Source organism: Cavia porcellus, unplaced genomic scaffold (genome assembly GCF_034190915.1).
Source record: "Cavia porcellus strain 051 isolate PalLab524CR breed Dunkin Hartley unplaced genomic scaffold, mCavPor4.1 scaffold_23, whole genome shotgun sequence".
NCBI classification, from domain to species: domain Eukaryota; kingdom Metazoa; phylum Chordata; class Mammalia; order Rodentia; family Caviidae; genus Cavia; species Cavia porcellus.
This window is the reverse complement of record NW_026947506.1, coordinates 55,552,863-56,606,247: the sequence shown is the minus strand read 5'-3', so window position 1 is coordinate 56,606,247 and position 1,053,385 is coordinate 55,552,863. Positions and strand designations below refer to the sequence as shown.

Below are 1,053,385 nucleotides of genomic sequence, written 5' to 3'. Positions count from 1 at the left end.
CCTACACCTACATAGCAATGGGCAGGGATGTAAAGTGACATCTTGATTAGCCCCTCTGAGACCCCTGTGGAGTCAGGAATAGGTGTCATTTATTCCTGTCTGGTAGAGGTTGAGTCATAACCTGGAAAGGCACTGTTACCTAAGTCACCAGCACTGAATCTTCTGACTCTAGCCTGGTGCTTTCTGCATCACTGTAAGGCCCCTTTTCCTTGGAGAGGTGTCCAAAGACAGCGTGAGACCCCTGAATCTGCAGATGGCACCAAACCCTGCCCAGCTCAAGCAGCCCCTGAGCTGCCAACTGCTGTTCAGTGAGTTTGTGTTCACTTCCAGGAAAGCACAGTGAATTATCCATGAGAACATCACTTCGAACTTTCACAGTAGAGGGAGCTCCACCAATGGAGTTTTTGCAAATATCCCTAAACCTGAAAAAAAAAAAAAAACCTAAATCCCAAACACCACTAGCTGCAAGCATTTCCTATAAGGCTTATTCGATGTTTACCAATATACTGGGATGAAAATTGCTTAAAACACAGACATTAGTTCTGGAATTTTCTATTCAATCTGTTTGGGATCTGGTTGATTTGGGGTCTAAAACCACAGAAAGCAAAACCCCAGGAAAAGGGGGACATTAGAGTCACTGGTCCCTAAGGCAAATGGTACCAGTCATGCTTCTCAAAAGTGACCATTTTCATTAATATTTTTGCTAAAATTATTTGAGCACAGAGTTGAATGTTGCTGTTCAGATTTTCTTTCGAATTTGATTAAAAGGAATTTATTTTCCTTTTTAAAAATTCACAATTTGGCTGCTGAAGAAACCTTAATGGAAGAAATTGAACTCCCACCTCTCACCCCTAGATGTCACCCAGCTGCCCCCACCGCTGAGCGAGAATCCCTGCACTTTTGTCAGCCATCTCGTGGCTGAGCCTGCAGAGCCATATTTCAGATGCTTTATTTCTCCCTGTCAGCACACAGCAGCCCATTACAGGTTCATTTCTGTAAAAGCAGAGTGAATTATTCATTAGGACATCATTACAAGCTTTGCAATGGAAAATTATTTTCCCTTCTGCATATAATGAACTTCACAGAGAGCCAACAAAGAAGGGGAATTACACGTGTATAGGAAAGGCAGGGGGAGATGATATCCGTTTATTTTCTTGTCTTAATCAAATAATTCCTCTAATACTTGGCATTGATGACTACCAAGGGAATGTAGAAGAGAAGGAGCTAGAGATAGAGGTCATCAACCTGAGGGTCTTGGGAACCCTTTGCCCAGTAATGACAAAGATGGTGACTAATTGGGGACATCACACTGAGGGTCCGGGGTAACTTAGGAGAGAAGATTCCATACCCCGGGTCTAGGTGACTGTCTCCTTAGTTTAACTTCTCAGTAGGTCCCTAAGCTGGAGACTTCTGGAAGAGACCCCACTTGCACCTGCTCCAGTCAGAGACCCACAGTCACTGATGCCTGTTGCTCTCTCTGCTTCCAGAATCCAGGGATTGACATAGGCGATGTCTCTGAAAGAAGAGCATTAAGGAAAAGTCTGAAGTGTAAGAATTTCCAGTGGTACCTGGATCACGTCTATCCGGAAATGAGAAGATACAATAATACCATTGCCTATGGGGAGGTAATTAAGACCATACCTGCTGTAGATCTGGATTGCTGTGCAAATTCTGTGGAGTGATTTGTGGTAGAATAGAGCCATTCATTTTTTTACATCCATCCACCCATCCACCCATCCTTCCATTCATCCATCCACCCATCCTTCCATCCACTCATCTGTTCATCCATTCACCCATCTACCCATCCATTGATCCACCCATCTATCCACTTACCCATCCATTCATCCATCCACCCATCCACCCATCCAGCCAGCAAACACCCATGCAACCATCCATTTGAGGTCTCTCTGGCTAGCAAGAATGTGGGGTACAAAAAGATGATGGCGACCTTGATGAGTTCTATTGGAGACATTTGGACATTGAGGTGCCCTGGGGCCTGTAAGTGGAGACACTGAACAGGAAGCGGGGTATAAAGAGAAGCAGGTACTGGCTTCTCAGCCCTATGCTGTGACCAGAACCACTGAACGTCAGAGAAAGCAGAGAAGAATCTTCTCAGATTTTCTAGAATGAGATCATCCCACCTTTCATTAAAAACAATTTAATTTTCCCCTTATTATAAATACCATAACTATGCATTTGAGAAAGTTTGCAAATATAATACTAGCAATGAACATTTATTGAATATTTTTGAGGTACCAGGTACCGATTCTAAGCATTTTTAATACATATTCATTTCACCTTCACCTTATGAGATAGTAGCATTATTTCCATTTTATTGATAAGAAAGCAGCAACTTAGAGAAATTGTATAACTTATCTAAGGTCACAGAGCTTATGATTCATGAAGCCAGGATTGGATGTAGGCATTTTGACACCAGATGTAATGTGTGCATTTTGATATATTGTCCTCTATTGTGTATATTTGTGTAAACTTCTACTAAAATCTTTGAAATTTTACTCAACAGTATATGGAGAATATTTTCCTGTGTCATTACAATTTTCCCACACACTGTTAATGACCGGGTAGGGTTCCGTGTTTCGCATGTGCCATGCTTGGTTTGAGAATCCAGACTTTTTGTGGCTTCCATTCTGACCAAATCCTAAGCACCGCTCCTGAGAGATCCTTACTGTAAACACGCGTGCCTCTGCCTCATTGCTTCCTTTGGGTGACTGGAAGTGACACCCAGTCAGGACAGGGAGCAGACAGCCCGGTGCTCTTGAGCTAGCCAGGACACAGGTAGCTCCACACTGTGGCCACCTCCAGGGCTGCCCGAGCCTCCCCAGTGAACACCAGGAAGACGTTAAACAGGCTTCCTGTATCCTAGTACACACATTTCCCCCTGCTATGAATTTTCTTGCCTGATGCCCTTGATAGAAAGTAAGTCATCTCAGGTTAATCAGGGTGAGGACTGGGGGCCACCTTCTTCAGCTGGATGCCCACTTCTGGCAGGGACAGTGTCTAGAGTAGTGGGAAACACAGGAGAACTGTGGAGCCAACCGAGGGTCGCTGGGAGGAAAACATGCTATTGCGTTCTGAGAACAGTGCCTGACAGCAGCACTGTTAACAAGTCTTAACTGAGTTGTCTTTTCTGCTGCAGACCAAAAGTACGTATTATTATTTTTTGACTCTCCAACTAAGATTAGATGTAAAAGAGGCATCAAACATGATAGGCTATGAATGGATTATTCCTAAGACAACTGGGTAAATCGCCCAGCTCTTTGAAAAAGAAATCAATTTAGATTCTTACAGCTCATCATATACCAAAGTACATCTCAGATGGACTGCAGCATCAAATAAAAGAAATCGTTAAAAACCATGTGGAAATAGGAATCTGATCTCCAGAGGGACAAGGACTTTCTAAGAATGAAAGTGGTGGAAGGAAGCAGATAATGGATCTGAGCTCATAAATAGTAAAATAATCTATACATCAGCTGGATAAGGAGAGAGCAGGTCAGACTGGAAATACACACGCCGGAAACCCGATGGGGGAAGCAAATAATACTCATCCATACATAATAAGCTCTGCAAAGAGACCAAAGTTAAAATTTCTAGTTTAAATAATAAAATAAAACACTCCCAAAGAAAAATAGACAAATAACAAGAAAGGCCAGTGACACAGAGAGAATAAAAATGATTGGAAAACACATGAAAGTTTTTGATTCATTTCATAATCAGAGAAACTAAAATAAGTTTTTAAATATATTGAGGTAGCTGTTTCCCAGCCTAGCAAATGAATAAGGATTTAGTGTTTAGAATGAATGTTCCTACTTTCCTGTCAAGGTCTTGGTGAAATGAAAAATCACACATCCTCCAGTGAGAACACAAATTGAAACAAGCTTTTTAAGAAGCAGTTTGAGCCACATGTATTAAAAAGCTTAATGATAGCTATACTTTCTTCTCCACTCTTATCCCACAAAAATAATCTGAAGTAGGGACTTGGATGTGAGAGAGAAATTGTTCATCTGAGTGATTTTATGTTTTGGAGCAAAAATTTGTTAATTTAACTTGAAGATTAGTTAAAGATAATATATTTGTAGCTTGAACGATTTCATGGCTGTTGCAAATGGTGTGTACAAAATGTTAATAACATGAGAAAAATATTGATTCCATAATACCGAGGTGGAAGAAGCCAGGATGATAAACTAGATTAGCCGCTCAGTTAGATTGGAAGCAAAAAAGTAACACAGGAAAATAGAGATGGTAGCTACAGCAGTTGCCTTTGGCAGGGCAGCCACAGGGATTTGGGGCATGGATAAAAATTTCACTGTTTTGTGATGACTTCATCATCAGAAGAAAAATTGTTATTAGAATGACATTAAAATGAGAAGATGCTAGAAGGTAGCCTAGGTCACTGTGCACAGTCCGTGCTCTGCACAACCCCAGAGGTGACGCACACACCAGCCACAGTACCAGTGATGCCCTTGGAGGTGTAGTGGGGTAGCCCCGGAGACAACAGAGATCATAGTCCGATATTTCATAAAGCCTTTCCTTTTGGCAAATTTCCCTATATTTCAACAATACATTCAAGCCACACATGTTGTGGGAGACACAAAGATGGAAACAAGCCTTCCAAATCCCAATTCCAGGAATAATCACCAGTGACATTTAGGACATTTGCTTCTATTTCTTCTTCTCTACTTGCCGAGCTGTGTACTTAAATTATGTTTTGGATGGACACTAAGTTTGAATGAAAGTAATGATATTCATAAAGTTCAGTTTGGTAACAGTGTACCTTTAGTTTTATTTTATTTTATTTCATTTTATTTTATTGCCATATCAAGGGCCCAGTGTGAGCGAGGTGAGGGAAGAGGACCTTAGGGCCAGCTGTCAGCTGCTTGATTCCCAGCCCCACGTACATAACAAATCAGGGATCTCAGCCTTTGTGTTTTGTACTTTCACTTTCACTCTATCTCTGTCCCTTTTCAGTCACTGTAGTAAAATACCAGAGACTGTGATTTACAAAGAACAAGTATTTGTTCTGGTCCCTGGTCCTGGAGGCTGGGAAACCCAGGAGCTTGGTCCCGACCCGTCTCCTCCCACCAGCCAGTGCCATCCTGCTGGATCAGAATTTGGCTAAGGGTGTCCTGCCTGCATCTCCAGGCTCTTTACCTCTTCTTACAAAATCCCCTGGGCCACTAGGGGCCCCACCCTTAGTGACGTCATCTAGCCTTTATGACTTCCCAAAGGTCTCACCTCCAAACACCATTTCTGTGTGAGTTGGGGGTCAGGTTTCCTGTCCCTGAAAGTTGAGGGGACACCCCCAAAACCTAGCAGCTGGAATGTGTTAGTTTTTAAAGAGATAAGTGCAGGCTGGGCACCATAGCACACCCCTGTAATCCCAGCTGTTAGGGAGGCTGAGGCAGGAGGATTCCAAGTTTGAGGCCAGCCTGGGTAACTCAAAATGTTTTCAAAGGATCAGAGATGTAGCTCAGGGTTAAGGCCCCGGATTCGATGCCCAGGACTGGAAGGAGTAACATGGAAAGGTAAAGGCTTTGACTCTTACCTGCACCCAGGGCCGCCTTTCCTCGCACAGAAGCCCTTCCTGTGTGGAGAGCTCAGTGCCACTGACTCCTTTTCATAGAGGTCTGGGTCATCTCCTGCGCTTGGGAGCTGAGCTGCCCGGGCTCCACTCCACCTGCTCACCTTTCATTTACCCTGATTTAGATGAATATCTGCACTGTGTGTAAAACAACACACATAGCCTCACAGTGTAACCCAGAACTCCTCGCAGCCACTGCTTAGGTGAAAACCAGCTAGGCCAGCATCACTTTCATGGTGTTTCTTGTTTTGTTTTTCTTGTGTTCCTGAGGACTGAATCCAGGGCCACTGTATGGGCAGACACTCCCAGATTGTATGTTTGTTTTGAGACAGGGTCTCGTTATGATGCTATATTGCCCAGGCTGGGCTTGGGTTTGAGATCCTCTTGCCTTAGCCTTCTGAATACTGAGTTTAACAGGCGTGCACCTGTATCCCCAGCTCTGTATGCTTAGCAGTCATCTCAACCCTCAGGCTCTTTGCTGGCCCCCGTTTCAGGAACTGCACGCCTCTCTCCCTGTGCACCTGCCCCCTTGACCACCACCTACTTCAGAGTATGGACTATCTTGTTCACTCTTGTGACTGTTAAACTCAGCACAGTGCCAGCCACACAGGAACGCACTCACTAAATGTTTGTTAAATCCCCAAATGGTATATGTAATTGCATTAAACATTAGACATTAAATTTAAAAGCCTGGTGGTCTGAAATCACTATGTGAAACAAAATATATCATAAAACCATTGAAGTCTCTAATATACAAAAAGTCCTTACAAATCTATAATGAAAACCAATCCTACTGGGGAAACAGACAATTCTCAAACAGGGAAATGATTGCTAAAAGAAAAATAGCCCAATATGCTATTAGCAGCAAATTTATGAAAAGCAGCCATCTTTCTTCACCTCCCAAAATTATTATTTTAAAGTGCAAAGACTCAGGACAGGTCAGTACTGGGCATGCTTGAGGACAGGACCGTGACGTTCTTTAAATCTCCCAGGTGAACGCCTCATCTTAAGAACATTAAGATGTTCCTATCTGTTGACCCTGCAACCCCAGCTCCAAGGTTCTGTTTCTCTCCTTAAGAAAATCTGAAATGTAACAAAATATTTGTGTATAAAGTCACTCATCACTAAATTGCTCAAACGTGAGAGGGGGGCAGGAAAAAACTCACAGTGAGAAAGGGCTGTGGATGGTCCTTATTTTCTTCACCCTTTTCCAGGGGCTTCTCACAGAAGTGGTGTTTCTTTGATAACCTTTTTTTAAAAAGATTTTAAAATCAAAAGTCTCCTCAGTGGTCTGAGCCTGGACCCAGGGCTCAAACAGCTGAGGGAAAGGAGCAGAGTGTCCCTTTGCCTGTCATCTTGATTTATTCCTGGTTAATTTGGTCACCACGGGAGATAAACTCTGGAGGTGCCTGATACATCCGGAGAAGACCCTGCCTGTACCTTTCCTCTGGCCACCAGGATGGCGGGGTTGTAAACTGACTCTGATACAGAATTGCTGTGGTCTGAAGATCCAAGCTGGGTTCTTACACAGCCTAAAAGCGACATGCCAGCCTTCAGGGCTGCTGTCAAAGGGATTTTAGTACCTACATAGATGCATGTTAAACATGTAGGGTCGTGCCTGGCACAGCATAGGCATTCGGTAATTTTTTTTAATGTTTTAATGGTGCTGGGGATTGAGCCAAGAGCCTTCACACTGAACTACAACTCTGGTCCTTTGAAAACATTTCAAGTTACCCAGGCTGGCCTCAAACTTGGAATCCTCTTGTCTCACCCTCCCTAATAGCTGGCATTATAGGGGTCTTACAAAGTTTTCCAGGTGGGCTCCAACTTGCAATCCTCCTGTCTCAGCTCCTAGATTCCAGGGATTACAAGTGTGTGCCGCCATGCCCAGCTCTGTAAGTATTTTTGAATGTGTCAGAAAGCGTTTCTAAGGCTTTTATGATGGCAGTGTTCTTGTTTGCTTTTGAAGGATCATTTTCATTGCCTTTCTGTAAGTAACAACCTCACATACCTCCAATTCCCAAGCAGGGTTATTAAACCAGTGTTGGGTTGAGGTCCACTTAAGTACATACATCTGTCCCCATCCTGATTCCTCTGAGATGCCTTTAAACCTGAGGTCTGGATGATCAGTGTCCCAGTGTTTCAGAGTTCCCTGAGATCTTTTATGCTGGGGATAGAGAGCAGATCGCAGTGATCAGATCACAGACTTCGCTCCAGTCCTTCCAGTCCTTCCAGGGGTCCATGTGACCTTCCCGTCAGGAAGCTAGAAGCAGGGTGTGTGGGGACAGTTGGCTGGGAAGCAGTGTGTCCATTGGATGGGCTCTGATGGGTGACACTTCCTCTGTTCCTGCAGCTTCGCAACAACAAGGCAAAAGATGTCTGCTTGGACCAGGGGCCGCTGGAGAACCACACAGCCATCCTGTACCCGTGCCATGGCTGGGGACCGCAGGTAGGAGCTCATCTCTAACCAGGAAGGAAGCAAAACCACCAGCCTGCAGGGGCCTTGGGGAGCTTCTGGAAACTGCCATTGCCCTCTACATTGGTCACTGTTACCTGTTCTGGATTCTAAGCAGGTGGGAGCTTCCTGGTAGTTTCTCTTAAAAAGCCAGGGAAATGGTTCCATGAGAAGCTACATCCACATGCATGTGAAGATCAAGGTGTGTGTTTGATACAGAAAGGAAAATGCAAATGGGCCCAGACTTGATTGCTAATATGCAAAGTAATACCATCTACCGTCCTTAGAATCAAAGGTACCTGCTTCCAACTCAGAAGAAATAATCAGCAGATTCTGTGCTGAGGAGCCAGTGGCCAGGTTACCTCTAGAAGAGCATCAGTTAGGTGGTGAGTGTGGCCTGGATCCTAAGTGAATGCCAGTGTAAGAGCAAAGAGCCTTGTGAGAGGAGGGAGTGTTCAGGAGTATTTTAGAGAACACACCAGGTTGCTTGCAGAGGGCAAAATAATCAACCAGTGGAGACACTCATAAAAATTTAAACTATGACGTCGTCAACTAGGAGACACAAAAAAAGTGGGGAAATGTGTGCACTGGACTCCACGGGAGCCCTGGGTGCTGGCTCTAATCCAGCCTCACACATTCACCCCCTCGGTCTCTGTCTGTGAAGGAAGGAGGAACCCCTCTGAGCTGGCTGTCTTCCTTGTGTTCTACAAATGCACATGTTGAAATGCAGTCACGTGCAACACACACACAGGTGCATGCGTACAGCCTCAGGGATTTCCTGTGCTCATAGTATCTTGCCTTCCCACTGGGACAAACCTAGGATGGAGCAGAGCCGAGTCCCTTAGCAGCACTGGGTTCTGACCTGCAGCCTCTTCCCAGGGTGGGTAAACAGCACCGGGCAGCTCACTGGCAAATCTGAGCTCCTTGGGTGACTCGGAGGTGCACAGACAGGGCAAGGAGACTGCAACAGGGAGCGACAAGGGCCTGTGAACAAAGCAACCTAGGCGCTCCAGCCCAGCCAGCACATTTAAATTTAAGCCAGATGATTAACGCTTATTTGTGGATCCCCCAACCCTTCTGCCCACAATCAGCACCAAGCACAGTCTAGGGAGCCTGGACCTGCTGTTGTCCCTGAAGCTCACCATTAGGAATTGGGGCTTAGTGTAAAAGGCAAAATAGATGGAAAAACTTGGTACCCATCTTCAATCAGTCATTAGGTCAGTCAACAAATGTGTCTTGATCACCTGCTGTAGGTGCTAGTCCCAGTTGTGACAGTGCTGCTGATAAGATATAGTCCTTGTACCCAGGTAGTTTCTACTTGAAGGCCAGGGCACTGGGAGGTGGAAGGTGACCGGCTTGGCTGGGGCTCAGGATGCCAGAGGGAAGTGACAACTGAAAAGTGGGAAAAAAGAGAACTGGAGAGGTGTTAGACCTGACAACATAGCGGGGTACAGCTGAGCTCCCACACCGCAGGGTACAGCAGAATGGCTGGAAAGCCCCAGAGCTGCTGTCCCCCGAGATTGTGCATTCTAACAAGCTCCTGAGTGAGGCTGGGATGAAGAGTGGGCATGGGGAGCTGCTGGCATGGGCATCCTGGAGGAGGCTGGGTGGAAGGTGGCAGTGCACCCCAAAGAGTCTCAGCCTGGATGGACGAGAGAGTTGGGGAGGCCGGTGTACTGGGGTGGGAGGCAAGGCCCAGAACCCTCCTCATTACCTTCCTGCAATGCCTGCGACCTCCATGCAGGCAGCAGAGCTGGGCACTGAGCCTGGGGGTTCACTCTGGGCCACCTGGGTGCTCCCTACCATCCCCTTGGGCAAGGCCAGGAGTGGCACTTACCAATCTCCTGATAGGAAATGTTGGAACCAAGCTCCTATGAATTGTGGCCTAATAAAGACAGTCCCATTAACGTACTAGTAGAACCCAATGTAGTCTGAGAAAGGGGTCAAGATAACCTCATAAATGTCCCCCAAGGACCTGAGGGCCTCCCCGTGTGGCTCTGAGCTGTTTCTTTCACTGTGGATGATGCCGGAAAGGTGTCCGGAGCCCCTTAGGAAGATCTCGCTGAACCTGAGGACCAGGACCTGGATTCAGCAGCAAGTCCACCCTGCCGCACCCCCACCTGTGTTCGCAGGTCAGCAGAACCTTGCTAGTACCTGTGATGCCTGCAACCCCAAACCCTCCAGGCAGCCTGGGAAGACCCTTATGAAGCTGGCCATACTTGCTTATCTTTCCAGATCAGATGAGATCCCAGGTAGACTTTTAAAGAGTGTGTGTGTGTGTGTGTGTGTGTGTGTGTGTGTGTGTATGTGTGTGTGTGTGTACACTCAAAGATTGAACCCAAGATCTTCTCACTGAGCTATATATATTCATCCATTTTTGTTTTCACATTTTAAAATTTTGACACTAGTGACTTCACTGAGTCACTGAGTTATCCAGGCTGGGCTCAAACTAACCATCCTCCTGCCTCAGCCTCTAGAGTGCTAGGGTTTACAGGCTTGCATCACCACTGTGCTGGGCTCTGAGACAGAAATTTAATGAGCGCCTTCATCCTTAAAGATGACCACCCGCTTTCTCCAGCCTCTGCTAGGTGGGAGTGGCTCCAAGGGTCCCTGCCTGCTATGTGTTCAGTGGCACTCACAGTGCAGTACCAGGGTCTTCGTTGGAAAATAATTAGAATTTGCCTTCCCCCAATTCCGTGTGTCTCCAAACCTGTCGATCCAGGGCTTCTGCCTACTCCCTATAATTGGGTCTGTGTTGCTTCCCACGAGCAGGCAGTTTTAAGCAACTCTGATTGTGTTTTCTGTCCTGTCACATGCTCTGTGTTACAGCAGATTCTAAGGGTAGCCCTCGAGCTGCCCACCAAGACCACCCCTCCTGCACAAGCCCAATCCCCTGTCAGAGTGAGTAGCACATCCCCCACCAAGCCCAAGCCTTGGCATTTTGTGCAGCAGTTTCGGAAGTGCTGTGGGCCAGCAGGGACCACATCCGGGCCCCTCTAACCAGACAGCTCCCAGCAGAAGGCATTGATGTTCCGTGGACACTGTTAGCTTAATTAATGGACTCTATGTTGTAATTTATTATCAAGCAGCAATTAAACAGAGATAAAATAGGCACTGAGGAGGGTAATTTCCTGTCTTGCAGCATGTGTTTGTCAACAAGATGGAAACAGTTCCCAGCCACTTGGAGAGCCAGCACACTCTGAAGTGTGTGCGGGCCGTGGGCTCATTATCAGCCTCAGTGTGGTCTGGTTAGTAATTTGATTAAACAGACAGTTACTTTCTGGAGCCTTTCTGAAGTCTACAGACTTCTTTCTGGAGCCTAAGTTTAGTTAAAAATAGAGCATCAGGGACACAGCAGCAGCTTTTGTGTCACTTGAACCCATTTAGGACAGGAGGTATTGTCTAGGGAGTGCTCCCCACCCCCGTGCCAGTCCCTTACCTCCCTGGGATCACGTCCAGGTGGGTCCCCAAGCTGGAGCAGCTATAGGAAAACCCAAGAGTAGCCACAAGTGGGACTTTTCAGCCAGGCCCCTTCTGCTGCCTCTGCCTGCCCCAGGGATTCCTCTGTCCAGGACTTGGCTGCTGATTTCCCTGAAAGGTAGAGGTGTGGTCAGCAGACCAGCAGCCTGGCCTAGCGGTGCAAGCCTGTGATCCCAGCACTCTGGAAGGCTGAGCCAGGAGGATCACAACTGCCAATTCAGGAAGAACTCCTCTCCATAAAAGCGGGCCAGGGCATGTGGCCCAGAGTGAGGAACCTAAATTCAGCCCCCAGCACCGGCTGAAAGAAAAGAGAGAAAGAGAAAGGAAGGAGAAAGAAAAGAGGAGGGAGGAAATGACAGAAAGGAAAGAGACTGGCTGTATCTAAACTGGTGTAGCCAGTCTGGGCTGCCGTGGCGCTGTCCGAGGTCCTGACGGCGCAGCCAGGGGGAAGGCCTGCGTTCTGACCCCTGCCAAGATAGAGCACTGCAGCTTGGAACAGACAGGGAACAGGGAGACAGGGGACAGAATCATTGGTAATAAGACCAGTGCCTGGTGTTAATTACATGTTTCATCCTCCTGACTGCTCTGACCTTCCCACCCTCTTTTTGTTAAAAAGAACATTGAAACTGGGAGCAAGGGCAGTGCTAGCTTCCAAATGTAAGTCCCCTCTGGGTCCTGGGTCCTGGAAGGTCCGCTGTGAGGTCTGGGGATAATCTGTAAATGTCCTCCACCCACAGCAAGGCACAGTGGAGACAGAAGCATGGAGGAAATACCTGCATGTGGAATATAAGAACCGGGGTTAGGGTTAGGGTTAGGGTGCTCGCTCCTCTGGGCGTCCTCTCCAGTGATGCCTCTCCTCTTCCTTTCCTGAGAGGCCCCCTTGGTTCCCTCAGTTAATGCATCACCAGGATGACAGATGGGAGTTCTTTTATCCCATAATTAAATTTAATCTGATCTTGGACTCGTTCTCTGATGGCTTCATCTTTTAAGTGATACATCATCCAAACACCTTGTCACGATGATGCATGGTACCAATAAGGCACTGGTGTCCCCGCTGCAGTGACAGGGCTCCAGTGAGCCATTGCATGAGAAAGCAGATGCAGACGGGTGACTCCAGCAGCCTGGGTGGCTCCCAGATACAACTGGGTAAGTGTTGAGGTTCAGGGAACCACAGGAGGCACCCCGGGAGAACACGGAATTTAACACTCGAGGGAAGATGTTTGCTCCAGAAAACAGGCGTGTCATTCTGGGAACATCCCTCTTGCCTGGCAAGAAGCCAGCCCAGTAATTCCTGGAAAGCACGATGAGCGTGAGGTCAGATCAGGGAACAGAGAGGCCTCTCTGTTTGGGGGCCTAGTCCTGTGAATGCTGAGAAAATCTTCCACAGACAGGAAAGTAAGGTGAGCCAGAAAGCAGAAGACAGAAACAGGTTCTGCCCTGCACATCCGAAATTCAGCACCGCAGAGGTTCTCTGTCACTCATTTCCACCTTCCATTTCCCACCTCTCATGCAATATTAAAAAACAAAACAAAAAACAAAACAAAACAATAAAACCTCCCCCTGCATTCTGGAGCAGCTCATAAATTTATTTTGCCTTGCTGCAGGTAGTGAGAGTATAAGGAGCTTTTTTTTCCTGTTGTTATTACTCTGCCTCATCTTCTCTCAAAATATTCAAACATTCTGGTTTTATTACCCAGGAGATTTTATCTCCCGTCTCCTGCCAGCCCTCATGGGTGCCCGTCCTGCCCACCTGTTTGCAGGCGTCCAGGCAGTGCAATGCGTGCTGCTTGCTGGGACTGTCCCAAGCTGTAAGGAGCCCAGCCCCTCTCCCCCTCTCCCAGCATCTGCTCTTCTCTTTCTTGGTTCCCTTCCTGGTTCGCCCTGACAAGGGCTCTCACTGACACATCTAGGGAATGGGGCTGCTGGATCCCCTCAGTGGTCCCGGCAGACAACGTGCCTGTTTTGATCTCGCCCGAAAAGGACTCAAGCTTCTGGAGAGACTACTGTGCTGCGCTGTGTCTCTCTGCCAGATGGGTAGATGAGCTATTTTCCAGGAAGTCACAATTACAGCCATAAATTGCTTTGTAACAGAAGAGCTCAGTAACAGTTTTGCATCTCCTAGTGGTTTAGCAAGTTTTGCTCCTGATGCAGAAGGGGATTCGGAAAGGCTTTGTGTTTGTGTTAAGTTTGGAACTTGGAACAAATAGGAAATAGAGCGGTGCCCCCAGTGCCAGCTGAACCTCCCTACCTCGACAGAGATGCTGAGTTCAACCAACAAGGAAGTGAAAGTTGTTGCCAATCCGCTAATTGTTTTATTTCTAGTCCTTCTGACTAATGAAACAATAGCAGAGAATGTCAAAAATATAAATTTATATCATCCATAATCTTTCCACCTTAAAACAACTACTTTTCTTATGGAGACTTGTTTTTAGCTTTTTTTCTTTTTTCTTTGAAGAAATATGTTGATCTCCTGAGCTGAATTAATAAAAAAAAAATGACATTGCTGCTTCTAGAGGACAAGATGTAAAAGGAGACACTTCCTGGTATGAAGAGGTTCAGTGCCACACACTGAGACCCACTGGAGCACGTGCAGAAAGTCACAGAAAGTCAGGCACAGTGGCACACACCTGCACTCTGGGAGGGAGGCTGAGGCAGGAAGGTCCCAAATTCAATCCCAATCTAAACAATTAGCAACTTAGTGAGACCCTGTCTCAAAAAATAAAAAGGGCTGGGGATGTAGTTTAGTGTGAAGACCTTAGGTTCAATCCCCAGTACCTCAAACAAAGACAACAGTGATGATAATGACAGTCACCACCACCACCATCATCATCAAAGAACCCACATCCTCTGACAGCTCAGTTTGCGAATTTTTTTCTCTCTTTGGAGCAGTGGTATCTGTTGACTGATAGGTTGCTTTGAAACTGAGAGGGCCCAACATTAACTACAGCCAATCAGAATGAAATGTAAACCATTACATTTCAGTTAGAAGTCAGGGCTGGTGGAGTCTAAGCCATTGGTAAGAGCTGTTTGCTAACTGGGAATCTGGATTCCATCAGAGGAGGCCAGAGGAAGCAAATGTGACCAGCAGGATGGCAATCCAGCATGGGATTTGGGGTTATGCAGCCTGCTACATCTGAGAGAACTTGTCAGAGCTCCACTCCCTCCTGGGCAGCCTGGCACACACTGACTTGGTTACAGGAAGGCATGCGGGCCTTCTTTAGGTTGCTCTGAGACATGGACTCATGGAGCCATAGTGCTATGCAGCATGGTGACCTTGCAGTTTCCTTCCTACATGTCAGAGCTGAGGATTCTAGGTGACAGGAAACACTTGCAAGGACTCCCATTGATTATCTTGACTGTATGTTTCTGCTTCCAGAAGGCTTGATGAGTAAAATTCCCACCTGAACCTGGGTTTGGCCATAAGTAGGACAGGAGGCTTCATCCTGTGAACATGTGGCCAGCGACAGACCCAGTCTAGCACCCCTGCTCCCTGTCATGTTGTGCTTTGTTGAGAATGAGGCTACCAGTTAACCCACTGTCCAGGTAATCCAGGGGCTGGCCAAAGCCAAGCAGGCTCATGAGGGCCTTTGATTGATCACTGGGTTTTAATGAGACTCAAAATCAGTAAACAGTATTTACACACCCTGTAACAAAGTGAGTTTTTCCACAGGATGCTAAGAGATACTTTCTGTGTCTTTGTGCCAGACAGGAGCTCCAAATCACACCAGGGGTCAACCTTATCCTACAAACCTCAATATGTATTTCAAAAGGTCATTGTTTGTAAGAGAAAGGTTTCTGGGGTATGGGAAGAAAGTCAGCACGTTTGGCTGAATCCCTGGAGGTCAGAAATTATACCAGGTGCTTTAAATATTTAACCTTGGTCACATCGATGAGACAGATGTTATACCTCTATTTTACAAATAAGGAAGCTGAGGCTTGTTTGATCCAATGAATGACTTCTTGTTCAAGTTTATAGAAATAGAAAAGCCAAGTTTTCAGAGCCTGTGTGTTGGATTATGAGATCACATAGATATCATAAATGTACAAGGATATGGAAAATAGACAATGATTATTATATAGTCATCATGGGTATAATTTGTGCAATCCAGAACTATTAATGGGTGACTAAAGGAGTGGATGAAAATACAATGAAAAACCAAAATACTCATGCAAGCTTCAAGGAGTCTTCCTATGTAATGGGAAAATGGTAACTTTACAGGTAAGAAACACAAAACTTAGCTTGATTAAGGGAATGAGATGAATTTCACCAGGAACAAAACATCCTATATTCTCCTAGTAGGAACATGAGTGCATCACCCTTCCATGGCTTTTTTCCCCTGGAAATGCTTTACTGTCTTAGACAGAAGAGCATCAGACAGGCCAAAGCCAGGGGACATTCTACAGAATAACTGTGGAGTGCCTCAAGGGTGGCCACATCATTAAAGACAGCAAAGATGGGGAAACTGTCTCACTACAAGGACCCAAGGAGACATGAAAGGCACCTCACCAACTCATTTTGGATCCTAGAGTGCAAAGAAGACATAAATGGCAAACAGAGGAAGTTTAGCTCAGGTAATAGGATGCTGATTTCCTGGCCTTGCCAACTGTACTGTGGTTGCATAGGTGTTCATTGTAGGGTAAGCTGGGCGAAGGGGTGATGGTGACTTGATATTTTTGCAATACTTTATAAGTGGAAAAGTAATTGGCTTAAAAAATTGCTTGAAAACTGTTAGGAAGTAAGGTTGGTCGGAGATGATATTCAAGAGGTCCAGGGAAAGGGATACGGGAGCACAGGTGACTCTCGGGGCCCTGGTTTAATAGCTGGGTAGTGGTGCCATTTGCTGGGACTGGGGCCACAGGCTTGGAGAAAGTGGTAAGTTCCGTTTTGGGGTGTTATGATTTTGGAGAGGGGCACTTCAGGGATCCCAGTGGGGAGAGAGATTTTCCCAGGAGATGAGCATGCTCCTTGCTGGTGACAGCTGCTAGGTGCTAGGATCCCAGCACCTGTCTGGGACCCTGACACTCGTGGGGAGCAGAGCCAGAACAGCTTGTGCTGAAAGGCAGGGGCCACATCAACCAAAGCTGCGCCCTGCTGCTTGGAGCTGCACTGGCCTCACAGAGACACTGCAGTAGCTGTAGCAGCCAAGCCACCACGGGAGAGAGCTTCCTTTCTGTGCCACTAGTGTGACCGGGAAGCGGGGCTGGGCAGAGCTGGGTGATGGGGCAGCGGAGGATGGAGGAACCGTCTAAGAAGCTGCCTGTGGAGGAGGAGGAAAGGCAGTGAGGGGACTCTCAAGGCCGCGGCAGGTGAAGGCACGTGGAGGGGAGGCTAAGACTCAACAGAAAGGAGCAAGTTACATCTCTGAAGCATTGGTGGAAAATCCAGCAGATCCTGAGGATTAACCCTCTGAGAGTAGAAGTTGCCTAATTTTAGTTGGAGCAAAACTGTACCACACCATGTATGTCCCCCAAGTCAAAGTACATTGCAGAGAAATATAGGCTACTTTGTTATATTCCTGAGAGAAATTTACAACCTGTCCTCCATGGAAACATGGAAATCCACTGACCTGTCAACCTAGAGTTACCCTTTCAAAAACTAAGATTTCTAGCTCACTTAGCAAAGCTCGCAATGCCTTGAGCCTCAAATTCCAGGAATGAATGTGCATCTGAGGAAGTATGCTTTGGTTGATGAGCACATGGTGGATTATCTACAAATCCTTGATGCTTTCTCCTTTGTGGTACTGGGGATTGAACCTGGGCCCTTCACACAAGCTGCTACATCCTCAGAGATTTTTCTTCTTTTATATTTTGAGACAGGGTCTTACTAAGCTGCCAAGTTGCCCAGACTGAGCTCAAACTCGTTCCTGCCTCAGCCTCCCAGGCTGCTGGGGTCACAGGCCTGTGCCACCACGCTGGTCTGCGTCTCCTAAGTGCTCCGTGAAGTGTGCATGAGTGATGTATTAGCGGCTGGTGGAAAAGCAACGTGACTTTCGCTTGGTACTGTGTGGGGGCTGTGAGGTGGACACAGCCCAGCCCAGCTCCATCGCATGCTCTAGGTCCGGGGCAGAGTGGGAGGCTGCAGTGTGGCGGGGAGGCCACAGAGCGAGGAAGGGGAGGCCGCCGCCCCAGCGTGAGTGGCAAACTCAGATGGGGATGCCCCAGCACTTGCATTGTCATTGTCAGTGGGTAAATAACACCACATGGACAGACCGATCCTGAACACCACCTGGTGGTGCTGGGGACCTGGACCCCGATGTCAGGGGCTGGTGACGCCTCGGAGCATCGACCCAGAGGCTGTCACATGAAGTACCCAGTGTCGCTCTGATGCCTCTGTTAAGCTCAGGTGTGGTTGAGGCTGGTGTTTAGCACAGTTTGCTTGGAAAGCAGGAAACAGGCACAAACCTTCATCCTCTCCTACCTCTGAGAGCTGGAATGGGGTGGTGAGTCCAGGACCCCGCGTGTGAGTGGGGCTGTGGGGTTGCTTCAGAGGTGGAACCGGGATACCCAGCATCATTCCAGGGATCTGGCCCATTCCAGGCAAGGATTCATGGGATCTGGACCAAACCAGGGAGATCAAGTAAGGGTGGGGAGGAGGCTGGGAGCTAAGCAGGGCAGATCCAACACTAGCAGCTCACACATCAGCCTGACCAGGTCTGGGGCAGGGGGGCCCTGAGTAGTTGAAGTTTCAGGACTTCAAGGCTTGGACAAGGCCTCTGGGACCAAGGAGGAGGCTTAGAGGACCTGAGTGCTCACCAGGAAGTACCGGCTGGGACACCACACTGGAATCTGCAGCAAGCAGAGGAAGTTCCTGGTGACACATGAGCAAAGCTCAGCTCTGCAGTGGTGAAGGAGGTCAGGGAAATACTGATGACAGATGCATGCACTTTCTTCTTGTTCATTTATAGTCTCCATAACTACCCTTAGAAATAGACCTGTAATTATTCCCATTTTAAAGATGAGGAAACAGAGTCTCTTACAGCTAAAGTAGTTGGGTCAGAGCCATAAGACCATCCAGTGAGTCAAGTGTGGTTGTATACATCTGTAGTCCCAGCACTCTGAGAGGCTGAGACAGGAAGATTACAAGTTCAAACCCAGCCTGGGCAATTTAGTGCCTTAGTGAGGATCTTCCTCAAAATTATTTAAAAAATATATATATGTGTGTGTGTGTGTGTGTGTGTGAATGACTGGGAATGTAGCCCAGTGCAAAGGACCCGGATTTAATCCCCAGTACAAGAAGGAAGGAAGGAAGAAGGAAGGGAGAGAGAGAGGGAGGGAAAAGTCTTACCAGGTGGCAGAGCTGGGGTTTTTTAGACCCCCGAATCCCACCCATTAGCCATGATTCTCTCCTCCCTCTTGATGACCCCACACAGAACCAGGAACACTGTTTCAGCTGGCAGATGAAGAACCTGTCAGGCCATGGAACAGATTTCACTTAGGTCACACTTAAGAAGTGAGCAGTGTTAGCATTTCCACGTTGGGCTGGAATACAACCTTACCTTCAAATTGCACCCAGGGACAGAAAAGAAATGCATTTATCTATCTTACTGAGAGACAGAGCCCGCTTCCTTAGCCAGCTGGGCAGCCAGGAGCGAGTTCTGAAGGCAGCCTGGGAAGATGCTCTTGAAGGCAATAAGGGGACAACCGCTCACCGACCCTCTCCACCTTGGCCTTTGCCGTCCTTGTCCTGGGGCTCCCAGCTCCCCCTGCAGGGGGGATCACATTCTGCCTCCTCCCCTTCTCCCTCTCCTCATTCTCCTGACTCTGTTCCTGCGGGGAAATCTAGCTAGACATTTTGGCACAAGTGCCTAGGGGGAAACGGGGCACTGGATACGGAGTGATGTCAGGTGCCAGAAGAGAGACATTGGCTGGGGGAGGACATGGGGACCACGCTGACCCCCAGGCGCTGGCCATTTCTGCAGACAACCTGGTGCCACACAGTGCTTTGCCAGATATATTTCTAATCATGGAAGTAGAAGTGAGTACAGTAAAGTGCATTCCCACGAGGGCAGGACTTGATGAGTTCGGACCGCAGCATGCGCCCCTGCGAAGTGGCCTCCTCCTTAAGATGGGAGCCTTCCCAAGCTCTGCAGAGGCCTCGTGCTGACCTTCCTCTGCCTTTCTTCCTCCCTTGGGCATCCAGCATCCTCCCTTGGGAGATCCAAAATCTCCTTTTTGAGACGGATTTTTTCCACATTCAGTTTGGGATATGTCCCTAGGATGCTCCAAAGGCTCTAGAGGCCTCTGTAAATGTGGCCACACAGAGGATTCCCCAGCCTGTGCATTCCTCCATGCCGGCAGCTGGATCTCGGTGCTCGGGCCAATCTGAAGTGGCCCTGCCATTCCCAGGCTGCCTCTTTTGTTGCTTGGTCCAGCTTTTCTCAGGCTTAGAAAAGAGGAGAAAGTCCTTTTGATACTAGGAATATACGCATGTTCATGCAGTCATAAGGCAGTGTGCTGTGTGTGGCCTTTAGCCAAACAACAGACAAACAAATTTTACCCCAAAGCAATGAAACACATCTCTGTGTACTGCGTGGAAAGTGAGAAAACTACATTTTTCACTTACCACATATTTTACACTGACTGTGCCTGATTTTAAAGTGGTGAGAGGGACCCTTAATAGTAAAGCAATCACAAGCCATGTTTTTATTGACAACCTAACGGATTTTTCTGCATTCCAGAGTCATTCTGCAATTATTTGCCTGTGTTTTTTGGGTTTATCTGGCTGTAACTTGCATATTTTAGTTTTCCCTCAAGGCTGTTACATTTGGGTTAATAGTTGTGTGTGTCTCTTAGATCATCTCAAATACAAAATTCCTTTTTCCCTTAAATGAAGATTAATTGTATTTGGGCAGAGGTGGTTTTTTTTTTTTTTTTCTCCTAGTGCATTACAGTCATGGATAATAATGTTCCTTTCTCCTTTTGAGCCCAGGAGCCAAACCTAGAATAATCTTACTCAATTCAAAAGGCATATTTGCACAACACTTGCTAGTGGGTAAAGATACTGGCATCCTCACAACAGCAGTCATAACCAAAACCCACACTGAAGAAAAGTAGATAAAATACCTTCAAGGACCCAGTAAGGATACATCAGGAAAGGGCAGGCTTATCCTCCAGCCAGGGAAAGCAAGCTGGCTGTTGGATGGTTTTGAGAACCTTCAAGTCAACCAGCAGGGCGGTATATGCCTGTTATCTCAGCATCCTCAAGGCTGAAGCAGGAGGATTACATGTTCAACTCCAACCTAGAAAGTTTAGTGACCTTCGGAGACTCTGTCTCAAAATTAAAATAATAAAATAAAATAAGGGCTCGGGATATAACTCTGTGCAAATGTCATGGTTTAATCCATAGTACAAGGAAGAGGGAGAGAGGAAAGGAAGGGAGGAAGGGAGAAAAGGGTGGAGAGAGAGAGAGAGAGAGAGAGAGAGAGAGAGAGAGAGAGAGAGAACGGGGAAGACACATGTGGAGGCAGGAACTGGAAGACCGGTAACTTTATGGGGTTGGGGAGGAGAGGGGAGGGTGGAAGGGGAGATTCAGGTCTGCAAATCCAGAGCCTAAAGAGAGATATGGTTTCTGATTTTGTGTTAGCCATGACTGGAGGAGTTTGAATCAACAGCTTTTGGGGAGCCATAAACCCAGTAAAGAGAGCATTGGACATCAGTTATTGACTAGTTTGTGATGCTTCCCTTTCACTAGCAGGATTCCCTTGGAGACAGCAAGCATCAAACTGGCGTGACAGATTTCACAGATTGCCTTGCCTGTAATTGGTTGAGAATGCAGAGAGAAGATAACGAGATCACTTCCAAGAATAGAACAGACTAGAGACTGTGAAAGGTCTCCCCACTGCCATCTACCTGGATTCTGGAGAAGCTACAGGAAACATAATGTTTAAACTCGTTTAGTCTACCAAGAAAGTGCTTGTATTAGTGAGCTTTAGCTGCGTAACAAATTACCCAAAGACATTTTCAGATAAACAAAATCTGTTTCCTATGACAAGCAGTCACCAAAGGAACTACTTCAGGAAGCAGGAAAATGCCTCCAGAAGAATGTTTTGAGGCAGAGATGAATTATATAGAAATTCATAACCACATAAATTAATGTACGCAAGAATTTCTTGCACAAAGTCATAAAAATAATGTCTAATTTGGGGAGCAAGAGAAATGTAACCACAATCTTAAATAGTGAGGAGATGATCAATATCTATGAGATTTGTTGAGAGGAAGGTATCAAATAAAATAAAATTGAATTTTTCTAAGTTATTAATAGCTACACTTTAGTAGTAAACAATCAAATAATAGAAATGAAGTATAATTTCTAGATCTTTAGAGATAACAATGAAATATAATAATATTTTAACAAATAAGCCAAAACATAATTAAGCTAGAAAAGGCAAGTAAATGAGAAAAAGGAAACAGGAAAAGGTGGACAGATAGTACAAAGAAAAGCAGTAGAAATAAGTTCAAATATATCATTAAGCACCGTAAATACAAATGGACTTGATTCTCCAGTTAAAAGACCGAGACTATCACCTTTAATTTTTGAAGCTCCAACAATACCCTGTTTGCTAGAGATACATCTGAAACGTAAGGACAGGGAAATGCTAAAATTAAAGAGAATATGGAAGAAGAGAAAGTCAGGTAGATTCTAAAGGTTAACTTAGTTAACCGCCAACTAGCCTCTAAAATAAAATGCATTATTAAAGATGAAGTGCATCTTATAATGATAAAATACTTGGTTTTCCAGGAAGATACAATAATTCTTAATTTGTACACACCTCTCCCGTCTAGCCCCTTCTCTCATTCACTGTTACCACTGATCCAAGACCTCCATCAGTCCCTTGCCTTCCATCTGCAGGCACTCTCCACTCTGCTCATGTTGTCACTGGATGACTCCTCATGATGAAGCCTTGATTCCAAGGCAAGATGTGCCCATGTAATGGATGCTCATCTTTGTTGTATCTCTGCTCCCCACCTGTACACTCCATCATGGTGAACTATGCTTGGCTCATTCAAAGTACCCATTTTCTCTGATATCCAGGCCTTCTGACACTTTCTTGTCTAATCTGGTCAGGCTGCCTTCTAACAAAGTCGGAGGGCTCTGTTAGGGCTTGGCTTTGATGCTCTTTTGTTCTAGTTTAAATCTAAAATGTCCGCTGAAGTCTCCTTTGTTCAGAAGGTGCTTGGATCATCAGGGTGCCATTCTGCTCCATGGATTCATGCATTGTTGAATTCATACCTGAATGTATTATTAGGAGGTAGCAGGGACCTGGAAGGATGTATTCTTGTCTTTGGCTCCTCCTTTGTCTGTCTGCTTCCTGGCTGCCATGGGTTGATCAGATTCTCCTCCACCGGGCCTGGTGCCATGCCCTCTGCCATTGGAACCAGCCAACCATGAACTGAAACCATGAGCCAAAATAAGGCTCTCCTCCACTAAGTTTGGTTGTCAGATATTTTGTTCCAGCAATTGGAAAGAAGCTAAAACAACCTACCTTTGGGAAGTCTTCCCTGACCTACCTCTTCTGAATTATGAACCCTCCTATGGTGGTTCTTTGAACCCACTTTGTATTTTCCTAGAATTATATTACACTTTCTCATCATTGACTTAACACCTGGCTGTCACCGTGTGTAAGCTGTGCTCACCTTGAAGGCAGGTAGTGTGCACTCATTCATGATGTCAATAAGATATTTGTCATGCAGGGAGGTCACAGAAGGCTTTCCTTCTCTCCAAGCATCAATTACCTTCTATTGGACTATCTCTTATTTAGTCTGTTGTTTGGCTTCCTCCACTATCATGTGAGTTGTACAAAAGAGAAGTTTTGTTGATCTCTTTACAAAGCAATGAACTAGGAGAGAAAGAAAATGAGAAAAGAGATAAGGTATGCATATTGGAAGTGAAGATTTAAGTAAGTTGGTCACAGGAATGCTTCCACAAAATTATGGCATTTTAAGTAGAAACTTGAAAGAGATCAGGAAACAAGCTGTTTAATATCAGAGGGAAGAGCATTTGGGAGGCAAGAAATAACCAGGGCCAAAGCTCTAATGGGAGCCTTGCAGTCTGTTCACAGCTCAGCGAGGAGAGCTGTGTGGCTCACACAGAGGCACCAAGCAACAGGGCGGTGAGAATTGAGCTCGGAGAGCTCTGGTTAGTTTGCACTCAGTCTTTCATTACGTGGCAAAGATTTTGGAATTTTGTTTTGATTGAGATGGAAGATTTGAAGCAGAAGAATGCATGATCATGATCTGATTTAAAGTAACTTGATTTTAAGCCAAGCATGGTGGCACATACCTATAAGACCAGCTACTGAAGAGGCTGAGACAGGAGGATCAGTTGATCCCATGAGTTTGAGACCAACCTGGGCAACACAGCAAGATCTCATTTCCTGAAAAGTAAAATAAGGCAATATAATTTTAATTCATGTTTTAAAAGCAATCAGTAGGATAGTGACATTGGTGAAAGATTTAGAGGAGCTGGGGGACACTAGGAGTTGATTACAGGGACCTAGTCAAGAGACTAGACAGCTTGGAACAGGGAGGAGCACTGGAGGTTCAGCCTAGAAGCAGTTGGTTAATGCGCTGAATACAAAGGTCAGAGAAAGAGGTCAGTGTAAAGGGAAGCTGAGATGTTTGGTTAAAGCAACTGAGATGGAACAGAGACACTGGACAGACAGGTGGAAGGAGAGGTCAGTTTTGATCACATAAACTTGAAGTGCTTTTTGGACATCCATGTAGTCTATCAGATAGGGTTTTAGATACACACATTTAGAATGAGGAAAAATTTGTTTAGAAACAAGAGTTTGGCACAATTCGCATCATTAGCATCGAGGTGCTGTGGAAGTCCTGTGAATGGAAAGCTCGCCGAGAGAGGAGAGGCTGAATCACTGGATCCCAGCACAATAGAAAGAAGAACAACTGAAGCTTAAAATTCATGGATCCTGTGACCTTTGAGCGAGCAGCTTCAGTGAAGTTGTGGTGGTCAGAGCCAATATGAGAGGCAGGGAAGAAGACAGTGAGGGTCCAGGGACTAAGGCAGGGAGGAGCTGTGATTGCAGGAGATTTTTCTGACCACAGAGATCTGGTCATGTTGAGAGCCTGATTGAAAGAGTGAACAGTGAACAAAGAGAGAGAGGTGAGGGCTTGTGGTACTTACAGAGGGAGGATGCTGTTGGAGACTGGAGAACCTGAGAAAAAGGAAGGAAGACGGGTTTTGAGGAGTGGGGCAGAGGGCTTCTCAGCCAATAAGAGGCCAGATCCTCTGAGGGCTGTGAGGGCCCGGGACCCCAGGCTGGAGATGAGGAGGGACTTAGCGTGGCAAGGCAGGGAAGGATGGGAAAGGCGCCAACTGATAGGAAATAAAAGGATACAGGAGGCCCAGGCATGTTTAGAACAGGGCCTGCAATAAACGTGGCCAGCAGCACTGGCCATGGTCCTGAGAGGGCAGGAACCCAGGACCTGGCAGAGTCCAGGCTCAGACTGACTGTGAGTAGCAGCGAATATTCTGGAAAAGGGGTTTAGAAAACAATGCCATGCCTAGTAGCATCAAAAAGATAAAAATGCTTGGGAATGAACTGAACAAACAATGTGCAAGACTCATACATCGGAAACTGGAAAACAATGTTGAAAACATTGAAATTCCAACTAAAAAAAGATACCTAGTATGCACAGATTAGAGGGGCGAATGTCATTTTTGCTGCTATGGCAAGCATGGGGATTTGGGTGTCGCTGTAATATGATGTCTTTGACTCTTTGGACCACAGTGCTAAGCGAGATAAATCAGACACAGAAGGTTAAATATTTATGGCTTCGTTTACATGAGAAACTCAGAGCATAAATAATTTAAAAAGAAAAATAATAGAAAACAGGGAGGTAGACCTCCTGCAGATGGGCAAGGGATCAAGAGATGAAGGGAGAGAGGAGAGAGAGAAAGGGAGAAAGTAACAAGAACTGAGATGTGATACACCTGTGTACCAGCTCCCCACGATGAATAATAATATATTCATTATTTATCTCATTTTTTATCTCAAATGTGTGATAAAAGAGCGGTAAGTGAGGCTAGCTTAAAAAGAAACATTAAGATAGAAGTACTCTGCAAACAGCTACAGTTTCTGTGCAATCCCTATTGCAATTCTAGCTGCCTTCTTTGCAGAAGTGGGAATGCTGATCCTAAAATTTATATGAAAATGCAGGAGACCCACAACAGCCAGCATGATATTGCAAAGGAAGAATTGGTTAAAAGACTCACACATGCCAGTTCTAAAACTTACTGTAAAGCTATCATAATCAAGACAGTGTAGTATTGGTAGAAAGACAGAGAGAGATCAATGGAATTGCACTGAAAGCCCAGAAATAAATCTTCACATTTATAGTCAATGGTTTTTTGACAAAAGATACTTCAATAGGGAAAGAATAGTCTTTTCAATAAATGGTGCTGGTACAGCATGACAGCCACATGAAAAAGAAAGTGGGGCCTCCCCTTACATGACATAGAAAAAGAAGTCAAATGGATTAAAGACTAAATACAAGAGCTGAAATGATAAAAGTCTTAGAAAACACAGGAAGGGGCAGACCTTCACGACCTGGGGTTTGGCAGTGGTGTCTTATATACGGCATCAAAAGCACAAGTGACCAAAGAAAAAATAGATAAATCAGACTTCGTCAAAATTAAATACTGTGATTCTTCAAAAATTCTATCAAAAAAAAGAGAAAAAAACAAGAATAGAAGAAAACACTTGCAAATTTTATACCTGCAAAAGGTCTACTATCCAGAATGTATAAAGAATTTCTTACATCTCAACAATAAAAAGACAACCCATTTTCTTTAAATAGACAAAAGATTTCCAGGTGTGATGGTGCACACCTATAATCCCAGCAGCTAGGGAGGTTGAGGCAGGAGAATCTTAAGTTTGAGGCCAGCTTGAGCAACTTTGTGAGACCCTATATCAAAAATAAACAAATAAAATGGGCAAAAGGTCTGGATTGACATTTTCCCAAAGAAGATATAAACTGGCTAAAAGAGCACATGAAATGGTGCTTTTTTATTAGTCATTAGGAAAAATGCAAATCAAAAGCTGCTGCTCGCTTTCCACTCACTAAGGTAACTAGGGGTTTTTATAAAAGCAGACAATGACAAGATGTGGCCCGGTGTGCAGAAATTGGTACTGCCATTCACGGACAGTGGGAGTGTGCAGTGGGGCTGCTGCTTTGGAAATTAGTTGACTGGTTCCTCAAAGTGTTAAACATAGAGTTACACAGGATGAAGCAACAAAGAGAATTGGAAAGCTACATCACACAGGGGAAAGACAAAAGGCTGTGCATGAATCCATAGAATAGTGGGGTCCGTAATAGCCACAGAGTGAAGTGACTCGCCTGCCTGTCAGCTGGTACACAGGTGATCAAAGTGGGCAGGATGCAAAAGTGAGATCCTGCCGGGCCTTGGAGAAACACTACAGCACGTGGAGGCACGTGGCTCCAAGACTTTGAGAGGGTGACGGGATGAAAGGACTCGGGAGCCGGATAAGCTGCCCTGTGGAAGCTCCTCGTCCAGGGCTGGGGCAAAAGGAAAGGGATCTGACTGCCAGCAGGCCAGCTGCCTGCATTTGGAGCAGACGCAAACGTAAGGCCCATCGTTGGCTTCACTTTAGTCCCACTGTCCTCCAAACACAGGGCCCTCCTCCCGACCTCCTGGTCCGAGAAGCCAGGTGCTGGGCCCTCAGCCACCGCCCCAGGGGCCACACATATTGACCCAGCATGTCTGGGACTTCTCCAAAAAGGAAACCCACCAAAGCCCTCTTCACCTGTCCCTGCCCACTGTGCCACCTGCTTGGCTCAGGGCTGGCATTTGTCCTCTGCAGGTCCTGGCTGCACAGACCTCGTTGTTTTCATGTCCTGAAAAATCTCCGAAAGAAGAACCTCTAACTCCCAGTGGCATTTAGCTCCGCTCTCTAAACATCTGGGTCAGAGATATGCTCGGTTAATTAATGTTCTTAGCACTGCTCATTTGCCTGCTGGATAATAGATTGATTCATAATTTCAATAAGCAGCTGTGTATATCTTTCCCCCGAACATAAAGGCAGCTTGCTGTCATTCATCACTTTGCATTTGGCAAATTTTAAATTTATTCAGGGAAATGTTGTTTAGGGAGGAGGAGGGAGAGCTTCTGATTTTCTTACCATTTTGCCTCTGACAATTACTCTGATTTGGAACTAATTTGGGTGTAGAGCGCATGTTAATGGCTTCACTTTCAAGGGCACTTAATAAACTCCCTGTCACTTGCTCAAGGAGAGAAGGCAGGGTCTCCTTTTGGGATCAGAGCCAAGAGTTTCTGAGGAGCTTTCACCCAGAGATGAGAACCCCTACAGAGCGTCTTAGCCACCAGAGAAGAGTCATTTATATTCCAGAGTAGAGAGCTTCCTGCTTCGTTCTGGAGCACGAGGGCCCAGGCTCTGGAGGAGAATTTAGAGATCCCCTAGCAGTCTGGCGTGAAATCCCCGGGTTGCTCAGTTGCTGGGCCGGTGCAGCTGCCACTGGGTCTACAGTCACCTGCAGAGAGGAGACCAAGACACAGCCATGTGTCCAGATGTCTTCATGCCTCAGTGTCCTCAATTATAAAATGGGGACAATGATAGAATTTATCTCAGTGTCATGATGAAAATTACATTACTTATTCCTGTCTTAAAAACACCACAAAGCATGCCTTCAATATGTACTGGTAGGCATCAACTGCATGCTAATGATTGATAGCCGCTTGGTTTGTAGGATGTGAACAGATATGGAGTGTCATGCTGGCCTCTCACCTTGTCCTCAGCCTTTCAGTGGAACTCAGTCCTGTCCTGTTTCCAGAAGCCTAAGGACTCCTCAAAACATGCTCACAGAGTTTAACTGAATAGACCTAGCTTCTGTTTTTAAATGATGACACATACCATATTTATAACATGCTCCTGTATGCACATATTTTGATTACTTGGTCAGTAGTGTGAAGGATGGATGGATGCATTTGTTTTTAGATAGAATTGTGATTTGTTTTTCAGTTCCCAGGAGAGAGAAAGCAAGGGAGAAGGCTGCTAGTCTAGTATGGATGCTATCATGTGAAAAGTTGCCAGGAAACATCACCTCTGTATCAGTCAACTAATGCTGCATAACAAATATATATAGTTCATTATTGCTCATGAGTCTTCAGGGTAGCTAGATCGTTTTGTGAGCTGAACCAGGCTGGGTTGGTTTTTCTAGGAGCAAATGGAACCCTGGAAAGTCAAAATTCTAGTCTAGGATCAGCCACATCTTTGCTTTTGCCACATTCTGTTGGCCAAAGCAAGTCACGAGGCCAACCAATATTGAAGGAGTAGGAAAATAGATTCCACTGTGTGGTAGAAATTGCTCCAAAACCACTATTGAGAATGAATAGAAGGGAGAATGGTAATGTGGGTATCTTTGCAACCTACAAAACTCCCTACATTTAGTGCAGCAGCTGTGCACAGAACCAGGAATGTTTTGCATCTCTAAGATGTCTCTGCTTTTCTCACCAGTATAATAAATAATGTAGCAGTAAATACCTTAGGCATAAACCTTTGTGTGCAATTCTGATTATTCCCTTTGGACAGATTTCTAAAAATGGTTTGTTGAATCCAAAGAATTGAACATTTGAAAAACACGAAGTGTATATTCAGACCTCCCACTTTTGAGAGGTTGGAATGACGTACCCTTCTTCTGGCCTTCCTTTGTGAGGGTCCCTATCCTAGGCTGACACTTGCCAAAGTAAGAGTAACCTTTTTTGTGCAATGTGATGTTTCACAGATGTTTCTGTTTTTATTACTTTAACACTTCTGAGGTTGAATGCTGCCCTGGTGAAGTGCTTCTTGGGGCCACGTGAGTTGGGCGTGTTTCAGGACAGCAGAACTAACATAAGCCAGAGCTGAGACTTTCCTTTCCCTCCTGGCTCACCTCTACCTCCACCTCCCTCTCCCCTGCCACTCTGCTGTCTCTGTAGCTCGCCCGCTACACCAAGGAGGGCTTCCTGCACTTGGGCGCCCTGGGGACCACCACACTCCTACCTGACACCCGCTGCCTGGTGGACAACTCCAAGAGTCGACTGCCCCAGCTCCTCGACTGCGACAAGGTCAAGAGCAGTCTGTACAAGCGCTGGAACTTCATCCAGGTGGGTGAGCCACAGATGGGCCCACAGAAGGAAACCTGGGCTCCCCAAGGTTGTCCCCCAACAAAGCAGGGCCAGGAACCTAGGTTTCTCCAGTCCAGTCAGGCTTGGCAACCTTAAACACACTGGGGCAAGTGTGTGAGGAGTTTCTGTGAGGGGCGGCTTCCCGATTCCTGTATAGGGCCAGGCCTTTGGAGTTCTGATAAATCCTGAGAGCAGAGAGCATCACGATTTCCCCGGAATTTTTAAGTACCTTAGCCAGTAGGGCTGAGAATGTAGGCTTGCAGGTATCACAGGAAATTCTCCATCCTGACTGCACCCTCGACAATGCCCCTAACAGGTCATGTAGTCCCTCATGATGTTTTCAGAAAACACAGTGAATGTTTAAACTTTTGGCAGATGTGTTATAGTAAAAGTCACATTCCCATGGAACGCCCTCAAAACACTCTCCCTCTCTTTGAATGCACTCATCCCTTCCTCCTTGCTGTTTCTGAAGCAGTTCTGCAAGTCCTCCTCCGCGAGTGTCTTCAGTTGCACTGTCCTGGCTGCCTTGCTCTCCTGAATCCACTCAAAACATTTTCCTTTCATGGCCGTTTGACTTCGTGAAAGCCTCAGAAGTTGCAGAGAGTCAGAGCTGGTGATCAGGTGGAGGAGGACACACTCACGGTGTTTTACAAGCCTGCCTCTCTGGTGGACAGCACTCAGCAGTGGCACCCCACTGTATTTTTGATCACGCTGGGTAAAGAAACTCAGAACTGCTTCAGAAAGTGGCAAGAAGGATGGGATAAGTGTGTGCAAAGCAAAGGGGAGTATTTTAAGGGGCATCAGTGGGCATCTGTCTTTCACTGTCATCATTTTTAAAAATTTAAACACAACCAGTGTGTTTTAATCAGTCCTTGTGTGTTCTGACTTGAGGGTCTCCAAAGGAGGCCACCACAATCCCTTGCATGGTGGGGGAAACATTGGTGGAATTTGTTCCCTGTAAATACCCACGTGCCAGGACCATGGTGGCTGAATCTCTCTCTCTCTCTCTCTCTGTCTCCTCCTTACACCTCCCAGAATGGAGCCATCATGAATAAAGGCACAGGGCGCTGCCTGGAGGTGGAGAACCGAGGCCTGGCCGGCATTGACCTCATCCTCCGCAGCTGCACAGGACAGAGGTGGACAATTAAAAACTCCATCAAGTAGCTGGCAGGAGCTGGGGCTTTCGGAGCCCAACCCAGGACAGGGCCCATCCATCCTAAAGTGCAGCCACACAGTGCAGAGACACAACAGGTGCTCGTGGGCCGCGAGGGCCCCTCCACAGCAGCTGGGCCCCAAGTGGAGACTGTGCGTCCTTCTCAGGCATTCGGCTGCCCCGAGGCTCCTATACCCTGGAAAGTCCCTCAGCCCTTCTCTGGGAAGCCAGGAGCTGTGTCTTCTGCACCCCAGGTGCAGGACGATACAGGGGAGACTCTGCCTTCCTCTGTGTTGTCTTCCGCCCCTGTATCAGGACCTGGGCCCGGCCGGGTCTCCTCCTCTCCTTCATCCTGTACAGCAACAGCAGCTTCTGGATTTCACTGTGGTCCTCAGTGCCATGGGGGCTGCAGCTTCATCCTAGCTCCCCTCCACCTCGAGGGGACAGGGAGGCCCCCAAGCCTCTCTTTCCTCTGAGGTTGCTTCCATTCAGATTCCCATTTAAAACTTGAGGCAGCCGCCACCCCCAAGCCTTCCCATAGGGGCGGCTTTGTGGGCCACAGCTCTGGAAGTTTCTGAGGTGCCCAGAAGGAGCTGATGCTTCCTGCCCAGGTCCTCTGTGCACTTGGCTCCTATAAATGCGCCCAGACCGGCCCTCGTGCCTGAGCCCATGGGAGCCAGAAATGGGCCAAGTGCACGTGCATGGTGGACTCAGCTGCAGGAGGCCGGAAGCAGGTGTGTGCAGCTCTGCTGCTGGGGACCCCGAGTCCTGGCCCCTGGAGCCACCGGGCCCTCCGTGCAGAAGAGCTGAGGATGCCAGCCCAGCCTCAGGCCCAGGAACCTCAAAGACGCTTTGTGCTCACCACATTTCACCCCAAGCTCTGCCAGTGACAGGGAAGAAGGCAGTCGTCTCCTCACTTAACTGTACCCCTCGCTTTCTGATTGCCCTCTGGTTAGGGTGCACTTATAAATCAGAGTTAATATATGGACGTGTGCGTGTGTGTGTGTGTGTGCATGCATCCGAGTGTGCGTGCCTGTGTGCTGCGCCGTGGGTGGCAGGGTATGCGTGCGTGTCTGAGTGTGTGCTGTGAGCGGAGCAGACATAGCTGTGTGGCCTTGGGCTTGCTGCTTCGTTGCTCACGGGACGGGGACAGAGCTCCGGAGAAGCGAGCGGGGTTGGCCTGCGTCAGCGGCTCTCTGGCCAGGGGACATGGCTCAGCCTTGCCTATGTGGTGTCCTTCTGCCACCTCCCATCTCTCTCCCCACTGCTGTCTCTGGCCAACCCTGCTCAGAACCAAACCCTGTATTCGCCCCATTGCCCAGTGTGGGGTTCGCAGTGTCCCCTTGGTGGCATCTTATCGGTGATCACCTCCTCCTCCCATTTCCTGCCCTGTGAAATAAACGCTTCAGCACTTCCCCGTCAGCCTCCTTTGCATTTATTTTTCTGGGACTGAGGATTGAACCCAGGGCGTTTGTACTAAGCTTCAAATACATATTTATTTAATTTTGAGACAGGGTCACCTTTAGTCACCAAGTTGCTCAGGCTGGGCTAGAACTTGAAATCCTCCCTCAGCCTCCCAGAGTTCTGGAATTGCAAGCGTGCATTTACATACCTGGTGTTCACCTGCATCCTGATCCCTCCAGATCCTGAGGTCAGGAAAGGAGTCCCGGAGATGCAACAGAGGGTTCTTTAATTTGTTGGGCTGAGGGGTGCTCTTGTTAAAGGCAAAGCTCTCTTGCAGGATGGGGCTGGGACAAAGCCAGCCTGCCCTTGCCTGTACCTTCCCCAAAGCTGGACAGAACTTGACGTCTGTCATCTTCTTGTTGACCCTGGTTAGGTTAGGAGGCGGAAGTCAGTGCAGGAAGCTATAAGGTTCTAAAGAAGAGCCAGATGTGACTGCGGCCTGTGTGGACCACGCCTCCTGCTGCCATGGAAGCCACGGAGCTCAGGGCAGAAGCTTTTGGGTCTGGGGTTTATGGAATGGTGAAATCCTCCAGGGCACCTTCTGTCCTGGAAGTGGGCCTGGAGGGAACTGTGAGGCAGTGAGGCGTCTCCCCACCGTGACAGCCCTGTCTCATTCCCGGGAAGGCACCCAGACATCCCTCTCATTGGCTGCTACACAGGAGCCATGTGTCCTTTTGTGACAGCCAATAAGACACATCTTGGGTGCCATTTAGGGCCAGGGGATCTTTGAGAATTGGGGTCTGCGAGCACACGGATGGAAAATATCCAGTAAGAAGTTTGTCACCTTAAATAATAGCATTTCAAAGTCACCATACAGCACGGCAAGAGCCAGAGAGTCTCGGGTTAAAATGGACTCCGAGAAGTGCAGTCCACACCCTGCAGTGCGGAGGAGAGACAGAGGGGTGGGTCAGAGAGCCCTCCGCACTGCTGCCTCACCTCACCCCAGGCCGCAGCCCAAAAGCTCAGACATGGGCACAAGGCTGGGAACTAAACGGCAAAGAGTGTCTCTCTGGTTCAGGATCCATGGGAGGCTGTACATCTCAGCACTGGCCCAGAATGTCCACTCATGGCTGGCCCCACCTATGGCCAGCCCCTCTCTATCCCCCAGGGTCTCTCTGGGCTGATGGCACTGCAAGTGACTGGGCCAAGGCAGAGGGGAGAGGCTCGTGTGGAGCCTTTGGTCCCAGGCCCTTTGGGAGAACTGGAAGGCCCCAGAAACCCTATGTCTCTTCTGGATCCCCTGCAGGCCACAGAGTGCAAAGGAAATGTCCTCTTCTTCACCCAGTGCTAACAGTTGGCACCATCCATGTTCGAGAAGTGACGAATCTGTTTCCCACCTCCTACGCCCAGTCACTCTAGCCTCAGGGCTGGCTCTGACAGTCTTTGCTGTCCCCTCCCCGCATACTCACCTGGGCTCTCATGCCCACTCCTGTCTCTCTCTTCTCTATTTTTCCCCTTAATTTGTATGGCTAGAAGTATCACAGATGGCACTTTTGACAAATGTCCAAGCCATCAAAGCCTGTGGCTTTGGGTCTCTATGTGATTTCTCAAAGTGTTTTCTTCATGGTGTTACTTACCCTGGTAGCTAGAAGAGAAGAAATCCAAGACTGAAAGGAGAAGATGGGGCCAGAACCCACCATCGGAAGCTACAGAGCCATCTTACATGGGTACTGAAGCTGTCTTTTTTTTCTTCATTTGATGTGGAATTTTGTTTTTTGTTTCTCCTCATGCTTGGAAAGCAGCCCAGTTTCACAAAGCAAGGTCCAGGTGGAGCAGGCTGTCCCTCCAGGGCCATCCAGCAAATGTGCTGTCCCCGATTTGTGCCGTTTGCCTTGGTTCCACTTTGCTTGGAATGATGCTTTGAGTGACAGCCAGCTAGGGAGGAGCTTGGAGCCTGCAGAGGGAACCAGGTGGCCCTGAAGTTGGGATCAAGCCAGGTGGCTGGACTCAGGTGCCCAATGCCTGCACTCCCAGTGTGTCAGCCTCCTGTCTGGTCTGCACTCCAGATTGGCAGTTGGGCTGGTAGATCATCAGAGGCTCCTGTTATGGTTTCGATTTAGATGTTCCCGAAAGCCTCAAGCGTTCAGAGGTGGAGCTTAAGTGGAGTCTGGTTTGGAAGAGGCAGGTCACTGGGGGTGTGATCCAGAAGGGTGTGTCTCCCTCCCAGGTTCCCCTTCTCTCTGCTTCCTGGCCACCCTGAGGTGAGCAGCTCTCCTCCTCCACACCCTTCTGCCTTGGAACAGGCCAACCACGGACTGACACCTCTGAAACTCAGCCAAAAATAAACCTCTCTTCCTTCAAATTGAGAGTGTCGGATATTGTGTCTCAGCAATGATAAAGTGACTGAGCTAGTTCTTAATCGGCTGCTCTTCCTCTCCCCTGAGCTCCTAAGTCTCTTTGCTCTCTTATTTACCAGGCATTTGCTAGACCTGAATTTGGAGGTTGGTGACAGACTCCCAAACTCCAGAGGTGCATTGAGTTCAGTGTGATCGATGTAATTTTACACCTTTCCTATGGTTTGCTTTTTATGACTTCTTGAAAAAGGGCAGAAGGAAAGAGACAGGAGTTGAAGCTAAAACACACTGACAAGTGTGCAGTCCCATTGTAAACAGATAAATATCGTGGTCTTTGCCCTTTAAAACCACATCTAAGATATGGAAACACGCGGAATATTAGAGTTCCCCACCTGTGGAGCCCAGACAGCCACAAAATGGGTGAGCATGAGGGGGATCTCCACATACAAGTTTAACAAGTTCAGGGGTTCTTTCCCCAAAAGAGGCTCCAGCTAATTGTGGGTTTTTGCTTGCGTGGCTCTGGGCATGACTTTGTCGCCTGCCTGTGGACAGGACACTAATTGCGACACTAATTGCCCAAGTACAGAGAGCTGAGGCGAAGACAAAGGAAACCCTAGATGCTGCCGGACCATTCATTATCACTGTCCTTCAGCAGTGGTCAGAGAACTCGCATCGCTCCGAGATCAAAGTCCCATCTACCCCAACCTCAGGGCTGCCTGTCCCTTGTCCAGTGTCGGTCTGATAAATGCAACACACAGATGCTTCTGAGGCAGAAAATCTCTCGCTAACAATGAGCCAAGCAAGCCAGAATCTCAGCGACCTCTTCCCCGCTGCCCAGCCCTCTGCAGCACTGGCAACAAAACCGAAACCTTCTGCTTCTCTTTGGGATTAACTGTTCACTAAAACCTGCAGTTCATCTCAGAGGTGGTAGAAGTCCTTTGAGCTTTGATTTGGTTGGCTCTCCCTGAGGGACAGACTGCTTCTGCTCCACTATGGTGACCTGCTCAGCGCATGGAGTTCACTTTGCCTTCCACCACCTGGAGAAATGCTTAGACGGTCTTGCTATGTGATTAAGTTACTCAGGCTAAGTTCAAAGTTGAGATTCTCCTGCTTCAGCCTCCCAGAGGCTGGAATTACAGATATACACCACCACATCTAGCATCTAGTGTTTCTCAAGTAAGTTATAGATGGAATGCTTCTAAAACTTCTTTCAGACCTCAGAATTGACCTAATACATTTTTATTGTAATGTTTTTCCATTATGTGTAAACATAAAACAGCTTTTGCTCATAGATCTATTACAACTATAAAAGAAAAATAAATTTGCAAGTCAATATAAACAAATCTATGAGGTCAATACAATTTAAGCTAATAGCATTCATCCAGCTAATAGCCTTCATGACTTTGTGAAAGGAAATTGCTACTGTAATCATGGTACCTCGGACACTGCCATAAAATCCTCTTGAGAACACAAGTTCTTCCCTCAGTTTCCCTGCCCTGTAAGGATTCTGAAATGTTCACAGGCCATTCCTTCATTCAACACATATCTGAGTGCCTGCTATCTGCTAAGGGTGTAGCTAAGCGTAAAACCTAGTCCCACACTGCCCAGAGACCAGCGCATGTTCTGATAGGTGACATGTCACCCTGCAGACATCATAGAGCACATACACAAACGAGGACAGCTACGATGTCACTGGGAGTGATAGCCTCAGTGCCTGTCACTGAGAAAATGCGGTTGGGAGGCCCTAGGCATGGCAGGGGAACCGGCAGACACACGACTCTTGAGGAACTGACGTTGGGAGCTTCCTAACTGAATTAAAATCTGCACCCTCCTCGCACCTGCAAATATGGCTGTAGAAGGATTTCAGGCCTCTGCAGGTAAGGCAGGTGGGCTCTGATGGTGTTCAGTCCTCACCTGGCTATGCAGATCCCTCAGAGGATGCTCACACTAATGAAACGATAATTCCCGGAATAAAGACACTGGATCGAGAACTCCTATAGGGGTCTCACACACGAAGAAGCCCAGCCGAAAAAGCCCAGTCTGAATCGCTGCACTTTTATCCCCTCCCGAAGAAGTCTGATCGGGAGAGGCCCCAGCAGCCCTCAGCGGCTCTTAGCACCAACACAGAATGTGGTTCACAGCTGGCGGGCGGGCGGGTGTGTGCTTTTCTTACCGTTGCTCACCTTGGTCTTTCCCAACGTGGTGCCTCACATGGGAAAGAACAAAATCTCCTCCCTGAGGCTCACGGGGTTTTTTCCTTTTGCTCTTCCACACAGAGCTCTCGGGAAGGACGCTGGTCCAGAGTGAGGGGTTCCTGGTGCACTTTACCAGTGGGCTGTGCTAATCTGATCACCTGTGAGTGTGTCGTCCAGCAGTAGCTGACATTGATATTTCTGCCTCAGTCTGGGGAATCTGGCTTCCCATTCTATGCGCATCTTGGAAAACCAGAGAAAGCCCGGCCCCTGCTGGGAATGTTGCAGTAAGCAAAAGCCACCAGCGTGCACCTGGGATCCTCAGGGCTTCCCCGAAGCAGTCAGCACAGCCACTGGTTAGTTTACCAGCGTGGCGTCTGTGACCCTGCCATGCAAGAGGAAAAAGAGAGGGTGCAGCCTACGCAGTTTTTAGACTATTCCCTAGGCTGTGTTGCACTTAAAAATGCACAAAGAATTAAACTTCCATTGCTAGCACGAGGCACCAAGCCAAGTTTCTGGAACCAAAATTCACGTCTCTGAATTTCCTGCTTCACCAGCCGCCATCTCTCTGTTTCGTCTGGATATACACTCACAGGAACAAGGCTTGCAGCATGGAAGCCGAAATAAAAAGTCCCTCGGCTGCCAACCCCTGGGTACCGCTGTGACCCCTTGCCGTGGGTGCTGTCACCCCACTGGGGTTATCTATTCTTGGATGTTCTTGAAGAGCGCCACCCACCCGGATGATCTGGTTCAGATCTGTGCTGAGATTGCACTAAACTCACCAGTGTTTTGCTTTATATTCTTTTACTTTTTGGTACTGGAGATTGAATCCAGGACCTTCGCCCTGAGCTGCATCCTCAGGGGTTTGAAGTTGCTCAGTTGCCCTGGTTAGGTTCAAACTTGCGATCCTCCTGTCTCAGCCTCCCAAAGTGCTGGGATTACAGGGGTGCACCATGCCCAATGGTTGAAATTCCATTGTCCCTCCAACTATAAATTTCCTCAAGTATGTGAGGTCCCAGAATTCTTTTATAGAGAGGGATTGTAGCAATGACCAATAGAAAGGATCTCTCTCTCTCTCTCTCTCTCTCTCTCTCTCTCTCTCTCTCTCTCTCTTTCTGTGTGTGTGTTTCTCCAGAACTGAGGATTGAACCCAGAGCCTTTTGCACCTTTTCATTTGTAAAATTTTGAGACATAATCTCACTAAGTTGCTCGCGCTGGGCTCCAGCTTGTGATCAGCTCCAGCCTCCTCACCTTGACTGCCCCTAAGGTGCGTCTGCGTGAGGACAGCTGGTTGGATGAATGAAAGCCGCCACCTCCAAGGAGGAAGTAGGGCGGGGAAAGGCTTGTTACTTGTCTCTGTTTTAAGTTAGCTGCTTTTGAAAAGAATTATCTAGCCAGGAATGGCAGCCCACACCTGGAATCTCAGCATCCGGGAGGCTGAGGCAGGAGTATCACAGGTTTGAGCCCAGTCAGGACAATTTAGCAACTTAGCAAAACCCTGCCTCAAAGAATCAAAAAGGACTTGGGGTGTAGCTTGGTGCAAAGGCCTTGGGTTCAATCCTCTGTGGTGAAAAATGAATGTATATTTTAAAAATAAAAGAATGATCCAGGAGCATGATGAAGCTGGTATCCATCGGGAAGGTGGGTATTTTGCACAGACATGGGGAGAGGATCTGCTTTGTTTTGATTCTGCTGCTTCCCCAGGTCTTCTAGTGTTGGGCTGGTGTCTTCCTCAGACTGCTGTTGGTGGGATTTGAGGGCTGCACAGGACCAAGCACCCCTGACAAGTGAGTCATGAAGTGCCACTGTCGTGCTGATGCGACCACCACCTTGCTGTGTGGCAGGTGCTGTGCCGCGAGACGTCCACCCTCTCTGTTCATTCTGCGATGGGCAGAGGCTCTGGTCTCTCCTTTCTGCGGAGGGGGACGCTGAAACAGAGAGTTCAAGAACCAGTCTTCACGTCACACGGGGTGGAAGTAGCCTTTGGGTCCCTGCCGTACTCAGCACCTGCTCTCAGCCCTCTGTCCTTCTGTGGCTTCTTCCCTTCTCCACCAGGGCTTGGAAGTCTTAGAGAGGAGAATGGGTTCGTCACCTTCTTATCACCTGTCACCAAAACCCTGACACCTGCCACTTACAGGAGGAGAAGTTTATTCCAACTTCTGGTTTCCGTCCATGGTTGGCTCCCAGGCAGGAAGAGCAGGGTGGAAAGGACTGGACAGAGGACAGGTTCTCATCCCACGGCAGCCAGGAGACAGGGGTTGGGGGGCCCAGAACAAAAATAAGTGCTTCCAGGCCACACCCCAGTGACTGCCCCTATCAGCATCTGCCACCTGCCAGCACATTCAGCTCTGAGTTCAGCCTCAGGTGAATCTGCTGATGAGTACAGTATCCCCGCCCCTCCATCCAGTCTCCTTCCACACAGGGGAGACTCTGGGCATGCTTCAGATCTGAACTGTAACAGGAAGGCCAAGTCACTGCAGGAGTAGGTTCCCTGCTGTGAGCCATCAGAGAAAAAGAAACAGAGCCTCTTTGGTGTTTTTAGCATGTCATGGGGGTGGGGATTGTGGACACACGGTGTCAGCTGGAGAAGTTTAGAAGTTTTAAGTTGGCCCAGCAGGCGGCCAGGACCTTCACTTTGTAAACATCCTGAGCTTGTGCCAGACCAGGGCAGGGAGAAGGGGTGTGGGCTGCACAGGCCCTGGGACAGATAGCCTGCTCATCCTGTAAGGAAGGAAGACAGGCTTGCTCTCCTCCTTTATGCATTTTTTTTTTTTTTTTTTTTTTTTTTTGCTGTCTTCTGCTGCCTTGAATGGTTTGCCCTGGCGATGCCCCCCTGCCTTGGAGCCAGATGATTATGGACTGAAACCTCCACAAACTGTGAGCTCAATAAAACTCTCCTTCCTTAATTTTGGGTGTTGGGTATTTTGTTCCAACAATGAGAGAAAAATAACCAAGACACCAGGTTTTAGGAAGACTTTCATCCCAAGCAAATGACAAAAGATGTATCACACCCAAGTGCCACCCTGAACTCCAGCCTCGGGTCTCCAACTTCTGCCTCCCCTTTCTGCTTGAGACACTGACAAGTGTGTACAGTTGGCCTTCCTATCCGTGGACACCATACCCATGGCTTCAACCACCATGGTTTAAAAATATACATGTTTTTGATGATGTCTGTGCTGAACATGGATAGACTGCCTTTCTTGTCATTATTCCCGAAACAACCAGACAACCATTTGCATAGCATTTACATTTTATTAGGTATTATAAGTACCTAATAGAGGTGACTTAAAGCATACAGAAAGATGTGCTTTGATTATATGCAAATACAATGTCATTTTATATACAAGACTTGAACACCCAAAGATTTGGAATCCACAGGTGGCCTGGAAATTCATGCACTGAGATTGTTGAGGGGCAACTCTACTTACAGAATCTGCAGAAAGAAGTGCTGATTGCTACCTGCAACAGTGTGAGGACACCTCAGCCATCTAGAAGAATAATCTGATATATGCAAGATAAAAAGAAAATTGGGGGTAAATTACAAAATAATAATCTCATTAAGAAAAAGTTGATAACAAGTAAAAAATAAGGGGAAGCAAATAATAGCAATCATTCCACCATCCGTCCAGAGAGACCCTGCTACTGACTGTTATTCCATCTTTCCTTGCTTATGTGGCACTTTGCCTGTATAATGCAAAATTGGGTCATGACACAGTTAAGTCCAATGGGATATATTTAAATTCCTGCACTTTGTTTCAGAAATCCAGCTGCATTAATGCATACTGGAGGGGGGGGTGCAGCTCAGCAAGCTGTGTCTAGCATACAATGAGGTGAGCTTTACTTAAGTGACTTCTGTATGCGTCCCCAGCCTCTAATAGAAATCAGTGGGAGTACAGACCGGAGAACCCTGGATGGATTGGGAAACGTGCCACCCTGGAGTCTGCACAAAGAAAGGCGAGGAGCTGGGGTGGTGCTGAGGTTGGCGATGGAATCTTGGTGATGAGGAAACTGAGAAGCAAGCGTGTTGAGCTGGGAGGAGACTGAGTCAGGAAGGCTCAGGAATGCTTCCCCAAAGCATCAGTGGCCACGAGCAAAAAACGATCAAGATGCATTCCGTCTGCGTACTAATCCCCCAAGACAAAAGTGATTATTATGCACTGACAATGTATAGCAACAATTAAAAAATTTTTAAAAAGAAACTGCAGCCCTGAGGGCAGATGTAGGAGGACATCAGTGGGAGGATGTGCTGGTTTGCGTGGGTCCCCGGAACTCAACATGAGAGACTCCAGAAGGCAACACGGATGCTCCACCTGAACGCCTGAATGTGTCCCCCAGAAGTTCATGGGTGGGAAACTTGATCCTCAAATGTACAATAATAATAATGTTTGAGGATGTAGCTTTAGGGAGATGATTTGGATTGAATGAGGTCACTCTCAGGGGCACATGTAATGGCTTTGCAAGAAGCTATCACACTTACTCGGTCTTGCTGTGCAACACCTTCTGCCATGGTGTGGTGCCTCAAATCTACACACACTGCATCTTAATCCTTTTTACCCCACCTTCTTGGATATTTTCTTATAGCAGCAGAAATGGGAGCAAAACAAAGATGACTTGAATTTGTCCTTAGGACCCGGACAGCCAAGAAGTGACCAAACAGTCCAGGCTTTGACACAGTGAAAGAACTTGCTGTCTGATGGAGCTGTCTGGGGAAGGGTCCTTGGAGGGAATGAGCTCAGTGCCTACAGAGGTTCAGGCAGAGGTGGGTGGCCATGAAAGAGACAGCCCGTCCTGTGCTTCTGTGATGCCACTGTTTTTAGGTAGCCTCTCTGTCCCAGCCTCCCCAAGATGACTAAGAATGTGAGCTCTGTGCTCAGTTTCTTTTTATGGAGATGCACAAGGTCCCCAGGAGATGAGTTGTATTTGTGATGTACCAATTCTAAGGAGGTGGATTGTGCTTGACAGGTCATAGTTTATTTAATGTGTGTCTCATAGAGAGGAAAGTGATACACACCAGTTTTTAAAAGCATTACTTTAAGCTGAGCATGGTGACACACACCTGTAATCCCAGCATGCTGGGAAGCTGCAGCAGCGGGGTTAAATGTTTGATCCCAGCTTGGGCAATTTAGAGACTTAGCAAGACCCTGTCTCAAAATTTAAAAAAAGAAAGAAAAGGTGGAGGTGTTGCTCAATGCAAAGGCCCTGGGTTTAACCTCCTCAAATCTACACACACTGCATCTAAAAGCACACACACTTTCCAAAAGCACCTAAAACATGTAATCAAAACAAGGTTTTTCCAAGTCTTCTGTGTCAAGAAAACGCCATGGCCATATTTTAGGCCTAGAAGCAAGAGAGAAAAATGCCATAGCTTCTTGCTGTTCTAGTTGATCTCAAATGTCCCCCAAGGCCCCTGTTGGTCCCCAGCCTGCAGCACCCTCAGGAGGTGAGGGGCTCTTTGGGGACGGAGCTCAGGTGAAAGAATTAGGTCGCTAAGGTGGCGCCCTTGGAGGGAACTCTGGGACTCTGCCCTTCTCTCCTGCCCCTTTCCTAGCCGCTGGGAGGGGAGCAGCCTCCATATCCACTCATCGCCTGGTGTGTGGAGCTGCTTCTCCACGGATAATGAGATCAACCATCTGCAGGCTGTGTTACCACTTAGCTGTGACTTAGAAGGTGTCTCTCTCCCTGCCTCTGCCCCTCTCCCTGTGCTTCTACCGTGCTCTGCCATGGCAATTCGCTGTGCCACTTCTGGCTTGGGCTGACCGTGGACTGAACCTTCTGAAGACCATGAGCCCAAATAAATCTCTCTTTTTAAATTGCAGGTGTTGGGTATATTGCCTCAGCAACAGACAAGTGACAAACACAGACTGAACGCTTTGATTTCTTTTCCTCTTTTTAAATTCATTCTCCAGGTATTTGTGTTACAGTAGTGGAAAGCTGAATAACATGACTGTAGTTCTCCACAAGGAGAAGTAAGCTCACATATGGGGGTATTTCAACCCAATTACGTAATACTCTCGAGCACTCTTTAAGTGTAGGCCAGGCATAGTAACTTCCAAAATTTCCAGTATGGAAGCAGGGCATGGTGGTGCACATCCATAATCCTCGCACTTGGGAGGCTGAGGCACTTGTCATGGATTCAAGGCCAGCCCAGATTATGCGGTACGTTCAAGGCCAGCCTGACTACATAGGAGATCCGGTCTCAAACCACCCCCACCACTCCCACGTTAAAGTATAGAGTTTGGAAAGGGGAACTTTTCTTTACAGTAAAGAAGCTCCACAGACACTGCTTTAGCTAGGTGATTAAGGGCCACAGAAAGCCATCAATCACACTGTAGTGTGAGCCCTTGACAGGATGTGACGTGATGTACCACGTGACATGACGTAAGGAAATATGACGTCACGACCGGGCACTTCGCGGCAGGGACTCTCCTCCGGAAACAGCCACATACCCCATCTGGTCACGGTTAACACATCGGAAAGACTCCAACGAGGAGCATCCTGCAGAATACCTGATCTGTACTCCTCAGAAAGGCCCAGATCCTTAGAAACAAGAAAACTCTGAAAGTGTTGCATCTCAGCCAAGAGGAGCCTAAAGAGACCTGAAAGTACGCGAAGCACGGTTTCCTGGATGGGCATCTGGGACAGAAAAGCGGGCACGAGGTCAAAACAAATCTAAACACCCTGCATAAACCATGGGTTAGCTGATAGCATGGTGTCAGCAGCGGTTCACCTGCTTCTCACAAGTGGACAGGCTCTCGCGAGATTTTACCCCTGAGGACCGGCACACCACGGTGTGTCCGGCAGGGGGCGTTCTGAGAACACTGTCACCTGCTCAATTTTCCTGCGCGTCTAAGACTCCTAAAATAAAGTCAGCTGCTCAGGAAAGAAAACCGCTCGCCGTGCTGTCCTCTGCAGTCCATTCAGGCAGCTCCGGCCGGCTCTGCGCTCCAGGGCTGGAACGTGGCCCTCCATCCACCTGGCAGATGCCACCGCCGCTGTCCTGCTCACCCACTGTCAGCTCTAACAGAGGAGCCATGGCGCCGGGCATCCTTCTCAGTCGAGCTGTAAAAGTACAAAAGTGTAAAAGCCCCGTCAATACCCTTAATGGCTATTATAGGAAAGACGATTGAATTTGGACCCGCAGAAATCCATCTTCCGGCTCCCTAAGGGAGGAAGAGGATATGTCAGAGACCGCTGGCTGCCCACCCACCCCCTCTTTTCTTGCTTAGGGAAGCTCTACTGCTATATTCAACAGTGTGTCTAAGCAGGAGACTCCATCTCCCAGAGTGTCTTGCAGATAGGGTTGGTCAGTAAGAGGCAAGTGGAAATCACTGAGTGGAGCCTAGCAGAAAGGTCTTTCAGGGAGCCAGTAGCCCTTGTATCATCCTTCTCCTTGTTCCTGGAACATGGACATAATGTCTGGAGCCGCAGCAACCACTTTGCAGTGATGAGGTGACTTTGAGAACCATGCAGTAGGAATATAGAGATACCTTGGGCTCCAGGTGAAGTTCCCACACTAACCCTGCTTGTCTGTTTCAGGGTAACTTTACACAGAGAAAGAGAACATGAAAAATAAAGTTTCTGTGTATGTCAGTTATTTAGGGCATTTGATGTATGTCATCTAACCTAATCATTACTGAGCTAGAAACTGAGCTAGACATTATGCTGATTCAGGACATACTGTGATCTAAAACTGTCTGGCATGTGGAAGCTGAGGTAGGAGGACTGCAAGTTTGAAAACGGTCTGGGAAAGTCAGTGAGACTCTATCTTAAAGGGAAAACTAAAAAAAGTCTGGCAATGTAGCTCAGGGTGAAGGCCCTGGGTTCTATCCTGCAGAATTTATGCTATGAGAGAGAAAAAACTCTCAGGCCTCAGTCAGGAAAGAGTCAAAACACATAGGCCAGGGATGAATGAAAAAGCCAAGACTTTCTCCACGGGAAAGGCTGTGATGATTCCATGTCAGAGGAGACCGGGAGAAAACCCCAAAGCCGGGCTCGGCCACTTACACTGAGGGTTTTAAGCTGGCCTGTACTTCCCACACTGGCTCCTGAAAACACATAGCCATCATGATGAAATAGCTCCTCGGCTCCCTTGAAAGTGGGTGGGACCATAGACTCCATTTCCCCAGGAGAGTGTGAGTAGTGGTGAGGGTCTTGCTGGGGCTGCGCTTTGGTGAGAGTGAGTTCGCCCCCACCCTTTCCCCTTTTGGACTGGACAGAGGAACAGTAGAAGGATTCTCAGTCCCAGATTGACTGTGAAAGAGACCTCCTTGTTAGCATGACTACCAGACCACGATTATTTTGATGTCATTAACATGTGGGGGGTATTTGTTACTGCATGTTTGCCTGTGCTAGCTGATACAACATCTATATATTGTGTCAGCTACCTATGGCTGCAACACGGTGATTTTCACCAGCTATGTTTATGTGGTCATTAATCCCATGATCTCTGCAGGTGAGCTCATAAGGCAGTCCTGGTTCTCTGCCTTAAGGGCTCTTCCAGGCTGCAATTTAGATGCTGTCTACAGAGGCCTGAGGCAAGAGGAGGAAGGGAAATAATTGCCACTGGGTTCGGAGTTTCTTTGGGGGATGGTGAATGCAATTCAAAGTTCAGTCGAACTGATTATTACAACCCTGATTATAGCAGTAATCACTGAAAGGAATTGAACACTTTGGGTCAATGTTATGGGATGTAGATTAGATCTTAACGCAACTGTTAAATTACGAAGAAAAATACTGGCTATAGCTAGAGTTGTTTAAAGTTCAAAGGGGGTACAATCCTCTAGGTCATTAGGATGATTCAAGTGGCCCATGGCGGAGGGCCCAGCCCTCTGCTTGCTGCTGCCCAGAGACCGGAAGCTGCAGCTCTCTGCAGTGAGGCCCTTTTTAGGCAGCAGCTCCTGGTGATACCATAGGCTCATCAGCAGGGAGTGGGAGGAGCCAGCGAGATGATAGCCAGTCACGTGCAGCCTATCCAGGAAGTGAAACCTGTCACTCTGGCCTTATTCTAGGCGGTGTCCATCAAACATGCAGGGACGTGTTACTTACAAAACCGTGTCTCAGTGAAAGCCATGTCGTGACAAATCCTCTCAAGATCCTCCCCGGGGGTCCCCACACTCATCCCACTGTTACTACTACTTTCTTAAGTAGCTCTGGAAGACTCGTTTCATGAGCGTCTTTAGCTGCACTGCCCCGGCTGCCTCGATGCCCTGAATCCATTCAAAAGTTTTCCCTTTCATGGTCCTTCTGACGCTGGCAAAGAGCCAGAACCACTGTGCCAAGTCGGTGAATCGCGTGACCCAGGATGCGCCCTCCCACTCGAGGCGATGCCTCTCTCCCTGTAATACGTTTTAAAACGTAAACATTCATGGACTTTTCCATTCTCCCTGGTATTTGCTAGAATCAGGTTCCAAAGCCTGGCCCATACTCCAGGCAGGGATCCCTACAAAGGCATGGATATCAAGAGACAGAGATTCCTGGGAGGTTTTCAAAAGCTCCCACACACGGATTTCCCCCTCACAAAGTACCTGCAGTGCTTAATCTAACTCACAGAGGCCCAGTTAAACAAGGAAGGGGAAGCCCAGCCGGGGTCACCTGACTGTTCATGGTTACCCCATGGTGGAGGGAGCACGTGGAGTGAGACGCCGGTACCTGTCCACTTCCTTTATCACCCCCACTGTCCAAGCGGACTGTGGCACCCCGTCATGCGTAAGGCTGACCGGAGGAGCAGTGACGTGAAGGCTCACAGCGTATGCACAGGAGTTCTAACCTCTGCGGGCCCTCTGCCCAGATAATGAGAAAAAAAAACAAAACTAAAAATATAAATAAATAATAAAAGAAAGAGATCAAAGAGAAGAAAGACACGCAAGGAGTCAGCTCTGCTGCTCTGGGCCCCTTGGCGGAGGCTGGCATCCTTGGCCTCGGGGCGCCCACCCATGTCCAGCCACCCTGGAGAGGCCAGGTTGCCCACGCTGGGTCGGGGCTAAGGACGATGGCGCAGTGCGGGCCCAGCGCTGAGCCCCGCCCTCCAAGTCCCCCTCTCAGCACCCTAGGGAGAGGTGGCTGCCGGGACGGGATGGACGTGCAGGAGGGGGCGGGGGCCAGCGCTCTCCGGCCTGGGCTGGAGCTGAGTCCGCCGGGAGGCGCGGAGGCCGCTTAGAGCGAGGCGCGGGCGCCCCCTGCTGGCGGCTGCCTTCCCCGTCCTCGCTGCCTCTGGAAGGGGTCGGGAGGCCTGACCCGGACTCAGGGGAGTTGGCAGTTTACAAGGATTTTTTTAAAGCTTCTAAATGCCCCGACCTCTTTGAGTAGTCTGTTGAAGCCTGCAGACCGCTTCTTAGCAAAAGCATCTTAGAAATGCATAAAATAGGCACATGGATCACTTAAAATCGCACAAAGTTGTGACAGATCTCTGCGCACTTTTTACTCCACCCCCTAAAGAAGCCGCAACGCAGTCTGCATGCGCAGCCCTCACTAGACTTCTGCATCACGGCTGCTTTGACTTTAAAACACTGGTGGTTTCTATCGATGACAGAGAAGGGGTGATTTTTCACCTGCAGTGATTGAAAGATTGATTTTTTTTAATGTAATGAAAAGAAGCGCTAAATTTCACCGTGGATGAAAGGAAATAAAGGGACTCAGCCATTCTTCTCCCCGTCCGGGTCCACAGACTTCCTTAATCCTACACATGGAGCCCGGAGGAGCCCGGAGACGTGTTGGGAAGCTGCAGAGATGGAGCTCTGGCCATGAGCTTGGCGGGGCTCTCAGAGCAGAAACCTGCAAGCAGCGCCAGCATGCGGCAGTTTGCAGATGTGTGCAGCTGCAGCCACCAACAGCCACGCACAGCCGCCGAGCAGCGATGCAGAATGAGAGCAGTGACGGCCAAAGTGTCTCGGGTGCCAGGCACCGCGCAAAGGCCTTACCTCTTTTCAACCTGTCGGCCCGCACTTGTTGCTCAGCTCAGACCTCAGCTGACTTCCTGGACTTCGCAGCCGGCTCCCACATTGGATGCCTCGGTTGGGGAGGGGGCGAGAGGCCAAAAGAGGGTCTGCGAGGCCACCTCGAGCCTCGGACGGGCCCCAAGGTGGCTCGGCTGTGCCCTGCAGGAAGCTGTCCTTCTGCATTTTGTCCTGGTGGCTGATTCTGCCCCGCACTTTTTGCATCCAGTTTTCTGGGTTCTGGTGTTCATTTTTCCACACCTGGGCCAAAGATGATTACCTATGACACCTCCTTGGATGAACTGTTTCCACATAGTCTGTGGTACCACCTGGGATTGTCCCCCACAGCCTGTTCTGCTTTCTCTCCACGTAGAATCCCCGGGGTCCTCCTCCTGGAACCGCGGGATGTGGCCTAACCTTTCCCATCAGGCCTCCCCAAGGGGCAGACAGGCACCAGACTCTCTGTCCATCCTCGGGCAGCTTTTGAAATGCCACCACCCGAGCCGGGCATGGTGGCATTTCCAGCACTCTGAGAGGCTGAGGCAGGAGGATCACAAATTTAAGCCCAGCCTGGGCAATGTAGTGAGACGTATACCTATGCCCAGGCAAAGCCCATGTCCGGCCCCACGTCCCATGAAAAGGGATGGAATCCCAAACCCATAAAAAATTGCAGCTAGTATAAGGGATTGTGCGTGAATGAAACTCTGAGACTTAGAAAATAGCATTCGAGGCCCCTCCAACACCACACAGAGACCCTCGGCCAACAACCACTATAAAGTCTGAGGTATGAAAAATCTTGCGTCAAAGCTGCCTGAAAATAGGATCCTTTCTTCTCCCCGAGTCTTTGCGCAAACACTGCTGTAGTGCCATCTAGTGACCAAAATCGGCATCACACCGGAGAAGATCCTGCTAGCACAAGCTAGAATCCGAGATTTTGGGGTCAGGCGGGCAGCAGGCCAAGGGTCCGCCTGAATGAATCCGGACAAGATGCTTCCCGGAGTTTGATTCTTGACCTCGCTTTTCTTCCAGCACTTACTCGACAGCTTGTCACTGCGGCCAGCTGCAGCGCGCAACTGCGCTTCTGTCCCAAGACAAAAGTGCCTTTAGAGTGGGGGTTCCCAAACATTTGGGCGCCAGGGATCGGCTTGGTAGAAGGCATTTTTTTCATGGGCAAGGAGGCGATGGGGTGGCTTCTCGACAACTCGGGTGCGTTGGATTTAGAAATATTTTCTTGTTTAATAGCCCTCACGACAGTTCTGAGAGATGAGCATTGCTATCGCTGTTTTTACAGTTAACAACTTAAACTCAGGCCTGTCAGAATAGGGAGGGACTCTAAAGCCACTCCCTTTACCTTCCAGGAAGCACCACATCCATCCCAGCTTCTGGATTACTTGCTATTATTGTGCAAATAACATGGCAACCAGCGTACAGTAGTCTATAACTTAGCAGCAGCAAATCTTTCTGGTTGGCATGCTATATTGGAGCATATTTTAGACCATTTCAAATGGAGTTTCTCAGCCTACAATACTACTGCTGTTTGGGGTCAGGTCATTCTTGGTTGTGGAGAGAATTTTCCTGAACATTCTGTGTTTTATGGAGTCTTTGACCTCTGTGCCTGGGGTCACATGGAAGCCACCCTCATTTAATGACCAACATGTTTCTGGGTGTGGACACAAATCCTGTGAGGACAAAATCACCTCCCGGGTATGTATACAGTACCGCAGGAGTTGTATCTTTTTTCTGTATTTAAAAGTACATAGCTGCGGCTGGGGATTTAGCTCAGTGACCTAAGAGCCTGCCTGACAAGTGCAAGGTCGTGAGTTCAATCCCCGGTACCAAAAAAAAAGTACATAGCTTGTCTAGAGTACTTCAGATCTCCATGCTTTCAAAATAAGCTTGGATTTTTAACTTGGATAGCTCTTACTAGCTCTTAGTTGGTTGAAATGAGGTTTGTTCAGATCTCTCTGGAATATGGTTAAGTATTTTTGGCCACTTTCCTATGCCATTTTCGTGACTACCACTGACATTTTAGCATTTGCACAGTTTAGGTGAAGTGATATTTTAAGTTTATATCTAAATGCTTATGTTACTAATTCAACCATATTAAATGAAATTCGTTATATATCCCTTGAATTGTTTTCACACATTTCAGGACATAATTTCCATAATAAAAACCAGCACTCTGCCAGGCTGGGGTAAGAGGATCAGAAGTTTGAAAACAGGCTGGCCAAGTTAGAAACTCAGCAAGACTCAGTCTCAAAATAAGAGCTGAGGGTCTGGCTCAGTCAGTGCAAAGGCCCTGGGTTCAATCTTCAAGCCAGCAAAAGAAATATATATTTCTTTGTTTGCCTCAGCTTTCCCAAGTTCTTTCCCACCTGGGCCCCCAGTGCTTTAAGCCCCTCCAGCCTCTGGTTTCAGTGGCATAAAATCAGGTTTACTCACCTGTTGCAAGAGTCTTGAATAAAATCACTCTTGCCTGTTTCCTTTGGTGCTTTTTGTTTTGTTTTGCTTTGTTTTTTTCCCAAAACTGGGATTGAACCCAGGGCCTCTGTACTAACCTGTATCCCCTGTCTGTCTTTCTTTTTTCTTTCTTTCAATTTTTATTTTGAAACAAGGTCTTGCTAAATCACTCTGTTGCCCCAGCCTAGGTTCAGAATGGTGATCCTCCTGCCTCAGTCTCCCAGAGTGCTGTGCGCCACCACACCCAGCTAATGCAGCCATTTTTCTTAGTTAATCTCTTTTGATGCCCCCCTCCCCAGTGCCTTTAGGCCACTCAGAGCCCCCAGAATGCTTCAGGAAAACTGAGTCCTTCGATGCCACTTCTCATCCACCAGAGCGGACATTCTGCCCACGCCCAGCTCCCGCAGCCTCCTCCTTCCCCTCCTCTGCCCCAGGTCAGGCCTGTGGTGCAGCATCAGAACCCAGCTTCTGGCTGTTCTGGCACAAGATGTCACTGACTGCCCTCACCAATCGTCCTCGTGGGAGTCCAGGTGGAATGAGGCTGTCAGATGTCCAAGCTGCCTCTCAGTCAGTCCCACCTTCAGGCTCCTCCAGGGCTTCCGGCCATGCACAGGAGCCGCCATCTTGAGATGGAGGGCTTGAGGCCTACATCTTCTTCCTTCCTGAGACGTAACATTTCCCTCACATATACCACCCTCAGTCAGCAGCTTGGGGTTCAGGGCTTCCAGTCTTGCCTGTCAATCATCAGTGAAAATTGTAAGGATTGACAGTTGTTATGGTTTCAGTCTGGCCCTCTGAAGCTCAGATGGATGGGCCTACTGTGTGGCATATGGGCTCGAGGGACAGAGCCCTTGTGAATGGGTTAACGCCTTGAGGATGACTTAGTGTCTGCGTTAGCTACTGAGACGGGCTGTTTCTGAAGTAACTCAGGGCAGTCCCTTGTGTCTGGTCTCTTTGCTTTTTCTCTTGAGATGGGGTCTCACTGGTCTCAGTGGGTCACTGACCCAGGCTGATCTTGAACTCATGGACTCAAGAATCCTCTTGCCTCAGCTTCCTGAGTACCTGGGACTATCGGCATGTGCCACCCATCTGGCTTATTTTCTTTGCGAGCTTTTGCTCTCCCTTTCCCTTCCCTTTCCCTCTCTGCTTGAGCAGCATAAAACCCTCCCCCAAAGCAACTGCCTGATCCTAGATGTCTCAGCCTCCAGAACCATGAGCTAAGTAAAACTCTTTTCCTTATAAATTATACAGCCTTGGCTATTCTGTTACAGCAACAGAAAACTGATTAGGACAAAAGTTGTAGGTGGAGCTGAAAGAGTTTTGGGCACAATAAAAGAGAGAATATAAAGTAAAAAATAGCCTTTATTCCAAGGACGGGGAGAGGAGTCCATGACCACAGATGGCCTGGGTCCCCTCTGCCAAAACGTGGGGTATGAGATATACAATAACCTCTGACCAGGGTAATGCCTAGGGCGGGCACTGATGACAGCAAGGAGCTGATTGGAGTTTTCTTCACGTGCAAACAGGAAGGGGAGCTGCAATGAAGGCTGAGGGAGAAGCAGGAAGTAGTAGATGTTCCCGCTTTGGCCTTCCGCCATGTTAGACCACCACCATAACCGTACAGTAATTTATTCCAGGGCCAAGAACCTCTCATTCCCGTCTTTTTATAGTTAGGAAAAGGGCAACGTCTCTCTTTTACTATTTCCTGCCGAAAGGGGGCACCACATTGTGATTCAGGAAGATTGACGGGATGACGGTTGATGCCCATGCAGAAGCTGGTGCCAGGTGTTTTAGCCAGGACAACTTCATCATTGGTGAATGATGCCCGCATCTTAGATTGGAAAAACAAAGAGACAAGTGCCATGAGGAGGCAGCCACTATCATATTTAAGGACCCAGGAAAAGTAGAAGGAAAGGGGTCTTTGATTTAAATATGCTGTTCCATCAGGACTGCGGTGAGGTGGAATTCTGAAAAATAAATGTGGGGTTGGGAGGAGTGAAGTTATGAGAGGTGATTATTTACCCATCTTAAAGGGTACAAGTTAAAAGTGTAGGTAGGTAGGGCTTGTCTCTGGTCCAGGAGTTGAGCTGGAAAGAATAAGAGGAGTGGGGAGGGCCATGCCGTGTCACTATAAGGCAGATAAGAGCCCAGGCCCACAGGGATCTCACGATTGACTAAACAGCTGAGGGCAGAGAGCACTAAGACACTTATAGTGAAAAGTTTGACTAATAGACTGTAAGGGATCAGGAATCAAATAGGATAACAAAACGTGATCTAGCCTGAAAACTGGCTATGGGGCCTTGATGAGATGGAAGCAGGAGATAGGAGATGAGATGACCTCTCAGAATGTGTAGAGTTAGGGGAATTAGGGTTAGGAGGGCACCACTTAGCTTGAGTGATATGAAGCCAGGATGGGAGTCCAGTGACCTTGACCAACATTTAAGTTCTGAGGAAGACCAAGTAGGGGCCACTCCATTTTAGTTGTAGTCCTGGGGATGATTTCCTGTGACAGTGCTTTCATAAGTATATCAGCAGGATGTGGGAAAGGCTTTTATCCATCCTGAAAAAGTACAGACAAAGGTAAGAAGATATTTGTGGCAGAGCATATGTGTAAAATCTATCTGCCAGTCCTGACCAGGGTTGTGTCTGTGAAATTGATGAATAGGAAAGGAAGGGGAAATTTGTGTCCCTGAGGAGACATTTTACTTTAGAGATTACAGGGTAAGTTGTTGAGACCTCAGAATGTCTGGGTCAGTCTGCATAAACATAAAGGAATAAAAAAGGCATTTTTAAGATCTATGACTGTAAAGTGAGTGGTGGAGGGAGGGGTATGAGGGAGCATGGTGTAAGGGTTTGGCACCACTGGGTGGATTGGGGTAATAGCATTATTGATTACCCCCAGGTCCTGCACTAGGTGATAAGACCCATCAGGCTTGACTATCAGGAGAACAGGAGTATTACAGGATGAATGGGTAGGTTTAAGAAAACCATTGTCTGAAAGGCACTTGATTATAGGTTTAAGTCCCTGTAACTATTTGGGAGCTATAGGATATTGGGAACACAAGGAAAAATGGAAGGATCCTTGAGATGAATTAAAATAGGTGTGGCATGGGTAGTGTGGATGGGATTGGAGGTATTTCAAACTATGGGATCGAGCAGAGAAGAAGGAAGGGGAGGGGATGGTTCTGTGGTGCACTGTGAGGGTGCCTGGAGGACAGAGAGCTGTGGGGAGGGAGAAGGTAAAGGGAAAGTTAAGCTTTTGAAGAAGATCCTCACCTAAAAGGGTGTGGGACATGTTGGAACTGTTAGGAAGCTATGGGTAAAGAAGGGAGTCTGGAACCTGCATGGAGCAGGGCCTGTCTGTAAAGGCTGCATAGGTTGGCCATCAACACCCACTGTAGAGACTGAGGACTTAATTCAGTGGCCTGAAAACTCAGGAAGAGTACTGTACATGGCCCCCATGCCCGCAAGTAAAGAGAATGTCTTACCTGAGACCTCCAGGGGGACTTGGGGCTCTGAGAAGGACACCATAATGGGGATTGCGGGCCCCAAGTCCTTTCAATCTTCAGCAGCATGTCCGAGTACAACAGTCAGCAATGGATCTGGTGGTGATGAGATCTCCTGTGAGGGCAAGGAGTTAGAGGATGGCTTACCCACTCTCTGGCAGGTAGGACAGTCACTCTTCCAATGGCCCTTCAGATTGCAATAGGGTCAAGGCCCCAGAGGAATGCCAGGGTTGGAGAACTCTCTTGCCCAATGTCCTTTTTTGTTGCACTTGAAGCATAGTCCGGAAGGGGCTTAGGCAGCCTTACCTGTTTCAGAGCTCCAAGTATCACTGCTAAAAGATTAGATTGTCATTTTTCCTTTTGATTTGTATCTCTGTTGTGGAAAACATGAAACACCACATTAAGAAGGGGTCCATGTGGGGTTTGAGGCTCAAGTTTAGCCTTTTGTCTTGGGATCTGCCCACAGTGGAAGGTATCTATCTCCTCCACAATCACAAGACATCTGGCTCTTATCTTGGGTGGGTGTACAGCTTTAAGTCTAAAGAAGACAAAGGCAAAGAATCAATTAAGTATGCAGGAGTCAAATAATAGAACCAACAGAGTATTTATGATTATAACTTTAGTAATGGCTTCCCATAAGGAGGATAAGGATAAGGTCCAGGGGGTTTTAGAAACTGACATGTCATTCATTTGTCATACACACATTTAGGTTTTACAATTGTGTAAGTACCTCCTGTGCTGTTAGAATGTCTAGTGCCATCTGATTTTGGAGGATGGCCTGCTTTATTAATTTTACCTTTTTATTTAGGAGAGAGATCAGATGTGGTTTCATTTAATGCCACTTAAGTATCATTAATTATGGCCCCAATATGCATCATATAACCTTATTTTGGAAACAAGATCTGATGTATCCCAGCAAAAGGAATCCAAAAGAAATTTATAAATTATCTCTTAGTTTTAGTTGTTGAACATCCAGAAGATTGATAACAGTACAGTATAGTACAGGCAGTAAGCTTAACGCAGAACATTAAATGGAATGATTGTTTTCTATTAACCCTGGATGTTTTAACATTTGAGCGCTGAAGAAATTTGTGACATTGTTTGGACTGCTCACTATTTAAGCATCTCTAAGTATAACATATACATTACATAAATTTTTGTTTAAAAATTATCACTTGACTGGTGACCTCATGTTGGTCTTACCTGAATCTCCTGGATGGAGCATAAGAAAAAAAGCAGATGTTTGGATCTGAAAGAAAACACTTGTCATCATAAACAATCCCAATTTTATATATGAAGGCATGAAGAGACCATCAGATCAGACAATGAATTGTCTTAGTCATATGAACTGTAGTTGAGGTGTCTCCCATAAGGTATGGAGATTATTGGGGCCTCCAATTAATGAACAACAGCTGGTTAAAGTTACCAGGTGGCCACTTCTTGTTTATCAATTGAAGTCCTGTCCAATGTCTCCTCACTCCAAGAGATTTTGTTTAACCAATTTTAGCATCATTTTGATCAGCTGGCAACCTAGGTGGAAGCATATTTTTAAAATCTATAACTGAAGTAAACCTTTATTAAATGATCTGAAAATGTAAAAGAGGAGGAAAAAATTGTTGAGCTCAAATAAAAGAAACAGCTGTTTATAGAGCAGGCAAATGGACAAACAGACAGCAGATATATAGATTGAAAATCTTATAAAATCAGAGTGCACTCAAATATATTTGGTCAATTTGAACTATAATAAATAGACTAGTGTGAATCTTCCTGTAGATCAATTAATAGAGATCTCTTGAAATAAGAATACCAGAAAAGGAACCTAATTTATGGGTAATCTGAGATAGGTCAAAGAGGAAAAAAGGGACATGAATAGCTAGTCCCTCGGGGCCAGCCTGTTCCCTAAGCAGGAGTAGAGACTGAGGCTGAAAAGGCTGAAGAGTAGATGGCCACTGAGCGGCATGTGTGGGCAATTACCCAATGATTGGCTATAAAACGCCTACTTGTTACCATAAGACAAGGAAACACAGGCTGTTGGTGGGTCACTGTGTGACCTACAGCACCCTGGCTGCTGCCAAAACACAGTGAGGGCACGCAAGATGGCAACTGGTCATCATGTGACCCGCAGCAGGATGGCTGCTGCTGATCACATGAGGGGCCACAAGGGGGTGGCCATTGACCCTGAGACCCACCATAAGATGGTGGCGCCCTATCACATAGCAGCAAGATGGCAGCTGTCCTCCATGTGAGCTGCAGCAAGATGGCTGCTGACAACCATGTGGCTTGCTAGAATGCTGGAACGCACAAGACTGGTGGGGAAAATGGCGATGCAGGAGAAGGGGACAAAGAACCCTCCAACAGAACAGACAGCTTGGGTGTGGAGATTGAGAAATTGGAGACTGGGGAGCCAAACCAAGGGAAGGATTAGAGGCTGCTGTGGGTGAGGAAGGGGGAGAGGATGGCGCAGGGGGCACAGAAACCTCTGGCTGAGAAAGCTGTGGGATTTGGTATGAGAGATGCAGAGGAGGAGCCATAAAGACAGCAGAGGCATCATCTAAGGGGGCCAGTGTGGAGGGAGGGAGAGATCCTGGGGGAGCAGAGCGAGCCAGAAGTATTTGGGCCATGACAGAAGACAGCGTGAGAGAAGGGCACGTCCTCAGAGTGAAAAAGGCCTAAAGATGAAGGGTTTCTGCCAACTTGCTGCCACTGTGACAAAAGCATAAATAAAAGATCAGCTTTTTGGTTTTTATAGCCTTCTAGAGGCCAAGAGCACCAAGGTTATGAACCAGGCACCCCAGGGGTGTTTTTTGGGGGACAGGGAGTAATCTCCATGACCGAATTATAAGTGAGCTGAGAGAACAACTTAACCCGGGGATGTGAGAGCTTTAACTCTCTCCCAAGGAACGTGGAAGCTATCCTGGGTCACACCTATCAAAAGGGGTTGTCACCAGTTTTGAAAGTGAGACACGGAAAGTACCAGCACCCATTCTCCTTGGCTGGTCACTGGAAGAGTGTGGGTTGGGTCCCAGGAAACAAAAGTAGTCTTGCCTCAAGTCGTGCAGCCTAAGGAGCGTGAAAACTGGTATCCTTGTTCAGGGATGGCAGGAGGGGGTCTCTGATGCAAGCTTGTGAATTAAGAATGGAAACAGAAAACCCCGGATGGCAGCTCACCTGCGTGGAGTGAGTGAAAGGGTTTTGGCCCAGACAGGACACTGTAGCTGGTGAAGCCTTAGAGGCGGAACCAAGGAGCTCCTATCTCCCCCGCCCCTAGGAATTTACCTATGGTGCCAAACCAAGACCAATGGGCTAGCCATGCATCCTTGATGCCCCCTTAGGTTCCACTCCAAAGCAAGGCTACTTACATACCCCTGACGCCACGTGTCCACCAGAGAGAAAGCCGGACTCCAGCGGTCAGGGGTTTTGGTTTTCTCTCTTTGTATTCTCAGAATAAAGGCCTCTTTTGTTTTATACTTCTCATCTTTTGGATATAATCTTATCATTTGGTGCCGTGACTCGATCGGCAGGCGATTGGCTCTTGGGACACACCCAGTTGAGTCCCCAGCCGATTCACGAACCGGATTACATCCTGGATTACTTCTCCGATTTTCCTCTCCCAGGACCTGCTTGACTTGTCACCAACCACTCACACACAACACCAGCCCAATTAATCTCAGGTGAGCAAGCTCCAGAGAATTCTTGGCGCTGGGCTTGGCCCCAGGTGAGTTTTCTCTCCCTTTGTGTGGGTTCGTGAAGCTCTCACATCCTTAAGACAGCCCAGGGCAGGGTCTTTCTGGGCAACCTGCGTCCACACTTGAAAATCTCTCACATCCTTTGGGTTCAGATAGCCCAAGGTAGAGCTTTTTGGACCGCCCACACTTTGAGACCCTCACATCCCTCAGAGCGTCACTCTCTCACGGGCAGAACTGTTACTGACCCCACGTGGACTCCTCTCGTAAGTCTCTCAGTGATGACTGGAATATGTGAGTTTTTGGACCCTAACCACTGTTTGGTGCCACAGGACAAGTGATGGCTCACCCTCCAGACCACAGCTTGTTTCTTGCCTGAATTAGTCATGGGAAACGTTTTTTCTAATTCCCAAAAGACGCCTCTACAATGCCTAATTTCCAATCTTCATACTCTTAAGACTAAAAGCACCATAAAAACTAAACGATTAACTTTTTACTGCCAGGAGGTTTGGCCAACCTACCCACTTATTGGCAACACTTGGCCCAGAGAGGGGATGTTTGACCCCTATATTCTCAAAAATCTGTACAATTTCTGCCAGGCCGGTGACAAGTTAACAGAGATCCCTTATGTACAGGCTTTTCTTGTTCTGAGAACACGCCCATCTCTCATTAAATCTTGTACTCCCACCCAGATACTTTTCACTAACTCTGCTGCACCATGAACTCTCCCCTCCCACCCTCATGATCCGCTTGATGAAGTACCCCCAGTTTTTTATCAGCTGTGGCCCGGCTACCCCCAAATTCCTTGCCATTAGCTCTCGCCATGCAACCATCTTCCCCTCCCTCAACCCCTAATTCTCCCAGCAGCTCTAATCCCTCTGTGTCGCAGTTATCCCCCACCATGTGATCATTTTCCCCTCCCTCTCCTGGAGCCCGTAATACTCCCAGGGGCTCCAATCCCTCTGTTAGCGCTTCCTCGCAGTCTCTGACTTCTTACTCTCCTGAGAATTCTCTGTCCCCTACAGCATTCTCACCTCCAGCCCACCATACTAGGTCTCGGTCACTGTTTCCTTCTGGCAAGCCGCGTGACTGTTCCAGCTTGAGCTGGGAATGGTTGCCATGTTGCAGCCCTCCACCACATGACAGGGTGCTGCCATCTTGGGACGGATCTCATGGTCAATGACTGCCCCCTTGTGGCTCCTCTTGTGATCAGCAACAGCCACCCTGTTGCAGACCACATGATGGTTCACTGTGCTGCGGACGGCAAATTTCGTCACTGCAAGGCACACAGTGAGACGCCATCTGCCAGTGTTTCCTTGTCCCAGGGTAACTGGCAGCCACTTTGTGGCCACTCTACAGATAATTGCTCACACACACCTACTGGACAGATGGCTGCCCAATGGCTATCTACTCCACAACCTTCTCCTCAATCTCTGCTACCACTTCAGGAGCAAGCTGGCCCTGAGGGACTTGTTAATATACATGTGCCTTTCTCCCTTTTTGACTTATCTCAGATTACCCATAAATTAGGTAGCTTCTCTGTTGACCCACAGAATTATATCAGGGAATTTGAATTTATTACTAATTGTTATGATTTACATTTTAAGGATGTTTATGTGATTGTAAATACCACTCTCAGCTCACAAGAGTGAACTCAGCTGTGGCAGGCAGCTCGAGAAGAAGCTGATTGCAGACATAAGGGAAACACTGCTGATAATGACCCTGGGCCTGCAGCTGTGCCAGAACAAGATCCTAACTGGAACTATCAAAACGGTGAAGGTTTGACAAAATTACATAAAATAATTGAGTGTCTGTTTGTGGGCCTTAATAAGACTGCTCACAAACACACTAACTATAACAAACTTTTAGAACAGGTCCAGGCCTAATGAAAACCCAGCTGTGTTCCTAAATCAGCTTCAGGAAACCTTAATTAAGTTTACTAATGTGAACCCAGACTCTCATGAAAGGATGATTGCTGTTAACTCTTATTTTATTTCCCAGTCTGCTCCTGATATTCGTGCAAAATTACAAAAGTTTGAACATGGCCCTCAAACTCTGCAAGGGGATCTACTTAAATTGGCTTTCCGTGTCTTCAACAACAGAGATAAAATTCAAAAACAGGAAAAGCAAGCTCAAAAATTAAAGTTTGCTAAACATCAGTCTGATATTTTAGCAGTGGCACTCAGGGCTCCCAGGACAAGAAATCCAAAACAAGGTGTGGCTGCCCAAGACCCACCCAGACCATGCTTTAAATGCAGCAAACAAGGACACTGGGCAAAAGGTTGCCCCAACCCTGGCATCCCTCTAGGACCATGTCCATACTGCAACCTTAAGGGCCATTGGAAGAGCAACTGTCCTAGCCGCCAGCAAGCAGGTAAGTCATCCTCTAATTCCTCGCCCTCACAGGAGACTCCATCAATTCCAGATTTGTTGCTGACTGACCGGCTTGCACTTGCTGTGGAAGACTGACGGGGCTTGGGGCTCCGGTAACCTTGTCAGAGCTCCGAGTCTCACTGGAGGTCTCAGGTAAGATAATATCTCTGCTTGTAGATATGAAGGCAACTTATAGTGTACTTCCTGAATTTTCAGGACCTTGTACTAAGTCCTTGATTTCTGTTGTGGGTGTTGAAGGCCAGCCTACTCAACCTTTGTAAACTGGGCCTATCCCATGTCGATTCCAGACTCCTTTCTTTACCTATAGCTTCCTAGTAATCCCAACATGTCCCACACTCCTTTTAGGTAGAGACCTTCTTCAAAAGCTTAACTTCTCCTTTTCTTTCTCTCTCCCCACAGCCCTAATCCTGCAAACAGCCTCACAATGTGTTGCAAAGCCATTCCCTCCCCTTCCTCCTTCTCTGGTCAACCCCATAGTTTGGGACACCTCCAATCTCACTCAGGCTACACATGCCATGCCTGTTTTAATCCATCTCAGGGATCCCTCAATTTTTCCCTGGGTTCCCCAATACCCCATAGCTCCCCAACATTTAAGAGGACTTAAACCTATAATTAAGCGCCTTTTAGACAACAGTTTTCTTAAACCTACCCATTCACCCCACAATACTTCCATTGTCCCGGTACTCAAGCCTGATGGGTCCTATCACCTGGTACAGGACCTTAGGGTAATTAACAGTGCTGTTACCCAACTCACCCAGTCATGCCAAATCCCTATACCATGCTCTCTCATATCCCTCCCTCCACTACTCACTTTACAGTTATAGATCTTAAAGATGCCTTCTTTACTATCCCCCTATACCCTGATTGCCAGAACCTCTTTGTGTTTACATGGACTGACCTAGACACTCTTAGGTCTCAACAACTTACTTGGACAGTGCTCTCCCAAGGGTCCAGAGATAGTCCCTACTTCTTTAATCAAGCTCTCACTACTGACCTCAGAACTTGATCTCAAACCTAGTGTCCTTCTTCAATACATAGACGACCTTCTATTATGTTCCCCATCCCACATGTTAGCCAGACACCATTCAGCCAGTCTTTTTAATTTCCTTGCTAGTTGTAGATACAGGGTCTCTCCTGCTAAAGCCCAGATAGCTTTCCCAAAAGTCAAATACCTAGTCTCGCTCTCACCCCCTCCACTCGTTCCATTACCTCAGACTGTAAGGCAAGTCTTCGTGATATCCAGGTGACCACAACTAAACAGCAGGTTACATTTTTCCTAGGTTTAGCTAATTTCTTTCATTTCTGGATTCCTAACTTTTCAGCCCTTAGCTCAACCCCTCTACAAGGCTGCTAAGGGTTCCTTATCAGAACCTCTGGACCTTAGTAGGCCAATACATGCCTCCTTTCATAAATTAAAAGAGGCTCTCCTAAAAGCTCCAGCTCTTACCCTTCCTGATCCCACCCAACCTTTCATCCTATACACTACTTGTCAGGGCCACAATGCTATAGGTGTACTAGGACACAAAAAGGGACCTTCTTTTCAAGCAGTAGCTTACTTGTCAAAACAGTTAGATCACACAGTGAAAGGATGGGCTCCTTGTCTCTGAGCTCTTGCAGCTGCAGCCCCCCTGACACAGGAAGCTAAGAAGTTTACATTAGGGCAATCTATTACAGTACACTCACCTCATCACCTACGTGAGCTTATCTCACATAAGGTGCTCCCTGCCCTAATGACCCCTTCTCGCCTTCAACAGGTACACTTAGCTCTCTCTCAAGACCCTTGCATCTCTATTGCAACTAGTGGTCCTCTTAATATAGCAACCTTACTTCCCACCTCAGAGGGCCCTCCTCACCATGACTGTATTGAGGTCTTACAGATGACTCCCACTTCTTTCCCTCACATCAGTAGCACACCTCTCTCTTTAGCCTTTGATACATGGTTCATAGATGGCAGTTCAACAATACAGACAACCAAAAGAAGGCAGGATATGCAATAGTTAACCAGTCAAAAGTTATAGAGGCAAATCCACTGCCACCTGGCACCTCGTCACAGAGGGCAGAACTTATTGGCCTTACAAGGGCTCTTACACTAGCAAAAGACAAGATTATAAATATATACACTGACTCAAAGTATACATTTAGCATTTTACACTCTCATGCCTCTATCTGGCAAGAATGGGGTTTTATTACCACTCAGGGAACCCCCATCATTAATGCTCCCCTTATCCTTAAACTTCTAGAGGCAGCCCAACTTCCAAAGCAGGCAGCAAATATTCATTGTAGAGGACACCAAAGCTCTACAGATCCTATTGCTCAAGGCAATGCCTTTGCAGATTCACAAGCCAAGTTAGCTGCAGAAGGGCCCTGTCCTTCTCATCTTCTCCCGTTAGTCCCAAACAGTCTACGTCAGCCTAATTATTCACCAGAGCAGTTACAGCTACTTCATAAACCAGATTACACACAAAACACTCAGGATGGATTTTTCAGGGATCTAAACTTGTTCTCCCACATCAACAGGCCTTAGACATCATCACTGACTTACACAGCTGTTTTCATATAGGATCTCAGGCCCTATACAAACTCTCAGCCCCAATAGTCACACACCCTTCTCTAAAAGCTATCATTCTTAAGATTACTCACACCTGTTCTCTCTGTGCTAGGACCTCTTGTCAGGGACATATCTCTGCCTTCCACAACCCTCTGGAGAGGCCAAACCAGATCCTCCCATATCCCCAGGAGATCTAATTTATCTCAAATGTTCTAAATCCACAGGACTACAACCAAGGTGGAGTGGCCCCTATCTGGTCTACTTGGCTACCCCTATAGCGGTCAAAGTGCTGACTCCCATCCTGGTTTCACATCACTCAGGCTAAGAAGTGCCCTCCCAGCCCTAAATCTGATCATTCTGAGTGGTCATCTCATCTTCTGTCACCCACCCATCTCCGTTTCACGAAGGCCTCGCAGCCACAGTTAACAGGCTAAGTCATGTTTTGTTATCCACTTTGGTTCCTAATTTCTTACATTCTATTAATGATCATTTTTACAGCAGGACTCTTGACAGTCTTTCCTAAAGACTCCCACATCATGCGTAAGATAATCTTTATAATGTTCTATGTGATGACTGTCACAGTTCTTTTTACCCTCAGCTGTCTGGTTAAACGTGACATCCCTGAAAGCCTAAGCCCTTACCTTCCCTATTCTGGTACAGCCACCGCCTTCCCTGCTCCCCCTATTTTTTCCAATTCAATTCCTGGACTGGAGATGAGTTTTATACACCTACATTTTAACTTTTATGCTTTCAGATGGGGGAGTAATTACCTCTCATAACTTCACTCCTCCTACCCCCACATTTATTTTTCAGAATTCTGCCTTAGCATGCAAATGTTTCTACCTCAATGCCATCCTGATATAATGTAATGTCTAAATCAAAGGCACCTTTCCCTTTACCTCACCTGGGTCCTTGAATATGACAGTGCCATGTCTCCTCATAACATCTTGTCTCTTTGTTTTTCCAGTCTAACATATGTGCATTCACCAGTGAAGTTGTCCTGGCTAAAACACCTGGCACCAGTGTCTATCTGGGCATCAACCGTTATCCCGTTGACTCCCCTAGACTCCAGTACAGTGCCCCCTGCCAGCAGGAAGTAGTTAAAGAGAGAAATCTTTGCCCCTTTTCATAATAATAATCATAAGATGGGATATGAAAGGATTTTGGCCCAGACAGGACACTGTAGCTGGTGAAGCCTTAGAGGTGGAACCAAGGAGCTCCTATCTCCCCCACCCCTAGGAATTTACCTGTGATGCCATCTTCCCTGCCCCTAGGAATTTACCTATGGCACCAAACCAAGACCAATGGGCTACCCGTGCATCCCTGATGCCCCCTTAGGTTCCACCCCAAAGCGAGGCTACTTACATACCCCCGACGCCATGTGTCCACCAGAGAGAAAGCCAGACTCCAGCGGTCAGGGGTTTTGGTTTTCTCTCTCCATGTTCTCAGAATAAAGGCCTCTTTTGCTTTACACTTCTCAACTTTTGGATATAATCTTATCAGTGAGGAAGGTCACTGTTGCATGTGGATTAGCAGTGACAAGTAAACAGTCCCAGAGGAAGAAAAAGGTGGTTCTTAGGCAGGGCAGCTCCTAAAAAATCTGAAAGGGATTTTTTAGGAGCTAAGGCACTCTGCCATCTGAGTCACAGGGCACCATTATGAGAGAGTTTTTGTCATGATAAAAGAGAGAATATAAAGTAAAACTTAGCCTTTATTCCTAGGACATGGAGAGGAGTCTATGACCATGGACAGCCTGAGCCCCTCTGCCGGAATATGGGGTATGGGATACACATATAATCTCCTACAGGGGTAGCACTTAGGATAGGCATTGATGATGTGTGAGGAGCTGATTGGAGGTTTCTGTGCATGCAAACAGGAAGGAGAGCTGCAATTAAGACTGAGGAAGAAGCAGAAAGTGTTAGGTGCTCCTGCTTTGGCCTTCCACCACATTAGACCACCACCTTAACGGTACAGTAATTTATTCTAGGGCAAGAACCTTTCAGGAGCCAACTCTAATTTCTTCAAATATTCTAGACCATTTCTTTCAGCTCAGTGTTCAATTTTGTGTTCTGTGATCACTGAGAAGTGAAGGGCAGGAGGACTCCTTTCCTTCCCCACTCTCTAGAAGCCAAGCAGAGAGAAATGCAGTCTGGGGCCCCGGTGAGAGTTGAGTCAGTGCTGCATAAGCCAAGTGAGTCAGGCAGACATTCGACATTTTAGGAGTGGAATCTGATTGTGCTGGGTGTGTGTGATTTTGGCTGGCAGGAAATTTGTGTCATAAAAGTTTGTTTTCAATGTTCCCAGATTTGCCTGAAGGCAGGACTGTCCTGTCTAAATGCTTCTCCTAGTAGGGTGTGTCCCCAAGAGTCCAGGAATGGGCTGCAGCTTTAGAAGTCAGAATGACCTTGAAATGTAGGTTTCAGGAGTACAGGGAAGGCCATCTTGCTCTGGAGCTGGAAACCTGACATTGGGTGGGTAGCAGAGAATGAACTCACAGTTCACAGGGACGTCATCTCTGTCTCTTCTCCTTCCAAGGAATCTTTTAAATAAAATGAACTCGGAGTTCAAACCTCTCACTTGTATTTTCAAACACAGACACACTGTGATCAAAAGATTCTGCAAATGTTGACATTTAAAATTTATTAAAGAGCAGGACACATTGCCATTCATCTCTCTCAATATCCTCCTCACTCTGAAGGCGCTTGTCCCATCCTTCCTGCCACTTTCTGAAGAAGTTCTGGAAGTCCTCTTTCAGGAGTGTTTTTAGTTGTGCTGTCTGGGCTGCCTTGAGGCTCTGAATTGATTCAAAACATTACTTTTCAAGGTCATGTTGACTTTGGGGAAGAGCAGAAGTCACACAGTACCAGATATGATGAAGAAGGTGGATAAGGACACACTGTGACAGGCAGCTGAGTTAATTAGAAATATTATAGGCAGTTAGACAGGGCAGGACCTTGAAAGAGCCAAAGCAGAAGACGGGGTATCTTGTGACCTTGAAAGACACAGACACCTCCTGCTGTGTGGGCTAGACCTCAAGACAAAAGATCAAACTAATACACCTACATCCTAAGGACTGATATTCCAAATAGGTCACCCCAAGGAAGCCAAGGGTCACCATCCCAACCCCCCCCCCACCAAAGCCATTCAGCCATGTTCTGTATTCATGCCCACTTGCTATGTGATCCACCTCCCCATTTGATCCCAATTTAATCAGTTATACCTGAGTAATTACACTTGTAATCTTATTGGTTGACCACAGCTCATGCCCACCTTGTGAGTTTCCATGCTTTTCCCACCTTAGGCCCTCCTCACTTTGTGATTTTGCTCTGAAAGTCCCTAGAAAAGACAGTCTTTGGAAACCCACTCGAGACCCCTTCAGTCTCTCTCAGACAGAATTTTCTTTCTCTCAAAAGTATATCCTGCTCCATTTTTAACCTCCATTGTTCCTAAAATTCATTCTTTGATTTTGGAGAACATGAACTCATAACAGACATCTAGTAGGTTGGGAGTTTCATTCCCTGTATCAGCACTACTGTTTTTAATGAGCTCTCTGTTTAATTAGCTCACACTAGGTAGCAGTGTTCACTTTATTTTTTGTCATGTCTTGAAAGACACTGATGACAGAGGATTTCCAGAAATGGTGCAGAGAGCAGCCAGAGCAATGAGCTAAGTGTGTTCAAAGGGGAAGGATTTCCAGGGGCATTCATGGCAATGTGCCCTTTATTGTCAGACACAGTTTGTCTAAACACACAGTAGTGTCTGAGAAGCCCTTGTGTATCCTCCCAATGGTGAGGCAGCTCTGGTTTATCTGTGGTCTGGTGGTCACTCTTGAGCTGTCAGTCACCCTGTGCCCATGGGTGGCCTCAGAGAGCAATTGTGAGTTGTGTGGACATCCATTTCTGATCACCAGAGGCATCTTCTGGTTCCAAAAATCCCATGCCCGGCAGCTACCTTGTCCCATCCCAGGTCCCTTCTGTACCCTTGGTCATTCATGGATTGCAACTCTGTTGTCTACAGAACCTTATGGGCTTCCTATAGACCCTGTCCCAACCGTGAGGGAACTCATAGCCTTATCTGCCTCTCTAGGCTGGGGCACTATTTCTCCAGGACTCTAGGGGTCGTGTGTTGATACCAAGTATTCTATGAGAAACCTCAGTCTAAACCCCAAAGCCCTGTTCCTCTGGGGTTCTGCTTCCATCTCTGCACCTTTGACCATTACCACCCTCTGCAAAGCTCTCTCACACAGCTCCATAACTGGAAGGGAAGAGAGGCTGTTCTTTCTCTTCTAGGGCAAGACTTCCCTGGTATTAAGCCCTCACCAACAGGCACCACTTAGCAACCATCGGAAAAGCCTAATTTAGACCACCCCACTTTGGTCTTGCTTTTGCAAAGGAGAGCTCCTAGAATTTAGGGTGCTTCCCCCATCCACAAGACCTACAAGGATGGGCCTCCTAATGGCTTTGAAAAGTTGTAAACATGAATCTCAGCAAAGACCCTCTGTGTTAGCCTGCATCTGTTCCTAACCCTCAAAAGGCAATGAATCTTTACCATTTCCTATGTGAGAAAGAGATCTAGAACTATAAAAATTATAATTTCTTGGCAGTGTAAATACTTTGGTTTATTACCAAAGAAGATAGGATCCTTTATGCAAAAAAAAAAAAAAAAATTGGATGTGTGCCCTATTTAGGAGAAGAAAGTTCATTGCTTTCATCAAACTCACAGAATAAATATCAAATTATCAAAAAGTGAAGAACTGCTATTTTAAGTCTTCTATCCGGCTAGGCTTGAGGCATCATTTGCCTATGTCTTGTGAAGCACATGATGGTTTCAGTTTAGTTAATTAGAATCAGCTTCTCACAGCACCTCTGTGTGGCACACAGAACAAGATTATTAGTCCTACTTTACAGATGACAAAGGCAAGGCCCTAAGCTGCCCATTCCAATCCAGCAGATAGAGCTGCTGGCCGACTTTAAAGAAACCATCTCACCCCAGAACACCAGGTCACTTGGCCAGCTCTGCTGGTTTTCAGGGCAAGTAACAGAGCTCAAAACTGGAAGCTCAAAAGGATGGCCCAGCACCTCATCACGATGGATACAGAAACGAAGCCACAAGTGAAATAAATCAGAATCACATGTATAAGTATTGTATTATCTCCCGAGGATAAAAACTGAAAGAGTAAATAAGATCCGAAATATACAATAGATATTGTGAAAGGGAAAGGGAAAGAAAGTGCTCAAAAGGAAACAACTGGGATGGGGGAAAGGAGAAAAGAAAGAAGGGGATGATTGTATGTCTGTATATACGAGACAGATAACTATACTGCTAATCTCTGTTAGTTCATTAAAAACAGTTTGTGCTTTCATTGTTCGATTGTTCATTTTTTTGCCAATGTCTTGTGATTTGAATAACTTCATTGAAGGTAACAACATGCAATATATTAACCGGTGTTAATCTGAAAACAAAAGAAGAAAAAAGGAAGGAAATCAGATGGCTGCAAAGCCTGTTAAGTAGCAGAGGATCAGTCCAGATACATGGATGGGAAATAGCTCACCTGCTATCTTGGATACAGAAAGCCTTTTGCCAATTTCTGTACCTAAAATTAATGCTGCCAAACTCAAATATTTGATTCTGCAAAGTTTGAGTCTGCAAACTCAAAGTCAGCAAGATTAAGGAAGATTATGGAGAAAAGTAACATAAAATATTTTTAAAATTCAGCTAGTAATAATTCTATGTCATAACTTCAAACAAATTAAATTCCTTGTCATTAAAAACTTTCTCTCCTTACTAATCTGTTTACCAAAACACTACCTGAAATTGTAAGAAAATGCCAACAACTCACGTTCTATTGAAGCAAGCATTCCATGTGTTTCACATAGAATAAACACAGCACTATTTCATCTTTACTTTGAGTTCTTGTAACCCCTACTGTTATGAAAGTGAGTGCACGGTTACAAGTGAACTCATCCATGGATGAGCCAGTAGCTAACGTGTTAGGAGGCGGGCGCTGGCTGGAGGTGGTCACTCAGGGCATGGCTGGAGGACTGCATTCTGCTCTGGGCTTCCTCTTCTCACTCTCTGCTTCCTGATGGCCATGAGTTGAGCAGCTCCACCATGTCCACCCACCACGCCATTTCTGCCTTGGAGGCAGCAAGCTATGCATGGACTGAACCCTCTGAAACCTCGAGCCAACATAAACCTGTCCTTCTTTAAGATGCAGGTGTTAGATGTTCTGTCCCAGCAACAGGAAAGTGACAGACACAGATACTTATTTAAAACAATTTCTAGTGTGTGAGACAGGTCCAGGAGAAACCAGGTAGTAGGGTCCACTTGTCCTCTCCCTGGGTGGTCATGGCAACAGCAGTGATGTGTGTGAAGTCTCGCCAGCCACGAGCCTCACATGTATCTTGAGGTCTGCAGTTCTCTTTGGGCTCACATAAGCACATGAGTGGCCTTAGCTATTCAGACTTCAGCACTCCCAACTCAGAGATCGGACTGACACAACCCACTTTAGAACACAGGGAAACAAACCAAAAACAGGACATTTACCATAAGTCATATTGATTATATAAACTATCCAGCATGGTCTCCAGTGTAAAAGACATTCCCAACAGAGAGAACAACCAAAAAAAGCTTGGAGGAGCTGCTCGTTGCGAGTCCGGAAGACCTTTGGGATATGCAGGGCTCCGGCAGCCCTGGTCTGCTGAATGGACTCCTTATAGGACAGGCCGCCAGGGCAGAAACCGTTAGCACCACTGCACACTTGGGGAGACCGAGATCGGAGTGAGCGATGGTCACAAAGGAAGCAGCTGCAGAAACTGCACAGGAAGAAGGGGTCCAGTTCAGGCCGGGAAAACTGTCATGGGAGACCAAGCAAGGCTAAACCCTGAGTGTCATGGCTGGAGGTGGAGAGGCTTTCTGGTAGGAAAATCCAGGGACAAACAGCACCTGGCTGTTGGAGCTGTCTGTCCTCGGGTGAGCAGGGCCAGGCCGCTGAAAGCCACAACCTGCTGGGGGTGGGGGGACAGAGCACTGCTTAGGGGACTTCAGCCTCTATGCATGGGAAGCTCACAGCCAGGGACAGTCTCAGGACGTCAGTAACACTGAGAGGACTCTCACGTTCTGGTTCAGATCTCAGGGGCACCAGGCACAGGGTCCTTGCGATGACAGCATCAGGCCAGCTGGGTGAAGGCTGAGCTGTACAGAGCAGTCCAGAGCGACATTGGAAGTTATCATCCCCGCGCTGCTGGCCGGCGTGCCCTGTGCACCCGGCAGAGAAGGCCGTGGCCCTGTCACTGAAGGAAATGCGCTGAAGCATGGGGTCCCCGCGGCCACGGGGACCTGGGCCACACGGCAGGAAGTGAGCCACGGGAAAGAGCAAAGCTTCATCTGTGTCTCCAGGACCCCACAGGCTGCTGCACGGCGCCTCCTGTCGGATCAGCCCATGTTAGAGCCTCAAGAAGCCTACCCTGCCTGTGACCTGCGTGTGTAGGATCCAGACCACGTGCTCCTCGCAAGCGTGCAATGCAACAATATTGCAAAGAAAGCGCCCGGAGTCATATGAACAAAAATAAAGCGTGCATTGGCTGGGAAAATGGTTAAAGTGAGCCTATCCTGGTGGTACATGCCTGCCATCCCAGCACTCTGGGAGCCTGAGCAGGAAGATTGCGAGTTGGAGCTCAGGCTGGCAATTTAGCAATTTAGAGAGAAGTTGCCTCAAAATTTAAAGAGGGCTGAGGACATAGCCTAGTGTGAAGGCCCTGGGTTCCATTCCCAGTATGGAAGAAAGAAGAAAGAAAGACAGAAAGAAAGACAGAAAAAGAAAGAAGGAAAGAAAGAAAGAAAGAAAGTTAATCAGTTCCCTGTATTCATACCCAGAGCCATGGTCCTCCTGGAATTCCAAATTGTTATAGCTGAAAAGTATTGACTATCATTTAATAAGTTCACAGGACAAAATCGTCCCCAGCCGAGGGTGCGAGGGAGAGGAACACATAGATTCGAGTCATTTGAAGGGAAGAGGGGCACCTCGAGACCATGGTGCTAAGTGAAATAAATAGACACAGGTTTAATATCATGTGGCTTCTCCGCCATGAGAAACCCAAAGTGTAAATAATTTAAAGTGAAAAATAAAAGATGACAGGAAACAGGGAAGAGACTTTGCCAAGATATGAAGGGGAATTGGAGAGAGGGGAAAGGAATATAAAAACTATTAAAGTGCAGTGTATTATAAAGATAGACCAATAAAAAGGAGGAATATATATATAGAGAGAGAGACAGATTCTTGCCCCGTAGCTCAGGTTGGCCTAGACTTACTGAGTACCGCAGGCTGGACTCGAACCTGCAGCGATCTTCCTGCCTCAGTCTCCTGAATGCTGAGATTACAGGCATGGGCCACCACACCAGCTAATAAAATATTTTGAAAATGAGAAAAAAAAACAATAATTTTTAAAATGGCAGCAGCACCAAGAGGCCCTGCTGAGACCCGCTCGGGAGGCCACACATTGGCTGCCCCAGGCTGCAGCTCTGAGCTCAGGAGCCTGTGACCCGGCTGGAACCTGCAGGTGGGCCAAGTGTGGGAGTGCAGGGAACGCTGCGCCGCCAGGGGGCGCGCGCGCTGCGGAGGACCGAGCCTTGCACGGAGCTCTCTGCAGACAGATGCCTGGGGGCCAGTCCGCTCCGGCCAGGCGGCCCCGAACGTGGGGGCGTACTGCCCGAGTGCAAGCTTCCGCCTCTCCACGCCGTACCCCTGCCCTACTCTGGGCGTTGCTCCGAGGTGGACGGGAGGAAGGAGTGCTCCCCGTAGGGTCCGGGTGCAGCTGGGCTGTTGACACGTGGAGTCAGCGCCCTGAGACACTCAAGGCTGCTCACACCCGGAGGCTCCAGCAGCCAGGATCCTCCAGAGAGGCTGTGCCCATAAGGAGACCACCGGCTTCCAGCCTCCCCCACGCTTCACCCCTCCACGCCCTGCGCTGTCAAGCACGTTGCTTAGCTCAAAAATTCAACCCTGAGCCAGGTGCAGTGGTGTAGCCTTTGGGAGGCTGAAGCAGGAGGATCGCAAATTTGATCCCAGTCTGGATAATTTCGTGGCAGCCAGACCCTGTCTCAAAAAGAACAAAAAGAGGTAACCAAAATCCATCCCTGAGGTGCATGCTTGCAAGTCCTACACTACTGAGACAGGAGGATTGTAAGTAAGGTTGAGTCCAGCCTGGGCAATTCGGTGAGTTAGCAAGACTCTGTCTCAAAATTTAAAACGTTATAAAGGCCCTGGGTTCAATACCCAGTACAGTCAAAATAAATAAATTTTAAAATAAACAAATTCCAACTCTGTCCCAGCTGGTCTGGACAGGACCAGGTGGGCACAATACCGAACATGGCAGCTTCTCTTTTTTGCCAGCCCCTGGCATTCCAGTGCCCCACCCGGGGACTTCTCACCTGCCCCTCTCAACATCAGAATGTCTCAGAGCTCCCAGAGAGACATGGTGGAAGAGGGCAGGCCCTTCCGGCTCCCTGAGCCCACGCCTCTCTTAGCCTCAGTTTCTCCTTTTAGCAAAAAGCCTCCCGTGATTTCTAAAGTCCTTTTCCGCCCTGATATTTCAGAAAGTCAGCCGTCCAGGTCCTCAGCCTTCCCTGGCTAGATTAAAACTGCCTGGGGAGCCTTAAAATATAACGACCCGGGCTCTCCCCTGCGGTGCTGCTGTAATTGTTCTCTGGTCCAGCGGCTCTGAGGTATTTTTTAAAACTCCCCAGATGACTCTGATGTGCGACCTGGGTCAGCAACCTCTAGCATCTCATTCCTGATAAAAACTATTTGCATCCTCATAGGAGGCCCAGGGGGACTGAGCAGCCACCACTCCATTTAGTTCTAATGGTGTCACGACAGGCAGGGCCAAGGGCAAGGGAGGAACTGGGGGGCCGCTGCGCCCCTCTGCTGCTGGGAGGATAATGATTATCACAGCGGAAGGAGAAGGGACCCCAGGGTCCGCCCCTGCTTCTAATCTACTTCCCGGCCCCACTGCTTCCTGCCTGGTTGTCCTCTCACACACACACACACACACACACACACACACACACACACACACACACTCCGCCCGTCCTGCCTTTGTCCCCAGGCTGTGTCTGTGAGCCCTGCTTGGTGGCACCTTCTGCCGTGTGGAATGACTTCCTACTTCAGCCTTTCTCCCCGCTTCCGTGGTGTGCTCCAGGACAAGATCCCTCTCCTCCCTCTCCATCCCCCGGACACTGCTGCTGAGTCCTGTGGGGTAGGCACACAGACGATTGAGTCCCAGAGAGGGGACAATCCCTAACTATGTCACAGCATCTTCACTGCCCACTCTGGGAACTGTGCAATCCCGCGAGACAGAGTTTACAAGTGTGAGGTGTGCTGGAAGTGGCAGGGCCAGGGCTCTGGGTCGTGGTTCCCGTCCCACCTCTGCTATTGACCTTCAGCGTGGACCAGTGCTTCACCCTTGATTCCCCTTGTTCTGCAGCTTCCATCTTCTTAGACTGAGCAGGTACCGGACCCCCTGGCTGTGCAGGTATAGCCAGCCGTGTGGACCTCCTGCCTTTGATCCTTAAGTCTACCTAATAAACTCCCTTGCATCATTGTACATATATTTCCTGCTGATTCTGTTCACATAGAACCCAACTAACACAGTGCCAGAATGCACCACCTCGAGCCCAGCACTTGCCTCTGGGTGTCTGCTGACTTGTGTAAAATGAGGGGCTCTCTGGTATTACTTCCGGTGCTGATGTGACCCTAGGAAGTGCATCCTCGGTCCAGAGAGGGGAAACTGGTGTTACAACAAAAGACAGGAGGCAGACTTGTGATTTACTGCAGAGCAACTTGAGTACCTCTCACGTTCCAGACACTGCAATAAAGCCCTTCCCCTGGGGGCCTGGCAGAAAAGGGGACACTCAGCATAAGGTGTGGCCTCCTCCTGTGCCCACCCTGTGTGTCCTGGCTGGGGAGTGCTTTAGTTACAATTCTCTAGAGGAACAAAAGCAATATAAAACACACAAGTAATAATGAAAAGGATTTAGGAAGGGAAGAGTCACAGCAGCCATCGAGGCAGAAGAGTCCACAAGGGCCCTCTGCCCTCCAGAGAGCCAGAGGACCCAGGAGTAGACAGAATTTGGAAGCTCACTGCAGTCACCACCTGGGTCTGTCAGAAACCCGGGGACTGCTGGGGGTATGAAGGAAACAGGGACTAATGCCTTCAGGCGCCGGTGCAGACCAGAGCTCCTGGGAAAGAAAGGGGAACTTCTGTTTCTTTCCCTTTTTATTCCTCCCAGACTGTAAGCCTATTGGTTGGTGCCACCCACATCTGGGGCGGGCAATTCTGCGCTCCTCAGTTGGCACCCTGTCATAGTTTGCTTTGCTAACAACACGTTTACTGATAAATAGCGATCGGCTTTTACTTACTGTGTTTCTGTTTTCAGATGCAAGTGTGTTTGTTTGTTTTTCCCGTACGAGGGCTTGAACCCAGGGCTGTCCCACTGAGCCACATTCCCAATCCATTTTTTGTTTTGAGTTTTTAAAAAAATATTTTAATCAATAATGCCAATATTAATTTAGTATATGTGCTGCCCAAATGAACATTATCCATGTAGAGATTAACAAAGAAAATGTTTAAAAGCACTCTTCTATGAAAAAACAAAACAAAATTTCATAACGAAATTAGAGAATAATAACAGTTATGTTGAGATAGGCACTTACTAAATTGCTTAAGTCTCCCAGGTTGCAGTTGAATTGGAAAGCCTCCTGCCTCAGCCTACTGGAATGCTAGGATTACAGGTATGTCATCACAGCTCATTTATGAGACTTTTTATGCTTAATTGAGGTTTACTTACAATAAATCACACTTGTTTCAAGTGTACACACAATACAGCTTGACCCACAAGTGCATCTGTACTTCTGAAACCATCATCAGCATCCACTCAGTGAACACAGCAACTGTGCCCCTTGGGAATCTCTTTTCCCTGCCCCTTTCCTGCCTCTCTCCATCCCTAGGCAACCACTGACATGCATTCTTTTGCTACACAGTACTTTCATTTACATTTCCTAGAAGTTTTTGCAAATGGAATTAGAGTGTGGTCTTATTGTCTTATGTAACCCAGCATCATTAATCTGAGATTCATCCACGTTTCTGTTAGTACTAATATTTCCTTTCTTTTTAATTGCAGAGTAGTATTCCACTATGGTTATGGTGGATACACTTTGTCAACTTGAGAAGTTTAGAAGTTTAACTAAGGAACTCAGCAGAGAGCCAGGGTCCGTCCTTTGTAATCCTCTTCCTCCTGTGCAAGAGGAAAGCATAGAGATTTTGTGTACCCTGGGGGTGGAGAGTGGCCTGCATACAATATAAGGGAGGGAAAGAGGGTTTTTTTTTCCCTCTTTTTTGCTCTTTCTGGTTTTCTATCTTCTGCTGCCTTGTGTTGACCCAGTACCCTGCCACCCTGTCTTGGAGCCAGCTGATTATGGACTGAAACCTCTACAAACTATGAGCTAAAAAACCTTTCCTTCCTTAATGTTGAAGTGTCAAGTATTTTGTCCTAGCAACAAGAGAAAAGTAACCAAGACAACTATATATGGATGGATCACAATGTGTTGTTGATTTTCCTGTTTGACATTTGAGTGGTTTCTAGATTCTCACCATTCCTAAAAAGAAAAGCTGTTATGAACATTTGTGTGCAGCCTCTGTATAGGGACATACTTGATTTTTCTAGGACTAGAATGTGTAACTCATAAGCTGAGTATATTTTTAACTTTTTAAGAAACTGCCAAAGTGTTCTCTAAAGTGGTTGTACTATTTAAATTTCCACCAACAATAAATAGGAGAGTCCCAGTATGTAGGTAGTAAGACTAGTTTGCAGTTTCCTAATGATTGTCGATGTTGAGTATTTTTATGTGCTTATTTGTTAGTTGTAGTTCTTCTTTCATGTTTAAATCTCTTGCTTTTCATTTTCCACATTTTAATACAGCCTGGATGCGAGTCATTTCCCCGCTGTGTGACCTGCGATTGTGTTGCCCTGGTTTGTGGCTTATATTTGAGCTTCTTAGCAGTATCTTTTGCAGAGCAGATCTTAATTTTGATGAGGTCTAACACATCCTTTTTCTTACATGAATATTACTTTTGGCACATTCTAAGAAATATTTGCCTGACTCATGGACACAACGTTTTCTTTTCTCTTGTGTTTCTTCTAGAAATTTTGTAGTTTTGGGTTTTACATTTGAATCTTTCATGCATTTTGAGTTCATTTTATGTATTTCATGATGGATGGGTCTCAGTTCTCTTTTGTATACAAATTAAAACTGTGGCCGCACCATTTGTTGCAAAGACAATCTTTTCTTTGTGAACCCCTTTTACTCTGTGAAAATTCAGCTATCCACATACGCGTGTGCTTATTTTTGACTTCTATTCATCTGTTTGTCTCTTTGCTTCTGTATCTCACTGTCTTGATTACTGTAACTTTATGGTAAACCTTAAAAGACAGTGTCAATTGTTTAGCTACTGTTTATCCAAAATTGCTTTAGGAACTCTGGATCTTTTTTGTATTTCTCCTCAGGTTTTAAACCAGTTTGTTAATTTCTGGAAAACAAAATCAAATCTGCAAGTGGATGCAGCGATGGGTGCTTGTAATCTCGGCACTCTAGGAATCTGAAGCAGGAGGATTGAAAGTTGGAGCCCAGCCAGGGCAACTGAATTCAGAGAGACCCTGTTTCAAAATTAAAAAACAAAACAATAAAAAGGCCTAGAGACGTAGCTCAGTGGAAAGACCTTTGATTCAACCCCCAGAACTGCAAACGAAGCAAAACTATAAACAACAAACCCCACTGGCCTTTCTCTCTTGTGATTACATTGACTCTATAGATCATTTGGGGCACAGTTGATGTAACAGTTGTATCTTCCAGCACAAGAACCAGGCATAGCTCTTTACTTCAGTCTCCTATAATTTATCTCAGCATTGTTTTGAAGCTTTCAATCTGTAACATACACATTATTTGTGAAGTTTATTCCTATTTTATAATTTTGATGCTGTTTTATTTCCACTTCCCATGGTTTGCTCTGAATCCATAGAAACACAATTTATATTCATGCATATTGATCTTGGCTCCTTCAGTCTTGCTAAAAATCTAGCGTCTTTTTCACAGATTTCAATAGATTTTCCACATAGATCACCATGTCTCCACAAATAAAGACAATTGCACTTCCTCTCTGATGGGTAGGAATTTTATTTCTTTTTCTTGCCTTGTTGCAATGGCTGAATCTCCCACACGTGGTTAAACAGAACTCATGATAACAAGTATCCTTGTCTTAATCCTTATCTTAGCACAAAAGCATCCTGAACGCCACCATTAGCTGTGATGCTGGGTGTAGCATGTTTGTAGCTGTCTTCAATCATGTTCAGAGAGTTCCTTTCTGTCCCTAGTCCATTAAAAGTCCTCATCAGAGATAGATGTTGGCTTTTGTCGCCTTTTTCCTGTCTCTGTTGAAATGATTATGTAATTTTCCATCTTTAGTTTGCTATTACAGTGAATTACGTTGACTTTCAAGAGCCCAACAAGCATGCATTCCTGGGCTGAGCTCCTGTAGGGTATGATACGGTATTGTCTGAATATATTACCTTATGTATTCCTTAAAGTTTTGTTAAAGTTTTTCCCTACAAGTTAATGAAGTGTATTGGTCTGCAGTGTTCTTTTCTCCTAACGCCCTTTTCTGATTGAAGTATTAGAGTAATTCTGATCTCATAGGAAAAATGGAAATTATTCTATCCCTTGTAACATTCTGAAAGAATCTGTGTACATTTGACATTAAGGCTTATTTAACTTTGGTAAAATTTACTGCTGCAGCTATCTGCAGATGTAGTCTTTTGTGAGAACATCATTAGTGAAAAATGCATCTTATTCTGCCTACGAAATCTGTAGTGAATCACCTAACTCATCCTTGATATTAGAAATTTATATCTTCTCTCTTTTTTCCTTTATGAATCGTCTCCAAGAATGAGCTTTGGGTCTCATTAATTTTCTCTATTGCTTTTCTGTTTCCTTTTTCATTTATTTTTCCTTCTGATCTTTATTAGTTGCTGTTGCTTCTAGGACCACATTAAACATTTCTTGTAGTGCAGGTCTTGATGATGAATTCTTCCAACTTTTGTGCATCTAAAAACTCTCGCTGTGCCGTTCCTTGAGAAAAAGTTGCTTTCACTGGGGGAAGGACTCTAGGTTGAAAGTCCTTTCTCTTCTGGTCTTCTGTTTTGTTTTATTTGTAGCCCTGAGGATTAACCTCAGGGCCTTCGCACTGATCCACTCCCCTCAGGACCCGCTTGTAAATTCTGAGAGAGGGTCTCACTAAATTACTCAGTTGCCAGGTTGGGCTCAGACTTCTGCTCTTCCTGCCTCGGCCTCCCAGAGTGCGGGGATTACAGGTTTATTTCACCACATCTGGCTTTTCCCACTGTTTCAACTGTTTCCTGATGCCTGCAGTTATTCTTATATTTTTATTTATATATAATAATCCTGTGCTCATCCCAGGTGTTTTAATTTATTCTCAATATTACTAAATTTAAGCAACATAATATCCTTCATTTATTGTGTGTTTGGGATTCTTTTACACTATTAAATTTATAGTTTATTGTTTTCATCAAATTTGGAAAAGTTGTATTCATTCCTTTTATTTTTCTAGCTTTACTGAGGAACAACTAAAAAAATTATGTGTGTTTAGGATATATACAAGGTGTCTTAATATCCATATGCATCGAGAGATGGTTGTCACAGTCAGCGGGATATACAGCTCTACTCTTTACTGTTATGGCTTGACATTACCTTACTTCCTTCTGTGTTTGGCTTCTTTCACCCAGCACAATAGTCTCCAGTTTCATGTGTGTTGCTGTAAATGGCAAGATTTCCTTCTTTCCTAAGGCTGAAAAAATTCTATTATGATCACATTTCATTTTGCCATTCATCATTTAACACACACCTACGGGTTTTATACCTTCTTAGAGTGACTAACACTGCAATAAACCTGAGACTGCATGTGTCTCTCCAAAATAGTAATTCTACTTCCCTTGAATATATACTCTGAACAGGGATGCTGGGTCACAGGGCAGTCGTACGTTTTGGTAACCCTTCACACTGCATGCCATACTGGTTGTGCTAGTTTGTATTGCCAGTGAAGAGGGGTTCTCTTTTCTGTATGTCTGTTCCAATGTGTATGACCTTTCATCCTGTTGATGATAACCATGCTAACAGGTGTGGGATGATCTTTCACTGGCATTTCTCTGATAATTAGTGATGTTACATACATCTGAATTTAGCTGTTAACCACTTGGGTTTTTCTTTGCATGGGAAGATAGGTCAATTGAGATCCCTCACCCACTTTAAAACAATGTTTGCTTTCTTTTTATTGAGTGGTTTGAGTTCTTTATATATGTTGGAAATGAGCTCTTTATCACTGTATGGCTTGCATGTATTTTCTCCAATTCCGTAGGCTGTCTCTTCACTCTTTTTATTGTATCCTTAACTGTGTGAGATTTTTGTTACTGTAACAAACACCCGGGATCACTGATGTAATCTGAGGAAAACTTAATTTTAGCTCATGGTTTTGAGTGTTTCATGATGCATTGGTCCCGCTGTACTGGTTCAGTGGAGAAGCAGTGGGGGAGCAGATCCCACTCACCCCCTTCCCAGAAAGGAACGAGAGAGAGGCAGGGGCCACCCGCTGTCCCTTCAAGGGCGCGGCTGAGTGACAAGACCATCAGCACAGCCAGGATGGGTACTGAGCATGGGTACCGCGCAGGCCCAGGTTAGATCTGTACCATAGCGTGCAAGAGCTTTTCAGTTCTGCGCCACCCATTTCGTCTGTTTTTGCTTTTGGTTCTTATGTTTCTGGTGTAACATACAAAAATTATTTTCCAGATCAATGTCAAGATTTTTTTTTGTTTCCTCTAAGTGATTCTACACATCCACTTCTGACAGTTACGTCTTTTTTTCTCCAATTTTTATTTTTCATTATTACATGTTTGCAGTACACAGTTGCATTCATTTCTCATGGGGAGTTGGTTGTAGGTACATAACACACCTGAAGTATTTTTTCATCCTCTTTCCCTGCTGCCTGCTCCATCTCTTGGTTCCCTTTATATTGGCAAAGCTCTATTTTCCTATTTTCTGCTACTGTTATCTGTCTTTATTTTTCTCTTTATTTATATTTTGAGTTTCTTTTCTAAGAAAGCCTTGCACTATTCAGTTGTGTGTCTTTAATTTATTTCACCTAATATTATGTCCTAAGGTGCATTCATTTTTCTGCAAATGAATCAAGTTCATTCTTTTTTATGGCAGCATAGTACTCCACTCGGTGACCATTTTCTTCATCTATTTGTCTATTGATGGGCATACAGGCTGTTCACATGAGTTATACATTATGAACTGTGCTGCTATACACATGGGTATACACCTGGGTATCACTGTAATATGATGTCTTTAACTCTTTGGGGAAGACAGAAGAGGAATGGCTGGATCAAATGAAAATTCTAGTCTTAGTTTTTTTGAGGAATCTCCCTCCTGACTTACATAATGGTTGTACTAGTTTATATTTCCCCTAAAAATGTAAAAAGGTCCCCTTTCCCCTGCAGCTTTGCCAGCATTTGTTATTATTTGATTTCTTGACTGTAGCCATTCTTTCTGAATTTCTCTAGTGGCTGGAGATGTTGAACATTCTCTCGTGTGTCTATGGTTTACTTGCACGTCTTCTGGTGGGAAGCATCTGTTTATTTTATTGCCTAGTTTTTGACTGGGTTTTTTATTTTAGGAGGTCTACTTTTTTTAGTTCTTTATATGTTCAGGATCTTTGTCGTCTGTCTGAAGACAGAAGCGGCAAAGCTTTTCCTGGTGTGTACCTTGTCTCTTCACTCTGCTGGTTAGTTCCTTTACTGTAGAGATGCTTTTAAGTTTGCTGTGATCCCATTTTCTGACTCGGCGCTATTTCTTGTGCACTTGGTGTTCTGTTTAGAAAGCCCTTGCGTTCACCTGTGTGTCCAAGAGTTTTACCTATTCACATCCAGCAGGGTAAGTGTTTCTGTTTTGACATCTAAATCTTCGATGCATTCGGATTTTAGTTCAGTGCATGATGAGACAGACAGGCCAGGTTCAGTTGTCTATCTGGGATCGCCACTTTTCCCAGCAGTATTAGTGGCACAGGTTATCTTTCTTCCAGCATATATTTTTGACCCTTTTGTCAAGGATCATCTAGCTGACTGTGCTAGACTGGCACTGTTTCTCCATGCCCTGTTCTGTTCCACTGACCTCTGGGTCCCTCTTCGCACCACTGTTACGTTTTTGATTACTGTAGCTTTGTAAGGTAACCAGGTCTCCAGAGCTACAATGCACCCCGCTTGCTCCTGTCACCCAGGATTGCTTTTGCTAGCCTAGGTCTACATTCATTCCCTATGAACTGTGTGGGATTTTTTCTCTAATTATGTGAGAAATGCTGCTGGTATTCTGTTTGGGATTGTGTTAAATCGGTGTATGAGTTTCAGATGTATGGCCATTTTGATTATAATACTTAGGAATTAACCTAGTCAAGGAAGTGACAGACATTCACAATAAAAACTTCAGTACTTTGAAAGAGGAAACCAAAGAGGACATAAAAAGTGTAACTATATCCCGTTCCAGGATCGGTAGAACCAACATAACTGCATTTCATTTTTCTTGATGCTGATGTGAATGGTGTTGTTTTTCTAATTTCTTTCCCAGTGAGTTCATTACTGGTGTGCAGGATTGTATTGATTTTTGTGTGTTAATTTTGTAACCTGCTACACTGCTGAATTTGGATATTAATTCTATGAGTCTTTGGTGGAATATTTTGTCTTCTTTATAGAGGAGCATGTCATCTGCAGATAATAATAATTTAATTCTTTCATTTCCTGTAAATACCCCCCTGATATCTCTGGTTAATATTTCAAGTACTATACTGAACAAGAGTGGTGATAGTGGGACATGCTTGTCTTGTTCCTGATTTTAGAGGAAAGCTTACAGTTTTTCCCATTTAATATGATGCTGTCAACAGGTTTGTCAATAAGGTGTTTTTATCAAGTTGAAGTAAAGTCTCTCTATGGTCCTCAAGGCTTTTATCTTGAATGAATTTTATGAAAGACCTTTCTAGGTGTATTGCGATTACCATGTGATATTTGCACTTGCTTCTGTTCATGTGACATACCACATTTATTAATGTCCAGATGTTTGACAGTCCTTTCGTCCCCAGGATGAATCTTACTTAGTCATAATGTGCATCTTTTTGGTGACTTGTTGCACTATGTTTGCCAGAATCTTGTTGAGGATTTTTGTGTCTATGTTCACTAAAGAGAACGGTCTGCAGCTCCCTTTCTTGGTCGGGTCCCTTTCAGGCGTAGGAACTGGGGTAACGCTACCTCCCAGGAATGGCTTTTGGAGTCCTCATTCCCTTTCAGCGTCATTAGAGAGTCTGAGGAGTTGATGTTACGTCTTTCCCCAAGTTGTTATAAAACTCAGCGGAGAATCTGTGAGGACCTGGGGTTTTAGTTAGTGTGTTTATTTCTGCTTCAATTTCATTGCCTTTTATTGGGTTGTGTGGGGGTTTTTATAGCTTCAGCTTTAGCAATTCTATGTATTTAGGAGTATATCCTTTTGAACACTCCAATTTATTGAAATACAAAGTGTTTAAAGTAATTGCTAATAATCTTTTGAATTTTGGTGTCATCTGTTGTGATTTCACCCTTTGCATTTCTGATTGCACTGATTCGGGTCTTTTCTTTCCTTTTTTTCCTTTTTTGGTAAGAGTGGCTAATGGTTTGCTAATTCTGTTTATCTTTTCAAAGGATCAACTCTTCCATTTGTCGATTTTTTTCAAAAAATTTTTTAGTCTCAATATCATTTATTTTTCCTTTGATCTTTATAATTTTCTTCCTTGTACTAGCTTTTGATTTGGACTGTTTTTGTGTTTTGAGAACCTTGAGGTGCATTATTAGGCTGTTTATTTGGGCTTGCTCTGCTTTTCTGATGTGGGTGTTTTGGCTGTAAACATCCCTCTTAGGACTGATTTCATCCTGTCCCGTAAGTAGTTCTGGCATGTACTGAAATTCTTGTTTGATTCTATGAAATCTCTAATTTCTTCCTTGATTTCTTCTTTGCCTGTGATTATTTGAGAGCATATTGCTTAATTTCCCCCAATTTGCATAATTTCCATGGCTTCTTTTTCCATTGCTTTTGATTTCATTGTGCTATGATGGGATAATTTTGATTCTTTCGCATTTACTTAAGCACGCTTTGTTGGCAGGTGTGTAGTCTACTTTGGAGAAAGTTCCATGTGCTGCTGAGGACAATGTGTGTTCTGTTGTTTTTGGGTGGAACACTCTGTAGATACTTATTAAGGCTTTTGTTTGAAGCTTTGGTTCAAATCTGACATTTCATTGTTGACTTTTTTGTCGACTTGACCTCTTTGCGGAAGTGGGTATGTTTGCCTCGTCTTCTGTGTCCAGTCTGTCAGTTTCATGAAGATGAGTGCACCAGCGTTCAGTGCATGTATGATCATAACTGTCATCTTCCTGTGGAATTGTTCCCTTTGCCTCTTCTGATCAGTTTTGACTTGAAATCTAATTTGTCTGAAATAGCCTAGCGACTACTGCTTCTTTTCTGGTTTTTATTGCATGGAATGTTGTTTTCTATCCTTTAAAGTTTAGTCTATGAATTCCTCTTGGAGTTGAGTTTCTTGTACAGTACAACCATTGGATTTTCTTTCTTGGTTGATAGAACCAATCTGTATGTTGGCCAAGAACTGAAATCGTTCATGTTGAGAGTTGTTCCTGACAGGTGTTGGCCTGTTCTTGTCATTGCCTTAGTTTCCTCTTCCTCTTTCCCTTTCTTGTCCTTCTACTAAACTGCTCGTCTGAGCTGGTATATTGATTCTATTGGACCTTTTGACATTGTTCGCTTCATTGTCTGTTTCTGGGATATCCTTGAGAATTTTTTCGAATACCAGTGGTCATGAATTTCTTTCAGTTCTCTGTATCATGGAAGTATCTTATTTCTTCATTTTTTTTTATCGGTACTAGGGATCGAACTCACGACTGTCTGCTTGTAAGGCAGGTGCTTATGCCGCTGAGCTAAATCCCCAGCCCCTTCTTCATCAGTTTTGGAATAGTTTTGTAGGATGTCAGTCTGGGTTGAAAGATATTTGCATCTAGGGCTTGAAACACTTCCCTCAAAGCTCTTCTGGCCTTGAAGTTTTGTGTGGAGAAGTCTGCTGTAAGCCTAATGGATTTACCTTTATAAATGCTTTCTGGCTTTTCCCTAGTAGCTTTTAAGATTCTGCCCTTGTGCTAGACTTCTTGGATTTTGTCCATGATATCATGGAGAGGTTCTCTCCTGATTATAGCTATTTGGGGTTCTGTAGTAAGATTATTTGAGCCTTAAGCATGAGCATTTATTGCTATGAAATCTCCTCTTAGAATAGCTTTTGCTGCATCCCATACGTTTTGGTATGTGGAGGTTCCATTTTTATTTGTCTCAAGTCGTTTTAAATTTTTACTTTTGATTTGTTTTGACTCACTAATTGCTCTACAGTGTGTTATTTAATTTTTTTCTTGTCATTGACTCCTAAAGTTCTAACATGAGTTTTGGGGAAACACCCAGATGTGATTTGAACAATCTTAAAAATTTTATGACTTAGTTTGTGGCTCAATATATGGTCTATCACAGAGAATGTCCTGCATAGGCCTGAGAAGAATGTATAGCCTGTTGCTCTCAGTGGAATTTGTCTGCTAGATCCATTTAATCCATTGTATTATTCAAGTTCACTATTTCCTCATAATTCCCTGTATGGATGACCTATCCTTAAACTAAGATATGGAAATCAATATGGAGATTTCTCAAAAAAAAAAAAAAAAAAAACTAAAATGGGAAATTCCAAATGACCCAGATGCCTCTCTTACAGGTATCTTCCCCATATAACTGAAAACATCATATTACATATTACATATTACAGTGAAACATGCACATTCATGTTTATAGCAGCATGATTTGTAACAGCTAAATCCCAAAAGTAACTTGTACACCCATCAACAGGTGAATGAATAAAGAAAATGTGATATCTAAACATAATTGAATACTATTGAGCTATGAAGTGGGACAAATTAGAGACATTTAGATGAAAATGGATGAACCTGAAAACTGAGTGAAGCAGACATTCAAATTTAAATACCATGTAGTATCTCTTGATTGAGTAAGGCAAAGTACAAAAAGCACCATAAATAATGGATAGAAGAAGATATGGGGCTAGAGCTCTTGAAAATGGGAAAGAGTCAGGAGATAGAGAGGAGGGGGAGGGAAAGGGCGGTGAGAAACAGGGAGAATGCAGGTGTGTGCAGGAACTCAATAACTGCAACTAATGTAAATATAATATGTCATAAACATGAGGCAAGATTAAGAATATTGACAAGAATGAAAATGGGGAGAGAGTTAGAGGAGGAGGGAGTGAAGGACACGGGTAGGTAGGGGATTAAAAACCAGAAACAAGTGCTATTACCTCGTATTCATGTACCTACTCCCTAAAATGATTATAACCTGCATGTACTGGAAACATGTACTAATTAAAAAAGATATAAGGGCTTTGAAATCTGTATTACTCATTTTCCCATCACTGGAACAAAAAATAAACACCTGCAATTCCAAGATGGAGAGGTTGACTTTGGCTTACAGTTCCAGGGGGTTCAGTCACTGTTGGTTAGCGCCAAGGCAAAAACAGGGTGGTGCAGGAGTGTGGCAGATGACAGTTGCTCACCCCGTCACAGACAAGAAGCGATTAGAAAAGGAAGGAGCCAGGGACAAGAATTACTTTCCAGTCACACCCTCAGTGATCCCTCCTCTTCCCATCAGACCCCACTGCTGAACGCATGAGACTCTGGGGGACATTTTAGGTCTGAGCCTTAGCAACCCCCTGTGAATCCTGTGTGTCTATTTCTCCTTTCATTTAGGCTGACTTTTGTTTATATAGTTAGGTTTTTTTCCTTATATAATTAAGTCTTTGCTGTATTATAATTTGGCTACATATACCAGTGAGTTTTATCCTTTCATGTGTTTTCAGGTTACTAACTACCGCCCTTTCATTTGAACATGACGAATCCTTCCAGCCTTTCTTGCATGGCAGGTGGTGAACTCCCTCAACCACTGCTGTCTAAGAAAGTATTTATCTCTCCATTTCTGAAGGACAGCTTTGCCAGGTACAGTATTCTTAGCAGTATTCTTTTAGCACTTTGATAATATCATCCCACTCTCCTCAGGCCTGTAACATTTTTTCTGAGAAAGTGATTAATAGCTCCGTATAAATTGCCTTGCCTGTGATTGGTCACTTTTCTCTTCCTATTTCAAAAATTCCTAGTTTTTGATTTTTGGTAATTCGAGGATGTATTTCAGTTTGTTTTGAGTTGGTTCAATATGAGGCTTTTTCAGATTCGTAAAGGTGGAAGTCAATATTACACTCAAGATTTGCTAAGTTTGTCCACCATGATTTCTTTAAATAAACTTTGTGCTTCTGTATAGTTCACCCCAAACACTCTTTGCTCTGCCTGTTTATTCCTCTCTCCCCACAATTCGTGGAACATACTGACATTTTTTTAACCATGGTTCTGCTTTTTCTAGAATGTCACATAAAATCATGTTGTATATAAAGTTTTCATGGTAGTTTTGCTTCACTTAGTAATAGACATTTCGGTGTCCTCCATGTCTTTTCATGAATTCACACCCCCCGCTTCTTTTTAACAGTAAATAAAACCCTAGTGTCCAGATGTGCCACAGCTTGTTATTGAGCAGCATCTTGGTTATTTGCAAAATTTAGCAATTATGTGAAATGCTACTGTAAGTATCTGTGTGCAGATTTTGGAGTAGATAGAAATGTGAATTCTTTTAAGTAAATACCAAAGAGACTGATGGCTAGACGGTATGGTGAGAGAGAACTTCTAGAACTACAGGACTGGAAGCGAGTCTTGGGAGGGGACATCCTTGCTTTGTTTCTGATCTTATTGAAAAAGCTTCTAATGTGACACCATTAAGTAAAATGTGATCTGTCAGTGTTCTGTAAATATTCTTGATAAAACTGAAGAAGTTTACCTCTAGTCCTAGTTACCGAGTTTTTATCACGAACTGCTGTTGTACTTGTGAAACACTTTCTCTGCATTTTTCTTGATGGATCACATAATTCTTTACTATATTGATGTTATGTTGCTTTAATTAATTTTTGACCATTGAATCAGCCTTGCACAACTGGAATAAACCCTACTTGATTGAGGTAGAATGCTTTTTATACATTGCCGCATTTAATTGGCTAATTTGTATTAAGATTTTTTTTTACATTCAAGTTTGTGGAATATGTTAGTACATAGTTTTCTCTCATGTCTTTGTCTGATTTTTTATTGAGATGCTAGCCTCACAGAATTAATTAGGAAGAGACTAAGTTAAGAAAAATGCTTCTATTTCCTGAAAGAGATTTTAGAAGTGGTATAATTTCTTCTTTAAATAGATGGGAGAATTTACCAGTGGATGCATCCAAGCCTAATGCATTCTTCTTTGAGAGGTTGTAAACTGTCAGTTCAACTTTCTTAAAGTATAAAAACCCATTTAAATCGTCTATTTCTTGTGTGAATTTTGGCAGATTGTTTCATTCAAGGAATTGATCCATTCAAATCTGTGGGCATAAAGTTGTCTATAGTATTTCTTTACTATATTCTTTTAATGTCCAAGAGAGTATGTTATTGTCTGTATTTCATTTTTTAGGAAGATAGCAGTTTGTACTTTCTTCCCTTTTTATTTTTACTTACCAAGCTAGAGGAATATGACATTGATTTTATTTATCTTTTCAAATAACCAATTTTTTATTTTATTGATGTTGCCTATTGATTTCCTGTTTTTAGTTTTATTATTATTTATTTTCTTCTTTCTACTTTTGCTTTAATCTTTTCTAGTTTCCTAAGGTGGAAACACAGATTATTAAGTTTATAACTTTTTTTTTACTATATGCATTCAGGGCTGTATACATTTCCCTGTAGACATTATTTTTGCTGAATCATACAAGCTTTGAAAAATTAGCTATATTTTCATTTTCATTTAGTTCCAAATACTTTCTTAAGCCTCCATTTTTGACATATTTGTTATTTAGAATTAGATATTTCAGAGAACCTTAAGAAGCATGTGCATTTTGATGTTGTTGGATGAAGTAGTCTATACGTGACAGCTATACCCAGATGCGTGTGGGGTCGTTCAGCCCAACCGTGTCCTTACTGAATTTCTGCTTACTGGATGCCCCCGTTTTTGACCAAGGAGTGTTAAGTGCAATGGATTTATCTTTCTCCTGCAGGTCTATTATTTTCTGACTCACAGAGACAGGTGCTCTGCTTTGGGCTCACACATGTTAAGGATTGCTACATCTTCTTAGAGCGTTGACCCTTTATGTAACTTCCTTGTTTAGGAATCAGCTTTGTCTTTCCTTAGAACAGCTGTTTCTGCTTCCCGTTGGTAGTATTAGCATGGTGTAGATTTTTCCACTAATTTACTTTTTTTTTTCTTTTTTTTTTATTTAAAGAAAAGGAAACGAAAAAAAATACATGGAGATAAAAAACAGGGTAGAAATAATACAAAATTACAGACAAACAAAAGGTAAGAAATTGCCGATTGATAAGTTACACATTGTCATCTTCGAAATAGCTGTTCAGGTTATAGAGTTAAAGTATTTAGAATGACATTCAAAAAAGTGACCCTACAAACCATTCTGCTCTATGATCGAACAAGAGCTCAGTAATATGATTATCAGTCCTACATATTTGTTTTACATCTCAAAGAGGGTAAGATTAACCATATCAAAACAGAACAGAACATTTAAAAAAAATAAAAAACAATTTAAAGAAATACAGATTTCAAAGCAAGTCCACTGGAGATCTTCATTATCTAACTGTCTCTAGCTTCTTACAAATAGTTGTCCCTATCTTCACCCACTTTATATACTTACTGCATATTATAGAACTAATCAAATCATTACAGGATGATGAAGTCTTTTTAGGTCCTCACCATCCACTACTCCACTAATTTACTTTTAATCCCTATGTGTCTTTATATTTAATGTGGTTCTTTGTAGATAGCAAGCAGGGGGGCCTTGGTTTTTGAGCCATCATGACAATGTGTGTCTTTCAGGTAATACATTTACGCGATTGGTGCTCAGCATGATTATTGGCACAGCTGGAGTTACATCTACCATGTTTGTTACTATTTTCTGTTTCTTGCTTTTGTTCTATGTTCCTGTTTGTATCTTGTACATTTTTTCTGCCTTCTGTTGTTTTCACTGAGTACTTTGCAAGCCTGTATTTCTTTTGTATCTTAGCCTATTAATTATATTTCTTTTTAGATGTTGTACAGCAATTGATTTTAGCATTTTCAGTATATGTGTACAACTGATCTTAGTCTATTTTCAAATAACATAATATATGTGTGGGTATGTCTATGTATATCAGCACACATTGTTATTATTCTGAATAAATGTCATCTCTTAGGTCAAGAATAAAATACAAATTTTAATATTACTTCTATTTATTTCTTTTTCAATATCTTTCTTTCCCTAATGTACATCTGAGTTTCTGACCCATATTATTTCTTCTTTCTAAAAAACTTCTTTTGACATTTCTCACAAGGCAGACGGCAACAAATTCCTTCAATTTTTGTGTGTTGAGAAAGCCTTTATTTTCCTTTACTTTATGATGATAATTTTGTAGGCTGTAGTTGATTTTTTTTTGCTCTCAAAACTGTATTTCAAATATTTCAGCACATGAGTTTCTCCCTTGTATGGTTTCTATGGAGAAGTTGAATATAATTTTTCGACTTTGTTTCTCATATGGTAAAATGTTTTTCTTTTGGATGAACTTAGAATTTTCTCTCTTTCCTGTGGTTTGAATACAGCAGGCTTAGGTGTGGCGTATGTGTGTGTGTGTGTGTGTGCGCGCGCGTGTGCGTGTGTGCCTGTGCACACATGCCTGTTTGCTTTTTACCCTCCCTTACATGCACATTGAGCCTCCAACAGCTCCTCAGCTATGTGTCAGCTTTTCCTCCCTAGTCCTGGCCCCTATGAAGCTTGCAGCTGGGGGAGCTCCTGCTCCTAGGAGTGGCGATTCTCAGCGTCTGTGTTTATCTCCAGTGTTTTGGGGAGCAGCTTTCTCTGTGACCTCCTTTCTTCTGCAGATCTAAGAAGAGTTGCTGACTTTTTGGAGGGTTTTTTTTTTTTTTTTTGGCTTTACTTTAGTTAGAATTGAGGGGCAATTCCTAAATTCCTTATGAAGAGAACCAGAATGCATGTGTCTCTTTTATTCCTAAATCCTCCATTTTTGCCTTATTCTGTCTTACTAGTTTTCTGATATAGTCATCTTTCAGTATCCCTGGGGGACTGGTTTGAAGATCCTACATGAATGTCAAAATGCCTGGATGCTGGAATTGCCTTATATAAGATGACATAGTATTTGCATATAACCCACATGTCTCACCATGTATTTCAGTCCACCTCAGTTTCTTTTTTTTTTTTTTTTTCTTTTTCATTTTTATCGGTACCGGGGATCGAACTCATGACTGCCTGCTTACAAAGCAGGCGCTCATGCCACTGAGCTAAATCTCCAGCCCCTGTCCGCCTCAGTTTCGATAACACTGTAATACAGTGTAAATGCTAGGTAAATATACTGTGTAATTTAGGGAATTACATAAGAAGGAATATACATGTTAAATATAGTTGATTTTCTTCCTCAAAAATTGTTGAGCCCGCCACAGTGGCACAGGCCTGTAATCCCAGAACTCTAGAAGCTGAGGCTGGAGGTTCACAAGCTTGAGCCCAACCAGGTCAACTTGGTGACTTAGCAAGATACTGCTTCAAAATAAAAAGAAAGTTTAAAAGACCTGGGACTGGGCTGGGGATTTAGCTCTGTGGCATAAGTGCCTGCCTGGCAAGCGTGAGGTCATGAGTTCAATCCCTGGTACCGTAAAAAAAAAAAAAAAAAACACCTGGGATTGTAGCACAGGGCAAAGACCCTGTTTTCAATCCCCAGTACAAGAAGAACAAAAGGAAGAAAGAGAGAAATACGTAGGCTGTACACCATTTTAATTCCCTGACATTTGCTGTTTTTCCTCTGAATTATTTTTAGTGGCTCCCATGCATAGAAAAATTAATACAATAACTTTTAACTCTCTAGTTTATATTAATATCAGCTTAATTTCAATAACATATAAAAACCTTATACTTTTAATATGTCTTCAGATGTCTCCACTTCTTCCATTCTGTTATGTTTATAAATTATGCCTTTACATTTTGTGTGCCCAATAGCATAAATCATACTTCTTGCTTTAGGCAGTTTCTTTTAAACAACACATACACACAAAAGTGTTACAAACAAAAATACATTTATATTGTCTGCAGTTTTGTTGGATATAAAAGTCGTGGTTGGCTGTATTGGACCACTTTTCATGACTGCAGCAAATACCTGAGCTATACCAACTTTAAAGAGGAAGGGATGATGCTGGCTCGCGGTTTTCTGGGTTCAGTCGATGGCCAGGGACTGTGTTGCTCTTGGGCCGATATGGAGGCTGCACATGATGGCAGGGAGTGGGTGGTAGAGGGGACTTACTCACTTCATATAAACCAGGGGTGGAAAAGTATAAAAAGAGGAGGGGAAGGAGTCCCACAATACTTCTTAAGGGCACACACCCACTGACCCCAAACCTCCCACCAGAACCCACCCATTAGAGTGTTTCCCACCTTCTGATTGTGCCATGCTGAGAACTAAGCCTTTAAGACATTCTAGATCCAAACCATCACCTTGCATTCCTGAGCCCTGAGTCCCAAGCCCATTGTGCCTTGGAAAGGTAATCAGTCCATCCACAGGCACGGTTAAAGTCTTAGCAGTTCTAGCACTGCCTAAAAGCTCAGGCCAAAGCCACCTCTGAGATGGAAGGCAAACTTACCCGTGAGCTTGTGTAAGAGTGAAAGATGCAATTCCAACTTACAATGCCTTAACGTGAACATTTCCGTTGCAAAAAGGGATGCATAGAGAAACAAAAGGGAAGAATCAGAACAAAGCCCCGTATGGTAAACATGAACCCTACAGCCGTGGTTGGGATTCGGGACACTCTGTGTCAGGACACAGACAGCGTGGGCCTGGGCAGCGCTGCTTCTGTGATCTTCCTGGCTGTAGCGCGCAGCGTCTGTCTGCTCAGGTTTTACTGGCTTCCCGCAGCTTCCTTCGGTAGGGACTGTGTTGCACATCCCTGGGCGCTTTATCTTCCAGGGTCGCCCCCGCAGCTCTGGCTGCACTGTAGTCCTAGGCCTCGCCGCGTCAGGGTTATTCTCTGCTCCTCGCGCCTCTCTGCGTCTTGGTGGCTATAGGTTGAACAGCTTTTCTCGGCCTGGAGTTTTCACTTTGCCATTTTTGCCTTGGAGACAGCTGACCGTGGATTGAAAACATGAGTCAAAATAAGTGGCCTCTATTCCAACTCCTACTCCCTATTTCCATGTGAAGCTCCGTGAGCATAAGCTTTCCTCCTCACACTGTGATCCACATTGTGGTCTTCTTAGGCCCCAGCAGAAGTGTGTGTGTCAAGCTCGGCTTACAGAATTCTTGGCTTCCTGTAGCTTGCTTCTCCAAAGTTCTCCAAGTTCCTTTCACAAACCATTACAAAAACTCTCCTACATCATCTCAGGTATATAGTAAGGGCAAAGATATGGCTTCTTGGTCACAATTTTCTCTTTTAGTTACTTTTTCACTACTGGAATAAATACCTGGCACCAACAAGCTTAAAAAGTGGAACAGTTTTGGAGGGTTCAGTTCAGAACAAACTGGTCCCATTGCTTTAGGCCCATGGTTCCATCAGATATCATGGTAGGAGCTGTGGTGGGGGAGACCTGTTCACCTCATGGCAGCTGGGTACAAAAGAGAAAGAGAGAGGGGTGTGGTTTGGTTCACAATCTCCACCAAGAGTACTCCCTGCATGACCTAAAATCTCCCACTAAGCCTTCATCTGTTCAAGTTTCTATCACTCCCTACTGGTATCAATCTGGTGACCACGTCTTGCAAACACACGGTCCTTTGAAGACATTCCCAGTCCAAATCACAGCATTGACAGTTTTTGTTTGTTTTTCCTTCAGTGCTTTGAATGTATAATTCCACTAGCTTTTGATCGCTAGAGTTTCTAATGAGAAACAGCTGGCAGATTTTAATCCATGTTCCCAGGATGGAGAGATACTGGCTCTCCAGACCACAGCCACGGGAAGCAACAGGGAGGAGGACAAAGCTGACTGGCGTAGGCTTTTCTATTGGAGCTCTTTGCAGACTTCCGACCTATCATAGCGAGGCAGTGTGGTCCCTGCTCAGAAGGCAGCGTGACAATTGTTTATCCATTACATTTCTTCCTTCTGATTGGGTCTGTGCTTCTTATCAATTTCTCCATAAGCTCTTATCTTTTATTTCTAATGTTAAATCCCCCCAGCTTTACTTGTACATCTTCATGATTATTTTAGTGGAAATGAGAAATGTAAAATAAAGCCACATCCTTCTTGCTCTGGCTTCTTGAGTGGCTTTGACACCAGGGATAGACAAGAAAGTGAGAAAAAGCACGGGAAAAAATGACCACTGATAGGTAACAATGGATGGCCCTCAAGAATTGCCCTTCATTGCTTCATAGAATGGCAGATGGGAGCTCAAAGGGAGGCGCCGGTACCAGTCCCTATGGGTGTATAAATCTTTTGAAGTTGAGCTAAAATATACTGCAAAACAGAAGCCAGCGGTCATTCCAATAGTCAATTTGTGTTGTGAAGGCTTTGTATTCCCCATCAGTTCAACACTAAGGGTTTCTCTACTGACAGGTGTGTACCAACTAATTCTCATGGCCACTGGGGTGGTAACATGCGTTAATATGTGGTTATCGCACATACACAGGGGAAACAGTTCAGCGCTCAGCATCTCCCATAAAAATATAGACGCCTTCAAGCTTACCGAGAGAGGGCAGGGGCAGTGAGCTTGCCAAAAGGACTAAAGGCATTGTGTTTTTCTTTTTCTTCAGTTTCTGGGAAGGAAGTTCAAAGCATATTTTATTCTTTAAAAAAAAAAAAAAGACAATTCCCTCCAACGATATGTATATTTGATTTTATACTTCTCAGGCAAAAGAAGCGATTCTTTGTGTGGGCTGAGACCCGCACTTGCCTGCCTTCTATGTGGGTTTAATGGAATAGATTATCTTGGAGCTTCCCTGAGTCTAAACAAGCAACCAGCAGAGGTTGCTGAAGTCAGACCTGCAGAATCGTCCAGAAATCACAGAGAAAACTGAGTGCAAGAGGGAAACCACAGGAGTTCAACTCAGTTTCAACCCTCACATTTCCTGGAAATCATTTATGAAAACCCCAGTTTGGCAATGAAGCTGCTAAGTAATGGAGCTGAGGTCAAAGTTAGCAGCGCACTGTGTGTGTGCATGTGTGTGGGGAGGGGGCAAGCGTGTGACTGTTCACACTGCCAACATTGTTACAAGGTTGCAAAACGCATCTGTAGCAGGCTCGTGACACGGAGCTGGGCAGAGCAAGGCTCTCAGGAGGAAGTTAGGATCACACAGCCGTGACCTGGCTGCGCGCTAAGGAGTCCACACAGAGCTTTCCTCAGCTTCTTTGGGCTGCTGGGGTCAGCAGCAGGCAATGGAAGCATTGTGCTTGTCTCTAAGACACCAGTCTTTCTACCCTTCCGCGGTGGCTTTGAGTTTATTCCCATCTTCCAGGGTACCGTTGGCACGAACCCCTGCATCTACCCAGTTGCTGCTGAGCCGGGCTGCTGCTGCTGGGTCTGACCGGTGTCAGAGTGCCCGAAGGAAACCGAGCCATGTACGGAACCGGGTGCTTCTCCGCGGTGTTGAGTAGCGGAACTACCTCGCGGCAGGCTGCAGTTTTCGCTTTTGCCACCAGGTGGAGAAAGAAGAAAGAAGTGGATAGGAGAGGTCTGATCACAAAGCCTCTGACTGCATTTTCCGCCAGTTTCCAGAAGGGTAGACAGATTGATTGGCTACTTATTTCCTGCCCAAAGCCATGCAGCCCGGCCCAGTCGGCCTCTCTAGCGGCCTACCTGATATCACTTGGTCGCCCTTAAATAAACCTCAGCGTTCCCCACCTGTTCACAAACAGAAGCCTCATCTCTGTCAAACCACACGCCGAATTCATCACCAGGCCCTACTGACTCTGTCTTCCCTTTACTCCACTGTCATTGTTTGAATCCAGGCCTCCATCATTTCTCCCCCTGGATTAATGCAAAGTCCTTGAACCAAATGTGTCATGCCTCTGGCCTTTTGCACATGCTCTGCCTTGAGCACACTGGCCCTATGCTTCCTCTTCCCGGAGGCTCGTCTTGGGTGGGATCCATGTGGTTAATTTTATATGTCAACTTGACTGGGCTCAGATTTAACATGATTCCTGGGGATGCCCATTACAGCGTTTCCAGATGAGATTAGCATTTGAGTTGGTGGACTTGGTGAAGAACAGTGCCCTCCTCAATGTGGGAGGTGTTATGGCTTGTGTCTAGATGTCCCCCCAAAGCGTCATGCAGTCATAGGTAGGGTTTTTCAGAGATGGCTGGATCTAGAGTGTGTGATGCTAGGATCAAGGCTGTGTGTTTACTAAATTCGTCTGCTGACTGGCCTGGCATGGTTCTGAGTGTGGATGATGGGAAAGCTCACACTGGGTGTGAGTGCTACTGAATCTAGGGAGAGCATAAGGGACAGAAAGAGGCCTGCTGTTGTCACCTGCCACTTGCTGCTCTTTCTGAACTATTTTACTGCTTTGCATCCTTCTGCCTGCCATGAACAGTCTCTCTCTCTCTGATGCCACCCTGCCTTGGAACCAGCCAGCTATGAACTGAAGCCTCTACAGAGTGTAAGCCAAAACAAACCTTTCCTCCTTTAACTTTGGGTGTCAGGTATTTTGTCTTAGCAACAAGCACAGTAAGATGGTGGGCAACATCCAATCCATTGAAAGGCTGAACAGAATGAAAAGATAGAGGCAGGAAGGATTCACCCCTATAGAAATGTGGTGCCTGTCCTCCAAGCTGGAACATCTCATCTTCGCTGGTCCTTGGACTTGGACTTCCCCTGTCATCTGTGCCCTGGCCTTTGGACTCACACTGAAATGAATGTTCCTGGCTTTCCTGGGTCTCCAGCTTTCAGGGAGCGGATCATGGGACTTCTCGGCTGCCACAGGGTGGAGCCAGCTCACATGATAAATCTTCCGTACAAGGTCTCACCAGTAACTTGGTGATTGTCGCCTCTGAGTGCCATCCAATGGAAAGGCAGGCTCGTAAACACATTACAGTGTGTCTATGTTCATCTTATTCATTGGATCTGCCTCCATGTGACTTCCCCAAAGTCAAAACAACCATGAAAGATAAACTTTTTAAATGGTTCCAGGATGTCAAGGCAGCCAGGACCGTGCAACTACAAGCACTCATGAAAGAAGATTTCCAGAGCTGCTTAAGAAAGTGGCAAGAACAATAGGGTGAGGGTTCAAAGCACGGGGGATTCTGAGGGGCGATTAATACCAACGTCTTGTACTGTGAGAGATCTCAGCTAAAACACTCCTGTCCTAGATGACAGGCACGCTGCTCTCTGCTGTTTTATTTTTCACATGTTTGAAATACTTTCAAAAATTTAAAGTGTTTCCAAATGAGCAGTACACGCTCTTTCATGTCTGCATAACCTGTGTATTGACTCCTTCCCAGGGCTTCCGGCCAGAGCTATCATCGTAGGCTTACTTGTCTCTTCATCATACTAAACTGTAAACTCCCTGTGTCTTGTTTATGTCTCTGTCCATGTGCAATCGGTACATAGCAGACCCTTGCTGGGTCCTGGAATGACTAAGGCATCTGCTGTGCAGTGAAGCTGTGCCACTCGGCGGCATCGGCAGTTGACAGGTATTGGCAGAAACCTGCAGAGAGGAGAGGAAGAGGTTGCACAGAGAATTTGGCAGAACTCATCTATCCCAGCCTGGGAAGGCGATATGTTGAGGTTTTGATGACCTTGGACCAAGTCAAGGGAACTGGCTCGGCAGCTCTCAGAGAGCGTGATGCACAGTCTCTCAGACAGAGAGAGGAGCCAGCCCTGTGTCACCAGATGACAGTGGCTTTTCCAGGAGAAGCTGAGGAGGCTGATGTGTGTTGAAGGTGATTGGACCGTGGGGACCCTGGACTCACTAGTGGACCCCCCTACTGATGAGTTCATAGCTGCATGCGCCGTCAGGAGGTAGGGCCTGGCTGGAGATGGGACACCAAGGCAGGACCCGAAAGGATCTGTTCTTTCTCCAGCTCCTCCCTTCTCTTCCTGTTTCCTTGCCACCAGGGCTTGAGCAACTGTCCTCTGCCATGTTGTTTTTGCCTTGGAACCAGCCAACAGTGGACTTAAACTGTGAGCCAAAATCAAACTCTCCTCTTTTAAATTGTATCAGGTATTATGTCTCAGACACAGGAAGTGGCTAAGACAGAGTCCAGCTCGGCTAACCAGAGAGGATGAGAAATTCCTGGACAGGCTAGAGGAACTGAGAGGAAAAGAAATGTATGTGTAAACACAGAGCACACCTGATTTTGATAAACGCATGAGAATCTGGAACAAGAAGGTTGGGATGGGGTTACATGGCAAAGAAAAAGGGGGACCCAGGAGCCCTACATCACCAGAGAGTCTGGATATCTGAATAATGTGAGATGTACTGGCTTATTTATTTGTTTATAAGTATTGATTAAGTACCCACAAGGTGTTTCACAATGCCTGGTGCTGGAAATATGATGCTGAGCAAAATCAGCTGACCGGTTGCTAAAGAAGCTTATGTTAATCACGTGCCTGAAGCCATTTCTCCATCCATGGTCACAGGTGAACTGGAGTGTGTGTACAACCTGTCCTATGCTGCCAGCATGGCACTGTGTCCTTCCTTGCGTAAGGCCAATGCAGACCCCTCTAACACTCTCCCCCACACCACACTTCTTTGCCCTACACTGGCCAGTCCTTCCTTAATAGAGAAAACTGACAGAGGGACAGGAACTAGATCTAGAGTGATACAAACCAAGAAGAAACCATTCCATGATACTCCTGGTCCACAGAAGCTCAAATGCACAGGGGTCACGCTGGATCCTCTTCATTCTAAAAGGATAGCACGAGCAGGGCCTAAAGGAAGCTTCTAGAAGGTCCTTCTGAAAGAGGGCAGATGCACGACTGGTCCACAGACATCTTTAGAGCATGATACTGCTCTGGTGCATCCCCAGCAGAACTCATGCTGAGGTTTAATTGCCTCATGCACGATGGCACAGAATGCTGGTGAGGCCCTTGAGATGTGCTGGGTAGTGACCGTACCACCCTTAACAAGGGATTAATGTATCTCTCATGAGAATGGATTAGTTATCATGAAAGTCAGGTTATCATAAACTAGATCAGCTTCTGTTTTTCTTCCTTTGCTTCCTCTCTGTCATGGGGGTCAAGAAGGGGAGAGAGGTGGGAGGAGCAGAGGAGGGAGATAAACCCTTCCAGGTCCTACGTGGCCCAAGGTGGCCCAAGAGACCTGCCTTTTCTGGCCACATCTCTGTCTCCTAACAGCAAGGCAGCGATAAGCCCTCATGATCCAAAAGTCCCTCCACTCAACATAGGAGCCACTTGGCGAACGTTCTAGATCTGAATCATAGCACACCCGCTGTGTGATCTCTTCTACACACAGACTTCCTCTTCTGCTTTTATGCCATATGTAGAGCAACACACGGGCTTCACCTTAGCCAAGCTGATGCCAGCACAATGCTCTTGCACCTCCAAAACTGTGAGCTAAATAAATCTCTTTTCTTTATAAATAATCTAGGCGTGGGGGTTTTGTTATAGCATCGGAAAATGAACTGCAACATAATCTTTTCACCTGAGGTATCTAGGGAGAATCAAACTTTGCCAGCTGCTTTGTATCATGCCCTGAGGTGCGCGCGCGCGCACACACACACACACACACACACACACACACACACACACACACAGCTCAGTCATCCTCCACTTCTTGGGAATTCTTGCTAGTTTCTTGTTTTGAAACCACACTTTGTGCTCATTTTTTATTAACCACTTCACTGAAATACAACCCATTTACCTTATAATTCACTCATTTAGGGAGTGCATTCTCACTCTCCTGTTAACTAGGTTCATTTTAGGGGAAGATGAAGGGACTGTCATTTGTTCTGCATGCTCTAATACACTCCTTTGGCTCCCCAAGGACAACCCAGCAGCCACACTTTGACATGCGGAGGGTAGGAGAGAGGACTGTGGGAGGAGAGCACCCTGTCCACACAGTCTCTGTAACCCCCTCCCAGCTCCCTGCCGTGTTGGGAATACAGGCTCCCACTCCAACCTGGAACAAACTTGGGCATTCTGAGGGCCACATCATGGCAATGGCTGGTGTCCGGATCCCAGCCCTCCTGCCTCAGGTCATCGTGCTGGCTGATGGGTGACCCCGGGGAGTTTCCTAAAATGCCCCCCGCAGTCATATTTCCTTCTCAGGATTCAGTAGGTCTGAGGTGAGCCCAGGCATCTTTATATTTACAAAGCACCCAGTCCTTCAGTGAATCCCTACAATTCTGCACTGGTTCTCATGTCCACCACTCCGAGAGAAGTGTGACTATGCCAGTGGCTATCAAGCTTGAGGGTGCGTCAGAATCACTGGGATCTTGTGTCTGTGCCCAGCTTCAGAGTTTCTGGCTGCATGGCCCAGAATGTGCATTTCTAGTGAGTTGAGAGACCAGACTTGGAGAGCTGTTTTGCTAGAGGGTTGGCCTGCCTCCCTGGAAGCCCTACAAGGTGGGAAGAATAGAAGCTCTCTGCTCCAGTTCTTAGCCCTGTCTGCAAGGAGAATCATTGCTAAGCTTCTAAAATCTCTCTGCTCAGACTGCATCCCAGACTGCCTTAGTCATTTTCTCATCACAGGGAGGAAAATACTCAACACTCACAACGCAAAGGAGAAGGGATTGATGTTGGCTCTCAGTTTGTAGAGGTTTTAGTTTGTAGTCAGCTGTTTCTTCCAGATTGGGCAGGAGAAGTCACAAGCATGGTTTTCTAACTGCAGTATTTCAAACATTCATTTGAAAGGAAAAGTCTTTGAAATGCACTTATCTGATGAATTTTGAAACATTCCAGTAAGGCCTAACGGTATGTTCACACCTTAAGAGAGAAAGCTTTTTGTTTCTTTAATCTTGGATATTAATTCCAGTTGGGGTTAATGTTGAGCTATGTGTGTTAAGTTTCATTGTCACCATCTCTGTGTGCCAGGAGCCAGTGCAGGTGTCTTTTCCACAGTCTTCTGTGAGCTATTTGTTGTGCAGAAAGTTCCTGGGATAAGTAATCCACAAGAATGAGTATTTGTAAGATTTTTTTTAAAAAAAATCTTAAAATGTAGATCAGAGAAGGTAAAATGTAAGTCATTATCTCACTGGGATTTGCCAGAGGCCCCTTTAATAGCGAAATATCAAGGAAGATGTGCTTTATGTCTAGAATGTTCCATTTTTAGAATTTTTAAACAATAACAAATACTGACTTCACTTTGAGAAGGTTTGCAGCTGTAAAGCAGGGTACTCCAAGAGAGCTTACCTAATTCGAAACCCAGAGTTTTGGCTAAGGACAAGACATTTAGGGGGGAAAAAATATGAGATCTCTCATGGAACTTGGAGATAAGAGGCCAAAGTCTTGGTTTTCTAAATTCAGGCAGGATTTCAGCTCGTGCCCTTAATCAAGCCATTTCACAAGTTTAAAAGTCTATTATTTGTTTGTTTGTTTATTTTCTTTTTGATGGTGGTGGTAGTACCAGGGACTGAACCACATCCCTAGACCTCTTTTTATTCTTCATTTTGGGATGGGGTCTCGCTACGCTGCTAAGTGACCCAGGCTGAGAGTAATCGTCCTGGGTCTTGGGGTTTCAGGTGTGCCCCACCACGCCCAGCTCACCTCACTGATTAGTGCCTTTGTTTTTCTTATCTACACAAGTGAGTGGTATCTTTTTTCATTCTCCAGGGAGCTCAAATAACATTAAGGATTCCAGATGCTTAAGTGAAAGTTACACAGTGGTTGAATGCTAATGTGGGGAGGAATTTGGCAAATGGTCCCCCAAAACGATGACACCATTAGCTTGAGTGTCTGCAAAGTTTGCTTAATTACCAAGCCTGCCCCCCAGCCGGAAGATGATTCCTGTTTCTCGCCGTATGCTCCATCATTCTGGTTTCTCCAGTGTCCATCACTTCCCTCTGCATGGCAGGCTCCCTGGCCACCTCTCACCTACTGCCTCCCAGTGACACTAAACTGTCACCAAATAGCTCAGGCTGTCCTGGAAGGTCACAGGCACAAGCCTACAGCCCACTGGCAAATCAAAGCACACGTAATGAACCGAATCCCTCATCAAAAGAAAAGAAAAAACTTTTATTTTTTCTATTGCATAAATAATGGTAAATTAGACTCTTTTTTTTATACAGGTTATATATTTACACACAAGTTTGGTTAGAGAAAACCTCTGGTAAATATGGCAGTCAGTTTTCCTTTATACACTAAGATAACATATTAATAATATATACTTCTTTTGATCCATAAGTCGCATGCCAAGGTCATTTATATTAATATTTACACTTTATATAAAGATTTTTGACTCATCAGTCTGCTGACTTTCATCACTTAATAGCGACATCATCAATGAATATGGAATTAAAATTTTTAAAAAAGGAACATGAATGAGGTAAATGGGAAGATTGTGATCCGTGATTTCAGTCTTCGTGGCCCGTTCTGGATATGAGAGCTGCCAAGCTCTGACCATGCTGGTCGCCATAGTCCTAATCTGTGCTTCTATTTACACCCACACTTTGGTGGCTAGGATCCCAGGCATTTACTACTGTGCTTTGAGAAACCACTCATACCTTTGGTCCAGTGACCTCTGTGTCCACAGGGACCTTCCCGTCCCATGCCTCTCAAGAGCGGACAGCGTGCCAACACTCTGCCTGACCAGACCTCTGGGTCTCAGCTCCCTCCAAGGTCACTGTCTTTGGTTAGACCTCAGAGAAATGGCTTCTTCTGCATTCAGAACTAGGAAAGAATCAACTTCCACTAACAAGCCACCTAAGGACCCCTAAAATCTTATTCTCAGAGAAGAACTTGATACTCCTTGATTTTCCTTGGGGGAAGTCAGAAGACAAGCTCTGCAGCTACAACCTCTTTCCTGAACTTGCACCAGGAGCTCGCAGAGTCCTTTCCTGGGTCAATCTAGTCTTCCCAGGGAAGCACAGCAGGATTTGCTGTATGGACGACTGCAACCTCAGCCTGCTTTAGAAGGGGGGCTTCGGGTTTGATATTGACATCGGACAGAGGGGCCGGAGATGCTGTCTTGTGGGTCCCCCAGATGCTCCATTCCTGTGCTGGGTCCCTATCCAGAGCTGGGTCGCAGCTAAAGCAGGAGCCTGTGCCCAGCACCACTGATTAGCCACCCAAGGGACCAGCACAGCAACTGCCAGTCTAATTCCTGACAATCACCAGAGGTCTTGAATTTCTCCCCTCTCCAGTGTTATAGATAATTACAAACCTCTATCGCATCTACTGGAATTGCTGTTCTGGTGACCAGAAAGGAAAAAAAAGGGAAGGAAATGACTGGAAATTGTGCTCTTTATTCAGTAGCTTCCAGTCAGGCATCCCGGATGGAGAAACCAAGCCTCTTTTCTTGGAACTGGTTTTGTTTCTCTCTTTACTCATGAATTTGGATTCACGGGACCTGTTTGGGCTTAGGACACAAAGCCCATTTCTGATGCTGCCTCGAATCAGCAAGTCCTACGGAATAAATAAAACCTCTTGCCTGCATGACATAACACCTTTGACACAAACCAGTTGGTGTTTTGTTTACTCACAATGGACACCAAAAGGGAGACTCTCACAGCTGCCTCTTGGGACTTGCATGAAAAAAGAAGCTGCCAGCCTGGGTTGCAGTTCACGGGGGACATCAAGGCTGTCTCAACAGTAGATGCTCATTCTGACTTTTGTACCAAGCCAAATGCCACAACCGGAGAGCGCTTCTAGTTTATCTTTCCTCTGGCAGACATGAGCAACCCGAGGCCACAGAGAGAAGCCCCTCAGCAGAGCCTAGCTCTTGGGCAAAAGGGTCCTGGTGCCTGGGCCTTTCTTAGGTGATAATGCTGACTGCAACTCGGTTAATCTGCTCAGCTTTCCTGGCCAGCATTCGGCAGATCTCAGAGACCTGGAAAAGCCTTTCTGGACTTGGCAGGTGTCAGCATCTTCCCAGGAAAGGGGGGCTGTCAGCATCCTCTTGAAATGCACAGAGCAAGTCTTTTGCAGGAGGTTGATGGGCAGCCCTGTGCCACTCTATCCCCTGCATGCTCCCAAAGTAGGTCAGAAGCATAGGGCAAGTATTCCAAGACAAGCATCTACCATCTCTTTCAGCTTGCTTTGCTCTCTCGGGTCCAGGCAGGGGGCAATATCATAGTTGATACTTGCACTCCCTAGAATATTCCTTCCTGAGTAGCCTGCTTGGCTATACCACTGGAAAATTCTAGACTCTTACCCTTTTTCACTTGGACAGTACTTCTTCTTCTTCTTCTCCTTCTTCTACTTCTTCTTCTTCTTCTTCTTCTTCTTCTTCTTCTTCTTCTTCTTCTTCTTCTTTCTTCTTTCTTCTTTCTTCTTTCTTCTTTCTTCTTCTCCTTCATTTGGTACCAGGGATTGAACTCACCACCTTGTGCTAGCCAACCAGGCGCTTGTGCCGCTAAGCTAAACCCCCAGCCCAGAAAGTAACTTCTGACAGTGTAAAAAACATTGATCTGAGAGCCAACCCATCTCACCAGAGGTGGATGAGACTCTAAACAGCATTTGGGGGTTCATGGGGTGCCCCATCAGTGGACCACCCGAGACAGGGGTGGGGGTAACAGGCTAAGCTTTTTCCAGATATCGAGAAACATCTTTGTGGGACTGGAAAAACCTGATTCTTGGTGGTGCACTTCAAGCCAACTGAACCAAATTAATTTTGTCTTGAAGACTTTCTGAGCATTAGCTTGTGTTCCTTGAGGCCATGGGAAGTGAATCCCAAGCCAGTGTTAAGTAGAAACCATCACTATTAAAACCTGCATCCGTAATGAGTGTAAGACACTAAGAGAAAACCTAAGCTGGTTCATACACGCGACCGTCAAACCAACTGTCTCTGGCAAGGCCACATCGCCGAGGACAGTCCCCTGAATGACTAAGTCAAAGCAGAGTGAGGCTGAATAGTTCTGACATTTAAATTATCATGAAGACAGTGTCCATAAGAAGCAGCCCAAATCCTCCTCTATTTTGCCATCACTATAAATAATTCAAATTGAAAACCCTAGCTGCCAAATAATACCTCCTGTCTACTTCTGATAGATCTTTCCCTCTGGGGGAGCTGGGCAGCCAGCTGTAAGGGGGGATGGCCAGAGCAAGGCCTTCAGAGCTCAGCTTTGGCCTCCTGGCCATCACTGAAGTGGCCAGTGAGAAAGGTCATTTCAGATAGATGTTCTCTAGGGAACGTCCTCCTGTAGTCCAAGCAAAACGACCAGCATGTGCCACAGTCTCAAAGCTTAGTCTCGGTGTGTCTGCACCATCATGGCATTGTATAAAAAAGGACTGCTTCTTGCTGGGTAAAATAATACATCTATTGTGGGTCTTGGGAGCAACAGTCAGTGCAACAGAATGACCCAATGTGGTTTGGGGCATCCAGGGAGGAGCTGAGCTCAGCAGCTTCTGCAAGGGTAGTGACTGAGACACAGCAGAAGGGGACTCTAGGCATGCAGCTGCCAAGGTAGCACAGCCCGACTCAGGGAGAGCCGCACCCCTCTTCTTCTGGCTGTGCCCTCCTACTGCCCCCTCCCCAGCTACCCTTCCAGTGAAGAACAATGTGCAAAACTCTCTTTGATTCATGACCTGAGTCTGGACTTAAGCCTAGTAGATATAACTTGGATCCATCACTTAGGGCTCTCACTTTACAATCCAGTGGCTGAGAGGTGGGTGGAGCATTCTTATCAAAATGAGCTACCCATCTTTCAGGAGGCTCTTTTGGGTACCCACAAGAAAGGGGGCCACTTGTCATGTAAAATCTGAGACAGGAGCAGGCAGGGAGACAGAAGACTAAGCAAGCGTACATCTTCCTCTCGGCCAATATAACACCCAGAAAGAAAGTCTGCTACCACCAAGCCCGCCTGAGACCACAAGGAAATCTCAGTTCACTTAAGTTCACATTGCTGGCTTCTCAACAGGCAAACAGATGCTTTTAAAGATTGGAAGCTTAAAATATTTTTTTGCCTTACAGATGATTTTTTTTTTTTTTTGGCCTTTTTGCTTAGATTTGGGGATTCTTGCTCTGGGAGGTGGGGTGGAGGGACGGGGTGGGGAGATGGCTACCAGGTTTGCACGTAGCTCTGCTTCTGGGGAAATGGAAGAACAAGTTCCCACAGAGGAGGAAACGGCAGAGAAGCCACCTAGAATCTCAGAGGATGATTTCCCTTCCCAGCAGGCTACGAATGCAAGAAGTCAGGCTCCAATCAGGCAGAACCCTAAAGTGTTCTTTAGGAAAATGTTCCCTATTTTTTGTGTGCCTTGGCAAACTCAGGGTGGAATGCAATGGTTGCCATGGTGATATCTTTTTTCCTCCTTCTTCTTACAGATGGGTCACGTGGGACCCACGCACATTCTGGAAGCTACTGCTAATACTTTTGATGCTGGGTCTTGTGTGAGGGCTCTGTCTGCATCGGGACTGGAAGGAGACAGATTTTTTTTTAGGGTTTAAGAAAACCAGGGTCTGTTTCTCTTTTCCTCCCAAATAAAACGTCTTCCTGATCTTCACTGGTATGGTCTGCAGGCAGGGGAAGGGAAACACCTGCTCTTGCAACAAGAACAAACTTAGCTTGCTGTGCCAATCCCTCAGCCACCCGGTGGCTGCCAGCCCTAGAGACTGATTCCAAATTCTGGTCATCGGCAGAACACAAGGATCAGGTGTCTCTCTCCCACTTCCTGCAGAGGTCAACAGTAGCTGCAGCCTTGTGGCCTGCTTTGGTCCTGCAGGGCCAGGACCTTCTGGAATCTTGCTCTCTGAGCCTCAGTTACTGTGACAAGTACACGGCCTCGTGGGGAGGCCGGGCACAGCGTTTGTGTGAACAGAGCTGGGGATGGGGCTGCCTGACTCTGGCTATGTCTAAGACAGCCACATCTTGGAAGCAAGCACAGCAGCTGGGCTCGGAATCACAGCAACAAACAGCCGGGAAGGGAAGTCTGGAATGTCTGGAGCTTAGGCTGTCTCCACGCACTGCCTCTTTCAGCCCCTGGCGCCTCCTGGGAGGTTACCGTGGTGGGAGTCTGACTTCTAGGCCATTAGAAAGCAGAACACCGAGCTGCCACCATGCTCTGTCTCCCTAGGAAAATCCACCAGGATGTGTTCTCCTGGACCTGCTCCCGGCCTGCTTTTCCAGGTCACGGGGAGAGAGGAAAAGGATTCTTTTAAGGGAAGGATGCTCACGTCTTGGTAGGGCACAGGCTGTTGGTGCCTTTCCAGAATTCCTCTTATTCTCCATGCCTGAGCAGTGGCTCAGCTCGCTGCTGAAGAAATCTACTCATACTCTGGAGTGCCCTGTGGGGTCAACATCTCCAGTGGGAGGCAGAGGGACTTGCAAAAAAGTAGTCTTTGAAATACTTAGTTTTCTGCCCTGCTAAGCAGTCTCAGTCCCTTTCCGGGCGGGGTGGGGCGGGGCGGGGGGGTGGAGAGGAGGCTTTAAAGACTTGTCCCTGGGCATCTACCCCATCTCCTCAGGATCTCGCACCCCTGTCCCCAGGAGGATGTGGCTGAGGATCAAGGGTGAGCAATAGGTAGGGAAGTGTTTCCCTGCAGCAGGAAGGGACAAACTGCCCTGGGAAGAAACAACAGAGGAAGTTGTCTAATGGGTGAGTATCAAGCATCTGTTCTAGGTTAGTAATCTGATCCTAAGGGCACTATGAGGCTCAGCCAAAGGAGAGACAAAAAGGACAGGAGTGTGGCAGGGCAGGGCAGGTAAGGGCAAAGGCAGGCTGCTGCCTTCCTTGGCCTGGCCAGAAAAACCAGACTTCAGGTGGCTTTTAGAGGAACTCTCCACGCCCTGGACTCTTGGGAGCTTAGATCCGCTCCCTGCCCATACTATGGCTCAAACCCTAGTTTAACTTGTGCTCATCGCGAATATTTGCACTTTCCCATGCTGGGAAAGTCTCTACAGCTGTCCCCACACTGTACTGCGGGGAAGGCTTGGAGAGGTGAATCGGAAGAAGACCTTACGTGGAGACCTCCCAGCTCCATGTCTAAGAAAGCAGTAAGGGAGAGGCAGAGAGGGAAGGGCTTGAGGACAGGGTAGAGATCACACACTGCACCATAAAACCGACCCACTGCATCAAGAGAGGAAAGATTCTGTCGCCTCAATACTGACAGAAAGGAGGGAAAGGTTAGGGGAGCCTGGAGCGTTAGGGTACAATCAAAAGAAAGGGGCGCGAGATCATTCCATTACAGAAATAAAGACCTGAGCTCAGAAAGTACAAAGGGGGATAATAGCACATCTAGAGATTACTGGCTAATCTGACTATGCAAGCTGGAATTAATAGAGGCGGCTGATATGGTATCTAGGAAACGTCAGGAAATGAAGACTTGGTATGGTTCAGAAATGGACCACTGGATTCAGTTCCCTTCTCCACCAGAAGCATTCTGCAGGTAAGTGCCTGGCCACGCTGGCTAAACGCCTTAGCATCTCTTTCCCCCTCTCTTCATCTTACGAGTCAGTTGCAGAATCTGAATGCCAGAGGATATGTGACAGACAGTAGTTTGATCTTTCTAGCTTCCTGCTTTGGAGTGTGGGAAGACTAACTCACAAAGCAGTCTACGGGATGAGGGAAAGGTGGATGCACATGAACCCTAACTTACAGAGGTGTCTCGCATGGAGTGCTGGGGAGGGGACTCTGGATGTCTGGGGTGTGGGCTGTCAGCCCCCTCACCTCCAGTCTCAGTCTTTTCCCTTCTCCCAGCCTGCCTCACCCTCTGCCAGAAGAAGCAGGGATGGGTGCAGGAGGCAGGACAAGCTTCTATCCAGAGAAAGTGGTTAGAGGAGAAAATGTCACACACGGAGAAGCCAGGTCTCTGTCTATGTATCTCTGTCATAAGATGCCCGTGGTTCTTTTGTCTCGAATGGCAGCACAGTGGGCAAAGCTGGGAGGGAGGCTCTTTGCAGATTCCCAAAATGCTGGTGCGGGAGGGGCTCCAGGAACAGAAAGCCAAGCGCCACAGGAACCGACCGCGAGCGCCCCGACTCTACCAACCAGAATCCCTAGAGAAGGCAGTGAGAACGGAAGCGATGGGGTGCGGCTGCAGACGGCCAGGGTCGCACCCCGCTGAATGGCTTTCCCCTCATGCCTGGGGGGGGGGGGGAGGAAGCCAGGGAGAGATGCACAGTCCCTCTTCTGTAGCAACCCAGAAGCCGGCCTCTAGATGAGGGTCGACCTCAATGTGGGGGAGTTTCTGAGGACCCCCGGGTTGAGGAATGGGGCGTGGGTGGAGGTGAACGCTGCCTCTCTTCTGCACGCTGTCCACACCACCGATACCCCTGGGTGGCCACTGGAATTCTGAGATGAAAATGTTCTTCAAAGTTCCTACTGGCAGATGAAGCAAGAATTCAGAACTCCTGGCTATTTATTGCATTAGGAAACAAAACCATTAAAGCGTTGAAGACAGCCCTTTGATGTCCCTGCCAAGGAGATGAAGTTGGGGCGCGCGATCCGGCTGCACTGCAGCGCTGGGCTCCTTGCTGAGCTGTACCAGGTCTGCCCCGGTCCGAGGTCCAGGTCCGCGGCGGGAGGAGGAAGTCTGCCCGCGGGCCATGCACATGCGCGGTGGGCTGGCGACAGCGCGGCGGCGGCGGGCGGGGGGCGGCTACTCCATGCCACTCCGCAGGATCTGATTGGCTGCGATCAGCATCACGCTTATGATGAAGGCCATGGCGAAGGCGCATATGAGGCTCTTCCGGACGCAGGTCTGTCTGTTCTGCTTCTGGGAATGCACTGAGGGCAGGGAGGGGCATACGGAGGGACAGAGAAAAGAGAAAGATGCGGTGAGACTCGGCTTCACACTGAGCTACAGCCTCCGCCCTTTTTGTTTTGAGCCAGGGTCTCGCTAAGCTGCTAAGTGACTGCTTATCCCCTAGCTCAGGGTTCATTCATTTTCCTCCACAGACCTCATTTATCCTTCTTTACGACAGAGTAGCACTCCGGGCTGTAATTGAACCTGTGATCCTCCCGCCTCAGCCTCCCAGAGTGCTAGGATCACAGGCAAGCACCACCTCTCCCGGCTCACGTCTGACATTCTAGAGACACAAGGACACCTCTAGAGCTGGGGCCCTGGGCCGGCAGCTATTCAGCACCAGAAACTTAGGAAAAAGGCAGAGTCTAAGTCGAGTTTCCTCTGAAGTTTGATAATGGTGACCATGTGGGCTGCGCACAGGAGCTGGGTGAAGATGGGGAGCCCCAAACCCTCTCAGGCGAGGGCGCTGATGTGGCCTCTCCTGAGGTTTCCTTCTCTTCGTCTTTCTATGACACTAGTTCTAGCACCATCATTTTCAAAGCGGTATTTCATTTTTAAATTTTATTTTAGTTTATTTGTACACGTGTGTGGTACACAACATTTACATCCCTCTGTGGAGCTGCTACATGTACCAAACGCTTCCCAGTTCCCTTTCTTCATCCCCTGTGCCTGCATCTCTTCAGCCGCTTCCCCCTGAGAAAGATCTACCCCTGCTGCCCACTATCTTTTATTTTGTCCTATGTTTTACCTGGGTCTCTATTCTGCAGCACTTACACTTGTGTGTCTGACTTATTCCACCTCACATTACGGTCTCTGGGGCATCCACTTTCCTACCAAAGATTCTTTTATCCATCTTTATGACAGAGTAGTACTCCACTGTAAATACCACATTTTCTATTTCTAGGATTTAGCTGTTATGTGTGTGCTGCTATGAACATGGGTGTGTGTGGATCACTGTCATATTACGTGTTTAACTCTTTTGGATAAAGAAGGGGAGCAGCTGGACCAAATGGAATTTCTAGTTTCAGGTTTTTGAGGAAATCTCCAGACTCGCACAGTAGCTGTACCGGTTTACACTCCCTCCAACAGCGCAGAAGGGTTCCTTTCCCCCACGGCTTCACCAGCACTGGTTGCTATCTGATTTCTTGATGACACCATCCTTCCCCTGGGAAGATGGAGCCTCAGTAGCACCATGACTTTTAGAAGACTCATGAGCAATCCTTCCCGGTCTCCATCAAAAGGTGTTCACTGGTGGATTAGTGTCAGGGCCACGAATCAGGGACGGGAAATAGCAGGAGGAGAGATGGTGATGAAGGCTTCTTTCCCAGGCCTGGCTTCTCAGGCGCTGCACTTCTGGGTCAGAATTTGTGTCCTCTCTCTGCTTTTCCTGGGGAACCTCTGCCACGCATGCCACATGGGCGGTTTGTATCACTGAAAGCTCTCAAAAGTTCGCTATCACAGTTTGGGCCCCGCTTGTGTATTTGTGCCCTGGTGGCTTTGAAGCTGCTTACCCCCAAGCTCCTGCCCGCTCCTGCAGCACCAGTATTGGCTGAATTCGGCACAAATGTATTTCTCAGCCCCACTGCAGAATCACTGAAGATGATCTCTGGGAAGGAGGCTTTGAATTTGTAGTTTAATAAGTCCTCTGGGGAATTAGGCAATTTCTAGAACTTCTGATTCAGTAAGTCTGGGTGGGGTTTGAGTTGCTGAGGGCAAGAGAGAAGTGTGTGTGTGTGTGTGTGTGTGTATGTGTGTAAAATGTGGCTGAAATATACATAAATGCTCAAATTAATTACAATAAAAGATGCATTGCCACGAATCTCCTTCGACACCCCGATTTCAAACTCACTTATCCCAGTGTTTACGCAGCCTTCTGAAGGCTGGAAATTTCATGTTGTGAGCATCTTCACAAGGTGCGATCAAAATCCGGTGAATGCTGGTATCTGGCACCATCCACGGAGAGGCGGGCTCAGAGAATCACTGTGCTGTGTCGCATCTGCCTTACTCACTGAGGCTGACGCTGCAACTTTTCTCTCTTCCTCAGAGTCAAAAGGACCATGGAAAGGAAACATTCTGAACTGCCCCAGGACATTGAGGCAGCCAGGAGAGAACCTGCACTGGGGCTCTGACTTATGCACATTCAGGTTGTGAACTGTCACAGGTGGGCTGTGTAAGACTCTCTTTGTTGGCTTATGAATGAATCGGACTTACAAACAGTTCTGTAGCAGAGCTGATTGGAGGGTCAGGGATTTTCCATACCATTAAAGACATTACAGAAAGATGACTTCAGAACTGCTTCCAAAAGTGGCAAGACAGATGGGACAAGCTGTAACAAACTTTTAAAAATTTGAAAATTCATTATATTTTTTTAAAATCACATTGTGGCGGGGGGTAGCTGTTAAAGTGGTCTGGCAGAAGGAAAGGTCAGGTAAATTCACATAGTTTGGAGAACATAAAATGTTTAATCTCAAGTTCAACCTCTCTCCTCACTGCTTATTTATTGACTTTGGTCTTCTTGAGACAGAGTCTCACTATGCAGTTCAGGCTGGCTTTGAACTCACTTTGTAGCCCAGAACTCGCAACAGTCCTCCTGCCTCAGCCTCCCAAATGCCGGGGTTACAGGTGCACCACCTTGACCCTGCCTCCTTGTCGTTTAGTGGCTCCTCTATACCACCCCTTAGAAATAACAGAAGCCCGAAGCCGGCCCTGTATCCAATGGCAAATGAAGCTTCCCCTTAGAGAAGAGGCCCCAAGGCCTTGTCAAGGGATCTCTAAAAATTGCACCTTGTAGGAAGGTGCCCCCCAGCAAGCCACAGTTTGCGGAGGGCAGGTCCCCCAGCCTGCCTCCAAACTTAGTCATTTCTGCCATCATCTGTCTTGTTATCTTTAATTCTTCTGGGTCCGCCAGGCTTGTGCTTCCCTTGGGTGATTTAAAGTACTCTGTGGTTCAATTCTGAACTTGCTGATTAAGTGTGAGTCTTAAATACTTAGCAGAAGGAAGAAAATTTCCGTGGTGCAGAGATGGGCCTCCCTCGGAGGAGTGGGCAGATGTAAATAGATGCCAACTCCCAGGAAGGGAAAAGGAGATAGTGTTGAAGGAGGAGAGGATGAGGGAGAAAATGAGATGAGAATGCGGAAGCGGCAGCTCCTAACACTTTCTGAGGACTGGCTCCTGGTTCTGGGCAGCTCGCCTGCATAGAAATGCTTCCGGAAGTGGTTCAGCACAGCCCATCCTGAGGGCCTGTGCGAAGCATCAGAAAAAAAAAAGAAGAAGAAGAAGAAAGAAGAAGGAAATTGTGTGACTGGGCCGAAGGAGAAAGTTTCTGCTGAAGCCCTTCTTTGTGAAGGACACTCAGGAAACAAGGTTACAAGCAATGGGATTATTCCCCCGGAGGATGGCTGTGCCTTTGATCTAAAAATCCTTCAAAGTAGCAGAAGGGGAGAGACAGGCAGGCAGTGCCTGGAGAATCCAGACCCAGGTCCTAGAAGCAGGGGGAGCCTCTAGCTCATTACTTGCCCATGACAGCTCTGAAAAGGATCCCCCCGCTGGGCTCTGTAAGGCAGTTTCTGTGCCTCTGTAAGAGGGGCTAATTAATGACAACTGGTTTGCTTGGAAGGAACGATTTCAAAATCAATCTGAAGCTGGGTGTGGTGGCGCATGCCTGTAATCCCAGCACTCAGGAGGTTGACTCAGGAGGATAGTTGTGAGTTCCAGAGCAGCCTGGGCTACAAAGTGAGCTCAAGGCCAGCCTGAGCAGCTTAGTGAGACTCTGCCTCAAAAGACCAAACAAAAAACAAAACAAAACAATCAGTCCCAGTGAACGGATCCACTGTAAACTGCTAAAGAAATGCCAGGCTGAAGCTCGCATCTCATAAGGACAGAAGGAGAGCCCTGATTGTTTCCCCCAGAGGCTGCAACCTCTAGCCCAGGGTTGAACTGCTAGGGCCAAACTCCCCAGCTTTGGTGCTTTCTGTCTCCCATCAACTCAGCCGGAACTGCAGCAGTGAAGTTCACCTTTCCTGAGCCTGCTTAGTATGCCTCACCACCCTGCAGCTGGCCCGCCGGTCGCTCCAGCTCCTGAGTGCCGCAGAAGGCCAGGGTGCCTACTCACGGATTCACTCCTCTGTGCCCAGCCCTCCCGGCTGCCCTCCCTGGACCCCCGTTGCCACAGACCAGCAGGACCCTGCCTGCGCTCTGCACGGGAGCCTGGTGTGCACGGAGCAATGTCCAAGGTCACTCTGGCCCTCTCTGCTGGATGTGCCCCAGTCTTCCCTTTTCTTCTGGACCCAGACTGGGCTTTAGTTCCCCATGAAGTTTCTTCCCATCCTCCAGTTCTCGAAAGACACTTCACCTGGTCTGCTCGTCTGCTGTCCGATTCTGTGGGTTTACCTTTTGCAAGATGCCACAGGAATGGCGTCCTTTATCACATGAGGTTTGTGTCTGGCTACTTTCACTTAGCTGAGCGTTTTTGAGGTTCAGTCACACTGTAGCATTTATTTTAGCATTTTATTTCTTTGTGCTGGTACGCCGCAGAGTGTGGGTGGATCACCACTGATTTATCCCTTCATCAGTTCATAGGCATTTGGGTTGTTTTCCTGTTTTGGCTACTGTGACGCTGCTATGAACACCCATGTAAGTTTTTGTGTGGATCCGTGCTGTGCACTCTGTGGGTACAATCCTAAGAGTCAAATTGCTGGGCCACGTGAAAGCTATGTCTAGCCTTTGGAAGAGCTGAGTCCCCTTCTGGATCTTATTGAGCATTATGCTGCTGGCGATTCTGTCGATGAAGTGTGACCAAACAATACAGCAAATGTTTAAATTTTAAAAAAGCTCATTACACTAAAAGGCAGATTGTCGTGAATCCCCTCAATGGACTCCCCCTTGCTTTGAACACACTCAGCTCGTCGTTCTGGCCACTTTCTGGAGCGGCTCTGAGCGCCCTCTTTCCTTGGCAACCTTGAGAGGTGTGGTCAGGACCACAGGGAATCTGCTGCCGTGTGCCGGGCAGGCTCATGGAAACGTGAGGTTCATGACTCTTCTCTGGAGTCACCGTGATCACGAGTGGTAAATGTTTAAAACAAATTCAGGACCTCGAGGCAGCCACAACAGTGCAGCGGAAGATACGAAAGAGGATTTCCAGAAACCTTTCAGAAGGTGGCAAGAACAATGAGGGGAATGTGTTTGGCATGAGGACGGTAATTGGAAGGGAATTCATGGCCATGTGACTTTTACTGTAATATAGACATACACACTGTAGTTCCCAGTCAGTCCTGGTGTATCCATCTCTCCATCGGCTCTTCAGTTGAGTTGAGGTCTCTTTCTAGCGCAGGACTTGACAGATGGGTCCCAGAAAGGATTCGGGGAGAATGTGACTGGGGAGGCTGGCGCAGGAGGACAGTGAAGTGGGCCTTCTGTTTTCCCAAAAACTCCGCAAAGCTTGTTAAGTCCCGTGGCTGCCTTGGCAGGCCCAGGGTGTGGGGCTCTGGCGACAGACTGTCTTTCCCCTTCTTATTTTAACAGCAATTCACACTGCTCTGCTCAGGAAACGACAGGCGGCGGTGCTTGGATTTCCTCCTAGAGACGGCACCCTGCTCGCACTGGGGCACTGCCTTCGTGGGTGACCCTGATCGCCATGGATGGTGATCCCTCTGGCCTCAATCTAGACCTTCTGATACTGGGGTGGATGTCTTGGGGAGCCCTGGCTACCTAAAAAGGCAAATCAGAGCTCTAATAATTCTGATTTGATGCTCTACTGAAGATCTATCAAAGTGATATTTTTGGCAAGAATTTCAAGGTGCAGGAATGTTTAAAAAAAAAACCCAAAACAAAAACAAAAATAAACAAGACAGTACTAGTATCACCTCGGTGATCCTCCCAATAAGCCAGTACTACCAGATTTGGGATCTACTGATCTTCTGTGTCCCTTCCAGATCTAACGCTGTATAAGTATATAGATTTGGCTATTCACATAGTATAACATGGAATAAGAGCCTTTGAAATGGAATTTTCTATACCTCAGTGGAATCAGAAGTGCTCTAGGGAGACCTGAAGGAAGGGAGACAGGATGTGACTCGAAAGGGATAAAATGAGTTGGTGTCTTTTATGAAGCTCTCGTTAAGAGGAAGAGGGGCCCCTGCACCCTGTGTGTGTGGGGGGGGGGAGCCCACCCCATTTCCATAACAAAATCTCATGTCCCTTGCTTGAGGTTTGTTAGAAGTCAGACAGCCGTGCTTTGCAGACGTGTGGCATGGGAGCAGGCCTTGCCTTTCCTGTCCTTCTCATAGCAAAAGTGCCTTTGTTCTGGGATCTGGAGCTCTCTACCTAGCAGGACTCTCACTTCAGGACCTTACCTTTTCCCACCACCACAAACCTAGAGTGGTGTAGGACACTAAGCCAGGCTGGTCCTCACTCAGCTCTGTGTCTCTGTGTCTGTTCCACAGCCTCCACCTGATGAGCTGGAATCTCACCATGCCTCAGACAACTTTCCTTCTGGTTTGCAGTGAAGGATGTTCAGAGGAAGAACAATTTATTTTGGCTGACATCCCAAATCCTGAAAATGGTCTTCTGTCTCCCCGCTGGTCACTGGCCTTAGCTGCTCATTCACCTCCCACATTTTCCCAAGGGGATAGGTTTATTTCAGGAAAGTCATGGCAGAGGCAAGCTGGGAGCAGATGGTGCAGGTGACATCTTGTGCCCTTCTCATTTGGATGGGCATGAGAGGCCCACGGTGCATGACCAGATGACCAGACAGATCTTGACATCCAGGTGTGTGCTTGATGGCCTTGCAGGAATGTAGCAACTTTCGCAAGTTGCTGACTGAACTAGGGACCTTGGATGTGGCTTTGAAATTCTTTCTGACCTTCCCTGAGCTCAGAAGTGTGAGAACCTAGATATAAGCATCATTATCCCATCTTTGCATTGGATACATAAGAAAAATAGGGCTCAGAGAGGGGACATGATGTTCCCAGGGTCACCTTGCCAGAGTGCACAGAGCTGGAGCTAGAACCAGACCCACACCCTGCGCAGAGATCTCCCTGGTCATGGTCCACAGTCCTCCCTGGACGTTTGTCTCTTCTGCTCATCTGATACAGCCCTGAGTGCTGCGGAACAGCTCCGCTCTAACTTTTACGGAAACTATTTAGTCCCTGGGTACTGGCTTTGCTTTGCTTCCCTCTCCTGTGCGTGTTGTCAATGTGTAGAAAGACCTGACAGCTGGTGTTCCATATAGGGACAACACTGGGCGGGGGGCTGCGTCTTGAGACGCCTCACACAGTCTCTCTGCACATTGCTTTGATCCCCAAGTGTAAGATGACTTCATTGGCAACGAAACAGAAAGTGAGTGAGATGATGAAGTGCCACTATGTCCAGAGACTTTGGAAAGCTCAAGCCAGTGACTTGCAGTGACAAATGAAGAGGCCGGAGGAGGGCTTGGCAGATAGACCTGGGTCCAGATTTGGTGGACTGCAAGCTGTTGAACCTTAGCTGCCTCTTCTGTAACCTCCAGGGCAGCAGAATATATGCTTCAAAACAGACCTTAGCTGGGTGTACTGTTACATGGCTGTAATCCTTGTTTTCTGCAAGGCTGAGGTAGGAGGATCATAAATTCAAGCCTAACCTGGACAAATTAGCAATCGAGAGGGACCTTGTCACAAACTAAAAAAATTTAAAAGGGCTGGAAATGTAGTTGAGGGCACAGGCCCTAGGTTCTATCCCCAGTACTGTGGGGAGGGGAGAAGGGAGAGAGAGAAAAGAGGAGAAGGGAGGGAAGGGAAAGGGGGATAAAAGGAAAGGGAAAGAGAGAAGACAGGGCTGAGGGGTCAGCCCCAGGTGTTAACAAATGACCAGCTGCTATGGTTTGTGTTTGGATGCCCCCACCCCACCTCATGCAATCATGGAGGCAGCTGAATCTAATATTTGTGATTGGTTCGTGGTCTAGCGCTGGAATTAGAATGAGAGCTGTACCCAGCATACAATATAAGGCAGGAAAATGGGTGCACTTTCCCGGCTTTTTGCACTGTGTGCTCTTTCTGTTAGTCGATGCCATGAATGGTTGCCCCTCAGCTGTACCACCTTGCCTTGGAGCCAACTGAGTATGGACTGAAATCTCCAAAAAATTGTAAGGTAAGTAAACCTTTCCTTTCTTCACTTTGGGTGTCAGGTATTTTGTCTCAACAATGACAGAAAAGTAGCCAAGACAGAATTTGGTACCAGCAGTGGGTTTGTTGCTATGACTGTACTTGACCATGTGGTTCAAGAGCCTCTGCGAATGACTTGTGGGAAGAGTTTGGAAAGGTTTGGAGATGTTGCCTGAAACAATAGCCCTGAAATGGCTTAGACTGTGCTGTATGGGACATTCTGGTCAAAGCTCAGGCGACCAAAAGGCTAATAGAAAGCCTGCTGGTAAAGACTAGGTTCAGGAGGTTTCTACTGGGAAAAAGGACTGCATTGGTTGTTGGACTCCAGATGATGTGTGTTATGGCTTGGCAGAAAGTTTGTCTGCATTTTAGTTGTGTCCAAAGACTTTGCCTGAGACTGAGATTAAGGGCAGTGGAGTGATTAATCTGGCAGAAGAAATTTCAAGACAGTCAAATGTTGAGGCACTGGCATAGCTATTGTTGGGGGCTTTTAGTCAGACTTACGTTGCAAATCAAGAGCAAAGAGCCTAGTATGATGATTTAAAATATTGCAAGTTTGTCTGGAAAGCTGTGGACTATAAAGATGAGCTGAGCTCTTGATTGCTGTGAAGGAACAGAAAAATAAAAAAGATGGCATGCAGGCATTACAGGAAAAGGCAGTGGGTATCTACCTTTTATAGCCTCAAAACTGCAAAAGTGAAAGATTATTCTTGAAGGAGAAAGTCACAGAGTGCAATGCTCCAGAATGTGGTGGGGGCCACAGGTGGTTCCAAAATGGCGGCAGTCACACCAGGTTCCAAAATGGTGGTGGCAGAGAGAATCTATTCCTTACAATCCAGGTACTTGAACCTCTACAGCAGAGAGAGAGGAAAGCCTGGCTGCTGCTCCAGCTGGCAGCCAACCTTCACAGCATGATATAGCACTGGTTTTAGGCACATGGAGAATGCATGAGTTCAGAGGTTAGGGCAGCTTCTACCCTGGTGTCAGAAGGCCTGGGGTGCCAGGCAGTATGCTCCTGAGAGAACAGTGTGTGAAGCTAAAGATGCAGGGGAGAACCCAGAAGTTTGGAAAAACCAGGAACATGGATCATCTAAGGAAAGCTGCACGGACTGAGCAGGGTGTGCTTAAGAGAGAAGCTGTGGGAACTAAAACCTCTGGAAGCGCCATGGGGTGGAGTCAATTAAGCCTTTTGGAGCGCACAACCAGATTGCCTCAGATGCTGAGTGTGGAACAACAGGACTTACTGTTTGCTGGATTTTGGACTTGTTTGGGTCCCATTCCTTTGTATCCCCATTTGAACCCTTCGAAATGGTAACGTTTATCTTGTACCTCTGAATGTTGGAAGTGTTTAACTTTGTTCTCATTTGTACACAAGGTTATAGCTAAGAGTTTGCCTTAGATCTCAGTGGAGATGTGGGACTTGGACTTTTCTGAAACTGTTAGGACTTTAGCAATACTTGGAGATGGACTAAATATCTTTTGCATAAAGGATATGCACGAATCTTTGGGAGACTAGGGATAAGATGTTATGGTTTGTGTTCAGATGGCCCCAAGTGTCATGCCATCATGGAGGCAGCTGAATTTGGCATTTGTGATTGGTTCATTGTCTAGCTCTGGGATTGGCAGTGAGTGCTGCACCCAGCATACAATATAAGGCGGAAAAGTAGGTGTGCTCTTTCTCCTTTTTGCCCTGTTGGCTCTTTCTGTTTGTGGCCACCATGAATGGCTGCTCCTCAGTCATACCACCCTGCCTTTTGTCAATTGAGTATGGACTCCAAAACCTCCAAAAACTTGTAAGCTAAGTAAACTCTTCCTTTCTTCACTTTGGGGATCAGGTATTTTGTCTCAACAACGAGGGACAAGTAACCAAGACACCAGCGCTGACTGGCATACTGGACAGTTTTTTCTAGCCTTTTCCTCCTGGACTGTAAGGAATAAATACATGCTCCCAACCTTAATGTATACTACATTCTGTCATAAGCACACTTAATAGGGAATCAGAAACAGATGGATAGATGGTTCTACCACATGGCCACTGAAGTCCATATATACCAGCAACTGGAACCAAATAATGAAATGCAAATTTGTCTGCCAGCATCATTGAACTTATGTTCTCCAAAAACAAAATATCTAGTGACTGAAAGTGGTGTTGAAACTCTTGTTGAACATGGGTGGTGAGTGGGTATTGCAGACAGACATATGCCCTGGTACTCAGTGCATTCTGGTGGACCCTGCCTTGGTTATTTTTCCAAATAATTAGGACATAAAGATTTGCTATGAATGTTACAGTACCCTGAGCACAATTCATCTTTTAAAAAGTTCAGAAAGATCTGAGGAGCTGGAAGTTCCTGAGAATCAAACTTTTATTTAAAAAAATTTTAATTACAATATGTCTGCAATACATAGTAAGTATCTCCGTGGTAAGGAATCAGTTATGCAATGCATTGTGATCGTTTTTACTCTCCTTTCTCTCCTCCGTTTCATCTCTTCCCAGATCCAGACCCTCTGCCCACCTCCACAAAGCCTACCTCTCTGTTTTTTATCGTCTATCTTTTATTTTGCTTTTTAAATTATTTATACTTTGGGTATCTCATGTAAGAGAAACCAAGTGATATTTAACTGTCTGTGTCTAACTCATTGTACTTAACATTATGGTCTTGAGTGCATCTATTTTCCTACACATGACCTAAACGTATCCTTCTTTCTGGCTGGGTGGTACCTTTTAAGCATATATTCTTATTGGACTAGTCACATACAGGTTTCTAACTCAAGTGGTACCACCTGATTCTATCTGAAGGATTTCTCACCTGGCTCCAGCAGGGGATGAGAGTGGGGCCAGAGCAGAAGCCTGGTTTAGGTTCTGTTGGTCTCTTCCCTGCCCTATTAGGGCTTTCTGGAAGGGGCACTATTTAGGGCCCCAGGAAGCAGGTTCCACATGGATCGTGGGCCTCTGAGAGTGTGCTTTCCCTCTGGCTGGGACTTTCACCCCATTTCCTCCTATCCTTTGCTTGGGAGAAATGGAAAAGTCACAGAAAGGCAAAGGAATGTGTGAGGGGCTGAGAGACAGAGAGAGAGAGAGAGAGAGAGAGAAAGAGAGAGAGAGAGAGAGAGAGAGAGAGAGAGAGAGAGAGAGAGAATGCATGCCTGTGTATTTATCTAAAAACAAAACAAGGTCAACAAATTCAAATCAAAACAGAAACTAAAAGGTGGGCCTCCAAACAAAAATGTTTCCCTTCAAAAGTACCATAGCCTATGGACTCCTGGTCTGTTACTCCTTTTTTAAAAAAATTCTTCCATTCATATAGAAGGATTATTGGATGTTTCCCAACTTCATGAGCAAAATCTGGACACTTTTGAGGAAAATCATCACATCCAAGATTTAGAAAAATGAAAAATGGAATCATTGACCTAAAATATGCTAGTGACACCTGCAAGCCCACTCCTCCCTTTCCCCCTCTCTTCCCCCCGCCCCCCCCCATTCCATCCCTTAGGTACTGGGGATTGAACCCAGGGTCTTCTCACTGAGCTACATCCCCAGCCTTTTTTAAAAATGAAAAAAAAGAGTATTTTTGTTTTGTTTTGTTTTTTGACACAAGATCTTTCTGATTTGCTCAGGTGGTGCTTGAAGCTGTGATCCTATCCTCTAGCTTCTGCCTCCCAAAGTGCTGGGGTGGCAGGCACATGCCGCCACATCTGGCAGTTAATTTATCAGTGACCCCATGTCACAGTCCACGGCAGGGTTTTCAGGCCTTTCCCACACTCCCAGATCTCCACCCGGACTCTGCCTTTGAGAGCTCAGAACCCTCTGATGTGAGTCTCTTTAAATGAGGACTCTACCGTGGAGCCTCCCCTCCTCCGGCCATCTCCTCTGTCCTGGCTCAGTCCTAATGAAAAGACCACCCGAGGCTTTAGCTCCTCACCGTGTCCCTCCTCTCAGGCCAAAGAGAGCAGAATTTCCAGACCCAGCAGGCACCCAGCCCAAGTGGGAGCTCCGAGCTTCCAGCTGAGGTTCTGTACTTGCCCTGGGGAGCTCCAAGGAGAGCTGAGGCCTGGGCACGCCCCCTGGGGACAGCTTGCCAGCTCCCTTCCTCTCTTTAGTTATCTGGGTTTGGGAGGATTCCATTTGAAAAGCATTTCTTGTTTGCAGACTGTAAAGGCAGGTGCTTCTTCCTTCAGATTAGGTGGATTTACTAAGACTTGAGGTAGAGAAGGCAGAGGACATGGCCAGAGTGCTGGACGTGGCCTGCAGTGTGGGATAGGAAGGGGTTGATGGCGTGGGCAGTGGGAGGGAGTTGTTGCCGGGGGGACGGAGGCCCCGACGGATTCCAGGCTGAGAGGAAGGCCGGGACTTAGGAGGCAAGGGTGACGCAACTGCAGTTAGGTTGAGATGGGGACATGCGAATTACAAAATAATGTTTTACTGAGTAAGGAAATGGCTTTTGGAAGTCACTACTTACTCCCCAAATGGCAGCTGTCACCCCTGTCATAAGTATGAACCAGTGAAGCAGACCCAGTACGACTTCTGTTACCAAGTCCCTCTGATGAGCATCTATTTTATTATTATGTGACTTTCTGAGTAGTAGGGGCCCTGCTTGGAATTTAGATTACTTTCCCATGTAGTGTGACCTTTCCCAGATTACTAAGGCGTGTGACATTTCTCTGACGGAAACACTGATCCACAAACAAAGGCTCTTGTGGAAGACGCGATGCCCAGGGAACTGCCTCTTTCTGTGGTAAGTGCGTTTGTAGACTGTGGGGAGCCCCAGATCCTGTGAACACAGGAGCAGTGTTCTCTCGGGAATGGGGGGCCAGGCCTGGTGCTCTCCCAAGGTTTCATCTGAGCCCCACCTCTCCATCCCCTCCCTCCTGTACTTCCTGAGTGTCCTGCCACAAATGGTATCACTTTTGTGACAGCCTGACCCCACCCTTACAGTATGCATGGCTTCAGGTCCAAACACAACCATGGGTGCTAGAGCCCAGTGCCCCAGAAGGGAGAGGAGGAAGCTTCTAGAACACATGTGGATTTCCTTTGATGTCACAGTATTTCAAAGGCCGTAGTTCTTTGCTTCACTGACCACCCATCCCTACTGCCCCATTTGAGCTGTGACTTAAGGTAACCTAGAAATAGAAGGCATCTCTTGTTTTTTTCTTTTGGTGGCCTTTCACTGTGGCATTGATGCAGTTACTGTCTGGCCCAAGTGGGTCCTTGGGAGCCCTTGTCTGAATGAGCAGCATGATCTCAGTCCTTAGGTGCCTCCCTGTCACGATGCTTGGCTGAGTCTCATGCAGCAGCTTGGACCAGGTGACCCAGTCAGTGCCAGCTGCTGTCCATGGGACGGGATATCCACTGTACTTGCATAAAAAAAGGTTTAAAAAAATCATTTTACCTCTTTAAGAAGTCTCAGCCTTGAACCAGGATAAAAACTGCCCATGGCCCCTTGATGTTTTAAGATAATTATGAAAAAACATTTCTCCCTGTTCATTAAAGCTGTTAAACTGGCTCTGACTTTCAAAGTTGGGGAGCAGGATTAAATTATTTAGCTTCCCAGGAGCTCACAATTGATTAGGAGATAAGATAGCCTTTTCCCTCCTTAGTTTTCTTTTATATGTCCAAGAAAAGTGGCCTTTCATGGGTCCCTTTTTTGACCCCAGTAGGCACTGAATCCTCTCCTGTAACTTCTTGGTTAAGTTCATGAAAGGACTTCATCCCTGGGCCCTTTCAGTCAATGTGTTCAGAGAGCACAGAGGTTACCCATTCCCGAAGAGTCCGTGGAGTCGGTGTAATTATCCCTCATGCTTAGTGATGAGGAGACGTGGAGAAGACCTGCCCCTTGGTTGAGGTCACACAATTAGCTGGTGGACTTGGTCCAGCTTTGCTGTCAGCCGCCACAGACCCCTTCCGCTACCCTGTGCAGCCAGCTCCACCCCTGCTGAACGCAGGTAAAGCTTGCAGCCAGTCTCAGACCCCAGCATCACTAGGGGAAGCTCAGGGTCAGTGGAATTCTGCAAAAATGCAGAGTATGGGGGGAAAAACAGAACAAAAGAAATCCACTGAATCTTTGTAGAAGAGACCTATGAACTCAGCCCCGGATGTTTGGCTTTAGCGCACCTCTGCTTCCCTACAGGACACTGCACACATTTGTCACCTGAGCCATGGAAGGCCCAGGCCCGTCCCCGTCCAGGACATGGGGTGCCTACCTCCTTCGAACTCCGTTTGGCAGTTGCCCGAGGTCTCGTTGAGGCTCTCCTCCTCGTTGATGATGATGTTCTCGATGTCCTTCATGGTTAAGTGATCCCGGAAGGCATGGTACAGAATGTGCTTCAGCTCCTCCAGAGTTATCCTCTGCATGTCGAACTGTGGAGAGACAGAAGAGGGAGATGACCACAGGCACAGAAGCGTGCACTCAGCTCGGACATGACCAGCGAGCCTTAGGGCACCCCACTGGAAACTCCTCTCAGCTTCTCGGGATATCAGATGAGCAGTTTTCCATCCTGTTTAGCTCGGAGCATATTTTCGAACTTGCAGGGATGTATTGGGAATACAGGGAGTGGAACATAGCCCCCTCAATTTAGACTTTTGGAGCAAAAATGGCACCTGCTCGTTTTCTACTCATCCAGCCATCTGCTGTCAACCCTCCACATCTCGTGGACTTCAGAGTTGTGTCACACTTCAGACAATGCATATGTTTCTCAAAATGGTATCAGCTTCCAAGAAACCAGGTCTTTCTGTCTTGTCTGAAGTATGGTGGTGCTACGTAGTTTGGGGGTTTGGTCACTGAGGGTTCAGGCTTGGTGCTTAGCTCAGGCATGTTGGGAGGTAAGGCCTAAGGGACTGTGGTTAGCTCACTGGGGGCCCTGCACTTGGAAGGGATTAGGGTAGCTCCAGGGGGACTCCACTTAGTGCTCTAGGTGGGAGTTCATAGCGAAGAGTGAGCCTGACCCCTGCTCTGCTGTCTTCTCATGTCATGTCTTCTGCAAGTGCTTGGACACTGTTACGATATCTGCCACAATGTTTTCAGCAAAATATGGCAGAAGCCGGCTCCAGGCTCTTCTACTCCAGAGTCATGAGCTACACCAATGTCTTGTGACAAGATATCCAGCCTCAGGTATTGTGTTACAACAATGGAAAGTGGACTGATACAGTGTCAAAGTAGTGTCTTGTTCTTTTACCCTTATCAGATAACACCCAAGTTCAAGGCTGAGTTTCTGAACAATAGCCACTGAAAGGGAGGTGTGAAGCTCTCTATATTATCCAGTCTCTCTTGGGGATAGGATTATGCTTTCCTACTCCATTTATATCAGGTCTGGATATGTCACATATCAGCTGGTGATATATAAGAGGAAATCACATAAACCATATCCAGTTAAAAGCTGTAAGAGCCACCATGTAGTTCTGTCATTTGTTCTTTTCCCTCCGCTGGGAGAATAACATGCCCCAGACAGAGCCTGGGGCAGAATGGGGATAAAGTGCTATCCCATAAAAGACGAGGCTTATGAGTAAGAAGTTATTGTTATTAGCTATAGAGGGTTGGGGCCTGTTTGCTACTGCAGCATACCTTAGTCCTTGGTCTGAGTCAACAAGACAGAAATCAGTATGTAAAAGCGAGAGGGTACCATAACGAAAATTCTAGATGCTCAGTTCCTGGGCCAGGCAGTGAGAAACAACAGCACAGTGTTACTGAGGCTGGAAACCTGAGGAGCTTGTGGTAAAACTGCTGCCCGTGATAACTTGGAGGATAACTTGGAGTAACAGGTTTGGGAAACAGCATGCTTTGCTTGTAATTACTCGCATCTGTAATCAGTTGCATCTTGGGGCATCTGAGGGGGTACTAGAAGAAAGAGATGCACTCAGGAAAGAGCTGGTTGATTGGCAAGCCAGGAACGAAGTAGTCCAGGGATTCCTGGTCTGGTGGGGTTGAGAGAAGCCAAGTGTTTCCCATATTCTAACTAGTAAGAGATAAAGTTAACAAATGCTTTAAGTGACTATACTTGCTTATTAAAACAAAATATCCCTTGTCTAAATGTCTGCATCAGCCATCCATACATTCAGAAGGATTTAGGATTCAAAATAACCGTGGATGTGGTAATTGGCACAAACTGACTGGAATCAGATAAAAATATAACTCAGTTCTTGAGAGAGCTGTGTTGACTGGGAGCCAACAGCTCTGGATGGAAAGATACTACAGCTTTAGTATTCAAATATTGCAGTGAGCCCAGCATGATGGTTCATGTCTATAATCCCAGCAGTGTGGGAAGCTGAGGCAGGAGGGTCCCAAATTCTAGGGCAACTTAATAAGATCCTTTCTCAAAATTTAAAAAAAAAAAGCTAGGACTGTGGCACAGTGTAAAGGCTTAGTGCAAAGTAATCGGGCCACCCATGCACCGCCCTTGGAAGGGATTGATGCTGGTCTCGCGCGTGGTGAGCTAGCTCTCACGGAGGCAGGCTGCTGTTAAGCAAGGAATCCATGTGCTTGGTCCCTTCTGCTGTGACCAGTGTCCTCTCCATTTCTCTGCCATGTTGGGACCCAGCCAAGGGGGGCCCTCACCAGAGGCTGAGCAGGTAAAGTGACCTGATCTTGGGCTTTCAGTCTCTGACACAGTGAGCAAAATAAATTTCTTCTCAGTACCCATACTGGAGTATTTTGTTAAGTGAAATGTACAGAGAGAAATTCATATTTCTGATCCAGAGTGTGGACTGTAAGCTGTTGTATAATTTCCAATGCTTTGTTTCTTTCCCCATGAAAGGAGTGTAAAGAGGGTGATGGAAAAATGCAATGAATATTTAAATGAAAAATGAACAACAGTAAGACACACTGTCATTAACACACTTACCCATCATTCTTGCCACTTTCTGAAGCAGCTCTGGAGTCCCTTTTCCTGAGTGTCTTTGTAAGGTGGGATAAAAAATATGGTGAATGCTACGGCAAGTGCCATCCAACAGAAAGGTAGTCTCCTCAACACCTGGCTGTGTGTCCTCATTAACTTTGTTCACCAGATCTGGCACCTTGTGACTTCTGGCCTTCTCCAAGTCAAAATGATTATGAAAGGGGAAGCCTTTGAATGGGTTCAGGAAGCTGAAGTAGCTGTGAGAACGCAGCTTAAGGCACTCACAGCAGGGAACTTGCAGGTCCCCTTGGGGAAGTGGCAGGGAGACTAGCTAAGTGTGCTCAAAGTGAGGGGAAGGATTCGGAGGGGCATGCGTGGCAACGTGTCTTTTATTACCGTGCACGTGTTCTGCCATTTCTTTTTCTTTTACCACAAAACACTTATCCTACATAGGAGCCACCTCCTCCCAAGTGCAGGAGGACTAAACACAGCAGAGACTCTCAGCCAGTCTTCAGAGATCTGAATGAGAAATAAACTCCTGTTGTTAGCCACTAAGAGTTTGGTCTTTCTTTAGTATAACTTAGCCAAGGATGAACACAAATCAATGTAAGTTTTTCTGGAAAACGATGAAAGAAAATTTGAGATACTTTTCTTTCCCTGATTTCTTTGTTACCTTGCTTTGAGTATGCATCCTCTTCTAAGAAATTAAACTGGGTTCCTGAAAAAGCCATCAGTATGAGTAAGAGCGGCTGCTGAGGAGGATGAAGGAGGCTTGCTTTCTGCATTATGGTTTAGTCACCGTGCAAATGAGTTTTGACACATATTAATCCATGGGCAAATCACCGGTGTACAAATAAATATCAGTACACAGATGTAAATACAGCTAAGGGAGGACTGTGGTGCTGGCCTCTTGTAGGCTGACAAAATACAGGGGACAATGATTCAGAAATGAGAAAACTGATCCCCCAGCCACCACCAAACCTGGGGAGTGAGGAACTGAATTTCCATTTTCTGGAAGACCAGTTGAAGAGCTGGAGTTCTTAGAAAATTCTCAGGACAGTGAAGAGCTTGCTTACCTCTAAAATTAGGCAGAAAGCCTGGCCAGGGGCTATGAGAAGAGAGGGAAAGGTATGGTTACAGAAACCTATAGTGTTGGCTCTTTGGGCCATGTTTTCCTATTAGGATTCTAATATCTGAGCAAAATTAGTTGAGTAGTAGTCCGTATGCCTTGCTTGATGTCAGAATATCTGCCTCTTAAAACTCTGAAAGAAATCACTGTAAAACATGGACATAAGGCAAGCTCTCTCCTGTGATTACTGGCCTATTTAGTGTTTAAACAGTTTTTGAGTCATTTTTGGAATTTTGTTTTGAAAACCAGCCACAGTGTTTTCATTATTGTTAGCCTATAATTATATCCTATTTCTTATCATTGCATTTGTGCTTCTCTTTTCTAGTTCTATTTTTTGTCTCTTTTTATTTCTGTGTTTAGTGGGTCATAGAAAATGTGGCTGTTTTTAAAAACCTAAGTAACTTTCCTTTATAATGGGATCTCTGTAAGATCAAGTCACACAAATATATTTACTTTTATCAGTTATATTGTGTGACTTTATACTTGTATTCTTTAGTTTCTGTAACCTTAATTTCTTACTTGACCATGAAGAATGTTTTAGAGTCTGTGAAAGAAACAAAGTCCATAAGTTGCCATTAAAATCGTGCTTTTTGTTTTTTGTACTGGAGCTAGCACTCACAACCTTGTGCTTGCCAGAAAGGCTCTCATAATAGTTTTTAAATGAAGCTATTCTTTGTTTTTCCTTGGTCCTTGTTTGTAGTCCTTGTTTGTGCTGGGGATCGAGCTCGGGGCCTTGTGCATGCCAGGCAAGTGCGGTGCCACTGAGCTACGTCCCTTGCCCAGGACCCCATGTTTACACACGTGCAACTCCTTGTGTGGAGCTGGTGCATGAACAAAACACGTCTCCATTCCCTTTCCACCCCCTTTATCCTTCCTCCTCCCTGTCCGTTCCATCTCTTGATCCCCTCCACCTTTGAGCTATTAATATATTTAATGCAAAATACTTATATGCTTATTGTCCTAGTTACTTTTTTCTCATTATGGGGGCAAAATACCTGATGCCCAACATGAAAGAAGGAAAGGTTTATTTCTTACAGTTCTTAGAGGTTTCAGTGCCTACTCAGTTGCCTCTAAGGTAGCATGGCATGGCAGGGCATCCATTCATGGCCACTGCAAACAACATGGCATAAACCAGCAAGAGAGAGAGACAACTTCTTCCCACCATTACATTGCATCCTGGCTCCACCCCTGGGCAGGTGAAACACTCACACCATCAATCCGAGTGCAAGACAATGAACCAATCACATACCCTAAGTTTGGTTGAGTCCATAACTGCATGAGGCTTGGGGGCCACTGACATAAACCATGACACTTATGCAAGAAATAGTTCTTGAGGAGAACTGTGAACTATGGAGATGTAATGATGAGCAAGCCGTAGCTCCTGCTGACAGAAGACAAGCAAATGAGTGACTTCATTCAGCATGGCACGTGTGCAAGCCAGGCAAGTCCGGGATAGTTTTGTGATATTCGAGGAAGCAGAGTTTGGCAAGGGCTTCCTAGAGAACTTCGGTGCACCTGAACAGCAGGAGAAAAGGAAGTGGGCTTTGCCAGGTCACAGAGATGATGAAATAAGCGCAGGATGAGGTGGAGAGACTGGAAAGGGGAGGTCAACTGGGGAACAGCCATACCGAGGCCTAGTACGTGAGCTTACAAGTGCACTGAAGGCTCTATCATCTGAATCCATTTGATTCTGCAGTGCTGGTGATCCAACCCGAGGCCGTGTCGAGACCATCCCCCAAAGGGCCCATGCATTGGTCCCTTGGCTTGGTCCCAGGTGTGTAGTGCCACTGGGATGTGGCAGACCCTGAGAGATGGGATGTACTGCGTGGTGGGGGGCAGTCTCTGCTCACTGTGGAGGCCATGACCTCTAAGGGGACAGGGGGCCTGGCCTTTTCTTCTTCACCTCACTTGTGTCTTACTCCTGTCCTTCACTCATGTAGCACTTTGACCTACAACCTGCTCACCACCATAGTGTGCTGAGCTCTCCCCAAAGACCTAAGAGCACAGCATCAACCAAGCATGACTGGCACCTGCAAAACCGTGAGCCGAAGCAGCCCTTTCCTTCTGCAAGCTGGCTGTCTCAGGCGTTCACCACAGTCACGAAAAGTGGACCAACGCAAGGGACAAACACTGAGGTCTCCAAGTGTGTGCTGGAACCGGGAAGGTGGTGGGGAATAGAGCGGGTCTAGCAAAAGTCTCTGCGGCATGGGAAGGAGCTTGGTTTCTTTTTTTGTTTTTCCTTTTTCCCTGTGGTGAAATACTATCTATAAAATAAAACCTACTGTTTTGTCCATTTTAAGTTCTGTCTCATGAAGGAAATTCATGTTGTATAACCATCACCACTCTCCGTCTCCATAGGGTTTTTTCATCTTCTCAAACTGAAACACCCATTAAGCACTGTGTCCCCATCTCTCCCTCACTGCGGTTTCCCGGCAACCACCATTTTCTTCTATTTGCATAAATTTGACTATTCTAGATACAGCATATAGGTAGAGTCATACAGGACTTATCCTTTTGTGACTGTCTTATTACAGCTGGCATAAGGTCTTCAAGGTTCATTCTTGTTGTGAATGTATCAGAATCCCTTCCTTTTTAAAGGCTGACTAATATTCATTCCGTTGTTTGGGTGTATTACATTATGTTTATCCATTCATCCATCAGAAGACACCATGTTGCTTCTGTCTAAAATCACTCTGAATATGTCTGTTCTTGGCATTACTTTTTACTCTTGGGTACATGACTAGAAGTGGAATTGCTGAATCATATGATAATCCTATGTTTAATTTTTTGAGGAATGAAGCTTGGTTTTATCTTTTGGAGAAAAGTAAGATATCACCGAAAGATTTTCAGCAGAGACATTACTTGATCAAGTTTGAGTTTGAGAAAAATTACTGTTTGCTGGTACAAGGGACAAGATGGACAGATTGGCAGCTGAGAAAAGATCATAGAAAGTGACAGGAAACTTGAAGAGTCATGCAGGAGAGGTTGATGGTTCATTGTGGGTGGCGTGGGAAGGAGAACGGGCCACTCTGGGTGACACTTGAAAGAAACAGAGAAATAACAGGTTTAAAAAGAAAGGTGACAAGTTAAACTGTGGCAGTGCTCCCCGGAGGTTTGACAACCAGCCAGAACGGCCTAAGATGCCGCAGAGTTCTAGAGATGGGGTTAATGTGTCATTTACCTACAGATGGCAATAAAATTCATCAGCAGGATGCGTCACCTGGGGAAGAGTCTGCAGAGCAGAGAAAACCCCAGGAAAGCGTTTGGAGGACACCAAGATGAATGCATGGGTGGCCGCTTTTAGGGAAAGGCCTTTGTGGATACACACAGCCACTCAAATATTGATGCTTTTTAAAAATCTGTTTTGCATCAGTAGTGCTAGGCTTGTTTTCTTTCTGTGTGATTTCTTTCTTAAATGTTTGTCTCTTTTTCATTTTTGAACTTTCTCTGTTATATTTCAAGGGTATGTCTCTTTCAAGGAGAATACAGTTGAAGTTCTTAAAAAATCGAATTCAAGAGTCTTTGCTGTGCCATGGTGGACATTGATTCCACTTTCTTTGAATACTATTATAAACATGTTTGGTTGTACTTTGTCCTTTTATTTTCTACTTTTGGATCTTTCTGGTCATCATTTTCCTTTGCCTTTTGTATAATCTATGGATTTCTGGGGAACAACTTTCCGTTTATCAAATGCATTACCTCATCAACTACTTCTTAAACTGCAGAATTCAGAAAACTAAATTGCATCTTCTCATCTTTCCTTGTATGTGATAAGAAAAGTTTTATATCTACTAGTTTCCTACTTCTCACCCAACACATTTCAGTCTTCTGCTGGGAAGAACTGGAGAATTATGATGACACATAGTCGAGTCTTTGTCTCGTTTTCTAGAATAGTATTCAGCTTCTTCATTTAACTTTGGCACAGAATGTGTAACGGCTGCTGCTCCCTCGTTATATTTAATTGACTGCAACTCTCACTCCATTTTTCTGTAACTGCCCCAACTCAGTACGCCTAATTGTCATCAGTTATCTGCTAGAGAACTTTTAAAAATAGTTGATGATGAAGCGCTTGTGAAATTGCATTTTCTGAGTTCTTACCATGTTAATAATGCATTTTCCACTTCCCCCACGACAGACAGCTTAGTTTGCTGTAAAATTCTGTCATGGCACAGTGTCCCCTCATTCCTGTGCCAAGGGGCCAGGGGGCTGACCGGGAGCACAGGTTTTTTTCTTTGAAGGTCCTTTCCTCCCTCTTTCCCTTCTTTCTTCCCTTCCTTTCTTCCTAACCCGGGAATTGACTCCCACAGAGCTCCACGCCCAGCCCCTTATTTTTAAATTGTTTTTTAAATTTGGAGACAGGCTCTTGCTAAGTCATTAAGTCGCCCAAGCTGGGCTTGAACTCTCGGTCCTCCTGCCTTAACCTTTGTGTCCTGGGGTTACAGGTGTGCACCAAGACAGCCTTCTTGAGGGTCAGTCCTTTCTTCTTCCAAACCAGCAGGAATACTTCATTATCCTCGAGATTAAAACTGCTCTTTCCCGTGTCCTGTCACGGACACACTTTTGATCCATCGTGGCTGGAGTTCAGCGGGGGCTTACATTGTCATCGCTGGCTCATTTTCTGCGTCCGGAAAGCTTCTTAGAGCCTCTTTTGATTACCAGACAGTAAAGACTGTCTTGTCCTAAGTGGTTCTTTCCTCTGGAACACAGATTACTCCTAATTAGACGTCTCTTTTTTGTTTCTAGACTTTCCATCTCTTCTCTAATAGCTTCTACCTCTGTTTAGTATGTGGTGTCACAGTTTGTCTTAGTCATCATTGGGACAAAATATCCAACACCTACAACCTAGAGGAGGAGAGGGTTATTCTGAGTCACAGTGTTTAGAGGATTTAGTCCATGTCTTCTGGCTCTAGGGAAGAAAGGGGGTGGTGGAAGGCTCTGGTGAAGGAGAGCTGCTCATGTCATGGAGGCCAGGAAGCAGAGGGAGGAGGGAGGAAAGGGGAGGAGACACCCCCAGTGACCACCTGTTCCCACCAGACTCTGCCTCCTAACAATAGGTCAGCTGTAGCACCTCCATGGCTCAGTCACCTTCTGAGAGAATGAGGCCTTTGGGGGATGTTCTCCATCTAAATCATGCTACTGTTCTTTCCTGCATGGGGAGTCCTGTTCCTCCCCTATCCCAGTGGAAATGGTGACTTGGTGGCTCCATTCTGTCTGATCCTGACAATATTTGTCATTTCAATCCCATGCCTGGACTGTGATGGTTGCTGTTTTTCCTTTTTGAATAGATTAAAAATCTCTCATAGCATCTTTATAGATTAAAGTATTTAAAAATGTCACATAGGCATCTGCTCTAATTTTCAGCCAATTCAATTCTTGGAGCACGTTCCCCCTTTGTGCCTCCCATCCTTGGGCTATTCCAAGTTTTAATTAATCCAGTGCTAAAGTTGTTGGTTCATTGTACTTACATGTGAGCAAGAAATTGCAATCCAAGTGCCAAGCTGGCCAAAAGGGAGAGTGAGTAGACCGTTCTTGGAACCTCAATTGTCTAACCAGCTGTGGGTAATTTGTGCCTGGGGATCAGAAGCTTCCCAAGTGCCTGAGCTCAAGGCAGTTGCTGTCTACAATCCTTGGGGAATGAGCTGTTGGCTGAAAATACTCTGTATTCAGGAAGCATGGAAGGGAGATGCTGTTCATCCTTGATTCACCCAGCATAGTGCTTCTCAGAGTGTGCTCCCTGGAGCAGCAGCACCTGGAAGCTGGTTAGAAATGCAGTTTCTCTAGCCATGCCCAAGGTCTACAGATGCAGAGACTCTGGAGCAATTGGTATTTAAAAGTCTCCAGGGGGTTCTGGGAAAGATAGGGAGAAGTTGGCTAATGTATTGGTCAATTTTGCTGTTGCAAAACATCCATCATTCACACTTAAAGGAAGAGAGTTTTAAAAGGGTTTCCGAGGGTTCAGTTCATGGTGAGCTGGTTCCAAGGATTGTGGTTTAGAGAGAGAAGCAACCAGAAAGCTGTCATGAGCGAGCTGTGAAGTGGGCCTTTTGGAAAGTGATTGGATCACAGGGCACTAATGCTTGTCAGAAGATTCCCTGCCTGAGTGTGCTGTTGGGAGGTCGCCCCTGGTAGGAAGAGTTTGGTCGCTAGAACTGTGACCTAAAAAAATATACTGCAATCTCTCACTCCAGCTCTTCCTTTCTCTCTGTTTCCTGGCTATCATGATATGAGCAGTTGTCTTCCTCCTCTGTCTTGTCTGTAGAACCAGCTGACCACGCCCTATAACTATGAGCTAAAATAAACAATTCCTCCTTAAATTCATGGATGCCAGGTATTGTGTCTGAGCAACAAGGAAAATGACTAAGACCTCACGCTAGGAACATCGTGATGGAAGAGCACAGCGTGGTGAAGCCAAGCTGCTAACTTCACGGTGAACACAGGGGAAGAGTGACAGGTGGGGAAACACCCTCCAAAGTCACACCTCCAGGGTCCCCCGCCTCCAAGTGGACTCCACCTCCTAGTCACACCTCCCATTAAGGACAGCAGTGGATTAATCCACCGATGAGTGCAGCGTCCTCATGATCCAGGACCCTTGCCAGGCATCTCTTCATCCAGTCAAATTGATAAGTACGAAGAACTGGAATAAGCTGTGGTGTTACGCAGCATGGAGGGCTGATTACAGTTAACAGTACTGTGTATTTCAAAGTACAGTACTGAAGAGAGCTTCTGGAATGCTCTAGCCACACAGAAGCAGGAGAGGTGAGGGATACTCAAGTCGCTCCATCTTCATGCAGTGTACACACGAGTTGGAACCTCGGGTTGTGCTCCGGAAGTAGGTGCTCTTTTTGTGTGTCAGTTGAGAAACTTTTTCTGTGCGTCCTTTCATCCCAGCACCCTAGGAGGCTGAGGTAGAAGGTTCACAAGTTTGAACCCAACCCAAGCAGCTTAATGGCTTAGGGAGACCCTGTCCCAAAACAAAACAAATTTTAAAATGTCACCCAGTGAGAAGGCCCTGGGTTCAGTCCCCAGTATGAAAAATTTTTTTCTTTTTAAATAAAAAATAAAATTGCTGCAAAGCTACACAGTGTAGTAATCTACACAGAAGAGTCTTCCAGCTCATGTTCCCCTGGGGATGAGACATTCCCAGTCTGATCTGTAGGAACTGTCTCCAAGCACGAACAGAAGCAGAGGGGCTGCTGTGACATCAGGACGGCAGCGCTGTGGCTCTGGACAGCAGACCCTTCCCTCAGGCTCCTATCTGCTTTCCTGGGAAGGAGTGGAAAGATTTTCCCTGCCTTTTGGGGTCCTCTGTCCTCCTCAGCCTCCAGAGGAGGAGCAAGTGGTCTCAATTACAAGTTAGTGCCTCTCGTGCCACCTCGTTCCTCCAGTTCATGGGGAACTTTTCCAGGGACAGTGTCAGCTCCCTGGTTTGCCTGATGTTTGCTACTCAGCAATGAACCTTTTGTTCCAGGACACAACCTGCCTTCCCTCCCCAGTCCTTCCGGAATCCAGTAGAAGGCCTAGAAGAGCGCCCTCTGGAGGAGATTGGCTGCAGGTGTTCAGATTCTCTGCCCTTTCAAAGGGCGGAGCAGTGATTGGACCCCCGGCCCCCACTGTGCAGGGACCCTCAGGAGGGCTGAGTCCCCAGTGAAGTGCTGAATTCTTGATAAGTCAGGCCACTGAAAGGACAGAGCTGCCCGCAGCCATGTGTGGCCTCTGCCCCAGTTCTTTGTCACTGACTCCTACAGAAGCCTGCACAGCTGGGGGGAGGGGGAGCAACATCTTCCCAGACCAGATTTTAGGCAAATGCAAACTCATCTCAACTTTCACAGAAGGTGTGGAATTAATTTGATGGTACAGTTCTTTCCCTTCCTCTGGAAGGAGGAGTGCTGGAATCTGTCATGCCTCTATCCTATTCTTTTCGCTGCCCATCTACATAACACACTGCACTATGGGAAGAGAGAGCAGAGATCAGAACTTCAGAACCTGGGAGCTTCTGCTGGTTGTAGTTCACCACCATACACCCCCTGTTGTCCAGACAGGAGCCAGAGTCTAACCTGCATGGTCCAGCGATTTCAGTTTATAAAATACAGTTTGTAAAAATACAGCCAGTCTCTAAGTGATCCCTGAGTGCCAATATGACAGGACCAAGCAAGGTCATTCGTTTGCATGATTTCCTTCCAGAATCTTCCCGTGTCGTGTCCGTGGTCCCATCCGTGAGAAGGGAGTGCAGCCTCTTCTACCTACTAAACAGCCCGGTCCCTAAAGAAGTCAGGAAGCCTCATTGCACCCAGAGAGCTACAGGAGACTTTCTGGCCTCAAGATGGTCCCTGCATGGAGACTTAACAGTGAGACTGAAATGCTGAGCACATGGAGACAGATACTCCTGGGACCTGTGGAAAGGACCCTGGGCCATTACAGTTGGTGGGCCGAAAGGAACGGAAGTCTGGTAAATGTAAAAAGTCAAAGCAGAAAACAAACAAAAGCAGTTACTAGGCCACGCGTGAGTCCTGTGGACTTCTGGGTGCCTTTGCGCCACCTGGCATGGGGAGACACAGGCTGGGGGAGGTGGGACGTGATATGCTCAAGCCCTGTAAGGAATCAGGTCAGGACATTAGCACAGGCGACCTGGCCCCCTGCAGACTCCTCCTGGAGTGCAGCAGCAGCTGGAGCAAGATATGAAAACCCGCAATTACATTGAAACTAAGATTGAGCACCTATTTACTGCCGCAGGCTGCAGGAAATTTTCCACTCACTGCTGGACCTGGGGAGCATACGTGAGACTCAGGATCTCTGATACTGAAAGATTCCTGGGGTGAGAAGCAGAGAGGTGTGTCCAGCTGGTCTGTCAACACTCTGGCGGGGGCCCCACCCCCACCACTGTCCTCTCCTCAAGGGGCCCAGACCCAGCCCCTCCTGGCCAGCAGTCTTCCACACTGTTCAAAGGCAATCAGCAGATCAACACTGGGCCCACTGGAGAGGACACTGGCGAGGCCTCATTGCCCACCTGGTCCCCAAGGAAGCCAGGGTGAATTTGCCATCCCTACGTTTGTTCCTGTTTCCTGCAGGGTCTCCGTGGTGCCTGGAGATTCAGATTTCTTCTGAAGCACAGCCCTAGGTGCAGGCCATGCCCAGCGATGAGCCTTCAGGGGAAGACAGGGTCCTTTCACTGGAAGAAACGTGACCATGATGTGACACATAGTACGGAGAGAGTCCAGGGTCAACTTGACCACAGCTGTCCCTTGTTATTCCCAGAGAGTAGATCAGGATCTCTTCCCGTAGCATTTATGATGTGGGAGGCACTGTAAGTGATCTAGAGATGACTTAAGACACATGGGAAGGTGTGCACAACTTATATCCAAGTACGACAACATTTTATACAAGGGACTTAGTGGAAGATTTTGGTATCCGAGAGGGGTATCCTAAGAATCTGTGGGGCCGCGGCATATATCGAGTACCTGCTCCATGCTAGGCCCTGAAGGTACATCAGAGATGAGATGAAAAAACACACAAAGAAACATGAAAGATGGAGCAGCAGTTGGTGCAGTGTGGAAGGAGGAAGGAGGGAAGGAGTTGGCTGGGGCCGGCGGGGGCAGAGGGCACCCTCTTCCCTAATAAATATGTGGCACTGTGGGATCAGAAAATGTTTTCTCCTTTTAAAAGAGAGATAATGGCTGCGCTGAAGTGCCTTCGTGTGCGTAAATTATAGGTGTGGGATTGAAGTGCAGGTCAAAGGCGAGGCCCATTAGCAGCTCTCTGCCCCCAATGTCAGCTGCCACTGTGAAGGGCGGCTCTGACCAAAATAATAATTCACTCCTATCTCAACCCTTCACACCAGCGAAATCTGTCTCACTGGTGTTTGCAGCCTGCAAGAACTCCAGAGGCTACAGCTGCTTCTGTCCTCCTACAAGTCAGTTTCACAAGAGGCTGAATTTATGACCTCAAGGAGAGCCACATCCTACTTGTGTAAACCTGAAAACATGGCTTTAGCTGGTGAAAGAGTCCTTACAGATACATGGGTGCAATAGAAAATTATAGCAAATGTTTAAAGAATTTTAAAAATTTATTACAGTGAAGGACATTGCTACTAACCCCCTCAAAATACTCCCCCTAGTTTCAAACACACTAATCCCATTGCTCTTGCCACTTTCCAAAGCAGTTCTGGAGTCCTCTTTCATGAGGGTCTTTAGTTATGCCATCACAGGTGCCTCAATGTCCCAAATTGACCGAAAGCATTTATGGCAATTTCTTTCAAACAAAAACACTATGGCATGTCTCTATCCACCTTATTCACTGGGTCTGGCACCATGTGACTTGTGGCTCTTCCCCAAAAGGGGCAGGAGGCACAGGAGCCGGCTGGCAGCAGAAGAGATGGGTTTTCCCCTCAGCACCTCCAGAAGGGGCACCCAGATTTTAGCCCAGTGACACTAACTAGGATCCTCTGATTTCAGAACTGCAGGACAGTGAATTTGTGTTGCTGTGGGTCACCGAGCTTCTGATAATTTGTTGCAGCAGCAATAGAACAAAAAGAGGTTTATTTTGTGTTTTTGTTTCTTTTCTTGTTGCTGAGACAAAATACCTGACACCCAAAGTTAAAGGGGAAAAGGTTTATTTAGCTCACAGTTTTCAGAGGTTTTAGTTCATAATTGGCTGGCCCCACGACAGCACGGTGAAGCAGAGGCCTCAGTGGAGAAAGCCTGATGGCATTTAGAAGGCAGCAGAGCAACAAGGGACTGAGAGAGGACCCTTTCTGTGCCTTCCACGGTATGCAGGGTACCAGCCCTAGGGCAAGTAGCACTCACACCCGTAATCCCAGCCAGAACTATGCCAATCCAATCAGTGGGCTGATTTCCTAATCACATATCCTTAATCCCAGCATCACACACTCTAGATTTAGCCAGCTCTGAAAAAGCCCTAGGACCTTGTGCATGAGGCTTTTGGAGGACAACTAGACAGAAACCATAACATTTTGTTTTGTGTTGGTGAAGGCAACTTATTTATGTTGCCAAGTGCTCCGTGTATCTGGAAAGAGCTCATCTGTCCTTGAATGTTCGAACACGGCAAAGTGTGTATTATCTATCATCTATTGAGATAGAAAGTGATCCTGGGATTGCTTATGAATGGAACTTTTTTTTTTTTTTTTTTTTTGGTACCAGAGATCAAACTCATGACTTCATGTTTACCAAGCAGGCACTGAGCTAAACCCCCAGCCTGGGAACTCTTTTTATTCTAACATACAAAGCTTCTCATCCTTCATACCTTTTGGCTCCCCAGCGCTTCACTGTGTTGTGGCCCACATGTGAAAAATGAAGTGAGCTAAAGCCATTCTGTTAGCTTTCGCAGAGGCAAGAACCAGCTGATGTTCTGGTTGCACGCCCAGAGTCCTTTCATGACAACTTAGTTGGCAACGACAGCGGTTCCGGGGAAGATGAATTGGCAGTGCCATCTGCCTGCTTGTGCAGATGCGTGCAGACTGGGTGAGGGTACCGGAGCAGGCGGCTGGTAGAGATGTCCTGGGTGTGCGGGCTGATAGACTTATCATCTGGGACAGGTTCTGCCACTAACTAGCCAGGTGCCCTCAGGGCAAGTCATCCATAGCTTGGACTCTGGATCCCCATCCATTTAACAGATAATTATGATAATAAAATGAATAATAATAGTAGTAGTAAGATAATAATGACAATAAGAATTCCTGCCTTATTCACCTCCTGGAGACTGTGCAAGGGTCAAGTGAAATAAGAGATGTTAAATTTCTTTAATAAAAATGGAAAGTAGTACAAATAGAAGACATAGTTTTGATAGGCAATAGCCAATTTCACTGCCTTAATTAGGCTCCTGGTATCCATCCTGCTCCAGGTCGGAGGCTGAGTTACTCAATGCATAATTCTGTCTGAGAACAGTGAATTTTAAGCTCCTCGTGGCTAAAACACACCTGCTTTTTTTTCTCATTTAAAGAATGTCATTTACGCTTTCAAGCTTCTCTCGACAGCTTCCATCTGGCATTCAGCAAAGAAACAGGATGAGATTGTCACTGTGTTACTTGTCTCATTCTGGAGAGATCCCTTTCCCACCACCCACCATGACCCTTGATAAGTAATTCTACTGAATAGCTTCAGACAGAGCCTTCAGATGCAAGGCGTTGCTGATGGGGTCCCAAGGAGGACAAAGGCACCAGAAAGCAACCGGTTGCAAATCTAAATAAGCAAAAGTAAAGCTTTGCTTGGGGTTAGCAAATAAATGAGGTTTAGACTTATCTTGACTATAAGGTTGGTGAACTTCCTCGATGAGAACACTCATTCTGAAACAAGATCCAAAAGCCAAGGTGATTTGCTGACAACACTTCAGTGATGCCAAATTCTTCCACGGTAGAGTCCAAATTCCTGAACTCAGTCTTCCATATGCTCTGATCATGCAGTTTTGCTATTTGCTCCTGCCTCATACCCCCAAAATCTTATGTGTGTGAAAAGTGATTGGATTATGGGGGCTACTCTACTCATCAGGGGATTCATCCGTGGATGAGTTCATAGCTGAACATGCTGTTAGGAGACGAGACGTGGTTGGAAGTGGTTAATGGAGATATGACCAGGAAGGGCATAGGACAGTCACACAGGCAAGGAGAGATCCTGGCTCCTCCCTTCTCTCTCTGCTTCCTGGCTGCCATTATTTGAAATCCCACCACCACTTCTCTGCCATATCATTTCTGTCTTACAACCGATCAACCATGGATACACTTTTTTAAAAACCATGAGCCACATTCAACCTCTCTTCCTCTAAGAGCTGTGCATATTGGGTATTTTGTCCCAGCAGGGAGGCAGTGATTAAGATACACCCTGCCAGTCTAGATCCTCCGCGCGATCTGACCACCCTGAGCTGCTTGGCACAGTCAAGCCCTGGGCCTGCAACACCATCCTCAGACCTGTGTCCTCCTCCAGACCAATTCCATCCTCAGCCCTCCACGTCTCTCCCATTTCCCTGGCAAGCCTTGCTGAATTATCTGAGCAGGAGTTTGATCTGCCTCCCTCTGCACGTACTCTATACCATTGTTCCATATCTAAATCTATCACAGATCCAGACATATTGTTTTGCCCATTAGACTACAAGACCCTCGAGGAGAGTGGCCACGTTCAGTTGAAAGTTTGACCTCCACACTACCGAGGCAGTTAGCCCTGGATCAGTATTTGCTGAGTAGAACAGAGAGTGCTCATTGTCTTGGAAAACAGGTAAATCAACCAATGCATCAAGAAACATCCCCATCTGCAAAGGCAAGGTGTGTAGTGAATGGCAATATCCAACAAAGCAAGCCATGGTTACTTTGGGACCTGAAAGCAAGAAGAGGGGTTGGACACAATCTAGTGGCAGTGATGAGGGAAACAGGGGAAGTAAAATGGAGAAGAAAAGAAAGAGGTGGCCACATAGAGGGTAAGACACCAGAAGACCAAAATGAAATGGGTCTACACTGAATGGAGAATGGAAAAGAAATGGGCACAGAGAAGTGACAGGAGGAAATGGCTACGTGGGGCTGTGTTCCTCATGCTTCAGACATGCTACCATCCTTTGTTAAAAACTAGAATCAACATTCTTAGTTCTGAGGCTGAACGGAAAAACTACACAGTCTGACTGAAATATATGGTGAATGTTTAAATTTTAAAAAATATATATATTAGAGTAAAAGACACAGTGCCATTAATCCTCCCCAAAGTCTTCCCCTTCGCTTTGCACACTCTTTCCCCATGGTTCTGGCCACTTGGGAAGCAGTTCTGGGTCCTCTGCGGGGTCTTTATGAGGTGTCCTAATACTGTGATGAACACTTCTGCCAAGCACTGGCCGAAGGAAGGCAGCCTCATAGAAGTGTCACAGTGGGTCCCACGTTTCTTCTCTACTGAATCTGGAATGATTTCAGCTCTTCTCCAAAGTCAAAATGACCAGGAAAGGTCAACATTTTGAATTGATTCAGGACATCACAGCAGCCATAACAATGCAACCAAAGACATGAAAGAGGCCTTCCAGAACTGCTTCAGAAAGCAGCAAGAATGAAGGGACAGTGTGTTTGGAGCAAGCGGGAATATTTTGTGGGGGATTAATGCCAATGTGTTTTTTATTGTTATATATATATATTTAAACATTTGGATTACACCTCATAAACTGGACTTTTTTTTCCCCTAGAACACAAAATTAGTTACAATATTCTTGACCCAGTTTTGGTTCCCAAATGAAACCCCACACAATTCAAGGACCTCCTTCTTCCTCCAGGAAACAACCAGACTGGAACCTAATGCTCTCCATGGCTCTCTGGTTATTAACAAGAGCACAAATGTGCAGTGTGTTTATGCCATATGCCCTTTTGTTTTAATAATCGGGGGCATAAATATGGCGTGTGGGAAGATGGGACACCGCTCTGCTTTAGGAACCAGATCCCAAATGTGGCACTTGGGTAAGCCTGGCCTGGCCTTCTGTTTCAGTAATGATCCCAAACATAGCATGTGATTGAGCCATGTGATCCTTTGTTGATATAGCACTGGGTTAAATCACATCTCCTTCTGCTTTCTTTCCCAAATCGTAAGGCACGTGGTTAAGAATCACAACCCTGTGTTTCAGGAACCAGATCACGAACACGGCATGTGGGTAAGTGACAGAACTTTCTATTTTAGGAACCAGCACTCAGCCTGTGGTCGAACTGTCGCCTTTCCCATTTAATAAACAGATCCCAAATACGGCAGGTGGCGTTGCCTCTCAGATCACTAATGGAGCACACAGCTATGTGGTACAGGGCTGCATTTATTGGATTCAATTATACATCCCAGCCTCATCTTTTCAAATTTTATTTGTTGCCAATGAAATTTTAATTAGCTAAAGAAAAGCAAACACATTATAAAAACAAGATAATGAAGGCCATAAACTCACCAGTCCCCATCTCAGCACTTCAAAAGGATGATTGAGACGATATCTAGAGTTCAGGAGTAAAAGTGAAGGAAACTCTGGAGGAACTCACCAACCCCACCAGATCTGGTGCTGGGTGACCATGAGAGTAGCAGTGTGACAGGCCAAGACTTTCCATTTGAGGCTCTTTTGCCATTTCAAGTCATCGCATTTAGGAACAGCCAGGAATCATGATTTGAAATCTCCCAAAACGAGTATTTGCTCCCCACTCTCTGATGTATATTCTTTCCTGCTGGGGTTGGGCTTGTTTGGGTGACTTGCCTTGCGCAATGAGATACCGGCACATGCAGCATGAACGGTGGCAGGAAACTGCCCTTTTGCAACAATGACATCTCCGTGAGACAAGAATTCCCAAGTTTCTGTTGCCTGGCTCTGGAATGAATGAATATACAAAGCAGAACCCATCCGACCTCCCAGGTGGGCCCTGCTGACATCGGCTCCATCTCGGCCAATTTGCAGATCCGTGAACATCAGCATAAGTGCTTCTTGGGGTACTGCTCGGAGTTCTGGCATGGTTTGTTGTGTAACACTGACCACATACTTGGAAATTCCAAGAGCAAAAGCAGCTACATACATTAAGGAAGCAGGAAACAGCAACCAGGGTTAAGGCCATGCAGGTGAACCTGGGTCTGGATTGAAGGTCAAGTCCAACAGAAAGCAAGACAAGGAATACTCACCTCGAGGTCCCAAGCTTTACTTTCCAGAAGAAGCAGCCAAGCAGAGAGGGATGTCCCCTAGTGTACCCCAAACTCCGGGCTTACTGAGAATCACCTTTGTTTACTTTATGTTTTTTAGATCTGGAGATTGAACCCAGAGCTGTAGCGCCCCCCCCCCCACTCCCGTCGTTATTTTGAGACAGGGTTGCACTAAATCACAAAGTTATCAAGGTTGGGCTTGAACTTGTGATATTCCTGCCTTACCCTCTTAGAGTGCTGGCTTTACAAGCACAAGCCATTATGCCTGATACTGTCCTATTTTATGGAAAGTTCGTTCCATTATTTAATCTCTATTTCCAAACAGGGTGAAACAGTACATTTAAAAGTGGGGAAGGGATTTGAGGCATAAACATTACAAGAGATCCACGCTGGAGACTGAAGAAAACATGCTTTGAAAAATATTGGTAGGAAATAAAAGTAAATTTGACATAGCAATTGCTGCATTCTTCCTATGGTATTCATATGTACGGATTTGTTGATTAGAAGAACGCTCTCTAATACAAAAGAAACAATGCTTTACAAATCCTGTAATGCCACAGCAGAAATGAGAGAAGCAGTCAAAAGCAAACATTTATAGTTGAGAAAATGGACTTATGGTACAGATGGCAAAAATAAGTGTTATTTATTCTGTCATGCAGAAAAAAGGATTTCGGAATAAAACGAGATGAGATGATAGATATGAAGAACACGGAATAGAGATACATGAAAAATTGTTATTCCTAATGAGCCATGAAGAAGTTAACAGAAACAATAATCTAAACCCTAATGGATTTAAATTTATTCCTGAAAATTTACCTTTCCAGATCTATAAGGCTTATTGCTAATCAGGTAACATAATATAAAAGCTGTCTACACTTAGGCATATCTTGGTGATCAATGCATTTTAAATGAAAAAAACTAAGGCAAAATTCTGCAAACACCTTCATATGAAATGCAGATTAACTGTTTTCCTAGACTTGTCCTTGGTGTGTCCAAATTCCAGAAGACAACAGAGAAATATCACTGAGCTTTTAGGAGGAAAGGTTTTCACTAAAGAAATTGACACCTAACAAGGATACAATTCATCTACCAAGACAACAGGATATAAATTAGCTATGCATGAGCTAAAAAGCATAAGATCCATCATCCTTCATAAAGAAATTACTTAAAATACACATGAGCCCACTGGGAAATGATCTGAAGCAAAGAGTTCAAAAATGGGAGTAAACATGATAGACCAGGACTGTTTCCGAGAACTGAAAGCCCCCAAATCCAAAATTTACATCAAAGTTAATGTTGCAAAAATGTCTATAAAAATTAAAAAGTGCTCTAAACTATATAACTGCATGTATATTTAAGTGTATAAGATAGAAAATGATATCACAGAGTTTTATTGGATCATTGAACAGAACTGTTTGCAGTATCATTGTTGGAATGTCCACTCTACAAGCTTTAATTTTGTGACTTGAACAATTATTTCTAAGATGGCAATATGTAATCCATTAACTAGTGATTTCCTACTGCGCATTTTTTTTCTTCTGTAAATCTGTATAACTTGTACCCCTTCACTGTTTTTTTTTCTTTTCTCCTTAAATTAAAAAAAATGAATAAATAAAAAAAATGTCTATAAAAATACAAATATAGGGGCTACTTCTTGAAAGAGAAGACATAACATGAAAACCCAAAATTTAACCATGATAAACTGGGGCTAAATCTTTCAGTGAATTAAGCAATCAAAAAGTAGGACCAGGCAGGATAACTTGGGGAAAGAGGTACTAATTTCATAATTTCAGTGGGGCAGAGTTTCCACTTGATTGCGCTGATCAGGAGATTAATGTTAAATAATAGTTGTGGGAATAAGCATATTAATCATATTTTTATTGAAAAAGCCTTATTTTATTTTTTTGGTACCGGGGATCAAACTCTTGACCTCGCACTTGCCAGGCAGGCGCTTATGCCACTGAGCTAAATCCCCAGCCCAACAGTCTCATTTTAATGCTGTATGGTATCATTCAGACGACGACTACAGAAGTCATTTTTTTCAACTCTATCTTTCTTTTTTATTTTATTAGTATTTGTTTGTAATTTATGTTATAAATATAGGCAATATACAGGAATCTAATAACCCTAATTAATGTAAGTATTATAAGCCAGAACATGTGTTGAGACAAATCGTATCAACAGGTACATAAAGGGTGATTAGGGAATCAGGGAGGAGGGGGAAAGGGATTCAAGAGAAGCCAAGCTGTAATGTGTACGTGTAACCACTCCCAAGGTGATTATAAACTGCATGAATTACAAACAGGCACTAATCAAATAAAATAAACACACTTTTATCATTTTAATAACTATGCCCTTAGTAGCTATCTACACTTCTGGGGTCTTTTCCAAATTTTACTTGGTAGAAAACAGTTCCAGGAAAGAAAGTGCCTTTCAGTAACATTGTAAATGAAAAGTGTACTTTAGTATAAATATATTTGAGCAGTTCCGTAGCTGAGAGATGAGTTTAACGTTTTTAGTTGCATGTTTGCCAGTAGTTCAAGCCAGGAAATCTTCCTTCATGCACGATTACAGCAGGCTTTGGGGTTGTCCCCTAGCATCCATTGGGGCCCAGATGACCCTCCCGTAACCAGGACAGCCCATGATGCCAGCTAAGGCTCTTAAGAAGCAGTTTTCATTCTTAAGAGGGAAACTGCACAACAAGCTGTAGAGACTGTCACGTCTAGATGTGATAACCGCTCTGCCCGTCCCGTCACCGGTACGGAGGGGGCACTGCCCTGACTGCAGTTTCTGGGTGATGGCTCAGCTATCTTATGCTACGCCCATGGGTCCTGTGGGTCAGGGATTCGGCCAGGACACAGGGGGAACAGTGTGTCTCTGCTCCACGATATCTAGGATCTCATTGGGAAACACCTGAAGGTTGGGGTAACTGGGTAGCTGGGGAGGAACAATCTGGAGGCCTGTTTACCCTCAAGGCTGGCACCAGGGGAGAGTCCCTTCCGCGACCTGTTTTCCTTACAGCATGGTGACCACGGTGACAACGTGAGTGCTCTGGCAAATGGGGCAGATGCGATGCCCCTTTTGCGATCCACCGCTGGGAAGCAGACACTTACAACAGGGTCCTAAGTGCTTCCCTATGCTGAGGACTCTCTGGAAGGCCTGCTGAGGTCACACCGAAGAGCAACGCAGGGCTGTGGTCACATACAGGGTGCAAACTGCTTACCTGGAAGCACTTAAGGAGGTATGGTGGGGGGACAAAGAACTGGGGTCACTGTGGGCCCCCAGACTCAGTCAACACTAAGTTCTCCTCAATTCTGGACTTCTCTTTGTGAGACATTTCCCCACCCTTTAAGCTCTAGCCTGAACTGGAGTTTTTGCGACTGATATCGAAGGCATTCTACCAGAGACAGACACTTATTAACACCCTGCAGAGTCAAATGTGCAGAGAAAATGGTCCAGACGGTGCTGGTGCAGACGTTAAGGAGGGGGGACCATGATTGGCGGCTGTGTTTCTCTGAGTGCTTACCGAGTCCAGCCTCAGCTTCCATATGTGTAAACCACGGGTAATAATACCAGTGATTGCTGGGAGGCAGTGTTCAGTGTTTATTATTGCAGAGAATATATTCAAGCAGAGAAAATATTTGATAAGTAGCCTTCACGAACACTGTTTACCTATTAAATAAAGATATTGGCATAGGCATAAAAATCACCTGTAGGATATACTCTTTCTGTGGTTGGTTGGTTTTGGTATTAGAGATTGAATCCAAGGCTTTCACAGTAAGCTACATCTTCAGCCCTTTCATTTATTTACTTTTTAAAATTTGTAACAGGGTCTTGGTGATTCACTAATTTACTCAGGATGGGCTTGAAATTGAGATCTTCCTGACTCAGCCTCACAGAGTGTTTTTCTAGGTTTTATTAGGCCGTGTATGTGTATGTTTTAGGTATTTGTTGAAGTAATCCCCTCACTTGGAAAGCATTTCCTCTTGTTTTTTACAATTACTTACATTTATTTTCTTAACTGATACATTAAGAAAACATAAAAATTACATATTAATGGGGCACCATGTGACATTCTGATATGTACATACCCTGTGTGGTGTTTAAGTCAGGTTAAACCAGAATTCCCTTTTAGAAGAGAAAAATCAAGAAAGCACCTATCATGAAATGCTAGCCTCGGTCTTCACTGTGACAGTGGGGACATTTGTGGAAAACCACAATCCTTTTGAATTGAGGTGAGAACAAATGAGCTATTTTGGAAGGCTGCGAAGGATGCCATCGAATCCTAGGAGAGGAAGGAAAGATGTAACCGTCCTCGGGACTCAGGGTCAGCGAGGGCAGCCACACTCTTGAGGACAGCTGAAAGCAGAGAGCAGGGTCACCCCACCCCAGGGGAAGCTGCTGCTCTCCCCTCCTGCTCTGTCGAGGACTCCAACACCCTCCGCTCTTTCTGCTTCTCTGATTACACCACAGCCATGTGATCCCTCAGCTCACGCTCACTCTCGCAGTTTAAATATGACGCACCCTCCAGCTCCTGCCTAGTTTTTGGGGGATTGTGGGTTCTGATTCATCTGTGGGTTCATCCCCTGATGAGTTTCTACTGCGGGTGCTGCTCGGAGGTGGGGCTGGATGGGGGGCAGGTCTTGCACGGGGACATGGCCTGGAGGGTGTAATCTGCTTGCTGATTTTCCCCGTCCCTGTCTACTTCCTGGCCACCATGAGGTGAGCAGCTTTCTCCGCGACCTTGCCCTTGAGCCATGAGCCAGAATAAATCTTTTTTTTCTGTCTGGCCATAAATATCAGGTATTTTGTCTCAGTGATGAAAAACTAATACACCTGCAAAGATTGGATGGAATTGCTGAGGGCCAATTCCTAGATCCACATATCTCCTAAGCCATCTTGGTCAAATGCCCTCTCTGGGGTCCTGAGAGATTAGAAGGGAAAAACGCATGGACCACACCTCATTTGGGGAGGCCAGGGATAGCTGGAAATACCCGTCTCATGCCTGCTTCTTGCTTCTCTCTATGAAGGACAGGATTTACCTGATATGATACCAAAGAAAAAAGGCACTTTGACTGTGGGAACTGGGATGACCAAAGCAAGAAATGCCACAGTGTCTTGCCACACTGTGCTCCATATGAGGGCGCACTGTCACAGGAAGCTTCTTCTCCAGTGCTATTTTCTATGGATTCCCAGAGACGCAGAATCCATTCTTGGAAGAACTCAACCCTTATTTCATAAAACCAGGGGATGAGTCCAAGCAGCTGGGAGTGTGTCCTGTGGCTCTCTTAGGACTTGGGCAGCATAGTTGGTGGCTCAAAACCATCCACTTGGACAGTCTGTGCTAAGTGAAGAAAACCGTGCAGCCTGGGAGCCAGCCAGAGAAATGCACGGCTACATTAGTCACCGAGCTTCCATTTGCAGGGCTTACTGTCGCCTGCAAGCTGCACTTGTTACAAAGGGCTTGGGTGATGCCCTAATACCCGTAGCAAGGTACAAATAAATAATAGGAGCTCATGGAGCTCTCCTGGCTTTGAACCTCATAACTATGAGCACTTCTGTAAGCAATTACCCCCCAAGGCCTGCAGTTTCTCTGTGTAGCCCAGCATTGCCTAACTTTGGGATTATGCTTCCTCCTCCTTCTGCTCCTCCTCCTCCTCCTCGTAATTACATCAAAACATAATTACACTAGGCTACAACACTGCATTTAGCCTCATGATGTTCTAAATATTTTGTCTGCTTTACAATGTTTCTTTTAAAAGAGTGGAGGAAAATCCTAGACCTCAGACTCACAGGGTGGTGAGCGATTGTTGCTTAATTCTTTTCTCTGCTATGCATTAACTATTAAAGGAAGCGATGGGTGGATAGATACTGGATCCTCCTCAGGAAGAAATGGGAGGCAAAGCAGTCAAGATCCACTGTGATGTTCGAGTTTTATTCTGCATCACCTTGATCAGTAAGAAGACACTCCACCTTGCTCTCTCCAGATATTCCTTTTCTATGATTTCTAATGTCTCCTTGGAAAGCAAGGCATCTCAGAGATGTACCAGACTACCAACCAGACCCAAAAATACAGAAAATGATGGTCACATACACCAACACACCATCACGAGTAAGAGGAAACTGCTTTTTAAAAAGGTCTTGTATGCATTAGAAATGAGCACTTTAGGAATATGCATAGCCTTCATTTTGTTCTGTCACCGTCTGGATTCCACAAGGATCTTCCAGTTCTAAAATGTTGGTCCAGGCTAGCTAGGATGCACAAGCAACCAGATGTTTCCAGCATTTTCTAGAAGAGATTTGACTACCGTGACAGAGAAGTTAATAACAGAAATGTGTACGAGAAATTGCTTGTTATCCACCCTTCCTTTTGTCTTCTAGGCTTGATTTGACACCGTTTTTTGTTTCACACAGATGTATGCAAAAGTAGTGAGTGGAGTTTTAGGGACGCTCATGAACAGGTGCTTGATTGGTTAGTGGGCTCCTATTATCCTCCTTCCTTCAGCCTACTTCTGATGGCTGGAGCTGCAGCAGCCATCAGGACTACGAAGGAAGGACCAAGAGAATGGCAGACTTCAGTCCTGACAGTCTTAAAATTCCCACAATCATCTCATTCACCAAGAAGCACAGATCCTCTGTGTTTATGTTATAAATAGTTCTCCTTACAGTTAAATGGAATTTTGACTTTATACATAATCTGTCTTCCTAAGAGTTGAAAAACAGAGCTGAATAAGCTTAGGCTTGCATGCCAGTGGCTCGACCATGATTGAGTGGGCTTTATTTTCCATTTTCTAGTATTATTGCCATGGTCTCAATCCCTAGATCTGTTTCTTTAATGACAGATTTAGCTTTGGAAAAACCTAAAGAGGAAAGGAGAGAAAACATCAAATTGATTCTTGATAAGGTGCTTCTGGTTTGGCTCATTCTTGGAATGATCTCATTCTTAGAATCACTAGGGAATCTGCCATCACTAAATCCAAAGCTTCCTCATTAACTGATTCCTATAAAGGTTCACAGAAGTGTGTGTCATGGTGAACATTTATAATTGCAGCACTCTGGAAGGCTGAGGGGGTGGGATTGCAAGTTCGAGCCTGCCTGGGAAATTTAGTTCTCACCGTCTTACAAGTTTTTTTAATAAAGAAGGATAGGGATAAAGCCCAGTGTGAAGGTCCTGGGTTGGATCTCCAGTAGAAAGAGACAGACAGGCTGCCAGAGATGGAGAGATACAGAGGGACACAGAAATAGGGAGAATTCAGAGAAAGCTGGGGAGGTGACTGTCTTAGTTACTTTTCTTATTGTTGGGGCAAAATACCCAATACTCAGAGGTAAAGGAGGAAAGGTTTATTCAGCTCCCATTTTGTAGAGGCTTCAGTCCATCATCGGCTGGCTCCAAGTCCGGGTGGCTTGGCAGAGAACAGTTCAAGGCACCCCACAGCAGCAGAAGTGACAAGGGAGGGAAGACAGGACTCTTTCCGTCCTTTATGTTGCATGCAGGCTACGCGCTCTAGGGTGGGGGTAGCATCACATCCTTAATCTCAACCAGAACTACGCCAAACCAATCAGGGGACTGATTTATTAATCACACACTTTTCATTCCAGCACCACACACTCTAGATCCAACCACCTTAGAAAAAGGTGAGCGCATGAGGCTTTGGGGGACATCTAGACACAAACCACAACAGTGATAATCAATAGCCACCATCCAGTAAAACCTGATGACCAGACTGGTGCGGGGAGACCCAAAGCGTGCTACCCATTTATATGAAGCCTGCTTCTTGAGTCGGGGGGCTTCTGAATGCTCACTTTGATCAACTCTTAATTATCCGGTGCAGTAGTAAACCTGGTACTATTTGTGAACATTTATTCACATTTTATTCAATAGCATAGTTTTGTAACTGGAAACAGTACAATATTAAGTGCTAAGAGTGCAGATTCTTGAGACAGAGTTCTTGAGTCCATATCTTAACTTTTACTAGAACCATGACTTAAGGCAAGTTCCTCAAGGCTTTGTTTCCCAGCAGCAAGATGTGATGAGAATAATCTGTGACTACAGTGAGGATTAAGTCAACAGTTCCTGACATTAATATAATAAATAGCGTAAGCAAAGTTGCTGCTGGGGTCCATGAGGAATTGATTCCTGGATCCCTATGTATACCAACACCTGTAGCTGTTTTAGTTGCTCATATAAAATGATATAGTATTTACAGACAACTTCCCATCTACTTTAAATATTCTCTTTCCTTGTAATACCTAATATAACACAAATGTTATGTATACCATTACTATACTGCATTGTGTAGGAAATTTTGGCAAGGAAAAAGAAGTCTGTATTTTTTCAGTACAGACATGATTGTTCTTGTGGGTGTTTTCTGATCCAGAAATGGTGGAATCTACAGATACAGAATCCATGGATATGGAGGGCTGACTATACTATATTATTTTTTATTTATTTCACAGTGCTGGGCTAAAGTTCCTCATGGTGAAGCTCAAGTCTAATTTTATCATTTTATCACGGGGCTTAAGTGGAGTGTTAGGCTTTGTATCTATCAGACTTGTGGGCTGCAGTGCCATGAGGTGTTAAATGCTGGTGCAGTATTTAAACAAAGTTCTAGGCTCTCTATAAATGTCAGTGTCAGGGCTGGGGATATGGCTCAGCAGCACAGTGCCTGCCTGGCAAACAAGAACTCATGAGTTTGATCCCCAGTACCCCCCCCCCAATAAAAGATCAATTTCCTCCTCCTATCCCTTCTGTCTTCTCATGTAGTGGCTGAAACCACCACACGGGTGGTGAGAGTGGTTTTGTGTAGTGTGCGTTGTTTCCTGGATCACGGGGACAGGAAGTGGGTACAAGGAGCAGAGCAGACGCTGAAATGCATGTTACTTAGGAATTCATCTCAGTAGCTTTGATTCCATGTAACGTGCTGGTTCTCCTGGCGCTGACAGACACAGATCCTGAAGTTGGCACAATGTGTCGCTTTGGGATCATTAGGGTTCAGGTCTACAATATCCCCCCAAAGCCTCACGGGTTCAGAAGTGGGGCATTTGGAAAGCAACTGGACCAGAGGCTGTAGCTACCTTGCTGGTAGGAGGAGGGATCTGATGAGAGGCGATCACTGGAAGGCTGCAGCTCCCTCCCTGACCTCCCCTTCTCCCCTGCTTCCTGGCCATAGTGATGTGAGCAGCTGTTTCCACCCTGGAGCCAGCCGGCCATGGACTGAAATCATGAATGGAAAGAAACTCTTCTTTAAGTTGTGGGACTCAGGTATTTTGTCTCAGTGATGCAAAAGTGACTAAGATAGGAACAGAGAGCACACCATGATACACCTTTTCTTACTTCGCAGAGCAGCTACAAAGAGAGCAGGGCTGATTTTGCTGGGCTGGAAAAGCTGTATTTCCTAAGCCCTGTAATTGGAGATCCCTTTTATGATGGGATCACAGGACATCTTCCCTGCCCGTGTCACCACTCTGTGCCCAGGTGATATGCGCTCTTTTCATGAAATGGCTTCAAGCACGGTCTACTTTCTTCTAATTTAGCCTTGTCTGCCTCCTTCATAATGACTCAACAGTGTGTTTCCAAAAGACAGAACCCAGGTTCTGAGTTTCTGCTACCCTCAGCCCTGGGGAAAAACTGCCTTATGGATGGCTAGACAGTTTCTTAAGCATAAACCTAGTATCAAGAGTAAGAATATCCATAAGTAGATAAATAACAAATGGGGAAATAATTTAGTCATTTAAATTGGAACAAACTCCCAAAATATCTTCTTGTTTTCACTTTGATGAATCAGACACCAGAGTTCTGAGGAATACATCAAAATAGCTAATTAAATTTTTAAAATGATAGAAAAAGATTAATATTAAATGGCTGGGGGGACAGGAATACTTGGTGGGAAGGGCAGAAGGAAAAAAATGGAAAAAGGCTAAATTAAGAAGTGACTGTGCAAGGGACTCTTCCCAAAGAATACACACGAAGCAGGAAGAAGAAACATACAGCGTGCCACCCTCATCCAAGGACTATGATTTATTGTAAATACTACTTATTATTAGAACAGAAACAACAGACTCCTCCACCTGGGTTCTGCAGTGTGCTTCCATGTTCAGTTTCACATGGCTCCTCCCGTCTCCTGCTAAAGCAAGCTAAGTCTGAAAATGGCTATGGAGCGTTTTACACTGGACATCTACGCTGACCGAGTCCATTGCTCCTTCCAGTATGGCAGACTTCCTGCACTTGCCAGCAGGAAGGCCTCGCAGTGGAAGCCTCTGCAGAGCTCCCTTCCTGCTTGTGTTGACGTCGTTTGGGTGTATGTTTCAGTGCCCACTCAGCCTCCAACTCTGAATACGAGTCTCAACAGGAAATGAGCACTTGGCATCCTAACTTTGTCCATGGCCCAAATCTTGGTCTTTTCTTCTACTTTGCCCCCTGCTACTTGATCTCTTTGTGGGGCTCCTGTTTCTTGCTTCTGGTTCAAGTCCTTTCTTCCAGCCCTGACCCCTAATGCAGAAATTCATCAATATCAGCATCACTGGGGAACTTGCTGAAAATGGACATGTCCACACTCTGTCCAGAGGTTCTAAGGATGGGACCAACACCTAGAATCCAGTTGGTTCTGATACATCACTTTTGGTGCTGATCCAGGTTTCCTTGCTGGGTTAAGGTTGAGTCACCTCCCAGACCGCATCTACTTTTGATCACTCCAAAAAACATTATCACACAGGAGGTGGGGTGGATATTGGCACATTGAGGATATAAGAACAAAAACCACTCTGTGAGGTTAAATACACTTTGAAATATGTGTGCCAAGGACTAGTGTGACAGTCACTTTCACAATGCTGGAACAAAACACTCAAAACCCAAAATTCAAGAGAGATGTTTATTTGGGCTCATTGTTCAAAGTTCATTCCGTGGTCAGCTGGCTCTCAAGCAGAAACAGCATAGTGGAAGTGCATGGTGGGGGACAGCTGCTCAACTTGTCGTGGCCAGAAGTCAGAAAGACAGGAGAGGAGCCAGGGACAGGAATACATCCTCCCGAGTCACACACTCTGTGACCACCTCCAACCAGACCCCCACTAACAGCACATTCACTTACTAAGCTCATCAGTGGAGGCATCCACTGATAAACACAGCAGCCCTATGATCTAATCACCTTTCAAACACAGGAGACTTTTGGGTTTAGAGCTAGATGACTATAGGCTAGGACGCTGCAAACCCACAGAGGATGTAATTTTGCAATTCTGCCTCTCTTATTCTACAGAGAGCAGCAGACCTGTGGGAGATGGCAGAGCAGAATAAATCCCTGTCCATGGTCATGGAAATAACCACAGTGTTTCCTCACCAGCAGGGAAGGAGCCTCTAGCTGTAGGCTGAGCAGAAAAGGGTACCATGTCCCTTGAGAAGTTATATTAGTCAGTGTTCTTCAGACACACACACACACACACACACACACACACACACACACACACACAACTGAGTGATTGTGGAGACCAGTAAATCCCAAAGTTTGCAGGTTAAGCTGGCCAGCTAGGGAGACCCAGACTTGCTAGTGGTATATTTCCAGTGCAAAGGGTAGAGACCCAAGGAGAGCTAACATTTCAGTTAGATTCTAAAGGCAGGAAAAATTCATGTCCTAGATGAAAGTTAGTCAGGTAAAAGGAATTCTCTTACTCAGAAGGGTCACATTCTTTGTTCTGTTCATGCCTTTAAGTGACTGGATGTGGGCCCACTCCCATTTGGGAAGCCAATCTGCTTTTTACAGTCTAGCAATTTACATGTCAATCTCATCCAGAAACATCCTCACAGGAAGCCCGGAATAATGCTCTACCAAATATCTGGCCATCGTATAGTCCAAACTGACACAAAATTAGCCACTAGAGTGGAGTTTCAACTTGATTGAACTGAGATCCACTCTGGAGATTAATAAAGCCCACGTCTGTGTGTGTCTGAGTGGGTCGTGGAGATACAACCCTGAGCTATGTCTGCTCCCTGCCCCTTCCTTTCTGGCACTGTCTCTGTGCTCTGGTCCTGACCATCATAAATAATACAGCTTTGCTCTGCCGTACTTCATATTTCTGCCTTGGCAGCAGCTGATCATAGACTGAAATCACAAGCAAATTAAACTTCTCCTCCTTTAAGTTGTGAGTGTTGGGTGTCATGTCCAGGAAATAAGAAATCTGACTACTACACTATTACGGAAGAGAAAGTTCCAATCTGAAGAATAAAAAAAAGTGTCAGCAGCTTGCCAGAGTTTACCATTGTTTGTAGAAATGTTAGGAAGATGCTTTAAAGTGACCAGATACAGTATCAATGCAGGAAAATCAGTAACAGTAAATAACATAAAAAGCAGCTATCAAGTCATCTCTAGATTATTTACCATAATTTATCCAATGAAAATGCTACATAAATAGTTGTTATAATGTGTTCTTTAAGGGATAATAACAAGGAAAGTCTGTACATGTTTAGTACAGATACAAGATCATGAGCCTGAGTACACAGTACAGGAAAGAAAGGAGAACTGAACACTCTCACATGTGAGTAGTTTTATACTCCACCTCATTAGAATGGGTTCCCTGTAGTGCTCAGTGCTCAGTCAGTTCCAGTTTTGTTTTTTGGAACTTTCTGAATTTTCCCAAATATTTTTTTATTCACATTTGGCTGGACCTGTAGCTGTGAAACCCGAGGATATAAAGGGCCAACTGTCTATCAGTTATGAAATTAATGAGTAAGACACTTGAAGCTCCAATCAGAATCCCAATTAATTTTCATAAAATTGCTAAGTTCATACAAAAATATACATGAAAAACAAAATAGGCAGAAAGGAGCAAGATTTCAAAAATAAAGGCTCTGGCCTTTATTTGTGCTATCAGATTGTCAGGGAATATGTGTATCTATGAGTCTTTGTCTATATGAGGAATAATACAGTCTTGATCGATGGGTAGACCAGAAGTCCACTTATAGACCCAATTATATCTCAAAGTTAGTAGGAAAGTTGCAGCTTAAATCACATGAGCTAAAAGTTCTATTTATTGGAAATGCTAAAAAGTTACACGCTTACCTAAAAATACTCATAAAAATGTTACAGATCGATTAAACACACATTAAAACTCTGAAGCAGATAGATGTAGATGGAATGGAGTATGTTTATACCATCAAGTTAAACACCTTACAACAAAAACAGTAGCTAGAAGGAAAAGAGAAATAGCTTTGACTAAATGAAGACATAAAATCTCTGCATGATAGAGGTCATCATAAAAAAATAAAGTGTACATTACAGGCTAAGAGAAAATGTTTGCAACATTCAGAATAAATAATCAGCACCTAGAATATATAAAGGACTGTAAATTTACAGAGAAAAAGATGGATAACCCAAGAGTAAACTTAATAATTCATTGATTCAAATATATATGGTCAATAAACATTTAATAAATATTATACATGAAAAGGCTGTTTAATCTTGCCAGTAACCAGGGAAATGCAGGTTAAAACTGTAAGTTGCTATTTTTAATCTATTAAGTTAGCAAAAAAAACTAATGATATCAAGAGGTGAAGATAATGTGGCAAAGCAAGTTCTATATTATTACAATAATTTTTCAAGTTTATGTGACAATATTTGGTAAAGCTGAAAATGTGTATGACCTACAACGTGGCAATTCTGCCTTCCCGAATGTCCCCCAGGAAGAACTTTACACCTGGGAACATGGAAGTGCAAGGATGCTTCTTGCAAGATTCATCTGAGAGGAAAAAACACTGGGTCCAAGCCTCCACCACAAGGAAACTGACCAAGCAATGTACTCTTAACATAGAATCAGTGTCATACATCAAGAGACATAATTGCTTAATATACTGACATATGATGGAAGAAAAGTAAAATCAAGAATGCCAAATAATTACAGAATAATTTATGGGGAAGTAAAAAAATTCAACATAACAGTGTTTTTTTTTTCCTGAGACAATGCATAGAAGAGGTTCTAGAAGGATCCAGACTAACATAATTGCAGTGGTTAGTTAGCTTGGAGAGGCTCAGGGTTGGCAGGCAGATGGTGTTAATGAGGTGGGTCACACATGGAAACACAGGTTAGTGGAAGAATGAATTGTATTTTGTCAATTTTGTTTACTGCTAGATTCCTGCACCTAGAATTGTGCATGGCATATACTGGGTACTCAGTATATTTTTGAAAAACGAATGAAAAAAATCACTAGACCACTAATGTACTTTTATAAGGAAACAAATGCTGAGAACAAAAATGCAGATTTTCACCAACATTAAAATCCTTCAGAAGGTTGCCCATAGGAATGAAATAGGGAGAAAAGAGGATAAAATAATATAGATAGATGATAGATATGATATATGATAGATGGAATGACGGATAGACGGACAGATGGACAGATGAATGAATGAATGAATGGAGAGGAGGCATGGATCTAAGCTGACTGATGCTAATTCATCAGAGCTGGACATGAGCAAGGGTTATAGAGACCTCAAAGTTGGCTTTACTCCTAAAGGAATCTGCCCAAGCTCTATGACTATTAGTCATGGTTTTGATGACCTTACAGACACTAGGGACAGAAGGTAAAGCCCGTGGGTCACATGGTGTGCATGTGATGTTCTGCATAAAGATAGAACTCCAAGAGTCAGTGGAATGGTTTTGAGATTCACCCATGACCTTAGAATGTGATTCTTTCTATCTTACTCTTGAGCAGTCATTGTTTAGATCTAAATTCTCCCTCCAGAACTGTCATGTGCTCAGAGGTGAGCTTTTGAGAGGTGATTGGATTATAGGGATTCATCCACTAATGAGTTCAGTAGCTCAGAAGCAGGACCTTGTTAGAGATGAGTCACTGCAGGTGTGACCTAGAAGGGTGCATCTCCCCCCACTCCCACCCCACCCTCCTTCTTTCTGCTTTCTGACCGCCATGATGTGAGCAGCTTTCTTCTACTTGATCCTTCCACCGTGCCATTTCTGCCTTGAGCCAGTGGACCAGCGACAGGAACTGTGAGCTGCAATAAATCGCCTCTTCTTTAAGTTGTGAGAGTTGGGTATTTTGTCCCAATGATGAAAAAATGGCTAAGACAAACAGTTTTCCATTGTTTCATTTTATATATTTACTACCATTTTGCTTATGTGGTCTCTTAGTGATTGACATTTAGTTGTTTCTGGTTTGTGGCAATTATGTTGAAGGCCTCCATGGGCAATCTTGCACACACTATTTTACAGAGATATATTTTTGTTTCTCTTGGAAAAATACCTAAGACAGAAATGCTTGAGTTTTAGAGAAAGTTTAAGTTTATAAGAAACTACCACACAGTTTCCTAAAGTGATTGCAACACATTATATTCTTTACAGAATCCCATTTATGCCTCATCCTTTCCACCATTTGGAAAGGTCAGTCTTCAAACGTCAGGTTTTTTTGGTGGATAAGAAGTGAGTGACTTATGATTGTTTTATTTGTGATTTCTCTAGGACAAACGATGCTGTACATGCTATACTCATTGTGTTTATTAGCCACCCCTATATTTTCTTTCCTTTCAATGTTATTCTAGAATCCAGGACCTTGTGTACTCTAGGCAAATTCTTTACCATTGAGTTACCCCCTAATCCTGTGTATTTTCTTGAGTGAAGCAGACAAATTTATGGGGTTATGGGATTATTTATATATTGTATGCTTATCTTGTATGTAAATATTGTACATTTATTCATGTATTTATGGGATTGTCCTTATATTATTGAATTCTAAGATTTAAGATGTATATCTGCATGAAAGTCTTTTCTTAGATAAGATGTACTGGATATATTTTCCTAGTCTAGGACTTGCCTTTATATCCTTGGTAGTTCCTATTAAACAGGTAAAAATTAAAACTTTTCAGTGTCATTTTAATACAATTTTACAATCTCCCTGTTTTAAAAATATTTATTTATTTGGTAAGTAAAATTGTATCTATGAGGCTCAATGTGATGTTTTGGTGTATGTATACATTGTGAAATGGCTCAATTGAGCTATTTAATGTATATGTTACTTCACATACTTCTTCAGTGTGTGTATGCAAACACATAAAATTTACTCTTTTAGCAATTTTCAAGTATACAATGCATCATTTTTAACAAGAAGCACTGTAGGGTACAAACTCTCTGTGAAATTGGTCTTATTTAATTGAAGTTTTCTGTCCTTCTGAAGTTTTAAAGTCCAACAAGTTCATTTTTTGTATGGTTCATGATTTTTTGTGTTTTGTCCAAAAACCTTTTTCCTCACCTTCATTATAGGGATGTTCTACTGTTTTCTCCTAGACCTTTTATAGGTTTTGCCTTTTGGGTCTATGTATCACCCTCAGTCGATTTTGATGTGTAGGATTTGAGGTAGGGGCCAAACAGATGGTAGCATTTTAACTTAAATTTGGACTCTTGATATTTTCCTTAAAAAGGTCTTCACACAACATGGGCTATAAGAAAACACTCCACACTCACGACTGTCACTTCCTCTCATGAGATAAAGAGAAGAAAGAGTCTGAAAAAGGCAGATAAAAGGAAAAGTAACTAAAGCAGTGATGTGTTATTTATTTCACGAGCAGAGAAAATGTCAGAGGCAATTATAGTAAGCTGGTGATGTTTATTAGTTCTGCACACTGGCTACATTGGTGTTCAGTTGTAAAAACTATTTTTTATATTTAAAAATTAAAAAAACAAGAAAAAGGGTACACTACAATATAGCAAAATATTATTTTGAACAATGAAAATGGGCAATTGCAAGCTAGATGATGTAATTAAATGTATTCAACATTGCCAAACTCTCTGAAAAGATCACAGAAATTTTCAAACTTGGAGGAGTTATGTGGCTGACTCACTCACTGTGAATGTCTATCACTCAGCAGGGTGATATCTGTCTTAAGCTTCAGGCTCAGTTTTTAGGAAAACAAATCTATTTAATGTGAAGCCAAACATAATTCAATTAAAGACAGAAAAGAAACTATGGCCTTTCTGAAACACAAAGTAACACAAAACCTCAGAATTTTTTAGTACATCTCGAAATTATGCTGTAATTCAAAATGATGCAAAAGCTGTCGGGACAAAGGGTATACATCACAAAATGCAGACTGTTGTTCTGAGGTGCTATGTAAAGTACCAAAGGCTCAAAGTGATTTAGATTCTTCATACTAAACATGAGCTCAGTTGAAACCCAACCTTCATGCTAATAAAGAAGGTTACACAGAGTTATGTGCATCAGTGCATATTATGTCCACTGAAAAACAAATGCGTGCTCTAGCATAGCTCTGCAGGAGTGGTCCCCAGGCTAGCAGCGTCACCAAAGTGCTAAACATACTGCACACTGGCAGGTCTGACCCCAGCCCTGCTGAATCCAAGAAGGTGCATCCCAGAGTCATGTTTCATGAAGCTTTTCAGGTGACTCCTTCTTGTAATGCTGAAGACTTACTGCTTTAGTGGAAATATGACAATTTCTTTTAGGTTACACAGCACTCAAACTTCCTTCATCTCATAGAAGTCTTGGGAAGTATCACTCATTTCAACTTAGAAGTCACAAAGGTTATGGCTGTCACCAGTCTCTCATACCATTGGGATTTGGGTATGTGGTCCAGGTTTGGCCAATCTAATGGGCCACTCTAGACTTTCAATATGGTGCTAGGGCTGCAAAGAAGCTATTATGAAGCTTCAGCAGCATCCAGTGTGTAGTGTCATGGCACCAACTGGGCACTCCACATTCAGAGTGGAGGGAAGGGTCTTTCTGGGGCAGACTGTGGTGTTAGCTATTTAGCCTCATTTAGTTTATCTATATCCCCCACATCTAGTCTACTGGCCTTCCTGTCAGTTCCGGAAGACACCCAGCTCTTCATAATTTCTTTTCAGCTGAAATTGGCCAGAGTTGATTTCTGGACCTGGCACTGAGTATCATGATGTCATGAGCATTTAATGCAGGGATTTTTGATTTGTTGTATTTTGATTTTTGCTCCAAAAGCTCTCTCATAATTGACATCATATTTTAGACTCAAAGATATTTTAAAATTAAATCAGGTGTAGTGATGCATTCTTATAACCTCAGCAGTCGTGGAGGTTGAGGTAGGAGGATGACAAATTTGAGTCCAGTCTGGGGAATCCAGCAACTATGTGAGACCCTGTCTCAAGATAAAAGATAGAAAACAACAGAACAAAATTTTACAGAATGAGAAGGGAAGGATTGAAAAGAAAGAAGGGAAATGGGGAAAAAAGAATCAAGAAAGATTATGTACAGCTACAAATTCCCTAAGATGAATACAATTATCATGCATGTTGAAAGTGTACCAATAAAATTAACTTAAAATATATACATGTGTATGCATTGGTGAACAGACTGAAAAAAATAAAACCAGACTGCTTCACAGTTTTTTCTTACAATTCTAAATTTCTATATTTGTTTTCCCAAGAGTATTCATTAATGTTCAAATAAAAAATAACAGTGCTATGACCTTAGACAGGTGGAGTAGACCATAAGCTGTAAACTTGTCAAGGCTTTACTGTAGAAACTAATGTTTATTCCGTGGATTAGTCTTTCTTTTAAAGAAAAGAAATCATAAATGCCAAAGAGATTTAGGTCAAAGTATCCACTATAGCTATTTGTAATTTGTAGAAGTAATGAGTTAAGTAATCTCACAAATGGGTAACAGTTACATGAAATTTAGCATGGCTGAGACAGACAAAAAGCACACATCTCCCGTTTTCCCTTGTGCTGGCAGGAACTGTACTCTGTGCCTCAGCCAGTGGCCAGCAGGTCTCTTCCCCTTACCTCCCTTTGCATCTCAACAGACTGGTACAGTTTGCTTCAATGTCCTCCCTGGCTATCAAACCACTGCTCACTCCAGCATGAGAGCAGGCAGACAGGCAGCATGGTATCTCCCCCCACCCATTCCTGCTGCGCAGAGGACACTTGTCTTTTTGGGAACACAGAGGGTGCCCAGACCAGCAGCTGGCTGTGCCAACATCCAGCACTTACTGGGGGCATCTGGTGACATCAGGACAGCTAGCATAGCCACTTTGCTGACTCACAATTTCCATTTGAAAGGAGCAGAAGACGTCTAGGCTGACTAGTAACATACCTGTGCTTTGGAATCTCATATGACTGTGAAATATCAGATTTTTGACTCTATGTTCATTGTATGTATCCTGTCTCTGGCATCATCAAAGCAAAGTTACACTGCTCAGTTAAGCATTCAATGTAGAAAACTAGTAAGTTGCTTGTTATTTTTGTCACTTTCTTGTTACTGAGACACAGTATCTGACACCCACAATTTAAATGAGAAGTTTTTAATTGGGGGGATTATGTTTTCAGTTCATGGTCAGCTGGCTCCAAGGCAGAGACAAAATCGTGGAAGGGACTGGGCAGAGAGAAGACGGCTGCTCATGTCATGGCAGCCAGGAAGCAAAGAGAAGGGAGGAGCTGGAGTGGGAGATGCACCCTTTCGGGTCACCTATCCCCACCCCCCAGTGACCTACCTCTTCTGACCAAGGCCTGCCCCCTACAGCACATTCAGTGACTGAACCCATCTATACAGGAATCCACTAGTAAACATAGTACCCCATGATCTTCCCACACTTGTGAGAACTGGATGGGGGGCACTTTAGCTCTAAATCATAATACTTGCAAAATGGGAATTCAGTCTGTGACTCACAGAACTTTAAATGGAGGAGCAGAGGTATCGCCTCGATTGTGGATCATCCATTCTGCTGAAGAGCTGCTCTCTGGGTCCAGCTGCCCATGTTAATCATACCAGGCTCTGAGGCAGCAGTGGCTGAGAACCCCAGGCAGGGCTTTGCAATACTTCATTAATGTTACTATAAATTATTTCTCTTACTTCTTCCATTGGAAAAGGGTCCAAGACCAAGGACTCTTTTATCATGATGTTTGACGAAAATACAAAATAATAGCAGAAATGGAAAAGAGTTTAATAAGTATAGCTAAGTCCTCCTGATTCAGGGGCTCCAAAGCAAATACAGAAATCACAGGAACATTGATTATTCTGTGTTTCCATTATCAAGGAAGCAGGCCAAAGAGCTGCAGGATCCTGGCACAAAAGAGTTAGGCAACAATCAACATTGTACAGCTTTAAACTGAGCAAGTGTCCTTGTGCTTAGAAAGGCAAGGTTCTGGGACATTATTTCTCATTTTCTGACCTGATACCAAGTCAGCATCAGCTGTTTCTATGTTGACACATTCATATGCATCAGCCACTGCCATCTTGGAAAGGAGGGTATTCCCTTTTTCCTAGGAACTTTGATTTCTTTTTTCCATCTCTGACTTCCAGTTTACCACTTGACTCTAGGCTACATTAATTTGAGACTCTTAAGTGTTAACTGCTGGACATAGGTATGCTCCAAATTTCTCTGATTTACTGGCTCTGTCATTTCAGACTTGGAAGAATCTGACTCTATGAATGTCATCATACTGAAACCAAATTTTAAAACCACCCCCCTGGCAGCTGGCGCCAACCACACGAATGCATTTGGGTGAGCATAGAATGGGAATAACCATCACCGGCAGTTTGCCCTCATCAACCCCATGCTGACCCAGCACCAGGAGCAGACTTACGCCACAAAACAAGATATGACATTGGTAAAGAGCAACACAACAGATCACAAGGCCAACATCACCTTGCAGTCCTTGAAGGTCACCCAGCCAAGCCAGCAGAGGCAACCCAAAGAAAGACAAGAAGCAGTCAGCAAGGCAATTTCCAAGAGGCCTACACCAAAGCTTAGAGGGCATTTACTGTGGGGACCTCTGCAAGCAGAACTGGTTCCACAAAGAACAATCAGTAGATCCACAGTAAAGAAGGCAAGTGCCAAGTCAAGGTAGTCCACATTGTTAGACTGACACATGAGCCCAGCTAGGTCTTCAAAGAGATGGAGGAAGGAAAGAAAAGTGATAGATCAGAGCAGACACTACTACCTTCCTTCCAGGAGGGCTTTCCTAATACCCTGTGCGTGAAAATGTGTGCCTAACACTGGACCCAGAATGTAATTTTGCACATATGAAGCAAACTGCGCTGTGTATGTGTGTGTGTTTATGTGCACACATGTGCATAAGTATAGGTGACACACTCATCCAAACACAAGTACAGCAAATGCTGACTGCACTTCTGATTGTGGCAGGCACAAAACTGAGTGTGCAAAAGAGAAGGATCCTCTTCCACCTTCCTGAAATGTATTGTTTTGCTCATAAAACAAAAAAAGTAGTAATTCTGTTACTACTGAACAGAAATTCAAAAAGGAAGGAGAACTCTAGATCAAATAGACAGAGAAGAGCAAATTCTATCCAATATCCAATAAAGTAGATAAAGCCTGTTTCAATAGCTAGATGCCACAGCAACTGTAGGCAAATGATGGGGTCACTTCGGACAGAACTCCAGGAAAGTCTGTCTATGCAACTGACTGTAAGGCTGCAGATTATAATTTAAGAAATCCTAGCACCGCAGCAACCCATCAGCCTGTCCAGATCTACTGCCTGGTGTACCAGGGCTCAGGAGCTGACATCAGTTCTGACGGATGATGCTTCAATCTGCTCTCTCTCTCTCTCTCTCTCTCTCTCTCTCTCTCTCTCTCTCTAGCTCCATGACTGTGTATCTAACTGCGAGCTCTCCCTTGGAGGTCTGCATAGAGGAACATTGTACAGTTTAGCATGTCTCAAGGTGAATACTGTATTTCTACCTTGGGCTCTTTTTTGATCCCTGAAAATGACACTAAACTTTTACAGATTATCAAAGCCACAATCCCTATTCCATTTTCCACATAGTGTCCAGTTAGTTTTACAGATCTGCCACTGAGGTTAGTTTTGTTTAGTACTTAAGTTAGATCCCACCCTCAGTGATTATAATCCTACAAACAGCTTCTCACAGCTAAAAAGAGAGAAACACTTTTTTAAATGTGAAATAGTAGAATTCTAAAATAAGCTCTATAACCGCTCCCTTCTACAATGTCCTCCTGAGTGTGGAATATCACCTCATGTTTAGGCTTTGAGTTCATCAAAATGGAGAATACAGTTATTTCTCTTTATCTAAGATGCCTAGAGGATGCCTGAAATTGTGGATAGTACTGATCCTCATAGATACTGTACATGCAGACTTCTGTACATGCAGACTTGTGATCAAGTTTAATTTATATGCTAGGCAGAGTAAAAGACTAACAACAGTGGCTAATAATATAATGGAACAGTTATAAAAATACACTCGAATAAAAATTATGTGAATACGGTCTTCCACTCAAAATGTCTGATTGTTCCGCAGATCTCATGAGATGATTTTTTTTGTTTCTTTATGAGGTAGAGAACTTTTGTCTTTTTTTTTTTCAAAAGAAGTACTTTGCAGCCTCTCCTTGCCATATCTGAATTGCCACATTACTACTCTTGTATTTTGGGGCCATTCTTAAGTAAACTGAGGGTTACTTGAACATAAGCACTAAGGCACTGTGACCACTGATGAGATAACTAAGTCTGCTAGGAGCCTAAGGGGCGGGTAATACATACAGCATGGATCCATTGAACAAAAATTCAGGTCCTTAGAAAGACGGCACAAGATTTTCTCATGCTACTCGGAATGGGGTGCAAATTACAACTCACATTTTGCTTATTCCTGGAATTTTCCATTCAATATTTTTGGATTACTGTTGATCTCTGGCAACTGAACCTGCAGGAAGGAAATCACATGTAAAAGAGAAACCACTCTTTAAATGGACCTGACCTAATCAGAGGATCCTTTAAAAGATGAAGTCTTTAAGACACACATCTGCTGTTTTGGAAGACAGCAACCATCCATGCTGTGAAAGGCTTGCGTGGGCCACCTGAGAAGGAACTGTGGGCATCTTCTGAGAGTTGAATGGTTTGTGGCCCACAGCTACAGACAAATCAGCAGCATCAGTCCTATAGCCACAAGGAATTCAGTTCTGACAACAAAGTGGGATGAGCTTGGACTAGAACTCTGAGCTTCATGTGCAGTGCATAGTAGCCAACATGTGGTCTACAGTTTTGCCTTGATCTTAGCCAAAATGCTGAGGAGATGATGACTACAACTTTGTGACCTCCTGAAGAGAGGATGCACCCAAGCGATGCTAAATGCCTCACCAACAGATTCTGTGTGACAAAAACCTTGTGGCAATTGGTACAGCAGACAGAAGTAACAGAAAACAATATACTGTCATTCTCAAAGTCTCATCTTATCTGGTTCTTTCCTGCTGTTACAGATAGCGATGTTAGACAGAAATTATGAGGCAATTAGAGAGGGACCGGGCCCTCCAAGGAGTCAGTGCACAAGATGACACCCATCAAAATTGTGACCTGAGATGAATTAGACGACAGCCAGCCTTGCAAGTTTCCCTAGAGAGAGACGGAACCTTGAGACTATTCTGCAAACACACTACTCAGTCCAGTGAGTTTAGATAAGGTGTCCTGTGCATAGGTGGGCAACTGGAACGCCGTGACCCAGACTCCTTTCCCGTCTCTGAAATGACTTTGATCATTCTACGTTAGAAGTCATAGATAAGATGAAGTTGGTGATGCCCAACATACACTCTTGCTCTGTGCCTCGTCTGCCTGTTGGATCTATATTAACCAAGCTGATATACTTTGACCCCTTAACTTGGCCTCAGCTTTGCCCACAGTGGCCTGAGTATGGTCATTTTCATGTATAAAAACCCCTAGTCAAAGAACCTTGGCAGCAACCCACTTTTGGGACCCCTCCTGTTTCTTAGAGGCTCCTCTCAATTAACTTTTCCTACTCTTAACCTTCTTCGTCCCTTCTCTCAATTAACTTTGCCTGCTCTTAAACTCCCAAGGCTTTGTGTCCAATCTTTGGTTGTCAAGAGACATAAACTCAGCACATCTGATATCAGATTGGGAATCACGACACTGCCTCACTGGCTTTATCTGCTGTCTCTCTCTCTCCTTATTCTCTATGCACACATTAAAACACAGCGGTGTCACTGTGACCGATGTCAGAAAGAGTTTGGAACCAGGACAGGCACACAGAATGTCCTGCAGAATTGGTGTCACTCCATGCTGAGCTGAGCGCTCTTTGCTCAGGTTCACTGAGCTTGTGCAAACCCATCAAGCTATTCATTAAGAGTCACACATTTCTGTTTGTACATCTTAGATCCATTAAAATGTTTACCTAATGTTAACTTTTTGAATCATATTTAATGACACGACAAAATGTTTATAGCTTAATATTTATGTGAAAAAAGTCCAAGTCAAAATTACCAATTCTAGAAAAAATAGCTTTAAAACATATTAATAATAATTATCTACAAAATTGCTTACTATTGGGCAAATTTTATTTATTGATATTATATATGTAATATGTGATATGCATTATGCATGCATTGCATATATAATGCATGCATGTATAACCTATGTATCTCTAGTGTAATGTATAATGTATGAGTAGTGATCATAATATATGGAGGATGTTTCCATTAAAAACTAATTACAGTCAGATACATTACTACAAATCCCCCTCAAAATATTAAAAACACTTGTTCTTTTAAACACACTTCATCATTCATAGAAATGTGTCTTTTATTGCAATAAGTTTTTAAAAATATGTAAACATTCACTAGAGTGTTTAATTCACCCCATGTGTACGCTTTCTGCTATTCATTTTTTGTTTAGTGATATAAACATTCTTCAGGTTAAAAAATGGCATTACTTACATACTAAGTTTTTCTTTAAATGTAAACATTCATCATAGTGCTCAGTTACCCCTCATGTATCCTTTTAGCTATTCAGTTTTTGTTCAGTAATACAACTATTCTCCAGGTTAAAAAATGATATAACTTTCCAGGTGTAGGAAAAAGATTTGATAAAATGCCAACATGCAGCTGGGGGTCTCCAGCCTTTTGCTGAGTGAGTGAGTGATATGAAGAGAAATCCTAACACGTTCAGGGACACGGCGCACCTCCAAGATGCTAGTGATGATCCAGGGACAGGACAGGTTGTTTTTGGCCTTAAAATAATTTAGCGTTTCTCTGGAATTACAATGCAGTCCACACACGACACAGCAGGGGGAAAGTTTGTTACTCAAAGAGTAGAAAAAAACTACACTGTTTGTAGATGATTTGTCTACTAGAAAAACCTAAGGTCACTTAACAGTGACAGTTCTTGAACTAACAAAGTATGATCTAAAACAGAAATAAACACTCGGAATCAATAGCTGTCTTACATGTCAGAAAGAATCTGTGAAAAAATATGAGGGAAGAAAAGAGTCCGTTTATAATAGCAGAAAAACTACAAAACACATTAAAATATCTTCGGGTGCATCAAGGGACTTCAGCCCATTAGCACTGAACCCCTCCTGGGTTCGAATCTGGTGGTGGATGTGGGAAAGATCTGACCTCTTGCTCGATTGCCCTACTTTTTGCTTTTGTTTGGTTAGGGGTCTGTTTGCCCATCCAAGATCCACAGCATTTGTGGAGAGCTGTACAGGGCAGCCAGGGCAAATGGTCATGCCCAAAGTTTGCTGCTGGCCAATCTCTTCTCTGACTCGGCTCTTTTTGATTTATGAAAAGTATTAAAATGATAAAAGTATTAGAAACAGTATACTTCTGGTTTTATATATATACAACAGACCTGTTCCCCTTTTCACCATTTATTTTGGTTTATGGTCTCTGGCTGTTTAAAAGAGTTTTGTTTATTTGTTTGCTTCTTTGTTTTTAACTCTGTTACCATTTTCTGTTTCATGTATGCTTCCAAATCTGACATCCTAGAAGCAGAATAATTGGGAGGTAGAGAGAGAAAGTCTGACCTTAGCAATATTGAAAGAGGGTATCAGGTGATCATATTTCCATCAGTGGGTTTATGGCCTAGAAACACATGCACCTCTTGAAATATAAGCTGACTATTTTCTTGGTCTTTGCCAAAAGACCAAGAAGTGATTAAGCTGACTGTAGAAAGGAGACAAGCAAAGGTCAGGCCAAGTGGTCAAGCTGCAGTCTGAATCATTTCCTCTGAGCCCTGATGATGTCTTTTTAAAAGACAACCTAGATGGAGTAACCACAGTGGGCCAGGGCACAGCACTCCTCCTTCTCTCCTAGAGTGGGGGAAAAAATCCTCCCCGAAGGGCCTAAGCTAAAGTTAGTCACTGGAGACCAGTTCATTGGACATCTTTGAGTCCAGGAGAAATTACTTTTTAAAATATTACTGTATCGTCGACTTCTGACCTTGGGTTCTAATTTCTCTTGAGTTGTTTTTTCCTTTTGTTAATTATCAATGGAAAAATAGGGAGAAATCTCCATATAAAATATAGCAGGCACATGTACTTAATATTTTAACATGGGAATTAGTCAAGAGACGGCAAATTGAACCACTCTGCCACTGACCTAACCTGGGAGTAATTTCATTCTTGTAACCTAATTCATGTATTTGAATCTGGGCTCCATCCCTGAGCTTGTCATGAGTTGTTTGAAGGGAAAGTGAACTTGTGTAGCAGGGCTGGCAGATGCATGGAAAGGGAAGGGGGCGAGGCTGGCTGTGTTTGAAGGTAGTGTCTGCAGCCAGATAGGGGGTCACCATCTCCATGCGCTGGGCCTCGGTTTACAAACCAGTTTCCTGGTTTGTAATTACCAAAACCAGGTCACCAGACCCGCATGGCAGGAAGGTTACGTCCTCAAGGGCAGGAGTTACGTACGAGGAGAGGAAGGACAGGGCTGGGCATGGGTTTCATCTGGATGGGTCCCATTTGATCTCTAAAAAAATGACACACCGTCAGACTGGAGAAACAAAGTCTGATATTCTCCAGCACAGTGAGGTGAGTAGTTCACAATACATTAGATATTTGGTAAAGCACGGTGAGAGAGGAGTTCAAAGTTTCCCAACACAAAGAAATGATAGATGTTTAAGGAAACAGAAATAATTACGATGACTGCATCATTGCACACGTAATCAAGCATATATAGCTGTATGGATTTATCACCCTGACCCTTAAACACGTGCAACCATTATATCACAAGAAAAATTAGGAAACAAAAGCCAAAGAGTGCTCTAAAACACTGCAACCTTACACCATCTGTTCATCTGGATTGTTTATTAATTAGTTTAGGTTTGTCTGTATGTTTGAAACGATTCTTAATTAAAGATTAATTTTTGGGATAAAAATACTACAAAATATCAATACTGGCCCTCTTTGAATAGGCTTGTTCTTTCATCTCTTCCCTGATTGTCGGTATCTTACAAAATTGCCATATTCTCTGTTACTTTTATGACCAGGAAATGAAAAAAACTCCACTTAACACTCATAAAACTAATCAAGAGAGATAAAAAGAAATTTACTGAGAAGGAACAGGATCAAGAATGATTCCATTAAAGCAACACATGAATATACCAAATGACAAAGCATAAAATGAGGTCCAATCTCATTCATGTGTACTTTACTTATCCTGAACTAATTAGTGGGCAATCAGGTCTTGCACTATTGGTGAAAAGAGACGTGTAGTGTCCAGCAAGATTCCATTTTTAATGCTTTTTATACCCCGTGTTCCAACTACACGTGCCCGACAGACACGTTTCCTACATATTTGCTTTCTCCTCCCATCCTATGGGACAGGGCCCTCCACTTTATGACAACACACACCTGTAGAAGGAATGATGAAGCAAAATAGGTCATGAAATAGAGGGGAGATTTCCAGTCCATTTATAAGCACAGACTCTTTTAATAGTGCTTAGCTCATTAAGCATTGCAATAAATATTGCAGCTAATTAAATACAGCTTTATTTGCTCACTTTGGCAAGACCCAGCAGAACATCAATTGCAGAGTAAATTTTTAATAAATAAAAGGGATCTTAAAAATCTATGTGTTTGTCAACACTGACTGTCCACTTTTTCCAACTAGTGTGGGTTATCAGAAAGCCTCACTTCCCCAGTATGTGCAGCCTGGAAGGTCTTTTCAGACACACATTGGACATGTTCGGATCCAGGTCCACACCCACTTAATTGAATGTGACTGTGGAGAAACACCCGTGTTGATATAGCTATAAATTCGCCACCCACTCTCGAGGGGCTGCTGTCGCTGGACCGCTGTCTCTTCCTGTGCCTACTCCACCTCTCCTGGATGGTGCAGTCCGCACCTTCTCTGCCCCTTATTTCCCCTCCAACACCTACATCTCTAGCCTCTTCCTCAACTTTGTGATACTAAAAAACACCTAAGCACTGGGCATGTGATGCATGCTTGTAATCCCAGCACTCTGGGAGGCTGAAACAGGAGGCTAACAAATTTGAGTTCAGCTTAGGCAACTCAGAAAGATTCTAAACTGGAAAAAAAAAATTACACAAGGGCTGGAGTTACAGCCTATTGCTAAGGTACTGGGTCTCTGGTACTGCAAAAACTGAAAACCAAAACCAAACCAAACCAAGACAAAACCAAAACCAAAGCAGACAAACAGCACTGAAATAGGAAATAGGAAATTGGTTCTAGACAAAACCAAAACCAAAGCAGACAAACAGCACTGAAATAGGAAGAAGAGGACCACCCTTCTGTCCAGCTGCACAGGAACCAGTGTACCCGCTAGGATCTGGATACAATTTCTAGCTTTGGGTGTATCCCCCAAGGTTCATGCATTGGAAACTCAGATGTGGTTTACACCCCAGGGTTCATATTCTGTAGGTTTGGCCCCCAATGTGCCTTACTGGAAGGTGACAGAATTTTTCCTTTTTCTTTTCTTTTTTTTTTGGCCTTAATGCATTCCAGGCTGGTCTCGAACTCAGTACGATCCTCCTTGCTCAAACTCCCAAGTGCTGGGATTACAGGTGTGCACCACCATTCCCCAAGGCAGACTCTTTAAGAGGTGGAGCCCAGGGGAAGGTGTTCAGGTTTCTGGGGCAGCAGGCTCCAGCCTGGTCTCATGGCCAGGGTTAGTTCTCATGACAGTAAAAACAGCAACACTCACTCCTCTCCACACTCAGGCCTCCTATCTCGCCATGTGCCCTCTCCCTCTTACCCACCCACATATGACATCCTCCATGGCACCAAACAGAAGGGGTGCCTGATCTTTAAGTTTCAGCCTCCACAACAATGAGTTAGACAAACCTCTTCTTTATAAAGTACCAGCATCGGGCACTGTGTTAGGGCACAGAAAATGGTGACTTTTGCACCCAACCTCACGGTCTCTGCCCCTGCTCGGGTGTCCTCCCTTGTGCACCGTAACTCAGCCTCACGCACTTCTCCAGGAGCCTTTTGTCTGTCTTGCATCATCAATCTTCCTCTGTGCTGGATCTTCCCCATCCGAATACAAATGAGCAGTCGTCTTTCTTCCACTACAAGAGCAAGCATTGCAACCTGTCCTCACCCCGTCTCCCGACTTCTTGTCTTTCACAGCAAAGCTTTCCCCAGAGCTCACTACGGTTAAGCGTCTCTGAAGTCTCTTATCCCACCCTCTTCCTCTCACTCCACAGGACCCTCCAACCCTTTCCAAGATCATCAATGACTGCCACACTGCTAAGGACAGTAGCTAACTTCCCCCTTGACTTATAAACGAGGGTGACGCTCCCTTAGAACCTGCTGTAATGTAAACATTGAGAATGGAAAAGAACATAATTAGTAAGTGCCAGCATAACAAGTGTCATCAGAAATGGTGTTTCCTGAAAACCCACGAAGGAGGCATGTTATCTGACCTTCCAGAGTTTAATACTTTGAAATCCTTCCCTCTTTCTGTTCCAGGACATCCTACTCCTGAACCCACCCATGATCTGCCCGCTGTGCGGTACCTCCTAATCATTGAGCTCACGATGTCCAAGTGCCCAGGAGGCTGTCTGTAACGTTTCTCTTCCTGCCCGACTCTTACTTGCTGGATGATCTCATCGGCCTCACGGCATTATCACCTCTGAAGTGCAGGTGGTGGTCAGAGGTATATCTGTGGCCCAGACCTCTTCTTGAAACTCCAGATGTGGGCACATCATTATCTTTCCAACTTGTCCACATTCATGGCTAACAGGTATTACAGTCTTAGCAAGCCCTCCTGTGGACTTGTGATTTTTCTCACCCAGTTGGCTTATTTCATAGTGTTACTCATGTCAGCGAATGGCAAGTCCATTTCTCACGTTACTCATTCTGAAATCCTTCACTCAGCTTGGCTCAGCCCTGAATCTCCTCTCTTATACCTTCCAGCAAAGAAATCCTTTTGCTTCTGCTTTCAGAATATTTCTAGAATCTGTCCGTTTTGTCTCCACTCATTGTCACCATGCTGGTCCAAGTCAGTATCATCTTCTATTTATCCTGGTGCTACAGATCTGAAGGATGCTAGCCAGCAGCTGGAAGGATCCTATGAAGGTATATTCTAATCACGTCACTGTGCTCCAAACCCTCTAGTGGCTTGGTGTCCCTTCTGAACAGGACCTGAGTTCCTTCCCATGGCAGGCACTGCCTCACTGGTGCATTCCCCACCTTACACCTCTGACGTCTCCTATGCCTTCTGTCACCTCCCATGTGCCACACGAGAAGCCTTGCTGTTCCTGGAGTACTTCAGGCTCTGCTTCTCACTAGGGCATCTGTACTTTCTGTTCCTTCTGGGATGGTTTCCTTTGAGCTCTGGTCATTTACTCTCCTCTTTTTTTAGGTATCTTTTCTGAAATGCTACATTCTCAGAGACATCTACATGACAATTCCCCCATGCCAGTATGGCCAGTCATCTTGCTGTGTTTTACTTTTTCACCATCGTATATTTTCATCTTTCACCATAGTCTAGGTCAGCACTGTCCAACACAACTGTCTGCATTGCGGAAACACTGGTTCTGTGTCCAATACGGAACCCACAAGCCACACGCAGTACCAAACACTTAAAAGTGGCTAGAGCAGCTACAGAACTGAGAGTTTAACTGTAACCAACTCAAGTTCAGTTTGGGCATTTATGGCTTGTGTCTACTGTGCTGAATGCCGCAAGTCTGCATTTGACTTAACCTCCTACTAGTTTATTCAGAAACTGGTTGCCTATAACTATGATCTTTCCAGAATTAATTCTCATAATTGTCTTACTCTCTCACCAAAGGTAAAGTTCATGAAAGCAGGTATCTTTCCTGTTCCAGACATGTACTGGATGTCCAATAAACATTTGCAGAATGGCTGCACTTACCTCAAGCTTCTCATTTTTAAGAGCCAAAGTTTGTTTTCAGTTTCAATGTTTTCAGAACTTGCTCTCGCCTTTATATAACATGTTCTTATTTTTAACTTAATACCAGAATATATCATTTCCTTGCAATTTCAATGTCACTTTTAGATGCATAAATTGTTATGCTGTAAAAATTGTGTCCTCAGAGACCATTAATATCAGCCTTCATTACTGCACCAGATTGCTGGGTGTTCATAATCTACTAACTGCCTGTTTATCATTAAGTTTGCTTTCAGCTCTGGCTACTATATTCCTTATTTATTTTTTCAAAACAAATGACTGGATTTGTATTTCCCCAATGAGTTAAGCCCAGAATGCTCATGACAGCTATGGCTGTGGTCACATTCACGTGTGTTCAGAGAGGTTAAATGTCTGCACACAGAATTTTCATGGAAAGAAAATCTGTAAAAACAAAGAAGGCAGAATTCCTTTTTATGGTTTGGAAGATGAAAATTGAAAGTTTGAATTAAAGCCCAAGTGTTTTGCTCTGAATCCAGTATTCTCTCAAATGCTCTGGTTCTTCTCACAAGTGTGCTCCAAGATTAAAACCTCCCTGTGATACATGTTCTAAATGAGCACTGCTGGGCTCCACAGCGGACCCTGATAAGACAGGGCCCAGAAATCCAGTTTTCATGCTTAGCAGAGCTGAACACATGCTGTGTTAAGCCCATGGAACGGAAGTATAATGCAAGAGCCCTTGCTGATATCAAAAGGTGCAAATACCTAAGTTCCTTACATAAAATGTATAATATTTGCATATAACCAATGCCCATCCTCTGTATGCTTTAAACCAACTCCACATTACTTAAGATGTGTAATGCTAGGGCTGAAGATTTAGCTCAGCGGCATAAGCACCTGCCTTGCAAGCAGGTGGTCGTGAGTTCAATCCCCGGTACCAGTAAAAAGATAATAAAAAAAATAATAAAGATGTGTAATGCAGTGCAAATGAGATGTAAAAAGTTGTACTGTATTGTTTAGAGAATGACAAGGGGAAAAACTGTGTTATGTTCAGTACAAATGTATTTTCCACCTGTGGTTGTTTGAATCCATAAATATAGACCCTACAGATACAGGAGGCCATTTGTACTACCTGAGATTTTATTCCTGTTTTTCCACTCTTTTTAAAATTGGTTATAAAGGTGAATCAGTTTCGTTGTGACAGATTTATATGTTACATAACAGGCTTTGCTCGTTCCCACCACGCCCATCCTCTTGTACCATCCTCCTCACTGTTTCACATTTCTTTGGGGAGTATTTCAATATATCTTATTCTGTAGAGGAAAAATGAGATTTTTTATTAGCTCCTACACATGATAAACTTGTAACAACTGCTGTGTTGTAAACCAAATGAGGACTTTCAGCCCTGATATATATGTTCAACTAATCTGAGCTACACTGTAAGTTAGAGAGGTGATCAATAAGAAATATATTTTAGTAACAGATTATAGGTCAAGAAATATTTCTAGATTCTTCCATTATCTCCTGGGAGGGGAGAGAAGAGAGAGAGAGAGAGAGAGAGAGAGAGAGAGTTAGTTAGTTATGCATCATGTATTAAGACCTAAGAGGATATCATTGCTATCAGAAGCAATAACAAAATCTGAAAGGTGATTATTCTGTGAGATAAATTATGTCACTTGCAGCAAAAGCTAATGCATATTCGCTGTTGCAAGGTTCACATTCTCCAGCTTGGGCTGCAGAGTACAGAATGTCTTTATGATTTAAAGCCACCGTTGATGTGTGGACTGGGACTGCGCTGAGTAGTGGTGTTGTGTGCACTCACCAATCACTGCAGTCATCAGGTCTGGAACACAAGAGAACAGATGTCTGTTTTCTGTGGCTCCTTAGGGCCACTTCCAGGAAGAAAAGATCCTGTCAGAGCATTTGGTTTCTACTGTGATCTCAGAGACTGGAAAGTGAAGAGTACCACAGGAAGTCCAAGGTCAGAAAGGTTCAGAGTGGGGACAGAGGAGCTAAGTTCAGAAGGAGTGCTGTGGGCATTTGGGGTTCTCATTGGTAATATCGGCTCCACAAGAATCCTGAGCATGGCTGTGTCTGTGGATGGGAAATGCAAGGAGCTATGTATCCCAGAATAGGACAAGCTGCTCTGAGTTATGGGTGGCATCAAAGTCAGCCACAGGACCCTAGGGATCAGTTTGTAAGGAAGCCTGATGCCCAGTCAGGCGATGGCTTGGGCAACTTTTGAGAAGATGATGGAGTGGTGAACAGCACAGAAACAGCCTCTCGGAGATTTGGTGTCCAAATGCTGGAATATAGCAAATTGAGAAAGAAAAGAAGGAACATGGATTCCCAGGGCACAGCGAGGTTCTGAAGTGAAAACTGACGCCCATGGGGAGAGGAAAGAGGAGAGCCTTCAGTGCCAGAGAGAGAGGTAGCAAGCAGTCCCTTCTTGCTGAAGCCCAGTTCATGTTGTGAATGTGATGGTTTAAACCTGCAGACACATGGTGACTACTGGCAACTTCAGAGAGCTCTATGAAAAATGTATCAGTGAAATGGAGCAGCTGGAGCAGGGAAATGCAGTGGCTGGTGAGTTACTCAAGGTTAGATGCCCCTCAGAAGAGGGTGACGACCACATCTTGGAGAGAGACCAGCTGTACTCCGAACTCAAAGCAGCTGAGGGCTGGCTCCATCCAGGGGCTGGGCTTGCAGTGTCAGGGTGAGGCAAAACTGAGTTCAAATCAGCAGGAAGCTCAATTCAAGCCAGCAGGAGGCACAGAGAATGCTGCAGGCTGAATAAATGTGGTTCCAGCCTAACAGTCAGATCAGCCTGAACTTCAGTGGAACTAAATGTGCAGGCTTGCTGGGATGATCCACTACACCATCAGAAATCTACAGCTGGTTTGCTGGAATTAATCAACATAGATCTGGCCTCTGTCTGCCCACTCTGTCTACCAGTAACAGCAGAGAAATACCCTGAGTGCACATTTTTTTCTTCTTTTTTGTCTGTTTTTCCTCTTTTATTTTTGTTTTGTGTTCTTTTTTTATTGTTAATGCTTGTTTTAGTATGAGTGTGAACATTGTTTCTAGTCTTTTGTTGTTGTTGATGATGATGAGGTTCACATGTGGTTTTGTTATTTCATCCTTCTCTCTTTCCCTCCTCTCTTCTTCACTAGTTTCCCAGAGTTTTCATGGCCTTCCTTTGTCATCCAGCCTTGCTCCTAATCTCTCCCTCTTCTTTTACTTCTCTACTTCTTCTCCTACGCATTTGTAAATTTTCTCCTCTGAGAGTAAAATCACCACATCAATGGCACATGTACTGTACACAATTTTCTGGTTTGTTTCAGACCTTGTTATATAACCACGAATGCAGTTCATATGAATAAAGGTGGATCCACAACATTAACAAGTTTGTTATTTTCTAGGCTGTGCTTGATGCAATTGTTACTGGTGATTTCACTACTTTTGCCAAGGTGAAGCACCTATTCTAATAAGTTGTTCTTCATGGTATGCCATGGCTGAGATTGCCTGAGGCTGATAAATAATACTATAGGCCAGTGCCAAAGAACCAAGGGCTAGGCCAAATAGGCAACAACTTCTCACCCCCAATAAATTGAAAAGGTGGGCTCTTACAACAGACTCAAAACCTAAAAGCCAGATAAACCTGGGAGACATCACTGAGAAGTAGTCATTTACTAAGGGTTCTAAATAATAGATAACAAGCTACCTTCCATAAACAACTTACATAACCCAGGAGTTAATTTTTAAAAAGAAAGAAAATGAGAAGATACTTAAGACACAACCCCAGACTTCCAGCTAACTGAAGGCAAACCCAGAGGAAAATGAGGTGGGATTTTTTGAAAGCCACCCACCTGTACTCTGAAGTGGTCACAACAGAAGTAAAAGCAGCTGACTGAGGGTCTAGAAAAAATCAAATCAGAAGTAATTTCTCAGATAACTACAGGATGGTGAACATAATGAAAATGGTTAGGGACTATACAGCAGATACAGATGTAAGAAATAGACAATCTTAGGAAAATGGTAGAAATGATGGATGCCCGAGTTGGAGAGAACTGGAATCCATGAAACAGATTTAAACAGATATCTAGGAGATTAAAAATTCGATTGAGAGTATACACAGCAGAAAGAGCCAGTGTGAGGACAGAATGTCAGATGTAGAAGCCAGGACTGCAGCTGGTAATCATGAAAAGAAAGGTTTCTTAAAAGTAGCAAGGGACCATGAAAAAGCAATCCAACAGCTCCTAGATGATGCAAAGAAGAATAACATTAGATTCACCAGAGTCAATGAAAAAGCAATAGATAGCACAAACATAAAAAGCTCTTCACAGAAGTAATGACAGAAAACTTTCCACCAAGCTGGAAAAAATTTTTTACACACAGATAAGTGAGGCACACATATAGAACTCCAATTAACTATGATCAAAAAATCTACACCAAGGTATACAATAGTCAAAATTCCAGAAATTCAACACGAGGCTAGAATATTAAAAACTGTTACACGAAAAGAAACATATCATCTACAAAGGAAAGTCCTTCAGAATCACAACAGACTTCTCAATGTAAAACCACAAGCCAAGGAGAACTTGGAGAAGCAATTTAAGCCCTAAAACAAAACTACCTCCAACCCAGATTAATGTACCCTGTAAAACTATTTTTCAAAACTGATGGAAAAATATACTTTCATAAGAAAGAACACTTGAGGAAATTCATGCTTACCAAGCCAGCACTCCAAAATGTTCTGAAGGATATTCTAGAAAGTGATAACAAGAATTAAAACCTCACAAACCCCAACAGAGTGAATCTAACAGGCAAGGCAAGAAATCAAACAGAGTGGGAAAAAAGGGACTCAACAACAGGAAAATAATACAACAAGGATCAATCAATATATATCAGGTGTAACCATCAATGTTAATGGTTTTAACTTAGGAATAAAAAAAGATGGACTGGCAGAATGAGTCAAGAAACAGTATTCAACAATATGCTGCATATAAGAAAAACATTTAATTAGAAAAGAAATTCAGACAGAAAGTCAAAGGATGGAAAACAATATTCCATGGGATAGGAACCCAGAAAAAAGCAGAGGTAGCCATTCTATTTGCAGACAAAGTGGATTTCAAGTCAAGATTGATCAAGAGAAACAAAGATGGTAACTATAAGTTTATAAAGGAAACAATCCAAGAGGAAGAGAGAACAATCATAAATATATATGCATCAAAAACCAAGGCATCCAACTATATAAAACAAACATTAATGGTCAGGAAGAATCAATAAGAACTAGTACAATTGAAATGGGGGACCTCAATGTCTGACTGTCACAAATAGGCAGATCATCTAGAGGTAAAATCAACAATGAAATGTTAGAATTGAACTAAACTTTGGAATGCATGGAATTAGTAGATGTCTACATTGCGTTCTACCCACAACATCAGAGCATACATTCTTCTCAGCTACATGTGGGACGTTCTCCAAAATTTACACATAGGAGCTCATAGAATGTGCTTAAGTAAATGCAAAGGAACTGAAATTAACCCAAGTGTGTTATCAGATCGTAGTACAATGAAATTGTAAATCAATAGCAAAAGAAATCACAAGAACTTTATAAATGCCTGGATATTAAATAACACCCTCCTGATCAACCAATGGGTCATAGATGAAATTAATGAAGAAATTAGACAGTTTCTACAATTAAACAATAATGCCAGTACAACATACCACATTGTAGGAGACACAATAAAATTGGTCCTATAAGAGAAATAGCAGCAAACTCTTATGTTACAAAAACAAAACAAGCTCAAATAAGCAACCTAATGTTGAACATCAATCTTCTTTAAAAAAAAAAAAGAGCAAGTCAAGTCCAAATCAAGTCCAAACCAAATGAGGGTGAAAATTATAAAGATCAGAGCAGAAATTAATCCAATGGAGACTAAGAAAACAATACAAAGGATCAATGAGAGTTAGCTTTTTGAAAGATTAAATATAACTGACAACCCTTAGCCAACCTTATCAAAAAAAGGAAAGACTCAAATCCATGCAATTAGGAATGAGCAGGATGAAATCACAGCAGATCTCAAGAAGTCTAGAAGACCATCAGTGCTTATGGGAAACACAGAAGAAATGGATACATTCCTAGACATGTAAATTAGCAAAGATGAACAACAAAGAGATTAAAAATTCTAAATAAATCAGTATCAGTTAATGAAATTGAAGATGTAATTAAAAACCTACCAACAAAGAAAAATACAGGATGTGACAGGTTCACTGCTGAATTCTAGAAGAAACTTAGAGAAAACCTAATGCTGCTACTTCTTAAACCCTTTAATGAAACTTGAAGGGAAGCAATACTCCCATATTCATTTCTTAGAGCAAACATTACCCTAATATCAAAACCAGAGAAGGATACAACCAAAAAAGAGAACTACAGATCAATCTACCTAGTGAACAGAAAAGTCCTCAGTATGACACTGGCAAACAGAATGCAGTAAATCATCAGCAAGATTGAACACCATGATCAAGTAGGATTCATTCCAGGGATGGTTCAACATATACACATCAATAAATGTAATACACTATATTAATAAAGCCAAGGGAAAAAACAAATGCTCATCTAAAGAGATGCAGAGAAAGTGTTTGACAAAGTCCAGCATCTACTCATGATAACAAGGTTACAGAAAACTGGAATAGATGGTGTTCAATCCGATTAAAGTCATCTATGTCAGACCAACCATCATACCAAATGGATAAAAACTAAGATCTCTCACTCTAAAATCAAGAACAACACAACGATGTCCACTGTCACTACTCTTACTCATTATAGGTCTGGGAACATTAGGCAGAGCAATTAGATAAGAGAAAGAAATAAAAGGAGTACTGTTAGGAAAGAAGAGAAATTATCATTATTTATGGATACATGATACTCCACATAGAAGACCCCAAAAACTCCACCAAAAGACTTCTAGATTTAACGACCAAAGTCAGTAAGGTGGCTGGATCCAGTGTCAACACTCAATGATCAACAGCATTACTGTATACAAATAACAAACTCACTGAGAAATAAGGGAAACAACAACTTTCACAATAGCACCCCCCCAAAAAATCCCAAAATGAAGTCCTTAGTAATTAGTTTAACAAAGGAAGTAAATGGCCTTTACATTAAAAAATACAATAGTCTGAAAAGAGAGGCTGAAGAGGATATCAGAAATTGGACAGATATCTCTTATTCCTGGATAGGAAAAACCAAGATAGTGAAAATGGTCATACTTCAGAAACTGTCACATGGATTTAATGCAATCCCAATCAAAATACCAATAACATAAAAAAATCACACTCCCAAAATTTAAAGTCCTCAATCCAAAAATGGGCATCTGAAATGAATAGACACTTCTTAGATGAAGTAGACATGGCAAATAAATATATGAAGAAATGTTGAACACCACTGGATTTTTGAGAGATGCAAACTAAAGTGGCACTGAGATTCCATCTCACTCCTGGAAGAATGGCTATTACCAAGAAATCAACCAGTAATAAATGCTGGTTGGACTATGAGGACAAAGGAACCATTCTCCAATGTTGGTGGGAGTATAAATTGGCACAACCGCCATAGAAATCAGTGCAGAGATTCCTCAAAAAACTAAATCTAGAGATTCTATTTGACCCAGCTAGCTATTCCCTTTCTTGGAATCTTCCTGAAAGAATTAAAAGCATCATAGCACAGTAATATACGCATACCCTTCTTTGTAGCAACACAGTTTGTAACAGCTATATCTTGGAAACAGTCCAAATGTCCATCAACAGATGAATGGATAAAGAAGATGGAATACTACTCTGCCATAAAGAAGGGTAAGCTTAAGACATCTGTAGGTAAATGTATGCACCTTGAGACCACACTCTTAAATACTTACACATTTAAAAACTGCACTGTTTCTCTGGTATGTAAAACTGAAAGTGTAAATAAGGACCAGAATGTGCAATAGATATTGGGAAACAGGAAGAAAATGTTCACATAACAAGGGAAACAAGAGAAAGGGTGAGGAAGGAAAAGACAAGGAAAAAAAGAAGGAAAATGTCAATAAAACTTATGTAAATAAATAGATGGCTTGAGGGAGGGTAAGGGAATGAGTAAAAAGAAGCAAGACATACCATGTACAGATGCAAATTTCCTATGATGAATGCTATCATTATGTATATTTAAAATGTACCAATAAAGAGAACGAAATCAACAGAAAAGTTCCTAAGCAATAACAACAACAAAAATCCCAGACAAATAAAAAACCCTAGATGCTTTGAATGCAGAACAGTCGATCTCTTTCTGGCCAGGGAGAATGTGGTTGACAGCCAATTGAAAGTGTGCTGAATTATGTTAGAATGGAGCCAGTATGAGAGGGTGTGGGTCACAAGTCATGGTCCTCAGTTATAAGTGTACAGAGGGAGGTTACAGCAAGAAGCGAAATATGGAACCTCACACCAGGAAGGGAGGTGGACCAGCATACACCAAGTCCTCTGCTCAGACACTGGGTGAGCATCTACTATCAGGAGTTGTGAGGCTGGAGAGTGGCTCAGTAAGGAATCACCTGTCTCTCCTCAGCTGAGAAAGAAGTACGTGTGAGGAGTCGGGTTGGGAACTTAGACCACGCACCGCAGAGGCTCCAATCCAAGAACTCCACATTTCTCTATCACCAGGAGATGCCATGGGGAGAATGAGGCCTGTTGGGACTTTTTGCTATGACCTATTTAGTTCCCTGTAGCAAGGAGAAGGTGGACCAGGAACAGTAGCAAACACGTGCCTGAACCTGAGCGTCAGCTCCAGTGCAGTCAAGGGCAAACTTCCTGCACTACCCCCGTGGGAACTTACCCATGAGAAGGGAGGTTTGGGCCACAAAGCCACACAAATGACCCCCTCTGCTTTGCAGTACATTCGTTTTTGACAGTGAAGGAAAAAATCAAATAGTTACCTTTTTATGAAAAAAATCCATCAATGAGAGTAATGGACTAACTCCTTGGAATACATATGACCCTCCGTAAAGTAGTTACAACAATGCCTGTTTAGTAAGGGAAAAAATGTGATTCTGCAAAGCAAGGCAAGTAACATACAGGAACCCACACAAACTATCTGAATTACAGCAAAAATTCAGTAAATGTTAGTAACTCTTATCATCCAAAGTGGTCCAGTGTACAACTGGCAGAGCCAATATCTGGACCCAGATCTCTGTGATACAGAAACTTAGGCTTAATGTAAAACTTATATTTTAGCTTAGCTGGTGTCTTAGTTACTTTTCTTGTTGCTGAGACAAAATACCCCTCACCCAAAGTTAAAGGAGAAAAGGTTCATTTAGCTCATAGTTTACAGAGATGTCAATTCACAGTTGCCTGGCTCCGAGAAGGGTAGCATAGCAGAGAGGAACAGCAGAACACAAATAGCTGGTGACAGGCGGAAGGCTGACGGCAGCAAGCTACAAGCAAGAACTTGGTTTCTGTCCCTTATACCTTAACCAGGCTGTGCATCCTCAGGACAGGGAGCACTCATACCCAGAGTGGGGAAACCTTAATCCCAGGGTGTTATGGTTTGTTTAAATGTCTCTCCAAAGCCTCATGCACACATGGAGGCAGCTGAATATAGCATTTATGATTGGTTTGTTTTCCAGCACTGGGATTGGCAGTGTGAGTGCTGCACCCGCCCAGGGGTGGGGCTGGCATACAACATGAGGGAGGGAAGAAGGCGTGCTATTCCCCTTTTGCCCTTCCGCTCTTGTGAGTTGTAGCTGCCAGGAATGGTTGCACCTTAGCCATGCCACACTGCCTTGGAACCAGCTGAGTACGGACTGAAACCTCCAAATGCTGTAAGCTAAATAAATCTTTCCTTTTCTAATTTTAGGTATCAGGTATTTTGTCTCAGCAATGACAGAAAAGTAACCAAGACATGGCATCATAATCATTCAATCCCAGCATCACATTCTTGATCCCAGCATCACACATCCTAGACGCAGTCACCTCTGAAAAGCCCCACTTATGACTGCATGTGGCTTTGAGGAAACATCTAGACACAGGCCATAACAGTTGGGCTGATCAAAGATGAAACAACTCAAAGGATTAGGTTCTATACAGGCATGTTTCAGCATGTCAGACTTAAGTCATGTACCTTCTAGGCCCTTAGCTTCAGATTACTTACCCAAGTTATTAGTTAGAATCCGTGTTTTAAAGGAACAAAATAAAGCTGATGAGACAAAGAGAACTGACTGAGATACTCTCATAATTCATGCTTTATGCTTGTACCAAATGAGAACTGTGCATTAAAGGATAAAAGTACAAAAAAAGAGTTCGATCCCTGGTACCGATAAAAAAGGAAAAAGGCAAAAAATACAAAAAAAAAAAAGATATCAGTAGATGCTGGCTGCCAAAATATTTGATAAAAATCAATAGCTCTGTCCTAATAAGACTTTTTAAATTAAAAATCAGCTAGAAGAAATTACTTAAGTGTACCAAAGACTACCCCAGAACAGTGGTAAGTATTATTAATAGATGTAAAAACAGCAAAGCTATTTCATATTAAATAAGGAATTAGACAGGTACATTTGCTATTTCAGATTACATAAGGAACAAGACAAGTACAGTGCTTTTGCTATTATTTTATTCAGCATTGTTTGCAGGTTCTAATCAATGCAGCTAAACAAAATAGAGTAGGAACAGAGGAACAAGAAATAAGATTATACTTTTGTATAAAATGTCAATGCTAAGATTACAAACCACTTGAATAAGAGAATTTTTTGAAGTGTCAACATACAAGATTTAATTTATCTTATAGCTTTCTCTCTACTCTAGAAATAAAAACCTAGAAACAGAATAGGAAAAATATTAAATATAATGATCCTATACTATAAATTATTTATGAATACATTTGACAAGAAAGTCAGAGGACTTTTAAGAAAAAAACTACAATAAAAATCTAATTGATGGAGAAATGAAAAGACATTTTGTCTTCTCAGATATAAACACTTAATGTTATAATAATGCCAGTCTTCCATTGTTAACATATAATTTGTTGTCATTTCCCATCGGAGACACAGAATTTTCTTAATTGAATGAAACTAATGTTTATTTGAAAGAGCAAATGCCCAGGTATAGACAAGAAAGCCTGAAATAAAACAATAATTACATGTCAATTATTTTATGTTATTTTAAAGTATAAACACATCGTGGAAAGCTTAATTTGACACAGTGGTTCTTACGTTAACCCAAATCAGAATCTGCTGGAGGGCTGGTTAAAATAGGTTGGTGAGCCATACCTTGAATATCAGATTTTATAGGCCTGGATTCAGTCCAAGATTCTGCATATCTAAAAGAGTTTGCTGATTTGACTGAGCTAGAAAATACTCTGAGAGAGGATCCTGTAGTAAATCACTAGAGTGTTGGCAAAAAAAAATGTTTTTAAAAAGACAAATTATTTAGTCTTCTTGTTAATTTGTAGGGGTTACTAAATGGATTGGGAAGAACTTCCTATGTTCTCCTGAGTTTTAAGGAAATATTTCCAATTGGTGCTAAACAAAGTCATAAATGAAATATTAGCAAATGGACTCAAGCACTAAAAAAAAATAAATAAATTATTTGAATAGATGAGAGAAGCCAGAAATTAATGAGTATTGAATAAATGACAAAGGACATGCATGAGGTGTGACCGAGTAAGAAAGGAAGATGGATAAAAGTTGCTATAATGTGTGTGAAAACAAATTTAATACTAGCAGGTAAGACTACATATGTATGTATATACAAGGTTATTGTGGGTTGAGAGAAGAGGAGTCCAGCCAGAGGGAAAAGAAAGGAATCAGCACTGAAATGTTATCTATATGTATGATATAAGCATGTTTATGCATTTGTGTAAAATTCCTCATGGTCATAATTAATGGTCTATTAGAATGGAGATTGAACTGAGATCCAAAGACAATCAAAACTACATTCCAAAGGGAGATGTCAGATGCCCAATTTATCTTTCATTTTACAGTTAAAAAATAATGAGTTATCCCCTCTCCCCCTTGGTTTCACTTTCTGTGGTTTTTATTTGTCCATGACCCACCAGGTCCAAAATCATCAAATGGAAAACTTCAGAAACAACTCAAAAGTTTTAACTTTGGTGCCATTCTGAGTAGCATGACAAATTCTCTCTCTCTCTCTCAGTCTGCCTGACCATCTGCCTGTCCAGCATCCAGGCTGCCATCTGACACCCCACCACTACCACACATACATTTGTTAATCAGTCTCCATCTTGGCTGTCAGGCCAACTGTGGCATCATCATGACACGTCAGAGAGGGCTACAGGGATGGGGACTTACAAATTCCTGGAATTTCAACCTGCTACTCACCAAAGCCGTGTTTTATGTTTTCTTCGAAAATAGTCATGAATATAAAAGTAGTTTTTACTAAAATCTGTGATTCTTCACTTGGGCCTACAAATGCCCAATGTGTAACTAAAAATAGAACAAACCTTGACCTTTGCTTTGTAAAACTCTAGGTCCAGTCCTTCTCAGCTCTTTATATAATAAGCAGATTAGTCATTTAGGGAGTATCTGTCTATAATTTGAGAAAATAGCATTTAATTTACCTCTGTCTTGGTTATTTTTCTTGTTGCTGAGACTAAACACCTGAGCCCCAAAATTAAGGAAGGAAAGGTTTATTTAGCTCACAGTTTGTGGAAGTTTTGGTCCATAATCAGCTGGTTCCAAGGCAGAGTGACACATGGTAGAGAAGCAACAGGTCATGGGGTCAAGACAGCAAAATCAAAAACAGTGAAAGGGGAGGAGCATGAGAGAAGACTCCTTCTGAACCCTTATATTATGTAGTCTACCCACTCTAGGGTGGGTATAGCACTCATGTGCATAATACTAGCATTGGACCATGAATCGATCACAAATTCTAGAAACCTGCTCCCAAGACTGAATGAGGCTTTGGGGGGACATCCAGATACAAACCACAACATTCCACCCCTGCCCATCCCACAAAGACTTATGTACGTCCTTTATTCAAAAGGAATTTAGTCTAAGAGTTGCCAAAATCCTAACAGTTTCACCATTGCTGAAAAATCTGTCCCAAGTCTTCTCTGACATTTCAGGCAAACTCTTAGCTATGAGCCCCTGTACAAATGAAAGTCAAACACTGCAAACATTCAATGGTACAAGGCAGCCATTTCCATTCCAAAAGTTACAAACAGGAGACTACAAAGGATTGGGACCAAAGCAAGTCCAAAATTCAGTGGTGCAAACATTAAGTCCTGCAGTTCCATGTGAAACATCCAAAGCAATCTGTGGAAAATTGTGAGCACCAATGGATTTCCAACTCTACTGTTATGGCACTTCCAGTGGCTGTGGCTCCCTGGGCTTTTCCCATAGGCCTACTTTGCCCAATTCTTGCATCTTTCCTTAGACAATCCATGTTTCTGGTTTCCCCAAACTTCTAGGGTCTCCTCTCCACCTTTGGCTCCACCAAAACAGCTTCACATATTTCCCTCACAGGGGCACACTGCAGGTCTTCTTCTGAAATCTGGGTGGAAGCCTTTTTAATCTCAGAACTCTTGCATTCTGCATGCACTTAAAACCAGCACGACATGAATGATGCCAGAGTCTGTTGCCATCTGGAACAGGAGCTAGGCTTTCTTCTCTATTGGCTATAGGGTGTCAAGTGCCCGAATCACTGGACACTCTGAATCCAATTCCAAGGAACAAATTCTCTAGGCTGCCACCATTCTGGAACCTGGTGCAGCTCCTGCCATTCTGGAACCTGGTGTGGCCACCAGTACCATTCTGGAACATAATGTGGCTGCCACAATTCTGGAACATGGTGCTCTGCAGCTTTCTCCTCAAGGGAAATTCTTTCACTTTTGCAGCTTTGAGGCTACAAAGGGTGGAGACTTGCTGCTTCTTGTGACACCCTCAGGTCATCTTTTATATTCCCCGGTTCCTTCTCAGTAATTGATATCTCCTTATTCCTATCTCTGCAGTCCACAGATTTACAGGAGCTTCCTTTCTGCCTAAACTCAGTGTCTTAAATCATCCTGCTGGGTTCTTTGCTTTTGATTTGCAACATAAATCTGGCTTAATGTCCCTAACAAAAGACATGCTACCACCTCAATATTCAACTGTCTTGAAATTTTTTCTACCAGATTAATTAGCCCAGTGCCCTTAATCTTAGTCTCAAACAAAGTCTCTGAACATGAGCAAAATGCAGGCAAATTTTCTACCAAGCCATAACACACAGTGTCTGGACTCCAATGTAGTCCTTTCTAGCAGAAACCTCTCAAGCTTGGTCTTTACCAGAAAGTTATCTACAGCCTTCTGGTCTTCTGAGTTCTGACCAGAATCTCCCATATAGAACAGCCTAAGGTGTTCCAGCTCTACTCTTTCAGGTGACATCTCTGAGGCTTTCCAAACTCTTCCCATGAGCCATTCCCAAAGGCTCTTGAGCCACATGATCGGGTCCTGTACAGCAATGACCCCACTTCTGTACCAAATTCTGTCCTGGTTACTTTTCTCCTATTTCTGAGACAAAATATCTGACACCAAAATGAAGGAAGGAAAAATTTATGTAGCTCTCAGTTTGTAGAGATTTCCATCCACAATCTTCTGGGTCCAAGGTAAGTTGGCTCATGGCAGAGAGCAACAGTTCATAGTGGTAGAAGACAGCAAAAGCAACAAAAGCAAAACAGAAAGCACCCGGAGTGAAGACTTTCTGTTCTGTCCCTTATGTAGGCTCCCTACCCTAGAGTGGGTGTAGCACTCACATCCATAATCTCAGCATTGGACCATGAATAAATCACAAACTCTAGAAACCTACCCATATGACTGCATGAGGCTCTGGGAAAAGAGGGTTTAATTTACCTCTGTCTTAGTTATTTTTCTCTTATTTTTCAGAGGAAAAATAAAACACTCAATAAAACACTCAAACCCCCAAATTAAGACAAAAATCATAACAAACACAAATTGTAACAACTTCTTATCCTATCTTACTGCCTTTTAAAATGGACATACACCCAGAAGTTTCCATTCCCCTACACCTGTGATCACCCTTGCATTACAGCAGAGCCTCACATGACTAAGACTAACTCAAGTCATGAGATTCCTCACATGGAACCAAACTGCCCTGAAAGTCACCAGGATTTCTTTAGGAGCTACAAAACCAGGACTGAGGTAATGATCTACAGTGTCCTAACATGCCATGGTATCCCATAAAACTGGCCTTTGGTAAATGGTCCCATCTGACTCTGTTCATCAGCATGTGCCCCCTCCACCTACTCAAGCTGGATGGAGCCCTTTCTCTGTCTTCCCTCTTTCCAATTAAAGCTTTTGCCTGTAAATTCATAGTTGGTTTGGTTTTAATCACCACTGAAACAAGGACCCATACTAGATGGTATCACGTTGCTTAGGTTCAAGTCATTCATATTTTATTTAGCAATGGCTTCAAAGCACAAAAGCAATGATGGTGACAACTCAGACATGCCAAAGAGAGGCTCTAAAATGCTTCCTTTAAGCAAAAAGTTGGAAGTTCTTGACATAATAAGGAAAAAACATAGTACATATAAGATTTGGTACTATTGTCAATACCATGCATACACTGGGTGTTTTGGAATTTACTACCCATTGACAAGGGTAGTAAGTCCCTCCCATAACCTGTAATAAATGGCTAATCCTCTTGAGCCACTGATCCAGACAGCAAACAAAAACAAAGCCCTCTTGTCATGTAGTTCACATTTTGGTGACTCTGCATCAGAGTATTTGTTAAAAACAAAGTGAGGGAAACATGTTACCGGTATCTTCACATCTGTCCACATCACAGGCATTAAAATACCAAAGGCTGACACAGTTGTGGAGAGGATATTCAGAAAAATAAAAAAAAAAATTCTACAGGTTGTGAATCCTCACTTTCCAATGGGAAAGGGTAGGAACACCATAGCTTCCTCTCCAGCCTCAAGAAGGCTGGATACAATGTGGATTCCTCTGGTGGGACTCCTGCAGCTCGGGGGCAGCCTGGACTGAGGTCTGATTTCTGCTTGGGAAAACTAAAGGGCTTACTCTGTGCTCACAGGACAGAGGTTAAAAAAAAAAAAGTGGTTAGAATATGTATTCTCCCTTCCCAGAAGCTGTAGAAAAGAGAAAGAGTGATCTCACAATTTTTCACCACAATGACACTTTTGAGCATGAAGGTGTTATACTGGGCATATACAGGATGTTCCTTGAAAAACTGGATCAGTGGCCCCACAGGGACAAGACAAGGTTCTCATGGAGGCTGAAGAGAGACAGCAGACTTCAGTGCAGAGAAGCTGCAGGTATCACTGAAGCCTTTAGAGGCTGGAGAAAAAGGAAGTGACCAGATGGGGTGGAGATGCCTTGAACTGATATAGGAACCATAGAAAGTGTCCTGTTCCTGAGCCCTGGAAGGTGGAGGATGTCCTTAAAAGCATTAAAACAACCATCTGAGAAAGAGGTGACTTTAACTGTCTGCTGAATTCAGAGGTCTGAGACATTCAAACAGCACAATAGTCCAGCCAATAGGAAAGCCCTTTCCTCCGCTCCAGCATTATACCCTGTAATACAGAAACCAGAACCCTGGACCTGGAGGAGAGAAAGGAGAGAGGCAAATCAAACAGGCCTCTCCCACAATCTGGGGCAGGGAAAGTGTGCCGGGAATGATGGTGACTTTGACTGAATTTGCAGACTGAATTTCTACCTTGACACATTTCAAGTGACTGTACACACAACATCTTTATTGTCTAAGAATGGTTAGAAAATCTGCCCATGTTTTGGACAAACAGTAAAGGAAGGATCAAATTAAAGGATGCTGGGAGACAAAAGGTAGAGTAGCTTTAATAATGCATTTGTTCAATCTAAGAATTATATTATAAAATACTTCAGTGAATTATAACCAGAAAAAAAATGAGATGTGATTTTCCCCCTTCCATCAGAAGAAAGTTATCTATGTGCTTAGAGGATGGGAAACCATATTTTGGGGGGCATTAACAGCTGTGTAATTCCAGCACCCTAATCAGAATTATTTTTGGCACTGGCTCCCCCATTCCCTGTGAAGGATTTTGTGTGAGGGTCAAAGATTTGTCAGAGGAGAAGAGAGAGACCCTTGTTAGAGTGGAAAGGCAGAACGATTCCTTTCACAGGCTGAGAAAGGACAGGGCTTGAGGGGTTTTTGAAGTCATAGTGACCCAGTCCCTCCTGAAGCTGCTAGCAGAATAGTTGCCAGGAAAGCCCAATCTCTCAGGTTCAGAGAGTACATGTGTAGGATACTCTGGGGAACAGTGGGGTCCAACAGATGGAAGAGAGGAACCTTACCAGCATCACCCTCCAGCGAGGGCAACAGGGTAACCATGGTGACTGCTACACAAGAGCCCATGGGAGCTGCCTGTGCGCCAGGTACGGCTCCAACTCTCATGTGTCTCAAGGGGTGAGGAGGAGTCCTTTGGCACCGCTGAGACAGAGCTTCTTGCCACTCTGGTGAGGGAATCTTAGAGCGACATTGAATTGGCTACATCCATCGGTGCTCTGGACATGTAGGGGAGGCATGAAATGTGGAGGTGAGAGGTTTGCACATTCCCAACAATTGTTCAAGGTTGATTACTTTGATCTTTAAATTGAGCTCATCAGCCCAAGGTGAGACGGGGAAAGAAATTAACCTGACACAGTGCTAATTCTACATTCTATAGCATTCTCCTAGGATTGATTCTATTTCCTCTGTCGGCTTGTGTTTCAGCGCAGGAGGAATATAATTACTTTGTCACTACTCTCCAGTGCATTTTGCTGTGCCTATCTGTGGCTGCATGTCTCAGATGGTCCTCTAAATTCAGAGGAAGGCCCAAAGATCGCTTCTACGCTGCTTGCCTCTCTCCCTCCCCTCCCCTCTCTTTCCCTCCCCTTCCCTTCCTCTTTTCCTTGCTTCCTCTCCTCATCTCTCTCTGTTTTTGCTCTGCTTAGAGGATCTAGCTAGTTCTGTGTTGATAATTCTTGTATTTATTTTCCCAGCCCAAACTCTCCCCTGAGTTCTAGACTTGAGTATAAAACTGCTTATTCTACTTGTTCACTTGGGTATCTAATGACCACCTCAAACTAAAGTCCAAAGCATAACTCTTATAACTGTCCTCTTCTCTAAAATAGAAAAAAATACAACCAATAACACACCTGCCATATTGCTTCCCCTGCAGGCTTCCATATCTCATTAATGGAGGTTGCCCATACTGTTTGCTAGGAGTTATTCTTGCTATTTTTTGCCTCAGATTCATCAGATCTGGCTCCGCAGCAAGGCCTGTCCCTACCTTCTTCCCTGATGCCCTGTTATCATTTTTTTCCTAACTGGTCTCCATGCTTCACCATCTCCCTCTGCTGAATAGGGCTTGTCTCTAAACAGGAGCCAAGATAAAGATATAAACACGCAAACTGGAGGGTGGCACTGCTCTGCACAAAACACACCTATGGGCTTTGATTCACACTCGAGATAAAGTTTAGCTACAATGATATGAGGACTTTTCAGGGCTCCATGATTTGGCCCTATCTTTATGTCCTATTGCTGTGATCTTGAATTTCTACAAATTTAATGCCTAAAACAACACAGACATACTCTTTTCCAGCTTTGGAGGTTAGAAGTGTGACCTCAAAGGGTCCAGGACTGCATTCCTTCTAGAGGCTTTATGGAAAAATCTCCTTCCTCGTCTCTGTCAGCCTCTGCAGCGTGGCTGTCTGCCCTGGCTTTCCGTCTCCTTCTTCCGCCCTCGAAGCCAGCAGTGTGGCTTCTTCCGCCCTCTCTGACCTCTGCCTTCAGTCTTACTTCTTTGATTTCTCTTGTTTTCCTGCTTTCTTTGTACACTGACCCTTCTGATTACTGATTCCACATGGCTAATCCAGGAGCATCTCCTCCATCTCAAGGGCCTTAATTTAATCCCATTTGCAAATTCCTTTTCATCATCTGAGCCAACCCAGTCTCAGGATCTGGAGTCCGGACACGGACATCTGTGTGGTGCCTTTATTCTGCCTGTTCCACTGCTTGTCTGTAACTCTGACTCCTATTCCTACATCAACACTTTGGTTCTAACCACAGTGGCCATCTTTCTAAGCCTGGACATCACTGAGCGTGTTTAGATTACTGCTAACTTCTCAGGGAGGCCTTCTTCTTCCTACCCTATAATGTTTTATTCCTCCTTTATTTTTGCAGTGCCTGTTATTGACCATTATATATATTATGTATATATATGTAAGTATATATACATAGATGTATATATGTGTTCATTTGTGTGTTTGATTTTTTTCTTCTGCCATGCTACATTCTATAAAAATGGTGAGACATTTATGTCTACATATACATAGATATATGCACGCATACACATTTACTTTGTTTGTTCCTGTTGCATTCTCAGTATCTAGAAAAGCATGCAACACAAAATAGCTACTCAAAATTATTTGAGGCTGTGTGAATAATTAATGAGCTTGGGTTAATATGGGATTCAAAAAGAATGAGAAGCTATCTTTAAGGGGCTTAGAACTTGGGTGCATTTTAAATTTCTAAGCTGAGTCTCTCTCTTTTGAACAGGGCACATTTGGACTTCAAGTGTAGTTTCAGGGTAAGTCCAGGAGCTAAGGGGTGTGAGTTCCCTGTTTCCCTGGCCACTACCAAGGCACTGGACAGAGTCGAAGCATGACCCTGCCATGCCACCAAATGCCATGAAAATCAATGGAATGCAAAGCTGGACAAGGTTCACAGACCCTGGGACTGGGGGCAGCAGGCCCTGGAGCCATGAGGTCACCATGCTCCCAGCATGGCCCACATTGGTCTCTCAGCAGTAGTGGTGGATGTTGGTGACACCCTCGCTTTAAACATAATACTGTCTTTCTCTTGGAAAGTGATTTTGTCGGACAGGAGGAGCAAGCTTGGAGAAGTGCTGAGCTTAGCACCTACACTATCACCAAAGCAAGTAAACAGGAGTGAGATTCACTGACCAGAGCAAAGAAATCGCCAAGTGTTTTTGACTGTCACACACTCTTGGCTCTCTATTCCTATGGTTCTATTTTTATCCTTTCTCTTCTCTGGGGAGAAATTCACAGGAGCATTGCAAACATTGCCTTCCAGCCTGAAAACCAGGAAGGAACCACAAAAGTAACAAACTTATTTCCATAGTAACAGGCTGCAGGAGAATGAGCCGAGTTGATTCATTCCAGCAAACACATTCACAATTCCATGATGTGAATGGCTCCAAGAAGTCAGTCTGGGGGTCCAGAGAAAGAGGGAGCTCAGAAAAGCTCAGGGTGGGTCCTACATCCTCAGCAACAGTGCCACACACTTCTAACACAGATTCAGAAGGAAGTTGCAAGTTTCCTCTGCTTTGAAGGGAGTGATTCATCATCTCTGTGACCTACAAAGTCCTTGCCCCCTGTGGGGAATGTCCTTTAGAAAAAGCTTCATTATTAAATCCAGCTGGGCCCACATGACAACTGAAAGTCACAGCAGCCCAAATGGAGTACGTGGCCTGAGGCGCCCCGGAAGGCACCGGGGCCAAGGCTCCTTGTCCCCTCAGGGTCTAACATTTCAGCCACTGCTGCATCCCCAAAGCATGCCAGGTCCCACATTGTGAATCCAGGTAAAATTTCTTGTGTTCATTTGTCCATGCAGCCAGTCAACAAGCAATTAGCACATGCCTTTTGGGGGGTGCCACTGGCACCAAGGATCCCAGAGGAGTGAGAAAAGGTGTTTGCTTTGCTCTTGATGAATTCACATTCTACTGGAGCACAGAGATGCATAACAAAGCCACAGCAGAATGGAAATGCCCATAGGGCATGGTACCAAGGGCTAGGGAGCTCAGGGGAGAGTCCACCTCCCTGAAGTGCCTCTGACACGCACTAGGGTACATGAGATTTTGCAAGGGAAAATTCTTACAGGGAAATTCTAAATCGCATGTCCACTCCACGAAGGTGGAAAAAGGCCAGAGTGTTTGCACCACATCAGGGACTTTTTGTGATGGGTATGGATGTGGGAACCAATATGTGAGTGTGGTCAGAGTGTGGTTGTGTCTGTGCAGGATCTCGAAATTTCTCCAGAGCACCCAGGCTTCATCTGCTGGGCTGAGTGCCCTGTATACATGCTTCTAATGCGCTAGCAAATTCAGGACTATGTCTGTGGTTTGGGGAGAGAGCTCTCTTAGCACACCTGTGAGAAAGGAGGCCAGAGTGGGAGGGTTAGAGGAAGAGACGACAAATACGTGAATTGAGGTGGTCACAGTGCAGTAGGGATGGGGATGGAGGTGAGATGTGCCTAGCATTACAGGGTCAGCACCACCTGAGGAGTGGGACACAGGGAGGGCAGGGGCAGAGGGGTAAGGAGAAGCACGGGATGAGTCAACCCTGGAGTGATACAGCCTATGATGCCACCTAAATGAATTCAGAGGTGTGTGATAATACAGGTATCTGAGAGATGTGTTACACAGGAGGAAGGGCATATCCAAAGGCAGAATGGACGTGGGCTTGAAGGCACGACTCACTCAGCTTGGGACCTGTGGAGTTTGATGGAGCTGCAGGCCATCTGGATGGACACACGCATTAGGACGGAACGACAGAGGCATGGAATTGAGTTCTAGGGTTAGAGTCATTAAATCATCAAAGTCCAGGATGAAACCACAGCCTTGAATAAGACCCGCTTAAGTTTAAGAGTTACAAAATAAGAGAAGAGGGGTAGGGAGTGGAGTCTGGACAACAGAAATATTTGAGGCACTGGAAGTAGAAAAGACCAAGAAAGACCAATCACACAATCTAGGATAACCAGAAGGGTAAAGCATTTTAAAATTCAAGAGAATGGCTGGGTAGGATTGTGTACTCTGGAGGCCAAGGCAGGAGGACTGAAAATTTAAGCCTAACCAGGACGATCTAGTGAGATCCTGTCTCAAAATAAAAAATGCCAAAAAGGGCTGGGATGTAGCTCAGTGCAAAGGCCCTGGGCTCAGGCTCCAGTGCTGCAAAAGACAGAAAAAAAACCAAAGGACTGCAGTGGGCCTGGGTTTATTTATGAAGGGGTACATTTGTGTGCTTTCTGGTTTAGTGTGAGGTCAGGTGCCATATAAAGAAAAGGGCTGTGTCTAACTCATAGTTGTACAGGCTAAAAGTCCACACAGCATGAGACTGGCTCCAGGGAGGGTCCCTGGATGTGTCCCATTATGGTAGATGGTTTCATAGCCAGAACACATGCAAAAGGAAGCTGTCACATGGCAAGACAGGAAGCTGGAGAGTGACATGGGACCAACTGGGGTCCCTCAGGAACTGTAGGAACCCTTTCCAGGGGAAGGCAACTAAGTGACTAAAACCCCACCTCTTGAAGGACTCTTGGCCTATCATCATCACTAGACTGAAGACCATGCTTCCAACACAGGAAACCTTGCGGGACACACACAAAACAACACATGAACCACAGCAGCAGGTGGCGAAACTGTCTAATAATTGACCGAAGTGATGGTTACACAACTGCAGATATATTAAAAACCATCAAATTGTGCCTTTATATGGAAGAAATGCCTGGTATACACACCGTATCACAATAAAGCTGTTATTTAAAGAAAGGGGATTTATAAAGACAGTGCATACAGCATTCTAGGAGACCGAGGCAGTAGGGCTGCAAATTTGAGCCCAGACTGGGCACTTTAGTGACTTAGTGAGACCCTGTCTCAAATAAACATGAATTTTAAAAAAGGGCTGAAGCTGTAGCTCAATGCAAAGACCCTGAGTTCAGTCCTCACGACTGCTAAAAAAATGCCAAAGGGTGAGAAAGAGAAGCAGGCTTTGAGTTTGCCAATAAGGAGGTCTGGTGTTTGTCTCAGGCAAGGAGACACCAGAGTCATATCGCATTGGCTCAGAAGACCAGGGAGTAGCTTGCTTTTGGGACAGGTCACTCACTAGCGGGTTTGTAAACAGGGTCAGGAGCCCTGTAAGTAACATGTTGAAGGGGAGACAGAAAGGGGTGGAATGACGGAGCCTTAAAACTAGCAGCATTTATAAAGTGCCCTCCTGATGTGTAATACATGGCATACACGTGTCTGACAAAACTACACTGCTCGAGTACAGGGGTGGTGAACCTGTGGCACGCAAGCTGCCGCGGGCTAACTGCTATCACTGAAGGCTCATCATCATAAAAGGCTCATCATCACTGGACTAGAAATTTAAGGGGAGAGGCCAGATCTTGCTTATCTTGATATTCAGAGTTTCCTGCTCGGTGTCTGCCATGTAAATGCGCAATAAGTAAACTTTCATTGAGATTCACGGACCTCAGACAGAGGACGTCAGACAGAGGACGTCAGACAGAGGACGTCAGACAGAGGACGTCAGACAGAGGACGTCAGACAGAGGACGTCAGACAGAGGACGTCAGACAGAGGACCTCAGACAGAGGACGTCAGACAGAGGACGTCAGACAGAGGACGTCAGACAGAAGACCTCAGACAGAGGACGTCAGACAGAGGACGTCAGACAGAGGACGTCAGACAGAGGACGTCAGACAGAGGACGTCAGACAGAGGACGTCAGACAGAGGACGTCAGACAGAGGCGGGTGTTTTCACTGCTGTTACTATTTGCTGATTTGATTCTCAGACATGTATCTTGCATTAACTTACATATCTCTGATTATTAGTCAGATCCGATAGATTTTTTTCAAATGTTTATGTAGCATCTATTTTTTTTTTCTGATTTTACTCATCTTGTATCCCTGATTTTTGCTTTTTCCTCATTTAACTATTATCACCTAACATCTTTGTCTCAGGAAATAAAGATGCAAACTTCTCTGTCATAATTGCTGCAGAAATTCTCCCCAGTGGGTGTCTTGTCTTTCGGTGTTATTTGTGCTGGAGGAAATTTGACAGTCTTAGAAAGCCCTCCTCTGCCAGAAGCCCGAAAAGGATTTCATTTCTTTTTACTTTTTTGTAGGGCGTGAGACTAAAGAAGTTGCTTTTCCAATACATTTGGAGTTTGTTTTGGTGTACAGAAATGAGATGAAGACCACAATTATTTTTTTTGCCCCCAAGTCCCTAGCTTTTAGAAAGCTTAATGTAACTAGGATGTAATGCATCCAAGCAAATCTCAATTTAAGGAGCTCTGATATTTCTCTAAAAATAGGCTCTGTTTAATTTTTTTGTTTTGTTTTCCTAGATCATGAGTTTAGAATATCATTGTTACAATCCACATTTTCTCCATAAATAAGTTTAAGCCACTTGTTTTCAGTTTGAAGATCTTCCACACTTTTTGGTTGTCACAATTTGGAGATACAGTGATGAGAGGCCAGCGATAGTGTGAAACGGGCCTCACTGAAAGAACTCTTTACCCCCAGTGTCGATAATACTGAAGCCAGCAAACCCCAGTTCAACCTGAGAAGTACAAACTGGTTGAAATAAGATGTCACTGGGAAGTCTAAGGTCTAGTGCAGGGGTCAAAAAGAAAACCCTGTGAGATGAACCACTAAGGCTTCCTTCTGAGCCTCTTTTCAATCCTTCTTATTTCAGGATTTGGCCATTTGGGGAGGACGGGGGCAGGAAAGGCTAAAGAAATATTAGCAGCTCACAGGTCAGCCTGGAGAAGCTGCGAACGCTTGGCTGGTTTCCCACGCCGCCGCCCAGGAAGATATCACAAAGCCAATAAACTCTCCCAACATTTATCCACCTTACCAAAACTGGTCGGTTGTATTCTGTCAACTAAAGCAAACTCCCAGGGCTGCTGACCCTGGGTTCCGGTCTCTACCTGGTACCCACGGTCCTCACTGACGTCCTAAAGTCCTGCTAGTGGAGTAAGCTTGCGATTTATGGTGCCTCCTTTGTCAGAAGCAACGGCCTTATTTTTACAGGGGTTTATTTCTGCCCTAAGCCATCGCTGCCTCCACTGACTTCAATACTGTAGCTCTGCTCTCCAGTACTGTGTCACTATCCCATTGACAGAGTCTAAATTACTTGACAACAGTTCTTCCTCTTCATAGTCTCATTTTTATTCTTTATTCCAGAAAGAATTAGGATACACCTGTCATTTCAATCAAACTTTCATTAGAATTCTGATTCAAAACACATTAAGCTGCACATTAACCAGAAGAAAAGAGAAACCTATATATAATTTGTTTTCTGAGAGCTTTGTTCTCCGTCTTTTCTCTTCCTGCACTCCTCCCTTCCTTCCTTCCCTTTCCATCTATTTCCCCCCTTTCTTTTGCGAGAAATTGAAGCCAGAGTTTGGCACACGCTAGATGAGACCTCCACAATTAAGCAGCACCCCCACTTCGCAGTCCTCTGTGTTTCTTATTAAGATTAGTCCTGTGTGCTTTAAATTTTTGCTATTATTGGAAATGAATTCTCTTTTCATCTTGTCTGATTATTGATATATGCTGACTCCGTATATGTACACTGTATTTCGCTTCCTTGAATTCTGTTTTTCATTCTAGTGCTATTTTCAGTAATTCTCTTGACAATTTTATCTCATTTTAATTGTTCCTCTTGTTTTGATCTCACTGAATTGCCTACGGCTTTCAGAAAAATGTTAAACACGGCAACTTGATTTTTCATTCGGGTAACAAATGATTTGTTTCGTTTCTGGTCTGGGTGCCGATGCTGACCCATGACAGCTTAGGTTGGTCTGATTTCCCCCACTTCCGGGTGAGACTTCCAGTTATCTACCACGGGGCCCAGACTGTTACAAATGTCCCTTGTGACAGGTAGTCAACAAAATTCTCTGTAAGAGTTGTGGTCAAATGACAAAAATAATGCAAAGGAAAACAAAATGACCTTTAAAGAAAGAGACTTGAGAAGAATCGGACCTCCCAGATCTGTGATGACTGAGGCCTGGGATTGGTGCAATCAACCAACCAACACAGAAAACACCAGACTCCAGCTGAGGACAAAGCAATAGGTAAATAGTTCTACTGAATAGTTTTACGGCATCACTACCTTAAGCTCTAAAGTAGCCCGAGAGATACTATAAATTTCATTTAATAAAATTGGAACCACACTGACCATAAAGACAGCTCAATGTGCTTATTTCCTGAAAATAATGAACTCCTAAGCTCTCTAAAATAGGAATAGGCTGCCCTATATAAGGCCTGCTGTGTCTCAGAGGCCAGGCTGGTTCTACAAAGGGCACCAATTATTCTGAAAAGGACACACACAATTATCTTTCAATTTCAATCATATATACTAAATTTTTTAACAGTCCATTCATTTGGAGTCATTGCACAGATGTGAGGAAGGATGTGATTTGATTGGTAATGTCACCCACTTTCCTTTGCAGGACACTAAGCCTCACATATAATATGAATATCTGAGAATCTGGGACTACATAAGCATGACACTTGGGGGCTGAGTTGTCAGAAAACATCATCTCGCTTTATGCACTCAGCAGGTTCCTAGAAAACTTTTTCTGTCTTGCCAGATCAGCACTTTCTAATGTTTAATAAAAGATTAGGTTTCCAAAATAATAAGAAAAAGATGAAATAGCTGAGCAGGTTAAAATGGAAATGTGCTTTCAAGTCGTGCTGGAACAGGTCTCAATTTCTCTCTAAAATACTCGTGAAAGAACAGAAAACAATAAACACCGAAAGCAGACCACAGTCTCGAAGGCTTTCCTAACTAAAAAGCCCACGGTGGTGGATCAACCACTCGAGCAGGCCTTACACATTTCCGTTAAGCTTCCATTTCTAGAATGTGCGAGGAGAGGAGGAAGAAAGGGCTTTGGGAAAGCTTCTCCCTCTCTCGAGGCGATGGGAGCCATGCACTGACCCTCAGCACAGCTGGGCCCACCCTTGGCTTGGAGATCAGCTCCCCCCTCCCCTCCTACTCTGCCCACTTTCTCCGTCCAGGCTGGCCTGCAAATTGTTAAGAGCATTCTGCTCTAGACAGATGAGGGCTGGCGAACTTGCTGGGCAGAGGGCGCTCGCTTGCAGAATGCTGTGTGTGAGCAGCTTAGACAAAGGAAGGTGCTGAAATAGACACTTGGCCTCTGCTTTGCTTTTTCGCGGTTCAGGAGGGCCATGGGAAGATCCCATCTCAGGCCTGTAGAACCTATCTAAACGACCATTTGCTAAAAACAAAACGAACACCCCTAGAAATCTGCAAGCAGCAAGTGCATCAGCCCCCAAAGTGCAAGTGAGGGGCACCGAGAACTTGCCTGTGAGTTTTGCCTGTTGGTAAAAGTGAATTTTTGTGCAAGGTTCAAACTGCAAAAACAAAGTCCATCCTGATCTCCTCTCACACAAGGTCGTGGTCACAGGAGTGTAATGGAACACACAGAGTATTAAATATAGATCTATGAAATTTACGTACAAGAAGGAAGGAAATGGAACGCTGATTCTTACCTTTAATAGGATGGCAAGATGACCCTGACGGGACATGAGGAAGGGGGCTAAAGGACAAAGACATCATCTGTGTCTCAAAACGTTCCTGTAGGTAGTTTCTGTGATTTGCCTATGGTTTGGACTTCAGAGGTTCATATACTGGTGGCCTGGTCCCTACTATAAAGGTATTGAGGGTTGGTGGAACCTTTAAAAAGTAGGGCCATTTTAAGAATTTTCGTCCTTTAAATTTTGGGCAGCTCATAGTACAGAAAGTATGCTACGATTAGCCTTTTGTGTTGATTTATTTCACTTAGTGTTATGGTCTCCAGTTCTATCTATTTTCCTACAAATGACTCAAATTTATCCTTCTTTCTAGCTGAGTAGTACTCCACTGCATATACATACACACCATATTTTCTTTATCCATTGATCTGTTGATGGGCATCTGGGATATTTCCATAATTAAGCTGTTGTGAGTTGTGCTGCTATAAACATGCATATGCACATATCACCGTAATATGATGACTTTAACTCTTTGGGAAAGATACCCAGAAGTGGTGTAGCTGGGTAAAATGACATTTCTAGTTTTAATTTTTTGAGGAATCTCCATATTGATCCATAGTGAGATGGCAGAAAACAGGAAAGTAAACTCCTTGGAGATGTGGAGAGGATCTGAGAAAGGAGGGAAGAGGGGAGGGCATGGGGGGAAAGTGGGAGTGAAAATGGTCAAGATATGAAATGCACAGGTGCCAATTTCCCAAAACGAATGTAATTATTACACACTGCAGACACACACTTGCTTGCAATTCAGGTATAACCAGAATTGTGGAACAAATTCTGTGACTATAATAGGGAAAAGAATTAAGTTCATGAACCACCATACTAACAAAATACATAAATTGAGAGAAAGAAAAAAGAGGTGGAGCCAGGCATGGTGGCTCATGCCTATAATCCCAGCACTTGGGAGGCTGAAGCAAGAGGATTGTTGGGAGTTCAAGGTCAGCCTGGGCTACATAGCAAGACTGTGTCTCAAAAAAAGAAAAGAAAAAAGAAAGGAAGAAAAGAAAAGGAAAGGAAATGGGGCCTAGTGGGAGGTGTCTGCATCACAGGAGTGGTTACATCATTGTGCAAGATTGGAGTAGGGCTTCCAAGAATGAATTAGGGGTGGATCAACTATTACAAGGGTAGGTTATTCCAAAGTGGCTCAGGCTCCCTTCCATTCCTTCCACATATGCCTCTCACCCGCAAGCTTCTGCTTCCCTGTGGCTTTTCTGTCATGAACGGAATAGCAGGAGGTGCTCCTCAGAAGCCAAGTAAATACTGTCACGTGCTCTTGGAACAATAGAACCATTTTCTTAATAAGACTGTTTTTGTGATAGTCAGAGAAAATGGACTAAGGTAGTAATGCTCAAATTGAGTATTCGGCAAACAGTACTGTGACACATAAAGAGAAAATACGCTATGAACCAGAATTAGCAGACATAACAGAAAATATAAGTAGACCTAAAATTCCTGGAGGGAATTTTAATATTGAAATTTTCAAATACAGATCATCAAAACAATGTGATCAACAATGTTCGTGGAGAAAAAATTCAAGCTTGAAAATGTTAGCAATCAATTGGAACTATGTAAAGTAACACAGACATTGCAAATTTATAAAAATAGAAATAATAGAACTAAATATTACAAATCCAAAGCATAGGTTTAACAGAAGATTAGATACAGCTAAGAAAAATATTTAGGAACTGAAATGTAATCAGCAGAAATATTCTTGAATGAAACAGACAGAAGTAGGATAGTGTAAGAGACCTGAAGTCTGCAGTGAGACAGAAAGACAGAACTCTAGAAGGAGAGGAGAGATCAAGGTAGTATATGAGAATTTAAAGGCTAAAATATACCATGCATTGTTTGAGGAAGCAGCATAAAGCCCAGCAGGGGAGATGCATAAAAAGAAACCTGCAGCTAGACACGGCACAGAAAAACTGAGAAAAATGGAAAAAAAAATTCCAAAAGCAGCCAAAAGAAAATTGGCAGTAGGAAGACCGACAGGTGAGAGACAGTCTGCAAAGCAGCAGCATTTAGACGGCAGTTCCTTCAGAAGCGAACAGACAATGAGGACGACGCTTTCCTGTGAGGGGGAAATTATCCCAGATGTGGGGGGCCTATCAGAAATCAGAGGACTAAGTTGTAATTACTGAACCCCGTGTAATCATAGGTATACAAAACCTACGCGACTAGGACTCAATGAGATTGGTGAAATTCCGCACAGCCCAGTGGTGTCTCCACAGCCAAGTCTATAAGATAAAGAAAGAAACTCCAGTCCCTGCAAAAGGAAATCCTTTGCCCAAACAGCCCCATGCCACACCTTTTATAAAATGTCAAGAAGTGAGGCTAACGGGAAACGTATGGGCGCTTGTGGAACACAGTGAAAGTCCCTACTGAAATTTGTATAGGGAAAATAAACATTTAGAGAGCCATTCTGTATCCTGAATTGCAAGTGCCTGTGTCTTAAAGGCCCTAAAAGTAATTTAATAAACATCTCAGTGATATTTATTTTAGAATTGAAAAAAAACCTTCTGAAGTTCATATGAATAAATAAACAGAGAAGGATAACGTGAGAGGGCCAGGTCTCCAGCTGTCAAAGTGCGTAACACACAGAGAGTCAAAGCAAATATGTTTGGATCACAGTTGAGCAGGAGTAACTGAAATTGTGGAAAGAAAAAACTCAGGTATGGGAGGACTACGTACTATATTTTGGAATAATCAACATAATATGGTAATAGCAAAATCATCAGCATTTGAATCCATGGCGTAGAGTATATCCACACTTATACAGGATATTTAGGGTATTTAGTTCTCTGGGAAGTAAATCAAGTATAATCTTCATTACATGAAAAAAATCCTCATCACATAGAAATGAGTTGTAGAAAGATTGAAGGGTTTATTGTTACTAAATGAAACTATAAACCATAAAATTAGAAAGGTAGGTAACTAACCACTATGTAGGATAAGCCTTTTAAATCATAAAAGCAATGAAGTAAATAAAGTCAAAAACCGCTAGACTTGTCTACATTAAAATTTTAAAATGTTAGTATGCCAAAAAGCCCCACAAGAAAGAAAGCTAAAACACAAGGAAGGCTTGAAAAGTAATTTCTCTGATTGTGTGAGGCCAACATGTACCATCCTGAGGCTCACGGCCTTTAGAGATCAGTTAAAAGGTATTTAAGGTCACAGGAAAAGAAAGTGCAAATAGCTGTGGTTATTTTTTTTAAATGACAAATTTAAATAAACTACTTTTGAAAAATCAACTTGGCAAAACTACACAACAGATTCAAATGTTCAGTGCTATAAAATGGCTACTCAGCCTCTTCGAGGACTTTGTAACTGGTGCCACCTCTCCTCTCCGGAATGTTCTGGTCATCACTAACTAAATACTTTATCTGGTGGAATCTGGGAATAGCTGAGCAAACCTGTCAATTTTCAAGCTTGGGAAAGTGCAAAGTTCACAGGTAGGTAATGTATTTCAGGCACCGCCAAGCAACAGGCAGTGAGGAGGAATTCAAACACAAATCCAGAGTGTTGGAAAGTGTGGGGAGATGTTTATGAGATTCAGAATTCAGGCACAGTGTAACTGAGCAATATGATGAATGCTTAAAATTAAAAAAAGAGATTATAGTAAAAGACATTGCCATTAATTCCCCTCGAAGTCCTCCCTATCACTTCAAATACACTGATCCCATCCTTCCTGCCACCTTCTGAAGCACTTCTAGAAGTCCTCTTTCATGAGTGTCTTTAGTTGCACTGCTGTGGCTGCCCCAATGGTCCAAATCGATTCAAAATGTGTACCTTTCATGGTCATTCTGATTTTGGGGAAGTCAGAAGTTGCACGGTGGCAGATCTGGTGAGTATGGTAGAGGACGACACACTACATGTTTTTATTTGACAGAAATAGTCATAAATACATTGAATCAATTTAGGCAGCCACAGTAGTGCAATTAAAGGCCATCATAAAAGAAAACTTCTAGAATTGCTTCAGAAAGTGGGAGAACGATGGGATAAGTGTGCTCAAAGTGAAGGGAGTATCTGGAGGGGTATCCACGGCAATGTGTCTTTTATTGTAGTAAACATTTTACATTTAAACATTCACCAAATATTCTGATCACACCTCGTAGGAACCATTAGATTTCCAAAGCCCAGGCCAGCAGGCTAAAGGTCACGCTAAGAAGCCTCTGTCAGGAGTCAGGCACACAGCTCGCATGCTGACCTGGGTGGAAGCACTCATCCAGGAGCCAACAGGCAGCTGGAGCCGCAGGTCAGGCCCTGGGCGTGCTGAGGATTTCACGATAACCAGACCTATGTCGGCTTGCACCAACAACCTCACAGTGTAGTGCAGGGAATTAAAAAACAAGCGAGCATGCAGAAAAGGAAAGTTTTCATGAGAATGCTGAAGAATATAAGCAGGACATTGAGATAGGGTAGCACCCCAATTTACAAACCAGAACACCAAGAAGCGAGACTGGCAGCTGCCAAGATTGCAGGTGGGACACACAGGTGCCAAATGGGTACATAGCTCTGCACAGTGTCTCTTCTTGCAGGCATGAATGGCTGCTTGTGCTTTTGAGGCATGAGCTTCACTCCACTCTGCCTTTGTGCACCTGGATCAGGAGATGCCCATGCTGGTGCAGGCGATGGTGGCACAGGGGCAGAGCTCGTGTACCCTGGTGGCTTTCACCACCTTTCACCCTGTGACCCTTCACCCTACTAGCCTATGGAGGATAATGGTGCTGAAGCATGCTTTGTGCATGCTTCTTTTGGATTTTCTAGCTTTGGATAATCAAACATTAAGTGATCCACTTCATAAAGTATGGTCCAGAGAGGCACTGTGCAAATTGCTAAATCAATTTATTTTTAAGCAGAAATGAGGTTAAAAAAATCAGTGGAAAAGGCCTGGGGATTTAGCTCAGCGGCATAAGCACTTGCCTTGCAAGCAGGCGGTCGTGAGTTCAATCCCTGGTACTGATAAAAAAAAGATCAGTGAGATGTATTTCATCTCAAGGGTCTTTGGAATGCAATGGTTCCCTCTCTGTGAGATCATTTTTACCCATGCTTGGGTGGCAAGGTCAAAATAACAAGTTGGGGACAATGTGCATGGTGGCTTTTTCTTACAATGGTCAGTGATGCTCTTGTGCATAATGAGGAAGACACCACACAGGGCCTCACAGCAGCAGACAAAGGTGAGGGGTGAGAGCTAGAACGCAGTTAGGAAAAGACTTGGCCTCCACTTTTTGTTCTTCCACTGTGTGATTTTGATGCAAATGGCTTAACTTCTGGGCCTCAATCTCCTTGTGGCTGAAGAGCCATAACATCTACCTTGCTGAGTATTAAACAGCCTTGTAATGACAGTAGTAGCTCATCTATTTAAAATGCTTAAGTGCCAGGCACAATGTTCAGTACCCACTCTGAATTCTCAGAAGTAAACAACCCTAGATGAAGACAATTCAGTTCCCAGCTGAGAGCTGGCATTTGTGCCATGTGGGGAGAACGCTGCTAGCTCTCTTACCAGTCTATAAGACGACTTGTTGTGCTCTTATGTTATATTCAGGAGTGTTAGATTTGATCACACTCTGTCTCCAGAGATGAAGGGTTAACATAAAATGTGTCCATCTGTGCTTGTGAGCTTGCATGTGTGGGCTGTGTGAAACAACTGCTCTTTGAGTCAGAAATGTTTCATATACTGGATTATTGTAGGTTTTAGCTCTAAGCTTCAGATTACTGTCCTAACTGTGTTTATTTGATTCTGCTATCTTTGAAACACATGATTTGTTTTTGCTGGTGTACCCCTTCGGGCCCAAGTTACCTCAATCCACTTCTATTTTGCCCTTCCGACTTAGTCATCCACTGCCTCAATGGTCTCCTCTGTTCCCAACCTCCCGGTGAAGTCCTCCAAATCCAGCCTTCATCTCCCACACATTTGAAATTCCGGTGTTGCAAAACTTGACTCTTCTATGCTTACACCGTATATTTGTTAAGAAATTGCATTGCTTTAGTTTGGAATTATCTTTTCTCCAATTTAGACCCAATCACAGAGCATAGCCTTTGTGAGGGAGAGCTACTTTCAAAGCCAAATGAAGACAGAACATAAATCAAAAAGTTAACATCGAAAGGTTTCTGTGGATGCTGGAGAGAGACCAAACCTAAAGGTGACCTGGGGAGTTTGGCTGGGAATAGAAGATAAAAATTACTTTGCTTAATATTCAAAGTTCACTGGCTTAGGAGAAAAGCATGTTAAAAGGATACTGTGGAATGCATTAAAAAATAATATAGCAATGCATAACTGGTCTGTTTTTTATTCAAAACCATCTCTCCTGTTCCTGACTTGGTGCCTTCACTGCATCCGCAAGAAGTAGGAAGGGGCAGGCAGAGAATGTCTTCCTTATTGTGGAGGGAAACTGAGGAAGAGGTGCTGACAGTGGTCAGCCCAACCTTGACAAAACCTCAAGTGTGTCTACACCCGGTACCAAGCAATTCACAGGATTTTGATTTGGACCAGAAGACTGTATCCTTAACCAGGATGTCATTTAGGGGAAACAGCAATTCTAGTTGGGCACCTTTAGACTTGTTCACTGCTATGGTTCAGACCCATGTATTAAAGGCTTGATCCCCAATTTTTGGTGCTATTGGGAAAGGGTAGAACCTTTAAGAAGTGAGGCCTAGTGAGAGATTTCAGGTGATTGGAGTGTGGTCTTAAACAGGATTGTGGGACATCTGTCTCTTTCTCTCTTTGCTTCGTGGCTACCATGAGATAATCAGCTTCCTCCACCATGCACAAAAGCCTCCAAACTTGAGCCAAACTAAACCCTTTTTCCTACTAAGTTAATTTACCTCAGGAATGTGTTGCAGCAATGGAAAATTGGTCAACACATGCATGTTTCACCTCTGAACATCAAATCTTAATGACTTCTACAGGATACTGAATTCTGAGTTTATCATTATGTCAAATCCATTTTCCTTATCAGAAATGGCTTTCAAGGTAGAATCATCTATATAAGCATAAGAATGTGCATGCTTCTTATGCACACACACCACTGATTCTTCCTTTATACTAATGTTTACTGATTAAAAGGCAAGCTAGTGCCAAAGGAAGTATCTTGTGCCTGTGATCATAGGTCTATCAGTTTCTTATCCAATGATAATTTTTTACATCTGGGCATCTCAAATCTATGAGGTGAAATTCAGCAGACTCTCATCTGAAATTCAGAATAGCACTGGAATAAAATGACAAGTTACCTCATCTTTTTATCCTCCTGGGGATGCTTTAAATAGCAAGGCGGATTTGTCCCCAATTATGTGATAAGCTATCTGATGTCATTTGGTTCCCTTCACTTGAATGCCCTGTGGAGTACTGGATAGCGGGGATGCATCAGTTGGGATCATGGAGGCTATGCTTTCGGTTGTCACAACTCACAGAGACAGCTCATACCTACCTATGGAGATGCAGAAGGACACAAGTTCCATCACCTTCTGCTGCAGCCATCTGAACACTCAACCCAAGAGTCCCATGGTGGGGAAAGGATGTGCCAAGGAACCCACCAGGTCTTAAGTGCTTTCATTTTCAAAACAAACCCCATCACTTCCACTTGGGTTTCCCAGTGGCCAATCAAGCCTTGTGGCTCTAACTCCCAGAGCTTGGAAAGGGTATTCCCCTTGTGCTGGAAGGGAGGAATTCAAAAACATGGATGGATGTTTGCAATGTCTATGGACCGGATGTTTGCTGGTTTTGCTTCCCTGGCACGCACACTTTGCAGGGATCCGACCCTAGCTGGGTCAGCCGGACCCTCCTTCGATGGTGTCCAATCTGTGAATGCTCAGGTGAACAATCCAAACAGTTTATTTAGGCTGGAACAACAAAGAGCTAACTGGACCTAGAGACCAATGTCTCTGGAGACTTCTGTTTTTGAGTGCAAATATAGAAGAATATTAAAGAGGGCTCCTCCATTCTTGCAACTCGTCTTGCAGAAGCTCAATTATTTTCTGTTATCCTTTCCCTAGGAGACCACCTTTTTTTTCAATCTTTTTCCTTAGCCAATTTCTTTAGTTTTTTATGAATCTTGAGGGTTACCAATACCCTCCCAGTATATTCTGTTTCTGCTTTTGTTACTTACTCCAAACGAATTCTCAAACACAAAACAAAAGCCAATACAAACAAATAAAACAGGACCAGGATTTTCTAGGTGCATGAGCTACACAGACAGGTCTGGAGATGGGGAGAGTACCAAGCATTAAGCCAGGACATCAGGTACTCAGATCTATCACTTGTTTTGCTGCATGAACATGAACAAGTCCCAAAACTTATCTAAAAAATGACAGTCTGGAACAACTTGGTCTTCAAAGTCCTTTCTGGTCTCAAGTGGACCATGTATCATTTTGGGACTCTGAAAACAGAGACAAACCCTGAATTTGGGTGCCAAATTGAAACCAAAGCCAGGCCCCACAGGTTGATAAATTGCTTTTCAACTGGAAAGTTTTCTGTGGGCTCCCATTAGCCTAAAGAGATCATGGACTCCTGCATTGTGCATTTCACATGCTCGGAGATATTGAGAGCATCCTACCACCTGGGAATGGGTCTCAGAGGCAAGCGTGATCAGTATAAGAGGTGACTTCCACAATTTACCTGATTCCTATTTATTGTGCAATCTGTCCTTTAGTTTTCCAGGATTCATTGGGGTCCTTTATTTATGTCAGCTTAGTACCCAAGAGGCAGAGGAACTTGACATTTCTGGAGCATTGTGATCTATTCATATCAATAAAAGTAATGATTACAAAACCAAGCGTTCCATCTCTGATTAGAAGAACACCAGGAGCTGGACAGAGAGAACTCTAACTATTTCTCAGCAGGTGGGTGCATGGATGAGAAATGAGATGACTTTCTCTGTGAATATGTTTCACCTCTGATTAAAATTCTGCCTAGAATGAAAGATGGTACACTGATAAGAATGACTCACCAAAGTAGAAGAGCTTCTCTGTATGTATTATTCTTCCTTGCTTAAGCTTGCTATAATTATAAAAAGGGGGCTCTTAAAAGATATCTTGTCCTGGCAAGGTATGAATAAACCCAGGCACAAGTGTTGTCCACATATAGGAAGAGGCTTCACCAAATCCCCTGAACATCAAGGTCAGAGGAGCTTCAGGGGTGTTTAGTTCTACAGGCTGTGGTCAGAAGGCAGCTCTGATTGTGGATTTTAACAAAGAGATAATAAAGTGGAAAGAGTTCAGACCTAAGATCTTAGCTCCTTTACCCTCCACTGAAGGGAACAGGCCCATCATTTAAGGTGAATATGAGTGTATGTCTGTTCTCCTTATACAGTGAGGGAAGAAAAGTTTAAGTGGCCAGCGGAGCAGAAGGCAGATCTGGGTGCCTAGAGATTTCAGAAGATCCTAACAAGCTGCATCTTCATGTGGAATCTGGAGACTTTTCTGAACCGAAGTCCCTCAGCAAATGCTCCTGGTCATGGTCTCAACTACTCTTTTGCTTTACAAGTGCTTCAAATGCAGTTTAACCCAGCTGTAAGTCCTGTATTCATCCCAATTTAAAAAGACGACTACCCATGCAAAACTGGATCATGTTTGTCTTTCATAGTAAAAATGTGGTTACAGGTTTTGTGCCTTTTAACGCAAGGTGGGGAATTTTTGTAACACTCTAAATCTCCTAGTTCTGGCTACTGCTTAAATGGGACTCACCCAGCATATTAACTACATTCCTGCTGAGCTTAGTAATAGGGAGTAAACACAAGAATCTGGTAAAAAACAAAACCTGAGAAGCAACAGGTCCCACTCAGGAGGTAGAGGCCTTGGGGGTGGGACGAACCTCTGGATTCTGAGGATGGGTACTCAATGATTCGGCCCTTAACTGTAAATCTGGCCCCTTCGAATTTGGCATTTGGTATTCAGTTCCAGGGCATCAGCTTGTAAAAGCAATCCACACATGAGATTCTCAGACTTAGCAGTTCAGCACTGATAGATTAGATGAGCTCAGCCAAAGCTATAATGGAGTCAGATGTCCTCAGAATGAAGGCTTGGGGTGCTGAGCTGGTGGTGATCCGGTATCTACAAAGCTGGAGGACAGAGGCTGGGGGGCTGGCGGAGGCTAGGGGCACACACATTTGCAAGGAATGCACTGCAAATGTTTCTATCAATTTAAATGGGAAAAGACCATTGCCATACAAGGCTGATGATGGGGTCAGAGTGCACACTGACCCAGGCCACATGTTTGCTTGGTACTGAGAACTTTCTGCCAAGCCAAAAGAAGGGTGAGAGGTGAAGTGGACAGAGAAATGCAGGGCTTCCTAGGTCAGAGCATGGACATTGGTCTCTTTTCGTCCCAAATTCCAGCTTTAAGTCACTGTGCTGAGCATCAAAGGAACTCTCTGTGCCTTGCTAGACAAGGTCCTACACCTCCTTGAGAGGCACTGAGGCAGTGTTTGAACACCGGTCCAGTGGGGGATGAGTCAAAAGTCCACAGATCCAGCAAGCCTGGGGAACATGTGTTAGCCAGGAGGTAAACAGTGGCTGCTGTAGGTACAATTTTGGAAATCAGGCTTGTCTTTCTTACAAGACAGATGGAAGAGAGATGACAAAATGTCTCCCTCCTTCCAGTACTGTATGAGTCGCAAAAGGTTTCAACGCAGTTGGCTCTTGGTTTGTTATCACAGCCTGTAAAAGGGCTGAGCCAGGAATCTGGCTGGTATATGTCAGAAATAACATGGTGAGGTTAAGTGATGGACCAAGATAAGCAAATAAGGGGCAGAACTGGAATACTTTAATTGCCACACTGTTTCTGCAAAAAGCAAGCTTATAAAACACCCCCAACTCTTCCCAAATGATGCATATTCTACGATAACATTGGCACATGACTGTTTCTTCCTATGGTTCGAAGCAGAGTCATAAAAGGATTAAGATCTCTGCTGCCCTCCATCTCTGCAGGACAATTTTCAAGTAGGCCCAAGGTTTTCTTCTCTTTCAGCCTTCACTCTTTTGTAAGCCCTGATCTCACTGTCTTACAAGTTCAAGCTTCTCAGTACAATGAGGGCCAGGGCAGGGATTAACGCTAAACAATACTTACACCATTTCCTGAGAAACCAGAACTAAAGGAGGCCGCCTGGATGGCACTTCCCTTTGAAGAGAGGTGAGCCAATTAGGTTTTGAGTCTCTTTTTTCATACTTCTTCCACTTCACATAATCACGCTAAGTGCTAAAACCAAATGTCTAGGAATAGGGATAGGGCCAGGTAAATGTCAAGAAATGACAAAATAATTCTAAATTAAAAAAAAAATCTGACTGAGAGATAAGACAGGCCCCAGAAGACAGGAAACACCTTTCGGAAACCAGGCTGGAAATTCTCAGTGTCAGAACCCCACTTTGGGGTTTATTTTCCCCAAACCTGGAGACAAAGGATGCCAGTGTTGCTGCAATCTACAGCAAGACTTATCTGCAGCTAACAGATATGACCCCAAATCCAACATTTCTGGGGTTCAAGGTGACAATAAGGCATTGTCTTAGTTAGTTTTCTCTCCCTGTTGAGACAAAATATCTGGTCACAAAAATTAGGGAAGGGGAGGTTCATTTAGGCTACAGTTTTTTGAAGGTTTCAGTCTGCACTCAGCTGACTCCAAGGCAAGGTGGCATGGCTGAGGGACAGTCTTCATGGTGGCCACAAACAGCAAGAGCAAAAAGGGGAAAGATGAAAGAACACACCTTTTTCCCTTCCTTATATTGTATGCTGGCTCTGCCTCTGGGGGGTGCAGCACTCACACCACCAATCACAGCACTAGACAGCAACAAACCAACCACAAACACTAGATTCAGCCACCTCCATGACTGCATGAGGTTTGGGGGCCACCTAGACACAAACCATAACAGGCATTAGCATTGTTCCTCTTTGGTTTGTCCTTCCAGCCTTACCCCAGAGCCCAGTAGATCTAAAGATGGCAAATTTCCCAGGAAACCAGTACTAAGGAAAGTTTTGTTTGCTGTTGCTTTTTGTTTGGGATCTGATACTCAAGCCAAAAACGATATGCATTCATTACCAACCAAGAAAAAGTGCTACATACACACGTGTGTGAGGCTGGGAAAATTATTTTTATGAAGATCTGAAAAAAACCCAGCATCTCTTGCTACCTGTGGCCAGCTGCAGAATGCTGGAGGCTTGTAAAGCAGGTAACTGATAAGGTCATTTCCTTTAGAGTGACTATCTGTGTGAATCAGGATTTCTTGATACTGGATTTAGCCATGACTGAAATTGAGAAAATATGAGGTGTGATTAAAAAATATGGAGAATGTTTAAGTTAAAATATATTATTACATAAAAGACACAATGCCATTAATACCCCTCAGAACACTCTCCCTCGGTTCACACTTTCCCATCATTCTTGCCTCTTTCTGAAGCCCTTCTGGAAGACCTCTTTTGTGAGTGTCTTTATTTGCACTCTTGTGGCTGCCTTGATATCCCAAATCAATTCGAAGTTTTTACCTTTCATGGTCATTTTGACTTTGGGGAAGAGCCAGAAGTTGTAAGGTGATAGATCCAGTGAATTAGGCAGATGAGGACATCCCGAAATGTTTTTATTTGGCAGGAATAGCCATACATATTTTGAATCAATCTAGACCTTCATGAAATTAGACCTCCAGAACTACTTCAGAAAATGATAAGAATTATGGGTGAAGTCTTTTTGAAAAAGGAGGAGCATTTTGAGTGGGACAAATGCCAATGTGTCTTTTATTGTAATAAAACTAAAATAATTTAAACAGTCACTGTATCTTTTGATCCACTCTGCGTATGTTAACATCTTTGGGCCTCAACTTCCCTTATTTGTAAAAGGAGAGCAACAAGGCAGCCCTTGAGGGTTTCTGACGGTCACAGTGTAATTGGCACTATAAAATGGGATTTTCAAAGTTAGCAGGGTTTTTTGGGTCTGTTTTGCTTTTGTTTTTTCTTTGAGAGACAAGCGGCTTCTCGAAACTTCCTCAGGTTTAGAGCATAAGTAGCTACCCCGGCCTCCCCTCCACCCAGGAGAGAATGCACAGTGCTGGACCGAGGAGGCAGGAGCCCAGTTTCCCTTCCACAAGGAAAAGGACAAGGAGCTAAAGAGGGCTGGGAATGATAAAGCAAGTGTGGAGATCTGTGTTCTCTCTCCCTCTGCTCCCTTCCCCTCGGTTCCTTGCTATAAAAGACCCTCACCCACCTATGCATGAAGAGAGGGTTATTTGAGGCATTTGTGCTCTTGCATCTCCTTGGAACGATAAATCCTTTTCCTTCTCTCTAAAATCAATGGCCTCTGATTTGGTGAGCAGCAGGTGAACAAACCTGGGCAAGTGAACCTCAGTGGCTGGTAATAAAGCGGGGGGGGGGGTGTACGCAGGCTATTTTCTATCAGGAGACCTGCGATATAACAAAGAGTTTATTTGCTTTTGCATGCAAGCACCAGAATGGGAAAAGTGGAGGCCTGAAATTTTTGAGGCAAAGGTACCCCCTCACCTTCTCAGGCAAGAAATCATGGAAGAAGAGGGTCAATCTGAATCAGCCTAGACCAAGTACAATGGCTGGGAGTCACTGGGCAAGAGTCATCTTTGGCATCCGGTAGGAATTTTATGGTCAAGTTCTCCCGCTTTTGTGAGTTATTACAGACCTCTTCATTAGGAATCTGTTTTCCTAGTTCTCCCACTTTTTTGTCCTATTATATAACATTCTTGGATTGATCTTCACTATCAAACTCTGGAGAGCATGGAACATGCATTTTTCATCTTGCATCCTTTCTCTGCTCATAATGCTGTCTGCTCTTTGAATGAAATACACTGAAAACTCTCAGCTCATCATCCATTTCAAGCCAATTCTATACATAAGCAATGAGGGTTATCTTTGCCATCACCGCCTAATGCCTGCAGCCCACAACTCTTCAAAACAGACATCTCGTCTTCAGACTAACCTCCCCAATTCATCTTCTTTAAATACCACTACCCTTTATTTAAATTTTCCACTCAAAAGGTTTTAAAGGTTTCACACTGCCCACAGGATAAGCCTTGAATGCGAGACTCTCCACAAGCTGGCTCCAATTCAGCTATTGAAACTGACTGAACCCACGCACTTCCAAACCCATGAAAGTGGATTGACTCACTCATTCATTTCATCCATTCATCAAGCAAAGGTTCAGAGTCTACCATGTACCAGTCACTGTGCTGGGTGGTAAGGATGGCTCCCTAAAAAGATCTTGCCCCTGATCTCAATGCAGCTACTACAGTGGCTGCCATTGATGATAAAAGGGTTAAGCCAACTGGGCTCTGGGTAGGGAATCAAACCTTTCAGTGTAAAACCCATTCATTCTTCCCGAAGAGTCCCTAATCCATCCTCTCTAATACATATGCATAGGCTTCTTTATCTTCTCCTTATCAAAGCTAATGGCTTTCTGTGGGCCAGAGGTATGTCTTATCAGAAGTGCAACTGTAAACATATGATTTAAACTCAACACAGGTGCTCCCAGAAGACCTACAAGATGGTACAAAATCTACACTGTTTAGATTATCACATTTGCTGCCTAGACCCTTCTTCTACGTCCTCAAACCCTCAAAAACCCCACTCTCTCACCTTGACTGCATGATTCAGCTCTTGGAAACTCATCCATGGTCTCCCTTGGCATTATATCTTGATCTAACTAAGCTCTTATTTTTTCTACATTCCTTGTCTATTGAAAAATTCTTTTTACCTCCATGTCACAAGTTTTCTATATGTAAACCTGCAATGCAGTTACCTTCCTTGGGGTGGCAGGAAGTAAAGGAAATTTTACAGAATGATAAAACTATAACACAAGCATGCAGAAGAGCTACTTGGAATACAGGAAAGCCAGTCCCCAAAGCAGCCTGCAGAAGAGGGACCAGAGGAATACTGGTTTTCTAAGAAGACAGTGTGGGGTGGGGCAAATGAGATTTGAGACAGAAAGAAAAGAATACATCAAAAACAGCCTTGAAAGCCCACAAGGATGTTAAAAGAAAATGACCTAAATTTGCAAAGGGTTTCAGGAAGACCTGGCTGAAACTCAGCTTAAACCACTTAGGTATTAAGTGGTCCGTATTATCTATGTCAGCATTTTCCGGTTTTGCTTCCTAAATCTGAGGCGGGAAGCAGACTGCAACAAGGAAAAAGCAGCATTCAGTGGTCAAAAAGACTACGACATAAATATTCTCTCCTCCATCATGGGAAGGTACAATGTTCATAACTATCTGAAAGGTTCTGCGAAGTCTTGCAATACAACAAGCTGTTTAAAGTGCCCCCAAATTTCGTATCCAAAGCATATCACACCACAAAATACTTCTTGCGGAGCTGACACCAAGGAAGAGCGCTTGGGGAACACTCATCAGAGACATCTGTCCCAGTCTATGAATGGCTACAGGGATGAACATGCTTGTTTTTACAGCTTGTTAACAGTTGACTATTTGATCGTGGGCAAATCATTTAACATCTTTCATGGACAGTTTACTACTCTGTAAAGACAGCATAAGATATGCTTTGTCTATTGGGGGGTGGGTCCCTGAGTGAGTGCCTCATACATTGTTCCCAAAGAAGGTCCAAGGAAGTTCTTGAAACCAAACAAGAAACCCTCTCCTCACCTGACCCACAGAGTTAAGTTGCGGGCTCGCTGACTCCCCTGGCAGGGTAGGAATTATCAGGACTGGTTAGGTTAGGAGGCAGCATGAGGAGGATTTATTGGGCAGAAATTTAAAAGTACACTTTCAAAAGTGGAGTGCGAGTGTTCAGAGTAATGAGTTGCATTATGATCTGGACATCGGTCTTGTGTGTCTTCAGGATGTGTGTGGTCTAGGGTAGGTATTCCTGTTCTTTGGTTGGCACGTCACCCATCTGGTGGGTGGTATAAGAATGCAACCATTTCCATGGGATTGAAGTTACTTTTATGTTTCCCACTAATATCGCTGCTTCCTTGAGAGAGGAGGCCTCTGAGGAAGTAAAACTTAAAGGTGAAAAGTGTAGGCCCAGAATCCACTGGACAGGCTTATTCTTTTTTGTTTGTTTGTTTGTTTGTAGCAGGAATCAAACTCAGGACCTTGTCCTTGCCAAGCCGGTGGTATGCTGCTGAGCTACATCCCTAGCTGGCTTATTGTGTTTTTAAAACCTTGCATTTTGTTTCTTTCTTTGCTTGAGTAAATTTTGCATCCCAAAGCTGTAGTTTTTCTTAAAAATATAATCTTAAAGTCTTGATTTCCTTGTTTCCATTCTACGTATCTTTCACTTCTATCCAAGCTCAACGCATGATACCTACTTTAAATTGTTTCTTTCATTTTTATCCTGAGTGTGTCAGCTGTTCTAGTTGTAGGAACGCTGCAAGTTCTACACATTTATTCCTCTCTTAGCACAGAGCACAGCTCTGCACGGTGTCTCTGAAGTAATTCCTCACTGGCTATTCAAACTTCGGCATGAAAGGATTCTTCGAGTACTGCAATTTTAAAAATGGAAAAAGATCAGTCATCAGGGACTCAGCTAACAACAAATGCTGGTGAAGTTGTGGGGAAAAGGGGCAAAGGAACTCTTCGACATTGTTGGTGGGAATGTGAACTAGTAAAACCACAATGGAAATCGGTTGGGTATCCCTCAAAGAATTAAACATTGAAATTCCATCTGACCCAGCTATACACTTCTGGAATAACTTTCTGAAAGAGTTAAAGGCATCATATTTTGGCGATACATGCATAGTCATGTTTATAGCAGTACATTTCATAATAGCTACATTATGGAGGTGGCCTATCTGCCCACCAGCAGATGAACAGATAAAGACACTGTGACATTATGCACAAGAGCATACTACTCTGCCTTAAAGGAGGATAAATCTGATTCACTTGTAGGAAAATGGATGGATGTTGAGACCATAATGAAAAGTGAAATAAATCAGACACAGAAGGTTAACTACGACAGAATTTCTCTTATATGAGAAATCCAAAATATAAATAATTTAAAGAGCAAAATAAAAGACAGATGACTGAACACAGTGATGTCAACCTTGTGGAGATGGAAAGGAGACCCGGGAAAATGAGAAGGACGGAGGAAGGGAATGAAAATGAGCACTTCCCTAAGATGAACGGAATCATTATCAATAGACACATGTCAACAGACAGAAAAAATCCGTACTTCACACATTACCAGGAGTGATTTGCTTCAGTGAGGTATTATAAAATGCAGAGAACCTCAAGGCCCGTTAGTGATTGCAAAACCAGCTTACTTCATACATAGCCTTGCAAACAGAACTGTCCACTATCTCTGGATTAAAATGGTAGCATGTAGAGCTGGGGGAATCTTAATCTGCAGGTTATTTAAAGGTGAGAAAGGTCTCTCTTTTCTGTCTAGCCTGGGCCACATCATCTGTCTTGGCACTGAGAATTGCTCTTCACTTTGGTTCCCTAAAAACCTCCCACACACAGTGAAGACACAACCCAGGCATGATTTCCTTCCACACCTGTCCTTGAGCTCCCAGCTTGAGTCAAGTGACACTCCATTTGCCCCACAGCCTCTTCCATACCTTTCTACCGGGCAACAATGTATGCATTCGCATTCTCAGAGGGAGCTGGAGAAGCATCTGGGGGCCAAACAGATATTTTTCTCCTTGCAAGGAGGTGACAGTCTGATGGGACCGCACAGACCCAAACAGGGTAAACACTGAGAAAAGTCCCATTCAAAAGTGTTACAACGAATTAAGAGACACCATAATCAAGAGTCAAATGGGTTCTGTTTTAATTATTTACTGCGCTGTCTTCGTGGCAGGCTGGGAAGTATGTAAGTGCAGTATGAGACTCACATTTGCATAATTTCGCATGGTACTGTAACTGTATATACTGAGTATGCATTAATCACCTCCTGAATGATTTCAATTTGACTTTGAACTAAGACCCACAGGGCTTGCTGCAGTGGCAAGTGTCAGTGCACACTAAAAATCTACATATTCACACATACACATGTGTTTATGTCTACGCCTCTGTGTGTATGCATGTGTGGCTTGCACACACAAATTACTTCTTGGTATGTGTGCTGCTGAGGGTGAAACTCAGGGCTTCATGCATGCTAGGCAAGTACTGCACCATGGAGCTACATCCCGACCCTCAAACCACTTTTACCATTTAATTTCTAAGCTTAGATAATGACCAGTGGCCTCACAGAAGATTTTATGACAGTGTGTAGAAAAGACAGTGTCTATACTTGTCTGTTCTCCCTGATAGAAAAAGCCTACAGCCAACCTCAGAACAATTACTTCTGTGTTCTCTTGATACTTGGTTTTATTTGGCTATTCATTTCTTTCAGGCCCTGTGAAAATGCAAACATAATCAACGTTTTCCAATTAGAGCTGGCTCCAAGGAAGAACACATTTTATTTGGGAAACTGTGGTTCTCTCCATGCACTTGTGATTAAAAGGAGAAGAAAACATTTGCAATTCACCCAATTAACCTCAATGGAATGTTATTCAAGCAAGGTCCAGGAAGAAGTCTCACTCCAGTATCCGAAATCTTTCATTACACCAATTCCGTCTGCAGCCAGAAACCTCCCTGCCTCCTTGGTAGATTCCTGCAATTACCTAATTTAAATAAAGCGCTCGCTCATTGTTCTTTCAGAATGCCAAGAAAATTTAGAGTGATGACCTGGATTAGGGACAGTGTTCTCAAATAATTTTCAAAACCTATTAAAAATTAGAAAGTGCACAGAGGGGTGCTCCCGTCCTCCCGGAGACAGCTAGATAGAGTTGCTCATGTGTTTTAGGGTGTCACAAAAGGCTGCACTGTCTCCTCCCCTGAACCGCAGGGCCACTTGATTTTTGAAAAGTCACCAGTGCTAGCATCATCTTTTGATGGCTCTGTACCTAGAAGCAGGGAGCCCAGGACTGGGATTCAGGTCTTTCCAAAGTACTGGCTGACCTCACCTCCTCTCCACTGCGGCTGTGCTTTTTCAGATATAGAACATGTTTTCTTGGTCAGAGGTATGACATTAAATAGTTTACTATCATATATACAGCAGTTATATATGATGTACATTATATTAATTATAACTAAACAACTGTAAACCCATTGCCATCTTCGTCACCAAACATGCCCAATACCCATGGGCTTCTCCATGCGCTCTTCCTGTCTGCACGCTTATGCTATCTCAAGGAAAACACACATTACAAGACTATGTTTCAAATTCCTTGTTTTTAAGTAGCTCTACTTTGTTTTTCTACATAAACTATTTTTCTTTCTGCCTTCATGATATCTCTTTGCCCAGGGTTTTCAGCGGGGTGACTGTGCTGTATACCTGTAAATCTGCGACAGTATTCTCCCCCTTGACCCAGTGTTGTCATAGGCTTTTTTTTTGTCAATTTTCTTAATTTGTTTTGAATACTTAATGAGTATAATCATAACATATATATCACAGGTTGACTCCTACATGTGCTCCAACACATTAATATCTTAGCTCCATTATTGTTTTAAAGGGTAAATTATTTTTAGAGTGGTTAAAAAGTAAAATGAATTTATATTGACTTCCTTTCACTATTCCTGAAAAATCTTCCTTTGTTTATGTAGAGACAAATTTCTCTTAGTAGCATATTTGTTCTCTTTTGAGAATATTCTTTACCATTTCCTTTACAGGTTTGCTGGTAATGAGTTTGCAAGTCCCTGTTTTCTGCAGGGCAGGCAGTGGGTAGATTTCTGTGAGTGCTTTAAACATCACTTTATTGTTCTGATCTGTATAGTTCAGGATGTCTGCTGTGAGCCCCACCTTTGGAATGATGCATGAGTATAAATTGTTTGTGTGTGTGTGTGTGTAGGGGGGTGTATATCCTGTTTGAAGCTGTGTCACTATCCATTTATTGCATCTCAGCTCCAAATGCAACCTCCAGCATACACCGCATACAGAACACCCTGGCGGGAAGAGGCTTCCTGCAATTCCCACGTGTGCCAGGAGGGGTCAGTGGTGAGGTATGAGGCTGTATGATAAGACCTTTCCATTATGATTTATATAGTCTCTGAGTGGCCTTGAAGCCTCTGTTGGCAACACTTTTTCTGCAGGCTTCTCGACACAGTAGCCAACCCCATCCTGCATAAACGTGCCTTCCTAGACTCCGTTGGCAACTCCCTGCCAATCACCACAGCCTGCACATAGCGCATGTGTTCCTGATGGTCACCCACCAGTCATCCCTCCTAGCAGTCTCCCAGCTACCAAGCGTGTCCCCTGAGCTCCAAAGGCCTTTTGTCCCTGTTGGTGGCCACACTCTTACTGTATGCTGTCGTCCAGCCTGCACTTCAGAACATTACCTGTTATTTCCCCAGCAACTCCAGTGAATTTCTTCCTCTATCCAGTGGCCAGAATGTCCCATCTCAAGAGGATCAGACTCCTATATTCGTATTTCTTTAGGTTTTCCTTCTTAGAATTGCACACCACAGTTTCCTTGTATGTTACATTACTTTTTAGAAAAACTATAACTAATTATTAAATTTTACCTGCTGACCCACTGTGTGATTTCTATCTCCTGATTAGATCTATTTAGTTCCAGGGTTCGCTGAGCTTCTTGGATCTGTGATTTGATGTCTTACATTATTTTTTTATATAACACTGCTATTATCCCTTTCAATCAGATTTTTATGTTTCTAGTCTTTCTGGCTTATGTGAAATAGTGATTCACAAATGAGATCCTGAGACCAGAACCAGGGCATTAGACATGCAATTTTTCAGTGTGAATTGTAACACTGGTGTGTGATTCTGGAGCTGGCACTTGGAGTGGTCACCATCGGATTCTGCAACTCACTTTTGGAAACTACCTACAGTATCTCTGTGATGTCAGAGGAGACAGCTTCCCTCCAGGCCCACAATTACAATGTGATGTGGAGACTGGTTCATGGAGGTCAAGCCTTTCCAACAATCCTGTGAGCTTTCCCAAGACCCTTAACAGAATGTTTTAAGTACATAATCTGCAATCTTCAGTCTACAACATGACCACAGTAAGTACATATCAAACTTGAGGGAGATATGAGAAAGTATTCTGATAAATTTCTCCCCACTTATGACTACTTTTGATAATTTCAGATATTATAGAAAAACTGTTCTTAGGCATTTCTGCATCAGATTTCATGCTTTTAATGGGCAGGCACCTTGTGTTATTCAACTCTGAGTAACCTGTACCAGGCAGTCAGTAAAAGCTCAATGAAATGGGCATTACTAAAGTAAATTTTGTGATCTCAGATTAATTCCTCTCTGTATATCTTAAATGATTTCCTAGTAAGAAGGTAGGGTCATTTATGCTTAAAATAGAATACTACTAGTCATGGTGCTAGGCTCACAGCAGGACTGGTAGTAACTGGCCGTGGCAGAATTGAGGAATTACCATCTCCGGGGCCAGGTAGCAAACACAAGTGGGAGACAGAGGCGTGTGCAAGAGTAGAGGTGGGTGGGATGGAGGACACTGGAAACATATGTCTATCTGTCCCAAAGCAGTTCAACTTTAGACAGGGTCTACCACGTGGGAATGCAGGCCCACTCTTTACAAAGTAGCTAATCTGGGTTTTCATAGGGAACCACCCTATTTTAAAATGTTATCACCCATTTTTTAAAAAATTGACTTGTATTTTCCAGATAGAATCGGGCCTCAGACTGCATTTGGTTCCTGGCTAGCAGTTTGCAACTTACATTTTAAGTGGTTCACAGGAAACCCCCAAATAATTTCACTCATCAAAGAAGGATCACAGGCAATGAGAACTGTTCCTTCTTAGATTTACAAACTGAAATCGTTCCACTGCCTGGAGAACAGGGAAGACTGCTGGTACTCACAGGACCTGTGAAGTCTCCAGGAAGGCTGCTACTGTAAATCTATTATCTCTGGGACTGGACTAGGTGAAAAGGTTGTGAGATCCAAGTGAGGGCGATGGTGGAACTTCACTAGGAAATAAGGCAGAAAAAACACTGAAGCTGGTATCCATCTGACAAACGAGTTTGTTGGGTTTGGGTTTGATCTGTCCCATAAGGGTTCCTGTCTCAGAAGCTTAGGTACCAACATGGTTACTGCTAGGATTATTTCCAAAAGATGAAAAATATTTCCAAAAGATGAGAAGTATAAAATAAAAAGTGGCCTTTATTCTGAGAACATGGAGAGAGATGACCAGCACCCCCCACACTGGCAACCAGTGATCTCTCCGGTGGAGTGGAGTGGGGGTATGTACATAGCCTCGGTTTGGGGTGGAACCTAAGGCGGGCATTAGGGATGCACAAGTAGCCCATTGGTCCTAGGTTTGGTGCCATATGTAAATTTCCAGGGGCGGGAAGATGATGTCACAGGTAAATTCCTAGGGGCAGGGGAGATAGGGGCTCCCTGCTTCTGGTTGAGGCTTTCCTGGCTACAGTGTCCTGTCTGGGCCAAAACCCTTTCAGTTCCATGAACAAGTGATGGAACCTTGAGAAGGCAGAGCCTAGTGGAAGCTGATTAGGACGCCAGGGATGCTGCCTTTGGAAGAGGTAAATGTTGGGTTCCAGAGGAGAGTTAGTTCATGCAAGAGAAGGTTGATATAAACAAACCAGCCTGACCCCTGGGTCTCACTGTTTCCTGTCTTACCTGTGACCACTCCCACATACACTGCTACAACTGTGAGGCCATAGGACCTCACCAGAACTGAGCAGAAGCCAACGTCCTACACTTGGCCCTCCAAAACTATGAGTTAAATAACCTCCCCCCTTACAAATTCTAAGTTTCAGGCATTTTATTATAGCAACAACAAAAACAAGAACTATTGCAGAGCTGTTTTATTTGCTCTTAGACAAAACAATGTGGGCATGAAGAAAAGAGAGCAACTGGCAGATAGCAATGGCTTGTAAGAGTGAAAGAAGGAGAAGTGGCAGGAGAGAGAAAGTGTGAGTCACCAAGGGGCAGATGCACATGGAAGAGTGAAGCAGGGCCCTCTTCTGTGAGCACCAGGAATTGCTTCCCTTGTCCCTCCTTTAGTTGGAATAGAAATGAAGTGATACAGCTCCTGGTGGCTGAGGGTTTGGGATGCTCAGCCACAGGATGCACCCTCCAGGTGAAATGTGCATCGTGTAGTTTCTGTCCTCACTAAACCTTTCTTTAGCCTCATGTCGACACACACGTGAAGGGGGAGTGCTGACTTATTAGCATAGTACAGACTCCTGGGTGTGCCAGGTACAGCTGTGTGGCACTGGGATGGTCTTAAAATAATAACCTGGCAGTTATTCTCTGCATGACCAGAAACTATGTCAGAACTCTAATGGCATAGCCTGCTGTGTTACAAAAAGGCTTCAAAAACCACAGGTTTAGTCTAACAATAAACAGCTTCTCGGGGTCTCTTAGGCATGGCTGCATAAATTTGACTGCTTAAAACCAGATATGCACAGAGCTTTGCTTCACTGTTCAAGCAGCGTAGACCAAGCTGGAAGAACCACTGGTAACACCTGAACCATTCTCTGCATCCCTGGGATGCTCTGGTGGGAGAGCAGTGTGGACACTGGGCTCCAGGACTGAGGACGTCCTATGTCAGGTGTGGGGCCGTGACAAGGACTCAAAACGGATGTTTTGCCTGCTGTGTCTTGCCTGCTGTGTTGCTGTGTTGCTGATTTTCAAGGTACTCCCTGAAAACATTCCCTAGTTTTGGTTCCCAATTTCAAATTGCACTAGAAACATCTTTAAATATTTGAAAGCTATAATCTGACCTTCTCTTTACCTGTTCTTCTTCAAGAAATAACCAGTAATCATCCAAGCTTTATCAGTCATTACCTGTTGTGGTTTATTTAAATGTCCCCCCAAAGCCACATTCAGTCATTTAGGCAACTGAATCTAGCACTTGTGATTGGCTCATTGTCTAGTGCTCGGATTGGTGGTGTAAGTGCTACACCCGCCCAGGGGTGGAGCCAGTGTAACAGCCGGAAGAAGGTGGATCTTTGTTTTTTGCTTTTGCTTTTGCTGTTTGCAGGCAGGAATGGCTGCCTGTCTTATTAAAATAATAAGTCCATGCCCTGCCAATTGATTTCTCTTTTTCAGAAGTACCTGTATTTTATCCATGTCTATATTTATTCAGTGTGAATTTATGTAGCACTCAGAGAGGTCCCTCCGAAGAGTTAGGGAATTGGGGTAATATCTGAACTTGGACTTGAAGAATAAGAAGGAATTCACTAGAAGAAGAATGTGTTATATCCCCAAGAAATAAAATCGGGAGTATTTTAAGGATGGGGGATTGTATTCTTCCAATATTATGGGGCTAAGGAGACTTCTTCATGGCTTTCTACAAAGAATACTGAAATTTTATTATGTAACTTCCAAATGGAGATTAGTAGTTGTCCATACACTGCTTAGAATGAGATGGAGAAAGATGTGGAATGAAGATGGGAATATTTGTTGCTAATTTTGTGCTATATCCCCAGTGAATGGATATAGTATCTGAAAAAAGAAGATATTTAATAAGTATTTAGTCAATGAATAAAATAAAGTTAATGATAAGAAAGGCTGGGATTAGGGAAGGGCTATTTACTGGGGTTTCTAAGAGGTTTCCATTAGGAGATTTGTTTTGGCTCACAGTTACAGAGAGTTTAGTCCATGGTGTGCTGGCTCACCGTGGCTCAAAGCAGAAACAGCACAATGGAAAAGCATGGTGGAGGGAAGCTACTCACCCCATGACAGCCAGGAAGCACAGAGAGAAGGAAGGAGCCAGGACAAGAATAAACTTTTCCAGGTCATGCACCAACGACCAACTTCCAGCAGTCCCCATCTCTTAACAGCACAATCAGCTATACACTCATCAGTGATCAATCTTTGATATAGTGTCCCCACAATCTGTGATCTAATCATCTTCCAAAAGTTCTGTCTTTAAACTTTTGGGAGACTAAATGTCTATGAGTTTTGGGGGGTAGTCTAGATCTAATGCATAACATTCAACCATTCATACTGGGGCTTCTAAGAGGTGGCCCATTAGGAGGCATGCCAGCCACGATGTGTGGGAATCTACAGGAAATGGATAAAAAAGAACACAGAGAAGGACCACAGGATGGATCAGGTCACACCGATTCATGGAAAATGGAGGCAGGGTAGGGTAAGGTTGCAGCAAAGTGACCTGAACCTTGTAGGAACAAGAGACACCAAACATTTATACTTCATCAATACTTTCAGGATGACTGAATAGATGAATGAATCTAAAGTGGCATATTGAAAAGAAACTAAATAGTACAAAAGGAAAACAAAAGACTAATAACAGAGTAAAGCTAGGTATACTTTTTAAGATTCTTGCTATAAAATGATAGGCAAATACAAATCAGAGGAGGAATTAATTACATTAGGCAATATTTTGTGATACTAGGTACTATTTACTTCATGCTTACTAGAGGTGATACTAGTTTCTAAGGATACTACAGTGACCCACTAGTGACCAAGGTAATAACACACCAGTGAGTAAAGATGGTAAGTACAACATTTTTTTAGGTAAGAAATTGAAGCAAGAGAAGGAGGTCACGTGGCAAAGTCTCACTGCTTGGACGTGTTGGATGTGGAATGGTATTTACATCTAGTTGCCTCCCTCCAGAGCCCACCTTCCTCCCATTACGGGGAGATCAATAGACTGAGACGCAAGGGTGAGGCTCTGGCTGCAGAGATGTTGGAGGTCTCACATGGGCTGTTAGCTGCCTTCTTGCATCCGTGCTGGAGATTTTCTGGACTAAGAATTGTACTGTTTATTAAGAGGAAATCTGGGTTTTACATTATAAATGTACATAACCATTGATTCAGAAACTTGCTTTGACAAAAGAATGGTTCAGATATATATCTATAAATGATAAAAGTGTAAGATTGTTTCAAAGGCCCTGTAATGACAAAAATCTGAAAACCACTTTTATGTTCATCAATACAGGAATGGTAGTGCCATTAAAAATAAAACCTAGTTGTTTCGTTGTGAAGTGCTGTGTTGCTTGCATTTTCCTGTTCTGATTTGCTGTTACACTGTTTTCTTTTGTTCTCTTTAAAATAAAAAAAATCTAAAAAATAAAAAAAAATGTAACGAGGTGTCCGCAGAAAAAAATATAGAATTTACTTCTCATATTATTTCCTAGTATAAACTCCAAAGGGTTCCTTATTTAAAAGTAAAAAAAAAAAAAAAAAAAAAAAAAAAAAATCCACATAAGACCACTAGAAAACCATGAGGTGGGGGAGGCTTTTCAACAACACAAAACCCAGAAACTATAAAAGATGATACATATAAATTTGATTAACAGTTTTTAAAACAAATTTTCATGTGGCCTTAAAAAACTCTAAGCCGGGGCTGGGGATTTAGCTCAGCAGTATAAGCACCTGCCTTGCAAGCAGGCAGTCGTGAGTTCGATCCCCGGTACTGATAAAAAGGAAAAAGACCAAAAAAAAAAAAAAAAAAAAAAAAAAAAAATCTAAGCCAACTGACGTACCAGGAAAAAATTTTGCAACCTAAATTACATAAAAATGAAAGAATTAATTTACTTAATATCTTAAGAGCTTCTATAAATTCTTAAGAATAAACAACCAGGGATGGGGATTTAGCTCAGCGGCTTAAGCGCCTGCCTTGCAAGTGTGCGGTCGTGAGTTCAACTCCTGGTACCGGTAAAAATGAAAAAGCCAAAAAAAAAAAAAAAAAAAAAAAAAAAAAAAAATATATATATATATATATATATATATATATATATATAAAACAACCAAAAGAAAATATATATACTCACTACAGTTTGCAGAAAAGGAAATACAAACTGTTTTTAAATATAAGGATTTCACAATTTTTTGTGTAATTTCATATCATGCAGCTCAAAATGTGTTAATTCTGCTGTGGTTTTCTTTTGAATCATGGTGTCTTTAGGAGTACATTGTGGATTTCAGAATTTCTTCATTACTCATTCTTGCCTAGCTTAATTCCAGTGATCGGATTACGTGCTTCCTGCCTCACCCTTGGCATTTGCTGAGCCTGGCCTTATACTGCAACACGTGGTCTACACTGGGAAATGTTTTGTATACACCTGAAGACAATGCATGTTCTCTAGTTGCTGGGTACAGTATTCTTTATTAGATCCGCTAAGTCATATTTGTTGTTCAGGCTGCTCAAAATTCTTATAACCTTACTTTCATTTGTCTGCTTAATCAACTAGTTACTGAAAAATATTTTAAACTTCAGAAATATAACTGAGAATCTGTTCATTTCTCCTTTTAATTGAGTCAGTCTTGTTTTGTGCATTTTGAAACGATGCTGTTAGATGCACATAGGTTAAGCCTCCTACATCCTGTTGAGTTGATCCATGCATCGCTAGTAATGTCTCATCTTAAATCCCATCTTCATTTCATACAGTTACATGCCTTTTCTTTTAGCTTGTATTTGTTGGGTACCCATATTTTCATCTTTATAGTTACAATATTTCTGCATTTATATTTAATGTGTATCTTTTATAATGTTGGATTTTTATTTCTTGTTGGTCGGAAAATTTTTATCTTTTGTAGGGGGAGATACTGGGGATCAAACTAAGGTATATTCTATCTTCTAGCTAAAACCCTAGCACTTCTTATTTTGTTTTAAATTTGAGAGTGACTATTCCTAAATTTCCCATGCAGAATTTGAACTTAAAATCAATCCTCCTGATTTTTCTCTCAGTGCTAGGATTACAGGTATATGCTACCATGCCCAGCTAAAATCTTTTATTAACTGAAATACTAAACTAATATTTAAACTAGTACAATTAATAACATATTTGAGCTTAAATATACTTCATTAATTCCATATATCCTCCTAATTATATTTGTGAAGAATAAAAGATAATTCTGAATTAATACTCATCTCTACCACAGTGTTAGCCTTTCCTGTTCTCTGAAATATCCTAATTCCATTTGGAATGATCAAAAAAGAAAGGCAGTCAGATTAAAGTAATGTAGTTCCTTTGCATCTTACCTGAAATGTGGAGCAACTTAGTGAGCTCCCGTATCAATATTTTTAAAAAGTAAAAAGGTTTGGGATATAGATTAATGGTAGAATATTCCTGTATTTGAGTTTTATTACTGGCAAAAAAGGAAAATAAAAGAAAAAAAGATTTCCAGACTGCAACAAATCAAAATCTAACATTATGCTGCTTACAAAAGACAGACAAATATAAAGATGCAGAAGTTTTGTAGAACATCAGCACACTCAATATTTCTGAGAAAATACCAAAGCTTCACAATATTCCCAGCCAGCTCACTGCCTCTGCCCTGCTTTTAAAGATGGATATTTTAAATTCTGTGTTATTTTATCAACTGTTCTAAGCATTCAGTATTCATTATGTTCATTCCTGTATCTACCCACTCCATCTGGGACCGTTTTCACCTGCCCAAAACATTCTCTTTAGTGTTTCTTTAATTCAGGTTTGCTGGCAACAAAATCTTTGGTTTTGTGTGACTGCATTTGCTTCCATTTCTAAAAAGTGTATTTTACAGGTATAGGTTTTACAACGGTATTTTTCCCACAAGCACTTTAAACATTGTGTTATCAGAGTTTGACTTTTACCTTTCTATGGACGTGAGAAGCCAGTCACTGTCTATTCTTTAAAGACAATGTGTCCATTTTTTCCTCTGACTGCTCTGAAGATATTTTTTTGTTTTTAGCTCTTGCTGTTTTTACTATGATGTTTTTGGGTATGATTTGCTTTGTGTTTATTCTAATTGAGACTCATGGAGTTTCACAAATTTGTACCTTGATATCTTTCATCAGTTTAGGAAAATTTTCAATCAGTGACTTTATAGCTTGCATCTGCTCAAGCCTTTCTTGACTTCCCTTTTGATACTCACTTTACTATGTTACACACTTTTTTATTATGCCTTTTTGTAATTTTCATCATTTTCCTCTTACTTTAATTTGAACATTTTCTCTCATTTTTCTTCCAATTTGCTTATTCTGTCCTCTACAGTGTCTGATTCACTGTTAAACATATTGAATTATTGATTACATTGACTGTGTTTTTCATTTCCAGACTCAGTCTTTACAAAAAAAGGTTCCCAGGCCTTGAGTCCGTGTTTCTAATCCCTCCCCTTTTGTTATTGGTACACGTCTGTGACACAGAGCACGCACGTTCGTCTTGGTGAACTGGTGCCTGCGCACCCTGGTCCTTGCTACTTCTCCTGGTCCTGCTCGCCCTCCTGTCGCCCTTTCCCTGCATTCCCTTCATGCTTTGAGACCATAATGCAAATGAAATAAATTGGATATAGAAGATTAAATATCACATGGTTTCTCTTACAGGAGAAACCCAAAGTGTGAATAATGTGGAGACCAAATAAAAGGTCAGTGATATTTCAGTCCCTTTCTTACTGGGACAAAATAACCACCGCTGTGAACTTAAAGGTTTGGAGTAGCTGGCTAGAGACGCCACAGAATAAATCATAACAAAAGGAAGCAGGCAGCTGGACCACGTGGAGAGGGGCCGGGAATTTTTCTATTTTCATTGCTATTCCTGGATATATTAATCACTATTACCTTGAAACTTGCTAATAGCGATTCAGATCCAGTACATTTTGGGGGTCTAGTTCTTTGCCAATAGTTTTGATTGATTTTAGACTTTCGGCCCCAGTTTTTGGCACCCTTCACAACTTTTAACGCACAGAGGGTTTAATCCTCCAGGGCCAGGTGGATGGAGCATGGGCTCAGCATGTCTCAGGCACATGATTTTCTGCTGTTTCCCTTGCTTTAAAGTCATAACCCCTCAAGCTCTCAACTGAAAGCCTATGTCACCATGGTCCTTCTCCGTAGGCCTCCAACACCACTGTCTTCTGCCTCCTGGGCACTGTAAGATGAACACAAATCTCTGCTTAATTTTTAAAACATTCTCTTAACACCTGAAAACAAAGATGCCTTGAACCTGTGTATTTATAGCTCCCAAATCGTCGAATTGTGTGCAGCACAATGTCATGCAGTCCTTTCTGTGGGAGGGACCTTCAGGTTCGGGCTAATTTGTGAGCCTTCAGTTCTAATTCGCGTCCTCATCCCCTGAGGACACCACAGCCGCAAGGCCTTTTCTTTCTCTTCCACCCTTGTACTCCTCGCAGCAAACTTCCTGGCGACACACTGCCCTTCTGTCTGAGTCTCTGATCCCTCAACTGCTAGCTGTCTTGCTTATTTCCAGCAGCTCCAAATAGCTGTTTTGTTGTTCTCTGTCCTGATATTATGGTTTTCCTTCATGGAGTTTTAGTCTTATAGAAATATTACTTCATTATTTTTAAAAGTAAGTGTCAAGAGTAATTACTTTTACAAACATCCAAAGCAAAAAAAAACTAGTGAAAATAACTACATCAATACTGGGGACCTCTCTTCCCCAAAGAACACCATAGAGGAAGTGACCGGGGATGCCTGGAAGACTGAAAAGCACTGTCAGAGACCTCTAAACTTGATAAAAAGCACCCAGGTAGTAAGATAGGTGATATGTTTTGGACACGCTTTGTCCCCCAAAGATTCGTGGGCTAAGTTTGGTCCCCACTGTGATGGGAGTCACGGGTGCTGGTGCCCTGGCCTTGGGGAAGGTAGTTAATCAGATCACGTGTCTGTCAGGAGCCCTGGGGTCTGGATCAGTTCCTGGGAGGCAAAGCTTTTCCTGTGGTGGTGATAGAGGGAGGCCCAGGGCCTCCCTGGTCTCACGCTTCCTTGCTCACATACTTGTCTCTTTTGCATGTGGCCAAGTCCCTTTCTGACATTATGTTGGGACACAGTCAGATGACAATGCCATGCTGTTTGGTCCTTTCAGCCACCAGATTTGTGAGCCAAATAAACCTCTCCCCTCTACATATTATCCAGCATTGGGTATTCTGTTACAGCAACACCAAATGGATTAAGACCCTAAGACAGCTGATATAAAAATGGGCAAAAATTATGAATATGTGACAGAAAGGTAAACCAAACACAAAACTACAGAACAGAACTTACAGCAGCATGCTAATATTCAAATACATTAAAAAATTTGCCTACACTAACATAGTATCTGAAATGCTTGGGAGTGGAAGTGTTTTGGGGGTTTTGGAATATTTATATATGTATAATGAGATATGCTGGGGCTGGGACCAGAGGCTAAACATAAAATTCATCTATGTTTCATATACACATTATGCACATAGCCTGAGGGCAATTTTATACAGTATTTTTAGTACACCTGTGTTTTGACTGTGACCTGTCACAGGCAGGCAGGTGTGGAATTTCCCGCGGTGGCATCATCTTAACTAGCAGGCAGTGTTAGACACTGGAGCATAACTGACTTTGGATTTTCAGATTAAGGACAGTCAACCTGCAGAGAGCAGTTCGAACTTCAGCTCTGTATGTGGGCTGCCCAGATTTGAGCGCTAACTTTGCCATTTATGAGGCAAATGTTCTTGGGAAAATTAGTGTATTGGTGCCTCTGTTTCATCATCAGCTAAATGGGACCACAAAGATCTTACTCATATGTCATTTGGAGGATGAAAGGAGATAATATATACAAAGGCGCCTGTGACAGGGACTTGATAAATTCAACTATTTCTTTTCAAGGACACACATTAAAATTATTGTGTGGCTACATACAGGTAGGATGGAAAAGAGGAGCAAGGAAGCAGATGAAGAAAAATTACTGCAGTCAGTCAAAGCGGGGTCTTTCACGGACTGACAGCATTGGTGTGCGCCGAGGGGAAGAGAATTTACTCAGTTTTCTGAACCTGAAATCGCCCTCCTCTGCAAAACTTCCATGAAAATGAGCAGGCTGAAACTCTGGATCGGGGACCCAGCCATTCCTGAGAAGCAAGCTTTTCCCATCTTCTTTCTGAAGCGGAACTCAGAGTTTATAGAACACATCTGTGGCATCAACATTCATGCTGAGAAAATTCAGATCACAATCTACTATTGTGTCTGATGAAGTTGTTCTTTTAAAAATCCTTCTGTTAAATTAATTACTAATAACTTACTAATTACAAATTAATTACTTAATAAGTCCCCAAGTCAAGGATCTATTATGTTTACCAACAACTGCTACCTTCCCCCTGATCTTGGAACTTGTGTATATGAAGCAACTGGCCAGCACCTTGGTATCTGTGCCCGGCACTGTGGGAAGGGGAGGGCGCGGAGAGCCCATGCATGTCTTTGGGTGGTGATGACTGCACTGAAACCTAGCTAAGGAATCAAGATGCGCACTGCCTCCCCAGGCAGAGGACAGGGAGGATAAGAAGAAGCCAGGCAGATCAGAAGTGTTCTCGCGCTGGGCCAGCTCCCAAGGAGTGGCTCAGAAAAGAGATTCTGGGGAGACAGTGAGGGTGAAGGGCGCTTGGGGGCTCGCCCCTGGCAGAAGTCTGAGTGCTGGCTTTGTAGACAGATCACTTAGGCAATCAGCTTCCAGACACATTTTTAGAAATAGTAGACTCTAGGGAAATGGTTCATTTTCTTTTAATTAACTGAACAACATAACAAGAAAAAAGTCCTTCCAAAGGAAAGAACTCAGGGTTTTTTCATACATTTCTATTTTTGTCCGTTTCCAAAGACCTTGAATAATAAAACCCAACTTATTTAGGAAAAAAAAGCCATGATGATGATAATGATGATGATGATGATGATGATGATGAAGGAAGCCTGCGTTTTTGTTTCCTTATACCCAGAGGCTCTATCAACTTTGTCTGCAAACATTGATCTCTCACACTTGTCTTACAGGACAAGCAGGTTAAGGTCCTTTTCCGCTTGAGATAGAAAACAGGCTGCAGGTTCATAGGTGGCAGTGGACACAGAGGACAGCCAGCTGACCTGCTGGTGACACTAGGGCTGCGTGTGACAGTAAAGGAAACTCGTCTGTCCTGGTTGCATCTCTTGTTCATTCAACCGGAGACCTGAGGTGATAGCCTGCAGTTACGGTCACTGCTGATGTCTAAGTATCTAGCACAGGACTATGTTCTAGTTCTCTGTGAAAAGCTGTATCTCGGTTACGTGACTGTATCATGAATGAAGCCAGTCTTATCAGGAAGCAACCTGTATAAGTCACAACACAGTACAAGTTATGATACTGACAAGTCGACCAGAAATGTAAGCTCAAGACTCTCTCACCACATTCTTTTCCTATGTCACAATCTGTTTTGGAACTTCTAAAAGTGCTATAGGACTTAAAAAAGAAAAAGAGAAAAAGAAAGGAAATCGTAGCTGGGTATGACGGTATGCACTTGTAATCCCAGCACTCTGGGAGGTTGAGACAGAAGGTTCACGAGTTTGAGTCCAATCCAGGTAACTTGGTAAAATGCTGTCCCAAAATAAAAGATTAAACATAGAGATGTGGATGTAGTTCAGTGTGAAGGTCCTGGGTTCTATTCCTAGTATTGAGAAAGAAAAGGTGGTGGGGGGGGGACAGACGGACAGAGGGACAGAAGGGGGAAGGAGAGGAACTTGCCACACACAGGATGCTCTGAACTCCATTTGGAAGTGTTTTTGATGCTGCCAGTTTGGAGGACTGAATCTAAGTCAGCTCCACTCCCATGCATTTTTGATATCACAGAGGACTTACGCTGAACAGCCTGGGTCTCATCTTCCTGTTCTCTTCTCCCTTCCACACTCCTTCCCCACATCCAATCCATCACCAACGGTTTGTGACTGTTAATCTCCATCCTGCTGTGCTCCTTCACTGGACTAGAGAGAGCTAGCAGATTAGCCAAGCATCCTCCCGGAAGTGTCTGGATGGGTCCTGGAGGCGTGGCCTTGAGGCCCACATTTGGCCTCCCAGCCCTTCCAGTCTGGTCCTGTTCCCCTGCCCGACTTCCTGGCCACCATGAACTGAGCTACTTTGCACCTTTACACCATGATGTTCTAGTCTCGTAGCCAGCTGACCACAGAATGAATTCCTGGCAATTGTGAGCCAAATTGAACCTCTCCTCCTCTAAGTGTTGAGTGTCAGGCACTTTGTACCAGGCAGGAGAGCTGACTTGCACACATACCCTGAATCATGCCAGCCTACTCTCTGACCTGAAACAGTCAAATTGAGTCTTTCTCTTGCTCCTTGAGCCTCCAACCCACACAGCCACCAGAGTCAACCTTAGACGCCATGAAGTCGATTGAGACATTCTCCGGTTTAAACTCACAGCCACTTCCCACTAAGCAAAGAATCAAATGCAAACTACTTGCCGTGGCCTGACTTCCCCGACCCAGCCCTGCCTGCAGCCTGCTGTCTGGTGCTGTCCACCCTCCCTCACGGCATGCTGGCTTCCTTGCCGTCTGGGCAACACACCAATCACACTTGCTGCACGGTTTGCAGATGCCACTCCAAGGTTTGCTGCAAAGCAACTCCACCTTGTCATTACTTTCTCAGTCCCGTCCAAGAAGCTTGCTCTGACCAGCCACTCCCAAACGGCTTCTGCCTCTGCCCCTCCACCCTATTTCATTTCTACTGCGCGCTTGTCAGGAACTGCCATTTCCTGCTGGTTTCTCATCCTGCTCCTCCTCCTCCATTTCCTGCATTCACAGTCAGTGCTTGGCACTTGCCTGGCACATAGTAGGCTTTTTAATAAATGGTAGTTTGATTTTTCTGGGAAAGGATGATGGCCACAGCCGCCTCTATGACTGGTTACATTTTTTTCTTGTATGGCACAATGGGAATAGATCAAAGAATTCTAGCACCATGTAGATTAAGGAAAACAGTTTCCAGTAAAGAAATAAAACAGAGTCAAGTTCTCCAGCTCCTGCCAGAGTGCTTAGAGGAGAGAACTCCATCTAGTTTGGCTAGTTATAACATCTCCAAATATACTCTTTGGACCTGAAGGTGTCACATACCATTCTAAGTCCAAACAGATAATAAAGAGAAAAGTCCAGAGCTTTGGCTTGCTGGTGGCTCTCATTGGCTGACCCTAAGCCAGCATCCAGAATCAAAGCACTTGACTTTGAAATGCATTCAAGTGAGCTGTGCGATTGTGGATCATCTTCCTTCTTGGGCTCCACCGTATTTGGGGTTTGTCACTGACTGTTCTTCCTTTTCTTTTCTTTTCTTTCTTTCTTTCTTTCTTCCTTTCTTTCTTTCTTTCTTTCTTTCTTTCTTAAACTTCTGGGAGTAGAATGAGCTGCCCAAATGACCAGAAGCAGCCTCTGATTGCAGAGAAAGAGGCACAGTAGGACTGCCCTGGACTGTGAGTCTTCTCTCTGGGGCCTAAGGAAACAACCACAAGCTAAAGCTTAAAAAGTGAGCAGCTGAACCCTCCCAGTGGCTTCCTCCTCTGCCCCATCAAGTCACCGATCTGTTGAGCCAGATCTGCTGCCTGTGACTGCTAAGCTGCAGAAGTCAAAGGCGACCTGGGCACACATCCCTGAGCCGTGACAGTCTCATAGTCCAACAGTCTCATTGCCTTCTTGGCTTCACTGCTAATGCCTCCGCATCTGCGCTGTCGCCTTACCAACCAAGCACAACCCCTTGGTCCCCTGCAATGTTTATCCCTTTCACCCCTTTTCCTCCATCGAGTGGGCACGCTCAACCCTTCCTTAGGTTAACAGAGGGGTGGCTGCAACCTGCCCGATGTCCCAGGCTCTGGCAAGACAATCTGCTTGCCTGCTCTTCCAGAAACCTGGTCCCCAGGATGCTCTGATTAACTCAGCCTGGGTCCCCTTTCCTTTCATATTCAGTGGCCAGTAACACCTGTCTAGCTTCTGCTGCCCCCTGCAGGCATCTCCAAGAAGCCTTTCTTGGTTCCTCCAGGGGCAGGAAGTGCTGCCCTCTCTGAATTCTCAAAATGCCTCAGACACGTCTTTTGTGTCTTTCTCCCCCAGCTCACCAGTGTCCAGATTCCCCACCTCCCCTATCCCCTTCTGTTCTCCACACGACATGGTCGCTGCACTGTTCAGCAGACACCACCAGCACACACTAGTGTTTAGGGGACACCTGCACTGCTGGAGGGTGAAAATGCAGGTGCCTCTTTTTTCCCGTATACCTCATGGAGGCTTTTGTGAAAGGCCTAGTTTGTGTTTTAATATATTTTCTTTTCACAGTGCTGTTAGCATTCCAGGATGCTTTCACATCTGTCAGGGCACTTTAATCTTCATAATAACTTCTCAGATGCATGCAGAAGTGCTCCGAGTACAGCCGTGCGTTGCTTAACAGTGGGGTACCTCTGAGACGCACAACATTAGGTAGTCGTGTCCATGTGTGCACGTTATGCAGTGTGTTTGCAAACACAGATGCTCTGTGCTCCATGCCACACGGTCTCCTGATGCAATCAGGAAATGAGGTAAACACGAGCTCTAAGAGACTGCTGCCAACACCGACGGAACGCAGTAAGCTTCTTTGTTTGTGTAAGTAGTATGCTCTAAGATGACATAGAAAGTACAGTAAGTACCGAGACCCATGTCTTAGCTGCTTTCATGTTACTGGACACAACACCCGACACCTACAGCTTCAAGGGAGCTTCATTTCGGCTCACAGTTTCTGTCATGGTGGGCTGGCTCCAGGGCCAGAAGTTCACCAACCCACAGCCACCAGGAAACAGTGTAAGGAGAGAGGAGCCAGGGACACGTGCAGTCACCTTCCACACTCAAGACAATCTGGGGGACATGTTGCATCCAAACCATGTGTATTAGCGCTGTCTGTCCTGCTGGCTTAGACATCACTTGGCAATAGAAATTTTTCAGACCCCTTATATTCAGACAACCACCGGATTTGGAGTTTGTCACTGACTGAAATGTTGTTGCTGACTGTAATTGTAAACAAAATCTCCTGATGAACCAGTATTTTTGAACGCCATCTCTATGCTAGGCATCGGGCTGGATAATGAGCACTCAAGAGAGCAGGGCTGTGCAGGTTTACGACAGTGACTACGAGGAGGGAGCAGTGTCCACATCAGGTGATAAGTGCTCTAATGGGCCGGGGATTTGTCCCTTTAGGGGGGCAGAGGGCCAGTCTGTCACCCCAGAATGGGGCACAGCTAGGAAATGCTCTGGCTGACAGGAGGAAGGCAAGATGGGGCTGGAGGTCGGTGGCATGAGCAGAACACACCACCAGATCGGGAGGTCAGAGAGGATCCGGCTGACTGGAACAAAGGGGGTGAATTCGTTATTTCCGTGACAGTGATTACCTTGAGGACAGGTATTGGTACTCCGAGGTTTATAATGTGGAACCTCAGATTCAAAGAAGGAAAGTAGCGTAACAGGAATGGCTTTGAAGGGCTGATGCCTGGCCCAAATCTCTTCCGGAAAGACCCCGGGAAATCCACAGTTCTAACCACAATCAGGGTGCAGCGGATGAGGCTGGCGGGGTCCTCCTGTCCTCTCACTTTCTATCAGACCCCACGGAGTCTTCTGATTTCCATCACTGATTCTTTCTACAGTTATCAAAGTACATCAAAGGAATTCTGAAAGACTGATACGTGTGTGTATATGACTTTGATCATTCTGAAAGACACATACAGATAGATACATGTATAATTACTTAAACATTCCTTTAAATGCTTTTAGTGCATAGCTAAGGTCCAACAAATGTATGTATAAATGAAATTTCCTTTCATCTTTTTCATCACTTTTACTGGTTCAGGCTGAAAAGAAGACACAATAACATAAAAACAATAATTGTATGTACGTTTCTTGATCCTTTAAAAATAACAACAGTCATAAGATAGTGGTTAAAAAAAGATAGTAATAAAGCGAGGTAATAATTATTAGGATGGCCAGGTATTGTTCCAAGTTCTTTGCAGTTACCCTGCACTGCAACCCCAGGAGACCGCGACAGTATCAGCTCATTTTACGCTGGAGAAACGGAGGCACAGAGAGGTGGCCGGCTGACTTGCCCAGGGCACGCGGCCAGGACACGCGGGAATCAGGTTCCGCATCAGTCATGTGGCTAGATCTTCTGCGGAAACCAGGTGTGTCCAACCCGCAGCGGTCGGTGGGGCACAGGTCTGTTTTAGCAGAACAGATTTAAAGCCAAGGGAAATTCTCTGACTGAGGACACTGACTCTATTATGTATTTGATACGAGGCCCGAGACAGTTCCTTCTCAGTGCAGCCCAGGGACCAGACACCTGAATATCTATTGTTTCTTCTGATCTTATGAGCCCTGCAGTTTGAGGCACAGGAGATGTTGAAAATACCTTTTGTTTTTCTGCATATTTAAGAAACTAAGGTTCTAAAAGTCTTGCCCACGTCCCTCACCCCAGTTCCTCAGTCTATATGGTCCCCTCAGATGCAAAAAGGACGAGGCACATACCCGAACAGCCCAGAATTTTCTTCATTAATAGTGACAATGACAGAATTACTGGCATCCATTTGGGCACCCCTTTTCAGTACTTCCTCCTCTTTTTCAGCATGGGGGATCAAGCCCGGGACCTGCACACTGGCCTGCATGTCCAGTCCTTTATTTATTTTGTGATAGCATCTTGCTAAATTCCCCAGGATGGGCTCAAATTTGTGATTCTCCTGCCTCGGCGTCCCTAAATGCACTTTTCATAATTTTCAATGCATTTTTATATCTATTATTACGTTCACTTCCCATAATGCCTTTGGGAAATGGCTGCGACCCAGGCTTTAACTCATGCAGTTAGATAAGGCAACTGGGACACACGTCTCCTCACTCACTGAATGAGCTCCCCATGAGGGGAGATGGACAATACACCAACGAAAAGCAATTCGGTATCAGGAAAGAATTTGAAGATTGCTTTGGAAAAGACTAAGGCAAGGCAAGGTAGGTAAGAAAGGCCAGAAGAGAGAAAGAGGGAAGGAGTTCTTACTTTACATAATGCAGTCAGCAGTCTTTACTAGCATGTGAGAAAAAACTGGAAGAGAACGTAAGTGTTTGTTAGAGTGGCTTTCCAACTAGCAGGAATCACATGTGCAAAGGTCCTGAGGCAGGTTGTTTGGGGAACTGCAAGGATGTTGGAGTGGCGTTAGCAGACTGACAGCAAGTCACGGGAAAGGTAACAGAAGCATATTCTGCAGGGTGCAAGAGTGACACGGTCTGTGTCACGTTTCAGTGTCTCATTGGACGATAATGGGCAATGACAGAAACAGGAAGAAAAACATAGAGAAGACTCTAGCAATGATCCAGAAGAGAGACAGTAGTGGCTTGGACAAAGAGGAGCTGGGTTTTGCCGGAGTCTGGAGTTTTTGGGAGACGACTTGCTGATGGATCAGATGCAGTGTGTGAGGGACAAGAGGCCACATCCCAGTGCAGAGGCGACAGCTGTGTGAAGTCCAGGGGAAAGGTCAGGAGGGAGAAGTAGGCCTTTGGGAGCCGTGGGCACTTGGGGGTACTAAACCTCACAGGCATGAAGTGTACAGCGAGATAAATTCAGGGCAAGAAGAGTCCCAGGGGCATCTAGGGCTTAGCGGTAAGGGAAAAGGAGGACTCAGCAAAGGAGAGAGGGGGCTGGCAGAGAGGACAGGAGAAGGCACAGACAGCCGTAGTGGAGGTCATTAGGGCCCCTTACTGCTAAATCCATGGTGGACTCTGGCGCCGTGTTCTTGGCACTCCAGGGATCGGCACGGGGGAAGCACTCAGGCTCTCCCTGGAGCACCCCGCACTGCCTTCCAGACAGCGCCTTCTGTCCTTGGAGGATGAAATCGTGTGCCTGTCACTCATGCTCTGAGTGGAGCAGCAAAAGATGTTCTGACAAATCATGAGACACTTTCCCTGTGGCCCACTGCCTGCTTAGCCAATCACATCGCTCACTCTTTCAACTCACTCTCGGCTTTTCCATTTTGAAGGCCCAATCAATCTCTTGTCTTCAGTGGAGTCACAACCAGTAAGAATCATGGGATCCACTCGTAAACCATTTTCATGATCACAGCAGCATCAGCATACACTGATTTTTAATATTTCCTGAGTTTCTTTAGCACCTTTCTGCAGCTCGAAACCAAATTTCATGTTAACGCATTGTCCATGATTCACGATTTACAGCACCCTTGAAAACACGCTCAGCTCGCAAGTGACTGCACTGAACGTGCTGAGACGTGTCACATGCTGTTACGAAGGTTCAACCGCTGCTTCGTGTGTTGAAGCACTGCCCTTCCAGTGGACGGCACTGGGCAGTGGAATTCACCTTATTTTGGAGGTCATGCTTCATAGACTCCAAACAAATTAACCAATATGTGAGGCAGCCTCAGGGTTGGAGTGAATTCAGGGGCCACAGCCCCAGGATGATCTAGAAATCGAGAGAGTCCCCGAAGAAGCGGGCAGGTCCCAGAAGGACCTGATTATGATGTAGCCAAGGCCATGTAGGGCCACGAAGGCTGTTGGGAGGAAGGCTGGGAATATCTTCCTGGAACGTCCTTGGTTTAAATGACAGCTCCGGGTGGCACTGTACGGGCTATCCCAAGATTGGAGCAGTTGAACAGCAGTGCAGACAAAGAGCCAGGTTTCGAATTTTGTCATCTTGGTATAAACTCTGTTTTCTGAATGTAAAGCTGTTCCTATGTCATTTGAAAAAAAAAATCCCATACTTTTCTGGGTATTGTAAAGCTGTTGAATATGGATTCAACCATATAAATTTCAGGGTGTTTTATTTTAAGATGACAGTTTCATTGCAGCTTATGACAGATTTTATATTTTCCATTTAGATCTCAAGGCTATCTGGGAGCCTACAAATAAATGTGACCCCTCTCCACCAGCAGCTCAATTCTTGGTATCCAACAGTTCATAAGCCTTAAGTTAAATGTGACATTTATTCAGCTGGAAGAATATGTTTCTCTCCTTCTAACTTCTCCCGAATTCTGCCTAATGAATGCTTAAAGTCTAGAAAAGAAGATACAGTACTGTAAAAATGTGAGCAATGTGGGGCAAAAGAACTAAAAGTCCTTTGCAAAATAAATATAGTCTCACGTTAAAAAAAAAAGAAAGACTGAACCCTAAGGGCACAGACTGTCACTTGGGTGTTTTGGGGAAATCAGCAGCAACTGAAACCCCAACCTGGAGAGCGCAGACTGAGCTTTGTTCTGGGATTTACAGGCAGACAGGGGCCCCTTCTGTGACCCATAGGGAGACTGGGGCCTCTGTGGCTGCTGCTGGGAAGAATCTTGGAGCAAGGGGGAAAACGTGCCGCTCTGGGGGCCTGGAAATGTTATTATTCCGCATTACTCTAATTTAAAATCCTGGCTGTAGTAAGCAATGCAGACACACAGCAAGCCGGGGGCATTTTTATTTTCTTCTCTGACAATCGGTTCCTTCATCTTTCACAAGAGTTTTATGAATTGGTGGAGACTGGTGAAGACTAAACGAGCCACCGAGAGGCTGTGAAATTAATCACCTTGTTTTTATCTCCGCGAAGGACGAAGCCTGGACACTCGAGTCGCCCAGCAGCCAGTCTCCACTCTGATGGACGATTCTTTCTCATTTTCAGTGAAAGAATTTTGATTTACTGCCTTCAGGAAAGTTGATAGGAGGCGGGTGGGCCTGCGACTCTTTGATTCATGGTTAAACCTAATATTTTTCTTGACTCTAAGAATCTATCATTATTGATTCTGGAAAGATGGACCCAGGAGGAATTGTGATACAGAAGCATAGAAAGGAAAAAAGAATTAAAAAAAAAAAAACATAAATAAGCAAAGGCTTTCTTTTGAAGTAGGAAACTCAGGAATGAACCACTTCAATGTTCAAAAAAGGCCTCCCTGAAAAGATTCTGCCCTCAAACTGCGATGTTTCTTCCTTCTTCAACACACCTGTGAGGTCCTCAGCCCACGCCCGCTGTCACCTTGCTGTCACTGTGACTCACCACGCCCTCCTTGCTGACAGCTGCAAGCCTCTCACTGAGCAACTTCAGGGCTCAGACCGAGAAATGCAACTTCCAGGTAGTTAAACCAAAAGCAGTTGATACGCAGAGCTTTTCTTGTTCTGTTCTTTTATTACTAGTGCCTGCTGATTTTCCAAAATATTCAGGCTGACTGCCTATAAATTTTTTTGAAAAAATTAAATTTTTCTCATCTTTGGAGTAGAGCTTTTTTAGGAATCTAAAAGGATTCCTGGGTGGTGTGCTGGGGTCCCAAGGACTGCTACTGGCACCACTGTGGCCAGCACGCACGCAGCAAGACTCTTTTTCACTGCAAATAATATTAAAATGCACCACAGTTTATTTCTCTGTCTTTCTGACGGACGCTTGGGTTGCTCCAGTTTAGGGCTGGGAGAGCACTGCTCTGAGTTCTAGCTGCCTGGGTCTTAACCTTTTGCATGCCCTCCTCTGTGGGGACACAATGACAAGAGTTCTCAGATGTGAGTTTTCTTTTTTCTTTCTCTTCTTTTCCATTCTTTTCTTTTCTCCCTCCCTCTTTCTCTTTCTTTCTGGTACTACAGCTGGACTTCCTAGGCCTTTTTAAGGAAGGTCTTTTTGCATGTTTGTTTGTTTTGTTTTGAGACTAAATCACTAAAATGCTCATGCTGGTAGGAACTTGTGATCTTGCTGAAATTACAGACATATCCACAGTGCTAGCTAAGCCATGGATTTGCCTAACACTAGCAGACAGCAGCCCAGAAACCTCACAAACACGGAGGCTCCCACCAGAGGGGAAACTCACCAGCATTGCCCTCTTTTTTCACTTAACTATGCAGATATGTTTGTCATAGTCATTCATCATGATTTGATGCATCAATATTTTTATTCAACTTTACTGAGATACACTTTATGCACCACAAAAATCACTAATTTTGAATATTCAGTCTGTTGTGATGAGTGCTCATACCAGTGTGACTACTATAATAATTACAGCAAACACACACACACATTTACAGTGTTCTAGTTTTCCTGTTGTTGTCATATACTGCTCTATAAATGTTCCACCAAGTGTAGAATTCCATTACAATTCATTTAATTGTCGCCACAGTTAGGATATAGATCCCCCAAATAGTACTGCATGCGCTTTTACAGATGAGCTCTCCCCTCACCCCTAAATCCTGATAACTAATCCTCTGTCCTGCCACCCTACACATTTATCTCTTCCAGAATAGCACACAAACAGAATCTTACACTATGTACCTTGTCAGGGTTCTTTTATGTAGAATAAAACCTGTGAAAGATGTTGAAGTTATCTAAAGGCTATTCATTTTTATTGCTGAGTCCTCTTCTCCTTTTGGAAGTGCTAGTTTGTTTATCCAACCATCAGCTGATAGATGTTATAGTTTAGAACTAAATCTAGAATGTCTCCCCAAAGTCTCCTGTGCTCAGAGGTGGGGCTTCCAGAAGGTGATTGTGTTCATGCACGGTTGAGTATGCTGTAAAAGGCAGGTCCTGATAGGAGGTGGTCACCAGAGTGTGTACCTGGGAGTGTGCATTTGTGTCCCCAGCTCCTCTCCTCTCTCACTGCCTCCTGGCTGCCAGGGATCGAGCACCAGGTCCCTTTATCAGGACAGCTCTACATATCCCAGGATTTTGACTTTTTGCCCTTCCAGCTTTTTGGTAGGGGAAGGTAGGTGTGGCAGGTACTTTCAGCAAAGGCATGAAAGGTTCATCACCCACTCCATCTCCATTAGTATGAGAGGAACACAGTCAGACTCTATTGCTCATGGGACCAGAATTGTTTTGAATCCTGATTTCTTTCCATTACTTAGTAAATTAAATGTAATGTGTCTCAACAGTTATATCCCTGCATCTCCCTCCACCAAGGTGCCAACTCCCATACCACTACCTCATCATGATATTAAGATCTTTTATTTTTAATAAACTTTACATTATCATCAATGTCACTCTCATCTTGGAATCAGATGTTGAAACAGTGTATCCATACCTACACTGATATGTGTTATGGTTTGAGTCTGGATGTCCCCCCAAATTCTCACAAGGTCATGTGGGAAGACTTCTGGAGTTTGTGAATGATTCATGGTCCAATGCTGGGATTATGGATGTAGGTGTCACACCCAAGCCTGCATACAGTACAAGAGACAGAAAGAGTCTTCTCTGTATGCTCTTCTCATTTTGCTCTTTCTGCTGCCATAAAATGTTGCTTTCTGCCAGGTGCCATCCTACCTTGGCACCAGCTGATTATGGAGTGAAACCTCCACAAACCATGAGCTAAATAAACATTTCCTTCCTTAATTTGGGGTGTCAGGTATTTTGTCCCAGCAATGACAGAAAAATAACTAACACAATATGGATTATTTGAAGAATATTAATATGATATTAATATTATTAAAGAATATTTAGTGCTTAAAAGGGCTGAGCATGAAGGTGCATGTCTATAATTTCATCATTCTGGGAGGCTGAGGCAGAAGGATTGCAAGTTTGAGCCTAGCCTGGGAAACTTAGTAAGACTCTGTCTCAAAACATTAAAAAGAACTAAGAATATATAGCTCAGTGAGAGGGTCTCGCATTCAGTCTCCAGTACCAGAGACAAAAGAAAGAAAGAAAGAAAGAAAGAAAGAAAGAAAGAAAAGAGGAGAGCTTCTACCTTGGGAGCCAGCTTCCCAGACCAGTAATTTCCAGCCTGTCTTATGCTATAAAAACACATAATAGATTATGTACACATTTGTACCACACTCCCATGGGTGCCATTACATGAAATTCTCAAGTTTCCTTTTCTCCTTTTTAAAAAGAAGGAAAGAGTAGGGAGATGTGTGCTGGCAGCTTTCCATCTGCTGTCTTCCTCCTCCATGCCCATGGCTGTCTGTCCTCAGCCCGGCAAGCCAGGCCCTGTGGACTGCATCTCCGAGATAGCTTTGCTGCCTGGACGGGTTAGGGCCGTGGAAACCAGGGCAGGAAATCTGAGGCGCAAGAAGAAAGAGGCTGTCTTCTGACAGGGCTCTGTTACTCTGCTGGTGGTGGCCGTGTCCCTCTGTGACCCCAGTGCCCGCTGGCCGGCACCGCTTCCAGGCCTGAGGGTCCGGGAACCTTTCTCCCTTAGGACTTGGGGTGTGAACACTGTCTAGCTACTGCCATCTCGGGGAAGCGCTCCACTTCTCCTTGGCTGCTTTCATCTGTCAACACCATATAAATCATCTCTTCACTAAGTCTCCTCATCCGCGTCTGGGTAGATTCTGCTTCCTTGTGAAATGATTTGCAAGCGAGGGAGAGGGGAGGGAGGTTGTCACTGGAGAAACCTTTGAATCTTCTGACACAGATGCAAAAAGCTAATGTTAGGAGAAGCAAACTCCACACAAACTAAACTTTGCCACCAAGACTGACTCCATTCTGTCATATTTGGTCCCTCTACGTTTGCCACCACGGTTGAATGGACATTCTTGACAACACGGAGGAAAGATTTTCCCACATTTCACCCCTGTATGAGTAAGACTGGGGCCTTAAAATGTGAGACTGACTAGGACGATTTCAGATTCCACAAGAAACATTTCATTATCCAACGACCTCTCACGCTGCAATTCCAGTGCCTTGAGGAAAAGACTTCTCTTCCATATCTTATCTACAAATTGCCGAAAATTCAAAACCAGTTTTTATCTAACAGCAAATACGTTCAGGAATTTCTAGGCTAGAATAGAAAGTACAAAAGAAAAGATAAAAAGACAAAAACACTGACGAGCTTAACCAAATGACAAGAACAAGTAAAATCAGAAGAGATCAGCAGAGCTCTCATTGATGGCACAGACTCAAATATCTGGCATCTTGAGAAGATTCACGTACAGCATGTTTTCATGTGAGGATGTGGGGTTGGCCTTAAATACTAGCAACAGAAGCAGGTGTGGCTGTTTTGGAATCTCGGGTACCAGGTAAACCTGGGAAATTTGCTCCAGCTAACAACTAATCAAGATTACCTGCTCTAAACAGTAAAAAAAAGATCTTTCTTTCTCCCTTGGCTTCTGACCTTCATCCCCAAACCATTTCCCTGTTCCTCTCGACCACCCATTCCAATATATTCTCTATATGTCTTTAACCATTCAGACAACTTTATAATAATTACAGGAGACGATACTTCTAGAGTTCTTACTCTTTGTTCTAAATGTGTCACGTATATTAACTCATCAAACCTGAATAACAAGGCAAAAAGAGCCTATCACCATTTGCAGAAATTTGAAGAAGTCAAGACGCAAAGGAATTAAGGAACTCGTCTCAGATAAGGTGAGTGTCTCCTGGAGCTGAGATTCAGACCTATCAGGGGAGGATCCAGAATCCGTCTTCATATCCCCTCTGTGACACTGCCCCCAAAAGATACATTTGCTTTATCCACTCATCCATACTGGACACCTAGCTGTTGTGAGCTACGATGTCACAAACATGGGAGAGAAGGCACATCTTTGATTGCGGATCTCATTTACTTTGGAAGTAGGATTGTAAAATCACGGGGTAGATGTAGTTGTAGTTCCACTGGGAGCCTCCATGGTGCTGCCCTTAATGGCTGCACTAATTCACACCCCCTGGTGATGCCTAAGAGCACGCTTTTCTCCACATTCTTGCCAGGATGTGTTAGGTTTTGCTTTTTGGATAGCAGCTGCTCTTTCTTGACTGGGATGAGATGACCCCTCCTCGTGCTCTTCATGTGCACGCCATGATGAGTGTCTTTCACACTCTGCTGGCCATGTGCAGCTCTTCGGGAGCTATGCTTGTTCAGATCGACGCCCACTTTTCAGTCGGGTTATCTGTCTGCTGTTGCTGAGGTTCTGAGTTCCTCACATGCTGCAGATGTCAATCTTTTGTCAGACGGACGGTTTGCCAGCGTTTTCTCCCATGAGAGGGAAGCTCACCTCTCTCCTCTGTGGGTTGTTTCCTTGGCTGTGTAGAAGCTTTTTGGTTTGACATAATCTCATTTGGCTATTTTTCCTTCTTTACTCCCGTGTTTCTACTTACTCAAAGCCCCCTCCACCTGTACTGGTGCTTTGCAGTGTTTCCTCTGTATTTTCTTCCAGGAGTTGTTTTGTTTTGTTTTGCTTCGTTTTGTTTTTAGCTTCAGACCTTATATTTAAGTCTTTGACTCATTTCAAGTTGATTTTTGAATATGGAACGTGACAGAGACCAAGCTTCACTCTTCTGTCCTGGATATCCAGTCTTCTCAGCACATTAGCTGAAGAGGCAGCCTTTCCTAAAGTGTATTTTTTGACACCTTTGTTGAGTGCCAGCTGACCGTGGATGAGTGGACTTGTTCTGCTATTTCTAGCCTGCCCCGTTGGTGTACGTGTCCGTTTTCATGTCAGCACCCTGCTGTCCTGGTTACTAGGGCCCTGTCCTATGTCTTGAAGTCAGGTGTTTGGATCCCTCTAAATTAGTTCTTTTTGCTCCAGATTGGTTTGCCAAGGTTTTTGGACTTTTAGAGAATCGCAGATTTTTTGCTATTTCTGTGAAGAAGCATTGACATTTTGATGGGATTGCACTGAATCTATGAATTGTTTTGGGTAATATGGACATTTAAGCTATATAAGTTTCAGTCTGTGAACATGGGACATCTTTGTATTTTTTGTATCTGTACTTTCTTTCATCAGTGTTTTGTAATTGTCATTGTAGGCTTCCTTCACTTCCCTGGTTACAATTCTTCCCAGGTCCTTCGTATTTTGTAATTATTCTGAATGGGCTTGCTTCCAGAATTTGCTTAGCAAGTGTGTTCTTGGTGTATAAAAATGCTAGTGATTCTTGTAGGCTGACTTTATTCCCACAACTTTACTGGATTTGTCAGTTCTAATAGTCTTTCGGTAGAGTGTTTAGGTTTTTCTTCATATAGAATTGTGTCACCTACAAACAAGGATACTTTGACTTTCTCCCAAGAGGTGAATTTTGGAAGTTATATCACAAATACTTCATCTGCTATCCTCTTCAGGTGGAGTCATAGAAGCAATGTAGGGGCTGGGGATTTAGCTCAGCAGCATAAGCGCCTGCCTTGCAAGCAGGTGGTCGTGAGTTCGATCCCCAGTACCAATAAAAATGAAAAAGACGAAAAAAAAAAAAAAAAAGCACCATAAATAGTTACATTTTTTGAACACGGAGGTTGTTTTTAACATTTCCAGTCTGGGAATCATGTAATTGATTAGGGTGACACTTTGCTTGGGATAAAGAAAGATGGACTCTGGGAATCTTAGATGCATTTGGGACATTAATTTTCCCCTGAGAGGCATCCAATTTGCCCTACCTTTCTTTGTCTTCTGACTGGATTTCTGACAAACTGTTTTACCTTAATGTAGTCTGGGTACTTTTTCGAAACTATTTTTTTAATCAAGATATAGTTGAATAAATACATCCATAAATAAATCATAGAAGTGTATTCACCTGACACACATTAATAAAAGTACATGTCATCTAACACTAATTCATTAAAGCTGGCTATCATGTAGTACCTCGCATGTTTTATTCATTGGGGGATGTTTCTCCTTATGAGTACTGAGAATGAGGCGTAGCATCATCAGAAAAAAAAATAAATAGAACACTACGTATGAAACAGAAGACTAGGGACATTTGTCTTGGATAGACGATGGAGCAAACATGATAGCTGCCTTTAAGTACTTTATAGGTTGTTGGGCAGCTGGGAAGTAAATTAATTCTGACTTGTCCCATAGGCTCAGAAGTGGGGCCAATGGCACAGAGTGTTGTAGGACCCTTGAGTCCTTTAAAAAAGAAATACATTTCCAATGGAGAAAAGCACAGATGCAATATAATGTCTGAGGAAAGACAGAGCTTCCGGGTAGTGGATATAACCAAGAATAGGTCGAACAGTCATTTGCCAAACATGTCCCATGAAGATTCATTTAGCTAAATGGTTGCCTTTTTCTAATTCCAAGATTGACTGGCTTTGCACTCCTATGAGATAACAGTGCCCTTCCAATAGGAAAATAAGCTACTTCAACTAACCAGTGCCATCATTCTCTCCCCTATCGATGAATTGTGTTAGATCATGTTGGATCTCAACTCTCAAGTGTTAGAACAAGAAAAAATGCTGTAGTAAAAAGACATTTTTACAACTACTTTAAGATCAGGCCCTTAAGAAATGGAACACAAAATTGCAACTAGTTTTAGGAGCTTGTATTTGCAAAATACGCCCCTTTCCTTGTGTAGCCAGCTGCCCTTTTTCGCCCTGTAGAAATAAACAGGCACTACGACATTCTCCAAATGGAAGTTAAAATGATTTCCCACTTTGTCCTCGTAGTTTAACACTTAGGCAATAAAGCTCATGACATTTTCAATAAAGAGTAGAGAAGGGAAGTGCTCCTTATTCATGAAAAGGCTCAAGACATTACCAGTCCAGCATTTTCCTACTTGACAAAGCCCAGTTATTGCCCAGCAGCGAGACCTAAGATGTAAAAATCATTTCCATCCACACTAGCAACCTGAGGTTGGTAAGGCTGTGCAAAATGGACAGCCAATTTCAGGCTGGCTTGAATGCCTGGCGACCGAGGCTGTGTGGGCTCATTTCTAGGAGCTGCAAGAAAGACCCTGGAGGTGTCTTAAGTTTGATAACCCAACTAGGAACCAAGCAAAGAAAAGAGTAAAACAAGACGGCAATAGGACTGGGAATTACAGGCACATAATTGAATGGGGGAAAAAAGAACTAGTAAGTGGGAAATAATGTCTGTGTGTGCCAGAGGACAGAATCTAAAACAGGCCAAAAGAGGCAACGACTGATGGCACTGGCATGGACCCAGGATCTCACCAGTCACTGATGTACGCCCCATCCCCAAAGAAAATCTTCTGTAGCAAAAATGTTTCATGTCAGTAATTCCATAGACCTTAAGCTAGAAAGTTCTACTGCACACCTAGTATTTTAGAGAAGCAGAAAGGCTCAAAACCAGCAAATAGTATTAAGCACCTGCTATGTGCTAAGTATCTAAATATTTTATGTACATTTTCTCTTTTGGTCTTTATAACTACACAAGGCAGCATCGTTATTCTTGTACATGGGGAAGAAATAGAAATTCTGAGAGTCTACTTACTTGCCCAAGTTCAACTCAGCTTAAAAAAACCCAAGGCAACACAAATGGATCCAAAAAATAGATGTTCAACGCCTTCTGCTATGTGGTCCTTGATAATGTCTGAGTTTTCATATCCCTCAGAGACCTTCAAGGCTTAAAGATAACATTCAACTAGCTCTGAGCATTCTCTAGCATGTTAAGAGTGCTGTCTGCTTTAGGGAAAATAAACTTAGTATATATCTCATTTAAAATTTGTTTTACCCAAAAGACTTCAAGATTTTATGTGGCTATTATAGAGGAATCATTCCATGGAAGTCTGATCCAGTTTTTGTTTTAGTTTACACCAGAAAGCAGAGTAATTTTACCTTCTCTTACTTATATCTACGAGGAGAGAGTATAACCTCTTCCACACATGCAGAAAAAATAGACCTAAAGTATGCGAATTTGGCCAAAGGGGTGCCCACTTGTCCATTAGGATTTTGTCACAAGTGATAAATGGTATCAGACAAAGCTGTCAGATGAGATTAAGAAGGTGTGTAGGGAGCGAGCAATCAATTTTCAACTTAGGGAAATTAATGGGTTTTAATGAGCTACTCTCCACTGATTACCATACAGCTTTGGACTGCATGCTTCACGGGCATGCGTGCGTGGCAGTGACGGATCAGCATTTCAACTCTTCTAATTTGATTCTTGCATAGCAATCAAGCATCCACTGTCTCAGCTTCAACCAGGAGTAGCTGATATGCAGACCTGTGCGGCACGTGTGTAAAGAGAGCTGTCTTGCAATCTATGGTTTGTTTCCCCAGATTTTGAAGCTCAGAAAAGTCATCTGATGGAGCCCAGTGAGAAGAGAGGTGAGACTCTCAACATGGGGCCTCAAAAGTCATCCACCAAGTCACTGAGGTGGTTGACTTTCAAGGCCTTCACACTATCCCCTAACTGGGTCCTGAGAGCAGATGCTGATGCATTCATAGCTTGGAGAAGGGGTCCTGGGGATGGGGGGGATAGGAGGGAGGAGAGGGGAAGAGGAAAGTGCAAATGATTAAGATGAAATATGTATATGAACCAATTCCCAGAGATGAATGTAGTCATTATGTAGCTATCACATGCACTAATAATAAGAGACTTCTTTAAAACTCCATGTACGACATACAGTAATTTGAAAAAGACTCTTGCCACTATTTTCTGAAAACTGAATTCTGCTTCAAGTGGTCCCTGTTTCTGATGCCTGCATAGTAATAACAGATCAATCAGTAGCTATGGGTCCGTGATGCAGCAAACCCATTAGATGGAGAGTACTAATATGTCTTCTCCTTGCTCAAGATGTAGGCTCTTCAGACCACAAATGCATTTGTAAACTACAACCCTCGTTAAGAATTTTGGCAAAGTTAAAATTTATGATAATTTGATGCATCGAGGGCCCAAGTCTTCATTTTCATTATCACTGAAAAAGAGCTGCCTGCGCAAACAAATAGGGTAAATAAAATTACACAGCTATGTTTAAGTAACTCGGGAAAAAAGAAACTGCAAGGGACTGTAGCAGTTTAATTGAGGGTATAAAAGGATGCTAATTATCAGTGTGTCTTGGATCCTCCATTTAAAAATACTTTTTAAAAGTAGCAGTTAGTTTCAATTACCTTAGGCATACAAAAATGAGGGGAAATACTGTGATCAAACCCTATCTCTTGAAAATGCCTGAATAATGTTTCCAAATAATCCAGACTGGCCTTGGCCCCCTGCAGGGTCTGAAATGATGTAGCTGAAACAAATACATGGTAAACAAAATGATAATCTTTATTAATTTGAACCATCCCTATAATGATGTCCTCTCTGGGGAAGGAGCAAATAGCCAGGCTCTCCTTGGTTTCTGGGAGTGTTTCTCTCTGTGGCTCTGCTGAGACTGATCATTCTGTCTCTACAGGCTCACAGCAGAACCTGGTGGACAGTACTGGCAATCGAGATACCCTGTGACCTGAATGAATTGGCACCAACCAGTGGACATGTACCAGTACAGGCAAGTTCTAAGAAGCAAGCCATCAGGAGGGACAGCTGTGCTTGGAAGTGTTGCAGCAGATGTTCTGGTCCCCTGGCCCTGCTGAGAGTTGGAAGGAACTTCCTGGCACTCTGGAGAGGAGCCGATCACAAGCTCATCCACAGATCTGCCCAGAGCTCCGCACTGCCCAGGGCTCCGTCCCCCTGGAATGGAGCAATTCGGCTCCCATTGGTCATTAGGGTGGAAGCCTACACAGGCTCCATTTGGACATGGGTTCTGAGGGGTGGGATGAAAGCTCTGCAGATCTGTTGTTCTCTGTTCTCACTAACCTTCTGTCTGGGAAAAGAAGGTCGCATCCTCAAGCCAGGAACCCACGGCACTGCCAAAACCCACCCAGCCAGCTGGGGCTTCCATTGAATCCAACTAACCACGGATTTCTTCTCATCAGAAAGCTGTTCTTCTCCGGGCAGACCCACCGCCGGCAAGTCAGCTCAGAAAGGGATTCTGCAACAGAGGCACCTGTAGGAAGAAACTAAGCCAGGCGCTAGGCTCTTTCCTCCTTGGGCCACCAGTTCCACACCGATAATGTGGTGAGTGGCACCTGTATTCTTAGTCTAAAACGATAAACTTTAATTAAATGTTGAGATCAATATTTTTATTCTCTCTCCCATTCATCACCCTTTATTCCTTTTTCTGACAGGATTTGGAGCCAGTGTCTTCTCCATGCCTCTCATGGGACACACTCTGTCCTCCGTCCCTCTTCCATGCTCTAACTTCACTCTCTTGCTCTTTGGGCATCTCTCTGCGGCGCCAATTCCAGGGTAAAAGCAGCTATATTAAAGTTTTTCTATTTGAGAGCTTGAGAACCCTCTAGGCCACACTTAGGGTTCCAAGACAGACAATTTCCAATGATGTACATCTGACTTAGAGGATTCTCAAAGTAAATAGTTTTTCCTGGTAACTGGAACTGGGGCAACCATTGATTTTATTTGGACAATGTTTCAGCCAAGAGCAGAAGAGCCCCAGAACAAACTGGGGAGCAGCATGAGGGTAAGGGACAGGGCTGCATACCTTGTCATGGTGATGGGACAACAGGACATCCCAGAGCAAAGATGACTGTGAGCTAGAGGGAAAACACGTGGCTAGTGGACACAACGTCCTAGGCTGGTCTTTCTTCATGGAAGGTAGATTACACACATGGTCTTGGGCTGCATGTTGCTACTTCTAGTGCTGCTCCTTTCTCTAATGCAGGATCTGTAGGGACCTTTGTCCTTGAACAAGAGCTGTCTCACAGACTCCTACTTGGATCTCCAGCCCAGGTTCTGTCTACAGACAGGAGAGCCTGAAGAGAGGAAGGACTGGGTGCTCCCAGAGATGGCAGGAGAACAAAGACTTGGTGTATATTTGCACAAAGCAATGCAAAGAAAAATGAAGTCCTCTTTGTCACCTAAAAATCTGAGCTGCAATTCAGAAGAAATCCTCAAAAAGTCAGCTCTTATGGCTAAGATCACCCACAAAGATGCATTCACCACTGATGCTGAAACCTGAGCAAAGGCTGCAGAAACTCAGAGTCTCTGGAGAATTCTTTGTGGCCCCTGTGCTGAGGTGGTGATGGCCCCATGGCTCCAGGTGTGTGGTGGCTCCAGCTTTCTGCTTGGTCCCACTGCCTGTCGTTGAACATTGGAAAAGATCGAGTTCTTTCTGCACTCATTGTGTTATGTTCTCTGAGTCATGGAAAACGCTAAAGATTCACCCTAGGTAGGCCTGGTGGTGCACACCTCCAATCTCAGCACCCCAAGGTACTGAGGCGGAAGGATCAGAAGTTCTAGGGCAGGTCAGGCAACTGAGTATCTCTTTCAAAATTTTAAAAAGTGAAAAAGAGCTGGGGTGCAGGCCCTGGATTCAGTTCCTAATATCACAAACAAAACAAAGTAAAACAAAACACATCAGTCACCATTTTCTAGCTCTGAGTCCAACAATATTATCCAGGTGACACTGGGTCCTGCTAGTGTCACCCTGTGGGAACTAGGGCTCAAGGAATCAGCTGACGTGATGATGCTCTGGTTACCACTCGAACAGTAAAGACCTTTCCTCTGATCCCCGAGCCTCATACCTTCTGCCACTATCTGCAGGGTAGTAGCAGATGCACTGGTTAACTTGCAAGTGGCGTGGAATCTCAGGCACACCATAATGACTGGCACTACTTTATAAACACAGCAGGAAAACATCCCAGTGACAGAAGCAGCCCTCTTCCTCAAGAAACTTAAAATCTTGCAGGACCCGGAAGAGGAGCTGGCACCAGAAGGGCATCTCCAAGCACCAATTCCATCCCCCACCGCATAAATGAGGAATAGTAAAGACATAGCCCAGCTAAGAACAAATTGGTTCCATCTATAGGCCCAAAATGGAGCTGAAATGTAACAAAAAGCTGCCTACACTGCGGGCCTGCCAGCTTTGAGCCATAGAAAAAGGGAGCGCTGCTCCTGCTGTGAAAAGAGGCATCAAATTGCCCTATGGGAAATGGGAAGCAGGAGGCTCAGGGCCTGAAACCCAGGATGGGGAGCAGGCTCCCTGGTCACAAAGGAGGCCGCAGGGCTCTCCACGCTGGGACCACTGGAGAGCCAGAGCCAGCGTAGGGGTCAGAAGGAAGCCGACAACCCTCGGGGTGGCAGGGGCCGCGCTGCCCTGGCTGTGTGTGTTTTCAGGGCCACCAGAATTCTAGACAGCAATAGTCAAGCAAATGAGGGTGGTAGCGGTCATAGAGATGTTGAGTAATTTTGAAGTTTGTTTTTTTGAAAAGGTGTTAAAACATTTATTTTTTAATGTACAAGGGCTAAGCCGAGCGTGTTAGTAAACACTTGTCATTACAACTACTTGGGAGGCTGAGGTAGGAGGATTGGAGGTTTGAGGCTGACTTTGGGAGCTTAATGAGATCCTGTCTCAAAACATAATATAAAATAGTATAACATAGCACAGCACAACACAAGGGTTAGGGATGTATCTCAGCTCTTGCTGGCTTCAATGTTCAGTACCACTAAATAAATAAAGTAAGCCTCCAAAATAATAGAAATATAATTAATAACTTCCAAATTAAGGAAAGAAAAAGTGCAGAATTTATTAATGTATTTGATAATTCAATAGTTAAAGAGAATGCACACTATCCAATAGTAAACAGAACCCAAAAGCAGTACAAATAAGTTTAAATATGGCTATAATCACACACACACACACACACACACACACACACACATTGTATTAATGTTTTAAATTTATCTATTTTAAGACAAAGACTATTTGGTTGCTGCAAAATCCAACTTCGTGCTACTTAACAAAGGCAAACTCAAGTAGAAATACATGCAGATGTTGCAAACAAACAGAATGGAACTACAGGTCTTAACGTATTTTCAGCTAAAGAGGGTGGGTGGGGCAAACCAACAGGCTGATAGCTCGGATGGAATAAAAAGGGAAACAAAGGAAGTCTGCCTTTGGCTTCTTTGGAGGAGCTCTGGTCTTCCCTGCTGCCTTTGGACATTCGTCTCCAGTTCTCTCAAGCACCCAGTGCAGAGTCTTCGCCTTCAGATGCACAGCCTGTGGCTTCCCAACACACACTGGCAAAGCATCCGGCAGTGAACGCCAGGTTTTTGATTTTCAAACGGTTCTCCCGGCCCTCCGGGCTCACGCAATCATTTTGCATTCTTCGGCCCCTGATCCTGCAGGCAGCCATTCTAAGTCTGCATCGAGACCCCTTGTGTAATAATATACCTTTTACATTAAATCTGCTTCTTTAGTGAACACTGAACCCCCAGCACTCAGACTGCAGCTAAATGGTACTGACTGGTGTCACCATCCAATGACCGGTGCTGGAATAAACCATGAATCTCTGCAGCTACACAGCCACGCTCTGTTAACTGTTCTACCCAGCTCCCTGCAGCCTGCATTCTTCTACTTGAGAAATGTGGATGGATGTTTTCTCTCTCGTGGGTCTGTAATGATATATACTGAGTTGCCAGGAGTTCGCAGCCATCTTGGCAGACCACAGCTAGAATATTCTATTTTGCCACAAAACACTGAGTCACCCAGAGGTAAGAGGAGAACAGTGAGTCAAAACAAATCAATAAGAGACAGACACACCGCCAAATTGAAAACCTGGCAAAGATTATGAGCAGGCAAATCACAGGAGAGAAAGTCCAACTGGCCAATAAACAGAAGAAGCAGTGGTCACTCCCTCCTTTACTGAAGGCAGAACAAATTGAAATAAATATGAAATACCATTTTGCTCTCTCATTTGGGCAAGGAGAAAGCTGCACAGAAATAGGAGCGCTTGTAAAATACTGAAGAGGTCGTAAATGGCAACAAAGCTCTTTAGTAACAATTTGGCATTTCTTAATGGACCTTGAAGATGTTCGTACCCCACAACTCAGCAGTTCCACTTCCAGGTTTACCCCTAGAGAAACTCACAAATAGCTATGCAAGATGACTTTAATAGCAGCCCTACTTGTAATAATAAAAACTGGGAAATGATATGTGCAGTCCACAGTACGAGGTTGAATATAGCAAGGACATACAGTGGAACACTTAGCTCTCTGTGTTTGTAGGTTTTGCATCTGCGGAGTCAGCCAACTTCAGATAGAAAGTATTTTTTAAAAACTGTGCCTGTACCAATCATGTACTGACTTTGATTTCCTAAACAATACAGTATAGCAACTGTTTACACAGCATTTGCCTTGTATTAAGTATGATAAATAATCTAGAGATGGTTCAAAATACACAGCAGGATGTGTGTAGGTTATAGGCAAATACTGTATCACTTAATATATAGGGGACTGACTTAGGTGTTCCAGGATTTTGATATCTGCAGGAGCTCTTGGAACCAACATGAAGGGATGATGATACTTTGTATCATTTAAAATAACCTAGATTTACACACATCAACATGGATCAATCTTACAAAGCATCTTCACCCTGTAATCCCAGTGGCTCAGGAGCCTGAGCAGGAGGCTCACCAAGTTCAAGAGCAGCCTAGGCCACTTAGTCAGACCCTGTCTCAAAATTCTAAAAACAGGGGAGGTTAGGATGTGGCTCAGGGCAAAGGCTCAAGGCAAACCCCAACGACAAGAAAACGAAAGCATCTTTAGCATACTAAACAAAGCCTAAAAGACCAGCTAGCTGCAGTCTTATGGCAATTAAATAAAAATTTCAGAAAGTTCTTATCTTACATAGTACCGAAACTGAGAACAACAGAGGTCTTAATCTTAGGGCCTTGGGTACCACTTTTGGCTGCTGCCTTCCATGCAAAGCTGTAAAATGCATCACTGTGGACAGCACACATGTTCGTAGTAGAGGTGCAGAAATGTGGGCAGAAAACATAAAAGCTAGGAAAGAGGGAGAAACATGAGACGAGGCAGAGGCAGTGAAACAAAGAGAAGTCAGGTCTACAATACTTAACTTCCAAAGAAATTCAGAAGCAAATATCGCGTCATCACGCTAACAGTGGTTCCAGAGAAAGTGATTTATTATATAACGGGGTGTCTGTTCTATCTGCTCAGTGGTTTTCTGTATAAGTAAAATACTCAATTCTTAAATCTTTTGGACAAAAAAAAAGAAAGTAACAAAACGCCTCAGGCCTGCCAGGGTTTGATCTGGGGGCAGAGTGACATTACTCTAACTGGACACATCTGAAGGGGATAATAGAAGGACAAAAATAAAGTCGTGCTTTGTGCTCTGATTATGTTGTAAATTGTGCTTACTCAGTGTTGTGTGGACATGAGAAACCGCTGAGTTTGGGACAGTGGCCCTGTGCTGATACACAAGCCCACACAGGACACTGCGAGGACACAGGAGTGGGTTTGCTGGGGCAGCCAAGGCTGTCTGCCGCTTGGTGCTCGAATAGCAAGCAGCATGGGGACACAGGGTGTGACACGAGACTCGGGGAGGTCACTGGATGGTGCGCAGGTGCCAGGAGACTGGAGTGGCCGGGACCAGGAGCAAGGGTGGAGGCGGTGTGGAGGGCTTGCAGGCTGCTGGTAGGGTGGCGGGGCTGAAGAGGCTGATGGAAAGGGTTTGGGAAGCTGCATGCTGTCCTGAGGGAGACACGGAGGCTCTGAAGCACAGGCATGACCTTGAAGGATCATCCTGGCTCGGCTTCTTGCCTTGGGGAGGATAAATGTCTAACTCTTTCTGGATGGCAGGCCTGTCTGTTTTTCAGTGTCTCCAAGGCCAAAGGTTCCCATCTCCATCCTTCATCTTTTACAGTGTCTGGCAGACACGGCCGGGGTGGAGAGGGGACCATGAAGAGCAGGGCAGGGGGAAAGGGAAGCGGCTTGGGGTTGGGGACCTGTGACAGGCTCAGCCACGCTGATGGGCGCTGTGTCAGGCAGGCAGGGCAGCGTGTCCCGCTGTGAGCACAGGTGACGGCAGTGTGCCGCAGGAGGGCCTGACGCCCGTGACAGAGTTGGCCGTGTCTGTCACCACTGCTGTCCTTGCAGCTGTCCCTGCAGCGGACACTGGCAGAGTCCTTACCGAGTGTCGGGAACATGGGAGTGCATTCCACAGTCCTCACCCCCCGTCAGGGAATAATGTCACGATCCTCACTGCAGACCCCAGGACCACGGGGTGAGGAAAAGGAGTCTGAGCGTGGGACAAGAAAGCAAAGAGAGAGAGGAATTGGAACAGGAGGGAAAACCAGAGCAAATAAAAAGACGACAGCAGCAGGAGTCTAGATGTGGTCCCACAGCTCCCGGGAGGCAGATCTGGATTCAGGAGCACCAGTTGGTTCCAGAATCTTCGATCCCAGCCGTGGCACTGCCTCTCACACAGAGGCACTGCAGCGCGGCCTGCAGCAGAGGGGACCCAGCCCACAGCCAGAGGGCACGTCTCCGAATGCACCGAGGCCTCCGTCCGGGCAGTGAAGCTGCACGTAAGAGAGTAACAGGCAGAGAGCTGGGCACGCGATGCGGGTGAGTGTGCCAGGCACCTCGCAGGTGACGACCACTTTCACGTTCACAACAACCTTGCTCCTCCCAAGGCTGAAACATCGGCAGCTCCGAGGGACACAGTCCTGGGCTCACAGTAGCCAGCAAGCAACAGGCAGAGCTGGGAGGAAGGACGTTTGCCTGAAAATCCGGTCTTAGGTTCCCTTTCGTTGTCCTGTAGTCCACCCGGCCTTACTGGGAATTTCCCTCACATCCACCAGTTGGCTATGAGTCCTGGCCTTGAGTCAAACTTGATTTCCTCGGTAATTTCCCAGAAGAATACACACAGAAATGAATTAGGAAAAAAAATAAAAAGATGGGGCCCACTGTGAGCTGAAGATAAGAGACGGCAGGTCAAAATCTGGGAAGAGTTTTCCACTAATGGCCATTTTCCTGGGGGTGGACACAGAAGGAAACCACCAAGTATAACCTCTAAACCGCAAGAAGAAACACAGTCCCAAAGAAGTTGGGAAATCACATTAAATGACTAACCTTAGTGCTTTGGGGCAAGTCCCAAGATGCTGGCACCACATGAATTAGGGGGAAAAAGTCAACATCATATTTTGGAAACGACAATAAATAACGGGGGAAAACAAGCATTACTTTGACGAGAAGTGAAAAACAGCCCCTCCGATCACTGTTCACAGATCAACTGGTTACTTTAAAATAGCTCTAAAGTCTAGTTAGGAAGCCAAGGAGACTTGGTCACATGGCACAGAAGTAGAAAGACACAGGAAAGGATGACAAACAAAAGGACTGAAGTAAAACAAGAAGGTTTCAGGTTACTGCAAAACCAAAAGCAAAATTAACATTACACTGAAGGCCACACTGCGCAGAACACACAGTCCAGAGGTTAAGATTGTTAAGGGAGGCGATGCGTGTTAGAATTTCTGGGAACTGAGATGGAAAAGCAATGAGATGGGGACAAATATGAAGGAAAAGAATAGAAGTGCAACTTAGGAATTTTATCTGTTGCATGGGGAAAAAATGCAGGACAACAAGAAATGAATAAGAGCAGAAACAATGATTAAACAGAGTAAAAAAAAATTCAGGGGTGGAAAAAAGGCCTGTGCCTGCATATGTATCATAAGTACTCTCCGTGGCCAGACATGACGGCACACGCCTGAGGCCCCCGCACTCAGGAGGCTGAGGCAGGAGGACCGCTATGAGCTCAAGGCCAACCTGAGCTACACAGCAACACCCTATCTCAAAAAGAAAAAAAAAAAAGGGCTGAGACCCAGGCAAAGTAAGAAAGAGGACCATTCTACCCAATAGATGAGTTTTAAATAAAAGGAAAAAAGTATAAGCCCCAGGGAAGGTGAATAAAATGGAGTGTTCTGTAAAAGTAATATCTAAAACTGCCTTCAAACTTCTTTGCTAAAATGTAGAAAGCAATGCACGATTATTAAAAGTATTTCCAGGAATGCGCTCTGCCTACTGTTTCACTTAGAAGGCTGTGTCTGCCAGCGGTCATCTATTGCTTGTCTTCCTGATAAAAGGAGAGAGAGACAGAGACAGAGACAGAGAGAAAAGAAAGGAGAGGAAAAGCAAAGAAAAGAAAGAAGAGGGAGTGGACTTGGTTTGGGGTAACAATGAGTCCAGGTCCACTGGCGAATCACTGAAGACCTAAGCTTTATTTTTAACACTATCTGTTCCATTTTCCCAGTCTTTCTTGCAGCTAGTAGTGAGCATGTGTTTTTGTGCTGGCCACTAAACCTCAAAGAGAAAACTCACTAGTTGTCTATTGACAAGGTTCCCCTGCCTTGTAATAAAGAGAACCATCATTAGAAAAAGTGCTTTTCGCTGTCACACCCGCCACATTCCAAATGGAGGTCAGGTGCCCAAACTGTAGCCCTCTCACAGCCGGAAGGCAACGTGGTTTAAGAGGAGCTCCCTCATGCTGGGTGGTGGAACGGGAGACAGAGGTGCAGAAAGCTGGGAAGACATCACCGAGTTCCACCCCTGCCTTGATTGCCCACTTCTGAAGTTAGACCTGTATCTATATGTAAGCTACTGTTAGGTTCTCCTTCATGCACAACAAGAAGTCCCGAGGATATAGATGCAGTTGCCACTCAGTATCCCTGGGGAATTGGTCTCTAGGCCACTGCAAGTACCAAAAATTCATGAGTGTTCTAGTTCCTTATATAAGAAGTAACACACTATTTGCATATGTGGTGGTTAAAGTTAAGTGTGTCATCTTGATTGGCTTGGAGCTGGTTAGAGCAGTAGGAAAGCACAGTGGGTGGGTCTGGAGGATCATGACCTTGGGTCTGTGTCTGGTCTCTGGCTCTGTTTCCACATGCCATGAAATACAAAGCTTTTCTCTGCCATGCTTTCTGCCGCGCTGTTCTTGCCTTGGAGTGAGCCAGTCATGGATTGTTATGGCTTATTAGGTAACCGGATGTCCCCTTAAAACCTTGTGTGCTCACAGATCATGGGTGTGGAATATTAAATTAGTCCACGATGGGTTTGTAGCTGGGTGATGTGGGGAAGTAAAGCACGGTGAGAAGAGGTGGGTCACTGGGCATGGCCTGTGGTGTACATCCGTCCTCCTGCCTTGATTCTGCCATGCTTACTGGACTGTTTCTCCTCGGCCATGCTGCCCTGACTGGGAACCAGCTGATGATGAATGGAAACCTCCACACACTGTGAGCTAAATATATTTCTCCTCTTTAAATTGAGAGTATCAGTTATTATGTCTTGGTGATAGGACACTGATGGATACAACATAAAACCTAGGTGCATCGTCCTAGATCTTAAATCATCTCTAGATGACTTCTAATACCTACCTACTATGAGTTAATGCAATGTAAATAGCTATTATACTGGACTATTTTGGAGACAATGATAAGACAAAAGTCTGCACTGTTCTGCAAAGATGTAATTCCTTGAATTTGCTGTCGACTGCATCCACAGATCCAGAACCCACAGGTACAGAGTATTGATAGGAAAAACAAAAAGAGGAATTCTGTCATCATCATTTTATCATTAGGGAAATGATATTCTAAACAAAATTAAATATGCTTCCCCAATGAAGGCTTTAATTAAACTAACATACAGTGTGAGTCTCTATGAAATGAATTGAGAAGGAGCAATTCTATTATGAAAAATGTTTGATCACTCATATGATCCAGCTATCTTATTCTGGTTGTATAACCAAAGGAAACAAAGCCAGTGTACCAGATACATACCTGCCTGTCCACATTTATTGAAGAACTACTCTCAGTCTCATTACCTATCAACAGATGAATGCACAAAGAAAACTTGGTAAGCATACACAGTGGAATACTATTCATCCATGAAGAATGAAGTCCTGTCAGTTGCAGACAATTAAATGGAACTGGAAGACATTATGTGAAGTGAAATAAGCCAGATGTAGAAACACAAGTAATACATGTTCTCTCTCATATGTGGGAGCTAAGGGAAATAAAAGGTGACCTGCATATAGAATAGTGATTACCAGGGAGAGGGAAGGGCATGGAAGTAGGAAGGGGCAAGGAGCATAGAAAAAGACAGGTTGGATTTCATCCAGGGATGCTGTACCATATATGGAAATATCACACTGGGCCCCATTAATGTGTGCAATTAATATGTGTTAAGAAAAAAGAACTGTGTTCCATTATAAAACACTGATGTTAAAATTTCATGAGCCAGTAACTTCATAGTTTAATGCTACCAGCAAAGTTAACTACAATGCTTTCAAATATGCAAAGGACTTTGTATTTTCAGTCAGTTTAACAAAATATAGAAGCTGAGCACTGGATAAAGTAAAGAAGCTTAGCTGGCTCACAGCTTGAAGGAGGCTGAGAATCCAAGATGAGGGGACCCCTCAGTTTGAGGGGAATTCCTGTAGCCGCTCTCACAGCAACATGGAAGATCAGCAAAGCAAACGGCCACATAGGGATGGGGGAGGGCAGTCATGAGGCCAGAGAGGAAGCCAAAGAGACGTCCTGGGCGGGTCTGGCCTTCTATGCGCTCACTCGAGAACTAGACAGTCTGCTAGGCCAGCATTAACCCCTCCGAGGCGGTGCCTGTGCACTCTCATCACCCCCAGCTGGAGCCCAACTCCTAAGCCAGCCCCCCACATCTCACAGTTGCCACCCTGGGCTCCGAGCTTCCAGCACACAATGCCTTCATGCATGCTGAAATCACATCCACAGCATGGCAAACTTAAAAACCATCTCTGTGTAGTTATCCCCAACCCATAATTAAAAATCAATGTTTTAGAAAGATCTCCAGGTGGGGTGGTACATGTATGTAATTCCAGGACTTGACTCTGGGAGGCTGAGACAGAAAGATCACAAGCTCAAGGCCAGCTGGGCAACTTAATGACTAAGCAAGACTCTGTCTTGAAACAAAGCAAAATAAATTAATGAACACATAAACAAAAAGGGGCTGGAGATACAGCTCAGTGCAAAGCCTCTGGGTTCAACCCTCAGTGTCATGAAACAAACAAACAAACAAACAAGATAAAACAAACCAACAAAAGCCAATCTCCAGCAAACTGAGAGATGAATTATTATTAATAATTCAAATATAAGAAATTGGGAGTATAAGGGAAAAACAACATAAATTAAACTGTCTAAATGTAAGTAAAACTAACAGTTATACATGTGAATGCAAAGCTAAAGACAAAGACCAGAACTATTCTGAAAAATGATTAGTTAATGCTTAAAAGTGATTGCTTAATAATAAGGGGCTTCAGGTCCAGGCCTAAAGGACGCTGCTTCTCCCTGCTTCTCTCTGCTTGTCTCCACCAAATCCAACTCCAAACCGTGAAGATGATGTGAGAAGCAACCAAAGGATAACTCCCAAAGGAAGGTGAACTAGTTTGGGACCCAGTCCTGGAAGAATGACACATGGGAAAACTGCCTTACATCACTTCATCTAGCAAAAGAAGGTAGCTGACATTTTGGGAGGCTGAGGCAGGAGAATCACAAGTTTGAGCCCAGCCTGGGCAACTTAGTGAAACTCTGTTTTAAAGTAAAAAAAAAATTTTAATGAGCTGAGATATGGTGCAGTGTGAAAGCCCTAGGTTCAATCCCCAGGACCACAAACAGAAAAAAATGAAAGGAGTTGAGGTCTGACATTTCCTATCTCCCAACCCTGCAAAAGAAGGCAGTCCAGGGGGCTCATTCTCCCCCAGGTTGGATGACAGTTCCTCAGATAACACCAGGCAAGCCCACACGACAGGGAAGCAGTATCTACTAGAAACTCTGCTAACGGTCACACCTAAGGGAAGCCAGCTCCTTCCCTGGTGGGTGTGAACTTACCGCACCCCAAAACTCCCATAGAACAGGACGGCTCCAACAAGGTGGACTCCATCATAACAAAGAGCCCGGCCCAGCAAGCCTCAGGCGCCTGCCCAAGAGCTGCAGGCTCTCTTCCATAAGAAGAGACTGCGAAGATCAGGATGACCTCACCACTTCTTTCTGCCCCTTTGCAGCCCCAAAAAGGACCAGTGAGAGCCCCAGCTGTAACAGATGATCCAAGCAGACTGAGTATCATCACAAAGGTTTGGTGAAGAAGCTGCCATTGGAACGATGGTGCATATAACTAAGCCAGGACCTGCGTGCTACACCTAAGCAGGGCAGGTGTCTAGTAGATTACATATTTAAATAAACAGGTGTGGTGAGCATGCTTGCAATCCCAGCACTCTGGGAGGCTGAGGCAGGAGGATTGCCTGGGCAAATTTGCAATTTAGTGAAACCCTGTGTAAAAATTTTTAAAAATTTAAAACAGTTGGGGATATTGCCCAGGGTGAACAGTTCAATTTCCATTAAAACACACACACACACACACACACACACACAGAGATTTAAATAGAATCGACTAATAAATGAGCCTAAGTATCCACAATACAGTAGAAAACACCCATTTATCAAGAATTGAGAAACTCCCAACTAGAATGAGAAAAGATGCTTTACTGAAAGCAACACCAGATAAATCAGAGGTTGGAATTACCACCAAGGATTTTAAAGCAGCCATCATAAAATTGCTCCAATAATTATTTACAAGTTGTTCTGAAAGAAATGACAAACAAGGAAAATCTCAGCAAAAAACAGAAGTTATAAAAAAGAGCCAAGCAGATATATAGATCTGAAGGACACAATAGTGGAAATAAAAAAAAAAAAAAAAAAAAGAAAACCGAAAGTTCCCTGGATGAGGCAGGAGAGATGAAGAAATGACAGGTTATAATCAGTGTGTTTGATGACAGATGAGGAAGATCTGACCAATATGAACAAGAAAAAGCAAATAAGCCAACAACCAAAAAGTTTCAATAGATCCTCAGGGACCTGTGAGACTAAACCTGCTCCAGTGTTCACTGGACTCGCAGAAAGAAAAGAGATAAAAAGTCATGTGGGAAAAATATTCAAAGATGTAATGGCTAAAACTGCCCAGATTCTGTGACAAACATGAGGTGTAATCAAAGAATCTGGTGAATGTTTAAAAAAGTGTAAATGTAAAAAATTTATTACGATAAAGACCAGCTGCACTTAACGCCCCTCAAAACAGCACCCTGCACTTGAACACACTCACTGGACGGCTCGCCCGCTTTCTGAAGCGGGTCTTGAAGTCCTCTTACGTGAGTGTCTTCAGTTGCACCGTCCTGGCCTCTTTGATGCGCTGAACTGATTCAGACATTTACCTTTCATGGTCACTGTGACTCTGGGGAAGAGCCAGAAGTTGCACGGTCTCAGATCCAGTGAATAGCACGGAGCAGGACACACAGTAAGGTTTAAGAGCCCACTTTTCTACTGGCACTCAACAGTGGCGTTCACTGTTTTTTTGACCACACCTCAGAAAGACATTCAGGAAAGAGCACTTCTGCAACTGCTTTGCAAAGCAAGAATGATGGGGCAAGTGTGTTTGAAGTAAGAAAGAGGATTCTGAGGAGAATTAATGGCAACCTGTCTCTTAGTGAAATAAACCTTTAATTTTTAATTTAATTATTCACTGTTTTTGGATCACATCTTATGAATTCAGGAAGCTTAACAACTCTCAAACAGAAAATAATCCAAATAAATCCATCCCAAGCACATGAAAATTAAACTCTGAAATCTGTAAAGTCAGAAAAATTCTGGAAAGCAGCCAGAAAGAAATGATGCATTTCCTATAATGGAAAAACAACTCAAATGACAACAGATTTCTCACTTTAAATCAACAAGGACAGAAGCAAATAGTACAAGAGATTTCAAGTTCTGGAGAACTGTCAACTATGAATCTCATATCTGGTAAAATTATCCTCTAGGAATGAGGGGAAATCAAAACATCTTCAAATGAAAGAAAGCTAAAAGCATCCATCCCTATCACACAACCTTAAAGACCACCTAACGGAAGTTCTTCAGATTCTTGCAACACTAAGAGGAAGAGCAGATAAAAGAAAAAACAAAAAGAAAGGCACATAAAATAGACTGCGACTTTCTTCATGAATTTAAGTGGTTGAGGTGTAAATTATAACACCACTCAATGCTCAAGACAATGCTATTTAAGAGTGGTAAAGTGTCTTAGCCCATTTGTTGCTGCCGTAACAGAATACCTGAGACTGGGAAACTTACAAAGCACAGAGATTTGCTTCTTACATTCTGGAGGTTGGTAAGACCAGGAGGATGATGTTGTAGTGTGGTACAGATGTTTTGCCCCATAACCCAGAGAGAAGGCAGTCACGTGGAAGGAGATGGAAGGGGAGAGGGTATCCATCCTTCCAAGGAACTCAGCTTGTGGTAACTGATCTGCTAAGGAGACAATGGCCTTGATCCATTCCTGGGAGTGGAGCCTTCATAACCTAATCACCTCTTAAAGGTCCCGCGTCTTAACACTGGCCATTAAATTCTGACATGAGCTTTGGACGGATGTTCTGAACACAGAGGAGGGATTTAATCCCTAGTAGCACATTAAGGAAGGAAGGAAGAAAGGAAGGAAGGAAGGAAGGAAGGGAGGGAGGGAGGGAGGGAGGGAGGGAGGAAAAAGAAAATAAGAGGAATGGCAGACTTAATTTAAATGTAATTAAGTACATCTATCAAAAACAAAACAAAACTGAAGCAAACAGAAGAGACTCATTTCAGATTTAGCAACAGAGGTAGGAAGGAAAGCGATACATCCTGAAAATATTAATTTAAAGAATCAATGCTAGCTATATTAATATCCAACAAAGACTTCAGAGAAAGTTACTAGACACAAAGAGGCACATTATATCACAGTGAAAAGATTAATCTACCAGAGAGATAGATGATTTTAAATGTGGACATGCTAAAGAACAGCCTCAAAATACAAGAAACAAAAACAGGTAGCGCTAATAGGAAAAACAGAGAAGTCTAATTACTGTCGGGGACTTTAGTACCCTTCCTTCCCAGAAATGGTAGAACTACTGCGGAGGTCATCAGCCAGGAAAGGGGATCAACCAGCAGGTTCCACCTGATGCGTCCAGGGACAGGAACAGCACACATGTATTTTAAAATGCTGTGGGCGGACCATTTATAAAGCCACAAAGCAAACCACAAAGGTACGTATCATTGAAGTCACAGAGCGTATTCTTTGATCACAATGGAATCAAACTAAAAATCAGTAACAGCTAGAAACCAGAAAAATCTCTAAACACATGGAGACAACAGTACATTTCTAAATTTATAGTTCAAAGGAGAAATCTCAAGTGAATAACCAGAGAACTGAATGAAAGAGAAACTCCAGCAGCATTCAATAAGCTAAGTTTCTATCAAGAGACACTAAGAAGACAATGACATTTTTAAAATCAATTCCTGAAGCTGGCAGAAAGAAGAAAATAATAATGTAAGGGGAAAAATGAAATTGGTATAGGAAAATGGGAGAGAGAAAAAAATCTAAAAGGGAAAAGCAAATTCTTTGAAAAAATGAATAAAATGGGCAAACTGCTCACAAGGAGCAGTAAAATGACAAAAGACAAATCACCAGTATCAGGAATGAAATGGGATATTACAGCATATCCTACAACCTTTACAAAAATGATCAGGGCATACATACTACCAATAATTCTATACTCGGAAATTTAACAGTTTAAAAGAAATGGACAAATTCACTGAAGAAAAAAATCTGACTAAACCTCAAGTTAAATACCTAATTAGAATAGTGCTATAACCATTAAAGAAATTGACTGTATAGTTTAAAGGCTTAGAGAAAAAAGAAATCCAGAGGTTCAAATATCAATTTTATAAAATTTCTCCCATAAATAGAGGGATACTTTTCAATTTACTTTATAAGCCTTGATAACAAAACCAAACAGTACCCAAATAAGAAAGAAAGATAAAAATAAAGAAAAGAATGCAGAGAGCCCATGACGGTCAGCTTGTGACACCAGCTGAACTGAGTCCCTGTGGTGCTGGGTGGGCGGTCCTGGGGACTGTGGCCAACAGCACAGAGAAGGGAGGGTGGTGAGCTGTTGATTCTCCTGGAGAAGCCTGTCACACTGGCTTTCCTGAAATGAATTTAGCTGTTCTCATCCTTGGAGGAGCTTGGGATTTTGCTGTTGCTGAGGATGGCTGCAGTTCTCTAGGGGAGCTCTGGTCCTCACCATGAGCATCGCTTCCTGGCTCCAATGCAAATCCGTCAGTCTGCTGGCACAGCTCCTTCACCCCACTGGCACAGACTTTCTAGCTTCCGCCACTGACCTTTGGGCCTTCCCAGTGAAAATCCTTCATACAGACTGACAGAAGACATTGTTGGGGGCTCTAGGCCTCCAGCTGGACTCATGCAGGACATTTGCCATGGGCTGCAGATTTCCAGCTGGACTCATGCAAGGCATTGTATGTGGGATCCGGGCCCTCAGTTGGATTCTTTGGGCTGTAATGCGTGGATAGATCTCCTGGACTCTTCTGAAGCATTTGATTTTTTGGGTGAATATTATAAAACAACCCTCTAAGTTATATGTCCTGTGTTAGATCTATTCTCTTGCAAACCCTGACTACAACAAAGCACATCTTTGTGAACTTAGATGTAAGAAACATACCAAAATACTAACAAACTGATTCCAAAGGCATAGAGAGGATTACACACCATGACCAAGTAATGTTCACCACGGGTGTGCAAAATTGGCTCAGCAGTCAAAAATCGATCAATGTGAACTGAGGGTGCTCAGTGGTACAGCACCCTGCCTTGAACACACATAACCCTGGGTTTGATCACAGCATCCCTCCCAAATAAATCAATGCAATTACTATTTCATTAGTCACAAACTAAAGGAGAAAAAAGTCATATGTTCTTATCACTTGTGACAAAATGAATGAACTTCAAGCACATGGTGTCAAGTAAAATAAGCCAGAAAGACAAATACCAAATGATCTATCTCACTATACATGAAATCTAAAATGTCAAAATCATAGAAGCAGAGGAGAATGGACATTATTAGAGACTGGAATGGTCTGGGCTTTGTGGAGAGGTGCTGGTTAAAGGATACAAAATGTCAGGAGGAAGAAGTTCAAAATAGCTGCTCTATAATATGGCGACTCTAATTGATAGCAATGATTTGTATTACTGAAAATGGCTAAGATAGCACATTTTGTATTGTGTTACCATGCCCCCCCCAAATACTGAGTAATGAAAATGTTAATTAGCTTGATATAACTGTTCCACCACATATGCCTATATAAAACATCTTGTATACTCTGAAAATTCTTATTTTTCAACTAAAATTAATTTTAAAATGATCAAGAAGTAAAAATCAATTAAACTTCTATTTGCTAAAAATGAACATGTTATATTCACTCCAAAGAAGACGAACTATTACTCAGTTAAACGTTTGTCAAAAAAGCAAGGAATCTGTGCTGAAAATTATAAGAGGTGGATAAAATAAATCAGAGACCTAAATAAATAGCTAGAGACATATTATGTTCGTAGACTGTGACAACTCAGTACTGTAATGAAGTAAATTCTCCCAAACTGCATCTATAATTTTAATGCAATTATTACCAATATCCCAGAAAGTTCTGCGTGCACATAGGTAAGCATCTTCTAGAATTTGTATAGAATAGCATAGCCCTAGAGCAGCTAAACTGATCTTGACAGGAAAGAATAAACTAATAAGTATAGCTTTCTTGATATGAAAGCTTAATATATAGCTACAGTAATTAAACCAACATGATATTGGCAGAGGGATAGACACATAATCAATGGAGCAGATTAGAGATGCTCAAAATAGACCCACATTAATGTAACCAGTTTATTTTTGACAAAGTTGTCAAAGCAATTCAATGAAGAAAGGACATTTCAGCAAACTGTCTGGAATGAGAGGGTATCTCTAAACTTTGACCTGGCTTTATACCTTATCCAAACATTAACCCAATACTGAGCACAGACTTAAATGTAAAACTTCTTAGAGACCGAAAAGGAGTTGGAGGAAGGGCAAAGAGGAAAGGTGGGGGAGGAAAGGGCTTGAAAATGATCAAGATACGATGCATGCATGTACCAGGTCCTCCAAAGCGACTGTGATTTTTATGTATCACAGACACACACTAATAAAAACCATGAAACTTTTAGGAAAAAAAGACACAATATCTTTAGGCTCTAGGGTTTAAACATGACATCAAAAGCACAATCCATGAAGGGAAAAAATGAATACACTGAACCAAATCAAAATTAAAACCTTTTGGTTTGTCAGACCCATGTGAAGAAGATGAGGAGATCAGCTACGTATTGGGAGAAGCTGCGTACAAAGGTGTCTCACAAAGAAGATGTATTCAGAACATGTCAGGAATTCTCAAAATTCAACCATAAGTCTCCAGTTAGGATTGTACAGAAGACAGCAACAGGCACTTCACAGAAAAGGACATATACAGGAGGCAAATAATCACTGGGAAAGACTAGCCACCCACAAAATGCAAATTAAAATCCCAATGACAATATCGCTCCACGTAGACCAAAATGGCTTATTTTAAAAAAGAAAAATAAATAGTGGCAAAATCTGGTGAGGATATGGAAAAATGGTATCTCACTCATGCATGGCTCTGTGAGAATGTAAACTGTCACCATGACTCTGGGAAAAATTGGAATATTCTTATAAAAGAAAAGATGTCACCACCATGCAGTATAGTAATTGCAGTGAAAGTCATTTGTGGTACAGAAATAAAAACATATGCTTCCATAAAAAACTGCACACAACCAGGTTTACTCGTAATACCCCAAACTTGAAGTAGCCCAGATGTCTACCAATAGCTAAATGGTACGATTAACTGTGGTATATGTAAGCCATGAAGTACTACTCAGCAAGGAAAACATACTGATACAAGAACTTGGATCACCCTCAAGCATATTATGAACTTAAAAAATCCATCCCAAAGTTACATACTGTAGGACTCCATCTATATAAAATTTTTGAGCTGATTTAGTTTTAAGGATGTAAAACACAATCGTGATTGACAGGAAACAGAATGGGGCAGGATGGGGGTGTATTTATAAGAAGGTAATAAACCTGTTTGGAATCCTGATTGTGGTAGTGGATGCACAAACCCTCATATACACAATAGACACAAGCAAATTGTAAACATACACCCACACACGAGTACAAGTAGGAAATCAAAGATGGGCTGGGGAAAGCCAAAGACAATAGGCAGATGTCACCAACACCATCCTGGTGATGAGGGTGTGCACACTGAGCATCCCTAATGTGAAAAATTCACAATCCAAAAGCTCCAAACTCCAAAACTTTTTGAGCATTATAATGTTCAAAGTAGAAAATTCCTCAGCTGACCTCATGTAACAGGTCACGTCAAAATGCAAGTGTGCTAAAAATAGTATCTGAAATTCTCTTTGGCCAATGCTTGTAAGGAGCACATGAAAGATGAATGAGTTGTGAGCTTAGATTTGGGGTCTTATCCCCAAGATATCATGCACATACAACCTCTCCAAAGTTGGAAAAAGAATACTGAAATCCAGAATACTTCTGGTCCTCAGTGTTTCAGACAGGAGATCCCAAGGCTGTGCAATGGCTTAGCAAATTTTTACCACTGGGGAAGACGGCAGAGTGTTTGTGGGATCATTCTGAGTTATTTCTTAGAACTGCATATGAATCCACAGTAATTTCAACAAAACCCATCAAAGCCATTACGGAAGGTTGGAAGTGAATGAAGAAAGTAAATATAGGCCAATTTTTCTTTTAGGAAAAGGCAGAAGGTTTCACATTAAGACAAATACAATTCAAATATATATTTCACAAAGGTAAAGGCAATCAGTAGTAAAAGGATTATAACAAAGACACCTATCCTTTTAATTAATTTAGGGGCTAAAACATACAAAACAATCAATATGGCAAAAGACAGAAAACAAAAGAAATAGCTTAAAATCAAAAATACTAATATAAGAGCACTGAACTGTGAAAAAGCTCCTGCTATAAAAGGATTGCTGATGGATTAAACCACACTATTAAAAGACCAACTCTCTTGTAAAAATTAATCTGAAAGTACAATAAAGAGAGGGAGACCTAAAAAAGTAAAAAAGATTTTTTTTTTTTTGGTACAGAAAAGGATAAATATGGACATACTCAGTAAAAACAAATAGAAAGCAAATGAGATCGGGTTAGTATTAATATTAAAGAAAGAACATTCATTCAAGACAAAAATAGTTCATTGGCCAAGAAGCGTATTGATGGGTGTAAATGTAATAACAGATTAGTTACATCAGTGCTGCACTTATATTTGGTGAATAGTTCCTTCAAAACAAAGCTTATGTCTTCTCAGTGCCTCACTACTCTGGCCCAAGCCATCAGCTTATCTCCTGCACTCCGGAAATCATTTCCTAACTGGGCTTTCAGATCCATTCTTGCCCCTGTTTCCCCAAAGAGTAACCAGGAATGTACAGCGGTACTTCAGTCCACGAACTTTATTCTCCCCATGATTCCAGTTGCAAACTGAATTGGACAAGAACTGAATGAAATTTCCCCGTAAGGTCAACATTGAACCTCATCAATGAATTTGATTTGGTTCTCCCTACCTGTGAGGTGTGGCAACATGGCCAGCTTCTGGCCAAGCATATGACTTCCGGCCAATGGAACACAAGTCGAAGTAATGTTTGTACCTTCTTAAAGATTGCCTTTCATTCCTGGTTGTCCTCTATGGCCTTATCCACTCTAATGAACTTATGAAACTCGATGTTATCTGACATTATCTTGTTTATTATTCATTAATCTGAAGCTCTTACTCTAGAATATAAATTCCACTAGAACAAGAGACTTGTTTTCAGCCAAAGTCTTCAAACCTGTCTATTGTTCCATCATATTCAAGCTCTATCCAACCATGAGACTTCCACAGGCATCTATTGAATGGATCAGTCTACCAAAGAATGACAGACAGTACCAAATGAACACAACAAGCACATAAAAAGAAAATAAAGAGAACTGAACCACACTTTAATATGATTAACCTGAGATAGAGCAGGTAGAGAACTGAACCACACTTTAATATGATTAACCTGAGATAGAGCAGGTAGATATAAAGTAAACCAGGAAACTCAAGACTTTAATATAATTATTTTTACAAAAAGGACATAATGGATAGTGATACAATTCTGTCTCCTACAGATGTGAAAACAGTCTATTTAACCACCATATTATACTTGCTAAAATAATACAGATTGATAAACAATAAATAGACACAATTAGCAGTGCAAAAATATTGCAGACATTATGTGACTACTGTGCAAAAACTAAAAAATTAATAGGCAGGGTTTAAATAAAGTATTCAATAGTATCAACTAGTGAGTGAAGAAATACAACTCTAGATCCTATAGTAAGTAATAATATTACATATCTGAATCACAAGTTGGTAGTAAAGCTATTTTATGCATAGTTGAATTGCATATCTAAGTTCTTTAATCAATGAAAACACTAATAGAATTATCAGAATTTTGTAAATAATCACAAGAAGCAGAGAAATGGAAAGGAAATAAAGATAAAAGCTATAAATGGCAGAATAGGAAGCAAGAATAAGAAAAGAATTATTTATTAAATATAAAAGTTTATTTTCTCCAAAAATCACTAGAATAGACAACCATCTGGCATATCAGATTCACACAAAGGAAAAAATTTCAATTAAGGGAAGCCACAATAACAATGAGAATACTTGTAATGAGTCTAAGTAATTTAGAAGGAATTGTTAACTTCCTGAAGATAATATAAATTTTCAAAAAAGACTGAGGACAATTAATGCTTAATGTTTATGAATGAATTGTCTCAAAAAATAAAAAAGCATCACCACTAGATCAATGCAGTTTATGAATTATCCTGCCCAAATTCAAAGTCATAAGCAAATCCCATACTGTATAAAATTATTGTAGATCACAGAAAATGACAGAAAGTTAATAAATGAGTCTTGTCACAGTAGGGATAACTATGTTTCAAGATCTATAACATTTATTAAATTTGCAGGCCAACCTAGTGAGGTGGCTCACACCTGTAATCCCGGCACTCGGGAGGCTGAGGCAGGAGGATCACTGCAAGTGTGAGAGAAGGCTGGGCTACAAAGTGAGCTCAAGGCCAGTCTGAACTGCACAGTGAGACCCCGTCTCACACACACACACAAGGAAAAACCCAGAAAGTTTGGATACCCTACTTATTTATGAGTAAAGATCAGAAAATCAAAATTAATGGCAAATCAAATTTTAAAATGGCATTATAAATTCAAACTACACTAAGAAAATGATCTTTCATGAAAATTAATATTAGTCTGAGGAATATAAGTATTATTCAGTATAAGGAAATTTATTAACTGATATTAACATATCAGTCAAAGCAAGAAAAATCATGTAATCTATTGTTACCAAATTGAGGGGCTTGTCCAGTTTCTTTACGTCCCAAGCAAAGAATCAGCAGGACACCCAAAAATAACAGCAATATCAACGATTTAGTTGAAAACAAAAACGGAAGGAGGAAAAGTATACTTCAGGGGTAGGAAGAGGCTGTGAGATGCGCTCACAGCTCTAAGGGGGCCTAGTGCTGCATGAGGGTTTTAAATCTTAGGATCAGTGTGCAGGGTGGGATTGAAGCTTTGGTCTGAAGGGTCCTCCAACACTGAGTGGCTTAACTTGGCCCTTTCACGGTGAGTTTTTTACGGCCCTTGGAAGAACTGTCATGGCATCCAAAGCCCAAGGGGAGACGACATCAAGCCAGCATCACCAATAACACGGTAATCAGACATGAGGTTGGCCAAGGATTGCAGAAGACCAGACTGGGCCCAGGCCTGAAGACACGTGGTGTATAAGGTAAGTTACCTGGCCATCTTCTCCCTTTGCATTTGGACCTGGATAGCCAGGTTGTGGGCTAATGTTTAAGTCAGAAAGTGGACATAGTCCCAAAAAGTGGGCTCCACAGTGGACTGCTCCTCCTTTCTTTTCCCCACCATTTCTTTAGCTACTGTCTGCCCATTTAAAAAGATTTGATAAGGGTTACCCTACAGTCACGATTTTGTTTGGACTTTTTTTCTCTGAATCAAAGCCAGGATCCATGCAGGTTAAGCTGCAATTTGTAGGCAATGTCACTGCACACACAGAGAACCTAAGAAAATCAACTGACTGTTTTTGTTCCTCCAAATTCATATACAGAATCCTAACCACCAATGCAATGGTACCAGGAAGTGAGGGCTTGGACAAGAGATTAGTCAGGAGGTGGAGCCCTCGTGAAAGAGAGTGGGGCCCTTACAAAAGTGGCCTTCACATCTCTCTTGCCCTTTGTCCCGTGTGAGGGTATGAGAAGTCTGCAATCCAGAAAAGAGTCCTCACCAGAACCTGATCACGCTTCCAGCTCTCAGAAGTATGAGAAGGAATTGTTTATTGTTTCGATGCTATTGTATTTTGCTACAGCAGCCCAATCAGACTACACTTGCTAAAGATGAATTCAGTAGAGCAACCAGATAAAAATTCAAATTCCAAAACACCTTCTTACTCTACCAGTACAAAGAAGTTAGAAATAGATATTGAAAAATTAAAATACTATTCATAATAACAAATTTTAAAATAGGCACTGATATTAAAACCTTGACTCCAATCACTCTTTTTATTTTGCTATTGAAACAGTTGTTTTATATAACGAAACAGACCACACAGCTTAACTGGAGAAATTTCACAAAATACATACAAACTAGTAAAAGAAAAAATTTGCATTCATGTTTCATCCAATCAATAATATAAGTACTTTCAGATTTATTAATTTTCTCCAGCTTTTTCTCTCTATGAATACAAGTAGATATATAATAGATGATTGTGAATGACTATAAAAGAGTATATAATAGATGAATATAAATGAACGTATAGTAGATATAGAATAGCCATGTAATTATACTGTAAATTCAATCTCTCTCTTGCTTTTTTCACTGAATATGAAGTGGAAGTATTATTTGTAATAAATGTATAATACTCCATCTTTATAGCATCATCTTTCTGTATTTCTAATTTTATATGATACATTCCTAGACATGGACTTCTTTTTACATGTTTAAACATGTAAAAAGGTTGTGGCTAGGTATGGCCGGATAGTTTTTAGAGAAGTTGTACAATTGATATTTGCACCAGTAGAGTCTGAGCTTGCCCAGTGATCCCACTGTAACAGCACTGTGTATAAAACTGTGGCAGGAGATGGGTGTAGATGAGGCTCCTGCACTAGGCAATGCCAGACCAAACCAATCTGGAGTTTAATCACAGTAGCTGAGCTTTTGGTTAATAGAGGGCCAATGGCCAATTTTTATATTTAGTTATTTTTATTAGTGTGTATTTATAGTACACAAAGACTACATTCACCATGAAGAGTTGGTGCACATACATACCACATCTTAATTTTTTTTGCTGTCCCCTCCCCCCTCCCCTCCGTCCTGCCATCTCTTGGTCCCCTTCTCATTTGCAAAAGATCTATAAAATGTGACTCAGTTTAACTAGTTAAGCTATAACCAACTGGCTGGTTGACTGAAGTTGTTTTCCAGGCCTTTCATTTTTCTATAAATGCTTTCAGATCTTATCACTGGTTGGCTTCCTCAGAATCTGCTGTGGTTCTGAAAGCTGCCCAGTTCACAAATTGTATATTTGTTGTTTGTTTGTTTTGCATAAATAAACTTTACTAAACTTAATTGAGCAAAAGAAATTTGCATTTAACAATGGATTTATTCTTTCCCTATCTGATAGGAGAGAACTATTATTCCATTATTTTTCAGTGGGCATTGCTTAGATTCCTGGTGAGGAGGAACTGTTTTAACGTGCTCATTGACAGTATCTCTCAGTGGTCCCTGGTTCCCTCTTCTCTGTCACAAGTTTTCATGTTGCTTTAGAAATGCCCTTTACTTACCCTGTTATGTCAGTTGCCATATTCTCGGGTGTTTGTTACCTTTTTTAAAATATTCTTCTAATTTAACAGCTTAGCTAAGTAGTTCTGTTTATTATCCTTCCATTCCTTTAATGTTCAGAAAGTCATTCCTGTTAAAAGGAAAATTCCTCAGGCCAAATAAGCTTCCTACGGTTTATCTGAGCAAAGATAAACAAAACAGGATTTATCAATCAGGCAGTTCCAGAACCAGGTTGTGACTGTGCCTGCCAACTGGAGACAGTAGTTGACCAGACAGCATTTATAGAAAAATGGAAGCGAGCATGGAAAACAACTTAATTGGCTACAGTGCAGTCAATCAACCATTTGGTTACCACTTTGGTTAATTGGCCCAGGGCCTCCTGCAACCAGCCAAAGCCGAATTCCTGTGAACAGTGGGCCCAGGGCAGGTCTCAGTTGTCATGTAAAAATTTTACTTAACCTTCTTCCCTAGAAATTAACTCCATTCTGACACATAATGTCCTTACCATTTAAAACCAATTAACACTATAGCATTATAGAGACTAAAGATCAATTACACTTAACAATATACGGGTACAACTATGTTAAGTGAAATCAGACATAAGCTTGCATTTCTTATGGTTTCTCATCTATAGAAACTCAAAGTATAAAGGATTTAAAGGGCAAAATAAGATATAGATAGTAAGAAATAAGGAGATAGATCTTTTGCAAACGGGAAAGGATTAAGAGATGAAAGTGGGGAATAGAGGGGAGGGGAAGGGAAAATAAAAAGAATTCACATGTGTTGTATACACACCCAGTTCCCCAAGATGAACATCGTTATTACATACGGCAAACATATAACTAATAAAAAATTTGTTTAAATACTGATAAGAGAAAGTCAGATACGATGGCACACACCTGTGATCCCAGCACTCTGGGACGCTAAGACACAGCCCTGAAGACTGCAAGTTCAAGCCCAACCTGGGCAACTTAGCAATTTAGTGAGACCCTGACTCAAATTAAAACATAAAAGAGCTGGAATGTAGCTCAGTGAAAAGGCCCTGGCTTAAACTGCCCAGTATTGGGTGGAAAATACTGTGGATAAAAAACAACCCAAATTACCAAACCCAGCAAGCAGACAAAGGCAGAATCACACAGTAAGTTGGCGTGGTCTGCCCTCAAATCAGGCTTCTGAAAATCCTGTGAGTTTGTGGCTCTCAGACTTCTCCTGGGCTCAGGGTCACTTAGGGACTACAGAATCCCAGACTGCTGAGGTTGCTGGTGGGGCGGGGCAAGGCCTGAAAATCTGCATTTCAAACAAGTCCCAGGGCTACTGTTTGGAAACCGCTTTTGGCTGCAAGAGCCAGCCCCCTACACTCCTTGCTTCATGCTTAGTAAAATCACTACGGGATTCAAGAGCGCACTGTGAGTCTAGCAGGCCCTGTGGCGGGCACTGCTGCTGAAAGCGAGCTGTCTTCCATTAGATTAAGAACGGAAGAGTTCGGATCCATAACTGCGACAGACTGGGACATTGACAAAAGACTGCCGGGAGAACAGTCCTGCTGGTGCCAGACATGAAGAAAGACGTGCTACCAGAATGTGGGGTACTCTTAAAATTAAAAAGAGAGAGAAAAGGAGAAGGCGAAGGAGAAGAGAAGAAGGAGAAGGAGAAGGAAAAGGAGGAGAAGGAGAAGGAGAAGGAGGAGGAGGGAAGGAAGGAGGTAAGAAGGGAGGGAGGTGTCCTCGAATTTTCTGGGTCTTGAATACATGCAACAAATGCTTTGCATGAAGGAGTGTTATTTCCTCAATTTTATTTGCTTTTTCCTGCAAGTCTTACAAATCATCAAGTCACTGGGGCAGGTAATCCCCAGTTATAGAAATGAGGAAATTACAGATAGTAACAGATACTTGATTATGTTGCAACTTTTTCCTTTTTTTTCTTTTTTCCTCCAATTATGGATGTGACACATGCTCATTGCTGAGATTTTAGAAAATACAGAAAAATGTGTTCAACCATCATCCTACTACACACAGAGTCACTGTTAACATCTGCTCTATTCCCTTCAGGTCTTTTTATGCTTAACACATTTGGGATCATATTATACCTGCAGCTTTGTGAGTTTCTCTCTTTCATGTCGTGAACGTGGAGTATAAAGTATGCTCTGAACTTTCCACGAGACAAGAATTGCAAGGCCAGCTCTCCTGCGTGTGTCTCAGCCATGGTCATGAAGCCAGCACGGCAACTGCTCAGGCAGAGGCCTGAGCTCCCCAGGTGGGGAGGCCTGGCTTTGGATCACGGCACCAGCCATGAGTCTAGGGCCAAAGCAGAAATGGAGAGCTGGGGAGACACAAGACCAAGACGAGAACGAGGGATGCAGCCAGGCATGGTGTTACACATCTATAATCCCAACACTGTGGGAGGCTGAGCCAGGAAGATGCCATGTTCAAGCACAGCCTGGGAAATTTAGCAATTTACCGAGACCCTGAAACAAACTGAAAAAATCAAAATGGCAGAGGATGTAGCTCGGTAAGAAGGCCTTGACTCAATCTCTAGCACCTCAAAAAAAATTGGGGCTAGAGTAGGGAGACAGAGGACATCCTGGAAAGATTCCTGGGTGGCAGCTGACAGATCTGCGGTGTGTTCTCCCCCTGAGGGTGAGGAGTGGAAACAGAAGAGGTCTTGAGCATGTCTGTGGCTTGACCATCGGGGCCCAATGCCAGCCCTTGACCCAGACCAATCCGGGAATGGGTGAGTCATTCGCATTTATGTTAGGATAATTTACAGGGCCCTGGACACTGCACACAGCTGAGAGGTAAACTCACTGCTGCCATGGCAGCTGGAATTCTGGTTCCCTGGTCCTAAATGTCCCGGGCACACAAAAAGCCCAGAAAAGCATCATGGGTTTCTTGTTTCCACAGTCATTCCAACACGCCCAGCATCCTCTCATGAATGCGTCCGTACAAACGTACTTCATTTCTTAAAGAGAACCTCTAAATCAGCAGTCTCCAAGAGTAAGGCTTGATTGTGAAAAAGGTAAAAATGTGATCAGAAGCACCCAGTTCTGCAGCACCATCCTGGGTTCTGCAGCACCATCCTGGGTTCTGCAGCACCATCCTGGGTTCTGCAGCACTGCGCTGGCCCAGGTTTCAGACACAAACTGCTCCCAGCTGCGCGTAGGACTCATTTCTCTCCTCCTTCAGAGGCAAAGAATTTAACAAGTGCTGCTGGCTCCTGGTATGGGAGAAGCTGTTCATTCTGCTACGATCCTCGCTATTATCCTTGGCATTGTCTGTGGTCCGTGACCTCACTGCAGAACAGGGCTGCACTGCTCCGGAGGTCAAGGAGGAGGACATACAAAAGGCCACTGTGGGAGCTGGGTAAACTCTGTGACCCAGTAGCAGGGCCCTCTCCTCCCCATTAGGGGCATCTACCCCTTCTGGAACTGAGGTCCTGGTGATTAGTGCCCAGAAACGATGGAACGACAGTGCCTCTGAGGAGCCCACTTCTCGGCAGTTACTATCAATCCACAGCATCCACGGGCAGGACCGTGTTCCCCTGCCCTGAATCTATGCCTCTTTACCCCTCCCCTTCCTTTCTCCCTGTTGTCTCGATAGAGCAAGTCCTAAAGCCAACTCTAAGCACAACTTCCCATTTCCCCTCTCCCAATATCAGTACAGTATCCACAAACACACAAAACCTCAGTACATAAATACATGAGAGAGTCTGGAACTGGATGGCAGGAACCAGTGAGCATCACACACAGAGGGCTGAGTGGGGCACCGAGCATGGCCAGGAGACCATCTGCTTTGGGGAGGGAGCTATAGGTGTAGCTAGATGCATCTGCCCTTCACAGATACCAGCCCCCTGCAAAGAGGAAGGAGCTCATGATTTTGGGGCCAGCACTATGTGATAAATAGTTGCTTTGTTTGTTGGATTGTTTGTTTTGCAGATTTGATTTGATGCTGTTTTGCCCTTGGCAGTGCAGGCTAGAACAATGGTAAGGAAAGAGCACTGGAAAAGATTTAATTAGGAAGATGAGCAGTGCCTGGGAAGATCACTTCTTAGTAACAGGAACCACTGCATTGGTCATAGGTTTCTGCTGAGGCAGGAAGAGTTCAAAGCCCAGGGACATTGAAAAGCTTGTGACAGCAAAGTGGAGGGAGAAGCCCAATGACAGAATCTTTACCATTCCTGGCACCCAGTCACCCCGGAAATGTCCTCAGTGATCTGGCCTCCTGGTATTCACCAGCGGGTTGTCTCCACCCACATGGGAATGATCTGGTTAGCTAAGAGGATACTGCAGAAATGTTGTACTTTGACTTCCAAAGCAAGACCATAAAAGTCATCAATCCTCTACCTATTCCTTTCTTGGGCCATTTGTTTGGAGAGAAGCCAGCTGCCATGACGAGAGGAAACCCAAGCAGTGCTGAGGAGAGAGCTACATGATGGAGATCCCAGACTTCCTCTGAACAGCCAGTGTCGCCTTACCAGCCATGTAGCGAGCCACCCAGGCACGTCTTCAGGTGACCATAGCTCCAATCAGCCCCTTGATGGCCACTTCATGAGACACCCCAAGCCAGAAACCCTCAGCTAAGTTGCTTTCCAATTCCTGACCTACAGAAACTCTGCTACAAAAGCAAATATTTATTGCTATTTTCAGTCCCTAGATTTTGGCATAGTGTATTGTGCAGCCATATATCACAAGTACACCTTCCAGATGCACCTGTCTGTTTGTTTCCATGGAAACCTGAATTTGACTCTGATGAGAGGCTTGCTTGGGTCTTAATATCAAATATCCGCTGCCTGGATATCACAGGCAGAAAGCTTCCTTCTGCTCTTCTTTCTTATACTATAAGCTACTGCTGTGGCTAAGGAAGTGGACGCTCACATGCAGAAGTTTTGTCACATGAGTGCATGCGAATCTACGTACACACAGCTTTCTTTTAAGATCACTCAAACAATGAGAATACAAAGATCACTGAAACAATGAGAATACAAACTTTTTTCTAGAAAGGATCTCGGTGATGTTTTATGCACTGTTTTTGTCACTGTCTCTGAATGGGTGAGCAGTAAGGGGAAGTCAAGGGAGGCCGAGTACTGAGAATTAAGGGATGCGTCTGCTCTTGCTTGCTGGTCATAAAATTCTGAGCCTGCTGGGCACCAGCAAAAGAGAAAAGGTACAGCCCCAAGTCTGCCTTCCAACATTTGTTTAAATATTTCAGGTTGGCGTTTTCTCCCTCTGCTCTCTTTTGAGCATCTCGTTTTCCACCCAGGGTGAGGATGGTCTTTGATAAGACAAAAACACAGATAATTGGTGAGCACAGAATCACGTCCAAATTATGCCAGAGGCAGCCACTACAGTGAAAGAGAAATCTGTCCTTGTCCTCTGGACGCTGCACTGTGAGGAACATGGAAGATGGGTGTAGACTGGGTACCCGCAGTCCCCTTCTCTCCATGATGGCGCCAGGAAGAATGCTGAGAGCTTGGGCGGCCTTGGAGCATTCTTTTAGGCCAGAGTGGGCCCAGAGGGTGGGGCAGAGGGTGGAAAGCATCTCAGAGAATAGAGGGCAGCCAGGGTGGGAAGTAATTTGCCCTTCCAGAGTGGACCCAGATGGAAACCACAGAAAACATGCATAGAGGGGGAGCAGCGTTTCTCCATCATCCTGAAGCCTGCTCCTTTTTACTTCTGCCATAGTCTGTCTGCCCTTCCAGTGGCTAAGGTTCATCAAGGCATAACTGAAGGGCTATTCTATGTAAGCTGTGAAGTATTCTCATCCCACAGGGAGTAGGGTCCCAGAGACATTCCAGATCCTAACATCAGCTCCAGGAGACAGCGTTCCCTGAATGCGCATCAGCAGTGTGGAGTTCCTGGGCTCCGTCTCACTCTCCCCATCCCAGGATGACTGCTGGAGGGCGTCCTGGTTCTGCTCACCCGAGTTCCTGCAGCTTCCCCCCGTGAGCTCATCCTTGCCTGTGACTTCACCCACTGCTCCCATGAAGCCCAAATCGGGGTCTTCAGCCCTGGCCTCTTGCCAGCATTGCAGCCCTGAGCAAAGGCAGCTACCGGCACTTTCCTCCTCCTGCAGGGGTCCGACCCGCACTCAGCAGGTTCAGTTTAGAATCAGCCCCACAAAGACTTGTTTGCAGCCCATGCTCCTCGTCCTGTCTAGCAGAGCAAATGGGAACTCTGGGCTCTGCTTTGCCTCTTCTTCACAGTCCTGAGTCCACTCTGCCTGGGAGTCTTCAGGTCTTTCCTTCATGGTTTTAGCCAACCACAGCTTGTGCTTGCCACCTCCATCTCTTTTCAGACTCTCACTTGTGACATATCGTGGATGCCCTCTTTTCCCCCTCTACAGCCCACCCATATTTCAAGGTTCAAAGCAAGTAGCCCCATTTCCTGAGGGTTTGTCAGAGCCTTGAAGTCTCTATTTTTCCTCCTTTCTTGAATTCCTATTCATTCTACTGGGCAAAATAGTTCCTGAGAGCTTGCCATGTGCTAGGGCTGAGACGGGACTATGACAACGAAGTCTAGCATTCAAGGAGATTACAGTCTAGGGACGGTCACAGTCAGTGATCGCTTCGTTATTTTCTCTGTCTTAATGGTGTTTCCCCGGTCAAATTCTTAAACATTCAAAACTTAAGTGCTTTTTGTAATGACCAATAGAGTACAGAGTTATAATAAGTTCTTACTTAATATTTATGGCTATATGTAAGATGACTATTTAAGTAAGAAAAAAGGTACAAGCCAGGCATGGGGAAGTACTCCTGTAATCCCAGTACTCAGCAGGCTAAGACAGGAGGATCGTTGCAAGTTTGAGACCAGCCTGGGTTACCAAATGAGCTCAAGGCCAACTTGAACTTCATAGCAAGACCCTGTCTCAAAAAGATGACAAAAAAAAAAGAAAGAAAGAAAGAAAAGAAAAAAGAAAACCCAAAAGGTACTCCAATTCCTATCTAGGTTAGAGAAATATCATTAGTACAGAAAAAGATGTGTCAAAAAATTAAAGAAACCTTGCTGTGTTTGAATGGTCTTTTACATATCTAATCAGTAACTCAATTTAACTTGGAAAATGTTGATAACAATAACAACCCATTCCCCAATCCCATAATCATGAAATAAGCCCCATTTTAAAATTAGACAACAAATATGAAAATGATCTCATAGCATTTTAATAATTAGAATTGCAGATACGAGGAATCTCCTCAGAGAATTTTCACAAGATAGGAAGAGAAGCACATTGAGAAACATCGAATACGAATTTTTTGATAATACCATTTTGTCAGTTTAAGGGCAACAAAACCCCAACCCAGGGGGCTACCAGGCATCACCTCAGCAAGGACCTCCTGGTGACAGGGTCAAGGACAAAGCAGACTGAGATAGCATCACTGTACCTTTTCACGCATCCCCCAGGAAAGATGATTTTTGTGAATCAAAAAGGGAAGAATCTCCTTCCTCCCAACTCCAGAATTTTTGCTATCAAGTAAAAAATGGAAAGCCATTTCACTCCTCCAGACCTTAAGAGAGTGTAGTACAGATGCTTTGTTCAGAGGACCTAGTTTGGACTTTAACTTAGACAAGGAATTACCGTAAGAGTGAGGGTAAGCCATTCTAGTCCAGAAGAGAACGTCATGGGCTGAACAGAAGCCCAAGAACTCAGTCAGTTAACTCCACAGTGCCACGATTCATCTTTAAAAAAGTCTCACTTACCTGCCAGAATATGCTATCTATTGTGTTTCCGAGAAAACCATCACGCCCTTCTGAAGACACCAGTTTGGGCCCAAGAATTGTCATGAATTCATCAAAATCCACCTGGCCGTCCCCTGGAAGGAGAAGACATCAGCATGAGTGGAAGAGCAGTGGAACCTGACTTGCGGAGCCCAGTGCAGCATCTCTGTGCTCTTCTGTGCGCACGACCTCAGTTCATGAAGGAGACCCGGCAGCATTACTGAAAATTGTTCAACATTCTTAAAACGCCAAAGAACCACACACAATAAAAGGAAACTGCTAGTACATCTAATATCTCAAATTCCTGTCTGTCAGTACAGTCACACAGCCCGTCACAGCATTTTGATCAATGACACACTGTCTATGCTGCCATGGACACATGTGAGTATAATGGAGATGTAAAAACCTCCATAATCCAGTGACAGCATAGCCACTGGACTGTCAGTATACTCTCACTGATGTTGTTTGTGGTCAGGCTGGCATAAACAAACTCCCACTGTATAAAAGCATACAGCATGTATGATTATGTATGGTCCACAACACTTAATTATGCTAATAAATGGCTGCTTCTAATGTACTTACCTTACTATACTTTTGTCATTATTTTAGAATACACACCTTCTAGTGATCAAGAAAAGTTTGCTGTGCAACAGTGTTCTGTATTATTCCAAAAGTAGTTTTACTGTATCCTGCTGATCACACTCCTTGATGGCCTAATTTTCTCTTATGCTTGATTTAACCTCGTGTTTGTTCATTGTGGCTCTAGGAGTAATACATTACACCGCACATAAAACGGGCGATCAAAACTAAGATGAACATTTAACTTTTTAAAATTTCACTTCAGTGAGGAGACACGTTGCCATTAATCACCCTCAAAATCTTGCTGCTTGATTTGAACATACATCATTCTTGCCACTTTCGGAAGCAGCTCCGAAAGTCCTTTTTCCTAGGTGTTTGATGAGGCACGATCAAAAATACACTGATGCTGCTGCTAGCGCTGCCCAGCAGAAAGGCAAGCTTGCAGAAACATGCAGTGTCCTCCTTCACCCTGTTCACCAGAGCTGGCTCTGTGTGACTTCTGGCTCGTCTCAAATCAAAACATCTTCAGTCAATTCAGGACATGAGACGGCCAGGACAGTACAACAAAAGACACTCCAGAAAGAGGGCTTTAAAACTGCACCTGAAAGTGGCAAGCACAATGGGATAAGTGTGTTTGAAGTGAGGGGGACTATTTTCAGGGAGGTAGGGGCGCTGTGTCTTACACGGTCATAAATTTTAAAACCTAAACTCACATATTTCTCAATCACACCTCATATATATGCATGTATGTGTATGTGTGTGTACACACACACGTGTGTGAAGCCCAGGTAGCCCAGGCGTGCAGTAGGCCACACCAGCTAGGTGTGTGTAGGTTCACAGTAATGTTAACGCAACAACAGAATTGCTTGGCGGTGGGTTTCCCCGAGCACAGCCCCTGCTAAGCCATGCATGACTGCCTCACTCCTGTAGCTCAGTGTCCCATCAGCACCTCCCACTACACATGACCACACGTCACACCTGCTCCTCCCCTGACCTCACAATGCTCAATTGTACATGATGGAAGTGACTACTTGTCCCAAAGCTGATCTGATCATGCCTCATAAATTTCAGTGGCATCTTAGACCAAAAATAGAGAAACCACCTCCACAGAGCATTTAAGCCTCCGTATCTCTTTGTGTACTTTTGTTCCCCACCTTTGCATAAAATGCCATGCTTTTTGAAGCCCTATGCCCACGTTCTCACTGTTCCCTCCTCCGGGATGCCTTCCTCCATGAATGTACCTGGTAAACACTGTCTTGTCTTTAGGATGGAGCTGAAACATCGTGTTCTCTTTTATTCCTGACTCTTCCTCATCTCATTAGGCAGAGTTGTGTGTGTGCGTGTGTTCTCCTGCTATCTTAATGTGCATCTATTGCAGAATTCATTGTCTTGTATCCCAGGGACTGATTTGCACACCTGACTTCCACTTGGACTGTGAATTCTGTAAGGTCAGGGAGCACCTGTAAAATATCTATGGATATTCAACACCATCAGAGGCACTCGGGATGTATTTATCCAATGAGGGAATGAATGATGTCTCTTCCTTGTTGCTTTTGTTGAATTTATCATCTGTGGAATTTTTCATGCTAGGGCTGATACTAATCACAAAGTGGACTTAGTCAACTCTGCAGACAAAATTGAGCCTTCAGGGCAATGCTTAAATTTAATGAGCCATCAGTGTGACATTCTGTACCCTCAGAACTGCTCAAAAAGACAGCTCTACCAGAAGTTTGGCCACAGCCTTGTCTTAGCCCCAGCCAGCAAAGACAGTGCAGGTGTCTGTACAGGCAAGAATTTACCAGACTGCAGATACATAAATCAGTCTCTACGTGCACATTTGCCTTCAGAGAGCATTCATTCAAAACCTATTTCCAAAAGCCAAGCAAATGCCATCATTAAGATGTCAGCAATTCAGAATAGATAGTCCAGAAAGTGATCCCAGTGCAGATAACACTTCAGAGCACACTAGGGAGGCGTGGCAAGTCAGTAGGAAGGGGAAACTTTAGCCAGCAAATGGGATGGAACTGACAATGAGCTACTCATGGAGTGTGGATTTTATTCTCATCACTAAACAAGATAAAGGGATCTGAAATTCCAGCCTGCCTGATGAGCATTAGAACATGAATTCAAGCGATTACAAGGTATTGCCTTGCCATTCTCATCACCAAATACAATATGTCTCAATGCTGGCTGCAATACAGAGCATAGATGCCGGTGCATTCCTAATACACTCGCCCTGGATACCAACAGGCAGCACTTACGGGGTGGTGATGCTGGTTCCTTTGACCCTGATAACTGCAATTTTAATGAAAAATAAAATACTGGAATCACCCTGAATGCAGAAAAAGATGTTTGCCCATAGAGAGTCACCCAGTATTTGTAAAAGTGAAAATCTGAAACTCAGTACACTATACAATGGCCCATTCCCTGAGGCATTTGACACCTCTGCAGCAACAACCATGGGTCTCAGATGGAAACACCTGTACATGCACACGAACCCTCTGCGCAACCCAGACCACCTCTATTCACAGCTGGGGCTGGATGGGCAAAGCTGTCCCAGATTGAATATAAAATCTCATTAAACGGCATCACATCCAGTGGGGTGAAAATGGATTTTTAGTGGACAAATACTCTCAGATAGTACGATGTTCTGTATGTAGAGTCCCAGTACACAACAGATACAAGTTGTCTAGTCACTTTCCCGCCTGCAAGGGCACCATTTGCCGCCTCTTAAAGGGGAGATGTTATTTTGGTTCACAGTTTCAGTCTGTGGTCAGCTGCTCCAAGAGAGGAACAGTGTGGCAGAGACACACAGCAGAGAAGGTGCTGCACCCGTGGCAGCCAGAAAGCAGGCAGGCAGGGAGAAGCTGGAGGCTAGAACGTGCCCTTCTGGCTCCTATCCCAAGTCTTCCTACCAGAACCCACTTCTATCCACAGATTCAGCTACTGAACTCATCAATGATTGGTCCTCTGATGCATGTAGCACCCCATGATCCAGTTCCCTTCCAAACCCAGGAGGCTTTGGGGGCACATTTTAGATCTAAACCATAACAGTATATCGGTACTATTAAAATTTCATGTGGGTAGGGCAGCTGGGAAACATACGTCTTAAAAGGTTCCTGTGAGTTGGGAAAGAGGAGAAGGAGGGAGAATAAAGGCTGAGAATCTCTGGAGCAGTGAACATCCCAAGTACAGACCATGGCGCTACACGGTGTGGGGTGTCACCCTGACTGTCACCCACAGCGGAATCTCGCAGCCCACCAGATGTTAGAAGCTAAGGGATATGGACCTGTAATTACGAAGCCCTGGTGAGATCTTAGCTAAAATGGGTCCATTAGGCAGCTGCCTCAGGCTCCTACCCATGTGTTAGTGGGCACGGTTCTGTCCAGTTCGGATGGGGAGATCCAAAGGAGCTGACAAAAGCCACACTTCTCAGCACCAGGAAAAGTAGCTTGTCTTTGAGCAGGCTTCCTTGGGGGGGGGGGGCCTCTTAACACCTTCCTCCAGGAGACGGGAGCCTAGCAGTCACGTACACGGGGTGTGTCTCAAGGGTTGGTGTGGAACTTGGCTAAATCAGCCCAGCACCAGGCAGAGCTCATAGATGGTGTATTAGGCTGAGTGCACACCAAACCGAAAGGCAACAAACAGAGATTGTGCTTGGGAATGGTATCCTGGCCCAGGTGAGGGGAGCAGCTAGCTCACTGACTAAAATCTCTGGCTGGACAGGAAACTCTGGGATCCTATGGCAGTGCCAACTGTGGGATACTGGGGCCCAAGTGACTTGGCAGGAGATGTCCAGATCAGGTGACGATTTACTTCTAGTTACTCAGGGGAGGGATTTTAGAATCCCAAGCTTTTTATTGATCAAAATATTACTCCTCCCACCCCATGATACTGCAACTTACAATAAGAAATATAGGATTGGCCAGTATCCCTACTTCCTGTGAGATAGCTTGTAAAGGATATGCAATTTCCAAATGATATAGGATCTAGGAACATCTTTTATTCTACGATTTGCTCTCTGATCCTGGTTCCTTTTTTAATTGATGATATATATAAAATTAATTCCTCTTGGGGAATTGCTGTTTACATACATACATCTTGGTCATTATACTTTTCCTTCTTCCCCTTGGTGTCTCCTCTCCCCTGGACCCCAGTTTTGGACCCAGAGCTCCTGAATCTCTGGGGAGTTCTTGGGTGACAGGAGTGTCTTTGGTTCTAAAGAGGCAACTCTTCGTGGGAACCTAGGTGGGGACTGGTCGCTAGAAAGAGCAAATCAGATGAGAAGTTTGGAACCTTCAGCTCCACATTCCATCCTCCAGGAAAAGAAGAGAAACTAGGGACTGAGTTAACGATTACCCATGCTTATGCAAAGAATCCTCCATAAAATCCCTAACCTGTGGGGTTTGGAGAGCTTTGAGTTGCTGAACACTCGGAGGTGGCAGGAGGGTGCACACCCCATCACCTGTCCAAGGTTCTCAGGCAATCGAGCTGGTCCTGAGCTTTATCTTTGTATTAAACAGCAGTATGAGCAAGTAAAGTGCTGTCCTGAGTTCAGTGACAGACCCTGATGTGACTGTTAGTCCTAATATGTCAACTTCACTGAATTAAGAAACGCTCAGCAAATCTGTAAAGCATGCTCCTGGGTGTGTCTGGATGGAGCGCACAGCTGTGGCCTTAGATGCTCTATCTGGTCCCCGGCCTCTTCCTCTCTGACACTGCTGCCTGGCTCTGCAACCTGGCCACCCTGAAGTGAGCAGATTTACTCCACTGTGCTCTTCCACTGTGTGTCTGTCATGCAGTCAGCCGATCACAGACAGAAGACAGGAGTCAATTAAACCTCACCTCCTTCAAGTTGTGAGTGTTGGGTGTTGTGTCCAGCAGTGGTAAAGCCTTGTCACAGAACCAAGGAAGGTGTCACGGGAACCTCATTTCCAGTCAGAAACACAGGCAACGCCCAGCATGTGCAGTGAGACAGGCTTGCAGGGCTGAAAACTTAACCTGGGGGATCTAATGCTTATTCTAGGAAGGCAGTAATAGAACCGAACTGAACTGAACTGAAGGGTGTCCAGCCAGTGTTTGCAGAAAACACTGGGGAATTCCTTGGAGAGGGAGAACACCCCGCCTTCAGTGGCTAGAAGTACTGAGTGCTGTGCATGGAAGTGCAGGGGAAAGTTTCCTTTCCCAGTACAGTACTTTTATTATTCTCATTGAGCAGAGGAAGCTTCCTCTGCCCCCATAGTTGGAGGAATAGCTAGGGTATGATCTCTCTCTGTCTCTATCTCCATCTCTGCGTCTCTGTCTTTGTCTGTCTCTCTGTCTGTCTGTCTGTCTCTCTCTCTCTCTAATGTCTCTTTTCTGCAGAGCTTCAGCAAATGAAGAGACTTTCTTCTAATACACAGCTCAAAGGTATATGCTGGCAGTACACAGTCTCCACTCAGATTCAGAAGAACAGAGATCAATGGACACACAGGACAGGGAACACCCCTAACTCCACTAGTGCTGCTCCCGGAAGCCTAGCTCCTACAGCCCTCTCACCCCACCCCTACCAGAAGAGCGGAGACAAATGCAGTATTAGGGGTGAGTTTATGTCAGTCCCTTCCTCTGTAAACCGTTCTCAAGCACAGAGAGGGTCTGGCAAGTCTGACGATCACAGCAACAATATCCGATATTTCCTGAGCACTCACAATGTGCTGTACAACGTGTAAAGAAACCTCAACACACAAGTCATCTCTTGGTGACTTGATTCACAGAGCATCCAAGACACTGAGGGACACCAAATTCTGCTTTGTGTTTGGTGGTCCTGGGGACTGAACTCATGGCCTTCACACTGAGCTATATCCCCACCCCTTTTTGAGAAAGGATCTTAAACTGCCCAAGCTGGCCATGAACTTATAGTCCTCCTGCCTCAGCCTCCTGAGCCACAAGAATTACAGACTAAAGATGTTTTTAAACACTTATTCATGTTGACATGAATTATTTGTTTTAAATAATGCAAAGTACCATCACTCCTTCCAATTGGTACTGGGACCTCCTGCAGGTATCAAAATCCATGAAAGCTCAAATTCCTTATAAAAAATGCTGTATTTGCAGACAGCCCATTCACATGAACTTTTCACTAAACCTTCTCTGAATTATTTAGAATGCCTAATAATACAATGTAAATGTTATGCAAGTCATTGTTGTACTGTATTATTTCTAGAATAATAACAATGTCTCTGCAGGCTCAGTACCAGTGCAACTTTTTATAATGATTGTTGATCTGCAGTTGGTTGAATCCGCAGAGACAACTTTATGCAAGTCTCCCAGCAGTCCATTCTACAGATGAGAAAACTGAGGCACAGAGAGGGTATGTAGGCCGCAGTAGCCTGCTTACCCATGGAGGGGAGCTGGTATCCTAATTGGCAGTCTTCTAAGCATTTGCTGCCTTTCCAGAGACCAGTAGGGGCAGGTTCTGTCTGGAACTACGTCCCCTAATTTAGGCATCCCTTAGCAGGAACACTGTGACTACCAGCTACCTGATCCTAGGCTGTGGCACATGGAAATCTAAATGACTCCCTGGTCTAGCTGCTACATCTCAAGCAAGCCTCCAGAGGTCTTGCTTAATCATTTTGAAGAGTAATACTAATAAGAAATACTTACTTAACAATTGCTAGGTTCCAGGCAGGATCAGGGCTTCATGTGTTTAACTCTACCCCAACATTAATGAACATTTTAGGGATGAGAAAATACCAAATCAGAGCCCCAATATTAACCCCACAATATACCATTCCCTCCCACATCAAAGATCCCAGCACATGGTCCTGCTGTAGGTTCATTTGTTTTGTTAAGTTTGAGAGTTATAATATGTTTTTCCTTTCCGAGCCTTTAGGAAAGAATTTAACAGGAAACTGGGTGAGATGGCCCTCAGGAATTTTAATGCAAATGATAATTGCATAAAAGCCAGATGCTCCCCAAATCGCCATTCTGCTGATAGTTGAGGTCACATTCATTCTCTACAGATGGTCAGTTCCCAGAGGACCCAGGTCTTTGGTGTAGAATCCTCCACACATCTGAAATCTCTTCTACCAAAAATAATCTTTCTGATAAATGAGGCCTGTCCAAGCTCAGCAAGGTCTCATCAAACTGCTATGTGGCTTCACAAGGCCCCAAAGATAATGACGGAATTCTTGTGAAACCTGTTTCCTTCCACGGAACCCGAAAGGGTTCTTCATTGCAAAAACTTCATTTAATTAAATGGCTTTACAAATCTTGAACAAGAAGCTGACTGCAGAAAGAAAAAAATGGAATTCACTCCCACCAAGCCTCCTTCTTCCTTCTGGAACCAAACATCATGATCCACTTAGCAAGAAGTACAGGAAGGGAACCTGCTAAGGACTGCGTCTTCTTGCTTCCCACTGTTAGGTGAGTCAAAGTAATGAACTTGAACTAGGGCAAGAAGCTGCAGGAGCCCAGGACTGCACAACATTCATTAAGACAAACCAGCTGAAATTTTCAGGAAGAGTTAAAGTAATCATAAAAGTCACTACAAAGTTAAAAAAAAGAATGAGAGGTGAATACAGGAAAGGTGGGTGGGCATTGAAAAGTAACAAGGACACAGTTCAGGGGAAGAAAAACTGTCTGAGACTAAACCCCAGAAGCATGGCTACCAGGGGCCAGGTGAGTGGGTGACAAACTGATGGGCAACAGAAAGATGCATAAGGTACAATTTAGCCTCCAGGAGCCTGCAATCCATTCCCCATGACAGAATCAAGTGACCGAGGCAGTTGACCTAACAGCACTGAGCTGGGGCAGGGAAAAAGCTAAGTGTTAGGCTCCAAACAGGTCATTCTCAGTGGCTACGCAGTGAGCTTTGCAAGGAAGGGGCCAAAAAAGGTGGAAAGTGAGACAAGGTGAGTGGTCTGAGCAATGGGAAGGACGGCTTCAAGGATAGCGGGGGTCTGGGAGCAGCTACTGGCCTCCCTTACAGCCAGACCTGGGATTCCTGTGGGAACAGAGAACGAAATGTAGGCCCAGAAGGCCGTGGCAGTCTGACGGACCGGTCTTCCATGCAGGAATTGGGGAGCTCCCACTGGAGGTGGGAGCATTAGTGCTGAGTTCGCCCAAAGATCAGCCTGGTAACACTGTACAGGCTGGACTAGAGAGGGAGATCTGGCTCAGGAAGCGGTCTGGGGTCAACCACTGGGAAACAAAGGCCAGGATAGACCAAAAGGAACAGAGAACCCGACCTGGTGTAGGGTATTTAGTCTAGGACATTTAGAATGGAATCTGTGATTCAGCAACTGTGATATGTTAGCCTGACTTAAGTAAGAACCACCTAACAAACTGACAACTTCTGGGCATAACTGTGTATGACTGACATGTCGGGCAGCAAATCAAGGTGGGAAGACCACCCTGGAGGTAGGTGGCACCAACCAATAGGCTTGTATCTTGAGTTTTCCCTTTTCATCAGAGAAACTCTGGTCTTTATATTGTTTTCAGACATTGGTCTTCAGTTTCTCCAGGCTTCCAGTGCAGAGGCTTCAGCTTTTCCATGCAGATTCCAGCTTCCCAATAAAGACTCACAATGATGACTCTGAAGTGAGTTTCCAGGCCTTTGACTTTTGCCCTGGATCCTCCGGCTCTCCAGCCCGCAGACGGCCATTTTGGATTCTCCTATCTCGGATCAGCAGATGGCTATTGGGATTCTTCTTATTGTCAAGCTGTGAACCTACCTCATACATTTCTTTCCTATACTCTTAGTATATTTTAAATTGCATCTGTTCCTCTAGAGAACCCTGACACAGCAACTGAATAAAGCAGCAGGAAGGAGAGGAAGCCAGAGTGACTCTGAACAGTGAAACACACATGAAATGCCAGCGCTCTAGGAGGCCGAGGCAGAATTGCAAGTTCAAGCCCAGCCAGGGCAACTCAGAAACTCAGTGAGACCGTGCCTCAAAAAAAACTTTAAAAAAAAAGAACAAGGATGTAGCTTAGTGTGAAGATCTGAGCTCAGTCTTCAATATCAACAAAAAACAAAACAAAATTTTAAAAAGAAATAAAAAAATTATCAGTAACATTCAGATAATAGAAACTCCAGTCCAGACTAATGAACATGTAACTATAGCCTTCTCTTAGCCAGAAGTCTCTTGTTCTTTATTTGAGCTAGGAAAGCTAAAGTGGGGAGAATGAATACATCAGGTTATGATTTGTGCTTTGTATTTTTACGTTTTCCTAGGTCCATCACTGCTGGCCCTGTCGTGTTTAGAAGAGACTTAGATAGAAAGGGCTGTGCAGGCCTTTTGCAGCTTGTAACACCCCTCTAGGAGTCTCTGGGCTCCTGGTGCTCGTTCCCTCCCTAGATGATCCTCAAGACAACCCCACAAGGGCTCTAACATCTCTCCTGGTGTTACCAAGAACACAGCCTTGGACGCTCTGCTCAGGTATTTAAGCTAGACAGCTGTCCCCACCAGCCTCTCCACCACTCACAAGTCAGTCTACAAATGTGTCTCACCTTTAGTGAGCACCCTGAGTCCATGAGCACCCAACCGAGACAGGAAAACTGAAAGCCTACACCAGCTTTCCCAATTCAACTTCCTTTGCCCAGTGCTTTAGTTTCAACATTTATTATTACAGACTGAAGCATGTACAAAATTTATAGGTTGAAATATCATCAATATATTTTTTGCTGTTGGAGACAGAGTTCTTAAGGAGATCATCAGGGCTAAATGTGGTCATCAGGATGGTGCCTTAATCCAACAGATTCGTGTCCTTATAAGATGAGGAAAAGATAATAGGAGTGTATTCATCCAGAAAAAAGGCCCTGTAAGGACACAGAAAATGTGGCAAGCTTTGGAAAGAGGCTTCAGTAGAAACCCTGTCAGCACCTTCCTGTTGGCCTTCCAGCCTCCAGAATGGTAAGAAAGTCAGTTTGTTTCTCTTGAAGCCACCTAGGTTGCAGTATTTTGGTATGGAAGCCTGTGCTCACTGATCCGTACAGGTGGGAAAGGGCAAGTGGCTACAGCTGGAAGACCTGGGGTCATCTCGGTGTACAGGAAGTCCAGTTACAGTTCTAGAGCTTGAAGGAAAAAGCTGGTATTTATTGTATTGCTCTTGAGCATTAGGGCTGGAAATGGACTCACAAGACTACCATTTTGATAACCACTTACATGCTATGTATGAGAAAAGAGGAAAAGGCAGTGAAAAGCAACAGCCTGCGAGGAAAACCAAGAATGAGGGGTCCCCTGTATATTCAAGGAGACACTCAACAAAGGGTAGAAAGCTGGTTTCTGGTAATGTTAACTATCACAGAGGGTCAAATGGGGTGAAGACTAAAAAAGGAGACATTATCTGGCTGATTACGAGAGATGGGAAGAAGGTGAGAGGGCAAAAACACGTCCTTGTCCAGAAAGTGTTATAAAAGGGACTCAGGAACAGAAACTTGGTGAGAAGAGGACTTCAGCCTTTTGGGTGGGTGTATTAGTCACACGCTAGGACAAAATACCTGACACTTGAAACTTGAAGAAGGGAAAGTTTATTTTGGCTCCTGGTTTCAGAGGGTTCAATCTATGATCAGCTGACTCCAAGGCAGAAACATTATGGCAGAGAGCTTGGTGGAAGACACCCATTCAACCCATGATGGCCAGGACACACAAAGAGAAGGGAGGAGCCAGGGACAGGAATTGTAGATCATGTCCCAGGTGGCCCACCTCCAAGAGCACATTCAGCTATGGGCTCATCCATGGATGAATTCATTAAATATAGCACTCTACAATCCAATCACATTCTAAACACCTGAGACTTTGGCTGACATTTAGATCTAAGCCATGACAGAGGTTTATTTATGGGAGAGATTAAACCCTGGATTGGTTGGTTATGTATTGGAGAAACTCTAAAGAACAACACCATGTTCAACAGTTCACTAAAAGGTCTTCAAGCATTCAGCATACAATTGTACTGACAGCTGTGATGATCACACAGAAGGAATACAAGGCACAGCCAGCTAAGGGAATAGGTACATGGTGCAAAGTCTAGAAGAAGCCAAGCTCCAACTTCCTGAATCCTCTGCCAGTGAAGTCAATGGGATGTGCTTAATTCCTCTGGCAATGAACAGTGGCAACTTATGTGAGATGTTGTCTACATCTATATAGGAGACTCATTAGAGAATGGCTTGTCCATGGGTTTTACTAGAGGGAATGTGGATACTCTCTGCCTGACACATATTAAAATTCAATGGTCCTGAATGCAAAGAAGTTCTTAGCAGAAGCTATCTTGTTTGCACAAACCATGTAGGTGTAACTTAGCGGGTGTGGGAATGGTGGGGAGCCCTTCTAAAACTCCCCTTCCCATACATCCAACATCTAACCTTAAAACCAAGTCTTCCCAAAGATAGCCTGTTGTGTACACTCTTCTGCACACTCCTCCAAACTCATTCTAAATTCCTAAGCTACAGAAATTCACCACAGTCAATCTTTGCACCCAGAGAAGGAATGCAGGCATGGTTTCTAAGATTTCAGAGTTCCTAACACACCATGCAACTACTGGTGACACGAGGGAGATGTCTTGTTCACTTTAGTCAACTTTGAGACGCAACACTTGACACCTACAATTTGAAGAATGAAAGTTTATTTTGGCTCCCTGTTTGTAGAGGTTTCACTTCATAGCTGGCTCCAAACCAAAAAGGGCACGGGGGAGGGCCAGCACAGGAGAACTGCTTGCATCATGGCATCCAGGAAGCAGAGAGACAGGCGAGGAGCTGGGGAGGCAGATACATCTTTCCACCTTTCCAGGTATGCCCTGGTTTCTGACCCCTTCAGACCAGACCGTCTACTAACAGCAAGACAGCTATAAGCCCACATGGTGCAATCCTCTTCCAAAAGGTTCTTGGAGGACACAGATACAAATGTTACAGTAGAATCTTCCACATCTGAGATGCTTAACTCTGCAGTGCAAAGGCTCTGCCATTAACCTTGAAGAACTAGCGATCTTTCATCTTCTACTTCTGCTCAGGGGAATTGTGCACAGGGAAGACTCTCCTAGTTCCTGATCTGTCCTAGCCTCATGAAGCCAACAAAAGCAAAGAGACCCAGTCTGTCTACCTCCCACAGCTACCATCCTGGGATGCCTGAGTAACAAGCACAAAGTTTTTACACATTGCATAATACAGAACAATAAAACTGGCAAAGATGCTTTCATTGCTGGTTCACATTAGGATAGGAAATATCAATGGGTCATATCAGAATAAGAAAATCAAAGAGTAATGTCTTCACCTTCAAATGCAAGCTGCCCCTTGTCCCTTCTGTTCTCCAAAGAAGGGCAGTGGCTAATTTTCTAGGGTTGACCCTCAGGATGCTCTAAATGTTAGTGCTCAGAGCTGAAAATCACTCCCGGGCAGTGTTTCCCATCTATGTGACAGCTTTACCCACGGCTGGTCTCTTGGGCCTAAGCCCCGATACCTTACCTCTGTCTTCTTTTTTGTGTGGAGGCAGGGGCCTGAGCAAGGTGGACTATTAAAGAATTAACTCTCCTGCCAGTCAGAAAGCTTCCTCAAGAATTCACACAGAAGAGACATCTTAAGGCAGGAAAGACCCAGGCTTCTTAATAGCATCAAGGTCCACCTTCTATGCCAACAGCTGCAAGCTATTTCTAACCTTCAAAGAATAGCTTTGGCTTAAAATTTCTTATCTGAGATATATGAGGCAGTAAGAGCATGGCTGTAATGACTACTGAATAATCTCAAATTTAGGATTAAAGAGAACAAAGATAAGCACTGATGTGGTTTTGCTCATCTCTCCATTACTGTAACCAGGAAGCTGGCAAAGGAAAAAATTCACAGCAGCTTTAAAAGCAAAGAATAATCATAATCTACTTGAATAAATCTGGGGGAGTATGTACTAGCCACAGCTCCCGTGAAGCAGATGAGGAAATAAAACAGGTGATCGATGCAGGTTGCACTCTTAGGAAGCAGAAGCCAGGAAACAGCAAGGAGAGGTGTGAGAACTGCACGCTGTCCCTGCCAAGCGTTTGCAGACCCAGGGACTGCAAAACCTGGACAGCAGGGAGCTGGATCCTGACTTTACACGCTTGGGCTGCCAGGAACCCAAGTCTAGCACCCTGCTCTGTTTCCATCATCCCTGTCCTCTCCCTTCTCGGGCCACTCTTTCAACCTCCAGTTCCAGATACACCCACCACATGCAGCACAAGCAGATGTTCCTGCATCGGTCAGTAACGCACTGGGGAGGACCCCAGGCTCTAGCTCTTTTTGTGGAGACATTAGGTACCAGGGTGCAATGTATTTTGGAAGTTATAATTCTTTAAATATACAACTTTTGGGCCATGATTCTTTAAATCCTGCTTATCTGATTTAGAGAACTAGTAAGCAGAAGCGGGGGAGTCAAATTCTGTCCAGCATTCTTGTTTTGAATACTTACTAGATACCAGAAACAGCTAGTGCACACAGCTGTGATATTCTAAAACCCGAGTGGGAAGAGAAGGTGGTCAATGACACCCACTCTTGGTGGTGGGCCAATACTAGCACTCCTGGTCTCCAGATTAAAAATTGGAAACTCAGCCAGGGGTGGTGGAGTATGCCTGTAAACCCAGTGCTCTGGGAGGCTGGGGGTTATGGTTTAGATCTAAAATGTGTCCTCAAAGCCCCTTTCGTTCAAAGATGGGGCTTTTGGAAGATAAATGACGCATGGATTGACTCACTGATAAATTCATAGCTAAAGACGCTATTAGGAGGTGGGGCCTCATCAGAGGTGGCTTCCTGGGGTGTGACCTGAGGGTGTATCTCCCTCCTGCTCCTCCCTCCATTCTTTGCTTCCTGGCTGCCATTGTGTGAGCAGATTTCCTGGGTCCAAGCCGTTCTCCTAGGCCCTTCCTGCTTGGAGCCAAGCAAGCATGGACTAAATACTCTAAAAATGTGTTACAAAATCAGCTTTTCTTCCTTTATCTTCTTGGTGTCAGGCATTATATCTCAGCAACCAGTGACTTAATTCACAGAAGCAGGAGGATCTCAAATTTTAGCACAGCCTGAGCACTTTGGGGACTTAATGAGACCCTGTCTCAAAGAAATAAAACATGAGTGCAAAGGCCCAGGGCACAGTCTCCGGTACTGCAAAAGCAACAAGAGCAAAGAAAGCCAGGAGGAACAACAGAGCTCAGTCCAAAACAGAACATCATTAAATCGCAAAAACTCTTCACTGATGGGAAGGGAAGAAAGTTTGAGAGACACCGGATTGGTGCACTGGTATGCTGCAGGAGAAGAACCTGCTGCTGAGGCTGAGGTAAAGACAAGAGGTTGAGAACAGAGAGGAAGTAGAAAGGACCAGACTTCAGTAAGGAAACGAGGCAAGGACGCCAACAATGCAAGAGCAAAGTCAAACTCTATTTGACATCTATTGGCAGGACACTGCAAGTTCTAATTCAAGTCAACAAATATTTATCCAAAGCCATTATGTCGCCACCATTGTGCTAGACCCTGGGGATACTGCAGTGAAGAGAAAGGATGATGACATTGTCCTCTTCAAGGACTCCAGAATGTGTGTCTGTTATAAAAGAAGAAGTGCTCCAGAGGCAAGAGACAGCAGAATCTGCTAGCATCACGGATAGTGGTCTCCAAGGTGGGACCGATACACGGCGTTCACGGAAAAAATTATCAGAAGCTTCATTCACATCTATCCTTAATTATCCTTTTTCACTTATGTTTCAGGATAAATACTGTAAGGGACAAAATGTATTAGTAGACTATTTACTATGGTAAATAAACAATACAAAGGAGCAGGGTGCTCAAGTTGGGCAGAAAAGTGTTATTCTGCACCAGAAAAATAGAAATCTCTGCACTGTGAACTTTTTACTTAATTACTTCTACTTAGTACATGCTTCTGTTATGTTACTTAAAAAGTAATGTATTAGTATGCTAACTTTATATAGGTCAGCATAAATGTTATTTGAAAAATATAGTATGAAAAGGCTATTGACATCATAATAAATAGCATCAGAGATAGTCATATAAATAACCTGAAGCCCTAATATAATAAATAATATAAAATCCTAATATAGTCATACAAATAACTCAAAGTCTTACTATAATTAACTTAAAGACGGGAAAATAACAAAGAAAGAAAATGATGAGAGACAAGATAAGTGATAAAGGAAGAAATTGGAGACTTTATTTTTGCAAGTAAGAAATGCACAAATGTCTGAGAATATTCGCATCTACAATAACAAGACATCTTGCCTGGGCTAAGAAAGGTAAGATTTGGAACACTAGCAGTGTCTGAGGCCAAGGCATGTTTTACTAAGGCATAAAAGAGGCTCAGATCCGAGGTGACCCCTACGATAATGTGTCACTACCTGTAAGAAAACACAGTTCCTGAATTTAAAATATTTCACCCATCAGACCACGCTGTCTTTGCAGATAATAATTTAAATAATACAACTGCAATAACTAAATTATTAGCCATGTGAAAAGTGCCGTGGCAAAAACTACACTTTTGAAAGCACTTGTGTAACTTACAGAAATATAGGATTAAATGGTAAATCACACACATAAAAAAGATCTTAACTAACAACACATCAAAAGCAACAAATACATCATTTTCCTACTGAAACCCAAAGAACATAGGCTCTGACAATATACATTTCAGGGGAAATTCTTAAGTCACCCTGAAATTGAAACTACTTTTAATCAATGAAGAATACAAATTCTCAATAATGGAGAATAAATTTTAAGGAAAGTGATAATGAGAATATTGCGTATCTCAAATATGTAGAAATTAATCAAAGGTAATCTTAGGGGTAAATTCAAAAAGCATTAAAAAGAATGTCATTGTTTTAAAAGACTGAGAAAAGGGAAGGAAAACACTCAAAGAGAAATTTAGAAAAGTTATATCATTAAGGTGATGGAGGCAATAATCTAATTAGGTAAAGGAAAAACCAGTTAATTGAGAAATGTACAAGTAGTGTAAGCATTGTACAGGAAAGAAAATTCCTTGAAAAAACTATGAAATACACAAAGGCTGGCAAGTCTAATCCATAAAGATTCAAATTAAATTCAAAACAAAATTAAAACTATGAAAATCTATGTAGCAAAAAACAGAATAAAGATAAAATTATGAAATGGTTTGTATAATTGAAAGCTAGTTATCCTTTAGACGTTTGTGAAACTAGTACTTTTTAAATTTTGGTTTATTTTCATAAAATAAAAAATGATAATTTATCAGTATTAATTTAAGGTAGGAAGTCAGAGTAAGCACTGAAAAGCAACCTTTAGAAATCCTCGAAAAATGTCTCAAATTAGGAAAAACCTGATGAGTTTCTTCACATTATTAAGAAATAAACACTCAGGGGCTGGGGATTTAGCTCAGCGGCATAAGACCCTTCCTTGCAAGCAGGCAGTCGTGAGTTCGATTCCTGGTACCGATTTAAAAAAAAAAAAAGAAGAAGAAAGAAACACTCCTCATGTTACAGTAATTATTCCAGGATGAAGTCAAAGAAGAAAAGTCTCTATAACTCTGATACCAAAACACACAATGAGAAAACAAGTGAAACAATTCTTTTGCAAAAATTCTAAATTTCAAGTCATGGCTGTGAAATTTCATTTGAAATATACTAAAAACAATGTATACTAAGTATACATTATTCCAGGACTTGAGTCCAGTTTAATAGCAGAAACAAATTAGCTGATACAATAAATTAAACTAATAGATACAACAAAAACTGTGGTTATCTCTAGGGGTGTTGCAAATGTTCTGGGTATAATGTAAGACTCCTTAGGACTTCTTTAAAATTGGAAAGAGAATAATGCTTACTAAATAGAGTAAGCTACACCCGTCAGCCCGTACATCTTCACCCATGGTAGGAATTCCCAATAAAATAAGCAGCACCCCAAGGATCCTCGCTATTGTTTTTATTCAATGTTGTTCTTAGCATTATGACTTGGAATACAAGTAAGAAATACCAGGGCAGGGAGGGTAAAAGAAGATTATTACTATACAGAGGACAGTCTAATCAGGTACCTAGAGAAGAGAAATGGCCCCATTATAACTTTAAGAGTCGCTGGGTAGCTACCTGGCTCACACACAAAGATCAATTGTTTCCTTGTGTGGCTGCAATAACCATTTAGAAAATTTAGCAGAAAAGAAGAGCCGCGGTCTGTGAAGGGGCAGCATCGGGAGTTAGAACTCCTCTCCCCAACACCCAGAGGCCAGGTCCCTCTGGGGTCCCCTGTGGGAAGGAGCGCAGAGGCCAGGCCAGGCCCTGAGGGGTGTACAGTGGGGAGCCTGAGGTCACAGAGCCCCTGGGCCTGGCAGGGACCCTCCAAGGGGAAGGGTAGCAACGCTGCACCCGGCAAGGGCATCCCAGTCTACCAGGTCGGACCCAGCACGGAGACCGCAGGGTTCTTCTGTCTGTTGGTTTGCTCTGCCCTTCAGGCTTGTCTTGGCAAGAAGGGGAAAAACTCAAGACAGGCAAAAATAAAATTAAAAAAAAAAAAAAAAAAAAAAAAAGACAGCTCACTTCTGGGGACACACAGGACAAAGAGGGAGTGGCCAAGATGGGCTTTTGGAGCGCTTGGCTCAGAAACAGGGAGCTTGACCTTGTGCAGACAGGAAGGGGATGGAGGGATGGCGGAGAAGGGAGAAGGGAGAAGGGAGGGAAAGGAGAAATAAAAGGAACTAGGATGCTACATGTACGTGTACCAACTCCCTACAATGAGTGTATCGGTTATATTTTGTAAACGTATTCATTTAAAAAGGTAGAAAAAAAGCACAGTAAATGCGAGCGGCCTCCCTCCCCTAATAAAGTACACCAAAGACTCTACGAAGCAAATGGCATGGTTTTCAGAGGTAGAACGTCACAGCCACGTCGGTACAGGATGTGGTCAGGACTGGAATGGAGCCAGGTGCCCAGAGCCGCTGCCCCGAACAAACGCGCACATTTGAGACTGGGGGTGAGGGCGTGGGGGTGGGGAGGGGGAAGCAAAGAGACAGGGTCTAGATCCCTGAATTCTAAGTGCTGAAGAAGGAGCGAACAGCAGACAGAAGAGAGCCACCACTCTCCCAGGAGTGATCGCCGGATGTGGGCCAGCCGAGCCTGAGGCTGGGTGTAAAAAGCACACTGCAGTCTTCCAGGGTCGGGAACTGGGAAAGCAAAGACCGGCAAGACTCACTGGCGGTGATTAGCAAATGACAGAGAAAAGGGTTCTCAAAGAAGAAAATCTAATTTATAGTCACGTGGAAGACATGAAGTAACCAAGAATAGGCGTAAAAAATGGTATTTAAGACTCAGAAAGAAACCTATACAAATTTAAGGAGATATTTCAGAAGCCTTTTTTAAAAAGTCAGTAAGGCCATGTGTCTTGGAAGAATTATCATGGCGATAGTAATTCTTCCCAAATTAATTAATATGTTTAATACAATTCCAATAAAATCCTATGGAATTTTTTGGGAAAATTTCCCAGTGATTCATGTCATCTGGAAGAATACGCAGGCAAAAAACTTTAAAAATCATTAAGAAGAGCGATGCTATATATAACAGTAAAATATATTAGATACTACACTTGAGCACTGTTGTATGAATGGATATGAGATTAATAGGGTCATGCAGTGATAAATTCTAGTTATTGCAGATAATAAACAAATAATTTAATGGGAAAATGGTACTGCAGATAGATGAAGAATTTGGGAGGAAAATCAATTTTGCCCCTCCCTTTGTGCTTTACTTTAAAATGTTAAACATATAAATTAGAGAAATAGGTAAAATGTTGGGAGGGGGACACCAAAAACAAAACTCTGAGCTTAAAATTCATTGTAAAAACCCAGGAAAGTAAAACATATCATAGGCTTTGCAACACACTCTGAATGCTAAAAAAATTAGATATTAAATTAACTACTTAGCAATAAACTAGGAAAACTCTAAGCAATGAACACGGCACCAGGGTGACATCCTTTAACTACAATGGGCTTCATTAGGAGAGACACACAAAGATGCAAACCAGATAATTCACAAAGGAAGAATACAAATGTGAACTGTGTGGCAAATGTTCAGCTTCAATAATATGAAAATAAATGCAAATTAAAGCAATAATGAGATAGCATTTTCCACATCCCCGGCATGCAAAGATTTCATTCCTAAGCGAGGAGTCTGAATGCGCAGAGTTTCCAGAGCCTTCTCTCTGGCACTTCTCTCTCAGGCTGGCGTTGCCTTCCTGGATGCTAATTTGGCAACGCTGCTTAGAGCCAAAGTTCTTGCTAATGTTCGTTCCCTTTGATTCTGTCATTCTTTGTTGGCACCTGTCCTAAGGAAGTGATCAGAAATTTGGACAAACATCTCTGCCCTTTGTTTTCATCAGAGCATGATTTGTTTGAGTGGTGAAAAAAGAAAAAAGCGAGCATAAATACGAAACTAAACATCAACCCACTGCCCAGAATTGCCATTTGCTTATGTTCTTTCCACTCTCTTCTAGGCCGATATATTAAAAATTAAAATCGCAATTCCTGTCCTTTTATTTGGCATTCTATTGTGAACATTTCTTATGTTATTAAAACTCTTCATAAGAAACTGGTCATGTAAAACCTTTCAGAAAGCCATGGTTTTCTCCATCTACTTTTTTCCCCTCTATTTCTGGACGGCCTGATTATTTCTATAATGGCGCACAATATCTTTGCCGTAAAATAGTAAGTTATTTTTCTCTTTAATGCTTTTAACATCCATGTGAAGTAATTCTTGAGGGGTAATGGTTCTGCTGAGGCGGGAATACAGCAGAGTCCTGATGATTTCTATGGATGGTGCACCACAGCTTTCCGAGCTGTGCAGAAGTAAGACGTCACTTGGCACCAACGAGTAGCCTATAGGGTGTTATACAACGGCCATCCGGGTCATTTCATACTAAATTAGAATTGTATAGGAAATTGCTCTTGTGGGGCCCAGCACTACACCACATAGTAAAAAAGTCATAGCCCATTAAATACGTACATACGTTACAAGTCTCTTGCAAATGAAACCCTGGGTGATAATAAGTGCAGTGGTACTTCCTCCAGATATTATTAGCTTTTTGAGTATAAAGGAGATCTAAATACCATGTGGGAGTTGCCGGAAGCTGAAACAAGCTAGAATCTTCGAAGGTCATCCCTGGGTGTCTCTGTACCAGAAGGTCAAAGGTGCAGGAATTAGGAAGAATGTAAGATCGGAATTGAAAAAGGAGAGGAAAACAGCTTCACAAACTGCACACAGAAAGCGTGTCTTCGTACCTTTGGGCACACAGATACAAGGCGGCACGGACAGACAGTGACATGCAAAAGAAGCTCTGCTGGTCTCCATTTAAAAAACCAAAAGTTGGAAATAAGCAGCTCCTAAAACTGTCTGGCTTTCAAACACAGCTGTCAACAGGGGGAAGTATAATCATTTTGACATGTTTCCATTTCTTTGAAGACTCAACGTTTTAAATTTGGCTTCAAACCTAAATGTTATGCTTCCTGGATTGTGAATATCCAATTCCACTTATATTTTTAGACTCAAACTTTAGAAGTAGATTCAATAGTTAAAAATTTTTTTCAGATACATAAAAGATACACAGAATTTATTTCATTAAAATGATCTCTTTAAAAAGTCTTTTTCAAGGGAAATGAACAAATCACTCTTAGGAATATCACTTTATCTATGGATTTTAGTCTTTCTCTGTTCATTTCTTGCAAGACCTAGACCTGCTAACCCAGGCCACAGAGGTTCCTTTCTCCTGTTCCTGCCTGCCTCTTCTCCAACGAAGATAATTGCAAGGATGATGAATTCAGTGACAATGGAAGAAAGAAAGATGTCTTTGATAACACATACCAGAAAAATGTGAGTGGACTAAGCCAAACCCTGACATCCCTAGTGCTTAGTGAGCTCTCATTCTGACTTTTGCTGTGGCAAAAGCTTCCTGCAAGAAGCCCATAAGTCAATACTTTAAAGGAAACTATGGATAAATCGGCTTGCTTTGAAATCCTACTACATGCACAGGATTTGAATGATGGTCGATTTTGGACTCAGATGTCACTAGGACTGGTGAATCCTTGTGGCATTCACTCTGGATTTTAAAGTCCCCGTTTAAATTTTCCATAATGATGTAATATTCATTTTTTTATTTCTTTTTTTGAACACCAAGTACATTCATTAGAAAAGAAGAAAGTTATAAAATATCCCTGTGTCTTTTCTTAAGAAATTAAAAATAAAAGACAGAACAAAACCAAAAACAAGTAGAAGTAATAAAGATCAGAAAATACAATCCCTTATCAAAATGCTAACATGACTTTTCATAAAGAGTAACATTTTGATTCCTACATTTCTGAAAAAATACAAAAGACTCAGAAAAGTTTAATACAGATAAAAAATGTTTGTTTCTTTAATAAAGAAACAAAATTAGCACTCCAACCCTCCCCAATCCCACGACATAGCACAAAGTTACACTAATCAATGCTAAACGGCATTGATATAAGATAGACAAACCACAAAGGTACCAATATGAAGTCCCAAAATAGATACCCACACAACAGACAATTGAGTTCTGGCAAAGATGCAAAAGCAATTAAGTGGAGAAAGGATTGTATCTTCAGTAAATAAATATACTGGAAAAATGGATATTCATGTGTAAAAAACCCAAAATTTATAGCACATCAAAAATTTCTTAACGATGTAATATTCAGTTAACCACTTAGGCTGAAGAAAAGTCCTATGACTACTTCTAAAAAATTCTGGCCATGGATAGATGGTAAAACTCTCCACCCGACCTCCTGTACTGAAGACAGCTATGAAACCTGTACAGAGTTATGCACCAGCTATCTAAAGACTCTGGAAGTAAACAGTAGCAAGTGGACTGAGGAAAAAGACCTAAAGTTGATGACCAAGTGTCTTAGTCACTTTCATTTCTCTGTCACAAAATACCTGGCAAGAACAACTTGGAGGAAGAAAGGTTTACTGTGGCCATGGTCTCAGTGGATGGTTGGTTGGCAGAAGAGCATCACAGAGGGCAGCTGCTGGCATCACAGGGGCTGGGAAGCAGAAGGAAAAGGGAGGAGCTGGGGCAAGAATCCACCCCTCCAGGCCACACCGCCAACGACCACCGCCAGCCAGGCCCCACCTCCCAACAGCACAATCAGCGCTGAACGCACAATGGGTGAGTCCACTGAGTACAGTCACCTTCAACACACAGACGACCTCAGAGGGACATTTCAGATCCAAACCATAAGAAAATGCACTGCGTTTTCCCACTAGCAGCTCCAGGAGGTGCAGTGTGGGACACCTCCAGCAGGCATGGCCTGGGATGGGTCAGAGCTCCAGGAAGCCTCTACTTCCGGTGGGGCAAGGCTAAGCTGACACTGAGGGACATTGGGGGAAGCACGGTTCTTCATTTCTCCATTGTTTCATGTTCCAACTCACAGTAACCCGCAGGTGCCCCACAGTTCCGAGGGAAACAAGAACCTTCCTGGATCAGGAGCCGTTGTCTCCAGGAAGTGCCAACCCCTGATGCTTTCTACTGCTGCGTTCTCTGGTCATTTGCACAGAGAAGCTGACGCAGCCACGGAAAGGGACACAGAGTGATGCAAATAAGCTCACTGGTTGTAAGGAGGGGAAAGGGGCCTGCTAAGGTTTCACTGAGTGTTCTCCCCCAGGTCCATGTGTAAAGACTTGGTCCCTGGGGCGGCAGCAGTAGGAGGAGGTGCGTATCTTTAAAAGACAGGGCATAGGTTGGGAGTGGCAATGCCTGTAATCCCAGTACTCTGAGAGGCTGAGGCAGGAGGATCATAAATTTGAGCCAGTCTGGGCAACTCAGCAACTTAGCAAGACTCTATTTCAAAAGACAAAAAATGAAAATAACAGCGAGGACAGACCTCTGTGGGAAGGCCTTGGGTTCAATCCCTAGTACTGCTCCCCCACCCCACCCCAAAGACGTGGACCCTAGTGGGAGGTCCACTGGGGAACATTTCCTTGAAGGAGACTGTGGAACTGTTGTCTCTCCTTCTATCTTCTGTCTTCATGACATAAGAGCTGGTCACTTGCTCCAGTACAGGCACGCACCATGACATCCGCTCCAGAAGTTGGCACTTCCTGGAGACAATGGCACCAGAACCACCCTGATGCAGACAATGCAGATACCAGGTCTCTGACCCTTCAAAACTGTGAGTGAAATGAACCTTTTGTTGTTGTTTTGTTTAGAGATTGAACTCAAGACCTTGAGCTTGCCAGGCAGGTGCTTATACCATTGAGCCAAGTCCCCAGCCAATAAACCTTTTCCTTTATGTAGTTCTTGCCTTGGGCTCTCATCGGAGTCACGTGACACTAAGAGCACCAAGGAACAGGAAAGTACCAGAGAGACCTCAGACGCGGACGTGTTTGCTCACGTGAGGCTGTGACGTTGGTCAGGATTCCTGCGCTCCTCTGCCAAGCGCTCGTGCAGAAGTCTGAGGCTAAATAGTGTGGCATGGGCCTTGAACGAGACAGCAGGCACCTACACAGTGCCTGTAATGACTAACAGCTGGCACACAGCAGCACAGATCTGAGTAAGGTTTACTCCAGAGGCTCTGAAAATGGAACAGATATTGGAACCACAACCCAAAGTTAGCTGTTCAGGCCACACAGACTAAACCAGGCCACGTCTATTTCCTGCTTAAACAAAAGCATCAGCGTTCTCCACAGGATGCAAAGAAGTCCCATATCTCCTAACACAATATTCCAAATACTCAGATTATTGTACAAAATTATTCCATGCAGGAAGAACCAGGAAACTTTAGTATGCATGGCAAATACAGTCAGCGTGCATTTTGAAGTCAGTGACACATGTGTTGGAATTAATTTAAAAAGACTTGAGCAAAACCATGAGGGAAACATGGCAGCAAGTGAAGGCAAATGCTCTTGAGGAACAGAGAGATACAAAATCTCAGTGAAGAAATAGGCGCCATAAATATGAAAGTAATGTGCACAAAGCCCTAGAAGAAAATGCAACAAGAGCAAAAATTCCATAGTTAGGTTTACTTACAAAATCAAGATGATAAAAGTTAACCACATTGAAGACAGATTAATAGAAATCATAGCCTTTTTCCACTACTTATGTGGTTAATGTCCATATTACTAGAGTCACAGAAGCAGATAAGAAAGGCTGCAGAGAAGAAAAATATTCAAAGAGATAATAGCTGAAAGCTCCCAAATTTGTTTCTAGAAATAAACTGATTTAATATGTTCAAGGAACCCCAAACAGGATAAATATAAAGAAGCATACAGTCAGACACATCTTGACCAATGTGTTAAAAAAAAATATAGAACATATCTTGACCAATATGTTGAAAATTAAGACAAAGAAGGAATTCTGTACAGCAGATAAGGAAAAATGATCCATTCCCAACAGCAAAGTAATGATTCCAATGACTGAAGATTTCTCATCATAAAATAGAACAGAAAGAATTTGAAAACATTTTTAAGATGCCAGCCTAAAAGAACTGCCAATCCCGGAATTCTAATCCCTTGAGAATAGCCCTCCAAAGCGAAGGTAAAATAAAGATACTTTCAGATAAAAGAAAAGCACAGAAATTCATTCCCCGAGACTTGCTCTAGGAGACTTTAACAGATGTTCTTCAGAGAAAAGAAAATGTTAGCAGAAGGAAACTTAGAACATCAGACCTGGTCAATATCTGGGTAAATATAATAAATTATTGTCACCTCATTTTTCTCTATAAAACAAAAAGTTCAGTGTGGACAGATATGGTAATAGCTGTACTCCTACCAAGAGTGATGAAGAAAATGGATGATCCTTAACACAAAACTCGGCAAAACAGGAAAGACACAACCTGAATAAGACTATTTAAGAAAAGGTAATCATAACTTACATTGTTCCAAAAAATAAATTTTGAGACCTGATTCCATGCTAAAATATCTTATCAAACATTTGAAAAATGTTTTTTTTTCTTTATTGGTAAATAATGCCAAGTCTACACTATTTCTCCTGGAAAATATAACAGAAATACTTCTCAGCTAATTTGATGAGGCCAACATTATCCCCACATCAAATCCAAAGACATTACAAGAGAAAAAGAGCCAAACAGCTCTTTTAAACTTAGATACAAAGGGACAGCAAAAGATAGAGGTTATTTTTTGACATGATCCAGATATTCTCTTGACATGCACATGTATTTAAATCAACACGCATGTCAAAATTCATAGGCACACACTCAAACAGGTCAACTGCATGAATTTTTAAAAATTACAACCATTGAGGTCTCCTAGGGCCATACTTCTCAGATACTGTTAAGGGTCTGAAGAACTACACAGCAGTCTTCTAAAGGGGGTATAGCATGTGATCAAGAAATAGGAAAGGAGTTGGGATTCTCTAGGCAAAGTTTTCCTCTCTGGAAAAAGACAGCCACCTGGTTTTGGATGTTGTCCTTTGGTGATGTGCTGTGTGGCAGCCATTTTGCACCCATGTGGCATGCTAAGGAAAACATGAAGTTACTGATCCAGGATTCTGACGTCTAAAACCAAATCAGCCAGCCAGAAACTCATCCTACTTCCAGACTCATCAAGAGAGGCCATAAAGACACATCGTCCCATGTACTGGCAACTGAAAGAGCTTAACTTGGGTAATAGTTCTAAGTGTACATTGCAACTATTTTGTATAGGTTTTATGGATGAACCTGATAAAAAGCCTCTGTAATAGGAAATAAAAATTATTTTCTTATAAAGAATTCTATGGGCCCTTCAAGGTGCAGCTGAACTCAAAATCAGTTAGGACAATGGGTAACTAATCATTTTAGGCAAACACGTTTTGCTAGCCAGATGGACAACTCTAAACCTCTCTTTTGGATCTCAGAATTCATCCAGGTCGGTGAGAAAGTTTTGCAGCCAGCTAACCTTGACAAAGTAGGACGATGTTATCCCACTGAAAATGCTGTATTTTGCAATGAGTAAATTATTTTAATGTGCATGAAGAGCTTGTCCTGGTGTCAAATCTCCTAACCCACGGTAGTCTTTTTCCTTCTGTGTGATGCAGGACTCACTCCAAGCTACCCAGTGACTTCTCACTCAGACATATAAGCTGATCTCCAATTAATCTTTCGGAGAAAAAAAAATCTGGCTCCTGTTTCTCTGTGATTTCACAACCACTTTTTGGCAAAAATACAGCTGCTTTAGATTTTCAGCACAAACAGATATCAGGATATTAGATTCTGAGGGGCTTAGCAGAGTAGGTGTGGCAGCATGCACCTATAATCCCAGCATTTTGGGAGGCTGAGGCAGGAGGACTGCAAATTCAAGCCCAGTCAGGGAACTTAGGGACTCACTGAGAACCCATCTCAAAAATTAAAAAGATGAAAAAAGGGAATGAGGACATAGCTCAGTGTAAAGGCCCTAGATTCGACCCTTACTATGACAAAATGAATGAACAAGTGAATGGATGAATCAATGGATGAATGAACAAATGAGACTGTTCATTGTCTGCCCACTGACTGCTGCAAGTGTAGCCTGAGCAGCATCCCTTACCATCCAGCAAACTCTGTCCTTCCCCAGCATCGCTTCCAGCAGCCCTGGCTGCATTTGGGGTTTTTTGTTTTTCAGTTGAATTTACTGGCACCTTTTTGGTACATATAATGATCACATTCATCATAGGGGACATATACCTGTACATGATACGCCTTGATTCTTTTTTACCTTCCTCCCTCCTCTCCTCCAACCCTCCTCCTCCTCCTCATTTATAAAAGCTTTGCTTCCATTTTTCCCTTCTTTTCTTGTCATGTTCCTTTCTTTTTCCCTTCCTTCCTTTCCCCAGCTCCCATCCCTAGTTCTCCTCCCCATCTGAATATTTTCTTCCTATTATACATTTTGGCCCTTATTACATTTTAGGTTTCTCACACCAGAGACACAAGCAGCATTTACACACATGTGTCTGATTTACTTCACTCACAAGTCAATGCATCCAGGAACATGTTAATTCTTCAGCACAATCACCTTTCAAATATAAAGGGTCAACCTGAAGTGTTTGAAGATAACTATGATGTCCTCACACAGTCTCTGTAAATCACACATTCCTAATCCACCCATAATTTATTACATTATAGTTGCTCTAAGGGATCTGTGATCACTAACTGTGGTGTGTCAACTTGACTTGAGTAAGTACTGCTTGGCGTGTAAGTAAAGCTATGGGTGTGTCTGGGGATAACTGACACTTAGGCCACGAATGAGGGAGGAAGACCTGCCCCAGATTCGGGTGGAACCAACCAATAGGCTCACAGCCTGGATGACTAGAGAGGGAAAGGAGAAGGAAATGTGCCCATCTGGGAAGAGCTCTAGTCTCTGCCACCACCTGTGGGCATCAGTCTCCAGCTTCTTCAGCCTTCCAATGCACTGTTCAGCCTTCAGGCACAGACATACATGGGCAGCTCCACAGAGAGCTTCCAGGCCTGTGACCTCAGACTGCCACTGCGGCCTCCGGTACTCCAGTGTGCAGACAGCCACTGTGGACTTTTGCTTCTCTGGTTCCACAGACAGCCACGGTGGGCTCTTCTACCTCTGCTCCTGCAGCCAGCCTTTGTGGACTCTTCCACTTCTAACTCTGTGCTCCTTCCTGATAAATACCCTTGCATAACTACATTTATTTCCAATTTACTGTGTTTCTCTAGGGAACTCTAACTAATACAGGATCTCACGGTCAGGCAGACCAAAACCCATAATTGATCTGTGGTCTACACAGCCAGCACAGAGTGGGGCTAATTGCTTCTCTTGCTGTGACGCAGCACCTCTGACAGTGCAGAAGTGAATTCACATTGCTGGTGGCTCCCTCACCCTGTGGGTCCACATCACACCTGATGCTACTCATCTGCCCTGGTGCTGGAAAGTCACCCTCTCCTGTCACGCTTTTCTCCTCCTATTCCTGGGTAGGTGGGTATTTGGAGAAGCCAGTGCAGTCCCCACTATTGTTTCTGTCTCATCTCATCTTGTTGGAATCAGCCTAATTGTCTGAGTATGTCAAGGGCTTTTTGGATCCTAATTCCATTATGCACCAGCTTCCACAAATTACTGCTAAAATACTGGAACAAAACAAAGTTGAGGACAAATCCCTGTGGTACGCTCCTGGAAGCCTTCCCTCGGGCATAGCAAAATGTATATACCCATATAGGGTATATATGCCTTTGTAAATAGACCTGTATCTGCAATTGTTTAATAAGGATTCAGATCTTTTTTCTTTCTTTCTTTCTTTCTTTTTCTCTTTTTCTCCTTCTCCTTCTTCTTCTTTTTTGAAACAGGGTTTTACTGTGCAGGTCAGGCTGGCTTGAACTCACTTTGTAGCCCCCTGGCTGGCCTTTAACTTGAAGCAATCTTCCTGTCTCAGTCTCTCAAGTACTGTGATTATAGGCATGCACCACCATACCCAGTAGATTCAAGTCTTCAATAGAAACAATATAAAAAATTATGATGAGGCCAGGGATTTAGCTCAGAGACTCAAGTGCTTGCCTGGTAAGCACAAGGTCATGAGTTCAATCCCTGGTACAAAAAAAAAAAAAAAATTACAATTGAACTATATACAATTTATCATCTGCAAAATCTAGTGTAAGTATCAGAAAGTCAGCAAAGGACAACTTTGAGAACTCTCTCCTCTGGAATACTGGGTTTTACTGGGAGTATGACGACTCCTAGAAGGACTGTGGAGAAGCTACATATTATAACGGGCATTGCACACAAGCGATGGACAAGGGTAGAAGGTCTTGGTATCTGAGGAGTTCAGGTTCAAGGTTATCTAGGCACCTGATTCAGATGAGATCCATCCACCAGGTGGAAGGCTGAGGAGGCATGTCAGTGTCAGGTCAGAATGAGCATTACCCACCCGAACAACAGTGTTGCTATGAGTTATTGATTATGAATATTCTGAGAAACTTGAACACATTAGCCACATTATCAAGTAGACACTATTTTATCTCCTAATTTACAGGTAGGAAAACGGGACACAGAGCAGTTAAGAGCTCCCCTGATTAGGCAAGCAGGAAAGGCAAACATACACACTACTCCCCAGGTAGGACTGGGGTGAAAGTGAAGAAGAGATTCCGTCCATGTTTTTGGAGGAGTGAAGGAAAGACAGGACTACAGAGGCAGAAATTCAAGCAGAGGCTGACTTGACATCTGCAGAGCTGAAATGGGTCCTGAATAAATTCTCTAGGGCTCTCTCAAGGCTGCAGAATACTAAGAGAGCAAAATTTTATAGAGCACCATTAAAATTCTACTTCTGCAAAACGGTACAGGTGAATTGGTCAATAAATTACGTGAAGCTACTTTGCTAGGGAGGAGTCCACACGAGCTGGCTGCCAGCTTCTGCCGTGTGCCTGCAGCGGCTCTCTGTATATAAATGGACCCTTGGCCACTGCAACCTCCAGCCACCTGCAGCCGTTTCCCTTAGCTGCAGAGGGACAGATCCAAGCCAGGGGTCAGGGCAAGGAAAGCCAAACAATTTTATCTCATCTCATGAACTGTGTGGGATATTTTCATCTTGCACAAGTTAATTCCTCCATCCGTCTCTGCTTCTAGGAACACTGAGTGTTAGTCATTGTTTACACATCTGGCTCCCCTACTAGACAATGAGTTAAACTAGACTAATTTAGTACTCTCATTATCTCACACCGATTCGTGTCCACATGTTCACACATAAAGATTAATAAAGCTCATAATAAAGTTTTAGGCTAAAAGTAAGTATGAGGAAGTTCTGGTATCCTTTGCCTAGAATTTGTCCTGCATACACACCCCACTGGATCCCAGAAGTGCAGAATATGATGAAATGAAGGGATCCCAAAAAGGGAGGAAATAGGCACATTAACAATTCTCGGGAGTACGAGAAGCCTGATGCAAGTTGCAGTGGAAATCAGAACCACTGCTGAGTACAAGAAAAGTCGTTGCCCATCAAGGACAGTGGCACTTGTCCCTCCGAGGGGAAGGATGTCACTGCACAAATGGAGGGCAGGTGAGGCCCAGGAGAGCCCCGAGACACCAGCATTGAGTTTCAGACATCTGAGCACCTCTCCGGCTGTCAGAAGTGTGCGACTGAGATTGGGACATCTGCCAGGGCCCCTCCAAAGGGCCATTTGCCTGGGCCATTGGCTGTAATAAGTGACACCCTGTATTAGTTTCCTGAGGCAGGTGGAACAAACGATCATACCTTTAATGGCTGCTATGATTTGGATCTGAAATGCTCCCCAAAGCTCATGTGCAAAAGCCTGTTGCCAGCTGCAGACTTGTTTGGGGACAGTAACTGGACCTCATGACTTCATCTGGTGGATGAAACCATCGATGAGATTAAGGTGTGATGGCATTTTGGAAGGTGACGACAACAGGAGGTGGGGCCTGGTGGGAGGGAATGTGTCATGGGTGTTATAGACCTTTAGGACTATATCGGGTTCCTGGCCTGTTCTCCTTCCTCTGTGCTTTGTGGATGCCACAAGGTAAGGAATTTATCAATATCAGTATGCCTCATCAGGGATCTAACACAATGGGGCTGCTCAGTCATGGGCTGAGTCTTTGAAACTGTGAGCCAAAATAACCCTAATATTAGTCAGCTTTTCTATTACTGACACACGACAAACAGCCCCTACAATTTAAAGGAGGAAAGGTTTAATTTACTTCAGGGTTCGGGAAGTTCAGTACATGGCTCCTGCTAAGGAGGCTCCAAGGCAGAAACATTATAACAGAAGAGCAAGGTAGGGCAAATCTATTTAGATCACGGTGGTTAGGAAGGAAGCACAGGAACATGTTGGAGAAGAGGGGACAAGGGACCATATACATTTCCCAAGGTCACACATGCACAGCGCAAGCCAGACACACTCAGAAATATGCAGACTAGTAAGTCTGCAAGGCATTTCTGAATCCCATTAATCATGATTAATGGTCACACACATCTCCTTATTTAAGTTATTTTTCTTGGATATTTGGTCATAGCAGTAGAACACGGACCAATACAGTACCAAACATAAAAAATTAAAATACTAAATGAAAGCAACATTAATTCTCTCACATCTCTGGAGATCAAAAATCTGAAGTCAATATCACTGAGTCTAAGTAATGAGCACTTCTGCAGGCTGTGCTGGAGGAACCATTCCTTGGCCCTTGGAGCTCCTGGTGTCTGCCTCTGTGCCTCGGTTTGTGGCTATGGGCTGGGGATTTAGCTCAGCGGCATAAGCGCCTACCTTGCAAATTACTGGCCTCTGTATTCACACAGCCTTCTCTTCTGTGTATGTCAATTCTCCTTCTTAGAAGGATAGTTTAATCACATTTAGGGGCTACCTTGATAATCTGAAATAATCTCACCAATGCAAGATCCTTAATGCAATAATATCTGCAAAGACTTTTCCCAAAGAAGGGACATTCATGCAAGGTTGGAACATGGTATCTTTGGGGTGTCACTTTGCAGCCTCCTATTTCCCTGTCCCCTGAAATGCTATGATACCATGGTTTATACACTCAGTACAGGTAAAGTGAGGTACGGTACAAAGAATATAATGAGTACAAAAAAGTCAGCAACAGGAGGGGGAGGCCTACTGCGAGCTCCTGAGGATACACAGAGGCCACACTGGGAACGTCCCCTCCCATGAAGATAGAATCTGCTCCCACGCTCTGTGACAGTCCTGACCCTCTCACAAAGCAGTCTTCGGCAAGGCCAGCTTGGCCAGTCAACTCTATCAGCACACAGGCAAAGGCGAAAGGGAGGTGCTGGGAGGAAGGTAGAACAGTTATTCCTTGCTCATCTTTTTTCTCCCATAGTTTGAGAAAGAAAAAGAAAAAAACTTGTACCAGGTCATCAGTTTTTACATTACTTCCTCTGGACCCTGGGCCAGAAAATGTAAAGCATATTCTGGGACAGAACAGCTTCCGACCTGGCCTACCTGTCTGGCTCTACCCAGCCCTGTGTTCTGTTTTTATGGAAGCCTCAGAGACCCAGGCTCTCCTCCCTGATGGCATACCCAAATATTAGATGTAGTCTATCTGCTCTTCATGGCTACTTGGGATCATGAATCTGCACAGCCTGCTTTGGAATACATTCTCTTTTTTCCCCACTTCTTTCCTCTTTAAGGGGTAAGACCTCCCTGAGATTATTAGGGCTCTAGAAAGCAAGACCTACTTATTTATATCCAAATTGTCTCATTCAAGACCAATGTGGCCATGAGCCATCAAGTTCTTAAATCTGATCTATAATCCTGGGTCTGCAGTCACTCTATTATAGAATCTCATCTGTTCCTTGGCACCAGTATCTTAGGACCAAACTTGCTGAATGCTTCACAAAGGTTTCCTCCCCTGCCCGAGTCTCTGTTTCTTAGGTCTTGCTAGAAGTTTGGTTTGTGAAGGTTGCTGTGGAATAAAACAAATAGTTTCCAGTACCCAGGTTGGTTAAGCTCACCAAAAGGTAAAATAAATCCAGGAGAAAGTAGCCCTAGTCAGGAGTGCTAGGATCCATCTCTTTTCCAAGACCGTTTGCCAGAATCTGTATGATAGAACAATTTTCCAAGACTAGACTCTCAAAGGCTTGCAACTTTCAGTGAGAGACTGGGTGGTAATTTTTTTACTAATTCTAGTCCATTTAAGTTTAGCACAGTGGCAGCTACCCATTCCCTATTCCCAATTTCCCGTGTTCCTGAAGCAGCCTGCACGCAGCTTGTGGGAACCAGACTGGTCATAAAAGGACCTGGTCCTCCCAATATGGAGGTGCAGTGTTCTTGTTACTGGGTCAGGACATCTCGTACAGATTCTTAAATTTTGATCAGGATATGGGAAAGAAGCAGCAAGATCAAAGATCTACTTGAAAATTGATAGCTCACTCCTCTGGATGGCAGCAGGCCAGTAAGAGTACATGGTCACAAGGGCACTGGGTGCAGGTTTTAAATTTTAGGGTCTGGGTGGGATTGAGGAGTTGACCTGAGGTTTTATTCTTGTCAGTGAGTGGCTTGACTGGGCTCCTCTGTCAATTGGTGGAGTTAGTGATCTTTTATGGTCCTTGGAGGAATTGTCATGACATCCAAGCTCACAGCGAGGTGCAGGGAGTGTCAAATCACCATAGCCAATGACATTGTAAATAGAGTTGGTTCACCCAAGGATTGCTGGACACCACTGGGCACATGCCTGGAGACTTCAACCGTTGCATTTAGACCTGGATATCCTGATTGTGAGCTAATATTTAAATCAGAAGGTAGACCTAGTCCCAGGGAGTGGGCTTCAAGGTGGCTTTCCCTATTTCTCAAGCCATGTTCTCAGCTACAGCTACCTCCAGCCTCACTCTGATCACTGATTCCTGTTTCTGATCATAGAGGCATACACTTAAGAGACACAGGCACTGTCCTTGTGCCTCCACCATGATTGCAAGTCCTTTCCCTCCAGCTGAAATGACTTCTAGGGATTTAGAGGACCAGCACCATTGCATTCCCCACCTTAATTTTCTCTTTCTCATTTTGGAGGCCAGATATTAAAGATAAGGGCACTCAAAAATCACACTTACAGGAGACATCAGAAAGTGATTGCATACATCCAGGAAAAGGTGAAGGCTCAGAAAAGCCTGGAGAAGACCTTAGCCTTCCACGCAGAAGGATCACCGGCCCACCCAGTGATTTTCTGCAGCCAGTCTGCCCCTGCCAAAATGGATCAGCGAAGCTATGCATTTCCTAGGACGCATGGCATCACATTGAGTGCCCTGGCAACTTACTTGCCAAGACCACAGGCACTTATTTATTCCATCAATCAAACAATGTTTACAGAATTATCTCCCCTGAGCAGGGGGTACTGTCCTGAGAGCCAGAGGAGTTAAGCGTGAATTGGAGTAGATTACACCTGGAAGGAAATCCACTGTCTCATAGGATAAGCTCTACAAATGAACAGATGTAAAACAGTTATTAATAAATGCTATCAAAATTAAAAAATGAGACATTACTTCCAACCAGGTCAGAAAGGGTTCCATGGAGCTTCAGGGAGGAGGAAACATCTGAAGCGGCAAACTCACACAGAGGAAAGGAAGGGGCTTTGGCTTGGGGTGACAGGTGCATAAAGGATTGTAATGGTTTATGTCAGTGACCCCCTAAGCCTCAAACAATTATGGACACAACCAAATCTAGCATTTGTGATTGGTTCATTGCCTAGCACTCAGATTAGTGGTGTGAGTGTTTCACCCACCCAGGGTGGAGCCATTGTAACAGCAGGGAAGGAGGCATATTTTTCTCTTTTGCTTTCACTTTTGCTGTTTGTAGCGGCCCTGAATGGCTGCCCCACACATCCCATGCTGCCTTGGAGCCAAAGGAGTGTGGACTGAAACCTTGAAGAACTGTAAGGTATAAGCCTTTCTTTCTCTAACTTTGGGCGTCAGGTATTTTGTCTCCACAACTAGTAAAAAGTAAGTAAGATAGGGATCCTAGAGAAAAAGTAGAAAACACTTGACATAGACAGACAGATATGGATGGATGTGTGAATGGATGGATAGATAGATAAGACAAATAGATGAATGGATGAATAGGTAAATAGTTGAATGGAGAGAGGAGGATAAGGATATGGAGAGCAGACAGACAGCAACAGAGAGACAGAAACAGACAGACCCAGAGCCAGCTCTTGGTATCTGTAAGGAGTTGGAAAGACTTTCCCACTCCCACTCCCCCAACCCACAAACACTAAAATCCATGGATGCTCAAGTCCCTTAAATATTTGCATGTAACCTACACACATTCTGCTGTGTACTTCAAATCATCTCGATTATTTTTAATATCTAATACAATAAAAATCATTTTATCTTACATCATTTAGGGAATAATTGCAAGATTATCCAAACATGTTCAGTATAGAGGCATTTTTCCCTAAATGTTTTCAATATGCACTTGGTTGAATCCTTGGTTGTACAGTTCACAGATCCACTGATGCCAAAGACTTGCCATATGGTAGGGGTGAGGGGTCACATGAATTATAGAAGCTGAAGATCCTCAGATCTATAGTCGGTCAGCTGGAGACCCAGGAAAGCTGGGGTGGAATATTTCCAGTCCAAAGGAAAGTCAGTTGGTTCAAGACCCAAATCAAACCAAAGTTTGAATTTGCTTCTAAAGTTAGGAAAAGACCAGTGTTCCTGCTCAAACAGGCAGGCAGGAGGAAATCTCTGACTTACAGGAACATCAAGCTTTTGTTCTAGTCAGGCCTTCAAGTGACCAGATGTGTCACACCCTCCTTGATACCAGCAATCTGCTCTACTGAGTCTTCATAATTAAATGTCAGTTACAGACAAAAAAAAAAAAAAACAAAAAAAAAAAACAAAAAAAAAAAACCGCCCTCACAGATGCACCTAAGCATAATGTCTGACCAGCATCAAGGTACCCTGTAGTACATAAAATTAACCCACAAGCAGAAATGCAAACAGGCTAGAGAAGGGGAAAAGTACACATTGGAAACATCGTATACTTTATTTTGAGCTTTGCTATTTTATTGAGTCCTCTATCTGCCTGTCCACACTGTGTCTTTGCATTCTGCAGCTCCTGCCTCCGAGAAAGGTAAAGGGCTACAGAGAACGCGCCCGGTTAACGCCGGGTCGGGGTTCATGCTCCCCCTGCAGCCCCGTGTTGGCCCCACAGCCTCATCCTTGTCTTGCCTGAGTGATCCTGGCCAAGCTCATCCTTGGCCACTCCCTGGACATTGGTAGGATCTCCATCCAGTTTGCTTTTTCTGTTAATAGTTCTCTCCAGCCCTAAATCCAGAACCTCTCTGTACTATCCTGGAAGTGTCAGGCTGTGAGAGGTGTGATTTCCTAGATAGAGACATATTTAGATGGAGAAAAGATATAAATCTGAGGAGGGAAAAGTACTCAAGGAGCAGACTATAGAGGACCATTGGGAACAGAGGACACATGCACTGATGGCCAGAAGAGGTCACATGGAGGGTGAGTGTCAGGAAGAGAAGGAAGAAAGGCCAGTGCAGATATGGCCACTTCATTCACTCCATAAATATTTCAGCACCACCCATGAAATGCCAGGCTTTGCTCTAAGCTAATGCATAAGCAAGCTCAGTGAAAATCTCCAGGGATGAGAAGCTTAAGGTGGCTGATGGCCTCACTTTAAACAGTGGAACTGTGGTAGCCCTGGCACTGGAACAAGGCAAAGACATTTGTTCTGAGCTGTTTCTAGCTAGCTGTCGCCTGCATCTCAGGATGGCTGGGAAAATAGCCTTTTAACAGCTGTTTCCACGGGCTTTTTGCTGTCCCTTGGAAAGTCCTTATCTGCAAAGCTGGAGCCATTGCTAGACTGGGTGAAGAGTCTGTGGGGCTGGGACTGCTGGCACATGTCTGTAATCTCAGCACTCTGGGAAACTGAGGCATAAGGAGCCCAATTTCAAACCTAACTTGGGCAAACTGAGACCTTGTCTCAAAATAAAGAGGAGGGGCCTTGGAGCGTAGCTCAGTGTGATGACCCTGGGTTCAGTCTCTTATACCACACACACACACACACACACACACACACACACACACACATTGGGCCATGGCCCCACACCAGATAGAAGCAGAGACCAATCGAGAATATAATGCCAAGATAATCGCATCTTCTTTTTCTCTTTCTCCCTATCCCAGCTCTGTCTCTACCCAAAAGGAATCCTGTCTCTGCTGAACAAAATCTGTAAGGTGAGTGTGTGTGTGTTTGCATACCAGGACCACATAACAGATGTATGACCACCAAGGGGACAAGTGTCACTGTTGAAAAGATGCACCCGGCCACCTTGCTCTAACCAAAGCCACGTAGCTTTGCAGATTCTTCAGCAAAATGTTTTCCCTCTTCTGTTCAGTACCTGGAAACTGTCACTTACACATTATTAAACTTGAAGCTCTTGTCCCCTAAAATATTCCTTACTTGTCAGGCATTGGTGAAGAAGTGCAGGGCTTCTACAGTTTCCAAAACCAAGTTGTGCTGGGTCCCAGGTCTCCGTCTGGAAGGTACAGTTGCCATGGCAATGCCAGCTAATGAATAAGTATGTAAATGAGCAAAGAATCTATTCATCATTTCCAGTTATTCTAAGTGCTTTGCCCTTTCTGAGGCCTGGAGGGTGGAGGGGTGGGATGTTAGAAAAGCATATGTTTGGTAAAATTTTGGCTCAATGTTTATTTTCAGAGCACACTCTGAAAAATGATTATTTTTGTGGCATAACTCTGCAGATACCCTGGGAAGAAAAGTGGAGTTAAACAAAAACACACAGAACCAGCCACCTGCACCCCAGTTCCTGGGGGAGCATCACAGGAAATGTTTATTTCACAAGCAATGAGCCCCAACATTGCCCACTCGGGGAGTTTGAGCCTTAAGTGAAGACAGACATTCCTGAGCTGCCTGGCAGCAGGCTGGCAATGTCTGATTTGTTCTCCCCTGATTCCTAATTAAAATGCCCATGAAAACCCCTAACCTAACGAAAACTGGCAAAGGCCACTTACAAGGAGAACGAGCAAAACCAGAGCTCACAGTGTCACATGAAGACATTGCTCTAGAGATGGCCTCGGAATGACAAGCCTGTCATCTAAGTGAGAATTCTGCACTGGCGGCCACGTCTGGACAGCAAACAGGCCTCTCGGATGCCTTTACTGTGCTGTGGTCTTTGTTGTGCAGATGGACCTCGGTTGACACACAGAATTTCTCAGTGTAGCCGTGTCCTCAACTGGAAATTGAGAATGAAAGGCCCTCCTTCTTAGAGCTGTTGTGCAGATTAAATGAATTAGGATAGCCAAAGGAGTCTTTCCTCACTCCTTGCCGCTCCAGGGTTGGGGTCAGGGAGAGAGTGAGAGAGAGAGAGACCAAAGACGGGAGCACTTGGCGGTGTGTTCTCAACTTGTCTCTGCCTCGGACTGGTCTTGAATTTTGGTCCAATTTTGTAGGTTTGTAGGTGGAGAAGATAACTAGGGATGAAACCCAGGGCATCACGCTGAGCTACATCCCCAGCCTCTTTCCCCATTTTTCGAGACAGGGTTTTCCCAAAATTCCCCTTATGAGCTCCATACCGGCAAGGATTTTGTTGGTATGTATTATCTGTGAATCTACAAGGTGTGATCAAAGCACGGTATTACAGCAAGACACATGGCCATGAATCCGCCCCCCAGTACCCCACTTTATCCCATCATTCTTGCCACTTTCTGCAGCAGCTCTGGAGTCCTCTTTCTTGAGTGTCTTTATGAAGTATGATAAAAGTATAGTGAATGCTGCTTTTGAGCACCACCCAACGGAAAGGAAGGCTGTAAACCCACAACACTGTGGGGCCAGCGATTTCACTCAGTGGCCTTAGTATCTGCCTGGCAAATGCCGGGTCATGAGTTCGCTCTCTGGTACCACCAAAAAGGAAAAAAAAAGCCACGACTTTGTGTACTTACCCTCTTTATTCATGGGCTCTACTCCTGTGGATCTTCTGGTACTTCCCCAAAGTCAAAATGACCAAGAAAGGGAAGACTTTTGAATCAATTCAGGACATTAAGGCAGCCAGCCCAGTGTGACTAAAGATACTCACAGAAGAGGACTTTCACAGCTGCTTCAGAAAGTAGCGAGAATGATGGGAGGAGTGTTAGAAACGAGGGGAAGAATTTTGAGGGAGATTCATCTTCTATTGTAATAGTTTAAAAAATTAAATATTCACTATGGTTTTCAGTCACACTTGGTGTAACAATCAGATCAGAGCAACCGGCATATCTATCCCCTCAGACATGTTTCATTTCTTTAAGTTGGGGACAGGCACAACTCTTTCTAGAATTTTACAGTATTCAATGAATTGTCAAGCACAGTCACACTTCTCAACCCAGCCACATCCTGTACTGCTGACCACCCCGCCGCTCCCATCCTCTCCCCAAAACTCTTCTGCTCCCCACTTGGACTACCTTTTAGCCTCAGCCTCGCTTTCAGCAGCTGCACCTGGCTGGCCACTGCGTATTTCAACTTCAAGTTGTCCCAGCTTCAGAGCACTCTCTTCCCACCCCAGGACCACCCTGGGCTCTCTGATGGGGTGCATGGATGTAGCAGGGTGAACATGAGCTAGGGCAGTAGATCTGGGTGGCACCCCTGAGGGTCCCTAGAGCACCTGCACCCACTCTTCCAGGACAAGAAACCAGTTGTGGAATGCAGCAAGCACTCCCGAGAGAAACTCTACCAGAAATGGGACCAAAGATAACTTCCCAGGGGCCAAAGAGCAGGCATGGTCAGAGGTGTGGCAGCTCCGCAACAAAGCCTGGAAATGATCTGCAAGGTCTAGGGAACACAAAGTGCTAATATCACACCCCAAGTCCTGTATTATTATTACCATTATTAACAATTGTTATTTCAATGACACCTATTTGTAGCATGTAGTGCAATAATTTGACACATGCATGGTATGTGTAATGGTCAAATCAGGGTCATTAGTGTTTCCATCTCCTGGAATTTTTAATTTTTTTATTAACACACAATTGTTATACATATTGATGAGTTATATTCTCAAATTTCAACACATATATATAATATGCAATGATGATGACAAAAATTGCCATGGATTTGCTATAACATGGAATATTACTCAGCCACATCACTCAAACATTTGCATAAGAATGGGGGGAACTGAAGGAGATTATATTAGATGAGCTAAGTCTGACACATAAAGACAAACACCACATGTTCTCACTCATAGCAGGTTACTCAAAAGTCATCTAAAAGTAGAACAATCCTTGCTAGAGGCTGGAAAGGCTGGGGATGGAAGAGGACACAGAGACTAGATAATCAATACAAGAACACGTTAAGTGGGGGCTGGGGATTTAGCTCAGTGGCATAAACGCCTGCCTTGAAAGCAGGCAGTCATGAGTTCGATCCCCGGTACCAATAAAAATGAAAAAGACAAAAAAAAAAAAAAAAAAAAAAGAAAAAGAAAAGAAAAGAAAAGAAAGAAAGAACACATTAAGTTCTAGGATCTACAGCACAATGAGGTGATCACAGTTCACAGGGTACAATGTCATTCATAATAGAGGTGTTCAAAGGCCCTCAAGTCTTTGAAATCATTCTGAATCAAATCCTAATAAAAGAATAGAGAACCACTAACCAGCTGTGGTAGTTTGCCTGGGGACTGCACTGGACACCCATGCTGAGATTAATGCTCCTTGGAGACACGAAGAAATGGGACCAGGTGAGACATACAAGATTAATGGATTTCTGGGTAAATGGTTCATCTCCAGAGTGGGGCAGCTATAAAAACCAGCCTGGTGAGACTGCTGGCACTCTTCCTGTCCCTGTGTGATTCCCTGTACCTCAGGACAACATGAAGACCATTACCAGATATGGTCTTTGATCTTGGACTAAAGCCAGGGCCAAGACAAACTACATGGCTTTACAGATGACCAAACCCAGGTATTCAGTTATTAGCAATGTGAGATAAGAAAAAATACAGAATCCAGACTCCAGTGCTGAGCAGGAGGGTCCTGCCACTTCTCATCAAAATTCGTAAGAAGCATCAAGAAAGTGGGGCAGCGAGTCAAAAAGTCTACAGAAGCAGACTTAACAGGTGTTGTAATTATTAGACATCAAAATAACTATAATAAATATAGTAAGGGGCCTAGTGGGAAAGACAGAAATTGTGAGCAAATGAGAGATTTCACCGGAAATATGGAAACTATGAAAAAGACAAAAATACAATATACAACTGAAAAAATATTAGAGGGATTTAAAAACATACTGGATGGTACAAGTAAAATGATTAGCCTATAAGGTTACCTACTGAAACACAAGTAAGCAAAACGAATAGAGAGAAAAATAGAACACAGAATTTAAGATTTAGATTGCTGAAAAAAGGGAGAGGGAATAAGGAAAAATACATGAAGAGATAATACCTGAGAAATTCCTAAATAAATAAAAGATGCTAATTAATAGATCCAAGAAGCTTGAGGCACAGGAAACAGAATAAATGCGCGGCATGATCAAAAACTACAGTGAATACTTTAATTAAAAACAGTTCTTACAGGAAGTGACACATTGCCACTGGTCCCTCTTATCCCAGTCTTCTTGCCACATTCTGATGAGGTTCTGAAAGTCGTCTTTCATCAGTGTCTTTAGCTGCACCACTGTAGCTATGTCACTGAATCTATTGAAAATGTTTCATGCTCATTTTGATTTGCAGCAAGAGCCGGAAGTCAGATGGCACCAGATCTGGTGAATAAGGGGACGAGGACACGCCTCAGTGCTTTCCCACGCCTGCCTCTCTCCTGGACGCACTCAGCGGCATTCCATCTGTTTTTGACCATGACTGGGAAAACCCCCAGGAAAGAGGACTTCCAGAACTGCTCCAAAACACAGGAAGAACAATGGGATAAGTGTGTTTGAATCAAGGGGGAGTCTTTGAAGGGTGAGTTAGGGCAATATGTGTTTACTGTCACAAGTTTTTTAAAATCCAAACATTGATTATATTTTGGTAACACTGCAAACAAAGAAATCCATACCTCCACCTAGCACAAACTGGCAAAACACCAGCTAGTGAGCAAGATAATGAAGATTTAAAATATCTGTAGATGCCTCATCAGAAAAGACAAAGGCCAGAAGATAAAATTATATCTTTAAAATAAAAGGGTGCCTCAGTTCATGGATGCTTCTGTTTGTGAACAATTTGGTTTGCAAACAAAACAGTTTGGCAAAATTTTGTTGTTGCTGGTAAACTCTACTTAAGGTGACAAACATGACTGTGGCCATTTTTCCTGCACAAACACAAATGTGGTCATCTTCCAAAGACACAGAACAAATTAAGCTCTTGAACCAAGGTACCACTGTACTCAGAGATAATATTATGAACCTATAATACTCTATCTTTACATATCCCTCAAAAAATGAAGGCAAAATAAAAACACGTTTTTCAAAGTGATGCCTGTGCACCAGTGTCCACTCCTGAGTAACTCACAATAGCCAACAGGTAGAAATAACCTAAGTGTTCATCAGCAGATGAATACACAATCAAAATATGCCATGTCCAGACAACGGAGTACTATTCAGTCAAAAAAGGAATAACAAGCTCATGCACACTACAACACAGATTAACCTTGGCAACATCATGCTGAGTTAAACAAGTCACCCACAAAACAACAGATATTGTATGATCCCACTTACACTAAGTATGTAAAGTAGGCAAATTCACACAAACAGGGATGAGAAGAATGGAGAGTGTCTTGGTTACTTGTCGCTGAGATAAAACACCCAACATCCAAAGTTACAGGAGGAAAAGTTTATTTAGCTCCCAGCTTACAGAGGTTTCAGTTCATAATTAGCTGGGTCCAAGGGAGGGCAGCATGGCAGAGACGAATTGCAGAGGAGAAACAGTTCATAGAAGGGGGGAGGCAGCAAAAGCAGCAAGCAACACACAGCAAGCAGTGACCCCATTTTTGTACCTTATGTTCAATCTGGGCTCCTGCCCAGAGGGCCCTCCAGGGTGGGGCACCCTTAATCCTACCCAGACTATGCCAAAGCAATTTAGTAATCACACACTCTTAATCCCAGCATCACACACTCTAGGCTCAGCCACCTCCAAAAAGCCCCACTATGACGGCATGAGGTTTGGGGGTGACGTCTGGACACAAGCCTGAATGGAGAGCTAGGAAGTTAATGCCTAACAGTTTCAGAGTTTCTGTTCAGGGTTTTGGAAACAGACAGTGGTGATGGTAGCACAACATCATGAATGGAATCAAGGCTGCTCAATTGCACACTGCAAAAATGGTTAAAATGCAAAGATATGTTACATTTATTCGAGCACAATAATAAAAAGCCATTTCTGTCAGCCAAGAGATCAGCATATCACTTCTATTGTAGAAATACAATAGAAGAAATGTTAACAGGAGACCTGAAATTAAATCGGATGCAAACGCAGGTATGCAAAATGGGATAGAAGCATCAGAAAAGGAAAAAAAATGAAAAATACAAAATTCTTAGTTTAGCATCATACAGTAAATGATAACATATATTTGTGTGCTTCTAAATTATTTTATCAACTGCAAAAATAAACATATCAAATTCTGGGGTTTGCAGTAAGAAATATATGGTAACATAAGCTTATATTTTGACATCTACATGGTATAAGATACTCAGATTATTCATGAAGTAGCACAAAATGATTTGAAGAAAAAGTGACAAGTTCAAGATGCATTCTGTACTCTCTCGAGTAACAGTAACTACACATATTCACAAAGCAGTATAACCAGGACAAAAGAAAAGGGCAAAGTGGAATACTTGATGACACCAGTTTCCCCCAAAAGATGGCAGGAAAAGGGGAACAAAGCAACATATTATACATCAACATGGAAGACGTAAACCAAGTCCTGTCTTTCATTTCAAAAGTTACAAACAGCAATTATTGTTTTAAAGATTGGTTGACTGTACCCATCTAAAAGAAAAGACATGTGGTTTATATAGATATTCAATACAAAGATAGTAACAAGCTGAAAGTCAAACAACTTGAAAAGGTAACCATACACACAGTAAATAATAAAGCATATTTATATTCAAATGATACAAGGCAAACTTCAATCTAGACTCTGTACTCCCACATGGAAGATACATTTCATAATGATGAGGTATCAAATTATAAAGAAAAAATAATTTCTAACATGCATACTTCTAATAATAGACCATAAATATACAAAATCAAAAGTTGCTGAAATAAAGAGAAAAATACACAAACCCAAATCACTGGAGAATTTAACAATTTCTGACAGCAATGGGTAGAAGAAATTCAATAAAAATATAGTATAAGGCTGATTTCTGTATTACTCAGCTTTCCTGTTACTGGGACAAAGTACCTGAACCCCACAAATTAAAGGAGGAGGGGTTTAATTTGGTTCACAGTTTTGGAATTTCAGTCCATAGTCCGCTGATTCCAAGACAGAAATAGCATGGTGGAAAAGCCTGGTGAAAAAAAGCTGCTCACCTCATGCCAGCCAGGAAGTAGCCAGGAAGAGAGAAGGGAAGAACCAGAGACAAGAGCACGCGTTTCCAGGTCCCAGCTCCAGGGCCCTCCTCCAACCAGGCTCCAGCTCCTAACAGGGTATTCAGCTATGAGCTCATCCATGCATGAATCCACTAATGAGTACAGTATCTCTGTGATCCAATCACCTTCCAAAAGCCCCACCTCTAAATACATGAGGCTTTGGGGGAACAGTTTGGATCTAAATCATAACATTCAATCCCTGGCGTACAAAAAACTTGTGTTCATTCATTGTGAAAAATGCACTTAGTCCATCTTTAAGAGAGGCCAGAAGCTTAGCACTTTCAGCACTGCTACAGAGTCTAACTCCAAGGTCTCCACTGAGACTCAAGGCAAACTCTCAGCTGTGAGCCACTGCAATAGAGCTGGCGCTTGCTCGATGTCCTGAGTTCAATCCATAAAACAAGAAAGACCAAACCAAAAAGAAAACGAATAAAACCAATATATAGCCTCTTATAAACGCTATCAGTCCGCTTGACTTGACACTTATAGAATAACACTACAAAACACATTCTTTCCAAGAGCCTGAGGAAGTAAAGTAGATCAGAAACAGGTCTACAAAGAAAGACAAATTTCAAAAGATCAAATCCATTCAAACATTTGAGAGGCAGTAATAACCCTAAGGCATCTAGATAGCTAATGATGGCACTGAGATATTCAGAAAATATACTGTTATAGAAACTAGCCATGATATTTCTAATCAACCTATGAGTCAAAGAAAGAACAAGAAGACAGGGCTGATCTGAAATTAGAAAATCTTTCAAGCAAAATGATAGTGAAAAACATGAGATTGATAAGTGAGACTTTGCAAGTCGGGAAGAGAGTGTGCAGCATCCCTGATGCAGCCTAGAGAAGATGCCACCACCCCTCCCTGAACATTCCATCTATGTTAATGCAGAGATGCTGTCTCTGTCACACACCAGGGAAAACAGCAGAGGTTTCCAAACTCAAAATATTCTGCAAAGGTAGGTAACTGGTACCAGTGTTGCCGTGTATCCCAGGGACTTTCTCAGGCTGCAGCAGCAGTGTGGAGTGAGACGTCTCTGAATGTTGGAACCAGAACGTCTGGAAGTAAAATCCTGAAGTCCCACCCCATTATTTCCTGTGACTGCTCAGCCAAAGCATGAACTGATCTGATGCTTGCTTCTCCCTCATCTATGAAATAAGTACATGCTTCTGTTCTTCATATGTGAAGAAAGCCCTTAATCAAAATTAGGCTCTGTCCTTTTCTACTGAAGCGAGGCCCAATTCTGTGAGTGGGGAATAAAGTTTACTGGAAGTTTTTAAAAGATTTATGGGAAATGACTGATGCTCTAAAGCTTTCAATACTTACATCACAAAGCAAGACTGTCTGAAGTCAATGATCTAAGCTTCCACTTTACAAGTTAGAAAAACAAGAAAAAAAAATTGAACCTAAATTACTTGAAGCAAAGCCAATGAAATAAAAGAGTAATCAAGAATATTAGCAAAGCCAGGATCAGGTTTAAAGCAATGATTAAGAAAATGAAAGAATCTTCTAACAAGGATTATAAAGAAAAAAAGAGTAAAGCCAACAGCATCAGGAATGAAACAGCCAAGAAGACATTAAAAGAACATTCAGGGATACTAAGAAAAATTAAGTGGTCAGATCTGAGGACTTAGTAAAACGAACAAATTTCTTAAAATACAAATACGACAAAGACTAATACAAAGAAAAAAAGAAACCAGAAAATCAAAATGTCTAACAGAAAGTTCTCTTAAAAAAATAGTACTTCATAATCAAACAGCTGTGGGTAAACAGATATATGCTAAGGATCACATCATACAAACAGTATGATTAGCATATAAGTGTTCACTGTACAGTTCACTCACCATTTCTGTGTACTGTACTGGACACTTTTATAATATAATTCTAGGGGGGACAATCCTCCTGACAAAGAAAACTCCATGTCTAGATGGCCTCGAATAAACATTCAAAGATGAAAAATACCTTTCTTCTAAATGTTCAGATTTACAGAAGAGAACGAACACTTCTCACCTTGTTTTATGACACCATTAGGAACCTGATTATGGGGAAGCATATTTCAAGGAAAGCAAATGGCAGAGCAGTTGCTTCATAATTGTGGATGCAAAATTAAGTAGCAAAATGCAAGTAAATTGAATTCAGTAATATCTAAAAAGGAAAATTCATCATGACTAAGCATTATCCACTTAGAAAACACAAAGTTAGTTTATGCATGAAAATTTATCAATATAATTCACCACATTGAAAGAATATAAGAAAAACACATAAGATTACTTCTGCATTTATCATGCAGAAAAAGCGTCTGACAAAACTGAACACTTGTACAAGACAGAAACACCCAGTAGTTAGAAATAAAAGGACTTATCTGACGAAATGCAAAAGCAAAAACCTACACTTGCCTTTGTAATAAATGAGTCTCCTCAAGATCAAGAAAGAAATAAAAATGTCTCCTCGCTGCTTTAACTCAATTCTGGCTGGTGCAATAAGGTAAGAAAATAAATATAAAAGATACAAAATTTTCAAAAGAAAAATTTAAAACATTATTTACAGACAGTATCTTTGAGTTTACAGAAAATCTTATGGGAGCTATTAAACACTACTTGAATTAGCTAGACAACAGAATATAAAATCAATTTCAAAAATAATTTTATTCCTATATACTAGTAGCAAGAAATCTGAAAGTTAAATTTTAACATAATAAAATTTATAGTGCCATAAATAATCATCAGGTCTCTAGGAAAAATATCAAGTGAAAGATGTCAAATTTATACAGAATTAAAAATTTAAAATAAAACTTTTTATAGACTAAAAGGTGTACTTTTGCTAGTATGTCCATTTTATTAAAATTTATCTATAGATTTAATGCAATTAAAATGTAAACTCCATATCATTTTATTGATGAAACTTACAAGCTGATTTTAAAATCTGTGTTGAAACACAAAGGATCTAGAGTAACTAATGACTCTTGAAAAACATGAACAAATTTCAGGATACACACTGTCTGCTTTCAGGAGCTAGAATAAAAAGGCTATTATAATCAACATAATACTGTGTTTGTGTACAAAAGAGATCCATTCCAACAGGTCAAAGAATGGAAAATCCAGAAACATACTGTCACATTTATGACCAATCCTGTCCAATCAAGTTCTATGTCAACTCAGAGTTTTTTTTAACAAATTGTGCTTAAAATAGCTGAAAATATTCATAGAGAGCAAACCAAACCTCAAGTACACACAACAGCTTGATTTCACATGGATTACTGACCTAAATGTAAAAGCTAGAACCAACCACAATTCTTATAGAGCATAACATAGAAAAATATTTTTATAGCATTGTTGCAGGCAAAGATTCTTTTTTTAGAAAAGGGATTCGAAAGCACTGAATATGAAAGAATAAGTGATACATTAGACTTAATAAAAGTGTTAAATGTTTGCTAATCAAAAGACACCACTAAGAAGTGGCTATGTAAGTCACAGAACAGGAAAGTTATTTATCAAGAACTATTTTAGATACTGCAAATGTGTTCATTTGGGATATGAGTTATCTTGTCTTGCTGAATATAATTGTCAAAACTCATCAAATTAAACACCAAAGAAATACACATTTTATGTTATTTGAATAATGTCTCAATTAAAAAATAAAAATCAAGTGGTACAGGCTGGGATGAAAAGGAAACCATAGAAGATTTAAGAAAACTGCAACGATTCTAAGACAACAGAATTAAAAATGACAATATAAATCCTCCTTCCAAAAACAGACTACTACACACAAATCAAGACAGTTGACAAAATTATCTTAGTAAAAGTATATTCCCAAGAAAAATCAGCTGGAAATCAAATTAGGTGACAAAAATATAAAATTAGAAATCTCAGAAATATATTAATAAAATTAAGGAACACTAAAATATTTTTAAAATTAAATATATAATTACGTTAGTATATGTGAAATAAAAAAGAAATGGCTGATACTTGGAACAGACTAATTCATGACAGAATATATCACTGGAATGGATTAGGAAGCACAGTATAAACTAATATTGTTAAAGAACTACCACTAAGTTCTTTTATGCCTCATAGGATTTTAGAAGGATGTGTTCTCAAATATTCAATGACGGCTATTATTATAGAATCTCTCCCAGTGTATAAAAAGATGAAGGCCTCAGCACTGTACTCATAAATTTATCTTACCCCTGGCATGAAAAGCCTTCAAAAGGAAAGAAAAAAAGAAAGCAATGGATCAATATTTATGGAGATCTCTGAAAAACTCTAAATAAGGCAAAGCTAGTCAAACTCAATAAGATATTGAGAAAGAACTCATCTTGGGATTATCCCTGAGCTGTGAGTTTTTAAATGAGTTAATCTAGTGACATAGTACTAATCATTAGTAAAAGTAGTAAAAATAGTAAAAGTTACATAATTATCTCAGTCAGTGTCAAAAAGCTCAATAGTCATTATTGATTTAATAGAGAAAAGAGAAGCCACAATGGACATTACCATAATAAATAATATCCATCTCAAGTAGCGATCAGTGCTACCTGCAAGTTTAAACTCTCTCTAGAGACATTTGCATTAAAGTCAGAAACAAAAGGACACCTAATACGATCATTATTATAGATTTTTTATCTAAAATTTTGGCTCGCTATTATAAGGACGATACAAAAAATAGGAGAGACCCCAAACAGCAGAGATGCAGAAAGCTGCAGGAGATTGTATACATAGATTCCGTGCAGACTGAAACGACTCAGCTCCCCCTTCAGTAATTCTAGGCTGCTGAATAATTACTTGCTTCTTAAGCCTCTCAAATCGGAGTAGTTTTCCTGGCCGGAGGGATTGCAGTGATGTCCTGTGCCCATCTCTGCTGGAACTTGGTCTTGCCTGACCTGAACTCAGCGCTGGATGAGCTGGACCAGCCTCTCAGAGGGAAGCCCGGGGATATGTGAAAAGATGCAGCATCCAAAGCCACCATCCACTGCCTAAGCGCTAAGCAATTACCGGGCTCTAAAGCAGATCTATGGGAGGTCTGAAAAGCATCTAGTTTCTCTACTCTGCATCACTGATTAGATGTCACATCAACCAAATTAGAGAAGTAACGAGAAAGAATTGCACACAGTGAGAAAGCAGTGTTAGAGGGGGAAAAAAATTCCAGGCTCAGTAAACTGCTCCCTAGAAACACTCAAAGTAGTGAAGCAAAAAATATATACAAGAAATGCAAAGGAAAGGGAAGGATGGAGAGAGGACAGTTGCCAGGGGGGCAGGATATGTAGGGGTTGACGCCCCATGTCTGATCTGCACAGAAGGTTAGAAAGCGATATTGAAAACAAAAAGAGTTGGAAAGAGGTTTTCTAGGAGGGAAACTCACCCTAAAAACAGAGAGAGTGAATCATGTCTAAGCAACCGTAACACCTACCGTCACTACTGCAACCACACAAAGAATAGACTGGCAAGATTTTCCAACTTCCCAGACAATAACTGCATCCTAAAAGAATCAAGTCCTTCATAAGGAATAAAAAATAAATCACTTTGGACTTCCCTAGGATACTGAAATCCAAAAATAACGGAGAAGTGATCAAAAAACTTTAAAAGAATAAAGCTAAACCAGGTTTGGTGGTGCTTGCCGATAATCTCAATATTCTAGGAGGCTGAGGCAGGAGGATCACAAATCCCACTAAGAAACTCAGAAAGACCTTGTCTCAAAATGAGAGAGAGAGAGACAGACAGACAGAGATAGAGACAGAGAGACACAGACAGAGAAAGACAGACAGAGACAGAGCGAAAGTAGAAGGAAATTTTTATATAGAGTTGTTTATGTGGGAGTGTTAGGAGAAGCATATGCTGAGATTTACAACTAAGGAGATTGAGGTAAGCTTTCTGAGCATGAAAATAACTACAATGAGATTGTGGGAAGTATCTGCCAGAACAAATGTACATTAATTAAAAATAAGAAGCAGAAGCTGAGTAAAATATGGCTGTGTTTAAGCCCTGCAGACAGGTCCAGGTAAAACGTATTAAATACGATCATAAAACGGATACTGCCTTTAAAATTGAAAGTAATGAGAGTTGTAAAAAGAGGATGGGAGCATATTTATTACAACCATCTATTAAAATTAACAAAGACTAGGAGGGAAAGGGACACATTTGATTTTTAAACTTCCATGAAGAGTTTCACATTAATCTGTGAGGGATGTCAGTGTGGGAGAGAAGTTCACAGAAATTTTACAAATATTACTCCAAGAAAGTAAAAGGAAGAAATCTACTTCCCAAGGCACTAAGATTTGGAAAACAGTATAGCCAAAAGGAAGAAAAATTGCAGAGTGGGACACAAAAGCACCAAAGTTTTAGTTTTGGATCTGGAATTTTCCCCCCAAAACCATGTACTAAAGATTTGGTCTCCAAATGGGTGCTACTGGAAGGTGCTGGGCCCTTTAAGAGGTGGAGCCTAAAGGAGACCGTAGGTCATTGGGGGTGTGGCTTTGAAGGGGTTCCTGAGTCTCTAATTACTTCTGCTTCTTTTCTTTTGCTTCCTGGTCATGGGTCATGGGTTTTTCTGTGTCATAGGTTCTCAGCAAGATGTGCAACCTCACTATGGGCCCAAGGCAAAAATTCCAATTGATCCTGGACTGAAATCTCCAAAACTAGGAGCCAAATGGACTTCATACTGAGCTATATCCCCAACCCTTTTTATTTTTTATTCTGAGACAGAGTCTTACTAAATTGCCAAACTGCCCTGGCTGGGCTCAAACTTGTGATTCTTCTGCCTCAGTCTACAAGAGTGCTGAGATTACAGGTGTACCCCACCATGGCCAAGTTTCTTAGATTTTTTTGTAGCAACAGAAAACTAACCCAATTCACATAAAATAAAAAGTCAAAATTAAATTCAACCTAAATGTTCTCAAATAAATACCAATAAGGTAAGTGCGCCAATAAGAAAGCTCTCAGAGTAATTAAAAATTAAAACAATAAAATTTACTGTGTAAAACTTCACCCCCAACAGGATCACAGGAAACAGAAGGGTTCAGTGTACAGAACGGTTCGTGGTCCAGGGAGGACAAGAAGCTGAATGATTGTGAATGGCCTGCGATGGCCATGTTACATGCACGTAACAATAAGCAACATAGTTAAACCAGCATAATTCAAAAGCAGTAAATAACACTTAGGTGGATCAAGGTAAAAACCCACTACGTGAGCAGGCAGAGCATTGGAAATTCAAATGAAAACTGACCAGGCAGAGTGGTCCACATCTGTAATCCCAGCTACTAACAAAGCTGAGGCAGCAGGATAGTAAGTTCTAGGTCAGCCTGGTAACGGAGCAAGGTTTTGTCTCAAAGTAAAAATTTTTAAAAGGGGAGCAAGATGGGGATGTAGCTCAGTGCAAAGGCCCTGGATTCAGCCTCAAGGATCACATTGGATCACAACAATACATATTAGCACAATATTGTATAATACAAAAATCGAATCTGTTGTAAGTAAGCTCAGGAAGCAATAAAATGGCCATGGATGTCATGGACACACCATGGAAATTTATCTTAAATAAAATAACCAAAAGCAGGGATAGAGGGAACATAAGTAAGGTAAAGATAACTTCTGTGTTCATGTAAAATCTTGTAGCAGAGAGGTAGTATGTTCATAAAAAGTCACCTTATTCTTGTTTACAAAGAAAATCCTGGCAAGTAGCAGCTCCCATGTATTTTCCACGCTTCAGTGAAGACAGAAAATTGAAACATGAACTAGAAAGTTAAAAATCCCTGGGCCTCAAACATGCTCAAGTTATTTTCCCATAAAATGTGTAAAGTCACAGAGTGAACAACCAAATAAAATACATTACTGTAAGAAGGGCGGGGAATGGTGGCACACCCCTGTGATGCCAGCACTCAAGAGGTTGAAGCAGGAAGATATCCACAAGGTCAAGGCAAATCTAGGCTACATAATACGTTCAGGACCAGCCTGAACTACAAAGCAAGAATCCGTCTCAAAAAAACAAAACAAACAAACAAACAAAAAGCCATTGTAAGAGAAAACATTGACATCATTACAACTATCAGAATTTGGAGGCTATTACTCAAGTTTTTCTCAGTAGTAAATCTTAGATCCTAGTTGCCTTAATTATTAAATAATGGAAAATTATTTAAAAAAGAGTCTACCGAAGTAGCTACAAATGGCAAGGAGTACATAAAACAAAACAGGAACCCAGAAAAACACTTAACAGAAGCACTGATTTCACACAGTCAAGGGAAATGAGGGATGAAAAATCGAACAAGAAAAGCTTGTCTTCTGGTGTCCTGTGGAGGTGGAGCACACTCTCCAGGGCCAGAGCACCGAGTCAGCCCAGCAGAAGGAGCAGGAAGACCCAGGCCAAGGCAGCCCTGAGACCCGGTGTATTATGTTACCCCCAGCCTACAGGGGCCCACTAACTCCTCAACTCCAGTAAATTGTTGCAATAAAGCAACGGAGGTGTAGTCTTGCCAAATTCTCCAATATTTGAAGGAGAGAGAGAACTAGAGATTTTTAATGTGAGATTTTTGCCTTATAAAATGGCGCATGGGCCAAATAAAACATGCTTATGAGCTGTATTTGGCTAGCATGCTGCAAGTATGCAGCGTCTGATCTAGAATACTAACTTCAGCTTGAACCAGTTTCAAAACTTTCTATTTTTCCAGAAAAAATCTCCATTTCATGTAGATGTTCAAATGTACTCACATGAAACGGTATTAAGTATTCTTTCGATAAATCTCTCATACTGATTTCTCATATCTAGTTTGTTTTAGGGTTAATGTGGCCATTGTTATCTAAATAGGCTGTCTTTTGTCAATGTAGTACTTCTCTGTTTCAAAGTCTCAGCATTTGGATCTGCTCATTAAATGGAAAAGGTTTGGTTATTAATTTTTAAGCTTCCAAATGGGTGGAATTGCTATTCAAGCTTTTGCTATTAATTTCCAGCTTATTACATTGCAGTCAATGATATTTGCCCTTTGAAATTTAATTAGGTTGTCTCTGTAGCCTTGTTTATGTTTATGTTCCACGATCATTTCTCCCCACACCACCTCTCAGTCTCCCTCACCCCTTGTTGTCCGTCTCGCCCCCATACCAGAAATTGATTGAATTCAGGGCCTTTGCACTGAATTATATCCCCAGTACTTTTATTTTTTATTTTGAGACATGATTTTGCTAAATTGCCCAGGAAGAACTCACACTTGAGATCCTCTTGTCTCAGCCTCTAGAGTGCTGGGATCAAAAGCACACACCACCAAGCCAGGCTTAGGTTACCTTCTTAAGGGTAGAAAATTTATATTATGCACATAGACTCATACACCCAATGCCATTCAAATCCATTACTTGATGTCTGGTTGATCAATTGGAAAGAAACATACAAAGCCTCCAATGGTAACTGTGCTTCTGCCCCTATTCATAGGTATCTTTAGAATGTTTCCCGGGACGAAATTGTGCCATGAATATGACACTCTAATAAAAAAGACAATGACTGAAATGCTTAGGTTGTCACCAGTATTGTCCATCACAGAGCCTCAGTTCATCTCCTTCTCGCACATAGCAAGATTGTGCCTCTCAACAACCTTTAGCGTCAGTCATGAGACTTATTTTAGCCAACAAAATGTGTTCAAGGTGACAAAAACTTCAAGAGTCTCTGTGCCATTCGCCTGGACCCTTTCCCTTGCAGGCACCGTCATGGAACCCAAGTCACAGCATCTTTCTTCTGGCTTCCAAATTGGAGGACACAAAGGAAAGACCCAAGCAGCCCACCATCGACACTCAGCGTAAATGAGCAGCTAATCATGTGACTTAATTCAGTAATATTTGAGGGCATTATATATTGCTGCAACATAGCTCAGCACATCCTTACTGAAACAGATCTGAAAAGAAAGCAGGCAAAACATTATTTATGTATGAAGAATCATCATCGCAGGATCCTGTCTTCCACAGAGTAATGTCACGTTTAGGAATGAACTTAGCAGCATGTTTTCTGAATTCTCAACGGTATGGTGGTGGTATCAGGGAGGAAATGAACTTTGTAAGTAAGCGTCCAAGGTTAGTTTGTTCCTCCAATCCTAAATGAAGGAATGACTTCCTTACCAATGGAAAATGGGATACTAACATCAGTGGTGTGCAGTAGCATCCTGATTAAGTAAATGTCAGCTGTGATTCCTTGGGATGAAATCACTGGTGGATGGCAAGGCTTTGGTAGACCCGGTGGATCCTACATCTGACCTTTATCACAGCAGGACAGTGGAGCAAGATCACTGCTTCTGAAGGGCTCTGAAGGCAAAGACAAACTTGGGCCTTTGAACTCTCAATCTGAGTCCCAGCTGCAGAACTCAGTCAGGTCAGTCCATGGTGACCCTAAAACAATCACCTGTTTTTTCTATCTGCAAGGAAGATCTAAATTCGTGTGGGTCAGCTATGCAAGTATAAAATTGACATGACAGATCGATCCAGTCTCTTACGTAGAATTTAGGGCCCTGATAGGGAAGGAATAGGACCAGAGGCATAGAAAAAGGATTTCTAGGTAGATTCAGAAAACTGAATCCCAGGACTCCCATTCAGGAGCTGGTGAACCTAAAAAAGAAACAAGAGAGGAAAAAAGAAAAAGCTACAAATGTATCGCGAGGTGAAAATGAATTTTAAAATTCCAGCCAATTTATTGGAATGGCATGAGATCTGGCACATTTGGGGAGTGGGAGGTGAACCAGGGAGGAAGAGGGCAAGGTCTGCACTTGTTTCAAAGGGGAGCGTTTGTTGTCTAAGCACAGGAGAGGGGAGGGCCACTGGGGAGAGTCAGGGCTTAGGTCAGGACCCAGGAGGGGGGCGGATTCAGGGAACTGTTTACAAAGATGACAAAGTGGTGTGGCTGTTGAAACCACCAGAAATGCAGGAAGTTCTCACAAATGTCCTGAGCCCTTATCTCCAGTCAATGATGCTGATAACCCAGAGAAGCCCCAGAAGCAGCTGTTGGGACACAGAGCTGAAGGCAATGAAGGGGACTAGGGAAACTTATGGAGACTCTCAAGCAGCCATGCCCAACCTGCTGCTATAAAAGAATTCAGAGGCGTTGATTCCCGGCATGCAGGAATCTAGCCCAGGGGAGAAGGGATGCTGGCTCCCTGACCCAACAGATCCTGTGAAAAGCATTCAGGAAAGGCAGAGCTCGGTCCTCACCCAATGCTGTGTACAAGGCACCTTAGCTGCCAAGGCTGGCAAAAGAGAAACAGGACAAGGAGCACAGGAAGTATGGAATTGAGTCCAAATTCCAGGAAAAAAATTTGAAGCCATGGATGAAAGAGGAAGTCCTAGAGATTGTATGGAAGCTGTGAGTAGTTCAACACAGGCAGCACACAGGAGAATTTGTGTGTGCGCACGCACACACACACACACACACACAAGTTAATCCAACACCAGGGCCAGCTGGCTGCAGCCCAGGAGGTAGTCCCAGACCCTCCAGCCTGCCTCCATTCTGTGCTGTGGGACTGTCCAGCTGGGCCTGCGTCTAGAAAACGCAGGCACACTCGCTCTGTAATCCAAGGAGGCCACCATTACACATGCAGCCAGAGAGGCACCTGGGCCCCAGAAGCTGTCTAATGAAAACCTTATGCTGCAGCTTGGTGGGCACAGACAAGTCAAGCCAGTTCCAGCTGGCCTCATGCCAAAGGTGTGAGCTCACTGTCGGGACCCCAGGAAGAGAAGGTTGGTGTGTGGGCCAGATCCACCGTGGGGCCACCTCCCCTGTGACCCCCAGACGCCAGAGTCTGTGGACCAGGAGACGTAGTCACCTTATCATCTTATACTAAGAACCCTAAGCTTGGCCCTCAGCCCGCCTCTGTGTTGTCTTCTCTTTCTTCTTCAGGAATAGGCCCATAAAAATATCTGCCGTTCCACGTTCCACACCAAAGAGAAACTTAATTAGATAGGACCAAATCTCTGTGGAGGATCTCCAGTTGCCAAAGTGAGGAAGGAAGGATATAATTAGATACTACTTTTTTTAAAAACAGAACAGCTCAAAGCCCCCATTAAGGGAAGGAAACAGTAAAACAGTCAATCCATCCATCTCGAGAGTCTGGTACCCCAGAAATGTCCCTTCTGGTATCGTTAAAGAAACCCTTAAAGACCCACATTTCAACCTCAGACTGGGCATTTTTTGTTTGGCTCTTTTCCAGCTTAGGCATTTAATAAATGGTAGAAGCAATTCCTTCTACCTACATTGCTGTGTTAATTTCATATATTTGGTACTAAATCTTTTATACGTAACGAAACAAAATTTCATTTTAAAGTCACGCTTTAAAAATAAATAAATGTGGTTTTTATCTGATGGGTCACTGTAAAATAGCTGGTGACTTGGGTTTTGTTCAAGGAATTAATAGAAAGTGTTTATGAGATCTGCTTATAAGTCCTGCCTTCAGCATCGCAGCTGGGTAAGACAAATAAATCGGTGAAACTTGAAATCTCTTACACAGCATCCCAGAAGGAGCTTCCATGTCTGAATATTGATGGTGTCCTTGAAAAGCCACAACAGGTCCCTGGGGTCCCATGCCCATGTGGACTCAGTGAGGATTTGCAGCAATACAAAAATTCTCCAGGAGCTGGAGTCTAGCGGAAATATAGTAGTGACTGCTTATCCATGCTTTCACTTCCCACGGGCTCAGTTACCACGGTCCAAAAATACAAAACGGAAAAATCCAGAAATACACAATTCCTAAGTTTTGCATTGTGCACTATTTTAAGCAGTGGAATGAAATCTCATACCACCCCACTCCATCCTGCCCAGGACATGAACCACTCTTTTTATCTAGGGTCTCCACACTGTATATACTACCATCCTGTTAATCACTTAGCAGCCATCTCTGTAATCAGATAAATATCACAGAATAATGGTTCAAGAATTATTTCACTATTTGTGATTATTGTTAATATCTCACCATGTCTAGTTAACAAATTAAGCCTTAATATAGGAAGCCTTAGTAGGAAAAGCACAGTATGTTTAAGGTTCAGCATTATCGGTGGTTTTAGTTATCCGTGAGGTCTTGGAACGTATTTCCCATGGATAAGGGGGACCACTGCTGTGAAGTACAAACAATGAGGACAGACTTTGCTAAAGACCCTTACACTTTAGAATAACTTGCCCACAGTAGCCCAGCTCATGTTAAAACTGCTAATTAATTTTATTGTCATTTAGTCCACTTGTCTAGGTTTTATTATAAGCATTGGACAAGGAGAATCTAAAGCACAAAACCTTCTTAGTGCTACAAACAGAGCTACTGGCTGATGATTTTTGTTATTTTAGAGGTGACAGTTTTTGCAAATGTGCCTCTGAAATACTAATGAAAGTCAATGAAAGAGGGGTTTTGCTATATGAAATATATACTTTATGCCAGCTTTTCGGAAACACCAGGCAAGGTCACAGGCCTGGTGACTCAGAATCAATCAGAGTTTGAGGACAAGCTGAGCTGCTCATACAGTGAGCACCCTGATAAAGCATCTCCATCCTCAACCAGAAAATAAATGTTCACAGCTACACTTGGGGGCTGACACTGGAGTCTGTCCACCACATTATCATCCTCCCACCCAGTCCAGCGAGATAACAGGAGAAATCCATGCTTTTGTAACTGTGAGCCAAGCAAACGGGTCGCTACCATGACCTTCATCTTCCCCCCAGGAGACACTCTGGGGCTCGCCTTTGGTCCCTGCTGCTTGGTCTACAATGTCATGCTCAACCTGAGAGCACCAACAGCCCTTGCTCTGGATCCCTCTCTCTGGAATCAAGTGGCTTTTTAGAAGGAGTGTTAGGTTGACAAAATGGAATGCTCCTTTTCCTGGACCTTGAGCCAAGGTAGCTTGTAAGTGTTAGGAGGTTCACAGGCAATTGGAGACAGATCTTCGAATTTTAGCACAGGAAGAAGAATCTAAAAGATAACCTAATGGGATCATTGTTTTTTTTTTGAAACTTTCCACTATTTATCTATTTTTTTAATTTTATTTTAAATAGAGACTTTAAAACACTGTTTATGGCCTGTATCTAGATGTCCTCTCAAAACTTCATGTCCTCATAGGTGGGTCTTTTAGGAGGTGGCTGAATTAGGGTGTGTGGCTGTGGATTATGGGTGTGATGATTAGATTAGTCCACTGATATGGGGGTAGGTGATGGGAAACCACAGCCTGGGTACGAGTGGCACCATCCAATAGGCCTGTAACCTGGATGAAATATAAAGAGATGGAAAGAAGGGAGGTTCACTGCAGCTGCTTCACCGCGTAGCCTCCTGACTGCCCTCCATGGACTGTTTCTCCTCTGTGATTCCCTTCTGCTACACCACCCCGCCTTGGAGTCAGTCAACTACAGACTGAAACCTCTACAAACTATGAGCCAAAATGAGCCTTTCTTCTTTTCACTCTGGGTGTCAGGTATTTTGTCTCAGCAAGGAGAAAAAAAGTGACCAAGACAAACACCTTCTCTAAGAATTGAAAGGTCAAAGGATAGATTCACCAATTTTGCACTGCTAGAGAAAGCTAAGCACAGCAGCATCTCCTAATGGCAGTGTGGTGCCCAAAACAAAAACAGGTCCCATATTTTTTAAGGCAATATGGTGTCTGACTTTCCTTGTCACAGGGACAAAATACGTGACACCCACAGTCACTCAGCCTAGGACAGACAGTATGGAGGAAAGCTGTAGAGGAGGAAAGCAGCTTGTGCGAGGCATGGTGGCCCGGAAGCAGGGAGCAGCTGGGGAGGGAGACAGCCCCTCCAGATCACACCCCAGAGAGCCTCTCCACCCAGGCTCCACTCCCTAGCAGCAAGTCAGCTCTAGGGCACCATCATCCAGTCAGCTTCCAGAAGCTTCACCTCTGAGTCCATGAGGCTTCCAGGAGACCCCACCCAGGTCTAACCACAACATGCAGCTTGCCACACATTTGTATCCACCTGATCCCCATAACAACTCTGAGACAATCAAGACAGGCATTGCTCTCCCAGTTTGGTAGAAGAGCGAACTCAGTGAAAGGCCAGAGCTCCAGGGTACATACTGGTCCCCCTTTTCCAAAGCCCCTTTCAAGTTTCCCTTCCTCCAGGAAGCCTTCCCTGACCACCATCAGGCCAATCACCGCCTCTTACAAACAGTGACAGCCTTTGAGAAATGCAGTGTGTAAAACAGATGGAAGACGAGCTCTGTGTCCACACCACGGATGGTGATTTGCTCACACTACCACATGGGCGAGCCCTGAAAACACTAAGCTCATGAGATATCACCCAGTCACAAAGGGTCACATGGGGTGTATTTCCATTTATACCAAATGCCCAGGGGAGGAGCTCTGTGGAGACAAAAGGGGATTCACGGTCAGCTGGGGCTGGGGGGAACAGAGTGATTGAAGGGAGACACAGTGAATGGGAATTAACACTTAGAGGTGCAGGGCTTCCTTCTATCTGACTGATGGAAATGTTCCAAAACCGACTGCACCATTAGTCACACAAACCTGTGATGCTAATAAAAGCCACTGAGTTGTATACTTTAAATGGGTGAATTTTATGGTATGTGAATTCTATTTCGATAAAGTGCTTTTTAAAAAAGGAAGGAAAAGAAGGACTTTAACTGCTCCCCAGCCAGACCTCCTTTGCTCCTCTCCCCCAACAGCCCGAACCACCTCTGCAACTCCTAGAGCTCCACGGGATGTGCTTGGTAAAACTCTGACGCAGTCCAAGTTTCTGCACCTCACATGCAAACTGAGACGTGGCCCGTGAATTTTGATGCAAGGCTCAAGGACACTCAAGGTCTCAGGGAAGAAGGGCACTGGCCCCGCAGAGGCACAGCCCACAGGCTCTTACCGTCCATGTCCAGGCGCTGCATGATGATGGCCAGCTCCACCTCACTCGGCATGTACCCCAGGGAGCGCATGGCCATGCCCAGCTCCTGCTTGGAGATGAAGCCGTTCCCATCCCGGTCCAGAACTCGAAAGGCCTCTCGGATTTCTACAAGGAAAAGGCAAAGTCCAGTGGTCACATGGATGGCTCCATCATAGTGGAATGATTGGTGATTATCTCTTAACTCCACTGCTTTACAAATATGTTAATATTAACATTCTTCAAGCCAGGCATGGTGGTGCACCCTGAAATCTCAGCTGCTTAGAAGCCTGAGCAACAAGGATTATGAGTTTGAGGCCAGGCTGGGGAAGTCAGCAAGACTACCTCAAAATAAAAGTTGTTTTTAAGGGTTGGGGATGTAGCTCAGCAGCAGGAGAGTGATGAGTGATAGCCTAGTAAGTACAGGGACATGAGTTCAATCCCAACCACTGCAGAGCAAGACAAAATCCTGATCAGAGAAAAGAAAGAACAAAACGGAAACATGAACTCACATGGTGGTACATGCTTGCAATCCTGGCACTTTGTGAGGCTGAGGCAGGAGGACTGTGAATTCAAGCCTAGCCCAGGAAATTTAGCAATTTAGTAAGACCCCGCCTCAAAAATAAAGAAGTAAAATGGCTAAGGAATGGCTCCCAATGCCACAAAATAAAAAACAAAAGGAGGACAGAAGAAGAGAAGGAGGAGAGAAGAGGGAAGAGAAACGAAGGGAAAAGAGGAGCAAAACAAAGAAAAAGGGAGCAGGCCCAGTTTAGCCTGAGGCCCAGCAGGTCCTGCGGCCAAGGACACTTTCTGTGCAGTGCTATGCGGTGGAGAGGACTCTCTCGGGCCCCCAGCAGGAGCGGAGAATGAGACTCCCCATCCGAAGACATATTTCAGGTCCTGCTGCTACAGAAACTGTGCAGAAAGCTTTTTCAACCTCCAAAGATGATAGGAGTTTAAGGATCCTGCTGTCTTTTATTTCATTCCTCTAATTTACAGTTGTTTTATGGCTCCAAACAACCTCAGATCAGTAAGAGTGTCATGAAAGCTCAAAAGTCCTCTTTAATGCTTTTTCTGAGTCTGGCAGAGAACTAGACTCTGCTATCAATAAGCCCGTTGCACAGGGCAGGTGATGTCCCAGACTCTCACCCCCCACCAGAGATGCTCTGAATTCACCTGCGTCCCTTCCTCCAGGGACTCTGTGGCATCAGAGCATTTCTTACCCCCTCACACCCCGGAAAGACCCAGCACCGGGAACTGAGGCCACAGTTGAAGATGAGAGCTCCCTCCAGCACGTCTGAGCACACCAGCCCTAGGCAGCCTTAACATCTTTCCAGTTCACCAGGTACAGCAGCTGCCAGCACTCCCCGTGGCATTCGGCAGGCACCGACTATTACATATAACCAGGAGCTTGGTATGAAATGTCACTAGGAAATAAAGATGATCCCATCGGCACCATGAGGCTCCTCCTCAGATCTGTATTCTAATCAGTGCTGGAAGAAACGGGCAGAAACTTGCTGTCACTCTTCAGACTAATATATCACTTGACCTCAACTCATTTATTTATTCTCTCTAAATATCTGACTGCTCTCCTGGTAAGTATCTTGATCTACTTTCCCCAGATAGGTTTTATCTTTTCTTCTTTGTATTACTATCCTAGGCCAGGGGTAGCAAATTGCCACAAAGCTGGTGTCTTGGAACAACAGAAATTAACTCTTTTGAAATCAGCATTATTAGATCAAAACTGAGGCGTCTGAGGAGCTGTGCGCCCTCTACAGGCAGAAGGAGGAATCCATTCTCTGCCTCTTGTTTCTGGTGGCTGCCAGCACTCCTTGCCTTGTGGCTTCATCACTCTGATCTCTGGCTTCTGTGATTTTTCTGTCGGTAATTGCCCTCATGCCTCTTACTTATATGAATTTTTGCATTTGAGAACCACCCAGATAGTCCAAGATAATCTCCCCGTCTCAAAATTCTTTAATCACATTTTTCAAGGTCTATTTCCAAATCAGCATTTATAAATATCAAGGATTAGAAGTCGACAGTTGGGGAGCTGTCTCAAATTATTATATCATCCCATCCAGCACTTTCACATGAAACAACGACCCTCCTCTTTCCCTACCAAAATCACGTCCATTCTTCAAGGCCAAGTCAGGGCCTCGTGTTCCACAAAAATGTCGTCGCTCACTATAACTTCATTATGTCTCTTCCTGATGGCGATACAGCAGGTCGTTTACCCCTTTCACAGGATGTCTCGCATGCCCCATCTAGAAATAAATACCATGACTGGCACAGAAACTGAGGGGTAAGCTGGCTCTTCATACCCCCTTTCCATGTTGAAAACTCCTCCCCCACAGGCTGCAGGAGCTGCTAGACAGACAGCTTTCTAAACGATGCTAAGTCTGAATAGATAAGGACCACACATTGGTATTAAATGTTTGACCAATTATCAACGCTAATTCAGCGTGCTGAATGCTTTCAGTGAATGCATGTGGGCTCCAGCAGAGAGGAGATCAGTCTGCGAGCCTGGACTGCCGGCTCCTGGCCAGACATAATAGCTAATTAGGTCCACAGCCAAACCCAAAGGCCTTGGTTTGCTCATGCGTAAAATGAGCTGGGTTGGCTGTGAGGATCCCTGAGGTCCCACCAGCCCTCCTTTCTGTGGATCTGTGGACATCATTAAAGTGTTTAAAAAAGAACAGGAAGCCTGTGTTCTCTTACGTACCCTATTAATCTCCTGTTCAAATCTCTCCTTCTTTCTTTCCATGGACAGAATAAAAACAAATTTTGGTCCAGTACAAGTCCTGAATCAAGAAGTTTGTCTGCATTTTTAGGCTCTTCTCATCAACAAATGTGCCCAAGCCTCCCTAAAACAGCTATACGTTTTCATACCTGGACTCAGATGTTCCAGAAACAGTTTAGAGCTACTGCTAAGCTGAAGGTCATAACACATAGCACTTGGGGACCATAGAAGGGACACCACAGCCTCATGCAGCCTGACCCCAGGTCTTGACACCATGAGAAGATTCAGAGGCAGGGTCTCCTGAAGCACCACGAGAGGCCCACTGACCTGGGTTAAGCTTTCCCTTCAGCCTCGGTTTAATTCCAGCTTCTGAAAATGCATTAGGTTTGATCTCCTTCTGGCCTCTATAGTAGGGATTTACTTTGGGGCCAGGCATGCCTTGCACAAGAGCAAAGGTCAGGACAGGATCGTAGTTGGGGTCACAGATGGCCAGCTGCTGGCTGAGCCCTGCCTTTCCTTCTCTATGTCCTCCCTCCCAAGTCATCATTCCTTACCCCAATGCCTCTACTCCATCCTGAACTGCATGGGCTGCTGATGGCACCAACACAAGGGCGCCTGTCTGGGAACAGGGCCTAGCCTTGTCCCTGTGGTCTCCCTGCTGTTCCCGATCTTAATGTGACTTCACCCGGCACCCTTACATTGTACACCCATGTCGGAGAACCCGGCCTGGAAACAAGGACCCTGGCTACTGCGCTTTCCAGCCCACTCCCTTGACTGTGTAGGCTACTGCCAGGATTGCTTCGCCTTGAATTCTGGATTTGGCAAGTTGAAGGTAGGGTAGGGAAGAGGAAATCGCTCCAGGATGGCCCTGTTACTTTGAGGCCAAGCGTGCTGTGGCTTGCTTTGTCTGCAGTATGTAACCAGCTAACCCAGAGTTCTGTTTCCTGTGGGCTGCAGGGAAGTAGGTCAAAACTGTCCTTCTCTATTTGCATAGAGTGTATGTTCCTGGCTCCGCCATAGAGAAATTATTCGTATGTATGTGGGTACATCTGCAGAAGCAGGCGACAACTTTATTTTTGTTCAAAGTGGCAGAGAAGGGGAAAAAAGTAAGGTGCAAAACCGAAAATCCATAATGGGAACCACTAGAGATTCAATCTTTCTAGAGCAAAGAAGGCCCAGGCAGAGCTGAGGCTGATTAGAAGGAAATGGGTCTTGCAGTCTGGGAGAGACATATGAAGTGTGCCTCATTTTACTCTTAATGGCAGAACGGGATGTGAGAAGTGTGCCCATAAACCCGGCAGTGACACTGCAGCAGCCGGGGCCCTTGTGTTTCTGTGTGCAGGAAGCCAGTTCATGCAGGAGTGGGGCTGAGCCTCCTTTCCATGCCTGGGAAGTGAGGACCATGGATCCAGTCCTGGAGAATGTGTGTTTTTCACTGCAACGCACCCCACTCTGGGCAAAGTCTTTTGTGCTTCAGAATTCAGTTAAGCACACTGTGCTTCTGGTCTTTCAATTTTACCTCTTGATTTCAAGCTACACACACACACACACACACACACACACACACACCAAGCACCGCATCACAATTCCAACACCTCCATGCCACCTTTGTGGTTCACAGTGTTTGTAATGGTGAGAGGAACTGTCCAATGGTCGCTGCATAGACTCTGAAAGCAGACAAAGAGACACACAGAAGGAATCCAGTTGCTGTCTGTGGAATGGTCCCCAGTCAAAGTCTGCATTCGCTCAGGCATCTGGGCCTTTCCTCCCCAGAGTGACCACAGGGTGGGAGTCAAGCAAGGCCTTGGATAAAATGATCCTGTTCTTGAGCCCAAGCGATTCACTTCTCATTATGTCAGTAACTCTATTTCCTTAAAATATATGCGCATCCATCTCTGGTATTATCTGCAGCCAGACCCACCACCTTCTGCAAAGCTGGCCTCAGCACCAAGAGCCTTCCGAAAGGTAAAGACAATTTAAGCAAGAACAACAGCAAAGGCACAGCTGCCACCGCAGTGACAGACTCATTGCTTAAGCATCAGACAGACACCAGCCACTCAATATTAGCTGGCTAATGTTCAGGTGTTGAAGAACCAGCTGAAATTTACAGTACTAATTTGTAACCTCGAATTAGTAATGAGGAAGGACAATATTTCCGAGCTCAGTCTCTGTGAGATGCAAAATCCATTTACTTTCCATGAAAGTGCATCTTTAGGAAGAACGTGAGTCTTAAGTGCATTAAGTGATGACTCTATTAACAAAAAGAAGCACGCTGTTGTACACATCATTGGGAAATTGGAAAACTGGAGATAGATGAAGTTCAGCGAGGCTGGGCGACACAATTATTAAAAACCAATGCAAATGCACCGGAAAATGGAAGATAAGGACCTGGAAGTCTTCATTCAGAGGAAATAATAAGGCAGTGACTGAACCAATGATTAAAGAAATTTGGAAAGGTTTCCGCCTCCTATGAAGAAGGCAAAAAATGAATATTTGAAGATGATTAATACAGTCATTGCTTCCACAAACAGTTGCTGTTTACTTTTATATGCCAGATGCTATGCTAGCATAGGCAGCAAAAGAAATTCTCCAGGCTGCAAGAAGCTAATATTCTTGTTAGACAGAGAGGTGACCAGATGTCCCTAAGCAAAAACTACGAGTGCAGTAATATAAGTCTACACTAGCCCTCTGGGAGTCCACGTGACAGAGAGACACTGCAGAAAAGTTCACGCGGGTCACATGTGAATCTTTCAAATCTTAAGGCCAAGGAAGGAGGGACAGAATGTGCCACGTCACATGCATGTCTACAATGCTGTCTGCACATCGAGAGACGAATGGGAGAACTGTACTGGGGCAAGAGTACAAAAAACCTTTTGAAAAGCCTCTGTACTAGAGTTTGGGAAAAGATAGTCTGCTCCCAAATCTGGTTCTCCATCTTATATGTTTTTATAAATAAAGTTTTATTGGCATGCAACCATTCCATTCACTTTCACATTATCTATCTGGCTTGTCTACTGTCTACCACTTAATGAATGGAATACATGTGACATGGACTTTGGCCCACAAAGACTAGCATGTTTATACTTTGGTCTTTAATAATTGATGCCTGTGTCTCTTGGTGTAGACCACAATGAGCCCTTGGAGATCTAAAAATAGTTTTTTAAGAATCAGGTTTTTAAGCTGAGGGCTCTGTTGGAGCAGTTAAAACAAGAGGGACAAGAAATGAGCAGCTGTCACTAGTGCAAGGGACAGATGATGAGCTTGGAGCCAAGTCTGCGGCCTGGCACAGGGGTCCAGGGTAACGGAGGCTCTAAGGAGACAGAACAGATGGTACTCAGGGCAGGGTCTGATGTCCAGGTTTAGGAGAGGGGAATCTGAAGAAAGCACTGGGGTTTCTGGCTTATGTGATGGGGAAAGAGGACAGTAACTAAGAGAGAATTCGGGGGGAGATGCAGGAGGGAGATGGACTTAAGGCCACACTGAGTACAGGGATCTGAGCATCACCAGGTGGTCACTTTGGGCAAGCAGCTGGATCTACGTGGCTAGACTTTAGAGACAGAAGACGATGAAAATACAACAGTGGAAAATGGCGACAAAATTCCTAGCTGCCAAATGAGGCAGGCACCATTTAGGACAAATTCCTACATTAACACCCCTTCAAAACACTTCTCCTCTCCTCCAGTCCAGGGTGTTTTCACGTGTGTCTGCCATCTTTCAATGACCCTAAATTGAGCATGCCCAGAAGTGTTCACATCTGCTGTCTTAACCTTTCACGTGTGCTCTGTGACCTGAAGCAGAATGTGGCTGGAAATGTGATGCCATCTTTTCTTCTTCCTGAACTATGACCTTAAACTGATCATGCCCAGAAACATACACCTTGATAGCTCAGGAATGTGCCTACCCCGAAAGTGTTCTCCTACATAAATATACAGTTCTCAGAGTAAAATCCACGTGCTCCCTTTGTTTCTGGACAGCATCTTCCTTTTGGAGAAGACTCTGGTGCTCTTCTTCCTTGCTGAAGGCAGTCAAGTCTCCATGTTTCTGTCTTGTTTTCGCTCATTAGATTTGCACTTGCCAGAAGGGAAACCCACACCTTCTGGTTGCAGAATAATGATAATTGCATATAAAATGCTGGTTTGATCCTGGTGAGGGGTAAGTGTGAATAAGTTCCAATTTAATTATAATCAATCAGTCAGAAAAATAAAACCAACTGGTTTCAGTAATTAGGAAACTTGGAAGTAAGGACTCAGAGAGTGAAGGGCCAGGACCCCAGAAGAAGAGAGAAGTGTGCTAGGAAGAAGACAAAAAAAAAGGCGAGGAGCATTGCCTTCATAAGCCAGCTCAGTGACAGGCCCCAGAGAAGAGGGAGACCGATGCAAGGCAGCTTTGCAGAATTCACATATTGGATCTGATGGATTTTTCTTGGCATATTTTTAACCAGGATTATGGGGTGCCCACTCCTAGATTCTTTATCTGAGATGTCAGGACATCTCTCATTTATTATGCTTTTCCTTCATGCTCATATTCCACAAGAAGGTTGTGTCGAGACCCAACAGAGCCATATCTGGGAAACCTAGGCCTGGAGCTGCCTCCTGAACTGGTCTGTTTGAACGGAATCTTGTTTCCCCAAAGATGTTAGGAGGTTTAAAGAATTAAGATGTATTGTACCCTGAGGGAAAAAAGAAACACAGGAGTAGGAGGAGAGAAGAATGAAACAGAAAACCCAAGGGAAAAGGTAAGGAGGAGGGGCTTCAGAGAGGCACCCTGCAGAGTGACAGGCTGGGAAAAGTGGCTGTCCCTCCTCGAGAACCTACACGGGGTGATCAAAATATTCAGTGAGTATTTATGTTTTTCTTTTGAAGTTTACTATAAAAAGACACACTGCCAGGGGCTGGGGATTTAGCTCAGCAGCATAAATGCCTGCCTTGTAAAGCAGGCAGTCGTGAGTTCGATCCCTCGTACCGATAAAAAGGAAAAGGACCAAAAAAAAAAAAAAAAAAAAAGACACACTGCCATTAAATCCCTTCAAAATACTGCTTCTCTTCAAACATATTTATCCCATCGTTCTTGTCACTTTCCAAAGTGGTTCTGGAATTCTTCTTGTGTAGGTGTCTTTATAAGATAGGATTAAAAATACAGTTAATGTTGTTGCTGAGTGCCATCCAATGGAAACGTCAGCTCTTAAAAACTTTATGATGTGTCTTTCATCCATTTTATTCATCTGATCTGGTACCCTGCAACTTCTGGCTCTTCCCCAAAGTCAAAAGATCATGAAAGGGAAGCATTTTGAATCAATTCAGATCATCAAGGCAGCCACCAAAGCACAACTAAAGACACTCATGAAAGAGGACTTCCAGACGTGCTTCAGAAAGTGGCAAGAATGATGGTGTAACTGCAGGGGATATTTTGAAAGGGGTTAATGGCAATATGTCTTTTACTGTAAACATTTTTTTAAATTTAAACAGTCACCATATGATTCAAGCATACTGTGTAAGCACAGTATTAACCTCTGACTGGTTACCTTAGTTGGCTGGCTCCAAGGCAGAAAGAGCATGGGAAAAGTAACAGTTGGAGCAAAGCTGCTCACATAACAGTGACCACGGACTATCAACTGACTGGTTACCTCTGACTAGTTACCATGATCAAAGGTTAGAAGCCAGCATAGAACAAGATTCCTGTAAATTTGTAACTTCACCAAACTCCTGGGCCCCAGGCTTGCCTTGACCACCCATCACCTTAACAAACACAAAGTCACTGTTACCCTGGGAGCAGCATGAGGAAAATGGTTCAAGGCTGGTACGTTAGTCATGTGGTGACCCTCTTGTATATCTCAGGTGTCTCCAAGCTGCTGGGCTTTTTCACTACCTCATGGCCAAACTTGTACCTTTAACTGGAAAACATACCCAGAGGGGAGGAGCAAAGATGGCAGACAGATAACAGCTAGCTACAGAGGCTCCCTGAAATAGTCAACTTAGAATTCAACATAATACAGAGTGGGGAGCCCCAAACAGAAGAAGATGAATTCTCTTGTTCCAAGAAGAAATTAAGGTGACTTGCTGACCATCCAAGGTCCCGCCCCGACTTGCCAAGCCGTCCAAGGTCTTGCTGCTTTGACTCACTGGAGGTGCAGTTACATTGAGTTCGGGGGTCAGCGAGCCAAAATAAGAGCTGAGTTGGCAGAGTGCCTACATTGACCTGCGGTAAGTGATAGGAGTGGAGCCATTCCATAAATAGGGAGGCTCTGGAGGATGACATTCTGGGACCAGGCAGGACTGGCAAGTACAAAGGGCAGCAGAGTGACTTCAGTTAATTGTTCCCTTCCTGAACAAGATTGGTGGAATGAACAAGGCCTGGGTCATGTGACCTGGCTGAGACCCAATAGGTTATCCGAAATCCAGCCCCTACAGCAGTGGCACACACTAACCACACTAACCCAGTTAGGCCTCAGAAGTTTGACTGATCCAGAGGGGAGGAGCCAGCATATGCTATCCCTATCTGCAACTCACTAGCACATGACAGTGTGAAGGGTCATCTAGCCAGTGCACTTCAGAAGAATTGTAACCAACAAAGAAAGAAACTGGGGCCTCCTGGAAGAAGCAAAAAAGATGGGAAGAGGAAGCAACAACAAAAAGTCCCGAGGTCCCAACCCTGAGAACATTGACCCAGGACAGGTAAATACAAAGGAGAATGAGAACAGCAAACATGCAGTATCAGACACAGCACCAGTGGACATAAAGAGAAATATTTGGGACCTCATAGATGAGTTCAAAAGTGAAATATTTAGCCAAGTAAAGCAAGATATAAGAAGATTAATAAAAGAGATACTAAGCACCCCTCAAGCAGACACAGATGGAAGAAGGGAGGAACTCAAACAAAGGAGACAACCATTTGATGAAGCATATAAAAAAAATGTAGAATATATGAAGCAGATTCAAAGAGATCACCAGGAAATTAAAAACTCTATGGAAAGATAGCAAATCAGCTTGAAAGAAACTAAGGATAGATAATCCAAACTGGAGGGCAATTTTGCAATGTGGGAGTATGAAAGGGAATATTTTTAAAAAATAACAAGGAAACAAGCAGTAACAATACAAAAGCTAGAAGATGACAAAAGGAACTATAACTTGAGAACAAAGAATGTAAATGAAGAAGCTGGGGTACAAACAAAGGAACTAAAAGGTTATTAACAGAAATAATTAAGGCAAACTTCCCAAACATGGAAAAGGAAATGATACTCTGATATATGAGGCATACAGAACTCCAGCCACCTACAACCAAAACAGAGCTACACCCAGGCATATAATAATCAAGATCCCAGAAATTCAATATAAGAACAGAATTTTAAAAGCTGTTAGAGACAAGAAACAGATCACCTATAAAGGAAGGCCCATCAGAATAATGGCAGACTTCTCGACACAAACCATCAAGTCAAGAAGAGCCTGGAGTGAAATATTCCAAGCCCTGAAAGAAAATAACCTCCAGCCCAGATTGATATACCCTGCTAAAGTCTCTAGAAATTAATGGAGAAACAAGATGCTTCCAAGACAAAGAGGAACTTGGGAAATTTGCAACCACCAATCCAACTCTACAGAGAATACTGCAGGGCATTCTAGAGAGAGAGAAAAGTACTAGGATTCCAGAAACAGTGGCAGAGAGGCCTCAATGAGTGGAGCAGAAAACAGAATGAAGAAGACAACCAGACAACTGATGGCAAAAAAAGAGCATAACAGAAACGAGGCAGAGAAGATTTTATTCAAAACTGATATGATTGGTAGTATCAAGTCTTAAGAGTATAAGCAACTACACTGAAGATGACAAGACTCTACAATACGCATTCTGGTTTAATAACTGCCAGGTTTTGAAGTTCTATACCATATACAAAGTTGTGTTTTTATTAGTACTGTTATGTACTGATATATCAATTATACTATGTCTGATGATACAGCCAATTCTATTTGAGATAACAAGAGACAACACCGGAACCAGGTAGAACTCTTTGTACAACAGACTTATATGTTTATTTCACTTCATGCATTTATAGGAATATGTTTTGTTTTGTCTTGCTTTGTTTTGTTTCTCCCTCTAATATAGAAAGGATAGAAATACATGTTAAGACTCATGCATGTGTAGAATCTGTAAACAGTTTATGAGAACTGATCTTATGACATATGATGAACAGATACTTTGAAGAAAAACAGACACTAAAATACCCAGTGCTGATCCTGGAGTGTCATAATGTGAAACCCAGCAATAGTACTATTCTTTGTTCAGAGTGATATTAGCCTGCTTGAGTTTATTCAGTCTCAAAATAATTGAAGATATGGATAACTGCATGTATGTTTAAGTGAACAGGACTGATAACCATATTTCTAAGTTTTTATTGGATAGTTGAACAGAACTGGTTGCAATCTCACTGTTTGAATCCCCACTTTATATGCTCCACGTTAGTATGTTAAATAACTATTTGTAACTATTGTAAGAAGACAATCTATAATCATCAACTAGTGATTTCTTACTGTTTATTTTTTTTTCTTTGAAATTATGTATTATTTCTACCCATTTTCTGTTTTGTTTAGTCTTTCTTTAAATTAAATTAAAAAAAAAAAAAAGAAACTACAGTACCCAGTGCTGATCATGGAGTGTCATGATGTGAAATCCAGCAATACTATTATTCTTTGTTCAGAATGATTTTAATCTGCTTTAGTTTGTTTAATCTAAACATAAATGAAGATATGGATAACTGCATGTATGTTTAAGTGGATAGGATTGACAACCATGTTACTAAGTTTTTGTTGGACAGTTGAACAGAACTGTTTGCAGTCTTGCTGTTTGAATTCCCACTTTACATGTTCTATTTTTGTACCTTGAATAACTATTTGTAAAATAACAATATGTAAACATCAACTAGTGATTTCTTACTGTTTATTTTTTTTCTCTGAATGTATGCATTATTTCTACCTATTTTCTGTTTTGTTTAGTCTTTCTTTAAATAAAATTTTAAAAAGATCTGAAAAAAAAAAGAAAACCATACCCAACTCCCTCTCTACATGGCATTCCGAAAGAAGACCACTTTGTTAATGTATTAGGTGGTAAAATTATACCAGCAAAGACAACGTATCTTAGGTCATGAAAAATCATAATTTCTTTCTTAAATTAGGGGACACAGAGAGCCAGAAAGTTATGGGCATTTCTAGTGACTTAAGAACTAGAACAGAGTTAATGTCTTCCCAAATTGTACCCTCCAACAGGCAAGGCCGAGTTGATTTTGGCAGGCCAGGTAGGTTAATGCTAATGGGAAATGGCCCAACGGTAAAAGCACGAGGCGAATTGAACCACATATGGACAGTGAAAGCCCACCCTGGCTAGACACAGAGTGGATGCCTGTGACAGGGGTGAAGGAGATGGTTAGGTTAGACATGACTATGTATGAGAGTGACAGACACCTACGGGTTCTACACAAAATGACAGGAGACAACTTCCCAGGCAGCTGATGAGTGGAGGGAGAGAAGAGGGTGTCTGGGAACAACACGGCAGTTCTTTGTCTGCAAGGCATTCTGAGCCCCACTGCAAGGACAGGGACAGATGGAGGTGCCTCTCCAAATATCAGAGCTGAATCTGCACGTGAAAGGCTGTATTTTCATGGTTGTACCTTAACCTATGCATGTTTCAAAAAATGTTCCCAAAATGTAAAAAGAAAAATATCAACTATGTGCACTAATCAGCCATAACCAGTGTTAATACATCAGAGCACTGCTATAGTTCAGACCTAGGATGCCCTCCAAAAGGCTCCTGTATTTCGAGGTGCGCTTTAAGAGGTAATTTGATTATTGGGGCTGTTATGCTCATTAGTGAATTAACCCACTCATGAATCTATAGCTGAACGTACTTAGTAGGTGGGATCTGGTCTAAAGAAGTGATCACAAGAGGGTTGACCCGGAAGGGTATATTCCTCCCTTCTCTCTCTGCTTCCTGGTCACCATGAAGAGGCAGCTTTGCTCCAGTTGTCACTTTGGCCATGCCCTTCCTGCCTTGGAGTCAGCCAACTATGAACTGAATCCTCTAAAACCATAAGCCAAAATAAATCTCTCTTCCAGTTGTCAGTATTAGGTATTTTGTCCCAGTGATTATAAAGTGATTAAAACAAGAATTTTGCTCCAAACTGTTAAATATACTTTGTCTTCCACTACTGAGGACTGAACTCAGAGGCTTTGTACTGAACTACACCCCCAGCCCTTTTGCAAAAAAAATATTTGGCACAGGGTCTCACTAGGTTGCTAAGTTGCCCGGGCTGGGCTCAAACTTACTGTTTGCCTCAGTCTCATTGAGTGCTGGGATTATAGGTACGTGCTACCACTCCTGACTTTAAATACACATTCTTAATTACATTGGAATCACATTTTCTATATAGCTTTCTTTCACATTTTTCACTTTCACTTCAATCTTCCACAACGTCCATGAGTCCTTAAAGCACTATTCTGAGGACTAATTGATATTCCAAAACACGGTTTGGCATAATTGATTTCACCAAACTCCTGCTGCAAGATTTAGGTAATTTCTAAGCATAAATAATGCTGAAACGCAATTCTTTGCACATAAATCATCATCTGGGAGTGTAGCTCAGTGTAGCTCAGACTATTGTCTGTCTGTTAATCATATCTGAGGCTCTGACTTCAATGCCTTGTGCCACAAAAAATTAAAAAAAAAATCAAAACCTTGAGTGTATTTTGCCAGTCCTTCCCTTAGGGTAACTTCCAAGGGATGCAATTACTGGATCAAAGGGCAGGAACATTGTTAAACCACTTAATATGTATTATGGACAGGTTGCCTGTCCCCATACAGTAGTATCCATTACACCCTCCTCTGTGTCCCATCAATTTTAGGCACAGAAACCCAGGCTCCTGTGAGACACAACTTTCACTGAGTTATCACACAGGCATTTAAAATCCATATTACGTCAGAGGTATGCTCAAGGAAATCTGGACAATTCATAATTTGGCAGCTCCCCCTTAATGGCAGTTTCAGTGACCCACAGTACCCACAGTACCCATGGTCAGAAAACATCACATGTAAAATTCCAGAAATAAACAATTGATAACTTTTAAATGGCTTATTAAAGTATATTGTTTGGATTGCTCTATTTTATGATTATTTATTGTTATGAATCTCTGTTGCCTAGTATATAAGTTAAACTTTTAAAAGTTTTTTATTTTTTGTGCTTATGTTTTAATTAATTTTTATTAATGCCATGTTTGTAGTACATAATGTTCACATTCCTCGTGGGGAATTGGGACATATACATAACACATCTGAATTCTTTTGTTGCATCTCCTCTTGCTTCCCTCCCTCATTGCTCTGTCCATCTCTTGATTCCCTTCTCTCTTTTTTGTATGTGTTTGCAATACACAATACTTACATTTCGTGACACGCATGTGTAAGGGAAAAAAACATTATGTTTGGTGTGATCAAAATATAAAGTGAACATTTAAATTATACTGAAAAGTATATTGGCATTAATCCCTCTCAAAATACTCCCCGACCCCTCAGTTTGAATACACTCATCTCATCATTGTTGCAACTTTCTGAAGCAGTTCTGGAAGTCCTCTTTCATAAGTGTCTTTGCCAGTTGTGATCAAAACTACAGTGACTATGCTTGCTGAGTGCCATACAATGGAAAGGCCAGTTCCTGAAAATATTATCCACTTTAGTCACCAGATCTGGCACCGTGTGACTTCTGACTGTTCCCCAAAGTCAAAATGTCCATGAAAGGGAAATGTTCTGAATTGATTCAGGCCTTGGTGTCAAGAACAAGGGGGTAAGTGTGTTCAAGTGAGGGCGAGTGCACCGAGGACGATTTATGGCAATGTGCCTGTACTGCCCACTACTGCATTCCTCTATCACACCACATAGATGGGGTTCAGTGCTACCTGTGTTTCCAGCATCTGTTGCAGTCTCGGGACATATTCCCAAATAGTAAGTGGGGTTACTGTATATTTTGGAAAGACCTGAAGTGCGATAGTGATAGACTATGAGTAAAACCCCTACTGGCTAGAGGCTGGCCCTAAGAAGGTGTGTGGGAAACCCCATGCCCACAGAGGGTGCAGCAAGCTTGTGAACCCAGGCAAGGGAGCTAAGGCTCAGAGAGGGAAAGGTTATTCCTGCAAGGGGAAGCGAAATTTGGTCAGAGAAGAAGCTGGGGCTGTGTCTGGACACTGTCTAGCCAGTACTAAGTGGCAACGGACCATCTCCACAGTTCAGCCAATGCCACGGCAACAGGAGAGATGCCAGGTGCTGCTTCCCAGAGGCAGCCATTTCTCAGACAGCAGCAAGCACTTTCTCAGGGAAAATTAGGCCAGTTTCCAAAGACAGAAAGTAGCAGTCACACCGTTCAGCACAGAAGGCAATACTGGATGTGCCTGCAAGCGGCAAATGGGGTGGAATTTATCTGTGAACATCATAATTACAATTAAAATAATCAGTTCTTCACAAAAGCACACTGTTTCTAAACTGTGAAAGTTCAAATCCATAAATCAGAGAATACTTGTTACCCAAAAGAACAAAAGGATGGACTTAATAGAGATAGGGAGGACAGAAGAGTAAAATTCAAATTCCAGAAGTAAATCAGAGACAAAACAAATGGAGAGAAAGGAGAAGGCCTTCAATCAAAACTTCCCAACAACCCAGGAGGTCGGCCCAGTTAATCAGCTTCTACCCAAGGTCTAGAATTGCTGAATTTATACCTTTCCTCTACAGTCTGACAGACTAGTCCTCTTTGACTAAAATTTCCACAGGCTTCTCTCAGTCAGTATTATGGTTTAGACCTACAGTGACTCCCAAACACCTCATGGACACAGATCTGACTGAATCGTGAGGACCCTGTGCTCCTCAGTGGAGTCATCCATTGAAGATGCTATAGTGAATGTGTTTCAGGCAGTAGGGCCTGGTTGGAGGTGGGTCACTGTAGGAGTGACGTGGAAGGAGGTACTGTATTCTTATTTCTAGCTCTTCCCTTCTCTCTCTGCTTCTGGGCCACCATGACATGAGCAACTTTCCTCTACCATGCCATTTTTTTGCCTTGTAACCAGACAACAGGAATGAACCCACTGAAACCAAGAGCCAAAACAAACCTTTCCATCTTTAGTTGCAGGTGTTAGGAACTTTCTCCCAGCCATAGGAAGAGTGATGATGAATACAGTCAGTTTGGCCAGAATCCCCTCTTCATCCTGATTTTTCTTTCCTCTTAGGAATGTCTTCACCCTCCACGGCTATGAATCTCCACCTGCCCACGTTACATTCAGATTTGAGCCATGATCTCTATTGGTATCTCTCACTGTTGCAATAGTAGTTCCGGAATAAAATGTGTTTTTATTGTTTTAAGAACTATATAGCCCTGGATTTTCTTTAACAAAACAAATGCTTCTTGAAACTGTATGCATCCTTTTTAGATGCAATACAACTCTACTTCTTTTCTTCTATTTATTAATGTTCTGCTGCACTGATTTCCCTATCCAGGAATGGCTCAGGACCTGCATTGTGGAGGCCTGGCTTCACTTCAGGGACACACACTTAATCTCCCTGTGACTCCTGGGCAAACCTCCTTCTTTTTACCTCCCTTGGATGATGCCAGCTTGATCCAGGATACCCTAGATCCTGCGGCATTCTCACAGCACTGCTGCTCGGGGGGCTGTCTGATCTTCTACCTCCTGTACTGAGCTCACTGCCATCAAACAGCACACGCTATTCACACTGGTACACCTGTCCACCAAGCAACCATCCTTCTTAGGTCTCCAGGGGAGGTTAACATTCTCAAAGGATAAAGAAGAGTCTTCACTTTTATAGCTCCTGCAAGCCTAACAGTCTTAAACTACACATGCTAGGTGACACATTTGGTCCTTGCAGGCCTAAAGCCTCCCAGCAGCACCTCCAGCCCACAGCCTCTGCCCCTCATCAGTAAGAAGCTCAGCCCCTGCTGAGGGAGGGGGCTAAGGCAAGCAGTGTCTTCCTGCGGCAGACACTGGTGTTAGGGACAGTCCCCAGTGGGACACAGGACAGTGGTGATCACACATATTGGGTGTGACCGCAGTCATTCATCCATTCGTAGCACCTTAGATCAAGAAGACTTAAAGGCTTAAAACAAGACCGGTAGGATTTGTAGCTGTCCACTCCTGGCAGAAAGTTTAGCTTGGGCACCTCAGCCCACAGAACCAACAAAACAGTGCTCACAAATGTATCTGCCCAATAATTCATGGCTCAGGACTCAGGGACAAATGACAAATGGCGGGAGTTGGTTCTGATCCAGAAAAAATTTCCCTTTCTGCTGTGTGATTTTTTTCAATTTGAACTTGAGTCCACCTTGCCCTTTTTCTCAAGTGCAAGGACACACACACACACACACACACACACACACACATGCTGGCATCATGCTTATAATTTTCTCACCAACGGAGGAGCCCCTGGAGTTACTGCTTGCAAAAAGCAGCCCGGTAAAATTTCAGATGCCTTAAGGGTAAAGTGCAGAAAGAAAAAAGGCACAGGAGGAGAGCCACAGCGGCCTCGGGGTACCCCCCCCCCCAGGTCCTCCCGCCTCAGCTACCACACTGCTGCTCCCCCCCCCCTTCCCTGCAGCATTCTTTCCCAGTCTGTTTGGCTCCCTGATAACTGATAAAGGGCCTTTTATTGATATGAAAGAAATTATTCTCCACTGTGGGCTGCATAAATATCCCATTATCAATAGGAAGCAATTTATTTGCTTAAATTGCCAACTCTCTCATTTTGTTTTAACATGCTGGTTCTCCATCGTAATAACTGCACCTTTGAAAAGACTATTTTCAAAGCCGCGCCCTGGCTCCAGTTTGAGAAATAAATCTGAAATGAGCCAAGGCAGACTGACCTCCAATATTAAAAGGGCAGCTCAGAAAAGGGAAATAATTGCCTTACGAATTCTACCCAGAAACTCAATCCTGGGCGAGTTACCAGAGAATAAGCCAACACGTCCAGAGCTCGCGCATGCGCACATGCATGCACACGCATATCACGCCGAGGTCCACTAATGCAAACGCGACTCAGCTGAGTCGAGGAGGCAGTGGAGGCGCAGGCTTCTCTGTGCATTTCTGGTTCCTTATGGCAAGTAGGGTGAGTAACTCGGATAAAACAGGGTTGCAACTGTACATCACGCCACATGCCAAAATCTCCTTTTGTGAAATTAAAAAGTAGAAGGAATCAAGCTGGATGGGATGGCTCATGCATGTAACCCAGCAAGGGCACACATAGCACTCTGGAAAGTGGAGACAAGAGGACCACAAGATCGAGCCCAGCTTGGGCAACTTAGCATCTTGGCAAGATCCTGTCTCAAAATAAAAACAAAATAAAAACAAACCTTATATTAAAGGCTGGGGATGCAGCAACAGTCCTGGGTTCTATTCCCAGTACCATAAAAAAAAAAGTAAAGAAATAAATAAAGTAGGAAGAATTAATAATAATTAGACAGTAGAAGACAAGCAGACAGGAAGGACATGGGGAGGAAGACCTGAGAGGCAGGTGGGAAAGCAGACCAGGCAGGGTCTTGGAGGCCGTTGTCAGCACTTTGGGTTTTACTCGGAGTGAGGCAGGAACTATGGCAACTTGCCATGGCCTGTGTGGGGACAGAAGGGGCCTGTGGGAAGCTGGGATAACTCAGGGCCAGCAAGAGGCTGCTGCAGTGGCCCACCTGAGAGGGGACCTTAGCAAGGCAGGAGAGGAGACCTGGCTGGATTGTCAAGGGATCTAGAATGAGTCAGGGAGGGTGTCCTAAAGATGGCATCTGAGGGGTGAGAAAAGGAGGGGCTCGGGGAGACGCCACGAATCCTGACTCCAGGGTCTGTGTGGAAGCCCAGCAAGGCCTGCTGGACGGACACGGGCCTGGGGTGATGAGGGCGGCAAGTGACGCGGCTTGCACAGGCTCTGGTGGAGGGGTAAACTGTACAGCTGAACAGCAGGAGCAGAAGTCTGCAGCACATGGACTTTGGACCCGGTTGGAACAGCTCTGTCTGTGGTAATGATAAAACCCTAATTTGGAGAAACATGCTGACCTAAGTTGGAAGTATGCTAATTATGAGTGCAGTGGTAAGATACTGTCAGCCACAGGGGTAATGAATATGATACAGAGAATTCGGAAAAATCACTGGAGCTGCATGGCAGTTCCTCAGGGTTCTTATTTCCCTGTCTCCTTTGAGAATGTATTTAAATAAAATAGAAACTGTATTTGAGTGTGCTTACTCTTTGCCTGCTTAGTTCCGTTCACAAGGATTTATTTAAAAGAAGTATACAAACATCTACTTAGAAAGATATTTATCACAGCTTTCTCTATATTAAAAAATAGGAATCCACAAACAACAGACGATTAGCTAAATATGAGAAATTAAAGTTATTCATTTGACATCAGTAGAAAGATTAGAAATTGGTCTGATATACATGTAAGTTTGGTATATAACACGAATATCACTTCAAATAATGCAGAAAGGATTCCATAACTGATGGAAGGACAATTAAAGAAAATCACAATGAAACCATACTTCCCACTTTACAGTAAAACAGGCTATCAAAGATGAATAAAAGTAACTTTCAACTGCAATACAAAGGACTCTCGGGAAACTGTTTTTTAGTCTCAAGAATTGGTGAGCAACAAAATTCAAAGGCCACAAAATAAAAGGCCAATAAACCTACACACACATTAAAAACCTTCTGTGGCAAAAAGTGATAGTAAGTCGAAACTAAATAAAAATAGTTGCAACTTACATTACAAAAGAGAAGCCTCTTTTCCTCATATTTAAAAAAAAAGTGAATACATCAATAACAAAAAGCCCAACACACCAAAAGCAAAATATTCAAAGAAAACAAGCAGGCTGTTCCCAGGACAGGAATTACAAACGGCTCTTAAACCTAGAAAGCAATGTTCAGCCCAACTTCTAACAGGAGCAATGCAAATGAAAAGTACCTTGATATAATCTGTTTTACCTACAGGGAAGTAAAGATCAAGAAGTCTGACAGCACATTGTGAGGACACATAAGGCTCAGGGACATGTCTGGCTCAAACAGCAGAGGAGAGAGGTAAATTAGGAGAAGTCCTTTGGTGTGCAATTTGGCAATCTATATTCAGATTATAGACACACACTTTAATGCAAAGATTCCACCTCTAGAATGTTTGCCACAGGCATACTCACAGGTGTGGAATCAAGTGTGAGCCAGGAGAGTGGTTGCAGTATTGCTTCCATACACGTACACACACACACTCGCGTGTGCACACCTTTAAAGATGAGATTTATGGATATTAGTGAACTATTATTTTGTTGTTATGATATGTTTAACTCGTCATATCTTTGGAGATGCATACTAAAATAATTATAGACAGATTATATAATGTCTGAAGTTTGCTTCAAAATAACAGGAAGGATGGGGAGAGCTGGAATATGGGGGTGCAGATCAAGCGTGGTCACGAGTTAGAATTGGGTGATGGCCCATGAGCATTCCTTCTGAGTTTTTTTATAGTAAAACCTCTCAATTCTTTTTTAATCAGTTGATCAGAATCAACTCAACTGCCCACTCACAGGAGACTCAGAGAGTGTGCCGCCATGGGAAGAGTGAATTATTTCTACCCTGACATAGGATGCATGGCAAGATGTTCATGAAAAGGAAAGCTGCAGGACAGTATGCATCCAATAATACCATTTGTGCTTAAAAAAATAAAAATAAAAAGATCGCACAGGTTCCTGATAAATATGCAGAGTACACATGGGTGAACACACTAAAAAGGATAACCCTGGCTGTCCCTGGGAAGGGCGTCAGGTGGTGATGGGAGGACAGGGACAGAAGGGACACGCACTGCACACATTTCTCTGTCCTTTGAAATTTCTGCCGTGAACACATGACAGTCATCTAAGTACACAAAACGTATGACTATAAAAATATACACTCAGTCGTTAATAGTAGTTATTACTGAAGGATGGGGTGATGGGTGGCTATTAATATTTCCACATATTCCACAAGGAACACGTATTTTTTAAGTAATTTAGGGGAGAGAAGCTATTTTTAATAAGCGAAATTCCTGGAAACGACCTAATCGAAGAGCATGTTAAGCATCAGATAGATAGGAAACCACTAACTCTCAGTCCCCTGACCCAGCCAGAGCTCTCTGCTTCAGGACCATGCCTTCCAATGCAAGCAGCACCCGTGGGTGGTAAAGGACCACGGAGAGAGAGTAGTATGCGATGTGGACTGAGATCTGGCCCCGACCTAAGCACTCTGGATGAGGCAGGGAGAAGCGAGGCAGAAGCACAGAGGCCACGGAGACATAAGTGCTGTAATACCCACAGCTTCAGTAGCCTGAAGAGGCTCGGGGGAGGAGCCTACGTTTGCAGCAGGAAGGGATAAGATCTTCAAAGATGAATGGGAAATGGGCGCAGCGTTATCTGGAGATGATTCAATTTAGTGTCAATAATAAAGTGCCTGAGCCCATTTGCTAATTGGCCTCCCTTGGCGATTCAGCATTGAAACAGTTCCTGAGCACCGACTGTCTAGTTTGGAGCTGGGCTAAACTGACTTCTCTTCCTCTTCATACTCTTAATCTTTCACTGTATCAGAATCTCAGTCTTGCTCCAGTTCCAGACTCTTGCCGTTGTTCTAAGGGAACTCAGCATCCCTAACTGTCCCGTCCGAGAGCTTTACTTCCATGCTACTCAAACAGCCCCCACACAGGCACATTCTGCTCCTTGCCTCACCCAACACAGCCCCCCACTCTCAAATTCTAAGCTCAAAATTCCACTCTCATCTCTGACCTGAAATATCGCCGAGTCCATCCTTCTGGTCATCTGTTAACAACCTTCCACGGTCCAAGACCGTGACCCTCAGCATCAATCCAAGCCCTTCTCTCTCCATCATCTTCCTCTTTCTCAGCTCAACCAGCAAGTCACCTGGAACCACCCTTCCAGCGTCCCCACGCCAGCACCTTCCAATGTTCCATCTGTGCATTCCCAGGGCCACTTTTTCAGTCAGGTACAAGCCTTTCCCCCAGCTCCACAGCTCAGCATCAAACCCCCAATCCTATCCCCCAAATCCATCCCAGAACTCTGTGAAAAAGAGGCAGTCTTTCACATTATATGAAAAGAAGTAAATCAGGCAACCAAAAGTACATGTTCTCACATACGTGGAAGTTGTAAACAGTCGATGTGGAAGTAGAAAGGAGGACAGTCGTTAGCGCTGCCTGCGTGGCAGGCATGGAGAGAAGGTGACTGACAGTCCAGGGGCCAGCAGAAAGGAGACACAGCTTCCAACGGGCTACGGCACAGGAGGGTGACTATGGAGGACAGCAACTCGTTAGTACTTCAAACCAGCAGGTAAAGGGGATTTTCACCGTCCCCGTGTAAGAAAATGATACGTGTTTGAAGCAACTGGATAAGCCAACTAACCTGATCCAATTTCTGCACATTGCAAGAACTGAAATATAACACTACCCCACATAAGCATGTGTAATTATATATACATTGGTATATAAATATATAAATTGGTACTGGGGCTCGAACCCAGTGCCTTTGCATTGAGCTACATCCCAAAGAAGTTTTTTTAATTTTGTATTTTGAAACTGGGCCTCACTGAGTTGCTAAATTGCCCAGGCTGGGCTTGAACTAGCAATCCTCCTGTCTCACCCTCCCAGAGTGCTCAGATTTAAGACACCCATCACCACTACCCGTTTAAAATACATGTATTTTTTTAAAGAAAGAAAAATGTTGTCTTCCAGTTGACTTTTAGAAAAGAGGTCTACAGTGAAACGGTTATAATTTTTCACCTTCTTCTCTGAACATTTGCCTACTACAAGACCCATTCTTGTTTTACACCCTTACAACTTCCTTGATGGTTCTCAGGCTCTCTCCACCTCATCCATCTCCTGCCCCTTGGCCATTTGCTTTGCTGTTGCTGTTGCCACCAGAGGGATTCACATACGACTTCTTTGGGGCCACAGAAGCCCAAGGCTGGAGATCATTTGAGAGGAGCCTCTCACACTCTATGGGCACCGTTTCTAAGCTTGAATGCAATCTGACCTCCCCAGTGGTGGCCAATGGGTTACAGGACACACACCAAATGCATAAGGAACTGAACTGAAAATTCAATGCTGACCAATCAGGAAAAGAAGAGAGAGAGAAAGAGACAGAGAGATAAACAGGCACAGACAGAGACAGAGAGCTAGCACATGAATTCCCTCTCTATCTATCTCTCCAAAGAACTGCCCAGGCTCCCAGGACAGGTCCGAAAGCGCTGGGACATGATGGGACAGGGCCATCCAGCAACACGTCCCTGGGGTCTGCATTCCCGCCGCCCCCCGCTGGCTCCTTTTTGCCTTCGTTCTTGCTGCCCTGGGTTTGCACCTCCCCAGGGACCTGAGCACTGAAGCCTGGCTCAGGCTCTGCCTCCAGAGCTACAAGCCCTGAATACCATTAATCCACGCCGACTTCCCTCCCGTCTGGAGGCTTTGAGCCTCATTTTCTCGCTCCTTTATCTTTTTCTGTAAATACAGAATAGCCCAGCTAATGATATATTGAGTTCCTGCGAGCCCACAACAACTGTATCCAATCTTACCACCCTGTCATTTTGATTCAGGCTTGTTTTGTTTTAAGAAGGAAAAGAAAGGAGACATCAGAAATACAAGTGAGGCTCTGTGACTCCATCCCTCAGCCCATTTCTCTCACTGTGCACACTGGACCGAGTCCTGAATTTGGGGTTTAGCATTCCCATCCACGCTTTCAAAAATCTTTATTTCTTATCATAAAACACCCTAAACACGAGGCTCCAGAAAACACGGTGCTCTTACTCTTTCACCCCGTATCAGAACGACAGTCTTGCTCCAGTTCCAGACTTTTGCCATTATTCTTGTTTTGCGTGTTAATTTCATCTATAACAACATTTGGAGTCTGGCTAAAGAAATGAGGGGCTGAGCACGTGAGAAAGTCTCTCTCAGAAAAGCCTCACCCACTGGGGAACTTGAAGCATGAAATCCACTTCATGATAATAAACGTGTTTCTGTAACTTGGTTTTATCAAATCTGTAATTATATCATTTTCCCTTCCAGTCGTTGTTAAAGTGACTTTATGAAAGTTTAATTTATATAGCACAGTTTGAAGTCCCCTATGGATCACTTGATCATTTCATTTGTTTCGTTCCATCCCAATAGAAAGTGCTATCTTTATTTCGGTCCTTCATACTTTTAAATCTGTGTATGATGTGTGTGTGTGTGTGTGTGTGTGTGTGTACACCAGGTGGACATGGCTCTTTCTGCAAAGCACCCAGTGCTCCAAAGAGGAAATATGACTTTGCCCATAGCAGTGGGCTCTGATCTGACACTGGAAAGCAGCCATCCAAATGCTTGCTGAATTAATGAATTAGCAAAAGTCACTGGGGGAGCTGGATGTGATGGCACACACCTGTCATCCCAGCACTCAGGAGGCTGAGGAACAGGATCCCCATGAGGTCAAGGCTGGTCTGCACTACATAATGATATCTGGTCTCAAAAAAGAAGAAGGAAAAGGAGAAGGAAGAGAAGGAGGAGGAAGAGAAGAAGGAGAAGGAGAAGCAGCTAATGGGGAACTAGATGATGAAGCAAAACTTGGTCAGACATGATGTCTGATACACCACTGAGGTCGCAGACATCATCAAGTAGAAGAGGATATACATCCAGAGATGGAGGAAGAGAGGGAGGGGGAGGGAGGGGTAGAGGACAGAGAGAGGGAGAGAGAACGTTAACTAATATAGAATATTTCATCTCCGGTTGACTTATATATAGGTTGCTGACAAGTTTTTATGTGAAAGTTATCACCACAATGAATATTCCTGCATCTTCTGATGACAGAGTCTCTTTCTAACAGCTGCACAGTCAGTTACAAGATAAGGATTCAGAAAAAATTAGCTTCAATGCACTGAACTTGCTCTTGTTTCGTGTGTTAATTTCGTTTATAACAACATTTAAATCCCTGGCTAAAGAAATGAGGGTGTTAGCATGTGAGAAAAGTCTCTCTGAGAACAGCCTCACCACCTGGGGAACTTGAAGCATGAAATCCATTTCACGAACACTATGCTACGACTACAATTATGCTATCGATGTTTTGGTTTTGTTTTTTATTAGTGGAGGTGTGCAATACAGAATGGTGACGGTTAGGGAGGGAACGGGTCTTGATCATTTTCACTCCCTTTATCCTTTGCCTCTCCCTCTCCCTGGTCCCCTTTCCTAGCTTTCTTTCATTTATCCATTTGATTTTAGGTTTCTCATGTAGGAGAAACCATGACATTTAACTGTTTGACTTATGCAGCTTAGCATAATGGTCTCAAGCTCCATCCATTTTTAACAGCATGGAAGATGTTCATAATTTATTATCAAGTGGAAAAATAATAAAGTGGCATGGTCATTTTGAATAATGAGGTTATGTCTAAAAGGACCCAGGAATTCACTGTTAACAACATTAAAATATAAGGATGAACAACCAGAGGTCAGGAAAGGCTCTTGCTCACAGGGCAATGGCGATAAAGAAAGAGTGGTAGACCACGAAATTTCATCTGGTTACCACGTGGTTACATAAGTAAGCAGCACAGTCATGACTGATTTGGCCAATAGTCACCAATGGATTCTAAAACCTGACAGACTGCATCTTAATTCAGTGATCAAAGAAAGTATGACCAGTAATGGGTGAATCACTGGTATTCATCACCTGATCAGAAACCACAAAGATGCCCATCGTCACTTTCATGGTGCTTCTAACAAGGCTGCATAACTTAAATCTAAACCCAAGGAAACTCCAGACAAGTACGAAATGAGCAACATGCTACAAATGGCCCACGTCCAGGAGGTGAATGTACATGAAACCAAACGCCAAATTGAAGGAACTTTTCCAGAATGGAGGAAACAGAAGATCATGATCCTGGACGGGATGGTTCAGCTGTGAAGAAAATTGTTGGAATAACTGATGAAATTTGAGTGAAGCCAATGGATTAGGGTAGTCCCCTAATTCTGAGCGTCACAAGGGGGGAAGGGTCACCAGGCAGTGGAAAGGTGAGTTATCACAGAATAGTGACAGCCAAGATGCCTGCGCACAGTTGGTGGTGGCCATGTTGGTTTATAGATGCTTCCATGCATCTAACCTCACAAGAACAAAACCTTTGGTTTAAGAACAAAATCAAAGCAATAAATGAACAGAAGCCTTGAGGAAAGCAGCTCTCTCAATTCCAGGATCCACTTTTCTGAGACCATCTGAAGTCTCAGAGTGGAAATCTTGCTCCACAGAATCCAAAGCTGCCGTTCTCAGACCTGCTCTCTTTCGAAAGACTTTTCCCCCAACACATACTAATCAGCTCAGTAGCAAGGAACAAACCAAGCACAGCTCTGCCCTAGGAGGGGCTGTCAAGGTGCGGATTTTAGCCTAGGCTGAGAAGTGAGTTAGCTAATCTTCAAAGAGGAGCCTGCCGTCCCATTCAACAATATGAGAAGCAATTTGTTTAGGGGGAGAAAAGCCATTTCAACATGAAAATTGGTTTCACGACAATATGCCTGATAAAAACAGCACATAAAGGAACTGTTGGCAGGCCTGTGTCCCCAGCATCCCCCCCTCATTCATCACCCTTTGTCGCTTAATGGAAAAGGAGGTTCTCTCAATGGGATTCTAGTTGGGACATTTTTTTACCTCTGGACCATTGAACCAGGACTGTTCACACGTTCAGTGAAAATGTACAAAACAAAGCGTTTAGTCATTGTGCTCTTGTTACCTCAACACAGTCCCAAAGTTTCAATGTCATTGTCCACAGTTAAACCTGGGAAACGCTCCCTCTGCTCCCCCTCTTCCTGCTGATGGCGCCTCCCCCACCCAGGGCTGCCTGCCGAGACCCCTCATCGGATCACATTCACTTCTGCGTCACAGTCCTCACCAGCGCCTACTTGCTCATTCATTCAATGGACATTTGCAGGGATGCTTCCAACACCAGGCCAATGCCAGGCCAGAGCCTGCTGCTAGGGCAGGTCATTCACCCTCTTTGTGCTCCAGACTGCTGCCAGACAGGGCCACAGCCACCTTCTGCACAGTCGTGTGCTGTGTCCCTTTCCCCACCCCACACGTGCTGACCCCAGTCCTGTGCCATGTTGGGAGCGGCCTTCTCACTCAGGACTATGAATTAGCTGTGTCGCCTCTCAGAATCCCCCACCCCATCCTTGTGCAAGTGACAAATACCTATTTATTTTTGAGATGCACAGCCAAAGTCAGGCCTCCTGCAGAGCCCTCTTGGGGAAGGGCATGGAAAAGAGCCCCCCTATTCTCTGCCACCAGGATGTGGAAAAGCCAGGACAGTGTCCAGAGTGGTCAGGCCAGAGCCCATCGGGTCTCTGCTTCTCCTACGAATGTGAGTTCTGCCAAGAGGTGAACCTATGTTCCCCTCCCTTTGTCAAAGGAGGGGAGGAAGGGAAGACACCCCAGCCCTGCCCTGCTGGTTGGGGTGTGCTCAGTCTGAAACTTGCTTCCTGCCTCTGCTTTCACATACAAACCCGGCCTTCCCTCGGTGTGGGGAGATCCAGGCTTGAAGCTTCCCCCAGTTCTAGGTGCTGCAATAAAGGTCAGGAGAGAGACAGCAGCTCTTGTTTAGCGAAGGATCTTGATGAATCTTTTGCATACACAAGGTGCACTCCATAAACTATTTGAACAAGCAGGAAATTGAGTTTTAGAACACATTCTTATATTAAGAACTGATCCAATTCATGGGATAGAGGGTTAAAGAAGCTAGACAAAGTCCTCGTGCTCAAAAGTTATGTTCTAGTGGGTTAAGATAGATGAGCCAAAAGTAAATAAGAACATTTCAGATAGCGACAAGGGCTATAAAAAATAAATAAACAAAGCCAGCAGCCGCGGAGATGTCTCCCTAGAGACAAGCATGGGGCTGAGACCTGAATTGAAAAGGAGCTGGAAGCACAGATCTGGTGGGAAAGCAACCTAGGTGTGGGAGCAGTGCAAGCAAGGATCCCGGGAGGACAGGTCCGACCCCGAGGTGGGGGCTGACAAAGGGCAGAACTTGAGTTTCCTGATGCAGGAGGTGGGAATAATGCTGGCATCCGCCTTGGAGTCGCAAGGGCTCGGTGATGAAAGCCGTGCAAGGCACGTGTGTCAGGAACACGGTAGACGACAAACATTAGCTGTGGCCATAAAGAAGGAGGAGGAAAAAGGGAGAAGAGGGAGGAGGGGAGAAAGGAGGGGCACGAAGAGGACAAGGAGGACGAGGAAGACGAGGAGGGTGCTGATGGCAATGCGGTTGTTATGGTCCTGCGTGGTGAGGCTGGTGCTCTCAGGAATAGAAAAAGTAGGCATCAACCAAAACCACTCTGCCACCCTGGACCCACACAGCCTTCTGTCTTCCCGGTTAGATTCTCACAAGCTCACCGCTGCCTGTTGGAGCCAGTATCCATGTGCCAAGGCTGCCACAGCAGAGTCCCCGGACTCTGCCTCCAACAGTGGGTGTCTGTCACCTCCCAGTTCTGGGAGCCGGACGTTGGAGATCAAGCTGTTGGCTGTGAGGGAGATTCTTCACCTCTCTCTGCTGTGTCCAGTAGTCTACTGACAACCTTTAGAGTTGCTGGGTTGGTAACCGATCAGCCACCCAGATCTCTGCCTTCATCATCATCATCATCATAAATTCTTTTTTCCTCTCTCTCTCTCTCTCTCTCTCTCAGTCTCTCTCTCTTCCTGCTTGCTTCTGCTCTGTCTGTCTGTCTGTCTGTCTGCCTCTTTCTCCTCAAGGCCTCGCTATGTAGCACTCAAAAGTGCTTCCCAACCAAAGCAAGTACACATGGCCTTTAAGGAAAGAGCAGACTCCTAGGAAACTCCTGGTCCTCCAGCCTCAACTCTCAATCCCCCACGGTCCCCCCACTCTCAGTCCAGCCCACGGAAGGACTGAGACAGGACTAGAGTCTTTGCCCACTTTTCTTAAGGTTTTCTATGTGCTCCAAAGCCTACCTGAGATTCTGAACAGGTTCCCCTAGGCTGTATCTAAGCAGAGCCAGGTACCTCTGAGCTGGGTAAGGTTATCTGAGGTCACGCCTTGGGGAGAGATATCGAAAGAATAAACAACTCCAAATAAGGTATTGTTTGTCACCAAACCATCCCTGGACACTTGAACAAATAAATCCAGATACACAGCTGTTTTTTTCAGTGCCTGGAGCTTATGTCCCTTCATCACTGAGTATAAATCAAGACACCGACCAGAGTGAGTTAAAAACTCAGCACCCACCCAGAGCTCCCCAAGCCAGAGAATCAAATCACTTTCCTTATAAATCAGTCTCAAATGGTGAACGCTGAGACTGACACCTCCTGCAGACAGATCCCAATTCTGCTCTGTGGAGTATATTTAAGGATCTGTGTCTAGCATCCCTGAGCGGCAGTGGTCCTGCCTGCCAGTGTGAACCTTTGCCAGGACACCACACCTAAGTCTGGGGTCCCCACTGGGAAATATGCTGATTATTCCAACCCCACTCCACCTCGTGGGTGGTAGTGGCAGCTGGATCTTGGTCCAAAACTGTTTGCCTGCCACTATACCTCACTGGGTTTCTAGAAAGTTGTCAGAGCCCATCCCAGGTTAGAGAGGTCTCTCCAGTGTCTTGGCACTGTCCCTATCATCACAGGCATCAACTCAGCAGGTTTTGGGGTCCAGAATGCTCTTTCACAGCACAGCCAGTTGCCCTAAGATGTAATTTTCACATTTCCAAAGCAACCTGAACCAGCAACAACTGACGTCCCAGCCTGGCACAAGGATATCAGCCAACAGTCACTTCTCTGGACATTAGATGCTAGGAAAGAGGCTGCTGGGACTGGATTCCATGAGATGCCACTGAAACTACTTGGGGACATCCTTTAATCAGTAAAGCATCAAGGTGGCTCACAGGAAGGTGGGATCAGGAAAAGAAAAATGGCTTCAACTTCTGGAAAGAATGTCATCATGGCTTAGGGCTACAAATCACTTCCTTTACTAACGGTAACATTGATCTGCCCATGATCTTAACTGCCAGGGTTCTCAATATGCATTTCTGATGACTGGCCAAGAGGGGTTTATACTTCCTCAAACCAGCTCAATGAAAAAACTCTCAAATACCCAGATTAGCCCAGGTGTCTTGGATTACAGAAGCCAGAAGTAAGCTCACCTGAGGATTGACTTGGCCACCGCTGCTCAGCGTGGCCCTCCAGGACTCGGTGTGCAAAGGACACTGAGCTCCTGGGACACTGATAGCCTGAGAAACCTCTGCCCCTGTGCACTGATATGACCACAGAGAGCCTCTGTCACAGACTGAAGTGCACCCCCAAAACTCAGATGATGAAACCCTAACTCCCCTAGGTGGCTATAAGTGGAGATAAGGCCTGTAGGGAAGTAATCAGGATTAAATGAGGTCACAAAAGAGTGGGGACTTAATGCAATAGCTCTGGTGTCCTTGAAACATGAAAAAGAGACACCGGAAGTATGCGTGCTTGAAGAAAAAGACCACAGGTTCTGAGACTTCATAATTCTGAAATTTTGAACTGAAATAGATCATCATTTTAAGAGCTGGATACTCATTATATAATTACTGTATTATGCATCTTACTCTACAAATGCTATATCAAAACATTCAATGAACAGCTTAGGGAACGTATACTGCTACAGCTCTGAAAATATTAATGAAATCTGGCTGATTCTAAAAAAATTCTTTTAATTTCATTTTTAAAACTGTACTTGACCCATTAAAATATAGGCGTTATCACAAAAAGTAATGGGAAATTATAATTAGCTCTTCAAAATTACAAGAAGGAAGAAAGAGACACCAGAAAGCTCTCCCTCTCCCTCCCTGCAGGCACAGAGGAAAGGGCACTGGAGGGCACTGTGAGAAGGTCATCATCTACCCGCGAGCCAGGAAGAAACCAGCCCTGGACCAAAGCAAGCCCAGCTCATACACCTCGCTCCTTCTGCCCATGAACCAGAAGCCAGCCCTGCCTCCACCTTAACCTTGGATTTCCAGCACCCAGAGCTGTTGGAAAATAACTCTCTGAGTTTCAGCCGAGCGTGGTCTTTTCTTATGGCAGCCTGAGCAGACTAACACAGCTTCATGTTGGGGCTTAAAAATATGAATGTCCCAGGACTGGGAATTTAGCTCAGCAGGATAAGTGCCTGCCTGGCAAGAGTGAGGTCGTGAGTTTGATCTCTGGTACAAAAAGAATAAATAAGAATGTCCCCATTTGATCAGAAAAAGTCCATTTGCATCAGGAACACTGTAATGCCATGTATTAGTTTCCTAATTCTGCTATAACAAGTTATCACAAAGTTGGTGGATTAAAAGCTGCCTGCCAGATCAGCAGCAGCCTTAGATTCTCATAGGAGCACAGACCCTACTATGTGAGGGATCCAGGTTATGAGCTCCTTTGAATCATCCTGAAGCCACCACTGCCACCACACCATCACCACCAGTATCACCATCATCGCCTGTGGAAACATTGTCTTCCATGAAACCAGTGCCTGGTGTGAAAAGATTGAAATCTCTGCTCTAGAGAACCCTAACTAATATAGCCAGAACATCCAAACTGTAGCACCAACATCTATCTGTCAAGGGTCCACAGATGGCAGAAAGTTAAGAATGGAAACAGCCATGGGCAGAAAAAGCCAAGTGTATGAGATGGGCTTGCTTTGTAACAAATCATCTTCGTGAGCACTAGTCTAGTCCTATGAGAACTATATTAATCCCTTCCAAGGCCAAGGCCCTAGTGACGTATTCACCTTCCCCTAGCTCCATCCCTTAAAGACTCACCATCTCTCAGTATTGTTACACTGGGGCCGACTCTGGACCATCCCTCTGTAGGGAACACACCACAGCCATGGTGGAGCTAACATCTCTACCCTGCATGCCCTACTGACCCTGTCCTAGCATCTAGACCCTCAGATCCACAAATCACTAAGGGACTTCAAATTGCAAGGCATTTCATGAACTGATAGGGGGCTGTGCTGGGCACTAAGGATACCAGCATTCCTGAGACACAGCCCATGGCCATGGATGAGACCAATATTCATGGAATGGCAGACAAAGTGATGGAATAACGAAACAGCACCCTAATTAGTTAATAAATACTGGGAGAATGAAGAAACAAAAGACAGGGACCCACCAATTCCACGGGAAAGCTTGACTAATGATGCAGGAACTAATGATTACACCACCTAATTCATTCCTTCATCTACCCACACAGCAAATATTTGTCAAACACAGTGTACGTCAAGTGTTGCACTCAACAAGGAGATCCAAAGATAAAATGAGGCACTGCTTGTGTGCTCAGACAGTCCCCATCTAGGGAGATGAACAGTACAGTAAGAGACGAGAAAGAATGTGGCAAAAACTGCAGGAAATACACCTAAACTTGTGAATCTACAGGAAAGGGGGTGATCAGCCCTGTAGTATCTAAATTTCATGCATTCAGTCTGCTCCTAATTCAACAAATACTTATTTCTGGATCCCAACTATATACCAGGCTCATTGTTTATTCCTGGGGATAAAACAGTGAATCACTGCAAAATCTGAGCAGCACACAGAGGACAAGTCCCATTTACATGGTCCATGGGGAAGGGGACCTCCACAGGGACAGGAAGCGGATGAGCTGCTGACTAGGGCTGCGGAGGCTGAGAGGAAACAGGAAGTCACTGCTACTGCTCACGGGTGTGGGGGTTTGGAGGTTGGGATGGGAGGGATGGAAATACTCTAAAATTGATTGCCTTCATGATTGCCTTCACAACTCTGTAAATATATTTAACAGAGATTATACACTTTAAATAATGAATTGCATGCTATGGGAAATAGAAGTCCATAAAGCCGATTTTTTATAAAAATTATGATAGTAGAGAAATACAACTAAGCACTTCCAACAGTGAGCAATGAGGTCTGCGGTGGAGACAGCCATGGTTCTATGGGAGGCTCTCAGGGGCTTACAGAGATGTCTGTTGGGAGAAGGTTCTGGAAGGTTTCCCAGGAGCGGCACCAGCCCCACCTCAGCTGAAATGCATGTTATAGAGAAAGACTCATCAGGCAAGGAAACACAGATAGAAAGTTCCAGAACTCTAGAGAAGAGCAGAAGGAGGAGTGGAGAGGAAGAGGGAATGGGAAGGGGCACAGGTCATTTCTCCAAGGGCATCACAGTTTCCACCGGACGTGACTGCCTCTCCAGGGTCAAGGGAAGCCGGCTGAGGTTTAAGAGGATCAGATGCCTTCAGTATGTGTCACAAGCATGCGCTGGTCAGCAAAAGAAAATAAAATAAAATGTGGTTTCTGATGGAGCCTCTGAAGCACTGAGGAACAGAGAGTGGATTGAAAAGAGCAAGACTAGAACTACAGGGGGATGGAATAGGAAGCCCTGGCCTGACATCACGAAGTCAATCTTGCTGATGTCCCCCTTCCAAACTGCTCCCCACCATCCCAATCTTTATTCTGGTGAGCAGAATCTGCCTCACACTGTGCTGGCTGAAAATTCCAAAACTCTGTCCCAGCTACCTGTAGCTAAAACACAGAGAAGTAACCCAATCGTGGCCCTGAGACCGGACAGGAAAACTGCAGAGAAACTTTCAAGGAAGATTTTCTTCCTTCATCAAAAGTGATGCAGACAAGACATGCCTCTCTCCTTGGTGTGGGGGTGCCTGTAAGTGATGGCAGGAATTGTTGCAGCCTCCTGGGGACTCTGAGGGGTACCTCTGCTAGTACATCAAGCACTCTGAAGTAGAAAGTTTGAAAACACCTGACTCTTGACAACATGTTCAATGCACTGAAAGAATCTTGGACCAGCTCATGTGTTTCATACTCTCTAATATTTAAAAGAAGCAAATTAAAGCTGGGTATGGCAAGGAATTGTGACCTCAGCACTCAGGGAGGCTGAAGCAGGAAGACCACAAGGTTGAGTCCAGGCAGAGCAACTTAGAGACTTAGTAACCTAAAGAAGGGGGATGTAGCTCAGTGCTAAGGCCCTGGGCTCAATCCCGAGTACCACAAAAAAAAAAGAAGAAGAAGAAAAGAAACTCAGTGCTAGAGATGTAGCTCAGCAGTAGAGCATTTGCTTAGCAAGGGAAGACCTAGGTATGGTCCTCAGCCCTGAAAGAACAATAAAAGTAAATAAGCTCTTTGAGCTGAAGCCATTTTGGTTGGGTATTGTACAAACTGCAGCCAAAACCCTAAGGGATTTGATAAACAGTGGGGGGACGCTGACCATGGAGGCCGAACCGTGGGCATGCAGAAACACATTCAGGGCAAAGCACCAGGCCTGGTGATCGGCTGTTACTGGAGGCCAGGCAACCAGCTCACCAGCTCAGCAGGTGGACTGCCATGGCAGAGTCACAGAACACAGGAAAGGAGCAGATGTGGGCGATGTGGCGTTCCTCTGGGATTTGCGAGGAAAGGTGGGGGGAAAGGGCAGGAAGGCCAGGCTGGGCAGCCAAGCCAAGCAGGCCCAAGTATCTCCTCCCACCCTGCCAGGCCACAGTAAAGGAAGACAACCGAGAGCACTTCCACTCAGGAGCTGGCCCAAGATGAAGCCACTGGAATTGGCCTTCTCCTCTGAGTTCTCAGGATGAACACAGGCAAGAGGTGGCCTTGGTCATCGTCACCACCATTAAAGCATAGGTCACTTTCTATGCACCATCACGCTCAGTCTCTAAGGCAGCAGCCCCCAGCATTTTGGCACCAGGGACCAGTTTTCCAAAGACAGTTTTTCCAGGGACCGTGGTAGGGTGTGGTTTTAGAATGAATCAAAGGACCCCACAACCCAGATCAGAGCCCCAGAAGTGCTGGGAGTCACGGGGCAGCTAGAAACACAGATGAAGCCGCACTCCCTGCCTATGTGTGGCCAGGGCTTGGGACTCTGCTCGAAGGCACAGCAGCTGCACCACGTGACTGTTCCTAGCTCCACCGTAACCAGGTAACCAAGAGTAGCCTCACAATGCAGATCACCGCGGTAAGGAATTTCTTCCTCCTTCCCTTTAGCTTGAGATCCCAAGGCCTGGGAGGGGTACAGGTGAAAGGCAGGACTGAAAGTGGACAGAAGTAGCCCCACCAGCGGGGCCTGGTCCCACAGCCAGTCCCTGCGTCCTCTCCCAAAACCTGCACCTTAGTGAGAGCCCGGAGAAGGTAAATGCTTACTTCCCCAATATCCTTGGCATCTGGGGTAACCAAGGAGCCCAGTCTTGCTCAACACAACTTAAGCAAGTTAGCTTTTGCTTTTCTTATGAAAAGGAGAGACAAAGCTTTTCCTTCTCTCCACAGAGTCACATTGCCACGTGTGCAGCTTCAGAAACCATCCTGTGACCATGAGGAAAAAGGAAAAATGAGAACATGAAATAAGAAACTCTTAAATGATGCCATGGATCAGAGGCACCATAGTGGTGACTTTCTACCTACCGTCAGACTTTCTGTATGAGACGGACTCATCCTCTGTGTTTAAGGTACTGGTAAATGGTTACTTACAGTTACACATAGCCTAAGTTATCTAGATGTGGTACTTACAATGGTAGCAGGAGGTAACAGATCCACATACATGCAGCAGGCTGAAGGAGTCTCAAGTAGAGAAGACTCAGCTATTTTGAACTAAACAGTGAGTCTTGTAATGCCATGGAGACAAATGGAAAAGTGAGACACGCAGGTGAGTGTACACACACACACACACACACACACGGCATAGGCATGACCACACATAGATGGTGACAGTCTCACAAATGACAGTGGAGCTGAAGAAGTCCTGTGACCTGGTGCAGCACATCTGTCCTAAGAGCATTACTCACACATCTATGGTGTACGTGGCAGGGCACTTCTGCTGAATTAAAGTACAATCACACAGTACTTGAGAATAGCTATGCTAGTGGTTTATGTATTTACTGCACCATGTGTTTTGCCATTATTTTGGATTGTGCTCCTGGTGAATCACTTGAACAATGAAAGCTACAAAACACGGATGAAAGGAACGAAGGCAGACACGAAGACGTCCTGTTCACGGAATGAAAGAATGACTACTGTTGAAAAGTCTGCAATTTCCAGAGCAATCCACGTAATGCCAAACTCTCAACAGCATTTTGAAAGAAATAGAAAAAAAAACCCTAAGATTCATAAGGAACTGCAAAAGACTCTGAATAGCCAAAGCAATTTGGAGCAGGAAGAACAAAACAGAAAAATTCATATTTCCTGATTTCAATACATAACCAAAGTTTCAGTATTCAAAACAACACGATGCTAGCAAAAACAAATAAAACCAGACCTAATTAACAAATAGAAAGGAAGCAAAAGCCCGACACAGGTACCATCAACAGATCTTTGATCAGGATGCCAAAAACATACAATGTGAAAGGGCAGACTCTCCGTAAGTAATGCTGGAAGAATTGAATATTCATACAACCTGATGCCCTACACAATAATGTTCAGAACTACAACCTTCAGAAAGAGAATAGATCACAAGGGTTCTGACTTCATGGATTAAACCATTATAGACTCATAGTTTAATTGGGTTGGAGGCAGAATATCTGTTACACAAGTGAGCTTTCTCTCTGCTTCCTGGCTGCCATGAAGTGAGCCAATCTGGCCCACCACATGAGCCCTACTATGACGATCCGCCTCAGCGCAGGCCTAAAAGCAATGGAGCCATTGACCATGAACTGAACCCACAGAAACCCTAACCCAAAATGAACCCATTCTCCTTGAAGTTGATTTTTGGTGTTTTGTCACAGCAACAAAACATTTACAAAAACAATATGCAAAGGCATAAAACTATACTTTGTCTTATGTATATGAAAAACCAAATCAAAATTACATCGAACTAAAAAGTCTATGCACCAAATTGAATAATCAATAAAACGACAATGCAGAATAGAAGAAAATCTTTGCAAAACATGTATCTACTAAGGGGTTAACAGACAAATCTATAAAGAATGTGCACAACTCAACAGCCAAAGTAACACAAGTAACTGATTTAAAAGTGGACAAAGGACCTCAAAAGATGCTTCACTGAAGAAGACATACAATGGCCAGCAAGCACACAATAGGTATCCAACCTCACTAATCATCAACGAAATGCCAGCAGAAACCTATAGATAGATAGATCACCTTACACCTGTTAGGAAAGGGAACAAGTGTGGGTTTGTGTCTAGATGCTTCTCCAAAGCTTCACACAGTCGTAGGTGGGGCTTTTTCAGTACTATATTCCGAACGATACTATATTCAGTACAGCACTATATTTGGTACTATTCTGTATCTCATACTTGAACTTTTTCAGAGATGCCTGAGTCCGGAGTGTGTGATTGAGTCATGGTGCAATGCTAGGAATAAAGGCGAGTGATTACTAAATCAGTGCACTGATTGCTTTGGCCACCCTCTAATCCTGTTAGCATACAAGGGACAAAAAGAAGCCTGTCTTGCCCTTGCTGACTTGCTTTTGTTGTCTTCTGCTTGCCATAAACTGCTTCTCCTCTGCGATGCCACCCTGCCTTGGAGCCAGCGGACTGTGGACTGAAACCTCTACACACCGTGAGCCAAATACCTTTCCTCTTTTAACTTTGGATGTCAGGCACTTTGTCTCAGCAACAAGCATCTAAGACAAGTCTGTCATGGGGAACTTAGCCAGACTGCATGAAAATAAGAAAGGCTGGGGATGTAGCTCAGTGTGAAGGTCCTGGGTTTAATCATAAGTACGGACAGACGGATGGATGGAAGGAAGGAAGGAAGGAAGGAAGGAAGGAAGGAAGGAGGAAGGAAGGAAGGAAGAAGGGAGGGAGGAAAGGGAAAGGGAAAGGGAAAGGGAAAGGGAAGGGAGAAGAAAGGAAGGGGAGAGGGGAAGGCCAAACAGCCCTCTTTAGGAATCCATAGAGAGGAGGGGAGGGGAAGGAGAGAGGGGAAAGGGAAGGGAGAGCTCTGCATGACGACGGCAGGAGGGAGTCACGCAGCTGCAGACCAAGAAATGCCAGACTGCTACAGCTACCAGCAGCTCCTGGGAGGCAAGGAAGGATTTTCCAATATGGCTTCAGAGGGAGCACGGTCCAGCGGACAGGTTCATTTTGGACATGAAGCCTCCAAGCTACCTCCCTGAGTTCATAGGACTTCCCTTTTGGTGGCCCAGGAAGTGCACCTACATGGTTACACAGTACATACCTGGCAGTGGCTACACGGCTGCATTTCTCAAACTCAACCCAGTAGATACTAAATATCTGCATCTTCCTGTTTCCAAATTGGTAATGAACAAGAGTATAATAAACTGGGAAGCAGACGCCTAACCAGGATAACAGACTGGAGACCCCTACAGCGAACAGAGCCATCAGGGTCTGACCACCAGAGCCCAGTGTTTCACGTGTCCTTAAAGCAAATGCCCATAAGCTTGGGTTTAAGGACAGCAGGACCAGGAACCAGGAAGCAGCAAGAAATCACCAGACTTATACACAGTGTCTAAATAAGATCTTTCACTGCAGCACTCACACTGAAATTGTCCAGACATAACTAGAACAGCAGCCATGAACGGTGTCTCCTGGTAGCAAAGTGTGTAGGGAAAAGGGATACGCACTGTGCGTGAGGTGCCAGGCGGGCACAGGCTGGGCTGACCGAGCAGACATTCCTACACCTTCTCTGTATGGTCATTATCGCCAAGGCCACAAAACTAAACATTCACTTTTCCAGACTCATTTGCACTTAGATGTACCCACATGTTACAAGCCTGGTAAAGAAAAACATAAAAAACTTATATTCTCGAAGAGTCTCAGGAGGTGAACGTATTCTGCTCTGGTCTTTGATGCCTTGGGATGCTTGTGTGATGCCTGGAACCAAGGCAGTCATTCTGTGGCCATGAAGCAATAAAGTGAAGACCAATAGCCAATAACCCCTTATGGTAGGGAAAAGTCCCTGCCATACCTGGAAAGGGTATGGAGACTTTGCTTCATCTGCCATGACCTGTACAGCTCAGATTGCTTATTAAGTAAGTAACTCCCATTATGATTTAAGCCACTGTTCACTAAGATTCCTATTACTTGCTATCAACAACATTCTTACTTGATAAAATTGATAACTCCATTCCTCCTAAGAGTTCTACAAATAAGAGACAAGACGGAATGGGGAAGACCAGGGGGTCACACCTGAGCTGCAAATACACTGAGTTTTCCATTAAGGTGGTAAAAAGATTCAGATCTTTTCACTTAGATGTACCTACATGTTACAAGCCTGGTAAAGAAAGACATAAGAAATCTATATTCTCAAAGAGTCTCAGGAGGTTACTTGTTGGTAACCCCTAGTACGCACACACCAAAGATAAAATACTTAACGGTGAAAGAAGGTAAAGGAGACATAAGAATTGTTAACATTCATCAACCGCTTTCTGGGTTCTAAGCCATTAATGTACAACGCAGTATCATTTTAGGTAGACTTCTAGTGATGCACTCAAGAAATGATACCAGTGAGTACATTAAAATCAACCAAGCTGTAATAGAGAAATAGAGAAAAGGAAGCCAGGCTGAAAGTCAGGAACTCTCAGCACTCTCCTTTCAACCTCTCCATTCATACACCTACGCATTTGGAGAATCGCTTAATCACTCCAGGCTGGTTTTCCTTTCCCTAAAGAAGGATGTTGCAGAAACTCACCCAGTGGGTCCACTCGATATCTAACAGTCTGGTCAGGGTCAGGTAAGTCGGCTGGATTTTTAAGAATTTATGAAATGTACACGAAATATCACAGTCATGTCCGGGGAGCTACGGCAACTGATTACACTGAGCTCTGGGCAGAAATGACCAGGGAGGGTACAGAAGACAGGAATCTGCTAATAAAGATGCACACACTCTCCACAGGTCGACGCAGCAGCTGTGAACCCAGGGAAGGAATTACCGTCCAGGTAAAATGTGATGGGCTGCCACATTTACACCATCTATATTAACGGCTAGAAGGCATTTTTATTCTTTTTGAAGATTCCACGATTTTTTTTCCACAGCAAAATCTCCCTTCAAACTGATTTCTCTTCCAAAGTTAGCATTAAGTTTAGTTTACGTTTTAAACACATTTTTTTTCTTGCAAACAAAGAATAACTTGGATAATAAATTGCAAAGTGGACCCCGGATGAAATAATCACAAAGACAATCCACAAAGTCGATAATCTTCAGGGCAGAGAAGTAGTTGATTTTTTGTGAAGAACTGTGAATAATTAGAAAAAAAGTTATTCAAGCTGTAGAAAATTACATGGCTTCATATTTATGTTCAGCATCAATAGTAAAATTACATTTTGCTCCTGAACCTACAGCTCAAAGCTTTAAAATACAGATCTTTTAAAATGCACCAAGCAAAATTCCAAGGATTACAAGAAATGTTTTATTTATAATGTTTGCATGAAGCTAGGGCTGCACCCATCTGTCTTTTCCAATATATTTTCAAAACCGAATTTATAGACTACAGCTAGAAAAGCAAGAGTGCTCTAACTCCTTCCCAGGCTAATTCCATTACCGTCCTGTTATTTGTTATAAACTGTTGTACACTCAACCATTCTACCCTTCATTTGCCAGCTTCACAGTGGTGAGTTTCTTGTCCTTTTTTAATAAGGTCTTCAGCGACAGAGACAATGGTGTCTATTTTTTTGTCGTGCACCCCTTTATATTATGCATACTTCATTGTGGGTGGAGACAATTATTGAATAATAGGTCAAAACTCTTATTATACTGCGTCTCTTCTCATATGAATATGAGGGTTTAAACAAAGGGCAAAATAAAAGAGGAAACGGGAAAAATAAGGGTGGGAAAGGGACATAGAGATGGAGAATGAGAAAGGAGAGAAGGGGAAGGAGAGGTAAAGAGACCGAGATTGTACATGTGTATGGACCACTTTCCCATCTTTAGTGTATTGATTATGTATTGCAAAATATTAATTAAAAAAGGAGGAGAGGTATTAAGGAAGGAGACTGTGCCTCGTGTGCGCAGGTCCCCCTTTCTTCTGGTCTACACCATGGCTCTCCCTCCACCTCTTGGGCTACCACTGAATTCCATTCTCTCTTCTGCTAAGGCCTTAGTGACGACAGAACCAGGTAAGAGAATGTTTCATGTTCTCTCAGCAATCGTCATTTAGTCTTTGGCCACAAAGAGGCCCACTACAAGCCAGGAGGGGAACATGGGGACCTCTTGCAAAACAATCTTTAGAAAGATTTTAAGTGAAAATCCCAGTCTGGATGTCCAGTGGAAAGGTGGGCCAGGGGCTTGGCCCTGACCTCCCCCGGAGAAATGGAAATGCCCAGCACAAAGAAGAATTCCAGATTCTAAGTTCCAAGAGGGCTTCCTGAGTAACTCAGCAGAACTGTCATCTGGAATTGCTGTGTGCGTATCAGGACAAAAACAGCCAGAAAACCAGACACATGGAAGGAGACCATTCAGAAAAAGATAAATGCTATTCTACATATTTTACCATAGATCTGAGCTCACTGCATGACAGAAGAAGAAATACTGGAAGCCCGTATCTGTGGGAATTTTCAACAGGAATGATGAACAATGAGAATTTCACAGTCAAGATTAGAAATTGGTTGATTTAAACCTTCACCCTAAACCTCCAAAAGATAAACTGGTTTCCAATCGAATTCAAATTGAGATCCCAGGATTCAAGCTTTATCTACATCTCCTTTAGTTAGGTTAGACCTCCTCTAAATGATTGAAAGTCTCCTAAAATACATTCCTAAAATCCACAGCAACAGCTACAGAGATGGTAAAGGAACAAACTTAAAAATCAATGAAAGAAAAACATGTGAGAACCTGCATTGTTTAATCTACTATGTTGTCAGGAGAAGTTGTTGACCTGAAAAATGAGGTCCAAAACAAAACAAAAAAAAATGAGGTCCACAACCAGGCCTGAGAATCAAAGTATGAAAGGAGAAAGAAAAAGTTTTTGAGGCTCCCCAGGCAGCAGGAACCACTGCTGTAATTTTAGGTTCACAGTTACAGTGCACAGTGATCTTCATTTTATGTATGTATGATTATATTCATTTTCCATAAGCGTTAACTAAAGCCCAGAAATACTTAAAGTAAAACATGGAAGTGCGGGTCAAGCATTCCTTAGCCAGAATGCTTAGAACCAGAAATGTTTCAGGTTTCATATTTTTTCCAGGTATCAGAATTTTGCATATATATAATGAAATATCCTGGGGAAAGGACCCAATGTTAAGCATGAAATTCATTTCTATTTCATGTGTACTTTCTATGCATGGCCTCAAAGTAATTTTATACGATATTTTTAGTAATCTTGTACAAAAAAAGGTTTTTTCCGGTACTAAAATGAACCCAGAGATTGTACTGCACCGCAGTCCCAGCCCTCTTCATTTTTTGAGACAGGCTCACACAAAGCCACCAAGTTTCCTAGGCTGGGCTTGAACTTATGATTCTCCTGTCTCAGTGTGCCAGAGTGCAAGGATTACAGGAATCTGCCACCACACTGGCTATGTATGAAACAGCTTTATGGTATGAAATTTTCTACTTGTGGCTTTATGTTGGCACTCTCAAAGTTTGGATCATGGGGCATTTCAGATTTAGCATTTTTGGAAGAAGGATAGAAGACCAACAGTAGTAACATTTCCCATGAAGACACACAAGTCTTCAGAAGATACAGTATCTTTGATTCTTACAACCTTTCAAGGAACACATCTTTATCCTATTTTACAGGTAGCAAGCCTGAGGTCCCGAAATATCAAGAGGTTTGCCGGGAGGTTTGCAGTTATGAAATAGCACAGCAAGCACCAGGATGAGACGAGGAGACAGCCCAGCTATGTCTTTATCTTCCACACCTCCTTTGTATTCTTCCTTGACATTATCACAAACTGACTCATCAGCAAGAGGATAATCTACTAGGAAGCAGACGCGGGGAATTTGGCCTGATTGTCATGGGCTGGAGACAAGGAGTCTACGAAAAGCTTGAACCAGAGCCTGAGTTTTCAGTGCCTCTGTTTGGCCTTGCTGTTCATCTCTTACTTTTCAAAGCTCCCCAGTAAAACTGGAGTTAGGCTTGCTAAGATGGTCTTCATTAACCTGCACACAACGTCCATCTGGAGAGCAGTTCGGTACCCTCTAAGTCACACTAGGCTGTCTGTCCCTTTTTCCCAGCCACCACTGACAGAGAAACCTCTGAGGAAGAAGGTACCCATCTGGCAGGCATGCAGAGCCGGGGTGCTTCATATTTAACTGAAGTGTAGCAAAAGCAGACAAAGCAGTTACAAGAAAAGAAAACTACAATCACTATAGAGAACAAAGTTGCAAACATCTTTACCATGATATTAGCAAATGAAGCCAACAGTGTACAGAAATATATTTTAAAGATAACACACTGTGACTAAGTAGGGTTTATCCCAAATCAAGAAGCTGGTTTAAAATCTAAGAGTAAAGAAAATTCACTATAATATGATTTGGAATTATCTTTATTTCAAGACTTAAAGGTAATTCAGAAGTCATGTAACAGTGAATTACCTTTATTTTTAAATCTTTAAAATCTTCAATTTTAAGATAAAGTCTACCTAAGGCATGTTGTGTGCGAATGTTCACAGCACACATAGTATAGTTCACAATAGCTAAAAGATGGGAAGAGCCTATATATCCATCAACAAATGAATGGATTAATAAATGTGATACAGATGCACAATGCAGTAATATTCAGCCATAAAGGAGGATAAATTTGAGTCATTTTAGGAAACTGGATAGATCTTGAGACCACAATGCTAAATACAATAAAGTAGGTACCGAAGGCTAAATATCACATGGTTTCTCTGATATGAGAAACGTAACATACAAATAATTTAAAAAGCAAAATAAAGGAGAGATGGTAGAAAAAAGAAACTTTTTAAAGATGGAAAGCAAATCTAGAGAAGGAAGGAAAGGCAGGAGGAGGCCAAGATATGGGGGAAAGGGGATTAAAAGTGATAATATGTATACACACCAGTTCACCAAAATGAACATAATTGTAGCACAACATATGCTAATAAAAAACAAAAATAATTCATTTCAATAGAGATTGAAAACCCATCACCATTTCAACAGCTACAGAAAAAACACTTTAGAAAATTAAAAATCATTGATGATGAAAACTTCTCAGCAAATTAGGAATAGTAGGTAATTTCCTCAAGCTCACAAAATCTATCACTATGAAAAGTCTACAGCTAACGTCACATTTGATGTTGAAAGACTGCAGATTTTCCCACCTAGAGTTGAAAACTCTTACACTTCTGTTCAACACTGAACCATACATTTTACCCACTGTAATAAGGCAAAGGGGAAAAAGATCTTAAAAGAAATAAAATTGTTTCTTTTTACAGATGAATAACTGCTCATATAAGAATCCACAAAGTATCCACAAAACAATTTCTAGAATTAGTAAGTGAATTGAACAAGTTCACAAGATATCAAGTTTGTTTTTAAGCCTCCATTTTCTAATTTATATATAAAAGCAGAAAAAAATATGAAGTGAAAAACACCAACTCTATTTACAGCAGTACCAAAAAATAACTAAAGTAAAACCAAGTACATAGGAATAAAACTAAGCAAAATACATATAAGACCGCTAATTTGAAAGCTACAAATTAAGATTCTTTAGACCTTAAGAAAAACCTAAAACTGTACAAAAATATATATAATATATACCATATTTATGTGCATGTACACACATACTATGTTTATGGGTTAGAGTACTCAGTATTTTGAGAAGTTAATTCTTCCCAAATTGATCTATACATTTATTGCCATTCTTATCAACAACTCTTCAGGATTTTATGTACACATTAACAATCTGAAGTCTAAAATTTACATGAAAATTATAATTATCTTTAAAAAGCCAGAGAAATGTTCTTATAAAGAACATATTAGAGCTCTTCTTCTCCTTCATTCACAGACTTATTTTAAAGGCAGATCAAACTGAAATTCTTTGTCGATGCATAGAACAGAAGAAAGAGCCAAGAAATAGACCTGGCTATCTGTGGGCAACTGACATTTTACAAAGGTGCTCAGGTACTTCAGTGACGAAAAGTAAAACTGTGTTTGTTTTTAATAAATGGTGCTGGGACATTTAAATATCCACATGGGAAACACCAACTGTTACCTCATTTCATATGTAAGAACAAACTCAAGGTTGATCACAGACCTGAACATAAAAGCTAAAAACTATAAATATTAAAAAAAGAGAAATCCTTTAACTTTGGCACAAATATTTCTTAGACTGGTCACAACCAGCACAAATCACAATAAAAATAATAATATATGTATTATATCATAATAGAAAATATATACCTACCTAAAGCTGTATAAAAAAATCAAATATTTGCTTTTTGAGGGCCATTGTTGAAAACAGAAAAAAGAAATTACATACTTAGAGAAAATACTTGTAATGTGTTTGCAGACAAAGCTTTACATCTAGAAGGTATAAAGAACTCATCTAATTAAGTAATAAGGAAACAAATCAGTAAAATACTTGAACAGAAGGCTTCACAAATGAAGAAACACAAGTAGCTAGTAAGCACATAAAAACACACAATAGTCTTTAGGAAGAATGTAAATGAAATTGATTTTTTGATTAGACCCCCAGCAGAATGGCTAAAATCAGATGGTCATGTCAGCTTCGGTTATGAAACACAGAAATCTCACACACTGATGATGAGAACGTAAAATGGTATATGGAACACTGTTAGACAATTTCTCTAAAAACTAAATATCCACCTACCATACAATCCACCCATTCCATTCTTAGATGTGTTCGCAAGAGAAACAAAAACATATGTCTACCAATAGATGTGTAAAAAATGTTCAAAAGCATTTTACTTATAATTCATCACAAATTGGCCAAACCCCTCAAAATACCCTTAAAAGGGTGAATGGATAAATCAGCTGTGGAGTATTCGCAGAAAGCAATACTACCAGGAGGAAAAGGGAATGAACTACTAATACATAACTACATGAATGCGTCTCAAAAATGAGCTAAGAGAAAGAAACCAGGTACTAGAGTACATATTAAGTTATCCCACTTATGCAAAATACTACAAAGGGAAAACTAATCTGTAATGACAGAACACAAATCAGATGGGCAGGAAGACAGTCATAAAGGGACGGATTATAAGTGGCATGGGGAAGTTTTGAGCGTGATGGAAATCTCTGACACTGCCTTCATGGTAACAGTGTGATGGGTATGCTTGGGCAAACGCCACCACATTACACTGTATGTGTGTGTGTGCTGCTTAATGCACATAAGTGATACTTCAACATCTAGTCATCCCTTGGTATATCTCAGACACTGATTGGTCCAGGACACCCTACAGATACTAAAATCTGAGGATGCTTAAGTGTCTGGTGTAAAATTGGCATAGTATTTGCATATAACTTATCCATATCCTCCTATATACTTTAAATTATCACAGTTATTTATAATATCTAATACAATGGAAATGCTACATAAATAATTGTGATACTATATTGTTTCGGCAATAATGACAAGAAAAAGGCCACCCATATTCAGTACGGGTGGAACTTTTCTGCAGATAATTCCAGTATAGCTGGTTGAACCCATGGATGTGGAACCCACAGATACAGAGGTCTGACCGTATTTCTAATAGACTAAACCAGAGAAAATAGAATAAGTTTCAGGTGTAATAAACCCATCATGCAAGGCCCGAGTGAAGATTCCCAGAGAATACATTCCCTGCCCTCAGGTATCTGAACATTCTAGACGTCTGTAAGACTGGAAGTTCTCCATTATCTGTTTTTGGCCCAGGAAGGCCCAATGGGCAAAACTGGCTTGTTTTACCAGCCAGTTTTCCCTGCAGAAAATCAAAACCTGATGTGGGGGAGAAGGACACTGAGAGACAGAAACATGGAAGGAAAGAAAACAGCAATAAGACCTCCTCACACCCTGAAGGAGAGCCAGGGTTAGACTGGGAAAAAGCTCACAGTTGCTGTTATTAATTTCTGTCTAGGCCCAAAGGCCTCCGGGTCCTTCCTCACTCTTTAAGCCACACTTTATACCAAAATGAGACACCTGCTAACAATGCGGCCCTTGGAGGGAAAAAAGAGTCATTTCCCAGGACTCCGCAACCAAGGGACCCAGCCTACGAGGGATGACCCAAGAATATGGGGAATGTTTACAGCTTACATTGCTTATTACAATAAAAGACACTGCCAAAAATGATGGAATACGTGTCCTCCAAAGGCAGTAGGAGTATTCCATGGGAGATTAATGGCAGTGTGCCTTAAGTGGTAATACATATTCTTAATTTAATCACTCATCATAACTTTGACCACATCTCATTGATCACCATTTAGCACAATTTCTGTCAAATAAAAACATTTATTCATGTGACCTGAATAAAGAGGACACTTTACTCACCAGCTCTGGCACCATGCAACTTTTGGCTCTTCCCCAAAGTCAAAATGACCACGAAAGATAAATGCTTTGAATGGATTCAGAACATCAAGATGGGTATGAAAAGACCCTCAGGAAAGAGGACTTCCAGAATGGCTTCAGAAAGTGGCAAGAACAATGGGATTACGAGTGTGTCCGGGGCACAGAAAAAGTGTTTTGAGGAGGATTCATGGTAATGTGCCTTTCCCTGTAACACATTTTATTTTTTAGTTTAAGCATTCACTGTATTTTGAATCACACTTCATATTTGCTTTTTCTTCTCTGTGTCCCTGCTCTCTCTTTTGTAGATAGGCTGGTGTCCCTCACTGCCTTACCCAGTGCTGAGTGGCACAAGGAAAGGGTTCATTCTGGCTCAAGCTTGTTTCCTAAACGCTTTGCTCAATGGGCAAAGGCAGCAGCGCACTGGCTCAGTAGCTTGATGTGAGGACCGTAACCAACAATGATCTCACGGGTCTCGGTTTGAAAAGATAATAGGAAGATGTGTTTGCACTTAGCTTTTCCAAATCACATCCCACACATGTGATGGGAAAACATGTTAGCTGTTCAGAGACAGAATAAAGTCCTGCATCTCCTGGACATAAGGACATGACTCCTTGAAAAATGGTGTTATCAGACAGAAAGGTAGCATCAGGCACAGGATGAAAGACCCTTCCCAACAAACCAGATCAGACGCAAGCCAACAATGGCAGTCACCTTAGCTCTACAGTCCAGGGACATTCCGATGAACAAAGGACAAACGATACGTAACCACTGTGAAAGGTCCCTTATGTACAAGGTCTTACAGAGCAATGTCCAATGTAATCTCTGTGACTGCTCTTTGAAAAATGAGGCTGGGTGTGATCCCAGCCTACGCTTCTTAGCAATTCAGTGAGACTCTGTGCATTTAGAGTGCTAAGGTTGCAACTATACAAAGGCCCTGCATTCAATCCCCAGTACCACAAAAAAATAAATGAACAGTTCTTTGACATAGTCTCAGCTTACTTTTTACTTGATTAGCATTTTTAAACATATTAAAGGTGTCTATTTCAATTAGGGAATGGAAAACTATTTTTATCAGATTTAAAGTCCACTAAAAACTAAAGAGCAATTTTGCAATGCTTTATTTCTTTTCCTTGTATTTCATTTGGATAGTCGAGTAGTTGGTTTTTGTTTTGGTTTGGTTTGGTTTGGTTTGGTTTGGTTTGGGTTGGGTTTGGTGTTCTGTTCTGTTCAGGCTAGCTTTGAACTCCCTATGGTTGTCCTTAAACTCACAGCAGTCCTCCTGCCTCAGCCTCCCTAGCACTGGGATTACAGGTGTGTGCCACCACACCTGGCTTTCCTGTATCTTATGACATTGGTTTGATAAAATCTGAAGCCAGAGCTTTTCTGTTTTAATTTTTTGAGGGCCTTTAAATATTGTGGCTTAATTTAAAAACCCAACCCCAAAACAACATATGATGTCTTTTGTAGTATGCCAGGTACTAGAGAAAAACTGGTGATTATTTTTAGGCTGAAACAGAGAGTAAACTTTATATATCTTCTCCAGTGCAAGTAGGTTGGTAGCGGAACTCATATTTCAGTTGGACACCTGTGTGAAAAGGTGATATGAATTAGATAAAGATCCTTTAAATAAATTCTGTATTATGATTTTTAAGGGCATTCAATAACAAGAGGATATGGTTAAAAACATTCTATTTATACCAATAACCAAGACAGCTCTGAAGACTAAATATGTTTCATGGGTAATTAATATCATTTGCATGACAATTTATATGCTTGAGATTAAAAATCGTTTTTTCAAAATGTCTTACAGTTTTCTTGACTGTCCCTTTTCTGGCTCACGTTATTAAAGACTCTATTATCTACTTTGAGTTTCCATCAGCAAAAAAGTGGCAAGTTTTTTCTAATGGACAGTCTAGTTTCATTGTACACTGGTTGAGTATTTATCATAGAAACTAAAACTGAACTAGAAAAATATCACCTATATAAATATACACATATGTATGTTTAATTTTGTTATATATAATCTTCAAACACGCTCTAAATTATACATAAGAAGGAAATAAATCCCTCCATAACTACACCCCAGAGTCAACAAAGATCAATATTTTACCATATTTACGTCAACATTCTTCCCCATTACTGCGTAAATATTTGTTTTGTTTTGTCTTTTGAGACAGGGTCTTGCTATGCAGGTCAGCCTGGCCTTCAACTCACTAAGTAGCCCACACTGGTCTCAAACTAATGGCGATCCTCCTGCCTCAGCCTCCCAGTTGCTGGGGTTACAGGAGTGCATCCCCGCCCAGCCTGGAAATATTGCAAAGCACTTCTTGGACATCAAATCATTCCAGCCCCACCCCCACTGAGTGCACACAGATTTACAACGGTTTTCTTTACATAACCACATACTGTAATCACACTAACCAAAGTTAGCGTAATGCTCAGGATGGAAAATTCTCATCTCCCATAACTCTAGCCTCTGTCCTGCCAATGTCATACACAGGGCATCCCTGTCACTTGCCTTAATTGAAAGTGGCCACCTTCCCTCATATCCCTCCCCTTCTTCATGCCTTGGCTGGGTGCAGAAAGCAGGTCGCCATCCTGCAGGCCACTCCCACCCCTATTTGGGAAGCCCTTGCAAGGTCAGTTAGCTGCTTTCTCGGGGCCTCGTATTCCTGTAAGTAGACATTGTCTCGGGGGCCTCCTTAGGTCACACTTGGTTTCTTTGGAAGTCAAGCTCAGAGCTTGTGCTGCCAGCTCACGGTGCTTCATGGCAGGACCTCACAATACCCAGATGGCCCAACCCTGCCCAGCATCGGCAGGACCTGGTGAAGGTGGCTTGGGATTTTCAAGTTCTCCAACAGCTCCTTGGATGGTCTCTCCCCCTGATGAGCCTCGTTTAAGATAAGTATATCATTCTTGCCGACCAAATTGTGATTTCCAAATGCCATCATTTCTTCCACAGTATGAGCTGGAATCTTCACAAGACATCTTGCTTATCATCTCTGGCTACAGGCTGCATTTATGCTTTTGAAGTGCCAATCTTAAATAAAGACTGCTACCCTAGCACCCTTTCCCCCTACTGTGTTGGAGTATCAGGAAAATAAGACATATACATATACATACATATATGTCAGTGTGAAGGCCCCGAGTTCAAATTCCAGTTCCTAAAATATAAAATATTATATAATATACAACTTTCCCTCTGTATCCATGGATCCCTTATCTATGGAGTCAACCAACTTCAGATCACAGAAAACCGCTGATCCAGGACCGACCGTGAGCAGAGCTTCTGGTTGCCGTCAGACCCTAACCATACAGCGCAGCACCAATGCACACCGCACTGGCTCTGAATCCGGTATGGTTAGTCACCAAGAGATGACTTCAAGCAAGCAGGAAGATGCGCATGGGCCACACACAAATAAATAGGACACAGATTTTGGCACAGAGTGAGGGCTGGACCCAGCCTCCCACAGGGACAACTGCATTTTTCCAGCTCATTTCTGACACTTGCATTTGTCAGTCCCTTGGGCGCTCCCAGCATCTCGCTTTGGGGAGCGGAGCTCTCCTGGGGCTGAGTCCTTGTGACTGTCCAGTGGTCTCCAGATGTGACACAGCACACTGCCCAGCATGTGATGAGGCATCTCTAACGGTTGAGACAAGGTGAAAGCTAGTGATCATAAGGACATGCATCTCGCTCTTCCTCAGCCTATACAGACCATAAGATTTTCCTGGGTCCCTATGCTGAGCTAGGCACAGCGCAGGCAGCTGTGTGGCAAAGGCAGACAGAGCACATCCTCCAGCCAAGGGGACTGGGGACTGGTCGTTTGCAAACCCCGCACTGTCACTCGCCTGCTTTCCTGGGCAGGCAATAGCTGGGCATGAATCACGTATCACTTGCCATGAAGCAGTCAGAGTGGGGAGGTTCAAGACAGGGCTACCTCTTTTAAAAATAGATTTTCTCTAAAAAAAAAAAAAACTCAATTCCATTCGGTACATATACCGTGAAATCGCCACGTAATCATTTTTACAGTGTTGAGTTCATTCACTGTGTTACACGGTCAACCTCCAAAGGTCTTGTCATCCTCCAAACTGAAGCTCTTTCCCAATAAACACTAAGTCCTCATCCTGTGAGGTCAACTCTGGGGATAGGACTTGGTGGATGACAAAATGCCAGAAGTCAGAAGAACAAAGGATGCCTCTGAGTGGAGAGAAGTTGCTGAAATGCAATTCCATTTGCTAATTGGCTAACGAAGGGTACAAAACTGATTGAGAATTAATACTGAATATATTTGTAAATAAGTGCGTTGCAAAAAAATTTGGGTGAAATAAACTTACTTGGATTTGCATTTTTAAAACATGATTGGTATAGCTAATATTTACAGCCTCTATATTTTTAAATTTTAATGCTCCATTGAGAGTATATTATGACTATACAGCAGAACAGCCTACAGTTGAAGATGTCCAGGCTATTTTTAGGTACTAAAGCTTCACACTGAAAACATTAATATTCACAATTAATAATCAAAACTTTTTGGATTTTTAATAAAAGAAGGTTCTCAAATTTGAGGTCTAGGTACGTAGCAACCAGGATTGCCTTAAGCAGGAAAACGCTGCCATTCTTCCCGCAAATAAAATCTCTTCATGGATACAGCAGGAGCAGGGGAGAAAAGGTCAAAAACTGGCCTTGGGTTCTGACTCAGCGCCAGAAAATTGAGCTGAGTCTACCAGCAGGGGGCACCCCGCCTTCTCTATGCGGGCACACCGGAAGCCCCCTTGCTCCCTTCCTACGTGCGCCCCGGGGGCAATTCCTTACGTGGTGTGTAGCTCTGCAGTTCTCTTCCCCACGTGGTGCACCAAGCTGGAGGCTGTGATCTTGCGTGCCTTGCCTGCGTTCTGAACCTACAATGCACAGGTTTGAATCCCAACTCCAGTGCTTACTAGCAGTGTGGCCTTGAGGAGCTGTTTAATGTCGGGGTCTCAGTTTCCTCATCTATTTGTAAAATGGAGATAGCAGTAATATATTTACTTTGCTGTTTCTGATAACTGAACCCAGGGTCATTACACTGAGCTATACATCCACCCTTGTTAGAATTCCTTTTTATTTTGTGATAGGATCTTGCTAAATTGCCCAGGCTAGGGTTGACCCTGCAACCCTCCTGCGTCAGCTTCCAAGATTACTGGGATTGCAATAGTGTACCACCATGTCTGGTTACTCATACAATTTATGAGCTATGATCAGTACATAAATTAAAGCTATTTATAAAGTGCTTAACAGTGCTGGTAGTGAGAACTCAATAGCAGTTGGCTATTACTGCATTATATTATAGCACCTTGTGTTGTCCACCATATCTCAGTAAGCAAACACATAGCATTTACTGTAAAACAATGGATAATTTATCTGGCTTTTTCTCCTTTGCTTCCTACTGCTGTGTTCCACTTAGCAGTGAAATCTCCACTCCAATCTGAGCATGGTGGCACACACCTATAACCCCTGCACTCTGGGAGGCTGAGGCAGAAGGATCACAAGTCCGAGACCAGTTTGAGCAAAGTTAGTGAGATCTTGTCTCAAAAAAAAAAAAGGCATGAAGATGTAGGTCAATGTGAAGGCTTTGGGCTTAACCCCTAGTATTGCCCCTCCCGAGAGAGAGAGAGAGAGAGAGAGAGAGAGAGACAGAGAGAGACAGAGACAGAGAGACAGAGAGAGAGAGAGAGAGACAGAGAGAGAGAGAGACAGAGAGAGAGAGAGAGAGAGATCTGCTACACCTCAAAGTTATGGAGAGACCGTCTGCAAGCTCTAAGGTATTCAGGGATGAAGCCGTCGGGGAAAGCCAGTAGCCAAGACCTGGTTCTTTCATGGGTGTGTGAGGGATCTGCAGTCCTGGGTGCAACAGACCCCAACCAGCAACTCCAGAGTCCAAACCTAGTGTATTCTCTGGTAAAAAGTGCACGAAAGAAATTCCAGCAACACCCATAAAAAGAAGGTGCGCACGCAGAGGATGCTAGACAACCCTACAAAGACAGAAAAAGTGGAGCTGAGGCTCGTGATAAACGAGTGGATTGAGACAAATCAGAGAACATGAACTGCCGAGGAAGTTGCCCTGCGAAGTCTCCAGGCTGAGCAGGACCAGGCACAGAATTCACCCTGCATGGCCAACGCACCCGAAGGTGACTGCATTCCCATGCCTCTGATGCCTTACTCTGCCACCCGGACTCCACAGATAGGATTAGGCTAAGGACCTTGGAATGGAGAAACTCTCCTGGGTTACCTGGGCGTGTGCGATGTAATCCTCTTACTAAAGGGAGTCAAAAAGAGATGGGAAAACAAAAGTGGAATCAGAAAGATGCAGGGCCATTGTGAATCAAGGAGCACTGCGGGCAGCGTGCGAAGCCAGGGTTCTCCACTCTCTCCAGGAGGAATTCAAGCCTCCTGCTGCAGCTCTCGGCTCTGAGCTTCAGAACGTGAAGCCAGTGAGCTCGTGTTGGTTTAAGCTACTAAAAGATGGAGATGGGTGTTACAGGAAAGACAGGCCTCAGGAGAGAGGAAAGGAAGAGCAAGACCCACACAGGCTCCCTTGGACAGGAAAAGAGAAGGTAAGAGGGGAAGGGCCTTGTTGTGGTCTGTGTTCCTGTGGCCCCACCCCAAGCCTCACGCAATCATAGCCTCAACCAAATCTAGCATTTGTGATTGGTTCCTTGTCTAGCGCTCGGATTGGTTGTTTGGGTGTTTCACCCGCCCGGGGGTGGGGCCAGGATACGCTGTAACTGCAGGAAGAAGGTGTATCTGCCTCTCCTGCTGGGTCAAGCTTGCTGTTTGCAGCCACCATGCCACCCTACCTTGCAGCCAGCTGAGTATGAAACCTCCAGAATTGTAAGAAATCTTTCCTTCCTTCATTTTGGGCATCAAGTATTTTGTCTCAACAACGAGTAAAAAGTAACTGCAACAGGCCTCAAAGCAAACAAAAGCATCAACCAGGAAGGGGTAGGGCAGGGCACAAGTTCACACCCAGATGGAATTGGAGCCCACCTGATGATCGGCGCCCGATGGGACTCTGCTTGCTTTAGGTTTGCAGAAGTGAGGCCAGGCACAATGCACTGTGGTGATGGTGGTGACCATTCTGGTTTATGTGGAGGAAACTGAAGTTTTCGAATGGACGGAAATGATTTGTGGGTGTCTGGTCTAACGCTCTTCCAGGAAACCTTTGCCTTTCATCCTCCTACCAGATCTCTACGCTGTAGGAAAGTGGTAAGAACCCACAGGATGGATTCTTGGCCACAGGGTGCAGATGTCTGGCAGCCGTCCCTAAGCCCTTCCAGCCCACGGTGTATGTGCTTCCTGACTTGCCCTCTCCAGCTCCCCTGTGTGAAATTACGACTCTCATCAGACGCGAAATGAAGGTCTTAAATAAAACCTCTGACACATGTTCATTTCGGATCTGATGAAACTCATTTCACATTTCCAAAAACTCATCCTATAATATTTTTTCTTTGTTTGCTCCATCTTAATAAAGAAGGCCCAGAGGTGTGCGTGCCTGTCTCCTTTCCTCCCGGGGGATGGTTCTACGTGTCAAAGAATCAGGTGCCACCAGGATGTGCTGGCCTGCAGAGCGGACCATGGCCTGCTAAAGGAAAGAGCCACACGCCTCTCCCAGGCAGGGTGACTTGGTAGAGTGGGATCATTGCTGCTTTGTGTCCTAGTCATCCCCATCTCTCAGGACGGAAGCCTTTACATTACCAGTTTTCTACAATGTGGAGAGTGGATAATAAGATAAAAGACTGAGGTTACCTGGGAAAATATGAGACCAGACATCCAAGAATCTTTTTCATCCTTTTCAAAAGCTCATAGTTTTGCCCCACAAAAAGTGACCAAAGGCTTGACATAGAAGGAGGGTGGGTAGGCAGAGAAGGCCTTTGATAAGAGCGTGACTCCTAAAAACCCTTCATCTTCACTCACCCACCACTGCATGCAGGCTCCCCACCCCAGCCCACCCCCCGCCTTTCCTGGTCCAAGAAGGCAAACAAACATTGTATTCATCCTGCAGGGACTCTCCCTGCTTTACAGACTGAGAAGCCTAAGAAACACAGAGAGAGAGAGGGACTAACAAGCACAAGAACTCAGTAGTGTGGCCCTTTGTTGCTGCTTTGTATGATCAAAACTAAAATTAAGACACTTGTAAGCCCCCAAAATAGTTCAAGTTAAAAACTAAATTAGCCTTAATCAGTTTCCTCATTGCTGAGACAAAATACTCAATACTGAAGACACAGGAGGAAATGTTTATTTTGGCTCACAGTGCGTAGAGGTTTCAGTCCATAATAGGCTGGCTGCAGGGCAGCGTGGCAGAGGGGCATCACAGAGGAGAAACAGTTCACAGTGCCGCAGGCAGAAGGCAGTAAAAGCAGCAAGCCATAGCAGGAGCCCTCTTTCTGTGCAGGCTACACACCTCTGGGGCAGGTAGCACTCAAACCCAAGGGGGGGTCTTCCAATTATCCACACCCGGAAATATGCCAGACCAATCGGTGGACTAATTTAGTAATCACACAGCCTTGATCCTAGCATCGCACACTTAATCCCAGCACCACACACTCTAGATCCAGCCTCCTCTGAAAAGCCCTGCCTATGCCTGCATGAGGCTTTGGGGGGACATCCAGATACAAGCCATATCAAGCTTCAAACAAAGCACACAGGCAGCCAAGGCTGGGAATTATCATGTATTATCATTAGACAACATTAGCATGGGATTAGTGTCCCACTCTTGAGAGTTGACAGCAGGAAGCCAAGCACTTACACTATTTATGCTGGGATTCAGAATTTCCAAATAATTCACAGCGTCAGAGGGGATTATGGATATTTTTGCTTCACTTGCTTAGTCTTATAGATTTATAGAAAATGATTTTGTTTCTCTGTGAGCTAAATATTTGCTCTCTGCTTTCAAAAAGGATTTTATCACATTAAAATTACAGAGTTTTAGTTAGAAATAAATGTTGGGTTTCATCAAATCATTCCACTATGAATGGGTATTACATTTGCCTTTTTCTTACATTATTAATAAGATGAAGTATGCTAATGACCTACTCCTCTAGCCTCCACGCCAGGGCATGGATGAAATACTTTGAATGTATATAGCCAAATTTTGTCAACTAGCAAATTCTTTTAGACTTTTGAGCCTAAGTCAGCGTTTTCTAAACCATTCACCAAGATGCTATTAAGAGTGCAATGATTTTTTTTTAAAGGGTTCATTCTCCAGCTTGAGAAATAAATGGCAGGCTACAGAAACTTCAGCAGGTCTCCACAGCATGAACATTCAGAGCTCTGCCTGCTTTGAGAATTTTTAAGTGGAATTGTTCCAGATCAATCTTAGTTGACTTTAGAACCCCAATTCCTGTGCCTGTTATATTTCACACAACTGCAAAACAGTAGTTTTCAAAATGCTGGCTAACTGAAGCATGAGACTTGTTTACATACTACTTGTTTATTGCTTAAATCAAGTTTGAATTCAAAGTCATGTCTGCTAGGTAGAATAAAATACACTAACTTATCTGGGTTGCAGAACAATTTTTAAAATAATTATAGGAGTCATTTATCCCTTCACTATTTGAAAGACTTCACTGCCATTCTACTTAATATCCCAGGAAAAGGAAGCATTTGGTACATTTTGTAAACACTTCCTTTTTTTTTTATTCTCATTTATTTTGAGATGGTGTCTTGTTAAATTGTCTAGGGTGGGCTCAAACTTTTGATCCTCCTGCCTCAGCCTGTCAGAGAGCTAGGATTACAGGTGTGCTCCACTACAGCAGGTTCAACATTTTGTAAATTTTTTCTCAATCCTTATTTGCCCATCTTTATCCAAGTATCTAATTCGGTAAGTGGAAAATATTTACAGTTTAAAAATGTGTTCCTTAATTTAAAGATGAAGACCTGATGAGCATTAAACTACTCGCTCTCATCTTTACATACCCTTCAGAAAAATTTCCATATACATCTCCTTGTTTCTAAATCTGTTGCATCTTTTGTATTTATTCATTCATTCACTGAACAAAGACCTAGAGTGAGCACTGTGTCCTGTATCCCAGGAACCAGCCAGGAATTGTCTAAGACGCAGTTACTGCTTTGGCAGTCATGGGCCACCAGGAGAGACAGACACAGATACTACAATCCCCTGAAATAAGGCACAGCAGGAAGTCGTGCAAACAGGCTGTGAAGACAATAAAGAAGTCAGTCACAGCCTGAGGAATTGGTGACCTCTCCAAAGTCTTTGGGTTCTAAAAAGATGAACAGAGACCCAAACAGCAATTTGGCAGGAAGTTAGGGAGCGTGTGAGAAAGGGAAATGGAGAAGACAAAGGGATAAGGGGAAAGGGTACAGGGCAGAGACCATGAGGCAGAGGCAGGCAGAAGAGGAGTCAGTGTGAGTCTATGTATGTTTCCTCCTGCTGCTGTAATGAGTTATTGTCACAGTGGCTTAAGCAACACAGATCTTTTATCTCACAGTTATGGAAGCTGGAGGTATGAGATGGGTTTCACCAGCCCAAATAAACTGTCAGTGTGGCCGTGCTCCCTCTGAAGATTCTAGAAAGAAACCTATTTGCCGGTTCTTCCTAGCTTCTAGAATTCATTGAGCACAGCCTTCTAACTCATCTTTAAAGCCAGTCATGTGGCATCTCCTCTCGCCTCTGACCTCCAACCTTCTGCTCCCATCCTCAAGTTTCCTCTCCTGCGTCCTTCTTATAAGGAGCTTTGTGATTGGGTCAGAAAAAAGTAGACTTGGGTGGCGAACAGGAAAATTGCAGTGAGGCTTAGCAATTAGAAAGGGGCCTCTTTCTGGAATATAAGCAATGTTCTAAACTTAATTTGCTGATGGATATACAACTATAGGAATATTCTAATTCTAAAATTCATAAAACTATACACATCAAATGGTGAATTGTATGGGATATGAATGACTCAATAAAGTTGTTACATACACATATATATATATATATATATATATATATATATTAAAAATCAAATATAATTCATTATGAGGCAAGAGAAAGGATCAGAGCAAGCCTGGGAGACAGACTCAGCTGATGGTAGATACTCATTCAGGTAGGTGAGCAGGGAGGGACAGGAAAGCAACTAAACACACTTTATTCTCACTGTGCACTATTTACAGTGCTGGGCCACTTACCTTCATTTTCTCACTCAGCCCTTCAGGTTAGGTATTTGTTTTTCCACTTAGAGATGAGAAAACTGAGGCTCAGACAATTCTATTCAGTGGCCCAACAGCCAGTGAGTCCAGAAGCCAGGAGCCAACCGTAGGCAGATAAACAGACTAGCTCCAAAATCATGCCTCCTCAGCCTCCAGTGGCACTGGGGATGGAGCCCAAGGCTCTGAACTAATCTTCATCCCCAGCCCTTTTTAAACTTCCTTATTCAGAGAAAGCGTATTGCTAAATTGCCCAGCCTGGTCTTGAACATGCCATCGTCCTGTCTCAGCCTGCTGAGTATCAGGATTTCAAATGTGTATCACCACACATGCTTGACCTCTTTGCTTTGCCTATGGACCTGGTAAGTGGGGTGAAGTTTCTCTTTTTCATTTTTAAAGAGGGATAATCTTTGAAAAGCTATTTATTGGAATGGGGACTTCATTTTCTTTAACAGTGAAATCACAAATCTTTAAAAGTACTTCTCAGTAATTTTCAGATGAACTTTGGCCACATGTCATTTGGAGTAACCTAGTCATCTTATTGTCTAAGTAATTTGTTTCCCTATAATTTTTCTTTGTAAAAAAAAAAAATTTTCATTATCAAATGCCAGACGTGTTTCTTTAGACTTGTGTTACATTATGACCAAAGAACACGGCTTGTACATTTTCTGAGTTGAGGGATTTAATACACTTTGCTTTGTGACCTAACGCATAATGAAGTTTTAGAAAAGCTGAATGGACTCTCAAAAGGAGTCTTCATTCTCTCTTTATAGAGGAAGTAGCCAGTGCTGCTCTGATACATAAATATGTTTTATTGCTTAACATGTCTTAAAAAAGGAAATTCCAATTTATTCTTAAATTATTTTAAAAATAGCAATGGCTTTCTCAATAATGCATTCTTAAAGCGAGCAACACGCTAGAAGTTAAAAGAGGAAGAATGCGTCTGAGTGATTCAAGAGGCCAGGGAGAGCCTGACCACTTGTAATCAGATATTTCAATACTTGCGAGGCTTTTGCTTCAGCGTGATGAATGGTCTAAGATGATAGAAGCCTTCGCATAAGTGACTTGGCTTCCTCTGCTTTTTACATAATCAATTTGACATTTGAATTTTGGCAAAGGATCACAGCTATCTTGCTTTATTTATTACCTGAGATTAGATAAAAAACATCACTGTTATCAAACTATACTAGGCTTTTTTTTTTTACATAATGTGCAATTTTTCAAGTAAGGCTCATTTTGTCCTGACATCAAAGTCTCCTGAGCAGGATTTCCAAGCATATTATACATATAAACCTTTCTCCTCCTCCCCTCCTAGTCTCTCCCTTCTCTTACACCCCCTTAAAATAACCCACTCCCACCATTCTATATTCCACAAACAACTTCTTTATAGCAAGCAGCCACCTAAAAATAAAGAGAAATCACAAGAGAATTCATCATCAAAATTGAGTCAGAGAACTCGGCATGGTGGCACATGCCCATAATCCCAGCACCCTGGGAAACTGAGGCAGGGAATTCCGAACTCCAGCACAGCCTAGCAATTCAGTGACTTAGCAAGACCTTGTCTCAGAATAAAAAAATAAAAACTGGCCGGGGACATAGCTCAGTGCAGAGACGATGGATTCAATCCCAAAATCACAAGAAAAGAAGTTAAGTCAGAGGAAAAAAAATGTTCTCAGGCACCAGCTCTGCCAATAAACACTCTGTAGGAGTAACACGGATGGCCGAAGGGTGCCCTGTGAGCTCGGCCTTGCTTCCTTCCGTTCAGATGGGCAGACTTTGTCCCTTGAGACAATCTAAGAGAGGATGTAGACAGACAGAGGGAGCCAAGTCAACAAGCCCTCTCTGATCCCTGCAATGACTGGTGTGACCCAAGGGGACCTGATGGGAAGACCCTTCCAGAGCCATCTGAAGAGCATGGCACTGGAGCCCACTCTCCCGGCTTCCCATGAAAGGCTGAAATTCAAAGAGAGAAGCACAGCTCAACCCAGACACCCAAGCCAAAGGTCAAACTACAGCCAAGCTCTACATGAATCTCTGCTCTAACCCAAGTGAGAAGCTTGTTTGACAAGAGGGGGAAAGAGAGAGAGAGAGAGAGAGAGAGAGAGAGAAAAGGAAGGGGGGGCAGGAAAAAAATAACTACTACCAAGCCCTGGCCTCATGGTACCCTTGGCTCAGCCTCATGAAATGAAGACCTGCCAATAACTTGCCAGTCTGGAAGGTACTAGAAAGCTTCAGCTGCCCTCCATCTTCACACAGCAAGAAGAGCGCCAGAGTGCTCTGCACCCCAGTATGACCGCATGCTACCTCCTCCCCTCCAAGTCTTCATGAACCATGATGTTCATGGAGCCAAATGAATATGAATGGAGAGGGGCATGGAGGGAATGGCAGGGACACATTTTAGGAGCTGTGTGCATGGTGACCTCGTGATTACCACCACAGGCTCTGGAACCACGCAACCTGGGATGAATCTTAGCATCACTACCTATGGCTCTGCAAGCACAGCCAAGTACCTTAATCTCCAGAGCCTCGCTCCTTTCTGTGAGCTGGTGTTATGGTATGGATGGAGAATGAGCCCCAGAGGTCACATGGTTCACAGGCAGAGTTTGTGGAAGGTGACTAGATGGGAGAACAGGGGCACTATGCTCATCAGTGGAATCATCTGTAGTGGGTTCAGTGGCTGAGTGTGATATTTTGGGGATGCAGGTCGCTGGGATATGACCTAGAAGGTGCCTCTCCCTCCCTACCCCTTCCCTCTCAGTCTACTTCCTGGCCACCATGATGGGAGCAGCTTTCCTCTAACAGACCCTCTGCCACGCTGATTCTGCCTTGGAGCCTGCTGTCCAGAGACTCCAACTACAACCCAAATAAACTCCTTCTTTAAACTGTGGGTGGCAGGCACTGTGTCTCAGCAATAAAAGTGAGTAAGAAAATACCCTCGACAGGTGAAGGGCTATAAATAGGGGAAAGAAAACACCAACCTGGGTAGCCATCCATTGTAATAATGATTGCTTTTCATTACTGGTCTGAAAGAAGAGATGCAGCGAGTGGGAAATGGACAAAATACCAAACTTGAAAGCAAATGCTTTCATAGGTGAGAGGCTGCTGGAACCTGGGACCTAAAGGGGAAGCATCAACACCCACTCTCCCTGTAGCCTCACAAGGGGAGCTGACCACGGGCTGCCCAGGACTGAAGGTACCGTCTGGAGCAACTTGCATTCTGTGCCTGTTGGCAAGAACCGCATCTGGACAGATGTTGCTTTGAAATAAAAAGCAGGGGCTGGGGATTGAGCTCAGCGGCATAAGCGCCTGCCTTGCAAGCAGGCAGTCGTGAGTTTGATCCCCGGTACCGATAAAAAGGAAAAAGACAAAAAGGAAAAGAAAAGAAAGAAAAAGCAGAACTGACATGGAGGGGGGTGGGGCTCTTTCAGAACCGGCCTGCCAAGCCTGGGGAAAGAGCAGACTTTGCTATAACCCAAGGACACGCGGACTTTGTGAAACAGGAGCAAACATTTCCAGCCAGAGAACAGCCTGAGAGGAAAATGAAGAGAAAGGAGATAAAAAGGGACGTGAATAACATGAGATTTGCAAGAATTTGGAAAACATTTAGATAGCCATTCAGTGGGAAGGCAAGACTGGCTCGCAGACGGGCCAGTGGCACTAAGGATCCTCTTGAGGAATTCTCCAAGAATGGAGAGGAAAAGGAGAAGGAAAGGAGAGAAATGGGCATGATGCACACGTGAAAACTGATTTTAAAGCTCTAATAAAAAGATAATCAATCTTCCAGAGGAATTGAACAGCACAAAAATGACAAGCTAATGAAAAAAAAAGGAATAGATCTTTTAAAAAATCATGTTGAATGAAGAGATTTTAAAATAGAGCTATCCCGGCAAAACATTTCATTGAAATATTAAATAAGTCAAGGAACTGGGGAGGGGGCAGACATAGAAGGTACAAAAGTCAGACCAACCCTGTCTTCTCTGCCATAGAAAGTTCCAGAAAACACTGGAACACCACCTGCATAGTTGAAAAGGCAGAGTCCCAAGGAGTGACCCAAGATTTTGAAAACACAAACAAATGTGTTTTTTCATGCAGCACTCCTAACTTTACCTGGTTAGAGAATACATACTGCCAATAACCAACCTCAGAAAAACGCTACCTTAAAATTATGCCCAGTGAGGAACAGGTCACACTACAAAGTGATTTGTGGGTTTTTCCCTTAATTTGTGGGAATGGGACCCACGATACTCTCCCTCCCTACCCCGGCTCTCTGCTCACTTCCTGCAACCAGAAATGTGGTCTTCAGACTCCATTTTGCACATTTCAGTTTCCATGGAATTTTCCAGCCACCTGAAATGATCATGGGCGCTTCCCAGTTTCATTCTAATTGCAAAGGTTAAAATTACTTACACTCCTGGATTCCTTATGAGAATAAATGCAAAGCTCTTTATTTCTCCCTCCCATAAACACAGCAGCATCATTTAGAAGATGTTCTTACTGCCAAACAAGTAAGGTCTGGTTTTGTTTATTACTTAATAGCATTTTTGTCTCTAAATTCAGAGGCCAGACATGTTCAGTACAAAAAAAAAAAAAAAAAAAAATACAGAAAAGCAGCAAAGGGAAAAAATAAAAAACACATATACTCACAAAACCCCAAAAGGACATTGTTAAATTTCACATTGTTTGTGCCTTTCTTCACCTGCCTCCGATTCCTTTGCATGGTATTTAAGTACACAGTTTGTAATTGCGTTGTTCTCACATCCAAGATTCTTCAACATCATTTCAGATGCATCCCATCCTATGAATAATTGACTCATAATTAGCTTAATGAGACCCTGATCATTGGACAATTATTTTGGCACGATAGGAATTATATCACACGTTATACATTAACATGGTACAATGCAGTAATTAAAAATGTAGCTTGGGAAGTAAAATTTCCAGAGATCAAATCCCTGTCCCACCGTTTACTAGCCACATAAAGCTGGGTAAATTAATCAATCTGCACCAGTTTCCTCCTGGGCATAATGAGGCTGGTAACTTCCCTGACAGAGCTGTGCGGATTGGAAGAACTCATACATGTAAGTTTACAATGCTCCCTGCAAACTTGCAAACAGTCTACACGAGTCGTGTTTCTAGTTCTTTGGTACAGAGAGGATGGGCATCCTTGTCAATGTATGTTTCTTTTTCTTTTTCTTTTTTAACTAGTACTGAGGATTGAACCCAAGGCCTTCACCCTGAGCTACGTCTCCTGCCCGTTTTTTACCTTTTATTTTTTGTTCTTTATCTTGAGACAGGATCTCACTACATTGGCCAGGCTGGCTGGAATTTGCCATCCCCCTGCTTCAGCCTCCCTGAGTGCTAAGATAAGGACAGTCACCGCCACACCCAGCTAACGAGTGCATTTGTTTTTAAGATAAAATTCTTAGAAATAAAATTACTGGGTCCAGGGATAATTAACATTTTAAAACTTATATATCCGTTGTCTAATTTCACAACAAAAAGCTGTAGAGTTTTATAATCCCACCAATAAAGAAAACAATAGTCCCAAGGCAACACAATCAATTCTACATTTTTCTCCCCAGGTCTGCTAAGACAGTGAAAACGGATGCTTCGTTGCTTTAGTTTGAAATTCTACTGCCAATGAGGCTGGTCACTATTTTCTGTAGGTACCCTGTATTGTCCAATTTGACTCCCCCCACCCCGTTGTACTTTAATTACTGCATTGCACCACATTAATGTATAATGTATAATTCCTATATTGCCAAAATAACTGTCCAATGATCAGGGCCCCATTAAATTAACTATGGGTCAATTCTTCATGAGATGGAATGCATTTGAAATGATGTTGAAGAATTTCTGCGAGGAGAACAAGGGAACTACAAACTGTGTGCTTCAGTGCCATTACTGTGCATGGCAGGCGGGTGAAGTAAGGTACCAGCAAAACTTGTTCATGTTCTTTGCTCAGTTTTCTATTAAGAGTTTTTTCCTGCCAATTGCTAAAAACACGTTATGGGTTAGAAATAAACATTTACGATGTATATTCAAAATATTTCTTAATCTCAGTTTGTCATTAAGCTTTCAGGTTTACTTATGTTTTGCTTTCATTAATGCTTTAAGTTTCATAACATAAAATGTACCAAATGTCACCTTTATAAATTACAACTTTGGGGTCAGAACTGGAAAAGCATTTGCAAACCCAAGCAGCCTGTGAGTTTCACCTACATTGCAATCTCCAGTATTTCTTTGTGACTTTTACATTTTATGTTTCACTCTGTAATCTAAGTCTAACTGATTTGTCTTTAGCATGGGGAAAGAAATTGAAAGTTTTCCTCCCAAACATTAACAAAATTTCCCAGTCATATTTCCTGAATCCTTGTCTCACTCCTTTGAAAATCTTGCCAATTACTAACCATATAAATGCAAACGTATCACTGGCTTGTCTTGTGTTTTATACTGCTCTTCCTATTTTGATACAGGCACCACTCTTCACTGTGGTTTTAAGGTGAATTTTAATATCTGGAAGAGCAAATATTCACTCACCATCTTGTTTTTGTTTTCAGGGACTTAACTGGTACTTATCAGCAATTTATTCTTCAGATGAACTTTAGAATCATTTTGTCAAATTCCTGAAAAAGTCCAGTGGGAATTTTATTGCTGCTGTTATATGTGAAGCACAACTACAGTTCTATTCGTTTTGGATACTTCTTCAAAAAACATAAATTATCCCTATGTTGGATCTTCCCTGTCTGCTCTCCGTACGTACAACCTTCCAGATAATTTTAGTTTCCTGTGCTGTGCTGTGTGTGCTGGGGCTTTCGCCAAGCCCATCTTCTTGACCACTGAACAGATTCTCTTCCCTTTATTCTTCTAACTCCACACGCAACTGTGCCACCGCATGAGTGGCTTCCTTCATCTTTTTTATAAAATGTTAAATTCTCTTCTAAATTTTGCTACATGTTTTCACCGCAGTCTGTTGCCCTAGCATGTAAGAATGGTCTTCCTGTAGTTTGCTGTCCTAATTTGGAGCCCATGACTTCTTCAGTCTCTTAAAGGCTATGGCAGATGCTGATGAAAATTTGTTTTTGTTTTTGAAGAAAAATCTTTTCTAAAGAATGTGCCCTTTCTGTCCTTTTGTGGGATATGTTTATCTCCTTCATGTCACAGATCTGTTTGCGTGTCCCATAGGGAGGGTTTTGTTGTCCCTGCTTATTCAGCTTTTAACACAAATCAATTTAACCTTGGATGGCAATTGTCCCACCTGGCCACCAGCAGCAGTGACATCTGCATCACTGGAGTCGTATGGAATAACATAAACCCCTGTATTTTTATAAGAAACAATGATTCGTCATCTACCCAAATGCAGACACACTTTGCCTTCAAGCGCCTTTTCTGTCTCAAGGTTGAGAAGTTGCAAACAGTTCCACATCACTATCTAAGGTCACTATCCAGGCACGATATCAAATAGCGGGCGATGCCAGAAGAAAAAGACTCTAAGAAGACTCTCAAAATGTGGGTAAAACCTGAACCTCCAGCTGTGCACAGCAAAGCCTGCCGTGAGCTGGGCCCTCCCCTCTGTCTTCCCATTACTGCAACCGCCCTGGCCCCTGGCTGGCCAGCGGGCACCACCTGACTCCCACATCTGAGCTCCGGCGGGGAGGGACGCTCTCACACCTTCTCTTTCAGTCTCAACTCAAATATCCCCTCGCTGGACAGCCCTGAGGCCCCTGCTCAACTCCAGCATCCCTCATTTCTTCCCAGCTTCTTTCGCCTTTCGATGGCTCTTACAGGTAGGCAAAGTACTCTGGTTTAGCGTTTTCTCATACGCACAGCTCCCTCTGCCAAAAATGCAAACCTGCCAAGAACGTCCTTCTCTGTCCTTTTAGCGGAGAAACCTCAGAATCTGCACAGTGTCTTATAAACAGCACAGCTACAATAAACGTTCACTGACTAACGCGGTAGTATGTGTGATGGGTGTGATACTGAGTGATGTTTTTACTTTCGCTTATTTCTCTGTATTGTTCATATTTTACAACAAATGAAAAGTATTTTTCAAAAGCCTATGCAATTTTAAATGTGCTATCAGTTTTCAAAGATTTCAGTAAAAACTTTTTAAATAAAATCTTTATGGAACTTCACTCTATGTAAAAGACAAAAGTGGTGTTTCATTATCGACTTACTTTTGAGTTCAGATTGACCCTTATAAAAGCAACCAATAAAACAATGAGCTTTTTAACCAGAAATTTAAATTTTAAATTGAGGAATATGGATATCAGTTTCCATTCAATAGAAGTCTCAGATGACATTCTTTATTTTAATTTAGCTCGTTTTAATTTTTAATGAGAAGAACCCTAATTCAGAAAGATAGAGTTGCAAATGGTAACAGGTTTAATAGGTCACTTGTGTTCTTATGGTATTCTTAAATTAAATAGGGATTACATGAGAAAAATTATTTTTAAGCTTACACAATCACAAGTTATCCAAGCAACACAAGTTTTCACCCCAGTAGATTCTACTAAATGTAGCTTGCAATACATTTGGGAGTTATTGCTTTTATCATAACTCTGAACATTTTAGAATATATTTAAATACTAAATGTGAATAAAACACTTACCAACCACCAAAGCAGGTCTGTGGAAGATTGTGGAGTTACGGAAGATACTTTGAAAACCCCACAGATTTAACAATTGTGTTAGCAAAGTTCACGTGCGGAGTAAAGAGTTTGGGAAAATGCACCAGTGTGCTGACAGTGGCCTGGCCTGGGTGGTGGAATGCAGGGACAACTTCATACTTTTTGCCTTTTTGAATTTTCCAGGGATTCTTTTTATGAATATGTATTAAACTGTAAAGAAAAAAACCTATTAAAAAGTCAAAAAAGCTAATATGGATGCATTTCATCAATATAAGGTAAAACTAAACAAAATAGACCACTGTGTTTCTTTTACACAAAACACAAAGCGGGGAGAGGAGGACAGCGTCTCCTGGGGTCCCTGGTCCCGCCCTTTTCCTTCTTTCCCTCCTGCTCCCCTCCCTCCCCTGCGGTTTTTAGTGTACATCTGCCCGGGGGGGGGGGGGGGGGGGGGGGGAATCGGGTTAGGACATTCTGGCCCTCTAGAAAAGAAGCCCCACTTCCTCAGGCAATTCCTCCCTTTCCCTCCTGTCCATGAGCACTAATCTACTTCAGTCTCCACAGACTGTCTTTTCTGGATGCTTTATAGAAATGTAATCATAAGTAGCCCTTTTTTTTCTCTCTTTTTCTGGTTCTGGGAACTGAACCCAGGGCCTTTGCACTAATTTATATCTCAACCCTTTTATACATATATTTATTTATGTATTTTTTTTTTTAAATTTTGAGACAAGTTTTTGCAAAGTCACAAGGTTTTCCAGGATGGATTCAAATTTGCAACCCTCCTGCCTCAGCCTCCTAGGAACTGGGATGACACACATGCCCCGCCACGCAGCTCTATTTTTCCTACTCTGCCTCACCCCTGCCTCAGTGAAACTCCCCCTCTGTGCATTCTGTCTCCAAGGAGTCTTGCTGCATGGGGAGAAGGGATTATTTTGTGTTAAGGGGTTTTGTGCTCTCGGGATAATCTTTCCAAAATGAAGATGCAGTCATTCCGCCTCTAGTGAAATCTTCCCCCACGGCTCTCCAGTGCCGACAGGATTAACTCCAATTCCCATGGCTTTGCCCTCCTGGCTCTGTCACCCCTCCAGGCCTCAGTCTTTACACTTCTCTATGCTCTCTCTCCATGCTGCCTGACAGGAAACTATTCAAAGCCATAAAGCTACTGCACACACCCTTGTTTTTGCCACAGCAGTTTGGTTCCTTCTGCCTGAAACACTCTTCCTTCCCTTCCACTCTCATAGCTCAGCTAAAGCACCTGCTCCTGAGTTCAAGGCGGGGCTGAGCGAGGGGTCACTGACACCTCGTATAGCACCAAGTGGCCTGTTATCCCAGCACGCAGGAGAGGCCACATGTGCAAAGCGTGGTCCCTGATCCCCCTGACTTGGAAGAAGTTGACCAAATTCCCTGGGCCTCATGTGCCTGAGGTAAGACAGAAAAACATTATAATCAAGATATATAACCAGGAGACAAGGAATATCAGAATTTTAAAACTGTGCTTTCAATAAAAACTGCAGGTTCAAAACATAGACCCTGGGCTGGGGATTTAGCTCAGTGGTATAAGCGCCCGCCTGGCAAGTGCAAAGTCCTGAGTTCAACTCCTGGTACTATAAAACAATAACAACAAAAGAACTGTCTCAAACACAGACCCTGTCCAAAGGCTCCATACACTGGGACAATTCCTGTGACTCTGCAGCCGTTCCCTTTCTACCAGCAAGCTGGACTCCTCCACCCTTAAACAGACCAACCTCTCCCAGCCTGGAGAGTAAGCCTTTCTCTGTGATGGCCACCACCTACCAATGCGCCATCACCAGCTCTCCCAAGACAGCAGCCACTTTGTCTGCAATTGGAACCCCTCTTTCCATGCATTCCCAAGTTCTACAGATTTCCCCAACCGAATCCCCACGAGCATACCAGGCCCCAGAGCATGTACCTCGCTCCCACGAGAGCAATGCTTATTTCTTTGAGTGTGTACTTTTCAGATCCTGTCTAATAATTTTTATGCCTTTTTTTTTTTTTTTTTTTACTGTGATGAAGTCAGCAAACCAACAATCTATCCTACACGTGGGGTGAGTTGAAGTACCTCATCCCCGGGGACCCCCATGGACTGTGTCCAGAGAAAGGCCCATGAGGAATACAATGATAAGAAAAACAGAAATGACTCAATCCATCCGCAGCGAGAAGCTGAACTCTGAAACAGTCATAGAGTACATAAAGCAGTGCCTGAGATGGCAGGAGCTTCGTTGGCAGCTGTTAGCACGAACTTCAGGGACCGTGCTTGCTACTGAAGCCCATGCTTCTGCAAAGGGGGTCTCCCTCCTCTAAGCTGCGGGCTGGAAACGCAGTGGCCTCAGTGAATCAGTCAGTGGGCCTGGGTTTAGGTTAACATTCCCCCACCTCAGGTGGGCCGGCTTCCACGCCTCCCAGAGGGAAACAGACAGTGCTGTTAAGAGGATTCAGGAAGATGACAGAACGCGCTTGGAACATTCTCCGGCCCACATGAAAGGCACATTAAACTGCTTTATGTATAATTTAAGGCCAATTTATAATAGACGCTTGAACAAATAACCTTTTCTTAATAGTTCCCAGATACCTGATTGTTTTTGCACTTCAGAATTGTTTCTGTTTTTCTTAAATATCACAGCGCGCTGAGCCTACCCAACAGGACAGCCGAGGGCTCAGGAGGCTCAGGGCTCTGTCCCAGCCCTGCAATTCCTGAATATCTGTGCCACCTGCAGGGGCTGACATGCTGCAGACCCCTCTTCACAGGAAGACACTTCAGAAAAGAGTGGCGCGTTAACCAGTCGATACACAAGGATGCAAAACACCTTAACACAGAACTGTCTGTGCATCACTCTCAACCTAGATAATGTCCTTAAGGGGAACTTTAGACTGAGAAGCCAAGAGTATCAAACGTCCTGACTGTCCCAGCAGAGGAAGTCTCACCCTGGAGTCCTCATGGGCTACTGGCACTGCCAGGGGCCACATGCATGTGACCAACCCTTGAGGAATTTCTGCTCAGAGTAAAAATCACTCTCAGAAAATAAGGACTGTTCTGGCGAAAGCCTTTCTGTACTGTGAAGAAGCGTTCTCTCATGCCTCGTTATTAGGACTGTTAATGCGTCACACGTTCCAATTCAAAATAACCTGAACTCGCTAAGGCGTTGTCCTTGACCTCCGCTCCTACCAAGCTGCTGTGGACGGCCAATCTCACCATATGGAGAGACCAGGAGCAATCTTTGGAGATCAAGGAGTTTTCCAGATCATTTGTTCTGCATTTTAGCCTGGGTTCCCTAAACAGCAAAGCCTGCGGCAAAAGCTTATGGGGCCAGAAGAGGCAAATTCTTAGAAGCAGAAAGTAGATTAGCAGCTGCCTGGGGCTGGGAGTGGGAACAGGAACTGACTGCAAATGGCTTGAGGGGTGCTTGGAGAGGAATGGGAATATTCTAAAATTGGGTTTTGGTAATGATTGCGCAAGGCTGTGAACTTGATGGTATGTAAATTATACTCTAATAAACTATACCTCAATAAAGTTGTTTGCACAAAAATAAAAAGCTTATGAGCTAACATTTACTGGGGGCAAGAGAACCTAGGGAAGCCAGGGTGAAGGAGGAGAGGATGAAGTAAAGGCTGTGTGGCCAGCTGATCCTCTCTGCTCACCTGCCACACTCAGGGATCCACTCCATCCCACAACCAATTCACCTGGAAGGACAGAGAAGAATGCACCACCAGCTCCACACCCTGCACTGCTAGGCTGCAGAGGAGGCTGAAGGGCTGCAGCAGCTTCCTGCAAATTAGGGGTAACAGGAGGTGAGGGATGATGGGCCTGGAGCAAAGACACGATTTTGTTCAGCAAGTCCAAGGCTGCAAATCAGCTGCCACCACGAGCCCTCGGTCTGGAACAGCAGAGGATGTGGAGGAGACCTGAAGTCACAATGAGAGCAGAGGCACAGGCCTTCGTAGAGCCCCAGGGAGGGTGCAGATCTGGGCAAATGTACAAGTGGGTTCTCAACAGCTCTGCAAAGCCTCCACTGCAGAACCTTCGCCTCCCCTCTGCAACATTAAAGTCAGGGGACAGAAAGGGTAATGAGGCCCCAGCATGAATCATTTTTCCCATAATATTTCAAAGGCTGCCAAAGGATAACTCTGCAAGTAGCTACTGCTTCCACGCAGCAGCCATGAACCCATCCCGGCAGGCCCACCCTGGGGCCCTGGGGTTTTCAGGATCCATACAGCAAAATCTTAGCCACGTTTGTCCCAGCAGCCCTCAGCCAATGACTGAGCACCATAAAGGATTTGGGACTGCACGTTTCTGACCAACGCAGGGTTCCTCTGACGGATCTCTTTGCTGCAGAATGGCTCACTGATCTGGCCAGGTCTTGTTATTTATTACCTTCTTCCTCCCCTCAGCTCACCTGGTACACTTGACCTGAGCATTTGCTTCCAGAAAGACTCAACCAAAAAACCACATGTTTTAAGCATATATATTGGTTTCTTATTGCTGTTGGACTGGAGTGCTTCAAATAACACACAAACATTACTGTAGTCTCACAGTTCTGGAGCTCAGGAGTTGCAAGGGGCCTCAAAGATCTAAATCAAGGTATGATCAAGGCTGAGTTTCTCCTGGAGACTCGAGTCTGGCTCCTTACCTTTCCTAATTTCTAGAAACAGCACATATCCCCTGGCTCTTTCTGACTTCAAAGCCATTGCCCAAGGCCTTACCCAGGCTGCTCCTGTTGATCTTTATCCTCTTGCTTCCCTCCTTCATTTCTAGGACTCCTGTGATTATCTTAGGCCCACTGGATGCTGCTTATCTTGAGGTCAATTAGCAACCTCAATTCCATCTGTAACCTCAATTTCCCCCCTGCCAGGTAACAGAGAATATTCACAGGTTCTGGAGATTAGAAAACTGGGTGGGTATTTTTGGAGAAGTCATTATTCAGCTATCACAAATCACATCCCAAACAGAAAAGTCTTGGCCTTTGGAAGGCGGAAAAGGAAAAGGAAATGTCCTCCTTTCTGTCTCCTTCACCTGTCTCACTCCCGAGAGCTGATACCAGGGAGATGCTCTCTCTGGTGGGCAAAGACATGAAAACTGGACCAAGTACAACTCTAAATCCAGAGTAAGCCAGGGGCAATGTGGCTGAAAGGTCCCCTGAGCTCCTTCTCCAAAACAGCCACCTTTACAGAGTTTTTAAATGCAACATGGGAATGTGACAAGATGCCAGAGATATAGTGGGAAGGTACTATAAGGCCTCAGAGGGATGCACTTATTCTTTTGTGGATAGTGGCTTCCTCAGGGACCAAGATGCAGGCCCGGTTCCATCTCCTGGTTCCCTAGATGTCTGTATTTTACTCCACTGTAGAGTATGGCCAGATTGCTAAGCACTTCCTGGTGACCAAACACAGCAAGTCAGCTTCCTAGGGCAGGACAGCAAGGTACAACCATGAGTAACAAAACTTAGGAGCCTCAGGATGGTGGCAGGTCTGGGACCAGGCAACCTGCCACTTGTAGTATGACTAACATCAGATCCAAACGTTGTTATAGAAAACAACTCCCAAAAGCCCTCATCCATGCCAATAAAGCTCTCGCGGTGGCCCTGACATCACCGCTTCTATGGCAACCAACGCACTTTAAAGAGCACAATGTGGGAGACAGAAAAAACAGAATCAAAACCGAAGGCACTCAGTCATGCCAAACGAGTGAGTCGGCCAGGCTGCCACGTCAAAGTTCAGGGGTCACTGTCAGAGAAGGTCTGGGGGAAGACAACTTTCACAAGCATCTCTCCGGTCCAGAACAGAGCGTCCTGTAGTGACAGTGAAGTGACTAAACCAGTGACCTGTTGTTCTGATGATTTGTTGGATTTTCTGTTTCAGGGCTGGGAAGCATTGGTGAGAATCTACCCTGACCAGATAGAAAACAGCATGCTTAATGAATAAATTTTTCCAAAAAACAACCACCAAAAAATCATTTTGCTTTATTTAGCACACAATGTCTAAATAAACATAATTATGCTTCAAAGAAGCAAAACCCATTAGCCCCCTCAAAGGGTACACTAGGAAAAGTAGGGAAAGCGTGGTTATTTAGTCCTTCTTGTTGATATTAATGGATGTGATCTTATAAAGCTAAAATGGGCAAGGCACTACATCCACTACCTGATTTTCCTCTGAAGGAGTATGGCTCATTATGCAACAGTACTTTGGCTAAATTCATCTAATTTGACCTCATCTGCAGGTGAAAAGTCACAGGGTTTGCAGAGGAGGTGAGGAAGGAGAGAGACCCGGATGTGTGGTCCAAAGGCAGCTGGATGCACAGAACTGCAGCTGAAATGATACTGTCCCTTTCTGGGAAGTCTCTACTCTTGACTTTCACATTTGAAGGCATGCACTTTTGTTAAAAACGCCTTCATTAAATGAGCTCTCAGACATTCTATTCCTTAATTACCTTTAGTTACTCTAAGATCTAACCATGAACACAAAACAAGAAAAATTCCTCTCCAGTGACAGCTATGTGGCCGCCCATAATTGAGTTAAATGCCATTCATTTAAGAGTCCACTGAACTTCAGAGCCAGAGGGAAATCAGAGGGACAGTGTGTAATATGTCCTAGTCCAACTTTCCATTAAAGTCCATCTAGGCACACAGAGGCAACAGATCTTCTCTTACATGTAGTTCCCTTTTCTGTTGCCTCTGTGTGCCTAGATGGACTTTAATGGAAAGTTGGACCAGGACATAGCTGAATTGTCCAACAGAATCCTGGCACAGGCAAGGGCTGGCCTACCTGTCAGACAGATATTAAAAACTGCAGGAAAATATTTTGATCAACTCTCACATAGGGAAAGAAAGAAAAACCATATTCAACGTCACTAGTAATCAAAGTAAAACAAAACCGCAGTGTGATTTTGAACCATCACATGAGCAACAACATGATGTTATAGTTTAAAATAGCACCCAGTGCTATTCTGGAAGGTGTCTGGACGGGATGCTATAGCTGACTTGCTCTTGGAGTCGAGGTCTGGATGGAAGAGGCAGCTTACTGGGGATGTGACCTGGGAGAGTCCCCCTCCCTTCCTGGCTCCTCCCTTCACTCTCCGCTTCCTGGCCTCCATGCCATGAGCAGCTTTCCTCCGCCAGACCTTCGCTCCTGCTTTGCAGCAAGCCAACTATGAGTTAAAACTGGGAGCTAAAATCCACGTTTCCTCCTTTGTGAGCACAGGATAACAAGAAAAGTGACACACTGCACACACAATACGGGTGGGAGTTTACTGATCTGGGAATTTTCACATCACGGGTTGGCAGGAGTGGAAATGAAGCAACTGGGCAACCTACAGATAATAAGAGCCCTGACATTTACACACATAAATCCACTTGTGTCTGCACTTGAGCAAGTTCTAGATTCCAAAACATAATAGCAAATGCAGAGAAAGATTTCTCCTCCCATAGCTCACCTCAGCAGAACTTAGGACCAGGAAAAACTAAAAAGGAAGCTGAGCAGCTGTCAACAGGGGAAGAAATAAATAAATCAGAAGGTAGAGGTGGTTCTCCATCAGCTGGTGCTCTCTGCTGAGCTCAGACCGGCCATTAACCTGCCGCTGCCCTACCAGGCAGAAAACGACCCGCATCAGCTTCCCCTTCCCTGCTTGGAGCTGAAGTGAGTCCAACCAAAGACAGGAGTTTATTTCCCCAATGCAAAATGAATTATGTAACCCGGAGCAAACTATCCAAAGGGAAATGAATATAGGAAGGAATATGAGAATGTAAGGTACTGCGCAGGCTGGCAAATCTTACTGGTTTTAGGTTTTAAATTTCTATCCTTGCATTCTTCCCGAAAGCTAAAAAGACCTGACATTCCCTGTAAAATTAAACCCACCAAAAAAGGAGAAGGATTAAAAATAAAGATGGGAAGGGGAAAGGGGAGCAGAGACACAGTTGCCACCAGACACCAGGGAGTGATTTAATTACTACAATTGGGTACTGAATTTAGCATTTCGATTCCTGACAGCTCTGGCAGAACAGGAAACACTCGGGTAATAGAATTCTTATTGTCTGAATTAAAGAATAAGAAAAGGAAGAGCAGCACCATTGGAAAGATTAATTGCTATCAAGTATGGAAATAAGATTTCATGCTTCCTTTTTACATGGTCTTGTATAAACAGGACGATGTTTATAGGAGGACGATGGGCCAAACTGCCCACCACCCAGTGTGCCTATGATGATTTAGATCTAAAATGTTCCCAAAGTTTCGTGCGCTTGGAAGGTGACTGACTCATGGGGGTTCACCCACTGATGAGCTCTGTACCTGAATGTGCTGTTAGGAGATGGGGTGGGGCTGGTCAGAGGTGGGTCACGGTGGACTGGGTTAGAAAGGGGTATTCATGCCCCTGGCTCTTCCCTTCGGCTTTTGCTGCCTAGCTGCCATGGACCAGCAGCCTTTCACCACACTGTTCCTGCCTTGCAGCCAGCTAACCACGGACTGAAGCAGTGAGCAAGGCAATTCTCTCTTTTAAGTTGTGGGTGTTAGATACCGGTACTGTGTTCCAGGGACCAGGAAATGACTAGTACACAGCCCGACATAGGGACTCAACACTTTGTACCTCTCAGTCTTCCTGCGCCTTCCAAGGGTAGGACCCGGCTTAGTTAATTTGCTCTCATCCCTGTGGCTTCTGTTTACCCCAGAGCCTCCTTCCCAAAAGCAGCGCTGAGGAGTACCAGCTCCATGGAAGTCAGTTCCAGAGTAAAGTGGTATCTGGCTGCCGCCTCTGCTACAGTCTCTCTCTGCTTCCCTCCAGATACCAGTGGAGGAGCAAAGACGGAAGCTCTGACCTACAGGAATTCCTCCTCCCAGCAAGTTAGATGGGCATGGACTGGAAAGCCCAGCTGGCGTCAAGATAAAGGGAGCCTTAGCTACAGTGGTCCCTATTAATTCTCCCCAGTGTTTCCACCTCTATGCACACCTGCCACAGGGAAAGAAATCCTAGTACTATACCCTCCAAAATGCAAAGTAGGCCATCCTGAAAAACAGTGGTTCATTACCAAGGTACAAAATGAAAGCCATCTAGAGGCTGCAGTGTTTGTTTGGCTGTTTGTCAGTATGTGGGCTTCGTGCCAATTCCTATGCCCAAGTAACATGGGAGATGCTGTGAACTGAATCTGGAGCACACAGCCAGGCCCAAGCAGGAGGAAAAGCTCCTCAGCTCATTCTAGGTGCTCCTCCCTGAGGAGCCCCGCTCTCCTACCTGGATACCAAGTTTGGAGGGGCCAGTACTGCTTCCCCACATCCCTTCATGTGGGGCTTGACAAAACCACTCAGATACCCACCCCATGGCCAGACATTGCAGGTTGGGATGGGAGTGACATGGTGACTCTTTCCTGGGTTGAGCTCTAGTCTCTCAGTAAATCAGTCAGCACTGGGACATGAGGAGGAGGAATGGTGGCAGCACACATAACAAGAATGACGGCTTTCCTGGGCATCATTTATTTGGCATGATGTAGTCAGGCAGAGGAGAAGAGAAGACCCCATCTCAGGGCAGCAAATGTGAGCTTAATGCAAAATTGAGGGTACCAAAGCCTACAGTGTTAAAGTCCTGAATTAAAATCGGGAGGAATGACTTCCAAATTGTTGGCAGAGAAAAAACACAAAGGAAACATCTTCCATGCACTGCAAACAGCAAAAGCACCACAAAGAAATAATGCTTCTGAGCTCACAGGTACGGAAGTGGCTGATTTTTGATGAACGTTACAAGATAAAAAAGGAAACAACTGTTTTCTCCCACTGCTGCTACTCATGCTTAGAATTAAAACCCAATGAACTGCAGTAAAACACTGTGCTGCTGCTTTTTTAAAAGCAGTAGAATATTCCCAGCACTTCTCTGAACTTGGTCTGGTGTAGGCCTGATGCACTGCCTCCCAGGCAGGGAGCAAAGTCATTACCAAGGGCTGCGGGGGCCGACTTTGATGTGTCCTCCTCGTCCTACAGGGATGGTCTTTCCGTTGGCACAGGGTCAGCTGCATCTCCACGTCCTCCCACCTGCCACCTCCCCTTCCCTTTCGAATGACTAGATCCTTAGGTGCCAGTGACAGCCCCTAGGACAGGGTGGGGAAGGGACATGCCAAAAGGGCCACTTACAAAGGAAAAGAAGCAAGCAGGGGACTTTAGCCATGAGGATCATTGATCAAACTTCAAAAGGAGCAGCCAGCCAGTGAAAGAGGTCGTTTTCGGGTTTCTGTGCCAAAGACAAGCGGCCGACAGGAAGATCACACGGAGCCTGGTCTCCAAAGGCACATAATTCCATGCGTAGTCTATTTTAAAGCGAAGCCCTCGGTGCTACCTTGATGATTTTGTAGAATTTACACTGAAAGGGCATAAAATGTCACACCATCTTGTGTGTTCCCCACTTCCATGTGCTCTTTGCAAGAAAATCAAACTCAGCTGTTTCAGAAGTCTTAGCAAGCACCCACCACAGTTAAGGCGTACCGTCTCAACTGTGTACATTTGCTGCAAAGCAAAAGGGTATAGAGGAAGAAATAGCAGTGCAACTGCTTGTGAAGCCAGGGTTCTTCTCGGAATCATGATTCCCTTGCCTGCAAAATGAAAACGGCACCTATGCTGAGGGTGACACAATGTTAACAATGCATAACGCATCTGGACCTGAGCGTCGTGCATTCCTGGGTCCCTTCTCTTCTGCTCTCGGGAAGGGAAGCAGGGCTGAATGCAATGGCACACACCTGTAATCCCAGCTACACAAGAGGCTGGAGGAGGAGTGCAAGTTCAAGGCCAGCCTCTGCAGGTGAGGGAGAACCTGTCTCAGAGTAAAAATAAAAAGGGCTGGAGATGTAGCTAAGTGAGAGGATTCTGAGTGTGATCCCCAGTACAAAAGGAGGAGAGGAGAAGAAGGACAGGTAGAGAAAGAAAAGAAGAATCAGAAGAAGAAAGGAGGTGGAGGAGGAGAAGGAGGAGAGACAGTGATGGGGGAAGAGGGAGGACGAGGAAGAGGAAGAGGAAGAGGAAGAGGGAAGAGGGTGACAGGGGCGAAAGATGGCCCAGCTTCAACACTGTACGTTGAAAGAATTTTCCCTGGACCTGCAATCAACTGCTGTCACCCAAGTACTTTCCAGGCTGACCTGGCCTCGGTTATTGCCACTACCCAAATCTCCCTACCACACACACACACACAAAAGAGGGCAGAAGGTTTCCACGCCATGGGGACAATGAGAAGAGGAGGCACCTGATGCTGAGACACACACTGCTCGGTCACACCGTGGGTGGCAAGCTGAAGGTCCCTGGCCTGCCTGACAAGTGCTCCATCCTGGGACCCCATTCCCCTCCTGATGTCCGTGCTCTCCGTCACCCCAGCTTTCATTTCCACTGAGCCGCTCCAGTGTTCGACTTGGGGTTCAGAGCTCCCTGAAGAGCTCGGAACAGCCCTGGAACATGGAGCCAACCCTTCAGCGAGGGCCTCCTCACCTACCCTTTTAAGACACCTGTCACTTGATCTGGGTAGGGCTCATGCCCGTGTGATCACTGTGATCCTAATCTATTTTTTTCTTTCATCAAATTAATTAGATTGGCCAGGGAGACAAAGCAGTGTTTCCAGAGACCAGAAACCTTTCTCTCTTCCCTTTCCCCAACTTGCCTGCCTAAGTGGCTGTCTCCAAGCTTCGCACATCGTGTAACAATCGCTTCAGGTGTCTGGCTTCCCATGGCACTGGGACCCCCTCTCTGGGTCTTTCTGCAGGGACAGACACACACTGTGCACTACAGATGGACCTGATGGTGTATAAACTGTACCTCAGTAAAACTGCTTTCAGCATTCATGAGTGTGCGGCCTCAGGGAGATGACCTCCCTGGTCACCAGTGCTGCGAGGTTTCAGCGAGGGTCTGCAGGAAGATGCTGAGGTTGGTGTAGGGCTAGGAGCACAGCATGCAGCCCGGGAGTGCTACCAGGCATTGTGAGTGTTTATCCTCATCTTTTGTGCAGCACAAAAGAATCAACTGGGAAAAGACAAATCTAACCTGGCATGTGCTGGCACAGGCCGAAGAAAGGCTCCTCAAAGAGGCCCATGCTCTAATTCCGTGAACTGGTCACTTAGGTGGCCAAGGGACTTCGCAGATGGGGATTGAAAGTGGAGCTTGTGATGGGTGTATCATCCTGTGGTATTGGGGTGCGGTGAAGGGGGGAGGGGTTGATGGAATCGCTGGGGTCCTTTAAAGATGGAAGAAGAAGGTGGGAGAGCTGGAGAGATCTAAAGAGGACACTGCTGGCTTGGGAGACGGAGGGAGGGGCGAGCCAGGGAACACGGGAGCATCCGCAGGCACAGGGAAAGGTAGAGAACAGTTTCCCACCTAGCACCCCCACAGGGAACACAGCCTTGAGTTTAGTCTCTCAAGAACCACTTCAAACTCCCACTCCCCCAGACTGCAGGGTAATAAATACATTGTATGACTCCCCTCCGCCACCAAGTGTGCAGCACTTGGCTATAACAGGGAAAGGACCCTAATACAGGTGCTATGCTGCACACAACCTTGATCGCCAGGGGAAGGGTGGATTTTAAGGACAAGAGTGATAAACCGGAGCTACATGTAAAATTAATTTATAGCAGCATGTAAGATGCACTGGGGTAGCGGGGGAGGTGGCCAGGCAGGGCACTGATTTTGTAGGGTACAAAAGAGGACAGGCGTTGACACACTAGGCGGGTAAATCAGAGGGGATCTGATGATCACCAGCAGCTTGGAGTCAAGGGTGAGGCACGGAAAAGGACAATAAATGTCATCTCAGTGGTAGCACAGGAATACCATGAAAGGGTGTTAGGAAAAGGTAGTCACAGCAGGCAGGATGCTGAGAGGTCATGGGAAGATGGAGAACTCAAAAAGGTGTTGGATTTTAGGGCTAAGCTCTTAGGGTTGCAATCAGGGTTTAAGATTCCATTTGGGGACATGAGAGTGCAGAGGTCAATGCCAAAAGGGACAAGGTCCAGGAAGAAAGCACTAATCCCAGAGATCACTTAACCATAAATATTGAGGGTTACGAGAACAAAATATGCAAGCCTGAAGACAGATTAAGAATCAAAGGAAGAGCCAGGCATGGTGACACACATGGTAATTCCAGCACTCAGGAGGCTGAGGCAGGAGAATTGCCATGAGTTTGAGGTTAGTCTGGATTACACAGTGAGTTCAAGGCCAGCCTGAGCCACATAGCAGGACCCTGTCTCCAGAAAAAAAAGTATCAAAGGAAAAGAGTTTCGAGAAGGTCCTTGTGCAGATCCTCTCGAGGGGTTAATTCAACCCTAAAAGTAACAACAGGTGAGTCGGGGGAGGGAAAGAAGCAGTCATCTTCTCAGAGTGAGGATGATGAGGGAAGCAGAGGGATTTCCGGGGAGCCTGGCCAGACAGCAAAGCAGAAGGAAGACATCGCTCACCGTGATCAGGGAGATCAGGGCTTGATCAGGCTTAGGGACAAGCAGGAGAGGTGGACAAAGGGAAAGGGAGGCCAGTGAAAGGTCAAGGTTGGGAATCAGAGATGAGAGTCAAGCGGGGAGAAGAAAACCGCGTCCACAAGGGAACAGACACTGCTTGCAAAGTGACACTGAAAGGGTTTTGGCCCAGACAGGACACTGTAGCCAGGAAAGCCACAACCGGAAGCAGGAAGCCCCTATCTGCCCTGCCCCTAGGAAGTTACCTGTGATGCCATCTTCCTGCCCCTGGAAATTTACATATGGCGTCAAACCTAGGACTAATGGGCTACCTGTGCATCCCTAATGCCCGCCTTAGGTTCCACCCCAAACCGAGGCTATTTACATGCCCCCACGCCACATGTCCACCAGAGAGATCGCCAGACACCAGCAGTGGGGGTGCTGGTCATCTCTCTCCGTGTTCTCAGAATAAAGGCTGCTTTTTATTTTATACTTCTCATCTTTTGGAAATATTTTTCATCTTTTGGAAATAATCCCAGCAGACACAACAACAGAAAGGGACACACTGGTAGTGGCACTAAGTCTTTAAATTGTCTGGGCTGTGCTTGAGTTTGGAATACTCCTGCCTCAGCCTCCCATGGTGGTGGGAATACAAGTTTCTGCCACCACGCCCAGACAGTCTCAGTATTTTATGATAAAGACAGAGGAAAAGGAAGAGTTTCACTCTTAGGACACTGCACAGAGAGAAGCTGAAAGCTCTCCTTTGCATTTCAATAAAAGAAGACAACAAATTTCCCTGGCTGCCCTGCTGAGATGAGACTCAGACTGAATCCTCCAGGCAAGGATGGATCTGCCTGCTGTGGTCTAGGGAACGGAAAGACAAAGGTCACGGTGGCCTTGGGAAACCTCCTGGGCTCTGCTGCCTTTGTTATGTAAAGTCCACTTGTCTTACCTTCCTCAAAAACAGATACCAGCTCTGATTTAACCTCACCTACACCAGATTCTGGACCTTGAGCATATCATGCTGGGTGGAAAGAAGGGCAAAGAGGTAATCACTTTAGGACTCTTGCTATTATTTCTTCATCCACCAGGTAAAACTTCCTTTAAAGAAACACAATAGCTAACAGCATACACAACGCACAAAGCGGAGTGCACCCGTTCCTTGTAGAATTTCTTTACATACTGAGCTCTTTCCTGGTGTGTTTTAAATAGAACTTGCTATACAGAAATCTGTTTTGATGGCAACTCATGGCCTCAGTTTAAAAACTAGTTAACGCCAGGAGAGACAAGCTTCCAAATGAAACCCTTCCCACCAGAAAGAATCCTACTCACCGTGCCGGGAAGCAGAGGATGTCCAAGGCGCCCTTGTGGCCGGGACTGTAAAATGCTGAGACTCCACTCTGGTGATCCGGCACATTCCTGAATGTGTGGAAGAGCCCTCCGGCTGGCTCCCCATTAACCCTGGGCTCCATGACAGCTCTCCTTCCGCTGTCCTATGTCATTACTAGATCTGTCAGTCAAATCTCTGCCTCACGTTCCCAGCCCAGCTATATAAAGCTTGAAGGCCAAGTAATCTTGCCAGCCGTGCCCACACTCACTGGCCTTGCATGGCCCCCGAGGTGAGTGTAGCACAGCGTCTGGAAGAAGACCAAGTCCTAGAAGCCAAAGGACCTGGGTCCTATCCCTTACAATGTACAGAACCTCAAAGAATTCAGCTGATCTTACAAAGGGATAGTGGTCACCCCAACCAGGAAGGCTGTTATCACACAATGGTATTATTGGGCACGTGATCGAAAACTGTGGTGAATGTTTAGTTGTTTTTAGTGCGTTAACAGTAACTGACACCTCGCCATGAACCCCGCTCAGAACGTACCCCTTCCTTTGAACACATTTGTCCCATCATTCTTGCCACTTGCTGAAGCAGTCCTGAAGTCCCCTTTCCTGAGTGTCTTTAGCTGTGTTGTCAAGGCTGCCAGACACCACCTGAAGCAGCAGAGCCCAGAAAGCTTCTGAACTGCCGCAGGGAGCCTTGGGAAGCATGGTGAGCTTCTCCAAGGGTGCCGAGACCAAGTCCTGGGTACGGCAGCTTCTCTGAAGAGCATCAGTCTTAGTTTAGACCTCTAGGACGTGGCTGGACCGCCTAGCACAGAGGCGAGTAGGGGGACCCTTCCACTTTCTATGCACAGGTCCAATCCCTTGGCTGGCCCGGGCCACACCGGCAGAAGAGGAATTATCTTATCATGTATACTTTAAATGTATTAGGTAACAAAATCTTCATTTGTATATTTTTATTATAAAATTAAAACAAAGTAACACAATAAGCCCAAGTTTATTAATTAAATGATAAAACTTACACATCTTCCTTTTTTCTCCTTTTTTTCCCTTTGTTTTTTTAAATTTATCTGTATTTGTTAGCTCTTAAAGCAGAATGTGAGCTGGGTACTCCATTCCGTTCGCAGGCCTTGTTCTGAATTATTAATTAAACAGCAATGCAGCATACTAGGAAGTTTGGTTATTCCTCTAAACCATACTTCTCTCTGGAAAACAAGCCCCGTGCGGTTCCTGCCATCAAGTTGTCTCATTTCTAGCTTAGGACATGCGGAATTGAAACTAACGGGGAAAGTTTTAAAAAGTTTCTACAAGATGAAAACTCAAGCTATTTTACAAATATTCCTTTAAACCTCAGCCTGCCTCAACACTCCAGAGACAAAAGATTTGGTCTCCTAAGAACCTGGCTTGATAACTAAACACTTTGGACCTCATGAAGTTAACGGTAAATTACATCTTAGCACAAACATTTCAACCTGTTAAAATAAACCCAGGTGAAACTAGGAAAAAAATTGCTAGCTCTGCTTTAGTGTCTGAAGTATCACAGCATCACTTCAAAGTAGAAAGAAATCGTATCTTCCCCTGAAGCAGTTACCATGCCACACAGACGTAAATGTTAACAAAAATCCTCGACGATTTCATTATCAGAGGGAGTGAAGGTCAAGCACTGAGCACACATCCCAGTGGTCCTTCAGGCAGAGTTCAGTGGACCTCATCCATGTGCCATGTGTCTTCATACCGGTTGTTATGGTTTATATCCAGGTGTCCCTCAAAGCCTCCCAGGGGAGGCTTAGTGGATTAGTGATGAGTTCACAGATGGCTATGACGTTGGGAGGTGAAGCCTGGTGGGAAGCAGGGCTCACCATGGGCGTGGCCTGGAAGGTCGCTCTTCCCGCTCCTGGATCCCTCTGCTTCCCGCCTGCAGTGTCTGCAGTGCCACTCTGCGTTGGAGCCAGCTGACTATGGCCTGAAACCTCTGCAAACTATGCAGCAAAATAAACCTTTCCTTCTTCCATGATGGATGTTGGGTATTGGGTACTGAAAGGGTTTTGGCCCAGACAGGACACTGTAGCCAGTGAAGCCTTAGTGGCAAAACCAAGGACTCCATCTCCCCCACCCCTAGGAATTTACCTGTGGTGCCAAACGAATATCAGTTGGCTACCTGTATATCCCTAATGCCCCTCAGGCTCCACCCCAAACCTAAGCTACATGTATGCCTCCACGTGTCCCAGGGAGAGATCGCGGGGGGGGGGGGGCCCAGGGGGGGTCTCTCCCCGCATTCTTAAAATAAAGGTCATTTATATTTCTCTCTCTCCACATTCTTAAAATAAAGGTCATTTATATTTCATACTTCTTATCTTTTCAGCCGCCCCACAATTCTATCAGGTACCAGCAATGAGAAAATAGCTCAGACAACAAGAAAGGCCCGTCTTCACAGGGGCCCAGGTGTAGACAGGCTGAATGTCATGATCAGTAATTGCTGTGTGCCACTTGCCAAGCTGTACAAGTGCCCCTAACATGTGATAGCTGTGGGCTTCGATTTGTCTGTGTGTGGCAGGCACAGGGCGGCAGTGAGCTCTGCGCCCTCCCGGCTCTGACACAGCCATCCTTGTGGACTATACAGTCCCCTTTCAAGTACTGCTCTAGGGAAAATATCATGAAAAATACCACCGCAAAATCATATAACACTGTTAAATGTTTGCAATATTGCAGAGATGCGATACTAGCTGTCCAGGCCCACATAGAGCTCACAGGCCACAGGATGGGCATTCCTGGACTCCCCCCACAAACTTAGGGTTCCTTTACCCATTCACATGGGGGTCTGTAAGGTGAGGCTGCAGACATCCATAGCACATGGACTGTCCAACAGAAAGTCAAAAAATTCCCCATGAAATACACAGGCTGCAATATCACAGCTGTCCTAACCTTGCATTACTGGCAACAAATCCATGAAGAGAAGACTTTTACCAGGATAATGCATGGCCCAGGGTCTTAACTATCCACTTGAAGTACTCCAAGAGCAGAGGTAGGTTCTGGGAGCTTGAGAGGAGACTGACACCCCAAAAGGAAGACGAGTGAGCTCGTTGAAACTCCAGGGGATATTGGACTCATTAGGATCTGTGTGCACCAAGCATTCACATCAATGCTCAGGGAAAATGTTCCTAACAGAAATTCGTGGAAAGAAATCAGTATCTAAAATCTTAACAGAAATTCGTGGAAAGAAATCAGAGTACAAGGGCACGCTGAAACCGGGTTTCAATATTTCAATGTTTTCTTTGCTTTTTTTTTTTTTTTTCTTTGCTTTTTTAACTAGGACTTGTTCCAAAGAAATCAATTTCCAAGAGAAAGAACAGCAAAGATCCTGGGTTATTGGTACCCATTTCCTAGAAAACCATGGTATAATGAATATCACAGGAGGGAAAAAAAAGCAAAGAAAAAAGATTATAATGAGTCAGAAACTCATCAAGGTCAGATTTGGAGCAGGCAAGAAGGGCCTCAGGCTCTCAGCCCAGCTGATGTTAACCATCACCAATCCTCACACCCACCTGGGCCTTACTTCCTTATCACCTGTGTCACATGAGTGCTGTGGTCCATGACTTCTAATGCTTTCCCTGGTGCTTCCTATTCAAGTAACCTGGGGCATCCGTCTGTCCTCGCTCCCAAACACTCTAAGTACAGGTGTCATGTTTTTAATATCTGTCACATTTTACATGCCTAGCACAGCAGTAATAACACATAATAAAACCTCAGTGCATGACCATGCCATATATGAATGAAGTAAAGTCTCTAACTCTTCTGAGTATTGCTTTCCAGAAAGGTTATTTTCCTAGATCCTCAAAGTAAGTGAGCTGTAGATCACAAAGCTCAAAGACACACCTGCCATGTGACTTTTGTAACCATTCCTAAGTGTGTCCTTAATACCAACAGGACTTTCAGGAGACTGTGCACACCTTAGAAGAACTCAATCACCTTTGCTTAATCCAGCAAAACAATTCCCAAAGCACTTCTCCTGCTGAAAAGAGACTACTCTTGAACCCCAGGGAGGAAGGGAAATGAAAACTCAGGCCACACGTGACAGGACCCATGGGTTTCTACTCACCCCAGTGAAATCAAGCTTCAAGTCTAAGTGCCATTCTCTTGCACCCAGCTCATTTTGCTGCCTAAATAACTGAACAATTCTAGATGCATCTCCTTTGAGGTTCTTACTGTAATCATGAGCAAGTGATGTACTCTATTTAATACCACTCCGAAATGCAAAGGTTAGTCTGAGAAACTGTGCAGGGTCTACTACTTCAACACTGCTCAAAATGTCTGGGGAGCATTCTTACCGTTCTAAGGAGTAAAAATCAATCTCATTTCTGTGCAGTCATGCAAGCAGCATCACCAGGTTGATCAAACAACTCTTCCACACAAGTGGATTCTAAATGACCATTAGCCATTGCTAAAAAAAACCACCGTGACTCACCAAAGAGAAAGATCTGTCACCAGTGAGCTTATTATTCCCGAGGCTGTCTCTGCAACCTACTGGCAGCTCCCCACCACAAAAGAGGTCTCATTAGTTACAAGTACAGCAGCTTTCATGGGGAAAGAATGAATAATGTGTGGCCCATCACTGCCATGGACTGAACTATGTGTCAGCAACAAATCAGGGGTGTCATGACTCCCGCCGTTACTTCTGTGGGAAGATAATGTCTCATACCAGACAAATCAACACCTAGTCCTTAAAACCTGCTCATGGTTCTGAAAGCATTGTGCTCTCTGGCCCTTATGCAAATACTTCTCCCCCTGCGTGGACCATGGTTCATAACCCACCACCAAGCCCTGTCATCCAGTTCCACATGTGCCTTTCTCAATGAACCAGAGGAGAACTAAACTATGTTTTAGCCCCTTCAACTCCAACCCAGGATGTTCTAGTCTCTCTGGCAACACAGTTGATTCTTAGTTCATATTTACTGAAATTGAATATTTCGGTTCAAGTAGGCTTCCTTGATAATATTCATGTTACTTTTTAATCAACAGCACTGACTCATACCCATGGGCATTCCGTGGCTACCAAATACATGCCAAGCACAGGGTGGAAGGAAGTGGTAGCAATATGTCTTAGATTTGCTCACTGTAGGAGGCAATTTTTTTTTTGGTGTTTTTGTTTTGTTACATTTTTAATAATTTTTAAGACTCAGAAACATTCAAGCACTGTTTATGTTTTTCTCCTATACCTAGTGCTTCTCCTATACCTAGAGAGAAGTTTCAAATACATCTCACTTCATCAATCTTGTCTAAAACAATGGAGACTGTAGCTTAGACTTTCAACAAAGGTAACATCTACTATCTGGAAAGCACAGACAACAATCATGCAATCTATGCATGCAAAAAATATGGGAAACCCAGAGTATAAATAAGAAACAAAAGAGAGACAGTAGAGAATGGAGACAGTCTTTGGGGAGATAGGAAGGGATCTAGAGATGGAGGGAGAGCAGAGGGAGGAGAAGGGAGAGGAGGAAGAAGTAAAAATGATCAAGATGCAATATGTGTATCTCCCAATTCTTCACAATGATTACACTCATTACATACCACGAACCTACACTAGTGTATGAGTTGCTTCTCTGGTTGCTGAGACAAAATACCTGATATCAAAATTAAAGGAGGAAAGGTTTATTTGTGCTCGCGGTTTGTAGAGGTTTCTGTCCACAATGGGCTGGCTCCATGGGGGCGTGGTGCATGCCACAGGGGCAACACAGCAGACAAGAGGCAGCAGAAGCAGCACAAAGCAACAAGCGACTAGTGAGGAGACCAAGCCCTCTTTCCGTCCCTTATATTTTAACCAGGTGACCTGTCCTTCGGGTGAGGCAACCTTCATCCTTTCAAGAACTAAGCCAAGCCACTCAGTGGACTAGCTTAGTAATCACATTCTTAATCCCAGCGTCACACACTCTAGATCCAGCCACCTCTGAGAGTCCCACCTATGACCACATCTAGACACCATAGAGACCAGTAAAAACCTTAAAAACTAACAACTATTTACCATTCTTAACATTTTTAAGTGCACAGTTGAGTGACATCGTGTTCCCACTGCTGTGTAACCGTCACCACCATCTGTAGGACGTCTTCATTAATAGAAACTGGGAACTCTGGACCCATTAAACAATGAGTAAGGTCTGTACCCATTAAACAACTCTACACCTACTAAACAACCCACTTCTCTTCCTCCACGCCTCTGGTTACCACCATATCACCCTCTGTCTTTAGGAACTTGATGACTCTTGTACTTTGTAATAGTATTTGTCCTTCTGTGTCTGGCTTATTCCACTTAGCATATCTTCAAAGTTCATCCATGTCCTAGCATGTATCAGAATTTCCTTCCATTTCAACACTGAATAATGTTCCATTCCACCTACCTACTAAATATACCACATGCTTTCTATCTTTTAGCTATTATGGATAGTGCTGTGATTAACACATCTGTTTTGAGTCTTTGCTTTCAAATCTTTTGAGTAAATTTATAGGAGAAACTTGCTTGGGTTGCATCATAATTCTGGGGTTTAAAATCTTAAATGTATTTTTAACTTTTAGGAGCAAGACAGGCCTACTCAAAAATTTTATACATTGCTAAGAAAATAAAAGTCACTCTAGTGGTGGATGTGGGACTGTCAGGTTTCATTTACATGTAAACAATTCAAAGAAAGTAAATGATCATTGGTTAAACAGGATTGAAATTTTTATTTTAAAAAAATTAACTGGCTCTCAATTATTGACAGAAAAATTATACAAAGATGAGAAGGAGGCTTAAAAATACATTGTGCAGAGTTCTCATGCGCTTTAGTCACTCAGTCTTCTTGCAACTTCTGCCTTTTCCCCAAAGTCAAAACGACCATAAAAGGTGAGTGTTTTGAGTGGATTCAGGACACTGAGGCAGCCACAGCAGCGCCACTAAAGACTCTCATGAAAGAGGACTTCCAGAACTGCTTCAGAAAGTGGCAAGAATTATGGAGTAAGTACTTCTGAAGCCAGGCACAGTATTGGGTAGAAGTTAGCAATGCATCTTTTGCTATAATAAATCTTATTAACCATTTGATGTATTTTTTAAACACACCTGATATGTAGATAGTATAGTGGACTATAGGAAATAATTCATTCTAAGTGAATTTTACCTAGTAAATTCTGCCCAAGATTCAGAGACCATTTCCATCTAATAAATTTGAATGAAGTGTTTCTGGAATATGTTTCATATTATGTGCCTCTCTCATAACTTTTATTTTTTGACACCATGAGTTGCCACTACCTTACATTCATGTACAATGCTCTTGTCAGGAACTACTTACAAGCTATGCCTTAACTCCTCCAAACCTACTGAATTTAGCCATTCTGAAAATTCAATCTCCTTACTCAAAAGTAAGAACACAGACAGTGCAAGTGACAAGGTGAGCCTGTGTGCATCTTCAAAAGAGGATGCAAAGTTATGTTTTAAAAGAAATCTCTGATTTTAGTCACAGAAATCTTAACTTTTTCATAATGGCATTCCTAGTGACCAGGATGTAACAGATATTCATAAATCTTCGCTGAATTCTCAAACACTGCAGCATGGCTGGCGTGGCCACTGGCGGGGTAACCTTGTCTCTTAAGAAAAAGAATAAAGAGTGTGAATGAAGAAGCAAGGGTACAAACAGAGGAACTACAAAGGTTAGTCACAGAAATAATTAAGGAAAACTTCCCAAGCATAGAAAAAGGAAATGATATTCAGATATATGAGGCATACAGAATTCCAGCCACCTACAACCAAAACAGAGCTACACCCAGACATATAATAATCAAGATCCCAGAAATTCAATAAAAGAACAGAATATTAAAAGCCATCAGAAAAAAGAAACAGATCACCTATAAGGGGAAAAAAACATCAAAATCATACAGACTTCTCGACACAGACCATCAAATCAAGAAGAGCTTGGAGCAAAGTATTTAAAGCCCTGAAAGAAAATAACTTCTAGCCCAGATTGATGTACTCTACAAAACTGTCTCTAGAAATTAATGGAGAAACAAGATGCTTCCAAGACAAAGAGAAACTAGGGGAATCACAACCAGCAATCCAACTCTACAAAGAATAATGGAGGAGCTTCTAAAGAGAGAAAAAAATACCAGGATTCCAGGAACAGTGGCAGAGAGGCCTCAGTGAATGGGGCAGAAAGTGGAATGAAGAAGAAAAGCAGACAACTAATGGCAGAAAAAGAGCACAACAGAAATGAGGCAGAGAAGGTTGCTATAATCTCTAATATAGATGGCCTTGATACACTAAAAAAAAAAAAAAGAGAGAAACACAGGCAGAGTAGATCAGGAGGTAGGGTCCACCAAGATTCTCTTTATAGGAAATATAATTAACCTGAAAAAAGGTTTATGGACCGAAAATCAAATATGAGAAAACAATGCTCTATGAGACAGGGAACCAGAGAGTAATAGGGGCACCTCGACCACTATTTGTGGATAGGTGGGAAACACAGGCTTTAGTAAGTAAATGAATACAATTAGAGATCAAGTCCAGGAGGGAGAAGGTTCAGAACCACTTAGATAAATAGCCGGTTGCCCCCTCCCCCCCACAAAGACTGAGGGTTTGGTGGGACCCAAAAATGCACAGTGCACCCGGGGGGAGTGAAAGGGGAGGAATGGTCTTTAAAAAGACAGCAGAAGATATTGTTAATAGCATATCAGGATTTAAAACCCACATTACTCGCACCACTCTGCTTAAATAGACTTTATTCTGTCCCAGTTTGTCTACTTGCACTAGATCTGAGGGCACAGACAGCTGTCCCAAAAATAACAGGATATAGTACAGTAATCATCTTTAATTTCCTATTAACTTAATCTGGAGCCCTGTATAAATTATACTGTTTTATCATGACTGATCTTAGTTAAATCTGGTTTGTTTGATTGCTGTTTGGTATCAACAGATTTTATTCAAAACTGTTATGATTGATAGTATCAAGTCAGAGAGTATAGGCAACTACCCTGAAGATGACAAGATTCACTAGGATACTCACTCTGGTTTATTACCTGTTCTTGAAGTTTTACACTATCTACAAAGTTATATTTTTATTAATATTGTTATGTACTGCTATATTTAATTATACTATGTCTGATGATATAGACAATTCTATTGAAGATAATAAGAGACAACATAGTAGCCATGGTAGAACTACTTGTACAGTGGTTTTATATGTCTTTTTCATTTCATGTGTTTATAGGAATATGTTTTGTTTTGTCTTGCTTTGTTTTGTTTCTTCCTCTAATACAGAAAGGATAGAAATACATGTTAAGACTCATGCATGTGTAGAACCTATAAACAGTCTACGAGAACTGATCTTGTAACACATGATGAAATGAACAAATACTTTGAAGAAAAAGAGACACTACAGCACCCAGTGCTGATCCTTGTAGTGTCATGATGTGAAATCCAGCAATATCTGTTCATCATGTGTCATAAGATCAGTTCTCATAAACTGTTTACAAATTCTACACATGCGTGAGTCTTAACATGTATAAAAAACAAAAATAAAGTTGAGAAAAACAAGGTCAGAGATTACAGTACCTTAACAGACATCACAGAGGTAGCTACAGGCAACAGTGAGGTTCTCACTCAGGCATATCAAACCCATGCTCTTTGCTATCCCGAAGCCTCAGCAAAACTCAAATGACCAATTCTCCTCTCAGCAAGGAGTAGGCATTGAGCGTTCTGCTACATAGAATTTTTTTCTCTTTTCCCAGTAACAAACAACAAAGAAATTTAGCTTCCCACTGAGTCTCATAAAGTCCTTGCAATGATGCTTATATTATATAGGCACAATTTTTTAATTGGGAAATGTTAATCTGCCACATTTTTAATTGAAAAAAAGGCCAAAATGAAATGAAACTAACCTATAATGAACACGGTCTTTCCTAATCTCTTTTCTCCCTTTGAGTTTCCTTTCCTTCCTGCAGTCCCCAGTAAACTCAGGTACGTTTCTATTATGGTGGTATCTTCCCAGGCCCACTTCTTGTGTGAGACTGGAGAATAAAGCAACACCTTACATGGTAAAACTTTGGACCACAGAAGTCTGTTATGGTTGGATCTTCATTCTTCCCTCCAAAGGCTCGTTCATTAAAGACTTGGTCCTAAGGTGATGATGTTATAGAAGGCTGTAGAAATTTAGGAGGTAGAGGGGCTCATGGGAGGAAGTGAGGTCATTGGTGGTTTGACCCGGGCACTTTCTCTTTCCCTCTCACTCTTGCGTTTGCTCTGTATTTCCCAGCTGATGCACAATGAGCAGTTTCACTCGCCACACACCTCCACCAGAATGTTCTGCCATGGTGCAGGTCAAAGGCAACATGGCTAAGCATCCATGGGCTGAAACCAATGAGACACAACAAACCTTTCTTCCTTTGAGGCTGTTTATCTCAGGTATTTTGTCATAGGGAGAAGAAGAAATTGACTGACACTAAGCCCTGCTTTAAAAATGCTTCTTCCTTCTCTGAGACAGGATTCAAGTTTTCTTTCATTTAAAGAAGATAAATGCCCTCATTTCAAAATTAGGAGCGAGCTGGCTGACATCCTTAAGAGGGGTGAACTGGTGCTGAACACTTGGGGTCTATGACGTAGGAAACAAACCATGGTATGATGCTGCCCCTTGGGGAGCGGTGTACCACTGAGGAGCTGGCCTCCTGGGCTCCCAAGGTCACTTTTCAAGGTAATATTCAGTGAATCTGTAATTCTATGATCAAAATACACACAAGGTGTAAATTACTGTTCTCAGATGCTCTTTAGAAAGAACACTTTGATAGAAGCGAGGACCAAAGCAGAATATGAAATGCTTCAAAGTGGGCAGCAGAAAACAACACTGAGAGTGGACACTGCTCTGCCACATCATGGCTCTCCCGGGGGTCTCTGACGCTCTCTCTGCACTGAGGCGAATGCTACTCCCCGATCAAAACAAAGTGCCAGGTAGTCAGAGACAGCCTGGGAGATGGCTGTCCCCAGCTGCCCTCATAACCCACAAGGCCAGGGCTGAGGCTGTATGTTTTATAAACTTACAAACCGGACCCATGAGTCCTGCAACTGGCAGAGGTTTCAGCAGACCATTATCTTAGGAAAGACTAATTGTGATAATCATGCCTCCCACTATGGTGTGGCAACTTTGTACCCAAGTAGACATCTATTTTGGTCTCCTGTGGCTGCCGTGATAAAGAAGCACCAATACAGTGGCTTCTAATAGCCAACAGAAATGTATTCTCTTCCGAGAGTCACAACTCCTAAACTCAAGATGTCAAGAGGGTTGAGCTCCCTCTGGAGACTTAGTAAGAATCTGGATCTTTGTTTTTTCCAGCTTCTGGGGGCTGCCTGTATGCCTCAGCTTTAGCCCTTTTGAGGATGGACATCTTCCAGCATCTTCTGGTCTCCCACCTTGATCGGTGCTGCAGATTTCCGACTCTGACCTTCTTATCTCTCTCTTACAAAAGACACTTATAACTACATATTCCCGTGCAGAAAATCCTGGACAATCTCCCCATCTCAGTATCCTTAGGTGTAACCAAATCTGCAGTGTAATTGCTGCTATAGAAAGTAACATAAATTCCATAAATGAGAACATGGGCATCTTTAAGGAGACATCACTGGAGGTGCACTATGCAGCCTACCACAGCATCCAATAAATTTCAGTCAGAATTTGTTTTCAAAAGTAAAGTTTCAATCACTTTCTGAGAATCAGAATAGTCTATAGTGGATTACATATTGTTTCTTAAAAGAGTGTTTAAGCTTTAGGGTGTTCTGAGAAATAAGAGAAAGGTAACCAAAAAATTTTAATCAGAAAGATAAAAAGGAAAGCTAGACAAAATAATGAAAAATCACATAAGCAGTGGCAGGTCATGAATTTCTTCATCAGAGAAACACTGGGAAACCACAAGGGTTATGCTAAAAAGCAACTAGAAATCATATAACTCCAACTGACCTGATTAGATACGGACGTGCAGATTCATCACTGTTCCTGAGGACAATCTCAGTCCTCCCCTGCCTCGCTAAAAGTCCCTGCTGCTGAAAAGCCAAGGGGCTCACAGCCTGTTGACTCCAGCCATGAGCAACGCAGGTGCCACTTTCCTGTACCAGACACTTGCTCTGCACAGCTCATGAAATCATCATCACAGCATTGACAAGAGGCCAGGCAGTCCCTCCTCAAACTGGACAAAAATTCTGCTCTAAATGACTCCATTGCCCTCCTCTCAATTCACTGGCTACTCCTCTGCAAATAAAAACACAAGCCTATCATCCAAAGGAGCTGACTCAGACAGGCTGAACCACGAGGCTAAGACAGGCCTTGGAGGCCAGACAGCCTAGGTCTACCATCTGCTTTGCCTCACTAGCTGTGTAACTTCAAGGTGGTGACTTTACCTCTCCGTTGCTCAGTGTCTGCATCTGGAAATGAGATAATGACGGCAGGGTCTGGCAGCACAGTCATGAGAACCGAATGACAATGATGACAAGCACACAGTGTCTAATCACTAGATGAGTACAGATCCACCCTGGAACCACACCTTTCTCTCCTCCCTGACGTCAAGACCTTGACTTCTTCCTTAGCACTCACTGTTAGACAGACTTTCTCTGCTCACCCAGGTTCCCTCTGCTCAATCCACTAAGGACAGAGACAGGACTAACCCTCCTAGAGCTTGGGCCGCATCACTTCTAAGCATAGGAACCTTCAAACTGCCTGTTGCCAAAGCGTAGGAACTTCCTGCCCACCTGCCACTGATGTTCCACCTCTCAGCCTGGTCCCCTAGATCACCTGGACCTCCAATCCTGAATTCTGATGTCCTCACTAGTCACCCTCCACTTTCAAAAGGGGCCCAGTTCACACCAAACTTCCACATCCCAAGATGTTTTCCAGGCTGCCCTTTCTACCAAGGAATCCCGATCTTTCTCATCCTTCAGGGCCCAACTCAAGTACCTCGCTCTGCTGGGAACCTTCGCTGACCAACCATACCAGCCCCCACTAGAGCATTCTTTCTTCTTCTTCTGATCTTCTGTGGATTAAATTTATGTGGACCAATTGTGGCAATAGTGGAAATGATCTATATGTGGACCATGTCCACATCTCTATCCTGGTGGAGACACTGTACTACAGGTTTGTTCACTGAGACGAGAGGGGACTGGGAAAGAAGGCTGGGGTATTGTCCTAACTTGAACTGCAGACTTGATTAGTATCTAGTGATCTATTCAGCACCTCCACCTCGACATCAGCATTTCACCATCATTAATGTATCTAGTGAGAGCTCCTGAGCTTCCACCCTCTGAATTAATTTCTTCCTCCCCATTCTTCCAGCTGATCCAACCAAAACTTTGTATCTATCTCTCTCCCTCATCTCCACACCCGTCCCATTAGCAAAGATCTTATATTTTCCCAGACCTCCATGGCTACCACCCTGGCCCCCAAGCCAGGATCTCTTATCTGGATTACTACACAGCCTCCACCTCACCCTGCTCCCCTTTAAATGTTTATTTGCCAAATCTCTTTATCACCATGTAATATACCACATGAGGTCTAGGATGTGTGCTGCTTTGTTAATTGCTGTATTCTGGAACTCAACGGACATGTAAAGAATTAAGAAATGTGAGGCCCATGTACCAGTTCCTCACAATGAATGTAATTATTATGCCCTGCAAACATGTATTGATAATTTTTTAATGTTTAGAAAATAAATGTTTGTTGAATGAAAGATGAAATGAATGAATGACATTATTAGTTTAAAAACAAACTCAATGAACCAGTACTCTGGGAGACTCAGGCAGGAGGGTTGCTAGTATGAATCCAGCCTGGACAACTCAGCGGAACTCAAAAAAAAAATTTAAGGCTGAGGATGTAGCTCAGTGCGTAGATTCTGGGTTTAGTTCTCAGTACTAGGAGGAAAAAAAACTCAGTGAAGCGAATAGTACTTCTCACTGTTACAAGTGGGGAAACTGAGGTCCTAAGCAGGTCAATGAACTGTGGAAGTGAACAGCACCGGAGCCTCTCTTCTGAGACCAACTTTGCACACCCCCTGCTCACATGGAATGAGTGGCATGGGTGGGCTGTGGTGGGCAGGACCCACGCCTGATTTGTCATCTTGACTTTCACCATTCATCGCAGGATGCAGTGAGCACGCGCGGAATGAACACAGGTTTGTCATCATCCTTTCATTGCAGCTGGATGATCAAACTCACTCATTCATTTCTCACTGACGACATCTAAGGTTCTCACGACTTTCTTTTGTGATGCAAGATGTGACCAAGGGGCCAGGGATACAGATCAGTGGCAGAGAACCTACCTGGCAAGCATGAGGTCCTGAGTCTGATTCCCAGTTAACTGGCCCCCCTTAAAAAAAAGATGCAACTCTGAGACAACAACTGCCATTTCAGGGGAAGACAAGGTGAGGCTGGGTTTCTGCTCCCCTGTGTGACTCTGACCCCCAGGGCGCCGCCCAGCAGCAGACACAGCACACACAGCCCCTCGGTGAGGAACTGGCCTCTGATCTGGGGCACTTCAGCATCTTAATGTGGCAGTTTTCCTTCTGGGCTCCCTTAGTCTGCCCAAGGACGGTTTCACAGCTGCCTTCTCCACAACTACTCAGGCACACAGAGGCTTATGTTTTGCTCAGCACCAGATCACATTTGGGAAGGACTCAGACAGTGTATCCGTGAGCAGGCATGTTCTTGTGATCCTCTCTGCCGGGTCGTTTATTAAGGCCAGGTCAGTCCAGCGTGACGCATGAGCCCCTGCGTGGGACTGTTGTCCGCCAGCCCCACACGTCTGCCTCCCAAGTGACTCCCAGCCACCTGGAGCACACACACCACACCGAGTCCCTACCTCTATGAAGACAAATGTGTTTCCCTGTGCGTGGGCAGTGCTTTAGAAGTCGATGACATATGATAACCAAAAACTATCGTCGGAGGCCCAGAGAGAAACACTTTCCTTTTTGCTGCAAGGTCTGTTTATGAGCTCAGAGCAATGATGGGTGGCACCAGTCAACCTGCGGCCATTAGCACTTGCCCGGATGTCTTATCTCTCTTCAATAAATGTGCCTTAAAGAGAGATATACTGAAAAGACAGGCAAATTTGAAGATTTCACCACTGGCGGGGAACATTATTAGTGTCATATTAAATAGCAGGTTTTATCACTTCCTTATTTCAAAAAACACATTCTCCCTTGAAGAATTCTTGCCCCAGCCACACAGAGAAGATGGGGAGAGACAACCTGAGCCCTTTGATCACAGACCTTATGCTCATTGCTGGAACCTTGGAACTAGCATGTCCACAAGATGAAAAGGAGGGGAGGCAGGAAGCAGTGAGACAGAAAGGTAGAGCAGCTTTCGGGAGTGACAATAACGATAACGGTAACAGTAATAAACGCAATAGTAATGAGGGTGGGTAACAGCGAAACAGTGTGCGTGTTTAGCACAAAATGGTCAGTAAATAGAGACTCTCTTCCCTGATAACCCCGCAAGCCTGATCCAACATCCCGAATGGTGAGTTCACACATCCACAGCACATCTGGGACGTAAGGGCAGCTGGGACCTGGAATTTCAGAGAGTTGAGACAGACAGGCTCAGAGGGTAACTCAGAAAGTGGGCTGTCAGCACCTGGGACTCTTTCTCTCTCTCTCTCTCTGTCTCTCTCTCTCTCTCTCTGTCTCTCTCTCTCTCTCTCTCTCTCTCTCTCTCTCTCTCTCTCTCTCTCTCTCTGTCTCTCCCAAAAAAATCAAATTCTAGATTTACAGATTTATTTTTGCTCTTGCATCTTAAAATACCCTTCGTACTTTCCAGGCTTGCACAGTTGACTCCTGGTATTTGGGCAGGCTGGGGAAAGGTAAAGGAGCTCCACACTGTATCTCCCGAGGCTCTTCTCACTGGCCGAGAATTAACACTAAGGCTCCACGGTCACAGGGCACTTTGCCACGAGCCAGACATCCTGCTACACGCTGAACCACAGAGAGGGCATTCGTATTACCATGTTTCATAGAAGACAAGCCTAAGACATGATAAAGCTTCCCCCAGGACCCTGAGATGATAAATAACAAATCCGGAGGTAAACCAAGCACCGTCTGACTGCAGAAGCCCTGTATTCACCACTTGCCAGGCAGTAAGTCAAGCTCTTATGCCTGGCTTTGCAGTCACCTGGGGCTGTCCTAGTTACACACAGGTGATCTTTGCAGTCTCACTGTAGGTCAATTTACCTGTATTACATTTCTGTGATAGCATAAAAATTCATGGATTCATCTGGTCAGGAGCAAAGTGAAGTTCCTTTAAAATCTGAGGCAGCCTAGCTGGGCACAGAGGCACAGGCCTGTCATCTCCGCACTGCAGCAGACAGATGCAAGAGAACTGTGGATGGGAGCCCTGGGGGGCCAACTCAGGGAGACCCGGTCTCAGAAAAAAAGGAGGGGGGCCTCAGGGCCAAGACCCTGGGAACAATCTCCAGCACAAGAAAAGAAAAGAAAAGAATCCAAAGCAGTAAATGAGTTTAGTCAAGTTTCTCACTCAAGCAGTTTGAAAGAAAAGGGCACTGTCACTCCATAAACCAAGTCAACTGAGCACAATTGGGTGACCTGTTTTTTCAAAGTATTCTTCCCTCCATGAAAGACTTTGCCCTTTCTATCATTAAGGATCCATGGGGAACTGAACGGGGTATAAAAGCACAGTCAATGGGTATAAAGAAGCTCAGTGAGGAGGTGGTGATTCCCAGTTACTAGCGGCCTCCTTGTGCACCTTAAGGTTTGAACTTCGAGTGTCTTCCCTTTATCCATCATTTCACAGAGGGAAGGTTCTGAAATCTGTGTCTCTAGGCTGAATACTTTGAGCTCCAAATTCAATCAAGGACTCACGGACCACTTCTGGTCAGATGACCTTAAGTTTTCATCTCCATCCCAGACTCCTGTATCCTGGGCTTGGGAAGTGACCCTGTCTATTAGCTCCTTGCCAAGGTCCCTACTAGGTAGCTGTGTATCTCACTCCTCCTTCTCCTTCCCTACTCCCACATCCACACTCATCAAGGCTTGGGACAGAGAAGGCAATGTGCTGCTTAATGAAGGGCATGGGCTATGGAGACAGACAAAGCTGAGTTCTGCCAGTTATCAGTTCTGTGTTCTTAAGCAAGTAACTTCATCACTCTGACACCAATTTTTCTCATCGGTATAATGAGGACCACAATGTCCCACAGTTATGGTAAAAACTAAGTTGAATAACAAGAACACAGCCAGAGGTCTGCATGCTCAACTCAGCCTTCAATCCCACATCTCTCTAAAGTTCTGCCCTCCCAGAGGTGAGCACTCAACATTTTCTCCTAAAATATGCAACCAGGCTCCTGGTGGATGCTTCAGCCTAAAAGCCCACCACTCCTCCAATCCATCTCTGCACTACAAACAATGCAGTTCTTTCGAATACAAACAGGACTTGTGAGCCTGTGGTGGTGCATACCTGGAATCCCATATTCTGGGCTGAGGCAGGAGGATGGAAACTTTGAGCTCAGCCTGGGAAACTTAGCAAGGTCCCATCTCAAGAAAGTGTTTAAAGAAGCTGGGGCTGTAGCTCAGTGCAAAGGCCCTGGGTTCAATCCCCAGTATGGCAAAGATATAAGGAGGAAAAAAAAAGATACAAACAGGACTTCACTGGTAAGCATGAATCCATCCTATCTAGTCTCACTACCATTGCAAATGCAAAACAAAGCTCAAACTTTTGTGTACTAATATAGGACACATCCAACCTCAAGATACAGTTCAGCAACTGGTGCTAATCTTTTATGTTAAATCCCTTTAAGAATATGACAAAAATTATAGAGCTTCTCCCCAGAAAAAAAGCACTACTCATGAACACAAAATATTCACAATTTGCATGGGGAACATCTGCCACGGAACATCTCTCAGCCTTCCTGCTGGGTTGCCCGGCCTCAGTCAGTGATGATGCAAAGTGTGAAATGATGAATCTTGTACTTTGCATGTTCATGGTCCCCAAAATCCAGCCAGACAATTCAACAGCCAGCTCAAGGCACTTTTCCCAGAAATCAATGGCACCTCTGAAGTGATCTTAAAAGAAGTAACATAAAACCATGATCAGTCATGTACCTGAATTTCTCAGATGTTTTTTCAGCTCCAAAAGAGCTTGGCTAACAAGCTGCACATGGCTGCCTAGGTGGCTCCGTGTAGATGTGGGGAATATCGACTTTCTCCATTTCTCCATTTAAAGGTTTTCTCCCTTATTCCACTTTTCCCACCTCCCCGCCACCTGGGCAGCAGATGATGAAGCAGGGAAGCTCTCTGAAGTCTCCTATAAATTGCACAAGGGCACCAGACCAACGATTTTATAGCGGATCCTCCCTACAATGCTCCGAGGCTCAGAAATGTCCAACTGCCACCCAGATGGTTGAGGCACACAGAGCATGCTGAGGCTCATTTTACTGGGTACCAGCAAAGTAATGGCAGCCAAGCATCCGCCGCTGGCACCAGCCAAGAACCACCCCACCACCTGGGCACGAACGGTGGCCCACTCAGCAGGCCAGCTCTACCTTCAGGCCTGGAACAATTCCCTAACAGATTGAGAGGAGAAAGAAAAAACACCATACTCTTCTTACTGTCACCATAGACCATTAATACCGAAACTTATGTTTAGGATTCGGAAGAACCATCAGAATAAATACGGCCTTGAATTTTATCCAGGTGAGACAGAGAAACCATGAGAGGGAGAACAAGCTACGAAAGGGAACACCAGGGAAGATAGGGTGCTAAGTACATCGCCAGCAATGCAGACAGCTGGACTCTCCCGTTCTCACCCCAGCTCCTCCTCTGCAGAGGAAAGAACTGCAAATCCACATTCTGCAGTTCTTTCAAATACAAACAGGATTGGTGGTGGCAGCAGGAATGTGGTCATCCAGCCTTAACTTCAACCTCCACTTCTTCCTATCACCACCTCTCGTGCAGCTCATGGCGTAAGTACTGTGGGTAAGTCAACTTAATTTGCAAAGAAGACACATGGGCATGTGTTAGGGTTCCAAATGACTCCATAAACCCAAGTGTTGAGAGCCAGGTCCCCAAGGCAGCAATGTTCAGAGGTGGGAATTTTGGGGAAGTGATTCCACTGTGGTCTTTCCAGTGGCTTAATCCATTGATGGTTTCAGAATTTGATGGCAATATTGGGAGAGAGTGGAACCTTTAGAAGATGAGAATGAGTGGAGGAGTAGGGCCCTTTGTTCCGTTAAATTGTTCTGTTCAGGTCTTTTGTCACAGCAATGGAAAGCTAGCACAGCATACTCATATCCAATTAGCTATAAGGATTGGAAGATCCGATTTTCAGCCATCCAGAGACATTTCCCAGGAGCTTGGATCTATCAGCACAGCCAATGGCCTGATGTCTTGGCTGTCAGTAACACCACTGGGTGACTTTCTCTCTCCTTTCTTTTGGCAATTATACTCTTATCTACAGGCCAATAAGGCAGGGTCTTTGAAATAAAGTTCTGAGGGTGGGGAGGAAAGGACAAGGAAGTTTCCTTAGAAGCTCAGAGCTAAGACACAGATAATCATGATGCAGTGTCCAGATCTTTCTGTGCCCTGGATCAGCCTCTCCTATGACAGCCAGGAGCATCCTGAGGCACACCTGCCCGGAATGGGGTACATAGGGCGAGGGCCCCGAATTCTGCTCTATCCTATACAGAACAACTACTTGTCCCAGTGTGGCGGTGAGGAGACTCCCTCCAGATGTGTTCAGGAATAATGGTAACGATCATAACAATCACAGCAACTGCTACTACCATGACTCTTTCTTGGTCCCTTAGTACATTCCAAACTCACAGTAACAACTAACTCACTCTGCTAATCTATGTGGTATATCCTATTATCAACATGGTACAGGTGAGAAAACCAAAACTGAGTTAGGTCACCTGGCTCCAAGTGCTACGCTTTCCTGACACACATGTCATCTCAATCCTACTCTCATTACAGAATACTTACCTGGAATAACTGGCTGTCTTTTTGTCTTGTTGCTGGTGTAACTAAAAGGCCTGCATTCAACAAGTTACTAAACAGGTGTTACTAAAAGGTAAGTATTCAACAAGTATCTTTAAGCAGCCACTATGTGTCCACATTTTCACTCTGTTCACTGGACCCTGCCCTCAAGGACGGGATGAGTTCCCCCAGAATTAATGTCCCCTGGAGATTTCCAGGGACAATGTCGTCTCAGCTTCTCTGCTCACTCTACCCTTGCTGACCTGGTTCCTTTCATATTTCAGAAGCTGAATTCACAGGTGAGAAAGAGAGACAGAGAGAGAGAAACAGAGACACAGAGAGAGAAACAGAGACACAGAGAGAGAAACAGAGAGACAGAGAGAGAGACAGACAGAGATACAGAGAAACAGAGAGAAACGGAAACGGAGACAGAGAGACAGAGACAGGGAGAAGAGATAGACAGAGATTCAGAGACAGAGATGGACAGAGACCAAGAGACAAAGACAGACAGAGATTCAGAAAGACAGAGAGACAGAGACAGACAGAGGCAGACAGAGATATAGACAAAAGGGAGAAGGGAGACAGAAAACAAGCTTCTGATGTTTCAAAATTAAAATCCATCTCTGAGCCCTAATTTACACATCCTCATAAAAATTAAGCAGGCTATACTTAAGTAAGTATTACATATAAGACACTGATTTAAAAACTGAAAGTAGGTTTAGAGGTTGGCAAGCTGGTCTGAAGTCACATGGGTGCGGCATCTGTGGGTTTAAGTTTAGCTGTGATGGACCAAAAAACCAAAACAACACAGGAGGTGGTTCCCCTCCTTCTCACTGACCATCTGCAGACACCCAAGCTCCTCCCAGCTGACTGCTCTGTCACCAGGGGCAGGTGCCTGATTCCATGTCATCAGATGGCAGCATTCCTAGTCCATCACCAAGAAGGAAGACTGGATAAGGAAAGGCAAGATTGACAAAAGTTGTCTGATGTCACTGATGCTTATTTCTCCACAGCCAGAACTCACCAACACCCAGCTCTTAGGGAAAGCATGAAACGTAGTCTGTGTTACACCCATCATTCTGTCACACTGAACCTTCTATCACGAAGGAAGGAAAGACATGGGGAAAGCTTTAGCCACCTCTGCAGCAACCGCGAAGTGGTAACACTGCAACGGGAAACCAGATCTGAGGAGAGCTGGGTCCATGCTCCCTTTAAGATCATCTAGGCTTTAATTTGAACTTTGACCATTGGCGCTCTCCTCCTCACTAAGTAAAGAGATGCTAACCACAATTCTAGAATGTTCTGTAATATTCCATGACTTACCATTAGCCTTTAACTCCACAGTCAGAAGCCATCTCCCAACTAATAGAGTCTTTCTTTACTGATTTCAAAATATGCCCCCTAATTCTTTGAAACTTCTGTCTTCAAAAAAATGGGACCTAATTCTACTTACTTCACGTGTGGGTTGTACTTAGTGACTCACTTTTAATGAATACATGTGGAAGAAGTGACAATGTGTGACATCCAAGACAATTATACAAGGCCCATAGACTGTCTTTTTGGGAAAAGCCAATCTCATGTCATGAAGTCACTCAAGCAGTGCTGTAGAGAGGCCCTCGTGGCAGGGGACAGAGTCCCCCAGCCACAACTATGTGAGCAAGCTCGGAAGCAGATCCCTAATCCTCTCTACTCAAGCCCTGAGATGACCACAGTCATAGACCATGTTCCAGCTGCAAGTTCTTAAGAAAAGTTGGACCAAAATCAGCCATTGACAACAACCTAAGTCTCTGACTCATGACACTGTGAGATAACAGGTGTTTATTGTTTTAAACCACCAAGTTTTAGAATACTTTGCCACATAACAGTAAATCCACACAGGTCTCCGGAGTATGCTCAGGGCTTTTCCTGTTTGAGAATGATGAGGTAGAAATGACCATGTTGCTAGAGAAAACCTGTGTCCCCGCCCACCACCTGCTTTTAAACGATTTGGAGCAGTGTTCAGATGCTCGGACAGCACCCTGAGGAAGGAAGAGCAGGAAGCCACTCCTGCCAGAACATTTTGCTAATATCACATTCTTGCATGGTCCCAGGAAATAGGTGAACCTGCTGTTGGCCAATTACGACAAGGAGAAATAGCTCAGTGTCAACGAAGCCAACAGCAGAATGATGGTTTTTGGCAAACTCTCCAGCATCCAGATGGAAAATGCTGAGCAATTCCTATTCAATAGGTTAACTCATTTAGTTAGCTGGAGAAGCACCACCGGGCCTAATCACCCTAGCCAATCCATTTGCGATGCATTTCTGTTGAATGGGAATGGTTCCAAAGGAACCGCATCCAAGTTATTTTATGGTGGAGAGAAACAGTTGGTACAAGAACAGTTGTTCTTCAGATTTCTCAAGCCAAGGTCATGCTTTGTGCTGCAGGTTCTTGAATTTTCATACCAAGTGCTAGCATTTGGATTTGGAATAACCCCCAAAAGTCCGAGTGTTAAAGGTTTGGTTCTCAGCTTTGCGCTACTGGAGGGTGGTAGACACTTTTGAGATGTGAGACCTCGTGAAAGGTTTTAGGTCCCTGGGCCATTCCCGTGAAGGGCCAGGGGGTGCCAACTCTTCCTCTCTCCTTCTTTCACTTCCCAGTCACCACGGGTCCCACAGCCACAATGTGCTGCTCTGCCACCTGCCCAAAGCAGTGTGGCCAACTGGTCAGGACCTGAAGCCTCTGAAACCATGAGCCACAGTGAACCTCTCCACTTCTTAAGATGAGTATCTCCAGGGCTGGGGACGTAGCTCAGTGGCATAAGCACCTACCTGACAAATGCAAGGTCCTGAGTTAGATTCCCAGTGCCAAAAAAAGTATGCCAAGATGAGTATCTCCAGTATTTTGTTACAGTAATGGAAAGCTGACTAATACACCAAGACATTCTCTCTGCATGGTAGTTCAAGCACAGTTTTTAGAACCAGAGAAATGTGTTTTACAGGAGATACCCAGATCACTTGATGGCAAAGCTCTCTAGATAATAACCTACCTTCATCTCTTTACATTCAGATAGCCTAATATGAACCCTTTTTCTGCTAGCCAGAATCACCTCTATTGAGCCACTGGTAAAGTGAAAATATGCTTTTAAAATTTTTCAGATTTTTGAGTATGAGCTAGGTTGAATGTCACCAATGTGTCTGAAATAATAATATAAAATACTCATTTATTTGGTATTTTCATTGTGGGCTAAAGGGTTCCTACTTAAAACACAGCTAAGAAAACTGTTCTTTCACTAAGACACATTATGACTGTCCCTGTAATTTATGTTGACCTTTTTGCCTCAACCAACTGGAAGCTTGAAGATAAATTTAATGCTCGCTCACAGAAAACGCATTCATGTAAGGGGCTGTCATAATTTTTTCTTCGTTCTTGCGTATGAACTTTTTATTTTCCATTTCTATTCTAACAGGCCTTGCAGTTTATGTTCTCTTCTTTTTTTCACAGGACGTTTCAATCAATCTCTTTTGGAAGCAGGCAGAATATCAATTACCAACAAATGAGGTGATGCTGGTAGGGATGATACTCAGACTTCCTTCCTGGTCAAGCGATCAAAATGAATTCTGAGAACAAGACACAGAAAGTCTTAGGAGGAGATCCCTGAAGAAGCGGACCCTTGGAAGCAGCAGCTATTGAAGAAATCTCTCCATCACTCTGTGAACAAAGCTTCAAAACTCTCCACAAAGACTTCTCTCTCGAGGCTCAAGGCAGGGCAAGCCCGCAGGAGGAAGGTGTGCAAGCAGGTGAATGACACAGTCAGAAGCTAATTCCCAGCTCAGAAGTGAGCTGTATCTCTGGCACCTCCCACCCTTGGTGAGGTGATGCACTTCCTTGTAGGTATGATCACTTTCTCTAGAGAAAGGAATTTAGAGCCCGGCGTCCTTCTCAGATAGGAGTTATGAGATTCTCTTCTTGTGACAAGGTTTCTGCCGGTCTTGAAGAGCCTTGAGGGGGAAATCTCTCCAACAGAGGCAAGTAAGGGACATATACCTCTGGGATCTTTAAATCAAGCAACAAAAATGAAGGATAAAAAAGGATCCCTCATATATTTTCTTGTCAATACCCACATGGGTTTGGGGTGGGTTGGGGAGGGTGGAGAGAGCTCTGCAGAGCTCACTATAGAGGAGCCAGCCCCCTCCTAGCACACACCAAGGACCACCCCAGCCTCCCCTCTCCTGCAGTGCACCTTTGCTCTCAGTTAGGAGCATGCTGGGCACATACAGAGCTTTAAAAATATCTCCCCACCCACTGGAAGTCTGATTAATCAGCCCCGGTGGCAGTGATATGTATGATAGTGACGTGATGGGTGCCAGGAAGACACAAAGGGTCCCGTCGAGCAGAGAGCAAGACTCAGAATATAAATGTTAAAAAAAGCATGGGCTCTGAAACCAGGTGACACTTTAAACCTCAGTTCCAACAGATGTTACCAGCTATGTGACCTTGCACAAGGTTGTGTAACTCCTCCACTTCTCACACTGGTAAAAAGGTAGTTAATAATAGCACCTGCATGATGGGATTAATAAAGGATTAAATGAGTTAATCCCTATAAAGTGCTTTGAACAGCTCCTAGCACATACTCACGGCTCAATAAATTTTTGCTGCAATGATTATGATGACAATGGCCATGATAATGTTGCAACTTAAAAGATGAATTTCTCAGGTAAACAAAGAATACTTCCAATAGAAGCAGCTCTGCCAACAGTGGAGAAGCAGGAGAAATCCTTAAGCAAGAGTGAACCACTTGGAACCAGGCACGGCTGTGCACATCTATAATCCCAGCATTTTGGCAGACTGAGCCAAAAGGACTACAAGTTCAAGGCCATCCTGGGCAACTGAACAACTTAGCAAGACCTTGTCTCAGAATTTTAAAAAACAGAAAAGGGGCACAGGGGATGTAGATCAGTGTGAAGGCTCTGGGGTCAATCCCCATATGGCAAAAAAGAAAAAAAAAAAAAAAAATAAGGGAGATAGGGAGGAACCATTTCAAAGGCAAACAGTGGAAACAGAAGAAAACAGGAAAAGGAAGAACACAGGTCTAAGCGGGACTTCCAGTGCTGTGTCACAGAGGCTGGCTCTTGCGCTCACTGTCGCAGGCAGTGGAGAGCCGTTTAATAACTATACAGAAGTGAAGTGTTAAAAGATGGCGTGCTATGATGATTGAAAAGGCTTTGAACTGGTTAAAGCAGAGAACAAGATAACATTAATAATAATAAAGTAACTGGTATAAGAACAACCCTCGCTCAGGGTGTGAGCTCCTGCCTGGCAAGTGCAAGGTCATGAGTTTGATCCCTAGTACAAAAAAAAAAAAAAAAAAAAACCCACCAAGAACAATTCTCTCACTGTGTACATGATACTAAGCAAAACACACGAGGCAACTCTGTCAGATAGTAGATCACAGGTCACTGCATCTGCAAAAAGGAGAGCCCCACGGTCACACTGTCTCTGCCTGGGGACAGTTTCCCAAGCACATTTCATACTGTGGTAGCTGCAAAGCTAAAAGTGAAGGAGAGCAGCAGAAGGATTATGTGGAGAACAGGCATCAGAGCTGTGTGACAACGCACATCAGCTAAATATTGGAAATGGCCTGTCTATCAGCAGCTGAGAAGATAAAACGTGGTATTTATACACAATAAGGCACTACTCTGCCATAAACAAGGATAAACTTGAGTCATTTGTCGGAAAATGGATGCATGTGAGACTATAATGCTAAGCAATATAAATGAGACCCACAAGCTTAAGTACTGTGTGGTTCCTCTTACAAGAGAAACTCAAAATATAAATAATTGTGTCTTAGCTACTTTTCTCATTGCTGAGACAAAATACCTGACACCCAAAGTTAAAGCAGGAAAGGTTTATTGCGGCTCACAGCTTTTAGAGATTTCAGTTCAGAGTTGACTGGTTCCCAGGCAGAGTGGCCCGGCAGGGGAGAAATGGTTCATGGCAAGCAGGAGGCAGCAAAGCAGCCAGCAGTGAAGCTACAATGAATCACAGCAACAAGAGCAACCCCCTCTCTGTTCCTTATTCCAGCCAGCGTACATATTCTTAGAGCTGGCAGCTGGGGTGGGGACATCCTTAGGACTTGTACACCGTGAATCAACCCCCTGGATCGCACCCTTAGTCCCAGCACCACACACTGGAGATCCAGCCATCTCTGAAAAGCCCCACCTGTGACTGCACGAGGCTCTGGGGGGACATCTAGACACAAGGCAAATTTAAAGAGCAAAATAAAAGATGGATCATAGGAACAGGGAAGTAAATCTTTCACAGATGGGAAGGAGATCTAGAGATAGAGGGAGAGGGAAAGAAAGATAAATAAAAAGAGTTAAGATATGACCTGTACATGTACCAACTCCCCACGATGAATGCATCTGTAATGTATGACATATTCTGCCATAAACAAGGATAAAGTGTTAAGCATTAACAATTTTTTAAAAGAATCTGTGTTAAAATTCACCATAAATACTTGGTCAAAGGCTGGATGCCTGTGTGCAAGTTGAGATTAAACAAGACTTACCAGGGAACAGAATATTTGAGGCTGAGAACAAAAAATAAATGTGAAAATTCAAGCAGTCCTTAGGGATAACTTAAAAACAGAAACCTCATGAATACCCCAGCCATTCCACTGAGACACTAAGAAGACCTCATTTTAAGAGTAATGAACATGCCCCTGGGATTTCTACAGGTTCATCTAATAAAGCATAATACTGAACTATACAAGTTTAAGGGGGCCAGACAGTAGTTTTAACCACCTACTAGAACAAGAATCAGCATTCTTATGAGAAAGATAACAGAACACAAACTCTCTAATAAAGCATTGGCATTGCTAAGGGTACGGCCAAATACTAACAGACACGCAAAGAAACAAGACAACTGACCACAGTTTACAGAAACCAACCCTAAGATGGCCTAGCACCTGGATGTTGGATTTAGTCCTTGAAGATTCTATAGAGTTGCTGTAAATATACAAAAATGCAGTCAAAGAATTAAAGAAAGTGATTGTCTTAGTAAGCAAATGGGGTATTTCAAAATGCATGGAAACTGTAAACTATCAGAACAACCAAACAAAAAATTTAGAATGTGAAAATTGTGTGTATGCACTATTTTGAGAGAAAGGCAGGAAGAGAAGAAAAGCAATTATTGCAAAAATCCTTAAAATTAAGTGAAGGTTTGGCTAGGGATTTAGCTCAGCGGCATAAGCACCTGCTTTGCAAGCACATGGTCATGAGTTCAATCCCTGGTGCCAAAGAAAAAGATAACATAAAATTAGGTGAAGGCTATATATGTGTTCACTAGTTTCAGTATGCTTTTAAGATCCTACAGATTTTGAAAAAAAATCAGATTAAAGTTTTATATATCTGTATAGCACACGTACACACAGGTAGAGATATAGGTGTAGATATACAGACACAGGTGTAAATGTAGATGTAGGTAGGGATATGAAAAGAAGACAACAGCTATAAGCCGTGGAATGACCTGATCAAGTCTGTGTCTGAACGCCAGCCCTCCGAGACACAGATCTGAACCAACACATAGGTCAAGTCATGGTGGAGTCAAAGTCAACCAACCTCCAGCTAATACAGCTGTCTGTGGGGTGGGACCCTGGCCAAGGTCCTGTGTCAGAAAGCAAGAAAGAAAAAGAGGACATGAGAGCAGAAGGACAGGGTTATGAGACAAGAGGAAGGGAACAGAGGAAAGGAGAGGGGCATAAAGACAGGTATTGGGGTGGATGCAAATGAAACCCCCCAAAATGTGAAGCGTGAGGAGTGAGCTGGGCAACAGGAGTGATGGGGGAGGGATGGTGGAGATGTGTTTCAAATCTGTCCAAGTGAAACCGTAAGGAAAACATAACAAAAGGAAGGAAGGAAGGAAGGAAGGAAGGAAGGAAGGGGAAGAGGATGGGAGAGGGAGGGAGGGAAGGAAGAAGAGAAAGAAAAAAGAAGGGAGGGAGGGTGGGGGGGAGGCAAAATAAGTTGCAAGGTCAGGATCTGTAGACTGCCAATTAGAAGGCGGCCAGGAGAGAAAAAGAAGAATCAAGGATGACTTCCAGATTACAGTTTTGGCTGACTGAGTAAAATATGGTAATTTCCCCAGAAAAATTCCAGAGGAGGGGCAGTTTTAGAGGATAAAGAACAATCCATTCAGGTTGCAGTGTTTGGAGTTTAAGGGACTTGTGAGGCATCTACACAGACAGGGCTGCGGGTGCCAAGTCTAAAAGTCACAATGCCCGAAGGGTGGAAAGTTTGTAACTCCAGGCCAGAAGCACAGCGATGCCCACGGGATGACAACAGAAAACACAGAAAGGGACACGCAAAGAAGGGAGTCCACAACAAACATGAAAATAACAAAGAGGTAGCGAAAGGACAGGAGGAAATCCAGCTAATCACACGGGTGCCAACAGAGTGACAATTCAAAAACAAGAGCGTGAATAACAGGGCCAGATGCGACGGAGAGTCTGGAATAAATTGTGAGCACGAGTCATCCGGAATGAGCAAACAGGGTCACAGAGCAGACTGAGCAGCACCGGAGCAATGGATCCGGAACATTCCCCACAAAGAGGGTCAGCAACCAAACACAGCCTCGGCTAGAAGGAAGGGGTCCTGATACACCTGCTCCCACCCTGCGTTACAATATCCCCCATGTGTGGATGCGTACACACTTACAAATCTGAATTCTGAGACACGCAATACGTCAGCAGCTGGGCAGTTCTGCTCACTGTGACACCAACAGTGCTGGAGAGACCCCTCTCCCCCCACCTTGGAGCCCCGGTACACACACAGAACGAAGACTGACACACCAGGTTGCCTGCCTGCCCCACAGGAAACAGGGACCCGCACATCCAGCAGTCACCCCTTGTCTCACAGCAACTGTTTGCCAGGGCAATTTCCTCCCCAGCTACACCCGCTCCAGCAGTTCAGCAGGGGGAAAGAACTCTAAGAAGGACCGGGGCTGGGGGGCGGTGTGGCCACACTGGGATACTTTTATGGGGAGAGAGGAGTTACCATGAGGGCTGGGTGGTGGGCACCAGGGTGGGTACAGGAAGGAGAGAAGGGAAGGAAGGAACAGCTAAGTTAGATGGTTCTGTGGCACGATCAAGAGGAAAATGGATCAGGACCCCAGCCCTGCCCAGCAGCAAGGACCGGAAGACTGTCTTGGAGAAAGCGGAGGCAGCACCACAGAGGACCAACCCGGCTGCACTCTAGGTTAGAAAAGAGGAAGATACTGCTCAGGGCTGGAATAGAGCGAAGAAGCTCAAACACTTTTAAACTAAAACTAATCTTATTTTATTTGCAATACAGCATAATGATATTCATTTTGGGAATTGGTACATGCATGCATCACACTTAGACTCTTTAATGACCCTTGTTCGGTGACAAATATTCTACAAAGATCTTCATAGTGTTAGGTCAAAAAGGCAGAATAAGAAGAGGCAACATATAAGAACATCCCATGAAACACAAAGTTACTATCATCTGGAAGGCTGGGAGAAAAAGATTGCAAGAAACAGAAGAGATTTTCACAAACAATGTGCAAACTTGCCTGCCTGCCATGTGCAGATTGTTCTTAATAAGACAAGGGTCAGGAGAGGATTTTCAAACACAGCCTCAGTAAAGCAGGCAGAGGGAGCCACGTGTAGGGCCACCAAGACCACATTTGAAACTGAAAAAAAAAAAAGGGGGGGGGGGGGCTGGGGATATTAGATCCTAACAGTTCCAAACCAGAAACAACCCAAATATCCATCAACATCAGGAGTAAATAAATTGAGGCATATTTATACAAGGGAACACTGTATTAATGAAAGAAAATTAATTCCAATTAAAGGCGAATTTAAGAGCAAGAGAGCATTACAGCATTATCATATAAATAAAACTAAGATTTAAAAGAATATAATCTTTATAAAATCCCACAGGACGCTGCTATTACTTTATGTGTATTTATAAACTGTTTGAATAAATTGTAAGCTCCTTGGAGACAGGTAATGAATATTACACTTCACCAACTTTCCTCTTAGAAAGCTTTTGGGATGGATGGTGATATGGTCTGAATGTAGTTTGCTCACCAACTGCCTATGGTTTGGAGGCTTTGGTTCCCAGTGTGACAAAAGAGATGAAAAACAGTGGAATTTTAAAAGGTGGGATCTGGGGCTGGGGATTTAGCTCAGCGGCATAAGCGCCTGCCTTGCAAGCAGGCGGTCGTGAGTTCGATCCCTGGTACCGATAAAAACGAAAAAGACAAAAGAAAAAAAAACAAAAGGCGGGATCCACTGAGAAGTAGTTAAGGCCTCTGGTGCAGTCCTGGCTTCTCCCAGACGGGCTCTGGCTTCCATCTAACCACCGCATCTCTTCCCTTCCCCAAATAGTTTTGCCACTGTGATGACATTCACCATGTGAACTCACTAGAACTCAGTGAATACCAGCACCAAGGTCTTAAAACACCTAGCACTGTGAGCTAAATAATCTCCTTTCTTTATTAAAAACAAAAACAAAAAAAACAAGCCTCTAGTATTTCATTACAGTAAGGGAAAGTGAACTGACATGAATAGGAATGAATGTTAGGGATTTGTTTGGCTGGTTGATTTCTAAGTAAAATCTGGCCCAATTTTTATGTCTTTGCATTATTTTCTGCTGAGCTTTGTGTAAAGGAAAGGAATAGAAATTTCCCAGGAGCAAATTGTAGCTAGAAACGTGGTGAGTGGTTTCACACTGGTACTATTATGGTTTATACCTAAAATATGCTCCAAAAGTCTCATTTGTGCGTGGAAGCCGATGGGTGATTGGATCACGGGGGCCCTCTGCTCATGGTTCAGAGCTGAGTGTGTTAGGAGATGGAGCCTGCTTGGGGGTGGTCCCTGGAGTGTGACCTGGAAGATATTCTTGGCTCTGGCTCTGGCTCTGTGTTCCTCTGTCTCTGTGTCTATGTCTCTCTGTCTCTGTTTCTTCCTCTTTCTCTCTCTCGCTCTCTCTTTCTCTCTCTCTCTCTCTCTTTCTCTCTTTCTGTCTCTCTCTCTGTTTCTCTCTCTCTCTCTGTCTCTCTCTCTGTCTCTCTGTTTCTCTCTCTCTGTCTCTGTCTCTCTCTGTCTCTCTCTCTCTCTCTCTCTCTCTCTCTCTCTCTCTCTCTCTCTTTCTCTTTCTGTCTCTCTGTCTGTCTCTCTTCCTCTCCTGACCCTTCCACCATGCTGTTCCTGGCTTGGAACCAGCTGACTACAGAATGAAAACACAAAACCACAGCTTAATTAAAATGCTCCTCTTGAACTTGCTGGTGTCTGGTACTTTGTCCCAGTGATGGGAAAGCCAACTAGTGCAGGTACTCCAGGGCAATCACTCATCAACCCAGTGCCTTTGGCCCATGCATCAAATGAAAGAGACACTGGGGACATGGCATCAGTGGTGATAAACGCTAAGAGGAGAGAAGCTGCCCCTGTGGCCATCAGAGGCAGGAGGCTGCAGCTGCTCTAGCATGGGGTGGTGGGAGCAGAGAGCTCAGTAGTCAGCAAATGCCTGTGCTCCAGTAACTGGACCACAGAGGACGCTGCAGTGCCCAGCAGTGTCCTACATGTTGACAACCTGCGCAGCTCCTCCGTCTTCAGAGGATAAATGAGAGGCTCACGCAGCGGAATCTCAGTACCAGCTTGACCTACGGCAGCCTGAGAGAAGACAAGCAGGTAATGCTGGAAACTCTGGCTTCCCCAGACCTGATTCGGACCCGCCAGTGTCCAGACCTTGCCTGCCTGCTCTAAACCCCGAGCACATCTGCCCCGTCCTGTCTAGAGCCCCGAGATGCTTGTAATACAGCAAAAGGAGTCATAACTCAGCATTCACCTTGACAAAACAAAAAAAAGTAAATAAGGAGAACAAACCCTTCATCAAAAAATAAATGGCCCTTCTCCAGGCCGAGAGCCTGGATTACTCTCCTGAAGGACAAACACAAACCAGCCAGCCCCTGGCCATGCGTGCTGGCCTCCTCTCAGTCAGGAACCCTGAAGCGGACATGGAGGGCTGCTTCAATTCCTGCCAGCCTCTTTCCTTGCATCTCGGCCCTGCTGGCTGCCTGTGCCCAGTTATAACAGCAAGCCTGTGGGTTCTGCTGCTTGCCAAGAATGTGGGGGCATCTGAGCCAGGATCCAACATGGTAGGGGGGAGGATCCAGCCAGCAGTCCTCTTAAAAAACACAGCCTGTGGTGGTCCCCAACAGCAGCCCTGGCAGAGGCCAGATTACCAGCAACTTTCACCTTTCACCTCTTTCTTATTCAGGGTAGAGTTGAGAAGAAAGAGGGCTCAGACAGAAGGCCACACTTTATTCCCACACGTCATCGGGTTGGTAGTCATAGCCTCTTCAAAGCTCACCCAAAATGTGCAAGTGGCCCTGGCTATAACGAATGGCCAGGGCCACTCTCCTGTCTCTCACAGGAATCTTTCAGTCCATCCTCATCATGAGAGACTGGGGCTGGGGAACCAGCTCAACTACATCCACGCACCCCTCAGTCTTCATTCCCAGTGGACTCCCAAGGGTTGGGAAAGTCTGGGCTTTGCGTGACCTGCAAGACAAAACTGCTATGTTTGGAATGCCTGTGCACCCCAAAAAAAATTCCTATGTGGAAATATAATCACAAGTGTGATGGTATTAGGATGTGGGCATTGAGGGAGGTGGTGAGGAGGGCAGAGCCCCCATGAACGGGATTGGTGGAGGCCCAAGAGAGCTCATTCATCTGCACCCAAAAGGACCTGGTGCCATCTATGACTCAGGACCCAGGCCCTCACCAGATGGCAACCGCCAGTACTTTGGTAGCAGCTCCCCAAACTATGGACAATAAATACCTGTTGTCAGCCAACCAGTCCACTGTTCTAACAGTCCGAATGTCTAAGACATCACCCAAGCACAGCCCTACGCTGCTCTGTGGTCACCAGGAGGGACTCTTTCTGGAGGACGACAGGCCTCTTTTTCCTGCTCCTGTGACCGGCATCTGTCTGCACATCCTTTGGCCAGCTGCAGGCCAGAACATCTGAGGGTCCCACCCTCCTCTCAGGCTCCCAGGTCTCTGTCAGCCTGGACCTGCCCATACCATTCCCACTTCTAACATCTTCTGGCCTCTCAGGGGCCCCGCTCCAAGCATTGAAATAACCATGCAAACGAAATGGACAAGGGAAGAGAAGGTGATCTTCAGCTCTCCTCCTGGTGGTCCTCATCTCCTGTCCATGGCCAGCAAGTCTGGCTTCCCTGAGCCACCCTATGAGAAGTCCTGCCCATCACCAGGCACATACCAAGCACAATGGTTTGGATCGTGACACTTAAAAGCAAGTATGAGAGACATCTGGAGTAATTTTGACCCCTCTACATTAGAAGCAAATTTAAACTTCATGTGGTAAAATAGCATTACAAAGAACACATCATTAAAACCCACTTGGGAAATTGATTCTGGTTTGGCCTCGGCAAAAGTATCTGTAAAGTCGACCTCATTTTCTTTTTCTTTTTAAAAAAAATTTTTTTAAACAGAGGATTGGTTTATCCAGGATACAATGGGACACTATCCTTGGGTGAATTTGATCATCATGTTCCCAGATTTATTCCCTTCCCTAACTCTCATCCTGAACACCCAGAGTTGTACAAGGTTATGGAGGAACAGAGGGAATTAAAATAATTGCGGCCCACTTCCACCTGGACATTGCTTCCCGGGGATTCTGAGCTGGGCAATGTCAGAGCACAATGGCCCTAAGTCAAGAGACAGCGCTAGCAGTGCTCAGCCCTGTCCTGCAGGCCAGGAAATCCATCAACTGCACCAGTGATGAAGAGCCCATACGGTGGACAATGCATTTTAAGATAGGTGAGGGCTAGCCCAGCAAGTAGTAGCCAAGGAAACCAAAGTATTTGCCATCGACTCCCAAGCAACAAGGTCCATCTCACACAAAGTGGTCATTTAGGGAAACTTTTGTCTCTAACCTCTTTCCCATCACATGTATCATGGTCAGAGTTGGTCAACAGTGCTTTCCTGTGGGCCCCAAGAGCCGAACAAGGCCCCCTCGGGTGTCTGAGCTCCCAGCCAGGTGGATCCCTTACCATCGAGCTCCTCCACGGAGATGTTGGCCAGCTGCTCGCTGTCGCTGCCAGCAGAGAGAGAGCGGTTGAGGTAATTCCCCTTGTACAGCAGGCCAGCAGTCACGTGGTGGAACGGCATCTTTTCCCTGCTCACGACAGAATGGGGGAGAGGGGAGAGAAAGACATCATCATTTGTTCCTTCCTCCTTCCCTTCCTTAAAGGACCATCGCGGTTTTCCAATGGCCCATGTTCCTTTTTAAGTAGCATTAACAGTGGTAAAGGGAAAGCCAGAATATCCCCTGGGTCCCCCTGGCCTGGGCAGGTCCCGAAGGATCTTAGGTTCCACCTTTCCTTTATTTGACACTTTTCACATTTAATTATGAATCTGAACTACAATGTCCTTGTCAACCACAGCACACCATGTCTCTCTCAAACTGCATCTCCATACAAATGAGAATACCCTCCGCTGCTTTCCTTGGCCAGAATAATTTTTACATTCTACACCCACAAGGAAGGACTGAGCACCCCAGAAAGGATGGAGGGCCCAGGGATGGTCATTGTGGAGGTGATCACCCAGAGAATCAAGTATCTCATTCCCATCCACCCCCAGCAGAAAAGTAGGTGTTCCCTCTGTGCAGCCTTCAAAAAGGGTAGGAAGAGGCCAGGCTCTCAGAAAACATGGGAGGCTGCGGCTGGATTTCTAACACACAGCTGAGACTGAGGTGCAGACGCCCCTCACATGAGTGGCTGGGAGCACACAGACTCTGGATTGGCAATCACACCTGCCGGTCCCACTGTGATAAGAGGTGGCACCTCAAGGTGTCCTCAGAACAATGGGACTTCCAGCCCCCCCACAGGACATCAAAGCAGCCCACACTAACACTCCTGTGCGCAAAGCTCCCTCGCCCAAAGGGCCACCAGGGGGCTCAGATGTTCCCCCAGCACAAGGTGAGCCAGAGGCTCTGGCCCTTGGAAAAGAAACGCACCATAAGCAGAATGAAGGAGCAGAAAGAGGCGCGGTGCGGGCCAGGTGGTCCTCTCCACAGCAGAGAGCGCTGATCCTGACCCAACTTACCCAGTAAGGGAACAAGTTAACCCGGAAGTGCTTCCCAATCTAGAAGTGGGGCTAAGAGAATATCAGGGCAGAATGGAGGCCAACAGACAGCAAGCAAGTGCTGCGGCGGAGTCACCTTTCTTTCCCACAGAGCGGCTGGCAGGGGAAGTGTCCTCCCCGCCACGGTGGGTACCCCAGCTGAGGCTGAAGGCCTAGGGAGATTCTATGGGATGGAAATGTACCCTGAGCCTCTCCCGCCCTACACATGCCGCACTCTCTGCACAAGTCACCTGCGGAGTCTCTGGGCTCTAAAGTTGGCATCTGTGCAGGTGGCCATGGTGACACTCCTGAGTGACAAGGTGTAAAGTGCAGGGAAGACACACAAGGGGATGCTAAGTCCCTGAGAACTACCTACATCTTGCTGCCCCTCCAAGAGACTTGTTAGAAAACTCCAAATGGGAATAACCTTTCCTGATCAAGTTAGGAAGCTGCCCGCCAGCACCAGGGACCACCAGGCTTTTGTCATCTTTCCCTGTGACATCGCTAAGTGACAGGTCCAGCAGGATACCACTTGAACCTAAGACACAGCAGCATGATGCCACTTGGGCTGAGAACAGCTAACTTAAGAGATCAACCAACGAAACAGCTAAATTTAGAAGGGTTTGACCAAAAGCACAATTATAAAATTACACACTGGGCATGGTGGTGCATGCCTGAAATCCTGGCACTCTTGGAAGAGCAAGTCATGAGGATGACAAATTTGAGTCCAGTCTGAGCAACTCAGCAACATAGTGAGACCTTGTTTTAAATTAAGAATAAAACAGGTTGGAGCTATAGCCTAGTGCAAAGGCCCTGGGTTTAATACCAGTATCCCACCCACTCTGTACCAGAAAATTCTAGACCTCAAGCATGCCCAAGTGCTATTTCACCTAAGCAACCTCAGACATTTCCACCCAGGTGTCAAACCTGCATTTCAAACTCAAGATGTCTAAAAATGAATTAATTGTCTTCCTACAAAATCAGGCTGAATTTCCTAATTTCCTTTATTTCTATCAAAGGTGCTTGTTAGCTCATCATAACAACTAGGACAACTCTTACAAATGCTCAGCACCCCTATAAGTAAAACAGACGTGTGACTGAGGCAAGAGCCAACTGTCAGCCTGAGCACCTCCCTGCACTCTCTCTGAGACTAAGGAAATGCACATTCACAGGCCAGTCACAAGCCAGCCATGCTCATCACAGAGGACACAGGGATTGGCCAGTTTTAAGGGGGCGCCTTCCGCTAATCATAAGTCAGGTGTCTCCAAGTCCACCCTGACTGTAAGTAGATGGCAAGAATTGTTTTCATGGGAAAAAACAGTTCCATTGCTGTCACCTTGTTTCTCTGAGTGAATTTTCAGACCAAAGAAGATTCAAAGGGAGAACCAGATTATGAATCAGGACTGGGGAGACACTGTGCCAACTGCACGGGGCCAGGAACATGGCCCCATGAGCATGGATCAGGGTCCATGCCCAGGGGATAAGAAGTCCATCCTGGCTAATGCTATCTATGTGGTTTTAGCCTCATTCCCATCACTGACCCCAGCACCCACTTCTCCCCACCAGCTGTTGACCACTGTTTGAGTCTTTGTACACTTGGGAAGTCAAACTGGATCTTTGATGTTATTACACAGAGCGAGACTCAGAAAGCTCAGTTCAGTAGCTGAAAGCCTTCCTTTCCATCCCATCCCAGCTTCCTCCAGTTCTCAGCATTTAATAAATGTCTTCCCTTTACCTCCTTTACTTGGCTAGCAGAAGCTCTGGATCCATCACACAAATTTTTACAGCCAAAGCAATAAAATTATATTCAAGTGAACGTATCGAATCCACATCGCAGGTCAGCCACAGAATAAATGAAGAGCACTATGCAGAGAAAAGCGTTCTCTGCAGACTCCCACTTACCATCCCAACCTAATTTACTGCTGGAAAAAAAAAAAAGGCGGCTTGCGAAATGAAGTCCACATTCAGCTCATTCAGTGTCTGCACCCAAAAAGCTCAGTCTAGTGGGAAGGAAAACACATGCAACGGAACCATCCAGCTAGATAAATAATAAAGTCATGCTCAAGAAAAGGCGAGGACACTATCCCAAGCAAATTCAAAGCAGCTGCTGCAATTAAGGACTAAATTTCATTCCAAGCAGTCTGGGGAAACCCAAGCTTTAAACTTCTTTTCTTGACTAAGAAGGGAAGTGTACAAGTCCATGAGCAAAGGCAAACCTTGTCCTAGGACTAAAACCTAAAGACAGATCCTCATGTGCAGGTCAATGAATAAAAATAAATACTTTTAAGGCCATTTTTAATTCATTGGGAAATGTTATTTAAGTAACTGTTTATCACATGAACTTTTCTGTGTTTTAGGTAAGGCAGTGCTATGGTCTAAACATGTAAGTGTTTTCCCCCAAAATTCCTATGCCGGAACCTAACGCCCAGTGTGAGAGCAGTTAGTTGGAGATGGAGGTACATGGCCTGTGATTCCAGCACCCTGGGAGGCTGAGGCAGGAAGATTGAAGTTTGAGGCCAGCCTGAACTACATGGCAAGACCCTGCTTCAAAATGTAACAGGTGAAGTTTTTAGGAGGTGATTAAATCATATGGAAAAAGCCTTCATGAACGGGATTAGGTCTCTGGGAACTACCCTAGGTCCCCTTCTCTTTCACCTTCCACTGTATGAGGATATAGGAACAAGATACCATCTCAGAAGCAGAGAATCATCCCCACAAAACACTGGATTCTCAACCTAACTGATGAATTTCTGCTGTTTATAAATTACTCAGCCTAAGTTATTCTGTCATAGCACCAGAAACAGACTACGTCAGGCAAGACGGTTTCATGGTGAATAATTAGAATCTTCTGTTCAAAACCCAGGAGTCAATTTTCCTGGGTTTCCAGCTTGCTGACAGCTGATTTACAACCACAGATTCTCAGATTCTACAACCACATAAACTAATCCCTTATGTAAATCTCACTGTGTATATGAAACACACACATACACACACACATCTTTGGAGAACCCACACTAATACACCTCCATTTTACTTCTTTATAGTGCCAGGGTATTATCATTGTGGGCAAAGACTATTATTCAGGGCCACTAAACCAAAGCTACTCAAAGTATCACTGCCAATCATAGTTGGCGCATATCTGCAGGAGTGCAGGAGTAGTCATTTATAACATCACCCCAACATCTGGATCAGAGACATGGATTTTTTGGTATATTTTTGCTTTTTAATTGTATTTTCCCAGTCATTCTTCTGTAGTGTGTTTTACAAAAGTGCCAGGGTACAAACAAAATGCTTTTAAAGTGCTGGGTTTTTCCTCACACTTAGCTTGAGAAGCTTTGCTCTGGGCCCTTTAAATTGCACTGATTTCTGGTAATAGACCATGGAAAGAGAAAAGAAGAAAAACGTCTCAAGAAATGCATTTTAGCTTGCCCCTGAGACTTTCTCAAAGAACTTAAGACTTTTTAAAAGTTGCAGATGAACTTCTGAAAGTGCCTGAAAGCTCTCAGTTGATGCTTGAGCTCCCTGCAGAGCGTCTGGTGGTGTCTACTGCAGAGCTGACAGAGAGTCCTGTCCTCTAATCACCAGACAGACAAAGGGCACCACTGATCTTGCACTCACAAATGTAGTCAAGCCTGGCCAACCCTGACAGGGCCTTTGCTAAATTCCACTTAAAATACCCATGAAAGCGTATAACAATAATGATATTCCCTACAGCACTGTCAGTGTATGGAAGAAACTTCCATAAAATCAGCACTGTTAGGCTTAACCAATCAAACGTCAGTGCTAGGGCCCTGGAATCAGAGACAAAAAAGAGTCAGAGGGTAAAGGGAGAAGCAGGCTTCTTTACCCAAATTCTCTTCTACTTCAAGCACTCAGAGGTGATCGACCATGACATCAGACAACTATCTTCCCAACTACTGTGTTTTGAAAGCAGCCAGGGTCAACCTCACCGTCCCGGTTGCCTTCTGTCCTAGAGCTACTTGTGATGATCAGAACCCTGAGTCTGAGACCTGGTCCCCACCTCGGGAGCTGTGAACTTAGCTACAGGAACAGGTACTGATGAGAGGAGCCATGCAGACTGCCCTGCTGGGATCATGAGTTTTCATATATTGTTGCTGACTGAGGACAAACTGCAGATGTCCTCAGACAACCCAGAAATCTTCTCCTCAGGGTCCAAGAGCTAAGTCGTGGGGACAAGCCGATCCCATCCTACTCCAGCAAAGATTCCCTAGACGAGTGCCAGCAAGACACTGGGCATTTGGCTAAGCACTTATAAAACAGTTTTGTTCTCTCATTAAAATCCGGCAAGGGCACGCCAACTGGCAAACACCAGGTTTGGACAGATCTCAAATCAGACAAGAATGAGTAAGCAAAAAACAAAAACAAAAAAAAAACAAGGGGGGAGGGTCTGCATAAAAGCTGTTTCATTAGAGAACACACTTACAAAAAGTACAGCAAATGTATATCACCAGCAATGGTAGAATACAAGACAGCACACAATTTCACAAAGTTCCTGTTTCATAACCCCCCAAAAAAGTAAGAAAGCAGGATATCTATGAAACAGGAATGCAGATTCATAAAGAAATATCAGAGTAAGGTGAAGAGACTGCAAGATAAAAAGAAAAGACAATAGACAAGAGATACAAGCTGGCTTGGAAACAGTGGCACAGGCCTTGGTAAACAAAGGAAAAATCCAAGAGACAGAAGGATGGAATCAGAATTAATGATAATAAAATAGTTCAAAGCAACAAAACATAATGCATCCACGTATCTATTGCCCACATTTAACACCTGCTAATGTTGCTTCATCTGCTTGGGTTTTATTTCAAGGAATACAATCTTACACGGAAGCTCTGCCCACCATTCCTCCATCTCCTCCCTTCCAGAGAGAATGCAGCTCTAGAGGTGAGGTGGATCATCTTTGTCCATATTTTTAAGTTTGTCTACATTTGCACATAATTATGCAGAACATGATACAGCATTGCGGTGTCTCTCCTTAAATTTACATCACTGACGTCACACCATCTCTTGTGCTTGCAACTTGCACATTTCAATCCATATTGGAGTTGGGAATTCACCCAAATCCGTACACACACACTTAGTTAATTCATTTACAGGAGCTCAGTAGCTTTCCATTGCACACATATTATTATAATTCATTTCCCATTACTGCTGTGGTTGGGGTGTGGTTTGTACCCCAAAAATTCACGTGCTGGAGCCAGGTCCTCAATGTCAGGGAGCGGAAAGGTGAGGGGACTGTTAGAAGGTGGAGCCTCTTGGGAGATGACTGCCCTCCTATCAAGGCAATAGTATCGGCCTCATGAAGAGGGTTAGTTCTTGCAGGAGAGAGTAGTTCCTGAGAGAGTCTACTGCTATACAAGAGTGAGCTGACCCTCCCTGACTTCTCGCTCCCTCTCTTCCTCACATGCATCTACTCACCAAGGTAGGCACAACCAGAAAGACTCACCAGCGCCAACCCAATGGAACCAGCTGACCTTGGACTTTCAGCCTCTAAAACTGCAAACTACATAAACTTCTTCTCTTTATAAAGTACCAAGCCTTAGGTATTTTGTTATAGCAAAAAAAAAATGGTGTAAAACAATTACCCAATTAGCTGAAAATTGTGCTGTAATGACTATCTTTATGAGTATCCCTCTGCATACATATGCAGAAATTCTCTGAATGGCACATCTGAATAAAAATACTTAATAGGTTAATTACATGTATTTTTAACTTTACTGGATTTCACACAATTAGTCTTCAAAGTGATTGGGTCAGCTATCCATTGCCACATAAATTACCCTGAATGTAGTGATGTAAAACAATAAATATTTATTATCTCACAGAATTTGTGGGTGATAAATCAGAAGCCATTTTGTGGGGGTGATTCTGGCTTATGGGGGTCTCACGGGGTAACAGTCAAGATAGCTACTGGGACCAACACCACAAGACAGTGTGGCCAGGGCCGGGGGACCTGTTTCCAAGATGGCGCACTCACAACCTGGTCACAAACATTTCTTGCCAAAACTCTGAATTATCAGACTTTGATTTTTCTCAGTTGGCTTCCTTCATAGCTAGATTAAGTATCCTTTTAAATAGCAGCTAGTCATTCTGTTTTCCTCTTTTATAAACATGCTTCTCATCTTTATCTGTGGAGTGATCACTTTTGACTTATCATTGGTTTGTTCTTCCATGTGATAGCTGCCCAATATTTCAGTTTCATCTTACTTTAACCACCCCCAAATATTAATGCTGTTGCTGATACTCTTGTTCCTTAAAATCATTTTGCCATCTAGACGTTTCCACAAGTTTACTGATTTCTCTCCACTGCCTCTGGAATTGCACTCTCTTGTTCCAGGTTAAATTATTCTTAGTGCAAGAATTTAGTCATTCTTTCACAGAGGGCTTGCTTTAAATGGCAAGTATTCTATGTCCTTGTCTGAAAGCAGGGCCTATACTCTAATTTACTCATGTGAATTATAGTTTAGCTTAGAAGAAAATTATACATTCATTACTCACTTGGTATTCCAAGGATGCTCCGCCAGTAGAGAAAGGTCTAACACCAGGATAATCGCTCACCTCTCCTTACCCACTGTGAACAGTTCTAAGTCATTATAGTCTCAGACATAAGCTCTCTGCGAGTCTCTTTATTCTTCTTTTCATAAATTTATTAGATAGTGGACTTCTTCCTTCAACCTGGATACTTTTAGTGATGTCACCACACCCATTCAAAATCCACCTACTGAAGAAGCTGGAGATATAATACCATATTTTCCAGACTATTTTGTTAGTGGGGTTCTCAATGAGAATTAGTTGCAATATTTGAAAATACAGGAACAAAATGCTCAATATAGGAGTGAAGTGAAGTCAGGGGGAAACACTTAAAGTTAGCTTTAGAGCATTTTCCCATTTGCAGGCTGTCAGTGTCCCCACAACGGCCAATTCTAACCTCCCTACCTGTCGCTGGCCATGGAGCTGGGAAGAGATGAGCACAGCACCCCACAACATCCCCGCCACATGCTGCACCTCAAAATCATAGGTAACAGTAGCACAATTAAAAAGGGATGAGCCTGAAGTGTGTATTACCTTTGGCTTTTTTTTTTTTTTTTTTTTTACATAATGTACTCCACAATAGGCTTATTTGGAAGAATGCCCATGTTCAACAACCAGCTCACGAAACCCCTGGAATTTAAAGGGCAGCTTTGGGAAGCCAGTATGAGCGGGCTCCAGCCTACTGCTGGACAAAGGGCATTTTCCTGACAACTTTTAACTGTTTTTATGGAAAGAAAAGTCATGCACATGAGACATTTTCCTGCGACAATGTACTACTGTCCTCTCTCCATCTTCCTAGCTGTGATAAAGTGGTTTAGGGTGATGACAGCAGGAATGATGGCTTTGATCCCTAGATCTCAGCTCCAAGGGACTCTTCTCCAATTTGGAGGTGACTAAGAGAAATCTGTGGGGCCAGCCTAGTCCAGTGGCAGCCTGCAGAGTCAACTCTGAACTATTCTGCAAGTCATTCTGGAAAGCTGTTAAAATCTATTCTCTCTGCCCTTGAACAGTTTTGTAAGCATCATATTCACTGTACAAAGTTGGGTGTGATAGCTCTCTCCTGAACTCCAGCATTCTTGGAGAGTGAGGCAGGAGGATCCCAAGTTTGAGCCCAGCCACATCAACTTCGAAACTTAACAACACCCATCTCAAAAAATAACAGTGTTGGTAGAAGAGCTTATTGGGAAAGTCCTGAGTTCCATCACCAGTACTAACAACAAGAGTAAAAACCCTTAAGCTAAATGTTTAAATTGCCCAGTGATTACCAACTCTTAAATTAAGCTTCATCAGTCTTTAAATTTTTCCAAATGTTTCACATTTGTATCTGCATATCTTATAAGTAATTTTCTCAAGATTACCTGCCAATTTGCAAATTCTCTTTTCAATTTTTACTTACTTGGTGGCTTAATCTTGCCATTGAATTTTTCCTTTAAATAGCCACTTTCCATCTTTAGCAGTTTAACTCTTTCACAAATCCACCTCATTTTTCACCGAGTATAAATCTTTCCTGATAATTTTGCTGTCTCCTTTTCATCGTTGTTAACAGCCTTGTTTTCACATTTGCTCCCAGAGTGGCATTCTATCAGCTCCACCACGATAGGCACTAGTCCTCTCTTTAGGCTGCCCAGACCTGGCCCAGTGGTCACCCATGTCCTGGCTGCCTGTCATTCTTTGTGGAGGCAGCAGTAGCAGAACCTCCGGGTGCTACAGCAGTCTCACCGACTGAGAACCAGCTTTTACATTCATTCCCTGGCTTAGAAGCCTGCATCAGAGAAGTGATTGGAAAATGTGGTAAAAATCTTTATGTAATACGGTAAAAGGCACAGTGCCATGAATCCCCCTCAAAATACTTTGAACACACTTATTCCATCATCTTGCTGCTTTCTGAAGCAGATTGCAAATCCTCTTTCCTGAGGGTCTTTACAGGCGTAATGCAAAATACGGCAGGGCAGATGCTGCTTCCCAGTGCCATGCGGCAGAGAAACTCACCAAGACACCACGCTGTTTCCTCTCCACTCTGTTCACCAGCTCCATCACCATGTGACTTCTGGCTCTTCCCAAAGTCAAAATGACCATGAAGGGGAAATGTTTAGCATGGATTCAGGACAGTGAGGCTGCCAGGACAGTGCAAGTAAAGACACCCACAACAGCAATTTCCAAAACTGCCTCAGAAAGTAGCAAGAAGGATGGGATAAGTCTGTTCAAAATGAGACTGGGTGTTCTGAAGCGAATTCAAAGCAATGTGTGTGTTACTGTAATAATTTTTTAAAATGTAAGTGTTCACGATAGTTTTCAATCTCATCTTGTAAGATCAGGCTACACGTCTTCCTGTAACACAGGCAGGAGTTTCCTTTCATTTCTGCAAGCTTTTTCTTTTGCAGTCATTGCTCTGGGCAGATGCAAGCACCACTGGTACCTCACAGGGTGAGCAGGCAGGCCAAGTCTCTCTCCCTTCACGTGAGGGCGTCTTCATTTGAGTTGTTGTCACAGAACACTACTCACTGGGTATTTTAAATACAAACATTTATTGCTCAGTTCTGGAGATTGAAGACAGACATCGGGGGTGTTGGCATGGTCAGCGTGTTGGTGAGGATTTACAGATGACTGTCTTCTCATCATGATCTCCAGGGTTGGACAGAGAGAAAGCTTTTAGGGGCTTTCTCCTACATAAACTCCGACTTATGGGGTCTCCACCCACCCTCATGAACTGCCTCATCCTTTTTCTGTTGTTATAACAAAATACCTGATGCTGGGTAACACAGAAAGAAGAGAATGGCAATGCCATCTGCTCGGGGCTGATGAGGGCCTCGTGGTGATGTCACAGCGTGGCAGATGGCACTGTGGTGAGGGAGAAAGAGCAGTCACATAGACAGTAAGCCAGATGGATTCAGCAGCCAGGCTTGGATCCTTGATGACAGTCTGCTCTCCTAGGAACTCACTGGAGTCCCACAAGACCTCAACAGTTCTTCTCTCAGTTCTTCTGAGAGCAAAGCCCTTGATGACCTAATTACTTGCAGCTATGCTCCGTCTCCTTCTTAAAGGTGACACCACTCCTGTATTGAGGACCACTCTCTCAGCACAGGAGCCTCTGGGGGCTCCACTCAAGCCATAGTCCACTGATGGTGAGCCTTTCAATGACAGCCAGCCATGGCATGTGTGCCACAGGTTCACCATTTCCAAATCTCAGTGTGATCTAGTTACCTCCCAGGAGCCCCACCTCCTGACAACATCGCGCAAGGAATTCAACATCTGAATTTGGGAGGAGACACGAATATTAAGTCCAAGACTATACAACAGAGCTTGGGATTGAGGTAGGGCTCCTGGTCTGCAGGAGCACCCACTCCTATGATGACCTCCCTGGGCTCAGAGTTCTCCCTTCCCTTCTTTCCAAACATATTTTATGATTTGAAGTTTTAGCCAGGAAACTAGAGCCCATGTCAGGCAGCTCAATGGAAGGACTTAAAACAGTGAACTCTCTGTAAGTTGTGGGAAGAGCTGAAAAACCAAGAGCCCCGGAATAGCAGAAACTCACAAACACACACACACACACACCTTATATCTGGACGAACGTAAGAAGAGGCAATGTGAGAATCTCAAATTCGGGTTTCCCAGAAAGTCCTAGAAGAATAGTAGGGGCTCCTTGACGAAGCAGATTCACACAAGAAGTATTTCACATGGCTAAGATCCACCACTAGGGCACCACCGAAAAGAGGAAGCCACTGCTGAAGTCACAGGTCAAAAGCAGACGGAGACCGAGCTCCACGGCATTTCCGGTCCGCTCACTTCCGGCTCGGGCCCCTCCCCCCAGCATCCACCGGAAGCTCACGCGCAGGGAACCCGGAAATGGCGGTGCGGGTTCCACCCGCAGAATGCACAGGGAGCGGGAGGAGGGAGGCAGACAAATGCGTAAGCAAGCAGGCAAATGACTGGCATAACTACATAATAAATTACGAATTTCATCCAGCGTTCTTATTCTAGTTGCAAGAAAAGAATCCACATTCGCTTAGCGACCTCACTGCCAGCACCAGGCATCCTGGTAACATTTTGAATCTCAAAGAAGAGGAAAATTCTTTTGGGTATCCAGGTGGAAGATACAGGTTCTCCACGATGGAACAAAATGTGAGCTGGCTTCCTTTAGGACAATCAAGACATAATCCCCAGCCAGTGCTGCCCTTAAGAGGGTCACTTAAAATGAGTAGACATTTACAAACTAAATGATGGGGAAAGATGTTAAGGTAAATGTACAAGAAAGGAAAGTTTAACTTCAAACAATTCAAACTAAAAAGCACAGAAAATCCAGTAAGACTATTTTATGTTTAAGAAGAGTAAAATCCAAAATAGTAGTGTATTAATCACAAACTTTGGTAAACCATATTTATAGAGTAGAACCAGTTTATGGAGTAAAAATAAAGGAAAAATGATTTTACATACATACGTGCAAATACTATTCAGCCATAAAAATGGAAGGAATTCTATCACTTGCCACAACATGGATGGGAAATTAGGCGCACACAGAAAGCCCTCATGATCTCACTCTTACATGGAGTCTAAAAATGTTAGCCTCATGGAAACTGAGAGTGAAATAGTGCTCACTGGACACTAGAGAAGATAAGAGCAGACATGGATAGGGGGATGTTGGTCAACAGACACAGTTAGAGTAAGTTCTCTGTTATGTCATACAATAGGGTGACCTTAGTTATACTGAAGTTATTACAGTAATATGTATTTCAAAACAGCTAGATGAGGTGACATGAGGACTCTCACCACAAAGACATGATAAATGTCCTGACTTGATCATTACATAAAGTACACATAAGTGCTCCATAAATCGATGCAATTACTATTGGTCAATTAAAGAATTTTTTTTTTTTACTTCCCAAATGTTTAAAAAATTGTTGAAAACTTTAAAGACACCCTCTAAGCCTCTGATAAGTTAACTGGACAAAAGGTTCAAAGAGGATATGAAAAATGCAGATATGATTCCATATGGACTAATTTGATATGTGCCTGTCTGTGTGGGATGTTTTCAGGTGTCTGTGATACATTTATAAAAATGTATCAGAAGTAAGACTACAGGGAGAACATAGAGGTCTTTAAAAAGCGAGTCTGTTACAGCTGAATATAAATATAAGTAAAAGCAATAGCAAAAGTCAGTATCTTAAAAGCTAAAATTGAAAGTTTTAATATACTTTCACATACTTCCTAGGTCTACCTCTAAATTTAAATTATGATAATACATTGTGTTTAAAATAACAAAGTAGAAACAATAATTATTTCAAAAACAGAGGTTGCAAAGTAATTTTCAGATAAAATATTTAACACTCCCATTATCCTAAAGAGAAAAAAATGAAAACTAAGTCAATCTTTAAAACTAACTTCTCAGAAAATAACAAAATAAATTAAGAAAATAGAAAAAAAGGGAAATAATAAAAGGCATGAATCAGAAAACAGATAAACTGAAAGAACCAGTTCTCCCAACCAAGAGCAATAAACAAGACAAATCTCTGACAAGTTTATTGAAACAAATTCAGAAACCACAAACAGACAACAATCTGAAATACGACCCTAAGACTAATAAATTTTAAAACCGGCTAAATGAATTATTTTTCTCTCAAAATACAGAAATTGAATTTTTATTGGAAGCAATACAATTTAATATTGTTCATGCTTATTGAAAATGTTAACACATTTCGTGTAATGATTTCAAGGTCTATTGGTTTTATTTTTTTACTTGACTTTAATGTCTGCCAGAAATAAAAATATACCTCAGGAGGAGTCTTGGATCCAAATAAAAGAAAAACTGCCCTTCACACTATTTACTGAAACACAACCTTTACTCTTAAACTCCACACGAAAGGCTTACTTGGGATTTTAGTGCCAGAAAGCTAGTAAAGGTTCCACTTCCCTAATCTCAACTGACGAGTTTGAAAACTGATTAAAAGCAAGTGCATTTTCTTATTTTTAACAAATAGATCTTAAAAAAAAGGCACTTAACTCTTCCTTTGGAAGTTTCTGGAAACAGCAGACAGAATCCTGTTCCCAGGTATCTGAACTGCCCAAATCTGCATAAAAGAGAACAGGCCTATGTCCGTTCTCTAAGCAATGAAATCACATAATGGGCAAAATATTTCCAAAGCCACGACTTCAAAAAAGTTCACTGTGTTGCACAAGTTTCCTTTGCAAAGTGTTCATTTCCTTGATCTTTGTTAAAATGTCATCTCCAACCACGTGGAGCCAGCAATGTCCTGCAATCTCTAAAGATCAGAAACGGTGGATTGTTGCCTGTTCATGACAAAGCAGCCCGTCCTCTTTGTGCTGGGTAACTTTTTAAAGAACTTTGCCCCAAAATAAACCACAACTTGATTATGGCAGTGAAGCTATCTTCAGTCATTTTTCCATCTTGTTTCAGATTTAGCCCGCTTTCATTATTCATGAGAGTGGATATAGATCTACATTTAAATGGTCTCTTTCAAGTGTCTAAATTGTTTTGGCCAACTTTTGTCCAATCTGAAAAGCATCCCTGTTGAAACCCATAAAGGAACCCGGCTGATGAAGACTCCCTCAGGAAGCACCGGAAATGCCAGCCCAGATCCTGTCTCAGGGTCCTCTTGGACCTGGCTGATCCTTGACCCACGTGACCAAAGCTTGGACTTCCTGGCAGACAGCTTTTCAAGCCTCTGGCCCATTTTCTGAGTGTTACTCTAGCTCAACCTAATCAACATAATCTACCATGCCCCCAAGGAGGCACTTGTACAACCACAATGGAAAACAGTATGAAGATTCCTCAAACAAATTTAACCTAGTAATTCCACTAGCCCCAGCTATTACCCTTCTAGTGATCACCCCAAAAGAGTTAAACGCGTCATATTACAGTGATCCACACATACCTTCATTTATAGCAACTCGACTCATAACAGCTAAATCTTGGAAGCAGCCTGTATGTCCATGAATGGATGAACAGATAGAGGAAATGCGGTACTCACACACCATGGAGTACACTCTGGTACAAGAAAAGGACAAATTCCAGTTATTTGTAGGAAAACGGATGCACCTTGAGACCATAGCATGAAGTAAAATACATCAGAGAAGCTTAAATATCACATGGCTTCTCTTATATGAGAAACCCAAAGTATAAATAGAGAAATAAAAGATAATAAGAAATATAGAAGGAGGTATTTTGCAAAAGGGAAAAGAATCAAGAAATGGAGAGAGGGGTGAGAGGAAGGTAAAAAGGATAAAGATGTGTCATGTACTGCACCAGCTCCTGTGAGGAATGAGATCCTTATGTGCTGCAAACGGGAATAAAATAAAATTGCTCCAGGGCGCAAAAGACCAAGTCACTGGAAGCAGGTGCCCTACTGACCCCATCCTGTGCAGCCTGCCCGTCGCCCTTCCCCGGACAGCAGCACTCTCTAGATACTGTGAGAATGCACACTCTTGATGCCTTGTTCCTCGCACACCTAAGGAACACCGTGCACACCTCACTTCCTCACTCTGAAATTCACTGCAGAGAGACCATCATCACCATGAGAAAAAGAAAGACAACATGTCCACTATTCCTGCTGTTCAATCAACAGCGCCCTAGAAATTCTGCATGCAGTCAGACATGAAGAAAAGTAAAAGATCACTAAAAAGAAGCAGACTAATTCAGAAACAAACAAGAAAAAAAAAACACCAGCTTCTTAAAAGCCTTGCATGAAACACGTACAAGTATTTAACTGGTCTTCCATAGTGAAGGGGCATTCAAAGCTGAACAAAGAAATGCCAAAGAGAAGACTAAGTCTGGCCATTATTAAAACATAAAACTCTCAAACATCACAAAGAGCAAAAGTAGAAAGGACAAGCAAACAGGAAGGAATAAGAACATTAGCAGACAATTCATAAGCCTGGAAAGTCAAAGAACTAATAAAATATCTGGAAAAAATTGATCTAAAAGCAACCAAAAAAATACAATTTTTAAGAGCTGCTATTATCTATGTATGTTTTCAGTGTAGGTGGGTTTTTGTTTGTTTTTGTTTTGAATACACTGATACAAATATACCAAAAGTAGTACTCTGGAACAGTTGGAACAACCATCTAGAGAAAGCCATTTGGCAATTAGGCATCGACAGTGTGAAACAAAGTTTTCACTCTTTGACCTGATAAAGATTTTTTAATCTACCTAAAATATAAGATATGTGCGCTATACTGTTTCACATGTTGTATTTATCTTTTATTTTTAAGACAAAGTTTCATTAATTTGCCTGGGGTGGCCTTGAACCTGTGATCTTCCTGCCTCAGTCTCCTGAGTAGCTAGGATTACAGAGGTGTAATACAGCCAGAGGGAAAGAAAATGAAGGCGCGGCCTTGGTAGAAAGTCTGGAACACCACATTCAGAGCTGCCAGGGGTAAGAGCTGGGATGGACAAGGTGGACTGGGGGTGCCTTACTGGAGGTCTGCTACCCTTAGAAAAAGGTCTTCCTAAAACGGAGGGGTGTCTGCCTGACAGTGAGGTTGGTGCCCCAGGGTAAGGCTTCCTCCTTTGGCACTACCACGGGAGCCAAACTTCTGAACCCTAAAATGAAGCCTGGTCCAACCCACAAAGGGTTTCAAATGGGTCCTCTATTCAAGGGAGCCGCTGGTGTTGACACCCACCTTTCACTGGCACACTGCATTCCAAAATGTCAGAAATGCCAGCGGCCAACAAGGATTACCAGACACCTGAAGAAAATCAGCATCGCCAAAGAGTAGGACAGAGCAGGACAAAACACCATGACTACAGGGAAGCCAGGATCATTCTGCAAAAAGACACTTGGAAAGAATTTTAACACAGTGTTCAGGGAGATCTGAGAGGATACTTGGAAAAACAAGAAGTTAGAGTTCCACAATTCTGGGAAGTTGTAGGCTTCTAAAATAGGTGAGAAAAATAAATTCATAAATGCAAAAAGACCGCATACCCCCCAATACGTGTTTCAGAAGGAAAGAAAACATAGCGAGAAATAATAGAAGAAAAACCTTCAAAGCTGATGATAGGAGACTTCAAGCGGGAAAGGCCTGTCGGCGGCAAGACTGCGAGAGTGAAAAGACTCACTCACATGAAGCCACGGAACTCCAGAGGAGCAGGTTCAAGAAGACACTCTGAGGCGCCATAGGAAAGACGGCGAAAGGCCACCACGCTGACTGTGGACCACACATCAGTGTCATTACCCACGTGACAGTACAGAAAGCTGTTCACACTGCCTGGGGAAAATGAATCAATCACAATAAGGGCTTAGGAAGTTTACAATCCACCGATGCTTCCTAAGAGAATCACTCAGACATAATAAACATGCCTGTAGTTCCAGCGTTCTGAGAACCAGGAGGTTGGAAGTTTGAGCCCAGCAATTTAGTAAGGCTCTGTCTGAAAAAATGAGAGAGACAGAGACGCAGAGACACCGACAGAGAGAGTCAGAGGGACACAAAGACACACAGAGACATACAGAGACAAGGACACAGAGTGAGATAAACAGAATGAATGAATATGAATCACTCAATTATTTCAGCAAAATAAAGAAATCTAAATTAGAAAACTTGAATTGAGAACCCAGCAAACCACTGTGGGAAAAAGTGTGGCCCACAGATGCCAAGGGCAGGGAAAAGTGAACTTCCAGACTAGTTAAGTGAGAAGGCAGAGTCAACATCAACTAGCGGGTCAATACCGCTGGCCCTCCAGCAGTCCAGCATCTGCAGACTAAAACCATCCATTTAAAAATCGGAACGCAAACTACGTGTGCTGAACTTTACGGACTTTTCTTTTTGGCATTATTCCCTAAACAGTATTGTCTAATAATTAATTACACAGCACTTATACTGAGTCAGGATTGCAAGAAGTCTAGAGATGATTTAAATTCTATGAGAGGAGACAGAGTAGGGTATATGCAAATATGATATCATTTCATACACAGAACTTGAATATCTGCAATTTTTGGTCTCAATGGGGATCCCAGAACAATTTCCTACAGATACAAAGAAACAACTACACAATTAGGAGAGGTTTTCCCCTCTAATTCTCTCTTTTTTTTTGGGGGGGGGGGTCCAACTGGGGATTGAATCCGAGTCTTTTGCCCTCTAGCTTTTTATTTTTATTTTTTATTTCCTATCTTGCAACAGAACCTCACTAAATTGTCCATAATGGCCTCAAAATTGAAATCCTCCTGGCTCAGTCTCCCAGAACACTGGGTTTATAAGAATGTATCACCACATCCAGCCCAATTTATTTGCTTTTATTTCTCCTACCACTGTCACAGGATTAATGATATAATATTTGTTTGCTTCCGCAATGAATAGCATTTACATAATCATGGTGTTTCAGACATGCATTCTTTATTTCTGAATTTGAAATCAATAGACAAATCACGAAAATTTCAATTCCACCACAAGAACCATGTAAGTGGTACCATCAGACCTAATAATGGGACAGGAAGGAAAGGAACATAGCCTTTCATACTGGCAGGTCAAAAGGGAGGTCACACTGGGAGGTTCAAAGATAGTGAAAAAATAAAGATTTAAGTGAAGCAGCTACAGCAATAAAGCCATTCAATGCAGAGATATAAACATAAAAACGTGCATGGCAGAGACTAGGAGGGGAAGGGGGAGGGCTACAGGCAGGCAGCTGGGAGTTCTGATCTTTTCCAGGGAAGACGCAGAGGTCCAGCCTCAGGAGGAGGATCAGAGCCCACACCCACTTCACCGGGAGCAGCCACAGCAGCCAGAGGCACACAAATCACAGACAATACAGAGCGCCTGCCTCTGCGCTGAGGAGCTTGCCAGGCAGCAACTTACTTTTTGTATCCACTTACATTTTTATTATCCAATTTCTGTATTACTTTATAAGGTCAGGCCATAAAATTGCATGTACAATCTAATCACAACTTTAAAAATATAATTACCTAGTCACACATATATATTCATACACACACACACACACACACACACACACACATATATAATTTCTTGAAAGAATGTTAACACCAGTCTCTGCAATGTGGAGGACTGAATGTAATTGGAGTCTCATTTGTTTGAACACTCTCGTACCATGGCTCTATTTCATTTTTCAGCCAGAGAGAAATTAATAGGATTTTAGCAACTAAACAGGTTACTAGAATTTCCTCTATAGGAGGACGGGCCCCAGGGAGCCACATAAGCAGATGAAGACTGCCCGGGGCCAGGCTGCAGGGATCCTGTGGTCAGGTACTGGTAAAACAGCATCGCCCTTGGCTGGAGACCTTTAGAACAGCTCCATGTCTTCTATACCAATTTTTATCTACTTTTCTTTTTGTGGTGCTGGAGACAGAATCCGAGGCCTCTCATGTGTTGAGCAAGTGTTCTCTTCCGTATTTCTCCTTGCAGAAATTCTTTTTCATTTTTATTTTTATTAGTGTTGTAGTCAGGGGTTGTGCAGAGAACAATTAGAACCAGGACATGGAGTTTATAATATTGTTTTTATAATGGTCACCCAGAGTTAACACAAGAAAATGCAAGAAATCTATCCGCAACACCAAAGACATAGAGTATTAGTCAAGAGCCTAAATCCCACAGCAATGTCCCACATGAGTCCGGATAAAAACCCAGAGCTCATGACAATGCCTCCCACGAGTCCAACTGAGGGTCCAGAGCTCACAAGAAGGACTCACACCCGTCTCTTTTATGGATCCGTGCGGGAAGGCCCAAAGGTCAGCGGTGGAAGCCAGAAAGTCCATGCCAGAGGGTGAAGGAGCTGTGCTGGTGGGATGAGGGTTCTACGCTGGAGCTGAGAAGTCACACAACAAAAACCAGGGCTGCCCTGAAAAGCACCACAGCCATCCTCAGCAGCACAGAAGCCCTGAGCTCCGAGGAAGACAAGCACAATCGGGTAGCCAGGAAGCCAACACAACAAGTTCATCCTGGAGACCAAGCGGCACCTCCGGAGCCAGGAAGCAATGCTCCATGTGAGGACCAGAGCTTCTCCAGGAGAACCAACGGCCAAACAGCAACTCGTAGGAGAACCCACAATGCCTCAGTGCATTAATGCATTAACACCTCAACACCCTCCTTCTCCTTCTCCTTCTCCACCTACGTATGCTGGCAACTTTCCTCAGGTGGAGCATCTTCGCTCAGTGCCATGCTGATGTAATCCAGCTGGTGTTAAGGTGACCACCAGTTCTTAATCCCTAACTATTAGTAAACCTTTATATTATATAACAATTATATTCATCATGAGGAGTTAGTACACAGACATCACACATCTTCATTCTTTTACATCCCTTCACCCCTTTACAGCTTGTGTCTAGATGTCCCCTAAAAGCCTCACATAGTCATAGCAGACATAATCAGTCAGACATGGCTGAAGAGCGAGTGTGCAATGCATTCATGGTGCAGTGGTAGGACTAAGGGTGGGTGATAAATAAATCAGTCCACTGATTATAGTTTGGCACTGCCCTAATCCCTGTAGCCTGGATACGAATAAGGGACAGAAAGAGGCTTATCTCATCCCTTGTTGGCTTTGCTACCTTCTCCCCTCCATGGCCTGTTTCTCCTCTGCAGCGCCTCGTTGCCAGTCACCCTGGCTTGGGGTCAGCTGATGGTGGACTGAAACCTCTACAAACCGTGAGCTAAACAAACCTTTCCTCCCTTAATTTTGGATGTCAGGTATTTTGTTTCAGCAACAAGAAAAGTAACTAAGTAACGGTCCTCTCTCTCCATCTCTTGGTCTCTTCCCAATTGCAAAAGGTCTATTTCTCTATTTTCTATTATCTGTCTTTCATCTTTGTCTTTATTTTACTGATAATTTAAACAGAAACCATGCAATATTTAAACTTGTGCATTTGATTTATTTCACTTCACATTATGTTCTTAAGATACATCGATTTTCCCACAAATAACCGAATGTAAATGTCTCCCCAAGAACTGCTGAGGAGCTTGGGTCACAGGTAATGAGGTGATTGCCCCCTCGCTGGAAGGACTCTACACCAGTGTCACAAGAACACAGAATCACCTGCCAACAGGAATGCTCGTGGCTGGTGATTTAAACTGTTCTCTCTGAAAGTAATTAGACAAAAAGTTCAGTTGTTTTTACAGTCTTTCTTAAGGCTATAAAATTCTTTTTTAATTAGTAAGTTGACTATGGAAGGATTTAATTTCCTTCCATAAGTTTCTGTGTAACTTCCTTTGAGATTCCAATGTAAAGTTGTCTTGCTAACCTACCAGATACTTCTAGCTGCTTAGACACCTGAACCAAATCAAGGGCTTTAGACATTTTTCTGCAAAGATAGGGGAACCTGTATCAGATTGAGAGGCCTCCCCCCAGACAGAGAGAGATGAGTTACTATGGGATCTCTGGGAAATAACTGTACGTGCGACAAGTGTATTTGAAATGAGGGGGAGTCTTCTGAGGGGGATTCATGGCAATGTGTCATTTAACTATAATAAATATTTTTATTTAAACTCATCGAATTTATCACACCTCGTAGAACACACTAGGTTGATTTAAACAACTAAAATTTATTTTCTCACAGTTCTGGAGGCTGAAAATTCAAGATCAAGGTGCCAGTGTGAGTGGGTTTGGAGAGTACTTCTTGCGAGTTTACAGACAGCCACTTCCTCTGTGTATCTTCTATCACATGGCAGGGAAGAAGGGAACAAGTTCTCAAGTATCTCTATAAAGTCCATCAAAATGGTCCATCTCGGGTTACCATTTTTAAACCTCATTAGGCCCTAAGCTCCCATCTCCAAGTACCATCACTCTTGGAGTTAGTTTGAACATACAGATGTGGGTTTTGGGGTGCACGATACACAACACAATTCAGCCCACAGCACTGAACACTCTGAGAGCAGAGCAGAGGATGAGCAAAATCACACCGAACCTAACAAAATTTCCACTGCTTTCTGCTTTTTGCAATTTTTCAAAAATTGCAGACTTAGCCCTCTGACACAAGCGAGGCTTTAAGAGATTCATGAAGGTGCAGGACCTCTGGAGAGCAGTTTCATTTGGGCTAATTTACATAAAATGAATAGCATGTAAATTAGATTCATTCAATCCATCATTCAGTAGGAAAGTGGTTTGAAATTTACCTATTACTTTTGAGTTGACAGCATGACAATGTTTGGAAATAAGGTCCTAACACTGAGCATAGGGACCTCATTTGTTTTCTGAGGTTTTTCTCCTGCTGCCATAAAACTGAGGGCACGCCCCAGAAAGACTGACACTGACCCAGCCACAAGAGAGGTCAGTTTACTTACCGCGTCATTTGGGTGGGAAGCTATTACGGTTTAGATCTAAAATGTTTCTCCAAAGTCTCATATTCAGCAGTGGGGCTTGACTGAAAGGGACAGGTCACCAGGACATGACCTGGAAGGATGTATTCTCATCTCTGGTTCCTCTTTTCTCTCTCTGCTCCTGATCACCATGCAGTGAGCAGCCTGCCTCCACCACCCCCCTCTGCCATGCTGTCACCTCCTTGGAGCCTGCTGACCACGGACAGAACCTACTAAAACTTGTGCCAAAATAAACCTCTTCTCCTTTAAATTGTGAGTGTTGGATATTTTTTCCCAGGGACAAGAAAGTGACTAAGACAGAGGCACTTAACACATCGAATATGCTGTGGTCCACAGATGGTACCGGAGCAGAATCACAGCCTATGTCCTCAAAAAGCTTACAAAAAAGCCAGGATAAGAGCCCTAGATATTAAAGAGTATGTGGGCCACGCAGCTGCCTGGAATGATGCAAACTCAGACAGACACAAGCAGGGTCCAAGGCAACCACCTGGCCAGGCCTCTGGTCTAGATGCCATGGGGCAAGGGTGCTGGGCACAGTCCACCGGATGCAGACCAGACGCTAAAGCCCTGGAGACGGCAGCCAAAATGTCACAAGAATGGCTGTGTCACCACAGAGGCAAGCAGAGTCGGTGAATGCAAGATAGCAGCCACCTGCAGACATGTGCCAGTGCGAAGAGGATCCTGACGGTGCAGCCCCAAAGGCGGAACTGGAAAAGTGAGTGAGCGCCATGAAAGAAGGTGAGGCCAAAGGACATCACGCAAGGCCTGCCGCTCACTGCTAACCTCCACAAGGACCCGGGACGAGGCAGAATCTGCAAAAGGAACTGAGCCTCTGCCCATGATCGGGGTACATAAAAAATAACAAGAATCCACGACACAAGCACACTGTGCACTCGATGGACGCACTGTTCTCCCAGCAGCAAGCTCAGGGCCCAGGATATCGGGAGTAGTCAACAGTGTGTGTTGAATGCATGCATGAACGAATAAAAGAATGATTACCATGACAGAGAGAAAGTTAGATGATCACACCTCACAGATCTTCTACCCTGCCACAGGAAACCTGGGGCAAAGCACATCCCGAGGACAGAGGAGACGGAAAAAGAAAAACTCAGAAGCAAGAGCTTTCACGGAGTCGCAATGATGCTAGAGATTTCTCCAGAGATTATGCCCATCTGGCAAGAAAATATCAAAGGAAAATTCCTAATAATCATGCATGAAAACAGCAAACATTTGAGCGGGCTTCCTGCATTCTAAGGGATGCTACACGATGTTAAACATCTCAGTTACTCCTTGTGAGGTGCAATTAGTAACATCCCCATTTTATAGATGAGCCGCAGAAAGCAGCTCAGGCTCATTAAATAACTGGGTCAAATCCACAGTTAGCAAGAGACGAAGCAGGAAGCCCTGTCGAAGCAACTGGGCTCTGGAAGCAACATCTCAAAGAACCTGTAGGTCCTGCCTCTTCCACTTTCTTCTCTTGAGGACAGCCAGAGACAGACAGACAGACAGACAGACACTGTTCCAGGCCCTTCCTGCGCTGGACTTAACTGTGACAGCAAAATGGGTCCTGACTGCTGGCCAGAGCCATTTTTCTGGAGTTACAATGGAGTAGGACTTTTATTCTTCAAACTGAGCACAAGTCTGTCTGTAAATAAGTATCCTGGAGGCCAGTGCAGTGCTCACAGATGTCCTTAGGAATTCAAGAAGTGGACTTTTTCTCTGACACAGCCCAAGGCCAGAGGGAAACTGCTGCAGAATGAAAGTATCCTCCTACCTTACTCCAGAAAGAATGGCCACCAAGAGCTCAAACAGCGACAGATGCTGGTGAGGCTGCAGGAGGAAGGAACCTTTCTGCAATGGTGGTGGGAATGTAAACTGGTATAACCACTATGGAATCAATGTAGAGATTCCTTAAAAAACTAAATCTGGAAATTCCTCTTCTAGGTATCTCCCCAAAGAGTTAAACACATCGTAGTACAGTGATCCATGTACACCCATGTTTATAGCAGCACAGCTCTCAATAGCTAAATCTTGGAAGCAGCCTATGTGCCCATCAACAGATGAATGGATAAAGAAAATGTGGTATTTATTCACAATGGAGTACTACTTGACCATAAAAAGGGTAAATTTGAGACATCTGTAGGGAAACAGATGCACCTTGAGACCACAGTGTGAAGTGAAATAAATCTGATGCATGAGCTTAAATATCACATGGTTTCTCTCTCATGAGAAACTCAAAGTATAAATAAATAAAAGAGCAACACATAAGATAAATAATAGGAAACAGAGAGACATTTTGCAGATGGGAAAGGGATGCAGAGATGGGGATGGGGGAGGAGGGGGAGAGGAAAGGAAAGTAAACAGGGTTAGGATGAATTTGCACGTGCACCAACTACACAAGACCAATGTGCTCATTATGCAGCGCGAGCCTGTACTAAACACAGTGAAGGAAAGAAAACACAACCTTAGCAGGTGTCAAAGCACAGGCAGGCGAGAACAGGCCCGGCAGCGTTCACAGGGGTCTCCAGAGACCGAGGAAGGTCACGGCACCCGTGACGAGTGGCAGGAGGCCACCTTCAGGAGCCCTTGGCCCAGGGCAGCAGAGGGAAGGGATGAATCAGACGCGGCAGGCAGAGAAAGCCACCGGGTGGTAAATAAACACGGCCGCAGGTCCCCCGCTGCCCGCTGTCTCCTCCTGTCCCCTCGCCAGCCAGGAGACAGCGCTGGAACGCATCCCACAGCCGCTCCAAGCCAAAGAGGTACAAAGCCAGCCTAGTTCAGTCATCTCTCCACTCTCACCCCAGACGACCTTCGTCACCAGGCCCAGCGAGACAAGCTTCGCCAGTGCTTCCTGCTCCAAGGCCACTCGGGGACGGGCTTCGGACTAGCGGGCCAGGGGACAAGCAGAGTCCAGTCCTGCCTGCTCTGACATCACCAAGTGACACCTGCAGCTCTGCTGTGTCACCTCGGCCACCAGTCTCCCTGGTGATGCCATCACCCCATCCTTGTCATTCTCAGATCTCTGATGGCCACACCTCTTCAAAGCCCAGCTCAAAGATTCGTGCAGAACCAAGCATGGTGGTCTATGCCTGGAATCCCAGTACTTTGGGAGGCTGAGGCAGGAGGATCACAAATTGGAGCCCAGGTTGTGCAACTCAGTGACTTAGTGAGACTTTGTTTCAAAATAGAAAATAAAAAAGGTCTGGGGATGTAGCTCAGTGTGAAGATTATGGTCCCTTACTGGAAGAAAAAATAGAGCATGACAACCTGAAAGTATCAGAACACCTAAAGTGCCATCCATAAAAGATCTAAATATTTCCCCATTGAGAAATAATTGGTAATTTACAAATACAAAAATAAGGGGACATTTATTTGCCTTATCAAAAATGTTAAAAAATGATACTGGGACAAGAATGGATGGAATGGAGCAACGCAAACAAAAGATTTAGGAGCCCCCCAAATTTGAAGACCCAATCCAAAAATGGGCATCTGAAGTGAACATGCACTTCTCAGATAAAGAAATACAAACGGCAAATAAATACACGAAGACATGCTCAACATCACTGGTGATTCGAGAAATGCAAATTAAAACACTGAGATTCCATCTTGCTTCAGGAAGAATGGCTACCATCAAGAAATCAACCAATACCAAATGCTGGCGAGGCTGCAGGGGGAAAAGGAACACTTCTCTACCACTGGTGGGAGTGTACACTGGTGCAACCACTGTGGAACTCAGTGTGGAGATTCCTCAAAAAACTAGGATTAGAAGTTCCATTCATCCAGCTACACCCTTCTGGGTATTTTCCCAGAAAAAATGAAAATGTCATGCCACAGCAATATATGCGCACCAATGTTTATAGCAACACAATTTGTAATAGCTAAATCTTGGAAACAACCAAAATGCCCATCAGCCACAGAATGGACAAAAAGATGGGGTATTTTATACAATGGAATATTACTCAGCTATAAAAAGGATAACCTTGAGGCTTTTTACAGGTAAATGGAGGCAACCTGAGACCATATTTATAAGTGAAATAAGCCAGGCTCACATTTATAAATATCATATTGGTTTTTTTTTTTTTTTTGTCTTTTTCATTTTTATCGGTACCAGGGATCGAACTCATGACTGCCTGCTTGCAAGGCAGGCGCTTATGCCGCTGAGCTAAATCCCCAGCTATATTGTTTACCTAGTATAAAAAAACCAAAAATTTAAAAGAATAATAAGATCCAAAATACACAACAGATATCGTAATAAAGCAAGTGCTCAAAAGGATAGAACTACTGGGATGGGAAAGGAAAAAAGGAAGGAAAATATATATATGTTGGTAAACATATATAAGTGTACACATGTATATGTACACTAGATGGATAACTATACTACTAATCTGTTAGTTCATCAAATAAATAAAGTTTGTGCTGTCATTGTTTGATCACTTTTGTGTCTAGATTTTGTAACCTAACAACTAGTTCTAAGATAACAATATGCAATATATTAACTACTGTTAATTTCTTATTTTTTTTTGAAATTCTGAATCATTTCTATCCTTTTTTTGCTGTTTTGCTTTATAAGAAAGAAAGAAAGACTGACTTAAATGTCTGCCCAATAATACTCATTTGGTATGTAACAAAAAATAGCATTTCTAAATCAGTGGATGGATTATTCAATAAAATTTAAAAAACTGAAAACTGCTTGGAAAAAAATAACAATAAAGTTAGACCCCTATTTCCTATCATAAACTTCGTACCAGATGAACTGAATCAGTTGTGAGAGTATTCATTAGACTTCGGGCTAAAATCAGCCAATGAACCTATCTCACTCCTACCTCTGCTTCCCAGAGCACTGTTGAACTAAGAGTGATGCAGGGCCGGGCCGGGAGGCAGAGAAATCTGTGCCCTGTAACCACCAGAACAGAGAGGACAGAGAAGGGGACGTGTGGAAGGAGTTGGGAAAGTCGTCTGGGAATGGTCACTGCAGGTGTTGTGACAACTCATGGGTCTCTATCAGGAAGGAGCCCAGACAGGGCCGCAGACCCCGAGAGGCACACGTGGGAACACAGCGGGGACCAGTCAGGGCCACTGGGAGCTGGGGCAGAGCAGACAGAGCCCACGCCTCACCTGCAGAGCCAGCAGGAGGCTCCTGTGCCCTCTGACCCGGGAGCCTGCACACCAGCCTCGGCAGCAACCAGGGAGAGCACACACTGGGCTGCGGCTGAGGACAAGGCCAGGGACCAGTCTGTGCACAGATGGGAGGGCCCACACCCTTCCGGGGCCTGATCCCAGCAGAACCCCAGCAGCTAACTCAGCCCCTGAAACCCCTGACTCCATGGCTTCTGGGTCAGCAAATGACTCCCCCAATTATTAAGCTATGCAATGCGCTACATTAATAAAAAAAAGTGTAGGCTTTTAAAAAAATTTTTAAAAAGAAAACAAAGGCAGATATTTGATGTGATCTTAGGAGAAAGGAAGAACTTTCTAAGCATGCCTCCAAAATTTAAATATTTAAAAGGAGAGAATAAAATATTTATTAGATATTTTCCAACACTAGATTAAAAATAATATAAAAAGAAATAAAAGGATAAAGAGCAAACTTGGGGAAAAAACTGCAACATGCAATAAACAACGGCTTCTATCCTTTCTACTAGAGTTCTTGCAATCATTTTTAAAAATCAATAAAAACCAGACATAAGAAATCAATATACAATTCACCAAGGGGAAAAAAATCAAATAGCCAGTAAGTACATAAAAAAATAAAATTTAGTGTGCTTGTTTATAACCTCAGAAATCCAAGCTAGCACAATAATACAAACCATTGTCTATCAAATTTAATTTTAAAAAAATAATAATCATGCCAACAGTGCATGCTGGTAAAATTGCTGCTGAAATGGGAATGGGAAAAATCTTGGAAGAAAAGTGTCCAAAGCCTTGACCTGATCATTCTATCTCTCAGAATTAACCTTAGAAAAACAGCTGTGTGTGCAATAATTTTTCTAAAGTAAAGTCAAAAATAACACAGGGTGAGCTCAAGTGTAGCTCACACTGCAAGTCGGAGGCCCTGGGTTCAGTCCCCACTTAGCAGCAAATAAATACACAGCACACATAACACACCTGTCTGTCGACTACAAGGCAATTTCTAAAAACAATTCAGGGGATAGGTAACAACCCAGAAAGACATTCAATCTCTCTTCAGTGAAAAGGCAAGTTATGCAACAAATAACCACAACCACCTTCCAATAACCAGGGAGAGAAGGATACAGAATAAAGACCCATCACATATGCAAACATGTTCAGACGATTTTCTATTTTCCAAGGTGACCTTATTTTCTTCTCTTTGCTTATTTTTTAACATTGAAGCAGAGTCTTTCACTGATGCACCTAAGAGAGTATTTTGATGTGAGACAGGAAAGACCAGAGGCCAGTGGCTTCCTGCTGGGGAAATCTCTGAACCCCACATCCCGCAGGATTCATTCCTGAACCTTTCTACAGTGATGGCTGCGTGGACCTAACATAGGGAGTCCACGCCACAATTGTTCTCGCAAATCTGTTCACCCTGACTGGTCCCACCAGGGAGCCGAGGGTAGCCAGCGTCTGTCAGGACAGGACTGCCAAGTGACAGGCACTGGGGACAGAGCTATGACCACAGGCCAGGCCAGCTTTGAGAGAGTGAGGCTGAAAGACAGGAAGGCAGGGCAGGATTTCCAGCCTTTCTAGGATGAAAGGGCTTAATGGTCCTCCCAGAGTTACCTGCTGTGACTGCCACCAGAGTTGAAGCAGCTGGCTCTGGTCAGTTGTGGGGAATCCAAAGAGCTTTGAGAAGGGGAAAAAGCGACAACATTCGTTTATTGACAAAGAAGGGGGAAAAAAGAATGTTAAGCTACTATACGCATTCAGAAAAAATATTTAACTCTGCAACAGATCAAATTCTATTTCCCAGTGATCTGCATTGTAATGCATGACCCACTTGCTACTATTATGACTGCTCATACAGATCCTTTTCTCTGCCCCCACCTCCCTCCTCAATAATCTAATGACCTGAAAACTTTGCCCAATTCACAAGGAGAGTTCCCATCTCAAAAGACCCCACGGTGAATGATTTGATTTCCATGCCAATGCCTGCCTTATTCATCTGCTCAGAGTTTCTTAATGGGTTCCTTTAAGAAGCACCTTGATTTTGCTTTGTTTCCTCTCTTGCTTCCTTTGCAAAGGATTCAAGGTACTGAAAGAAGCTGTTCATTTAACACATTTCCACTCCCCCCCTGCCACCCACCTGTCCTGTGAAAGAATGACCTGAGTGATTATCTCCACTTTATATCAGAGCATACATCAGAGAGGACCGGGAATACTGGCAGGAAAGGCATCTTAGGAACCAGTTCAGGTTTGTTCTTCCCACACTCACGCTTGAGTCTGACCATCACCAAGGACCAAGGTTCAGCAAGATTCCCACGGTGCCATCCTCCAACTAAAGTAAGAAACATCTCCAAACGTGTCTAACAGGCAAAGCACCTCACCAACAACACACACCCCTACCCTACAGTTGGTGAGAGGACAAGGATTTACAAATTCAGGCTAGCACATGGAGGCTGGTTCCTCATTGGAAAACACACCTTTTAAAATACCATTAATCTGACATTTCCCCGTCTGTAAATGGGAGAGGAGGCACAAGTTGATCAGCAGCACAGTCAATGTACAGGAGAGTATTATGCAATCTAGAGTCAGGAGACAGGAACTTCAGCTGTGGAGTCAAGGACACTTCATGCGGAAGGGCAGGTTCAAACTTGCCCTTGAACAACAAAGGGTTTCTCTGCCACACAGACAGACACGGAGATCTGTCACCTTGATCTAACTTGAAGCTGACAGAGGTAGAGGATACAATGACCAGAAGGCCAAACCCAAGGCCCCAAGGAGTTGAAATATTAACCTCAGTGGGAAGCAAATGGAAGTTTCTGGCAAGAGAGTGGCACAGCCCACGCTTGTTTTCTGAGCATGCTCCGGGCAGCAGGGGTGGGGACAGCCGAGGTAAGAGGAAAGCTACTAGGTGCCTGCTTGAGGACCTGACAGAGCATCGGCAGTGGCAATGGGTCAGCACACTGGTGCCGAACAACAGTACTGACGCGCTAATCACCCATGGGCCGGGAGGTGGGTACCAGAGTGGACAGCATAGGACTGGCAGGAGAGATCCTTCATTCCGCATGGGCCAGCTCAGTTTGGAGTTCCCACGGTAAGTTTCACATCTGATGTCTGATAAGATTTGACAGCACAAGGGACACAGGATGCAGGAAAAGGAGAATATTCAAAGAGAGAAACTAGGCAGGGTATGAACAGAAAGAGACCACACATGAAATTCGGGAGTACCAACTGTTGAGAGGGAAGGGAAACCCAGTGCCTCCAAAACTCATCCTGAAGTCACTGCACACATCTCAGAACGTGACTGTATTTAGAGAGGAGCTTAGGTTAAAATAGTTTCCAATCCAGCCTGACCAGTGTCCTTTCAGGATGAGATCTGCCTCAGACACACAGGAAAAAAGATCACATGGAGACACAGAGAAGACCTTCTGAGTGCTACTGCAGGCTCCAAATAACCTACAAAGCCTGGATGCCTACGGAGAAGGGCGGATACCTAATCCCCAAAAAAATCCCAAATCTAAACTGCTCCAAAATCTGAAACATTTTGAGGCCCAACTTTAACACCAAAAATCTAACCTCATGTAACAGGTTAAAGTCTAAACACAGGCACATTAAAGACATTTTATAAAGTTACCTTCAGGCTCTGTGCACAAGGTACACATGAATCTGGACAGGTTTTGCATTTAGATTCGGGTCGTATGACCAAGAGACTTAGTATGCATATGCCAAAATTCTAAAATCTAAGGAAAAAAATAGAAGTGCTTCTGACCCCAAGCATCCTAAGATAGTCTCAGGTCCTTTACAGAAGGTCCTACTCCCAGAAGAACAGAGCACACAGCAAAGTCACACAGCAACTCCAGACAAGCAGAAAGGAAGGACTAAGCACCGACTCAGCTGGAGACCGAGGCAGGGAGCACCCACCTACTGCTCTGCAAAGACATGGAGCAGCTGTGACACAATTCAGCCCAGTCCTGGCATGGTCTGCACCCAGGAAATCCAGTCCAAGAGAGTCAGAACTGAAACATGAGGAAGTCCAAGAGCCCTACCTGTTCCTCAGATGCAGCAGTGACTAATCTGTAAGACCTTGAGGCAGAGACTCCCAGTAGAGCAAAGTCATGGCCCTGGGAACCTAGCCGCACACAGGCCCATGGATGGCCAGTGTAGGAGGGAGAGGGTCCAGTGGGTGAGCAACAGGAGAAGTGGTGATGTCTGCCAGGCACCTGAGGGCGACCATGTGCAGTTACTCGGAGTGGCACCACAGCCTCACCAACCCGCTATGGATCTTCTTCTTTGCCATTAACAAGGGTGAGCCTAAAGGTCAACCTATAATGGACACATCTCTGGAGAACTCGAAGAGCACAGGCTAAGGAAATAGGAGAGGACCAATCCCATGGCAGGCGGAGGCACACATTCATGAAAAGGTACCATCCACATCTGCAGCGTTACGGTTGCAGAGGCAGCCTGGCTTCAGAGGCTAAGGTATGACTTCTAAAGTCAAGTCAAATGTTTGCCCATCAGTGGTGGGACTTTAAGCAAGGGAAGCACCTTTCCCTAATCCAAGGTTTGAGCCTTCTGCACTTTCAATTAACTGTAACCAACTTCCATCCAAAATATTTACTGAAAATTCCAGAAATAAATAATTCATGCATTTTAAATTGCACATCACTCTGAACAGTGCAATGAAATCTTGAACTATCCACTCTACTCTGCCCAGATGAGAATCATCCAACGTAGTCCACTGTATCCACAGTTATATGTTACCCATCCGCTCGGTCCCTTAATAATCTTCTGGGGTTACAGAACAACTCTTGTGGCATCAGAATGCCTGCATCCCACTGGCTTTTCTTTTGCTGAATCACAGGATATGCGATTAACTAGGTATGCAATAAAGCATTTCCTTCAAGTGATAAGGTGCACATTCTCAGCTTTATAAGCAAAGAACAAAAATCATACAGTGAGGTTTTTGAGAAGTAGGGTAAAAACAAACCCCCTACTCATTAAAGTGTGAAAAAGAGAAATTCGCACCTACATTATTGTTTTATTTCAAATCACAAAAGTTATGCCCACAGTGAAGGATAAGGGTTTCGTTAAGGTAGGAAAAGCGTTACATTTGTAGGAGAAAGGTGAATGGAAAATGTGCTCCAACTGTTAAGATTGTTCCACTTTATTACCAGCTATTGTTGTTAATCTCTTAATGTGCCTAGTTTGTTAACTACACTGTATCGTGGGCATATATGTAAAGAAGGAAGCACAGGATATATAGGGTTTGGTAGTATCTGCTATTTCAGGTATCTACTGGGAGGTCCCATCATATCCCCCAAGAATAAGGGGAGACTAGTGTTTTACACTGCTCTGCAACTTTGTATCCTCACCTATAAAAGTATGGATAATCACAGTATCTACCACATGGGATTGTTAAAAGGATGAAATGGGTTAACATATGTGAATTACTTAGCGAAGACTACTTATATAACCATTAGCTATAATTATACTACTTAGTCTCTATGCTAACTTTCACATGCCCCCTCAAGTCTTCTCTGTTCTATTTAAAGACTTCCCCTTCCAAGAAAAGACACATGGCCTGTCCACTGATTCCCTGTGGTCACACTCAATGGCTTCATCTCCTTGTCACTTTACAAAGCATAAAGAAATGTGCAAGAACATGTCCCTGTCAACGCTGATATGCTGAAACAGGTGCCTTGAGTTTTAAAAAGCAGGGGGGAAAGAATCCAGCAAAATACAATTTATTAGTCATTCCAGGCTGAACACGTCATAGCTGGGTGATAAATGCCAGGCACATCAATTATGTACTATTCTTACAACAGGTTTAACACACTCGCACGGAGCTCAGAGACCTGAACATCTCGAATGTTCTTTATTTGCTTCGACGACAGGAGAAAATATTTGGGGTACAAATGGCAAATGCAATTATTGGGCATGAAGTAGGGCAGCCCGCATCAGCACCCCACCTGGCCACAGGCTGCTGAACAGCTGGCAAGGCATCACCTCCAAGCGCAGAAGAAAGAACTCCATCACATTTCTGCGCAGTTGACTAACTTGGTGGGATGGAGGGAAGGAGGGAGCGAGGGAGGGATGGAAAGTCACAGGGATAATTAACAGATGCACAGGTGCTGCTAATGTGAGTCTTTTGGGACCTCTCTGTCTCCTGATTCTCCTGGATCCAGGGCGATATGGGGGTGGCCTTTCTCCAGACTGCACCCTGCCACATCTGTCCTGGTCTCCAAGCCACAGTGACCTTATCCTGACAATCTGGACTCTGAAACAAAACTCTTGAGGTCTCAGTTTCTTCCACTACAAAACCAAGTGGTTCAGGCTACATTAATTGCTAAGGTCCCTGTGAGTTCTCCAAGCCAGATTCTGACTAGAAACCCCGACCAGGGACAGGAGGATGAACTGATTCCTGAAGGAGAAATATTCCATCCTGATGGCTGGTGCCTGGAGCAACTCTAGAGGGGACCTGTGGTGGGCTCTGGGCCTTCGTAGTGAGTCTTCTTGGCTCTGAGGTGGGGAAGGTTTGGTCCTTGCCCCTAAGATGCCAGTAATCTCATGCAACAGCAGCAACACCAGAAACCGTTTCTGTCAGCTAAAGACACCAGGAAGATTTCTCTTAGGCAGCACCTTGCGACTCGTGTGGCCCCTTGCACGGCAGTGGCCGCACTTGAACCTTGTTGGTTCAGTGTTGGTAACTACAACATTCTGGAAAAGAAGGTAGGAAGGGAGACAGGGAGGGAAGGTGGGAGAGAAGAAGAGAAACGCAATCTGCTCCTGTTCTGATGTGATGATCAGAATCCACAGCGTAACAAGATCCCAGCTGATTTGTGACTTATCCTTTAGAAAACTCTGTCCTCAAGCCCCGCTTCTCAAAACCGGCTGTTCTGCATGATCACAGCAGACACCTGGGTCTCCTCCCCCACTCATCTAGGGAGACACTGCTGTCACGGGTCTGGGATGTGACTGGGCCACTGGAACCCTTTGAAGGCTCCCTGGAGAGTTCTTCTAATATGTAGTCAAGTTCAAAAGCCACTGAACTAAAATCTCTGCTTCCAGTTCCAGCACACAAATGCAGGGCTGAGCGACCTCCCTCTGAGAGGCCTGAACTGCCTGTATCCTAAGCATCACTGACAGCATCCTTTCCCAGCACCACCCAGCAGGACCATCCTCGCCCTTTGACTCCTCATCGGTAATGCAATCACTGCCCCAAATCAGCACTTGATTCTTGCATTCGACTTCTGTTAGCCTTGCAACCTCCAAACCCCTCTTGGACAGGTCAGGCCACTATTAGGGAAAGCTACCTGTCCTCCTTCGGCTGGCCACACTGGCAAGCCCTCACCTCACCCTTCCAACTGCAGCAGTCCCTGTCAGAGGACACAGCTTTGTTGTTTAGCAACACCTGTCCACAGGGGTCTCTCCAGGCCAGAAGCGGGAGCCCTACGTAGTGAGCCAAGTCCACTAGGTGTTCTCGAAGGGTTATGAGTCAGGCTGCATCGTAAGTCATAATTTAAGGCTAACAACATCACTGAGTGAGAACCCACTGACAGCACCCTCAGCAATGTCTCCCCTCCTTTTTAATTATGGGATTCGTCCCAGTTGTCTACCATACTTTGAGAGAGAAATCTAAGCTGGGTTTTTGAAAGCTGAATAGAAGCACTCATGTTGAGTATTAGAAAACTTCAGTTTTTATTTAAAGATTATACCATGTTGGAAGTCAGCACTGTTTAAATCTACTGGAGCTCAGAAACAATGGTGTCCACAGGACTGACCGAAGGGTTGAGTCTTGGTGGGAACAGAAATCAACATACTTAGCTGAGAGCAGATTGGCTACCACCAAGTGGCTCACGGGGGAAGAAACCCACGAAACAAGCTTGAGGACACAGGACTTAACGGGAGGAACTCTGCAGCTCTAGACCCTTGAGCTGCCCACAGAGACTGACTTAACTAACTCAGATCCTGGTCTTCCTTGCAGAAAGTTTGCCTGTCTTTAAGGAACACAGAGAAGATGAAGATTTTTAGCTAGTGACTCACTCAGCTCTGGAGCGAGATTATCTAGATTTCCATCTACCCAGTGCTGACCTTGACCCTGGGCAAGTTACTGAACCTTGCTATCTCTGGGTTGCTTCACTGGTAATATCTGAATAGCCAGAAAGTTCATAACACAGAGTAAGCACTCTGTGTGTATGCTATTATTATCTGTCCCTTCTTGCTTGATATGGAATGCATTGCTTAAGTGTTCATGTACAAAATGAATCATCAACCATAGATCAGATTTAAAAACAGAGCAACTGGTTTTTGGAGCAAGCAGTAGGCATGCTGGAGGCTGAACTGCTACATCAAGTGTGGTACAGATGTTTGAGATTTTCTTACCAGACTATAAAAATGTTTACACAGTAATTAGGCCTGTTATCAGTACACAGACAGATTACACTCTGCGGAATGAATGAACGCTCTGAACCTCCCATTTTTGCATCAGTCTCAGAATGCTTCCCTAGTTCTAGTGTTTAATAAAACTAAATTCAGCTTCTAATAACACAACACCACAGCTGAGTGCAGGCCAAAGGGCGCTGGATGGGAGTGGATCTTCTTGACCGCATTCACACTGTTTCATCTCTCTGGCCCTCATTTTTCTCCACTAACACAAGATAACCAAGCACCCCATCTGCCCTGGAAGTGCACTGTGAAGGGATTCTCTTCATATTCTCTTCCTTTCATCACGAAAACATGCATTTAATTCAAGCAATGCCGGGAAAGGAGTAATTCTGCCGACTTGCCGAATGAGAGAATCTAACCCAACACTGATTCGCTGGCAGCTGATTCCTGATACTGAAGCCATCATCTGCAGTCGGCAGGACAAAACTACAAAACAGACCTTGGCCCAGGCACATAGACAACTCTCCCTAACACATCGGTGCCTCTGAGTAACACTTATTTAATATTTTCCCTTTCCCATTTTCAAGGGATAATATTCTCAGGTAATAAATAGGTCACCAACAGAATGAGCCCAGCCGGCTCCTCTGCACTTGTAAGTTTTCAGATTGCCTAACTTTCATTCATAAAAAGTGCAAGCAATTTGTTACTGTGATACAAACTTGTGGGATCCACTACTAAAGCAGTAACATTTAATGTTCAGAGATGAGTTTTTAATGAATCTTTAATTGCTCTATTCTTCATAAGTATACATTATACTTTGAAAAAATACTCTGAATACCTACAAGGCAAGGGTCCATGTCTTCTAGGTGAGTTACAGTTCTCATTTCCTAATAATTTGTTTTAAGGGGGAAAGGTCATGCCGGTTTCAAGGTCTACACAAAGAAACTTTGGAAAGTAGTTTGGAGGTAAGATATCTCAGTACAGCAATTTCCAAAATTCAGTCAAATCTAGATTTGGTAGAATTTGAGACAAGATGTTGCTCTCTACTCCAGGCTGGCCTTGCACTCACTATGTAGCCCAGGCTGACTTCGAACTAGCAGTGATCTTCCTGCCTCAGCCTCCCAAATGCTGGGATTATAGGCATGAACCACCAGGCCCAGTTGAGATGCATATATTTTAAAGGCTCAGAAAAGAATCTAACAATATCTGTACCTAAAATGTTAATGACCTGGGGAAGAAGAATGCAAAGAGGTGTTTTCCTATTTTATATAACATTTCTACATGGCCTTAATTTTTTTAAAAAAGAATGTTTGCTTTCATAACTAAAAATATTTCTTAAGCATAAAACAAAGAGCAATACATTGGACAGCTGGTGCGAAAAAAAAAAAAAAAAACCATCCCCTCTTTAGTCCCAGTCAAGACTGTGAGTCTTTTATATTAAAATTTCAGAAATAAAATGATAGGAAAAATGTCTAGTAGACATCCACACACCCCTCAAGCATGTGCGATCATCAGTATATATACTTTAAAATAAATTTCTTCCAATTATAAAAGAAATGGGTGCTCATTTTCAAAAGGCAAAAATCATTCACGATGCCTTCGACACCCCTGACTCACTGTTAGCGTTCTTTGGCCCATTTCTTCCTGGTTGTTCATCCATACCATCTTTTTAAACAAAACCGAACTCACACCACAAATACAGTTGTATCTGCACCCACATTTAATTGGTTCGCTAGAAATCACTAAATTAAGGTCAGCAAAACATTGTCTCTCCATCTGTTACTCTGAAACACGACATTTCATTTTACACTCTGAGGAATAAAGACTTACTTTAAACCGAAGTAGTGCACACAGCAGGCACGGCTGCCAGAAGCTCTTTAGAAACGATAAATTAAAATCATGCCACAAACCTGTTTAAAGCCCTCCAAGGCTGCCATGAGACGCAGCAGCAGACCCAAGCTGCACAGTGACCATGCAAACTGACTCCTGCCTGTCCCTGTCACGCCTCCTCCTCCTCCTCAAACCCCCAGTGCACCCAGCTCTTCCAGCCTCAGAACCTCACACCACTGTTCCCACCGCCTGAAATTTCTTCCTGGATCTCCCCCAGCTTCTCCCTTCTCCCCCAGTCCGGTGTCACCAAAAATACAGCTACTTCGAGCTTTTTCTTGGCTCCCCAATCTGAAACAGCCTTTGTAACTCAATTACACCCTGTAGTAGTTTTACTTCAGCATCGTACTTCATTGTCTTACACCTCTAAAGGATGTGAGTAGCACCTCGGTCTAACTTGCTATTCTCCCCAGGATTTAAAGCAGAGCCACTGAACATACACACTGACTGGGTGAATGAGGTGTCCTCGGAGTTGTCCAGATTTGTGGGCCACGAGAGAAAGCAACCTACTTTAACAGGCCTCCTTCATGTAGCACAGCCCCTTAGTGAGACTTGTTTAAATAGGTTGCCACCTTCTCCCACAGCCTGATCACGACAGGCTGCCCACAGCCCTGCTGGTGGGGGAAAAAAGAACCAGTTTGTTTGTCTTGGCCAGACTTGGGTTTTGCTCCTCCAGCCTGTTGTTACCTAAGTCAGAAACCCACTAAGTCCCACCTCAGCCTTCCCTGTCACCCACTCCCACGTCACTGTTAAGTCCTGCCAAAGTTCCTTCTGGACACCCAATGTGAGTGTCTCTTTGTCTCTTAGCAGAACCTCTTCCCAGTGCTAATGACCTTTTAGAAATCCACCTGTAGACACAGGGACGCCAAGCCGTACCAAACAGCATTGTGAACACAGAATACCCCAACATACCATCATAATGCAAAAAGCAGGCAAACAAACAAAAGGTTGGACAACATTTACTACCACCACGTCGCCCGGTAGAGGCCACAGGCAGTTCCTGCCGCCTAGATCCCATGGCCGGATAATGAATTCCTGTCTGCTGTACACCAGACCCTCAGCACACCTTGGTTCTGTGAGCAGATTTGTTTTGTTGTTTTGAGACAGGGTCTGACTGCGTAGTACCACTTGGCTTTGAACTCACTATCTAGCCCAGGTTGATCTCGAACTTGCAGTGATCCTCCCGACTCAGCCTCTCTCCTGAGTGCTGGCATCACGAGCATGCACCACCACACCCAGCTCTCCCCCAGAACTTGCAACGCATTATCTTCTTTGCTTTGAGCATTAACCTGCCTTAAGTTTCTGTCCTTTGCAGCCCTGGGACCCTATCAGACAGTTTCCCTAAACGTCAGCAGAACAGCATCTTTTTCCACTCACACCTGCCAGCTCAGGGGCCTCACTGAGAGCCACACTCCTGGTCTCTCAGGGCCACCACATGTGACCATGTGGCTCTTCCCCCAGCAGAGAAATGCAGAGTCCCAGGTACTGAGCTAACACTCCAGCTCTTCCCTCCCTCCTGTCTCAACACTCATGCACTCTGAACTACCACCTGCTTCCTGTCTTCATGTGCTGTTGCCCTCTGCCCACCCTCCTCTGCCTGGGAGCCACTGACCACTTCAGGGACACCCCTTAAAATCAATCCAGGCTGTACCTCCCTCCCGCCCCAGCTACCTTCCTGTCTACACACAGACATGATGAGGTCTGCCTTCCCAATAATCTGTGAATCTTCTCACAACAATGTGTCACCCTCATCTCTACCTGCACTGCATAATAGGCACCAAATAAATTTCTGTTAGGTGTTAAATGATGAAAAACATAATTCACTTTGAAAACCCCCGCTAGATGCAATGACTGTATTTTCATTCCCCTCCGTTCTAACCACATCACAATTAGTCTCAAAGCGTTCTGTGGGAGCCACCAGCGCCCTGCTCATCTGGAATGGTGGCTGCATGGCCTGGAATCGGGGCTCACAGGGTTTTAGCAGCTCCAAGGCTACTCCTGCACACTCTGCCCAATGCTTCTCCATCAGCACCACACACGTCAGCCACTCTGATGACCTTCACTCGCGCCTCAGTGACAGGCAAAATGCCACCCATCCCATACCAATATGGGCACAGCTTACCAATAGCAGCAGAGGAGAAGTGGGTAAGCCGAACAGGCTGGGCTCAGATCTACACCTGGCTCCAGGGTGGGTACATGGGGCAGGGCAGAGGCTTTGGCATGAAGTTCTGCCTCAGCCCCAGACACCTGCACAAGTCACAGCCTTGCTGTGCCTGAGTTTCCTCATCAGGAATGAAGCACATGAGACAGACCTAGATTCGCTCAACAAGCACAAACACAGTCTGGGTATTCTCTCTGTGTCTAACTCTGAACAAGATAGCCAGGTCAAAGATCACTACAACTTTGTGTGTGTGTGTGTGTGTGTGTGTGTGTGTGTGTGTGTGTTTAATCCCCGCGCATCATCGGGGATTAAACTCAGGGTCTTCACACTGAGGCCCTTTTAATTTTTTGAGACCGAGTCTCACTAAATTGCGAAGTTGTACCCAGGCTGGGCTTGAACTTGCAATCCTCTTGCCTCAGCCTGGGGGGGGGGGGCTGTGATTACAGGTGTGCGTCACCACGCCCAGCTACAACCCTTTTCATAAGCAAGTAGTATGGAAAGAGGCCTGGCTACTAAACCTCAGCTTCTTGGAATCAAAGCCCGCCACCACCGCATCTGCGATCATGAATTTCCTACGTTTCACTTTCCCAGCATGAAAAACAAGGATCCCATGAGCTCCAATGCGTGCAAGCTGAGTCTCAGAAATCAGATCTTCAAGCCTTCAAAGGGCCAAAGTTTATCAGAGCCATCGTTTCCTCGTCGTAAGAACTAGCGCCCCCTTCTGCCACCCAACTAACACTGCAGAGGCTCAGCTCGAGTAGCCGGTTAAGGACACCCCTCAGTCCCAGTCGGGTTCAGAGGCAGGCACCCAGGAGCAGGGGCTCCTTCCAAGCCCACTCGCTGTGATAAAGAAATTTTAAACTGGACCCCAAGTCTGTCTAATATTTAAGCACCGATCAAAGGCCTCCTAGCCAGGACATAAATGTTAAACTCAACAAAGGACAGCTGCCACTGGCACCCCACTCCGCCCTCAAGTGCCCCTTCACCCCTCACAGAGCAATAACCCTGCATCGCCATGAAGCCTTGCCCAACATTTGCTCTCTGGAACCAGCTGAAATAAAGGAGTTTCTAAGGAGCCCTTATCCTGCATCCTCACTGAAGGCCTGGTCACCAGCAAGAGTTAACCCGCAGAGTTCAAGGAAAGGTGACATCCTGGTGAACAATTCTAAGAGGATTTTGCTCTCTTCTAATAAATGTCCAAGGGATTGGATTTCTAAAGAGTTCCATTCTCATTACTCCACCTGGATATACCCAGTAACCAACTTCGGAACCAGCCTCTCAGGAAATACAGTATCTCTTCTCCAAATTTGCCAGGAAAACCTTTAAGAGCCCCGTGAAGCCAGACAGAGGAGCCTCTCTGTTGGGCTTCCAGCATGGGCATTCTTGGGGCCCCCACCGACCCACCTGGGGCACAACTGTGAAGTGGTGCAGCTCCTGGAGTCCAAGAATGGATCCGAAATTCATGGGGCTGCAAGTCCAGCACCCAGCCTTTAGTTCATACCTCCCCAACACAGGTAGCAAATAAAAATCCACTGCAGGCCCTGCGGAAGGATGGAGCACGACGGTAAAGCATTTGTCTGGCATGCACAAAGCCCTGGGGTGGATCCCCAAAACAACAGATGCACATTGTTCTTCCCCGCCCCCCCCATACACACACACACACACACACACACACACACACACAAAAGAAAAGGAAAACCAATAATAATAAGAAGAAGCTGGAAAGAAAGCTGGAGTGGAGTTTCTACAATGAGACAAGTCCTGCTCCAGCCTCAAGACCATCTCACACCCAGTGACTTTACAGCCCTTTCCAAAGCTTTGATGCCTGTCTGGAGGGGAAACTAGTTTATCCCTGCGACTGAAAGTCGGCAGGTAAAATGCAGGACAGGAGTTGTGAGTGCGCGAATTCTGTGTGTGTTTGAACAGAAATACACGGGGCAGAAATCCACCTATTCTTTCTAGGGAAGGTCACCTCACCGGGCCACTTTGGAATGCAGGTATCATCACCTCTAATCAGATTCCACAGCTGACACTGTTCTGCTGTACTCTGAGCCCAGAAAAGTCTGCTTTATTTTTCCTGCAGAAAAACAGGCTCAGGGCCTGGGGATGGCGCCCCAATCTTGGCACCCTAGGAACTGCAGCCACCCCTTCCCCTGAGCTAATGGCTGGGGCACAGTGAAGGAAAATGCTTTCCTTCCCAGAGAAATGAGCAGCTGGAAATCATGCGGGGGGGGGGGGGGTGGCGGCTGAGGGCGCACGTGGCAGGCACCCTGGAGGCGAACCGCCTCCCTCCGTGTGCGCCCCGCACCAACTGCCCGCTGCTGCGAGGCGTCCTCCGCTCGCCCGAGCCCCAGGCCGACCCAGAACTACCTGCTGCTGCCTAGGCGCCCTCAGGCCAAGTCTGAGAAGTTCACTCCGCGTCGCGTTGGTCCGGGAGGCTGGGCACCCGCCGAAACCCAGCCTGCCCTGGAGAGCCCACCCCTGCCCGTGCACCCGACCGATCCAGCCGCTCAGCCCAGGGGCCAGGTTCGAACGGGAATGCCGAGGCCTCCGGCTACCCCGTGCGCCCAGGGTGCGCGGAGCTGGAGCGGGTAGCCGGTAGCAGCGTGCGCCCTGGCTGATGGAGGTGCAGGGACCCCGCCTCCCCCGCTCGCCAGGCCTCCGGCTCCCGGCAGACCTGGATGCCGCCGGATCTCTCACCTGGGCTACGCGCGGCTCTCCGGGTCCCTTTTGCTACCCTTCTACTGCCCGCAGCCGGGGACATACACCCTAGTGGCCACCCGCACCCGGGGCTCAGCTTTCTGCCCACAGAGTCCCGGGACACTCAAGGAAGCCGCAGCCCTTCCCTAGCAAGGGGAAACGGGACATGGTGGCTCCGGCGGTCCCCAACCCGCCTACGTGGGTGCGGGGTACCGGCGCCAACAGGTACGGGAGGCGCTGCCGGCCGCTCGCCCGCGCATTCCGGGACGGGGCCCGCCACCGCCCTGGGGCTAGGGCGCCTTACGGAGAAGGGACGAGGATGCAGCACAGGAGCAGGCGTGCGGCGGCGCCACTCACCTCTCCGGGCCGGGGCGCCTCCGCGCGGCGCCGGGGGCTTCGTCCGAGGCCCGCACGGGGGCGGGGGTTGGCGCGCGATGGAGGCGCCGGGCGGGCGGCGCTCAGCCTGGCGCTCACACCCCCGGCCGGCGGCCGCGTCCCCGCATCCTCGCTGCAGCCGCCGCGGACTCCCACGGCGCCCCCGGGCCGCTCCCCCAACGCGCGCGCCGAGGACGGCGGAGCCCCTCGTCGGCTCGGAGGGCGAGCTGAGCGCGCTCCGCCCTGTCCTTGTCCTCCGCTCCCGTCTGGGGACGTGTGCCCCGCACCCCTGCGCTCCCCGCACCGCGCGCCGCTCTACCCCTCCCGCTCCCGCCGGCCTCGCGGGCTCAGCCCATGTGCGCGGCCGCCGCGCTGCGCCCCGCAGCCCAGTGGCCGAGGCCCCGCCGGAGTTGCGCGCCCTAGAAACTCCATGCAGCTCGGGCCTCCTCTTGCCCGGCTCCTCCCCGGGGCCTCTGCGGCCGCCGGCGGCACGGAGCGCGCTCAGCCCGGCGCGCGTGCGGAGCTGGGCTTCTGGGCCGTGCTGCCGGCTCCCCGGCTTCGGCGAGGGTCGGGAGCCCCCACCCCCACCTCTCCGCCTCGCCAATGGCTCCCTCGGTTTCCAAGCAGCGCAACCTGAGGAACGCCCCGGCGCGCGCGCGCTCACACTCGCACACACACGCACACGCGCTGCACACACAGCAGACACGCGGGGGGCGAGCTGCAGCTGAGCAGACGGCGCTCCTTCCTTTCCTCCCCAGAGACGCTGCCCACGTTAACTCCGGAAACTGCCGTCCCCTCGGTGTTGGACGACTCACCCGAGAGCCCCCCACCCCCGGCCTTAACTACCTCGTCCCCGGTGCCCACACCCTAGGGCCACAGTTCCACCTGAGCGCGCGTGTCCCGGAGAAAAGGCAGAACACCAGGTGAAGTGACTGGTGGCAGGAGAAGAAGGATCCCACGTGTCATCCTTGGCGCCATCTAGGGGGACAAGCCTGGTGCGGGCCAGGCCATCCGCCCTGATCTCACTGCCCTGGGCCATGAGGACACTTCTTCCAAGGTCAGCGAGGGAGAGGGGGGCGCCGACGCAGGTGTGGCTAGAAACCTCGCGCACTGTCTGCAGCCTGCCCTGGCGCTGACCCTGATCAGCTCTGCACCCAAACAGGCCCCTGGGGTTCCCTGCCCGGTGCCTTAAGGGCAGCAGTTCGCTTAGAGTGGCCAGTTACCTTTCCTGGTCGCCACCTGTCTGCCTCTCATGGACCCAGAAGCAGACAATGCACAATGCAACCGAGGTTTGTGTAGTCAAGAGAAAGAATCAAAACACCAGGCTGGGGCTCAGGAGACACCTGCCAGCTCCTTCCTGCTCCTCCCAAAGGTGTGCCAAAGAAAAAGAAAAGAACAACCCACCTGCCTGGCGCTGGGCAGTCTTTCCGAATCACAGCATCCTCCTTTCCAGGGTCCCCAGCCTCTCAATCCCTCTAGGTGGCAGAAAGAGTGCTCCCAGCTCTGATGCCTCCAATTCCCAGAATCAAAGGAAAGATATCTGTGAAAATTCCCACGCCAGTCAAGAACAAAGCAGGCGACGGCGCCATAAGCCTCTCATCCCAACAGCTCAGCAATCGCCTCTCCACTGGCTTATTCAGCTGCCAAGGGAATTCGGGCATTGGCGCTTCCAGCCAGTGACACAAGTTAATCAGGGTCCCCTCCCTGTCTGTGCCTCTGGCTTGTCGCCTAGGCACCGTTTCTGAGTCCCAGTAGCACTAATGGCAGGCCCCACGCCTTTTGGCATTTGGCGTTTGCTACCCTGTGACATTACTATCTTCTCTTGCCAGGCCCTCCTTCCCAAATTACCCTATCACCTTCTTCAGCCACTGGCTGAGATTCATGCACTTAGTTGGGAAATGTCCATAAAAGGGGTTTACATAAAACATCAAGGCAGCTGGCCATGGTGGTGCATGCCTCTTGCTCCCACACTCTGGAAGGATGAGACAGGAAGACTCCAAGTTCGAGTCCGGCCTGGGCCACGTAGTGATTTACAGAGACCCTGAATCAAAAAAGGGCAAAGGCCCTGAGCTCAATCCCACTACCTCAGAAGTAAAAAAGAGAGAAGGAAAGAGGGAAGGAAGGAGAGGATAAAGGAGGGGGAAAGAGAGAGAGAGAGAGATTACTGCAGTTGCATACAGTTGAGACACAATACCCAGCATCTCCAATTTCAAGAAGAAAGGGTTTGGCTGGCGGTTTCAGAACTCTCAGTCCATGGTCAGCAGGTCTAAACACAGAAACAGCATTGTGGGGGAGCCGAGGTAGAGGAAAGCTGCTCTCTTCCTGGAGGTCAGGAAGCAGAGAAAGAAGAGAGGAGCTGGCCAGGAAGACGCAGCTTTCCAGACCACACTCGAGCCCTGCCTCTTCCTGTCAGGCAACACTTCTTAAAGGCAAGTCATCTAAAGGCATATCACCCCCATGACTCAGTCATCTTCCAGAAGCCCCACCAATGGGCACATGAGGCCTTCGGGTTCCCTACTGGATCTAAACCATGTCAACCGCCCAGCCAGAGGACAGCATCCAGCCACGGTTCTCACTCTGCCCTCGCATCCCACCTGTGTCCACCCTCTCCTAAGCTCACCGTCCCCATGTGTACAGCAGGGCCATTATAGCTACACTCTCAGGTTACTGGACAGCTTAAATGTGATCGTGTGAAATTTAGTTCACTCAATGCCTTCCCAGCCTACATTATTTTTAAAGTACAACAAATAACAGACTCAACGTAGAGCAAGATGAAAGGACGGACTTCCCTTGACCATGCATTTGTAAGGGGATTTATTGCAAGCCTTCTCCCTTCTAGAATAAAGCAGCCCTGCAAGAAACAGCTAGAAACGGACCTTAACTTAGTCCTATCGTCTGCCTCTAGTCTTTGGGACTCAGAGTTCCACAGATGAGACATCTGAAGAAATGCATGAGGCACCCAGACCACCGCTGTCTCAACAGCAATGTTCCTTTCTGAATGGTCAAAATCACTGCACCTCTGCTCCTTCCTTTCTTCCCCTCTTTTCTTCTTCTGTTTTCCATCAGTCGACACACCTATTTCACGTGCCGGACACAGCCAAGAGTAGAGGTGATGAAGGGACCTCCAAATTCTGAACAGAAATAGGTTGAAATTTTAAAAAGCCATTGGAGTGAGTATTTGCCGGAGGGTAAAGATTTCTATCAAGGAAGAGAAGATGGAATGAATGGACTCTTTATGACACACACGCTTTTCTTTATGACTAGAGGTTTGTTTAGCCACAAAGAGAAAGAAAGAGAGAGATTGACGTTTGCTGGGGATCAACTCAAGGCTGTCACGAAAAGGGTGGATCTACAACCCCGGCTCTTTTTTATTTTGAGACAAGTTCATGCTAAATTGCCCAAATGGGGCTAAAATTTGCAGTTCTCTTGCCTCAGCCTCCCAGAGTGCTAGGGTTACAGGGGTGTAACACTATCCCTGGTCCTTTGATTGATTGATTGATTGATTGATTGATTGATTTTGAGACAAGGGCTCAGTAAATTGTCCAGGCCTTGCTCCAATGTGTGATCCACCCGTCAGAGATTTAGCTCAGCGGCACAAGCACCTGCCTGGCAGGTGTGAGGTTGTGAGTTCGATTCCTGATACCAAAAATAGTGTGATCCTCCTGCCTCAGGCTCCCAGAGTGTTGAGATTGTGGGTGTGAGCCACCACATCCAGCTGGCTATGGGTTTTTAAATCATTTGTAAGAGATAATTTGAAGAACATTTAATTTGCCCAAGTAACCCTGATTTGGAGGCAGGAAATGGGCAAAGCGTGGAAGTGCCCGGAGGATGACATCGGAAGTCCCGAGGCCTCCAAAAGGGGACATGGAGGGCACGAAGAAACTTACAGAAGCTGGAAACAGCACCTGAGTCAGCGGCGCTGACTGCAGAGTCGCACTGCTGCCACACGGGCCTGGCAAATGGAGAGGAAACCGAGGAACCCGTGCGTCCGGGCAGTGATTCAGCTAGAGATCGCGAGCTGCTAACTGGGTTTGCCAGGGCCTAGGGGCAAAGAGAAGCCGAGGGGGATGAATCCCAGGAAAAGCCTTCGGGTTTTCTAGTACAGTTAAGAGGAAACAGAAAAGAGTGAGGCCTTGATGTGTAGAAAGAACAACTGTCTCTCATTGTGGCAGAATTTCCAGGCCAAAAAAATCCTTCAAAGCCAGGTGGTAAAATCACAAGTCTGGATAAAGTCTAAATCAAGGATGGGGCTGGCAATGCTTTAAAATCCCAAGTGTACGGGCCAGAGTTCAGCTCTGCGGCACAAGCGCCTGCTTAGTAAACGTGAGGTCCTGAATTCAATTCCATACAAAAAAGAAAGAAAGAAAAAAAAAGGACCTCAATGCGTGGGATTATCTGAAGGCTGCTGAGTGTTTTAAAGACCCTGAGCCTCAGTGTGGCCTCCCAGGGCACACTGAAAACAGAGGAGGGCTGAGGAGGACCTACTTTATTTTTCTTTTTATGGTGGTAGTGGTACCCAAGGACTTGGAATAGTACATCCTCAGACTTTTTTCATTTTTTATTTCATTTTAAAACGGTCTAAGTTGCCAGGCTGGGCTGGAATTGCAATTCTCCAACCTCAGCCTCTCAGAAAGCCATTGGCTTTTGTCCCGTGGGAGAATTATACTTTGAATCACAGGGGAAGGAGGGATGTGAACTAGCTTGGACCCCAAAGTGATAGAAACAACACAACAGGAAAGGAAACCTACGGTTCCCTGATGTTCTATGGGGAAAAAACAGGCGGCAAACATGAGCCATTTCTTACAGGAAACCAAAGATGACTCAGAGGCTAGAACCAAGAACCCAGTGGTGAGGCCAAGGGGCACAAAGTGAGGTTCTCCCGAAGCAGGACGGCCGCCCATGAAGGGACTGGGGACTTGGTCAGAACTAGAACTGCTGGCCCCGGGGGCAGGCAGCTACAGGCAACGCCTCCTCTCCCCTGATTGAATGGGATGCCTGTTGCACTTCACAGGTGTGCGACGATCTGTAGGGAAAAGGTGGACACCATAGCTTGTTCCTTCAGCTAACTGCTTTTCAGTCTGGAGCCTGCTAATGATAATGAGATCCAGGACCTTACGCCTGGACTGATCCACAATGAGGTGAGGCCTTCCGAGGTCTAGGATGTTTCCAGGTATCTCTCATGATGCTTGCATCATGCAAATAATCTGGGGCAGAGGGCAAGTTTTTGACTACAGTGAATTAAAGATGATCATAGATTGTTTGACACTGTTCTCACTGAGAGTTGAGACCTATATCCCCTTTCCCTTAAATCTGAACAATATCCATGACGTGTGTGAACAGTTTTTTTGTTAGTCCATGACTGCAGTGCATAATACATACATTCATCTTGGCGAACTGGTACCCACACTTATGACATCCATTTTCCCCCCACTTGCCTTCCCTCCGTCCAGTCTCCCCCATCCTTAGATCCCTTCCCATCTCCACAAAGTTGACCTCTTTGCTTCCTATCATCTTTCTTTTATTTGGCTCTTTAAATTATTTATACTTTGAGTTTTTCATACAAGACTAACCACATGATATTTAAAACTTTTTGAATAAAGACATTGTTTTACATAACCTTCCAGACAGAAGACTTAAGAAACTGGAAGCACCTACTTCCTGTATTGTGGACGCTCTTTTGGAGCCCGAAGTCAGCATATGAGAAGTCCAACTGCCCTATAGCCACCATGGTGTGAGCAGCCCAAGCTAGTTTTGTGGAAAGATTTTGTAAACATTGGGAAGGGGGAGAGGAGGAAAAGGGGCACGCAGGGGTGGGGTGTGTGGCTCATCCCCAGTTCTCTCAGCCCCTGCTGTGACAACGCTTCTCAGCTGAAGCCTCCAGGACTAGAGGAAAGGAATAAGCCCCTCCTACCATGCCCTGTCTGAGTTCCTAATGCACAGTTATAGGCAAGGTAGTAAAAAAGTTATTGTATTAAACTACTTAGTTTTGGGGTGATTTGTTGTAGAGCAATAGATAACCACAACAATTTACTAACTTGAATAGATGTCAAAAAATAAATTATAAAGTGAAAAATTCTAATTTCAAAATAACATGTACGATGCGGTTTTTGCAAAATAACATGCAATGCAGTTTGTGTATACCATCGGTTCACTTATATTTGCACAAAAATTGGAGTACTTTCTATGAACTAACTCTGGAGAATCAGTATTAGAGTGTTAAAATCCACAATGAATATTTTAAATATTGACTTAATTTTTAATGAGAAAAAGTTCTGCATTGATTTTATTTCAAAGCCAGTAAGTACGCAAGACAAAAGAGAATAGCACAATGGCTGCAAAAAAATGAAATAAAGAAGGGAAGAAAGAAAGAAACTAAGAGTTTACTCTGCTACCAGATTATTACTGCAAAGAGACTATATTTATACACATGTTAAAATTTTATTTCTAGGGTAAAGAAAAATTTAGACAAAAAGTTATCACCAAAAGAAAACAATCAAGGTTACTTTTAAGAGTGAAAACAACATTAGAGCATGGCGGGAAAATGAACTACTGAACCTGGAGAGTAAAAAGGCCTCATCCAGGGCTTAAATGTTCAGTCAGGATGTTACGAGATATGAAAGTGAAAGAAATTCTCCTAATGAAATGGTCAGAAAATAAGTGATAGTTTTAGTTTCTATTAAAAAAAAACTACCCAAAAATATATGTCAGCCAATGGGGAGGGGGTCTTAAAGTTAACCCAAAGAGAAGGGAAAGCAGTGATGTGAAGCCCACACTCTTCTGCCTTTCTTTTGAACATTAATTAATTTCCAAGGAGCACTGGATGACAGACCAAAAGTGACTGAGATTCAGAGGTACAGATATAGAGAGAAATCACCACACTCTAGTCCTACCCGAGATGGCTAAGAGGGGAGAGATTAAAATCTAAGGGAAAAGAAATATCAGAGAAGTGAAAGTATCATTCTGTGCCATTTCCCCCCAAAGTTATTTGCCTGCTTTCAAGCTGCACAAGGTAAAAGGCAATGACAAGAAACTAAATAGCAGCTAAAAGGATAAAGAGTGGAGGAGAAATTTTGCATTGCTAACAGGATGAAAAATGGGAATCCAGCCTCTTCCAACAATGTGAAGCCTGGGTAAATACTCCAGGGTTTTAGTGGAAGCTCTGGGAGGAATATAGGATTTAATGGGCTGGGGTAGAAGCTCAGTGGTAGAGTGCTTACCTGCATGCATGAGGCCCTGAGCTCAATCTCGAGCACTGAAAAAAGAAAAAGAAAACATTAAGACTAAAGGCAAAACAAAAGGAGAATTGAATCCAACGGAAAATTATCTCAACAACTGATTAGCAAAAGGCAATGTATTCCTAGCCAAACTGCCTGCCAAGTTAAAAGATCACTCTTAGGACAAGGCACGATGGGTAGACTGACTATAGCTTTTCAGATAGAACATGTGGCGTTTAATCAAAAAGTACCAGGCATGCCGAGAGAAAGGACCAAATTAAGGAAAACTTATTTAAAAAAACAGACAACAAAAACATAGGTTATATAAATATTGAAACTTATAGAGCAGGAATTAACGAGGGGTAAATATTCAAGAAAATGAATTTGTCAGCAAGATAAAGAAACAGGGGAACTCGTCAGGGAATAACGAGAATTTATTTTTAAACAATAAAATAATGAATCTAGAACCAAACAAAAAAGTAAAACAAAACACAGTTGACAGGTGTACTGGAAACAGAGTAGACACAGCAGATGAGAGTAATTAATCGTTCAGTAGGTCAGTAGACAACATCCTAGAAAAGCATGAAAAGATGAAACATAAAGTCACTAAAAAGAGACATTAAACGCAGTAAACACACAATTAAAATCTGGAAAAAAGAAGAAAGACTGGGGTTGATACAATTTTGCCTAGAATTTTCCAGAATATTCTCAGATTTGCCCTAAAAGAGCTTCAAAACAAATATCAAAACAATTCTCAAGCAATTTACCTGCCTAACAAACTTCAAAACTCTTCAAAGTACAAAAATAAAATCCAGAAATGCAACTATATAATGTTCACGTTATCCACAGAAACAAAAGCAGAAATAAAGGGAGAACTTTCAAACAGGAAAATAAATGTGCTGATGATGTAAAGGAAAATGCTAACGTGCTAAAGAAAAGAAAAAGAAGCAAATGAAATACTGAACTCTAAAAACTAAATAAATAAAGTTCATCTTATTTGTAGAAGAAAAATTCATGAACATCTTAATGCCAACATAATTTGTCAAAATTCAACATTCATACACGGTGAAAACGAGGAATAGAAGAGAATTATAAAGAGGACTACAAAAACATACAGCCAGCAGCAGACTGAATGATCAAACATTAAAAGTATGTCAAATTAGGGGGAGAAAAGTTTCTATTTAACGTTTAATGGAGGTGTCAGCCATGGAAGTAAGTCAATAAAAAGAAATAAAAAGCAGATATACTGACAAGTGGGTAAGAAGTAAAATGGTTTTGTTGAAAATCAACATGATTTTGTACGTAGGAAATCTGAGACTCCACAAAAGGCTTTTTGGACTAACAGATGCCTTTGGCAAGAATAAAGGACCAGTACTAGCAATAAGCAACTGGAAAATGAAGTTTTAAAAATGGTACCATTTACAATAGTATCAAAAGGGTGAAATAATAAGGCTATATTATAAAAATGATCACCAAATCTGCATTCTAAAAACTACAAACCACTGCTGTGGAAAAAATTAATTACAGACTAAAAGTAAATGGAGATACATAACAGGTTAATGGACTGAGTTTTATATTTTTAAAATGTCAATTCTCCCCACATTGAGGAGGTTCAATGTGATCCAAATCAAAATCCCACCAAGTTTTTTTTTCCCAAAATTTGACAGGCTGTTTTAAAATTATATACATATAAAGTGAAGGACATAAAATAGCCAAATCATTTTTTAAAGGAAGAAATTTGGAAAGGACTACCCAATTTCAAGATTTATAAAGCTAATCAAGAGAGTGTGCTTTTGGCAAAAGGGTAGATATATTTAGATCAGAGGAATGGAAGAGGCTAGAAGCAGACCTCCACAGATGATCAAGGCTGTTCACAAGGTGTTCAGTTAACTCAGTGAGGGAACGGGTACTGTTTTCATCAAATTTTGCTAGAACAATTGGGCATTCATAGAGTCACAGGTGAACTTTATTACTTACCTTACCCCATGCACAAAATTCGGTAAAAATGGATCCTAGATGTAAATGTTAACCACATGGATGCCAGAAACTTTTAAAGAAAACACAGGCAAAAAAAAATTTGCAAGCCAGAATAAGAAAAAACTTTTTAAATAGGACATAAAAAGCACAAATCATAAGGAAATATTTGACAATTTTGACTTTTTCAAATTTTAAATCTCACATTCAAAAGGTATTTTAGAAAACAAGAATGCAGAAACCACAAGGAAAAAATATTAAATAACTCGTATTAAGAATAGATCAACAGACTGGGCACGGTGGTGCACACCTATTATCCCAGCACTCAGGAGGCTGAGGCAGAACAATCCCAATGAGTTCAAGGCCAGTCTGACCTACATAGCAAGACTCTGTTTTTTTGGTTTTTTTTTTTTTTTTTTTTTTTTTTATCAGTACCAGGCATCAAACTCACGACAGCACAATTGCAAGGAAGGCGCTTATGCCGCTGAGCTAAATCTCCAGCCCTGCAAGACTCTGTTTTAAAAAACAAAAAGAGGGCCGGGGATATAGTTCAGTGACATAAGTGCCTGCCTGGCATGCACAAGGTCCTGAGTTCAATTCCTGGTACAAAAAAAGAGCAACAAGTCTTACAACTCAACTATACTAAAATAAATGCCAATATTTTAAAATGGGCCAAGGACTATAATAGCACTTCATGTGAGGTATGAATGATCAATAGCACAAGAAAAATGTTCAAAATCATTTCTTACTCATGAGGGAATGAGATTTAAAACTGCAGTGGAAATCCAAGTGAGATGGTGCATGCCTGCAACCCCAGCACTTAGGCTGAGGAAGAAGGATTGCTGTGAGTTCAAGGCCAGCCTGGACTACATAGCAAGACTTTGTCTCAAAAACAATTAAACTGCAATAGACTGCAAATAACAAAATAGATAAATTTCAAATGTCTGACAGTATCAAGTATTGGCAGAAAAAATAATGTAACTGGAGCTCATGCAATGCTATGTGGCATATGAACAATTCAATAACATTAAAAAATATTTGTCAGTTTCTTATAACAAACACACAACTATCTTATAATTCAACAGCCCCATTCCTCCTTTTCTTAGTAATAAAGTCCACAATATGATTTCTACATGAATTTTCATAGCAGCTTTATCTATAAAAGGCAAAAATTGGAAGCAAACAAAATCTACATGGATAGGGAAGTACATAAACCAATCAATGATTTTTTGTGATACTGAGGATTCAACCCAAGCCCTCCCACTGAGCTACATCTGGATTCTATTTTATTATGTTTTAAATGTTGAGACAGAGTTTCACTAGGTTGCTAGGTTGTCCAGGCTGGGTTTGAGTCTACAACCCTCCTGCCTCAACCTTCTAGAGTTTGAGAGTATAGCTGTGTACCATGATACCCAGCTCATACAGTGACATATTATGCAGCATGTAAAAAGAGCAAACTAGATACCTATAACAAGAGAACAGAATTTCAGAAACATTATTTTGATTTTAAAAAATCAGACACACAAAAATACATTCGGCGTCACTTCATTCTTAAGAAATTCTAGACAAGGCCACATTAAATCTATAGTGACAGAACACGTGGATGGATTGTTGGATGCCACCCCCCACTGCTGCTATGGGAAGTGGCTGGCCACAGAGAAGCATGAAAGTTTTTTAGATTGATCAAATTTTTTATGTCTATATTATAACAATCGTTGCAAGGATTATACACTTGTCAAAACTCACGAAATTGTCCATGTTAAATGCATGCATTTTGTTGCATATAAATTATGCTTAATAAAGTTAATTTTAACAGAAAGAAGTGAAGCCTTAAATTTTTGGTAGAAATGTTTTTAGAAAGTGAAGAAAATACATTTTTAAATACAATATGGACAGTTTGTTACCAGTAGTCATCCTATAAGAAATGCTGTAGTGAATTATTTGGGTAAGAAAAAAATATTGTTTCAGATAAAAAAGTTTAGCACAAGCACCTTCTTGGCAAGCATGAGGTCATGAGTTCGATCCCTAGTACCAAATAAAAAACCAGATAAAAGATGGAGATAGAAGAATAAAGAGCACCAGGAAAGGTAAATGCGTGAGTTAATCTAAATAACAATTACATTTTGAGCATTCCTAACCTAAAAATCTGAAATCAAAAATGCTCCAAAATCTGAAACACTTGAATAAATGCCAGCATGATAATAAGCAGAAAATTCCACATTGCAACATTTTGTTTCCTGTCCCAAAGAATTAAAAACAGTATATGAAATTACCTTCAGGCTCTGTATATATGGGGTATATAAATAAACTTTGTGTTTAGACCTGGATCGCATCCCCAAGATATCTCATCATTTATGTGCAAACATTCCCAAAAAAAAGAAACCCTAAATCCAAAACCCATCTGGCCCCAAGCTTTTCAAATAAGAGACATTCTGCTGGTATTGTTTAACCCAGCAGTCATAAATGTTAATAACTTCAGTAGGTTTTTAATATCCAGAGAAACAAATTCATGACAACTGCACAAAAGATAGAAGTGGAATAAATGAGAGTTCTGAAGTCCTGGTATGGAACTGCAAGTGAACTAACACAGGTGCGTACCAACAGGACAGTAACACACACAGCACTGGCCAGGGTCATCATGAAAAGAGTGACAAGAATGTGGGGGAAAAGAATCCTAAAATCACTCGTCCGAGTCCCTAAAAGCGATAAAAGGAGAAAAGAGGGACCACAGGGAAAAAAATGAATTGCAAATCAGACACTAAGGTAGTAGATTGAATCCCACATAGATAAGCAAATGCATTCAATATTACCTGGCCAAATGTATTCTACGTTCAGGACAAAGACTGTGATACTAAAATTCGCCAACTGGGTTTTCCTTAAAATAGCCACATTAAATATGAGGAGACGCGATTATGAAACATGAGTGTACAAACACCAAGCGAGAGCCAGGGCAGCTGTGCTAATATCAAAAAAGCAGAGCTTAAGACGAAGAGGTTTTACAGAAAAGAAAGATACATCCTAATGATGTGTCTGCCGGCAAAGAATGTTTAGAGAGAACATTTCTAAAATTGGATACACCTAATAAAATATGCTCAGAAGACACAAAGCAAAATCTACAGAATAAAAAGCATAGATGAGTTCAATCCGAAGGGTGCACTAATCAGAGAGCTAAGTGTGGGGCGTTAATCACAACATGAGAGGAGAATTAAAACATATTATCAAAAATCTATGAGGTAAGGAAGCCTCTGTGCGTGTTTAGCTGTGCGTGCGAGGCGCATGTGATTAAACACAGCGGCCCCAGGGAGATGGATAAAGAGAGCGAGACGTTACTGCATTTCAACACAAACATTCCTGAGCCTTCGCCCTTTCTTTTTTAAATTCAGAGGAAGAAGTCGAGACTTCAGATGGCAGTATATGTAGACGTTTTTAAAACCTCCCTGAAATCGACAAAAATCAACAAAGGAGCTAATAACTAAGATGAAAACTAAGCTGAAAACTCTGAGACAACCTTAATCTTGCCCAACCAATGCCAAAGAATCAGTGCCAGACACAGCACAAGTAGAGCCAAGATGAAATAGGATGCGGGGATTGGCCAGGGTTCCTGAGGTTGAGAATCAGAGCGGCGGCGATGTAGACCGAAGAGGCTGGCTGGTAGCATCCCCCAGCCCAGCTGCAGCAGAGACCTCGGGCTGAGGGTGCGGCTCAGAAAGAGCAAAGCTGTTCCTTCAAATCAGCCACAGACAGGGGCCTGAGAGGGACCTCCAGCCAGCTTTGATTTATGCCAGACTTTTTATTGGGAAAGGGGAGGATCAGACGAGAAGAAAGCAAAGCTCCTGTCACAGCTGAAAATCCAAGGTAGAGAAGGCATTTGCTGACCTCCACCACCTACCCCGAGGAGCACGCCAGAGGGCTTGCCCTCTGCTGCTTAACGTGATCAGCGGGGTGAGGTGTCTGAAGGCCACTACAGAGGCGCTGGACACTCACTCCAAATCAGCTGGACCGGAAGCCGCAGAAGTGAGGTCCAGGCAGTGCAGCGGGGGAATATCTCCATAATGAGATTCTGTGGATCGGCCTCACCAACAGGCAGAATTTTAAAGTATTCCTGATTACTCAGCCTCAGCAGAGGTGTAGATAAACAAACATGTTTACAGTCCTCTGGAGGAAGGGTGGTGATAGGAAATCTTTCTTTGGACTGCAGACTTCCACATGGAGTGACATCCATGAGGATGAACTCTTCACCTGTCTCTTTCCTCACTCCCTTCTGCTCTAGAAAACTGGGAGAAAGGAAGAGGAGAAGCAGCCTCCCCGCCTTGCTGGGTCTGATGGGGTCCCCCCCACCCACCTTCGGGGAGCACTGCTGTTGACCCGACCCTGGCCAAATGACCTAACTCTGGGTGCAGCACAGTGAAGCTGACATTTTGGCCCCAATCTGCCTGATCTCAAATTTTTAAAAAATAAAATAAAATAGTTAACTGGATAATGAAGAAAAGTGCAATGTTTTGATTCCTCTCACTAACACAAAAGGTGAGGTCAGCAAAGACAAAAGGTCACCAGCACCAAACACACACAGCTCAGCCCATGTTTGTCTTAACCCCTGAAGCACCCGTGTCTCTTCCTGCCACTGACCTGTCCCTCCACTGGGCTTTGTGTCCCTTCCTCCCCATTTCCCAGGACCCTGCGCTACACGCATACCTCTCAGAATTACCCAGCCCTTATGTGATAACTGGCACGCCCCTCCGGATTGGAGGCCAGACCACATCAGAGTCGCTCTGGGCACCTCGCTGCTCCCCAGCTCTGTTCCTAATCCATCTCGGAGTCCTCTCAGATGGTTCACAACTCCAGAGTCAAAAGCAACATTCAGCTGAACATCTCTCTCCCCCTTCTCCTCCCTCCCTCTTTCAGTGGAGCCCTCTTCCTGGGCCAGCATTCTTTGTCCCCCAGCTTCTCGGGTGGCCCACGGATGCGGCTCTGACCTCACACTCCAGCGGGGTGGTTTTCTCCGACTCCTGCGATGTGGGTGCCTCTCCACTGAGACAGTGCACTCCATGGCTTTCCTTTGCTCTTCACACTGAGGTCTAAGCTCTCCATAGACGACACCCGCCCCCCCCCCCCCCGTGACTTCTTCCAATTTGTACCATGTGTTTGAGGTGGGTTCGTGAACAACAATATAGGAATCCAAGCAGCACAGATAAATTTGAAATTTAATTAGCTGAGCTCAGGACCACTCGTATACAGACCTCCCTGTTTCAGAGTCCAAACAAGGGGCCCCAAATGGGAAAGTTACAGAGTTTACCTCGTGTCGGAAACAATTTAGCTAGAATCTTACATTACTCTTTGGCTGACACCTGTATCTGTCTTCTTTTGTTGAGCAGGTTAATCTTTCTCTTGTGGGTGCAGCTCATTCTGCTTTTCTCATGGGACTTACACCCTGAGTAATTTCCCATTATCCTTGATTAAATACAGGGCACTCGTTGAGTGCAGGGGTCCAGATGGCATCAGTTATGCCAAGATACCACAGTGCTCTCTCGGTGCGTCCACATGTGCCCCACCTGTGTGCACAGCTCCACCCATTCGGGATATTCCCGTGTCCCTGTGTCCTTAGGACCTCCTCTCTCTAGCCCCATTTATGCCAACAGTTTTAAAACGTGAGTTAGGATTCCACAACAGATATACATCTCCCTGTGGTTTTGTATTTAATTCTGGAAGTAACTTCAAAAAAATCACCTTCCATACTACTTGGGAGAGATTGTTCAACCAGGTCCATGGGGATCATTTCTAAAAATCTACCACTGTCTTGTACGTTTAACACTTTGTTGTTTCAACTTTAATTCATAAGATTGAGGAAGTGTCTCATAGAACTAATAGAAATACAAATGTGATTACTACTAGAAATATTTCCTAAGCTGCAATATATTATAAGCCAATGGTATGAGAGCTATGAAGCTAAATCTGAAACGTGTAGAGAGAAATGCATTTGATCACCTAGTACATGAATAGAACAAGACTTAAAAATAAAGAAATAATACGAGTCAACATAAACCACAGCCCTGAGGTGCTCACACCATTGTTAGTATAATTTTTGGGATGTAAATTAATACTGATTTCGTTACAGTGTACGTGTCTATTGAAGGGTCTCACAAAAGCATTTTCTATTTAATGGTTGACGTTTCTAAGCTAAAAGTCAGTGAAAGAGAAAAATTAAACAAGTAAAAAAGATCCAAACTATTGTAATAGAATATGGAGAAATCTGGCAGGTACCACTTTAGCCAAATATTAAATATAACATAGCTAGTAATAAGACATACTGGCATCTTGTGTCCCAGATGTGGTAACTGGGAGATAACATGGAATACACAGTATTCCTGTGAAAAATATGTAACCAACTAGTAAGAAACATCACACTCAAAGTGAGAAACTTCAAAATAGTTGTACTGGGGCTGGGGATTTAGCTCAGTGGCATAAGCGCTTGCCTTGCAAGCAGGCAGTCGTGAGTTCGATCCCCGGTACCGGTAAAAATGAAAAAGACAAAAAAAAAAAAAAAAAGTTGTACTAGACTCTGGTAAAATGTTGATGTCATGAAATACACAAAAGGATGCTAAGAAACTGCTCTGATAGCTAAATATAACCTGTAAGACGTGATTAGGTCTTGGGCTTAAAGGACATTCCAGGAAATCTGCGTTCACTGTGTCAGTGTTAAATTTTCTGTGTACAACACTTACATTATGGTCATGTAGGAGAGCATAATTATTCTCAGAAAATATATATCAAATGTTTAGAGGAATTTCATGATGCCTTTAGATATTTTCACCTAACAATTACAAGTGATTTAGGAATGAGCACTAACAAGAGATCAAAGTGAAGAGTATACGAAGATGCTTTGCAGTTTTTCTCTCGGTTTGAAATTATCAAAATTTTAAAATTCTACCAGCCAGTATGGTGGCCCCGGCCTACAATCCTAGCACTGCTGAGAGGTTGAGGTAAGAGGATCACAAGTTGGAGCCCAGCCTGATCCATGTAGTGAATTAGTCAGACACTACCTCAAAACTTGAAAAACAAAATAATAAGGTAAGATAAAATAAAATAGAATAAAAATAATAAAATAAAATAGGACTGGGGATGTAGTCCAGTGCAAGGACTGGTATTCAATTCCTACAACCAAAACAAAATTAAATTAAACTAGAAATCAACAAAAGAATAAAAATATCATGCATTCTTACAAAAACGTAGAAATAAAATTGGGCTTAACAAAAACCCAATTAGCAATCTTGGTTACCAATGAGACAGGTTGAGATCAGATAGAGAAGTACTATAACCATTCTTAGTTTGCTTAGTTCTGTTGTTGACGTTTGGTCTGTATCTAAAACACCAAAGCAACACAACAGTTTACCTTTCGTAATTAAAAAGACATCTCCACAGTTCATTTGTGTTTGAAGAACTAAGTAGCCAGTCTCTCCCGGTATTCCCAGTCCTCTTACCTCTGCCTCAGTGCCTTCTGGATTTCCCCAAATCCAACAACCCTGGTCCACCAAGAATCTTCTAGAGCCCTGACCTCTAGAGCTGGGTGCTGTTCTGAATATTAATTTACCATGAAATTCATTCATATAAATGGAAGATATTAAATAAATTTGATTTAACCTCTAAATGTTAACAACGTTCAACAATAAGAGTTTAATTTGTACACATAAATATTAAAAATAAAATATCAGGACCAGTGGTACCAGATTTACATTTATATGGTAGTATAATCTACCATACACTGAGCTCAGGAAAATTTTAATCTTTAGGGAAAAAGGAGAAAGAGTTAGAAAGAAGTAATGTTTCCTTCTCTTTCCAAGGAAAGATTCAATAGAAACTATTTCAAATTTGTAAAACCAAATATATGCATACCCTATTGTATATTATAAATCACAGAGAGAAAAGATTTGAAAATCATATGATATATTACTTTAAAAGACAAAAGTGCATAAAACTTTTCAAAAGAAAAATCATGTCAGTGTAAGTCTTACAATTAATAGACAAAAAAGTTGAAAGTAAAAGAATTGATAGTAGATATTTATTTATTTTTATCAGTACTAGGGATCGAACTCACGACTGCCTGCTTGCAAGGCAGGTGCTTATGCTGCTGAGCTGAATCCCCAGCCCCTGATAGTAGACATTTATTAGTGAGAATATGCATTAGTTAGATTTTTTAAAGAAAATCTCTCAACATGCAGTAAAACGTAATTGCAACATATGATAAAAAATTTCAATGTATCTTGCCAAATATTATATTTATTTCATAAGAACACATCTTGCACACTAGTGCATCTATACAAAGATACAACTATGTTCACAGAAATATTGTGATTTTTCAAAGAAGGAGAAAATTCTAAAAACCTCTTAATTTCTCCTTAAAAATTTCTTTAAAGAAGTGGTTCATTTAATAAAAAATTTAAAATAACAAGGCTGAGGCTTAAAATAACAAGTTTACAGTTAATGAAGTAGAGAGAGACCCAGAATGAATTATTAATGGAAAACAGGAAGCTGTAAACAGCGGTTCAGATGGTCTCTGGCTTACAAGATGGTTCAACTTATTTTTGAAGTTAAAATTTTTCAACTTTGCAATGAAAGCATACCCATACAATTGTTCTGGCTTCCATTCAGTTCAGTGTTCAATAAATTGTGTGAGATATTCACACTTTGATGTAAAATAGCATTTGTGTTACATGATTTTGCCCAGCTGCTGACTAAGTTAGTGAAAGTGTTCTGAGCGTATCTAGGGTGAGCTGGGCAAAGCTATGGTTGGTGTTTAGTAGGTTAAGTGTATTAAAGAAAATCCCCATTTATGAGATTTTCAACATATGACCGGGTGGGTGGAATGTAACCCCATTGTAAACTGAAGAGCATCTGCAGTCTAATTTATGTGCTTTTACAGTAAAAAATACTTTAGCATCTTTAGCAATGGCAGCCTCTGGGTTGGGGGATTGTGGGTAATGTTTGTTTTTATGTAAGCCTTTTTTGTGTTGTCCAATTTTTGCATAATGGTTGTACAATCAAGAATTTGTCTGAGGCAAGCTTGGTGCCTCATGTCTGTAATCCTGGCACTTTGGGAGGCTGAAGCAGGACAATCACAAGCTGATTGTGACTTAGTGACTTAGCAAGACTGTCTAAAAATAAAGTACAAAACTACAAGGGCTCAGGATGTAGTTGAGTGGGAGGGCTCTGGGCTCCGTCCCCAATACTACCAGGAAAAGAGACAGTTCGTCCTCAGTGCCTGGCACAAATCTTCTGCAACTATTGGAATTTCCCAAGTGATAACATCTTCATGTTTCCTTGGGATGTTTTGTTTTGTTTTGTTTATTTCTTTGGTACTGCAGATTGAACTCACAACCTCACACTTGCCAGGCAGGCGCTGTGCCACTGAGCTGTATCCCTGGTCCTAGTGAGGTGGCTCATTTTGGGTGGGCTGTTGACCAAACAGATCTTCCTTCTGAGCAGAAGACCACCAAATGCTGAAGCAACCTGAGCTCCAGAGAGAAGAAGGGGGCTGAAAACAGTTCAGTCACTGGAAATGATTTGATCCATTGTAAAAAAAAAAAAAAAAAAAAACACGGTAAAAACTCTGCAGAATTCCAAGTCGGTGACCAGAGTGATCTGTCCTGGGCTGGTGACTCTGAGGGCGGGGAACGTGGCGAGGAGACTGTGCAGCCCCCTCCCAGACTTTCCCCAGATTTCTCTTCATCTGGCTATTTCTACATCCTCTCTAATGGTTGGTGCAGTGCTTGCCAGTTCTGTCACTCATTCTGGAAAATTCCTGGTCCCCAGAGGATAGTGAAACCCCTCAGTTTGTAGTCAGCAGTGTGAGTGGCCTGGGAAGGGACCTGGAATCCTGAAGCTGTCTCAGGGAGGTCTGAGTCCTTTGATCTGCACGAAGTACACTAACTCCAGGGGCTAAGGTCAGGGCAGATCAGCAGCAACAGAACAGCTGGTGTCTGAATACCAAGCAAGAATCTCTTTTCTAGTAGGAAAAATAGTTTTAAGTGAAAGAGCAGATAATGTAAATCAATTCATACAAGAAAATGAAGCCTGCGACTTAAGTATCGGACAAAACAGAATTCAAGATTTAAAAAGATTGCTTTTTAAACAGGACAAAGAAAGTCGTTTAGTCATGATAAAAGGTGCAGCCCACAATGAAGACATCTATAATGTACCATTATGCAACAAATAACCTGACAAGGAATCAATTGAAAAGCTATTAGGAACAATATGGGAATTCATTTAAATGTCAGGTTACACAAAATATATACAAAAATCAATGGCTTTCTTGTATACTACTATAACAAGGTGGGAACCACAATAAAATCCAGAATATTTTTTAAGTTCACAGTAGCAGTAAAAACTAGTCAATCTATATGGGAAGAATGTAAAATTCTCCTAAGGGACATAAAAGGGCACTTGGATAAAACAAAACCTGAATAGAAAGGTGCACTTTATTACTAGATTTTTAAAAAGACTATAGTAAGGACAGCAAGTCTCCTTAAGTTAATTTCAAAATTCACAGCAATACTAATTAGATTCCTAGTGGGATTCATAGCACAATTTGATCAAATCATTCTGAAATTCCCATGCAAGTATCAACTTTTACAAAAAAACAATAATTAATGTGGAAGAGCTAGTTCTACCTGATATTAAATATATCATAAATCTGTAGCAATTTAAACTATGGATTTATTATAATTTATAATTATCATATTAATCCAAGTGAAGAAATAAAAGTATTTTTAGAACTTCGTTGTCTCTACCTCCCTTTGAGATGTAAGCTCCATGAGGAAAAGAACTCTGCCTCCCTTTCTCTAGTGTAACTAATATAACTTGTATAACTCAAAGTACTGGTATAACTACAACTCAAAGTACTTTAAAAAGTGTATGCCCAATAAGTATTTATTGGATGGACGGAGGAACGAACAAAGCAATTCTCAGATATTGATAGATGTGGATAGATTGTATATCAAATTTTAAAAAATCAATAAGAAAGGCAATGGATGTGTTAAGTAGCTTAATTTAATCATCCCAATATATATGTATATCTAGATTGCACATTGTACTCCATAAATGTACAGTTATAATTTTTCAGTCAAAAATTATATTAATAACTTTATAAAGAAAAGATACAGTTGATTAAACTGGTAGATCAGTTGGGAAGTTGTTTGGAAAATAAACCAAACTCTTTCAATCCATATAATTAAAGAGATTTTAAGTGGATCAAAGATTTGAATATACAGATTATTATAATCTTAAAATGAAAGAAACATTTTCAAGTATGAAACAGAAGTCAGAAACCATAAAGATAAACATTTATAAAGTTGACTTTATCAAACAAACAAAAAAGCCCCAAATACAAGAGCAGCAACAATAAAGAATGAAGCCGAAATAGTAGCAGCTGTAATATTTGATTTTTTTTATTTTAAAGAGAAAAAACAAAACTCAAGAACCAAACAAACAACTAAAACCAACAAAAAAGCAAAACAGTGATAACAACAAAAAACAATGGCCATATAGAATTTCAAAACAAGATGCAAATAACTTAACAATGGTTATTATATTCAATATTGTTATCCTCAAAGTAAATACGCAGGCTACCAGATACAGGCATGCAAGACTGATCAAGCAATATAATTTCCCTTTGAGCAATTTCTTTTCCTCTTACTATATCTATTGTAACTTTTGGATCTTATTTACTCTTTGTTTCTTATACTAACCAGACAATACGGTGTTTACACATGCAAGTCTGATTTATTTCACTTATGAATATGATTTCTAGTTGTATTCATTTACCTATAAAAGCCTCAAGTTTATCATTTTTATGACTGAGTAGTACTCCATTATATAAAAATACACATATTTTTTAATCCATTCTCCAGTTGTTGGGCATTTGGATTGTTTTCAAGATTTAGTCATTACAAATTGTGCTGCTATAAACATGGGTGCACATGTATCACTGTGGTATGATGTTTTCAATTCTTCTGGGAAAATACCCGTAAAGGGAATAGCTAGGTCAAATAGAACCTCTAATCCTAGTTTTTTGAGGAATCTTCATACTGATTTGCAGTGATGGCACCAGTCTACACTCCCACCAACAATGGAAAAGGGCTCCTTCTTCCCCACGGCCCCTTCAGCATTTGTTATTGATTGATTTCTTGATGTTAGCCATTCTTTCTGGAGATGATCTGTCAGGGTTGTTCTCATTTGCATTTCTCGAATAACCTGTGATGCTGAACATTTTTTTCACATACTTACTTGCCATGTGTATTTCTTCATGTGAGAAGTATGTATTCATCTCAGATGCCCATGTTTGGATTTGGGTCTTTAAATTTGGGGAGCCTGATTTTTTTCAATTCTTCATACGTTCCAGATAAAAGTCTTTTGTCTCAGGAACAACTTAGAAAAAATTTTTTCCCAATCTGTGGCTATTCTTTTCACTCTGTTGGCAATTTCCTTCGATGTGCAAAATATTTTTCAGTAAAACGAGATCCCAGTTGTTGATTCTTTGAAGTGTTTCCCATACAGTTTGGATTTTGTTCATGAACTCTCATTTTGCCCCTGTGTTCTCAAGATTTCTACCTACTTTGTCTTCTAGTAGATTCAGTGTTTCTGTCTTAGTATTTAGATCTTTAATCCATTTTGATTTTAGTTAGTGCATAGTGATAAATCTTCGGCACCTAAAAAGCCAGTTTTTCCAACACCACTTACTAAAAAGGCTGTCTTTCTTCCAGTAAACATGTTTGGCCCCCTTGTCAAAGATAAAGTGACTGAGTGAGCAATTGTAACATTTGCAGCCAAATTTAAAAGTAAACAAAAATCTCAAATTTGTATTTGAAACATAGATAAGAGTTAAGATATCTCCTCAGTATATTACGATCTTCTATAAATTTATGAGAAAATGACAACACAATGATTTGCAAAGTATATAAAAATGAGGAACACATTTTAAATTTTGCTAGTATCCAAAGAAATATCTAAAGTGAAGATATGGTCACTTGGCAAGGATTGCCAAGGATTAGAAGGATTACAAATATAGAGAAAATCCAGCCTGAGTGAGAGTACACGAAATCTACTCTGTTAGTCAGTGCTGGGCACATTATAAATTGGACTTCATCATTTCAAGAAGAACCATGTGTATGTATCAAAAATTTAAATACGTAGGTATATCTGTGGGTCCAGAAATTCTAGCTCTAAAAATTTACATGAAAGAACAAGAACTGTCTACACTATTGAAAACATCAAAAGCAAAGGAGTTTGAACCCCTCCTTTTTTTCCATCGGTACCAGGGATCAAACTCACGACTGCACACTTGCAAGGCAGGCACTTATGCCACTGAGCTAAATCCCCAGCCCCAAAACCCCTTAGATAAGTAACTAAATGGCTAGTGTACGGCGCACCTGTGTTACTTACTGATCACCTGTGTAACCAGTACTGGCAGCTGGCAGGGCTGGTTGCCTGATTTGTTAATGCCTGATTTGTTAAAGCAAGTTTCAAAACAGCTTGCCTAGAAAGATGCTTGTCCAAAGTTCCGTAGATCTAAAGTGTGTGTATGTGACCTAGCAATTTCCTTTTTAGGGCTACCACCCCAAAAAAGGCATTCATATGCTCACAAAAGACACACACTAGGAACATTTTCATAATAGCCCAAACTAGAAACCACCCAAACACCCATCAACAATAAAATAGATAAATAAATTATGTTAAGTGCACACAGTGGAGAGCGAATCTACCACAATACCAGTGAAGAGCCTTCAGTCTCCTACTGCCACATGGATGAATCTCACAAGGACAGTGTTGAGTGAAAGGAGATAAAGTAGAATTCGTGCTTGCACTTAAATAAAACTTGAAAATAGACACAAAGAATCAATACCACTAGAAGTCAAAATCATCTTTGAACTTGGGTTGGTTGGGAGAGGTTGCGATTGGAAGCAAATAAAAGTTGACTCGCGGAGTGCTGGCGATGCCCTGGTAGTGTGAACACAGTCGGTGTGCGGGGAGCTTTTGTTGGTGTTTTGTGCCCTTTTCTGCTTACTAGTCATACATAGAGCACATATCCCCAGAGAAATGGCGGGAAAGATACGGGCAGAAACATCAGTGCGTTATCTGCGATGGGGGTCCCGCATGACTTGGGTTTCCTTCCATGTGTTGTCTGTATCCTTCAAATTTTCCCAGCTGATGTGTTAATAATAATTTTGTTTTAAAAAAACATAATTTAAAAGATGGAATGAAAATAAACTTAGTGATCATTCAATCAAGAATTTAGGAAAATAAATGATCAAAAATGAGGAAATGGGGTGAATGTAATCATAAAGAACTAGAAAACGATCAAATATCATCTGAAAGTAGCTGATACACTTTCTCCCAAACAGCCTTTAATGAACTTGTGAATTCAAACGAAAAGATAATATGAAAAATATCACTTTAATCATAACCCAAAGAACCAAGGGAATTTTTGTTGATTTCACCATCCCAGAGAATGATTTGAGAAGCCATTTTAAAGGCAGGCTTATTGAGGCGTTATGGACATACAATGCGTTGCATGGGAAACGCACATTTTGCTAAGTTTATATATTCCCCCTGCTATCACCATGGTGAGACAGTAGATTACTCAAAATATGCTCCATAAACCTTTTTTACTCCTCTCTTCCACTTTGCCCAACTTCTTCCCTCACTCATAAAAATCACTATAGTTTGAATTTTCTAAAATTTTGTGGAAGTAGCATTGTGCTGTCTCCACTTTTGCTGTCTGGTTCTTTGTCTCTGTGTAATTATTTGAAATTCATCCATATGGTGTAACAGCAGTTTGCTACGTAGTGTTCCATCACAGGAATGTTCATCCTGATTTGTTGATTCACTAACCTACTGATGCTCATTTAAGTTGCTTCTATTGTTTAACTAGTACAAATACAGATGCAACTTAAAGTCATGTTGAAATCTTTTATGAACACACGCACTGAATTATTTTCACTGAATATCCAGAAGTAGAATGCGTTTTGTACAACAGATGTATGTTTGGCTGTTTGAAAAGCTGCCAAAGTATACAAAATGGTTGGATCATTTTAATTTCCATCAGCAATGTAACTGTATTCTGATGTTTCTATTTCTTTACCAACACTTGGTATAGTTATTTTAATTTTATCCCTTTTAATAGGTATATAATAATATCTCATTGTCATTCTGATTTGCATCTCCCTAATTATTATGTTGACTATCTCCTTAGATATTTGACATCTTTATATCTTTTCCCATAAATTATTTGCTCTTGTCTTTTACCCATTTAAAATTTGCATTCTTTGCTTCTTTATTATTGAATGTAGAGTATTTTTGCATGTTTTGGACACAACTCCTTTGTAAGATTTGTGATTTACAAATACTTTCTCTCAGTCTGAGGCTTGTCATTTCATTTTCTTTAAAATTGGTTTTCATTTTCTTAACAAAATGAAATGTCTCTCAAAGCAAGAGTTCTGAATTTTGATGATGTCCAGTATTTTAATTTGTTCTTTTGATGATAGTTTTGATATAATCACTTAGAATATTTGATTAACCCAAAGTTGCAAAGATTTTCTCCTAAGAGCTTTAGAATCATGTCCTATATTTAAGTCTATGACCTACTCTGAATTAAGTTTGTATATGATGAAATGTCTGAGTAAAAGTATGTATAGATATGTGGTAGATAGATAATCAGGTAGTTTACCAGGTTTTATCGATAAACTGTCCTTTCTCCACTGAATCCCCTTTGCACATTTATCTAAAATTTAATTAGTTAGGTTTAAACTTTTGGACAAGATCGAAGTAAACCTCTCAATGCAGCCATAAAATCAGGGTAGAATTTGAGAAATCTGAAAGTAAATACTAACAGGCAGATTGAGGAAGAAGATGAAAATCCAAAGAATAACCACACTGGTAGCAAGTTGATTATTTCTATTTCCTGCTATTTCCAGTCCTGAATTCAGCTGCCTGGAACTTGGAAGTAAGCAGGAGCAAAAGAGAAGATTCCAGAAGACACCTCTGGTTCTGCCTCAACGAATGGACCAAGGGTTTCCTAATAATCAAGAGCACAGGAATTTCCCACAATTCTTTCTGTATTTTCCTTCTCTTTGTTCTCTAGATCTCAGTCCCCAGATGCTCAGTAGCTACAGAAGCTGGCAGGGTGGCCAGTGGGAAACTAAAAGTTGACAAAAGAGCCACTACGTGGTCCCGAGGCAGTAGGAGGCCTTCCTGTTTCTGTTGCTGCTTCTCCCTCATCCTGTCCCCTAACAGCTGCAGTTGCAGAAAGAAAGAGGCAGATAGCAGGTAATAAAATTGCTAATGTCCAGCGAAAGAAGGACAAAAGAAGTGGCAAGGAAATGGAAATTGCTGATGAGATCACGGGCAGGGAAAAGTTTTCTAAGGCAACTATTTCAAATTGTTTATGAACTTCTGTCTTCCCAGAATAGTAGATTTGTCCTCTTAAAGAGCATATGTAGGGGCTGGGGATTTAGCTCAGCGGCATAAGCGCCTGCCTTGCAAGTGTGCGGTCATGAGTTCGATCCCTGGTACGGATAAAAATGAAAAAGACCAAAAAAAAAAAAAAAAAAAAAAACTTTTAAAGAGCATATGTAGACCAGTCAACGAACTAGATAATAGCTCAGGTGTCAAACTAATCACTGAGTAATACACACAGAACTGATTTGAATAGTAAGGCAAGGACTTTGAAAACATAACTAAAATTGGACCCCCAAACAAGACAAAATAAGCTGAAACGCAGAACCTGAACCCCATCTGGCTGATTACTTGCTAAAACAAAAGAAAAGAGAACAAGCAAACAAAACCCAGCATCATCGACCTGTATAAACAAGAACCTGTGTCACATAACAAAGTATTCAGAATGTCCACAATTTAACCCTAAATTCTCAAAAGACAAAAAACTTTGCCTATGTTTAGGAGAAGAAAACAAACACATACCAATGCCGAGATGACATACGTGTTGGGTACTTTAGGGTATGTTGTGGCTTGTGTCTAGATGTCCCTTCAAAGCCTCATTTGGTGATCGGTGAGTTTTTTTTTCAGAGATAGCTTGATCTAGAGTGTGGGGAGCTGGAATTGACTAGGATGTAATGCTAGGATCAAGGGCACTGGGAATTAAGGGTGTGAGTGTTCCCTGCTCTATGTAGCCTCTAAAATAGAAAGGATAGAAAGAGGTGTGGTCATTCCTTGTCACTTTGCCACCTCAGCTCCTCTGTGATACCACCTTGACTTGGAAGCAGTTGATTACAGACAGAAACCAATACAAACCCTGAGCTAAATAAATCTTTCTTCCCTTTACTTGTGTAATAAATGCTTACATTGCAGTAGGTATCAGCTATTTTGTCTCTGCAACAAGAAGAAAGTAACTAAGACAGAATTTAGTACCAGAGAAGTGGAGTCACTGCTGTGACATTACTTGGCCATGTGGTTCAAGAGCCTGGAACTGGTTTGTGGGAAGACAAAGAGTTAGAAAAGGTCCAGAGACACCAGCTGGAAAAGCAGAGCTGGAATGCTTTAGGCTGTACTTACTGGAAGATTCTGGTCAGAGCTCACAAGACCAGCAGACAGGCTTGGAAAGTTTCTGCTGGGAAGAAGGATTTTAGTGTCTTTTGGACCCCAGGTGATGTGTGTTACACCTTGGCAGAAAGTTTGTCTGAATTTTGCTAGCGTCCAGAGACTTTGCCCAAGACTGAGATTAAGGGCGGCAGACTAACTGGAAGAAATTTCAAGGCAGTTGAGTGTTGAGGTGGTGGCATGGCTACCATTGGGGGCCTTTAGCCAGATGTATGTTGAGCAAATAACTATCAAGAGCAAAGAGGCCAGGGATATAGCTCAATGGTGCAGCTCATTCTTGACAAGGGTGAGGTCCTGAGTTCAATTTCCAATACCCGCTCCCCAAAAAAGAGCAAAGAACCCAGCAGAATTATTTAAAGCATTGTGAGTTTGGCCAGAAAGGAAGCTCCAGTAAAGCTATGGACTGGAAAGCTCCAGCAGAGCAAATCTGAGATTGCTGAGAAGGGACAGGAGAATAAAAAAGATGGGCTGAGGACATCATGAGAAGCAGAACTCTACCCTTTGCAGCCTCAAAATTGCAAAAGTAAAGGACTTTGCTTTGAGAAGAAAGCTACAGAGCACCATGTTCCAGAATAGTGGAGGCCTAGAGAATTCTTTACTCAGAATTTTACTCAGTGCTCAACAATGCAGGCCCTCAGTCCCTACAGCTGAGAGAGGGAAGCCTGGCTACTGCTCTGTTGGCAGCAGACTTTGGCATCATCTATGTGTCACTGACTTCCCTTGCATGTAGAGTTGTGGATTCAGGAATGCTTCCCCCCAGATTTCAGAAGAAGGGCTGGGAGGCCAGGCAACATGTCCCTGAGAGGGCAGTGTGTGGGAAGCTGGGATTGTGAAGCCAAAGTGCAGTGAAGACCCCAGAAGGTTAGAGAAGGCAGGAACATGGACCTTCTGAGGAGAACTGTGTGGGAGCAGAGCTGGACCCAGAGAGAGCGACTATCACCGAAAGTGCCAGAAGGGTAGGATCACCCAGCTCCTTTGGTGTCTGCATCTTGCCACAGAGTGCCTCAGACACTATACATGGAACTACAGGACCTAACACTTGCCTTGCTGGATTTTGGACTTGCTTTGTATCACTCCTTTGCATCCCTCTGTTGGTAACTTTTGGAATGAAAATGTCTTGTTTTTTATCATTGAATGTTGGAAGTGTTTAACTTTCTTTTCATTTGTACAGAGGTTCACAGAGCTCACTGTTTGCTTTAATTCTCAGAGGAGACTTGGAGCTTGGACTTTTCAGCAATGCTGAAACTTTTAGGAGTTTGGCAACTCTTAGAGATAGACTAACATACCTTTTGCAGGCTTTTTCAAAAATGGCAGCTTGCTAGGGGACTGGGCAGACAGTCTCTCCAGAGAAATCATATTAGATGCTAGAATATGACAACATGGAGAGGGCCAGACAAATGGATAATGATGCTTATTAACCAAGACAGCGCGGCTGGAGGATTTAAAGTCGTGCTGAGACTGTGAAGGCTGATAACGGGAGGCTGCAAATCCCGAGCCTTTAATGTGGCAAACTGACCAGTGGACCCAAAAGGAAAAGCTGTATTGGTTTTTGGTGACTGCTGGAAATTAAGACCCCAGACCCCGCGAAGCAGCCAGGAATGCCCCACTGCACCAGAGGAGATTGTGAAAGGCTCTGGAGACCCGAAGCCGAATGCTGTGCAGTTTTCTGATCATTCCATGCTGTGCCAGGAGCACAGTGAGGGCAAGCGGCGTGGTGGGCAGTAGACTCAAGAGGAGGACCTGCACCGAGCCCTGGTGAGTACTGGGGACTGGGTCCCGCGGCTACTGTGGTTGGCCAGAGAACATCTTGGAACTGGGCAGAGCCCGCCACCATTGTGACATCAATAACACAGAGAGTCTGGCGGAAGACATCTTAGAGTTGGGCAGAACCTGTGGCTCGGTGACATCACCGAGTCGCCCCTGGCATAGAGAGGTCTGGTGGAGGACATCTTGAAATTGGGCAGAGCCTGGTGCTGTGTTGGCTTCAGCATTTACAGAGAACTAGTGGAAGACATCTTGGAATTGGGCAGACCTGCTGTCCTGGTGCTCCTGGCACAGAGAGGTCTGGAAGAGAACAACTGGGATTTGGGCAGAACCCTGTGCCACGGTGACATTAGTCAGCTGCTTCTGGCACAGAGAGAACTGGCAGGATCTGCTGGGGCTAAACCAAGCCTCTGCTTGGGGCCCAAAAAGCAGATACAAAATAGTCGCAACTCTGTGACATCCAGAAAGTACAGCCTAATTTGCAGATTGACTGGCACAGAGGCTGGAGGCTAGCCTGCATTGTCCCTGCATCCCTGCCTACCTGAGATAACAGCAAATTGGGGAGGACAGCCAAAACTCAAGTCAGCACGCTTCTGAAAGGCCCTAAGCAATATGGAGAGGGCCAGAGACCCCCAGGACACTCCAGTCTGAAAGAAACCAGAAACATGACAAGAGATAAAATTTTTTTTTAAAATCTCCAACTGCCCAACATGAGAAAATAAGCCCAGGAGAAGTAAACACTGAAGAGAACAAGCACAGTAACCATCCAATACTGGACACAGCATCAGCCGAAATTAAAAAATACCTCCATGACCTCATAGATGAATTTAAAGCTGTACTCCTGATCCAAGTGAGGCAAGATATAAAGAGATTAATTAAAGAAATGACAAGCCCCGCCCAAGAGAACACAGATGGAAGAACTGAGGAAATCAGAAAAGAAAGAGAAACTTCTGAAGAAGAATTTAAACATAACTTAGAATACATGAAACAGATCCAAAGAGATTACCAGGAAACTAAAAACTCCATTGAACACTGGCAAAATACCTTGACAGAAACTAAAGCCAGACTTCTGAAACTTGAAGAGAGATTTATGACATATGATCGTGAAAGAAAAAACCTCTTAAAAATAACAAGGAACCAGAAAGAGACAATTCAAAGGCTTGAAGATGACAAAAGGATACATAACTTAAGAATAAAGAATGTGAGTGAGGAAGCAGGAGCAACCAAAAATGGAATACAAAGAATGTTCACAGATATATTAGAGCAAAATTCCCCATGTATAGCAAAAAGAAAGGATATCCAGATAAAAGAGGCATACAGAACACCTGCTACCTACAACCAAAACAGATCTATGCCTAGACATATAATAATCAAGATTCCAGAAATCCACCAAAAAAACAGAATATTAAAAGCAGCCAGAGAAAAGAAGCAGATTACCTACAATGGGAAAATTATCAAAATAACAACAGACTTATCAACACAAACTCTTAAGTCAAGAAGGGAATGGGGAGAAATATTCCAAGTCCTGAAAGAATAATATGCAACCAAGACTCATATACCCGTCAAAACTCTCTCTCACAATTAATGGAGAAGTAAGATGCTTTCAAGACAAGGAGGAACTGTGGGAGTTCATGGCCACTAATCCAACCCTACAGAGAGTGCTGAAGGACATTCCAGAGAAGGAGAGGATGGGATACCAGGATTCCAGCAACAGTGGCAGAGAGGCCTGAATGAACAGGGCAGACAGTAGAATGAGGGAATCAGGTGGACAAATTATAGCAGAAAAGTGGAGTAGCAGACATGAGGCAGAGACGGTAAGCTATAGTCCTTAGTATAGACAGCTCTGAAACACTATAAAAAAAAGGCAGAGGTCATTGTTAATAGTGTATCAGGATTTAAAAGACACAGTAGTCTTATCGCCATATTTAGTTTGAATTTAATTTGTTCTGGTCTGTCCACTCATGTCAGATTTGAGGGCACAGACATCTAACCCAAAAATAGCAGGTTATACCATGGTAACTATCCTTACTTTCCTATTAACTTAAACTGAAATCCTGTATTACTTACATTGTCTTACTATGACTGATCTTAATTGAATCCGATTCATAAGACCATGAGTTTGCCTTGGCTGATTTTATTTGAATTTGGTATGCTTGTTAGTATCAACCCTAAAAGTAAAGGCAACTACTCTGAAGATGACAAGATGTAAAGGACATCCATACTGGTATTAATTATTAACAGCTCTGAAATCCTACAATGCTTTCAAAATTGTGTTTTTGTAAAAATAGGTAATACTATGTTTAATTATATCAAGCCAATGATGTGGACAAATCTATTGAAAATAACAAGAGAAAACATAGTAACTACGGAAGATCACCTATATTGTGGTCTTATATGTCTTATCCGTTGCATGTTTTTCTAGGAATTTGTTTTGCCATCTTGTTATGACTTGTTTTTCCCTATAATACAGAGAGGATAGATATATATGTAGAAATTCACATGTGAGTTTTTTTAAAAAAGTTATTTACGGGGACTTCCGGGAGAACATGGCGGACAGATAACAGCAACTACCGGAGGCTCTCTGAAAGGCTCGGCTCAGAAGTCAGGAATGATGCGCACTAAGGAGACATGAACCGGTAGAGATATGCTCTGCTGACTCAGGAACGAACTGGGCTGAGAGAAACCAACTTGGAATGCAGTCCTGGCGCTAAAATAGGAACAGAAAAGACTTGGTGTGCAGGCTAGACCCCGCGCCATTGGAAACCGTGATTTGGGTTTCCCGCCGCTCAGCGGCTGGCTGCCTCCACAGCGGCTCGGCAAGGAGAGACGCGCAGAAGCTCTGGGAACGGGAGTCTGCGAACGGAGTCAAAAACAGGACCGACAAGGAGGCGTACACTGACTGGTGGCGAGGTGAGTGAGAGAAACTGACACTCTACCACAGTTTGACTCCAGCGGAGGACTTTCTGGGCTCGGGCAGTCCTGTAAGAGCAGGGCGCGGTGGCGACTCCAGCCACACTTTCCCCTCTCGGACGGGATTGGTGAAAAGTGCCTGGCCTGCGTGACGCTGCGGGCGGACTTGGTAGGCTGGCCTAACCCAGATTCCAGAGCCTGACGGTGGCCCGGAGGGGCGACTGACTCCCGCGTAGGCTGCCTTGTCCGTAACTCCCTGGTGCGCAGAGGTGGGCGGGAACACCTAGCCAGCGCAATTTGATCAGGCTGTGGCTGACAGGCAGGGAAGCTCGGCCTCCTATGTAAGTTTGCATATATATAAGGAACAGAGAATATGGGGAAGGGAAGCAACAAGAAAGGCTCCTCGGCCCCCAATTCTGAGAAACAGGCAATAGCGGACACCGCACCAATAGACATTAAGCACCATATAGAGAGGCTCATAGACCAATTCAGGAATGAAGTTATCAATGATCTGAAGCTAGAAGTATGCAGAATAGTTAGAGAAATGCTAAGCACCACCCAGGAAAAAACAGATGGTGGAATGGAAGAACAGAAAAAGAGGGGAGAATTGTTTGATGGAGAAAACAGAGAAAGCATAGAGTACGTGAAGCAGGTTCAAAGGGACTATCAAGAAATTAAGAAGTCTATCCAAGACTGGCATAACAGCTTGAAAGAAACTAAGGACAGACTATCTGAACTGGAGGGCAGACTTGTAATATGGGAGAATGAAATGAAAAACTTTTTAAAAATAACAAAGAAACAAACAGCAATAATACAAAGACAAGAGGATGATAAGAGGATCCATAACTTAAGGATTAAGAACATAAAAGAAGAAGTAGGGACACAAACAAGTGAACTACAAAAGCTACTCACAGAAATAATCCAGGAGAATTTTCCTAATTTAGCAAAAGGTAAAGATACCCAGATGTATGAGGCATACAGGACCCCAGCTACCTACAACCCTAACAGAGAAACACCCAGGCATATAATAATAAAAATTCCAGAAATTCAATACAAGAACAGAATATTAAAAGCTGTAAGAGACAAGAAACAGACCACTTACAAGGGAACACCCATCAGAATTACAGCAGATTTCTCTACACAAACCATCAAATCACGAAGAGCATGGGGGGAAATAATTCAAGCTTTGAAAGATAATAATCTCCAGCCAAGATTGAGATATCCTGCACAACTGTCCCTGGAAATTGATGGAAAAACAAGGTGCTTCCAGGATAAAGAGGAACTGGGGAAATTTGCAACCACCAATTCAACCCTACAGAAAGTATTGCAGGATATTCTAAAAAAAGAAAAATACAAAGAACCCAGAAATAGTGGCGGGGAGGCCACAACGAATGGAGCAGAGAACAAAATGAAGAAGACAAACTGACAGCTACTGACAGAAAAAGAGCTCAACAGAAATGAGACAGAGAAGATTGGATGATAGGAACAGCTATTTTGGAGAAAATGACATCTTAATAGGTAATACTGATTTAGTATCATCTTGTTTTGAAGTCTCATCTAGCTTTTGTTCTTCTGTCTCCAATGGTCTAAACAGGTTGTATCTTATTGGATTTTATTATGTACGATAGTATAAGCAAAAACCTTTTAAAGACAAGAAGATTATACAGAAACCAGTGTTCATTTTCTGTTAGTCGATTCTAAATACTCTGTAATGCTGTCATTCTCTTAAATGGTTTTACATTGTTTTGATATACTTAATGCTACAGTATACGAAGTTGTACTCAAGGACTTCAAGGAAAGAGTCAATATGGTAACTATTTTTGGGTCGGGATTATCTGGTGGTGAAACACTATTCTGCTTAAATGGTTATGTTTTGATCTGCGCTGTTTCGCTGTTATGCCCTCTTTTTTCTCAATCTCCACTCCATTATTTACTTTTTTATTTTTATCCATTTAATTAAAGGGAAAAAAATAGCAGGATATAATATAGTAACCCACTTTGACTTTCTATTATCTCGATTTGAAGCCCTGTATTACTCTCACCATCTTGTTTTTGACTGATGTTCCCCTATTCTGTTTTGCTGGATAGTATCAGGTTCGAAAGTTTAGGCATCAGCTGTGAAGATAATGGGATTCATTATAACGCCCATTCTCATTGACTTTTATCTACTTTTGAAGACCTACAATGTCTCCAATGTTTTGGTTTTGTCGGTTTTGTTCTTTACTGTTTTGTTCAATTGTATTATAACTAATGATATAGGCAATTCTATTAGAGATAGCGGGAGGCATTATGGTAACCATTGTTGATCACCTTGTATTATGTTTTTATATTATGTATTATGTCCACCCTTTTGACTTGACCGATTCTGTTCTGTTATGTCTCATTTGGTTTTACTCTCTTCCAAAAAAGCAATAAGAACCGTGGGAGCAATGAAACCCAAAATGTGTAATAGTCATTGTACAAAAGAGAGGAAAAGAAAGTGCTCTAAACTATATAACTGCATGTATATTTAAGTGTATAAGATAGAAAATGATATCACAGAGTTTTATTGGATCATTGAACAGAACTGTTTGCAGTATCATTGTTGGAATGTCCACTCTACAACCTTTAATTTTGTGACTTGAACAATTATTTCTAAGATGGCAATATGTAATCCATTAACTAATGATTTCCTACTGTTCATTTTTTTCTTCTGTAAATCTGTATAACTTGTACCCTTTCACTGTTTTTTTTTTCTTTTCTACTTAAATAAAAAAAAATTAAACAAAACAAGTTATTTACGGGAACAGATTATATAATGCAAGATGTAATGAACAGATACTCTAAAGAAGAGACACTAAGAAACCCAATGCTAATTTTGTAGCATTATGATATAAATTCTAGCAATACTATTATTCACTGATCAGAATGATATTAGTCTAGTCTCTTAAGTTCAATTTCAGCATATGTAGAGATGGGGATGGCTACCACGAAGAGAATGAGAGATGCGATGGTAGTTATTATTGTCTTCCCCAATGTTAGATCTTGAAGACCTAAAAAGTCTTCATCATCCTGTAATGATCTGATTAGTTCTATAACATGCAATATGTATATAATGTGGGTGAAGATGGGGACAACTATTGGTAAGAAACTAGAGACAGTTAGATAGACAGTGAAGATCTCCAGTGGACTTGCTTTGAAATCTGTATTTCTTTAAATTGTTTTTTTGACTGTTTTGTTCTGTTTTGATATATTTAATCTTACCCTCTTTGAGATGTAAAACAAGTGTGTAGGACTGATAACCATATTACTTAGTTTTTGTTCGATCATTGAGCAGAACTGTTTGCAGTGTCACTTTTTGAATGTCATTTTAAATGCTTTAATTTTGTAACCTGAACAGCTATTTCTAAGATGACAATATATAACTTATCAACCAGCGATTTCTTACCGTTTATTTTTCTGTAATTTTGTATTATTTCTACCCTTTTTTATCTCCATGTATTTTTTTTGTTTGTTTCCTTTTCTTTAAATAAAAAAAAAACATACCTTTTGCATAAATGAATGTACATGAGTCTTTGGGGGCTATGGGAAGAATGTTATGGATTGTGTCTAGATGTCTCCCACAACCTCATGTACTCATGAGTGGGTGGCCTTTCAGAGGTAGATGAATCTAGAATTTGTGATTGATTCATGGTCCAATTCTGGGGTTAAGGGTGTGAGCGCTATACTCACCCTAGGATGGATAGCGTACATACAATGTTAAGAGTCAGAAAGAGGCTGTCCCTCTCCTTCGTTTGCTCTTGTTGTATCCCAGCATTATAAACTGTTGCCCCTCTATGATGTGCTGACCTACCCTAAAGCCAGGTGATTATGGACTGAAACTCTATAAACTGCCAGTTAAATAAACCTTTCCTCCTTTGACTTTGGATGTTGTATATTTTGTCTCAGCAATGAGAGAAAAGTAACTAAGACAGGAGGGAAAGATGGAAGACATAAAAACAGGAAGAGAACATCAACATGAAAAAAAGCAGAAAAATGTGTTCACACCATAAAAACAAGAATATACAATCAAGAAAAAACAAAACAAAACCACAAAAAAGAAAAGAGGTGTCTACTGAACTAACATGTTAAAGGAGTACTTCATGGATTCTTTGAGATTATCCACCCTGACAACATGTCATCTGTGAATGGCATATGTGTAGCAGATTTGTTTCATTCTTTCTAAATTGGACATCTTTTACTTCTTCTCTTTCTCCTTCTTCTCCTCCTCCTCTAACCCCTCTTCCTCCTCTTTCTTCTCCTCCTCCTTCTCTTCTTCCTCTTCTCCTCCTCCTCTTCCTCCTCCTCCTCCTTCTCCTCCTCTTCCTTTGTCTTTTTGTTATTGCACTTTGAAGAACTCTTGGCACGATGATGAATAGTGTGCTAAAACAGACAACCTTCCCTTGTTCCTGCTCTTAATGGTCTACTACCATTAAGTATGACGTTAGCTGTAGCTTTTCCATAGATGCCCCTTTTTAAGTTCAGGAAGTTTTCGTATACACCTGGTGTGTTGAGAATTTTTTCCTCCACTTGGTGTTGGCATCCAAAAATCAGTTAACCAAAATGTGCAGGCACTATTTCTAGAGTCTCAGCTGAATTTGCAGTGATACACATTTCTAACTTTCTGCCAATATCCATTATTCTGATGATGCCTTGCAGTAAATTTGGACATTAGAATGTGTGAATGCTATAATTTTTTATCTTTTTTCAATATTATTTGGCTATTCAATCTCTCTTGAATTCCCTTGTGACTTTTAGGACAAATTTGTCTATTTTTTTATAAAATCAGTTAAAAATCTGATAGAGATTGAATTGAGTATTTGGGAAAAATTGTCCTTTAAGTCCTTACTTAGTTTATCTTTTCAAGTATTTCTTAAATAGCTGTTTAAAGTGTTTGAATATTAAGTTTGACATCTAAGCTTTCTAAGGATGGTTTCCTTTGGTTATATTTTTTCTCTCTGTGGACCATGTAAGTGATAGTTTCCTGGCTCTTATATAGCTTATTATATTTTGATAAATAATATATAACTTAAGGAATATAGAAGGAAATTAGATCCCTATCTCCAGGACCTTTTTCTGATTATTTTAGTCATATATTTGTCTTGTAAATTCTCTGGATTAATTTTACAAACTCTACATCCTTTTCATGTGTGGACATCAACATTTCTGTTCTTTGGTCTTAGTAGTCAGCCACCTTTTGGACAGAAATTTCCTTAACAGCTGGGACAAGCAAATCTTCCAGTTTTTGCAGATGAGCTCTGTAAAGCTTTTCAGTGTTTAGTCAGGAAGTTGACTGGTTTTTGCTTTAGGCTTCACTTTCTGCCTGCATTAATCCTGAAGAGGCAGCCCTTAGAGCTTTCTTGGGTCTTTCCTGAACATTCTCACTGTCACAGCTTAGATCTTAAATGATCCCCAAAGTATCATGTGTTTGGAAGGTGACCAGATCATGGGGTGCCATACTCATTAATGGATGAATGACTGGGTTCATCGGTGGACAGGGGAGTGTGCTGTCAGGAGGTGGGGCCTGGTTGAAAGAGGAAGGTCACTGGGGACTTGACCTGGAAGAGTATAGATTCTCCTCCCTTCCCTTCCCTTCCCTTCCCTTCCCTTCCCTTCCCTTCCCTTCCCTTCTCTTCCCTTCTCCTGTTTCTCTTCCCTTTTCAGATGAGCAGTGTTTTCTCCTCCATGTATTTCCACCACGACATTTCTGTCTTGGAGCCAGCTGGCCACAGACTGAAACTATAAGCCAAAACAAACCTTTCCTCCCTTCGTAGCAGAAAATGCGCCCCCTCCACACCATCAGTACACTTTAGTGTCTTAGTTGCCCAGGTAATAATTTCTGTTCCAGTTCCAGTTGCTCCTGCCTCTTAGAAACAGCTGGTCATAGTGATGCACACTGTGTAAACCAGTCCCCAAATGACAAGCATTCTGCCTCTCTACTTCCTGCTCGCTTATTTTATACAATGCTAGACCACCAGAGATCCCAGCCTGATATTCTGGGGCCGATCTCCATCAGTGCCCATCAATGTAAATAAATCCAGGTGGTGGGTGTCATTTAGATGTTTCTGCTCTTTGAATTGTGGGTGTCTAGTGTCTTGTGCCAGTGATGGAAAAGTTACTAAGATGTTCACAGTCTTAACAGTTACCTCCTAAGTCCCTAGGAATATGTTGGAATTTTTCAAAACTCTTTTCTTTCCAGAGCATTTAATTTTTAAGTTTTTCTCCTAAACTTTTTTTTGATCAGTCTATCATTTTCCCCAACTGTTATGCATCAGCTAGGCAGAAGTTACTAAGATATTTGTCTATAAATGTTTTTAATTAATAGCTCCTGGGCAGTGGCTTTGCAGTGGGTAAGTTCCAAGTTAGGTAAGACAAAGACAAGCTATTTTTCAAAGGAATTGTTAGACAGGATAAAACAAACTATTATAATTCTTTGTGAAAGACATTATTCTGGTACCAATTTTGGAAATGGGCTATCGTTTTTAAGGCTATTGCTGATCTGGGGAGCAGAGTCTAACAGTATTGCAAAGATTGTTTTTTCTCACCAAGATTCAGCAATTTCTCTTAGATAAGTGCTTCCTTAGTTACTGCAAGCTGTTTTCTAGTTTTCAGATTTCTAAAAAATTAACTCTGACCATTTTTCTCATTACATTTATGAAAAAATATAACTTTAGGGCTTTTTGTCTGCCATTTCCACTGATGCTATTCTCCATAATATCATTTTAAGTAGTGTGTAAAATCTTACCACCACCTAGCTCTGCTTATTCTCTATTTTTAATTTTGCAGTTGTTTTATATATTACTTCCACGTACACTGGAGGGTGTATCAGGGCATGTTATAAATTTTATTTTCAGCAACTAAGCATATTTCAGTAGAAGAGTTTACTACATAAACCCAGATACTTCCTTAATGTTATTTTCCTTCATTCTCAAAATATCAAGTTCCCTTTTTATATCATTAACCCTCTGGCCAAAAAAATTTTAGTTAGCAATGCTTTTAGAGCAGGTGGGCTGACAAGAAGTTCTCGTCATTTTCCTGCACTGGAGAATGTTTTCATCTCACTTTCATCCCTGAAGGATATTTCCACTGGAAATGGAATTCTCATTTCAGCATAATTTGTTGAGGTGACTCTACCTTCTCTGGTGGGGTTACCATTACACCATTACACCTATGTAGAAAAAAAGTAATCGACCACATATATGTGGGTCTACTTCTGGGCCCCCTGCTCAGTTCCAGCGGGCTCTAGGCCTCGTGTACCTCAGTGTAGCTCTAGAATAAGTCTTGAAATCAGGTAGTGTAAATCGTCTAACATTTGCCCTTTTCAAAATTGTTTAGCTATTCTAAGTTTCATGTATTTTCATATGAATTTAAGAATTAATTCACAAAAAAATGAAATTTTTGTTAGAATTACATCATCTAGAAAGAAATTTGGAAAGAATTAATACCTTGATAACAGTGAGACTTAAAAATTATTTTCTTTTAGCATTTAAAAATATTATTCTGTTTCCTTCTGGCTTCCACCATGTATCCTGAAAAATCCACATTTAAACGAATCCTTATGTTCCTACAAGTTCTATCTGCTTTCAAGATTTTTGTTGTTGTTGCATTTTCTCATCAATTTATAATGTGTCTTGCCTCAAATCTCTTTGAATTTATTCTCTCATGGTTCTGTGGCTTCCTGACTCTGTAGATTTGTTCAGTTCATATAATTTGAGACATTTTCCTCCATCCTGTCTTCAAATTCTTTTCCCCTTTCTTTTTTCAAGTCTAATAATGTAGTGATATTGCTATTGTTCCCCATCTTCCTGAGCCTTTGTTCACCTTTTTGTTCCTGTTCACTTTTTTCAACTTTTTTCCCGATGTGTTGTTCAGATTGTTTGACTGCTAGAAATCCAACTTCAAATTTTCTGCCTGTTTCTTTCATTATGTCATATAGAGTTCATCGAGTGTGTTTTTTATTTTGGTTATTACATTTTTAAGTTTTTAATTTTCATTTGATTATTTTGTACATATTGTATTTCTTTTTTGAGACTTCTTTCTAGTTTTTGCAAAGAATTTTCCTTTCTTGGAATACGATTTTGTGGTAGCCACTCTGTCTTAGTTACTTTTCTCTTATTGCTGAGATAATATACTTGGCACTCAAATTTAAGGGGGGGGGGACTTATTTAGGTCACAGTTTGTAGAGGTTTCAGCCCATAATTGTCTGGCTCCAAGGCAGGTGGCATCACACAGGAGAAATAATTCATGGTGGCAGAAGGTAGCAGAGAAACAAAAGATGGCTACATCTCTTTCCAGTGCTCATACTTTATTAGGATACTTAGGACATGTTGCACAGACACCCTCAATCTTAGTGCCCTTGATCCTAGCACTGTACTATGAATCAAATTCCAGCTTCTCACACTTTAGATACAAGTACCTCTGAAAAAGCCCAGTTTATGACTGCTTGAGGCTTTGGTGAGGGCATCTAAACATAAGCCATAACATTCTGCCCCTGACCCCACAAAGACTCATGCACATGCCTTTATACAAAAGATACTTGGTCCAACTTTAAGAGTTACCAGAGTATGAACAGTTTAAACACTGCTGAAAAGCCCAAGACTCAAGTCTCCTCTGAGATTTAAGGCAAACTCTTAGCTGCAAGCTCCTGTGCAAGTGAAAAGAAAGTTAAAAATTTCCAACATATTGGCACAAAATAAACATTTCCATTCCAAAGTTACAAATAGGAGAACAGTAAGGGATGGGGACAAAGCAAGACCAAAATCCAGCAGAGCAAATATTAAACCCCACAGTTCCACTTCCAGAATTCCCAGAAATCTGCGGCAAATTGTGATCTCCAAAGGGGTTGGGTGGCCCCGCTCCTATGGCACTTCTGGTGGTTGAATCTCCCCTTGGACTTCTCTCTGGGGCCAGCTGTGCTTCCTACTTGCTGTTTCCCACAGAAGGTCCACGTTCCTGGCATCTCCAACATTCTGGGGTCTTCACTGTACCTTTGGCTTCCCACACACAATCTGACACACTGCCCTCTCAGGGGCTCACTGCTTGGCCTCCTAAGCCTTCAGCTGAAATCTAGGTGGAAGGCTTCATAATCCACAACTCCTTCACTCCGTCTGTCTAAAACCAGCACAATGGGGATGATGTCAAGGTCTGCCATGAGACAGAGCAGTAGCCACGCTTCCTTCTCTCTTGGCTGTAGCAACCGAGGGTCTATGAAGAGAATCCCTAAGAACAACTTCCCAGGCTGCTCCAGTTCTGGAAAAGATGTTCTGGAGGTCTCTTCTCAAAGAACCTTTGCAAATCTGTGGCTGCAAAGACTGGTGTCCTGCTGGTTTTTGTGATGTCCTCAGGCCGCCTTTTCCGTTGTCTTCTTCTGATACACTTGGCTTTTTCCTACTAGTCTTTTCAGAAACCAATTTCTCCTCTGCTCCATCTTTGTAGGACAAAACTCTAGATTCATCTGCCTCTGAAAAGTCCACCCACCCATGAGTACATGAGGTTTTGGGGGGACATATAAACACAAGCTATAGCACATCCTGTCTTCTTCACCAGTTTCCCAAAGCTTGTGTGATCTTCCTGTGCCTCCAGCCTTGCTTCTAATCCCTTCCTCTTCTCGTATTTCTCCATTCTTTCCTCCTAACCTCTTCTAAATTTTCTTCCCTGAGGGTAACATTGACATATTGAGGGGTTATTACCTGCATACAATTTTCTGGTTTGGTTTAGATTTTGTTATATAACCATAAGTGTTGTTCACACAGTTAAAAGTGGGAAATTAATATTTCACACAGTTTATCATTTTTCTAAAATGTGTTGGTTTCTATTATTATTGCTGATTGTATCACATTAGCCAAGATGACATAATTGTTCTAATCAATTGTTCCTCCAGTGTACTATGACTGAGACTGCCTAAGAGACATAAAAAATATAGGCCAGTGCCAAAGAATCAGGGACTGTACCAAGTAGGCAGCAACTTTTCATTCCCAATAATTGAAGAGACAGGAACTTGCAATAGATTTTAAAGTCCACTACACCCGGAAGACACTTCTGAGAAGTAGTGTTTATACTAAGGGTTCCAAATATTAACAATAAAGTTACTCTCCATAAGCAATATACAAGCATCAACCTAGGAAATAAACTTTAAAAATAGAAAATGTAGAGACAAATAAGACAAAACCTCAAATCTCAAGCTCACCAAAGGCAAACCAAAGGGACAATGTAGGAGAACAATCTAAAAACCACCCACTTGGACTTTCTAAAGTGGAAAGAGTGGAAATCATAAAGCAGTTGGACAAGGTTCTAGAAAAGTATCAAATCAGAAATAATTTTCAGATAAACACAGAGATGACAATATAACAAAACATATGTTTTATGACTCTAAAGTAGATACAGATTTTTTAAAAAATAGAAAAGCTTAAGGAAATAGTGGAAACCATGAATGCCTAACATAGGAAAGGAATGAAAACATGAAACAGGTTCAAACAGATATCCATCAGTATAAAAATTCCATTGAAAGTACACACAGCAGAATGAATCAATGTGAGGACAGAATATCAGATATAGAAGGCAGTATTGTGGTTAGCAAGCATGAAAAGAAAGATTTCTTCAAAATAGCGAGGAAGCATGAGAAATCAGTCAAGCATCTGCAAGATGATGGAAAGAAGAATAACATAAAATTGATGGGAGTCAATGAAAAAGCAGGAGATATTATAAATGGCATAAAAACCTGTTCACAGTAGTCACTGCAGAAAAATTACCAAGCAGAGAAAAATGAATTTGACATCCTGATAAGTAAGGCATATAGAACTCCAATCAACCATGATAAAAATATTCTATACCAAGAGGTATAAATTCCAGAAATTCAACATAAGAAGAAAATATTAAAAGCCGCTAGAGCTAAAAAAAAAAAAAAAAAAAAAAAATCACATATAAAAACCCATCAGAATCACAGCAGACTCCTCAGCACAAATCCTCAATTAAGGAGAGCTTAGAGCTTTCAAGTCCTAAAAGAACACAATCTCCAACCCAAATTGATGTACACAAAACTATCTTTCAAAAGTAATGCATAAATAAGACATTTCTATGGTACAGAACATGAGGAAATTCATAAACAACAAACTAGCACTGCAGAATGTTCTGAAGGGTATTATAGAAAGAGATAATAAGGATTACAACATCTTGAACTCCAACAGAATGAATCCACCAGCCAAGGCAAGAAACTAAACACACAAATAAAAGGGGGACACAACAAGAGGAAAATAACATGATGAGAAAAAGTCAATCCATATTAGTTATAATCATCAATGTGAATGGTCTCAGTTAATCAATCAAAAGAAACACTGGTAGAATGGATCAAGAAGCAAGATCCAACAATATGCTGCACACAAGAAACACATTTAATTCAAAAAGAAATTCATAGACTAAAAGTCAAAAGATGGAAAACAATACATCATGAGACAGGAACCTGGAAAAAAGCAGGGGCAGATACTTTGTTTGCAGACAAAGTGGCTTTCAAGTGAAGATTGATCAAGAGAAACATAGGAGGTCACTACTTCCTTGTAAAGGGAACAATCCAAGAAGAAGAGATAAAAATCATTAATATATATGCACCAAATAACAGTGCACCCAACTATATAAAACAAAAATGAATGAACATGAAAAATCAAATAAGCACTAATACATTTCTAATGGAGTAGCTCAGTACCCAACTATCACAAACAGAAAGAACAACTAGACCAAAAACTCAACAAAGAAACATCAGAACTGAACCAACCTTGAACAAATGAACTTAGTAGATGTCTACAGTGTTCCACTCCATAATATCAAAATACACATTCTTTTCAGCTACATGTGGAACATTCTCTGAAATAGATCACATACTGGCTCATAGAACATGTTTAAGTAAATGCAAAGGCATTGAAGTGACCCCAAGTCATACTGCAATGAAATTAAAAATCATTGGCAAAAGAAGTCACAAGAACTTCATAAACACATGGATATTAAATAACACCCACAAACAACCAATGCATCACAAATTAAAGAAAAAATTAGACAGTTTCTAAAGTTAAATTATAATGCCAGTACAACATACCAGAACTTATGGTATACAACAAAAGCAGTCCTATGGTATACAACAAAAGCAGTTCCTTCCTATGAAGGAAATTTATGTCAGCAGCAGCCCACATCAGGAAAATGGAGTGAGCTAAAAAAAATCTAATGTTAAATCTCAAACTTCTAGAAAAAGAAGAGCAAGTCTAGCTCAAAGTTCATATGAGGAAGGAAACTATAAACATAGATCAGAAATTAATGCAATGGAGACTAAGAAAATAACACAAAAAGTCAATAAATTGAGGAGTTCATTCTTTTAATGGTTAATTAACAGTGACAAACCTTTAGTCACCTTATCAAAATAAAGGAAAGAAAAGACTCAAATCCACTCAATTAAGGTGAAATGACAACAGAGCCTCAGGAATCCAGAAGATCATCAATACCTACTTCAAGAATCTACATTTGTTTTGTTTTGCTTTCTTTTGTTTTAGAGAACCTGTATTTGAAGATGATGAGAAACAAAGTACTGGACAGGTTCCTAGATGCATAAAATTATCAAAGCTGAAACAAAACATATGAAAATTCTAAATAAACCAGTATCAGCCAATGAAACTGAAAGTGTACTTAAAAGCCTACCAACAGTGTAAGCACCAGCCTGGCAAAGCACAAGGTCATGAATTCAATCCCTGGTACAAAAAACAAAAACAAACTACTAACAAAGAAAAGCTCACTGCTAAATTCTACAAGAAGTCTGCAGAAGACCTAATCCATTATTTCTCAAACTCTTCAATGGAAGTGATACTTCCCAATTCATTCCCAGAAGCAGGTGTTACTCTAATACCAAAATCAGAGAAAGATCCAACTCCACCACCCCCCCAAAAAAAACTGCAGGCTAATTTCCTTAATGAACATGGATGCAAAAATCTTCAATAAAATATTGACAAACAAAATGCAGCAAATCATTAAGATTTACCTCATGACCAAGTATTATTCATCCCAGGGATGCAGAGAAGTTTCAACATACAGTTCATCAATCAATAAATGAAATACCCCATATTAACAGAACAAAGGACAACACCCATATGATCATCTTGAAAGGTGCAGAAAAATCTTTTGACAAAGTCCAATACGTATTCATGATAAAAGTCTTACAAAAATTTGGAATAGACAGTCTTTATCTCAATCTGATTAAAGCCATCTATGACAAACCAACAGCCAGCATCATGCTAAATGGACAAAAACTGAAAGATTTCACTCTAAAATGAGAAAGAAGGCAAGGATGTTCACTGTCACCACTCTTATTCAGTATAGTTCTGGAAACCTTATCCACAGAAATTAGACAAAAGAAATAAAGAGAATGACAATAGGAAAAAAGTTAAGAGGCTGAGGATTTAGCTCAGAGGCATAAGTGCCTGCCTTGCAAGCACAGGGTCATGAGTTCAATCCCCGTACCAAAAAAAAAGTTAAATTACTATTACTTATGGATGACATGATACTCTACATAGAAGACTCCAAAAGGTCCACCAAGATTTCTAGGTTTTTGTTTTTGTTTTTGTTTTTTGTCTTTTTCCTTTTTATCGGTACCAGGGATCGAACTCACAACCACCTGCTTGCAAGGCAGGCGCTTATGCCGCTGAGCAATCCCCAGCCCCAAGATTTCTAGTTTTAATAATCAAATACGATAGTGCAGCTGGATACATACAAAGTCAGCACTCAAAAATCAATAGCATTCCTGTATATGAATAAAAACTCATTGAGAAAGAAATTAGGGAAACAACACCTTTAACAATTACAAAAAATAAAATACATAAGAATAAATCTAATTAAGGAAATAAAAGACCTCTACATTGAAAAACCACAGTACAATAAGAAAGGAGATTGAAGAGAAAATAAAAATGGAAAGATATCCTGTTCTTCAATAGGAAGAACCAATATAGTGAAAATGGCCATACTCCCCAAATTGTTATACAGATTTAATACAATCTTGACCAAATTTCCAATAACATATCTCAGAGAACTAGGGAAAACTTTCCTAAAATTCATTTGGAACCAGAAGAGACTTAGAATAGCAAAAACAACACTGGTAAATGGAGGGAAGGGAGGGAGCATCAAAATGCCTTGCTTGAAAGTTTACTACAAAGCTACTGTGAAAGAAAGGAAGAGAGGAGAGAGCCAGACAGAGAGAGAGAGAGAGAGAGAGAGAGAGAGAGGCAGAGAGAGAGAGAGACAGAGAGACAGAGAGAGAGAGACAGAGACAGAGAGAAGAAAGAAAGAAAGAAAGAAAGAAAGAAAGAAAGAAAGAAAGAAAGAAAGAGAAAGGAAGGAAAGTAAGCAAGCATGATACCAGCCAAAAAGCAGACCTGAAGATCAGCGGAACAAATTAGAAGATACAGAAAGAATTTCAGACACACTCAGCCACATAATTTTTGACAAAGAGCCCAAATACATTCACTGGAAGAAAAATAGCCTCTTTGAATAAATGTGCTGGGGAAACTGGCTTTCCACATGCTGGAGACTAAAACTAGATCCATGTTTATCACCATGCATTAAACCATCATCAAAATGGATCACAGATATGAATATTAAAGTGCAAACACTAAATCTTCTGGAAAAGAGAATACGTACAATATTGGAGGAGCCATGTGTACTCAAAGACTTCATGCACAAATTCCAGTCACGCAGCAACTATCACAAAGAATGAACAACTGGGATCTTGTGTTATTAAAAAGCTTTTGCACAGCAATAAAACCATCAAAGAGTAAAAGACAACCCATGAGTGGGAAAAAAATTTGCCAGCTGTTTCTCAGATAAAAGGTTATCCCCCAAATTCAAAGACCAGATAAAAATGAGCATCTTAGAAGTGTGCATTCATCTCAGATGAAGAAATACAAGCTGCAAATAAATATATGAAAAAGTGTTCAACATCACTGGTCATTCAAGAAACTCAAATTAAAACTATGATGAGATTCCATCTCACTACAGAAAGAATGGTTATTATCAAGAAATCAACCAATAAAAAACATTGGCAAATGACCTGGGGATTTGTTAGCACCTGCCTGGCAAGTGCGAGGCTGTGAGCTCGATCCCCAGCACCAAAAAAAAATTTTTTTTTAATTTTTAAATGTTGGCAGGGTTTTGGGGAAAATGGAACCCTTTTTCACTGTTGGTGGGAATGCAGACTGCTGCAACCATTGTGGAAATCAACGTGGAGATGCCTCAAAGTACTGAAACTAGCGGTCCCATTTGACTCAGCTATTCTCCTTTTCCAGTATCTTCCCAAAAGCATCATACCACAGCAACATATATGCACCAATGTTTGTAGTGGCACTTTATAATAGCTAAATCTCAGAAACAACCCAAATGCCCATCAACTGATGAATGCATAACAGAGAAGTGAGATTTTTAATTCAGGGGAGTACTACTCTGCTATAAAGAAGGATAAACTTGAGACTTTTCTAGCTAAATGGAGGGGTCTTGAAACTATACTTTTACATACACATGTAAATATCATTTTGTCTCTCTGGTGTGAGAAACAGAGTGTAAACAAGAAACAAAATATGTAATAGTTATTGAGAATACAAAGAAATTGTTTGAAAGGAAAGTGGAAATAGGGAAGGGGAGGGGAAAGGAAGGAAGTGAAAAGAAAAAATGAAAAAGGAGGCTAAAATCAAGGGCTAGGAATATAGCTCAGTGGCACAAGCACCTGCCTGGCGAGCACGAAGTCATGAGTTCAATCCCTGGTACCCCCCCCCAAAAAATTTAAAAAAGGATAAAATGAGACCAAATTTTATAAATAAGGAGGGGAAGAAAGAAGGAAGGGGAAAGGAATGGGGGAAAGACAGGTGTCAAGTTATACCATGTGCAGATATAAATTCTTTATGGTGAATGTGACTGATACGTTTATTGCACCAATAAATTATAGAATTTATGCAGTAAATAATCAAATAATTTTTAGAAGCAAATAATTAAAATAATTTTAAAATATTAATTTTAGAGTTAATAATTTAATAAATTATTAATTTTTATTAAAATTAAGTTAGCAAATAAATAATTTTTTAAAACTAAAGTCTTGATAATTAAGCAAAAGTCTTTTCTTACCCTTGATCTCATCAGGCATTTAATTCTTTTCCCCAGGTTTTCCCTTTCTTTATTAGTACGTATCAATTTTACAAAATATTGGGTTTTGATGTCTATATTTTGATCAGATCCACCATTCCACTCCCATGCAGGAGGGAAACCCCAGTGTTTTTTTTGTGTGTGTGTCTTTTTCCTTTTTATCAGTACCAGGGATCGAACTCACGACTGCCTGCTTGCAAGGCAGGAGCTAATGCCGCTGAGCTAAATCCCCAGCCCCCAGAGACCCCAGTTTTGAACCCCACATTCACCCTTGTATTTGGAAAGCATAGGTAATCTCACACAGTGTAGAGCAGAATATGATTCAGACCTAACCATGTACTTCTGACTTCAAGGAAAGCCAGTTCTAGATTTAAAAGTGCTCGGGAAAACTAATAATCTGAGTCTTCTTTGAAATGATTTTCACTCAGCATTGGTCAATTGGTCTAGTATTTATGTTTTGGAATTAAAATTTTTAATTACATACCACTATTTTATTCCATGTTCTAGATGAATGAAAACAGTGAAGGCCTTTTTTTTTGAGTGGTTAATAATCTGAGTGTTTCGCCATCCCACATTGTTGGCTAGATTTAGTTAGTACCTCTCCAAAAAATGTAGGGATTTTAGGAATGGGAACTAGTATCTTTTACTGCGTGTTGGATTTCCTGACTCTGTTGGAGAATTCACATTAATAAAAGCAACATTCTATGTTTCTATTTACAATTTTTAAAATTTTTATTAGCATAGGTTTCAAAATAAATTAGATCCACTTCTGACGGAGAATCACATGTGTATCACACCTTCATCTTTTTCTCTTTCCGTCTCCTGCCAGCACTTCCCATCCCCTGGGCTCTTTCCCATCTCCACAATTCTCCTCCCTGTTTCCTATCATCTAGTTTTTATTTTGCTCTTTAAATTATTTATCCTTTGGGTTTCTCATACCAGAGGAACCATGTGATATTTAACCTTCTGTTTGTTACTTATTCTATTTAGTGTTAAGGAGTAAAAAAGCGTAGAATTAATTTAATGAAATTAATTTTTAAGTCCCATTCAAAATACGTTTAAAAATCAGGAGTTCCTACCTTTTTTGCCTGTGGCAGAATCAGAACTCATGATCTATCTATCTATCTATCTGTCTATTTATCTGTCTATCTCTATCGATCGATTGATCAATCAATCTATCTTTCTACCCCTTACATTTCCCAGCCCCTCTTGCAGCTGGGTTGGTGCCAGGGGACTTGTTCTGGCCAATGAAATGTGCTGAATGATAAATATCATTTCCAGATCAAGGCAATTGAAAGTGGATGCCTCTCCCACCCTTTCTCCTCCCTTACTGTGTGACCTCAGAATCCCTGTTCTTGCTCCCCGCGGCATGACACCACGGGCTACATGCCTCCCTGTCTATAGCACTTCTCAGGTGTGCCAGGCCCGGTGCACTCGGAGTCACTGAGACATTAGGTCACTAAGACAAAGTCAACCCTAGTGAGTACAGTTGGGTTTTATTTTGTCTGATAACTTTTAAGGCCATATTAAAGTGTTAAACCATACATAAAGTGTACTCTGTTAAAGACAGCTAACTGTTGTTGCTGTATGACACACACCAGACACTGGGCTCATTGCTATGAATTATCTCAATTAATACAACAGACAAGAAAAATCATTCAACCTCTCTAAATCGCACATTAGGTTGTTTTACAATTCCAACTGACTAAGGCCGCCAATTCCAGGCAGTTATAGCTCTTCTCTGGTCAAAATGTTCGTTGAAGACCAAGTTTCACTTTTAAATTTGTGAAAACACAGTCTAAAAAATAATCAACAAAGGATCTGGAGATATAGCTCAGTGGTAGAGTGCTTTGCCTAGCATGCACAAGGCCCTGAGTTCAATCCCCAGTACCACCAAAAAATAATAATAATGTAGAGAGATAGCACAATGAGCAGTGCTGAGCTTTCTTCACACGTTTTTGAGACATAGTATCACTAAGTCTCTCAGTTGCTCATCCGCACTTGACCTTGCAAGCCTCCTGACTCAGCCTCACAGTGTGCTGGGGTTTAGGTATATGCCACCATTCCTGGCTTGAAGGCAGTTTTTATTGCAGTCGTAGGAAGAACAGTTGATATTTTGTCAGTTATTTAAGGAGCTATTTGTGAAAATTCAAGTTAACTGCCATCACTAATCTGATTTATTTCAGCAGTGGGTAGCACTCCATCTGTCTACCTGTCTGTCTATCTACACACACTCTAGACAGCTGCCTAGCTGATTTGCCTCTCAACATTCCTCTGATGCCCAGATATGAAGCTTACAAAGGCTGAAAACTGTGGATCTTCCTCCCAGATGCATGAGAACTTTTCTCAGAGGCTACAGACATTGTAGGTCACTCTCTTTCTCTCTGACCCACAAAGTTTTTCTTGCTGCCTCAGTTCACTGCAGTCTTTCTACACAAGAAGCCAAGCAATCCTGATGGTATGTGCTCTAGGAGGAAAAGTGTTTTAAATAGGCTATTTGTTTTTGAAATATCTGTGGAAAGCACTGTAAATAGAGTTAGAATCAGTTAATATTGCTTTTATTAATTTTATGAAATCTGCAACGTGTTAGGAAATCAAACAGAAAAAGATAATGTCCCACATAGGTCCTATAGCTCATGCTAGGAGAACACCAGCCAAACACGACAAACTGGCACATGACACCTTTTGATAAAAATACAAATGTAACCAGGCACGGTGGCACACATCTGTAACCCAAGAACTCCAGCAGAATTGCAGGTTTGAGTCCAGCCTGTGGGACGTAATGACTTAGTGAGACCTTGTCTCCAAATAAAAAGACTAGGGATATAGCTCAGGGTGGAAATGCTAGGTTCAATCCCCAACAAAGAAAGAACAGAAGACAAAACATGACCAATTTAGGCCCTCCAAGAAGTAGGGCTGCCCCAGGAAATCTCCCCAGTTAGCCTGCCAGTTGCCATCTCATGTGTGGATGAAGGAGCAAGGGCTCACTCCTCTGTGGTCTCATCTGTTTCAGTGTGAATCAGAGTATTCAGCTTCAGTTTCAGTCACCTGTCTCCCCTGGAATGGGGGGTCCTTAGAATGTATTAACTTCTGTGTGCCTGTTCATAAACATGTAGATTGAGTGTGAATGGATGACATAGCAATAGGTCATTTGGTGTACACTCCAAGATGAAAGCCCTCCCCCAGGGGGTGGGGCTCAGACTTACAAAGTTTTAGTGGGCCCTACCCTGCAGCTCCATGGACATATCTGGCCAAGCTCTACTTGGCACATTCTCCTCAGAAACTTGTGCAGATAACACAGGGAACCTACTCATGCTTCTCCTTATTCCTGACGGTCCCAACGTTAGCAAGGGCCAAGCAGTCAGGTGGGTGCCTGAGTGGTCTCTCCTTCAGAAGGGGAACCCACCCTTTGTGTGTTGCAACACTATTCAAGGGCACAGCACACACACCATAGGAAATTAGTATGGGTGCAAACCAGAGTAAGCCCACTGTTTTAGACTGCATGATAGAAAACTTCCAAGAAAGGCTTCTCAGAGGACTACAGGGTAAAAATGAAATCACAGTGGCTCTGTACTTTCTGCAAAATTGACTGGCCATGCTTATGCCTTACTTGGCTATCAGAGGAAACCCTAAACACAGAAATCACCCACTGAGTCTGGGACAAAGTGAGCAAGCCTTTACTGAAATGCCAACCTGATCAATTCTCTCCTATCAATCCATGACTAGAACTGTGTCAGAATCCTCTTCCATGGCTCTGTGCCTGTACTTGTCAAGAAAAGGAAACTCTCCTAGTCATCAAAGCTGATCAGTCAAACCAGAGGTCCCCTATAAAGAATTCCCCAAAGATTAAGCCCGATGAAGACTTTCCTCCTCCATACATGGGTGGCCATCCAGACCTGCCAGACCTTCCACCACTGCCCCTGGAGATAGCCACAGTTCCTCACCAGCCACCAGCTTCACTGTTAGATTCCCCTGCTCAATATCCACTGACCACACCATTGCTGCCTAGCCCTCAGGAGCCACACACATTAAGCCCCATTGGTCACCAATTCTGTCCATCACACCTCCAGATGACCCTTCAAGGATATCCTGGTACAAGGGGACCAAATCAACCATCTGCTCTATACTATCAGTCTTTTAGCTCCACTGGTCTCCTCAGCTGGAAACAACATACACCCTCATATTCAGAAAAGCCCCAAGCCATGATTGATCTCTTGGCCTTGATCTTCCAGATGCATCAGTGAACTTGGGATGACTGCTGACATATCCTCCTGATTCTTGTCAGCACCGAGGAGCATTCTCACATTATCAAAGAAAGATGAGCTTCACTAAAGACTAGAATTCCAGATGATGATGTTGATCTTGACACCTGGGTAAACAGTGTCTTCCCTACCACCCTGACAAATTGGGACTTTAACACTGCAGAAGGCCATAAATTTTTAACAGAATACTGGAAAGCCTTCCTGGCAGGGATAAAAGTGGAAGGTGAGCCCATAAATATGTTCAAAAGTTCTGAAATTACTCAAGAACTCAGGGAAAGCCCTACAAAATTTTATGAGGGACTGTGTTAGGCCTACCGAACTTACTTCCTATTTGCTCCTGAGGCTCCTGAAAATCCGCAGATGATGGATTCAATCTTTGTGTTACAGTGTGGCTCTGACATTTGGAGGAAGACTCAGAAGATTGATTGATTTGCTAGGATGAATGCCTCTCAGCTGTTTCAGTCACTCAAAAGGTTTTTATAAACCAAGACAAAAAAGAAAAGAAAGAACACAAACATAATCAGACTGTCCTTTTGACTGCAATCACAGGAAGGCACAATCACAGGACTTCTCTGAGAGGTTCTAAACAAGTCAGCAGCATACCAGGAGCCAAGGCAACAGAGCCTCACAGGGACCTCATTTCAAAACAAGCAGTTGTCCCTACTCTCTAGTTCCAAACTGTGCCCAATGCAAGTAATTCAGACATTGGAAAGGCAAATGCCCTCTCCAGCTGGAACATCAGAAGGCTTCCAAGGACCTAAACTTGCCGCCACCTGAACCTCTGCTCTCACTTTTTGATGTCAATAAATAGGACATACCAGGCTCTATAAGATTGGGCCCCCAAGAACCCACAATTACAATGAAAATCAAGGGAGAACCAATGATTTTTATGGTTGATAGGGTGGCCGAATATTCCATTGTCACTCAACCTATTGCCCCCTTGACTTCCCAACAAATCCAAGTAATGGAAGTTACCAGCATTCCCACTGAAAAAAAAAGTTTTACCCAAACAGATCCTGTGAGCTTGGAGGACATCCCATGAAACATGAATTTTTATACATGCCTGAATTCCCTGTTCTCTGGCTGAGTTGAGACCTCCCTCAAAGTTTGGAGTAACTATTTCTTTTGCTCCTAATCAGGCTGCCACCCTTACCTTTGGATCCTCAACTTCAGACATGCAATTGACTCTGACCATGCCTCAAGAAGAAGAGTGGTGACTCTGTCAAACAGAAATACCCAAAAACTGTAATCCTGAGATTCTAAGAACCATATTTCCAGATGTTTGGGTAGAAAATTCGCCTTTGGGCTAGATGTTAAGTATGCTCCCTTAATGACTGGACTTAACCTGAGGGCCAGTCCTATTATTATCAAACAGTATCCCTTGTCCTGAGAGGCCCACCTTGGAACTCAGCCCTGCATTTCTGAACTGAAACAAGCTGCAATTCTAGTAGACTGCCAGTCACCTTGGAATGCTCTATTGCTGCCAGTTAAAAAGTCTAATGGGGACTATTGGCCAGTACAAGATCTCTGTACTGTTAATGCATCCACTATAACTTTACATCCAATGATTCCAAGCTCATAAACCCTTCTGGGCCTGCTCCATCCCCATGGTACCTGGTTTACCTGCCTGGATTCATAGGATGTTTTCTTCTGCCTGTGAAGAGCTTCTGTCAGTCAGTTTCTTTTTGCCTTTAAATGGGGAGACCCTGGCACAGGACGAAAGGGACGAAAGGGAACCCTCCCTCAAGGGTTCAAGAACTCTCCCATACTGTACAGGAAGGCCTTGGCAGCCAATCTAGCCAAGTTTTCCTACAGAAGATTCCACTGCTCTCTTCCGCAGTACACTGACAATATCCTACTCAGAAATCCCACTAAACAGGACTATTGGAGAGGAACACAGGCCCTCCGCCACCACTTATGTGACACTGGGTACAGTCTCCTGAAAAAAAGGATCAAATCTGTAAGCAAAAAGTCAGATATTTAGGGTTTAATTTAGAAAAGGGATTCTGACACCTGAACCCATTACACAGTGCCAAGGACTGTTTGTCCAAAATCTCCAACTCACTTTTCAGTCAGTCAAAGTTCTGAATCCAGCCACCTATCTGCTCACAGAGATTGGACAGCCCAACTAAGATTTCCTTGCTTTGACAGGTGACCTCTTTGCTGGCCAACCTGATGTCTCAACAGAGCCATTAGCAGATGCTGAGTACACCTTGTTTACAAATGGAAGTAGCCCTGTCAAGAATGGACACCCTAAGGCTGGCTATGCTGTCCCAGAGAGGTGCTCCCAGCCGAACCTCACACCCATCCATATTGGTGAGCACAGTGAGCTGGGCTCTGGGTAGTCATACAGGACTTCAGTTTGGGAAAGGACAAAAAGGTGAATATTTACACAGATGCCTGGTACACCTTCATGACCGTCCACATCCACAGGAAGTTATACAAGGAAGATGAACTCCTGCCAGCGGGAGAAAAGCAAATCAAATACAAGGATGAAATCCTTCAAGTCCTGACTACAATTTGGAAACCTAAGACAGTTGTCATTATCCATGGTAAAGGACACCAAAAAGTAAAAGACACTGTTACTCTTGGCAGTCATAAAGCAGATGAGGCCACTCAGATGGCTGCTGAAGCCTCAACTTGGAAACACAATGATTTGGTCAGATATTTAGAAGCTGTACATGAAATCCCACCAAAACCTGTTCTTCACTGGCACCAGGGTCCCCTCCATTATACTAAAGAAGAAATAAAATGGGCAAAGCAGGAAGAGGCTGATATATCCCCCAAATAGTGTTGGGGCCCTACCTGATGATCAAATGATAGTTCCAGAGTTAGTCTACACCTAGGTAAAGTGTCACCGTGACATCACCCGTGGTGGAAGTCTGCTATGGCCGTTTTCGAGTCAATATTATTACATGCCAAAATTGACATCAATTTATGCAACTGTTAGCAAAAGGTGTCAAATCTATGCAAAGACTGAGACTTCAACAGGACCCTGAGCAGCACCTAGAATCCAACACATGGACTCTCCCTCTGAAGATCTCCAAATAGACTTTACTGAAATTAAGCCATGCTGGGGATACAAGTATTTACTGGTCTTTGTTTGCACTTATTTTGGCTGGCCAGAGGCATCACCTACAAAGACAGAAAAGACCTCTAAAGTATGCAGAGTTTTATTAAAAGAAATTATTCTCGGATATGGGTTACCCCCGACTATAGGCAATGACAACGTACCATTAATTATTTGCCACAGAAATGACCCAGAAATTAGCTAAGGAAGTAAAAATTAAATGGAATCGCCACACCACCTACAGGCCCCAGAACTCTGGCAAAGTAGAGTGAATGAACAGAATCCTAAAGTCCATGTTGACCAGCAAACTCAGATGCCATGGGTGGACTTGTTACCTGTGGCCCTCCTGAAAGTTAGGACTTCACCAGGACCTGCTGGATATACTTCTTTTGAAGTCCTATTAGGAGGCCCTCATCATTAAATGCCACCAAGGGGATCTATGCCAGTTGAGAAATATTACCTTGCAAGAACAACTTACTTAGTTAGGAAAAAGTTTTTCCCATATACATAAAAGAGCAAAGGTATCACCTATAACCACTGATACACATGCACACACAAAAAATCCAGGTGATATGGTTTGGGTCAAAGATTAGGAAAAGGATCTCCCTGTCCCCAATTTGGAAAGGCCCTTATTTAATTATTTTGACCACTCCCTCCACAGTAAAAATAGCAGAAATCCAGTCCTAAATTCATTACTCTAAGATCAAGCATGCTAATCTGATAATTGTTGGAAGGCCTGCCCTGATAATCCAGTCCTCTAAAGACTACCTTGAAGAGACAGTTCTCTCAAAGCCTTGTTCCTCTCATTCCGGAAGCTGGCAGGTCAACACATGGCTGAGGCTTAGATGGACATGGTACACTGGAGTACCTGTCCTAATGGACTCTTGTTTTGTTATCCAGTTTGACTATCAATTCCCTCTCTTTTGTTTATCCTGGGTTGGCCTCAAGCCTCTGGGAAACATCCCCAGAGGACTGAGAAGTTCCCCACAAAATCATCTTTAATGTCTTACACATTGGGGTAACTGTAGGGCTAGGTACCTTGATCTGTTTGTCAGATTGTAGCTTCAGTGTACTGTTATTCTGTTTGGTTCTTGGTTCTTTATCTCCTATCAATCTCAGAGTTTGTTATCATTCACAACTCTGACAGACTGGGAACACTATAAAAAGGGTCTCTGCTACATAAACATAATTCTTGAGTTGCTTATCTTTAGCTTCCTACACCCAAATTTAAAATGACCTCCTATGGATAGTACGTCTAAATTACCTCCATCCCAAATTAATTGAACGTTGAGTCAGGGGCCAGTGGACACACCAATGGCCCCTGCACTCATTGCAAATCACAACTCCTGATCTCCTACATCTTGTCAATGGCACTCACCGGGTCCTCCAAGCTGTAAACCCAGAATTACACAAATTACACTGTTGTCTCTGAGTTCCCCTTTCACTCCTTTCCTATCCAGCTCTAGGTCTCACTCAAAATAATTCTGAACTCAACTAATGCTCCTTATTGTCTACCTCAGCCCTATCCTACAATAGTATAGGGAAACACTTCCTGCTTCCTGGGTTCCACTGACAGCCAAAATGTCTCTGCTGACTGTATAGATGTGTTGACCGTCACCTCAGGTTCTCTGGCAGCCTCCCTGGGGGCTTGCTTTGTTTGTGCTGACAATTGCATCAAGTGTTTGTTAACACCAAATGACTCTTTGTGCACTTGCTTTTCTGGTACCTGACCTCTCTGTTTATCCAGGACAATGAAGTCCTGCCCTTGCCCATCAGTCACGTCAAAATGTGACCCTGTGACATTGCCCAGACCAGCTGGTAATAGGGAGCTGGCACTCCGTGGTACAGCTATGGGTGTAGACCAATAGCAGTACTCACAGTTAAGTGATCAGATTGCTGGAGATTTTGCCAGCATACAAACCTCCACAGGCACACTACAGGACCAGATAAATTCTGTAGCTGCAGTCGCCCACCTTGATCAAAGAGCTGTAGATATCCAGACTGCCAGTGTGGAGGGACTTGCCTTTTCCTGGAGAAGGAACACTGCTACTGTGCCCACAGGTCAGGAATCATAAGAGAAAACGCCTGTCAGCTGCAGGAATGCCTCGAACACCAGGCTCCAAATATTATAGGATGCTCTTCCTGGTGAGAATCCCTGGATTTTCTCGCCTTGCAGACAGGAACTCTCCTGGGACCTGTTGTAGCTCTCCTGACAGTCCTTCTAGCCTTTGTGCGATCCACACTCTGACCTGCTTCCTGACAGAATATTTTGAAGCTGCACACCACCAGCTCCTTTTAAAAGTTATCTCCCCAGCCTGCGCAGCGCCCCAGCACCCCAGGCCCTTGCGCTTGGACATGAGCAGAGCTGCAGGCGCCCAGGCCAGAGACGCTGGGACCTGTGACCCAGCATCCCAGGCAGTAACAATAGCTCCTCAAGTCTGTAATAAAAAATGGCCTCCAATAAAACTATACTGCAAGGGGCTGGGGATTTAGCTCAGCGGCATAAGTGCCTGCCTTGCAAGCAGGCAGTCATGAGTTCAATCCCCAGGACCGATAAAAAGGAAAAAGCCCCCCCCCCAAAAAAAAAACAACTACACTGCAAAAAATGAGAAAGAAAACAAAATGTGGGCAAAAGAGGCAAATAGGAAATGTCCTCGAATTGTAATGGCTTTTTTGAAGAGAGACTAACTTGGCATTCTTGTCCAGAAGAGGAAGCTCAATAACTTCCATCATTTATATATATTATATATTTAAATAAAATATATACAAATACATAAATATAACATATATAAATGCAGTAATATTATATTTACATATATAATATGGGTAAAATGGATTTTGGTTTTGATTTATTAATGTGAAAAAACCACACTCTAATGACAATCAAGTTTAATATGTTGGTTTTGAAAATAGCATTTGGGAGAGTTGTTGGTTTTGTTTGTTTTGCATCTACTGCACTGGTTCCTTTGAACAAATAAAAGCCTTTGTAGTTGCTTCCTTTGCCAGTAAAGAGTATTTGATAGCCTGATAATTTCCTCTGCTCTTCTAAATGTTGGGGGAATTGTCCACAGTCAAACTCAGTCAGAATTCATGTTATAACTCATGTGATCAAAAATTCTGAGTTTTTTGTTTGTGTGTGTAAATAAAATACCTATGTAAATGGTTTTTGTTTGGTTTTTAAACAGTCAGCAAAACAAAAACTATGGGTGATCAGCTCACCTTTGAGATGCCATCATTCTGAGCAATCTAAGAAATAAATCACTTCCAGTTAACAGTTTTCTTGAAGCCATAACCTTTCAAGTTAAATGTGACTCTGTGTTAATTGGACAGTTTAAAGTGGATCTTTTTCAAAGCAGCCATAGCAGAACCCATATCTATGTCTTTAGTAACAAAAATACAGCAGTTTATTTGCAAAATTCCTGAAGAGAAGAATTCTTCTCTCTACAATAACTTCCCCACCCAAATAACAGGTCCATGCCCAGCTTGTTCAAAGTAGCTAGGGAAGACTTGTTCAAGGAACACTGAAGATTCCTCATGACCCACTGCATTGCAACAAGTCGAAATCTTGTGTTAAAGTTGTATTCAAAAGTCAGGATTTGTAGATGTCTAAAGATTTGGCTCACGGTAACCCACTGAGTGGTTAGAGCTGTTCACAGTTTAGGATCTGCTAGAATAACTGAGTGGATAAACTAGTAATCTAAAATTATTGACCTGCATGTTTTTCTTGGCCTCAACCTGTTCCTTCACTTGTAAGCTCAATCTTTTCACTATTCAGGTTACTGTTTTCAGCAGAAGCCAGAAAAACAACTTTGGAGTAGTCAGAATGTTATCCTACTCAATACTGTTGACTTTATTGTAAATAATGGTGAGCAGTGATCAATAAACAGCTTTAAATTTTAAAAAGAAGTTACCTCCTCTTACCAGCTCCTTAGTACTGAAGAGACTGAAGAAGAATAATCTTCCCCATAATAAAAACGGGGATGTAACGGCAAAGTTACAGAATAATGAATTTATAGACTTTTTTTAAAGCACTAGCATCTAATTTTACTTTTAAAATTCAGACAGGGGCTCACAAATCTTACCTGAGAAGCTCTATAGGTATATATAATTTTTATAAACTTTTATATAACTTTTATAAACACCAAAAAATTGCATTCAGGCACTATTACAGTAGTTGCTGTACACTAGCAAAAAGAGCTTCGTTATATTTGTATTATACCAAAATACCTGTAACGTGGTCCTAACTGTTCTGTATGTTTTTTCTTCTCCCTTCTCCCTCTGGGTGACCTAATTGATATGTTAATCAATTCTCTCCCCTGTGAAGAATTGTAAATCCCTGGGGTCCTAACCTAATTGATATGTTAACCCTTGCTGCCCTCTACAAATAACAAATGTGGTGCTAAAATAAGGTAACAAAAGGTTGTTAATTGCTGCTAGACTCCTCTGTTCTCTGCTGAGGAAAACAAAGATCTTCCTTATTAGCCAATTTCCTGATCCATGCCCATACCCCTCACCTTGTAAACAGTGATATATATATATAAAGGCTGCAAGTATGGGGGAGCGACACACAGCTTTTGCAATCTCCAACTGCACTGTGTCACTGGGCCCAGGATAAAATAATCAGCGCTGCTTTTTAAAATATGTTTTTTGCCTCATTTTTTGAACTTGAGTTTGGGGGTTCATTTATGGATTACAAGAGTAGTAAAGTACACTTTATTTTTTCCTATAATTTGGGCTTTTGATTCTGTTAAAACTTAAATTTACTGTACCAAGTGATTAGAATCCAGGTAAAATTTTCTATTTACATGTCTCAGTACTGTAACACTTTATATGAAGGACAATATTTGGAATCCAAAATTAACCATCATCCTCCAGGAGATAAATTGCAAGTAATTCCAATTCCTTGCACAGAAACCCCCTTCTACACATAGCAGCAGCCAGCTTCAAGTCTTGGTGCTATAGGTAGGGTCTCCATCCAACCTTAAATAATGTTAAATATGTAATCTGCTGTTCACCAGAAAGAGGAAGTGAACATCTTATAAGTGAAGTGTTGTTATGGCCAGTTTATAAAGTTCAGTGATGAAACTTAACAAAAAAATATTCTCTTGAAAATTATTTTTTCTTCAGAAAAAAGGAAAGGAAAGTCAAAACCCTATCAGCACAGCCACAGTTGCTGTGGCTGTTGGGCCTCTCGTTCGTCCCTCAGTCTGTCCCGCATCTGCAGGACTGTCGTCTGCACCATCGTCAGTGTCCTCCAGCTCCAAGTCACCCACTTCCTGGAGCAAAGACTCGTCTCCTTCCACACCGAGAACTGGATATGTCAAGACATGATCTGTTTCTAACTGCTGTTTGCCGCTCAGTTCATTTTCTCCTGCTTGCTCTTCTTCCATCCGTTTCTTTTTAATTTCTGACAGTTCTGCACCAGTCTTGGCTTTCCAATAACAAATTCTCAACCGTAACAGGGGTGCCATGGCATAAGTGCATCTCTGCTTCTTCTGCTTCTTTTTCTTTGAGTTTTCTTTCTTCTCGTTTTTATCTTATCTAATACCTCATTTAATTTTTCTTGCACTGCTGTCACTAGAGTAAAGATCACGACCACACCAAGATCTTCCTTAGCCTGCAGTGAGAATAATTTTAAAGTGTCTGTGATATCACTGTATTCTAGATTTCCCTGGGAGAATATTTCACAAAGAGGAGCTTCATCTGGGTACTTTTCACTATACATAAGCTTGAGGGCAGTGTGTACAGCGTCATCATTCTCCCCATCCTCAGGTGTCACCGTCACAGTGAAGCTGGGGGGAATTTCTGATAATACGGTAAGGAGTCGGGGTAAACGGACTCAGAGCCTCCAGCTCATTTTGCTGTCCTTTACCGTAGCCTGTCATTGCGGCCCTGGCTGCTGCCCATGGATCACCCCAACACTCCGGCAACAGGTGCTACAACCAAGTTCCAAGGCATCGGGCCAAACTTACAGACGTTTTAAAGCAGAAGTTAAAAATCATCTATCAGCCTGTGACTATGCTCGTGCTGCCTGTCACTTAGCCTGCTAAACTCTGCTGGCCTTGCCTTGAATATCCAGCTATTTCTGCTAACTAATAGGCTATGTCAACTTGACTGCATCCAACTATAATGTCTGTGTTTTCCTACCTAGAAAAATATGTATAGTTTTTACAACTTGCCTCAAGGACTTCATGTCTTCGACAGACCAGCCCAGTCAAGGATGCGTGTAACTCTAATCGCTTCCCTCAAATCCTCCTCCCTCCTTCCCAGGATGCTCCTACCTTATGATAAAAAATTCCTTACCAGTAAACTTACTTAAAACATACTTGCTTGAAAATGTATGATTTAATACATGCAACCAGTCATGGACTAACTGCAAACAGCTTTGCACTTCCTGCTTGCTAAATGTATTTAAATTGAACTCTAAGCTGACTCTGGGTTGGTGATTTGGACTCAGACTCAGTCTCTCCCGGCCTGGCAGCACTGATGAACAACTTGCCTTCCAAACTCCTCAGTATGGAGTGTTTTCCATTCAATCCAGAATTTTTCCACAACAATGAAATATAGCAAAGGAGAAAGGTAGCAACTAGCAGACAAGGGTAAAAGAGAACCCATATGTCTTAGCTTATTTTATTTTGTCCTAACAAAATATCCAAGGATGAGTAACATGTAAAGAATTTGATATGGTTCCTGATTCTACTGGCTGGATAACTCAAAAAGCACATTCTGGGAGAATCAAACAGCATCCTGGTAAGGTTCCCTAACTGTAGCATGACACAGCCAAGAAGCATCTTCTCAAGCAGAAGAGGTTGTGTGTTTAGCTCAGAAGAGATCACAGAGGGGTCTGACTTGCCCTCTTTATAACACCCTGCTCGTGGGAGCTGAATACTTCTGTGAGGCAGGAGAATGTTAATCTACCAAATGGAGGAGCCTCCATGACATAACTGCTTCCCAATAGACCCCAACTCCACATACCATGCTGGGGACCCTGCTTCCAGCTCTGGGGAACAAATCACATTGAAATCATAGCCCCATGAACTGAGACCTCTGAAGTCACTTCTGAAGATTGGGGGTGTAGGTTGCCGAAGAGTGAGTTGGGAGCATGGAGAGAAATCTGCCTGGTGACTGTTCTTAACCTGCAGCCTTTGTCTGGGTCTATTTTCAACTAATATGTAATCTCTGGGGAGCAAACCTATGTGATATGGCCTTCACTTTTGCCCCCAGAAGTGCCAGCCAAGTGCATGAGCCTTGTGCTGACTCTAAGGAGTTGCTCTGGGGAAGGGTATGGGGTGGAGGACTTTTATATGAAAGGGAAAGATCTGGTCTAAAAACTTGTTCCTACCCAGTGTAGAGAAAAAAATGATGATTTCACAGGTTGTTTCCAAACCTATGTGTAGGTAACAGTAGGGGCTGTAGAGTGCTTAATCGTCTTGTCACATAATTGCCACAAAATTCCTATTTCTAGTGCACAATTATATCCCTGAGTATGAACTGGGGAAATAAGGAGACAAAATGTTCTCTCCATTAAGGGCAGGAGACACCTTTGCTGATTATGTTGCCATTAATGAAATGGCTTTCTTCCTTTACATGGATTTTTATTGAACTCTCTCTGAGAATCATTGTACATCCTTGGGAAGTGTCAGATACAAGCATGTAAATGCACACATTTTTCTCTCCAAAGTGTACTCCCAGGACACCAGAATACCACAGATGGACTAAAGAGCATTTTTTAATTCAATAAAAGGTACTGGATATCCACAAAATATGAACATAGACATAGAACTTGTATTTTTCATAAAAATTAGTTCAAAATGAATCATAGACCTAAATTTGAAACAATAAAAGCAGTAGAAGAATCTAGAAGACAATGTGGGTGACTCTGTGTTTGAGCACAAGCTTTTAGATAAAGCGTGATTTAGCCAGGGATGGTGGTACACACCTGTCACCACAGCACTTTGAGGTAGGAGGATTCCAAGTTTGATCCCAGCCTAGCCAACTTACTGCCTTAGTGAGACCTCATCTCAGAAAGGTTAGGGTGAGGATGCAGCTCAGTGCAAAGCCCTGGGTGTGAACCCCAACACCACAAAAAAAGTATGATCCATAAAAAGAAAAATATTGATAGGTTGGACATTGTTAAGACTGAAACCTTCTAATCTATGAAGGCCCTCTTATAAAATGACAAAATGAACCACAAATTGAGGGGAAAAAATTGGAAAACACATATTTGGCAAGGAAACTTACAGAAACTTACAAAATATAGAAGGAAATCTTAAAATTCAAGAATAAGAAAACAATCCAATGGGGAAAAAATGAGCAAAGGTTTGAATACATACTTCACCCAACAAAGGTGTACATGTGGAAAATAAACTCATGAAAGGATGCTCAGTGTCACTTGGCATGGGCAATTCTAAATAAAAACAGTGAAATGACATTACACACCTATCACAGTGGCTAAATTTCAAAAATAAATAACAATATCCACAGATAGTAAGAGTGTGAAGCAACAGAAACTCTCTCCCTTGCTGATGGAAATAGGAAATGGCCTCTTGCAAAGCTAAACATTGTCTTAGATGATCTAGCAGCCAAGCTCCTGGATACTCGCCCAACTAATGTGAAAATGTGTGTCCACACAAATCTGCATGCAAATGTTCGTAGCAGTTTTATATATTTATAATCTCCAAAAGCTGAAAGCAAGCAAGATATCCTTCAGTAAGTGGAAAATAAACAGGCCATGACGCTTCTAGAACACGGAAGATAATTCAGTGATAAAAAGAAATGAGACATCACAAAGGCAAGACATAAAAAACACAGACAATTCCCAAATATACATTTGTAAGTACAACAAGCCAGTCTGACACGGCTACTGTTGGGAGCCGCAGCCCCGAGCCCGGTCGCCTCACTTGGCGGACGTGAGGCCTGTAGTAAAGAGTGAGGCCTGAGGTAGATTACCCCTCCCATCGAATATGCTAGTTTCCTGCTTACCGCGTAAACAACCCGCTCAACAATATAGTCTGCCTAGCAACTGATGATGTTAGCCAATCAGCTTGCCTTGCTTACTTTAACATGATTGGACACTGTACCCGTATATATACTGGTGCCACCCCTGGGAGGAAGTAGAAGCCAGGTAGAAGCCCGGAAGTAGAAGCCCAGAAGGAGCTGCGGAGAGCGGACCGATAGAGGCTTCGGGGCAGACTGAAGCACAAGAGGAGCCGCGGAGAGCGGACCAAAGGAGGCTTCAGCTGGGAGAACCCAGGGCAGGCTGTACGGAGAAAGAAGAATAAAAAGAAAAGGTTGTCCACTACCAGACTATGTCGTGTGTCCTTCCTGCCGGCCGGGAGCGGACATCGACATTTGGAGGCCCGCCCGGGGACTGATCACCCCCGCGACGTGGAAGTGGACAACGCTCCAGTACAGAGCTGCGAGACAGGTGAGTTGGGGATAAGCCTGGGCTCTGGGTGGCGCGCACCTACAGGGCTTTTAGACTCCCCTCAGGCTCACGCGTAAGTGGCGGATTTTTGGGCCTCACGCGGTGAGTAACATATTAAAAAATGGGAAACATGCTAGGTAGCGGCACTAAGAGCGAGGGTGGTTGTGGAGAAAGCTCTCAAGAGCTTACAAAAGTATGCAGGGTATCTGAGCAGGCCCAGTCAGGGAGCTCCCGAGAGGGGTCTGTCAAGGGGAACAAGGATGCTAAGGAGGAGGACGGGGCTCTAGCCTCGGAGTCGTCTGACTCCGAGGACGAGGGAAAGTTGAATGGCAAGGAGGCCAAAGAGACCAGCTGTCAGGAGCCTAAGTCGCTCAATAAGGAGTCGCAGGGTTCTTTTCCAGCGTTGCCCCGCGAATTGCGCTCTGCTCAACCTGGTCTGCGGAGGAGTAGAGAGCTCCTGAGTGCGCCCCGGCGCGAGAGGGAGGCGAAGCCTTCCGCCCCACCTTGGGGGCCGTTTCCGGAGGCGATCCCTCGCCGCGGGGCGGCCGCCCGGGAGCTCCCTTCCTCTTCGCCAGAACAGGAAGTGATGCACGGGCCCCCATTTTCCGCCCAATCACGGCCGTTGTTTTATGCTCCGCCGCCGGCGGATCGGTATTTTCACAGGTGGCTTTGGCAGGGGAGACGCTTGTTTCATGAGGTACATCCACCACCTGGGATGGATAGTGACCCCTACGAGATATTTCCTGTACAAGTGGCTATAGGCCAGGGACGCAATGTACGGGAGCCTTTTGAGATAAAGCAGATTAGAGAACTTAAAAATGCAGTTACAACTTTTGGGCCGACTGCGCCTTACACCATTGCCATGCTGGAGAATCTGTCTTCTGGGCCCCTCACCCCCGCGGACTGGATTCAGCTGGCGGGGGCGTGTCTGCCCTCGGGCAGTTACCTGGATTGGCGAGCCTGGTATGCAGAGTCCTCTGCAGAGCAGGCTGAGAGAAACGCCAATCGGGGAGACCGGGGGTGGAACAAGAGAATGCTTGTGGGAGAGGGTCGGCGCGCTGATGGTCAGACTCGGTTCCCCGGCGCTCTCTGGCGGGGAGGAGATAGAGAGCCATCCGCTCCGCCCTGGAGCTCTTTTCTAAAAGCGGCTCCCCGCCGAGAGGCCGCCACAGGAAACCCTCCCTTCCCTCAGCCGGCACAGGAAGTGACGCCCCGTTTCACTCTGTCGCGACCGCAGTCTTATGACGTCGCGCCGCTGGGCAGACGGTATTTTCATGGGCGGCTACTCTGCCGAGCAGGCTGAGAAAAACGCCGGTCGAGGAAAAAGGGGCTGGGGATTTAGCTCAGCGGCTTAAGCGCCTGCCTTGCAAGTGTGCAGTTGTTAGTTCGATCCCTGGTACCAATAAAAAAAAAAAAAAAAAAAAAAAAAAAAAAAAAAAAAAAAACGAAAAAGATAAAAATAAAAAATAAAAAATAAAAAACAAAAAGGGGGAGTAAACCCTCGAGGTTTGATCCCTGGTGATGTTTGGCAGATGGACATCACACATATACAGGAGTTTGGGACTCTTAAATATGTTCATGTTTCCACAGACACCTGTTCTCGCGTCATATTTGCAACAGCAGAAACAGGTGAAAAAGTGTCTAATGTGATCAATCATTGCCTGGCGGCTTGGGCCGCATGGGGCAAACCAAAAATATTAAAAACTGATAATGGACCAGCCTATATAGGCAAAGCTTTCAATGAGTTCTGCAAAATGATGGAGGTTCAATTAAAACATGGTATCCCATACAATCCCCAAGGTCAAGGAATCATTGAGAGGGCTCATAGAAGCCTCAAAGAAATTTTACAAAAACAAAAAGGGGGAGTAGGCCAAGGCCTGGCCCCAAAGGCACGATTATCCATGGCACTATTCACACACAATTTTTTAAATTTAAATAATGATAATCGCTCCCCAGCTGTGGAGCACTGCAACCCTTCCCCCAACCATAAAGGGTGGGTGAAGTGGAAAGATGTCCTGACAGGACAATGGATGGGCCCGGATCCAGTGGTCAGCTGGAACCGAGGCGCGGTTTGTGTTTTCCCACAGGAACCGGGACGAGAACCACTGTGGATACCGGAGAGACTGACACGGACAACAAAGCCCTCGACTAAAGATCAGACCTGCCCTACTGGAGATCCATCACAGACCAACCAACAAGATGAATAGAAATAGCGGTAGCCCGAAATGGACAAAAAGATCCTCAGGCATATGCATGGCTTGCTCGATTGGCCCACGACCGAGTCTAGATATGGCGGGCATCCTTCATTCTCCTCCATAAGGTGACAATACACAGCAGGGTAGATGAGTCAATGACGGGTAAGAGCGTGCCTCCCCAGCACGACTCGACCTAAGCCAGGCCCTACCCCATCCTGCACGTAAGCCGCTGGACTGTTAGATGCTGCCCAGGTCTAAATTTCTCTCCGAGGGGATTTCTTTACGGAGAGGAAATGAGTGCAAGCTTGTGTGCATCCAGGTTCCGTCCAGTTTGTGCCTGGCCCTAGAAAAAGGACGAGGGCCTCAGGGCCTTGGCAGACCATGGGACGGCCGACCAGGGTCTAAGCCAAGGACCTACGGTGGGCCTACGCATAGGGCATAAGCCTCTGCACCCAGTCCAGGAAGGGCTACGATGCGCACATTCATAAAAAATAAAAAAGGGGGAGATGTTGGGAGCCGCAGCCCCGAGCCCGGTCGCCTCACTTGGCGGACGTGAGGCCTGTAGTAAAGAGTGAGGCCTGAGGTAGATTACCCCTCCCATCGAATATGCTAGTTTCCTGCTTACCGCGTAAACAACCCGCTCAACAATATAGTCTGCCTAGCAACTGATGATGTTAGCCAATCAGCTTGCCTTGCTTACTTTAACATGATTGGACACTGTACCCGTATATATACTGGTGCCACCCCTGGGAGGAAGTAGAAGCCAGGTAGAAGCCCGGAAGTAGAAGCCCAGAAGGAGCTGCGGAGAGCGGACCGATAGAGGCTTCGGGGCAGACTGAAGCACAAGAGGAGCCGCGGAGAGCGGACCAAAGGAGGCTTCAGCTGGGAGAACCCAGGGCAGGCTGTACGGAGAAAGAAGAATAAAAAGAAAAGGTTGTCCACTACCAGACTATGTCGTGTGTCCTTCCTGCCGGCCGGGAGCGGACATCGACAGGCTACATACTGTGTCGTTCCGATTATAGCATTCTGTGGAAAAGGCAAAATTATGGAGATACAAAATCAAGGAATTCAGGGATAAGGAGAAAAGGTTGAGTGGATGATGATGCAATGGGGTCTTTCTTAGGGCAGTGAAATATTCTGTACAGCACTGTAACTACACATACCTGACGATATGCATTCGTCAAAAACAATTGAACTTCAGCACACAGAGTGAACCTTAATGTATGCAAATTTAAAAAAAATATTTAGAAAGTCAAATGAGTTCCAGGATAAGAAGCAAAATGTGACAAGTGAATCTAGATTGCAAATGTCTGAAACCACTTCACTGAAGAGGGTAGGGAAAGTGCTGACCTCCGCAGTTTTGGAAATAAAGGGAATCTGCAAAACTAAAGGCCAAAGAGCTATACACAAGCGTTTTAACTGATGGAGCTGTCTCCCACGAGGGTATGACAAAACAATTCTGATTGTGTTACAAATGTACATCAGACTTAAACAATTAAGTGAGAGGATGGTGAATGGTGGAGCCAGATTGTTCAGTGTTAAAATGGGGATTAGCAGATTAGCAAAAGGGAGCATCTAGAACAGCCCTGTAGACAATATATAGAACATGGAAACATTAGTGTAAACCCACGTTTAGCTCAACGTGGATATGGGTAGCTACATAAATAAATATGCATAGATTGGCATATACACACGGGCTACTCCACATGCATGTACTGCCTTCCTCGGTCTGCTGGGAGGACCTAGAAGTAACAATAGCCCGGTAGCAACAGCACACCCATATCTCAGTTTTTCCTGACACCATTCTCCACTAGAAGAAACCAAGGCAAGAAATATGTAAGGTGAGCCTGGAGTGTCTCATACTGTCAGGAAATAAGAAAAGGTTCAAAACATAAGGGCCAACAGTGCTCAGGGCCAAGGATGCAAGGAATGGAGCAAGAAAATAAGTAAAGTCATGTTGTAACCTAGCCCAAAGTATAAAATAAATATCCGCGAGTCCACGCTCACGTAAATACATGATGGAAGAAAGAAAATAACAGAGAGAGAAATACGGAGGCAAGAAGATAGGAAGAAAGAAAAGGAAGAGGGAGAAAGGAAGGAAGGAAGAGAAAGATAGGAACGAAACAGAGGAGAGGAAGAAAGGAAACACAAGTATCCCCTACCAAATAACGTCTGTAGATTCTTGGCCTGCGTGGAAGTAAAATACAACTCATTCTTTTCTTTTTTAGTAGCAGGGAGTGAACCCGGAGCTTTACTGCGGGTAAGCTGTATCCCCAGCCCTTTTTATTCTTTAGTTTGAGACAGGATCTCCTACATCATTCAGTCATCCAGGTTGGGCCCAAATGCTTCTGCCATAATTCCCATTATTAAGTGTATTCTGTGTCTAATGACTCCTTTCCAAAGAATACAGTATGAAAAAAAGGAAAATTATAACATTACAGTCCCCAAAAACCATAGCCCCAGCCTATGATCATGAGAAAACAAACAAATCCCAGTTGAGAAGCATTCTGCAATATATCTATCCAATATGCTTCAAAGCTGGCATCAGAAATAAGAAAATTAGAGACGCTGTCACAGCCAAGGAGTCTAAGGAGATGTGACAACTAAATGTACTGTCATCCTGGAAAAGATCCTAGGACAGAAAAAGAACATTAAGTAAAAATCTAAATTTGAATAAAGTATGAACCCTAATTAATAATAATGTGTCGACTTGGTTCACTAACTATAATTCATGAGCACTTAAGTATAGTGCCAGAGTTACACAGGAGGGCACCGAGTGCTGGGAAGATGACAGTTCTTTGTATTATCTTCATGGTTTTTCTGCAAATCCTAAACTATCCTTAAAAAGTAGTTTACTTTTTTAAAATTTCAATTTCCTATTAATGCCATCTGGGGCCTTTCCCTGAAAGATAAAACCTGCAGAGGGTGAGTGATGTGGCTTATACATCCCTCCTGCTGATCCCAGGAACATGCCCACAGATAGCTGATGGTCTCCAAGGTAACCTGGCTTGTCACCTGGCCACAGGCGTCCTGCTGGCCTCCAGTCCTGACTCGGGAAACTGGTAAACAGCAGCCCTTGAGGCTGTGGAATGCTTTTAGGAGCACTGGCCTCTGCCTTTGGCTCCTTCTCAGCTCTCTGTTGTTGATATCCCTGGGGCTCTGCCTTCCTCTCTGTCCAGGCCTGGTTCCGTGGTCTGCACCCATCCGCTGTGCTGGGGGCAGCTTGGCGTTCTCACAGCAGATGACCCTTTCCTTCACTCAGCAACTGAGTAAGGCTTGGGGGAGCCACCTTGTTTCACTTGTCACATGCTGAACTAGACTGGGAGACCCTGTGCTGAACAGGAGCCCCGTTTAGGGAGCTGCTAAAGGCACCGTACTGGCCTTGTCCTTGTGCTAGCCCCTGGGGACCTAAAGCCAGTGAGCTGGGAACAAGAACTCCCCCCAGCTCTCCTACCTCTTTCTCATTTTGTGTTTCTCCCCTCCAGACTTTCAAAGAGAGACGTGGAGTCTATCGTATTACATCTACCTTCTTCCTAGCTCCAGCCTCAAAATTAAACCTTAGAGGGGGTCACAGGCATCTTCCTTAACGCTGTAAAAAGAACTCAAGATGTTGAGCTTTCCCTGTTAGCCTTGAATTTTGCAACTTTTCTTTGGCCACAAAATTTGGCCTTTAAGCTTAGTCTCAAACAAATTAAATGACTGTGGTCCTGCTTGGGACAAGAAGTCTCTTCACTTGGACTCAAGCTGCAATCAGACACCAATTCAAGAGGAAAATTATTAGGGACCAGGATTTTTAAAAATCCCTAAGCCTTCCTAAAAAGAGACGGACATCTCCCTAGAAGCCCTAAGAAGGGAGCTCTGGCTCTGAGAAGTGAGCCAGAAGGAAGGAATTCCCAAGGCAGTGGAGTGTAATGAAGGGGGCCTGATGACACTCAATAGATGCGTAAATATGGGCAGAGGAGAATATACGCTTATTTCCACTAAAGTCTAAATCTAGCATTTCCCCCAATGGTGAATGCAAACTGCAAGGCACGGTGGCACTCACGGTACCTGCGACTCTGCCACTATTTTCCTATCATGCTTCGGCTGTTGCAATCATTTCAAAACGTTGTTTACACCGACCACGACAGTACTTCAAGTTTACAGTGTTCATCATGCCCTCTGCTAGATCTTATTACCCAATGCATCAAAGAAGAAGCACATGTATTATTACATCACACATTTGTTTTGTTTATTAGTTTGGTGCTGTAGTGAAATAGAATTGATTTCTTTTGTTGCTACCTTAAGTGTTCTAGTTCATGCACTTAAGAACACAATTCATAGGCCTCCCCAGACTTGCTAAAGGCATCCATGCATACATAGAGCCCTTAAGATACTTCTTTTCTTACTGTAAAAGTATTTCTTTGTATATTGCAATTTTTCCCTACATTGAAATTTTCATTACTGTATTCTCAAGATTGGTAAAATATGAGATTTATAGACATCGGCTGGGCATTAATGCTGTTGCAGAGAACTGAGCGCAGATTGAGCACAGGAAGCTGCACCCTCCTCCTCCTCTGCCTCCCAACCCACCCCAGAGGCAGGCGATCGGTGGCTGCTGCACAGAGCACAGAGAGGAGACGGTGGCCCAGAGCCCCAGGGAGGAGCGCAACATGAGGCTGCAGAGGGTTGAGGGGGTACCACGCTTGGCTGGGCTGGGAACGCACAGAGGCAAGCACTCCTTGAGCACCGTACTCTTTAGAGGTATCCACGGGATTCTTAAATCACTGGGAAGTCCCCTTGGCTTGACTTCCCAACTCTTCCATGGCAACCAGCAGGAAGTCCCAAGAGAAGCCCACTGCCAGGAGCAGCTGAAAAACTCTAGGATGTTGGATGAGAAGTGTGGGGGTGTGTCCCACTGAGGTGCCAGGTCCACCTTCTGAATACGAGAGGAGGTGCACTGCTCTGGCTCCTAGGTCATGGCAGAAACGATGCTCACAAAAGCCAAGCAGCTCCCAGCTCTTGGAAGGCTCCTGTCTGCTCTTCTCAGAACTAAGCTGGCGGAAGCTCGGGGCCCATGGAGAAGGCTGACGCAGAGCTCTCAGCTGAGCCCACCCTTCAGCCATCCCACCCCAGGCATGACACAGGCACATGAGGGAATAATCCCAACACGCGGCCACTTGGATCTTCCTAAGGGAGGCACCAGGCAGACACGGTGGTGCAGGCACTGGTCACCTGGCCCAGAGACTCCCTGAGCACCGAGTGTGGAGCAGTTTACTACCAGTGATGGTAACAAGAGGAGAGGTCCAAGAGGAAGATCTCCTGTCACGGCAGTGTAGTTCATGGGTGCCACACTGGACCGTGCTCCTGTGGGAGAGGCTGGGGGAGGAGGAGGAGATGGGACAGCACGAAGGGGCCATTTGCATCTGGCCAGTGCTCTTTGGACTCTGTAGTGAGTGGAATGGCTCGGAGCAAGGTACAGAGCTGTTCGACACATAAGTCTTTAACTATAAGCAAAGATTATTTAAGTAATAAAATCCACAAACTCGCAGCTCCCCACAGCCCCAGTAAGAGCAAAATACCCAAATTGAAATGTGGGACCATCGGGCATGAGGGCACACAGGAGGATCCCAGCAGGAGGCTGAGCAGGAGGATCACAAGTTCAAGCCCAGCCTGGACAAGTCAGAGATTTAGCAAGACTTTGGTGCGAAATACAAAGTAAAATGGACTGAGAGGAAGCCCAGGGTAAAGCCCCAGGGCTGAACCCTCAGGAACCCAAAAGATTGACCACAAACACCACAAGTAAGTTAGATGGATTCAGTCTGTCTCAATGACTCTAAATTTTTCCATTAAAGGGCTACTGATGATAGAGGATTATGAGATCATAGCTCAAAATAGCATCGCCCGTAAGCAAGAAACTACCTTTGAAGTCCAACATTTTTTGTCTTAAAAACTACTATTTTCAGACCAGATGTGGTAGTGCACTCCCATGATGCCAGCACTCAGTAGACTGGGGCAGGAGGATTATTGCAAGTTCAAGACCAGCCTGGGATACAAAGTGAGCTCAAAACCAGCCTGAACTGCAGAGCAAGATCCTGTCTCCTAAAGACAAAGACAAAAAAAAAAAAAAAAAAAAAAACCCTACCATTTTCTATACTATAACACATCAAATTTGGTTTTAATAGTACCAATGTCTTAGAGTTACCTGCCATGGGGTGAATGAACACTGCACAAGTGCGCACCTGTTTATCCTACAGGGTCACACAGCCTATGTCCCCATACAGGGATCCCCATACAAGTGTCAAGGAGGACTGGTGTGCAGAATCCTGGTGCCCCTCAGGACTCCCGGAGAAGCCAGGTGCTCGGCGGCCCCCGGTTCACAGGCCACGGTGCACCTCTAGAAGACCACTCTATTACCAGTGGTGCTTGCTGTGGTTGTGTGGCATCATGTAGGAAATACATGGCTTCTGGGCCAAAGGAAGACTCCCCAGAGAGTCCATCAGAGAATCTCCAAGATGGTGAAAGAATGGTCACAACTTTAGCACATTGTAGCTGTAACACTTCCTGTGGAGATCAGAGTTTACTCTGGGGCTGTGAATGTGGAGTGTTTTTTCCACGGAAGACTTTTCTCCGTTCTATGCAACTGCAAGCTTCTCTTCTCTTCTTCCTTCATCCCCTCTGCTCCCGCATCCCCGTCCTCAAAGGCCTCCCTCAGGTGAATCCCTACAGTGATGCTGGAGAGCAACTTGGCAGAGCTGAGCAAAGGAAATTTTATGTGCCGTGTTTGACCCAGATGTTTCACCTCTAAAACATTTATCTTTAGATCGCTTGCATAAGTTCACAGGGATAAATTTACAAAGTTGCTCATTGCAGTGTTACTAGAAAGAGTGACAGAGAGGAAAGAAAGAAAGAAAAGAAAGGAAGGAAGGAAGGAAGGAAGGAAGGAAGGAAGGAAGGAAGGAAGGAAAAGGAACAATCTAAACAGACTTCAATAGGGCCCTGATTAAATAAATCCCAGCACAAGAGGGAACAGTGCAGGCAATATATTGTTTTGTGAAAAATTTGGTGTGATGAAATCTCATTAATAACTACAAGTAATTCATATTTGATTGCATACATGTTTATTCCAAGTATATGTGCAACTTCAGGGGTATCATTTGCAATTCACCCTTTTTAAAACTCTAATTCTTTATTGCCAAATCCTCTCTCCCCTCTGCCCTCTCCCCTCTCTCCTCCTCCCTCCCCTCTCTCCTCTCCCCTCTCCCTTTTCCTCCTATCTCTCCCTTTCTTTCTCTCTCTCCCTCCCACACTGAGAACTGACCCCTGGGACTTCACACTGAGCTACATTCCCAGCGCTTTTTAATTTTCTTTTTTTAAGTTAAGACAGGGTCTCACTAAGTCACCTGGGCTGGACTCAAACTCATGATCCTCCCAGAATGTGGGATAACAAGGGCACAGTAGGGGGCCCAAATCTTTCCTCTTTTAGTGAAATTTTTAAAAAATGCTATTACAACACAGCTTTCATATTTAGCATTTTTCCACATCATCTTTACTGGTTAGCTTGCTATCTGAGTTTCTTGTAGCCTAAAATGTATATGGTAGCGGGATAGTCCTAGCGCCTATGTTAGATGCAGTCTAAATAAGAAGATAATGTCTTCTGTTAGGTGTGCTGAGATAGCTAAGCTTTAAATAAACACCGCGCGGTGCTGGTCTGCTATAACATACTGCAGTCCTGTGCCTCAGAACGTCCTGGTCATGACAGAACACTGCGGGGGTGTCCATGGGTATGGCAGTGATCCCATATGGTTATAACAGAGCTTTAAAACAAATCCCTACTTTGCCAGGCATAGTGGTATGTGGTATATAATCCCAGCACCCAGGAGGCTGAGGCAGGAGGACTGTCATGAGTTTGAGGCCAGCCTGAGCTACACAGCAAGACTCTGGCTCAAAAAAAGTACAACCCCCCCATTTTTCAGTGATGTCATAGTCACCTGAAGTATACTGTGCTATCTCACAATGATGCAATAGCTTAGCGATGCTTTTCTCCTGCTATCTCCATCACTAAGTGACACCACCATAATAGAGCAGGCCTGTCGCATTTTAAGTAATCACGCTGTATTCTTGTTCCATAAATGAAAGAATGATATGCTCTGGACTTGCACACCAGCTTTCATGCATGCGTGTGTGTGTGTGTGTGTGTGTGTGTGTGTGTGTGTGTATACACCCAAGCATATCTGTGCTCATGGGCACATCCTGAGCTTGTACATATTTACTCTAAACCATAAATTCTCTGTACTAACCCATTTTCCCCACGAGCCTAGAAACCACACAAGGAAAGAGGTTATTCATCTCTTTGCCCCCAGCATTTAGCACAAAGCCTGGCACGCTGACAAACGGCACTTGAATGAATGAAGGTGTGGGCACTCACTGGACCCCAAAAATGTCACCTATTCTAATGACACCTACTTCTATTGGACTGAGACCTGAGTGTGTTTCTAGGAGACTAAGTAAACACAAGTACCTAGGCTTTTACACACACACACACACACACACACACATACACACACACACACACTCAGTGGTCCAGGCTCAAACTGTGTTTGAAAAAGCTGATTTCATCAAAGATAAACCATTTTCTTTGTTGTTTCTTTTGCTTTGATTTTAACACACATCGATATTCTTCAAGAGGCAGATCCACTGTACAGCATCATCCAAATTTTACTGACCATGAAGCACTTTTAGAGAAATATTTATTTGTATTGATTTTCTGATTTCATTATTTGTATTAATTTGTGCCAGGTTGCATGAGAGGAACCACAAAGAGAAAAAACGGGCCCTGGATGGAAGGAAGATTTCCAAGAGACTGGGTCAGAGAATCCCCAGGAGGAGGAAAAGTGACTATAAGTTTTTTAACTAAGATCTTTTGAAATCCCAACTGGATGGCTGGAACTGGTAAGAAAAGGAAAGGAGAAAACATTTGGCTGCTGTAAGAAGAATGATCAACGCATGCTTACTGAAGAGGCCTGGGGCGGCTAACTGTGATACATAGATCTGAATACATTAAGAAATGCCTATGGGCGAGGGAGCATGGTCCTGAGTGCGTCCCATGAAGATGCAGGCCACAAACTGCAGAGGAAAGACCCACCCGAGTGCAGGAGTCATCAGCCAGTAGGCTTGCAACCTGGATGGAGTAAGAAGAGAAGCCGCAGTCTTGGCCATTGCCTTTGCACATTTATCTTGAGTTTCTTACGGCTTCCACCCCAAGACTCTTCAGCCTTGTGACACAGGCCCCTGACACCGACCTGCAGTGCACGCTCCAGTGAGTTCCAGGCCTGCGACTTTTGACTCGATTCTCTGACTCCCCAGTACACGGACGGCCGCTTTGCACTCCTCCCCTGATTCCACGGGTGACCACTGTAAGCCTGCAATCCTAGTAAGCCGTATATCCCTCCAGCGAACCCTGAGAGAGGGCAAGATGCAGCAAAGACCCTCCGCACAGGGACTCCTGGGACCGGGGTGCACCATCAGGAAGGACCCAAGAGATTTCCAGTTCGACTTGACAGTCACCTGAGTCCGTGTGCAGAGCTTGCACACATATAATTTTAGAAACTCCCCCAGGAAATTGTGTTGAAGAGCTCTATTTTTACCTCCTGGTTCCTTGAGCCAGACAATATGCCTTGTTCTCTCGAGAACAGGATCCGATGGGGCAGTGAGCACAGCATGGGAGGGTGAGGTGAGCAGTGGGTGAAAGGTACAGTTTGCTCAAAAGTTTGAAGAAATGATATAATTTATTTTAAAAAGATATCAGAAAATGTACATGCAAGGGAAAGAATAAAAAGAGGCTGGAAAATAGGATATAAGAGGTGTGATTGGTGGGATGACATCTCTGAAGAGCGGCTGACAGGAAAGAGGCACCCACCATATGTGGTGGGAGAGGCTGACCTGGTAGAGGGATCCTCCTCCCCTAGGATGGGCAGAATAAAGATGGACACCGATGCAAAAAGAGGGCAAAGAACGGCCGGGCAATTGGAGGAGTTTGTGCCTGGGGTCTCTGAGGAAGTGACATCACTCTTAGAAGAGTAAGAGATGTTGAAGCAGTCATGCTGGACAGTGAGGAAGTGACCTGGCCACTAGAACTGCTGAGTAACCCTGAGGCATTCAAGGGGCCGGCCGAAGCCTGTGACTATCTAGTGTCATCTGTCCATGTTCTGCATCCGCATCGGTTTTCCTTTGGAGTGTCCCACATCCTGGAATGGGGAGCAGCTGTGAGAAACCACTATTTAGGAAGTGGCCCCAGGGTGGTCCCTTATGATAGGAGATGTGTCCTAGGACACCTCCCCCAGGAGATGCCTGAAACTTTATATACACTTAGGTTTTTCCTCACACACAGGTGATGGCAATTTCAGGTGTCAACTTGACTGAACTGAGGGATGCTTGGATGGTTGGTGAAGCATTGTTTCTGGGTGAGTACGAGAGAGAGGGAAGGAGGAAGGAAGGAAGGAAGGAAGGAAGGAAGGAAGGAAGGAAGGAAGGAAGGGAGGAAGGGAGGAAGGAAGGAAGGGAGGAAGGGATAGTTGAAGACCATTACTGTTCAGGCCCACCCCTCCGTTAGGAGCCGTGGCTGAGCCTGAGCACACACGGGGAGCAGTGGCAGCTGGCACCCTGCTGAAGCACTGCGTGGCGTGCACTGCTCCCTGAGATGCAGCTCCCCGAGTTTAATGCTCAAGAAGCAATGTCTTTTTTTAGGACTATGACTTCAGTACAGCTGAGGTCCAGCAGAGCCAAGCACTGTGGACAGAAGGAGCAGTGGCCAGCATGGGCCACGGAAGACCATGGACTCCTACTGGGGACAGGAGGAGAAATGAGGTGGACCTGCAGGAGGCGACTCTGGTTGATGATTCCCTGCTAGCAAGGGAAGCTTACTTAGTAACCAGGCATTAACAGCTGAGTCCCCTCACCCTCGGGGTGTGGGGTCTGAAGTCACGGGGGGTCCTGGGTCCTGTTTATGAAGAGGCTCTTTTTATAAGCTATTCGGAACAGGGGTGGGAGGGGAAGGAGGGAGAGAAAAGTACCCTTTGAATTTCCATTCCTTTCAGAGTCAGCAATTTAATGAGTCATGCATTCTAAATCCTCGCTTTATCTACACGTTTTTCATTTCAAAATACTAAAAAACACTTTGTTTGGAACGTGGTTTATTTTAAGCTCATATATCAATAGTGTGCATCCACTTCTCCCCGTATGGGGAAAGTTTCTTCTGGACACGCTGCAGCAGCACGATCCCAGCAGGGTTGTTTACTTAGCTGGACTTTGTGGAAGCTACCTGGGCCTTGCTCTCTTCCCTGGAGACTCTTCTTGGTGGCCTGTGTCCCTGCTGACCACCCAGGGTCAACTCCAGACCTGCTCCAAAGTGACTCAGATCTCATCATCTAACAGAAGGGATAGAACATTCTTTCAGGTCCCCAGAGCAAGAAGCCAGCACCTAGACAATTTAGACACAGCAGCTCTTCGTTGCTCTGTTTCCTTGGGTGAGAGAAAGGAGAAAGGACAGGGGCCCTCGTCTGAAGTAGTCTCCTCAAGATTACGTGGAAAGAGAGTCTGGCCATATCTCAACAAACCCAGGAGCAGACATTCTAGGGTGTTCTGCAGTCCTTCAGGCTGATGAGCAGGAGGACACTGAGCTAGAAGGATGGAGGTTGGGAGGGCGAGTCCTACTTTTATAGTTCCTGCCCTGTCTAGGAGGTGTAGAGACCTGGCCAGCTTTATCTATCTTGCTGCTTTTGTTCCACCAGAGATGGAACAAAATTTCCAGTGGAAATTTCCAATGGAACAAATTCTAATTTGGGTCTACATGGTAGCATCTTTGTAAAAGACTCTAATTTATAGGTTGAATAGAAAACAATTTACTAGCACTGAATGGATCGCCAACTACCTTTCAGAATGGAATATAAACCAATATCTCAAGAAGTTAGAGAGAGGGGAGCAAATTTAATGCTCAGCCTCAAAGAATATTGCAGTTATCGCAAAGGTACTTGTCTTGGTTACTTTTCTATTGTTGTTTAGACAAAACACCTGATGCCCAAAATTGGGGAAAAAAAGGTTTACAGTAAGTTACCTCACAGTTCTGGAGGTTTCAGTGCATAATCAGCCGGGTGCAGGGCAGGGTGGCATGGCATTGGGGCAACACTTCAAGGCAGCAGCCAGAGCAAAAGGAGAGAAAAGGAGAAAAAACAAGCCTCTTTTCCTGGCTCATACTGTACACAGGCCACCACCACTTCAGGGTGGGTAAGGCACTCACAAAATCTCCTTGCCCTCCTTTGCATGGGATGAGGATATTTGCAAAGTAAGGTTGCTGGCTCCCTGCTGAGTCTTCAGTTAAACTTCTAAACTGCTCAAATTGATACACAATGTATCAACCGTAACAGTACCGTAAGGCTTTATCTTCATGTGCCCCCAAAGCCTCATGCACTCATCAGTGCTTTTTGGAGGTGGATGATCTAGGTGTGTGATAATGGAATTAAGGACGCGCAGTTCAGCTGGGATTGATGCTGTGATGCTAGGATTAAGCGTGCCCCACCCCCCTGGCAGGGAGTGCTATCTGCCCTAAGGCTGGGTAGCCTGGACAGACTATAACACACAGAAAGAGGGCCACAGCTATCACTTGCTGCTTGCTATTTCACTGTTCCGTTACCTTCTGCCCGCCATGAACTGTTTTTCTTCTGCAATGCCCCTCTGCCCTCCCACCGTGCCTTGGAGCCAGCTGATTATGGACTGAAACCTCTACAAACTATAAAGTAAACAAAATGCCCTCATCTAACTTTAAGTGTTAGGTATTTTGTCTCAGCAACAAGAAAAAGTAACTGAAACAGATACTGATCAGAAAGAATGGGATTCTATAAGTTGGAATGGAGATGTTTGGGAGGAATTTGACAAGAGTGGGAACATTGCATTCCTAAATTCTGATGAAATTATTTTGCCAGAGGACAAGATTTCCCAACCTGCAGTGGCAGGTCATACATCAATTGCGACTGGCTACCAAATGGGCAGCCACTCAACAGTGATTACTTTCATATGGACAGAGAAACCAGGGAGAGGCAGCGTCTGAGTTTTGGGTTTTTTTTTTAACATAGGAGACTCTTGCTTCATGCAGCCCTAAAGACAAGTTGCATTGCTGGCCTGAGAGTCTGTGAGAACCTTATCCCATCCCCACTTCATTGCCTCTCTCCCTCTGCGGCCCACATATTTAGGGTGGTGAGCATCCAGGTTCATACACTTTGACCCTCCTCTCCTTAGACACTCTTGTTTTGATCAAGAATGGGCGACGATGAGGCCATGTCTGAGTGAACTTGGAAGTGAAACTATGCTTGTTCCCAACTGTTATGGTTTAGATCTAAAATATTCCCCTCCCCAAAGCTTCATGTGTTTGGCAGTAGGCCCTGACTGGAAGAAGCAGCTCCCTGGGACTATGAGGTCCATCAAATTGGAGGGCCCACTCTAGGAACCAAATTGTGCCCGGTTCCTCCTTTTGTTTTCTCTTTGCTGCTTGACTGCATGGCGTGAGCAGCTCCCCTCCACCAGGCTCTTCTGCCATGCCACTTCTGCCTTGGACCAGCTCACCATGGACTGAACCAGTTGAAACTATAAGTCCAATAAACCTCTCGAGCTTTTAAATTATAGGTGTTAGATATTCTGTCCCAGGGATAGGAAGGCTGAGTTATTCAAAGATTTTAGTACCAAGAGTAGTTTAGAGAAATTGAATTAAAAGGGTGAATTTCTCTAATAGGCTTTTGGTTCCTGGATTACCCCTCTAATTTGATGAGAACTAAAATTGCCGTGGTCTCTCTTTCTGATAACATAGTCAGTACTGATAGTCCATGATGTGAACTATTAAAAAGAAAAGAATTAGTATGATATGAACTGGTTAGAGTAGTATGCAACATAGAATCTATTAATTACCTTAATTCAACACTTTGAGATGCAGTTCGCCACTTTAGTGATGACAATACTTTTGAACATTTTTGGAAGAATAAGAACTATCATGATGCTGGTTGGTTGCTCTTAGCATTTCTGGACAAATTACTAAAGGAAAAGCATGAGCTCCAGGCATGCACAAACAAGCAAAAGCTGTCCAAGGAAGGAAAACCTTCTCTCCCTTAGCCATAGGCTGATGCTGCTGAAAACCAAGCCCAAACCCCCTAACATGATTGGCTGAATTACAGCACAAGCCTGGTGCCCAGCCCTGAGAGGGCATTGATCAGAAATAATGGGATCCTGGAATGGAGACATTTGAGAGGCACACAACAAAGCTGAGAATATTGAATTCCTCAATTCTGATGAAATTATTTTCCCAGTGGAAGAGATTTCTCAACGTTTGGTGGCAGGTCATACATCAATTGAGACTGGCTACCAAACGGGCAGCAACTCAACAGTGATTATTTTCATCTGGACAGAGAAACCGGGGAGGCAGCTTTCTGGGGTTTTCCTCCCCCTTCTAGACTACTCTAGATCACGGAATGTCCCGTGATTCCTGAGGACCGGGTTCTCTGAGACATTCTCCTCCCGTCCTCACTGAAGTTTTCTAACATGTTTCTCCTGTCCCTTTTGTAAGCTGACCTGGGCTTTTGTCATGTGGAACCAAAATGGCGCCAGGAGGTGGGGACGTGCTCTGGGGAAGGAGCAAGGGCGTGTCAAGGGGACTCTTCTCTGTTCATATCCTGCCTCCCCTTTCCACACCACGCATGGCCTCAGGTCACTGTAGTTGGTCAGCGGTGGCAGCTCTCGGAGAGGCCCCTGGTGCTCCGTAGGCTAACCCCAGTGCCAGGCCGCACCACGTCTGAAGGAGGCTCCTAGACAGACAGCAGGAGGACAGGAGGCAGGAAATGGTAAACACCTGCTGCTGAGAACGTGAGAATAGACTCCTGGTGGGCTGCGGGGTTTACATCTAGAATGTTCCCCAGAAGGCTCGTATGGGCTTTTGGAAAGTGCCTGGATCATGGATGCTTTGGGGGAGTTTAGAGCTGAATCTGCTGTGAGGACACCGGGTCTGGACAGAAGAGCGGGCCCCAGGGGTGTGGTGTATAAGGCCACATCTCCCGTCCTGGCTCCTCCCTTCTCTCTCTGCTTCCTGGCTGCCAGGAAGTGAGGCGCTCTCCTCCACCAGACCCTTCTGCCCTGCCCCGCCTGCCTTGAAGACCATAGACTGAATCTTCTAAAACAAACCAAACTGCACCTCTCCTCGGGCACTGCGTCTCGGAAAGGGACTAAGCTATGTTTCCTGTTCCCTTCATGTCCAAGTTCTTGGTGCTGAAACCTTCACTATAGAACTTCCTCCCAAGCCCCCCTTTGTTAGTCTTCTCCCTGGCTGTCTCTTTCTGCCTGCTGCCAAAGAAATCTTCGGGATATGTGGTTATGCTCCTGGAGAAAGGCATAATTAAAAGTGTGCTAACTCATTCTGTGTGTGTGTGTGTGTGTGTGTGTGTGTGTGTGTGTGTGTGTGGTGTATTGTATCGTTGGGGACCACAAATTATAAGTTGCCATAGAATCTGTCAGAGGCCCCCCTGCCCCGCCTTGTGGCCAGTTTTGGAATGCAGAAATCCCTCTTCCTCTTGGTCCAGGAGGTGGTGGCACTCCTAGGAAATCTGCTGAGGACCACACAAGGAGAACTAGTGCCCAGGAGTGGGGATGAATCTGAGCTTGTTTCCTTTATGATGCAAAACCTGCCCGTTCAGCCACTACTTCTGGGCTGTTCCAAGGGAAGCATCATCCTCTCTCCTGCACTAAAATGGAGGCCAGAGAATAAAATAGTGACCAGCTGGGGACTCTGGGACTTTGTTCCCAGAGAACATTGCTGTCCCAGAGCCCTGTGTTTTGCAATTTGTGTGTCTTTTATTTCTGACTTGTTTGTTTGTTTGTTTGTTTGTCTGTTTTACCCCCTCCAGGAAGGAGATGAGGACTCACTGCAGGGGTCCCTGATAACTGGTGCTGTGGAAAGGCCTCCCAGAGTGTGGGACTGCAGGATGGAAACAAGCCAGGAGGCCTAGAGACCTTCAGCTCTGGGATCCAAAAACTTAACGCTCACTTCCAAAGGAGTAGCTGGTTGCTTGAGAGAAGCTGATTTGTTGGGCTATTGCTGTCCCTCAGAGATGGGTAAAAAACTGCCTAATTTATTATGATCAAAGGATTTCTAATAGGAACAAATGGGGCGATGTTTTCAATGTGGGTGTAGCTTTCTGATTCCATCAGAGACTTATTTGTCTGTTTGCTGTGTGATATCTTCATACTGACATAGACACTGTCCTTCTGTACCTTTTTTCTCTGTTGCTAGCCACATTGGTCTTTGCAACGGCCCCCACAGGACATGTGGAAACGTTTCTCAGTCCTTCCCTCCTTCCCCCAGCATGAGCCCTTGCCCAGTGGAGGGACCCAGCATGCCATCATCCTCCTCAGGTTGGGGAAAGACCAGCTAGAATTCCACCGTTGGACTGGAGGTGCCCCCACTGGGGCTCCGCGCCTGGAAAAGATGAGGTGTAGGAACCTCTCCCAGAAGGTCCTCTGACCCCTGGCCAACCTTCTTGAGTGGTATCAAGTTCTGAGCTCACCCTAAGTTTCTTCACTTCCAGATTCACGTTGCCCTCTTCCAGAACTTTCCTTGCCATTTTCCAGGACTTTCCCCAGAGTTCTTGAGAAAGATTTTCCCTGCAGGTGAGTGTTCCCTTAGCGAAAGGCCTGGCCAGTGCTACCCGTGATTTCCCGATCAATGAGTTGTCCTGAAGAAGGTTCTGGATAAAGTTTCACAGCATGCTGCACCTGAGCCCTGAAGCCCAGCCACCCACTCCTGGGAGGTGCTGATAAAAATTGGGAGCCGCAGTCACCAGAAATATTTCCACTTCCTTTTTCTCCTTCCATAAACCCAACCCTAGACTCACTGTCCTCACTGTGAGAGTCAGATGACAGTCAGGGTGAGAAGCCCCATTGCCAACAGCCTGAGGGAGATGATTCCAGAACAGACCCATTTATGTGACTCACCACAATCAATTTTTTCATGCCAGCATCACACAGATCAATAACTCCTTCTACACAAAACCACCTCCAGTGGGAATTCCTCGAGTGTTTACAGCCACGGATGTCTCCCCGGGGGCAGAGGGAAAGGGAGAGCAAAATCAAAAACCCAGTGAAAGCCCGTGGCTCGGTAACCTCCAAACAGCTCACCCTGAGCCAACCCCTTCCCCAATTCATGGGGGGAGGCGGGGTAGCCCAATGGTTTGATAATGTAAATGTCAAACTCAGAGACTTGGGTAAGAATCTTGGGTTTGCTTCTGTGTAGTCTGGGACAAATGCCCCATGTTTGTCTTAGTTTTCTCCTAGAAAAATGGGGACAACAACGGCTCCCTCATGGGATGACGGTGAGGATGATGATGCTCCCGCTCCCTCTGGCTGCACACTGTACTCTGTAAATTATGCCTGTCATTATTTCTAACAAGCAGCTCCCTCCCCAGCGATTGGTTTCTCCTAGTCAGTTTGCAAACACATCTCCTTGCCCAGGCTCACTCATAGATATGCATGGAAACCAGTCAGGCCACAGTTGGATCAAATCTCCACGCCCTGCGGGACACTTCCTCCCCTGGGACCCCTTGTCCTCTGGGCCCCCTCCTCCATGTCACTTCCACAAATTCTCCTTTCTGCCCTGGACACTGGGTGACAAGACTCCCAGACCCCGCACCACCCCCTACCTGAGGGCCGCAAAACAATCTAGGTCCTGGGGTTTGGGGGAAGAAGACTTGCCAGGTGGGAAAGTCGGGGGCCTGGCTTCTTGGCGGCTCCTCTCCCCCTTCGGGGGCTCTTCCGCTCCCCTTTTTCTCATTCTCGGGCTTCCCCTCTCCGGGTTGCTCAGGCAGCCGCATCGGGGGTCCAGGGCGATGTTCTCAGAGAGATTGGGGAGCACATCAGAGGGACATCAGCGAAGACTCAGACTCTGCAAGGAGGGCACAGAAACTTACTAGCGACCGTGCTGGGGGAGGGTTTGCTCAAAGCCACCCCTGAATAATTCACAGCCGCCTGTCCATGTTTACACAGGACACAGGCAGAGGCTCCAGCAGAATTACAGTTGTGACAGATGTTTAGTTATTAATAAGGCCTCAGCGTCACCGGAGGCTGTCACACAGCAGACCAGCCCCATCTTCACAGGTTCTTTTCCACTCACTGCCCCTCGGGCTGTGCTGGAGTGGCGGCAACAGGAGAGAGCTAGAGCAGCTGCCAGCTTAAGGAAGCCCAGCACTGTGCCAGCAGAATTTGTTTCTTGCCACTGACATCAAGGGAGCCGCAGACACAGAGCGAGAGACAGAGCCGGAAATAGCTACCGATGGGGAAAACCATGCCACGGCCCCTGAGCTCGTGACTCACACCCAAAACCCCAGGGCAAACCCAAGGCACAGCAGATCCTGAGAGGATGTGGGGAAACAGAAACCCTTCTGCAGGGCTGGTGGGTGCGTAAACTGTGGAAGTCAATGTGGAGATTCTTCACAAAGCAGGAATTCCATTCGACCAAGCTATATCCTTCAGAGAATCTTCCAGAAAGAGTTACAGTCATCATATCGCAGTGATCCATGCCTATCCATGTTTATAGAAGCATAATTCATAACAGCTAACTCTCAGAAGCAGCTTACATGCTTATCAACCGATGAACGGATAAAGAAAATGTGGTATCTATACACAATGGAATATTACTCTGCCATGAATGAAAATAATTGAATCATTTATAGGAAAATGGATGCACCTTGAAATCATAACACTATAGAAATAATTTAAAGAGCAAGGTAAAGAGGGTAGAAAACAGGGAGGTGGACTGTGATGATATAAGAAGGAAATCGAGGATGGAGGGGGACGGGAGAGAGGGGAGATGGCAGGGTGGTCAGAGGATCAGGAAGCAATGTGTATTCATCATGTATCAAACACATTTTTAAAAATGTAATCAAGCCGGGGCCCCATCGTCCTAACTTCCTCAGGTGATGCAAGGGTCATCCAAGAACAGCAGCCCGTTACCAGCTCCCTGCAGACCATGCCCACTGGGCACCCAGGTCCCAGGCAGCTGCTGACTTCCGGGTGTGTCTTGTGACCCAGCTCAGCCATCGCCTCCCCTGAAAAACCGTCCTTGACCTGGGCCTGTCCTTCGGATGGGACCCTCATCTGTGCCTGTGTGTCCTCATGCTTGTCCCCAGGCTGTCCCCTCCTGCCCAATACTTCCCTGAGGAAAAACTCTAGGCAGAGAGTAATTCAGATGCCCAAGCACTCCATAGATATTGGACGTAGTATTATTATATTGAAAGCAATATTAGTTCTCTTGGGTTCTATACTGAAGTTAAAAATAATAATGATGATAATAAAAAAATCTCCAGGAACATGAAGTTCAGAGAGTGTAACAGAGAATATAGATGATACCAAAGGAGCCCAGGTCACCATGGACATGGGGAGGTCTACACAGCGTGGGCCACATTGGCCTCTCCCAGCCATGGGAAGGCAAGTTTCCACTTCCCAAGCTTAAATGTTGCTTCCTGCTGAGGTCCAAATGTTGCTTCCTGAAAAGCATCCTCCTGTGCTCCTTCCAGCCTCTGGATTCTGACAAGTGTGTGTGTCCATGCTGGGATGTGGTTCCTGAAGAAACCAGACACAGGGGAATAGATGACACTTAAAAGCTGAAGCTGAAGACTTGAAGACTGTGTGCAGACACTGTGGTGTTAATTTAGTCTCGTAAACCTGTGTACACCACACCCATGGATATCAGCCCTCTCCACATCATTGAGACAGGTGCAGCCCAAAGCCCTGTGTGTAACATGGGTCCCTTCTCGGGTTCATGAAAAGTAACAAACACTGGCTGAGTCCTTTGAAATTTCACCTTGATCAGAAAGCCCCAGGGCCCAGGGGCTCTGGGAACACTACTGTGGTCTGACCTTTAAAGTATCCGGTTCCTTAAGGAATGTGGGAGAGATTGGGCCAACCTGATAAGAAAGGATAGATCCCCTATGACTGGGCCAGAACATCAGAGGGTGAGACCTCAGGGACACCTATAGATGGAAAGCTTCTCAAAGCCACAGTCTTTCCAAACAATGTATGCATGACTGTACACACACAGACACACACACACCACAGCACTACTTAAGACCCACCCTGGACAACTGCAGCCTCCAGGTGACACAGGCTGAGCTCAGCCCCCCCTCGACTGCACACACAGGGGCTCCCCCTGCCACACCCACACAGCTGCACACAGCTGCACACTCTGTTCCCACTCTGTTCCCTCTGGCCCAGCCGCGTCTGCTGTGCTTCCCCACGCAGTGACTCGCACCCACACGCCCTGGGCGCCCTGCTCCCCACACATGCTGCACACACGTGTGCAATTTCTGTCTCCTTTCATCATCTCATAAGTTAAACAGGAGGAACAAGTTTCCTGTGTCATTACAGTAGAAATTTTTTAAAAAGTGACATTTTATTTTCAGATATGCTTTTAGTTGCCATGGCGACCCCAGCACCATGAAAGTTGTGATCAGTGGCAAATGCAGATTTCCAAAGACAGTAATTAACTCTGTAGGTAAGAACGTGTGACCATGAAGCGCCTCATCCCTTGCAAGCTCCCTGGACGCAGTGGACACCAGGGCAGGGCACCCACGTCCTCTGAGTTGCTGCGCCAGCCCTGGGGCTCTGAGGCGCTCTCTGCAAGGGTGCCCAAGCTCCAGGCCCAGAGAGCAGGACCCAATCCACTTAATTACTTGGAACTTGCCCAGCATCCCAAGGAACCAAGCTCTGGAGCAGTTGTCCAGCCACTCTCAGCTGGCCTCTGGCAACCTTCACTGCAACCAGTGACTGTGCCAGAGAAACAGCCAGGAAGCCAAAAATGGAGTGGGCTCCTCTGGCCCGAAGCCATCTCACCAGATCCCTGCTGCCTGGAGCAGGAATGGGGGAGTCCAGGCTGCCCTTCATGAGCTAGAGCCCAGTGCTGGCAATCTGGGTAGATGGACCTGCATTTCCCCTACTCACCCAGAACCTTCACAAAGAAAGAACCTCCTGGTCAGGGGTGGTGCTGCACACCTCACCCCTGTCATCCCAGCACTCTGGGAGGCCGAGGCAGGAAGATTCCAAATTCAAGTCCAGCCTGGGCAACTTAGTGAGTTACCAAGACCCCTTCTCAAAATAAGAAGGCCTGAGGATATAGCTCGGGGCAAAGATCCTGGGTTTAATACAAAAAACCTCTGTGTCCCCCCACGGCCTCATGTACCTAGGGGCCACTGAAAGTGGCTCTTTGTCCCCAATTAACCGATGGCCTCATTTCCTGACAAACGTCCTAGGAGCAGTTGATTCCCCATGGTGTCCTCCAAGTCCATTTGCCAATTGCTTCTATTTCCATCACCTCCACAGTCAGCCAGGAGCTGGGTTTAGAGCCCAAATCCTGACCTTAGAGCTGCGGACTGATCCCTGGGCACACGCTAGTGTCCTCTGCCCCACCCACTGTTTTCACCACCCAAAATGTCCCTTGAGCCCTAGCCTGAGCTCTAGGGCAGAGACCAGTGGGTGTCTACACAAAGAGCAATGCCCATCACTTTACCAGCCCGTGAAATACAAAGATCCATAAAGAGCATGACAAACCAAATCACACCAGGTAATTCAGATTCTGGGTCTGCCACCTACAGGCTGTGTGATCCTGAGCAAGTTACTCAGCATCTCTGTGGTTCAGTTCTGGCACCTGCAAAAGGGTCCTGGATTTTATCACAGTCCCTGAAGGGTGTGCAAAGGGCTTGACAGAAAGCAGGAGCAGTGCATGCCAGCCGCCACTATTCCTTCTTCCCTTGGCACCTAGCAGGCGAAGCTCAGCACCCAGGCTGCTCAGATGGGTCCTAATCTGAATTCCGAGGGGACAGGGTGGGAGTGACATTTTAGTTTCACATCTGCAAGCTCGGACGATGCCAGTGCCCAGAAAACAGAGGCAGGCTGTACCGGCCTTTCGGTCTCAAGGGCCAGCTGGTCCCTGAAGGCTTCCAACAGAGGAGCTCTGACCCTCCCTCTGCTCCACCAAATTTGTTCTTAGATGGATTCTGCACCCTGGACACTTGGAGTGGACAGCCACCCTGGTCATCTCAGCATCAGTGGCCCGAGCGTCCATCCGGGCTCAGGGCCAGTTCCACCAGCTGCTGTCCCTTTGGGAACATCTAAAATCACAGTCAGAGCGAGCTGAAAATCCATTGTTTGAGACTGGCGCTGGGGCCTGCGTTGCTTCGGGCTGTAAATGAGTCATACACACAGCAAGGATGGCTTGGGTTAGCTTCTGGGAAGCCCGAGACAGGGTTTTCCAGACAGACACAAGTTCAGATGTTCAGTAAGAACCTCTCCTCCATTCCTGCACCCCAGGCAGCAAGCGACAGTCTTCTGGGTCCTGCTGTTTCCTGCTAGCTTTTATCGTTGCTCAGGGCCACGTTACACAGGAAGTTTTGCTTTGCATTGTTAGTGCCTGTTAATTCTACAGACTATTGTGTTATTACCTGTATATTTTAATCATAGCCACCCCTCATCACCCTCCCCTGTACCTCTCCTTCCCTTCATGTCATCTTCTTCAGATTCTGTGTTAGGGAAAACATGAAATATTCATGTTTCTGAGTCTGGCTTATTTTGCTCAGTGTGATGGTTTCCGGATCCATCTGTTTCCCTACAAATGACAAAATTTCAGTCTTCTTTACGGCTGAATAATACTCCATTGTGCATTGATAGCACACAGACCACTTGCTGGTGGTCGCTGAGGCTGCTTTCTCTCCCCAGTCATGAACTGTGCCACAATACACATGCCTGTGGGGGTCCCGGAGGAATGCCGGCTTTGATTCCTGCAGGTAAATTCCAAGGAGCAGTGTAGCTGGATCAAATGGGAGCTCCAGTTTTAGTTGCTTGAGGGACCTCCACAGTGAGGGGACACTGTAATTGTCACAGAGGAAGGCCTGGCCTGGGGGTCTTTTCTCCAGAACTCTCCACCGATGTGCTATCATATTCAACCCACGAGGAAAGCTCACTTTTCATTGCAGTAGAATATAATTCTGTTTGGCAGCTGTCCTTTGGACATGATGCTTCGTGGAGAGGGTTGCACTGTGTGATGTTTAGCTGACTTTCAGAGAGCAGGGAGTCGGGCAGTGTGAGCCCTTGCTAGTCCGAGCCAAAGGCCAAGTACATGCGGGTCCTGGGGCTACTGTGTGAGCAAGAGAGGCCAAAAGAGGGTCCACCCTACTCCTACTCCCTACTTCTCCGTGCCTCCTGCCTCTGCACAGACGATGATTCGCTGTCATCTGAAATAGTTTAATACTAAGGAGTATGGATTGAAAAGCATCAATAAGAGGATTTTTAAAACACCAGAACTGCTGCTCCAACACACAGGAAATGCCCACTGAGGTCCTAAAACTGCAAAGCACGTGCAAAGGTCCTAGGCATGAGGCAAACATGAAACTTTTTCTCTCCCTATCTCTTTCAAGATCAATTAGATTCCACAAAAATAAAATCTAGGTCAAGGCAGAGCAATTCTAACCTCAAGGCTGGAAACTGGAACCAGATCTTCGAAAGCACCTGGGTGCAACTCATGTGTGAAAGCCACTTCTCAGGGGCACTGACCTCCCTCTGTGTCCTAGCTCAGTCCACACCCCAACATCCTCAGTGCCGCAAAATGCGAATCAAACACCGTAAGTGACCCCAAGAGATGAAAGTTGAAAACTACAATGAAGTAAGAAAGGATGGCTATTTCCTTTCCCAAAATACACACATCTCCATGTCAAACTGAAAGTCAGCTGGGTCTCTTTACTTTTGAGGAAATGCTAGAGACTTAGGACTAAAATTTTTTTTAAAAAATGAGATATCCTTTATCTCTGCCACTGTCAATGCTGCATTATGAGAATTAGCCAACACAATGGCGAAAGATGCGGAAGGAGAGACACATAAAACTGTCTGCCCATAAAGATAATGTGATTATACATCTGGAAACCCCAAACCAGGCAAAACTCCCTGCAAGTGACCGGAGTTTAATAAGGTAGTGTGACATGAGAACAACATACAGGACTCTGTGGAAACAACTGTGAGTTTAATACATAATAAAGAGCAGAACCTACCTATCCTAGCAAAACTGAACAAGTAGTTTACAAGTCAAGAAAATCACATCAAAAGGCAAACATAAAAGTCCTAAAAACAGAAAATAGACAAAAACATGCAAACACAACTATTTTGGTAGTTGGTTTATCTACAAAGGGAAGAATTTTAAGTTACTTTAAAATATAATATTGACGGTACTTTCCAAGGAAGGTGTATCCTCAGGACACAAAAAAATCACAGAGAAATCATAAATAAGAAATTCATGTGACACCATTAGAAACCAAGATTTTCTGTGTTAGAGAAAAGAGCTATTAATATAAAGCTTTAAGGTTAAATAAAACCCCTGAAACTTAATTGTAATAAAAATACTAATCTGAACTCATGATTTATTTTTGTATTTTATAAAATATATATGTCCCAGTTTGGTTATTGAAAAGGCTTCCAAGTATTAGCTGGGATGGTGCTGCCTGCCTGTAATCCCAGCACTCTGGGAGGCTGAGACAGGAGGATCACAAATCTGAGCACAATCTGGGCAACTTAGTAACTCAGCAAGACCTTGTCTCAAAAGGGAGCTGGGGACACAGCTCGCTGTGGGGTGGGGTGAGTCCCCAGCAAAAAGAGAGCGAGACAGTGAGAGCATGGGGGAGGAGAAGAGGGCCCAAAAAGGAGGAGCAAGGAGAGGAGGAAGGAAGAGGAGGAAGTCGGGGAGGAAGAGGAAAGAGAGAAGTAGAAATGGAAAGGGAAGGAGAAAAAGGAGAAGGAACCAAGCTAGTGGAACTCAGCAGCAGCGTGCAACACCGCCAGCAAGTCATGCTGTCTAAAAACCGGATCCAGCCGCAAAGCATCGGATCCGAGGAGGAAGTGAGTGTCCACCGGAGCCTCCCGCCCCGCCAGCAGGACAGCTCGGAGCATCACAGGAATCAAGCGGAAGGCAGGTCTGCGCCCAACCGCGGCACAAGTCACTACGAAAGGGGTACGAAGTCACTGCCGAGGCACTCAGGACTCTTAAGAAGCCATTGCAGGAAGGAAACACCCCCCCAGCCCCCATGGGGACACCCACCGAGGGGAGACTCTGTGACAGCGCGGCGCCGGGTGTGGCTCCCTGAGCAGAGAGAAGTGACAGGTCGGTGGCTGCTAACCACAGTCAGCAGACTGCAGAGGAGCGGTCATCGGCCTGACTTCTAGGGACAAGGATATCGCAAGGCCAGGGAGTCTTCCCTGGGACCGGAGGAGCGCAGGGGACTTCTGGGGTCCCACCTCCGCCCTCCAAGACCTCCAGGGTCATGGAACAGCAGCCCAGGTGTCCCCTTCCCGAGGCCGGCAGCCTCCGGGGGACGTGGTGCTTGGCACTTCTACCAGCCCGGTTCCTCTGCAGACATTAATGCTTTCTCCTTGCTGGACAGGCTTCTTCTTTTAAAAATACATTCTTAATTATTGGTATATCTCTACAGTGCATACACCTTACATTCATCTATCACCTCTCTTTCATTTTGTTCTTCACATGACTTCCCTCTAGGGTTTCTCATAAAAGCACAGTACATTTAACCTTCTGAGTCTGGTGTATTTCCAAGGCTTGCCCATTAATTTATTGACTTAATCCTCATTGTGACCGAGGAGGCAGGCTCTCATATTAACACTGGCTCCATTTTAGAGATGAAGACACTGAGGCACAGGGTCTCAGAGCTGGAGAGCAGCAGAACAAGGGCCTAGTGAGCTGGGTTCAGAGGCCCCTGCTCAAGCTGTCCCCTGAGCTCCCAGCTGGGGCCCACGGAGCTGCTGCAGACCCTACAGGTGTGCTGAGCGCCCAGGGCCACCAGAGCACCCAGGCAGGTCCCCTTCAGTTCCTACCAACCTCCCTCCATCTACCAGCATTCTGTCCAAACACTGCAGCTCCCCACTTGTGCCTTGACCTGAGCTCCCTCAAACCCATTAGGAAATTTGGGACCTGGAGCAGGTGTCCTGTATTCTGCCATGAACTTTGCTGTGGGTCCCGGCCCCCTAGGAACTGTCCCCAAGGCATCCAGTCTACCATCTGGACCAAAGCCACACTGGAGTTTGTCCCCAGACAATGACAGGACCCAGATGGCTCCCAAATAGAGACCACTGAGTACAGCCTGGACCCAACTGTGGCCCGATGGGGTCCCAGCTGTCATCTGCAACACAATTGAGCCCAGGATGCCCTTTAGTGTCGTCCCAGCCTGGGCCGGATGCCAGCCGAGCTGCACCCTTCCTCCGCCCCCTGCTCCTCTGAGGCTCATTTGGGAAAACTGAACTGAACAATAAAAATATTCTACATTCCCAATTCTGCCCAGGGCTTGGTCCAAACCTATTGTCTCCAAGCCCAGGAAGTCTCTAGAATCAGTCAGCTGACAGGTCAGAGAAATCCAGAGCGTCCCCAGAGGTCCCTCTCCTCACCCCAGAAGGACTCCACCAGAGCATGCCGTGGAGGCCACAGCCCTAACCGGGCTCTCCTGCTAGGACAGTGCAGGGGTCACCATCTGCTGCCTGGGCACAACTGCCCCTGCTTCCACAGCTCCCTGAGAATGTCCTCGGGAGACACGTGGGCAGGAACCCACACTGGGATCCCACACCCACCTGGGGCAGATCTGCATCCCCCTGCATCCCAGGAGTCACCCTGTCACATCACTGATGGGCCTGAGGGTGGCTGAGGGAGCTTTCACTAGACACGCACTCACCTGTGCACACACATTTACACACTTACAACACACCCGCACAGTCACAATCACTCATGCATACACATGTACACACACCCACGTGCTCACACACATACTACACACCCACTGCTGTGGTTAGAATGTCCCCACCAAATTAATATTGAAATGTAACCCCCACTGGAAGGTGCTCAGAGGTGGGACTGGTGGCATCTTTCACAGGTGACAGGGTCATGGGACGGTGCCCCCATGTGGGTTACTACACCCCTGGGCCAGCAGCTGGACAGGCCCTGAGGGACTGGCATGGCTGGGGAAGGAGCCGTCCCTGGACAGCTCAACCTGGCTTCCACAGGATGCCCCACCACCTCAGTGCCCTGCAGTTTCCACCACAAGAGGGGCCTGGTTCCCCTCGAGTTCAGCTCCTACCCTGCCCTGGGACCACAGGAGTCACTCAGTGCTCAGTGAGAGGGGCGGAACACAGACAGATGCTCACACACATATCCACACTCACACGCCACACTCACAAGCACAGATCACAGTCACATTCGTATACCTACTACACACACTCCTGTGCATACCCACATACCGCACACACACTCACCACGCAACAAACAAAGATCACAGACTTGTACACACACACTCGTGCATACATACTGGAGGAGCAGGGCACAGTGTACACACAACCATGCACCACACAGTTCATGAACACACCACACACACACAGACACTCGTGTGCACTCACAGACACACACACATGTAGTTACAGCCATATGGAACACTCACTTTTACACACTACACACACCCAAACATGCACTACACACATGCCCCACACACTCTTCCACTCCCCCTGCCCCGACACCGCTCTGTGATCCCCAGGGCTTCCTGGTTTAGGATCTTTTAGAATCAAATGCTTTTGGGCACCTTGGCACTTTGGCAGTTCACGGCTTTGCCATCAGCAGATCAGATCTTCTCACCCTGCTGGGGGGGAAGGGTCGGATCCACAGCTGGGGTCAGAGGAGCCTGGGGGAGGTCGGGGCAGCAGTGGGACAGGTGTGTCCCGGGATGCGACCATTCCCTGTGTGGCCACAGCAGAGTGTGTCCTTCACCAGGGCCTCACATGCTGCGCCGGCACTGGTGGCCTGCAGGAGGGCAGAGCCGGGTGGTCGCCAGGGAAGGAGACAGAGGCGCCGAGGGACTCCAGGGGTGACATCGTCCCCCTCACAGCCAGAGGTCTTTCGGAGGCCGCTGGAGCCCCTGTGCCAGGTGGCAGAAAGGTCTCCCCAGGCCCTCAAACCCGCACCTGGGGCTGCTCAGAGCACCCAGAGATTTTGCAGTAGCAGGGAGGTCGGGGACGCCAGGCCAGCGCTGCCAATGGATCAGGCAGGGGACTGGGAGGCCAGGTGCGGAACCCTCCGCCCCTGCCAGGTCCTTGGGGATGGCTGGGGGCAGAAGCCAGGGTCCGCAGGAAGCTGCTCTGTGCCCGGCCTTCCATGTTAAGAGAAATCTGTTTTCTCTGCCTCTGTGACTGCTCTCCTGGCCTGAGACCCCCCACTGCCTGCTTCATTTCCTTCCCTAGTGCTGCGTTTCCAGGTGCACAAGGGATGACAGAAAACTCTGGCCAATGCTAAAACTCTTAACAAAAGGAAGAGACACTTTACCACGAATTCTCCTCAAACCCTGCACTGCCCTTGGCTTCAAATACACCCATCGCGTGGCTCTTGCCGCTTCCTGAAGCGGCTCCAGCATCCTCTTTCCTGAGCATCTTCCCGAGGTGGGGTCAAAAGCACAGGGGTTGCTGCTGCCGCACAGAGAGTCTCCACCCGCCTGGCTCACCAGATCCGACACCCTGCAGCTTCCCCACAGTCAAAATGAAAGGAAGCATTTTTAACCCACTCAGGACACAAGGCAGCAATGACAGAGCGACTACAGGCTCTCGTGCAAGAGAAGCACAGAAAGCTTCAGAAAGTGGCAAGCACCGTGGGACAAGAGTGTTGGGAGCGAGGGGAGCATTCTGAAGGCGATTCCTGGCCATGACTCTTATTGTTATACATTTTAGAATGATTTTTAAATAGCCCCCAAATTTTTCGATCACATCCAGCACAATGAAGCCCTCACCCCTACCATATCCAGCGGGAGTGCAGGTCACTAATCTAAGAGGGGAACGACAGAGATCTTCATTTCTGCCATGTGGGGTCCCTGCAAGCCCTCCCCTGACCCAGCTTTTGCATGATCTGGGACTTTCCAGGCTCCAGGGATGTAAGAAAAGAATGTATGCAGATTAAGTCCTCCAGTCCCTGGCATCAGCTCCTGCCCTGGAGCCTAATTCACACCAAGGTGTGACTGGATGGTTCCTCTCCTTCCCATCGCCCACAAGACCTATGCGGAGAAGGAAACCCAGTCTTCTGGGAGACAGCGGGCGCGGTTTGAGACCATAATGTTAAGTGAAATCAGCCACACACAGAGAGCTAAATATCCCGCGGCCTCTGATGCGATAAACTTAAAATATAAGTAAATGAAGGAGTTAACGGAGAGACGGTAGGATGCAGGGAGGCAGAAGGTTTGGAGAACGGAAAGGGGGGAAGGGAGGGGTGGGAGGGATCGAGCCCTACGCCTGCACCAGCCACGCAGAATCAGTGTGACCACAAGCACTGCAGACAAAATTAGGAGGAAAAAATTAACATGGCTGGGGATGTAGCTCAGTGCAGAGGCTGTGAGTTCGCTGCCCAGGACAGCAAAAAAATTCAAACTTAGATAAAGCAATTGCTTTCTTTAATATTCTTAAAAAATAGCCCCCAAATTAAAGTGTAATCCCAACAATAAAAAAACAGAGTGGTAGAGGCACGTGACCAGAACATCTACAGAAATAGGGACAACCTGAAGGGGTAGAGGTGTCAAATGTCAACCTGGGGATGGCGGGAGGCCAGAGAGTCCTGGCTCACTTTGTCCCCACAGGCAGCCACGGTGCCTTGCCTGCTGACGGTGGCCGCAAAGGACACCCTGCATGGCCCGAGATACGTGTAAGGAGAAAATGAAAGTCCAGACTTCCGGGTAGTAAACCAGCTGACTTTAAAAATGCAAAACAACAAAAAACAAAAACCCAACCCAACCCAACAACAGTAACCACACATCTGTCCTCAGTGGCACTGGCCCTTAAGTCCCAGTTCCAGGGCTCAGGGCTCGTTCTGCAAGCCTCTCTTGGGACAGGGCTAGATGGGCAGTGGTGATTAAAGTTTGCATCTCTGGCAGTGGGGCTGTGGGACATACAGGGCCCCCTGGCCTTAGCCCAGGCGCCCCCAACTACAGGTGTGAGTGGACTCTGAAGTCAGGGCTCCCCTCAACCAGCAGCACCCAGAGCCTTGTCTCTGAACCCTTCCCTGGGATTCAGGACTCCCCACAAAAGTAAACAGGCCCAGACTCCATTTCCCTTCCTGTGTGGGGCTGCACCCCTGCAGCTGACCACCAGCTCTGCACAGCCAGCTCTGCCACCCGACATGCTCATTTCCAGCCTCTGTCTGCAGTGCTGGCACCACACAAAGGCCTAGTATAGGAGGGTTCACCCAGGAGGTGCCCTCAGCCTAACCGCACTTCAGGGGTCCAACCCCATGCCAGAGGGGTGCTCAGCATCCCTGAGATTCCTGGGGAGCCTGAGTCTTCATCCAGGCATGGGAGCCAGGGGATGAGACCAGTATGTCAGGCAGAGGGAGAGCCTGCTGGAGTACGAGGGGGACCAATCTTGCCACTTCCTGAAGCAGTTCTGGAGTCTTTCACAAGTGTCTTTCCAAGCAAGGATTTAAAAAATGTGATGCATGCTTCTTCCAAGTACCATCCCACGGAAGGGCAGCTGGTGGAAACAGGACGCTGCGTCCTCATCCCCCTATTCACTGGGCCCAGGACAGTGCGGGTCTGGCCCTCCTCCACTGTCAAAGTGACCAGGAAAGGGAAATGTTTTGAATCAACTCAGGACATCAATCAGACAGCCACGACAGATCAAGTAAAGACATCTACAAAAGAGGACTCCAGAACTGCTTCAGAAAGTGGCAGGAATGATGGGATGAACGTGTGAAGTGGGAGGGAAGATTTTGAGGGCGATTCATAGCAATATGTCCTATGCTGTCAATAAATTTTAAAATTCAAACTCTCGCTATGTATTTTTTTACTACACCATGTGAAAGATAAATACCGAGCAAAAACCTCAGGTATCGGGAACCACAACCAGTTCGTGTAGATGAGCCCAAGTTTCAGTCAGAAGAGGCAAATCAGGACCCAACCCAAAAGTGACAAGGAGAATCAGTTCTGAGCCTGTGGTGACTTCCTGTCCCATCCTCTCTGCAGGCTCAGGCTCGCACCGCCTCAACTGGTTACCAGCCAGCGCCACCCGTTACCAGCTCCCCTGCCTAAGTGTCTATTTAATCAGGCATTGTGTGTTTGAATGTATTCATTATGTTTTAATATGATTATGTTCAATCCAGTAGACTGAAACAGATTTGTCCAGATGTATAATTATTTTCTAAATGCTTATTATTCTTGGTGGCAGGCTTGGCAGGGGCTTCGAGAATGGAGAGGAGTCCATTAACTCCCCGCGTTCTATTAGTCATGGATGTGAGAGACACAACCCTGGGTCCGGAGTGGTGCTCGCTGCCCTGGGACACACTGGCCTCAGACACGATCACAGTCACCCTGTGCTCTAGGTCTGTGCGGGCGACCATCAGGTTTCCAGTTCCAGCTGGAGCTCTTCTCACAGTGAGACTGCCCCTCCCACCCTTCTTCGGAAGGGGTTCTGTGCTGGGGTGACTGTCCCGGAACCTGGAGGATGGTAGTCTCAGTTTTTCCTTGGTGTTCCCAAAACCCACAGCCATACAGTCACCACTTCCTGTATTTCTGGGCTATCTTCTCCCCAGGAGCCCAACCCCAGGCTGTTACTTTGTTCTGAGGGTTTACAGATGGCTGTGCATGGAGAGACCTGAAGATTCTAGGAAGTCCTGTTCTTCCTCCTTGGGGTAACAGGGCACTCCATCCCTGCCCCTGGGGACACTTCTCCTGTCTGCTCAGGTGAACTCCGAGACTAGCTTTGGCCACCCCTCCTCAGGCAGTTTTCGTGACACTTTCCCTAGCTGGTCTCCGCGTCTTCTCACCTGCTCTGGTTTTCCAGCATTCCCAGGAGTGGACACAGACTGGCTGTTCCCCAAACCCTAGCCAGGCTGTATAAAGACAGAACTAGAAAGCCGTTTGGGGAAACAAGGCCAGATGTAGCCAGATGTGCACAACCAGACGCCATCCAAGACCCCACACAGGCCCTGCTGGAGCCCCTCGCTCCCTGCTGCTCCGAAGCCCACAGGCAACCCCACCTCTGCAGCCCAGCAGGCACGGATGTCCCCTGGGGTCATGGGGGGGGGGCTCCCCTCACTAAAGAGAGAGCTGAACAAATGTCCTCCACCCCTAACCTCGAGGAGGGAGCAGAAAGGGGCAGGGGGCAGGACCCACAGTCACCTAAGCACTTGGGGATTGACAGAGGGATGAATTATTTAGCAGTTTAGCTAAAAATAAAGGAACTGAGGATGTAACTCAGGAAAGGGTCCCCAGTTCAATCCCCAGCATTACAAAAAGAAACAAAACAACGAAACTATAGCAAAGGCAGCTCAGGAGAGCAAACCCGAGGCTGCTCCAGGCTGATGGTTCCAAGAGCCAGTGGGGAGATGCTGCAGGTTTGCATTCCGGTCTGCTTGGTTAGACTTTCGCCCCCAGACAGGGGATGCACTTGTCTGGAGGTTTCCTGAGCAAAGATGCTAGAGCCGCCAAGAACCTGACACTGTCTTCACCTAAAGAGCTCCCAAAGTCACAGCAAGGGCTCAGGCTGCCTTTGGCCCCTGTTCCCAAGGACACCCCTTGCAGGAGGGACTACTCCTCTGGATAAGCCAGGTCACAAACCCACTCTTAGCAGTTCCTTACCTCCCCTCCAGCCACCGAACAGCAAGCTTCATGCATTGACCCAGTGACACGAGCTTTGTATGCAGCAATCACTTACACTCTCAGTTCTTATTCCCCATCCTGCATGCAAATTTTCAACTTGTTTCTCTCTCAGTCCATCTCTCTGTCTCTGTCTCTGTCTCTGTCTCTCTCAGCTTTGGCTTTGCCTTTTATTCTAACTCATTTGACTTCGTTTTATTATTATTTTATCTTATTTTCAAATTAGAAGACTTCCTCTTAACTCATTGCACACATTGACTTCACCAAGTCTCTGTGTCCCCCCAGGAGAGCTTATTCAGAGTTTGAACCTCCTCTTTTATTCCTCGAGGGGTGCACATAGGGATTAAACTCCACACTGTCACACTGTAGTCCTTTTGACATGGGGGAGATCCCAAAGTCACCTTGTGCCAGATCTGGGGCACGAGGAAGGTGAGGACACGCCACGGTGTTTTTAGGAGCCCGCTTTCCATCGGCTGCACTCGCAGCCTTGACTGTGTTTGATCCCATCTCCGAAGGACACTCAAGAGCAAGGACTTCCAGAACAGCTGCCAAAGTGACCACACCTAGGGATAAGTGTGTGGAGTGTAAGGGAGAGGATTTTCAGCAGGATTCATGGCAAAGTATCTCTTATTGTAGAACATATTTGTAAATTTCAGCATTAACTTCTTCCATCACCCAGCGTGTGTCGTCATTTTGGGGGGCGGCTGTCTTGATTAGAAGTAGCAGACATCACCATCATCAGTAAAGCCGGCACTGCCACATCCTGCTGACTCCCCTGAGCTCTCCTCCGAGACTCCTGTGCAGTGGGAAGTGTTCCTATGCCTGCTGACCAGATGAGGCCACAGGGTCACTAAGGTTGTAGAATGAACCAGATGTGAGGGTGCACACCTGTAATCCAAACACTCTGGGAGGCTGAGACAGGAGGGTCACAAACTGGAGCTTAGCCTGGCCAGTTTAGCAATTTACTGAAATGCTGTCTTAAAATTGTAAAAGTGATATAGAACTGAGAATGTAGCTCAGTGTGAAGACCTTGGGTTCAGTTCCCTTTTTTTTTTTTTTTAAAGAAGTTGCAGGGCATGTTGGAACTTAGGGCACTGGGTCAACCTGCTCGCCTTCCCAGTAAGCAGCTGTGAGCCTACTGGCGCTCGGGGTGAGAACCAAACATCCCATCCTTCCCCCCTCCTGGCTAGCAGAGGGGAGCCAGAGATCTGAGCACCTCTTGGGAGGATAACCGTATGCAATATAGCAAATATGGGGAATTTCCTTCTACCATCTCTTTGAAGGCAAATATTGCTATCACTGTTTTGATTTGTTCTGATTAATTGTATTACTCTATTCAATATTCTGTTTTGATAGGTTTTTTAATGTTCTGTATTTGGTTTGATTTTGCTATACCTGATTGAATGGACGACTATCGTGAAGATAACGAGATAAACTATGGCATGTATTACTGCTATCCTGGTAACCTGCTGTGAAGTTCTGTACCAGTTTCACTGCACTATCTCAGCTGGCTTTGTTCTATCTTGTTCTGTTATATTTCACTACCTTCAAAATAAAAAAGAAAAAGAAGTTGTTGCAGGACGCGGTTGTTGATGGACACTGCTGTGGTTCAGTGTGCCTTGAGTTTGTCTCCTAAGAGTCCATGAGCTGGGAGCTCAGGCCTCAGCATGGTGATATTGGCGGTCACAGCACCTTCAAGTTGAGGAGGTAGTGATGAGTCCTCTACCCACCAGCAGCAGCCCTTAGATGGGCTAATGTAGATCCTTTAGGACACAGATTAGTCCCACTGGTCCATCTCCCTGGCCTCCTCTCTCTCAGCCCTCGTGGACACACTTCTTCCTCCAGGACACCACGCAACATGGGCCCCTCACCAGGGCTGAGCAGAGTGGGCACTGTATCCTTGACTCTCCAAAGCTATGAGCTAAATAAACCTCTTTACAAGTCATCTAGCTCAGGCTCTCCCATTACAGTAATGGGAAACTAATGAATGCAGACCCCCTGCTCAGACAGAGGCTGAGGAAGATCTGCAGTCAGGTCTGTCTGCACACAGAGTTCGCGCTGCCTCTTATGGAAACGGCCAGCTGACAGCTTTGGGGAAGAGCATCCAATAATCTTCCCAGGAGCCACAGCTGCTGGCAAGTTGTGCCTCTGAATGGGGCTTCTCAGCTGGAGTGTGCTGGAAACCAGGGTTTTCTGCCCCTATCTCCCAGACAGTGACAGACCCCTTACCCTGGGAATGGTGTGTATGAGGATTCCTGGCTGGGAGACCAGAGGTAGTGAAGGACCGGGGTGGACACAGCCCGGGTCGGCTGTGGGTCCCCTGCAGCTGCTCATGCTCAACCGGACCTACTGGGAGCACAATTTCCCGGCAGAGGGAGGCTCCACAGCCACAGGCCAGGTGCAGCTGCCTGCTGTGACCACGCAGTATCGAAGGCATCACTTGCCATCTTTGGTTCTAGGGATGGTGACCAATGCGGGTCAGCACTGCCCACTGTTGTTGGCTGCCCACATGGCCTGCACAGGGAGATGCATCGCCCACCACATGACACTCTTGCCCCCCAGGCGACAGCAGGCGCCTCTGCTCTGGCTTCTTGCCCCAAGTCTGCCTATTCGCTGCAGAGCCAGGCGTCTTTCATGAAAGCGGTAAATAGAGCCCATCCCGGGGGGCACAGTCCTCTGGAGACCTCTCATCCCAGGCAGGATCAAACGCCACTGCTGCCACGTGAGCCAGCTACTGTCCCCATGCCTGCCTGGTCACTGCCTGATTCCGGCCTCGCCAACGACCGCCTCATCCTTGCCTCAGAGCCCTGTTCCTGATGTCCCCCAGGGTGCTGGCATCCACCCATCCACCTAAGGCTCCTCCTTGTTCCCAGGCCCCAGCCCCATGTCATCCCCTGGTCACTCTAATTTAAGCGCTCCCTTCTGCAGGCCCACTCTATATTGTCTGCCGTACTTTTTTTTTCCATGTTTGCATCTGTCACTATCTGAAGTGATCTGATCTGTTTATTTATTTGCTAAGTTTTAGAGTTCTTCAAATAACCGAGTAGCTCATCCTTAACCAACTCTCCTACAAACAATAACCATAAATTCTGGCCACTATGTAAGGAGCAAAGCAGGAGCAGCTCACGGTGGGCCAACTCTCCTACGAAATAACAGCTATAAATTCTGGACAGGAGCTCAAAAGCGATGCTCCAGACTGCTGGTGTGCGGCCAGCAGCGGGATGAAATGGAAGATGGGCTGGACCCGTGGATGAGGGAGACGCGGCATGAGGTGACTTCTCCGTCTTTTTTAAATTAGTTTGCAGCGCACAGCGAGCGACCTCACTGCTCGTGGGGAGCTGGTCCACGTGCATAGCAACCTCCGTTCTCCTCTCACCCCCTTCCCCTCCTCTCCTGCTCTCCGGCTCTCTCTTGATTCCCTTCCCTTTCTGTAAAGAATCTGTCTCTCCATTTCCAATTATCTTTCATTTCGCTCTTTATTTATATTTGGGGTTTCTCATAGTAGAGAAGCCACGAAATGTTTAAGCTGGGTCTCTGGTTTATTCTACTTAATACTGTGGCCTCGGGCCATATCCATTTACTTATGGAGCCTCCAGCTCATCCTTCTGGACAGCACAGTATGCTCCGTTTGGTGTTAACAGCAATTTTTTCTTCATCCGTCTGCTGCTGGGCATAGAAGCCACTCCAAGGTTTCGCTCTGATGAGTTGTGCTGCCATCCACGTGGGTAGGCAGGCGTCACTGTGAGATCTCCAGCTCTTTTGTGGATTTTCTGGTTTTTATATTTTTCACCTAACAGCAACCCAGTGAGGGGCGGGTGAGGAGAGAAATGCCAGGTCCTACTCCTGAGCAAGGAGGAGACTGAGCTGAGGAGCAGCCCCAGAGCCAGAATTCAACAGGAAGGGCAGAATCACCCAGAAGGGGCCCATGTCTCATCAGCAACCCTGCCAACTCTCTGGTTGACCCTCAAATCACACTGGGGCAGACCCCAGGAGGCCCAGCCCAGACGGGTCACTCTCCCGTTCAAACAATATGCAGGAAACGCATCCACACCCATCCACGGGGCCCGACCGGACTCAGCGTCTCTGCAAGAGATCACGCACTCATGAGGCCCTAAGCACAGTGCAAACGCAGTAGCTAGGGAGGAACAGGGAAATGCAACCCATCCACAAGAGAACGGAATCACACAGCGCCCACACTTTCTCTTTCTGCAAGCCAGGCGGCTTGCAGTCAACCGTGTCCTGAAAATACTAACGGGATAATTCCAGAAATAAATAATTCATATGTCTTAAATAACTTTTGTATAGTGCACTAGTAGAGTACTCCTATTTATTATTAGCGGTTGGTAATCCTTCATTCACTATGCCTAATTTAAGATACAAACCGTGGTTGGTGTGCCTATTTAGGGAAGGACGTAGTATCCATACAGGGTTTGGTACTGTGCACAATTTCAGGGGCCCACCGGGGGCCTTGGGACATATCCCATAAGGAAGGGGCACCTACTGCAATAGATACCAGCCTCATCTTGACCCAGATATCGGACTGAACTCAAGGTCCTGGAAGAAATTATTTGTTAAGGTTTGGTTTTGAATTTGTACTGGGGATTGAATCCAGGGCTTCACACTGAGCTAATCCCCAGTCATTTTCTATTTTTTATTTTGAGACAAGTCTTCACTTTGTCAGTATATTGCCCAGACTAGGTTCAAACTAGCAATCCTCCTGCCTCAGCCTCTCGGAATGCTGGAATGACAGTCCTGTGCCATCATGTCTGGCTCAATAAGTTTTTATTGTCTGTCTTTCTCCACTGCAATTTGAGTCTGTAAGAGCGGGAAACTTTCAGTGTTATTCCTTGCTGTATCCCCAGCACCTGAAATGGTAAATGTCGCCTAGATCGTGACCCCAAGTAGGAATGTGGTATAAAGCAGGGCTTTTCCCTCCTTAGTTTCTATCTTTATAGCTTAGGCTTCTCCTCCACTTTGGACGTATGTTGGAGAGGCTGTTAGAGAGAAGTGACTTCGATCTGTAATTACTGCCAAACGCAAAACTCATAGATGAGCTTATTCCAAAACCCCATGTCATCACTTGTAAAAAAAAAAAAAAAAAATCATTCATATCCTTTAGCAGTTAAGTATTTTTGGGTAAACATGCGTGCACATGCACACACACACAGAATACACCCGGAAATATGAAGCTTAAGGTTAAACACAGATTATTATAAAGTGGTTAATTACCGAAGCAGATGGTTAGTTCGTCCGCTTTACCTATTTTTTGCATTAATTTTTTCTGTGATGCCCAAAGTTTGGGAAGCTGTCCCACCCTTTGTCTGGATGTCCCACAGAGCCCCAAGTTCCCCTGAAGGAGTGATTTTTAAAATACATAGTCAACAACCTGTAGGATGCAGGAACTGACCAATCACAAAGGATGTTAACCAAGCACCGGCCAACCAGAAGGGACACCTACTCTGGACAGGGTCCAGGAGCACATAGGAAAGGCGTTCTGCTGTGGAAGGGGTCCTGCTTAGTCCTTTGGTTTGCGTAAAGGATTTCAGGGCCACCTTCGGCTCTGCCAACTGCTAAAGCATATGGGTTTGCACCCAACTGGCAGCCCAGGGCAACTGCCCTCCAAGTAACTGTCAAGGCAAATTACATCAAAATTCATCCCCTGCAGTGGCACATGCCTAAAACCCCAGCGCTCTGGGAGGCTGAGGCAGGAGAATCACAAGGTTAAGTCCAGCCTGGGTAATGTAGGGATTTAGTGAGATGCTATCTCAAAATAAAAAATAGAAACTTTAAAAAGGCTGGGGCGGTAGCCCAGGGGGAAAACCTGGGTTCAATTCCCGGTATAAAAAAAAATTAAAGATAAAATAAAAGTCATTACCCAGTACTCACAGCAATTTCTCTGTCTTTAAAACTGGGAAATCATTCTTCCTGACCACAGAGACTGGTGATAAACGAGATTCTCAAACTTCGAGAGAAGGATTGCCTGAGGAATTAAGCCCATCCAAATGTAGTTTTAGAGGCATTACTAATAAGAGGGACCCCTTTCCTCACATGAACTCTTATGAGGAACCCCAGTAAAAAAAGAGTAAGGAAAGAAGCTGAGGATCAAGGTTAAACAAAGCCTGCCTGATCAGGTCACCTGCACCCTTCACCAAGTCTCCAAAACACACACATGCACAACTTAAACACTGCACCTGCCTCTGACGCCACTTCTTGGGATCCCTGGTCACAGAAGATGGCTTGAAGGAAAGGCCACCTGTCACATGTCATCTAAACTCTAAGATGAAATCAGAGTCAGGCACAGTGCCACTCACCTGTAATCCCAGCACTCTGGGAGGCTGAAGTAGGTGGATCGAAAGTTTGAGCCCAATGTGGACAGCCTAATGATTTAGGGAGCCTTATCTTAAAATATCAAACTAAAAAACACTCAGGGGCTGTGTCTGGAGTTTAACTGCAATCCACCCTCTTCCCAGAGAAGACGAGGTGAGACCTTCCGAGCCTGTTCTGGGAGCACCATATTCCTCTAACAGCTCCTGCCCTCCATCCAGGGCTGTTCCAAGACACAGCCAGGCCAAGGCCCCTTGAGACTCCCTGCCACATGGGTTAAGAAGCCACTTAGGGCACTGCTGCCGCCTGACAACGCTTCCTCTCTTTGGGGACTCATGAGGGCCATATCTCAGGAGGTGCAGCCTCTCCTACAGCTGTTAGCCTTCATGGCATGGATATGCAGTAGGGTCCTTGCTGGGAATCACCTCACTCTTTGTACTGGCAAAGAAAAAGCCCAGGGCCACCCCCGAACTCTGCCCTCGGCAGATGCGCAGGGTCTGATGCCATGAATTTCGGGTCCTAACCTCACCCTTGGCTCTATTCTTGCTTCCCTGGTCTTGCTTTCCTTTTGTCTTATTTGCTTTGTATATTCACTTTCTGCCATTTAATTATAGCTTGCAACTGGACTTACATCTCTGCAAACTGCCTTGCCTCCCCCGTGGGTGGGATGCGTCTGAAACCCTGGGCGTCTGCAGTGCACCACAGCGCTCTGAAATTGGCCACTTTATGATTGACTTCAGCAATCACCACTCTCACATCAGCAATTTCATTGTCGTTTAAAACCAGGAAATCACTCTGCTGGCCACAGGGATGGCGCCAGTGAACTAACTAGATTCTACTTTATTACGTATTCATGTAATCGTGTTATCTCCCGTGTACCCTGTGCAAGCATCCCAGGGGGAGAGGAAAAGGAATGGAACCATCACTGTGTTGGAATCCAAACATGTTTTTCCTCTCTCTCTCCCCCCTTACTCTATCCTCAGGCTCAAGGGTAGAAAAGGGAAGACTCGGGCTGTGGACAGTCCTATTGGAGCATAGGTGTATTACGATCCTGCCAGCACCGTTTAATTTCCCTCCAAATCAGTGACTACAGGGCACAGGGGAACCTATTCCATCCAGCAGTCTGGAAGACACAGGTCATCCTTGCCACCTTCCCACCAGGTGGCACCCGTGAGTCCCCGGGTCAGACGAATAGATTGATAATCTGCAGTACACAGCATATTCTATACCCCCAACTGAGGGGTCTCCTCTGAGCTCCTGGTGCAAACCAGAACTACCCAGAAGCAGAGGAGAGGGCGATCTCTCCCAGTGGGCACCGTAAAACCAAGCAGTCCTCCATCCTGGCCCTGGGTTTTTCAGTTCATCATGGGAACGCCTTCTCACCCCAAAATCAGGACCAGTCTCCCCAGAATCCCATGCTCCTGGTACAGCCTGCATGAAAACACACAATGCGGATTGCTGAGACCCCAGGACAATTCCCAGGCACAGTGGCAGAGCCCCAAGGAAATGCCAAGCCTTGACCTTTGGGAAGCGTGTGTTCATTCCCTATTCTCAGGCAGCAGTGTGTCCAGCTTCAGGGACGTTTGGTCTAAGCATCCAGGGCTTGCGAACAGCATGTCACACAGGACAGGCGCCAAGGTCAAGAAAGAATCTGGAACCTAACTCGGGATGCAGGGCGGAAGCCACAGAGCCCCTTCCATCCTGGCGAGCCTGGGAAGTGTCTCCCTGTGTGACCCTGGCAGCATCGCCCTCCAGCGCCCCCCAGCGTGGAACGGGGGAAACGCTCTCACACCCTTCTATGCAGCAAGGGAGACCTGGACACCCAGCCCCTGGCTGCTCCTCGCTGCTGGACCCATTGGGGAGCAGCCACCGTGCTCGGCTAGTGGAGGAAAGTAGTCTCCTTTTGGTTCCCAAAGGGCAGGGTAGGTAAAGGAGCTGGGGGGAAGCGGGGTGGCGGAAGCCCTGTCTGCAGCAGGTAGAGCCCTGGTCCAGGAGGGGAGGCTGCATGCCCACCTCCAGGCAAAGGCAAAGCATCATTTGTCCACACTTCCCTCTGCCCGCCCAGGGCCTCTGTGAAGTGGACAGATAGGTTTCCTTCCTCGGGTCCCAGATTTACAGCCCTGGAGGAGCCCTGCATTGCTGGCCAGCCACGCGCCTGAGAATGTGTGAATTTCCTGTCCCGTCTGGGACTCTCTGGAGAATTCCAGGAGCCAGCTCTCTCCGGCTCTGCCTTTGACAGAGTCACTTTTCATCTTCCTTGGCTGCAGGCGGCCGAACGCACACAGGCGAAAATCAGTTAATAACTATGTACATTTTATAATAAATTTTAACAATGTAAGAGTATGGTACAGCTTTATTATAGTTTTATTTCAGCACACTAATTCAGCGCGTAATAACCTGCCAGAGACACAGAATTCATCTGACATATGCTCTGAGCACCAAGATAATGGAATAAACTGGAGAGGAACTTCGGGTCACACCCAGCCGAGCAAGCCTGGGCTCCCCTTTCCCGGGAAGCCAGGAGGGGATGCAGGTCCCAGCAGCCAGGAGGGAGGCCGCAGCCATGTGGGCTGTGTGATGCTTCCCAGCCTGGCTCATGGTAGTTGGTGGCAGCAGGCTTCCCAGTGACTCTGTCCCCTGGGGAAGGGAATGCTCCCAGGGAACCAGACAGAGATGCTTTTCTCCCTCCTCCTTCTCCGGCCTCTCCCTTTGCCCGCCCTGCAGGCAACAGTCTCTCTGAGAAACAATGCTTGGCCCAGCAACTAAAGCAGAGCTTAGGAAAGCCGTGAGACAGGCAGTTGTCAGACCTTTCCAAATGTGCTGAGTCAGCCACTCACAAGGCCTGCAGTCTCTGAGCTTGGTGCCCTGTAATCAGCATCCAGAGGCTGAGACGGGAGGATCACCAGTTTGAGCCCAGCTTGGGCAACTCAGCCAGGCCCTGTCCGTTTCAAGCTAAAAAGTTCAAAAGGGGCTTGGGATGGAGCTCAGGGCAAAAGCCTTGGATTCAGGCTCCAGTACAAAAAAACAGAGAAAGCTGGGACTCCATGTCTCAGCACACCACACACACACACACACACACACACACACACACACACACACACACGTGCACGCATTACTGATACAGGCTGATATTTGAGGAGCACAGGAGTTTTAGCGATCAGGAGGGAACATTTGGGAAATGCACTGGCGGTGCTATGGTCAAGGAGTCCAGACATCTGGATTTTGGCTATGCTACCCTCCCCCGCCCTTTGCCAGGACACCATGGGCCTCAGTTTCCCTATTTGGAGTGCACAGATTCGATGCTTCCCCCACAAGGCCCCCTGGCATTCTGGGGCTGATGGGGGAAAGAAGCCAACAGATGTCCCGCAGTGCCCCTGTCTGCAGGCGAAGCCTGAGGCCTCCTGTCCCAGGTGCCCCACAAGGACCCTTGCTGTGAGCTGGCTCAGCTCCAAACAAAAGAGAACCACGGGGAGGGCGGGCTGGGTGGGGCCCCTGACCAGGAAAACTAAGAGGGGTGGCAGGGGAGAGAAGAGACAGGCAGGCAGACAGGCAGACAGAGAGTGTCTGTGTGTGAATTTTTCTGTCCTTGCTTCTCTAACTACCTTTTACCTCCACGCCTGCTCTGCTTCACTATCGATTTCTCTAAGAACATAATAAAATCCCTCCCATTGCATTGAGAAATAAACCTTCCTTAGTTTTACGGCTCCTTCCACCTGCCTTCTTTCTCTCCTCATGAAAAATGAACCTTCTCGAAACAGCGGTCTCTGCTCAACACCCTGAGGGCGAAGCCCCAAGTTCCTCTTCTTCCTCCCCGCTCCTCTGACTCCCACGCCCACGGCTGCAGGAACCTGCAGACCAACGCCCCTGTCCGAATTCCAGCCACACCCAGCCCTGAGACTCTGACCTCTGGCTTCGAACATCCGCCTCCTTCTCCCTAGCTCTGTCTCTTTCAGGGTGTCCGTGATAGGAACTTCTTGCCACGACTTTTTTTATCCTTCATTTACAGTTCTATATTTTGTCTTGTCACATGCAAAATGTATTTGTACCCTATCCAAAATAAGTTATGGAAACAGACAAAGTATTGTCCACTTAATTGTTTCATTTAATGGATTCAAAGAAAACCCCAGAAGACGATATTGCTTTAGAATTACATGCCAGAAAACTTTTGGTGTCCTTAGGAAAGGAGTCAATCCCTAGGAAGTTTGAAATAGGCCAAGGGAGGGTGTCAGCCCCTGGGAAAGCACCCATGGGAACCGACTACTGGACACAGGTCCAGGCTGTGGACAGCATGTGTTTCCTGCAAGTGCGGCTGAGATAGCAGGCTCTATGCAATTGTATTGAGCCAGGCAATTATGCTACAAGAGCATTCTTGTGTGTGCCTTATGGTTTAGTGCGTTTTTAAAAGGATCTCCCCACTTGGCTTTTGCTAACCAGGAAACTCTAATCAGATTTGTGACTCAATTATATTCTGACCCAAATTTATGTCCTTGATTCCTGAATTCTATTTTTTCTTCCTGATTTTGTTCCTCTTTTTAAATTGCCTCTTTAGAATACAAATATAAATTTTGAGTACAAAATATGTTTTGCTTAGCTTGTGATCAATTTCATTATATCTATACAACCACAAAGCTACCCAAAATGGCTTATGGAAATGAATAAGAGATAAGTGAATAGACATTGTTTCCAAGTAAGGTAGTGTAGAGTTGTTTTTTGTCTCTATGTCTTCCATGCCTCGGAGTTATTTGCTTAATGTTGAAAGAAAAGGGAAGGGAAGGAAAAAATAAAACGCTAATGGAGAATTTGGGGGGCAAAGAAGGGTTCTTTTCAAGTCAAGAGACATTCAAGCAAGTCTATAGAAAGTGGAGGAGGTAGGGGAAGGGACAAGTTAAAAATGAGGTGAGTTGGGGCTGGGGATTTAGCTCAGCAGCATAAGTGCCTGCTTTGCAAACGTGTGGTTGTAAGTTCAATCCCTGGCACTGATTTAAAAAAAAAAAAAATGAGATGAGTTACCTGTAAGTCTTAATTTCAGGAAAAGGGAGAAGATCAAATGTAGGCAGGCTATTAGTCAACTTTCCAATACTATAACAAACTCCTGAGATAATTAGCTTATAAAGAGCAAAGGTTCATTTGGCTTATAGTCAAATAGTTTTCAGGCTGTGACTCATTGTTCCCTTTGCTCTGGGTTATAATAGGGTAGCACATCCAGGCAGGGACTTGTAGAAAAGCAAAACTACCCACCTCACAGCCAGAAATCAGAACAGAGGGAAGAAGTGACAAAGGTCCCACAGTCCCCTCCACAAGCACATTGACCACCTCAAAGACCTCCCATGAGGCTCTGCCTTTTAAGGTTGTTACCACCTCTCAATCGTGCCAAGCTCAGGACAGAGCCTTCAATGTGTGGGCCTTGGGGACACTCAGGGTCCTAACAGTAGCAGCCATGCACTGTCTGGAACATGGGCAAGGTCTCTGCTCAGTCTCCTCGCAAACCATAACCAGCTCCGATGCCTTCAGTTCGGTCCTGAGTCCTCTCCTGATGATCTCATCGGACAGAGCCTGCAGTGCCATCTGGACTCTGACGGCTCCCTGCCGGGGCTGCCTCCAGCCCAGCTCTCCAGTCCTGAGCTCCGGGACTGCCCACTCCTCACCTCCTGGCAGGCTCGACAGACGCCTCAAAGTGAACACGAGAAACACCCAGCTCCTGCTCCACCCACATTGTCCCCGTCTCAGGCCCAAGCAGCTTGAGTCATCCTGGAGTCATCCCTCCTTCTGACACAACTGTCCAATCCGTCTCCAAATCCTCTCTTCTCTGTCCTAGAGAGAGAAAGCGCAGGGACCTACCCCTTCCCAGGCCTCCACAGTGACCCCCTGGCTGGCCACTGTCACTTCTCGGTCACCTGGGAGTTTCAGTCACTTCCTGCTTCGACCTCGGCCCACCCACAATCTTTCTCAGCCCAGCCATGAAGAAGACTAGCTACCAATATTTCTCCTGCACTCGGAGCTCACTCAAAGCCAGAGCTCTGTTCAGTGACATCCGGTGCCTGGAACACGGCGTGGCAGAGGACCCAAGCTCTGTGCCTAATTGCTGGATTCGATTTTCCCAAATCCTTCTCTTGCTGGAAGTTCCTTTGTGACTCTTTATCTCCCTCAGAACAGGAAAGAGTCAGACCTCCAGCCTCTTCTCCAACCAAGGGGCCACACCCGACCATGTCTCTTCTGCCTCAGCCCTTTCCAGGTGCCCCTTCTCAGCCCAGAATGTTCCCCTAAAGCCACCTCTCAGAGGGCTCAGCTGAAGGCGCCCTCGTTGGGTGGGCTCCACAGTGGAGCTCCCACACTCTGCTGGGCTCAGGCCCCTCCTGGTTGGCACTGGCATTTGGTGGCTCATCGGTCTCCCCACTTGGAAACATAGGGTGACATCACTCCTATGTTGATACCCCAGCCCCAGCCAGGGAGAAACCCTCCACAAGTGCTGCCGTATTTGTTATTATGATGCTTATTACTGTCTGAAAGTGTTTACTGTATCAATGATTCCCCCCAAAGGCACTAGGAGTTGGACACAGTTCAGCTGATTGGTTCACTGACTGATACATTGATTGGCTTGTTCTCCACTCTTGAGTAACAGATAAGTGTCTCTTTCCACCCGGAGCTGGTTTCCCTTCTCTTTCCCCTCGGAAGCCTGAAAGAGAAGAAGCGACTCGGGTTGGGGGAGGTGGCCATTACTCCGCGTCCTCAGCCATCAGAACCTTTCCAAGGACACTTCCTGAGTCCACAGACGCCGCATCCAGTCCCTGGTGCAGGAGACTCCTTTATTGCAATTCAAATTTCTCCACAAATGGATACATCTTAGTCCCAGTTTATTACAGTCATCGAGCTTTTTTAAAAAAAAATCTATCTGACTCAATTCTATTTCCTAAGTAAACTGAGTGCAAATTGGTCTTTCTCAGTCATTAAAAATCACCTATGCTGAAGGTTAAAAGTCCACAGAACATCATATATGCATTCGACTAACTGATGTAGCAGAAATGCCACGCCAGGGCCCGCACGAGCCTCGGGAGAAGAGCATGATACAGGCCAGGTCGGCCCTGCCCTACCGTCCAGGGCTGAGTGGAGGAGCCAGTGGAGCTATTTAAATGCTTCACGAACTAAACACAGCTATGATGGAAAGGAGTATGATTTCTTTATACCTATGACACCCCTGGACTTCAGCCAAATTATCCCCTTTAACTCGACAACCATGTTACAGGTAGAGAAACTGAGGCAGCAGCTTAGAGTCGGGCCACTCGCTATTAGGGAACAAAGCCAAGGTTCCCACAAGGTCAGCCAGTGCCTGAATACCATGCCCTCTCCACTCCGCCGCCAAGGTCGCTGGGGGAATAGCAGCGGCCCACAGAGCCTGCGCAGGTGCCAGGTGGGAACAAATTCCACCAGGATCTGTACACGGCCCCTTGGAAGCCGGCAGACATCAGCGAATTAAAAACAAACAACACGCCACTAAGATGAGAACGAAAACTGACGCAAAAGAACCGTCTACTTATTTACTTATTGTTAATGGGCCTCGCTAGTCCAAGGACGCTGTGACATTTGTCGCAGGCCTATTTGGTGAAGCTCGGGCTCTGTGGCTTCCCCAGAGAGTGGACGGTGGCTGCTGACCCTTGAGCACTGTGCCCGGGGAGGCAGAGACCTACGGCTCTGGGAAGGAAAGCAAAAAGGTGTCCGAGCTGACAGGCCACCCCGCTCTGGACCCTACCCCCATTCCTTCTGTCTGGGAGCCCCGGGGAGCCCCGTTCAGCATGGCCTCAGCTTTTTACATCCTTCATGAAGCCATTCAGAGAGCAGCTGCAAGGCACGGCGCAGGCCAGCAAACCCCAGCGCCACCCTCCCGCCTGGCAGCATGTCTCTCCCTGGACTCCTACTCTGAAATCTTCAAATTCCCACACGAATGCACCGATACATGTGCCTCATTCATGGGTTTTGAATGGTGTCTTCTAACCAGACTTTCTACCCCAGCAGATAGTGTCATCAACCTGATCATAGGAAGTACTCTGAGCCCACCGTGGCCCGGAAGCAGACAGGCCCGCTCCAGGACAGGCACACATCCTCCCTGGGCCTGGGAAGGATTCGCTACAGGCAGTAGCTACTGTGAGTATAAACACTTCAGCAATGTGCAGGTAACAACTTTTGGGGGAGATCCCCACTCTCGTGAGCTGTGCTTTGGCTCAGAGCCCTCTCAAGTCTAGAAAGGTGATGTTCATCACTCAGCACATTTCCAGCCCCTGAATAAATCAGTAAAGTGCTTCCTCCTGAGTGCCCTGCCTAGACGCAGACGGGAACCACAGAGACCCTTCCCAAACCACCTGGGCCCCCGCCCATCCCAGAATAGCCAAAACAGCTCCCTCCGCCAGGGTCTAGATTTCAGGGACGTCTGTGGAGCCACGTCAAGCTGAGGGAAAGGAAGCCTCTCCTCTGGGTCCAACTCCAGACGAGTATTTCACCCAGAAGGAAGGTGTGGGGGCGAAGAGAACTCAATGAAGGATTTGCAGATAGAGGTTCTCTGGGCCCAAGTACAATTACAAAATGCAATGTACGAAGAAGATAAATCTCCTCCCTCTCTCTGCCAGGCTCGAGCAGATTCCTGAATCAAAACAACTCTTTGCAACAGGACGTGAGACTCAGCTAAAAGTGAGTTCCTCAAAAGATGCCAGGGACAAGGTTGAGAAATTCCTGAAATCCTCCAGCAAGCCTTTGAACCCAGCAGCATTCAGAGTAAAGAGGAGGGAGCCTAAGGGACAAGTGTCACCGGGCACGATGTCCCTCCGGGACGATTCACAGAGGGAAAGTTGCATGGGATGAGTTTTCCCATAACACAGGGGCCGAGGCTCAGCCACCTTCAGACCTGGGGGCAGGTCATGGATCCGAGAAGCCAGTGGAGTCAGGGTAATAACCCCAGGCAGGGGACCCAGGCAGGAAGCAGCCAGAGCCTAACGGAACATGTTTCCTGCTCCTCCAAACCACTTTGGCAGTGAGGTGAAGCCAGGGCCAAAGCAAACACATCAGGAACTACTGCACCTCCGGACCTCCCTACCCCTGCCCTCCCTCTGAAACCCGTGAAAACTTGATTTGTCTCAACTACACGCAAGCTGGGAAATTGGAGAGGAGGAAGAGGGGAAGAGGGAAAGAGAGGGGGCCAGACAGCGTCCATGCATCAGCTGTCATATTGATTTAGAGCCACACAACCCTCCAAGTGCCATCGGCAAGAATCATACCTCCTGCTGATCTCGGGGGAAATGCTCCAAGATCCATGGCTGGGAGTTCGGGAGAATCTCTAAGCCATCAGCAAGGAGCCGGGCACCGCAGCTCCAGAGTGATGGACCAGGGCGAGCTTTAATTAACAGGGTCTGATGCCTCTTCTTTTTTGGTAACTGAGCAGATTTAAAGGGCTAGAGTCCCAATTTGAAGGGTGCTGGTGCTTCCTGGCTGCTGCCGTGGCTGCTCGGGCTGCCTGCTGCTCCCAGCTGCCGGGAGAGCCTCCTGCAGACCTCGCAGGCAGCCAGCACGGAAGCAGGCGCAGCCAGGAAGATGGGAAGGTGGAGACCGGAACGCAGGGTCTCTGGGCCGCAAGGTCTGAGTCAGGGCTGCCAGGCACTCCGCCCTGATGAGTACCCACGTCCTGCCTGCTGTCTCCTGACAGGGCTAGGTGCTGGCTCCTGCAAGTACAGTGGTATCAGGGACACTCTCTTCAGAGGGGGCCTGGGCTGGACACAGCTCGAGCAAGGTGGCAGCTTGGTCTCCACCCTGCGCTCCTCTCCTGAGAGCAGGGCACAGTGACCGTCAGCAGGGACCTGCACCGTGTCCCCACAAACACGCACAGGCCTGCCAGGCACACGGGCAAACACACCTGTGTGTGCACACATGGGCCTGCTTGTGTATATGTGTGTCTGCCCATGTACACACACCCCTGCCTGAGTACACACACATACCTGTCCAGCTATACACATATGCTTATCCAGGTACACACACATGCCTGACAGTACACACACATGCCTGCCTGTGTGGACACACACATGCCTGCCCATGTATATACATTTCTGTTCATGTACACAGGTTTGCCTGTGTACAAATAACTGCTCAGTGACACACATGCCTTCCATGGATACACACATCTGCCTGCCCATGAACACACATGTTCATAATGTACGCATGTGCCTACCTTGGTACACAAACACATCTCATGTTCCAGGTATGCTGCCCACTTTCCAACACCCAGGCCCAAACCATGTGGCCTTCAGGGGAACAGACACCTGCCATCCACCTGCCTCCACAGGGGCATCCTTGAGAGAAAGAGCCATCACACAGCATAGCTGGGAGAGAGGCTGGTACAAGGTGGTCTCGGGACAGGGAAAGAGCAGATCTCCTGCCTGTGCTGCTGCCACGGCTGAGCTGGGGTCTCAGCAGGAAAACCCTTCTCTGAGACCATCGTTATCAGAGCCCCTCATCACTCGGCCTTCTTCTGCTCCTCCTTGGACAGCGGCCAGGCCCTCATCTCGCGCCTCCTGTGCGGGCGTCCACGCAATGGAAAGGACTTTCCCGTGATGCTTCTTTGGTCAACATGGCAGCAGTTTGCACAGCATTTTAAATACAAAACGAACCTGCGGATCGATGCCTTGGAGCAAATGCCGGAGTCTGAGAGGCAGCTGGGCCGCAGGACAGGGGGCAGATCCTCAAGCCCCTGCCCAGGGCATATGCCACAGCGCCTGTGACCACTTCACCTCTCAAGCCTGGGATGCTCATTTATAGAGTGACAGGGATGAACTAAGCCAGCGGCGTGCTCAGCAGAAGAGAAAGGCCAGGAAGGAGAGACCCGACTCTGAGAAAGCCGTGCAATTATCTGCACGCCGAGCCAGACCAAATCCTCTTGGCTTAGGGAACAGAAAACTATAGAGAGCTTGAGTTTAAAAAAATCTTGAGAAGCACAGTTTGAGATCATCGCTGAGGGCCTCAGAGTCAGGGAGAAAGGGAATGGGGCACTCATCTCCTGCCTGATCCATCCTCTCCCTTGAGAGAGGGACCCTGGCACGCAGCCCACTCCAAGCATGCAAGTCAGACAGAGGTGGCACTAATGTATTTATTTTTATTGTTCTGGTTTGGAGGACTGAGTCCAGGGCCTTTGCACGGAGCCAATTCCCCAGTGCTTTTTAAAATTTTGATTCAAGATCTTACTAAGTCACTAAGCTGCCCAGGCTGGGCTTGAATTTGTAACCCACCGGCTTCAGCCTCCCAAATGGCTGGGTTGACAGGCATGAACCATCACCCCTGTCTGAGTTGGTGCTTTAGACTCCAATGGTCCTGAGACAAAATCCTTGCAACTCCTCAGCAAACTACTCTCTATTCCCATGGGCCCTGCCTGGCCCCTATACTCATGCCTTTACAGTGGCCTTACAACCCCTGGCAGGAAGATCTCTGTCTGCAAAGACTCTGGACAGGGACTACACACAGCTCTGTTGTGGCTTGTGGTCAGATGTCCCCCCAAAACCTCATGGGTTCATAGGTGGGGCTTTTGCAGAGGCAGCTGGGTCTGGAGTGAGTGATGCTAGGATTGACTCATGGTGCAGGGATGGGCACAAGGGCACTGGGGTTGCAGGTGTGAGTGGCACCTGTTCTAAGTATCTGGATAAGACACAAGGGACAGAAAGAGCTGTGAGCATCCCTCGCTTGCTGACTGTCTTCTGCTCATCATGAACTTTTCCTCTCTGCAATGCCTGTGTGCTGTGCCACCCTGCCTTGGAGCGAGTCTATCATGAACTGTGGGCTAAATAAACCTCCCCACTTTCTCACAAGGGACCTCACTGGCCTCTGTGACCCCAAATGCCACAGTGCACACCTTCCCTAACAGTCTCCACACCTCCTCAGAACAGAACCAAGAGGAGCAGGCTGCAGGATTTAGATAAAAGTGCTGGCAACACCGACGGGAACCGGAATCTGGGCAGCTGGGCTGTCCCTGACGCCTCTCTACTGAGGTCCCCCAGCTGTCCTATGGGCTGGAGATGTGGCCCAGAATACTGTATCTGTTCCAGGAAGTGCCCTCATGGCTCCCTGCTCTCTGTGTCCAAGCAGAAGTGACAAGGCCCAGAGTGGGGAAAGGATTCCCTCCTCCCTTCCCCAAACGAGCTGCCCCTTCTGTGGTGACTGGCACATGGGAAGGCCTGCCCTCTTCCTTCCCATCCTCAGGAATGTCACCCACCAGCTCTCCATGAGATAAGCTCATCAGGCCACAACCCCGGAGGCCCAATCTCCGGTCAAGGTGGAAATGACCTTGTGGAGCATCCAGACAGAGCATCCAAATGGGTGCTGGTCATTCCCCACTGCCCCCAGCTCTGGGCCACCAGGCGTTCTGGGGTGGGGGCTCCCAGGCCACATTGTCCAGTACCCAGCCTGCTGGCTGCCTGCAGAGTTCAGCAAGGAGACCTCGGGAGGCAGGTGGGAAGGCGAGCCGGAAAGATGGCAGTGAACAATTGGCTCGGGCTCCCAGAATCCTCCGGTGCAGTTAACGCCACCTCCCGCATCCCCTCCGGCACCAGCCTCGCCCCTTGCGGAGGGACAGCAGTGACCAGGCTGTGACCCTCGGCAGAGGCTGAACACCAGGCCCTCAGGCCCTGCTCAAGCTAGGCGGGACCCCTGCTTTCCCCTTGTTCCTCACTCCCAGGGATGTGGAGGTTCCTGCAATTGCTAATTCCTAGGTTATTTCAGCTCCCTTCCCCCCTTGAAGCTAATCCTCTGTATCAAATGCCATCTGCTTGAAACATCTAGTGTGGTTTCTGTTTTCCTGACTGGACAGAAATCCTCCTTGGAGATCCCAAATTGGAGTGTTCTCATAGTCATGATTAAGCCGTCATGGGAACATTCTGACACACAGTAAGCACTTTGCAGTGGGAACATTAGCATTTACAGACCAAAGGAAATGATTGGCGAGCGTGAAGCTTTAAGATCAGCTGGAGCTGACTGGCACATGCTCTGTTATTTAGTTTTCATGTATTATTGCTAAACGTATAGACATCAAAAAGCAAAATATTCCCAGCATAGTTTTAAATCCAATAAATTAAAACAATAATGATAATAATGAGTAACGGGGGAAACTTTACCTTTGCAGAGCTGAATTGATTGTCAACACAGAGGACTAAGGTAATTTACACACCATTGTAAATTCTTACATTATCATTAATATTTAGTGATGTTAGGTATGTTAGGTAAATGCTAGTGTGTTTTACTAACATTTTGAAACTTGGACAATGTGTGTTATTAGGAACAGTAGGGCTTTAATTTGTCTCTCAATTCACTCCATCCCTCAGGATCTGTGCACTGTGACTCCCACAAATAAGAAACACACTGACAACAGCAGCCAACACTGGACTGGCTGGAGAAGGCACAAGGGGACCTTCACCGTCTTCTCCTTCCACTCTAGGAAGAGAGTGTACTAGTCTGTTTTTCATTACTATAACAAAATACCCAGAGCTGGGTGCCGTTATAAAGAAAAAGGTTCATTTACATTAACTCATGTTTGGGAGGCTAAAAGTCTAACACTGGGAAACTCCGTTTGTCCAGCCTTTGGTGGGAGCCTATGGCACATGATGTTATGGCAGGAAAGTGAGTGGGAGCCAGAGATCACAGTGTGTGACAGGAAGCCAGAGCGAGAGGTGGGCCCAGACCTCTTCATGAGAAGGAACTCTGGGTCTCCTGAGGATTTCCTTAGTGTTTTTTGAGGGTGGAGTCCCCAGTGACCTAAGGATATGTCACTAGACCTTTGAAAGATTCCATGTCACACGGGTGACCAAACCTCCAACACATGAGCCCCTAGGGGACAGAGTACATGAACACCAGCACAGAAAGGCATTGCTGCCTGAGACCTGGCCAGCCGTCCACCTTGACACAGAGAGAAAGAGGAGACGACCCAGGTAGAAAGAGGCCGGGTTCATGCAGTGCCTCAGCCAGCTGGGCTTTCTGCAGAAAGACGGGCCACGGCCGGGACCTTGCTCGGTGCGTGGTTGAACTTTGCCCACCAGGGCCAGGCCCCACCCACCCTCCGGACCCTGCTCAGGCCAGTAGCCAGCAGGGCCCCCTTCCACGCGAAGGTCATCAGGGGTGAGGGCTGGGGGTCGACAGGTGTAGAGAGCAAAATGCAAGTGCCTCTCCTCAGGGCAGGGGCAGGCGTGGGGGACACGTTGGCTTCCCTCCCTGCTCCTCCTGCGGTCATGTGGGAAACGGTTTACTTGTGCTGCTTTGGAAATCTGACCCCAAGCTGTCCCCTCTCCTCCAGCCCACTGCCACCAGCTTAAGTCAAGGACCCTGTAGGCTGCGCCTGGTCCTTCATGAGAACCTGCAAGTAGATCCTCCCCGCCTTCACCCACAAATCACACCCATGTCCTGGTGGGCACCGGGGCCTGAGGAGCGGCTGTGGAGACATCGTTCAGCACAGAGTCATCAGGGCCGCAGCCCCGGGCGCCAGCCAAGCACAGGCAGGGAAGGAAGGACAGAGGCCAGTCCTGGTCACACCACAGGGCAAGCACGAAGAAGGGAGGGACAGAAGAAGCTGCCGTACAGCCCGCGGGCTCCTGATATGGCGGGATGGTGCATGTTTGTCAGCCCAGCACTCCAGGAGGCTGAGGCAGGAGGATCGCCACTGCAAGTCCAAGCCTGGGCAACAGTGACTTAGAGACGCCCTGTCTCAAAATGAATAAAATTTTAAAAGAGCTAAAGCTGTGTCTCAGTATAAAGGGTTCAGTTCCCAGGACCACAGAAAGAGAGACAAAAAAAGAGTCCTCCAACTCTGCGCGACTCCTAAGGGGCCTGTTACAGAGACAGCACAGTAAGCAGTAGAGCACACGGGAACGAGCGCTTACTACGGGAGCACAATTAGAGTGATTTTTCTAAAATACAAGACGTTTGTTCCCCGTGGTGTCTGAGATAAAAATCAAACTCCACAATCTGCCTTCAAGGCTCTTTATAAGCTCTTGGCACCAAACTCCCTTTCACCACCCTCGTCTCCTTCCAGATCCCAGTAATGAAAAGGGCTCTGAAAGGTTTGGCCCAGACAGGACACTGTAGCCAGGAAAGCCACAACTGGAAGCAGGAAGCCCCATCTTGCCCTGCCCCTAGGAAGTTACCTGTGACGCCATCTTCCCGCCCCTGGGAATTTACATATGGCGCCAAACCTAGGACCAATGGGCTATCTGTGTATCCCTAATGCCCGCCTTAGGTTCCACCCCAAACCGAGGTTATTTACAGGCCCCCACGCCGCGTGTCCGCCGGAGAGATCGCCGGACGCCAGCGGTGGGGTTGCCGGTCATCTCTCTCCGTGTTCTCAGAATAAAGGCCGCTTTTTATTTTATATTTCTCATCTTTTGTTAATATTTTTCATCTTTTGGAAATAACTCTATCAGGCTCCTGCCTGCCACACTTTTAGCTCCGGAAACAGCCGCCAGGCCTCGACGGGAGCTTTCCCTCCCACTTGGAGCACACTCCGTCTTGGTCTTGGTGGACTCCTATTTAGCCATCAAAGCCCTACTCTCCCCAACTCCTTGTAGCAACCAAACTCTGTACAGCCCTTTTTCCTCCCACTAAAAGACAGGAGACACTTTTTAACTTCTTTTTATTTTAGGTAGAAGGAATTAAACCCAGGACCTTTGCTCTAAGCTACATTCCTAGCTCTTTTTTAATTTTTCATTTTGAGATAAGCTCTTGCTAAATCCCTAAGTTGTAATTCTTCTGCCTCAGCCTCCCAGAGTGCCGGGATGACTAACCCGGCCTTGAAAGCTTACCCTACAACACACTCTGGTGAACATGAATCAGTAGATACTGTCTTATACTAACAAGCTAAATAAGCTTAGCTCCCTGGTGTAAATGTAAAATTTGTGAAGCTCATACCTGTGAAATTCTAATAAAATGTCAGCGACCTGTAGCCACCAGTGACCTGTGGGACAGGTCTGATCAAGAAATAAGTAGTTGTCTTAATTGTTAGAATAATATGCAAGGCATGACTTAATTTTCCCCTTCGCCTCACATTAGCCCGTTTTCTGGAATTGTTCGTGGGTGTACCTGCCTGCGGAAGTCGGCTGTGTCCACCCAAATGCATGAAAAGGGAAAAAATCACTGAAGCGACCACTCCTCTTCTCTTGCCTGTAAATTGCTAAATCCAAGAAAATGTGTGTTTTCCAATTTCAAGGAAAGGGATTCCAGCAAGGGTCAGCTTCCAGGAGCTTGGAGTACGGCCTGCAAGATGCTGGACCCGGAGTCAGCTGGCACAAAGAAAGGCCAAGTTCCCCAGCCTCTGCCACCAAGATAGAGAGCAGCCAGCCTCCATCCCCAGGTGGTGACTTGCTGATAATTCGCGCCCTTGATGGCATAGAAGGCTTTTGCGCATGCGTGGGGCGAATTGTACAAATCTCAGGCAAAGTGCCCGCGAGCCCAGCGTGAGGACAGAGCAGTCCCGGGTCTCATTCTGCTCAGGCCTCACAGCGCTGCCCCGCGGATGTGGCCCGGAGCTGCTGGAGCTCTTCTCTCCTGAATCGCCCCAGCCTGAGTCCGTTCTCAGCTCCGGGCCCTGAGGTTCAGGGCTTCCGAGGATTTGCAAGCCGCAGAGACAGTGCCCCATGTCCCCAACTCCCTTCCCTCCAATGTCCCCTCCTCTTCTTCCTTCTCTGTCCTCCTCCTAAGTGAGGGGCGGCCACCAGTGCCATATAATAGCGCGTGGTAAGGTATGACCAGTCGACTGCCAGAGCCAGGCTCAAGAGGCATGAGAGCTTTGTTCCCTTCCTGAGGTTTGTTCCCAGAGCACAGGAATCCTGGACCTCCGGTGCCCCCAAATACAAGCCGGGGTGGACTGGTCCCAGGTCTCCCCACCACCCACTGGCTGATGCTGCAGCAGGAGAGGCAGGTGAATCTCCTGTAGGTGACACATGGCTCCCACACAGCATGACAGATGGCCTTGCTCTGCCCACGTGACCTCAGGCACCAGGCTGCCCCAGCCCAGCAGCTCAGGGTAGAGGCAGCCCAGCAGGGAGTGCTGCATGCCACGCACCTCGAGCAGCAGTGTCACTTCCCTAAATCAGGCCACTGTCACTCGGCAAGGCCATCCCTTGATGCTCAAAGGCCTAACTTCCTTTCCTTATCTCACGGCCAGAGGAGACGTCACAGTTAACAGTGGCACCGGTGAACTGTAATAAAACAAATCAGTCCCCAAGGCTGTGATGTGGACAGAAGCTGTGGCCCCGGGGAAATGAATTGGCAGCTCATCCGCAGCCCCTGCATCCCAGCTCCACGCACAGAGCCCCACGCTGAGGACACAGCCTCGTCAGGCTGAGCTTACAAGCTTAGGGTGAGTTAGAGAGCCCAAATGCTACTGCCCAGGGACCCCCCACCCTTGTTAAAAGCTGATTTCCATTAACTGTCACCAAAAGACGGGCAGAAGCACAAATCCTCCCTTCTGGATGCTTTATGTCACCATCATGGTCACCACTGCTCGGGTGACTGAGCTCTGGGTCCCTCCTGCAGGACACGGCCTGAGAGCCAGAGGGGACAGAGGCTGGGTCACCACGTGTCCAGTGGTCGGGTGTCCTGCAGAAGCAGGAGGTAAAGACCAGCCACAGCGATCCGCCATTTCTTCCAGGGACTCAGACAACCCCAGGAGTCCAGCTCAGAGGAGTGAAAGACACTGGGGAGGAAGCTTGAAGAAGAGGAAGAAAAAAAGGCCAAATCCGAATTGACTGGGAACAAGGAGTCCAATCTCTGGCAAAGGTCCTGCCCAGCTGTTAGCTGAGGTCTCCAGACCTCCATGGCCCAGTGTAGTTTATGCAGAAAGAGTGAATGCTCAGCTCTCACTTCTACCCTAAGGGAAAGGTAGAGGGACCCCAGAAGTGTGCCGCGCCCCAAAGCACAGAGTCAGTAATGCCGAGGCTGTGCTAGACCTTCAGCAGTCAAGGTGGACAGGTGACATCCCTGTCAGGTCCTGGACGAATCAACTCAGGGACACAGCTAAAAGCCAGGGCAAAGCATGACTCCTGTGACTTGGCAAAATAATAAAAATGCCATCCTTATTTTGCACTGACCTTACAAAGTGCAAGAAGCACTGTTCAGAGTTCTTCAGCCCTCTGAGGTTTGCCCAGCATGGCAGCTCTGAATATTTGGAGAAATAGTTTTCTTCATGAATGCTGGACAGGAAGGCACCATCTATGCAAAGGGATACAAGTCCTGGGTCCTCTCCACAAGACTGGACAGCCACCAGCTGTGGGACGGAGTATGCTTCTTGCATGACACAATCTCAAAAGGCTTAGCCCTGGAGAGCAGATCCTGTGTCCTTCCATTGGACCTCAGATGTCACCACCCAGGCCAGACTGTTTCATGGGAGCCCTTCTTGGGGTGCAGGCTATGGGGAAGGCTTTGCTTAGGGAGGGAAGCGCATCAAGAAGCCTTGGCGGGGGTTAGCGATTCAAGAAGGAAATCTCTAGACAAAATTTGACTTTAAGTGGCAGGAAGTAACACTCATTCAAACACACACACACACACACACACACACACACACACACACACGAGATCAAGTTCATACTGGGCCTCTGTAAGGGTTTCAATTCATTTTCACTAGGACTTTGGGGACAAGAAGGAGCCAATGGTGGTCTAAATGCCCACCTTTTCTGTTGGGGGTCCCTTTCTTTGGTTAGCCCCCGATCTCCAAACCAGTCTGGTACATGGAAGCTGGGGGGTGATGTAGGAGGACAAGCAGTCCCACAGTTGCACTGAGGAGCTGGGGTCCAGGTGGTCTGGGGACCATGACCACAGTCAAGCAATCAGGGCTGACAGAGGAACCGAACCACGGGGAGGAGCTGGTGATGTGGGGTCCCCTGGCAGGTGGGCGACCCAGGTGCCGATGTCTAAGATGTTTTCCACCTGATGCAAACACAGGCTTGATAAAGGTCATGAAATTCTTCTACCTGCAGTGTCAGGTATGCACTAGAATCTCCAATTTTTTACATAAAAACCGAGACTCGCTGAATCAGAGTGGTTTACACTTTAAATATTTGCACTTTTCCAGAAGTTGGGCTTGAAGAGGGCCATCCACTCTCTGTGAGAGTTTGTGACATCGAGGCTCTGCCTACTAAAACGATATTGATCTTTTCACTGATGCCTCTGGATAATAAGCTCCCTCCCTTGAAATCATGTCACCGTGCTGGCCATAAAATAACGCGTGTCACATCTACCCCAAGGACATCCCGCCGCTGATCCCACCTTCAACGCCATTCCTAACTATTCCTAGATTTTCTTCTCTTTTCCTGTGCTCCGTGTGGCCGAGTTCCCACTCTACTTCCGCACCTGCGAAGCCCGTCTGAGACCGTGCACTGAACCTGGAACTGCAAACCTCACTCCAGACCCAGGCATGGCAGCCGCCCCAGGTAACAAGCTCGGCTTCGGGAAATACGCCCAAGTCGAGTTGGAGCAATGTTCCAGCCCCCTTCCTCAGGCACAGTAAGAACAGGTGGGGGGGGGTCCCACTCGGATCCCCGAAGTTACATCTTTGGGAAAGATGTCACGTAGCAGAAACGCTGACAGCAGACACCTATGATGTCCCATGGTGGGACTCAAGTCACACCTGAGCCTCTCCCAGGCAGAGTCAGGGCTGGCTGCACATATGTCACCCCCGCCTGGCTTCCCAAGAGCTTCCGGTTCCTTGTAGCATCAGCACTGTGCCCAGACCCAGCCACAGAGGCTCACAGGGACTCTCAGCCTGGCGGAAACTTTAGGGTTCAAGCCAGTGGACTTAGAGACTCTGGCTGAAGCGCAGAAGGACATCTTAGCTTCCACCTTCTGGTCTCCCCAGAGCTTGAGAGGAATGGTTTCAGAGGTGAGGGTGCAGGCGGACCAGCACCAGGATGATTTACAGCGCTCCTGGCAGCGCAGTGTGGACCTCTGGACAGGAAGTCCTTCAAGCCCAAGGCAAGGCCCCCTTCCCTGTGCCCTGCAGCCATCCTAAGCCCCCAGGCAGTCTCAGCAGCACATTGCGGATGCCGGAGGTCTCTCTGCTCCCCTAGGCCTGTGAGCTTTGGAGCTAAAAGGGCTGTGTCTCACTGCATCTGCCAGTGGCTTGGGCACCCCCAACCCCAAACTAGAGATTTAAGATGTGGTCTGTGTCTGTTTGTGCCACAGTGAACACTTTTCCACTCACCTTCACCCCTAATTGCTGCAGCCCAGGGAAATTGCAAGCAGAGCTCCCCAAGGCCAGACCACTAGGAGACAGCTCTGTAATGTCACTGTCAAAGTCGGGAAAGAGACAGACACTCTTCCAGCATAATAAAGTCCCGAAATTACACTAGCAGGGAGACAGGAATCTCATATGCAGATCATTGTGATCTGCGGGCAGGATATTAACACTTGCAGGGTAAGATATCTGATTGTGTACGATATCATTTCAGATGACTTTAGAGAAGAGGAAAGGAAAACCCAGTTTCAGCCAGAGCATGGGGCTCGCTGGCCTCCCTTCTCTGGCTTCCGGTTCCAGGTCTCCCCCTGCTCTGAGCAGCAGTAAGTCAACAGAGCCACTGGTCCCTATGAGGGACCAGGACTCCCCAACCAGGGGAAGTCCCAATCGGGAGAGAAGAAAGCAAAAGGGGGTGAATGAGGATGAGAAGCAGGGTCCAAGAGGGACACTGGGGCAGCCAGGGGACATCTGCAGGGGACCGTCACCGAAAGATCAGGGCAGAGACCCCCAGCTCGCTAGGATGCAAGGACCCGAGGTCATCAGAGTTCACTGGGCCCACTCCTCGGCCTGTTGCTGCCCGGTTCTGACATGTGAGAATTGGAGAGCAGAGCAAACATTCCTTGAGGGGTGTGTGTGTGTGTATGGAGGCATATGTGTTTGGGGGTGCACATGTGTTTACATACATACACGACCCTAACCCTTGCCAGGTAGGAGATGGGACTGGTCCCCTTTTCCAGGTCCTGACCAGGCTCCCAAACCCTGATCCCATCCATGTGAGGTAAGCAGACCCGATAGGAAGCCCCTCAGCCACGTGGAGCCCTCAGTCTGGTGTTGGGGGTCCCAAAAGGCTGTCGGTATTTACCATGTAGGGTAGCAAATGCTATCTAGGGAATGCGGGATGATTTGTGAACACAGGAAAAGGGTGGCCTGGGGGACCTCGGAAGGCTTCCCAGAGGAGGTGGGCTTGGTACTGAGCTCTGAAGAGCAAAGAGAAGTCAATCAGAAGCGCCCCTAGACCACTCCCCTTCAGCACCCCCAGAAAACGGCTGCAGGTCTGTCGTCTACCACAGAGACCCCTGCTGCCCACACGCATCTCCAGTGAGTCACAGCCTGCCCCCTGCAGGTCCCCAGAGCTCTCCAGCCCTCTCACTCACCCATGCTTCTGGCGGGTTCCAAGCCCTTTCTTGACGATGCCAAAGGGACTCCAGTCCTGCTAACGGGACAGAGAGCTGGACCTGCAGCATCCACAGTGCCGGGTGGCCATATCAGAGGTGGCTTGTCCTCAGGGGCCACTGAAGTTGTGCCCAACCCCAGCCAGGCCGCCTGCTCCTGCTGCACAGGAGACTTGCACTGGGAGCTCCCTGGAGCCGGGCCAGGCTTTGCAGGCCAGCCAGGCAGGTGGAGGAGGAGCCAGGGAGCCCGGAGACCTCAGAGAATCAGTCAGGCTAACTCCCGGGAGCCGGGCAGTGCTGGCCAAGGGCAGTCCAGGCCTGAGCAGCCCCGCCCCACCCAGCTCAGGGGGGTCCTGGGGATCAGCTGGAGTGGCTGCTTTAAGGGGAGCTGGCTAGCCGGGTTCTCTCCCCACCGCCCAGCAGGAACTCTGCCGGCTTCCTCTCACCTCCATAGGCGAGGGGCGATCGAAACATATGGTGAATGTTTAAATCGAAAAGGAAGAACTTATTATATAAAAGACACATGGCCAAAAATGACAGGATGTGCTTGAAGTGAGGGGGAGGACTTTGAGGGGGATTCGCGGCAATGTGTCTCCTACTGTAATAAATATTTCTAGGCACTGGCTGTATTTTTTTAATCACACAGGCATAGCATAAATCTATCTATGTCTTTGTTTGTTTGTTTGTTTGTTTGTTTGTGTGGCAGGCCTGGGAACTGAGCCCAGGGTATTTGCCCTTTTTATTTTGCATTTGGAGACAGGGCCTTGAGAAGTCACTCAGTCCAGATTGGACTCAGACTCGCAGTCCTCCTGCCTGAGTCTCCAGAGTGCGGCTTTCTCTGGCTTAGCACAGTATTTCTGGGGTCCGCTCACGGCTGTGTGTGTCAGAGCTTTGCTCCCTTTGCGGCTGCGCGATGGGCCGTGGTGAGGCTGCGTCCCCAGCTTGCGTCTCCTCCCTGCTGCTGAGGGACATTTGTGGTGTGTCCACCTTTTGTCCTTTGGCACGAGCACAGCCACTAATGTTCATAGACTTGCTTTCATTTGGAGGGAAAATAATACTGCTAAGTTACACGGCAATTCTATTTCATTTTTTTATTTTAATTTTAAAATTTCTATGAGTCCATGTTTGCCACACTTATATCATTACGTTTGTCATGGGGAGCTGGTACGTGCACATAGCACATCTTAACTCTTCCCTTCCCTTCTTTTCCCCCTCCTCCAGCTCTTAGATCTTCTTCCTGTTTGCAGAAAATCTTTCTTCCTGTTCCCTGTTATCTATCCCTTATTTGCTTTATTTTGCTCTATCATTTATACATTGGGTTTCTCGTAGAAGAGAAACTATGTGATATTTAAACTTGTGTATCTATTTCAGTTAACATTATGGTCTCAAAGTGTATCCACTTTCTTACAAATGACTCAAATTTCTCCTTCTTTATGGCAGGGTAGAATGAATCCCACATTCTCTTTACCATGCCTCTGCTGATGGGCATACAGGCTGCTTCCAAGCTTCACCTACTATGAGCTGTGCTCTGTGTTTAATTTTTTTGTGCACCATCACACAGCGGTTGAACCACTGACATATCCACCATCAGTGTACAAAGGCTCCCATTCCTCCACATTTTGCCAAGATTTTTTTAAATCATTTTTTAAGAGTCATCAGAGTAGATACACAGTGCTATTTCATGGGGTTGTGACCGCATTTCTTTCTGGGTGTTTTGGGTTTTTGTTTTGTGTTTGCCGTGCTGGGATCCAACCCAGGGCCTGGAGCATAGTTTTTGTTTCTTTAATGGCTCATTGATAATGATACTCTCACATACTTGTAGACAATGTGTTTGTCTTCTTGGACAAACACTTATTCAAAGCCCTTGCCCATTTTTTAAATTGGTTTGTCTTTTTGCTGTGGACTTTTAGCAAACAGTCCTTTGTATACTCTGTGTATGGGACTCTTGGGGAGACATGATTTGCAAATATTTTCTCCCATTTTGGAGGTTGTCTCTTTCACTCTCTTGATAACCCTCTTTGATGTACACAAGTTTTTAATTTTGACCAAGTTCAATTTGTCTATGATTTTTTTTGTTATTTGTGTTTTTGGTGACATGTCTAAGAATTCATTGATCATGAAACGTTAAACATAAATACTCCTATTTTCTCCTAGGAGTTTCATGATTTTTAGTTCATATGCTTATGTCTTTGATCTGTTTTGAGTTAACATTTTATACAGTATGGGGTACATGTCCAATTTTAACCTTTTTATGGGAATATTTGTCCCAGAACCATTTGTTGAAGAGATTATTTTTTTCTAATTTACATGGTTTGAACACCTTTCCAAAAATCAACTGAGCTAGGGCTTTAGTTTAGGCAACATGAGCACCTGCCTGGCAAGTGCTAGGTCGTGAGTTTGATCCCCGGTAACAAAAAAAAAAAAAAATCAACTGACCATAGATATATAGGTTTATTTCTGGACCCTCAATTCCAGTCTACTAATAAGCTATCTACCCTGGGCCAATACCATGCTATTTTAATTACTGTATTTTTGTAGTACATGCCAAAATCTCTATCCTTAGTCTTGTCTAAACCCAAACAAGGGTAGGGAACTCGGCCAAGTTGAGTGGACACCTCATAAGGGTCCCCTTTTCCTCTCCACTGTTCCTTAAAACTGGCTTATTACTATGAGTCTGAAGTCAGGGTAGAAGGAAGACAGGGCAGCGGAGAGTCAGGAAGGCAGTGCACGAATTTCCTGCTTCAGCTGTCCAGAAAAAGGGGGACACAAAGCAGTGGGCAGGTGGGGGGTGCGAGCCCTTCTGACCCTCATTCTGTCCTGTGGAAAACAGGTTGTTGTGAGAACTGCATAGATACGCTAATGTGCCTTTGTAAACCCAAACATGGAGTTCGGTCATCCAAGTACTGTAAACCTCTTTCTAGTTTTCCTCACAATCCCAAAGGTTATACTTGTGAACCCATTGAGATGTCATTGGAATCCTGGCAAGATCATTCCAATCTACCACCACCAATCCAACCCATGGCGAGAGTAAAGACACCAAGACATATTCCAAGTGAAGGGCAGCCGAGGGGTCTTAAGTCCAGTCATTGTAAGGACATGTGGACAAAGGCCTCTCCCAGAATTTATTATCTTGTGAAGAGAAGGGGTGGCTCAGGGATGAGTGACAGTGAGGATGGTGACTTGAGCTGGCTGGCCAGGTGCAAGTTTGACATCTCTGTAAATTGCAGAGATAAAGATATGCAGAAGGATTAATGTACATAATCCAATTAGGAGCTATAGAGAGAAGGAAATATTCTAGCCAGTTTTTTACATATCAGTATAAAGAAATGAGTCTCCAAATAATCAAAGTCACAGTAACTGTTTTAGATTCAAAGGGAGTCTCTGGAGTTGTCCCCACAGTGCCTAAAGCACAAATGAGTGCCAAAAATGTGCATTTTGCCAGGAGCAATGGCTCCACAAAGAGCAAGAAGTGGAAGTGGCTAATGCCCTTGGTGACCTGGGCTCTCCGGCCACCCGGGATCACACACGCCTGCTTCAGCAGGGTGTGCGGTGGGAGTGCACCTCGTGCTTTTAATGAGTCTCAGGCTCATGCAGACCCAGGCCGGGCAGCAGAAAAGACAATCATTCTTTGATATGGCCTCCCTTTCTTTGTGTAGTGTGAATTCCTTGGTCATAAAAAAGTGTCATATGTGTTAAATGGGCCACCATAATGGTCATCAGAGCTTCCAGTAAGTCCACAAAAAGTAGTGTTGTTGGCAGAAGCGTGGTGGGCAGGGAAGGCAAATCCATATCTATTTCAGTGATAACCAATTCCTGCTCCCGCTTGATGGAACGGAGCCAGTGCCCTTAATATCCTGCACTTGTGCAGAAGGAACAGGCAAGTCCGAGCCCATAGTTTTCTAACTGCTGTCCAGAAGTGCATTACTGGGTAGACACGGATGGATTTAATTGGTGTCTCTCTTGACGCAGCCCATGAGAGCCTGCGGGATGACCGGCCTGAGCCAGCGCTGCAGAGGGGCCGCCTGGCCCCCGTGGGTCCTCAGCTGCGAGCCTCCTTGGGAGAAACAACTGTCCTGTCGCCGGGCACAGGCTGACCCCAGAGGCACAACCCTTAAACAGTTCATGGGATCCCGACCTCGGAGACCCATTTGCTTTAAGGAAAGTTTGTCCTGATGGAAGTGATAAGTAGAGAAGTAACCAAGGACACTCAGTCCCGAGCTGTATGAAGTGTGATCAGACTATACCGTGAATGTTAAAATTTTTAAAATTATGATGGTAAGAAATACATTGCCATGAATGCCCTCAAAATTCCCCTCCTCGGTTAGAACACACTTAAGCCAACATCCTTGCCACGTTCTGAAGCAGTACTCTTTCCTGAGTGTCTTTACAAGGTGTGATCAAAAACACAGTGAATGCTGCTGCCAAATGCACTCCCGCAGAGAAGCAGGCTCGTGAAAACATCGCAGCATGTCCTGCCCCCCCCCCCCCCCCGATTCACCAGATCTGGCACCAGGCAATTCTGGATCTTCCTGAAACTCAAAACAACCACGAGAGGGAAAAGTTCTGAATCAGTTCGGGACCCCAAGGCAGCCAGGGCAGTGCCACTGAAGACACTCAGGAAAGAGGACCTGCAGAACTGCTTCACAAAGTCTCCAGAACAACAGAATACATGTGTTCTAGCCGAAGGGGAACATTTTGATTGAGGTGCAGGGCAATGTGTCTTTTACTGCAATAATTTTAAATGTAAATGGTCAGCTCCCCTCCCTGGTAAGTGGCTGTGGTGTGGCAGTCTGCACCCTTCCAGGGGAGAGCCATCAGTGTCTCCTGAAATCCATGCCATTTTGGAACTTACGCTGGGAAACTAAGCAACCAGCCTGCCTCCCTGCTAAGCAATGGTGAGCCTACCGGTGCACATCCCACTTCTCCTAGCCCCTTTCCCCTGTCCCCCCATTAGCAAATGGGAGTCAGAAATCTGAGCATCTCTTGGGAGGTTGACCATAGCAGATAAGGGGGATTTCCTTCTACCATCTCTTTGAAGGCAAATATTTTTATTACTGTTTTGCTTTATTCTGATTAATTTGCTTTATTCTCTATTCAATATTCTGTTTTGATAAGTTCTATAATGTTCTGTATTTCATTTTATTTTGATATACGTGATTGAAAGAACAACTATTATAAAGATAACAAAATATACTGTGATACCTATTATGGTTATCCCGGTAACCTGCTGTGAAGTTCTGTACCAATTTCACTACACAGTCTCAATTGGCTTTGTTCTGTCTTGTTCTGTTGTATTTTACCACTTTCAAAATAAAAAAAAAATTTTAAAAAGTAAATGGTTACTGTATTTTCTGATCATACCTTGTACTTTGAGGAGAAACTGACACATCTAGGGGGAAGGTCTCCCATCATAGTTTGGATAGTCAAAGGAGCCAAGGACTAACAAGAAAGCCAGCTGCCCACCACTGCCACCAAGCATCATATGAGGTCCTATGTGGTCCTGATAAACAAAATGCTGCCCCTTGCTCTCAACCACACCAACCCCCGTGAAGGCAGGGGACAAAGCCAATGGGGAAAACGTCCTTATTGAACAAGGGAATAAATAGATGGACAAAGAGACAACAAAGACAGATCTCAGTGGCTGCGGGCGCAGTCTCTTGCACGTTGGAGGTCGAGCCCTGTGACCCCACGTGTATCTACATTGAAATCTTCTGGCTCTCACTTGCCTCAATCTATTGGCCGGATCTGAAAGGTGGTGCTTTTGCCTAGTGTCTAGTTTTCCACTAGAATAGGGGTCTTTGCACAGCAAATACTCCTGTCAGATCTTCCCCAAAGGACTGAGCCTTCTGCCTATAGCTCTAGTGCTGGCCATCTATTGAGTCAAATTCTTCCCCCAACAGATATACATCAGCAAATGCAGAGGACAGAGTGCTGCTGCTACTGATCTGACTTTAATACCGCCTGCTGCAGAGCCCTCCTGCTTGTGCCATCTGCTGGGCCAGACCCCCTGCTGGCCCCAACCAGGGCCCATATGTTTATGCTTCACCAAGTCATCTCCCGCGTCCTTAGAGCTGCCCAGCCTGTGCTTAGAACTTCCCGCTACCAAGCAGCATTGCTAAGGTCCAGGGAACCCATGTGAATCCTCACTGTCCACTACTAATCCTGCAGGTAGCATGCCCAGCCATCGCAGGTGCCCTTGTCCCTCTCCCAGCAAGGGTCCCCAGGCTAAGACTGAGAAAGTCACAGCCTCTCCAGCCCCAACACTGGATGTTTTACAGGAAACCTAGGCTGAAACACAAGCAGCCAAACTGACTGTCAGAGGGTTAAACACCAACACGGAATGAACACACGCTGAAGCTGTGTTGTGCTTTTCAGTGAGAGAATCCGAGAGCTGGGTCAAGCAGTTCCAAATGCTATAAGCGAGGCTCATTCAAAAAGCATTAAGGGATCTGGGAATTCACAGGCTTTTGAAAAAAATAAGTTAGAATAAAATTGCTAGGTTAGACACAAAACAAGTTAATGCTCTTACAGGTCAATGAGACCATGACATTGGAGTTATCTTTCCTAGCAGGCAGAAATCAATTGTATCGCTGCTAGGAAAAAATCATCAAGTTAATACACAACTCTACAATGTCCGAGCTTTTAATCAAGGAGGTGTAGTGAGTCAAACAAAGGTATGTCGCTCTATAATTAAATAATCCTCCAGGGGCTTGTTAAACAATGGCCTTCTGTGACACTCGAGATGCTGCTGCCCTTTCTTTGTCTTATTCCCATGATGTGAAAGTTTGTTTGGAGATATCAGCACCTCCCGAGAATCGGCCATGCGGGGACTGGGAGGACCCAACAAGAAGCCAACCAGCCAGGCTCTCCGGTAAGCTGTGCAGCCAGGAAGCTTCCAGAAAGAGAAAAGTCAGAGAGCGCCTCCGTGACTCTATTGGCATGCAGGCTGAGAATCACACACCCTCCCCACACCCCCACAGCCCGCCGGTTCGGAGGACAGGCCGAGGTGATAGCAACTAAGGTACATAAAGCAACTAAGTGTTTGTACTGCTCGGTTGATTTTGCAGGCCTGGGGCCAGCAGTCTGAGCATCTGTTGGGAAGATGACTGTGCGATATAGCAAACACGGGGGATTTCCTTCAATCCTGTCTTTGAAATCCAATATTGTTCTCACTGTTTTGTTTTGTTCTGATTAATTGTTTTTGCTTTATTCAATACTCTGTTTTGCTCGGTTTTATTTTGTTTTGCTTTTGGTTTGATTTTGCTGCACCTGATGGAATGGAAAATTACTGTGAAGATAACAAGATATTCTGTGGCAGCTTTGTGGTTTTCCTAGTATCCAGCTTTGAAGTTCTGTACCAGTTTTGCTGCGTATTGATTGGCTTTGTTCTGTTGGATTTTACTATATTTTTAATTTAAAAAATAAAAGTTTTTTTTTCTTCTTAACTCCATGGATGGCTCTTGAAGATACACTCTCAGGAAAATGTGTCTCAGGTTTAGACCTGCGGTACTTACAATCCTGCAGGACTCCCCACTGTTCCCCAGGGGATAGAGCCCCACTCTTGGCAGAACAGATAAAAACACATAATTGAACCCTTCTCCAGCTGGCCTTTTGCCACTTTGGCACAGTGACCCAACCCGCTGTAAGGTCATTGAAATTATTGGCCACTTTCATCCTTAGCTTTGACCAAGACACCTTACCCCCTTGACTCTGTTCCGCAGCTGTGATGCGCATCGCTCCTCTTCATGATACATCCTAAGAGGTGCCCTCTGTAGACATTACTCCCTGATTTCCCCAGATCTAGGACAATCCCTTCCACTGCAATACCATAGCAGAGACACTGTGGCTTCATGTGTGCCATTGTCCTGAATTGCTCACTGTCCTTGCAACCTAAACCTTCAACAAAAGTCAAAGAAAAATAACTCTACCCCATCTTCTACATAAAAAAGTGAGATTCAGAGAAATGAAGTTGATTTGTGAAGATCACAGAGCTGTCAAGATGTGGTCCGACTCACAGATCTTTCAGATTTGTAAATCTACTAATTATGGACTAGAAAAATAAAATCCATTGAAAATAATCTAATTAAAGCAATAAATAGCAGGATACATAGTGTAGTTTTAATTTGTATGTCCTTAATGTATTGATCACTTTTTCTTAAGTTGGTTTGCCGTGCATATGAGTTCTAGGTGAAAAGTGCAGTCATACATGTTACCCATTGTTGTTTGTTTTCTTTTTACTGAGTTTTGAAAGTTCTTTAAGTATTCTGGAAACAAGACTTTTACTGCACATCCTTTGCAAATATTTCCTCCTACAAATATTGTATCCATTTCTTTTCATTCCCTTAACAGTATTTTGAAGACAGATGAATGTCTTATTTTGGAGAATTCTTAAATTGTCTATTTGGGCTTGCTTTTCACTCAGCTCTGTGCAGGTTTCATGAAATTCCTTGAGGAAATGAGCCTCACGGCGTCTCCTGTGACACAGAATGCCCAAGACTATCCACAAATCAGGTAAGCCTGACCCCCATGTGGAGGTGTCAAGGATGACATAAAAGAGCACTTAGTATGCAGACGGTTGATAGCCCTGGGGACTCTGGGGTGACCCTGGCTGGCAACCTCTAGCCAGCTGGCAAGACACGGTGATGAGAGTTAGCTCCTCCCTAAAATCTCTCCGGTCTCCTGGGGTGATGCAACTGTACTGGACCTGCCATAGGGTGTCTCAGCCTGAGCCTGCTGCACCCCGTGGGCTTGCACCAACCTCCTCCGCCCTCCAATACCATCAGCTCGCAGCAGTTAGGGATGCTTTCCTAACACATCTGCTCATTCATTCATTCATTCATTCCGCACAAAGGTCCTGAACACCCACCCACTACCAGGGACAGACTGCAGAGGTAGAAAAGCTTAGCAATCAGACAGACCAGTGCCCTGCCGCAGATTCTGTGCTGGGTTAGGGAGAGAAACCCAAAATACGCATGCTAGAAGTGATGCTATGTCAGGACAAGTGCCACAAGGGAAAAGCACATGTTCTGAGGACGTAGAAAAGGCAGGCTGCAGTGAGCTGAGGTCTGAGGGGCACCAGGAGGGGCAAAGAACAAGTCGAGGATGAGAGACAGGGAGGCAGAGGAAGCCACCCATGGCCAAGTGAGCTGAAAAGGACACAAGTGATTTTGCTGGCGGCCACCACATTCTCTTTTTGTTGCCTTGCCAGAGTCACCTTTGGGCCCACAGGTTTACTCCAGGGCAGTCTCCTCTGGCTAATCCTCCTTATTACAGTTGGGCTGATCTCTCTCTCTCTCTCTCTCTCTCTCTCTCTCTCTCTCTTTCTCTCTCTCTCTCTCTCTCCCAGGAATCAAACTCAGGACTTGCACTTGCCAGATGGCTGCTTACGCCACTGAGCTATATCCCCAGTCCATCCCATGACCTCACACTATCCTGACCCCCCTACTTCACCCCTTGTTTCCTCACCTCCATGAAGACAAGGACCATATGGTATTCATCTAGGTAGCCTCGGGGCCTGGCACACTGCCTTGATCAGAACAGGCATGGAATAAATGAGTGAACAGAAAAAACCCTGAAAATACAACTCGGAGACATCATCAACCAGCAAACGCCACAGGCACTCCAGCCATTCTAGGTAGATTCACACCAATGAGCACAGCAAGCCCAGATGGGCCCATGACATTCCAGAATGAGAGATGCTTATCCTTAAGTGACCGATGCTCTGCAGTGTCCTAGCACCCTAGTTTCCGGGGACGAGTTGTGAATATATTACAAATAAGTGAACACCAAAAGTTAAACTTTTGCAATAATGCATTTCACTCAGTTTTCCATTGCTGAGGCTGGGTAACATAAAAAGAGGTTTATTCCGCTCATGGTTTTTGAGGCTGGAATCCAAGACCGGGGGGCTCCTGTCAGCGTGGCTTTAATGAGGAGCCCTGGGCATATGGAGCCATGGGGAAGCCTGTGCATGAGGAAGTGATCCTGGCAAGACAGGAAGCCAGGGATGCTGGAGCGGCCAGCCTCGCCCTCCTGAAGCCCCCGGCTCTCCTGGGAACTAAGTCACCCTGCATTAATCCCTTCCCTGGGTCCTCACCAATGACTGAGTGACCTTGCAGTAGCCCACCTCGTAAGGGCTCCACACTGTCGCCCTGGGGACCAAGCTTCCAGCACAGGAACCTTGGGGGACTCCCTCAAACCATATCCAAATCAGCACAATTTATTTAAAAGAACGCACCATAGGGAATGTACTGTGGGTCTAACCTGTGTGTCCCTTTTCTCCTCAAGTTTATTTGTCATGAATATGAATTCCTGGTAAAGTATATGTTTGTATATTTTATTTGTTTTATTGGGTTGCTTTCTTCCGCTGAGTTTTGAAACTTCCCTATATATTCTGTAGCTAAGACTTTGACGATATATACTTCATGAGTATTTCTTGCCACAAATATGTTTTTGTGTTTTCATTGTTTGTTTGTTGGCAGAGTATTTTTTAGTGTTAGGGATCAAACGCAGAATTTCACACAGGACTCTGTCACCAAACAACGTCCCGAACCCATACAAATATATTCCTGGGCTTTGACGGTTTCTTTTAACAGTATCTCATAGACACGTAAGTATTCTAGCTTGTTGTACTCTTAAAATATGCCCATCAATAGATGAATAGATTTTTTGAAATTACTGTTGTCTTTGACAGTGGCAAAGTTTTATTAGAGGTAAGAGAAGAAAGGTTCTGCAGAGCAATTTGGTAAAAATAGGAAAAACAGTGCGTGCACCCTACGGCATGAGGGCGGCCACCAGGCAAGAGTGGCCGGAAACGTGATGGTTGTGCACAGAGAGTACCCCGCTGCCACCAGGAGAGATACACACGGGTCATTCGTAGGTAAATGGGTGCAGCTTGCTACCGTGATATTAAATGAAATCAATCAGACATGCGCTCTTAAGTACTGTCGCATGGTTTCTCTCATCTGAGAAACTCAAACTATAAAGAATAAAATAAAAGATAATAGGAAGCAGGGAGATCTTTTGTCAGTTTTGAAAGGAAACATGAAATGAAGCAAGGGAGTAAAGGAAAGGAGAGAGAGGAATTGTTTTTTAATTTTTCAGTGGAGACAGAGCTTTTGCTAAAGGGAAGGGGACCAGGAGACAGAGAGAGGAGGACGTGGGAGGGGAAGAAGGAAGCCGTGCTGTGAACAGGAGCCCACTCCCCGCGATGAGTGCACCCGTACTGCAAGCCTGTCCTATACAGATCAAAATTTTTCTAGCAGAATTCTGCTGTATAAGGTCGCAAAGGTTTTGGCCTATGTTTTCTTCTAGGAGCATCATAGTTTTATGCTTTACATTCAGGATTTTTATTCCAGTTCATGTAATGCTGCATGCAACATAAAGAATGGGTTTAAGTTTCTTTTCTGCTATAAATATTCAACTATTACTATTTATTGAATAGGTTAGACTCGCATCAAATTATCTTAATGCCTTTATGGAAAATTACTTGGCTATATGAGTGAAACCGTATTTCTGGAATGGGAAGTACTTTCATACAAACAACAGTTATCGCCACTATCATAGCTTTGTAGTGAGCCTTGAAGCAGGCTCACTATTGTAATTTTATCTTGTGCTTTCCGATATAGATGCCCTTTATTATTCCTTATTGTCTTATTGCACTGGCTAGAACCTCCAGTGAAATACTGAATAGGATGTTGACACGGACGTTTTCATGATCCAGATTTTAGGAAGGATCGTAGATGCCCTTTACAGCTTAAAACCATGATCTTCTGCTCCCAGTTTTCTGAGAATATCTCTCAAGAATGGATGATGGAGTTTGTGAAATCTTTTAGATTGAATTGCACTGGTTGTGATTTTCAAATTTTAAAACTAATCTCACAGTCCTGGAATAAACTCAATATGTTTATAAAATATATATTTTTTGCAAAGTATGTTTGCTTCTAGCTGCATGAAGGATATTGGGCTGTCATTTTTAAATTTTTTCTTTTATTATCTTTGTCTCGTTTGGGTATTAGGGTAGTAGGTTGGAATGTATTTCCTTCCTTTCAGTGTTCTCAAAGAAGTTGTGTGGCATTGACACTATTGCTTCACTAAATGTCTGGTAGAACTTACAAGTGAGGTTATTAGAACTAGAATTCTCTTTGTTCCTTAACTACAAGTTCAATTTTCCAGTAGATATGGTACTTTTTTTTTAATTTAAAAGGAAAAAGAGAAAAAAAAAAGCAGAACAAGATATGGTACTTTTTCACCTTGGCTGTTTCTTCTTAGGTGAGTTTTGTGTCTTTCAAGGAATTTGCCTATTTGATTTGCATTGTCAAATTCATTAACAAAAAAAGTTCATGATATTTCCCATTATCTATGTGCTGTACCTAGAACATTCTATACCATCTCCTGCATTCTAATTCATGGCCTCTCCCTTTTTATTCTGGTAAATCTGTCTAGGGGTCTATCAATTGTATTATTAAAGAAGAAACTTTTAATAAATCCATATTCTGTGTTGTTCTGTTTTCTATTTCACAGACTTTTTACTCTAACCTTGTTATTTCCTTTTTGCCAGCTTAATTTGGGTTTGTTTTGCCTTTCATTTTCTAGTGTCTCAATGTAGAAGCTTAGGTTTTTGATTTAATTTTTTTTTCCTCTAATATCAGTGTCATGGCTAAGTGCTATTTTGATTGACATCCCAAAAACTGGACCTGTTCTATTTTGACTCAGTATAAATAAAATTCTGCTTTTAATTTATTTGTACATGGATTATTTAAAACAATTTTACTTAGTTTCCAATTACTTGGAGATTTTTTCAGATCTTTCTGTTATTGATTTAGAATTTAATTTGATCCCTAATTTAATTTCACTGTGGTCACAGAGCGTATTTCTATGACTTGTATTCTCTGAAATTGAGACTTACATGTTCTATAAATGTCATTTAGATCAACTTTTTTTTACTTTGAATAGTTTTAGTATTACTCAAATTTTTCCATATTTTTAATTTTTCTCAGTGTGTTCTATTAAATATCGGTATAGGGCTATTGATATACTTGATTGTAATTGTACATTTGTCTATTTCTCCTTGCAGTAATATAGTTTTTTGTTTGAAGCATTTTGAAGCTTTCTTATTAACAGCATAAACATTTGGAAGCATTGTTTCCTCTGATCAAGCTCCATCTCTGTTAACTGTGAAATTGCCTTTTTTAGTCTCTGCAAGTATTTTTTGCTGTGAAATCTACTTAGTCTGATAAATTACTGTAGTCACTCCAGGTTCATTTTTATTAGTGTGGACATCATTTATTTTTAAGCTATTTGGATTTTTAAATTTAATATAATTAAGCTTTATTTTTTAAATCCAAACTAAAATTATCTGCTTTTTTATTACAGATATTTAAGCAATTTACATTTACTGTAATTACTGATATGATTAGGTTGAAATCTGTCATCTTAGTACTTGTTTTCTGCTTGTTCCAAATGTTCTTCAGTCATTTTTTCTATCTTCTTTTAAATTAATTAAATATTTCCTGCCTCTAATTTAGGTTCTTTCTTGACTTTGAGTCGTTATCTTAGTACTTAGTTTAGATTAACAGAATATGTATTTAATTTAAGCAGCCTTCCTTCAAATGATAAAATAACATTTGACATCATAGGAACATCACAGGATATTCTTTGGAGAAATAGTAGCTTTGTCCTGTTGCTATCATAGACCTTACTTTTCCATATGTTATAAACTCAGTACTACATTATAACCATTTTACTTAGTCATTATGCTGTAAAGATACTTAAATACTAAGTGTGTGTGTGTGTGTGTGTGTGTGTGTGTGTGTGTGTAGTTACCATTTCCACAGTTTATTCTCCTGTGTGAATCCATATCTGCATCCAGCAGTGTGGTGATTAATTCTTTCAGTTTTCTACATCGAAAGGATTATTTCCTTCACTTCCTCTTTTGGAAGATATTTTTGCTAGATTCAGATTTCTAGTATGAAAGGTTTGCTTGTTTATTCTCTCAGCTGTAGAGATACTGTTCCATTGTCCTCTCACTTTGCTGTTAACAAGAAATGTACTGTCATCTTGATCCGATCCTTTATATAGTTTTTTGAAATTTTTTTGACTTTGAATGGTTTTAAGACTTTCCTTTTTCTAAGAGTTGGGGTAATTTGGTTATGATATGCTTTGTAGTTTTTTTCTGTTTCCTGTACTTTGGGTTGACTGAGTTTCTTCAATCTGTGAGTTTACAGATTGCATGAAACAGAAAAATTTAACAAATTGACTTTGTTAAATTTAGAAAATTTTAGCTATTATTTCTTCGAACACTTTTATCCACTCCTTTTTCTCCTTCGTGGATTCTAATTGCACATTTATTGGGTTGCTTGAAGTTTCCCCAACACTTCACTGGTGCTCTGTTCTTCATTTTTTTGTGTGTTTGTTTGTTTGTTTTGGTACCAAGCACTTGCCAGGCAGCGTTTATGTTACTGAGCTAAATCCCTGGCCTGGTGCTCTGTTGTTTGGTATCTTTTATTTCCGTGGCCTGTTCTAAATAATCATCTTTAAGTTCATTAATTTTCATTCTACATGTCTAATTTGACATTAACCTCATCCAGTGTACTCTTCATCACAGAAATTGTTTTTATTCTTAGAAGCTCGAGTGAAGGTTTCTTATTATCTCCCGTGTCTCATTTTAACTTGCTATGTGCATGCTTCATCTGCTAATTCTAACACCCTTGTCAATTTTGGACTGGTTTCTATTATCTTTAACTTCTGGTTAAAGGTCACATTGCCCTGATTCTTTGCTTTTCCGGTAATTTTTATCAATAACCAGACTTTTAATTTTTCGTCTTCTATATTTGAGATTCTGTTGGCTGTGTTGAGGGTCAGCACAACTTCACTTTGCACACAATTCTTAGCACCAGAAAGTCTAAAAAGCGAGGTATCTTTTGATTTTCAGTTACTTCAGAGACTTTCCAGCTTCAAATTTGAAGGTAGCTTTTCTGTAAGAGGATTCAATACCAGTATCCTCAAATGTTAATAAAGTGTCTCATCCCACTGACGCACAACTTCGTGTCATAGACACTACATGCTCAAATTTCCAATCTTTCACAGCACATTAATAAAACTAAGGCAAAATTAAGCAAATTAGACGACCACGACCAAACCAAGAAGTGCACAGGATTCCGACAGGGCAACCATCAGGAAGTAGGTTTCTTTAGAAAACAATTCTACTAAAAACAACGTGGGAATAGAAGTCGTTTAAAATATCCAAGACATAGCAAATGCATGACTGTGATTCCAAATTGCCATTTAGTGTGCAGGATAGGATATAAAACTAACCCCCCCCACACACACACACACAGCTTGTTAAACTGACACTAGGACAGCCAAAGCCTGCCATAACTCAGTACCCCATCCCACCCCACCCCCATCTTCTGGCTGTACCAAAAAATAAACAATGAGTGAATGATTTCACTTCTAAAAAAAATCATTTACACTTAAAAAATGCAACGAGGTGGGATTCCCTCCTTTTTAAAAAATGTTTCTAAAAAAAATGTTTCTAAAGCTACTACAAAACTTGCATTTACAAAATAGTTGATAAAACTGCTCTCTGGATTGCACAGGAGGGGAGCCGGGCACCCCTGAGAAGACACGGTGCCTGGCTGGCCAGGCTCGGCTTCTCTCTCTTCTGCTCGGGAGGCTGCACGCTCCTGGCTTCCCTGGTTTCCTGATGAGCCACTGGGCCTTTTCTCCCCGTGGTTCCCTCTTCCCTTTGCCTGCACTTTTTTGTCCAAAGATTTACCCATCCCCGCTGCCTTTTGGGGCTGCATTTCCACTTCTGCAGGAGCAGGCTTAGCCCACCTCGCCAGGGGGATGCGTGGGGAAGCCCACAAGAGCCTCGCTGAGCGAGGCCACAGCCACACTCCCTCCAGGGCTGCTGGGATGCAGAGGGGGCCGGTGGAGGAACCGAGTGGAACCGGATTTCAGACTGAAGTTTGCCTTGTTGGGTTTTGGCTATTTTTCCATTCTTATAAATAGTTCTGAAGATTTTTCTGGAATGCAACCATTTGGAAGACTTGTCCATTTGGATCTTGATTTTATCCAAATGTTCTCTCCCTGTAGATGCTGATTATGAGACCTTTGTAAATGGGGCTGGTGCAGTGGTTAATCCACAGTTTTCATTCTCCATTTGAGGAAAGATCCATCAATCATGAAGTTTCCAATTCAGGCTGATGGAAATAGACATTATTCCCAGCCTCCTGTGAGTGCCAGCACCGTCACCCCAAATCCTTTCAGGTGCTTCTCTTCGCAGCCATGAGTAATTTCTTACCTGTATGCACGCATCAGTATTGAGCTGCTTCTTTAAGGGGTGCTCTTGTGCAGATCGCAGGATCCCTCTGAGCAGCTCCCTCTTCTCTGGGCTCAGTCCTTTGAATTCCTGCCTTGGAGCCAGCGGATTAAGGATTGAAGCCTCTACAAAATGTGAGCTAAAAAATCTTTCCTCTCTTAGCTTGTGAGTGTTGGATATTTTGTTTCAGCTACAAGAGAAAAGCGAGACAGACTGAATACAGATCTGTGGGGGAAATGGTATTGTATTAGGGTTCTCTTGTGGAACGGTCAGGAGAAAACGTATGTGTTACTACACAATGGGATTTATGAGGTAGGCTTACAATCTCAGGATTCACAGTGGCCCTCTGTGGGCTCAGGGGCGGAACAGTCCACAGTGACCTCTGCACAGCAGAGCCAGCAGATTCAGTAGAACTGCTCACCCTCAGAAGGTGGAAGCCGTGGAACAAGAGGGATCAGAGATGCAGCGCCAGCCGGGCCTGGAAGATCCCTGGAGAGCTGCCGCCTGTTTTAAATCTGAGTTGTGAGGCTGAAGAAGCTGCAGGCTGCTGTCTAAAGGCCATGTGAAGACTGGAGCTCTGTAGACAAGAGCCGCGCCTCCTCCAGTTCTCCCTTCTCTACTCCCTCCAGGGTACAAGTCCATTGGCTGGCACAGCCCACACCCAGGGTGAGTGTTCCTCCCTGGGTTTGCGGCCTGCATGCCCGTCACCCACAGATACACCCAGAACTGTGCTTACAACCGCTCCCTAGAATGGTTTTCTTACACCGTACAAGCTGACCCATCACCACTGACAGTCACAGGCAGAAAACAGAAAAGACAAGCGGGTTCTAGAAGAAGACCAAACTTGGAGGTTTTAAATGTTTGATACTTGTGAAAAAAACTGGAGGAAAAGAGTCTATGGATGGTGAGACAAGGATAGAAAATGGATGCCAGAGAACCACAATGATTGGTGAGCTAGATAAGAAACTGGTGACCCCAAAGAACAGAGCTCTCTGCTTAATTCCTTGTGTGCTTTGGGCCTCGTGCCGGTAGGTTCTTTATGCTGGTAGCTTTATAAATGATCCCAGGCTGCCTCACACACACAATTACTCCTCAGAAATGGATGCTCCCTTAAATCAGCTGTGCTTATGCATGTGTTTTGGTTTGTGCTTAGATGCCCCTCCAAAGCCTCATGCAGTCACAGGGTGTCTTTTCAGATGGCTGGATCTAGAGTATGTGGTGCTCAGATCAAGGGTGTGTGATTACCAGATCAGTCCACTGATTGGTTTGGCACAGTTCTGGCTGGGATTAGTGTGTGAATACTACACCTGTCCTAGAGCCGGTATTCTGCTTACAGTATAAGGGATGGAGAGGGCTAATGTGCTCTCGCCTGGCTGGCTGCCACGGACTGTTTCTCCTCTGCAATGCCTGTCTGCCATGCCACCTTGCCTTGGAGCCAACTTTGAACTGAAACCTCCACAAACTGTGAACCAAATAAACCTTTCCTCCTTTAATTTTGGGTACCAGGTATTTTGTCTCAGCAACGAGAAAAGTAACCAAGATACTCATGGGAGCTAGAATCTTAAGATTTTCTTACTAACATGAGGCAAACAGTCAAGACAGATGTGATGGAATTTTTTTTCATCTAACGCCATCCAAAGTGATATGGTATCAGCCACCCACCCCTCTACTCATGTAAAGAAGTAAAGGGTGGGAATGATTATGAGGGTTTTAACGCCTTCCCCCTCTTCCAGGACACAGATCAGAAGGCCTAGCCTCACTGGAAACACACAGAAAAAGGAAAAACCATTCCCTTGTCCCCCCACCCCCCCAAAAGAAATTCATGGCTTTTCTAATACAATTCAAGAACACACTTTCCCAGTACCTGTGGTCCTAGCTTTCCTGACACAATCTTATCTGTAAATATTGCTAGCAGAAATAAGAAGGCAGAGTTTGGAGCTTTTTATATTTTTTGCTCACGTCTTCTTTATAAGATTTCACTCATAACTAAGCCTGATGTCCTATGAAGTGTGAAGGATTAGGCCCAGGACAGCCTAATCTCTCAGAAGAGTCACTCGTTATCAAAGAAACTGAATTCCCGGGAGCCGGCTGGGGCCGCAGAACTAAATGATGTTTCTTGGCTGTTGGTCTCACAGGAGCCTCCTGAAAGAGCTTCTGCAAGCCGGAAGGGGCAAAAAGAAGTGAGGTAAGAGATGAGAAGGTGCATTATTCTGTGTTCCAGAGCCAACCTCCAACGTGGATGGGGGTGAAAATATAAAGACATGCTGACCTGCTCAGGTGACGAGTCCCTCTGTACCCCGGTCTGTAGCTCTCTGTCTGGGCAGGGGCTGATTGTATCTTCTGGTTCCAAGGTGGAGTACAGCACACCCAGAGCCTTGCTCAGCCCCCTCATTTCTGGAGCTGCAGGGGTGATGTGTCCCACAAGATCTCTGTGGTACACCTGGGGCACCAGGGAGCCCACACGTTGCTGTGTGAGGACACATGAAGCCAGGCCTCCTCCTGGCCCCTGGCCACGCCTCTCTGGACAGCCCAGTGAATGCCATCCTAATAAAGTTTAGTCTCTTTTGGGTTTTTGCATTTTTAGGCAAAGAAATTTCATATAAAGATTTAAGAGATTAGGACTGAAGAAAGATGGAAGCAGAAACGTGTTATGGTTTAAAACTAAGCTGTCCCCCAAAAGTCTCCTGTGGGGACGGTGGCTGGATCAAGGGGGTGCTGTGTGCTGTTAGGAGCGAGGACCCAGTTGCAGGTGGTCACTGGGGTGGACCTGGAAGGGTAACTGCTTGCTCCAGCTCCTCTCTTCTCTCTGTGCTTCCTGGCCACCACGATTCGAGCAGCTTTCCTCTTCCGGGCCCCTCCACCAGAGCTAGCAGGCCATGGACTGAATCCTCTAAACCAAGAGCCAAGTCATCTCCTGTGCCAGGATGTGAGTGTCAGGCATTTTGTTCCAGCAGTGAAAGCGACTGCACATGTCTGTACCTTCCCTCGGCCAGATAAAGACCTTTTGTGTTGATGGAGTACAACAGAGGCCCCCAGGGATGGCTGTGTCTGCAGTATGAATTCTACATAGATGTAACTCAGGACCCCTGAGGGCTTGGGCTTCTGCAAGTAGAAATCCCCTGGGTAATGCGACCTCTCAATTAGATAAAGATAAAATAACAAAGCAAAATGAAAAACTAGGCGGGCAAAAAGTCTGGCAGAAAATACATATTAAGAGGGAAGTTTCTACAGCGCAGCAACCACCCATGGAGGGGGCTCGGAGGATGCTGGCCGACTGCTCTGCACCTTGGTCTCTTTGTCTGCAGTGAGCAATAGCAGCACCAACCCGAGAGCACTGCCGGGAAAACTATTAGATAATGTAGGGATGCCTGGGGCTTAAGATAATGCTCAAAACTTGTCTCTTGGCCACCTGAGAAAAGTTCTTGCCTTCCTGGCTCATTGCCGCTGTGTACACCATGCCTGGCCCCTGGCCCCACGTAGTCAGCTGCATCGGGGAAGCAGGGGAGGGCTGGCAGGGAGGAAGAGAAGCCACCACTCACACTCCATTGCTTTCTCACCCCTAAGTGATCAAAGACCCTGAAAGAACACCGAAAGTCACTTTTTGTGCAAAGAACAAACACTGAGACATGCTCCCAAGAGATATGTCACCCAAGATGCTAAATGTCACAGAAAGGCAGCATATAACCATATAGTCTGGGGCTCAAACTGTCCACATCAGCTTTGGAGAGCTCTGTCGTGTCCCAGCCTCATCTTCGTGGCCAAGCACAAGCAGGCTGGACACAGAGAAGGTGACCACAACTTTGCCAACAACGGTTACTGCAACAACAGAGACAGCAGACAGGAACCTGACACCTTCCCTGAGGGCCTCCAGTGGCTGGGCTACATGTGCCCACAGGAATCCTCGGTTCTAAACTAGTTCCTCGAAAGAGGCTTGCTTTGTTGACATGGTGGCGTCAGAGAGGTAGCTCATGGAGTGATCTCGGTCATTTCCACCAACAGAACCAGGTCAGCAGCCACTCGTAACGGGGTGATCTCCTCAAAATACAGAAGCCATTCTGCCCAGTATGCATGGGATTGTTGGTTCCACCTTTGGGGAGGTGCTTCCTGCATGGGCCATGCTGCTAGAAGGCGGATCTTGCTTACAAGCGGAGAAAGAATCAGAAACAAACCGTGGCCTCTTTTGCGGTCCTGGGACTACTGCTCTATGCCTCTAGTTGCTGCCAGCTGGGCTGGAGGTCACCATGCCGACCTGCAGGTCAACCCCTGTGGCTGCAGTAGTGAGACTAGCCCACTACTGACCCAGCCACTATCTGTGAATGGGGACAATGTAGCAACCATTGGAAAACTCTCCAGATGATGAGCATGTGGACGGTCATGGTTCTGTGCTGGACACCTGCTGGCATCTTCCACATACACAGGGCCCACGAAAGTCACCCTGCCATCCCGGTGACTGACGCTTTTTTAAAGACTAATGGATGAGGGTAACAAGATAAATGTAAACAATGAGCTGACCGTGATATTTTTACAATTGTGAGATGTGATTTACTCATTTATAGTAAACTATTCACATCTCCCCCAGTCCTGGCCAATCACTAATCCACTTGATATGTCTAGAAAGTTGCCTGTTCTGCTCATTTTATAGGAACAAAACCAGATCAGTGGTCCCTTGTGACTGGCCTTGTTCACTGAGCGTGCATTTCAAGGTGCACCCACATGACAGATTCATTCTCTCTTCATAATTCTTACAGCAGCTTTGCTAGCTCCTGGCATGTCTCTGAGACATTCTCAAACATTTTGGTTTTTATTGGAAATCAAAAAAAATTCTATTCATCTGAGCTTTAAGTATCCTATGTGGGTAGCATTGTGTTATTACCTAAGACAAGTTACATCAAGTTTTGTATCTACATCGACAAGCACTAAATATTTAGCTTTGGAACTGTGTGGTTGCATTTTATAGTTCTCTGGTCACATATAAGTCACATACAGGGTTTTGGTGAAAGAAGCTAGCCATCTCCTAAGGAACACATGATGTGTAAAAAACCTGTATCTCAACTAAAGGATTTCAGTCGGTCTCACAGGTACACTACACTGCCCCTGCTGGGCTGGGAGAACCAGAGACACAAAGGGCCAAAATACAGGCTTTTGACAAATGCGCCTTGACTTAAAGTTAAGCAAGAGCATTAGCGGGAAGCTGTAGCACATCAGGCACTGATCTGGGTGTGGAACAGAGATGGGGAGTGCCTCCTGGCCTCTGGGAACCCTCGATTAGAGGGGAGATCCTCCAGTGGCACCCCTTCTTGACCAGCTCCTCACCTGCAGGGATTCCCTGTACACAGACACTGCCCAGACAGTGACCGGGTTACTGCAAAGGTAATCCAGTGGGAGGTGGGATGTGAAAACATTAAAGCTGGGAAGAACCGGAGTAAGATTCCAGAGCCCCAGCCCCCAAAGTTATGTGTCATAAATCAGTCTACCATGGCCTAAACATAATCTGCTGGGGTTCACGGTTCCCAGGGGCCAAGAATCCAGGAGTGGCCTCAGTTTGGTGGTTCCAACTCAGGGTCTCTTATGGAGCTGCTGGTTCTTACAGGCCTGGAAATATCTGAACACCTAACGAAGGCCAGGGGTGCTGCTACCAGATGGCCCATGCATGATGCTGGCAGATTGCTCTTTTACACATGGCCCTCCCCAGGGTCCTCTGAGAGTCCCTGTGACATGGTGACTGGCCTCCCCCAGAATGACCTACACACAGAACCCAGCCAGAAGTTATGATGCCATTTGTGTCCTGGTCTTGACGTTGCATAGCGTGAACTGTACTGCAGCAAATCTCAATTCAATATGGCGGTGATCCAGCCGGGGACGTGAATACCACAAGGTAAGAACCCCTGCAGGCCATCAGTCTGTCCATCAACTGCTGTTTGGTTTTTCTCTCATCTTCTTCCATGAAGGTCGAAATCCAGACTCCAGCTGTTGTTTCGACCTCTGCCAGGCGTCTGTCCATCTTCCGCTGGGATGTCCGTGGGCAGGAGTCCAAGGTCCACGAACTCTGCCTGTCCTGTCCTCAGATGCTCTGTCTCTCCGGGAGCTCCTACGCAAGCCGGATCAGCCCTTCCTCCACCGGAGTCCTTCAAACGTTTAAAAATAGCAACGTGTTCCTTTGGTAAATATTGATTGAGACCAGTTCTGGCCCGGACTCAAGGTGCTCCCTGCTGGGGACACCAGAGTGGACGCCTCAGGGTCTCTGTCTTCAGAGGGCCCATTTCAGCTTCACCTTCTTCACTCGATTCCACAGGGGAGAAGCCCCTCGCCCATCTTCTCCCCACCTCAGCTCAAAGAAACCTCTTCTTCAGCCAAGGTTCCTCGGGTAGCAAAGGCAGAAAACAACTCAAACTGGAGAATTTGGAATAACTCTAGGAGGGAAAGCTGCTTGGAATCTGACACAAATTTCTTTGTACCCAAAATACAATTTAAGAAACCTATATAGAAAGCAATAGAGCCAGGTGTGGTAGGCACACCTCTAATTCCAGCACCCAGGAGGCTGAGGTAGGAGGATTGCTGTGAGTTTGAGACCAGCCTGGGCTACGTAGTGAGTTCAAGGCCAACCTGCACTACAAGGCAAGACTCTGTGTCAAAAAGATAGAAGAAGAAGAAGAAGAAGAAGAAGAAGAAGAAGAAGAAGAAGAAGAAGAAGAAGAAGAAAAAGAAACAAAGCAATAAATTTTTTTTAATTTTTATTTTGAAAGCATACAACAGAACAAGTCAGAATAAAGACAACTAAGATTGTACAGTGAAATTGGTACAGAACGTCACAGCAGATTACCGGGATAACAGTAATAGGTATCACAGTATATTTTGTTATCTTTATAATAGTTGTTCTTTCAATCCCGTATATCAAAATGAGATGAAATATAGAACACTATAGAACTTATCAAAACAGAATATTGAATAGAGCAGTACCATTAATCAGAAAAGAGCAAAACAGTAATAAAAATACTTGCCTTCAAAGAAATGGTGGAAGGAAGTCCCCTTATTTGCTATGGTCAACCTCCCAGGAGATGCTCAGATTTCTGGTTCCCATTTGCTAATGGGCGGGGAGGGGGAGGAGAAGGAGGATAGGGGAAGTGGGATATTTGACTCTAGGCCATGTAGCAGTAGGTTCACTGTTGCTAAGCAGGGAAGCAGGATGGTCATTTGTTTTCACAGCATCCTCAGTTCCAACATGGTGCGGATCTCAGGAGACACTGCTGGTTCTCCCCCTGGAAGGGCTGGAGTGGGCCACACTATCGCCAAAAAAGCAATAAATTTTTAAAACATCTATCATTGTTCCTAACCTCCTATTTAATTACAATTCTTTTTATAGTTTTTTTATTTTCACACTGCAAATAATTTGGTTTCTGTTTCTTTTATTCCCCTTCTTACACCTTTTATTTTTTCCTAGTTTTTGCATGTGTTAGGCCTTCCAGCATAATGAGAAATAGAAGTGATGATAATAGACATCATTATTTTATTTCTGAATATGCTTTTCTGCAGCTCCGATAACAGCAGGATAGTTCGTATGTGATGTTACCTGCTGGCAACAGTGATAAACTGCAGACAGACATTCAAATGCCTGGGGTATGCCAGTCAGGAGGAGCCGAAGCAAGCAGAAGTGGGCAGACCAGGCTCCCCTGCGATGGGGAGGGGCCCAGGTCACACGGAAGAGGAAGCCACCTCCCCCTCTCGCACCTGCCCCTGCAATGCAGGACGTCACCTGTGACAGGGACAACAGGATGACCCGGCTGTTCATGTGCAGTACAGCACCACCTTCCCTGAGGACAGCGCCCCCAGCACCCAGGGGACAGGGCAGGCTGCAGGGCGCTGGACTCGTGACACTCACAAAGCCTGTCCACTTCGTGGCCGCACCAGGACAGCAAAAGAATCAGAGTTGCCTCTGGGCCACACCGGGAGTTGGGGCCCTGTGTGCTGGCGCACGTCTGTGAGCCCATCACTCTGGGAGGCTGAGGCACGAGGAATGCAAATTCAATGCTAACCTGGGCAATTTAGTGATTTGGCCAGACTCTGCCTCAAATTTTTAAAACTTTAAAAAGGTCTGGGCATTCAGCTCAGTGCAAAGGTCCTGGGTTCAATTCCCGCTAGAGTGAAGAATGAGAGGGAGGGGTGAGGAGGAGAGAGACAGTGAGGAGTAAGGGGAAAGGGAAGGAAGGAAGGAAGGGGAGGGAGGCAGGGAAGGGAGCTCGGAGTTGCCCCAGGAGGACACAAAAGAGGAGGCACAGGAGCCCTCAGGCCTCCAAGGAAGCTCCCCTCAGACCTGACTGAGTTTACAGTCCCTGCTGGGCAGGAAGGGAAGCAGGAGCCCGGGGAGGGGACAGCGGGGAGGGGACCGCAGGGAGGCAGCAGAGCCCAGTGCAGGGCAGAGCTCCAACCTCATGGCATTAAAGAAGCCAACACTCCAAGCTTCTCATGCATCCCCCCCAAAAGGGCCACACTTTAAAGTCGGAGCACAAACCAGGCCCGCTTCAGAGGACTAAGTGCCAGAGCCGAGCCCTCGGGCCCAGAGGCCGGGACAAAGTGGGATGCTCTCGGAGGAGGGTGACCTGGGCAGTGTCTGCGTGCGTCCCTCGCCGGTATGACAGAGCACCACGGCAGCGAAATGAGCAGCCACGCGGAGAAACAAGGAAGGAGCAGAAAGCCGGGCAGCTGGGCAGAAGGAAACAGGCAGGAAAGAGGCTCCAGGGACAACCCATACCTGGGGGACCGGGGGGGGGGGGTTAAATAATTGATAAATATGTTAGAGCTTTACAGAAAAAATGGATTTGGGTTCTTACATTCCTGCAAAAATAAAAAAATTTACATGGATTTAATGGGTAAAGCATGAATCTCAAAAGATATCTGGAAACTCTAAAAACAGTACATCTGGAAACTCCAGAACTGAAAAATGCCAGGCATAATTGAAAATACAGTGCGTATTTAAATTTTTTAACTTTTTGTGACAATAAAAGGCACATTGCCAAGAATTCTCCTCACAAGAGAGGTTCAAACACCTCCCGTCCCGTCGTTCTTGGCACTTTCTGAACCAGCTCTGGGCGTCCCCTTTCCTGACTGTCTTTACCAAGCATGATAAAATGTACGTGGTGACGGCTGCTGACTAAAACCCCGGCGGTGGCCTCGGCCGTGTTACTCACCGGATCTGGCACCTTGGGACTTCTGGCGCTTTCCCAAAGTCAAAAGGACCAGAAGGGAAGCGTCTGATCAGGGTGGAATATCAAAAGTCACGCGTGTGACAGCACAGCTGAAGACACTCGGGAAAGAGGACCTGCAGAGCTGCTGCAGAGCGGCTGGAGCGGCGGGACCAAGCGTCCAGAACAAGGGGGAGTTTGGAGGACGATGCACGGCAATGAGCTTTCAGTGGCTTCTGTTTTTCTTACTTAAACACCACATTTTTCTGTCACAAATCATACAATGTATAACTTTTTTTAAAGTTATTATGTGAGATTAACAGAAACTTGGATACGAAGGGAAAAAATGACTGTTTATTGAGACAGATTAAATTATCCAAATGCATCAGAGCATAAAGCACTTTTAGAAAATTAAAGACCTCAATATCAAATAGATCCATAATTTTAAACATCCTGATGTGTAACAGACTCTTGGAAGGAAGGGAGAGAACAGGAAAGTTTTAAAGTATTTAGAGAAATGTTGGCCACAGTTTCTCCAAACGTGATTAAAAATACTAATGATATATATATTCATACATACATACATATACAAATGAGAACCTTCTAAAAGTTCTTCTAAAAACTCAATATAGAAACAAGCAGAATATACATGTAGTTACATCATAGATGAAAATCAGGGATAAATTAAAATCTTAAAATCCTTCAGGCAGAATACAGGGGGCAATAAAAATAATAGCCAATAACTGAAGTCCAAAAGACAGTGAGATGATACCTTGAAGTGTGGGAAGGAGGGGCCGGGGATGTAGCTCAGCAGCATAAGTGCTCCTTGCAAGCACAAGGTCATGAGTTCAATCCCTGGTACAAAAAAAAAAAAAAAGAAAGAAAGTGTGGGAAGGAAAAAACTGTCAAGCTCAAAGTCAATGTCCAGTAAAACTTCAGAAATGAAAGTGAAACACTTTACTTCCCGCTAAACTAACATTGGGACCATTTATGAGCAGCAGACCTGTGTAACAAGCAGTGTTGGGTGAGGTGGTACACACCTGTCCTCCCAGCCTTCCCGGAGGCTGAGGCTGGGGGATTGCAAGTTTAAGCCACACCTGGGCGATTTAGAGGACCCTGTGTGAAAGTATTTTAAAAAATAGAGCTGGGGATATAACTCAGTGCAAAGGGTTTTTGGTTTAACAGCCCACCATTAATCATGATTTTTGCAGTGTTTCCCATGAAAGCATTCAGTGCTCCCGTGGACTTCTCTTCCCCAACTCTTTTTCCCAAGCCCTTTCTGCTGCTTCTATTACGGCTCCAAGTCCTATCATCAGTTGCCTTCTTTATTTAACTTAATACATAACACTCTTATTTCATAAAATTACAAAATGCATACAGCAAACCTGAAAACACTGGCGTGTGTTAGGTTTGAGAAGTGAGGTACTATGTTATTCTCTGTACTTATCTACAATCAAAACCTTAAAGTTTTCAATCCATTTGTGTTTCAGATTCCCTGTGTTTGAGTCTTAAATTGATTTTTTGCAAAATAATAATTTTTTGTTTACAAGACTGAAAACACTCAAAAGAACAACGTCTAAATTATTTTTATCGTAACAAGGAATGGATTACTGATACAATTTTGCATTCACAATGAGAGAAAATTTCTTCATAAATGTTTCCCGGGATGTTGTTTTGAACCTACTGAAGGCAAATTTGTTTTTCCCCTTGGCCTGCACACTCTGAGAAGAGCCTGAGAGTTACAAAAAGCGAGGTAGAGAGACACAACAGTGAGAGGCAAGAGTCTCAGAGATCAGGTAGCAAACGGTTTTCAGAGTGTGGCTTCAGAGCAGCAATGGGTGTGACAGACTGTGACAAATTACAGAGCAGAGGAGAGGACGGCTGTGAGTTATGAAGGGGACCCACTGCCATATTCTCTAACTGATCTAAATAAACATCTGAATCACCTCCTAATGACCGACTCCTGTTTCTTTGTCAGTACTTTGGGCCTCAAGATGTCCTTGGGTTCCATGTTCCGAAATTACGGGAGCTATTTTCCTGCCTTAGGATTGGAGGGGGCCTGAGAACTTTGGGAAGGTCAGAGGAGCGTGCACCTTGCTGAGCTGCTGGGGGATGATTTCATTGCAGTGCCAGGGAATAGAGGTGATTGGCTTTAGAATCCTCAGAATGCTTTGGGATTGGCTCTGAAAACATGGAGTGTAATTTCCTAAACATCGGTGCACTCTGATCTCTCTTTTATTGACATGTGTTGTGAGGTATAAAAATCACCCTCGGCATGGGGAATCTGCACACACACACCTGCACCGGCATCCCTCTCTCTTCCCCTTCTGCTCCCCGCCTGTCTCCCTGTCCTCGGCCCCTGCCCCTGCCCCGCTTCCCCCGTCCACTTCCCGTTTCCTGTCATCTGTCTCCTACTGTGTTCTTTAAATCATCTACACTCGGGGTTTCTGGTGGGAGAGAAACCACCTGCTAGTTCGCCTTCCGTGTCTAATTTATTGCACTGAACATTAGGGCCTCAGTGTCCATTCTCCTGCCAATGACTCGGATTTACCCTGCTCTTAGACTCTGCTGTCCTCCCAGCCCTGCCCACGGTGTGTGTGTGATCACACACACGGCTTCCCATCTGGTAAATGCCATGATAGGTATTTACGTTTTTACATACCCCCCCCCCCACGTTCTCCTTCACAGACTCACCACTATTTTGAGCTCTGTGTGTGCTTTTGTTTAAATTCACCTTGTAAAACCTCGTACTTATTTACTGGGCCTTGGTTTTTCCATGTCAGGAATTAACTGACTGCTGGCCACTTCTCAGTAGGTAAGATAAGGCTTGCACTCTCCCAAACCCCTCCCCTCCCCACCCTCCCAAGTCAGCCATCACCTGTGGTCCAGGCGGGCCTGGTCCCTCTGGAGCTCACCGTGGCTGGCTGTGGTGAGAGCAGTTGCTCTGCTCTACCTCATTTCCTTTCCCTTGAGGTTCACAAGCTCCTTGTCCACCTGGCGTGCTTTCTGGGGATTTCGTGTAGGCACCGCAAGAATGTGGCCAGGAGTTGATCTAAGGCCATGTGGAATCGGGGCTGGAAGTGGCTCCCTTCAGTGTGTTGATGCCCCTCCGACCTGCCTGCCCTCCCTTTCCAGCCCCACACTGTGTCCAGTGTCCCCAAGGCCAGACTTCCTTTCTAGCAAGCTGCCTAAAGAGAGGGGCTAATTTTAGGGGAAGATTCAGGAGGGTCTGTGGGATCCACAGGCTTCTTTTTCTGGTTTTGTTTTTTAGGTTTTTCGTTTTTGGGGATTTTTTTTTTTTTTTTTTTTTTGGTTTCTGTGGTTGTCATTTTTGGTTTTGGTTTTGGTTTTGAGTTAGAGTCTCACTATATAACTCAGGCTGACCCGGAACTCATGGTGATCCTCCTACCTCGGCCTCCTGAGTGCCAGGATTACAGGTATACACTGTCACACTGGGCTCCAGCTGGTTCTTATAACCTTTACAACAATGTCCTAGCACAGCCTGGCCTAATGCTTTTTGTTGCTTGTTTTTTGCGGTACTAGGGACAAGGTTTCACTGAGTCATCAAATTGCCCGGGCTGGGCTTGAATTTGGGATTCTCCTGTCTCAGCCTCCCAGAATGCTAGGAAAACAGATTTGCACCACGGTGCTAAGGGATTTTCCCACTGTGCCTTCTGAGATTCACACAGCAAATAGCTTGCCCAGAGCCTTTCCTGCCTGAAAACGTGCGTTTCTGTTTTCTCCATCCGCCTGATCATCCAACGCCCCTCTTGGTTTGAGCTCCAAATTTCTGTCCTGGCTTTCTGGCTGACTAAGGGCTTCCCCTCCCTCCTGTGCGGTTTCCCAGTCCCGCGGTCCCCGGCCCCTCTGCAGCTCTGGTTCCAGCTCTGCAGGTCCCCACTGCCCGGGGTGTGAGTGTCCAAGTGCCTGGCCAGCGTGGAGCAGGTGCCAGACACGTGACGCTTGCCCAGACTGTCACATCTTTGTTTATGGATGGCTTAGGGACACTTTCCCAAAAGCATGTTTCTGTCACATTTCTTACTACTGCCCATGAACCCCGGAAACAAACCCTGTCCGCCAAAGAGCAGAGGAAGGTTAGGGAAAAGTCAGTGGGAGAAAATAGGAAGCCGGAGCAGGGGACTCTCTCTTGTCCGGCCATGTCCTGACCTTCCCGCTTATTGTCCACGACCCTCCTTGGGATCCCCACATCTGCCGAGTCCCTAGAGCAGCCACAGAGGCTCAAGTGTCTCATTTATTTCACCTAACATGGTGGCCCCGTGGTGCATCATTTTCATACAATGACCCATCTGTCCTTCTTGGTGGCAGGGTAGTGCTCATTGTGTGTAAATACCGGATTCTCCTTTTCCATTCAGCTGTTAATGACAAACAGCCACCTCCAAGGTTCAGCTATGGTGAACTGGGGGCCTCACGGATCACTGCAGTAAGGGCCTGTCAGTCTCCCCACACCCACATGCCCCTCCCATACACACACGCAGCAGCCCCAGCTCCGGCAGGACAGCGGGAGCCCTGTGTGGTTGTCCTCCCCAGGCCTCCACACCACTGGACCTCCATCTACTATTCCTTCATCCAGCAGGTTCAAAGCGAGCAGCTGGTACCAAATGGCCCCGAGCTCACAGAGCTTACACTCTGGGCAGGGCAGGAGGGGATGGTGGTTGCGACGATGGGAAGACAAGAGCTACGAGAGGAAAGAACAAGTAGCAAGCAGGGGCCCTTCTAGGCCAGTGGGGAGGCCAAGCCTTTCCAAGAAGTGATGTAAACTGGGTGAGGGTGAGTTCTGTGGGTGACGGGGAGGGCGCCCTGGAGAGGCTGGTAGGGATGCGTCTGGCGGTGGGATGAGGAGGGGCTGCAGGGAGCGCCACTGGGAGACCTGCTGTGCACTGTGCGCCGGGGTGCAGAGCCCAGGGGTTTGGATTTTACAGTGACAGAGACGCGAGAAGTCACCAGAAGGTGTTGATCAAAGCCACAACAGGGTTCGATGAGCTTGCTCAAAAGCTTGCTGTAATCCCTGGAGAGAGAAGAGCCCCCTGGAGCAAGCAGAAGGAAGGAACCAGGCTGCGTGTTTCTGTCAGCTCGAGGACACGTGTCCTCCACGCGTGTCTGCGGCTGAAGGGTCCCAGTGACACTGGGTGAGCGCTGCACACAGCTGGCTGGCCTGGCCTGGCCTGCCCTGAAAACACCCGGCACCAAAAACAGCTCATCAAAACTTGCAGAGCCAGTGCTGTCAGCTTAGAGGAAGATGACAGAGGGACAGGTGGCAAACACAAGGACAGGGAGGGGTGGAGTGAGTCGGGTTAGCAACAACTGGGACCAGAAGCCACAGCGAGCTGACTCTGCTGGTGTTGTGTCAGAAACTGACAGCGTGGTCACGGATTCACGTGAAAATGCAAGGGGACCCGAAATACACACCACTTGTCTTAAAAAAGAACAAAGCCAGCGACTCAGATCTCCTGATCTCAAAACTCACAAGGACGTTGGCACATCAAGTTTTTCCAGTAGGTGAGACTGGCATGGAGATTGCAGATCAGTGAGATAGAACTGAGTCTCCTCCAAATAAACGTAAAGACCTAAACTGTAAATATTTACAGTCAGTTGAGTTTAGACAAAGATGTCAAGAAATTGTAACGAGGAAAGAATAATCTTTCCAAAAAGCAATGCTAGGAAATTCATTGCATGTGAAAAAAAGATAATTTGGGATCCTTAGCTAACACGTGCCCAGAACTTAACCTCAAAGATCCAACTGTAAGAGCAAAACCCAAAACACTCAGAAAAAACATAGGAGAAAGTCTTCATAATCCTGGCCCCTGCGACGCATTTTTAGATACGATCTCCAAGGAAAGACAGACAATTTGGCTTTCATCAAAACTAAAACCTTTTGCGCTGTAAACAGTGCCACATCCATAAGCAAAAAAGAGACACGGAATGGGGGGAAAGTTCTGCGATCCTGTGTGGGAAGACACTTGTATCCAGAATAAGGCGCGCTTCAAAGTCCATAATAAAAAGACAAACTAATTTTTAAAATGAACACAGGATCCAAGCAGACTTCTCTAAAGAAATAAAAGAGGCGTAAAGACTCACAAGGAGATGCTTGGTATCATCAGTCACCGGAGAAGGAAGAGCAACCCGAAGCTGCATGAGACACTGCTGCAGCCCACCAGAACATCTGTGCCACGGAAGGTACACGACGGCAGGCCTTGGCTGGTGGCCGGTGGAGAGACCAGAGCCCTCAGAAATCGCAGATGGGGGTGTAAAGCTATGTGATCGCTTTGGCAAACACTGGGGCAGTTCCTCAAAATGCTACACGTGCAGTCGCCGTGGGACCAGCGTTCACACCCCCAGGGATAGACCAAGAATGAAACCTGTAGAGACGTGTAGTTGTATGTATTGTATTGTATTCTTGGTAACCAAAACCAAATGAACCCCACCTGTATAATCAGCTGAGAGTGGACAGACCAAACACGGCGTATTACATGCACTGGAAGGAACAGCATTCAAAAATAACAGGAAAGTCACCCAGGAGTGAGCGTGGGAACACAAACCCTACGTGGGCATGAAGTTTCCCGTGAGGGACGAGGATGTTCGGACACTGAGTGTGTGAGAGGTGGCTTACTTCTGTCATGTTATCAAAACCTGTCCAACTGTCCTTCCCAGGACCCTCCCAGAGGTGAGGCAGGAAAATCACAAGTTCAATCCAAGCTGGATGATTGAGCAATTTAGCAAGAGTCTGTCTCACAACAAAAATAAAATGGGTTGAGGATGTACCAAGTGTGAAAGTCCTGGCTTCAACTCCCAAGCCCCAAAAGCACTCTCAAAATAGGTAAACATAGTCCTAGAGCTGGGTCGTGGTCGTGGTCGTGGTCGTGGTCGTGGTCGTGGTCGTGGTCGTGGTCGTGGTCGTGGTCGTGGTCGTGGTCGTGGTTGGTTGTGGTTTTTGAGAGAGGATCTCGCTGTGTATCCCGACTGGCCTCAAGTTCCTGGTGATCCTCCTGCCTCAGCTTCCTAGTGCTAGGATAACAGGTGTGCCCCACTACGGCACTGTACAAAAGGGAGCTGAGGTGCCACCGTGGAGGGCCTCAGTGGACAGAGCCTTCCTGGACTGCTGTAGAGAGCCCTGAGTCACCTAGACACAGTGGTTCACGAAGTTGTGCCAAAACCGTGCGCTCTGAGTTAAAAGTGACAGGGAAGAGTGAGCGGTGGGCGGTTTTCCCGCTGTGGTTGCAGACGCACAGTGCCAACTGGGCACCTACTTAAAACACGAACCCTTGGGCCCCTTGGCATCAGGCCCGACTCGGAAGCTCGGGACTGGGGCCTCCAATCTACGTTTTAATAAGCCCTCCCAGGGGCTCCAGTGTGTGTCCGGTTTGGCCATCAAAGCGTTATTCGATTATTACTTGTGTCTTTCTTTTCGCATGGACATGCCTACGGATGAGAGGAGATTAAAGTCTACTTTCTAAAACCTTTAAAAATACATTGGCATAGGCATAAAGATAAAATTGTAAGCCTTGATAAGCGGCGTGTCATTAACGCGACTGCAAAGATGGGTTGCAACCCTCAGCAGGTTGGTGGGGGACCAGGCCAGGGGGGGGCGGTGAGCCACGGGCCAGGCCCTGGTGTGTGCACAGCAGCCTGCGCTCCTCTAGCACTGCATTAGGGACACTGCACCCAGACCATCCTGGAGGAGCCTGGATCATCGGCCTGCACCAGGCTGGGGGGTCCTGGTGGTCCCGGGAGGATCCGGCCAGCGGAGCTTCTCTCCAGTCACCCACGGCTCCTTTCCCTCCACATGGTCCTCTCCGGGCGGCTTCCATGTGTCACTAGGCCATCAAAGCTCACAGGGACGTTTGCGCTCCATTCAGAGGTAACCTAAGAGGAAGGACCACGTGGGATCTTGCAGAGGTGTTTAGATCATGAGAGCCCCAGAGTGGATTCGTCACTTGTGGTTAAGATCCGCCAGTACTGGATCATCCTGAGACTGAGTCTTCGTCAAAGCCACTCTGGCTCTGGCTCCGGGACACGTCCCTCTTGCCGTGTGATGCTCTACAACACTTGAGGACCCTGAAATGCATTCCCACCACCAAGAAGGCCCCCAGATGCAGCCTTTTGGCTCTGCTGTTTCCGGAGCTGGGAATGGAATAAACCTTTCTTCCAGAGTATGACCTAATAAATGCAACAAAACTAGGTCCACTAAGAAAATTCATGACGCAATTTCAAAAGAGGCTTCAAAGACCCGTGCTATTTCATAATTAATCTTCATATTACATAGCAGCCAGAACTAAAAGGATTCTTCCCTAGCACAGTGAAGAGTTTATACCTTAATTCAACAGCCAACAGTAACATTAATGTAAGGAATGCTTTGGGTTGGAACGTTTCCACAAAAACAACCATGATGGCAAGTAGGATTACTATTTTTGTAGAGCTGTAGGAATTCTGCCTGGCTGAGAAAGATTTGACACAAACCCAAAATGTAAAACAGAGCAAATAAAATAATAAACAGTAACACCTGTCAACAACTACTTAAAACATCCAAATGTGCCAAAACAAACCGAAATTAACAAGGAGATTCAGGAAAGGGGGATGAACTTTGAAAATTTATATTTTTTCATTTATATGAAAGCAGAAGCCAGGTGTGGTGGTGGGCACTGTAATCCCAGAACTCGGGAGGCTGAGGCAGGAGGTTTGCTGTGAGTTCAAGGCCAGCCTGGGCTTAACAGTGAGTTGAAGGCCGGCCTGAACTACATAGTGAAACTCTGTCTTAAAAAGAAAAGAAATAGAGAGTACGGGGAGGATCTATCACAATGACAACAGCCAGCTACCAACAAATAACCTGAATAAGAAAGTTTTCTGAGGAACTGAATAATTATGAGGTAGAACAGATTTTTGTGTCATTTTTCAAGATTTAGTTTTACTACAAGTATTTTGTCTACTCTTTTAAAAATCAAACAGCTTTGTTAATTTTTTAGGTCTGCATTAGTACATGCTCGCAATATACAATGGTCACCTGCTTTGTGGGGAGCTGTTCCATGCACACGACGTACCTTAATTCTCTCACTTCCCCTTTCTTTCCTCTTCTTTGCCCCTTCACTCCATCTCTTGACCCTTCCCATGTGCAAACGATCTATTTTTGTTCTGCTTTTATTTTTTGTCTTGAGACAGGGTCTCACTAGATCACTAAATTGCCCAGGCCGGCACAAGTGCTCCTCCTGCCTCGGCCTCCCCGAGTGCTGGGACTGCAGGCTTGCACCACTACCCATGGCTGTCGGATCGTTTCTGGGGGTCCTCTGTACCCCTAAAGCCTCATCACACGGCTACCTCTGGGCCAGTTCAGTGGGAGGCATCTTTATGAGTATGGATGTTCTTTCTCACCTGACCTCGCCCTGTTCCACGCGTCCACCCCACCCTCACGGTCGGCCGTAACTGGGCTGAATCTGCACTTCACCTGCGCAGGCTTCCCTGCCAGACAGTGTGGATCCTCCTGCTTCTAGAAAGAACTTTTTGCCGCCTAGAGTAAACAATTCCTTGATCTCTTCACTGCCTTTTTTCAGACTCTGTTTCTCAGAGGGCTTTAGGGTTTGCAGAAAGCTGGGTGGACAGACGGAGCAGAGCTCTCATCTGCCTCTGCTGCCCTACCCCGAGCTCATGCAGTTCCCCTCCATCCCTGATGGCAGTGGGCAGTGGCCACATCCCACACGGCGGTTGGTACGTGGACACCACTCATCTCAGTTCTCTCTCACCCTCTTTCCCTTGAGTCTTCTGCCTTGCTCCAGCCCTTGGTCCCCTTCCCGTTTGCAAAAGATCCATCTCCCCATTTTCTATTATCCATCTTTTATTTTGCTCTGTATTTGTGCTTAGGGTTTCTCGTATAAGGGAAACCGTGTGCTATTTAAGCTCGTGTCTGGTTTATTTCGCTTAACATTACGGTCTGAAGGTGCCTCTATTTCCCCGCAGATTTACCCTGCTTTGTGGCTGAGTAGTACTCCACTGTGAGTAAACATTACATGTTCTTGATCCAGTCATCTGCTGATAGGCTCGTAGGCTGCTTCTGAGATTTAGCTACTAAGAATCGTGCTGCTATAAACACGTGTGTGCACGGCTCACTGTAATGTGATGCCCTTGATTCTTTCAGGAAGATCCTTAAAAGCTTGGCTGAATGGAACATCTACTTTTAGTTTTTGGTGGAACCTCCGCACTGATTTCCACTAAAGTTTACACCAGGATGACAGAAGGGCTCCTTTTCCCTACAGCCACACCAGCATTTGCTTTTACTTGCCTTCTGGATAATAGCCTTTCTTTCTGGAAGAAGGCGGAATCTCAGTGTTGTTTTAATTTGCGTTAATCCAATGTTCAGAAATGCTGAACGTTTTTTCATGTATTTATTGGCCATTTGTGCTTCCTCTGAGAAGTGTCTTTCCACTTCAGCTGTCCATTTTTTGATTGGGTTTTTTACTTTTGGAGGGTCTAATTTTTTGTGTGTTCTTTATAAAGTCTAGAGATGAGTCCTCTGTGAAAGGAGGAGCTGGCAGTCTTTCCCGTCCTGAGGCTGCCTCTTCACTCTGTTGGTTGCTTCCTTTGCTGTGCAGAAGCTTTTTAATTTTGTGTGGTCCCATTTGTTGATCTTAGTATTATTCTTGTGCGATCAGTGTTCTGCTCAGGAAGCTCTAGCCAATGCCTATGTGTTCAAAACTTTCAGCTGTTTTATCTACCAGTGGATTAAGGGCTTCTATTTTAACACTTGAATCTTTGATCCAATCCTATTTTAGTTTAATGCATGGTGAGAGGCATGGGTTTATGCCCAACCTCTTGCCTGTGAAGAGCCAGTTTTCAGCACCATTTGCTAACGCGGCTATCTTTCCTCCAGTGTATGTTTTTGGTCACTCTGTTAAATATCAAATGCTGGATTACCTGGGGTTGCTTCTGCATTACCTCTGTTCTGTACCACTGATCCACACGTCTGTTTTTGTGCCCATGCCATGCTGCTTGTATCATTGCAGCTTTGTGGTGTAATTTGAATGACATGCAGAATTGTGACACCTCCTGCTTTGCTCTTGTTGCCCAGGATTGCTTTTGCTATTTGGCTTTCTTCTCATTCCACATGAATTTTAGGATTGTTTTCTTTAATTCTGTGAGCAATGCTATTGGTATCTTGATTAAGACTGCATTAAATCTATGTGTCGGTTTTGGCAGTATAGCCATTTTGACAGTATTGGTTCTGCCATCCAGAAACAGGGGCTATTTTCCATTTTCTGATGTTCTCTTTGATCTTCTTTTTCATAGTGCTTTAGCTTTGATTGGACAGTTCTTTCATTTCTCTTGGGTTAACTTCTGGGTGCTTAATCTTTGCTGACGTTGCAGTGAATGGCACTGCTTCCTTTCTTTTTCTGTGAGTTCATTGTTGGTGCACAGAAATGCTATGGACTTTTGTGCACTGATTTTGTAGGCTGCTCTGCTATGGAGTTTAGTTATTAATTCCCTGGGAGCCTTTTGGTGGAATTATCCTTCCCGATGACATCTTGCATTTCTGCAGGATGTTTGTTTCGTTGATGAGTGATATTAATACATTCTTATTAACTGAAGCCCCTGGTTTGTGCAGTACTGGGGCCCACTCTCGCGCATCCCATGCACCTGGACAATTGCCTAGCGATGCACGTTATTCAGTATAGTGTCGGAGGGAAGAGTTTCCCTGTCCACCTCTCCCTCTCCCTGAATCTTTGGAAACCACTGGTCTTTTATGCCTACCTAGCACTAATTCAAAACTAAAGGATCCTCCAACTGCCTAAAACTCCTCCTCCTCAGGTTGTGTTGCAGCTGACATTTATCATTTCCATATCTTTTTTTTGAGACAGAGTCTCCTTAGATAGTTCAGGCTGGTCTTGCTCTCCCTATGTACCCCAAGCTGACCCTGAAGTCACAGTCCTCCTGCCTCAGCCTCAGGAGTGATGGGAGACAGATGTGCACCACCCTGCCTGGCGGTTTCATAGTTTGGAAAACCTCCTCTTATCCACCTCCTTCACCAGAGCTGCCCTCTGGCCCCGGTACACAGCCATGATGAGAGGAGGGGGTTCCCCGCACCATCACTCTGGGGGTCCTTTCGCCCTCTTTCCTGGGTCCCGGGGTTACCAGGTTGGGTTCTGCCCAGGTTCTTAATGCCCTACACAAAGGACTGAGCTGGACGCCCAGGAGTAGCTCAGGGTGAATGATTCATTTGAAAGAGAAAAACACAGATGCAGTCACAGGGAGAGGGAGGACGGGGAAGCGCTGCCACGCACTAAGGGGGCTTCCTGTCAGGGTTTTGCACCCTGGGCCTGGGTGGCACTGAGAGCCCACCGAAGGTCTGACTCCTGACTCAGCGCCACTGTGGGAGCAGAGGAGCTTTCACTCTCACCCAGTTCTGGGCTCCTGGCTCCCTTTCCCTGTCATATCTAGACCTGGGGAGCCTGCCACGGGCACCACTTAACTCAGGAAGTGGAGCTCGGCCCAGGAAGGCCCGAAGCGGGCTCAAGCCGGGCCCTTCCTTCCTCTCCAGCGCTGCCCACAGCTGCACCCCGGCTCCCCAAGTCTCTCTGTTTTGGTTCCTCCCTTGTTTTGCTGGAGTGCATTCTGGGATGGCAGGGTGAAAAAGCGACAGAGAGAGGAGAATGCTGCATGTCTGAAAATATCATCTTTCTGCCCTCACTTTAACTGGTTGCCTGTGAAAAAGCAAAGGCGTCACCCTCTTACAGTGCGGGTGAAAGAGTTCCCTGGGGCGAAAGGACTGGGAGGACCCAGAGCAGACAGCAGTGGGCGCGCCCAGGGCCAGACCCAGCTGCGCACGGAACCTGAGCTCACAGGGCCAGCTGTGTCTGAAACGCGTCCTGCCCCACAGCTCTGTGCTGGCAGCTGTGACTGGGTCACGTTCTTCCAAAACCCCAGGCAGCCGAGGCCTCTCCCTCAAGGCGTCTGAACGTGGGGAGTGGGCAGGCATTTGGGGAGGCTGTGAAGGTCAAATAGGTCAGCTACAAGACACGGTGACCTGGACCTCATCTGTGGGGCAGGAGAAACTAAGCCCACGGGCACCTCGGTCCTGGACTTCCCATCTTCAGAACTGCGAGGACATAAATTTTATTGAAGCCTTCAGTCCATGGTATCATGTTGCAGCAGCTGACTATTACAGGAGTCATTTTTATCTTTCAAAGACATTATTCTGCCGAGTGTGGGGGCACGTACCTGTGATCTCAAAACTCTGGGAGGCTGAGGCAGGAGGATCACAAGTCGAGATCAGCCCAGGCAACTTAGCAACTTTGCAAGCCTGTCTCACAATAAAAGGGGGGGGTGGAGCTAGAGATGCTGATTAGTACTAAGGTCCCATGTCCAATTCCTGGTACTCGGGGTTCATTGTCCTCCAGTAACCAGGTTCACTATGATGAAATCCCACAGCCATTAATTTTTCTCTGAAAACCACTAGGATCTTTTTTTTTTTTTTTTTTTTTTTTGGAAACAGTGTCTTTAAAGTCATTAAATTGCCCAGATTGGGCTCAAACTTGCCATCCTCCTGCCTCAGCCTTCCAGTGGGCTGAGGTTACAGGCCTGAACCATCACGCCCAGTTTAGGATCTTATTTTTATCTTCAGTGTACATTTCACAGTGAAAGGGGGACTTCCCTGGATACACATCTAAAATGCGCCCCTCCACCCCTTCATTTCCCTCCCTGCACAGCCCCTCCCCTTGCCTGGTCTCCCTGGCTGTGTGCGCGCCCTTTGCGGTTTGCATGGGTCCCCACACCCGCACCGGTCAGGGCTCAGCGCACATGCGCGGGGGGCACCCGAAGGGCTCCGGGTGGGTCCCGGCTTTGACGCCGGTGCCCCGGGATTGTGTCTTCCCTTCCACGCACCCTTCTTCTTCCCTAGCTCCATCTCTAGAGCTGTCTTTGTTTGGACGTTGGCTGTTGCACGCAGCTCCTCCACTTCCTGTCTTTTCCTTTCCATCCCCTCCTGCTCTTCCTGGGGGGAAATGTCTTCAGTTTGTCTTCCAAGCACGCTGCAGAGCTCTGTCTTTGCTTCTATTGTGCCGTTAATTTTGCAGGCGTTCCTTTCTGTTCTAGGGGTGCTCTTTTTATTTCCATTTAATACTGTTCTGTCCTGTTCTTTTTTAATGAATGTTCTCCTGTTGCTCTGAGATTATTAATGATTATTCTTTTAACATAAAGTTTCTCTTTTCCTGAATCATTGTTCTTCTTACCTACTTTCTGTTTGTTTGCCTTTATAATTTTTCATGTTAGAACTTTCCCCCCATTCTGGGGAGCTGAACGCAGGGCCTTCCTATTGAGCTACATCCCCAGCGCCCCTCCCCCGCCTTTTTTTTTTTTTTTTTTCTTTTTCTTTTTCTTTTGAGACAGGGTCTCACTGGATCACAAGGTCACCCAGGCTGGGCTCCAACCTGTGATCCTCCTCCCTCGGCCTCTAATTGTGCTGGGATTACAGGCGAGAGCCACCATTCCCAAATTCATGCTGGAGCATTTTCTTGCCTGATGTTTCTTGGCTTTCTGCCGTTAAAAAGAATCTTAAGAGACCATTGTTTCGGGCTAAGCTCTTTCTGTACCAAGCCTCGACACACCAGACTAAAAATAAAAATGTAGTTGCTCATACAAAATGTTCATATCACCACACCAAAACTAAGTTATTAAATCTTGCAAGAAATCAGGAGACAGAGAGAGAAAACTAGATACTGAGATGGAGATTGAGAGAGACAGAGAGAGATAGAGATTGAGAGACAGAGAAAAAGATCCAGAGAGAGAGACAGACAGAGACAGAGGAAGAGAGAGAGAGATAGAGAGAGAGAGTTTCAGCTTGTACTGTAGATGCCTGTTTTATTGTAGTACAGTTCATCTGTTTACAGCTGGACTAGTATCACTTACCATCCCAAATCACACCCGCAGTTATGGCTTAGATAAAAAACATACTCCAAAAGGCTCATGTGTTCACACACGGGGTTTGGGGAAGGGGATTAGATCCTGGAACACTCCCTGATCCATGGATTCTTCCATTCAAGAGTTCAGAGCTGCCTGGGCTGTCAGGAGGTGGGTACGGTTGGAGGCAGTGGGTCACCAGGGTGTGATCTGGAAGGCTCTATACTTATTCCCAATCCCTTCTGCCTCTGGCTCTCTTGCTGTCAGTGTCTCTGCTTCCCGGCCTACACGGAGTGAGCAGCTTTCCTCTACCATACCCTTCCTCTACGAGGTGTCTGTCTGAACTGAAACGTCAGAAACCGTGAGCCAGAAAGAACCCTCTCCTCCTTTACATTGTGAATGTCAGGAATTTTGTCCTGGCAATGAAATACCGAATAACACACATATCTTTCAAGTTATAAATCTCTGATACCTGTTTGGATGAAGGAAACACTGTGAGATATGCCCAGGCTTACAGTAAGTCACTGAACTAGTGTGGAGTTCTTCCATACACTCCAGTCACCTCCCTCCATGGTAGCATCTTGTGTGATCATAGCAGAAATGATCAAAACCAGGACACAAGACTGTCACCAACACAATACTGCCAACTACACTTCACATGTGTTTCAGAATTTACCAGTCCGATGTGCTTTGGGTTTTCTCAGGTATAGTTCTACGAATTTTGTGATCTGTGTGCATTTGTATAACCACAATCGCTATGTGGATAGAGACAGGTCCACCAGAACGTGACTATATGTGGAAATAGAGCTTCTGAAATGGAAATGAAGCTACAATGAAGTCATTTGGGTGGGCATGTTGTTATATACCCTGTGTCCTTATAAGAAAAAAGGATGGGGGCCCAGTTTCACACGGGGACAGTCACGTGAAGACACAGGGAGAGGACAGTGTCTCAAGGCAAGGCAACAGGCCTCAGAAGAAGCCAAGCCTGCCCACTTCTTGACTTCAGATTTGTGGCCTTCAGGGCAGTGACATAATTAATTTCTGTGGTTTCAACCTCCCCAGTGTGTGCTTTGTCATAGCAGCCTTCACAAAGCAGCTCAGCTGGAGCTCTGTTTTCGGAAGATTTCTGCCTACAAAGTCTGCCTTTAATGGTTGTAGGATCATTCAGAGGATCTATTTCAAGTTTTGGTACTTCATGGGTTTTTCAAAAAATTAGTGAATTTCACCTACTTTAGCAAACTGACGGATCCAAAGACTTCCCTAGTAGATCCTCATTGTTTAGTTTCTGTGGGGTGTAATTGCCTGCCGACAGTCACCCATTTGTGTCTTTTTCTCTTTTAGTCTTGATCAGCCTTGTTAGAAGTTGATTATTTTATTGGTTGTTTCAGAAAACAAGTTTTTATTTCGTTGATTTCATTCTCTCTTTTTTCATTGATGTTGGCTCTCCTGCCTATTCTTTCCTTTCTTTTGATGGCTTTAGGTTCATTTGGACTTCATTTCCTAGTTCTTTGGTCAGGATGTCTCTTTATATATTTACTGTATATTGATAAATTATTTTATATACCTTCATAGATACAAAGGATGCTGTGATAGATGCTCACGATGTGGAGTAGTTGGACTGGGCTAATAAACAGCTCCATCACCTCCCACATTTTTCATGCATCCCTCTTGTCCAGCTGGAGACCCTAAACCCTTTGACCACTGGCCCCCCACTCTCCCACTCCCCAGCCTCTGGCAACCACCACTCCACGCTCTACTTCAGCCTCAGCTGTTTCAAATTCCACATATAATGAGAACAAGCACTATCTGCCTTTCTGTGCAGGGTTTATTTCACTTAGCACCATGATCCCTGGGTGCAATCATGTTGTCACAGAGATAAGATTTCCACCCTTTTAAGGCTGAATAGTATTTCCTTGTGTACACTCACCATAATTTTTTATTCATTCATTGTCCTGGTGGACCGGTTAGTTGGTTCCTAATTTGGCTATTATGAATAATCCTGAAATCAGCATGAGGGTACAAAGACATCTCTTGGCACACTGATAGGTAGATAGATAGATAGATGTCAGGACAGTGGACATCAGATAGGAAAAAAAAAAAAAAAGCAAGATCCCTGAGATGGGAAACAGTGAGATGAGTCCTGTTCTTGCCCCACTTTACGCCTAGAGAACTTTCCAGGCTGTGGGACTTGGTGGCAAAGCCCACACAGAGGTCAGCTGTCCCGTCAAGTTAAGAACAAGGGTGAAAAGGCCAACAAAGCTATCCAGCTGAACTGTGTAAACTTGATTGGCTTGAGAGCCATTGAGAGGATTAGTAACACACATTTCCAGGTGCGTCTGGACTGTCACGGAGATGTGACCTTCCCCTTCCTACGTGGCACTGTCCACCTGCTCTGCTTCCCAGCCACTGTGAACTAAGACCTCTGCCCGCCACGCTTTTCCACCAACACACTTCTGCCGTGGAACCGAATTCCCCGAAACTGTGAACCAAACCAAACCTCTCCTCTTCGTTTGTGAGTATTGAACATTGTGTCTCAGGAATGCTGACTGATAAGAAACCAAGATGTGTAGAGTTTTCGGGGCAGAGTACTGGGGAGACAGAGAGATAGACAGAGAGAGGGACTGAGAGAGAGATCCAGAGATCTGCAGAGGGAGCCCCATTTCTAGCAGAGGGAACATTTTGTGCATGTAAAGAGCTACCTGACGTTAGCAAAGACTGCTACAAAAACATTGCTGAGTACAATTCTTGGCTTTCAGTCAGCGCCAGGATACATTCCCCCCAGCTGAGGAAACTGGACCAAAGCCTATACGGGAAGAATACAAAACAAGGAGTAAAGGTTAGCATTAAAGCCAACCATCTCATTAATCACATTAAATATAAATGGGTAAACACTTGTTTAATTAAAAGGCATGTTACTACAGGCCACGGTAACAGAAAACCACAGACTGAATATCTTAAGCAATTGTGTCTTACCGTTATAGGGGATGGAAAGTCTGAGATAAAGGAGCTCAGACAAGTGGATCCAGGAACTGGTGAGATCCCAGCTCCTCACATGCAGGCAGCTGGGTCTTCTCACTGGATCCCCACATGGCATGTGGCAGGGGGCTCCCTGCATTCCTTCTTTTAATAGAACATTAATTCAATTCATGAAAGCTGTACTCTCATCACCTAATCCCTTCCCAGAGGCCCCATTTCCAAATATCATCATATCGAGGTTAGGAATTCAACATATGAATTTTGGGGAACCACAAATATTTGGTCTGTAGCAGCATGTTTAAATGTGCTTTTGATTAAAAGATACAAATGATAAGATTGGATAAAAAGTATGACCCAACTGTATGCTACCTTCAAGAACTTTGCTTTAAATATAAAAACACAGATAGTAAAGAAATAGACCATGTCAATTCTATTTTTTTTTTTTTTTGAGACAAGGTCTTGCTACGTAGTCCAGGCTGGCCTTGAATTTGGGGTATCCTCCTGTGTCAGCCTCCCAAGTGCTGGGATTACAGGCATGTGCCACCACACCCACCTGTCAACTCTAATTTTAAAGAAGAAAGTGGAATACCTATATTAATATCAAATAAAGTAGACTTCAGGGCAAAGAATATTATCAGAGATATAAAAGTTATTTCATAACTATCACGAGTTCAACTAGGTAGGAGGACCTAACAATCCTATACATTTCTGTGCCTAGAAAATAAAGATTCAAAATATATGAAACAAAAAATAATAATAATGCAAGCAGAAAGGACAATAGCCATAATTACACTTGAATATTTCCATAATCCTCTCAATGACTGAAAAAGCAAGTAGATGGAAAATCAGTAAGCACAGAGAAAAACTTAATGCTGTTAAGCAACTTGACTTAATTGATATTTATAAAGCACTCCATCAAACAACAGCACCGCATTCTAGGCCAGAAATCTGGATAAAGGAAAAAAACCCAACTCATATAAAGTATGACATGATTAAATAGAGTTAATCTAGAAATTAAGTACAGAAATATATCTGGAAACCCCTAAATATTTGAAAGCTGAACAACACATTTCTGAGTAACCCATGGAGCAAAGAAGAGATTAGAAGAAAATGAGATAGTTTTAGCAACTGAATTAAAAATGGCAACATGGTGCATTAACATTTGTAAAGTGCAATCTAAGTATACAAATGGTTTCTCTTCTTACGAGAACTTTTGCCATTTCACTGAAATAAAGCACTTCATGGCTTCTCTTTAGCATTCTGAATCACCACTGACACTATTCCTGGGCTTTGGGGCCGTTTTTAAGCAAAATAAGGAATATGTGAACAAATGCCCTGCGATACTGCCACAGTGTTTCTGATAACCTAGAAACTACTCGGTGACTAGCAGGAGAGTAGCACATACAGTGTGGATCCGCTGGGAAAAGGAACAAGCCCTGTCCTGGGTGGGATGGAGCCACAAGGTACCACATTTAATCATGCTGTTCAGAATGGTGCATAATTAAAAACCTGTGAATTATTTATTTCTGAGGTTTTCTATTTAATATTTACAGACTGTGCTTGACTAGGAGTAAATGAAACCATGAAAAACAAAACCACACAAAAGGGGGATACATATACACCATGTTGCTATTTAATACAAGATTTTTTTTTTTTTTTTTTTTTTTGCAGTACCAGGGATCGAACTCATGGCCACGCACTTGCATGGCAGGCGCTTATGCCGCTGAGCTAAATCCCCAGCCCTTAATACAAGATTTTAAAAAATAATTGAGAGCACGAAAATGTTCATAATACATTTAACTGGAAAATATAAACTAAAAATGATGATTCCAATTGTTAAAAGAAGTATAATTTGTACAAACATAATATATATTTGTGTCTAAGTGTAGTTATCCTTGGGTAATTGAATTGTGTTTTTGTTTGTGTGAATTTGTGTTTTTCCATATTACCTGAATACTCTACAATGAATGTGATTTTTAAAATACACAATATTTCCTTTTAAAACGAGTTCTAATTTCTGAATACCTTACATGTGGCTTATAAAATAACTTTCTCTTATTTCAGTATCACATTTTCAGTCCCAATGTTCTTATCTGTTGAAAGCCTTCCTGCTGTACAAATGATTAAGTCTATAGAATTTCCTTTGAGCCAAAAGGAGATGTTTTCAAAAGATCTTAGGAAATCAGTTCCAGAGGAACTGAACCGAATCTCCACAGAGGAAAGAGATTAATGCTCTCCCTTGCCTCTGTGTGTGTGTGTGTGTGTGTGTGTGTGTGTGTGTGTGTGTGTGTGTCTATGTGCGTGTTCCAGACTGGGAGCAAAGCTCAAGGCCCACCCTAGCAGTCTAACCTGCTGGCCTTTCTGGTGGCAAAGGCAATACTCAATGTCAAGGAGACCCAAGAAGGACTTTTTCAGACTTGTGAGAAAGACTCAGCAAGGAAGACCTCAGAGGCCATCTGAGGACACGAGCTCTCCCAGGAAAGGGCTGCGCTGGCCTGGCCTCAGTCTATGACACTCTGGAAAGAGAAAGCTCTATATTTCATAAAGACACACAAAGAACTGTAAAGCATAAACGGGCTTTACAGACAATCGGAAAACGATTGCGAAGCCATCCTCCTCCTCGGGGGAAATTCCACATACATATTTCAGCAGTCCTTGGCTCTGTCAGTGTTTCCCAAAGAGGCCTGCCGGGCACCAATGTTAGGTCCACTGGAGAGCTGTCTCAAGACAGCAGCTCCGGAGTGTGGGCTGTGGAAACTGGGAATCTGCACTGTAATACACGCCAAGGAGTCTGATCCATGTTAGACTGTTAGAATCACTTCTCCATATTCTGCTGCTGTTCATCAGTGAAACAAATGAACAGATCTGATAAGAGGTGGCTAGCACTGTGTTAGCTTTGCTTGACTCAGTACGTTTGTATAGTCTTTCATATGTGGAGGAGTTTAGCTCCATTGGGTTGAAAGGGAGGAATCACTAATCACTGACTTTGACTAGTGTACAACTCAGCTCTCCTGTCACTGAAACAAACTACCTGGACTCCATCACCACCACAGACACAGACACAGACACAGACACAGACACAGACACAGACACAGACATGCGTGCGCGCACGCACACACGCACACGTGCACACACACACACACACACACACACACACACCTTGCAGGAGAAGCTTATTCAGCTCACAGTCTCAATCCATGGTTGGTTGGCTCCAAGGCAGAAAGAGCACAGTGAAAGGACCTGCAGAAAACAGCGGCTTACCTCGTGACAGGAGGAGCTGGGGACAAGAACACAACCTTCCAGCTCACACCCACAGTGACCACCTCCCGGCAGTGCTATCTGCTGAGCAGTACAGCGCCCTATGAGCCAGTCGCCTTCCGCACGTGTGCGATTTGGAGGACATTTTAGATCTGGACCGTAACAGTTAGGAAAGTGGTATCAGTGGAAACGTATTCAGCTTCGAGTTATGGAACATCCAAGCACAAATGGCTTTAAATGATGGGTTTTTAATTATTCAACTGAAAAGTGTAAAGGAAAAGCATTCTGGGTTGAGTGGGGTAAACAGCAAGGCTTTATTACAGAGGAATATCTTCAAAATAATAAAAGAAGAAAATTTGAATAACTGGAATTCTGCACCCAGCAAAATATCTCTGCAAAAATGAAGGCGAAATAGAGAGACAGGCCAGCTAAAATAATTATTATTAGACCGTAATACATGAAATGTTAAGGGAATTCTTGCAGAAGGGAGAGGATACCAAAGGAAAGAAGCAATCTATACAAAAGAATAAAGTCCACTAGTGGTAACTATACAAATACAAAATAATTGATAGTGTATACAGAAATGAAAACAATGTATTGTGGAGTTTAAAACATGTAAAATACTGTAGGAAAGTAACACCATAACACTGAGGGAGGAGAAATGGAAAGATACTGTTGAAAGGATATGTCAAATTGGATAATATGACTTGATATCGTCAATAAATCCTGGTGTAACTACTAAAAGTTTTAATGAGCTAACAAATGAGATAAAATAGAATTACAAAAAGTATGTATTAAATAGAAGGTAGAAACAGAAAAAAAGAACAAAGACTAGATGGTACATGGTAAGATGATAGATTTAAACTTAAAGTAAAATAATAATCATATTAAATATGAATTGTTTTACAAAGCTAAGGTAGGAAGAGTGGGTAAAAAATCATGACCTAGAGGGGCTGGGGATTTAGCTCAGCGACATAAGCGCCTGCCTTGCAAGCAGGCAGTCGTGAGTTCGATCCCTGGTACCGATAAAAAGGAAAAAGACCAAAAAAAAAAATCATGACCTAATGATATATTTCCCTTAAATTTCACATAAACATAAAAAGAAGGAAATATAAACAAAAATAATCAAATTGGAAAAAATATACCATACAACAATAGTCAAATTTAAGAATAACTGCATAAATATCAAACCACAGAGCACAGATTACCAAGAAGGTTACAGCATGATGATAAAGGAATTAAGTAAGAAGGTGTGATTATTCTAAGTGAGAAGACAACAAATAACAGGTGTAAGATGGATGAAGAAAACTCGCAAGACTACAAGGAGAAATTGATACATCTGCAGTTATGATCAGATATCTCAGTATCTCCTCTCTCGATAACTGACAGGATAAGTCAGCTGAGGTACCGCAGACTCAAACAATATTAATTTGATCTGACTGACATTTGTAAACAGTTCTCCCAACAACAGCACACTGCACATTGTTTTCAGGTGCACGGGGAATGTTTATCAGTATGATCCTACCACAGGCTGTGAAACACAGCACAGTAAGCTCAGAAGGACTCCCACAAAGAAGGGAAGAAATAGGTAAGGAATGAAGGCCGTGACGTTATTTCATGTTCAGCAGAGATGATAGGTAAGATGAGGAAGCGCTGACAGCTATCTGTGTAAAACTGAATCCTCAGATGAAATCAACAAATTCCTTGAAAATCACAAAGCTCACTCAAGAAGAAACGCGCAACCTGAAAAGCTTGTAGCAAAGAAATTTAATCTGGACTTTTTAAACTTTACACGTGAAGCCTCCGAGCTTCGGTGACTTCCCTGTTGATTTCTACCAACTGTGATGAAGAAATAAAACCAGTTCTGCTACTCAATTCCTACCAAAAAATTACACAAGAGGGAATACTGTCCACTCATTCTATGGCTCTGGAATTATTGTAATACTAAAGTAGACAAATTCACTAACATAAAATAAAACCATAGTTCAATATCCCTTGTACATCTATATGCAAAAAAACCTTAAAATATTAAGAAAGTTAAATTCAGTTTAGAATTTAACATGATATAACAAGTGAAGCTTAACTCAGGAGTGAAGGCCTGATTTTGCTGGTGAAAACCAACTAACATAATTTCACACATTAACAGTCTAAAAAAGGAGAACTACAGTGATCTCAATAGATGCAGAAAAGCATGTGAACAAGTCCAATCTCCTTTCCTAATCTAAAAACTCACAGAAAATTAGGGATAGAAGGATGCTTCCTCAACCTGGTAAAGGAGTCACAAAATATCTGTTGTTAACATTACACTTAGCTGTAAGTAAACAGTTTCCTTGAAAAATCAGGACGATTATAATCCCTTCCATGCTTGCCACTTCTGTGTACCATGGCCCTGGGAAAGTTCTGATGAGTGGAGCACTCGTGTAATAAAATAAAAGAAAAGAAACAAAAGTTATTATCCAGAGGAGAAAAAGAAATTAAAACTGCCTCTGTGGAGATACATAATGGATGGCACTGTGCTTCTGGACTAATAAATGAGTTTGGGCCAGCGGCAGGGTGGATGATAAATATAGAAAAATACATTTCTTAAACTAGTAATTAACAACTGGGAATGGAGATAAAATATAACACAATGACCATGGTGTCAACTTCATAAACTAAGAGATATTTACAAAATACATGAAGCACTTGTCCAGCTAAAACTAAAAGTTTTATTGAGAGAAAGTAAGTGCACAATAAATTGAGCAAAATATCCATTTATAGGTTGTGTCAGTGCTCTTAATTCTTCCCTAAATTAATGTATAGATTTGATGCAATATCCACCAAAGCTCCAATACTGTTAAAGAAATGGAAAAGCTACTTCTCAGATTCTTATGGAATTCCAAGAGGTCCAGGACAATCAAAGCAACATTTAAAGAGAACAGAATGGAGGACTCATGTGCATTAATTTCAGAAATTATTATAAATATACAGTAACCAAGAAATGACATGGGAGTAAAGACAGACAAATCAACTGATCGAACAGGAAATAGATCCACAGCTAAATTTGTTTAAAGATTTAGCTTTTGGGAAGCAGTCTTAGGTCCATAGCAACGCTGAGCGGAAATACACCCACCCCAGATGTATAGTCTCCCCCAGGGCCAACAGCCCTCCAGAGCAGCAGTTTTTACATGATGAGTCTACACTGATAGATCATAATCACCCGAAGTCCACAGTTACATAGGGTTTTGTTGGTGTTATAAATTCTGAGTCAGACACATGTATGCTGACACATCACCACAAGTGTGTTTTCAGTGCCCTGAAACTCCTCTGCTTTGGACCACTGTTCTGTATAGTGTCCTATGGTTTTGCCTTTCCAGGTGTCACATCATTATTATCACACAGTAGGCTGCCTTTAAAGATGGGCTTCTTTTTCTTAATACTATGCACTTAAGATTCCTCTGTGTCTTTTTCCAGCTGACTTCTTTCTAGCATTGAACAAAGTTCCACTGCGGATGTAACACGACTTCCCCATTCACCTAGCGAGGGGCAGACGCCTTGGTTGTTTCTAAGTGTTGTCAGTCACAAATAAAGCAGCTGTAAGCATAAATGTGTGCGTAAGTTTTTGTGTGAACAAGTTTTGAACTCCTCTGGGCAAATACCATGTGACTGCTGGACCACACAGTAAGAGCTTGCTTAGTTTTGTAGTAAACTGGCAGACTCTCCCCCAGAGTGGCTCAACCATTTTGAACTCCCATCAGCGGTGAATGAAAGTTTCTGTTGTCCGTGGCCTGGCCAGCAGAGGCCTCAGTGCCCTAGATTCTGGGCATTCTAGTAGATGTGCAGTGTGATCTTGCTGTAGTTTTAAGTTGCGTTTCCATCATGGCGTATGACGTGGCATCTTTTCATGTACGGATTTTCCCTCCGTTCATCTTGTTTGCTGAAGGGTCTTGTCACCGCCCCATGTGCTGGCTTGGCTATGAGTCTGGAGAAATAGGAGGGTGTTTACCTGCACAGCACAGGGCGGGGTCTTCTCCAGTTCTAGAGAGTGGGGTCCAGACCCAGACAGAGGAGTAGACTGTTCACACTGGTCTGGATTCAACCACCTGGATTCATGGCCCAAGAGATTCCTCAGGATGTTTGGGGCTGTTCGTTTAAAGATGTGGGTGATCCTAGTGACATGCAGGGCAGACCCCAATTAGTCACGCCCACAGTGCCATCACAGAGGTCACTGATGGAACTGCCACCTTGTGTGTGGTGCGGTGCAGCTGGATTGAGGGGAGCACTTGTGGATCCCCACATATCCATGATCCCCTCACAGTGACACCTGCTCTGGGACTCCTTCCTTCCCTTCTCCTCCAGCACCAGCACAGTAATGGCTGACACCCTACATTTCCTGACCCGGAAGCAGATCCCTAGCAAAAGACAAAAACAAGAGCTGGCAGAAACATTCACTGAGGTGTTTCTGTGTCTGTCTGTGTGTATGTTTGTTATGCAGTACTGGGACTGAGCTCCATCTTGGGCCATTTTTATTTTTTATTTTGAGACAGGGTCTCATTAGGTCATTAAGTTGCCCAGGGTGGGCTACAATTTGGGAACTTCCTGTCCCAGCTTCCCAGAGTGCTGGGATTACAGGTGTGCACCATCTGGCTCATTAGGGAGCTTTTCATTTTGCTTTGGTTTATTTGTTTGTGTTTTCCATGCTGGAAGCAAACCCAGGGCCTCGAATGTGCTGGACAAGCACTGGACACTGAGCTCCACACCCCCGGCCTGCTAACTGGGTCCAAAAACTTGCTGGGATCTAATGTTTGTCATGACTGCCATTGGCACAGTGAGTCAGTGGCCAAGCTTGGAATCCACAGCACAGGGAGGAGGTGGACAGCTTCCCTAGAGAGACCGGGAACAGCACTGCACAGATCTGTCCAGAGAGAGGCGGTGGGTATTTGGGACCAAGGATAGAAATGACTGTCGGTTGGGGCTGGGGATTTAGCTTAGCCGCATAAGTGCCTGTCTTGCAAGCAGGCAATTGTGAGTTCCATCCCTGGTACCGAAAAAGACCAAAAAAATAAAAGAAAAGAAATGACTGTCGGTCCGGCCAGCCATAGTCATCCAAAGGGGGCCTTGATCTTTTGGTGTCACGTTTCGGGGAAAATATCAAAGCCACTAAAATACTGTGAATCCCTGGAAGGAAACTGTGATACAGACAGGATGACTCACTGCAGAATGTTCTCACCGAAGACTGGTGTGTCTTCAGACAATAAATTGGCCCTGTTCAAACTCAGAAAACCACTTAGGGCCTTTCAAAGCCCAAGGAGGTGCCAAGGCATTCTGAAAAGGGTCATTAGGAATAGACGTGGCAAGTTACCTCTGACTCATTAAAAAAGAAAGTGATTTTATAAACGAGTGCATTACACAGCGCTCACGTGATATTAGGGCTGCCGGGGAGCAGAGGGGAGGGAAGCAGGGAATCCATTGTTCTGTGACTGCCAAAGGAAACGATGGTTTATTCTTCAGCAGACAAACACACAGGCTTTGCCTGGGGCGGCTGGAGTTGCACAAGGAGTAAACCAAGGTGCTGAGGTCACCATTCTTCTCTCGGGGACTCACGGCTGGTTTGGAGCGGGCCATGCTATAGCTGGGGTTTCAGATGCTGGCGAGAGGCTTAGTCCCTGCTTAGTGCCCCTGGGAGGTGGATGGGTGGGGCCTAGGGAGAGGTCTCTGGGTCACTGGGGGTGAGGCCTGAAAGGGACAGTGATGTCACGGCCCCCTCCTCTTTATCTTTGTTCCCTGTTGCCAAAGAGTTGAGTGGGGGTTTTTGTGACCACATCCTACCACCATGATACGCTCCTTGTCATAGGCTCAGGGTGACAAGGCCATCAGATATGGCCTTGGACAGGAACTCTCAAGACTGTGAGCAGAATAAAGTCAGTCACCCCAGGGTTTATTATTACAGTCAAGGGAAGCTGAACAGCACAGGAGGCAAACATTAAATCCAGAAATGCAACATTGTGTGCTCTGTGTGATACTATAAATATTTGCAAAATGCAGAAGTGGGTAAAGGATGGGCCTTGCCCTCCAATGGATGGAGGGCTTCTCAGGGTTTTAATTATCCAGCGGTGTGTGGCAGGTGCTAGAACACAACCATGGGTGGCTGGGGTCCTGTGTGTCAAGGGGTGAGGCCAGGAAGGGAACAGCCCTGGGAAATGACTTCACACGGGTGGGTGCAGCCGGACTGTTAAGGGACTCACACAGTTGCTAATGGCCGGAAATGCACAGCCAGAGCAAAGGGGGTTCAAGAGCCATGTTCAGAGGTTCAGCCAGGCTGCAAGGAGGGGTGAGAGTCCGAACAGTCTCCTCCAGAATATCCAGAACCTTATCTTAGAACTCTGTGATTACCACCTGTGTTAGTGACCTTCACAGGGCAGGGGCAAAATGCCTGACATTCACAACTTGTGGAAGGAAAGATTCGTTTTGGCACAAGGTTTCAGAGGTATCAGTCCATGGTTGGTTGGTTCCAAGGCAAAAATCATGGTGAAAAGATTTGGCAGAGGAAAGCTGATCAACTCATGGCAGCCAGGAAGAGAGAGAGAAAAAGAGAGGGGGAGGGGGGGAGACTGGGAACAAGATACACCCTTCGAAGCAGTGCCATGATCTTCTCCCCCTCCCTCTTCACAGCCCATTCAGCCCTGAACTCATCAATGAATGAATCCATCGACGATATGACCACCCTCCTGGCACAGCTGCCTCTCTGGGCTCCATCTGTGAACACTGTCACGTTGGGGATCAAGCCCCCAAGGCATGAGTCTGTGGCACACCACATATTTAAACCATAGCACCACCTTATACAACAAGGGTTCTGCAGACGAGCTTAAGTGCGGGATGTTGAGGTGGGGAGCTTGCTCTGGGTTGCCGGGGTGAGTCTAAAGGAATCACAGTGTTTTGCAGACAGGAGGCAGCAGGAGACTGAACCACAGGAGGAAGAAGGCGGGGTAGTGATGGAAACAGAGTTGAAACTATTGTGCTGCTGAGGAGGGAAGAGGAAGGGCCCAGGAGTCCAAGATCACAGATCAAAATACAGATTCCTCCCTGGAGCCCCGGAAGTAGCTTGGCCCTGCAGATGCCTTGGTCCCACCAGGTGAAACCTTCCTGGACTTCCAACCTTCGGATCTGTAAGCAAATAAACTCGTCTGTTTCCGCGGTGACGTTTGCGCAGCTGTAAGGTCCGATTCAGAAGCAGCCACAGCTAGGACCCAAGGGCTGGGGAGAGGGGCAGGGGTCAGCTCTCCAGGTGTTGGAGAAAACCCTTGAATGTTTTAATCTTTCTCGTATTGCATTCTTCTAGATAACTCTTTGAGTGGAGTTTACAACATACTCCTAAAAGGTTCATGCCTATTAAGTCTGAGGACTTGTGTGGCCTGGGAGTGTTAGGAGACTTGGTCTTCCCAGGTAAGAGTGCGGGATCAATCAGGGAGGCAAGGAGGGCAACAGGGAGACTGCCACAGCCAGACAGAGGTGACAGGGGCTTGGCTGGAGGTGGGGGCAGCGACCGTGAGGGACCAGAAGATTGCAAGATCAGAGTGTGACCCGTGTCCGGCTGAGTCTTCAAGACCTCCATGGGAAAGTGTGGAAAGCTGAGCTCACAGCACGTAGGGACGGAAAGAAAACAAGACAAAAGACAAAGAAATGCTCGCGCATGCCTGTGATCTCAGCACTCTAGGAGGCTGAGGCAGAAAGATCACAAGTTCGAGCCCAGCATGGCAAATTAATGACTCCGTGAGCCTCTGTCTCCAAGAATGCACGAACAGATGGATGAATGGATGGGTGGATGGATAAGCAGTGAGCTGGGGGTACAGCTCAGTGTGAAGGCTGTGGGCTTAGCCCTCAGTACCACAGAAAAAGAAAGAAAGAAGGCAGAGGAAGAGGGAAGGAGAGAAAAAGCAAGACCCATAAATAGCAGGCCGGGAGGCCATGCCAGGACACAAGAGAGGACTCGGAGAAAGGTAAGGTGCACAGGGCCCAACGCCAGAGGATTGGGGGGGGGGTCCCAGAGGCTAGGAGTGAGGGTCCCTGGCAGACTCGCCTAGGGGCATAGCTGGCCCGAAAACCAGGCAGAATCGGCCTGGCAGGGAAGTAGCTAGGAATGCAGAAGCAGCTTTTCAACTTGGCCTGACTTTCTGCTGATCAGGGTGGGGAAAAATGAAATCCCCTTACTTAAGACCCCAAAAGTGCAGCCATTATTTGGAGAACACTGGAAGCCGTGAAGGAAGGGACTGGGCACCATGAGGTAGGTTGAACTCTCCCCAGAGGTGGGCAGGGGACAGACCCGGCACCCAGTGAGGAGGGGCCCCGTCTGTCTGTGTCCCCACAGCTCTGGCGCAGCCCCCGGGCGCACTGTAAACGCGGTCTTTACTTTTTGCCATCTTTGAGCAATGCGCTGATTTTTTTCTTGGCATTTTCAAACACATTGCTTTAGTAAACAGAGCAAAATCAAATGAGTGTGCAGGGCCGATGAGGTATTTTAATGAAAGAAGTTTGCGTCCTTCCTGTCCTACTGGTCCCTGTTCCCAGAGGACTGGGAGCCGCAGGGCCACGCCAGCCCCCGCGGCGATGACGGATGACATCAGCGTCCCCTGGCTCTGCAACAATGGGCTGAGTCCTTCCAAGGGGGCCGCTGCGGAGAGCGGGGACAGGATGCGGTGGCCAAAAAATGACCAATTTGAGATTCTGAGTCATGAATTGTCATAATTAGGCGGCAGACAGAGTGCGCTGCCGGTGGTGCTGCCCGCTCTCCGTAAAAGCTTTGGGAATTAAAATAATAGGCTTTTAAAAGAAGGGCTGCGTGGGGCTCCACTTAATGGTCTGTGCCAGGCACATTAGCCACAGACAGTCCCAGACACACCGGGGGCCACATTGAAATGTCCCCTTCCTCCCTGGGAGGAGGGAGATGCATTCTGTGGCAGAGGCTGGGAAAGGGGCCCTGGGAAATCCACCCACAGAGTTGGGGGTCAGGAAGGTCTCTCTCTCTCTCTCTCTCATGCTCGCTCTCTTTTTCTCTCGTTTTCATTATATAGTACAGGCTGGCCTTGAACTTGCTTACAAAAACACAAGCTGGCCTCAAACTCACGGGATCCTCCTGCCTCAGCTTCCCAAGTGCTGGGGTAACAGGCCTATGCTACCACACCCTGCTCTAAAGCAGCCACCCTTGACCACTCATTGGTGTCCAGCAGGAGGGTCTTGCTGGGACAGAGTCACGGAAGAGGCTGGGCTGGGAAAAGGGGGCACTGGCTAGAGACCAGAAATGACCTCTTAGAAATCTGACTTACAGGACACAGGTGATCCCTGGGGGCCAGCAATATCTGGCTCTTCACCAGTGAGACCAAGGCCAGGCCCACCTCCCCAGGATGAGAGGGAAAAGAGGGCCTCCTGGGAGCCTCTAGCCAATGGTCGGAGTCTCATTACAGGCCTCTGAATGGGGTCACAGTGCCTGGAGCTGTGCTGACCAGGTCCCAAGGACACTAACATCGAGAGATAGTGTGCACCTTTCCAGGGCAGGGACAAAGCAATGGCCTGAAGACGTGGGGTTCCTAGCAGAAAATGATGTCTGCCCCAGAGACATCTTGTCCCCAGGTCTCCAGCAGTTGTCATAGTACAGAGGAAGCAGCAGCCGGTCTGGCGTGGGCGGACCCGTGTCCTTCTTTCTGGAGCCGGGGACCAGTGGGACCACCTCTTTGGAACTCCTCGGAGGTGCACAGGCGCCAGGAAGATTGTGGCACTAGCACAGCCCTGAGGCTGGCATGGGTCAACCTCAGCACTGGAAGCCCACCCCAAGGTGCGCTGTGATTTCCAGGCCACCCCTAGGAAGTCCTAGGAAGTCCCCACAGACGTCTGAGGTTCCCGTGCTGACAGCTAATTCCTTGGCCAATACATGTCTTCACCCTGTGCCCCCTTTAAACTTGAAGTCCCCGTGTAAGAGCCACACAATGAGTGCTCTTCTCTCTGGGATGTTTGGCGGAAGAGAAGTCACCAGAGAACTGAGGAGGAAGGACACAGCAGGGTCTACGCCCTTTTTCTGTAAGTGGCCATATGACCTCAGTCCTGGCTACTCACTGTCTGCCGGTAGCCCAAGAATAGCCGGCAACAGGCAAAACAGGGAACAGATAGGGCGGTGCAAAAACTCATTATTTATAGGCATTAGTCCCCCGTAAAAATGTCCCCTCATTTTGGACACACTTATCCCATTGTTTTTGCCACTTTCTGAAGCAGTTCTGGAATTTCTCTTTCTTGTGGGTTTTTCCAAGGAAGGATTAAAAAATTCAGCGAGCACCGCTGCAGAGCGCCATCCAGTGGAAAGCCAGGTTCAAGAGAAACGCAGTGGTGTGTCTTCCCAGGCCCATCCCATTCACCAGGTCTGAAAGGGAAACATTTTGAATTAATTAAGGACATCAGAGCAACCAGGACAGAACAACAAAAGATACTCAAGAGAGCATGGTTGCAGAACTTGCAGAACTGCTGCAGGAAGTGGCAAGAACAATGGGGTAACTGTGTTAGAAGTCAGGGGTGTTCTGGGGAGATTCATGGCATGCATCTTGTAGTGTAATAATTTTCTCAATTTAAACATTCACTGTAGTTTGTGTATGTGATTACAAGAAGGAATTTTCTAGGGAGGCCTACAGGATCGTAGATGGGAGAGTCCGCAGTGGCTGTTACACCCGGAACCAGAGAACCCAGTTGTCGATGTCCGCTCCCGGCCGGCAGGAAGGACACACGACAAAGTCTGGTAGTGGACAACCTTTTCTTTTTATTTTCCTTCTCCGTACAGCCTGCCCTGGGTTCTCCCAGCTGAAGCCTCCTCTGGTCCGCTCCCCGCGGCTCCTTTTGTGCTTCAGTCTGCCCCAAAGCCTCTACCGGTCCGCTCTCCGCGGCTCCTTTTGGGCTTTTACTTCTGGGCTTCTACCTGGCTTCTTCTTCCGCCCAGGGGTGGCACCGGTATATATACGGGTACAGTGTCCAATCATGTTAAAGTAAGCAAGGCAAGCTGATTGGCTAACATCATCAGTTGCCAGGCAGACTATATTGTTGAGCGGGTTGTTTACGCGGTAAGCAGGAAACTAACATATTCGATGGGAGGGGTAATCTACCTCAGGCTTTGCTCTTTACCACAGGCCGCACGTCCGCTGCGCAAGGCGAGCTATCACAGACGCAGCTCCCAACATCTCCCCCTATTTTATTTTTTATGAATGTGCGCATCGTAGCCCTTCCTGGACTGGGTGCAGAGGCTTATGCCCTATGTGTAGGTCCACCGTAGGTCCTTGGCTTAGACCCTGGTTGGCCATGCCATGGTCTGCCAAGGCCCTGAGGCCCTCGTCCTTTTTCTAGGGCCAGGCACAAACTGGACGGAACCTGGATGCACACAAGCTTGCACTCATTTCCTCTCCGTAAAGAAAATCCCCTCGGAGAGAAATTTAGACCTGGGCAGCATCTAACAGTCCAGCGGCTTACGTGCAGGATGGGGTAGGGCCTGGCTTAGGTCGAGTCGTGCTGGGGAGGCACGCTCTTACCCGTCATTGACTCACCTACCCTGCTGTGTATTGTCACCTTATGGAGGAGAATGAGGGATGCCCGCCATATCTAGACTCGGTCGTGGGCCAATTGAGCAAGCCATGCATATGCCTGAGGATCTTCTTGTCCATTTCGGGCTACCGCTATTTCTATTCATCTTATTGGTTGGTCTGTGATGGATCTCCAGTAGGGCAGGTCTGATCTTCAGTCGAGGGCTTTGTTGCCCGTGTCAGTCTTTCCGGTATCCACAGTGGTTCTCGTCCCGGTTCCTGTGGGAAAACACAAACCGCGCCTCGGTTCCAGCTGACCACTGGATCCGGGCCCATCCATTGTCCTGTCAGGACATCTTTCCACTTCACCCACCCTTTATGGTTGGGGGAAGGGTTGCAGTGCTCCACAGCTGGGGAGCGATTATCATTATTTAAATTTAAAAAATTGTGTGTGAATAGTGCCATGGATAATCGTGCCTTTGGGGCCAGGCCTTGGCCTACTCCCCCTTTTTGTTTTTGTAAAATTTCTTTGAGGCTTCTATGAGCCCTCTCAATGATTCCTTGACCTTGGGGATTGTATGGGATACCATGTTTTAATTGAACCTCCATCATTTTGCAGAACTCATTGAAGGCTTTGCCTATATAGGCTGGTCCATTATCAGTTTTTAATATTTTTGGTTTGCCCCATGCGGCCCAAGCTGCCAGGCAATGATTGATCACATTAGACACTTTTTTACCTGTTTCTGCTGTTGCGAATATGACGTGAGAACAGGTGTCTGTGGAAACATGAACATATTTAAGAGTCCCAAACTCCTGTATATGTGTGATGTCCATCTGCCAAACATCACCAGGGATCAAACCTCGAGGGTTTACTCCCATCGGTATGGCAGGTTTGTATGTGGCACAGGAGTCACATAGTCGCACGATATCTCGTGCATCTGCTCTAGAAACATGGAAATGGTTTGCTAGTGTCCTGGCATTAACATGAAATTTATCATGGAAGGCACGGGCTCGCTCGATTGGTGTTAGTAAGGTAAAAATCCATAACGGGCGAGTGGCAGTATCAGCAGCCGCATTCCCCTGTGCCATGGGCCCCGGCAGGGATGTATGTGCTCTTATGTGGGTGGTGAAGACCTTATGGTGTCTGTTCTGAAGCAATGTCTGGATAGACAGGAACAGTCCAGCCACTGTGGAAGTGGATCTAATTAAACTGGCAGTCTCAAGCACTTGCATAGCATTGACCACATACCTAGAATCGGAGACAATGTTAATGGCTTCTGAGAACCGTTCAAGAATCATTTTAACGATCTGCAGTTCTACCACCTGAGGCTGATCTGGTTTAAATTGTATGGTAACCGGGGGCTTGCCTAGGATCACATAGGCGCCTATCCCCGTCTTGGAGCCATCTGTGTATATTGTAGTTGCTAGGACTAATGGCTCAGAGGCAGTAACCTTTGGAAAAATTATAGGGTGCTGAGTGACAAATGACAAGATAGGGTCTTTAGGGTATTGATTGTTTATATCCCCATGGAAAACACATCTCAGAATGGCCCAGGTATCTATGCAGGCAGCCAGGGTCTTGATCTGGCTGGCGGTATAGGGTACTCGGATAGCTTGTGGTCCTGAGCCAAAATGTTGGACAGCTCTATCATGCGCTTCAAGGGCCAATGAAGCGACTGCCTCCGGGTAATGCTCTATGACTTTTGCAGGTGAGACCTTAGGGTGTATCCACAGTAGTGGTCCTTTCTGCCAAATCACCGCTGTAGGCTGTAGACTAGTCTGTAGCAAACAGACATCAAAGGGTCGCCCTGGTTCAATTCTGTGTAAGGTAGCCCCACCTAAGGCTTTTTCCACTCTCTGTAAGGCAGCTCTTGCCTCAGGAGTGAGCCTCCTGTGGGAGGCTATATCTGGGTCTCCCTTCAGAAGGTCGAACAGGGGTTTGAGATCTGAATTTGGTATATGTAAATATGGCCTAATCCAATTAATGTCTCCCAATAGCTTTTGCATGTCATTTAGGGTCCTAACGCCATCCATCCTAATGGTGACCTTCTGCGGAGAGACTAGCATAGGGGAGATTCTCGCGCCTAAGTAGGTCACCATTTCTCCTCCCTGAATCTTGTCGGGGGCAACATGCAGATTAGCTTGTCTCAGGGCCTCGACCAACTGGCTGAGCATATTATTTAGCATGTCTGGGTCCCTGCCGCTGAGCAAAAGGTCGTCCATGTAATGCATACATCTTATCTTGGGAAAGGATTTTCGTAGGGGGGCCAGTAGGGAATCAAGGTAAATCTGACACATAGTGGGACTGTTGGCCATACCTTGGGGCAACGTTACCCACTCGTATCTGAGATCAGGGCTTTCTTGGTTAATGGTGGGCAAAGTAAAGGCGAACCTATGAGTGTCCTCTGGGTGCAGGGGAATTGAGAAGAAACAGTCTCTAAGGTCTATAACATAAACTGGCCAGGACTGAGGGATGGCTGAGAGAGCTGGCAGCCCCCTCTGGACCGCCCCCAGGGGCTGCATCTGCGCGTTGACCGCCCTTAGATCATGGAGCAGCCTCCACTTGCCAGACTTTTTCTTAATTATAAAAATGGGGGTGTTCCATGGGGAGGTTGACGGCTTAATATGTCCTAATCTAAGTTGTGTACTGACTATTTCTGACAAGGCTAATAGCTTCTCCTTAGGCAGGGGCCACTGAGGTACCCAAACCGGATCATTTGATTTCCAGGTGATTTTGATCGAAGTGGGTAGGAGAGCTTCTTCAGCGGCCCCTAAGAAAAACCCAATCCTTGCCTACCTTTTTTGTTTTCTACTGGTATTGGGGATGTCCGACCCTGCAGGGCATTGCCCAAGCCTTTGCCGGGGGTATATCCCTGGTTCCTGAGTATATCCTTAGCCTGGGGGGAGCAGTTTGACGTAAGCGTGACATCCATCTGAGTGAGGATGTCCCTTCCCCATAGAGACACTGGCAACTGCAACACAAACGGTTGGAAATGGCCCTGATGACCCTCCTCATCGCACCAGAGCAGGGTTGAAGCACTAACCTGAGGAGCTGACACCATCCCCAGGCCCTGCAGCGTGTTATCTGCAGTGTTGGTGGGCCAGTTGGAAGGCCAATCCTTTCTGGAGATAATGGAACGGTCAGCTCCTGTGTCTAGGAGCCCTGTTATATTCTTGCCATTGACCTTAAGTGAGAGCATGGGCCTTTTACCAAGTGTCATATGGAGTCCCTCAAAGACTTCCCCTGAGGAACCGAAACCTTGACTTTCTCTAATTTTCTGCTTTGAGGGAAATCTCTTGTGGAGACTGGGGAGCAGCAAGAGCTGCGCTATCTTGTCTCCTTTATTGATTACCATAGTACCCACAAGAGATTGAACCATAATTTTAATATATCCTATGTAGTCTGAGTCTATGACCCCTGGGACTACTGTGAGACCCCGAAGGGCCGTGGAGGATCTCCCGATCACCAGACCCACGGAATTTTCGGGTAACGGTCCCTTAAAGGTGGTTTCAACCACTTGAACACCCATATCAGGCACTAATATAAGTCCTGAGGCGACACTGAGGTCCACACCTGCTGACCCAGGGGTGGCCCTTGTTGAAGGCTGCCACCCTGAGCTGTCCTGTCTCTGGGGCGGGGGCCCGCCTGTGAAGGGGGCCCCCTCTGGCCGTTTTTTGGCTCTCTAGCATCTTGTCCACAAATACGGTTGCCCTGAGCATCAAAGACCGACCTACACTCCTCAGCTTTGTGTGATCCCTTTTTGCATCGCCCACAAACATATGGTTCTTCATTCCTAGGGCGAGGCCTAGCATCTGCATTGTTTGGGCAATGACGTTTAATGTGTCCTGGCTCCCCGCAGGCAAAACACCCTTTAGCCTTACATTCCCCTTCTAACCCGCGAGGTCCCCTCTGCTGTACAGCCGCGGCCAGGAGAGCAGCCACTCCCGAATTGGAGAGCGGCCCCCCTATCTCTCTGCATATCCTAATCCAGGCGTTGAGGTCCTTGTTCTTATGAGGAGCTATCGCTGCCTTGCACTCCTTTGTACATTGCTCAAAAATCAGCTGTCTTACCAGCGGTTGAGCCACTCCCGGATCAGGAAATATCTTATCGGCAGCATCTTGCATTCGGGCCACAAAGTCAACAAATGGCTCTGTGGTACCCTGAATTATTTTTGAAAGACACAAGGAGGCTGTTCCGGCACCACTTACCTGTTTCCAGGCGCGGAGCCCTATGGCATTGATTTGTTCATAGACAGCGCCGGGGAACTGGGTCTGGTCATCAGCGTGCCGACCTTCTCCCATAAGCATTTCCTTGTTCCACCCCCGGTTTCCCCGATTGGCGTTTCTCTCAGCCTGCTCTGCAGAGAACTCTGCGTACCAGGCTCGCCAATCCAGGTAACTGCCCGAGGGCAGACACGCCTTTGCCAGCTGAATCCAGTCCGCGGGGGTGAGGGGCCCAGAAGACAGATTCTCCAGCATGGCAATGGTGTAAGGCGCAGTCGGCCCAAAGGTTGTAACTGCATTTTTAAGTTCTCTAATCTGCTTTATCTCAAAAGGCTCCCATACATTGCGTCCCTGGCCCATAGCTACTTGTACAGGAAATATCCCGTAGGGGCCACTATCTATCCCAGGTGGATGTACCTCATGAGACAAGCGTCCCCCCTGCCAAAGCCGCCTGTAAAAATACCGACCCGCCGGCGGCGGAGCATAAGACAGCGGCCGTGATTGGGCGGAAAATGGGGGCCCATGCATCACTTCCTGTTCTGGCGAAAGGGGAGAGAGCTCTCAGGCGGCCGCCTCGTGGCGAGGAATCGCCTCCGGAAACGGCCCCCAAGGTGGGGCGGAAGGCTTCGCCTCCCTCTCGCGCCGGGGAGCGCTCAGGAGCTCTCTACTCCTCCGCAGACCAGGTTGAGCAGAGCGCAATTCGCGGGGCAACGCTGGAAAAGAACCCTGCGACTCCTTATTGAGCGATTTAGGCTCCTGACAGCTGGTCTCTTTGGCCTCCTTGCCATTCAACTTTCCCTCGTCCTCGGAGTCAGACGACTCCGAGGCTAGAGCCCCGTCCTCCTCCTTAGCATCCTTGTTCCCCTTGACGGACCCCTCTCGGGAGCTCCCTGACTGGGCCTGCTCAGATACCCTGCGTACTTTTGTAAGCTCTTGAGAGCTTTCTCCACAACCACCCTCGCTCTTAGTGTTGCTACCTAACATGTTTCCCATCTTTTAATATGTTACTCACTGCGTGAGGCCCAAGGAATCCGCCACTTACGCGTGAGCCTGAGGGGAGTCTAAAAGCCCTGTAGGTGCGCGCCACCCAGAGCCCAGGCTTATCCCCAACTCACCTGTCTCGCAGCTCTGTACTGGAGCGTTGTCCACTTCCACGTCTCGGGGGTGATCAGTCCCCGGGCGGGCCTCCAAATGTCGATGTCCGCTCCCGGCCGGCAGGAAGGACACACGACAAAGTCTGGTAGTGGACAACCTTTTCTTTTTATTTTCCTTCTCCGTACAGCCTGCCCTGGGTTCTCCCAGCTGAAGCCTCCTCTGGTCCGCTCCCCGCGGCTCCTTTTGTGCTTCAGTCTGCCCCAAAGCCTCTACCGGTCCGCTCTCCGCGGCTCCTTTTGGGCTTTTACTTCTGGGCTTCTACCTGGCTTCTTCTTCCGCCCAGGGGTGGCACCAGTATATATACGGATACAGTGTCCAATCATGTTAAAGTAAGCAAGGCAAGCTGATTGGCTAACATCATCAGTTGCCAGGCAGACTATATTGTTGAGCGGGTTGTTTACGCGGTAAGCAGGAAACTAACATATTCGATGGGAGGGGTAATCTACCTCAGGCTTTGCTCTTTACCACAGGCCGCACGTCCGCCGCGCAAGGCGAGCTATCACAGACGCGGCTCCCAACACCCAGTAGCTGCTTAGTTCAAGCCAAGAAGCTGCAAGGCATGGCTGGAGGCCTGGAAGCTCCCTGAAGAATCCTGCTGTGAGTCCCCACCGAGGCTGCAGAAGCTGATCTGGTGATAACCACAGGAAAGATGCACTGGCTTTACAAGCGCAGACTGACTTCCTCTTCCTTTCATGTTTCCGGTCCATCCTGGCTGCAAGCCCATTGGATGGTGCTGCCTACAGCTGGCGGGTCTTCCCCTTGGTTTGCAGTTCACATGTCAATCATGTCTGTAAGCACCCACAGCCATGCCGGAAGTATGCACCTCTATCCAACTAAGCTGACAAGATTAACACCGTCCCCTGCCATCTACACTGGATCAGTTGCTCTAGCTGCCCCCTGGACAGGGCACTGAGCCCAGGGGTGAGCAGGTTGTACCTGTCCCTGGCCTTCGTCCAATCAAGTCAAAAGAAGGAGCGACTTTCCCGCTTTGGGCACCGGATGTAAGGATGAGGGGTCAGCGTGACCTGAGAGATGAGCCCACATCTGTCAGGTGCTGTCCCTGCATCCAGACAGCGCTGGGCCCGGCTGAGCCCTGCTCCAGTTGCAGGAAAAACAAATCTGCGGAATCACTGGGATGGGGTTTTATCACCTGCAATAAAGTCTTGCCTGATGGAATAGCACGCTATGAGACGAGCTCACTATCTGCTAACCACAGCCAGTGCTCCTGGATGTCCTGTCCCCAGGGACACTCTCTCCGCATCTTTCCAAGCTGACTGGAGGAAGAGCATGGCCCCTCAGGCCACCTATCTCAGTGTCGCAAGGCCCCACTGCTCATTACTGTGGCAGCGGGGACTCAGTTTCCTACATCTGCCCTTGCACAAACCACAGACTGCAGGGGGTGGGCTTCAGCCCTGAGCCTTTCAGGGGTTATGCGAATATCCACAGGCCTCCTCTCTCTGGCTGTGCGCTGCTTCGGGGAAGAAGCCAGGCCTCTGACGGACAGCACAGGGCACAGGCCAGTCCCTCTCCTCCTCCACCACCACTATTCCCTTGCCTATTTAAACGTATCAAGAATCCAAGCTTTTTAATCCAGCCTCTCCTCAGCCAATGATCAGAGTATGAACGTCTAGTGGTTCTCAGTAAAGCAATTCATCGCTACTCGAAGAGCTTCTGGAACACGGGAAGACATGAGCCGGGCTTAGGGTCTTTATAGGAATTTGCGGAAAGCTACGGGGAAGGCTGAGAGGGGCAGAGTGTTTGAGTACCAAAGCCAATGCTTCCCTGGCGCTCAGGTCTGTGGTTTCTTGAACATCTGGGCCCCAGTTCCTGAGATTAGTGAGGGGAGATCTAAACACACCGGGGTTCTTCAAACGAGGGAGCTTAATTCTCCAGAAGACACCGTGGATTTATGACACCAAATGCGTACCTTCCAGACAAAAATAATTTTGAAGAACTGAGATGAACTGAAGTAGAGGGGCCGCTGCTGGAGAAGAGGAAAGCAGAAAGGGGATAAGAACAAAAGATGAGAAAGAAAGGAGTGATGGGCAACGTATAGTGTGTGCAAGTAGAATACACACAAGTGAAAGCCACTGGTTTGCACAATTAATATGCACTGATTAAAAAATCCTAGTCACGAAAGCAACACACTTTATTGTGTGAAATGAAAAGGAATTGGGAAGGGACAAGAAGTACCAAGCAGGCCAGTGGCCAAGAAGATTAGTCACTGCTAACTCGCATCTAATCAATCGTGCCCCAGGAGGAGCTCCTCAATTTGTATTTAAACAAAAAGTCAGAAAAACAGCTGAGCACACTGAAAGAACAACAAAGATTAAATAATCTTTCCGCTGACAAAACAGGCTGGTTTGAATACATTTTGACTCCCAACTGCAGGCTGAATTCCAACAAGCCTGGGCTCTTCTTTAAGGAAAAGCAGCCTTATGGTATCAGGAAGTAGAAAACACATTTCTCAATACCTTCTATTGCGTTGTTTTGATTTTTAAAATACTCATCTGAAGCTGGGTGTGGTGGCTCATGCCTGCCATTCCAGCACTTGGGAGGCTGAGGCAGGTGGATCGTTGTGAGTTCGAGACCAGCCTGGGCTACAAAGTGAGCCCAGGGCCAGGCTGAACTGCATAGTGTGACCCTGTCTCAAAAAGACAAAAATAAAAATAAAAAATATCCATCTGTTTATATCCTCCTCCATACATATGATATTTACATGATTAAAACTACTGTCATTTTATGTCATTTTGTCTTTTAAACTTAGCATTCCATCAGAAACATCTTTTGTCGTTAAAAATCCCTAAGTGTTCACTTTCTGGAAATTTCCATGTGCCAGTCAAAGTGTTGATCAGTAGCTCACTGGTGACTCCCATCCCAGCCAAGGGGACCCTTCGGTCACCCTCTGGGAGTGCACATTGCTCACTGGTATCTGCCTGCCCCCCTGGATTTCAGTGACCCTGTGGCCTGTGTCACCACCAACTCTCATCCCTCTGGGGAAGGACTCACGTCCTGTGCTATAGTTCTTGGGGCTTTGATGGCCACTTGTGTGCATTTCTATTTCCTGCCAAGTTCTCCCCCATCTGTCTTGGGGTCCAGCTGCAGCTCCCAGTGGACCCAGGCTCCCCAAGTCCAGCAGCACCTGGCTTGGAGAATGCTCCATCACCTATCCCGTCCCCATGCCAGACGCCAGGAAGTCTTCCCTGACCCTTTGTCTGACCATCCGTGGGCCAGTCCAGTAAGTGCTGCCTCCCAGCTCTAATCCGTGTTCCCCTCTCCAACCCAAGCCACGAGGCCAGTGCTATGGCAAAACACTGCGCAAAGGCCACCCCTCGGGCCACTACTTTTTACCTGGCCTACGAAAATACTTACCCACTCATCACATCCATTTTTGGCTTCTCCAACCCATTTTCCAACCTGCGACTACAGTGAGCTTATTACAATGCAAATCAAATCATGTTGTTCCTTTGCATAATGGCTCTTGGGGCCTGGCCTGGCCTCCATCTCCCGGAGTCACCACCCATTATGTTGCCCGGGCTTCCCTGGGCGGCCCAGACCTTCCCACAGCTTCTGCACGGTCAGCCCGCCTCTGGTCTTCTTCCCGGCCTCCACCGACAGCCCCTGCTGGGAAACTCCGCTACTCTTCCTTCCGGGCACTTGTGGGCCGGTGTTGGACGTTTAACACTTACGTCTGCAAATCCTTATCACTGATGAATGTCTGTTAGCATCATGATTGTAGGAATTATGTTGTTTTTCTCATTTACCAATGAGTCCTCAGCGATAACTAAGATACACGTGGTGTTCCATGAACGTTTGTCAAATGGGTGAATTTTATACAGACTAAGGCTGGGTGCAGTATAATCATCTTGCCATTCTCTTACTGCCGTCTGTATTTACATTTAGGTTTCTGGGTTTTTACTATTATAAAGTGCTTTAATAAGGTATCTGTAAACAAGACAGTATTTTATCTCTTTAAATCACTGAACCCAAGACTAAAGATACAGGGTCTTGGTTGCCAAACTGCTTTTGAAATAGCTTATGCTGTCATGATGTAACGATTTTAAAAAACTTCTATAGGAAAATATTGTATCCTTGGTTACACTAGTCAGCTTTTTGTCACTGAGTCCAAACACTGCCACAAGTGACTTAACGGAGGGAGGCTTTAACTTACAGTTTCAGAGGATTCAGTCCATGGTCGCTGGCTCCAAGGCAGAAACGTCAAGGGGAGGGCACATGGAGCAAAGCCGCTCGGCTTGTGGTGGTCAGGAAGAGAAGCACGCCAAGGACAGAGGAAGGGGCTAGGCAGCCCCCAGGACCTGCCTCATCCAATTAGGCCCCACCTCCAATAAAACAGCTGCACCATGGCTCACAGTGGACTGATGCACTCCATGGATGAAGTCTGAGCTCTCAGAATCCATCCAGTTCCTTAGTCCCAGGAGCCAGCCAGAGCCCTCTGCACAGTGAGGCTCCGGGGACATTTGGCTGCCAGCCACGCTATGCAGAAAGGGATTTGCCCTGCACATCTGTGGCCACGCACCCATCCTCACCGGGAACTCTGCAGGTCCTGTGTCCTCGGCCATTTCACCAGTCTTAATGGAACTGTATGAGCTTGTCAAGTGACAATTTGCCCCAAGTGTAAAGATTTGTCTATCACATCTCATGCAAATTATTTTTCCCAATTTCTGTTTCTTTAGGTGATATTTGATACTTTAGCTATGTTAGCATGTTTGCAAAATTGTCTAGCTTTTCCCAGGTGAGTTCTTTCATCATTTTGAGGTCTGCAGGTGACTGATTGTGGACCCTGGGCTGGAGCATTAGTGTCCCCCAGGAGCCTGCTGGGGACACAAACCCTGCTCAACAGCAGGACTAGGCTGCAGACGGGACGGGCCCAGCAACTTACGTTTTCCTAAGCTCCTACTGAGAGCTGTGGGTCCTCGTCACAGGAGAGGACGCCTCACCTACGCTTCCTGCAGTGTTTCCTTCCCATCTAACCCTATAGGAATGTAGTGCAGATACCCAGTAGGTGTCTAGCAGCTGCTTTAGGAGGCTTCCTTTAAGTGCTATGAACATCCAGGTTTGCCCCTCTGCTTTTAAAAAATACTTTTTAAAAAATACTTTTAAAAAAATAACTTTATAGAGCTGGGTATGGTGGCACATTCCTATAATCCTGGCATGCTGGAGGCCAAGGCAGGAGGACTGCAAATTTGTTGGCAGTTTAGCAACCCATGAAACCATCTCAAAAACTTAAAAAGGGATAGGGATGTAGCTATGTGCAAAAGCTCTGGGTTCAATCCTCAGTGTTACATAAAGAAAAATTTTATTGAGATATATTTCACATACCATAAAATGTGCCCATTTAAATCAGGTAATTCAGTGGGTTTAGTGCATTAATTGTACAAACATCAGAGTTGCACGCTCATATCTAATTTTAGATGTCTGGTATCTTTTTTTCTCGGTGACTAGCTAAAGGTTGGCTGGTTTTGTGGAAGTTGGTTTTTGTTATTGTTGTTGTTTTTTGTTTTTGGTACTGGGGATTGATCCCAGGGCTTTCACACTGAGTTAGATACCCAGCCACTCTTCCCCAGCTTTGAGAGGGTCTCCCTAAATTGCCCAGGCTGTGCTTGAATTTGTGATCTTCCTGCCTCAGCCTCCCAGAGTGCTGGGATTATAGGCTATATACCACCATGACTGCTTGTTGAAGTTTTTAAAGAGCCAACTTTTGATTTCAGTGATTTTTTAAAATTTTTTTCTTTCGTATTCCATTTATTTCCATGCTAATGTTTATTACTTTCTTCTGTTTGCTCTGGGTTTAGTTTGTGCTTTTTTTTCTAGCTTCTTAAGGTGGAAGGTCAGGCTGCTGCCTTGAGATATGCGTTCTTTTTATTTATTTTTATTACTGCTTGTTTGCAGTATGTTATGTTTACGTGCTTTGTGTGGAGTTGGTTCATGTGCATGTCTTAATTCCTCTTCTCATCACACGTGTTCTTTTCAGTGGAAGTATTTGCCACCCTAAATGCCCCTCTACGAGCTGCAGTGCCAAAATTTCTGTTTCGGCATGCTGGGTGTTTGTTTTCCTTCCTGTCTATTTGTCTTGTGATTTCTCTGACCCTTTGGCTATTTAGAATCTTGGTTAGATCCTCCGTATTTGTGAATGTCTCCATTTTTTCCCCGTGGCTCATTTCTAATTCCCTTCTGCTAGGACCGTAATATATTCTGCACGACTCCAGTCTTTTCGGGTCTGCGGAGACTGATTTCACGGCCTGACTCGGGCTGAGCTCTCCGGAGAGCCCGTCACGCCGCTGGGTAGCAAGGCGCTGGGCTGCGGGCCTCTGCGGGCCAGCAGGGCCTCCTTACAGTGCTGCTGCAGCCTACCTCCCCATCCATCTTCTGACGGGCGCTCCTATTATTAGAAATGGGGCGCAGAAGTACCAGACTGTTAACTGCTTAATTGTCTTCATCCCATAAACTGCCAGGGGTTTTTTTTTTAGTTAAAGACTTCAGCTTTTCTGTCTCGGAACTCACCTCATTCTCCTAAACAGGCCCTCTTACCACTGCGGACTGGTCTGAGCAAAAATTTTTTCTTACAGTCTGTTTTCTTATGTGTCAGTAGAGCCACCCCACTTCTCTTTTGGGGACTGTGTGTGTGGCATAGCTTTAATTATCCTTTTACTTCTCTTTGCCTTTGCATGTAAAGCTCTCTTATAGATATCACACAGTCGGATTATTAGTTTAGTCCATTTTTATTACTTTAGCCCATTCTGCCATTTCTGTCTTTTTAGACACAATAAGTTATCTAAAAAAATAGTATTTACCTCTAAGGTAGGATTTACATCTGCCACTTCTCTTTATAGTGACTTATGCCTACGTCTTCTCCATTTTTGCTGCTCTTTTGTGTTAAATATTTCTAGTATATGTTTCACTACCTTGTATCTTTTACTGCCTTTTAAAATGTATTCGCGCAGTGGTTGTCCTGAGGATTCCGATTAGTATCTGCACACAATCTATTTGTATCAGCTCGCTTTCAATAGTGGTGGGCAACAGTTGTTCTCATACAGTGAGTGCATTTTACTTCATGAATTCACTTCCTGCCCCGCCTTTATGCAATTATGATCACACAAATAACACACATTATTAGTCCATCAATGCAGTTTTTTAAATATTCTTTTATTTTTTTTACCATGCAGGAACTGAATCCAGGACATCAAGCGTGCAAGGCCTGTGCTCTACCACCGAGCCACAGTCCTGGCCTCCTTTTTAAAAATAAATAAAATAACTTTATTAAGTGAAAATCAATCTAGTTGTATCAGTATAGGCAATTGTCTTTTAAAACAAAAGCAAATATTACAAATAAAAATATCGATAGTCTTTCATAACCTAGACACAGTTACACTCACCAGCACTCTGTATTCTTCAGATGGGTTCACGCTGAAGCCTAGAGTCCTTTCCTGAAAGCCCGAAGGTCACTGGTCTTTCTTCTGGCAGTTCTGTTAGTGCTCAAATGCCCTTGCTTCCTGTTGATCGGCCCATATCGTCAAGTCCCCTTTATTCCTGAAGAAGGGTCGAGCTTGGCTGTCTATTCTACCCGACTATCTTCTGGCCTTCAAGGCTTCTGGTGAAATCAATTGTTAATTTGAAGAATCAGTACTTTCTTTTTATGGGGATGATTTGCAGTTTTAGAGAAACCTTGGTTGATTTTCAGAATTCTCAGACTGGATGGTTTTATTGGTTTTGCTCATAAATCTGCTCATTTTCGGGACGGAGCAAGCTGCACTAAGATCCCCACCCTGTCGCCTTGGAAACGAATCTCGTATCATTTTCATTCCTTGGGTAACAAGTTTAATATCTCACAAAGCAACTTTTCTGTCATAGATGTTTTAAAAAATTTCTTAACTATCCCCACCTATTTAGCTAATTCTTCAATTAGCTTAAACACCAAAAAATAAACTTCACTGAAAATGAGGACATTTTGTAAATAGGTCACCTTCTAAGCATGCCTAGTGTTTTCATTCTTTTATATTCTCCAGCAAACTTATTTCCCTGCATAGAGTCCTTGGCTTTTTCCCTAAGGCATCTTACATTTTCTGCTGTGACTGTGAGCTGGGATTAATGTGCCATGCTATTTATTTATTTTTTAATAGGAGGCAGCAGATCAATATGTTCTGGCATGAAAGAACATTCCTTTATGTACCTAAAGCTAATGGGCTCAGAGACTCACTCACTCTGTGAGGGGTTTTCTGTTTTTATCATTTGAAGTAACAAAATAGCTCCCTTCAAGTTAAATCTTAAACAAGACCCCAATTCACAATAAACTGAGCCTGGCTGATGGGGTCGAGCACTGGCCCCCTGCCCTGCGTGCCTGGCCTTTCACCTTGCTCCCTGGCCGCCTGGCTCCCCACCTGTGGGTCCCTTGGCATGAACGCTGGCTTTTTAACACTTCATTTTACTTGACAGTGTGTTCTCTAGTACTGGGAACTGATCCCAGGGCACACATGGGATTAACCTGCATTAATTTGCATCTCAAACCCTCTTTTTTTTGAGACAGGTCACTAAGTTTCCCAGCCTGGGACTGAATTTAAGAGCATCCTGCCTCAGCCTCCCCGACTGCTGGGATTACAGGCCTGTGCCACTAGACTGAAGGTGTTTCTCATCACTCTTCAGCAACCACTAACAGTGCAATGCTGTCTCATTGCCCTTGGTAACCTCACTCTGGTGTGAGGACAGGAGACTACACAGAGCTTGATGATGCACTGGACTTGAAAAAGGCAGAATTTCTGTGATACTCTGTCATGATCCCCAAAGTGACATAATGAAAATTATTTAGTCTCTGTCCTGTGTCCTGGCTCAAAACTCCTAGGACCATAGTAATTTCTAGAGTGCTCAGGGAGTGCTCACTCTTACATCTTCCCAGTTCCTGATGCGCAGCTCCTGGTCAGCTGAACATCAGGGCATGGATCCCCCTTCTGTCGCAGAGAGGCTTGGTCTCGCTGGGCTCCTGGCAAAGGCCCTGGGAGACTAATTATGCCCATGCAATGAAGCCTCCGTAAAAATTCCTCCACTATGGGGTTCAGATAGTTTCAGATGGTGAGCGTATCCATGTATCAAAAGGGGGATGCACCCCAGCACTACAGGGACAGAAGCTCCTGCACTTGGGGCCCTATATGGATCTGTTCATGCTTTTTGCATCCTGTGAAATGTTCTTTGTACCTCAGCAATAGGAAGTGTTCTGTTACCCTGGGTCCCACGAGCCCTGGCAGCAAATTACAAACCCAAGAAGTGAGTGGTGGGAATCTCCGACCTAGAGAGGAGTGGAGTAGAGGTTATGGATAATCCGGGCTACTATGTGGCAGAGCAGTTTACTTTTCGCCCTGCTGAAACAAAATACTCAACACCCAAAGTTAAAAGGAGGAGAGGTTTATTTAGCTCACAGTTTGTAGAGGTTTCAGTCCATTACGGGCTGGTTCCAAGGCAGGATCACACGGCAGAGGGGCACCACAGAGAGAGGAGTAACAGTCCATGCAGGCAGAAGTAGCAAAATAAGGAAAGCAAAGATAACAGTTCTGTCCCTTATGGCTTGTCCAGGCCACTCAGGATGGGTAGCACTCCCCCTTAATCCTGTGCCCTTGAGCCTAGCACTGCACCAGAGTTCATCCCAGCACCACACATTCTAGACCCAACACCACCTCCGACTGCATGAGGCTTTGGGGAGACATCTAGACACGGCCACAGCAGCAATGGAACTGGACTGAACTGTCACTGATCACGTGGGACCCCGCATGCCACATCCAGTGTCAGAAGTGAAATCCTGAAAGTGATGTAAACACAAAGACAGGATTTTCCTGTAGTCACCGTCTTCCACTTAAAAACGAAATATGGCACTCAGTGTTCAACTAAGTGGGTAGGTGTACATGATATCATCTGTGGATTTTAGTTCACTATAGAACAGAAGCTCTGATAAAACAGTGCAACATGAAAGGGCGGGTCTGCTGGGGCTCAGAACTATGTGACCAGAGAGATCTTAAGCATGTAAAAGAATATTCATATGTCAAGTCTTTATGAAAGACTTTCATTAATTTTTTGGATAAAAGAATTTTAAAATAACTTTGACAACTGAAATAAAACTATTAAGCATGATGTTTTTAACTAGAAACAATCTGAAATTTAAAGACCAGGTTGTGTCGAGCAGCAAGGGTCACGGGAGGGAACAAAGATGGCGGCCTGCTGTGAGGCGAGGCCAACGGCGGCCTCCAGGCCTGGCGCGGCCTCCTCACTGCGGAGGGTGCTGCTGAGGCTGGGAATTGCTGTCATCACAAGTTGATTTCTCTGACACAGAGCTTCTACTCTGATCCTGCCCGTATAATATGTATGGGATTGGAGGAATCCAGTACAGTGCAATGTCCAAAACAATTTCCCACACAGTTAGTAAAAGGCAAAACTTTAAAGCAGTTGGTGCAGTATTTAAGAAACTTGAAAACTGTGACAACTTAAAATATTTCCTGGAGTATCGTGTAAAGGCATCAGGAAGGGGTGGCATTCTGATATAGTAGCTAAGGAAGGCACAGCCCCACGCCAAGTGGCAGCTTAACAAAAAACCAAGAGCCCAGAAGGAGGAAGAGGCAGGGCTGTTTATTCTTCATACAACACTCATGAATAGTGTTTTAGGAAATCTTCCTAAACTATGACTCAAAAAAGTATTAATTATGTTCTGCTCATGACTGTCTTCTCCCCCACAAAATGATGGTCCTCTCAGAAATAAAATCCAGAAGTGGCCTGAGTTCTGGTAAGAAATGCTGGGCCAAGTCTAGGCACTCAGAGTGTGGATGCAGTCTCTCCAGTCCTGTGACATGACTTGCATCTTAACTGCATGACATCTATGTGGCAGGGTTTGTCCTTGGAAGTCATGGGAATCCAATGACCTCCTGGGTCCCTCCTCTTCGTCCTTTACATGATGACGTCAGACCAGCTCAACATCCAGCAATGTTTTTTGATCTGCTCTTCCTCTGATGTCTCGTGTCCTTGGGATCAAAGCCTCTTTCGCTGGCACCAAACAAGGCCCAATGAGGAGTTCGGGCCATGTAATTCTCTGCACAGAAACTTCTGGATCCACCACTATCTTCGTATTCCTGGATGAGCTCCTGGAAGCGGTTGTAATCAATCCACGTCCACCATTCTCCATCAATCTTGAACTGAAAAGAAAAAACTTGTCAGGCTAGAAGGAAAAATATAGGGGAAAACAAACACACACACACACACACACACACACACACACAGGAGAGCCTGGTTCTTTTTCCTTGCTTAAAGTAAAAGCTTCTACACATCCCAAGGATAGTTTCCTACCAAAAGCCCAGAGCTGGAGCGGTGAGGGTTTCCTGTCGCTGCCCCTGAAGTCCCAGCGCTGGAGAAATGCTTCCTGGGGGTGGAGGGCCAGCAGTGGCCCTGGCAGGGAGCTCGACCATGCAGCAATGGCCCAGCCAACTCCGAGTCCTGTGTCACCATTGCTCACATGATAGAGTTTCATGATTGTGTCAGAAGCCTCTGTAGAAGCCTTCTATTACTGAACTCAGCATGAGTTATTAGTAAAGCTTTAATCAATGACTTCTAATTCCGAAACGCTAACTAAATGGACTCCAACTAGCCTTTCCAGACTAATGTGCATACAACATCTCATTAGTAGAAAGCCTTGTTAAGAATTTCAATTCAATAAAGAGGGATAATCCAATTTGTACTCTCAAGAAAATTGCTTCTCCAAAATCACTGTACAGTAATGACCTGGAATGAAGGAAACTGAGGCAGCTCTGCAAGAAAGCCTTGCTGAGCTGTGAGGGCTTTCAATTCACAGCACCTGTAAAAGGTTGGCATCCGCCGGGGTGAATGTATATCTAATACGCTGACACCTGACTTATAAACAGACACGGACTTTTTGTACCACTGTCTTAAAGAGAGAAAAAAAGAAATCTGGCCAACTCTACGAACCAAGACAAGCAACAGTTTCCTGTTCCAACCTAAAAGCATAGTGAAAACACCTAGGTGCCTGGGTTCAGAGAAGTAAGATATGCTGAATTTAAATAGCATCTGGCTTTTCATCCAGCAGCTGCGCGCTTTGAGGGGAGATGCCAAATAAATGCATAATTAGCCAGATATGAGTTTTGAGACATTTTCTTCTAGTGACACCATTCCTTGAGATGGTGCCTGAGGACTCTGCGAACACTGCTAGCTGTGGTGTGAGGTCACACTGTCATCTCCCTGCCCATGCTGACCGCTCGAATGTCCCGCACCACTGTGAAAGCAGCCGCATAGCCGAAGGAGCCCCCTTCCCAGGCCCTCACCTCCAAACAGCCAGATCCATTCACTCTTCGCAAGCAGAGTTTCTGCCACCAGTGGCCTCACTGGGACTCAGGAAGTCTTCAATCGTTCTGATCTCAGTCTGGACTTCCTTTCTCCCAGCCCATCAGAGGAGCTGAGAGTATGTGTACACTACAGAAACCCTGCCCAGAAACACAGCTGCACACCAGACCTGTGTCTGCAGGCTCTTCTCGAGCGGTCCTCCCCGCAACCCTCCTTTTATTTATGTAGTGCTGGAGACTGAGCCCAGGGCCTTTGCACTGAGCTACATCCTCAACCTTTTACAATTTTGAGACAGGATCTTACAAAGGTGCGAAGTTAGCCAGGCTTGGCTCAGACTTAAGATCCTCCTGCCTCGGCCTCCCAGAGTGCCAGGACTGCAGCTGTGCTCCCCACGCTGAGCTTGCTGTCTCCCCGTCACCTCCCTGTGCTGTTCATTCCCTCTATGTGATCCACACCGACTACGCCTCAGGTCTCCTTGTCCTTTGTTCCAGCACCATGACAGAGCCCCTGCACAGGACCTTCCTGTGTGGAGCTGGACCCCAGCAGCACACCGTCCCAGTCCTGGGTGACTGTGCACCCCATGCCCCGGCTAAGTGAAGTCTAGCTGCCCACTGTGCCTCCACTTGGAACACGCAGAGGTTGCCCCTCCTCCTCACTTCTGAACAGGGCAAGAGGGCCTGCGAGGTGAACATCCGCCCTGTCCCTGACATCCTGAGGGACAGGACGGGAGGCCACGTCAGACATATGTGACACCACGCTCCGGACAGAGGGTGACTCTGACGTGTCCCAGGAAGAGGCGCATCACTGACATGCGTGTCAGCGAGACCAGGCCCCAGAGAGCCTTCCATTGTTCCCACCATGGGCACTTATGGAGGCCAAAGACAGCCCAGCCAGGCTGCCGAGAGGTCACTGAACAGTAGAGCCTGGAGGGAGGGGTCTGTGTGTGGCCCCAGCTGCGGGCGGGACTAGGGCACCGCACAGCCTGACCGCACAGTGTGACCGCACAGCCACCGCTGCACACTTACGCCAGTCTGAAGCTCAAGGCTGACAGCAGCACTGCCTAAGAATACCACACCACTGCATCACAGATCAGGCTTCCTGTCAGCTGGGGCTGCTGCTGCAAAGCACCAGGTCCAGGCTTCTTCAAGGACAGGAAGGCGAAAGACTCCTGGTACAGACCCTTTGCTGGCTTCGGCTGCCTGCTCCTCTCCAGTGTTTGCTTGGTTTGGAAGCGGGCAGACGAATTTGCTGGCTGGGATATGTTTGTGTGTGTTTTTTCAGCACTTGAGACTGAAACCAGGGCCTTTGCACTGACCTACATTCCAAGACCTTTTCTTTTTCATTTTGAGACAAGGTCTTGCTAAATCACTAAATTGCAGAGCCGAGCTCCAGCACGCTATCCCCTGCCTCTGCCTCTCACAGAGTCCTGGGCATGTGCCACCCTAGGATCTCTCACTATGTAGACACCAGTCCTAAGAGATCAGGGACTCGTCCTCACAACTTTATCTACTTAGAAATTCAGTCTCGGTACAGCCATGCCACAGGTGAGGCCCCCCGACATCTGTGGGGGCGTGGTCAGGCCCTAACACTATGTTACACTATGTTAACACTATGTTAAGATTACACTGCACCCAGACTGAATCTATGTATGGCTCCCTCCCAGGACAATCTGAAGAAAACCAGCTCTGAAAAAGCCAAGCTGCTTCATGCAAGAGGCAGATGCTAAAGGGCAAAACTGAGTCTGAGTGACACACATACTGCTGAGAGGCAGCTGCATATAACGAACCCCCAATCACCAAATTAGAGGTTAAGTGTCTTGAGACCTGAGGTCAGGCCGAGGCAGCAATCCCTCAAATCCAACAGCCAGGAAGAGCTAAATCCATGCAGAAATACAAATAACTCAAAAGGTCACAGATGATCTCAGAGACACAGCACTGATCGGGGCGGATCTGCGGCCTCAGGGGCACCAACTGCGGCTCACTGAGATCTCATTTCTCACACACGGAAAACCTGTGACACAGGTGACGACGACAAAGGCTCCTTGTCATTATAAATGCTGTCCACAAAGATCCGATTACAGACTGTGGGTTACACAGACGCAAACATTTTGCTTTCTCTTGAAGTTCTACCTAAATGATGGCAAGGACGTTTTACAAATTGTGTGTAAATCTAAGGCCAGGTTTGGTGATACACATTTGTAATCATGTACCAAAAAATTATACACGCAAAAAAAAAAAAGTGGGGTACTGATGATATAGGTCAGTGCAAAGGCGCTGGGTTCCACCCCCCAATCACTCACACACACACACACACACACACACACACACACACACACACCATACTAACTCAATGAGATCAGAGGAGGAGAAAATAGAATCAAACTTTCAGAAGCAGAAGAGATGATGGGCAGGGCAGCAACAGGCTCTGCAGACCCCAATCTCGGCTTAGGAAACGGGGAGCTTAACACGCCCCCCATCTATGCTCCCTGCTCCCAAGTGCTAAGAGACAGTTTGTGTTGGTCACCCTGGCAGCAGAGAGTGACACGGACAGCCAGGAACAGAGCTACTGCAGTGGGAACAGACCAGCGGTGGCCACGAGGGGTGGGAAATTACAAGACCCTTCAGAACAGCCTGCAGCACAAACCCAAAGATACTGGGTCTTGGGTTCTCTAAGGCAAATGCCCAGACAGGGACCCTAGGACAGAGTCAAGCCACACGTTCATTACTCTTGGGGTGCTTCTGAGTCACCCACTGTAAGTATGAACAGATAATCAAGCCCGTCGGGTAGCTGAGGAAGACTTCTAACATGACAGAGAGAAAAAGATAAGAACTCAATGAACAGCCTGTGCGGGAGAAAATGAAAACATTAAAAAACAACTAAGGAAAATAGTGCTGATCTTACAGAATGAATGAGAGAAAACACGGCAGTCAGTAAAGATGCTGTAACTCAAAAAACAAAAAGATTTTGATTTTTGTAACAGGGGAACATAAATGAAGGATTCACCAACAGTTCACAGGGTATAGAGAAAAAAACAAAGAATAAAACTAGGGGAGAGAAGATAAGAAATGACTAAGCACAATACAATCCAAGAGACCAAAACTGGAGACTTTCTTTCTGTGAATTCTGGAAAGAAAGGAGAAAAGGAGGGAGGAAACTTTAAAGAAATAATTTCGGAAGTGCAGGTCATGAGTTTCCAGGCTGGAGCTGCACCAGTGGATAAAAACAGACACCCGGTCTGAGGGGTCACAGTGCGGGTCCAGCAGGCGAGACAGGAGGTGGCACAAGAAAAGCAGGGCCGGGAGTGGGGGTAGGAGTCAGAGCCACCTGGTCTAGGTGAGCAAGCTGCCGGCTAACAGCAGCCGCGCCCCGCAAGGTCAGCTTCCCACCAAGAACTGCAGGCAGGTGAGAACACGCCGGACACACGAGGTCTCAGTGAGCTCCACCTCTCCAGCCCGTTCCTTGGAAATGGACTGGTTGCATGGGCTTCATGTGGGTGAGGGAGAAATGGAAAAGAAACATGGGGTCCCAGGAACCAGGTCTCTCCACAGGGAGGAGCTGAGGAGCCCCAGAGTGAAGCCTCACACTGCATGTGCTTGTGTCGGAACATGTGTGTGCATGTGAGTGTACACTCTGTCCAAGGTGGATGGTCAGGATGTGTGAAACGGCCAAAATCAAATTCATTAATTAATTTGTCAAAATAGATGAAGTCCCTAGAAAACCCAACACACGTGGAAGTCTGGAAGAGTCACACAGGACATCAGAGCCCAGGAGCTGAATTATCTGAAGAACATACAAATCTAGGTAGATGGAAGAGGACCGCTCTAATAACAGCCACGTCCCCGGGCAGTTCTGGGGACAGGGTAGGTGTCTGTATCGAGTTGTAGATCGTTGGAAGCCTGTCTGTAAATTCCAGACCCCAGGACACTTGCACTTCTCCCAGCACAAACCTGCACAGGGAGCCCCCGGGTAGAGGCCCCCATTGCTAACCTTTCTCACTCCAGAGCCTGCTCCAAGGCAGAGGTAATTGGACAGATGCCTCCCAAGGGGATCACCAGGGTCAGCACAGCTGCCCTGGACTTCCATCCCCTCTGGCTAAGCACTAATTTTAAAAACTGACTGGAACTAAATAGAATGGCCAGAGGGCGAGCTCTTCTTCCATAGACACTAGAGTCTCTGCAGTAGGCGAACAGGTGGCTTCCTGTCTTCTAGAAAAGGCAACGGCTTCCCAGGACCTTCAGCTGTAACTGCTGCATGACGCACCTGTACCAGCAGCCCCACAGCTACTTCGGACTCCCCACGCCACAAGCAAAAGTCCTTATTATTGAGCTTGTACATACCCTGCCTCTGCCATGCTCCGCTCAAGTTGTTGCAGTTTGTAAATTAGAAAAGCTATAGATGCTGCAAGAGTCATTCAAAGGCCCCATTATTTCCATGTATCCAGAAGTTAAAATAAGAAAATTCTACTATGAGCTGAAAAAAAAAAAAAAAAAACAGTAAACCAAGTCTATTTATTAACATCAACACCAAGGTTATTTCGTGTGACTGTTCCCTGCCTGGTGCCTCAGTGCTATTTACTGAAGAGCCAAGCGGCCAGCACGCAGAGAAAAGCCCTCCTCCACAGCTGTGCTGCCCCTGCACCTCGATTCGCTGGGGCAGAGCTGCCCTGTGACGCAGCCCCCTGTCACGGGCGAGAGAAGCAGGAGACAGGATCTAGGATGTGGAGTCGCACCAGTGAAAAGTTCAGCGGGCTCCTGCACCAATCTCGCTCTTCAACTACCCGCAATTCCAGGGTCCTGATCAGCTTCAGATGTCACTTAGGTAAGACGACTTTCAGAGCTCGCTGAAGGCTGTCACACAGATGGTACGGTTCTTTGGGCTCCTAGATCATTATAAATTAGAATCAGCCAAGAGGAAAGGCTCGGGGACCAAGCCCAGGAGCTCCATGCACAGAGCTCCAGCCAGCCTGTCCTGGAGGGGACCAGAAGTGCTGACCTCCCAGCAGCTGCCAACAGCAGGATAAGGCCCTGCAAACCGGAAGTGCACCTCAGCCCTGGGCTCCCCAGGGTCCCGCTGCGGTGCTTGGATGCTACTGTCTAGTGATGAGTCCTTCTGGAGCCCGAGTCAGTACTGTCTGGCCCAGGCCTCTCTAAGCCCATGGCCAGTGTACAATCTGATCTGGCCCAAGCCTACAGAGAAACAAAGACACTTGTGTCAGGCCAGAAAGTCCAAGGGCTCAGAGAATCTCCCAGAAGTTAAGGCAAAGGTCAGTTCTTTCTTCAGATAAAATTGCTCATTTGCTGCATAATCAGATTTCAAAGGCCATTTATCATGGGTAAAAAGGAGTAACATAAAAATAAAACAGGAACATTAATTTAAAAAAGAACCACACTTCAGGGCTGGGGACTTAGCTCAGCGGCATAAGCACCTGCCTTGCAAGCAGGCAGTCGTAAGTTCGATCCCTGGTACCAATAAAAACGAAAAAGACAAAAAAAAAAAAAAAAAAAAAAAGGACCACACTTCATTGTTGTACCCCTCTGGTGTGTGTGTCTGTGTGTGTGCGCGCGTGTCTGTTCACAGGGACTGAACCCACACTGAGAGCCTTCACACTGAGCCGTATCCTCAGCCTTTTTACTTTCTTATTTTGAGACAGTCTTGCTAAATCAGTAATCAGAAATTATTTTATAGAGGAGTCCTCCAAATACAGGCCCTCCTAAGACTCACACACTGGGACAGTAGTAGCTAAAGGAAGAAGAGGGGCGAGGGGCTGTCAGGCCTCCTCGTACCCCGAAGACACACTAATGGGGTGAGAGTGGAGGAATTTCAGGGGGAGCTTGAGGGATGAGTGATTCTGAAATGCTGAGATGGTTTTTGGAAAACAAAAGAACAGCTACAGTGGTGTCTCAGTCACTTTCCCATCGCTGGAACAAAATACCTGACACCTGCGACGACTTCAGGAGGAAGAGACGTGTATTTCAGCTCACAGTTTCAGCCACCATCAGCCGGCTCCAAGGTGGAAACGGCACAGTACAAGGTGCAAGAGCCCGGCCAAGGGAAGCTGCTCACACCGGGGTGGTCAGGGACCCCAGGAGCTGGGCACAACAATAGCCCTTCCCAGGTGGGCACCCAGCTCCCTGAGCAGGCTGCACTGCCCAGCACAAGACCTCTGGGCCGTCTGAGACCTGAACTGTCAGCCGCAGAGCCTCTGGGATCACTCGCGGTTATCATTCCGTTCTCCTGCAGCCCTGCACCTGTGCAGCTTGTTTTCTGGGCACAAAAGGCTGGGACCACAGAGCCAGCCCTGAGCCCCCGTGACAGTGGACACCAGACAAAGGCCGCCCTTCACTGTGGGGAGGGTGATAAGCAAGGCTCACGTTGGCGATGGCTCCCCTGGAGCCATTTTGGGAGACAAAGTACAACGGTGAGATTAAATTCTAGATACACTCAAGTACAGTTTAACAAAATTTATCCAAAAACTCATTTTCTGGAGTTAAATCTTAATCTCCAATTCCATCAAAGCAAAGCTAAATCCTCCAAGCAATGTCACCAAAATGCTAATTTTTCCTGGCATTTCTCTAAAAGTAACTGCAGGTACCCTCAGGCCCCTGTGAAAGTGAGTTAGGTGTGTACCAGGCACTGCACGCAGGCTCAGAGCAGATACTCGATTCCCTCCCTGCTCCCATGCAGAAGGGCTCAGGAGGTGACAGCTTCTCCTTCCCTCCTTCATGTGTGACAAACCTGTGCACCCGAGAGGAGGCCTCTGTGATCAGCGCTTCCAACCCACAAGACCTCAACTGTGGCCCAGATTTCCAGACCCAATAATCCTGATGTGCAGGACAGTGCTGCTGGGGTTGTGGGGAACGCTGTTCCGTTGCCCAGGGACACCTCGCTGTCCTGACCGCATGTGACTTCCCTGTAGTACTTGAGAGGCAGTGCAATGTAGCCCAAAGTAGGCTTTGCATGTTGAAATATTTGGGAGGCATTCTAGTTGTTCTCTATTTGTCCTTGGGCAAGACATATTCCTTTAGCCTCAGTTTCCTCCTTTGGAATATAAAGAAAAATAGCACCTCTGATTCGAAGATTTTCTTGAGGGTTAAATGAATTAATGCATGCTAAGTGCTTGGCACTGTGACCTCAGTGAGTTACTCACTTGAGTTTCTCAGCGATGCCAAAACTGTGACACAGACATGTCATCGGTGATGAAAGACGCTAGAAGGTAATGAAAAGATTATGCTGGACGACAGCAAAATAATATCTTCAATGTGCCAAGAGGAAACACTTCAATTTAGACTTTTCTACTCTGATAAGCTATCATTCAGATGGAAGTCAAAGATTTCTTTGGAAAGAAAAAAGGGACTAATTTCCACCATTCACGTCAGTCAGAAGGAAACTGTATCTAACAAGAAGTGGGGTGCTGGAGACAAAGTGAACCCAGTCAGCAGCATTCATGGGGATACAACGGGCGTAAGCGCAACCTTGGGCAGGCACAGGAGGGCCCTGCGCTGTGGGCAAGGTGGAGAGCACAGCCGATCACCTGCAAAAATCAACCAAGTGCAAACCTCGGAACCGAGGCGAAGATGCTCGCAGGATGAAAGAGCAGCGCTGTAGGGTATTTTTCTTCATGCTGGCAAAATTACACCAGCAAAATCTTTCCAGCGAAGGCTGGACAGTAAACCAGAGTTCACTTCCATCATTTTCAGCTCCTCACTCTGACGGCCTGAGAGGGCTCCCTGAAGCTGCTTCCTTGAAGCTTGTGGGAGCCAGACTGGCCTTTCTTCCAGACCCTGGAGGTCTGCATCCTGCAGACCTCCACTTTTCAGTATAGAAGTGCAAAAAGGCGCTGTTTCTTTCACTTCCCCTCATTGGTGCAAGCCATTTCCCCTCTGGCTGAAGTGATTCCAGCTGATATCAGGGATGGCACCCTCCCCATCCTTAACCTCATCCCCCATTTTGGGAGACAAAATGAAAGCGTCAGGCACTCAAAAGTAACTATCCAGACCTGGAAAACTAGGTCTACATGCTCAGGAAACACTTGACAAGATCTTAAATTTACACCCTGTGCTATTTCTCAGCAAATAGAGCACACTCAGTACAGAATCGAACCCCAAACACCCCAGCAACCCTGGGAAAGGGAGAAAATCTGATTTCCAGGGTTACCACATTACTAAATACAAATGTTCTAACAGGAAAAAGTCCCCAGGCATTAGAAAGAAACAGTAAAGTACAGCCTATTCAGAGGAAAAATATCAATCAATAGCATCGATCAACAGCATTGATCAACAGCAAATGATCTTGAGAAAGATCTAACGACAGGTTAAATAGACAAAAACACTGAAACAATGTCTTAAAGCTGCTTTAATAACAAAAAGAAGATATGAAAGAAGGTCAAGAAAAGGACACATGCACCAAACAGAAATATTAAAAGGACAGAAAATCAAAAAACCTGAAGCTAACATTTCATTAGGTTCAAAGGTAGATTTGAGTTGACAGGAGAAACAATGAACTTTAAGACAGAGACAACTGAAATTATTAAGGCGAAGGAACAGAAAGGAAAACGGATTTCACAAAGGTGAACCAAGGCAGGGGACCTGTGGGCCAGCAAGACAGCCACCATGCACATGTACCCTGGTGGAGCCCCAGCAAGAGGAAAGAGAAGAGGCCAAGAAAATATTTGAAGAAACAATGGCTGAAAATTTTCCAAATTTGAAAGTCATCACTACAGATGCCCCTCGAGTTCTGGTGGTGCTGCATCCTGATAAACCATCATCTGTTAAAAACACTCCCACGTTCAAAGCGCATTTCAACATCACAGCTTAGCCGGTCCACCATCAATGTGCCCAGAACACACACTTTAAGCTAGAGTTGGTCAAAATCATCTGGTACACAGCCTATTTATAATAAAAGGCTGAGCGTGCCACATAATCTACTGTACTGAAAGTGCAAGATAGGAGCCAAGGCTTCTGAGAGAAAAGGCCGATGCGGAAACTGTATCTAGCAAGAAGTGGGGTGCTGGAGACACCCCACTGAGGCCCACAGAACCTTACAGTACCACAGTCAGGAAGTGCTAAGAAAGGCGTAGGAAAGACAATAGCAGAAGCCAAAGCTCACGCTGACGTGGGCACGGTCCAGGAGCCAAGCATCCACACAGACACCCAGCCAGAGACAAAGCTGGACAATCTGAGCATCCGAAGACAGAGTAGCATTGGGTTATAAACCAGGGTGTAATTAACAAAGGGGAAGAGGCAAACCCTAATAACTCTGGGCAGCACGGGCTGTACCCAGTGACTTCCTGCTGCCGAGTCCAGTGTGAAGGACAGGGCAGAGCGGGGTGGGTCCCCAGGGCAGAAGCCCAGCACCGCCTCTGAGAGCCTAGGAAGAAGCAGCATCGCCGCTCATCATGCTGCAGAGAGTAAGAGGTCCCTTCATGAAAGGACGAGAAAGAGTGCCTGGCCTTTTCCATCTTTCTCCAAAAAACACATAGCCAGGTCTTAGGAGAAGGAAAATTAATCTTTATGTGCTGTGAACACGCACTAACAAAAAGAAAAATATTAGACAAATTTCACTAACAGGTGTTATGATTTAGATCACAAATACTCCTTCCCCCACTTGTCTCTGATTTGGAAGTTGAGTGGATTGTGGGTGGGGGTGCTGTATTCAGCAGTGGATAACTGTGCTGGAGGGGTCACTGGGGTGTGACCTGTTGCTCCTCTTCTTGCTCTGCCTCCTGGCCACCCTGGGGTGAGCAGCTGTCCTGCGCCTTGGCCTTCCCACCATGCAGTTTCTGCCTTGGAGCACAGCCGAGCACTGAAACCGTGCACCACAGTAAGCCTCCCCTGCTTTAGGCTGTAGGCACTGGGCATTGTGTCTTGGCTACAAGGGAAGTAACAAAGACAGGGGAATCCTGCAGGTTACCTCCTAAGTGCTCGTCATAAGGTCATCACTCCATCAGCTCATCGAAAACGAGAAGTCTGAAAAACTGCCCCAGCCAAGAGGAACATAAAGAAACAACTAAACATAATGTGTTTTCCTGAGTAGAACCCTAGAATTGAAAGGGAACACTAAGTTTGATCTAAGGAAATGGACATAAAGTATGCAGTTTAGTTAAAAATCATGTATCAGTATTGCTTCAGTCAATAATCATTAACACACATATATCATTAACAACACAAGATAATAACCCAGATTATACAGGAACTGTATCCTATGCAGAATTCTTAATTTCTCTGTAAGTCAAGGCTATTCTAAAACATAGTCTGTTTTATAAAGTAATTAAAATTTGAAACAATGCTCTGTGAACTCGGCAAGCTGCACACTTCTCCTGTTACTGGGCTCCACTGGCTGTGCGTGACCCGCTGTGTGAGGCCATCACCAATACACACAAGGGACCTCAATGTTTCACAGGAGAAACATCAAAGTCTGCTGGGTTCATCGCGGTCTAATTACTGTCCAGCCAGAGGCAGCCAGCTGACCGCACCCTTTGTCCCTGCTGCCCCTCCACAGCACCCGGGTCACTGCCTCCAGCCTCGCGTGGGCACCAGTGCTCACCTCCTGCCTCACGAGCTCAGCCTGCAACTCAGCCCTGCTGACGCGGCTCTCAGCTCTCCGAACTGAACCGGCATCTGTCCGTCTCTCAGCTGTTCAGAGCCGGAAGCGCTCACTGAGCTTTCTGCTGCCTTCCTCTTCCCTTCCACCCTGCTAAGGACCTGTTGCTTACCAAAAGAAAAAACTCCTTCACCTAGAGGCTAAGTGTTACATCAAATGACAGAACTCTTCTAAAGAGACATTAAAAACAGTAATAATTTTCAAAAATATTCCACTGCCATAATTATTCCACTGCCATAATTAAAGAATGATTTGCATGTGGCATGGCCCACAGTAATGGCAAGATCCCTGCACCGTAAATGACTGTGACATATTCTGGGGATGAAGAGGATTATAATAGACTCCTAGAGGACACTTCATGTTGTGAAAACCTTGCAGATTTTATGCAGGGTCTTTAAAGGTCATCTAAATGTAAATATTTAACCAATGCTTGCAATCCTGCTAGAATTTTCTTTTTTGAGAGTCATTTTGGGAAGGTGGGTGTGGTGCTGCATGCCCGTAATCCCTGCCTGGGCAACTAAGTGACGCAGTGACGACTTGCTTCAAAATAATAATTTTAGACAGACAGAGAGAGGGGGGGGTCATCTTAGGTTTTATACCACACAGTATCTTGAATCCAAAAGTATTTAAAATATTTGAAATGGATAAAGAAAGAAATCCAATAATTTGGGAATTTTCAATACTCTACGGCAATGATCTTATTTCCTTCTGCACATTAACTTCATTAGAATCAGGAAAGTAGGATACGACACATAAGAGAGATATATGAATCGGTATAAGTTTCCTGTTACAGAAAAACAAGTGGTGAATGATAAAGGGATTAACAATTAGCAGGTCACTAAAGACATATAAACAGCAAAGTCAGTGCAGTATTTATTGCTATATGAATGAGTGAATGAATAAGCCAGAATGTAAGTAGCTACCACAACTACCAGGGAAGATGGAGCACGTCTGATTTCAGAAGACAACAAGAGAGGACTGTAGATGAAGGTGCACAGGATACATACAAATGCACCAAACGCTGAGGACTCTGGGAAGCACCGGGCTGACAATCCTTGCGCTCCAGTTAAATGACCACCCAAAACAGTGAAAGGAAACTGCCCTCATCCCCCACTGGTCAGCAAACCCTGAGTAGGAAGCCTGTGCTCCTTCCCCTGGTAGTCTCTGTCTCACACTGCCCCCTCTGCCCCAGCCGTGGTGTCCTGCACACTATGCAGAGCCTGGACCCCACCTGACCAGCAGGGACAAGGTGCTCCTCCCATGCATGCCTGAGCTATATCACAGGAAAAGTGGAGAGCTGGGGCTGCAAACAATGCCTGAGCTGAGGTCCCCAGTGCCATCCACGATGACACTGGTGGAAGCAGAGTTGGAGGTGGCAGGAAGGGCCAAGCCTAAACCCCTGCCCTCTCTCTCAGCGGTCACAGGAACCCCACCTAAGGGAGAGAGAAACCAGGTGACAGCCTCCCATCCTGTCCCCACTGGTTTAATGTCAAAGGAGGTCTGTTAAAAAAAGATTTAAATGTGATCCACAGTCCCATTAACAGCAACCAAATGACCAAGATATAGCCAAAGTCACTGGTTATATCAAGAAACCAGAAAAGTTCACCTTGAATGAAAAAAGACAGTCAAAAGGCACCAATGTCAAGATGACGTGTTTTTAATTACCTGATAAACATTTTAGAGCAGCTATCATAAATATACTTCAACAAGCAATTACAAACACCAAAGAAAGTGAAAAATAGAAAGTTAAATAAAAAGAATAATCAAGTGGAAATTTTAAAACTAAAAAATGTAATAACTAAAATAATAAAACTCCAGGAATTCAAGAGCAGAAGACAGAATCAATGAAGCTGTAACAAAAGGTCTAATGCTTGTGTCACCAGGGTCCCAAAGAGACATGAATAAGAAAGTGGGGCTGCAAAAGCTTCTGAAGAGACAACAATAGAAATTTCTCCAAATACGTACAGGACTTAAACCTACTGATTCAGGAAAATGAGCGTACCCACAAAGCAAAACGGATACCAGCTCAAAGAAACCTGGGCCAGAACACATTGCAATCAAACTTCTGAAAGTTGAAAAGACTTTAAATTTTGAAAGCAATGAGAGAGGAAACAACACCTTATCCATAGAAGAAAAACAAAATATAGAGGATTTTTCATCAGATACCAGGGAAGTCAGAAGTCTTCAAAGAAGAAAACTGTCAATCCAGGATTTTTTTTTTTAATCTAGCAAAAATAAACTTCAAGAATGAAGAAGGAAACAAAAACTGCCAGAAGAAGGAAAACTATGAAGACTGGCTGCCATCAAATTAACTAAAAGAATTTAAAGGGAATTCTTCAAACAGATGGGTCAGATTCAAAGGCAATTTGGACCATCAGGAAGAATCAACAACGGAAAGAATAAAAATGAATAAATACAATAAATAAATTTTTCTTCTCAAGTTTCCCTTATAAATTTTATTTGATAGTTGAAGTAAGAAAAGATATACTATGACATGTGGCTTCAAATATGCATGTAGGAAACATTGAAGACATTGTAAGTCGTGAGAGTAAAGAGACAAAGAGAGGTAAGGTTTTGTATTTCACTGAAATAGTAAAAATGCTGACCCTAGCAGACTGATGTTGTCTACAGGTAACGTAAAATTGGGAGCAAGTTCTATACAAAGAGACACATACTTAGAACTCTACAGGTAACATGGAATTCTGAAACAGATTGTGAGAACAAATTTGAAAAGCATGATCCAATTATACGCTGTCTTTAAGAAACTCACTTCAGAATCTAATGATGTGGAAGGGTGAAAGCAAAGTGATGAGAGAGGATGTAAGGCGTAGACATTAATCAAGAGAGCAGAGGTGGCCTTATCACTGCCAGGTAAAGGGTGCTCCACCACAAAGGAAACGCGCTAGGGAGGAAGAGGGACGTTACAGAAGGCAAAAAGATCAGAACTACCAGGAGACACTGGAGTCTTAAAATGTGTACGAAGCAGCAACACAGTTGCTTAGTAAGTGAAGCAAACACTAGCCGAACTGGAAGAAGACCTAAAGAGAACTAGCCTTACCCCAGGAGGTGGCCCCACCAGGAAAGCAGCGCCATGCGCTGGCTGCAGAGTGGGGACAGCCACAGCCAGGCCTCTCAGCCAGCCAGCCCCAGTCCTGGACTGTGGCCGGGAGAGACCCAGGCCTCCCCAGGAGGCGATCCTAGTCGGACACCATACCATTTTCATTGTTTTCTTGGGTTGGATTGCATTCTCTTTTGTTTTGTTTGATTATGTTAAATCTAATGTCAGGAATGACTATTTTAAAGATAGTCATTTTGGATTTACTAGTGGCTTGTTTTAAAGTCCTTTACTGCACTTCCTGTTTTGGCTTTATTGTTTCTATTCTATTCTGTTCTGTTCAATTTTTGCTATATGTGAAAGTATCTGCAGCTATTTTCAAGACAACAAAAGGCATTATGGTAACTACTGTTGACTTTGTAAGGTTTTGAAGTCCTGTATCACTTATACTGGTTTATGTTTGACTGGTTTTATTCTATTTCGTTTTCCTTGGTTTTAGCCTCTTTAAAATAAGAAATCTATGATTACAGTTGGGAGATTTTAACATTCCTCTTTCAGCAATTGATAGGATTATACAGATACTTACCAAGGGCATCAAGAAAACTCAACACGACAACCAACAGAAAGAACTAGACATTTACTGGACACTCCTATACAAACAGCAGAACACTTTCTTTGTCAGCACATGAAAAGCATTTACCACGATGGTTCCCATCTAAGTCCAGAGCACAAACTTTAACAAATTCAAAAATACGGAAATCAGTTTGTTCTTTGACCACAACAGAATCAAACTAGAAATCAATACCAGAAAGGCAGTAGAAAATCTCCAAACACCAGGCAACAAAACAACGAACTACTAAATAATTTTTGGGCCAAAAAGAAAATCTAAGGGGAAAAAAAACACCTGACAGAGTAAGAATTAAAATAAAATGCATCAAAACGTGGGACACAGCTAGAGCAGGACTGAGGGAATCTCTGTAGCACTATCTGGCACTGTAAAAGACAGGGCAGGTGGTCAGTAACTTACATTCTAATCCTAACAAACTACAAAGCAGAAAAAAAAAAGAAGCCTAAGATATGCAGAAAGAAGAGCATAACAAAAGAAAGTGGATATTAACACTGAAAAAGAAAATAATGAAATCAATGAATGAAAAGGTTGATTCTTTGAAAAGACAGTGAACTTTGTAAGACTGACAAAGACAAAAGAGAGAGGAAACAAATCACAACCAATTCAGAAGTGAGACTCCTGCAAACATCCAAAGGGAGGCGAGGTAACACTGTGAACAATGAACTGACACGGATTTGACAGTCTGGATGAAGTGGACCAATTCCTTGAACTCAAATGACAACTTACCTAGAAAGAAAGAGAAGTGGAACAGCCTTGTAACCAGTCAAAAAGTTGAACTACTAACTTAAAATGCTCCCCTGAAAAGGCATCTGTCCACCCTGCTAGCCTCACTAGACAATTCTATTGTACATTTAAAAAACAAACACCAGTTATGTACAATCTCTTATAGAAGACAGAGGAGGAGGAAACATTTCCCAAGTTACTTTGTGATGCCAAAACAACACAAACTAATATGAAAAGAGAAAACTGGTGATCAACAGCATCCTTTAGGAAAACAGATGTTAAAGTCCTTTAGCAAAATGTTATCGAACAGAATTTAGCAATATACAGAAAAGCATTATATACTATAGGTGGTGTTTATTCTGGATTTCAGGATAGTTCAATACTTAAAATGAATGCATTCCATCACAGTAATGGTAAAAGAAGAAAAAACACATGTTCACAGGGAAACTGTCTGCTAGAGCTTCACAAAACAAGACTTACAATTGCATGTATTCCCTTCTCACCCCACCCCACTCTCATCCTGGGGATAAACTCCAGAGCCTTTACCTTGAGCTACATCCACGGCCTGGTTTATTTTTAAAATTTTGAACATGATCTCCCTGGGTTGCTAATTTCCCCGGGTTGGATGTGTCCTTGTGATCCTCCTGCCTCAGCCTCCCAAAATGCTGGGATCACAGGTGTGAAGCACCAAGACCAGCTAGCTGTATGTATGTATCTCTTACAATTCACAAGACTCTCTCAAGAACCTGCAAGCCACCCCTTTGAAATGTCACCAATAAAACGATTAAGGTCTCTGTTTCTCAGACTGCATGCAAGGACTGAATGTACTTTTCATGATTTCAGCTCACAAACACAGCTGGCCTGGCCTCATTTAACAGAGCCAGTCTTTTGCAATTTTTCTTTCTGTAAATCTAGGCTAAAGCCTCCTTTCCCTTTAAAAATGCCCAAACCAGGCCATGGATTTAGCTCAGTGGCACACACACCTGCCTGGCAAGCACCTTCCTGGCAAGCGTGAGGTCATGAGTTCAATTCCTGGAACAAAAAAAGGCCAAACCACAATGGATTCAGCACTTTCCTTACTGCTAAGCATTTAAAAAAAAAAAAAAGAAGAAGAAGAAGAAAAGAAAAGAAAGAAGGAAAGGAAAAAAAAAGTAACTTCTATGTTCTTACTTCCTGTTTAGGGCATTTTACTGTCCCGTGAAACACTTCGAAGTCTAACAAAGGTGGCTCCTAAGATGGAACTAAAATCTCAAACCTACTGAATGCTAGATTTGGGACCAGGAGCTATAGAGACTGAGGTCACAACTGAAGGAGGCTGAGCGTGAAATTTCAAAACAGAATTAAAACAGTAAAGAACCTCAAAAGGCAGAATTGACACAGTGAAAACCCAAGATGTTTTCAATCCCGCCAACTCCCCAGGCCCTTCCAGCTCTCCGCACTGGTAGATCTAAGGGCGCTTCCTGCCCCCGCCACCCAGTTTTCCATAAAGCACTTGCTTCTTGTAAAAACCAGTGCTAAGGTACTGGCTTCTACGCACATCAGGCAGCAGGCACTGCTCAGGGTCAGCATCAGTTAAGGAAAAGAATTTGACTTCACCTACAACATGCAAAACTCTAGAAATACAGGGAAGCTTGTCAACCTAGTAAAGAATATGGAAATAAACAAACAAATGCCCTATAGCTGACATCAAATGAAGCAGTGAGAGAAGAACTGCTTTACCCCTGTGTCCAGGAAAAGCATCAGGACTGGCCATCACGCTCAGGCAATCCATGAGGTACTGAAGTGTAAATAAGTGATAGCCGGTGTAAATAAGTGATAAAAGGAACTAAAAGGCTATCAATTAGAAAGAGGAAATAAAACATCCTATTTGTGGATGATATAATGGTCTCTGCAGAATATCCCAGGAAAATGAAAAAAAAAAAAAAAAAAGACGAAACAAACCAAAACCACCCCCACCAAACTTCTAAAATAAGTGAGGTCAGCAAGTTTCAGAATATGAGATCAAAATATAAAAATCAATTCTATTTCTGCATATTAGCAGTGAACAAATAAAAAAGGAAATGAAAGCATAGCACCATTTATAACTGCTCAGCAACAACTTAGATATAAATTTAACAAAACAAGCTAGGACTTGTATACCGAAAACTACAAAATGCTGATTAAAAAAACCAAAGATCTAAATAAATGGAAAGAATGTATTAAGATGCAAATTAAGACACAATGAGATACCACTAAAAATGTATTAGCACAGCCAACTATAAAATTAATGATAATACTGACTGCTGGCAAGGAGGCAGGAACTGAATTTTTCACACGCTGCTGGTGCGAATGTAAAATGGCACAGCCACCACACACTACTGACACACGCGCTAAGTGGGATGAATCCTACGGAAATCAGCTGAGCGAGAAAAATGTCCATCTCAAAAGGGCACATATTTTATAATTCTGCTTACACCACTCTACAGATGAAAAACTGGGAGAGAAAGAACAGATTAGTGGTCGTCAAAAGCTACAGAGAGCTGAGGATGGAGATGGTCTGGTCTAGAGAAACCGTGTGAGAATAATCTTGATGATCCTAGGACAGTTTTGCACTCTTTTATTGGTACCGGGGATCGAACTCACGACCATGAGCTTGCAAGGCAGGCGCTTATGCCGCTGAGCTAAATCCCCAGCTCCCCCCGCCCAGGACAGTTTTGTTTCATTTTGTTATTTCTGGTGCTGGGAATGGAACCCAGGACCTCATGCACGTCAAACACACTCTACCACTGAGCTACGACCCGAGTCCTACCCAGCTTCGTATCTTGATCGTGGTGGTGGCTACTTGAATACAAACTGGGGATTTAGCTCAGTGGCATAAGTGTGCCTGCCTTGCAAGCAGGCAGTCGAGAGTTTGATCCCCGGTACCGATAAAAAAGAAAAAGACAAAAAAAAAAAAAAAAAAAAAAACATGATAGAAGGACAAACACGTGCACCTGCACATGTACGTGCACACACAAATGCATAATTAAAATCAGTGAAATCTCTAAGGCCAAGGAATTGTGCTACTGTCAGGTTTGATAACACACTGCAGTCATGTAACATCTTACTACCTGCAAAAGCGAGGTAAAGGGGATACGACATCTCCTCTGTACAATTTTGCAATTTCCCATGAATGTCTACCAACTATTTTAAAATAAAAGGACTTAGCTTTTAGTTTCCTTAGGACAGCAGCTCTTCAGCAGGGGTGGGACTTGCAGTGTCTTTCAGAAGCCCTGTGATTACCAGCAGAAACTGAGCAACACTCTAAGACAGTGCACGGCTGCACAGTGTATTGGATCTGCATCATTTTACCTGTGGTCACCACTGCTCTTCCACTGTTTTCTCCGTCTTCTTTGCAAACCTGTGCCCCACAATGTGGTAGACAGCCACTTCCCTACTTAAAACCCTTCGGTGCCTCCCGTGCCCAACAGAAACAACAGTTTAGATGCTGCTCAATATTGTTTGTGGTCTTGCCCAGCCAGATCCCCTCTTTCAGCCTCCAGGTACCCCAACTCCAGTGGTGCTGCCACGCGGCCTCCACACTTCTCCAAGGGCGCCGCACATGCATTTGCCTCCTAACCTTCCTTCCTGGGCTCCAGCTTTCCAGCAGCTCTTCTCGAAGCCTCTCCTGGAGGCTCTCAGACCACTTCTGGGCACTTTTCTCACCTGTGCATTTTTCTGTTAGGCTACTGGTGAAGGTTCTTAGGAACCAGAGCAGCACCAGACACACACAGATACTCGACAAGCATTAAGCAAACAGCAATGCACTAGCTTGGGCTCTCCTCTTTCTTATTTCTTAGAGATTTACTTTGGTAATTTCATTTTCTTTGAAGCTACTTTAGCATCTCAAACCCCAGATCCTTGATATTCCTAGAACATGTTCTCCCTAACTGGTGAAGTCCATCACAGACTACGGGTCACATACAGAAAATCTACCTTTAATCAAAGTACAAGGCCTTTTTACCTTGTGCTTTTCATCTTGTACTTGAGACTAGTTTGTGAAATTTTAATCAAGTGATTGCTGTGTTATTAAATATCATTAACCTTAGAAATCTGCAGGAAGTTAGGTTGCGGGGGGCGGTGAGTCTTTCATTGTCCAGGTTAGAAATGACTTTACTTACATAAAGCGCATTTAGTTATTACGTAAGCAATATAGCGCCTCTTGACCTTACTGCTTCTTGGTATTAACTTACTGCTTCTGCGGTACGGCTCGTGTAGCATAGAATTCAGTGGTCTGTAATACAATCATGATTGTAATACAGTCATGGTGCACAGCACATGTACACCACTGTGCAATTCCAGAACACGGCCACACCTTCTGACAGCCACTCCCCAGTCTGCTCTTCCGCCAGCCTCCAGCAACCACCAGCCACTTCCTGTTTCGATGGATTTGCCTATTCTGAACGTTTCCTATAAATGCAACCATACAATACACGCCTTTCTGGGTCTGGTATTTTTCACCTAAAATTACATTTGCAAGGTTTGCCCATATCCAGTCTTAAAACTAGGCAGAGGAGTGTAATGACTGTTAGGTGTCCCCCATCCATGTACCCACGACCTCCTCGCCCTCTCTCAGTCTGAATCAAATCACAAATTGTTTCTCTGTCAATATTTCAGCAAGGACATAACCATCACGGCAGCCCCACGAACACTGTACTGTATTAGGTGTTTTTCTTCTTACGCTAGTGGCTACCTCACCAAGAACTGCATTTTTTCTTTGTTAGGCATTTAAAAAGACATCAGATTAGGGTATTTGTTCTGACAAATAAAAGCACTAAGGAGAAAAGCAAAAATAGTACTGCCATCGCAAACCAAATTCTCCCAATGCCAAAACTCAAAGCAACCTGAAATGTGATAAATACCTCAATATTTTTTCTGACAACCAGAACCTCATATGGGTATTGTTTACTACTTCACCTTTTCCTTGTCATCCCAGGAATGGTGTAGAGGTTATTACAAGGGTATTTTTTGTTTATTTTTAGTATGCACCTCTTTAAAAATTACAAACCAGAAAGAACTTTAAGATGCTACATGAAGGCTAAAAACAGAAGCAATTTCCCCCAGAATAGTTTATAAACCTTAGAGACAGAGTTTAGGGCTTTTTCTTTTTGGGACTTTGTCAACGTTTGTTTTAGGAAAGGTAGCAGAAAAGCTAAGGTTCACGACAATAAAGTGAGGAGAAATTAAAAAAACAAAGGAAAGACTAAAGAGAACAGACGGATGCACGCTCAGTTACTCTTACCTTTTTGTGCGCTATCAGGAGGCAGTTGGAATGCTCGTGCTCACATGCTATTTCATAGTCAGGGATCAGATCCACCAATTCACGCACAAAGCGGATGACTTCCTCATGCCAGGGCACGTTGGCCATGGTGAGGCTGCTTGCTGAACTTTCTCCGCAGTAGGTAACACCCTGGGGAACATCACACCAGTCAGAGACAGCTACGGACACACTTGAATTCACAAAGAATTCAGAGCCAGACATTTTCTAGGTCACCTAATCCAATTCAATCCAATCCATATTCTGAAATAAAAAAGGTGGTAGATAAAAACTGAGGAGGCCACACAAGGTGTTAGTGATAGTACCAGGGGACCCAGGCCGGTGAGCACCTGTGTTTTGTGCTGTGTGACACCCACAGCCATCAAGGCACTGTAACATATGGGCATCAACAGCATATCTTTCCACGTAGAGCAACAGATTTCACGTACTGTAACAGATTAATTCTAAAAGTCTTACAGTCCCCTAGCACAGTGATGGCAAACCTTTGGGAGCTCTCAATGGTACACAGAGCCCACTGGAGCCCAGGTGCCATAGGTTTGCCACGACTGCCCTAGGGCTAGCACCACTGAGATAGAGCTGTCACACTTCAGATACTCATAAAAGTTCACTGACCAACCAATTCCCTGGGAAATGAGGCAAGCTGCCGGCCCTCAGCATAGCTGAGATCGAGATTGTCGCACTTGCTGTGCTTTTTCTGTAAAACGGCCAAATAGGGATCTCTGAGAAGCATTTTGAATGTGAATATCCAAAAACAAAGAATCGTGTTGAAAGAGAAATATGTTTGTGGGTATACCTACATAACCTGCCAAGCACTCTCATAGGCATGCATTTACCCTGCCAATCCAGGACTTCCTATGAAATGCAACTGTAATCAGACAGGTCAGTTTCTAACTCTTTCGAACTCTGCCTGACAGCCTAGGCATATCTCAAGTTTCATAATTTGGTAAATCCTCTGCTTGGTAAATTACATAATGATAGGGGAATAACTTTGTAATAATAAGGGTATTTTATTAGGTCTGTGTATTTTTCAACTACCCCCAAATCAAACTTTCTTGAAAAATGGTTTGAATGTCTTCTAGGTAGTTAAAAATGAAATAAAGGCTGCTGGGCGTGGTGGCCCACACCTGTAATCCCAATACTCAGAAGGCTGGGGCAGGAGGATCCTTGCAAGTTCAAGATCATTCTGGGCTACAAAGTGAGTTCAAGGCCAGCCTAAACTGCATAGGAAGATCCTGTCTCAAAAAGACAAAAAAATAAGAAAATTAAATTAAATTAACATAAAAGGAGATACACAACACTCATAGTTTCTCTGCCTCTCTCTCTCTCTCTCTCACACACACACACACACACACACACACACACACACACACACAGACTAGAAGAGGTAGAATGATGGTAAATTTTTTAAAAAATCAAATGAGCACTTCAGAGTGACCCTGCCCCACAGATGGCAGGGCTGGGACTTGGCCGAAGACTCCGAGGAGTTCTGAGACCTGCTTCTCCAGATGGCTGCTCCCGAAGATGACTGCTCACTAAACTGCGGCAGGCTTTGCTGCATATAAACTACCCACAGCCTGCTTAATTACAGTAAACAAGAAAGTCTTCTCTATTTACCCAGCGTTTTACAGAATTCATTAAATCACGTTTGAGTTTCCAGTGAATTTTTTAAAATGCAAATAATAATATAGTTCAAAATACCATCAAGAAAGTGTGGCTGAAAAACTGTTAAACTCTCCCACATGCATAAGCAAACAGGAAAGGGATTTATTGATAGGTCACAATGTGTACTTAGTTTCAATTTAAATACCCCTTGTGTTTTGTGAATTATACAATCATGTACATAGCTACTTCAGAGGAATCTCTCTCTCTCTCTTTTTTTTTTTTTTTTTTTTTGTCTTTTTCCTTTTTATCGGTACCAGGGATCGAACTCACAACTGCCTGCTTGCAAGGAAGGCGCTTATGCCACTGAGCTAAATGCCCAGCCCTAGGAATCTCTTTTTAATATTTAAAAAGTTCACCAAACCACAGATTTTGGATAAAATTGTAGTCATGACAATGACTCCTGAAAATACTGTAATACTTTATTGTCGGCAATAAGAAACCACGAAACATTAAGGGAGATTTGGTTTGGAAATACTGTAAGAAAATGCCTGCCTCAGCTCACTGTCTCGCCTTCACAGAAGCTTCTCCTGACCACCTTGGGCGCTTTGCAGCGCTTTTACTCACTCAGACAAAGCCCTCGGAGGTAAACAGCACTGGGGCAGCGCCTCTTCACTATGACAAAAATTCTCGGAGCAGAAAATGGCCTCCGGGAACTTAGGGTGCAGGTCACCTGCTGAGGGACTCGTGGGTTTTGGCTCTTGAGCCTTCCAGGTCTGTGGTCGCCCTGCTTTGGCTGCTCTGACCTCTCCCCTGAGCCCGGCAGACCCTGAGTTATCTAAAACCACTTTTTGTTCCCCCGCCCCATGGTGGCTGTCTGCCACCTTCCCCTCCGTGGCCCCATTCATCACCTCCAGCTGTGAACCCAGACAACCTGCGGAAAACAAAGGGGTGCAGCATGGAGCTGAAGATCAACCACTCACGCCAGGTCCCATAGGCTGGGCAATGCCAAGTTCACCCGAAGGATGCTATGGAGAACAGGAACATAACACACTGCCCACGTCCTTCTGACCCAGTGACTGATGCATCTCACTGCTCTAGGATATGATGGCCACCAAAGCTCTGTTTTAATGTGGCGTCCTGCGGGAAGCGCAAGACTTCCATAGCTTAACTACCATATTCTACTCTATCTGACTAAATGGAAACCAAGAAACTCCTAATGCTGTTTTTGCCCCCTGCAGTTTGATGACTAAAGAAATACTGACTTCATGAGATTTTTTGGTAACATACTCAAAACATGTCACTCCTTTAGTCCAAAACCGCTTCAACCACACCCCTCCGAAAGCAGCCCCAGGGGCTCAGCGCGAAGAATGAAGCCTTTTTTGCCTTCTCTGTAGTCTTCTTCTAACCAGGGCTGTGTGAATCAAGCTTGTCCCCACATGTCCACACGTGTCCTCAGGGCTAGGCTGCCCTAGTCACCAGGGAACCTTTCTCCAGCTGGCCTTCGTCCCCTCACGCCCGGTGGAACCAGGTGACCAGCGTGGGGCTGTGACTACAGGGGCCTGTGACTACAGAGCCCTGCTGGGCTCCAGACAGCAGGGCCTGCACTCAGCGGCCAAGACCAGGCCCGCCTTCCTCGGAGCTCTCCTCGCATGCGCGCTCACTCATACTGTTCAGGTTTCCTACTCTTCCCCGAGTATGAACCAAAATGCTAAACAGCACTCAAGCATTGCTCCACCAGGAACCAGCGCCAGCTCCTCGCCCCTGTGTGGACAGAGGCTGGGCTACGCGCGGGCAATCATTCTGCAAGTTGCGCACTGCAGAGATTGAGCACTGCAGACAGGCACAGTGCTACGGAAAGCAGGTGAAATCATTTGACAACAAATAATTACTGAGCACTTAGTGTCCTCACTGTGCGACATGCTGCACAGAATACAATGACAGCATTTCACTGACAAAGGACTGCATCACTAAAGTTTTCAGGAAAGCAGATGTTTGTAATATAAAACACATCTTCAGAAATAAGCAACCAAGTGACAGTTAGGAGTCTCAGACTAGCAAAGAAAGACCCACTTAAGCCTAATGAAGCTAAAATGCATGCTAATTTACAGGGAATATAACAAAAATAGTTTATAAGACTGCCAAGGAAAGGAAAGAGGAAATCGATATAATAAAGAAATTGCTTCTTTTGATTTAGTTTCAATGAATGTGCCTAATGGAAAGTGATCTCAACATTTACTGAACACAGGAACAGGCTATCCCAATTCTCAAAACAAACCTCTTAAATAGATGCTATTATTCTAATTTTTGTATTGTAGTATTGAGAAAATGTAGGGTGAAGGAAATTAAGTAATCTGTCCAGGCTACATCCCTACATGTTAAGAATGGATCAAAACTGCTCTTCCAATTGCCCGTCTGAGACTGCAGTTGTGCAGACCATGAGGGACCCCCAGAACCCCACATCCACAGAGGGGATGGTGAAGGCCGATTGGCCGCAGCACCAGCCCTACACTGACAATTTTCCTGCTTGACCCAAGGGTGTTACTACCATGGCTTCTCACAAGAGCGGAGGTAGAACAACGCTTTTCCTTTAAGATCACAAATATGATGAAGACAGAAAGTGTAAAGATGGAAAAAGGTTGGCAAAATTTCCTATCAAGCTCCTAATCCTACCACTAAACCGGAGTAGAGCTACAAGACAAGAATGACGAAAAGAAGTTGAATAGACATAACGGTGAGAAGCTTCAAAGTATATTCAGTAATCTGTAAACAGCTCAGTGCAATATGAACACACACATATGTTCTTATTCAAATAATACAGAGCAATGCAACTGAAATACAAAAAAGACTGTGACCGCATTGTGTTTGCTTCTCCAGGGAGCCTCTGGCACAACTTGTACCATTAACTGCACAACCTGCGCGTGCTCTTTAATCTTGAGGTACTGTTATATTGGAACTACCAAGACTGGAGAGGCTTTATTTTTTACCAAAAGCATAGGTAAAGCAAGTTAGTCAGGGTGGGTGGGTAGGCTTTTTCCTAATCCAGCTTGCCACTCAGGCGAAAGAGTACAACCTTCCTTTAAGCTCAAGTGCCCAGTGGACCTGCAGACGACCACCAGGACAATCTCTCTTCTCCCCTACAGGTTTTCCTTGCAGATCTGACAGATTAGTTGTGTTCTCAAAGTACATTTTCCCTAACACATGCACGTTGGTGTGTTTATTTCTGGAGAGATTTCAGGTTATCTTAGCCTGCCATATTGCCAGTTCTCAGCAAAAATAAAAAATTTTTTTGGAAAGGACTTATTATTTTTAAAATGCTCCTATTTTAGAAAAACTTAAGCTTAATAAGATAACAAAAAGATGAGATTTTAGACACTAAGTACTTTCCTTCTGTTAAGTAGGAAAACATGACTTTTCAGTGTACTGATTTTAATTCTTAATTCTTAAAACCCTTTTCTCCTTATGGTTCTGGAAACTGAACCCAGGAAAATGCCCTACCTCTGAGCTATACCCCAGCCCCATTGCAGTCCTTTAAATTACAAAATTAATGCATGCTCATTATAATAACTGATAAATACAGAATTATGAAAAGTAAAAATTAAGTCCTTTCCTTTCCCCCAAACAGAAAACTATTAGTAAGTGTCACACGACCTTACACAGCCTTCCATGCTTTCCTATGTATTTATGAACACATGCAGCTGAAAATAGTCAGGAATATTGCTCTATGATAGCTTGTTTTTTAGTAGTCTATTACATCCTTCCTGCCACTTCACTTCAAAAGAAGACACTTTATTAACTTGCTAGAGAGAAGAGAAGTGCGTTAACAAAGATGTGCTCTAATCCTTGGATGGAGCAGGTAACTGACACCGCAGGACACTTGTACCTAAGGTTGTCTACAAAAGTCAGGCTCATTGTGACCACACTTTCCCCTGATATAACACAGGCTGTCATCTATTACCTACACTTCACTATTAAGAGCACTTTAAATTGTGCTCTGATTACACATTTCGCTAAGAATTTTCAATTATTAAATCTCTCAAAACAGCTCATTTTATTTTTATAGATTTTGCCTATTCAATAAGATAATCATCTCTTAAATAGCATGTCTTAGCAATTATTTTTATCTCCAGTTATTTAACAAGAGCTGGCACATAAAGAGGGCTCACAAATGCTGGGGCTTTAGCTCAGTGGCGAAAGCTCCTGCCTGGGAGGTGCAAGGTCGTGAGTTCAATCTCTGATACCAAAAAAAAAAAAAAAAAAAAAACCATTGCTCACAAATATTGTTGAATGTAGAAATAAGACAGTAAAGTGGGAAACCTTCTGGGACAAAGCCATGTTTTTATCACATCTTAGATACGGACAAAGGCTATTTCTGAGTAATGTTAACAGCCTGCCAAACTAAAAAAAAAAAAGCCTACCACAGAATTATCCTGTTTACAAAATAGATATCTCCCTTCAAAATATGTTTACTTTTTTTCTGATTATAAAATAACTTTTTCACTGCAGAAAGAAAGAGGAGAAAAAAGGTGACTAATCATCAGCCAACTTGCTTTATAATAATAGGTTTTACAGTAGCATAATTTGAAGCAGCATTCTGTAATAGCTAAATCATAAATTAAAAGCCCACTAATCTCTCATGTTGGCAAACTTTTCTTTAACTGGGATATATATTTTCAGCTGTATTTGTATCTCTGCATCACTAAACCTCTTGCCAAGAGTAACCATTTGAAATTAAAAGCAATTTCAAAAGAAAAAAGAGTCTTTGGCTGCAGCTGAGACAGTGACACACGCTGGAGCACAGCCCTCCTGTCCCCAGCCCCACCCTGGCTTCCAGAGCAGATCCACTTGAGGTGTGAAACTGAACACCCTCTCACATAACCCAGGGGGCGTTTGCAAAAACATATGCTGAATAGGCAGACTCTGCTTTTAGAGTCAGGGTACACCTTCCTGTTTCTTGCTCCTTATGGGGAGACTTACCCCCCAAAACCAAACCATTTGCCTCTTAACCATCCACCACCATGACTGCCATCTCACACGATGACTTCCAAATCAGCTTACAGTCCTGCCTTACACTCAAGCCCAACGCGTGTACAACCCACAGCCTCATGGAATCTGTATCTGGATATTTAAAAGACAGCTCGAATCCAACATGCCCAAGAAGGAACCCTCAAATTCTCTCCCCAGACATGCCCTATTCTCTCTCGCCCAACACACAGCCCCACCTTCCGCACGATTGCTTAAGCCAAAAACCCAGATGCTGTGCCCAGCCCCTCTGTCTTCCAGGCGCACGTCTAAGCTCTCATCGAATCCTGTTAACGCCACTTCCAAAACTGGCCCTAAACTCACTGCTTCCAGCTAAGGCACTGGGCATCTTGCTAGGATAAAGCAAAACAATCCTCGCAGGTATACCGACCACTACTGCCCTCTGCTGGCCATTCGTAATGCAGCAGCAGGGGGGGTGCCTTCAAAATTCAGGCGCAGAACTCCCAGGCTTCATTCAATACTGCTGTTTAAAAAGCTCACTGCCAGACTTGGTTTAAAGTCCCATGCCAGCATCTCTGCTTGAAAGGCCTAGCACAGTCTGCCCCGCCTGCGCCTCTACTTCCTCCTCGGGTCCACTGCCAGCCTCGAGGGTGCCACTGGGTCTCCCTGGGCACCTAGCGTCCCCCTGGGGGGCTCTCAGCCTAAGCCTGGGGTGTGGCTGGTCCTTAGTACTCAGTGACCTGGTTTCCTGCAAATCATCTTCTCAGGAAAATCTGCCTGAAATGGTCAACCAGAAGATCGAGCAAACAACATATGCTGACTCAGAAATGGCACTTAACGAAACCCATCCCGTAAAAATACTGGCAAAAACACCAACTAGACGAGCGGACACTACTAACCTCCTAAGAGAATATATTCAGCCTCACCGCGGAAACATTCTTGGGATGCGCACTGCCACTCCGGATCTAAGTCCTCTTCCACAGGAAAGGGGACACAGAAGCAGGCAGGCAACACCTGCAGAGCCAGCCGCACAGAAGCCGGCCACCACCCTGATTCTCTTTCTTCTTACACCATCTGGATCATTTTTGCTCCTCCCTCCTCACCCGCCCTTTTACAGAATAATGCGGAAGTATGATGGAAGAGGAACTGGGAAACTAAAAGAAGTTCAAGAAGAAAAATTAATTGTAATGTATGTTCCTCATTTGGATCCCTGTTCAAAAATAGTTTAAATCAAAATAAATACTACATTTACAGAATAAAAAGTGTACACTTAGGAATACCTGCAAAAATTTGAAAACTCTGTTTCAATAACTGAGTTTGTAGGTATGAGTCTGGTAGGATGAACACAGGTTTTAAAGAGTCTGTGTCTTTTAGAGATACTCACTGGCACAGCTGTGGACTGATGACAGTGTTGGGGAGCTGCTTCAGGACATTCGGGGGTAAGAGCAGGAAAACCATCAGGGCCAACGCTGCCCAAGACTGGTCACAAAGGTGGCAGGTGCAGCTGGGGGCCAGTGCACCAACTCCAGGCGGGGCTTCAGCCAGGGCAGGGCTCTGCTCACGGCGCGCTACCTGTTAAGGCCGAGTGACCGATGCACGCACAGATGGGGGCTCATTGGACCGTCCGTCTCCTGCTGTAATATGTTTGACTATCTCTTCCTGTAATATGTTTGACTATCTCTTCACCAAGTTTATTTAAAAGTCAACCAGTTACTCATCACCACACTTCACTGCATGGCTTAACATCACCATAGAAATGTTCATTTTGTATTGTCTATCTCTGACTAAAATACAAGCTTTCTAAGAGCAAGTCTAATCTGCTTTACTGATATTATCAATACAGCTGAATGAATGAGAAAATAAAAGGTCTAGGGACTCCTTCAGAGGTTTTTTGGTTTGGTTTGATGGGGGCGAGGGATACTGGAGATTAAATCTCCAGTCTTCTCACTGAGCTACATCTCAGGTCCTTGGATTTTCATTTTGAGATGGGGTCTTGATAAGTTGGCCAGGCTGGGCTCAAACTTGTGATCCTCTTGCCTCAGCCCCAAGAGTGCTGGGATGTCAGGTGTGTGCCCCTACATTGGGTTTCCTTGACAACCATAAGAGCATATAACAGCATCTCGGTCAGGTCATAGCCACGCCCAGCAGCAGGGCTTACCTTGACTTCGATGAAGTCGGGGTTCCCGAGGGACACCAGCTCCGCGTAGGCCTGGAGTTCGTCCACGTTCCAGGACTTCACCAAGGTCAATCTGTAGACGGTGCGCTGTCGCTAAAACAAAAGGAAGATCAACTCTGCTGTAATCTCGGAAATCACCTATTAGGAAAATTCTCAAACTTTTTCAATCTACGGAGAACCTGGTCAGGTGAATCCCAGTATGAACTTACGTAAACTGAAGTTACATTTGAGGGACAGATGAAAAAAAGATGTTAACATGAAATAAGATTCTCCTATGCCTTACTGGAGGCACAGGTGTTAAAATATAACTTTTCTGTCCCTCACCACACCGAACATGTTAGGTACCCAGAGGTTTGTGACATACACACTCAATTCAATTCAGTAAGCAGTGGCAAATTGATGAAATGGTTTTAGGCTGTGGGAAAATTAATTCAAGTAACCTTTAGGCTTTTGGTTAATGACCATTCAAATTGTTATGACAAGGATTATTACTGTTGTCTTCGTTTTCTGCTTTCTCATTATTGAATAACCTCTTGGCATTTTTCGTTCACAGAGAACGCACATGATAGGCCATCAATGTTCATGTTTGTTTACCATGCAACCAAGAGATGTAGGCACTTCCCAAAGAGCTTACACCCTTTTACTTTGTAGCTCCCATGCAGGACCCAAAAGAAATGATTAAAGATACAAGGACTTATTGAAAAAGTTCTTGCAACCAAACTGATGGCTTAGTATCTGAAGTATAGCAAAGGTATGGGGGGGGGGGCCTATGTCCTGTGAATTCCCCAGTAAGAAACAAGGCCCAAAACAATGGAGAGAAAAGCAAAGTGAAGACATGAACAAAGGATTCTAATCCCTTTACTACTGCTTGTTTGTTTGTGGTCAGAACTCAGCAGTTGGACCCAGGGCCTTCACACTAAAGTTATATTCTTGGCCATATTTCACTTTTTATTTTGAGACAGGGTCTCATAAGTTGCTAAGTTGCCCAGGCTGGCCTCCAAGTTGTGATTTTCCAGCCTCAGCCTCCCAGAATGTTGGAATTAAACACATGTACCACCATGCCTGGCTTTGTCTGAAATCTTCCACAGTTAATAAGAAAAAAGAAATGCTTGAGACCTTGAGAAGAAAAGAAAACCTAGAGATGTTTAACGAAGAATGTTCAGCAGATATATTGGAAAATAGTGTTTCCAAGCGTATTTACTCACATATACTCAAAAGTTGCTTTGGAAATGTGTTAGATAATGCAAGAAAAGAAAATCTTTCCTTTCTTTTGGTAATAATATGTAAAGCTCCCTTTTACATAGCTATAATTCTTCCAAGGTTAAATCTAAAAAAAAGGAAAAAAACCCACTGCAAACCAATCTCATTCTTATATAAGCAAAAATCTTAGAAAATAAAATTCAGTACTATGCTAAAAAATTCCAAGAATATAAAGATGTTTCAAGAAGAGAAAAGTCAGCACCTCCCAAGAATCGGCCACGCTGGGACTGGGAGGAGCCCACCAAGAAGCCAGCTAGCCAGCCTTGCTGGGAAGCCATGCAAGCCACTCGAGGTCCAGGAAAAGAAGAGTCAAAGAGCGGCTTCCATGAGCCTATGGCAGGCGGACTGAGAATCACCACCACCACCACCCCCCCAAGCAACCAGCTGAGTTAATAGCAACCGAGGTACAAAAAGTAACTAAATGCTTGTATTATTTGGTTGATTTTGCAGGCCTGGGTCTGAGCATCTGTTGGAAGATGATTATGCAATATAGCAAATACAGGGGATTTCCTTCTATCTTGTCTTTGAAAGCCAATCTTGTTCTCACTGTTTTGCTTTGTTCTGATTAATTGTTTTGCTTTATTCAATGTTCTGTTTTGACTGGTTTTATTCTGTATTGTTGCGGTTTGATTTTGCTATACCTGATGGAATGGACAACTACTGTGAAGATAACAAAACATACTAAGTAAGGTAGCCAAGGTCGCTTTCCTACCATCCTGCTTCCAAGTTCTGATCAATTTCACTTTGTTTTGGTTGGCTTTGTTCTGTTGGATTTTATTGTATTTAAAATAAAAAAATAAATATGATTCATATTGGGAGACAAGACATGGTAACATAATAATTCAACACAGAAAAACCATCTTCATAGATATCCAAAAGTACTGGATACCTTTAAAAGCTAACCCTGACTTTAAAACAAAAAACAACAAATCAAAAATCACTTGGTAAATTCAAACATTAAAAAACATATCTTTAATGTAAAGAAAAACGTTATCTAGTCAATAGTCCGTGAAATTCATAGTGCTTGAAAAAAAGGCAACCTATTTTAGAGTCAGACTATAAAAAGAACATTCATGGTATTATTTTTTTATTTTAACACTTTCTGCAAGTTGTAGTCAAAGCAAGAAGGCCAGGACAGAAATTACTGGAAGGTATACCAAAAAATGATTAATTGTAAGGACCAGGCTTCTTGAAAACTTAACACCATCAACTATAAAACTAGATAAGGAAAAAGTAGCTAGCTATCAAACAGTTAAAATGAATGTGGATTCTGAGAATACAGTGAATCTCAAGTCATGCACGAGGTATCACTTTCCTTTTTCTCAGTTGCTATCTGTGTAAAATGTGGGGATTTTACACAGGATTAGAAGTATTAAGCCACGTAGCACTTAGAATCAATGTAGCAGCAGTAAATCACACCAAGTAGTGGCTATTACACACCAGCCATAATCGATTATAAATACAAGGCAAAGAATATTCGACTTACAATTGTAAAGTGATTGACTATGAAATAACATGCATTACAGTAAATAAAATAAACTTTTTAAAGAAAGCTAAACAAAACCTGTCTACAGGAAAAGTCGAGATGGATTTATAAATAGAACATCATCCCAAATGAGCCTGAACAACTACTCTGAAAGAATAAACCGGCAATGACACTAACATTCAAAACAATGGCATGAGTGTACCCTGACCTGATGTCCTCACTTTCCCAGATGGGAACCGGGCTGCGTCTCCAAAGAGACTGCCCAAAGCCCCACAGCTGGGACGCAATCGAGAGCAGGGGCTCCCTCACTCTGCAAAGCAGGGGGAGCCCTGAGAAGAGACGCGAAGCGCAAGGGCACGAGAGGTCATTGCTCGAGCAATGACCATGAAGTGGCCGTCACCGGACGCCTGTCCACACAGTCGGGTCCACTCCTTTATCTAAAGACGGCGGGTCCTGACTGAGTGTTGGAGGTTGTGTTTATTTTGCCTGTGTTTAAAAATGAAATAAAGAGTCATATACTGTGGTGTGTCTGGTGTCTGTCATCAGTATCTTCATAACACTGTCCATGTTGCCACATACTGCTGTTTGTTTGCTTTCTGTTATTCCAGTGCATGACAATACAACAATTTATTCAACCATTCTCTGCTAGACATCTGGGTTATTTCTAAATTTTATTACCAAAAACTGCTGCTGTGTCTTCTAACATTAGAGTTTAATTCTTTCTGCTTGAGGAAATTTTATATAAAATGCTCTTGTGACATATAGATACACATAGATAATGGTACTGGGAATTAAACCCAGGGCCTTGGCACTAAGCTACATCACTGGCCCTTGCTTAATTAATTCTATTTTTTAAGCAAGTTCTTACTAAATCGCTAAGTTGCCCGGGTTGGGTTTAAATCTATGATCTTCCTACCTCGGCTCCCAGTGTTAGGATTACAGGCATGTGCCACCATGCCAGTTTCTGACATATGTTCTTTTGTGCCTAACCTCTTCTCAATGAATCTGGTGTCCACATGCTGTCACTTACAACTCCACTGCATAAGTACTCCTCCTGAAGGACCACTCACCTTCCAGTTAGGTCTCTGACAACACAGTTCTCTTCTCCCACTGTCTTCCACACAATGCTTAATTTTACCTAACCCCAATTTATTGTTAATTTCTTTCATGATTAGTGCTTGTGTCTATTTAAAGAATCTTTCCATATAATAAGAACATAAAGATAGCCATGTATTTTTTCCTAGAAATGCAGTCCTTTCACACTGGTGTCTAAAGTGCACCAAGGCTGGTTTGTGTGTGGGGTTAGAGGTTAAACTTATTTTCACGTGGATATTCTGTTCCAGTAAATACAGTAAGGTCAGTGCCTATGCATGTGAAAGCCTACTCCAGTTTCGTTTTGTCTTCCTATTCTGTACCACTGATTCAGCTGGTTAGCCTTATCCCAAGTCACACGGCTTGGTAACCAGGCTTTGTGTCCAGCAGAGGTGGTAGTTCTCAAAAGGAGGCAATTTAGAACACAAGGGCAATGCATCACAACTCTGTAAATTCCTCGCACAGATTACCCACATGGCAACATCTTCAGAATAGTTTTGCTTTCCCCAAGTGAGGGTGCTACTGACACCTACTGGATAAAGGCCAGGCTGCTCCCGATCCCTTCACCAGGCGCAGGACGGTCTCCCACGCCTTTCCTGAACAGCCTATTCAGCCCAACACACCAGTGGGCCCCGAGCAGAGAGACCACCGGTATGCTAAGCAGGTCTCATCCCACCCTTCTGCAGGAGTGGCTTGGCTCAAGGCCCATCCTGCCATTTCAAAGTCAGCTTATGAACTCCCATAAACAAGCAGAATGCTGCGTGATTGTCACTGAGGTGGCACTGAATCAATAATCCAGTGTTGTCCAGTAGAACATAAAGTGAACCAAAACTCCAAACCATGCATGTAATTTTAAATTTGCTAGTGGTCAGGCTGAAAATTTAAAACACTGACAGGGAAAATTAATTTTAATATATTTAATATATATTTTTATATGACCACCTCCAAAAGTAATCAGTAGTTTAAAATATTCAGGAAATCTGGCATTCTTTCTCCCATACTGAGGGTGTGAGTCGCAGTGTGCACCCTCACACACAGCACAGCTCAAAGCGGTCACCACAGGGTGCATATGTAGGCAGGCACACGAACCACACCTAACAGGGCCAGTTAATGCAGGAGTAACCCATACTCTCCCAAAACTGTCTCTGTGTAGTCCTCCAAAGCTCCCCCATAACCAACCTGAGTAACAGACAAGAACAGAGAGAAAAATGTCCACATAGGAAGGGGGAGGGAGAGACAAAGGAAGGGAAGAAAATGAGAAAAGAAGGAAAAAATGGCAACAAAGTTTTTGTGTAAAGAGGGAGAGAAAGAAGGCTTGAAGGGAGAGGCGTGGAACGAGGGAGCCTCAAGATGTGTCTCACGTACAATACTAATTCCCTGTGATAAATGTGATCACTGTATACCCCTAAAAGGCGCCCATAAACTTAATTAGTTAAAATTCTCTCCATGATAAGTTTGCAGTTCTCAGTGTAGGGGTCTCAAATTTATTTCCATAGAGTTACTTCTAGACAATGTACTTGGGTACTGTATTTACTGTATTAAGATTACTGTATTAATCTTTTTGTATTTCTTCTTTTAATATTTAACCTACATTTTAATTGTTGGCATGCAGAAATGCAACCAGTTTCTAAAATTACCTCACTACCCTGACCTTGTAAAATGTACTTATTAATTATAATAATGTAATTTAAAAATTCATGGGAGGATTATCTACATGCAGATCGAGCATTTCTAATTCAAAAACCTAAAATTCAAAATCTGAAACTTTTTGAGTGTCTAAATAATAGTACAAGTGGAGCAGTCCACACCTGACAGTTTAAAAACAGGCACAATAAAACCAGCATACAAAACTGCCTCGGGGCTGCCCATGATGATGCTCAGGAAACATAATTTAATTTCGTTATGGGTCCCCTTCCCAAGATTTCTCGTCGTGTAAGTATTCCAAAACCCAAAAACACCTCCAGCTGCACATTTCCAGCAGGGACACTCAGGGCATACTGACCGACTGCGGCATTTTCCTTTCTAATCACAACTCTGTGCTGCTGCTTCTTGTCTTTTAACACCAGCCAGGAGGAACTTCCCATCGCACTCCAATGGAAGTGGTAATAGCCAACGTCCTAGCCTCATTCTGGATACTAAGGTTTTAAATATTTATCCATGAAGTATAAGTCTTTGTAGAAACCTTTATCACATTTGTGAGACTCCTTCCCCTCCTGGTGTACTTCAAGGTTGTAACCATAAATAGGTGTTGAACTCTATTAAATTCTGTTTGGTATCTATCTACTCTATTCTATCATCTTTCTCCTGTCACAAGTTATGCCAATTTTTTAATATCAAACAAAACTTACACCTTTAGAAAATATAGCTGTGTAAGAGTGGTGTTAGCTCCTTCAATAATGGCTGGTCACTTCAACAGTAAGACAATCTAAGCCTATAGTTTTCTTTGAACAATTTTTAAAATTACAAAATCAGTTTCTTTAATAATTATAAAACGGGGCTGGGGATTTAGCTCGGTGACAAAAGCGCCTGCCTTGTAAGGAGGCAGTCGAGTTCAATCCCCGGTACTGATAAAAAGGAAAAAGACAAAAAAAAAAAAAATTATAAACCGAATTTCAATAAATTAACTTGTGTAAAGTTTTTCAGCTTTGTTTTCAAAGACTATACATTTCATTTAAATTTCCAATCTAATTGGCATAAAAATATTCTATCTTTTTTATCTCCATAGGATCTATAGTGATGTTCCTTTTTCATTCCTAATATTGCTTATTTATGCCTTCTCTTGTTTTATTCATTGGTCTTACCGATAGTTACCAGTTTTATAAATCTTTACAAAAAGCCAACGTTCAGTTTTCTTAGTCATTTCTATTTTTATGGAATTTCTTCTATTTAATTAATATGTGCTCTTATCTTTGATTTCCTCCCATTCCCTTGCGTTTAATTTGCTGCCCTTTCTCTAATTAATATGGTTAGTTTATTGATTGTTATGTTCTTTCCTAACATAAGTACTTTGTCTTTTAAAACATTTATTTCTCCTTCCCTCTTGAAGAATAATTTCACTGGAACAGAATTCAGACAGGCAGCTGCAGAGCTGGGTTCTCTGAGGCTCCGTGGTTTATTATGTCTCTCCTCAGTTCTATTGTGAAAATAACAACCTTCTGGCCCTTGGGACACAATGTTTTTTTCCTTCTACCTGTTTTAAAAATTTCCTTAAAACAGTTTCTTTTTATTTATTGGATAGTTTTTTTTTTTCCTGTTTAGTTTTCTTACCTATGCTTATACTGCCCAAAGTTTCTACAGTGGGTAAAAATGTTTGGAATAAGGAACGATGCTATGTAAAAATGTAAATGTTAATTTGATAAATGCCACATATTCAAGACACCTTGTGAACATGGAGGAGGGGGTTTGCCTAAAATAAGGCTTCCGAGACCACAACTATGAGCATGTTGGTTATCAAACAAAAACACTAGCAGAGGGCCAGGGATTTAGCTCAGTGGCACAAGTGCCTACCTGGCAAGTGAGAGCAAGGTCGTGAGTTCAATCTCCAATACCACAAAAAAAAAAACACACACACACTAGCAGAATACTAAAATCATCTCAAAATTTTCTGCTAAAACATTTCCAGAAAATCCATTGAAAGACAAATTGGTGGGGGCTGGGGATAGCTCAATGGCACAAATGCATACCTGGCAAGCATGAGGTCATGAGTTTGATCCCCAGCACACACAAAAAAGAGAAACTTTAAAAAAGGCAAATTAGTGGGATCCTCCCTAACTCCAGCACAGGGTTCTCCTCCATAGGTTTCACTACCATATCCTCGGAGTTGAAGAAAGAGAAGACTTTTGCTGAAAATAATTGTAAAATAGATTTTATATGATTTTTTTCAAATGTCCTTTTTCCATTATGAGTTAAACAATCTGTGAAAATCTTAGATTTCTTAAGTCTCAAGTTTTAAGCATGGCTTGTCACAGGATTATGCAATATTGAAACCATTCACCCCAAAGCAAGCTTCCACCATGTCAACTCTGGAAATTTTTGACTGCATAGTTGTAAAATTGGTGACAAAATACAGGAAAACCTGGGTGCTAATTTCCTTTTGAACTATGCTTTTCGTTTGACACATCTGGCTTATTAATTAATGATTATTTTCAACAAAAGTCACAGAAGTTTGTTATTTTACCTTTCTATCTAGAGCACAATCAAGTTCCCACACCCCCACCGACAAAGTGCAGCACCCTGGGGTTAGACAAAAGAAATGCATTGAAGTTGATTTGATTACCTACTTCACATTTTGGGTTTCACTGTGAATGTAGCAAGCCTGGACTAAGTTCTGAGGCTTTAAAGTCTCACTTGGTTAAAGCAACGTCTAGAGTCTAACAAAGACTACTTTGAGCCTAAAGAAGAATAAAATAGTGCCAGCCTGGGCTGGGGATTTAGCTCAGCGGCATAAGTACCTGCCTTGCAAGCAGGCGTCGTGAGTCCAATCCCCGGTACCGATAAAAAGGAAAAAGACAAAATAAATAAATAAATAACAATAGTGCCAGCCAACAGTAAGGTTAAACTAAACCTGAGTACAGCTAGAATTTCCTTTGCAAAAGGAAAATGACATTATTTCAATCTTTCTTTTGCTTAAAAAAATAAAAGAGGAACACAACTGAATTGCATTCATTTTAATTAAACTCGTTTCCGTTTGGAGATTTATTTAGCAATTGTCATTTGCATGGGTTCCAGATTGGTTAGCACACTGCTGTGGGGACAGTAGTAGTGCAATAGTATGGAATATAAAAATGGAGATGTTAGCTTTCAGTTAAAAAAACTAAAATAAATCAACGTAAAGAGCAAAAAGGTTTGCTTTGGCTCGCAGTTTCAAAAGTTTCAGTCCATGATCTTTGCTGTCTTGCTCTTGAACTGTGGGGAAAAACACATCATGGTGGAAGCAGCCAAAGGCTGCTGTTCACTTTATGGTGGCAGGGAGGCAAAGAGGAAGGGGCTGTGCCCCAGTATCTCCCCTCCAGGACACCCCCCAGTGACTTAACTTCCTCCCACCAGACCTCACCTCCCAAGGGTCCCACCACCGGGGCCTCTGAGGACACACCCAAACTACAGCGGCTTTGCACAGACTCACTCCAGCAGCTCAGCCCTCTGCTCTTCAAATTGTAACATCTGTGGAAAACGCCATCACGGTCTCTCAGGCGTTTTCACTGGAGCATTCTCCCCTCTTGCAGCGGTGGGCAGAAACTCAATTAGAGGGAGGCGAGAAAGCCACGGCAGATCACACTGAGTGTTCAGCTGGCTGTGTGGCAAAACACACAATGCTCAGCTCTAAAATTCAGGTCACATCTTTTTGACAGATTTTCAATTTGGGTTTTAATTTTTTTCCTAGATGAAAGCAATACATAGACCTAAAATACATGGAATAAAAACTGAGGTCAAAAGTAAGAGGAAAATGCTTGTGAAAATGAACTTGGGAGAAACAGGCAAGCGCAGGTCGAAAGGCGAGAGTATGTGGATGAGGGGAGAGAAAACAGAGTCAGGCAAGGACACCTTGGGCAGTAAGGAGCAAAGAAGCTCGTGGGCTCGGGAGCCAGCTGGCCGAGCTTAGGTAGCTGCCTAAATTTCTGTAAAATTGGGAGAGTAATAGCATCAATGCAGCTCGTAGTACTGTTATAGAACTAAATGAGCTTAAACAAGTACAATGGCCTGGCATGTAGTGAAACACAAATAAATTCCAACTACCATCACCACCGCGCACAGCCCTGAGGATGCAGGGCCTCAACCACCAGGCATAAGGTCCCATGGTGCCGCAGCCGGAACTCTAGGGCGGTGATGGCAAACCTGCGCACATGTGCCCCTGGGGGCTGTTTGCATCACTAAGAGCTCTAAAAGGTTCACCATCACTGCTCTAGAGGCTGGGGTTAGGCAGAAAACCAAGTACCCATCATGGTATCCATTCCCCTGGATTTACATTCTGTTAGTGAGTAAACAAAACTAGGACCCAAAATGAAATTCATAGCAATACCAACACCCAAATGGGAAACCAGAAGAGGACCTACTGCTCCTGTGTCTGCACTGTCTCTTCAATCTATAAAAACCAAGTGGAATATTGACCAAAGTATATGCTGTCAATAAATTAAATCTGAACTGCTTAACACACACACCCAACTTAAAAACAATCCCCCAACCATTTCTTCTAAAAACAATGGAACATTCAGTACCACTACAGAAATTAAGCAACTTAAACTCTCTGGAACTTAGCCTTGAAAATGGCTTTAACTACCTAAGTTTTATACTGTGCATAGGGGAAAAAACATATTGCTTCAAGTAAGAATAAACAAACAAATTCAAATTATAATCATGATATAGCCAAATGAAGCATTCTTTTTAGTCACAGAAGATGAGCAAGAAAATTGTATGCTCCCAAAATGAGCTAAGTAACCAACCACTCTACACCTTAATTAACAACTGAAAATGCAGATCAAGGTACAAGAACCACTTCTTAATGGCTTAAGCTGTGCTTGCACTGTGAGGCTCCGGGAAGAAAACCTGGCCCAGCAGAAAGGGAAATGACACGAGGAAGCACAGGAAGCATTCACAGTGCATCTGAGCAGCTTATCCTGAACTGGATGGCAAGCACGTGGTTTAGGCCTAAACGTTCCTCAAAGTGCTCATGGCTGAGTGTGTGGGATCCACTCACCAGTGGATTTGTCCAGTAAGGAGCTCAGAACGGCAAGTGCTGTCAACGGGCAGCATCTGGCTGGCTGTGGGGGTCCCTGGGGTTTAACCTGGAAGAGTGCATTTCCTGCCCAGCGGCTGCCTCTGCTCTCCGCTTCTGGGCTGCCATGAAGTGAGCAGCTTTTCTCTGCCTGGCCCCTCCACCACCCCTTCCTGCCTGGGAATTAGTAGGCTGGGGGCTGTGGACTTCAACTGTGAGTCAAAATAAACCCCTGCCCCGCCTTTAAATTGCAGGTGTCAGGTGCCGTGTCTCAGCAATGAGAAAGAGATTAAAATATGGAGAAAGCAATGCGTAGAGAGCAATTTGTAGCACTGAAAGCAAGTAGTAGGAAAAAAAGGAAAGATCCAAATCAACAAGCCAAAATTAAATAAAATAAAACCAACATCTAAGCTTCCACTTTAGGAAACTAGAAAAACTAGCACAAATTAAATCCACAATGAAAGAAAAAAGTCCACCCTCAGAATCCACACAGCTGGGGATTCAACCAACCACAGATCTAAAATATTTTTAATTTCATCTTTATTGATCATGTACAGAAATTTTATTATTCCTAATCAACACTGTGTAATAATTATTTTTAGAGCATTTACACTGTATTAACTACTACCGGTAAAGTGAGATAATTTAAAGTATACTGAAGGAGACACATATATTAGATGCAAATATGATGTCATTTTAAATAATAAACCTGAATATCTGTGGATTCTGGGATCCTAACAGGTCCTGGAATCAGTCAATTCACAGATATCAAAGGATAACTACAATAAAAATTATACCAGAAATCAATAACACCGGAAACAAGAACTTAAAAATCAACAAAATCAAAAGCTGGTTCTCTGAATAGATCAGTAAAACTGATCAGCCTGTAGCCAGGCTAACTAAAAAATCAGAGAGAGAGACAGACAGATGGACACAGAGACAGAGACAGACAAAACATGCAACTAACATAATAAAAGCGCACATAACTACAGATCCTATAAACACTACTAGAAGAATAAAGGAAACCTGAGTGTGCTAATACACTCCTGTAATTCTGGCCCTCTGGGAGGTTGAGGCAGGAGGACTGCAAGTTCAAGGCCAGTCCAGACAACTTAACAACTCAGCAAGATCTCGTTTCAAAAAGATGAAAAAGGCTAGAATATAGGTCAGTGCACCTGAGGGTTCCACCTCCAGCACAGCCACACACACACACACACACACACACACACACACACACACACCTGGAGTATTAAAAACAAATCTATGCCCACGAATTTGATAACCTAAATGAAATGATCCAATCCTTTGGAAATTAAATGGAAAAGTATAAATTACCAAAACTCATAAGAGGAAAGACACAATGTGAATAGGCCCATATCTATTAAAAAGTTGAATCAATAATTAATCCTCCAAATCAGAAGACACCGAGCCCAGATGTACTGACTGGTAAATTCTACCAAACATTCAAGGAAGAAATGACACCAGTTCTGTACAGGATCTTTCAGAAGACAGAAGGCATGAGAATACTTCCTCGCTCAATTTATAACACCAGCATTAACCTAATACCAAAACTAGATAAAAATATCATAAAAAAGTAAAATAGAGAGTATCTCATGAATACAGGTGCAAAAAACATGAATAAAATCCAATAATATGAAAAAAGAATTATATATCACCACCCCAAGAAAGACCTATTACTTGGGATCCATCCTAAGTAGTATACATCTAAGCTAATTCAACATTTCAAAGGCAACTGATGTAATTCATCACACCAACAGGATGAAGAAAAGCACCTGATCACATAAAGAGATATAGAAAAGTCTCTGATGACACTTAATACAATAATCATTAATAGTAAGAACTCTTAGCAAACTTGAAATAGAGGGGACCTTTCTCAATTTTATAAACAAGTAACAAATAAACCCTACAGCTAATGTAGTTAATGGTAAGAAACTCAAAGCTTTCCTGCCAAGATCAGGAACAAGGCAAGAACATTCCTTCATCATTGCTTTTCAGTGATTTACTGGAAATCCTAGTTAAAGCAGGAAGAAAAGAAGAGGAGAGGGGAGGGGAAGGAAGGGGAGGGGAAGGGAGGGGAGGGGAGGGGAGAGGAGGAAGGGGAGGGGAGGGGAGGGGAGGGGAGGGGAGGGGAGGGGAGGGGAGGGGAGGGGAGGAAACCAACGAAAAATACTGACTGGAAATAACTGAAACTATCTTTGCTCATTAATAACACAATCACACAGGTAGAAAAACTAGTAATGGAATCTTACCTAGGGGAAACTGTGATACTCAATTGATACATTAGGAATAACAGTACTGGGACTGGGGATTTAGCTCAGTGGTACAAGCACATGGTATATGCAAGATCGTGAAATCCATCCCCAGTACCCCCCCAAAAAAACCTATTAGAAAAGTAATAATAACACCACCTATGAGGAATTCTTGCCAAAACTCAATTTTAAATAGGGCTCTACATATAACTACAATTTACAGGAATTACAAAGAGTTACAGAATATGTTTAAAGACACCACAATGATTCAATTGACCACAGTCAAAATGCAATACATTTTAATGACAACTGACTCATTTTCCTTGACAAATAAGTGGCACATTAAGAAAACAGGGACAGGGGCTGGGGATTTAGCTCAGCGGCATAAGCGCCTGCCTTGCAAGCAGGCAGTCATGAGTTCGATCCCTGGTACCGATAAAAAAGGAAAAAGACAAAAAAAAGAAAAGAAAACAGGGACATACCCAGAATGGTGGTATATGTCTGTAATCCCAGCACTCATGAGACTGAGGCAGGAGGATTGCCAAGCATTCAAGACCAGCCTGGGCTACATAGTGAGACCTTTTCTGAAAACACACACACACAAAAACAACAGAGGAAGAAAAAAAAAAAAAAATCAAGGACAGAACCAGAGCCATAACATTCAGAGATATGTCAGCCAAATGCAACGTGAGAATCTTGTTTGGCTGCTACTCTGAGAAAAGTTACCAAAAGTATGGTTTTGAGAGTATCAGAGAAAATGGGACACAGGTTTGAATTCTGTTGTAATACATTGTTATCTGTGTTAGGAGTGATGCTGGCACTGTGGTTATGCTGTGTGTCATGGTTTATATATCAGTAGTCCCCAAGCCTCATGCAATTACGGACTGGACCAAACCTAGCATTTGTGATTGCTTCACTGTCTAGCGCTGATGTGGTGTGAGTGCTACACCCGCCTAGGGGTGGAGCTAGGATATGAGGTAACTGGCAAGAAGAAGGTGTGTCTCTCTTGCCGGTTGTCACTTGATGTTTGCAGCCGGCTATGAATGGCAGCCCTGCCATGCCACCCTGCCTGGTAGCCAGCTAAGTATGGACTGAAACCTCCAACCACTGTAAGAAATAAACCTTTCCTTCCTTCATTTTGGGCATCAGGTATTTTGTCTCAGCGACTAGTGAAAAAGTAACTAAGACAGTGTTTTGTTCTGAGGTTCTTTGGATGGAAGTAGAGACAAAGGACACAAAGTGAAGGGGAACATATGGGAAAAATTTGTGAGAAAACCATGAATACTGATTGCATGAAACAAGAAAGGTACTATTTGTGGTATTCAAAATAAATGCAAAATGTACCATAATAATCGCATAAAAGGCGGGTCATGGTTCATGCAGCTGAAGTGTCCCCAACATTATTATTTATAAAGTAATATAGACTAATTTACATAGGTCTGAACAGTGAAGGGTGTCTATTTCAATATTTAGAGTAGCCACTAAAAGAATAACTGAATAAATTAACATTTAAAACCAACACAATGGAAAATTGATAATAAAATGATTTAGCTAAAAGGAACAATGGAAGGAAAAAAAACACAGAAGAGTCGGGGGAGGGAGAGTGACACAAATACTAAGATGCTGACTTTAAACTATAACATTTAATGTGAAACACTAAATACTCAAATAAAAACATTTTATATATATATGAAAAAACAAATCCAATTCCATGTTAGTAGAGCTAATTAAATATGAGGAAACTTAAAATATACAATAGCTATTATTGAGGAAAAAGTCACAAAGGAAATAAAATATGTTGAAATGAATGAGAGCTAAATTACAGCATATCAAAACATATGTAACTACAGATATAGCAGTGCTTACTACTGGGACATTGACAACTGTAAATAGCTGCATTTTTAAAAGATCTCAAATCATTAGCCTAACTATACCTCAAGGAACTAGAGGGATAAAAGCAAACCAATAGCTAGGACTGGGAAATATTAGACTAGAGCAGAGGTAAAGTAATGCATAAGAAGACACTGAAGAACAAAGAAACTAAAAGTTACTTCTAGGAAAAGATTAACAAAATTGACAATCTTCAGCAAGACTAAGAAAAAGAGAAGATGCAAATAAAATCAGGAAGTTCTGGCAATACCATTAACCATACAGAAATAAAAAGGCTCAAAGAAAATATAGACAGCTACATGCTCAATACTTAGATAACCTAAAGTAAATGCTCAAATTGCTAGAACTGACACATAGTAATAAAATCCTGTATGGCCTATATAACAAGTCAAGAGTAATCCAAAAACCCTGGTCAGACATGGTAGAGCACACCTCTAACCCTAGCACCCTCGGGGCTGAGGCGGGAGGACCACAAACCTAGGCTAGGCAAACCAGTGACAAAGGAAGACCCATTTGAGCTGGGTGTGGCGGTGCACTCCTGTAATCCCAGCACTTGGGAGGCAGAGGCAGAAGGATTGCTGTGAGTTCAAGACCAGCCTGGGCTACAAAGTGAGCCCAAGGCCAGCCCGAATGACATAGTGAGACTCTGTCTCAAAAAGACAAAAAACAATTTAAAAACAGGAAGACCCTATTTAAAATAAAAAATGAAACAGAAAAAAAAGGCAGGGTATGTAGCTCAGTATAAAAGCCCTGGGTTCAACTTCTAGTACTGCAAAACAGAACAGAACACTTTCCCAGAAAGAAAAGATCAGTAACATATATTTCACTGCTAGACATTTCCAGAAGAGTATTCTCAAATTCTTTCAAAAAATAGAAGGAATACTTCAAAACTTCTTCTCTGAATATCTTTATACCAAAACTAGACAAGGGCATCACAAGAAAAAAAAAAAAAACACTACAGACCAATCCTTTATGATGCAAAAATTCTCAACAAAATAGTGTCAGACAAAGTCCTCCATTACTTTAAAATAATATATATTATTTAAAAATGAGATTTATGAATTCCATAAGCTTCATCCTAGAATGAAAAAGGTCGCACACCACATGAATCCATGGCATGAAACTTTTAGAACAAGTATATCAACAGAAACAGAAAACAGGTTGGTAGTTATCAGGTATTACGGGTGGAAAGCCAGGGGGCAGAACCACTTAATGCGCACACAATTTAATTTCAGAGTGATCAGAAATGTTTTAGAACCAGACAGGAGTAGTGACCTCACAATATTCCAAACTATAAAATGTCTTTGACCTGTTCACATTAAAATTGTTAATTTTATGCTATTTGAATTGAATATAAAAAATTATTTTAATCCTTGTTAACATTCCAGCTGGCTGTTTTCCAGAAATTAATGGTTGATTCCAAAATGGGACAGGGACTCAGAGAGCCAAAATAATTAGCAAAAAACAAAGTCAGAGAGGAATCACATTTCCTTATTTCAAAAAAACCTTCAAAATAGAGCTAATCAAGACTACGTAACAATACCATAAAATAGACTGTGAGATCAATGGGACATATTTGGAAGTCCAGAAATAAAATCCATGTATTTCCAGCCAACTGGCTTCAACAAGGGTGCCAAGACAGTCCAGGGGGAAAGAACTGGCTTTTCAGCTCATGGTACTGGGACAACTAGATGAGCACTTGCAAATGAAAGAAATGGGATCCTTACCCTCACGCTGTACACTGAAAAGAACTCAAAGCTGGTCAGACATGTGAGAGCTAAAAATGACAAAACACAAAAGAACCCATAACGCACTAAATAGAGACATAACAATAACGCTGGCCTTACTTCCGACGAACACTGCGGTTTGGTATTTGAAAATCAGTGAAATTCACCGAATTAGACTAAATATAGAATAAGGAAACAATAGCGTATGTCAGTGGATGCACAGTAGGCAGCTGATAAAAGCTCAACACTCATTCATGATGTCATAAAAAGCCAGAAACAAAAGGAATCTTTAAAGAAGAGTATGAAAACTCAACAGCAAACTTCAGACTTAAGGGTGAGATACTGAAAACTTTCCTCTGACATTGAGAAAGAGATAATCAGCTCTCACAAATTTTACTAGACACTGTATCAGATGTCAAAGCTAGCATTATAAAAAATAGAATTTATTGCATGATTTAAAATCCATAAAATAATAATTTTAGAAAACTTTTTATATAATTTTATTTCTATTCATATGCAATAATATTAAAATGAAAATATAAAAGTACTTAAAAATATTTACCAAGGTATCCAACATTATTATGTATCTGAGAATAAACCCAACAAAGTATATGATCTGTACACAGAAAACTATAAATCACTGAGGAATTCTAAACAAATTAACTTATGATGTTTATTGATTTGTGTTGATACTGTAATGCCAGGATCAGTAAATTATGCACTGCTAGCTAAATCAGGTCCCCTGCTGTGTGTGGATAGCCTTGAGCTAAGAATAGTTTTTACGGATGAATAATTACACTCAGTTTGATGACAGAGAATATTAATTGTGAAGTCCAATTAAACAAAGCATTATACCCCCAGATTTCAATGCATTCTTTTTTATATCAGCCCTTTAAAATAAAAACTGTACTGAATCATGATTATGTTTTAAATTTAGTAAATACAAATTCATAAAAATGCGTTTTCTCTCTTGTTCTAGCAATATTTACATAATATTCTTCATCTACCATTGGCATGCAAACTCTAAAATCTTTGCTAATCCCTGATACAATCTCTCCCCAAATTGAATGTAGTTTCACTATTATCTAAAACAGATTTTTAATTGAGAAAATGATTAAAATTGAAAAGCCAAAATAGCCAAATCAAATCTTTAAGTAAGAACAAAGTTGAAAGACTTAAATTAGTTGACATCAAGACTTAATAAAGCTATGACTAGAAGACCGGTCCCGGCATAAGTAGGACAGTGGAACAAAGTCTAAAAACAGACCCAAACGTGTGGATACCTGATTTGTGACAAAATAGGTTCAGTAAAACAAGGAAGAAAATGTTGGGTCAGATGGAAACCTGTGCAGGAGGTAAAACCCCACTTTAAGATCTATGAAAGGAGAAACATCTGAAGAATCTCTTCATGACTCTTAAACAGCACTGATTAGCTGTACGCTACAGAAAAGCTCAACGGTGACCTGGCCTTCACCGACACCCCCACTTCTGCTTAGCGAAAGACATGAGAGAATATAGCACGAAGCGCAAAGCGGAGAAACACTTTGCACAGATCTTGAATACATAATGAACTCCTACAGACCAGTAAGAAAAAGACAACACAAAAGGAAAAGCTGACAGTGGTCCTGATACGCCAGAGTGGCCTTCAGTAAGAATGGGTTGAGTCATGCGTGGTGGCGCATGCCTGGCATCACAGCGTGCAGGAAGGTGAGACAGAAAGAATCAAGTTCAAGCCCAGTCCAGGAAACTTAGCAAGGCCCTGTCTCAAAATAAAGAATGTTTTTTAAAAGGCTAAGGATTTGGCTCACTACAAAGGCCCCACTGACTCCCGACCATAGGAAAAAAGAAGTTTTCAGGTGGCTGGAGAGGCAGTGCAGGGATGAGTGCCTGCTTAGCACCGTGCACCCTGGGTTCAATACTCAGCACCATCACTAAATGACGTTTTCACAGATAAAGGCAATTAAAATGTATTATCCCCTCTCAAGGGAGGCTATTCGAATGACTAATAAGTAGAAATGCAAATTAAATCCCCACAAAGAATTAGCTTCACAACTCCCACAAAGACTGGCAAGGCCAGGTGGCAGCGAGTGTGTGAAGCACGAGAAACACACGCATACTCCTGGCAGGAATGCAGACTGCACGCGTGCACACTAGACCCACAGCAATCCCACTCCCAGTGTGTCAGCCAGCACATGGAAGCGCCTATGCTGACCAAAAGACATGCACGGAATAGCATCAGGGTTAATCATGATGGCCCAAAACGGTAGCGATGCGAGCGTTGACAGAAGAACGGCTAAATGGCAGCACGGTCGTATAGTGATTGAAAATAGCCAGACACCTGCACTCAGCACCATGCTGAATCTCACAGATTTGTGTTTTTAAAGGAAAAATACATAAATACAAAAGAATGTAAGTTGCTATTATTCACTTTCCAAAAGTACAAAAATAGACAAAGCTACCTTATGGCACGAGCAGTCAAAGTAGCAATTATTTTTAGTGAAGCAGAAGGGATAAGGGTGCTAATGACCGAGGGGCAACTTTGAAGGTGCTATTAATATTCTATTTCTTGAGCAGTTGCTGGTGGTGTTTGTTTTGTAATAATTCACCCAGCTGTTCATATAAGGTCTGTGCAGTTTTGTGTTTTATATACTCCAATAATAAAGCCAATGTAAAAAGTACTGGAAAAAGACATTCAACTTTCTAAAAGTCTTTCTATGTTATATTGCATTTGTTATTTGATTTAAAATATCCCAGTGCCCCCCAACCTCAAGTGAGGAGATCGAAGAGATAGCCATGGGATGCTGACAGCTATCAAAGTGACAGTTCCAAGGAATTTACCGTCTTATTCTCTCTTCTCTTGGGTATTTTAAATACTTATAATAAAAGGATTTTTAAGATACACAGGGATGAGACAAAATGCTGCTGCTTCTAATTAGGTAGCTTTCAGAGCTATATATTGTGGATGAGGTTATTATATCCCAGGCCTACAGCTCTTAATTTCAGTAATTTATCTTTGACAGTTGCAATTCAAAACAAACTATTTGAGGCTATATCAAAACAAGATAAAATGGTCTCCTAAAATATGGTACTGACTTGCTGGTAATCAAAGAAATGCAAATTGAAGCAGTAATGAGGTGCCATTTAGGCTTAACAGATCAGCAAAGATTTTTTAAAAATAGCAATATTCCATGCTGCCTAGAGTTCATCCTGACAGGCAGGCTCACGCACTGATGGTGGGAGTATAACTTGGTACAAATATTTTGGAAACTAACATCACAACATGAATTAAGGAACCTGAAAAATGTTCGAATTGGTTGTCCTGGTAATTATAGTTCTAAAAATTTAGGCTATGGAAATGATAAAAACTGTAGACAAATACTGAAGACTGAAAGTATTCATTCTAGCTTTATTTATAATATTAAGAAATTACAAATTTTCAGAATAAACCATTCCAAGAAATAGCTATATGATTTATGATATAGCCATTTAACCAGCAGTGAGGATGCTTAGTTCAAAACACTGATATGAAGTCCAACTTATCCAGTGAATATCCTCAACTATAGCACGGCTGAGTGTATGTCATTATTTAAAATTCTCCTGCTTGGAGGCCAGGAATTCAGTAAAGATATATAACACATCTGCCTTGGGTTCAGCACAGCCTAAAAAGATCATACATATCAACTGGAATGTTGGACAGTGTGGCCAGCAATTCAACAATCATGCACCTCTGCAAGTAATTTATCACAGGAAACAGAACTGACATCCTCCTTCCACCATGCTGGAGTGCAGGAAGACATCTGCCCACCGGAAGGAGGAAGATAACGCAAACATCAGAAGAGATGAACACAAGAAAGCTGGGAAATGCAAGATACACAGACAAAGGAAAGGAAAGGCTAAGAGTCCTGGCAGAAGAATAAGAAAAGGGTGGGTGAATACAAAGGAAGTTAACTATACAATGAAAGAAAAAGAACTCCTACCAGAGGCAGAGAGCGAGAGAATCACACCGATACTTTTGAAAGCTCAAATGAGTAAGATAGAACAGTGTTTATTTATCTTTTGAAGGTTGAGAGAGATTTGAAGGGATTGCTTTACTGATGTTTTGAATGGTAATTCTCCACAAGTGATTTATGTACTAAAAACCACTAAGAGATTTACAACATGGGAATGCAAAGAAAAGGACAAAAAAATGAGAACTCAAAGACGATTCCTAAGGAAGGGAGATTATAACAGGTGAAGACAAATTCAAAACCAAAATAATTGAAAGAGAATAAAAATTGGGAAAGTTTCTAGAGGGAAAATGATCTCATTAAAAAATCATAAAGACCATTCTTTATACATCCCATTTGGGAGAAGATCTACCTGAAAAGTCTCAGACCACCGCCACAAGGTGAAAAAAAGAGAACAGTAAAGAGAAGCCAAAAAGACAGTGTCATAAAAATCAATAAGGAGACAACTGTGTTGCAGCCTAAACCAGGATACTAACACAGACTCCCATCACTTGAAGCAACGTATTGACATCAGTGTCTGAGAATATTGACAAAAAAGCAAACTCTCTGGCAACATTCCCATTACCAAAGTCCATCATTCCTGCAACAGACACCAATGAATAGAAACAGCTCGACCCCAAGTGAACAGAAGACAAGGTGGGAGAAAGATCTCAATGCAGCCAAAAAGCATCTGCAAAATGAGACAAATTAAATTTGAAAGGGGCAGGCGCAGCTCACAATCATACATCCCTAAGGTCAACAAACCCTGCAGCAGACCTCTTTCTCCAGAATATTACTTATACTATCTAGGAATTCAAGTCCCAAACATTATAGTAACTACTTCCTTCCTGGGAAATTAATTATTCAAATGCAAAAACTCTGTAGTCCAGGAATAGTCAGATTATTCCTAGCTCACCAATTAACCACCATGTGCCTAAATTTGGCTTTGAAAAAACAGACAAAAAATAAATAAATGAATAAATAGGCTTGTTAGAAGGTGACTCAGCTGCAAAGTATGCCTCTGAAGTGTCATTCCTGGAAAGCTTACTAGTGACAGATGTGCCTGGCTGCACAGCACTCCACCTCATGTCTGACCCCAAAGAAAGTTTGTCTTCACATTGTTGAAGTGACAGCAAAAAGATTAAGAAGGGTACATGGCACTTAAGTAAACTGCCAACAATTAAGACTTCCCTTCAAAATTGTCTAATGTATATAATTTATTAAATAACACAGGTATGGACATATCAAAGGGGTACTACCCACTCATCTCCTGAGTCATCCACATTGCAACACAGATGGAAAAAAACAACATTTAAATAGAGCTGGTGAAAACATACACTGAAATGCTTCACATGCAAGAACTGGATCTAGCTATCAGAACACATGAGAGCAAAACTAGCACTCAAGATATGTCCACAAGCCAAAATGCCAAAAGAAGCCTGTTCATGTAACAGTAAGAAGATAAAATTAAGGTGACAGACAGAAAAATTAGCCATATAACACAGTACAAAGCCTAGAAACAGCCACATATATATGGAAATGTGATTATAACAGGGATCCATTATAAAATCTTTAGGGTAATGATTTATTCAACAATGATGCTCATTCATTCAATTATCTACCCAGGGAAAAAAGGATCCCTACCTCACACCATAAGGATTGCTGAGTGTATCTAAAGAAGACATAGACGAAAAAAAAAAAAAAAAAAAAAAAACAGAAGTATAGGAGAATGAGGGGAACCTTGAATGAACAATATAGAGAAGAATTAGAAGGCATGAAACAGACTCAAAGAGATATCCAGGAAATTTAAAACTCCACTGAAAGCTGGCAAAACTGCTTGAAAGAAGGGCTGGGGATTTATCCCGGCGGCGTAAGTGCCTACCTTGCAAGTGTGCAGTAAATGAGTTTGATCCCCAGTACCAAAACAAATCAGAACAAAACCAAAAAAAAACTGCTTGAAAGAAACTGAAGACCTCGAAGACAGGATGGCAGCTAGTGATTGTGAAAGGAAATATCTCTTAAAAATAACAAGGAACCAGGATATAACAATTCAATGGCTGCAAGACAATGCAAAGAAAAATAATTTAAGAATGATAGGTGTCAGTGAAAACGCAGAGGTTAACACAAATGACCTAAAGAGATTATTTATACAAGTAATAGTACAGAACTTTCCAAGCATGGAAAAAGACCTGACATCTAGATAAGTGAGGCATATAGAACTCCAACTAGCCATAAGCAAAATAAATCTATATCCAGACATAATAGTAATCAAGATCCCAGAAATTCAGCACAACAACAGAATATTAAAGGCTGCTAGAGAAAAGAAATATATGACCTATAAGGAAAACCCATCAGAATTATGACAGACTTCTCTATACAAACTATCAAGTCAAAAAGAGCTTGGAGTGAAGTATTTCAAGTTCTGAAACAAAACAACTTCCAACCCAGAATGATGTACCCTGGAAAACTATCTTTCAAAATTAATGAATAAATAAGATACTTCCATGACGAAGAATAACTGATGAAATTCAGAACCACCAAACCAATCCTACAAAGAGTACTGAAGGACATTCTAGAGAGAGAGAAATAAATGACCACAGTCCCAAGAACAGTGGTAAGGGTAGGATCACCAAGTGGGGAAATTACTGAATGGAGGGGAAAAGCAGGAAGCCAATGGCAGGGGAAAAAGCATGACAGAAATGAACCGATGCATGTTGGCTGTACTATTAACGTAAATGCTTCAATTCACCAATAAAAAGAAACACAGGCAGAGTAGATCAAGAAACAAAACCTATTAATATGTGGTATACAAGAAACATTAACTTGAGAGTCAAAGCAGAGAAAACAATGCTCCGTGTGACAGGGAACCAGAAAAAAGCAAGGGTAGCTTGCCCCTCAACTGCAGCATGGTTAAGGAAGACACGGCATTTTTATACAATGGAAAGCTACTCGGCTATATAGAAGGATACTCACGAGGCTCTTGTAGGTAAATGGGTGCAACTTATGATCGTGCTCTTGGGTGAAATGGTTTGGACTCACATGGGGAAACGCTGTGTTACCTGCCTGGCACAAGAAACTGAGGAAGTTAGTGGAAGCCAAAATGTACAAACATACTGTGGGAATGAAAGGGGAAGAAAAGTCTAAAAAGGGAAGGTAGGAGCCACTGTTAATTCCCTATTATTTGGTTTTGAAGTCCTCTGTCGTTTTCTTTGTTTTGTTTTGATTGGTTTTATTGTTTTATTGGGTTTGATTTTATTAAGTCTGAAGGCATGGACAGCTACTTTAAAGGTAACAAGAGGCATTATGGCAGCCATTGTTATTTCCTATTATCTTGTTTTGAAGTCGTGTATTACTTTTACTCTTTTGTTTTGATGGGCTTTATTCTGTTTTGTTTTATTTGGTCTTATTCTCTTAAAGATTAAAAAAAAAATTTTTAAAGCCCGATTGGCATGGGGATGGGGACTATACCACTGACAAAGTAGCCAGGCTAAGCATAAAAAAGACATTAGACACAAATTACTAATATTAGCATGAAAAAAGACCACCATTATAAATTCCATAAGCAATAAAAAATAATAAAAGAACACTACAAAAGCATTATGCCTACAAATTTAATGACAAACTAATGAAATACACACAAGAAGAGAAATAATTTGACTAGGTCTATATTTTAAAACTGTATCAATAATTAATAATCTGCCAGAAGAAAAAGCATCAGGTCTAACTCTGAATGGCATGACTGCTAAATTCTACCAAACATTTAAGAAAGAGAAATAGTACCAACCCATCACAATCTCTTTCAGAAAATAAAAGCAGAGAGAAGACTTCTCAACTCATTCTGAGGGAATTGTTTTGCCCAAATGTCAAAACTAGAAAAAGTCATTTCAAAAAAGAAAACTAGACATCAATCTCTCACAGATACAGATATAAAAATATCATCCACAAAATATTAGGTCAAACCCAACAACATACAAAAATAATTACAAACCTTTTGTCCAGGTGGGACTTACTTCAAGCACATGAGTCTAGTTAAACTACTGCTGATAACCGACCCCACACACAGCATGCTAGGTAGGAAAGTCTTAGGATTTTATCAACTGATGTAAAAAAGCATTTGACAAAAAGGCAGGATAATTCATGATAAATTCACAGCAAACATGAATAAGGGAAACCTTGGAGCAATGAGGAACATCTGTAGAAAACCTAGAGCCAATACCAAACTCCATGTGAGAAACTGAACATTTCTTCCCTAAGACTAGAAATGGGGTGAGGATGTTCCTTCTCAGCATGTTCAACATTGCACTGGAAGACCTAAAAACAACTTAAAACATATACTGACCAGAGAGGGAAAAACAAAACTCTTTATTGTAGAATGTCTAAATTACAAAGAATAGACAAACAAACTCCTAGGGCTAGTAAATATATGTTGCAAGAATACAAGGTGCATACAAAAAGGTCAATCATCCTCCTCTGTACTACTGATGAAAAACTGCAATTTAAAAAACACTCATTTATTTATAACACATTTACAGTAGGAACAAGGAGGAGAACAGAGTGGAAGGAGAAAGGAAAACGTGCAGGCTCTATATGTAGAAATTACAAAACTAAAAGAAATGGATCTAAATAAATGAAGAGACACTCTGTGTTCATGGATGAGAAGACTCAACACTGTTAAGATATCACTTTTCCCCAAACTGATCTATAAATTCAATGCAATTTCACATTCTTAGCAAACCATTCTGTCGATATTGATAAAATGATCCTAAAGTTTATATGGAAAAACAGAAGACCTACAAAAGCCAGCACAAGAAGAACAGAACTGAAATTCTCACACTACCCAATTTCCAGACTTACCAGCGAGCTACAATGTCAGCAGAAGACACATGGATTACCAAGACAGTGGAGAACAGACCAACACAGCCACCTGATTTTTGACAAAGAAGCAAAGGCAATTTAATATAGAAATAGCAAGAAAAGGTGCTTGAAAATTTCCATGTCCGCACTATTTAAAAAAAAAAAAAAACAACACTATAATACAGACCTTACACCTTTCACAAAAAAGACTACTGACCAAAACATAAAATACAGACCTCTAAAATTACTAGAAGAAAATTCACATGACCTGTTTTTGGTAGGGAATTTAGATACAGGACTAAAAACACAATCCAACTTGTTCTAAAAAAAACACTATTAGAAGAATGAAACACAAACCAGACTAAGGGAAGATAATTTGAAAACAAATATTTGATAAAGAACCTGCTGACTGAAATGCAAAAAAAATTTTTTTGAACCTCAACAATAAGGGAAAAAAAAACTTAGTTAAGAAATGGGCAAAAGGGCTGGACGCTTAAGAGAAAAGATACAAATGGCTGATAAGTTCATGCAAAAATATGCATAATCATTTTCCATTAGAGAGCTGCACTTAAAACAAGACATCATTCTGGTTATCAGGACAGATGAAAAGGAAACAACTAACAATCGCACATGCGGGCCAGAAAGCAGAAGGATGGGAGCTCTCCTTCACTCTAGAGGGGAACACAAAATGCTACAGGTACTTAGCAACACAGCTCAGTGGTTTGTTGTGAAGTTCAAAGGACTTGCCATCAGTCTACACCCATATCCCTTATTTACCTAACTAATCTGAAAATCTACGATTACTCAAAAACCTGCACACAAATGTTTATAGCAGCTTTATTTCTCATTACTTAATTCTGGAATTAGGTAAGACATCCTATAATAAGTATATAGACAAACTACAGTATGGTGATCCAGTACAGTATGACCTGTACTGTATGGATACTGTACAATACAGTATCCATATGGTGATTCCAATTACAAGACATTCTGGAAAACGCAAAACTATGGAAACTGTAAAAGATCAGTGCTTGCCAGAGACTTGAGAGGAGACAGGGGAAGTTGAACAGCAGATCTGCAGGGTGGGGAAAGTTTCATACAGTACCAGCAGACGCATGGCACTGCATTAATCAGAACCGTAGAACTTGGTGGTGCCAAGAGTGCTGGGGGTCTTCCTCTTCAAAACACAACACAGTCTAATCATGATAACATCACACAAAGCCCAAAGGAGGGACATTTTAAAAACATGCCTGACCTGTACTCAGCAAAACTTCAAGCTATTAAAGCTGAGGCAGTCTGAGAATCTTAGAGAAACCTAAGGAGGACCAAGGTCACCAAATGTATTACCCTGGATAGAATTCTGGAAAAGAAAATGTACTAGGCAAAACTAGGCAAAACCTCTAGAAAATTTAAATGAAATATGAATTTGGTTTGTAAATACTAACAGATACGCCATACCAACGTAACATGCTTGTCTGTTTTTCTATTTTAGGTGCTGGGGTCGAACCCAGGTCCTCATGCATGCTAAGCACACATTCTCCCGCTGAGCCATATCACCAGCCCCCAACGTAGCATGTTGCCAATCATCAGGCAAATGGGGTGTGCCTTAGAAAGGGGAAGAGTGTGAGAACTCTGCACCAGCTTTGTAATTTTTCTGAAAATCTGAAGTTCTTTTAAAGTGTAAGTTTGTTAAAAAAAAAAAAAAAAAAGAAAGAAAAGAAAAATGATATGCTCAGCTGTTTATAGTAAACAAATGGAAATAACTATCAATCAAGAAACATAAACAAATGACATGCTCATGGGAACAAGGTACAGCTATGAAGTAAAACTGCTTGCATATGAACACAAGACACAAATATATATATATATATATATATATATATATATAGGAAGTATTTAAAGCATGACCAAATATGTATCTTTTACAATTTAAGTATAGCTTATATAAGCCAAATAATTTTTTTAAACTTCAAAACAGAAGGGTAGGTGATGGTTTTGTGGACTTTCTCTTTCTCTCTTGCAGATAATGAGAAGGAAGTTCTAGAAAACCAGGTGGTCTTTAGCCTTCCTCAAATCCCTGTCCTCAATCCCACTAACCCCAGAAAATGGCAACTAAAAATAATCAGACTTTACCCTGGGAAAAACAGGGACAGACTCACTTAATTTGTAATGGGTTGTAACTACGGAAGTGAACCTACAACTGAAGGATTCTCCTGTGGGCTTCAGACTAGGTACTAGATATTTTCAAACTCAAACACAAAATCAGAAGATGGAAATTTTCCATCATGAACCTGAACAGAGGAAGTAAAATGTGCTTTATGATAATATAAAACTTTAAATAGCTTTGAAAGTCAATAGAGTTAACAGACAAAGGCGAATGAAAAATAAAGGCATGCTTGAATCACAGGACAACTGGGATCTTTCTAATCTCGATGTGGTTCAGATGTTAGAAAGATGACTGATAAGGCCCATGCAGGTTTTTGAGACAGCGAGCGACATATGCCTACATAAATATATAGACTCCAAAGCCAGGGGGAGGGATATGAACATCACAAAGACTGTAAAGTCCATAGAAATAAAGCTAACACACTTCAAGTCATTGTATTTACATGACTTCAGCATTTCTAACCTGTCACAGGCAAAACACATTTTCCCACCATACGATTGGCCAGAAAGAAGGTGCAAATGTTTAAATATAAATGATGCACCTTTCAATCCAGTATTTCAGATAATGAAAGAAATAATGGCATTAATTTTCTGTTCCTGTGAAGGCAGATGAGATTTTGCTGCATACCCTGCTTCTCGTGGGCCTGCAGCAAAGGAATGACTCGGTTTCCCATGGCCATAAATCAGGCACCCACGCAGTTTCTCCGTCACTTCCCAAATGCACTAGTAAAGGTTTCCAAAGGGCAGTTTGAGAAAGTGCTTCTTTCTTTCTGGTTGCAATAAGCAAAAGAAATAGGCTTCTGATCATTCTTTTTAATTTCCTGTTCCTCTTAAACTCTTCTTTCATAAATCAAATGCAATGATTCTCATAAAAAGGTTCAATTCTAATCTCCAAAATGGTGATAACTAGGCTAAAATGTTTAAAATACGCCTCAAGCGAACGGACTTGAATGATTCCATTTGGAAGAAATTAAAGAGGATGAAAGCTACTAGCTGGCAAGAAAAACAGCCAACTGGTCTCTCAGTGATGGGGGCTTGAGACTGTTGATGCTTACTCATGGCAGTGGCTTTCAGGATTTTAAACCCCAAGCCACATCTGATAAATGAAATTTTCCTCAAATGCTACAGTTGTCCCAGCTTACCCAGAGACCCATGGATCCTGAAACCGCACAGAGCACCAAGCCCCACACACACAGTTCTTTTTTCCTACACCTTCGTGCACCACTGCATGCCTTTTCCACATGAACTACACCTGTACCACACACTGTGGCCGCAGATCTTTGAGGTTTGATTGTGCAACAGCAAAACCAGCACAATTTCTTTGTACTTCTTCAGGATTTCACAGGCGCTCACCATGGATCTTACTGAACTCAGCATACTGTTCTTTTCTTATTGTAATGAGAACGCTCACCTCTTCCCTTAAAGGAGGACTTCACTGCTTCTCCTCAGCTTATCTGAACTGTAGGCATCAGTGCTATTATGCGCTGGGGCCTTTTCAAAGGAAAGTAAAGGTCCCCTGGACACAGATACAGCTTTACTGGTGACAGTAAAGCTGGTAACTACGAGGAACGCCAAGTACAGGTGAGGGCTGTGTTCCACGCGGGCACAGAAAGGGAGTTCACACCCTGGGGAGCAGGTGGAAGACTCCGTCACACTGCTCAGAAGGTCGTGCAACCTAAGACTTATCAGTTCTTTACTTCTGGCAGTTTCCTTTTCATATTTTCAGAGAGCAGCTAACCACAAAAACAAGCTACAGAAGGCAAAACCTTAAAGTGAGACGACAAAACCTCCAAGTGGGACAACAACTGTATTTGAAATTTCATTAAAACCAAATTGAAAGCAACGGTTGTTTCTGATAATGTCTGTTCAAACCACCTGGTCACCCTTGGGAGCTACCCCTCCCTGTGCTCTGCTGGATGAAAATGCATGCTCTCTCATGCAGGACCAAAACCAAAAACAAACAAACAAAACTTCTCTTAATTTTGTTAAGACACTTCAGTTCCAATTAGGGAAACAGAACTAAGGCTAATTTTTTAAAAAATCTTCCTAATGCCCCTCACTGTTGTCTGAGTATGATGAATACACGTATCTGTTACAGCAGCACAAGAATCCTAAGGCACTGGTAAAACCATTATTCTAGAAAACAGAAAGAAACATACAAATGATGATCAAAATACATGGTGTTTAAATTTTTTTAAATTAATAAAGTAAAAGATATCACCATTAATTACTCTCAAAACACTTCCTATCGCCAGGGAGTGATGGTGCACTCCTGTAAACCCAGCCCTCGGGAGGCTGAGGCAGGCGGATCATTATGACTTTGAGACCTGTCTAGGCTACAAAGTGAGCTCAAGGCCAGTCCAAACTGCACAGTGAGACTGTCTCAAAAAGACAAAAAACCTGAGCAACCAATTCTGAGATGTGCAATATATTAACTAGTGTTAATCCTCTACTTTTTTTTCTTCTTGAAATTCTGTATCATTTCTATCCTTTTTTTGTTTTGCTTTTTGAAATAAAAAAAAGACCAAAAATATGCTTCCTATCATTTCAAACACATTTATTCTACCATATCTGCCACTTCCGGAAGCAGCTCTGGAGCATCTTCACGACCCGATGAGAAGCTCAATGACTACTGCTGTACACACCACTGACCGGAAGGCCGGAAGGCAGGCTCGTAAAAATACGACAGTGTGTGCTCACCCGCCCCGGTCAGCTGGCACCATGTGCTTTCCAGTTCTTCCTCAAAGTCAAAATGACTGTGTGGGACAGACATCAAGACAGCACAACTGAAGACACAAAAGACTCCAGCACTGCTTCCCGAGGTGGCAGGAACAATGAGGTAAGTGTATTTAAAGCAAAGGAAAACACAGAGGGATTCACAGAAATGTGTCCTTTACTGTAACAAATTTTAATTTAAACCTATGCCAATTTTTTATCAGCCCTTGTACAGTCAGGCTTCTGTGACAGTAAGGAGACATTTGTAACTTGATTAACCTACTCACTATGCAGGGAATCTGTTACAGGCAGCTAATCTGAATTCCAAATGATACAATTCATCTTTGGGCCAGTTCTGGATATTGTTATGCAGTACTCTAATACTTGTAAAGTGATTTTGATTTCCTTTCACTTAATGTAAATTAAGTGACTAGTCCAAATTACCAAGCAGGTGTGCCTTGTCACTGACACTTTGTTGACCTTACCACTGGGTGGTAATAACCCACAAATGCTGTACCTGCTGCTTACCTTCCGTCTCTGCCTTCTCCTTTGGTCCCCACTGATGGGAATCATCATTACCTGATATGAAGCACCCAATACATATTTGCTAAGTGAATGAACATAATTTGTGTAGTTAACTTTAAGGATCTAAGTTCAAACCCAGCCTGGGCAACTTGGTGATTTATCAAGATTTTGTCTTAAAATAAAAAGCAATGAAAGGGCTGGGAAAGTAGCTCAGTGTGAAGGCCCTGGGTGCAGTCCCCAGTATCAGTCAATCAGAGAATATACATAGTGCTGCACTGAATGCTACAAATACTATAAACATACAGTTGAAAGTACCTTGAGCAGCAAGAAGACTTCAGAAAAAGATGACCACACGAAACATGCCTAACACAACCCACCATCAAACCACTGGATAATAAACGGAACTGACAGTAACATGTTCCTCCCAGTTGACGGCAATAATTTGTTCATGAAATCTGGTATTATGCATAAGAGTGCCAAATGAAGCAAATTTCTCATTATTTTTATTGATTTATTTAGTCTTTCTGAGAGAGGGTCTCACTATGCAGTTCAGGCCAACACTGAGCTCACTTTGTAGCCCAGGCTGCTCTTGAACTTATAACGAACCTTCTGCCTCAGCCTCCCAGGTGCTGGGATTATTGGCAGGAGCCACCACACCCAGCTTCATTATTTTAAATAAGAAAAATTTAAATGTACTACATATCAACTTAAAACCTCTAAAGAATTTCTTAAAATGAAACTAAAACAAGGCAATATAAAACAACTATTGGGTTTGTAAAACACTGAAAATAAGATCAACACCCACTGCTCAGTACAGAACTATGACTTCATTCTGTGCTACCATCAAGCGTCCAACCCACTGGGTGACACCCAGTAAACTTCCAAATCATCCACAACTGGCTGGTGATCTACTGGTTACATCTGGAATGCCACTTAAAATTTTCTGCACATGGCTGTGAGTGCTGGCATGGGCCTGCAAGTGCGGCAGTTTGGGAGACTGAGGCAGTGGGTGACAAGCTCAAGCCCAGCACATGCGTAACTTAGTGAGCTGGCAAGATCATGTCTCAAAATAAAAACTAAAACAGACTGGGAAGAGGGCTCGGTATGAAAAGTCCTGGGTTCAAATCCCAGCACCAGAAAAGATACAGGAGGTTCTTCTGTGTATGCATTTTAGAAAATAAACATAAATCTCGCCCTTGCAAACTGCAACTTAAAACACTGTGTTGAAAGATTTCTACACTGTATGAAGTTTGGATACTTAAGACAGGCAGATGATCCATGTAGGGTATGATCTGCATTGGGAAGAAATGCTTCTCTTATATTCCTCGTATGAGCTGATGACTTACAAACCAAGAGTCAAAGAGTAAATAAAACTCTACTAATTTGTGGACAGCCAGATCTTTAAAACCAATTTTCTTTTTTTCTTCCCTTTTTTGAGTAGTTGAGGGTCACTACTATTCAAGCCACAATCTAGTCAGAGTTGACCTCAATACCCAGTAGCTTCACATAAAAGATACTTTATCAAAGGCAGGCTTTATTTAGTCCTGAAAGCCACTGTCCTGAAATAAATGCTCTACTGTGTGTGTGGTCATCTAAGACACCAAGATGGAGAAATTTCTAGAATACATCATCCCTGCTTCATTAATGATCTATATAAAATTGCAGTGTTTAAAGATAAATACATTTATTAAAATATAATTATTTTCTGTAATGCTATCACATATTATTTGTTTTTAATGGAAACTAGAATACACAAGAAAGTATCACCCATGACTCAATAGCTGCACATTTCTTTTAAATATCTTTGTTTTTAAGAAAAGGTATTTACTTAGTATTTACATCAAAAAATTTTTTTCAAGTTCTGTCAAATGGTCAAGGATTTTCACATAATTATTTGCAGAGTTTTAAAAGCTCTATTGATAGGTTAACCAGTTTTAACTTCGGACAGCAAGATCTTATAAAACCATTTCTCTTTTCTGGTGTAGTGAACCCTTTTTGGTTTTTGTTTGTAGTAGTACACGTTTCTAGGATCTAATGTTCACACTCCTTGTGTGGCCCTGATACATGTGCACAGTATGTCATAATTCCTTTGCAGTCCTGTTTCCTGCCTCCTCCCTACTTCATCCATCTCTTGGTCCTCTTGCCATTTGAAAAATTTCTCCCTGCTTCCCGTTATTTATCTTATATTTTGTTCTCTATTTATAATTTGAGTTTCTCGTTTAAGAGAAATCACACAATATTTAAGCTTGTGTGCCTTGTATTTCACTTAACATTATGGTCTCAGGGTGCATCCATTTCTCACAGATGAAGTTTATCCTCCTTTATGACAGAGTAGTACTCTATTGTGTGTAACACCATATTTTCTTTGCCCTCTTTTGTGTTAATGGGCATATATGCCACTTTCAAGGTTCAGTTCTTGTGATTTGTGCTGCTATAAACATGGGTATGCATGGACTACTATAATATGATGTCTTTAACTCTTTTAGGAAACATAGCTGAGAAATCTCCTGCCCAAGTCTAGCTATACCTCATCATTCCACTCTGTCCTCCCTGCTGCTGCTCTTGGGTTCCAGGAGTATTAAAAACCAGACACTACATACACTTCGTCAAATCCCCAAGCTCGGCTCCTGTCCTCAACAAGGAAGGCATCTTGGTAATCAGCAGTGGCTCTCAAGATGCACTGGACAGCTGGGGGACAAGCAATGAAGGACAACTTACTTTTAAACACCTCTCATTCTATGGCATTTACAGTGGTTACCAGGTAACCAACTATATATTAAGTACTAATTGATTTTTAAGACTCAGTGCAGCCATCTACTCTTGCAGGCAGGCTTTTCCGCCTCCAGCATCTCTCCTTTGCCCCTGCAGACCCTGTGCATTCCTGCACCCCAGCAGTCAGCGTAGGTGCTGAAACTGACCCCCAAAGAATGCAGCTCATCCAGGGGGCCAGCTCTCATTCCAGTCATACTTACATCCCCAAGCCTCACCCAGGACATGAGACATAAGAAGCTTCAAGGAAAAATTGGCCAAAATAATTACAGTAAGCAAAGTCTTCAAAATACTGTGGCCCACTTATAATACAATTTATTCAGAGAGGCAAATGACCAGTATTTAACCTGAGCCCACATGCCAGGCAATGTACGAAGTGCTTCGAGAGCCTTACCTCTTACTCCCAAACACAACCAGCTGGGTGGGGGGAACAGTTCTCAGCCCCACTTTGCTGATGACAGCGCAAAGGCTTTGCAGAGGTCCCACAGTTTGGCCATGGTCATGGGACCACAGTGCTCACTCTCTCGGGAGTGGCAAGACCTCCAATGCTTTGGCTAAGTACCTGCTAACCACAGAAATCCTCTCCAGCTGGGCGCGGTGGTGTGCGCCTGTAATTCCAGCACCGTGGGATGCTGAGACAGGAGACTCCACGTTCAAGCTCAGCCTGGGCAACTTAATGAAACCCTGTCTCAAATTTTAAAAAAAAAGTACTAGGAGAGCCAGGGATATAGCTCAGTGGCACAGCACCTGCTGGCAAGCACAAGATCCGCAGTTCAATTCCTGGTACCTCTTCCACCAAAAAAAACCAACCAAACAAAAGCAATAGGGAAGTAGCGCAGTATCTTATGTTAATAGTTACCATAAAAAATTACCTTCAAAGGTGAGGTTGGAGCAGTTTACATTCTCTGCAGAGGGGCATGACAGTCCTCGCCTCCTTGCTAACATTTTTATCTATATTTAAGGGCCATTCATATTTTTTGCCCATTAAAGATTTGTATCTTTTGTGTATTTTCACATCACTCTATAGATTTTTTACTTAATGATTGGTAGTTTCATTTTCAGAATGTTTCAGTAGTTCAGTGCTTTTAAAACTTTGTTAGCTAACTGATTTTAAAATTTAATTTAGAAATTTATTCTTTTAAACTGTCTTGTATTAGTCTGTTCCCAGTCTGAATGATGACGAAATCCTCAGAGGTGGTTAACATAGGAAGAAGACAGGCTCATTGTGGCTCACGATACTGGAAGGCCAAGGTCAAGCGACCACACCTGGTGAGGATCATGCTGGCAGAGCCCCAGAGCAACACAAGGCATCGCACAGCAAGACACATGGAACTGCGCACATGCGTGCACGGTCTGGCCTCTCTACGTCTTCGTACAAAGCACCAGCAGTGAATCCCCAGCCCCCCAACAGCCCCGAAGTCTAATCACCTCCCACAGGGCCCACCTCCAAGTACCACAGGGAGGTTTACACTGCAAGTGCTAACAGTTCACAATGGAGATAAACTGCAATATGGATTCCAGAGGGAACAAACCCTGTCCACACCACAGCACATTCTACCCCCAAGCACAAAGCCCAGGAAAGGAATGAGAGACTTGACAAATACAAGGTCTAAGGGCGAAGGAGGAGGGATCTTGCTCCTCTCGCATTAGCAGACCATGAAGCAAAATGATGACTCACAAGAACACCCTGCTCAGAGGGAAATAAAGTGTCTTTTGTTTTTTGAAACATCTTTACTCACATGATGATCCCTATAGATTCTGATTTTTGAGACCCTAAATTTTTATTTGATGATAGTAGAAAAAAATCAAGCAAAAAATAAATAAGCAAACCTAAACATAATTTTTTGCCTATGCACATGTGTATATATTACCTTCAAATATTACAAACATTTGCTCCACATTAAAACACAAAATATACAAGGATCAACAAATAACCACATAAAGTAAGGCACTAGAGACACACTGATCAATTGTGAATATTTGTACACAGAACTTTCTTCATGTACCAAATTTATCTTTCCTAGAAGGAATTACAGATTTTAACACTCCCCCCAAAAGAAGGTAATTTCTGGTCTTAATATTCAAAGCAGGTAAGCTCAGAATACTTTAAAGAATACATATCCAAAATAAATCTAAATTATAAACATGTTTTCACTGGGTAATAAAATTTATTTACAAGAACACATTTTCAAAATTAAGGTCATTAAAACTCAACATAAAATACATATTGTACATTTTCACTGCACGACAACTTTGGAGGTTTAGAATGAACAGCCAAGTACTGCAGCCTCACTTCCTGTCCTAGGCCTCACCAGTCAGCACTTCACACAATTATCCTCAGGAAATTGGACAGGGCAGGTGCTCTACAGTTGTCCTTTTACAGACAGGGAACCGAATAGAGTGCCATGGTGCTGCCCATGGTCAAAATGCCCACGCAAAGATGACCAAGTATTCCGCACAGTCGGGTGGCCCAGGGCACAGGTTATCAGTAAAGTGCCATGGGCCAGGGCTGTCCCTGCCACAGAGTCTTGCTGCTGTCACTGACACTGAGATCAGAGTGAAACCTTAGTAGCTAAGGGGCCCTAGAGTGATAGCACTTGGCTCTCGCTGCCCCCTGGATTCCCCTCCCATGCTTCTCCACCCAAATGTGCTACCGCACTGGCCAGCTGCAGAGCAGTCCCTGGCTGGAAAACAGCCAGGCTTTCATTGGAGCCTGAGTCTGGCGGGGCGGGTGACACAGAGCCGCCTGAGTGTCCATGGTGCCTACCAGCACGTGATGTTCATTTAAGACTCATGGCTTTGACTCTGGCTAACGGCCACTGAGTGCAAGCACTGCATTCCTACACTTGTCACAATGCTTCCATTGGTTTCCACTGAAATTCAGTGGCTAGGGAACACAGAGAGCCCAGTCAGACTTCTTTAAAGGGTACAGGATGGGGAAATGCAGGGTGACCTGCCTGCAGCACCCAGAGGCTCTCAGAAATCACTCAGTGTCCTTGACTGCCCACGCGGCCTGAATGTTCAATACCCCCACCTTCCTTGTTGGCAAAGTGCTGGCCACGAGTGGTCTAGGGTAGCCCGAACCTGGAGGACTTGAGAAGCACACCCTGAGAAAAAGACACTGCAAGTAACGGTGAGGTCCTGGCCCAGACACCATGCAAGCTGCTGTCTGCTGGCCTCTGGGGGTTAGAAATGGACACACATGCTCTAGACAACCAAGCCCAGGTGAGAGAGCCCAGGATCCACAGGATGGAGATCAGCGCACAGGCTGTCCTGGCTGGGCTGGGACCCTTGTCCTCCGAAACGCAGTACCAGCAGAACAAGCCCTTGTCAAAAGTAGGCAGAGCACGAGGCCTGTCCAGGTGGCAGCAGGCAGCCACCCCCCAGGCTTCGGGGCCTACAATCTTCCTCAGTGCCCTGGGATCAGCACTGCTTCTTGGCAGGCAGTGGGGTTCAAATACAAAATTTTAGTATACAATGGCAGATCACAAATCAGCACATAAAAGAAGGGCCATGAATAAATGATACTGAGAAGCTAAATAAAATTGGGTACTAAATTATAACTCAATTATAACTCAGAAGTTATAACTCAGAAGACTTAAGGTTTAAGCAGGTAAGTGCCCCCAGTGTGGGCCAAGAGGAGAACCAGTGGCTCCTGTGAGCCTGGCACTATGCGGGCTGAGGATCAAACACCACCCTCCTCGCTACTGGGAATAGATGTCTCAGCCTCTCTTGGGAGGATGACCATATGCAATATGGCAAATATGGGGGATCTCCTTATATCTTCTGCTTGAAGGTACAGGTTGTTTTCACTGTTTTGTTTGCTCTATTCAATACTCTCAATTGGTTTTATAATGCTCTGTTTTTGGTTTGATTTCACTGTATCTAATTGACTGGTAAACTACTGTGAAGATAACAAGATATACTATAGTACCTATTACTACTATCCTAGAATCCTGCTGTGAAGTTGCACCAATTTCACTGCATTGTCTCGATTGGCTTTGTTCTGTCTTGTTCTGTTGTATTTTTACTACCTTCAAAAAAAAAAAATGAAAAAAATATTTAAGCAATTAGGCCATAAAATGATGGGAAAATGGATATAAATATTTTTAGGTCCTAAAGGCCTAAAGCATGACATAAAAGCAGAATTCCCAAAGATTACTAAATACAAAGGAAAACTTTGGAAGACTTACATTCGACAGAGCTCAAATTAAAATTAACCTTGACAAGAGACAGGTGTGTCCGCTCTGGCACATCCCTGTGGTTTCCCAAACGTACAAAGTCAAATCTCCTGCTTCTTGTGCACAGGCTCCTCCCATCAGCTGTCAATACGTCACTCTGCTCACTCCTTTAGCTCTACCTCTATCAAATTCCAGTTTCTTGCTGAGGCTTCCAGAGGGTGCCCCCTGCATCCCCTTGGTACTTCGGCGGTCCTCCTGTGCCCTCAAAAGGCCCTTTTCTCTCCTTCTGTTTTCTCTCCTTTCTCTCCCCGTCACCTCCCTCCTCTCCCTCCCCTTCCCTTCCTCTTTCCTCCCCTTCTCTCTCGCATCTGTTTCCAGCGCAGCATGTGAAGCTGGGCAGTTGTCATTTTGTCCTCACAACAAACAAGAGGTTGAACAAAATTAAAATCCAACAGCTCTTAAATCCATCAGGGAAGTTAGGTCTTGGGGCAAACCTCTGCCCAAAAACTGGGGCAAGAAACAGGCAAATAGAGACAGCCACAACCTACAGGTGCACGTAAGGCTCTAGAACCCAGGCAGCACGGGGCAACCCAGCTGAGACGTAAAATCCGGAAGCCAACCAGGAGAGGTCCTCACATTTTAAATTTTGCTTCTACCACATTCTCGCAGTGGGTGTAGGAGGGAAGCCCTTAGACGCAGATGAGGGACGGGAAAGGAAGCCCTTGTGAAGAGTGCCAAGGCATTGTGCTCTTCTTACCAGGTCAGCTGTCTCAGAGGAAGCGCTTAACCAGAAGGGAACCTGCTCGCGGCTTCTCAGAGTCTCGCTGAGGGAGAGCAAGGCTGATCCCCAGCGCCAGCCAGCGGGGCCTCACATGGGAGAGAAGGCTGACACCCAGCTCCAGTCATTCTGGGCCTACTGTCTCCTGCAGGAAGGAGAAAACCCCAGGAAGACCGTGTCATGGTTAACACGCTGTGTCAACTGGAGAAGTTGGGAAGTTTACTTCTCAGCAGGGAGCCTGGGGCCAACTCTAAAAATATCCTCATTCTGTGCAAGATGAGGGCAAGGAGATTTTGGGAGTGCTACACCTGCCCTGGAGGAAGGGGTGATCTGTGTACAGCCTAAGTGAGAAGAGGCGTGTTCTCCCCCACCCCCACGCTTTGGCTCTGGCTGCTTTTGCCTTTATCTTTCAGTAGATTTGCCTTGAAAGAAATGTGCAAAGCAGTTTTTCAGAGAAAAAGGAAATGATACCGGTCTGAAATTCAGATCCGTATAACAGAGCACCACAGAGAAAATAAAAAATATAAGTTTTCTCTGTTCTTTTTTTAAATATGCTGTAGAACCACCCTGCCACTGAGCTATAGCCCCAGCCAAAATAAAAACTTTTACTTTTCTTATTCTTAGTTGAACTAACAGATAACAGTGTCTTTAAAATAATAATAGTAACAACGTCTTTCATTTTATTACGGAGCCTTATGTAAAAGTGAAACCAGGGATGGCAATGACACTAAGGAAAAATTAGAATTACTCTGTTATTGTATAGTGCTCTCACTATACACGAAGTGGCATATAATTGAAAACAAATTTGCATTTGTTGCAAATGTATACTGCAAACTCTGGGAACCACTAAAAAAGTAACAAAAGAAATGTAATTGATGTGTCAAGAAAGGAGAAAAATGGATTCCTATAAAACGCTCCACTAAAACCACAAAAGACAGACATATGGAAGATAAAAACAGGAACAAAGAACAAGAGCAACAAATCCAAATGGAGCAAATATTATAGATATTAACCCAACCATACAAAACCACCTGAAATGTACATAGTGCTATTGAAAAGAAAAACAAATAGGCCTATGGAAGAGAATAGAGGCCAGAAGTAGAACGACATAAACAGTCAACTGATCTCTAACAAAGGAGCAAAAATACTACAATGCAGAAAAGACAGGCTTTTCAACAAATGGTGCTAAATGGAAATCCATATGCAAAAAAAAGAAGCAAGACACAAACTCACACTTTTCACAAAAATTAACTCCAAATGGATCACAGACCTGAGGTAAAGGGCAAAACTAAGAGGCTCAGAAGCTAACCCTGGAGAAGCAGAGATGGCCTTGGCATAGACAGAACTTTTCCACGACGGTAGGAAAGGCATGACCTTCCCAAGGCAGAATCAGTAAGCCAGACTCTGTTAGTATGTAAATTTTTTCTGCACTGAAAAAGACAGTGTCAAGAGATAGACAATCTGCAGAATGGGAGAAAAAGTTTGGAGACAGATAATATTTATATTGTTTACAAGAGCGTCACAGCAACCAGTGTGAAATCATGACTATATAATAATATTTGGGGGAAATATTTGCAAAAGATATCTCTGATACTGTGAAATTCAGTAATGATTTTATTCTTTGTTTAGAGTGGTTTAGACTGTTTTGTATTATTTAATTTCAACAACTATTTTGAAGAGAATAAGAGACATTTCGGTAGCCAGTACTGATTTTCCTATTGTCCGGTTTTGAAGGCCTGCAATGCTTTCATTATTCTGTTTTAATCAGTTTTATACTATTTTGTTTTGTATGAATTCATTGTGTATGAAGATATAGACAATCATTTAGAAGAAAACAAGAGACATTATATTATAGTAGCCAACGATGATCTTGTGTTGTCTTGCTTTGAAATCTGTGTCATTTATGCTGTTTTCTTCTGATCTGCTTTGTTCCATTTGGTTATGTTTTGTTTTACCCTCTTTAAAATAAAAATTTAAAAAAGATATCTCTGATAAAGGACTCCTCTCCAAAATATATAAAGAACTCTGAAATTCCAACAACAAGAAAATAAGCAATCCAGTTAAAAAACAGGCCAAAGATTTAACCAGACACCTGATCAAAGAAGACATAGATCATATCATATCACATATCATAGAGGAAATACAAAATAAAACAGCAAGGAGATATCACTCCTATTAGAATCGTCCAAACCAGAACACAGATACCACCAAATGCCACCAAGGACAGCCAGAACTCTCTGTGAAGGAAGAGTCTAGTGGCTTTTTACACAATTAAATCTAACTCTTACAACCTAGCAATCAAACCTCTTGGCATCTACCCAAGTGAACAACCTATACGTAAGATGTTTACAGAACTTTATACATAATTGCCAAAGCTTGGAAGTAACCAAGATTTCCTCCAGAAAGTCAATGGATAAATAGTCTAGCAAATCCAGCCAGCAGAATATTATTTAGCACTATAAAAGAAATAATTATCAAGTCACAAAAGACACAGAGGAAACTTTAATGCATATTACCAAATGAAAGAAGCCAAATTGAAAAGGTTGCACATTGAATGACTCCAACCAGTATGTGGCACTCTGGAAAGTGAAGGACTACAACACAGTAAAAAGGCAGTAATGTGAGAGTTCCAGAAGGAGGAGGGATGAACAGAGAGAATATAATACTACAGTCATGGGCGTACGCTGTTATACACTTGTCCAAACCCACAGAGCGCACAATACCAACGCCGAACGCTAGTGGAAAATATGTACTGTGGGTAACAACTGTTATGGCTTGTATCTAGAGGTCCCCCCAAAGTCTCACGTGCTCACAGGTTAGGCTTTTTGGAGGTGGCTGGATCTTGGGTGTGTGCTGGTGGGATCAAGGAAGTGACGCTGGGATGGATTTATGGTGCAAAGCTTGGATTAACACTACCCCACCATGGAGGTGAGTGTCATTTCCCTGTTGGTGGGTAGCCTGGATAACATACAAGGGCCAGAAAGAGGGTCCCTGCTTGTTGCCTTCTGCCTGCCAGGACCTGTTTCTCCTCTGCAATGCTCCTCTGCCATGCTGCCCTATCCTGGAGCCAGCTGATTATGAACTGAATCCTCTACAAACTGTGAGCCCAATAACCCATTCCTATTTTAACTCTGGGTGTCAAATATTTTGTTTCTGCAATGAGAAAAGTAAAACAAGAATGTTGGGTGGATGTAGGTTCATCAATTGTAACAAACACTACTGATGAACAAGGTTGATAATGGGTAGGGTTTGCATCTGTGAGAGAAATCTGTACTTTCTGCTCAATTTTGTTAGGTGTCTAACGTCCATTTAAAAAAATGATCAATCCGCTCAGGACCTCTCTTGTCTCTTAGAAGCTGTCTTTTTCCTCAATAAATATATTTTGCTTTTTTTAAAAAAAATAATATATCCTAGCTGAGTGTAGTGCTGCATGCCTGCAATCCCACAAATCAGGAGGCTGATATAGAAGGATTGCAATGAGTTTGAAGCCAATCAGGGATACTTAGTGAGTTCAAAGCTGGCCTGAACTACATAAAGAGACCCTGATCAAAAAAAACAAAAAAAACTGCCACCCTACCATACAAAATTAATTACAGAAAATTAGTTTGAGATGGTTCACAGGCTCAAATATGAAAGAAAATATGTAAATCTCTGAAAGAAGAAAGCATAAGAAACTATCTTGATGACCTGGGGTGGGCAAAGATTTCATAAACTAGACATAAAAGGTATTAAACATACAATTTGTAAAAAGTGATAAAATAGGACTTTGCTAAAATAAAGAACTTTTAAATACATAATACTACTAAGAGTTAAACATCAAAGACAGATTGGGAGAAGTTATCTTTAGTACAAATATCTAACAAAGTACTTTCATCCAGAATGTATTTTTAAAAATATCTTCAGATAAGTAACAAAACAACAATGATCCAAATAGAAGCAGACTGGAGATATGAGCGTATGATTCACATAAAAAGATACCCAAATGGCCAAGAAGCATCTGAAGATGTTCGACATAAAAGATACTCACTTGGGCAACACAAAATAAAATCACAGTGAAAAGTCACTAAGCAACAACTTGGGTGTTTTAAAAAACAACACACAGGGTTAGTGAAAATACAGAACAACTGGTCCTTTCATATACTATGTGTGAAAGTCTAAATCTGTACAAATTGCTTTGGAAAACTAGCTGGTAGCATCTACTGAAGTGTAGGACATATATTTATCCTATACGCGAGCTAGATATAGATGTAAATGATATAGATAGATCTCCAGTAGAAAGGCACATATATATGCACCAAAAAGTAAGAATCTCCCTAAGTCACTTGTAATAGAACTGTGGAATAACGGTAAAAACACTAAACAATTCATGGTCCATACTATATAATAAGAAAAATGAATGAAGCACTATTACATGTAACATCATAGAATGTCAAAACACTGAGAAAAACAAAATATCAGACACAAAAGTACACATAATAAACGATTTATATAGACCTCAAAAAATAGGCAAAACCAAAATAACTTAAAAGTTGAATAATAGGCAAAGTCCTATATTTAGTACATTTTTCATGTTATTTTATATAAAAATAGGAAAATAACTCCCCTTTCTAAGTGAACGCATACCCATTTATGCGCACACGTATAGTGCAGGAGCTGCACAGCATACAGTGTGTGTGTAGCCACTTCCCACTGGCCCTGCCCCCACTGACTGCGTTTTCAGCAACACAGTCTGTGCAGGCGGGGTACAAAAGCTAACAGGACCTGGGGGGGGGGGGGTGCTGTGGCCAATGGAAGTAAACAATGTCGACCCAGCACAATCCTGATAAGCAACTTACTCATGTTAATGTGGAGCTGCCAGCTGTGCGCACATCGCAGACACCTCTGAGCTGGACAGGACGAGGGTGCCACAGAGCAGTAGCGTGATGACAGGGCTTCCTCCCCATGCCTTCACGATACTCATGGAGACCTCTGCCCCAAGACACGTGCAAGGAGCTCCCTCCTGTCCCCAGCTCAGCTCAGCAGGATGCTTCTTGCTTGTGACACCATGCATGGCCCTTTGCCTGGACAATACCTGACCATCACAGTGACTCTTCAAATCCTATGACCACTTTGCCCTTGGTCGGCTTTTCTATAACCTACGCAGAATTGTGTGGGATGTTATATGACTGGGTGTTACATATGCTGTAACACACACACCTGTAATCCCAGCACTCTGGGAGGCTGAGGCAGGATTTCAAATTCAAGCCCAGCCTGGGCAACATAGCCCAGGCTCAAAATAAAGGAAAAACTAAGAAAAGGCTGATGTTGTAGTCGGGGATTGCAAGGAGAACAAGACACAGAATTTATAGTATTCTTTTATAATAGTCTCCCAAAGAGTTAAATACAAGAAGTACAGGAAGTCTGTCCACACACTAAGACCCAAGGAATCCAGCTGAGGGCCTGGATCCCACAGCAATGTCCTGCAGGAGCCCAGGACATTTTTCTGAAGACTAGAGTCCACAATAATGACTCACGTAAGTCTGTATCATGGATCTGCGCTGGGAAGGCCTACAGGTCAGCGGTGGAAGCCAAAATGTCTGTGCCAGAGAGTGAAAGGTCTGTGTGGTGACAGGTGAAGGATTCTGCACGGGAGCCACGAGTGATGCTCAAAGTTAGAGCCAGGGCTCTTCTGAAAAGTACCACAGTCATCCTCAGCGATGAGCCCCAAGCTCCTCCAACAATGAGAACAGCCAACTTCACGTCAGGAAGCCAGTGTGACTAGAGATTGAACAGCACACATCTTCTCCTCCAGGACAGGAAGCAGTAAAGACCAGAGCGCTCCCTAAGTGAACCACAGCCATTCTCAGTGACAGCAAGGTCCTGAGCCCCTCTGAGAATGAGAACAACCTAGTTCGTATCAACAAAGAAGCTCAACAAGTTCCTCCACAAGAGGCAAGGGCAACGGGAGACCCAAAAACTCTTAAGTGCTTCCTCTCCAGGTCTCCATTCTATCCTGGAAGCAGTCCTCAGGTGGGCCTTCCACGGGCACCACCTGATTCAGTTCAGCCGGTGTTACAAACTGCCCACCGGTTATCAATCCACCAGCCGAGGATGCAGTTTAGCATGAAGGCCCAGAGTTCTTTGCCTGATACCAAACAAAACAAAACAAAGAACAAAGAACTTTACAACTGCCATGGTCACCACTCCAAGTGACATCAGGTGTACTCACCGCAGTGAAACTCGGGAACCTGACAGCCAGTGAATTCTGACAGTGAGACACAAGTGTGTGCATCTCTGTTCACAATGCAGCTGATCACAGCAGCACAGTGTTGACTTCTGAATTCTGTTAACAGCTACGAGCCATCTTATTTTCTTCGTTATGGTAATATTTATCCTCTAAGTTACTATTAGCAGATGCGGTTACATACTTTTAAAAGTTGATAAGAAAAAATGCCTTTGGTTTCCTCACTAAACAGCATTTGTGCTCCTGGCTCAGAGCTAACGTTCCTTATATCCCTAGCTTTCGTGTTTCACATTCACTCACCTTGCTTTCATCCTCTCTCTTTGTCCCACTCCATAAGGGCCTCGACACGAGACACCACACTTTCTTTTTGACACAGTCATTAAAAACCAACTGACAGGTCCAGTTTCTTTTTCATCCTACCTTGACCTTTCACTCTGTTATCTCTCTGGAAACTCGTGGCTCCCCTGAACTGTATGAATACGCCACGTGCCTGCATGGAACTGAACCAACATCTTCGCCAAACATTTCCCGGTCTCTACGTCTTTACCTTGAGAACATCAACATTTTTCTTCCCTGCGGTTCCTTTTTTGGTCTTTCAGCACTTCTTGGGTAACTTCATCCACATTCTTGCCTTCCACTACAATCTACTGCTAAAGAGATGACTCAAATCTACATATTTATGGTCCATCTCTACCCATACAAGCAATTATCTACTACACATCTGATTCCTCAGTGTGAACCTAATATGCAATACATTCGTATTTCCCTAAATTGGGCTTAGGTAGAAGGCAAATCTGGAGGAAATCTTGTTACCAGGGAATTTCCTGGGACTAGAGGGAAACAACCAGCTTGCAGATACTAGCTTTGGGTGCCACTGCTGGAAAGCTGAAGCGTAAGAGTCTTCTGATTCCAGAAATAGCTAAAACCAGAATATCACATTAGCCAAAAGAACAGGTAAAATGGCATGGAACTCAAGCTGGTGACTCTGACAGCCTCACGAGATCTGCACCTAGAGAAAAGGGTCCCACAGGTGACATGAAGGTATAAGGCCAAAGTAAGGCTTAATAAAGGCGAGAATAAGAAACAACCCCGGAGGGGCTGGGGATTTAGCTCAGCGGCATAAGCACCTGCCTTGCAAGCAGGCAGTCGTGAGTTCGGTCCCCAGTACCGATAAAAATGAAAAAGACAAAAAAAAAAAAAAAGAAACAACCCCGGACCAGATGAATTTACCACTGAACTTTATCAGACCTTTAAAAAAGAACATCAAAGCTCCTCAAACTGTTCATGAAATAAAATGGAAGGACACTTTCATACTCATTCTACAAGACCAGTATCCAGACAGCAAAAAGAAAAAACGACAGAGAGCAGTGGCGAACCTATGGCATGCATGCTGCAATGGTTGTTTATTATCAAAAGCCCTGCAGACCAACATCCTGATGAAGCCCTTAATGAAGCCCTTCATAAAAACTTTCAAAGCAAATTCAACAATACACTGAAAAGATCATACACCATCATCACATTGGTTTCACTTCAGGGATGCAAGAATGGTTGAGCATACACAAATCAACACACATAATACACCGTAAGACTGCTATACCACCCCTCAGTATATAGCTCAAATAACTAAGGTCAGCACGCTATAGAAGACACCTATGGACTCCATGTTTACTGCCACACAATTCACAGTAGCCAGGTATTGAGCCAGCCTCAATGCTGATCAATGGATGAATAAAGAAAATGTGGTATGTATACGTAATAGAGTATTATGCAGCCATAAAAAGAATAAAATTATGTCATTTGGAGGAAAATGAATGTAATTGGAGATTGTGGAGCTAAGCCAGACTCAGAAAAGTAAGTGTTGTTTTCCTTATATAGGAAACCTTAAAAAAAAAAAAAAAAGATGACATAAAAGTACAAAGGAAACTGTTAGACAAGAGGAAGGAAATGGGGGCTACTGGGAGAACAGATACCTTATTATGTGTATCTAAGAAAATGCTACAATATAATCAAGTATTTTGTAAAATTAGTATGTCTAATACATATCGCAGCTATCCAGACCACCAAGGCAGGCTATGGGCTGAGAACAGACTTTGGCACGAATGATGGGAAATAAGCCAAAAAGGCCAATAAGCAGGGGAGCCAGGGACAAGGGAAACAGAAGGGCTCGGCCTGAAATGAAGCAAGGAAGAAGGTGCTGGTGCCCTACTGGCCACTGGGTACACAGAGGCCCCCACACGTCACTGCCTCCTGCACCACGTTTCCCACATCTCTCCCGTCTCTCCATTATGAAAGCAGCAGTGCCAGCAGTGAAGAAAGGGGTCGTGCATCTCGGGCTGCATCCGATTTACCAATGCTGACATGCAACCAAGTGTCCACAATGCAACTGAGAAGAGCAGAGGCGCTGGGACTCCCTCCCAAGGGGTCAGCACAGGTGACCGTCAGGCTCCGAGATGAGGACAGGAACACTCCTGCTGCTCCCTGCTACCGGCCCAAAGCAGGAAACCAGGAAGATGGAAGATGACATTGTCTTAAAAATGAGTATCACGCAGAGACTTAACAGCATGGGACAATGCATTTGGCACGATGCTAAACAACAACAAAAAAACCAACACAAAAAAATGAACCATGAATGCAAAAGAGTACTTTCTCTAATCCCAAAAGGAGGACTGCACATGAGTACTTCGAATGTCAACAGTTACCACCTCGAGGCTAGAATTATAGCTAATTTCTGTCCTTATTCATGTTTCTCTTTACTTTCTAACATTTTCATAATCCACATATAATATTTTTATAATCAGAGCTAAGGTCAAATATTAAATACTTGCTTTGTAGTAAGTACCAGTCTGTTCAAGTATTAGGGACAGAGCCACCCGATTAATGTCAACTCAGCCCCCCTTAACAAGTGAGCGATAATGGGGTAAGGTCAGAGCACCCTAACATCTGTAGAGAGAAGGCAATGTTCGTTTTTTATATCCAAAAGCGTGTGATGCAGGTAATTATGTTTGTCTTTTCCCTTTTAAATGTGAGGTTTTAAGAATGTCAGTGCTACTGGTCGAACACAGAAAGTATTAAGTGCTTCAATTTCCCACTGGATCTCGACCTTGGCATAATTATGAGCCAGCAGAAACATACGGTCACAGTGCGATAGAGGTCTCCTGCTAGAGGTGGGCAGCGCTGGTCTTGCGCAGGGATTATTCTTAAAAAAAAAAAAAACTGGTAAGTAGCCATCACAGACAGAAATAGAAGCAGCTTACACATTTTCTGCCATTATCTTGACAGAATTGTGTTTTAGCCCCACACACTCAAATACCAATATACTCTTCTCCTCACATTGCATAGGAACATTCTGACGAAGGATAAAGATTGGGAATGTAAACACTGTACCTGCCAAGAGCCCAAAAACAAAGTACTTTACCTTCTCCTTTGGACAGCACTAGCCTAAATGAATAGATGGAAAGTGGTGGGATACAAATCTCCTTGTTTATGAGATTTAAAAAATTCTCTCCCTAGTGCTTTCCTTGCTCAGGTAAACTAAAATGCCCAGGTGAGAACCAGAAGATAACAGCAGGTGCTCTCGGTAAGATAGCTCATGTCGCCCTGCTCCTTAAAACACAAATGATTTCATATTTAGCAATAATTTTACAGCTGATAAATATAGCTGCAACTGACATGTTTACTTTTTAAGTGCTAAAGGCAGTAAAACAATCCTGTCTTTGTCTGTTTGGGTTTTTTTTGGAAACAGGATTTCAGCCTGTAGTTTAGGCTGGCCCTGAACTGACTAGCTGGCCCAGACTGACCTCAACCTCACAGCGAACCTCTTGCCTTGGCGTCCAGAGCACTGGGATTACAGGGTGTACCAGCACACCCAGCCAACAATCTTTTCTTAATGCCATCTACTATATCTCACTATATCAGCTATTGAAGAAAATAACAGCTTGAGTTAATTTAAAGAAAACCTTCAAAGAGCAGCTTCCAACCACAGACCTTTCTTAAATGGCAACACCGGCAATACAAGAATAAAAAGCATTAACTTTCATTAATGTGTAGGCAAGTAGTTTAAATGGCCTAAGGCAACCTTTCCACCTGGAATTACAGGGAGGCCACAGTGATGTTCTGTTTAAAATGCTTCTGTGTTAGAAAATACTGGAGAACTTGCTATCACTGCATTACCACCAAAGAAACAAACCAGAGTCGTCACAACTGGACTTCCACAGGCTCATCCAAAGGTGAGAAGTCCTTTTGTGGAAAATGTCAGCCAAAGAGAAAAGTAAGCTATGAAGCAATTCTGCGGATGCTTTCTTGGTATCGACCACACTCCGACTCAAACCCACCCAGGACGACAATCTCAGATGTGCTGCAGTGTGTGCGAGCTCCTAGTGCTGAGCTGCCACTAAACACACCCTGATTCCAACATCTGTGTCTCCTGTGCAGGTGCCAGTGAAGAGGATACAGCTGAAGGCAAAGCCCAAAGACAGGGCCTCTTTAGGAGCCCAACAAGCACTGTGCCCTCTAGCTTTGCAAATAATCCAAGATGGCTTAGAAATTAAAGTACTGTCTTTCCAGATTTTTGTAAACAATATCAGTGTCAATAATTTAAAAAGGCCTCAATTTAACTTCTCAGGCCTAAAAGAGTATTAAAAAAATTAAATACCTGAAGCCAGAAAAATACATACAACACACTATTAACTCTACCAAGCTTCTATTCTTTCATTCTTTTAAAAGCATTTTTTTATTGAAGTCATAAAATGTGCTGTGCTGTGCTACAGAACTCAGGCATGCACAAAGGATCCAATTTGGAAGAGTGCACCAAGGATAAACAGAGGAGGAAAAGTCTTTACAGATGTTAAACTCAGAACGACAGATACACAGGTAACTGCAGCTGAAACAGTCTGTACGTGGAGATAACGAGGAGGGTGCACAAGATCTCCACAGTGAAAGAACGAAATGGAAAGGCCTTGCAGGATCCCACCAGAGGGCTCCCAAAGACACTGAAGAAAAGCGCAAGCGCACAACGAACAAGGAGAGAGGGAGGCCGTGGAAGCGGAAGCGGAAGCGGAAGCAGTAACCCTGGACTGCTGAAGACACCAAGTCGGCTGACCAACACTGTGGCCAGGTGGGGTTGGGTTTGGGACGTGACAGTCCAAGCTGCACAAAGGACAGGAAGGGATATCTTCTGGGACAGTGACTCCTGAATCCGGTTAATCCAGTGCTACCTGAGACGTTCAAGGCACAGCCTCTCAACACCAGGCACAGGAAACTGTCAGCTCTGGGAATACAGCCACCTTTCTACATGCATGAAGAGCAAACGGTACGTAGCAGGCATAGAGCCACAAACCTAAGGGAACCTCAGTAAATTCTCACTGAATTTGGAAAATGTACTAAATGTTCACATTCCTGAAAGGAGGAAGTCTTGTGCTGAATGTGATGGGACACACCTGTAACCCCAGCAGTTGTGAGGCTAAGGCAGGAGGGTCACGTGAGCTCAAGCACCGTCTGAACTACATGGTGAGGCCTTGTCTCAAAAAAATAAAGTAAAGGAAGTCTTAAAAAGCTAAAAAATTGGCCGGGTGTGGTGGCTCATGCCTGTAATCCCAGCATTCGGGAGGCTGAGGCAGGAGGATTGTTGCAAGTTCAAGACCAGCCTGGGCTACAAAGTGAACTCAAGGCCAGCCTGAACTGCATAACAAGACCCTGTCTCAAAAAGACCAAAAAAAAAGCTACAAAATGATTTAGTCTTTATTTCAAAAAAAAAAAAAAAAAAAAAAAAAAACGAGAAAATGCTCCTCCATTCTTTTTTATTTATTGTTAAGACATAATTCTTACCTTTGCTGCTAAGGCCTTTAAACTGTCAAGGAATCTTTGCCAGAAATCCTTGAAGAGTGGGCGGTCAATTTTCTTCAGACTATCTTTGGTGCTGGCATCCACACTGACATACAGCTGAGTAACTGGCTTCAGGTTTCTTGATAATTAAAAAGAAGAAAAGAAAATTATGCCTACCGAGGCTTTTCATGACACAGGATTTATAATCTGTAACTGATGTGGTGACTAAATATTTCTTTGAGTCCAGAGGTGTCTACTTTGGCCCAGAAAACTGAAGTAATGACTGAATAAAGTAATAGACTCCCTGGCTATTTATTTTAAAAGACTGGCACCACCCCTAATAAATTAAAAACATTAATTACTTGAAATCATTAACGTTTGCAACACTAGTTTTAAATGGAAAATAAACAAATTAAATCTAACTTTGGCAACAGCCTGGCAGTTAGGGGAGCTCTGAGCCCTAGCTTTTCCTGTGAACTCTGCTATCTAGACTTCCACAGCTGAAATCTTGCAATTTCTTGTAGGTTCCAGAAGCAGAAGTGGGGTTAAAGCCAAGCCTGTGTGAGCATGCAGTGACCCATGGGCAAGTTTTAAGCAGAGCTGGAAAGGCACTCGGGAGAGAACTGGCTGCTATAGACATGTACTACTCTCTGCCACTAATCACCTTCCAGAAATACACTCAGTCTAGACTTCTCACAAATCCATAAGCCCTACTTATCTATTAGCTATTTTGCAAGTTATGCTTTACATCTACAAAGCCTCTTCCTGTCTTCAAGTGGATCTCATAAACTCTGCTCTTCAGTGAAGTTAGGACTAGAAAAGAAAGAGATGCCCTCTTAATAATCCTCTTACCAAATTCTCCCACAATTAATGTTTTACAGTTCTTCCACAAAAACCTCCAGAATGTTGTTCATGTTATTTTTGTTTCAAAGTCCATGCATTTTGAAAGACAGAAATAACTCACTTGCCACAGAATTCACCATCTCAAAGCAATGTGTGCTATTTACATCAGTACCAACCTTATCAATCACTTAATCTTACCAAGTCACATAAGACCTTGAGGGGCTGGCTTTTAATCCAGCCTCATATACAGATACTTAAGGCTACTTGGGGGGTGGGGAGGGCCAAAGATCAAACTCACAACCTTGTGCTTGCCAGGCAGGCCCTTATGCCGCAGAGCTAAATCCCCAGCCCTCTTGAGGCTACTTTTTAGTGAACACGTTGACTTACGCAGGCAAAACTTACGAGAATGGAGACCAAATAAATGTCTGCAATGATCCGGCTTAATGACATACAAAAAAATAGGAATTATCTAGACCTGAAGTTATTGAACATGGAGCTCTGACCAAAGGGAGGAGACAGATAACTCAAACACAGGCAGATTCCGATTGTTTTAACCCTATGCAATACTGATCTACACAGGGAAGCCTTACAGGCTCTGCAGTATGTCACTGCACCGATTACTGAACATGCAAACTAACAGCGTCTGTATAGGCGCCTTTTGTCTCATCGCTCCCTGTGTGGGAGACCTCCTCACTAACAGACAAGCTATGCTATCTTAACTGGTGCCAAAAAAAGGCTGCTAGCATGTTTCCTGCTCGCTCTCACCATCTGATACTTGCAGGACACTGGCCTAAAGCTTAATGCAAAATGAGAAGGGCCTGACTTCTCCACTATACCTCCAGAACTACTAAAGATGATGAACAGTAAATCGCATGGGCCATATGTCTTTTATAAACAGCTGTCACTTTTACAGAAAAGAAGCCCTGGGCGGGACACTAGTAAGGAAATTCTAATCAATACCAAATATCTGAAAGTGTGCAATCAAGGAAGTCTATAGCTCTTCTGCCAGGAGCAAAGAAAGGATGGAAAAGAGGCTTCTAGAGCACGTTGCTCAGAGGCTGGGGGGAGGAGGGGGTGTGTGTCCTAGGCCTAAGACCTGATTTCTTCTTAATCCTGGCCCTATGCAGCAGGACAGGCAACAAGGCTCCCAGCCCCGTCATTCATCTGTCTATATGGAGAATGCATCACTTTAGTTTCCAAAAAGCAAGACAATGTTGTATCATTAAAGTCCCCATAATAATCCTCGTGTCTGAGAATCTCACATTTCTCCTAAAATTAAAAAGGATAATATTTGGGACATACAACCTTAAACTCTCTCCTCAGTAAAAATGTCCAATAACTCTTGATGTGATTATTGCAATGACCTTTCATCTTAATTTTATCTAAGTCAATAATGATCTGATGTAGAAATGCACTGATTATTGAACATAACAATGCCTTTCCACCTTTTCCTTTCTATGGAGATTATTAAACCTCATTCTTTCCACCAAGGAATACAGCTCAGTAGGTAGAATGAGGCTTAATAATATCTACAGAAAGGAAAATGGAGATTTTGTATTTGTAAGAAATCCAAACAAATAAGAAGTTTGATTCTCCCTCTAAGACAAAAAAAAAAAAAAAAAAAAAAAAAAAAAAAACACCAAAAAACCAGAATGGTCCAAACATCCGATGTTATTAAAACTCAAATCTCAAAGCAATCTGGGGCTGTCCGCAGCCCAAGTAATTGTGGACACTGCGCTGTGCCGCCTCCTGCATCCTCTCTTAATTACTGAGTCCTCTCAGAAAAGCCAGGGAGCTGCTGCCTAGCCCCATTTTCAAGACAAAGCCGCAGTGAAAGCAGCTTGTGCCATTCCACACAGCTCTCCCAGAGGCTTGCAGCCTATTTTCCTGAGCCTGCACGGCAAAATTCACAGCCTGGCTCAGTGCTGCAGTCCCCACAGCCAGAGGAAACAGTGTCGCCCATGCTGCAGACTCCGAGAGGGCGCGGGTGACTCAGGAAACATAGGACATTACTGTAGGCTTGAAAAGACCCATGCTAGGAGCCTTCAGGAAGAAATGGTAAACTTGGTTTCTTTCCCAAGCTGTGTTCTCATCCCAGCCACAGCGACGCAGAGCGCAGTCTGCAACACGCAGACTCAGACGGACAAGGCCAGCGGGGCGGGCGCAGGGCTGTGCTAGGGCGACTGCGGTGGGAGAAACTGAAGACCGTGACTTTTGAGAATTAAGAAAGACCTGACAGTAAGGTGAAAACCATACTGAATTCTGAAGGACACATAGCTCCGGGATAATTAAAAAATCTCCCGCCATCCCTAGCCACCCCCGGGGCTCTAATATAGCAAAAGGGACCAGAAGCTGCCTGCAGCCAGGTCCCACAGCACAGTGAGGCTCAGCTGACTTAAGATCTAGACAGCCTTGGCAGGCCTGGTGGTGCACACCTGTAATTCCAGCACTCAGGAGAAGGCTGAGGCAGGAGGATCATCCTGAGTCTGAGGCCAGCCTGGGTTACATAGCGAATTTAAGGCCTGAACGACATAGCAAGACTGGGTCTCACCAAAACAAAACATCTCAGCAGCCAGTGACCCAGGCGGCCAGTGTGAAGAAAGTAATTGGCCTCAGGCTGAGGACTGACTTGAAACAGTGGCACACTGCTGTTCTCGCCTGGTTTTTCCCTCCACCTCTTACCAGTCTGACAGACTGTTACCCAAAGTCCATACCCTCCAAAACTCACAAGGTTGCATTCTACGTTTGAAGCAAAATCAGTCTTACTGCGGGGCCACTTTTATCCCTGATTTTTCCATTTGTGTGAATAAGCCTGTTTTGTTGCAGAACTCACTGTGCATGAAGCATGGGGTGCTGGGGGACCACATAAAACAGACTGTGCACGCTGTGCTGCCTTTTTAAACTCCAAAAATGAGCCAGGCATGGTGACGCACACTGAATCCCAGCGGCTAGGAGGCTGAGGCAGGAGGATCCCTGGGAGTTAGAGGCCAGCGTGGGCTACATAGGGAGTTCAAAGCCGGCCTCAACTACATAGGGAGCACCTGTCTCAGAAGCAAAAACCAACCTGGAAACACTGAGGCAGAGGAAAAGATACTATGGACAGGAACCTCTTGAAACTTACCCCTAATCAATACACAAACAGCTTTTTCAACTTTTAAAAAGTATCATTACTGCAGAAGACGACATGGAACAGCACAAGGCTTTTCTTCTGTTCTCCGGAAATACTCTCCTTGGGTTCTTTTACACATTTTAAAATAGTTAAAGTCTGTGTCCATTAAGTCCAACATTTCATCTTCCTCAGTCAGCTGCTATGAGCGGCTTCCTTCTGTGTGTGGGTCATACTCTCGTTTCTTTATTTTGTAATTTTTTTCTTCATAAAAACTAGCATTTTGAAACTTTGAAATAATATTACAAGGCAACTCCACCAATGAGGCACCTCTCAACACACTGCTTAGATTTAGACAGCCCTCAAAGCCCACTGTATTTGGAGGTGGGCTTTTGCTGGCCCTAACTTGCTATTAGGCATGGGTCACTGGGGTGCGACCTGGGAGGGTGCATCTCCCTACCCGGCTCCTCCCTTTCCTCTCTGCTTCCCGGCCTCCGTGCCGTGAGCAGCTCTCCTCCGCCAGACCCTTCCACCATGCTGTTTCTGCCTTGAGCCACATGATTACAGACTGAAATTTCTGAAATTGTGAAAAAGACACTTCTCCTCCTTTAAGTTACAGGTGTGGGGTATCGTGTCCCAGCATGAAAAAGTGGCTAACACAACACAGAAAACTTTGGTTTTGTTTTTGCTTTTCTAGTTGCTGCTGAGCTAATTCTGTATTCTGTGTTATATCTGGCCACTGAAGGTTGTTCAATTACTAAGTGGCCTTCAATTACAAAGTTGACCCTATACCCTTATAAAGAGGAAGACACTTGAAGAATTCAGATGCCCACAGGGAAGAACAAACTGGTTCTCTGGGTTCCTCACAGGGAAAAAACTTCAAGGCGCTGTGGGATTTGTGATTCTGCAACTTTGTTTGTTTGAGTTCCTTTTGAGACAGGGTCTCACAGTGTAGTTCAGGCTGGCCTCGGACTCACAGCGATCCTCCTGCTTCACTCTCCTGCGTGCTAGGATACAGACATGCGCCACCACGCCCAGCTAGTCAGCCACTTTTAAGAGGGAAAAAAGTTGTTTGTACAGCAAAATTCAGATCGCATATGTAACACGTAAGATTCTCTCCTAACTCCAAGCAATACACTTTCCTTCATGTTTCTTGGACCATATGGCACTCTGTGTAACCTTTTCACTACTCCTCTTTTGTTAGAAATAGTAACAGAAGTTTCTCCTCTATAAGAAAATCCGCAGTGCAGTTTCTCTGACAAGTGGCACATGACACTTGGCTTCAGGACTGAGGCGACAGAAAGACAAGGTTAGAAGCACGGCAGACTGCAACGCACAGGCTCCAGGTGACAGATAAGTATCACCGGGCTCTTGATGATTCTTGCCAGTCATCTTTTTTTCAAAAACCAGAAGCTCAGATTTTATACAAAATGTCTTGATTTTAACTGTTGGCTCAAAATGAAAAAACAAAAAAGCTTTTAAACATGATGTAGAAAAAAATAACTTATTTCTTATTGTCTGCCAGCTTCAGATTTCTAGGTTTTGAGGATTAAATGGATTGCATTCTTCTGGGGTAACCACACAACTATAATTTTCTTTTTGTAAGGGGTTCTTTTTTGAGACAGGATCTGTCTTTGCAGTTCAGGCTGGCCTTCAACTCACTTTGCAGCCCAGGGTGGTCTTGAACTCACAGTGATACTCCTGCCTCAGCCTCCCAAGTACTGGGATTACAGGCAAGTGCCACCTGTGCAGTTCTGTAAAATTATTCTCTGAAAATCTGACCCTTAACAGGTTCAAGGCTACAATCCCTTGTGCTGTGCTCACACTGCATACACAGCTATGAGCCCCTCATCTCCCTGTGTCTCTGCCCCTTCACCCTGTAGCTTTGAGTGTCCTCTCCAGGACTGGTGCATCAGGGTGACTTGCTTTGGCCAGCAGGAAATGAGCAAATGTGATATAAGTAGAGAGTGAAAGACATCTGTGCTCTGGGCTTGCTCCCTCTTGCTGCTCTCTGCCCCCATGGAACAAAATTCAGAGTGCCCTGTGGGAAGACAAGAGCCCACATGAATAGAGATGCCCGGAGTCCCAGCAGAGGTCATGGTAAACCAGCCACCAATGTCATGGTTTATGTCTGTGGCCCCAGGCCTCATGTGTTTGCACTGTGCATTTGTGAGTGGTTCATTGTCCAGAGCTTGGATTGATGATGTTAGTGCTACACCCACCTGGGGGGTAGAGCCAGGACGTAATGTAATGGCAGGAAGAAGGTGTGTCTTGCTCTCTTGCCGGTTTCTGCCTTGCTGTTTGCAGCCACCAAGAACTGTGGCCCCGCCATGCTTTGGGGCCAACTGAGTATGGACTGAAACCTCCAAAAATTGTAAGAAATAAACTTTTCCTTTCTCAACTTTGGCCCTGAAGTAGTTTGTCTCAGCGATGAGTAAAAAGTAGCTAAGACACTACACTAGGAGACCTGCCAACTGACAGAACACCTGCGGCAGTGGTCTGGACCAAAAGATCCAGCCTATATGAATAAATATGAGCTTCATAAATGACAGTTTGAGCCATGCAGCTGAACGTTAAGCCAAAGACAGCTGATACATGCTAAAATGTCTCATGCCTATCAAGAGATCATGGTAAAGACACCTGTGGTTCATCTAAGAGGACTTTTTCCTGAGAATGGCTTTTTTCTTGTCAAATCATCAACATCATCTTACACATTCTTACCACTTTTTCTAACCTGTCTGCCCAGTTGCATAAAGCGACTAACACAGTGCAGCGTCTCATCCGCTTCCTGACACGACGAGCAGCCAGCAGGGATGTGTACAACGCTGGCTCTCGGGACGCCTTTCCAAGAAAAGTCCCTCAGGAAAAGAACGATTGACGGGAACCACTCCCCCTGGGCCTGGAGGGAGACTGCGCCCTCCGAGAACAAGGACCCTGAGAAGGCCCCCGAGTGGAATGCCTGCATGTGGGTCCCGGGAAGACCAAGTGACGAAGCCAAACCCAAACTGCCAAACTCACCACCTCTGCATACCCTTGTGTCTCTGAAAGAAAGAGGTCAATGACAGCTGTCATGTGATCCCTACTCATTAACAGGACTGTTATCTCCACCTGGAGAATCATTTTTCTGTTTTCTCTTGGGCCACATGGAAAATGCTCTTAGATCAGAGAAGTGTAAAGTCATGAATAGGAAATGTACAAGAAAATACAACAATACAGTGTTGTAAGTATAGTGACAATAAGTATTTGTTTAAATTACTACAGTAAAACACACACTGCCATGAATCCCCCAAAAATATTCCCTCTGGCTTTGGACACTCTTACCCCCCTAGTTCTTGCCATTTTGCGGAGCAGTGCTGGAGGTTCTTTTTTGTGTCTTTACAAACTAGGATCAAAAACACAAAAACTGAGCAGCATGCTGCTGCTGAGGGCCACCCAACAAACGGGCCCATGAAAACAGGACGCTGTGTCTGCATCCACCTCAGTCCCCACATGAGCACTGAAAGCACGAGGCCATGTATTCTAATTACTCCTTCTGCTTTTTCCTGAGCTCAGGGAAAAACTTAAAAATCATAAAAGTGAATTTCTGTATCCAGCCTCCAAACCATTCAATCAGGACCTTCAATGGCCTTTAAGCATCCAAAAATGGGTTGGTGACATAACTCAGTTGTAGAACATTTGCCTACTGTGCTCCAGGCTAAGAAAAACAAAAGCAAAAAGATGCTACCCTTTCTTTCTATATTATTCCTCAAAAAAACTAATGCTTCCATGTTTAAAATTCTGCATCCAGTAGCTGAGAAATGTGCCTCTGCTCGCATCCATCCAGGCAGCACTCCCTCTGAGTCACCTCATCTTACCCCAAACCTGCTCCTGCCCCACGTGATTCCTGCTTGGTAAGGTTCCCGCTGGTGCAGGTCCCTCAGGTCCCAGTTTGGCGCAGCTGGAACTCTCCTCGTTCTCCTCGTAATCACTCTGCCATCCTCTGTGCTGGACTCAGTCACACAAGCTTCCGCCAGTCTTATCTATTGTGCCTCAGCTGTGCCTTTATTTTAGATTCCTCGTTCTGTCTTGCTTCCAACTCATAGCTCTTACTGAAACAAACATAATGGTCTCCCATCCGCATTCCTGCTTCCTGTATGACCCATTTTGTACCATGCTAGCAGCCTCATGTGCAAGAACCAAGGTTTCTGAAGAACAGCACTGGACCAGGAGTGTTGGTGCATGGCAGTAGGGAGGCTGAAGCAGGAAGACTGCCCTGAGTTCAAGGCCAGCCTGGGTTATACAGTGAGTTCAAGGCCAGCTTGAATTACACAGCAAGACCCTGTCTCAAATAATAAGAAGAAGGAAGGAAGGAAGGAAGGAAGGAAGGAAGGAAGGAAGAACACTGACAGTCTCGTCTCTAGTCTATTCCTAAACTTTGCAGCTTGATTTCCAAGTGTACGTCTCTTATGCACACTCTGAGGTCCACATAAGCAGTATTTACATAAGGCCTCTGACAAATACCCTAGCATCATATCTTTCTCAGGAGGTTCCTTATTTTAAAACATAATAATATAAGTATAGTTTTCTAAACTCCCACATACCAATCCAAGGTATGGGGCTTTTTTTTTTATTATTTGTTTTTTGATTTGTTTTTTTTTTTTTTTTTTGGAGACAGGGTCTTGCTATGTAGCACAGGCTGACCTCGAACTCATGGCAACCCTTCTGCCTCAGGCTCCTGAGTGCTGGGATTACAGGCGTGCATCACCACACCCAGCCCTAGCCATGATTGAACATCCAAATTAAATGACAGTTTCTCTGGAACCTTTTGTGCTGTTTGCCCAAGGAGGTGGGGACTACATCTCCTTTTGAATTCCCCAGCAATTCTTTGTGATTGTTTTCTTCTTACCCTCCCATTAGAGTGGGTTCAGGGGAACCAAACCACGCCCGCCTCCCGAAGCTCCACATCCACACACAGTAAGGAAACTCAGCCTCTGGGAGTACATGAGAGTCATCAGTTTTCTCTGTAGTTAACACCGATCCAAGCACCTGGCTCAACAGGCTGGAATACTCACCTGATTTCCTCAGGGAACTGCGCGTTGGTGACAAGGAAACTGGAGATTTTACAGTGGTGGAGCAGCTGCAGGAACCTGTTGATCTCAGGGTACATTATTGGCTCCCCCACAAGGGACAGGGCGCAGTGCTTCACCTTCATTCCTTCCTCCAAGCGTGCTGCTTGGACGCCGGGAACTCCTGGAGGGCACAGTAAAGAGGAAAGCGGCTGTCACTTACATTTCACTGCTGATTCTTTAACTGTGAAGGCAAATGCATTTCCTGATGCCAAACAATACAAAACAAAAGTAGGAACTAGAAATACTAAATCAGAAGCCTTGGCCAGCAACTCATTTTTAGTTTTAGTACACACTGAACTATATCAGTCAGGGAAAGCAAAGCCTAACTTTGTTGGCTAATTATTTGGAAAGCAGAATACATCACTTCCCGTGATTTCTTAGTTCTGCATTCTTTTATGTTGCCTAAATTTTCTTTAAATATTCCTGTGAATGGTACCTACCAAGGGAATATTTTTGGTCTAGCTGAGTCTTTGGAGTACAGGAAATATTCATTAAGGGTTTGATTTTTTTGCCTTTATTGCAATTTACTGAAAATCAGTAATAACTGATCAATAACCAAATTAACTATGGCCAGTGGGTGATACCACTAACAACAGAGAACCTGTGGATGACAGAGTTAGCTCTCACTACTCGGCTGTTCCTTAGTCTCCGGGAAATGACTACTTCATATACACAGATGCAAAACCTACTTAGCGAGAAGCTAAAGATGACAGATTGGTAAGCAGCAGAAGATAGACGCTCCCTGAGAGAAACAACTCAGATGCTGGAATAAAACATCATGGAGAGGTCTGGATAGAGGGAGATGGATCCTCTCCTCCCAGGAAAAAACTAAAGGGAAAAGAACTAGTCAAACATACAGTCCCGGGGCTATCCTTGGAGCAGCTAAGATTAGCGGCCACGGTGCTCTTGCTAGAGCCGCCTGAACTCCCGTTGCCCAAACTGCTGCCGCTGCGACTTGCTGGAGCCGCGGTCATGCAGAAGTCAGAGGTCAGTGAGCCCAACAGAGACTGGAGCCGGCAAGGGACCTGCATTGGCCCGCGGCGAGTGCTGGAAACAAGACCCTCCTACGGGAAAGGGGTGACCAACTGGACAACATGTTGGAATCGGGCAGGATGGGCAGAAACAAGGAACAGTAGTGACTTCAGTCAGTTGTTCTTTTTCCAGACCAGATTGGTGGAATCTGCTTGGCGTGGGTCACACCCCTAGCGGGGACCCAATAAGTCATCCAAACCAACTCCATATGCGTGGCACACACTAACGCAGTGAAGGCCCCTGCAGGTTGACAGGCCCGGAGGGGAGGGTCCAGCATACACCACCCCTGTTTGCACCTCAATGACGAACAGCAAACTGGAGAGGGCAGAAATCCCTAGCCAGCGCACTTCAGAAGAACAATAACCAACAAAGAAAGGGGCTGGGACCTCCTGTATGGAAGGCTGGGACACCTGTATGGAAGAAACCAAAAACGTGACAAGAGAAAGAAATAATAAAAAGTTCCCAGCCCCCCGCCCTGAGGACACTGATCCAGGAGAGTAAATACAAAAGAGATTCAGAGCAGCAAACACACAATATCAGACATGGCATCAGGGGACATAAAAAGATATCTCCAGGACCTCACAGATGAGCTCAAAGGTGAAATATTTAATCAATTAAAGCAAGATATAAGTAGATTAATAAAAGTAATGCTAAGCACCTCTCAAGAAGACACAGACAGAAAAGTGGAGGAACACAAAAAAAGGAGAGAAATGTTCAGTGAAGAATATAAAGAAAACCTAGAACACATGAAGCAGATTCAAAGAGATTACCAGGAAATTAAAAACTCCACTGAAAGCTGGCAAAACTGCTTGAAAGAAACTAAGGATAGACTATCAAAACTGGAAGACATGTTTGCAATGTGTGATCATAAAAGGAAAGATCTCTTAAAAATAACAAGGAAGAAATAAATCAATCTCACATGTGTGAATACTGAATAGTTTCCGTAATGTAAGTAATGATTCAAACATATAAAAGTATGTGGTAATCATGATTCCCCATTATGTGGCCTTGAAGCCTTATAAAGTTTTCACTTATTAATTGGAATGGCTTTATTCTGGGCTGCTTGATATGGATATATTTGAAGCTATATTATATGAAGTTATATTCAAATATTTCAAGGAAAAAGACACTACTATTTCAAGGAAAAAGTAACTACTATTAAGTCGGGTTATTTGGTGGTGAAGCACTAGGTTGCTGAAACAGTCATGCTTTGACCTATACTGTTACATTGTTATGTCCTCTTTTATCTCAATGTCTCCCTTATTCATTAAAAAAAAAATACTTAGTTTTTTTTTATGATTTTTTTAATTAAGGGGAAAAATAAAAAAAAATTAGCAGGATATATTATAGTAACTTTCTTGATTTCCTATTAACTTGAAGTCCTGTAATACTCTATCTTGTTTTGACTGATTAGACTCTGTTCTGTTCTGTATGATAGTATCAAGTTTGAGGGTATAGGCAACTACTTTGAAGGCAATAAGATTCACTATGGGACTTCCGGGAGAATGTGGCGGACAAATAACAGCAGCCACGGAGGCTCTCTGAGATTACCAGCTTAGAATCCAGGAGCGGTGCCAAGTGTGAGGAGTCCTACACGAGGGGAGATGTACCCTGCCGACCCAGGAACAAAGTAAGCTGAGAGAAACTAACTGGAAATGCAATCCTGATGCTGTAACAGGAACAGATAAAATCTCAGTGCGGAAGCTGGATCCCACGCCATTGGAAGCCGCGATTTGAATTTCCTGCTGCTGATACTGCTTCCCAATCCTCACGGCAGGGAGAGAGGCACGCAAAAGCTCTGAAAGCAGGAATTGGACCGAACAGCATTGAGAGTGGGACTGGCAGGGAGCCCTGCATCAACCTGCAGTGAGTGAGAGAAATGGGGACCCTTTCATAGACTAGGAGGCTCCAAGAGAGGACATTCTGGGAACGGGCAGACTACTTTAGTCGCATATTCCCCTCTCAAGCACTTGGCCTGATGACCCCGCAGACTAAGATCCTGTAGGCTAGCCCAAATCAGGTCCCTGTGCCTGGCAGTGCCCCCTAGCAGTGAAACATTCAGTAGGTTGACCTGGAGGGGCGGGCCCAGCAGAGGCTACCCAGGTCTGTGTCTCCCTAGTACACTGCAGTGGGCCGGAACACCTAGCGGGCGGATTCAAACAAACTGCAACAGATAAAGAGAAAAAAAACTAGGCCTCCTACATACGCTTCTATGGAAGGAACAAAAAGTATGGGAAAAGGGAGCAACAAGAAAGGGTCCTCAGGCCCCAATCCTGAGAGCACTGATCCAGGAAAGGTAAAAGCAAAAGAGAATGAAGACAGAAAACATGCAATGTCAGACACGGCACCTATAGATATAAAACAGTACCTCCAGAGCCTCATAGACGAGTTAAAAAATGAAGTATTTAATGAAATAAAGCAAGAAATAAGTAGAATAGTTAGAGAAATGCTAAGCACCGCCCAAGAAAAAACAGATGGTGGAATGGAAGAACAGAAAAAAAAGGGGAGAATTGTTTGATGGAGAAAATAGAGAAAACATAGAATACGTGAAGCAGGTTCACAGAGATTACCAGGAAACTAAAAACTCTACTGAAAGCTGGCATAATAGCTTGAAAGAAACTAAGGACAGATTATCAGAACTGGAGGACAGATTTGTAAGGTGGGAGCATGAAATGAAAAACTTCTTAAAAATAACAAGAAAACAAACAGCAATAATACAAAGACTAGAAGATGATAAGAGGATCTGTAACTTAAGAATTAAGAACATAAAAGAAGAAGTAGGGACTCAAACAAATTAACTACAAAAGCTATTCACAGAAGTAATCCAGGAGAATTTCCCTAATTTAGCAAAAAGTAAAGATACTCAGATGTATGAGGCATATAGGACCCCAGCCACCTACAACCCAAACAGAGCTACACCCAGGCATATAATAATCAAACTTCCAGAAATCCAATATAAGAACAGAATATTAAAAGCCGTCAGAGACAAGAAACAGATCACTTACAAGGGAACACCCATCAGAATTACAGCAGACTTCTCGGCACAAACCATCAAATCACGAAGAGCGTGGGGTGAAATAATTCAAGCTTTGAAAGATAATAACCTCCAGCCAAGATTGATATATCCTGCACAACTGTCCCTAGAAATTGATGGAAAAACAAGGTGCTTCCAGGATAAAGAGGAACTAGGGGAATTTGCAACCACCAATTCAACTCTACGGAGATTACTGCAGGATATTCTAAAAATGAAAAATACCAAGATTCCAGAAACAGTGGCAGAACAGCCACAATGAATGGAGCAGAAAGCGAAATGAAGAGGACAAACTGACAACTAGTGACAGAAAAAAAGCTCAACAGAAATGAGGCAGAGAAGGTTGAATGGTAGGAACAGCCATTTTGGAGAAAACAAGACATCATAATAGGTAGTGCTGATTTAATATCCTCTTGTTTTGAAGTCCCATCAAGCTTTTGTTCTTCTGTCTCCATCAGTTTTAATGTGTTGTATCTTATTGGATTTTATTATGTATGATAATATAAACAAAACCTTTTATAGATAAGGAGATTATACAGAAACCATTGTTCATTTTCTGTTAGTTGATTCTAAATACCCTGTAATACTGTCATTCTCTTGACTGGTTTTACATTGTCTTGATATGTTTGATGCTACAGTATACAAAGTTATACCCAAAGATTTTAAGGGAAGAGACACTATGGTAAACCACTATGGTAATTAACTAACTATGGTAACTATGGTAACTATTATGTCGAGATTATCTTGTGGTGAAACACTATTTTGCTTAAATAGCTATGTTTTGACCTGCACTGTTTTTATTGTTATGCCCTCTTTTTTATCTCAATCTCCTTTTTATTATCTACTTTTTCATTTTTATCCTTTTAATTAAGGGAAAAATAAATAAAAAATAGCAGGATACTTTGATTTCCTATTAACTTGATTTGAAATTCTGTATTGATCTCACCATCTTGTTTTGACCAATTTTCCTCTATTCTGTTATGCTAGATAGAACCAAGTTTGAAAGTCTAGGCAACAACTATGAAGACAATAAGATCCATTGTGATGCCCATTCTGGTTGACTATTATCTTCTTTTGAAGTCCTCTAATGTCTCCAATGTTTTGGTTTTATTGGTCTTATTCTTTACTGTTTTGTTCAATTTTATTATAACTGATGATATAGGCAATTCTTTTTAAGATAACAAGAGGCATTATGGTAACCATTGTTGATCACCTTGTATTTTATTTTTACATTATGTATTATGTCCATCCTTTTGATTTCACTGACTCTGTACTGGTATGTCACATTTGGTTTTACTTTCTTCAAAAAAAAAAAGTAATAAGAACTGTGGGAGTAATAAAACCCAAAATGTGTAATTGTCATTGTACAAAAGAAAGGAAAAGAAAGTTCTCTAAAAGATATAACTGCATATATATTTAAGTGTATAAGATAGATAACCATATTACTGAGTTTTGTTGGATTATTGAACAAAACTGTTTGCAGTCTCACTGTTTGAAAGTCCCCTCTATATGCTTTAATTTTGTAACTTCAACAACTATTTCTAAGGTGACAATATGTAATTAACTAGTGATTTCCTACTGTTTATTTTTTCTGAAATTCTGTATAACCTGTGCCCCTTTTCTGTTTTTTTTTTTCCTCCTTAAATAAAATTTTAAAAATTTTTTAAAAAAAGATTCACTATGATGCCCATTCTGGTTTGACTATTATCTTCTTTGAAAGTCCTGTAATGTTTACAAGGTTTAGGTTTTATTGGTCTTGTTCTCTACTGTTTTGTTCAACTTTATAATACCTAATGAGATAGACTATTCTTTTTAAGGAAGCAAGAGGCATTATAGTAACCACTGTTGATAACCTTGTACTCTGTTTTTACATCATGTGCTATGTCTATCCTTGGTTTTGACTGACAGCTTTGTTTTGCCCATATTTGACTTTATTCTCTTCCAAAAAAAAAAAAAAGTAATAAGAACTAAGAAGTAATAAAACCCAAAATGTGTAAATTTTGTTGTAAAAAAGAGAGGGAAAAAAAGTGCTCTAAAGGATACAACTGCAAGTGTGTTTAGGGGTGTTAAATAGATGACCATAATAATGTTTTTGGTTGGATCATTGAACACAACTGTTTGCAGTCTTACTGTTTGAATGTCCACTTTGTATGCTTTGATACTGTGACTTGAGCAACTATCTCTAAGATGATAATGTGTAATCTATTAACTGGTGATTTCTTACTGGTCTTTTTTTTTTTTTTTTTTTTTTTTTTTTTTGTAGTTCTGTATTACTTGTACCCTTACACTGCTTTGTTTTGTTTTGTTTTTCTCTTTTTCCTTTTAGATAAAATTTTTTAAAAAATAACAAGGAAACAGACATTAAAAATACAAAGGCTAGAAGACAACAGGATCTATAACTTAAGAATAAATAATGTGAATGAAGAAGCAGGGTTACAAAGGAAACATAAAGGCTATTCACAGAAATAATTAAGAAAAACTTTCCAAGAATAGGAAAAGGAAATGATATTCAGATGTATGAGGCATACAGAACTCCAGCCAGCTACAACCAAAACAGAGCTACACCCAGATATATAATAATCAAGATTCCAGAAATGCAATATAAGAACAAAATATTAAAAGCTGTAGGAGAAAAGAAACAGATCACCTATAAAGGAAAACCCATCAAAATCACACAGACTTCTTGACACAGACCATCAAATCAAGAAGAGCTTGGAGCAAAGTATTCTAAACCCTGAAAGAAAATAATCTCTAGCCCAGATTGATGTACCCTGAAAAACTGTCTGTACAAATTAATGGAGAAACATGATTCCAAGACAAAGATGAACTGGGGGAATTCACGACCAGCAATCCAACTGTACAGAGAATACTGCAGGACATTCTAGAGAGAAAAAAAGTACCAGGATTCCAAGAACAGTGGCAGAGAGGCCTCAATGAATGGGGCAGAAAGTGGAATAAAGGAGAAAAGCAGACAACCAATAGAAAAATAGCATAGCAGAAATGTGGCAGAGAAGGTTGGCTATAATCTCTAGTACAGATGGCCTTGGTACACTAAAAAAAAAAAGAAAGAAAAAGAAACACAAGCAGAGTACATCAGGCGGTAGGGTCCTCCGAGATGTTCTGTATTTGAAATAATTTAAAAAGGGTTTATGGACTGAAAATCAAATATGAGAAAACAATGTTCTACGTGACAGGGAACCAGAGAGAAAGAGGGGCTACTCGACCAGTATTTGTGGATAGGTTGGAAAGACAGGCTTTAATAGGTAAAGGAATACAACTAGAGATCAAGTCCAGGAAGGCGAAGGTTCAGAACCATTTAGGTAAATAGTAGGTTGCCCCCCAATCTAAAAACTGAGGGAGTTGATGGGACCCAAAATGCACCCTGTGAGAGTGAAAGGGGAGCAATAGTCTAAAAAAAAGGCAGAGGATATTGTTAATAGTGTATCAGGATTTAAAACCCACATTACTCACACCACTCTGTTTAGACAGATTATATTCTGTTCCAGTTTGTCTACTTGTACTAGATCTGAGGGCACAGACAGCTATCCCAAAAACAGCAGGATATAGTACAGTAATCATCCTTAATTTCCTATTGACTTAATCTGAAGCCTTGTATAACTTATACTGTTTAACTATGATTCAACTTACTTGAATCTGGTTTGTTAGATTGCTGTTTGACATCAACAGATTTTATTCAAATCTGTTATGATTAATAGTATCAAATCTGAGAATATAGGCAGCTACACTGAAGATGACAAGATTCACTAGCATACCCATTCTGGTTTGAATATTACCTGCTTTTGAAGTTTTACACTATCTACAATGTTTTGTTTTTATTAATATTGTTATGTACTGCTATATTCAATTATACTATGCCTCATGATATAGACAATTCTATTGAAGATAACAAGAGACAACACAATAACCACTGTAGAATACCTTGTACTATGGTTTTATGACTTTTTCGTTTCATGTGTTTATAGGAATATGTTTTGATTTGTCTTGCTTTATTTTGTTTCTCCCTCTAATACAGAAAGGACAGAAATACATGTAGAGACTCATGCATGCATAAAACCTATAAACAGTTTATGAGAACTGATCACATAACACATGATGAAATGAACAACTACCTTGAAGAAAAACAGACTCTACAGTACCCAGTGCTGATCCGTAGCATCATGATGTGAAATCCAGCAATACTATTATTCTTTGTTCAGAGTGATTTTAGCCTGTTTTGTTTTTAATTTTAACTTATATGAAGGTATGGACAGCTATTTTGAAGAGAATGAGACACACAATGACAGCCATTGTTGACTTGCCTGTTGTCTGATCTTGAAGACCTAAAACGCCTTCCTCATCTTGTTCAGATCAGTTATATACTATGTTGTTTCATGTGAATTCTCTGTAAGTAAAGATATGGTCAACTATTTGGAAGAAAACAGACAATATGACAGATAGTGAAGATCTCCGATTGTCTTGCTTTGAAATTTATGTCTCTTATATTGCTTTCTTATGTTCTGTTTTGTTCTGTCCTGTTGTGTTCAATTTTACCCTCTTTAAAATTAAAAACTTAAAAAAAAAAAAAAACCTACTTGGAAACAAGCAAGTGCAAATAAACACTTACACTGCACTCAGGAGGCCAAGGCAGGAGGATCCCCATGAGTTCAAGGCCAACCTGGGCTACACATGGAAGTTTAAAGCCAGCCTGCATGCCTAGTAAGACCCTGTCTAAAAAAACAATCTATAGAATCAAGCCAGCACTATATGGTACAGGCTAAAATCAGAGCCATCGGCAAGTGACAAGTTATATCTTCTTACATGACTATATAACTGCAAACTCTAAGAACGCATTTCACATCAGCGTTTTTGGGCCAACAATAGTTTAGGTTTTTAAAATCTACAATCTTAAACTGAATCAAGGTTTTAAATAAAATTTGATCCTTAAACTCAGTCTGTGTTACCAAGACAACTCAGCGCTGAGCATAAAATTTCCTCTCGGTGAGAAGTATCATTAACTTCAAATCTCTTGTAAGCAGCTGAACAGGAGGGCACATTAGCTGGAACTCCAGCACTGACCTCACGCTCGGTACAGAGGAAGTAAGCACCGGCCAGGTTGGGCTGGTAAAGCTTAAGGCACTGGATTCACACTCTGCCTCTGCCACAGCACAAATTCTATGTCCTTGCACAAGTCTTTCACATTCTCCCTCCTTTTTCTAGATCATTTTCCTTATTAGTACATGTTTGTAATGCATAATGTTGACATTCCTTGTGGGAAGTCTTCCCTTAATATTCAAAAAAGGTGATTTAATACACACACACTCACACACCCTACTACAAGAATTAAATTAAGTAAGCCACATGAAATACTTAGTGTGATGATGCCTGGGCCTATAAACAGAATTCAAAAACAAAAAAAATGTAAACTGCAAATATTTTAATTTTGTGAATGGTAAAAAAATTCAAGTACCTTAAAGGAAATGGTAATTCCATTTAATTAAATGAATATGGACTGATCACCTGCTATTATGCACCAAGCACCATTTTAGGAGATCCTTCTATTGCAAATAAAATAAAGATGTGCTTCTGGGAAGTCTGCGCTTTAGCCGTGAGGTACAGAGAATAAACATTAAACAGAATAGATGGGGAAGTTCTCCCACACAGCAAGAAAGCAAAGGAGCTATGTGCAGTGATGAAATGTTCTCTCTCTCTGCACTAACCCTCTTTTCCAGAAAATAAGACCTAGCTGGAAAATAATCAGCCTTGAAAAATGCCAGCCCCAGTCAGCCTACCCTTGCCTGCCCACCTTACAGAGCAGCCACCAAGCGAGAGAACAGTGACGTAGGTAAGGCAAGATGGGCCCGGGGGGTTGGCATGTCTGATCTCCAGTTCCCGAGGCTGTTTTCTAATAGGTCGTATTTTTGGGCAAATGCAGTAGTAGCCATTGGCTACATGTCACTAGTGAGACCCTGAATTATGCCTAATGTGAATGAGAAAGTGCATTTTTTATTTTATTTTCATGCATTTAAATTTAAAGGGCCAAATGCAGGTCCCACACTGGTCATGCACTCCAATAACACATTAGGAGGCTGTAAGCACCTGGAACAAAACAGCAAAGCAGGTTTGGGAAGATGTGGGGTGTGGGTGGGAAGAAGTGGGCTGCCCTGTTCCCACAGCCGTCAGGAGAAGACTTCCTGGAAAGGCCAGTGAAGGCCAGAAGGATGAAGGAGTGGACCCAGAATCACAAGTGGAGGTGGGGGCTGCCTGACACATTCAAGGTGCCTGAGAGATGCAGCAGGTTTTGAGAAGGGGGTCCTCTGTCTGTCTGTCTGCTTGTCTCTCACTGTGTCTGTCTCTGTCTCTGTCTCTCTCTCTCTCTCCCTCTCTCTCTCTCACACACACATACACTGGCTCTCTTCTTGTTTCTCAAATCTTAACCCTCTCATAACTAAAACACTGTATTTTTATTCAAAGTTTTTTCTTGTTACACAACTTTCCTGGTGTTTCTTTTAACCGCAACCACTTCCTGATCCTGAACATCACAACTACTTCACCAGATCAACTAAAAAGCAGGTTTTATCTCAGTAAAATATATCACCTCAAGAACTCAGGAGTCCAGGACAGGGGATTTAGCCCAGCAGCATAAGCACCTGCCTGGCAAGCGCACAGTCATGACTTCAATCCCCCGTACCAAAAAAAAAAGAACTCTCAGGAGTCCAAAACTTATATCCTAATGTCACAGGATTAAACCTCATATAATAACACATTAAGAAATAAGATACATTGCTCAGTGTATAGTATTCCTACTGCTAAAGTTTAGGTTACCAACAATAAATTTTCTCCTCTTTCTTCTAACAGTATAGTTCCTAGCCAAAAATGTGCCCAAGAGCCCTTCCTGGCAGAAGTTGTATATGTGTGATCAAGACACTTCGCGCTGCGAGGTTTCACAGAATGCAGTGCGCAGGTGGCGCTGTGCCCCTCATCCACACTCTGTGGCGCATGCTTCTGTACACATAGTTTGTGAAAACCATCTGCCTTTTATTCTTTTTTTTCTTCAAGTATAAATTCTAAAAAGACACCCAGCAACAACTGAAGTCTTTTACATCGCTGCATTTTCAGGACCAAGGACACTGCGACAGGGCGCTCCCGGGCCTGGTGTCTGCCGCATCATTCCCTGGGATCTTTCTCACTGCCACCACAGGACTTAGACGGAGCAGGCAGCATTCTGAAAAGATGCTGAGTTGTGCTGAAATTCTGACCCACTTTTAATCAGTCTAAAGTTAATTTTGTGTGTGTATAAAGGGAAAGCTAATAAAGGTCACCAGAAGAAAGATACTGTAATGATGCCGTGAAATGACTGAAAGGACAATGATTGCCTTCAGAACAGAGAATAGCTACCCAGAAGGAAAGCGTTTAAAAAAATCAGAGGATATCTTCAAAATCAGTCCAGAGCTGGCCACTTAGCGAAAGCCGGAAATGCAGAGACAGTATGCAGCAACTCATAACCAGTCCTCTCCTCCAAAACAAAATGACAGGATGACAGAACCGAACCCATGAGGGAGCAGATGCGCCTCCCCAGAGTGAGAAGCACTCTAGAAAGCACAGGACTCCAGGCCGGAGCAAAGGAAATTACCAGCGAGCTGCGACGGTGGATCTTGGAGAGAGGGCCAAGTTGAAATATCCATTATATAATGAACCAAGAAGGAAATGGCTTCGAGCCTTTGAAAATTGCCCATGTTTTCCAATTTGTAAGAGTCCTGTTTCAAGCATTTCTGTTTAAGCCTACAATGTGTATTTCCACAGATACATTTTTTAAATGGAAATTAATGACCAAATTAATCTGTTATATGCCTAAAGCACAATACTAAAAAATCTATTCTGATATCACCTAATCCAATTCAAGTACTTTTTTCTGTAGGAAAATGTACTCTACATTTTGGCTAAGGAAGCTACAAACACGTATCTCTGCTTTGGTTTTTGTTGTTTCCGTCTAAGACACAAAGGGACACAGGTAATACTCCGGGGCTCTCGTGAGGAAAACTCCACGATGGGAGTGGGAGAAGAGACAGAAGCAGACTCCTCCAGGCGTCCACGAGGAGGTGGCACAAGGTAAGCCACTGCTCAGACCCGGATCCACTGAGGAGTCTGGATGCCAAGGACAAAACGAGATCTATCTAAGAGTCTCGAGCCTGCATCTTCAGAATTCAACACTAGGTGGGTCCTGCCCGGCCCTGCACATCCATGATCGCAGCAACTTGAAAGACTCATCCAGGGGAACCCCAGGTTTGAGGCCAACCTGGCTACTTGGCAAAATCGTGTTTAAAATAAAAGGACTGGGAGTGTAGCTCAGTAGCAGAGCACTTGCCTAGCATGTGCAAGGCCCTGAGTTCAATCCCTGGTACCAGGCAAGAACCCAGCAGTACCCACGTAGGCCCTGCAGCCAGGTAAGGATGTTGGGGTCAGAAGAGGAAGAGGAATCTGCCTACAGTCCATGGGCAACAGGCCGACCTGTCCAGAGCGGAGGTGACCTTACTTGCTTATTTACCCATCTTCTAAGAATGAATGACAGAGTACAGATTTCACTTACCGCAAGAGGAACTTAGATTCACAAGAAGAAAGCCACAATCATTGGTAAGGACTAGTACAAGTAACTGAGTGATGTTACTTATTATATGAAGTGATTTAGTATTCTGATAAATATATTAGTTATACCACTTAAGTACTTTATCCATTAATAACTACCTCACTTTTTAATAACTAATTTTTCAAATTGAATTTTTGAGTTGAATAACTACCTATCTCACTTTTTAATAATTAATTCAATAATTAATTCAAATACTATAGCTTCACAGTAAGATTTACTGAGACGACTGCAGCAATAAGACAATTTTTTAAAAAGTAATGTAGCTTATTTTAACTTAGAATAAAGTACAAAGCATTAAACAATGGCCACTGTAACCCATGGTGGAAGCTAAAAGAGTGCATGCTCACTGTGAAAATATATAATGAAAGGGCGAGCTGGGGATTTAGCTCAGTGGCATAAGCGCCTGCCTTACAAGTGCGCAGTTGTGAGTTCAATCCCCAGTACCAAAAAAAAATCAAAATGAAAGGGCAGCCCTATGCCCCTGTGCTAGCCAGGCTATACCTGACACCTGCCAACACATCCGTGCCCCCCACTAATTAAAAGAAAAATGGATTTTCTCATCAATCACTTTGCAAATATCAATAGTTCCCATTTTGAAAGCCTTTCTGTCACACTTACTGGAGTTTTGTTTTGTTTTGTTTTTGTACCGGGGATGGAACTCATGACCTCGCACTTGCCAGGTAGGTGCTTATACCACTGAGCTAACTTCCCAGCCCTACTTACTGTTGATTTAAACAACAAATGATAAAATTTCGTCTCATGAACCAATTATGGTTTGAAAAAGAAAATCCTCTGTGGGAAACCCCTGAGTAAAATTGGCACCTAGAAATACCACTTTTAAGAATTATCTTGGTGGTTGTTGCCAGGCATGGTGGCACATGCCTGAAATTCTACACTCTGGGAAGCAGAGGCAGAAGGATTCTAAGTTGAAGCCCAGTGCAGATAACCTGGCAACTTAACAACACTGTATCCCAAAATTTAAAAAACAGAAAAGGGCAATAGATGTAGTTCAGTACAAAGGTCCTGGATTCAATCTTTAGTGAAAAAAAAAAAAAAAAAGTATCAGGGGGCAGTTGTTGGATTCCTGGTGATAACTTGCTTCCCCTTACAGATTCTAACCCCTACAAAGACCCGCCTGCTCACTGACATGCTCTTCCTCCCTGAGTGACTTTCACTGGCTCCCTCCCACAAGCCCCTATGCGTTTTGAAATCCTTGTTTGTTTATCATGGGGACCTGAAGAGAAACTATTTGAGATGCCAGCTGGTGAAAGTCAGCCACGCCACCAGTCAGACTCTCTTTTGCACAGCGCAAGCCCCCAGCAAGCCTGGTACACACACAGAGAGAGTGAGCACGCTGAGCTCATGAACACATCGGACTGATGTGCACAACTTCACGACTTACTCGCGACTTATTTCCACTTTAAATCCATTTGCAAAAATGTTCCTGTCAGAAAAATTCCTATCTAAACTCCGACTGTCCTTGTAGACATAAGAACATCTCAGGACGGAGATTTCCCCAGGAAGTCTCTACTCTGGTGAACACCTGCTCCTTGGGATTGCTTCCTCCTACCACCGGCTGCCTGAGACTCAGTTCGCTCAAGGGGATCCGAGCTGTCCAGGAAACACCTCCTCCGTCATCAGCCCATCACTGAAGCGTTCAACTGGCTCTCTAAGCACCAAGCCAAAAATCAACTTATTAGGAGATAAAAGATAAAATTCCTGCCATTTCCTGCTTCTGATATGATGTGTGAAGGTTAATTTTATGAGTCAACCTGGATGGGTCATGGTAGCCACACATTTGGTAAAACAGTATTCTGGATGCTTTATTTTTCGATAGAAATAAAAACAGTAATTAGTAGTAATGCAACCTAAGAATGAGTGACCCAACCAGAAAAAACTGCATTCCTTGAAAGAATGGATTAATCTCAGAATGCTAATTACTGAGACTACTAAAGATGCCCACATATGTTGTTACTTCCTTAAGAGTATCTATATCAAAATGACCTTGCTGGATTCTTTTTGCTTTTCTTTTTGTTTGGTACCAGGAATCAAACCAAACTCAGGTTTGGTTTGCTAGCCAGGGGCTACAGCCTCTGAACTCTATCCCCAAACCATGGAATTTTATTTATCATTGCCTTTGAAAGGAAAAGAGAATAGAGGAGAGGTGTCATTAATGGTAGGGGAGAAAAGAATATACTCTTTTGACAGGAACCCTAAAAAAGTTTAACTCATCATTTACAACTATTGCTTTATAAAGCCATTACTCTATGAGTTTGTCATGTCTACCTACAGCAGTGGTTTTTAAAGTGTGGCCCCCCACTTAACTGTCTCAATAGCACAGGGAACATGTAAGAACCAAACCCTATGGGGCTCCGGCTGACACTCGCTGAGTGGATCTCTAGGGGGCCACCAGACTGAACAGGTCATCCGTAACAGTGATGCATGATAGTGCTGAGAACCAGTACTCCCTGGAGACATCAGATGTCATTGTGTGTGACACAGAAGAGACTGGAGAGGCAGAGCAGCAGAATTTCTGCTGCAGCATTATGGACTCTGTAGAAGAAATTTCTATCAATCCCTCATTTTTATAATACCATTCAAAAATGCTTTGTCACTAGGATGGGGATGCAGCTCAGGGTTAGGGCACTTGACTAACACTCAAAACATACTAGGCTCTATCACCAGCACCACAAGAAGAAAAGGTTTCCCAATACTATGAGACATTACTTAAGAATTTTCCAATGACCTAGAACTGCCACTCCATTTATATATAAGGCCAACAGCAAAGCTTTTCAGGAACGATGATAGTACATCTCAAGGCAAAACTTAGAGACTGAGCACGCCACATTATGAGTTGCTAAGCTTTGGGTTCCATCAAATGGGATACAAATGTGAAGATCAAAATACATACCATATATCAACGACATATCAATCCCTATAGGGCGATTCTCCTTTGCACTCCCCAGTAGACAATACATACCTTTAAACTGTTTGATCATGTTCTGATGGTTTTCTATAGCTTCCTTTAAGATCATCTCAGGCTGGTCCATCTTCCACCGCCACTCTGTGCCCACTGGATTGGTGTGGTGCCTAGAACAAGACACACAGCTCTAACAAGACACACAGCTCTAAGGGCCCTATAAGAACGTCTCAGCTGGTCATGCACAAAATCGTAAAATCAGGTAGGCTCCTGACAAGAACCCAACCATTTACAACAGTAATTTCCAACTTATGTGTGTGAGTTCTGACATCTAACAGACAGGGGTAAATAAAGAGGATATTCAACACCTCTGCCCAACTCTTAGCCACTGGGTCGACTTCTGTTATAGGTTGACAGGTCACTGCTTCCTGCTTGGAAGCAAGCCCACTATGTGCAGGCACAAAGGTAGGGCACCCTGCCGCCACTACATGTGCACCACGTGGGTGAACATTTTGCACAGTGAGTGTGGACACGTGGAATGCTTGCATACGGAAAGCACACTGACAGCCTGGGAAAGACCCCCCTGGATGCAGTGCTGGGCATGCCCGAGAAACTACACCAGGAATCATCTCTCCCACCCGCTTAGGGAGCACAAGTGGGAGGAGATCAAATGCAGCAAGCTCTGGACAGTGGTGCTTAGTTTCACTCTGTTCAACAGGAGGAAACTGCAGCCAGAGCGCAGCGGTGTTTCCTGCAGTCCACAGAACTGAGAGAGCCACATCCTAAACCTGTCTGTATGCTTAGGTAGAAAAGCATATTTACTTCTCTAACTGTTCTTGCTGTATGTTTTTGTACATGCTCAAATTCATAACAATACATTCGCTTCTGCCACTGTGAACTGTCATCAGGCAAGTCTTGGAGGTTGATTTGAGATGACACTACATCCTTACTCAAACATTTCTCAAGGTTTGTTCTGAAAGGTGCTACCCAAAACACAGATGTAGGAATTCTGAGAAAAGCTAGATTCTGTACTGCCCTTGTAGAAATATAAAATTCTCAGATTATTTCTGATTTCCTGTATTTATTTTTAAAAAAGTGGAGAAGCCAATATCAATAACCCAACCAGAATGTTTGTCATTTATGCTAACCAATTAGTCTATGGAATTTTGTTAGAAGAGTCAGAGCTCACTACATCATGCATCAGTTAAAAGACAGAGACTGCCACAGAGGCCTGTAACACAAGATGCATCTACATAAGGTTTTACAGTTCAGATCTGGAATGTCCCAAAGGCTTGGTCCCCAAGGCAGCAGCGTCAGAGGTGGGCTTCAGAGAAAGGACTCCTACTGCTGCTCCTACTCAGCAAGTGCAACCTCAACAGCAACTAAGCACGTGTTAGTAATGAAAATTGTTACTGGAAACTAAAAGAATGATTTATAATAGCAATGAAAAGTATATAAGCAGGTATGAATCTAAAACAAAAATATATGTATGCTGGCCAAACAGTGGCACAAGCGTATAATACCACTATTTGAGAGACTGAGGCAGGAGGATCACCACTGGTTGAAGGCCAGTTTGAGATACACAGTGAGTTCAAGGACAGCCTGAACTACATAGAGAGACTTTGTCTCTAAAAAACAAAAATATATGTAGGCTGAGAACTTAAGTAATTAATAAAAGATCTAGGTAAAAAGAGAGAGACAGTCTTAGTTACGTTTCTCTCTTTGCTGAGATAAAAATACCTGACACCCAAAGTTAAAGGAAGAACGGTTTATTTAGCTCACAGTATGTAGAGGTTTCAGTCCATAATCAGCTGGCTCAAGACAGGGTAGCCTGGCAGAGGAGAACAGTTCATGGCAGGCAGACTGTCGCAAAGCAACAAGGGGGAGAAAGGAGACAGCCTCTTTCTCCATCCCTTATGTTGTATGCAAGCTACCCGACCTGGGTAATCCTAGCATGAATCAATCACAAACTCTAGGTGCAGCCACCTCTGAAAAGTACCCCCACCATGACTGCATGAGGCTTTAAGGGGACATCCCAACACAAACATAGCAGACTATTACAGACCGAGAGACTCTATGTTGTTAAAATCTACAGGTTAATGGAATCCTAATAGAGATATTCCTCATTTAACTACTGTTTGACTTAACAGAGGCATGTTGTTTAGGCTTACAACTGTCACTCAAGTTTACAAACTGTATTTGGGTTTTTTTTTTTTTTTTTTGGTTGGTTGGTTACAGTTTAATACATCTTGTTAACAGAACCTCAATGTCTTTTTTGTACTTTGTTTATATAGTAATATAAATTTTGCTATTGTATTACACAATACAGTACTATAACTTTATGTTCTATTATGCATTACATTACTCCATGTAATGTAAGGCAAAGACATCAAGTTGGAGTTTCCTTTGACCACTTCTTTGTTCTAAATATTGTAGCTACTATAGCCAATTTCTCTCGTTGTGACCAATTTACTTAACAACCTAGCTGTAGGAACAGAACTGAGAATGCAGTAGTTAAACAAGGAATATCTTACAAACCTAAGCAGACTTGTTTGATAAGGAAAATCAAGATGGGAGAACTGGCAGACCATGCGGGCCCAGGAAGCGAGAAGACAGTCAGCAGAGACTCTGCTGGGTCCGGGAGGGGGGCATCAAGAAGCTACTTCTATCTTCCTGTAAGCTGCGCACACCAGGCAGGGCCCAGGAAGAGAGAAGCCAGTTGGCTTTTCCTAAGAGCGGACTGGCCTGCAGGCTAAGAATCGAGACCCTCCCCAACCTCCCCGTAAGCAACCAGCTGGTCTGAGGACAGGCTGAGTTGACAGTAACTAAAGTACAAAAACAACTAAATGCTTGTATTATTTGATTGACTTTGAGGACTAAGGCCAGTAGTCTGAGCATCTATTGGGAGGATGACAGCATGCAATATAGTAAATATGGGGGATTTCCTTCTGTCTTGTTTTTGAAATCCAATACTGTTCTATTTTGTTTTACTCCGATGTATTGTTTTGTTTTATTCAATGCTGTTTTGATTGCTTTTATTATGCTTTGTTTTATCCAATTTTACTATGTCTGAGGGAATGGACAATCGTTGTAAAGGTAACAAGATGTACTGAGGTAGCCACTGTTGATCACCTATTGCCCTGTTTTGAAGTTCTGTACCACTTTCACTGCTTTGTTTCGGAGCTATCCCCAATCTTGATTTTAAACATTCCACCACCCCAAAAAGAAACTCATCCCCTCAGCTATCACCATTTAATCTCCAAACCCTCTTCCACCCAGCCAACCACTGATCTGTCTTCCCTCTCTCAGTGTCTACACTGGGCACTTGGCGGAAATGCAGGCATCAGTTTGTGGTCCTCACTGTGACTGCCTGATTCCACTCAGCACAGTGTTCTCAGTGTCAGCACACAGCAGCACATACCCCAGCACTTACTTTCTCTTTGTTCCCAGTAACGGTTCTTTGTTCGGATCTATCACATTTTCTTTATCCATTCAACAGTTAACAGATACTCATCACTTCATGGGCAGGGCATTTGGGCTATTTCTATTTTTTAGAAATTATGAGTATTTTTTCATGTGTTTATTGGCCATCTGTATCTTCTTTAGAAAACTATCAATTCAGATCTTTTGCCTATTTTTTTTTTAAAAAATTGGCTATCTGTTCAAGAGAGATATAGCACTTAATTTGAAATTTCAAAGAATAAAATTTTCATTTAAATGGATATAAGACTCACAAAACTGGGAATATATGAATATATATAACACCCAACTCCTCGGAATAATGTTTTATCCACCCATGTCTACTTCACATATTATTGGAATGAAATAAAAATTTCATATTGAAACACTTGTACATAGATCATATTATAGTTTAAGGGCACTGTCACACACACAATCTCCCTCAGGCAATTAAGCCTTATAGCAACCCTGTAAGGACAGTACTGGTGTTTTATTTTACAGTTAGGAAACTGAGGCTGAGAGGCTATTTTAAGAGACTGCTAAAGGGAAAATAAAATGAAACATTTAGGTACACGTTCAAATCAATTTTCATTGGGCTTTTCTGACAGTCTTGTTATATTAGTCTTAATTAAAGCAGATGGTGAATTCTAATTTTAAAGTTAGTACATCAGGACATCTTTACCAGAAGCAGTGGCAAATAAAGTATCTTGACTTAAACCTTTCTAGAATCTCATTAATCAATTTGTTAAGTACATTATTTCCCTCTCTTTAATACTCTGCATAAATTTATTGCTCAAGAAACTAAAGGACTAAATTACTGGCTATAGACAGGTAAAAGAGGTAAGAAGGCTTATTAGCCAATGAGTTCTTTTGGATCTTCACCTATAATGTCAATTAACCATGTCGACAATCGTAAGAAGTTAGAAATTACACTTTCCGTTAAATGTGAAGCAGTGAGAACAAGCACAGAAGCACTTGATTGGGCACTTCTCCCAAACCCAAGTATAACATGATCCACAGTCATAAAGCTTTGTTTTACAAGTTCTCATCGAATGACATTTCAAGTTTTGTCAGTACACACACTGTCCTTAAAAAGTAATTCCTTCCACTTGACTTCGATGCTGCCATGTTCTGGAGTTTGGCTTCACTGAACCAGTACCTGTGGATCATTGTACCCAGGACATCTCGACTTCAGTATGATCAGCATGGTGCACGGCAGTGTTTTTTCAGACAGGGTTTCATTATGCAGACCATGGTTGGCCTTAAACTCACAGGGATCCTCCTGCCTCAGCCTCCCAAGAGTCACAGATGTGTGCTGCCACACCCAGCTGACAACAGTTTGGAGCAGACAACTCTTTGCTGGGAAGAAGTAACTGTGAGCTGTGGGATATCAGGGATGTTCTTGGCCACACCCACTGCATGCTAACTCAACTATCAAAAATACCTCCCGGCACTGCCTACTGTCTCTGCGGACGAAAAATAGCAACTGGCCCTCCACTGAGAACCACTGGGTTAGCAGGATGCTCAATGAAATACTTTTTACTTTTCTACCACATCCTTGGATACCCTAGAAGGAAATGCAAGCAGAACTTTGAGACGGTCACATGGTGGCTAAGTTCTTTAATAGGAGGTCTCATTTCCTACATTCTATAGCACTTGTCAATTGAAGTATGTATGGTTACACAATGTGATCACTAGCGTTTGTACTAAATAGTAAGGATTAAGTAAATGGAATGTGATTGTATAACACAGGTGCACAGAAGTTCATTATACTGTTCTTTCTTTCTGCCTATGTTTGAAAAACTCCATAACAAGAAGTTTTTTCAAAGTTGGGGTGGGGGAGTGTGCTTGTGGTAGGCAGATGGGCATGTTGGACCTGTCGGGTTACTGCTGAGGTGAGAGGAGACAATGAAAAGTGCTCACATACAGCTGGAAACTTCAGGGCTTCCCACAGCTCAGAACACAGATCAACACCTGAAGGCTAAGGCAGAGCTGTAAATGCCTAGGCTTTCCCAATAAACGCTGCAATAACTGACAGAAGTTCTTTTCTTTCTTTTTTCCTTTTGGCTCCATAAGCTCAAGAAAAATCTCTGTCCTAACTACTAAGCTTACCATATTGACTACTTTACAAATATAACTTTAAAAACTCCCTAAATAAAAAAAACTCCCCCCACAAAAAAACGTGAGGAATGGCAAAAATGATTTCCAGACTTAACATGATAGTCAAGACATTTTTATTTCAATAAAACATTACAGCTGGGCATGGTGGTGCATGCTTGGAATCCCAGCATTTGGGAGGTTGAGTCAAGAGACTCAGTCAAGGGCTGCCTTGAGTTCGAGGCCAGTTTGGGTTACATAAGTGAGTTTAAAGCCAGCCTATACTATTTAGAGAAGCCCTGCCTCAAAAAAAAAAAAAAAAAAAATTTAAAATTAAAAAGAAAACACTACAAAGAAAACAAAATGAGAAAACTATGGCTCATTACAGGAGACCTTAATTAAAACCCTCCCAAGGGCCGGGGGCACAAGCACCTGCTGGGCAAGCACGAGGTCCTGAGTTCAACCCCCAGTACAAAAAAAAAAAAAAACCCTGTCTAAGGAAGCACAATCAGACCTACTAGAAAGACATCTAATCAACTATCCAAAACGTGCTGAGACAGCTTGTTGTAAACCCCTACCAAAAAAAAAGGTCCCCCCGAGATGAAAAATAGGGCAAAACAACATCGTTTTAAAAAGAAGCGCTTTTATTTTAGCTGGCCCAGTGACACAGTGCAGATGGAATTTGCAAAGCTGTGCAACTGAGTTAGAAGTTTGAGTGATTTTTATAGTTCATTTATGATTAGCTCATTGATCATTAAGTACATTGATCATTAAGTTCATAGCGATGAGAAACAGAAACAAGGTGGGCCTTTGTTCCCCTTTGCTTGAGGTCAGAGGCACTTCACAGTGGGTGGTTAGCCAGTTCATAGCCCTTGGTCTGCCAATTCCAGGAACATTTGTCTCTCATAAAGGGAACACAGCATCATTTGTCTCTTACAAAGGGAACAAAAGTTGACACAGCAAACAGGTTACTAAGGTGTGACGCATACAGAACAGTATGGCAATATCTCAGTTAACTTATAACTAATTTAGAACAATGTGGTCAGTGCTCCAGGTACATGGTTACGAGGGTGATAAGCATAGAGCATGACAAGCTAATGGAAACCATGGGCAAAGAAAGAGCTGAGGGAACGGAGGAAATCAAGGTCTCAGCAAACACAGAACGTCAATAAAGAGCTACAAATGATAAAAGGAAACAACTCTGAGGATAGGAAGACAGTATCTGAAATGAAAAGTTCATGAGAGGGTTTCAAAAGTAGGTTTGACTCAGAAGAAAAACAAGCTGTGAAATTAAAGAGAGGTCAGTTTGAAATTACCTTGTCTAAGGAGGAAAATGGTGCAGAAAATTTAACAGAGTTTTAGCACACGATCAGAGAGACACAGAACACCATCAAGTGTGCCAACATATGCACACTGACGTGCCAGAGGAGGCAGAGCAGAGCGGGTAGGAAGAGTATGCAAAAAAAATGCTACTGAAAACATCGCAAACTAAATAAAAGACAAAACACAAAACAAACTCCAAGCGGAATACACTCAAAGGACTCACACTGAAGCATGTTATAATCAAACAACAAAGGCCATGAAGCAAGCCCAGGGAAGACATCATCACACACAAGAAACCGTAGCACGAAAACAGCCAAGCCAGCTCAGCGGCACAGTGCCTGCCTGACGCGCGCAAGATCCTGAGTTTGATTCTCAGTACCAAAAAAAGGAAAGAAAACAATCACCTTCTTAGAAAAGGCCAGCACGCAATGGCATCACACAGTTAAAACACTCACAGGAAAAAAAATCAGTCAAGAATTTTAAACCAAGTAAAAGCATTCTTCAGAGATGAAGACAGTATTAAGACACTGAAAAATAAAAAGCCCCAGAGGTCCACTGCTAGTGGTTTTGCTCCATAAAAAATGCTAAAAGGAATCCAAGCAGAAAGGAAAGGACAGTAGAAGACTCAAGCCACACCAAGAAATAAAGAGCAACATAAAGGTAACTACACTGCATTTTTATTTTTATAAAACTCCTGTTTCTTTCCTGTAAAAACAAAGATATAGTATAAGACCGCAAATTATAATGTCTAGAGTGCTAATTTGTGAATTACCATTACACCATAAAGAAAAAGAGACAGAGCTATGCAGGAGCAAATTTTTTATTTCTACTGCACCTAAGGTGATGCCAACTCAAAGTATTAGGGATCCTCGTTTCACTGATTCCGTATTTGTTTTTTTGTTGTTGTCTTTTTGAGACAGGGTCTCTCTGTGCAGTTCAGGCTGGCCTTGAGCTCACTTTGTAGCCAAGGCTGGTCTCGAACTTACAACGATCCTCCCAGTCAGCCTCCCGAGTGCTGGGATTACAGGCATGAGCCACCACGCCCGGCTGGTTCCATATTTGTTAACGGTAGGTAACTCGGCAAAATTTATTTGTAAACCTAAAATCAAAATTATGTAATACTTTTTAAAGTGACATTTCAAACAAAAGAACAATTAGAAGGCACAAGCCAATATAAAGAAAAAGTAAGGGATGGCTCACACTGTAATAAATCATATCACCTTAACTCTTAAACAGAGAAATAGTGAGCACCTGAAACACAATCAACAGACTTAGACAAGCAAGTGACTTCAGTGAGTTAGGAAATAGGAGAAGCAACGCCAGCCCGAGCTACTAGACAGCTAATGGCAACAGTATCCAAAATAGTTAGAATAGGTTAAAATACATGCTAAGAAATTTCACTGTGAGCAAGTTAAGCCTTGAAGTAGCTATGGATCGCCCAAGAAAACAGGTGCAATCAACAACTGCAAATGGAGAAAAAAAATTCAGCAAGGAGACTGGATTCAAGGGATGAAATGGCTTAAAGCATCAAATTATAAGAAGTCAGTGAAGCCAGGTAGGCAGTTTACTCCTCCTACATCATACGTAGAAGAGCGAAAGACAAAATCAGAGAGGTATACTGGGTAGTGTGTGTAAGGAAGCTTTTAGAAGAGGCAGTAGAAGGAACAAGAACAGAAGGGACATGATGCAGGTATGTGTGGAATAACACAGTGAATCTCTTTAGTCTGTATCATTAATATGTTTTTTTTTCTTTTTTATTGGTACCGGGGATCGAACTCACAACTGCCTGCTTGCAAGGCAGGAGCTTATGCTGCTGAGCTAAATCCCCAGCCCCCATTAATATGTTAATAATTATAAATTTTTAAAAAAGGTTTCTTACTGAATTAACTGAAGAATTACTGGGAAAATTGAGAACAACTGTCCAGGGACGAGGAGGGAACAGCACAAAGAAATTGGTGCATCTGAATCCACTCGTCAAGGCAGTCCTTCTTACCTAGCACTCTCACTACAGTTCAACTAGGTAATAATTAGTCACTTCTAGTAGATTTCCTCATAAGGAGGTCATCAGTGGTCACAGTCACGTGAGCTGCAGTGCAGATGCGAGTCAGCCTGCAGAGAACAGAGAGTGGGCAGAGTAGCTAGAGAATCAGCCAAGCAGGGAGCAAAAGAAAGAAATGGGAGGAGAAAGGGGGAGAGAAACACAGCAATCCCTTCATGTGAACACTCGCAACTTATGTAAAAGATTAGGTTCCACAAGTGACCAGTTGTAACAGCTGAAAAACAGTCAGACTTTGTATTTCCAACAACACAACCTGAAAAGCCCCCAATATCCAGACTGATACCTTAGCAAAAGGAGAAGAAAAAGAAAGAACAAAATAGAACAAAAATAAATATTTACTGATAATTTGTCAATATTTATCAAAAACCATTATAGAATATGACAGACTAAAACATATTGTCCAAATGAATTTTAAAAATTCAGCAGTTCCACACACAGACATGTGTCTAAGAAGAATGAGACCATTTATTTACAGAAGTTTTATAGACCAGTATTCCCAGCAGCTTAATTGACAATCAGCCAGAAGCTGAAACAACATCAGTGCTCCCCTAGACAGGAGTAGAAAACACACTGTAGCAAAACCATAGGACACAGCACCCTTCAGCAATGAAAGGGAACTAGACACCAGAGCAACAGCGATGCATCTCAAAACCCTTTCACCAAACCAAAGAACTACATACGATCCGTGTTCCATGCAAGCCAAGAAAAAGAAAAACAACACAGATTACCAGAAAATAAATCAGTCTGGTGCTGGTGAGGGAAATGACAAGCAGTGAGTACAAGGCGACTTCCAGGAGTGAGGAAACACTCTGTACCGCAACTGTGTCATAGTTACACAGGGGCACACTTGTTTCTGTTTTTGTTTTTGGTACCAGGGATCCAATCTCACACTTGCCAGACAGGCACTTGTGCTGCTGAGCTAAACCCTGTCACCAGGAGCACACTTCTACCAAAACTCTCTGGACTGTGCTTTACATAGGAGCATTTCATTATATGCAAATTAAGCCACAATAAAGTTGTTTTTTAAAAAACCGATCCAGGGGGCTGGGGATTTAGCTCAGCGGCATAAGCACCTGCCTTGCAAGCAGGCAGTCGTGAGTTCGATCCCTGGTACCGATAAAAACGAAAAAGACCAAAAATATATATATACATTAAAAAACCGATCCAAATACTTGTTTATAAGAAACACACCTATGATACAAGGGTGGGGATAAATATAGGTAGGAAAAATAAAGACCTGCCAAGTATTAATAACTAAAAGAATGCTAGTGTATTTACATTAGTGCCAGACAACACTGATTTTGAGCAAAAGGGCATTTTTATAGGTAAAGAGTAACTCTAAATAATGTAAGTAATCAGTATCAAAACTGATTCAAATACTTGTTTATAAGAAACACATTATAATACAGTAAGTTTTGTTGTTTTAGTACCAAACAACTTTTTAAAATGTACATTCTTTTCATGTACCTATGATAGAATTTTGCACTGTTTTTTTTTTTTGTCTTTTTCTTTTTTTTTTTATCGGTACCAGGGATCGAACTCTGTGATAGAATTTTAAAAACTGATAATATATTAGGCATATAGTACTTCTCAATAAATTTTTAAAATATATTAAAAATCTCATATTCTATAATAAAACAATCTGGTTAAAAATCAATAGCAAAAATATAACTCCCTAAAATCCAAGTTATATAACATTTAAAATAATTCATGTTTGACCCAGGAATTATACAGAAATCACATGAAAATTAATAAGTAATTAAAACTGAGTAATTAGCATATTATCAAATCTATGAAACATGGGTAAAGAATTACCTAGAGAGAAACTTGACAATTAAATTTCAGAGTTCAATAATTCTGAAAACTAATGACCTTAACAATCCAACATAAATTACAAAAAAAAGGTTTTTTTAAAATAGTAGTATATTAGTGAACTAGAAAACAGATACAGATAGATAGATAGTAAGTAAAAACCATAGGCTAAAAATTAGTACTACAAAAACACTAAAAATCCTGACCATCTCTTTGTGCAATTGGTCAAGAAAAAAAAGCACAAACACATACTGTTACGAATGGAAAAGGAGCTTGGGCTGAGAAAGAAAGCACAGAACTTCTCAGTAAGCCTGAGCGTCCACTGGTCACCACGTGTCCCTCTTTACACTATCATACGTTCTACTCACCGCCAGCAGAAGACGCATTTATTTGCACAGGCCAAACTCGGAGTGGTTTCCATGCAGCGATGGCTTTCGATGCCGTAGAATGTATGTTTATAGCAACCTCCTCTCCCTCGAAGCATGGACTATGACAAACAAAAGAGAAATCACAGTCTAAACAAAATCATCGAAGAAACAGAACACCAAGACTTTTAAGAAGATAGCCATAAACAGCCCTACTGATATCTACAAGATGCAGAAACTTAATATTCTACCATTACCGAGTTTTGACAGTGCTTTGGGTTTCCTAAAACCAAAAAAATTTATAATTCATGAATTCCAAAAGCTCTGTTAAGGAAGGATTTTTGACACCTCCAAGTCAAAATCCATCAAAACTCCTCACATAGTATTAGTACGATGATACATAATGTCAGGAATAGACAACAAGCTCTCAAGAACTGGAGCCCATGCTCATATGCAGAAGGAACCCCGCTCTGAATCCGGGTGGAGGGAAGGGAAGGCATGTTGCAGCAGAATCCCTGTTGACTCAGTGGGCAGACTTTCAGCGTGTCTGAGACCAGTGAGGGGACACGTAGCACATACAAGCATAAGACACAGGGTAATCCCAACACTACCTAATAAGAATAATAAAGCCATGTGCCCTGAGTGATACAAATCATGTGTACGTAAGTATAAGAAGAAGGTAATCTGAAGAAATATCCCAGATCAAATCAGAGTTGGGATCAAAATAATATTGATCTTTTAAAAACACTGTCAAACATTAATCAAAGACTTGCCCACTATTACTGAATCTGAGGCTTCCCCTACTCGCTGAGGGCCCCGAGGGTGAGCTTCCAGGCCAGCTACAAGTAAAGCCATCCTAAGCTGACTTTGTTCAGGCTCCTCAAGGACAGTATTCCCTACAGGATGTAAAGGGGAGCCTAGAATTACCCATGTTTATGTGCCCCTTTCCTCTCAGTGACCTAAAACGCAAGATCTAGGAGTTTTCAGATGACCCTGCTAAGCACACTGAGGTCTCCAGGGCACTTACTCAGACCTGTAAACCGGACTGAGGAGCTGAAGTGTTATGCTTAATTCACAGACTTCTAATGAGAAACAATGGGTACAGACTTTAATCTGTGAGTCTCGTGAGTAGATTTATAGATACCCACGCATACAAATTTTTAGAGTAGGTTTAAATAAAGCCTCGCCAGCACTGTTGTAAAGGACAGTTTCCGGGTGACTGGACAGAGAACTCAAGATGTCTCAAAGACCTCTTTGTCCTCAGGCTGCAATTTCTTCCGGACTGCACCTGCCTGTCTATGCCTGGAGGTGATAGACCTCTTTTGCTGGCTGGGATTTTAGAACTCTTGATTCAGAATCACTTATTAGAAAGTAAACCCTAAAGAATATAATTGGAACACTTTTATTTTATCTCTCAGCCTCTTTCAAATGGTTAAAATATAGCCACCCACGCCCTTTGATTACTGGTTTCCTTTCCTGTTTGGCAGTACAGTTGGGACGGGTTATGACTTCCATCTCTGGGGGCCTGTTGTGCTGAACCTGGGAAAGTTCTTGATCTTGTCTTTCTGCACCTGAGATGGTTGGGATTTAGTTCTTGTGCCATTCATAGTGCCACTTGTCTGTCCCTTCCCCACTGCCCTGCCCCTGAGAAATAACACAGTTCACAACAGATCCAGGGCAAATTCTCTCCTCCATTGCTGCTGAATTCCAGGAACATGATTCCGGAATGGTGAAATCCCCTCCCTAGGACCCTTTCAGAGTGAAGCTGATTCAAGAACTGGTCTAGATTTAATCCTGACAATCTCAAAGAATATACGTATAAGTTTTAGTCCAAAACTTACACAAGTTTTATCTGCCTGTTGGTCCTTAGGCAAAACTGGAGATTAAATCTCGGATGCTGACCACTCTGTTTTCATGGGTTGGTTGGTTACTTGCTTGCTTGCTTGCTTGCTTGGTTTGGTGTGGTCTGGCTTGGTTTGAGACAGGGTCTCATTATGTGGTTCGGGCTGATCTTGAACTCACGATGTAGCCCAGGTTGGCTTCAGACCCGCAGCGATCCTCCTGCCTCACCACTCAGCCTCCTGAGCACTGGGGTTACAGACACTGCCACCATGCCCAGTCTGCTGACTGGTTTGTATAGTACAGGACAGACTGACTGATTTCTAGAACAGACTGTTTACTGATAGAACAAAACATTCCTAGGGAGCTTTGTGAGTTTAATAACAGCTTTAAACCAAAAAAAAGGTATTAAAAAATAGGTATGGCCCCGGCCGCAGCCCCTAGAGGACTGGTCTCTTGTCACGATTTCTCTCTAGAACATCTTGCCAGGCCGGTCACTGTTCCCAGAGACATGTTAACTGAGGCTTTAAAAAAGAAGGCCCATAGCTAAGTATGGTCCAAGGGTCACAGGCAAATGAGTTACTGCGGCAGGGCAGCTTGAAGCCTGGCAGGCCTTCTTCCCTACAGGTTTAAATTCATACTTAGCTCCAGTTAGTGTCTTTCCACACCCAAGCCCAGCCTGCATGGAAAAGTTAAATTGCCTTTAATGACCTATCCCGTTAGAGGGAACTGTTATATGAGGCTATCAAAACAGCAGTTTTGGGTCATCAGCTGTTACTATCCAACAACCATGACCATCAAAGCAATGAGTAGAGCCTGTGCACACAGGTATTCCAGTCTGAGAGGCAATCGGTCTGGGGCTCACCTTATAAACTGTCTTTGTTTTCACAGGTCTGACTTTTTCTTTTTTTTTTGAGGCAGGGTCTCTCTACACAGTTCAGGCTGGTCTTGAGCTCACTTTGTAGCCTACGTTGGTCACAATGATCCTCTTGTCTCAGCCTCCCAAGTGCTGGGATTACAGGCGTGAGCCACCACGCCCAGCTAGGTCTGAGTTTTCTTATAAGAGATCTTTGTTAATTGACCTACAAAAAGGTCTGACTAGTCTATTTATAGTTACAAACTTAAAAACTACAAAAGTTATTATAACTCAACTTGACCAAATATACCCTAGTGCTTTCTGGTCTATTAACAGCTGTCTCATGTAAGCTGTCTGTCTGTTCTGTTTTTATTTCAGCTCAACAATTGTTTTCTTCTTTTTGTCTTTTTGGATTCTAAAATATCTGTCTACAATTTAAATTGGCTTATAGGTGTCATTAAGAGGTAAGCACATTCTTTCCCTGCAGTGGCCAGCTGATCAAAATGATGTCAAGACTGGCTTTATAAATACCATGCACACCGTTGTCTATGTACAATCTCTCATGGGTTAAGAATAATGTGCTTTTATGATCTAGTTCTGAAAGTTCTCCAAAATTTCATTAAGAATTCAACGGGAGGGGCTGGGGATTTAGCTCAGCGGCATAAGTGCCTGCCTTGCAAGCAGGCAGTCCTGAGTTCGATCCCTGGTACAAATAAAAAGGAAAAAAAAAGAATTCAACGGGGACCCTTAGGCTTAGGGAAACTAAAGGACAGACTTCCGCTTGGCAAATCAAGAAGCAGTTCCCTCAAAATATTTTTTCACCAATGGGACCCCAATAGTTTCCATTGAGTTATGGGAGATACACCCTAGTGAATGTTGCTAAACGTATTACTATGATATGCTTACACTGACCATTGTCAAAAGGTTAAATTTCTGTGGGAAAAACAATAACGTTTCATTAAAAGATGCTGTTGGTATAAAACTAAGGGGCAAAAGGGGTCAGACAGCTCTGATACTCATTATTGCTAACTTTAAGAAGTACTAAATGTGATGCCTTCTGGGTGTACAGGTTTTCTACAAACCAAGATTACTTTTAATAGCAACATTTTTAGAGTCAGATCTGCTTTTCTCTTGTGCTACTGCTACTTGTCAAGCCAGCGTGAGATCACCAAATGATAGCTTTTTAAAACATGTGATGAGTGTATGATGTGTGTGTGTGTCTATACCAAACGGCCCCAACAATGTCTAGACATGACAAACTTCTAAGATACATTTATAGGCCAGTATATTCTCCTTAGATGACATCCTATTAAAAGGTAACAAATTAGATGTAAGTTTCTTTGTGTCATTGTGACATAACTATGTCAACTTGAGCAGTTTAGAAGTTTAACTAAGAGACTCAGCAGGGAGCCGGGGTTCTTACTTTGCAAATATACTCATCGTGTGCAAAGGCAGGCAAGATTGTGGGAGCCCCTGCGTCTGCCCTGGGTGGGTGGGAGGTGGCCTGCATGTACTACAAGGGAGAAGAGGCTTGTTTTCTCTCCTTTTGCTCTGGCTGCTGCCTTAAAGCCTTGTCCCAGTGCCATGCCACCCTGCCTTGGAGCCAGCTGATTAGGAACTAAAACTTCCACAAGAGTGAGCTCAATAAATCTTTCATTCCCCTTCATTTTGGGTGTTGAGTATTTTGTCCTAGCAACAAGAAAAAAGTAGACAAGACAGTCATTTAATAACTTGTTATCAGATGGAGATGCTTGACTAAAAATGCTATTCTATCCTAAAGTGAACATTATGTTGCAAAAATAATGTCATAATTACCATGCTGAAATACTATGTATGGCTTTTGATCTCAATTTTTCTCTGTAAAATTATGTAACTGTTGTCTGTTAACATTCTGCAGCGATTCAGCTACTAAAACAACCATTGTTGGTAAGAAGTAACAGTCCTCTAGCTATACTTTACATTTTGAAGTGCTTAATAACCAGATAAAATTATAATAGTTAAACTCACTGCTCCCACTATAATGAATATGCACTGATCTTCTCTTCTGGGTGTTCAATAACTAAAATTTAGGGACTGGAACTAGAAATTTAATTGGGCTAAGAGAACCCACCCCTCAAAGGTCAATGAGGACAAGAATCAACAAGTGTACAATGTGCCAAAGGAGGGTCACCAAGAGGGAAAAGGCTCCCCTGCTTTCCCAGAAAGCCACATGGTCAAGCAAGGTGGTGACCCATCCTGATGGTTGATGCTGATGGAGGAACTGAGTGGCTCTGTACATGGTTTCAAAGTCATGCCTGAAGATGATCCAGGTGTGGTGGTGCATGCCTGTAGTCCCAGCACTCAGGTGGCTGAGGCAAGAGGATCACGTTACAAATTCAAAACCAGCCTGGGCTACATAGTGCATTCAAGGCCAACCTGAACTGCATAGTGAGACCCTGTCTTAAAAAGACAACAAATTAATGCCTGAAGAGATCTAACTGACCTTGATAGAATTCAGGGGCTTAATTTTAATTAACATATGTTGGGGTCTGTGCCTAGATCCCCAATCTCCTAAACAAGCGCATGGCGAATGCCAAATGAATGAGACAAGCAACATGATCTTCAGGGCTCCAGGAGGACCAAAATCCTCTGCAGAGTGTGTAACCCTGATAACCAACCCACCAACAACTGTCTGTCCCTGGGCGGCCTGTATTTATTCAGAACAAGGAAGGAGTTGAGTGGAAAATGCAGGAAACCTGAGCAAGTTCTTGGGAGGGATTTAAGGACCACTCTGAGCAACAGATGAAGCTAATTGAGGAAAACTAGCCTAAGAGAAAGTCTCGGATGTCCTCAGCTGTGGTTGCTCCCTGAAGCATCGCATTCTCAATTCAGCCACATTCAGGCCACCCCATAGCCCTGCAAGTATATTCAGCCTCAATGACTCCAACAAACACAGGTCTCACTTTAGCTTGGTCTTAAACACCCAGCAGGAAAGTATAACCAAAAGATGTATAGAAACACTGTCAAAATAATAAACAAGATATAAGAAAGGCACCAATCACTGATCCTTTCCGGCATTTTCTCATAGCCAACCACTATTATGGCTCATTAAGAAAAATTACAGTATTATCTATAAAAGCTCAACAAAAATCTTTAAATTATTTAGCTAAAATTGTCCTTCAAAGCCACCAAACTCCCCATCTTACAGGGTAAAACTGGAGAGAGACTTATAACAAAATCCCAGATTCCATCAGTAGAGGCATCTGAGAGCCAGTGGGTCACCACTGCTAGTCCAGTCTTTAAGACCAGTTTTGGCCATGGCTCTTTCCCCAACCTACGTTTCCATTTCACTCCTTATACTTTGATTGTATACATGTTCTAATTTTTCAAAATTTTGTTTATTTTGCCTAGAGGCTGCCAAACTCCAAGGGATCATACAGGTAGGGCCAATGACAAATGTGCTTGACTCCTGTAACTTGGATACACCCCAACCTTTCTCAGCTTGAAGCAGCCAGGTGGAAATTACACCCATTCTCCCCTAACACAGTTAGAGATACTTCTTCAGAGGGGGGAATATTATAGATAGCTAAGTTACCTAGAAATATTGCAGGCAGGCAGATAGGGTAGGGCCTTTAGAGGTCAGCACAGAAGCAACTGTGGCTGAAGGTGCGTTCACTCAAGACCAGGCTTCAAGAAAAGAGGACAAGTAAATCCACACACTTTCCCCTAGGGGTGCACAGCAGTGACTGATACCCACACAGATGTCAATGTGAGACAAACACCTACCTCTTAACCCACCCTTCACAGAGAAGTTCTTGTCCACCCCAGGAGTGCCTGCTATGTGACCTGCTTTCCAATCTGACCCCATTTAATCAGTATGACCCAAGCCACTATCCTTGCTGAAATCCTATTGGTTAGCCATAGTTCTCCATTATTCCTATAATCCTATCAGTCCGCTGCTTTTGTCCCACCCTGAAACCCCTGCCTCATGGTGTTACTCAGTAAAACACCCGAGAAGCGAAGTAGGTGGGCAATTCACACCCTGGGCTCCTGTGGTTGCTCCTAGACCAAAGCTTGCTTTCTCTCAATAAATTCTTCTACTCTAACAAAAACTTGTCAAAAGGATCTGCTCAGTGTAAAGCTAACTTCCTAAATGTACTTTAACTTTTGACATAAAACCTTTTCAGTTTTACTATGGTATCATTAAACATTGGAAATATTCAAAATGGTATCATGGTGATGTTACGTGTATCACTGGGAAATGAATACCACAATCAAGTTGATTAACATATTTAGCACCTCACATAGTTCCCTTTTTCCTTTGTGTGACGGAAAAGCCGAAGGTCAACTTTTATATATACATATATCTGTACATATATGCACCCAGACACTCTGCATAAAATCAGCCTGAGTTCAGCAAAATGAACCCTACACAGAGGTCCTGAGAGGGTAATAACCACCTGACTCCAAGATCACCGGAAGAAAGGGGAAGGGAACTAGAGATACAATCCGTGCCACTTCCTCTTAGAGGGATGAAACAGGAAGTCCTGCAAGATAACTGAGATTCTGAGGTCAAGTAACTGAAACAGCATTAAATTCACAGCGAGACTAGAGAAAGAGCATGAAAGAGGACACGTGCAGGCAGCCTTTACATATAGAGTCTCACAAGCAAGAAGCCAACTGAACAAATTACTAAGGGCAGGAGGAGGTCAACTTTCCATTGTTACTTCCTGAGCAATACAGTAGAGACAGCTACTGACTTACCTACCATTTACCCTATATTAGCTATTTTAAGTAATCTAGAGATGATTTACAGTATGACTGGAAGCATATATTTAGAACCTATGTAAATATTACACCTTTTTATTAATATGTTTACAACATGTCATACATACTTACGTTAATGGAGAATTGGTACAGATACATATCTCAGCTTGACAGTTTTCACCCCCGCTACATTCCCCTTCCCTAAGGGTCATGAGTATCTCAGGAGCAGTCCTGGGTCACGCACACTCAGGGACAACTGTATACAGGAATCATCAGTGCACTGGATCATAATGCAATCCACTACCAGCATAGTATTATGTTAGCTGATAACAACAGGCTTAATTTTTGTTCTCATAAAAGTATTTCTCTTGTCCATGTCATTTAGTACCTGTACTAAAAGAAAAAAAGAAAAATTTTGATGGATGCTATGGCTACACTCTCTCTTTCTCTCTCTCTTTTCCAAGTTTCAAATAAAATACATAAGGTAGCCACAAATCATTCAAACCTTACAAACAGCCCAGAAACTTCAAAATAAAAGTCTATTAAGCAACAAGTCGCATAGTAAAGCCCACCAAGAATCATGTCGGTGGAGAAACAAAGCTGGAGAACTGCACATTTGTTAGTTTACAAGAATTCTGCAAATGTTACCCAGCTGGGGTGACAGTGCTGCATTTTTAATGCTGAGTTTTTTGACAATGAGGTGCTAGATCCTGCATGTGCTTGTTCAGCATCAACTGATATGAGATATGATTTTTCTATAGCTTATTCAGACAGTGAATTCTTGACTTTTGAATGCTGAATCTTCCTTGCCTGTCTGGGAAAAACCCGACTGGGCTAGTACCTTAGGAGCCCTATTATGTCAGGCTGGACTGTACTTGCTAATTAACACCTTGTTGAGAATTTCTATATTTAAGTTCATGACAGATACTGCTTTAGAGTTCTCTTTTTCTGCAATGTCTTTGTCAGGCTTTGGTATGATGTTAACATGTGCCTTACAAAATGAGTTGGAGGGGCTGGGGATTTAGCTCAGCAGCACAAGCGCTGGCTTGCAAGCACGCAGTCCTTGAGTTCAATCCCCGGTACTGATTTAAAAAAAAGAGTTGGAAAGCGTCACCCCTAATTCTTAGGAAGATACAGTCAAATTGATATTGTGCTATGGTTCCTATCTGGATGTGACTCCAAGGCCTCATGTGCTCAGAAGCTCATGAACTTTGAAGGGAGATTGAGTCATGGGGCCACTATAGCCGGACATGACACTAGGAGGTCAGGCCTGGCTGGATGAGTGGGTCACGGGGGATGGCCTGGTGGGGTGTGTCTTCCTCGGGTTCCGGGTTCCGTTCTTCAGTCTCAGCTTCCTGGCTGCCATGACGTGAGTAGATGTTCCGCCACACCAGCCCCCTCCTTGCAGGCTGCTGGCCACAAGAAGACTGAACTTCTAAAGCATTAGCCAAAAGAAACCTCTCCTGCTTAAGCTTCTGGTGTTGGGATGAGGCCAGTGACTAAGATATATCAACTCTTCATTATATGTTTGGTGATACTCTCCAATGAAACCATCTAAGCCTGGAGATGTGGGGGGAAATCTTTTAATTACAAAATCATTTCTTCAATGATTATTAAGCTTATTCAAATTATTTCATTTTTGTTGATTTTTGATAATTTGTGGTTTTCTAGGAATGGACCTGTTTTACCTAAGTTGCCCAATCTATCAACATACAGTTGCCTATAGCATTTCCTATTTCAGTGACTACAGGACCTACTGTAAAAGCTTGCTTTGTTTCTGACACTGGTGATTCATGTCTCCTCATTCCTATTACTCTTTTATTTATTACAGTTATTTAAACATCCCATCTTGACTTACCCTGTGTGTCTGCATATCTGGAGCAGCTGCTATAGGTATTCCAACACATATACATCCTTACCTGTTGGGAGCCGCAGCCCCGAGCCCGGTCGCCTCACTTGGCGGACGTGAGGCCTGTAGTAAAGAGCAAAGCCTGAGGTAGATTACCCCTCCCATCGAATATGTTAGTTTCCTGCTTACCGCGTAAACAACCCGCTCAACAATATAGTCTGCCTGGCAACTGATGATGTTAGCCAATCAGCTTGCCTTGCTTACTTTAACATGATTGGACACTGTACCCGTATATATACCGGTGCCACCCCCTGGGCGGAAGAAGAAGCCAGGTAGAAGCCCGGAAGTAGAAGCCCGGAAGGAGCCGCGGGGAGCGGACCAGAGGAGGCTTCGGCTGGGAGCGATCCCAGGGCAGGCTGTACGGAGAAGAAAAATAAAAAGAAAAGGTTGTCCACTACCAGACTTTGTCGTGTGTCCTTCCTGCCGGCCGGGAGCGGACATCGACACTTACCAGTCTCCTGCCATTGATATTCCACCACTTTAGGTGAAGTGTGGAGAGACCACTTCTCCTCAGGTTCCTTTAAGCTCCTCCCTCTTTAACATCACTGACTTGAAGACATGTTCATTTCAATTATCAAATGTGATTTATAAAACTCCCACGAAAGTGGTCCTATATTGCACCCATGCATATTTCTGCCTTTCCCATCATTATTCTTCTTTCCAAATATTCTAATTAATTCAGTTTGGTTTGGTTTAAATATTTACTGTAATATTCAGTTAATTCAGTCTGAATAAATTTCCTTAGCAACTCTACAAAGGCAGGTGAGCAACAACAAACTCTTCTCATTTGGCTTCACCTAATATCATCTTTAATCTTGAAAGATGATTTTGCCAGATGAGGAATCCGGGGTGGACAGTTCTTGTTCTGTCTGCCCTTGGGAAATGAGGCGCCACTTCCTTCTGGCTTCACCGTGTCCCCTGAGAAACCTGGCGGGTTTCAGAGCTGGTATCCTATGGCCCCACAGTGTTCCTCTCCACCGGCTGTCCACTTTTTCTTTTTTGATTCTTCAGTCTTTAGATCAGTAAGCATACAGTGTCTTCATACTTCTTTCCTTTGATCCCATTTGAAGTTCACTTGAATTGCTGAATCTGTAAGCTGGAGTCTTCCATCTAATTTGGGTTATTCTCAGCCAAATACAGTCACGCACCGCTTAAATAACGTACTGGTCAAAGACCACGTATAAAGTAGCGGTCACAAAGGACTGTGGCAGATTTGAGAAATTCCTATCACGTAATAATGTCATGGTCATCATAAGATCACAGCACATTCCTCACGTGTGTGCGGTGACACAGATATAAACAAACTTACTGTGTGGCAAACCCCACAGAAAGTAACACGTGAAATTATGTGCAATAGTTGAGAATGATAATATTTCACTGGTTTAAATATTTACTGTTAACTTTTTTCTGAGATGGGGTTTTGCTTTACAGTTCAGATTGCCTTGAACTCACTTTGTAGTCCAAACTGATCTTGAACTCACAGTGATCCTCCTGCCTCAGCCTTCTGAGTGCTGGGATTACAAGCATGCACCACCATGTCCAACCTCTGCAATATTCTTTTTCATCCTGTTAAGGGTGGAAACAGCACTTCTACTTAGGTTCAGTTTCTTACTCAATTTATAACTGAGTATACTCCCTTCTGCTTTTAAAAATAATAAACGTTTACCATACAGCAGTATCTGTGTTACACTAGCAGCAGCCTCACACATCTCCCGTTTACCTACACCATTGGGTTGTGTGAGTACACAATGACCTGGCACAAGGACAGGATCACCTAAGCGTGCCATGTCTCAGCGTGTGTCCCGTTATACAGTCACAGTTACACTCCGTCAGTACCACACTCTTTTGCTTCCCTCTGTAACCCTAAAGGCATAAATGCTGCTATCTGTCATGATTCACAAGTCTCTAAGGTCCCACCTGACATTATTACTACTCTCCTTTCGTCTGCTGCTTAGATTGGGTAAGATCTATTGATCTGCCTTGGTCACACATCATCCTATTGATCTCCCAAGGTCACCAAGTATGTCCTGTCAAGTCTACTTGACTATTGAACCCATCAGCCAGTTTTTTTCCCGTTTCTAAATTTTTCAATTTTGTATTTCACTCTTTGTTCTTTAACTTTTGTCTTCGCTGACATATTTTGCTTTTTCATTTGTTCGAAGACAACTTGGAACTGATTGCTGAAGTATTTTTATGACAGCTGCTTTAAAATCCTTGTCAGCTGATTCCATCCCTTGATTCATCTGGGGTTGGTGTCAGTTGATTATCTTTTCTTATTCAAGTTGTGATTGTCTCGGTTCTTGGCATGACAGGCGATTTTTCTGCTGCATCCCAGACCTTTTGTCTATCATGGTCAGAGATGCCGGGCCCCATTACTCTCTCACTGCAGCAGACGGCCACTTTGCTTCAGCTCAGCAGGCAGGTCCCAGCCTGCTTTTGTGTGCTGTGCTCCTAGTGTAGCTTGGTTTTCAGAGCCAGTGGCCTGTACTTCACCTTGGGCACCCAGGGGTGTTGCTAGTATTGTCTAAGGGGACAAAAAGGCTTCCCCCAAGTGGACAGCTTGGTGTCTCTCAGCAGGAGAGGGCAGGATCACACCAGCAGGCTTCCAGGTCCAAGCACAGGCTGCTTCTGTAGTCAGGTTCCTGCGGTCAATATCCCACAGCAGCCAGTAAAAATACACCATGTGTTTAAATTGTTAAAAGGCGCGTTACAGCAGACCCACTGCCACAAGTCCTGCTTCAACCCTCCCCTCACTTCAGTCCGCTCACCCTATCGACCTCTCCACTTTCTGCAGCAGCTCTAGAGTCCTCTTGCGTGACTAACTGCCCTGTCGTGGCTGCCTCTGCATCCAGAACTGATTCTGGATGTTTATTTTTCATGGTCATTTTGACCTCAGGGAAGAACCAGACCCAGTGAATATGGTGGACGAGGACCAGCCTACCTTTCCGCTGGATGGCAGCATGATGGCAGCGTCTGCCCTATGTCTGATCACACCTCATAAAAGCTCAGGAAAGGAGACGTCCAGAACTGCTTTAAAGTGGCAAGGACAACGGGGCAAGTGTGGAAGGGAGAGGGGGTGTCCTGAGGGCTTCATGACGATGCGTCTTTCAACATCATAAATTTTCTTTTGTGAACATCACTACCCCCTACGGTATGGATCTGGAACGTTCCCCAGAACACCAGTGTGTTGTGGAGGCCAAGTGGATTTCGGGGCCGGGTGCTGCGTTGCTGGGAGGTGAGGTCTGGTTAGAAGAGGCGAGCGGGGGCGGGCGAGGGGGGGGGAACACCTAGAAGGCTGAGTCTCCTCCCAGGTTTCTCCCTGCTCTTCCTGCCTCCAGCCACCCCGACTTGAGCAGCCCCTCTGCCGCATTTCTGCCTTTGAGCCATATGACAATAGACTGAAACTTCTAAAAACTGAGCCAAAAGAAACTCCTCCTAGGCCAGGCATGTTGGTACATGCCTGTAATCTAAGCATTCAGAAGGCTGAGACAGGAGGATCACTGTGATTTTAAGGCCAGCCTGAACTACATAGTGAGACTCTGTTTCAAAAAAGAAAGAAAGAAAGAAAGAAAGAAAGAAAGAAAGAAAGAAAGAAAGAAAGAAAGAGCGAGCAAGCTAGCTGCCTTCCTTCAGTGTCAGGTAATTGTGTTTCACTGACAAGAAAGTAACTAAGACACTATTTTCCAATTATACCTCATATAAGCTAGGGAAAGTATTTTCAGACCTTGTAACAGTTTTAACAAATGCTTCACAGGAAGGTATAAGAAAAAACCTTTAGTAAGCACTTTGAATTAACTAACATCATCTATAGAACTTTAAGCAAATATTCAAAATCCAAACAAAATTTCATTCACATAATAACAAAACACATTAATTAATTAACAGTGGGGAAAATGGAAATAAATCTTATCACCACCAAATGAGTGCTAAATTAAATGATGGCAATTTCACCAAAAATTACTCATTAAGAATTATACTTTGCCAGGCGTGGTGGTGCACACCCATAATTCCAGCATTTGGGAGGCTGAAGCAGGAGGACTGCCTTGAGTTCAAGGCCACCCCGGGCTACACAGAAGCCCTGCCTGAACTGCATAGCTGAAGCGGGACTGAAGAGCAATCCTCCTTAACTACCCCCTCCTCCCCTGTGGCTGTGACTTCCTGTTCTGATACAGGTAAGATTGGCTACCATGTCCTATAAACACAGCTTGTGTCACCTTGTTCTCACACAATTCACAAGGCTCTGTCTTCTTTTGAGCCTAAGTTATTAATTGCTTTGTCTTGCTCCTGTACCCTCATTGCCCCAGCCCCCCAGTTTCTAACAGCAACCCACTCAGCCAAATGCACAGAACTAGAGCCTTCTCTTTATTGTGGTGCTCAGCCATTCTGGACCTCATGAAGGAGGTCAAGCTGAGCTGGGGTGCACCTAAAGCCCAATAAATCCTCCTGCTTCCCCACTGGTCGGTCTGATCACTTGCATTCTGCAACACAGCAAGATGCTATCTCAAAAAAAAAAAAGAATTATACTTTTAAAACATTTTAATAGGAAAATGATTTTTAGATGGAAACAGATGCAGAACTCATTTCAAGTTATGCACAAATATGCAAAAGCAAATTTAGATTTAAAAAAAAAAAAAGGAAGTACACCAAAATCCCTATGTGATGGGAATAACTATTTTCCTTATTTTCTCAAAGATTATGTAATTATTTACATTGGTATATAAATAATACATAGCAATCTGAATCATGAGCCTGGAAGCTTATAAATCAGTCCGCCAGGGGAGCCTCGGGTGTCAGCGCCGTTTGATTACCTTTCCAGCAGCATAGATTGCTCTCCTACCGCTGTCCACGTAACTCACCCCGTGCACCCCTCGCACTGCTCCCAGTGCCACAGCGGCCAGCCTGGCCTTTCGGAATGAGTTACAGACGCCGGCCCTGCCCATGCATCATCACAGGAAAGAGGTGTGACTGCAAGTGTATTTCAGAGCACTCCAAAGGCTGACCGGGCTCTGGTGGTAACACCACACCTTTCTATTTAAATCTTGTGGAGGTCCTGGACAGAGATTTAGGAAAATGCAACTAACGCTCAAAGGAAAAAAACATTTAATATATCCCGTACCTGAAATTCATACCCAAACGTTGAAACTACAGGACAAAAACTTGACAGCAGCTATTACTGTAGGAGGGGAAAGATAAGAGAGTCAGTGAACCTGAAGAATAAGGAACAAAAAGCACTATCATGAAGAACACAGAAAAGTTCCTGGAAAAAAAAATAAAAGAACAGAGGCTTGGAGGACCAGTGGGAGAATGCAAAAGATCTAAGGCGGATCTTACTGGAGTCTCAGAAGGAGAGGAGAGGCAGAGAAAAAGGATTTAAAGAAATAACGACCAAACGTCTCTTACATTTGCTCAAAGCCTCAAACTTGCAGATTTAGGAGGTTCGAGGAAACACAAACAGGATAAACCAAGAGCAAACACATCCAGATATACCGCAAGCAAAGTGCTGACAAGCCTGTCACACAACCCGGTTCCTGGCAAGGAGGTGATTTTTTTTTTAATTTTTTAATTTTATTTTAAAGAGATTAAGACAAAGGAGGACAGAAAAAGCAGATCAGAACAGAGCAATGTAAGCAACACAGCACTTCACCACAAGACAACTGGATATTAACAATAGCTACCATAATGTCTCTTTCTTTGAAATAGCTGAGCATACCTTCACCTACAATAGTATCAAACATAACAAAATAGTATAAAACCATTCAAGAGAATGAAAGTATTACAGGGCATTCAGAACCAAATAAACAAAAATGAACAATGGCTACTATATTATCTCACTTTCCATAAAAAAAATTTTTATACTATCACACATATTAAAATACAGTAAGACACAACATGATAGAACCAATGGAAACAGAAGAACAAAAGCATGGTAGGACTTCAAAGCAAGATGGTATTAAATCAGCAGTGGCTACCATAATGTCTTATTTTCTTCAAAATGCGTGTTCATACCATCACAGATAATAAAATCAAACAAAACAGAATAAAACCATTTCAACTAATGAAAGAAAACATTGTAAGGCTTCAAAGCAATGTAATGGGGAATCATGATTACCATAAAATCTTATGTACTCTAACCATTTCTTACACTAGGGAGACTATACGCATTTATACATGTGAGTTTGATTTATTTCGCTTATGAATATGGGCTCAAGTTGTGTCCATTTATTTATAAATATCTCAATGTGATCCTTCTTTATAGCTGAATAGTACTCCATTGTATAAAAATACCACAGCTTTTTTATCTATTCCTCAGTTGATGGACACTTAGGTTGTTTCCAAGTTCTGGCTATTACAAATTGTGCTGCTATAAACATGGGTGCACATATATCACTGGGGTATGATACTTTCAGTTCTTCTGGGAATATGCCTAGAAGTGGAATAGCTGGAACAAATGGGATTTCCAATCCCAGCTTTTTGAGGAATCTCCGGACTGACCTCCACAGTGGTTGCACAGTCTACACTCCGACCAACAGTGCAGGAGAGTTCCTTTTCCCACACAGCCTCTCCAGCATTTGTTGTTGGTAGTTTTCTTGATCCTGGACATTCTTTCTGGAGTGACATGGAATCTAAGTGTCAACAAGGTGACTTTGAGTGTCGTGACTAGAATGGGGGCAGTGCTGGGGGATAGGCCCTTCCCCTGTAGGGTCTGATGCTAATGCCACGTGGATTATGTCAGGATTGAACTAAATCACTTGTACTCAGCTGGGGTCACATGTAGGCTGTGTGTTACTGAAGACTTCTCTTATCTCAGCTGCTCAGGAAATAGCAAGGTATTTTGGAAGCTCTTGTGTCAGGAACCAAAAATAAAGATCAAATATACACTTCATATTATCTAACAGTATTAGTGGCATATACTATATATCTGTGTATATATATATATATATATATATATATATTTGTGCATACACACACATATCCCCCATAAGTAGGATATACTCTTTATGATAAAATAAATAAAATAGATGAGTATTTTGCAGATTAGGGCATAGCAGTGACCAGAATGGGGAAACAGATTCTCAATTACATTAAGTGCCTTCATCAAATTAAGTTCTCTTCCAGGGCCAGGAATATGGCTCAGCAACAAAAGCGCCTATCTGATTCCTGGTTTAAAAAAAAAAAAAAATCAGAGCTACAATTTATCCATCCAGAAAGTAAAAAATAAAAATAAAAATTAAGTTCTCTTCCATCAATACCTTTATGTGCTTTTCTGGCTAAAAAAAACACCTCCTGCCCCCCACCCCCAGGATTCCACCAAGATAACAGAGGTTTAGAAAGTGATTTCTAGCCACATAATGTACTTGACGGAATGCTTGCCAACCTTTAATCTCTCCAGGACACAAAACTGAGGAAAGAGAGAAGTCTCATTTCCTTGGCGCTGCCAACACTGTCATCTAAACCCAGTGCACAAGTTGCTCTGGCTTGGGGCTCTCAGCAGCTCACATTCTGTCATTGTCCACTGACTAACCTCCCGACCTCACAGATCTGGCACCCACGAGAGTGGCACAGCCCATGCCCACATCCTTGAAGCAACCAGCTGTGTCTGGCTCAGGTGCCCACTGGGCCCCACAACAGCCCACAGCCCGTGATTTCACGCGTCACTCATGTGTACTCTGCTCAAAATTCGTGCGCCAGCTGGGGGTCGGGGCTGAGGTCACCACACAGCTCTGTGCAGAGGGGACCTGGCTGCGGCTGCACAGCTGAGACTGCTGATAGCGGCTGCTGGCTGGCGCTGCCTGGTCCTTCCTCCCTCACGCTGCCTTCTCTAGGAAGCCTGGATCAGCTTTCTTCCAGGTGCCAGCTGGATGCCCGACCCTAGCAAGGGAGCGTACGTGCTTCTGGGAAACACTATGGAGTATTCAAACTTACACAGACCCAGATGACACAGCTCCTGCACACCCCGCTGGAAGGCTGATATGGTCACATGTGCAGTCTGCAGTTGTCAGAAATGTCCTGGGGCAGCAAATTGTGTGTGTGTGTGTGGCTGTTTCTGTTTCTTAGTACTAGGAATTGAACTCATGACTTCATGCTTATCAGGCAGTGCTGTGCCACTGAGCTATATCCCTGACCTGATCGTACTGAATTTTAAATGAATTAAAATCAAATAAAATTTAAAATTTTGTTCCTCAGTCACAATGGCTACATTTCAAGAATTGCAGGCAACATCTAGTTAGTGGCCATCAGGGCTGCATGGTTACATACAAGGAACATGGCTAGGAGACTGCATCGTGTAGCACAGATTCTGAATGTTTCCCTCCTGAAAGAAAGCCCTAGAGGACAGCTAGTGACAGATGCGGGCGTGGCTTCTATCATCACCATCAGTGTCACTCCACTGCTGCTTCACAGCTTTAGAATTTTGACTCCAGTTTCCAGGTTCCCCACAGACCCACAGGGAACCTGTACCAACAGACAATTCTCTGTGGCCTGTGTGCACCTCTGAAGCCAGCTCTAGTTACAGACCATCTTTCCAAGGCAGAGGTAGTGTCTCCCTCTAATGGCAAAGACAGATTTGTTTCCCGATCAAAATAATAAAGATTAATGTCGACCTTCCAGCCAAAGGTGGGACAGATTTACCAACAACCCTCCTAGGAGACAGGAAGTTTACCCCTCAGGGTTCCTGTGCTGGGACATAAATCCACTGTGCCCCCAACATCTGCTTGAGTCCACATCCACATCACCTCCCTGGCACCAGAAGGGCAAAGAAACCACAATGAACATGAAGATCAAACTGGCAGGTAGGTTTTGTCTCTGACATACAAATTCTGTGTGCTCTGCTGATATCCAAGAATTGCCACAGGCCAACCTGTCAGCTTTCAATCAGGGCAGAATCACAGACCCTCAGACCTTCTGCAGTCCTGACATCATCAAACAGCCCCCTGCAGCTCCTGACGACACTGCAGAACCAGCCACCCACACTGACAACAGCACTGGCCAGAGTCACTGATCCTGTTCTCCGGGAAGCAGAGCTGCCGCTACATAATGAAAACTGGAATCATGCTGTCTGGAACCCCGGGTTCCCCAGGTACAGCAGATAAGGAGATTAAGGAGAGGCCACCTCCACACAAGCTCTTCACTGGAAGGCAGAATGATACGAGGGCCTGAGGTACTGATGCGGCACAAGAAAGACATGGCCCGCCCAGCAGAAAAACAAAGTTATACACAAAACTGTGACCAAGTACGGTCACACAACTGCCGTATCTAAGCATATTTTTTACATGTGCACGCGTGTATGTATGTATGCATTTCCCCATCCTCTCTGCCAACTCTCCATCCAAGTTAGTTAAGGTACGAGATTCAAAGACACTTAATGGGTCAGGCATGGTGGCACACGCCTGAGGTCCCAAGAGCAGCCTGAGCGATTTCAAGGCCAGCCTGAACTACACAGGAGACTCCAAAGACACATAAAGGAAGGGAGTATAGGGAATATCTATGTAAGGAATATATGAAACTTGTCAGGCAGAAGCAAATGTCTTGTTGACTGAAAACATAAATACAGGTAGAAGCATGTGCGGGCTCTGAGTGTCAAAGCAGACTGTGTGGGACGTTTTCTGTGAATGGTCTCATGCCTGGCCTTCTAAGCAAGGGCAAGAAATGCAACACCATACTTCTCAGACAGCCTCCACCAATAGAGGCACCTATGCAAAAGGTGGAAGGCAAACATGAGAAATCATTACTCTCTCCTGGGAGCAGGTGTAAAACACAGGTCCATGCAGGTATCAGGAAGATGAGAAGATGAGAAACACTCATTTTCACGCTGTCAACAATTCAGATCAGTCAAAGCAGCGTCCTGTGAGTTCAGGTCTTCTCATCTCCTCAAAGTCAGAGGCAACTAGCCCTAGGTCAGTAGCAAACCTACGGCACACAGGCCACGGTGGGCTGTTTGCATTATTGAAAGCTCTAAAAGATTCACCATCATTGCCCTAGGCTTGTTGATGCTTTGGTAAGCATACTTAATTCAACTTATGATCTCCACAGTCTTCTCATAAATTAGAGATAGAATGTTGGTCTCAAAAGTGCAGGGTTTCAGAAACAGGAGATCTGCATTTTCTGCAATGTTCTGTCACCGCCCTCCAGTCACAAGACAGGAAAGTACTCCGATTCCACAATTTAAAAATGAGATTCAGGGCATGTGCGATGCATCCAACTTTCTCATTTTCCCTCTGGTAATGTAATTGGTTGACTTATGAGCCCTATTTTAATTAATGAAGGTTATTTCCCTTCGTTCACTTATTGTAGATATGTAACCCTTGGTTTTTATTACACCTCATACAGAATAACTTGCAGTATTTTTTAACTTCCCTTACATTCAAACTTATCCGTTAAAAGTAGATGCAGGCAGCAGCTTCATTATGCCTTTTAAGGTAGCAATTTCATATCATTTTTGTACAGAAATACATAATATTTAATATAAGTACTTCTTCTTTTATATTATAGTTATACAAATGCTGATTTGCTTATAAATTATGTATATGACATTATACTATCTGAAAATTCAATTTAGCAACAGTAAAGGGGATGCTACAAAATACTGGCTACAAACAGAAGGCATTAAATCTGATGTGATTAAAAATCACTGGGCTAGAAAAAAGAAATTACAGATATGAGAAGTGTTCAAATTAATTAACTTATTAACAGGACACTGGCATACTGTCACTGAGAGAAATGGAATGACAGAAGGTACCAGAGGTGTAATCTGTTGGAATATCCATGCCAATGACTATTAGGATAAAGACAGGAATAAAAATTATTTTTCAAAAGTAAGAAGGGTTTCTCAGCTAGCCACAAGTAACAGCAGGGGGCCCACACAGGAGCTGAATCCAAGAAGATACAACAGAGAAATGTGGAGAACGTCTGATATTTTGCAAACCACAGGAGCTAAGAAACAGGTCCTCCACCCGGAAGAGCTAAAGGGCAGCTGATGTACCAAGAGCCAAGTCAAGTGTGGATTCTGGCACAGCGGCAGGGCCAGCGCCCTGACGACACACATTTCCTGCCAGGGACCACAGAGTGTAAGGGAAAGGGCTGGAACGATGAGGGCAGGAATGCGATGGACAGGGCACACAGAAAGCAAAATAGAGATTTGTCACAGCAGAAATTTAAAAAGCCAAGCATGACTGGAGAAGAAGGGCTGGCTTACTCAGACCTTGTCCCACTGAAGGTAATAAAATCAGTGAGGAGCTGGGCATGGTGGCACACACCTCTCATCCCAGCAGCAGGAGGCCGAAGGAGGCAGGAAGATAATGCAAGTTCAAAGCCAGCCTAGGCTACACAGTGAGTTCAAGGCCAGCCTGACCTATACAACACAACCCTGTCTCAACAACAACAATAATAATAGCAGTGAGAACAGTTCTCTATGGAGAACCATGCCAAAGACAGGACAGGCTGCAGAAAGGTCTAGGACAAGAGTGGTGACCACATGGCATGCATGCTGCAGTGGGCTGCCGCACCAGTGGAAGTTCTGAAAGGTTCACCATCACCAGACCAGGACAAGGGCCTGGAAGTCACACAGCTCCTGAAGTCCAGTCACCAGAGTGCCACAGTAATTCTGTTCCTGCTGACACCACCACAAACTGTAGAAAATGTGAGAGCCAGCTGGCTGTGACATCTGTCACCCCTGTTACCGTGACCGCAGGACTGATGTGGTTGATCCTGCTGGCTAGGCTAGGGTCCCCTTCCTCCCTCATCACTCCATGTGTGTCCCTCCTAAAGCTGCGCAACACTACCTGGAAAAGTTTGGCAAGTCCTCAAATTTAAAAAAAAAAAATGCGCGCGCATGCCAACACACACACACACACACACACACACACACACAAACTTGTCATGATCCAGCAACTGCACTCCCAGGTACACACGGAACACAAAAACCCATGCTTGGAATAATATTCAGGGTAGCATCATTTATAACATCCAAAAAGGTAGCAGCAACCCTAACGTCCATCAACCAATGAAAAGATACACAAAGATAAATCCACACGCACAGCATTAGCAGCCATGAAGAGGAATGAAATACTCACACGGTACCACACGGACACACCCGAAAACATCACCCCACGTGACAGAAACCAGGCGCAAAAGGCCACACTCCACACAATATCCTTTTGTATGTGGAATGTCCCAATTAGACAAACTTGCAGAGACACCAATTGATTCATGATTCCTCAGGAATGTAGGAAGAAGGGAGAATGACGCTTGACTGCTAGGATTCCTTTGGAGAGGACAAAAATGTCCTAGAATTATATTCTGGTAATGGTTGCACAACCCTGTGATTATACCGAAAACCATTCAATGGTATATTTTAAATGAATGGATTGTACAGTATGTAAATTGCTCAATAAAAACAAGAAAATATGAATACATACAGTAGAAATTCACAGGTTGACTATATTAAAATACAACAAAGTACTTGAAATAATGGAAACCATTGGATTAAATTTACACTTATACTGGAAATTTTTTTAAAAAGGTAGAATGGGATGGAGTATAACTCCTCTGTGGTACTGTACTTGACTAGCATGTATGAGCCACTGAGTTCAACTCCACAGGACCACACACAAAAAAAGAAAAATGACACCATGTAATTTGACTTACTATGAAGAGTTAAAGTCAAGACAATACATATTGGCTTAACGACAGAAAAATATATATTGGTACACAACATGAAAAGTCCAGAAATAAGACTGCCCACATATGATAGATGGCCCTGCAGACTGGAAAGTAATTCAACAGAGAGTGCAAAGTTTTCAACAAATGGCACCAAAAAAACCAACTACCCAGTAAGCCTCATCAAGATGGATCAAAGACCTAAAGGCAAAAGTTTAAAACTACATAGAAGCTTTAAAAGAAAACAAAGAATATCAAATAATACAAAAAGCAAACCATTAAAGAAAAAAAAAGGTAAGTTGGGCAGTATCCAGTATTCAACTTAAAGATACCTTTAAGAAACAGTAAGAAGTCACAGACTGGAAGAAATATCCATACTGCACATCTGCTAAAAGATCCATATCCATAATGTATCAGGACTTCTAATCAATAACCTAGAGTACAATCACTTGATCCAGGCACAATTATGACAGGTATTTCCCAAATATAACGGCCAGCGTGCACATGACAAGGTCCTCCTCAGCAGCAGCAGCAGCCAGCAAATGTAAAATAAAACCACTCTGGCCAATAGTTCTGCTTCTAGGTATCCACCCAAGGAAAACGGGAATATATGCTGACAAATGGTTTTGTATGCAAATGTTCACGGTGGTTTTATTAGTAACAGTCGAATACTGAAAACAGAGAGGAAACTGAGGCATGGTCCCACAATGGAACACCACTGCGCAGAAACAGAATAAACCTCTATATGCGCTACAAACATGGGTACAGCTCAGGAACGGAATGGCGCCTGAGGAAGCCACTCACAGATCACCACACCATTATCTCACACACCAGTCATGTGACGTTTTAGAAATGCAAAATGAAATAAGAAAGTAGTAACTAGAACGATGGCTGCATGGGGAGGTCTGAGTATGAATGGGCCCAAGTAAATTCACAAGGGTTAGGGAAAGAATTTACACCTTCTCTGGGATATGGGTTCCACATCCATTTAGAATTGCTGAACTCATTTTAAGACATCCAACCAAAATTTGTGCACGTAATTACACCATTATTGGTAAACTTAGTGACTCCATGTAATAGCCACAAAATGTCACACAACAGAAATAACACTTTAATAAAAGCAAACAAATACCTTTGTCCACCTGCAGAGCTTCACCCCAGAGTGGCTCCCAATCAACTGATAACCTGAATGGAAAAGCAGAACACAAAACTGAATTCATCAAAGCCTCATATCAAATAGTGATAGTAAAATTTAGCACAATGATGTTTTTTGTTGTTGTTGTTTGGTTGGGTGGTTTTGCTTAAACTATGGCAGTCAACAGCCCCATAGTGGAAAACAGTAATGGTTTTACTCGCTGTGATGAGAAACAGTTTAAACTGTGTATATATATAATGACATAGACTCAAAAGAATCCATGAATTAATCTAAAATCATACAGGGAGGCTTTAACCTCTCAGTGTCTAACATACCTCACAGGCTAAAACTCAGAGCAGCTCCAAAAAGTCGGAGAACCCCATGAAACAACCCTCTTGGAGGATACCAGAGCACTGCAGATACTCATCTAGAAGACCCGAAAGGGGCTTTCTGGGGTAAAATGATGGAATACAAGTATCGCTTGCAGAAATCCACAAGTGAGAAGAGGCAAGAGTTTAAAAGGAGAAACTACAGTCTGAGGAGAAGAGTAAGAGCTCCAGGAATCAGAACAAAAAGATGGGATAAGAAAGTTACAAGACACGGAGAGCCTGACACGGTGATACATGCTCGTGATCTAGCATCCGGGAGGCTGCTGAGGGTCACCACAAGTTAATTCAAGGGCAGCCAGCCCTACACAGTGAGACCCTGCCTCAAAACAAAACAAAACAAAAATACCAAAAGAGCCTGGAGAAACAGTAAGGCAACACAGATGAAAGTCTGCAGCATTCTACATGACTCAGAGTGGGGGCAAGGTCAGCCTGGAGAGGGCAGCAGCCACGGTGGTGACAAAGGACAGCAGACACTCATGGTTACTGCAGGCTGTGAGGCGAATGTGAGGACTGAGTCTGAGAGTGGCTCATCTTGCCTGGCAGGTTAGTCCTGGAGAAGATACCCACAGCAACAGCCACCAAATCTTGGAGTGGTCCAAACAGAAGCCATCTGGAGAGGCGGCTTACTGTTTGGGAATGAGTTGCTCCAGAGACCAAGAGTCACAGACAACCACACTTCCGGGCCTCTGGGACACCCTGCCACAACAGCTGGGTGGGAAGAAGCCACAACAGGCAGTCATTAATAAGTCACGCACCATAATCAAGCTGTATTCCAGGAATGCAAGGATGGTTCATCATAAATCAACAATGTGATACAGCTGATAAATAGACTCAAGGAAAACAATCACAGGATTGTCTATGTAGAAAAAGCCTTTGACAGTTTCAACATTCCTTCATGATAAAAGCCCAAAGAAACAAGTACAAAAGGATCATACCACAACATAATAAAGGCTAGCCCCAACAAACTCATGGCCAACATCATACTGAATAGGGAGAACAATGCATTTCCTCTAAAATCAGCAAGGAGAAGAGGGAATCTACTGTTCAATATAGCACTTCAAATTTTAGAGCAATTAGGCAGCAGATAGAAAAAGAAGAAAGGATACAACAGGAGAGGAAGAATTTAAATTATCCTTATTTGCAGATATGATCCTATTCTCAGAAGACCCTAAAGGCTCCATCAAGATTTTTACATTTTATAAACAAAATCAGCAAAGTAGCAGGATACAAATCAACACACAAGTGTCAATAGTTTGTCTATGCACCAACAATGAACTAAATGAGAAAGAAATCAAAGAAACAATTCCTAGAAACCAACCTAACCAAGGAGGTGAAAGACCACTACAGTGAACCTTTGAAAACACTGAAGAAAGAAACACAAGAAACACTAGACGATGGAAAGACCGCCTGTGTTCACAGATCGTAGGACAATGGCCATACTACCAACAGACCAAACGCAATCCCCGTCAAAATACCAGTAACATTCTTCACAGGACTAGAAAAAAGTCCTGAAATGTACATGGAAACACAAGAGACCCAGAATAGCAAAGGCAACCCTGAGCAAAAAGAGAAATGCTGGAGAGGTCATAGTGCTATGGAACTTCAGTAACAAAACAGCATGGAACTGGCATCCAAACAGACGGCACTGAACAGAGGAAACAGAAGTGAGCCACTGAATCTTGACAAAGGGGCCAAAAGCAGGTTGGAAAAAAGGCAGTCTCTTTATCAAATGGTGCGGGGAAAACTAGACATCCACGTGAGGAGAATGAAACTAGATCCCCACTATTCGTCCTGTACAAAACTCAGCTCAGAATGGAGAAGAAATCTAAACAGGAGACCCAAACTTTGCAACCACTAGAAGGAAACACTTTGCAAACACTAGAAGGAAGGGGGACCCTCTGAGACACAGGCACAAGTAAAGACTTCCTGAACAGAACCCCAGCAACACAGAAAGGAACTGCAAGACTTGACTGGGGCTGCACGAACTCAGCAAGGAAAACAACAAACCAAAGAGACTACATGCAGAGCGGGAGGAAATCTTTGCTAGCCACTCTTCCAACAGAGAATTACTAAGCAGAAGAAAGAATTCAAAAATATTACCTTCCCCAAAAATTAACCACTAAATAGACAAATGAATTGAACAGACACTTCTGAAAAGCACAAACACACAAGAGATACAAGGAAAAATGTCCAACATCCCCTAAAGAAATGCAAATCAAAACCACATAGATTCTGGCTCCACACAGAATGTTTATCATCAAGGATATTCCCCCCACCAAAAAATTACTAATGCTGGTGAGGCACGGGGGGAAAGGAACCCCTCTATACTGACAGTAGAAATGTAAATCAGTACAACCACTATGGAAATCAGTATGGAGTTTCTAAAAAACTCAGAAAACGCTACCATCTGACCTTCCTATACCACTTCTTAATATATATTCAAAGGAACTGAGGACAGCATACTGTAAGGACACCTACATACCCATGTTTATTTGACAACAGCCAACATACAGAACCAGCCCAGGTGCCCAAGAGCAGATGAATGCACAGCATCAGTCAGTCACAAGGAAGAAGGCAATTCTGTCATTCAGGAAGATGTATGGGGCTGAAGATCATCCCAGTAAGGGAACTGAGTCAGACTCAGAAAGACGAACATTGCACGCTTTCTCTAGTATGTGGAGTCTAATGAAAGAAAGATAACATAGAAGTAGAAGGAGGCTGTCACTAGAAAAGAGGGAGGGAATAAGAGATGCAGGAAGAGGGCTTGTAAGTGAAGGTAATACAATGAATAGGATCAAAATGTTATATGCATGTAAAAAACATCACATCAAAACCCATTATTTTGTAAAATTAATAGCCATTAGTCAAGAACATATATATATATATATATATATATATATATATATATAGTTTTTTCTATTGGAGGTACTATGAATCAAACTCAGAACCTTACACTTGCACGGCAGGAAGAATATATTTTTTAAATGGGCATGGTGGCACATGCTTATAATCCCTGCATTCGAGAGACAGACACAGGAGGATCATTGTGAGTCTGAGACCAGCAGATTACATGCTGAGCTCGAGGCCAGTCTGAACTGCATAGTGAGACCTGATTCCAAAAAGAAAAAAAATTTTAAAATGAAACTGCAGAATAACTTTTCAAATGGACCTTGGGCTGGCTATGAAGCAAAAACAACAATATACTTCAAATGAACACTAGGAAACTATCACCGCTGATCTTGGAAAAGAATATGAAGAATCAAATTGGCAATAGAAGATCAAAACAATGAATTATTGACCCAAAAAGAGGGAAAATCAAATTCTAAGAACTACAATGTAATGGGAATTCTCAGTATCACACCACAACCTAGTATCTAAAAACTCTTAGCCATAGGGCTGGGGATTTAGCTCAGCGGCACAAGCGCCTGCCTTGCAAGCAGGCAGTCGTGAGTTCAATCCCTGGTACCGATAAAAACGAAAAGCACCAAAAAAAAAAAAACCTCTTAGCCATGTAAGACCTGAAACAGTAGGCAAAAACTGTGCCAAGATAATCTCATTTAGTTTTCAAACATTTTGATTTCAAAAAATTCAATAAAGTTTCGCATGAGGCTTCAAACAGTAAGCCCCAATTACCATGAATCTCTTTGTGCAAGACAAATGAGGCAAGCAGAGAAATAGAGAGGATGACGGCGAGAGTGGGTTAGAAGCTGGTTTCCTGTGCACATTCACAAAGTGATGATCAAAAGAACAATGTCAATTCGGATTACAAGTCTCCGGTGGCAACATTTACAGGGCTTTGTCTTTTATACTCTTCCACATTTATGTACACACCTTGCATATAAATAAACAAAGCATTGCTTATCTACTTCAAGATGGAACTGAGCCCAATGCAGTAAGTAATAAGCATTTAAAAGATTACCAGGGAAAATTCTAGGTCTTCTACTGGATTCCTAACACTGCTGATGTTGCTAGCACAGAAATCATGCTCTATTAGTTAAGGCCCTCGCCCCAGATAGAGTTCTACACCGTTTTACACTTAGGCGTGGACAAAAGCCACTCTCCACATTTTAGGGCAGAGCTGTGCGGTGACCATGCTGCTGGGATAAACCAGAGTATACGGTTGCTAGGATGCACAGTGCAGAATTCAGCTTCCAACTGAGACAGAGTAATAGGATTTGCCATTCCACCTGAAACACCAAAGAATGGACAAGATCTATGAAACCACAGGTTTTAGGACATGAAAATTCAGGCAGCCAAGGACACTGATTCCAGAGATGAGAAGCAAACCAGGTGAGTGCTAGCACTGCCAGCTTTCTGTTTTCAAAGCTGCTAGGCCAGAAGCCCAAGCAAGGTGGGAACCCTAAAGCAAAGCACTCACTGTATTGAGGGAACGGGGCTGAGAATCAGGCAGAGCAAGGGGTACAGAGCGTGCAGATCTGTGTACCTGAGAGAAGACAGTGACTCCAACACGGACTCAGAATTCTGCACCGGATTCTTATCAAGTGTTTGCCTGTGTACTGATCTGGTGTCGGTGTAAAAGTAACTGCCCAAGACCTGGAAAGAAGGCACTCGCAAGGCGAGGCGTGCTGGGTGCTCACAGCAGACCCCCTGTTCCCACCGGACTGGAACCTCGGCATACACAAGGCTTTGCGGAGAGAACACAGGTGTTTTTGCTTCCGTAGTCCCTGGTCTCGCTTAATACAAGTGAGTCTCAAAGCTCCAACTAATCCTAAATAACATATTCATCCCCGATAAAAGCTCCCAACTGTTTACAGGAGTGTTTATATGAAATTATTCAGCCACTTATAAGATAAAGTAAGTTTGGCATCCAGTTAATGATTACCAGGAAAATACGTAAGAAAAAATACTGTGGAAAATCAATCCATCAATCAAAATTGAACTAGAAAAGACATAGACATGACATATAAGGACAAAAAAACAGGTATTCCATGCTGGAACTAGTCTGCCTCCCTGCTAAGCAATAGTGAGCCTACTGGTGCGCGGGCTGAGAGTCAATCATCCCTCTTCCCCTATCCCCTTTCTCCTGCCCCAACCCCCGTTAGCAAATGGGAATCAGAGATCTGAGCATCTCTTGGGAGGCTGATAGAAAATAAGGGGGATTTCCTTCTACCATCTCTTTGAAGGCAAAAAATTTTTACTACTGTTTTGCTTTATTCTTATTAATGGTACTGCTCTATTCAATATTCTGTTTTGATAAGTTCTATAATATTCTGTACTTCATTTTAGTTTGATATATGTGATTGAAAGAGCAACTATTATGATGATAACAAAATATACTGTGATTCCTATTGCTGTTATCCCGGTAACCTGCTGTGAAGTTCTGTACCAATTTCACTATACTGTATCAATTGGTTTTGTTCTGTCTTGTTCTGTTGTATTTTACTACCTTCAAAATAAAAATTTAAAAAAAAAGTATGAAGGCACACACACACAAAAAGGTACATAACAACTACACTGAGACATACGACAGGTTTAGCACCTCTAATTCAAACATCCAAAATCCAAAATGCTCTAAAATCCAAAATCCAAAATGCTCTAAATCCACAGCTCTAACATGCTGTTCAAAATGTTTCAGATTTTGGAGAACCCTGAATTTCAGTTTTTCAGATAAGAGATGGTTAACTGGTAAAAATCTACAAAAATATTACAAATTTCAAAAAAATCCACAATTGGAGACACTCAATTATTAAACTGCTCAAAATCAGGAATCAAGAAGGAAAAATCAGGAAAAACCTTAAAAGTAGCAAGGCGGTCAAAGGGACAGACAGCAGGAGATGGGACAGCCAATCTCCTCGGCAGCAGTGTGAGGGACAAGATGAGGAGAGGGTTTCTTCTAAGCACTCAAAAGAAACACTGGCACCTGCACTTCTACATTCTGCAAAAAATAAAATAAAGTATGTTACAAAAATGAAGGCAGAATAATGCTTTTCTCAGGTATATAAAGCTGAACTAAGTTGTTACCAACACACACACATACACACGCACACACACACACACACACACACACACTCCAAAGGAAGTTTGCCAGGGGAGCCAGGGGAGTTCAATGGTCCAGCACATGCTCAACTTGTGTGAGCCCCTGGATTCAATCCCCAGGACCCAAAAAGTAAAAACATAAAACAGTGATGCCTGTCTTTGGGACTGGGGGTATAGCCCAGTGATAGGGCAAGTGCACAAGGCCCTGGGTTTGAGCCCCAGAACCACCAAAAAAAAAAATAGGTGTTAGGTAGAGAAAACACAGAACTACCCAAAGGACACAGAAAGTGGTACCGACACGAGCAGACATGTAAAACCCATTTTTTCTTTCCTCTAGAAGACTTGAATCGGACCTATAAGTGCAATGGCTCAACTCAGAGCATCGCATGTGACAGCCACACAGCCTACATCCCCGCCCAAGATTCTTTCTATTTATGTAAGCCCCTAAAAGACACCTGACTGTTTAAATAAAACAACAAAGTAGTAAAGGGTTTGTAACACATGTAAACTAAAACGTATAATAAAAACTGCATAGTTTAGAAGGGAGAGTGGAGGTACACACCACTGTAAGGCTGTTCTAGTGTATATATAAAGTGATACATGACAGGCAATGTATCCTTTATCCTAAGTGTTTGGGAGCAGCAATGTTCTGGACTCAGGTTTGCTTTTTGATTTGAGAGTATTTCCTCATAGGCACACCTTGAGGACAAGAGCCACGGGTAAACAGCAAATTCATGGGCACTTACAGCCTGGACCATAATGTTATGGAACTTTTTGAGAGCACCTACATCTCCACTTCGCCCCATCAGGTGAGGGGAGCTGTGAATTTTTCATGGTTTGGTCACACTGGTGCTCACAAAAGTTTGTGATTTGGGATTTTGGATTTTTAGATTTGGACTGCTAACCCTTTACCACTCAAAGACGTTCTATGATATGACAAATTGATGTAAAATAAAACCTCAATCAATGTTACATAACAAAGGTGTTAGAGTTAACAAGATAACAAAGGTCTAAAATAGAATCATAAGAAAAAATCCAATTGATTTTTAAAAAGAAAAAATAACAAATTGAAGAACAGAACAGGCAGAAAATAAACAGCATGATAGATTCAATTCTATCATAAAATAACCTTAATATAGTCTCAATTAAAAGGGAAATTATACATAAATATCGGGCTACATCCTCTACCAAACTGATGGTTCCTGGGAGGAGATTCTGGTCCAGAACTGTTGCATAAAAAACCCCTCAAAAATACAGGGGTGTTGTTGGTCTTCTGATTCCCAACGCGCTCCACTCGTTCTCCTACTCAGCTCCAACCTCCTAAATAAAATATGACCCCAACGCTTCCGATGTGACCCCTCCCACTCAACACACTCCTAATTAGCTTGGTCCTGTGTCATATAAACAACTTCTTCCACGTCACAGCTTTGCTTTAATAAACAGCGACCGGTAAGGAGTCCGGAATCACCAGCATTTTCTGTGCGCACACTGGAGCCTCACTGACACTGAGAGCAACGGCCCCCAAATCAAGGGAAACGGCAGTGTGAGGTCCAGGCGGCCACCTCGAAAGGACCACAGAGACTGAACCTGCAGGCAGCAGCACCTGCCACTGCAACATGGCTGCTCTGCCAACTCAGGACACTTACACCTGCCTCTCCTCCTCTTCTTGGAAATCCCTAGTGTATGCTTCCTCTCTTAGGCCATTAAATTTGAATGCTGGGGGAAGGGGCACTGGTGGCACAGACCTAAAATCCCAGCACTCTGGGAGGCCGAGGCAGGAGGATTGCAAGTCTGACCCCAGCCTGGGCAACTCTGCAAGACCTGATCTCAGAAGATAAGTAAATAAGAAAAAGGCTGAGGATGTAGCTCAGTGAGTCCAACCACCAATACCACAGAGGAGAGAGAAGAGAAGAGAGGACAGACACACACAGACAGACAGAGACAGGATATATGAACGGATGGAGGGGGGGGGCAAGAGCAAGGAGCCCCCAGTGTGAAAGCGCAGGGCGGGAGCCGCAATGCTGGGCTTCTCACCTTGCTTAGTCAGGGCCTCTCGGAGAGCAGGAGTTATCATGGCTCTGCCCTCGCCACCATCACTCTCCCCTGGGTTCCTGGACAAACCAGTCTTCTCTTCCTGACGATCCTTTTCTCTCTGCATTAAAATAAGCATGAAACCCGAAACTGTTACTGTGTAATGACTATGACACCCCCACACTCAAGCACACCCAGCACAAACACGAAGGACACCTGTGGGCCCTGGCCTAAGTCACAGTTCTAAGTGAGCAGTGATGACTTTTCAGAGAAACAATACAATGAAACACGCAGTCCCACAAAACATAAATCAACAATTCCCTCTCAGGGGGCAAACGTTTTTAACAATCTGAGCATAGACAGCTGTCTAACTTGGGCAGATTTACTTATTTTCTCTGAATTTTCATTTCCTTATCTGAAAAGGGAACAAAATGAAAGCGTCCCCAGAGCAGGAATGTGTTGAAAATGAAATGAAATTAATTCACCTGGCACAGTAACTGACGCAATAATACAGGCTCAGTACGTGCCGGTACTCCTGGGAATCGCTCCCCGAGACGCTGCTCAGGGCTGCCAGTGGCCGCCTTCTCAGACCACGCTCCCCCGTCAGCGCCACCCCATCGATGGCCCTTCCAGCTGAGGCCCACACCGCTTACTCCCGGCACTTGGGGGGCTGCAGCAGAAGACTGCAAATTCAAGCCCTGCTTGGGCAATTTAGCACTTTAACAAGACTTTGTCTCTAATAAAAATTTAAAAATAAAGTTGGGCATGTGGCCCAATGTGAAGGTCTTAGGTTCAGTCTATTCTTTAAAAAAAAAAAATCCCACAGAGGAAATTTCTCTCCAGTCAAAGTAAAAATACGTCTAAGAAATCCAGATACTTGACACACATCAACTGTATTTACTTTGGACTTTGGCACAGAATTCACCAGCACAGTTCCACTCTGCATGATGCTTGTCTTTTAATTGCTCTGTGTGGCTTCAGTACAAGGTGATCCTCACTCGCTCCTTCCATGATTTCCTCCTCTCTTTTCCAACATTTACACTCCCTCGACATCTTCACGCCATACAGTACACAATCTCAGAAACAACCGCAAGGTTTGTGTTACACCTGCGAGGAGACACTCACCAAATCCTCAGAACGGCCCAGGTCCAAACTAACACGCTTTGGCAGGTGCCCCACCCCCCAGCCCCAGCGATCCTGGGGCAGCACTGGGGCTTGAACCCAGGCCTTCACACTGAGCTGGTCCTTTCAGGGTTTGTTTTTTTTTCTTTTTATGTTGAGACAGGGTCTCACTAAGTCACTAAATGGCTCAAGTTTGTGATACACTGTCTCAGCCTCCTGGAGGGCTGGGATTACAGGCGTGCTCGGTCACATCCGGTTTGGCCCATGTTAAGTGTCCAGGCATCCAGAAGGGAGGCAGGAAAGCTGGCCAGGGAGCATGGCCAAGGGCTAAGGACGGGGCCCTAAGAGTGGGCCATTCACAGCGGTACTCAGCAGTCACGCTGACCACCTTGGTGCCCGTGCTAAGTCACAGGAAAGGCAAGATGAGAGAGAGCACTGAAAACAGCACACGCACAGAATGCCAAGCAATGAAATCTGGGGTTCATTTCTCTATCTTCTGTTAGTTCCAGGACAGTCTCTGAAATAAAGTCAATAAAACAGCACTTAGAGAATCGAAGGCACCAAATGAGAAATGCAAACTCGTATTAAGCTCTATCTGTCCTGGAAGGCAGCACTCCAGATTACTAAATATAATCCAGTGCAAAGCAAATGAGTATTAACAGTCCTTTAAACTATACACGTCCAGATGGAACTGGAAAACTTTACACAGCAATCAACTGTTCTTACTGATTACAAAAATAATCAAATTAGTGCTATGCATTTTCTAGAAATAAAAAGCCTCCAATTTTTGGCTTTTGATGTCTTCCAGTACTGGGGAGTGAACTCAGAGCCTTCCTACTGAACTGCATCCCCAGTCAGACGCAGGGTCTTTACCAAGTCAGTAAGTCACCCAGGCTGGGCTCAAACTTGCCATCCTCCTGTCTCAGCCTCTCAGAGTGCTGGCTGCAGCCATGAGCTACCATGTCAGCTATTTATTACTTTACTAAAATGCTTTAAAATAGAAATGCTGTGGCTTTGTAAAAACCATCTATTGCAGCCCTAGGAGCAAAGGTGTGAGCTTGAACAATGGCAGAGGGCCCCAACAGCCTGTGAAGGCGGGGAGCCCAGGCACTGTCCCTCCTCTGCTGACCCCGCAGAGCAGCAGGAGGCCTAGCCTCGGCCCCTGAGCCTCCGGCACCATGAGCCCTCACCGGTTCTTTCTCACCCCGCAGGTCACATACATCCCAAACCAGAGCCCCCAACACCAGCCCTGCCCACAGTGCCCAGAGCCTCACAATCCCTCTTGTGGGTGACCCAGAGGCTCAGACGCCAGGGAAATGAACGCACTTGGCCCAGGGCCGCTGCCGGGGTGTGACCTGCTGTACAGTGTGAGCGCTGCCAACCCAGATCTGATCAGAGGCCATGTGAAGGCCGGGCGCAGGGGCGCTGGGGACAGTGACACCCATTGCTCTCGCTCCCTCCCGCACAGCACAGGCTGGCTATGTCGCGTGAGCGGCAGGAGCTCGGCTGGCTCCGAAGGCGGATGCCCAAGAAGCTGGGCACACCATTCACACCCAGATCTCATCTCCAGCACAGACCTCCTGCGCTCGGTCCAACCACGTGCGCAGTGCGTGACCCGTACGTACTGTGGTCAGGAGGGGGCAGTCAGTGAAGAACCCAGAGGCAGGCAAGGCCGGCTGGCTGCTCACTGTCCTTCGCGCTCCAGCTCACAGGAGAAGCGGCCTGGGGAGCTGTGCCAGCATCCTCCCCTTCCCCCACTCCCTCCCGGCTCCTCTCCTTTTCCCTCCCCCTCCTCCTCCTCCTCGGAGTCCCTGGCTCCTCTAGAGGAATGATGGCGGCATCAGGCACAGCTCTGTGCCTGTGTCCCGGGAAAGAGAACCCAAGTCCTCTCCAAGCTGCAAAATGAAAGCCAAGGACGAGCACTGAGGACAAGACTGGGAATGCCAGGAGACCTACTGCCCAGGAGGGGGTGCCTGGGCACGGCCTCCGTGGATCCACAGCTCTGCACTGTCCCAGGACTCGATCCCAGCGGCACCCCCAGAACCGCGGGCTATCTGCATCCGCCTGTAACCAACACAGCCGAAACGGTGTTCTGTGAAAGACTTTACAGGAGAAACCTTGCCCAGCTGGGCATCCATCAGAGGCGTTCCCACTGCCAAGCATCTGAGGCTTCGGGGAGCGCCTCGCTGGATCAGCGTTCACCACCAGGTCACTGCCCTCCTATAGGTCAGGCAGGAGGCTCCAGACACAGCATCTCAGCTTCACCAGGCAACCTGCCCAGGCCGGGAGCCAGCCCGGCACAGTGCAGCTACTGAATACCTGAATAAATGTCTCCACACTGGCAGACAGCTACTTCTCAGTCTAGATCTAGTTGTTGATTCTACATCTGGCAACTTTCAGTATTAAAACTCTGTCTTAGCTGGATGTGGTGGCACACATTTGTAATCCAGCACTCAGGAGGCTGAGGCAGGAGGACTGTTTTGAGTTTGAGACCAGCCTGGGCTGCAAAGTGAGTTTACAGCCAGCCCAAAGTGCAAAGTAAGACCCTGTCTCAAAAAGACAAAAATAAATAAATAAATAAAAAGAAACTGTGTGGCCAAGCATAGCGACACACAGCTGTGATCCTAGCTACTCAGGTGGCTGAGGCAGGAGGAGCATCAAGTCCGAAGCCAGTTTGGCCAACATAGCAAGAGCCAATCTCAAAATATAAAAATAAATAAATACATCCCAAAAAAACACCTCTTCTTCATATATAAAGCTGTACCTTAGCCAAAACTCCTGCTACAATTTAATCCCATGTCCTCCGGTTCCCATTTCTTATTAAATTCCTAGCCAAACAGTCATTTACCTTGGCTCAATTCTAAAATGACCAGTTTTCCCCATGCCTCAAAGCTCTGTACATGTACTAGGTTTTAGGGGTGTACTGTCTAAAATGACCAGTTTTCCCCATGCCTCAAAGCTCTGTGCATGTACTAGGTTTTTTATAGAAAAGCAGTCTGGCCAGGTATCAAAAGCTGCACGCTGAAAGAGCAATTCTACTTCCAACATCTGACTTAAGGAAATAACTTCAGAACCCACGGCTACGTGCCCTGGCCGCACAGGGTTGAGGCGGGATGGGTTAAGGGCAGTGTACTGGGTAGCAGGCGTGGCATCTTTTGTTTCTGGGCGCATCAAACACTCAAAAGCCTTAAAGACAGTCACAAAAGTAGCTTCCTCTTACCCCAGTGCAGGACCAGTGTAACTCTAATCAGAACTGGACATGCAGAAAGAGAAAGCAGCAGTGGGCTTTACATTTACAAACCACAACAACGGGAAACACCAGTCAGGTTCCCCCCGATTTCCTAACCGCTCACAACTGCTTTCTGGGGGCCCCTTGCCCCTTGGTGGACAGCACAGGCCAAGGACCCAAGGAGATGGGGTGCCGGCTGGCATCACTTAGCAGCCGCCCCGCCACAGGCACGCTGGCCCCTGCCTGAGCCTCAGTCAGCTTGATGGTGAGACAGCAAAATGGAAACAGTGACAACGCAGACATCTCAAGGCCTGCTGGGACAGAGTGCAACCATTTAATGGACAGTGATTTCTGCTACCATCGTACATTAGGCCTGGACTGGACTGTCCTGTCCCCACACTGAAAGCCCAAAGCTTTCCACTGAGGCAAACCCCACTGCCTCCCAACGCATGCAAGATGGAGCGCAGACCTCCTAGCCTGTGGAAGGCTCAGACCCTGCCTCTTTTCCTTTCTGTCCCCTCTCCAAGCACCCCGCCCTCCCTGCTCCCTCCTCCTCAGCCTGCCACATCCTATGCCCGCCTCCCGAACTCCCCAGGGTTCCAAACTTTAATCTCTGGGTCCTGGAAACTGTTCTTCTCCTTCCAATTCTCTGCAGGCCTGGCGCCACAGTCTCAGACATTCTCAGACAGAGGAAGACAGAATGCTCCACGGGGCCTCGGCCACAGCAAACCTACCCGCTTGAGGACATCTGCGTATTAATACGGTACCGAGTTGTCACACACACACACACACACACACACACACACACACACTGTGTGGATGGATTCTTTCATTTACCCCTCATAACAACTTTACAAGGCAGACACTGTTACTGCCCACATTACAAATGAGAAAAGGAAAGCGCAGAGGTGTGAAGTGGCTTGCCCAGATACACAAGCCGAGGTGGGAAGGCCCACGGGTCAGTAGCATTCAGAGAGGCCGTGCAGAGAGTGCGCCAGCCCAGCTGCCAAGCCCACGCTCCTCAGCAGGAGCAGCTCCCCCCACTGCAGTAGCAAGCCAGACCCTTTCGTGCGGCTGGGGGTGGGGGTATTTGTGGGGTAACTACACAGAAGGCGGTTTGAGAATGTCTATGAAATGGCACCCCCCAAAATGAAAAAATGACAAAAAGAAAGGAGAAAAAGAAAACCCAGGCAGTAAAACCTTTCATCACGAGCTAAGTATGCCATAGCACATCTGTAATCCTAGTGCTCTGGGAGGCCGAGGTAGGGGGGATTGCAAGTTCAAGCCCAGCCCGTGCAGTTCAGCAACTTAGTAAGACCCTGTTTCAATTTTTTTTTTTCCTTTTTATCTGTACCGGGGATCGAACTCACGACTGCCTGCTTGCAAGGCAGGCGCTTATGCCGCTGAGCTAAATCCCTAGCCCCAGACCCTGTTTCAATTTTTAAAAGAGTATGCTTTCATGTGAAGACCCTGGGTTCAATCCCTAATATAAACAAAAAAAAAAAAAAAAAAAAATCCACACTTCCATCAAAGTTTAGTATTTCAAATAGGAAATGAAAAAACACGTATTTGAAAACCTGCTGCAAGCTAACAATGATGAAAAACCAAAACTGGTAGCTTATTTCCAAGTCCTTCTAAAGTTAGAAAAAAACACTTATCATCCTCTATATTGGATGGTGTTTTGTTTTGTTGTTTTGGTACCAGGAACTGAACCCAAGACCTCACGCTTCCCAGGCAGTGCTGTGTCACTGAGCTATATCTTAGCCCTGAAGGTTTTTAATAGGAAGCTGATGTATCAGAAGTGGCTGCTTAAAGCTCATAAAGCCCATTTCATTTCAAAAAGACTTGGATGGCCAAAATTGTCATTAGTGCTTTCTCTAGTGCCCTCTAATGGCTATGAGATGAAAAAGCAAAGAAAAAATGCACTTGAGACTTCCCCCAACTCCTCCCTCTACACACCTAGCAAAGCTGTTGTAAGTTAAACTGAGGCTGGTAGAGAGCCAGACACCTATCTAAATCAGCTGCTCACGCACCACTTTAACACAGCTACAGTAACGAAAGTTGCAGTACTAGCGTTTTTCATTAAGAGCCATAAAATTACCCTCATTTTGACAATTTTATCAATTAAAAAAAATAGCCAGACGTGGTGATGCACACCTGTAATCCCAGCACTGGAGAGGCTGAGGCAGGAGGACTGCTACAATTCAAAGCCAGCCTGGACTCCACAGGGAGTTCAAGGGTAGCCATAGCAAGACCCTGTCTCACAGACCAAACAAACAAAAAAAGTATAACCTAAGAAAATATTCACGCTTGTAAAAAGTAAAAAAAGGTCTCAGACAAGAGCTAATTATAACATCAGAAAACACACTAAATGACCAGCTCCATTGCCGATGCAAATTTACTCTCATTCCAGTGCCTGTCAGGCTTCTAGAGATTATGAAACATTTTCACACAGCGACAACTCTTCCAGGGCACCTGAGGTCCCAGTCCCAAGCTCTGAGACAAGGGCCAAGCCCAGGGAAGGGAAGCATGACTCCAGGGACACACAGCTACAAACCGGCTGCCCAGTCCTTGAACTCACTTCCCACATACTCATCTTTCTTTCTATAAAACTTTTTCTTTTTTTAGGAGGAGGACGTGCTATGTTACCCAAGCTGGTCTCAAACTCTTGGGTTTGAGAGGCAATCCTCTTGCCTCAGTTTCCCCAGTGCTGAGATTTGTCATTCTTAACAGTTCCTCTTCCAGGACTTCTAAAATACAAAACTAGAGTACTAAAAAATTACACAGACAATATCAACCCATGAGAGAAATAGGAAATAAGTTTTTTAAAATGCTAAAACAAAGACAGTAATTTTAAATTCAGAAAAAAAACTTCCAGATATTGTGACAGGTAAAGAGGACTGTTAACCTGATTGGCTTGGGATCCACCCAAGGAACTAAGAAAGCACATTCCTGGAGAGACGGAGGGCGAAGGTCAGGACCTCAGAGTCTCTATCTGGTCCCTGGCCCCTCCTCTCTGGCACTGTCCCCTGCCCTGCTTCCCAGCTGCCAGGAACTAAGCAGCTTTGCTGCACCAGGCCCTTCTGCCAGGACATTCCTGTCCTGCAGCCAGCCAACATGGACTGAATCTCCTGAAAACATGGACCAAATTAAACTTCGCTTCCTTTAGAGCGTGGGTGTTGGGTGCTGTATCTCAGCAAGCAGCAAGCTGACCAATACAGGTATTAAAGCATTTCATATCAAATGGTTTTTTTTAGTTACAGGCTTTACAAAAGAACCCCAGCAATCTAATATAAAGATGAATGCAGGCCAGTGCACAGTAGAGATGGCTGGCCTTTGTCCTTAACACTGCAGAAACTCCAAATGATGGAGTACCTTTGTTACGGACAGTGGGCCCCATGGACCACACCTGGCTACGCATGTCAGTAAGTTGTCTCCCAGAAGAGCCCGAGGGTGGCATCAGCCCAGACTTAAGGAGCAGCTGCTCAAGACTGGGTGTCGAAACATGGTCAGCAGCATCCAGGCAAAGGAGCCCAGTGCAGACTGGATGCTGAAGTGCGGGCAAGCTCCCCAGGTTCCCCAGGCCGGCAGGACTCTGCAAATCAGCATAGGTCAGTCAATGCCGGGAAGCTCCTGAGTCCTGAGGACAACGGAACCTTCCAGACTCTGCCATGTACACACTACCTCTGGCTGGCTTTGTGTATCTTCCCTACAATGACTCTCACCCTGAGTGTAACAGTTTTGGGTTCCAACAAATTATCAAACCTCAGGGTGTTTCAAGCACCCTACCAAAGTTGCAGTGGTGTCAAGGTGACAGCAGTCTTGGGGACTGTGTAGGGGCCTTATAGCTTCTCCAACTCCAGGAAGATGGCAGGAGGAGTCAACAAAAGGGAGGTGAACAGGAAACATATTCAAATTCAAGCTAAATTAAAGACATGCAAATTTAAATGTGGACACTATTTTTTTACCTGTCAGATTGGCACTTAAAAGGTTCCCAATACTAAGGAGTAGAGAAATAGTTATTCTCACCTCTCTTGTATGCTACAAGCAGAAGTAACACATTTTCAGCTTTTTACAGGGCAATTTAAAAATATCAAAACCACAAAATTCCCTTTGACTGAAAAATTTCATTTGTAGGAATTTATTCTTCTGATAAATTTATACCAGTCACAATGAAATAGGCAAGAGGGGCCTTGGATTTGGCTCAGAGGTATAAGTGCCTGCCTGACAATTGTGAGGTCATAAGTTTGATCCTCAGTACCAAAAAATGCAATAAAATAAAATAATCAAGAGTGTTCATTACAGAAATTAGAAGCTGGGCATAGTGGTGCAAACCTGTAACTCCAGCACTTGGAAAGCTGAGGCAGGAGGATCACTACAAGTTCAAGACCAGCCTGGGCTACAAAGTGAGTTCAAGACCAACCTGAATACATACATCGTGAGACCCCGCCTCAACACAACAGGAGGAGGAGGAAGAAGGGGAGGAAGAAAAAGAAACACCTAAATGTTAACCAACAGATACCAAATCCATATTCCACATAAGTCTAGACAACTTAAACCTTAAAATGAATTCCTCTTTGACGACAGGAATAAAAAGCTAAAATACTCGAAAACTGGGTTACACACAGGAAAATTACCATGACACAGTGAGAGACCACTGTGGGAACAAAGAATAAACTAACTCCTGCACCTCTGACATGTTACTCAGCTAGAGTCCGATTTGTTTTCTCCTCAAGCAGGCAGGGACTTTTCTTTAAAAAAGTATCTTTTGCCAAAGACTATAACTCTTCGCTTGGGCCTACAGAGGCCCAACCAGCAACTAAAAGCAGAACAAGGCTTGACCTCCTCTTGGTAAACCCAGACCAGACCCCCACACCTCCCAGTCTTCCAGGCCAGCCCTGGCCCTACACCAATAGGAGGCAAAGGGACACCAGTCAATGGAATCTTCACGAAAATAAATCCCACCACGCGGCAGCTTCACACAGCCCTCGACAGCCATCTACCCTGTCCTGGGCCTAAAATCGCTTTTCCTCTTAAGAGTCTCTTGTCACAGCACTGAGAAGGAAGAGTTTCACAAAGCTTATGTCAAAATGGAAGAAAAACAAATGAGAAAACTTTCAAGATAGATAAAAGCTAAAGAAATTAAATCTACTGTGAGCTCAGACAGACTCCAATGCAACAGAAAATTAAGTGTTACCCAAAACAATAGTACCTTTTCCTTCTTCACGTGATTCATTATTTTGCCAAGATCCTCGACATCAACAACAGCATTTAGGCTCGGATGGTCGCCAGGCCCCAACTCCTCCTCACCGGAGCTCTCGCAGGCCTCTTCCTCCTGAAAAGAGATGCTTGAGAACATTTAGGGGCAAGGGCAAATCTCTCACACCCCTCCCACGCCAAGCCTGCTGCTTTTACATTTTTAATTCAGAGCCAAGCATACTTATAAAGTACACTGTCCTAAGAACAGAGTGTAAGACCTCACACCTGTGACCCTAGCTCTCTGGCGGGCTGAAGCAGCAGGACTGCAAGTTCAAGCCCAACCTGGGGAATTCAGTAACTAAGTCTCAAGATACAAACATAAAATGAAGGGCCTCGGGCTAGATCCCCAGTATGACCAAAAAATAATCTTTTAATAAAAATAATTATCCTTTAATTAAAAAACCAAAAATAATAATTCTCTTTTAATTAAAAAAAAACACAACACCATCTTGGATCTTCAGCATCTTAGATCTTTGTCCTCAGACTAGTCACTGTGAAAGGGCATTCAGAGAGAGAACGGTTAATACCTTACCTGCCCAGGGTGCAGGAAGATGACATGGAGGAGAAAGGAGTAGAAGAAACCATGGAATGACAGTGTGGCTCAGTGGTAGAACATCTGTCTAGCATGTGTATAGCCCTGGGTTTGACCCTCAGCAACAGAGGAAAGGAGGGAGGGAGGGAGGGAGGGAGGCTGAGCCAGCAGGATCACCATGAGTTCGAGGTCAGCCTGAACTACATAGTGAAACCTTGTCTCAAAAAAAAAGGAAATAAAATTAGTCAGTGCGTTAGCTCTTCTAGTTCAGTGTTTTGCACCCAGAGTTCTAAACATACACATCTAGCAGGCTCTCCTGACATGTTCATGTTCTTATGACTGTGTTCAAAATCACCACTGCCCACATCCCGTGTTCCTGTCTCACCTCCACCACATTTCAGAATCTGAGCCACAAGCGAGACATCAGGCATCACCAACTGCCCTCTCCGATCCCACCCTAGCCAGAGGTCAGTGAACCTCTGCTGTCAAGGGCCAACAGTAGAATGGGTGTGACAGCAAAGGCCTGCAATCTCAGCTGCTTAGAAGGCTGAGGCAGGAGGGTCCTGAGCAACTCAGCAAGACCCTGCCTCAAGATGTAAGAGAAAAAAAAAAGACTGGGGGTGTAGCTCAGCACTCCCTGGTTTAATCTGGAGTACTGAAAACAAGAAAAAAATTTTTTTATTTCAAAAAGGAGTCAAGGGGCTGAGGATGGTACTCAGTGGCACAGCACCAGCCTGGCAAGCACAAAGTCCTGAGTTCAATACCCGGTAACAAGCCTAAATAAAGGAGTCAAGCAGTAAATAGTTCTAACCCAGCAGAACACATAATCCTTGTCTGAACCATGCAGCAATGTCACTCAACACAAAAGCAGCTCTGACAAGATATAACTGGGTGGACGTGGCTAAGTTCCTCAAATCTTCACTTAAAAACAACAGACAGCAGCCTGGACCTGGCCAGCGAGCCGCCTGCTGTCCCTACCTTTCCTGCGTGCCTTCTTCTTAGAGCCCCAGCGCTCCTCGAAGACACCATGGCGGCAGGAATGTACAGCCCTCAAAGGACCAATTTCATCCTCACGCAAAATCTAATCACAGTGGCCACTAACTCGCCTCCATGACCCTGAGAAAGCTTAGACGTTCTCTTCGATAAACGTCAGAGGACAGTTCATGGCAAGCACTAGGGCTAGAAAATCAATGTGCCACGTTCCCTGCTCCTCAGAAACTCCCCAGCCCAGCAAAAGTAACACACGGAAATGGGAACTATAAAATGGTAAAGCTTTCCTAAAGAGGACTGAAGTGGCTCAGCTCAGAATCCACAAGGGATGAGGAGGTGACACTGAGCCGAGTGTCGCCCTCACGGCAGAAGTCACCCAGGCCAGGGGCAGGAGGCAGGAGCAACTGTGGCCCTCCAGAGACTCTTCCAGAAACCCCTGGGGAGGAAGGCACAGGCCAGGCCCTGGGTCTCAGCCTTCCAGGGAGACAGAGGAGGGCAGCAGAGATCTGCCCTGCAGTGGCTCACTCCCTGGCAATGCAGCGAGCAGGAGGGGACAGCCATGAGCAACTCCGTGCAACACTTGAAGGGAGGGGCGGGGGGCGGGGAAGATGCTAGTCCGGCCGAAGAGTGTCAGACTGCATGTTCCAAGTCATTTCTCACTCGACAAAGATTTCCGCACTAAGGAAGCCAGTGTGGCTACGGCCTAGTAAGGCGAGACAGGACAGCAAGGGAGGGGGAAAACGGATGCTAAGAAATGCAGCTTCCAGTACACAGCAGCAGGAAATCGCCGAGGCTTCTGACGTGTGCTTTTAAGGCTGCTGTGAATGTTGGGATGAGAACAAAAGGGAAGGGGACAACAGGGCAGACCAGATGCAAGGTAGCTACAGCAACCACGCCCAGAAACACAGCCTGCACTTGCAGGTGAGCTGACGGAGGCCAGTGGTGAGCAGAGGACGGTCCTCAGCCTAACCCAGCCAGCCGCAGCAGAATCGCAGCTCAAGCCTGGGCAGACGCACTGCCTGCAGCAGCTGTTGATCCCGTGGCAGAGCTGATGGTTGCACCGGAAACCGTAAGGCTGCAGGTGACTACCAGCCAGGCCTTTAAACACACTTGCTGAACCCTGTTCTAGACAGAAAACCAATCGGCCTTACTGATGCGGTAGGTGCAGGAGTAAGGAAAAGGAAAACCCAGCAAGGGCGTTGAGCTTCCTTTAAAGCAACTGAGATGGAGACAATGTCTGGTGAGAAGGGGAACAGCGGGAGCAAGCGTGCTGGGAGGTGGAAATAAAAAGCTCCATTCAGGACCTTAGATTTACAAGTACGAATTTTAGAGAGGAAATGGCACAATAAAGACAGAATTCAGCTGAGCACGGTGGTGCATGTCTGTAATCCCAGCACTCTGAGAGGCTGAGGTGGAAGGATCACAAGTTCAAACCCAGTCCGGGTAACTTAAGGACTTGGGAAGACCTGTCTTTAAACAGGGCTGGGGACACTGCTCAGTGTGAAGACCTTGGGTTCCACCCCCGGATCAGGGGAAAGAAAAGAGTTAACTGACTTCCGTTACCATCTACATAGCAGGTTCACATTTCAGACAACTGTCCTGTGGCCAACAACGAAAGTGAATGACATATTTTAAAAACTCATTTTGAATGCATCCCTGAGCTGACAAAAATATGTAGAATTCAAAGAGCCTGAACACAAACCAAGAAGGGAATCCCAGGCGATGAGACAGAGCTGGCAGTCAGCTAACTCAGGGGACACTTTCCTGACAGCTGCCTGGGTCACAGGGAGGAGAAGGGACAAGGACATGCCACAAGCAGCAGAGGTTAAGGGAAGTCAGGCCCAAAACTGAGTAGAAAAAACTAAGAAGAAAAAAAGCACAAGAACAAATCTTTCAGGGGAAGAATCTCATTCCCAGAATTAATCATCGTAACATTCAAATTCTCCACTCTTCAACAAGAAATCATGAAATATGTGACAAAACCTGAAGTACGGCCGTTCACAGGTGACACCTCGACCGTCTGCTCTGGATTGAGGGTGCATGCCAGAAACCAAGACCCTGGAGCCGGGAGGAGCGGCTTCTAGGGGGTGCCCAGGCCCTGAGGGCAGAGGCAGCGGGAGGCCCTCCCTGGGCACCAGCCACCAGCCACCAGCCTGGGCCTGGACTTCTGGCCTCCAGGGTAGAAAGGAGGACCAATTCCAGTTCTCAGTAAATTAGTCAGTCTTTACAGCCACACAAAACAGGCCAAAACATGGACCTGAGGGAGCACAGACCTTGGATTATACCTGACAAAGACAAACAAATAAAGCAAATTGAGGGAACTTGATAGGTGGTTGCACAAAATTATGATCATGCTAAACACCACTGGGCTATGTACTTTCAAATGGTTAATTTTATGTTATGTAAATTTACTTCAAATTGCAACGCGTGGTGGTGGTGCACACCTGTAACCCCAGCACTTAGGCTGAGGCAGGAGGATCGCTGAGAACTCAAGGCCAGCCTGAACTACATAGTGAGATCCTGTCTCAAAACAAACAAAGAAAACAGTTTTCTAGGCTGGCTAGAAAAAAAAAGCAGACAAATGGATCTGCTACTAAACATGTAGAACAAAGGTTAGATTTGTTACTCCTTTTTTGTTTGTTCCAGCACAAGTGATTCTACTTTATCTATGTATGAGTACAACCCAGCAGGCAGGAAGCCATGATGGGACAGAAAAGAGAGCGGCAATCCAGGCCTGACTCCAGAGCTGGGCAGGCAGGACCCGGACGGCTGGTCTTGAGCCCGGGAGGGGGTGGTTAGAGAAGGTGCCACACTATAAGAGCGGCCCTGGGGGGCTGCAAACAGATGCGGACAAAAGGGAGACAGACAGGGAGTGCTGAGGCGCAGGAGCTCGGCGGACCCGCTGCTTTCCGTCCAGGTGACTCGTGGGACCAGTCAGGCCAGAGCAATGTGACCTGGGGACTAACAGGCTATGCCTGGCCGGGGCCTATTCAGCATCTCTCAGGTTCCCTTTCCTACCTGAGAAATGTGGCAAACACTGGGAGTCTAGCAACAAGCAGTTAAAGAAGACACAAGGGACAGCGGCTCAGCTCTCTGGGCACCCGCACTCACTGGGGAGGAGTATGGAGGAAGGACACACCTGAGTGTCTGCAGGCCAAGGTCCATCTCGGCAGGCTGGCCCCGGCTCCGGCTCCGGCTCCTGCTCCTGCTCCTGCTCCTCCGAGTCCTGCAGCCTGGAGTCGCACTTGCCTCTCTTGCAATGGCCACCACAGGACTTGTCCTCTCCTTTCCGAAGCACCTGCAGCCGGGCGATGAACTTGGCCTTCCAGGCCATGAAGTCGGCTTCAATGCTGCCATGCTTGCTTCGGACCACATCACAGTCGCCCTCCCCTCGGGCCAGCACGCGACGGGCCCCGAGCATCCACAGCCACTTGTCCACGCGTTTACCAACCTTCAAGAGAAACAGATGGGCGAGCCCAGAGTCATGACCCTGAAATCAGGACTGAGATGGCCCTGGGCGAGCCCAGAGGGGTTCTGGGGCCAAGTCTGGCGGGACTCCTGAGGCACAGAAGGGCTGCGTCTCCCACATCCCAGCTCTCTGCACAAGGGTTATATTTTTAGCAAACAGGCAGACAGACTCTTTAAGCAGACGCAGGGTTAATAATAAAAACAACTAGTGCTCTAAACCACAGTCAGAACAAAATACCTATTAAAGAGATAAACTGGCTCCAAAAATTTAACAAAACCTATGGGACCAAAGCCTCCTTAGTACTAAGTACATAAGCAATCAGCTGGGCCAGACCTAGGATTTCGTAAACTCAAGCATGCATTTCACTGCAAGGCAGCGATTAGCATGAGGGACAGACTTTGGCAGGAACTGGACTCTGGAGGGCAAACGTCACGGGCTTCCTGAGTGGCGGCTGCATTTTCCCATTCTTAGTCTATTTCATTTGAAAATATGACGGGAAATCTGCACTGTGATATGACAATCACATGAAGTCAGATTACAGACAGGTGAGCCTGGCAGTCCCCTCTTCAGGAGCCTATGCACACACACAAAACTTCTGGTGACCTTGTAGAACCACTTTTAAAGTATAGAGAACAGGACACAAAAGAAAGGGAACCAAGTTCATTTCATTTAAAAAGAACCCTAGAAAACAAACAAAAATAAAGTTCTATCACATAAGGAACAGGAATGAAATCTCCTCTATTCTCCTCTAACAGTAAGGACTTAAAGAAAATGAGTTCATCTGTGTTAAGACTTAGCTTGGGCCAGGTGTCACCATGCACACCTGTCATCTCAGCACTCGGAGGCTGAGACAAGAGGATCACAAGTTTGACTCCAGCCTGGGTTAACTAACAATTCAGCAAGACCCTGTCTCAAAAAAACAACAAAGGGTGAGACAAATCCTGGAAACAGCCCAAATGCCCATCAACTGGCGAATGGACAAACAAGATGTGGTCTTTTTTAGGGTTTTTTTTTTTTTTACTGTTTTTTTGGTACCAGGAATAGAACTCATGACCTTGCCCTTCCCAGGCAGGCACTGTGCAGCTAAGCTACATCCCCAGGCCCCAAGATGTGGTTTTGTTATACACTAGAGTATTACTCCACCAAAAAAGGATAAGCTTGAGACATTTCTAGCTAAATGGGTGCACCCTGCAATCACACTCTTCAGTGGAATAAATCAGACACACATGTAAATACCACATTGTTTCTCTGGTGTGAGAAATTGCAAGTGTAAATAAGAACAAAAATGTACAACAGATACTGTGAAATGGGAAGAAAATGTTCAAATGGGGAAGAGAGAGGAGTAAAGGAAGGAAGGAAAAAGGAAAAAAAATGAGAAAAAAAGGGAAAAAAAACTAAGGGCTAGGATGTAGCTCAGGGCGAGGGCCCTGAAAAAAAGAGTTCAGGTAGGAAAGGTTATTTTAAGAAAGAACAGGCAGTTGACAAGCCCAAAGACTCGGGTGATTCCCATCCGCAGGGTCCTCCTTGGCAGCAGGCTGGACTTGATCACCAAGTCTACCATTGAGTCACAAGAAGATGTGCACTGTATTCGCTGTATCCAACAGCGTCATCCTGAGCACCCGCCATACATCAAGCTTGGACAGGTAGCAGGCGGCAGCTTTGGAGTAACAAAAGAGTCGGGCATGGTAGTACATGTCTGTAATCGTAGCCTCTGGGAGGCTGAGGCAGGAAGATCGCAAGTTGAAGCCCAGCCTGAACTACTTAGTGATTTATGGAACCCCTGTTTTAAAATTTAAAATTTAAAAGGGACAGGAATGTAACTCAGTGCAGAGGCCCTGGGTTCAATCCCCAGTACAACAGAAATAAAGAATAAGCCAAGGAATTTGTTATAAACTAAGAAAGTTTGTAGATTTCAAACACATGAGCATGTTTGTATTTTGGGCTTTTAAGCTGAAGTAGAATTTATCCCTGGAATTTCACACACACTGACCTTGTTGAAGTGGCTCTGATAGGCTGAGTTTCCCAGGCCAAACACCGCATATCGCACACCCTTCAGGTAGTTTCTGCCGAATCGAAAGTCACTGGCTGCATCCTCGAGCCACCTGCAGAACCACTCCGCGCTCTCAGGTGGCCGCCCGTCCGTGTATGTAGCAACCAGGAAAGCACAGATGTTCTGACTGGAGATCTAAGCGAGACAGTGACCATTTCACAGGGGTATTCAACACACAAATTATCAAGGACACTCAACACATAGATGGCTGTCGTGAAGGAAACAGCCTTCAAAAGCTGCCACTCCTGTCACACCAATCTCTGAAGACACAGGGGAGAAAGCCCGCCCTTCCTCCTACCCATGTGGGCAGTATGATTACTTACTATTAAGTATCAACTTTAGTCAATTAATTTTCAGAAATTATAGTGGAACCTCAGTTCACAAACTCAATTCTCCACCAATGTTTGTGGCAACTCGAACAGGACAAAAACCAAGTCAGATTTCCCGAGGTCAACATCAGACCTAACCACTAAGTTTTATTTCTCGTCCAACTCAGTTTGCAACCAGAATCCTAAAGAGAATGAAGTTCATGAACCAAGGTACCAACGTATTTATAAAGCTGAGCACAGCAGTGCACACCTGTAATCCCAGCACTCCAGGAGGCTGAAGCAGGAGGATCTCAGTTAAAGCCCAGCCTGGACATTGTCTCAAAATTTTAAAAAAGGGGCGGGGGACAGGGAGACCTGGGGATTTAGCTCAGGGTGAAGGCTCTACATTCAATCCCTAGTACTGGGAAAAAATAAACATATGTATACACATACAGACATTATTTATAGCTCATTTAAGCTTGCTCACTTGTACGCCAATCCTTTCTTGGAGGAAGACAGAAATGGACAGAACTTCCGGCCATACATTTATCTGTGGAAGGACTATGGAAGGACTGGCCGACGACAGGCAAACCACAGCTCATGGACAAATCTGCTTTGTTGCCTTACTGCCTGTCTTTGCTTGCTTGTTTGTTTGGGACAGTCTGTGAGCCCGGCTAGCCTGAACTGCCAGGCTCCAGCGACCCTCCCACCTTAGCCTCCTCTTGTGACACACTCTCACCAAGTCATCACATTGCTCAGAACAGGTTCAAACTTGCAATCCTCCTGCCTCAGCTTCCCTGAATACTGGAATTATAGCTGTGTGCCACTGTGCCCAGCTCCACTTTAACCTGTTTAGCAGCCAGGACTCCTGCCCTCAAGGATGGCTTTTGTTCTTTTTTGAGCAAAGTTTCAAGAGAATAGCCACACTCCCTTGTTCTCATCTATGGCGTTTTTGTGCCTTGGTCACAGCTACGTGGCCCAGAAAACTAAAGATATTTACTATCTGGCCCTTTAAGAAAAAACTTTAGACTCCCCAAATAATTGTTTCACCAACATTTACATCAGAATCACATGAAGCATTTGTTACAAACAAGCCCCACAGCCAGGTATGGTGGCACACACCTGTAATTCCAGCACCCTGGAAGGCTGAGGCAGGAAGAACACAAATACATGCTCAGCCTGGGCAACTTAGTGAGACCCCAAATGAAAAGCTAAAAAGGGCTGGGGAGCCAGGTGTGCTGGCTCACACCTGTAATCCTAGGACTTGGGAGGCTGAAGCATGAGGGTCGTTGCAAGTTGAGGCCAGCCCAGGCTACAAAGTGAGCTGAAGGCCAGCCTAAACTGCATAGCAAGATGCTGTCATTAAAAAAAAAAAAAGAAGAAAGAAAAATTATAAATAAAAATAAGTAAATAAAAAGGGCTGGGGATGTAGCTCAGTGTGAGGGCCCTAGGTCAGTCCCCAGTACCAGCAAACAAACCACCCAACCCCAGGAGCAGGCACTGATGTCACAGCAGCATTTCTAACACGCTGGCAGAAGCTGCTACTGCTGGTTCAGGGATCACACCCTGAGACCCACTGCTGAAAGGCAAACCTCCTCCCTGGGAATGGTGGCTGAGGAGGGGGGGATGTTTCCCAGGGGAAAATGTAACACCCTCCAGACCCCAACTACTGCACTGAGGTCCCACACTGCAAGATCCCTACCTCCAGAACTCCTTCTGCTCCTGAGCTCTCAGTCCCCCTCCCACCGTCCTCTCCCTCCAAATGAGATTCACAGCACCCACACTCCCCGCGCTACCGCACCCCAGGGCAGCGGGCCAGGCTCACAGACTTGGTGTGACAGGCCACTCATTCAGCACTTCTCATTCAGCCCTCGATCTAACCCGCAGAGATCCCTGTGTGTGGAAATTAAATTCATTCTCAATATTCTATTTATTCCAGAAGTCAGTAGACTGATTAAATTCCAGCCTTAACTCAACAAACAATGAGACAATCACTAACCTCTTCTATCAGATGATCGTCTGGATCGAAGTCTTTCAGATTAATGACTTCCACAGGCAGATCGAGGGAGCTAACTGCTTTCCCAAGAATTGCTGCAAATCCCTAATAAGAAAAAAACAAAGTCAAATGCAGTCTCACTAAACCAAAAGGCCCCCCATCTACTTGTGCTGGGAGGAGAATGCAGCATTCATCGGCAGCACGAGTCAGGACTTGTACTTCCCGCCGTGGACACACATTCTCACTCTCCCCATCTTCCTAAGACACCGGGAAAGACTGAGAATCGTGTCACAGTGTTGGTCACGCTGCGTGACAGGACTCGTGTTACACTGGCTTTGAGCAAGCAGCTGCTCTGCCCCATAGAATAATAAACACACAGCACGGAAAGAGCTGCGCAGAGCCAGGTGAACAAGACAGCAAACAGGACAGGGGGCAGGAGAAGGCGCTCCAGGGAGTCTGGCTGAGAACAAGGGGCCAGAAGGGGTCTGGGGCAGGGATAAAGGCCCAGCAGTGCCAATCTGTACCCGAGTCAAATGCACACAGAAGGTAGCTTCAGGACAGCAGGACACAGCCAGAAATGCGATTCCAGAGGTTCCAACCCTCCCTGGGGAACAAGCCCCTGCACAATAGGGCTAGGGGGCTTGAACATGGGGACACACACAGGGCAGGGAAGAGCCAGCTCTGCCCACTAGGCCCTCCACACCTCACCCTGCACCCGGCCTCCAGCCACCTGCTCCTGGCCTGGCTACTGTAAGAGACGGAGGCAAGCCCCTGGGGTCTGTGGGGTTCTCAGTCTGAGGCAGCAGCACAGAAACTCGGAGTTCCTGGGCAAGCCTCGGTGACTGGCATGGAGGTAGACAGGCCAGGGGACGAGCCTCTGGCTTGTGGAGTGCACAGTAACGCCTGACCGCAGGCACTGGAACCGGAGAGCTGCGAGCAGCCTCAATGATCAAAAAAAAGGCTTGAGCCAAACCCGAAGGTAGTGAGGGGGCAGGCCGTGAGGCAGAGGGGACCCCTGAGTGCAAAGACTCAAAGGAGGGGACCCTGGGCAAGGTGGTCAGTAGGACTGGTAGAGGAGGACCACGGGATGGGTCACATGGAGTGGGGCCCTCGGCCACTGGGAGTGACAAGCCAGGCGGGCTCCAAGCAGGCAGTAAGATCATGTCACTAAGTTGTCAGAGTCACCCAGGTCGCTGAGCTGAAGGCACAGAGGAGCCTGGCCTGGGAGGAGCAGCACCAAAGCCAGACCAGCTGCTGTCCAAGACGACCGCTGTCACCCAGACAGAAGAGGAGGACGGTGCGGAAAGCAGCAGAGAGGAAGGGGAGAGACAGCGAGAACCCGGATTAATCCGAAGCGCGGGACCAGCAGTGTTCACCGACAGACTGGACACAGGCCGCAGGAAAGACGTCCAAGCAATGTTTTGGGCGAGGTGAGTGGAAGGATGAGGATGTCATTTAAGGAAATGATAAAGACTAAATGGTTTGGACAAAAAGTGGAAAATATGAGGATACTGATTTTCACACGCTTGCTGGACACCCACGCAAAGATCTAAGGCGGGCCAGTGGAACAAGAGGATCAGCACAAACAGGAAACATAACCCTGCAGATGAGCATCAAACACAGCAGTCGGCAAACACAGGCCTGCAGGCCAAACGCAGCCCTCTGTTCTGTGTGCTGGTGTCCTGGATCACAGCCGGGCTGGTTTAGTTTCCTACTGTCTGGCCACTTCTGTAATTACATCAGCAGAACTGAGAGGTCCCGACAAAGATCATATGGCTCAAATACCTAATAGTTGCTACAAAGATCATCCAGCTTACAAAGCCCTTACAGAAAAAGTCTGCTAACCCAAGATCTACTAAGCACCATGTAAAGGCAGATAACATGCTGGGTGTGTGGTGTACACACCTGTAATCCCAGCACTGGAAGGCTAAGGTAGGATTGCTGCAAGTTCGAGGCCAGCCTGGGCTACAAAGCGAGCTCAGTGCCAACCTGAACTGCATAGTGAAATTCAGTAGTAAGATCTCCTAGAGAGTGTTGAAGACTATAACGTGAGCATAGCTATGTAAAGACAACCGTGAGGACTATGCCCCAAGACACGCCTATTTTAAAGGTCAGTGAATGAAAAGACACCAGCAAATGACACTCAGAGACTGACTGACAAGACAGGAATCGTAAGGACAATGCATGAAGAGCTAACTGAAGGGAGTAGCTGAGGAATAAAGGAGGGTCCGGGGGCTAACAGGTCAAGAGAGATAAAAGACTCAGAACAAACCACACAGAAGTCACCAGTGCAGGCGTGGGCACGCGAGCACACTGAAGGGCTCAGGGTACACGAGAGGGGAGATGAGGGACAGCAGGCACAGATACAGCCCTGCATGAGTTCTACTGTAAGTGAACAGAAAACGGGGTCACACAGCACACGTGCTGTGACCCTGCCTGCCCAGGGCATCCATCCCAGGAGAATGTGCAAGTCTGTTCCTGCAGGCAGAGAAAATCGGGACTGTCTATCCCCCCATTCTGTCCTATGGACACAGAACCACAGAGGCCCAGAACACAGGGAGACCAGGCAGCAGGGAAGGAATGACCAACAGCAAGAAAACTGAGAACAGAAATAAATCAGCATCGGAAAAAGGAATTCAAAAAAATATATGCTTGAACTGTAAACCAGACCCTGCTATAAAAGTGGGAGAAAAACAAAGAGTAATTTCAAAATAAGGTTTGAGAGCTACCTCAGAGGCTGCGACAGGCGATCACAAGTTTAAGGTCAACTGGGGCAACACAGTAAGAACACGTTTCAAAACAAAAAAGATTTGGACAGAAAGAAAAAGTTAAAGATCTATGAAAGAAAAGATCTGACACAGGGAAGAAATGATCTAATATCCAACTAACAAGAGTCCCAGGCAGGCAGAAAAACTGAGAAGAAACCAGTCCTCAAAATGTAGCAGAATTAATGCACACAAACCTCTAAAACAAGACTCCAGGGGTTCACAAGAATGGCTGAAAAAAGCTTTGACCTAGTCGCTCACAAACATTCAAACAGTAAGGGCACAGAAATGATCCTGAGAGCAGAAGAAGTGAAGCTGTCATCTGCAGAGGAACATGCGAGTTCATCTTCTCATCAGCAGTGCTATCTGCTAGAAGACACTGTAGAAACATCTTCAAAGCTGTGGGGAGAGCTTTCGACAGACTTCTGCACACAGCTAAAGGGGAATTCATCAAACATGACCCTGAGCCATTAAAACGTGCAGGACATACCTTTAAAATCGAAGACAGCTATCACAGCCATACCAGCTATGATGCAGACACAATATTAAACCAGAGATGAGAGACACTTGCTATGCGACCAATAAGGATTCCAAATCTCTTTCATCATTGAAAAGTCTAGCAACTTGGCACAAATAGGCTATAAAGAAATCACCCAGAAAGGAATGAAGGCCAGAAATGGATAATATGGGTTCTCTGTACACCTGGATCTGCCACCACATTTTTGATCTTTCAAAAACACAGGAAAAGAGGTCTGAACAAAGGATTTTATGAATAACATAAAGCAGTCTTTGTTTGGCAACTCAGGGGCCTTTTTTGTCTTTTTTTTTTTTTCAGGTTTTCCACTTCCATTGCTTAAGGCTAAACTTAATAAACAATCTTTGACACATGAATAAAGTTCTACCTAAACAACGCTAGCCCTGGTGACATAAGTATTGTTCTACACAACCTCCACAAGGGGGCAGTAGAATCCTCTTTGCAGCATACAAAAATAAATTTCTAATTATTCACTTTCATGCTAGCTTGACTCAGAATCCTTTCCTAGAAAGCACCTAATAGCTGTGATCTTCATACTAAAGGAACAAGTAGATCTAAATACAGTTAGCGAACGGGAGGCACCTTTCAGCTAGACACCTGCTTAGGTGTCTGTTTCATCGTGTCTTTAATGCTTTTAACAGTATTAAAAATTAAAACACACAGCTTGTGACAGTAATAGCCCACACTGGACACGACTGCTAACATTCTCTTTTCTCCACCAGGCATCAATAATGAACTCGAAACCCTCTTGGTTTTGCTAAGACAGAAGCTTCAGAACAAAGACCCTTCGTGACAGGGACCACCAGACGCCACCTACCAGCTGAACTTGGGAACAAGAGAAGAAATGTCCCCACGAGCCAGAAAGGAAACTGTACAATGAGGGGCAGAGGAGGGAGAGAAATCAAACAAAATTAGAAGTATAAGTCAGTTCATTGCTAAAAGATGCCTTCGAAGAATGTTCTTAAAATACCAGGAAACCAAAGAAAAGTCATCGCATAACATTCTTACTTTAAAAAAAAATTCTTACTTTTGCTGTACCAGTCTGGGAACCATAGAAAATCTTCACTCCAGATACAAAGATTTGCTTCTTTTGAAGGGAGAGATAACCATTTGTCGTCAAATCCTGAGTTGCTTTTGGAACAGACTTCTCCTGTGAGTTCTTGGCCTTGAAAATAAACAACTGCACAAAAATCCATGAACTCTCAGTCTTTCCCCTACTTCAGCAGGGATGAAAATGAGCACAGACACTGATCCACCCACGTTATTATTCTGTTCATCTTTCTGGATCCTCATTCCCTCCAAGGTAAACCCACACACAGAGGCTCCATTATAACATCTCTAAAAGCTTAGAGAAGAAACTTTTAAGTATTTAAAAAAAAATCAAGACCAAACATCAAAGTGATTTAAAGTTCCTTTTAGCTTTTCTGTATGACTGAAAGCACTAGAAAATCTGTACTCTAAATTCTTCATACATTCTGCTATGTAAATATTTCCTTTTTAAAAAGAAAAGAAAGAAAAACTGTACCACTTACCTGCTTCTTGATGGCAACTTGGAAACAAATCCAAAGGCTAATGCCAAAAGCAATGCCCAAGTAAATGTAAAACCTGTTTATCCATAATGATAATAAAGATGAGGAGAGGTTCCACACATCAAAAGGAGGATCTAAATTTAAAATGACATATACAGGTAATTTCATTTAAAGTCATACATTCAAAAGTTACTGTTTTACAAATTCAAAAACAAAACCAATCTTTACAATCAACAACACAGCTAAAAAATCTAATTTTAATACTCTAATTTAAAAATTCACTTGATGGGTAATTATAAATTGATTTTGTTGTTATGCTCACTCCCTAAATAAAGCTTAAAATCTTTCCAAAAGGTGTTAAGATGGCTGTGGTCCTAGCACTCGGGAGGCTGAGGCAGGAGGACTGCAGCAAGTTCAAGGCCAGCCTGGGCAACATAGTGAGTTCATGGTCAGCTAAAACTACAACATGAGACCCTATCGCAAAAAAAAAAGTAGGGATGAGGATTTAGATCAGTGGCTTGAGTGCTTGCCTGATAAAGTGCAAGGTTATGAGTTTGATCCCGGTACCAAAAAAAAAAAAAAAAGTTCTCCCTTATTGCAGCTTTTAAAACTTTTAACTTTGATCTAGGTGTCTAAATTGTCCATAATGGACTGGAACTTGCGATGCTCCTGACTCAGCCTCCCGGAGTGCGGAAATTATCGGTGTGCCGGACTCCACTGCATCTTGAAATATCTGCAACTGCTGGTAAAGGACTCTTTTATTAGAGACCTCACGCCCCACTCTGAAGGAGATGCGCAAGGACCAGGCCGCAAATACAAAACTTGAGGGCAACTTCGAGAGAAGCCTGAAATCTGGGCTTGGCAGGCACTGCCACCAAGAACCAAAAGTCCCAGGAACAAGAGGAAGGCGGAAGGGGTGCCTTTTATTTGGGGTGAGAAGCTTCCAGACGCACCCCCAGCTTCAACAGGCAAAAGCGGAGAGCAGTTCCTCTCGCCCCGGCGCGGCCGTCCAGAGCCCGGCGACCACCTTTAAGGGACGGAAGGGCAAAGACGCCTCAGCTCCCGCCAGCCAGAGTCCCTTACCCATTCTTCTCCGAGGCTGAGTCCTACAGGCCAAAGGGAAAGCGGGCCCTCGGAGCTGGGAAGCCTGGCGGCTGACGTGGGTAGCAAGAGTAGAGTAGAGATACCGCTCAGAGTTGTCAGCCTTGCCAGCTTTCAGAGCTCTACGAAGCCATGCCGCTCGCAGGCCCACCCGGATTGGTCGGAGCGGAAGGAGGCGGGCCCAACCGGAAGCCCACAGCTCAAAGAGAGGAAGCGAGAGAGCTCCCAGAGTCACTCTGATTGGTTCACAAGGGAAGGGGGGTGGGTCCATAAGGCCGACCGCCCAGACCTCTGGGCGCAAAAACATGGGAGTCCTGCTGGGATTGGCTCAGAGAGGAAAAGGGCAGGCTCAAAGGGAAGCACCGCCCAGCACTCTAGAAGCACCTCCCAGAGCACCCGGCAGTCTCCTTTATTGGCTCAGATTGGGAAGGGGCGGGTCCATCAAGAAAAGAGCGGTATTGGGCGGGGGAGAGTGAAGGGAGGTGACTGTATACATGGCAATAGTAAGAGTCCGGGTTTGCAGTGTATGGGTCTTTCTGGACCTCAAGAGAATAAAAAGCCACTGTAAAAAGCTATGATTTAGGGGAGAAAATTTAAAGTATGAAATGGCTATTCCATGATATTGAAGAATTATGGTTAGTGTCATTCGGTATCTCTGTTAAAGATATAAAAGCTAAAAACATAACCTGATTTAAAGTATTCCAATGAAAAAAGAGGAACAAACCAAGAATGGCAAAGTGTTAATTGTTGAAGCGGGGTGATTCGGTTTCGTTGTGATTATTTTCTCCACTTTATGTTAAATTTTTCCCTTAAAAGGTTGAAGTCAGTGTGGCTCCTGAGCTCTGTGGGACTGTGCAGCCACAGTGCTATGTTTCCACCCGGTCACTACACAGCAGCCACCAGCCTATCAGAACACATTAGCTCATTGGCTAAAGCAACACGTCAGGAAAAAGCGCCTCCCTTTTTTGGGGTGCGGAATTAAGTCGTAGAGAGCCACAGTGCGCAGGCGTAGTCGTAAAAGGCCACCGTGCGCAGGCGTAGTCGTAAAAGGCTGTGTGGTACGCAGGCGTAGTTGCTTATTACCGCACCCTGTGACGCCTGCGTAGTAAGTCAGCCCCATACTGGGGCGGAGGTCCACAGGTAGTAGACGCGCCGCGAGCGGTGCGGTCGTTATAGCCCGCGAGCCGCCGGGTTGTTCCACCAAAACGCGAGTCTGCCCTGGCTTGCCGGACCTGAAGTCCGTGGGCAGCCGCCATGTCGATCTTCACCCCCACCAACCAGATCCGCCTCACCAATGTGGCCGTAGTACGGATGAAGCGCGCCGGAAAGCGCTTTGAAATCGCCTGCTACAAAAACAAGGTCGTCGGCTGGCGGAGTGGCGTGTGAGTGACCCCTGTCGCCTGTCCTCCGGAGCGGCCTCCTTGTCACCAAGTCGAGAGGACGGCTACGCTAGGGGGCTTGTCAGGGAAGGGCGGAAAGCCTATTCCTGCTGTGGGCGGGAGAGGTCGCTGTCCTTGCTCAGCCTGGCGCCTGAGCCAGGGGTCTCTTTAGTTGGTTCGGATCGGGTTGTTGGTTTGCGTGTGATGAAAGCTACAGCCAAGAAATCCCCCAGTAGTGGTCCTTGCCTCGCACTGGTGTTATAGATTACAATTCTAGTCTTCCAGATACTGTCGTGGTTATCCGTGTGTCTGATGTCACATCAGGAGCCGCGGGGTGTCAGCGAAATGCGTAGTGTCATTACTGCTGCCCTCTAGGGGCCAGCATGGAACGGCCACCATCAGCCCCACCCCACCCCGGGTTCCTACAGGAGCCTAAGACGTTTTCTCATTTTCTCCAATAAATAAGAATACAGATGGGGCTCCAAGCTTTGAAACTGTTCCCTCGACACTAAGGGTCTTTTAGGAGTCCCTTGAGTCTTGCTGTTATGTCGTTGCCTTCTTTCATTTAAATGTCTGAGAATATCCAGGTGTCACATGTATTCATGTAGGCTTTTGTCGCCTGCACCCCTCTTCTCAGGGAAAAAGACCTAGATGAAGTTCTCCAGACCCACTCGGTGTTTGTGAATGTTTCTAAAGGCCAGGTTGCAAAGAAAGAAGATCTTATCAGTGCCTTTGGAACAGACGACCAAACTGAAATTTGTAAGCAGGTAAATTCTGCTACCTACAGCATAAGGAACTCAACATTGATTTGTAGCCAGTATCCTTTTGGGGATAGGACAGTAACACAAAACGAAGTGCACAGTGTCCCATTGGTCTGGTTCCCTGGTTGAAATGTTTTGTTCTTTGTGTTGGTTTGGTTTGGTGGTAGTGCGGATTGAACCCACAGCCTTAAGCTGAGCTACATCCCTGCCATGCCATTTGAGATAGGGCATCACTGAGTTGCCCAGGCTAGTCTGGAACTTGTCGCTCCTCCCAACATGCTGGATTCCAGACATGCACCACCACACCCAGCTAGAATTATCAGTTCTAATAATAAAGGATGTGTATGTTTTTGTAAAAACCTCCAACACATAACTTTTTTCTAACAGATTACTTCATTTTGCAGTTATTTACTTTTATAATATGGTATTACTAATAAGTGAATTTTCCAATCAAATTTCTTTGCTAAGATTGTTCCTCCCCAATCTAGGATCCAGTCCTCACTGATTGAAAGTTTGAAACACAATATAATCCAGTGCATCCTTTAGAAGAAGTTCAAATCACTATCAATGTTTGAAGAGAACGAGTTAATTTTCTTTTCAGTTTCTAATTCTTGCCGTTAATTTAACAAATAATGTGTAGTAAAGAAATATTTTGCTTTCTTAAAACTTCTTTTTCAGATTTTGACTAAAGGAGAGGTTCAGGTGTCAGATAAAGAAAGGCATACACAGCTGGAACAGATGTTTAGGGACATTGCAACCATTGTGGCAGACAAGTGTGTAAACCCAGAGACAAAGAGACCGTACACAGTCATCCTCATTGAGAGAGCCATGAAGGACATCCACTATTCAGTCAAACCCAACAAGAGCACAAAGCAGCAGGTGAGCGATGTGGAATGCTTTCAGACATCAAAACAGCGGATGGCATGGAAGCAAGATTTTTAAAGGATCAGTTTAACTCTTCTTTTTAGATTGTTTTTCTTTTAACTTAACCCTGAAAGTTGCCCGTTAGAGTGTACAGTTCATTCGTACATTCATAGAGTTTTAGAACGCACATTTCGGAACCTTCTCTATATGGAATTAGAGAAATTTCCATCACTCCCCCCAGCCGGAAACCCTAACCCTACTCCTAATCCTACTAGCAGTTGTTCCTTCTTCCTGAGTCTCTCCCACAGCCCTGAGAATGATTGACTTCATGTCTCCTCGGACTGGTCTATTCCAAACACTTCAGATAAATGGATTAATTTATCCATTCTGTCTGTGTTGTGGGGAGTGTTGAGACAAAAGGTCTCACTGTGTAGTTCAGGCTGGTCTCAAATTCACGGCAGTCTTCCTGCCTCAGCCTCCTGATGCTGGGATGACAGGTATGTGCCAGGAAGCCCAGCTTCTTCTTTTGTCTTAATGGCTGAACAATGCTGCATTGTACAGCAATGTCACATTTTTATTCAATCACCAGTTGGTGGATCTTAGGTTGTTTTCACTTTTTAGTTATTATAAATAATACTGCCCCAAATTAATTATAAGATGTTACATGGAAAAAAAAAAAAAAAAAGATGTTACATGGACATATTTCATTTTTTTCTTTTGTGGTACCAGGAATTGAACTCAGGGCCTTACACTTGCTAAGCAGGCACTGCCCTGCTGAGCTACATTCTCAGCCCTTTTCATTCTTTTATACCTGGGTATTAGGTACTTTCCTTGTTGCTAAGTCAAAATACCTGATATCCACAAGTTGAAAGAGAAAAGGTATATTTAGCTCACAGTATGTAGAGCTTCAGCGGCTCCAAGGCCGAGCAGCATGGCAAAGGGGTGTCACAGGGGAGAAACAGTCCACGGCAGGCGGACAGAAGCAGCAGCAGCAGCAGCCTTCCTTGTACCCCTTGTATTCCATCCCGGCTGGAAGCCTATTGATTGGTGCCACCCACACCCAGGATGGGGCTTCCATTACCCACATCCACGGCTGTGCTAAACCACTTCAGTTGTTGCACACCCTAGATCCAGCCACCTCCAAAAAGCCCTGCAGTGAGCACATGAGGCTGTGGGGAGACATCTAGACACAAGCCACAACACTGGGTCTTACGGTAACATACCTTTTAAGGTTACCTTTTAAGGAACCGCCAAACCATTTTCAAAAACAACTGCGCAATTTACTCCCTCACCATCGGTGCCAGAGGGGCCCATATGCTGGACAACACTTGTTACTGTACTGTCCACTTGTTTATTATAGCCACCTTAGTGGTATCTTCTGGTTTTAGATTTGCATTTTCCCTAAAAACCTCTCTGAGCATATTTTCATGTGCTTATTGATGCTTCATTGGTCATCTTGGGAGAAATATTCAGATTCTTTATCTGTTTTTTGAAACTGGGTTTTGTTGTATAGTTCAAGCTGGCCTTAAACTCAGTATGTAGCCCAGGCTGTCAAACTCATGGTGATGTTCCTGCCTCTGCCTCGTGAGTACTGAGATTCCAGGTGTACACCACATCTGGCTCAGATTCCTTGCCACTTCTTAATTATCTTTTCATTGTAAGAGTTGTTTCTGGGTTCTGAGTTCTGGTTCATTATGAACTTGCAAATATTTTCTCCTATTCTGTGAGTGGTAGTATCAATGTGTTGATAAACTTTTTTTAAAGGACAGTTTTTTTAATTTAGTGACAGCCAATTTTCCTGGGTGTTTTTCTGTGGGTATTTATGCTCTTTTGTAGCCAGGAAACCATTGCCTAGCACAACTAGATGGATTTGTCTGTGGAGAGAGGAAGGGGACACAGGTAGTAAAAAGGATTAAGGTTTCATATGTGTAGGAACCCAGTTCCACACGATGAAAGTATTCAGTATGTGCCACAAACATACACTAACAACAAAGTTTTTAAACAGGTGACCACTTTGCTTAGCACTTTATAAAACAGTGTAGCAGCAGCAGGAAAGAAATTGCAGACCTTCTCGATTTTGTCCCATAGGCTTTGGAAGTAATAAAGCAGTTAAAGGAGAAAATGAAGATCGAGCGCGCCCACATGAGGCTCCGCTTCATCCTTCCCGTGAACGAAGGGAAAAAGCTGAAAGAAAAGCTCAAGCCACTGATCAAGGTTATAGAAAGTGAAGACTACAGTCAGCAGCTGGAAATGGTAGGGGAATGCGCTGACTTCTTTGCCTGCTGCTACCAAAATCATTCATTTTCTAGTTGTAAATGTGTGACAGACGTTGAGAAGTTGTAGACAGTAGGTTGTTTGTAGAATTCTGTTAACTACATTGTACTTAAGCACACTTAAGATTTTGGGGGTTATTTTGGTTAGAGTATTCATAACAGAATTATGTTGGTCATGCTCATTTTAGATGATTCAGTGAGTTTTTTTTATTTTATTTTATTTTTATTGTCTTTTTCCTTTGTATCGGTACCGGGGATCGAACTCACGACTGCCTGCTTGCAAGGCAGGCGCTTATGCCGCTGAGCTAAATCCCCAGCCCTGATTCAGTGAGTTTTAAGGTGCTCTTCTATTACAAAGCAATAGAAATAAGACTATAAGTTGGTCAGCCTTGTTTACCACAAAACACTTTAAAGAATCTGCATTAACAAATTAATGTGCTAGCTGTAAGCCAAGCGCCATGGCACATACCTATAACCCCAGCTGTGTCAGAGGCTGAGTCAGGAGGATCTCCAGTACAAGACCGTGCAATAAGACAAGACCCATCTTTAAAACAAAATCAAAAAGTTAGCTTAGGGAATTGCTGAGTATTGTGAAACATATATGACAGTATTTGCAGTTCTCTTTTCAAAATTTTACACGTGCTTTCTAAGTAGATCTTCGATAGCTTTTTCTCTTTCACATGTGAAAGTGATTTCATTGAACAATAAAATCTAATGCCACGTTTTAGTATGAAAAGATCATAATCTTCTCGTCCAAACCCTTCTTTTTACAACTGGGGAGTCTGCTTTTGCGGGGGTGGAGAGATTTTTTTTCTCTGTGGTGCTGGGAACTGAACCCCAGGTCTCAGAATTGCTAGGTGGACGCTCTGCCACTGAACCACAGGGCAGCTGGGAGGGTGCAGGGGCCGGTACAAGCCCCGAGGGTAGAGAGCAGCAGGGCTCTGCCTCCCCTCCTGGTGCTAGCAGGGCAGGCAGGTGCTGGGAGAGCTGAGACTGCCCCGGGACGCTGGGGCCACTCTCACTCTGCCGGGACAGATGGCTTCCACCAGACACTGCACAGCTGTGTTAAATGTTGCAGGTGTGTCTCATCGACCCAGGCTGCTTCCGGGAAATTGATGAGCTCATAAAAAAGGAAACAAAGGGCAAAGGTTCCCTAGAAGTCCTCAGCCTGAAAGACGTGGAAGAGGGAGACGAGAAATTCGAATGACCTCCACCGGCTCCTCAGCACCAACACTACAGCGGATGCTTCGCAGCTGACGTCAGTCTCATTTCTGTGATTTGCCAAACCCTGCTGAAACTATTTGACATTTTCCGTCTCTGGTTTAACGTCTACATAAGTATACCATGGGAATGATTTAGTTTTAATTGTAAGTTGGGGTTTTGGGCAAAAGTTTAAAAAAAAAAAAAAGCAACAATCCGAAGTCCAGAGTAGCATTTTGCTGCTGTCTTCTGCCCTGCCAGCTGTTGCAGTAAAAGTTGAGACACTTCTTGTGCATAAAAAGTTCAATTTTGTACATTGTATAAGTTAAATAATTTGGGGAATATATCTGTGATGATAAAAAGTATTTGCTGGAAAAGGGAACATATGACTCATTTCTGCTGCAATCTGCATACAGGCCTAATTACTGTATCATGTGCTAATGTAAACCTTCAGTGATGACTTGCTGATTATCTGAAAAAGGAGATAGAATGACTGTGCAGGACTTCAGTAATCCTCAGAGAACATTCTGCCATATCCTAGATTATTCTTGGTAAAACAGAAAGTCATTTATATCTAATTCTTAAGGTTTATAATATATATTAATATAGCTAAAATTATATGTAACCAATAAAGTGTTATTTTTATTAAACTGTGGCTTGTGTTTCCAGACACTTCCCTAAGTCCCTATCCTTCCGTGCCTTTGTCTGTGGCAGGGCTGGGACATTGGGAGAGGGGAGGCAGGCCACGTGGAGTCCTGTTCTGATAAGCGGTGATGACGCTTAGTGAACATTCATTTGTGATGTAACTAACTTAAAGTAGTTTACTATTTAAACACTTTATCCTCAAAATGCACTCCAGAATATACATTAGAGCTTTGTGGACAGTAGTGGTTTTAACTGAAAAACAAGAGTTCTTAAAGAGGTCCTGATTGGTTTTTAAAGCACACAAAATTCCCTGCCAATGCAGGTTCTCAGAAACGTCTTGTTTATTTCAGTTATTTTTCTAGTAGTGCTAAACGTAATGCTAGTTTTGTCTGATAATTAGGGAATGAGCAATTTCCGTTAACACTGAAACTGCACTAGTTTGATCCGGTCCTGGGGAAACCTGTCAGCCTGTTTCACGCTGTGTGTGTCCACACGTTTGTGCACACACAAGGGTTTGTTTGGGGTTGGGATTGAACTGAGGCACAAGCACCTGCCTGGGAAGTGCAAGGTCAGAAGTTTGATCCCCAGCACCAAAAAAAACTTCCAGGAGGAAGAAACGATTTTTTTTTGTTTTGTTTTGTTTTGTTTTTTTGTAGCGGGGATTGAACCCATGATCTCGCACTTGCCAGGCAGGTGCTTACACCACTGTGCTAAATCCCCAGCCCTCAGGAGAGAATTTTTTCTTGAAACATTTGCCACACAGGAATCACATTCATCATGGGGAATTTGTACCTGTACATACTTTAGTTCTTTTTATTGTCCCATTTCTTTCCTTCAACCCTTCTTTCCCTGTCAATTAACAAAGCTGTTGTTCCCTTCTTTCTTTTTGACCCTGTTCACGTCCTCCTCCCCCTTCCCTTGCTACTTCCCAACGTCTGCCCTCCATTTTGCTCCGTACACAATATGACATTTGAACCTGTATGATTTCACTTCAGATTATGTTCGGAGGTACATCTTATCTACAAATGTCTCTTCTGTCCTGCTGTATGCCAGAGTAGTTTCCCATTGGATAAGACTACATTGTCTTTATTTATTTGTCCATTGATGGGCGAATGGCTGTTTCCAAGGTTTAGCTGTTCTAAGTTTTGTTCTCTAAACACAGTATGCATACATCACTGTGGAATGTATCAGGAAGGTACCAAAAAGGGGAAGAGCTGGGCCAAATGGGACCTCTAGCTTTAGGTTTCTGAGGACTCTCCACACTGACTTCCACAGTGGCTGCACCAGCCTGCACTCCCACCAGCAGTGGAGAAGGATTTCTTTTTCCCCACAGCCCTCCAGCATTTGATACTGATTTCTTTTGGTGTTTTGTTTTGTTTTGGTTCATCTCTTGATAATAGCCATCGTTTCTGGAATGATGAAATCTCTGTTGTTTAAACTTGCATATTTGGATGACCAGTCATGTTGAGCCTTTTTTTTAACTATGTATTTATTTGCTGTTTGTACTTCATCTGAGAAATGTTTCTTCATTTCAGATGCCCATTTTGGATTGGGTCTTTGAATTTGGGGGATCTGGTTTTTTTTGTTGTTGTTTTTAGTTCTGCATATCCTGGATATTAATCCTTTATCTAGGAGTAGCTTGTAAGAATTTTTTCCTATTTTATGTGTTGTCTCTTCACTCTTGATCTCTTTTTCTGTGCAAAAGCTTTTTAACAGGATGAGATCTCGATGGGCGTGATGGCTTACACCTGTAATCCCAGTCTGGAGGCTGAGGGCAGAAGGGTCGCTGCAGGTTCAAGGCCAGCCTGGGCTGCAAAATGAGATCCAGGCTGGCCTGAAATGCATAACAAAACTCTGTCTCAAAACAACAACAAGTAAATAATGAATGAATGAATAAGGTCCCATTTGTTGATTTTTTGTAATATTTCCCGTGTGGTCAGGGATTTGTTCACAAAGTCTTTGCCTACACCCATGTCTTCAAGTTTTACCTAATGTATCTTCCATCATATTTAGTTTTTATTTTTATATTTATATCTTTGATTTATTCAGTGCATGGTGAGAGACACGGGTGCTAGTTTTCCAAGCACCATCGATTAAAGGGACTGTCTTTGTTCCAGTAAAGGGGTTTGGCCCCTCTGTGAAAGATAAGATAGGACCAAAGGAAGAAAAACTGGGTTAAGAAATGGAAAATTTTAAAAAACATTGCTACAGACTTCCAAGGGGATTTTTTTTATTATTTTGAGACAGTCTTGCTATGTAGATCAGGGTGGCCTTGAACTCAAGGCCATCCTCCCACAGCCTCTCAGATGCTGGTTACAGACATATGCCACCACACTCTGCTATGTTTTCTTCCAGGGCCTGCAGTCTTTAACCTTACAAGTCCCATTCCTCTCTGCCCTTTCTGTAGTCTGTGGGCTTATGTGGAGGTTTCTCAGTTCAAGGGGACCCCTCTCCTGTATGTGTCCGAGCTGGGCCATCAGTCCCAGAAAGGTGTGGAGCATTGGACTGTGAGGTTCCTAGCATGGATTCCTGCTGACTGGGGACCAACTCCGGGCACCTCATATATATATATATCTGGTGTCCATGAGAACAACTCCAGCCATCAGGTGGGGCTCAGGGGTCTCAGTGCCCAAAGGCAGGTACACCCAGGTCTAATATGGGGTGATCCCAGCAGGCCCAGTGAGGGTGTAGAGTGCTGGATGGTGTCTCACAGGTGACCTCTCATTTCTCCACAGTCCAGTCCACACCAAAATCTCCCACACTGCTGTCACTGCAGGTTGTACATCCCACAGTCTCTGGCTGTTGCATGCCTCTGCCTGACCTCTTGCTTTTCCACTGTGCACTTTTAGCTTCTTGTTGCCAGTTCATAGCGCCACCATCCCTGATTCACCCAACACAGGCGCTCACCTGGGCCAAACTATGGCACATTTCTATTGCACCACCAACTTTACAGCAAGATTTTTATGGACTAGGGTCTATCTGGGTATGGCAAAAATGTGCAAGACAGAGGGTGACCTAGTTACTTTCTCACCCGCAATCTAAAGGAGGGAAGTTTATTCTGATTCACAGTTTCAGTCCATAATCAGCGGGCTCCGAGGCAGACAGTGCGCAGCAGAAGGTCCTGAGTAGAAAAATGCTGCTCACATCATGGAGACAGGAGGCAGAGAGGGAAGGGAGGAGCCAGGGACAAGACCACAGGGCCCCAGTGACCACCTCCAGGCAGGCCCCTCCTCCTGATAGCCCATTCAGCCCTGAATATGTCAGTGGGTTAATCCACTGCTGAGTAGAGCACCCCATGATCCAATCACCTTCCAGACACAAGAGACTTTGGGGGCCTTTTAGATCTAAGCAGTGACAGTGGGTAAGATTAATCCTCCCTCCTCCACGACACACTGCACTGCGTGTCTGTGGTACAGAAAAAGTTGAAGGTAAGTGTGCTGCTGCCCTCTCAGCGTGATGCCTTCCTGGGTAGAACCCGGACTCCTGGCGTCCCAGAGGGACAATGCTGCAGCAGAGCTGTCCTCATAGCCCCAAGCCCCTTCCCTCCTTGAGAGACAGAGTCAGGGTAGAACCTCCTTAGACCCCAGAATCATCTTCAGGTATGGGCCAGACAAGCAAAGTAGAGTAAACGGTGTCCAGCACAGCCTGTAGGGGTCAGCACATGACAGCAGCTCTAAGGGCTGGGGATAGGCTGGAAGTCAAAAGCTCAGGCAATCAGGAAACTCTGCTCTTGGGCAAAACGCTGGAGGCTTGGTTTTTAACAGACTGACACCAGCCCCTAGAAGATGTGGGAAATTTGAGGGCTTTCTGGCCATCGCACAAGTGGTCCACTCCTGGAATGGACACATATTTAACACCTTTCAGAATTTATCCAACATTCCCAGAGAAATAAAGTGTTTGCAATCATTTAAGCCCGCAACAAACTATTTTCTGCACATTTTAAACAAATACTGTATTTCCCAGGAATGTAAACTAGGGGAAGTGTATACTTTGTTACATTATTAAACTTACCAATTTATCCAACATTCCCAGAGAAATAAAGTGTTTGCAATCATTTAAGCCTGCAACAAACTATTTTCTGCACATGTTAAACAAATACTGTATTTCCCAGGAATGCAACTAAACTAGGGGAAGGGTATACTTTGTTACATTATTAAACTTACCAACCTGTAGAGCTGTTCCACTCAACACAGCTCTCTCCCAGGCACACTTATTATCATCTGGTAGACCTTTCCCAGAATAATAAAAGTTTTCAGAAGAGGGGTCTAGGACTAATTAAATTAAGCTGAATGTGTCCGAGAAGACTAGAAATCTCTGATGCCCACGTGCACTCAAGGGTGGTGGCAGTTGTCCAGCACTGGTGGCCCCAGGCAAAGGACAGCATTCAGGGCAGGGGAGGGAGCATCCTGTTCCAGGCAGCAGCCACCACAGGCCCAGGTGCCAGACAGAAACACTCTGGGCATCAGAAGATTAACCAGTTTCTACAAAGATGAAGCATGGGAACCGGTCCTATGATCAAAGACAAATTGCAATGTACAAAATGTGATCACACAGTACTGTAGCCAGGTGTGGTGGTGCACATACCTGTAAACCCAGTGCTTTGGAGGCTGAGGCAGGAGGACCGCCACAAGTCAAGGCCAACCTGGACTACCCAGCAAGACCTAGTCTCAAAAAAAAGAAGTGCTCTGCTTAATTACACAACACACACTGCCATGAATCCTCCCAAAATCTTCCCCCTCCCTTTGAACTACTTTTACCATTCGTACCAGTCCCTGAAGAAGGTCTAGAAGTCCTCTTTGAGTGCTTGTATATGTGTGATCAAAAGCAGTGGATACCGCTGCTGAGTGCCATCCAATAGAAAAGCAGCTCGTAAAGCCACGCACACCCTCAGCCGCATCATTGACGGATCTGGCTCCATGTGACTCCTGGTTCTTCCCAAAGTCAAAATGACCATGAAAGGGCAATGTCAATTTTGGTCACTGAGGCAGCCAGACAGTATGACTGAAGACCCTCACAAAAGAGGACTTCCAGAACTGCTCCAGAAAGTGGCGAGACACTGGTAAGTGTCTGGAGGGAGGGGGATGATCTCAAGGGGTAGTCACGGCTAGGAGTCTGTTTACTGTAATAAATTCTTTAAAACATAAGCAGTCACCATGTTTTGACCGCACCCCATCCACATAAACACCCTCCGGGGAGTCCTCAGAAACTCGGTGGGAGAGTGAGAACCACGGTCCAGGCCAGGCGGGAAGACGCCACCACCGGGCTGGAGAGCCAACCTGTGCGCCAAAGGAGCCGCAGCCGCCGCCCAGCGGTCTCCAAACGCGTGCTCGCCGGGCAGTTCCAAATGCGCGTGTTAGCTGGGCTCTCTCAGCCTCGGTCTTCCGGAGGCACAGAGAGGTGAAGCCACTTGAGCAGACGACACCCCGAGGCCTGGAGTTAGCGCTGGGCTCCTCCCCACCGTGCGGGGCTCCAGGGCCACGAGCTATCTTTTCTGGACGAGTGACAGCGCGGCTCCCTGCCTGGCCCCTCGCGCGCGTGCTCACACACTCCAGGGCCACTGTGGCTGCGGGGTGCAGGATTTCCACCTGGGGTGGGACCCCCTCTTTCCATCCAGCAATGAGCCAGAGGCCCTGAGCACCAGGACCACATGCACCCCTCCCTCTGAAGCCCCCCCTCTCTCGCAGGATGCCCGGGACCTCTCCAAGTGGGTGCTGGTCATCTTCCTCTGCACAGCCACCATTAGACTCCTCCCTGGAAGGCAAGGACCAAGAAGACACAAAGACACGCACTTCATCTGTGAAACCGGCCCTGCAACCCTGGCAACAAAGAGAAACCCAGGAAATACTTACTATTGAAGGAAAACAACTTGACAGAAAGAGGCTGTATATCAAAAGCAAAACCAAGCCTGGCCTTTCCCCTGCATGTGGCACAACTAACTGCCACCTATCCGTGCCATTTTCAAACCACTCTCATCCACTGAAGGTCTACCACCTGCATGGCAGAAGTCTGGGTGCTCCGAGGTGAAAGGTGGGCTCCATAAATGCGCAGTCTTTGAGGCAGCAACTAGGCTCGTGATGCGCCTGACTGACCACACGGTTCTGCCAGTCCTAGACGAGCTGTGGGAAAGCCCACCCGGAAAACCAAAGGGCTTTGGGGAGAACCGGGGAATGTCGTCACGTGAGATTTTACACAGGCTGTGTGAATGCAAACTCACTCTCCGCGGCACAAACTTGCACTTTTGAAGACACAAAGGGACAAGGGGGGATGGGGCCCACGGAAACCATTCCAAGGCGTGTTCCTGGTATACAGCAAGGGAGGGAGAGGGGCCCAGGCAGGAATAAAGGGCCCAATGAGATGCCAGCCTGCTGTACTGGGGCTCTGCACCAACCGCATGGAAACTACTCCGGTGAGGGAAAAGAAAGGCACCTCTGACAGGTGCAAAAGGGAGGGACTCGCATTTGTAAACCGGATCTCCTTTAGCAGCAGAAGATGAGGCTGCCTTTTATGTCATGGCAAAGGCTGGCCAGCACTCCGGAGTAGGCCAGTGGGGCAGGAGTCCACAGCTTGCACCTGGGGGTCCACGCACCTGACAGGTGTCTCTAAAATGCCGTGCCATAGGGGCTGGGGATTTAGCTCAGCGGCATAAGCACCTGCATTGCAAGCAGGCAGTCGTGAGTTCGATCCCTGGTACCATTAAAAACGAAAAAGACACAACAAAATAAAATGCCGTGCCTGCTCGGCACCCTGTCCTGCTGCATGCCTTACACTTAAACCTTCTGGCAGGATGTGGGTCTAGTAGTGAGTATCTGTTGGTCTTATTAATCACAAAAGGTTCTGTGCTTTCAGGGAGAAGATCTATGTCTTGGTGAGCCAGCTCAGCATTACACAGTCAAGCCCCATCCTAACAAGAAGTGATACTTCAAAACTAAAAGGCTACAAAAGGTCCTCAATTGCTTATTATGTATTTTCCCTCCTTACAAAACATCCATTAAGGCAGGTATGGTGGCACACACCTGTAATCCCAGCACTCTGCGAGCTGAGGCAGAAGGATCCCAAGTGTGTCCCCCCTGGGGGACTAGGGCAACTCAGTGACTTAGTGAGACCCTGCCTCAAAATACAAAAAGGCTGGGGATGTAGCTCCATGTGAAGGCCCTGGGCTCAGTCCCCAGTACTGTGAAACAAAACACACAGAAACACAGACAAAAACCCACACACCCATCAGACTAGTGGAAAAGAAGACACAGCAAGTAAATCCTGATGTTTTATTCTGTAAAGCACATACGCACATATTCCAAACACGGAAATTAATCAAGGAGTGAATGCCGTAACAGATCAGCTACTGACCATCATGCAGCAAGGTAAGCGGAATGGCCCGTGGGCCCGCAGAAGCCCACAGTGCCTGCAGGAGGGTTGAAAAACCAGGATGCTGAATCCCTGCACACCGCCGAAGGAAGTGCAGGCTCCTAACAATGTGAGAAACTTACAAATAGAATCAAAACTGATTCAAGTCATACAGTGAAAGGACAAAAGGAAAAAGGAAAGAGATCAATATGATCTGAAACAACCGTTTTAATAGTAAGTCGCCGACCTTTCACTGGCCCTCCAGTCCAAGGGGCCCGAGGACGAGCCTGGGTGCAGTGGGGCCGCCCAGGGGCAGCCTGGCCTCCTCTGAACACACTCCAGTCCTGAGGTGACGTGAGGCACAGCCGTGGACTGGGCCTGCAGATGAGGCCCAGCAGGAACAGGCACCCTGCACCTGGGCCCCAGAGCCGTGGCCCCCCGCTCCCGCCTTCCTTCACACAGCGGCTTGGCTCTGGGTTCCTGCGAGATCTGCTTACTGGAGAATGCCCTGCTTCTCTGAAGGCTGGGTTCTGACGTGTGTCCCGGCCTCAGGACTGGTCACACCGCCTGGCACTTTGGCACATTCTCCCACCTAACATGTTTCTCCCCTGGCTACATTCCAGCCATTGCTTGTCACTGAAACAAGGGTAATTAAGATTTGCAATGAGCTGGATTGAACCAACCAGTGAAACTGACTTATTTTAAACTTGTCTTCTGCTTGTTACATTATTCTGCTAATGAGGAGCTAACCCTCTAACTCCACTTCACTGGGACCTTACTAATTCAGTAGCAGCTTGATGTAAAGTCTGATAGTCCTAAGGATATTGACATTTCTAAAGGCCAAGCCAAATATCTCTTTCTGAACCTTGTCTCATAAGGGTTTCAAAGTCTCTAAAAGAAAAACTAAAAGTTAGCCATGCATCATGTAAGCAAATCATATCATACCAAAAAGAGTAAGAAACAGAAAACTGGTTAGACAAGTGTGATTACTGCACTTGAAATGTATTGAGAGGAAAAAATGGCTTACTAACATACCAAGTTACTGTAGTGATTATTTTCACAATTTTCAATAAAAGCCCACAACTGTTTTCAATTCAAGAATGCCCAGGGTAGAATGTTCCAGGCCAACAAATTTTAGACTGCAGGAACTCCTTCTAATTTAGAGCAGGCAGACTCCAGAGCTCGTGCTGACAGCTGTGTCCAAGGTCTTAACTGGCCTCCTGCTCTCACGCTATGTGGGAGAACTGACACCCCAATGACAGGACTCACTAAGGCAAAGAACTGTCAACAAAACAACTCACAAGGAAGGACTGGAACAGACAATGGACAAGTTTTTAAAAACAAAAGAGAATTAGGAGACAAAAGGACTGAGGAGCTAGATGATCAAAACATTCTAAGAAAACTTCCTCTGGTCGCCCTTGATAAACAGTGAAGTGTGGGCTGGGAGGACAGTTTAGTGGGAGTCACTCACCCCGTGTGTGCAAAGCCCTCAGTTCAGGCCCCCGCACCACAAAACAGACACGATAATGCAGCCCGTGTGTGCACATGTGTATGTGCGTGTGCACACACACACACACACACAGGAAACAGCGAGTCAAAATTTCATTCCTTCCAATTTTACAGGCACTGTCTTCATCATGTTACAGATCTAGTACATCCCATCTTCCTTTTGAAGATGTTTGTTGCATAAAAATAAAAGGAAGGGGGCTGGGGATTTAGCTCAGCGGCATAAGCGCCTGCCTTGCAAGCAGGCAGTCGTGAGTTCGATCCCCGGTACCAATAAAAAGGAAAAAGACAAAAAAAAAAAAAAAAAAAAAAAGGAAAAACATTTTCTTAAAAAAAGTTTATCTCTTTTTCAAAAAAAGAAAAATCCTTTCATGACCACTAAACCACACTGTCACCTTTCCTTCCGCACTGCCATGTGCAGCCAGGAAGTGAGACAGCTGACTGCGATTCCACCCCGAGCAGCGAGCAGCGGCCTAATGTCTAAGCTTCAACTTTCACAACAGAGGGCAGAGAACAAGGAAAAACAACACTCTGTGCCAACTCAAACGAGACCGGGTTCCTCCCCCCAGCATGGAATACGGAACTAAGAGCTTTACCATCTAGGTGAATTTTAAATATTTAACTTTTTACTCAGGAGAAAATCACAAGTCTGTTCTAACTAGAGTAGTATTAAAATGTGACTATTTTTTCTTTAAAAAAAAAAAACAAAACCTAAACACTTAGGTATGTTTCCTTGCAAGCAAAATGAGGAAAAGGGTATTGTTGTTACTATGATTATTAAGCCACAGACACATAAAATCCACAAAATGGATTGGTGGCTTTGGAAATGCAATATCATATCGAAGGTGCAGACTGTTTCAAACATCTTGCACGTATCGGGCTGAAACAGGAACAGAAGCAACCCCAGCCCCACCATCGAGGAGGCACACTGCGCCCCTGATGGAAACTTGACCTGCTCCGTGATGTGAGATCCTCGAGTCCCCTCTAGTGCGACGCAGAAATCTCCTAAGCCCACAGGTCCTGGGTGAGGCAAAGGATTCTGGTGCACCCAGTGCAAAGCACGTGCATCATTGGACCAATTTCTGAATAGATTTTTATAAATATGTACAAATCAGTTACAGGCACTTGAAATGTCTTTGGCTGGAACAACCCAACACTGCAAGATCATGTGTGGAGTGGCCAGGCCCTGGCTGGGGTCAGCAGGCAATGATGATGGTTCTTTCAGTCTCTCTCCGAAGACGGGGAGGTGTGAGATTAGGCATCAGCCAAAGCCACCTAGAGGAAACCAAGACAGGCAATGCAGTCACAAGGGCACCTGGGGAATCCAGCCCCAGGGGACCCTACCCAAAGGCCAGCCAGGGCCACACTGAAGGCATGCATCTACAGGCTCTTGAGAAACAATCCAGGGAAGAATGAACAGAAACCCAAAGTCCTCTCCAGGAAGCAGCCAATGTGTGGAACTCCCGTGCTGCAACAGAATCCACCTCCGGACCCTGAGAAGCACTGTTAAGATGATTCTCACACTAAGAGATACGGAGGCAAGGCAGCCTAAGCAGGGTCAATTCTACAGTGGGAAATTCAGAATAAGGGCTTTAACCAATGTCATGGTTTATGTCTGTGTCCCCCAGGCCTCCTGCATTTGCATTGCGCATTTGTGATGGCTCATTGTTAGTGCTTGGATTGATGGGTCAGTGCTCCACCCACACAGGGGTGGAGCCAGGATGTGATGTAATGGCAGGAAGAAGGTGTGTCTCTCTTGCTGGTTTGTGTTTGCAGCCGCCATGAACTGCGGCCCAGCCATGCCCACCTGCCTTGGAGCCAACTGAGTGTGGACTGAAACCTCCAAAAACTATAAGAAATAAACCTTTCCTTTCCCAACTTGGGCTTCTGGTATTTTGTCTCAGTGACGAGTAAAAAGTAACTAAGACAGCCAAGTATGTGGCTGAAACCCCACTGCCATAATAAAGATGAGCCAGGAACAAATTCCTTCTGGGGAAAAGGTAAGGACTAAGATATGTGTACACTGAGACCTCTAGCAAACGCAGGACCCAGACCCATCCAATGCTTACCTTCTCAGGGCAAAATTCAGGGTTGCTCTGACGCAGTTTGCTGGGTCTGCCTTTGATCACAGCATAGCAAAACATTGTTATCACCATCACAAAGAGGAAGTAACTGGTGTGCATGAGGTGCAAATTTATTAATGAACGGTCATCCTAAATAAAGAAAAAAACAGAAGCATCTGCAACTGAGTCACTAAACGGTTTCTAAAGACAGAATTCTCAAACTCTAGACTTGATCAACTTGCATGGCAGGAAGGAACAGGAAGTCTCTCCTTTCATCTCCAGACTACTGTAGCTGGCTCTAATTAAGTAAAGACATGATGCCACCATCAAGCCCCACCACAAAGAATCCTCCCTTCAAAGGCCACAGAGACTCACCTTTAACCCCTGTTCCTCCCTGGATGCCTCTTTTCTCTCCTGGCACTGCTTGCTAACTCCCTGGCACTCCCACCGTCACACCTCAGGTAGCTTCTGTCCTCTGGCCCTTTCCCCACTTCTTTGAGTCCCTGGCTGAAACTGCAGAAGTCAGGCTGGATTCATTGCTCTCTGAGCTCCCCAATGCAGCCAACCCTCAGGCCTGCTGGTGGGGCAAGATCCCAGACCTGCTTCTACCCGGGGCTCACTCTCGTTGACACAGAGTGGAGCAGACAGCCTCTGAACACACCCAGAGGTGCCCTGCAGTCCCACTCAGGCAGTGCCAGCGAGGCAGGGCCTGCTGAACACCACCCTTGCCAGGCCCATTGCCACTGCCACTCCACAGCCCCACAGAAACGAGCCACAGAAAAGGGCCAGGGCCAGACTGAAAGAGAAGGAATCCACCCAACACAGTGCTGGAAGTAAGGAAGGGCGTAAGCGCTGCCAGTGGAGAGCACACACTCATCTATGCAGGATGCAGGGCAAAGGCAGCAGTGGCAGAGTTCCCCTTCCCTCTGGAGGCCACGCTCAGTGGGCTGCCCTCTCCAGTCCAAGAGTCACCTCCTTCTGGATCTGTTTCAGCCTCTCCAAACCCCAAGCAGCACCATTCACGCTAACCATCAGAGGCTGTGTGCATCAGTGAGACCCAACAAGCATTTCTTGTAATCCATATGGAATACAGAATAGCTGCTCAAGAAATAACTGCTGCTAAAGCAAACAAAATAAAGAACCAGACTTTCTGAATGTTTTTAAAAGGATAACCTGCTTTCCAAGTTCCCACGCTGCGCTTGGTCACCCAACCCCAGCCAGAGCCTATAGTGACAGGGAGGAAGCTAAGCCAAGGAGGCTAACAAGACCTGAGTGTGCGTGTGCGCACACACACACACACGCACACACACACACGCACGCACAACTGCTCTTACTTACATCTGGAACAATAACGGTAAGCTTGGGATTTAAAGCATGATAGACTTTTCCAATGGCCCCCTTGTAACACCAGAAAGGATTGTAGTCCTGCGCGTATTTCGTGTTGGCATCACGGGCCGTCGTGAAGATCTTGTACCACAGCGTGGCATTGCTGTACGTGTCAGGGACGCAGTGTGGAGGCTGTCTGCAGAGGAAGTGGGGGGAGACCAGGGCTCAGCCCCCTTACACATCCACTTGGGTCCCTCCACGGAAGGGACACGGAACCAAGCAACACATGTACGAAGGAGAATACGGCATTTCTGACATCACTGGTTTCTCTAGAATAAATACTATTACATATGTAATTTAAAGTTGTCTATCTGTCTGTCTTTCTCTGTTTCTTTTTGTGCTTTTTTTTTTTTTTTTTTTTTTTTGGTCTTTTTCCTTTTTATCGGTACTGGGGATCGAACTCACGACAGCCTGCTTTCAAGGCAGGCGCTTATGCTGCTGAGCTAAACCCCCAGCCCTCTCTGTTTCTTTTTAATAAAACAGAAGAAAAAACATACAAGTGCCTGACGCTGAGCAGTTTGGGGGCTGGATTTCTACATTTGGAACTCAACCCATGGTCCTCACACATACAATGCAGCCAAAGAGGACTCTTGTTTCTTTTAGATCGATATTTCAAATTATCTAAATTCCTTACAAATGAAGGCTTTATATATGAACTTCTACATAAGCTACTGTGACCCCAAATAATATTTATCTAATCCCATCCTGTAAACTTCTAAAGTCTAAGTAGATAAATATCAGCATAACAGGATAATTCTTTTAAAGACTGCACACAACTTTTCTAAGTAGACTGCATCTTGCATACATTATTCCTTTACAGACAAAGGAGACGTCAACTGGTAACACTGTGCTCAAAAAAAGGAAAAAAACTGAAGCAAGTTTCAAAATAGTATTTGTTTAATGGAAAACAAGATTCGATTCATACTTAATTTAAAAACTAACTCTGGAAAATGAAGATGAACAAAAACATTATGTTTAAGTAGCCGCATCATGGGTCCCTCTGAACGGGGATCACAGCTCTTATTTCCTTTTCTGTCTTACGTTTCTCCTGTTCTCAGAGGAAAGTCAGCCTACATCCAGTAACAGCAGGATGACTTAGCCACCAGGGGGAAGCACTTAACTTTAGATATTTATTCACAGAGGTCCTACTGTTAGAACTGCAAATGAAACTGTAGATAACCCTTTAATCGGGTCTGGTCACAGGCCATTTTGGAAAGTAGCACAATGCAGGCCAGGCTCCGGGCAGACACTTACACAGTGACAGGGAAGACATCAGGGGAGGCCGTGAGCGTCATGCAGGTTGTGAACACCACCTGCTCACAATGGCCATGAAGAGCACAGTCGTCCGAGCTCCAAGCCGTGGGCAGGGTAAAGGTAATGTTTATTTCCTCGTGGGCTTCCCTGCCTGTGAAAGAGCAATCGGGATTTTTAGTACGTACAGGCTGGAGTTCCTATATCACTCTCTGGATCAAGTGAATCCTGACCTCCAACCCACTCAGGAACCCCCTGAGGACACAACCTCTTGCCCCCAACTACGAGGCCTGCTCGACATTTACAGCAGCCACGAAGTGGCCAAGGCAGACCGTCGGCAAGAGCAGGCCACACCGAGCGGGGAGCAGCACAGCTCCAGCTCCAGCTCCACCCTCGTTTTTGTCTGCTTTCACACATACCACTTCCCTTTAGATTCACCACTACCCCATGGATGTGAGCGAAGGTGACAGCTCCCCTTTTATGCAAGTAAAACTCGAGGATCTGAATGTCTAACAAACTTGAGAAAGGTCAGGGGACCAACGTCTGATGAAGCCTAAGCCACAACCGAGGGATTCCAAGGCCAAGCTGCTTGCTCCATGCCAAACTCAGAGGTCGCCATACTTTGACATCACAGAGATGGCTTTACCTGCAGGAGTCCTTGGAGACAGAGGGGCTGGCACTCAGAAATTCCTTTATCAACTTTACAGTGGGAACCCCCAGGCCTCCCGCAGGAAGTCCTTCCTGATGTTTTCAGCTTCCACAACTTCCCTGTCCTCCTGAATCACTCCATCTGTCATGAGTTAGGCACTGGCCAAAGGACAGTGACCCATGTTTTACAAGGGTCTATTTTTCCTATTCAATAAACACTGAGATAGTACTGCCTTCATGCTAGGAACTCAGTGTTAACTCATGTTGTTTTGGTCTTTTCTAGAATGCCAGAATTCCAAGGGTAGAGAACAGATTTTAGGTTTTTTTTCTACTCCTAACACAGTGGTAAGCAGTTAAAAAAAAAAAAAAAATGCAGGTCTGGTAGAGCACCCCTGGCATGGGAAAGTACTCCCCTGGCATGCTTCAGACCATGGATTTCATCCCCCAAAATGGACAAGGGAAAGAGGGACAGAGGTTCAGACAACATGACTATGGCAATACGAGTACTTCTAGTTAAGTACTAAAAATTCAACAGGATAAACCTGAGTGAAAATGATACATGTAGATACAGCTGGCCCTGGACAATATTAGTGTTACTGTATAGCCTTAAATCCAACTAGAATTTCTGACACCCAAAACTCCACCCTGCAGTTGGCTAGAAATCTTAATAAGTCCTAAAGCATTTTGCATGTTACAGGGGAAATCCACAGAAGCAGGAGATCCCTTTTTACCTCCACTCAGCAGTGGGCATTTTCACAGGTTTTGACAGTCGCGTACTTGAGTTCCCAGCATCAACAGCAGATGGTGGCTGAGTTATTACAGGCAGATGCCATGACCATAGCTGATTTCAATTAGGATCCAGTACCACCTCTTTATGTTTGCTTAAGATCTCTCCTCTGTGAATGGTGCTGTGCAGTCCATTCATGTGTGTTAGGCTCTCAGAAATCTTAATTTTTTAAAATATACTTGTGTATACTTTAAGGTAGTAAATGATTACAAGATAAACTATCATTCACATATCTTATGCATTCATGACATACTTTTTATCCATTTTTTTTAATATTTCTAGTTTATAAGCTTATCTGCAAGTTTTTTTGAATTAGCATATATTCTCAAAAAAAAAATCCAAGTATAAGTGGTCTGTGGAATTCAAACCAGGCGTAGTGGTGCACACCTGTAACCCTAGCACTCGACAGGCTGAACTGGGAAAACTGCTGTGCATTTGAGGCCAGCCTGAGCTACACAGTGAGTTCAAGGCCAGCCTGAAATGTATAGCGAGACCTTGCCTCAAAACAAACCACCTCTGTGTCATTCAACTGTTAGAGCTCGAAACAGGCCTAGCAGCTCTCCAGCTTCTCTTTCTTTGGTGGTGCTGGGGACAGAAGCCAGGGCCTCACCCGCCAGGCAAACACTCCACCACTGAGCTCCGCCCTGGCCCTGGCCGTTTCCTCTCTACAAATGTGCAGCAAGACACTGCTGCTCCGCACATACTTTACGGAGTAAAGATGTCTGAGTGGTTCCTTCCAGACCTCACACAGTTCGAGCTCAACATAAAACACACAAGTGCAGAAAGCAAACAGCAAGATGGCTGATGCACTGTCTGTCTTAATTGGTGCCTCAGAATTCTGAAAGGAAAGGGGCCAACACTCGCTCACCTGAAAGTCCAATCTGATGTCCCAAAATGGTCGAATACAGATGGGTGACATTGCGGGAGAAGCCTCCAAAGGGCTTGAGGGGGTCCAGGGTCAAGGTGATTGCAACTGAGATGTTAACTGGGCCCGAGTCCTCCAGGGCCTGTGGGGACTGGGTGGACACTCTGGCCTGCCCGCTGGTCACTGTGCTCTCCGAGGCTGTGCTGTCGTTTGAGAGATGCTTTAATGTTTCATTTTCCGATACACACAAGTCCAAGTCATTAAACCGCAGCAGAAAAGTATTCCAATCCTTCAAGAAAGTGAAATACAGAGAAACAAAGGTGAGCTGTCCCAAGGTGCCCCACTACAGGAATCCAGGGAGGCCCTGCAGTGAGGCTGCACAACGGGAAACTGACTGAGACGGCCATTCCCCGACAGGACACCGCAGCCCCTCCTCTGGAACTGCATGCACTGTGTGACTTTCCTAATCATGTCCATATTCACAGTGCCCCAGGCAACCTGGATACTGGCATAAGATATCAAACACACCATGAGATGAAGCCAACTCACTCAGGAAAACATGTAAACACAGCAGACTAATATTATACGAGCAGAAGTGAACTCGGGGAGCGGAGGGGGATAGGCAGAGCACTGGGGGACGAGCAGGACCCAAATGTGTTTTATGTGTGGACAAAAATCCCGCAGTGAAACCCAATGTTCTATAAAATAAATGGCACCAATAAAAAGCATATTCTGGTAAGAAGAATCACCAGTCTCAGAATCAAACTGGGAGCAAAAGTACTAAAACACTTAAAACATTTATTCAAGTTCATTTAGTAACTGTTATTTAAAGTAATCCCTCAAAAGGCCAATTCCATACACCTTGCGTGCTGTTTTTAAAACACAAAAGAGCAGTAAATTCCAGTGCGGATTCAGGACTTACTCCTCCTTGTTATGGACTTTGGACATCACTGTGGAGCAGGAGCAATTTCAAAAAGAAGGGCACAGGATGCTTTTCACTTTGTCGTTGCTGCTGTTTTCCAGTACTAGGGATCCATCCAAGCCTGACACAGAAAGGCAAGTCTCCCCCTCAGGGCCACACTCCCAACTGCTTCTCTCGGGCTTGTTACCGGTGACCGGCTGCCTGCCTGGCTGGCTGGCTGGCTGGCTGGCTGCAATACTGAGGCGTGGATGCAGGGCCACTCACTGAGCTGCATCCCTGGCCTTTTTGTTTCTTCTCTTAAGATCGCAAGCCCTAGTGGTTAAATCATAAGCCAGTTTTCAAATACATACAGCAAATGATGTCATGAGAAAACAGATGCCAACAAAGTAAAAATTTTGCCAGAGTCCATTTTCAATTTTCCAGAAAGTCAGCGGTGATCTAATACTGTACAAGTGACAACACACACGAAGGCACACACTGGTGACAGCAGCACTTTGGGAGGCTGAAGCAGGAGGATCATGAGCGGGATTTCCCTAGCAACTAGCCAGACCCTGTCCAGGGATATAGCTCAGGGAGTGGCCCTACGTTCAAACCCTAATACTGCAATCAATCAATCAATCAGTCAGTCAATGACAACAAATCCAAACTAGGCTACTAGTGCATATAACTCCCAAGTTGCCAAACAGAAGACAAAACAAGTTACATTTTTAATTACTCTAACAGTAGTATTAATGTTTAAATGCCAATTAAACAATCCGCAAACAGTGAAGTGATCTTTGCAGCACCACTATACCAGCACAAGTAGGCCCAGACTGCAACTGGGCATCAATCCCATTTCCCTGACACTGACAAACTCAGCAAACCATTCTAACTCATCGTCTAACCCTTCATGCCGCAGACATGAAGGAACTGAGGCCTGGGTCAAGCCAGGCTCCTCCAACTCCACAGCTGAAGACAGAATCAGCAGCCATTCTGATTCACAGCCTGAAACTCTTCCCATGTATCTACTCCTTCCTACCAATCAGGAAACCACCAGGTCAACCGTTTGAAAGTAGAACCAGAAAACTAACCGAAGTTCTGCGGCATTACAGCTTTACCTTCATGCAAAGCTTGAGAGTCCATGTTAAAAAACAGCCAAAGCCAACACTGCGTACCATATTCATTATTAAGGGCTAATTATCTGGCTGTATCTTTTAGCCAGTAGCCTTGGTCAAATGCTCAAGACAGACTCAAGGTGTATGACAAGGAAATGGCAGGATGCTTGCTACCAAGCTCTGGCTATGACCATGATCTTCATTTTCTCCCTAACATGTGTGTGCAGGTAAGGATTCAGGTCAGGTTAGAAAACAGGGAGAATCGGGCCAGGAATATGCCTCAGTGGCACAATGCCTGCCTGGCAAGCGTAAGGTCATGAGTTCGAGTCTCAGTACAAAAAAAAGGGGGGGGGATTAAACCAGCTAGCAAAGTTCTTGGTAAGACTCTTTGGAAGGGTTTCATGACCAAAATAACTCAAAACTTATTCCTTTGACTGTGTTAAAGACAGAGTTCACAAGGGAAGACTGTCCCTCGTGCCAAGATCAGCTACAACCTAGACTGTCACAGAGAGGAAGAGAAAGCCACGAGACCAGTGACAGGGAACTCTCCTTCCACAGGAGGCATGCATGTGCACACATACACACAACACAGCTGCTCACAATCCCAATCCCCATCCTCACATCCATCGACAAACCAACCCAAAAGTGTAAGAGAAGGCACTCAAGACGGGCACTCCCATTAAGATGGGAACTAACTGATGCTACAAGAAACTCTGCCAGTCAATTCACCGTATCAATAATTTAGCCTAATATCTTACATATAAATTTATGAATAAATATATTATCCACTTTTCTTAAGAATTACTAGATTTATTACAGGGCCGTGGATTTAGTTCAGTGGCATAAGCGCCTGCCTGGCAAGCGTGAGGTCCTGAGTTCAATCCCTGGTACCAAAAAAAAAAAAGAATTACTAAATTTGTTATTGTTTTCTAATATGTAAAATATACATTTAATATTTGCACTATGTGTTCAATTATAATATACCTAGCTTATACTGTGATAAAAACTGCATTATACTGGCAAAAAAGCAGACACAAGGAGCAATGGAACATATCAAGAGACGCAGAAACAACTCCAGACGTATTCAGCCACCTGATCTTTGACAAAGGAGCCAAGCATGCTCACTGGAAGAAAGACAGCTCTTTAGTAAATGATTCTGTTTTTTTCTTTCTTTTTTTTTTTAATCGGTACCAGGGATCAAATTCATGACCACCTGCTTGCAAGGCAGGTGTTTATGCCACTGAGCTAAATCCCCAGCCCCAGTAAAGGATTCTGGAAAAGCTGGCTTTCCATTTGCCCAAAGACTAAAACTAGACCCATGTCTCTCACCATGCACTCAACTAAAAATGGATCGGAGATCTAAACATTAAAAAAGAAACATTAAATCTGCTGGGAAAGAGAATAGGCACTGGTGTGGGCAAAGACTTCACGAACAAAACCCCAGTTGCACTGGAAATATCATAAAGAATCAATTCAGATCTCATTAAAAAGCTGCTGCACAGTAAAACAAATTATCAATATAGTGAAAAGACAACTCATGGAGGGGGAAAAAATTTTGCCACCTGTTTTTCAGACAAGATATTTTAGATTTTAGATATTAGTATACCTAAAGTATATAATTAAAGACCCAATCCAAAAATGGGCATCTGAGATGAATACATACTGAGAATCTGAGGAGATTATAAAATACAAACAGCAAATAAATATGTAAAAAACGTTCAACATCACTGGTCATTTCAATGATGCAAATTAAAACAAACTGAGATTTCACCTCATGCCAGGAAGAATGACTATTACACCAAGTAATCAGCCAATAACAAATGCTGGCGGGACTGTGGGAAAAAAGGAATCCTTCTCTGCTATTAGTGGGAGGGTAGACTGATGCAACTACTATGGAAATAAGTATGAAAATTTCTCAAAAACTAGGACTAGAGGTCCCATTTGACTCAGCTATTTTTCTTGCTATCTTTCTGAAAAAAATTAAAAGCATCATATCACAGCGATCTATGCACACTCATGTGTATAGCAGCAGTTTGTAATAAATACTGAAAACCCAAATGCCCATCAAGCAACAAATAAATAAAAAAGATGTGAGTTTTTTAATACAATGGAGTACTACTACTTCTAAGTATTCACTGTCTCCCTGGTATGAGAAACTGAAAGTGTAATGGCTTTCCTCAGTGGTATAAACACCCGCCTGGCAAGTGCAAGGTTGTGAGTTCAATCTCCAGTACCAAAAAAACCAGAGAGAGAAACTGAAGTGTAAACAAAAACCAAAATGTGTAACAGACACTGTGAAACTGGAGTAAACTGTTCCAAAAGAAAGAGGAACTAGGGAGAGCGGAAGGGGGAAGGAAGAGAAGAAAAAAATGAGGAAAGAAGCACAAAATGGAAACAAACCTTTATAAATAAGGAAGGAAAGGGCTTAGAGAGAGGAAGGGAATGGGAAAAAGAAGAGGCAACAAAATATATCAGGTATAGTTACAAATTCCCTATGATGATATCTAAAGTTACCAACAAACAATAAAAATGTATGTATATACATATATATAGCTTAAAAATTAAAATGTCCCATAACTTAAAGTAACTAAAATATAAAAACCAGAAGGCAAATTTGTATTTTTCTAGCTTAAGAAATAAAAATTTAGAAATAAAACCCTGCTTTAAAAGAAAAAGCCATCAAAGCAGCTAGTAAAATTCGTTAATAGACGTGAATTTGAGGTAGCAAAGTTCGGCGTTTCTGCCAGGTGTGCTGGTGCGTGCCTGTGACCCTAGCCCTTAGAAGGCTGAGGAAGGGCACCTTGGATATTAGATACATAATGAGACGCTGTTTCAAAAAAAAAGTGGAGTTTCCAAAAACAGCAGGTAACTTAGGAATTAGTATCGAAGACTTGAGTTCTCTAGCTTCTTGCCTTAATTTTTTTTTTTTTTTTTTTGGTTTTGTCTTTTTAAGACAAGGTCTCGCTATGCAGTTTAGGCTGACCTTGAGTTCACTGTAGCCCAGGCTGGTCTTGCACTGGCAACAATCCTCCTACCTCAGCCTCCCAAGTGCTGAGATTACATTGTGCGCCACCATGCCCGGCTCACAAATCCTTTTATAAATATACTCTCCAAAATGTATCTATCTCATTACTGGAAATGGTATTGTTATTTAAATCAAATAATGAGTATCTAAACAGGTCACAGGGAGATGGAAACTCTGAAAATTCTGACTACTGGTCTTTTTCAGCAGGAATAAGAAATCACAACAGAAAACAAACAAAATGAAATAAAGGTGAACGGAAAAGCAACAAGTATTTCTCCTCTACAAGGTCTACAGGCCTGAGGAGAAAAGCTAGAGGATACGCACCTCTGTCATTTCCGGTGACTTAATCTCCTTGATCTTGAAGAAGTAGCCCAGGGTCAGGAAGGCTATGGCCATGGCGCTGACGCTGATCATAAAGACCACCAGAGGCGGCCGGCTGCTGATATACAGCTTCAGGTTCTCCAGGGGGTTGATGCTAAACATTATTCTGATCAGCTCCACCTGCAGGAAACGAGCACAAGACTCAGGCTAACCTGCCAGAAAGAAGCCAGTATTCCTACTTTGTCTCCCTGGGTGGCACTGGAGTTTGCAGGGGCTACTCATTGAATTGGAAAATCATCTGATCAATAAATTCTTTTCAAGGGGGTTGGAGGTGTAGCTCAGTAGTTCCCTAGGCACATGCTTAGCACGTGCAAGGCTAAGCCTGGGTTTAGTCCGCAGCACAGCAGACACACACACATACATACATAAGCTCAAAAGGTTAGAAGGAAAAGAACACTAAATGTTGAATTTTCTTTTCTTTTTTTTTTTGTCTTTTTCTTTTTTATCAGTACCGGGGATCGAACTCAAGGCAGGCGCTTATGCCACTGAGCTAAATCCCCAGCCCCAAGAACACTAAATGTTAACTATCATCTCAGAATGGTTGGATATTGAAAGATACGGATTCTTTCAGTTTGCATCTTCTAAATATTCTGAGTTCTGCTAATTCCACATCATTTAAAATGTTTAAGTAGGTTGCATGTGCAGAAACAAACCGAGGATGTCCCCATCTCTGATGCTGAAAAGCTGAATTATTATAGCATAACTTCCCTGTCCCTTGCCCAACTAGCACGTACCTGTACCTGCCACAGAGGAGCCCCCTACAATCACTAACCGTGTTTTATCCCTCCCCTGCGTAAAAGCTGGCCACGGGAAGTCCCAGTAGCCACACCTGGGTGAGGTTAGCAGCAGTGGTGTCGGCCCATAGGACATGGGGATATCACGCCCCACTCACCACTTTCCCTTCTCCACACTCAGCCTGGCCACACTGGCCTTACAGTTTCTCAAGCCCTGCTGGGACCACGACAGGAACAGGGACTGTGCTCCTGTGTAGATCAGTCTGGGGATCTTACCAAGGCCATCTTACCACTGTCTTCTACATCACAAATCAGGGGTACCTTGCCATTTATTTGGGTTCTCATTCACTTCACCAGTGGTTTCCATTTTCAAAGTGTTAAGTTTGCACTCTTGTTTATTCCTAAGAACCTAATTCTTACAATTTTTGAAAATGACCTATCCAAAGGCTTTCACTTCAGGCTGGGACTCACCACAGAGGTCTGCCCAGCTCCCAGGAGCAGGCCCTCCCGACCTCCCGCAGTGCCCCTCCATCTATGCGCTGCCTAGGACAGGCCAGGACAAGAACTAATTTCCTACTTGTGTGCTGAGTGCCACAACGGAGACTTTTTTCCTTTTTTTACTTTTTCACTTTCTTGTTCAGTGTGACAGCCTCATCCTCTAGAAGAGAAGCTGGCTCACATGAACAGGTGTGATGAGTATATGACCAGCACCAGCAAAGAACACTTTTTTTTAAAAGTCCATACCAAGTTTTAAATTCTAGAACAAAAATATGCAGGAGCAGCCAGTAAGAACTAGCAGCGCCCAGCCAGCTATGCGCACCTTTGTCTTTTCCAAGAGCCCTCCAAGGCGGAAAACTGTGTTTTCTGTAACTTGGCAAGCAACACTCCTGTCACACCCTTATGGGTGTGTGCAGTGTGATCACTGACACTGTAGCTGAGGATTTGGGAGAAACGATACATCACATTTATCCTTGTGCTATTTCACTCCCTGTCTGTTCTCAAGGTCTGTTTCCTGGGAATAGACAGGCTCCATCAATGTTATCTAACCCGGGAAGTTCACCGCCTGACCCATGTAGCTGCTCTACTGGTGAGTTACACTGAGCAGCCCCGGTAGGAGAGCTTCTTCAACCTGGCCTGACGCCATCAGACTGCGCTGCTAGGCGGCTGGACTGGTTTACTACCTTGCACTGCCCACCTCTGCCTGGTGAGAGTCCGCTCAATTTCTCAGTATTCTGCTGCCTGATCTTCTAAAGTATTACAAGACAGACACAAAATGGTATGTCACTTTAAATTGCATCTCCCTGAAAGCCAGCATCTTTTCACTATCAGCCATTCATGTTCATTCAAAAATAAATTGCCTTGGGCTGGGGCACTTGCCTGGCAAGTGCAAGGTCATGAGTTTGATCCCTGGTACCCAAAAACACAAACAAATAAATTGCCTGGCTAGGCACAGTGGTGTCTGGTTGTAATCCCAGCCACTCTGCAGGCTAAGGCGGGAAGATCACAAGTCCCAGGCCAGCCTCAGCAACTTAGCAAGACCCTGCCTCAAAATAAAAATTAAAAAGAAAAAAAAAAGGGCTGAAGTGCAGCTCAGTGGTTGAGCACTTGGCTCCCATGGACGAGGCCCTAGACTCAGCCCCCAGCACAGAGGAAAAAATTCCCAGTCCTTTGGTCATTGACTGCTAGGGTTGCTATTCTAATGCTTATTAATGTTTAGAAGTTCTTTTTAGATTCTGATACTGAGGCTTTGACCATTTTTGCTTGTGGGCTTTTTTTAGTATCATTTATGGTATATCTTACTCTAGGGAAAATTCTGGCTATTTTTTTTTAAGCAAATCTTTTTTTTTTTTTAAATAACTTGAATTTATTATTATTTATTTTATTTTATTTTATTTTTTGGCTTTTTCGTTTTTACTGATACCAGGGATCGAACTCACGACTGCCTGCTTTCGAGGCAGGGGCTTATGCCACTGAGCTAAATCCCCAGCCCCAATTCTGGCTATTTTTAACAGCTTTACTTAGATACCACAGAATTCAGCCATTAAAGTATGCACATCAATTATCTTTGGTATATTCACAGATCTGCACTGCAATCACCACACATGAGCGGATTTTAATTTCTGAACATTCTGATCACCTCCTAAGGAAGCAGCACCTCTCCATTTTCCCTTGGCTCTAACGCAACCACTACCCACTTCGGTACTTGGTTCCTAGAACACTTTACTTATTCATTAACAGGCTTTTCATCAACTACTAGATGCTTACGATTTCTACTTGCTACTATGAATAGCCAGCTAAGGACGTGTGTACGTTTTAGGTGGACATGTTTTCATTGCTCATCACTATACGCCTCAAGTGGCACTGCTGGCTCAGAGGTAACTCTGTGTTTGTTTGCCTGTCTGGTTTTTTGTTATTATTGTTTTTGGACACAGGGTGTCATTGTGTAGCCCAGGCTGGCCGCAAACTTGTAGCGCTCTTCATTCCTGGCTTTAAGGGAAATCCTTTTAATGTTTCACTATTAACTGTGGTCACAATTTCTAATGGAAATCCCTCAGTAGGTTAAGAAAGTACTCTTATCCCAAGTCTGCAAAGAGACTTTCATTGTATTTTTTCGTTGTTGTTGTTGTTTTGTTTTTTTTTAAGGACTGGAGAGCGCCCGTGGGTCTCGAACCACCGGACTAATCGGCCCGGGAGGTTGGGAAGCCAGACTTGAAGGAACCACTGGGCTAAAGCCAGCTCGAGACTTATAAATGCTACTTCTTTTCAGGGGAAAGAGGTGGAGATTGAAACTAAGGCCTCTGCATGCTAAGTACCTGCTCTACGCTGAGAAACAGCCCAAGCCAACTATGACATTTTAATGGATGTGTTTTCTGCTGCCTCAAGTTTTTCACCTTTCATCTGTTGAACTCTTTGATTATCACATTTATATTCTGGGTAATTCTCATGATTGTGCTTTCTTGTTCTGTGCTAGGGACTGAAGCCAGGGCCTCACGCAGGCTAAGCACATGTTCCACCACGTCTAGCTCTGATCATGAATTATAAAAATGACACTACTATGTGCTAGATTCTCTTCTGAATTCTCACATCTATTCATATGTGAGGTAAAATTATACTCCACCTATGATATTCTCAGAACAGTGTATACAACTGAGATATAAAAACTGAGTTTGTTCACGCTACTTCTTTGTGGAAAAATGTTAAGATGCACACTTCAATTACATGGAAATTCGATAAGACCTTGGCCAGAAGACAATCTGGATCCGCCAAGCCTTTGTCTGGTTTTGTACTTTGGTGGGGTTGTCTGCACTACTTACTTACGTTTTTATGGCTATAAACCTATGTTTTCCATTTCCAAAGAGTCAATTTTGCTAAGCTCTCTTATTCTAGGAAATTACCCATTTACATTGTTTTTAAGCTTTATGGCAGTGTACTGTGATTTCTACAACATTAATTTACTTATCATTCTTCTTTCAATATGAACGTTTTCAGTGCCTCACGATGGGCGACCTTCTCGGCCCTTCTGCCCCACTCTGAGAAGGGCTCACCTGGTTCCCCAGGCTGGCCTCAAAACCCCCGCCTCCCGAGCGGCTGTCTTTACAGACACAAGCCACAGCATTTGGTTCATTCCTTTTCCCCCCAACAGGGACTGAGCACAGGGCCTCTGCAATCAGCTACATTCTCACCCTTTTTATTTATTTTGAGACAGGGTCTCACTGAATTGCTCAACTGTCCAGGCTGGGCTCAAACATGTCATCTCCTGCCTCAGCATTTCCGCCAGGGTGCTGGGATTACAGGTGTGTTTCGCCACGCCAAGTTCTGACTGCTCTTTTTAATCAACCTCGCCAGTTTTACCACTCTTTTTTCTAACTTCTTTTTCCTTTTGTTTTTGGTACCGGGAATCGAACTCACAACCTTGTGCTTGCCAGGCAGGCACTGATGCCGCTGAGCTAAATCCCAGGCCCTCTTTTTTCTAATTTCAACACCCACTTTTCTTTCTTTGGCAGAGGGAGAAATATATTGGGGATCAAGCCAGGGCTTGGCACAAGGCAGCTACCACCTCAGCTCTACACGTTTTTATCTTCCTTGTCTGCCTTCTTCAACTCCCTCAGCTGAGACAAAGTCTCAACAGCTGGACTCTCCTCTAGTAGTAGGCAATGCAGAACGTAGACTCCTCCCAGCTGCAGCCCCGCCCTCACCATGTTGTCAGGGCAACCCATCAGCAAGCCCTCAGGATGTGTCCCTCTGCTCACCTGCTTACGGAGATGGCAGAGACAAACTTATCTGCCCTCCGCACCCAAGACCCCTGTCCATGCACCCACAGATATCTATGCACCCATGTGGCACAACACACCCCAAAATGGGCCCACCAGGCTGTGGTCTTGTGCTCTGTCTCAATCTGGAAGCTGAGAAGCATCTCTGCACTCCCAGGCAATTATTTAGTGCTAACCACTCCATTTCTTTGAAACAGCTCTTATTTCTGCCCCTTATTTTCCATTTCCTTCTTCAGTTCATCATTTGCTGTGACTAGTGCCAACAGTCTCAACTGGTCCCCTCCTGCCCGTCAGAAAGCCCACCCTCCACGTTGCTACCCAAGTGATTTCCCAGGGAAGCCAGCCTTGCTACTTCTCCAGGGCTACAGAGTTCCAAAAGCCCAAGGCGGTCCACGCTCCTCGGAATGCCAGTCTACCATGGCCGGGCCTTGCCTGCCTCTCATCTGTAACCTAGTTATTTATTGTCCTGGGGATCGAACCCGGAGCTATTTTATTTGGTGTTGGTTGGCCTGGTTTGGTGACAGGGTTTGCTAAGTCACTGTTCGCCAGGCTATGCTTGAACTTGCACTCCTTCTGCCTCGGCCTCCCAGCGTGCTGGGATGACAGGCTGTGCTACCAGGCCGGCAGCTGCAAGCTTTTCTTCCCACTGGTCCTCAGGCTTTCAGGAAATGCACCCCACTATTTCACATTCCTCTTCAAGACTCAGCTCCAGGCCCAGGGCTGCTTCCTGTATGAAATGCTTCAGGCCCTTCCCCACAGCCCGTACAGGAGCGGTGACCACATTCACTCCACGTGCTCGCTATTCCTGCACAGCCTCCTCACCCGTGACTGGACACATTACTGCAGCTGCCTGTGTCTGTCCAGCTTCCCAATCCGGCTGTGTATCTCTGAAGGGTCCTCTTGTCTCTGCATGTCAGTGTGTAGACAGAAAATAGGTGGAAAAGGGGAGACAGGAATGCAGAGAGACTGATGGACAGGTACTGAGCTATCATTAGGTAGGACCAAATCGTTCTGGTGAGTTACTATAAAACAGGGCAACTACAGGTAACAATAATGTAGTGCACACTTCAACAACTAAAAAAATCTTCTGAAAGTTAATATAGGGAAATGATAAATGTTTAAGGAGATATATGTTTAGCCTGATCTAAGCATTAAATAATGTTTACATGCATCAAAACATCCCATTAATATGTATAGTATTATGTACCCGTTAAAATTTTAATTTAAAGAACAGTGATGAGAACTGGTGCTATAGCTCAGTGATTTAGTGCCTGCCTCACTCCACTCCTAGTATCATCATCATCATCATCATCATCACCTGTGCAAGTTCATTAAATGAAAGAATCAAATGAGTCCAGGCTTAAAATATCATCACTTGGCCAGATGTGGAGGTACACCCTTGTAATTCCAGCACTTGGGAAGTGGAGGCAGAAGGACTGAGGTGAGTTCAAAGCCAGCCTGGGCTACATAAGCAAGTACAAGGCCAACTTGAACTACAGTGTGAGAGACCCTGTCTCAATAAAGAAAAACAAAAAAATCACTTCTAAGCTAGGCACAGTACTGCACACCCATCAGCAGTTATGCCAGAGACTGGCCCAGAGTACAAGGCCAGTCTGGGGAACACAGCAAGACCCTATGTCAGGAAAACAAAAATCACCTCTAGAATTACCAGTCATTAAAGTCCTTATCACCTCAGAATAAAATAGCCAAACTAGGAAATATTGTCAACACAAGCCAATTCTATGTAGGAAAACTTCCAGAGTAAAGTAACTAACTATAGTCACTAAAAGAGCCAACACATTTTCAAATAAAACACATTAAATTTCACAAACCAAAAATTATTTTCTACCATTCACAATCATTTTCCAACAAAAAATCATACAGGAGAAATGAATTTAGTTTCCCTATAAAGAGTTACAAAAAAGCTTCTGTAATCTCCGCAATGGTAAATATTACTTTTAAGTAAAGAATAAATTAGTCTGTTGGGAGGGGAAAAAAAAGGAGAGAGAGAGAGAAAGCATTCAGCTTTTCCCCTACATTCATTCCAACTCCAATTAAGCAGGAGTCCTGGTACTCACCAAAGTACAGGGTTGGGAACTGACTCTGGAAAGTCCGGGTAGAAGGAAGAGACACAAACCCCAGCAAAAGGCAATGACCCCAGCACATAAAAGCTAACGAGTAAAGTCCACGAACACAGTAAACTCTGCGACCACTTGATGACAACGGTAAGCTTCAGATTGGTGGCTCTTAGCATAAGCAAACGGCAGTACTGTACTAAGACTTTTTTGAACACAGGTCTCAAGCAGCCCACAAGTTACTTATGCGGTGACCTGAATGGAGAGGGGGAGGGTTCTGTTACAAAGCTCCTGGAGACAGACCTGGCCAAACACATCAATAGCGCTAAGCCCAGCATGCTAGGAACGCTGCCTGGAAGAGCTTAACTACAGGAAACACCCCGAAGATATTTACCTTGGGAGTGTTTAAAATAGTAAAAAATGGAAAACTAGATATCCAGCACTATAGCAGGGCACTGGGTAAATAAACATGCTACCTAATAGGGGGAAAACAAAGTACCAGTTAAACACACTAGCTCTGAAATCGCATACAGTTGTCCCTTGTCCCTTGGTATTTGGAGAGAATTTCAAGACCCATCCCCCTCCTAAAATCTGTAATTTCCGTAAAATGACTCAAATGACGTGGTTTTTGCCTATAATCTACACTCATCTCCCACATACTTTAAATTACCTCCAGATAAGTTATGATATCTATGTAAATGCTACGGAAATAGTTGTTACCCATTCTGTTTAGGGAGAAAGTATGTGTTCTAAATTTATACAGACTGTGACAATTTCAAGCTTTTAAGTCTGATTTGGTTATGTTTGTACTCCCAAATACCCGTACGAGGAAAAAAACCCATACTCTCAAATGTTAACACAGCTGGTTATCTCAGCAGTAAGAACACACATATCTTTCTTCTTTTAAAAATGTTCTTATCATAAATTTACATGTCATCTAAAACCATTTTTCCTTTGGCAGTGCTAGGGGTAAAAACCAGGCCCTCGCACATATTAGGCAAGTGTGACACTTCTGAGCTACACCTCCAGTTCTGTCTCTAATAATTTTCAACAGTAACATTTATAAATATATAATCGTCCATCAGTCCTGATGATTTAGGAATCAAAGTAAGGCTTCCTTAAATTTTAATTCCATTCATTTCTTCACTATTTGTGACAATAAATAGGGAAGAAACAACTTTTAAAAAGCCGGGGGGGGGGGGGAGTAGCTCAGCGGTGTAAGCCCCTGTCTGGCAAGCGTGAGGTCGTGAGTTCGATCTCCAGCACCAAAAAAAAAAAGTCTTTTTTGATCAACCCAGCAAAAAGCAGAGAGAAAGCAGAACCACCCTCCAACCTGCCTTGTTGCTGGGAAAGGTCACCCCTGACTGGCAGTGATCTGCACTGAATGGGCTGGGTGCAGCCTGGGTTTTGCAAGAGGCCAGACAGGAGATGAGGGAGGAACTGTAGCAGCTTCTCCAGATGAAGCACTGCACAGCGTGCTGCAAACACACCTGGGCTCCTCCAGCAGACGATAAGGGCGACAGAGCCCAGAGCAGCCCACAATGGCATGGGAGAAGCCCCAAGTGAACAGATGGCAGCCAGCTGCTGATTCCTGGACCCCTCTGTTCTTTATTAAGTGCACAGGGCAGCCGGGCTCCACACCACCCCACCTGGCAAGATCACCGCTGGACTGAGACCGCACTCCGGCAAGGGAGAAGTCCAATGGTTAGGAAATAAGAACAAGGACAGGCAAACTGAGCCCATGGCTAGACACCGCTAACTCAGCTGAGAGGGACCAGCGGGTATGGGAGGCAGGCTGGCAAGCGAGGATATACAAAGGCACAGAGCAGAAAGAGCTCAGAAGAGCGGACAGCCTCCCAAAGGACCAGGGAAGGCTGCACTTGCTGGCTACAAGGTTTTATTAGATAGAGAGGAAGAAAGTTAACCCATCAGGAGGCAGGCACACGGGGCCTTTCCCGGCTTCTCCCCTCCAGAGCACATGTACTCTACGGTACACCACGTGACTGTCCCTGCAGTTCTCAACTAGTTTTACTCCAGTTTTAAACTGATTTTATCCTACTTTTAAACTAGAATCTTTGGGCTGAAGAAGGGTTCTCTACTCCCAAACAGTATTTCCTAAATAGCTTCCTATTTTATCTAACATTCGCACTGAAGGTTCCCCAACACGCCACCTGTGACCCAGAACAAAAGAGCAGGCCTCCCCTCATTGTGCCCCTCCCCACCCACCCAGGCCTGCTCTGCAGGACACACACTGGTCCTCTGCTGTGGACAGCAGGAAGTCACCTTGGTGAAGAAAGGCTCACTGATACAAAGTTAGAGAGGGGATGGATAGGTGAGACTCTAGGTTCTGCCCAGGCATCCAGCTATATTTTAAAATACCCTGCCACATTTGAGACATTTGAAAGCCATTAAGGCCAAGGATAACGAACAATGATCACTGCAGATTACCTGTAACTAGCAGCAGTGAAAAGCTGTGCTGATTCAAAAACCCTGTGTCAACCCACGCACACTGGCTGTGAGTAGAAACTGTCCTTTCTCCTCCATAACAAAGCAGTGAGGACAGAGAGGAGAGATCTTCAAAGAGAAACACGAGAATCAAGGCAGACAACAAACGCGGTGTCAAGGCCTCCGGTGCCTCCCAGAGGCTGCATGGAGTCTGAGAGCAGTCTTCCCCGCCTTCCACACCCTCCCCAGCTTCCAGGAGGCCACTCTCCTGGTTTCCTCATGGTCGCTGAGCCCTCCTCTCACTCTCCTGCAAATGCCGGTGTTCACCCCAGTTCTAGCTGGGGTATCAACTCATGGAGGACATATTTCTCATGGCTTCATGCCAAGGTTATGAAGAAATGTGGTTGAAAAATACAATGAATTTTAAAACTTAGGTTTAAAATTAAAGACACATTGTCATGACTGTCCCTCAAATTACCCTCCCTCACTTCAAACACACTTACCCATCATCCTTGCCACTTTCTGATGCGGTTCTGGGTGTCCTCCTGGAAGAGCACCTTTACTTAACACATTCACGGCTGCCTCCCTGTCCTCAGTCCACTGAAGGCATTATTTTTCATGGTCATTTCGACTCTGGGGAACAGCCGAAGGCACGGGTGACAGATAGTGAGTGAGATGGATGAGGACACAGCTGCATGTCTTCACGCCCCTGCCTCCTCACTGCAGAGCACTCAGTGCAGCACTCCCGTGTTTTTAATCATGCCTCATAAAGACACTCATAAAAGTGGGGTTTCAGAATAGTTTCAGAAGTGGCAAGAACAACAGGATAAACATGTTCAAAGCCGGGGTGTCTTCTGAGGGAGATTCACAGTTATGTGTCTTTTATTGTGGTTTGTTTGGGTTTTGGGGTTTTTTTATGGTACTGGGGATTGAACCCACAATCTTGCACTTGTCAGGCAGGTGCTTATGCCACTGAGTTAAATCCCCTACTCTTTTATTGTGTTTTTTTAAGGTCTATTGTTATTTCTTTTAGCTTTTTGAAGCAGGGTCTTACTGTGTAGTTCAGGCTGATGTTGAACTCATTTTGCAGCCCAAGTTGGCCTCCAAATCACAGCACTCCTCCTGCTTCAGCCTCCCGAGTGCTGGAATTACAGGTGTGCACTACCACTCCCAGCTGGAATTGTTGTTGTGGTTGTTGTTGATACCAGGGATCGAACTCACAACCTTGCGCTTGCCAAGTAGACCCTTACGCCGCTGTGCTATATCCCTGGCCCAATAACTTTTACTTTAAGCACTCTCTATATTTTCTGATCACCGTTTGTATGTCTCCTCCTTTCCTGATCCAAAGCCTACCTACGGGAGCTTTCCACTTACACGACCCAATGGTATCTGGAACCAACAGGTATCTTAACCCAAACTACCAAATCAACTCCTCTTTCTGCCAAGAGGCACAGCCATCTACTAGTGACCTTTCACCAACTAAGAGTACTGTGGGTTTCACTCTTCAGAGACCCCTAGAAACACTTTCCCTGCAGGCCCACTGACGCAGCCTCCATCTTGTACCTGCTCCTGTGCACTCAGCTCCTGTCAGTCAGTGCCTTGCACCAAGAAAGGGCTTGGCAATAATCTCTGGGCAGGAACACAGCTCAGGGGCACAATGCCTGCCTGGCAAGTGCAAGGCTCTGAGTTTAATTCCCGGTACCAAAAAAAATAATAACAACAATAATAATCATGTCAAGCTTTATTGCCTACTTTTTATGAGAATGGCTCTGTTCTAAGAGCTACACACATATACACTGTAATGTATGCTCTTTATAACCTCTTCACTTTTAAGTGGGGAAATTAAGGTATAAGTCAGGTAGCATACTTGCCTGAGATCATAGTGTTAAGCGAACCTGGATTCAAAACAAGGTGGCCTCCAGAGCCTACTCATTCACCATTAAGCTCTATCACTGCCTAATAAAGATAATGAATTTGAGCAAAGAATCAACCCCATCAAATGAGAGAAAGAATGAAAAGCACCTATAGAATTCTGCAATCAAAGCATCAACAGGAAGGTAAATGAAATCCTTTTGCTAGAGTGAAAGAGGCAGAAACCACATCACAAAGACTAGGGAGTGAGAAAACAGCACACTAAATAGCTACTACTGCTTAAAATATGCCAACATGTTTTTTAATTTTCTACTCTGCTAGGTAGATATTACTATCCCTATTTATTTATTTACTTATTTTAGTTTTTTGAGACAGACTTACTATGTAATTCAGGCTTAAAACTATGTAGCCCAGGTTGGCCTTGAATTCATGGCAAGTCTCCTGCCTCAACCTCCCAAGTGCTGGGATTACAGGCATGTACCCAAGTACTATCCCGATTTTAAAGAAGAAACAGAGTCAAAGAGGTTAAGTGATATGGGCAGCACACTGCAAACCAATGACAGACTTGGATTCTGGCCTAATCCATTTGACCCCAACACATGCAGGATTCACTTCAAACTCTTAAGTTGAAAAAGCAAACCAATTTCACATGCCATGGATACACAATGTGGTATTTTAGTCATTAACTTCAGTAAAAAGAACAAGTTGAATTTCTTTGAAAATAAACATTTTAACTTATTTTTCATCAAGGGAATTCCTATCTCAGCATTCTTCTATCTGACCACAAAACAAGAGTAAAATCTTGTTTCTTCTTGTTTCTTAATCTGATACAACTCCTAGAGAAGAACTTTTACAATAACTCAAATTTTAATTGTTGCAAAAAGAATCTACAAAAGAAAACAAAGTTGAAACCCTGTTGTTAAACATGCAGTTTAGACAACACTAAGACTCTTACAAAGACAAAAAAGAACACAGCCTGGCATAAATACATGTCTGGGGGACAGGGATTTAGCTCAGCCGCACTTGCCTGGCAAGCACAAAGTCGTGAGTTCAATCTCCGGTACCAAAAAATTACATAACATAAAAATAATTACATGTCTGTAACGACTTATTCCCACAATTCATACCTTGGCTATATTTCCACTTACAATTAATGAATATATTGTTCCACTTTCAAAGTCATGAATCATAGTACCTTCCAATATAGCCCTCCTCTTTTTAAAAACTAAATTCACTACTGTTCCAAGACTAAAAATAATTCTGTCTTTGGGGTGTTTTTGTTTTGTTTTATTGTTGTTTGGTACTGGGAATTGAACTCATAACTTTGAGCTTGCCAGGCAGGCACTTATGCCCCTGAGCTAAATCCCTAGCCCCATCTTTTTGGTGTTTTTAAACTAACTATCTGGTCATCTTTTTAAAAAATTAGTCATTTATTAAAATTTAATAATTTGAGGGACTGGGAATTTAGCTCAGTGGCATAAGTGCCTGCCTGGCAAACTAACTCCAAGTTGTGAGTTGAATCCCCGGCACCAAAAAAGAACAACAAAACAAAACAAAAAAAAAATGTAATAATTTGGGACATAACAGATACTTAACAAAATAAGTCATGAGCAATGCCAAGATTAACGCTTAGTCTCAACTAGAAATCTTATTGTAATGTCAAAAGTCAGTATAAATAATGGGAAATGTTTTAAAAACAGTGCTTGTAACCAAAGGCACCAAAACCCAACTACTAAATGACAATGCTTCACTATGTTGTGGGCACCCCAGAATTACGCTTAAACATACCATTATACACAGCTTGCCAGGCAGGCACTTATGGCCTTGAGCTAAATCCCTGACCCCATCTCTTTGGTGTTTTTAAACTATCTGGTCATCTTTTAAAAAGACCCCAAATTTAATTTCCCAACTGTTCCCTGAAGTGCTACAGATCTCTTGTCAAATTTATTTGCTTTCTACCCAGGGAATGTAACTTAAGGATTTCCAATTTTATTAAAATAAAACGCACATGAACATGCACTTTGCTAAAAAGTCATTCTTTGCTCTGTTTCTTTTTTATTTTAACTAGAATGTAAGGATATAAGAAATGTACCCTTTTCCATGGTAATGAGATTTCTCGGCCTGTTAGTACTGATAAGACAAGCCCTAGACATGTCCTCTCTAGGTTATGATATGCTACACTGAGTTCCCTGGTGAGACCATTCCTCTTCAGATGCTTCTCTATAAAGGGAAAGAGAAGCATTAAACAGTGAATGGTGCGTTCCCAGGATGTTTTAAAAAGGCTAAGACTGAAGTCAGAGAGGTCCTGAGACTAACTGTAAGGTCCCAGAGCAGTGACATGGCATCTTGTTTAAAAGGCTTCAAAGGTTCTTCAATCATACTCAGTAAAACACTTCTGTTGAAGTAGACTCGATATTGTGAAGAACAGCCAGAAGACTAAAGGGCTTTCATTTATCACTCGCCCATAGCATTAGCTGCTAGGACCACACCTGAGCGCAGCTCCTGCAAACTAAGCATGTGCCCCAGAACAACTTGCAGACCCCAAGTTTAATTTCCCAATTGTTCACTGCATGACGAGCAGTATCCTTTCCGCCGATCTTAAAATAAGCCAAGCACTACTTTTATGTCACTCGCTGCTTATCAAATGCAGAACAATTCTTCCGAACCTGGAAATCCACCGGAAGCTCGGGTAACAGATGCTTCTCTGTCGTTAACATTTAACCTATGACCAGCTGCTACTGCCAACACTTCAGGTACCTAGCCTAGGTGCTCTTAACAAACTGGCCCTGAAATCTGATAGCCCAAATCCTCCTGGCCTTTCTAGATCCACCTGAAAGGCCGCTTCCTAACGAAAACGAAATCCTCCTGCAGACCCAAGTCATAACAAAACCTAACAGCTGGTATACTCCTGTGGTAATTCAGTCCTGCCACATTTTATAGACTATTACTCTAAGTTGCTCACAGGCACAAGATATATTTGGACTTAGCGCTCACTCTCCCTCCCTCCCTCCCCTTCACAAAGCAGCTGCACCTAGAGCCCCAAAAGAGAGTTAGCATTTGGTGACCTTAGTACCCACATGCCAGCTCGACAAATTTTCCTAGCACTTTTACTACAAAGTCAACACCAACCTCGTCGCTCTTAAGAGTAAATGCACCTGGAGTTGTGAAGTGACTGTTAGGTGCACAACAGGCCTATTTCTTTCTGGAATCCTTAGATGAACACGGGGAAGCAAGAGACTCTCCCTGTTAAAACAGATACCGCGTTCATACAAAATGGCACGCAGAAGCTGAGCAAGAGCGATGAGGTACCGAACGAGCAGACCAAGTTACCACGATTCATCACCAGCTTCCGAGCTGTTCTCCCCATTGTCTCCCAGGGCTCCTCACTTCTGAGGCGAAAGCTGCGACCCTGGAGGAGCCACAACGCTGCCAAAGAGGGCTCCAAGGATACTCGCCACGCCTCACCCAGAAGGCCGCCGGCCCAGCCGAGCTCTAACCTCGGCCGCCCTGACCACAGGCCCCTGGCCAGAGGTCCCACGGGAAGGCGTTGGGGGAGGCTGCACGACGGCAGCCCGCGCCTGGGTCTGCTGCGGATGCCCCGAAATCACAGGTCCCTGGGGTACCCACAAGTCGCCTTCCGCTTGGTTTTATTAAAACGTGCGTTAGGAGAAAAGCCCACCCCATCGCCGCCCTTGCCACGGCGGCGCCCTCCGGTCCGCTTCCGGCTCCTGCAGTCGGCCGCGTCTCCCTCCGGCCTCCTTTTCAAGCTGTCTGATTTGCAAACGGCGTTCTCAGTATCGCAGGCTCCCCCAAGTCCAAAATGGAAAAGGACCCACAAGCCCTCCGCGCCAGCCTCCGAGGACAGAGGCCCGGCTCCCTGCGTGCCGAGCGCCGCCGCCCGCCCAGCCCGGACCGCGCGGGACGAACCCGGGCGCGGTGACAGCGCGGCGGGCCGGACCCCCAGCCCGCGCCTCGGCCCAGCCCCTCCCCGGCTCACCCCGCGAGGCGGCAGCGGCTCCCCGCGCCCGGCCCGGCCGCCTCGCTGCTTTTCAGACGCCCGCGGCCGCGCTGCGCTCACTCGCGGCGGCCCGCGGCGGGCCCGGGGCCGCTCCACACCATCCTCCCCGCCGCGCCGGGGGCAGCGTCCGGCTCCACAGAGCCAGCCCAAGGTCCAGAGGCCGGCCCGGCTCCCCCTGCCGCAACGACACGGGCTCCGCGCTGACTCCCCGCAGCCGTGGCTTCCGGGTGAGAGGAAAAAAAAAAAACCACAAAAACCAAAAACGCCACGGCCAACGTTACCGTTGACCTCTGACACTGGCGTCCGACGGTGGCTCGGCCGGGACAAGATTCCTCAAACGAGGGATTGAGACCCCGCCCCTTAGTTTGGACACGTCAGGGCGTTTGTGCACGAAATCTGTGATGGGCGTTTGCAGGTCTGTGAGGGGGTAGAGTCCAGAGTCCGGTCCTCTGCGGGGGCGCGGGTGTCTTACGTGTGCCCTATTGTGTCAGTATGCATGTGTGCAAGAGTACATGTGGTGCACTGTGTTTGTGTGTGATGTGTGACAGGCATGCAAGTGTAGTGTGTGCCTGAGTGCGTGCATATGGGGGACGCACATGTATGTGAGTGCAGTGCGTGCGTGCTTGTTTCTGTGCATGTGTGACTCACGGCTAATATAAGGATAATCTTGCATGTACAATCGTTTTGTAAGACAATTGGCCTTATCCAGTACACATTAGAAAAGATAAACTACTCTGGGAGACTGAGGCAGGAGGATCGAAAGTTTGGGATAAACCTAGCCAATGTAGTGACTTGGCAAGATCCTGTCTCCAAAGAAAATTTAATTATTTTATTTTATTTTATATTTTCAGTAAGACGATCTTGCTATACAGTTCAGCAATATAGGCTAGCATTGAACTCACTAAATAGCCCAAGACTCACGGTGATCCTCCTGCTGCAGTCTCCCAAGTGCTAGGATTATAGGGGTATACCACCACATATAGTTTCAAAAAAAAATTTTTTTTAAGGGTTGAGGTGCTGCTCGTTCGGCAGCACATATACTAAAATTGAAACGATACACAGAAGATTAGCATGGCCTCTGCGCAAGAATGACACGTAAATTCGTGAAGCGTTCCATATTTTTCTCACATGTATGAATACCGAATAGTTTCCCTAGTGTAAGAAATGATATGAATACATAAAGGTATGTGGTAATCATGATTCCCCATTATATTGCTTTGAAGCCTTATAATGTTTTCACTCATTAATTGGAATGGTTTTATTCTGGGTTGTTTTCTGTGATGGTATGAACAGCTGTTTTGAAGAAAACAAGACATCATAATAGCTAGTGCTGATTTAATATCATCTTGTTTTGAAGTCCCATCAAACTGTTGGTCTTCTGTCTCCATTGATTTTATCATGTTGTATCTTACTGGATTTCATTATATATGATAGTATAAACAAAATTTTTTTTTTTGTATTTTTTTTTACCGGTACCAGGGATTGAACTCATGACTGCCTGCTTGCAAGGCAGGCGCTTACACCACTGAGCTAAATCCCCAGCCCCTAAACAAAATTTTTTATAGGCAAAGAGATAATATAGAAACCATTGTTCATTTTCTGTTGGCTGGTTCTAAATATCCTGTAATACTTTCATTCTCTTGAATGGTTGCACACTGTCTTGATGTGTTTGATGCTATAGTATACGAATTTATACTCAAATATTTCAAGGAAAAAGACACTATGGTAACTACTATTATGTCAGGTTATCTTGTGGTGAAACAGTACGTTGCTTAAACTGTTCTGTTCTGACCTGTGTTGTTATGTCTTTTTTTTATCTCAACCTCCCTTTTTTTAATTTATTTTATTATTTTTTTAATTAAGGGAAAAAATAAATTTTAAAAAAGCAGGATATATTATAGTAACTTTTTTGATTTCCTATTAACTTGATTTGAACCCCTGTATTGCTCTCACCATCTTGTTTTGACTGATTTTACTCTATTTTGTTTTGTTTGATAGTATCAAGTTTGAGAGTATAGGCAACTACTTTGAAGGCAATAAGATTCCCTATGATGCCCATTCTGGTTTGACTATTATCTTCTTTTGAAGTCCTGTAATGTCTCCAATGTTTCAGTTTTATTGGTTTTGTTCTGTACTGTTTTGTTCAATTTTATTATACCTGATGATATAGGCCATTCTTTTTAAGATAGCAAGAGGCCCTATGGTAACCATTGTTGATCACCTTGTATTCTGTTTTTACATCATGTACTATGTCCATCCTTTTGTTTTGACTGCTTTTGTTTTGTCACATTTGGTTTTATTCTCTTCAAAAAAAAGTAATAAGAACTGTGGGAGTAATAAAACCCAAAATGTATAATTGTTATTGTAAAAAAGAGAGGAAAAGAAAGTGCTCTAAAGGATATAACTGCATGTATATATAAGTGTGTAACCATATTACTGAGTTTTTGTTGGATCATTGAACAGAACTGTTTGCAGTCTCACTGTTGGAATGTCCACTTTACAAGCTTTAATTTTGTAATTTGAACAACTATTTCTAAGATGACAATATGTAATCTATTAACTAGTGATTTCTTACTGTTTGTTTTTTTGAAATTCTGTATTACTTGTACCCTTTTACTGTTTTGGGTTTACTTTCTCTTTAAATAAAATTAAAAAAAAAAAAAAAGGGTTGAGGTCATTGCTAGGTGTGATGGCACATGCCTGTAATCCCAGCACTTGGGAGGCTGAGGCAGGAGGATCACTATGAATTGGAGACCAGCCTGGGCTACATAAGTGAGTTCAAGGCCAGCCTGCACTACATGGATAGACCCTGTCTCATTAAAACAAAAAGCAAAAATATAAGAGGATGTCATTCAGTGTTAAGGCCCCACATTGAATCCCCAGTAGCAGAATGAGAATATATTATCCTAGAAGCAGCGATGGAGAACCTTTTTGAGTTTTCAGTGATAACAAACAGCCCGCTGAGGTACAAGTACAAATAGGTTCACCATCCTTGCTAGAAAAACACTTGAAGATGCAAACATGTGTCCAAATAGACTTACTGATGTTTATATTAGCATCATTTGGGGGCAAAAATAGATGTCCACACAGTTCAATGTAAGAAAAACAAAACACATACCCTTTGGTATAATCCTTTATAATCAAATACAGTGAACAGTGAAAATCAAACACAAGAATAGTGAAAATTCTTGAATAAAGCCCCCTCAACAATGAAGCCTGATCTCAGGCTGTAACATTGAGACAAAGCAAATTACAAAGCAATCCACTATACCCAAGCATGGTAGTGCCTGCCTGTAATCCCAGCATTCAGGAGACTGAGGCAGGAAGACCACAATGCCAGCTGGAGGTCAACCTGGACCACATAGCAAGACCCTGTCCAAAAGAAACAAACAAAAAACAATGATGGGCCGAATTTGCAAACAACATGAGAACAAGATGCATGAATTAAATGTTGAATATTAAGGGCACAAACTGGGCAGAGGCCAAGGGAACTTTAAAATAAGCAAAGTGCTCTTTTTCTTAAGAGCAATGTGTGGTTACTACTGGGCTATGTTTTAGACATGCACCTATATGTTTTGTATCTATGAAAGATTTAACAACAAAAAATACTGCCACTCCCTATTGAACTAGAAAGTTGCCTGTGTATAGAAGATGGCCTACCACATTAGGCAGAGGCAGTACTAAGTGTCTTCATTTTTATTTTTATTTCTGAAAAACAATTCCTTAATGTAGTATTTTATTCCTACAGTACCACAGTTCACAGAACAATGTACCTGATGTAGCGAAAAGAAGAAACTTCAGCACACAAAGGCCTCAGGCAGGCGCGAGAGCGAGGACAGTCCCCAGCGAGAAGGGCTTCTTACCCCAGTCGTGATGCCTGTCCTGCCTGTGATCACTGTTCCCTCTGTGGCAGATTTTCACAGCTCCCCTACCGCATTTGGAGTGAGCATTGCAGAGTGACCCAGAGCTTACTTTCCTGCTGAGGACGTAGCCCTTCATGCTGGTTTTTTTTGTGTGGGGGAGGGGGGAGGGAGGTGTTTGTTTTTGTCTTTTTGAGACAGGGTTTCACTATTCAGTCCAGGCTCACTTTATAACCCAGGCTGGCCTCAAATCTCAGGTATTTCAAAGCCATGTCTCCAGTAATATTCTGCTGTGTCTTCTTACACACCACCAACACACACCTTCATCCTGCTAGATGGGCGCCAAGCTTTCTAGAGCCCCCTCTACAAGAGCTCTCTTTGGTTCCGCCATCGGCCTCGTGTGACATAGCCTGTCATCCCAGAACTTGGAAGGCTAAGGCAGGAGGACTGCCATGAGTTTGAGGCCATCCTGGCTACAAAGGAGTTCAAGGCCAGCCTGGACTACACAGCAAGACCCTGTCTCAAACAAAACAAAAGAATCAATGCACCTGGAATAGCTCGGTTGGGGGTCTTTCACACAATCTGTGTGTCACATTCCTCAAAATATTCCCTTAATCTGTCATGATACTAGCCATTGAATCTGCAGCCTTTGATTGTAGTTACATCCCCAGCTCTTTGTATTTATTTTGAGACAGAGCTTTGCTAAGTTGCCCTGGCTTCACCCAAACTTGCCATCTTCCTGCCTCAGCCTCCTAGAGTGCTGGGATTCCAGGGGTGCACCACCATGCCTGACTCAACGGGCAACTTTCTAAACCACTCTGATTCCTGCTCACCAGCTCAGGCTGGGGGAGACTGGATGTGGCCAGACCTGGAGCTCAGGGTGGGATCAGTCACCCAGCATCTCAGCCCAGGTCCCATCTAAATGTCAGCATCAGGACGGAGGCTGAGCGTGGGGTTCAAACAGATCTTTTAACAAAGACACCTCTCAAGAATGTACAGTGAATTACTATGCAAAGCCACTCACCTCCCCGTAGAAAGCACCTGGCTGGAAGACAAAAAGCTTCTGTCCCCAGGATCATACCTTTCACCTCTAAGTGTGCAGTGCTCCCCTTCCAAGAAGTGGTGGCCAGTTGGGCGTGGTGGTGCACACCTGTCATCCCAGCACTCAGGAGGCTGAAGCAGGAGGCTTGCTGTGAGTTTCAGGCCAGCCTGGACCACAAGTGGTGAGTCCAAGTCAGCCTAAGTTACATAATGAGACATTGTCTCAAAACAAAAAAACTAAGCGCTGGCTGTGGCCTTGGAGCCAGAGAGAGCTGCTGGCTGTGGCCTTGGAGCCAGGGAGAGCTGCTGGCTGTGGCCTTGGAGCCGGGGAGAGCTGCAGTCAATGGTAGTCTCCGGGCGGTCACTTCCATGCACGTTTTCAGCTTGGCGACTGCGGATTAAATTTAAACTTGGACTGTGAAGGTGAAGGGTCGAGGCTCACTGTAACTAGAAGTTGTCATAAGTTAATTAAGATAAATTTTGTCCATTCTGGGCACACTGTCGTTCAAGCATTAAAAAACCCTGCTTTCCTGCTTATGCAATGAACTTTTTTCCTAAAGAGCTGTTAGTGAGTATCTGCTGCTTGGTGAAACATCAGACTTGGTACATATTTGTTGGCTCAGAGTTCGGTTCGTTTGGACACACACCTGTTATCCTGGCACCCTGGAGGCTGAGGCAGGATGATTGCCATGCGGTTAGAAGCCAGCCTGGCTACGCAGAACTTGTCTCCAAAACCCAATAATTATTTAGTCATTGGGTGAATGCAGAGACAAGGCACATTTCATAAAATAAGAAATACGAACTCCAACACAGAGAAAAGGGTGTCACGGGTAGTAACAAGGGCCTCACTAAGGATAAGCAGAGAGCTTCCGGGCAGGGAGGTGTGCAAGAGTAGAGAAGGGAAAGACAGATTTGGGGTCTGGGCCGGGCTGTGTGACCTTGTGTCCCTTGTCCCACAGGAGGCACAGTGACACCAGCTTTTTATTTATTTATTTATTTATTTATTTATTGTCTTTTTCCTTTTTATCGGTACCGGGGACCAAACTCAACAACTGCCTGCTTGCAAGGCAGGCGCTTATGCCGCTGAGCTAAATCCCCAGCCCCGAAACCAGCTCGCCCAGACTGGTGAAAGCCTGCCAGACCCACAGACCATAACGTGCTCTTGGGGTAAATTCCTGCTCATTCCACCAGGCACGGAGCTCGCCTAGGCAGCAGCTACAGGTTCTGCAGGGCCCGAGGCCTGGTCACAGCATGACACACACCCACTGAACAGCTGCTCCGAAGCTGTGGATTTAAGGTGGTTTGGGGCAGTTTGTCGCCTTCTCCCAATTCTTTCCGGACGCTGCTGAGACAGATGCTGCACCCCTGGTCTCCGAAGACTCCCAGAAGGCCTTGTCACTGAGGCTGCTTCTCGGAAGCAGGGCCAGCAAAACAGTTTTGAAAAGCGTAAATTGCTGAGCACGGCAGCAAACAGCAGGAGGATTGCAAGTGCCAGCCCAGCCTATGCCATTTAGCAAGATCCTGTCTTAAACATTTCAAAGAGAACTGGGATGTAGCTCAGTGCAAAGCCCTGGGTTCAATCTCCAATACCACAAGAAACAAATTTTTTTTTTTTTGTTATTTTAACTATTTTGAGCCCTTTGTTAACAGAGCTTGGTGGGTCCCTGACCCAAGAGAGAAACGGGCTCTATCTCTGTCTGTCACCGGAGGACTGGAGCTTCTTTGTACCCAGCCTTCCCTCCCACTCTGCTCTGAGACAGCTTTTACTACTTTATCTTAATGCTGCTGCTATGGTGTAATTTTTTCCTTTGATGAACTCCAAATTCCTTAGCATTGGTTTTGGGGGCCCTCTGAGTTGGCCTTAGCAAGGAGCCCCGTTAGACACTATGTAAGCACCAGTGTTAGACAGCTGGTGTCCTAAGTGGGGTTGATTGGAAGACTTCTATTTGTTTTTTTTAAATATAGCTAATTAAAAATAAGGCACAATTTGGGGGCTGGGGATTTAGCTCAGCAGCATAAGCACCTGCCTTGCAAGCAGGCAGTCATGAGTTCGATCCCCGGTACCAGAAAAAAGAAAAAGAAAAAAATATATATATATGGCACAATTCAAAAAGAAAAAGGATGACTTTGAAAAGGAATGAAAATGGCCAGGTGTTTAGCTCAGTGGTATAAATGCCTGCTTGGCAAACATTAGGTCATGAGTTCTATCTCCGGCACCAAAAAAAAAAAAAAAAGAAGAAGAAAAGAATGAAAATTCACTAGCTGGCTTTGGCTTGAAGGACGCTGAGGCCAGAGGACTGTTTGAGCCCATGAGTTCAAGACCAGCCTGAGTAAGAGTGAGAACTCATCCCCTAAAATAAAAGTATAAACTAATAGGGCCCGGGATTTAGCTCAGTGGCATAAGGGCCTGCCTGGTAAGCACAAGGTCGTGAGTTCAATCCCCAGTATTCAAGTGGAGTAGTAGTCATTTTATAAAAAGATCAGGTAGTAGAAAACTTTTAAAAACAATCTGCAATGGTGAATGTAATCATTATACACTGCAAATGTGCTAATAAAAATTTCTTAAAATTTAAAAATTAAAACAGTGTGGTTCCAGGCTCAGCAGTGTAAGCGTGAGCTTGGCAAGTGCAAGGCTGTGAGTTCGATCCCTGGCACCAAAAAAAAATGTAGTCCCTCAGAAAGTTAAATACAGAGGTACCATCTGACCCAGAAATGCCACTTCTAGAGACCTGCCCTGATTGAAAATTATGTCCAAGTGAAAACTTCTATGTGAACATTCCTAGCAACATCATAACAGCCAAAATGTGGAAACTACTGAAGTACTCATCATCTGATGAATGGAGAAACCAAATGTGGTAGGTCCATTCAATGGAATATTATTCAGCCACAAAAAGAATGAAGCATCAGTACACACTACAGAAGAACGCTGAAGACATGGTACTCTCTCTTCTTGCCCTCAGTGGTAACACCTTCTCTGAGACCAAGAGTGAATCGCCAGTCTCACTAACATCAAGAAATAATGCTGGACCAAGGGTGGTGGTACTTGTCTGTTATCCCAGCACTTGGGAGGCTGAGGCAGGAGGATTGCACTGAGTTTGAAGCAGTGCTGCTGATCTGTGTCATGCTCTGACAGAGGCTTGGGTGAGCTCTGAGCCCGGTGGAAGGAGCCGGCACAGGACCCTAATTTCTCCTTGGATAGCGTTTTATGGTTTGTGGATTTGGAGAAGCCACCTGAATGGCTGGTTCATGGCTGTCTAATTTCGGCATAAGCTATGAATGTCAGCTCTGGGTCTGGAGGATGGAATGGTCAGGTGCCCAGCAACCCAGGGAGAAGAAGGAGCAACCAAGTGAAGAGAAGTGGACACGGAAGAGACGTGGAGGGCCCTGTGGCCGGGTGAGGAGCCCGATTGGAAGCTGGTGCCGGGGGACAGGTACCAAGGAGGCAGAGAGGCCACCTGATGGAGAGTCTGTGGCCTTTCCAGAAGCAGACGGCGGGCAGCTGTCAACCAGAAGACAGCAAGCAGCAGCCTCACGGGTCAGTTCTATTAAAAATCAGACTTCTTCTATCCTCTCATGGTTTTCTGTTGTGTTTGTTTTGCAGTCCTAGGAACTGAATCTAGGCCTTTACACTGAGCTATATCCCCAACCCTTTTTCTGTTTAATTTTTAAAATTTTTGACACAGTCTCACTAGGATGTCCAGGCTGGTGTTGAACTTGACAGCCTCCTGCCTCAGCCTCCCGGCCTGATGACAGCACAGGTGTGTCCCACCACAGCTAAAATCTGACAGTGTTAAGCCAGGCACACATCCGTATGCCCAGGTACTCAGGAGGCCGAGGCTCAGAAGTTGGAGGCCAATTTGGGCAACACAGGAGCCTGTCTCAAAAAAGAGCAAAGAAAAACACTGTAGATGGAACTCAGTAGCAGGAAGTTTGCTAGCAGGAGCAAGGAGCAAAACAGGGAAGAGAAAAGAAAAAATTTACTGTTTTCTTTGAAAAATACCATGCTAAGTGAAAGAAGCCATGCACTACGTGATTGTATTTCTATGAAATGTCCAGAATGCACAAAGCTAGCACCACAGGAAGTAGATTAGTGGTCACCTGGGTGTGAGGTGTAAGAGAGAACAAGATTTCTCTTCTTTTGTTGAGACAGGGTCTCGCCGTGTAGTAGAGGCTGGCCTCAAATGCACAGCAATCCTCCTGCCTCAGCCTCCCACATTCTGGGATAACAGGTGTGCACCACCACACCCAGCACAGGATTTCTTCTGAGAGTGATGGAAGAGTTCAAAAATTAGATTGTAATGAGAGTTACATGACTTCATGATGTACTGAAAGCCATGTAATTACATTTCAACTGGGTAAACTATATGTACATGCTTACAGCTAAGCAAAACCATAGGAAAGCTAAGGCTTTACAAAAGAAAGAAAAATAAAACAAGAAACGGCATAAATTTTAGGTTCTAATCAAGTGGAAATCTCTAGGCAGTTAATTTTTATTTATTTACTTTTTTGGGGACAGGGTCTTGCTGTGTTGCCCAGGCTGGCCTTAAACTTCTGGGCTCAAGGGAAATCCCTGCATCAGCCCCCCAAGTAGCTAGGACTACAGACAACCACCACCTCAACCCTCAACAGTAAATTTTTTTTTGAGACAGGGTCTTGCTATATAGTTCAGGCTGGACTTGAACTCACTATATAACCCAGGCTCGCCTCGAACTCCTGGCAATCCTCCTGCCTCAGCCTGCCAAGTGCTATGATTACAGGTGTGTGGCACCACACTGGGTTAATCAGTTAATTTTTTAAGTGGTATAAAAGAATTAACTTTTCAAATGGTATAAAAAATGGAAATTGACAAAATGTTACAAGGCCTTACAGGATTTTATTGGAACCTGTGGTCCCACAACTAAGCCTCCTCAAACTTCTTAAGATGTAAAATCCCAAGTTTTAGAGAAATTTTAGAAAGAGAAAGGTTCCAGTGGACTGAGAGCATCAGACATTGAAACACTCACTCTTCATGGGAAGGCAGCAGTTCTTCTTCCCGTAGTGGCAAATTTGCTTTCACACTGAGATGGTTTCAAAATTTCAAAATAATTAAGCGACTTCTTTATTTAAAACAGTATCAGCTGGGTGTGGTGGAACACTGCTAGTAATTCAGTACGCTGGAAGGCTGAGGCAGGAGGATCACAAGTCCAAGCCCAGCCTGGGGAATCTAGTGTCTTAGTGAGACTCTTTAGAAAAAAAAATTTTTTTAAAGGGCTGAGGATGTAGCTCAGTGCAAAGTCTGGTACCACAATCCCTCGTACCAGAAACAGGAAGCAAGGAAAGGAAAGAGACAGAGAGAACTGAGGTAGGGAAGGGGAAGAGGGAGGAAGGGAAGAAAGAAGAAAGGAGGAAAGGGAAGGAGAGAAGGAGAAAGTAAAAACAAAATCCGTTGCCAGGCAGGGTGGTGCACGCCTGTAATCCCAGCACTTGGGAGGCTGAGGCAGGAGGATCGTCATGAGTTTGAGGCCAGCCTGGGCTACACAGTGAGACACTGTTTCAAGAAAACCCTAAAAATAAAATAATAAAATAAAATCCTGGCAGTAATGGAGGAGGAAAAAGCCATGAAGGCCAGCTCTGCTAAGCCAGTCCCCCAAGGCCCTCCCACAGTCGCTGACAAATGCAGGAATGTGACAGCCCCTGTGAGAAGAAGCTGCGTGCACTGGATACCTGGCATCCCTGCTAGGAGCCCACTCAGGAACCCCTGGGGCACAGACTGCTGTCTGGGGCATGGTATTGAGATATTACTATGGAGGAAAGAAGGACTGGAGTAGGGTTAAAAGCTGAACGATTTATTTTTTAAAAATGCATACTCTGGTGTTTTCTCCCTCACCCAAGTACATAATGGGCAAGCATATAACGTCTGTGTGGAAATTTCTGCCCTTGCTATGCAAAATGTAATCATGAATAACACGAACATTTTTGGCCATCTGTATGTGCAAAATTCAAGGTTTAATCTGAGTGTGATGATACACACCTGCAACCCAGCACTCCAGGAAGCTGAGGCAGGAGGATTGTAAGTTTGAGCCCAACTTGGGTAAGTCAGCAATTTAGCAACACTCTGTCTCATGACATAAAAGTAAACAAAAATAAAAAGTGCTGGGGACATAGCTCAACGCAAAGGCTTTGGGTTCAATCTCTAGCACCACAAAAACAAAACCAAATCGAGGCTTAGAATTACCTAAACCAATTCCAATATAAATTTGAAATAACATCAACTCCTAGACAACAATGGTGAATTGATGCCCTAATTAAGGGAACGTTAGATGCATCAGTACCCATTTATGCACCCTGAGGTGCCCCTGTGGACAGTGAGGAAGAGGGACAGAGTGTGGCAGTTCTCACAAGACTTCCGGGAAGTCAACCCAGCACCCCCTGCAGTGTGTGTCCGGAAGCAATTCTGGTCCTCTGCCAGGGACCATTGCCCGTCTCAGGGCCAGGGGTCATGGGTGATGATTTGCATTTACCTGGATGGGTCTGTAACACACCTGTACGGTCTTTACTGAAAGCTGCTTGAACTCTCTTGCCTACTGTCACAAATCTGGTAAAGTGGGACCTAGTGTACCACAGTCTGCCAGATTGATGATACGATTATCTGTGAAACAAAGAGAAAAGCTAAAAAGCAACTTTTGGGATATGACCTTACTAAGGTCATAACTCGTATCACTGATCAGGGATGCTCTGTGGGCTACAAAAATTCATAGCTGTCTCAGTTACTTTTCTCTCGTTGCAGAGATAAAATATTCAACACTCAAAATTAAGGAAGGAAAGGCTTATTTAGCTCATAGTTCATGGAAATTTCAGTCCATAATCAGCTGGTTCCAAGGCAGAGGGCAGAGCTCATGGTGGCCGAAAACGGAAAAAGCAACAAGAACAGAAGGAGAGGAGCATGGAGAAAAGACTCTGCCTCTTACATTGTATGTAGGCCATACTCACTTGGGTGTAACACTCACACCCATAAACCCAGCTTTGGACCATGACTCAATCACAAACTCTAGAAGCCTGCTTCCGTGTCTGCAGGAGGCTCTGGGGGACATCCAGACTGAAACCACAACAATAGCCCACACTGACTGTAATTTGGGGAAATTACATTTAATGTAGGGGATGGAGTGACCTGTGCCAGGCCACATGCAGAGCAGTAGGAATAAGAAACAAATTGTTAGCCAGGTGTGGTGCACATGTGTGTAATCCCAGCACTCGGGAGGCTGAGGCAGGAAGATTGTTGTGAGTCTGAGACCAGTCAGGGTGACAAAGGGAGCTCAAGGCCAGGCTGAACTGCATAGTTCAAGAAAAAGAAGGAGGAGGAAGAGGAAGAGGAGGGAGAAAAAGAAGAGGAGGAGGAAAAGAGGAAGAGGAAGAAGAAGAAAATAAAAGAAAAAAATACATTGTTATTACTTCCCAGTCTTTGGACTAAAAATGAGACTCAATGTCTAACAGGGTTATTTGACTATAAATTATATTATATTCTTCATTTAGGAATACCATTGGGCTCAACCCACAAAATCATCCTGAGGAAAAAACCATCTTTATTTTCCAGACAGGAAATTATTTTCCCAGGCTGGTCTTGATCTCATGGTTTCAAGATATCCTTCTGCTTCAGCCTCCCAAGTAGCTGGGACTGCTGGTGGCAGATGCCCGTAAACCAGCACTCAGGAGGCTGAGCCAGGAGGATTACTGTGAGTTGAAGACCAGCCTGGGCTACATAATGAGTTTAAGGTCAGGCTGGATCACACAGTGAGACCCTATCTCAAAAATAAGTAACAGAAAGCTTATCTGCTGCTGGTCCCACATGTCATAATGTTGTGTGTCAGACGGACTACTGTCCCACTGTTGCGAGCAGAGCGCCATAAGATGGTGAATGGGCAGTCGAGTCACTCGAGCCACTAAGGAACAGAATGGGGTGAATTTGGCGGCCTGCTTTCCTGAGGACAAACAGTCCCACGTTCAGGGTAAATGGTTATGAGAAGCCCCAAGGCATGTGCTTAGCTCTACAATGTCCCCAGCTGCTTCTGAGTGTGGAAGGCGCCTAGATCACAGGTCGCTGTGCTCATCAGTGGATACATCCATGGACAAGTTTGCTGTGTGATCTGATGGCACAGCCTGCACGGTGCCTCAGGCAGCCCTGGCCGGGTCCCAACAAGAGGGCTCAGGGGAACACCAAGCGTGCGGGTCACTGTCCAGCGTCTCGGTGCTGAGGAACGGCATACAGCCACAGGATGTCCGCAGTTCAGCCAGCCCCAGATGGAAACTACCGAGAAGTCAGTCGCATCTGAATGGAGCATGGACACCCTTTCCCATCACGCTGCTCTACACACCGAAGGTTAACAGCTATTTGCGTTGTAGCAGGTATGAGTCATCCAGAGATGACTGAAGGCACACAGGGCCCTGCACACAGGTGCTATGCAAACATGACGCATCTGATGCCAGGAACTTGGGTGCCCGTGGATTGTGGGACCTGTTGAGGGTCCCGGAATTAATTTCCTATGGCTGCTAACCACTGCATTGATGGAAAAGGTCCCCCAGTGTTAACAGCCTTCCTCCCTTCTTTTTCTTTTTTTTCTTATGATACTGGCTCTCACTATGTTGTTCAGGTTGGCCTTGGACTCAAAGTGACCCTCATGCCTCAGGCTCTTGAGTGCTGGGATTACAGGCATGCCCCACCACACCTGGTTTAGTCTTTCTCGGTAAGATTCTATTGGAGAAAAGAACAAAAAAAAATTTGCCTGGAGCAACTGGAGGCCACTGTCAAATGGGCCTTCACAATTATAAAGTGGACACAGGACAATGTGGCCATGCCCAGCAATGGGAACAGCTCAGGCATGACTAGAGACGGGGTCAAGTGTCCCCCAAATCCCATGCTCCAGGGCATGAGAGCCTCATGGCAGAGACTCAGCTGTGACCAGGGACGATCTCCCAGGGCAGTGGGTCTGTCCTGGCACTCAGAACCTATTAAAATGCTTATAGCAATGTTGGCACAAAACTAAATGCAAGCCCAGTGCTGCCCATGGGGCTGGGTGCTTCCTGGAGGGACCCAGGTGTGGTGTGGGTCCAGTCACATTCCTGAGAACTAAGATGTACTGAAACAGGCATCCTGTTTATTGGGCTATGGGATGTGGCTACACCCTCAAAAGCTCTGAACCCCAGAATAACAGAGCCAAGGCCCATAACTGGTGCGCCCATGAAAAACACCATACGATATATGGGCAAGGGAGGTTTTTGCTGGAAGGGAACCAAATAATCAATGATAGATTTCTGTTGTTGTTGCACTATTAGGGATTGAACCAGAGCCTCCACTTCTAAGCTACATTCCCAGCCCTGCTGCTGGTCCCACATGTCATAATGTTGTGTGTCAGAGGGGGTATTAAATTGCATTTTCTGAGAGGGGGTATTAAATTGCCCAGGCTGGGCTCAAACTGGAGATCCTCCTGCCTCAGCCTGCCTGAGTGCTGGAATCACAGGAGTATACCACCTCACCTGCCTCTCACTGGTTTTTTATTACGGGAACCCACACTTATCCTCTGGCAGTGAAACCAATGCTCAAGAGTGGGATTCAGTAGCAGAAATTTAAACGGGACACCTTCATTGCACACAGCTCATTATTCTTTAAAGGGGTCAGGTTCCAGCCCACTAAGGTTCCCTCCTCTGACACCACACGGCTGGCCAGCCGGCCTGAGTGTGCCTCACAAGCATCAGCTCCCCACGATACCCCTGCCTATGACCTGCAGGTAGCAGCAGGTGGCAGGAAACATACAGTGGCTGGGCCTTGGGGACTTTGCCACAGGAATCTGTTTCCCTTTAACTTCAATAAGTAGATGTTGGGGAGCTCCCCCACCACCTTAGTTACTTTTTTCATTGCTGAGACAAAATACCTGACACCCAAAGTTAAAGGAGGAAAGGGTTATTTAGCTCACAGTTTGTGGAGATTTCAGTCCATAGTTGGCTGGCACCAAAGTACCTGGCATGGCAGACGGGCATCTCGGAGGAGAAACAGTCCCTGGCAGGCAGGCAGGCAGGCAGGCCAGAGCACATTAGTTTTCTTTTATACCCAAGGGTGGTGTACATGCATACCCTTAATCTCAGCTGGAAGTATGCCAAACAAATCAGTGGACTGATTTAGTAATCACACATCCTTGGTCCCAGCACCACATGTTCTAGATTCTGTCACCTCTGAAAAATCCCCATCTGTGACTACATGAGGCCTTGGAGGGACATCTAACACCCTTCTTGCTTCCATCTTTCCCTATGGTGGGGAGCCTTCACATTGAGCTACAACCTCAGCCCTTTTAAAATTTTTTTTTAAAACAAGGTCTTGCTAAACAAGGTCTAATGGCCCAGGCTGAGCTCCAACTTGCAATCCTCCTGCCTCAGCTTCCCAGAGTGCTGGAATTACAGCCCGCATCACACCACATCCAGCTAAGAAGTACTTAATTTTTTTAATAAAGCCAGTATCAGTTTTCGTTGGTTGCCATTGGCTTTAAACAAGTCTGCCTTACTATCCTTCAGATGTAGAGGCTAGTTGGGCAGCTCGGGAGGCAGTGGACTACATCCGGGGATGCTTCCCGACCCGCCAGGACTCCAGCTCCTTGGCCTATAGCTGGTGGGGCCAGCTTTTTCTCTTTTGTCTCCCTCTCGGCTTGGAGGCTCCACGTGATCTCCCGTGGAGCCCACAGGCCTGTAGCATCCTCCACCCTGCACCCACCCTCTGCTGCCCCCCATCCCGCCATTCCTGCGGTGTGACATACCTGCCATCACCTGTGACATGTGTTGTTTTGTCACTTAGCCACCCACCCTTTGATAGGTTTTTCCTCACGTAGGAGCTGCCGCTGGTGCTGGACAGGGCCCCTGTGTTAATTTGGCAAACCCACAAATCAAAACTTCCGTGCTTTGGGCTGGTGTAGAGGCTCCTCCTATGAGCTGTCAGGGTGTCATTCTGCCCTTCCTTTGGCTCCGCCTCTGGGAGGTCCCAGATAGAAAGGCCCTAATTGTTCCTGCAGCTTATGAAGGCTGCGGTCTCCTCAGCATCCCTCCCGTGCCCTCAATAAAGGCCCATATACCTTCCTCCTGCTCTCTCTCTTCTCTCTCACATAGCGGAAAAAACCAAACACCCTTGAAATTCATCCACGCCTTTGTGAGTCAGGAGGCGTCTTAGCTGGTCGCAACTGCTCCTTTATGCAGATGCACCAGAAGGCCACACAGAACTTTTCTACTTTGGAGTCACTCAAAATAAGAGGTGCTGGCTGGGTGTGGGGGTGCTTGCCTGTCATCCCAGCACTTGGGAGGCTGAAGCTGTGTCACAAACAAAACAAAACACACATAACAGATTTGACTTGGTGGCAGCTGCCTGTCATTCCAGCACTTTGGAAGATTGAAACAGGAGGACCGCAAGTTCAAAAAGAGTCTGGAAACTCAGTGATTTAGCAAGTAAAAGTAAAAATTCAAAGAACAGCTGGGACGTGGCTCAGTGGGAAGGCTCTAGGTTCCACCCCCAGCTTCCCCAACACACAGCAGAGGTGCTAGCAACCTTTGGGTACCCCATGGGATGGGACTGGACGGACGGGGTGGATGGCGAGCTCACAGAGGCTTTGATTTGCGTCTCCTAACCTCCTGACCTCTTTGCCTGGGTGAAAGGCTGTGTGGATTCTCTTTTGGAGCAATGGTAGCTCAAGCCCCTTGTCAATGGCTATGAAGCATGTTGTCGTGTTGTTGAGTTGTAGGAACACTTTATATATTTTGCTTGCTGAACTCCCTCCACCCCCCAATTCAGTACTTGGGGTTGAGGCCAGGGCCTTCACACTGAGCTGCATCGCCAACCTTTTTATTTTGTTTGTGTTTTACTTTGCTCTCATTGCTGGGACAAAATACCTGACACCCAAAATGAAGGAAGGAAAGGTTTATTTACCTCACAGTTTGTGGCAGTTTCAGTCTGCAATCAGCTGGCTCAAAGGCAGGGTGGTGTGGCACCAGGGCAACAGTTCAAGGGGGCAGAAGACAGCAAAGGAGCAAGAGCAAAAGTGAGGGAGAGCAAGCTCTTCTCCTTCCTTATACTGGAAGCAGGCTCCCCGCCCTCCCAGGGCCCGTGTAGCACTCACAGTCTCCCTGCCCACCTCTTGCAGAGGACCAGGATGTTTACTAAGTGAGGCTCCTGGCCCCTGCTGAGTTAAAGGGCTAACCTTCTCAAGTTGAAACCATATATCAACCATTTGGTTTGGTTTTGTTGACACAGGGCCTCCCGATGTAGTTCAGGCTGGCTTCATGAACTCAAGCGAATCCTTTTGCCTCAGCCTCCTGAGTATGCCCCAACCCTTTTAAAGATTTTTCTGTTCAGTCACTAAACTGCAGGTGGGCAAACCAGGCCACCCATGCAATGAGGTGTTCATAATAAAAGCAAGAAGTAGGGCTGGGGATTTAGCTCAACGGCATAAGCACCTGCCTTGCAAGCTGGCGGTCGTGAGTTTGATCCCTGGTACTGATTTAAAAAAAAAAAAAAGAAGCCATAGACACTGATAACGTTTATGTCACTTCCACCAAGGTGGTGCATTATGGGTATAGGTGTTAGGGACATTGCTGGACATGATTTGGGGTGAATGTAAGTCATCAAATTTCTGGACTGGACACAATTTCTGGATGGTCCAGTCATCGCACATGTATTTTTATAAGAAATTGCTGGGCCTTTTTGAACTTTGCATCCCCGTCAGAGGCCTGTAAGGACTCCACTGTCTCTCTGTTCCCATTAGGCCGAAAGCCTCTTGTGCACTGTGCTCCCAGCACAGGTGCCACACCGGTGAGGCAGATGGCATGGGAAACACACATCCCAGACCACATGCTTGAGCTGCCCAGGGCACATGAGTCCCCCATCTGCCCGCCCTATAGCCCAACTACTCCTCAGGTGCCCACACTTTCTGGCTGTGTTCTTTTGATTTTGCCTAATAACCCTGGCTGCGACCCTCATACATACATCTAAGTGCTTCTTCTTGTCAGGGCATCGAGAACCTGACCGGGGTGAGCTAAAGGTTTCGCCTCACTAGGGTGACCTCCTTGGACCCCACCCCATGAAGGTATGATGAATGTATTTAGCGTCTATCCTCTCCTAAGACCTGTGGACTTCCCCAAGTCACAAGAAGCCCTCTTTATGCCACACTGATGATGTATTTACCAGTCGCTTTCCTGTGGCTGAGACACAATACCCAATGGCCACAACATGAAGGAGTTTATTCTGGTGCCTTGGTAGAGGTCTCAGGCTGCAGTCAGGGCCCCAAGGCAGGGCAGAGAGCCGCTCCCTGCACCAAGTACAGAAAGCAGTGTGAAGGGCAGTGCCAGGGAGGGGAGGCCACAGCAGCCACCTTCTTCACCAGACAGCAAGGCAGCCAGTGTGTGGGACATCCAGTCAGCTCCCAGCGCCCAGCTGTGAGCAGGTGAGGATGGGGTGTGCCGTGGGGACCTTGACACCTGAATTTATCCTAGTGGGTGACCTATCCCAGGCCCGAGGCATCTCTAGTGAGGCCAATCCCCATGCCCAGCCATGGCTGGGCCTCTAGGGCCCCAGCCTTCACCCCCATACCACCCTACCAAATGGCGCTGCCTGTCTAGGCTGGAGCTCATTGTTGTGCCAAAGACAGCACGGGTGTGGCTCTGTCAGACTTCACTTACAAAACACTAAGTGCAGGGTAAAATGAAAAATTTCAAGATGTCAACTGCAGAGCATTGACGAATTCTGCCCCGCGTTTGCTAACTGGTTGTAATGAGTACAGAAAACTGGTTAGTTAGTATTGAGTTGCTTCATAGCTATTTTACCATCTTGCAGCACACTGTTTCAGTGACACTAATAGTTTCAGTGTCAGTTTTCTTATTTGCCACACAGAAAAATCACTTAGAAATAATGGTTTCCACTTGCTCTGGGTCATTTTACCCTGGCAGCCGCCTCTTGAATCAGGTACTTTTGTTCCCCTTTTTCACAGTGGAAGTGTCTAGAATGGGGGGGATTTGTCCAAAGAGCTCACATAAGACATAGAGTCAAATTCAACACCAATCCAGGGCTTTCTGCTCCAAGCGATTGCCCTCTGCACTTGCCAGCCTCTCGGGCTCTGGGAGATGAACTCGGTCCTTTGCTTCTATGTCTGAAGACTGAGTCCCACGGTAGAACTTCCAGAACAGGAGCTTCAGCGAGAGCGAACACTGTATTCTTGTCTCCATTTCAAATTTCAACTGAGAAAGTCTCTCACGTTCCGTTTTTAAGTGATAAAGATGGTAGTGTGAGAATATTAGTAATGATGTGTGTTCCTCTATCAAAGACCCCCCCAAATCAATCTATATGGAAGAGGGATGGATCATGAAACTTTATTGATAAGGCTTCCTTCCCAAAGGTGTATTCCGACCACATTTACAGCACATAAAATATCATAGTTGTTGGGAAACAGAAATTGGCCATTGTGTTGACACTGACTTAGTAGAAACCCAAGCCTGCTATCCAAAGCAGGCCCATATCTGAAGAATTTGATCAATGTGAGACTGAGAAAACCTCAATTCAACACCTACTCCAAAGACTGGTAAGAAACCCAGAGGTCAGGTTTTGTGAGAGGCTGATACGCATTTTCTTCTTTCTGAGATGGGGTCCTGTTGTGTCATCCAGACTGACCCTTATCTTGGCCTCCCAAGTGTAGGGTTACAGTGTGCACCACCAGACCTGGCTGACAGCTGCATTTTATTAAATGGACATAATGTACAACTAAAAGCACTTTATTTCCAGAGGAATTAAGACTGTGTGTACCTGAATTAGCACCTAGCAAGTACATAGGAAGTAGGAAGAATGAAAGGGAAAGCTGCTGAGATCATCTGGGCAGAGGTTATTTTAAGAGAAGCGTCTCGCTGGTGCTGGACAGTAACTCTCTACCTCCCACATAAGTTCGGTGACTAGTGGACCCTGCTGCTTCGTGTCTGCAGTGCTGTGTGATCAGAGTGTCGGGCCTGGTAGATTTTACATGTAGACTTAAGTAAGCTATGTCGTGTTTCATGCCCACCCTAGTCTTCTTTTTTGACTTTCTGAGCCGCATTCTGCTATGCAGTTCAGGCTGCCCTCACACTCTCAGCGATCCTCTTGTCTCAGCCTCCAGCGTGCTGGGATGACAGGTGTGAACCTCTACCCCTGGCCCCACCCGAGTTTTCTTCCACAATGACTTCAATATGCACTGTGGTGTGCTCTTGGGAGACGCTGGGAAAGCACTGCTTGCGGATGTGACCTGTTCAAGAAGGGGGTCCTGGGGAATCCTCTGTAACTTACAAGGACACTGACATCTGCAGAAGTCACTGCCTGGGTATGGTTAGGCTATGAAAAGCTTTCCCAGGACCAGGAAAGGCTGCACACTGCATGGGGCCTGGTTACTGTGGTGCTGTGCCCAAATGTGACTTTTGTCGTATCACACTGAGCACAGGTGGACAGTGACCTGGCTCACAAGAGACTGGTGGTCCTTAAGCTAGAGTGACTTTGCTCCCAGGAGCCGCTGGGCAATGTGCATTGACAGCTTTTCACAATGCCAGATGCTGCAGGCATCCGGGGGACAGAGGACAGCAAGGCTGCTAAGCGTGCTGCAGTGCACAGGGCGACCCTGCCGCAGGAATCCTGAGTGAACGCTCAGGCTGGCGGGCAGAAGAGGTCTCCGCAGTGTTACTGTCAGCTCACCGCGAGGCCGTATGCCCGAGGCCCTGCCCTCTGACCCAGGGCCCAGAGCAAGACCTGACCCCGAGGTGCCGTGATGGCTGGCCTGGGAGCCGCCCGGGCCTCCTGAGGAAGGTGCGCCAATGGGCTGGGGGCACCTACACAGGCGCCCTGAGGAAAGGGCGTCCAAGGCAACATCCAGGGTCCTTTGCTCTAAACTGAAAACCTAACACATGATACGCCACGCGCTGCAGACGCCACTCTTCTTTTCTTTTACATATTTACAATTATACATATTTACTCATCAATATATCTTCTATCTTTACAGTTACAAAATTATTTCAAAATGTGGGACAGTGGCAACACTGAATTCCCTTCAACATACACTCTGGCATTGATTTGTTTTCTCCTTGAAAAGGCAATCATTTATCCAAATGAAACCACAGGTAACGCCTCAGAGGAAAATAAGAGGAAAAGAGTATTTAACCACAATTTTCACATAAGCCTGAGATGGATCCGTTTCAGCAATTCAAATAAATAATATTTTATTATTTACTAAGTTTCCCCTGCCAGGAAAAAGAAACAAAACAAACTAAACAACCCCCAGCGAATGTACCTTAAAATGCTCTGATGCTTGTAAGCAATTAAGCTGTGCTCTAGCCCCATCAGAGGGCGTGAAAAGGGCCACCCCAGTCAGGCTCCCGCTGTGTGCACGCTTCCTGCAGCGGCGTCAGCCTGCGTACACCTGAGGTTGCAGGGGGGGCGGAAGTTTATCGTTCTCTACGTTTTCCGAGTCTATCGCTGCTAACGGCTGGGCTGTGGGCTTGATTTCAAGTGGGTATTTTTCAACAATGTCTTGCACCTCTTTTGCAACCCCATCCGTCCAATCTATTAGGTCTTTTTCAAGTTTCTTGGCTTCATTCATGATCCTTTCCTGCCGTTCATTCAACTGAGACAGGAGATCCAAGTTCTTATACATCTGCTTGACGCCTAAGCAGGCGTCCGGAGCCCAGCTCTCAGGTTCCTGCTTCCTGGGAGAGGTCTGGCCGGACATGTAGCGATCGAAATCCTCCTGACTTAAATTCAGCGACTGGGCATCTAATTTCTCAATGAAAGCTACAGCGCAGCACTGCAGAGGAAAGAGAATGTCATTAGGTGTGAAAAGCTGTTAAGTATTCAAATCACTTTTTAAACGTGTATCTGCAGTACTGCAGACTGAACCCAGGGTTTTTGCACTCTTCAGCTCTTTCTTTCTTTCTTTCTTTCTTTCTTTCTTTTTTTGACAGGGTCTCATTAAGTCACTAAGCTGTCTAGGCTGTACTTAAACTTGCAGTCCTCCTGCCTCAGCCTCTCAGAGTGCTGGGATTACAGATGTATACCACCATGCCCAGCTTCAAATAGATTGTTTTTCAAGTATATATATATATTTTTTTGTCTTTTTCCTTTTTATCGGTACCAGGGATCGAACTCATGACTGCCTGCTTGCAAGGCAGGCGCTTATGCCGCTGAGCTAAATCCCCAGCCCCTCAAGTATATTTTTTAAAAATCTTTTTTGTTATAGAGAATTTAAGACAGGAGCAAAAGTAGGCTAACAGTAATGAGTCTCCCTGTCTTCTGGCTTGAAAAATCACCAACTCATAGTCACTTTTCCTTCACACCCCTGCACACTCCAGGATGAGCATCTAGGTGTCCCCTGTGAGGGCACCATAAAGCCACCCCTCAGAGCTGGCACAGCCACCACACCCCCAGGACACCAGGGCCAGTGGGTGTCAGCAAGAGATATTTTACCATCAAATGGCCAAAGGAAGAACTTTGAAATGAGACCACCTGAGGTCACGGTCACCTCTGTTACTTAAAGCAACAGTGTGTGACCCTGGGAGAGTCACCCGAGCTCTGTAAAGTGCTGTTTCTGCACCTGGAAAATGGGGGAATTATCAGCCAGTTTTATGGTGAGGAGGAAGCAACACGGCCCACAGGCACACACCAGGCAGCAGCTGTGGACAGCCCTGCTGGGGTCTCCAAAGAGGGACATGGAAGCTCCAGCCAACCTCCCCAGGCCTCAATCCCTAAGCCAGGGCCACCCTTCCTGGGCTTGCCCGTCTGCCCGGACTGCTCCCCTGCTCACTGTGTGTGGAAACGAGCAGCCCCAGGGAACCTGGGAGAGGCGACCCACGTGACTCTGACTCACCCCACAGCAGCAGACACTTGGACAGAGTGGAGCAGTTTCAGCTTGTAGCAAATTATGTCTGGGGTGCAGTGACCACCAGAGCACAGCACGGTTCTAGACCCGTGACCCATGGGTTCTAGACCCATACCACCAGTGACCACAGAGTTGTGGGCGTCTGGATGGGACATGGGGTTCTGGCCTTGGGGCGCAGAGGACACAGCTGCAGAGCAGAACGAGGCTGACGGTGGGACCCAGAGGACCCAGAGAGATTCCAGACTCAGGTGCACCAAGAGGGCAAGGTAAGACTTCTAGAAAGTACTGGAGTCCAGGACCTGACCGATCACGGTTACAAGCTTGGATAAATGATGGCCTCTCCGGTGAGCCATGTGGCCTGTGGCTGGGCACCAGGAGAAGGACAATCTGTGTGCCCTAGTCACATGCATGGTATGATAGGCAAGGCAGCCTCCCCAGACATGTTGGCTCCTGCCTCAGGAGCACTAACCTGCCCTAGGCTGGGTGTGGCTCTCACAGCCCCTGTGATCCTGAACTTGGGAGGCTGAGGCAAGAGGACCATTTTTTTCTTTTTTTCCTTTTTGGGTACTGGAGATCAAACTCATGACCTCGTACTTGCCAGGCAGGCACTTGTGTCACTGAGCTAAACCCCTGGCTCAAGAGTACAAGGCCAGCCTGAACTATGCAGTGAGATCCTGTCTCAGAAAAAAAGGAAAACCCCAAATCAATCAGTCAGTCAGTCAGTCAGTCCCCTCCCCATCATCCCCAACTGCAGCCCTACCAGATTGGTGAAGTAGTAGCCGTCCTCTCCGGTCATCAGCCGGCTGGGATTGCAGAAGCGTGTGATGTACTGGATGTTGGACTGCAGGCGAGGTGGGTTGCCCTTCAGCACGATGTAGATAAGTGTGGGCAAGAAGTCATCAGCGGACGCTGGCTCGTTCTTGGTGATCTTGATGGCATTGAAGATGTGCTGGCTGCACCTCGTGATGCAGGCCAGCTTGTCTCGCGGCACACGCTTCGAGTCCATCTCAATGATATCTGTGAGGAGGAAGGGGGTGTCACTATGTGAAGTGGCTGGCAGGAGCCAAGATGGGACAGGTGCTTCTGTCTATCAACGTGCCAGAGGTGTCCTCACCACACACTGCTGTGCAGCTCCTGGAGGCCACGGAGGTACAGACACCAGAGTGGTCAGTGTGGGTTCCCCCTCACGGGACATGACGCTTAGCCATGAGTACACAAAAAGCGACTTTCTCATTGAATGCTTATGCGATATTATCCATGTTACACATGAGGAAGCAGAGGCTAAGAGAGGGATGTGAGAGGCTCATAATCATACAGACAGCAGGTTACAGCAGTGAGAATCCAAAACCATGTGTGACCCTTAACACAGGCTTCTAATCACAAAGGGACCACCTCTGAGCCTGCTGGTGAAGGAAGCGGCCTTACTCGGCCTGCGCTGTTTAGAAAGGGTCAGTATACACGGCCCACAGCAAGTCCTCGCTCTGATCGAGGACCTGTGGGGGTGATGACTGGGGAACAGCGACCAACACCCAGATGCAGGATGAGGACCTGGTATGTACAGCCCAGCGATGACAGCAGCGGTGGACTCTGGGGGTGCAGCGTGGGAATCTGCACAGGACACATGTGACTGCACACTGCATTAGAGTCTAGGGTGAGGAGGGTGTGGGAGGGAAACGCTGATTACCCTGCTTCCTCCCTGCAAGTGCACAGGGGACCCATGCAGATGTATGGTTAATACACAATGATAAGAAATAACTTAGCCAGGTGTGGTGGTGCACATCTATAATCCCAGCACTCAGGAGGCTGAGGTAGAAGAATTGCTGCAAGTTTGAGACCAGCCTGGCTCCAAACTCAGCCTTTAATGCAAGGCAAGACCCTGTCTCAAAAAGACAAAATAAATTAAGTAACATAGAGAGCCATATGGCTACTACACTAAATATCTTTGTACAGAGGGCAGGATGCAGCCACTAAACTCCAGCACAGTGGGGTCAACTATGCCAATTCTTGCAGCAAGGGAATCTGCACAGGACGCATATGATGTCACCGGCTCTGGCAGAAGGGATAATTCGAGGGTATGTGTTTATTCTGAAGAGCACTTTAGTTCTCACAGAAGAAAATCACTCACTGTCCTTGTCTACCACAAAGCCCAAGTGGTGACCCCACAGGGCTCTGCTGAAGCCCATGAGATGCGGTGCAGATGAACAGGCTCTGCAGTGTGGCAGGAGTGCCGCCGGGCAGGATTTAAGCGTCTGGGGCCCAGGCCAGGTGCTGGTATGCACCCAGGGCTCTGCCCCCTGCTCTGTGTCTGGGGTGACCACTTAGGGGCCTCAGGTCACAGCCCAGGAGGCAAACAGGCATGGGAACAGGGGCAGGGTAGGTAGGGCAGCCTCAGTTGATCAATTTGAGCTTTTACTCCCCCTAGTACTGTGGCAAAGACAGGACTTCTGGTCACTTTACTCTTTTAATTCTGGGTTCTAATTATTGTTATTCTGCCTCAGTGCATTTTCCCTGTTCTGCTTAAGTAGAATTTATTGTAAAAAAGAACCGACTCTTCCGGGAGAACATGGCAGACAGATAGCAGCAGCTACACAGGCTCTCTGCGAGACCCAGCTTAGAATCCAGGAATGGTGCGGAGTGAGGAAGCCTAACCAAGAGGAGATATACTCTGCTGACCCGAGAACGAACTGGGCTGAGAGAAACCAACTGGGAATGCAATCCTGGTGCTATAACAGGAACAGATAAAGCCTCAGTGTGGAAGCTGGAGCCTGCGCCATTGGAAGCTGCGATTTGGGTTTCCTGCCTCCAATGCGTCTGAATCGGCTCGGCAGGGAGAGAGATGTGCGAAAGCTCTGAGAACGGGAATCAGTGAATGGAGTTGAGAGCTGGACGGGCGTGGAGCCGTGCGTAGACCTGCATATCAGGTTCGAAAGTTTAGGCAACAGGTGTGAAGATAGTGGGATTCATTATGACACTCATGCTGGTTGACTATTATCTACTTTTGAAGATCTGTAATGTCTCCAATGTTTTGGTTTTGTTGGGTTTTGTTCTTTACTGTTTTATTCAATTTTATTATAACTAATGATATAGGCAATTCTATTTGAGATAGCGGGAGGCATTATGGTAACCATTGTTGATCACCTTGTATTATGTTTTTACTTTATCTATTATGTCCACTCTTTTGATTTAACCGACTCTGTTCTGTTAAGTCACATTTGGTTTTACTCTCTTCCAAAAAAAATAGAACTGTGGGAGCAATAAAACCCAAAATGTGTAATAGTCATTGTACAAAAGAGAGGAAAAGAAAGTGCTCTAAACGGTATAACTGCATGTATATTTAAGTGTATAAGATACACAATGATATTACTGAGTTTCGTTGGATCATTGAACAGAACTGTTTGCAGTCTCACTGTTTCAATGCCCACTTTATATGCTTTAATTTTGTAATGAACAAATATTTCTAAGATGACAATATATAATCCATTAACTAGTGATTTCCTACTGTTTATTTTTTTTTTTCTGAAATTCTGTATAACTTGTACCCTTTTTTTCTCCTTAAAAAAAAAAAAAAAAGAACCGGCTAAGTAGCATTTTTTTTATTTTGTCCTTTTTACTACTTTTATTGAGCCTCTGCAGTTTCTTGATTTGTGTTTATTTTTCGCCTCTAAACTGTGAGAGAGAGAGAGGGAGAGAGAGAGAGAGAAAGACAGATAGAAAGACTGTGTGTGTGGCTTCAGCCGCGCTGGGCAGCACTGTGTGCACGCCCCACCCTACTTTATTTATTTGGTTTTATTTGTACTGGGGATGGAACTCACCACCTTATGCTTGCCAGGCACGTGCTTGTGCTGCTGAGCTCTATCTCCGCCCTACTTTAAATCTGCACCACTTGCTCAGTAATCTCCACTCTGCAAGCTTTGAAACTGAAGTCCTTATCTGGACATGTGTGGCCGCGACTCCCCTGGGGCAGGGCCGCCGTGTAACAGGGAAGAGAGTGCAGCAAGAGGAGACCAAAGGGAGAAAGCAAGCATCTATCTCTCCTTCACTTCTCTCCTGCGAGGCTCTGAGAAGCTGCTTTTAGTTCTGGATGCACAGTTCCGAGCCTCGCACGCCCCCTGCGCTCAGTGGTGAGGAAGGAAAAGGTTGATCAAGAGGAAACTCACTGCTGCAGGCACTGCCCTCTGAGGAACCATTTCCCTCTTTAATCTGCTTATGTCTCAGTCGCCTTATGTCTCGTGTCAGGCTTTCCCTTGTCATCAGGGGGACAGCCACATGCCACATCAGCTGCCTTGGGCCTGCTCCTCCTGGAGCTCTGGGTCTGGCTCCTTCACAGCCTGGCCATGTACCCTACCAGCAGTGCTCTCTGCACTTCTGGGTGCAGGGATGCAGACCCCACTGTGGAACGCTGTGCACACACTGTCTCGTTCAGTTCTCACTAAAGCCAGCAGCCTCAGCTAGGGCCGAGGAACCTTGCTCACGCGTGGAGTGTGTGCAAAGTATGCATCAGGACCTCGTCTCCAGGTGCTGCCAGATGCCACCTGGGGGCCACAAGTGCCTGGCTGAGAACCCCTGCCTGGGTAGTGGCTCCCAAGGCCAGGCAGAAACTGTAGCAGGTGGAGCTAAATATTAAAGGGAAAATGTCACCATCCACTGCAGGCCTTGTCACCTGCTTGGCACCCATACTGTTGGAGCTAAGAGATGCTGAAGGTGGGTTTCTCGGATTCCTTGTTGTCTTCTTTTTCTTTCTTTTTGAAGGTACTTAGGAACTGAACTGAGGGCTTTGTACTCAGCCACGTCCTGAGACCATTATTAATGTTTTACCTTGAGACAGGGTCTCACTAAGTTACCCAGGCTGGGCTCAAACTTGAATCCTCTTGCCTTAGCCTCCCGGACGACAGGAGGGATGTCAGGTGGGATGACAGGTGTGTTCCACTCTACCCTAGCTTAAAAATACGTATTTTTATATTTATGGTTTTAGAATTTCTTTCTTCTAATAACCAGAGGAAAAAATAGAGGGGTGGACTGGCCACTTCTCTGTGCCTTCAGGGCACCCAGGTAATCTGCTTTAATTCTACGGCCACCTGCTCCAACATACTGCCAGCCTCACTGTCTCCAAATCTTCGTTCACTGTGTGCCTCCCACAATGGAGACAGTCATTTTGGATGCCCCAAATTCTCAGACTGGAAAAGGGGAAACAGGACTTGGCTTCTCCCATGGGTTACAGCTTTGAAGAGACATCAAGTGAGATGGAGAAGGCCTCATTTAGCATCATCTGCAAACAGGATGGATGGTGGGGGATGTGGAAACCTCCACCCTGAGGGTGCTGCTACAGGCCTATGAACTCCTGAACCCTTCTGCACACAGGCAAACGAGTTCAGATGGGAAAGAAAGTGGCCACGCAATGTGCAGTCTTCATAGAAACAGAAGCCATCTATACTGGCCCTGACCAACACAGAGACTAAGATGAGACAGAAAAACAAGGCTTGCACGTTTTCGTCGCTGACTTTCTACTACTGAAAAATTTTTGGAACCACTAAGTCAAATGACCAGAGAACAAAGTTTCACCTTTTGAGATATATTAACAAACTCTGATATTACAAAACCCCCTTTTTTCCCATTACATTTTAAAGTAGACAGTGGTTTGGCACTTGTCATTTGTAGTTTCATAAGATCTGTCTTGTGATCTTATGAGGTCCCCAACATAAACTCCTGAGGGATACTGTAAATATAAATCATTCAGCCTTGAACTCTCTATTAAGTATGGGGGGGCCCACACACAAGCACAAGTTCAAGGTCACTATCCAAGCTTTAATAAAGGCCCTGGCCAAAAGACAGGGGCAGGGAAGGGTCTTGATCCAAAGGATTCAGCTCATAGGGCCTGTGGCAGATTTGCAGAAAAGCTTGGAGTGACACAGATGACAGGAGTTAGCTGGGACAATCAGATTGCCTTTAGAACTTGTGCAGAGAAACATTTACTTCCTAACGCAAGTTGAGGTGTGAGGACATACAAAGAGAAGTAGAACCTGTCAACATGGAAGAAGCACGCCCAGAACAAAGGCCTGGGGCAAAGACCTTGCTGATGCTAAGCCAGGAGTTCTGCGCAAGTCTGGTCTCCTTTACAGTGCTGCTAATACACAGCTCATCTAAACCCCGTTAAGACCCTCACTTCTTCCTGCAGTGTGGCGAACCTCTGGTCCTGACAACTGCAGGCGCTTTCCTCTTGGCCAGCCTGCTTACAAACTACTAACACCAGCTGCCCCCACTTCCCAGCCCATTTCATTTGTGATGTCTAAATGCGCCAGTCTTTCCAGTTCCTCTCCCTCGTTTAGGGGAGGGGGCCAAGGGCAGACATCCTCAATATTAGACATTTTAAACTTCTCTGCTGAACTGCTGCTGGCTATCCCTATGAATGAGAAACAGAAATCTTACTAGAAGCCTGGACCTGTCCAGAATGGCAAGGGCACATCAGTTTGGGCTACTTCGTTTATTTCTTGACCAAATCAGAAAAATAATCCAAACCACATTTCTACTTCTGATTGACAACCAGGCAGAGGTACTGTGTTAGCATCGCTCTGGTTTGGGAATTAATGACCTTGCTACTTCCCTTTCTGTCCCAAAATATTTTAAATATACAAATGTGACTGAGTCTTCAGAAATTCACTTTACTTGTATTTGACCTTAGTCTAGTCCATTGCTAAACAAGTGAGACTTTGATCACTTAAAATGAAGGAGGCAGAGTTTACCCACCATTCTGAGCGCATTCCATTCATAAAACTGACTCCTGTGCAGATCACTTTTGCTACACTGCCATGTTTTCCACCTGCAGGGTGGAAACGCTTTAATGACTCTCTGCTCACTGAATAAACATGAACTAACACTATTACAAAATATTAACCTGGGACTGGGGATATAGCTCAGTGGCTTAAGTGCCTGCCTGGCAAGCACAAGATCCCGAGTTCAATTCCTGGTACAAAAAAAAAAAAGTTAACCTAATTGGGAAAACATCCAAGTACTAAAGCTCTCAGTTTCACTGACCTGTGATTGCTTTCACCACCATATCAGAAACTTCTGGAATTTCTTCATTAACGGGGACACAAAGCATCTGAGGAGTGACCCAGTGCAGCGCCCTACAGAGAGAGAAACAGTAAAGGGGTGTCCTAGGAATGCTGGACATCCTGCCATTTAGTTTAGCTGAGGGAAAAGCGGGGACCTCATCAGGCACTCCTCAGCCCCACCACATAAGTCCTGTGTTGACGAGGACAAAGTAAGCAGGACCCTGAAACAAGACCACTCTTTTGACTTTACTGCAGGGACAGAAGATGGTCTCACTGGCTGAAGGCAGAAGCCAGGTGTGGGGCACACGCCTGTCACCCCACTGAGTGAGGCCCGATTGCAAGTTCAAGTCCTGCCTGGGCAACTGAGCAATTTAGCAAGATTCTGTCTTTGAATTAAAAAATGAAAAAGAAGGGCTGGGAATGTAGTTCAGTATGAAGGCCCTAGGTTCAATCCTCTGTAGCACAAAACCAAAAATAAAACAAAACAAAAACCAAAATCAAAGAGGAGATTTTGCTATCAAGACTGAGAAGCAAAAAAAAAAAAAAAAAAAAAAAAAAAAAAGACTGAGAAGCATTCCCCATGCAAAGCCTGCCACTCCCTGCTCTCACTGGCCACCACAAACGCCTTCTGCGGATAGGGGTACCACGTGAGAGGCCAGCAAGTACATGCCCCCTCGGCTTGAATCATGGTGCACGTCCTAGTCACACCTGGCTTCACCGTATGACCCTTATTGGGCTACTGCTCTCTCCTGCACCTCACTGGCCCCAACTGGTCACCTCCAACCCCCACCCTCAGACGCTGCAACCATTCCCGTCTGTGACGCAGCTCCCAGACTGATGATGACCAGACCCTGGCCTGAGATCTCATATGGGGTCCTCCAGACACATGTGGGACCTGTGCCCACATGAGGGTGGCCAGTCCTGGGTGTTCTAGTGTCACTACAATGCAGAGAGCTGGGGCCCACTGTGGGCACTGGTGAGAGCTAGACTGGAGGAATGGTTGAGTAACACACATCATGCCCTGGGGTTGGAAGGAGGGAGCAGGGCCCCACTGCCCTCACATGGCAGCCACAGCCTCCTCCTGACAGGACAGTACAAGGAGACAAGAAAACAAGCCTCTTTGCTCCTTGGCAGTGCTAGAGATTTGAAACAATCTCAAACACCAAACATGATTCTTATCTAAAGCTGCCTAGGGTCAGATTGGTAAGCAAGATTATCCAGGCCCTCTCTTCCCGAAGACACAGAGGGCCAGGCTTATATGGCAGGCGTGGCAGGTGGTTACTGCCTCTTTGGGTCTGAAAGTCAAGGTTCCTACTTTTCCACCGTCTTCTCCCATGAGCAGGGAGTAAATACATGGCAAAGCAAAATAATAACCTGATCCTTTTTTGAATGGCAAGATCTTTCTTCTCATCATCAGTAGTTTCTGGACAGAACACATATTTATAGAGACGAGTCATGATGTACTTTTCAATCTGATCCATTATCTTCTCAACTTTTTCTGGAGGCACTGAAATACAAATGGATATAAAAGCTCAAGAGAAGGACAACATTTTAAATAAAGAGTATGTCTTCAGAGTACTTTCTACATAGCAGAAAACAAACTTACTAGTATGTTTACTAACTAATAGAAATATAAAGGTGATCCGGAGAATGTTACATTACGATACCTATAGTAAAAGACACACTGCCACTAATTCCCCTCAAAATCCTCCTCCTTACTTCACACACTCATCCCACCATTTTTGCCCCTTTCATGACTGTCTTTATGAGATGCAATAAAAAATACAGTGAATCCTGCAGCCGAGCACCAAGCAGAGCACACAGAGGCTCATAAAAGCACAATGTGCATCCTCGCCCACAGGCTCTGGCCTGTGTAACCTCCAGCTCTTCCCAAGTCAAATGATCACACAAGGTTAACACTCTGAATTCATTCAGGACAGCGGGGTAGCCCCGGTAACACAATTGATGACGGGAAAGAAGACTTCCAGAGCTGCTTCAGAAAAGGGTAAGTGTGTTCGGGGCAAGCAGTATTTTAAGGGGGACTGACAACCATGTGTCTTTTACTGTAATCAATTAAAAAGATTAATATTTGCCATATTTTCTGTTTGCATCTTGTATGTTACACACACTAAGAAAAGAAAATGTGTCACAACAGAAAACACCGTTTAAAATTTTACCTCCACCTCTGAGACTAACTTTTGCAGAATTTTCACTTCCCACGTAGGTAGTGCCAACAGAGCTCACAGAGGTATGTCTGCCAAGTGGGAGGACCTCGGTGTGGGCCTCCCTACTGCTAAGTAAAGCACTTGGAATCCTAGACCCTGACTATCTGCAAGATGGTCCCTTTCACTTCTCTGTGGTTTACCATAAAACCACAGAGATTTCTCCAAGGTACACACATGGCACTGTATCTCAGATACATGCGCATCCTAAGGACAGCAGTAAAGTCAAATTCCAAAAGAATCTCTTGAACTCCAAAGCTTAAGTAGTGATCCCCACTCCCCCGCCAACTCCAACCCTGCTGAGGATTACATCATCAAGAACTACGCATGACTCACCAGGCTGCTGACTCCAAGAAAGGGGACTGGGTCAGAAAAGCTTTCCAAATGGTTTTAATCCATCTCACTTTCACACCACAACAGGGGCAATTAGCATTCCTATCAATTAAGCTGTTCAGCTGCTCTGGTGACGCACATGGTGGCATTCAAAGGCACTGCCCAGCCTGAGCCCCGCTCCTGGCACTTCGCAGAGTGGCTTACAGCACAGTGTCTAAACCCCGCTAGGCCATTGGAAAGAGCAGGTAAGGGCTAAGTGATGAGCAGTGGCCTGGCAGCTCTGAGGGACCCCATGGGGCTGCCTCACAAAGCATTACCTTTCCCGCGAGTCTGCATCCTCTCTGCTACGCTCTGGTAGAAGTCCTGAGTACACTCCGACTGTTCCTCAATGCTCAGCTCCTGAAATGAAGCCACAAACAGGCTGTTTGATAGCCTCTTCATCAATAGAGTGCTACATTTTAAAAAATTCCAATATCCACTCTATATGGTGCTAACCCTAAGATTTACTTACAAATTCTAGTAATTCTGCAATGGAGAAAAACCTACCCATTCTTATTACTCATGACCTTTTTCATTTTTTACCATATACAGTGTTATATAGAATGCATATTTTAATAATTTCTTTACATTTTTATTTCCATTTAGCTAGTCTACTTAGCCATTTTCACTGGCTTTATAACCTTCAGTTATCTAATCAGTTTATTTAACCACCATCTACTGCTGCACATCTGGGCTGCTCTTCGGCTTTCTCACTTGTGTGTAAGTACACACAAACTTGTGAAGACTGCTTGTCACTAGCCCTGTGCATGTGTTCACGTCTCCATGTCCCTACATTGGGCTTTACAATTTTCCTTTGGTTTTGCTGATTTTATACTTGGAATTTATGTATGTATTCCCCACCTTCTTCCAACCAATAATGTCTATATAAAAAACCACCCTCCTCACCTCGTCTGCAGTTTAGCTGTGCTTTTCAATCTTTCTTTCTACCCAGCTACATACTGCAGATCAATGGTGGTGACAAGGGCCTGGCCACTGTGCCTGTCACCCCTCAGTCACGGCTGTCTGTATAAGCTGCTCTCAGCCTGGCCAGCCCGTCCCACTTCCCACACTTGGGAAGCTTCCTGTTCTCCTACCTCTGGCACTAGCAAGCTGTTCTCTCTGCAGCCTGCCTATACATCTCGCACCCTCCTCCAGCTACCCCAGGAAGGCCCCTAGCCAATGCCTCTGAGGCTCGATCCATGCTCTCCATGGTCCAGGAAACTGTCCTTCACTCCTTTTGTCAGAATAACCCTGCAGGTCTCCAAGCACCCCCAGTAAGCAGAGCTCACAGTGCCTGCAGCAGTCACACCGCATTTGTTCATTGGTCACCTGCAAACGGCACAGTGTAGACTCAGAACTGATTCCTTATCTGGAAAAGCCAAGCTGCCTCAGGAAATATATATACATTGTAATATTAAGCTCATCTTCATATTCACTGTTTTCTACTTTTTGCCTTTTATTTTACCGGAGTTCTATTTTTCATTGCATAAACTTTTAATGTTAATACCATTAAACCTTTACCTGATTATTAAAAATAATGCAACATATCACTTTACTCTCTGCAGTTTATATAAACACCCTAAACTGTTGTTGTCAGAAGTTTCTCATGTTTCACTTGGATCTATCTGAAATGCAAGGCTCAAAGGATGAAATACAGACCTAGTCATGTGCACATGCACTTACTGGGCACCTTCAGCAGCAATTGGTAGAGCTTGGGTTTCCCAGGTTGTCATGTAGCTCACACTGAAAAAGAATCTATTTCTGGAATCCCTGTTTTATTTCACTCTGCTCTGTTTTTACTTTTTTCTGTTTTTATTCTTTTATCAAAACCTCATCTTGTAATCAAAGTCATTACATTTCAAAATTTAGATGTAGAAGCTTCCTTTCCACAAACTTCCCACCACCACACAAAAAGCCTAAACCTCTACCATTATGTTTCCCCTTGGAATTTCCTAAGATAATATTTTCCCCTGAACTTTCTGAGAGCTCTATTTCTATCCATCCTATTTTTAAAAAATTTAACGCTTTTATTAACACAAGCTTGTGGTACATAATGAATACATTCTTAGTGGTCTATCCATTCTAAAAGCACTTGCTACATGATTAGTAGAACTGACAAGGATATAAAAATGTTAATAAAATGTTCCGAGGGCCACCAGTTTAAATGAGGCTAAATCCAAGTAACTGTAACATTCTAAGACAATAATGAACAAGACCAAGCACCATGGGCACACAGGAAATCTCTCACTCTTTTCTTTCTTCCCTTCTTGGAGACAGTCTAACTCCTGGGCTCAAGTAATTGTCCTGTCTCAGCCCCCTCTCCCAGCCCAAGTAGCTGCATCTGAGACATCAGGTGCGACCCCCACGGCTGCCTCTCCTGCTTTTATTTCAGTTACCTGCATGGAACATCTCTAAGCAGGTGTAGCAATGGCAGCAGTGAGTATCCTTGCATACTTACATCTGTGTGAGACAGCTGAGAAGTGACACTTTTAGTGATGCCCACAAACAACACTGTCCCTTTTGTGTTATGTGGCTGGACCCCAGCAGGAGACAGTTACCTCTGACAAAGCCCTGATCCACCTGCTCTTGCTGCAGAAGCCAGAAGGGTCTCTGAGCAGGCTGGGTAGGTCAGTCAACAACTGAAATCCCATTTCCAGGAAGTTGCAACCTCCCTAGCCCACAAGGTTGTTTCCTACCCAACCCAATCTATTTAACATTCTAAAGTCTCTAAATTCATCTCCGTACTAAATTAGATTATCAGATAAGCCTATCCAGGGACTAAATAACTTTAGCCCATTGGAAATATTTCTTCAGATCTAGTTTAATACTGCACCTGTCTGTCTAAGGCCATTCCACCTTGAATGAGCCCAATCTTGTCTAATATTACACCTGGCCTTTATGAAGAACATGATTGTAACTGTGCATATCAAATTATCTCTGTTCTCTTGTAATCTTTTTGAAAATCTTCTTGAATCTTTTCATTATTATAATGGGTTTAAATAAACAAAAAACTACCATTATGGGACTTACATTATTATTATTATATATATATTTTTTGAGACAGGGTCTTACTATGCAGTTCACACTGACCTTGAAATGCACTACATAGCCCAGGCTGGCCTCCAACTTGCAGCAACTCTTTTACCTCAGCCTTCTAAGTGCTGGAATTATAGGCACACAACCCCACACTGAGCTGAGGTGGACTTTTATTAACATTAAATCAGTAAGTCTAATTTTATTTTGAATAGGGAAGTCTGAACTTTGCAACTGTGATATCTGAATTTTCCTTATGATGCTATCATTTAACATAGCCCTTTAGTTTATGTCCTTCCTACAACAGATTACTCATTTTAATCTACTTCAGTAGTTTATACTTTGTTACTTTTCATTCATAGCAAACTTTAACACTTAACCAGGAACAAACCACATTTATTCTTAGGATTATTACTAATACTTCTAATTAGAGGCACTGTGAGTTTCTTATAAAGACCTAAGCAGCCTGCATTTCTGGTAACTAGGGGTCACTTTCTCCCCCAGTTCCTGAGTGTAATTTTAGGTCACACTTTAGAAACCTTTGTCTAACATGTCTGCTTCTTGTCCACTTCCCACTAAAGCATTAGCTCACTACCACATGGTTAGTGCTCAGAATTAGTTGAGTGAAAGAAGGAATAAATGTGACCATTTCTTATTGTTCCTCCACTTGTAACACTGTAAAGGTGTTGAGATTCTCCATAGGTCTCACACTTCTGCACAACTGTGAGCAGAGGCTGTGACAGCCTTGTTCTACACTACCTTTCCAAGGATAAAAAAACAGCAAACAATTGCAAGAAAGCAGTATTTCCCCTCTCATGAGAATAGGGCTGTTTACTGCTCAGTGTGATACTTTCTTTGGAGCTAAGGGCAGGCTGACTCACTGTCCATTATGAAAAAGACTCAGAATCTTCTGTCAAGGTTATTCTAATACGGATAACTGCATACACAAACACTACCCACGAGAACTGATACTCAGAATCTGGGCAAATGCTGACAGTTTGGCTCCTGTTCTGCTGCAATACACTGGGCCTTTTGTCTCTGACCCAAGAGACTTGTGTCTTCTGCCAGAATCCATGGGACTATGCAGGCTGTTAGGGGGCAAGGTAAACCTCAGAGCTTTCACAGTTGTTGTTGAAAGAGCTAAGTTATAGCTGGTGTATGTTCATAAGTTCTTTTAGTTTCTTTGAAATTCCAAAAGATTTTTCATACTTTCCAAGAAAAATAGCCTAGCAGTATAAATGAACTATTTTCCTCAAATATTCACTATCACTTGGGATCTTCCTTTTCCGTAATAAGTCAAAAGTCATCTTTTTCCTAAGGTTTGTTTCTTTGTAGTTTAAAGCATGGACATGTGGATATCTTTCTTTCAATATAATACTGACAGACAGTCACCTTCACTGTGGCTAAAGTCTTTTTCCATCTCCAATTTTGAGAACCTTTATGTGACTTCTTCAATAATTATCAGAACTTCGTATCTCCATGATCTATTTTCTAGGTTCATTAAGTTTCCTTTGCACTGTTATTGTTTACTTGATTTACCTAGGAATATGACTCAGTGGTACAGTGGTCTGCTTGGCAAGTGTGAGGGCCTCAGTTTGATTCCCAATACCCGAAAACAAAACAGCAACAACAAAAATATCTAAAACTCTCTTTAACCAATTTAGGTTTTAACTTTTACGCTTTTTAAAATTTTTTAAAAATTTTATTTAAAGAGAGAAAAAAGCAAAACAGAAGAAAGGGTCAAAATACAGAATTTTTTTAAAAAAAGAAAATAAACAATGAGAAATTACTAGTTGATAAATTACATATTGTCATCTTAGAAATAGTTGTTCAAGTGAACTTTTATGTTTTTTTGGAGGGGGAATACTGCCTGGAATCAAACTGGCAGTTTCACACATTAGGCAAGCCCTTTATTCTGAGCTATAACCTTAGGCCCTATTATGGCTTGTAACTAGATATACCGCCCCCCCAAGTTTCATGTGCTCCTAGATGGGGCTTTTCGGAGCTGGTGTGATACGGGATTAAGGGTATGTGGTACTAAATTAGCCTACTAACTGGAATTAGCATAGTTCTCAGTGACACCACTCAATCGGCTGGTAGCCTGGATGGGCTAAAAGGGAAAGGCAGGCTGGCCTCTGCTGCTTTTGCTTGCTGTCTTCTGCCTGCCACACCATGAACTGTTTCACCACTGCAATGTCCCTCTGCCACGCTGACCTGCCTTGGAGCCAGCCAATTATGCGCTGAAATCTCTACAAACTATGAGTCAAAATAAAGCTTTCCTCCTTTAACTTGTAGGTATCAGGTATTTTGTCTCAGCAACAAAAATAACCAACACAGATTTTTGGTATTGAGAGTGGGGTTGCTAGTGTGACTGTACCTGACTTCATGGTTCAGAAGCTTTTGGAACTGGCTTTTGGGAAGCTTTTGGAAGGGTTTGGAGATGTTGGCTAACAAAAAAAACTAGAGCATGATTGTGGCTGCTGTGCAGTGTCCCTATGCCATGCCAACCTGCCTTGGAATCAGCCAATTATGGGCTGAAACTTCTATGAACCACAATTTGAAATAAATCTTTCCTCCTTTAACTTGCAGGTGTTGGGTATTATGTCTCAGCAATGAGAAAAGTAACCGAGACAGCTCCACATTTTCTTTATATTACTTATTTATACTGCCTTTAACATGTTTAAAGAAACTAAACATATTAGAGCCTTTATCCTCTTTAAATAAAACTTAAACATTAACATTAACATTTAAGGGGCTGGGGATTTAGCTCAGCGGCATAAGCACCTGCCTTGCAAGCAGGCAGTCGTGAGTTCGATCCCCGGTACCGGAAAAAAGAAAAAATAAAAAAAAATAAAAAACATTAACATTTAAAGTATACCATGCATGCAGTCCTCATTTTGAGAAAGTCTATCTCACCAGGTCATTAGTCACTAATTGAATATAGATTTAAACATTTAGAAGAATAAAACAGGGTCAATTTTAAAAATCCAATTATTGGCAAAACAAATGTCAAGAACTGTTATAATATAGTTGCTCATTTCATAACAAGAAAAAAAGCCAGAAGCCAACATTTTTAGTAGCTAGGTAATGATTATAAATGAACTCACACCTTTCATTTATAGCAAAAAATCCTAACTTTTGCATTTCCTCTGAATGAAGTATGTAGTAGGGTAAGTATTCTAGCGACTCCACACTACAGTGAACTGCATGAGACACACAGTGTAGATGGGAGCATGTAAGGAGCAGAATGGCACCATCCCTGAAGACATTTTGTTTGTTTAAAATATTTCGCTGGGCCACAGATATAGCCCAGTGGCATAAAAACCTGCCTGGCAAGTACAATGTCCTGAATTAATAAAAAAAATACTTTGCCATCACTGCAGCTTGAACAGATAGAGCATTATTCATCCTACTCTAGACGCCTTTAGTCTCCTATCTGCCCTTAAGGGTTTGACACTACCAATCATGTGACATTAAAAGCCAGTGCTCAACTCCTTAATTTGCGTTCATTAATGCAACTGCACAAAGAGCTTAATTTTGTGTAGCCACTATCACTGAGACTAACCAGCAAGGCTTCCCTCAGGGAAGGTCCTAAGGACTGTAGCTAAGAAGATGCACCAGCCTTCTATGATCTATAACAAGCAACTGAAAAAAGCAAACAAGAACACAGGGCAAAACAAAGCTCTGAAAGAAGCAGCAAGCTTTCTTCCTAGCCTAGCAGTGAGGTACCAGGGTGGAACTGGTGCGCCCGAGGGTACTGTGCACAGCTAAGGTGACACCCCAGAGCTGTAGCTGCACCACTCCAGCCCCAGGCACTGGGCCCCATGGCTCCTCTGAGTCTTCCACTGTCTCTCTCACGTTTGACTATCTTCTGCAGGAGGTGTTTTTCATTATTTTATTCATTTATTACTTTCAATATAGTTATCAACTCAATCTTTCATCTATGTTTTTATTTTATGACTTTAGATTTCCCCCAGCTTGGGGTTTTTCCTTTTCTATGTGCTGTTTCTCATCCTTGCTGCTTTTAATTTTTCTCTTTAAACTCTGAAGTACCATTAGTAACTGTACATACGCAGGGGGCACAGTGATGTATTAGCATGCCCATCACCACAGCCTCCATTTCCCCTACTGAGACCCTTTCTGCTACCCTGTTTGAAATCCACACTAAGCACAAGCTAGAGAACACTACAGGGTGACCCTCTTACCCAGCTGCACCACGGTGCCCACTCCCTTTTCACCACCTGCCTCCCCCATACTCCACCCCTCCCTAGCCTCTGCAAACCACTGTTTATACTCTGCTTCCATGTATTGCACTTTTTTAGCTTTTGCCTAAAGAAGTAGTGAGAACACACTACTTCTAATTTTAAAATTGGATCCTATGTTACTTTTTCCCTGATTTTCTCAAAAACCTATTTTGTTAAGGTTTCTTCTAACAGTGATTACATACAGCAAGCTACTCCTTATAAATGCACGGCTTAGAATAGTGAGGTTCGGCCAGGGATATAGCTCAGTGGCATAGCACCTGCCTGGTAAGCACAAGGTCCTGATTTGATTCCCAGTACCAAAAAAAAAGTGAGGTTGTTCTAAGATACCTATTTATTTATTTTGGGAAAGAGACTGTGACTGAAGATGCAATCACATCTTAAATTATGGATTTTTGCTTTTCATTAAAATATGAAAAAACAGGGGCCGGGGATTTAGCTCAGTGGCATAAGCACCTGCCTTTAAGCAGGCGGTCGTGAGTTCTATCCCTGGTACCGATAAAAAAAAAAAAAAAAATGAAAAAAAATGAAAAAACATATTTAAGCATTAATGCCGGAGAAAACTGTAAGTTTATTTAATATAATCAATACTAGAGTCCAGAAGAATGACTGGCTAGGAAAAAAAAAACAATGAAAGAAGCAAAGGTCTTGGGTTTTGCTTGACTACTTCCTTAGTGAGGAAAAAGAGCTCATTCACATGACTGCTAATGTAAGAACCTTGTTTTAAAAAATTGAATTGAGAAATTCAGTTTATTAAAAGGGTTTCATGCAATAGTCAACAGATTAAGACTGTAAATGAAGGGCCGGAGATTTAGCTCGCCTCACAAGTGAATGGTGGTGAGTTTGAAAAAAAAAAGGAAAAAAAGACTGTACATGGAGAAAATGCAGGTCACTATTAAGAGGGCAGGCCACATTTTTAGACTACTAGAAAATTACGGTTTGTTTGTTTGGTACCAGGGATCAAATTCATGACCTAGCCCTTGAGAGGCAGGTGCTTATGCAGCTGAGCAAAATCCCCAGCTCAATTAGCAAGTTTTAATGCTTATTAAGGACAGGATCTAAACAGCTGGGGTAGCACAAAAGTTCTTCCAGAAGTCTTAGTTACTTTGGTATAAATGCAGTCTACCAGTGTCTTGCTTGTCTGGTTTGGTTTTGATGTTGTCCATGCTGATCCTGAACTTGTGGGCTCAAGCAACCCTCCTGCTTCAGCCTCTCAAGGGCAGGGACTATGGGCATGTACTACAACACCAGTGTGTACTGAAAATGTTTTTATATAAACAAATGCACAGAAAAAAAAATTCTTCACCTAACCATGAATCTCAATAGGGTTGAGTAATATGGTTTTCCGGTTACGATGGGGAAGGTTAATATCCAGCTAGGGCTATTTAATGTTTTAAAACTATCTTGGGTATTTAATGCTTTGTCTAAATAATGAAGGAAATCTATACATACTTCTTTCTGTAGGTGATCACATATTCCCTGAATCCATGTCACTCTTAGACCTATCTGAATGAAGCTTGTTTACTATAGTGAGATTTTTAAATTTGAGTTTTTCTGTAAAGATAAAATCAAAGTTCAAAAAAACTTTATAAATTCTATTTTGCCTCTTCCATGACTCCCATTTCCCTAATAAAACTTAAATTAGTTATAGTGTTTTTAAGAGAAAAGCAGGTGATAATTTATATTCAACATAAGTGGATTTCCTTGTCTCATTTGCAATAGAAATATTTCATTATATTGAACATAAGGCACCAAGAAGACAATACATATATTAAGTAGCTAATAATGACATCAGTTATATTAAAAAAGAGAAAAAGAGCAAAAAAAAAAAAAAACAGCCTTGAGAAAATACTGACATATTTGTTGAATTTGAAGTAAAGCATTACAGTGTAGTAATACAGGGAGTATAAATTATGTGTGTTTATTTTAGACAAAGGGACAGTCTGGGAGAATAAATATAAATATATATTAGAGAGAGAGAGAGAGAGAGAGAGAGAGAGAGAGTGTGTGTGTGTGTGTGTGTGTGTGTGTGTGTGTATACATACTAAATGCAGATAAAATGGTTTAAAAACTTTAAAAATATATATACTTCTGAAAATCTTTAACTTCTCAGACTTGGCCCATAGGGAGGAAAGGTCCTCCACACTGGCGTACACCAGGATGGAGGGAATAGGAATGGCGGGGAACAGACACAGGCAAGCACATTCACTGCTCTCAACCTCCGAGATCTGGAAGGAAATCACTGTGGGGCACAATGGGAAGAGCTGTCAGTTTACAGCAACATGGACAGGGCCATTTTAAACAGGCAGTGATCAAAGTTCAATGAGTAAGCCTTCAGATAAGACTTAGAAGGCTCAGTTAGTGAAGAGATTAAGCTCTCCCCACCACCCCTTTTCCGTGGTGCTAGGGTTCAAACCTAGGACCTTCCACGTGCCTGGCAAGTTAAAGTCTTTCAAACAGTTTTACTGAACTGAATAGAGATAGCACCTTACATTATATTTTGCTAGTTCATAGGAACTGTCCCAAGTTGTATTCAATCAGTTCCCCCAAGAGATGTGTATTAGTGACTTCAAGCTAGTTAGGTTAAGTGATTCAGAAGTAAAAGGTGTTTATTTATTTGGCTGACAGTAACCTGCACCCAGAGGACAGAGGACTTCTTGAGGGACACTGAGTTCAAAAGCATCTGTTCAGTAGCAAGTATGTGCCAAGCAATGTGCAAGTACTGGGAGACTTGAGACACATGCATGGGATTCAGGCATTGACTATGTAAAGGAAAATAGGTTGGACAGGGGCTCTTCAAACACAAAGAACCTAAGGCCACAGCCAAATCTCTGACAGCAATTATCAAGGCATAGTGGTATCCACATCAGCTCTGCCTTTAGTACTGATTAAAAAGTCAAATTCTTACAGATCAAGGGCCCATTATCTACCTGTCTCTCTCTTTCTGTCTGTCTGTCTATCTTTTATTACTAGGGAGCAGGCTCACAACCTCACATTTGCCAGGCAGGTGCTGTGCTCCTGAGCTGTATCCCCAGCTCCCATTTTATTTCTGAACAAAAGAAAAGCAAATCCAAGTTGCTCAGGATTCTAAAATTTAGTATCACACAGCACACATGCTATATGCACTATAGTATAAATGCTAATGTTTATAGGAAGCCAGTGAATTTTTCCTGATGGCTCAGGAGTTAACTATATAACATGATAAAAAATGAAAGTTGGGGGCCTGGGGATTTAGCTCAGTGGCATAAGCACCTGCCTTGCAAGCAGGTGGTTGTGAGTTCGATCCCGGGTTCCGATAAAAATAAAAAAAAAAAAAGACAAAAAAATTAAAGTTGGCTGGGCATGGTGGCACATGCCTGTAACCCCACTACAGGGGAGGGAGGCAGGAGGGTTGCTGTGAATTTGAGGCCAGCCTCGGTAACAAAGTGAGTTCAAGATTAGCCTGAACTACACAGTGAGACTCTGTCTCAAAAACAAACAAAGTTTCTACAAACTAACCTGGGACCTGAAGAGAAATATCTAAGCATATTACCAGGACCTGTGGTGAACAGTATTTGTAAAGTCATAATAAATGTTCTTTTCAGTGGTTTTTAATTTTTAAATGCAATAACAGCAGGAAATGTTACAGGTTTTTTTTTTTTTTTTTTGTCTTTTTCCTTTTTATCGGTACCAGGGATCGAACACACGACTGCCTGCTTGCAAGGCAGGTGCTTATGCCGCTGAGCTAAATCCCCAGCCCCAACATTACAGTTTTAATCATATAAAGTCAATGTACTCAATGATAATGCTATTCAGAATATGAAAGAGAGGTAAGGGAAAGAAAAGGTGAAGGGAAGGGTTAGAGCCCTAAACTCAAACTACGAAGTCAAGGGACAGTGATAAAACTTGCTGGAACAAGAAATACATGTTTAAATGTTGTTCAAACATGTATACGGAATAAAGGAAATAAAAAAAATTTTGTTTAAAGGTTGGAAGGCAGACACAGGTCTGGCAAGCCAGCACCTAAGACTGAGGGGTGGGGATCTCAGGGCTACACAGTGAGACCCCATCTCAAAACAGCAAAACAAAAGTAGTATGTCACATGAATTCTGAATTCTTCCATAGTAAGAAGGCCTATTATTGCTTTTAACACACATACAAATCAATGACAGTTTGCTTGCTTTAACTATGTCACTACTTGTTCACAGAAACCTAAAGGAGAAGAAGGATGCGCCCTTACACAATGTCCACTATTTTCCTAAAGAGCAAACAGCTGCTCTCCTTTACAAACCGAATTTGTTATTTAAAAATATCTTGACTGAAGCCCACTGCCAATTAGTCTAGTGATGTCTGACCACAGCTAGAAGAGAGCTAAGCAGCTAAACACCTTGCTATTATCCTTGTTCCTCTTTCTCTGTAAGACTTCTCTACTTCAGAGTTCAGTGCTAATTCTGCAGTTAGTGGCTTCACTATATTAAGACAGAATTAGCCGCGTGTGGTGGCTCACGCCTGTAATCCCAGCACTCAGGAAGCTGAGGTGGGAGGATCGTTGCGAGTTTGAGACCAGCCTGGGCTACAAAGTGAGCTCAAGGCCAGCCTGAACTGCATAGCGTGACCCCATCTCAAAAAAAGACACACACAAAAAATTAAGACAGAATTGATTCGTATTTACAAAAGGAATTCCTTCACAGGCAGCCTTAGGAATGAATTACTGTGAGAGAGTCTTGGGTTAAAATTCTGAGTTAAAGATAAATGTGTAGAAGTTCTAATTCTAGTCCTGACACTGACCCAAATCCACCTGTGTAACCTTGGACAGGTTCCTTAGTCTGTGGCTCTCAATTTCCTTATCAATAAAATAAAAGGACTGAAACCAGATAGCTGCTAAGGCCCTTCACAATATCTACACTCTATCTTTCTTTCTCTAACCAAACAAGGAGACAAAATTTAAAATTGTAACTTAAAAACTAAAACAAATAATAACAAAACTCCCTGAAAGTACTGCTACTGGCCTAAAAGTCGTAACACACAGTTAAAGGTCTACAGTGGCAGTTTATACTAGTTAGGAGGCAACACGTCAGGAAGCCCTGATACTCAAGTACATAATTTAAGTGGCTTCAAAGTCAGAATTTCCACAAAACACCACCGAACTGCAGTGGAAAAGTACTAGCCTGGGAGTCCAGTTTTCACTTGGTTTGGAGGCTCTTCTTAGGTAAATAACATCTCTTGAGTCTCAACTTTCTCAGGTGGAAACTGACAGGATCATTTTCCATTGTTTCTAAGACCTTTCCTAAAACCAAAACTCTAAATGGTTATTCTCAACCTACCCTTTTGTAATGCATTGTTTCCAAAAACATCTTGGTCTGTTTATAGATTTCTTGGCCTGTCTTGTGGAAGGTCTTGAGAAATTCTATGAACTCCTTAGACACTCTATCCGTTTCAATGCTGGTTTGCCGGTTAATGGAAGGACTGGGAGCTTTTGCTTCCTGAATTTCTGCTGGGAAAATTAAACATAGTAAGTTTCATAAAAGAGACGATCTATGCATGGAATCACTTAGCATCTAATTTAAGATTATTTAAATTATGTTTTATCAAAGTTAAACTAAAATTTAAATCATTTTATGTTTAAATGTTTGGACAGCTTTCTTTAGAGTAAACAAAATCTATTTTTATGAGTAGGAAATACAAGCAGACAAAATGTCCTGATCCAAGATATTCAAATAAAAGTTGCTTTATTAGTATTTTCTTAGTCAAAATACATCATGTGTTGATCTATATATAGATTTAATCATTAATACTGAAGGACACACTCGCTTGAACAGCTTTCTCGAAAACTGCCTGAGTTTATAAAGCTAGTCAAAAAGTAAAATAACAATCAGTAAAAGCACCAAAATGTTAAGAAGGAACATGAAATGTTGACAAGTGTTCAAATCCCATCGTACTTTCCAAAGGGAAAGGCCAATTTGCCTGTGTGGAGACAGTTAGTTACCACCACTCAGTCTGCAGGTCACACTGCTCAAAATGAAAATGTGCCCAAAGTAGCCCAGTGAACACAGCAGAGCACACATACTTTCCTGCAGCTAGGGACCCAATTGTTTCAAGTAAATACTACACTGAGGGAAACCACAGTGTCTCAGAAGGTACAGACTCTCCTGATCTTGAACTGTGCTCTCTAGTTCAACACTTATAAGGAATTATAAGATCTCATACCCACAATCTCCTTTTATAGACAAAAAGATAATTAAAAAGAAAGCATCTTTGAAAGATACTAAAATTAACCTATTACGTATTTCTTTAGTATAATTCCTCATGTTATTTTTTGAACTTACAACTTAAACTTTTGATTTTATTTCAGAGATATATTTTATTTATTTATTTATTTTTGTGCCAGGGATTTTGTACTCATGACCTCCCGCCTGCCAGGCAGGCAACTTACTCTGCTGAGCTAAATCCCCAGCTATCAGAGATACATTTTAACAGTGAGGTTGTAATGAAATTTTAAGATAATAAAAATGATATTCCTATTAGACTGACAGAGTTAAGTGAGACAAACACAAGTTAATTATCTAAAAGAATATACAACTAACCATGCCATAACAAATTTGAGTCCACCTCTCACTTATTATGACACTGGTTACTAAATTCATGTGTGATATACTTGCTTATGTTCAAACTAAAGTAAAAGCATCTCTTTCCTTATATTACTCTGAATATTAAGTAGTACAACAAAATTAATTTTATAGTTCTTTCTCTGAATCTAGTATTTAGCTTTTTTTGTTTTTATTTTTGTTTTTGTTTTTTGAGACAGGGTCTCACTATGTAGTTCTTTTTTTTTTTTTTTTTTTTTTTGTCTTTTTGTTTTTTATTGGTACTGGGGATCGAACTCACAACTGCCTGCTTGCAAGGGAGGTGCTTATGCCACTGAGCTAAATCCCCAGCCCCCTCACTATGTAGTTCTGACTTGCCTCGAACTCACTACGTAGCCCAGGCTGGCCTTGAATTTGTGGCAATCCTCCTGCTCCACAAGTGCTGGAACTACAGACATGCACAATCACACCTGGCTTAGCTATCTTTTTCAAAATTTTGTTTCTTTGAATATCTTTTAATTTATGAAATTTTCCTTAACTATAATTAAAAAACTAGAAACACTATATATGTATGTTAAAAAACGTATGTCAAAAGTCAGACAACAAACTGGAAAAAATGTTTCCAAATAGCACTACAAAAAACTAAGGGCAGAAAATATGGCCAACAGTGTAATACGAAAAAGGACAAAGAATACCAAGAGTACAGAAAAAGGAAACATAGACAGATCTCAACACAGGAAAGATGCATAATCTCACTCATAACAAAGATGCAAACTGAGACAGACAGAGAACACTGGAGTTCAAGGAAGGCAATGTGGCTGAAACTTGCATGGCAAAATACCACAGAGAATAGAGTTACAGAGAAAAAGCTGGAGACATCTGCAGGGGAGCTCTTGTAGCCATTAGCTGGAAGGTGCACAGCATGTGAAAAAAAAAGAAAAGAAAGAAAACCTAAGGAAATAACTACCCAAGACTGGGTAAAGCCACACATGCAAAACAATTCAAAGTGCTCATACAAGGTCAGAAACGGTTCACTTTCCATCAGCCAAAGAGGAAAGACCTTCTAATATAAGACACTGAACTGGGAATAGTGGTGTATAAACATTACTCTAGTACTTAAGGGTTGAGGTGGGAAGATTGCAGGTTCAAGGGTACCACGGACTACATGGAGACAGTGTTAAAAAAACAGAAAGAAAGAAAGACAGACAGATACACACACACACACACACACACACACACACACACACACACACACACACAGTTCTCAGAATACTGTAGCTGGATCATGTTAGCCCTGGAACCAAGGTGGACTAGAACCCATTCTAACAAAGCTTAAAAGGTATCAAATTGGTGCTTAGGGCGTAGCTGAGTGGTAGAGTTCTTGCCTAGCACACACAAAACCTTAAATTCCATTCCCAGTATCATAAAACAAACAAAATGATTTCTAGTAACATACTCTATTCTAGAACAAGCCCAGCAATATTTAAAGGAAAAAAATCCAGCAACCACAAAACACAGAATTCAAAATGTGTAATAGTAAAAAATTACCAGACATGCAAATGAGAAAAATATAACCCAATAAACACATTAATAAAGAACTAGAAATAATATAGATGATACATTCACTAGACCAGAATGTTACAATAGCAATTATAAATGCACTTGGTTTATAAAGTAACATAGAACATGATGAGAGAAATGGGAGATACAAAAAGAAGTAAACCAAACTTCTAGAAGTAAAAACTACATTTAAATGAAAAATGCACTAGACAGTACATAATACAAAACAAACAAACAAACTTGAAGACATCAGGAAAGAAATTATCCAAAATAAAACGCAGAGGAAAAATGACTGCAACAAACTGAACTAAGCATTAGTGGTCTGCGGACAATATAAACCATTTTGACTCTGGTGTAACTGGAGAGAAAGGGCGAGGGAACAAGGAAATATTTTAAGAAATAGTGGCTGAACATTTCCCAAAAATTGATTAAAGGTGTAAGTCTGTAAACACAGGAAGTGGAACAAACTCTAAGCACAAAAAACGTGAAGAAACTTATAATAAGACATGTCTTTTTTTCCCCAGTACTGGTGACTGAACCCAGAGCCTTCACATCAAGCTATATTCCCAGTCCCTTTTTTATTTTGAAATAGGGTCTAACTAAATTACTGAATTGCCCCATCTGGGCTTAAAACTTATAGTCTTCCTACCTCAGCCTCCCAGACTGCTAGGATTACAGGTATGCACTACTGCCTGGTTTAAGACATCGCATAAACTGCTGAAAATGAACAAAACCTTGGGGGATCTTCTGGAAGAAACTTCAAAGGATCCTTAGAGGAACTGTGAGGGAAGTCATATTACATACAGAGTAACAAAAACAATGTAAGCAGATTTTTAAATATTATCAGAAATCACACAAATCTGAAGACAAGTAATATTCACAAGGTGCCGGCAAGGAAAAAAAAATTCTGTACCTTGCACAATTTTGATTTTTCAGAAACAAAGGCAAAATATAGACTTCTTCAAAGCTGTGAGATCTCACCAGCAGATCAACACTGCAAGGAGGTTAAAGGGAGTCCTTCAGGCAAGGGAAATGATACTACATGAGTATCAGTATCCTCATAAGGAAGGCCATCAGCAATGGCAAGTGAGGTGGACAAATAGGAAATGCTTGTTTTTTCCCAGAATGCTATGTAGAAAAAAAAAAAACAAGAAATGCTTGTTATTTAAAATTTTTTATTTGACAGATAATTAACCACCTAAGCTTAAAATAATGGATTGTGGGATTTATATGATATACAGAACTAAAATACAGGATAAAAACAACAAAAGGCATGAGAGGAAAACCTGTAAGAATACTGTTACAAGGCTGTTACATTATTTGAAGGTAGACCAGTTAAAGGTGTATTTTGTAAACCTCAAAACACAAAAATAAAACAAAGAGGTACATCTAAAAAACCAACAGTGGAGATAAAAACATGTTCATAAAAAATAATCAAAAAGGGGGCTGGGAATTTAGCTCAACGGCATAAGCACCTGCCTTGCAAGCAGGTAGTCGTGAGTTCGATCCTCGGTAACAATAACAAGATAAAAAAAAAAAATAAAAAAGAAGGCAATACCAGGTGTAGTGGTGTCACCTGCAGCCCCAACAACTCTAGGAAGGGGAGGGAGGAGAACTGCAAGTTCAAGGCCAACCTGGGCAACTTAAAAGACTTAGACTCTCTCAAAATTTTAAAAAAATATTTCTTTTAAAGGGTTGGGGATGTAACTAGGTGCAAAGGCCTTTGGGTTCCCCATTACCAAAAAGAAAAAAAAATTTCAATACTCCTCTCAGTGATTTTTTATTGTTCTGTTGTATATTTTTAAGTTTTTTAATTTTATTGGCACATTTTAGATATACATAATGGTAACACTCATCACAGACAATGTGTACCTGTTCCTGATATGTCTCGTTTCTTTTTCCCATCCCACACCTCTCCTTTCAACTCTTCTTCTTAGTAATTGATAAAACAGAAGATTTAAAAAATCACTAAGAAAAACAATCAGTAAGAACAGAATACTTGAACAATGCTATCTACCAGCCGGACTGAATTAAAGGCTACAGAGTACCCAACAGAAACAAATGCACATTCCATATGACAAAATAATTGGCAGTAACTTCCATACAGGACATGTATACTACATACTAAGTACTTTTACAGTATCATTTTGTCCAGGCCTCACAAGCCCACCAGGTGATACTTTTATGAAGTACAAAAACTTGAATGATATTATAGTTATTTAAGGGGTAAATGCTAGAACTTGAACCCTGGTTTACATGCATTGCTCTAAAACCTAAGCTCACTTATGCAACAATTGTCTTCACTTGTCAAAGGGAAGACTGCCAGCTTTTCAGCAGACACCAATTCCTTGCCAGCCAAGCGAGGAACAATACCATGACCTATTCCTTGATTATTTTGCTTTTGCACACTCTCCTCCTACAAATACTTTCTTTTAACCACTTAAGACTTCACTCTGGGGGCTGGGGATTTAGCTCAGTGGCATAAGTGCCTGCCTGGCAAGCATGAGGTTGTGAGTTCAATCTCCAGTACCGCAAAAAAAAAAAAAAAGACTTCACCATGAGCATCACTTGGGCGGCTGTTTTAATATATTATCCCGAGTGTTGCTTGGGCAGGTGTTATTTCAATCAGTTGATTCTCGAATTGAAGAAATTTGATAAAGTTGTCATTTCATATTTCCTGTTACATTATCATATAAAAGTTAAAGAAAAAATATGCAAGTTTTGTTCATCCTGCATTTAAGTCATTAGAATGGTAAGTAGTTTTAAAAACCTCTTAAAATGTAAATGAAGACTATATTAGCTAGCTATAAATTAATATAAATTAGTAAAACTGATAGTTGGCTGTTTCTTTCCAACTTTCCAGAAGTCAACCCGTACTACAAGAATAGACATTTGGCTTACAGATAGAAAGTGACAGAGACACAGTCTGGGTATTTGATGCTCAGGAATGCAATGAGGTCATTTTGAACAGTCAATAGGTATTAGCACGTAAGATGAAGAAAGTGAAGAAGGAAGTTGGAAAAGAGCCACCTCGCTTACATTACAGTTACAGTTTGGCTAGGGCTCAAATGGCAACCACTTGCTCTTTAACTTAAAATCATCATGTGTTTTAACACAGAAACAAAGCATATATTTCAAGTATATCCAGTCAACTGTGATTACAAGTCTTCCATTCCTCAACCTAAAGAGTTCAAAAGCTCTCTTAGCAGAACACATCTCTTGAATTATAATGACAATAGTATGTATGGCAATCACTCAGTGAGGATTTCCTAGATGTCAGACCCTGGGCTTTGTTAGTCATTCTCATTAATCCTTAACAATTTTGTCAGGTAGATGGTTTTATTTTATGTATGAATAAACTGGGGTTAGAGAGACTAGATCACTAAGTGCTCAAAGTCATGGGCTAATAAAAGATGGGATTTGAATGCAGGTTTGCCTGTTCCCCAAGCCTAAGTTTTTCATAACAATACCATAACATATCTTTTTATTAACATAACATCTGTTTACTCCTACTTAAAACAATTAATGAATCAAGGTCACATGTGCCTGCAGTCTTCGCATAGCTGCTTAAACCCAGGAATTTAAGGCGAAGTTGGGTGACACAGAAAGACTCCATCTCCTTCTCAATCTAATCAACCAATGACCATGAATTGAGAAAATACTATGACAGTATTGGCTGTTGAACTCCAGATGGTAAATGTTACGGCTTAGCAAAAATTTGTCTGCATTTTGCTCACATCCAGAGATTTTGCCTGAGACTAAGATTAAGAGTGATAGACTAATTAATCTGGCAAAAGAAATTTCAAGGTAGTTAAATGTTAAGGAGGTGACATGGCTACTATTGGGGGCTTTTAGTCAGATTTATGTTGCAAATCAAGAACAAAGAGGCCAGCAAGACAGTTTAAAACATGGGTTTGGCCAGGATAAAAGCTCTAGTAAAGTTGTGGACTGCAAAAATACAGCCGAGAAGATCTCAATTGCTGAGAATAGGAGAATATAAAAGAATATAAAAGATGCTTGAGAGCATCACAAGAAGCAGCAGGTCCCTATCCTTTCTAGCCTCAACATTACAAAAATGAAAGACTGCTCTGAGGAGAAAGCGGTAGACCACCATGTTCCAGAACGGCAGCAACAGCTCACCAGGTTCCAGAATGGAGGCAGCATAAGAGAATTTGTTACTCATAATCAGATTCAGAGTGCCCAGTGATCCAGTCACTCAACTCGTACAGCCAAGAGAGAAGGAAGCCTGGCTACTGCTCTAGCTGGCAGCAGTCCTTGGCATTATCCACCTGGCACTGATTTTAGATGCATGCAGAATACAAGAATTCTTAAGTTGAGAGGGTTTCCACCCAGATTTCAGAAGGAGGCCTGAGAGCCCAGGCAGTGTGTCCCTGACAGGGCAGTGTGTGAAGGTGTGAGGGTGAAGCCAAAGGTACAGTTGAGAACCCAGACATTTGAAGAAGCCAGGAATGTACATCATCTGAGGAAATCTGCAAGGAGGGAGCACAGTGGGCCTGAGAAAGTAACTGTGGTGCCAAAAGCACTGTAGGGGTAGAGCCATACAAACTCTTCAGAGCTCACAATTTATCACAGACTGCTTCAGATGTTCCATATGGAACTATAGGACTAAATGTCTTCCATGTTGGATACTGGACTTAACTTTGGTTCCAATGCTTGGTTATTCCCATTTGTAGTTTTGATACGGAAATATCCACCCTGTGCCACTGAATGTTGGAAGGAGACTGCAGCTAAGAGTTTGTCTTAGATCTCATCTCAGACTTGGGACTTTCCTGCAATGCTGAAACCATTAGGACTTTGACAACTCTTGGAGATGTACTAAATGCCTTTTGCGTAAAGAAAGGTATGAGTCTCTGGGGGTCTAGGGGAATAATGTTACGGTTTGTGTCTAGATGTCCCCTCAAACCCTCATGTAGTCATGGGGCAGGCTTCTAATGCTTGTGACTGATTCATGGTACAATGCTGGTATTATGGCAATGAGTACTAACCCACCCTAGGCTGGGTAGCCTACACATGATGTAAGGGACAGAGTCTTCCCTCTGCACTCCTCCTCTTTTGCTCTTTTCGCGTTTGCTGTCTTCTACCCCCATGAACTGTTTGTTGCCCTCTGATGTGAATCACCCTGCCTTTCAGCCAGCAGATTATAGACTGAAACCTCCACAAACTGTGAGCTAAATAAAATTTCCTTCCTTAATTTTGGGCATCAGGTATTTTGTCTCAGCAACAAGAGAAAAGTAACCAACATGAAATGGCTGCCTTAAAGGCAGATGACACATTAAGTCAACTGATATTCTATTGCTTTCTATGAAAGCAAAATCTTCACTAATAAATTTGAGGAATTAAGAGCCAAGATGATTAATACTATTTCTAATCTAGTAAAAACATATTTTGTATCTTTTTTTCATATTTTGTATCTTAATTTTTAAATGTACCAAAATCTCCACATTTCTCTGATCATCTTTAATATAAAAAGAGAGCTCAGTAGAATATTGCAGTTCTATTACTATATAACACAGGTGAGAGGAAGACAGTCTGTAGTTTAAGAAATATACACCTCATCTTTGTCCCAGGCTCTTGGCACAGAGGTCCTAAAAGCCTTGGGATTGCCTGAGTGACAGGACTGTCTGTTGCCCATAAAGAGCCCCTTTATCCCAATGTGCCCATTAGCTTCTGGAGAGGGCTGGTGACCAGACAAACCAGCCTTGTGATCAGAAGGTAAGCAGGTTCAACCCTACACTCTAAACTCTGGGGAGGGAAGAGGCAGATTTTAAATTACCAATGGCCAATGAATTAACTAACCATCATGCTTATGTAATGAAACATCCATAAAAGCCCTAAACAACAAAGTTCAGACAGCTTCTGGCCAGAGAATAGACTGAGATGCTAGGAGGGTGGCGGCCAAGAGCGCACACATTCTCTTCATTAGTCAGTTGCTGGGTCACGTCCCTCATAACACACTGGTGAACATGGAAGTGAAATGTGTTCCTGAGTTCTGTGAACCACTGTAGCAAACAACCATGTTTGATAGGGAATTGCTTTGTAACTGGTGGGTGAGAAGTACAGGTACCATGGACCCAGGTGACAATGGGGACTTTCCTGTAAGACTGACAGCTTTAACCTGTGAGGTCTCTGCTACTCTGCGTAGTGTCAGAATAGGACTGAATCGCTCAATAAGCAGTTGGTATCAGAGAATAAAATACACCATTTATTTGGTGTCAGGAGAAAAAAATCCAAACATAAAACCTCCCTTAGTCCTAAGCAATGAAAGTCAGAAAGACCATGTTCTAAATGCAGCGGGCCATCCATACGCATAGGTCCTGCATCCTCAGATAGAGATGAACTGGACAGGTAATAACTTCCGTCTCCTGGCTTGATTTCCTAAACAACACAGTACAGGCTAATAGCTATTTACACGGTATTTACATAGTATCAGGTCACCCACACACAATTTAACTAAAGGAGAGGATTGTGTAGGTCATACGCAAATAGTCTCTTGGTTCCTGAGCGTCTGCAGACTTTAGTACATTTTGGGTCCTGGAACAATACTCTGGATCTGAGGAAGGACTGTACACTCCACTTGATGTAATATGCAAGGCTATTTATAATATAAACCTCATAAAGCAAAGATAAACAATGTTCAGAGTAAAAAAAGTACAACCAGAGTCAACTGGAGAATTGTAAAAACGGCACAAGTATAAAACTGGTTCCAAATTAGTTTCATCCAAGTGCCAAAGGCCCTAATGATTAAAGTAGCAATCCATTAATGATTCCTTGCACAATGTAATTTACACCAAGCTTCTATTCAATTAACACTTGAAATTCAGGTCCTGGAGATTACAGTTTATTTTGAAGAGACTTCAGATTTACAGAAAAGCTGTAAGACTGTCACAGAGTTTCTTAATCTCTTTAACAGATTCACAAAATTTTAACATCATGCTACGTCTTACATATATCAAAACTTTTCACACTACATTTGCATATACCATGATCTTTACTGATTGATAAAAATATTTCGTAGTAACAAGGATTATTCCTTTATACAACTACATAGTACATTTACCAAATTCAGGAAATTTTAACATTGATAATACTTAGTTTAAATCCATGTTCCAATTCCATCAATTATTCAAAAAAAGGTTTTTGTTTTTTTCCCTTCCTGGCACAGGATCCAATTCAGGGAGACACAGTGCACTTTGATGTTTGTATGTCTTTAGGTCACCTTTAATCTGGACACTTTTGTCAGCCTTCCTTTGTTTCTCATGACAACTTTTTGAAGAATACAGGTTAATGATTTTACTGAATGCCCCTCAACATGGGTTTGTCTGCTGCTACCTTGTGGCTCTAAATTTTAACTTACCTATTTCAGAAGTGATGTTGTGCTCTTCTTGAAGTATTGTATCTGGAGGAACACGATGTCCAACCTGCCCCCATTTCCTAATTATCATTTCTCCATTTGTAAATAACAAACAAAGCGGGGAGTTAATGTGAGATCATGTTCAGTAACTTGTTCCTTGGGAAACTTCCTAATCTCATTTTAGATTAGCATCCACTGATGACACTCACCTAACCAGATCTCACTGTGATGATGATTGCTGTGTCTTCTGTTTGTTTTTAGTTTTTTTTTTTTTTTTTAAATAGGATCTTGCTACATAGCTCAAGTTGGTCTTAAACTCACAATCTCCCTGCCTCAGCTAAAATGCGCTGGGATCACAGGTGTGTGCCACTATGTGCAGTGAATGTCATATTCATTTATTTAATTATTAGTTGAACAGACTTACACATCGTCATTCAATCAGTTATATTCTATTTTGTAGATTTATTCAATAACTCAAATTGTACTACATTTGGTAGCTGGCAGTAGGAACCCTTTCAAGCTAGCTTTTGAGTCCTCTGACAGCTCCCCAAAACCTTGAGGGAGCTGTCAATTCAGCACCAGAATCACTCATTTCTCCAAGAAGCCCTAGCTCATCTTAATGAAGGATAGCAAGGAGACTGGTATTTGAATTCTGAAAAAAGAAAAGCTATTCCTCCGAGAAGGAAAGTTTGTAAAAGAGGTACAAGCCAGGAATGGTGGCACACACCTGAGATCCCAACACTGGAGGAGACTGAGGCAGGGGATCACAAGTTCAGGCTCAGCCTGGGTAAACCTGCAAGACCCTGTCTCATAATACAAAATAAGACGGGGCTGGAGATGTGGCTTGGTGGTAAGGTCCGGGGAATGCGGTAAGGAGAGGACACAAGATTTTACCCTGGGTGAAAACATTTATATGATCTCTAAAAGAAAGGGGCATTTTGGAATATATAAACAAATGTCTCAACCCATCTAGGCATTATGATTTCTTCTATAACCTATACCGTATTTTCATCCTGACTTTGGAGATGAAAAAACTACTAAAAACTGTAAGTTAAAGGCCAGGGATTTAGCTCAGTGCCATAAGCACCTGCCTGGCAAGCACTAGGTCGTGAGTTCAATCCCCGGTACCAAAAAAAAAAAACCAAAAAAATTGTAAGTTAACTGAGTCTTCACAGTCAAGCTGTTCCATTTACCTTATCTGAATACACATCTAGCTCTAACAGGATGTGCAAATATTCTTTAAATTCCTCAGCAGGTTATCAGTATTTTGTTTGCACCCGAGTTGGTCCAGGTTGAGTTTTCTTTTGTGCTACTAATATAAGTAAAACATCAAGAGCAAGCACACTGTATACAAAGAAGTAAAATAAAGAATACAAAATGTCTATGTCTAGTCCTGACCTAATGAGTTAAAACTATAGTTAGCAGGCATGGGCATGTGGCCCAGCAGTAGAGCACTTGCCTAGTATGCGCATGGACCTAGGTTCGATCCCCCTGTACAGAAAAGGAAAAACAAACTGCACATAGTATAGGCTAACCTTACCCACAGACAGCGGTCCAACAAGTGACCAGGCTGAAATGTAAAGTTCATCTGCCAAGTTACACAAGTAATCTGGGAAACAACAATCCAAGAGCATCATCTTTTCCTACATGAAGAATTTTTAAATATGTGCATATAAAAATTACAGAAGTAAAAATCTAAAGTACAAATCTAGCCATCAAGATAAGACTGATTAACGAGGGAATATGGCAAAGTGAGTATGATTCCCTGCTGCTGGATATGTACGCATGGCCAGACTGCTCCAAGACCTCCCCAGAGAGCCAGGCACAGTGGCACATGCCTGCGATCCTAGCTATTTGGGAGATTGAGGCAGGATCACAAGTTTGAGGCCAACCTGGGTAATTTAGCAACACCTGTCTAAAATTAAAATTTAAAAAGGCCTGGGGATATAACTCAGGAGTAAAGTGCTTGCATAACATGCACAAGGTCCTGGTTCAATCCTGAGTCTCACACACCCAGACACACCCCACCCCAAACAACCGACTCAGAGCATTCCTACAGATAAGTACTTTTCATGCTTCAAGGGACACCCCCTTTTTTGGACAAAAAGATACTTTTTTTTTTTTTTTTGTCTTTTTCTTTTTATCGGTACCGGGGATCGAACTCACGACTGCCTGCTTGCAAGACAGGCGCTTATGCCACTGAGCTAAATCCCCAGCCCCCAAAAAGATACTTTCAAAAGAGAAAAAAAAAGGTATTCTATATACAAGTTTTTACAATGAAAATTACAAGCTCTGGACTGGACTATGAAGTTTGTTTTAATCATATAATACACAGTGTACAGAGGATTTTAAGACACGACTTTTTAAACCACTAAGAAAGTCAGGAAAAATACATGACTTTGTTATGTGCCTAAGACTCAGAAACCTTGTTTAATACATATGTATTTAGTACTTTATATATATAAATTCATTTTCTAAGGTATACACATAGTTCAGGTAAAGAGGTAAAATGGATAAATTTGAACCAGGAGTTAGGAGACCTAAGTTCTAATCCACCAATTCATTATATGACATTGGGTTAATTAGTCAAACTTGATGGATTTTCATAATGTTATTTGTACAGTGAGGAAGTTAAAGCAGTTGGCTTTATAATTTTTTTTGCTATTTCTTCTGCTATCGTAAATATACACCATTTCATTACATAGCATAAGTTTGTAAGGCTAATGACATGTGTCCTTGGCAGGAAACTGAATTTAAACTAAACAGGTGTGAGTGGCTTTGATCTAGGGCTTGAGTTTCTTACCAGCAGAGATTATTCCAACAGAAAGACTCTGCACCTTAAAATGCTTCTGCCCAAGGCCACGCAGCAAGCAAACAGCAAAGCTGGGACTCAAACCAGGAGAGTCCAAAGCCTCTACTACATTGACTTCTAAAAAAGTCTTGGCCAAAACACTCTAGCCAACCAGAAAATAACTCCAAATTAATCTTGTGAACAAAAAAATTAAACCCTAACCCTAGGCCTAAAGGTGTATTATTTTTCATTTTATTGTTTATGAGACAGGGCCTTGCTATGTTACCCACCTAGCCTTGAACTACTGGGATCAAGTGACCCTTCTGCCATAGCCTCCTGAGTAGCTGGCAAGTGCCACTGTGACAAGCTAAAAATACACATTTCTTAAAGACAAGTGTCTGTTTCTGCTATAAGTAGCATTTCCTTTTAATAAAAGAAAAGAAAGTAGCAATAGTCACTGCGCCTGGAAGAGTCTTAAGGGCTGTACTATTATTCATTCTCGTGCCTTTAGCAGGTCAAATCACCCTGAGGTGGCATCTGGACCTCAAGAAACGGGGCTCTGAGAAGACAGCTCCTCCCAGTCTCTGTCACCATCTTCAACGTGCTCTGCAGTTCTTAAGTAGTGACTCAAGGTTCTGAGATGGGGCCCTGACATGGCGATTCTCCTCTGCTTAATACCAGGTCACTCTGATGACAGAACGACTGTGGCATTACTGACTGCCTGCCTGTGGCTGTACAGCATTTTAGGAAGTAGGATGGACAAGGCCATCTACATTCAAATCCACACACTAGAGTTACTTTCATCTCCTAAGGGCACAGTGACCCTTCTCCTATTTGTTCTCTGTCCATTTCCTTAAGACACAAGCTGCCTCTCAGAAAACCTCTCAGAGGACTTTCAAGCCTAAAGCGGCCATGTCAATAAGGTGCAGACAGCAAGGGTATCACACAAAGGGGACAACTAAGATCCAAAACATAAAGCCACCAAAGACACAGTCATCTAGGTAGGAATGGATTTTACAAAGTAAGTATTTCAATTGTTGGGCTGGGGAATTAGCTTAGCGGCTCAAGCGCTTGCCTGGTGAGCACAAGGTTGTGAGTTTGATCTCCAGGACCAAACAACAAAACAAAAAATGCTGTCCAATTATCCTTATTTCCCCTATAGAATAAACAAGCTTCTCTAAAACACAATGTCCTCCAATTCAAGACAGCACTACTCACACACTGCCTGATCCCCTAACTTAATTTTGGTTTCAAATCTGGGCTGGTATACCCTAAAAGCTTATAGAAATAGAAAGCTGTGCCCCCCATGTGCACTGTTGATCTACTCTGTATGCCATTCAGCAAGAGAAGAAAAAAAAGAGCATTAGAAAATTACCCTTCTTGGATCCGACCCTGGAAGAAGCACTGAAGAATTTCTTCACCGTGGTAACCTTGCGAGTTTTCTCATTGGTTTTCTTTTCTTCAAACTTGGAAAAAGTGAGCGACTGGGCCCCCTGGCTGCTCTGACTGCTGGCAAAAGCCTCTTCCTCCTCCCGCTGAAGGCTGAAATTCATGAGAGGATTATAAATGACTGAGATAGTACCCAAGTTTCCCTTGTTACTAAAGGCTATCACTGGGTTAATTCAGGAGGATCTAAAACTTATATGACTAGAGGCTACATGCACCAAATGGGCCTGAGGTCTCTGATGGAAGGCAACAGTATGTGTGCTCCTACAGCTTCAGGTGGGAACATCTCCACGGCTTGCGTGCTTCCAGAACTATGCTAGTTATGTGCAACAGTCTAGTCCAGTGGGGGCAAAACTGTAACACACATGCCGTAGCCAGCTGTTTAATATCACTGAAAGCTCTAAAAGGTTCACCATCATGGTCCTTTTCTCCAATAAGTTCAAGTTGAAATAGAGACATAAGCAAATAATTACTGTTTAATTCACATAGAAGGGAGCATAAATCAATCTCTTTGAGCGCACAGGACAGAACAACTTAACTTCTATAAGAGTCAGAGGTTTTTATAATGGTGACATCTGGGCTTAGGGGAGAAACAGAATCCTGTGAGTGAAAGGAGAAGAAAGCCCAAGTGTAAAAGTGTGTGCTCTGTCTCACAGCAAGCTCAGTGTGAGCAGAGAACTGCAGCATGGCACGTGGGGGCTGACACTGGGTACACAGGAAGGTGCCGGAGGGGAGGGGAAGGGGCCCCGGCTGTGAAGCCCACTATTATTCTGGAGTTCATTATTTGGCAAGAAACCAAGGGAGATTATAGACCCCAGAAGGTATCATTATCAGATCTGTGCCTCAGAAAAATAATGTAAGTAGCTGTGTGAACAACTGAGGACAGAGACACTCATGACAGAAATAACAATTAGGAGTATACTAAATGACAAAGTTTCAGCGATAAAATAAGGGCCTACAATACAGGAATAAAAACGATGAAATTCCTAAGACTTTTCTGAACTTTGAATAAACAGACCTTGCTCAGGGAATGCTAGGTGTTAAAGGGGCTAAAGGAGAGACTGCGAATGACTCCACAGCCTCTTTGCTAACTGGATACACAGTGAGACCATGAGCTGATGCACAAAGCTGGGAGGAGAATGTGGGGGGTGAATCACAGCCATCTGGGCAATGCTCAACACCATCTAGAGAACGAGGGCTTTCAAAGTGTGCAAAGGCAGACAGTGGCCGCAGCAGCTGAAGGCTGTGAGCAAAGCAGGCCCCGGGCACATGGCCAGCACTGACAAACACTCTGAGTGTGAGCCCCGAAATCCCTGTCCTCATGGGTGGTCCAGGTGACTCTGAGCCTTGTTCAAGTGTGAGACAAACTGCCAGATACCTGTACTGCAAACATCAGCTAATACAAATAAAAATTTACAGAAGTGTAATTTATGTTTTCTAAACTTCAAAAAGTGAGAAATACTGCTATAGGAAATCACAAGCAGGGCCATGATTGGAAGCAGTTAAGAAGCAGAAACTAACACAAGCAGAGATGCTGTCCATTGTAGGGTGGAACAGGAGCACACCTTTTCCTGAGTCAGAAGCTAACAGAGATGTGGGAAGGGGCAGAGCTGAGGGGACTCAAGCCCCATGGCCTCCACCTTCTCTGTGAAACTTTATCAGCTGAAAGTGTCAGGAGCCCAGGGAGCCCAAGAAAACTGTTGATGCTCTATGTGTTTTCTCTTTATCAACCAGTCACCAGAGCAGGGAGCGAGCTTTGTAATTCTGAGTTCAACACAGATGCCAGCATTTCAGTCACACAACAAACACTGGTTGATGACATATAAAAAACCAGGAGAAGCTGTCCAGCAGATTTGACCTTCTAAAGAAACAGCTTTACAGTTTTAAGGGTGCTCAGCAAAGGAGTAACAGTCCCCATGTGCACCAGCTGCTCCATCTTTCAACTGTATCATAATCCTAGTTCTAGATAATACAAACTACCTTTGACTAACAAATCCCATTTTGAAGAAAGTTAGTTTTACAGTGAAAGAAAATGGATAGTTTTCTACTACTCTGTTTTATCGCTATGCTATTAGCCATTCCGGATGCAAGAGCAAGGGGAATAATGCTGCAGAGCTCTGTGCCCAGCCTGAGCTAGGTACATCACATATAGTACCTCATTACTCTCCATCAGGAAGCATGCCATCACCCCTTTCTACCCAAGGGCCTCACTGTCTAAATGAAAGAACCCGTGGTAGTGCACACCTGCAATCCCAGCACTCAGGAAGCTGAGGCAAGAGGATCACACAAGCTTGAGGCCAGCCTAGTCTCAAAGTGAGTTTAAGGCCAGTCTGAACTACATATAGCAAGGCTCTGTCTTTAAAAAGCAAACAAAGAAAGAAAGAAAAAAGAGAAGAAAGAACAAATGAAGACTGTTACAATACTGCTACACCACTCCTAGGCAAGTCCTTTTACCGCTCTGCCAGCTCCCAATCTTCCTGAATCTGCTTTTGCCTGGCTTTGTGGTATTCCTCCCTCCAGCACTTGGAGCAGAAGCCCTGCCAAGCAGGGTTGCCGTAGTAACCACATCCTTTCTTGCACAGGAGCTCCGACTGATCCACATGAATTCCTCGGCGTTCAGATTTAAGGCTCATCTTCTTCCTGCTAACCAAGGGACAAACAAGAACATGTGAAAATGAATTCCCTGTCACCCTACTAAAGTCACAGCAAGTGTGAACAAAAATATGCCTGATTCATGAGGGTCAAGCTGTAAAGAAGACAGGAAGTCAGGAAGGACAGAGGGAAAAGTTAATGAATGCCACAAATTCCCAATATAGTCCTATTAATAAAAATTTTGTTTATTCCCTACTCAAAATATAAAGAACTCCGTGAGAGGACTAATACTGGATTAAAGACCTAAACATACAACCAAAAACTGCAGATATCATAAAAGAAACCACAGTGGGGAAGTTTCCTGATGTTAGATCTGGTACTGACTTCTTAGAAAGCACACAGACAAATGGGGCTTCATCAAACTTTAAAAAAAACTTCTACACAGCAAAGGAAACATTCAACAGAGTGAAAAGGGAAAAAGAAGAAAATACTTGCAAACCATCTATCTGAAAAAGAGTTAATCTCCAGTATATATAAGGAATTTCTACATCTTGGCAACAATAAAAAAAAATCAGACAAAGGACTTGAATAGACAAGTCTCCAAAGAAGACACAGAAATGGCCAACAAACTGGGCATGGTGGCACATGTCTGTAATCCCAGCACTCAGGAAGCTGAAGCAAGAGGACTGCCGTGAGGTCAAGGTCAGCCTGGGACACACAGTGAGTTCAAGACCAGTCTGAACTACACAGCAAGGTTCTGTCTCATAAAAACAAATAAACAGAAAGAAATGGTAAGAAACATGAAAAGACATCAAAAGACTAAGCATCAGGGAGGTGCAAATCAGAATCACAATGAACTATCCCTTCACATCTATGTTAGGATGGCCATTTTCAAAAGAACCCTGGGAAAAATATGTTTTGATGAACATGTAGAGAAACTAGAACCTTCTGTAATATCTGAGGGATTGCAGTGTTCTAGCCACTACATAAAACAGTATGGCCATTCCTCAAAAAAAAGTCAAAATAAGGCCAAGTTCAGAGATGCACACCTGCAGTCCCAGCTACTTGGCAGGTTGAGACAGGGGGATCACTTGAGCCCCGTGAGGCAGGGGGATCACTTGAGTCCTGAAGTTCAAGACTAGTCTGGGCAAAATAGTGAAATACTATCTCTCTTTGAAAAAAAAAAATTAAGAACGCAATTACCATGTAACTTGGCAATCCCACTTCTGGTTATGTATGCAAAACAACTAAAAAAAAAAGATCTCACAGAAATCATGTTCACTGCAACAACAGAAATCACGTTCACTGCAACGTTATTCACAATAATCAGAGGTAGAAGTGAGTGAATGGAGCATAAATAGTGCCATATACATGTATATATACCTATATATGTAAATATTATTTAGGAAAAAACCCCGGTCACATGCTATAAGGTAGATGAACCCTGAGGACATTATGCTAAATGAAATGAGAAAGTTGCAAAACACAGCTACATGTGACTCCCCTTACAGTGGCAAAACTCTCAGTGACAGAAGGGAGCAGAGGCAGCAGGGGCAGGGCAGGGAAGGCATAGAACAGCAGCGGTTTGGCGCAGGCAGAGGGTCAGGCTCACCACGTGGAGCAGCGTCAGGGCCCCGCTGCGCTGCTGGTGTACAAGCTAACAGAGAACAGTGGGGTAAGAAAGTAAGTTCTGCGTTCTTTACAAGAAAAAGTGCACTCCAATTTTATTTAAAGAATAAACTAACATCTTTCTTAGCTGCTATTAAACTAAAGGTCTACATTTTTGTCCCAAGGGACAAAATACACTCCCCTCTTATTATGCTAATAGGTGTATCCAGCTGGCAGGCAGTCCGTGAGCTGCAGTGGGGTCCTGGGCAGGGGTAACACGGCCCCAGAACGTTGTAGAATTGTAATAGTATCATGTAACTTTTAGACATATTTTCAGTACCCCACCATGCAGGACTCCAGTAGACTGGGTGGACAAACACAAAAATCTACGCAGCAGGGGATGCAGGGCTAAGTCCACTTCCAGCAAGGGCCATACAGAGAGCACGTCATCACCAGCAATGGTACTTCACCCCATCATGAGTGTATGTGTGTGTATGTGTGCCTGGGAAGACAGCCATTTGTTATTAAGCAGATGTGTAAGTTTTCTTGCATAATTATTGTGACTGTGTTTTCATAAAATAACTGAATAAATTATTTTTTAGCAGCTATAGTATAAGAAGTACAAAAAAATGTATCACCTTTGTAGGCTCAGGGCTTTATAATTACATATACAAGACTGCCAATAGTAGGAAAATAAATGGTTGTGTGTTGCCGTCATTTAACTCAAAGAAAAATGTGATCATGTCTCTTTACTAGATGGTTTTTCGTTTTGGTACTGGAGATTGAGCTTTGCAATGAGTTACATCCTCAGCTTTAAAAAAATAAAATAAAATAAATTTTGATACAAGGTCACTAAATTGCCCAAACTGGGTCCAAATTTGTAATTCCTGTCTCAACTTTCCAGAGTGCACTTTTTTTTTTTTTTACAAAAATTGTATTTTAAAAATGTTATTAGCACATTTTGGATATACATGTAACACTCATCATAGAGACTTGTACCACACATCTTGCTGCTTTTTTCCCCATTTCTCTCCCACCCTTCAACTCCTCTTCCCCTCCTTATTTATAAAAGCTGTTTCTATTTTTCCTTCTATTCTTTTTTTTTTGTCCCTTCTCCCCTACTTTGTTCTCCTTTCCCATTTGAACAGTTTCATTCCATTTCCTAATATTTATTATACATTTTGATCCTTATTTACACTTTTGGTTTCTCACACCAGAGAAACAATACAGTATTTAAATATGTATGTTCCATTTATTTCATTTAACAAGGCCCATTCTTTTAGCTAGAAATGTCTCACATTTTCAGTACACTTCTTCAAGACTTCCCAGAGAAGACGACTGCTCTCTTCACAATCACACCTTATCTGTGGCATCACTTTAAGCACTATGTAAAATTTTTTGTTTGTTTGAGATAAGGTCTACATAGCCCAACCTGGCCTCAAACTCAGGGTGATCCTCCTGCCTCAGCTTCCCAAATGCTGCGGTTACAAGTGTGCACCACTATACCTGGCCTTCTGAACAACTATTTTCAATTATGTAGCACACAGAGCAAAATTAGATCAAAAATTTCTGACAAGCACATTGAGGATTCACTGAGAACTGTAACTGCTTCTGTCAAACCAAACATTACTGCATTGGTTTCACAGAAGCAAGGCCAAATACTCCACTAGTTATATTGATGCTGTCCTATTTATTGTTATAATAAAAATATATTTGTTTGTGTTTTTGAGACAGGGTCTCACTCTGCAAAGTTCATGTTGGCCTTGAACTCACAACGATCCTCCTGCCTCAGCCTCCCAAGTGCTGAAATTACAGGCATGCACCACTGCAACTGGCTGGGCCTACTTTTAGTTTTTATTAATAAGTTTACAATACATAACTACATTTAGCCTGGGGAGCTGGTTTATAGGTATGTCATATCTTGATCATTTTTGCTCCTTCCTTTCTGCCACCATTTATTTTCAGTAACTCTTATCCATAAATGTTTTCAGTTTGGCTGAGCCTGGTTCGTCACTTAGCGTGAGCAACATCAGGGTAAAGCCCTGAATCATCCACCTGTCAGGCTCCAAGGCGGTCTAATCCAGTACACAGTTTAACTTTATTCAAATCTGCTTTTTGGAAAAATCAACAGGTATGAGGATAAAGATGGGAACAAAGGAAGAGTACAAGGAACACCCAGGCTGTGAGGAAGTAAGAGAAGCCAACAGCACAAACCAGCCACATTGCAGGACCAAGACTGCACCTCCTCAAGAAAATATTTTTAAAAAGATTTGTTACTTATTTGCATCCACTGCATTCTCTGTTTTATATCCACTCAGTGCACCCCAGGGGCACCAAAAGGCCAGGCACTGGTACTCTTTAAGTATTCTTAGCACCACACATTTTTCAAAAGGGTTTTGCTTCAATGCTGTGAAAGTGAACACTTTCTCTTGCCTGAAGTAATTTAATATTCACCAGAAAGCGAGTATAATTAAAGCACCAGCATAACTGTTAAAGCCTTTAGCAATCTAGGACAAAGTAACAGAACTGCCCATCTGCTACCCTTCACCAAATACCCAATATTATACCAGGTATTTAATAAGGATCATCGATTCTCACAAAAGCCAAGTCGAAGTTAGGAGAAAACTGAGGTTCAGGAAATTTTCAGAAGCATATAAACCTTACTGGAACCAAGCAACAGGAAGGGATTTGAAACCAGGTAAGATTCCCAAACTCAAAGTACACTGTGAGCCTGCCAGTCCAAACTCACATTCCTATACACAGATTTCAATCACATCATCTTTTCCTAAACAAAGTAGGCACGATTCAGTCTTTTTTTTTTTTTCCTGTTTTTTGTTTTGTTTTTTGAGACAAGGTCTCAAGGCCTGTACCTGTAATTCAGGCTGGCCTTGAATTCACTTATGTAGCCCAGGCTGGCCTCGAATTCATAGTGATGCTCCTGCCTCAGCCTCCTGAGTGCTGGGATTACACACATTTCCTTCTGCTTCCTCCATCTGCCTTCTTCTTACATGAAAAGCACCTAACTTGAAAAGCTGCCTAACCCCCACCCATGGAACTGGGAATGGCCCCCTGTGGGCTCTGTACCACCCACAGAGACAGGCCAGTCTGTAACTTGGCCTTCACTTGGACACAGCTTGAGCTTCCTTTCAAGATCTGGCACCAACCTAAGAGCCTGCAGATGACTATCAAGTTAGAATGTCATTGGGTAATAAGGAGAAAGCAATAAAAATATGTCTTAATTATAAAACCAGAGAGATTTATTTACAAGTCAGCAAAACAATCTAGTTGTGCTGCAAAGCTATTTCCTGAGTTTTCTTGGGGGGTTAAATGTAACAAGGCAGGCTTCACCTTTGGCAATCAGTGGATCTTAACAGTGCTGTGAGGGTGATTCACTTTATCAACCCCTGTATCTTTTTCTTGCTGCTCCCATGTAACGGGTGTTAAGAGTGGTAAGAACCACTTAAACCTTGAAAGTAGGGGAAGAAGTCCTTTTCCTCCACTGATGCATAAGAAAAGATAAAACTGATTTCAGCTGGGCGTGGTGGCTCACACCTGTAATCCCAGCACTCGGGAGGCTGAGGCAGGAGGATCGTTGGGAGTTTGAGACCAGCCTGGGCTACAAAGTGAGCACACGGCCAGCCTGAACTGCACAGCAAGACCCGGTCTCAAAAAGACCAAAAAAGAAAAAAATTGATTTCAACAGAGAAGAAAAAATACTTGCAGAAAACCTTCTTGTGTCAGGGACCTACAAAATAGAAAACCATCTACTCACCCAGCTGTGGGGGACATGCCTCCTAGCTACTGAAGACACTAAGGCAAGCAGAGAGCTAATTTGAGACTAGCCTGGTAACTTAGCCTCCACCTCAAACATAAAATGAAAAGGGCTGAGGATGCAGCTCAGGGGCAGAGCACTTGCCTCGTATGAGCGAGTCCCTGGGTTCAAATCTCAATGCTGTCCCCCCAAATCCTGTACTTATCAACACTAAAGAATTAGCATCCCCATTTGGAAGCTGGAGAAACAGAAGGAATCCTCACTTTGAGCTAAAACCTGCCATACTATCTTAACAAGCAGCAGTGTCAGTCTTCTTCTCCACTGTATCACATTAAATTATGTGTTTCATCCACAAATGTTTCATCCACACTGACATCACATGGTCTTCATTCTTCTTCTCATAAACAAATGACCAAACGAACCAAAGAAAGGTGGCACTTGATGTCATACATTTAAGAAACTCAAATGTAGTGACAAAATGAACCCTACATCATGGGGACTCTATCATTTGTTCAGCATGAATGTTTACTAAGTGTCAACTGCGTGTCAGGACTGAGCTAGATGACACTGGCCATGCACCTGACAGAACACATCCTGGGCCTCACAGAACTCAAAACAGAGCACTAACACGAGCATTCAACTCAAGTGACACCCCCAGCCCAGATCCACTCTACACATAAAACCTGAGACAGATGCTGTGGTTTGGCTCTTGAATGTTCCCTAAATTCCCACACAGCTTCATCCCAGCCTGGGCATCAGTGGGAAGTGGTAGATTCACCAGGAGGTGGAACTCAGTAGGAAGCAGTCAAGTCACTGGGGATCACTGAATGGGATGTGGGGAACCTGGTCCTTCCTCTTCCTGCTGTTTCCAGCACCATGAATAAACAGCACTCCTTCACCATTCCAGCCATGATCCCCTGCCTTGCCTTAGGCTAGCTAACCATGGACTGAAACCTCTGAAACAGTAGCCAAAATAAGCTTCTCCTGAGCCACTTACCTCAGGTCTTGTCACAGTGATAGAAAGCTATCACAACAGAAGATGCCTTCCAGCATGATAAAGTGACGACAAGAAGTCCATTTCTCCAAAAGCAATGGTTAAAACTGACAAAAGGTCTATGCTCTGCAAATAGATCTGTATGTGCACTCTACCCATAGGCCCTTTGCGTATTTTTTTTCCTGTGTACACATGAGCTCTGCTGGGCAGAGCTGGCTGGAGATGTTTGTGTACAATCTCAGTCTGCACAAAAGACAATGTTTATATCAATCTGGCTGAACATAAAGGTGCGTGGCATATCAGACATCCCTGCAGTGAGTCTTCAATGTCCTGCAAGGTGTTATGGCGCATGGTGAAAACAGCAATGCAGTGGGGATCTGGGATGGCTACTGTTCACAGGGAATAAAACATCAGGAGACGGCCAGAACATTGATATTCATTGATCACATTTACATTGAGGGAAATGGTGAGAGGATTATCAGATGACTCCGAGGGCAGCAGTGATCTTAAACTAATAAGATCTTATGTTGATAAGGTCAGTAGGGAAAGATGGCAGGTTACTAAGAGGTTCCTCCTTTCCCCCAGGTGAAACAATTATTATTATTATTATTATTATTATTATTATTATTATTATTACTACTGTGTTCTCAAGGACCCAGGATGTTGGCAGCTGACATAATCTTGCCCTGGAGCATCACCGTACCACGGGACTGCTGAGGCCTCAGCTGTGACTGGAGGCGCATGGAGTTATGTTCCTGCAAATCACAGCCGACTTCCATGGCAAGGTACTAGGCCTGGGACAAGCCCTAATCACAATTTAATTATGACATATTTTTCCCAAAAAATTATATAGAATGACCCACAACAGTGGCAAAGACGGGGTGACCCCTAGAAAGGAGTTAGGCCTAAAACAAAAATGAAACACAGCCATCAGTGGCTAGAGAGACACGGAAGGTGTCCTCCTACCTCAGTCTCCTAGCATGCTAGGATTACAGGCATACGCCATCATACTTCAAATTTATTCCAGCCATAAAGCCTGAAGAGCACTATTTTCAAGGACTTCGAAAGCAAACAGAACCGTGGAAGAAGACCAGAACCCACTACTACGGAACACTCAGTGACATGACCAGTGTCCTCCTCTAGTGTCACCAGGCCATACAGAAATGGGAACAGGGCACAGAAGGAGCTCCTCTAGTTGTGGCCCAAGATAAGAGAAAGGGAACTCTTGATATGCAGCAAGAATGTGTTGATGTCACAATCTGATTGCCTTATCCCCTTTCTGGGCCCAGAGTCAGACAATGGCTGGAATAAGAGACTGCAGAAGCCCAACTCTGGCTTCTCTGCATCCTCTGTCATCCCACCGATTGGCCTAGAGGTGCAGACTGTGTGGAAGTACATGGCAGGGTGCACAGCTATATCCAGTGTCCAGAGAGAGGAAAGAAAAGCTCCCCACTCCCACCTCACAAAGGGAACAAAAAATACAGAAGAAATTGCAAGACAGAAACTCAAGATACTAAGTTCTACTCCCAGGTGTGGTGGTGAATACCTGTAATCTGGCATGCTGGGAGGCTGAGGTAGGAGGATCACAAATTCAATTCCTTCCTGGGCAACTGAGTAACCCTGTGTCTCAAAGCGGGCAGGGAGACTGAGAATGTAGCTCAATGTGAAGGCCCTGGGTTCAATCCCCAACAGTCACCCCCACCACACATACACAAGTAATTTTTGAGCTCATTCCTAGGCTGTGCATGCATGAGTCTGATGCTACTCGGTACCAAAGATGTCAAATTCAGAGGTCTCTGAAACAGTGCACACATTAAGCAGATAGAAACAGTTCTAAGGCTTTGAATAATGAACTGACACTGCAACAGCAACCCACAGGACTTACACCCGAACTTGGTAACAAAACAAAAATATTTTGCTCTGTGAATGACACTTAAGAAAAATGAAAAGACAAAGTACAGAATGGGAGAAAACACTTGAAAGTCACATGCTTGACAAAGAACTTACATATCTTGAACACACTAAAAAACTCTCTAAGACTTGGCTGGAAGAAAACCACCAAATAAAAAAAAAAAAACTAGCAAAAAGCCAGAGGTAGTAGTGTGCACCTATAATCCTAGCACTCTGGAAGGCTGATGCAGGAGGATCAAGTTTGAGCCCAGCCTAGGCAATTTAGCAACACTTTGTCTCAAAATAAAAAGGGGTGTGAGCATACAGCTCAGTGCAAAGGCCCTAGGTTCAATCTCCAATACCACAAACAAACAAAAACAAAACAAACAAAGAAACCAGACCTGAAGAGACACATCACCAAGGAAATGTGCTTGTTAGTCCAGAAGTCTGCTACAAACTATCTTTCAAGAGGCTTTGCATATCAAACAGTGCAAAGAGAGTATCTCCTGCCAGAACAGAAGACCAATCTGTGCACTGGGCAGGACACAGCAAACAACTATGCTCCAGGCCTGTATCAAAGGTCTGGCAGGGTTTCTTTTGCCTCTCATGAGATTTTGGTTCTCTAAGCTTGGGTTCTTCATCTGTCACCGTCCTGGTGGGACCTGTGAGGCAAAGGCAGCTTGCATGAACCAGAACCTTGTTCTGCTGATGTCCTCAGAATGATTCAGTCCTTTCTCTCTGACTCTGAAGAAGGCCCATGTCTTCTGCCAGCATCTCTGACACTGTGGCCAACTAACTTGGTACTTGTTAAGTAGAATAAAAATGCTAGGCCTTCACTGTTCTTGACAACATGGGTGGCGGTTAAGCATGAGAAAAACTGTTCAACATCGTTAGTCATTAGAGAAGTGCAAACGAAGGCCATCACGTGGGCTGCAGACTGAGCTCAGAGCACAGCGCTCACCTGCTGTGCACGGGGCCCCACCCTGTACCCTGCTGGATCAGCACTCAGGCCTTGCGGTGACAGTACCAAGTGAGGCAGAACACAGCGCACCTGCAACTCTCCCACACTCTTGGTGCAGCATGAAACAGTTCAGCCACGAGGGAAAGAGTTTGATAGTTCCTTCAAAGATTAAACATGCACGTACCACATGACCAAGCAACGCCACTGCTGGGTACTGCCTCTACAGAAATAAAGATTGATGGTACTTAAAACTCTGTGCACATGTTTATAGTTGCTTTATTCATGAACTCCAAGAAAACAGAAACCAAAATATCCTCTGATGGATAAACTTACATTCACACAATGGATTGCTACTCAAAAGAAAGTATCAACAAGACCAACAACTCAGAGCTCTCCAGTGAGTAAAGCAGCCAACATCTTACTCTTTGGGCTGCTATCAGAGAACACCATAAACTGTGGAGCTGGTTTATAAACTACAGAAATTAAGTTTCCCACAGCAGAAGCTGGATAAGATGCTGGTGGCTTTGGTGTCTGGTGGGACTTGCTTCCTGGTTCACTGAAGGTGTCTTCTTATGATGTGTCCCTAGTGGTGACAGGAGGAGACTAGTCTTTTTTCTTAGTGTACCATCCTCTCAGTGAGGACTCCAGCCCTAAACTTAATTACCTCTCAGAGGCCCCCTCATTCTGACATCTAGTATCATTACCACCTTGGAGGTGAGGAATCCACCATGCTTCGGGAGAGGTACTTTCAAACCACAGCGGCCAGCTGGAAACACCCCCAATTAGGAACTCAGAGTGGAGGATGGTATTAGTATAAAGGAATAATACAAGAAAGTTGTTCTTTTTGATAATGGAACTGGTTTGTACATAATCATGGAGGTGTATGCATAAATTTATGTTTTAAGATTCATAGACTATAGACTCCCCCTAAAATTAATTTTACAGTATGACTTTAAAAAAAAAATCTTGGCAGGCAATTTCTGGGCTGGACTGAGATGTACAAAAGAGGAGAGAGAAATACTAATCAACAGACAACTACTTCGAGAGCCAACACTGTGAGGCTGGGAAGGGGTGGAGGAAGATCCACTCTGCAGGTAGGATCTGAAGAGTTATAATGAGATATGGCAGAAAGACATCTAATTAGGAAGAACGACAAAGTTCACACAATACTCTGTACTGCTCTACAAGATCAGGGCCCTTCAAGGGCAGGATTCAGGACTAGCACACAAGGCATTTATAAATAGCATAGGTTGAAGTTTAAAGAGTCCTAGCATATTAAACTGAAGAAACTTAAAGGTCATCTAGTTTGCCCTGTTGTAACACAGGTGAGGACACTGAGCCTGGGAAGCTATGATTTGCACATCCAAAAGAACAGTAAGTGGCTGGGCCATTATTAAAGCCTGTACTTATTACCCCAAATCCTGGGCTGCATGAAACTATTCAGAATCTGACCAAGCTCTCTTCCCATTACCACTTGTGGCCCCTTTCTTCCCTTCCAACAGGAATGGGCATGAAGAAATATGTTTTTCCTGTGTCTGTTCAGTCCATTAAAACAAGTGGACTATAAATATCATAGCACAAATCTATGTGACTAAAATGGACATATTTGGGGAGTCTACCTAGCACACGTGCAAGCCATATCTTTTCATCATCAGGAAACTGTCCCTCTAAACCACAAACGCAGGCTGCCAGCAGCTACACCTGGATATGGCAGCCGCCTGCTACTTCACACACAGCCGTCCCTGCAGCTCAGTCTCTGCCGGGAAGTTTCAGAAAAGGGATGAGGCTGGGGCTGTTCTGACTGCTGGAAGAGCTGTGTAGTGACCACCTTCCATCAAGTGGCCTGAGAAACAGGACAGTCAGTCTGAGGAGTGAGACACACATATCCAAAGGCAGAGAAAGTGGCAGAAGAAAAGTGCTCTGCAGGTCCTGAGCAATCAATCTACTTCCAGTTCCTGCTACCAAGGTTTAGCTGCACACTACCCTCAGATTCTGAAACGCACCTCCTGATCCCTCCTGTTTCCTTTTTTTTTTTTTTTTTTCCAGTACTGAGGATTGAGGCCAGGGCCTTCACATAGAACTACATCCCCAGCCCTCTTTTGTATTTTTATTTTGAGACAAGGTCTCACTAAATTACCTAGGCTGGACTCAAACTTGTGATCCCATTGCCTCAGCCTTACAGGGTGCTGGGATTATGGAACAGCTCAGCATCCTGACTGTAGTGGTTACAGAATCTACATCTGTGATAAAATTGTATAAAACTACGCACATATATCCCACAAGTGCCAGTCTCTAGGTTTCAATAACACATTATAGTTACCCAAGATGTAATGTAAGGGGAAACTAAGTGAAGAGGGCACAGGACCTCTCTGTATTATCTTTGCAACTTACAATGACTCCGTAATTACTCCAAATGTAAAAGTTTTTAAAGAAAATTATTAAAAAATTTTAAATAAAACACCTGTAACTGGATCAATGAACATATCACTCAGTTCATCCCGTCGCGTCTAACCTCGGAGGACGAAGTAAGCACCATAGGCAATGCGTGCCACAGTATGCAGGGCTGGGAGTGGTGCTGAACGCTCTGTTAGGGCCTGGAAAACCAGTCGACTCTGTACCCTGGCCAGACCTTGCACTGGACAGACGGCACGTCCTCTGCATTTAAGAAGGAGCACAGTGTGGCTACTGGGTCGTTTCGCTAAAATCAAGTGTGATATTTCTTGGAAAGAAATATCAGGATTGCCTCTTGGGACTCAAGCAGTTCTTTCCTGGGAGGACCCATCTGCCCCAAATTGGTGAGCAATGACCCAGGGGAAATCTGCCCCCCTCCCCAAAGTTGGGAAGAGTGAGAGGGACGCCCTGCTCTTGTACGAACACTAAACCTCAGCGGCCAGGCTGTCACAGAAAAACAAGTGAGCTGATAGACCTGAGTGACTTCCCACTGTCCTTCTCAGGAGAGGGCTGCTTCCGACCCTGGCTCGGTGCCACGGCCCCAAGGCCTAGCCCCTGGGCAGCTTGCCTGGGCTTCCCAGAAACTTCCAAGAAACTCTCACAACACGCTAACCCATCCTTCCAGCGGGAAAGAAATCAAACCTACACCTTCAAGTTTTTCTTAAATTTGTTTTTCAGTAACAGGAGTAAGAAATGGTCAGAGACATCGAGACAAGTAGAAAATGGAGTTACTGTTAATATACTGGCACACACTCTTTTATATACTCATTCAACAATATTTATATACTTATTTACATATTTATAAGACAGGTACCTGAGACACAAAAAGATTAGTTTCAGTCCTGTGTTTATCATCTGACATGAAAGATATGATTATGTACATAGAAGGCCTAAAGGAAACACTATTAACAATGAAGAGTTAATTTAAAATTGCTAAATGTCCTGAATTCATGTTTGTTAGAAACAAGCTAGTGATGTGTACAGAAACCTATGGAACTCTTATTTATAGTAGCTAAATAAGTAGTTACAAAATATAGAAACAGTTCCCATTCACAATAGTATCCATATGTAAAAACATTTTGGAAATATTTTAATGAGAAAATTGTGTAATCCACATAATTATTGAGAGATATAAAGGAGGCTTGGATAAACAGCAAGACATAACTGACACAGTGTGAAAAATTAAATATTATAAAAAAGGCAAGCATTCCAAAGTTTATAAACTTACTACAATGACAATAAAAATCCTGTAAGTTTTTTTTTTTGAACTTGGCAGTAATTTTCTGGATTTCATCAGTAATAACAAAAAGTAAAACAAAACAAAACAAAAAAAAACCCAGAATGTTTTTTTTCATTTCTTAAACTAATTTTCTGAATTTTTATTTTTGTCATGCACTCAGCTCCTAGCCCCACCAATAAGCTTCTGCCCTCCTGAATTTTTATTTTTGTAACAAATTAAATTGGTGAAAGAAAATCTGGAAGATCATTAAAGGGCAGACTACCCCCAAATGAAACCTAATACTATATATTGTGAGAGACAGGTTAATAAACACTAAAGGAAGGAAGAAAGGAAACAAGGAAGGAAAATTATTCAATAAGCAGCTTTAGAGTAACTATCATAGTCAACAACCGGACAATGCTAAGATTAACTTTACAAGATTAATTTTATCTTAATACTTAAAACTTTAAAGACAAACACAGAAACTGAAATAGCTAAAATTACACATTCATGAAACTTCTAAAGAAGTTAAAAATTATCTAAACTTACAGGTTACAGAAAAATCAAGAAGGAAATGAGATTTGAATATATAAATTGAAACCTTCATCTAGTTTTAGAAAGGCCTCACCTATAAACTAAAATAGAAAAGCAAATAAGAAAATGGAAAAAAATACTTAAATGGAACAATAAAGTATTTCATTAAATTTTAACGTAAGGCTGATAGAACTTGTAAATTGGATGTGGGGGTACCGACGCATAATTCCAGTGCTGTAGGAGACTGGAGCAGGAGGATCATAAATTTCCCAGCCTAGGCAACTTTTAGTGAGACTGTCTCAAAATAAAAAATAAAAAAGGATGGGAGACATAACTGACTGTGAAAGCCCTGGATTCAATTCCCAGCACCACAAAAAATAAAATAAAATAATATAATAAATATTTTAGGCAGGACAAGGGTATAACCAGACTAGTCACATATTCTGAATAGTCTGCTAAAAATAAAAATGGATTAACAAAGAGTAGGTACATTTAAAACTTTGATATAAGTCAGGGTGGTGGCATATTCAGATATTCCTAGCATTCAAGAGGCTGAAGCAGGAGGACCTTAGGTTTGAGGCCAGTGTGAGCTACACAGCAAGTCTGAGGTCAGTCTGGACTAGGCAGCAAGAACTAAAGTCTCAATAAATAAAAATAAATAAATTCATGAATTTTTGATATAGATACCAACCTGGCCTGACAAAAGTTGCACTATGTACTTTTCCACCTACACTGCAGCACATGAGAGAATCTTCTGCCTGTGGCCATATCACCCTGAAAGGCCCTGTCTCATCTAATCTTGGAAGTTCATCAGGACTGGGTCTGATTAGTACTTGTACTTGCATGGGAGAATCTACTCTGATAGTCTCATAAACAGTCTTATTAAAATTAATTTTTGTACATGTGACAAGCAAAGAAAAAAATTTCTCGTTTTTAAAAGACAAGAGGGTCTTTACTATGCTGCTTGGGCAATCCTCCTGCCTCAGCCACCTGAGCAGCTAGGACCTGGAGGGGTATGCCATCTGCCAGGTTTTAGTGCTTCGTCTGTTTTGTGGTGGTGTTGAGGATGGAACCCAGGGTCACCTACATGGTAAGCAAGCACTCTACCACTAAACTACATCCTAGCCTGCATTTCTTGCTTTCATGTATATTTTTCTAAGAAAGTTAACCATTTTTATTGACCAGCATGTCTATTTTATTTCAATAAATTAATTTCATTTTTTGCTCATTTTCTGCATTGCTAATCCTTTTTTACCTGATTTTTTTTTTTTTTTTTTTTTTTTTTTTTTGTGCCAGGGATCAAACTCACGACCTGGCGTTTGCCAAGCAGACACTCACGCAGCTGAGCTAAACCCCCGGCCCTTAGGTACTCTTTTGTATATTACCATTTAGTCTTCCAACGTGTGTTATGAAGACATCACAGTTTTTTGTTTGTTTGTTTTTGTCTTTTTGAGGCAGGGTCTCTCTGTGCAGTTCAGGCCAGCCTTGAGCTCACTTTGTAGTCTAGGCTGGCCTCGAACTCACAAGGATCTTCCTGCCTCAGCCTACTGAGTGCTGGGATTACAGACATGAGCCACCACGCCTGGCTGATATCACGGTTTTAATCAGATTTAGAGTTTCAAATGTGTACCCTAGGTTCCTCAACTTTCATAAAATTAAATGCAGTGCCTCCAAAATGAATGTGATGGTGATATACTCAATGTCAATATAACAAAACAAAGTATCCAGGTGTTAGACAACTGCAAATGGTAATCAGCCCTACTGCATATAATGTGGCACTGGCTGCTGCTGGAATGTGCAGAGCCAGCAGAGCAGCATTCTTAAGGAATGAACCCCAGACAACACTCTTCTGTTGTACTCACTGGCACCCTCCTCACAGAACAACTCTAATCAGAGCGTGCCACTCACCAGGCTACCAGCTCAAAGTCACACACAAAATAATCTGGCGGCTCCAGCCTGCTTTCTCCCTTCAAAGCCTCTTTTGCAGATTCCCCAAATGGTCAACTTATTCCCTAAGTATCTAACCCAAACTTATTCCTCTCAATACCACCTAGTGTAACAACACACCAACATATGAAGCAGTCTTTACCATGAAAGCTTGTTGTTTTGAGTTGCTTTTTTTCAGTTACATCTCAGTTATAGTTTTGCTGCAGCCAGTTCACCCTTCACTATGTGCTAGGGCTCAGCAGTGTCACACGCTCACACCCACACACCCACAGAGTGAAGAGCAATACAAAGGCAACTGCTTGAATTGAAAGTGAATTTACTCACATTCATTTGAGGGCAGAACCAAATAAATATTTTATTATGTTTTGAGCTTCTGAAAAGGGCCTTGTAGCTAAAACCTAAGATACATATGTAAAATTACTTTCTACTAAACTGGACCAGAAAATGTACTACCATTAAATTAAAGACTATCACTAAATTAAAATCTGTATTACTTATAATCATCAGAATACTCATTACTAGACATAAAAAACTAAGTTCCATAAATTATTTGAGAAACTGAACCTAAAAATGGCAATACAGATGATATAATCAAGATAAAAACTGCACGATCTATAAGACACTTGAAATTTGAGTTACTGGTTCAGAAAATTTTCTATTAAATAGATTCATAAGATGACATAACTCATTCCATAAACTGCAAGCTTAAACAAAATATAATTTTCCTTAAATGCTAGTCAGAAAATAGTTGCTGAGGGCCAAGGATACAGGTCAGCAGCACAAGTGCCTGCCTGGCAAGCATGAAGCCCTGAGTTTGATTCCCAGTAACCAAAAAAGAAAGAAAGAAAGTGAACTGCTGGACATGGTGGCGTATACCTGTATTCCCAGCACTTGGGAGGCTGAAGCAACAGGACTACTGTGAGTTCCAAGCCAGTCTGGGTTACAAAGTTAGTGTGAGGCCAGCCTGAACTGCATAATGAAACCCTGTTGCAAGAGACCAAAAAAAATTCAAAATGATAATGAAAATATAAGCCAATTAAACTGCAGAAACTATCAAAAGCAATCCATCTGTTCTGAGCTGACTCATGTTCCCCTCCTGCCCCACAAGGGTAGTTTAGAATCATGTTCTCCCCCTGCCCCACAAGGGTAGTTTAGAATCATGTTCTCCCCATGCCCCACAAAGGTAATCCCATTATCTGCAAATAGGATCATATATCTAAATAAGGTTTTGGGGATAAAGAACTCCACGTCCAATGACCAGTGTCCTACTAGGAGGGCCACAGGAAGCATGCAGTACAACATACAGGGATGGCCAGGGGCTCACAGGAACTGACACTGGACTGTAACCAAGGGACCCCAAATGCCAGCTACCCCCTCACTAGTGTCTTCACACAGAGGCTCTGCAGAAACCTCAGCCTGTAGAAGTACAAAAGAGCACCCTTCTGAAAAGAAAAGAAAAGAAAAGAAAAGAAAAAGAAAGAAAGAAAAAGAATAAAAGGGCTAGGGATTTAGTTCAGTGGTACAAGTGCCTGCGTGGCAAGCACAAGGTTGTGAGCTTGATTCCTGGTTAAACAAAACAAAACAAAAAAATGCCCTTCTGAAATCTTGAGCCATATAGTTTACAGTAATTTGTTATGGCAACCCTAGAAAAATAATATACCATCCACTAAGAATTGTAAATTCTATAAACAGTTAAAAGAAACAAATTTTCCACCATTTGACATAACGCTATGGATTCAGAGCATGGCTTATTCTTCATGAATAGGGCCATCACATACCATATACACATGAGGTCAGAGTCCTGGTTTATGCTGTGGTCCAGCCATGAAAGCACCCCTGGGATTCTCAAAGGCGGCTTCTATTGCTAATGAACAGACAACACTCATGAACATGCCTGCGAACATGCCTGCATGCTCTCTGCCCTCCTTCAAGCCCCAGTCTGTAGATAACATGGAAACACCTGTGTTTCCTGTTGACAGAACACATCCTCTCCAGTTCCCACAGTGCTCACAAACATCTCCTGTCATGCTCGAGGTCTATGATAGTGCATGGCCTCCATGTCCACTCCATGTTCAGGAGCACTCGGCACAAAGCTAGGAAGAGCGGGCACTCAAGAGATGGTTCCTGAGTTCCCTAAAGGGTTAATTTAGAACACTGGCAAATCAAATGTGGAGACAAAGTTTTCTTTCCTTCTACCTCTAATCCACTCACAGGGCTCAGGGAAGGTAGCAGTGGACTGGGGTGCACTCAGTGCACCCCCTCTGCCTAGTACACTTGAGGCTCTGGGTTCGATCCCCAGTACTACAAAGCAAAAAACAAAATAGCTATGCGAAGATTCCCTTCTCCTGACTTCATTTCTAGTAGGAGACTCACTTTTCCAAAAGGACAGAGGAGCTGTGCCAGACCAATGTGTCTGCTGAGACCCAGGAAAGCCAGACACATTTTAAAAATCAATGTTCAAAGGCATCACAGAGCCACAGAAGCAAGCACCATTAAAAGCGTCTAGAATAGCCTGGAAAAAGAGGAACCGTAGAGAAATTACATGACACTGTTGCAGCCACTTTTTCCCAAGTACATTTGCTGATACAAGGGCAAAAGACTAAGAACCTGGACTCTGCTGAAGAAGAAGAACTATGAAAGTTTTTGGAAGAAATGAAAATCGAGACTTTAGGACCCCAGGTAAAGAGGCATGGATTAAGAGGCCCATCACAACGCTGGTTTTCACCTGAAGGCATTTATCCAATCTCTGCAGCTGTGCAGGGAGGGTTTCATGACAAATCTAAAGATCAAGCAGTAACATTTTAAGGACAGCATAAAATGAAGCAGGTAGGAGCCCCTATGAGCCCACCAGACTGAGTGCTTGGACCTGTGCTTGCTAAGAGTAAGGCAAGTGAAGGGGAAACAGGGCCTGATCAAACCGGCGACATGCCCTCACCCATGCAGCGCAGCCCCGGACAGTACTGGGTGACTGGTCCCACTGTACCTAACAAGCCAAGGAACGGCACTTGCCTCTCTGAAAAAGACCTGCATCATGCCGTCTGGCATTCAGAAAGATGCTTAGGGGCTAGAGGCCACACCCTGAGTAACTTATCAAGACCCCATTTTAAAATTAAACAAAAGACTGGCACATACCTGAATGGCAGAGCACTTGGAGGGAGGAAGAACACAGGAGAGCAAGAGAGTGAGAGAGTGAGAGGAAAAAAAAAAACTTGGGTTGGGGATGAAGAGCTCAGTGGTCGAGCCTTTGCCTAGAATGAGACCTTGGGTTTGAGCCCCAGGTTTGTACAGAAAAAAAACTAACAAGGGCCAGGGATTTGGCTCAGTGGTTGTAAGTGTCTGCCTGGCAACCAAAAAAAAAAAAAAAAAAAAAAACTTAAAAACAGAAAAAAAAAAACCTGACAGACAAGCCATTTATAGCAACAATTATATTAAAAGCAAGTGAACTAGATATTCTAATTTAATTCTGAAAATGCCAGACTAAAAGAAAAAAACCAAAACTAAATTCAACTTCACAATGCTTTCTAGGACAAAGAAGGTTTGAAAGTTTAAGAATGGAAGACCTACTATAGGCAACATTTATCAAAAGAAAGCTACACTCTCATCATACAAAGTAGACTTCCAGGCAAAAAGCACACCCAGAGGTTAAAGGCAACAGAGAGAGAGAGAGTAAAGGTAGCAGAGTTAATCCACCAGGAAGATATAAAAATTCTAATGTGTTGTCAGGCATGGTGGAGCACACTTATAATCCCAGCACTCAGGGAGACTGAGGCAGAAGGAGCATCACAAATTTGAGCCAGACTGGGTTACACCTAGTTTAAGGTCATTGTGAACTACATAGCAAGACCGCGTCTCAGAAAACAAAAATTTAATGTGAGCCAAATGGCTAGAAATTACCCATCACTGGGCACTAAGAATTGTTTTATCAATAGCCTGTGGCGCCCTGAGATTCAAGGAAGAAGTACACAATACCACAAAGTACAAATACTGGACTGCTATGACATGCTATGAAAGTCACAGACAGTATTTACCTTACAGTGAGTTCTGGAATGCATACAGAAAATAGTTTGGGAGCTGCCAGAGCATTTGCCTAGCACATGCCAGATCCTGGGTTCCAACCCCAAAACAAAACTCAAATACTGCACAGGTAAAGCAGTCACTAAAGAATATAACTGCAGTCACTGCACCCCACCTAGCCATGTGGCAGAGGTGCCACTACCACCATTCTGGGCTGGGTTTGAGGCTGCTACTGTTCAGACCTGAAATCCAACCTGCTGATTAATTTCTGTGTCAGACTCTGAGAGCTTTAATTTTAAAACTAAACATTTCTCAGGCAAGGTTTTATGTGTACACGCACGTACATGTATAAAATATTAACATATATTATGTATTTATAGTATATAGAATAATACTTGAGAAATATGTATTTGTTAACCTAAGTAATGAAAAGGCAAAACCTCTTCTGTAAGGAAAGACCCTATATCCCACAAGTGAGTAATAAAAAGTGATGGCACATGCTGGTAATCCCAGCATCCCAGAGGCTGAGGTAGGAAAATTACAAGTTTGAGTCCAGTGAAACAGAGACTGGGTGAGACATTATCTTTAAAAATAAGAAAGACTGGGGCTGTAGCTCTGAGGCTCAACGTTCAATCCTCAGCACTACTACCATCCAAAAAAAAAAAAAAGTGTAACATAAAATCTCTCTAGAATCTGGTCCCAAATACATGCAAGGACCAGTGGGCTCTTAGGAGAAAGCGGTATCTGCTTAATATAGCCAATGTCTAAAGGCCTTCAATGTGCAATTTCAGTACTGTTTCTGCTGTAATTCCTGGACTAAGTAATATCATGACCAGGTTTTGCAGAAGCATCAGCAGTTAGCACATGGATATGAAACCACTTTGTCATCTGATTATTTCTGATAAAATAATAAATAATAGTATAAAGAGGTATCCATTCATGACTATACATTTAAAACCCTAGATAAAACCCATAGACTTAGCCAGGTGTTGGGGGTACATGTCTGTAATCACAGTACTCTGGAGGCCAAGAGAGGAGGATCGCCAGAAATTCAAGGCCAGCCTGGCTACACAGTGAGTTCAAGGCCAGCCTGAACTACACAGTGAAACTCTGTTTCACACACACATACAAACAACAAAATACACACTTATCATACCAGAACCCCAAATGAAATGGCTGACAAATTTACACAAATAAAAATATAATCCAATTTGCTAAATAGGAGCCAAGCATTTTTTTCATGAAATACTGACCATGATGAATTTTTTAAAGGGCTGCTGGGATTCAAAACAGGAGCACTGCGTATGCTACATCCCCAGCGTCTAGAATGAATTTTAGTCAATCTATTCCATTTGCCTAATAATATTCTATGTAAAGCTTTGGGCCAGGTGTGGTGGCGCATACCTGTGATCCCAGCACTTTCAAGGCTGAGGCAGGAGGACCACTGTGAGTTTGAAGCCAGCCTGGGCTATAAAGTGAGTTCAAGGCCAGCCTGAACTGCATAATGAAACCCTATCTCAAAAGATAAAAATAAATAAATAAAACAAAGCTTTGGTCACTAGCCCAACTCCTTTTTCAGGAATGCATTTAATACACAATGTCAAAGTTCTGTGGAAATGCAATTAAGGAACACAACATTACCTAACTATATTTAAGCAAGGTCAGCCCTGCCCACTGTTTACCAGGAAGGATGAACAACTGTCTCTATTAGCACATGGCCCACGCTACAATGAATAAATGTGACCTATAATTAATTACTTGAAAGAGCAACTCTTTAGTTTGAGCAAAATATGGATATAGTAACATACTGGACATTTCATCTATAATGAATAGACCTGGTCCCATCTTAAAAATGAATTACAGGGGCTGGGGATTTAGCTCAGCGGCGTAAGTACCTGCCTTGCAAGCAGGCGGTCATGAGTTCAATCCCTGCTACCGACAAAAATGAAAAAAAAAAAAATTAATTATAGAGATGGGCGTAGTGGTACATGCCTCTAATCCTCCTAGCACTTGGGAGGCTGAGGCAAGATCGTGAGTTCGAGGCTAGCCTGGGCTACAAAGTGAGCCTAAGTCCAACCTGAACTGTATAGTGAGACCTGTCTCAAAAAGACCAAAAAAAAAAAAAAGAATTGTACTGCTGGGCTTCTCAAGATTCCAAATCCTTGCTTCTGGAAGGTCTGCTGTCTGTACCCCTCAGCCCATCTGTGCGTGGAGGTGATACAGCTTTCATTCAGAGGAATCCCGGGCGCCTCTTCCATGTTCACACACCCCATGATAAACATGCCTGCTAAAGCATATGGCTCTGTGACCAGACAGCAACACGAAAGAGAGACACGTAAAGGACTTGTCAGAAAACACCAACTCCAACTGCTGATAAATTCAATACAGAAGCTCCAATGAGAAACAAAATATTTATATGGATGGTACAGCAGTTGGAAGAGTGCTCAAGCCACCTAATCTAAAACAGATCTTTTCTTTTAAACACACTGAACATCTAAATGCTTGGATTGGGTCATTTTGCCACACAAAATTGCTGATACTGAATTATGTTCTCATGTTATGTCACCAACCTGTATAACGAGGCAAGGCAGAGTTTACGAAAATAGCCTGGTCTTTTGAAGTGGGTGCTGTGTTCTTAAAGTTGTAGCTAAGGAATGTCTCCCGACAGGAGTCTGGGAACTCAGAAGAGGAACTGGCAACTTTTCCCTGAGGATCACTGAACCATGTAAATGATTACATTTCTCTCTGAACTATTAAAAAGCAAAGCCAAATCCATGGCCCTCTTACAAATACTTAAACTTCAGTCCCCGTACTTTGTGTACAGACTCATCCTCACTTCTGCCTTCATTTCCCCCAGTCCTGAACTTACCACCCACTTATCTCTGTATGTCACCCTCGTGCTTATCTTTGTAAGCCATTATGAACAAGATGTGGTACAAGTAATATGCTCCACTTGAAAAAAATTATGGCCTAATAAGACTTTGTGTTCATTAATAAACATTTTATAGGTTCCATTTTTGAAGGTATTTTTAAAATGTGCTCCAAAGTGCTTCCAAAAAAAAAACTTTTTAGCCAATATTTTTTTAAAATTCTCCAACAATGACATATTATTTACGAACTACAAAAACAAAACTTTCATTTTTTTATGTTTGCAAGCACACAGAAAACTATAAATATGTCCTTATATAAATATCCCCAAAAGTCATTTTTAATTTTAAAATACAAACCAAGTCACCATGAATGCAATTGTAACTGCACATTTATAATGAACAGGAATTGAACAGACTGGCTTCCAAAGCAGTTCACGGAATTTTTGTATGCTCCTTCTATTATCCTGTGTGTGGCACAATGCTAACACTATTCCTGAAGGTACAACAGCACAAAATCTGGACTCCTGCTTCAGGAACGGTAAGCAAACGCCTTCCTGTCATTTGGGGCAAAAACAAACTCAAGACTCAGGGACAGGGAAGTAGCTCAGTGCTGACACAATTCAGCAGCACAAAGCAAGACCTTGAGTTTGAACTCTGGTACCAAAAGGAAATAAATAAACAAATACAGCCTTGTCTTAAAGAAAGCACTCTAGAAACTTCATACAAACATCAAACAAATAAAAGTGTAGTTAAATAATCTTTACTGAGATAAAAGAGAAGTCAACTGCTGTTTCCCATGTTTAACAATTCATGGCATTTCAGCCATATGAAATAACATGCATAATGCCTCTACAGTGCTGTCTGACAAAAATGAGCACATAGAGAAGACTTTCAATGTGCCTCTACATACTGTGAAACCCCACCTTTTACTGTGATAACTTTATCAATGGGTTAAGAAGCCACTTTGTAGCATTTCTATTATGGGTCAGGTGTTAAGTTACACAGGAATCTCCTTCTTTGCTAGAGATGCTTGCATCACAGTCAATGAACACCATGTGACACCCAGCAATAAAGGCACATACCAGTAACCCCAGCACTCTGAGGCTGAGGCAGGAAGATCACAAATTCAAGCCCAATCTGGGCAACTTAACCACATCCTGTCTCGAAAGAAAAACTAAAGGGCTGAGAGTATAACTCAGTGTAAAGGTACTGGGTTCAGTCCTCAGTACCACCCAACAAAGTGGCAAAAATTAAACTTACAATTAAGACTGAAATTCTACATCTCTAACTAAACATTGACACAAGTAAATGAAATAGGATCTTAGTTCTTTATATTGCTAGCAAATTTTTTCATTGAAAATTAACGCCTGAATCAAAGAAATACATTAATTATTCTCAAGTTGACAGGTACTTGAACACCTGAGAATGCCAGAATTAGATTGAGACTAAAAGATAGAAAAGCAGAAATTTTGTCCATAGAGGTTTACAGATGAGCTAGGCAGACACCTTTACACAAAGAAATAATTAGCAAATGAGTACTCAATTCAAAAATTTAATGAACAGAAAATATTAAAATATAAGAAGGCACCTTTACACAAAGAAATAACTAGCAAATGAGTACTCAATTCAAAAATTTAATGAACAGAAAATATTAAAATATAAGATAATCCATAATAAAACGCTAATATTGGGTTCTATCCTTATCAGCCACACAGCATCCTGACCATGGAAGCTACCTAGTTTCACTGCAGTTGGGCTTGATGGCACAAGCCCCTAATTCCAGCACTCCAGAGGCTTAGGAAAGAGGTTGGCAAGTTCAAAGTCAGTCTGGGCTGTATAATGAGTTCAAGGCTACCCAGGACTGTGTAGCCAGACCCTGTCTCAAACAACTAGTAAGTAAACAAATAATTTCATTTAAAACATAACGTAACCTTGCTTAAAATCTTTTCCTGATTCTGTCACCAAGACAGCAAAGTCTAAGGTCCTGCATCTCTGTCTTGTACAGGAGTTCTTTCTTACAGTCTCACCTTCTTCCAAAATCCCCTCACGCCTTGGGTTACTCTGAATGTTACTCATTCTTCAAAACCCTTCCAGAAAATATTCCTCCATCCCTTTTCCTCACTCCACACCCAAAAGGAAGGCGGTAGTGTCCCAAGGCTCAAGCCCTATCAAAGCACATGGAGCTTATCACGTTTATAAGAACCTCTACTATCTGCTTTCCTGAACTGGCTATCTTCTAGAAAGCAGAAATACGACTGTCTCCAAGGTCAGTAAACATCTGAACTTTTCCTAACCCTCTGCATGCCTAACAATCAGTAACTCTTAAAAGTCTGAAGGAGGCTGGTGTAGCTCAGGGGTAGAAAGCTTGCCTAGCAAGCATCAGGCTTAGAGTCACATTAAATAGATGGTGCAATATAATCGAATCTGCTTGAAATTCCAACAAACTTTTTTTGGCACGGTCTTCATCAGGTCTTTTTTTAAAGTAGTTTTAAGTTTACAGTGTAACACAAGTATTTCCAGATCTGTTAAAAAAGAAAATCCCTTAGCCAAAAACCTACTCCCTAAGGTGATTTCGCCAGGTGTAAACTCATCTCAGGCAAAAGGAGCCTGCCGCATCCCCTGACACCCTTCCTAACCGCAAAGACTGGTCACCGGCTCTGAGACACTGCCAGCTGTCCATGACCCGCTCTCCTGGGCGTCCGAGTTCTTCCTTTTCTCTACCCAACTTCCGCGATGGGCATTCCCTGGGCACTCTTCCAAGACGCTTCGGAAGCGCAGTCCCGGCCCCACACCTTCGCCTTCCATCACCGGGCCACGAACACCTTCCCTGCTCCGGGACGCTCCAGTCCCCCTGGAGAACGCGGAATGGAGAAGTCTGGGCGCCCCGCCACAGCCCCGCGCCTCCACCCTGACCCGATCTGGGGGCGTTCGCGGGGGGTCCGGGCGCACCGCGCCTGCCGACCCACAGGTGTCCCCGCGGACTCGGGACAGGGTGGAGAGGGGGGCTTCCGTGGGAAAGCCACGCTGAGCACAGACACGGCTCAGCGAGCTGGCGACGGCCCGGGCCCGGCCCGCGCGTGGGACCAGGGCGGCAGCGGCCCCAACGCGACGCGCCCCGTCAGGTGAACGGCGCCGACGGATGACCCAGCAGTCCCCGGCCAGCACGCCACCGCCCCGCACCTTGGATGAGACCCGCGCCCCCTCGGCCCCGGCCCGGGCGCTCCGAACCTCGCCCGCGGCTCCTCCGGCGTCGGGACAGCCGCTCTCCCCGCGCAGCGTCAGTGGGTATGGGCTCCGCGCGTCTCCACCCCGCCCTCGCCCCCGCCTCCCTCTCACGCCCCGCCCCCCGAGCCGCGAGGGCGCGCACGTGACGCGCACTGTCGTCACTTCCGGGGCGCGGGCGGAAGGTTGAGGAAACCACGGTGGAGTGAGGCTTGGTGCGGCGTGGTGCAGTGCTGGCTTGGGGCTGCCGCGTGGACTACGGTGGAGTTGAGGAAACGCAGGTGACCTCGAAATGAATGTTGAGGCTTTGACCTGGCGCGTTTGGAGCAAGGGAGAGGACGACATTCGGCAGCATTTTCCTAGCTCCTGCTTTCGGGATCCGACTTGATGTAGGCTGAGACGGCGCTGCCTCTCGGTGTTTCCAGCCACTGTAGGAGCACGGAATGGGAGGCAGAGGAGGGAGCGCCTGCGGCCGAGAGGAGCCACTGGGCCAGGAGGGGTTCCAGCTCCTAAAGGGTGAGGCAAAACTGTGACTCATCCTTTCGTGGACCTTAAAATTTGACATTAGGGGCTGGGGATTTAGCTCAGTGGCATAAGCACCAGCCTTACAAGCAGGCGGTCGTGAGTTCGATCCCCGGTACCGATTTAAAAAAAAAAAAAAATTTGACATTAAAGGACCTTAAAGTGATTTGGTTGGTGCAAATCTGTTTTGTACAAGGGAGTATAATTGAGAGTCCACGGTTAAATGTGTCATACTGTACGAAAGATCCGAGTCACAAAGGGAATTCAATTCTGATTCCCACTGGACGAATACTGGAAGCAACCCCTAAATACTGCCTCTCTCCTGGTTGCCATCAGTGGGATAAGGTGCAAGTACAATAGAGAAGAAAAAGAAGCTAGAAAAAAAAATACTGTGGTGCGTGCGGGAGGCAGACTTACATTGGAGTCTAGTTAAGCTAATCGTAGCCTCTGAGCTTAAGCAAGTTGTCTGATTTGTCACTCTTTGTTATTTGCAAATCGGGATTGATTCATTGCTTAGGTTATTTTTAAATATCTGTGTGTTAGACTGGGGTTACAACAATGTAAAATAAAAGTACCTGTATGATGAGTTTACATGTCCAGGGACAGACAGTTTTAGGTTTACAGTGTAAAATACACAAGTATTTCCAGATCTGTAAAAAAAAAAAAAAAACCCTTAGCCAAAAACCTACTCCCCAGATGATTTTGCCAGGTGTAAGCTCATCTCAGGAAAAAGGAAAGAGCCACTCATCAATAAATTTACGTACTTCAGAGGAAGATCATTGCTTTCAAGGAGGCTAGTGCAACCAAAGAATTTGAGGTTTGAGAGTAGACAGGAAAGGCTTCACTGAGGTACATGAATAAAGGATGAAGGAGCCAGGTTTGCTGCTATACAAATCCAGTTCTAGGCACAGCCGGAAGTGGAAAGGCGCTTCCCACCTAAGTGGCTCTACAATGAATTGGGTGGAAGTAGATGATTTCAAAAGGTAGGAGGCTAGGGTTGGGGAGCGCTAGGTTGTGAGTTGATCCTTGGTACAAAAAAAAAGCTGGTAGGTTAAACCCAAAGTCAGTGTGGGAAGAAACTCACCAGATAGGAGCTCTCACAAAGAGATAAGAATTTCCCACCTACTAGTAGTAGATAGTGTGTGGGGAGGGGGTGTTGTTTTGTTTTTGGTGATAAAATACTTGGGGTTGAATCCAAGCTCACACTTAGCTGTATCCCCAGCCCTTTGTAAATGTTTTATGAGAGAACCTTGCTCAGCTGCCCAAAATAGGCCCAAACTTGTAAGCTTCCTGCCTCAGCTTCCTAAGAGTGTTGGGACTAAGGAATATGCCTGATACCCCCCCCCCCAAAAAAAAGTGCCTCAATCCACCTGGTAGGTTCTTGGCTCTTGTCACAGAAAGGGGTTTTCAGGACATCTCAGTGAGACTTTATCATGCAGAGTAAGAGTATATATTTAAAATGAAAGCTCTTGGAGAGCTGTGCTGTGGCCTGGGATTTGATGATACATACATGTTCCTGGGGGCACCTTTAGTAATCTAAAACGTTTGCCTAAAAACATTCTTTGAACCGCTTAAATCTTTTTTCATCTTAAGGTCATGTTGCTGCCCTTTACCCTATAATAGGGTAATTTATGGACTTGGTGTGTCTATAAGGCATTTAAGTGTGACAGGCATGGGGAAAAAAATCCTGGAAGTATAAACAACCCTATGGAGTAAAGTATGTAGTAAGACATACAGAACCTTGGATAACTTTGTTTCCTAAAGTTACTGTCTTCTTAAAAGTTTAAAATTATGATTTTCCTTGTGTCTTGCCTATTTATTTCTTTTGACTTAAAAGAATGTGGACACTGAAAAATCTGACTCCTTGGGGTCATTAATGGAATAATTATCACCCACATCTTTATTACTTTTTTTATTTTTTTCTTTTTTCTGGTACTAGGGATTGAACTCACAACCACCTGCCTGCAAGGCAGGTGCTTATGCCTCTGAGCTAAATCCCCAGCCCCTACTTTTTTTATTTTGAGGCAGGAGGTTACTGTGTAGTTCAAGCTAGCCCTGAACTCACTATTGTAGCCCCAACTAATTTCAAACTTGTGATGATCCTCCTGCCTCAGCCTCCCCAGTGCTGGCATTATAGCTGTGTTCAGCCACACCCAGTTCTTTATCCCATAATTTTAATGTTACTTATTGGTTTAGAGGGGAAATTTTTTAAATAATGCTGAGTATTTTTTTGTTTTAATCAGGAATGAAAACTTGTTCATAAGTTACCATCTTTACCTAAAATTCAGTTAAAATGTTAGTAGCAAAATGACTATTAATCTTGGTGTGTTTATGATTCTCCAATTTTATCAGTGTCTAAGTCTGCACATTTTCTCGTCTCATCTCTCTTCTGCCCTTGTCCTTGGGCTTCTCTTTTCCCCTCATACATTTTGTTTTGGCCTAAAACAGTGAGATGGAAGGAACAGGAGAAAGATTCTCCTTGGGGGATGATAAGTCAGGGTGAAAGGAGAATGTGTGGGCCATATCTTTCTCTGTGGGCTATTAAACAGCAGGAAAAAATAGTTTACAAAACTGTTTTCCAAGTCTAAATTTTACAAATGTATCATAAAGATTTTCCTTTGTAGATTCTGTCACCAGTCATGCTGCTGCTACGTTGAAGTTGTCAGCTCATCACCCTGCAACAGGGCTGTTGAATCAAACCTCAAAAGCAGTGACCTTTGAGCGTTATCCATGAGTGATCGCAAATGGAAAGCACCCACCCGGGGCCAGAGCTCCTGCACTGGCCTCAGCAGACCAGACTAAGAATCACAGTCACCCACACTAAAGGTCCATGTCACCAAATAGATGTTTTTTGACCTTCTGAGAAGTTGAGAGAGAAGTAGTGAAACTTCCCAAACAGGACAGATGCTGTTGACATAACAAATACTCTTCTGTGTTAGCCAGTATGTTTTACCCACTAACCTCAAGTAAACTGTTGTTAACCAACTGCTTGCTATTCTACTGTTGTTTCAGTCTGCCTTATAAAGAAAGTAACTTTCTTTAGCACTTTTTTGTCTGTAAAACTGATATAGTGGGGGAGCAAAGAGATGGCTGGCGAAGAAAAAGGGGAAGCCACCTTGGAGCCCACTTTTCAGGCTGGATCTACTTCTGAGTTACAGTTTAACCCAGGACCAGGATAACCTGGTCTAAAAAGAAAAAGCAGCTAACCCATTTATACACATTAAGTTTCTGGGCGTGGATCCTGTGGTCCTCAGCAAGCCTTGGCTGAGCCCAGCCCTGATTACCCCGTCCTGAGCTATGCAGTTTTGTGTCCCTTCCCCTGTGGCCTTTGGGCACCATGACAGTTCCTCCAAGGGCCACATAAGGTCAAAAACTACATCAGTGGAGAGGCAGTCAAGCCACTCACTGGCAAGAGTAAAATCAAGTCAATCCCTCAACCCTGTCTCAAACCCGGATACTTTTAATTAAAACCTTGGGGGGTGGGCAGGCATGGTGGCTCATGCCTGTAATCCCAGCACTCAGGAGGCTGAGGTGGGAGGATCCTTGCCAGTTCCAGACTAGCCTGGGCTACAAAGTGAGCTCAAGGCCAGCCTGAACTGCATAGCGAGACCCACTTTTGGGGCCTGGGGATTTAGCTCAGCAGCATAAGCACCTACCTTACAAGCCCATGGTCGTGCGTTCGATCTCTGGTACCAAAAAAAAAAAAAAAAATTAAAACCTTCAACACCAAACCTCCTGCTAAGCTGTGCTCCCCGTTCACCCTGTGGCCACCTCAGTACTTACATGGAGTATACTTTTACTTTACAACTCTGATCTTGCAGCTTCTTCTGGGAATCTGCCAGTTGTCAGATGTTTGTTTCATTATTGCTCTGTACAAAAAGCCAATGAAAATCTTTCTTGTTTTTTGTTTTTGTCTTTTTGAGATAGGGTCTGCTATGCAGTTCAGGCTGGCCTTGAGCTCACTTTGTAGCCGAGGCTGGTCTGGAACTCCCGATAATCCTCTGGGGTTACTGGCATTTTATTTTGTTTTTTTGAGACAAGGTCTTCTTATGAAGTTCAGGCTGGCCTTGAACCAACTGTGTCACCCAGGCTAACCTTGAACTCGCAGCAGTTCTGCTGCTTCAGCCTTCCAAGTGCTGGGATTACAGGTGTGTGCCACCATACTTGGCTGGAAAATATTTAAATGCATTGTAATTTTGTCTTGACACATGTGATACCATTTTGCTAAACAATAAGCAAAATGGATGTTTTAGGCCATAACACAGTAAGAAATAGCTACATTTCCTACAGTGAATCTGTCCTTTCCTCAGAAACATTTTGTGACTAATGCTTTCATATAATTGTGCTGTTTCTAGAAGACAATTCCAAAATTGGCTACCATAAATCTGACTTAAATAACAATGTTATTTTGGTTTGTTGGGTTTTGTATTTCTTTTGTTTTTGAGGCAGGGTCTTACTATGTAGTACAGCTGGCCTTGAACTCACTATGTAGCCCACAGTGGCCTCAAACTTCTATCAGTCCTCCTGCCTCAGCCTCCCAATGCTGGGATTATAGGCATGCATCACCATGCCCAGCAATACTGTATTATTTTGTTACCCAGGGTACTGGCTACTTGAACTTGCTGGATTTCTACCCACTTCCAATTTTATTAATCTTTGAGGACAAGATCTCAGAAGGACGAAAGTTCCTCTTCAGATTGGCTAGCCCAAATCAGTTGGATTTGATGGCTGCTAGGGTGCCTTCCAGAGTATCTCTAACTTCATTACAGTCTGATTTTCATGCTAAATGAAACACCACGAGCACCAAGGAGCAGTCACATTGAGAACTTCCTGCCTTTTGAGGAAAGGGCCTGGATCCCCCCCTCTTCTTGTTTGCCTATCCCCTGTCCTCGTTTCTGCCACTCTGTAACTTCTCTCCCTAAGTGAGCTGAGAAGTTGATGTGTGGGTGAGGCTCCTACCTCTGCACTGTTGGCTTTGAAGAAACCTGAGCATTGAAACAGGCATTTGGTTTTGCAACACAGAATGGGAAAATACCCTGATTTGGGGGCTGAGGGAACAATAAAGTATTGATAACAATTTCATAACACGTCCTGGTCATTCAAAGCACTCTGGCTTTTAATCTGAGTCAGGTAAGAAGTTATGGGAGAGTTCTGAGCGGAGGGCACTGCTTCAGTGTTGACAATCTTGACCACCACAAGCTAAGAGAGTAAGAAAAAAGTCACCCATGTCTCCTTGTTCTGCGTTTTACTCAGCTATGGGTAATACAAAGAAGAAACAACTCAAACATGAATATTTAGTTTGTAACATACTGGATGTGAAGTGATGGACCTGGATATAAGGGCCTGAGCCCTCGAAAAATAGTGAGACTCAACAGATTAGGGAGTCCTAGTGTTCATTAGTAGTCGGTGCAGTCATGAGAGTGAACAAAATCACCGAGGTGTGTGTAATAAAGCATGCGTTTACAGGTAAGTAATAAATACCAAATTACCAACGTGGCTCCCTCTAAAAGTAAAGACAGCTAGAAAAGAATACTGAAGATAGATGACAGATAAACAGATGGATAGACATGATAGACAGATATGGGGGGTGCACTGAGGACTGAACCCAGGGCCTTTCTACTGATTCATACCTTTCGCCCTTTTTAAGTTCCATTTTTAATTTTGAGACAGGGTCTCTCTAGTTGCCCAGGTTGGACTTAAGCTTGCAGTCCTCAGTCTCCTGGAGTGTACTCCGAAGGAATATTTCACTGAAGAGGCAAAGGTTAGTGGTTTTTTTGGTACTCACTCAAACTCAGGACTGCGCACTTGCAAGGCAGGTGCTTACACTGCTGAGCTAAATCCCCAGCTGCAAGTTTAGTTCTTGAGCGGAATGATGGGTATATGCATACTCATTGGTAAGTCATCCCCGTCAGAATAGAATCACCTTTCAATTCTAACAGAGAGCTGGGAGGTCATGAAGGAAACCTCCCTCCCACACATTAGTGCTTGATAATGGTCACAGAAGGCTGCCAGAACCATGGCTTTACACGAAGTCTAACCCAGACCACCTCGAGCACCAGGGACAGACACACTCCTGGACCCTGAACCTGTTACTCATTAAGAGCACAATTTGTGTTTTCTTTTGAGGCACTCAGGGCCTTAAAAGCAGTTTTTGATAAAAATAAAAGTAATTTGAGCCTACAGATGCCAGTAGGTAACTGTTAGTCACTTTCCCATTGCTGGGTCCAAAGAGGTCACAGCTGCAACTTAAAGGACAGGTTTATTTAGATTGAGAATTTTCAGAGGATTCAGTCCCTACACACTCAGACAGTCCCAGGACACAAACAGCATGGTGGAAGGGCCTGGCAGAAGACAACTGCTTGCTTCAGTGGAGGCCAGGAAGCAAAGGGAAAGGAGGAGGGGAACAAGAATTCACCCTTCTAGGTCACTCATACCCCAGGGACCCACCTTTTCTGACCAGGGCCCATCTCTAAAACACATGAGACTTTGGGGGGACATTTTACATCTAAACCACAGCAGTAACTAAAGGTAGAACAAACATCCCCCAGCCCCATACTTGCCTACATTCCCAGCCTTTTTTATTGTTACTTTGAGACAGTCTTATTTCATTATTCAAATGGGGCTTAAACTTTCTTTTTTTCTTTTTTTGTCTTTTTTCCTTTTTATCGGTACCAGGGATCAAACTCACGACTGCCTGCTTGCAAGACAGGCATTATGCCACTGAGCTAAATTCCCAGCCCCGGGGCTTAAACTTTCAATCCTCCTACCTCAGTCTCCCAGAGTCCCAGCATTACAGGCATGCACCACCACTCCTGGACTGACCTTCATTTTGAATCCTTTATTACCTTTCATCTCTGGGTCAAATCTATCTCAGTCTCAGTCTACATATAGGTATGTCAGTCACCTAGAGAGCATCTGCCTGAAAGTTGGCAAAGCAAGATTGGTTAGCTCTGAGTTTGCATCACTGACCCCCTTCAAAACTGACAATACCAACATAAAAGATTATTAACAGGGCATTCAACTATGTCCAGCAGTCTCCAATCACTGCCCTATACCTCTTCAAATGACTGAGACTATCCCAAGCAGAAGTAATTATCTCAAGGACACTGAATGTCTATCAATCGAGACTTCTGGTGCCACTGTTGAAAAGCAGAATTGATAATGAACCACCAAGGCATGCCACCGGCCACCTAATGTCCACCAATGAGGCCCCGCCTCTTAAAGGGCCCACCACGTCCTAATAACTGTAGGCTTGCAACCTATTGTGGGTAACAGATTAACTTAAAGTAGTGTAAACTTTGGTCATCCCAGGGACTTTGTGCTATGATAGGCCATATGATTGTTTGTTCTGGAAGAAACCTTACAAATGTACTGTGGTGCAGGCAATAAATGCAGAACCTTGAGCCTCAGTGGAATGCTGCACAGGATGCCTTGCTGTGTCCAAAAGAACAGTAAACACGGAGGCCAGACACAGCCAAAGATGGTTAAGTTACTGCTTATCTGAACTTTACCATTCTGACATTTGCTTCTGTTCTTTGTAAAAGACAAACTTCTAATAAAAAGTCAGAGGATATTGTAACGGGGCTTCAGTCCTAGAGACTATTGTCTGTCCTCTGCCTCCTGACCCGGTAACTTTGTCTTTCTCTGGTTTTCTTTTCATCCTCCACACCTCGTTTTCAGGCCCTGTCTCCTCACAGAAACCAACAGCCTGGTCTTCTAACATGTGGCCTCTGGGGACATTTCAATACAAGCTGTGGCAATGGTCATTCTATTTTTTTTTTTTTTTTTGTCTTTTTCCTTTTTATCGGTATCAGGGATCGAACTCACGACTGCCTGCTTGCAAGGCAGGCGCTTATGCCGCTGAGCTAAACCCCCAGCCCCAGGCAATGGTCATTCTAAAGCGTGTTCCTCAGGTTAGGTTTGTGTGGGGTTTTTCTCAAAGTTAGACACAGGTTATTCATCTCAGCAGAAACTTCACTACCTAAGGTGCGTCCTTCACAAGCAGGTGGGACACATGGTGTCAGTTTGCTGAGATGAGATAATATAGTTTTGGTTACGGGATTAAGATGGGTCTTACAGGCATCTCTGCTGTGAAAGGACTATCTTTACTTTTGTAAGTAATGGGTAATGTATGGGAAAATACTCTGAGATCTTGAAAATATCCTATTTTTCTTCAGTTTCTTAATCTGTGAGTTTTGGTATCCACTAATGATTCTTGCCTGGATTAGTTGTAATTATCATGGATGCCAAATAGGTATTTTCTAACCTCATCAATACAGAAAACATTAGCTGGCATTTGACTTTGAGAACGTTCTTTTCTAATTCTTTTATGGGATTATTTATGGTTAGCATTAACAGGAATGTGTAGACTCTCATAACTTACTATTGGGTTGTAATTCACTGCTCTAATTATTTTGATACTCAAGTTGCACCAGTCTTCAAATTTTAATGATGTGTGCTAAGACGGGAATTTAACTTTTTTTTTTTTTTATTGGTACCAGGGATCAAACTCACGACTGCCTGCTTGCAAGGCAAGTGCTTATGCTGCTGAGCTAAATCCCCAGCCCGGGAATTTAACTTTATAAAATTCTGAGTTACTATTTCTAACAGGAATTATGTGAAAACCACAAATCTTTCTTGACAGAATTTCCCTGGCTTGTGATACTGCTGTCACGCCCACAGCATCACAGAGGACACTCCTTGCTACAGGGGCATGTTTCCATTCGTCAAAAATTAGCATCCAACTATTAACACATCAATGAAAGAGAAAAAAGTTGAAGCTGACCTTCCCCTTTTTCACCTGGCCCCCAGAAAAATTATATTACTGTCTTACTTTTGCAGGATGCAAGAACTTGTTCATGATTTCTTAAAGTTCTTGCATCCTGCAAAAGTAAAACAACGTAATTTTTCTGGGGGCCATGCACAGCTAAGGGTCTGTGCTAAACTCATAGCCATAACTAATTTCTACCAGTTGATCTCTGGTGATCTCTGTAGGACTGGGAAAGAATGGACACTTGTAAAACTAGTCAAGGATGTGTTTTACAGTTTACCTAGCTTCTCCCTTCCTACATTAATAGTTCATACAGTTTAGTGATTGATGGCCCAGTATCTGGTCTCTGAGAACAGGCAGGTAAATTCTGCCTTTTCTCTGGCCACAGTGAGTGCACTGGGATTGCTGTGAATCCTTCTTGGGACTTTCCTAGCTTTCAGAAAGTGTCCTTCCCCGCTCCCTCTAGCTCTCTTAGTCTCTCTGTCTCTCCCTTTCCATCTCTCCTCTATTCTCCCCCTTCCCCTCCCTCTCTTTCTCCCTCTGGAAAGGCCTTAATAAATTTCCTGGTTTACAGAGGTTCCATTCAACCCAGCTATTCCTCTTCTGGGTATCTTCCAAAAAAATTTTAAAACATCATACCACAGTAATTATATGTGCACCCAAGTTTATAGCAGCACAATTTGTAATAGCTAAATCTTAGAAATAACTTACATACCCATCCACAGAGGAATGGATAAAAAAGATGTGGTATTTTTATACAATGGAATACTACTCAGCCTGAAAGAAGGGTACATTAGAGACTTTTCTAGGTAAATGGATACAAATTGAGACTATATACATAATAAATCAGACACAAACATGTAAACATCATATTGTCTCACTAATGTGAGGTGAAATATGGAGGCGGTTGAATCTAGCATTTGTGCTTGGTTTGTTGTCTAGCACTGGGATTGGCAATAAGTGCTGCACCCACCCAGGGTGGAGCTGGCATACAAGGTAAGGGTGGCAAGGAGGCATGCTTTTCCTCTTTTGCTCTTGCTGCTTGAAGCCACCATAAATGGCTCTCCCTCAGCCACACCACCCTGCCTTGGAGCCAAGTGAGTATGGACTGAAACCTCTGAAAACTGTAAGAAATAAACCTTTCCTTCCTTTATTTTGGGTGTCAAGTATTTGTCTCAACAATGAGAGGCAGTAACTGAGACAATGTATATAAAACAGTTAAGATAGTTATATTACTGATTGATCTGAGTCCACTGAAGAGAAACAGTAGTGCTGGTATTGTTCGAACAGCTGAATGCAGGTGTCTTGTGCTAGGGGTGAATGATTTGGGGATGACAATGTGCAGTGTACGTAATCTCTGTTCCCCCAACTGACATGTTTTGAAATTTTGCTTTAGTTTCTCTTTGAAAAAAAAATGAAATTGAAAAATAAATATCCCAGTAGCCTCAAATTCATGATCCTGCTGCTTCAGCCCCCAAGGAGCTGGAATCCCAAGCATACACTACCATACCCACCTATCTCTTGTCTGTTTTTTTTTTTTTAATACTGGGGATCGAACTCACAACTTTGTGCTTGCCAGGAAGGTGCTTACATGGCTGAGCTAAATCTCTGGCCCACTCTTGTCTACTTTTGCCAAAGGCAGTGTAATCTAGAACTGGAAAATCCATACCTGCCACAGTAGATAAAGGCAGGTGACCTTGGGAAATGTAAATTCTGAGAATTTCTAATGATACAGAACCAATATCATTTCCAAGCAGTTTAATTCACTTTAATTGATCAAATATATAGTTAAAGCAGAGCTAAAGACTTATCAGATTATAAGGTTCTCAAGTGGGAAGTGGTTTAGGAATCACATCATCTGATTTAAATTAAAAAGTCAGGGAGAGGACCAGGAATATAGCTCAGCAGTACAACATCTACCTGGCAAGCACGAAATCCTAAGTTTGATTGCCTGTACCAAAAAAAAGTCAGGGAGAGCTGGGTGTGGTAGTGTATACCTCCAATCCCAGCACTCTGGGAGACTGAGGCAGAAGGATCATAAATTTGAGCCCAGCCTGGGCAATTTAGCAGCTCAGTGAGACCTTATCTCAAAATCCAAAGCACAAAGAAGTCAAAGCGCTACACAGGGATAGGACAGCACGTTGCACATCCATGAGTCCCCACAGCAAGCCCTGCTGCCCTGCCTTTTCCTCACCACAACCTGACCTCTGACCCTAGGAAGTGGGGAGGAGTTCCCTGCCCACTCAGTGAAAAGCCCATGTCCACACGCTTCAAGTGCAGATGACAACCCTGAGCTCCCCTCCAGACGACAGCTCTGTGTACAAAGCTCTGGCCAGGCCACAGTCTGCATCCTCAGTTCTCCTTGCAGACCAGCGGCCAACGCAGTGAGTTAACTGAGCATGCCTCTGCCATCGGAGCTGTCCTGCCATTATCTCTTCAGTCATGAGAATGGGTACGGAGCTGCACACCTGTAATTCCAGTGTTCTGGGCAGCTGAGGCAGAGCAATTTGGTGACTTAGTGAGACCTGTGTCAAAGAAAAAAACAAAATCTAGCAAACTCATGAAAGTCCTAGACTTTGACCATATGTGCACATGTAGGTGTGTGACACTGAGCTATTTCTTCCATGACCAGGGTTCACAGGTCTAGGAATCAAGAGGATGGAAATGGGGGTGGCTTTGCTCACAATTACCACTAACGACTCACTGGAAGTTTTGGTTCTTGACCTTAGGCACCTGCTTGGAGGTCTCAGTTCCAAAGGGAGGAATGCTTTCACCATGAAACGCAATAATGATTCCACTGACCTGTAAATTAAGACTGCTGCTCTGGGCTCCCTGTTCCTCAGAATCAACAAGTAGGGGGGTTACTGTGTTGGCTAGTATGGTGGATTGACAACTGGGGGTCAACCTAGTACCCAGCTGACCTGAATCAGCACAGTGCTGAGCCTACCTGAGGACTGCGGCCAAGAATAAAGAGAACTGGATAGGATGAAGTGGGGGTGTTGGTTGTCCTCCAGCCGTTGGCTCTCCTGGGGGAGCTTGCTGAGCTTCTTTCTTCATATGAACTTGGCTGTGTCTTGGCTGTTGGAGCAGCTTGGGACCTCGCTGTTGCTGAGAGTGGCTGTGCTTTACTCTGGGGGAGCCCTGGTCCTTACATTGCTCTGGAGGGGAAGATGTGTGCTTCTCATTCTCCAGAAGCAGCTTATCACACTGGCTTCCTGCTATGAACTAGGCTGTTCTCATCATTGGAGGAGCTTGGGACCTCGTTGTCACTGAGGATGGCTGTGGTAATTTTAGAGGGAGCTGTGGTCCTTAACTTTGAGCATCACTTCCTGGCTCCAGTGCAGAACTCTCCTGGCACAGATCCTTCATCCCACTGGCACAGACTTTCTAGCTTCCACCACCGACCTTTGGGCCTTCCCAGCGCAGATACATGATACAGACTTGAGATATTGCTGTGGGCTCTAGGTCTTCAGCTGGACCGATGCAGGACGTTGCCATGGGACCCAGGCCCTCAGGTAGACTTTTTTTAGGGGGGGCCTTAGGGAATGAAACATTTCCTGCACTTTTCATGTTTGACTCTTTGAGTGACTATTTTAAAATAATTCTGTAAATTATGTGCCCTGTATTGTCTTGTTCTCCTTGCAAACCCTGTCAATAGCAGCTGGAATGACTGAGCCTATCCAGGAGAAACCACAGCTACTTCACAGTGGAGGCAAGGAAGAGCCTGCTTGGGATACAAGAAACTGTGTCTGTTAGTATCAATCATGTCTAAGATCAATGGAAAACTATAACCCAAGCAGTACTAGTAATGGGCCAGTCCTTTTAGCAGGTAAAGAACCACATTCATAAAGAAAATGTATATTAGACAGGGGTGGTGGCAGGTAGCTGTAATCCCAGCACTCGGGAGACAAGAGGCAAGAGAATTTCCTATGAGTTCAAGGCCAGCCTGAACTATATAGCGAGTCCCTGTCTCAAAAAAACAAAAGTGACATATGCAGTATACATATGACCCATTATACCACTTCTACCTTAGAGCCGGCCAACTATTACTGAAATGGTGAATCACAATAAACCTCTCCTTGAAGATGCAGGTGTCGAGTGTTGTATTACAGCAATGAGGATGTGACTAAGACAGGGAGGGAGGGGAAGCTGACTTCCTTTGGGATGTCCTAAGTCTGAAATGACTAATCTAATTCAAGTAGCAAAGTTCTACAGGTGATGGGTATGTAATTCAAGGCCGAGGGGAAAGGGCTAGACAGGAATATAAATTTGCGATTAACCAGCACACAGTCGTGCCAGGCATCAGCTGTCGCTGCTTAGCTCCAAACTCTCCTTGCATTCCCTGCTCAGCAAGGACCAGACCCTTCCATAGTTCACTGTTGTTTTTATGGTTGTTGCTGCCAGTAAGATGATATCCAGCTTTGTCAGTAGAGGGCATCAGAGACACACTGGTGGAGGAGGGCACTGTCGTTACGGGTTCTGGGGTGTACAGTTCACTTGGCAGCCAGTGTCTGCAGTGCTTGTCAACAGCACAGAGGCCAGCAGCTTTCCCCAGCTTTTTGGGTGTTCGAGGGGACACCCAAACGAGCACCCCAGTAACAACTCCGCCATTCTATGAGGGGTGAAGGTTCTTCTTCAGGCCCGCTATTCCAACTCTAGGAGTACTGGCTGCTCCTTCTGCGCTATTCCCATGTTCTGTATAGTTATCTGAGCCAATCCTTCATCACACTTGTAACGTAGCTAGCAATCCTTTTAAAGTTATAAATCATTCAAATTACTGTGTGGTTCCTTTCCTCTGCATATAAGTAATAGAAATATAGGAAAGATTGCCCAGAGATGACGTAGATTGGAACATCAGACAGATAAGGTCTCATGAAGTCTGTCATTTCCTATTTGGGATGGATAAAATGCAAAGACACATGGGGTAGCAGGAGTTCCGAGGTCAGCTTACATTCTTGGACACCAGTTTGCAGAGCCCTCTGGGGTCCAGTGTGGGAGCTTTGGCTGGCCCTGTGTGCAGTGGGCACCCATCCGTGCTAGCGCAGTTTCAGATACACTTGGAGCCAGAGTTTCCTTGCCAGGCTCTCATGGTACTGCATAACAGCATCTTTTGAAGGCAAAGTGTCTGAACTGCTTGGTTCCCTGATAGCATAGGGACTGAGCTCCCAGGTTCTCCTTGGTTACTGCAGACTGTGGGGGACCAACAGGTTCTCTTGGATGGTGACTCTACACCTCCTTCGAAGCTGATGACACTCTGTCATACAAGGGATGTTGTACCAGTATCATGGAGATGTAGAAGCAAGGGAGAGGTGCCGTGTTTGCCTCTCTGTGATCCTGCTAAGGTGCTGAAGCGTGTCTTCAGAGAAGATAAAAGACAAGAGTTTCCAGCTACCAGAATGCTGGGCCCTTAGCTAAGAAATGAGCAAACAAAGGGCTGGGGATTTAGCTCAGCGGCATAAGCGCCTGCCTTGCAAGCAGGCAGTTGTGAATTCGATCCTTGGTACTGATAAAAATGAAAAAGAAAAAGAAAAAAAAAAAGAAAAAAGAAATGAGCAAACTCATTTCCTAAAAAGATAAAATGATTAAAGATAAAGATAAAATGATAAAATGATTAAAGATAAAGATGATTCAAGTTACTGTGTGGAAACACTCAAGCAAATGAACGATATTGCTTAGAAACACCAAAACTCCAGGGCCACATGCAGGTTATCTGGAACCCTATGCCAGGACCACCACATTCTTGCCCATGTCAGATACGTGCGTTGGGTGGACAGTCCGGGAGTTAGACTATGGATCCAATTCCCAGGTTGCCCCAGAGGTGCTGCCACCATAGAGTCAAAGTGCCACCTCACCAGGGAATGGCACAACAGTCACTCAAAATGTCACGATGAAACCCTCTGGCTGATGGTGCAGCCTGCAGGAGTGGTGAGACAGTTTGCAGAAAGGAGTCTCATTGCTCTGCCTCTCTGTACCAACATCGATTTCCAAATAGAGCTGCACTTTAAGAATGAAATTAAACTCAGCCAGGCATGGTGGTGCACCCCTGCCTCCCAAGCACTCAGGAGGCTGAGGTAGGAAGATCAATGAGTTTGAGGACAGTCTGGGCTACAAAGTGAGTTCAAGGCTGGCCTGAACTGCATGGTGAAAACCTGTCTCAAAAAGATAAATAAATAAGCAAATGGAATATACCCTGGAGGTTGCAGTCACACCCCACCCTGACCCAAGGGGAGTGCCAAGTGAACAGTGCTACCCTCATGTTAGCTAGCAGCAATGTAGTTAGCGTCATCCGGAAAGGCTGTGCTTTTAAGAAGCTCTACAAGCCCAGACAGAAGGTACACACCTGAAATCCCAGCATTCTAGGAAGCTGATGAAGGAGGATTTCAAATTTAAGCCCAATATGGGCAACATAGTAACTACCTCAAAATAAAATAAGAAGGGCTGTGACTATATCCTAGTGCAAAGGCACTGGGTTCATTCCCCAGTAAACTAAAAAAGATGAGGCTCTTTGTAAACCTGGCACTGGCATGCTCCTTTCCCAGGGTGGAGGAGGGCAAAGCTGGCACAAGCACCATTCTGCTGCTGCCACAGTGGATCACACTTACGTGACCCTAGAGGACTCACCTCAGTGGGTACAGATTCTGCAGGCACCTTGGCTACAGATGTGGAGAGGGCCCGTAAAAGCCCGCCAAATCTAAGCAGGCCAGACAGGTTATCTCTTTGGAAAGCCAGGGACAGCAGAGCAGAGACTGACCTGCCTGAGTAAGCAGCCCCGGGCACTGGATCACTCCACGGCTGGGTGGCACATGCCATAGCAAGGGCAGAAGTGGCAACCTTTAAATGGCAGCTGGGACAATTAGGAACAAGGAGAAGTGGAGGTGACACAGCGGGAAGCAAGCGACACCCACTGACCCTGGGCAGTCAGGTGAGTACCGCAGGTGACCTTGATGCAATGCTGGGAAACTCAGTACGAAGGCATCTGTGGAGGCTGCTGCACATTCTGGGGACTTAAATCTGTTCCTGCCTCCCTCACTTCAGCTCAGCTCTGAACTTCTTAATGGGGGTCAAGCTCTGGGTTTGGGGGTACTCTGGGATTCCGTTTCTTGGTTGTAGTAATGATTACATATGGATCCCCTTATTCCAAAGATACGCTGGGGCAAGGTCACCTGGCAAGACCACATGACTGAAAAACCACAGCACTCTGTTATGTTAGGCGAATTCTCTAGGAGCCTCCATACGTTTAAGGTAGGCCGAGTTCCCACTTCCAGATGGCTCTGTCTTCCCCACAGCTGCTTGGATTTTCTCCTGTGCACAGAGGTCCCATTTCCAGTTGGTGGCAGGTGGCTGGAGGCGTCTTACACCTTGGATTTCAGGTGTTCCCCAAAGGCCCGTGAACTAAAGGCCGTATTGCCTGGGTGGGTGCATGGGCCTGTCCCATTACCCCAGCTACTTGGGGGGCTGAAGCAACAGCTAGAGCCCAGGGGTTTGAAGCTAGCCTGGTAACACTGCAGGCCCCACCTCAAAACCAAACCAAACTGAAGCCCCCATGCTCTGAGCACTCACCACAACCCTTTTCTCTTCGTATGTCATTTACCTCCAGTATTTGTGACAATGACAGAAAACTGACTGAGACAGGGTGCATTCCCAAGACCTCCAGCTCATGGCGTTCCTCAGCCGGCCTGGTGAGCTGCTCTGCTCCTAATGCTGCTCTGTGTGCATGTATATGTGTGTGTGTGTGTATTCGTGCATGCACGTAAGGGTAGCATTTTGGAAACAGAAGTATAATTCTGGCAACTGAATCTACTAGATAACCCAGGTATATGACTCTTGCAGTAATCCTATTTGTTTTCTCTTGTATTTCAATTTTAGAAGGAAGTATTCATGTAAGGAAGAAATGAGGAACCTAAAAGCATCGCTAAGATGGGAATACAGATGATGGCAGCAGGAAGCAAAAACCTACATCATCACACTTGCTCAGAATAAGAACTGCCTTCATCAGCATCCATTTATATTCTTCATATATGTTCTTTGTTTAGGAGTTATGTTAGAAATAAAGTTTATATCACATTTTTCAATTCGAGAAATTAAGCCAGCAATAGTGGCACATGCCTGTAATCCCAGCAGTCAGGAGGCTGAGGCAGGACAATCATCATGAGTTCAAGGCCAGGCTGAAATGAACTGCATAGTGAGACCCTGTCTCAAAAAAAAATCCAAAAAATAAATTAAAATAAAATGTAGAGGAATTAAACTACTATGCATGGTAGGAAAAGCTAAAGAGTAAGGAACGAGGGATGCAAGTTAAAGAAATGCTGTGGGAACATGCTACAAGTTCAGCACACCAAAAATAGAGCCAGCTAAGAGGTTATCTTCACAAAGATGAAGGGTTGCACAAGCAGCATAAAGATCTGGAATCCAAAGCCACGAAGTTCAAGACACCCAGCAACTCAGCTCTCCCTTCCATTTTCTTGAGATCTCAGGGCACAGCCTCACGGGGTGTCCCCCCGAGGTCAGGCACAGACCTGCACAGCTGCAGCTAAGCTGTCGGGCTGCAGGGCTGTGAATGACTCTGAGCTCCAAGTGCAGGCTGCGCTGGCCCACAGGAGCCACTGCTCACCTGGCTGGGGCCACTGTCCACCAGCAGCAGGTGTCCCTCACAGGCCTATAAATTGGGGACTGTGTCTCTTTAACATTCAGGGTTACTTAAAGCGTCCTTGTCCAAGGAAGGTTTGGTTTGCTTTTGTTTGTGATCCTCCTGCCTCAGCCTCCTGAATAGCTAAGACAACAGACACACACCACTGTGCCCAGCTTAGGGAAATTGTTTTAATTTTCCTTCTTGAAACATCTGCTTTACAAATCTCTACAGGCTAGGCAGAGTAAAGCCTTCAGCCTCACAGACGGGACGCTGAACTGCCAAGAAAGGCAGACTCTCCTCTGAACACTGTGAAGATTTCTGAGCAGGGCTGTGGGTTTGAAGGTGACTCTGCTGACTATACTGTGGGGAAAGGATGCTGCTGTGTGCATGTTTCCAACCTGGAAGATTTTACAGTGTATTGTTACTACCAGGTGGCTGTGCTCAGAAATTAGGTCTGGGAAATATTTGGCAAGAACAACAAAGTACTTTTATTTAAAGTCAGACTCCCAGAGACTCAAGGAAAGCAATAGGAGGGCAGAGGAGTGGCCCGTGCGCAGAACTCACCTGTGCGGGCTCAGCCAGGGAGGCACCCCGGGCAGCTTGGCAGGGCGCTGATGACCATGAAGGCATCAAACTGCTCTCACAGGAAGAGCGATGGTGTCCACTTTCCTCAAGAATGTCCTGGCCTTAACCATCAGGCTCCCATGTGCTTAAAGCACTGATTCTCCCTTTGACAAAGATGTGGTCAGACAGGAGGGGCTGCTCTCAGAACCACCTGCTGGGACTGTTCAGCTATAGTCTCTTCTCCAGAGGAGGACAGAGTTGTGTATCCTACCAGGGTGACCGGGAGAGAGTGCTACCTTCTAGGCCCTGCCCCCAACCTCAAGTCAAGACACAAATCCAGTGCTGGCCACAGGACAGAGCGGGTCTTACTCAAGAGTGGCAGCCCCAAACACACCACATGCAGGGTGGACATGACATGACATCTTGCTGGAGGGTGCGAGGAGGTAGGGGGAGTGAGAACAAGTCTAAAAAAGAAAGGCGCAGCACCCAGGTCCTCATTCTGGACTTTAACATCCCTTGAGGGCACAGAGGCGCTTGCAGATGCACATGTGAACACACACAGGAAGTGTTCTGCCATGCACACAACCCCGCACTGTCCAAGAAGACGATGGACCCAGGAACTTGCTGCTCTGGGACCCAGTTCTCGGCTTAGTCTTCACCCCACCTGTCCACACTCCACACATTGTGTGTTTCTTCCAGGGTTCCAAAAACAGTCTTTACCACCCCAGTTTCCAACACTCCAAGGGAAGCACCCCTCTTCAGCACCAGGAGACAGGCACTACCTTCCTCCAAGAGCCTCCAAAACAGTACCCCCAAAAGCATAATCATTTATATTAGAGTATGGATGAGAAGCATGCAGGCGCCATGCCTTAAATTCTTCCTGGGATCCAAATGCTCCAGGGAGGGGTTTTGTTGTTGCTATTTGTGTTAACCCCCTGGATCACAGACGGGCCTGGACCACCCACAGATGTGCCTGTCTCTCTGCTTACTGCAAATGTCTGCTTTCTGATCTGCCAGCTCAGGACAGCAAGAGCCTGAGGCACGAGCCCAAGGCATGAGTCTGCACAGCCCAGAGCATCCTGAGCCTCAGGAAGGATGGACAGGAAGCGCCTGGAAGGCCTGGGTAGCCTCGGTCAGCTAACAGTGATGAAGACATTTTCCTTCCATTTAGAAAGCTACTGGAAGAATCCCAGGACCCCAGGATGTAACACATATCAATGTGGTTCTCAGGCTGTCACCTTCCCAGACAGTGAGCATCACACCAGTGGGAACATGCACCCCGAGCCAAACTCGAGGGGGCTCCAAGATGGGTGCATGGGTTCGACTTGCTGACAATGGGCCCATCTCAAAGCACGATGACTCTAGTCTCTTGTCAAACAGGGAGCTATGCATTGACATAATGCACAAGAATGCCACGAAGGCACCATCGCTTCAGTCTGGGAGACCCCTGCCCACAGGAGATCTGCTTCAGGCCCAGTCCTTCTCATTCTCAGGCCCGGCTGCTTAGGGCTGGAAAGGGATCACTCGGACTCCCAAAAAGATGACCAATTTATTTGGAAGCCATCACAAACTACCTCATCCAACAGCACATTTCAGCCTGCAGGCTTTTCATAACACAATTCAGAAGGCCACTGAATTGTGTTACTCTATGCAGGAAGGGCTTGAGGAGGGGAGAGGGGGTTAGAGAGTAAATGGGGAGGGGTGACAAATCCCTAGAACAGCATGTGTTACTTCGTATTTGTGTCACACTAGTCAATGAAAGGCTTGTAATAAATATATTTTTCAATATAAAGGAAAGTTCTTGTTGCCACAGAAAAGTAGAGGAAGCATAGGTTAAAAAGGAGGGGTGTTCTCTATAAAAACACACACTTTTGACAAGAGGATCCAGTACATGATCAGCTCTAACACACGCAAATGTTAGGATACGAAGAGCAAAGGAGGAATGCGGCACAATTAAACACAGAAGAGGGAAACCCAGAGCGAGAGTCCTGCCACTGAAAACAGTGCCGAGCAGGAACACGGAGAACAGGGAGGGCACACAGATAGGAGGCAGACAATGGCCTTTTCTCTTGGACCTCAGTCCCCACCTCTGTTCCAGCACAGGGGAACGGACCAAACTCCATAGGGGCCGGGAGCCCGCTGCCCTCCAGCCCCAAGGTGGAGTGGTCCCAGGGTGCTGGCCTTTCTCCCACCGGAGGATGCACCTTGCTCAGCTCCCCTGGCCCCACCTACCTGCTCTGTCACACTGAAGTCAGGGACGCTGTTGTCACTCTCCCCATGTTGCCAGAATTGGCCTTGAACTTGCAGCTCACGTGGTCCCCCGAGTCGGCTTCCCTTGGCTGGGAGAACTGGCTGTGCCACTGCACCTGGCTCTCCAAGTCCCTACAGATCCAAATGCGCCCTTTAGAACCACCCAGCGACAGTCCGTGTGCCCACAGTAACAGAGCCACCTCTCGGTGTGGTGTGGTGTGGTGTGGTGTGGAAAAGTTACGTTCTGACCGGGATGCGGGGCAGTTTGTCCACACCCTGACCAGCAGTCCAGGCTGCAGTAGAGCAAGAAGGAAATGCAGTGGGAGAGATGGTTCTGGGTGTGTTTCTGAAATGCGGGAGGTAAAACGCAACGGAGGCTCACTGCTGTCTCCTGGCTCTTCCTTTACTTCCTCAGGACAGAAACAGGACACTGGCAGGACAGAATGACAGAATGCGAAGAAGAGAGTCCCTCTGAAAGATTCACCCGACATTGGATCCCATCATGCGACATGGCAGCCGACAAGGAGTTCTGAGCCTCTAACAATGACGTGACTTCAGAGTAACAGAGGGCCGTGGCGTTGTGCCTGCTGGAACTGGGGAATCTCTGGAAGGAACCTCTGCCTTCTCAGCCCGTGAGAGCTGACCCTGCCCGAAGCCCCAGGGCAGGGCCATAAGCACTGTGGTTTTCTAAGGCCAACCTGGTACACGGCTTCGGCAACTACGGTCAGAGTTCTAAAAGGCGTGGGAGGACTTCTTCTGTAGAAGACAAGGTCGGGCACTGTTTTCCGGGGATGAGGGATGCCCAGGAACAGAACCCACCTTTCTTCAGTTGGGGGCTGCAGGGTGGCTACTCAGGCTCATCCTCCACTGTGGCCATGTCCACTCTGACTCGCTGAGCACAGGTGGATGCCATGAGGGGGCAGGGACAGGGGCCGTGCTACCTCACTAACATGCTTCTATGTGTGCAGATCTCTCCTTTGAGGTCCAGAAGGTGACAGAACTTCTCTGGACTTCTGGTGACACTCTTACTAGATCTTGATAGCCTTAATCGAGGACTACCATACCTTGAGGAGAGGCCAGGTGAGAGCAGACTGAGTCCCTGAAGGCCACCAGCCCAGAGACTGACTCTAAGGTCCAGCCAGGGAGAACGGAGCTGCACCTCTGTCCCCTCAGAGCTGCGCCTCAAGACTCGAAGCCCCTTCGGGGATCTCATCCCAGAGCTGCACGGAAGCAGGACACCTTCCCTGTCAGGACACTCTGCCAAGAGGGCTACTCACCACCATGTGATCTTGAACTCATAGATAGGGCGCTTGCAGTAGTAGTGGTTGACGAGGTGCTTGTCACACACCCCGATGCACTGGTGGTCCACAGTGAGGCCCTGGGCTGAGAGGTCCGTGACCAGGCAGTGCAACAGGTCATAAACGTCCGCCACGGCTTCCCAGGGCCCAAAAGACACATCCACCTCACAGTGGTGCTCAAAGAGCTGCCCATCACTCTCACTCCGTTCAAAGCGCAGGGAGTTGAGGAGGGGACACTCGTAGGGGGTGATGGGCATCTCTTCTTTGAAAACGCAGACCTTGAGCTTGGCAAAGCGGGCCTTCCGCTGGACTGCACGCAGCCTCGCGATCTCTACAATCCGCTCCAGGTGGTCTACAGGGTGGACACAGCATGTCAGTGATGGTGGCCTGGGAGGGTAGTGGGGGGCCACCTTGGGAGCTAGGGACAGAGGCTGCAGGGGAAGAGACAGACTTGATAGGGACTCCTGGACCATTCGTCTTCCTCCATAGCAGGTAAGGACTGTCCTTTTGAAACCCAACAGCAAGGCAGGCCCGCCCTAACTGGAGCCTTCCCAGTGTACCTGCAGGGCATGGCCAGCCTCTCCCATCAGCTCAGGGGCATGAAGGATGCCAGGATCCTCTGCTCCAGTGGAGACCCCGGCACCAACACAGCACTCAGTACCTTCTCCCCACCCCGCTGTCCATCAGGGTCGCAGCGCTCACCTTTGTAATAGGGCATGAGTCCCAGGAATGCCTGGCGCACCTTCTCGCCCTTCAGTGGCTGCATGTTCTCCAGCTGCTCCAGCAGGGGCCCAATAGCATAGTACTGAGCCTCCTTGTGCACCGCTCGTACCCGCTCCCGGGGCGGCAGATCCCCCGAGCGCAGGAAGTTCAGCACGTCTCTGTGGGAGGAGAAGAGGCTCAGGGACCTGGGAAGGTGCCACAAAGGCTCAGAACACAGCATCTGGGCCTGACTGCCAGCTAAGGGAACCTGGTCTCTCACTGCAAAACTAGAACTGATAAACTCCCTATAGTATTAGGAGGGAACTAAGTGAATGTATGAAAAGTGCTCAGAAAGCTTCTGGCACAAAGTAAGCCCTCAGTGAGAGTTATTAGTTGCTACTGTCAGTATCAGTTTAAGTATATTAGGTATTATTAGGTACACATAACTATAATGGAAAGATATGGCATCTAACTCCTTAATATACATAGTTTTAAAATCAGAAGCTATTATTTAAAAAGTTTAAAAAGTTATAATTATCTGGGTGTGGTGGCACACACCTGTAATCCTAGCATTCTGGGAGGCTGAAGCATGAAGATCAAAAGTTCAAGCCCAGCCAGGGCAATTTAGCAAGACCCTGACTAAAAGTTTAAAATGATACTGGGCGTGGTGGTACACACCTGCAATCCCAGCACTCAGGAGGCTGAGGTGGGAGGACTGCCTGGAGTTCGAGGCCAGCCTGGGCTACACAGTGACTTCAAGGACAGCCTGAACTACATGTCTCAAACAACCAAACCAAAACAAACAATAAAATGAAAAAAAGATAGGGATGTAGTTCAGTGTGAAGGCCCTGGTTCAATCCCAAGTACGAGTCTAAAAAATAAAAAGCCATGAATTATAAAATATAATTGCTATTCAATAAATCTGCAAATATTTTTTTATTTTTATTTTTATTTTTTGGCCCCAGTGGTGCCAGGGATTGAACTGAACACCTTCACAATGAGGCATATCTCCAATCCCCCATTTCTCATTTTTTTGGAAACAAGGTGTCACTAAATCACCTAGACCATGTCAAGCTTGCTACTCTCTTGCTTCAGCCTTCCAGGATGTTGGGGTTACCAGTGTATGCCACCATGCCAAGACTTTTTTCGCTTTTTCTTGTGCTGGGGATTAAATCCAGGGTCCTTTGTATGTTAGGCAAGTGTTCAACCATTGAGCTATGTCCCCAGCTGAAATGTACAAACCTTAATTACACAGTTCAGTTACTGTCAAAAGCAGGAATATACTCAGTCACGCCACCACCCAGAGCAAGACAGAAAACATTTCCAACTCCTTGAGCTCTCCTGAGGCCCCTTCTAGCCAGCCTCTACAGAGGCAATCACTGTTGTCTTCCAGGGACAAAGATAGTTCTGCAATTTTTTTCTTTTTTTCTTTTTGAGACAGGGTCTCACTCTGCAGTTTAAGCTGGCCTTGGGCTCACTTTGGAGCCCAGGCTGGTCTCGAACTTGCAAACAATTCTCCTGCCTCAGCCTCCCAAGTGCTGGGATTTTAGGAGTGCGCCACCACACCCGGCTTTCTGCATTTTTTTCAAATTCATAGAATCATAACTATATTATTTTGTACCTGGCTCTTTCTCTCAATGTGCAAGAAGCTTGCTTCTGTTTACTATTTATTTATCATATAGGCAGTATGTCAAGGAGTATATGTATTATATTTACCCATTCTCTCAACGGACATTTGGATTGCTTCTGTCTTTTGGCTACTATGGCTAAAACTGTGACAAACATTTTTGTGAAGACCTTTGGTGGATCCAAGCACCCATTCTCAGGGAGATGTCAGGAATAGAATTCATTCAGTCCCAGAAGAAATGCATGCTTAACAAAGCAGTTGCATTATTTCGCATTCCCACCAATACTGTACAATAATTCTAGCCATTCCACATTCTCACTCTTAGTATTACTCTGTACTAATGTGGAGAAGACAAAATGTCTAATTCTTACGCCTGAACTACCCAGCTCCCAGCCTGATGGAATCACATACAAAGCTCATGTTTAAGCTCATGTTTAAATTAAAAACTTATTATGATAAAAGACACACTGCCAAGAGGGATTAAGGATCCAAAGACAGGAGGAGTATTTCAGTATTTGAATGTGTCTCTTTCTTTAACTTTTTTTTTTCCTTCAGTTTTGGTTTTTTGTTGTTGTTGTTTTTTTGGGGTTTTTTTTTTGTCTTTTTCATTTTTATCAGTACCAGGGATCGAACTCAAAACTGCCTGCTTGCAAGGCAGGTGCGTATGCCGCTGAGCTAAATCCCCAGCCCCTTCAATGTGTCTCTTACTGTTAGAAATTTTTAAACATTCACTGCACATTCTGACCACACTGTGCTGGTCAACTGCAGTTTCCACCGAATAAAAACACGATGATCCTTCCTCACCCTCCTTATTTGTGGGCCTGGCACCAAGTGACTCTGGTTCCTCCCAAAGGTGGCTGTTCTGAATCAATTCTGGGTATGGAGGCAGCCACAGCAGTACAACTTAGACACAAAAGAAGACATCCAGACCAGCTTTAGAAAGTAGCACCAACAGCAAAATGAGTGTGTTTGCTGGGGGATTACAGCAACATGTCTCATTGTACTGAATTCAAATTTTTGTATATTCACTCTATTTTTTTTAATCACACTGCATGTGTTCTTCAAATGAAAGTTCGGTTCTGGTTCTGATTGTCTAGTCATTGCTAAAAGTAATCAGATTCCCCACCAGTGACTAAATCCTACAATCAAGCTTTTACTCCACAATTAGTCAGTAGCCCTAACGCACTCCCAGCTGGCCCTGAGTAGTAACCTGTATCAGCCACTGCACATGCATTAGTCCATGGATCCTCCTAATGACACCAAAGGGTGGGTGCTCTCTTACTTCCTCAGGATAATGGAGACCCACAAAGCTCAGATCCAGACACTGTGGACTCTGAGATCAGGGCTCAGAGGCCCAGTCTTCAGCAGAGGCACCCCACACAAGTGGAGGGTGCTGACCACCAGGGACTACCACACCCAGAGGCCCACAGGGTGGGTGCTGGGGCACATGAGCTGCGACAGAGGCAAACGCACCGCTCCAAGTGCCCTGGATTCCCCGTCAACTGAATCTGCTGCTGCTGAAGCCTTGACTACTGGAGTCCAGCAGCCCAGTGAGCCTGGCAGCCTTGACTGTAGCCACAGCCTTACCCAGCCTGTCACATTAGTCCTCATCCAGCCCTGCTCCCTCACCCCACAGCACCTTCTGAAATGAGTATTCTGAGCCCTTCTGCAAACCTTCCTGGGCTCTGAAAAACAAAACCCTGAGGCAAGGCCCTGCTCAGGGTGCTATGGGAGCTGCCAGCTGGGGCCAGTGCTTTCTGCCCACAAAAAGGCTGTAAACAAAGTCATTTTTGGTTCCACAGTGATTTGACACTGTGTCCTCAAGCATGTGAGGCAGGCAACAGCCTACTGGGGAAAGCCAGCAGTTTCAAAGCAAATGATCTGGCCAGAGGACAAAACAACCCTGCACTCATGTGCCCGATCCTGCTTGGGATCAGCAGGGAGAGAAGAAGGCAGAGGGCGCCTGCATTCCAGACAGCTGGCTCGGGCAACAGGGCTGGCTCCATGCGCCAAGGGCAGCCTGAAGGAGCCTGGAACACACTGGCCAGGGCCAGGGCCAGGGCTCCTCCCAGTACCCAGATCCTCGCTGAGGCCCACAGGGCAGCTGTAAGGCTATCTCATGTCACAAAGAGGGAAACAGACCTAAAGTCTTTAACCTATTTTATGTATAAAGTTGTCAGGAGTCTCTTACTACTAAAGGCTGTTTTTTTTGAGGTTGTACTTTTATGTTTTAGTGCCTAAATTATTGTAGGAATAGAAAGTTCTTTATATTGCTCTGTAAAGACTTTTCTTGTCAAAATTAAGGGATAGCAACCCTCTGTCAGCCTTTCCTTCACCTTTCTTTTGGTTTTATTTATTATTTGTTTTTGCAGCACTGGGGACAAACTCCAGAGCCTTCTATCACTGAATTACAATGCCAGCCTTTTCATGTTTTGTTATTTTTGAGACAGGGAGTAAGTTGCAGAGGGAGGACTGAATTGGGATCCTCCTGCCTCAGCCTCCCAGGTGTGTGCCACCACACCGGGCTATTTGTTCTGTGGGCATCACTGCTGCACACGAGGTTGCCTGCTCCTCTCTGCATGGTGTCAGAAGGTCTTCTCCAGGAAGTCCTTTCAGACTCCCCTACCTCTAGGGTAATCACTCCTGCTCTGCTGCGAGTATATGGCTTCTTCCCAGCTCCCGGCTTGCACCGGATGGAAATTTCAGCACTACAACTGCATGTTACTAAAGTAAATTTATTGAATTTCATCATGTTCTGTTCTTGCTACCACAGGTATGGATGACACTGAAGTCTCAGACCCAACCCTGGGCTACTCACTGGCCACGATCAGGACACAGAGTGATACTGAGCGCAAGAAAGCAACATACCCGAAGTGTGTGCCGTCCCGGTCAATGAAGTAGCGGCCCTCGGCATCGGTGGGGATGTAATGTCGCCCACTGAACATCGCTGCCAGCATAGTGTCCTCGTACCGCCGCAGCGTGGACAGGCGGGTGGTGAAGTGAGCACCTCCGATGTTGAGCGGTACAACCTCGGGAAACTGGACGGGAACCAGGAGCTGCTCAGGCTGGAGGCAGGTGTGGGAGCAGGGCTGAAGAGCCATGACCGCTTTCTGCTTCTCCCTCCTCCCCGTACTCATCCATGGCCACCGCTGCTCTTCTCCCTGGCAGCTCTCGGGTCAGACCTCCCCATCCTAATCCACTTCCCAAACTTGGCCCAGTCCTTGTCCACACTTGCCTTTGCCCAAAATGCTCTTACTCTTGTTCCATCCGTGTGGCAGATGACACTGCCCTGTGTGGCAGTGCAGGTGGCAAGAGATATGCTGATCCAGCTGCAGGGCCCTTTTGAGTCACAACAAGGCCTTATCTGGCCAAGCAGCACCCAACGGTTGGAGAATCTTCTACTCAAGGTCCCATCTTCATGATGAGTTGACTCCACTGTCCTCTCCCTACCTGAAGTGCACCCCAACTCCTCCTGGATCTCACATATACCACACTCCCCTCTGTACAGCACCCCACATGCTGCACTGGTGATCTGTCTCCTGCCAGCCCATCTTGCTCCCCCCGCTTCCCAAGGGAAGGGAACATCAGGCGAGGTGGCCTGTGGGCCTCCAATCATCACTGGCTGCCCCTCACCTGTCCCTCTCCCACTTGATCAGCACAGTGAGAAGATTGGCTAAGGTTATGTGGGCAAAGGCTGGAGAGGATGGGAAAACAACGCTGAAGATTTGCGCCAGGAAGCTCCAGGTGCCCCTTGCATCGCTCAGGCTTTTTCTTTTTTTAATGTCTTTCTCTCCTGGTTTACAGCAACTGTATCTTAGAGAAACAAGTCCAAGGGCCAGGGGTTTAGCTTAGCAGCTTAAGTGCCTGCCCTGGCAAGCAGGAGGTCATGAGTTCACTTCCGCCCACACCAAAAAAAAAAAAAAAAAGAAAAAAAGGAAACCAGTTCAGTTCTTACTTCCTCCAGGTCCACTCATTTTTTCGCTCCAGTGCAATCTTTCAATGTTAACATCTCTCTAGCTCCAGGGAAAGTCTGTTTGTATTTATACAGACAGCCCATTCCCAATTTTCCTTGTAAAATAAAGCAGGCTACAAATATAGTAATGAAATTCAGCCATGGCCCAACTCACAGTAAAGACTAACATGCCCAGAATGAATGAATGAAACAGACAGGAGTCTGATCCCCGTGTGTGTGAACGGTCACCCTTGCACCAGGAGCTGACCGGGATAGAGTGAGAAAAGCTGCTGCTTTTTCTACGGGACATCTAAACTCATTCCCTAGACACCAAGGACTCAAAAGCTGTTTTGGAATAATAACATTTCCACACTTCTGGAGCTCTTCCAACCTTTCCAAGGAGATTTCACACCAGTCCACATGTTGGCTCCGTGTTAGAGAATGAGAAGATTGAAGCAGAAAGGAATAAAAGTGAGGACAGAGTTTTAGCTCAAAGGAGAGGCCTGGCCTACAGCCTACGAAGCTTGTCCCTTTTTTCCTCAAACCACATCTTTTGCCCAATGACAAGGCACAAAAAAATAGCACCACTGTGTCTCTATTGGCTGTTTTTACCAACTGCAGAACTGGGAAATTTTGCTTATTTTCACAAGCCTCCCTTGATGCTGGGAGTTTGGGGCGTCTAACTCAGAGCCTGGCACTGCCTGCCACCACTGGGGCTCTATCTCTTCTCCGTGTCACATGCGCCTCCTTGTCTCCTCCGACTGAAGCGTCCACTGTCTGTCCTCTTTTCTCCTGAGGGTCATTTCAGGTATTAATAAGATGGTGTCACACACTAAGGAAGATACCGTGCATCGCAGCTGGCTAGTGGAAAGCCATGGGTTGTCGTATCATTAGTGAGCCTGTTCCTTGTCACCATCGGAAAGTGGGGTTTGGGCAATCCACGCCTCCTTTTGTTATTTTTTTTTTTTTTTTTCTTTTGCAATACTGGAGACTGGACCCTGGATGCCTTGAGCCTGACTGGCTAATGCCTATCACAGGGCTACACCCTAGGGAAGGTCTCCTTTTGACATATACTACCATCATCTGGATAGGTAAGAATTACATATATTTACTTATGTATTTATACAGTTACCTTGATATACATATATACACACTCTCTCAGTACTGTATTGGGGATGGAACCCAGGACTGGGTGCATGCTAGGCTAACGCCCCGAAGCCGAATCCCCAGACAAGGCCTCCTTTCGGTCTCTCCTCTACTGGGGGTCTGGGTCGTTGGCTGCCGGTGGGGACGCACTGTGGTGGTGAGCCCGCCCTGCGGTTAGCACGCACCCGACGGGCAGACTGGGGCACACCAGGTGCCCGGAGCAGCAGAAGCTGAGGACCCCGCCCCCCTCCCGCATCCGGGTACCTGCTGGGGCAGCAGCGGCAGCGCGTCCCCCGCCTGCGTGGCTGTCGGGGTGGCTGGTTCCAGAAAGTCATCCTCGGCGTCGGAGCTAGACATGGCACCGTCCTGGCGACGGCTGTCTGGCTCCCGCCCCGTGACTACCACCATCCCTCTGGCTCTGGGCGGTGGGCGCGGCTTCGGCCGGCAGCGGGCGGGAGGGAGAGAGGGGCCGAGAGCCAGCGCGCAGCCGGAGGGCGGTGGCTCCCTCAGCGCGGACCCGCGCGTCTACCGCCGCTGTGCCGCCAGCCTGACCCGGCCACCTTCTGCTATTGGTCGAGGCCTCGTTGGCTCCGCCCTGATTGACAGGAAGCTCCGCCAGCCAGAGGCCGCGTGTTCTGCTGCAGCCAGAGTGGCCACTGAAAGCGGGAGCTGCTGTCCTGCCCTGCTCCGATTGGCCGTCTGGCAGGCGTGCCTCTCTCGGGCAGGTTGGGCGTGGCCTCGGCGGTGCTCCGAGGGTGACTCTAGGTTAGACGCCCTGGCAGCTTTCGCCGGAGGATGCGCTGGAGGACACAGGTCACCCACGCAGTGACAGCGCCTGGCAGCAACCAGGGCACCTGCAGCCTGGGTTTCCGGGGCTTCCTCGCTGACTCGCGCACGAATCTGAAAAAGGAAGCTCCAAACAGGAACGGCAGAATGTAATAATAACAGCGACTCCCGGCGGTGAGAGGCCCTCCCCGGGCACCAGGGCCCCCTCGGCCGCTGAGATGCCGACGGGCTCTTCCCAAAAAGCTCCCGGGTCGGTGCTGTGCTGGGTGATCCCCGTCTGGGGTTAGGTCATCTCGGGAGCCCTCTTAGGGATCAGGGTCTTTAATTGTTTTTTGTTTTTTCTCCAATTTTACATTTTGGTGTATTTAGTTTCTTTTTATTTATTTTTTATTTTTTGTCTTTTTCTTTTTTATTGGTACCAGGGATCGAACTCACGACTGCCTGCTTGCAAGGCAGGCGCTTATGCCGCTGAGCTAAATCCCCAGCCCCATATTTAGTTTCTTAAAAAATTATTTCAGGTCTATGGGCATGGTGGCATATGTCTATAATCTCAGCCCTCTAGAAGGCTGAGGTGGGGGGATCACAAGGTTGAGCCTGACCAAGGATATTAAACAATTTAAAAGACCTTGTCTCAAAAAATGAAAAAAGGAGTTGGGGATGTACAAAGACACTAGCTTCAATCCTCAATTCCACAAAAACGAGAATACAATCAAACCCAAAACGCCAAACAAACAAACAACATACACACAAAACAAAACCTCTGAGATAAGCAAAAGGCTAGGGCAACCTAGCTTTATGATAATCATCCTATGATTTTTAACATTTTTAAAAAATACTACTTTAAAAAAAACCAAAATACTTAATTTAATATTAAATATTTAATTTTTAAATTTTTATTTATTATTTTTGGTACTGGTGATTGAACTCAATACCTTGTGCTTGCCAGGCAAGCACTTAGGTCGCTGAGCTAAATCACTGGCTCTACCTTAATTTTTTTATTAGGGTATACTTGCTACATACAATAATTACATTACTTCTGAAACGTGTATATAACATACAGTATCTTGATCACAGAAACACTCTACCTTTTTGAAATCTAGCTACTCTTTGGTACATTCTTTGACCCATCACCTGTAATTCCTTAAGAGAAGTCATTCTAGAACTATTTCAAATAGCCATACACACACTATCCACAGTGCCTCTAACACATTCCTTATATGATTCTCACATTGTTGACAGGAAAGGAAACAGGCCTGGTCAGAGTCCCAGGCCCAGGCCCAGCTCCAGAGAGCCTGATTTGGTCCTTATGAGGCAAAGCTTTCTCAAAGACTCCCAGGTCACTCTGGATCTGCAAGTCCAGGAACTGCACCTCAGGTAGTGTTGCCCTAAGAAGTCCCCCTGGGACCTTGTTTTTTAGCCACCCTGGCATGCTGCAGCCTATCTCAAAATATAGAATGTTTTCCTCGTTCCATCCTTACAAAGATTCAGAGGTTTCAGAAATTCTAACCAGAAGTGGCTTAGATAACGTTAGCATCTTACCGCAATAGAAATCCAAACAAACCCAGGGTCGGTTCACTAACGAAATTACAAAATTACGTGGAGCAGCTTCCTTCCTTAGCCACTGGCTGCCCCTAGGAACCCTGGATGAACCAGGGGGTGACAAGGGAGACAGCTAAGGCAACACCCGACAGCAAGGTGAGTGGAGAAGGTGAGGAGGGGGTCCCAGAGGAAGAGGAAAAAGGCGGCATCTCTGTGCTTTCTCCTCTACCTGGCTGAAACATCTTGTTTTCCGTCTGTTTCTGCCTAGGATTTCCATCAGGAATGCAGTTTCCATTTGGTTTTGTTTAGACACTGTGGGGAAATCCAAGGTCAACAGGCTGGAAGGAGGGTGAGGAAGGGGTCAGAAGCAGGCTTTGTGGAAAGGCCCTGGCAGGGTGCTGGCAGTGACTCTCCACCACCCAACCCTCAAAGAAGGACTTCTGCCTAGCTCCTGGGGGCTGCAGGCAAGGGCTGGGGGGTCTAGGAGCAGGGGTGGGGGGACAGGCCCCTGAGGCCCTGCTCTGAGAATGTGGCCAGTCCAAGCCCTGGGTTTTACTTCATAAATTAGCCAAGCAAGTGGTCCTGTGGGCATTGCACTCTGAACTCGGACAACTGCATCATAGTCTCTCTGAAGGAAAAAAAACACCACTTGATTTTCTTTTAGAAAGGAAGTATGGGGTTGGTGATTTAGCTCAGCAGTTTGAGTGCTTGCCTGGTAAGCTCGAGGTTGTGAGTTCGATCCCTGGTACCAAAAGGAGAAAAAAAAAAGCTTGAATGCAGGCAGAGTACTGATTCAAAGTGCTGATTCAGTTCTAATTTTCTCTCCTACTCTGAATTGATGGAATACATATTTTACCAATAAAGGAAATTAAAACAGAAGTTGGCCATGATGACATTTGTCTATAATCCTAGCCCTCTGGCAGGCTGAGGCAGGAGGGTTCCAACTATGGGCCCAGCCTGAGCAATTTAACAAGTTAGTGAGACCCTGTATCCTGGATCAGTAGAGACTGAGGAGTTCACTGGTGACAAGGACAGCCTGAAGAAGAGGCTCAGAGTCGAGGGAACGTCTTAACCTGCTGTTATTCTCTGTTGCCCAGCTGCTCAGCCCTGACTCATCCTTTAATTTGATACACACACATGCAGCACTCCTTAGCTCCCAAGCTGAGCTGGCAAACCCAGTGTTAGCTGTTCTCAGCCACTCGGCCCTGAGCAGTCCAGATTTAATGGTGGAAGTACACAGTACAGGCCAGCTGGCAGTATTCACCTTGGTTAGATAAAATATTTACACTGAGGCATACTAGCTGTGCCTGCATTGGAGTTCCGCTGAGTTAGGACTTTCCTCCCCCTCCCCCTCCCCTCCCCCTCCCCCTCCCCTCCCCCTCCCCCTCTCTAGAAATCACTGTGCATCCTCACCCCAAACATAGACACACAAAGAATTATAGTTAATAGTTAAACCCATTGTTCCCCACTCAGCTCACGAAACACAACGTTAAGTCCACAGTCTGCACAGAGGTCTCTAGTGTCACCCTCTCCTTCCTGAGTATGCATGATTTCTATGCATGTTTTCCACTTAGTTGTGATAGATGACACAGGAAATGCAAAGCTATGCAGAGTTGGAAAGGTCCCTGCCCAGAGGACTGACACCACTGAGTGAGAAGTAAGGCATCCCAGTGGCCGTGCCACCCATGGCTCCTCCCTGATGAGACAGCCTCCGTCCCCTCAGAGGTACCTCTGTCCTCATGAGTCTGTCAGTCGTTTCTTTGTTTTCCAAGTGTAACCATGTGAGCATCCACCTCCAAGCAATGCAGTTTGATTTTCGCTGTCTGGGGATTTTAAGTGAATAGACTCATATGTCCATGCCACCGTTGATGAATAGTCATTGCCAAGTGTCAGGCTGTAACAGACAGTGCTCATTTTATGTCAGAGCATGTCACCCTCCATTTAAAGCTCTTTAAATTATAGCCTCTTTTTCACACACTTCTCCACCTTTCTCCTGTGTTGGAGATTAAACCCAGGGCCTGGCACAGGCTGAGCATGTGCTTTATCACTGAGCTACATACTCACACCAGGGAAATCTCTCTTCTGAAAGGAGGTAAAGAAAAACACTTGGACTGGATGTGGTGGTTCATGCCTGTAATCCAGGTACCTTGGAGACCGAGGCAAGAGGAGCGTCATGACTTCAAGGTCAGTTTAGACTATACGGTGAGTTTGAGGCCAACCTGGACCACATGGTGAGACCTTGTCTCCTGGTGTGAGTGGCACCCACCGCAGGGCAGGTAGCCTGAGGAGAATACACGGGACAGAAAGAGTGTTACTGCTTGTTGTTTGCTGCTTCCCCACTTGCTGCTCGGTGCTGCCTCCTGGCTGCCCGGCCGTGGACTGTTTCTCCTCTGCGATGCTGCCCTGCAGTAGAGCCAGCAATGAGCTAAAACCTCTACAAACTGCGAGTTAAATAGACCTTTCCTCTAAGACATCCTCTTTCTCCCTAATTTTAAAATTTTAAAGAAAGACTAAACAAAACAGAAAATGATACATACGTTCAAAGAAGAAAAACCAGTAAGAAATCACTAGTTGATGTTTACGTACTGTCCTCTTACAAATAGTTGCTCAAAATACAAAAGTGGAACATATAAAGTGGGAATTCAAACGGCGAAACTATAAACAGTTCTATTATCCAACAAAAACTTAGTAATATGGTTATCAATTCTATACACTTAAACATACATGCAGTTATCCATATCTTCATTTATGTTGAGATTAAACAAACCAAAGTAGGCTAAAATCATTCTGAACAAAGAATAATAGTATTGCTAGATTTCACACATCATGACACTATGGTATCAGCACTGGGTGTTGTAGTGTCTTTTTTTTTTTTTTAGTTTTGTTTTAAAAAAGACTAAACAAAACAAAATGAGTAGAAATAATACATACTTTCAAAGAAAAAAATAAACAGAAAGAAATCACTAGTTGATGATTACAGATTGTCTTCTTACAAATAGTAATTAAAGATACTAAAATGGAGCTTATACAGTGGGGATTCAAACAGTGAGATTGCAACCAGTTCTGTTCAACTATCCAACAGAAACTTAGAAATATGGCTATCAATCCTATACACTTAACATACTTGCAGTTACCCATCTCTTCAATTATGTTGAGATTGAATAAACCCAAGCAGGCTAATATCACTCTGGAACAAAGAATAATACTATTGCTGGGTTTCACATTATGACACTCCAGGATAAGCACTGGGTATTTTAGTGTCTCTTTTTCTTCAGAGGATCTGTTCATTTCATCGTGTGTCTTATGTTCAGTTCTCATAAACTGTTTATAGATTCTACACATGCATGAGTCTTAACATGTATTTCTATCCTTTCTATATTAGAGAAAGAAACAAAACAAAGCAAGGCAAAATAAAACATTCCTATATAAACACATGAAATGAAATAAACATATGATTGTTGTACAAATCGTTCTACCATGGTTCCTGTGTTGTCTCTTGTTATCTCCAATAGAATTGGCTATATCATCAGACACAGTATAATTGAATATGTCAGTACATAACAGTATTAATAAAAACACAACTTTGTATGTAGTATAGAATTCAAAAACCGGCAGTTACCATATTACTAAGTTTTTGTTGGATCATTGAACACAACTGTTTGCAGTCTATTTGAATGTCCACTTTGTATGCTTTAATCCTGTAAGTTGAACAACTATTTCTAAGATGACAATATGTAATCTATTAACTAGTGATTTCTTAGTTTTTTTGAAATTCTGTATTACTTGTACCTTTATACTGTTTTGTCATTTTTTCTCCTTTAAATAAAAAAAAAGCCAGCAGTTATCAAACTAGAATGTGTATCATTGAGTCTTGTCATCTTCAGTGTAGTTGCCTGTACTTTCAGACTTGATACTATCAATCATATCAGTTTTGAATAAAATCTTCTCTGCCTCATTTCTGTTATGCTCTTTTTTTGCTATCAGTTGTCTGCTTATCTTCTTCATTCTGTTTTCTGCATTGAGGCCTCTCTGCCACTGTTCCTGGAATCCTAATACTTTTCTCTCTCTCTAGAATGCCCTGCAGTATTCTCTGTAGAGTTGGATTAGCATTTGCAAATTTCCCAAGTTCCTCTTGTCTTGGAAGCATCTTGTTTCTCCATTAATTTCTAGAGACAGTTTAGCAGGGTATATCAATCTGAGCTGGAGGTTATTTTCTTTCAGGGCTTGGAATATTTCACTCCAGACTTGATGGTTTGTGTCTAGAAGTCTGCCGTTATTCTGATGGGCCTTCCTGTATAGGTTATCTGTCTCTCGTCTCTTAACAGCTTTTAATATTCTGTTCTTACATTGAATTTCTTTTTTTGTTTTGTTTTGTTTTGTTTTTGTCTTTTTCGTTTTTAGCAGTACCAGGGATCGAACTCACGACTGCCTGCTTGCAAGGCAGGTGCTTATGCCGCTGAGCTAAATCCCCAACCCTCTTACATTGAATTTCTGGGATCTTGATTATTACATGCCTGGCTGTAGCTCTGTTTTGGTTGTAGGTAGCTGGAGTTCTGTATGCCTCATATATCAGAATATCATTTCCTTTTCCTATGTTTGGGGAGTTTTCCTTAATTATTTCTATGAATAACTTTTGTAGTTCCTTTGTTTGTATCCCAGCTTCTTCACTTACATTCTTTATACTCAAGTTTTAGATTCTTTTGTCATCTTCTAGTCTTTGTATTACTGCTTGTTTTCTTGTTATTTTTAAAATGTTTTCCCTTTTATACTCCCACATTGCAACATTGTCCTCCAGTTTGGATAATCTATCCTTAGTTTCTTTCAAGCTGATTTGCCATCTTTCCATAGAGTTTTTAATTTCCTGGTGATCTCTTTGAATCCGCTTCATGTATTCTATATTTTTTTTAAATAGAATTTTTTTTTTTGGTCTTTTTTATCGGTACCAGGGATCGAACTCACAATTGCCTGCTTTCAATGCAGGTGCTTATGCTGCTGAGCTAAATCCCCAGCCCCTCTATATTTTTTTATATTCTTCACCAAATGGTTTTCTCCTGTGTTTGAGTTACTCCCTTCTTCTGTCTGTGTCTTCTTTTATTTTCTGTCTGTGTCTTCTTGAGGGGTGCTTAGTATCTCTTTTTTTAATCTTCTTATATCTTGCTCTACCTGGCTAAATATTTCTCTTTTGAATTGGTCTATGAGGTCCCAAGTATATCTCTTTATGTCCACTGTGCTGTCTGATATTGCATGTTTGCTGTCCTCATTCTCCTTTGTATTTACCTGTCCTGGGTCAATGTTCTCAGGGTTGGGATCTGGGGACTTTTTCTTGTTGCTTCCTCTTCTTATCTTTTTTGCTTCTTCCAGGAGGCCCCAGTTTCTTTCTTTGTTGGTTACAATTCTTTTGAAGCACACTGGCTAGATGACCCTTCCCACTGCAGTGTGCTAGTGAGTTGCAAACAGGGGCAGCGTATGCTGGCCCCTGCCCTCCGGGTCAGTCAACGCTTCACTGCGTTAGTGTGCATTGCCATAGGGAACTGACTTCGGATAACCTATTGGGTTTCAGCCAGGTGCGTGACCCAGGCTTAGCTCACTCCACCAATCCCGTTCAGGAAGGGAACAACTGACTGAAGTCACTGCTGCCCCTTGTTCTTGCCAGTCTTGCCTGGTTCCAGAATGCCATCTGCCGGAGCCCCCCTTTCTGTGGAATGGCTCCACTCCCATCACTCACCACAGGTCAATGCAGGCTCCCTGCCAGCTCAGCTCTTCCTTCAGCTTGCGGACTCCTGACCTTAGTGTGACTGCACCTTCAGAGTCAAAGCAGTGGGACCTCAGCCTGCTCAGCAAGTCGCCGCCACGCGAGTTCCGTGCTGCACTGGGAGCACTGAGCCTTTAGCTGTTCCAGTAGTAGCACTGGGACTGTATGTTTGATTGGTTCTTCTCACCTTAGTTTCTTCTTGGGATGAGAGAATGCATCTCCCTCTGTTTGGGGCTCCCCATGCTGTATTATGTTGAATTCTAAGTTGACTATCTCAGGGAGCCTCTGTAGCCAGCTGTTACCTATCTGCCATCTTTGCTTGAAACTCCTCTCCCTAGTTTTTATGTCTTCAGATCTCTCTTTCTACCCACTTAGAAACTACAGTGAGATCATTTTCAAATGGGAAGAGAGATGGAGGACAGGAGAGGGAAAAGAGATTCAAAAAAAGAATTGAATGGAAAAAATGGAAATAGAGCTTTTGCAAATGAGAAAGGGAACAGGAGCAGGGAAGGAAGGAGAGGTGGGGCGAGAAAAGAATAAGAGGGTTATGTATGTGAATCAACTCCACACAGTAAAAATAATCATTACTGCAAACCGGTACATTAAAAAGGAAACCAAGATTGGAGGTTGGGAGCAGCCTGCTTCATTCAAAGTCAGACAAGGAATTCAGGGAAACCAGCTCTGCTGCCTTCAGCTCTGGAGTCTTAGCATTGGTTTGGGGCTGCCAGCTGAGAGTTCTCTTGGTTTGCCCGAGACCTTGAGGGGTCGTGAAACCCCAATCCCAAGGCAATATAGGCTTTAAATAATCTGTTGAAGAGCAGAGCTCTGCCAGACAGAAATCTTTTCAGGATTGGAAGGCCATATGATTTCTGTGTCCATTATTCAGCTCTGTAGGAAACCAACCACAGACCAGACAGAAATAAATAGATGTGGCTGGATTTGGCCACACTTTGCAAAGCCCCAGAGAGAGCAGTAAATCCAAGCCTCATGGTGATCTTTCCAAATCGGCTGTATCTGAATGTGCTAATAGTTGATACTTAGCTCCATTCTCCAGTCAAGTTGCAAGTATTCATTCGTGAAGAACATGAATAACTAAATCTTGTGATTATTAATATCACTAAGTGTTTCATCAGAAGGGTCGGCTAAAGAATGAGAGTCACTAGAAAAGAAATAAGAGTTAAGTTAGGTCTGCCTCCGTATTGCTTGGGTAAGTGACAGCATTACCCTAAACCACTTTTTAATCTGAAAAGTCAGGGGTTCAAGCTCATAATTGATTTTCTTCTGAAACCTTCATTTTTTAACAGAAGTAATTCACATCAGTCAGAGCACAATTAGAAAACAGAAATCAGAAAGAAGACAAAAATCCCTGTGTGCCGGAGATCCTGCAGTTAACATTTTATACATGTATTTTCTGTTGTCTGTTGAATTAGTGATTGTACTTATTTTCTATGTATCCTTTCCTAGTGAATGCATGCCAAACAGCTTTGTGTTTTCAGATTTTCACTTACTATAGAACAAACATTTCCCTATGTTTAGTAATTTTCTACACCATCTTAATTATTAGCTGAGTAGCGGGTGTGCCATCATTTAAGCCCATCTATTTTTATGTTTTCAGTATTTTTGTTTTCATAAACTACATTGCAGTGGACTTTTTGGAGAGAAAGCTTTCAACACATCCATGATAAATTTCCTTATTTTTTTCAATTTTAAAACTTGCACAGATCCTGCAGTCATTCTATGTTTGGCCAACAGAGGGCACTCAAGGTTTTCCTTCTCAGGAAGGCCAGGAGGCCATTTTTTTTTTTTACATGACTAACAAATTCATTTTTCTGTGTTAAATTCAACATACACACCCCCAGCACTCAAAATAATAAACTTGCTTTGTAAGATTTAAACCCTAAAGGAATAAAAGTGACCTCTTTTGCCCAAATCATAATAACTGAGGGAGTCCCCTTTACTTTACTTAGTAAAGACACAATGTCCCCTGCAGATGATGGCACGAAACACGGAGGTAACAGCAGGAACCACTGTCGGGCCTGACAGTATTGACTTTGCCAGAGAAAAGCTCAGGGAATATCAGGATTTGTAGCTTTCTGAAGAAAACAGATTTTTTTTTTTTAATCGGTACTGGGGATCACGACCGCCTGCTTGCAAGACAGGTGCTTATGCCGCTGAGCTAAATCCCCAGCCCCAAGAAAACAGATTTTGAGGCAACATTGAACAGATTTTTGCCTCAATCAATTTCTTAATCGCAACCTACCAGGCAGGTTTTGGGAGGTAATGCTTTAAGTTTTGCAACATAGTACATGAATTAGGAGTTGTGTGTGTATTTTTCTCTGTTTTTTTTTTTTTTTCACCAAGATGATAAAAGTCCCCAGGGCAGCGATCTGCCTACATTTCAGGACACACACAGGGACAAACTGCTAAGTGTAGGTGGGGGGTACTTAAAAAGGTGTCACTCAGCACTAACCAGCCCTTTGCGTTCCTGCATGAAGATGACTGTTGAGGGGTTGAATGACGTCCCGGCACAGGCTCTGGAGCCAGCTGCCTGCGTCGGTCTCCTGACCACCACCTACTTGCTGGGCAAGTTGGGCAGAACACTTTGCTCCCCTGACCCAATGCTTTAGCATCTTGCTAAATGTAGGTAGAAATAATACCTGCCAGGGGCTGGGGATTTAGCTCAGCGGCATAAGCACCTGCTTTGCAAGCCGGCGGTCGTGAGTTCGATCCCCGGTACCGATAAAAATGAAAAAGACAAAAAAAAAAAAAAAAAAAAAAAAAAGATACCAGAAATAATACCTGCCCAAGTGGATAGCTGGGGAGACTGCGTGAGTGTGAACAGGGAAAGTGGTTAGCACTGGGCCCAGACTGTGAGCAGTTCGGGGAGATTCTTATTGGAGTGTCAACCCAACTGATGATTAGTAAGATTATTTTCAGCCTTAAATGCTATGCCTCTTCATGGCTGGTGCTCCCGCTGAGCTCTTCTGATCACCCGGAGGACAGCAGGACAGCAGCCTTTCCCTGGCTTCCCAGAATCATCCGGGGCTGTTCCAGACAGCTGAGTTAGAAATATTCTAGGCAGTCACAGGACCTGGTCCTCAAAGGAGCCAGTGTAGAAGGCCAGACACGTTGCAACTGTAGGATAGACAGACACCTCTGCTGTGGGCCAGACCTCAAGACAAAAGATAAAACAAATGCACCCATATACTTCCTAGGGGTAAGCATCAGGAGTTGATATTCTAAGTAGGTCTCTATCACCCTGAGGAAGCCAAGAGCCACCATCCAAACCCCGCACAGGAAGAGTCACTGCTCTGTATGGATGCCCGCTTGTTATGGGACTCGCTTCCCCATTTGTCCCCAATTTAATCAATTTTGCCTGTGCGAGTAATCTTACTGGTTGGCCATAGTTCTGTCCTGTCTTGTGCCCACTTTGTGAGTTTCCATTTTTTCCACTTTAGACCTACTCACTTTGTGGTTTTACTCTAGAAAAGATAAGTGTTTGGCAACTCTTGGGACCCCTTCTGTCTCTCTCAGACAGAAGCTTTCTTTCTATCAATAAATATATTTTACTCTTAACCTCCGTTGTTCCTATAATTCGTTGATTTGAAAGAACACGAACTCGTACCAGACATCTAGTAGGCTGGGAGTTTTGTTCCCTTGTATCGTGCTATGGTTGGGCTGTGCAGTGACCAGGAAGCTCTCTGACATCCATAGGTCCCATTTCTACATTGGCCCTTTTCCCAGTTCCCTCTCTCCTCTCTTTCTGACATACTCAGCCTTTTTTTCATATTTTGAGACAGTGTCTTGCTAAATTGCCCACACTGGATTTGAACTTGCAATCTCTTGCCTCAGTCTTCTGGAATGCTTGGATCACACATGGCTGGTGGCTTTCTCACATTTTGTACTAGCCATACTTTATCTGTTCAACAGCATTTCCCTCTGGTTGCATGAGATCCTCACATTTCACAAGTGAAAGGCATCTTTACAAAATGCTGATGGTGATCCATTTGGAACACAGTTGCTATTCTTCAAAGTTCAAAAAAAAATGTTATCAGATCAGAAAAAAAATAAGGCTTTATGAAGAAAAAAATTTTTAGAAAAAGCGATGAATTGGGGTAGAGATGGCAGTCTTCATCTCTCCAGCCAGCTGGGAACAGAGTGTTTCCTAAGTCTACCAGTCTGTGCAGTGGTTCTCCACCCTGTACTAAGCACCCCCTTCCCAGCAATGGACTCCCCAAAGGGGCAGAGTGGGGAGACCACTTGTCATGGCTGTGTCTAGATGGCCCCCTAAAGCCTCATGCAGTCATAGGTGAGGCTGTTTCAGAAGTGCCTGGAACTGGAGTGCTTGAAGCTGGGATCCAGGATGCGTGGTTACTGAATCAGTCCACTGATTGGCTTGGCATAGGTCTGGGTAGGATTATGGGCACCCCACCCTGTGTGTGAGTGCTACCTAAGGGTGGGGAGCCTGGGTAAAATGGGAGGGACAGACAGAGGGCCATCTTCGTTGCTTGTAGCTTGCCGTTTTCTACCCTGCTGCCATGTCGTCCTGTTTTGGAGCCAGCCAGCTATGAACTGAAACCTCTACAAACTGTGAGCCAAACAAACCTTTCCTCCTTGAACTTTGGTGCCTGGTATTTTACCTCAGCAACAAGATAAGTAACTAAGACACAACTCACACACTCCTGGGGTGCCCATGTTGGTCCTTGTGTTCTGCCAGGCTCTAAAAGGTGTATGTCCGCTTCTTCACACAAGATGGACACAGGAAAGAAGCAGCATCCATCTATCCATCTAGCTATCTCTGGTCCATCTAACATGCTGAAGCAGATTTCATTGCTATTTGTCAGTTGGAACAGATGACTAAGACTTCATGAGGAGGGGGCTGGAGATTTAGCTCAGCGGCATAAGCGCCTGCCTTGTAAGCAGGCAGTCGTGAGTTCGATCCCCGGTACCGATAAAAAGGAAAAAGACAAAAAAAAAAAAAAAAAAAAAAAAAAAACAAAAAACAAAAAACAAACTTCATGAGGAGACAGCACTTAAGACAGCTGAGCCCTCGATGAGGCTGGGTCCCCAGGTTGGGAGAAGGACTGGGTCTGTGCGTGTTGGAAAGCAGCACACAGTGAAGAGGAGGAAAGACAGGAGCAAGAGTGCTGTGGTGTGAGGAAGAGATGCCTGTGCCACAGCACAGGCAGAAGAGTTTAGACATTAATGGTCGAGGCATCAGAGAATCCAAGGCTTTTAGCAAAGGAGTGATTGAAAACAGGGTTGAATGTAAGGCCGATCTGGCGGCAGGATTTTTAAGTCAAAGGGGCCAGGATGGGGTGGAGGAGTCAGGTGAAAAGGGATGAGGGTCAGGCTTGGGTCGGGGCCAGTCACCATGGCACCAGCTGGAGTGTTAACCTGCCTGGGCCTCAGCTTCCTCATCTCTAGAATGGAATGTACATCATGAGGTTCTCGGAAGCATGAATCACTCACTGAGGGTTTTACTGGGTCCTGGAAAGTGCCAGGCACTTTGCTAGGTGCCAAGGCACAAAAGTTAAATAAGAAGAGACAGTCTCTGTCCTCCCAGGAGCTGTCTACTACTTTGACAGTGAAAATGTCAACAAAGAGATTACAAATTACATGGTGGTGAGAAGGCAGGCAAAAACTGGGCCCATATGGTGATACACACCTATAGCCCCTGCCCAGGAGGCTGAGGCAGGGGGATTGCATGATGAGCCCAATTTCACTTCAAAAAAAACTGGGGACGTAGCTCAGCGTGAAGGGCCTGGATCCAACCCCCAGTATGGGAGCTCGGAGGAGAATGCAGGGCGGCAGAAGGGCGTCTGCTTTGTAGTTGGAGAGGCCAAGGAGTTTTTTCTCTCTGAGAAAGAACTCACAACAGCATGACAGCAGCGCAAGAACTCTGAAAAGGTGGCTGTGGGAAAACACGGGGCGGCTGCCCCAGAGAGGACGCCCTGGCTCAGGCGGCAGGAAG

General features: G+C 44.2%; 6 protein-coding genes, 5 long non-coding RNA genes, 1 other non-coding gene and 1 pseudogene across 36 annotated transcripts in view; 7 read left to right on the top strand and 6 right to left on the bottom strand.

Moving 5' to 3' along the window:
* The window catches only part of Galnt17 (polypeptide N-acetylgalactosaminyltransferase 17), a 461,519-nt gene extending 429,252 nt beyond the window's left edge, over positions 1-32,267 (top strand). For all 3 annotated transcript variants that reach the window (XM_003465769.4, XM_063234478.1, XM_063234479.1), the window contains 4 exons: positions 1,488-1,625; positions 7,953-8,048; positions 29,509-29,676; positions 30,733-32,267. In XM_003465769.4, coding sequence (XP_003465817.1) covers positions 1,488-1,625; positions 7,953-8,048; positions 29,509-29,676; positions 30,733-30,861 — 531 coding nt within the window. In that variant the 3' untranslated portion in view covers positions 30,862-32,267. The remainder of the gene's footprint in view (positions 1-1,487; positions 1,626-7,952; positions 8,049-29,508; positions 29,677-30,732) is intronic.
* A 19,331-nt stretch (positions 32,268-51,598) lies between these two features.
* LOC134472397 (uncharacterized) lies at positions 51,599-54,395 on the bottom strand. Its single transcript, XR_010042203.1, has 3 exons — positions 54,004-54,395; positions 53,680-53,812; positions 51,599-52,751 (listed from the first exon to the last, which is right to left on the bottom strand). It is a non-coding gene; the product is annotated as an uncharacterized LOC134472397 (long non-coding RNA).
* Positions 54,396-100,783: 46,388 nt separating this feature from the next.
* On the bottom strand, positions 100,784-631,356 carry Caln1 (calneuron 1). 9 transcript variants are annotated; one of them, XM_063234472.1, is made up of 7 exons: positions 630,904-631,356; positions 588,239-588,428; positions 461,368-461,492; positions 345,623-345,766; positions 285,277-285,389; positions 122,808-122,964; positions 100,784-108,454 (listed from the first exon to the last, which is right to left on the bottom strand). In XM_063234472.1, exons 2-7 carry the CDS (start codon positions 588,355-588,357, stop codon positions 108,327-108,329), a joined length of 786 nt encoding a protein of 261 aa, XP_063090542.1. In that variant the 5' UTR covers positions 588,358-588,428; positions 630,904-631,356; the 3' UTR covers positions 100,784-108,326. The 9 variants fall into 9 exon arrangements, with proteins under 9 accessions (XP_063090542.1, XP_063090540.1, XP_063090543.1 ...); XM_063234470.1 differs by having other exon boundaries at positions 588,187-588,428; positions 630,904-631,345; XM_063234473.1 differs by lacking the exon at positions 630,904-631,356 and adding an exon at positions 618,777-618,931.
* Positions 380,370-388,667, top strand: LOC134472396 (uncharacterized). Its single transcript, XR_010042202.1, has 3 exons — positions 380,370-380,538; positions 380,674-380,852; positions 388,057-388,667. It is a non-coding gene; the product is annotated as an uncharacterized LOC134472396 (long non-coding RNA).
* Positions 564,004-564,744, bottom strand: LOC106026742 (RWD domain-containing protein 1-like; annotated as a pseudogene).
* Positions 567,724-571,425, top strand: LOC134472554 (uncharacterized). Its single transcript, XR_010042429.1, has 2 exons — positions 567,724-568,286; positions 570,374-571,425. It is a non-coding gene; the product is annotated as an uncharacterized LOC134472554 (long non-coding RNA).
* Positions 631,357-703,847: 72,491 nt separating the features above from the next.
* LOC100721498 (S-adenosyl-L-methionine-dependent tRNA 4-demethylwyosine synthase TYW1) lies at positions 703,848-878,719 on the bottom strand. 6 transcript variants are annotated; one of them, XM_013148267.3, is made up of 16 exons: positions 878,524-878,719; positions 877,444-877,574; positions 876,939-877,091; positions 872,615-872,716; positions 870,248-870,442; positions 867,928-868,239; positions 863,220-863,342; positions 853,660-853,777; positions 845,237-845,289; positions 822,104-822,222; positions 811,046-811,155; positions 795,305-795,482; positions 786,308-786,443; positions 735,836-735,946; positions 727,060-727,227; positions 703,848-705,635 (listed from the first exon to the last, which is right to left on the bottom strand). In XM_013148267.3, the coding sequence occupies exons 1-16, from the start codon at positions 878,525-878,527 to the stop codon at positions 705,414-705,416; spliced, it is 2,235 nt and encodes a 744-aa protein (XP_013003721.1). In that variant the 5' UTR covers positions 878,528-878,719; the 3' UTR covers positions 703,848-705,413. The 6 variants fall into 6 exon arrangements, with proteins under 6 accessions (XP_013003721.1, XP_003465850.2, XP_063090535.1 ...); XM_003465802.5 differs by having other exon boundaries at positions 876,939-877,076; XM_063234465.1 differs by lacking the exons at positions 845,237-845,289; positions 853,660-853,777.
* On the top strand, positions 765,894-771,142 carry LOC134472553 (uncharacterized). Its single transcript, XR_010042428.1, has 3 exons — positions 765,894-766,132; positions 769,020-769,294; positions 770,460-771,142. It is a non-coding gene; the product is annotated as an uncharacterized LOC134472553 (long non-coding RNA).
* Positions 878,720-879,625: 906 nt separating the features above from the next.
* On the top strand, positions 879,626-885,668 carry Sbds (SBDS ribosome maturation factor). Its single transcript, XM_003465767.5, has 5 exons — positions 879,626-879,923; positions 880,558-880,687; positions 881,360-881,560; positions 883,634-883,798; positions 884,897-885,668. The coding sequence occupies exons 1-5, from the start codon at positions 879,796-879,798 to the stop codon at positions 885,023-885,025; spliced, it is 753 nt and encodes a 250-aa protein (XP_003465815.1). The 5' UTR covers positions 879,626-879,795; the 3' UTR covers positions 885,026-885,668.
* Positions 885,669-892,911: 7,243 nt separating this feature from the next.
* Positions 892,912-922,458, bottom strand: Tmem248 (transmembrane protein 248). The gene is made up of 7 exons (XM_063234464.1): positions 922,327-922,458; positions 906,876-907,052; positions 901,514-901,799; positions 899,214-899,364; positions 897,912-898,095; positions 896,580-896,723; positions 892,912-895,785 (listed from the first exon to the last, which is right to left on the bottom strand). The coding sequence occupies exons 2-7, from the start codon at positions 907,032-907,034 to the stop codon at positions 895,765-895,767; spliced, it is 945 nt and encodes a 314-aa protein (XP_063090534.1). The 5' UTR covers positions 907,035-907,052; positions 922,327-922,458; the 3' UTR covers positions 892,912-895,764.
* A 903-nt stretch (positions 922,459-923,361) lies between these two features.
* On the top strand, positions 923,362-923,470 carry LOC111755638 (U6 spliceosomal RNA). The gene has a single exon (XR_002790199.1). It is a non-coding gene; the product is annotated as a U6 spliceosomal RNA (small nuclear RNA).
* Positions 923,471-943,449: 19,979 nt separating this feature from the next.
* Positions 943,450-1,039,890, bottom strand: LOC100733670 (BTB/POZ domain-containing protein KCTD7). 10 transcript variants are annotated; one of them, XM_063234459.1, is made up of 12 exons: positions 1,039,599-1,039,876; positions 1,037,105-1,037,301; positions 1,032,610-1,032,788; positions 1,031,887-1,032,259; positions 984,255-984,443; positions 981,730-981,896; positions 967,372-967,541; positions 955,052-955,133; positions 953,554-953,686; positions 952,160-952,251; positions 945,891-946,147; positions 943,450-944,059 (listed from the first exon to the last, which is right to left on the bottom strand). In XM_063234459.1, the coding sequence occupies exons 1-12, from the start codon at positions 1,039,740-1,039,742 to the stop codon at positions 943,661-943,663; spliced, it is 2,382 nt and encodes a 793-aa protein (XP_063090529.1). In that variant the 5' UTR covers positions 1,039,743-1,039,876; the 3' UTR covers positions 943,450-943,660. The 10 variants fall into 10 exon arrangements, with proteins under 10 accessions (XP_063090529.1, XP_063090531.1, XP_063090530.1 ...); XM_063234461.1 differs by having other exon boundaries at positions 1,037,105-1,037,274; XM_063234460.1 differs by having other exon boundaries at positions 967,372-967,538; positions 1,039,599-1,039,875.
* LOC106026757 (uncharacterized) lies at positions 1,010,133-1,013,441 on the top strand. Its single transcript, XR_001200344.3, has 2 exons — positions 1,010,133-1,010,390; positions 1,013,021-1,013,441. It is a non-coding gene; the product is annotated as an uncharacterized LOC106026757 (long non-coding RNA).
* Positions 1,039,891-1,053,385: the final 13,495 nt, after the last annotated feature.

Excerpts from the sequence above, each read along its gene's own strand:
- Caln1 (XM_063234470.1), bottom strand. The coding sequence starts at position 588,317 with ATGAGAAAAAGGGGAGCGGAAGAGCCCCCGAAGGGGGAGAGGAGCCGC. Across the intron at positions 345,767-461,367 it reads CTCCGTGGAGGAGCTCGATG|AAATCCGAGAGGCCTTTCGA; the intron begins GTAAGGGATCCA and ends TTTTCCTTGTAG. Across the intron at positions 285,390-345,622 it reads GCAGCGCCTGGACATGGACG|GGGACGGCCAGGTGGATTTT; the intron begins GTAAGAGCCTGT and ends TTCTCCTTCCAG.
- LOC100721498 (XM_013148267.3), bottom strand. Across the intron at positions 863,343-867,927 it reads CTTGGCCTGCAGACACTCAG|GAGGAAGAGGCCTGCGAGAG; the intron begins GTGTGTCCTTCC and ends ATCTCTTTTCAG. Across the intron at positions 786,444-795,304 it reads CAGTTCCCTGAGGAAATCAG|AAACCTGAAGCCAGTTACTC; the intron begins GTGAGTATTCCA and ends TTAATTATCAAG.
- Sbds (XM_003465767.5), top strand. The coding sequence starts at position 879,796 with ATGTCGATCTTCACCCCCACCAACCAGATCCGCCTCACCAATGTGGCC. Across the intron at positions 879,924-880,557 it reads GTCGGCTGGCGGAGTGGCGT|GGAAAAAGACCTAGATGAAG; the intron begins GTGAGTGACCCC and ends CCCTCTTCTCAG. Across the intron at positions 880,688-881,359 it reads AAACTGAAATTTGTAAGCAG|ATTTTGACTAAAGGAGAGGT; the intron begins GTAAATTCTGCT and ends CTTCTTTTTCAG.
- Tmem248 (XM_063234464.1), bottom strand. The coding sequence starts at position 907,034 with ATGTTTAGCATCAACCCCCTGGAGAACCTGAAGCTGTATATCAGCAGC. Across the intron at positions 898,096-899,213 it reads GATGTCTTCCCTGTCACTGT|ACAGCCTCCACACTGCGTCC; the intron begins GTAAGTGTCTGC and ends CTTCCTCTGCAG. Across the intron at positions 895,786-896,579 it reads CTGAATTTTGCCCTGAGAAG|GTGGCTTTGGCTGATGCCTA; the intron begins GTAAGCATTGGA and ends GGTTTCCTCTAG.
- LOC100733670 (XM_063234459.1), bottom strand. The coding sequence starts at position 1,039,742 with ATGGTGGTAGTCACGGGGCGGGAGCCAGACAGCCGTCGCCAGGACGGT. Across the intron at positions 984,444-1,031,886 it reads GAGTTCAAGATCACATGGTG|CAGGAAGAAGATGAGCCTTA; the intron begins GTGAGTAGCCCT and ends TCCCTTGGTTAG. Across the intron at positions 952,252-953,553 it reads GCCATTCAAAAAAGGATCAG|GGCGCTGCACTGGGTCACTC; the intron begins GTTATTATTTTG and ends CTCTCTCTGTAG.